At 40.6% G+C, this 944526-nt stretch overlaps 3 protein-coding genes across 7 annotated transcripts; all 3 read left to right on the top strand.

The window, feature by feature from the left end:
* Positions 1-11940: 11940 nt before the first annotated feature.
* Positions 11941-547617, top strand: TRAPPC9 (trafficking protein particle complex subunit 9). 3 transcript variants are annotated; one of them, XM_074888678.1, is made up of 23 exons: positions 11941-12002; positions 13404-14004; positions 25229-25374; positions 27912-28040; positions 36039-36065; positions 37491-37612; positions 39888-40013; positions 50029-50245; positions 52794-52937; positions 69764-69890; positions 76056-76201; positions 83057-83142; positions 95575-95701; positions 97960-98092; positions 105038-105201; positions 114669-114821; positions 129165-129289; positions 207184-207326; positions 218832-218942; positions 268391-268544; positions 278925-279015; positions 537052-537275; positions 544426-547617. In XM_074888678.1, the coding sequence occupies exons 2-23, from the start codon at positions 13421-13423 to the stop codon at positions 544591-544593; spliced, it is 3447 nt and encodes a 1148-aa protein (XP_074744779.1). In that variant the 5' UTR covers positions 11941-12002; positions 13404-13420; the 3' UTR covers positions 544594-547617. The 3 variants fall into 3 exon arrangements, with proteins under 3 accessions (XP_074744779.1, XP_074744785.1, XP_074744793.1); XM_074888684.1 differs by lacking the exon at positions 36039-36065; XM_074888692.1 differs by lacking the exons at positions 537052-537275; positions 544426-547617 and adding an exon at positions 361209-361384.
* A 56540-nt stretch (positions 547618-604157) lies between these two features.
* KCNK9 (potassium two pore domain channel subfamily K member 9) lies at positions 604158-690931 on the top strand. The gene is made up of 2 exons (XM_074894620.1): positions 604158-604743; positions 689829-690931. The coding sequence occupies exons 1-2, from the start codon at positions 604158-604160 to the stop codon at positions 690668-690670; spliced, it is 1428 nt and encodes a 475-aa protein (XP_074750721.1). The 3' UTR covers positions 690671-690931.
* Positions 690932-886196: 195265 nt separating this feature from the next.
* On the top strand, positions 886197-903198 carry LOC141951863 (uncharacterized). 3 transcript variants are annotated; one of them, XM_074888641.1, is made up of 3 exons: positions 886207-886334; positions 887749-888026; positions 901372-903198. In XM_074888641.1, exons 2-3 carry the CDS (start codon positions 888003-888005, stop codon positions 902383-902385), a joined length of 1038 nt encoding a protein of 345 aa, XP_074744742.1. In that variant the 5' UTR covers positions 886207-886334; positions 887749-888002; the 3' UTR covers positions 902386-903198. The 3 variants fall into 3 exon arrangements, with proteins under 3 accessions (XP_074744732.1, XP_074744742.1, XP_074744752.1); XM_074888651.1 differs by having other exon boundaries at positions 886208-886334; positions 887749-887945; XM_074888631.1 differs by lacking the exon at positions 887749-888026 and having other exon boundaries at positions 886197-886334.
* Positions 903199-944526: the final 41328 nt, after the last annotated feature.

Raw genomic sequence — 944526 nt, 5'->3', positions numbered from 1 at the left:
GGCAGGAGGGGCCGTGAGGTTTCCCTTGCTCAGCCCCCCGACGTGGGCCTTCGCCCCAGGCTAGCACCGGAGTTTTGGGAAGTTGTTTTTAATGGCAAATAGCCTGATTCTATATATATTTCAATTACAGGCCAGTGGCTACAAAATTGTTAACTCAAACTGTAATTAGAGGCTGCTAAATACCTCCTGCTGCTGTAGTACAACAGAAGGGAATGCTGTCTGGTAATCCTGCCACTTGTCAGAGGTTATGGTGAGGTGTGGAGGGCACATGTTAACTATTAAGTGATTATGGGGCTGCGTCTTTATTATTAACACATTCCTCTTCTACAGAGAGTATTTAACTTACTACTATTTATCTACAACTCCCTGACAGGAGGGTGCAGAGAGCTGGGGATGAGTCTCTTGAGCCAAGGAACCAGCGGCAGGCCAAGAGGGAATGGCCTCAAGCTGCGCCAGGGCAGGGTCAGACTGGCTCTTAGGAAGGATTTCTTTGCAGAAGGGGTTGTTGGGCGTTGGAATGGGCTGCCCAGGGCAGGGGGGGAGTCCCCATCCCTGGAGGGGTTGAAGAGTCGGGTTGACCCAGCGCTGAGGGATCTGGTGGAGTTGAGAACGGTCAGTGTGAGGTTCATGGTTGGACTGGAGATCTTCAAGGGCTTTTCCAACCTCGATGACTCTGGGATTGATTCTGTAACCTGTGTGTTTACCGCGAAGGTGACTTGTAACATATTTAGGGGTGACGTGTGTCAGCCCAGGCCTGCTGAAGGCAATGAGGGGTTTGCTGCTGCTACTGCTGTTGGCTCCAGAAGTTCTGTGCCTGTTTGAGTGAGAGCTACTGTACTCCACCGAGAGTGATTTGGCACTTGCCAAACCGATGATGCATCGTTTGCATTTTGTTAATGGCTTTAATCACAAGTTTCCAATACACTTTACAGACAATATGCCTGATGATTTGTATTGGTAAGAAGTCTGCTAAAGCCACTACTTTGATTACTACTTAGCATGAGAGGGAAGAATGGGAGCTCTTCCATAGCATGCAATAATAGTTCATGGAGAATTTAGGACAGAAAGGGATGTACCCTTAAAGAATCATATTAAATGGAAAATACTGGGAGTTTAACTGAATAGTAGTAGCTTACGTAAAATTTGCCGAGTACACAAGGACAAGGCTTTCCTACAGATGATACTGATTTATTACTAAAAGGTAGCACCGTAAGCAGTTGTAAGCACCTGCGTGCAAGGATAGTAGTGATAATCAGTTCCAACATGACTGTATTTGGAGACATCTCTTACAGCTACCTAGTACAGATAATCTACATCTCTTAGGCTGCATAATTCCCTTGAGATTACAACTTCTGTGAGGCCATTCTGTGTAAGTTGTATCTGAAGTGAAGCATAATGCCCTGTGATGCTACAGGGATATTTAGCAGGCTCAGTTTCTTCCTTGATCCTTATCGTCTTGTGACATCTTGTGGAAACAGTTGACATTACTATGACAGTGAATTTCTTATATATACTACTGGGGTGTTTCATAATTTCAACATACATATAAACCCCCATCAAACTATGAAGATTTCTGAGGGTATTGAGCTATTTGGATACAGATTTAGGATCCATATAGATCCCATAGGATCTAGGGACCTGCCTGTAGTCGTTTTATTCAGCTGTGGACAATAAAATTTAAGGTGGTCTGCGCAAACCAGGACTCACTCTTTCTCCTCTAGGTCCTATCTCATTATCAGACGTTTTCTCTTTTCCTGTGCAGTGCTCCCTGAAAGGCCACTTGTGGGACAACTCTTTTTTTTCTTCGGTACCGTGCTGGGCTGGTGACGGTTTTCAGGATGGAGAACAGGAGCAGGAGCACAGCAAACTTAAGGCATCTCACCATGCTGCTGCCACAGCTTTAGTTCGTGTGAGACAGGATCGCGATGTAGCTGTATAGCATATGGTGGGTGTGCACACACTCCGAGAATACCATCATATTGCATTATTACTGATACTTAATAATTTAACTTTTTTTAGTATATTTTGAAATTGCAAAGTTAATGTCTTACCAGTAATGGAACCAAACCTGATCCTAATTAAAACAGACAAACCCATAGGGGAGTTCATACTAGAATTATTTCTCATGAACAGAACCAAATTGGTTTTGTTACTAAGAATTCTTTGTAAAACCTGACTGGGAATGCAGGTAAAATAAATCTCTCCTCTAGTAGATTCAAAACAACAGTTTGCCCCAAAACTAATATGTCCTGTGCAGTATAGGGACTGTTTGTACTAATTACAAACTGCAGAGCAGCATCACATCTCAAGTCTCTCCTTTTCTACTCTCACTTGACTCACCAGGCTCTGCTAGAGGAGTCCTTTTTGCTGTGCTTTGCAGACCTGAGTAAGAAACTGCTCGGTGCAGGTTATTTTTGAGCTCTTTAACTAAGTTACGTCTAATAAAGGAATAACCAGAGATGCTGTTCTTGTCCTGTAGTGAAGATTTGTTTCTTGTTACTGACACCTGTGAGCTTCCCCACAGCAATCTCTTTTTTTTTTTTTTTTTTTTTTTTTTTTTTACTTCATTGTGTGAATATGTGTGTCTGGGTGGTGTCTGCACATGTACAAATTTCCTAGGGGAAAAAAGGAAGGATTAGATTCATTCCCCTGCCCTCTGTCTCTCACTTCCCCACTGCAATTTTTGCTCTCAGTGCAGTGCTGTGGCTTCTCGTAGCTTCTCAACCTCTGTTTCATATTTAGAGAACTTGAGAGAAACTGTGGCGCTCTGTTAGCAGTACAGGTACTGTGCAAGCTTCACCAGGACAACAGGAGGATGGTGTTAAAGCCTTTTCCTAGCTGCAGTCTCACCCTGTAGCATCACCCTTTTAATTGGTTATAGGTGAGTCACGGTGCATAAATTCCAGATTAGTGGTGTGAACTCTTAGTGCTCTGAACCTCAACTACACTGGAACAAATTTATTCATGGGCTGAATCTGCAGCAGAACCTAACTGAAGTAATGTACTAATTTGCCTCCCTAATTTACTGATTTTACTTCTGCTGTGGAAATACAGCATCAGCAGAAGTAAAACTTGCTGCTCCCGTAGTCCGCTCAAATGAGAACATATTTACATGTACTAGTGAGCTACCTGAAAGCAGAAAAGAATGTTGAACCATTGGAAAGAACTTCTCTGTATCCGATCTTTATTGTATGACATTAGAAGAAAAATAATAATAAACCTGATATAATCGGAATTCACCATGGAAGAGAATCTGGAGGAAGTGTCTGCCAAATTCCCAAAAGCTGGTGAGAGAAGTTAGAGTACTACTGGAGAAAGAGCAAGTGCAGTAAATGGGGTTACATCAGGCTGGCTGCCAGTCACCAGTGGGGCTCCCCACGTCTCAGTTTTAGGGCCACTGCTCTTCAATGTTTTTATAAGTGATCTGGGTGCAGGAATCGAATGTACATTAAGTTTGCTGATGATACTAAACTAGGAGGAGCTGTGGACTCTCTCAAAGGTAGAGAGGTCTTACAGGGAGATCTGGATAGACTAGAGAGCTGGGCAATCCCCAACCGTGTGAAATTTAACAAGAGCAAGTGCCAGATTACCTGGGATGGCGTAATCCTGGTTGTGTATACAAATGGGGGGGACAAGAGACTGGCGATCAGCCCTGTGGAAAGAGATCTGGGGGTTTGGGTTGATAGCAAGTTGAGTATGAGTGAACAGTGAGCCCTGGCAGCCAAAAGGGCCAACCGTGTTCTGGGGGCATCACACACAGCACAACCAGATGGTCAAGGGAGGGGATTGTCCCACTCTACACAGCAGTGATGGGGTCCCACCTCGAGTACTTGTGCAGTTTTGGGTGCCTGAGTGTAACAAGGACATCAGACTATTAGAGTGTGTCCAGAGGAGGGTGACCAAGATGGTGAAAGGCCTCAAGGGCAAGACTTAGGAGGAGCGGCTGAGGTCACTTGGCTTGTTCAGCTTGGAGAGGAGAAGGCTGAGGGGTGACCCCATCGTAGTCTACAGCTTCCTTAAGGGGGGCAGCGGAGGGGGAGGTGCTGATCTCCTCTCTCTGGTGACCAGCAATAGGACACGAGGAAATGGGATGAAGTTGCGTCAGGGGAAGTTCAGACTGGACATTAAGAAAAGGTTCTTCACTGAGAGGGTGATCGGTCACTGGAACAGGCTCCCCGGGGGAGTGGTGACAGCACCAAGCCTGTCAGAGTTCAAGGAGCGCCTGGGCAATGCTCTTAGTCATATCGTTTGGTTTTAGGTAGTCCTGCGAGGAGCGGGGAGTTGGACTCGATGATCCTTACAGGTCCCTTCCAACTTGAGATATTCTATGATTCCATGATTCTATTACAGAAAGAGCATGAGGCAATTCTAGCTGCACTGAAGATCTTCCATTTATTCTAGAGAGAATATGAGGACTGTAAATTACTTGGAAAAGCCAAAAAAACCCCTGAAGAATACATTTTCTGTACATAAAAATAGAGCATGGCCAAAAAGATTGTCCACTATGTTGCTGAGTGACATTTTAAAACTAATTTGCACAGATTTAAGAAGTTAATAGATTAATTAGAGATTCAATTATTTATGATCTGCAATCAGAAAACATAATGAAATTCACCATTGTTGTGTAAAGAACAGTGGATAAGCACTGGACTAGGGAAAAATCAGCCTGTGTCAGCAAACAAGGGAAGGAGCTGAAGTCAGTCTGGCAAAGCATAAACACAATATGTGGATAAGTAGTTGTTGCAGATAATAATAAATGTAAGGTTATAGTAAAAGAAAGAGGTGTCTAGCACAAGATGCAGACTGTAACAAAAGAAATTAACTTCTGCATTCTTTAAATTTGAAGTACAGCAATACAAGACCAGCATTTATAAACTAAAACCAGACCAGTTCATGATGAAGCAGAAGCATTTTCTCGCACAAGGCAAAGGAAACTATTCCGAGGGGATTTGATGAAGTGTTATTTGGTAGGGATAAGAAGGTTGCATCATATTCAAAATATGAGATAAATCTGAGCAGTTGGTAAATTATATGTTAATGCAGAAATGCAAACAGAAAATTACTGAACTGACAATGGTCACTTTAAGATACCTAAACATTTGGAAGTCTCTGGGAAGGTTCTCAGTGTAGAAGTTCCTCCATTAGACTAGCTGGAGTGATGAAGATTTTCAAAAACAGAAATACATTCATGGAAGCCAAGCTTTTAAGCAGACAATACCATGTCTAACCTTCCCTTTCCATTTTTGACAGATACACATTTTAGGCAACTTCTCTTCAGAGTTGCTCTACCACTTGGAATTATTCAGAACATTACACGCCCTCAGCCTGAAGGATCTCAGGAGACTGAGTAACTTAATGGCAATGAGAAGGCTCTAGCTCACAGCATTTACAGAGTCACAATCTAAATTATCTTCTAGAGATGATAAAATATTAGATAGTTTAATGTACATTTAGTAATAGGTATCTTAATGCAAGTCATAAATTGTCATCACCTTTTTGTCTCGTAGGGAAGAAGTGAAACAATAAACTGATGACATGAACTATGTCAAAAAATGTTTCCAAAACCCTCTCCAACCAATGCTACAGAGTAGATTCAATAATGCTGAGCATTGGCTGTGTTTACAGGTGACCAAATCTTTAAGGTTTTGCCCCCCAGTTAGTGCTCACATCAATATTGTAGAAATAAATGTAGCAATCAATTCTCTGGGGGAAATGCTCGTAGTTACATTCCTGGTAGAATTTTGTGAAAGAAAACCAGTTATTTTCTTCATTTAAAACTGCCGCTCTCTGTTCCCTCCATCCTGCATTTGGCCAAGTTTGAACATACCCATCTGCCCTCCTGAAAGGGGTGTGCAGCTTCCTGGGTTTGTATTGTCTGAAGTCTGCAGAACTGCTCTATTTGAAAATTGCAGTTCAATCTGTATCATCTTTGAATTCGTGTTAAATCAGTTTACACCAGTTAAAGGTGTAGGCGAGCAGCTCCGGTGCCGGCACGATGGGCTGTGGCGCACAGTGGGGTTTCCTGAGCCGGGGGAACCTGATGGGAGCGGAGAGACCCGCCAGGAACCGGCACCTCCCGCCACAGCGGCTGAGGGGACCTGGGCAGGGCCGGCAGCAATGGCGGGAGATTGAACTGTGGTGTAACGGAAACCAGCCCTCAGTCACCGAGGTGAGCGGCTTCGGTGCCAGCACAACCCACACCTATAAAAGCAATCCCTGGGGAACGCTGGTGACCAGGGTGGGCAAACAGGGTGCGGCACAGCAGGGTGTTGTAACTCTGCCAGCTCGACCAGGGAGCAATGGCGCCCGCCCGGCAGAACGCCCCGTCCGCTCTAAACTCCGCACCCGCCGCGCCTGAGGCAGCTTCGCAGCCAGAGCTCCGGTGGAACACGCTGCCACCCGGGTGCCAGGCTGCAGGGTGGGCCCTGCTCTTCTGCCAGCGCCGGCCGGCAGCAGTGAGCACAGCTGTGGGAGCTGCGCCCAGGGAGAGGAGCTCCTCCGCTTAGGGACAGAGCTCCGGGAGGGGGGCAGCAGGTTGAGGAGTATCAGGGAGAGCGAGAGGGAGACAGACTGCGGGAACTGCACCTGCCTTCCCTGCGACAGGCCTGTCAAGAAGGAAATCCTAAAGGCGCAGGAGCAGGCCATCCCCATGTACCAACAGACGAGCTGGCAGGGAAGAAGACCAGCCTGGCTGATGAGAGAGGTTTGGCTGGAATTCAGGGAAAAAAAAGAAAGTTTATGACCTTTGGAAGAAGGGGCAGGCAATTCAGAAGGACTACAAGGTTGTTGTGAGGTTATGCAGGGAGAAAATTAGAAGGGCTAAAGCCCACCTAGAACTTAATTTGGCTACTGCAGTAAAAGACAATAAAATATGTTTCTATAAATAAATTCACAACAAAAGGAGGGCTAAGGAGAATCTCCATCCTTTATTGGACGCGGAGGGAAGCATAGTGACAAAGGCTGAAGAAAAGGCTGAGGTACTCAATGCCTTCTTTGCCTCAGTCTTTAATGGTAAGACCAGTTGTTCTCAGGGTATCCAGCCTCCTGAGCTGGAAGACAGGGACGGGGAGCAGAATGAAACCCCCACAATCCAAGGGGAAATGATTAGTGACCTGCTACATCACTTAGACACACACAAGCCTATGGGGCTGGATGGGATCCACCCAAGGGTATGGAGGGAGCTGGCAGAAGTGCTCACCAAGCCACTTCCCATCATTTATCAGCAGTCCTGGCTAATTGGAGAGGTCCCAGTTGACTGGAGGTTAGCAAGTGTGACACCCATCTACAAGAAGGACAGGAAGGAGGATCTGGGGAGCTACAGGCCTGTCAGCCTGACCTTGATGCGGGGGAAGCTTGTGGAGCAGATCATCTTGAGTGCCATCACATGGCACATACAGGAGGGCCAGGTGATCAGGCCCAGTCAGCATGGGCTTATGAAAGGCAGGTCCTTCTTCTACTTCTATTAGAAGGTGACCCACTTAGTGGACGAGGGAAAGGCTGTGGATATTGTTTAGCTGGACTTCAGTAAAGCCTCTGATGCTGTTTCCCACAGCATTCTCTTGGAGAAATTGGCTGTTCATGGCTTCCATGGGTATGCTCTTCACTGGGTAAAAAACTAGCTGGATGGTTGAGCCCGAAGAGTGGTGGTGAATGGACTTAAATCCAGCTGGCGGCTGGTCACAAGTGTGGTGTTCCCGAGGGCTCAGTTTTGGGACAGTTCTGTTTAATATCTTTATCAACAATCTGGAAAAAGGGATCGAGTGCACCCTCAGTAAGTTTGCAGAAGACACCCAAGTTGGGTGGGAGTGTTGATCTGCTTGAGGGTAGGGAGGCTCTGCAGAGAGATCTGGACAGACTGGATCAACGGGCCAAGGCCAACTGTATGAGGTTCAACAGTGCCGGGTCCTGTGTTTGGGTCACAACAACCCTACACAACGCTACAAGCTTGGGGAAGAGTGGCTGGAAAGCTGCCCGGCGGGAAAAGGAGCTGGGGCTGTTGGTCAACAGATATGAGAATATGAGCCAGCAGCATGCCCAGATGGCCAAGAACGCCAACAGCATCCTGGCTTATATTAGAAATAGTGTGGCCAGCAGGACTAGGGAAGTGATTGTCTCCCTGTACTCGGCACTGGTGATGCCACACCTCGAATACTGTGTTCAGTTTTGGGCCCCTCACTACAAGAAAGACTTGAGGTGCTGGAGCGTGTCTAAAGAAGAGAAGCAAAGCTGGTGAAGGGTCTAGAGCACAAGTCCTGTGAGGAGCGGCTGAGGGAACTGGGGGTGTTTAGCCTGGAGAAAAGGAGGCTCAGGGGAACCTTATCGCTTTCTACAACTACCTGAAAGGAGGTTGTAGTGAGGTGGGGGTTGATCTCCCAAGTAACAAGCAATAGGACAAGAAGAAACAGCTTCAAGTTGCACCAGGGGAGGTTTCGATTGGATGTTAGGAAAAATTTCTTCACTGAAAGGGTTGTCAAGCCCTGGAACAGGCTCCCCAGGGAAGTGGTTGAGTCACCATCCCTGGAGGTATTTAAAAGGCGTGTAGATGTGGTGCTTAGGGACATGGTTTAGTGGTGGGCTTGGCACTGTTAGGTCACCGGTTGGACTCAGTGATTTTAATGGTCTTTTCCAACCTAAATGATTCTATGATTCTATCTAAATACAATTGCTCATCCAAAATCTTCAAAAACTGTGAATTCTATTGAAGTTATTTTGTTGGAGTGACACTACTTTAAGTCATGACATGCTCCCTTCTGTTCCAACAAGCATCTGCACTGGAAAAGTAGAGGCTGAGAATGCTCCCATGCCAGAGGATTTGCAGATTGAGACTGAGAGGAGTTTTCACTTCCTTTGCTTTGGCTGAATAGCAAAAGTGGCAGAGGAGGGCTTGCAAGAACACATCATACAATTTTCCTTTCTCTTGACATTGAGACAACAAAAAGATGGTTTGCTTGATGATCTGCCTTGATAATTGGATAAAATACTTGGGCCGAGCAGCTCCATGGGAATGTAGTGGCAGCAGGTAGATCTCTTCCATGGGGAAAACCAGTAGCGTGTTGGAAGAGTTGGTGGCAACCAGGAACATGTGTCTGCTCTCCTGCGTTAATGTGGAATATAAAAAATCTGGAAAGAGGAAGTTTGTCAGAAGTTATTATTCCCAATGTTTTATAAGGAGGGATATGTATATAAAAAAGCATATATAGTCAGACTAGATAGAAGGAAGACTTTTTTTACAATGAGGGTGGTGAAACACTGGAACAGGTTGCCCAGGGAGGTGGTAGATGCCCCATTCAAGGTCAGGTTGGACGGGGCTCTGAGCAACCTGATGTAGTTGAAGATGTCCCTGCTCATTGCAGGGGAGTTGGACCTGATGACTCTTAGTGATTTTCGATAATCCAAAATCTTGATCATCAGCTGAACTATGATATTAAATAATGAGACTTCTATTCACAAGACACGCTGATAAAGCATTTGCTGTTGACAGCGGGCAATTCTTCCTGCAGGCAGCCCAAAGAACATTGTCATCTCGTTTATTAACAGACAGCTCCTGTAAGTGGTGCAAATGTATCCCTTCTCCGAAAAAAAATGGGAAAATGAGTTGTAACCTCTGAGTTTAAAAAGTGTAAGTCTTTAAATTTTCTAAAACATAGATTTTAGAAGTGGTCATACAAACATTTTTGGGATACTGAAAAATACAGTTAATTAACTGGCTTTAGAGAGAGACTGTCATTTACTTACACTATTGGCAGTGTGGCTCCCTCAAAGGTCACTATTAGAGAGACCTTGTTACAAGTGTATGGCTAGGGAAAGATTACAGAGCCTGGGAAGGGTCACTCGGATCACAAACCTGCCTCCAACACACAAATATTAAATGTAAATGCGGGCAAATGAAAGGTCTTAACCCATTTTAGAAGAATAATTACTTTAATAACATGGTGAGCACATATTTCTCAAGGATAGGTCAGAAACCACAGCAAAAAAAAATTGAGACACAACATTTTTAAGAGAGACACCTGAGAGCTAGGTGTGTCTCTTTAAAATGCACATTTATTAGCTTTATAGATGCATGTGAAAACACAAGGGATATACTGCAAACTTAATTCTTTGAACATTGCTATCTGCCAGGTATGGGGAGAGTTGGAAATCAACCACTTTTCTTCTATAATTTTACTTTATATATATATTTGTGTGTGTGTGTATATATATATACATACATAGAGTCATAGAACAGTTTGAGTTGGAAGAGACCTTAAAGCTCATCTAGTCCCACCCCCCTGCCATGGGCAGGGACACCTTCCACTAGCCCAGGTTGCTCAAAGCCCCGTCCAACCTGGCCTTGAACACTGCCAGGGAGGGGGCAGCCACAGCTTCTCTGGACAACCTGTGCCAGTGTCTCGCCACCCTCACAGTAAAGAATTTCCTCCTTATATCTAACCTACATTTACCCTCTTCCAGTTTAAAACTGTTACCCCTCGTCCTATCACTGCACTCCCTGATAAACAGCCTCTCCCCACCTTTCCTGTAGCCCCCTTTAAGTACTGGGAGGCCACTCTAAGGTCTCCCTGGAGCCTTCTCTTCTCCAGCTGAACACCCCCAACTCTCTCAGCCTGTCCTCACAGGGGAGGTTCTCCAGCCCCCTGAGCATCTTCATGGCCTCCTCTGGACCTGCTCAAGCAGGTCCATGTCCTTCTTATGCTGGGGGCCCCAGAGCTGGACACAGCACTGCAGGGGGGGGGTCTCACAAGTGCAGAGTTAGAGGGGGAGAATCCCCTCCCTCGACCTGCTGGCCACACTGCTCTGGATGCAGCCCAGGACACGGTTGGCTTTATGGGCTGGGAGTGCACGTTACCGGCTCATGTCCAGTCCTTCATCCACCAATACCCCCAAGTCCTTCTCCTCAGGGCTGCTCTCAATCCGCTTATTCCCCAGCCTGTATTGGTATTGGGGATTGCCCCGTTCCATGCGCAGGACTTTGCACTTCACCTTGTTGAACTTCATGAGGTTCCCGTATTCTGCACTAGAAGAGCACCCTAAGTCTTACACAAGGCGCATGCTTCAGAGTCCTCAGGTTTTTTGCCCTTTAAGCTACAAGACACCAATTACTGTGTTCAGTTTTGGGTCCCTCACTACAAAAAGAACATTGAATTATTGAGCATGTCCAGAGAAGGGCAACGAGGCTGGTGCAGGGTCTGGAGCACAGGTCTGATGGGGAGCGGCTGAGGGAACTGGCTGAGGGGAGACCTCATCGCTCTCTACAACTCCCTGAAAGGAGGGTGCAGAGAGGGGGGATGAGTCTCTTGACCCAAGGAACCAGCGCCAGGACAAGAGGGAATGGCCTCAAGCTGCGCCAGGGCAGGGTCAGACTGGCTCTTAGGAAGTATTTCTTTGCAGAAGGGGTTGTTGGGCGTTGGAATGGGCTGCCCAGGGCAGGGGGGGAGTCCCCATCCCTGGAGGGGTTGAAGAGTCGGGTTGACCCAGCGCTGAGGGATCTGGTGGAGTTGAGAATGGTCAGTGTGAGGTTCATGGTTGGACTGGAGGATCTTCAAGGTCTTTTCCAACCTAGATGATCCTGTGAAGTCCGATTTCAGGACTCTGAAATGCTAGGAAGGCTCACTTTTGGCTACAACTCAGTGTTAGAGCCCCTGAAGTTTTCAGTTACACCGTAGGGAGAGATACTGGCAGCTGGGATTCACCCGCCAGTTGATGCTCAATCCTGTTAATTTATTCTCTGGGAGGAACGCCTCGCGTTTGCAGACAGCAGCGGGATCCTGGGGAAAGGCCGGCAGAAGCCCCGCGAGCAGCGAGGGGCCGAGCCGCCATTCCTCACAGCGCGCCCGCCAACCCGCCCCGCCCCGCCCCGGCTGCGCGCATGCGCCGCCCTCCCCGGCGGGGCGGGGCGGGGCGGGGCTGCGGGCGCCCATTGCCGTCAGTTCCGCCGCGCCCCGCCCCTGCCCGCCCCGCGCGCCCGGCAGCAGGAGGAGGCGGGGGCGGTTCCTGTCCCGGCTGTGAGTGCCCCCCCCCCCCCCTCCCCTCCCCGCGTTACCCACCCAGGAACCCGCGGCAGCCCTGAGGCGGCCGCCCCTTTCCCCTCCTGCTCCTCACCCGAGAGGCTCTGCCCTTCCCCGCTGCCCCCACAGCGGCTCCCCCGGGCCTCCCCTCTCTTCACGCCGCCCCTCAGTCCCCTTCCTGGCGGGGCTGCGGGGGGTGTGCGCCTGCCGCCGCGCCTCCTCTGGGCTTGTCGCTGAACACCGATTTCTTTTCCCCTCCTAAACTTCGCCGTGCCCAACGTGGGGATGTGCCCGGGGAGGGGGAAGCGGGGGAAGCCCTCCCACCCTCCCTGCCCGGCGGCGGGCCGGGCCTCCCGCTGGGGCGGGCAGGGCGCTGCGCTGCGCTTCTGCCTGACATTGGGCAGCGGGGGAGGAGAGGCGCTTTACATTAGCGGGTCTCCGCAACTGTCAGGAGTTGTGAGGAGCCCCTCCTCCTCCTCCTCAAACAGCTGCTTTTCTGCCACCTGTGCTCCCGGGCTCAGAGCTCTTCGTTCTGTTTGGTAAAACCAAGTAGTGTCAGTCTAAAGCTGTGCTGCGTTCTGGGGTGTTGTGTTTTGTTTTTTTTTCCTTTGGTTGTATGTATGTTTTAGAGGGTGCTTTGGAGCTGAAATCCACCAAGGGCTCTGTACGGGCCCGGAGGTTTCAGAGATGTGAGGGTTTAGCTATGCACATCTTTGTTTAAACACAGCTGCAGTACAGTAATCAGTTTCAGATAGCTCAGGCGAGAAGGAATTATAAATATTTAAATATAAAAGCAGAAAACATTGCCTGGTCCTTCTGATGAAGCTGCATGTGTTTTGAGAAAATAATGACTTCACTTTTTGTCAAAAATGAATGTTCTGGAGCTGATCTTCCTCTGCCTGGCCATGTGCGAGCACTGACAGCTGTGTAAAGTTTGGTCATTCCGGTGTGGTGTCGGTTTACATTTCACCTCACAATTTTCCATATTTTCCCCAAGGCAGGCTGGAGAGCCTGAGTCTCAAAGGACGTCTCATCTGAGGTGGTGCTTCAGCAAGCATTTAAGCTGTGGCTGTGGTAGAGAGACTCTGCTGCCCCATGTGTTAGGCTGGTTTGTGGAGCTGCACAGTGAATGGGAAACTGATTTGGTTGGAAGAACCTCATTTAGAGATTTTTTGTTTGTGGCCATACTGATACGTGACTAAGAACACTCCTTGTGCACTGTGTAACTTGTCAGTAGGCTGCATGATTGAGGATTTAGTAAAATGATAAAAGAAAGTATTAATATTGTAGCACATATATACAGGATACTGAAGTGTTTAGCATCAAAGTCCTGGTTTGATTCGGCAATCGTGTACTTCTGAATGTTAAAAAATAATATATACGTTTTTCTTTTATTAGCCTGCGGTTGATGCAAAATGAGTGTTCCCGACTACATGCAGTGTGCTGAGGATCATCAGACTCTCCTGGTTGTGGTTCAGCCGATTGGCATTGTACCTGAAGAGAGCTTTTTCAGGATCTACAAACGCATTGCAGCAGTGAGTCAAGTTAACGTGCGCGACTCTCAGCGTGTGTTGTATATCCGTTATAGGCACCATTATCCCCCAGAGAACAACGAATGGGGGGATTTCCAGACACACCGGAAAGTTGTGGGGCTGATAACTATTACGGACTGTTCTTCTGCAAAGGACTGGCCTCAGACTTTTGAAAAATTCCATCTTCAGAAGGAAATGTATGGTTCTACTCTCTATGATTCCCGGTTGTTTGTCTTTGGGCTTCAAGGAGAGATTGCGGAGCAGCCCCGCACGGATGTGGCGTTTTATCCCAGTTATGATGAATGTGAAACTGTGGAGAAGAGAATAGAAGATTTTATCGAATCCCTCTTCATAGTGTTGGAGTCTAAGCGGCTTGACAGAGCCACTGATAAGTCTGGAGACAAGATCCCACTCCTCTGTGTTCCTTTTGAGAAGAAGGATTTTGTAGGTCTGGACACCGATAGTAGGTAAGCAGCTATTTTTGTCAGCTCGCAGGTCTTGAAAAAATGTATATGGCAATTGCTAGCCTTTGGAATAAGCCTATTAGAAAGGACGAAGCGTACTTTGTTACAACAAAGGTTGTGCCCCTATCTTACTTGGTGTGTCTGCTGTAGTTTAAGAGAATTTAATTTGTAGTCTGACCATATTTGATATTTTGCTTTTATATATATATATTTAATTTATGAGGCTAATCAAACAGTAGGAAGAAGTCACAGGAAAGGTTTGACAGATTTTGCTATAAAGAGACTTTTTGCTGGAAAGCTTCAAAGGGTTTATAGATATAGAGTATTAATAAACTCAGTTAACATTGATGTAAAATAATTTTATATTATGTTGAGTAGTGTTTGACTAATCCTACTTACTGTGGTTTTTTTCCATAAGCCTCTGTCTACTTTTTCATCCTATGAAACACTGAGCATTTATTTTGGTGACTAAGTCCAGCATCTTTCCCTGTCTTTCGTTTTTATTTAATTATTTGATATTCTTGACCCATCTTGTTATGCTACCATTCTTCTCACAAGTGTTCTCTTTGGTTTTGTGTATGTTACAGGTCTGTTTGGTTTTGGTTTTGTTTTTTTTTTTTTTTTCTTTTTCCACATCTTTCCCTCCTAATTATTTGCATGCTCATCTTTCAGATTTGAGTGTTCCATAGTTCTTGTATTAGGGATTAGTAATTCTGGCTTGCTAGCTACAGGCAGGTGCAAAATCTGTTTGACTCTGCTGTTTGCAGTCAAATCCAAAGGATGGAAGCAACTGTCTTGGAAAAGATAGAGGTGTGGAAGCCCTATCAAAATATATAGTATGCATGGGAATAGTATCTTTCACATCTGTCTTGTACTACTAGGGATGCCAGCAGTGGTTATTGTGTGTAAAAGCTCAGAGGTATCCAGGCAGGGTTGTCCAGAGCTGCGAAGCCTTCTGATGTTAATCAGCTCTGCCTGCGTAGTTAGTCCGAGCCTTAGAATGTCTATATAAGAATATGACATACTGGGAGAAAGCATTCTAAGTTTCTAATTAGTTTGAAGCCCTCCATTAAATTATCTCTGGTTGCTTGAAGGACCAACAGTACCTTTCTCCCCTGGTCCTGGTCCTCTTTGCTGGTGAGCAGTTGAACTTGCTCTGACTTGCTTACCCAATGTTGTTCCCTTCTCGAGCTACTCTTTCAGTGTCCTGGTTAGTCCCTGCACTATTCAACTTTCATTAGTGGTATAAATTATTATGATGTTGATTGTTTTTTGTTCTCTGCATGGGCAGTAAAATTTTGTAGACTAGATGAGCCCTTTTAGAATCTCAGCTTTAATTACTTAGTTTGGATTAATTTTGTTGAATGTAATCACCAAGATTTCCTGTTCCAGTTAGCTAAGAAAACTGTGAGTTTTGGCTGAGAATCTCAAAATCAGAGTTAATTATGCTGTTCAATTGTGTCTTCTAAATAGTGTGCTTCCAAGTTGTACTTTGGAAATCAGTTCCATACATAAATTACTTACAAGCAGTGGCTGTGTTGTAGCTAGTGGCTAAATATTTCCTGTGAAGTTCTGAACTGGTGGGGAGCTCAAATAACAGGCAGTATGTTTGTCCACACGTATCCAAGAAGGTATCTTATGCTGTTTGCACTGAAGAGTTGAAACAGATTTAGTGTGATGCTTGAGTTCTTTGCAAAATGGAAAGTGTATGACCTTGGTTCTGTAAACATATGGGTTTATAGAGAGTTAATAACGAGTTTGGATACGCATGCAACCTTGCTGGGTGGTTGGAATACCAAATAGTTTTTCAGTAAGTCTGGATCAATGGGTATACTTTAAATGTTTGCTAGGCTTAACTGCTCAAAGAAAAGGTGTTATATATTCTAATACTTCATCTTTCGGTTCAATAGTAAGAATGTTTTTCAGCTTTATTTTGCTGTGAAGGTAGTGCTTCTGATTGTTTTAAAATTCAGGATTTATATATGAATAGCATAAGCAAGCTGAATTAAAAGATCTTTACATTCAGTTTAGTATTTTGTATGGATGAGTAAGAAAATGCTCTAAATACCTGGACTTTTAAAAAAAAAAAAATTTTGAGTTTTGTAACAAAAAGGAGAAATTTATGTAATCCCAAATAAATGTCAGTAAAGGAGTTGTCCTTGGCTGAGTTAGAAACACACGTGCATAGTGTACCTGAGCTTCTCTGCACAGGGACCTTTCTAGGACTTTTCATGGAGCATGATGTATCTCTGCTGCTGTGTTCTACTTAGCAGAAATTCAGGACCTTGAGATGTGGTTGAACTAAGATCAGTTTATTAAACTAACCTACGCTTTTCAAGACTAAGTCTTTAGATGTGAAATGGTACTATATTGCCTGTTATTACTTAGATTGCAATAAAAGCTTTTTATTGTAGCATGTTCTCTTTTCCAGTGACAGATTCCCCCAATTAAGGGGAAAACTTTACATTAAGTCATAATGGGGATGTACAGGGCTGGAAAGGACCCTCTCCACCAGAGTCCAGTCTCTGTTTTTGCAAGATGCAACGTTGTATAATTCTGTTCAGGCAGGAGTAAAGGTTGTCTGAATGCACGGAGTGTGTATGAGAACATCTGGTAGAATAAATTTTGCTACTTTGTTGGTTTTGAGTCTGTCAGCATAATGAGTTTAAAGAATTAAATTAAAAAAGGATAATGTTATTGAGATACTGAGGTAAATGAAACAGCTTTTTTGAGACTAGGTGGAAATTTCTAAGGGGTTAAAAGAAAAGAATGTCACTTTACTCTTTTTTTTATATACCCTCTGTCCCCCCTTTTTTAAAAAAACCTTTGTATATAATGTATCCTGACCTCCCAAGTCAGAGTGCAACTAACTGGTTAAAAAGGACAAAATATTCTATATTAAATAGATGGAAAGAGCAGGCATACTCTCTGTGCTTGTAACAGAGAGTATGTGTCTTTGCTGCTGTAGTTGCAGATGTCTGCTTAGGCTAAATAAGCATATCTTTTCCTGTAACTTCTAAAACTGAAGTTAAATTTCACTGTGTATCGCAAAGGTCTCACTCGACGTAGAGTGCAGCTGTAAGCCTTAAACTAATGAACTGGGTTGATCTATTGAGTGAAAATATGTTAAGAAGTTACATGGGACACAGTTAATTATGGTCATGTGATTTGACGACTAATTAAAACTGCAGAACTTTTTTTGTATCTTCAAAGAGACTTTTCTCTAAGCGATTTATTGTGAAATATTAAGGTTAATACTTATGTTAAGATCAAGACTAGATACATAGAACAGATTTCTCTCAGTAAGACTAGCATTAATTTGGTTGCATAATAATTGCAACACGATTGGCTTGTTTTAAGAAGCCAATAAATTCATAAATTAGGAAGACAGATTATAATGCTGCATTTCAAATAAGATAATTCTTGGAAAAAGTGTAGCTGATCTTTGTCATTTGCAAGTTGCTTGTATAATGAGCAGAAGAGACAACATTCCCAGAACTCATACTGTGATGACAATATACACAAAACCACTATATTATTTGTGTAGAATAATGTCTTGGTTGGTGGGAAACTATGTCTGAAAAACAGTGGGATTAAGTCCTAAGAAGTTTTGAAGGAAGATTGTCCCGTTAAATAGAAGTTGTAGGACCGGGAGTCTGACCTTGGTTTAATTCCTAGAGCACTCAGCCAATAGGTGATCTTGGCAAATCTGTTAATTTTTCTGTTTCTTTGTCTGTAAATTAGGTAAAATATTTATGTGGTCACGGGGCTGCTGAGGATAACTGAAAAAGTTTCTGAAAGCAGTTGCACCTGATAGTTATTTGTAGGAGGCTGGGAGACTGATTGAAAAGAATGGAAATGCATGTTGTTACGATGATGCAAAGTTCCTACAAACTTGAAACTCAGAAATGTACTTGCCAGAAATACCTGAAATCCCATTTGTTTAATTTTTCTATTTTATTTCTGTTTTCAGCTAAAAGCATAAACTTACTCATGTATGATTATAAATCTACTTGGATAAGATCATTTTAATGTTGTTTACATCAGTTTGTGTCTTTGGTTCTTTCTTTTTTAATACCGGTAAGGCATCCATTTAATACTATTGAGTGATGAGAAAGTAGGGCTCTATTTATAGACGTGTGTCTCTCTACACAGTATCGTAGATGGGATTTGTTCACCGGTTTATCAAAGTTTATGATATCTCAGTATGTGTATGTGGCTGTTAATTTTCTTTCTGTTCTCTGTCTTTCTAATTCTTTCTAATTTTTGTTTTGTTCCTTTTTTTTTTTTCTTCTTCTCTCATACTGCCCTGTGAGTTTGTTGTTGGGTCTAAAAAGGTAGGCTGTGATTGTGTATATTAAAAATAGTTAGCTTTCTTCCATGTACGGCCTTTCCACTCCGCCTTCATTGCACATTTTAATGTTGCTTTTTATATTTATTTTTCAGTACATACAAAAATAATTGCTGCCTGGAGCCTTACTTACTGTGGTTGACCCCTTTTGGTGCATTTGGCAATTATATTTGGTAGCAATGCTGAATTTTTTTGTAGGACACATAATTTGCTTAGGCGGCTGCTGGCCTCTGGAATTTGCTTTATTTTTTAAACTCGAAAGCCATGAAGCTGTTGCTGCCTGTGTTTGGTTTCCAAATTCAAAAGTTCTGGCAGTTGATCAAATGCCGTAGCTGTGTCTTTTAAGTCTGGATAATGTTATGATTGGTGATATCTCTAGTTCTGCATGCTAATTGGAATTAGCAGAATTTGATGGAAATTTTTGTTGAAGCATTTTGCATGAATACTTTTGCAAATTCATTTTGCATGTTTCTTGTTATTAAATTTAGCCATTTTGAAATTTTGAGGATCCAGAAATTCCTTCAAACCTGTTGCTGGATGGTTTGTAGTGAAAATAAATTCTGTCTTGAAATATAATATTGTTGCTCTGAATTTTCCATAAAATTATCCTGGGATCCTAAAAGAGAGTTGGGGATGAAGGGGTAAACATTGTATCCTATGTAGTGAATGAGATAGAAATGGAAATGGGGTTGAGTAGTGCTTTTTGGTTTCTGGAACAGCTTTATTGTCTTCCAGTGTGAAGTAGTTAGTAGTGGTTGCTGATGGTAATGATTGTGGTTATTCTGAAGAGAACAGAAAGCGTGTTAGGTACCCAAATAACACAACTAACTTTAGAAAATTAAGATTTTTAAACTAGTTTTGTAGTCAACTGTATGTGTAGATGTGTTGAGGAGAGGACCTTCTGAAGGAGTTTGGATGACTGATGCTATGGAGTATTCCACCTGTGGTCCTACATTATGTGGCACTGCCTTCCTTGAGGATATTTCTGAGTGCGTCACACTCTGGAAGGGGTTTGTGGTGTGTCTTTGGGTGAGACTCGGGTGTGTATTTGAAACTTAATGTCTTAGATGATCTTCTAGAGGAAAAATAAACAGAAACAGCTCTTAGCAGTAGGGTACTACAAGAAGCTGACCTAGAAAAAGGTTGTCATCCTAGAAAAGGTAGTAGTTAACTTACATGGACTTCCTATCATCAAATAGATTAGGCTTAAGCAGTAGAGAGACAAAATAATTAAACAGTGTTTTAATAAAAAATAAATTAGCTTCTCACTTTCAGCTTTGTGGCCAGATTCTTTAGTTAAAGCTGTGAAGCAACACTAGCTAGGTATTAAAATGAATAATAATAATTTTATGCTGCTACATATACGCATGTATGATTTTTTCCATTAAATTTGCACCCCAGTATGCTCTGAAGAAACCATCAGTCACTTAGACCTGCATTTAACAACCTCGTATTGTAGATACTAGATTTTTTTTCAAAACAGGCTTCCCAAAAAGGAAGTAAATTAAGTTTTGCTGTCTGTGGAGAGTGGGTTTTGTTTCAAAGAGGTCTTTGCCTTTTGTCTTTTTGGACATGCTTGTAGTCATTGGGAGAGGGAAAAAAAAAAGCCTGAATTCATTGTATGTAATTGTGAGCGCTAAATTAAGATACAGTTTATACATTTGTACAGTGCAAATTTACTCTATAATTAGTGAGAAAATGTTTTCCAGGAGGATGGTGAAGGCTTGCAGGGACTGTAGGAGATAGATGCTGTCTTGGTACCACATTTAAGAGCCTAAAGTAGGTGGAATAAATTCAGTCTTTGAATAATTAATAGTAAATTTCTTCATCACCAGGAATAAATTATCTGGTTGTTTATAAATAAGGAAAGTTTCTAAAAGAGAAGTCTTTTGTATGAACAATGTTTATTGATGTCTAAGTGAGTAAATGCATTCAAACTTTGCATATATTGACATATGCATAAATCTACAGCAAAATTAGGTATTGGTTAGGAAGAGCTGTTGGTCAGGCAGTATGATCGAAACGATTCCGGTATTAGGTTCTGATTTAGGAGTCTGGCATCATCTCTCTTCCTTTTGCTGTATGACTCATATTTATGAACTTAATCATATGCAATCTGGAAAATCTAGAAAAACTCTTAAAAACTACAGTTTTGAGAGAATAAGAAATGTAATTTGTCCATAAACATAGAGATTACTTGCAAGTGTAGGGAGAGGAACTCTTAGCATCTCTGAAAGGAATTATAGCTGTGTAAGGAAACAATGGTTCTCCAATTCCACTATTTATTCTGTGTAAAAAAAGTTAAAAGCAATATCACACATATAATCTTAATTTCATTCAGGAGTGCAGAGATCAGTAAAATCTGCTTTGTAAACAATTCATACCCTCCTATACAATACTGATTCAAGATTACAAAGTAACTTTTTGACCAAGGTATTTCTCTATAACCCAAATCTCAGATTGAAATCTTGGTAAGATTTGGTGCCCTTCCATAGTTCATGCAGAGCAGCTTTAGTTTTCACTTTGAATTTTCTTGCATTTTTTTGTTACAAAGATCTGTAAAGTACATGCTTGTTGAAAAAAAGAAATTAGAAATATTGCAATTTCTTGGCATATCTGAAAGATAAAGAACAACAGTCGTATTGAGTTTCATTTAATGTCATCTTCACATCAATTGTGAATATGATGTGATAGATCATAAAAGTGGGAACATTTATGTAGGAGTTGTAACTTTTTAGATGGAGAGGAGCAATAGAAGACATGCTTCTTGTCTCCCTTTGTAATTTCCAGTTTTTCTTGCAAACAATGACACTGGTTCTCATTGCTTTTGTATTTAGATTTTATAAGGACATTGTATGTGCTTCCATGTATCTTATCTTTTAAGATTTCAGTCCTCCATCCATATAAATCAGTTATTTTCTCTTCATTTTCTTGATGAACTATTATTTTTTCGAACCAACTACAAGGAATAAGACATTATGTGGTGGCTGAACACAGTGGCTATCCTTTGGACTTGATGCTTCTCTTTGGTGTAAAAAATCCAAACCAAACCAAGAACCTCGAAAGTAAACAAACCAGTAACACGTAATTGTTTTGATTATGATTTCTCCTAGTCTTTCTGCCTTAATCTAAAGGAAATAATACGCTTATTCTTACCCTTATACTTTATATGTTCTGTCCCCTTTTTACTATTTTTTTTTTCCCCCACATTACAGACTTTATGAAGACAGTCTGTTCAGCTGTGTTATGAGAGATTATTTCAGCTGCACTTTAATTCATCTCTAGGATCCTCTGGGAAGTTCTTTGCTGGAGAAGACCCCACCACCCCAAACCCCATTTCATTTCATAATCATGGCATTTCCTCTTCATTCAAGTCTTGCTCTAGGGTATAGGAGTTCAGCATCTGGACTTGTTACCCTGTTTTTTTTGTTTAGTTTGGGTTTTTTTTTTAAGTTGCTACGTTCAAATACACCAGGTATTTTTTTAATGTTCAAACAGGCTAGGTAATTTTTTAAACTTAGTTTAATTGAAAAAGTATCACTACATCTGCTAAAAGCCAAAATCATAGAACTATGACAGTCAATCCAAGATGGTTCTTTATATTTTTGGAAACCCCTTTTAACCAGATTCTTTGGAGATACTTCATGTATATGATAAAGAATGACACCCACAGCAATTCTTTTAATTAAGATTTTATTCTCATTTAACTTTTTTGTTAGTTTAAGCCATCCAAAGAAGAAAGATTTCTTTTTTCCTTGGTGTGAAGTTTGGACAGCGAAATTGTATGCCTCTCTAATTTTTTTATATATATTTATTTGGCTGGCAGCCAAACACCACACAGCTGCTTGCTCACTCTCCCCCACCCAGGTGATGAGGAATAGAAATGGAGGGAAGACTCATAGGTTGAGATAAAAACAGTTTAATAATTGCAATAAAATAAAACAATAAAAGAAAGTACAGATGGGTAATGCACAATGCAATTGCTCACCGTCTGCCAGCTGATACCCAGACTGTTCCTGGTTAGTGATCCCCAAAAAACCGAGATCTTGAAACCACAATCCTGGAAGCGAGAGAGAACTCCTTCTGGCTGTCCCTCCTTTATATATGGAACATGATGATATAGGATATGGAATATTTCACTGGCCAGTTTGGATCTGGTGCTCTGGCTGTGCCCCCTCCCAGCTTCTTGTACACCTGCACACAGGCAGGACATAGGAAGTTGGAAAGTCCTTGATTTCTTAGCAACCACTGAAAAATCAGTGTATTATCAACTTTCTTTTCATACCGAATCCCATACTGAATCCAAAGCACAGCACTGTTCTAGCTACTAAGAAGAAAAATTAACTCTATCCCAGCTGAAACCAGGACAGAACAAAAGAATAGACTATTGGAGTAGTGTAGAGAAAAGAATAAAATATCTAAGTTGACATTCAAGAAAACAGTTTTATGAAGTAGAGCAAGGACATTCTTTCTAGGGAATACTTTTGCAGGAGGGAGAACAGAATTGCTGATGGACTCAGGAGAGCTGCACTGTCCCGAACTGTGACTTAAATCATGAGGCGATTTGAAAGTCTAGTGCCTTACTTCGCATGTCACATTTCTTTAGCTGCAGTTCATGAAAAAAAAAGTAAGGTTAGTGACTTTATCACATGGATTTGTGCTCAAGTTGCCTTTTCTTTTGTCTGTGTAATATTTTCAGTAGGGCTTCATTGGCCTGGGAATATTGTTTGGGAAAGAGAACTTCACCATTTATTTTAATGTGTAAAAAAAGGAGAAGCAAGAGAAACCCTGTCAGTTCTTGCCTGAAGTGACAGTGGCCTTTCACTAATTATCCCTTTAACAGAAAAACGTACCTGTTTGAGGACCATGACATTTCAAAAAGACAGTATTTCTTTGCAAACATCAGCAGCTCTTTACATGCCGCTGGCAGCAGCAGCAGGAGCGGCGGTTGCAGCGCGCTGAGAGGAGTGGGAGGGTTGCGAGGAGAACTTCGTAGAGTAGGGCTGATGGTTGGACTCAATGATCCCAAGGGTCTTTTCCAACCTGAATGATTCTGTGATTCTGTGAAAACCTGGGCAAGATCAAGCAGGACTTCAGGTCCTTGGAGGCAGAAGTGAAAGGGTGCAGGTGCCCAAGTGATCTTCTCTGTCTTGCCAGTCAGAGATAGGGGTGCAGGTAGAAGTCAACACATTGTGCAGATCAATACCTGGCTTCATGGCTGGTGTTGTCACTAGGGCTTTGGTTTCTATGGTCATGGGAAGTCCTACAGCCTACTGGGGAGAGGGAGGATCCACCTCCTGACAAGAGGCAGGAGAATCTTGTTAGCAGATTGTCTGACTTGCCAGTCTTGCCTTAAACTAACGAACTTGAGGGGGTAGTGTCCAAAACTGTGACACCTACATATTCATAAAGAACAGGATAGATGAGTGCACCTATGTGTAGTTAGGAATGCTCCCCAACCTTTTCTGAAGGCAAGAATCCTAAAGTCAGCCACCTCGAGTGTACATCTACCAGTGCAAGTAGCCTGGGCACCAAAAAGGAGGAACTGGAGGTCTGTGCCCAGTCTGAGCGTTATGATGGAACCACAGAAATGTGGAAATACATGACTGGAAGATGACAGTGGATGGCTACAAGCCCTTTCAGAAAGAGGAAGGAAGAAAGAGGGGATAGAGTTGCACTTCATGTGAAAGAGAAATTTGAATGTATGGAGCTGAGCTATGGAGACTATGAAAGTTCTGTCAAATGCGTTTGGATTAAGATTAGAGGGATCATCGCCAAGGGACATCTTATGTCAGACCTTATGTTACCAACCTCCCAATCAGGATGACAAGGCTGATGAAACCTTCATTTGGCTGCTTAAAGAAGTCTTGGGCCAACAGAACTTGCTCCTCATGGGGGGCTTCAGTTACATAGACATTTGTTGGGAAAGCAGCACAACAGTGCACAAGTTGTCCACCAGTTTCCTGGAATGCATTGAGGGCAGCTTCCTGCTATAGATGCGGAACCTGCCGAGTAGGAACAGTGCAGTGCTAGACTTGCTGCTCACAAACCAAGAAGACTTGCTTGACAACATAACTACCAATGGTGCCCTTGAGTACAGCGACAACAACATTGTGGAGCATGCTCAGATCCTGCTGAGCGCACTGAAGACCAGTAGCAGGACAAAGACCCTGGATATTAGAAGAGGCAACTTCAATATGCTTAGAGCCCAGATGTGAGGGATTCCATGGGAAGTTTCCATGGACAGCAAAGGAGCTTATCCTGGAAGTTATTCAGGAACAGCCTCTTAGAAGCATAAGAACAGTCCGTTCCCTACCGAGGGAAAGGAAGAAGGCAGAACAAGAGACAACCCTGGCTTAACAATGAACTTTTGGGTGTACTTAAAAGCAAAAAAGAAGCATACCAGCTAAGGAAAGGCAGCCAAATAGCCATCAAGGACTACACGAACCTTGCTTTGGAGGTTTTCAAGATGCAACTGGATGGGGTGCTAGATAATCTCATCTAGGTTTCCTTTCCCATGAAAGGGCTGATATTTTGAGGTTCCTTCCAACCTGGGCAATTCTATGATTCTGTTTTATTTCAGTTGTGACAAGGCTATTAAAGTGCTCTGAAATGCAGTCTTTTAACTTTGTGACTCTGTGTGCGTAAATGCTATGTAGCCAAAATATGTGATGAATTGGGTTTTTTTGCAATATTTCCTCAAAATGTTGGTTCTTTTGCTTATTATGCTGGTTAGAATTCATACTGGATGTTTGCTCAGAGAAACGTAATTTAATGTTGATCTGTTAAGGAGGAAAGAAAATTGACTTTAGGTATTTATTACCTCAAATAAGTGTTTCCTGGAAATAACTGTAAACTGTACCTTTTCTTTTGCAGACACTATAAGAAGCGTTGTCAAGGCCGGATGCGGAAACATGTTGGTGACCTGTGCTTACAAGCTGGGATGTTACAAGATTCCTTGGTGCATTATCACATGGCAGTGGAACTTCTGCGGTCTGTGAATGACTTTCTGTGGCTTGGAGGTAGGATTAATTGATGATAGTGAATCAAATAATTAGTTGCTAAACCAAGTAAATCAGACTATCTTCTATAACTTTTCTTCTGTATTATGAAAATTATTTTGGTGACCAAAATCTGAACATCAGGTGTGACTAAGAATGAAGTCAAAATAAAAATTAGTTAATAAGACATGAGAAAGAAATGTGTTTAAGAAAACCTGCAACATAAAATGTATTATATTAGTAAAGTATGTACTTAAAAAAAAAAATAGTGTGTGGTTTTTTTTTTAATACTTCTCTTGAAGGTTTTTATTTTTTCAGTGGATTGTACAGATGTTTTAAAAATCTTTTTTGCAGATACCTACTACGGCCTGTTAACAAAAGATTTTTGCCTTTACATCTACCAAAGCCACGAGTATTTAACTTCCACGAGCATAACTTCCTTCCTTTCACATTAGTTCTTAGGCTTTACTTTTTTCCTGACTTGTCCTTCCTCCTTTTCTTTTTTGCTGTCCTGCTTTTTTCTATTTATTGGATATACAAGTCATCTTTGAGCACAATTCCTGCTTCTCAGTTTCATACCCTTTTAGGAAAACGCTGTCTCCAGTTCTGCTTTTAGTTTTCTCATTCTACTTGGAAATCCATTTAGCTTCCTAATGGCTCTGTACGTTACATAATATAAAAACTATAAGACCTGACTTTCCACTTCTTTCCTTCTACTCCTCCAAAAGGTTAGATGGCTCAGGATTCTTTAAGCAGGAAAGGAGAACTTCTGTACTTCTGCAAGGCATGAAAATATTTTAAGGCCCATCTGTCGGACCACCAAATTATACTTACAGACTCAGAATAATTTGGATTGGAAGTGACCTCTGGAGGTCCCCAAGTCTTGTCTCATCTGCTCATATCGCATCCAGTTAAATTAGGTTGCTCAGGGACCTCTCCAGTTGAGTTTTAAGTATATTTAAGGATGGAAGTTCTATAATCTCTAAGCAACTTGTTCTAACATTTTGCTGCTTGTAGTTCAAAAAAACCCAACAAAGCACAGTGTTTCTGCATTACAGCAGAATTTCCTGCATCAACTTGCGTTGACCCTCGTCCAATCACTGCACCTCTGAGAAGCATATAACTCCACTGCCCCTTAGCCTCTTGTTCTTAAGGCTTAACGAACCCAGTTCTCTCTACTCCTCAAATGTCCTGGCCTCCGGCCCCCTGACCGTTTTGATGGGCCTCCATTGGAATCACTTCAGGATGTCAATGTCTTTCTAGTTCCGGGGAGCCCAAAGCTGGATGCAGTGCTCCAGAAGTGGTCTCTCCGATGCAGAATAGAGGGAAATAATCGCTTCTCTTGACTTGCTGGCTATGCTGTGGCTGTTAAAGCCCAGTATGCAGCTGGCCACCATTGTTGCAAGGGCCTGCTACTAACTGCTGTTAACTTGTTGTCTGCTGTGACTTCCAGGTCCTTTTCTGCAAAGCTGCTTTCCAGCCAGTCAGCTCCCAGGCTGCACTGCTGCACAGGGTTATCTTACCTGAGATGCATGAGCCTTTCTTGAACTGCATGAGGCTCCTGTTGGCCTATATCTCCAGCCTTTCAAGTTCTCTCTGCACTAAAGACCTGCCCTACTGCTCCCCCCAGTTTGGTATCATCCAGGAATTTTCAGGGAGTGCTCTATGCAATCATCCAGCCTGTTAATGCAGACATTAGAGTATTGTCCTCGGTATTCATCCTGGAGGGACACCACTAGTAACTGGCAACCATTTGGACTTTGTACTGCAGATCACAATCCTTTGAGCCTGGCCATCCATCCTGTTTTCCACCTACTTTAGAGGCCAGCTATCCAAATCTTATCTCATCAATTTGGCTCTAAGCATGCTATGGGAGACCATGTCCAAAGGTCTTGTGAAAGTTAAAATATACAACATTTACTGCTGTTCCTTTGTCCACTGAGCTAATCATCTTATCACAGGAGGCAGTGAGGTTGCCAAGGACTGATTTATCCTCTGTAAATCAACGTTTGCTGTTCCCAGTCACCTTCTTGTCCTTCATGTGCTTGGAAATGGCTTCCAGAAGGATTTCTTTATAGCCTTGCCAGGGAACTGAGGTTGATCTGCCTGTAGACCACTGATACTTCCTTCTTGTGATGTTTTGCTTTGTCCAGCCATTAGAAACCTCCCCCAGTTGGTATGACCTGTTAGAGGTGATGAGAGAGTTGCCTCACATTGGCCAGCTCTCTTGGCATCCATGGATGCATCTTATCTGGTTTTGTGGATTTGTGTCCAATTGGATTAAGTACTTTGTACGTCTGTCTTGTCTTCCTCTACTGTGGCTAGTGTGTACTTCTACAGACTCTGCGAGTAGTTTTGGGGACCTGGAAGATCCGAGGGTAAACCTTACCAGTGAAAACAGAGATAAAAAGGACATTGAGTATCTCAGGCTTTTCCGTGGCCTTTGTCACTGAGTCTCCAATTTGAGGCATACTTTGTGTAAATAGACTTTACTACATGGTACTTCACTTCTTGCAAATATCTCTACTAATCTGTTGGCTTTTTTCTTTACTCTTCAGCTGCTCTTGAGGGGTTATGCTCAGCATCAGTGATATATCATTATCCCGGAGGTACTGGAGGTAAAGTTGGATCTCGCAGGGCACAAGGAGGTTCTCTTTCTGCCGAGGCAGGCAACAGGCACAGACCAGGTAAGGACAGGATTTGGTTTTTATTCTGTTTGCCACCACTGAACATCTGAAAATTTCCTCCCTACTTCCTAACTCTGTAAAATTATACCACAGACAGGATAAACTGGAGGGGGGAGGGGAGAACTGTATATGTTTTTAGTATTTTTACCTGAATGACTTTTCTACTGCTTTGGTATTAATGCTGATGTGTGCTTTGCATAGAGTTGCAAAGCTTTTGATCTCTTCATCTGATTGTTAATAGTGTCTGTGTTTGAATTTTGCTGGAGGAGACGCCAACAGTTTTCATGAAGTACATATGATGTGGCAGAGCTGCACATAGTGAGAAGAATGTTAGGTACATTTATTCAGAGGTGTTTTGCTATTCTAAAGTCAACATTTAATAAATAGATCTGATTAACTAAAAACCAAAAATTCAACATAATTTTAAAAATTTGGTATACTTTTTCTAAACTCTCAGATTGCATAAGTAATATAATGATTGGAGGGATATGAGAGAGGTCTATAATATGGTGAATGTTGTGGAAGAGGATAGATAGGGATCAGAGGTTCAATGCTTCTTCTGATAGAAGAACTAGAGGACATCAAATATAGCTAGCAGATGGAAAATCAAATGAAGGAATCATAGAATGATTTGGGTTGGAAGGGACCTTAAAGATCATCTAGTCCCAACCCCCCTGCCATGGGCAGGGACACCTTCCACTAGACCAGGTTGCTCAAAGCCCGGTCCAACCTGGCCTTGAACCCTTCCAGGGAGGGGGCAGCCACAGCTTCTCTGGACAACCTGTGCCAGTGTCTCACACCCTCACAGTAAAGAATTTCCTCCTTATATCTAACCTACACTTACCCTCTTTCAGTTTAAAACTGTTACCCCTTGTCCTATCACTACACTGCCTGATAAACAGCCCCTCCCCACCTTTCCTGTAGCCCCTTTAAGTACTGGGAGGCCGCTATAAGGTCTCCCTGGAGTCTTCTCTTCTCCAGCTGAACACCCCCAACTCTCTCAGCCTGTCCTCACAGGGGAGGTTCTCCAGCCCCCTGAGCATCTTCATGGCCTCCTCTGGACCTGCTCAAGCAGGTCCGTGTCCTTCTTATGCTGGGGGCCCCAGATCTGGACACAGCACTGCAGGGGGGCGGTCTCACAAGTGCAGAGTTAGAGGGGGAGAATCCCCTCCCTCGACCTGCTGGCCACACTTCTCTTGATGCAGCCCAGGACACGGTTAGCTTTTTGGGGTGTGAGCTCACATTGCTGGCTCACAGTTAGTTTTCCAGCCACCAATACCCCCAAGTCCTCCACAGGGCTGCTCTCAATCCACTCATTGCCCAGCCTGTATTAGTGCTTGGGATTGCCCTGACACATGTGCAGGACCTTGTACTTGGACTTGTTGAACTTCATGAGGTTTGCACAGACCCACCTCTCCAGCCTGTCCAGGTCCCTCTGGATGGCACATCCCTTCCCTCCAGTGTGTCGACCACACCACACAGCTTGGCATTGTTGGCAAAATTGCTCAGTGTGGACGCAATCCCACAGTCCATGTCACCAACAAAGATGTTAAACAGCGCCGGTTCCAACACTGACCCCTGAGGAACACCACTCGTCGCTGCTCTCCACTTGGACATCGAGCCATTAACCACAGCTCCTTGAGTGCGACCATCCAACCAATTCCTTATCCATCAAGTGGTCCATGTGTCAAATCCATGTCTCTCCAATTCAGAGACAAGGACGTCATGTTGGACAGTGTCAAATGCTTTGCACAAGGCCAGGTAGATGGCGTCAGTTGCTCTTCGCCTATTCACCAACACTGTAACCCCATCACAGAAGGCCACCAGATTTGTCAGGCACAGTTTGCCCTTAGTGAAAGTCATGTTGGCTGTCACCAATCACCTCCTTATTTCCCATGTGCCCTAGCATAGTTTCCAGGAGGATCTGCTCCATGATCTTGTCAGGCACAGAGGTGAGACTGACAGGCCTGTGGTTCCCCAGCTCTTCTTTTTAAAAACTGGGGTTGTGTTTCCCCTTTTCCAGTCAGTGGGAACTTCACCAGACTGCCACAACTTCTCAAATATGATGGATAGTGACTTAGCCACTTCATCCACCAGTTCCCTCAGGACCTGTGGATGCATCTCATCAGGTCACATGGACTTGGGCACTTTTAGGTTCCTTAGATGATCTGAAACCTGATCTTACAGTGGGCAGTTCTTCATTCTCCCTATTCCCACCTTTGCCTGCTGTGACTTGGTGTGGCTGGAGCACTTGCTGGTGAAGACTGAGGCAAAGAAGTCATTGAGTACCTCAGCCTTCTCCATGTCCTGGGTAACCAGGTCTGCTGTTTCCTTGTGGAGAGGGCCCACATTGTCCCTAGTCTTCCTTTTATCACTGACATACCTGTAGGAGCTTTTCTTGTTGCCCTTGATGTCCCTGGCCAGGTTTGGTTCTATCAGGGCTTTGTCTTTCCTAAGCTGTTCCCTGGCCATTTGGACAGCTTCTCTGTATTCCTCCCAGGCTACCTGTCCTTGCTTCCACCCTCTGTGGGCTTCCTTTTTGTGATTATCTTGTCCAGGAGCCCCTTATCCATCCATGTAGGCCTCCTGGTGTTTTTGCCTGACTACTTCTTTGTTGGGATGCATTGCTTCTGAGCTTGGAGGAGGTGATCCTGGAATACTGAGCAGCTTTCTTGGGCCCCTCTTCCCTCCAGGGCTTTATCCCATGTTACTCTGCCAAGCAGATCCCTGAAGAGGCTAGAGTCTGCTCACCTGAAGTCGAGGGTGTTATAGACTATCTTGCCAAAATGATGCAAGTTAGGACAAATTAGATTTCAATTATTTATTTTAGCAAGCGGCAATAAGCAAAACAGCGCTGGGCGGCCGGGGAGTCCCTGCTCCATCAACGGCGCGCACTCACTTCCCGAGGGTCCGTTTTTTTTATATCCTCCGCCTTCCGTTATCGGGTCTCTCTGAGAGGTGTATCCTGCGTCTGCGCACTTTGCAGCTAGGGGGTCGCTCCATCCGGGTCTTCCTCACGTCACCAGCTTTACTTTCCTGAGAGTGGCTCACAAAGTCTTTGTTTATATCTTACAGAATATAGACACTACCCCCTTTTTTTTCTTCTTCTCCCCTTTGTCTTTCTCCCCTTTGTCCTTCTTCCCTTTCTCCCTCTTTTCAGTCTTTTGCCTAGTAGAAGTCCTTGCTTCAGCATTTCAACTTAGATAAGCACTTACAGTCAGTTAGTCGTTACACAGTGTAATAGTTAAGATTAAGCTTAGGCCAACATAGTTTATGGAATAACATGTCACGAGCTCCCAGTATCTTCAGTGGAATTTGATGAACAAACAGTTTACTGTCTATCACAGAGGGTAGTGAGCTTTCTGTGTGCCCTCCTCACTGCCCTAAGGATCTTGAACTCCACCATTTCATGGTCACTGCAGCCAAGGCTGCCCTTGAGCTTCACGCTCCCCACCAGTCCCTCCTTGGTGAGTACAAAGTCCAGCATAGCACCTTTCCTCATTGACTCCTCTATCACTTGGAGAAGGAAGTTGTTATCAATGCGTTCCAGGAACCTCCTGGATTGCTTATGTACTGCTGTGTTGTCTCTCCAACAGATATCGGAGTGGTTGAAGTCCCCCATGAAGACCAGGTCTTGTGAACGTGAGGCTGCTCCTCTCTGTCTATAGAGGGCCTTGTCTGCTTGGTCTTCCTTCATCAGGTGGCCTGTGGCAGACTCCCACTATAACATCACCTGTCATTTCTCTCCCTTTAATCCTGACCCATAAGCTCTTGGATGGCTCCTCATCCATCCCCAGGTAGAGCTCCATGCACTCCAGCTGGTCATTGACATAGAGGGTGACCCTCCCTCCTTGCCTCCCCTGCCTGTCCTTCCTAAAGAGCCCGTATCGTTCCAGTCCAAACCTCCAGTCATGGAAGCCATGCCAGAAAGAATTATTCCTTATCCAATACATAGGTATGATGTGGAACTCTTTGTTAGGAGTTACTGGATCTGGCAGTGTGATAGAGGCAAGGCTCATCCCCATAAGAAATGTTGCACAGTCCCAAGATGTTCTTTCCCTGCATCCCATAATGAGCCCCTTAACCCTGTAGGCAGTAACTCCCGCAGTCTGTAAGGCAATCCAGAGAGCTGCTCATCTTAACTGGTCCTGATGGGTTTCACCCCCAGACAGCTCTATGGCTCTGATTAAGTTCTTGGGGTTCAGCTGACTGTCGCTGTTCACAGAATCATCAAGGTTGGAAAAGACCTTGAAGATCATCCAGTCCAACCATTAACCTCACACTGACAGTTCTCAATTCCACCAGATCCCTCAGCGCTGGGTCAACCCGACTCTTCAACCCCTCCAGGGATGGGGACTCCACCACCTCCCTGAGCAGCCCATTCCAACACCCAACAACCCCTTCTATAAAAAAATACTTCCTGATATCCAGTCTAACCCTGCCCTGGCGCAACTTGAGGCCATTCCCTCTTGTCCTATCACTTATTACTTGGTTAAAGAGGCTCATCCCCAGCTCTCTGCAACCTCCTTTCAGGTAGTTGTAGAGGGCGATGAGGTCTCCCCTCAGCCTCCTCTTCTCCACACTAAACACCCCCAGTTCCCTCAGCTGCTCCCCATCAGACCTGTGCTCCAGACCCTTCACCAGCTTCGTTGCCCTTCTCTGGACACACTTGAGTCATTCAATGGCCTTTTTGTAGTGAGGGGCCCAAAACTGAACACAGTAATCAAGGTGTGGCCTCACCAGTGCCGAGTACAGGGGTAAGATCCCTTCCCTGTCCCTGCTGGCCACGCTATTTCTGATACAAGCCAGGATGCCATTGGCCTTCTTGGCCACCTGGGCACACTGCTGGCTCATGTTCAGCCGGCTGTCAATCCACACCCCCAGGTCCCTCTCTGACTGGCAGCTCTCCAGCCACTCCTCCCCAAGCCTGTAGCACTGCTGGGGGTTGTTGTGGCCCAAGTGCAGCACCTGGCATTTGGCCTTATTGAAGCTCATACAGTTGGCCTCAGCCCATCGCTCCAGCCTGTCCAGATCTCTCTGCAGAGCCTCCCTACCCTTGAGCAGATCAACACTCCCACCCAACTTGGTGTCGTCTGCACTGAGGGTGCACTCGATCCCCTCGTCTAGATTGTCAGTAAGGATGCTCCTCTGTGCTCATTTGTGTTTGTGGAGACGAGCCTTCAGTCGCATAACTGAACACTTGCCACATGGTTTTAAGGCTCCTGAAAGTTTCTATGACTTCTAGGAGAGGCTGGCTAGGGTTGTGAAAGGAAAATATATCGGTTATTACTAGCTAGAGAAGCCTTTGGTCTAACCCAGCACAGCTGTTCTATGTATAGACTTGGGTTCTTACAAAGTACAGAAACAAACACAAGCTGGATTTAAGTGCTGGTGTAAGTACTCTTGTGTGCAGTGTGATCAAAATTAATTTGTTCATCTTAAAAAAACAACCACACAATTTTATTAATCTACAAGTCACAATCTACTAAACACTTGCTTTGTATTATCTTTATTTTTATATGAAATTATTGCAAACTGTGTATGTTGACATTTCTGTCTGTTGTGCATTTGGTCCCATGACCTATAAGTGCATTTTATGTTGGCCGTTATAGTATAATTTCACACAGTTATTGACCTTTGTCGACTTTTCAACAAATATTTAACAGTAGATGTGGCAATGGTTTTTTGTAATGGGTACTCCTTGTTACTAAAGAAGGTAACAAATAAGTCACAGCTGTTAGAATAATTGAATAAAGTATATTTTAGGTATATTATTGCTGCTTCTCTAAATAAGTTGTCTTGTAATTCAAAGTCATGTTTGCAAACTTGTTAGTGTGGTCGTAAACAGTTAAAAAATATTTTACTTTCACATGACAAGATTTTTGGAAGGACTTTTGTGTGAAGAAAAACTGGTTACAAGGTTTTTTTTTTTTTCATCCCTTCCAGATGAAGATGTTACTTCACAGTCCATTAGATATTGTTCCCTAACTCTAGTCATGATCTCTTAATGTTTTGAGATCTGAACTGCTGAACTCTGTCTAGGCAACAGCTATTCTTGTGATGTCTTTTTCCTACAAGGTTTTCTGAAAGTTTCTTTTGAACATCTTTTTTAGACTCTGCAGTGCCTTTCATTTAAAATCTTTTCAAACTGCACCTTTGTTTATAATCTACTTTGTTACCATTATTTTTGTGAGAACAGTATTTAATCTGGGGAACAAATTCCAGTGTATCTTTCTGTGGGATAATGCCAGAAACAAAAGGGGTTTCCAAATTCTGAACAAATCAAGAAATGCCATACTTGGAACTGACATTCAATTCGTGCCTACTTTTGAAGCATACAGATGTAAGAGTTACCTTTATTGCTTCCTGATGTGCCTGGAATTGCACCTCTTCTTGTGCCTGTACTTCAGCCTTCACAGGATGGGGTTTCTTGGTACTGCCTTTGTGCCCAGACCCGGTCAAGAGAAACAGCTTTCTCTTGAATCTCCTGTGATTTCCACCATTTGGCATTTTTAGGCTATAGCACAGGATCTGGCTGCTCAAAAAATGTTGTGGTGTCTGCTTTATATAGAAACATCTTTGGAAAGAGAAGCATTAATATTGTCTCTCTTTGTATAATATAGAGCACAAGCTTAAGAGGGCAGTGTTAAAAGGGTTTGGTATTGGTGGGTTTTTTTCCTACTAAACAGAATTGCAATATATTTCATAGCTATCTGTAACCATCAGAATATTATCTGTTTTTTCGTTAGTGTACCCTTCAACTTCTTTTGAAACTCGTGATGGGAATAGTTCATTCAGAAGAGAATTAGTCAATAACAGTGTTTGAAGTACTTGGCTGATGGAGGGAGACATGGAATCTTGCCTCCTTCAAAGACAGGTTTCTTCCTTGGTCAGTGCCATCAGCCCTTGGACTGCAGAGTCTTGCTGATTGTTTGACCTTTTAAAGAAATGTGACTTCTCACATTCCTAAAACCTTTTGTTTGTAGGGGGAGAGCTTTAGGCTGTGTCCCCTTGAACGGCTGGATTTGTGTCTGCAGCCTTCAGTATAAAAAATTTTGAGTTGCTTAGTTCCTGTTGGCCAGGAACCTGGTCTTGGTCTGTTGATTTGTATGTTGAATAAGCTGAGTTTGGATTGCTTTATGTTTAGCTTACTACCTGCTTTGGGTTTCCCTATGTGTTTTATTTGTTTGAAGCACTAAGCTCTTAATTTTGTCACCTGACCTTCCTCTTTCCCCAAGCACAATGAGGACACCTGAGTGAACTGTTGGAGTATCTTCTTGATTTAGCTCTAAATCTTGACTTAACTAGTCTGGAGTCTGAGCAAATCAAGGTCCTGTCTCGCTCATAAAACAACCGTTTTTGACTGCTTAACCCTTGATCTTAACAATCTCATTGCCATGTTTAATCAAATTTAGGGAAATAAGGTGTTATATGTCTGATAATCCAACTTTGCAATACTCTTGGCAACTATTTTATGTGACTAGTCTGACTTGTTGGGTTGGCATGACTCAATTATTCAGAAAATCTGATGGAGTGAAATTAATGACAATTGAAAGGGATACAATTACTCAAAAATGTTATTCTGAAGTATTGTGTAGATTAAATGAGCTCCCATGAGGAGATTTAAGTACTGTAGGACCTGATATTAAAATATAGTAAGTGGGTTGTGACAGAAACTTACAAACAAAACAAGAACAAAGAAAAAGGAGAAAAAGCATATGGCTTTAAATTATACACTGAAAATTCCTTAATTCTTGATGTGTCTTAGAAGTCATTGCAAGTTTATGGGATTTTTACATTTATTTTTTAACAAAATGAGATTTAACATATGGTGACTACTTGGATTATAATTGGTAGTCCTTCAAAACAGCAATGATGATCCTAATAAATATTTTCATTTTGTTCAAGCCTGATGATAGTTATGAAACATTGTAAGAGCTTATTTTGTTGGCTGTATTTAAGGCTGAAAAAAAAAATCATTTTTGTTCCTCCTTTTAGGGGCACAAGAAGTTCTCATTGATCCAGGTACATTATTTTCATGCATGTTTCCAAAGTCTTTTCTTTTATTACTTGCATATGTTTTGCATTTGTATTGATCGTTACTGCCACTTGCCAGTACTGATTCCTGATGTTTCAGTTTTTGGCTATAAATCTTGAGGAAGCAAAAAGACTGAAGGATAACTGGCACAAAATAAATGATGTAGTTCCATGATTGTGTCCCTGTAAATTCTAATCAAGATTGTTTCTTCTCATGAGTAGTGAAGTTTTAAAAACTTTTTTTAACCGACAAACCTGAATGGTCATGTGTAGTCTTTCTTGTAGTGTCATGGTACTCTTTCAATCATCACTAACAAAGATTTTGCACTTAACTTCCATAAAAACCCTAAGGTGTTAATCTAAAGATGTGCTTGGTATGATTCTTTAAGGTTGATAAACGTAAAAAAGTTGCTGTAGCATTCGAGCATGTAAAATAACACATTTCTGAATATATAGAGGGAGCAGAAAGTATCTTTCACAGTAGTTTTTAACTGACTTTGAGAGTTAGGTCCAGCTCTAAAACACAAAAAATTCTTTTCCATCTTAGTAGAGAAACCTTATGGAGAAATAAATTACCATATAATCCTGTAGATTAAGTAACTTGTAAAAAGGTGTAGAGCTTTGCCAAACCTTTGATGTATGTTTTCAATTTTATTATGTTAACTCTGCAATAAAATTAAATTCTAGAAATAAAATTTTCATGTTCTTTGTATTATCCCAGATTTTCTTGGCTTCTATTTCATATTCTTATCCCTTATGTATGTAAAAACTTTCTGTCTCTCACCTTCTTTCCTATATAAGCAAAACAATTTCTTACTGTTTTGTCTGAGCCTCAGGTAGTCTTTATTTTTTTTTTTTTTTTAATGTGGAAGGCTCAGATTTGGTGGCCTTGTTACAACGTAACACTTGTTCTGTGATTAGACATAGGGAAGAGAAGTATTTGTTTTAAATGATTGAAGGAGAATATCTCTGTTCCAATAGTTTATAAAAAAAATTGCACTTCTTTTTTCTTAGGTGTGCTTTAGAAATACAATTCTTAAGTAGAACAAGGAATAATTCAAAGATTAAAATTGCATATTCAGATGTGGCCATAGTCTAATTTTAGCAATCTAATATTTTATTCATAGTCAAAATATTCAGATAAGTGTAAAAGATTATGATTTTTTTTAATAAGTGAAAGATTAATTCCTGTTTGCTGGTTTATGAATGAATCCACTTTTCATTTGTACTCTTTAAAATAGCGTAGTAAAACAGAACTGGTGTTTTCTAGGTAGGGCATGATTTCTTTCTGGGTGGGGCAGGTTTTCTTTGTGTAGGCTTTGGTCAAACCTACAGCATATCCTAGTTTTTTTCTTAGATGTTTAGTATTTGCTAAAAGTTCTTCTGCTCATTTCTTGCCCTGTTCTGTTCTAGGTGCGCTGACTTCAAATGGTATAAATGCAGATACCAGTGCTGAGATAGGACGTGCCAAGAATTGCCTTAGCCCCGAAGACATCATAGATAAATATAAAGAAGCCATTTCTTACTACGGCAAGGTAATCCTACTTCTTTGTAAGAAACTGCACTGAAATTCTTGTGAATAATGAACTGCTGTGGTTTTGCTTTCACAGGATCTTCTAAAGCATGCGCAATATAGTTTTTAAACATATGATAATGGAAGAAATAGGAATAATTTATACTGTTGAACTAAGGGCTTGGTTTAGAGTCTGGGAATCTCAGAACTTTGGTCAAAGACAACACCTAAACCAGCAATGTGCTGAGTGAACTATTTACTGTGCCTGCTAGTACCTGGAGGTTTTGGATTAATTGTCTAAGCAGAAGTGTTAGATATTTGAAGATTTGTTAACTATTACATATGTTTATGGTCCTTAATACATACATCATCAACTCCAGTGATGCTTTGATGCATTATGTAAGCTGGATGCTTGTTTACTGTGCCTGCTGGAATGATCTCTGGGGCATTCAGGAGTTTATGAAGAGGTTGCTGCTGATGAATATGATTTTACAGGATTGTTCAGGGAGGCTAGTATTTAGAGCATGCAGAGAGGTAGGGGTCATGGAGGAAATGTGAAGGACAAACATAAAAGAGGATTTAGAAAAATTAAATGGTTTTCAGCTCTACTGGAGCATTTTTTTTAGATTTTTGTGCAGATGCTCAGAGCATAAGATAGTAACGTAGCTTAATGTTTGCATTCATAATATGAAGAGAAAAAAATTAATTAATACTGTGACAACAGTGGCTCAGTATCCACATCAACATTAAAGATAATTTGCAGTGCAGTTATTTATGCTTTAGTTGCTTTTCAATTTCAGGTATCTCTATTGATTGATATTGAAGGTATCTTTAGACTAAGCTATGTAAATATGATGTGGCATTTCCATGTCTCTGTTGAAGGGAGACTCTCCAAATGAAACAAGATAAATTGTGTGCACGAGTTAATTTATGATCAGAAGCAATGAAAGGTGATAGTTTTGGGCATAGTTTCAGATATATTTGAATCCATCAATATAACTGTAATTCTCAAGTGTGCATTCAGCTTTTTATGTTACCTTAAGGGTAAGTTGCTCAAGTAGAAAAAGTATGATTTCTTTAGAAGTATAACATCGGACTTTGTTGGACTTAGGGCAGGATATTTGTATTTTGATTATAGTAATATACATTCTGCTTTCAGAAAGTAATAACTATGCTTCACTGCAGCTTCACTTGCAAATAACAAAGAGCTCTGTCTTGGGACTGATCTCTAACTGTTCAAGACAAGCATAGTTAGCTTTTGTCTAAGACTTAGAGATAGAGTAACTCCTAGCTCTAATGCTGAGGAAGCAGCACTTTCTACATATTTTTTGTGTTATCACTGAGCTTGAGAAATTTTTGTAGCATCTTCTAAAATGGTCTCCAGTGATTTCGTTTTGCTGATATAAATACACAACAGAGGAGTATGTAACTGCTTTGGTGGAATTACTCTTGCATTTTGTTCTGAGCTTTATTTCTCCCATTATATTTCAAACATGATAAATACCTGAACAGAGTTTAACTTCAGCAAGAGATAGGCCGACTCAAATATCCAATATCAGTATTGTTTGAAGAAATAACTAGATCAGATTGTTTGGCTAGAAAATTGCATGTTTGTTGTCCAAGCTCAGACAGATCAATGCACATCTATACTGTCTCCTGCCTTTCTTAAGCAAGCTAAATAACTGATATAGTCATTTACAGAAAATGTTTTGTAAATATATGCTGGAAAACTCAGAATAGCTCATAATTCAGTTGTCATCAGTGATACTGTTTCAACTAAAGAGAAAATTGATGCAGTAAAACTAAAGTTCTGTTGCTACAGCTTCCTGTGCTATATAGCGTATTTTGTAATAAGGAGAAAAGGCAAAATTAATTATTTGTTCATTGTGACAGAACAGTTTTAGGTGGTGATGAATTACTGACCTTTTTGCTTACATACCTGTACACTGTGAAGATAGAATTTGTTGAAGACACACCACCCACACCCACCATATATATGAGGTTATCCAAAATGATACTAATATTTCCAACTTTTCTCCTTGTCTGAAGTCTCAGACTGAATCTGTGCTGTGTCTCAAAATAAGAAAAGTGAGTGAAGAGGCTGAAAATAATAAAATTTGTATAATAAAATTTTAGATGATGCCTTAATTTTCACTTGGGCATATGTTAATAATTTAACAGTATAGTCACTAGCATTAAGGAATTGCTGGGCTTGGAAGATGTGACAGCTGAGCAGAAATACTTATCAAATCTAACAGGTGCAATACTTGAATATTTTAATTTTCTCCCTCTTCAAGTACAAGAATGCTGGTGTGATTGAACTGGAAGCCTGTGTGAAGGCAGTGAGAGTCCTTGCAATACAGAAAAGGAGCATGGAAGCCTCTGAGTTTCTTCAGAATGCAGTTTATATCAACCTTCGTCAGGTCAGTGCTCTTCTCATTTGAGAGATTATACTGAAGTGTGAAAGTTACTTACATCCAGGAGACTCCAGTTTATTTTCTATATCACTATCTTCCTTCTCACTAGGACTCGACTTCTGAGGATTTTCACATCTGTGAGTCTGGTTTAAAAGGTATTCAGAGTTCATTTAAAAACATGAGGACTTAGTCTCAGATTAAAGACTCTATTGGTTATTTTCCCTTGTGAAGACAAAAATCTCATTGTCGTACCAGGGTAAAATAGCTGCCTGGGACAGATCTGCAACTGATTTTTTTTTTTCTTGATTCCATCTCGTTCAATGAAACTTTGAGCAAATAAGGAATGACCTTAGCAAAGTGAGCTTAAGAGTCTCACTAGTGCTGTTGATCAATTGTTTTTTTGTTGTGTAGTGCGAAGTCTTGGTTAGGCCAAATCAGAAGGGAATTCAGAGGAGAAAATCAGTATTTGGAACTGTGAGGAAAAAATGCTCAGTACCACCACAGAACAAGACTAACACTTTATCAGTGTCTCGAGCTTGGTGTCACTGGTTACAGAGAGACTGGTTGAAAGAATTCATAAAAAGCTGTTATGTTTCTTACTGGTCTTCCATTGTTTGCTCGTTACATCTTGGTAAGACTAGGAGTTTAAGTCCACACCACTGAGCTTATTAAGCCCAGATGGGGACAGCAAATTTATGAGGGAGGTGGAATACTTTCTTTCATTTGCAGAGAATCCTCTCTGTGGAGTCATTTTGCTAATCCAGCATAATTAATTCATAAGCTATCATAAAAATAATCAGTTTGGTTGCAGAGTACCTTATCTGCTGTAGTCCTTGCAGTGCTAAGGGCCTTCTCTTTAATGCTGTAGTCTTGTCTTTCGCTGGCAGCTCTGTAGCCTTTCACGTAAGCAGCTGTGGCAGTATTTTCTCTTGTTCTTGCGCTGTTACTCTTGTGGGCTGCAAACTCCAATATTGTTGTTATGTTGTTTTTCCTCTGGTAGCAATTACTGTCGTTAGAGAATCACCTCTTCTCCTCCCTGACACCACTGATGTAACAACTTCCACTTTGTATTAGAGTAAAAATAAGACTTAGTGAATGGCAAAGTACATAAGTCATTTAAATAGCTGATAAGTATTACCTAATAATACACAAGCACAAAGCTTGGCAGCTAGTCAGCATGCAGCACGTGCCCTGATCAAAGCTTCTCCCAGACAGCTCTAATAGTGTCCCAAATAGAAACACCTAAGAGATTGAGTGGGTCCTGATGAAATGCATCTAGTGAAAAAGCGTGGTGAGAAAGCATCATCATTTCTGTCACCTGCTGCATCGCAGAGAACCAGAGAAGGGTGTTCTGGAGGCCCCACTGCTTTTCTTAGCTGGGTGGTCTCTTACTCTCTGCTTTGTTTCTCCCCTAAAGGAACTTTGAACTTGATGTATGTCATCAGCTATTGACCCTGCAAATAAATCTTTGTGCATGTAAAGCATACCTCAGTGTGCATTCTCATGCTATATAAAATATATTCTATAAATGCCAGATCTCTCACTGTCGGGAAAACCTTGGAATAAAAATCAGGTATATTAACGTATTTTTGTTGTAGCTCAGTCAGAATATAGGGAGTTAATGCAAATACCATGTACCAACCTTCAGCAAAGTGTTTGACACTGTTTCCCACAGCCTTCTCCTGAACGAACTGGCAAGATACAGACTGGTGGGTGGTCTCCAATATGGGTAGGAAATTGGTTAACAGGCCTGTTACAACCCAGACTGGGTAACTCTGGGAGTCTTAGAAGTTTCATGATCCCCTTGGGTTAAATTAAGGTGAAATGACATCAAGCGACTGGTTAAAACATTCAATTTGTGTTAGAAACAACTTAAACTTGGAAAGGATAGTAAGTGATGTGGTCTCTTACTGGATAATCTATAAGAAAGAAAAGAAGGGAAATGAAAGAAAAGGAAGGGAGAGAAAGAGAGTCAGAGAATCCAGATCACCACCCCAGGTTCCAGCATTGTCTCAGGTCCAGTAATCTTGGGTGGTGGGTGCACACCCAGCAACATTCTCTGTTGCATTTTAAGTTTGTTTTATCGGTGAATTTGCATACTAGAGGAAGAGAGATGGGTTTTCCACAAACTCATTTGCATGAGAGGCGAAGAGAAGGTGGACCGTGGGTTCTGCTCATGTGCTGAGGCATTAACCCTTTCGTTCAGTTGAGTGTCCCCCTGCCACCGTTACCTGTCCCCCAGCTTTTGCTTTTTGGGCAATTATCCAGCCTTTGGCTCCGTCTGGTACAGGGTGTTTCCCTCTTATCAATTTTTTAGCTCTTCTTCAAGGCCTACATAATTTATCAAGCTTCTAAATTAAAGTGTAGTCGTTAACCCAAACATATGGTTTTACTAAGTCTATGTCTCCCCTCTTTGAGGCTTATCTAGGGAACTTGGCAATACAACCGCAGGGGAGCAGAGCGGTGCACCATTCGATGCACTCTGCGCTTCCTTAGGCAGATAGTTTGTTCCTTAGACTAACCACAAAGGCCACGACTTGTCCTTGAGGCTTTCTGCATTGATGAATGAGGCATTAGCTTCCCCAGTTCCTCACAAGGCTGCAGTCAGAGGGTGGTGATCAAAGGTTTTTACTTGGGCTGGCAGATTGTCACAAGTGGGGTCCTCCAGGGATCAGCACTGAGCCCCACACTGTTCAGCATCTTCAGAAATGATCTGGATGATGGGATTGATGATGCCACCAAACTGGGTGGTGAGGTGGACACATCAGAAGGGAGAGCTATTTCACAGAGACATGGACAGGCTGGAAGAGCGGGCTACAAGAACTGTACAAGATTTAAAAGACAAGTGCAAGGTCTTGCACCTGGGACGACATAACCAGAGAGCCCAGGACAGGCGAGGCTCTGTGTGGCTGGGGAGCAACTCTCTGAAAGGGACCTGGAGGTCCTGGTGCACAACAGGCTGAACAGGAGCCAGCAGTGCGCTGCTGCAGCAACACAGGCAAACTGGACCCTGGGCTGCATCCGCAGGGGTGTTTCTAGCAGAGACGGAGACATGATCATCCCACTCTGCTCAGCCCTTGTCAGGCGGCACCTGCAAGGCACAGCCAGACTGGAGAGGATCCAAAGGAGCGCCACGAAGACCATCAAAGGGCTGGAGATCCTGCCTGTTGAGGCAGGAAAGACTGAAGGAGTTGGGTCTTTTTCTCCCTGAGGAAGAGAAGGCTCAGGGGGATCTCATCACAGTATTCCAGTACCTAAAGGGCAGCTAGAAAGATACTGAGCATATGGAGTAAATAAAAGATCATTCTAAATTAAGAAGGAAACAACTGCTCAGCAGCAAGATGCCACCTCAGTTTCCTCCTACTAATTTTCTTTGGGAAACAGTAAGTAGTTTGGGAGATGCTGTGGGAGGGGAAGATGGCACTAGGATCTATAGATACAGATTTATTCAAGGATCATAAAATGGCGACTTAAGCGATAACACTAATTACTAAGTAACTTGTGAAGATACTTAGGAAAGACAGTGAACAAAAATAGGTCAGGTAGTGAGATAGAAACCAAAAGTACATCTTATTACAAGAGACAGGTCCAACTTTAAAGACACTTCACCCTGCCAAGCTTAAATTTTTTTTTATTGAAGGAGGCGAGAAGTTTATGGAAGTGAGGTCAGCAGCAGAGACACAAGTTCTAAGGGACTGTTCAGTGCAGAAGGATTATTTTACATTAGCACTTCATAACCTTCTCAGCTCACAAGATCCTGTCTGCCTTCCAAATTTCTCAGTTAACCACATGCACCTGACCTTCAGACTTAAAACTGAATGTGACAAGATTCTCCATACAAGCTGAAGACCCGCAGTCCAAATAGTCAAAAGGTGGTTTCACTGTGCATGTTAAATAAATCGTGACTACAAGCTAATCTAAAACATACATGGATTCACTTTTACTAGTTTACTCAATACTTTTTTTACTAGGATATTTACTAGGATTTTACTAACACTTTTTTACTAGGATGCTAGAAAGTGTCCAGTAAAAAAGCAGGATTATTAAAACTGTAAGTCAGAGATGAAACCACCTGTACTCTAATTGTACCTTCACAATCATTTACTATCTGATTACATTTTACAAGCAATATTAGAGAGCTCAAGGGAGATGCACTTAATGCAAATGTTTACCTCCAATTAATGCTAGTGGAAATTAAAAACATACATTCAGGGATATTAATGGGTTCTATTACTATGAAACCTGAAAAGCAGAACTGTTGATTAAAACCAAATGTTCAAAAGCACAATTGTATGAGATGTTCTGTGAATTTCTTTTTATTTAATTGCTTATTAGTATCCACAGTGTGGACAATTACGCATTCTGCAGTCCCCAGAAGGATCAGTTACTCCTCCGAAGAGGTACTGTACAGAGCTCCAAAGGGATCTAAGCACTGAAGCCCCGTTATGGTTCGCTGTATCAACGCAGAAACTTGTAGTAGCCCAAGTAGGCACGTCAGGACTTCTAAATGAACTTCCACATCGTAAGAACTACCGCCAGGCTGGAATGTCTTGTCTGAAAATGCTTTCCATGCAGCCACGGAAAAAGCGATTCTGAAAAGGTCAGGGACCAGAAAAACACGCTGGAAACTCTTGATTTCATCCAAGTATTACACGAAACAAACGCAAACCACCGATCTGTCTGATGCTTTATCTGTCTTTCCTTCTGAAAAGAAGGGATCTAGGCTCTTAATTTTCACAGATCGGAGCCTCCCAGGGTGTGGAATCCCCCTGACCCAGTCTCCTTCCACCAGCACTGCAGGCGTGGGCAGTCGAGGCTGAGAGGAGCGGGAGGGTTGCGAGGCCCCGCGGGCTGTCTGAGGGGGGCTCTGGGCCCGCCGCCCCCCTTGGCTGTGTGTGGGGAGGGAGCGACCGGGGGGCGGCCGGTCTCCCCCCGGGAGGGCGGCGGGCAGAGCAGGCGAGGGCCGTGCTCTGCAGCAGGCGGGAATCGGCTGCCTCGGCGGGCAAGGCTGGGGCGAGCGCAGGCAGCTCCCAGGCAGAGGTTGCTCTCGGGGCAGCGGCTGGGCAGGGCGAGGGCTGCAGAGGCTGCACCCCTGCCTCCCGGGTGCAGGAGGGGGGCAGCTCCCCTGGGCAGGGGGTGCTCCGGGGAGGTCCCTCAGGCAGCGGGTGGAGGAGCTGCAGGGGAAGGGAGCGGCTTGTGCCGTGTTGGGGAGCATGACCCAGAACTAGAGCCTTGCCGGAGAGTTGGCAAGGAGAAATACTCGGGCCCCGTGGCCCCGACCTCCAGAGACCAAAGAGCTCCAACAGCGACCTGACAGCACCTTGGAGCAGGAGGCACCGTGGTCTCTTGTGACCCGCAGGAAGAGGATCACTTCAGTCCTCTTCCTTTCGTGTGCCAACCACCAACAGATCGGAAACCTTGGCAGCGGACTAAACCCACGAGCAAAACGCACAGGGAGAAGGTGCAGCAGCAGCAGCACCTAGTGAAAGCTGCAAAAGGAGGCGGCGAGCGCTGGTGATGTGTGACTGTTGAGAGGCCCCGAGGCACCCATCTGCTGGCCTCTATACACTGACGGGAGGTTTGCTGCTTGCCAGGAGCCAAGACTGGGATGTCCCAAAGAGGTGACTGCCACAGCTGGCTAAAAGCACAGGCTACTGTCCCCTGCTGCTCTTCCATGTGGACACCAATGACATGGTAAAGCAAGACCTGGGCAAGATCAAGCAGGACTTCAGGTCCTTGGAGGCCAAGTGAAAGGGTGCAGGTGCCCAAGGGATCTTCTTCTCTGTCTTGCCAGTCAGAGATAGGGGTGCAGGCAGAAGTCAACGCATCGTGCAGATCAATACCTGGCTTCATGGCTGGTGTTGTCACTGGGGCTTTGGTTTCTATGGTCATGGGAAGTCCTACAGCCTACTGGGGAGAGAGGGGATCCACCTCCTGAGAAGAGGCAGGAGAATCTCATTAGCAAATTGGCTGACCTGCCAATCTTGCATCAAACTAACAAACTTGGGGGGGTTAGTGTCCAAAGGTGTGATAAGTGCAAGGTTCTGCACCTTGGACGACATAACCAGAGAGCCCAGGACAGGCGAGGCTCTGTGTGGCTGGGGAGCAACTCTCTGAAAGGGACCTGGAGGTCCTGGTGCACAACAGGCTGAACAGGAGCCAGCAGTGCGCTGCTGCAGCAACACAGGCAAACTGGACCCTGGGCTGCATCCGCAGGGGTGTTTCTAGCAGAGACGGAGACATGATCATCCCACTCTGCTCAGCCCTTGTCAGGCGGCACCTCCAAGGCACAGCCAGACTGGAGAGGATCCAAAGGAGCGCCACGAAGACCATCGAAGGCCTGGAGATCCTGCCTGTTGAGGCAGGAAAGACTGAAGGAGTTGGGTCTTTTTCTCCCTGAGGAAGAGAAGGCTCAGGGGGATCTCATCACAGTATTCCAGTACCTAAAGGGCAGCTACAGAGAGGATGGAGGCTCTTTCACAAGAAGCCACTTAAGAGAAGACAAGGGGCGATGGGTACAAGTTGCACCAGGAGAAGTTTCATCGCAATACAAGGAAGAAATTTTTTAGTGAGAAAAATCATTCACTAGAACAACCTCCACTGGGACATGGTGGAGTCCACATTGCTGGAGGATTTCAAGATGCAATTCGACAGGGTGCTCAGTGATCGCATGTACCTTCCCTTTCCCACAGAAGGTTACACCAGAGGATCTTCTGAGGTCCCTTTACACCTTGGCTTTTAATGTTGCATTCAAGGTGAAAAATTGATTTGGTAATAGGTGAATCCCCTTTTGTTCTAGCTGGTCCTCAGAGAGTAGAGGGTCTGGGGGTGGCTGGACTTACCTCTTAATCGGTAGGCCAATTATGGCTGGAGAGGGCCATTCTGTACAACACACTCTGATATTCAGTGTTCGAGATAGACTTGGGCTAAATTAAGGTGACATAAGGCCAAACGATTGAAAAATGTATTAACAGAAGCCAATTAAACCTTTTGAAGCTAATTAAAGCCCCATTGTTGTCAACGATGACATTTATCTATCTCATAACTGCACACGTCTACTATTTATTTTGTCATTTTCTTGAGTGGAAGTGATTCTAGAAGGCATTATTACAAGAAATATGAATAAGAGAGTCTTTCCGTTTTTGTGCAATGTATTTTCCATAGAGGGGTATAGCTGGGAATTATATTTACAGCTCTTCAAGATTTATTGTACATAGCATGGAAGCAGATAACAGTTATAATTTAGACTAACTCAAAGGAGGAGTCATCCCATGATAGGTTAGGGAAACAAACTGTACGACAGGTAGATGGAACGTCAGCACAATCAATATTTGACAGCAGAAAAAACACCTCACGGGATAAAGTGTATGCCTCTGATAAACAGGAAAACTAGTTTCTTTCTATATATTCAGTCTCCTGCCCAGTCTAGCAACATTATGTAATTGCTATTTTCTGATTATGGGAGAGCTGCAGGGTAGTAAGACTTATCTTTGCATCCAGTTATGAAGGATAAATTGTAATATCTAATTACAAAGAAAGTGAGATTATAGAGTTTTAATATAGTAATGAATAATTGAAAAACAAATGAAAAGCTACCCTCTTGAAGCCTGTCTTAAAACAAACATGAGAAAAAACTGGCTCAGTTGCTTGGATAGTGAACTACAGCCTTTACAGGTGCGATTATTAATTTGTTTTGTTATAACAGTTAAATGAAAATTAACCAGATGGAAAAGTTGCTGTGCTACAGGTGTTGGCTCTTTTGCAGCCACTTTATAGACCTTAAGCTTTTATAAATTTGTAAGGTCAGGAAAGATGTTTGTGAATACTGCGTTAATGGCCTGCAGAATGCCTGCTGCAGTCTTCCCAGAATTAATTACTTGGAGTATCTGTGTGGGTGTTTGTTTTTTTTTTTTTTTTCCTTTTAAATCCCTGTGTGGTAACACAGCTATTTGTGCTGAGGGAAAATGCAATTTTGCTATCTTTGTGGTGATGAAAAAACAGTTTCCTTTAATTGCAGAAAATATTTGAGTAACTTTGTGGACAGTCATTAAGCAACAAGTTAGGTACCAGTGTTAAAAACTTAAATATGATAAAAATAAAACTTTCTGTAAATTGGTTGCCTCTCTCATAGTCAATCCAATTCTTAGTGAGCACTCATGTCTACCGAAATAGCATGACCCTGTCTTTTCTCATCTTAAAAATTTAGTTTCCATAGGTGTGTGAGCATTGACAGTATTATGTATTTGAGGAATAGCTTTTGATAGTTTGTATTTTTAAGCTTTTTTTAACTTTAGTATGTGATCACGTGCTCATGCCCTTTTCAACTTTGCTGCCACATTTTTTATTGTGCTAACTTTTTAAAAATTATGTAAATGGAAAAAAGAGAAAAAAGAAAAGGCGGAGTAGCTTTTTTCTGCTAGAATAAGTAACCTTAATTTCATACCTCGTGTTCTTTCTGAATGATAGCTCTTGGGGATTCTGTTAAACTGGTTTAAAATTGTTCTGTATTTTCTTTTTGTGCCTTGTGTTTCTTCCCAGCTGCATTGATTCATGAAATCTTTCAGCTTGGTGCAATTGCCTTTTTACAGCTCTTGTTACAGGGATTGGCTGCTTATATGGATGTGCGGTATTTTTGCGTTGGGCATCGTCTTGTGTTGTCAGTTCTGAGGGCAATAGCAACCTCAGCTTCAAAAACTGTCTGAAAATTTCTAAAATTATTTGCTAGTGTCTCTTCATATCCTGAAGTACAAAGATTTGAACTGTCAGATAAGGTCATGGTGCCTTCTGAAAACTCTAGGCCTTCTTTGTGGTCTCTCGTATTCCTGTGTCCAAAATTAGAAGTAACTTTTGAAAACATGCTATTTTTTTGTAATTACATTAGGATTTATGTGACTAACAGATGTTTTGAAGCTTCATTAGTAAGACCTAATTATTTCTGTAAAAGTTAACCAGTGTGGCCAGCATCTTCTTTTGACTTTCCAAGTCTTTAAGTATCTGAAGTTAAATGCACAGAATCCACTGATTGATACTTTCAGTTTTGAAGAATGAGTTGCAGAAACGCTGTTTCTGTCCTTTAGTGCTATTTTTGTATGAAGTTTGTCATTTTAAACGCCTTTGCAAAATGTGTTAGCAGCTTTAGAGTAATTTAAAATATTTTCTATTGGTTTTGGTTGTGCATGCCAGATATTGTGCACTAGGTGTCAGCATTGGTCCGCCTTCACAACTCAGTGCTTGTTACTGGGATGTAGACTTGAAATACTTGGTAGCTTCCAGAGTTTCTGTGGCAGTTTCTTCTTGGCTGTCTGATTTCAAAGCACGATTGTCATTCAAAGCAGAGGGGAAAGAATGGTTACCTGGGACTTGTGCCAATATATTGTAAGCTAAAGAAGCACATGTTGGTAGTTACTCATTGAGTTTGTTTCAACTTTAAGCCTAACAGGGCTTAACCTTTTGCTAAATTCCTCCTCACTAGTTGGCAGTCTGCATATGTATAGTATCATGGAATGAAAATTTTGTGGTTTACAAGATTGGAGATTTATAAAAGTTGAGACAGTAGTTTCTTTGCTTTCATAGCCTGAGACTTCAAGCTTAATAACTAGATTTAATCTTAAAGGGATGAAAATGTTTAGCTTGATAAATCGATAGATTTTTGGAAGTGCTGTATGTTTGCATTTTTATTATGCACATGAATATCATGTTAAATATCTTCCATAAAATGTGGAGCTGTTTAGCTGTTATTGACTGTTTTGACTATTTACTTGTTAGTACTACTGACAAATAAAGTTGGTAAAGAACTCTATCTTTGCTGCTTTTGTTAGCTATTGAACTTGAAGCAAGCTTAAGTTTTCCTGCCAGTAGAAGCTGTCATGACTGGCTACATGCAAAATCACTGGCCTTCTGTAGTGTTGGAGATATGTCTACTACATTTTTTCTCCTCCTGTTATTTTTTTTTTTTTTAAAAGTCAGACATACGCTTTAAAATTTCGATTAAAACCAATCCTTTTTTGCCTTTAAATTTCAGCTTTCAGAAGAAGAAAAAATCCAGCGTTACAGCATTCTTTCTGAGCTGTATGAACGTATTGGTTTTCACCGCAAGTCTGCTTTTTTCAAGCGTATAGCAGCAATGCAGTGCGCTGCACCCAGCATCCCAGAACCCGGGTGGAGGGCCTGCTACAAACTGCTTTTGGAAACTCTCCCTGGCTATAGCTTATCATTGGATCCTAAAGATTTCAGCAAAGGTAAGTGTCTCTGGGAAAGTATGGATTAGCATAGTAGAACACTCGGCTGGCTTCCTATAACTAATTTCCTTGAGAGATTTCAAATTAAACCAAAATCATTTACCTATCTGAAGCTAACTGCGGCAAATACAGCAGTTCTTTAAGACTGCACCTTAACTTTTTCTTAGTGTTGCTGTCAATAATTTCAGATTTCTGCAAGCCACTGCTGAATGTGGTGCTGTATTCCTGTTTGCAGCAAATAATTATGTTTTATTTATGAGAGCTCCATTTCTACTCTTTTTCAAAAATGTCTGTGTTTTGATTATATACTTCTCAGTATAAAAAAGGTAATATTTTTCAGTATTTTTTCAGTTAAAGTGCCTTCAACTTGTATAATCAGAAATTGTAGTTCTTGTGGTATTTGTTGCTGTTTGACCTTATAACGAAAGAACGAAAGACTCTTTTACATATATTTGTATATAGACATACCTATAATGTAATTATAGCTGTATCTGAAGGGTCAAATATGTCACATTTTTCCACAAATTAGATCAGAGTGTTGTTATTTGTAAAACTAGCATTTGGTTAAGACATTCCAACAGTTTTTAGACGCTGTATATCGTTTGAAGTACTGTTTTATTGCATCTATTAAAAACCACAGGAAAAACAGTCCCTAAGAACACATGCCAATTCTTGTAGCTGTGAAATACCTAGTTCACCTTCTGCGAGTTGTGTGCTGCTTGCTGCCCTTCTTTAGGTAGCTGTATTTCAACAATTTTATCAATGTTATCTAAAGCTGTATATAAAGTAATAATTTTAAAAGTTGTCTTGATTTTAATACACTGTGCTGCATTTCTCTTCTAAAGGAAGAGACGACTAATATGCTGCTTGGGAACTCCTTTTGAGTAAACCTTTCCATGTTGCCCAAAAACTTGTGTTCTTTTGCATAGTAGCATTTTTGGGGACCATTCACTAAATGTTGTAGCTGTAGGAGAGGAAGAGCAAGCAATGGGCTGAGCATGTGTTGGTGGAAAGGAGGTGGAGTTCACCAGTACGAAAACACTGAACTGGTTTAAATGTGAATAAACAGCAACCAGAATATTCTTCTCCCGTTTGTGAGAGTACATTAACTGTTTTTGGGATTCCAGTTCGATGTTGTCTTGTAGGTTCAGTTGTTTCTGTATATCCTAGGTCACTTAGCCATTGAAATAATGGAGCTATCTGGTCAATTCTGTCGAGAGAGAATAGGGAAAAACTGATCTGCCTAGCCACTAGGTGATATTTTCCAAGCTCTCTTAGCTCCGTTGATGAAAGAGGCATGTAGACAACCCACTGTACGTGTGGATGGTTAGTTTTTTTTATAAGTGGTGTGATTTTAGCACTCACTGAAAGAAATGATATGTGAGAGGAGGCAGAAAACGCCAAGTGGACTCAACAGAAAGATACAAAGAGTCTAGGAAGAGGGAATGTGTGGGAAAAAATATGCTGTGGCCTATGATGGAGAAGAAGTCTGGGATGGGACTGTGTTGGGAGAAGAGGTGCTAGAATTTCTTCCAGAAGTGACGATTAGAAAAAGAAATTAGTGTTTATCTTTCATTTTTACCTTTATTTTGCACTTAAGTGCTTTGTCAGATTTTACCCCTAAAATGGCTGTTTCAGAGACATATGGAAAGATCACTGTAAACCGTAAGAGCTACTTGAAGAATGGCATTTCACACATGAAAAATAATGAGACTCTTGTGTGCAAAATATGAACTCTCAAGGTTTGGTTACAGTAAATATTTCTAGAAAAGTTTGTCAAATGCTGAAGGGTAATATTAGAAGGAAGGCTGTTTAGAAGTTTATGAAGTATTGCACATCTTGGAATATCTATTATTTTAAAATTATTGCTCTTGCTTACTACTAAAAGAAGGTTAAGTTTCATGAAGAGTACTGCATATTATGTTTTTGAAAGCAAAGTTACATTATGACGATCTGTTTATTGTTACCATAGATACTTTGCAAATATGAAAAAATTTATAGACCGAAACTTAGTTTTTAAAGACTGAAAATCAGGAAATGTGCCTCATATCCTGTAGATTTTACTGCTTTTTACTGACTTTTAATGGCCAGGAAAGCATTTAGAGAAAATACCTTTTGCCTGGTCTTTAAAGAGAGTTAAGAAGTGCTTGATTTGGATAAAAATGAAGCTTCTGTATGAAATCTCATGTGCGTTTCTTGTCCAGAGAATTTAAAAAATATAAAACTTTAAAGGTTTTGTGTATCATTTTGGTTTTACTTCACTGGAAGTGTTAACTTCATTTTGTGAATTCTAATGATAAATTTATTAGTCGATTAGACAAGCATGTAAAACAAAAATTACTTTCACATTGAAATATTCAAGCAAATGCAAAAATCCTAATATTTCTTCTGCTTTGAGTACAAGATTTGGATTTTTTAATTATTGGTTCACTGGGTGATTTTTATAAGTGTCATTACATTACTGCTTAGTATATAAAGAGAACCAAAACCAATTGGTTTGTGATGACTTCTAGCTTTAAAAAGTATTAAATGGGTGCTTGCTTTATAGGAACTCATAGAGGATGGGCTGCAGTACAGATGCGTTTGCTTCATGAACTAGTATATGCTTCCAGAAGAATGGGCAATCCTGCTCTGTGTGTCAGGCATCTGTCTTTCCTTCTCCAGACCATGCTGGATTTTCTTTCTGATCAAGGTATGATTTTTAAAAGAAAGAGATATTTGCACTTTATTCTTTCCTACAATAAAATAATGTGACTTTGTTTTGAAATATACTTAATTTGAGAAGTAATGGAGAGCACAGAAGTTAGGGACTTCTGTGTATTCATGAGGTAGCTCTCTGATGGTAATCAATCACACATACAGTGTTATTAATTTTAAATATTAGTGTTCTGACCTTGATGTGTAGTATCTAAAATAAAGCTTCCTTTAATGTTTTCCATCTGTAGATTGACTGCCTCAAGCCTAACGCTGTATTTCCTCTGTAAATATTAATATGATCAGAAGCCTTAATTTGCTTGTGGATTTAAAAAAGAAGTATTATTTAAAGCTACTAGCAGCTTTCATAAGTGTTATTAATGAAGAAATTGAGAGGAGCTGAGGTTGAAAACTAAATTCAGAAGAGTGTATGCTATAGTTCAGACTGAATCTACCATGAGTTTTCTAATAAAATATGTTTTCTGATGAAACAGTCATAGCGTGGATACAGAATTCATCTAAGGGAATAGGCATGATCCTTGTCTCAAATACAGAGACAATGAACTTGTAGAAGCTGAACATGATAGAATTGAATTAAACAGTGTTTAACTAGGACAGTAGGTGTAAGTTTCTCTAAGTTTCTGTGGTTTCTTTCAAAAAAAAGTTTTTAATTCAATACATTTCAGTGGGATTTATTAAATTTGTCAGTGGATGACAATGGAATGAATGTGTCTGTGAATGATTTTCAGAAATGGAAATGATGTGTGTGAGGACTGTTTTGTGGGGGAGGACCATGCAGCATTTACGGAACCACCTGGAAGAGCAGAAAGTGACAACTGTTATGCTTGTATTATGCTTCTTAGGAAAAATATGTCAAACAGGTTTGTTTATCACCCAGATTAATGAGATTGAACTAGTAGTGATGAAAGATTTAAAAAAAATGGTTTTGATTCACACTAAGCCAGGCAAAAAGTGATTTTTTTTTTTTTTTTTTCAGTTATTCCCTTGTTTATGATAAAGAGGATGGGAGTAAAATGGTGTAGTTTTTTTTCTTTTCTCTTTTCTCCTTTAGTTATGGCTCAGTGTCTCTCCTTGGTGATTCTGCTGATGAGCTTTAGGTCTTTGCCTGCCAGTGAATTCCCTCTGTTTAGTGGCTCAAATCAGTAGTGAAGGAAGGAGAGGAACTGAGAGGAACAGATAAACTGGAATAAATTATCTTTTTGTCTGTAGATCTTACTTGCTGTCAAAAGATCCTTGGATTTTCCAGGACTTTTAATGAAGGTTTATTGGTATGTCTATGGAAAGTTGGGCTGAAGACAAGGTTTTAAGCTCTTCTACTATGCACACACGATATTGCTAATCCCTAATCAGGTTTGAAATCTTAAAGAGAAGCAGCTTTTGTGTTTCTTGTCTTCAGACGTTATATGAGTAAAGCTTCCAGTTTCATAAGACCTATGATAACTGTGATGTTTAGTGTCTGAAAAATCAAGCTAAATGTTCTCCAGTGTGTTTGAAAAGTGGCTGAATCGTTTTCTCCTTCCCTCCTGAAACATCCAAAATAGAACTGCTGTTGTGCTTGAAGTCTTTTATTGATAACATGTTGCTCAGACACGGTTAGTGGTGTTCCAAACTAGCTACACGGTGGATGACAGTGCCAGAAATGTATTTCTGGCTTGTAATTTTTTTGCAATTCTTCTGAGATTGATACTGTGTGATGTTGTGCAAGGGTCCATTTAGCATAGAAAATGACTTTATAGTTATTTTTAAATTACCAGAATATTAGGAAAAAACCAACAAATCCCCTTCAACCTTGCATTGTAGTAAAGGACAAAAGCAAGATGATTTGAGTGCACAGCATTATCCTACTTACTATTTTAAATCTATGAACTGTTTCCCTTATATTATGAACTTTTTTAAAGTGTTGTAATTAATATTCTTCTCTAATAAGCACATGACTGAAACTTCCAGGTTTTTTTAACCAATTAAAGGTTTAATTAGGAAACTGAACTAATATGGTAGCATTCGAGTTCAAGAATGCTCAAATTTTATTATTTTTCTGTGCTGTGTAGCAAGTTGCCAAGTTACCAGGTACTAGGTGGAAGAAACTCACTTTTTTAAAACTAAATTTTTACCTGAATGTGTTTTTTCTTAAATAAACTTATTATTTTTAAAGCTTGTAATTGATAGTATATGTTAAATATTACACTTGTATTTCAAATTTAGGTAGTTTGAAGATCATCTTTAAAAATAGAACAAATAGAAGTGAAAACTCTAAGCTGAAGGAAAGTTACCAACTAAACATTTGGCACTGGAACTTGATCTTCTTAACCTTTTTGTCTCGGGATTAGCTGCCTCTATGCAGAAAAGGAATATTCTCTCATTCTAGTTTGTTAATCTAGTCTGTTCATTTACTGGGTCAGTTGAACTTGAGATACTGGGACTTCAGAAAATGGGAAAAAAATTGATTTCTTCAAGTAAAAGTTCAGAAGATGAGCTTTAGTAGTTATAATGAAAAATCTATTAATTAGAAGCTCTTGCTTCTATTCATGGAACACAAATGCGTAGTCAAAAGTGGTTTCTGTTTAAAACAAAATTTTCTTACATTTTAATTGAATGACATTTGGAAATTATTTTAAAATACAACTTTTGTCTATGTTTACTTGAATTACAATTTCCAACGACACAGCCTGGCAAATCTGAATAAAAAGTATCATCAAGTAAATGGGAGATGTCAGTCACTATTTTAACAACATGGAAGCTAAGAGTCTGATTTAAAATTAAGCTATTTAGTTACATAAATATGTAAAATGCAGTCTTCTGCTTAGCAAAAAGAGGTACCAAATTCTACATAAAAGCTCTCTAATCTCAAGCCATTATGTTTTAACGTTAACAAGTCCTTGAGAATCAGTCTTTCTTGAAATAAGAATTAAAATGTGCTATTGCAAAGTTGCTTGGAATTAAATCTCTTTTGCATAATGCTTTTTGAAACGTAACACTGTGTGTACAGCTCACACTGAACTTCATTTGGATAAGGTCAGATACTTGAAAGAAAGCTCAGTATTTTATTGTGGATTTTGTTGCAGATTGGTAATATCTGTTCTACTTAAAAGGACTGTGATTTGTATTTTATACAAATGATTCCGAGTTACCTCATCTCTTAGAGTCTCTTTAAACACAGAGCTACTTGGGAACAGCTATTACCGAAATGTGACTGTCCACACAGAAGCCACTTACAGAGAGCATGTCCCTCACCCCTGCAAGCCCACATTCTTTCAGACATTCAGTAGATTTCCAACCATCAAGCTTGCTGTTTTGCTTTTGGTGGCAAAGATCTCAGTGCCCTGAGGTGACCTTTTCTTGCCATTCATGGTACAGTATGAAACTCAGAATGCTTCATTCTTTTTTTCTTTTTGTTTTTTTGTGGGCAAGTTCAGTTCATTAAAGATCCTCGAAGTTTGTCTATTTGATTATTTGGGAAATAACGTACACTTTTCAGTGCTTCACGGTATACCTCTGCCATTAAGATCTTCCTGTCCTGTGATTGTTGTTGCGCTTTAGTTCTTTCCAGCCTTCTAGTGAGATGACAGGCTTCACATCTGAGATCTCTACCACTCTATCTGTTGTGTATGTAATTAAACTGCTGACTCTATGGTGATTCTGCCTTGCATTAAACATGCCCAAGTCATTTTTCATCTGTTGACCAGTGTTCTGGATATCTTTATTCTTGAAGTGAGTGACGGTAGGTGATGGGAGGGAACAATATCTAGAAGTACTTCCTGAAATGTCCTTCCTGTCATTCCTGTGTGTGGTTGATTCTTACATCATTGGACACCACTCTTAGTTCGAGCTGCATCCTCTGTTACCAGACTTTAGGACAGAGGTTGGTTCCCAAAGCAGTTTGGCAGGGGTTTGAGATTGTGGAGGCTAAAACGAAGGTGCACATTGGCCTTTTGACACCAGGTCTACCTGTTGGTCCTGGATAGTCCACAGGCAAAGGTAACAAGACAAATGACAGTGTTCTATGTTTCTTCTTCTCTCCATCATGGTTATTGATTTTGTATACAGCCTACATGATTGTCTGAGCTATCTTGGGACCCTTTAGGTGCTTTTCTAGCTGACTGGATTGTCAACACGAGTACTATCACAGCATTATCATGGCCTTTGGTGTCTCAAGGTGTCTGTTCTGCTGCTCTTATCATTCCCTAGATTAACATGAGTGCTCTCTTTAGAAACAGAAGCATGTTGGCTAACAATGTGAAGAATGACCATGTGGCCTCTCATGTATGGACATGTTTACCTTTCAACCCAGAAAGAAAATAGTGGATATCATGTAATACAGAGTCTTTCTGTGATGACCTTTGCCTTTAGTCTCTTCAGCCTCAGCAGTGACCAAAAATAAATAGGCTAAGTTCCACAGCCATGACCACAAAATGTCTGGCAGCTTGGCAAATAAGATACATTTGTTGTTCCAGTTTTTCTCATCTGGTTTATCAGAGCTTCTTTGCTCACTAAGTATAAGATTTTGAACAATTTTAGCTTATTTATCCTTCTACCAAATTGAAGAAATTTGGTTTAGCTCTAGCAAACTAAAAATGATACCCTGGCCTTCATTACAAATACCCCTTCCATAGAGGCATGCCCTCCCTAGAGTGGATATTCATCACCCTGGCCATAGTCACTGATGCTGCTGAAAGACATGAAATCTTTAGTGAAAGACTCAACTTGTTATGACACTTCTCTTCACCCAGAGGGCAGATGAGGTCCTGCATGTGATGAAGAACTTCGGGGGTTTTCTTGCTGTAGCTGGATATTTTATCTTCAGATGCAAACCTTATCAACAGAGTTCATCAGTCTTCATTAGGAGGGATTTCTGTGTGTGGATTTTGATTTTCAGTATGCCTACTTTATACATCTCCATACAGGCATTGCCCAGGAAATACCTTGGAGTGGCTGAGATCATTACTTGGTCAGGAGTTGTTTTTATGCTTTATCTCAGATACCAACTGCATGCCATGGCTGTGCTTGGTCAGTGGGATGATAAAAACATAGCTCTACCTAAGAAAAAGGTTTTTGTTCCTTTCAAAGGTCCTGAGTTGAATTTTCAGAAATATCCTTAGTTGTCTAAATTTCATTGATGTGATTCTGAACTCCATGGTGGCAGGATTCTACCCCTACTGCAGTACTGGCTATTACTTGGCACTTCAAAATCATATGACATGTGGATCCATGCCATGCAAACCTTAGAGGTTTGTAAGTTTGGCCTTGGGCTGTTTTCTCAGGAAAACAATCTCTCACCTTCTAGAAGATACTTATTCTCAGCCTATGCTGAGATGATGCTCCCTGACGAAGTTCTGCCAAAATTTATACTGAATGCTATTTCAGTTCCCCTCATCCTCTAGATCAGTTGTGATGGACTTGTCAGTGTTGGCTGGGCAGATTGCTTTGATGCCTTGACAGCTTAGAGTTGTTGGTAGTTGGAGGACCAGGGACTGCATGCCAATAATCTGAGATCGCTTTCAGAACCTTTACATCTTCCTTTCAAGACTGCTATGCTCAGGTGATGGCTGACATGTCAACTGCTGGGGTGAGGTCTGTGCCTTTTGCAAAGAAGTGATGAGCTTGATTTGAGAAAAAAATCCCCAAACCTTGTTTATCTTTAGAAATTATGGTTATGCCTGGACTGATCATAATTTGATGATGTCAGACGTAGTGTCTGACAACTCTTAAAATATGCCTTTCTATCTCACAGCTTGAAAGAGGAAACTATGCAGTATTTTACATTTTTATTTATAGAACAGATTGCATATGCATTCACTTGGTGATATTTAAATTTCAAATTGCTATGTAGAAATATAGAAGATAAGAAAGAATATTAAACTGGGCTTGTAAAAAATTGACAGCTAGACCAAAAGTGAATGTGTAAGTGCCCTTAAATGGAACCCTCTGCCAAGCCTATATTGGCAGAAGTAAAGATCAGACTCAATTTCTGAGGATCTTTACTTAAAACATTGTCTTGAATTTTCACCCAAACACCTGGGAAAATGAAATCGAGCTGCATGGGCACTTGGTGAGTTATACTTCCACACACAGATTTGACTAAATGGCATTTCACTGGAGAAAGAGATAAGAATAACCTATAAACCTATAAATAACTGCTTCTACTCTAGAGCATGGAATAATTTAAAACAACCTCTTGTTTTGAAGGACTGCTGGAGCAACTTGTTATTGTATGTTCACCTAGCTGTATCCTGTTCTCTCATTTATGTCTTGCTATGACTTTCTCATTTTTTTCCCTGTTTAGACTGCTGTAGCAAGACTTCTTGAGAGCTCCAGCTCATTTTCTTTAGGTTGAGCTGGTTGCTCGCCATTGCTCCCCTCTCTCTGCTGTTCTTCCTGCCTATTCCCGTAGAGTTCCTCCTCTTTTTTTCCCCTCCTGTTCTTCATATTCAGGTCACAGGAGACAGAATGATAAGTATTAGAAATAAAATTTAGGGTAAACAAATATGAATGCCTGGTTTTAAAATAAACAAACCACCTTGACAGAAGTATTAAACTTTGAAAGGAGGAGGTACATAAAAGTAAAGAAGCTAATTGGAAGAAATTGAAAGGAGTGGTATGTTTGCTGGTAGCATGGAAACTGCGTACAGATGTCATAGTGGATTCTCAGTAACTGCATTCTCCTTCTCCATTAAAATAAATCAAAAAATTGTTATAAAAGTAAGGGTAGTTAAACAGCAAAATAAATGCAATTGGGGGAAAAAAAGTTTACTGTATAAAAGTGAATGTTGTGTCCAAACATAGAAAGTAGAAGGAAATGTCAACCCTGATAGATTAAATGAAGAGGGGAGGAACATAAGCCCAGAAAAGATTTTGAGGCGTAACTTGCTGAACTCATGAAAGCTAATATCTTCTTCAAACATATTAGGAGCAGGAAGCCTGCCAGAACTGAAACATAATTGAGGTATAAAAAGAGACACTCAGGGAAGATTGAGCTGTATCAGAAAATTTTGATCAGTGTTTTCTTTTTAGGAAGGAAGATTCTGAGGCTTGGTCCTTCCTTTACAGAGAATAAATCTGTGGAATTCTTTCAAAGTGTAATTAGAAATGGTTTATGGTGGGGAGTGATCTGAACTGTAAAATGAGTAGTAATAAATTTCAGGTACCAGATAGGGTTCAAAGATGCTAAAAGAATTTAAAAATTAAATAGTTGAACTACAGCAGTTGCAATTAATGGATTTCTTAAATTATCTTCATTCTCATTTTAAAATTACAAATGGCAAATGCATCTCTCTTTTTAAGAGTTCAGAGAGGGACGGAAGTTCTTCTAACTGAGGTGGGTGTGTCTTCAGTGTAGATGTCTGCATCCTGGTCATCCTCATGATCCTGGCCATCCCAGTGACCCTGCCAAGATTCATCACTCCCTTTACACATATATGGCTGTCTCAGTGCTGACTCGGTGTCTGCACCTCACCCTAGTCATCGACGCTTCTCTTAAAGTAAGGTGAACCAAATTCCATCCTTTGAACCCATCTGGAGTTCAGTAAATTTGGTGTCTGTGATATGGAGGCTCTCAAATAAACAACCAATCACCAAAAAATAAAAATTTATTATTAACCCAATTAACTAGCTCTCTGTAAATTACAGATTCGGATGTCTGCGAGAGGAGAACAGAACAACTTCCTAGGGTTTAACAACAACCCAAAATGCAGAACAAAGCACAACTCCTTAGGGTTTAAGCACAACCCAAAACACTTTATCACTCACCTAACAAGTGAGGGCTTTCAACCTGCCTGCTCAGGGCAGCATCCCAACCCAAGTCACCTCAAGGAGTTTCCTTGGGCAGCGTCCTGACCCAAAGGGAGAGTCCTCAACTGCAGCGTGCTGCTCTGGGGATGAGCTCAAAATGACTCCCCCAGGGGACTCCGTTTATAGCCAGGCCGAATCTGACCTGTAGTCAATAGCGGCTCCCATTGGCCAAAGGCCCCAACTACCGTGAGGCCCCGAGAGCAAAGGCAATCAGGAGCTGCTACACTTCAGCAGCCAAGAAGCCCTGTTTTCATTGGGCGGGTGCACCTGCCACGGTCTGTACTGGGTAAATTGCACGAAACTACAGTAAATAATAGTAGGCATATGGATAATTTTGATCTAATGGGAAGGAGTTGGAACATTTTTGAAGTGTGACTTCTTTCTAAGGAATGATGGAGCATTTAAATGAGTGTGATTTAGTTAAAACAATGTTCCTAAGTTAAAAAAAATCCCTTTTGGTACATTGATTAATTAATAATTAGAAGAGAGAGAAAGAAACAGTAAGTGAATGAGATTATGGTGTTGAGGAAAGAGATTATTAGTCATGTGGCTTTTGCTTTTCAAACCAGTTGTAAGCTATTAGGAAACTGGCAAAAATGGCAATATCACAATTTGTTGCTGAGCCAGGGTTATTCAGAAGAGTTTTTAGAGTAGACTTTATGGTGATAATTGTTTCTTGAGAGTGGAAAGGGAGAGATCCTGTGTTAGAAACCTTCTCGTAGAAGGCCTGCTTATGCAGACTGTCATAAGTAGTCCTCTGCAGTGCATGTAATGTAGGCACCAACTGCTTTGCTCTATAGCTTCTCTAATTTTGTTCTGCAATACTTGATAATATACCGGTAGCCTGTCAGCCCTTCACAATGTTTTGTAGTGATAAGGGATGTTATTCCTGAATACTGCATTTAAGTTAGGACAGAGTTTCCCCTAGCATCCTCTAGAGTGTGTAAATTAATTTTTAGAAAGGTAAAAGTTACTGATTTCAAGGTCTGAAAAGAATGGAAGCTTTAATCAGACTGAGCAGAGAATATAATGCAAATTAAAATTTGATGTAAACTTCTCAGTTGAAGTGAGGTTTACTTAACTGACACTAATGAACTGGTTTTAATGCACTGCATTGTATTTTAGTTGACAAAGTACCTGCAAGTTGGGTTGGCTGAACCAATAAATCTTTCAAATGGGAGCTGGTTTGGTTGGTCTTATAATATTAAAATTAACTGATTTCAGGATGGAAACTGAAATCTCCAATAAAATTGCCAGGGAATATTTATAGCAGGATGGTAGGTTCTTAGCCATTAATTGGAAATCTTTTTACAGCTTCAGCATGGTGCCGTATCTTATCTGTGTATGTATATATAAAAAAGTATGTGTGTGTATAAATAAAAATGTAATTGAACAGACTTGTCACCTCATGTGTGTGTTCGATGTATAGCAGTGGCACAATATGGTGTAAGAATGAATATATTAAAAAAAGCTTGAATGTAAATGCTTTCTGACATGTTGTAATAAAAGACTTCAGAAATTGTACATGAAGTAGGAGGAAGCTTCTCAGAAGCCACTTAACTCTTCTTATTCATCACTGCACCATGAATTTTGCAGCTTTTCATTTAGTTCTGTGTTTTCATCAGTTTTGTGTACTATAAAACTTCAGCACTGTTACCTGGTCTTGTTCCTGGGAGTTGTATATCTGCAACACTTTTTCCTGCTTTTTAAAAAACTCTTTTTAAAAAAAATTTCAAAATAGTAGCAGCAGGGTAAAACTCTCTGGGCTTGTTTTCTTCTTTTCAAATCTCTCTCTGGAATTGGTGTTTTCTAGAGACAAACTGGCTTACTAAATAACTACATTCAAACTGCTTTATTAAGAGGGTGTAACTTATTTTCCTGAAATACATGTCTTTTAGACTATGTAGAAAGTGAGGGTTGCTAAGAGGAAAACCACAATACCTGTACATGTTTATCTCTTTCAAATAATGATCTGCTTATCCTTGTGTTTTTTGAGTAACTCTGGTTCAGATCCTAATTCAGTGAATTCATTTTTTTTGAAGTGGAATAAATAAATGAGACTAAGTAAACTAGCAGCAGCGATAAAAGATTTAAATTCATATATGTAGCACAAAATATGAAGACCAACAGTTTTTTAAGTAGTATGTTATATGAAAGAAAAAATCATGTACTGTGAATAAAATGAAGACTAGTACAAATTGTCTAGCACTCTAAACAAACCTGAAAGTCTTTCAGAGATGATTTACCTTTGTTTAGACTTGCTTGTTGATGAGGTGCAGACAAAAACTCCAGCCACTACCATATCCAAATTCGTAGGTAAAACAGAGGATCAGTCATTACAATAAAATAGTGCATTTCTTTATGACAGAAGTTTCCTATTAATTTATTTAGTCATTCATGAAAAAATGAAGTTTCTGAGCTTTACCTCAAAATTCTGATTCTTCACGTAGTTGCCTCTGAATTTTGAAGAAGCCTGATTTGATTCATTGAGGGAAAAGATACAAGGGTTCAAATGAAGACAAGTTGCAAAGGTTTTGATCCAGAAAAAAAGATTACTTTGGGGAAGACATACTTTAATTGGCAATATGAAGACATGAAGAATTTGTACTGTATTTTTAAGAGCTAATATTTTTGTACTGAAGGAAGCTATTTTAGGAGGTGCTATATTACTAAAATTCAAATAAATTTTATATGACACAACAGACTCAATACTGCTCTCTTTAGCCTAAATCCAAATGAAGGCACTGGAATCACAGCTGCTACTGAAAGTAGCACTTTATATGTAAAAGGAAATATCCATGTTTAAAAGAAGATCATCCATGTACTTTGAACTCCCCATATGATGTGCTTTGAGTATGATTGGATGTGCTAAGAAAAGCAGAATGAGATTGGGAGTGATACTGAAGAAATGTTTTTTTTTCAAAAGGATGGGAAAACTCAACTTTATGTTAGTAGAGAGAGCTGGCATGTTTTCGTTGTAAGTTTTCAGACAGTTGTCTAGTTTTTTTTTTAAACCATTAAACTGTCCTTTTCTCAAGCAAGAGTCTCTTCTCTTTGTATCACTAGTGGAGGCATTGAAACTTTGAATGGTGATAATCCTCTTTGGCCAAATCCCTGTAACTTTGCTTAACAGTATATTGTGAAAAATGTTCTACAGAAATTAGCGTGTTGTTCTTGCCATCTTCTGTCTCTGTGCTTCTTCCACCCAAAAAACAAAATCAGATCTATTTAACAGTTATCCCTACTTTGCTCAGAAGCAGCTTTGCAGCAGTCCTTAACTTTTTTTACTGTTACGGAAGTTATCTATGCTTAATTTGCTCCACTTCATGCTAAGGTAGGTCTTCTGGTATTTCTTAGTATGAAAAAATCATTGGTATTGTTCAGTGGTTTGCATACTGATTTTTATGTACAAAAAATTTTTTTGTAGTATTCGAAGTATACAGACATCTGAAGTTCTCAGATAAGGTGGAGAACTAGATACTGAAATTTTAATAGCATGTTTCTGAACTCTGTCTTCAGCTATGACTATTTTTCATGAGATTTTATCTAAAAATATTTTTGTGCTAGCTGTGAATTTCAAACTGGCTGTGACTTAATGTGTGCACATGTTATGTAATGGTTAAAAATCTTGTAATAGAAAACCATGGTGTGTTTTGTCAGTCTCTTCCCATTCCCTCTCTGTGGTGGATATTCTGACACACATGTAATTCTTTGTTTGTGTTGAAAAGATTGTGTCGTGTGTTGTCGTGTCCCTGTCTTCCCCCCCCCCCCCCCACCCCCCAAATGTTGGTAGTAAAGCTGGTAAGTTCTTTTTAAAAGATGAGCTGTTAACAAATAACTGACTGCTTTTGCATTCTCTTTGTATGGATGGAGCCACTTTCTTTGATACTGTTCATGATGATCTGTTCATGAAAGTGGGTCTAGCTCTGTGGGTAGCATAGATGAATTATTTTCTTGTTGTTCCTGCTCTTTTCCATGTCAAACTGTGAATTTTATTAGTTTTAGTCTCCACAGTATTTATTTAGAGATTTACTTTGCTTGGTTTCTTGAAGAAAGAGGATTCATGCAATATGCTGTCTGCCGGTGCATTTCTGGTTTTCCTGATAATAGCTTTTGAGTCTATTGACCAAACGTGGTGTGGAGAACAGATCAGAGATGGTAATTTTGTTCCAGTTTCATAACAGTTGTTAATACATAGAAAAGGTAGATGCTAACAGTGCCCTGAAGATGCAAAGGAAAAAAGACCATTAATTGTCACTTGCTTTGGTCATTATGTCATCCAGCTGGCCACTCAGCTTGCATGTGCTTCCAGTCTAACTGATGACCTAATGAATATAGGTAGCAGTCTGAAATGTAGCTGCTCAGGGCAGTATAAAAACATAGGTAAGCGCTGAGATTTATTGCAGTAGAGAATATTGGAATGAAAACCCAGCATTCCTTGTGTTGCTTTTGAAGCAACTTTGTTCGAGTATCAGATCTCTGAGCAGCTTGAAGTCGTGTTTACTTGCTCCATGTATTTTTCAGAAAAATATTAGAGATGCTGTTTGTTTACTAAAACTGTAGAAAATGCTGTCATCTGATACCAATCAGGCTTAATGTAATGGAAAAACAGGTGATGCTTGCCTGCAAATTAGAGAAGACCTGCTCTGTTCTGCTGAATTAAACAGCTGAAATACTGAATTAGTGGATTGATCATGCAAGTCTTGCTAAGGCACTTCACTTACAACATTAGCTTGCTGTGGTAGTGAAGAGTGATGTGCTGAGTATACAAATAGGATGCTTACTGTCCATCTGCATCTATCCGAAACTAGGGTTGAGGGACTACCTGAAAGGTCGTGAAGACCTTTGCATAGAATGCGATAATCTAGTCATTAACTTCAAGGTAAAAAATTTGTAGCAGTTACTGTCTATGAATACTCAATTTCTACTTCAGCTTTTGTGAGGATTTTAATGTATTTTGTGGCCTTTCTGAAATTCTTTTTTAGTTTAAAGAATACACTGATTCCTGATGGCAAGGTGATGCTGAAGAGCTCCCTGGCAGCAGACACTGACTTTTTTTTTTTTTTTTTCTTCTCTAGTTGTAAGAGGGCTCACCAAGCAATCTTTTATTTTATTTTATTTTTTTCTGTGAAGGAAGCATCTGTGTTTCTGGGTGCAGGAACTATGGTTTCTCTTGCTTTTTCTGCTGTCAGACTGACTTTTCTGTCTTGTTACATGTTACTAGTAATTTGTCAAGGAGATGTTTGACTCTTTTGTTCCTGAGAGAGTTGGGTAGGTCAGTTGGCTGCCACTTCTCAGGGGCTGACTGCTGCAGGAGGTCTCCTCGGATTCTCCTTTGTGAACATTATTTGCTGTTTTCAAGTGGGAAGGAAAAGCTCAGCCAGCACAAAACCTGGATACTAGGTTTTTTTGTTAAAGTGTTGATTCTGGGCTTATCACCAGGGGAAAAGGGAAGTCAGAAGGCTTTTAGCTATTTGTTTCCTGACTTCTTTTTTCAATATTTTAGCAAGTTGCATATGGAAACAGAAAGTTATTGTCTTCCAATGTAATTGGCAGGTCAGACATAAAATGTTCCCTTTCTTCATTCTCCTTTGCTGTAGGTTGTTCTGCAAGGGACACAATGACTTGATCAAAACAAGATCAGCCAATTGTTTGCCAGAGAACAAATGTTGTATTTTTAATATTTAACTTTGTTTTTAATGGGTGGTGAATGAGACCAAGTGCAGATATTTTAGATTTCTTCAAATATTAAAGAGCTGAAACACACAGTTTTAGCAATTTTGTTCTTCTGATTTTCTCCATTATCTGCCAAGGCATGAAATGCTGTTTGTGTGATGCTGTTAAATCAGGGTTACTGAAGTGCTTAAAAATTTTAGTCTATAAGTGACTTTCTTTCCCGTCCTGGTCTGGTTTTTCAATAGCTCCATTACTGTGAAATACTGCTTCACATTATTGTGAAACTAGCAGAAAGACTTTTCTTTTTTACATTTAGTAGCTTTCAGTCACAAATGGTTTCTAACTGTGCAACTGATTTTTCAGAGCTTTCAGATTTTTGTGCTCTTGTATTAGAAGAAGGTTCAAAGCAACTTTGGGACAAAACCAATGTTCGTTGTGTTGACATGAAGCAGTTAAGGAAAAAATTACCAAGAATATTGGTGGACTTGCAAAATTTTCAGTTGTCAGAGCAGCCAAAAAATGGTAATGACAACAATTTGGTATGAAATAGGGAAGTTGTACTATGAGATTATACTGAACAAACTGAGAAGTATGTGCTTGAGTGGCAATACTGACTGTGGCTTTGTTCAGTTTTATTTGGTTGCAGCTGTTCTATGACCCTGATCTTTCAATGAGTCTGGAGAGAAACTGGAGAAAAAAAATCATTAATGTAGTTATTCCAGATGAGAAAATAAGCCAACATTTCTCACTCAATAAATGAGTCTCTGTAATACCTACACAAGAGTAGCTAGTAGTGTTTCTAGCTGCAGTGCAGGCTTTTACAGCTGTTGAGGTGAGTTCACAGGTCAAAGGATCAAGCAGTAATTGCTTTCCCGCTGACGTATGCAGGCATGAAGACACTAGGTGGGTGAAGACCTCCAAGAGTAGCTGTTTTCTATCTCTTCTTTGCAAAGAGAAAGATAAGTACTGGTGATAACTGTTTCAGTCACAGAAAGTCTTCTAAACTATGGGTCAGGAGACTTAGTAGTTGAGCAGATCCTCCCAGGAGGTTTGTGCAGTTTCTGGTTGTGTCAAAATATGATGACAGTCGGGCAGATGCTAGGAGAATTCAGAGCTGTTTGAAAGTAGCAGTCTGTAGCAGGTTTTTGGCAACTATTAGGCTTTGCAAATTTGACTGAGTAGAGAAGTTTGTATCGTTCATTCATACCACAGAGGTCAGGTAGCAGAGGTGCTCAGTCAAGGGAGAAATACTCCAGCATTTGCTTTCAGAAGTGGCTCTCAGGCAAGATCATGCAGCTTTTGCTCTTTTGCATCATGAATGCTTCTTATTATGTCCTGCTGATGTAGATTCTTTTAGCATCTCAGCTGAGATGCGGTGCTAAGTAAAAAGTAATAGAGCTGCTGGCTTGGCAGCAGCATGTTTTAAACTACATTTCATACAATATCAGCATAGAAAAATGTCTTGGGTTAGCCTTGTCTTTGCAGAAAGCACACTGAGCTTCTACCGCAAAATAAAAATGCGACTCTAAAATCTATAAACAAATTCTTTTTGCAAGTGGCAGCATGATTTCTCTGAATACGATAATTGACAGTGTTTCACTCTAGGAAATGAAAGCCGGTTCTTCAGAATGACAGACCTCCGGTTTCAAGCAGAATTAAGCGCATACTGTAGCGTTGTCTTCATCATTCTTGGTAGCTGTGATGTTTTCCATCTCAGTGAATTCTACTTGTACTATGTGCCCTTGCTCACATAACATGGCAAATAATAATCTGAATGCTGTAGACTGAAATTTTAATGTAAATACTCAGTCTTGAATCACTACAACTCCTGGCTGTGCTACGCAGATCTGAGTGTAAGTGTATGTCTAATAATGTATTTTTGGGAACATTTCCTACATGTAATTAAAATGGGGTGAGTGGCTCAAGAGAGTTTGGTGAAACATAGACAGAAGCAAGGCAATTTGTCAGTTTTGTGGCATTAATTTCATGGTGAAGGCGATTGCAATCAATGTGTATTTGCTTTGAAAGAGTATGTATGTATTCGTGGCCTTTGAAGCTTACAAACTAAGCTGGATTGATGTGGGCAGCCCAAGATGGTGTTTCAGGCAGTGGCATGGTTTACAGGATATGTTTCTCTCACATTTTTCGCATTCCTCCCTCTCACAGCTGCTGCGCAGCATTTTTTACCCTTTCTTAAATATGTTATCACAGAGGTGCCACCAGCACAGCTGATGGGCCCAGCTTTGGGCAGCGGCGGGTCCATTTTGGAGTTGGCTGGAACTGGCTCTCTCCAACATGGAGCTACTCCTGGTCTCTGATCCCAAAGGCCACCCCTACAACACCCTTCGCTACCAAAACCTTGCTGGATAAACCTAACACACTTGTCTAAGCAGTTTTTTTGGGAAGCAGTATTTGCTATTACCCTTCCCTTTTCTATTAGTTTTATTGTTGAGTATTTTGATCTCTGAAGTATTTTCTGGAAACAGGTTAGTTCATGAGTAGTTATTTTTATTGGTAGCACGTATATGGAGGAATGTTCACTGTGCTTTAAAAAAATACAGGTCTAAGACTTTCCAGATATCTTATCCTCCCCTCTAAACAAATACATTTCATCAGAGAAATAAAAGATTTTGTTCAGGCCATATATCTCCAAATAGACATGTTTTCTGGAGACACAATTGTATACGTTGTTGAAAATACTTGTTAGATAAAATTCATAAGCATTTATTATACATTATCGAAGACAACACAAACCTTATGTTTGAATGTTCTTGTATTTTTAAGCAAAACTAAACAACAATTTTCTTCCAGTTGTTATGATTTAGTAGTGTAATATAGTACAATTATTTTAAGAATTAGGTACTTTTAACACAAGGTAACATCAAAAGTAATTTGTTTCTCCTCTTTGCCTTTGGTATAGTTTCAGCTCATGTTTCAGCGCAGGGCTTGTTCACATAACAATGCTATTATTAATAACCTTAACATGCTTGAAGCCAATTGTGTTGGGTATGTAGCTTTACTAGATAACTTGTAGAAATTTGTATTTTGACAGTGAAAAAAATAACAAAAAGTAGGTATAGGCGGGCAGTTTAAAAATTCTGAAAAGTCCAGAAAACTGTCTTGCTTAAGGTCACTTAATTATATTTGACCCATCCATTAAGGCTTCTGAAGCATAACTCTACGCATTGTATGCAAAAATTAGTTGGCATTCCATTAGAGTGATTTTGTATAAATACAAAAAAACCCAAGTCAAACTTTAGGTTATAACTTCATCTTAAACTTTTGTTACATGTAAGTTTGAAGTTGTTTTTTAATTTTACTTTAAACAAATTTATTTTCTAGAAAAGAAAGATGTAACACAGAGCTTGGAAAGCTACACTGCAAAATGCCCTGGAACAATGGAATTTATCACTCTTCCAGATGGTTTGAAGTTACCTCCTGTTCCGTTCACTAAATTGCCTATTGTGAGGTAAGACTCCAAAATACAGTCTTTAACTTTTCCACAGTACCTGTCAAATTTTAAAGGATAGTGGAAGGATTTAGTTGTCTCGGTTTATGTAAGTTGTTCACAATGACATGGAAAAATGTCAAAATGTCAAATTGTTTTGAGAAGTTCTTAAGCAAAAATAGAGCCTTTGAGCAGAAAATACTTTCTGTGGCCTTTAGTTTCAGAAGGAGAGAGGTGGTTGTTTTTTTTAAACTGTCATTCAAGAGTTTCTGATACAATCAAAGAAAAATATTTTGTGATTGTAGCTGAGATTTAAATTAGATACCCGATCACACTGAAGGTCCATGAGTTGGATGCTGTCTCCATCCGTGGAACTTGGAACTCAGCTGGAATGGATGCCTTTTGCAGCTGTTCCTTTCCAGATGCTGCATTTTCAAGCTAGCACCTTCACTGGCCTATTCTAAATCTATGTTCCTTTTTGTGCCTCTGTGCCAAGGCACATCATGCAGACAGTCCAGTGAATAATACCTTGGATTAAAGCCTAGCATGAAGTGTTAGAGAGAGAGAAAACAGCCATTGGGCATCAATAATAAAAGGGAAGGCTAAAAGAAAAGTCTAAAAAAAAAAGTCTTTGTCAAGAATTGGCTTTTTGAAGGACAAATAATTGCTATTCAGAAAAAATATGGTAGAAGTTATTGAAAAAAGTTCTCATAGAGATTTGAGTTCTCAGTGGGATGTCATCAGTTATTTCATGAAGCAGGAGTTCTTGTATCACAAAGAGATAATAAAGTGTATAACCAAAGAGTGAAAATCATATTTATTTTCAGATTAATTTTAGTCTCTAAAATGAAAATGAATGTTTCACTCCGACCATTTTTCATGATACAACTGGTTTTACTATGTTCTAACTTCTTCAATTTTTTTTCCTCCACATTTACTCAAGAAAGAGACCTTGTCTAACTATTTGTGGTGCATTTAACATGATAGGTCTGTTCACACTAACAATTTGTTGTGTGGGAGGTGCTTGCTTAAGGTGCAGGTTTGACTGGAGCATATGGTTGTATGTGGTCAGATGGAATTGTATGCAGAATCAGAACGGTCACACCGTTTCCAGTCGTGTCCTGGAAACTGGTTTTGCTCCTGGTTGGACCAAATACAAAGCTGTGCACTGACTAGCCACCTGGGTCACCCCACTTTTAATGTGTACTCACGGGGGAAAAATGCGTCTTCCAGCATTGTCCCCTCAGTGGATTCAGTTAGCACTGACAAATCATCTCAGATGACTTTGCGGATACCTGCTTTGTGCTGCCTGTTCAGTGCTGCAGTGCATACTTGGGAGTTGCAGCTGCTATCAACTTTTTTGCTGGAAAACATGCAATGTGGACATATGATCCCAAAATGCTAACTGCTAGAACCAAAGCTACATATTACACTGAGAATGTTATTTGAGTAATTTATTATCAGCTGACCTTGGGGCTGATTTAGTTTCACCAAAAAAAAAAAAAAAATCTATGTAAAGGGCTGAACTAGTCAGACTTCACTATCCTAGATCATATTAGCAGTCAAGACACACAGGTAGTCACTGCCAGGTTTTTCTAACCTAATGTAGATATCTGCTTTAGGATGAGTTGAATTACTGGAGTATGTGGACTCTATTGACTCATTTTCCGTTGACTGTAAAGATGTCCAGTGACAAGTTCAGGTAACTGTGTGTGAGATGAGTTCCTGGTCGGTACATTCTGAAGGCGGGTTCCCGGCTAAATGCATGAAGGAGGCCTGTATTTCTTCTCCTGAAAGTTTTTAGACAACAGTGCAAATTTTAACCTAGCCTTTTTTTAGAAAGAAAAATTAAATAGTCTTAAAAAAATTGATGTTAATTAAGCAAACTTGTATAATTCTTTCTAGTACTTGAGTTATATGGTTGTAGAGAGAAGTTAGAGCAAAAGCTTCCATGGAAACGTTTTTAAGGCAAAATACTTTAATTTGAGAGCAAGAGTGCTGTCAGCCACTTAGTGCCTCTTGCAGATCTCTGTTCTAGGAATAATCTTAGTATTACACAGTATAAAACTAAAACCACCTTCCTTAATCTGATTGTGTATGGTAGCTGTCTGCCTTGGCTTTCAAATAGGTGCAGAAATGCGATGCTAAAGTTCCTTTGAGTCTAACCCATGACTTGTGCTAAAGAAGCAGCATTGTGTTTAGCTGTGAAGCATTAAATCCTGAATTAGTCTCAGGTTTTTGCTTTTTGCTTAACTTTTAAACCATGGAGGAGGTAGATTGTACTGGATGTATTCCATAGCGCTTTCTTGTTCTTCTCCATGCTGAATATTGAAGACAATTCAAGTCTGGAAGATGCGGGAAATGCCGATTGAATCCTTTTTTTATAGGAGTTGTGCATATAGGGGCCAGTCAAACTTTGGTGACAGATTACCAGGACTTCAGTGGAAAAGGCTCTGCCTCACTCAAAATGTTTTGTATGCTGAGAGAAGGGGACAAGCACATTATATTTACTGGTTATTCCCAGGGCTAGCTTTAAGAAATTGCTCACCATCCAGGTGCTTCATTTACACTATCGGCTTGTGCTGACCTGGCTGTGCTTGAGTGTTAAAAATAGTTGCTGCTGTTTTGCCAAGGGGTGAGGAACCCAACATCAACAGTATTTAACAGCTAAGAATTGCTGTTTGTGCTCGTCTTCCCCTTCCCTCTTCTTGTCTTGTGAAAGTTCTATAAAAGCCACAGTGATAAAAAAATCCGTAATCCAGCAAAATACTAGTTGTGTCTAAATATAAAGCCTCCAGTTGCATCTACACCGCAGACCCAGTGTATTGTAGAGCTGTCCAGCTAGTTGGAAAATTGCTGTGCTGCAGGACCGCAGAGCTCAATCATGTTAATTTTTGAGACGTAAATGATAGATGTGTGGAAATGTGGTTTTGATCAATGTTGAATAACCTAAGTTTATGATTCAATCCACGCTAGAGCCCTCTAGAAACACACATTTACAGATGATGATGACTTCTATTTACTGTTGGCATTTCATGGTCTACTAGTTTTTAATCCATTTAATGTGAGGTGCTTATTTTGGATGCAGATTTCTTAATCAAAATACTGTCAAACATTGAAATGCCACAGTGAAGTTGGAACACAGTTGCACTGTTACCTTTTCCTCCCCCATACTATAAAGCAGTAGAAGAGATTTGGCTTGGCAAAATCTTTATATTCCATTACTCATGTTAACTAGTATTTCATGTCTAGCTGTCTGTTATTTAAGTATGGTATTCTTTATAGTCTTTTGTATTTTTTGTGTGTATTATGTCTTTTAACTAGATGCTTGGTCTATTATTGACGTTCTTTAAATATTATCATATTTTTATGTATTTCAGTTTAGCCTTTGGAATTTTGGGATTTTTTTTTTTGACATTTCAAATACTGTAGTGCAATCTGGAAAGCTCCTCAATGAATTTTCAATTCTTTTGATGAAGCTTCAGAAATTAAAAGCATATTGGATTGGAAAGTATTCCATTATGGCATACTGTAAAATCATCATCTAGTATTTTCTGTAATGCAAAAGAGAAGAATTTATTGTCTTTCCATTCTAATAGATGCTCTAGTCCAGTGTTCATAATTTACCTTTCTTAAAACTGATTTTCTTACTAATATACTTAACTGAATGAAGAATTTTCTTCCTTTTCACCACTGATGTCTTTTAGTTGACCTTAGAGACTTACTACTTCAAATTTGCTTGGTGCCGTTTTTTTCCCTCCGTTTACTTAGTAGAATGGTTTTTTTTCTTAAACTTTTTCTGTTGTCCCTCTAAGCAAGGTTGTTTTTAATCAACACAACTTTTTCCAAATGCAAGATTTTGATCTTCTGGGTAACTAGTGAAATTATTTTGTAATTCCTAATTGTCACTTATTTGAATTCAGTCAGGCTGGGCCAGGGGCTAGAAAATGTATGTTATTGAAGCTTTTCACACAAAGGAATTAATGTTCTATGTATGACCTGTGAGGGTATAGCTGTCTAATGTGTTGTTGAAGAACGTTCTTTCCACTGTCATGCATTAAGATAAAAAAGGTTATCCGCCAGTATTTATATAATAATGATGGATAAGCCAAAGCACTTCTTTCTATATATAAAATAAACATCCATTTTATTAGCACTTTATAGAATTTAATGTTTCTTCAAGTAAGTATCATTTACATGTTTTGCTTTAAGTTGCATTCTAATTTGTAACAAAATTCTATCAGAAGAGGTTTCAAAACATGAAATATTCAGCAATCTGTCATAGTTTCTCTTTATTCCTCAGGCTCATTGTCTGTTATTTTGCATTTGATCTGCGATGCTGGCACTAAGTATCACCAACAGATAATACATGGATGTGATTTATTTCTTGTTCCAAAATACTTCTAGTGTTACCTAGTAACTTCTTATCAGGTGTTTTATATCACGGAGGTAACATGTCTGCATAGTGTTACTCTTCAGCTTCATTATTTTTCATCAGTAGCACATTATCTTGAATGATTTGGGTAATTTTTAAAACAACTTGTTTTCTTGTATATTTGTATTTTTATTAGTGGGATATTGCTACAACTGCTCTTTAATGTGCTGAGGACTCTAAATCATTTTCATGTTCTCAGTGATAGTTTATTGTTTTGAAATTAAGTGTAATTCTGTAACTTTGGCAGGTGAATTACTTCAGTTATATCCTGTAAATGATGCAAAACTCTTTTAACCTGCAAAAGAATACTTATCTGCTTTTCTGAGTGAAAACACTTGATTTTAAGTTGTTTCTATGACCTGTACAGCTGAGGAAGGCAGGTTTCTTTCTTAGTGCTCTGGTGCTCTTGTCACAGTATTTGAAGAACTTCACAAAACACTACAACTTAATCATGTACTGTAACATTTATAACCTCTTTGGTTTATTATGACATTATCAAAGAATGCCAGTGAGATAAGTTTTACTGTGGGAGGTAGATGTAGGAGAGAGGGGAAGAAGGGAGTTAATCTTTGAACAAGTTGGGGTTTTCTAGCATTCTTGCACTTGGCCTCTTAATTAGTTTTAGAAGTCTCCTAGGTTTTTAGCTAGACTCTTGTTGCTCATCTTAGTACATGCCTACTGTATCTTTAAGTATCTTCTCAAAGTTTACTGCTGGAAAGTTTTGTAAGTATTTTATTTCATTCTTGCTTGTTTACCTCAGTGTGATGGGATGCCTCTAACAATTAGCAACAATTGTAGTTTTATTCTAAGGGACTTTCTTTTACTTGAAAACCGAATTTTTCAAAAATTGGTTTAATCCATGAATGATTACAAAGGGGAGGTTCTTGTCTCTTGATGACATTGCTAATTAAAAGCACAAATACTTCAAGCTTAATAGACTGTAGCAAAATACTGAACGATGCCTTCATTCACCTTTTGTTTTTCTGTTCCTCTCTCCTTCCTGACTAAGTAACTAGGATTCTTACCAGCTTTTAGAATACTGCTCATTTTACTGAATATCCACTAACTGATTGCTTGTTCTTATGCCCAATATTTAGCCTTCAATTTGCCATCAGCATTGGAAGGCCAGTGATTTCCCTGCATGGTACTGTAGGGATTTGGGTCTAACAGGAATATAGTCTAACAAAGCATTTGTTTTCTGTCTATTTGTAATTACTTTCTGGTCGTTCAAGAAACCCACTCAAATTTCTGGGACTTATCCTTCCTTCCAGAAGCAACTCTGTGCATTTTAACTGTTTTAAAATCTGTTTTACTCACCTTGGAGAAGTTCTTTATTTGTGTTACATAGTTCAATTAAATTTTGTCTGGCTTCTAGTTTGTGTTTAAGTTAAATATTTGGTAGCTCTCTGTGCTGGACATGTGATGTATCTTTGTTTAGTCTGCACTTGGAAATTAATAGCTGGATTTCAAATCACCAATCTGGTTAGTTTTGGTTTTGTTGGTTTCTATAGAAGATGTTTTTCCTTTGGTATTTGTTTTCTGAGAGCTTTCTGAAACTTTGTCTTTAGTTTCCTTGGGTTGGTATTATTTTCTTTTGTACTGTAGGTATTTACTTCATGTTTTCCATTTCGGGTATTTTAATCGGTACCTACTCAGAGTGTCATTTAGTATTAATCAGTTCATTTTTAATACAACCATCTATTATAAAATAGAATAAAATAAAATATTATGCAATTATTTTTACTCAACAGATCTGTGAAGCTCTTGAACCTCCCGACCAGTCTCCGACCTCACAAAATGAAAAGTCTCCTTGGTCAGAATGTGTCAACCAAAAGCCCTTTCATATATTCTCCAATTATTGCACACAGTCGGGGGGAAGAACGAAATAAGAAAATAGGTAAGAATATTTCGCAATATTTTCTGTTGTTTTGTTAAATTAGAAAATCTTTCTTGGTCAAGGAAAGTAAACCCAAACATTACTTTCTTGTATTTGAAATAATCAGAGAAAACTTAGTTCTGACACGTTCTGATGCATTCAGTTTGGCAGCAGCCAGCTTAGCCAGTGATTGTGTGTGTGCCCTGAGCTCGGTGCACTGTTGGGGCTTCCCCTTTTCTGATAAGGGTATCATCATGAACAGGAAGAAATTAGGATGAATAAACTGCAATTTCTTGGACACAAGATGCAAATCCATGGGAAACTGGACAGTGGTAGTTCATCACCTACAGAATCCCAATGTTAGACCACTGGGATTTTAAAATTGGTTCTCAGTTTATCTCTTTCAGGAGAAAAAAAATAGTTCATATCCTATTATGATTTAACTTAAACTCAGAATGATGAACTGTCTGATTAGTCAGTTTTTCTTAAAGACAGTTCAGCAAAAATCAGAAAAGCCTTATGAACAATGTTTGAGATACTAGTAATTTTCTGCTGAGGGTTACTTCATTTATTATAAAGCTCTTCAGTGCAGTAATTGTGCCATTGGAAACAGATTACAAGGTTTGTTTAAAATCCTGGATTAAGTTACAAATATTGGTAGTCTTTTTTGTGGCTTTTGTGCAGATCGCATCCGTGATAATTTTTAACATAAGCATTAGTGTCAGCACAAAGGACCTGTGTGACTATGGAATGGAACTGATTGTAAAAACTTGAATACAGAAATTTGCAGAATGTTGTTTATCTTAATTTGGCTCCTTATGTTATTGTTAATACTGTGTAATCAAAAACAAAGAAAAAGTAGAAAAACAGTACTCTGAAATGTCATCAAGGTTTGTTAGATTTTCTGTATCATGCTTTGAATTGCAAAATACTAAACATTTAGCAGGTTGTCATCAGTAGTGACTCCAACTAATTCTTCAAATAGGTAGTTCAGGAACAAGTTAGGGCAGAAACTTTTGGGAAGGACAAGCGTGGGCACCCCTTAGCACCTGAACTTCATTTTCTGTCCCCTGCTGCCTGCCCCTTTCAAGCATCAGTGCATATGAGAGCAGTGGGGAACGCTTTCCCATTCCCATATTCTCCTTTTCTCTTGTTTGTGGTAGTGTATTTGTATTGTAGTGTGTTGCGTTGCTCTCTACGACTCCTCCTTTTTTGTCTCTCAACTTTTTTACCCTTCTGACAGTCCTCTTTCATCTACTTTTATAATTAATTTTCTCCAGCAGTGTAGCTACCACTTGGCTTGTTCATCTGGATTGTGCCTGGCCTGCAGAGCCAATACCTGGGGCAAGCTGCAGGCTTTTTTCACACAGTCTTCTAGGTTAGATGTTAGCCTTGACCTGCCTGTGCTGTGGACTCCTGATTATGATTAAAATGATAGCCCTCACTTTGAAAAGAACATGCACATTTTCTAATTTGTTTTATGATGATGACTATTTTCAATAAATAGTTAAAACATGAGAAATTAGGACATAGGCAGAGGTATGGATTATTATATGGCAGTTTGGATGGACATGGCTGGTGCTACTTTGCCACAGTACTACTTTGATTTCAAAAGATAAAAGATAAGAAATTTAAAAAAAAAAAGGTAAGAAATAAGAATTGAGTAAAGGATAAGAAATTTTAAAAGTGTGGATGTGTGGGAACATCTTAAAGGGGTTTCTCATTAAAGAAATATTTATTTGGAAAATAGCTTACATTATTTCTCTTAATAATTTGTTTAAAAATTGATCACAATTAAATTTTCAACATTTAATCTCTTAGGTATGCCTTGTCATGTTTTTTTCATTTAAATAAAAATTTACTGCTAATCTTATCAAACACTTAGAGTATGCAGTATTCTTGTTCCTTGATCAATACAGAAGGAACCTGCGTTTTTCAAAACAGTTCAAGTTAGGATTTGTTTGTGCTGTGTGTACCATAGGAGTTTTATTTATACAAAGCAGTTTCTACTTTTAGGTTTTTATTTAGCCTAAGGAGATGTCTGAACTGCTGTGATCCTGTAAAGCATTTGTCTTTTGAAGTATATACACAGCACGTTCACTTTTAAAAGCCTCTAATGTTTCATTCAAAGTTTTGCAAACAAAAGAATGTGCAAAATAAAATCAGATACTTCCTTTGAAAGAAGCTGAGAAATTTAATAAACTTTGAAACTAATGAGAATATTTTAATGATATGTATTTAATTAAAAACAATGACAATAACAAATCTGTCTTTCTTACATGGAAATATGTAAGCCAGATTTTGCTTAAATTATTGTTACAGCAAAGGAAATCAAGTACTGCTGACAAACCAAAGGGAAACAAAACCCTTCAGAGAGTCTTGAGGAAATGTTTACAGCTTTCAGCTTGATAAGCTTTTCTGATTGGAAACAATAAATGGGATAATTATATTCTGGTTAAATTGCTTTAATAGTAGGCTAGTCATAAGAAATAAACCTACTGATTCTTGACATAAAGTGGTTTTTTGTTTTAAATTGCTGATATTGTAAAGCAGCAAGAATGTATAATATAGTTCCATTAGTAAATCTGGCAACTAATGTCACACTTCTATTAGATGATATAAATATAGCTCTATAGGATCATATAACCTGATTTTACCTTTCCTTTCAGAAGCTTCTCCCCCAAGGAAGCAATTCTGTATCACTGCCCTGGCATTTTTTACATGGAGTAGTTAGATCTTCTGGAAAGGAAACTAGAGGCAGCTAGTGAGATCTCTAGAAGTGGGAGTGTCTTTTAGGTGGTGGTAGGGACTAGTCATGTTTTCCTGCAGGAATGAGAAAACTCTCACACGCACACTCAGTCACACCCTCTCTCCCTCTCTCTTTATTTTTACATATATATACATATATATACATTTTAATATATCTATATCCCCCCGCCCTGCAAATAAATGCTAGAATGACAGAACAGCCCAGGTTGGAAGGGACCTTGAAAGATCCCATGGCCCAACACTTCATGGGAAGGAGAGCCTAGATAAGATCATCTAGCACCCTGTCCAATTGCATCTTGAAAAGCCCCAATGAGGTGGACTCCACCATGGTCCTGGGGACGTTGTTACACTGAATGATTTTTCTCACTAAAAAATTTCTTCCTTTTATTGCGATGAAACTTCTCCTGGTGCAACTTGTACCCATCGCCCCTTGTCTTCTCTTAAGTGGCTTCTTGTGAAAGAGCCTCCATCCTTTCTGTAGCTGCCCTTTAGGTACTGGAATGCTGTGATGAGATCCCCCTGAGCCTTCTCTTCCTCAGGGAGAAAAAGACCCAACTCCTTCAGTCTTTCCTGCCTCAACAGACAGGATCTCCAGCCCTTTGATGGTCTTCGTGGCGCTCCTTTGGATCCTCTCCAGTCTGGCTGTGCCTTGGAGGTGCCGCCTGACAAGGGCTGAGCAGAGTGGGATGATCATGTCTCCGTCTCTGCTAGAAACACCCCTGCGGATGCAGCCCAGGGTCCAGTTTGCCTGTGTTGCTGCAGCAGCGCACTGCTGGCTCCTGTTCAGCCTGTTGTGCACCAGGACCTCCAGGTCCCTTTCAGAGAGTTGCTCCCCAGCCACACAGAGCCTCGCCTGTCCTGGGCTCTCTGGTTATGTCGTCCCAGGTGCAGGACCTTGCACTTATCACACCTTTGGACACTAACCCCCCACAAGTTTGTTAGTTTGATGCAAGATTGGCAAGTCAGCCAACCTGCTAATGAGATTCTCCTGCCTCTTCTCAGGAGGTGGATCTCCTCTCTCCCCAGTAGGCTGTAGGACTTCCCATGACCATAGAAACCAAAGTCCCAGTGACAACACCAGCCATGAAGCCAGGTATTGATCTGCACGATGCGTTGACTTCTGCCTGCACCCCTATCTCTGACTGGCAAGACAGAGAAGAAGATCCCTTGGGCACCTGCACCCTTTCACTTGGCCTCCAAGGACCTGAAGTCCTGCTTGATCTTGCCCAGGTCTTGCTTTACCATGTCATTGGTGTCCACATGGAAGAGCAGCAGGGGACAGTAGCCTGTGCTTTTAACCAGCTGTGGCAGTCACCTCTTTGGGACATCCCAGTCTTGGCTCCTGGCAAGCAGCAAACCTCCCGTCAGTGTATAGAGGCCAGCAGATGGGTGCCTCGGGGCCTCTCAACAGTCACACATCACCAGCGCTCGCCGCCTCCTTTTGCAGCTTTCACTAGGTGCTGCTGCTGCTGCACCTTCTCCCTGTGCGTTTTGCTCGTGGGTTTAGTCCGCTGCCAAGGTTTCCGATCTGTTGGTGGTTGGCACACGAAAGGAAGAGGACTGAAGTGATCCTCTTCCTGCGGGTCACAAGAGACCACGGTGCCTCCTGCTCCAAGGTGCTGTCAGGTCGCTGTTGGAGCTCTTTGGTCTCTGGAGGTCGGGGCCACGGGGCCCGAGTATTTCTCCTTGCCAACTCTCCGGCAAGGCTCTAGTTCTGGGTCATGCTCCCCAACACGGCACAAGCCGCTCCCTTCCCCTGCAGCTCCTCCACCCGCTGCCTGAGGGACCTCCCCGGAGCACCCCCTGCCCAGGGGAGCTGCCCCCCTCCTGCACCCGGGAGGCAGGGGTGCAGCCTCTGCAGCCCTCGCCCTGCCCAGCCGCTGCCCCGAGAGCAACCTCTGCCTGGGAGCTGCCTGCGCTCGCCCCAGCCTTGCCCGCCGAGGCAGCCGATTCCCGCCTGCTGCAGAGCACGGCCCTCGCCTGCTCTGCCCGCCGCCCTCCCGGGGGGAGACCGGCTGCCCCCCGGTCGCTCCCTCCCCACACACAGCCCAGGGGGGCGGCGGGCCCAGAGCCCCCCTCAGACAGCCCGCGGGGCCTCGCAACCCTCCCGCTCCTCTCAGCCTCGACTGCCCACGCCTGCAGTGCTGGTGGAAGGAGACTGGGTCAGGGGGATTCCACACCCTGGGAGGCTCCGATCTGTGAAAATTAAGAGCCTAGATCCCTTCTTTTCAGAAGGACAGACAGATAAAGCATCAGACAGATCGGTGGTTTGCGTTTGTTTCGTGTAATACTTGGATGAAATCAAGAGTTTCCAGCGTGTTTTTCTGGTCCCTGACCTTTTCAGAATCGCTTTTTCCGTGGCTGCATGGAAAGCATTTTCAGACAAGACATTCCAGCCTGGCGGTAGTTCTTACGATGTGGAAGTTCATTTAGAAGTCCTGACGTGCCTACTTGGGCTACTACAAGTTTCTGCGTTGATACAGCGAACCATAACGGGGCTTCAGTGCTTAGATCCCTTTGGAGCTCTGTACAGTACCTCTTCGGAGGAGTAACTGATCCTTCTGGGGACTGCAGAATGCGTAATTGTCCACACTGTGGATACTAATAAGCAATTAAATAAAAAGAAATTCACAGAACATCTCATACAATTGTGCTTTTGAACATTTGGTTTTAATCAACAGTTCTGCTTTTCAGGTTTCATAGTAATAGAACCCATTAATATCCCTGAATGTATGTTTTTAATTTCCACTAGCATTAATTGGAGGTAAACATTTGCATTAAGTGCATCTCCCTTGAGCTCTCTAATATTGCTTGTAAAATGTAATCAGATAGTAAATGATTGTGAAGGTACAATTAGAGTACAGGTGGTTTCATCTCTGACTTACAGTTTTAATAATCCTGCTTTTTTACTGGACACTTTCTAGCATCCTAGTAAAAAAGTGTTAGTAAAATCCTAGTAAATATCCTAGTAAAAAAAGTATTGAGTAAACTAGTAAAAGTGAATCCATGTATGTTTTAGATTAGCTTGTAGTCACGATTTATTTAACATGCACAGTGAAACCACCTTTTGACTATTTGGACTGCGGGTCTTCAGCTTGTATGGAGAATCTTGTCACATTCAGTTTTAAGTCTGAAGGTCAGGTGCATGTGGTTAACTGAGAAATTTGGAAGGCAGACAGGATCTTGTGAGCTGAGAAGGTTATGAAGTGCTAATGTAAAATAATCCTTCTGCACTGAACAGTCCCTTAGAACTTGTGTCTCTGCTGCTGGCCTCACTTCCATAAACTTGCCTCCTTAAAATAAAAATAATAAATTTAAACTTGGCAGGGTGAAGTGTCTTTAAAGTTGGACCTCTGTCTCTTGTAGTGAGATATAAACTGAATGCATCTTATTACCTGACCTATTTTTGGTCATTGTTTTTCCTAAGTATTTTCACAAGTTACTAAGTAACTTGTTAAGTCGCCATTTTGTGATCCTTGAATAAATCTGTATCTATAGATCCTAGTGCCATCTTCGCCTCCCACAGCATCTCCCAAACTACTTACTGTTTCCCAAAGAAAATTAGTAGGGGGAAACTGAGGTGGCATCTTGCTGCTGAGCAGTTGTTTCCTTCTTAATTTGGAATGATCTTTTTTTTACTGCATATATTCAGCTGTGTATGTCTGAAGAGTTGTTTCCATTATTTTTTATTTCCTTCCTGTTTTGTTCATTCCTTACCTGCTTGCTTCTTGTCTGCATTTTAAATATCCAAGGCAATATGCACTCTGTACCTAACTCCAAGTATGTAAGGCCTGAAGTGTTTAACGTGTGTTTATGTACTGTTTTGAGTTGATGCCTGAGGTAATTTTGCCAATGTAATGTTGGGTCTTTGGAGCACTATGACTGTATTAATGAATGATTCCTGTCCTTTAACCCAGTGCTTTGCCTGAATTTATAGCTTGTGTCCCACAGTGCGCTTGGATAGAACTTGGGCTGTGGACATTATAAAGACATGTTAATTTGGAACATAAAGTTAATATAGCAAGCTGAGAGCTCAGCTGATGCAACTTTTTTTATAACACTATGATTAGGTAATTCCTGCATTAATTCTGTAATAATTTCATGTAGACTTCCAGTGGGTCCAGGGAGATGTATGCGAAGTTCAGTTGATGGTGTACAACCCTATGCCTTTTGAGCTCCGAGTAGAAAACATGGTATGTATCTTTCTAACTCTCTTCTTTCTATTATTTTTCTGAAAAAATTCTCATTTCAAATATGGTTTTCTATAAATCAAGTAGTTAAAAAAAATCATTTAACCCAGTATAACCTCAGTTTAACAGTGCATTACTGTCAATTTTCTCATATGTGTTGGTGATGAGGTATTGAAATGAAAATCTCTGCCACTCAGTGTTTAAATGCTTTACTGTTACTGACCCGTAAATCAATTTTGTACCTTTCTGCATTGACTAGAAGTCATGCTATGTAATTTACATTTACTGGTTTTCAAGTAATAATTATATCCTGAAACCTAATAATTAGTGTATAGTTGCTACTGTAATTTAAAAATCTGCATTCATTCTAGCTTTTCAAATTCACATTTTGACTATGTTTTTAAAAATCAGGAATTAAAATAGTTATTTCTGAGAGGCTTTGGTTTTTAATAGAAGCTTCAGCTCATGCATCTGCTGTTCCCAATAATACATGCTATTTGTAAACACTGTAAAGTAAAATAATCAGGAGGGAGGCAAAAAAAGATTAAAATACCAGAGAAGCATGTAAACTTAGAAGGATCAAGCCCAAGCCCTCTACCACTTCAGTCGACTGCAGTGTATCCTGAAACAAATTAAACTGGTTGTTTGCCCTCCAGTTTATGGCAACTAGCAGGATTTTTTTTTTTAATTGTTAATCCATTTAAAGGTTAAAAGTCCTCTAACTGCCAAACCAACTTAATTTCCAGTTCATCCTAACCAGTGGGGTCTTCTATGTTAAATATTTTTACCTTTAATACTGCTTTAAAAAATAAATCCCATCTCTTGGAGCCTGTTGTTCTGTTAGGCTATGTGAATCAGCATATATTTATTTGCTTAGGATTTTTGTTTGTTTTTTTTTATTGATAGGTCTACTGCAGTGGCTGCTTAGACAGTTTGACCTAAATAACTGTAATATGCCACATATGATAAAGCGTTTTTCCACAAACATGACCAAAGATTGTGCTTATAGCATAATACAATTCATTCTTGGAAGCTACCACTTTGGTTTCTTCAGCAGCATTTTCTCTAACCCTCAGAGAAGTATTCCAAATTGTTAGGAATTAATAGAAAAAGTAATTGTAAAGCTGTGCATCAGAAAGGACTCTATATAGGAATTTATTTAAGAACATTTTGATTTATAGTGTAATTTGTATTGTGTCAGTATTGATGTAATTATATATTTAAAAAACTGTGTTTGGATAATTTCTTAATGTCTTAATAAGGAAATTTCTTACGAATGCTTACATACACTTAAGAACTCAGAATAGTTATTTGCATAGATGTGCACACCATCCATTCCCTGAGCAAAAAAATGGTAGTAGCATGAATACTTCTTTTTACTGTTAGCATGATAAAGTTCTATCTTTGAATTCCAGTTTTGTTGGTAAGCATAAGAGGAAGCAGGCATGCAAACTAGCTACAAATAATTGATGTGATTAACATAATTCTTTAGTCAGTACTCCATAAATAGAGTGCTTTGAGAAATTCTGTTATGTGCTAATGTCATCTCATTGGTAGAAATTAGTTGATTTTGCTTGATTAGTCTGTGGTATCAAGATTGTAGCCAGCAAGTTGCGGAAACTAATTATTCCCCTCAATTTGGCATTTGAGAGACAATGTCTTTAGAACCGAGGCCAGTTTCGAGCTCCCTGTACAATAGAAATACTGACATACTGGTATCAATCCAGCAGTATTACCAAGATGATTGGCAGGACAGAGCATATGACAGATGAGGACAGGTTCAAAGAGCGGCATCTGTTCAGTTTGTAGAAGAGTGCTGGGGTAATTCCTATTGCTTTCCTCGGGAAAGTGCAGTGAAAATGGAGCCAGACTCTTCCCGGAGGTGCCCAGCGTAAGGGTGAGAGTCAGTGAGCACGTTGCAACAATGGAAAACTTTCCTAATAAAAAATGCCCTTTTTCCAATCGTGAGGGTGATCATACACTGGAAGTGGTTCCCCAGAGAGAACATGGGATCTCCATCTTCAGAAATCTTCAAACTTGAGTATATAGGACAGTGGAAAACCTGAACTACCATCAAAGCTGGGCCTGTTTTGAGCAGGGGGCTGGGCAAGAGGACCTCCAGCATATCCTTCCAGCCTAAATTGTTCTGATTTTCCAATCTCATCTGTGAGCTTTCTAGAATGTGGGAATCGTTATTACCTTATCACAAGAATAAACTCTTTTGTTTTTACTTTAATAATTCAAAACGTTGCTTAATATTTTAAAATGTTTTGTTTTATCATTAATATGTACTCACCTGCAGTCCCCATGCCCCCTTGTCTGATTTCTCATCATGTATCACATTCTTTCATATCATTTAGTCTCACAGCATCATTTTCATAGCAAGCATATCCTTTTCTCTCATTTAGTGGCAGTTTCAGCTTGTTTGTCCCACAACGTTTTTCCTTCTGTCTGACTCAGCACCTTACCTTTGCATTATGACTAGTCAGTCAAGCTTGTTTCCGATGACTGGCAGTCCTTGGAGTTCTTCATTGCTTGATTTCCTTTGTTCTTTACCCTTTTTGTGGCTCACCATTGATCAACATGTAACTGTCCTGAAATCTGTAGTCTTACTCCTTTTTTCTAATTTTCCCCTTTCCCTCGTCTTACAATTTATGATTTGTTGTTCTGTTAGCTTACTGGTTTCATGTTAAATGAATGCTGGAAGCATTGGTCCAAACTTCTATCATGATATTTTTCGTAATGGGTCTTCCTATTTGTATGGCTGAAAGTTGCGATGGTGAACAACTTAGTATTGAGCACAAGTTGTTAAGGAGAATGATTCCCCATTGAAAGGCTTCTGTAGCTTTTTTCATCATTTGAAGTATTAATGCTAAGTACATGTTTAATTGTGGTATGTTTAAGTGAAAGAAAGTGAATTTTTTGACTTGACAAGAGACTGTGGACACAAGGCTTTGATCAGTGTTGCTCAGATGATAAAGCCTGTACTGTCTGATGTCTTTGCTGTTTTGTTTTATTCTCAAAGCTCTTTGCCCATCTTTGTTGTTCTTGCTGTTTATTCTGTCATGCATATTCATGATTTGGGACTCTAGATACCTATTCTTCATGCGTGTCCTATTTCTGTATTACTTTTTTTGTCTTTTTCTCTCTCATGTTTTTGTTTTGTCCATATAGTTAGAAGGCTGATCCATTGAAAGGTTCAACAGTATTTGTAAAATGATGAATGAAAATGTTTGATCATGGAATATGGAAATGATTAGGTCCAACAACTGTGTATTTTAGTCAATAAAGCGAAGTAAGAGAGATCATAGGGGTGATCAGAGGAAGTGCTTTAATAAAACTTAGCAGGTACCATAAATCAACAGAGTGAGAGAGAGACAAAAATGACCCTGACTAGCTTTTGACTGCAGTGGATTAGACAGAATATTTTTGCTATCCTGATGGTGGAGCCCAAGTTAACAGGAGATGTTCAGCTGTAAATAAATGTATATAACACTTTACTTTTTCTCCCAGGAATATTGATTTCTGTATAGACTTGTTCAGGTGTGTGAATGATAGCCTCTATCTCTTTTGCAGCTACTAAGCCTTTTTTTCTGTCCAGGAAGAAATGACCTTCAGATGTCAGGACTTCAAAAAAATAAAAAAAGTTCTGGGAAATATCAGATGGATTTATTTTGTATCTTGCGACAAATGTTTAAAGCAGTAAATCATGGTACAGTCTAGTGAGATCTACTATTAAAAAAAAAAATGCATGTGAATATGCACTGCAAAGTGTGTTAAATCCTCTAAGATTTTAACTACTTTATCCTCTTTGTTTCTCAAGTTTCATATTAAAGGCAAAAAAAAAAAAAGCTGAGAAATTTTGAGGCAATGTTACTTATTGAGTGAAAACATTTTTTCCTGCAGTTATTGTAGAATACAGCTGTGGTTCTAAGAAGGCTACAATATATACAGAGCAGTGTAAACTTCACTTAATAAATTAATATCAAGTAACTAAAAAATACTACCCCAAAACGTGTGGATAATGTAATTTATAGTATTAAGTCATTATTCAAGAAGAAAGTTTTTGTTTTGTAATTCTCCTTCTGGTTGGAGCATGTATTTATTTGAAAATTTAAGTGTGGTATTTTGATTAATGATGCTATAAGAATGGCTGTTTACTTTTTTTTTTGTGTGCGTAATCTTCCACAGTGTACTATTAGCCAAGAGCTCAATGTTGATGTTTAAAAATACCATCTAAAATTTTGCTAGATCTTTATGTGTAATCAGTCCCATAACTTAGTTTATGGTAATTTAAATTGTTTCCAGGAACTGCTCTTTAGTGAATTCACATCTTTTTACTGTTTCTTCTATCCTGAGAGAATTTCTACTTATTGATACACTACATTTAGTTGAAGCTATATTAGGCAAGAATGTACACAAGAAAGGTGAGGAGGGGAAGGAGAACAATGGTCGTGTTTGGTGTTTCCTAGGTCTGCCTAAAAAAACCTTATTAGAAATAGTAGGGAAGCTTTCATTTTAAATAAATATTTGACAATTTTTGTGTAAAGTATTTGACAACATTGTATAAAGTATGTTCAGTGTGAAAACTAACTTTGAAGGCAGTGTTACTTTAAAAAAGAATGATTGCATTTCAGGATTGGTAAGTGAAGCCAAAAAAAAGCAGTTACATACTCATGTTGTTTTAACAGCATCCCCAAATGCTACCATTTACATACAAGTTGTTTAGTTTCTCTAAAAATACCTTGAGGTTTGAAGTGATTGAAAGACATGCTGTGATAATACCATGCATATATTCACTCTAAGACAATTCAAATTGTTTTATTAGAATACAAGGAAATGTAAAATTGTGGGGTTTTTTGTGTGATTTATATATTCCCTGGAGGAAACTTTGTATATGGCTAAACTTTTCCTATGACGTCAGAAAGAACAATGGTTACTAAATGATTGCTAAATTTTATTACTTGAAATAAGGTATAAGACTCTCGGGAAAAGAAATCTAACACTTTTGTGTGTGTGTGTGTGTGTGTGTCTGATATGTTTAGCTAAAGGATATGACAGTACTTCAGTGTTGATTTGATTTTTCACTGTTAATCCAAAAAATGTTTAGGCACCAGAGGGCAATGTTGGGCAAATATTGCTGAATTCTGCTATACAGTAAATAGCGATATTGAAAATGTCTTTTAGACATTCTAGATATGTCATTGTCTTTTAAAACTTATTTGTGTGGGTTAACTTTTAAAGGTAAGTATGTTGATTTCGGTTTATGTCTGGAACTCTGAAGCTTAGCTGAGGTTTATATTGGCTTCTTTTCCATTTCAATGAGTTTTATGCTTTCTTAATATCTCTACTTTTAAAAACTTGGAAGTTTTACTGAATAGTAAATAGTAAAACTCTCTTAATGACAGAAATGAACACTTTATTCTCCTTTGTGTGATAATACACTTGAGACTCTTTAATTTCTAGTCCAGGTATAGTATGTGCTTAGTGCAGGTGTTTTAGCATTTGCATTGTGTTCTCCAGAAAAATTCTTTGTTTTCATGGTTTTTGTTGTTAAAGAATAGACTGAGAATGCATTGTTAATGCATTATAAGAAAAATACATTGTGGTGAGAAGTTATTTGCTTTAGCAGTTATCTGTGATCAGGATGCTGTGTTTGTGATCAGCATGATCCAAGGGTGTCATTTTGATATAATTTCAGGGGTTAAGGAACAATGTAAACTGTAGATAGCAATTTTTTTTCCCTCTGCTTTTATTAAATCATAGAAGCATAGAATGGTTTGGGTCGGAAGGGACCTTAAAGCTCATCTAGTCCCAACCCCCCTGCCATGGGCAGGGACACCTTCCACTAGACCAGGTTGCTCAAAGCCCCGTCCAACCTGGCCTTGAACACTGCCAGGGAGGGGGCAGCCACAGCTTCTCTGGGCAACCTGTGCCAGTGTCGCACCACTGTCACAGGGAAGAATTTCTTCCTTATCTCTAATCTAAATCTACCCTCTTTCAGTTTAAAATTGTCACCCCTCCTCCTATCCCTACACTCCCTGATAAACAGTCCCTCCCCATCTTTCCTGTAGCCCCTTTAAGTACTGGAAGGCCACTCTAAGGTCTCCCTGGAGCCTTCTCTTCTTCAGGCTGAACACCCCCCAACTCTCTCAGCCTGTCCTCACAAGGCAGGTGTTCCAACCCCCTGATCATCTTTGTGGCCTCTTCGAGCAGGTCCATGTCCCTCTTGTGTTGGTGCCCCCAGAGCTGGACACAGCACTGCAGGTGGGGTCTCATGAGAGCGGAGTAGAAGGGGAGAATCCCCTCCCTCGACCTGCTGGCCACACTTTTGATGCAGCTCAGGATGCAGTTGGCTTTCTGGGCTGTGAGCACATGTTGCTGGCTCATAGTCAGTTTTCTGTCCACTAATACCCCCAAGTCTTTCTCCTCAGGGCTGCTCTCGATCCACTCCTCGCCCAGCCTGTATTTGTGCTTGGGATTGCCTCAAGCCATGTGCAGGACCTTGCCCTTGACCTTGTTGAACTCCCTGAGGTTTGCACAGACCCACCTCTCCAGCATGTCCAGGTCCCTCTGGATGGCACATCCCTTCCCTCCAGTGTGTCAACTGCACCACACAGCTTGGTGGTGTTGGCAGATGTGCTGAGGATGCACTTGATCCCACTGTCGATGTCACCAACAAAGATGTTAAACAGCGCCGGTTCCAACACTGACCCCTGAGGAACACCACTCGTCACTGCTCTCCACTTGGACATCAAGCCATTAACCACAGCTCGAGTGCGACCATCCAGCCAATTCCGTATTCACCGAGTGGTCCATCCACCACATCCATGTATTTCCAATTTAAAGACAAGGATGTCGTGTTGGGCAGTGTCAAATGCTTTGCACAAGGCCAGGTAGATGGCATCTGTTGCTCTTCCCTTGTCCACCAGCGCTGTAACCCCATTGTAGAAGGCCACCAGATTTGTCAGGTACGATTTGCCCTTAGTGAAGCCATGTTGGCTGTCACCAGTCACCTCCTTATTTTACATGTGCCTTAGCATAGTTTCCAGGAGGATCTGCTCCATGATCTTGCTGGGCACAGTGGTGAGACTGACTGGCCTGTAGTTCCCTGGGTCTTCCTTTTTTCCCTTTTTAAAAATGGGGGTTATGTTTCCCTTTTCCTGTCAGTTGGAACTTCACTGGACTGCCACGACTTCTCAAATATGATGGATAGTGGCTTAGCGTGGATGTATCTCATCAGGTGGCTTAGTGGATGCATCTCATCAGGTCCCACAGACTCCTGCACCTTCAGGTCCTTTAGATGGTCTCAAACCTGATCTTATGGTGGGCAGTTCTTCATTCTCCCCATCCCCGCCTTTGCCTGCTGTGACTTGGGTGGTGTGGCTGGAGCACTTGCTGGTGAAGACTGAGGCAAAGAAGTCATTGAGTACCTCAGCCTTCTCCATGTCCTGGCTAACCAGGTCTTCCGTTTCCTTGTGGAGAGGGCCCACATTGTCCCTAGTCTTCCTTTTATCACTGACGTACCTGTAGGAGCTTTTCTTGTTGCCCTTGATGTCCCTGGCCAGGTTTGGTTCTATCAGGGCTTTGTCTTTCCTAAGCTGTTCCCTGGCCATTTGGACAGCTTCTCTGTATTCCTCCCAGGCTACCTGTCCTTGCTTCCACCCTCTGTGGGCTTCCTTTTTGTGATTCATCTTGTCCAGGAGCCCCTTATCCATCCATGCGGGCCTCCTGGTGTTTTTGCCTGACTACTTCTTTGTCGGGATGCATTGCTTCTGAGCTTGGAGGAGGTGATCCTGGAATACTGAGCAGCTTTCTTGGGCCCCTCTTCCCTCCAGGGTTTTATCCCATGTTACTCTGCCAAGCAGATCCCTGAAGAGGTCAAAGTCTGCTGTTCTGAAGTCCAGGGTAGTGAGCTTTCTGTGCACCCTCCTCACTGCCCTAAGGATCTTGAACTCCACCATTTCATGGTCACTGCAGCCAAGGCTGCCCTTGGGCTTCACTTCCTCACCAGCCCCTCCTTGTTGGTGAGAACAGGATCCAGTATAGCACCTCTCCTCACTGGCTCCTCTATCACTTGGAGAAGGAAGTTGTTATCATTGCATTCCAGGAACCTCCTGAATTGCTTATGCCCTCTGTTGTCCATCCAACAGACATTGGGGTGGTTGAAGTCTCCCATGAGGACCAGGGCTTGTGAATGTGAGGCTGCTCCCATCTGTCCATAGAGCGCCTTGTCTGCTCGGTGTTCCTTCATCGGGTGGCCTGTAGCAGACCCCTACTATAACATCACCTGTCATTTCTCTCCCTTTAATCCTGACCCATAAGCTCTTGGTTGCTCCTCATCCATCCCCAGGCAGAGCTCCATGCACTCCAGCTGGTCATTGACATAGAGGGTGACCCTTCCTGTCCTTCCTAAAGAGCCCATGTCCTTCCATTGCAACGCTCCAGTCATAGGAGCCATCCCACCATGTGTCTGTGATACCAGTAAGGTCATAGCCCTGCAGGCATGGTGCATGTCTCTAGCTCCTCTTGTTTATTCCCCATGCTACATGCGTTTGTGTAGAGGCATTTAAGTTGGGCCCCCGATGAAGCTGACTTACTGGCTGGAATTCCTTTCTGTTAAATCGTTTTAATGCTGGTATTAAATAATTTTAACACTATCAATTTCTCTTAATAGTAAGTTTTCCTTCTTGTCCGTAAGTACATGCATATTTTGGGTGATTGTACCCTAAATGCATTCACATGCCTTTTTGTCTACTACTGTCTCTATTTATTTTGATTTTGCCTGGATTTCTTCTGCTGTTAACATACTCAGTTTAAATCCTTTGGCGAGGATGATGCGTTCTCTGACAGCTGGGTTGTGAGCATTGCTTTTCGTGATCCTTGACCATTACCCTTTAAAAATATTACCATAGATTTATTTAATTTTTCTCAGTTAATTTCCCTATTTTTTTCCCTCCGTGGTTGTGATGTTTACTTTCTCCGGGGTTACTTGTCTCTGATCCATTCCAAACCTCAATTACCTGCAACGAGGTCGCTCATAGGTGTCATAGATCAGAACTCTAACTGGGTGGTGACATTTCAGCTGGCAACTTCAGGTCGTATGGCAGCCTATATATGCACGTGTGGCTGCTGTAGATGCATTTTTTGAGGCTATGCTGTTTTATGGTCCCGTTTGAGGTTATCTTTTCCTTTACAGGACCCTAAAAGGCTTTCAGGGAAATGTCTTCCCATGCACTCCCTCAATCCAGCTTGATAGTGGAGGATGTCTAATTGCTGGGATGGGGGACTAATTCATATTAAGTAAAAGCACAAGACTGGTTATACTGCAGGAACTGAAGTGAATGTATAAATGTATGTCCTGACATCCAGCTGTATTAAAAATGTGAAGTAGAGGAGTAAGAACATGGGAGAAATCTTTATTTACTCATTGCTTCCATGTCCCCCTTGCCCCAAGGAATAGTGGGCTAATTAGGACCATGTCTTAATGAGGAGCTTTCCATATTTAAGGAGAGTGACCTGATTATAGTTTTGCAAAGGTTTTGTCATTTCTTGGTGTTTTGTATATGTTTATAGGCATTTGATATACTGGCTACTTAGGGGAGTTAGCTAGGAATGGAAAAGTAGTGCTGCGTGTTAGTTGTTGAAAGTTAATTCCAGTGTAATTTTTAGGAGAAAGTTTGAACTGGAAAGGCTTTCCAGTTTAACCACTGCATTATGTTACCTAATCCCCTCTTAGACACTACCACTGAGGGAAATTCCAAAACTCCCTCGATAAGCATGCTTGGAATGGTTAATGTGGAGTTGGCACTGCTTCAGCATAGGGAGATGGGTTAGATAATATGTAGGGATCCCTGTCAATTCTGTTTTCTTACTTTTGCTATAGCTGATACTAAACATGACATTGGGGGTGTTTTTTTTGTCATTGATTTTTCAGGACTTCAAGGCCTTGGATGAAAGTATTTAATTGAGGTGAATTCTGAGTAATTCAAATACATTTGAATATTTGGCCAAGCGATAGTTCAGTGCTTTTGGGACTGAAATAATCTTACAAAGCCTTCTGTACCTGTTTTAAAAGTGAGTTTTGGAGTGTGTATAGGGTCACCTTTTGTTTGTGCTCTAACATTTGCTTCAGCCAAAGCAAAAGCAGAATGATTATGATGAAGACTGAGGCAAAGTGAGTATTAAAGTGTGAATGTTCACCCCATTTCTGTGGGATGAATCCCACTGTGGAAGGATTCGTGTTCAGTCATTTGCAATCAATTATGTTTCATCATATCTAAAATTAGTTTGCATTGGCTAGTTATTGCAATAAAGATTTTACTTTCCTTATTCTGAAATATTGCAAGGAATATTTCACCAAGAGTGCAAACAAGTCCTGTTTAAGCTCCCAGGTACGTAAAGGTACCTATTTGAAAAGAGTGACCAGGGTGGTGTTTATGAAGTGGGAATCGAAAAGCGTCAGTGCTCTGATACACTGGGTGGTGAATGTATAGGAAGACAGAATTAAGTTTTACTTATGTTTTTGTGAATTGTTTCTGACAGCTGAAGTCTCCGTGTGAAACTGGGGGCAAACTAAAATTCAGTAGAAGTGAGGGTTTGACACAGTATTTTCTTATAACTCAAGTAAAATGATGAAATCGAATTTTGTGCAATATTATGGATAGAGTTCTCCAACGCTCTTTTACACAAAGCAAGTGTAGCTTTGATTGAATTAGGTATTGTCTTAATAGTGTCAAGTCTATAAGGAAGTAATTTCTAGAACCAAAGGATTTTATGGCTTTTGGGTATATTACAATCTTGATGACTTCAGATCTTCAGTGGAAGAGAAACCAAGAACTGACAAACCTGTTCAGTTTGCTTTCTTGAGCTTCTGGTGTATTTAGGACGTTGCTGTTAAAAATCTTAGGTGAAAAGCATTAATTTAGTTATGTAGCATCTACATAAAAGATAGTTGCTCGTTAATTTTCCAGAAGGCACGCTGCCTTCTGAGGAGGGAGGAAATTCTGATAATGGCTTTTAATTTAGTGCCTTCATTTTGGTTAATATCTAGGAATTACTTGAAGAAGACTTGCTGATGGTTAGTCCCAATGCAAATCAGGCCATTAAAGATTTAATGTACATGACAGGTCAAGTTTCAGTCATTGGTTGGGTAATTATGGTGGTGCCATTTGTGTTTCTTGTTATACAAGTATCAATTTTCCTAATTTCTAATTGAGAATTAGAAACATAAGAGGGCTAGTCTGCCTTTTACAGCTGACATGAGCATTAGAGGTGCACCATTCAAAACCCAATTGAATTAAAAACTAGGCAGTCACCGATGTTTTCAGAGGGAGACAATGCTGGTATTCTGGCACTGTGCAGATAATGTTGCTGCTTCTTAAATTCCTTTTCAGTCTTCAGGCTCTTTGTGGTTTTCTGTGGCTCAAACCATGAGTTTTTTCATTTGTCTTTACAAAAATATTATGTACCTCTTTCACAAAGTTTTGAGTTCCTTTGAAGCATCCTCATGGAGCTGAGTTGTACTTACGACATTAATTGATGGAGATATTTGGATAGCATCTTTATTAAAAAATAAAAGTAAAAATCTATCTGTATAGAAAAGCAGATGGTAACTTAGACTTGTGTGCTTTACAAAATTAAATTTCTTAATTGTAACAGCATGTTCTGTGTTCAGGCATCTTAAATTCATTAACCAAGCTTAAAAAAAACCCCAAAACAGTCTACTAAGGACAATAATGCTGTGTTTAAAAGTTTGCTAAATAATTTTTTTTTGCTTCACTGCTTATTTTGTCCCATGTTTTAAATTTAGGATGCTAAAAGATGTCTCTGACACTAAGTAAATCATACAGTCTAACTGCAGGCATCTAGGCTTGATAGGGGATCAGTTTAGCAAAATGAATGCCTTATTCCAGCTCACTGAAATGTTTAGGTTGGACTAAGGCTAGACTTGCTCTCTTATCTGTAAATACTAGAAATTTTTTCTCCCCATAGATAAGTATTTTCTGGTCAGGATCTTTAATTAAAGCTAAGCAGGGGCCACTATTGATGTTTGATTTCCACTGGCCCATATATAAGCAAATACATAAGTAAGGTCACAGGTACAATTCAATGTAGGCACAAAACAACACCATGCAGATTATATAATTCATTGTTTTTATTGTGCTTGGGTATAAATTTTTATTAGTTTTTTCAAACATTGTTCCCACCTCAGATCCTGAAACATGTTTTACTGTTGAATACAAATCTTGCCATAATTCTAGATGCATGCTTCAGTCACTGGAACTTAAAAACCAAAGCAACTGCTATGAGCAAATTGGAATAAATCGTAAAAGTTTGGGTGATGTAATGCAAGGGATTAAAATATGAGTATATATCATAAAAATGTAAGTGTACATCATAAATGGATTTATCTCTGTAATATGACTTTTTCAGGGTCTCTTGACAACAGGCGTAGAATTCGAATCTCTTCCTGCAGCTCTTTCTCTACCTGCAGAATCTGGTCTCTATCCGGTAACTCTTGTTGGTGTTCCTCAAACTACTGGACAGATCACGGTCAACGGTAAGGGATTTCTTCACTCACTCTTTTCCTAGCAAAACAACCATGTGTTTTACATCTCTGTGCATTACATAAGTTTGTATGCCACATATATATTTGCCACTCTGAATTCTCCTCAGTAAGTAAAAGAAAAAACAAAATGGAACAAAAAAAAGGGATGTTTTCTGTACTAGACTTCATTAAAAACATAGCCTGACGAATCACTTGGTTGCAACAGCAGTAATGAACACATATTTACCATATCTCATGTATGAGAGGAAAAGGATAATAAACTCAAACTCTCCTTTATTAATGCTTTCATTTGGAAAGCTTCTGAGGAGGATTACTTGAAGTTTTTCATGAGAATGCAGAAGATAATCTTGCAGTTCGTTCTTAATTAATTGTGTTCATATAAGATTACAGAAATTTTTGCAGATTGCTTCTGTAGGAACAATTGAGCCAATGTGTGTAGTCTGTTGCAGTTGAGATATCATTTCATTAATAAGCCTAAAAAATCATGTTAGTAGTAAGTAAAGAGAATTAAAGAGCTTTTGTAGAAGATGAGCAGATTAGTCTCCTAGAAAAGTAGATACATGTGAAGATGATAGATTCACCACACAGTAGGACTGAATCATCTTACCAACACACAATTTTAGGTATGTGTTCCTGGAGTACAGAGTTAGAGGAAAAGAACCCCAAAAGAAGATAACTTGGAACTTGAAGAAACTTTTTTCTCACCAAGTTTTTCTTAAGTGCTTTTCTGTCTGCTCATAAAACGATTCTTCATCTGATCTTTTTTTTTTTTCCCAGAAACTATTTCAGTAAATAGAGAATAGCATCAAAGCATTCAGAACATTTGCGCTGTAGTTGTCTGCTTTTAATTTCACATACTAAAAATGTATTGCGAGTAGAGGAGTTGATTTCTGTACTTGGTGGCTGTTTGTGTGTCAATGTATCAAGTTTTCCTTCAGATACAGCTCATATATATTGCCTGGTAAGGGGTCAATGTAAAGCTACTTTAATACTAAACTGAACTTTTAGAGGATCGGGGTGTTGATTGACAGCCAGCTGAACAGGAGCCAGCAGTGTGCCCAGGTGGCCAAGAAGGCCAATGGCATCCTGGCTTGTATCAGCAATAGCGTGGCCAGCAGGGACAGGGAAGGGATCTTACCCCTGTACTCGGCACTGGTGAGGCCGCACCTCGATGACTGTGTTCAGTTTTGGGCCCCTCACTACAAAAAGGACATTGAATGACTCGAGTGTGTCCAGAGAAGGGCAACGAAGCTGGTGCAGGGTCTGGAGCACAGGTCTGATGGGGAGTGGCTGAGGGAACTGGGGGGGTTTAGTCCGGAGAAGAGGAGGCTGAGGGGAGACCTCATCGCCCTCTACAACTACCTGAAAGGAGGTTGCAGAGAGCTGGGGATGAGTCTCTTCAACCAAGTAATGAGCGATAAGACAAGAGGTAATGTCCTCAAGTTGTGCCAGGGAAGGTTTAGACTGGATATTAGGAGGCATTTCTTTACAGAACGGGTTGTGAGGTGTTGGAATGAGCTGCCCAGGGAGGTGGTGGAGTCCCCATCCCTGGAGGTGTTTAAGAGTAGGGTCGACATAGTGCTGAGGGACATGGTGTAGTGGGAACTGTCAGTGTTTTGTTAACGGTTGGACTGGATGATCTTCAAGGTCCTTTCCAACCTAGATGATTCTGTGATAAGCTGTGGTCTTTTATGGTAGGTGTTGGTGTGTGTATGCATATATACTTTTTTTTTCCCCCTAATTAATTTCCTTTAGAATTCGTTTTTCCTTAGCTTCTGGGTACAGTCAAGACTCTTTTCTATAAACATTTTTTTTGAGAAAATAGGGAACTGTTAACATATGTTGAAGGGTGACAAGTTTTATATGCACCAGTAGATTAGGTGATGTAGTATAAAATGGTGGTCTCTACTATGACTTGTGATGTTGATCTTGTAAAGGATTCTACAGAACTTACCACAATGCATGGTAGAAATCATGGACTCTTCTTTAATTTTTTAAAAATTTTACATGTCACAGATACAAAGGCATACATGTGTGTTGCTTGTATGTTGTCATGTAGTTATAAATGTTATTATTTAGGGGGTTTAAAAACATTTTACATATTTTATGTCCTGAGAAGATTCTCCTGTAGAGAAGACTGGTTTAGGTTGCAGAAATATTGGCAAGATCTGACTAGTAAGCTTAGTCCTTTTATAACTATCAGAAAACAGAAAATTCACAACATACTGGTGTTTTCTTCTAAAAATCAGGTTACCATACTTCAGTTTTTGGAGTCTTCAGTGATTGCCTTCTGGACAATCTTCCAGGAGTGAAGACCAATGGCTGTACTGTTGAAGTCATTCCAGCTTTGCCAAGGCTGCAGATCAGTACTTCCCTTCCAAGGTGAGAAACTCAATTAAATGATGGTTTTATTTGGTCGTATTTAAGCATTAGTCATATGCTGAATAAAAGCTCCTTCATCTCAGTATATAATCAGTGCTTTAGTAAAATAAGACATAAGCTGTATCTGTGCTATGTACTTTAGAATATAAGTTTTTTGTTTTACTGCTTGAAACTGGAATTTCATAGCAAATATTTTGGGATTTAATTAACTGAGGGAGGGTAATGGTTATTCATTATTGAACTCATACTTTTAAAAGACTGAATCCTTTAAAGGTTAAAGATTCATAAAATCCTGAAGTGAAGAGGTAATCTATGGAATAGTGTAGGTTGGAAAGGACACCTCTGGAGGTCATCTGGTCCAGGATCTTCCTCCAAGCAGGGCCAGCTTTGACAAGTGATATGACTGAAATGTTAGATCAGGTTACTCAGGGCATGATCTAGTTAAGTTTTAATTATCTGCATGGGTGGTGTTTCCATCATCTCTGTGGGAAATCAGTTTCAATGTCTTGACCCACACTCACAGCAGTAAAAATTACCCTCTCTTCTTTTTTGAAACTGAACAAACCCAGCTCTTTGAACCTGTCCTCATATGTCATGTGCTGTAGCCTCCTAATCATTTTGATAGCCCTCTTCTGGACCTGCTCCAATGTATCAGTATTTCCATTGTTCAGGAGGTGCTCAAACTTGATACCATACTACAGAAACAATATGTTTAAGAGGTACAGGAAGAATCAACTAAAATAACTTCCTTATACACTTACCAAAAGGACACAGTAGTAGTGTGGGTCTTTTGTGGGGGGGTTTTTTGAGCTTTTTTTTAGTGAAGAACGTGACTGACTAATTCCACAATTTTAGAGAGAGCTGGTAAGACACTGATTCAATTCAATTTTTGGAACTTTTCAAGTTTCAAGAGGATTCACCTACACTAAGGTGTGTGTTGATCACTATATCTCAGATATCATCCATCTACCATTTTGCAGATAGTATGGAGTTTTAGTTTTCCTTTTTTTTTTGCTAATCCTTTTAGCTATGGATCAGGAAGCAGCCTTTTGTTATTTACTACCTTGATATCTCACGTACCACAGGGATTGTTCTGTTGATTGGAAGATCTCAGCTCCATTTATGATCCTTAGTAGGGTGATCATCAGTATCATATGACACAGATACATATGTGTGTATATATATGAAATTTTTTTTTGGTTGTGTTCTTCACTATGGTTTACTTAGTAAAGCAAAGGAACCAGTTTGGTTCTGATATTTCCCTACCGAATTCCACTTTTCTAATGTGGAATGGGCTGTGTTTATGGCATTATATTACAAAGATATAAAAGTAATATCCTGATGAAGACAGCAAAATAATAAAATGCAGCAATTCAGTTACATGTTGGTAAATTCCCTATAAAAAGTCTGCTAGATATGGAGTCTGTATGGTTTAGCTGTAATCAAAATTACTATTGGTTAGCCAAAGTTATGAATATATTAAAGAACATGATGGGTTTGAAATACAGAGGGAATTGCAAATATTCTTAAACGAGCATAATATCTGCTCTTTTTGGATATATGTTCAGCTGATAACGTGGAACGTTAACAGGATTTTCTTTGTATATTGATGTGTTTTTACTTTTTCATTGGTGTTAAATTTACCCTTCGTTTCTTCAGATGCTTTAGTTTCAGTACTCATTCTCAGTTCCTGTAACACCCTGGGAATTCAGATGCCCTTCTGGCTACTTTGTAGTATGCCAGAGAGGTCCCTGTTTCCCATCACTTACTCCTTCTCCCAGCCTCTATAGCAGCAAATTGCCTCATGTGACTCTTGTCAACTCTGTTTTATCCTTTGGGTTATCTGGAGGATGATGGTACTTTTAAAAGACGCGGTGAAGAACTGGAAGAAAGAACACTCATAATTTACAGACAGCAGGATAAAATCTGAATTCAATTTCTCTCCTTGTATCTTGCTGATTTGCTTTACATTTACATTTCCTTTGACACCCATCAGCACATTAATTTTTATAGCTCCTTCTACTGGAGCTGAGCTGACGTTTCTTCATTTTTCACCGAATTTATTTATTTTGAAGTATTTGAGATAATCTTATACCGTATTTATTGACTTCTTTGTCAGTGAAACTGTAGGACAAGATTAGTTTGAAAAGTCAAAGACATGTAGCTTTTCAGAACTTCTTCAAAAGTTGATTGCTCTAATAGTAATTTGGGTGTGATAGTTGCCTTGCCAAGAATAATTCCAGGCCTTTCTAGGCATACCATAACATCTTTTTAGAACTGTAAACATTTTATTATTGATCTGTGTTATGGAGGGTCAATTTAATGAGCTCGATTTAACAGAAGTTGTAATGGAATCACAGAATTATTTAGGTTGGAAAAGACCTTTAAGGTCATCGAGTCCTACCATAAACCTAACACTGCCAAGTCCACCCCTAAACCATGTCCCTAAGCACCACATCTACACGTCTTTTAAATACCTCCAGCAATGGTGACTCAACCACTTCCCTGGGCAGCCTGTTCCAGGGCTTGACAACCCTTTCAGTGAAGAAATTTTTCCTAATATCCAATCTAAACCTCCCCTGTTGCAACTTGAGGCCATTTCCTCTTGTCCTATTTCTTGTTACTTGGGAGAAGAGACTTTCAGGTAGCTGTAGAGTGATAAGGTCTCCCCTGAGCCTCCTTTTCTCCAGGCTAAACACCCCCATTTCCCTCAGCCGCTCCTTACAGGACTTGTGCTCTAGTGCTCTAGCTCACCAGCTTTGTTGCCCTTCTCTAGACACGCTCCAGCACCTCAGTGTCTTTCTTATAGTGAGGGGCCCAAAACTGAACCCAGTAATCGAGGTGTGGCCTCACCAGTGCCGAGTACAGGGGGATGATCACTGCCTTAGTCCTGCTGGCCACAATATTTCTGATACAAGCCAGGATGCTGTTGGCCTTCTTGGCCATCTGGGCACACTGCTGGCTCATATTCAGCCATCTGTCGACCAACAGCCCCAGCTCCTTTTCCCGCCGGGCAGCTTTCCAGCCACTCTTCCCCAAGCCTGTAGTGTTGCGTGGGGTTGGTGTGACCCAAGTGCAGGACCCAGCACTGAGCCTTGTTGAACCTCATACAATTGGCCTTGGCCCGTTGATCCAGCCTGCCCAGATCTCTCTGTAGAGCCTCCCTACCCTCAAGCAGGTCAAGACTCCTGCCCAACTTGGTGTCATCTGCAAACTTACTGAGGGTGCACTCATGAAGCTTGCTGTGGGTTGAGAATGACTTTGTTAGTGTGTATTTTCATCATTATATGTATTTATATATATATTTGTGCATACTTTTTTGTGTATCGTATATATTTTACATAAAAATAATACACTACTGAGTAAATCAATCATCATGAAAAAGCCTATAAAATAAGAAAATTGGTGGAAGAAAATGATAAATTTATAAATAAAATGGGGAGAAACTTATATGGAAAAATATCATTCATTTCCACAAGAACCAGAAATATTTGAAGCTGCATGCCAGTGTGACAAGCATTATAGGTTGCTTTCTTGATGAGGACTTTGTAATATACAGAAATAATTCTGCAAAGTGTTATGCTCAAAATCATGCTTACAGGCAAAGAGGAAAGACACTTTATGTATAAAGCCAAGAATTTACTGTTTGTATCTTAATAATTCCTGTATTAAACTGTTATTAGTCCAGATGCAATTATTAGAGAAGATAGAAAAAGGAGAGAGAGAAATACTCTATACAGAAGAAGTATCACTATTAATAATAAACTTAAAACTGCTATACACACACTTCCTATTTTCTACTTGTTTTCCTGCTGTTATGCTTGCCCTCCTACTGCTCCTCTGGGTCCTAAGGTTGGCCTTCTCAGTCTGGTGGTACAGTGAGTTGTCAGCATCTGGAGACCTTCATTGAGTGGAATATGATGTTGATTTTTTTTTTCCACTCTAGAAAGCACTCGAAGCCATTTTTGTTTGCTAACACATTTTTACGCCTTGTTCTTTCTTCACTCAAGTGCTACATTGCATCCAAATTTAATATACGTGGTGTTTTTTTATATTAAACACTTGTTTTCTTTTTTATCCCCAAAAGCTCTTTTTGCCCCGTTCCATCTCTGCATTTCTTTGACTGTTAGTGAATTGTTTATAGCAGTGAGGTCTCCGGTGTTGAGCATGTGCCCCATCTGTTACCATCTCACACCAGTACTACTTTTTGCTGCATCCAGTGTATCCACTTTGCAGTGCCTCTGCTATCATACCAGACCTGCGTGTCTCTACACAGTGTCACTGTGTTAGTCATAAATATCTCATTGTACCTAGAACAACCACTTTTTACTACTGTCTGTATAAGACTATGGTTGTGCTGAAGAGAGGTAACAGAAATAAAGCAAATCAGGTGTAGCCATCAGGTCAGAAGAAAAATTGCAGCTACAGAAAGTCAGACCAAAGTTCCAGGCAGGTCAGGATGAGATCAGAGCAAACACAGAATCATAGAATGGTTTGGGTTGGAAGGGACCTTAAAGACCATCTAGTCCCACCCCCCTGCCATGGGCAGGGACACCTTCCACTAGACCAGGTTGCCCAAAGCCCCGTCCAACCTGGCCTTGAACACTGCCAGGGAGGGGGCAGCCACAGCTTCTCTGGGCAACCTGTGCCAGTGCCTCACCACCCTCACAGGGAAGAATTTCTTCCTTATATCTAATCTAAATCTACCCTCTTTCAGTTTAAAACTGTTATCCTTCCTCCTATCACTGCACTCCCTGATAAAGAGTCCCTCCCCATCTTTCCTGTAGCCCCTTTAAGTCCTGGGAGGCCACTCTAAGGTCTCCCTGGAGCCTTCTCTTCTCCAGCTGAACAACCCCAACTCTCTCAGCCTGTCCTCACAGGGGAGGTGCTCCAGACCCCTGATCAGCTTCGTGGCCTCCTCTGGACCCGCTCAAGCAGGTCCGTGTCCTTCTGATGTTGGTGCCCCCAGAGCTGGACACAGCACTGCAGGGGGGGGCTGTCTCACAACAGCGGAGTAGAGGGGGAGAATCCCCTCCCTCGACCTGCTGGCCACACTTCTCTTGATGCAGCCCAGGAGACGGTTGGATTTCTGGGCTGGGAGTGCATGTTGCTGTCTCATACCTAATTTTTCATCTACCAATATCCCCATGTCAAGCCTCAGTTCTGAGGTCCTGCAAGTTCAGAACAAAACTGATGGCTATACAGTAGTTAAACAGTTGAGGTGGTTTTTAATTTAAGAAGCTGTGTTACAGAAAAGGATGTGTAAGCTGAATTAGCTTGGGCTTAGGTTTCAGACGTACATTGATACAGTAATTGAAATTACCATTTGTTTGATTTGTTAGTATGCAATTCCTTGATACTTTTGTCTAAATATGAGGGGAGAAAGGAAATTTTTTCCTGTCACTCCAAATGCCCAAACTTCAGAGCACTGCAATGATAATGATATATGACAGTAAATTTTAAATTATCAAATATATGTGTTTTAAGTACTTGTTGCCATAGATGCATTCTGAAAGACTAAAATCTGCTCTTGTTTGTGGAGGCTGCTTATCTTGTGCTAAGGAAGGATAGGATAAAAAGGAAGGATAGCAGAAATACCTTCCAAAAGAAGTTACTGAACCTGAGTTTACCGACAGATTTACTGGTCATTAATTTCAGTACCTTTTGCCCTTGTATCCTTCTGACCACTTTGCATTAGCATGAAAAATACAGTCAGAAATTGAACCTCTGCCCATCTGTCTTGTTCTGTGATCCTCCTTCCCTCGTTCATGTTCTAAAGAGTTCATTTATATTCACTGTTTAACCTTTCACACAGAGAATTTCTTCCAGGATCCCCTCCCGTGAGGTTTATGCCCTCAGCTGTCCACTAAAACTGCATTCTCTGAACTCCTGTATTAGTTCTTCCTAGAAAAGGTCAAGGTTACTGCTCAATGCTCCTTTATCCATGATGTGTTGTCATAGCACTGTGGATATCTGCTATTTCAATAATTGACTGGTTTGACACATTTTTTTACTTTAAATGAAATGCTTGATACTCATTTAAATAAATTTTAATGTTTCTGAAGCTTTAGCATGCATTTTCCCTAGCACTTACAACTCGTAGAATAATTTTTGTTTCATTTCTAAGTTATTTTTCAATATATTGCTGTAAGTATATTTTACCTCATATTTCGGATACTGTTTATGATCCCTTAAGAAAACAGTTTCTGAGTGAACAGCTGTATAAAACAATTAGTGCTGCCTATCTGTCATTAAAGGTGTTTCTGTCTTCATTCCATATATATTGTATGTTGGTGGAGTTAGGGAATGCCTAACAATAAAAGATAATATATCCTCACTTGTGAGTACAAGGTTTCATCTCTTCGGAGGTTTCTTCTGCCAGTTTACTTTATTCTCACTTTTGTAATTTTTATGGGGTGATCAGAGTGCAGCATGGACTTCAGGATCTTGCAGAGGACTCTCACCCTGGTTTCTCCTATGTAGCGCTCAACTTCTTGTTCTCCTCAACTTTATTTTGTATTACTTTTTTGTTTTTTACATTCAGCTCTTGATACTCATTGTTACTCAACCCTAGTGTTCAAACACTCGGTAGATCAGATACCACTTCTTTCAAGTTAGCTCATTCTAATAACCTGCTCTTTCTTTTTTTCTCTTTTTGCTTTCTTACAGTTTTTGCAGAAATTTTAAACAAGCTTTCACAATTAGGAATACGTATTTCATAGTGTTTGAAATCTGACTTGTCTTATGCATAAAATAGTAATGTTTGTCCTCAATGGTTATGAAAAATGACTCTGGTTAAAATGAGAATGGAAAATGATATATCTTCAAGATTGCAGAGCAGTAGTTGCTGAGTCTTCAAAGAATAGTTAATAGAATACAGTAACTTGGACAGGCTTTTAACATTTTATCATAACATTTTGTTTGTCTCTGTGTCACATTTGGTAGGTCTGCTCATACGCTTCAGCCTTCTTCAGGGGATGAAATCTCCACTAATGTGTCCGTCCAGCTGTACAATGGAGAGACCCAACAGCTCATCATTAAGTTAGAAAATATTGGAACAGAACCACTGGAGAAACTAGAGGTTACAGCAAAAACAGTCAACACTAAGGGTGTGTATGCTGATTTATATTTAGAAATAATAATGATCAGTCTTTCTCTGATAAAAGGGGGACTAAGTTGTATTACACTTCTTTTAGGTCAGTTTAGAATAAATATCGTAATCCCTGTTACAGAACTGGAATCATTCAGTTGATTTTATTGTAGGAATATAGAAGTGAAAGAGAATGTAAGAAAATGTAGAAAGAAAATTGAAGACATTGTAGAACTATCCGTGTGTCAAAGGGTCAGCTGGTTTTTGGAAATCTAGATTTCATTTTAATCTTACTTGGAAAAAAAAAATCCTGAGACAGTAACTAGTAAAAAGCAAGTGTCTTAGGTCTAAATTATTTTCTCCTTATGTCTAAATACAGCGATTAGTTAATTAAATAAATTACCATTAGCAGCAATGTCATCCTGCTTGAGAGAGTGGAAGTAAATAAGCCCACTTCTATCTCATTCAGTGAGCAATAAGAAAAAATGGGATAAAAGACTTTAAAAACCAAGGCAATAAATAAAATAGGCTATTAGGAGTTAAAAGAATAATTGAAGGTATGGAAGAAATACAGTACATCTCCTGCTTCCAGTTATTTTTCTTAAAATACTCTGTACATACTAGTATTAAAAAGTAGTCTGATAGGTGAATCTTGCTTTTGTTTTGTGATGTGTTTTATCATTTTTGGTTTGTCCTCTGAGGCATCGTTCTGAAAATGATATTAACAGAAGAACTACAATGACAAGCAAGACAATCTTTACTCACAGTAGAAATACCATATTTTATTGCAGGTTTTATTCTGTCGGTGCCAGAGTATTAAAATGCAATGTGATACCTGGTGATTTTTGTTCATTTCAGTATTTGAGCTCTTGATTTTTTTTTTTCAACAGAGTAGTCTCTTCTCTGCAACCTGAGGGTATAGGAGTTGCCAATCATCTAAGAATAGATTTTCTGTCTGAGACTTGTTACCGAGAATAATTTTAGAAGCTGAAAATTATGATCTTATTGTTCTTATTTCAGTAATTCCAATGTGCTCCTACTGTGCTAGGTGCTGTATGTATGTAAAGATCAAATACAGCACGTATATTAAATGGTGAAGCTTATGTAATGAAATGTATTAAATGGTGGAATATATGGGCCTCTGAATCAGATGTTAATGGGACTCTTAGTACAATAAGTTACACAGTTAATTGGTTCAGAATTTTGAAAAAGAGTCTCCTGTCAACTTTAAAACCATCATCTCTCAGTTACAACTTTGGTTAAAAACTGGGGAAAAAGGAGAAAAGTTGATACACTCAGCTATGAGTTCAGTAAAACTTTAATTTCACTTCACCCTTCATTTTCTTTCTCTATAGAAAGTGTTTGCAATGAAATGTGACATGTGACATGGGATTCTGCTGATCAACAGGGAACTAAAGATTTGTAATGTCAGCAGCTCAGTTTGGTCAGTGAATACTACATGCATGGAAATAAAGTGGATATGACATTAAACCACCTCTAATAGCAACACAGACTCTTAACTTGGTATTATGTATCAAGTTGAGAGCATATGCAGATGCTTATGAACTATCTGTAGTGCATTAAGAAGTTGTCCCTTGGATGTTCTTTACTCCTCAGCTGAAATGTGCCTGTGATTTAAACTGCTCAAGGTCTCCTTGAAAGCTGTTAGGCATCTTCATCTGCCATGACCACAGCTTGCCTGTCAACTAGGGAGCCCATGAGAAGTTGTTGTCCAATTTCAGCCAAATACGAAGAGCTTTCAATCATCCTTCGTTTCACCTGATTTGCTTTGGTTCTTTTAGTCTTGGCAGTTGCTCATAAATCTTTTGCAGCTGTTGCATGCCTGCCTGTCTGACTTCCATTTCCTTACCTTCTGTTTCTGGGGCCACTACTTTTAGCACAAAGATGAATGCTGTACATGGCAAACATTCTCTTTTTTTTTTTTTTTTTTAAATTACTGGATGGGATTAGCTGTTGCGGTGTGGTGCCCTGACCTCCCTCCTTTATGTTAGCTATAGCCAGTCACTTTTCTTGAGGAAGCCCACTTCTCTGGCATGGTTTTCCATGGTGTCTTGTTAATGAGAACCTCTGGAGATAAGGCTTTCAAACTTGCCTTCTCTTACTTCCTCTCTTCTGTTTCTTCAGGTGCAGCTGTTTAGTTTGTCCACTCTGGCCCTCAGATAAATGAGCAGAAATTGCAGCTCACCCTGTGCAGTTCATAAAGGACATTGCAGGGTTTTCAAGTCCTTTAGCAGCCATGTGTTATGGAACAGATCCTGAGGCAAATCAGAGAAAGGGACTTGTCATGCTGCCACAATAAACATGTCTGTCTTTTAATGTCTCATTGCACTGCTCAGTCTACTGGGTTGTGGTATCTGTAGGTTGGACATCACATGTATACTGTTAAGGTCAACTCTGTGTCACCTCATATTGTCCCTCACCAGGTCAGATGGTCTAACACTTTTTTTAGAATGATATGTGCAAAAGGTTACCTTTCCATCCTCTGTCTCCAGTCAGCTCTTGTCAGAGGCTTTGATAAGTCTCTAAAAGCTTTGATAAGTCTCCAGTCAGCTCTTGTCAGAGGCTTGTTATGTCTCAGTTGGGGAGGTGCACTCTAAAAGCTTTGATAACCCAACTATTTGATCCACTCGGGGGCAAATGTAACACTGATGTTTTCAAACCTGAAGCGCTGAGAAGAGTGTGCCAGGCGTTCTTACCAGCCTCACGGGTTATTAGGCTCTAGTAGTGAGCACCAGTAGCACATGCTGAATGAACTTGGATGATGAAGCAAAACCTCACTGATCTTTCTTAGAAGTGACTGACCTCTGGAATTCAGACCCAGAGAAATAAATTCACCTGTCTAGTTGTATTCTTCCTGTGGTCTTTGAACACATCTGCTTGTGGTCTCAGCTGTTTAGCTGTGCCAGACCACAAATGAAAAATCTACTCTGTAACCCATTGTAAGAACTGTGAATATCCTGAAATAGATCTATTTACCTTTTTTTGCCAAACAAAACTGTAAAGTCTTTCAAATTAGAGTTGGGTTTTGTTCCGTAGAGAGTTGTGAATGCAGGCAGGCTTTTCTCCAGTTAGTCCAAATGGCCTTGTCAAGGTAGGACAACAAGGAGTGTTGGTAATGCAGCCCCAGTCAGGTTCTGTGGTTTTACTATCCAGATTTCTCAGTTTAAGTCTCTTCCTCTCTGCCCAAACTGGCTGACTGAGATCATGATTTTTTATGATTCTTATTAACTGTTTTTTTCACTCATAGGGTATATGTTAAATGGTTCTTGATTTTAGAGCTTTTTTTTCCCCACCTTTTACAGATACTTGCTAATTCCCTAGAGGAAACTCTGCTAGATACATTTATATTTTAAAGAACATAAAGTCCTGCAGGTTCATTTCTATCTACTAGGTCTGAATTAAAAATATTCTGGATTGTCTTCTAAATTAGAAAGAGGCCGTTTTTCTGGTCAATCTCAAAAGAAAATTAATAATAATATTGGTACGCTACCAATGAGCTGATGAACTATTAGTGCTTTTAACCCTGTAATTCTAGTGTGCACAAGTCACCCCACAGTTCCTCATTTTAAAAAAAGGTGGTGGTTACCCTGCAGTGCTGAATACACAGCTTTGATTTTACTAGAATTTCTGCACTTGGAGAAGTTAAGATGTATGAATGCCAAGGCCTATGCATTTAGAACTGATAGTTATGGTGAGGTCCTGTGTTTTCTGCTAGAAATAGATATGTCAGCTGGTGAGGCATCAGGAATCAGATGTGCAAATTACTACAGAAGTCTGAAGAGCTTTGTTACCTTGAAGCACATCAGATTTCTGTCTTCAGGTCTCTGATCATACTTGCGTTTGGTGTACCTTTGTGTATGTTGAATTCAGAGATGTGGAGTACTTTGGTCTCATCCTTCTGTGCTGGCTGGAAACTGCTCTTGCATTTATATTTCCTTTCAACTGCTCAGCTTGAGAAGCAGCAGTTGTTTTGGTTATGTCCTACCCAGGCTTTACCTTTCAGCTGTAGTCTGTTAGGTTTTTCTTTCTACTTTGTTTCTTTCTGTCCTTGCCTTTAACTCTTTCCCCCAGTTTTCCAAGTGTTTTAATTAAATTGCAGTGTTGCTAGCATCTCACTGGACCTCCAGGCTGAACTGCATCTTTTTATCCTCCTATGGTTGTTTGGTTTTTTTTGGCAAATCTGTGTTTGTCAGGAATCCACAGCAGTGCTCAGAATGCTGTTTCACATATATACAGTTTCTTTAATGATTTAAGTCCAGTTTGCAATTTTGAGTCAGATCATAATGCTGTGGTTAACAGAGGGCTCAGTCCCATCCTGTCCCATTCTCCCACAGAAAGACAAAGACATAAGAATTTAAGAAATGTCCTGCTAGGGCTGATGGTCTGTCTAGCTCAGTAGTCACAGGACATCAGGGGATGCCGCTTAGGGAAAGCATGCAAGGCTTGCCACTGTGGTGGTGTTTCTGTTGTGTTTGCTCAGCATCCGTAGTTGCTGTACGCTGTGGCAGGTGCACCCGCCCAATGCAAACAGGGCTTCTTGGCTGCTGAAGTGTAGCAGCTCCTGATTGCCTTTGTTCTTGGGGCTTCATGGTAGTTGGGGCCTTTGACCAATGGGAGCCGCTATTGACTACAGGTCAGATTCAGCCTGGGTATAAATGGAGTCCCCTGGGGAGCCATTTTGAGCTCCTCCCCTCAGGCAGCCATTTTGAGCTCGTCCCCTGGAGCAGCACGCTGCGGTTGAGGACTCTCCCCTTGGGTCAGGACGCGGCCCAAGGAAACTCCTTGAGGTGCCTTGGGTCGGGACACTGCCCTAAGCAGGTCCTCGAGGTTGCGAGCCCTCACTTGTTAGGTGGGTGATAGAGTGTTTGGGTTGTCGTTAAACCCTAAGGAGTTGTGCTTTGTTATGCATTTTTGGTTGTTAAACCCTGGGAAGTTGTTCTGTTCTCCTCTCACAGACATTCCAACCTGTAATTTACAGAGAGCTAGTTAATTGTGTTAGTAATAAATTTTTAATTTTTGATGGTTGTTTATTTGAGAGCCTCCGTAACATACACACATACTCCTTTTTCAGTAACCCTTTGTGGACTTGCCCGTGAATTTGCCTATCCCATTCTGAAGCTGCTGATACCGCTTGCCTCTGCAGCCTCCTGTAGCACCAGATTCCAGAAGTTTATTACCAGATGGGTAGAGAAGTGCTGTATCTGTTTTAATGTCATCTCCTACTAGTTCTATCAAGTGTTCCCAGTTCTCATACTAGGGAATTTAGTGAGCAACAGTTCTGCATTCACGTTATCTGCCATCTTTGTCATTTTTGTGATCTGCAGTCATCTTCCCCTGCTCAAACTGAAAGGTCTCTGCCTACATGGCAGCTGCTCCACCCCCTCCTCATTTTAATTACCCTTCTCTGGACTGTCTCTAGCTCTAGTATGTCCTTGCAGTACAGAGATCAAATCTGCAAACAACATTTAGGATGTGAGCACACCAAGGATTTATGCAGTGGCAAAATGCGCCCCCCCCCCCCCCCTTTGTCTTGCTCTCAGTATCCTTCCTAATGGTGACCTGTTTTTTTGTTCTGTTTTGCTTTGGGTTTTTTTTGTTTTGTTATGTTTTGTTTTTCCGTTGCTGCTCACTAAGCTGATGATTCCATGGTGATTCCACAATTTGGTGGTGACTCTAGGGTTTCTTTGTGGAGTTGTAATTGCCAGTTCCAAGTTCAATGTACCAGGAATAGCTTGTGGTGTTTTTTTACTTAGTTGTATTATTTTACCTTTATGTATACTGAAGTCCATTTTTTTGCCTGCTTGATTTCATGAGGTTCTTTTGAGTTTCTTGCCTTTGACATTACTACATCCCTAAATAATTTTGAAATCTAGCCAAGATAAACTCTTTGGAAATGAATCTGATCAAGAGGTGGATGTAATTTGCAGAACAATTTAATGCTGATAGTCTTAAACATTGTTATTGAAAGAAATGTCTTTGCCTACACTATTGTTCTATAAAGCATTTTATGAAGAAAAAAAAATAAATTAAAATCTTGGTAGCCCATAAATCTACACATTTTCAATCTCTGCAATTGAGATATTAATCTTCAAATATACCAAATACTAAACACACATTGCTAGTCTAACTTGAATTTGTTCCTATATAAGTTGTTGTTAAATTCATCATTTTGTGGTTTTGTTTGTTCACTGGCTATCTTAAGAGCAAATAATTTTGAGAAAAATTGTAACAGTCCTAATACATGGTGGTCTATACAGTAACATGAATTAGTGATGGTGGGAAGGTACAAACAGATTATGGCTTCTCGTAATGGTTTTAATAGCCACGTGAAGTTAAATACCCAAACAAAGAGTTATTTCCATAAAGGATTTTATAGATGTGCTTACATTAAAATAAACTTTAGCAAAAAGACAGATTTACCTGAGAATTTAAGATTGAAAAGAATTGAGGAATCGAAGTTCTTGTCATCTCAAGAGACTTGCTTTTCCATCAAGTTTCTCTATGCAAAAAACCAGTGTGGACTTTTTTTTTTTTCTTGGCAGACCTTAAAATCTGTTAAGAGTTAGATTGGGTTAGGGTAACCCAAAGTTAGATTGCGGGTAAGCTGTTACATGATATTTGTTACAATTCTAGTGATTTAGTATCCAGTAAAATGATAAAACAAGTTACTAATTTAAACGACTAACAGTCTCTTGTAACTTCAGTTGTTTGCTAAACACAAGTTTTGGGCTCTAGAAACAACTGAATGTGGGCATGCCCCAAATAAGACTTTCCTACTGAACTGAAAGGTTTGAAGCCCTGTGCCGTAGTATAGTTCACTGAAAAAGGTGAAGAAAACACTACTAAACCATAAATCAATGTCAGATAAATATAAACTAGACTTTTCTCTGCAGCTTAACTTTTATCTGGAGCATTTAGACTTTGTCTTGTAATTACAGGTGTTAAATTAGAGAGTATCTGCAAGGGCTATTCTCACTTGGAAGGTCTTTTCACTCCTAATATCTTCAAATAAATTTCCTACTTAATGAAAATATGTTTTGGAAACAATTTGATCATTAAACTGAAGATACACTCAAGTGCTGGGGATATGTCACTCTTCTTTGCTGACACTGAGGAAAACATCCCTTTAGCATATTATGTTTTTACTTATCGGGAAAAGGGTATAGAGATTGCTGTGCTTGTTAAGCTACTTCTTTTCTTGAAAACAGAAGAAAATCAGAACAGTGATACGGTTACAGCTATATCATTAGATGAGGTGGAGGTAACTTTAAGGAAACAATTATTAGGTAAATTTTTTTTATTTTTACCTCACCTTTGTCCTTATAAAGAAGTCTGTAATATTGATCTGATGTGGAAAGACACAAGACAACATTCGATGGTCTGTGAGAAAAATATATCTCAGGCAAAGCAGTTACAGTTAATGGAAAAATATTCACTTTTTTTTTCCTTCCCTAGATGCAGTTGTTTCTGTGCAAATCAACAAAGCTTGGACTGAAATTCTAATTACTTTTTTTGAAAGATCCTTAGTTCTAGATTGTAGTTGTTGAGGCAGTCTTCCCACCCCGTTTTCTCACACATGGATGTTAGATGATCGTTTTGGGAAGGCTCTGAAATGCCAATACACTAACTCACTCTTAGATACAGTAGCCTGGTATGAAGTGGAGATGAACTGTGTGACTTTCAGTGGTCCCCGTGTTATGCAAAGCAGTGCTCAGATGGTGTTTAAAAGAGCCTTTAGAAGAATTCTTCAATGTAATTTGGAGATAGTATGCATTTCTACAATAAATTAAGAAGTCTATTTTTAGGATTCTCCCAGTCAAACCATCATGCTTATTTTATGTATTAATAGACTTTCTGCAATGTTTAGCATTGTATGCTCTTGCAAATATTAATGAATTTATGGATGTGGTGGGTTGACCCTGGCCAGAACCGAAGCCCTTACCCAGTTGCTCACTCATTCCCCTCATCTTCTGCCCCAGCAGGTGGGGAAGAGAATTGGAAGGACAAAAGTGAGAAAGCTCATATGTAAAGTTAAAGATTGTTTAATAAGCAAGGTAAAGAGGAAGAAAAAACCCACACAAGACAACATTTTATGGCATGGAATATCCCTTTGGGCTGCCTGGCTCAGCTGTCCTGGTTGTGTTGTCTTCTAGCTTCTTGCCCACTGCTGGCCTGCTTGCTGGCAGGGCAGAGTGGGAAAAGAGAAATCCTTGATGCTGTTCAAGTACTGCACAGCAATAGCCGAAAAGCTGGTCTGTTCTCAACACAAATCCGAAACACAACACCATATAGGCTGCTATAAAAAAAATGAACTCTATCCTGTACAATGGATTAGAAGTGAACCACTGGGAGATTGATTTCCTCTCCACCCCCCCGCCCCACCCCGAGATCATTCATGAAGTGCATAAAAGAAATCAGCTATTAGCAGATATTTCTTGTGTCTATTTAGTATCTGAAATAAGGTTAATTTAGGAAGTGTCACTGTGTTATTGTACCATTCTAGTATGTAAAAACCCTTTCTGTCATTCTAAAAAAAATAATTTCCTCTTGCATAAAGTTCATAGAATATCACTTTTTAGATTGCTTCTGCTGAAGGTACTTAAATGTTCATGACTTTTGGTTTTGGCATGCTTCAAAGCCTGAAATAACAGGTAACTAACTTGCCCTCTTCCTGAAGTGGACTTAATACTCTGCTCCTCTTTATTTCGGGATGGATCTTTTGATGTTACTGGAGTAATATTGAGACTGAATAACTGGATAAAGTATCTCAGTGTATTGATGAACAGTGAATACTGTTATTTTTTCTTGTATTTTCTGCCTTCACTTTAGGTTTAGGGCAGAGAAGCTAATAATTACAGATGCCGTATCTCACATGGACCAATGATAAATAATTCCTCAGAGAAATACCCATTAACATGAACTAATCCTGTCTGGCAGCTTCCTTAATATTTGGGTCTTGTGTACCTTATGCTTCTCAGTTTTGAGTAAGGACTCGATTTTATAAAAAATAAAAGCCTATCATCTTCCTAGCCTTCTCCATTGTGTTCCAGAATTGCAAGTGATTTATTTTGGTGTAATATTTTCATGAAATGTTTTTGTGTTCATATGCCATTTTCTGAGTTGGAGTCTGTATGATTCAAAACTGTATGAACTTTTAGGTCCCCTTCAGGCTGTGTTCTCGAGTATTCAAAATGTATATTTAATGCTACCTATTTGTGCAAAATTTTTTTTCTGGTAGTGTTCTTCACTTTGAATCATCTTTTTGAGCTTCCACGTGCTTCCAGGTCAATGTCAGTTACTTCTCTAATGTCTTTCTACTGTTATGTTCATTTTTAATGCCTTAATTCTGAATATTTTCGAATATAAACAGAAAATGACAGATCAGTTAACACTTTTTACAGCATAAACTTAAACTTCCTTAGCACAGTGGTTATGCTTATGAAATGTTTCCTTATTTTAATACAGAGAAGCTGTATGGGGACTTCTTGAGTTGGAAGCTAGAAGATACCCTCTCCCAGTTTCCTCTAAAACCTGGAAAGATTGCTACATTTACTGTAAACATTAAAGTGAAGCTGGACTTTTCATGCCAAGAAAATCTTCTACAAGATCTCAGTGATGGTGAGTTTTTAATTTCTCCTTGCTTAGGTGGATTGTGTATACTTTAGAGAAACACTTATCCAGTTGTTGTGCCATTCATTTTAAAATTTGGTGTGTGATGTCGTTGTGTATTTCCGTATTTGTGTCTTGTAATGCAAAGAGAACTGCTCTGTGAGCTGTATGGATTGAAGTCTGGATTTTTGTGACAGCTATGGACATGCCAGTCTGACCAGTCTTTCCCATCATGAGACCTTGCCCTGCTATCTTTTTAAATCTTTCTTGACAGAGTGTTTTTGATGTGTCTCTTTGTATCCTTATCTTATGAAGATAAAGAAAAATAATTTGCAAACATCAGTGGGTTTTAAAGAGAAATATCATTAAGTTGATCATTTAGTTATCCAAGATTGTAAAATTCTTACTTGTAGCTGACGGCAGTTTTGCCAGAAGTGACGTACTGCAACGTAGGGCATAATCCCCCTAAAATTTGTAGTGTAGAGAAAATTTCATGTGCTTAAACTTATAATTTCTTTTGAACAAAACCCCCCCAATGTTTGCTCGTATTAAAATTATCTGGAATTACAAGTACCAGATACTTATAATAGGGATTTCCTTTTTATGATAAACACACAGTCTCACTGGAGTAGTTGCTATACTCTGTATTTTTTCAATTGCCTGTCTTTTTTAAACTGATTGAATTAACTTGACAAAACAAGATATTCCTGTATTTTTTTTTTTTTTAAAAAAAGTATCATTATTGTTTGGACTGTTTCCCAGGATTTAGTTATCCAGTTGCAGGTATGCATTATCTGTATAATTAGTCTTAAAAAACTAAATAACAAAATTACATGCATAGCTTATTCAAGTTGAATAGGACTGAGTTCTGTGAGTTATATTGCAAATGCATTTAGACAGAAATTATATTAATTTTTAGTAAAGATTAAAAGACTGCTTTGTTTTTTAAACCTTCCTGGTGTAAAATACATAAATTATAAAAATGTTTTAGGATTTAACTGCACAAACCCCGTAGTGTTGCTGCGCTAAAGTATACTTTTGAAAAAGCTGATGGTGGAGGAAGACCACACCCTGATACTCTTGTGAAAACATATCTGCCAAGGAATTGAGGCTTTGAGAAATGCCCTGGATAGGAAATGTAATTCCTTACAGCACAAATTTGTGCTACAACTTCAGAGAGCTGGGGGGGGGGTGGGGAGCAGATCTGACACTAACTGTATTTTACTGTTTGAGGAGCAGATGATAGTGCATTACTTACCCATCCCTGAACTCTTGGTCCTCGTGTACCCTGTAGATGACCTCTCTATTCCATGGAAATTCCAATAGCTTATTGCTTTCTTATTTTATAAGAGCTTTTATTAGATCATAATTCAACTCATTATCTATTGCATTATATGGAAAGGGTATAGGCCAGTTGATTCAAAACTTAAACTGAACTTTGGAAATGTAGCTTTTATTTGTTGACGTGTTAACATTGATAGGAAAGAAATCAGAGGCATGGAAATGAGAAGGAACTTGATCAATGTGATCAATATAACTTGAAAAATAATTATGGAAGTCATTATTTTAAAAGCTAGATATTACTGTCTTTAGTGACAGTTCTGTTGATTTCATTTTTGTGCCTTCCAAATTTGCCCTGTCTCCAATGAGCTTTAAAGGCACTCTGAAGCTGCAGCTGCCCAACAGTTTTTCAGATGAAATAACATAAAAACAAAATACTCTCTAGAAGGAGAAGATAACATACTTCTCAGTATTGACATTGAACAGTTGTGGGATAGTGTATTTGGGCCTGTTTTTAACCTGTATCTGGGACCACATACGAACAAAACCTTTGAACAACATTTTTCCCTTGTTATTTCTGCCTACGGCTTCTTTGAAAGGTTGTTTAACTGAAGCCTGGAAGCAATTCAACATTTTCTCATTCAGTGATGATAAAAGAGCAGAATCCATTAGCGATTCTTTAGAACTTTAGTATCTTTGGGTGCTGTGTACTGTGTGTGCTTTTAAAGTATTATTAGAGATGCTAACTACGTTGCCATTTTTACTTGCTACTGTAATTTTTCTATATTGCTTTTAACTTTATAAATATTGTACTTTCTAAAGAGGCAGGTAAGATACTGATGTGAAGAACAGTAAAGAGCTAGAAAAATCAATGGCAACTCTGACATGACTTTTAATCATACGGTAGCTGTGGTACCTTTTGAAGACCAGATTTACAATGACGATCAAAATATTTTTGTCTTTTAGAAGTAATGCCCTTAGCAGGGCATCTGTTACTTTGATCTGTTTTAATTTGCTGTTGAAATTGTTTCCTTTTACGCTGTTTGTAATCAGGACATAGTACAGAAAGGATAAATTACTGGTGTTTCTGATGATACACTTATCCAGTTGGAAAGTAAACTAAGTTATCAATCAAAATTGCTGATCTAATTCTTGTGTGTTGATGATATACTGCCTCGTAAAGAAAAATGTTAGATGTTCTTCTAGATTAAAGGAAACAAAAACACATGAGTGGCTGTACAGGATCAGATCAATGACCGTCTAGTCCAATATCCTGGCTGTGATAGTGGCTAAGAGCAGATGCCTGAGGGACAATATAGGGAAAAATAAACATACGTGCTACTTTGCTTTAAAGCTTTCGGGCTCCAACTGTTAGCTTAGGAACTTCCAGAGCCTGATATGGTTTCTCTGGTTTTAGGCATTGTTGGTCATCCTCAGTGAGTTTCTTATTCAAAAAATTCTTTGCTCTTTCTGCCAGGACTGTACAACATGCTGTGACGAGAAGAATCACAGCTAAATTACTTTTAGCAGCTTTGACCTACTGGTGTCCTCATATTACCTGGTTCTTGCATTGCAGGAAACGGGTAACAGTACATCTTCTAAACACTGTACCTACAGTCATGATTTTATACATTTCCTCATTATATTGTCACAGTGATCTCTCCCACAGACTGAAGATTTCTAACTGGCTTAGTTGCCCCTGTTATGGAAACAGTTCCATACGTTGATCAGCCATGTTGTCTCTTTTGAACCCTTTCAGTTGTGTATGTTTGAGGTAGGCTGTACACACTATTTGAAAGCTGATCTATGTATTTCTGTAGTGACCTAATGATGCTCTTTGTTTTATATTACTTTCCTTGTAATAATGCAATGAGGCACAATTTGTCATTTGCTTTTTTGACTGTTGCTGAATATTGAGTTCATAGATTCATGAATCTGTGAACTGAAGCTCCAGGATTTTGCTCCTGAACAGTAATGGTATGCTGAGAGCCTCTAATTTCACATGTAAGTTTAGGGTTGTTTTTTCTCATTTATTTATACGGAATTTGATTTGACAATTTAATGCCCAATCATTAAGTTTCTTAAGGTCCTAGCTGTGATGTCAGGAACATACCGTTCTGTCTGTGTTGTACAGGCTTTCATGCTGGGAATTGGGTTTATACAAATACAACCTAATAACATTGCAGAAGAATGTGCATCACATTAAAGCACGTCCTTTAAGGTTCTCATCACAATCTAGATTGCCTCGGTTTATTATCTTTGGAATTAATTACTTTGCAAACACTTGGAACAGCTGGGCAGGTGTTCTAGAGACACTTGGTTAATTAGGATTAAGACCAGACTTACGTCTTGAAGGCAGTTCACCAAGATTCAGGGCTTCCCTGTAGGAGATGTGCTTGCTGCAAATCCTAATGAAGCTTTGGATCTCCTGTCCTTCAGGTGGGTGGTTCAGGGTTCCTTCTACGTATGTTCTTGGTTTTCTGGTTAGGAAGGTCGGTGTGCATTTTTAATTTGATTCTCAGGTGGTTGCACTAGGTGAGACGGAAGGAAGCACTCTATCTGCTTGGTACAGCCAGGCTTAAGGAGCTTAAGCAGTAAGGTCTCTGTCACCTGTTAAATCAGAGAGGTCAACAGGATGCTTACATTATAAGCGTAATCAATTCTCCTTCCCAGTCATTATACTTTAATTTCTGAAATCCAGTATTTCCCTGATGCGAAATGGGAAAAGAACAATAGCTTCTCTTTCTGGATTGCATTATAAATGGTAACTTTTTACTGGGAAGCAGTCTTTTAAAAAAGCTTCTCTTATATAGGGATAATGTTTTGAAAAGTTAAAGAATTAATCTACAATGAGTGCTTCATTATGTTAAATGTTAGTGTTCATTCATTCTGTGTGTAGAGAACCTAAAGACAGGTGCAAGAACATTTAAATTCATAAACTCATCAAAGGAGCTAATTAATTCCATGCAAAGGGAGAAGCAAATCTATGCCTTAAGTCTCCCCTTCTCTTGGGGAGAAAAGGTTGCAGAGAAATAATAGTATATATTTCTAAAAGCGGCGATTTTCAATATTTTTTAATATTGGTATGCAAGACCGTTTTAGGTTTTGTACTCTCTTGCTTTTCTGCTTAAATGGCTAGATTTTATCTGCTTAAACATGTTCCTACACTTATACAGCATATAGACAATATACTTCTTTGTCAGAAAGGTAGCTGGTTTTGAATTTAAATGTAGTCTTGACAGGTCTTCTGAAAAACCAAGTAGCCTAGAGGACTCTATTAGGATAATTGTATTACTGATGATGATGATGGAAGTCCTCAGAGGTATTTCAGTATGATCATTTACGTGTTACTAGGTACTATGCTTGGTTGCCTTTATTACATTATAATCATTCAGAATATTTTTTCAAAGTGACTTCATTTCCAAGGAGTTTTTGTCTCTGCAGTTTGAAGATGTCAGTTTTCATTTTGGTTGGACTGTTAATCTGAGGAAATGAGTTGTGGGGTGGTTTTTTTGTTTCTTTTTTTTTTTTTTAAACTACAAATGCTTCTGTGTCCTCCATAAATTCATCACCGTGTTAATTCAAAAATATTCTTAATTTTTTGAAAACTTTTCTTACAGCGTTCTTCTTGAATTCCAGCTTTAGTGCTTACTGAAGTCAAGGTGCCTTTTTCTCTTCCAACTGCCTTTCAATCTGGATAAATAACCTTGTTTCATAATTTAACTGATATAGCATGGTTTTATTAAACAGCATATAAGTGACATAGGACCTTAGCCCATATCAGTTGTAGCAGCTGCTGTACAAACACGTAGTAAGAGTTATTTCAGGCCCCAAATCTTTACAGTGTAAATAGGTAAGACAGACATGAGGCAAATAACAATAAATTGCTGTTTGACCTGCTAATTGACTGGCCATCCTGTTAAGCTATTTTCTTGCTGAGATGTTGTATTTTAGCATCTAATGAAATGTGCATAAATAATCTCTAGTCTTTGATTATGATTTTCTTTACACTTCATTTGCTCCCTCTTGTTGTATTCACCCTTATTCTAAATTTAACTTCCAATTCTAGCTTAGTTCACCAACCTTAGGAAGGAATCCTTACTTATACTGCATTTGCTATTGTTAATTATTATTACTGTCCTCTTCAAATGTAATGGAGTCTCAAAGAAGTGCTTAGTCTGCTACGTGTCATCTCTGCCCTGCTCCTGGGACCCAGAGGGTTGGAGCATTCCTCACAGCTTTGTCTGCAGTACTGCTACCTGGGGTCTCTTGGGTGATAGTCTTAAGCATGTTTTTGAGAGAGGGAAGGAGCTGTATCTTAATGCCCACCTGTAGTGTGAAGGGTGAAGTGGATTATATTGCCTCAAACTCTATTTACTCTTGCATTATTCCCTTCTGTGTTGCTGCAGACAGCAAGTTTCTAGAATTCTGCTTACTTTCAGCAGAATACAAGGTCGTTCCTTTTCTCTAGGAGAAAAAAAGGGATATTCTGGTTTGGCAAGCATACTCTTCTGTCTTGAGTTGGGTTTTTAATCTTTTTTCTGCATGCTGAAAGTACTTTAAAAGTGTTACAGTATTGTTAGGAGAGGTTGCCTACCAAGAGGCTTTTTGTTTTGAAATTTCTATCAGGTAGTAGATTGACAAAATAAACAAATGGGTTAAGGGGGCATTTAGATTTCATATTTTATGCTCAAGTTGTATAAGTTCCAAAAACTCTTGGGTTATTATTTCATACTGTTAAAACACTCATGTAAGAAGTTACTATAATGTTTTAATATGTGGTTAATAGGTTAACCTAGACTAATGGCCAAATGCGCCCCCCCCCCCCCCCCCCAGCCGCTTGCTCACTCCCCATCTTAAGCAGGACAGAGGGAGAAAACAGGATGAGAAATCTCATGGGTTGAGGTAAAGAGAAGGAGATCGCTTATCAGTTACTGTCACAGGCAAAACGGACTTGACTTGTGGAACATTATATAATTTACTGCAAAATAAAATGGAGCTGTGTGGTGAAAAGCAAAGACCAGATGTTAAGATGACATCTCCCCATCCCTTTCCCCAGTCCCAGCTTCCCCCCTTCACTCCCGACTCCTCTCCCCTCCAAGGGGCACACGGGTTGGGGCTGGGGGTTGCGGTGGGTCCCTCGCAGCCCTCTGGGCCGCTCCTCCCTCCTGCCCCATGTCCCTGCTCCAGCCGGGCCCTTCCCCGGGCTGCAGTCCTTCAGGGACAACCTGCTCCCGCCTGGGCTCTCCACGGCCGCAGCTCCTGCAGGAAATATCCCCCCGCTGCGGCGTGGGGCCCTCCCCGGGCTGCAGGGTGGGTCTCTGCTCCCGCGGGGTCTCTCCAGGGCTGCAGGGGATCCCTGCTCCGGGCCTGCAGCACCTCCTGCCCTCCTCGTCCTCCGGCCTTGGGGTCCCTCTGCTGCTGCTCCCTCCTTGGCTTCCTCCTCCTCTGCCTGGGCCGCCTTTGGCCCTTGCTGAAACCTGGTTTCCCCCGGGCGCCCCCAGCTTGGCTGAGGGGCTCAGCTGTGTCCTGCGCTGGGGCCGTTGGAGCTGGCTGGGACCCCCCAGAGGCCACCCTGCAGCCCCCTGCCAGCTCCTGGGCACAGACACCCAATACACGCCGACTATTGGACGAGGGAAAAGCTGTCGATATTATCTACCTGGATTTTTGAAAAGCATTCGACACAGTTCCCCATAGGATTCTCATAGAAAAACTGGCTGCCCATGGCCTGGATGAGTGAACGGTCTGCTGGGTCAAGCACTGGCTGATGGATGGTCCCAGAGAGTGGTGGTCAATGGAGCTGAATCCAGCTGGTGGCCGGTCATAAGTGGTGTTCCTCAGGGCTTGTTGGGACCATTTCTGTTCAACATCTTTATTGATGATCTTGATAAGGGCATAGAGTGTATCATCGGTGAATTCGCAGATGACACCAAGTTAAGCAGGAGTGTCGATCTGCGTGAAGATAGGGAGGCTCTACAGAGAGACTTGGATCGATTGAATTGGTGGGCCAATGTCAACGGGATGGGCTTCAACAAGGCCAAGTGCCAGGTCCTGCACTTGGGCCACAACAACCCCCTGCATGGCTACAGGCTTGGGGAGGTGTGGCTGGAGAGCTGTCTGGAAGAGAAGGATCTGGGGGTTCTAACTGACAAGCAGCTGAACATGAGCCAGCAGTGTGCCCAGGTGGCCAAGAAAGCCAATGGCATCCTGGCTTGTATTAGGAATCGTGTGACCAGCAGAAGTAGGGAGGTGATAGTCCCCCTGTACTCTGCACTGGTGAGGCCACCTGCAGTATTGTGTCCAGTTTTGGGCACCTCAGTACGAGAGAGACCTCGAGGTGCTGGAGCGAGTGCAGAGGAGGGCAACGAGGCTGGGGAAGCGCCTGGAGAATAAATCCTGTGAGGAGAGATTGAAGGAGCTGGGACTGTTCAGTTTGAAGAAGAGAAGGCTGAGGGGGGACCTCATCACTCTCTACAACTACCTGAAAGGACATTGTAGAGAGGTTGGTGCTGGTCTCTTCTCACAGGCGATTAGTGACAGAACAAGAGGGAATGGCTTTAAACTGCAACAGGGGAGGTTCAGACTGGACACTAGGAAAAAAAATTTTCACAGAAAGAGTGGTCAGACAGTGGAATAGGCTGCCCAGGGAGGTGGTGGAGTCTCCATCCCTGGGTGTGTTTAAGGGTCATTTAGATGAGATGTTGGGGGATGTGGTGTAGGGGAGAACTTTGTAGAGTCGGGCTGATGGTTGGACTCGAAAATCCCAAGGGTCTTTTCGAACCTGAATGATTCTGTGATTCTGTGAATATATAAAATTAAGTACTTTTCATGTGTCTTTAGGAAACAGCAATAAACAGGTTTGTACTGCTATTGGAATATAAGTATTTCTTCTGCAGAGAAGAAGCATTTAACCTAAAATCTTAAGCTGTTTTACATCTTGTGTGACATGGTATTGCCAGTTACTCATAGACTGGGATACAAACTTCTGTGGTGTCCTGGCTTCAGTGGTAAGGTTATTTAAGGGTTTCCTTGCCAGAGTTTGAGACCACCCTAGTTGTGATACACCTGCTGAAAAGTGTACGTATTTTTGTCCCCTGGATCAGGCCGGTGATGGTTGTACAACACAACGTTACAAGGGTGCTGTGGATTAGAACGGGACGGAAGCTGTCCCATGCCAGTGCTTTCTTCAGTGCTTAGTCATTGGGTTGTAAATCTACAGGTTGAACTCCCCTAGTAAACTTTCCCTCATTCAAATATGAAAGTGTGTGGGATTTTTCTGTGCAGTGTGCTGTGAAAGTGGCTAATGAAGTTAAATTGACAATTTACTTAACATTTGAGAGGAGAGAGGAAATGCCGGTAAGAGATTTTGCTCTGTTGTGACAGCAGTGACTGTGATGTTGGAAAGGCAAGCTGTGTTTTTGCAGTTACCATGGAAAAAGTGTTGGTCATGTGCTGTTACCATGGAAATATTCAATGTGGATTCTAGAAATTAGGAAGATTTCTGGACAGAGTAGAAAGACAATTGTTCTTTTTATAGTAAAAGGCTGCTCAAGCTGTTTGACAGTATGGGTTGACGAAAGAAAACTCTGGAGGATTTAGCATCTTCATATCTCTAAACTTCATGGAGAAAATAAATTTCAAAAAATGTCTCAAAAAATGTCAATATTGAGTAATTTAAAACTTCTGGTGAACTGCTTTATCAATGCTCTAAATTTTTCAATTACCTGTTTTCTTCTGCCATCATTAAGGTCTGCAGCCTACCAGGGCTTTTAACGGACTGTGTTTCCCCATTCTGTGGTGCCTGTTTAATGTATTGCAGAGGAGCTGGACAGGGGCTAACCATCTTTGCTGCCTGGTCAAAGAACAGAAAAAGCTAAATAATTTTTTAAAAAAATTGGTAGCAGCAGGACATTAATTTTTTTTGTCCTCTGGCAGAGAAGTCCCCTTGCTCAATCAAAATTCTGAAGGGGTGAGGCGTTTGAAGTATAACACACTGCCTGACACCAGGCTGTGTTATATGCTATGTTTGAGTGCTGCAGACTTGAAACAGACTATTAGACCACTACAATGGTTACCTTAAACTTTCCTTTTAGTCTGAAGCAGAATCGATGTTTCTTTTGCTGTCGTACCTCTTTTTGCAGGTACAATTTAGGGATTAAAAAATCATTCTTCCCCTGAGAAAATGTTTAAACTAACCTTTGTCCTTTTTTTTTTTTTTTTCCCCCCTAAGAAAATGAAAATAGAATGGGTTTTAAAAAGATAAAACAGGTAGGAAAAGCATTAGGTGTATGTCCATGATGTTGGTTTGGGCATTATCTATTCCTTTCACAAAGAAAGGAAAACTGGTGCCTTATATAAAATAGAAAATCTGACTAATGCCATGCAATTTTTCATGCTTGGTTCTTTTCATGTTTTCCTTTGTAATTTTATGTGCCAATCAGTGTCAACTTCTGTTCTAAGTATAGCACTAGTGAAAATCATTTATCAATTTGAAAAGAATATTTTTCCTAAGGTAAAACTTTGTATTAATTAAAAAAGAATGGTTTTCAAAGCCTGTGATTGAATACATTTATGATGAGTTTGGGTGGCAAGCTGTCTTTAACTTTTTAGTGTATTATTGCTTCAAATCTTAGGCTAATAAGTATGTTTGCTTTAATATCAGTTGGCTTTTAAGAGATGCTAAGAGCTGGTCTAGGAGTGATTTGATACCTTGCTATTTCTTGTGCAAGTTAGAAATAAAATAGCCCATATAAAATTATTTTGTGTTCTCATCTCCCTTCCTTTTCCCTGGTCTTCATGGGCTAGATTACTTCATGATTTAATGTAGTTATATTATAAGAGAAAAGGCTTTCTTAATTTCAGTTGAATATTAATAAAAATACTAAGTTTAGCTGATGTGTTAACCAGTTTTCCAGGATAGTCATGTAGTAACTCATGTTTGTCTTCCCATTTGTAGCTACCCTACTCAGACTTACCCCTTATGATTTTTTTTTTTTTATTAGTTGGATGCTGCTGATTGATTTTTCTGCAGTGGACCTGCATGGAACAAATATGTTCTAATATTCAATATTAATAAACATTCTTAGTTTCAACATTCATAGAGATTAAAAGATAAATTCTAACAATGAGGCAAACCAGCGTAATGCTGCATATGTTTCAAAGTTATACAATGTGGACATGTTCCCTTCATGCTCTGGTTGCTGTCAGGTTTAGGTATTTTTGGGGGTGTTTTTTTGTTTGTTTGTTTTTGTTTTTATAAGTCATTAACTAAATAACCTGGAAAAAAGCAATAGTGAAGGTAAAAAAAGAAGGTGAAATGGGGTTTGGCCTAGAATATTCAAAAGTCCCTTCTAACCCAAACTGTTCTATGAAAATACATGGATTATCATGCAAGCTCATAATGAAAATACAAACCTTTGGGATGCGTGACTGCTGTAGGTTGAATTTGAGACACCATGTGCCTTGTCTTTGTTGTTCTTATCTATGATGCTATCTAAAAGATGGAACAGGTATTACATCATATATTACTTTGATAAGTCTATGCAGGTCACTTTAACATCTACGCCTTAACCTATTGATAAATTTGCTACTGAACAGTCCAAAGCAGTGTTTGCACATGGATAAACAAATTTATGCACAGTAAGTTTTGATTAATTCTTTGTAAAACTACATTGCACAGGCAGAGTATTCTCACGTGTCTGTCCTGCTCCCCCCTAGTAACCAATACAACAGGATATTTAGTGCTTTGGCAGTATGCTTGAGCAAAGATGTGGAAAATGCACTGTTAGTCTTTCACTTTTAAATACTTTCAGACTGTCTGTTGAGGAATGCTTCATCTATGCTCTCTGTCTAGAGGTGACTCGAGACTGTAATGTGACAATTAAAAAGTGATTCCATCAGATGGTTGGCAACCTGGATTAATTTAGGCAGACTGAAAGTTGTGGGGTTCTGAAAATTCATTAGGGGCTGTGTTGTATTTGGATCTTACATCTAACAAAGCTCTAAATGTCTGGTCTCAAATGTGTAGTGTAAAACATATGATCACATGTTTTTTTTCTGTTCTTATACTGCCTGGTGATCTCACTATAACTACTTATTTAGAATTGCCAGATTTACAGACTAAGGGCTGTATCTACATTAAGACGATGCAGTAGGAATAGATTGGTATGTAGAGGCACTCGGTGCTAAAACTTTTACATTACATTGTGGTGTGATTCAGGTATTTTACCTGAGACCAGTTTTATTCTGGTCATCTGGATGAAATATCCCCTCCACATTGTGACCCAAATTTGTCTGAAGGGCTGCTTGTTAGTTCAGATTATTATGCCCCCGTTAGTGGTTGGAGTACATTACCTGTACTCTGGGATTGAAGTCTTTGATTCCAAAAAGAATCTAGTTTGCATGCACTGGTGCTGCTCTGCAAAGCCAAGGAAGTGGGGATGATGGTATTTGCTTCAAAATCATGCACCAAAACATGAGGTGTGGCAAAGTCCGTCCTAACTGTTACAGAGACTTGCATCTAATGAACAATAATCATAAATGTGACAGCTCGTGCTGTGGGTTGAGGGAGAAAAAGGCAATTTTTTATGCACTTCACACAAAAATTTATACATACTTGATTTAGCTAGTAGTTTTTTTGCTTCAGTGTGAAGGTCACCAGAACCATCAAAATAACTTTCCCTCCCTTTAAATTTCCCTTCCTTAAAATTCCCTTCCTTTAAAGCACTGAGACTTGTTTCTGAGAGTTGGATTATTCCTTCCACTAATTCAGCGGTAGTATCTCATACCATCTTCTGAAGAGTAATACCTTGGCCCTTGGGGAGTAGTACACTGTGGCAACGGCAAGAATGGCATTTTGGACATCTTCACTCAGCTTCTGCAGCCCTCTGCAGAAGTCAGGGGAAGCCTTGAGAATATCGTGGTTTCACCCCAGGCGGCAATGAAACACCACACAGCTGCTCCCTCAGCCCCTTCCCCTGGTGGGATGGGGGAAGAACTGGAAGGTAAAGTGAGAAAGGAGCTCGTGGGTTGAGATAAAAACAGTTTAATAATTAAGAGAAGAAACAATAATTTTTTAAAATGTAAGGTAAAGAGGAAAAAAAAAAAAAACAAAGACAGAGGAAAATAAAACCCACGAAGGACAAGTGGTGCAAATGAAAACAATTGCTCACCACCAACTAACTGATGCCCAGCCTGTCCCCAAGCAGCAACCTGCCTGTCAACTTCCCTCCCAGTTTTATTGCTGAGCATGATGTCACATGGTATGGAACATGCCTTGGGTCAGTTGGGGTCACCTGTCCCAGCTGTGTCCCCTCCCAACTCCTTGTGCACCCCCAGCCTCCTTGCTGGTGGGGTGGGGTGAGAAGCAGAAAAGGCCTTGACTCTGTGTAAGCTCTGCTCAGCGTAACTAAAACATCCCTGGGTTATCAACACTGTTTTCAGCATAAATCCAAACCATAGTGCCAAACCTGCTACTATGAAGAAAATTAACTCTATCCCAGTCAAAATCAGTACAATTGGACAGTATCAAGTCAGGCTTTGCCCACGTGAAGTACATCAGTGTATGTGAATACATCTTTTGCTGTAATCTATAAAGGTTATTGACCTTTTAGGAAGCAGGTGATGTTGAGGATGGTTGGTGATAAAAATACTAATTTCCTGATAAATACTAATCTTTCTTTTTACTTTTTTTATATAAGTTAATTGTAAGTTAAAAACTTTTGAGTTTTTTTTTTTAACTAGTAAGCCTCCTGAATCAGCATCTTCAAATCTGATGTTTATCATAGTGTTGTATCTTTAAGGCTGAACTAAGGTGCATTTTAAAAGTAGTTAGTTTGTGAAGAAAATTGGAAGTAAAGGAATATGGGAATGGGAAAATGGGGATTTGCCCTTTATTTTCTCCTTTGGATACCTATGCAGTTGGATTTTAATGAAGCAAAAGCATTTCATTCTCCATCTTGTTCTTCTGGTTTCTTTTTTTGAGGAATGTATCCTCAACAGGTCCAGATTTGAGGTCATCCATGGAATTGGAATGTGATATTAGCAAATATAATTTGATAGGAGCAATTTCCAAAAAGGAAGTATGTTTGCATTTTGTGTAATAATTTGGTGTTTCCTGTATGTTTAGATATATGTGTCTGCTGCAATATGTAAGATTTTTCTTGTATTTAGTTGGTGTTTGTGGATCGCAGTTGCTCTGTAGGAACAAAATCCTACTCTTCTTGTGCTTTGGATGTAAATCTAAATAATAACAGTTTGTGAATCTAATTTTAATGTATGTTATAAGCTTCATTTTTAATTTTCTTGTTTCTCTGACTTTTATTCAGCAGTAACTTTCACATGGTTTGTGCTTAGAATGTAGCTTTGGTAGGTTGAGAAACCCAAATATGCTGCAGTGTATTGATGCTACTAAGTTGTCATATTGTCTTTTATTGGTATGTTATCTGCCAGTATGCAAACTGCCAGTAAATACAGAACTGAGGACATTCCTCTAAGGATGTCCATTTCTGTTAAGCTTTTTGTTGACTATTGCAATATAAACCTAAGTTTCCATTGTGTCTTTGTTATACATGAGAAATATTTTATGTATTTTCACATCAGTAGATGGTACAAAACATGACTTCTCTATTTTCTATTCTTTTCCACAACATATACTTGAAAGAGGAATCCTCAGGCCTCATATTGGAAGTTAGTTTAAAGATACTAAGCAGCTGATAGGGTCATTGTCATGGAAAACCACAAAATTTTATCTTTGTTCTTTTTTGGTATTGTAAATATTAAAACTAATTTTATATTATTAACTCTAATATCTCTGTTGTGGTATTTCAAATGCAGTTACCTTCCTTTCCTGTGACCTTCACTAAGTTTTTTGGTGCATTCCTGTTCGAGTTGTTTTGGCTTCTGGGGAAAAATATAGCAAAATAACCTTTACCTTTTGTTTTTCCTTTTTGTATAAATTTTTAATATTTCTTTTTGTGTATTTTCTCTCTCTTTGATGGTACAGATATAGATTAGTTGGAATAACACAGAACATTAAACAAGCAAGAGTAATTTCATTTATTCTGTTTCTAGATGGAATCAGTGTTAGTGGACTTCCGCTCTCCAGTCCTTTTCGGCAGGTTGTCAAACCAAGAGTAGAGACTAAACCTATTAATCCACAAGAAAGCAGCAAAGTTGGTGACTTCAGTCATGTGAAGGTAAGTGCGTGCCATCAAAATGAGTGAAAGATGTGGTTTTCATTGTACTGTGTTATGGTTTGTGGTGTACTTAAAAAATAAAGCTTGCTTTGTTTCATAAATATTTCCCTTTTTTTTTGTTAGAGAAGCTTGATGTTCTGTGTTTAGATTGTTATATTAGAACAGACAAACAAAAAGGTGAATCAAGATCAGGCTAACAGTAGAAATTGTAGAGAGTTTGTTATCAGTGCTGTACACTGAAGGAACTGTCAGTTCTTCACCTCATGTTACTTTCTTATGCTATATACTGTGTAGAAAGGTGCTTCTGTATGAATTATTGGTTTTCTTATATTAAAATGTACAGAAGGATTTGTACCTTCTAAACATTTTGGGATCAAAGTCTTATCTTCACACTTCCAGTAGTAAGCCTTTTAGAGGCATTTGTATGTATAATAAAACAGAAAAGTTGAGAGTCAAAAGTAAATAAAAGTAGCAGGATGAAAGAACAGTTGGGTAGGTAGAAGCTGCACTGTGCTTACTGAGAGAGAGTCTTCCTTGGAGTAAGCTACTGTTTGTTTTTCTGTTGAAGATCTTACCTGCTGAAGATGTAAACTTCTTGTTTTGAGCAGTGAAGTAAGAACAGCTTCATACTGGCCAGATTTGCAGAAAAGAGAATTTAAGATGAAAATAACAAAGACTGTAAAAAATGTACTGCAGCACTTCATTGGCCTCTTCCATAGATTTGGTGAATGTTTTGCATGCTTTGTAGTATTTGATACATTTCCTACACGGATCTATGTTCTGTATTAGTTCAGTCTGTATTTAGCTCGAGTGCTGTACAATGCAGTGTTTGGCTTAGCATGTCTTCGGCTGAGAAGCAAACATAGGGTTTGCTTTTCTCAGAAACTTGCTTTGCATCTGAATTTGCTTTCTTCCCAATGAGGTTGTTTACAATTCTATTTGATCAATAAACAGGTGAAGCTATTAATATTTAAGTATGTTTCTTTTGGACCATTAGCACTGGTAATTCATCATCATTTGATTCTGCAGTACAAAAAGGAAGATGACAGCATATGAAAGATGATAAAAAATTAGTAAAGCCTCTCTTTGTGTTTTATAACATAGCCAGGTATTTCCCAATTGCTCATAAATATAAATCAGCATAACTGAAGAAACAATTTGATACTGAAGTGGGTAAAATGTTCAGCATTAATTTTTAAGCTTAAGAACTTTGTGTAGAATGTCTGACCTATAGACACTTCTGACTTAGGGAAGCAAGGGAAATGTTATTTTGCTATCAGACTAAAAATCCAGAAATTAATCCAGAAATGTAGAGTTTCTTTGCACCAAATACATGAAAAAAACCTTTTGGTGCACTTTTTGCTTATCAGCCAGTTGTCCTGGCAACCAAGAACTTGCAGGTTCACAGTGATTTATGTGATGGTATTACAAGGATGTTGGAGAGCTGTTAAGCAAGAACTTGGTTTTAAACAGTGTATAGTGAAAGAGTCTGGTGAACATGCACATGCTTGATTCTTATGGAATGAATTTTGATTTAATCAATTGGTATTTTGCGATGGAAGGACCTTGCAGGTGATCAAAACTACATTCAATAGAGAATACACATTCTAATAATATCAAGGTGTTCTTTACTCAGTAAATTTATCTGTGTATTGAACTTGATTTGTATGGCTGCTGTTCAGCTCCCATAGCATACCCGAAATTATCAGTTTACTGTGTTAAAATCTGTTCTAGAACAGGCTTGATCCTTGTACTTTTTGTAATGTTTAGAAGAGGTGAAGAGGGAGAAAAATAAAAATCAGGGTGTTAAAACAGCCAACAAGGTAAAGCTCTGGAGGAAGTCTACAAAAATTGTATTTCTAATTACTTAAATTATTATTATTCTGATCATGTATTTGCAGAGAACATCCATGATAGGAAGAATATGTTTTCCCAGTATTTATAAGATTGGTCTGTTGTAGATGAGGAGAGAGAAAACCAGAGTAAGGTATCACCATCTGTAGGGTGATTTCCTGTCATGGCTCATTCTATTTTAATGAAAGTCCATTTCTATAACTTCCATTTCTATTTACCACATTAATATACTCACTAATAATAAGCCCAGTTTGTTCCAATTAAATACTATAAACCAATCATTTGATCTACCTGGATTAAAAATGTTTATGAAGTTCAGAGCTATTTAGAGTATCTTAGAAGTATTTTTCAATTCACCAAACTATCTGCATAGTTAAGTGTCTGTGTATATGGACATACATAGTTGGTACTAGACAAACGACCAGAAGAAATTACCTGTCATAACTGAAGAGATTGCATTTGTCTGTTTAGATGACTACATTACATCTGACTGCTAGTCATTCTGTGGTAAGGTATTATATCTGCCTTTTTCTCCTGCTGTCTACTTCTGTTTAATATTGTCTATTTCTGTTTGCAACTTCTCTCTACTTTGACAGTTCTCTTTGGTAGGAAGAAACTAAGAACCACCAGTAGTTTAAAATAAAAGCTAGACAAAATTCCAAATAAACTATCAGGCAGTTATTGTAAATAATTGAGTCAATTAAGCATTTAAAAGATATAATTAGAACGTGTGCTGGTCCAGTTTTCTTGGCTGGATTCTGAGGAATTTGCTGTATTTTTAGTTTTGACTTGCTTGGGTTTAGACTGGGTATCTTTCAGAGTGCATGAATATATGTTCGTTGTCAAATAGAAACGCCTTTGCTCAGTAAGAACATTGTTGTCTAAAATGTAGCAAGCTGGCGTATATACAACAGAGATGATCCAAGGTTCCCTTTGAACTTGAGTGTCAAAATATTTGATATTTATGAATCTTTTTGAGTGCCCTAGAACCTCCTTAAAGATATTTCAGTTTCTCTCTGTTGTGGCAGAACAGTTCAGCACTTGTGGGCTATTGCCTGTGTCCCGCACGGTGCCATTTGGGATGATTGCTTGATTATGTTTTAAGCTCTATCTTGTAATAGTCAAGCCAATTAAAGTGGTTTGACAAGGACTAATGTAAGAAGCAAGTGGGAGTTAAGAAACAAGATTGATCTTAAACAATTTGTACGTGTGGTGAAAATGTTCTGCTGTCATTTATTCATGATTTAGCAATAGGTGTCTGTTGTGAATATTCAGGAGTAGTGGTTATTTTTCAGTCCTGCACGCTGTGCCTAAGCTAGTCTTCAAATAAAGGTGAATTTTTGCAAATGAAAATTAATGTAAATCGATGCTTCTCTTGTTGCTGATTCTGAAATGTCCTTGTTCAGATATTTATAAGTCTTAGTGCTTAAACCTTCCCTCCCCTTGTTTGCCTTACACTTTTTGTACTTCAGTCTTGCATATTTCCAGTATCGCAGTTGAACTCTGCGATCTACGTTTTCAATTTTGCCACAGGCTGTCTTCTAATAAACCAGTCACTGGCTTCTGGAAATGACTATTATAATGATCTCATAAATTCAGTATAAAAATTGCTTTATGACCTCATCATAAAGCTTGCTTATACCCTCAAGCTGAATAGAATATCACAGTGTAATATTATGTTCAGATGTACTCTTTCTACTGTTCACTACTGAGTAGTTGTGGTAAGCATTGTCTAAAAACCTTGGTCATTCTAGGGTGCATCTGTACGGCAGAGTGAGCTCCCTGCGTAGCTCTGCATTGCTGTGGTTATACTGGTATGTGAAATAGGCTATTTTAAGGCTGAATCTGTTACTTTTTGAGTAACACTGCAGTGTGTTTAGATATTCAACTGTTCTATGTCTTAATGCAAAAGCTGCAGAGAAAAATTTAAACAAATATAATCTCTCGGCAAACAATGTGTTATTTTTAATTTAGGGAATTCTGTACTGGTTTTCATGCTTGGAAGCTGAGATGATTTAGCTTAGCCTAGTTCTTCTCAGTGATGGAAGAAACACACTCTTACTCCATGCCACATATTACAGATTTGAAGCTTAGAGATCAGTCTGATCCACGGAGATTTGGTCCTTAAAGTCGCAGTGGTTACCATCACGTAATGGTAATTCATTGGTAGTTCCTTTTTGTCACAGGGTGAAAAGGAGAATTAGTCATCAAGATATCTTGGTTCAACATAATGTCCATGGTTTCTTTGGAATAAATCTTCTGGGATTAAGAAATGCTACATGACCCTAACTGGGCAAAGGATCAAATCAAGAGTTGAAATGGAGAAGTCTTTTACTTGGGTGAAGAAAACTTTGAAAGCATATTGTGGAGTTTTTAAAATCTTGGTTTAAGCTGTTAAACATAAACATTGATTACTGGCCAGTTGTATGGCAGACTGAGGGCTGGTTTATAATTTATAAGGGCCTCAGCTGACTTATTTATTTGTTTTGAAACTTGTATGTTCAGGAGAATTTGCCTCTGCACACTGAACATGAGCTGTAATTCTAGAGATTCAGCTGCAGAAATGAGAGGTTTAAGTAATCTCATGGAACTACTCTGTTCCTGAACTATCAGTAAATGGTAGGAAGTGTAAAATATTGTATGTAGAGCTAATCTAATTTGATACACCGTCTTTTGTGTATCTTTTCTGATTTAGTCAGCAGTGTATTAAAATGCGATACAGACCTTAATTGGATTTTTCAATGCAGTTCTCAGGCTCTGCTCTTCTAGTATTGTTGATGCTTTAATCTCAAACTCCTTTTACCCATAAGCCTTAAATCTATTCTAAGTTTAAGCTCTTAAACAGAGCAAGGTAGAATTTTTTTCTTAACTTTTAAATAATTCTGGATCCTGCTGAAATTAGTGGGGATGTTGAATCTACAGAGCACAATTTTAATTTAGATTCCTCCTTTTTGGTTGGCTAAATGTGAAGTTAGGAATGAGATTTCAGGCACTAATGTATAACCCAAGTTAGATGTTCTACTTCCACACCGTCCTATTTTGGAATTAAATACTATGCTTGTAGATTCTGTGTCCCTGGGTTCACCTTCAGTATTAAACACATCAAGTTTTACGAAGAAAAAAAAAAAAAAAAGACACAAGTCTCTGTCTCTGTTTCCCTAATAATTTCAAGCCTGTAAAAGAGAAGATAAAAAAATTCCCAAACAAAGCTGTTTCACTTCTCAAGTTGATTTTTATCAAAATAATACATTTTTTAATAATTAATTGACATTTATGAGATAAGTACCAGAAAGCCAGTCACATTTCCTGAAGTCTGCTCAGATTTGAGCCATGAGCCAAATCAACCTTTGCCAGGTCAGCAAGGTATTTTTTGTTGCCTTTCTGGCCAAGAATTGCAGTTTCCCTTGAGATAAAGAATATAATAAAAGTAGAGTTGTTCTGCAAAAATGGGAGAGGGCTGGATTCTTGGTCATTGGTGCATGCCTGGCAAATTTTGATTATGATCTGGATTTGGATGAAAGCCTGCAGTTTTTGAGTAGTCTGGGTTTAAACGCTCTTAACTTTCCTTCCCTGCCCAGTTTGGCATTGCTTATATTCCTTTCAATGGCTTTGGATTCTATAAATAGTTATTTCAGTATTCAGTGCTATTTCTGCTCACCAAGCCTCTTCCTCTTCTGTGAATTGTTCCATCAAGTAATGCACACTATGTTGGGCCCTAGAGAGGACTGTTCTTCAGAACACAAAGAAAATATTTCACTAAAGCTGTTCTCTAGAGCCATGGGAAAAATAAATTTGCTACTCCCCCTTGGATTTGAATAAATTCAATTCATTCATCTCATCTGGTGTTTTACATTCAGTATTATCACTGTAGTAGCTGCAATTTCAGTTCATCATGTTTTACAACGTCAAGTACTTCCTATTTTTGCCATTTTATTTGACATGAAAGAAGCATTAAAAGTTTTGTATTGTATTGATAGAAAAAATTTTGGATAGATTCACTATCTGCCTGTGAAAAGCACTGTTTTCTCCAAACTTTTTTCATTGTCACTAAGTAAAAAAGAGATGATAGTCTGCTTAAACCCAAACAAAGGTCTTATCGGGGGTAGCTGCAGTAGGTATAATCCACTATATAAACCACACTTCATCTATCTTTCTTGTCTAAAGATGAACAAAGAAAAATTAAAGTTGACGTCAACACAATAAACAGAGCTTAGGTGAACAGTAATGGACTTTGCAGTCACGAGAGCTTTGTTTCCCAAGGAGTCATCCATGGCCATCGTTGGCTTTGTTACTCAAACAGAATAAAATCCTGTTGCTGTATTTAGGATGCGTCAGTATCTCTTGAGACGAACAATTTCTGGTAGTTTTTCATCAGCTTGCCAGACTACATTTGAGTCATTAATAAAGTCTGAGCATCAACAGCATCCATCATTTGTATATAACTGTTACCTGTGTTTAGAATGTTCCAACGCTGTCACATTGGAAATATTTCAGAAAAAAGGAGTTCCCTCTGAGCAGCTGTTGTAACTCGGAAGGTAACGGTAGATAAACCTATTTGGGGATGGGGATACCCTGAGATCAATGTGAAGTCTCCAGAAATTACTTTGAATTGTTTATCATGGTAAGGTCTAAGAAGTGCTCTCTACAAATAGAACAGCAGTAGGTGGTTACTTCCATAATGACATTATGATAAGAAAGCAGAAAATCTTAATATTGAAGTAGGCTTATGTAGGAGGGCATCAGCTGTATGGAAAGTGAAGGGAAAAGTGGAGGGGAAGGTGGCTGAGTTAATAGTAATGGAGAAAAATAGAAGATGGGCTTATGTGAAGACTTGCTAAGGTGGAAACTTGAAGGGGAGAAAAGGTTGGAACAAACATTTAGGATAGGGTGGTGAAAGTCCAGTCAGCTCTCTAAGAAATTTTAGGAATAATTAGAAATTGAGATATTTGTCTGAATGCTCTGCTTGCATTGGATGATTCATTTCCTTACAACAGCTCTTCCAGAAGACAGAGACAGTAGCCTGCCTAGAGCTCTCAGAATGCAAACTGCTATGTGCCACATCGTCAAGTGTCAGAAATTCAGGATGCCTCTGGATATATACGCTTCAGTTTTGCTCTTGAGAGTTCTTCATGTTTAGCTCTCCTCTCTGAGTGAGAACCAATGAGGTTAGTCAGACATAGGATTTAGACCAAAGACCACTCTTTATTTCAGGTGCCTTATTTATTTGTTTCTCAGTCTTTGTACATTTTTACTAGTCTTGATGTTGATTCTCTGTCAGTCAAGAGTTGCTGCAGCAGTCCTCATGATTGCTTCTGCCAAACGGAGAATGTTTCAGCACCAAGAGTTAAGAGTGCGGTTGATCAACCCTCTGAAGACTTGCTCTACTTATTAGACTTAGTTCACAACAATGAACTGCCTTTATCAGTACTCAGCCTCCCTGCTCGCACTTTGGATTTTGTCTGAATGTGCAATTTAAAGTGTTTTTTCATCTCCTCTGCAGGTGGATTTTGATTCATTGTACGTGCTCCTAAAATGAGAGTATATTGTCCAGGTCTGAATCAGAAGTCCAGTAGCATGTTGGGTATCATGCTATGCTTCAGCTAATAAACCCTTTCTTTCAGCAGTGCTTATTTTATTCATAGTGCTATACTTTGACTACATGTCTTCCAGTTCTTAACTGGCTCATGTTCAGTCATACCGCGTTCTGGAGAGAGTAAGCTCAAGTATGTTTATGAAAAAAGCTGTAGGTAAGATTTGAAAGATCTGTTTTACACCAAAGCGCAGAAAATCTTACTCTGGAATGCAAGAATTCTTCCAGAATGACTTACCTGAAAATGTGAGAGAGGCTTGCATTCTGTTGTAAGTAGAGAATCCTTCAAGCATTTGATACTTAGATTTCAATTATAATAGAAATTCTGGATATTATATTAACTTTATGGGCAAATGTATTTCCACACTTCATCCTTAAGATTTGTGCAGTATTTTCATCCATGTAATTTATGGGTATTGGTAAACATAGAGTTTTGCCATGCTCACTTTTACTAGGCTCATGATGATAATTTCTAGCATTTTAACTTAATCAGAAGTGTGGAATTGACTGTGAGGAAGACAGCTGCTCTGGTGGGTAAATGTGGTGACAGAAGCTGAAATGCATCAGAAAATAGACCTGGGGAGACCAGGTGAGAGGGCAGGTCTGATCAGCTGGAAGGTTCTCCAGTGCCTACATAAATTGATCCAGTAAAGTTCTTCATGCGCTTTTGGAAGCATAATCAGGATTTTATTTCAACTTATTTCACCAATTTATGTGAGTGTGAAATTAAATGCAAGAATGTCATACAGGTGGTGTCTTAACTACAGTTAACTGTAACCTGCCTTAAGGATGTTAGTGTTCCATTACAACAAGGTAATGCCATGAAGGAACAGTATTGGTGAGAATTTTATTCAAATTTTTAGATCTATGCGTGTAAGAAATTGTTGCACAATAAGAGATTAGAGTTTCAATGTAATGTGTATCTTTCATCAAACAGCTGGAGAAAAGCTGGAAGTGTATTAAAAGTAATTTTATGGATTTGGGGTATTCTTTTCTGTAAAGCAAAATTCTGAATACAAGGAATAGATGGAATCATGGTTTTTTATTTCATTCTGAAACTGTTATTTCATCTGTTTCAAAATCCTGTTGCTACTTAGTATGACACAAAGTTGTCCTCAGTTGAGTGTCTGTACATTCCATTTAGTAGCTTTACATTTGTGAGTTGTTCCATGTAAGTTTGTCAAAATTCATGGCTGCATTTTCATTTTTAGGTAGATATTCAACTCTTAAACCTTTTAAAATGTGCTGTAATACAATCAGTGTTCTAAGAACTTGCTCCATAGGTGCCTTAGCAATGCTAAGGGCCTTCTGTCTGCACTTCTCCAGCTTGCCTTTCATTTACTGCTTAATTCACCCTTTTCTTCCTTCATTTCCTCTCTTTTCACTTTGTTGGTTTTAATTTATAACTCCATGCTAAGATCTTTTCACCCTTATCCTCACAGCTGTTAGATTATAACTTTAGAGCCTAGTAGATAACATAGTAGGTAAATCATATACCAAATAAATCCTGCTCATGTCTTGTTTACTTTTTTTGTATCTCTGTGCTTCTTGTTTTGCCCTTGAAAATAAGGGAGAGTACTTACTATACTTATTTATTTATATAGTACTTATTTATTTTAGCTCTGGAAAACTGCTACCTAGAGGAAATAATTTTTCTAACTTCTGAGTGATTTAGTCAGAAATGTAAGTTTACATGCAGCATTGCGGACATACATTATATTTTCTTTGACTTGGATCCTAATAATGATGTTGTATTACTGTTATAAATCTTCCCCTGAAACAATAACAAATGGCCTACCTCAAAGAATTATGCTGATGTGATAGACTTAACCAAATGAGTTTGTAAACAGTTATTTAGGATAAAGATGATTTGTTCCTCAGAGGAGTACTTTGTGAGAGAGGAGGCATGCTTTCCAAATGTGGTAACTGGAACAGTTACTCCATGAATGTAATACCACTTTTGATGCTGTGCAGCAATTGTATCCTGATCATCTTTCTTCACATCCAAAACCATTTGTTTAGGCTTTAATTTCATGACTAGCTAGTGGTAGCAAACAGTGTCTCCATCCTAGTTGTATTCATTTATGTAGCTGCTGCTGTTAGCACTTTTTATTACGCTTCTTGTCTAGAGCCAAATACCAATAGCCTCTGTGAATATATGGAAAAAGACGTGGATAAGAAAGGGTAATCTAGGTTCTTTTTCCTCTCTTTGGAGCATTTTGTTCTGATGACTAAAATTTAGTTCTTACGTTATGAAATGGTCAAGTTCAAAATGTAATGATCTAGAAATTTGCTGCTGAAGTTGGTTTCAACCTCATGTTACATTTTTGCTTAAATATTGCTCATCCTGCATGTGATAATCTCTTCTTGTCAAGCGTTTGATGGAACTTCTTTGAGATTCCATAAATTTTATCAACTTAATCTTTTCTTGTGGCCTTTTAATCACAGGGACCCAGTGCATTGACAAATAATGAAGAATAGCTTTACTGAAGGCTGAGATAAACACCATTGCTAGATTAGTTTAAAATTGCTCAGTTTTTATTCTGTTCTTTTTAAAATAGATAGATCTGTTCTTTTTCTCTCCATTGGAGAATAAATAAATCTGCAAGCCAGTTCAGTTTCTTAAGTTTTCAAATACCTTCTTGAAATAGTCTTGATTTCTCCAAGGTTTTTGGGCGACTAGCCAAAGGATTTAAAGTGCATCTTAATAAAAAAGTAGAATCTTTAGACTGCAGATCTTCTGTTTAGCTAAAAGTGGCATTCTTAATAGCTGCCTTACCCCAGAGTATGAGAAAGAGAATGAAGTTTAGTAATTTATCACTGTGGGGACTTCAAAAGAGTAGGTCAAGTGTGGTAGTTTTCTGCAGAAGAAATTGGAATCACAGAATGTGATAGCTGTAATTGATGCCAAGCCATTTTTGAAAGGGCACATCAGAATCTACTTTACCAACTTCGTTTTACCTAGGGAAATGACTGGATAATCATCACAGCAAGCTCCACATTTACTGTTTATGGGGTAAAACAGGTTTTAAATGTCATAGTTTGCAAGTTTTTAGGAAGATGGTTTGAACTAATATTCTTACTGAGGGATTGCTTAAGAGAATTCCAATTTTATTTCTTTCTTTAAGGCTTTCTACTGCTATCAGTGAAAACAGGCATAAAATTCCAAGTTTTAATGCAGGTTTATATCTTAGTGTAGTGCTAAGAATACTGTTGTGCCAACTTGATCATTGACCAGGGTCAAATGCTCACTCTTTATTAGGGTGAGTAGGACAAGTTTGGCTTTAAAAGCCATAAATTTTCTGGACATTAAAATTGTCTAAAATTGTCAAAAGTAGGAGAGAGGAAAATCCTAGTGGGGGGGGGGGGGGGGAAAGCAAGACTCAAATAAATAAATGCAGTTTTTAATATTGTGTTACATGAAAGAGATCCAAGTTATAACTCTTATTTTGTTGGCCTTTTTATGAAACTGGTTTCTATGCATTGTCATTAAACTGCTGTTCTTGCTGTATATTGCAGTGACTGATGATATGAGAGAGGAAAAACAATTGATGAAAAAAATTCTTACATGAAGAGAGGAGAGTACAGGAATTTGGAGACGCTGATTAAATAGAGTGTAATTTCATAGATTCTTCTGTGTGATTGTTTTAGACCTGATTTGTAGGTGTAAACTTATAGTAAATTAAATTTCTAATGTTGCTGTGTTTAATTGGAATAAAAATCTTGTTCTCTGGTGATAGAAGATGTACAGAAGAGTACTATGACTATTACTGTGGAGAAATTAATTCTTTGCACTGGCACATGTTTGTGTCTAGAATGTTTTCTATGCTCCTTGACTTAGAGAGCTGTAGTTTGATGATGTATTAGTATAAATATTACTGTTAAGTGACTTGGATGTGCATCAACCGTCTGTAGCCATTAAGTACAGTGAACATAATATATCATTCTCCGCAATTATATTTGTAAAAGTGGAGAAGTCATAATGACTAGCTAATTTTAAACATGGGACTCTTAAAATGTATTACCGATTTAGCTAAAATAGCTCTGAGCAAGAGGAAAAGGCAAATTACAAGACGCAATTAAAATACATGTTTTTTAATAAAGTAATTCTCAGGAGCAAGGAGGCTTCCAGATTACTTCATGATGGTAGCTAGTTTATATAAATTTTATTAAGTTTACTTTCAGTTATCTTATATCTTTGTATAAAATGACTAGCAAACTGAGCAGTACATTTCAAGTCCTGTACAAGTAACTTATTAGTTATTAGTCATTCCATATTAGTCATTCCATAAAACTCCACTCATTTTTTGTTAGGCACTATGCAAATGCAAGTAATAGACAACTTTATTACTATTGCTGCCATTTGGTATAGTGGCTGACAGTCCACAACGATGAGGAAATGACTTCCTCAAGATCGCACAAGATGTACACTTCGGATATAACTAGCAAATGTTCCTTACCATGATGAGGGTGAGAAATAGGTGATGTAATCCTGTTTCTTAAGAATGTAAAAGAAGTCTAAAATCCTGCATTCGTCACTGCTGGAGAAACTCAACATGAGGTTTTCTCTGCTCAGCATCTTGATACTTTTTCAAAAAGCCATTTCTAGATTTTTCCCCTTGCCCAATGCTTGTTTCCTATGGGTAATTATTATAGAATCATGGAATTATAGAATGATTTGGGTTGGAACGGACTTTAAAGATCACCTAGTTTTGAACCCCCCTGCCATGGGCAGGGACACCTTCCACTAGACCAGGTTGCCCAAAGCCCCGTCCAACCTGGCCTTGAACACTTCCAGGGAGGGGGCAGCCACAGCTTCTCTGGACAACCTGTGCCAGTGCCTCACTGCCCTCACAACAAAGAATTTCTTCCTTATATCTAATCTAAATCTACCTTCTTTCAGTTTAAAGCCATTATCCCTTCAATCCCTACACTGCCTGATAAGAGTCCCTCCCCAGCTTTCCTGTAGGTGCCCTTTAAGTACTGGAAGGCTGCTATAAGGTCTCCCTGGAGCCTTCTCTTCTCTAGGCTGAACACCTCCAACTCTCTCAACCTGTCCTCACAGGGGAGGTTCTCCAGCCCCCTGATCATCTTTGTGGCCTCCTCTGGACGCACCCAAGCAGGTCCGTGTCCTTCTGATGTTGGTGCCCCCAGAGCTGGACACAGCACTGCGGGGGGGGGGGGTCTCACAAGTGCAGAGTAGGGGGGGAGAATCCCCTCCCTCGACCTGCTGGTCACAGTGCTCTGGATGCAGCCCAGGACACGGCTGGCTTTCTGGGCTCTGAGCACACATTGTTGGCTCATAGTCAGTTTTCCATCCACCAATACCTCCTATTTCTTCTCCCTAGGGCTGTTCTCAATCCACTCATTGCTCAGCCTGTATTAGTGCTTGGGATTGCCGTGACACATGTGCAGGACCTTGCACTTGGACTTGTTGAACTTCAGGGGGTTTGCACAGACCCACCTCTCCAGCCTGTCCAGGTCCCTCTGGATGGCACATCCCTTCCCTCCAGTGTGTCGACCACACCACACAGCTTGGTGGTGTTGGCAGATGTGCTGAGGGTGCACTCGATCCCACTGTCCATGTCACCAGCAAAGTTGTTAAACAGCACTGGTCTCAACCCCTGAGGAACACCACTCGTCACTGCTTTCCACTGGCTCCATCAAGCCATTGACCACAACTTTTTGAGTGCGACCATCCAGCCAATCCCTTATCCACCGAGTGGTCCATCCATCACATCCAAGTCTCTCCAATTCAGAGACAAGGATGTTGTGCAGGACAGTGTCAAATGCTTTGCACAAGTCCAGGTAGATGATGTCAGTTGCTCTTCCCGTATCCACCAACACTATAACCCCATCACAGAAGGCCACCAGATTTGTCAGGTACGATTTGCCCTTAGTGAAGCCATGTTGGCTGTCACCAATCACCTCCTTATTTTCCACGTGCCCTAGCATAGTTTCCAGGAGGATCCACTCCATGATCTTGCTGGGCACAGCGGTGAGAGTGACTGGCCTGTAGTTCCTTGGTTCTTCCTTTATTCCTTTTTAAGAATTGGGGTTATGTTTCCTCTTTTCTAGTCAGCGGAACTTCACCAGACTGCCACGACTTCTCAAATATGATGGTTAGTGGCTTAGCCGCTTCATCCATCAGTTCCCTCAGGACCCGTGGATGCATCGTACCAGGTCGCATGGACTTGGGCACCTTCAGGTTCCTTAGATGGTCTTGATTGTCTATTTGTTTTATTTATTCCATGTTAATTTCTGGTGCACCTTAATATATTTTTCTACCTCTTGCTTGGTCAGTGCAGTTCTATGGTTAATCCACCCCTCTCCCTGAGTTTATCTGATTGCTTGGTAGTGTCTATAAACTATATTGTTAGCTCCTGCCCTAGTCTAGAATAGCGGGGGAATAGCTAGAAATGGAGAGCAAATGAGTCAAAATACAAGTAGATGGAATGTTATCCAGGTGCTGCTAATCTATTCTTGTTGCTGTGGTGGAAAACTTCTACTGGTGATCCATCTAAGCTGATCCTGATAAATTTATCTCAGAGGTTCCACCACAAAGCCAAGAATTCTGAGCTGAAACATGGATTTTGGAAGTCATTCAATTTTATTAAAATATTTCAGTGACAGAAAACTTTCTACATCCTTATAGCAGTTGCTTTAATGGTTGCATACCTGTGGCATTCAAGAGTGCATTTTATCATTAGCCTTAATTTGTCCATTTTCAGTTTCCACCACTGGATTTTGAAAGAAGTATAGGGCCTCCTGTCCTAGGTATCTTTTCTCTACTTATTGGAAGTGAGGTCATGTGAGAGCAGTTATTTTTAGAGCTTTATTCTGAACTTTCGTTTATGACAGAGATGTCAAATTCAGAAGGAAGGAGAACGCTACCTTTCCAGCACTATTATACAGCTCAGTGATGATTTCCCCAAAGTGCTGGTTTTGCTCTTCAGGCTGTATCTCTGTAAAGTTTTAAAGTTTTGCAAATATAATGAACATTTTTTAATGTTGCAGCTTTGAAACTAACCTTTTGGGTTTCTTTTGTGATGATACTGTCATGCAGCTATAATGCATAACTTCACCCAGATAATTTTTCTTTTATAAAAGGAGTAAAACAGTTTGAATTGTAACTGTTCTTTGTACTTGGCATCCAAGTGTGAGTTGTGATCTCCCAGTCTAGATGGAATGGAATTGAAATGTTAGGCAATCATTACATTTTTAACCGAAAAATTAATAAAAGTAATAATAATTGTGTTACCATGTTCTGTGCCACTGAATTCAGTGAGTATTGCTCGGAGTGCTTGTTGCTCAACAGTTGAGGAGAATAAAAAGCTGTCCCCAAATTTGAGCAGTTATAACCCTGTATTTAACTGAATAATAACTGACTATGATTTGCGTGGAGCTAAAAACCAAATCCCACAGAAACCAAAAAACCGAATGCTCATATGTTAGTGTAGTGGCAGCTCTGCTTACCTTACCTCTTCTGTGGAAGTCACTTGCTTTGAAAAGTCCCCATTGTGAAGGTAACTCCTGTGGATATGTGAGTCACAGATGACAGTGAAAGCCATATAACCAGTGGGAGACCATTTCTAACAGTGACCTAGTAGCATTTTTTCAGTGCATATTTTGTCAAGGTGCTTGGCATTTGGACTTAAAGCATGACAATGAGCATGTGGACATTCTTGCTTTATATACTGTGTCTAGCCGGGGGATTTTGTTGCCCCTTGAAAATAAGGGGTGATGACATAACCATGCAAAACAAAACAGGCATCACTCTGCACTGTGCAGTGCCAGGCTGAGTCCTGCTGGGTTGCATGTGCTTCACACTAGGCTCTCCTAGTTGTGTGCTGAATCTGCCCTGGAACAGTAACACGTAAGATAGGGTATTTATATTCCAAGAACAAACTTCTAGGGGTTGCTGGCTGAAAGAGAAGGGAGGAAGGAATCCAGACATCAACTTAGTAATTTTGCTTTGTGAGAAAAACACCTTCTGCATTCTGGATAAAATTTACAGATGCTTCTGTAATCTCTGTTATTGTGATATCCAGCTCACTTTAGGGAAGAATGTACAGGAAATGGTACCAGAAGGACAACTTGACAGCAGTAACCTGAAATAGCTCCATTTGTCCTTCGTAAGAGGAGAGACATGTCATAATTGCTGCTGTCCAGTGACAGAAGAAATGGCCCAGATCAGTTCTGATACCTGGAGAGTATCTCCCATGCACAAGGAACATATGGAAGAGCAAGGGCCATGTCACTGATGTAGAAGCATCTTCTTCCATTTCTGTATCTACATGCTTCTGTTCGTGATGTCAGACATCCGTACCACTGCTTTATCCCTTCACTTAGTATTTTCCTCCTTCGTAACACTAGCATGTGTCTAGCCATTTCTAGAATTGTCTTTGCTGGGTAGGTTAATATTTTTTATAATAAGATGTTTGAAGTTTTTTTGCCTTTTGTTTTTTTGTCTCTTCTCACCTCTCCTAGTATTTTCTACTCATTGAAGTGCTTTGCCATGTACAAAACCCTGGCTTTCTTTTTCAGGAATCTTGCCATCTGTTGAGTACCTTGTACTAGCCTAATGTGCGAAAGTTAGTAAGACTCAGCTCATGTTCTCTTTTCCTCATTTGTTCAGTTTATAGGCTTGTTATCTTAGAAAGAAAATCAACTTTATGAACATTAAGCTTTTCAAGGAAGAGTATCAAATGGGAATAGAAGTCAGTCGATAATTGAGATTGTAGTTAATTTTTGTTTTACGTTTTAATTTTTTGCTTCCTTTCTAGGTTAAACAAAAAAATCTCCTTATTTCAAAATGCTCACAGTGTGTATGTTCTAGGCTACAGCATAATGAGGCCATGCAGTTTGGAGTTCAAAATTCAGTTTTTCTCATGTATTTGGATATTCTCAAATGTGAGTTAGTTGAGAATCACCAACACAGTGGGTGAACATAAATTTATTGTTAGAAGTTTTCCAGACCTTAATTAAAGAAGTTTTAGGTAAGCCAACTTCTTTAAAGTCTTCAAACAGACATAGAATACTTTTAATACTGATTATTTCCTTTATCAACTTTTTTTTTTCCCCAGTGGGTATAGCAGTGTTATAAAATATCTGTTCTGGTGAATGTAATGCATTCTCACCAAGCTCATGTCCCTCCAAAGAAGGACCAAAAAGTAAAAACTACCTGGAATCTTTTCAGTAAATAAAGATCTAATTTTCTTCAAAAGAGTTAGAAAGTCTCTCTGCATATCTCAGAGAAGAGAGGAAACTCTCTGTTACTATTCAGTATGCTTTCTCTGCAGACAAACAGAAATTCATAGAAGTAAAACTTGCTTTTGGAAACGAAAACCTTCAGGTCAGAGGATTAGCAAAACAGTGGAAAAGCCCTTTGTAAACTTGGTCTTAGACAAGAAAAGCTTTTTTGAATATGTTGAAAAGAAAAAGTCAGAATGCTGCAAAATGAGGAACTGTTAATCCTTTGTGCTCAAATGGTTAAAGTCTCCACTACAGTGAAACACATCATTACAATTTGTCAGCCACACTGAAGTGTTACCCTTGGACTAACCTAAACAAATGGGATGGATTGGCACATGAGTATCTTGCAGTTGCTGCATCTCAACACAGTTTCACAGTTTCTCTAACGTCTTTTCTTTTTTCTTTCTTTTTTTTTTTTTTCCCCTGCTGTATTCATCCTTTAAAGAAAGGTACATTTTATTTTGATCAGTTAGTTCCTGCTTTTTATTTTTTTTAATTTTTTTTTTCACATTTGCATGGCTACCTGTTTGGAGTTATGGTGGGCCTTTTATTTTTTTGACTGTTAAATAAGCCTTGAATTTTAGCTCACCATACAGCATAAACTGAAATTTCTCATATGTCTCTGTGTGACTGTCTTGCTGGTTCATATTTTATTGCTATTTTATGAATTAGGAAAACTTTGCCCCTCTACTCTGCTCTGGTGAGACCCCACCTGGAGCGCTGCATCCAGCTCTGGGATCCTCAACACAGGAAAGACATGGACCTGCTCGAGTGGGGCCAGAGGAGGCCACGAAGACGATCGGGGGGCTGGAGCACCTCCCCTGTGAGGACAGGCTGAGAGAGTTGGGGGTGTTCAGCCTGGAGAAGAGAAGGCACCAGGGAGACCTTAGAGTGGCCTCCCAGTACTTAAAGGGGCTGTAGGAAGGATGGAGACAAACTTTTTAGCAGGGCCTGTTGCCATAGGACAGGGCGTACTGGTTTTAAACTAAAAGAGGGTAAATTTAGACTAGATATAAGGAACAGATTTTTTACAATGCACGTGAAGAAACATGGGCACAGGTTGCCCAGAGAGGTGGTGGATGCCCCATCCCTGGAAACATTCAAGGTCAGGTTGGACAGGGCTCTGAGCAACATGATCTAGTTGAAGTTGTCCCTGGTCATTGCAGGGGGACTGCACCAGATGACCTTTAAAGGTCCCTTCCAACCCAAACTATTCTATGATTCTCTGATAATAGTAGCAGATCTTAAAAAGAGATTTGCCTATTTTCCTCTGTGTAGTTGAAAAGGCATTTCCTTGCAGTTTTGTCTGTGGGTTTTGTTCAGGGCTCTGTTTGATTCGAAAGCAATTAAATGGAAAATAGACACTGCAGTTTTAGAGTTACTCTGCAGTATTTATACTTGGGGAGGAGGTTCAGGTCTGGAGTGGCTGGCTATAGTGGAGAATACGAAATGTGGATCTTCAGTACAGTACATGAGAAGCACTGGGTTTCTGGGAGCTGAGATTTATCTGGGGAATTCTGAACTGCCAGGAATATGGATTGTGTGAAATCTACTATTAAATGAATTTTAAGGTGAAGAGGGATATCTGTATGCCTTTACGGAATATGATTGTTCTATCATATATTCTACATTGCTATAATAATTTTATTTTTTTCAGTAAGAGAAACAGACACGAAAGTGACAAGACAGGAAAAATAAGAAAGTATATTCTGGTTATTGTCATATTAAATTGGCTTATACCCTAAGTTTTGCTCCATATTTGACTTCAGTGCATACATGGTTGGTAGTCTGAGTAATGCCTTATGTGTGATAAGGCAAGGATGCACCTTTCTTGTTGAACTAACAGGGTTAGGATGATGTTTCTCATCTACTCACTGTATTGGGTTCAGGTACTGTTCTGCTCTGTGCTTATCCTTGCTTTAGCCAGGTTAACTCAGTAGCAGTCAACTATAGTGTGAGTAACTACAGCTGCAAAGAAAATAAACAGGAAAAACACTGAAATTTGAATATTACTTGCCTTTCCCTTTATATCCTGTGACAATGGCCAGGTTCTTAAAATAATTGTGATTACTGGTTTGGGTTTTTTTTGTTGTTTGGTTTTTTTCCCTTTCAGGAATTTGTGTTATTCCCTGACACTAATACCTATTCAGGTCTTTCTATCAGTTTATGATCATATAATCTATGACACATTGCTATCCTGCATCTTTAATAAATGTTCAGGGCACAAAGTGAAAAAAAATGTATGATCTCACAGAAAGAATTAAGATTTTTCTGCAGCTAGACATTTTAATCTGTAATATAAACAAAATTATTTAACTGCAAATAAACATAACTGAACTGTTAGCACTTCTCCCCCAGTTGCATAATTTTGTTTACTTGCTAGATTTTAGCTTTTCCTTTTATTTTTCATTTAGGAACTTGGAAGAGGAGGTTATGGCTCTGAAATTTATATAGTTCCACTATATACTGTTGTGTATTGTGTTGCATGTTATGTTAAAAATGTCAACAGTGTCAATGCACCCATAGACAGTGTCTGTGTCACTGGCCTTTTGAAAGCAATCTTGTTAGAAGTGATGTGTCTGTCAGTGCTCCTTCTTGAAAATGTAGTGATGCACCTGTTCTGAAATTAATTCAAGAGGACATTTCAGTGTTGTGGCAGTCTTGGCAAGTGTTAAATGCATTAATCCTTATGTCCTACCAAAACTTGCATGCTATTTGGATAAAATTCAGCTTAAATTATCACAGCATCCCAGGAACTTCTGGTGTGGATTTTTTTACTTTTTTTTTTTTAAACTAGAATCTGAGCCTTCTTTTAAAGAAATCTGATTGAAAGTTAAGCCTCTTAATATGTCACCAAAAAGAAATTTCCCCAAATTTTCCCATAAAGATAATAGTTTAATTTTTAATAGATTTCTATTTATCATTAATATATGGTTTAAGATAAGGCTGAGTTTAAGTTACAAAAAACCCTATATCTAGAGAAGGCATGTGTAGTTTAACTCATCTGTTGGGCTTCAAGGTAGCCACGGCTGAGAGTTCATGCTATTTAAAAAAAGTCTTAAAGGATACCCAAATTCTCTGTGCTTTGAAACCTTCAGGTTACCTGTCCTAATAACAACTTGTGCTAGATTTTAAAGAGATGACTAGAAGAATGACTGCTGGGAGTTAAAAAGATTTATCCTACGTGGAACTACACCTTATGTTTTTATTTAAGTACTGGTTTTGCCTGGGGTAGAGTTAAATTTCTTCATAGTAGCTGGTATGGGGCTGTATTTCGGATTTGTGCTGGAAACAGTGGATATCAGAGGGGAGTTTTAGTTACTGCTGAGCAGAGCTTACACAGAGTCAAGGCTTTTTCTGCTTCTCACCCCACCCCACCAGCGGGGAGGCTGGGGGTGCACAAGGAGTTGGGAGGGGACACAGGTGGCACAGGTGACCCCAGCTGACCCAAGGGATGTTCCATACCATATGGCGTCATGTTCAGTATATAAAGTTGGGGGAAGAAGAAGGAAGGTGGGGACGTTCGGAGTGATGGTGTTTGTCTTCTCAAGTCACCGTTATGTGTGATGGAGCCCTGGAGATGGCTGAGCACTTGCCTGCTGATGGAGGTACTGAATGAATTCCTTGTTTTGCTTTGCTTGTGCGCACTGCTTTTGCTTTACTGATTAAACTGTCCTTATCTCAGCCCATGAGTTTTCTCACTTCTATGCAATTCTTCCCCCATCCTACTGTGGAGGAGTGAGTGAGCAGCTGTGTGGTGCCCAGTTGCCAGCTGGGGTTAAACTACAACATTTACATATAATCTAAGCAAGAATTCCTAATATGAATTTAATATTGCAAGGAAGGAATTTAGATACAATCTAAACAGGAATCCGTTATATTAATTTAATATCACAAGGTAGATTGGATTGTGAATGACAAACTTCTGTCATAAATACATGCAAATAGTTCATCTGGACGATTTGCTCATTTTGTTGAAAGTAGGGTTTTTTTCATATATCACATACAGGACTACTTAATTTAAATAAAATGGCATGTATGTAATGCATGCATATAGGAGGTTTGAACCATGAAATGGTGGGGAATACTCCAGAAATAACAGAGAGATCTTTGTCAGGCACAGTTCTGCTTCTGTTGGAAATAACTGATTTATCAGGTGTTAAATAATCGTAATGGAAAGGACTGAAAGTATCAGTTTTAAGGCCTTTATGAGTTTCTACACTTTCTGGGACTTCAACAGACCGTACAAAAAAAATTTGAAGAAAATAATGCACCAGAATAATTTTAGAATCGTCAGACTATGTAATATGGCCATGTGCTCAAAAAGATTTTTTTTCTTAGACTCCATTACAGAATACAAGTGAAATACCTCTATTTAGTACCTGTAAGCCTATGTATTCTACACTTAGACTTTTCCTTAGTGATTCAAATGTTTGTAAGATTGTTCATATAAAAATGCAACAACACAGTTTTCAGGGGAAAAAAAACGAGGAAAGCAGGGCTTTATGACCATACAATAGATATCTTTTAATAAGTACAATGCTTAGGTGTGGAGCAGAGATATTTGGACATGCTGATTTTTTGAGGGATATTAATGGAGGCTACCTGCTCCGTAAGCTGAAGTTGTTGCTTGTTGTAGTCTTGATGTTCTCTCGCTGTGTCCTTTCCTTTTTGTCATGTAATTATATGGTATATTCCCTGGAAAATTGTGCTTTTTGTGTCAGCTTCTAGTGGTCTAATCTATGGCTGAGCTTCTGAGCCACATAAGCTACAAATAACTTGGAAATTGCAAGATGAAATGAATTAATTCAGCATTATGAAAAACAATTTTAAACTGATTAATGCCAGTTAAGATTGTATACAAGTAGGTAGATTTATTAAAAGAGAAATATAACTTGCTTTTATAAATGAAACTCAAGATATTTCAGTCTTACTTGATTTATATTTAGAAAAAAATTACTGTGACTGTTCTACTACTTTCAGCTGTCATTTTTGTCAGTTCTTAATTTACTTCTTTCTAAACAAGTTTACAAATTTGTTCATTTAAAATTGAAAGTTGGCTGCTGCTGTTTCTGTTTAACACATGCTTGAAAATGTGCTACTTTTGAAGATGCTTATTTAGGTGAAAGCTTAAGTCAAGCATTTAAATTTATTTACTTTCAGAAATCAGTTTTGAGTGTCTGCCTAACTTGGTTTTCCAGTGTTCCTATTTTCTAGTTTTAACTTGAAAGTGGAATAAAAAACCAACTGCTATTATTTGTTTAATACGACTTTGAGAACTAGTCTGTTTCTACTGAGTAATAGGTTACATGAAGTTATATACGTATAGTTATATATAGTTGTAGAAAGATTCTTCTCACTTTCTGCTGAGATGTCCTGAGAAGCTATATGAATCCTTACACTGTAAGAGTTCTGCGAACTGAATTTTTATGCTGCAGCTTTGTGTTGAATGTTCTAATTATAAAAGTTTATACGATACATAGTGGTTGGGATGTGGCAGTTTGAATGAAGCTTTGTGGCAAATTTCTCTTTTCAAGAGGGAATTTCTTGTTACAACAGGCTACCAGTGCCTTGGCACACGAATAGGCTGGTAGTAAGGGCAAATGCTTGGAGTGGTTCAGCTTGAATCAAACAGGAGAGGGATTTTTAATAGATTTTCCCCTTATTATAAAAGTGCACTTGAAGGGTTGACTTGGCCACTATCTTCTGTTAACTGTTCTTTCTTTACATAAATATTTCTTGGGACAGTAGAAGACCCATTGGCTTAACACAGTCATTTTGGATCAAAAGTCTCATTTTCAAGACCTTAGCCAAATTCAGGGCGGTATACTCTCTTAGGAGACCACTTTTCCATTTTATTGTGGGTTGCTTCATGCTGTTTTTCATCCAAGAACTTCAAGGTCAGAGTGCTGCATAGGAAAAAATTGAAAGACGTTTTTCAGAATCATTGTATTCTTGCAGTTGTGTTACCATCTTTCTTCATTTCTCTTGAGTGATCTGCAGCATTCCTGTGGCATTTTTCATCAGTACAGGAAAAAATCTTGGGACTATATGATGCTAGTCATATTCTACACCGTAATCAACACTATCAGAGGGGAAAATGTAGGTAAAAATATGAAATTTTTTGAACTGTCAGATTCTAATTCATTAAGGAAAATCAGTAGTTGCATTACTGAGTCATAGTCACTGGCTAGGAGCTGCACAGCACAAACAAGAATAGTATCTGCCTAAAATGCAGTACAACTGTAGGTGTAAGACAAGGCAGAACAACATAGACAGCTCAGGGAGTACAAGAAAACATACCAAAGGCATCTATTTATTTATCTAGCTGTTTATTTATAAGACGTTATTCACAGAATCAGACTCACAGAATGGTTGAGGTTGGAAGGCACCTCTGGAGGCCACCTGGTCCAACTCCTTGCTCAAGCAGGGCTACCTAGAACTGGTTGCCCAGGACCATGTCCAGACAGCTTTGGAGTATTGCCAATGATGGAGACTCCACAACGTCTCTGGGGAACCTGTGCCAGTACTCGATCGCCCTCAAGGTAAAAAAGCGCTTCCTGATACTCAGACAGAACCTCTTGTGTTTCAGTTTGTGCCCATTGCCTCTGGTCGTGGCACTGGCCACCACTGGAAAGAGCCTGGCTCTGTCCTCTTTGTACCCTCCCTTCAGGTATTTACAGACATTGATAAAATCCCCTGACATGTATTGTGAGGATGTCAGAACTTACAGGCAAAACTGACACTGGTATGGCAACAGGGAAGAGTGGATGAAGTACAAGAATAAAATCTCTGATAATCTGTGGCTACAGGTTTGTTGAGAAAATTGTTGCCTATGCACAAACACAGCGTCACAAAAGGTATAGTCCACAGCTGTCAAATTGTCAGAAGATGCTAGCCTTTATTGTGCTCAAAATCTTGTTTAATGGGCAAAGACAAAGCACACCTTACATATCTAAGCCAATAATTTATTATTAGTACAGTTGAAATCTTAACTTTTTAATCATTATTAGTCCAGATCTAATAATTACAGAAAGAATACAGCTTGAGTTGTTATACACTTGACTTGTTAGCACTAGGGAAAAGGGTAGAAACTATGCTCACCCTCCCACTGCTCCTCTGGGTGTAAGGTTGGTCTCTTCCAAGTGCTGGTGAACTGTCAGCTACTGGTGTCCTTCACTGCGAGGAATATGACATAGATGGTTTCTTCTCTAGGATACACTTGGGGTCCTTTCTATATCTTTGCTAATCTGTTTTTACACCTTGCTTTTTCTTCTGCAGCTCTGTGTCATGTCCACAATCACTGTATGTGGTGCCTTTTACACCTGTTAAATATTATTTGTTCTCTTTGTTACCCCTGAATTGTGCTTTTGTCCAGCTCTGTATCTGCATTTCTTTATCTGACTGTTGGTGAGTTATTTACAGCCTCTTTGGGGTTTCCAGTGTCAAGTGTGTATCCCGTCTCTTACCATGCCATGCCTATAGTCCTCTGTGCTGCAACCACCTCTCAAAGTGTCCATCATCATGAAAGGCCTGTATTTATTTACATCATTATCTTATTCATAAATATCTCATTCTAAATAGAGTAATCGATATTTACAACTGTCTGTATAAAATTGTGGTTGTACCAACAAAACTAAAATAAATTAGACATAGTATCCTGATTGGACAAATTGTTGTGGCAGCTAAACCTCATAAAACACAGTTGTGACTAGGTCAAGAAAAGTCCAGAGCGAGCTGAACAAACCTCAGTCCTGAGGCCTTGCAAGCTCAATACCGTGGAACAGAAATGCAGTTTCTGGCCCACTACTAGCTAAGGCAATATGGTGTTAGAGGACTGCCTGGCTTACATGAGACAAAGTTTGGTTTAGATAATTAGTGCACAAGGGAGGTAGACATGAGTTCCAGTTGCTTTTCTAATGAACATTCATTCAAGTGAATAGAAAATTATTCTGTGGCACTCTAGAATATTAATTAAAGAGAAAAGATGAGTTGAATTACTGTTCTTTCAGAAAGATTGGTTCTTTTTTCCCCCTAATTTATCAAATAGTTGTGTATGCTTATTGTTGTTAGGAATAGGTTCTATTACCCTTGAAAAACAAAACTGGTATCTTTAGGTGTGAATTCCTTTCTAGAAAACAGTGGATAATGGCAAAATTATTAATAATTTGATTTATAGAAGGAAAACTTCATCAGAAATTGTTGACCTGCATAGTATGTTCAGAATAATTCTACTTACTGAGTGTGAGATCAGAGCAGTTTCTTCCAGTGAAACTATTAGAAACAGTGGATTTTATTTTTTGGCAACAGCCTTTCCCATTTTTTACAGAGAAGAGCATGCCTGCTGAAATTTCTTACCTACAATGGGATGTAGGAATGTCTTCCACAGGAAAACAGGGGATACTTGTTCTCTTTGAGCATCTAAGCTGTTTTTCCTAATAGGATAGGGGTCAGTATTGGGACCGGCGCTGTTTAATATCTTTGTTGTTGACATGGACAGTGGGATCGAGTGCACCCTCAGCACGTTTGCCGATGACACCAAGCTGTGTGGTGCGGTCGACACACTGGAGGGAAGGGATGTGCCATCCAGAGGGACCTGGACAGGCTGGAGAGGTGGGACGTGCAAACCCCATGGAGTTCAACAAGGGCAAGTGCAAGGTCCTGCACATGGCTTGAGGCAATCCCAAGCACAAATCCAGGCTGGGTGATGAGTGGATCGAGAGCAGCCCTGCGGAGAAGGACTTGGGGGTATTAGTGGATGGAAAACTAACTGTGAGCCGGCAAAGTGTGCTCACAGCCCAGAAAGCCAACTGTATCCTGGGCTGCATCAAGAGAAGTGTGGCCAGCAGGTCGAGGGAGGGGATTCTCCTCCTCTACTCTGGTGAGACCCCACCTGCAGTGCTGTGTCCAGCTCTGGGGCCCTCAGCATAAGAAGGACATGGACCTGCTTGAGTGGGGCCAGAGGAGGCCACAAAGATGCTCAGGGGGCTGGAGCACCTCCCGTATGAGGACAGGCTGAGAGAGTTGGGGGTGTTCAGCTGTAGAAAAGAAGGCACCAGGGAGACCTTATGGCGGCCTCCCAGTACTTAAAGGGGCTACAGGAAAAATGGGGAGGGTCTTTTTGTCAGGGAGTGTAGGGATAGGACAGTGGTAATGGTTTTAAACTGACAGAGGGTAGATTTACATTAGATATTAGGAAGAAGTTCTTTGTTGTGAGGGTGGTGAGGCACTGGAACAGGTTTCTCAGAGAAGCTGTAGCTGCCCCCTCCCTGGAAGGGTTCAAGGCCAGGTTGGACGGGGCTTTGAGCAACCTGGTCTAGTGGAAGGTGTCCCTGCCCATGGCAGGGGGGTTGGGACTAGATGAGCTTTAAGGTCCCTTCTGACCCAAACCATTCTATGATTCTATGATCTTTGAAGCATTTTGTTACTACTTTGAAAGAAAATGGTAGCATCTGAAGTAATATTTAATGTTTCACACATGTGATTCCTTGTGGATATATTTAATAATAGAAGAGATATTGGACTGGAAACTGAGGTAGTATTAATGATCATAAGCACCAATAATATGAATTCGTTTTCTGACTCATCAGCTATACACAGTTTGTTTCATATGAAGTTGAGATGTGATTACTCCTATTTAAAAACTTAAAGAAATGTAGTATTACAAGGCATCTTTTTTTTTTGAGAAGGGAGGAGAGGCAGAAGTCTACTTGTAATTTTTGTTCAATAGCTATCTTTTTTTTTTTTTCTGTAACAGTTTCTGGCTGAATTGTTTGTACTTTCTTAACTTCCAACCGGGTATTATTCTTACAGCATGTCTGTATTAAGGGAAAATGTTACAAAGTATAATACAGTATTTCCCTTGATGGTCCTCTTTTATAGATATGCAATATATTATAGTCTTGTCACTTATTTCATTGTGGGAAGGTGTGAAGGGTGAATAACAATGCGAATATTTGTTGTGAGTTTAGGGAAGGGGAAAAAATAAAGGTCAGCACCAATATGAGAAATGTTTCTCCCATGTTACTGCCTTCATCAAAGTGTCAGAGCTCGGCTCACCACTTCTATAAATTGTTAAAAGAGATAAAATATATAATGAGCCTGGGAAGTCTATTTGAATTTTTCATATATGAGCGCAGTAAGCTGATCAATAAATTTTAACTTGATATTCCGATTTAGCTGCACTAAGTTTATTTATCTGCCACCACTTTTAAAATGAAAGCTATGGTAATGTTTAGCAACAGAACTTGAAAAACAAAGTCCAGCAATGTTTGTTCTTGCATAGCTGGCTTTTAGAGGCCAAATTCCAGGGAAAAGCAAACAGAAAGCATACCCTTCCATTTATCTCATTCTTGAGATCATGCTGTTCATTTCCATCAACAGAAACTTTTTTATAGCAATATTCATATGATTTAGTGGTTAAAGTCCAGTATGTTCCTAATGCACTTTTAAGTTTGCAAGAAGAACATGCAAATTGGAAATTTTGAACCATTCCAGTTCATAGAGAATCGTTCCTGTTCTCACCTTCAGATAAAACTCAAGACAAGAGGAGTAGGTTAATGTCGGATAATGGATGACATGAGGTGGTTGGATGAGCCTGAAACATACCATCTATTTAAAATGTATAAGTGTATAAATAGTCACCAGATGGCACTGTGACTGAAATTTAAACAAGGCAACCATAAATATAGTCAGCTAGATCTTGGAATAAATGTTAGTTTTCTCTGAAGTTGTTATATCAAACAGTGGTGGTTTTTTTGGTTTGTTTGGTTGTTTTAGTTTTTTTTAAATTGTGTTGAACTTTAACTTTCTTAGCTTCAGGAGCTAGTGCTTAGGAACTGCTGGTTTATCCAAGGAAAAACATATATGTAAATTGAACTAGCCAATTGATACTTGCTAATGATTAAATTTAGGCTATCTGATTAAATTATAATAAATTCAGACAACTTTTGATATTCTGCTTTTAATTCTACGGGAATACATGCAACAAATTATTTGAGGAAAATAGTAATTCTGATCAGAGTCAAATGCTACTTGACCAAAGATTTATACTAGAACAGAGTCCTAAAGTAACAGTCATAGTATTCTGTTTAAATTTGTGGTAGAAGTTAACTGCAACTCTTATCGAACCTTTTACTGCCCTTGGAATAAAAGCAATTTTGTAGTAGACATTGAAGTCAAGTGGAACAAAAATTACTTTCTTTTGCACAGAGGTTTAATCTAGTTTTTGTTTTATTTGTAAGAATCAGTACCCACATGATGTTTTAAAAGAACGCTATCAGTCAAGCTATTGCTCATTCTAAAGGCTTATTTTGTCATGAATTTTTCTGTTTGAAAAAATATCTAATCAGATCTGACATCTCTTTCCTTTAGTCCTCAGCATCACACTTTAACTGGTTGAGTAAAAATCTTAACGGCAGTAATATCACTTGGCAGATATGCAAAAACCCTAGAGAGATATGGAGTAGTACTTTCAGTATTTATATAAATTTTCAGAAGTTCAGAGTTGTAATGTATGCTCTGTGTTCTAATTCCTGTGTGATAAATCTTGAAAAAAGATTGGAAGTGTTTAAACTTTAAAGAAAGAAACGATATGTGGTTGATGATGGACAAATCTGAGTAGAATTGTTAATTCTTTTTGCCTTGCAGCCTAAGTTCACTGCCATGACCAAGTTGATCCATATGCTTTCTGAAAACAGCCATTCTAATTATCCCAAGAGCTTAATTTCCTTGCCTGAATATTAAAGTCTCATACTACAGTATAGTTTACTTTTTCAGTCTTTAAGTTTTATATGGCAGATTACATTCTCTTACCAAAAATAAGGCTTTAAGAAGGATATAACTGATAGAAATTTTTCTATTTAAATTGTTGCTCATCCTTAAATAATCTCCAAGAAAGATGGAAAGTGTAATATAAATCTGCTCTAAAACCTGTATTTCATTTTGTCTGGGAGATACTTTTTCTTTCCTAGTCTTGTTTTCACCTGCATTCAGAAGTGTATGTCAAAAGTCTTACCTTTACTGAAGAACACAAATTCAGTGCACTTTAAACTTTGTTTCTTGTTTTTAATATAGCTAATACCTTTTAGAACCTTATTACTGGAACTTAATACACACGTATACACTTTTAAAATAAAATTAAATACTTATCTTACACCATATTACTCAGGCAACAGTGTAGGCTGGATGCTGACTGGCTAGAACGTAGCTTTGCAGAAGAGGACTGGGGACAGACTGAACAGGAGTCAGCAATCTGTGTGCCTTTTCTGAGAAAACCAACTCCAAACTGGGATGTACCAGAAAAAAGTGTAGTCAACAGGCTGAGGGAAGTGATTCTTCCCCTCTGTTCAGCACTTGTGAGACCATGTCTGGAGTACTGTGCCCACTTTTGGGTTCTGCAGTATGATAGACATGGACGTGCTGGAGTGAGTCCAGTGCAGGACTGCCGTGCTGGATGGGGCATTGGAGTCCACAATGTATGCAGAGAGTTGTGAGAGAGTTGGGTTTCTGCAGACTTAAGTGGAGATGGCTAAGGGAGTTACATGATGGAAGAGTGTAGAGGGGAGGGAGCCAGGCTTATCTTGGAAGTGTACAGTAAAAAAATCATCACAGACTTACAGAATGGCTGAGATTGGAAGGCACATCTGGAGGTCATCTTGTCCAACCCCCCTGCTCAAGCAGGGCTGCCTGAAGTCAGTTGTCCAGGATTATGTCTAGACAACTTTTGAATATCTTTAAATGGGGAGTCTCTATAGCCTCCCTGGGCAACCTGTTCTGGTGGTCAGTTACCCTCACAGTAAAAAAAAATGCTTCCTGATGTTCAGAGGGAACCTCCTGTGTTTCAGTCTGTGCCCAGTGCCTCTTGTCCTGTCCCTTCAGTTTGTGCCCATTACCACTGTCCTGTCACTGGGCACCACCCAAATAATAAGCAACAGGTGCAAGCTGAAACATGAGAAATTGCAGTCAAGTATTCGGAATATTCTTGTTCCCAGGAAGGGCATTCAAACGCAAAATGATTGCTCAGAGGTGTTGCAGAATCTCCATCTTCGGAGCTGTTTTCAGAATTTGACTTGATAAGTCCCTAAGCAACCTACTGTAACTTAGCCCTGCTTTGGGCAGAGGGTTGTACCACATAACCTCCACAGATTTCTTCTAAGCTAAAATACTCTATGATACATGACATTTTTTTTACTCTGCAAGCACATCTTTCTTTGTGAACCTTCATCGTTTGGACCACTTCTTCTGAACAGCCACATTTTCCAGTGTACAGTTGCTTATTAGGAAATTAGCAGTCTGTATTTTTATTTGATAATTTAAAGAAATGTAAACATCTCCCTGAATGAAGAAAGCTTGTTTGTTTTTCATCAGCTGACCTAACTGGCCACAATGGTATTAGTGCAGTGTTACCAAGTGTGATCACAAAGATTTTGAGTTAAGATGATGAAAATACTAAAAATAGCAAGTGAAAGATACCTTCTTTTTTTTGAGAATGTACGTCTGAATTCATGACTACTGAATTTAGAAATCTGTTTTCAGACAGTTTTCCTCTATTCCTATTGAATGGTAGCTCATACAGTTGTTAGTAGCAACTGTGTAACCATCATTTCCTTGTTTCAGTGATATGGAAGTATATTAGAATGAAGCTGAGCTCCAGCAGCTCAGACAGATGAATTGCGTGCTGTTGATTGCCATGTCATCTTTTTTTTTTCCTTGTTAAAAAGAATTTTGATTCTGCCCTTGCTTCATGTACTTCGAATTCGAGGCATTACTTCATGTTTTATAGCAGCCTTTTCAAGATTTTTACTGTTGTGCTTTTATTTGTAGTGTTATAGGGAGGAGGGAGGTCAAAAAATGTCATACTGTCTGTCTCCTTTGTGCCACAGATGTTCATTTTCAGCTTCATGCAGAAAAAAATTGAAATTCGCTATGTGTATGTGACAAAGTGTTTCTAAGGACAAGTGTTCAAATGCAATATTGTCAAGCTATTTTTAGCCAACTGCTGTCCCTATAGTGCTGTTTAAAGATTCAGCTCAGGCTGCTAATAGATATATTTATAACCATTCTGTCAACTGCCACAGCATGAGTGCTGTTACAGATGATAATTCTATTCTTGGAAGCAGTGCCATGGTTACCATTCCCCTAGCTGCTCAAATAGAAACTATACATCTGTACACACTTAGTAACATTTTAATATACTAACATGTTTTTATACTGCAAGAAAGAACAAAGCTAGACACGATATTAAAAGAAGTAATACATACAGAAAAGCACATGAAAATTAAAATCAGTGTATTTAATTGTTTAAGAAAATACAGTAACTTATTTAGTATTACATATTCTGAAGTCTGGGTATGAAAGAAACTCTATGAGGGTTTTAAACTGTATTTTACTGGCATTTATTTTTAATGTAGGCAGTTTGACTTTACTGTTTTTTGTTTCATGTCAGCTTGCTGATGTATAGACATTTAAGTACAGTATGAATGTGTGTAGACATGCTTTTGGTACTGTAAAAAGTCATTATGCTGATGAGGTTGGTGTTATGCCTTCTAAGAAATTCAGAATTTTACTAAATTAGAGATTCATCTTCTTAAAAGTGAAATTTGATATGAAAAGTTTCACATGGCTTTACATTTTTGTGTTGTGCTCCAAACATGGGTTCATGAGATGCTATTTCCTTTGGAAGCCTCCAGAAGCAGCTTTAGACTGCATGGCATCAAGTCAAGCACCTGTGTCTTTTCTGAGGCTGGGTATCACGTAGAAGCCTTGGATAATCCTTCATTTGGGCCTAAAACCCAAATGATCCAAGGTCCTGCAGCTTTCATAGTCTCTTGAGTCTTTTGGGTAAACATTTGCTAAGCAATAATACAGAGTCTGGGACTCAACTGCTTTATTTGCTTTGTCTAAGTACTGAGGAAGCTTTAAGTAAGTGCGACTGGAGTGAGGACATTAGGACCCACATTTGAATAAACTGTGTTCCTAGTGGCTGCGCTTAATGTGCCTGCAGCTCTGCAGCAGGCCTGACAGAGAAGAGAAAAGAGAGTGTAGACCTGCATGGTAGGGGAGTCATCAGGGATTTGGAGTTTTTTTTGTTTTGGTTTTGTTGTTAGGTTTGCAGGGAATTGGACTGTTGGGCTATGAGTAACAGTAAAAGGCTCCGAGTAATGGTGATACAGGTTTTCGGGTGATGTTCTATCATCCACCATGATGGAAAGGAGATGACCTAGTCTACCTTTAGAATCATAGAATGGTTTGGGTTGGAAGGGACCTTAAAGACCATCTAGTCCCAACCCCCATGCCATGGGCAGGGACACCTTCCACTAGAACAGGTTGCTCAAAGCCCTGTCCAACCCGGCCTTGAACCCTTCCAGGGAGGGGGCAGCTACAGCTTCTCTGGGTAACCTGTGCCAGTGTCTCACCACCCTCACAATGAAGAAGTTCTTCCTAATACCTAATGTAAACCTACCTTCTGTCAGTTTAAAACCATTACCACTGTCCTATCCCTACCCCCCTGATAAAGAGTCCCTCCCCGTCTTTCCTGTAGCCCCTTTAAGTACTGGGAGGCTGCTATAAGGTCTCCCTGGTGCCTTCTCTTCTCCACCTGAACACGCCCAACTCTCTCAGCCTGTCCTCACAGGGGAGGTGCTCCAGCCCCTGATCATCTTTGTGGCCTCCTCTGGACCCGCTCGAGCAGGTCCGTGTCCTTCTTACGCTGGGGCCCCAGAGCTGGACACAGCACTGCAGGTGGGGTCTCATGAGACCGGAGTAGAGGGGGAGAATCCCCTCCCTCGACCTGCTGGCCACACTTCTTTTCATGTTGGCTTTCTAGGCTGGAAACACACGTTGCCAGCTCATGTTTAGTTTCTCGTCAACCAAAACCCCCAAGTCCTTGTCTGCAGGGCTGATCTCAATCCACTCATCGTCCAGCCTGTATTTGTGCTTGAGATTGCCTCGAGCCATGTGCAGGACCTTGCACTTGGCCTTGTTGAACTTCATGAGATTTGCACGGGCCCACCTTTCCAGCCTGTCCAGGTCCCTCTGGATGGCTTGCTGCATGGTTTTACTCTGTTGCTTCTATGGAGTTGGGGGAAGGGCTTCTGTGAATCACGGACAGCAGCGGTTAATTTTTCTTTGCCTTTAAATTCATTACGTACAGATCAAACCCAAGTTGTCTTGACTTTTATGCAACTACTGTAATCATAAAAAGATCAATATGGTTTTTTCGTACATCGTCATTGTTATTGAGTGTATCAGTTTTCTGCTAGATGTTGACATGAATTACAGATCATGCCTGCCTGAAAAATTGAAAATAAAATGAAATTTCTTTGTGTAGGCAGATTATTTGAAGAAGGTAGCATCAGTATTACTGATTTCTTCAGCTGTTGGAATTACCAGGTGAAGTTTTAAAATGATGAAAAGGAAGCTTGTTTCCATAATGTACATAATTTAAATTGTAGTATTTGTTGCTACTGAATATTAGGAAGGCCAGAAGAATAAAGCGGTTCAACATGGAACAAGAGAAATAGAAAACTGGATTTGATAGGTAGCTATTGTCTGGATAATCCAAATGCAATGTCTGTGCTAAAAACTTTTGTTGCTGCATACTGAGAATAAATGAGAGTGATGATCATTTTGTTTCCTTGCTTGTCATATTCCTCCTTAAACAGAATCTGCTGTCCATTGTAGGATGCAGAGCTACATGAACGTCTGGTTTGTTCCAGTAATATAAGCCCTGTATTAAGAAAAAAAGCAACAGGGCTCCATGTAGCCAAAGGATTCTGTTGCAAAATAAAAAAACATTCGTAAGTCATCCAGTATATCAGAAAGCATCTTGTTGATGTATCTAAAATACAAAAGCTAAGTCTGTTTGGTTTGGCTGCTCAGAGGAAATTTTCTATTTTTAAGGTTTAATATTTTTTACTGATCTATTAAGTGGGTGTTGTCATATCTAATGAATTTGCTGAACATTTTTTTTTTCTTAAGACAATGTACTGGCTCGTTAGTTAATCATTTTTGCACATTTTTCAGTAAAGTTTTCATATAATGTTGAAGTAATGGGGATGTGTTTATGTAGATGGTAAAGCAATTACTAGTTTTACTAGTGTTCTTGAGGGTAAGTTTTGTTGTAATCGGTGCCCGCAAGTAGTGTGTGTCTTGTAATTGTGAAGGTGATGAGGAATGAACAAATACATACCTGGTTTCTTTTCATAGGTTTGCTCAAATTTTACACCAGAAATGTGAATCATAGTGCAATTTGTCTTTCTAGTTTATTATTGGAATTGTGATGTGCTTGATTGTGTCTACAAATAAAGCAGGTATCCAGCTTGTATTGTGAATATGAAATAGTTCAGGCAAAATTGTATTAAAAAAAGACTAAAATCCAGTTTGAGATGGACTGAATATGACTGGGTATGCTCAGAATATGTACTCCTTAGAATTTCTGTGTGGTTTCTAGAATGTACAAAAGGCTTAGGTGCTGGGTAAGTTGTGTAAAAATCAAGAGAGCAAATAAGAATCTTATATTCTGGTTTCTCACTTGCCTTCAGATGGAGAAAGAAGGAGCAGGAAAAATGTCATGCCAGTGATTAATAGGGATTCTACTTCCATGCAAAGGAAAGTAATTGATTAGCAGGAGAAGAGTTTATACATGATGTATACCTTAATGCATATTACATCTGTGAGATTTACTACTCTTAATCGTATAATGCTATCAAAGCTATATTATGTATTACAGTGAAAGTGACTGTGATTAAAGCTACCCGTGTTCCAAAAGTGCTTGGAATAAAAGTATAAGAGGATGCTGTGAAGTGAAGGGTCTATAAGGTTGTAATATCTGAACTGCTGAGGTTTTTTAAAATGAGATGGGAATATTATCATGTTAGATTCATTTAGCAGGACAGCAGGAAAATGTGTGTAAAGGAATGGTCAAAACAAACTTTACTGGACAATGAAGAACTTCACTGTGTTAGCTGTTGGGTTGTCATGCCCCAAATCCTGGATATATATATGCCTATATAAATTACTGGAGATACATATATACACCTCTTTGTGTGTGTGTGTGTGTATATGTGTATATGTATGCACTTAGAAACAAGTGGGAGAACTTGGTGTTTGGTCCTGGGCACGTATAGAAAGAGAAAGAAAAAATGTCTGAAGATGAAGTGATAAAACCCCAAAATTTTTGAAGATGATGTTGGAGAGCATGAAAAAATGTGTTGGTAAAGAGGAGAACTCTGAAGGAAAGAATTACTTTATTGTTGAGTAACTTTCCATAGATGGCATCCAGATGTGATTTTTGAAATAATGCAATTTCTTTTTTGAAGTCTTAATGAAGGATATCGTGTTCTTCATATTGAAGGGACAAAAGCAGATTTGAGATTGGCTTCTCAGGAAGGTTCCTGAGGACTGGAAAAAAGTTCATGTTATGCCCATGGTTGTGTTTTGAGCCCAGAGGGCAACTGGGCACCATGCAACTCTTCACTCACCTCTTCCCACCCAGCACTGGAAAGGAATAAAATGAATCAAAAGGCTCAGGAATCAAGATAAGGACAGGGAGGGGTAGCTCACCCATTGTGGTCACAGGCAAAAGACAGGCTTGTTATGGGAAGGAAAAAAAAAAATATCACTTTAATCCAAACACTAATGACAACACTTGAGAGACAGATGGGACTGAGAAATGTTACCATATCTTAAAAAGACCTCCCCCCACCCCTCCCTTCTTCCTGAGCTCAGTTTTGTTCCCGATATCTCTACCTCCTCCCCAGCAGTGCAGAGGCAAGGGATGGGGGGGTGCAGTCAGTCGGCTGCTTATTTCTCAAAGCAGTGGAGGGGGGAAACCCTTCCTCCACTCCACGTGGTGCCCCTCTCAGGGGAGACAGTTCTCCACAAACTGTGTCATGAGTCCTCCCCGTGGATGCGTTCTTCTCGAGATGCTCCGGTGTGGGTCACCTCCCCGTGTTGCAGTCCTCCCACAACAGCAGAGGCTGATTCTTCCTGGGGGTCCTCTGCAGGCTGCAGGCAGATCTCTGCTCCACCGGTGACCTCCATAGGTGGCAGGAGGGTGTCCCTGCTGTCTCACCACAGGATACAGGGGGGCTTTTTGCTCCAGCTCACCTCCCCTCTCTTCCTTCTTCCTTCCACTGACCTCGGTGTTCGCATAGGTGTCCTCCTCATAATGCCTTGTCACAAGTTCTTGCTCCCTCTCAGGTTTCCCTTCTTAAATACATTATAGCAGAGGCGCGACCGCCATCTCTAATTGGCTTGGCCTTGGCCAGAGGTGGGTCCGACTTGGAGCTGGGGGAGCTTTTGAGAAGCTTCTCACAGGGGCCACTGCTGTAGCCCCCTCTCCCACTACCAGAACCTCTGCCACACAAAGCCAGCACACCCATCTAAAGGAAAGATAAAGAGGCAGATTTGGGGCTGCATAGGCTCAACCTCATTTCAGTTTATGAAAATGGACCCTTTTCCAAACACGTGAAAAACAAGAACATAGTTGAGCACAGTCAGTGTGGACTTACCGACCTCAGCTCAAGCTCGATCAACCTGATTGCCTTCTTGGATGAAATGGCTGGTTCTTTGATGATATTGAGGCTGATATCATCCATTATAAACAATCCGGATGGTGAAACAGAATGCGTCCTCAGCAAATTTGTGGATGATCTGAGTGTTGGGTAGACGTAGTAAATGGTAGAGATTGAGTCCAGAAGTACCTTGGGAAACTTGAGGTTGGGGCCAATAGCAATTTCAGAAGTTCATCAAGGAGAAATATGAAGTTCTTTTGATGAAATGATCTTTGTAGTCATGGTGGATGCCGAGGTTAATATGAGCCAAGAGTGTGTCCTCACTGGGAATAAGGGACTGCTGTTCTTAATTCTGTATATTATGGAGTATTATGGCATCCTTTGTGGAGGTAAAACAAGTTTGATCATTAAGTTCTCAAACACATTTCATCTACTTCCTCCTAACATACAGAAATCACACTGGTTTTATTGCTTAATAATATTGTATTAATAACGGAAGATGTCAAGCGTAAGTGCTGTGTTCAGTTTCACTGGCCATAAGAGATGGTTGCCAGATCTCCACGTTATCTCAGTGTTTGGCATAATCATGCTTTAATTATTCCCTTTTTATTCTCTCTCAGATAACTGAGTTGTTTGAAGCAGTTGTTTCTTCTCTTACAGAAGTTTTCCCATGGAATTTTTAAAATTCCTGCCAACCTTGCCTTTTATGTGAGACTGCAAAGGAGGTTGTGACAGATTGGTTTGCAGTTTCATCAATATGCTGCTAATATTCATTTTTATGTCTCCCTTTCATGAAACACAGATGGTCAGGTTTTTTAGATGATCAGTGTGTGACTGAAATTGGGTTTTGGCTAAGAGCTTGTTGGCTGAAAATCATCCTAAGTGAAGCAAATGACACTGGTTGACTAAGGGGAAAAGATGAGAAGGTAGGAAATTGTTTCTACAAGAAGGTGTAGCTGCATTTAGTTGCTAAGACATATGATGCTTGGCTTAGATTATTGCTTTTGCTTTTTGGTTATGAAGAAAGAAGAGGCATCCAATCATATTTCCTAATGTTAATTTAAAATGCAATTTTCTGCTTTTATTTTACTGACAAGATGCTGACTTTAGTTGATGATATCAAATGTCATTGTTGTGGCTTTGCCTTCAGATGTATTGAATTGCAGTTACCAAGAGTGTATCTGTGATACAATACGTACCTTCCTCTGTTTAGTGTTCTGCATAGAACACATTATATATATCCTTTTGGAAAGAGCATTACCTTTCAGAATGGCTTTTATTTCTATTTGGAATCCTAAACCCAATTTTGTTTGCATCTGTATGTCTCCGTTTCCTGTTCTCTTGACTGAGAACAGATAGAATGCTTAAGATATGGTTTGCAGATTGAGCTGCTGTCATTCATCTTCTGCTGGGCATATTAGTTTCTTTCCATTTCAGAAATAATAATTTCCATAGCTCAGTTATCAACAAATGTGCATGACAGACAACAGTGTTCATATCCACATTGTACTGAGATGTTCTGGAGCATGTAGTTTTTTGTAGCACTTTGACAATAAAATGCCTACAAATCTCAAGCAAACACCTGGGAGAAGTCCTGTATTTGAATTAAAATGTAAAAGAGATGAAGTTATATTAAAATCTCTGTAAGCCTAAATTATTGTTTACTCTTTGAAAACATTACTAACTTTATAAAGGTCTATCCAATTTCATTTATTGGAGCTGCGCATCAAGAATTCCACCCATGTGTGCATAGAAATAGTACATTTTTATGCAACTCCACTTAAATCTGTTTTATATGTACTTAGAAAAAGTAGAAATCTAATTTTCAAAATATTTCTTGGCAGGTGTTGTCTAGTTTCTGTGGTGATTTTTTGTGATCTGTTTATAAACTGATGCACATCATGCAAATTCTGAAGACAATTGTAACTTTTAAGAAAACTCTTTTTAGTTCAAAAATATGGCTTTCTGGTCTTGTTTATTTAAAGAGATGTCCCATACCTCAAAAAATGCAACATCAAGTAATGTCCACTGTATTCTAGCAGTGAATGGAAATTGGAGACTGCTGTGGAGAGCTGAAAGGGACCGATACAGCTGGGCAGATAGGTTGCAGAGAAGCGACATGGACAGCCATCAAGTGCTGAGCAGTTGTAGTTTGCTTGCTCAGCCATAGATGGGAGAGCTTTTATTTCTTCCTTCTGTCAAATATGAAAGAAATAAGAGTAGATGTCCTTTGGATGAGAGAAAGATGTATATTCTGAAGGGGTTAAGTGGTCTCAACTATTCTTTTCTCTGTTGGGTTTTGGGTTTTTTTTGACTGTAGTAGTAGGGGCTTGTGGTACTGTGTAGTTTTACATAAGATTAACAGCAGTTTGATTTTTTTTTTTATTGTAACTATAAATTGTGTTGATATCTGCCAGCAAAGTTGTAACATACATGAATTTGAAAAACTTCCCTTTGTGAAGAATACAATTCTAGTAGTATGATTTGCTGCTTTTTTTTCCTTTTTTTCCCCCCTTTCCTTTAAAGAAAATATCAGTGGTTGAAGAAGATCATCCTTTTTGTCTCTCTCTTTCAGAAAGTCTCTTTAAAGAAATTTTCCAATTTTTTGTCATTGTTCCATAATCTGAAGAATCATAGACTAGTATTTGTATTTATCATGGCCCTGCCTTTAAGTCTTGACTGTAACTCTCATTCCAAGGGATCCTGTAATTCCTGAATGCTGTGGAGCAAGTTAAAACCTCTAATACTCAGTCTTTGGAAAAGAGTAAGGATGAACATGACTCCTACCCTGCAGGTATGGGCCATGCTCTTGGATGTTCTGCGTAATATCACAAAGGCCTTTCTTTTTGTCCTGGTCAGCTAAAGTGTATTGATGGGACTATTAGGTCAGATTTCATCGAGGTCACCAGTTAACTTAATGGCTTTCTCAAAACTTTTCTCTATATATCCTCTAATAGTGACATTTAAATTTGATATCCACATCCTCTCTTTCAGAAACCTTGAATTCCCTGCTACATTTTTTTCTAGCAGAACTTGGCACTGTTGTATTGCAAGAAAAATCCTGCAAATGATTGGTGTGGTTTAGGCCCAGCAGGGAACTAAACACTATGTGGCTGCTCTATCACTCCTCCCCCCTGGGTGGGATGGGGAGGAGAAAATATAACAAAAGGCTTGTGGGTCAAGACAAGGACAGGAAGGGCTTACTCACCAATTATAGTCACAGGCAAAAGACAGACTCAATTTGAGGAAAAACAACATCAATTTGATTTGAAGACTACCACCACTAATTTAGCAATCAAATCAGAGTAGTATAGTGAGAAATAGAGCCACATCTTAAAAACATCTTCCCCTCACCCCTCTCTTCTTCCCAGGCTCTGCTTTGCTCCCAATTTCTCTACCTCCTCCCGCTGAGTGGCACAGAGGGACAGGAAATGGGGGTTGCAGTAGGTTCATCACATGTTGTTTCTGCTGCTCCTTCCTCCTCAGGGGGAGGACTCCTCACACTCTTCCCCTGCTCCAGTGTGGGCTCCCTTCCACAGGAGACAGTCCTCCATGAACTTCTCCAACGTGAGTCATTCCCACGGGCTGCAGTTCTTCACGAACTGCTCCAGCATGGGTTCCTTCTGTGGGCTGCAGTCCTTCAGAAACAGACGGCTCCAGCGTGGGCTTCCCTCAGAGTCCTGGCCTTCTTTGGGCATACACCTTCTCCAGCATGGGGTCCTCCACAGGCTGCAGGTCGGCATCTGTTCCACTGGTGACCTCCATGGGTGCAGGAGGACAGCCTGCCCTCTCACCTCGGGCCACAGAGGAGTCTCTGCTCTGGTGCACCTCCCCTCTCCTTTTCCACTTACCTTGGTGTCTGCAGAGGTGTTTCTCTCACATCTCACTGCTTTCATCTGCTCCCTGTCCTCTCAGCAGTTTCTTCTCCTCTTAAATACGTTATTACTGAGCTGCTACCACTGTAGCTGATTGGCTCAGCCTTGACCAGAGGTGGATTTGACTTGGAGCTGGAGGAGCTTCTAGAAACTTCTCACAGAAGCCACCCCTGTAGCCCCTTCCCTGCTACCAAAGCTCTGCCATGCACAAACCCAACACAATTGGTTATCTCGCTGTCCCATTCCTCATAGTTTGAAGAATCCTTCATTAGCAAGTTCATGTTTGAAAATTTGTGACCAGCTCAGCATCTATGTGCTTTATCAATATTTAAGAGAAGATAATTGCTACTAGACTCCTTGTAAGGACTCATCGTGTTTTTTAGACTGTCAGTTTTAGGATCATTAGTGGTAGCACTGCTGATGAAAGCTGAATGCTCCATTATGAGAAAAAGGAGTAAGCTTCTTCAGAAAGCTCTGAGTCATAACTATAAAGAACTAATTTTTATAGCCTTAACTTAAGGACATCCATCTTTTTTCTTGATAAATGAGCAGCCAAGAATACTCTGTCTCTTCAAAAGTGCTGTGTAAGCAGATCAGTGCAAAAAGTATTTGTTTTACCAAGGTAAAAGTAATTTATTTGACATACAGCAACAGTACTTTTTTAAGTGGTCAGAAGTTTCTACAAGGTCAGAGAAAGTAGGCCTGTCCAACATTTGTGACAAAAAAATTATCCCTTTCACACTCCAGAAATCTGGATTTCTCGTGTCCTGCCATGTTACCTTCCTAGTGGATGCTGAAAGTTTTTTGTTCTCCATTAGAACAATTGCTCTCAATTAGAATTGAGAGATGTCTTTGATTTGTTTAAATAAAGCTTTGTCCACTGTCAGGCAGTCTGTATTAAGATGTCCACCATAACATTCTCTTGCTATTTTCCTCTTTGATCTTGGCTGGTCATTCTTTCTGTAGCAGAGCTCCATGTATCTGAAACTTTGTATTCAAGTTTTTTCTCTCCATCTTGTCTATTCTGCATTTCTTTCTCAAAATGTCTGTATCCATTTATTCCAACACTTTGGTTGTGTGCACTATCCCACTAAGTCTCTAGAATCCCAAATACATTGTAGATTTATTTATTCCTTGGCACAGACTTCTAATTCCTTCTGCTTATTTGCATTACATTTATCTACAGACACTAGTTACAGGACCCTGGCTGCACTGCTTTCTCAAGGGCAATGCAAAAGCCTCCTTAGATACCCTATTCCATGCTTGGTTTCCATCTATTGTCCAGTCATCTGGTTCTCTTCGGGCTTTGGTCTCCATCTGCAGTGAACCTGTAGCTTAGAAGCATTCCTCACAAGGGTAGAGAGTTTGTTGGCAAAGATGTGCCTTGCTTCATCAGGTAGATTCTGTGTCTGTAGAGTCATTCTCATTCTGCAGAGATGTCCTATGGCCATAAAAGCCAAAGCCCAGCTGCCAAAACTAGCTGTGTTGCCAGGTGGTGATCTGCTGGATACATCCCATTCTGCCAATGTGTCTGTCCTGAGTGGCAGGATCCAGGAGAAGTGAAGTCTTGTAGTTGCCAGTGATCTACGCTGTAAGCCTCCCTTTGTAGCATCATTTTTGCCCACAGGAGTGAGAAATGGAGGGTAGTGATTTAACACTGCTGTCACATCCCACTCAGACGAGGGAGACAAGTGACTTAGATTTATAAATCCCCAACGGAGTGGACAGCGGTGGGACAAGTCTCAAAGTCCAAACATTTATTAACTTCCCACAATGTACTAATTGGATACATGATAATTGGCTAAGTATGTAACGAGTTGTGGCAAGCAATACAGTATGCCTTGCATTGCTTAATGGTAGTGAAGGAAAAGGGGAAAAAGGAAAGGAGGAAGATGGAGAGAATAGATAAATAGAGATCACCGGTCTGGGTTGCTGCGTTGGTCCCGACCGAGTTAGTCAGAGATGCATCTGTCTTCTTCACTTCTTCATGTCTTCTTTTTTTTATCCCTTTCACTCCTCACCCCCCCCTCTCAATTTATACACAATTTCCTTGGGTCCGTCCCCTAGGTTGACCCACATACCTACATATCCCATGTATGGGAAGGGGTAAAGTGCTTCATGGGATGATGTAATTAGCAGGATCTTGTTAATCTTCATCAGCATATCCAGGGGTGTCAACTTTAATATGCATTTCATGGATAACAAAGCAAAGGTCATTCACTAGACAAATGGCCCTTGAAACTTTACAAGACGCACCAGAGCAGAACCGTCCTGTCTCCACAGGGCTCCCCCCTCCAGCTGCATCCTGTGCTGTCCAGGCATCTTATCAGCTCCAGACTCCACATGATCCACCCCGTGACTATAGTTTTGCTACTTGCGAGTGTTTGAGACGTTCCTCAGCTCGGAGGGCCCGTGCTCCCCGCCATCCCTTATCTCTCTCAGGCTGTTTTTTCTCACAGGCCTGTTTCTCTCAGGCCCTGTTTTAGGGGAGTTACAAGTTGCCTCTCACAACTGCATGAACCTTAGCAATCTTTTTGACATCCCATTCAGGACACTAAGTGAACAGCAAATAGTACGTTTCCAGGCATATGGGTGCCTCTGTCCTTCACAACTAAAAGTTTTACTACTGTACTCACAGTTGAAATTCAATAAAACTGTTTGGTTACATTTACTAGAATATCTAAAGCAGTCCTGCAGAGAGATGTGGTATTTACCATCTTGCAAGTTCTCAAGCAAGTCCTTAAGTAATTTCCTCTGTACTTAACTTGTGTGTGTATTAGATGCATTAACAGATGACTGGATGTGTAAACAGTCAGTATGGAATAAGTTTATATGGAATAATAGGAGAAGCTGTGGGGGCTCCACATAGCAATCAAAGATTTCCAGTTTAAAGATTATAGTCTAGTTAGTGTGGACAATAATTGGTAGCAAGCATGATATACAATAACTTTTCATGCTACTTGGTTTTGTAGGTTGACATACATTCGTGCACAAATATATACACATACATATATATACAGAAACTTTAAACAGTCTTGTTTGTGGAACTTTGTTTATATAATCAGTAAGAATATTAGGAAAATCCCATTTATATGCTTTTTACTAGTTCATTATTTTTCAAAGAAAATGTACATGTGCTATTGCTTGTAACAGAAAACATTAAACTTGAAAAAAGTAATAATCCATTTCTCAGTTAATGAAGGCAAAACCATGAGAAAATGCCTTTACTGTGCCTTGTTTGCAGGCTGATACTTTCATGGGCTAAGATTTGGGGATCAGTAGAATTACTCAATCCTTAAATCATATATAAAGTTAAGCTGAACTTAACAGTAATTTTGAGAGGTCATATATTGCATTCTGCTGGGAAACATGACTTCGAATTTCTAAAGATCAGCTTTTCAAAAAAGCAAACATTCAAACTTCGGCCTGGAGATTCAACTTCTACTTGTATTTATAATTCCATATAACAGTCTTTTTGGCTGTTACCTACTAGTTTTGTGATGTGATTCTTGCCTTGTTGCAGGATTACAAAAAAGAAATCCTTTACTTGCTATTATATTTCTTTTTTTTTATTAATGGTTTGACTTTCCTGTGTCAAGCATCCTTTAAAAGAAGGTTGCTGAAAGGAGGGCTCTGAATAAGGTGTAAGAACACCTGTACTTAAGAAAGCTCTATCTAGCCTGGTTATTGCCTCCCTAATACTGGACACTAGTAATTTAAGTTATTCAAGGAAATAATATGAAAAGATGGCATAAAGAAATTACTGTATTCTGCTCCATTTTTCAGGTTTCAACATTTAGTTGGTTGCTGGCTTCATTAAACAGAGGGTGTAGCTGATCAATCTTGTTTAAAACCTACCACTTAGGCATCTCTTACATGAGTTTTTCAAATCCCTTTCTGAGTTTATGGCCTCCAAAGTATCCTGCTGAAATTGTTTTTATTTTTGTGTGTAGAATTTGTTATCTGCCAAATAATTATATCAATTAGCTTCTCTTCCCCACCCCTCCCAAATGGTAGTTTAATCATTCTGTATTCATTTTCTGCACAGTGTTTATTAATTGATAGATTGTGTTCATATGGCCTTTCAGTAGTGTCTGTCTACCCGAAGAGTCTCAGTCTATTGAATCATTCCTTTTGAAACTTGCTAACTATGTAGCAGGTGTCTTCAGAGAGCTACCCACAGTAATTTATAACCAGTCATTGTGTTTAAATACTTAGTATATTATTATATCAGCATAATATTAGTAAAACTTACCACTTCTCAGCTACCCCATATTCTGATCACGTGACAGATCACAGCATCTGATGAGACAAGACCACCTTGACCCTGATGGTAGGATTTCCCTGCAGTGTTTTAAAAGTGCCTGTTTGCAGCTGTGTGGTTTTTACTGTGTGTTGAACCAGTTTTCTGTGAGGAAGACCTTTTCTCTTATCTCATGTACCTTGGTTCCTTAAGTGCTTTTTAGGAAGCTTTTGGAAAAATTGAACATACTCATCCTTATTCATGTTGACATTTGACTTCCTTGGAGAATAGATTTGGCAGACATTGTTTCAAACCTTAAAAAACGGAGCATTTCCGATGTATCACTTCATTCTGTTTGTCCACTAATTTTGTTTTCTGTTATGATTTCTGCCCATTTGCCCAGTATAGAAGTCATTTACAGATCTGTAATTTCTTTTCTCATTTGCTGACAACCTCCTTCCTTTAAAAAGAAAGAAAAGGCACATTGGACATCCTGTTTTGCAGATAGTTTATATGAGTAGTTCACCAGTTTGATATGTGAATTTGTATAGGTCTCTAATGTGAATACCACTGTGACAATTTAAAATCATAGAGTCGTAGACTGGTTTGAGTTGGAAGGACCCTTAAAAGCTCATCTAGTTCCCAACCCCCCTGCCATGATCAGGGACACCTTCCACTAGACCAGGTTGCTCAAAGCCCCGTCCAGCTTGGCCTTGAACCATGGAGGGGGCAGCCACAGCTTCTCTGAGCAACCTGTGGCAGTGTCTCACCACCCTCACAGGGAAGAATTTCTTCCTTATATCTAATCTAAATCTACCCTCTTTCAGTTTAAAACTGTCACCCCTCCTCCTATCCCTACACTCCCTGATCAAGAGTCCCTCCCCATCTTTCCTGTAGCCCCTTTAAGTCCTGGGAGGCTGCTCTAAGGTCTCCCTGGAGCCTTCTCTTCTCCAGGCTGAACACCCCCAACTCTCTCAGCCTGTCCTCACAGGGGAGGTGCTCCAGCCCTCCGATCATTTTTGTGGCCCCCATTTGGTACTCTTTCTGCATTACTTCTAAAATTTACTGACCTTCCAGTTTGAAGGTAATTCTAAAGACTCAGCCTATATAAACGAAGTTATATGTAGTCTAATACATGGAAAAAAATACTGTCCATCCACTGAGTAGTATGTCAGCCACTGAGAGGTATGCTAGAGAACTTTGATTCATTTATGTTGACAATCTTTCTTCCTCTTTACCTCTGTGGAATATGAATGACTAAAAAACTGCCGTTGAGTAACGTTTAAATTGGTATGTACTAGAAATGTTAAAAACCATTTGATTTGCAACTTACTCAGAAACTGAGTTTAAAAATTGGTAACATCATTGTGAATAGCTTAGGTGGTGAAAGAAGTGAAAGAGGAATATTCTTAAAAAACCCTCACCAAAAAACCCTACAGACATTTGTGCTCAGAGTTATCTGTAAAGAAGGTTATCTTCTGACCTAACTACAAATAAGGGAAAATACAGGGAGCTAGTGAAAATTACTTTTTGCTTGGCTGTTCTTACATTTTTGTGTATTGCTCTACCTTTTAACAGTATTAGTTTGCATATATTGTTGGTAACAGTTATAATAGTAGCACTTTTTTTCAAGAAAGGCTTGAGGGAGAAATGCCACGCTTGTCAGTGAATGATAAATGTATTGAATAAAGGTTAATTACTTTGTGATTCACAAAATAGCTGAAAGCACAAATGGATGCACCATGGAGACTAACTTTAAAGCAGGATCAGAGCTGACCTTAAATGCTGAAAGAAATAGTGAAAATGCAGTTTTCTAGACTAAGAATTAATAAGATAAAAGGGCTGTGGTAACGTGCTGTATTTGAAAAGCTTTGGTATCTTTTTGGTATCCTTTGTATAAGGAGTAATAACTTTTGTCTTATATTTGGAACTTGTGTAGGAACATTTAGACAAATATCAGTTATATCTCTGTATATATTTATTAACAGCATTATTATACACTCTATCATTTTGAAAATGCTGTAATTATTTTTCCACTTACAGATTTTGGTAATAAAAATAATAGGTAAGGAAAGATAGTGCCCCAGCTCTAGATAAACATTTACATCTTCAGACTACTCAGAGTGATAATTCATTACCCCTTAACGATTATAATAGTACTAGGTTTTTTTATATTTGAGAAAAATGCACATGCTAGTTACGGTGGTTGTATTAGTCATTCACTGACTGAAAGTTGTAGAATTAATAGTTAACATTATCAGTAACATTCGATTTTTCTGTTTAATTTTGAGATTCATGAGGTGCTTCCTGGTACTTGATGTTTCCTTGATCTTATGAATGTTCAGCATAGTAATGTGTTCAAAGGTTAGAACTTGAAAAATTGCAGATTTCCTCACAAACAGTAGATTACTGATGTGGAGACAGCATTACTACAAAATGTTTCTCATTATACTTTACTCTGACTGTCTTCTTTCATATTAAGAGGCAAGGTTATCTGTTCTCTAGCCGCTGAACACATTGATGTTCTTTTTGCAGCTGATAGCTGAAACCTAAATTATTTTAAAGTTCCTGGTTAACAAAAAGTGAATGTGCTGTTCTTTTATGTGTATGTCATTAAAATAAAATAGCTTCAGTTAATAATACTGCTTTATGATAAGGTATTTTTATCAGAACCTTTAAAAAAACCCTTCCTCTTTTGCCTAAGAGAAAGTAGATTTCTAGGAGAAAGTAGGATTTCAGTTAGCTTGTACTCAGTTTCATTAGTGACTTCTTAAACAAATATTCCAGCTGCAGTTAGTAAATTTTCCTGTCCATGTTTGTAGAAGAGATGTTAAACAGATCACAGAAAGTAGAGCTGGGAGGGTCTTTAGAGAACGTCTAGTCTCTGTCTTGCTGCCTCAAAGGTGAGGTTACAGAGAAGCGATGCCTGGGCCATTCTGGAAGAAGATGTGGTGATGGAAATTCCACAGCCTGTATTTAATCATCTCTAACCTTTGCTATGGTGGAAAGCTATAGAAAGCTTTTCTTTTTTTCTGTGCTAGCTCTTTCTTTTCATGGTTTTCCTATCCACGGTGGAAACTGTTCCCATCCTCTGCGCATCAAACTTTTAATTACTTAAAAACTGTTATTTGGTCTTTTCTATCAAAGGTCTTTGAGTCTTACAAGTTTGGAGAAAGGACTCTAAATAGGAAATAGCTAAGAGTTTTAATTCTGAATCTAAAACTGAATCACTAGTTCATTTGACTTTGGGAGAGATGTCTAACACTGTCATTTCAGGGAAAATCCGATTCAAGATTAAGATCTTCTGCTCTGTCTGGTTGAGCATAGCTAGATTAATTTCCTGGAGTCAAGAGTGCTTCAGTTATAGTTACCAAGCTGTTTCAGATGGAAGACAAAACTGAATTTTAAAAAACAGTGCTACAACTAAAAACGGTGGTCCATATAAGCAGAATCAGACTACTTCCATGGATTAAAAAAACTTAAACCAGCTTCTGGTATTCTGTAGATGTATAGTTGATTTAGCAAATTTTTACTGTCAGATTGACTTTAATTAGAAGTTGAATAATATCGTATAATTGTGTGCTTTTTTGCCATCAACTGTCATGTGTAATGAACTAGTTCATGAAACTATGACAAGCTGATTTTAGCAACAGTAGAATTCTTAAAACTTCTGCAATTATGATACTTCTTTTAAAAAGGCCTTTAAGGGGTAGTCAGAGTAAGAAAAAAGGTCAGTGAGCACTATTAGTGTACAGTTTGAGAAAGTATGGGCAAACTGTTCATCTGTGATACAGTTTAGAACACTTTTACTTTCTTGGATGCCATGTAGTTGTAATTTATTTTAAGGCTTTATTCAACAGGGCATGTGTGGGGTTTTTTTGGGGTTGGGTTTTTTTGGTTTTTTTTTTTTTTTTTTTTGGCTTTTACAGACTGAAATACCTTATGGCAGAAGGGTCACAAAGCAATAAAAGAATTGAGAAAATAAATGAATTTTATACTGATTGGAGCTTAAGAGAAAAACCATAATTTTCTTCTTCCCTTACATTTTTTAAATTGCTTCACCAAACTGAAAGAGGTAGGAAACATGCGAAATACGCTGCATAAAAAAATATGATAGATCTTTTTAATTACTTGGCAGAGTAGTACATAACACTGACATACACAGTGCTTGACAAGGAATGCACTTGTGTATGTTTGAACTAAGACAACCAATGGCTGTATTGATTACTGAAACTCAATTCAACATAGAGTCCTTCAAATAAATAGTTTGGCCTTTAATATATGGATTAATTATTCATAAATTCCATTTCACTCAGTGTTTGTTTTAAGCTTCCATGATCAGTTTCAATTGCGTTAATCAATTACAATTTGTAAAGCTTCACAACTAAACAAGGATATGAAATTGGAAAATACGTTCTCTCTCTTTTCTTTCCCTTTCTGTCTTTTTCCTTCCCTTCTTTCTGAAGATCCTAGATATTGTTTCAATGAAATGCTGAATGCATTATTACATACAGCAGTTCTTTGCAGAGATGAAGATGGCTAACATGACTATATTTGTTGCCTATATGCATTTTCAACTACTGATACTTTGATCAAGTTAGCAGTGTGTACTGAAAGTGTGTGATGATGCAGGGTTTATTTTATTTATACATGGTATATATGCTTATGAAATTTATTTTTACTATTTGTGAAACATTTAATACACATTGAGTACTAGTTTTAATATTTTGGAAAAAAAAGTGGCATATTGAGGGTGAGATTTTAATTCCAAGAAGACTGAATTTTTTAAAATATGAAGTAGTAGAGTGATATACATGGAGCTGGTTAGTCAGTTTGCCTGAGCAGTTATCTTGTTAAGCTGTCACCTTGGATAGAATATATTAAATGATTTACTACAACTGAAAGCATTTTTTTGTAATTACTATTAAAGTGAAAATATTTTAAAGACATTATAACCCATACACTCTGAACCAAAAGGTGCCTTTGTAAGTCAGTAATTTTTAAGTCGCAAAGGCTTTTATATCATCAGCAGATATTTTTTTATTGAGGATGGAATATTGAATAAAGCATTCTTAAGCTTGAAATCACTTGATGCATTTGATAATGTGTGAGGGAAAGTCATGCTTTTTGTGATGGCTTCGCCTTTTCAGTGTTTTCTTGCAGGGAGGAAAGATTTAATATAATACATCTCTTAGTGATGGCAAACTTCTCCAGGTGTAGCCAATGAGATTAGTGTTTCTGCAGAGTTTTGAGGCTAAGCTATATGTTTTAGTGTAGGTGTTAATCCTTTCACATGTTCTTAAACAATTTTAACTTAGTCTGGGATTATATGAAGACACATGGTGTCCTGTAAAGTCTTTAGGGTTGTTTGAAGTTACCGTCCTAAACTTCAGCAGTCATCTGGTTTGCTTGTCAGTTCCTGATGTTCTTGTACATAATTACACAAGATAACCTAGAAAAACAAAACTTTTTCCTTTATAGCTACATGTTTGCATTATGTGCACAGTAATATTAATGTAGGCTTCATTAGATTTTCAGATGTAAAATGGTGATAGCTTGTTGGTTTCTAAGAACATAGTTAGATTTAATGGACTCAGCTATAATATTGTGCTAACAATTGACATTGCTGATTAGATTTTTTTTTTTTCCTGGTTGCTGAAATAATCAGGTACATATTTATTACCATAAGGAGTTTAAAGTACTTGCACATATAACAAATGGAAGCTCTCTTGAAATTCTAGCTATACTATAGAAAAATTAAAATATTGATTGAGCAGGCTTTGAATAGAAAATATCTAAAAGAGCATTCATAATGTAGACTTTTGTGCACCATGAAATGCTCAAGGCTGGAGCTTTTTTTAGACTAGGTAGTGTATACAAGACAGTCCATACCCCATATTCGTTCTGCATATATGTGTGGTGGTGTTCTTCTGTCTTGGACTTGACATTCTGTTGACTTGGAATGAAGCATTCAGTTGATCCTCTGCAAAAAGCCTGTTTGCTTTGGCCTTCTGAGTATGATTTTTTCCACAGGAACTTTTTTTGAAGTCTGTTACTTACTTATAGTTCTTTTGTTTTAGCTCAGTGGCTTACACTGCTATCCTTTTCTTTAATGTGGCAGCTGTCTCTGGGCCATAATTTTGAAGAAACTTCATTTCTGTGCATGTTCTTAAGGACTCTTACTTTGTTTTTCTTTCAATTTTGTTGTCCCTTTGACAGTTTGTTTTAATGATTTTTTTTTTTAGAGAGGACTAATTGGGAGTTACACTGATGTTGAATTATATTACAGTCACTACAGTTTTTGGAAACAATGTTTATTGGCTAAGAGCTTGCTTAACAAAAACATAAAAAACCCAGTTTCCAGATCCTGTTTTTGTCTCAATATTGCATTATGTCTCTTAATCTTTTAAGATGCACATTGACTTTGTCATACATAATAATACAGTATCTCTCCAGAGAATGGGAGACAGGTGTAACGCTTCAAAACTAATATTCTGGCCAATTCATTGACCCTTCTTTCTTTTCTGCTGGGTTGTTTTGGGTTTTTGAGACTGCACATTAACATACTACTTCCAGTGCAAGATTGCACGGTACTGCTTGGGTTTGGCCTGTATAATATTGCTTTAGGCTGTTATTTCTACACTGTAATGTGCCATGTCACAATTCAGCAAACTTAGATAGGTTTGGGACTCAGTTTACTCCAAGATTTTGCAGTTTTGTACGTACAAAAGGTCAAGAAAACACCAGGTCTAAAATATAGGTTTGGCTGTGGAAAAACTAACCAAGCTGTTGAAGAGAAGTACTTTTTAAGTAGCATGACAACATGAGAACATTAATTTGATGCGTGATGTAATTAGCTATTTTTTCAGTAGCCTGCTAAGTGATTAACTGTTATTAATTGATTATTACATTAGTAATATTCCAGGTATTGTTTTCATTGCCTGAATTTTAAATTCCCTCGCCGTGTTGGACTAGGGGAATCAGTCAGAAAAACCTTGTGAAAGTGCATATGGGCAGAAGAGAATGGGGTTCTTGAATTCTTTTGTGCCTTTGTCTAAGCTCACTGCCAAATACAAAGCTGTTTTACAAATTCCAAATTTTGTGAGTCTGAGTGTCTGATTTTGAAGTCATACTTTTCATATCAAGGTGAGCACCTCAAACACAATCATTTTGCTTTCCTGTAAATATCCTGTCAGAATGGCAGAACTCCTTTGAGGACTTGAAGAAAGCACTATGAAATTCATCTTTCCTAAGTGGTGCATAGGTGCGTTTTATGAGTCTCAGATGAATGAACCGCATTCACAACAAATAAAGCATTAACATGCTATTTTAAAATGGCTGTAATAAAAATATAAAATGCTTATATGAGGAGAGATGATATTGCAGAGCAATCAGTTTCACTGTCATGCTGCGAATGTTTAATATAACTCGTTAGAAGCGTTAAGAGGGAGCTAACAAATATATTCAAAATTTGTTTATAGTCTTTCTCTTTAGCTTCTTCTTTTACAAGTCAGTTTATATGCCAGGACTAAAACTTTGTTTATTTATTTACATATTATTGAAGTGTTTAACAGGATAAGGTGTTACTTATGGGAAATATGGGTAAGTTGACTACGGGAAAAGGTAAATCTCATGTTCGATGAAGAGCAAGCTTACCAGCAAAGGTTAAAAAGCAGAGCAATTTTAGTGAAGTCCTTGAAAGGATGGCTTTTATGTATGTGATATCAAATGGAAGTGGTACAGTGTAAGCCTGAGGTGCATCAAGTACAGAACATTAGTCACAAACCAGAGTGATGATCTTTTCCCTACTAGAGGAAACCAACCTTTTGGATTATTACATTAGGTTTTAATTTATTCTGAAAGATAAACACAATACACTCTTAGTATTTCAACGTGTACAATATATCTATAAATATACTCTGGGATAAGTATATAAACTTCTCAGAGAGGGCTTTAGAAGCTTTTTCAGCAAAACAATTATGGTTTGAATAATGGGTGTAGTTGGATGTCAAATGGTTTGTGTTTCAGTGGTTACATGTATTTTTAAGTGGTTACAGTATTTTTAAGATGTGTGATAGGTTATTTTAGTAGGATATTTTATATCACCAGTGGCAATGCAAGATGTGTCTTGAAAGTGATCGTAAGTAAACAGATTTACTAAGAAAATATTTTCTTATTTTCCTGGTGTACTTCCTGTACTTTTTCAGATATAACATATTGAATGGCTGATATATTAAGAATTGTAGTGTAAGTGCTAAACTTTCCTGTTATATTTCTGAAAGAGAATTTTGTTATTTCCTTTTTCTTCTTGCCTTTTTCTTTCCTTATTCCAAAATTCTCATTTTTCTTCATTTTTTTAAATGTTTCAATTTTTTTAAACAATATCTCCATTTTTTAAACATCCTTGTTCTACTCCAGTGTCTTGATGTGTGCAATTGATTTGAACATATCAAGTTTCTTATATTAAAAATACAGGTATATGAAAATACCAGTTTCTCTTTTGCCCCTTCTCAAGCTTTTCTAATGTGTGAAATTCTACCTTTGATATTATAGCCTTAACTCGTCTGAGAAATTAAACAAATCTGTTGGTTTTTTGGTTTCTATTTTCGCTTAATAAGTTCTAAGTGGACATGTTGCTTTGACTTCATTTTCAATGATGTTTTAGGTCATTTCTTCATTCCTGCACCTGGTGAGTCATCAAAGTGTATTTTGTATTAATTGTTTTTACTATTTGTTTTGTTTACTTGTTTCCCTCTGGTGTAGTATTTCTTCTGTGCTTGTGCTATCCCTTATATTGTAAGGAATATGGAAGAATTATCCTTATTCCTCTCTCTTGTGTCTGAAGACAGAGGTTAGGCACATGTAATAGAGCTTTCTTTGGCCAAAGTGCGGAGAGCAAATAAGCTTAACAGGAGGATAGCTTTTGTTAGTACATAAAGGCTGTTAAAGGAGCCACTGTCTAAACTAAAACTCAGGTTTCATGGGTTAATAAATGCAGACCACAGCCTGTGCATATAATTGTTACGTAAGATCCTGTATACTTTTAAGCATAATTATCAAAAATTTTGCCTTAGCTCGCCATTGCGTTTTATATCCTACACAAAATTGCTTTGCTGACATTTAGAATTGTCTACCAATCTATTGCTGTTTATCTCAGTGACCTTCTAGTTCCTTATATTCTGGTCTGAGAGCTGAGGTGTAGTGTAATTTGTTTTGGTGACTCTTAGACATTTGAAATAACCAGAGTAGTTAGTTGGAATATAATTATCCAAATGAAATTTGGCCAAAACATGAAGGTTAATACTTCGCTGCTTGAGAAAACTATCAGGTTTTAAGAATGGGGGCCAGAGTTCCAGTTTTATGTCTCATCAGAAGTATGATGCTTTCAGTAATCTATTTAAGTACTGTACTAGGATATAAAGTCAGTGCTGCCTCCTAAAGAAAGAGTGCTACCTTCTGAAAGGTGAAGGATTTCCTTTCTTTAGACTGTATTATAGACTTTTAAACTATATACTCATTTTCTCCACAACTCAAATGCAATTCTAAAATGTTTCTGTGACTTGGCCCTCTTTACCTTTTGATTTCTGCTTCCCCCAGACTTCTACTACTTGCAACGTGCAAAGCCACCATTCTTAATAAAAATATAGAATGTGACTGGTTCCTTTAATTTTTGGAACTGGTAAGAGTGAGTACAATGTAAGTGGCACATGTATTATGGTTCACCACCTATATTTAACTCAGATTTGATGATGTTTCTGACAAGCTGCTTGCATTTAGACCAAGTCAGCAGTTCTCTATGATGACACATGGGCTGGGACAGAAGAACAAATCGTCTGAAAAGGACAGAAAATAGAGGATTCAATGGCAAGACGTTAGGAAAGACAATTTAAAGTAAATATTGAAGGCAGTATTATTGTTAATTCTAATCTGTCAGTTTGACATCTGTGAAGTGCTGAATGCTAACTTTTTTTTGGTTACCAGATATCATGACTGGAATGAGCAATACTGTCAAAGGCTCAGAAAGATTCAGTTCTTTACAGTCTTTACAAGTACAAGAATATATTGTTTTAAGAAAAATTTAAGATTCTACATGCTATATTTTACTTATTAGACTTTTGGAGTTCTATTATGATCCCCAGTCAGAACTTCTGTGATTGTTTTTCCTTTTCTTTCCAGTATACACTTTATTATTAATGAGTACACTAGACTCTGTCGAGAATTGAACGAATATAATTCATAAATATGAACAAACTAGGGGAAAAGGGAGTTCACAATAGAGTGCTATTGACTGTCTGAATGCAGTTTTTTGTAAGGCCATTGTAAGAGAAAAGCAAATTATCTGTTTGGGGTCTAGTAAAAAGAAAAATATAAATGAAAATTATGTTTTCATAGACAATTCCAGTGCGGTGGGATGACCTCGGCTGGGTGCCAGACACAACCCTCTCCTCCCCACCCCTCCTGCAACAGGATGGGGAGAGAATAAGTTGTAAAAGCTCATGGGTGACAATAGGGACAGTAATTGGGAGAGGTAAGGGGGAAAACTCAGACCAGACATTGCCAGAGAGTGGAATAATTGTAAAGAATCTTTTGTTGTTGTAAAGCAGTGAAGAGACAAAGGTTGGTGTTTTATTGCGGATGTAAATTGTCCGCCTTTGTTGGCGTTGTGATGACGTTGCTCTGATTTTGGTCCAGCTGGGCCCTTCCCCGGGCTGCAGTCCTTCAGGGACAACCTGCTCCCGCCTGGGCTCTCCACGGCCACAGCTCCTGCAGGAAATATCCCCCCGCTGCGGCGTGGGGCCCTCCCCGGGCTGCAGGGTGGGTCTCTGCTCCCGCGGGGTCTCTCCAGGGCTGCAGGGGATCCCTGCTCCGGGCCTGCAGCACCTCCTGCCCTCCTCGTCCTCCGGCCTCGGGGTCCCTCTGCTGCTGCTCCCTCCTTGGCTTCCTCCTCCTCTGCCTGGGCCGCCTTTGGCCCTTGCTGAAACCTGGTTTCCCCCGGGCGCCCCCAGCTTGGCTGAGGGGCTCAGCTGTGTCCTGCGCTGGGGCCATTGGAGCCGGCTGGGACCCCCCAGAGGCCGCCCTGCAGCCCCCTGCCAGCACCTGGGCATGGACACGCCATTCATCCAGTAAGCAGAAAAAAACCCATATAAACCCTTCAGTCAAGAACTAACTTCCACGCCAAATTTATATGCTCCCTTTTCCCCCATTGTTGGCTATTTTCTTGTCAGATCTTCCTGATAAAATTCTGTAGACTCTCAGGTTGAGCATACAGTAATAGTGAAAAAACAGATTATTTGTGAGGTGATGCAGTAAAAAACATCTGAGAGCTCTACTGAATATGTGTGTAATTAAAACATGAAAATACTGCTATGCAAAACACTTATTACACCATCCATCATGATCATTCAAAGGAACTGCTGTTTTAATAGCAGAAGCAGATTTTACTTTGTGTAGCTGTGAATTTAACGAGCAATTTGCTGTTAAAATATTTGGAAAATTTGCAGGGAGAACATTTGCAGGTCATATTTTGAATATTGGGCTTTTTACAAGAAAGAGATTTTATCTTTCAAAGATAGAATTTTTAAGTATCACACAGAAAATCAAACTACAGTTCTTTCTCCTGTTTCTTGTGTTCTCCTCCGTGTGGTGCTGTGTATCTACAGCAGTACAAAGCTGAATTTTTTTGAGTAGTTTTTCTATACGTTAAAACATTTAACACCAACTTCGTAGCTTGATTGAAGTAGAAGAAAACATTCCACATCTATAGATAAATCAGCAACCTGGAATTTTGCATGCATGAGTTGTCTGTCACATCTTTTTATGTTTTGACTGATATAATAGCACTTAAAAGCGCAGGCAGATTAGTAGGTTCCATTAATAATGACTTATATTAGGTTAATCCTGAATTTATTACCTATCACATAGTTCGTGGCCTAGAGATGAGTGCAGGACAGGTATTCCAGCAGTGAGGAGCACTCACTGTGTTTGGGATAAGGAAGTCTGAAAGACAAGTCTGCAGATATTTGAGCTTTGAAGACCAGTACTGTATTGTACCAGACCATTCTCTTCAGCATAACCATAAACTACAGAACATCACTTTATAAATTTTGTTAAGATAATATAAAGTTTCTGAATATTTCCTCTGCATTACAACGGTGGGCATTTCAATGAATACACAATAGGTTTTTTGATGGTGGTACAGTGCTATGAATTCGAGAAAATTTTAAGCAAATCAGGTTAATAAATCAACTGTATCACTGGGTAACACTGAATTTCTTTGTTAATAGCTGCAAAAAATAACACAGAATTTCAAGTGTGAAATTTCAGTCCTAAGTAGGAAGAAGATGGTAGTGAATCAATGCTATGGACTGGTCAGCATGACGGTTGTAGGATTTTAGGGGATATTAGAGAGGCTGTGGATTTTGGATATGGTAGTAAGAGATGATTCCAACTGTCCTGTTGTTAATTGGACCTGTGCTGCACTGGGACATGAGACAGATTAAAGTTGAAAAAATGTTTTGTGGAGCAATTGATTAGAAAGCCAATGAGAGAAAATCAATCTCTGACATTTTCACATGTAGGACCTGATTCAAACTTGGAGGCTGAAGTGCCACCTTGTAATAGTGGTTTTGGATACAGCAACAACAGTCAATGAAGTAGTTCACAGCTTCTTAAAGCTACTTAAAGCAGATATCCATAAAAATGAGAAAAGTTGTTGAAAGAAGCGAAACAGAGCAGCTGAGTGTTAAATCTTGGTAGGTAGCATGGAAACTTTTTGAGGGCACGCCGTCAGAAGCACAGAACAAAAATATTTCCATAGGAAATACCTTTTACCTGTCAAGAATTACTTGAGAAGAGGACAAAAGAGATTGGCGTGTCTAAAGAGTAAGGCAAAAGAGCACATGAAAAGCAAGATGACATCTTTCAAAAGTGCCCTGAAAACATTTTTGTTAGGATCCAAATTTATGTGGAAAATAATGTGGTACAAGTGAACAAAACTAATATTACTGTCAACAAGAGCACCTCTGTGAACTAAAGTGTTGTAATGGTTAAGTTGTCAGCTGTAGTTTGTCACCTCCTGCTTTCAACCATCTTTGTGCTTGAGAATTGATTGATGTATGGCAAATATGGTGCCAGTACTTTCTGAGAATTCCAGATCTGGGACACTGCGTACTGCTAAGCCTGATGTCTCTATTGGACACTTTGATAGAAATTGTAATGCAGAATTAGCGGACATACGAGTATGTCCGATATACTTGGGATAAGGGTTTTTTTATTTTTCTTTTGAAGTCAGTGCTTCACAGTCCATATGCTTCACATACTGGAGTTCTTCAGAGATGTGAAGAAACACTTGAAGGAGGGAGATGGTGAAAGTTTTTATGGATTCAGAGAAACATTGAACAGGATCAGAGAAGAGAGGTTCAGTGGGGGTTACTAAATACATAGAATTCACCTTTTGTTTCAAGGAATCTCATACTATTTGTGACTGGGAGAGTGGATTGGGAAGTATTTTGTGTTCTTGCTCTCTTCTCTCAGCATCCTGTTTTGGTTACTGTATGTGGCTACTCTTACAAGTATAAACTCATAACTTTTCTCTGCAGACTGTACCATCGTTTAATTTTTATCTTAGTTATGATATAAGACACTTCGCTTTTAGATTATATTAGTGAATCCCAGTAAATTTAGGCGAGCAGGTGTCTGCCTAGGGAGAGCATTGGACATGCTGTATAATGGTCTTATTTAACTGAAAGAAAGAGCAGTAAATGAGCATTAAAACCATGCTATCTTAAATATTTTTGGAGAAGATGCATCCCAGCAGGTACTGAGAGATAGCCAGGAGCTGGATCTTCTGATGTGAAAGATCTGAAGTAAAAAGCATCTATTTTTTACATTATTATACCAATCATTAACTTTTTAAGGTGTAGGCTTGTATTAGAACTGTTGGTATAAAACAGGGTTTATTTTTATTTTATATTTGTATGGTCATGCATTGATTTTTTCATCCAACATTTCAGAAAAGCACGTCAAAATGTAAGAGTGCATATAAAATGGTGTTATAATTTTGAGAGAATCAGTGAAAATATATAGCCACTTCTAGAACATTCGGTTGTTTAAGTTTGTATTATAATCTCCATTATACGGAGAATGGCTAAAGCCTCTAGTTATTCTCTCTCCAATTACCAAGTTTAAGTTGTATGTTGACTTGACCTTTCTTTATGCTGTTAAACTAGTGTATGAAAAAGTAAAAGAATTGAACTTGTATGAAGCAGGAGAAAGGGAGAGCAAGGCCTGAAATGTCTGAGTAATGTGGGCAGAGGGTGAGTAGCGTATAATACCTTGCCATATATTTGCTCTGAACGACAACATTTTTTCTTGACGTCATTCATAAAGCTGTCATACCCACACTGCAATAGAAAGATACTTCCCTCTGCAAATTTTACAATATATTGCAAGCTTGTTTGACAGGGCACATGACAGGTCTATCAAAACTGGGAGTCTCCTGTAACAAAATTCAAGACAAGTGGCAATCCTGTAAATGGAAAAGATGGAATTTGTATATGTCAAAAGCAACCCCATTTTTATTTAAATTTCTAAGAGTCTTATCATTTTTCTTTCTCATTTTTCTATCCATAGGATTTGAAATATTAAAATGAGAAACACACTAAAATGCTGTCTAGCTGTACTATGCTTTTATATAATCTCGAACACTTTCTTGCCTTATCCTTGGATCTCTTCCTTTATCTCATTTAGTTGGAAAGAATTAAACTAGAGCAGAGTTAAGAAATAAACTTAAAGAAAATCTTTTTCTTGTATTTTCCATCAAAATATTAGAGGCTTATGGTCAGTGAAACAGATGACTGAAGCCTGACCTGCAGACTGCTGTGTGCTGCCAAAGGTGTGTGAGTTCTACTTGACCAGGTGCTCTAATGAAGCCAACTAAAAAAGAGTAGAGAAGCAAAAGCGGATGATGGACGTGGAGTCCATAAATCAAGCACAAATGCTACACTGCAGTACCGGAGGACATGAAAGATTTATTTTTATTAACTGAAGATATATTTAGAATGGTGCAAACTGTCGTCCATGGTACCTTCTTAGTGTAAAGCGGTGAGGTGGCAGCACATGTTGATTATAATACTTAAAAATGCATAGTCATTCACCTGTGTTACACAACCCAGCACAAATGTATTCAGGTAAGAGTAGCTGGAGGCTATGCTGCTTTACAAGGCTATGGCTGCGTAGCAGAGAAGGCTACAAGGTCCCTGCATGCTGTGTCCTGACTGCTGTGTGCTGGGTTGTTCTGAACCCTCTGGAGAGGGAGAGGTATTTCCTTCTGGGGAAGCAGGTCAGAAGGCTTGAGAGGGAAAGAAGTTTTGCAAGTGAGGGGTGAGAAAGGGGAAAAAGGAATTGCTGAAAGGATGGGAGCTCTGCCATCAGGAAGCCTAGACCTCAGCACCCAGGGAGACTCATGGGAATAGCAAAAATCAGATTGTCGGCTCTCTCTGGTGACAGAATGTACTGTGTCTACAATAGTAAGTAATGTGGCCAGAAAATGCATGTTTTTAAAGTGAATGAGTTACTGCTAAGGATGGGTTGTCTGTGCTACCAATCCTTTTGAGGAGGGATGGGGTGTTTTATTTTGTACTGTTTCTAATCTGGTATCATGGACTTGAATGCCTACTGGTGGATGAGTGATTTAGTATCACAGAATTGTTTCTGTTGGAAGAGATCTCTGGAGATGGTCTAGTCCAATCCTAGTCGAGGCATGGTCAGCTAGAGCAGGTTACTCAGGGCCATGTCTAGTCAGATTTTGAGTGTCTCCAAAAATGGACACTTCACAAGCCCTTTGGGCAACCTGTTCTAGCATTTGACTATGCTAACAGTAATAAAGCTCTTTCTTATGTTTAAAGGGAATTTTCTGTATTTCATTTGTGCCCATTGCCTCTCATCCTTCTCTTGGAACCCACTGAGAAGAGCCTGGCTCCATCTTCTTCGCTTCCTTCCATTGGGTATTTATACACATGAATAAAATCTCCCTGAGCCTTCTCATCTGCAAGCAGAACACTCTAAGCTCTCTCAGCCTCTTTTTGTATGACAGATGCTCGAATTCCTCAGCCATCTTCATGACCCTGGGCTGGACTTGCTCCAGTATGCCCGTATCTCTCCTGCACTGGGGAGCCCAGCGCTGGGCACAGCACTCCTGATGGGGTCTCAGCAGTGCTGAGTAGAGGGGAAAGACCATTTGCCTTCACCTGCTGGTGATACTTCCTAATGCAGCCCTTCATAAATCACCTTGAAATAATCAAGTTTGCATGCTTCAAGACCACTCCACAATGTGAACAAAGAGTTGGTAAATAAGAACGAGTAGTAGATTGACCACAAAAGGATCTTTGTGATCCAGACAAACCACATCCTGAAAATTCACCCATAAAGACCAACAGTGGATTGTGCAGAGTTCACACAAAGTCACCAAGGTGGACTGGCAGAATCGTAGAATATCTCAAGTTGGAAGGGACCCATAAGGATGATCAAGTCCAGCTCCTTGCAGGACTACCTACAACTGCACCATATGTCATCCAGACACTCCTTGAACTCTGCAGGTTTGGTGCTGAGACCACTTCCCTGGGGATCCTGTTCCAGTGACCAACCACCCTCTCAGTGAAGAAGGGAAATGTGAAAGAACATAGCAGGCAGGGAAAACTTATTTAGAAAGCTTTTACAATTCTGTTCTGTCTCTCTCTCTCTTTTTTTTTTTTTTTTTTTTTTTAAAAATGCTACATGTTCTCAGAAAATTGTAACTTTTAAGGGATGGAAAGGGAGGCTTTTAGGAGAGAGAAGTCTAGATAAATCTGTTTCAGAGTTTTGGCTGACTTGAGGTCCCGTCATAATTTTGTGGTTAATTTTATTCTGTGGTATTTTAAACCTGGATATTTTCTTTTTAACATTTTGTGACTACTGCAGTTACCTTGGCACAGTTTTAGTACCAAATATTTGAAATATTACATATCACTCTAATAACTTACATTTTTCAGAACTCATTTGTATTTCTGGTCTACTTTGGAAAGTTAATTTCCTTTTTAAAATCCATATAGCTTCATTTTTCTCTGATATGGGTTGAATGCAGATAGGTTGCCTTAGGCAAACAATTACAAATCAACCCTCAAGCACAGTACTTAGGAGTAGTTTACACTTTTCCTATATTAAAGCTGTGAGGCTTATGTATTTAAACTGAGATCTTATATGTCTTTATTTCAATAGGAAAAAGTTACCCTCATGTTACCTGGTAAAAATAGATCATAAATTGCCAAACAGATTGTTTTCCATTTGGTGTGATAAAATTAAAATGTTAGAGATGGACAAGAACAACTTGATTCTTTATAATTTTATTATTTTTTTAAAGCAGGGTGTGACACCATCTAGATGCAAGGATAGGTAGTCAACTATATATGCTTCATTGTTGCTTGACTTGAAGTTTTGACTACTATTTACCTTCTGTTAGGGAGAGTATAATACAGTTTTATTGTAAACAGTTAATGACTTTTAAATATTAGAGTTCCTAATTCTGTTTAGTAAAAACCTATGTGCAATAGAACATGAGTGTGTAAGATTTGATGTTCGTAATTTCTCCCACTAAACAACTAAAAAGAATGAGTTTCTGAATCAGAAGGGAACATTTTTTTTAGCAAAGGTGACACTGAACCATCACCTGATTTTAATCATTCATCATTAAAAAAAGGGAAGAGGGCCTAGAAGAACTTTTGAATGGCTGAAATTGTGTATTTTGATATTTAAATAACCAAATCTAATCTTCATGTAATTATCTTTTTAAAAAACAAACAACTCCCCCCCCCCGCCCCCGGAACAAACTAAAGAGAAAAAATTCAGTTTGGTTTTGAATGAGGCAAAGCACCATCATTCAGGTTGAATCAATTTGAATAAAAAAATAAAATAACCATTCCACCATAATTCCTTTAATTGCTTTTTTTTTTTGGTCTCAAAACTTGTTCCTGACTTTTAGGCAGTGTTGCTGCAATAACTGGGAAGCATTCAGCCTGTTTGCACACACGTACAACAAACACAGTGTCCTGATCTACTGTGGGAAGTCTGTCGCACAGGGTGGAGTGGGTCAGGGCCCCATTCAGTTCTATTATGGTACTGAGTCCTGTGAACTTGGGGTGCTTTCAGGGAATTGCTCAAAATAGGCTTTAGTTAATGGTTACAGAATCACAGAATCATCGAGGTTGGAAAAGACCTTGAAGCTCCTCCAGTCCAACCATGAACCTCACACTGACCGTTCTCAACTCCACCAGATCCCTCAGCGCTGGGTCAACCTGACTCTTCAACCCCTCCAGGGATGGGGACTCCACCACTGCCCTGGGCAGCACCTTCCAATGCCCAACAACCCCTTCTGCAAAGAAATACTTCCTAAGAGCCAGTCTAACCCTGCTCTGGCGCAACTTGAGGCCATTAGAATGTCCTTATTTAGACTAAATAATTAATAGTAGGCTATCAGGTATGTTTCATATGTTTTCAGAAGTACAGGATGGTGTCCCACCCTTCTTTAAAATTAATCCCTATGAATTTGATAGTGTCGCATGCAGTAGTTCTGTCATTCAAGTTATGAATGGGATGGATAGACATTCTGACTTCTGTTATCATGTGATGATATTAATTTGCATTTATATGTTTTTACACTGTGCATACATTAGCTTGTCTTTCAGTGAAATGATTGATAAAGTGTCTGTAAAAAAAAGCCAGTATTTTACTAAGATTTGCAAGAATAAGTTTACAAGGCATTCTTCTTGTTCATTTTACAGAACTCACTACCTTTACAGAAATTACATGTATTTTTAAATACTGTCAAACTTGAAAAAGATACTCATTTCAAGACAAAATCGGAGCATTGTGATGATATTTAGCAATAAGTCATTAAACATTTATTCTACGTATCATGTAAGAATAGGTAACTAGAGTATGTCGGTGCCTTTTGTAACTAGGAACTCAACAGAATTGTTGAGTTGCAACTTTCAATAGATAAACACAAATAGTTCTGTGGAGAAGAAACTTCAGGATTGTTGCGTGTTCTCACATCATGTTTCATTTTTATTTTCTGTAGGGGAAAAAAAAAGTTGGCAAAGTTTTTCTTTGGTTTTTTTTGAATCAGTCACTCATTCTTAAATAAGATGAAGACAAATTCCACCCATGCGTCAGTTGTAAGGGAAAGAGTTATTGTTGGATGTATGTTTATATGAAGTAGTTTTTCCATACAAGCTGTTAAGAATTAGCACTCTACCCAGTTATCTTACGTTGCTCGTTTTTTCCCCATATTGTTTCTGTAGAACTTAATGATGGTCAAGTGGAATTCACACAAGCAGGATGATTTTGGTTTAGGATTTAATTGAGTATGAGTAACAGTTTGAAATTTCATTATTATTTGTCTGTTTTAAACCTCTGAAGTTATGAGTCACTGTTTGGGAGTTTCCTGCTGCATATTTATGAAGTTCTCTGAGTGAGCTGACTCAGTCTGTTAAATAAGCATTTGTAATCCTTTTAAATGTGTGCTAACCACTTAGATTGGAAATCAAGTTAGCATCCCTAATAGAAGCAAAACAGTGATTTAAATATCAGGCACCAGTAACTTACATCTGTCTGTCTATCTGTCTGTTGATCTATAATATTTATATGTTTGTATTTATGTATAAAATGTGTATATACATATTTTGCAAAATCTTTTAAATTTAAGAATTTGTTTAGGTCAGTACACCACTAGGGATCCCTAGAGAGTGAAGTGGTCACATGAGAAAGTGGTTTTTGCTGAATTTTTATTTATGTGTAAACAGTTGTTGGAAGATGGGGGAATATGTTTAATGTTCTTGAGTGTCTCAGAGAAAAAAGGGAGGGATAAGAGACTGACAGTTTTCTATTCACACAGAAAGATTTTCTGTTCCATTTGTTAGAAAGTGGACAGTTCTGATTTATTAGCGTATGATGATTTTACAACTTAGATTCTGGAATTAGATTTGTCATGTTTCCTTCAGGAAAAGATCTCTGAATCCACTCATTAATTCTCTTGTTAATGATGTGTTACTGGACCTAATGATAATCTCCAGTTGACTTTTGAGAATGTATTTTGTTGGAGGAGGAAGCCCCAAAAGTAACAACATAATTAAGCCTTTTTTAAAATGTTATTTCTGTATGATGTTCTGTAAACTTTAGAGCATAATTGATCTATGTGAAGAATATAGATGTGTAAGTAGTCACAGCTCAAAACCAATAATGGTCCGAGTATTGTCTGAATTGTGAGATCATGCTTAGAAACCAGATTTAAAGTGTATTCTCAGTCTTCAGGAATCTTTGGTGCAGGTGGGACTTAGAGCAGGCAATGGTGCCAGAGCTCGCTGGCATGGACCATGTTTACCTGGCTGAATTACGGCAAAATGGGATCAGTGAAGAGAGGAAATGAATTTTAGTGTCATCTCTAGTTCTGATTCATATCTGCAATTATCATCTTGTGTTTACTGAAGAGCTCAGTCCAAATTCCCTATATTGAGGAAAAACATTTGAGGAAATCACACGTACTGAGTTTATTAAGAGAACTGTATGTTTTAATAATGTGATTGAATGCTTGGTTGCTTGGCATATTAGCTTTCAGATAGCACGCCCAGTGAAAGAAAGAAGATACATTAGAATGGAAAGCATCACTGTTCTGCAACTCTAGGACCTGATTTCTAGTGAAATTATAGGACAAATTTAATTTCTGAAGCATTAATCCCTGAAAACTAATTTCACTGTTTTTTTATTCTGTTAGTTTTTATCATCGTATTAAGGAGTAGGAATTTGCAATATTCATTCCATATAAAACTCATTAAATCAGTGATATTTTTAGCTCAATAACTTTACTGATGTTGAAAATGATTGTGCTACTAGAGCCTCTATTTCCAACCCAAGTAGCAGCTGAAAAATCTGAAGTACTCAGTCTTCCATATTTATATGTTAATGGCTATGCTGAATAAACAGATCTATTGATTTAAGTTTTTCAAGCATTCCTGTTTTAAAACCTCTTTCTTCACTTGCTCCTACTTTTGAACAATCACTTAATTGGGCTTATCCCTCCTCATCACAAGAATTCCTGAAAAAAAAGAGAATTGTTTAACACAAGAATACCAAAAAGCTCTCATGGAAAAATCTGATCACTCAGTTTCAAGGATCTTTTATGTTTTACAGTAGATTTTTTTCTGATTTGCTGGTGGATTATTTCTTTCTAAGGTACTTCAGCTGTTGCAGAGGAGGATTTGTTTTATCTTTTGAGATTGTGGGTATAATTTTTGTTTAGAGAACAGTACAGCAATACCATGAATAAAAAGTATATGAGTAGTGGATGGAACTGGCTTCTTCGGGATAGAATTTTGAACAGTAAATGGATTTGAGATCCTCGGGAAACCCTTTGCACTTTTTGTGTGCCTTTTGTATGGGATGGATTTGTGTGCTGTAAAATAGAAACTCTAAATTTTGCTTACTTGGGTAATGGTGATGGTCTTGGACCTGTGTCAGACCATATGACCGTAGGGGAATGCATGCAACTGTTCATTCTCTGTCTGGGGTATAATCTTCATATTATCTGGTGTTATAAAAGTTTATAAACTTCGAAAAGTTAATTGTTCAATTGCCATTGGGGAAGCAGAGTAACTAATACAATTACTTTACACTTATGTTTGGTAAATATATTAAAACCAGAAACGTAACAGCAGAGTTAATAATAGTAAGGTATTTCTGTTGGGATACTTGAATATTTTTTTATGAAGGGCAGTCACAGTAAGAAAATCTGCCAGAATTCTTTGAAGCATATCTTGAGCTTGTGAACAAAGGGAAAATCATTGATACTGCTTACTTGATTCCTAAAACGCTCCCAGAAAGACTCACAAAAGGCTGCTTGAGAGAAACAAATATGCTGTGAGATAAAAGTGGAGGTCCCATCATGAGTCAGGAGCTGGTTAAAGGCAGGAAAAATGGCCTGTTTAGTCACTGCAAGGTGGTCTCCAGCCTAATTCATAGGGATTTGTGTTGTGCCTGAGCAAGCTCTTAAAGCATCTGGATATTGAAGTGATTAGGATTGTATCAAAGTTTATTAAGGGTAGCATATATGAAAACCACTTTTTAAGAGTTATCTTGTGATAGTGGGTTGTTAAGATTTGAGATGAAGATCAACATTGATCCACATGTGCATTGTAAAGTAATGCCCATGAAGAAAATGCAGTCTTAAAACCAAATACACAGCAATGGGCTCTGAATTAACCGTTGCCGTTAAGGATAGAGATCTTGGAGGTACGAGACATTCTACGAAGATGTTAGTTTAATTTGTAGTAGCAATACAAAAGGCAAACAGAATATTAGGAATAACAGAAAGTAAAGGAATAGAGAGCAAAACAAAAAATTTCTTCTGTGTTTACCCCACTTTGTGTGCAGTCATCCCTTTTTCTCACAAAGGACAGGGTAGAAGGGAATGGAGGAGTGATGGGCTAGTGTTGAGAAAGTGTGAAACAGTGTAGAGTGTTTGTCATGAAAAAATGAAACTCAGTAACTTCACTGTGTTACCCAGAGACTTCAGGTTGTTGCATATGAGCCTATCCAGGCTTGGTGGTGTTGCTTTGATTCTCTTCCTGGGTAGGAGGATTGGAGAAGAAAACTTGCACTCACACTTGCAAACTTCAGCAGTGTCACACAACTTTCTGAAATTCTCATTTACTTAACTCAAAATATATACTGAAAGATAATACTTGATTGCTGAGTCTGCAGTAGCAAGATGTGGCAGAGGGCAATTAAAAAAAGCAGTGTGCTCACTCTCGCAAATGTGAGAGACAACCTGCTTGTGGATGAGTAGCAACATTGATCAGATTTGTCATTCTTAACTGGGGAGTTGCTTGGGCAGCACTTGTTTCTATTCTTTTGCTGATGTTCTTTCCGGGGTTGTGACTGTTTTTAGACTATCTTGTTATTTATGATTTCATAGCATGTGGGGGGTTTATGCTGGATACATGTACTTTGCACTGTTACGCCCAAGAGTTTGTTTTATCCACCTCTCATGGATGTGTTCTTTCAGTGAAAAGATACCTGCCAGCGTCTTGGGCCTTTGCTTTTGGGGACCCTGCTACAGGGTGTAATGAACAGGTTTCAGTGAGGAAATACGTGCAGTGATGCTTCTTCAACAGCAAGCAACGTGTTACATAGCCATTGTTGGGAGAACCAGACTGAGTTGTTGGTGTCCGCATAGAGAAGTTTCCCTTTTGAAGGGTGTATGTGTGTGTGTGATTTGTTCATCAACATCTATCCCCGCATTTACTCTCTTTTTGTACCTTTCTACTTGAGAATCAGGGCAGGATTTCAGAACCAGAGAAGTTACTCAGGAACATGTGTGATCACTTGCTCCTCCATTCCTTCAAGTCCTCCGAGAACAGAAAGCAGGGCTGAATAATTTCCTAGCCCACGTTTTTCTAAGAGGTTCTGCAGTTTAGTGTCAGTAGACAGAAAACTCTCGATGGTAATGTTCCACATACAAGTTACTTGTATTTAAATTATTTTTAATGTCTTATCTGTATCTCAGCCAAGAATGAGATTTTGTCATAGCTGCGGTCAGCAGTGCTCGTATCTAAGTTGAAGCAGGTAAAACCTTTGAGGCAGTTAAGAACATGTATCAGCCATTTGGGCATTCATCTGCAGTAGTACTGCCCTGGAGGCCTGGATGCAATTTGCCTTTAATTAAAGAAAGCAGAATTCTGTGATTAATATTACAAGAAGAATTATGTATTGTATTTCCTGAATATTTCCAGAGGGGAATTGAACTCCAGGAGACAATACTGTCCAGAGGAATAATGCTGTATACTCCTCTTTCTCCTGTCTTTTGGAAGTAACAATTTGTGTTGTAGCTAAAAAATTCACACAGAATAACTTGTGAATGTGTGACTGCAGTAGGCAATTAGAAAGTGCATGGTCTGATGCGAGATAAATACTCTTCAGTAAAGGATTGCTGTGTATTGTATTTTATCTGTTGATCTGTATATTTGTTTGTTGGAATGACCTTTGATTCACCCTATTCGTTAATGCGGAATGACTATAGCATGCCTGCCTTTAAACTTAATATTATTCTGCTCACATCTCCATTCTCATTATAAACACGGCTATTTTTAGCTAGCACAGATTCAGAATATGCCTTGTAAGCTTAAGGGGGATTTATTGAGCTCCTGTGTATATTCACTAGAGATTCCGTGTTGAAGCTTACTGATTTAGGACTGGGGAGGGGTAAAATGTACTATTTAATTCCCAGCATATGCCTGCAGGAGCTATATTTAGCTTCAGCTACTTGTCATCGCCATTGTGCTATTTTTACAAAGGGATGCAGCAGTTTCATTGTTCGGGGGCTTAACTAGACATAAATGTAGATGGACGGGCTAGATAAACATCGGTGTACTGCAAAAATTGCTACTGAAAGTCAGTGTGTATGCTGTAGGTGTACTTGAGTAAAACTGCACTAGAGCATGAACACAACAGGCACCTTGTTCAATAGACTGGTTGTGTAAATTCACCTGATTAACACATGTGCTAAAAATTATGTTTAATTTTGCTTTAGACTGATGAAGTTGTTTAACAGGAATAACGATGTGGGCTTTGTTTGTATTTGTACATAAAAAGGTCTGATTTACTGCAGTGGCACAATATATTTCATTGCTTAACCAGTTGTTAAGAATTTTATCATAGCTTTTGTAGTTGCCATATATATTTTTAATGGAATACAGAGGAGAAAAATTAGTATGGAGATCGCTTGCCGCAGTTCAGTCCTAGAGGATGATTACATATGCACTACAAGATGATTACATATGCATATCCTTTTTATAATGCATGTATCAGGGTTCTTGCTATCACTTACTATACTACTTGGTGCTTTAAGGAACAATATCTACTGGGAGAGTCTCCTTTTCCTAGTTGGGGAAAATTAGGAATTCTAGCTTGATCAATTAAGTATTCCAGTAGATTTAGATTTGCATCATAGTTTGCATTCAGAGAAATGTATAGGTACCTTCTGTCCTTTCTTGGCTGTTTAATTTCTCCCTAAAAGTACACACTTTATTTTTTAGCTAAAAAAAGAAAAAAAAAAGATATATATATATATATGTATACAGAAATGCAGGAAACCTAAAGTATATTTTCACAGAATCATAGAATGATTTGTGTTGGAAGGGACCTTAAAGACCATCTAGTCCCACCCCCCTGCCATGGGCAGGGACACCTTCCACTAGACCAGGTTGCCCAAAGCCCCGTCCAACCTGGCCTTGAACCCTTCCAGGGAGGGGGCAGCCACAGCTTCTCTGGGCAACCTGTGCCAGTGTCGCACCACTGTCACAGGGAAGAATTTCTTCCTTATATCTAATCTAAATCTACCCTCTTTCAGTTTAAAATTGTCACCCCTCCTCCTATCCCTACACTCCCTGATAAAGAGTCCCTCCCCATCTTTCCTGTAGCCCCTTTAAGTCCTGGGAGGCTGCTCTAAGGTCTCCCTGGAGCCTTCTCTTCTCCACCTGAACACGCCCAACTCTCTCAGCCTGTCCTCACAGGGGAGGTGCTCCAGCCCCCTGAGCATCTTTGTGGCCTCCTCTGGACCCGCTTGAGCAGGTCCATGTCCTTCTGATGTTGGTGCCCCCAGAGCTGGACACAGCACTGCAGGGGGGGTCTCACGAGAGCAGAGCAGAGGGGGAGAATCCCCTCCCTCGACCTGCTGGCCACACTTTGCTCGATGCAGCCCAGGATACAGTTGGCTTTCTGGACTGCGAGTGCACGTTGCTGGCTCATAGTTTTCCATTCATTGATATCCCCAAGTCATTCTCCACAGGGCTGTTCTCAATCCACTCATTGCCCAGCCTGTATTTGTGCTTGGGATTTCCTGAGATTGATTTTGTGTATCAGAAAATCAGACAGGTTAGCTGCATGTGAAAATACTAATATTCTCCAGTGAGAGAGAGAGCAATGAATAGATCTCTTTCTGCAAAGTTGCATGTTATCACTGTACACTCATTCCTTCAATTATTTTCATTTAAAAATTCAATTTATTATATAATTTACTTTTCATGATCCATGATGTGGTTCGTATTTCTTATATGGTTGTTCATGTATTCCACTTCTGATCTTCATTTCTTATTGTGGACCTTTCTTGGGCTGTCTAAGATTTGTGTCAGATACTAAAGACATCAGGGAGGACTAATTTATTTTCCATTTTGAAATAATACTCAGCTTGAAATAAACCTTGTGAGGTAAAGGCTTGGTGCTCCTGTTATCACAAATGATCCACTTCTCCTCCCAAATGTCCTTTCAATACCACTATTTCAAGTCAAGGAAGTTCTAAGTGTTTGAGGAAATGATGGGAATTCCTGCATGGAAGAAGCTTTGAAGATGTCAGGATCCAAGTCCCTGAGGTCTTAGTTTTGCAGTAAGAGACTGGTCCAAAGAGTCATCATAGAATGGTTTGGTTTGGAAAGGACCTTAAAGACCATCTAGTTCCAACCCCCCTGCCATGGGAGGGACACCTTCCACTCCACAGAATCATTTAAGTTGGAAAAGACCTTGAAGATCATCTAGTCCAACCATTAACCTCACACTGACTCTTCTCAACTCCATCAGATCCCTCAGTGCTGTGTCAACGTGACTCTTAAGCCCCTCCAGGGGTGGGGACTCCACCACCTCCCTGGGCAGCCCATTCCAATGCCCAACAACACCTTCTGCAAAGAAATACTTCCTAATATCCAGTCTAACCCTGCACTGGCGCAGCTTGAGGCCATTCCCTCTTGTCCTATCACTTATTACTTGGTTCAAGAGACTCATCCCCCGTCTCTGCACCCTCCTTTCAGGGAGTTGCAGAGGGCGATGAGGTCTCCCCTCAGCCTCCTCTTCTCCAGACTAAACCCCCCCAGTTCCCTCAGCCGCTCCCCATCACACTTGTGCTCCAGACCTGTCCAACCTGGCCTTGAACACTTCCAGGGAGGGGGCAGCCACAATGCTGAGAAACATGTGTGTATCAGAAAGTATAAAATATGTCATGAGAGCATTCGGTTTTAGTAATGCTGTTCTTTGCTTAACTCTCATCAACAGGGAGTAATAAAAATTCAATGCTACTGACATTTAGCTGGAGTTTTTTTTCTATTAGATTGGAGATTTTTGTCCTCCCAAGGAGAATTATAGAGTCACTAACTAGTCAGCAGTTTCTCTGCTTTTCCTCTTTAGTGGTGTGGGGGTGTGTGTTTTTTTTTCTTTTATCCTCCTGAGAACAAGTGGGCAGGAGGATATTCAGCTTATGTACATAAGGGCACCTGTTGCTTTTCCCGACACTGCTGTTAAGCCTCATTTTTTTTATACAGACTTTATCCTTCAAGCCTGATTTTTATACAGACTTTATCCTTTGTCAGGTTACCCTGTAGAATCATGGACTGTAGGCTCACTGGTGGGAGAAAGAAGTGAAAAATCACAAATATTTGTCTTGTGGTAGACTCTGTAAATTAAGACTCAAGAAAGTGCTAATCTGAATTAATTTTGATAGCCAAATGAATACATAGGCAGAGACGTGTGCATTTCTAAATGCCAGGACAGAATTTTTTCATGAGATCAACTCTAAACATAGTTTTTGCATTCACAAATCAGTCCAAGGACTGGAATCTTGATGTATTTGAGTCTTATCTTCCTTGGCTTCAGCTATGCAGGGATCTCCATTTCCCTCCCAGTGCTCACATTCTGGTCTTCCCCTGAAAAAAGGTTCAGCTGTGTTCAGTTCATACATTTCTGTATGAACCGTGTTGCTGGAGCAGCATATCCCATGTTCTTGGATTCAAAAGCTTGCAGTCTCCAAGACTGGACCTTTTTGGGTTTAGTCCAGTAATGCTTAGGCCAGGTAATTCTGATAGTAAAGATGGGAAATTGAGGTATGGAGCCACATATAGAAGGAAGGATAAAACATTTGATCTGACTAGGTGAAAAAAACCTACCTCGCTCCCTGATAACTGTGTGCTGTGCAGATGGGGATAAACCCCACGGCTTCTCAGCTTGAATGAAGGTGAGCCAGTGGGTCTGGCCTGAGGCAGCAAGGAGCAGAAGAGGGCTTGAATGCACCTTTTGGAACTGTGGTCTGCAGCCTGAAACATCACGGAGGCCCTGTGGGGCTGTGCGAGCACCACAGCCCTGAGGAGAGCTCGGCCTCCTGTCCCAGAAGCAGCGAGGAAGCTGTGGAAGGGCAGAGGCTTGGAGATGCCACCAGCTCAGCGTCACTGCCCCCACGGAGTGGGTGAGGCTGTGGGACACTGTCTGTGTCATCGGTGCTGGCACTCAGAGCACGCTTGCAGCTGGCCATCTCTGTGCTGTTGTTACCAGCGTATTTATTGCCAGGGTTACCTGCTGCTGTTGAAAAGAGTGTGGTTAATTTGAGAAACTCACTTTCTCTTTGTTACTGCCGGATAATTTAATTAGTTGCAGTTAGGCAGCTGAAATTCCTGATCCGTGATTTATTTACACAGTCCTCAAAGCTCTTAAAAGAATTTAAGCATGGCACCCAGAAAGAAATTGAGAGATTAATTTTGTAGAGTGATTCTCTGGTGCCTTCTGCGAGATGGACCGGATGATCTAGTACATTTTTTTTTCTCTTTATTACTGATGAATATCACTGATTGCCCATCAGAGTTGAATATGGGAGTGGAATGGTCAGAGAAGGAGAGGAAAAAAGGAGGGAGGCAGAATTTAACAAAATTGGGGTTTATAGTCTGCTTAAGGAAAAACAAACCACCCAAACAAACCAGAAGAAAAAGGCATCCAATGAGAAAAGGGGCTAAAAGTCAGAAAGAATGGCTAAACACTCATGAATGCATGGAGCATGTCCTGCTAATGCTAATTTGCATGAGAAGCAGATCAGGAGCATAATGGAATTTGGTAAGAAAACAGGTTTACTGTTAGACAAGTAATTTTTATTTTTTTTTTAAAGGAAGGCGTATTTGGAGATTACATACCTAGAATAAGTTCTTTTTCAAATTTCCAGCCCTAATCCCATGAGAAATAATACTTATTAGTAAGAATTGTTTTCTTTAAGCAGTTCAGAAACTAAAATGGAAAGATTTTAGTCTGATTTTATGTATATTTTTAGTCTGGTCATGCTGCTGCTTTGCTGCTTTTTTTTTTTTTTTTTTAAAAAAAAGTTATATCTTAATGGAGAGCCTGCAATGGTACATTCTGGTATTTCTTCACAGTTATTGCAGTCAGTATCTGCAGAGTCTCAGGAGCAAACTGCCTGTAGCTAAGTACTGGCATTTCATCTTGTATTAAATGTTGAGATCTACTTAGTGTCATTTTTACTATATTAAGGGAATTTAAAAAAGGCTTGAAAGTGCAGTGTATGTGAGCCTTTCTTACAAAGTATGATTTGTTAAATTAATTATGGAAAACACTGATAATCAACATTTCAAAAATTGATGTTCCAGTTTGGAAAAACTTTGAGGACAACATCTTGCTTTGCTACCTGAAACACAAAATGCAGTATGTGTGGTGATGTGATACTGTAAGAAGAAATACTATAAAACAGAATCTTCTGGTTCTTCCAGTAGCAAGATATGCACAGGGATAAAGTCAGAGTTATTGCTATTGCTAGTAAAATTGCTTAAGGAATAAAGAAACAAAGAATAAAGAAACAAATCTGCTAAGCAAGATAGATGATGTAAGAATTAAACCCAGGAGCTCCTGGTCTGAACCGTTTCTGACTTTGTAAAGTTTACAAACAAAGATGCATAAAAGTATTTTTCAGCAGTCAGGACGAAAGCATATGAATGTTTTATTGGTTGTTTACTCATTAACAATATATCACTATAAATTTGAGTTTCCTGACTACTAATTCACCTGCTGTGTATATCATTCTCATTGTTGGCAGTTTCTTTGTTGATTACATCTAATGTTGCTGTTCAGTAATTATTCCTGTTTTTTAAAAGAAATAGACTCTTCTAATGATTTTCATATCTTGAAGGATTTTTTTTCTTAAAAAGCCAGTCTAATTATTAGAGTTGCTAATATTAAATTAGGCTAATATTTTGTGTTCTTCTATGGAATGTTTATTTTCCTTTACATACAGCATATAATGGTTACACCTCTGCAGGTGGATTCTTACATCCTTTAGTTATAGTTACCTTAACATACTTGTGGTCTAAGCCAATTTTTTGAGCTAAAATAATCTTCTTTACTACATATAACTTTGAACACTTTTTTGGGATAAAGCTTCTTGACTCTGGTAGTCAGGCAACCCCCTTACTTGAGAACAAGCATACAGAAAGGATTGAGCACCATATTTAACTTCCCAGCACAAGAAATCCCCGTCATCACTGCTCTTTCCCCCTTCATGTATATGTTTCTTGTTTCTTTCATTAGCTGTTTTGGGGAGTTTTGTTCTCAAGCAGTAATGTTCTAGCTTCTGGGTAAGTACCAATATACTGTAGAATTATATGGAAATTCTCTTTAGATTTTACTGTCTGCTTCTGGGTAGGAAGTACTATAGTAGTAGTTCAATAGAAATAATTGATCTGAGTTGTAGATTATAACTGTTTGAACGGGCAATTAAAAATCAGTATATGAAAGGTACTGCTGTTCAGACAGTTATTACTGAGGGATTGGCAGAAGAGTACCAACTGTTGTCATTCAGTTAGGAAATTTTAATGCCAAAAGTTTTGCTTTTCGTTAATGACATACTGTTATTCAAGGAGCCGTTCTTTTCTAATTTTGCTTTTAGTTCTGTTTTACCAGTGAATATGGGAAGGATGTTCATGAGCAGATTGGAGAGAATGATTTTTTTTTTTTTTTTTTTTAAATAAACCTGGGACCTGCTCTATGCAGAAAATATGTTTGAGGACAAAATGCATGAGAGAAACCAAAATGGTAATTTTTTGATTTATCTGTAAAATATTTCTTGTCAATATAGTAGGTGGTATTAATATCTGGTGCCGTTGCTTAAGAATCTTGTTATCTGGAACTTAGACTCAGCAACACTTCCATTTCCTTTACTTCATCAATAGAAGGAAAGGCCAATGAAATAGTAAAAGATTTATCAAGCTGAAGTCATCATATAGGTTAAACAATTTATCCATATTTTTACGATTTACTTCCAGAATGCAACTCTGCTTAAACACAAGAATTGTTTCCCCCCCAGCCCCATCCATAGATATTCTGAATTCCAGATGTGTTCACTTAACAATAGGCTGCTTCTCCTGGCTGCCTGCCCTGAGAGGCCAGTGTACTCCATCCTTCCTTCCTTTTCTTTTTTAAGGATCATCTGCAGGCAAAATTATGTTTGTAGTGACACCCTGCCATTTCTTCTTGGTCTGCAGTGATGCAGTTTGCAGAAATCTAATAAATTCTATTGGTATTTGTAGAGATGAATAGAATCTGCAGCTCAGTCTTTTATTTATGTAGGTTTGACAAGGCCACTGGAGTAAGTATACAACATTATTTAAATGGGGGGCTGTAGCATTTGGATTGTTCTTCTCTGCAGGTGCTGTGGGAGAGAGTGGTAAATTGTTTTAAATTGGAGCTGTATAAATTTATGAAACTGTAGTTTCGGTTTTTTTTCTATCCTAGAGATAGAAAATAGATCTTTCATATTGTATGTGGAGTCCTTTCCACGGTACGTGTGTGTGTACAGGGGTTTAAAGGAGATTGAATTTGGGTTATTTTTACATTCTGATCATAGTATATGAATCCGAAGCAATAAAACTTTCTCTGATGACCTGAAGGCTCCTGAAAAATTTATTTCCTTCAGTCATGCTCCCCTGCTACACACACATCTACAATCTTGATGTAAAGTCTACCTGATGCTTTATCTTTGTGCGTGTGTGTACATTCCTAGGAACCCTGCAGATTATCATGGCCTGAGAAAGAATATAGGTTTGGGTGTTCTGTGGTTCTCAAGAGATACTAAAAATCTCTTGTGTCCTCACTATTATATGTCCTCAGTTAGATCTTACATTTTGGGTGAGAAGAGATGTCCTTCTGTGTCTAGATTAATAGAAGACAGTTAGGTTTTGTTTTTCTTGTTCTCTAGCATGGAGTGTGAGACACACACAGGGTCACGAACAAGTTTTCTTTGACAAATTCCTCACTACAACAGGGACCAAGATTGTGATGATGCTCTTAAACTCTCCTGCTCATCAATGGCACATAATGGTTGTAGTTTTTAGCCTCTTTTCTGGAGGTTTTTCATTTGGTATAGGATGTTACAAAGGGGTTTGCATCTGAAATGATAATGTTCTGTGACCTTTCAAACTAACATTTATTACATGTTCACCTGTAATTATATGGGACTGGGCTTAATAAAGCAGCTTTGTGCCATGGTCCTGTGTAGAATGAACCATGGTTCCATACCACAGTAGCTTTCCCAAGCAGGATACTGTGAGTATTACAGCAATAATAGGAATGTACATAGCTAGAGTTTTCACAGATTTCCTAATTGAAATTGAAGTCCATTCTCACATTATGATGTAAATAATGTCAGATCCTTGTACTTAGAGAGTCTGGCTCTGATTTTTATTAAATGGTCCAGCTGGTTAATTAGAAAGAAGTATGTTTTGAATGGGTTTGTGCTTTTTTATTTTTGTATTTAATATTGATTAGTTCTCCTGACATAACATAAACTTGAGTTCATTAACTACAAATTAGGAATTGACATAAATAGAGTAGATGGGTATGTCCAGAGTGCCCAGTGAAGGTTTTTATTTGTATTATAAGGTGACTCTCATGAATTTTAATGAAACTAAATTAAGAATTGGAATTAGCCACTTTACTTAAAAACAAGCTGGAAATAGGCAAAACTTTTAAGTGTACACGTGCAGCAAAATATTGAACTCTTGATTTTGGTATTTAAATCACTGATTGTGGTTATTTTAAAAAATTGGTTGTATCCATGTTTCTGCTCCTTTAGCCAGACTTAGAAATAGAATGGTAACAAATATAAATGTTTTTTTTGTATTTAGAAAATCCCTAGATTTTTCCTTAGAGCTGTTAGTTAATGGAGATGACCGTATGTTTACAGGGACTTGTTGAGAGACCAGATGCTTTTAGACTTGTATAATCTTTATCTGTCCACACTCAAAAACTTTTAAGGTTTTCCATTTGTTTATGAAGGTAATGATGTGGTGAATATTTTTCAAGAGTATAAAAGAGCATATAATTTAATAAACCCTAAACTCTTCTAAGCAAAAATAAACTCTTCATTCTTCTATGTTAAATGTGGTATGGAGAGGAATTATGTAAAGGGAAGTCCAGCTGACTTTGTTCCGTACTCTAGTTTTTGAAAGAATAAGGGAAAAAAAGCGCAACTGTTTACCTAAGATGCAGTTATTTGTTAAATTGCCTTTTTTCATGAGATAATAGAAGGGATGGGTTAGGAAAACAAATTCTTGAGGGCAAAGAAACTTTGTTGGTAAATCACTTCTATGGTCTAATTTATTTGAACCTGTGAAATGCACAGTAATGAAACATAGCTAATAAGTAATTTACTTTTATTTCTCTAGACACTGGAAGCCATTTTGAATTTTAAGTACTCTGGTGGACCAGGACATGTTGAAGGATATTACCGGAACCTTTCGCTAGGCCTTCACATAGAAGTAGAGCCATCTGTTTTCTTTACACGTGTCAGTACCCTTCCAGCAACAAGGTAAGCCTTGTTTTGACTCTTGTATATTTGACTTAATGTCTCTGTTGTATTATTGTCAGACAGTGGAATAGGCTGCCCAGGGAGGGGGTGGAGTCACCATCCCTGGGTGTGTTTAAGGGTCGTTTAGATGAGATGTTGGGGGATATGGTGTAGGGGAGAACTTTGTAGAGTCGGGCTGATGGTTGGACTCGATGATCCCAAGGGTCTTTTCCAACCTGAATGATTCTGTGATTCTGTGATTGTTATACTGGCTATAACTTAAAGACCATGCTGGAAAATTACAATATCATCAGCAACATGTAGGTGAAGAATTATATGAACAAATTTTCAAAATTCTTCATTTAGGAGTTTATCCTCCTTCAACTGCAGACTATGATTAAAGCAGTCCTTGTGCATTGGACAGTTTCTGAGATTCAAGCATTTTTTCATGATGGTTTATTTTACGAGGGACAGGATATCTCCTCTTCATTGTAAAATTTGAGGACTTCTTTCTGTATTTCTTCGTTGTTGTGGTGTGTTCTGCATTACATTGTTTTGTGTTTGTCTAACGGAATCTCACCCAAATTGCATGTGTAAACGATTGTCTTTGGATGTGAGGAATAAATTGTAATCATTCTCTCCTGAGGTGCTTGCTTTCTCTTGTAAGCCACAGATTAGTTTCACATATTGTAGTGAGTTTTAAAAATCATGGCAACACATCATGGTGGTCAAATGTCATAATCACAAAAATTTGATTGCATAAAATTCATCAGCCACTCAGTGAAATCAGTATTAATAATTTTTTTTTGCTAAAATTGTCTTTATTTGCTGCTAAATACATAGTTCCTAATCTGTGTGTTTTTATTAACTTCACATTGCTTTACGTACTGCTTAAGCAAAGCAGCTTTTGCAAAAGTGAATTCTATAAGTTAATGCTTTTACCGATCCTTAATCAACAAGTTTTTGTTAATATATGCTGGTAGTTAGTTAAATACTCTGCAATCTTTAAATATTTGGGATGTATTCAAACTCTGGCAGTTCCAGAGGTGGCCTTTAAATAGCTTTCATTCAGAAGATGAATAAATGAGCTTGGGTTTGTTGGGAAGAAAGAAGACTGAGAATGGACTTTGTTTCAGTGTGTAAGTACATCTGAGGTATAAATACAAAGGAAGAGGAAATACTCTTTTAGGTGAATGATGAAGTTAGTGCAAGAAAAAATTGTACAAATTGGACATGAATATGCTTTTATTAAAAAAACCCTTGTAATAATCAGCTACCAGCTATCAAGTAGCAGAATTATTGAAAAGAAAGCTAGTGTGCATAGTGGGAGCGAGCATTTTGTTTGGTTTAAATTCTGAAATTATTTCAGTGCAATTATGTAATACTATTACTAATAATAGTTGAGAGTGAACTTAATTGATCCAAGAGTTTCCTACTAGTCTTAGGACCTTTTTCATGTCAGTCTTTAGAAATAAAACCCATAGATAGGCAAGAGGGGGAATATACGTGTAGGAGATATTTGGAGCATATTTCATTTTGAAAGGAAAGAAATGAGTCACTGGTATTGTACCATTGCAAAAATGTCAAAGGAAGGATGGACAACATAGTTTGCAAAACATGAAGTGTTTCTTTTGTTCCTGTGAACAAAAGAAGTAAAGCCTCAAGAAAAGTTACCGTATCTACTTTGGGGCTTGAACTTGTGGAAACATAGACAAAAGTGGACAAGTTTGAGAAAGTCTAGAGCAAAAAGAGTGACAAAATGTGGCTTACGCTAAAGCATAAGTTTAAAGAAACTCTTGGTGTTACTGAAGAAGAGTGACAGGGGACCTAGGTTTTGGTTACATAAATAGCACTGCCAAGACAATAGACATGTGTTTTTCACAGCAGGTAATACAGGAAATAATGACCTTTGCATATAGCAAGGGAATTTCAGGTTAGGCAAAGATAACAAAACACTGAAATATTTTTTTTTAAAAATGTGACAAACAAGAATTTTTTTTTTTTAGTAAGTAGATTGTGTCCAGCTCTTATAAGACAGACCTAAAACTGTATGGCTTTACTGGTAAGCAAGTTTGTCAAGCATTTTGCTGCTTGAAAGTGTAGCATAACAGGTATAATTTTATTCTTTTAGGAACTGCTCTACTAAGGTAAATCCAACGCTACTTGCAAAGTCAGAACACAGTATCCAGAACAGCTATTTGCAAAATTCCAGGAACCTTATAAATGATATTAAGAGTTTTATCCCTGCAATGGCACAGTCTTAGGCCTTTATAAGGTTTTCATGGTTCAGTAAGTGATCTTTCCTTATCAACCTGGAAGTAACACAACATCTACTTTAAATAGTTTTCAAGATGCATTATACAGGTTAAAATACTCAGTTTGCATTTATTATTTGCCTGCATAGTCATCTTCAGTGTCAAGAAAGTCCTTTGTACTCTATGTATACTTTTAAATCAACAGCATGACTGCTCTTTAGTTCACTGCAATTACTTTCCTACAGTCACAGAGTAGCTTGGGTGTGAAGCTGCGAACCTTCCGTAAAAGCTTCAAGTACAACATGATGCTTTTATTTGAAACTCTCTTGTTGGTAAGCTGGCTTTTTGTGCTAGGTTTTGTGTTAAGACAAGGTTATCCCACCCCTGCCTTGTCAATCTATTCTCAGGAATTTACTATGTATAGAAAGTATTTAATCCTGAAATCTTTAAAAATAGATTGAGGTGCTAATTCAAAGGTAGAGTTTCTGCATTGTTCAGCTGTGTACAGTTTCACAAGTCTTATAGCAGCAGGTGCTATATATAGTGGCTCCAATTCAGCAAGTGCTTCAGCTCATATTGTATGCATTTGCTTCATTCTTTGCCTGTTCATCATACCGATCAGCATTTAAGTCAGTAGAAACTTTAAGTGATTTACTGATTTGAGATGTAGTTAAAGATGTGACTGCTTTTAATTAGGGTCCTAAAAGCTTTACTGAGTTGGGGAAAAATATTGCAATATTTACATTTCTTTCAGAAATGTTTTATTGCAAGACCTGTCAAAAGGCTATTCAAATAATATTTTTTTGTTACATTAGGTATATATTGTCTGCTAAGTCATGAATGCATTTTGGTTTTAAGTGCTTATTATCTCTTGTTGTTTGTTCCATAATGGTAGCTTTAGTGATCAGTAACACCATTCCTTTACTCTTGTGCTTCCCTGTGATTCTCCATCTGAAGGATAAGTCATGTGTCATTTAATATTACGTTTTAGAGTGAAAAATAGCAGAAATATGTCATCTTCCAATCTGCTAAGGATAACTATTTATCATTAAATGAAACAAAGTCTGTTTTTTGACTGTTGATCATCTCTGCCAATATCTGAGACTCAATGACAGCAAATTGTAAATCAAATTTTGTACATTTACTTGCTCTGTTAAAATCTTGAATCTAATTTCCTTTTGATTTACAGCTGAGATTTCATTGCTTAAATTCTGTCTGAGGTGCCGAGCTATTTTTGTTTAGTCATTATGAGAAACTGTATGTTTTAATTTACCTTCTCAGCTGTCATTGAAAGCTATCATTGTTTTCATTTTCTGGATTAATTTTTTTCCCTTTCTTCTATGTTTTTGTTGGTTTTATTTTACATTTTACCTCAACAAAAGTAAGAATAGCTTACCAGCTGCTGGGCTTAAAAAGTCAAAGTAAAATAAAAACTTTGAACATTGATTCTTCCCTTAGGCCTTTACTGAAAAAAACAGGAAAAATGTTAATGAAATCACTCCCCCCCCCCCCCGCCAATTGTAACATAAAGATTATGGTTTATGTTAAAGTCCTGCAAACTTAATTGGTATTTCTTTTATTTAGCTTCTTGAGCAGATATGAATGGGAAATATGACTGAAACAACTGGGAATTTTGGTTTGGTTTTTTGTTTTTCTAAATAGCCAAAACTATGTCTTCCACTCACGCACAGGTTTCTGCTTTTTAGGGAGAAGTTTCATTAACTGCATCTTCAGTATATCATAAAATGCATTTAATACCAACAAGAGTTCCTTTTAACCTTTATCTGTGCTGGTCTGTAGAGGCATTGTGGTTGGTTTGATGCAGCCCTTAACATGCTGCAGTGCCTAATCTGTTGCCTAACTCTGACTCAGATATCACCTCTCCTGTTGCAAGAGATGATATTCTGTCAGTAAATGGCCGTAATCTGCTCTGAGGTTTTTCACTGAGTATATCAACCTATGCTTACTGGGCTGCCTGCATCTGAAAAGACTGGCAGAACAGCCTTGTGCTGAAAAATTGTTTGCTTCTGATCATGTTACCTGTAATCTTTGATTCTGCTTGTTTGTGCTTGGCTGGACATGATTGTCCCATAATGCATAATCAAGAACATAGGTGTTTAAAGCAGCCCAGATACAGGATACAAGAGACAATGAGTTAATGTTGAAGGTTTTCCTACTCTGTCTGTCCTACAGCTCACTGACCTGCAGATCACTGAAGTCTTAAAGGGCCTCAGGGATCTACTTGCTTGAGTATTTATTGACCATAAAATGCAGATAAATCTATGCAGTAAAATTGTATTTGGTGTCTTCTGTAATCAGGCATATCATGTTAATTGATTCCTTATCAGATCTTAGCCCCAAAACTACTGATGTGATTTCAGGCCACAAAACAGTTCAGTTACCAGCAGATTATAGACTGCCAGTGGAGATCTGATGGTAACGGTTCAGTGTAAGGGAAACATTCTGTTGACAGTTTCATGTGATGTACCCTTCATTTTGACATACCGTTAGCTCTGAGAAAGTCTGCCATTGAAGCTTGTGCTAGTTAGATTGTCTTGAACTATCTCCTTTATATGGGTTGATTCTCTCAAAGGCATTATCTGCCAGCTTTGGCGGGCACTGAGTGTCCTTTCCTATTGCCTTTATCAAAAAGCAGAGAGCATGAAAAAATGCCAGAAAAAATCCTGCTTCACTCCTCACATTTGGTAAGAATTCAAGTAAGGCGTGCTCTGCATGCTGTGAGGTGCCTGTTGGTCTCCTTGTGTCCCTTGCCATTATGCCATCAGTACAAAAATGTTTTAAATAAGAGCCATCTACAAAGGTCAGAAAATCTTGGTCTTGCTTATTACAAAGTTGGTGAGATGGTCTGAATTTGTAGATGAAGTCAATCCACAGTGTGACAGGGATGCTGACTTCACTTTTGGGCACAGTTCGGAAGCCAGATATGTAAGAATATTCTTACCTGTAAATTCTGCAAATTCAAGATGATGAACAAGGTAAATTGTTTAATTTTCCAACTTGGTTTCACTGAAGTGTTTGGAGACTGAAAAAGAACAATCTTGACTGTGTTGAGGGTTCTCAGGAAATCCTCAGTTTGGTGGGCAGAACTTTGGGTCTTAATGAAATCAGACATAATTTTCAGAATTTCCACTCCAGTTTCCAGGGTTGCCCACGTTTTCACTACAATAAACTGCAACACAGCCTCTTCAGCAGTCAGGTTCGGGTTAGAAATCCTGATCATTATATATTTACAAATTATACAAGAGAAAGAGTAAATAGCATGCTGCTTCTGTCGTGTTCCAACAAACACTCTTGTTATACAATAAAAAAGCTCTGTAATGTTTCCTGAAACACTTCTTGGTTTTATGTAGCTGAATTTTTAAATTAAATGTTCACATTTGCTACATTCAGAATGAGAATCAACTACGTACTGACAGGCAGCTCTTTCTCATTATTTCAGTGTTGAAATGTCATAGAGCTTTGAAGGGTTGAAAAAACCTCTCTTTGGTTGGATGCTTGAAGAGAAATCTGTTTAGTCAGAGGAAGGCTAAGATATGACCTGTTTAAAATGAGTAGGTGTTTCTACAAAGAGAAAATAATACTAAATTCACTGTTTTGTTAATGAAAAATAATAATAATAAAAGCCAGTCAAAATGTAAACGAGGCAAATTCAACTACAAATAAAGCTCTCATTTTGATCAATTAGGTGGATAAACCATTAGAAAAGTCTGTCAAGCAGTGGACTTAATAACCATTTTTTAATGTTCTCAGAGCTGGATGTCTTTCTAGAATATATTCTTTATTTATACACACATCATTGAGCTCAATATAGATTCTATGGAATGGTACGTGGAAGGTTACATCCAATAGTTAAATCATCTTGCTAACCTTAAACTCTGCTAATGGTATAATGTTACAGTGGGTTCATGGAAGAGCAGCAAAAAGTAGCTTACAGACCGAGAGAATTGATTTTTGAGATCAAAATGTTAAATATGTACAGTTTGGCACATGAAGACATGAGAACATAAATCTGCAAATATTTATAGATGTGCTGGGAATATTTAGCATAATTGAAAAGGTTTACAACTGGGAGAAGTCAGATGAGGACGGTTCTTGGAATATGTGAAAAGACTTTTTAACAGTAAGATGGATAATCTGACAATCATCTAAAGTTAGTCTCAAAAGTTTCATTTTTAGAGAATTTAATAAAAATTAAACTGAATTAAAGAAACCCTACTGAAAACACAATAGCACCAACAGAGATGCTCTAGGTCATTGTTTTGCTATGTTGCTCTTTGTGTTTGTCAGTGGATTTTGGAGAATAGGGTTGTCATGCAGCATGCCATTACCTGTCGTCGTTGTCAATGCTCTTCACTTTCTGATGTCTCATTTTGAGTAGGGATGCCTGTTTAAAGAAAACAGAAAAGAAGCAAACAAAAATGTGGATGTGAAAACACTCCATGATTTCAGTTGATGGGGAAACTGGGCTGAGTCAGAATGTAGATAACTTGCCAAACCCCCCTGAGCGTTTCTTGTTTAAACTGACTTTCAAACTAAGCTAGAAACAGAACTGCAGTAAGATCATTCACTGAAGTGAGCCATCATTACAGCACTGCAGCTGCATCTGGTTTTTAATACTGTATTAAATGTTACAGAAAAATATCCTCTGCTGGTATTTTGGAGTGGATAGGAATAGTAATCACAATACCCCTGAAAGAAATTTCTAGATCACAGTGTAATTGTCTCTTGCCTTAAGTTCCCATGGCCCCAGTTTTGTGACTATTTTTGGAATCATGACTGGCATTGTAAGATTTTAAAAATACAGCATGATTCATCATGTCACTAACATTTGTTAGTGTTATATCCTGAATTCTGCAATAGAGGATAACAAGTTTATTTATACAAGGAATCTTCAAGACACTGTTGAATTAACTCAATTTTCAATAAAAAATTAAGAATTCTTACTTTTTATTGTTTGAAATGAGTATTGACTTAAATTTCCATGTTATTCTGAGACCTTCAGATTCTAAATTGATCAATGTTTCCTTGTAATTCTAGTTTTTACCTGTACGGCCTTCTGATGTATAGACCTTTGTGTTACTTGTAAAAGAAAATCTTGAACATGAAATTTATGATAGATTTTTCTAAAGGAAACATCATGGCAAAAATAAGGAAGATCATGGAAATGGAAAAATATTTCCAGAAGAAAATGGGAGACCTGGTTACCTGGGATATGGAGAAGGCCGAGCTACTCAATGACTTTTTTGCCTCAGTCTTCACTGGCAAGTGCTCCAGCCACACCGCCCAAGAGGCAGACGGCTAAAGGGGGGACTGGGAGAATGAAGAAATGCCCACTGTAGGAGAAGATCAGGTTCAAGACCATCTAAGGGACCTGAAGGTGCAGAAGTCTGTGGGGCCTGATGAGATGCATCCACGGGTCCTGAGGGAACTGACGGATGAAGTGGCTAAGCCACGATCCATCATATTTGAGAAGTTGTGGCAGTACAGTAAAGTTCCTGCTGACTGGAGAAGGGGAAACATAACCCCCATTTTTAAAAAGGGAAAAAAGAAGGACCGGGGAACTACAGGCCAGTCACTCTCACCTCTGCACCTGCCAAGGTGATGGAGTGAATCCTCCTGGAAACTACTCTAGGGCACGTGGGAAATAAGGAGGTGATTGGTGACAGCCAACATGGCTTCACTAAGGGCAAATCATGCCTGACAAATTTGGTGGCCTTCTGTGATGGGCTTACAGTGTTGGTGGATAAGGGAAGAGCAACTGACATCATCTACCTGGACTTGTGCAAAACATTTGACACTGCCCAACACAATATCCTTGTCTCTAAATTGGAGAGACATGGATTTGACAGATGGGCCACTCAGTGGATAAGGAACTGGCTGGATGGTCGCACTAAAAGAGCTGTGGTCAGCAGCTTGATGTCCAAGTGGAGAGCAGTGACGAGTGGTGTTCCTCAGGGGTTGGGGCCGGCGCTGTTTAACATCTTTGTTGGTGACATGGACAGTGGGATCAAGTGCACCCTCAGCAAGTTTGCCGATGACACCAAGGTGTGTGGTGTGGCCAACATGCTGGAGGGAAGGGATGTGCCATCCAGAGGCGTATAAGAAGGACATGGACCTGTTAGAACAGGTATAGAGGAGGCCACAAAGATGATCAGGGGGCTGGAGCACTTTCCCTGTGAGGACAGGCTGAGAGAGTTGGGGTTGTTCAGCCTAGAAAAGAGAAGGCTCTGGGGAGACCTTATAGCAGGTCCATGTCCTCCTGATGTTGGGGGCCCCAGAGCTGAACACAGTACTCCAGGTGGGGTCTCACAGGAGTGGAGTAGAGGAGGAGAATCACTTCTGCTGACCTGCTGGTCAAGTTTCTTTTAATGTAGCCCAGGATACTTGAAAACCTTAAACCCCTTAAAATGTATATTAAAAAAACTACCACCCCCACTTTCACTTTTTAGTTTTGCACAGAGACATGCCACTGTCCACAGGCAGTGCTTGCTTGTTTAGTGCCTGGTTGCATGTGACATTGCTATCACTTTTGTGACCTCAACCTTAACATCCTGTGCTTGTCCTATGAGTGTTCCCATCTCAAGGGTTTGCAGGGTAGCAACACAGTTCCTCCTTCTGGTGGGTTGACCCTGGCTGGATGCCATGTGCCCACCAAAGCTGCTCTATCAGTCCCCTTCTCAGCTGGACAGGGGAGAGAAAATATAACAAAAGGCTTGTGGGTCAAGATAAGGACAGGGAGATCATTCACCGATTACCATCACATGCGTAACAGACTCAACTTGGGGAAATTAGTTGGATTTATTACAAATCAAATCAGAGTAGGATAATAAGAAATGAAAACTAAAACACCTTCCCTGCACCCTTCCCTTCTACCTGGGCTTAATTAGTCCCAATTTCTCTACCTCCTCCCCCTCAGTGGTGCAGGGGGATGGGAAATGGGGGTTGTAGTCAGTTCATTACACGTTGTGTCTGTTGCTCCTTCCTCCTCAGGGGGAGGACTCCTCACACTCTTACACTCTTCCCCAGCTCCAGCATGGGATCCCTCCCATGGGAGACAGTCCTCCATGAACTTCTCCAACATGAGTCCTTCCCATGGGCTGCAGTTCTTCACAGACTGCTCCAGCGTGGGGTCCCTGCCACAGGGTGCAGTCCTTCAGGCACAGGCTGTTCCAACATGGGTCCCCCACGGGGTCACAAGTCCTGCCAGCAAACCTGCTCCAGCGTGGGCTCCTCTCTCCATGGGGCCACAGGTCCTGTCAGGAGCCTGCTCCAGTGTGGCCTTCCCACAGGGTCACAGACTCCTTGGGCACCTCACTGCTCCAGCGTGGAGTCCTCCCCAGGCTGCAGGTGGAGATCTGCTCCACCATGGACCTCCATGGGTACAGAGCACAGCTGCCTCACCATGGGCTGCACCACGGGCTGAAGGGGAATCTCTGCTCTGGTGCCTGGAGCACCTCCTGCCCCTCCTTCCTCACTGACCTTCGTGTCTGCAGAGTTGTTTGTCTCATATAGTCTCACTCCTCTCTCCTGCTGCAATTGCTTTCCCACAGTTTTTCCCCCCCTTCTTAAATCTGTTATTCCAGAGGTGCTACCACTGTCATTGATGGGCTTGGCCTTGGCCAGCAGCGGGTCTGTCTTGGAGCCAGCTGGCATTGGCTCTGTGGGACATGGGAGAGCTTCTGGCATCTTCTCACAGAAGCCACCAGCTACCAAAACCTTGCCATGTAAACCCAGTACGCTCCTGTATATGCTCTGAAAATGGTGTCTCTTGGTTTTCAGAAGAGGGTTGTATTATGAAACAGAATGTTTCCAGAGTAGAAGAGCAGTTCTTAAACTTTGCACTTCTTGAGTTTAATTGCCTTTGGAATGGCTGATGTTTGAGTTTAATGGTAAATTATAATGCAATAGGGTAAATATACTTTGTTGCCTGAGACAACCAGCTGTATCTTACTTAGTGTGAGTATGCAAATTGTTCAAAGGATAGCTTTGATGACTCTCACCAACATATTCCTCTTCTTCCCTTTTGGGGAGCTTCTGATTTCAAGGGAACTCTCTCAAATTAATGCTGCTGGTGGGTTCTGCTTATGATGCCAAATACACGTTACTTTTCCCTGCTTACTGATTCTGATAGCAATTATATGGGATGAGATGATCTGTAATCTTTGTACAATGACTATAGTACTTTTTACTGTAATTCACAATAAGTCACTTAAGTTCATTATCTGTGCATTTAAACTTCAAAGTCGTCGATAGCTAACGCTAAATTGTAGTGATGCTTAAGGCTGGGATATTTCTCTGTTGTTAAGTAGCTTCTTAGGAAGTTTTGAATTTCAGAGTAGACTGATGAAGCAGTATTGCAGCTTTATGATTGTATTTGGCATTTTGGTATCTGGTTCTGATGTTTTTCCATGTGTAGCATATTATAATCATTCAATGCTGCTATTTGTGCTTAGTTTCACAATGAAGAAAAGTTTTAAAATAAGAATAAAAATTTACAATAAAGTTTCTTCCCTGTAGCTTTGTCAGTATTATTTCCTAAGGTTACCAGAAATGCGGTTGGTATATTTATACTGAATGCTTCTAGGGAATTTTGGATTTGAAGGATAGTAGCTGACAAATATGAAGTTTTCAGTGAGAGGTGCCTGTGTTTGCCTTTCTTACAGAAGAGACAGAGTTGTCTCTCTCAGAGTAGTTGGTAAATGGAAAAGTACTTGCTAGCCTGCTTTGGTCTGCAGACAGCCCAGCTACCGTAGTAAATGGAATTGCTCCCTGACACTGGGCAAGGATTTAAATTTTTGCTTGTAAATTTGTTTTTTAAAAAGATAAGGTCAAGGTAATTTGAAATAATAAAACTGTTTCATGTGAATGCTCAAAGAACTGAAAAAAATCTGTGGCTTTTTCCATAGAAGTGAATCTGAAAGCTGCAGAGTGAGAATATTTACAGGTGATCAAACGCTATGGGGCTTAATACTGTGCAAGTTGTAATTGTCATGGAACTTTTCCTCTTTAGGATCTACGCTTCTGTCTAGTTTTAGTAAAAAATTAAAATAATCCAGTTATTAAAAAAAGTTATTTTTAATAAAAGAGTAAGATACTTCCATAATTGGAGTAGGGTCTAAAACATACATATGTCAGTGTATGTATATTTATGCATTTATATTTATGTATAAATATGAATTATGATAAACATATAATAATTCTGTGGTGTGTCATTGAGATTGTGCTCTTCTTTTTCCCCTCCTCTGAACAGCACCCGACAGTGCCATCTGCTTCTTGATGTCTTCAATTCTACAGAACATGAGTTGACCATCAGTGCTAGGAATAACGAAGATTTAATTCTGCATGCTGGGGAATGTCAGCGGTAAGTGCTTTCAGTATTAAAAGGGCTCTGTTTTAAACCCATTATTTATTTATATGCAATTGGTGATATTTGGGGCCTATTCTTCTTTTTAAACATTGTACACATGTCAAAGAATAAGAGTTTTTCTTTCCTTAAGGTGCATCACCGAGTACTAGCAATATTGCAAGTAAATTTATTTTGTCTATGAATCTAATAGTACTGAAAATAACAAAATACAAAATAGTTGGTTCTGAGGTGTACAGCTCATATAACTCGTTTTTGTAGAATGTTTCGATATAATTTTTATGTGCTCTGAACGTAGTTCTGATGATAAAACCTCATGTTGCTAGTTTGTTATCCTTTCCTAGTTTTAAATAGTCTTTTCTTTATGTAGTTCCCCAGCCATTTCATCAGTTTTCATAAAAAGAAAACTGCAGGAAAAACGGAATAGAAGAAAAAGCAATCAGGATCTCAATGGAAAAAAATTTCTAGATTAAGTAGGCTGTTATGTGTATTGGTTCTTACAAGCCTACTATGGTGATGTAAAGGTAATTTTGTAGGTAACTATATCTCCTAGGACCCCTACTGCTGGCGATACCCTAGGTTACTTGGTTTATCTCCTTCAGATGATCTTTACATCTAAATGACATCATTTTCATTTTAAAAAGATGAAACTGAAAAAGGAAATGTTTCTGTTCGGTCATGGGCTATCTGTACAGTTTTCTTCTTTGAGGGAGTTGTGCTGCAGTCTTAAACCATGCAATTGATGACCTTATTTAAAGAGAGATATTTTCATGTCTTCAAATCTCAGTCTGAATATTGAGTTCAAAGTAAAAACACATCAATTGCAAGGCATGCAATTGTCAAAAGAAGTATAAAATGTGTAACAATAGCAGTAAATTTGGAATGCTTTTTGCCTTAGTGACTTTGAAAGCACAGCCATGAGAAAATACATTGACTCAAACCATGGCTGTATTTTCTCAGTTTTACTTTATCAGGGAATTGACAAAAATATCAGTAACATACAATGCTGTTCCTTTCATTTAGAAAGAATTGGGTTATTTTATTTTTTTTTAAAGTGGTCTAAATACCCACCAAAACATTCATGTTCTTATCTGTACTGTTTTGTAATTTTGTTTTTATGCTTCTTGCTATTCCCCATAATTTTTGTAGTTGGAAAACACCTTGAAATTTTTCACTCCCAATTTTTGGGACAATATGTAACAAATAAAAAGCTACAGAAAAGGTTATGAAATTACTTTTCTCCTTGATTGAATTACTTCTAGTTTCCTATGGATTTAATAATTTAGCTTTAAATATCCTTAAATCGTTATATTATAATGGATATAAACCCTTTCAATAAGTCTTTTGAAACAGTCATTTATCAAGGTGGATTGTGTATTTGATGCAAGTATTTAAACCTTTTAAGGATAGTGATTTTTATTCTTACTGCAAAATATGTTATTTTTTTACCCTTGGTTAGAAATTGCACTGAGTTTTCTATCAGTTCTAAAGGCATTTGTTATCTATTTCCTGAATGGTAACTACTTTTAATTGTAACAATGTGTATATAGCTCCTATGTTGCTTAGTTTTAATTTTTATTCTGATGGATCTGCTACAAAAACTTAGGTGGAAGATATACTGGTCCTCCTCCTAACAAAGGACTTTTGTTAATCTTACCAAAAAAAAAAAAGGGAAAAAAAAAAAAAAAAAGAAAAAAATCAGAAATCTTCCTCTTTTTTTGAGCAATGGTTCTAGATCTTTCTTTTTTTTTAACATAGGGCAGTCATTCTCAGGAGTCTGCATTTGAAGCAAGTGTTTTCAGTCCAAATATACAATACTTTTCAAGAAGGCCTCCTCTTAGATTCTCCTTTTATCATTTTTTCTTTGGACATCATCTTTGTTAATATCTGATTAATATTTAAAGAGAGGCTCTTCAGTCAAGTTCAGGTTCTTTCCCCTTCCCTATACCTCCTTGATTCCCCCCTCATTCTTAATGTTTTCCTCATTCCACTTTTATTTAAATTATAACTTTTTTGCCAGCTTTGGTCACTCTTGCTTCCTTTTGTTATTTACTCTCCCTCCATTCATCACCATCATTTTGAAATCTCCCGTCCTGACAAAGTGCAGATAGCAGGAAATTGTTTTCTTCGTTCCTGTTCTTATTGCTGGAGACTATAAGTGTTTTCATATTCTCTGCCTACAGACCTACAGAGAAGGATAATGCTGCATCCTGCTTACACTTGCTTCTTTGTTTCCCACTTTGTATGTTTAGAAAGTAAAGTAACTTGGAAGTCTCTGATGTGCTGCTTCTCTTTTCGATATTACGGAGCCTACGGTAGAATACTGAGTTTTGCCCTCCCGTGCCTGGTGAGAGGGATTTTGCAGGGGATTTTTCCATTGCTTTTAGGTAAAATGAAGAATGGTGATGGAAGACTCTGGATGTTACACTTATTAAAGCACTCTCTATAACATATTTTATTTATAACAAAGGTATACAATTAGCCATGGTGTTGGAAATAGGGAGGGCGGAGGAGATGGAAGAAGAAATGCCAAAAAGAGTCTGGAATCAGCAGCAGATCAGTACTGGCAATGCCAAATCTTGCTGAGTTCATGCAGGGCAGTCCCTGGCATCCATCTTATAGCATCCATATTATTTGGTGCGTTCCAGCCTCCTCCTGTTCTCTGGCTTATTAGTGTTTATGTAGAATGCATAGAATACTACACATCCTTTTGACTTTAAGGCTGAAAGTGAAGTTTGCTTCAATTAGCTTAGAGACAGGGAAATAATAGCTGTTACAATGACACTGCATGCACTAGGAAAAAATGGTGGTATACTATTAAGGAAAAGTGACATCCTTTAGGCCATTAAAATACTATCTGGAAAATATATGCCTTTTTGTACAGTAAGATTGTTCTGCTGACTAGTGGAGATTATCATCTTAGCTTTCAGACAACCTTAAGCTTACAATTTACTGTACTTTTTAAGCCGTTGGTTGGGAGTATTTAGCGTGTGCATTGTAACTGTTCTTGGATATGTATATAAGCAGTGTTTCTGAGGAGTGACACTCTTTTCCCTCTATTTTAGGATAGAGCAACACATGCTTTGCTCCCTATCATTTCATAGTAAGAAATGGTAATTTGGGCTCAGTGATTATTTTGTTTACTCATTTTTCTGTCTTTTATCGTTATATGTTCTGCAAACACACCAATGGAAAGGATCAGCTTTTCATTTTTTTCCTGTATCCCAAGATGTTACTTAGTGATTTCATACTCCCCTTCATGGTTTCCATATGACTTGAAATGTTCCTTTGTGTCCCACTGTGGGACAATTAGTGGTATGTTTTACTTTGAGGTCTTTTGTTCTCAGAAGATTGTGTAGGGAGGAGAGAGAACTAAGACTGATTTGGAGGAGAGAAGGAGAAGAAAGGAAATCCACCCTCTGACTCCTATAAGGTGGTGTGCTGAAGAAAAGAGAGGAGCAAGGGTTTTGGAGGGTCCTTTGTTGAACTCCTGAAAATAAATTTAGAGTTCATTACGAAGCTCTATTCAAAATTTCACAGAATCATCTAGGTTGGAAAGGACCTTGAAGATCATCCAGTCCAACCGTTAACAAAACACTGACAGTTCTCAATTCCACCAGATCCCTCAGTGCTGGGTCAACCCGACTCTTCAACCCCTCCAGGGATGGGGACTCCACCACCTCCCTGGGCAGCCCATTCCAATGCCCAACAACCCGTTCTGTAAAGAAATGCTTCCTAATATCCAGTCTAAACCTTCCCTGGCGCAACTTGAGGCCATTCCCTCTTGTCCTATCGCTCATTACTTGGTTAAAGAGACTCATCCCCAGCTCTCTGCAACCTCCTTTCAGGTAGTTGTAGAGGGCGATGAGGTCTCCCCTCAGCCTCCTCTTCTCCAGACTAAACCCCCCCAGTTCCCTCAGCCGCTCCCCATCAGACCTGTGCTCCAGACCCTGCACCAGCTTTGTTGCCCTTCTCTGGACAGACTCGAGTAATTCAATGTCCTTTATGTAGTGAAGGGCCCAAAACTGAACCCAGTAATCGAGGTGCAGCCTCACCAGTGCCGAGTACAGGGGTAAGATCCCTTCCCTGTCCCTGCTGGCCACGCTATTGCTGCTGCAAGCCAGGATGCCATTGGCCTTCTTGGCCTCCTGGGCACACTGCTGGCTCATGTTCAGCCAGCTGTCAATCCACACCCCCAGGTCCCTCTCTGACTGGCAGCTCTCCAGCCACTCCTCCCCAAGCCTGTAGCACTGCTGGGGGTCGTTGTGGCCCAAGTGCAGCACCCGGCATTTGGCCTTATTGAAACTCCTACAGTTGGCCTCAGCCCATCGCTCCAGACTGTCCAGGCTGTCCAGAGGCTCTCTCTGCAGAGCCTCCCTACCCTTGAGCAGATCAATCAAAAAAAAAATCGAATGACTTTTTGCTGCTTTACATCTGCAAGAGTTTTTTTAAGCTTTAATATACACAGGGAAATATGTTGGGCAACTGATGTCCTAACAAAAAGCTGCCAGACAAGTTACTCTGCTGAAGTTCTGGCTGCAGCGAGTAATGCTGAGATGTTGGCAACATCTTCAGTTAATAAAAAATGTTTGATATACCACACTGTGGTGTCAACATGTTTTCTTAATCTATCTGGTTGAATATACTTCATGTGATGATGAGGGAAACAAGCTCTCTGATAGATGCTATTGGAAAGTTCAGCCTTCAGATATTTTTCTAGACTAGCAGAGCCTCCTGTCTGCAAAGCTGTTTCTTGAAGTAGTCAACTGCACCCTGTTGAAGGGGCTTTGCTATGAACATGTTTTGAATGTAATCAGCAGTAAAACAAAACTTGTTTGTCGCAGTGATGTGGCATTCAACAGGTTGTTCTGAAATGGAAGAGTATAGCAGACAGCTCTTGGAGGGGAATTGTATTATGTATAACAAAAAAGTCTTGCCACTAGCAGTGATTTTAATTTATTGAAAAACTTAGGTATGGTAATTATTGTGTTTCTTACTTGATTATCAAACTATTAAAATTAAATTTCATGACAACCCTCATTTATGCGTAAATCACTTCATAATTTATGGTAATAGATGTTATCTCATTACGTGCCGCAGGATATCTCATTTGGTACAACACACCCTGCATTGCCTTTACATTTCTATTCTGTGCACGGTGCGTCTGGCATTTAGGAATGGCAAACATCCTCGTCAGTGGAAGATTTATCATGGTGATGGTCTGAGGAGATCAATCCTCTCATCTGTCCTTGTGGTACAACACAACTGAGTTGTTAAAATCTTTCATGGATATGAGACTCCACAGTTGGTGGCTGTAGATGTAACACTTATAGACATTAGAGTTTTCAGACAGTTTTTGGTGTTGGTGGGAGGACCGTAGGGATTGAAGCTTGGGACTGCCCAAGAATAGGTCCGGAGTGAGGAGTTGAGAAATGAAGAGCAAACAGGACATGGGTAAGAATAGGCTGGAAAAAATCAGTCAAATGGTGTCAGTCATGGAGGAGCTGTGAAGGGTCTCTTAATCATTCGGACATCTTCCCTGTTAGGAAGGATATCTTCTCCACTATATTCTGGAAATCTAAAATTTTTTGAGAGCTGTATTTCCTTGAGAATAGTGAGTAGCCCTGAAGCTTCTGGATAGATGTATCCTTGGTACAGGCAATCATCAATGAGGAAATACTTTTACTGGTAATTCAAATGGCAGAGGCTTTTGTTCAAAATTAACAAGTTCTGACAAGTGCTGGTGCCCCATGGGAGTGCTGATATGAAATAACATGATGGAATTTTGGCTTTTTTTTTTAATTGGGAGTTGCATAAGAAAAAATGGGCCAGAGAAATACTACAGTAGCAAAATCAACAGTCAGAAGTTAGGAAGTGCCAAGCTTCTTGCTGGGTCAGCAGTTCCTGCCTTTTAGCAGGGTTATAGGATTAAATGAGTGAGTTTACTTACACATATCCACTATAGTGAGTTTTGTTGGGTTTTTTTAGTCAGCAAAAGTATGGGCATTTCTCTCAGTTTTGATAAGTGAACTTTTCTATGTATTGACTTCACCTATTTTTAAATACTTTTTTTTTGTTAAATTCTAATCAATCAAGAATAATTAAAGAAACAGGTTAATGTTTTAATTTTTATACCTCTCATTACATACTACGGTGTTTCTTTCATTCATAGAAAGGAAATAATTTTTGAAAAAGTCCTTTGTGTGCAGAGTATTAATGAGAGCCATTGACTACTGCTGACTACTGCTTAATTATTTTATTTAAATGCATTGATTAATTGAGATTTGAAGTCTGTGATATGGTATACTGCAATTTCTGTAGTGTTAGTTAATAATGCACATAGATACTGAAAACATTTTGAAATAAGTCCTCCTGCAAAGGGTATGAGAATTAAAAATTTTGCCCCTTTTTAAACCATAAGTTCCATTAATAAATTTATTGTCAGTGTGTAAGTAAATCATGACTGTTATTTCTCATAGCTGCCAAGTCAGTGTTTAATTTGTGCATTTGTTTATGACAGGGCATGTTGTCTGTATGAGAGATTAATGATTTTTTCCTTACATTGCTGTTGCAGTTTATATTTTAAAGACAAAGCTACTATGACTAAGGCTTTGCATGCTGTCATCGAGAGAAAATAAAATTTCACAGCAATTTCACTGGGTCTTCATGTTACATCCAGGCAAGCTGGATGTAGGCAAGAATTTTGAGATACCTTCAAGTCAAATTAAAAAATATCAAAGGTTGTATTAACTAAATTATGAAAATCACTTGCTGTTTTCAGGGTAATCATTTTTATTTTGTCTTTTGTTTGACATTTGTTAAACACACATTGAATTTTTTTAAGGCTTGCCTTTTTTTACTAATAGCCAAATTAATCTTTAAAAATACTACATAATTTTGAGTGCATAATTAGTTATTTTCAACAAAGAAATTGAAAAGGAAATATTTCTTTGGGTAGGGAAGGGAAATATATCTAGCACTGGTCAGATGCATAGTATGATCCAGTTCTAAAGCTCGTATTTATTTCAAAGCATTTTGAAAAAATTGGAGATGTTACAGGAAGAATCTGTAAAAATTAATAGGTTGGCATAATAATAAACAGATTAATAAAAAAATGACAAACAATAGAAGGAATAATAAAGAGAAATTTCGGTTTTGGACTGCTTTCTAGTTAGAGCATGTAAGGAATTCCTTCACTGAAAGGCACATGCTTCCCATGAAAAGTCAGTCCAGGTGCTCTTTCGACGTCCCTTCTGACCTTGGCTCTTCTATGATTCTGATTCCTTGGTAAGGTGCAAAGACATGACGGGTGATCGCAGGGTGGTTGCGAGTCCTCAGTGCGAGTGTACTGCAAAAAACCAAATGTGATCTGAGAACAGGAAAGGCAAATAGAAATAGGGAATAGTAAGTAAGAATTCTGACATTCAGTTGTGGTTACACATATACAAGAAAGAGGAGATCAACTGGTAGAAGATGCAGATAACTGTTGAAAATAATGTAGACATCGAGTGTGGTTTGAGAAGCGCAGTAAAATTTAGAAGGGATTATTAATGTATTCTATGAAGTTGGGGACAGAGAAGGGCTCTCTTTTAAAGGTTAAGGGAGGTGAGGACACCAAGAAAAACCGAGCTTTGAGCTGTCTATGAATGGCTAGAAATGGAAAGATTTCCAGGCCTCAGATATCATCAGATTGTTCAGCAGTCTCCCTCACAGAGAAGTGGAGGCAAAGAACCTGGCTGCTTCTAAGGTGTCCTCAGTGGAATTGCTAAAGACCTGTCTGCAGTTGCTACACTTCCCAACTGGAAGAGCTTTTCCAGTGTCCTGTCCCTGTAATTGATGATGGGAAAACAAATGCCCATGTAGGTTTTACAGCAACAAATATGTGAAAAGATGTCTGTTCCTCCCTCCCCTCCTCAGTGCAATATCATCCTTTTGTTCTGAAAATGTAGTTATGGTGTATTTCTCCAGGCAATGTGCAGGAAAATGTCTTTCCTATGATTTGCATTTGAATTTAGCATTTCTGTTCCTGTCAGAAACACACATATTTGGAACACAGATAAACCTCCATTCTCTAATTGCTGGTAGAGGGACTTTCCCTTTGGGTAGGTTTTCTCAGATTTGTCTGTATTAGATGTTTCTCCTCTCCCCTCCACTCCCCCAGCTTCATCTGAAACTCAGTGTATTGATTATATGAATTGAAGAATGCTACACTGGGTAGGCAACTGTTTCAATATTATATGACTTCTCATAAAATTCTTCTTTTTCCACTTCTTCAAAAGTAGGTTTAAGCGAATTGACTGTTTTCCTAAATCAGGGGTGAAAAACTTGCTGGCTCTAGCCTGCATGGCAATTTTTCTGACCTCTTTGAACATTGACTTGACCTCAGGAGATCCATTTTGCACTATTTCTTATATTTTGTGTATGTAGCTAGGGAAACGGGAGGTTTATGAGTACAGGCCAAGTTTGTCTCTGACAGGATTTATTAAGTTTAATAGGGTACAGCATAAACATGGCTAGATAGATTGGCCCTTCTACAAAATATCTCACAGATAGAATACGAGTTTGCTATCCTAGTTTTAAATGATCTGTAAATCACTCAAAATCCAAAATAAAAATCTTAATCTTCAACTTAAATCATAAGTAGACCACAGGTTGTAGAAAGTGCAGGGTTCAAAAGCTATCTCTTGAAAAGTCAGAATAATTGATTTCAGAATTCAGATTTAGAAATTATTTTTTAAAAAAGGAGTGTTGGGGTTTTTTTTTCATAGAAGAAACCAGACTTTTTCCTTTCTTCATTTCTTCCACAATTGGAAAAATTATTTATTTATTGAAATTTTTGGGTGCTAGTCACATTGGTGGAAACATTTGTCAAAATGTGGGCGTATTAAAAAAATGGCTGAAGTGCTAGTATTTTTTTATTGGGTTTTCATTTTTGTGCAAAATATGTGGAAGAAAAAGTAAGAATGTAAGAAAATTCATAAATGTTTGTTTTGTTAGATAACAATGGAACAACAAGCTAAACAGAAAAAATGACTGCTTCCTGAAGGAAGTGTTTGCCTTTGTGTTTGCCCTTAATTCACACATATTCAAGCCAATAGATTCATATTGTGGCTTTAGAAAATCATGTTTCAGCGTTGATGGATGATGGAAAAAAGTGGAGAATAAAGGTGAACATTATCAACCTTTCACTGGACATTAGTTTCCTCATTAGAATTAAATAAAAAATACCAATATTTAGAGATAGAAATGATTCCATGGAAATTTGGGTTTTGTCTATTCTTTTTCTAGTGGATTTTCTAAACACTGAAGGAGAAAGGTAAGTAGTATTGATAGACATTTTTTTTTTCTAGCAATGTTTGTCAGTATTTCTGTGAGATGGAAACTTGATAACAATTTCTGTTTTGTCCTGAACCTACTTAGTGGTTAGCACACCTGAAATAGGCTGTTGCTGTCTCTCTTCTTTTAGTAAAGACCAAGTTAGAAACCTAGGAATGCTAAGTAAAATGATGATAGACAACCACAGTGTAAAAAAGAGGTGCCATACAGATGAGCACAGACAAGTAGGGAAGTGCATATTTGCAGCTCTACTAATATAGTTGACATGGCCCAAATTTCTGTAAGACTTGCCTTGCAGTGTAAATTCAAGGTAGGCTGCAAACACTGTTATTGCAGAGGTTGTTTCATAATTCTTTTTTATCTAGTTGAACGCGGCACTGCCTAAGGCATGATAGGCGAAGGGAGCTGAAGGGGTGCTGTGTGCCTGGATGGGAGCAGGGTTGCAAAAAATAAGTATCACTTGCATGCTGCTGTGCTGCAGATATGGGTCTTTGTAGCCAACTTCTGGGTTAGCACTGGTTTGAGTGAGGGGTCTGAACTGGATGACCTCCAGAGGTCCCTTCCAACCTAAAATATTCTTTGATTTGAAAATCTACGTAGACATTGATAAATTCACTCTTTGTTCCCAAAGCCAACAGTGTTATGGGCACATGCCCATATGAGTAGGTTACTCTATCACTTAAGACTTCCCATCATCCCAACATTTGTCCTACTCTGTCATTCTTTCCCACCCCACCCCCCCAGAGGATTAATTCCTTTCCTTACCCTTTCTTCCTTTATTTTTCTGCTGTTACTGATGACATAGTGCCAGGTTATGGTAAAGATCTTAGCTAACAGTCCCATATATTACTTTAAATAGTGTGTATTTGCACAATTCTCCTTCATAGGTCTGATGAAATGCATTACTTTTTCTGTTCGCACCTAAAACCTGGTGCCTTGTATGTTCATCTAACAGGTTAAAAATAGCCATGGAATTTATTTTCCTGTTAAATTGCTCAAATAGAATATTTGGAGACTTGGAAATAGGAAGTGAAGGGTATCTGGGTCTGTAGAACCTTGAGAGATTGTAGGTTCAAATGGCAAAGATAGCTGCATAGTTTTAGTCCATTTCCTAACCAACCATCATCTTTATTTTCAGGGAAAAAGCTACCTGACACATTTCAGGACTTTTTTTTTTTTTTTTTTTTTTTTTTTTCATGCTGCCAGTAAAAGACTGAGCATTTGGGTGTAGGTACAGCTCCAGGTCACACCTGGTTTGATCGATATCTGTAGATAAACAGATTAATTTAGCCTAAAGCACTATCTGCATTTAGGAGAACTAGCTGTGTTTTGTGGCTGTGGTGACATGGTGACTGCATTAATGGGATGAAAGAAGATTGTCTTGAGTGGCTGCCAGTTACGTCTGCTTTAATGGCCGAAGGATTTATTAAAGTTACACTCTGATGTTGCACTGATTTGGCTTTCTGCCTGCTCTCTGATGTTCTGTAAAAAATCATGATGGTACAGCATAGATTTCCTGAAGTTGGAAATGAAAATACCCAATTCCTATTAATTTATTTTAGATGATCAAAAGTATAATTAAAATAGCTGTTTTATGAGTCTTTCCTTCAAAGAGAGCAGTCATTTAAAATTAGTGCTTCAGCAGCTTGAATTTATTCTTCAGTCTTGACATCCACTTACTTCTTCCTTTATTAACTGGAAACAAAAGCTAAACCAACACTGATCTGAAAAGATCACTGAAAGATGTTATGTAAATGCTGTAGTATATAAAGCCAGCTTTTTATGACATTTTGATTGTGCAATTATGAAGGTGTCTCCAGACGCTGGTTTGAAGTGGAGTCTTTGTTTTCTGTTTTTTCTCCTGATGCCACTATACTAACTGGGATCATAGGCAAAAAGTTGAAGCCTTCTTTGGAATAATGCAAGGGTTTATAAGTTCTAAATTAAAAAACCCAAACCAATATTCTGCTAAGTTTGAATACAATGTATGATTTGCCCTATAGAAGTGTATAACCTTGGCAGGGTGATGTTAAGTCCATAGTCTTTCCTCTTCAGTCACTTTGTCTCTCCACTCCAGCCCACTCTTTCGACGGCTGGATCTTCCCAAGGGAGAGCTTTACCTGTGTTAGCTTGGTAGGCTCTTAGTCCACAATGCATCATTTGAAGTGCGTTTGCTCAGTTTTCGAAAATGCATACTGCTTCTAATTTGTTTTCTTATAGTTGACAGCTGTAATAAAAATGAAGAATTCTGCTCTAGCTTTGGATTTTTAAAGAATAATAGACCGTTCTCAAACAAGATCATTGAAGTTGTTTAATTTTCTGGCCCTCAGAAGGGCTGTTACTTGAGGGAGAGGAACTCTAAATCTGAATCCTGTAGTGCTTTGATTTCTGTCTAGTGTGGTAGGTGTGTTTAAAACCTCCGTATATACACTTTTAAATTACTCCTTGTCTTATATAGTGCTTTCAGGCTATGAAAGATCCCGACATTATGGAAATATTCCAGATTTAATATGTTGAATTGTGAATACCCTCGGGAAAGAGGTGACTTGTAATAAAGAAGGTTAATTACAAGTTCATTTCAGGTTTTTTTTGTGTACATCTGCATCTGGTAAGTGTGCTGAATTGGGAAGGAGTAAACATGGTTTTATGAAGGGAAGATGTAGCTCATAAATCCATTGAAGTTTGGAGCTAACAAGCTTCTGGGTAAGGAGGATCTAATTAGTATAATTATTGACATATGACAGATTTCCCCACCAAAGGCTGATGGAGAATCCAAGCTGCTGTGGAATAAGAAAGTTATTAATTGGTTAAGAGAAAGGTGACAGAGGAGTGAATAATCACTTCTAGAGATCAAGTCATTGTTGGAGCTCTTCTGGGATCTGGGCTGGGCCCTGAGCTGCTCAGCCTCTTTGGAAACTGTGGGAAGAGGAGTGAGCAGAGGGCTGGGAAGGTCCCCAACAGAAAACTTTGGGCTGTAGAGGGGGAATCTGACTGCGAGGAATTACAGGACAAGGTGATGAATTGGCATGTGAACTTCAGTCTTAATAAATCCAAAGGGCTGAACAGGTTGGAAGAAGAATCCAAACTCTAAACAGCGAATGATGAGCTCAGAGCTGTCTTTTACCTCCTAGGTAACTGGATGCAAGTTTTAAAACATACATCTATGAAAATGCTGACCAGGTTTCAATGTTAGTTGAATACAAAGCAAACATCTTTTTGAGCAGATGCATCAGCTCAGGGTAGGATGTTTTCACTTCTTTGGTACAATCTCACCAAAAGAGAAGGTGATACTTGAAAACTATTTAAGTTGAAACAAAGTGCTAGGAAGAAAATATCTGCAAAAAGAGGAACCTGATATGACAGAGGAAAGTAGATGCTGTTACATTTGAGGGGAAAAAAAAAAAAGAAAATAAAAGCAAGCACACATTGTTAATGGAAGATTGAATTATAAAACGATTTGAAGTTTAATATCCTGAGATGATTGGTAGTATCTTTTTTTTTTTTTTTTTTCTTTCAGTTATGGGATTAAAGTTTCGCTGTCTGATATAACTCTTGGTAAGGTGCTTAAATGGAAACTGGTTTACTGATTCTTATCTTCACAAACTAAATTATTTACTTCTTGGTGAAGGTTTTGCTATTGTCTGCAGATCTCTTCCTGACTTCTGACCTGAAAGTTTCTGGAATATTCCCATGCAGTTGATGCAGGATTTGCACTGCTGGAGTTCAGCTTTAAGGCGAGCTATTGGTAATGGGATGGAGCCTGTTTATACTAGATTATGTGGGGGTGAAATAGAGATTTTCCTCACCGATGACAGGTGCTCTTTTGGATTCTTCAAATACTCTTAAGGTATTTCTCTGTTCCCCAGTTGCTTACTCTTCTCGTCCTTTCAGAGTCTTCTTTCCCACGAATTGTGCTGATGCCATTCAACTAGTCATAGGTCTGTCCTTTAACTGAGACGGTAAGGCAGTGGACAAGCAAGAACAGCAACCTGTGCTTTCATATTTTTAAGATCACCTGAAATCATTATAAATTACATGACAAAACTAAAAATTATAATCTGGATAAATTCAGGTATGTATTGAAACTAAATATAGGGTGTTTTGTATAGCTACATGCCTTTAATACACTGAAAATAATTCTTCCTCTGCTGTGTAAGTCTCCAGAAATTAATCTTGTTTTGGAGAGAATCTACTGAGTCATTGCTTGCATGAGGAAATCTTTCTCTCTAAATTACTCCTGCTATAACAGTTTACTAGGTCATCTGTATTTTTCCTGAAGTGTTTATTTGTTGTCTTTTTTTCAGTTCAAACTGGAATATATGTCAACTCCACAGAACACATGGCAGAATATTAATTCTGTTAATAGTTACTGTGAAACATATGTGGTAAAATGCCAGCCATGGATGTATCTCAGCTAAAACCTTTCCCTTTGACAAATGAGGGCCTAACATATAAATTATACGTACTGATCACCAAAGTTTCTTTCCAGGGTTACTCCATCAGGGAATCTTTGTTCTCAGGCCTATCTTTTATATCAAAATGGTGTTAATGAGTTGTGCATCTCCTGATGAGTTGGCAGAGAATTTACAGCTTCAAGGAGATCTAACACCTGCTAATACCAGGGCAGAAGCTTGGCTGCTAAGTTGCCGAGACCACAGTTAACCTATTTAAATAACAAGCTACCATTGATCTGGGTTTTGCAGTGTGTTCTCTTGAGTGTTTTGGTTTTAGGAGATGTATTATTTAAAGAAAGATTTTAGTATTTAATTTGCAGTGTTTAAAAGGAGTGAAGCTGCCTCTTTGGGATTGATAAAGGTAACAAAATACAGTTTAGTAATAACTTATTGATAATAATTTCTAAGCTTGAAAAGATCCTTCTGTAGGATTCTTCTACTGCATGAAGATTCCATTTGGTATGAACAAAACCAGACCTGGTCAAGAAGAAACTTCACATGGTATGAAGAGGAAGTTTTGCTGAAGTGTATCTGCATTAACAGTGAGGGTAGGAGCAGTGAATGACACTGTATATAAACCAGGTATATCCCTGGGCTTCTGACATAGCTGAATTACCACTTTTGGCTGGCCCAGCTTTTGAGAATGGTGGTAGTATTGAACAAACCTTTCCATCCACTTGTGTAGCTTGAAATGGTTGAATCGTACAATTATTTGGGTAGGAAGGGACCTGCAATGAGCAGAGACACCTTCCACTAGCCCAGGTTGCTCAAAGCCCCGTCCAACCTGGCCTTGAACCCTTCCAGGGAGGGGGCAGCCACAGCTTCTCTGGGCAACCTGTGACAGTGTCTCACCGCCCTCACAGCAAGTAATTTCTTCCTTATATCTAATTTAAATCTACTCTCTTTCAGTTTAAAACAGTTGCCTCTTGTCCTGTCACTTACAGGCCTTGGTAAAAAGTCTCCTTCTGTCTTTCTTATATGCCCCGTCTATATATTGAAAAGCTGCAATAAGGTCTCCCCGGAGCCTTCTCTTCTCCAGGCAGAACACCCCCAACTCTCTCAGCCTTTCTCCACAGCAGAGGTGTTCCAGCCCTCTGACCACTTTTGTGGCCCCCTCTGGACAGGCCTCCTCATGGACAGGTCCATGGGTCTTTCTAGTGGTGGGGACCCCAGAGCTGGACTCACTGCTCCGGGTGGGGTACCAAGGAGTTGCAGGAGCACACATTTTATTATTTTTTCACAGTCCTGAAAAATACGTTATTTAGGGACCTGATGGGAACTGTCATTTTGTGTGTGCAGTAATGAGTTAATGCAGGCTTGTCTTTCATGAGGGTGCTTGTGGTGGCAGTGACAGTCCAGGTTTGAAATTGGCTTTTTTTTTTTTTTTTTGCAAACACTAGAAATGGAAGTGAAATGGACTTTCTGTAGAAAAAGGAGAAACCTCATTTTTTAAAGCTATTCACACTGAATACTTGTTTGTGTGTATTTGGAAAAAGTAACAGACATATATCTGAGATAATTTCCAACTGTTAAAATATACTTTGTAATGATAACAGCTGCCCAGTGTATTGACAGATAAGAGAGAGAATTCATACAAATTTTTTTACAAATATTTGTCTTAGTTTCAGACTGTCTTGTTTCACAATACAGTAAAACTATTATTTTACTGCAAGTTCTGTGGCTATATCTTCTTGTGTACCTAGGTGAAACATTTCACCTTTTGCTACTTGGAGTTTTTGTACGAGTTGTGAGCTAAATTTATTTTGCAAAGAGTAGACAAACCATGGGTAATATCTGTAAATCTAACCTGTTCAATTTGAATAAAGCTTATGTTGAGGTCTTAACAGTTCAGTGACTGAAGAAGTGGAAAGAGAATACAAAATTAGAAAAATACACATATTAAAGCTACTTGTGTAGCAGTTTACTTTCCTGCTGCTCTTTGAAAAAAGGGGGCAGGGAAGAAAACAGTGTCTTTAAATAGCCTGTCAGGCTGCTGCTGCATCTACTTCCTTGTGTGACAGATACTGCATTTCTCATTAATGGTACCTTGCAAGTGCCTGTGGTTGCCATAGTAACTATCTCTGAGCCTTATACCTTAAATTTATCCTGACAAAGGTTATTGTGGCAATTCCTACTAATTGGCTTTTTTTGCTGTGGCTATTTTTAACTCATCCCCTCCTCCTCTATTTAAGTTACAGATCTTAAATGGAATGAATTGGCAGAATGGCCATGGGTGAGAAAATGCTTTACAGGGCAGGACTAATCGGCAACTAAACTCTACGTTTTGTTCTTCAGTGCTTGGTCAGAAAAGACTAAATCATAACTTTCAATGGTAACTAAAACGTTACCTGTTTTGTCCTTCAAATGTTTTGATGTGAAATAATATAGATGCTCTTGAAACACAGTTTTGGTTCATGCAGGCTTCTACTAGTGTTCATTCCCAAATATAAGTCACGTTGTTTATTACCAGATGTTACTACCAGCAGAGATACAAGGAAATAAGCCGTATCCTGAAGACCTGAAAAGCTAATTTAAAGTAAGTCTCTAATAAGCAGAAGATTGCACAATAAGAAGAGTTAGCCTTGTGCTATATTACCACCTGGGACAGGTGCTATATTAGTATGAATGCAGTTACCTGGCATCTGCTGGTACAGCAGGTTAAATTAAGAAGTTATTCATAGGCTGGTGATATCACTGTTTAATTTCCTGTAGGTGTTTTAGAGGACTACTGCTACAACATTTTCACTGGCTAAGAACTCTCAAATTTAATTGCTTGATTGACTTCAGTTACGTTTTTCAGACTCAGGACTGAGACAGCAAAGCAGTGACTTGATGAGCGCTCCCAGAGTATTCATTTCATGGGTACAGAGCAGCAGAGAAGAAAAGTTACAGGTAGAATGGGGGGCTGTCAAGCACTGTAACTTTTGATAGTGTGGAAGGAATAGTGCTGCTGAACAGCAAGAAATGTGATTGCAGCTATGATAAGGTACAAAACGTAGACATAAAAAAGACATGATAGGAGTAAATCAAACCATGCCATTAGAGGAAGGAAAGGGGCAGAGAATTCTCAACTTCTCAGAGAGGTGAAGGATACAGATGCACATTCAACCCACTGTTTTACACTCAGCCAATTTCTGCGTGGTAGAGTTCACCAAAGGTGCAGCCAGCAATCATTTGACCTTCTTCTTTCTTGTGAGATAAATGAGAAAAACTTCTAAAACTTCACAACCTTTAAACATTGGACTTTCTCATTTTAATATCTTCAGTTCAGTCCTGATGCAGATCAGCACTTAAGTTTAGGGTACAGCAAACTTAAAAGATGTAAGAAGTGTTTATTCACAGTTGGCTTGTTCTGAAATGTTAAGGCTGATGCATTCACAGAATCACAGAATCATTCTGGTTGGAAAAGACCCTTGGGATCATCGAGTCCAACCATCAGCCCGACTCTACAAAGTTCTCCCCTACACCATATCCCCCAACATCTCATCTAAACGACCCTTAAACACATCCAGGGATGGTGACTCCACCCCCTCCCTGGGCAGCCTATTCCACTGTCTGACCATTCTCTCTGTGAAAAATTTTTTCCTAATGTCATTCAATTGCTTTGAAGCCCAAGAATACATCCACTAGAACCTTAGAACAATTAAATTATCTTTCTGTGCTTTGTCAGGAGGAATTTACAAGGAGTGTAAATTCATGTTTGGGAATGGAAATTTGCTACAAATCTAGGAAGATCCCTATGGAAATTTGAAGAAAAAAAAGGAAATTTGAGAATTATATACCTTCTCAAGGATTATTATGTTTCATTCAGCATTGTTTTTTCTGGTGTATAACTTTGACCAGAAGCCTCTTCAATGTAAAAAGGGAAAGGTCTGGAAGATTGTCATTGGCTTTCTGCATTTTTAATTCTCCTCCTTCAGCTTGAAGGATAATATGGAGGACAACTCTATGCTAAGTAGGTGGACAGGATTTATATCTTGTTTACAGTAAGTCTGCCTCTCATATAATTTAAAATGAAGGTAACAGAGCTTTGTGGGATATAAAATTGCTGTTTTGTCACTGTGAAGCCAGTTCAGTGTGCTTCTGCAGAAACCTCCTTCTCTTTCTTTACACGTTTGATGCTACAATTCCTAACACACCGTTGAGCCTTCTAGATTTTCCTGTATTCTTCACTTGATATGTCTGAACAGGAACAGAATTCAGAACTGATACTTTCTTATTTTTTGGAAACTTCAGTCATTTAATGTAACAGGTAGTGCACTGAAATAACAAAGTCTGTCTCGCATGTTTTTTCACCCATATGTTTAAGTATGTTATAAAAGAGGTGTATGTAGTGATTTGGGGCCCGAGAGACAAAATGGAAGCGATTTTCTGGCTGTCACTCAGCAGGAAAGTACCAAGAACAGAAACAATCTGCCTTCCTGGGTTTGCTGTAGCTGTTGCCATTGAGTGCTGAATTCACTGCCCTGGCAGCAGCTGAACGTGTACCATGTACCTGAGTGTAGATACACATGTAGTGATACCAAGAGCTTGGATGTGTCAAGAGCAGCTTGAAGATTTCTAGAAGTTTTTACTTTAAATACATCAGCAATAATGGTCTGAAATATAAATGATTATTTACAGTTACAAGGAAAATTACAGCATTGGTAAAGACAAATCATTTCTTCCTGTGGTCAGTTCTGGAAATGCCAGAGCCCTGTTGGAAATCTAAAATTAAATATGGATTGAAGAAAACAGGATTCACGTAGTGTTATAATTTTTCAAGCCTTTGAGGCACTTAAATTTTATATAGCAAATTTTACTCAATTGCTGCATAAAAGAATTTCTAGCTGAACACCTACTGAAGTTTTTTTTCTTGTGTTGACTTTTCTATTGTGTTGACCATTAACTATAATTTTTGTTCTGAGCAATTTTATATCTTTGTTTTGTTTATAGATCCATTGACAATGAGATGTCTTTTTCCTGTGTGTATATTCTCCCTGACACAAAGTGATTCTGATCGGTACTTAGATTTTATACTTGGTACTGCAGGAATTCCAAAGGTTAAGGAATAATACAAAGTTACGGAAAAAGAAGAAAATATTAATTTCAGTTGCAGCAGTGAATGTGTTCTCAGTTCTTTCACTTAGGCATAAAGAATTTATCTAATACATCATAGATACTAATTTTATTATTTTGGGGGAACTATAAAAATTGATGCTGTGATAGAATATAATACATTGTACTGAATTATGAACTCCACATTTTAGTCTTCATAAAATACTGTTTCATCCTAAGACCACTACAGTCAGTGCCTTGTGCAATGCCCCAGAAAAGAGGGAAATAACAGAAAAAAACCCTATCCATAAAAATAAGATCGAATCCTGACTGATTTCAAACAGGTAGCATAATTTTGGAAATACTGCATTTTCTTGACCAAGTAAATGTTGTAGTATCTTGACCAATGTAGATAACAAAGCAGTCTTGGTGTTTGGCTGCAGAGGGAGAGATTTTTAGGAAGAGCTATTCATGATAACTCAGCAGAAGCCTGGCCTAGAGTAGAAACCACAGAGCAGACTACCTTTTACTAAAACACTGACCAAATCTTTGACAAGCAGAAGGTGCTGAAGAAAAGTCTCGGGTAACAGTGAGTTTCAATGGAAGTTAGTCATATACCCAATTCTAAAATAATTTCAAATAGTGTACAGTAAGTATTTAGTGTGATTTTTCAGAATCTGCTTAGCAGTCTGTATTAAATCCTAGATCTAGATAATTCCAGATCACTAAAGAGACTTAGAAACTGATTGGAATACTCATGCAGTTAACACATTTCTGTGTCTTCTTGCCATATGAATCTAGTTTATGAATGACTTGCCATAAGAGGTTTGTGAAAGCTCATGGAGCGTAATGGTCTAATAAAATCTGCAGCAAAAATTAATTTGTTTAAAGCGACATTAAATTTTATCTTCACACATTAAAATATAAGTCATATGCTCCTGACAGCTTGAGCCATTCAGAGTTTTTTCTTTGTATTATTAATGACAATAGTTAAGGTTTAAATAATTGAAAATTTATTTAAGACCATGTTGGTTTGAATGTGAATGCTCCATCAAAAATATGAATGAAATATGTTTTCACAGAATTATTCACAGAGTCATTTAGGTTGGAGTGGACCTCTTGAGGTCAAGTAGTCCAAACCCCCTACTCAAGAAGGGTCACTTAGCACAGGTGCCCAGGATCGTGTCTAGTCGGTTTTTGAATGTCTCCACAGATGAAGATTCTACAACCTCTTTGGATAACCTGTTTCAGTGTTTGACTGTCCTCACAGCAGAAAATGTGTATTCTCATGTTAAGATTGAATTTCATCTGTTTTAATGTGTCCAGTACCTCTTGGCCTGTCACTGGGCACTACTGAGTCTGGCTCCCTTGTCTTCATTTCGTATCACGTATTTATACACAGTGATGAGATCCCTCCTGAGCCTTCCTTTCTCCAGGCTGAACGGGTCCCAGCTCTCTCAGCCTTTCCTCATATGAAAGATGCTTCAGTTCCTCAATCATCTTAGTGGCCCCATGCTGGACTTGCTCCACTAAGTCCATATCTTGTACTGGGTAACCCAGCACTGGACCCAGCACTCCAGATATGTCTCAGCTCAGTTCTGAGTAGGTGGGAAGCATAACCTCCCTCAAGCTACAGGCAACACTGCCTAATTCAGTCCAGGATGCTGTTGGCCTTTTTTGCAATATGGGCACACCGCTACCTTGTGGTCAGCTGCTTGTCCGCAAAGAAACCAATGATGCTCTCTGTGATTGACTTCCAACTGAACCTTGTGCTGCTGATCACAACCCTATTGGCTCAGTAGTTCAGCTAGTTTTTGTCCACCTTGCTGTCCACCTAACTAATCCATACTTTGTCAGCTTGTCTGTGATGATGTTATGGGAAACAGTGTAAAAGGCTTTACTAAATTTGAGGTAGATAGAATATCTGTTGCTCTCTCCTCATCAGCCAAGCTATTCACCTCATTGTATAAGGCAATGAGGTTGTTAAAACACGGTTTCTCCTTTATAAATCCATGCAAATTACTCCTGATCATCTTCTTGTCCTTCATGTGTCTGGAAATGGTTTCCTTGATGGATTTTTTCCATCATCTTCCCAGGGTGAGGCTGACTGGCCTTTAGGCAAAAATATAATAAGATCTTTATAATATACTCTGTCCCATGCATCTCAAGGTTCTTAAGTGTGTCTTTGATCTACAGAAGTTGGTTTGAGGGATGTTACTACTGGGTGCCAGACCTGGTAGAAGTACCAGACCACCACAGAGAGAGAGTGACCTCGAGTAGAGTACTGCCTCTCCAAGGGACCGAAGTGGTGGGAAGACCATCCAAGATTCTGGGTACCTCCCAAATATTTTACAAACTGACCGAAGCTGAGGATCAAGACTTAGTTCTGATTAAATCTGATTATTTTACCAAAAAATAGCTTAAATCCTGCAAATGGTAGTTAACTTCATGTGCTGTGAAGCCACGCATACACCTTAAACACTATGATTTTGTTTTCATTATCGGAACCTGGAATCTAGTGGTTATGGCAGGGATTAGTGCCCTGCCTGACCCTTCCAAGCTCCCTCTTTGCATCTGGTTTTCTAACAAAACAAGTTTGATGCTATTGCTTTTTCTGTTCTCTCACTACTAAGTTTCGAATTCACCAGTAAAGTGAAGACTAGTGGTCTCAAAGATAGATTTAATTCCTAAAAGTTCTGTCAAAATCACTGATGGGTAGAGAGGAAAGAGAAAAATCAGTTCCCACTATTCTGAGAAAGACAGACAGAAATAATTCAGTGAATGTGTATTTGATTTGACACCTGGAGCTTTTTGGTTGTTTGGCAGGGAACATGGAGGAATCAAGTCTGAGGTTAGAGGATGAAAAAGAGTCAAAGAACACAAGTTCTTATGAAACAGACTTTATTATTCTTTCTGCTTATGAAATAACTTCTTTGACTAAAAGTAGTGTTCTCTAAAATTTTTCAGAGGGAAGGATTTTCACCCAGTACTTCCTGTGCTTCTGTTTTACTTTTGTTAAAAAAAGATTCTGAGTTTTTATCTCCAGCTGAGGTAACTTGTTATATTGTCTTTAAGGAATACAGTAACTTGAGAAAGAACAGAATCCTAGTATTAAGTGTACTCTTTCTGTTAAGGACCAAGTTTTCTAAGACATGATTCTTTTAAGCTGCTATGTGCCTTCTGCTCCCATGTCTTTGAAGTGCAGTTTTAGAACTCCAAGCATTTATCTCTGCTTCTGATGGGACTCGATCCTGAATGATGAAAGGAGTAGGAAGGTTCCCCACAGAGCAGCTGATGAGTGAGTTGTGTAGGATGCTGAAAGTCCTCCCTTAACTGACAATGATCCAGGAAATACGGTGCCCAATAAAAATTGGTCCTTCCGGGGTCCAACCTAATGACTTTTTGTCCCTTATTTTTCAAATCTATTTTAAAAAAAATTTTTTTAAAGGATTTGTTTCATTTGATGGATTTTTTTTTTTTTTTTTTTTAGTTTTTGCCTTTCAAAGTTAACAGGTAGTTCCAATATTATATTCAGTTTCTTTGATTCATTCTTTATTGCTTTTAAAGATGGCTTTGTTGATGTTGCTGGTTGGACATGAAATCTACCCAGTCTTTTTGCCTAGATCCAGAAAAGCAAGAGATTCTTTCCCTTGCTTTCATGGGGTCATTTTCCCTATCTCTTCCCTTTTTTTTTTTTTTTTACACTAACAAAGACACATTACTGTTTTAAGTAACTAACGGGAGATTTTCATCATGATCAGATCTTCTCAGAATCTGTATTGGCATCTCCATTTTTATTGGGGCGCTTTCTGCAATTCCCTATAATCTGTTCTGTTCAGGTCTGACCTACATCAGAGATTGGTGTCTTACTCTTTTGTAGATTATATATGTATGCATATATATATTCAAAGTTGTATTTTTCACACTGGAGGCTTTTGAATTTTTTCATCTTGTATATCCCTTAACTTTCCTAGTTTTTATTTGAGTAATATTGGAAGCATATTGGAAACACAGAAGTTACTTGCTCAGTTCAGAGTTTTCTTTTAGTGGTATATGGTAATTAGAAACTAAGTGGAGGTTCATAACTAAAGGTTAATTTATTAATTGTGAATACATTTGTAATTTTCAAACGACAGCTGTGCTTGTGGTTCATGTCTGATCTCTGAGACCAAAGATTATTAGGGTTTTAACTCTTCTTAAATTCTAAGAGATATCTTTGCTGTCTCAGCACTGATAAAATAAAATTTGGGTTTGTTTTAGGTTGTTTTGTACCCTCTTCTGAGGTAAAATATTTTGCTTTGTTTTATTGAAGAAAAATTACAAATAGCTTATGTCCATCTGTGCATGTAAACTGAATAGATGCTGATCAAGAATAAAATAAGTGGATCTAAAATAAGTTAACAGTTTTTCAAAATTACTTTATTTCCTAGAAGACATTTGTGTTGCATCCAAATTACAACTAAACCTTTACAGGCAGGATACTAGAGGAAGCACAAGCATTAGAGAGATATTTTCCTTCAGTGATGGTGAGATAATACTTTACAGGTACAGCATTACAGAGTACCAGAGTGATTGAATCTGCATACCCATTTCTGAAGCAGAGGTATCCATGTGGCTAATTTGCTGCATATAGTCTAAAAATTACTCTGTCTCTGTTCTCTCAGTCATGGGCAACTGCAACAGGTTGTGTCACAGTTCTGCGCAGTTAATGTATGTGATCAGTATATAGCAGTTGGTTAGCTGCTTTCCCAACAGGAGGCATCTCTGCTTTTCTTCAACACCTGCCAGGGTATAGTATCCTGATAATGAATGTTTTCCAGCTGTGGCTTCCTGGCAATCTCAGCATGTTCCTGTCCTGCATGTCAAGTGTACTTGTTTGAGGGTCTCTGAGTAGGTGAATCATAGAATCAGTCACGTTTATTTTCATAGAGCACAAGTTCTATAAGTTTATATACAACACAAGTTCATTAGAAGTTCATCTAATGGTTTTGCAACTGTTTGTTATTAATACCTGAGTAGTTATGGCAGTGTTAGTAGAGTGTTACCAAACCTGCTTACTTAAACTCATCCAATTCATGTCAGGTTACAGCAGTAGAGGTGGGACCCTGATGCTTTGTCCAAGCTCTACAACAGAACACAGATCCTGGATATATGTCATGTGGACTAAATACATAAAATACATATGATTTGGGGGAACAAGAAGCTATTTTAAATTTAATATTTCAAGTTTAAAAAATAGTAAGTATTTGCTCTGCTTGATATGGAACTTCATCATTTTAAGAGCATTCAGATGGACAGATAGAAACTGCATGACATACAGAATCATATAAAGGAATTTCAGATATAAGACATAATAGAAATAATTTCTTTTTTAATACTTTATCCTTATTTGGGTGTGGAGTACTGTGGAAATGTTCAAACTGAAATGGTAGAAATTGTAGGAATTATTCCAGGGACATGGGTTTCTATTCCTCACACCAGAAAATTTAACCCAGCAGGGTATACTCTGTTGTACTTCAGTTAAAATGATGGCATATATATTGAAAAGTAAAACTGAGGAAGATAGTAGAATGTAATTTTTTGTCACCTCTTAGGTGTGGAAGATCCCCCGGTGCCAGTGTGCTTGGGCACTGTTAGGAATTCAATGCATGTTAGGGTCTCGGTTCATGTTTGGAAGAGGAAGAGGTTCTGGAGTCCTGATCTCTGTAGTGTCTTTTGGTGAAAGATTGAGCCTTGGTATCTCCACTGCATGTCTCTCAAAAATGAATGTGTCAGATCCAATTAAATACTGATTTAGCTGTAATCCTGTGTGTAACTGAAGCCGGTAGGAAATTATTCCAGTAGAATTCGGTGCACAAGGTGCATACACCAAATCTGAGAAGAAGTTGTAATTTTCAATTAACATATGTTACTCCGATGAGCTAATTGAACAGTTAGTCTGAAGCATGTCTAGTTTTGATTTGGGCTCCCAAAAGTTCCATCAGTACCTGGCAAGCCTGCTGAGTGATCAGCGATGCCTTGCAGACTGCCAGTGGGCTGTGTGTTGCATGCCATAGTTTAGCTTCATACCTATTATCGACAGTACTAGTGCCATGAACAAGTACATAATTACAATTCTGTAGTTGCAAATACATTGCATTAAACACTAACAATGTGCTTTTCTGAGTCTACTGTAAAACAAACATGCTGAGAGCTACTCACTTGGAAATTTGTCATTTTTCAAGTCGGGTTCAGATCATACAAATGAAAACTATTCACATCTAAGTGCAGTGTCTAATACGTTTACACAGAAGTAATGATCTTGCACAGAAATAATGATCATCTACAGGGTTTTAACATAATTTAAAGTAAACAATACATATGAGAGCATTCTCTTGCTGATCTGAGACCTAAATGAGGTGTGTCCCTGGCCAGAAGTGAGGCTGAAGGCAGGAGACCGGGAGGTTCATGCTGACAACTGTAGTGATGTGAGAAGAGCAAGGGCAGAGCTTTGGCTAGGTTGGATGATCAGAAGTGGAAACTGAAATTGGAGCCCAACAAGCCAAACATAAAAGCACGGCAAAAACCGAAGTTGCCACAAATGAGACATTTTCTAGTAGGAATAAAGTGTTCTCTCAACTGCAATGTAAATAAAAAGCAGAAAGGGTCAGCTGTGTCAAACACAGCACACATACTATAGACAATAATGATGCAGACGTTCAGATTTGATCTTGATGAGATTGTTTGTAATCCTTGTTAAGACTGTGAAATGGAGGAAGCAGGGATTAGGTGGGAAAGCATCAAAAACTGATCTAAGAACATTAATTTAAAAGTTTGGATAACACATTCAGTCATTTCAGATTTAACCATAGAGCTTGTGTTCAGGGATGGAGAAGATAAAGAGCTGGGGTTTCTTCGACTGGAAGGAAACTTGCATTATAAGGAAACAATCTAATAAAATAGGAATGTAGACAGAAAAATGAGTGAAATAAGTGAGAATGTAGGAACCTACATTCCTTTCCTATGCAACAGGAAGGTTAGTGTTGCTGAAATAGCAAAAAAGTCAAAGGAGAGAAGGGTTCAGGAAAGAAGAGTTAATCGTTGTGTGTGCTTAAAAACACAAGACCCTTGTTTCATAGTGCTTGTTAGTAAGGAAGAAAACCAAGAGGAGAATTATGCTTATAAGCTCTCCAGTTCTCAACAATAAAATTATCCTCTCTCAGCTGCAGACTCCCCTCTGACACGCACTAGGGGACTGGGCTTTGTCTATCTGGTTTGTGTTTATCTGCCGCCTTAGACTCTTATGTTCTTCAGGGTAAGTCTGAGTCATCTTCGAGACCTTGGTTTGCTAAAGCAATAAAACATCTTTCTTGTCTATAAAAAAAAAAAGGTTCAATTTTGCATGGTGTGCCAGAAGAGCGATTTTATTTGACAGTTTCAATATTTTGATTTCATACCATGCCCCATTTTGAATTGCATCTGTCAAGGTAAAGTAGAGTGGTTTTTGCCTCTACAGAGAGTATTGTCTAAGAAGACATGATAGTCTTTATTATGCTGTTCAGCAAATTTGTGTATTTGTCTTCAGATTTGTCTTCAGAGGGCAAAGAATCAGTTTTATTTTGGGTATGATTAAAAAAAGAAAAAATCAATAAGGAATTAAATGGTCATAAGTCAGATAAGGCCTGATAATAATGGAGAGCTGTATTACAGTTTTCTACCTTTTGTTGCTAGCTAGTGAAATAAAAGTGCAAGACTTAAAAGTAAAAGTTACAGAAAGTAAATTAAAAAAAGTATCCAAATTAGCTGAATTACTGTGATTTAATGTTTGGGGTACATGGCATGTCATTAGTTCTCTCTTTTCTGCTTGCACTCATCTCTAGTAACTGATTTAAAATAACTTGTTTTGAACATACTGGCATAACCTCAGAAAATTGTTTTAGTTGTTTTGGTAATTTGCTCCTTATTTCTATTATTTTAGCCTTTTACATTGGAGAACACTTATTATTACATGATGTAGTGGCTTCTACATAAAAGTAGTAATGAGACTGGTCAAGGACTTGGTAGCTGCGGTAAAGACAGGACACTAATTAATTACCATGACATTATTTATACTCTTCCAGCCTTTTCAAATCAATATCGACTCTTTCAAGCTTCTTTTTGTAAAGTCTGTTAAGTATCCTCCTGTTTTTTGTCAGGAGAGTATTAATGAAGGCAGCCAGTGTTTTGACCTGTTAATCCAGCAGGAGCCGCTGCTGTTGAAGGAGCAGTAGGGCTTCATTGTTATGCTTGGATGTGGAAGAAGATGAAGAAGAATAATAATTGGTTAACACACACATTTCAAGCTCTGATTTAATGCTGAGAGTAGGAATAAACACAAGAAAAACTTGCTTTTATGACTAATCTTTGAAATGTTTCAAATTGTGGAGAGTTGTGTGAAAGAAAAATAATTTAATGGAAACAAGTGTAAACACTAAGAAATGCTTTATTTTTTTAAAAAAAGTATTTGCAACCATTTAACATAATACTGAAATTCACATCATTTATGTAATAAAAGAATTACAGATAGTTACTGCTTATAATATGGAGCATTTTGAGGAATAAAGCTTGAGAACTTGAATTTCGCCAAGAATCCTCTATGAAACCATAGCAAAGTACAGATTTGATGAGCTTTTAGTAGCCTCTGTTACAGAAGTGATTGTTGTCAATGTTTTTGTGATACTAGAGTCAGATATGTGCTTATGTCTCAAAAAGAGGAACACGAGAATAAGAAGCTTTACAATTCTGATGGAGGAGAGCTCTCTGTAAATGAAGAGTGAATGGATACCACATACTGAACATAGTATTTCAAGTTCATGGAACTGTTTTATCAGCACTGCATGTTGATTTATTGCATTACAATCCACAATCTGAGAGAATAATCAAAGAGGATTTTCTTTTTTTTCTGAATCCAACAGAAAGTCATCCCAGAACCCCAATTTAGGAAGGCCTATGTGGCATCCCAAGTCTTAGTGATTCAGGATGCTGCCAGAAGATAAATGATACTGAGCTTAGATGCACTAACTTCTATGACCTTCTCAAATAAAAAGAGAATAGAACTTTTACTGTTACAGCAAATTCTTCATCTATCTGAAGTTTAATGATGCGTGTTTCATCTGAGCTGTTTTGATGTATTATGGTTAGTTTTACTTATGACTCTCTGAACCAGCACTCTCCTTCTTGCATGGTAGAACTTAGCACTTCAGGAGATTCCCATTAGAACTCAGTTTCCTATTTATTAAGTACTCTGTAAATAATGTGCTTTATTGATACAGAATGTTGTTGAGTAAATTTGCAACCTTAAACACTGTAGTAATTAAAAGCCATAGTAAAGTGCAATTCCACAATCATTGTGATTGGGCTTTGCTGTTAAAACTCTCCTTAGAATAAGTTCAGAGCTCACTTTGAAAGCTACTTGGCAATTCTGAACAGGATACCTGTACAAGTTTATTTATCTTCATGTTATCTATTTATTTGTCCCTGGGTGCTAAAGTGCTAAATTCTGCAGACTGTGTTCATTAGATGTACCTACTGGGTTGTACTCAGGTGTTGACCTGGCATACGTATTATGTCTGCCTTGTATCAATTCTCGGTGCACTAAGTAGCCATGTACAAAAATCAGCAGTATAAAATTCCTTAGGGTTCCTTTTTGTATCTTGCTCCCCTTCTCTCACTTATTCCCTACTTTAACCTCTATTTTCCTCTTACCTCTTCACCTTAAGCTGATCCCCATCTCAAATGACCGGATTTCCCAAGCAAAATATTTCCCTTTTTTCCCCTTCTCCCGTCAGGTAATATTTTGTGTAGATGTTGGGAGTAACCAAAGGTTGGAGATTTCCTCACAGAGAATTCATTTTTGTGTAATTAATTGAAACAACAGTATGAAATGAATGTACAAGAAAACTTTCCAGTTTTGTGAGGGCAGAGATAATGAGCAGGAGATGATCCCACAGGTTCTTGTGTACATTTCTCTTCCGCTGTGTTAACGTGTTTTCTGAGCTAACTATGCCTTATGCAAGCAATCTTTCAAGTACTTGAATGTAAAAAAAACCCAAAACCAACCCAACTCTGCATAACTTTGCCTGATAAATAGAAATGCTCTCCTTTTGCAGATGACATAAATATTTATTCCTGTAGAGCAATCTTCTAAATGGTTTGTGCTGTGTTTTTCAGGCACTTTAATGTTTGGGAGTATTTTATTTATTATCAATTGAAGATTTTTCACTATTGCTTTCTAATTATTTATTAGTAAACATAACCTGGAATCAGGAACTATTAGAGGACATGTCCACTCTGGAATAACCTCAGACTGTTTTTTTGCCCTTCCAGTCTTCCTAAATAGTTTGAAGACAAAATTAATATTTTGATGAATAAGGTTACAGAATCACATAGAATCATAGAATGTTTTGGTTGGAGGGGACCTTAAAGCTCATCTAGTCCCAACCCCCCTGCCATGGGCAGGGACACCTTCCACTAGACCAGGTTGCTCAAAGCCCCGTCCAGCCTGGCCTTGAACCCTTCCAGGGAGGGGGCAGCCACAATCACAGATCCATCTTCTTTACTCCTTGCCCCCATCAAGTATTTATTCACATGGATAAGATCCTCCTGAGCCTTCTCTTCTCTCTTGAACAGTTGATCGTATCTGCTCTATTTTTTTTTTTTCTCAAGAGTTTAAATTCAACCTGTAGTTTAAGTATTTTCTCCACTGATATAGGATGCAGTGGAGCCCCAGAAGCCTGCATTTTACATCTTAGGAAACAGTGATGCAAAAGCTCTTTATTTCAAAATGCTGCTGTATTTACTTTAAAAATGGAATAGAAAACACAGAACATTTTTGCTATGTAGTTTCCTTTTATTTGTTGCCTTAGCTTTATTTTCAATGAAAAATGAGTCAGTTGTTTTGGGATACCAGTTCAAAACTCATTCCTTTCTTTTCGCCTCTTCATCTTTTTCAGTGATAGTCCTTAGTCTTCAATATATACCTTATTATTTTGATCTGCTAGGGTAAGTTATAGGTATCATGTTTTTAAAAGATTTTTATTAGAATACTACTGATTATCTCTTTATCACAAATATACTGACAGACCATTCCAAGACTATTTGCAAAAGTTATCAATATCTGAGTTAGAGTTTCCAGTTTAGAAGAACATCTTGACTTGTAGGAAGCACTACTGTTTTCCCTGTAACTGGTTAATCTGCAGTTGGGTAGTACTCTGAAGCTTATCTGTGGGATTCTGCAACTTATATTTTCTTCTCAGAGACAGTATTGTGTTTTAGTTTTTCTTTCTGTCCTGACTTCTGGTAGCGTTGCCTTAACCTCATCTGATGTTTGATGAATCGTCTACCAATGAAAGAAGGAAATGGAAATTTGACTTGTGGAAAGGGTTGTTTTCTGAGTTTCAGTTAAAAGTAAATTAATTCAGCTTTCCTGTTGTTGTCCTCAGTTATATAAGTATTCTACAGAGCAGAGCCATTTATGTCTATTACATAAAGAAAAAAGTTTTATTTGAAAAAATATTTGCTCTTTTCAATGTTTTGTTTAGATTTCCACCCACATAAATAGATGATATTTCTTATTTTTAATACATGGTCAGTCATTTTACTTGAAACAATATCATGATCAGTAAAAACGAAGTGCAGATTTTGATCAGGCATTATTAAATGGATGCTGCAGACACTTTCTATCCTGAAATGTGCTAGAAGAATTTTTTTAATAGATGGCAAAAAACCTAATTTATTATGACATGCATCAATGTTTGACTGTTGTCCTTCTTCAAGGATGTAACAGTCAAATTCACCTAATTTAATTTAATACATAATTCTTAAGGCATTTTGTAATTTCTGCCAGGAAGTTTTTCATTCATCCAGTTGAAGGCAGATTCTTAAAACAAAGAAAAAGCTGTTTTAGTGTTCATGACTTGTTTTAGGTTGTATTACCCAAACTTAACAAATCTTACCAGTAACATTGAAACTGAAAATCAAATATAATTACTGAGGAAAGTAGTATTTCTGTACATAGCTTTAGCTAAAAACATGAAAGAACCTCAGGACATGACAGTGGTAAATCTATTTTTAAAAGAGAGCATTGCTATTTAATGAAATGCTGAGCCCAGGGAATGCAGTCAAGGATAATCAGAGGCACTTATGACCTTTGACAGGCTGCAGTATTTCTTATGGCTTTGTTTCAGCCCATGACTTGTTACTTTGGTAATCAAATACTTTCTGTGCCCATTTCTAGGGAAGACATTAAATTGTAAAAAAAGTAGAGTAAGAAAAAAAGTATAGCTGGAGGGGATGGGAGAATGCTTGAAACATCAGGTTGGAAATATTTAGACTCCTTAAATCAGAGGTTCAAATCCCAGGAGGATTAATTTAGTCCTTCATCTTTTGCAAGCTAGATAAACTTAACTTGATGCAGAATCACTGAGGTCCCTAAATTGTTGGAGAAGAATCCATTAGAAGATGCACATGGACGAGGTTCCTGATGTAGTGTGATTAATATTGTACTTGTTCTCTTCGTAGTAACGAGGCATCCTGGACTACACTGAAGTGCTGAAAATTACTGGTTTCTGCCTTATGCATCTCAAATACATTTGTCTTTATTCTCCTTTAGTACATCATTAGTAAAGAGTGGAAAGGACGTGCACCAAAGCTTAATTTCAGTTAATAAGTTCAAATAAGAATGCTCCAAATACCCATAAATACCAGTGGTTTCCTCATGAGAACTGCATATTCGAGATTATTCCTACATCTCAAGCCATTTTTGCTGGAGTATAACTCAGTGTGAGTTGACACTGAAGAACTGTATAGAAATAGCTGTGAACCAGTGGCAACACCTTCAGTTTTGTCAGTAACATTTTCTTTACTGGAAGCTCTTTGTAAAGCTTCAGTTCTTTGCATCTGCTGCTTTTGACCTTGTGGGTAGGCAGCTTAAAGTTATTTTTAGACCGTTTGTGAGCATATTTATGTGACACTGACTTTTTAAAATTTGAAAAGCCAAGTAGCTTTTTATAACATTGTTAAAGAGGCAGTGGTCATGGCTCAGTAGTTAAAATTGAATTCTATTTTGCACTTAAAAGCTGAGATTTATCCTTTTAAGACCTGTGCTGGCTTAATGATTCAATACAACTGTATGTTTGCTGGGAAGTGGTTTCTGGCTGCCTTGCTCTGGTTCTGTGGATTTCTCCCTTAAAAAGGCTAGGTGCAGTTTGTACTGTGTATCATCTTTATGCTATCTTTCCTGTTTTAATGGGTATTCATTTCTGACATTGTAGATATTTTTGAAAAACAATGCAATTTCAGGATAAAACCAAAACCCCAGCTATACCTAAAATAGCCTAAAGTTTGAATGTACCAATCAGCAATTTAATCCAGAAAAAAAAAAAAAGTATACACTATCCCCACATTAATCACTACATTTTCAATAAATGCACAATTAAAACTTATCCCAGAGAAAGACTGATGTATAAGGTACTGGAATGGGGGCAGTTCCACCATGCAATGACTTGCATTTTTTCTTTCGAATTTTTTTTCCTTGATGGAATTGAGAGAAGCTTGCCTTGGAATCTCATAAAATAGCTTGCTTCTTCTGCACACATTATTTGATCAAAGTCTAAGATCTTCAGGTATTTTTCTGTTAATGAAAACTGGCTGTAGAAATAATGCTTTATAGCAGCTACGTCTGTTCTCTTTGTATAGCTTGTTTTTGATGCATTTCTTGTTAAATACAGGTGGGTTTTTTTCTTTGTGTGATTGCCCCATGTATGCTTTCTAACAAGGATGTGTGCATTTCTAACTGCTCGCCACCAAATACTTTAAGTTCTCCTGTACTGAATGAACTAATCCTCTTACAATATGTAGGTACCTCCCGAAGGAGAGTTCATCTACCTGGGTCATTCTTAGCATGATATTGCAGCCACATTTATCTAGTTTCCTTGCTGTCCCTTTAGAATACTGCCTTGCTTGTGTTCTGAGTGCTTAGACAAAAATATTTATATCACAGAATCATAGAATACCAAGTTGGAAGGGATCTCAAGGCTCACCTGGTCCAACCTTTCTTGGCAAAAGTACAGTCTAGACAAGATGTCCCAGCACCCCGTCCAGCTGAATCTTAATAGTGTCCAATGGTGGGGAATCCACCACTTCCCTGGGGAGATCATTCCAGTGGCTCATTGTTCTCAGTGTGGAAAATTGCCCTCTTGTGTCCAATCGGAATCTCCCCAGGAGTAACTTGTACCCATTACCCCTCATCTTTTCCATGTGACTCTTTGTAAAAAGGCAGTCTCCATCTTCTTTGTAGCCGCCCTTCAAACACTGGAACATGGTGACAAGGTCTCCCCTAAGCCTTCTCTTCTCAAGGCTGAACAAACCCAGTTCTCTCAGCCTCTCCTCACAGGCCAGGCTGTCCAGTCCTTTGATCATCTTTGTGGCCCTTCTCTGGACCCTCTCCAGCCTGTCTACAGCTTTCTTGTGTAGCAGGGACCAAAACTGAACACAGTATTCCAGGTGTGGTCTGATGAGCACCAAGTAGAGTGAGATAATGACTTCTTTATCTCTGCTGGTGATGCCCTTGTTGATGCAGCCCAGCATCCCGTTGGCTTTCTCTGCAGCAGCAGCACACTGGTCACTCCTATTGAGCTTGTCGTCCACAGGACCCCCAGGTCCCTTTCCACAGAGCTGCTCCCCAGCTGGGTAGATCCCAGCCTGTGCTGCACTCCTGGATTATGGTTTCCCAGGTGCAAGACCTTATATTTGTCTTTGTTGAACTTTATAAGGTTCTTCTTAGCCCACTCTTCCAGCCTATCCAGGTCTTCCTGCAGGGTGGCTCTCTCTTCTGAAGTATCCACCTCCCCACTCAGTTTGGTATCATCAGCAAATTCATCAGGGCACACTTGATCCCATCACCCAGGTCACTTAGGAAGATACTAAACAGCGTTGGGCCCAATAGGTGATTTGCAGTTTTGGATGTTAACTTTGAAGCTGTTGGGCTTTGAGGGTCTCCCTTGTTTCAATCTGTTTCTACCGCTCAATCTCAGTTTTTGATGTTTAATCCCAAAGCATGTAGATTTTCCTTTCTTCATTTCCTCTTTTCAAGTGAAAAAGACAAGGTTTCAGAACACTTAGTCTTGAGGAAGGTTGTTGATTAGTGCTCTGTCATGAATAGCAGAATTACGTTCTCTACTGCATTATAGCCCTGTAGGTATTGGCAGTGTGGGGTGAAGCAGACCTCAGTCAAGCAAACTTTATCAGCCGCAAGAGAAGGAAAGCAATAATCTACTCTGGTGGTGCTTATGTCTGTGAGCATTTCTGCCATCAATGCCTTTCGGCAGCTCTCAGTGTTCTTCAGTGAGCCCCACATTGCAGAGTTCTGGGGAAATCTCAGTCTCTCCCTGGAGCTTCCACAGCATTAAAGCTTCTAGGACTTCCCAAGAACATCTTGGAAACTTTTTCTTGATAATGCAATTACCTTAATAGAAGTATATCATCCGTCTGCGTCCTTGAGATACCTGGAATTATTCCCATCCATGACATGTCATTTACAACATACCTGATGTTACAGTTGATGTGCTGAATTAAGGCAAACCTGTGTCATTACTCTGTCACAGGTTGATGCAATGGGCACATTCTGCAGCTTAGATACTATTTTCTCAGAATTGTAAGAGGCAAAGTACCTTGCCAAGAAGAAACTCTGTTGTGGAAGAGCTGGAGAACAGGAAGATGCAGTTCCTTGTGCTTACTGAGTGCCTCTGAGGCTTGAACTAAGTTTACAAAAGGTGTAATTTGTTCTCTGACCCCCTAATCGGGCTCCAGCAATGATCTTTAGCTTTACAAGGGGATTGTCAGTCTCCCTTATCTGCTTTGGCTACAGTTGTTGATACACAGCAGTAGTGGTCATCCTCATGCCATCCCAGATCTTCAAGGGGCCATCTTCTTTGTCTCTTCCCTTGAGTTTAATGGGTATTTAGACACCTGTGTAGACAGCAGTGCAGGGTTCTTTATCTTGAAGTAAATCCCACTGTTAGATTCCTTGCCAGTTAGAATAATTACTTTGCCCACTGGCTTTTCTCCATCCTTTTCTGGAACAGTCCTTAGAAACTACTAAATGTCCTCCCCCACTAGGTTTCCTCTCATTTGAGAAGAATTGAGCTTTACAGTAGCTGTTTTCTTATAACAAAGAGAAAAAAAGGACAGAGATTTATTCTGAATTTCAGAAAATGGTGACGTTTTTGTGGTTCAAGTTAAATATGGTAACTGCAGTTGAAATATAATTCTATCAATTCACAAGGAAAACTGGTTTGTTTCTATCCATCTTCTGGGGGTGTGTGCTTTTCATATTTTACATGTTCTTGTGTAAACAGAACCAGTATTTCATGTCAAGACCACTATCAGTACAAGGACGTGTAGTTTGGATTCTCTGTAACTCTAAGGCTGTTCATGGAGGTCTCTGCACCACTAGATATGTACACTTCAAGTTAAGTGGAGTTATTTTTTATCATTACTTCAAACTGGTACAAAGATTCCTAGAGATGATTGTGCAGCTGTTTCACTTGCTTGAGTTAATTTGAGCCATGAAGCTGAAGGGGGTGAGGGAAGTACACTATCTTTTTTTGGGTCATTTTCCAGCAACGTGTGGATGGGTCATGGCTTGAGTAAGGGGTTAAGTGAGGTGATAGGGCTAAGGCTAAAAATGTAGCTTACGTTATATAGGTGAGTGTAACCAATACGTAGACACTCAAGTGGACTCTTAAAAGAACTTCCAATTTTTTGTGAATAACCTTCCTTTTTTATATTTATAAATACAAAAAACTGTTTAGCCACTGGAGTGGAAGAGCATGATAAAGGGTTTCATTATAGTCTGGGTCAAGTATTATCTGCAGAAATGTTAACTGAATTCTAATTACTTGTACAAATTCTGACCTTCCTTTGCACTTTCTCTTCTTGTGGGCATAGCAGAAACTTTGGAAAAACTTGTTATTGATAGTGATGAATGGGAGAAAGTTTATAATCATTAATAATCTGAGTGTGGGGATTAGAAGACTGGAAGGGAGGAATTTGATTTGGAATTTGATTTTTGACCCAATAAACGGTAGGATAGTTTTTTTGAATATAAATACACATTAAACAGGGGATTATTATCCACCAAGTTAGTTTAAGCATGAGGATTATGGGCAGGGCTAAAGTTTTGTGTAAAGATCTGTCTATATTTTTGAGAGAACTTTTGTATTATGAAAAATCATTTTAATTATTAATAGAACTGAGATTGAGTATAGATGATTTCTTCACTGAAATAAACAGGGTACATCAAAACACAAACCGTTTTTGTACTTTGAGATCAGTAAACCTACATCTGCTAAAGCTGTCAGAAAGAGTAATTTATTTTTCTAGAAAGGCTTATGACAATAAAAATTATGAAACAATCAAAATTTTCACCCTGAAGCTGCATTATTAAATCTGCTGAACTTTGAAAGAAATGGGAGTAAAAGAATGCAGTGACATCTGTAGATTTAGTAAATATTTCATCATTATGAATTCCATACGCTTGAAAGTCTTCAAGGTTTGGGGTTTTTTTGCTTACATATTTGATATTCGTTATTGTTATAAGTGTTGTCTTTTTAGCTGCTTGATCAGATTTTACTGTTTTGCATCCTGACATGAATGTAACAATTCAGTTGTGTTTCCTCCCCTGAATTCAGTTTAGATTTATTCCTACGCACTACACTCTATAGTGTATATTATTTATTATTCACTGGAGGGAAAAGCAAAGTACGTATGTAAAATGAAATGAAAGGTGAAAGTTAAGAAGTTCAGAAACATTAATTTAAAGATAGGAGAACATATGCGTCATGCTTGAAGTCGTGAGCTGAAGTCCTGTTCTTCATTTGTATTTAGACTTGTAAGTACTAAAGTAAACTTAGAAAGTGAAGTTTGTGTTAAGTCATTGAGATGTTTTTTAAAATATTCATAGGCTTAAATAATAGGCTGTGCTATGTTCTGTAAATAATGCTCTGAACTGCTTCTTATTAACGTATTTTGTATTACTCATGAGCAGTCTTTGCCTTATCTCATCCTACAGCAACACTGCCATGCCCAACAGCATCAGGCACAATAGATACATCATACTTTACCAATATTTCCTTTTTTCTCCTCGATATATTCATGGAAAGCATATCTTTAGATAGCAGCTAATTTCGACTGTCACTTATTTTCCTTCTGAATACACAGTGACTTGACTAGAATGGGACTTAATTAAGAATATTCCAAGTCATGACCTCTTTAATATGAAGTAGAGAATTTCATGAAAGTAAGTTATGGAGTGATTAGTGACTGCTGATAAAATGATGACTACAGGCAATAAATAGATGCAGGCTTTAACCATGGAATTTAAATCTAGATGAGAAGTATTCTTATGTCAGTACTCCTTACTGTTTGTTTCCCAGGCTGTTCTATGTGGCTTCAAGTCAACTTCTTTCTTGTATTCTCTCTTGTATTTTGATGTTAGGTCTCCTCTTCTGGAAAGAGCCAGCCATCTGTAATTTTGAAGGAGAGCTTCTTGTCTTTTATCTGACATTATCTGAGAGACTGTGCAGGCTGGACTTCTGTACAATGATATTTTCAAGAACACAGTGACATTAGACAGTTGGTTATGTCTGTACTACTTGTCCTGAAAACACGCTCACCAAAACAAGCCCTGTTTTTTGTCTTTTATATTGCCTCTTACTATTCTCAGTGCTGCTATCAACTATGCAAACTTACTTATTTTTGATCCCTCATGCACAGGAACTGATTTACACAAATAACATTTAAAAAAAGCTAGCATTTTAAAAAGTAAGCTGTTCGTTCTTTTGATATAAACTGGTTATTTTTTTTTCCTAAGGCAATCTAAACCACGTGGTTGTTTTGCTTTCTGCATTTCCATACTGTTCAATTGAGAAAGCAAATCACTTTATTTCCTTTCCAAGCCTTCCATTTTAGTGTACATGTATGAAATAAACAATAAACGGATATGTCCAATAATGAAATAATGATTTAACCAGGGTTTCTAAGCGTGCTTGGCAAATGTGTTCCACCAGTATAGGAACTTTCTCGAGACAGAAGACCACAGATTTGCCATTGAAATGGTATTATGTAAAGAAATATAACATAAAAAGAGGTAGATAAAAAGTGAGTTATTGGGAATTAATTGAAGGAAAACACTGATTTGGCTTAGGGTATACAGGTTGTCCCAGGTTTTTGAAACTGTTTGCCCCCCTTGTTTGCTGAACAATTGCAGAATTAATTCTAAAACGCATTTTGTGCTTAGACCTGTTAATCCATAGCTGATAATCTCATTATCAGCTAGATGAACAATTATTGATTTAACTAAATCCTATTGTATTGTTCTTAAAATGAGGTGAAGATGCCTTACTTTTTGACCGGTTTAGACATTTTCCAGAAAGGGAAAATGTAGAAAAGCACTGTGGGGAGAGCTAAGTGTTGCTTCTCCTCCTCCTCCGGTTTCTGTAGCCTTGTAGAAGCACTTGCATCTGCCTTACGGAGTATGTTTTGATCCCTGCCTGTGTTCCAGCTCCTGAAGTAGCTGCCAAGGGCTGGACCAGAGTGCCCATGCAGTGACACAAGGACAGGGCTCCAGGCGCTGCTAAGCTGGGGCCTGCAATGACCAATAGTTTGTCTCAATGCTGAGAATGGCTAGAGGTGAAGAGCCTGAAAGCTTCTAAATGAGAACTCTATGCACTGCATTTTTCCCCCCGCTGCATTATTCTTTTTATGATATTCATGATTAGAAGGCAGAATTATCCCTACTTATTGTCACTCACATTACAGTTGGCAATTAAGGTGGTGATTTGATTTAGTCATTTCCTGCGTTCTATGATAGCGTATGGATTTCTGTAAGAGAACAGTCCAACTGAAAAAATGCGTGCAGGTACCTATTTGAAGGATATTACAGCTGGGAAAAAAAAAAGAAAACTACTCTTTTATGACTTTGTACTCAATTGTGTGTCATTAGAGTCTTGTATATTTAGGAAGGAATGCTGCTATTTAGCCCATTTCTTACCACCTGGAAGTAACTTGATTTACAATTAAGAAAACTGGTCTTTTTAGTAAAATCAAAACTCTTAATGTGCTATTTTAGTGACATGTCATACAATGTGTCATGTGCTGATTAAACTCAAGTTTTGTCCTTTTTGGGAAACGTTTCTAATGCAGTCTAGTCAAAGAATTTCATTTAATTACATGTGTAATACAACTTTCTGCCTTTTACTTAATTGGTCTCGCCTACGTTGTTTCTGCCTATTAGATGATAATTTAGCAATTTCCAATTTGTATATCCCTGAGGGAGGCTCAATGGGAATAAATGGGAGTAAAATAATCTCTGCAGCTTTATTCCTCAATTTAGTGCTTGATGGCGTCTCTTTTTTAGTTGCATGGAAGAAAAGAAATGGAGAATAGTAAGCAATAAAAAGGGAAATCTTTTGTAGAAAAAGCTGTTTCAGAACAAAGCATATTGTGTAATCTTTGCTTAGTATATTTACAGTATTATTTGCTTAGTATAGGATATATAAACCCATTTTTAATAGTATATTCTTCCAGTTTTAATATTAACCCCTATAATCCATTTATAGCTGTATAATTGATTAACTCAGAGCAAATTAGCACATCAGAAGCATGGGGGCTTTTCAGCTGTGGATGGGAGGGTTTATAAAACTGCTACACAATTCTGGGTCACAATTTGTTGGGTAGTTCTAACCTATCATTTTGGGATAATCTGACTGTGGGATTTGCTGTGTTAAATTGTTCTTTGTAGATGGGAAAGAATTGGGTTTTTTGTAAACTGTCAAATTGTCCTAACGGTGCCTGTGTGGGAATATGTGTGCCCCTCTGTGTATTTGGGGTTTTTGGTTTCTTTGCAGGAACTGGGAACCAGGTGGGACAGGATGGTTTCAAAAGAAGACATGTCGGTGATCTATATACAAGTGAATTTCAACTCTCTCATAAGTTGGAAGTGAAAATATATTTATTTTTTCCCCCGTAAAGGTGGAGAATAAGACTGATTCCTAACTGGGATTCAGTTTGAAATGGATGCCTAAATCTAGATATGCCTACATGTATATTTTTATTATAGTCAGCAAAATCTAATCAGTGAGTGGAAAGTATATGTAGTTTCCATAAAAGAGATCTCAAATAGTTGTTTTCTATTTTGGTACTTTTGAATTTTACCTTGAAGTTTGCATTTTTTAAAAGGAAAAATTGTCTTGCAGAAATTTAGGTAACATCACCTTCTGAGCTTTTATTATCCGAAATGGAGATTAATGGAATTTGGATTAACATTTTTTTCTTAGTCCATAAAATTTAGATTTAGATGAATGAAAAGACTTTGTAAATTTCTAGGTTAAAAAGAAATGCTGAAAAAACCCCCACCTTCTACATTTACATATTTTAAAACCCTACCAAAGCTTCTAAATAATATCTTTTTTTTTTTTTTACTTGAAATCATTGTTTCTCAGTTTATGAAGTACTGAAAAGATTAATCTAAAAATACATATTTTTAAAGCTAGGCATTTTAAAGCATGATCCTTTACACTAGCTGCATATTCTGTGAAAGCTTCCCAAACATTGCTCACGGGTGAAATTTTCCTTTCTAAAGTTAAAACTACTATGTTCAAACTGTTTCAGAACCATAGGAAAGAAGAGTAGAAAACCCTTTGATCTAGTTTGATTTTAACAGGGTTTTTAAATTTGCTTTATTTCTTCAAAGATGGTTGTGTTGCTGCCTGGACATCAGGCAGGCACACAAACAGGGCTGCGCAGTCGATTGTCCATATATAATGTCTGGTCTATACCACCATAATTGACTGAGGTAGGTTATTATGGCAGGCAGCTGCTCCAAAGTGGGTATTTTTACATTTTAATAATTAAATAAATACTGAATTTCTAGATGTAGTGTTCAGATCTGAGGCTGGTGGCCATTTAGCTTCATTGCCCTTTCCCATGAGAGCTCAAGCTCACAGCTCTTTGAATAAGAGGGCAACTGGCAGGGCAGTTATTTGATAAGATACAGCAATTTGCAAAATGGGAAGTTGCCGCAGTTGAGTTTTGGCTAAAATAACAAGGTATTTTAGAGCTGTGCTCATTTTCTGCTATACTAATCAAGCAAATTGAACAACTAATGCAACACAGCAATATGTAGGGCAAAATGTGCAAAGGTAAATCAATATAAACATGATGAGATACAAGTGAAGACCATCCTAGCTCTACATATTGCTGAAGTTGATCCAGGGCTGCTAAAGGCTGAGTATAATTAGCAATAGAAGCAACACCTTGGTTTATTAACCATTATTTTCTGGGTGGAGGGGAACTGCTTTGAGGCTATCACATTAACATTCATTAAGGATGTAGCTGTTGACAAGAACTGGTAAGACCAATGTGGTCTTTCAGGCTGCTGCACTGCTCAGTGGGAGTTTGTTTTCTGAAAGTAGGTTGTTTCAGAGCACGCTTCTAAACACACGTTTAGGTGTTATTGGTGGAGGAAGTCTTAAATAAGCTTTTGCATACAGTGTTTTTTGGGGAAAAATATTGTTTAGGTGAAAATTTTGTGTGTGTGTGAGATGTGTATTATTTTTATTAATAGTGCTGAGCAGTTGACTGCTGTGGAACCTGTACGCCTCCTCAGGTGAAGCTTAATCCCTAGGAGCTAAGATTTAGGGAGCATGATTAAAGCTTCTTGTGCCGTCACTCATGTTTGTGAACATTATTCCTGGTACTAGTTACAAAATAAGCTCTGTAGGTCAAAACACGTGGACCACGTTTCTATGGTGGGAGATGTTTGCTCTTCTACCGGTGCTTTGGTTTCTTAAACTGATTATGTCCTGACTGTCAAGTTTTCTCTTTGGCAGGCTAGTTTAAGTATGGTGTCACTCAGAAAACTTACTTCTGGGACTTGAGAATCTGTAATAAAATCTGTATAACTCCGTTATATATAGCAAAAGAGTCAGTGAGTCTGTGGCGAAATAAACATTGTAAAGTCGTGGACTGGGCTAACTTAAATACAGGACTCTTCAAGGAACTAACCAAGGACTGCTCTGAACAGCTACTGTTTTTTTAAGAAATCTGGAAAATGTGGAGGTCTCATGTGTGATAGGAATATATAGGTTATGCATCTAGGAAGGGAAATTGGGAAACCAGTGACTTGAAGAAGAATTTGGTTATCACAGTAGATCATCTCAAGGTGAACTTCTGCTGCAGTGCTCTGAGAAAAGGGAAAATGTTATCTTTATATATAAAAAAAAATACATGTAGATTATAAATTAAGAATTCACTATGAATATAAAGTCTAATTGTATCTTGAGGTGAAAGTCCATGGTGAAATTTTTACACTTGCACACTGAGCATTCATCCATCCTATAATTTTACCCCAAAAATGTTTGAATCACTTCCTTTATGAAGCACTTCCTCTATGAAAAAGTTGTATCTAAAGCTCTGTATCACTTCATTTCCTCTTGTTTAATCACTGAGATGGACTGCTTCATGTATGAATGATTTCTTAGTTGTATAGGCTGTTCTGATGTTTGGAGCACTGTGTTTCGTTTTGAGCACTCTGAGTTTGGTTTTGTCTAGGGTCTCAGTATCGTCTCTGAAGATAAATTTTCAGGTGTGTACAACACGTTATGGTCATATTCCTTTAAAAGAGGAGCATTGCCATCAATTGCAGGATTTATTGGGGATTTTAAAGCTTTTTCTCAGAAAAGAAAGTGAGTTGATGCTCCAGGTTTATCATGTGCTGTGAGACCCCTCTGAGGGTCTTGGTGTCCTACGTAGGTCCTACCCAGACCGAAGTCCACGTGTACCGCACCGCTGTGCCCTGGGACCAGCAACGAACATCAGTGTTGGGACAGGACAGAGACCATGCTGTGAAGTGATCTGGTGGTGGTTCCTGATCACAGTGCTCCTTACCAGTGTTTCTGGTTTCTATGGGGTGTTCCAAAAGCAGAGACACTTGGTGTTTTTGTCCCATGTTCCTTGATGCAAGGTGTGTGCAATCAGAAGGAAGATAAGGGTTGCAGAAGGTGGGTACCTGGTTCCTCCCCTTGAGGCTACCTGGAAAAGATGCTCTGAACAAAACAGAGACACATGCCTTATTCCACTGTACTTTTTCTCTTTGTATTTTGGGGTGGGCAATCTTCTCTATCTTTTCCTCAGAAGGTTGAGAGAGCTGAAATGATAACTAGGCATGAGTGTAGAGTGAGGTTTTTTTGGTCGTCTTTGTTATATCTGGCACAAAATTCCATGTTTTAAATTTACATATGTTTTCTTTTGAACTTTTTGCCGTATAAAGGCAATACTGAATTATACAAATGAGCAACTGAATATGAACATATATATTTTATAGATATGTTTATATATATGAAACCTATTTCTCTGATTATTAATGTTCCACTGAGAGAGAGGTAGGAGGTACAGTATGGCATTATTTTGGATAAAGACAGGATTACAATATTTGCATAGTTCAGCTGTGATAAATAAAGGGAGGATATTCAACTCAATCTTCAGGTATTATCATGCTTACACTTTTCTAGATTTCCTACTGCAGTGAATGACTATTGGTTATTAGTCTCTTATGCCCCCTATAGAAATTGGTGTATTTATAGAGTAGGATATTATCATTATTATTATTTTACATATCTCATTTCATTAAGTAGCTAACAGGTTTGCTGCATGGTGATTGCCATAGAAGTCCAAATTATTTAAATGAGCAAGTGAAAAAAAGGTGCAAGTTGGAGTTAATTGTTATGCCTCTTCATTTCCAGTTTATGGTTTTCAGATTTGGAGTTAGGAGTTTAAAAGCTAGATTTTCAGGATCCATAGTATAATCTCATTTAAACAGAAGATTTATGTAGCTAACTATCTCTTAACACTGTTCCATTTTCAAATATTACATTATATGCAGTGGAACTGTTCTTTCCTAGTTTAACTTTTTATCATCTGAAATGTTGTGGATCAGATAAGTATAAGCTGTTGAATTTTACAGACTTCAGCACTATAGTTTGACTTTTATCTCCTCTTCAATTATTTTAAATAAATAATTAAGTTCTAAATGCAAATTTTTTAATTTAATTGACCATTCCAAGATTAATGGAAAAATTTATCTTTTGCTCTGCATAGTTCAGATATTAAAGCAATCTTTTTTCTTCATGAAGTCAGTTTTAGGCCAGGAGGAGACATCATTACTTATGGGTTGCTTGAGCTACTTATTTTTACAGTTGGATTTTATAGTAGTGAATGAAATGTAGATTGCACATCTAAAACAGTGAAATAATTAGAAGTAAACACAAGATATATGTTAATTTGCATTAATTTCTCATTTTCATCTAGTGATACATATATATTCATCTGACAAGAGATTTGATTCTTGAGGTCCCTCTTTGCCTATAAATTATTATATACTGAGGTGTCACTACCATTTTTTATATCAGCTGCAGAACTTGTATTTAGGGTGGAATTTATGTGTACCTGAAACATGATGTTATAGAAACATTATTACTGAGATTGAACAATGGAAGAATCAGGTGAAGTTTCTTTTTTTAAAGTAGGCTTGTCTTTATGCATTTTTCTTTCCGTTGTGAAATTGAGAACAAGTGTGTCACCCTCACTTCTAGCTTTCCCTGAAGTCTAAAGTCATTGACTATACAGGGACTATTCATATACATAAGTAGTAGTAATATGGTCTGGCTCTGTGTCCTTACTGTCCACTTTTATATAAGAAGGGAGGATGAACAGGAAGCATAATATTGAATGAAGTCTCCAACTGCTGCTTTCAGCTTCGTTATGGAAAGAGCTTGCAAGCTCATCTGTGGCTGATAGTATTTAAATAGGTAGTTAGCCATGAGGAAGAGTTTTTGGGTTCCTGTTATATTGTTTCTTCCTAAAGATAATTGAATAAGGACTATCTCTAGAGTTTATTCTCCCAACCTAAGCAGCAGTATTTTATTTACTTAATGAAAGATGAAATCTAGTTATGTTAACCAGATTGCTGCTTTCCTCAATACCGTGCTTGCTTTTAACCCTGTTTTATGTGGAGAGTGTTGCATATTTAATTTCACTTCATAGATTCATCCTCTTATAAGAGATGAGGACATCAAAGAGCTGAGGTGCATCACTGGGGGTAGGGTATGCCTGGGACCTGCCCACTCTCCTCCCAGGAACAAGGATAGGAGTTGAGAGCAGTACAGGCAATACTCTCTGACTGGTCAGTGTTGCTTAATTTTAAGTGGCACTGCTTTAGTAAAGAGAGATGTGCAAGTTGCTGGCTCAGGAGTAGTCGTAATGCCATTTACAGGAAGTTTTTTTGCTTGATACAAAGTCCTTTCTGTTGTGCATTTTGTTGTCAGGACGGTACTGCTATTTCTAGTAAAGTTGAAACTCATTTTATGAGAAGTGGTGAAATGAACTATCTGGTGTCTTTAATAATTCCGTACTGTTACTTTAATAGGACTTTAGATAACTGTCATTGAAATGTCTGCTGCACCATCAGAAGGCTTGTCACTTTTTTCCCTGTAAGTCATCCTGACAGGTGACGTGAGATGATACCATGCAGACACATCATCAGCATTGCCAATGAGCTGACCTTTTCCTCTTCATTCATTTAATTTGTATTTGAATAATTTGCATCCCTGTAATGATGCTTGGTTGTCTGAGTAGCTGTCACAACAGCTTGGGCTCGTTTCATGGCAAAACCCAGTAGTTTCAAAACACGACTGTTTCATTATTCATGAAAACTGTTGTTACTTTATCCCTCCTCCCTCACAAGCAAGGTTAGCCAGAGAGAAACAAAACCTGTTTTGCATTTGCAGGATTGGCTATTAAATATTTTTACATAATGCAGTGTTTTTATATAAATATCTCATGATTTATTGAAAACTCTCCTTGTAGGAAATTTGGATAGCTACCCACAAGGCAAAGGAGGTTAAAATCAAGTTCTAGTCCCTTTTCCTGAAGCAAGTATACGTTTAAATGTTTGCATTTTAAGATCTTTCATGTTGTCCCTGATACGTAATTAGTGTGAAGGGCAAGGTACTGTGTATACAGTTACCCTTGTACAACATGAGCCATCCTTATCCTAGCCATTTGTAATAAATTGAACGCCTGTTTCAATCTGAGTTATCCTTTTTTACTTCTTTCTATATAGATTCTTGTATATCGCAATAAACAAGAACAAATTTGGGGAATAGAGGTCTAGAGAACGCTTGACAAGAAACATAGGTTGTAAAGTAACTGCAGCCTACTACAACAATTTAAGTGGAGAAGGACTTCTACAGCTAAAATACGTTTCATTTTCATTATTTTGATGCACAGCACAGCGACAAAGTTGCGCCATGGTCAAGAGGATGCCTTGCACTGCTTTCTGCTTCTTTTAGGATAAAGCCAATGTGATCTCTACAGATCACTTAAAAATTGAAAAATTCATTTTTTGGTTGGTGATTGTAACCCAGTGTCCGTTTGCTCCTTCAGTCAACTGGCTTCGGGAATTATTTGTCCGTTTGTTAATACCTCACTGGTGAAGTGCATCTTTTGAGATGGGAGAAATCATCATTTTAAAAGTGAAGCGAAGAAGCTGTGTTTGTGTAGGGGTAAATTTTTAAGGATGAGTGACTGATTTAGGTTGCGGTATTTATTTTTTGTTTTGATTTTTGTGTAAAGCCTTTGAATTTACTACACATTCCATAGGCTGAGGAATAAACACTGAAGCAATGTTATTGATAAAAAATGCAGAGAAAAAACTCAATACGAATATTTTTAGCACAAGAGGAAGCAGAATACTGATGATAAAAGGCATATATGGTTAAGAAAAAGAGCTAGGATTTAATTTTGTCATGCTTTACTTTGAGTGTAACTATAGTCTTGAAAAAGTTTATTTTATCTGTTTGTTGCTTTCATATATTCTGCTTACAGCTGTATTCGTAATATTGTTTTGTGTGACATTTTTCTCTCCATAGTTCTCTTTTACTCAGACCTCTTCACTTTCTAGCTGGCAAGTATGTAGTTGGGGGTGTTTTTTGTATCTTCTCATGTGACAAGAGGTGCCACTGTGTTAAATACAGTATACACAGTATATAAATAAAAGCATGGTTAAAAAATTTGAAAAATCAGTAGAGGTTCTGAGTAGTAGAAGCCCTATTTACTGAAGTTTTCCATACTTTCAAGCTTAATAAAAGTTATTTCAAACAGAGCTGTACAACGAACCATTGTTGAGAGTAATCTAGGCTGTATTCCTGAAGCTGATGTGGATTTATTGTAGACTGTTGGGGAAAAAAGTGCTTCCATGCATATTTAATTTTCAGAAAAAAAAAAAATTACCGTATTGCCAGTAATGATCCATTAACAAAGAATGCAATCTGAATGCCCTCAGTTATGTATTAAATATTGTTAGGCAGGAATGTTTTTCTAATATATCATTCACTTAGAGATGTGTGGCACAATAATTAGATGAGAGCTGTTTTCCAGGTCTGTTGGGAGACGGATTTTAAATACGTTTGACTATTCAGAAACTAAGATAATTTGTTGTCAAAACATGACTATAAGTAACTAACTGTGAGTATTTATGCGAGAAATTAAGCAGTACTATGTATATAATAGAAATCAAGTACTGGATTTGCATCTGCCCATGTATCACAGAGTGATGAAGTAAGTGAAGTGAAGGCAAAAATGGTTTCTTAATGTTCCAGTTGTGTCTCTGTCTTCCACATGCATTGTCCATGTAGAATCCAGGAAACTCAACCCGCATTTGCAGAATCAAATCATAGTTCAATGCCAGTAAGAATTGATGTTGTTAGTCATAGTTTCAGACCTGATCTTTTGTAAAAATCCACCTCACAGATTGTATCTAGGTGTTTTTCATTATTTCTGGCCTGATTCTGGCAGTTACTGTGATACACTTTTGTAGCTCATTTTAGCTTTTTTATATGCCCAGTACTTGATGGTCTTTGCATGCAAATGAGGAACTCTTAATGATCTCTTGCTGTAGGAAAAAATAGCTGAAACAAAAACACCCCTTAGAGAGGAATAGATTAATTCCTCTGCCTTTTTTGATTTTTAAATGTGAATATCAGCAAAGATGCAGTCTGCAGAAGAGGTAGCTTGTAGAAACAGTAATTGTGCCACCTTTGTCTCAGTGCTGTATTTGTACTTTTTAATGATGAAGGTAGTCTTGGAACATTAACAGCTTCTCCCAAGATGTCAGTTTTTGCTCAGGGTGAAGCATGATGAGCCTCTTTGAATTCATCTTTCCACAGTAAACTTCATAAGCTCTAGATATTCCTTGTTCTTGTAATTGCCGTCTATTTCCTCCCAGTTTCTTTTAGGGTCAAGTTTCTCTTAAATTAATGCTAATTATAGAAAATCTCTTCTGGTCTGGGGGGATTTCGAAGCCCTTTCTTGTTGACTTTTCTTACTAGTGTTTTCCTTTTGGCAATATTCATAGAATATGTTTCCCTCTTTATATGCAGAAATAGATAAAGGAGTAATAGTAATCCTGTGTTTTTGTGAAATGCCCTTCCCATACCCCTTCTTAGATTGTAGATGCATTTCATCCCGAATGGTTTTCGAAGCTGTTGCTTGGTCTTCTGTTTTCCTTAAGTGCAAAGTCATCTCAAGAGCAATATATTTTAATTCTTCCCTAATTATTTTTCTATTTCAGATGATTCAGGAAATTAAAGCTGTTTTGGCAGCGCAGTATATTAGATCTGCTATAACCACATTTCATGTGATGTGAGCTGGTCTAAATTCCCTTTTATATTAGATTAGTGATTCTAGTTTAACATATAAGTATTTAGTATGTATTATAGCCTAATATATTTAATTTAATTTGCTTTTATGCCTTACTGTACATTTAATAAAGCAATTATTTAACCATTTACTACCAATGAATTATACTATGTTATTGAAATTAATATTGCCTGTAATTCATGAATATATAAGCAAGATGGAAGTATCTTCTTAAAAGACAAGGGCCAGATTTAGGCCATAGTACTGTGGCTGTTTTCATTTCCTTCCTCAGGTTTGTAAGGAAATTTTAAAGGAAAATTTAGGAAGTTGGCTTGTAAAAGCAATGAAGTGCACATGGCTTTCTAAGTGTGTTACTGTTCACTTCAGGAGATACTTTTGTATATAGTATTTTGCTTTGCTTGTGTGTGGATTGAGATTAATAAACTACTTCAGGTAGTATGTTCATCAGCATTTGGCCTAGTCTTCTTGCTTTTTTCCAGCAAGTCTCAAGCACACCAGTAGCATTTACGTACCAAGAATTAAGGCAGATGAACCTCTGCAGAACTGCAACAAAGTCAACTGGTTGCCACCGCAAAACTCACAAAGGCATTAAGATGTTGATTGATGATTTGTAAAAAAATCTTACCTTCTTTAATAGGCTTAGATTTCTGTTTTCAGTAGCATAAATCACAGAGCTTATGTATCATACAGACTAGATGCCATGGAGACAAATATACTAATACTGTAGTGCTTGGTTTCACAGTGCTCTGCATTTTCTGTAATATATGTAAAATTGTTAGAGTAAAAATCCTCTTTTTTCTTCTCTTTCTATTCCCTCTGCTACAGTATGGCTATCCAAGTGGACAAGTTCAATTTTGAGAGCTTCCCAGAATCCCCTACCGATGGGACACAGTTTGCGAATGCAAAGCAGCTGGAAGAAGAAAGGCAACAAGCAAAAGGTCTGGAGATTAACAGCAAGCTGGATATTTGCTGGAAAATTATATCCTTTCATAAATACTTGCTTAAAAAATATATAAATAGATGCCCTATGACACATTTTATTTTATAATTCAACTCACTTTATAGCAGTGTTACTGAAAAGAAAAGTAATTAGAACTATGAAGCTTATCATAATTATAGACTGTTTAAGGTTAATTGTGCTGTATATTATTTAGACGATGCTTGGGTCTTACTATAATGGCTTTTTCTGAGTCACTGAGCCTGCCACAAACCCTGTGTGTTTTTCCCAACTTTTAGGGAACTGAGGAAGTATAGCTAGGATTGATGAGTAGTAGATTTATAGGGTCAGATTTTTCTGTTCTACCCCACACCAAGTAACTGAATCACGAAGAAATACATGAAGCTGCATTTAGAGAGTTCTCATATATTTAATTAAATTTGAGCAAATCAGAACATATTAGAATAATTTATTTCCAAGTCTTCTTTACAGATTTAGTAATATCTAATATTGGGTAGCCTTTTTAAGGCTTAGACAAGACTTGCATGATGACTTAGTCATTCCAAACATAAAATCCCCATAATCATTCTAAATGCAGTAAAATATTGCCTTATGCTTATTAATAAGAAATTACATTCAGTTTAGAGTTAAACCAATGGTGTTGTGGTAAATTTCATAATTTCCATAAAAAATCTTGTGCTGGGCTTGTCAAAAATACACTTTTTCATGATTTTGATCAGGGAAATGTTCTGTGCAGCCAACAGCCCCCCAAGCCATGTGTTGATACTCAGTATCTTCCAGGAGATTTATATTTTTCACTCAGATCATCCCCAAATCTGCATGATAGTGGGTGGCAGGAAATCAGAGAAGAATGCCAATCACATCATGGTTTATCTTTAGAGATGCTTTTTGTACTTTTAATTGTATTTTATCTAGTGATCTGAAATTATTTTTCATTACTAATTATTAAATTAGCTGCACAGGATTAGTCAAAGGCAAGACTTGAGACATAAATGAGATTCCTAGTGCCTAGTTCCGTCCAGGCTCCCTAAGGAACATTTCAGAAAGAGTTCCATTTATGCAAAAATGTCAATATTTAACCAGAATTCGCTTGGAAAATTTCTGTGTTATGGAAAGATATAAATATTCTTTGATAGCATAGTTGAATTCTTATACTGGAATTGAATGCATAGTTGTTAATAATTTTGTCAGGGTGTAAAAATGCATCCTCATTCATTTCTGTTGCTGAGCAACACTGTTTACATCCATTCTGTGTTCTGTATTTGAACCCAATTCTGAACCAAAACTGTCATGGCTGACATGTAGTCAGTACCTTAGAAAACCAATAGAACAGGGCATGAATTCTGTGTGTTAAATTCAGTACAAGCATTAGTTTCTGTGTTTTTAAGTTTTGTTATGAATGTTCTCTCTGTTCCTAGAATAAAACTATTCAAATGAAAGGCGATGATTGCATGTGTGCATAAAAATTCTAGAAGTAACATGTACATTGTTTTCCAGAGTTCATGTCCCAACTAGTCTCACTCGTTCTCATCCTTTTATTTCTTACAGCAACATTTAGATATGAACCAGTAAAAAAATTTCTCCTCTCACTTCTTCTAAGTTCGAGAAACTTCATTTCCGAGACACCTGTCCTCTCGCTAGAATAATTTGACACTGGCCAGCAGAGTTTATTTCAGACATACTGATAAGACAGACACAGAGAAATGGATTCATTGAGTAATGGCATAAGCCTTGTTTTCCTTCAGAAGCCAGCCTAAATGCAGCCAAGAGATAAAAAATATTTTCGAAAATACAAAGGGGTATAGTTGCTTACATTTCTTACTAGAGAAGGCATTTTTGCAAAAGTCTTTTGAATGGTAAGACCAAGTGATCTCCTTAGTGTCTACCATCTTTGAACTACTTTGAACTCTCCAGCTAACTTTTCTCTGCTAAGCATGTGCCTGAGAAGAGAAATGTATATTTTAGAGAACGCAGTTCAGACAATTTTGTTGTAAGTATTCTTACACTATTTACAAGGGAAGGGCTATATTATTTGGCTTGCAATTCCTTAAATTCTTGCTGTATTGGTTGCTACCATATGAAAACATCATGTAAACAAATGCTTCAATCTTTAAGTGTGTGGATTAGATTCACTGGAGTGAAAAATTAGTTATATGAAACTCCTGTGAGGGCCAAAAATAGTTCACAAAGGATGAGGATTTCAGGCTGTATCTGTCTGTCTTGAGGAGCACCAGAAGGATTTTCCAGTATGGAAAGTGCATTATCCATGGCTTTATCCATTGAAATATTCAGGGTTTCAAGTGATGAGATTTTCAGTGCTTCATTTGTGAAAATATTGTAAAACTTGATCGATTTTCATATACTTTTGGAGGGCTGAAGGCAGGTAAAGACAACACAGCATATTATTCAATTCAACCTTTGTACATTTTTGATGGAATGAAAATTATTAAGAAAATAGACCTTCTTATGAGGAGGCTTAATGCCATGCCATTTCAACTAAGAAGAAATCTGGAATAATGGAATTTAGTGTGTGTTTGAGATTATAGGTGTATTGAGATAATTTAAATTAAAAAAAATTGCTGTCTCGTTTTTTGCACCTGTTAGATGGCACCTGATGTCAGCTTAACAACTGGGGTTTGTCTTAACACAGGATTTGGACAGAGCACATGTAGTATTAAGGAGGCTAATATTTTCAAATAATACTTCTCTTTATATTTTCTAAATATTTTAAAACAAAATTTATATTTTCTTCAGGGACCTTCTATGCATCCTGACTCATGGATAAAGGCATCTCTACTAAGCGTCCTTTAAAGTTTCTAGAGTGCTGTGTCTTGCCGAATGCTATAACATTTTAATCTTTTTACTAATACTTTGTACCTGACTTCTTCAAAATAGCGAGTTACAAAACATCATGTTCCCCACATGGAAGATGAGCAAGTTAAACTTCTCTTTGTGATCTTTACACGCTCTGTGTTAGACCCACCATAGATTATTACTCTTCAGAGTATCCCACTGACTTGTGCCATCTACATTTTGACTTCAGAAATTCAAGTATGTTCAGAATTATTTCAGAGAGTTTGGTCACCTGCAGGTGATGCTCATTTTTAGAAGAAAAAACAAAGACTTATCAATGTTCTGATGGCAGAAGGGATTTTTCATAGGAAGCACAGAAAAGTTCGGCTAGGGGTAGATCAAGAAGTTATTTAAGGTTCAGTTTTATATGTATTCTAGTTTGTCATAACTCTTGCTGTTGCTTAATGAACAATCTTTCCCCATCCTCTAGCTCTGGGTGCCTCTTGTCACCCTCCTGATAAACTGAGGTAATAATATCTTTTCCAGCAGACTTGCTAGTCTAGTGAGTCTGTCTTTAAATTTGGTACCTTGCAGGGTGGACCCCAAAGCCTGTAGAGCAGTGCAAGAAGGGGGAAGCATGGGAAGGAGAAAGTGATGTGTTAAGGTCACCAAGTCTACCCTGAGGTCTGATTGAGAGCCCATGCCAGATGATTACACCTGAACTTGCAAAAGCATGTGGAGGAGGAATTAAGAGGTCAGTGTGCAGGTGCTGGATGGCTTGATTTGGCATGTGCTGCATGGGATCTGCTACTTGAAAATAATGAAGATCCAGTTACAGGAGTGAGGTGTGATGGCAGCCTTGGCTACAATCACCCCGAGATGGTGGAGTTTAACATCCCAAGGCAAGTGAGGAAGGGAGGTAGCAGGATGATGACTCTGGACTTTAGGAGAGGCAGGATTGCACAGAAGGCTGCCCTGAGGAGCAGAGAGGTCCAGGAGAGCAGGTGGACCCACAGGGGCAACCATCTTAAAGCCCAAGAGCTGCAGCAATCAAGGAGTTACATCCCACTCTTCAAGCAAGGCATATCTTGAGGTGACCGTAACAAGTTGCAGCGAGGTAAATTCCAGTTAGGTGCTATGAAAAATCCTTTTCACAATGAGGGTGCTCAAACAGTGGAACATGTTGTCCAAAAGTGCTGTAAAATTGATGTCTTTAAAGATATTGAAAAATTCTGATGAGGCCTTGAACAAACTGATGCAATTTCAGTATTTTCTGTGCTTTGAGCACAGGGTTGGACAGTGACTCCAGAATTGCCTTTCAATAGAAATTATTCTGTGATTTGTGCAGCCATGCAGTGGGCTGGGTCAGAGAATGACTGTTGAAAACTAAACTCTCTTTCCTCCCCCTGTCTCCTGCTCTCCCCGGGTTTGATTGCAGCCAGAGAAATTTTCTAATGTACTGTGAAAGAATTGCTATTTCGGTGAAATGAGACTATAACATTCTGTTGTAATTTTCTTGAAAATATTCTAAACCTGGTCCTAACAGTCTTTAAAAAATGAGACTTCTCGTGCCACCTTAAACATCATGTTCCATTTTTAACTTTTCGAATAGTTAGACATCTTTTTCTTACTTCAGCATTAATTTCTGTGGTTTATATGAAGCCTGTCCTATTTTCAATGTTTTCTTAACATTTTTGAAATTGTATTCTGTATGCCCCTTCCTCACTTTTTTCTTGTCTATATTTAAACCTAATTGACAACCTTTTTTACAAGGCACATTTTCTCAGTCATATTGCTGATGTTGTTCTGCATATAGTTATATTTTTCTTGATATGTGGGATCCAAAGCTGGAAGCAATACTGCAGGTGAGGTTTCTTATAGAATAAAAGCTACACCTTCCATGTTTCAGATATGATGCTTGCTCTGAGACTTATCCTTGACTTCCTTTGCAAGTGTCCCATATCTGAATGACTTCTTTGCATGTGGTCCACCATAACTGACTGAATAATTATTCCTAACTTCCATTTATAGATTTGTTGATTCCTTCCAGGGTGATACTTGGAACTTTTCTTCATTGAATTTCATCTAAAGTGATTTTCATAAGTTCCACTCATTTATTAGGCTTGTGAACACTGACATCTTTTCCAAATACATAAATTTTATGAATGTTTTTGTATTTCATCATCTAAGTAGCCAATCGGAATTCTGAAATCATTATGTACTGGACAGAACCTTGAGTCATCTCATCTGATATGCTCTCTGGGCTTGACAACACTGATAACTGGTATTGAAATTTACTTTTCTGTTTGTCTATTCAGCTTTTGATGATTTAATCTTGATCATACTTATGAATCTTCAGTTACGATAATATTACACGTTGTGGAACTTCTGTACATCAGTAACGATTTTCTTAGAAATGCTTCAGTTGGATGGAGCTTTACATTTCCATGCAGCTTCTTAGGATCAGCAATTGTTTGGAAAAGTAACTATTATTTCAGTACCTCAATAACTACATGTAATTAGTTTTAATAATAAAGTACCACAATAATAATCAAGCAGAAAGCTTAAGATATGATCAAGGCTACTGTTATAAGTGAACTCTGATCATTAATCATTTAAATTTGTTTTTTATTAGTATAATTTTTATTTATGAACATCTGCCAATTTGTTTATGATCGTGTGTACGTTTCCACCTGTATCTGTTTGCAAAGGAACTGAGAAATACATCATTGAAAATAAATCTTTTTAGAAGGATGCGAGATACGGAATGAGAGAAAAAAAACATGAGTAACTTTAATATAGAAACCATTTTTAACAACCTATTGTCTTTTTAAGCAGTAGGTTTTAGATAACATGCTGTGTTATAATTGTGGGTACCCAGCTACACATTAGACAATCAAGATAGTATAAAAGACCAAAGTTTTCCTTGAGGAAAATTACTAGTTCATTTGCCCGTCATTCAGGTTTTCAATATGACACAGTTTATATCATATACAATCTGTTGCTAAAGAAACGTGAAATAAAGGTGTCTACTGTGAAAAATTAAGTTTTCATTTTTTTTTAAACAGCACCTGGTGGTTGTGTGTTCATTGGCTCTGGGGCCCCCACTGAAACTCATTTTATTGTGCAGATGAAAATGCCTTCAACTGCCAAATGTGAACAGTTGCGCTGGAAACTAGAAGTCAACTCTTTCAGTCCTGGCTGATGCATGTGTTGTTAATAACAAAAAATTGACTGTTGGAAATGAGGCCTGGATCAACAAAGGCATTTAACAATCTGACTCTTATGGAAGAGCAGGTTTGTAATCACAGAGATTTCAGCAAAATGTTTGGAGATTTGGTTAAGTAGCTAGATTCTACAAGGTCAAACTTAACTTTGGAAGTCTGTACTTCTGTTTATCTGTGCAGTTTTTTTCAATGAATTTTAAATTCTAGATCTTATCCTTTTTTTTTTTTTTTTCTTCTATCAGGTTTGACTTTGAGCTAGTATATTGACAACACCTGTTCCAACTACTTTGCTTTCATTGCTTTCTAAAGGTTTGTCTTAGAAAACAGGAAAACTCATGAGTTAAGCTTTTCTCTCTTTTTTTCTCTTGACATTTTATTACTGCATATTTTGGTTGCTTTTCATCTCCAAGGTGATGAGGTTGCTACAATGTTCAGTTTGTCTTTGCACTATAATGAGCAATTTTATATTGTGATATATAGTCAGGGGACAAAGATCAATGATGTGAAATTCCATGCTATTTGTGTCTATTAGGAATGGTTAGACCATACCAATTATACTGAGTTTCGCTGTCAACTTCAGTTATTTTTGTGTTTGAGTCTGGCAGCAAACCTTAAGCTGGACTAGGTGCTTAGTGAACTCTGTGGGCAAGATTTGGGTAGTCTTTAAAAAACTATGTATTTTGGGAATTTTTTGGCAAGGTAAAGCATCTTTTCTGAATCAGTTTGTGCAAGTTGGGCATTTCTATTATGTCTGTGTCTGTTTTGCCATACCTTTGGGGCAGCCTGAATACTGCACTGAATGCTGCTGGAACTGCCAGGTCTTCTGTGGAGTAATCTGAAGACGGCATGGTTGCATTGATTATAGAATACTTTAGGTTGGAAGGAACCTCTTCAGGTCTGTTTTAACACCCTCTCCTGTGACTTGTGTCTCTCGCCCCTCTTCGTATTACTGTGCTCCTCTGAGAAAAGTCTGGCTCCATCTTCTCTATGCCCTCCCACTATATTAAACATCAATAAAATTTCTCCCAAGTCTTCCTTCTTTTCTCTCAAGGCCAAACAAACCCTATTCTCTCAACTTCTTTGAATATGTTATGTGCTCCAGCTCTTCAATCATCTTCGAAACCCTCCAGGGAATTTTATCCCGTATTTCAGTGTCTTGAACTGGCAAAGTAAAACTGGACACAGGATTTAAGAAGTGTAAGTGTGTAATTTTTTTATTAGTTGAGGTATAGCTATGCATACCTTTTGCACCCAATCTAAAAAGCAGTTGGTTTCAGAAATAAGCTGTAGCTGTGGTGATTTGAAATTTCAGAATGTGTTTTCCTGGTGAATCATAGAATCGTTTAGGTTGGAAAAGACCTTTATGATCAAGTCCAACTGTTAAGCTAGCACTGCCAACTGCCAAGTCCATCACTAAACCATGTCCCTAAGCACCCACATCTACATGTGTTTTAAATACCTCCAGGGATGGTGACTCAACCACTCGGTGAAGAAATTTTTCCTAATATCCAATCTAAACCTAGCCTGACAACACAACTTGAGGCCATTTCCTCTTGTCCTATCACTTGTTACTTGGGAGAAGAGACCGACACCCACCTCACTACAACTTCCTTCCAGGAAGCTGTAGAGTGATAAGGTCTCCCTTGAGCCTCCTTTTCTCCAGGCTAAACACCCCCAGTTCCCTCAGCTGCTCCTCACAGGACTTGTGCTCTAGACCCTGCACCAGCTTCGTTGCTCTTCTCTGGACACACTCCAGCACCTCAATGTCTTTCTTGTAGTGAGGGGCCCAAAACTGAACCCATTAATCGAGTTGCGGCCTCACCAGTGCCGAGTACAGGGGTAAGATCCCTTCCCTGTCCCTGCTGGCCATGCTATTGCTGATACAAGCCAGAATGCCATTGGCCTTCTTGTCCACCTGGGCACACTGTGGCTCATATTCAGTCAGCTGTTGACCAACACCCGCAGCTCCTTTCCCGCTGGGCAGCTTTCCAGCCACTCTTCCCCAAGTCTGTAGTGTTGCGTGGGGTTGTTGTGACCCAGGTGCAGGACCTGGCACTTTGCCTTGTTAAGTCTCATACAACTGGCCTTGGCCCATCGATCCAGCCTCTCCAGATCCCTCTGTAGATGCATGTGAATACATGGATCTTCTTTGATAGCATTTACCAATGATAAAGTATGGAGAATCATCTATTTTATAGTCATTTTGTAATGATATCTGAGACGTTAAGCTTTCCATAGAGCTTTAAGCAGTAAAAAATTGTAATATTCCAGGCACCACTGTGAGCCAGTTGTAAGTAAATTACAGTTAAGTTAGTTTAACGTTGCAGTTAATGGCAGCCACTGTGTTCTAAAACTTCTTTTAAATACTGCCTTTTTATTAGTGTTTTCTCTCACTTACATTCCTTACATTAAAGATGTGATAACAGAATTATTTATCTGCTGTTTCTATGAAGTAATCAAAATTATGTATTCTCTATCCTATAGTTTGGTTTATGGAAATTATTATGTTGTGCTGGTGTCCTGGGTCTTATTGTTCAGCAGGAATGTTTTTCTGAGGTGATATTCTGCTGCCTTCAATTTTCCAAATAGGTGCTTTTCTTTAATGGTGTTTACAGCTTTCAGGCTCCTTGGGGTTTGTGAATTCTTCATTTGGAATCCTTTTAGAAAAAAAAAAAGCTATTTAAGACATTTTTCAGGGCATAATAAGAATATTAAAAAGAAATAATTGAAAGAATGCTATACGGTGTATTGATTTTTCTCTTCTATCATCTCCTTAAGCTCTTGAGTCTCAATCACTAATTGTTAGATCTCATTTCGATCTGAGGTTTCAGGATTTTTCTTTTAAATCTTATGGAAAGCCTGTAAAATTATGTCCTGTGGTAGAAATTAGTTATGTGCAGTGCTTGTTAATTTTCTTTTAAATGACACAGATGGGAACATACTTTATCAGTCAGATGATGTGCCTCTCATTCCAGAGTTTTGCAGAAAAAGGATGGATCACATTTAGGAGCTGTTTCTAAAAGTTCAGATATTCTGCCTTTTTTTAAAAAATCTATTTTCAAGGAACATGGTTTCAGTACTTTTGGAGTCATTGGTTAAAACCTTGATCAATCTTGTTAGAAGCATAGCCCTTAATTATGGTAGGACGCTTCACCTACAGTTGTTTCAGTTGAAGATTACAAAGTTGGAAAAGGAGCATCTTCAAGTCTCAGAGAGGATCCTGCCTCTCTCCTGAATTTTGTTTCTGTGTGACACTCCTGTTCTGGGAAAGCATGAGCCAAGCTGTAAAGATGATGGAAGTTTTGCCAGAGGAGTTCCAGTGTAAGTGCACAGAAGCTGACATTCTATATGTGTGTCCATGAAGGAGCCATCTCCATTTCTTCCTCTCCTCCTAGCTGAGATAGGGGCTTCTCGTGGTACTAAATTGTACCAAAGCCGCTGAATGCAGCTTTGGCCAAATACAAGATGATGCTGACATTTGCACGTGCTTTAAAGCCCTTTGTATTCAGTGCCTTTCTGAAGTCAGGGAATTAGAAAAAAGAAATCCAGTGTTCTTCGTTACAAATACAGGTTACCTTGATTGATGCATCACATGCAATTATTATTAATTTGTTTAGATGGATAATACTCTCTTTGTGTTACATTGGATAGTGCCTATGCTTTTATTTCAGCACTTGTGTAACCTGTTTTGAAGCCCTTTAAAAATAGCGATTCTGTTTTTCCCAACAGTTTATTTCAGTGCTTCACTGTGTTTAGAGTACGAACAATTTCCTAATTTGTTCTCGTTTCAGTCTGAGCTTGTTACTGAGCTCATACAGGAGTGAGTAGAAAGGGATGCTTGCAGGTTATGTGCCTGTGCAGTTCTGGTGTGATGTTTGCCCTCGGTAACGACACTCTCACTGCATTGTCTAACATGCCTGTACCGGCACAGAACTGGCACCGAGCCAGCATTCAAAGCCATCCTAGCCCACATTTGTTCTGTTTTGTGTTGCCCTATTAAATTTTACTCTTTTTGTTTTCAAATTGCTCTTAATTTGTCATGTTGATTTCTCATCCTGCACCACATAGTTACAGGTTCTGCATTTTTACAGCTTTCAGACTTTTCTCCCCTTGTTTTTTACTATGGTTCAGGTACATTTTACCTTTGCATCTTCATATTTCATGTATCTTCCACTTCTCAGTGGAATTAAATTTTAATATTCTGAAGATATGAACTGCTCTAATGATTATTGTTTGCCAATTCATGGGTTAATAAACAAAATATGTAACATTAACCTTTAATGAATCTCTAGCTTGCAGTTTTGATTTGCAGTAATAAAAGTTGTACATGTTACATGCTCTTTTTCTCTCTGAAACAAAATTTTCCTTAATTCCTATTTACCCTTCCTTGAAGCGTGAAGGGGAAGCAAGTGTGGAAGGCGTTCTTAATCAGCTGGTCCTGGAACATCTACAGTTGGCTCCTCTCCAGTGGGGTAAGTAGTGTCAAAATCTATTGATGATCTTTCTAGAGGATATACTGGCTTGTAATTTTTAGCAGCATGAGAATGATAATGTTTTCATTTACTGACAATCTGTGATACAGGAGAATTTGCTAGGATTTTTATTTTCCTTTAGATATTTTACTTAGCTGAAGATAAATGTAAAATTGATATCTATTTTATTTTAAGTATCACTGTTCAGTGATAATAAATATGAAACCTGAGTATGCACTTTTCTGTGTAATCTGCAGTCCTAGTTGTGTTGTATGAGAGGTGGCTGCTACTTAAATTTTCCCTTTGCCTGACAGTGTATGTTTTTAAAGTAATTTCTCTAAAATATTTTCATATGGAATTGTAATATACTTTGTGGTATATTTCTTATCATAATCTAGACATTTGCATTGCTAACTTTTTAGGTACAGAAAAAGTCGTTACTCTGTATAGTGGGGAAGAACAATTTCTCTTAATTTTGCATTTTGAATCATGTTCCAACAATGAAATATTGAATTAATTTAATTTTGAAGAGTCATAATAATGTGACTTCTGTCTGAGGTTCTTAACAAGGCTTGTTCAGAGGCTTTGGAACATGAGATGTTTTACCCCAACACCTCTATGTCAGTAACAAGTTTCAGAAAAAGTCTCCAGTTCATCAGAAAATTGTTTTTGAAACTTTTGCTTTTAAAGCAAATTTAACTCTATGCTCCTTATTTTAATTAATTTGAAGACCTAGCGAGGGCCAATTTTAAGGAACAATGATCCATCACTATTGTCTGCATTACCTATTAAAACTAAACTGACCCCAAACTCTAGTATTTGTGTACTCTTTTAAATGCTCGGGTTTTTTTTCAAGCATGTGAACCATCCTCAACTCACATGTTAAAACATGTAACCACTTTGTTTATAGATGAGAAGATGAAATCTGGTAATGGTGTAAAGTTCTTTGTTGTAAACATGTCAAACTTTAACCATAATCATCTGTCTCTGAAATCATGTTTATCTGGCCTCTGTTCTTCAGAGGATTCAAGGATTTGGTGGCACTTGTTTGTGTGACTGGCTTTGACTATGATTGCCCTGGTCCCCATCAGTAAAACTGGTTTGTGTCAGATGCGTGTTGTGAGCTCAGACAGGTCACTTAAGAGTCATCTTAGTTCTGCGGAGTGGCATTGACCTCCAACAGGTTTGTAACCTGGGCTCTGTGTTTGAAAATGTTCCCTTGGCAGTTTTGCATGGGAGATCACCTTAAGGATGAAAACTATTATTTTTTTTCCTGTTTCCTTGGTTTTCTTCTTTTAATTTTCTTCTCATGCCAAATTCCACTATTTTCTTAGTAAAAGAGGCTTTTAGAGGCATAGGATTGTATCTGGTATTCCTGCCTAAATGATGATATTCATAGGTGACAGTGAAAAACATGAACATAGCAAGGATTTACAATCAAATCTCATTGCCTGTGGAGTTGGTAATTTCTCAGGCTGTTGTTTAGTTCAGTTAAAGAATCCTGGTTACTTTAGTTTTCAGAATGTATGAGCACGAGCCAAAACTCCATGGTATTCTCTGCCTCATAACTGCAGAATCTTTTGAAGCGCAATCTCTTGGCTGATTGTGGCCTACATGTTAATTTTCTGCATTAAATAAATCAGGGAAAGGGAGATCCTGTGGGATATCAAATACTTGATTTGCCACAAGTTATATAGGATATTTCCTTTTGGAAAGTTCCGGTGGCAGAAAATGCTGGTTTTGCAGAAGCCTACTTTATTTTTTTGTCTAATATTTTCTCAGTCTGAAATTGCTATTTTAATATATTATCTATTTTGTGTAACTGAAAAAATATGTCCATGTCGATTCTGTGATTCTGTGTAGAAGCTGTAGTTCACTGTGGAGATTATCAAAAAGAACATTTTGATTAAATGCCTGATTTTACTTGAAAACAAAAGCAAAAAATGAAAATTAAAAACAATGGAGAAATTTTAGTTTCTTTTAATTAACCATAACTTCAAATATTCAGCAGTTAAATCTTTGCTAGTTGGTTTCACAATGTGGTAGCCCTAGCTGCGGTCATCATGAGGAAAGATACTGCAGTCCCTCCAGAAAGTGTACCGTGGCAGTACAGGCTAATTTTGCTTTTATTACTGTGTGGGATGTAGGAAGAATTAAAAAATTGTTTTTTTCCGATTGGTAGGTGGGAGTAATAAGTTGTTGAAATGAGTGTGTGTGTGTGCGCGTGTGTGTGTACACATGTATTTAGACAAGGTGACATACTGTCTTTTGGAGTTTAAGTTGTCTTTCAGTGCCAGAATATATTTCCTGTTCAACTCTTATAAGCATGGAAAAGTGCTACGTGTTTCAAGTCACCTAAAATGTAATGCGAGTTCTGTTTTCCCTCTGTTTTTTTTTCTTGATATTTTGAAGTGATTGACCTTAACTGTCTTGTAAGAATCAGCTTTTTAGTGGAGTAATCTGTACCAAGTACCAATAATGAGATAAACATACACAAGCTATCTTAAAAGTTCTTTGACTGTTAACATTTTCACTAAGAGAACTGTAATCTTAATATATATCATTAATAAGGCAGTACTCTACAGTTTATTTTCTTGTCCTGCCTTGTCCAATATTTTGATGTCATTGATAAGAAGGTACTTTAAAAATACTGTAGTACTGTAGTGTCAGCCAGATATTTTTTTTTTCTCTTGATCATCACACTGTTCGCAGTCATAGCCTTGCTTCGCTTTGAGTTTCGCTTTTCTGTATGTTAAGGATAACTTGAGTTTTAATGTGAACCCTTTACTACTAGCCATCATTGTAATACAATCTTTGCATATATTGGCTGAAAATTTTGCCTTAGTGTTATGCAATAAAATTGATTCTATGATTATTCAAGGCTTTTGCTATATTGATGGTTACATTGATGGGTTTACTTTATTATAAGTGCTCACAGTGAAACATGAATGAATATTTAACATAGTTTTGATTAAAAAAATGACTGGCTCTTGTTCAAATTTATAAAAGCTGGACTTCAAAATTCCTTTTAAATTTGGCATGTTTAATTCATATTAGAATTAATATTACATTTCTAAATTTATAAAAGCATATTGAAATAATTTTTCATGTAAATTTGTCAATCCTGTCTTTTTTTTCATTAAATGCATGGCAAAGAGTAGAATTAAAAGTTAGTGGCATTGAAATTTTGGTCTGAGGGTAAGAAGTCAGCTCTGAAGGTTGTCAGAGGAAAAAAAGTGGCTCTTAGTGAACACTGTTGGTTATGATTTCATGCAATTAAATGACTGGGGAAGGGACAAGTATTTAAACATGAGGAATCATAAAAAAGAAAATACGTCAAAGGCTAGAGTGAGAGTTCTTAATATGTTGTTAAAATTGATTTTAAGATTTAGGAGATCTCCGTAAAATGAAGTTGTCTATTAGGCAGGTTAGTAAATCACATGTAATTGAAAAACATAATCTTGCTCAACACCACCAAGTCCAATGTTCTCTAAAATTTATGACATATTTTCTTTTTACTGCTGGGCAACAAACCAAATGTAGGAATAGCTGTGGTTTTAAGGTGAATATATTAATATCATCAAATCAAGGAAACATAGCCTGCAAAGTTTAATGAGGAGAACCAAGACTCTTCAAAGGCATATGTCGTGCAAGTTCCATGGTTGGATTTGAAAATGATCAGATGGAGGCATTTGTAGTTGCTGGCTGTGCAATATTTTTTCAATCTTTATTTGATTTATGTTGCTAAGTTTTGCAAGCAAGCAAAATTCTGAAACCGAACACTTATCAGTTTGACGGTACTCTTCTGCATTTCATAGCAAAATTATCATAGGTACAAATGCTATGCACAAAATGTTGTTATTGAACTTGAAATAGACTGAGTTTGAAAAAGACTGTTGATTGAACCTGGAATAGTCCAGACTCAGGATATTCCTGCATTCAAATGAGAAGTACCTCTTAAGCGACAGGTTCCCAATGCTTTGCACGTACACAAATTTCACAACAGGAACTTGTTTTAAATTCTACTACATAAAGCAAAATAAACTTCCTTCACTGCCTGCAACCACAAGGTAAAGACATCTTTTCCTGATGATTCTCATATGTATAAGAGTGAAGATTTATTAGAGAAATTTAATTTAGGAATTTAGAACTGTGGACACCTAAAAATACTAGATGTTTTAATGTATCAGGCAAATACTTTTCTTTCTCTATAGAAACTAACTGAATAACTGAAAACCAATGATTATACATGAGCTCTAAAGACAGCATTTGAAATAATATTCTAAGAAACATACATACGACAAGCTTCACTGTGGGGAAAGTCCAGAAATAGCTTTTTTGCTTTCATTCATTTTTAAAATTGCATTCACTCATTTCATTCATTCTTCACTTCTTCCTTCATAATATATACAAATTTCAAGACAGTTTATAATGTTTAAATTAATCATGGATATCTTTTCACAATGCAGTGCATTTCATTTTCTAGTATGTGATTAAAGGGAAAACTAACAACACTGCTACCGAATGCTCTCCAGATCATAATTAAGAAAAGTGATGGTTAGTAACTAAAGTCTTAATTATTTACTTATAGGTAGAGAATGCTACACATTTTGTTGTGGACTCACAATAAATAGTGTATCTACCAGCATTATGCAGGCATACTGAGAGAAAACTCAGAATTGAAGGGGGGTTTTAAATTGTCCCTCACAGGTAGTTGGAATCAATAGGAGAGGTGGATTTAAAAGTGTTTTGAAGTTTTTATGAACATGTGGTTCATGACAGCTTGTTTGGAAGTTCTGTCTAGTTAAGTTTCACAAAACATCTTATGGAAGCATTACTTTTAAAAGAAATTATCTTAATAATTCATTGTATGTTTTAGAGAGCACCAAATCAGAATCAATTTTCACAGCTTATATATTTCATGGATCTTAAAATTAATTACTGAAACTACTCACCCATTTTATTTTGCATTTTCCAGTCTGACCTTAGACCATAATTAAATCTTCCTTTCCACAATTTATGTGATTAACAATTAGGGATTGCAGCAGTGTCAAATCACCACATCCTGAGTGCAGAGGAAAATATTTTAAAGTATCTGTCAGTGAGCAGATGAGGAAGTGATAATGATACATCTCTAAGGCTGTGTTTTGGATGCCATCTTGACACCCTGACAGCTTGTTGTCCCCAAGGACCTAGATAAAAAGAGCCAGATCTCTGCAGATGTGATAATTGTTAACAGTTTTGCTTTAGTTGGGACAGTCCTACAATATTGCTCTTCCACCGTATTTGAAATTCCAAGGCTGTCTTGGATGTTTGTTCAAAGACTAGTTTTAATGGCGAACTGTAAGGAAGTAGTTTTACTTTCTCTTTTAATAAACAAACCCCTCATACGCCCTCCACAGGACCATGTAGATTATCTAGATATAAGCTTGGAAATACGGAGAGTTCAGCAGGATATATGAACGTCTGCCCTTCAAAAAAATTATGAATGTCATTCTGTTCATTCATCAAACTAAAATATTCTTTAATTATTTCTGTTTTAGAGTTACGGTAGTCTGGCCATTATCATCATTAGAGAGATGAAACTAAGAGTGTTAGCCAGAAAATCTCAAGAGTAAGCTGTCTGTAAGGTAGAGAATCAGAGTCTGATTCATAGGAAGACCAAAACTGAGAAACAATCTGGTGGTAAATGGATTTTACTAGGTAACCAACCTTTTCAATCCATTTAGAAAAATCTTCAGGTTTTTCATTTTTATTTTTAAGATGCAAGAGAGGTGGGAACACTTTCATATCTTAACAGCTTGTGTGCAGGCTGTTTTGGGGGATATTTTGGCAATGTCAAACAAGCAACATGCTTTAGTTACTGGGAAGTGTTAAGGGACTGGGGTAGTATGTTGAAAAAATGGACTAACTTGATAAAACTAGGGCATCTGGCACACGAATAATGTTCTTGCATGTCAAAACATGCTATTGTGTGATATGTTTTGCATCAGCTGTTGTTTCTAATTCCTACAGAAGCCTTGGTAACTCTTAACTGAAAGGAAAAACTTGTAGAGAAAGGGTTTCAGACATAACCGGACCAGTAGTGTTTTCAAAGAAAAGATGCTAAGAATAGAGAGCACCCTAAAGTGAAAATAAATTAACAAAACCTCTTGCATAAAGACAGATAGCTTGAGACAGGTTGGGTGGAGTGCCAGTGGTTACTTCATGTCAGATTTCTGGAAGAGCTGGTAGCTGAAGCTGCAGGTCCAGCATTTCTAACAAAGCAGTGAGAAGAGACGGGAAGGAAAATGTAGTAATAAATAATAATGGAGTTGTCTTAAGTATTGGTCTAGGGCCAGTTTCACCAATGTGAAACTAGTGGGTTTTGCTTAAAAAAAAGAGAAAACAGGAAAGCAGACAGGAGGAGGAAGAATAAACTGATGAAATGCTGATGGCTCAAAGATAAGCCCCACCATCTCTCCAAAAAGAGATCAGACTACTACACAGAACCATAGAATGGTTCGGGGTGGAAGGGACCTTCAAAGATCATCTAGTCAAAACCCCTGCCATGGGCAGGGACATCTAGGACACTAGATTAGGTTGCTCAGAGTCCCGTCCAACCTGACCTTCAACACTTCCAATGAACTTCCACTTCCACAGCTTTTCTGGGCAACCTGTTCCAGTGTCTCACCACCCTCATTGTAAAGAATTTCTTCCTTGTGTCCAATCTAAATCTATCCTCTTTCAGTTTAAAACCCTTGCCCCTTGTCCTGTCACTACAGGTCTTGGTCAGAAGTCTTTATCTGTATTTCTTATAATCTTCCATAATCTCAAAAACCAAAGTACCGTAAATGAAATGGATGCAATGTTGTCCAGAAAAGAAAGTTATCTTTTCTGAGACTAATAACACAGAAATGTGCTAGAAGTTCTGCTGTCTGAAGTGACTGGAAAAGTTTTGATTAAGTGCTATTCTGAGCTACCAGTGTAATTCAGCTATGAAGAAAGGTGTATGTGACGTTTGTCCAAGACTGTAATGAAATCTCCCATGGGAAGCGTCTTATAGAAGAGCTCAAATCAAACCAGAATAGGAAAAAGTAAAGTTTTGGAGGTGATCAAGTAATGAAGACTTATTGCTGGGTTTATTCTATGGTGGTACTACACTGAATAAAATTAGATCAATTCCCAAAAGGTGAGTACATCTGGCAGGTAAGTTCTGTGTTCACTACTTAGACATCTAACACAGTCTTGCTTGCTTTGAGTTGCAGTATGTCTCTGAGACACATTTCTTTAATTTAGCAAAATCAAGAGCTGACTGATCTCCAGGAATCCATCAGAGGACTGGGTCTCGAGGGGGAAAAAATTGTTGAAGTAGGGCAACTTCTGGCGTAAGAGCATACTGAATAGAAACTGTCTGTTAATAAATGCAGTCTAGATTTTTTTAAAGACCATTAAGGTTTTCAACACAATGTTACCGCAGAAATACTGGCAGAGGGGAAAGTACCAAATAATGGTGTTTAATCAAATAGGAAAAGGAGAGACAGGACATTGTGATGGAAGGAAAATTAACTCATTCAAGCTTGATTCAGGCACATGTGCCTAACGGATTTTGTTATGCTGAGTGAGTGACTTTGTTTTTAAGATTTCATTAAGAAAACCATTGTATTTTTAAGAAAAAAAAAAAAAGAGTTCTGCATAGTTTACTTCTTTGTAGGAATATTGCTTACAACAGCTTACGATGTTTCGGTTAAGCCATAACAGGTGATTGAGGAACACCATAATGATGATAAATTGTTGCACAATTATGCAAGGTACTTAATTTTCTACGTATTGTTAGAAGTAAATTGAATAATAGATTAATTGAACATCCAAATTAAAAAATGAAAAGCTATCGAAATAATTATGAAAATGGGTTACACTTTCAAAAAGAGCTGTGAAGATAATTATAAGGAACAAGATTGAAAAGACAGAAAAGCTGTCTTGAAAAGCAGTTGGTGAAAAGTAACACTGAATCTGCAGAGAAATAGATTTCTATTACTTTGATGGACACAGAAGATAGCATTTGAATAAAAATTTAGAAAAATATGATTCAACTTGTGGACAATTAAAAACAGAAAGAAGGAAAAAAGATCAGAAGATGTATGTATTAACAAGAGAGGCAAGAAAGGTGCTTTGATCAGGCAGGATTTTAATTGCCCAGCAATTAAAACAAATTGTACAGTTAAGTGTGAAAAGAATGAGAAATGCAAAATATGCTAATTGTAATGGAGGAATATTCTGAATAGCCTGTGTAGGACAGGTTCAATGTGTAATTGGTTTTGGGCAGTAAGCAAGAAAGGAGGCCTTATTCCAGAACGCATACGCTGAGCTTCCCTTATCTGGCTTCTGACATTTTTTGGCTTTTGTTTTATTTCACTTGAAAAAATAATGCATGTGGTTGGAACTGAATGCCATGGATGTTGTAAATGCAAGCAGTCTTTTCACTGATTACATGGTAGTTTGGATCAGACTCTTTTTTACTGATAAAGTGTGTTATTTGATTGGACCATTACATCTTCTCGGTAGAAGTGCAAAGGTACTGTGTTGTAGTTTAAAGTTTGTACTTAATCAAGTTAAATGGGAAGTTTTCCTTTTATTTTTGTATTTTACCAAAACCAAAATTTTCCAAGTATTCCCACCCCCATGTGTTTTGACTCGTAAGTTGAGGCCAGCATGACCTATCATCATCAGAAGTTCTCTGATAAACAGACATTTTGAGGGGAGGGAATTTGGTTTAATTTTCAGTGTTCATTCTGAAGTAGTCCTTTATTTCATCAAGGAAACAGAAGTGAATTAACGACTGTAAAGAACATAAATCCACCTCAATAAGCCTTGTAATACTGAAATTAATAGCTTCCAACTGTCAAAACCTCAACAGTACGAGCACAGACCAGAACAGACAGATTTGTATGAGGAAACATAAGCTTTGACTGAAGTACTCTCTTTCATGTTCTCTCCTTTTCTCCTTTTTAGTCTGTCTCTCTCAAAATTGGCAGCTAATTGTCTTATTTTTTATGATAAGAGATTTTTTTGGTCTATTTTGTGATTTTTTTCTTAGCCTGTTCCTTCCCCCTATTGTCTCTTTGTTAAAACAACGTCAGAACTTGATTTTACATTTGTTTTTATTTGTATCCCAGACCTTTGTATTAAGCAATTATAAAATATTTTTAAAAAAGGAAAGGTTGTACAGTTTTAGGCCAGAAAGAAGTTAATTTCATTTGATTGATTTGAATCATTAATTGATTTAATTTTACAAAGGAAGCCAGTCAAACAGAAAATCTTTCCTGAACTGTGATTGTGTGTGCTTATTGATAGTGTATAATCAGTAGCAAACTTAAACTTTTAATTTTAGTATCTGTATCCTTATTAAGCAGAAATTCGGGCTCACTTTAATAACATTTCTGTTTACCTATGGGTACATTAGAAAAAGTTACAGAAGGAGAAGCGCTATTTTTTGTGCATTTTAGGATATAAAAGAGGAGCTGAGCAAATGTGTTCTGTAGGATGTCTTTGTATGAAAGGGCTTTCATCAAAAGATATTCAAGTTGTTTTCTGTTACTCATTAAATTTTCTATAATATCGTATAAAGTTGTGGCTCAATGATATCAGACATGTACAGAGCTGTTACAGAACTTTTATATCAAGGCCAGACACAAGAGATGAAATAAGGAAGAATCTTAATTAAAAATGTTAGTAGTATATAGAAAGGGTAAAATGTCTCGTCAGTGTCTGGAATTACACAGAGAGAAATAATTGGTTGCCTCATGTGAAAACTTCAGGAAAGAAAAAAGGCAGCAGCAGCAGCAATCCTCAGTAATTAAAAGAAGTGTTAAGTGATAATTACATTTCTGTACTTCGATAAACAGTCAATTGTCAGTTATCTGAGTGAATGATGGGTTTGGGTTGTTCAAGCTAAAGGAAAAACCCAGGTATTAAAAGTGTTGGAGACCATAAATCAGAAACTTCAGAAACTAGGAGCCACCAGCCCTGAATTTTTCTGGTTGGAAGTCTTCCAACAGCCCTCCCAGCTGTGGGAGCATTTAGTAAATTTGTTTTAGTGGTACATGAAGTCTCAGAGTTGGTTTTACACTTCACACAGGCTCCACACTCCAGCTGAGTGTGGGGGTCAGCAGCTCAGATCTGGCAGAGCTTCTTGGCTTGGGCTTTGTCTTACTCATAGCTCAGACTAGTAGACCGGGTAAAACATGACTTTGCACCTATACATTAGGCCACTTGGATTCAGAGCCCTTGTTTGAAATGAGATCTATTTGTAGCTCCTTCATTCTGCCCAGAAATTTAGGCCCATGTATAACCCCCCCAAAACAGGAGCTGACCCCATGGGGTTGGGTGTCCACGCTGTCCTGCCTAGTGGGCTTCTTCATGGCATTTCACTCCCAGTAACAGCATCACCTCTTGCTTTACTGTCATGGTTTTTTCCATATATACTTCACATCCAGAAAGAAAACATACAGGTTTCTCTTGCTAATGAAATAACCAAATAGTGGTAGAGAAACAATGAGAGGTAATGAAAAATGAGTGAGAAATGTAATCTAAATTTTGAGATTTGAATGAAAATAAGATCAGTAAACATCTGTCAGTTGGAGTGAACATCCTGAACTTTGCCTGTTAAAGAGGCAAAATGACCTCTTCTGGTTTCCTAGCGACTATAATTTTCTATAACTTGCTGGAGCAACCAGTGACTTTCTGAACATCTGTTCCTAATGAAGGTATTAATCAGCAATGTGCTCACTATTCACTGTTTATGAACTATTTTTGTTAAACAGTTAGGCTGCATTGAAGGATATTATTTCTGTTTATGGGTGCTTAATAGATAGTGATTTGCATTGTCTCCATATTGTTTTAAATTAATCTCACAACATGAAATATACATCTTTATGTTATTTAATTCAGAAGTAGATTGCAGAAGGCATCTCAATATAATTTGTTTGGAGAGCCTTTTGTAAACTTCTTGAGCACTGTCTGAGAATCTTGCTGCGAATAGGAATTTCAAGATTAAATTTATTTGTGACTCATTTCCAGCCCTTTTGTTCTCATGTCAATATTGTTCTTTAGTTTAAATAGCCTTTCTCTCTCTCTGATGTCTGCCTTTTTTTTTTTTTTTAACTCTTGCTCTTTCTTTTGTGCACTTTAAGACAGCAGTCAGGACTACCGCTCTTAGTCTCTTTGATAGCATAGGGGGTTTTTTATTGCCCACCCCACAATTATCTCAGTAATCTTTGTCTGTGTCTGTTTTAAAGTGTGTTTTTGTTTTCTTAGATCTGGATGACAAGCTTAGATCTTCAGTAACATTATTTTTGACACAGATACTCAATGATCTCTACCTTAATAATGTAAATCTGTGCTTTCATTTTCAAGACTATCTCTTGTCCTTTATTAATCACTAAAATTATAGTGAACAATATTTCACAGAACATGATGTAGGCTATTGAAACCAACATTGCCTTTCTTACAACCATTAGTTTGAAACAGGCAACAATGAAGTAAATCCGGCTTATTAAACGTTCTGGCTCATACCAAAAGTTTGTGTTTTAAGAGCAGTGTGAATTTTGTTGGTATCTGGCTACAACGTAAGTGTTTCGCAGGTTGCTGCTGGCTCTTTAGTGTTTCTCTAGCAGAATCTTGAACGTTTAAGGTGGATAATAATGTAATCACTCTGAGAAAATACAAAACACCACCAAAACTTTCAGAAGTTAATTTTGATTAAATGTCAAGTTTCAGGTACTCGACACCATGACCAATAGTGTAGTAGAGCCGTAGCGGGCTTTATTTCTGTCAGAGATTAACATCATATTGTGAAGAAGCATCTATAATATTTCAAATGGGAGTAGTTTGTCCACTGATGTGAAATTCCTGTGCTATTAGGTTTTTTTCATCACTTAATGTCTTTCTTAGCAAACAGTGAGGAAGATGCTCCACATGACTTTGGGAGTCATTTCTCTGAACAGCTGGAATGTTGTCATATTCGCCAGGTCTGTGACATTCCCCCAGCTGTGCTGATGATATTGCTATAGAAGATATTTTCTGAAGAAAAGGCTCCTTCCTGCTGTCATTTGCCCTGATGCCGAGAAAACTCTCCATTTGTGGCTGTAAACCCTGCACCTGGGTAGCTGTCTAGTAAGAATTGGATTGATGCCTGCAGCTCAATCTCTAAATGGCCAGATACATAACAGTTTTTCTTCCTATTATCTAGGCTTGTATTCTGAGCGACAAAGTGGCATTTGTCTATCCAGGTGACTTGTATTGTCCTTATGAATGTAGAATCAAAGATGTGTTTCTTGTAGTATCCTTTGGTGTTGCTAGCTGGAAATTCAACAGTTCTTAAGAAACCCAGTTATACAGATGAATTATAAATTTAGATTATTCTTCATTACACAATAATTATGGTTTTTGCCACAGGCACGCACAGAACCTTGGAAATCAAAATGTATGGGGTGTCCATGCCCAGGTGTTGCCTCTGTGGGGAGAGGCCGGGGCTGCCCCGTGCCGGACACAGCCGGTCCCAGCCGGTCCCAGCCGGCTCCAACGGCCCCAGCGCAGGACACAGCTGAGCCCCTCAGCCAAGCTGGGGGCGCCCGGGGGAAACCAGGTTTCAGCAAGGGCCAAAGGTGGCCCAGGCAGAGGAGGAGGAAGCCAAGGAGGGAGCAGCAGCAGAGGGACCCCGAGGCCGGAGGAGGAGGAGGGCAGGAGGTGCTGCAGGCCCGGAGCAGGGATCCCCTGCAGCCCTGGAGAGACCCCGCGGGAGCAGAGACCCACCCTGCAGCCCGGGGAGGGCCCCACGCCGCAGCGGGGGGATATTTCCTGCAGGAGCTGCGGCCGTGGAGAGCCCAGGTGGGAGCAGGTTGTCCCTGAAGGACTGCAGCCCGGGGAAGGGCCCGGCTGGAGCAGGGACACGGGGCAGGAGGGAGGAGCGGCCCAGAGGGCTGCGAGGGACCCACCGCAACCCCCAGCCCCAACCCCTGCGCCCCTTGGAGGGGAGAGGAGTCAGGAGTGAAGGGGGGAAGGTGGGACTATGTGAGAAGGTGTTTTAATTTTTGATTTACTTTTTTACCATCTAAATCCACTGTAATTGGCAATAAGTTTAATTTTCCCCAAGTTGAGTCTGTTTTGCCTGTGACAGTGAATGGTAAGCAATCTCGTCATCTAGCTTGACCCATGAGCTTTTTTATCCCTTTTTTCTTCCCCTGTCCTGTTGTGGAGGGGGAGTGAGTGAGCAGCTGGGTGAGCACCTGGCAGCTGACCAAGGTCAACCCACCACAGATTGTTACTTCAATATCTCGATATTTCCTTTCAGTTACTGTCTCCCGGGGAGGTTGTACTGCATCCATGCGGTTGCTTGGAGCCAATAATACTCAGAAATCTCTGCGAAAACAATAGATACTACACAAAGGTAAAAAATATGCTAGAATGACACAAGGCAAGGAGTGAAAATGGGACAATACAGAATTGTTTGCTTGTGAGAAATTGTTTTGGCTTTTTAGCTGTCACAGTACATAATTTTGGTGCAGGATGTCCATTCAGAAAGCTCTGCATAATTCAGTCAAGTAAAAATGAGCAGAGGCAAACCAGGACTGTGACAGGTATCAATACATGCCTGATAGGGGAGGCAGCTTGTAATAGCGGTTGGTGATGATAATCTGGAAACTGTTCTTCAAAACTCACGGTGGCAGACTGAAATTCTTCTGTTATTTTCAGAGAGTGAAAAAATCCAACTACTTGGTCATCACGCGGAGCTAACCTTCACAGGTTTTCTTCTGTTCTTGTGATAAGTTTTCTTAGGCAAGGTTTTGTGTGAGGTTAAGAACAACTCTGACACACTATATAACATGAGTCTTAATCCCTTTTCTCTTTCAAAGTATCTTTTGTATTTCATTGGCACTGGCAACTTGGTAATAATTCAGTAGTGTTACTTAATTTATGTAAAATACCACAGATGGCATTTGTCTCTGTCTTTCATCTGGAGTTTCAGTTTGTGGAGCTCTTCATTTACCACACGGCATGCCTTAATAATCATCAAACCTTTAGTCAAATTAAGTTGGATAGTTCAATGGTATGAACTCAACAGAAAATTGTTACATATCTAAATTTAAAGATGGAGGGACTACACCATTACAGAAAACCAGAGCTTTCATTTAGCCCAGGAACTACATTTTATTCAGATTTTGTTGTCTGTAGACACTGACTAAAATGTTGCTCCATTGGAGTTTTGAAGCAGGTTGACTGTGCCTTCAGTTATCTCACATCATAGTTTAATCTTCTAATTAGAAACTCACTGTATTCTGTGTGGGATAGTGGACATTTCTCAGTTGGAGAGATTCCAAATGTGACCCTTGATTGTTCAGTTATTTTCATTTTTCGTAAAAGTTCACACTAGCAACATGCATATTCCCAGTGTGCCCCTCTTTTGGATATCATTGGGTAGTGCTGTTGGATGGTACTATTTATACGCAGACTTACAGTAATAAAGTCTTTGAACTACCTTTGGGAAGAAGCTTTAAACTGAAGTACTGTAGTGATGGCTCCGATGCTTTTCCTGACATGCTAAAATCTAGAGAGGAGGTTATATGTAGGGCTTTTCTGAGCTCTGAGGTAACACTGAACGAAGAGGAGATGTAAGTGCAGGTTCAAATATTTTCAGTGCTAAAGTGGAGTTGCCCTGAGCATTTCACTAGAAATTAAATACACAGTATCTGACAATTAATAGTAAATTAAAACTATATAAGCAGTGATTAGACAGTCTTTAATTGTCATTACTTCATATTCTGATGGCAAAGTGGATTTAGTAAAGTTTGCAAACACTGAAAAAAACACAAGTAAATACTTTGCTCAGTAAAACTTTACTCATATGTAATAATGTCTAGGTGAAAAGTCATTTGGGATTTTTTCTATTTTGAAACAGGGACTAAAATGAGTCTGAGTCATCTTGCTATTCATTAAGTAGCTCACTCCTGCTCCATCATAAATAATAAATGATATGATGGGAAGACTCATCGCTTGTTAGTGAAATTTGAATATCAGCAAGTAAGTTAATAGATACACTTAAAAAGCAAGCTAATGTCAGCATAAAATATCTTTGAACCTTTCTAAAGCTGTATGGTGAAGATCAGGACTGGATACCTTCTGCAGCCTAAGAAAGTGGAAATTGCTGAGATCTACCTATAGAGCTGTTTCCTGATTTTTTCATTCCCATACCCCATTCAAACTAGCTATAATTGGCAAGAATATTGAATATTTGGTTTCTTGGGCTTACCCATGAAACTGGGTGATTTTCAGATGTTCAGATAAGCTTATTCTGTAAGATCCTTAAGATGTCAGAAACAGCTGCGTATTTCTTCCTTTCAACTCCTGTTAGCAGGGAAACCTCATTATGGAAGGTCAAGGCATTATAAATAGATACACAATGATTACTACCCCCCCACACCCCAAACCCAAACCCCAGACCACCCCATAAAACCCCACCTGAGATCTCTACCCCATTCTGGGGTTGAATATCTTAGAACTTCTACAGGAAATCCTGGGAAGTGAAAAGGATGGTGCTGTCAGTATAAATGCTTCTTTCATTCTCCTCTCTCCCCATCCTCTCCTTTCCAGTCTCCTGTGTGTGGAGGTCTCTTACTGAAGCCAAATCATGTTTGTGATTTTGAAGATGTGTGGATTAAAATATTGTAGGCTCTGTTGGATGCCTGAAAACACCACCGACACTAGGAAATTTATACTTTACCCTGCTAATTGTTGGAAAATATGAGCCCTTGATTGGTATGCAATTAGAAGTGTAGCATTCTGTTAAACATATCACACAGCATATGGCATGTTAGTAGCAAATCCTCTAATTTAAAATGAAAAAAGTATGTAGTTCTGCATATTAGCAATTTTTGCAGGGAATAAAATTTGCCATTTGTCTAAATGTCAGAGGGGGAAAAGCCAACCTTAGTTATTTCGGTAATCTAAATTTGGTTTGTGTTTGATGAAATGTCTGTTCTCTAACAATAAACAAATATAAAAAAGGAAAAGCCATAATATAGTTCAATGTGCTGTTAGTTCCAACTAATCAAAACTATGCCTTTTATTAAAAAAAAAAAATTGAATTACCTTACCACATCTGCTTCAATTCAAGCATGTTAAAAATGAGGAAGCAAAAACATAATTGCAGAACAACAAAAAAGTCAAAGGACCATGAGTGGAATTCATTGATGGGCAATCAGATGGTGTGCTGTTTGGTCGATTAAAAACATAGAATGGATCCATAGACAGATGATCCTATCTTTAACAACCTCAGGGGTTTGAAGGCTTGATAGACCCTCTGGACTTTCAGTACCTATTCTCTGATGACATTTTCTTTTGGTGGTGTGTTTTGGGGCATTTTGGAATAACATTTTCACATATATACCAAGGTGCTGCAAGAAAAACCCTTCTGAAGTCTTGCTTGGATGGGCCCAGGGCTGACTAGTACTTAGAATATGTACTAGCCCATTTATAAGGCTCACTGTAAGCACTGCTAATTGTAGGCATGGTTCACTGAAAGGTGTCTCGGTAGTCCAGGCTAAGATGGGAGCAAGTAAAGTGCATCTGAGAATGAAAGTTTTCTTTCACAATGGATGTGCAGGGTTACTGTGTGTCTTCAAATACGATTAGTCTTGGAGCGGATTGCATTTCATTGATTGACTGCACATACACCACAATTTTTATCAGCGATATTTAAAAAACTTTGAATGCTTTAGACACGTTTTTGTTAACAGGGTACTCGATAAGCTTGTTATTTCTAATATTTGTAGATGGCCAATTTATCTCATGTTTGGCAGGTAGTATTTATCTTCTTCCTCAAATCTTCTGACTTCCTAGTCAGTCTTTCACTGTTGCTATGTTAGGATAACTCATCACTTTAAAAATGTGCCTTATTTCTGCTTTAATTTACATCTCGTCTCCGATCTTTTTGCCATGGCATAGTAATTCTGAGCCATCAGTCTAATGATACATTTGCCAATGTATCTCAAAGTAACCTCCAAACATTGGCTTTATTAAGTGTTTATCCTGAAATGGTAAGCAGAATTCCCATTCTGCTTGTCTCCTCATCGTCCCTGTCTTTGTCACCCTCCTACTTCAGTCACTGAGAGTGAGTCTTACTGCAATAGAGCTGAGCGCTGCAGAGCCGCAGCCTAGCCATGTGAGAATTTGCGTCCCTGTCTTCAACTGGGCAGGAAAGAAAATTTTTCCGCTCTAGCAGATAACTGATCATTTATTATGCTCAAGTACTGACATCAGTTTTGTTGTGACTTTGTACTTCATTTTGACATTGCATTATACAGTCAATTTGGCACTGAACTGGAGAAAATGAGAATACTAGGAAGACGATTCCTCAAACTATTAATTTTATATGAAAGACAGCTCTCCAAAACGTTGCATGGGAGGAGGGAGTTCTTTTTCATTCTGCTTTACTCACCAAATTACGCAGTTACTTTGGAAATCTTAACTCTAGTAAATTTAAAATATTTGTGTTACGAAGCCTGAGGTTTGGTATTGGTTGTTCCTGTTGTGTGTTGTAGTCACTAATCCTTTTAATGAAGAGCTTTTAGCATTGAAGAGATTCTATTTATAGTAAAGCCATTAAAGCATAAAGCTCCTCATTGCTATTCTGCAGCATGTAGCTGTAATGTTTGTCAGTGGAGAAAAGATATTTTTAGCTGCAGCATCGAAAACCGAGGCTGAAAGGTCAAGAATCCTCGTGGGGATATGTTCTGCTACATCAGTGCTATCACACAGCTGCTGTTTACTCTCTTATCGTTCTTCAGTAATAAGAAGATTTCTTTATTGTGACACTAAAGGTATAAAGCATCAAAAGGATTTTGTGCATGAAATGAATACTCAGGAAAGGATGATGTATCCAATCACATTAAATGTTCTACTTCTCCTTAAGTGAATGATTTTATTTTCCCAAAGACTATCTCAATACCTATTCGTCAAAAGATTCATTCTAGGAAAGTTTTTTATTAAAGGGGATAAGACCTAATGCAAGCAAAAGGCAATCTGCTGAAATAGCGAAGAATTTTAAGTACATGCTATTCTGCCTGACATCTACACCATTCATTTTCTTAGCAGCGTGCTGCATGAACGGAAGACATAATATCAACGTGTAGTTTGCCAAAGAAAAAAGAGCCTGGAGATTTCTATTGGTAATTTGAGGAACAGAATTGTGGGTGATGGTGATTTTATCTGCTACAGGACAGCTTGTAGCACACTGGATAGGTACTCAGCAAGCACAAAAAGATCATGTGGTCCTATTGAAACAGGATATGATAGATGATATATAAAAGGGAGAAGGGAGAAAGGAGGGGGGAAAAAGGGATAATTATAGGAATACAAGGCTGCATATATTAGCTGACTGTACAATGTGGAGGCTTCAGACAGTTTTCTAATATCTTTATATTAAAATCAGGGTGAAAAGAGATTAATTGCCACATTGAGAAAATTAGGGCTGTATGATCAAAGGAAAGGCAGAGAAGAAATGGCCTGTTGACAGATGGCTTATAAAAATGAAAAGATTTTTCAGAGGATATGAGTCTGGAGTTTTGTGCCGCTTGGGGAGACACAGGCACTGTCATCATATTTTAATAATAATAAGCTACTATGTAACTGTTTTTATTCACCAAACATTATGCAGCATAGGAGAAGTATGAGTAAAATAATACACTGATAGGTACACTTTCTTCTCAGGGTATAATGAAATTAATTGTACTTCTCTAAAAATTTCTTTGAGGCCTTGCTGCTGGAGGTTGTTCTTATCTTCTGACACATGTATTCCATTATCACATACCTTTTAAAGCAGGTTCCTTCATATCAGGAAATTATTTTAATTCTACCCTTTCTGCATAACCAAAACATCTTTTAACACCATCTTTTCCAAGCTTTCTCTCTAGGCAGTATTTGATTTAGTCCATGTGGTTATAACTGTTATGTTGTTCTGTCTGATAGAATTGTGCCAGGCAGCAGCACAGAGTGAGCACACATTAATAGGCAGCTCCTGTCCTCAGGATCTCGTACATAAATAAACCAAAAATTGAAGGATTGTCAAAAAAGAAACTAAAGAGATCTCAATTCTACGGTTATTTTCTTTTGTAATCGGATGAGATTTAGGTAAATGGACATTGGCTGAAGGGTATGGCAGTGAAAAGGAGGGTATGGCTTTATGAAAGGACAAGACTTAAATGGCTTCTTCCTAACAAAACCAACAGATGTTGCTTAGTCCCATTATCTTTCATCTCTCACTCTTACATGAAAGAAACTTACGTGTTTGTGGCTCTGTCACTTCATGGCACAGTGACTCAGCTCACTAAAATGGCAGAAAAAAAAAAAAAACAGGAAAAAAAATAGTAGTTTCTCTTTTTTTTCGGGAGGGTCAGGTTAGGAGGTTGGATCAGTCTGCCTCGTAACGAAGGCACTGAGTGCTGCGACAAAGGAGCCGCTGGCTCACACGGTGAGGAGTCAGGGTGGGCAGAAGAGGAGGGCAGGAGACAGCCCAGCTTCTCCTCCTCCCTGCTGAGGTGATGAGCTCTTGATTTAGCTTACCATTGTGTGAAACACAGGAACAACTCTGAGGAAGGCCATGAGAAACAGGGACGGTAAGTGGAGAGAGGCTCAGTCATGCAGGAGGAAACTTGCATGAACAGCCGGTCTTGATGTGGAAGAGAACATCCTGAGAATGGGCTGTCAAGAGCTGTCCTCACGCCATTCAAAGGGCTTGGCCTATCCCTAGTCTAACTCTTTAAACCTACATTGGTATCTGCTCCTCATAGCTTCAGGTCCTGTGGTGCTGGGACATTTTTTTTTTGTTGGTTTTGATTTATTATCTTTGAATATACATGACTGGGAAAAAGAAGGACACTACCTGGGGGCTTAACACTGACTTGGGAGGTTGTTGCTTATATGTGAGATACGCACATAGTACATGGAATGGAGGTATTGATTCTGAGTTCTTGACTTCATGCTGTGTATATATACACACTTCCTTAATGAAAGAGAAACTTTATAAGCATCAGTGATTGATTTAATGTATTGGAAGAACTGGAAATTCCTGGGATTTTGATGGTAACACAAGATTTCTTTCAAAACAAAGTATTCAGGATGGTTATAATTTCTTTCTGTAACTGCTAGATACAGAAGGAATCAGCAGAGAATATGATAAAAAATTACATAAGCTCATAATCCGTGATCTTAACTACAAATTAATGTTATTTGTTTATAGCTTTCATAGCCTATAGAAGTAGTCACGGTGTTGGGGGGGGGGGGTGAGTAAATTCTAGGTCACAGACTGGGAAAATAGTGTTTAAACTGATTGTTGATACTTTGTGTGAAAATGCATTTGATTTTGCTGTTCTGGCTACTGGAGTATTGTGGAAATCCTGATGTATACTCTAGTTTTCCTCAACTTCCCTAGTTAATCTTGACACTTTTTATACTCGCTAGTCCTGTGAAATCCCGTGTAGGTTTACTATCTGTGGTGTATTCTCTCTTGCTTTCTTAGACTATTTAATTCTTATTTGGGCTTAGACCAGCTTTAATTACTTTAATGATGGTGGTTTTGTTGCAATTTTGCAATCACTATGACATCTTTTTTTTTGTAGTTGCTTTTTTTACAGTTAGTACATACTACCTAATTTGCTTTATTAGCCAAGCATTCTTGGGAGAAACAAAGGGTTTTTCCTCTTTTTCTGTCATTGGTGGCTTTGGTTTGTATAAACATTTTGTTTGTAGTCTAATGGGCTAATGCTCCCTCTTGGTCATGCATTGGCACAAAGTTGAAGACTGGTAAATTTTGGTATCTGTTGACATTCAACTTTGCAGTAAATTTGTAAAATTCAATGCAAGTCAGTTACTAAACCACTTTGCTTTCATTAAATTCTCCCCTGGATCTCTTCCATGTGCAGAGATAGGTTAAAAATAATTGCAAAGTAGACATGCCGGCCTTTATTGACTTAGATTCAACAAACATGCAGCAATTGACAGTTGCCTTTTACTGGTTTCATATTTTCACTTTAAAAACATAGTTTCCGTGAGAGAGTGGAAATGTCAAAGCTGTATCTGTAGCAAAGATAAAACTACTTGCCTGTAATTACTGTTCTCTGAAAATGTTTATTGTGAGAGAGGTTTTATCTGTTCGCCTTTCTGCTGTATCTGAGACTTGTATATTCTTTTCTTGATTTGTTTGTTAACCAAGGGGATTTTTTATCTTCTTACTGTCATGTTTTGAGATCTATTGTGTGATTGTCTCTAATTTGAAACTTGGCAAATTTTTGAAGTATGGAAATATGACCTAGTTCTGACCTCATATACCTATGCTGCATTTTGTAGCAATGCCCCTAGCACGTTTGATGGCCCTGCAAGTGCTTTTATTTGCAATCTGTCATCACAAAATGTATTAGACTCTGGGTTACTATATAAAGGATTAACGATTCCTGACACAGCTGAAGTTTCAGTTTAGGAATCTCAGTTTAAATCTCCTCGCAACAACTGAAAAACCAAGGGTTGTTATTAGAGAAAGATTGAGTCGCTTTGAGAGATGTGTGGAGACCTGTGCAAAACTGTATGTGCATCGGAGAATCTCATAATTTCAGCTGCACTTTCTGGCTGGTACAGAGCAGCATCTGGAGAGCTCAGTTTACCTACTTGAGCTAATCTGTGACTTCAGTTTATTGTATACACAGAGCCTAGATCCAGTTCAAATTAAAACGAAGTACTAGGTCTTAACGTTTTGCTCGGTCTGAAGCAGCAGTTCTTTGATGGTAGAAATGTTGAGGGCACTCTTGCAAATAAACCTTCAGGTGGTGGCTAACATTTTGATTGTCCTGTCCTTTAAATTTGCTCCTTTCAGGAGTCTTGTCGATGCAAATGCTGTCTCCATAATACAAAGCTAGGGTGACTTGTAATTCCAGTCCTATTTGTTAAGTTGATGGATTTTATGTGTAACTAGTGACTTGCTGCTAGTGGATGGTAGGTGTAACTACTGACTTGTTTTAATGTCTGTTTAAAGCTCTCATGAATCTCTGAAAGAGTCTTAAGACACATTTTTTTCTGTGGTTTCCTGCTTGTGGTTGGGTGGGTGCCATTCAAGATTTGCAAGGAGTTAAGAGCTATAGGTAGCCTTGTCTGACTGCATCTGTTTTTATATAGCATTTCAGCATTTGGGATCCAGTGCAATTTGTGTTAACAAAATCTAAATTGGGATACTTAAGGGTAAAACATTTCTGAAAATGAACTTTGTTGTTCTTGCTGTCAGTTAAATGACTAGGTCTCAGTGTAAAATCTTCCTCTTTGTTCAAGATTCTGACTTGTGTGCTGTTGACATGCCGGAAATGTAGATAAGATGTGATAAAAGGTACTGTTACTATTGCCTGCCCACATACATATTTTTTTTCCTGCATAAATACACCTACAGACTTGTTCCATACAGAGGTCTAAGTAGCTACATAGAAACATATATTTGTTTTGTTAATTCACAGAATTTTTCTGTGTTATGTTCAACATAAACATAGATAAATAAGCCAAGATATCATCAGGGAAAACCATGTTTCTGCCAAATTACATTACAGTAGGCCAAAAACATTCCTTCCAAAACATTCCTCGACACTTCTGAAGGAATACCTCAACCAGTGCATGCGACTTCTAAAATAATCAATCTGTTCCTAGGGAGTAAATGTTGAAGATGAAAGAATAATTTTGCTTTTTCACCCAATAACTCTGAATCTAAGAACTGTACAATGAATAATCCAAACTGATTTTTAAAAATGTGGAAGGAGAACGTAGGTATGATATGGGGGAGCCAAAGCCTATGATGTCTAATTTGGACATCATGCATTGCATCTAAGAAAAAAGTGAAATATGAGCCAGAAACATGACTACGTAAGCAGATAGCCTCTTTGATAGCTCAAGTTTCTAACTAAATCCCAGAATAAAATGTTGCAAAATTTTGCAGAACTGCTGGAGCTCGTCTTTCGTACTGTGTGTATCTGAAGAAACATATCATTATCAGTCTCTGCAACTGCATTGCTGACCAAGGCTCCAGTGGCATTTTAATAAAATAAATGAGCAAGTCTGTTTAACTGCAGAAGCAAATCCTATCTTCACCATTTTATCTGTTTCCTTCCCTGAACTCCTCCTCCCACGTCAGCTTTCCAACTCAGCTTGTGCTAATACGCTCTCCAGCATCTCCTTCATTTTTCTTGGCTTGTGTTGACCTCCTGAGCTGACAGAGCTCAAGTCTCGCAGTTCCCATTCTCTCTCAGGGTTCATGGGATGACGTGGAAGATTTCATCCCTTCTGGCTCCAGATTTGAAGTCCTGCAACAGTCAAATTGGGTATCTTTCTCTCAGGGCAGGATGAACTGACTTTTCTCTTCTGGCCAACATGATGTTTATAAGGCTGGAAGCTGATCTGGGAAGCTAAATTATTTATTTATTTATTTATTTATTAAAAACACAAACCTTGGAGAGCTTGATACCGAAGAATGGTATATTTCTAGATAAAAAGTTTGTTGTAACTTTTAAATTGTCCAACTGCACTGGTATGAGAAGACAGTTGTTTTCACTCAGTTGCTTACCTCTTGTGAATTTATGATGCTGTTTTTCTGAGAACACTGAAATGTTTCTTATCATCAGTGAGCGAATCGTATCCCTGTGAGAAGCATAATGTGCATATTACATATAGACAGACTGAGAAAAGATCATTACTTTGCCTCAGGCTACAAAATAAGACAGTAATATAGTGGGAAGCTCAGTCTTGCAGTCTCCCGGTTTAACCAGTGAATGACTCATGATACTGGCTTAAAATGCACTAGGAATGAATGATGGAGAATAAAGCTTAGAAAATGATGGGTCAGAACAATGTCTCCTATTCAGGGTTTAATAACGTGTGACTTTCACACCGGTTTTGAAATTAAACTAAAACTATGGGACTATATTTTGCTTCTGGCAATATCCCTGATTAATAAGCAAAGCAAATGTTTTTCTACACTGAATTACTTCCAGTATCTTTATTTACACATCAGTGTGTCAGAGTAGTCCTTTCTCTTGTCATTTGGCTCTTTTTTTGTTGCTCTCTTTAGCTGCCACTGGCTTGACAATGAGGTGGCATTAGGCTTATGTCTCTCTGAACGTGAAGACTTCCAAATATCTTCCTCAGCGTCACAGTGATATTTCTGTCCAAAGACTTTCCTGATCTGGGAATTGCAAGAAAACACCTGTAGGAAATGGTTTTACTCTTAATTGCAGATAGAGCATCCACAAATGTATGCTCAGTTTCTTCCAAGCCCAGTTCAGTCTCAAGGCTCAGAGGAACTTCAGATGGGATGTCAAATTTGTAGTGTTCTCCTGATCCTGCAACCCACTGCTTCCCTTCTCCTTCCTCAAATGTAGTTTGAGGAGGACTTTTAACTGACCTAAGATGAGGGCTACTCCGAGGGAGCATTTGTGCATTCCCCTCTTCCTGGTTGTGTACTCCTGGGTTTTGGCAGTAGTGTTTGTATAGCTGCTGGGTAAGTCAAATTAAGGAGTTGGTCCCTCTGAAAACAAGTTTTCTTCCCTCACTGCCAGGTCTTCCTCCAGATTATTTCCTGAATTACTTTGTTCTCTTTTACTACCTAACTTGTTCCTGCTTTGCCTCTTGCCAGACCTCCCTGTGCTAATTAACACATCAGTCCGACAGAAGACAAACCCAGTGAGAAACACAGGAAGTTTTCTGTAGTGTTAGTGATCTGAATGGCTGGTGGGAAGATTGCCTTGGTTGCTTTCAGAATTGCAGACTCAGATCCTCTGTTCTGCGAAAGAGAGTGGAAATAGTTTGCTAAGGAAGTGGAATCTCCTTCATCCCTATCCCAACCTTTCTTTATGTGATCCTCATTAAAATTGTCTTATGACTGATGCCCTTCTCTTTGGGCTTCAGCGTACCAACCTTAAGACCTTCCACTGCTGGAGTACTTTATAATCCAAGGCTGGTTCTGTGCATAGGAGACCCCATCACAGAATACATTTTGATGTGTATACCTATGCTGCTTGATATTTTAAAATACAAAACTCTTTAAGAATTGACTGATCAATTCTAACCAGAAGTTGCAAATTATCTGATGAAGTTTCATTTTTCTCCAGAGTTATATGACTAAACGCGAGAAGGGAAAACAGAGTAATCATCAGTGAAAATAAATAATGACTTAATAATCACAAATCTAACTGAGAAAGCAGTATCAATTATTCATAGAGGGTGATTTATCTTAAAAGTTACTGTTAGACTGACAGCTGAAATAAAGGCAGATGCTTCTTCTTTGTCCCAGACAGCTGGAAATACAGAATTGGAGTCAAATTTGATATCCACATAATGATCTGGGAGCGTGTGGAGGTCTGTATAGTTGTTTGTGTATGAAGTTTCTGAATGACAGATGGAAACACTTTTTCTAATATTTGCACTGTTTCTAGTTTCTTCTATACGTTGTGTAGAGACTGCACTGTAACATCTTTCATTTAGCACTCTTGCTGCATAATTTGGAACAAATATTTACAGGAATAAAGACAAATGAAAAATGCCATGTATTAAAATTTTAATGGATATTTTAAAATTATGAAATCATGTCTAGTAGTTACATTTCACTTCTGAAGTGCATTGCAAATGCACTTAAATACCACAAACCCATAGTTTGAGAATACAAAATTTAGATTAAAGGTGGAGGCACAAAAGCAAAGTGGAGTGAGAAGGAAGACATAAATATATGACAAAATCTTGAAGTTCCAGGTCTCAGAACATCTGTTTTTCTCTTCCACCTTTATTGTAAATTTATGATGCTTTAGGTAAGTTGTTTTTGTTTCGTTTTTGTTGAAAGAGTATTGTGAGTGAGCTCTGAAAGTTCTCAAGAAGTTGAAAAGCGCTGAACAGTACAGTATGGAATCAATACAGTGTAGCTGGACTGGACCTGTGTCATCATCTGGTCCAGACCCCACTCAGAGCAGAGGCAATCTTAATTTTAAAAAGAAATGCCAAGTCAGGTCACGTGTGAGGGCTATTGTCATTGTTTTGCAACTTCTCAAGGTCAACCTGTGAGTTAGAGGCAGGTTTGACTGTGTATTTCCAGCCCAACTCTGTCTTCTAGTTAACTTGCTTATAAATCTCTGCAAAGGCCTCTTACGTGCACTGTAATTTTTCTTCAGTTAATTACATTATTTATATTTAGAATTTAAGGTGAGATGAAGAACATAGGGTTATGATGAGGGAAGGAGAAACAAGTTGTGAAAGTTAAATAGCTTTACTAGAATGGGAGCCCTGAATCTGTTGCCTTAGTTAAGATGTTAACAAGGTCCAAGATTAACACAAGAAAACCTTGCTGGTAGAGAACTGTTTTCTCCTCATGTCATCTTTTCTTTTAAAAGAATATGTATTTAAAATTTTGACTAGTGGAGTAGCTTCTCAGCATTTAATTTTGTCTTGTTAAAGTACATGGCATCATGTTTGTTTGAAATGTGGTAACATGGTCTTTCTTTCTAAAAAACCTAACCAAATCTAAATCCAAACAGGTATTTATATTCAGTGCTTATCCTACTGATCAGCACATTCATGTGAAAATAATCCCGATTTACTTGAGCACGTGGGGAAAAGTCGTGGTATTTACAGTTACATGGTTTGTATTTTTCTTCTTGTCCCTGAATTTTGGGATGTGTGCTATTACAAATAGAGTTTATTAATATTTATAAATAAATGATGCAGTGCAACAGAAGGGAGCCAGCAGTGGCCTGCCTAGCTCTGCTCTCTCTCATTTTCTTTTCAAAATTTTCTTGTCTTCTTGTACTGATGGTGTACAGAATTGCAACAGGCATGTAAGGGTGTGCAGGCAACTACAGAAAAGTGATGCTGTTTGCCTGCCTCCAACACTGTGCTTGCATGGCCTTTGCAGATCAAGGTTTGGAGTATGTTATGTATTTCTTTGATCGGGCTTGTGTCTGGCTTTATTGGACACAGAGACCAATATGTCTTTGCTGTTTCTCTTGTGGAAGTGCAAAATACAAAACAGTTTGCCCTAAAGATGTTGCAGGAAAGCTGCTCTCCAGTTCTTTTGTTCAGCCAAGAAGCTAATCATGTGGAGTTAAAACATCTAGAATTATTAGTCATTATTAAATAAAGTTCTGTAACTATTATGCTATGCTCAAGCTTTTCAGTACTAACTCCTAGGATTCCTGATTTTTATCTGAGCTATAAGAAAATGTAATAGCTTTTTATGTATTTTAATTCAGTTTTTTCTGGGGCACCCTGAGAATATTTCCTATCAGCATCTCAGAGATTTTAATGATTTTTCTCTAACATTTTCTTTAGAGAGTTGTTTTTTTTTCTGGAAGCTTGTTGCCAAGCTAACTTCATTATGTTATTATTATTTAGTGGTTTTTTTTCCTCTAAAGAACACCAGAACTTCTAAGAACTTAATTCTGTGAGAGTGGTTGACCTTTCATGGTATTGAAAACCCACACATTTTCTTTAAGAAGATGGTTATATTTTATCTGTAGGACATCAGTCTGGAAAGACTGAGAGAACTTCTTGAAAAGAACTTCTTCCAACTACTTTTCTGTACTGGTGCCTAAAAAAAAATTGATAATAATTACCAATGCCTCTTCACATGGCTTAATAATAGCACCTATCCTAGAACATCCTATCAACTGAAGATTTCATATATCTTTTCTCAAGAGAGAAAAAGCACATGGAATTTTAACAGCCTTAGGCCTTGTCAAAACAGGCGATTTTCAAAATTTTGATTTCCTATTGAAAACAGTAGTTCATTTGGTTCAGCATTACCAGTATTTGGATCACTGACTTAAACACACCGCTGACTATCATTCTGAACCAGTGTACGCTCAACCTCTTAGCTGTTATCTAGACATGTGCATGAAGTTGTACGAAGAGGGCTTTTGGCTCCCAGGTATGTACATCCTTTTATATTTTTCTGCAAAAATAGTTTTGGAATTATTTATGCCAAAGGAGCATACTTTTTTTGTGTATGTCAAGTAAAAACAAAGCATGAGACTAATGGATATTTAATCTCCTTGGAAAAATAGGTTTTCACCACATAATGAATTCTGGGTGAACAATTATTACTGGTAGTAGTATTACCTGTGGTTGTCACATTGCAGCACAGATTTCTATTGCTGCCAGCTAAATCAAAGTGACCAAAGAGAATTAAATTAGGTATTTGCAATATTTAGTGGTCTTCGTTCCTTTACCCAAATCATCTTGGTATTCATTCAAGGAGGTTCATATTTTTTGTCTAAGCTTTCACATTTTTCTGTAAAATGTGTTTGTTGCTGTTCCTATTTCTAGACACAGTTTTATGTATTTGTGTTTATAGTGTTTCTAGCTCACGTGTGTTTATGTACATGTACAAAAAAATTACTGAGGCTGTATGCAGGTCAGTTTACATGATTAGTGTGTGATTCTGCAAAAAATATAAAATTTGGAGGAGAAAAAAAGCTTATGGACAAGATTATGGCATCCAGCATACAGAAACTTGCTAATTTAGTCTTTGAAGACACAAGTGATATTTTTCACCCTGCATCCACTTGCTGAATATTCTATAAATAGACTTTATTCATATCCCTCTAGGAGAGACAGGGCTGCAATTTATGGAAACCTCATCATGCTTCGTGAAAAAGCTGAATGCTGCAGCTTTATCTGAAGCACACTGGTTCATAAATGTTGCAATGCTATGATTCCTACAGAGATCAAAGAGAAAAAACATGGTCTCAATGAATTTTTGAAAGAATTTGATGCTGGTTAGTAAAAAGATTTTCAAAATGATCTGACAACCTGATTGACAAGGTGTGGTTTCAGTGGCCCGTATACTTCTGTTGCTTCTGCTCTGACCTGTATAAGCGTCGCATTGCAATCTAGTCCTCGATTCTTGATTTGTCTGTCAAGAGCTGAAGCTCAGAGAGAAACTTATGCTGGAGCCCAACTCTGGATGGCTGCAAACCTTAGAGCTTTCATACATTAACAGTAGTAAAAAAATTGATCAATAGAAAAGAACTTTGCTGTGTAGTAATTTTTTTTTTTTTTTCTGAAGACGAAAGGTGTTAGTCACAACATATTATATTCTTTCCTTATACCAACAAGTGCACACATGCTGAGCAGAAATAGCACCACGGTGAAACTGGTGCTTTTAGTGTCCCTGCAGTGTCCTTGGCAAAGTGCTTGATGGATTAGCAGGAGAGTGGCTCTATTACACAGACTAGGGGCAACTCATTCTTCATAATAACAATTGATTATGGTGCACTGTTATTTACCATTCCATGCATACAAAATTAAAGTTTTAATATAGTTATATTAAAGCCATATATTAAAAAAAAAAAAAAAAAAAAAGGCAAAAAGCATTCACTGTAGTTATAACTTGCTGGTTTTGAGTTTGTGAAGCACCCCCAGGTCTCTGGTGGGACCCACAACCTCTGGTTCTTAGTACTTTCTGAGGCTTCAGTGGACACCAAGGATTCTGAGTTGCCTTTAAGGAGGCACCAACTCTCCTAGCTCAGATCTTATGCGTTTAAGTGTAAAGACCCCAACATAAAGTAGATGTGAGAGTACAGGTGGCATAGAGTATAGCCTAATAATGCTTTATATGGGATATAGCCTACAACTGGTTTCCCTCATTCCTTTGACCTGACTCCCACCTCTGTTCCTTCCAAAGCTGAAAATAGCATATATACTTACTGCAAAGAAAGCATGTTGGTGTTGGATTTTGGCTTTTCACTAAATGGAACAATCTAGAGCATCAGGAATATGTAAGAAAGCCCTAAAGAAATATTGAAATGAATGAAAATTTCAAAGGAAGTACCTTTTTTTTTTTTTTTAAAGAAAGTAGTTAAGTATCATGAATATTTTTGTTACTCTGCAATAAGCAAATCCTTAAGGGATGAAAATATGCTCTAACTAGCTGCTTTGCAAATGTATAAAATTCATAATGTGTTTGATTAAAACTTCTTTATTGCTTCCTTAAGCTTTGCACTGAATTCTACAAAAATTTCATAAAGAGTAGTTCATAAATCCTATAAGGTGCACTTACCATCTCTGTCAACATCTGGTGTATGCACTGTTGAAAATTTAAAAAAAAAGTTCAAAACTTAATAGGAAATTAGAAATACCACAAAGAAAGAAAAAGGTCCTTATATTACTGAGACCTTGGGCAGTGCTGAGACTTGATATTTTTGCTTAGAATTGTCTTGTATATGTGATATTTCAAATATTCTTAAACATTCTAGACATACGTGACAAAGGATGAATGGGAAAGCAATGCAGAAAATAGGGCAGAAATATGAAACTTGAGTTCTAAACTGGCAACAGATTGTTGAAGGGTTTTCTATTTCATTTATTTTAATATTTTTTAAAAAGAATACTGGGATAATTTCACTTTCTTTTCCTGAAAACCTTTAATAGGCTCACCCAGGAAATATTTTCTTCCCTAGTTGAGAATCTGTGGCTGAACAAAGTAATGTGATCCTCTCAATACAAACACACATGAAGTCAGCAAATTAACTCATCGTTTCTTCTGCTGAATACATGAATTGCATAATAATTAGAGATTATAATCAAGTCTTAAATAAAGTGAATTTATCTAAATAATAAATGTGCTGCAAATGCTGTTAATACAATTTATTTCAATAACCTGTTTCTTGAATGATCATCTCTAGGTCACCTGAAGTACCCTTCTTACCCCTTTCTTTGCTGAATTTTATTAATACCCTTGTGATTTTCTAACTCTGAAATAGAAAAGGGCCATAATGACATTATTGCTGTGTTTTTTCTTGCTGAAATTTTCTCAAAGCCCTTGAGCGAAGTGAAACTGAAACAAAATTGGTGGCATTCATCAGCCACAGCAAACAAATGGGATCACTCTTCATGTCACAAAGAATTTTAATGTTTCATTACAATCCATAATTAAGTACCTGGTCTTTCCTCATTTCCCTCTCCCCAATCTATTTACTTGACCATTCATAGTACTGACATTTCTGCTGACCTGTGTTCCTTAAAATTATTTTGTAGGTCTTTAATTCCATTCTCCAGATTACCCTGAGGTGAAAAATTCTTGCCGTTCTCTTCAATGACAAAGGCTGTTGGAAACACCAGCTAATCTTTCTTAGTATAGCCTTAATCTCAAAATTCAGTTCCAAAAGCTTCAGCAAGAAGTATTGAACAGAAAAAAGGGAAAGTCACATGAAAAACAATATATGATGTTTCAGTTGGAGGGAAAGAAAAATCAATTGGATGATTTCCTGTGTTAGGATATCTGAAATTTTATGTGATGCAGAAAAATCACAGATGGTAATTCTGCTTTAAGAGGGTAAATCATAGGAAGAAAGAAGATTAATTTATATAGGTTTAAGATCCCTGACAAAGTGGCAAATAAAATCAGTCTGCTTGCATTTCAGATTAAATTTTAAAAAGTAAACAGTAAAAGATATTCACTTGAAACAAATAAAACTTCTAGATGTTTCTGAAAATCTTTGTGGTTAGTTCTGATTATTTAGCAACTTCATTTTATACTTTTATTATAATAAAAGAATCCTATTTGATAAAGTGTGATTGAAATATAGCAATGAGTTTTGGATTCCCAAATGCTGGTATACTTGTGGCATGAAAGCTGCTCCAAAGTGGCAAAAAAGGAGAGAAAGAAAAGAAGGCTGTTTTCCTTCCCTGGTCAAAAGGAATCATGGCTCTCCTCGCACACTGTCCAGTGCAGCACTTAGAGCAGCTGCTTCTGGTTTTCACTTTGGTGGTTCAGAGCAAATTAAGTTTGGAAGCCCCAGATTTTGCCTTCTTAATATTCTTTAATGCATGATACTTCTTTTAAGCCAAAGTATGGCCATCAGCATATCCATGAGAACTTGCAAATTCAAAAGTGTTATGATGCAGATTTATAAGAGATTTTTTTCAACCCAAGAGGAACACAATAGTTGCTTATTTCAACAGAAAATGTAAAAATCTGCAGAAGCTGATAATGTTTGCCAGGCCATTTGATCGCTAGGCAGGAGAATATTCAAGGCTTTTGAGGCTTACAAGGAGGTTTTTAAACTATGCTTATCAACCTAAATACAATCCTGCCATAAGAACAACTACCAGTTTCAAATTATAAACTCTATTTGAAGATATTCAGAGTGAGACTTTAGCTACAAATTTACTTTGAGTTTTACTCTGTGATGCACAGAAACTTAAAAACAAGTTTGTGCCTGTTAAGACATACGTGCTTTCTTGACTGTAACCTTTCAAGTTGATTCTAACTTAGTGTAATGCCCGCGGAATACCCTGCGTAACACATTTCATCCGGTCAGGAACTTGGCGACGCACTTCAGTACAGGGGGTCAACATACACCAGACAGGAAAAGCAATCTGGGAAGTCAGATCATCTGGAAAACAGGCAGTGATCTAATTTTAGTCCAGAAATGAAAGGTTATTCTTAATTTTAAATGCTGTGGCGTTTGCCTGTTGATGAGATTGTGGATAACTTGGTTTCATGTGCCAACAATTTTTCCCTCATGGGCCACTTTCAGTTATGCATTGCAGTTTCATGACTTAAAACCCCATAGTAAGAGAGGAATGTGGAAATTTATTAGGAGTATGTCCATATTTTTGAACAGTATTGAAGATAATATGTATTGGAATGATTAATTTTCTTTGCTGTTAATTGCAAAAATCCATTTGAATTTAACTGACTTTTTATTCCAATTTGGCAATGCATCTGTATGTGATGGCTCGTGCAAGTATTTTCAAAAATACGAATCAAATTGATTAACAAGCATTTAATCCCTAGGAAATTTTTTTCTGCAGATGTTTTTTTTCTACTGGTAATAGTTATCAGTATTGTAAAAACTGCTCTCTTTTAAATGAATATTATGCATGGTTTTGTTCATAGAGAATTTAAAAAAAATAATTTTGCAATGCCTTTTATACAAAATCAAAATACATGGTGTTGCACATAAAAATAGAAAATAAAAATATTCATTAGAGTATGAAATTAGGTGCTTGCAGCCCAGAAAGCCAACTGTATCCTGGGCTGCGTCAAAAGAAGTGTGTCAAGCAGGTCGAGGGAGGTGATTCTCCCCCTCTACTCTGCTCTCGTGAGACCCCCCCTGCAGTGCTGTGTCCAGCTCTGGGGGCACCAATATAAGAAGGACATGGACCTGCTGGAGTGGGTCCAGAGGAGGCCACGAAGCTGATCAGGGGTCTGGAGCACCTCCCCTGTGAGGACAGGCTGAGAGAGTTGGGGGAGTTCAGCTGGAGAAGAGAAGGCTCCAGGGAGACCTTAGAGTGGCCTCCCAGGACTTAAAAAGTACTGTTCTGCGCTTCAGCCACAACAACCCCCAGCAGCGCTACAGGCTTGGGGAGGAGTGGCTGGAGAGCTGCCAGTCAGAGAGGGACCTGGGGGTGTTGATTGACAGCCGGCTGAACAGGAGCCAGCAGTGTGCCCAGGTGGCCAGGAAGGCCAATGGCATCCTGGCTTGTATCAGAAATAGCGTGGCCAGCAGGGACAGGGAAGGGATCTTACCCCTGTGCTCGGCACTGGTGAGGCCGCCCCTTCATGACTGTGTTCAGTTTTGGGCTCCTCACTCCAAAAAGGCCATTGAATGACTCGAGCGTGTCCAGAGAAGGGCAACGGAGCTGGTGAAGGGTCTGGAGCACAGGTGTGATGGGGAGCGGCTGAGGGAACGGGGGGTTTAGTCTGGAGAAGAGGAGGCTGAGGGGAGACCTCATCGCCCTCTACAGCTACCTGAAAGGAGGGTGCAGAGAGGGGGGATGAGTCTCTTTAACCAAGTAACAAGCGATAGGACAAGAGGGAATGGCCTCAAGCTGCGCCAGGGCAGGGTTAGACTGGATATTAGGAAGTATTTCTTTACCGAAGGGGTTGTTGGGCGTTGGAATGGGCTGCCCGGGGCAAGGGTGGAGTCCCCATCCCTGGAGGTGTTTAAGAGTCGGGTTGACCCAGCGCTGAGGGATCTGGTGTAGTTGAGAACAGTCAGTGTGAGGTTAATGGTTGGACTGGTCTTTTCCAACTTTGATGATTCTGGGGGGAAAAAAAAAAAGAAAAGAAAAAAAGAGGGGGCTACAGGAAAGATGGGGAGGGACTATTTATCGGGGAGTGCAGTGATAGGACAGGGGGTAACGGCTTTAAACTGAAAGAGGGTAGATTCAGATTAGGTATTAGGAAGAAATTCTTCACTGTGAGGGGGGTGAGACACTGGCACAGGTTGCCCAGAGAAGCTGTGGCTGCCCCCTCCCTGGCAGTGTTCAAGGCCAGGTTGGACGAGGCTTTGAGCAACCTGGGCTAGTGGAAGGTGTCCCTGCCCATGGCAGGGGGGTTGGAACTAGATGATCTTTAAGGTCCCTTCCAACGCAAACCATTCTATGACATATTCTGTGAAGCTGGAAAAGCAATTGGAGTAGTCCATCATCCATTACCAAAGATGATTTAAAATATGAGATTTACTTTTTTCTTAATATGTTCTCTCCAGATCTTTTTTTTTACAGCAAGGCTTCTCTAAGCATGTACTTTGAAGATTTAATGCAGTTATAGTTATAGTTATGACTTAGTATTTTGATTGTTTTCTAAACAATTTTATATTTCATTACTTTTGGTTATACATTCCAATTTAGTATAGTTGAGCCTTGTTTTAGAAGAGGAGATTAACTGCATTTTTCCTTGCTCACTATGTACTTTATATTTAACTTCCCACTAATTCTGGCTGAATGAGTGGGCAACAGTATTTGTTGCAGTTCATTGTGTGGGTACAGGAAAGTAAGAAATGTAATACTAAATTCAGCAAAGTAATTCTCAAGGAAAGTATTTTTTAAAAAAATTATTAAAGCAAAGTGTAAAGTGATACATACACTGAGTCAAAGTTCCCCTGGCTTTTTTTTTTTTTTTTTGTTACATCCCTCCCCCTCCAATTTTTTTTTCCTTACTGTAGTTGCTGTCCTAACTAAGAAAGCAAACCAAATAAGGCCATTTTCCCTCTAAATAACTCCTCAGGATAGATCAAATTTAGGTGTATTTTACTAGATTTTAGTTGTTTACCTACTCTAGGTGTCAAGCATACATGGTAGTGATTGTTGTAAGTCATACTGTGCAAAGGATATTAAAGGCATACATGTTTAATTACAAAATGCTTCATAATGGACTGTCTTATCTGATAATTTAAGCTTCAGTTCTCTAAGTATGTGGGAAGTGAGTAATTTTACATCTAGAAGTATTCATGTTGAACTCCGTGGGCTGTTCTTCCCATACGTACCTTCCAGGTTTGGGGCATTGCCATGCTTTGACCTGTGCACAGACCTGGGAGCCCACAGCACTTGTCCTAGCTCTGCTACCACCTTACTTTGCATAATTTACCAAATTCTTATATTTTTGTGTCTGCCTCCATAAATATCAGGGTTTTTTTTTCCTTAGACCTTGCATAGCTCTTTTGACTTCTGACTGCCTATTAAGAAATAAAACTGACTTTTGACTCTGGTCTGGGAGAAATGCAGTGGAGGTCTTTTCAGCAAAGGTGAATGCACTTTGACAGAGAGATTTTAATGATGCAGCAATTTTCATGGTAAGAACTATTTAATGATTGTATAGCATCAGTGTAATATTATCAGAGAGTCTTTAGGTTATACAGTGTCTTGATAGGCCTCCTAAATAAACTAAGGGTATCCAGACCTCGAGTCCTTCTGAGGTTCTGCTGGTATTTGTAAGGGAAAACTCTGACACTGTGTCAAAAACTTCCCAAATTCTGCTCCAAGACATCAGGAGCACAGCAATAATGTCATTATCTGCCAGCTCCTCATTCTATGCCTTATCCTACAAGACCAGTCCTTCTCTCGTTTTATTGGAAAAATTGCTTTTGCCCTTATATTTCTTGCAGGAAAATTGACCTTTAGGAAGTCTCCCACTGGTTCCCCAATTTATAAATCATTATTTGACAGTGTAGTTCATTCTGCCCTACGTGTAAATGGGAAAGAGACAGATCTGTGGAGGCAGGTCCTGAAGGAGACCTGTAATAAAATCTCAACTAAAGCCAGAAGCAGTCTCACACTTGAGCTAATTCTTCTTTTTTAGGGATGCTCATTCAGGCATTTTATCCTGGTGCACACTGAGCCGCACTATGACTTGCATTGTCTTGGGCTTTTTTGTTGGCTGTATGCAGTCTCTCTGCAGCAAAACTATCACAAAAGGTATTACTTTAAGCTATTTATTTTACTGTTTCTGTCTGTACCAAATTATTTCGTGACATACTAGGAGAGTTTAGCTTCTATGCACTATTGCTTTCTGCGTCCATAGTAAAAATAATTTCTATGTCTACATTTTTGCCTATTCTTCCTCTCATAGGAAGTGAGTTGACAGAATAGAAGTTGAAAGTGGAAATACTCATATTATCAAGAATCGGTTCTTCCTGAAATATGTTAGAAACCACACATGACTAACTGCTCGAGTATAGGGGATATATGGGTGAAAAGGGCATGAAGTGGTATAGCTGTACCATACTTCCTACTGCCCATGTGAGCAAAACAGCAGGTAACTATGTCCAAACCTTAGCTTTTAGTTCACCATGCCTCCTTTGGCATTTTTTCTTCCTTATCTTTTGCCATCAAACTCATCAAATTTGATATATTTATCAAATAATGTTGAATCTAGTGGTTTAGTCCAGGGCTTAAGTCTAGACACCTGCCTAACTTCAGGAAATTGGGGACAACAAAAGCGTGTAAATTGTTCACTGGCAATAGGTTACTTTTTCTTCAATTTAACGTTCCATTTTTTCCTGTAATTTTTAAGTTAAGTGAAAGGCAGCTGTTTCGCAGTCCGAACATGCTGATGTTAAACCAGCAGCCTACCAGATCTTGCTCTCAAAGAAAATTGTTTGGAAACATCTTATTTTTTTTCAGAACCTTAATGAGTGATGGTATGACCTCAGCTTCCTCCTTAGGTCACCTGGATCTAGAGCCAAGTCCAATGTTCAGACACTAGTGTGATAGTCACACAAAACACTGCAGTGCCATGTGCTCATGATGCTTGTGAATGAAGTGAGAGAGAGAAAATAAGGGTGTCGGTTACATATTTGAACATAAATTAAGGAAATGGGAAGGACTCACAGAGTCTTTATAACACATTTCTAAATTAAAAAAATGTGTATTGCAATAAAATGAAGTATTGTACTATATTTGTATCACAGACTGGTATGTGCAGTTCTCAAATAGAAACTGGGAATTGAAGATTTCATAATATAGTTTGCAAATTCAAAACCAGGAGGGCTGCTAGCAAAGATGCCAATTCTACAGTGAATTAACCAGTAGTAGAGAGATGGTTGAGGATAGCTGGTTTTATTACGGGTTCAGGAGATCTTAAAGCAGTCCTGTTACGCAGCTCTAATATGAAGTTATTTGTTCAGTATTGGTTAAAGAGTTTTAGCTGAGCAACAACATGGAGTCCTTTAAGGGGCAGAGAAAGATTACTCCTCTCCGAACGAGGAAGGGGTTCAAGCTGGAGACTTTCCTCCTGCAAAGGGAGACAGGCAGAGGGGCACCTCACTGATGCAGAGACTGCTGGGAAAGGGAGGAGAAACTCAGCCAGCCCCTATAGCTCGGATGGGAATGGACCGAGTCTGTTGCCACTCAGAAAGGTGATACAAAAGGGAGAGATACAGAAAGAAGAATGATTGGAGAAGGCAGCAAGGCTTGTTGCAAACTGTTTTCATTCTTTCTCATCTAGTTGTTCTGAGCGAACTCTATTTAAAGTAAATTTCCAGCTCATATTGTAGGAAAATATAGTATTGGTGGTAATTCCACAAGAAATTCTGAGAGTTGTGTCCTGTCTCACTTCACGGCTGCATTTGAAATTCTGTTCGTTCTTGCTTTCCCTGCTGGGTCTTTCAGCAAATCGGGCTTTTATTACTACAACATATTATTGAAAGTTTACAATTTGCTATAGTAATATTTCATCCAAGACAAGGAATTTAGACTGAAGAGGCTTCCAGGGAAGAAAGATTATTCTCTCTCTTGTACCTCTGTGGCTCAGTGTTCAGTCCATTCCCATGTACAAAGCAACCCTTACTTTAGAGAAGATCTCCAGTGAGATCTATCCTAGTTGAGTATCATGGTAAGTTTTTCTACAAAAACATCCATCAATTACTTTTGAGTTACTTTTTAATCTCTTTCGAAGATGTCTTTGGTAGTGGCTGAAGTTGTTGGTTTTTTGGTCAAAATGTTTGGTGTATAATTTTTTAGGTAGTCATTAGGTGTTGCTGCTTGCAATGATGTTCAGTGCAATGTGTGAAGGACCGCAGAGATGGTCTTATTTTGGTATCAAGTAACCATCCTATTCTGGTTCATTATTAGTGATTCTGTACCCAGAAAAAGGTCTTAAAATGCTGGAAACCTTTATAAAAGTGGCAGTATTTTAAACAGCATACTTGTCGTCTGTGTGGCTGCTTGACAGTGTGGACAAATAGGATGGTTATTGCAGCAGAGTTTCTCTTCAAAATTCACAGAATCATCTAGGTTGGAAAAGACCTTGAAGATCATCCAGTCCAACCATTAACCTAACACTGACAGTTCCCAACTACACCGTATCCCTCAGTGCTATGTCAACCCTACTCTTAAACACCTCCAGGGATGGGGACTCCACCACCTCCCTGGGCAGCCCATTCCAACACCTAACAACCCCTTCTGGAAAGAAATGCTTCCTAATATCTAGTCTAAACCTTCCCTTGAAGGTTAAAGCCACTGTGTGCAGCTGTGACATGAACATGTGCTTTGAAACTCGGTCTTGCCAGTGGCATCTTTAATGGGTTCATATTCAACCAATTGTTTCCCATCAGAGTGTTTCTCAGCTGTGAGATCGATCTCTTGAGTGGTGATTATTCCTATACACCTGCATTTTACTCATATACCTTGCTCAGGAAGCTTGGCACAAACTCTGGCCTTTTTTGAACAGGCAATGTAAAAAGTAGCGGAATTCTTCAAACATGAAAAAAAGAGTATTTTTCTTCTTTCCAGGTTTAAAGTTGCATGACTGTCAGAGAGTGCTGTACCACTCCCAGATCAATTCTAATGTCATTACCAGTTAGGGAGGTGATAATACAACACATGTACAAAGTTCTCTGGCAATGTCTGCAGAAATAGTTTTAAGATTTTTATTTTTTTTTAAATCAGAAATTGCCTAAATATTGATGAACTCAGTTTAGATTACTGTACTGTACTGGCTGGCTTCCCTATTCTTGAATTTGTGTACTAGAGTTTTGACGTCAGTGACAGGTCCTCTGCTTTCAATTACGTCCTGACACTTTTTTTCAGTACAGGAGAACAGATTTACCGACACTGCTGCAAGACCCCCATGTCTGAAAGTGGGATATGTAGAGAGTTGTGATGTTTCTTACTGAACACACTAAGCTGTGCAGCTGCAGCACTGCAAATGAAGAGGAAAAACAAAAGAGAAAGAAAAAAAGAAGATAATAAAAAAAGGAAAAAAACTCTGCCTTTTTTCACTTGTATGTTATTGGAGTGAAGCCATAGTAATATGATTTTCACTTTGGAAGGGGAATTCTAAAAATTGCCATTAACATTTGGGACCTCTGAGGAAATCTTTTTTGCAGGATTGCTGTATACGAGACCTAAACTGAGACATCTGCGCATCTGAATTCCAAGAAATCATTGCTATTAAGGGAAATATAATTTTAGAATTAGACTGGAAAATGCATCGTTTGTTAAGAAGATGTGTGTGCTATTTTGCTTTGGAAACTTAAAATGATGTTACCTGCAGTAAGCATCAGTAGAAGTAAAAGCAATGGTCCTACGAAGTCAAGAGATGGAGTATGAGTGTGGGAGCTGGTTCAGTCTCTATTTAATGCGTGCTGGTTTTAAGAGGCATCAAGTGCTTGTCCTGGTTCCCAAAGCAAGTAGCAAAATATCCCTATTCATAAAATATAAATGAATTATAAATATATTTTTGTACTCCTCCCGTGAATGTTCCATTATATTATGTGTTCATCTATTTTTTATTATTTTTACCTTAAATTTGTCAGTGTTTGCACTCCTAGGAAATGTACGCTCTTGTAAGGGGAAAAATGAAAAAAAAAAGTCTTCAAATGTTGATGGCAATAGAAATGGATGAGATATACATTAATAATGGAAATCGTTTTTATTCATTGGTTTCAGACCACCAATGTATTTTACCGAGGATTTTGATAGCAAAGGGAATGGATAGTTTTGAAGTTGAGCAATGTTGCCGAGGGCTCTGATGTAAGTAGAGAGATCTGGAGACACAAAGCAGGTGGTTCTTGTATACATTAATTCAGTCTTTCCTAAGCTACGTGTCAACTCCTTCAGTTCAGGGCTTTGTGACTAGATAAGATGGAAGAGGGTGGCTGTGAGTGCCCCTGGCTTTGAAGTAAATGTCAAATACAACCACAGTTGTAAAAATAGTAATTGCAGAAAAAAAATCATATCCATTTATCAGTATAGGATGTCAAAGGGAAAGCAGTGAATCTGCATATGTGTTGGCAAATTTGCATAGCACAGAAAAAGGGAATATTGCAGAATACAGTATGTTCTTTGCATCCTAAATTGTCAGAAAGGGACAAGATAAAGAAATCATATTTTCATTATGAAGCAGTCCAGTTCTTAACAGTTCTAATAAAACCCAAATATCCAGTAAAGGCCCGGAGTTTTACTGCAGTGCTCCAGCCATGCAGACCTGTTGCAAACTGTGTCATTTGTGTGAAGGGTGAGATGGCTTAGAGAAAACAATATTTGCTTTCTTATTTAAAAATCAATTTTCATAAGACCTGAAAGAACAGAGTATAATTTCAACCTGTTTTCTGAAGTATGAATTTGTAACATTTTTAATTCTGATAAATTACTGGAGCGTGTCCAAAGAAGGGCAGCAAAGCAGGTGCAGGGTCTGGAGCACAGGTCTGATGGGGAGCGGCTGAGGGAACTGGTGGGGTTTAGTCTGGAGAAGAGGAGGCTGAGGGGAGACCTCATCGCCCTCTGCAACTCCCTGAAAGGAGGGTGCAGAGACGGGGGATGAGTTTCTTGAACCAAGTAATAAGTGATAGGACAAGAGGGAATGGCCTCAAGCTGTGCCAGGGCAGGGTCAGACTGGCTCTTAGGAAGTATTTCTTTGCAGAAGGGGTTGTTGGGCGTTGGAATGGGCTGCCCAGGGAGGTGGTGGAGTCCCCATCCCTGAGGGGTTGAAGAGTAGGGTTGACCCAGCACTGAGGGATCTGGTGGAGTTGAGAATGGTCAGTGTGAGGTTCATGGTTGGACTGGAGGATCTTCAAGGGCTTTTCCAACCTTGATGATTCTGTGAATCTATGAATTTTACAGTCTAAAAATACTGGTGGATGCTTCCCCTGTGATACAGTTTTTCTGGAGAAACATATAGTCCTGCAAATTTTTCAGTCCATTTGGTAATCTCAGCTCCTGAAATAAGGGACTGTTCTACAGGTTTGGAAGTCATTAGTTATCCTGGGTCAAGTGGCTTGTGTAGACAAAGCAGAGCTTAAAGATGATGTTCTATTATGTTTAAATATGATGTTCTATTATGTGTATTGTATGAAGTCTAATAGTTTGTAAGATACCCATGTAGTCTCAGTTGGAATAATCCCTTAGCGTTTTGCAGGATGATAAACCAGTGACTTGAAGCTGGCATTTATTGGTAGTATGAGAGAACACTTAACCTGTGGTTTTTGTTTTGCAAGTGTTCATTAGCATCATGAAACCCCTTGGAAAAAAAAAAAAAGGGAAAACCAAAATTGTTGAGTTGAGAATATGTCATAAGATGGAACAGTTTGGAGCTAGAAATGGGAAGTATAATGGAATGCTGTGGATGGATACTTTGTGTTTAGTGCACATGAAAATATTATTATTATTAACTTACTGTAGGATGTGGAGGGAAGAAATCTCTGGTCTGCAAATGGTATCTCATACATTGGCAGAAAGGTCACCATCAATCACCATGGAAGGGAAATTATCAATAGAAAGTTCTGTAAGGTTTCTTTCCCAGATTTAAGCAGAATATTGGCAAATGTGACCTCAGTCTGAAGCTCTGCTTTCAGGAAAAATTTGCCTGCTTATTGTAGACTGCCATTGTAAGGAGCAGTTGTAGCATTTTCTTTAAGACTCTTTAAAAAATGTCCAAATTGCATTCATTTAGTAAAATAGCTTAGCTAAGTAAATTTATTGTGAACTATTTATCATAGTTCATAGCGATATGGGTCTAAATAAATGGGATTTTGTCATGATGAAATGACAAATGCAATGTAAATTAGATCTTTAAAAAAATTAAAGCATAAGAGAGAGATAATTGCAGTAAAATGCATTGATAATAAATACTTTAAAAAGAACCCCCAAATGAATATACAAGATGTATCATTGATAACTAACAGAAGGTATCTAGTTAGCACTAATTTCAGCACAGGAGGAGACAGCTGGCAGAAAGCCAGCAGAGGAAAAGTTTCAGGTCCCACATCTTGCCTCTAGTTTTTCTGTTGGTTATAAAGTAGAAGCTTCAACATAGATTTAGAATATTATTTTTTTATGATGTTGATATGTTGATTTTTTAAACTGACATAAGAAGCATTTTTTCCTTTTACTTTTTCAAAATATTAATTTTCTTCTTCAGCTGAGCCCTGAGTGAAAGTGTAAAATTGAACACAAAAGCTGCCATGGCCTATAAGCTGGACTTTCAGACAGTGTTTCAGATCTGAACCAACTCTGGTGTCTCCCATTTCAGTTTCAGACACTTTAGAAAACAAAACCAGAAGCCTGTAACAGCTTTTATTTGCTTTCATTTAATGTTATCTTTGCTTTATTTTACAGTATGCCAGAGTGCTGTGCACAAATGATGCTGAGATATATCCTCCGGCCCATGTCATAACGTCATGTAGAAACAAAACTGTGGTGTGCACATTTTGGGGAAGAAACGCCGGTGTGTAGTGGGGCAAAGCCGTAGCTATAGTAAGCCTGCTGGTCTGGGCAGTAAGAGGTTCAGGACTCCTGGGTACTGTGAAGAGCAAACCTCTCTTACCATTAGATATAGCTATTGTGACCCAAATCAAAAGTTGTATTTAAAGTGTGAAACTGTAGGTATTTTTTATTAAAATCCACTTAACGTGCCAAAATTACAGTATATGTTTTATTGAAATTCTGTGGACACACATGTAAACCAACTTGGGCCAGCTTTCTCCTCTCAAGATCATGACTTGCTATTATTTACCCAGAGGGACTATTCTGGTATGGATCTGAGAGATACTTCATCCTTTCTCCTTAATTGGGCATGAAGGAAAGGGGAGGAGAATAGAAAAGATGGGGATGCATTTTTCCCTGCAGCCTTGCTAAATCTCTCCCCAAATGTTATCCCTCTCCTGTCCACTGTAGATTTTAACGCCACATTTTCATTATGTCCATTTTTATCATTCATTCACAATCACCAGGGCCATGACAAGGAAGGAAACATGGTCTCCTACTGAGTTTGATGAGCTTGAATTAAAAAAGAGAAAAAGAAAGAAAAAAGATGAAAGATTGAGCTGAGAGATATTTAAATCTTTTAAATTAGCATGGTTACCTTTTTTTTTTTTGGAAACTTGTCAACCAGATTTGACCAAGAATGGGAGCTGACATTTCAGAGATGCAGGGAGATTGATTTCTTTTTTCTTTTGGTAGGCAGGGATGGAGGAGGGTAGTTGAAAGCTAAAGCAAATCTTGTTCTTTCTAACAGGATAAAGAGTGTTGGATTTAGTAGCTAGAAGATGGCAGCTTTCTCCTTGCCTTTAGCTTAGTGTGAGAACTGGTGGAGTTTCTCTGCTCTTTAGCATTCAGATTTCAAGAAGCTGTTTAGAACATTATACTTTTAAGAGCTCTACTCATTTTGTCAAATTTGGTTGAAATAATAAAAAAAACTTTTAAAAAAAAAATACTAGAAAGAGACAAATCAATTTGGAGATGGTGTGATTGAATAAACCTTGTTTTATTATGAAACCTGATGCACATGAGCAAATTTGAGCCAGATACATACGGATTTTTGCCTTTTTTCTTTGCAAGCATTGCCATCAAACTCAAACTTAGCTGGGTTGTCTCCATATTTTCCCCCAGCCAATCAATTAGCAGAAACATTAATTTTTTATAAATGTCACACTGTTATAAAATTACTTTGTGTCAGTTGTTTTTCCCCTGGAACTAATTTTTATAGCACAGGAAGAAGTGCTAAAGTGTGTAATTTTTTGGATCTGAACAAGATTTGTTACAGTAGGATAATAACTGTATGCTTTTAAACAGATGGGATATAATCTATTTTCTTTGGGCCTGCTTTCTTTTATCACAAAACATTTCATGATAAATACAACTGTTTATCAGTAAAGTCTTTCTTCCCACCCATCCCAATGACATAACACCATCATGTATGAGAATCAAATCACTATCACGGGTTGTCCTAAGCAAGTATTGAGTGATAAAATTCTTTATATTTCCTGCTAGTCCAAAGAAGGATTGTTGTTAAGTAGTTAATGCTCTTGCAGTATGAGAAACTGTTATTACTTCTATTTTGCTGCAATTTTTCCTTTGGATAAAGAAAAGAATTGGGAGCAGAAAGAAAGATCTCTAAAGATGGACTCTTATGGTTGACCTCTGAAATTTTTTATCAAAAGTGTCCAGGTTTCCCTGGTGAAGTTTTAATCTCTGAAATTCCAGCTCATGTATTTGGTGTTTTCTTATGACTACAGTGAAATATACCGATCTTCTTGATATTTTACTTGAATATTTGTCAATTTTTACTGTTGCAAGGTGAAGATGTTAAGAACTACTACAATGCTTTTAAACACTCTGGAATAAGTGTGGAAAAAACACAACTGGGGACCAGTACTCCCTGCTTTTCATAGACTTCCTCTGACCTGCCTGTGCAGTGGGAAATGTGGTGCAGAACAGCCTTCCATCAAAAAAACCCTCTTGCCTTGAAGATACTCTTTCTTAGCACCTTGCTCAGTATTCACTAACAAAAAGCTATAGTTTCCTTTCCTTTTGGGTTTGCAAGCTTTGCTGAGTGAGCTGTGTTAAAGGAGACCTGTGCTTGTGATGTGAGATATAAGAATTCCTGTTCACTGAGTTCTTAAAAGTGTGAATTGTATTTTACAAAAGCAGGACAAAATGTTTTTCTTTCTTCTCACTTTCATCCGAATTTCTGTCTCAGAAAGGAGTCTGGAGTTTCTAAAATCCCTGCACTTTCATAAATCTCTGCTGATAGAGACGATGTGCGTACAGGCAGGAAGAAGGAAGTTCTTAAATAATTCTGCAGTCACATTCCCCATTTCTCCTTAATATTCTTATGCTAATTTTTCTGTACAGTGAATGTAGAGCTGCACTCACCTAGAGAGTCCCAGTTTTTGAATTAGGATATGGCTACCTGCTTGCAATACTCCTGCTTCTCATTCTTTTTGATATTGCGTTTCAAACCAATCAGCTAAAAGACATTTGGTACTTTTTACTAAGAATCTGGTTAAGATATGGCATTAAAAAGAAATATTATTAAAGAATACTTAGCAGCTGTCCTAATGCATATTTGCTTTCAGATAAGGTAGCTGTATTTTGCTATTGATTGTTTAGAAAATATAAATCTGTATCTTTTTATATAGTAATTTGTTCAAGTATGGTGTATCACGTTTGTTCTTTATGACAGCTATATCAGCTTGAGTTTTTGTGAGGGTACATAATGGGAAAAGTAGGCTGTTAATTGTACACTCAGCAGGTTTGATCTACAGTCATTGGCAGACAAGAAACATTGACTCACAAAAATATCAGTGTTCCTACAAAGCCATTTATTACTGTCCTTTTAAAATAGTCTCATATGGCAGAGCCATAATGCACTGCACAAAAGGAGACATAAACCTGAAGTCCACCAAGAATGAGCATTGCACTCATACTTTAAAGTGGTCAAAGCCTATTTCCCATGATTGGGTTGTAAAGAATATAATGTGTGCCATTTGTCTGCTCTTTCCAACAGCTAAATTTTCCAGGTGGAATTGTTTGGCACGTCTAGTGAATTTTGTATTGTGCTGCTCATCAAACTGATAGTGATACAGGTTCTGATATATTACTATGTCCACCTCACCATTTGGAACTATTATACAGAGTAAAACCATTATCCTTTGATTTAAAAAAGGATAATCAAAGGCATTAATACCCTCAAACAAGGGGATAAAGATCAAGGAGCAGGAAGTAGTCAAAAAGAAATGTCTGATTTTTGTAGGAGGAAGTGGCAAGCCTCACGAAGAAAGATGAATCAGTAGATGATGTATTTTGGGGGGTTTAATAAGGTTTTTGAGATTCCTTCTCATGACACTTTAAGATGAAGAAACATGTTTTTGATTACTCTGCTGTAGAGCGAATGCAGAACTTGTTTGAAAACCACCTCTAGAAAACAGTCGAGTGGTTCGTTGTGAGACTGGAAGGATATGTTGAATGGAACTCAACAAAGACTGCTTCTGATTAGTATTTTCATTACCAACCCAGGTGGTGGACTAGAAGGCATTCTTACTAAATTTGCCGATGCAAGGTAGCTGGGAGAGATTGGAAGTGTGTCAGAATACAAAATTAAAATTCAAAATTACTTGAAGAACTGGACTGAAAAATGTTAGAATTCTTATAGGAACCAGGACAAACTACTAAGTTTAGGTGGGAGCACTTTGTTGAGTCTCCAGTGTGCATTTCCAGTAGGGTACAGACTAATTATAGAGAATTCAGAGTATAGTCATGGTTATGATTAGACATCTACACAGCATGATGAGGGAAGAATGAGAGAATTGGGGTTATTTAACTTGACAGAAGACCAGGTGGTACACAACAGCCCTCTAATGTTACCTCTTGTACTGATTTTGGCTGGGGTAAAGTTAATTTTCTTCATAGTAGCTTGTATGGCACTACGGTTTGCATTTGTGCTGAAAACAGTGTTGATAACCCAGGGCTGTTTTAGTTACGCTGAGCAGAGCTTACACAGAGTCAAGGCCTTTTCTGCTTCTCACCCCACCCCACCAGCAAGGAGGCTGGGGGTGCACAAGGAGTTGGGAGGGGACACAGCTGGGACAGATGACCCCAACTGACCCAAGGGATATCCCAGACCATGTAACATTGTGCACAGCAATAAAAACAGGGAAGAAGGAGAAAGGGGGGACTTTGGGAGAAATGGTGTTTGTCTCCCCAAGTAACTGTTATATGTGATGGGGCCCTGCTTTCCTGGAAATGAACAGCAGCCTGCTGATGGAAAGTAATGAATGAATTCCTTGTTTTGCTTTGCTTGTGTGCGTGGCTTTTGCTTTACTTATTAATCTGTCTTTATCTCAACCCATGAGCTTTCTCACTTTTACCCTTCTGATTCTACCCCCCTCCCACTGAGGGGGGAGTGAGTGAGCCACCTACTGGGGTTACCCACACCACCTCTGCCTTAAAGAAGAGAAGGACAAAAACCCCAGATATTTTGTGTTTGTGGTTAAAACAAATGTTGAAATAAAGTTGCAGGAAAAGAGATTTATAGAGAGTATTTGGGGAAAAAAAAAAAGCAAGCAAGTTATTGCAAAGTTATGGAAGAGATTGTCTTGCGAGGCTGTGGTGGCTTTACCACAGAAGCGTCTGAGATCTGATTAGACACAAGTGTCTCATGAATGATTAGGTGCAATAAGATCCTCTTGTGGGAAAAGGTGATGGAGCAGATGTCTTCTTCAGGATCAAGATCGTCTAATTTTCATGACAATCTCACAAGTTCGCCATACATGGTACAGCAGAAATTTATGTGATCATCCATCCTCACCATTTTAATTGGTGGGTGTGTGTTCATGCATTTAAACTTGTCAAGCTGTATCCTCCATTGTTGATGAGTGAATAAATTAGATCTTTTATTTTTACATTTATGAGACTATAAAGGCTTCCCTCGCCTATCAAAACAGAAACTTACACATTTACTAATGGGTTGTAGGAAGCAAATGAAGCTTGAATTCAGTTCTTTTCATTTTGACAACTGTTATTGATATGAAGTGTAATGAAAACAGCCTGTCTGTTGTTAGGCTTTTAGTTATTTGGTATGCTGTTTTCAGCCTTTAATTTACAAGGATGAAATAATTGACCTTGTATCCTTACAGGGCTGACTGTGAATTACTGGCTGCAGTTATGTTTTATTTAACCGGTAGCGCTGTGCCATTGAGAATAAATGGAAGTGTGTCTTTAATAAACATAGAGGATGGTCTGGTTAAATGCTCTCTTAAAGACTTTTTGGTACTTGATGGCCTTCTGATTGCACAAATATGGACTGAAAAAACCTTGTGAATGATGAGCAACAATAAATTAAAAGGAAATGGAGCAGAAAATATACATTAATATCACTACTGCTGAGTTTAGGTTCTCATGGCAAATATAGAATATTTTGCTTTCCTCTCTGACAACTCAGCCCCAAGGTACTTGTGAAATAGCATGCTTTTTGATGTAATAATTAGAATTATTTTAGTGTAATTATTGTTTCCTTCTGTTGGATCTGATTACCACAAAAGTTCAAACAACGTCACAGATGTGAATATCCTTTGAAGAGAGTCCAAGGATAACTACTAAACATAAGTAAGCCTTGCAGAGCTCCCAAGGACACAGCCACAGCATCATAGCAAGTTACTGCCTTTTTTGTTGCGGTTAGGGTCAGATTTCTGTCAATTTTGCAAAATTGAGTTGCATGTCAGTTGTATCACAGCTAAATTTTTTTGAGAAGATTACACGAGCTCTGTGATTGACATAGTGAAGGATATGACCCGTAGAGTTTGAGACATCATAAAAACCATTTCTTGATGACAATAACTTGACACCTCCCCCTCTATACACATTTTTGAACCATGCCCTATCCTACTACTGTGCTGCATGTTTCTTGTTTGGGTACATCTAGTCAGAATTTGTAGGTAATTATTTTTAATTATTAATTTAGAGATTTACGTAAAGAGTGGGTTTTCTTGGAAAAGAAAGGTTATTGGCAGATGTCAGGAAAGAGTTCTGCTAAATTTCCTATGAAGAAAACCTAGCATAGTCATTTTGCAAGGAATAATTAAAACAAATTAAAAGCCTAAAGATTTTAACTTGAAGCGCCAAATTGCCTTTTAGCATTCGATTACACCAGCATTAACATACATCTTTCTTTTGTTTTGTCTTGTTATAAACTATCCATGTTGCTGACTGGCAGTTTAATACCAGCTTTTCACATTTGGTTTACAGCAACCTCACTTGCTCCGAGTGCCTTTCATCATGCTCTCTCTGGGTTTTTTGCCTTTTGCTCCTAACTAATCATCCTTGAACTTACCACCTCTCCTTAACTTGCTGGTGTGTACTGTATTTCCTTCTTTCTGTGCTTTTTCTGCCATACCTATTCAAGCGTTAAGGTACACAACACAGGAGTAAGGGATCAGTTCATCCCATACTAGTGTCTTGCTGCCATATTTGAGGGATGCGTCAATCTTGGTGTGTTCTCTTCCTTGTTCCCTGGGACAGTGACCTATGCCAGATTATTTTCCCTAGAAGAGTTTACTTTCCTGTTTAAACAAGCAAAGTCATATTGGCTAACATGTTGGTTGGTATCTACTGAAACTTCATTTCCCATCTTCTTGCCATGCATCTGCTCTTGCTCTTGCCTGAAGTCTGCCTGGTCTCTTAAATCCTTGCACAGTTTTGCAAACAGATTTATTGTTGAAGGTATATTATTAGTACGGTACCTAACACAGAGCCTCTGGGTGGCACCACAACATGAATAATGATAATTATAATGAGTCGAGTCAGCCATTAAATCACTTCACCTTCAGATCTTGGCTACGTGTGGAAGCCTTTTTTATTTCTAGAGCTGACTTCTTCCAAATCTAAAATTCATTACTCTGTGCATTTTTCATATCCACAGTCGTGCTGGTGTTCAGAGAAAATTGGGCTGCAAAAAGAATCCGAAAAGGCTTTAATTAAAAAGCAAATAGCATTTTTCAGCAGGGAAGAGAGGTGGTGAGATCTCCCCCAGGCTCTTCTTACTATAAAAAGATCCTTCTATTTTTGTTTCACTTGCCTTTTAAAATCCACCACCTACCTTATTTATTCATCCCCACTTGGAGTTTACTGATCCAGTTGTAAGAGAGGTGTTCAAAATTAGCAGCTGTGCTGTGGCAGCCTCAAGGGGTATACGACTTCCTTATGTAAAAGCAAAATTGCAGGCTCTGCACATTACTTGTACAGCTACTCAGCCGGGGGGATAAAGCTCTAATAGTGTCAGTACCTTTTATTTTCAATATTTAATTGCCCAGTGTGTAAAGACAGATTACTTTTGGCAATAAGTAGAGCAGGTAAGATGTGGGGTTTTTTATTTTTCAGAACAGACCAGGCTGACTGGAGAAGACAAAGCAAAATGCTGTGGTTATCATCTCATTTCAATTTTCACAATTTCATTTAGGATGGTATGGGTTAGCGATTCCATTACTGATATTCTGGGGAGAATTAAGAAATTTAGTATACGCATCTTTTAAAATATTGTTTGCTTCTTTGAATAAATAATGTATTTATCACATCTCCAAACTTTGCAGAGTTGGCTGAGTTGTGGTAAAACTGCTCTGAAAGCTTTTTTTATGCAGTTTACTCTTTTGTATTCAAAATCAAAGCGATGAAAGCCCTTTACAATTTATTAGCTATTTGATGACCAATTTGAAATCAACTATGATCTTTCTTTGTACTTCACAAGAGCGTATCTTGTTCTGTTATATTTAGCTGTAATTGGCATCTTTATTGGCAGTCTTAAGAAAATGAAATGGTGAGGTGGGCCCTGGGAGCTGATTAGACCCTCTTAATTACTGAATGTTTGTACTCCTGGGAGACACTTGACTGTAGCTGTGGTGAAGGGGAACTTTACCCTGCTGGTCCATTTTTTAATTATCTTTGCAAAAATGCAGCAACTACCACTCTGCTGAGCTTTCAGTCCACCATCCTTCATATGAATAAAAAATGAGAATTATTTTCTAGAAACCATTTTAATTTCTTTTTGAATGTTGGACAGTGTATTTCTAAGTGATTCCTCAGGTGTTGAATGTTTCCGTGTACTGCAACATGTCATCCATCCCATGGTGGTGTTTGATATTTTCAGATATTAAATCCTGGTTTTACTTCAGTTGGTAAAAATTTGATTTTTGGGTGAGTGACAACAGGGAATTCACCTTTGATGTCACATGTTAAGATGGCCTAGCCATCAGCTCATGTAGTGAATAATGTTTCCTGGATTTAGGGAGTAAGATGTTTTTAGTATTTTTTCTTAATTGACATTTAAAATTATTACAGTTTATACTGTTGAAACATACTATACAGAAAATGTGTAAAACTTGCTTATTCTTATAATGTTGGAGTTGCTCTGATCTATACTGACATACCACATTTTTCTCTGAAATTGTGGTTTATGAAATTCAGAAGTGACATATAAATACTAACTCTAAAATGACTACAAGCTATAGCTTGATTGTTCTGAAAACTATAGTGCTTTTCAAATAATGTTTGGGATTTTGAGGATTTCTTCATTAATAGGCACAATTTGGTTTCTGTGGAAAGCTCTGCTTTCTTTGTGAATGTTTAAAATGTCTCTGTGTACAGTCTCTCTTGAGATAAGATTTGACTTATGAAATATGCCTCTTTACAGCTGTTTTGAAATGGAGAATTTGCACTTCTCCATTTTCCAAGGAGCATGGACATTGCTTATGAACACTCCTTTTTTGAATAGCATAAACTCAAATCAATGAATCAATGAAAGAATCAATCAATATTTCCTTCTATATCAGGGCTTTTCTTCATCCTCCTAAGAATTTACTTGGTCCTGATGCTAACTTTTGCAGAGAGATCTGGACAGGCTGGAGCGATGGGCTGAGGCCAACTGTAGGAGTTTCAATAAGGCCAAATGCTGGGTGCTGCACTTGGGCCACAACAACCCCCAGCAGTGCTACAGGCTTGGGGAGGAGTGGCTGGAGAGCTGCCAGTCAGAGAGGGACCTGGGGGTGTTGATTGACAGCCGGCTGAACATGAGCCAGCAGTGTGCCCAGGTGGCCAAGAAGGCCAATGGTATCCTGGCTTGTATCAGAAATAGCGTGGTCAGCAGGGACAGGGAAGGGATCTTACCCCTGTACTCGGCACTGGTGAGGCCACACCTCGATGGCTGTGTTCAGTTTTGGGCCCCTCACTCCAAAAAGGCCATTGAATGACTCGAGCGTGTCCAGAGAAGAGCAACGAAGCTGGTGCAGGGTCTGGAGCACAGGTGTGATGGGGAGTGGCTGAGGGAACTGGGATTGTTTAGTTTGGAGAAGAGGAGGCTGAGGGGAGAACTCATTGCCCTCTACAACTACCTGAAAGGAGGTTGCAGAGAGCTGGGGATGAGCCTCTTTAACAAAGTAATGAGCGATAAGACAAGAGGGAATGGCCTCAAGCTGTGCCAGGGAATGTTTAGACTGGATATTAGGAAGTATTTCTTTACAGAACGGGTTATTAGGTGTTGGAATGGGCTGCCCAGGGAGGTGGTGGGGTCCCCATCCCTGGAGGTGTTTAAGAGTCGGGTTGACATAGCGCTGAGAGATCTGGTGTAGTTGGAAACTGCCAATGCTAGGTTAAAGGTTGGACTGGATGATCTTCAAGGTCCTTTCCAACCTAGACGATTCTGTGATTCTGTGATAGAATATGCAGTGTGATAAAAACTGCAGCTGGAGGTGACTGACAGCCCATTTTTTAATTTAATTTTATTTTATTTTTTGTTCATTACTTATGATAATTATGTATAAGGCAGCTTCTTTTTTGTTAGTATGTAGATGTTAAATAGTAATCCTTCAGAGCAGTCTCTACATAGCTGGCTCCTTTGCATTTGAGAGTATAAAATCATGAGAGTTTGCAACTACATTTAACCTTCTGCCATCAAATATATGCATAAAACTTTAAGGCTTGTGGTTTAAAATCTTTTAGTAATATAAAAACTTCTGAAGTAATCAATTTTATTATAGACTTTTAGGTGCCTTTTAAGTCTTCTGAGAGACATTACCTTCCTCTTTTCTGGTATACCTGAGTGCCTCTTCTTCTAATCCTTTAAAACATAATTATTAGTGGTTGCAATGAAGTTTGCATCTTGATTGATGTTCTTTTATTAAAGACTGCTTATAAAATGAACTCTGAAATTGTATGAGCAGTGTTGAACAAAGTAACTGTTCAAGTTGGGAACTATACTCAGAATTGTTGTAGTAATGGATAACGTAGGCTTCAGAAAGGTCTTTTTCTTATCCACGCTATAAGTTGGTTGACCTTATTGTTGCTATATAAATATACTAGTACTGGATGTGTGATTTTTGTGAATAGAAGTAAATTTGGCATGTTACTAGATTGAAATATTTTTTTAAAACCCCACAAGGAACTAAAGCTTCATGTCCAGTCAGAAAGTAACGATATCATAGGAGTAACTGAAACATGTTGGGACAACTCACATGGTTGTAGGATCATAATGGATGGCTATAGGCTATTTCATAAAAAACAGGCAGGGAAGAAGAGGAGGAGAAGTTGCACTCTGTGTTAAGGAGAACCTTGAATATTCAGTAGAAGTCAACTATGGTGAAGGTGGAAGCCTTATCAAATACCTCTGGGTCAAGATCAAAGGGGTTGTTTCCAAGGTGGATCTTACAGTAGGCATCTGCTACCAACCTCCAAACCAAGATGATAAGGCCAATGAATCAATATTTGAGTCACTTAAGCAAACTTCAGCTCAACAGAGCCTGGTTCTTATGGGTGACTTCAACTACCCAGACATTTCTTGGAAGAAAATACAGCAGCTCACACGTAATCCATCAAGTTCCTTGAATGCGTAGAGGACTGCTCCCTCATACAAATGTTAGATGTGGCAACCAGGAATGAGACTCTGCTGGACTTGCTGTTCACACACCAAGAAACCCTGCTTTGTGATATCTGGGTTAGTGATGGCCTTGGCTGCAGTGATCACAATGTTCTGGACTTTGGGATCCTGCTGAGCACACTGAAGGTTAGTACTAAGGCAAAGAGTTTAGATTTTAGAAGAGCCAACTTCAGCTCGCTCAGAGCTTAGTGGGGAAGGATTCCATGGGAAGCTTCCATGGAGGATAAAGGAGCTAGTGAATGCTGGGAGGTTTTCAAGAATGCTCTTCTGGAAGCACAAAAACAATTCATCCCCTTTAAAGGTAAGGGAAGTGGGCAGAGCAAGACACCCCCCATGGCTTAAGTGCGAGCTTCTGAGTCTACTCAAAACCAAAAGCATACCTGAGATGGAAAAGCAGATGAATACTTGTTGAGAACTACAGGGGCATAGCCAGGGCATGCAGAGATGCAGTTAGAAAAGCAAAAGCTAGAGATGTCACAAACTACAAGAAAGGGTTCTTCAGATACATAAACAACAAGAAGAAACAGAAGGAATACATTTGCCTCTACTAAATGGGAGAGGTGAATTAGTCACCAACAACACTGAAAAGAGAGAGTTTCTCAATGCTTTCTTCACCTCTGCCTTTACCAGCACTGCTGGGCCCCAGGCCTTGGGAACAAAAAACGGGGTCATTGCAAACACAAGACCCACTGTCAGTGAAGGAAGAGTTGGTATGTGAACTTGACCCCTACACGTCAATGGACCCTGGCAATATCCAACTGAGGGTAGTAAGAGAGCTGCCTGACGTCGTTGCAAGGCCACTCTCCATAATCTTTGAGAAGTTGTGGAGATCAGTGTATGTTCCAAAAGACTGGAAGAAGGCTAATGTCACCCCCAACTACAGGAAGGTCTTCAAGGAGGATCCAGGTAATTGTAGGCCCATCAGTCTCACTTCAGTGTCTGGGAAAATTATGGAATTATCCTGAGGGCTATCACAAGTCAAATGAAGCACATGATTGCGAAAAGCCAGCATGGATTCACCAAAGTCAAATCGAGTTTGACAGATGTGATCAGCTTCTACGACAAAGTAACCTGCTCGGCTGATGTGGGCTGAGTGGTGGACACTCTCTACCTGGATATCTACAAGGTTTTTAATACTGTTCCCCACAGCCTCCTCCTAGAGAAACTGGTGCGTTATGGTCTAGACAAGTGGTCTGTGCAGTGGGTGGGGAACTGGCTGACAGGCCACACCCAGAGGGTGGTGGGAAATAGCTCCTTTTCAAACTGGCAACTTGTCACAAGTGAGGTCCCCCAGGGATTGATATTGGGCCCAATGCTGTTTAGTATCTTCCTAAGTGACCTGGGTGATGGGATCAAGTGTGCCCTGATGAATTTGCTGATGATACCAAACTGAGTGGGGAAGTGGACATTTCGGAAGAGAGAGCCACCCTGCAGGAGGACCTGGATAGGCTGGAAGAGTGGGCTAAGAAGAACCTTATAAAGTTCAACAAGGACAAGTGCACTGTCTTGCACCTGGGAAACCATAATGCAGGAGTGCAGCACAGGCTGGGATCTACCCAGCTGGGGAGCAGCTCTGTGGAAAGGGACCTGAGGGTCCTGGTAGACGACAAGCTCAACAGGAGTGACCAGTGTGCTGCTGCTGCAGAGAAAGCCAACGGGATGCTGGGCTGCATCAACAAGGGCATCACCAGCAGAGATAAAGAAGTCATTATCTCACTCTACTCAGTGTTCATCAGACCACACCTGGAATACTGTGTTCAGTTTTGGTCCCTGCTACACAAAAATCTGTGGCCAGGCTGGAGAGGGTCCAGAGAAGGGCCACAAAGATGATCAAAGGACTGGGCAGCCTGGCCTGTGAGGAGAGGCTGAGAGAACTGAGTTTGTTCAGCCTTGAGAAGAGAAGGCTTAGGGGAGACCTTGTCACCATGTTCCAGTGTTTGGAGGGCGGCTACAAAGAAGATGGAGACTGCCTTTTTGAAAGGAGTCACATGGAAAAGATGAGGGGTAATGGGTACAAGTTACTCCTGGGGAGATTCCGATTGGACACAAGAGAAAAATTGTTCACAATGAGAACAATGAGCCACTGGAATAATCTCCCCAGGGAAGTGGTGGATTCCCCACCATTGGACACTTTTAAGATTCAGCTGGACAGGGTGCTGGGACATCTTGTCTAGACTGTGCTTTTGCCAAAAAAGGTTGGACTAGGTGAGCCTTGAAGTCCCTTCCAAACTGATATTCTGTGATTCTATGAAATTTCACTCTTTTAAACACTTACTAGAATTCTTTCATTGAAAAGACAATGTCAGCTGGAAGCATCATATGAGAGGCTTTAGGAGGAGGCCTCTCAGGTTCCTGCTTTCCATTTTACTGCCTTAAAATTTATATTTTCTTGGCTTTAAAAAGTTTTTCTCATCTTGTAGTTTGAAACAGACTATTGTACATATACTTGATTTTTTCATAGTCCCTTTGTTCCTAGCTTTTTAGACAGTCTCCATCACCTTTGTTATATCAAGCTTCTTGCCTTTTTTCTCTCCCTGCAATCTGCCCTTATTTGTCCTCTCGTCAGGCCAATGCCAGCTTCCCTCATACCATTCAGATCCCCTTGGAAGATAAGTTTTCATTATGTAGAATCATATTAAATGAAAATTTTCTTGGAAGTTGTCACAATGGAAATACAAAACACTGGAATTTTATATCAGTACTTAAATATTTTTGACTTGTTGGGAGCAGTGATGGTCTCTTGCAGGCTTCAGCTCTTAGACTTGGAGAATAATAACAGCATTTATTCCCAGTGATGAATGACCACTTAGATTTTCCTTTCAGTTAAAATTACTTTGGTGTAAAATGCTGTAGATTTTAAATTGGGAGAGGAGATTATTTATCCAGCCCTTGCTATTTGTTATATTTCTCCTTTAATACTGCATGGAAAAATGAACCCCTTTACACAGAAACAGATTGTAAGCATTAGACAATTTGGTATCATAAACTATATTTCTGCCCTTAAATATTCTGTTGGGAAAGAAGAAATCACCATCTGAAATTGTCCAAGAACAGGATGATATATCTGTGATATCTGAAGTTCAGTAAATTGAATAGGAAAGTAAAAGGATCGCACAACACTTGAGTACTTAAACTAGGAGGAACTGTGTGGTAACTACTTAGTAAATCAAAAGTCAGTTTCTCCTTTGCAGACAAAAGGAAGGAAGAGGAGGATGGGGGTTTGTGTAATGTGTCCTTCCAATTTTCCAGTTAAATTATGTTCCTGTTGGGACACTCTAGTTCACCTTCTGAGTGGTTGGGCCCTTCAGCAGACATTTGTTCACTGCCCAGCTAACTGTTGGGAGCAGCCATGCAGGTGGAGGACACAGATTTATTGATCTGCCTCACGAGTTATCTTCTAATGCCTCCCAGTTGGCTTCTAATCCCAGCCGGTAGCTGGTGGCTCAGAAGGGAGTGTAAGGAGCAGGGACAATACAAGGTGATCCTTCCCGTATGTATGTGTCTGGGAATTACAATCCCAGCTTCTGGGAACAAGCAGGCTCAGGACTTTCTCATCTGCAACTACAGTGAACTTAATAGCTGCTAATGGTGTTATGTGACACAAATTAGCCTAGTCTCTTTTTGAGGCTCTATACTCTTGGCCCCTATAGTATCCTGTGGTGGTGAAGTCCCACAGTTCAGCTGTGCTGTCTGAAATATATTTTCTAGGGTTTGCTTTACCTTCGTCACTCGATAACTTCATTTGTGTCCCAGTTGTGTCATGTGGAACTGTGAAAGAATTGCTCCCTCGTCATCTTTATTTTATAATTCGTGATTTTATACATCTGTATCAGATTCTATTTTACCAGCTGTAGAATCAAAATACTGTTTTTTTTTCTCATGTTGAAAGTGCCATATTTCATCTTTTTTTTTTTTTTTGTCATCCTGTTTTTCTCTTGTTCTGCTCTCTTTGAGATTGCTTTGCCTGCAGTGCCTGAGATAGGGGCACACCATGGATTTCTCTACAGTAGCACACTAGTGTTTTCTCTCTTACTTTCAATCCCATTCTTTATTAATGTCTTACGTGCTGTTTTCTTTTGTGTTGTGAGCTGAGCATTCGTATTTCTTACAGTTCTCTTAGAGCTGCCTACCGCATACCCGAGATCTCCTTATGGAGTGGTAATGACTAAGAAGCTGTCAGTGCTTACATTAACTTCAGACCTATCCGCCTGCCTTTGCATTTCAGATGCCATTTTATCACCCCATCACTTAGGTGGTTTGACACTGGCTGGGTGCCAGGTGCCCACCAAAGCCACTCTACCAGTCCCCTCAGCTGCAGAGGGGAGGGAAAATATAATAAAAGGCTTGTGGGTCGAGATAAGGACAGGGAGAGATCACGCAGCAATTACCAGTTTGTACATGGGCAAAACAGACTTGACTTGGGAAAAAGTTGAATTTAATTTATTACCAATCAAATCAGAGTAGGATAATCAGAAATAAAACCCAAATCTTAAAATCACCTTCCCCCTACCCCTCCCTCCTTCCTGGGCTCAACTTTACTCGCGATTTCTCTACCTCCTCCCCCTCAGTGGCACAGATGGGCAGGGGATGGGGGTTATGGTCAGTTCATCACCCGTTGTCTCAGCCGCTCCTTTCTCCTCAGGGGGAGGACTCCTCACGCTCTTCACCTGCTCCAGTGTGGCGTCCCTCCCACAGGAGACAGTCCTCCATGAACTTCTACAACGTGGGTCCTTCCCTTGGGCTGCAGCTTTTCATGAGCTGCTCCAGTGTGGGTCCCTCCCACAGGGTGCAGTCCTTCAGGCACAGACTGCTCCAGCGTGGGTCCCCCACGGGGTCACAAGTCCTGCCAGCAAACCTGCTCCAGCGTGGGCTCCTCTCTCCATGGGGTCACAGGTCCTGCCAGGACCCTGCTTCACTGTGGGCTTCTCACAGGCTCACAGCCATCCCCCTGCTCTGGCGTGGGGTCCTCTACAGGCTGCAGGTGGAGATCTGCTCCACCATGGACCTCCATGGGTGCAGGGCACAGCTGCCTCACCATGGGCTGCACCATGGGCTGCAGGGGAATCTCTGCTCTGGTGCCTGGAGCACCTCCTGCACCTCCTTCTTCACTGACCTTCGTGTCTGCAGTGTGGTTTCTCTTACATATTCTCACTCCTCTCTCCTGATGCAGTTATTCCCCCCCCCCCCCCCCTGTTCTTAAATCTGTTATCCCAGAGGCGCTACCACCATTGCTGATGGGCTCAGCCTTGGCCAGCAGCGGGTCTGTCTTGGAGCCAGCTGGCATTGGCTCTGTGGGACATGGGGGAAGCTTCTGGCATCTTCTCACAGAAGCCACGCCTGTAGCCCCCCCGCTACCAAAACCTTGCCATGCAAACCCAATACAGACTTCAGACCTATCTGCCCTCCTTTGCATTTCAGCTGCCATTTTATGGTATATAAATGCTATAATTTTTCACAGTAAGCTTTTGATTTTGATTATTCTGAACAATTTTCTGTTGTCAGCAAAATTCATCCCTCCACTAGTCAATCGTTTTCCAGACCATGTGTTAATCTTTTCAACTGCACAGGTCCTCTGTGTGTTTTCCTGCTGTGGAAACATGGTAAGTGAGCTATATTTTTAGCAAACTTATAGATTTTTTTTTTCCTGTGATATACAAGCACCTTTCTGTTTTGGAGGCTTTTTAGTGATCTGTATGTAAAGAATTTGGTGGTCTTTTCTTTGGTCTTCTGCACATTGCTCTCAGCACCATCGTGTTACAACCAAGAAAGAGCAGGGACTTGGGTAGGTGTTGAAGTAACCTCCCTTCATGTGCTCTGTGGTTTGTCTTGGTCAGGACAGAGGCTCATGGTGTCTGCAGGTTGTGAGAGGTTTGCATGGCCATGGCCTGTACAGCCTCTTTTTTGTTGGTTCAATGGGGATTTAAAGATGAATCGTCATCAGCCTTGAGGTATTGCTCATAAATGCAAAATGCCATTTTTTTAAGGAGTTTATGAAGCTGTGCAATGATTTTTTGCTGCAGCCATTACTGTGTTATGAATCTTTAGACAGAAAAATAGCAAACAAATAACTATTGATCATCTGATATTCCCCATATTTAGATGCACATAAGTGCAATTTCCCTTTGTTGGTTTGCTCTATGGCCCTAAAATGGCCATCAGAATGAAGTAATGTTGACATATTTCAGTTTTATGATCCTTTTTTTCAAAGCCAAACTTTGATCAATATGGCTATATTTAATATCCTTTGCTGTATTTCCTTAAGTAGTATGATACTGTATGCTACTGTGGCAGAAAAAACTCTAGAAAACATAATGTATCAAAAGTTTATATTGAAATATTTTTAGTAATATTCCAGCAATGGATTTTAATGACTGTCGTGTGAGCTGTTTACCAGATTCTTTGACATATTTAGATTGCTGATTTTTTTGGTTTTTAAAGAGAAAGCCAAATTCTGTCAATGTGAGGAAAGTTCCTCCAGAAACGATGGCAGGCAGGATGTTCTCTCTTCAACACTGCTGCTTTGCAAGTGTGGCTGCTGTGTGATTCTAGTACTTAAGCTGCCCACATACATTTTAAAGTAAACATCTCTTAGTATTTCTACAAAAAGTAAAAAACAGTTGTGAAGAACATTTCACTGTTACAGGGCAGACGTGACTATGAATCTGTAGTTGACGATGCTGTTCAGAGCCAGAGGTGTTTGTAGTGTTGTAGGTTTATTCACATTTATTTGTATTAAGCTTTGATGGGTAACAGTGACAGGGAAAGAAGGTCCAGTTTCCATACAAGCTATCCAGTGAATTAGCACTCAACCTCGCTATGGAGCTGGAGTCAGAGGCTTTGCTGGTCCTGGCTTTGCTGCTGCTGTTACCCTTCCTAGGCAGAGTACAAATTCATTGAATACAAGTTGTTATGGTATTCCTGCAAGTAGATCAGGTGTAGGGTAGTGGTTACTCCGCATGTTCTTTGCAAACTAGGAAACAGTATTATAGGGCAGATACTTGACTCTGCATGGTTAAATTCAAGGAATGCCGCTGAGTATGTGAATAGCTGCACACACTGGCTTTTCTTTCATGGTGTACTTTTCGTGCTAGGAAGATTTAAGTGGAACCCCTGGAGGCTCTCTGCTTATTAGTGTTAGGGGCTGAATTTATGTCTTCTTGGAAGTAGCTAAAAGCAAAAATAACAAAAACTGAATGCGTGAAATATTGTTTATGCAAAAAATTGTTTTGTCTGACTGCTCATTAGAGAAATGTCCACATTAATTTTGAAGACTGGTACATTTCTTAGAGTTTTGGCACAGGTAAACTCCAGTGTGGAAATACATATTTTGAAGTTTATTAAATTAATGTAACATTATACCTAAAGCTAGTGAGATTTTTCTGTAATGTGAAATGGCATGGAGCATGTAATGGCTGTACATTGAAATTGTTTAGGAGGTCTGGTATAAACCACTTGCTGTCATGATGCACTTCTGGCAAATTGCAGCTGCGTGTTGCATTGGGGGTGTATTGCTGGTAGCTGCTTCTGTGTACTTGTTACTTTAGCTAACACTTAATTTTGGTTTGCTAATACATTTGGCTACTCTTCCCAGTGCTTTAGGTTAGGATCTTAACAGACTGAATAAGCTTGGCAGGGTTGTTGGACTCATGAGCACAAAGATTTTGCAGAACACAGTCTTGAATCAGGGTGGGTTTTATTCCCCAATTGTTTCTTCCTCTTGTATTGATGCTAGTTCAGTCATTTCTCTTTTGGAAGTTGTGATCTCTCAGCTCTGTAGAGTTTTTGAACAAAGGATCCCTGCTGGATTTGAGGGGAGAAAGCTTCAGTAATAATTCTGAACTCCACTGAGAAAAATTTAAACGGGTACACAAAATCATGAAAACTTTTAAAGATTAAATAGGAAGAGAGTGCAAACGGTATATTTTTTAGACATACATTAAAATCAAGACATAAGTGTCTTATTAGAGAAGTGCAGACACAAATTAGAGATGACACCTTTCTGGCATGGTAACAGTTGTCACTTTGTAATGAACGATTGAAAGATTTATAGCTTTTAGAGCTATTCATTACTCTATAGACTAAGACTTGTGAACTACTTATTATGCTGCAGGTCAGGCAGATGTGTTGCTGTGGATGTGATTTCTGTTACAGATCCAGTTGACACTTTTGTTCCCAGTCCTATTAGCAGTTATTTTCCAGCATTTTCACTCTACTGTTTACTCAGTTACCGTTAGCTGAGTTGGCAGCTGCTCTTGTTTCCCAGGTCTCAGTGCAGTATTATGTGGCTGCAGAATTTATTCTAGAACGACTTTCAAATGCTTTCAAGTCCTCTTTTTTTCTCACCCATCTTGCTACAGTTAACAAACCTCATCGCAGATATGCACTGGAAGTAGTCTTGTACCGAGAACAGCAGCAATGAGGCAGGGGGGAACGGCTAGTATGGGATATAACTATTATCAGAAACTGAAATCACAGCTTGGAGTGATTTCCACACTTCTGGGGAAGTTACCCATTTGTAGGTACTGCACAATCATTCCTGAAGTGAACAGTATTGCAGGAAAGCATGAGCTTCTCTAGGAAGTACCTTCCTAAAACCCCTTTTTCTTGCTCCAGATTGCGTGCAACATGAAAGAGGAAAGCGGGTGAGACAAGAATGGAGGGGATACTACTGTAGTTTCTTTACCTTCCTTCAAATCACAAAAGCTGAATATTGAGTTGTGCAGTAACATACTGCAGGTATTTCCAGTAGAATCTACACATTTGTTTGCAAAGAGGTCCGTAGCGCTTTCTCCATGCAAGGTGCTGGGCTCTTGGGATAGGAGATGTTGGCTAATCAAAGAGGAGGTGATGCAAGATTCCCTTGTCTAAAATCCGGGCAGAAACATCACTGTCACGGCATAGTTTGGTTGCATTGCTGTAACGTACAGATAAGTGTTTAAAAAATAATTAAAAATAATTAAAGCCAGCTTTTTGAAATCTATAGTTAGCTTAGTGTCTGGATAAACCAATATTTGAGTTCCTGAATAAATAAACAGTTTTCAATGAAGCTAAATCCCGGTGGCTTCCATTGACTGGTTGGTTGTGGCTAAATTCAGCTACATGTAGCAGAGCTCCACGCCATTATAGATGACTTGGACTCCTTAATTCATTAAATTCCAAACCTCGGAGAAGATTCAGCACTTAATAACGTATTTGCAGGGCTGAACGAAATTAGTTTTCACTTGCATGTTATTTTTTTTTTCCTTAATAAATTCAGAAATTAGTAACTACGATATATCTGAAGACCCTCAGGAGAAAATGTGAGGAGGAATAGAGCTTTATAGCATGGGATGTGCTTATTTAATTTCTGGCTTATAGTGTATTCAGTAGTGGTTTTCTCAGAACTTTCTGGGACTTCACAGCCAGTCTTTAGGTAAGAGAAGAAGATAGATTTTTGAATGAGAAGTATGTAAAGAGTGGAGGGAGGGATTTTTCATGAATTTTATCAGGATGAATATGCATTTAGACATAGATATTAGAGACAGTGCTTGCAGAAACCTGCTAAATTTGCCAAGAAGCATTACCAATTAGTGTAGTTAATTAACAAGAAGCTATGTTAAAATTAGTTTGGGGTTGGAAGAGGAGAGAGAGAGTGAATTGTAATTAGAAAAAGAAATCACAGCTGCTATTTAGAGAACTGGTAGGGAAGTTTTCAGGTCTCGCTGTTGGAAGAAACACTGCATTGCAGCTATGCCTCATTCATTCATTCCATCCTCAGTTTTCTAGGAAAGAGCTACTTTGGTATTATGTATCACGATTTCCAAGCAATATTGATTACCCTAATCAAATTTAACTTTCTGCAGGCTAACATAATAATAAAAAAAGTCTAATTTTTCAAAACTTCTCAGAAAGGTGAGTGTTTCTTGAGCATCTACTGTTCATGAAATTATGCTGATTTTCTCCAGTTAAGTATTTGGATCCTGCTGAGTAGAATTTGCTCAAAGAAAAATGCCGGCTTTCCCAGCTTGTATTACCCTCCATGCTGTTACTAAGCAAAGAGGAAAAATCAAGACATTTATCTTTGCAAATTGAAATGAGTTTCACGCTAGAAATATATGAATGTTACCCATGAAGTAGTGAATGTCTCACGTATATAATTTTATTTTCCCAATGAAAAATAAACTACAATTTATTTAATAGATTCCTGAATAGGCTTGATGTTAGCCCAGGGAATTTTCAGGTCCTTCTCAAATATATGTCTTTATTTCAAAAACAAAATTGGATATATGGATTAGGATGTGTGAAGAAAGCTTGAATCTTAGGTTCACCATGGCACGGTGAGGCACATTACTAATAGTCTACATTACAAAGGTTTTAATAGGATAGCTACTCCCATGGTGGTATAGAGGAGATCTATTTTATCCTGTCAAAAATTGTCCTTTCTTGGCTAGTGTAATTAAACATTTCCACAAAAGGTATCAGACCTATATGGAAAAGCACCCTCTTACCAATGTATTTTGCACATAGGGGGCAGGATTTCTTGCTATGCCCTACGGTCAGAGTTGTAATACTATCCATTCAGCTTCAAGAGACAGCAAATTCCAACCTTGCTGTTGAGGCAGAAACTTGATTAATAGAAGCACATGAGGCCTGGACAACTGATACTCTGGTTTCTCCAGCTGCTGCTGTTTTGACCATCTAGAGGTGAGATAGTCTGGATTTAGGTGGTCAGGACTTTCAGGTTTTCTTTCTCACGTGCCATTCATCATTACAGTTCAGGCAAATCCAAATCTTGTGCTCCTTTTATGTTACCTTGTGGATGTGTACTCTGATCCCCATTGGCCTCACTGTACCTATTTAACCAGATTTGAACTTTGTTGAATATGTGGATATGTTTACTGATGCCCCACACCTATTTGAAGTGTGTTGAGTATGTGAGTACACCTAAGCTGTAATACAACTCAAAAAAAATTCATCACACAATGCCCAGTTTTCAATTCAGACAGACAAAACGAACATCTGTGCTACTTCCCTATATAACAGCTTTTCTGGAGGTCTTCTTAACACCAACAGTTCACCAGCTAAAGGAGGTATTTGTGCCAGCGGAGACCAAGGGTTGAGTATACACTGGATTAGCCATGCTACTAATTGGTATTTTTTAAAGATGTGCTGGCAAAAGTTTTGCAGTATAGTTTAGGTCACATATTTTGATATTATTTAAATAGATGGGACCCAACCACCCAAGGAATGGGACCTTCTGTTTGTGCCCAGTCAGTTTATAAATAACATCGGTGAGGAACACTATTGTGGATCTGCAGAGGCACTGTCTGTGAAGAGCTCTGGTTTCTGTGTTTATATCATAAGTACACGGATGAGGAGTTGTCTGATGTCTCTGTGGGTCTTGTGAAGTGAATACAGAGGTAATGAAATCAGCTTGGTGTCTTCTGAACACCTTAAATTATTACTTACTGCTCTGGTTGCATTCAAGAAAGCTTAGAAGACATAGTATTTTTACTCTTTCTTTAAAGAATTTGCTTTTTAGTTTAACATAACATCTATTTGAGTTTTTAATGCAGTTGATAAATCCTGAAAAAGTCTGTAAGTACAAGCAGTTCTATTTAAGGATTACTAGAAATGACATTAATGGCAAATCTTGTAGCTTCTCCTTCTCATTGTCCATTAGAAATCATGAACCTTTGTTTTTGCTGACATAATTACCTCCATATAAGCCAGTTCTAACAAGGCAGAATTAGAAGTTCACATTATAAATGAGCAGCAGGAACAGATGGACTGAGAAAATAGACAGGTTTCATGCAAATATCAATAAAGGTGATTAGTAAAGCAATAAAAGCATTTGGCTCATATGTTCCTTTGTATTAATAAATACTGCCTAACTGGAAAAGTCTTGAGGCCAGTTGGAGGTCCAGAGAGTTAGATGTTCTGCTTCTGTACATTTGCAAAGTCAAGTTTTGGTCTGTGAGAAGACGACAGTGCCATGAGTGGTGTCACACTGCCAGGGCCAATATTAAAATTCATCATTTTCACTGATTCGTTTAGCTTAAGGGCTGAAAGCATTACATTTCATCCAGTGAAGCAGATACTAAGCTGAGGATCTTAATTTGATTAAACCACTGCTGTGACTAGGTAAAACGGGATTAAGGGCCCCTTTTGCCTGGGTTTCAGTTTTCTGGTTTATGAACCTCCACTTGCAGATTCCCCTGGCTGTGAAGCTTCTCACCATGCCTCTCTCCTCACTCTTTCTGGCAGTATCAGTCTTCTGCAATGCTTTGAGTTTGTTGCTTAGTGGTGATGCTGGTGCACTCCCATATTTCTCTGTACCATATGGATCTATGCCCTTTGGTAGATCTGTTTGTCCTGCATTTTCTCTCACTTCTGTAACTGCCAGAGACAGAGAGGAGAGCAGCAGAGCCTCTGGCAACAGAGAAGATAAGAAACAGCTGGAATATATATATCAGATATATAGCACATGTCTACATATTCCTGTCCAGGATTTTTTGGAAAGAAATGTTGTTGTACATTATGTATCATTTGCTTGTTGACTCACATGTGCTCTGGACTCGTCGGAATATCAACACACACATTTGGATGTTATCTGTGTGTGCTCGATGGGTGCTTTGGAACTGCTGCCCGTGTAGTTGATGTGCACATGCAATGTGGGTTGAATTTCTGGACAGCCAAATTGAGTCAGTAGCTCAGACTTGCCTCTCAACTATCTGGAAAAATATCAGAAGTCTTCAGCATTTGTCTGAACATCATTTCCTAACAAGAGATATTTGGGATATCTCTGTTAGTCAGCCCTTATCTAAATCAGAAGGTTAAGATTGCCTCCCCCTTTTTCTCACATGCTCAGAGCTGCTAAGAGTCACACCAATGTAGATATATATTTTTTGTGGGGGATACTAAATGTATGTGTAAAAAGCTATATTTACTCTGAAAACAAGAATGGTTTTCCTGGTCAGATTAAGCATACTGTATGGAAAGGCATCCAGTGATTTTTCTTCTTATTTCTTATTCACTAATGAATGAACACTTGGAAGAAAGTAATTCTTCACTTAAAATTCAGTTAGCTAACTTCTTTCAGTTGTAAACATAGGAAATGCTCATTGCTCTAAGTAAGTCCTTAGGTAGAGTGAGGTGATACAGTAAGATCTTTGATGGCAACAGTCTTTTCCATTGTATGTTTTAGATTTACCTTCCTGGAGGAAAATCTCTGATGACTGTCCCTGACTCTTGTATATATATTTCTAGCTCTTAATGTGGGGTCTTGTGATGAATTCAGAGGGGCCTTTGAAAAATAATACTGTGTAGTATTTGCGTATAAGAGATCTCTTGTTATTTTGAATCACTTTGAAATACTGAACATTTAATTATTTTCTTCCACTTAATAACATTTTTTCTCATCAGTATTAACAATGGATATAAAACCTTGACTGTAACCTTGCTTTCCTTAGTTTTGCTGTAACCATTAAGACTTCTTGCCAGAGCCCACTCTTGTTGCTTTGCAGTCTGCTCTGGGAGGACAGGAGAGCTTTCTTGTCTAGAACCAAAGCTTCATGCATTTCACTTAGCTTTTGATCGATTTTGTTGCTGCTCACTGTTGGTACTGTATTGAAGTTGTATTTTTATTGTTGTAAGCTCCTGTGTGCTGTGGTGGTTGGCAATCTAGAAATGTGTTAAATAATATTGATTTCTTTTTTTTCCCACTTGGCAAGCATTTTATTTTACTCTGTCTATAATACTATTTTAAGTATAATTTACTGGTTTTATTTTCTTTCTGATTTACGACTTGGCATCTTGTAGAGAAACGGACCAACACAGTGCCTGGAGAGAAGTCCTGGGAGAGAGGATGCTCACAAGAATATACTTTTAAAGCTATTAGGTAGAAACAAGATGAATTTGTATATTATATTCTTATGACATCATTAAATAGTAGGCTTGCATATTTTTCTCAGAAAAATAAAAATTATTTTGATTTTCACTGCAGTATATGTAACCTATCAGGTAGTCACCCTAAATGGGTGTGTTTTGACAAATGAGCTTCCAGAAAACATCCTTCCTGGACCTCCATGGGCCAACAAGATGATACAAGAAAACCTGTCTCTTTCTGATATCTTTCACAATAAAAATCCGCATTTAGGTTTTTTTCACTTCATGATAAAACGTGGGTCCATCTATTAAATGTGAATGTTTCTGAACTGTCTTTTTGTGGCATATGAAGGTATTGGGGGAAGGAAGGCTGTCCTTCACTAGGGGAAAATAAAAGTTTTCTTTGAAGTGCAGGTCCTGCCTAATGCTATAGAAGTTGTTACTGCATCTTAGAGCCTTCCACAATGTTCTTGTGTTTTTATCCTGAGTTGGAAACCTGTGATGAGCAGTAAGCTACACCAAGGAGAATAAGGTACAGAAAGCAACTGAGTGATAAATTTGTGGTTTCTAACAGTGGTTTTCATAGCAGCTATTAAAGAGGCATAGTGGCCTTTTCAGCTGTTTTCTGTTTCTGTTGAGACTTTTCTTGAAATAATAGTGGGAGGTTAGTTTATAAATCCAAAGAGATTAATATGGTGGTTTATTGTCACTGTTTATTTGTTTCACTTTTCCTCTGTACAGATTTGCAAAGCTCTGAATTCTTTCCGACAATGAAATGTTTCTTTAATAAATAGTGCTTCTATCGCAAATTTTGCACAAATGTTGAGGGGTTTCATTTTGGAGGAATGCTTCAGACCTTAGGTCAGGCTGTTACAGCATCTTCTATGAAGCTCTGTGTGTGTGTGCAGGGGGAAAGGATTTCAGAGAATCAGAGAATACCAGGTTGGAAGGGATCTCAAGGCTCACCTGATCCAACCTTTTTTGGCAAAAGCACAGTCTAGACAAGATGTCCCAGCACCCCGTCCAGCTGAATCTTAAAAGTGTCCAATGGTGGGGAATCCACCACTTCCCTGGGGAGATTATTCCAGTGGCTCATTGTTCTCATTGTGAACAATTTTCCTCTTGTGTCCAATCGGAATCTCCCCAGGAGTAACTTGTACCCATTACCCCTCATCTTTTCCATGTGACTCTTTGTAAAAAGGCAGTCTCCATCTTCTTTGTAGCCACCCTTCAAACACTGGAACATGGTGACAAGGTCTCCCCTAAGCCTTCTCTTCTCAAGGCTGAACAAACTCAGTTCTCTCAGCCTCTCCTCACAGGCCAGGCTGTCCAGTCCTTTGATCATCTTTGTGGCCCTTCTCTGGACCTTCTCCAGCCTGTTCACAGCTTTTTTGTGTAGCAGGGACCAAAACTGAACACAGTATTCCAGGTGTGGTCTGATGAACACTGAGTAGAGTGAGATAATGACTTTATCTCTGCTGGTGATGCCCTTGTTGATGCAGCCCAGCATCCCGTTGGCTTTCTCTGCAGCAGCAGCACACTGGTCACTCCTGTTGAGCTTGTTGTTCACCAGGTCCCTTTCCACAGAGCTGCTCCCCAGCTGGGTAGATCCCAGCCTGTGCTACACTCCTGCATTATGGTTTCCCAGGTGCAAGACAGTGCACTTGTCCTTGTTGAACTTTATAAGGTTCTTCTTAGCCCACTCTTCCAGCCTATCCAGGTCTTCCTGCAGGGTGGCTCTCTCTTCCGAAATGTCCACTTCCCCACTCAGTTTGGTATCATCAGCAAATTCATCAGGGTCCACTTGATCCCATCACCCAGGTCACTTAGAAAGATATTAACAGCGTTGGGCCCAATATCAATCCCTGGGGGACCTCACTTGTGACAAGTTGCCAGTTTGAAAAGGAGCTATTTCCCACCAGCCTCTGGGTGTGGCCTGTCAGCCAGTTCCCCACCCACTGCACAGACCACTTGTCTAGACCATAACGCACCAGTTTCTCTAGGAGGAGGCTGTGGGGAACACTATTAAAAACCTTGTAGATATCCAGGTAGAGAGTGTTCACCACTCAGCCCACATCAGCCGAGCAGGTTACTTTGTTGTAGAAGCTGATCACATTTGTCAAGCTCGATTTGACTTTGGTGAATCCATGCTGGCTTTTTGCAATCATGTGCTTCATTTGACTTGTGATAGCCCTCAGGATAATTCCATAATTTTCCCAGACACTGAAGTGAGACTGATGGGCCTATAATTTCCTTGATCCTTCTTTAAGCCCTTCCTGTAGTTGGGGGTGACATTAGTTGGTGGTGTAGTTGGGGAAGTGTGGCTGGAGAGCTGTCTGGAAGAAAAGGATCTGGGGGTTCTAATGGACAAGCAGCTGAACATGAGCCAGCAGTGTGCCCAGGTAGCCAAGAAAGCCAACGGCATCCTGGCTTGTATTGGAAATCGTGTGACCAGCAGAAGTAGGGAGGTGATAGTCCCCCTGTGCTCTGCACAGGTGAGGCCACACCTGGAGTATTGTGTCCAGTTTTGGGCACCTCAATACGAGAGAGATCTCGAGGTGCTGGAGCGAGTGCAGAGGAGGGCAATGAAGCTGGTGAAGGGCGAGAATAAATCCTGTGAGGAGTGATTGAAGGAGCTGGGACTGTTTAGTTTGAGGAAAAGACGGCTGAGGGGAGACCTCATCACTCTCTACAACTACCTGAAAGGACATTGTAGAGAGGTTGGTGCTGGTCTCTTCTCACAGGTGATTAGTGACAGAACAAGAGGGAATGGCTTTAAACTGCAACAGGGGAGGTTCAGACTGGACATTAGGAAAAAAAGTTTCACAGAAACAGTGGTCAGAGAGTGGAATAGGCTGCCCAGGGAGGTGGTGGAGTCACCATCCCTGGATGTGTTTAAGGGTCGTTTAGATGAGATGCTGGGGGATATGGTGTAAGGGAGAACTTTGTAGAGTCGGGCTGATGGTTGGACTTGATGATCCCAAGGGTCTTTTCCAACCTGAATGATTCTGTGATTAGCCTTCTTCCAGTCTTCTGGGACGTCCCCTGATCTCCACAGCTTCTCAAAGATTATGGAGAGTAGCCTCACAACAATGTCAGCCAGCTCTCTTACCACCCTCAGTTGGATATTGCCAGGGCCCATGAATTTGTAGGGGTCAAGCTCCTGTAACAGTTCACATACCAACTCTTCCTTCACTGATAGTGGGCCTGTGTTTGCATTAAGTGACTTTCCTGGGCTGCACCACTATGATGGACAATGATCTTGGTAGAGCCTGAAGAGGGAAAAGTATTTACGTTGCATATGGAAATTTTGACCACCTCTAGAAAAGAGTTTTCCCAGGCTGTTTTGGCTGGGAATTAAAACATTGATAATTTTGGGTTTCATCAGTGGCAGCAGCAGTTCTCACCTTTTTTGAGTGTGAAGACCACTTTGAGACATATTGCAATGGGTGTTTGTACTCACCGTTTCCAAATCCTGTTTCTGTAATAAGGACCATGTAGAAAAGTGAAGCTAGAAAGGACTAAGGCCATTTCACCTTGGAATGCACTATCCGTGGTTGACTGTAGGTATAGGCAGTAGAATCAGTTTTTCAGGGGAGCAAAGCCAAGGGCACCAAAAAACCCAACTGTGCCTCCACTCCATCCTTTGCCAGGCCAGCTGATTTCGCTTAGGGAGAGCCCAGAGGATGTGGAGCAGCAGCTGTAGTGTGAACGAGGAGACTTAGGGGCTTTCGAAAAACAGCAGTTTGTGTCACAGTCCTTCATCTGTCTTACCTGTTTTGGAAGCAGATAAACCTTGTCCTGTCATCCTTAGAGCAGCCATACTCTGAGGCATACACTGTTGTGAAGCCTTGAACCAATGCTTCCTGAATGTATTCACAGCTTTAATCCGTTTCAACTACTGAGGTTGACATTTGGTTTTTTGTCTTTGAAGTACATATATTTTTCCTGCATTTCTGTACATAGACACACTCTCAGATCTCCAAACTGCCTTTGGATTTGAAAATGAAGCCTTTGTGCTTCCCTCCTCTAGGATACCCAGTGGCACCATGAACGTTAAACATGGGCGAATTCCATCTGATTTATGACTGTACCTGCTGCATCCAATCATCACCACCTTGTCTTTTAGAATTTGCGTTACTTCATAACACAGAAATAGTCTGTGGGGGTTTTTTTGCATAGGTTCACATTAGTTGATGTGTTGAAAATTCATCTCAATCATTTGAGTAATAAAACAGGAATTTCAAATCAGTTATCTTTTATGGATAAACACTATAATGTGTCTTACTGAGCCCTGATATTATCTGTGTTTGACTACGGAGGCACCACTTGGACAAGTTCGTAGCATCACATCTGTGTAGCTTACCTTCTAGTTACATTGATGCCATAATGTACATCTCAGTCCCTTTTACTAATGTAAATGAAACCTTTTTCTCAGATCCATTATGCAGCTCATTTACAATTTTAATGAAGGCATGTTGGGATAGTTAAACTTTGGAGATGATGTTCATGCAGAGTATTGTTTTTGTCTGATGCTACAATTGTATGCACGACAATTTACAGATGAATGTACGATGTGAATCCTAATTAATTTATAATCTAAACTGAATACAATGCAGGGTACAGGACTGGGGCAGTAGAGCAAAGGGAGATGGCAAAGCAGATGGCGAGGTTATGGTAGTAAAATACTGTGGCAAAGGCGTATTTTCAGTCTCCATTTCAATTTCACTGACTTGTGTTTGTTTCTAAACCAGACCTGTCCCTTGGAACTGTCAATAACTCCCAATGTCTGGATGAGTCTTTAGTTTAGAATCTATTTGATAACCTAATTCTCCTCACTCAATTGATTTCTGACCTGACTTTCATTCTTGATTCAAATGGTTTTCTTAATAGCTTAGCTAGCTACAGTTGCCAGTAATTGATCCTTATTAAACAATTTTTTTTTTTAACGTATCTCAGCATTTTTGCCACCCATCTGCTTTTAAACTGCCCATTTGTATGGATTCTTTGCATAAATATTTTGTGGCTCATTTGATTCTCTGCATAATTAATTAATTGCTTCTCACTTAGTTTTCTGCATAACTAATCTACTGCCACATAATTAACAAACTCTTTAATTCCTTATTAATTATTTACTGTTCTTTTGAATATATGAATTAATTGACTGTTTAAATTTGCTGCTGTGCTGATTTGACATCTAGTTAATTGTTTTGATTAATCAATTAATTAGCTGCTTAATCTCTGCTTAAAAGTATATCCCCATGACTGCCTTACAAATGTTCTAGCACCCTTCCCTGTTCTCTTCTCATTCAGTGCTATCATCTCATCTCATCCACATCTGGATGTTCAATTTACTGTCCAGGCACACACAGACCTTTTGGGCTTACATTTATCCCTCCGGTGAGGCCATCTCTATAACCCCAGTGATGCTCCTTGTATCTCTGATCCTCAGATGTCTTCTTTTCTGTGTGAGACACTGCTCACACACTTGAACCTCAAGAGAGATTCAACTCTGCTTAGTTATGCCAAAATGAAAAGGGGAGAATCAGGAAGAAAGGTGTTAAAATATTGAGGAATGAAAATCCATGAGGTAAATATGATACAGGAACAGACTTTGAGAATTATGCATTTTTATGGCACACAGGGTGAGGATGTTTCAGATGCAATATAACTACTGAAGACATTTGTGGTAAATTGATGTAGCTGATAAAGTTCCCGAAACTTTATGTATAGCTCTTCCACTGGACTTCCTTGTTGAGCCTGCTTTTCTTTGGTTCTTCACTACAGAGAATTTTAGTAGAAAAGAACCTTTTTCTTCACACTTTGCTTTATTTATGTGCTAAACCTGGACTTAAGATTTCACAACTGGTTGCTGTAGAAACTGCTGTTCTCTTTGGGGATGAGGCCTTTGAAAGAGGTGTTGCCTTAAAAAGTGGTTTGTTGTTATATACCACGAATAAGCCAACAGCAGACACGCCCAATATTATGAAAACTCCTTCAGAATGGAATTTTTTTTTAAAGTTTTCCACAAGGTGTCAGCTGCTCTTCAAAGGTATTAAATTGTGGCTCCTTTTACAGGTGGAAGTGTGAGAAGTGAAATGGCTTTATCAAGCAAGCAACGCGAAACACAGGGGGTACCTTTGTGTCTTTAAAAGAAGATACTAAGTTGAATATTGCATTTGATAGCAAGAGAATAGCCAGGTCAGAATCCAGATAGGTTGGACTTGTCTGTATGTGTGATGGGTGCTGTCCTAATTTATTGTTGGATGTTGATCAATCTACAGACAATAGTGAGAGAGGTTGCCAGAAATATAATACTTTTGGAGCATATGAAAATGTATAAAAACTGTGTTACCAATGAAAATTTTGAAATAAACGGTATGATAATTTATACTGTTATAATATGTACTTAAAAAGTTACAGTATAAATGATATGTATGTTATATAATGTATCTTAAAAGGACAGTTTAGCATGACCATGTGCCTGTTGAAGCACATTAGACTGTAAGAGTCTGGAGCTGGTAGAGCAATTCCCTGGGTCCTGGAAGCGATACTGTACTGGCTGCCCAGCTTCTCCTCCTCCTGTGTGCCATCAACTGTGGCAGCTCGAACTCCATTCACTCACATGGAACTTCAAACACCAATTGCACGTGGACATACCTACAGGCAGATGACTGAATTTAGATGTCTTAATCTTGAGCTGAATCCTACCCCTAGGTGTTTTTGACTAAGCACTCTGGGAAGAAGGCACCGGCTGGTCCATGAAAAGTCACCTTTAGCAGTGGTCTCCCTGCCCAGATGTATGCGACTCGCTCCTCTGGTGGAAAACACTGGAGAATATATGCAGGGAGTGGATGCAAGAGTCTACTATTTTTTATCTTCAATTTCTTTGAAACTGATTATCATGAAAACATGCCATGGAAAGATGCTAGACAAAACGCACAACCTACTAGCTTGCCTTTTTGCTCTAAGTATAGAGGTGAAGAGTTTAAAGTAGTGTGATTTTCTTTGTTTACCTTAGGCAAATTAACTAGAGGCTTTTTCAGGGCAGTTTTACAATATATTGAGTCTAATTCATAAAGAATCTGAAACAATTGGATTCCCTGAGCATTTAGTGAAGAATAATGAAAAACAAGAGAAGAGGTGGTTGTTATTCTTCTCATGCTACTTTAATTAGTCTGTGATATAGTGAGTGTGCTGCAAAGTATGGATCATCTCTTAGTCCTATAGGTATCTCTGAAGAATGGAGCTTTGTTCTTAATGTTTCCAGGCAGTGCCTGATACAAAAGCTGTTAATAACTATGATCAACATTAAGCGTATATAACTATTACATTTCAGGGAGACTACTCATACGATTAAAAATAAGCATTAAAGTTAGATAACTCAGTGGACCCAAGCCCTAACCGTATTCACATTGGGGATTTGCCATTGCAAAAAATTATTTTGAATAGAGGTACAATCTGAATGAAAAATGAGCTTTTAAAATCACAGAAGATTTGTCATAATGTGATGTAGGAAAAATATGTAAGGAAGCGATATAGGTGGGAGAAATTAAATTTTTTATCATCAAGAAATATATATATACTTATTGTCAATATTTCTTAGTAGTGAGAAAAAATATGTCAACAACTCGATGGTCCATAGGAATTATTAGAGAAGGTGAAATAGCTGAGCCTGCAGGAATATAGTTCCCATTCAGCTCTGTCTCATTGCATTTTTATGTCAGTATAAATCCACTGATTCAGTGAAATTCAACCCACACCTTGGTTTCTGTGTCTAACTGAAGCTGTGCAAGCAGAAGCCCGTACATTTTAGAGTTCCTGTTTTATTTACTGCTGATGGAGCATTATTCCAGAGTGGTACAGAGGATAACTTGGTTATTCCTTATAATACTTGACTTTTTTAAAAACAAAATTCTTCCCTGGCTTGCTGTATATTTAGTAGCTCAATCTCAAATTTAGGTTAGCTTTCATAATGGTGTATTCAAATTGAATTTTAGTATTGCTTTCCTTTAGCCTTCTTTCTTAAATGTAGAAGAATCACATACAAAAATGTGATTACTGACTTGTTTAAAAATCTGTCACAATCATGACATGTTGCTATTGGTTTCATCAGTAGGGTTGGGAGACAACATTTCGAATAAAAACATCTAAAACACTGGCTTCACATGTACACAAACATGTTGAATACTGAGTGATCTCTTTTTTTCAGATGTTTACCTTGGAATCTTTCTACTAGAACCAAAAGGTTATGAAAATGGGTAAGAAGTAAAAGATAGATCTGTCTTTTGGCAGGATTAGGCACATTACTTTGTTTGTGATTGAGTAGTTGTGGTTGACAAAAAGGATGGAGGCAGAATACCAGCAACCATTGATTTGTCATGGGTTTGTGTTGTAGTACTCTGTTCTTCAATGATTATATGTACTTGCTAACATTTGAAAGCTGTAAGAGAGGATGCAGTGTTTATGCTGGAAGTATATCAGCCTAAAAATTAGGTTGGCATTGTTTTAGCAAAACTTTGGAGAAATAACTGTAAGTGCTAAATAGGGAAAATTGGCTTCCTTTGCTGCTTTCTCTTTAATTTAGAATTTATTTAGAATTTCAGTTTATTTGAAAATAAGATTTCGGGAGAAGCCTGATATTCAACAACCTAATACTTTAATTACCAAGGATTAAATTTTACTTAATTATAAAACAACACATAGAACTATTTGACATATCATCAAAACATTACCACCAGCTTTCTTTTGAAATCTAAAAATCCACAGGAAAAAGCGGGTGCTGAGACACTTAATAATGCTGAGTCATTTTACAAAACTCCCTTGAAAGAAAATAGAGTGATTTAAGGGATAAATTAGAAATAATGTAGCTGTTATTATTTAATTTATGTAAGAAGCTGAACAGCAAATTATTTTTATGTCTGTGTATGTGCCTCAATACTTTCAGAAAAAATAACAAATGTCTGTCTTTGACTTAAATTAGCCCAGTGGTTTCTTACAGCTTTACAGAAATTAGGGAGGCAACCCAACAGCATCACCATTGCCCTGCTGCACTTGAGTGTTCAAAACAGGTAAAACTAAAAAAAAAAAGTCCTATATTGAAGCATTAAGCTTGGTCTTAGAGGGTTTCTTTTGCCCAGCTCTTGTGTAGAGCAAAACAAACACTTGCCTTTTCATTGCAGTTACAGCTTAGCTACACCTCATAATTCATTTCTGTGGTAGAGCAGGTAGCTGGGTTTAAAACCTGTGGAATAAAACAATAATACTGGAACTACCTAATTGTAATGCTTTGGTAGATGCATGGGTTGAGCAGTCTAAAGGACAGCATGCTCACCTATATGATACGGGAAGTCAGAGTAGACTTCTTCCAGGTCACTTCCGTATGAGATGTAATATTGTATTTGATTATAAAAGGTTCCAGAGTTACACTTGGCCATGACTTAAGCTTCAAGAAATGGAGAAATCTGTTTCCCTGTAATTCCTCTTTCCCACTGTCAACTGGGAGCAGCAGCAATCAGAATGAAATTGGTCATTTAAGGCAGCATAAACCCTAACTCCAAGCTCCCTAGTTTTCATGGGCTTATTCATAACTGAGAGGCTCGAGGACACACAGCAATGCTGGATAACCATAGCTATGCATAAGTAGTGTTTCTGAGGACTGTGTTTGCATTGCTTAAAAAAATATGAAATCAAATACATCACAAAACTTAACACTGATGAGCAGCAGTCGAATTCTGCTCCTTCTGCTCTGTGGCACAACTGCCTTAGCTGCCGAGTGCTGGCAGCACAGCAGGGTCTGTCTCTCCCTGTATTATAGCTCATCGATGCATCCCTGTCTTCTGTCCTCGTGGCTCTTTCCTATAAATAACGGATGTTGCCAAGAAACGTGCCTGTCAAGGAATTAGGGAAAAGGTGCGTGAAACGACGTAAGGCAGAAGGGCCGAGTGAGGGTGCTTTTAATGGGGAAAGGAAAAACGATCATTTAGGAAAGACGAAGAACATCGGGATTTAAGAGTTGTTTTCACAACTTGACTATGTGTTGTGTATTACCTTTCAGAAATAAATTTGCTTCTTAAATAGTTCTACTGTTCAAAGCATGCTGCTAAACTTTAAATTCCCCTTGATGGTAACGTCTGGCCCTCTGATTATTGTCCTATTAACTGACAAATCGTAAATTGAGCCCTGAGCGAGTGCACAGATGCAGCTAAGTTTTGGTAGCAACAGCTTGTTCCCTTGTCTGAGGCAGCCTTCTTGCTTCAGCAGTCCTGGGCTGCCAGATGTTGTCTTCGATCTGAATTGTTGACTTAGTCCTTAACAAATCCTTGAGAGTTACACCATGTCCCAAAGTCAGTGAGTGCCAGCTTGTTTATGAGGCACATATTAAGTGACTAAAATGAATTTGGGAGGATCAGAAACATAATCTTGTTCTTCTCATGTATTAAATTGGGACTAATTAATTCTGATCTTTTAGATGAAAACATCATTTTGGGAGCACCTTGCTTGAATTAATCCAAATGTGGATCTTTAATCTGGCCTCATTTATATGTGTCAAACAGATACCGAGATTATCTGGGTAAACACATCATTAAAAGAGCATTTAAGCTATTGAATCTTTGACTGAGAAGTGCTCATTGTTAAATATAGAGCTGGTGCTCCTGTGCAGTGATGGATAATCCAATTCTAGGTTCTGTTCCTCACTCTCCAACTCAATAGCTGTTTGTCTGTTGCCTTGGGCAGTCTCTTAGTGTTTAATTTTAGGAAGTGTGGAGTTCCTGAAAGGTGCAGTTGAAATCAGGAGGATCTGTGGGAGCAGGGGATGGTGACAGCGTCAAGGCAATTGCGTCTTCTTTGGTCTTCCTGACTACCTATATGCAGTCTGCTGAAATAGGACAGTGAAATAACTTGCTCAGTTTCCATTTGCTCTGTGATTCTCTTTGAGGAAGCAAGTGGCAGATAGTCCAACCATTAAGATATTTAGTACTATCCTATCTCATGTAAAGTGTAACCCTGAGCATAAATTATTTGTGGCATTCCATGAAAGGTACTAGAAAATAAGAAAGTCTGTACGTCAGAGCTGGTTTTTCTCCAAGCCCAGTGCAGGGCAGTATCCTGTTGCTTCTTGCCCAAGTGCCTTCTCTTCTGGAGCACTTGTCCCAGCTTGGCCGGAGAGCTACCATCTCATTGAGACAGAGCCTTGACAACATTTCTGCTCACCAAAAGATCAAGATGTACTCTGATGAGAAATCTCAACAGTGAGAAACCTGAATTCTTTCATACATTTAATAGAGAGTGTGTTCTAGTCATGAATGGCCTGAAAAGCACATGTGTCTCTTTGACATGTGTGATGACTATAGAAGGATTTATAAAAGCCCTGGGCGTAATAAGTAAAGGAAAATTGAAGAAGTCATAGTATGACTGCCACATCTTGACTTTTATTTTTTTCCTTGCTTTTCATTCTTCTTCTGCATGTCTACAGCATCCAGGTTCTGAAAATATTGTAAAGTTTATAAATGAAAATGTAGGAAGTGATGGTTAATATATCAGCAAGTCTGAACTGCAGCTTGTAAAGTATTTCATGTTATAAAGTTTGCTTCTAATAAAAGAAGCATTAAGTTCAATTCAATGCACTGCTAAGAATCTGTATAAAAAGTTTTTCCAAATAGTTTTAGTTTAGAGAAATGTTTAATGCCACAAATTTCTTCTGATAGAACAGCACAACTGGGAGTAGAGGAGGAAAGCAGCTGGTGGGAGGCTGAACACCAGCATGTTCGGTGCCTCTGCCTGAAGGACAGCTTCTTTGTAGACAATAGGAAGAAAGTAGACATTTATTTTGAAACACCCTGGAGAGCAAAGATGCAGAAAAGTCTAAAAGCAGCACATGAGGCAATGCTGTCTCTTCCTATAGCAGGAAAATGAAAATTCAAGCCACAAAAATACAGGGCGGATGGAAAACATATTATTGGGGAAATTATCACTCAGTCAAAACCAGCCAATTGGTAGTACCACAGACAGGACTTCCCTTGGATTCCATCTTTGCATATAAACCATAATGAACAAGTAGTTGCCATTACTTTCAATACAGATATCCTTTCTGAAAAATGCCTTATATAGGATTTTTCTTAAATGGCTTATTGTGCATTATGGAGCCACCAAATTGTGCTGGATTTTCATGTTTGCATCTTGGTGAGCTGCAGCTCAAGAAAACTCAGCTGCTGTTTGGCTTTCAAATCCCCTCATGATCTGAATGACAGTTTCAGCTCTTTTGGGATTAGAAATGATCACTGCTAAATAGAGTCTCCAACGATGAATTTATTTAATGACTTTCTGGATGATGATGAAATCAAAATGGGATTTGTTTAACTTCCCATACCTTTATTTATTCTTTATTCAAGAAAAGTCAAGGCATGTATTTGGTTGAATTAGTGAAATGTGAAGATACAAATCAGAGTGCTCAAGGTACCTCTTTATAGAATGAGCAAGAGGTATTACTTCTCAATTTTGTCACATGATGATGAAAATTCTCATTACAGTACTCCTGAGAGAATACCATCTTATTAAGAAATAGCTGGCTTTTCCAGCTTCAAATAATTTGAAAAATATGCAGATGTTAACAAACATGTCTCTGCATACAGAAAGGGATGTGGCTTTTACTTCTATGCAGATAAATAATATTTGACAGAAATATCAGCCAGAAAGTTCTTGGTTTTGACATTGCCCATTAGAATGATCGAATTGATTTTTTTTTTTTTCACGATATTAGGTCTTTTCATAATACTTTTATCCTTGAGCCACTTCTTAAGCCATGATGATTTTAAATGGAAGAGGCACAGCAAAGCTGCTGCTGTTCCAGTTCACTGATAAATATTCAGTCTGCCTTTTGTAGCTGCTATGTACGATAGGAAGAAACTCAAGTACAAGGGTTTAATGCTGTTAATAGCTGTTCCTTTGCTTTGACTCATTTTACCAGCAATTTCCAATTATGTTTTATTCTCCAATAGATGTGCTCATGTTGGTCCCCAGAATACCTCCTAAGGTTCAGTTACCCAGTAGGTATTTTCTTTGTAGACAAGTTGACATCAGTAAGAGGAACTTCTGGTTGCTTTCCTCCTTATTTTGGTGTTGCATTTTAGTAACACCCAGTCTGGCAGTGCATAATGGCAAGTAGCTCAGTACCTTTGGCTTTTCTACAGCATCGTGTTTTATAATTGTGTTCTGGCAGAGCTGCAGAGCATGAATGTCTTTATTTTGAGCTGTTAATTAAAAGTGGAAACAGGGTGTGTAGTAAACTGTACAGATTTAACATCTAATTTGAAAGTGGTGAAGTTACGTTTCAGGTTCTGCAGAAGATTGGAGAAGGAGCGATAGGAAGTTTTTATTTTTACCGTTTCTTCAGAGATCTGATATCTAAACTATAAAACCAAGATAAAGCAGTGAGAGGATTCCAGAGAGAGTAGAAGGCTGAGAGGAGGCTACCGGTACCAAAGTGTATGGCCATGGACAGGAGTCTGCAGCTCCCTGCACAGCTCAAGGTTTTCTGATTGGGGCCTGTACATGTGAGCCGTGGGAACAGGAACAGGGACAGTCCTGTTGCCTGTGGATCAGAAGAACAGGTTTCGTTTTCAGAAACTGGAGATTATTCTTCTGTTCCTATAAGTATTTCTTGCAAAGCTGATGGTCTTGACCTGCAGTCCTAGTTGGATTTCGGCATCTTGCAAAAGTAACATTAGTTCAATTCCTTCTGTGTATGCACCAGCAAAATGGCTTTTTGAATCAGTGAGCAGAGCTTACCAACTCCCTGAGAACGTTAGGGATAGGTGCTTGAGTGTGGTTTCTTTTTTTTTTTTTTTTTTCTTTTTAAATTACTTGTGGAATTACTTCTTCAGGTATTCTAAGAGTTTGTTCAGTTCTCCTGAGCTAAAGAATGGCTAGTTAGTTTAAACTGAGATAAACCTGTTAAATTGTATTAATATATGTTTGTAGGTGTGTGTATTTGTACAGCCATTAAAATGCAGCTTCATTCAGTATTGCTTTTCCTTTCTGTTCTTGTTGATTTGAAGCTTTGCAATCCTTCTTGTTTCAAAAGCAGAGAGCAAATAGAATCTCACATTTCTTTAAAAAAAAAAACAAAAAAAAACAAAAAAAAAAAAAAGAAGAGAGACTGGAAGAGAGGAGGTTGTAAGCTCTTCTGCTTGCAAAGAACCCTGGCTACGTAGTTTGTGTAAACCTATTCCTTAGCTGAAAAATTAATGTTCCTAATAGTCAGAGATTTGTATTCGCATTTCCCTCAGTACAACCAGGACTAGATTTAAAGTTGCAAAAAGCTGTTGGGATTTTTTTTTTTTTTTAATTGCAGGGGGAGGCTCCAGCTCATTTGGAGGCTCTGGAGTGCCCGGCTCACCTGGAGAAGGTACAAGCTCCTGGCAGGCGACTGCTGGAGTGATGCCAGCTCCCCTCCAAGCCATGCAGCCCCCGCAAGTCCAGTGCACAAGGCAGCCAGCTTCAGCAGCCTGTTAGTAGAATTGCTTCCAGCAGCGATGCTGATCCCCTTGATTGTCCCTTAGTTGTCTTTGTCAAGCTATGTATTATTTTAGGATGACTGTTGTAATTAAGGCTGCTATTATTTTTTAGCCAATACTTGGTGGGAAGAACCTGACCTCAATCATCACAGCTTCTTATTTTCCTAATTTTCTACGTGTGCTCTTGCACCAGATAAACCAGAAAACATGTCTGTCTTACATCCATTTAGCATCAACAGGTACGATAACACACAGCAAGCCATAAGAAAAAGGATAGTGATAAAAATCCCTGCAGCACCGTGTGCCAGGGCACATTCACAAATTCCTACTGCATTGTGCAGGCAGATGATGAGGAGATGCTATGTACAAGCCTTTTCTACAATAGCTTCTACTGTTGATTTCAAACTTTATCAAATAGTATTTTTTTTAAAAAAAATAATCAGTTTCGAATCTTGATAGCTTGAAAGAGAATGTGGGTTTCAGCAAGTTCTTGTTTTTTCTTCTGTGCTTCGCCTACTTGCAGTGTAGTAAATTGGAGCTTGTGTTTGTGTTTAAGATCTCTTGATTTTCCTGCAATGTCTTAAAGCTAAATAAAAGAACAATTTTAATAAGCTGAGTACATTATTGTTACATTATGAGCAGTGCTTTATGCAGGTTTTTTTCCAGATGGATATGGAAACAAGGTTCTGGGCTTAGAGTCCTCAAGAAAACAAGTTATGGTGAAAGAACCCAAAAAGAACAGACTTCAGAGCTGTTTTTTTCATTAAGTGGTGCAGTATTATTTTATATCTCTCTGCTTTTGTTTTTTTTTGCTAGTAGTCATTTGCTGTTCTGAACAGTTTTGAGAGCTGCCTTGTGTACTATGTTAAAAAAAAAAAAAATTCGTTAGTCCTAGATTTTAAATCTTACATCCTTTGTAAGTCAACATGGTCTTGTTTGCACCAGAACAGAAAGAGTTTGCACAGCACGTAGGTGTCAAGGATCTGTCGGGTGAGAAGCCAAAAAGCACTTTGTTTACAATGAAATGTTGCGTTATCAAACCAGGTCTTCTCACCGCTGGAAAAAAATCTCTCTGGTTGGTCACTCAGAGCTTTTTTAATGGTACAAAGGGCCATACTCAGACAGCACTTCTGCTTTGGAGATAGAAGAAGAGCTCTTGTCTGTGTGCTCTTGCTGATGCTGTGCTTCAGTGCTGCTGCGGGAGATAGAGGTGAATCAGCCCATGGTGCAGCCCCGCTGTGGCCAGCCTGGACACTGCTAACAAGATTAAAGCTAGTGTTGGTGCATGTATAGATATATACTTGTGTCTATATATTTCACTCCTATCACTTCTCGGATGGCAGGGTTGACCTTAAGTATGAAATGAGGCAGTGGCAGCCCAGTGTTAACCGTGCGGTTTCACAGGAGCTCAAGTAAGCGGCTTGCTCTGCTGGCTGGAGGAGCAGGTGTTTTTCCATGGGAATCAAGCTCCCTGTGGGAACTTTCTTTACTCATACAACAATAAATATATTCTGAAGAGAGACAGTTTAACGACCTGAATGTGCATCTTGTATCCTACCTAGCAAAAATGAGATCTCAAGATTTAAAATCCTATATTTTTGATATTTCACTCTTGAATAGCATTTCTGTCTTCAAAATAGTCCTGAGACTCTGCATAGCTGATACTAACAATATCTGAGATGCAGCTGCTCCATAAAGTACTGCTGGGAAAATATTAACCCAAAACTGAAAAAAAAATACAGAGTTGGCACCAACTTTAGGACTCAAGAACTGTCCCTTTATTCCTTTATTCTCTATAAGGAAGAGAGGAGAAAAAACATTTACTTTCATATGATAGGCTGGATATTTTTGGTACATATGAACCATAGTTCCTTCGAGAGCTATGTGATTACCAGAACAGTAATGAAAGATGGAAGTTTTGTTTAACTCTCAGCAGGTGGATGTACAGTGCCCCAAAAAAGTAAATCACCTTGAAATCACAGAGTTAGGCAAGCACAGTCAGCACACTGCTGTCACGGACTGTAGTCTCAGAAATGGGAAACAAGATGATAGCTCTCCTTGGTTCAAAGCTGAGGCTCAAACTTCAAATGTTTCAAGGACTTCACGTGAATTTGTGAATCTATTCTGTGCAAGGTAGTTAAGGATGCTTGACACTTCATAAAGGCACACTGCTATGCCTTAAATATTCAGCCCCTAAGCTAGAAAGAAGTTATAATAGAAATGCCACAAAGCTCAGGTTCTTATCCAAAAAATTGAAGTGGACAACATGAGGAGAGAGGGTGGAACAGGCTGAATTTATAATGTGGATTGCTAATGTTTGCTTGAACCTAATGCAAACTGCCAGTTTGAATTTGGAAGACTTACTACAACATTTTAGAGACTTGTTTCATCCAGTCTGGAGAGACAGGAACACCTGATGCTGTTTTTGAGGCTGGTCTGAGCATGATTTTAGTGAAAAGGATTCTCCTCCAAATTTTGGAATCACACAGGAATTCCCCATAAGTCACTGTCTAAAGTTGCAGAGCAATAAAAGACCTAATAAGCCTCTGTTGAAGAGGTGAGCAAATTTTTTCTTCTTCTACTCCTCTTAAAACAATAAACTCTTCTCATGTTAATATCTGTCAGAACCTGAAGAAATTATTTTTGTTCTTTTTGAGCACGTAGAGTGCTCAAAGAGAAGGAGAAAAGAACCCCTACAAGGGTTCTCCTTGTAGCTGTCGTGTGGTGCACCTACCTCAGCTATCAGCTTCAGTCTGGAGTGAAGAAAAGAGTGGTGTTTCTACTGTGCTTACTGCTAATGATAAAAAAAAAATCAAAGAAGGATCAAATAATCCAACAAGAAAAAAAATATGACTAAGTTCTGTCTCTATTCCATAAAGACTGTTCTAAGCTATATGGAAGGTCTGGCACAATGAGCTTTGATATCTCAGCTGTATATTGAATATATAAATTAGATATGAGAGTATTAAATTTCATTATAAACCACATCTAATCTGTTGTATCCCTTTATGCCAAACCACATGTTGTGGATCAGTGGGATGAAGTTGCTACCGTTGTTGTTTTGACTACAAAAAGGACATTGAATTACTCGAGCGTGTCCAGAGAAGGGCAACGAAGCTGGTGCAGGGTCTGGAGCACATGTCGTACAAGGAGTGGCTGAGGGAACTGGGGTTGTTTAGTTTGGAGAAGAGGAGGCTGAGGGGAGACCTCATCGCCCTCTACAGCTACCTGAAAGGAGGGTGCAGAGAGCTGGGGATGAGTCTCTTTAACCAAGTAACAAGTGATAGGACAAGAGGTAATGGCCTCAAATTGCGCCAGGGAAGGTTTAGACTGGATATTAGGAAGTATTTCTTTACAGAACGGGTTGTTAGGTGTTGGAATGGGCTGCCCAGGGAGGTGGTGGAGTCCCCATCCCTGGAGGTGTTTAAGAGTAGGGTCGACATAGCACTGAGGGATATGGTGTAGTTGGAAACTACCAATGCTAGGTTAAAGGTTGGACTAGATGATCTTCAAGGTCCTTTCCAACCTAGATGATTGTGATTCTGTGATTTGGACAGGAGTACCTTTCATGACCTCATAGCTCACTACCATTTACGTAAATAAAATTTTCTGGCTGATTTTCATCCTTGTGACAGCAGGGAAATAGTTCTGCATCTTACCTAAAACTAATAATCAAAATCACTATTTCTTGTTTTCTTGAATTAATTTTTTTAACTGTGTCTCTTTGCTGTTCAAAGCTTTATCCATTTTCAGGAAAACATCTGGGTCCTCACAGGGGATGCAATGCAAGAAAAACTCCTCCCACTCATGGGGCAGCGTGGTTTCTGCAAATCATGCTCTAGTGAGCCTGTTCCTCTTGACATACAGGGCAACTCATCTCCTAGCGTGGATCTTCAGATGCCTAATCTTTCACATATAATGATTTTACTTGTGGATGCATTTATCTAACAAACCCAAACTGAAATGGATTTTATTCAGTCATTAAAACTTAAAAGAGCAAAAAGTCTCAAAGCCAAACAACCAGCCTTCTGAGATAAGTTAACTGTGCTTGTTTTACAGCAAGAAGCAAGTTCCTGAGTGTTGAAATTTGCTTGCCTAAGGTCAAAGTGAATTGACAACACATCCCAAACCAGGACCTAGAAACATGGTTTCAAGGCTCTAATTACAAGCTGGAAAGGGAGTAGTTGTCTTAAGCTATTTTATTGCATTGCATCTTTGACCTGAAAATAGTCAAGAAAAATCAATATTTTCCATAGACTTCTGGAGATGGCTTTGTGGGTGGATGAGGATAGTCTGATTTATTTAATGAAGCTGGTGGTATGAAGTAAATGCTGTCACGGAGTTTGTCACCACATATTGGAGGGAAAGCAATGATTTCTAAAGAGGCTGCTGTTTGCGTATTTATTGATCTTTTGGTGGAACCGTAGCTACTGGTCCTTTTGTGATGCCAGATTATTTTATCAGTGATGCATCATGTGTTTCCTCCTCAATCCATTTACATTCCCTTTAGGCACTGGCAGAGCATGGCAAAGCACTCTCAGTTTTCTGGCAGGAGGTGGCATTTTCTTTCCGAGTTGGAACAGTCACCTTCTATCATTGTCATACTAAAAATGTCTCATAATTAAGAATGTAAGTTTGGTTATAAAGAGCCAATGGGTTCTGACTGCAGGCTTTAAGGTTGTTACTTTATGTGCTGTGTGTTTCTAACATAAAAATGGGAGAGTCTCAATCTACTGTTCAGTGAAGCAAACACTTCTCAGACACTCAGCGGATCCCAGTAAGTCACAAAAGGCTAAATAAGAGAATCTGTATCGTTGTTCTTGACATCAATAAAAGAAAACTTATGATGTGTTATGTCTCATGAATTTAAACACCAGTGGAATTAAGAAAACCTCTTACAGTGTTACCAGAAATATGATTGCCAGTTGCAAATTACAGGGCTTTTTAGATCTGCTTACTGTGTTCTTCAAAGTCGCTTATAGAAAGATTGACTTGATGGTATATTTTAATATTGTTAAACTGCTGCATGTACGATATAATGGGTCCCTAACCTTGTTTGATCGAAATGAATCAAGCAAACTTGTTAAAGTCCTTAAAGTCTCATAATTTAGGAAGTTTAAAAATGATTTTAAAAACAGACTCTAATTGAGGTACATATTGCCATTTCTGTTTCTTCATGCTTCACAAAGCCAATTAATTCTCTCAGCAAACCAGAATGTGTGACAAGGAGGAATTGAGCACAGCCCAAGGGTACTCATATCTTTGAAGGTTTATTTTTGGATAGGACTCAGGGAAGAAACTTTTGAGCCTGTGAAATTTCAGAAGAGTCTAGGTAGTCGCAAAGGCACTGAATGCCATTGATGTCTGAAATCAGGGAGATGCGTGAGATGGGGACACTGCCTCAAATGGGAATCTGAGAGGTTGGATGGGCATCATACTTGGTGCTGGTGGAGATCATTTGGTGTTGTAAGTTGACCATCCTTGCAGATGTTAGTGTTTGTAGGATCATATATTCTAGCAAAATATTTTTTTTTTATCTTGAGTAGGCAAGCACAGAGTTTTTATGTGTGACATCTCTTTTAAGGGGGCTTGGAGAGATGCAAACCACCTTTTCTTAGAGGGTTTCCAGCTGTCACTGCACCACTAGAGGGAAAAGGAGGCTGGTCTAGGGAAATCCTTGTCCAGATGGTTGGAGGAGTTTTGTGGCCCAGATCGGAGTGGTGAAAAAGGTTATAATATCAGCAAGAACTTGCTGCCTTAGAGATAAGGTTTTTAGTTTATTTTTAATATTTGTAACTTCCAGATAGCTTAGGTCAGTCCTCCTAACTCAGAGCAGAAGACAAGTAAAGTAGTTCAGCAGTGGCTCATTAATGGCATGTAACATCATCTTAATCCATTTGCTCCTCAGAATTCATTTTAAAAAAACAAAAGTCCCATAAAACATTAGGCTTGCACTCAGTTAATTAGCCAAATTCAACAATGGTATTCTAATAAATATTTCTTCTATGTGTGTTACTTGTAGATGTTTGCATCTAAACCAAGAAAGTTGTCTATTTACAGGTCACAGGATAATGTCTTTCCTATCTGGCAAAAAGATACTGGTCTTTGTAAGTAGAATGAAACAACCAATTGCTTCTCTACCCTCTGGTGCTCTTTAATCAGTTTACCATCCTGTTTTCCAGCCAAGGTTTTCTTAGTACTACCAGTCTGATACTCTGAAGATAGATTTTTTTTTTTTTTTTTTTTCCTTCTAGTGTATCTGTAAAGTGCCTTGAGCACAAAGTCATTATCTGAGTTCTACAAACTAGAATTGATCTGTTTTAGGCTTAGCATAATTTCCATGTCTGGGCTGACCTGAATGTTATTGTCCAACAGGTTTCTGAAAATGTCAAGAGCCAGAGGGGAGGTCCCGGTGAAATTGAAGTTTTTCCTTCCCTTGGAGTAACTGAATTTAAAGTACCCAAGCCCTGTACCCAAGAAAAATTGATAATGAGAAAGGGAATTAATAGGATAGTCTTTCATGCGATTTATATAGCTTTCAAAAACTGTTGCATTATTGTGTTTAAAAGTGCTGGTCTACAGCACTTTCACACACGGAAGATAAGATTAAAAACTTGAAGGGACAGCTCTGGGAATTAGAAGCTAGAAGAGCTGATGGATTTGAAATGAAATAAAAGCTGCTATTGGGGGAAATTTATTTTGAAGCTAAAATAGTGTGGCTGCCAATAAAGTATTCAGAGGACTCGGATGTTTACCTTGATATAGATGTCACATTTCAATTTAGTAGACAAGTACTTTTTTTCGGCTACTGTTGTCATTATGGAAATCAGCTGAATGAATCTCTGCCATGTAATACATTATAGAATAAATTGGAATCTGAGGCGAAGTTACCGTTATGCAAATGTGATATCCTGTTTGGATCCGTGTGCAAAGTCATGTCATTGCAACTCTCTGGAATATACTGCACTTGAACAGACAACATTTCAACCAGAAGTTAGAATGGCCTTTTAATTAGAAGGGAGAAAAATGAACAGGCACTGCTGCATCTGCAGAGCATCTGTCTTTATTAAAGATTTCTTTTTTGGGGAAGTTATTTATAATCAAATACATCTTTGCAGTGAACCTTATTTTAGGGAAACAAGGGCATAGGTTCTAGTATCAGAGGTGATGTGTTCACACTTCATGCCTTTATTTATATTTCTGTATGTCTATAAACTCCTTTCTCCCCGTTTCTCTCAAATATGTGTTCTCATTTATTCTTGCTGTGACAATGGCTGAATTTGTAGGCATATGCATGGAAGTATTGTCTTATTCATAGTTTTACTGTGCAGTTAATGCATTCGGGTTGAGATTAAGTTGTCTCTCAACTAAGGTACTGTTGGAGAATTCCAAGTTCCTATGGCTTTCCAGTTTTTACCAGACAGTCTTCTCTTTGAGTTGACAGTTGACTACAGTTGACTACAGTTCCTGCAAAACCCCCCAACTTTGGTACTTCTTTGTGATAATTTCCTGGATGAAAACTCAGGCAAATGGACAATGTTGCTGAAGTAAGGATGGGGATGATAATTATTGTTTTTAATTGAATACATCTTTTCATTGGAAGCTTTCTTTTTTGCCTGCGATTTTCTGTAGGGAGTTTTTGCTAAGAATTTCCATCTCCCTATATTGTTGAGTTGTCTGTCTTGCTTTTTTCTTCCCTTACAAGAGCTTTAGAAGTTTTCTAGGCAAACAAATTGATTGTTACACTGCAGTGTAGGAGGATTTTGTGTTGCATTTATTTGAAAATGTTATTGCTCCTGGAGCTTCATTGTTAAACTAGCAAATTTCTGTAGTCCCTGCTCTCTTTTCTGCTCCATTTGCACCTTTTTTTTTTTTTTTTTTTTTCCCCTGACTGCATGGAAATAATCTACAGTACTGTTAAAAGGAAATTAATGAAGATAACATAAGAGTGCTGCAGGAATTAACAGAACTGTGAGGAGGAAATGCACGTTCTTAGAAGAAGTTTGCTGTCAGCAGAAGCCAGGATCACAGGATGAATTATTTATTTTCTTTTTTTTATTTGTTCTCAGGCTATTTATCTACAGTATTTAGTACAAAAAGAAACAGAACAAAGTTTCTACCAATATTTCTGAGAAAAAGAAAGAGAAGTTTTATTTCCATTTAGAAACAAAGTGAAGCAAAAGCATCTAAAGCAGATTGGGACTAAAGATTTTTAGAAGTTAACTTATTTTTTCTAGTATATAACCACTAGGGTGTTTACTAGTAGTTAGCCTATTAAGACCATATAGAATACTTAAATGTTAGAAAGAAGTGTCTCTAGGTATGTTATACCTCTAACAGTTCCATAGATGCTGTGCATGACATAAAATATGTGCTTTGCAAAGCTCTGCATACCTGAACATGACTTCCACCTACCAATAATGTTCCTCCGGGGAGCTGAGCTGCATTTTTAATGAGCAATACACACAGAAATACAGCACACCACAAAACAGAAGATCCCATAGCTAGTGATTCCGTACAACCCTACACTGGAATATATATTGAAAACACTAAATAATTACAGCATATGCTGGAAGAGGAAACTACCCTCTCTCCCACTTTTCAAACACCTTCTCAGCACTGGCAGATGCATTACCAAATGGAAACCTCACATCAGTGCCAAAAATTAAGAACAGAATACAGCTTGCCGATACTTCTTAACAACAATTGTCAGTGCTATCTGCAGAATCTTGAAATGACTCTTAAATGTGTATCCCTTACTACGTGTTTCTAGGAGTGAGCATAATGCCTTCAGGAGGTTGGGGGAAGAGGGAAGATGAAACTCGCACAGCAGGATTTTATCTCAAACCGTTGGTCAGGCAGGAGCACTCATTCATTAGTGGGAGAATAATTTTCACAAACCATTTCCTTACTCCCGATTTCCAAGAAGGTTCCACATAATAACTCCAGATGATGAACCGGAGTGCTGAAATTCCTGGCAGCTGATGGAAATAAAGGTTTCTTTGAGATAGTGGTTTTATGGCCCATTCCAGTTGTCAGTAGAGAGCTTCCTAATCCACTTGCTTCTGTCTCCTTTATAGGGGCTGGCTTAACTTCTCACCACTAGCCCTGTTGCTACACCCTTACACTTTGCTGGGACTAGCTATCCTCTCCTGCCAGCTACTCTAATTGAACTTTATACTTAGATTAATTAAGACCAGTTTTGTGTAGTGTGTGGCCAGCTTGCATTTGTCCGTTGCTTTGTGAGGATCACAGAAGAGGAAGGAAGTTTTGTTGTGGAAAGATATTAACTGGTCTTATAAAAATTTGAGTCATCCTACAAATTGCATTGTAATTTCAGACCTGGTGGAAGATTAAACATGTGGAGCTCTGCTGCTAACACCAGTGCAAGACTGCTGTAGATTTTGGAGCAAGTCTTTGGTGTGGTGTCTCGGTTTCTAGCCCACTTGGGGGGGGGGGGGGGGGGGGGGCGGGAATTAAAAAAGAAAGATGTTATCTGGTCTGTTTAGCCAATATCCTTGGCTGGTCAGGAAGATCGTTACTCAGAACCAGTTTCAGCATGTTTCCCCTTCCTCAGCCACTGCCTAGGGAGGCTGGAAGGGAACTGGGGGAGCTCCTGCAGGGTTTCAGGGTGGCAAACTCTTACTGGGAGGCAGAGCAATTGGGAAGGGCATGTGAGAGAGGGAAAGCAGAGGATTTTGTAATGTGAGAGTGAGATCAGACTTGAATCTGAAAGAAAACAGTGAGAAAATACATATTCCCAACCTATAGATATCTTCAGTAGAGGTTTCTACGCCTGCAGTTTTGCAGGCTCTCACTATGGTCACTGGGCATCTGTTTATTGGGGTTTGAGGGTGCTGCTCATTGTTTATGCAGTCAGTTTGTAGTGTTTAAAGTGCTTCAGAACCTGTTCCAGTAAAAGTCCTTATAAAATAGAAAAATTCCGGCATAAATTGCTTTGTCAATAGCCTGAGAAGATGGTAGAGTTCTTACCTGATGGCATTTACACACACAGGTCCAAGGGGACAAACTGAATAGTTTGTATTGGAAAAAAGTAAAAAAAAGAAAAAGAAAAAAAGGCACTTCTGAAGTGCTTGTTGTGCCTCTTTGGATCTGCAAGAGAGGCATGCAACAAGACCTGGAAGTTGGCAAAGTTTGATTTTAGGTAGAATTAGTAGGTATATGTAGAACGAAGCAAGAAGAATGGTACGTGTGGGTACAATGTTATGTTCTCGCCAAGCCTGGCTGCTCATCCGAGTGATTTATTTGCACTGTGGAGAAGCTAACCTCAGAAAATCTACCTCATTGATAACTTTTAATGGAATCATCGTGGTTATGCAATACAGAACACAAAAAACCTAAATGTGTTGTCATAGCTAAAAATAGGGATTAATGGTCTGATGCATTTCATGCTCCTGTGGCATGTGCAGCTCTGAATTACTGGGATTAGATAAGGACAATATTTATTGTCTAAACACAAGTGAAGTGTTTCATCTCAGCACATGACTCTCAAAGCAGTGGTGTCATCTGTTTGTAAAATGCTCCATGCATCCCAGCGTTTCTCCAAACAGGAGTCAGTGCTTTAGAAAGGATATCGTTAATGACTTGGAGGCTTCTTCAGCAGAGGGATCATGAAAGAACTGATGAGGAGGGGAAAGTCCATCTCATGGGAAATCTCACTCTGCTGTAGTTGGGACAGAAGGGTCGACCATGCTTTAAATATTTAATACTTTCCAGAATGAGGTGGAAAACTATATGTCATCTTGATGCTATGTGACACACATAGACAATGCAGTGCTTGCACTCTTATCTTGCAGTGCTGTTGGATTCTTAGTATTCAGTTTTATAGTGTTAACAGAAAACAGTTTTGGATTCAGAGTAAGTCAAGACACACTATAAAATTTTTTTTTCTGGGTAGCAGATCTAGGCATTCTGGGTAGCAAATCTAAGCATTTGTGCTACAGGAAAAAAATTGTATGCTTTAGGCTGTCAAGCAAGCTCTGCCCTTCAACCCTTCCTGCTAATAATATATTCTGTATCTGAAGCCATGGGCATCAGTCTGACTCCCCGGAAATTATTCTCCGTGTCCTGAAATTTTGAGTCCTTGTTGTCTGAAGGAACTGGTGGTCAAGACCAAAAGATTATTCCTGTGCCTAGGTTGTTTAGTTTAGTTTTTGGTCTTAGATGTTTTGTGCTGTTTGGTAGCAGAAATAATTAGTACATATGACAAGTGCTGCTATCACTGCGTGCTTTTCTGGCAGTATACCTGGTGCAGAGTATTTCCTCCCTCTAAATAGACTCTCCTCTCATTCCCACTTCCCTTCTGTTAGAGATCTTTTACCTTCCATCCTCATGCCACCCCCTGTTTGCTTTATGGATCCTTCCAATTGAAATTCAGGTGTTTCACCCCTGAAGTCTTCATTTCTTCTTCCCTTGCTACATTGTGAGGAGATTGCCAAAATGATGAGAGGTGGTGAATTGAGATGGGAGACTTTCATCTGAACCTCAGGTGTGCTGGTACATGGGCACTTGTAGCAATGCTCAGTCTTCTCCTTCCATGGGTGAGAGCCTGAACTATATCTATCTCTATGCTCTGGCTTTTTTCTGTATTTGTATGAACTTGTTTTGGTAGTTTGGGTTTTACTTCTCTTGCTTACAAGTAGAGCAGAGTTCAAAGTCCCCTTGGGTGTATCAGCGGTGTTTCAGATAGGCAGAAAATAAGCAGGCATGGGAGCTCTGGAGACCACGGGAGCACTGCTGCCCAGCAAACACTGCAAAACAAGCGCCGCTAAGAAGAAATTGAGGTTTCGTTCAAGTACAGCAGCGGGGAACACAGCAGAATGGAAGTGGGCAACCTGGCCCTTAGTGATGATTTCCCATGCATGTCAAAAGTTTCTAAATTAATAAATTTTGAGCAAATTATGGTAAAGTTGGACACATTACCAAATCTTCATAAAAATCAAATGCAGGCCTAGCATTTACAAAGAGGAACCACCAGCTTGGAAAGCCAACAGGAGAATCATTGCAGAAATGTTATTGTCCCATGAAATAGTTCTAAGTTCCTTGAATTATCTGAAGCACCGTGATATGCTTAAAATCCCTCTAAATAAAAGCTAAAGTGATCTTCCAGATTGACACAACACAATCTGTATAGAGTAACCTTTGCTATCTGGTCTAGTAATAACATCAAAATGTAAGCAAAGCTTTTGGGAAGAAGAGAAGTAATCAGTGAATTACTACTAGAAAAGCTGTTATGGGCCAGTACCTTCTTGGTGATGAGAACAGATTTGCCCACAGGTGAGCGAGTGGCTTGGCTTGTCCTTTGGGCAGAGATAGTCTCCAAAAATGAACTTGCATGCACAATGTGCCTCTTGCTATGTTGTAAAATGCTTGGTTTAGATGTGGTAGGTTTTAAATAGATTTCTATGAAAATAGCCTCTTTTTTTTTTTTTTTGTAAATGAAACTAAAGCTTTAATTAGCTTTAGAAGAAAACAAAGGCCACAGAATATGTATTCTGAAAACGCACAAGGGAAATAAAATGCCTGTCATGGAGAGAAATGAGAGAACCATTTTCCCTTGGTTAATACAGTAAAAATTCAAAAAAGTCTACGTATGGATGTTTTTTTAACCTAACCTTGATAATGTTAGATTTGAAAAACTGGATGAACTGTGCATCGAGCTAATGGTAACAATAATCCCCAAAATCAATACAGAAAATACTTTGCTTATTTAGTAGAAATGTCTTAATCGGGACTTTCAAGGAATAAACCAAAACTAACCATTTCCTCTCCAAATATATTTTGAAAGGAACATGTATTTTCTGACTAAAATGATTTATGGGAGAAGGGATTTCATTTATGTCAAGTCTTTAGACAGTTATCTCAGCTGAGAGCAAAATCCAATTTTTGCACATCTGTACTATGAATTCAATTGCTATTCGCCACATTTATTTGTAATTTTAGACTGATTTCCTGTGGAGTGAGGCTTTCTGTGCTTTCACTTTTCTGTGTGGTACGGAAAGAGTGATGCACTTCACTTGCAAGAGAGAAGCAACAATATATTTTATTGTATAAGACAGTGAGTTAACAAAGTTAAATCTTAAATCCATTTGTTTAACAAGATTCGATGGCAACGTATGCATGAGTATTTACTGCATAGAGGTCAGGGTCAGACAAAACTGTCAGGGAGACCCGTTGAGTCATGAGGTTCAGAAATGACCCCTTTGCTTTCTAAACTCCTTCTCAGAGGGGAGTTCAGGTGCGGCTGGATCCAGACTTAGTCCCAGACTTGGTCAGCAGTTTATGTCTAAAGGATTATATCTGTGCAGTCAATCCTTTATAGCACTTAGCTAAGATTTCAGTGTTTCAATGCTCTTATTCCCAATTCACTTGCTGAGTATCTGACACAATAAGAATTCTCTCAGTCTCGAGGAGTAACCTTGAGAGGTGCCCCTAGTCAAGGGGAGATTCTGGTGTGCAGCCCACTGCCATGCAGGAGAGCTCAGTGGGCCCTGGGCTGTCCACTCTTTATGGAGTAAGATGATTGACTTACAGTCATATTTGCATACCAGCCATATTTTGTTTGGCACATGCTCAGCTAGCCCTCAGCTGTTGAGCAACATTTATGGCCCTTAGCTATTGTGTTGTTACCTATCTCCCCAGAGGCCAACTTAAGTTGGATGCAGCTATCACGACCACCACTGGTGGCTATTGCCTAAGGAGAGTGGGGGCAGCACATCACCACACTCTGTCACCCCCTACTCCCTTTTTAACCCATTGGGCAACCTAAACCAAATTTAAGAGTGGAGGAGTACTCAAATGTAATTTAAATATCTACCAGCTTTACAAAAAAATGAAGAAAGAGACCTCAAATGTTAATAAACTTGGGAAGAGCTGGAGAATTTGCCTGTTTTGTGTCATGTTTGATAGCAGATAATTTATAGGTCCAAATTAACCCCAACACTTAATCACTTTTGTTTAGTGAGGTGACCTTATGATGGAGAGGAGCGTGGAAGCAGAGCCCATGTGTCCCTGGGGAACCAGGCTTCAGCAGTTCTCCTGTTTGCTCTGGTGTTTTTTGGCATTACTTTGGCAAGTTATTTTGTGTCTCAAGGAAAGCTCTGAACAAACTGGTGTGGGAAATAGCGGCCGTCTAGTGTGGATACCTGAAGTGCATCAAGGACTATTTCACCCTGCCCACAAGCAGAGTGAGCAAGCCTGTGGCTATACTGTACTTTCTACTCAAACTCTCATTTAAAAACTAGTTCATGGTGCTGTTGTTGTTTTACTAGATGATATTTTTGCTTATATTGTTCAACATAAAGACCAGTTACTGTTGTGGATAAGTGCTGGACAAAATTATTCCCTTAAGCTTGATCAGCAGTATCAGATTGTGAAGTATCTCTCTGAAGTGTGTCTTTAAGTACCTTCTACACCCTAATTAAAAATTGAGTAAAACCCATATTCTTTGGCCTACTTTAAAAATTGGGTAGAAACCCACAACAGTGTGGTTTCAATGGTATGTGGGTACATGCCAAGCGCTGTCTTGCTTGGTACTATCCTTCAGTGCAGGCTGAATTAGTTGGCTTTGCTTTCTGATGCTCCTTTGTGCTAGAAAAAGGATTGCGCACTCAAGTTCATTGGGGAAAGGGGGCTTCATCCTTCACAAACCAGTACAAGGTGATTGACCGTGCTTCAAAGAGCACAACATCAGAAAGATAATTTATTAGCAGGAAGGTGAGATGAACAAATGGTTTGTTGTGATGGACATCGAGTACAGAATAACAAAAGATATCTGCAGTTCCTAGCCAAAACAGTTTCATTTTATTCTTTGCTAAATGTTGCCCTTCAAAAAAATGAACTCCAAAAACCCCATCAGTTGTTTTGAGTTTTGGTAACGGAATTCAGGCTTCTACTGAGATGGCAATAAGCTGTACTGGGCTCGTGACGTACATTAATTTCTTGGCTGGTGTAATGAGGCATATAGTTGTCATGCAGGGTCACTCTGGGCGTAGGAAATTGTGCCAGTCGGAAGTGATAACTTGCATTCTGTCCTGCCCGGGTGGAATCGCAAAGATTTGGCTGTACCAGCCCAGGCTGTAGCCAAAAGCTCATCATGCATGCAGAAACTTGAAAGATCAGATGGTGCCTTATGTGAATGGCAGGGGAGCAGAGATTAGTCAGGAACAGATATAGTTCGTATGTCAGCGTATTTTATGTTTCCATTCTTTATTCTTGACTTCATAATTCAAATCCATTGATATCTATTGTGCCATCTTCTGCTTGTTTCTTTAGCTTATTTGACTACATTTTAAACTTCATTGGTATTGCGGTCCTTTCACTGCTGTGCTCTTGACACAAGCTGAGGATGCATCATTTAGCATGATCCTGTGTTTTGCTTTGTTCAATGAAATGACGACAGCAGGATGATGTATGTTGTGCTAAATATATCCTCAGGGTTTAAAAATGGCATTTGGTTGGACATATGGGGCAGTGCTGTACAACATCAAAAGTCATGCTTAAAAAGATTGTGTTTCTTCATAAAAATCGTACATTTTTGACAGTTCTCAAGGTATGTTATAGACCCGGTTATTTTTGCTACCGATGTGCTTTTCACATGTTTCTTTGGGATCTGACCTCCACTGTCATATGTGGTAAAAAAGTGTCCCAACCCGAATGTCTAATACTGGAGGACATTAATATAATCAACAAGAGATCTTTGTAAACTAGAACTAGTTTTAACAGCAAATCAGAGTATTTTCTTAATACCTGTTTAAGATCTTGGTCAGGTGTTAATTGAGGGACCATAAATCCAGGCTCTGATTTTTAGAGATATTTTATTTTTCTTGCCTGATTGCCATATGACTTTGAGCTGTCATTGAAGGGCTTCTTTGCTGGAATCTGTGATTTAGTTAGATGCAGTGCAATATGCTTTAGGTTAGTAGAATTTTTCAATAACTCAGTTTAGCATAAAAATGTAAAGAATTGTTCTTGTCATTTTTTATAGTGGAATGAAAAGAATAACTGGTGTTTCAAAGGCATCCTGCATTATTGATGGCTAATCACAAATAGCTATTTTGAATTTAAAAATAAATTGGTAAGAAAAAAACTTGTAAAGCCATCTGCCTGTAGAATCCAGACCTGTGCTTTTGAGAAGATGCTTCATGCTTCTTCTCATGGGCTACACGTGACTGGTACCTTGCTGTTCAGGTGTTCAACTGATGTTCAATCAAATTAATGTGTTTTTTTGATATAATTTTAGTATGTGATTCTGAGTGATTTGTTTATTGACTGGTGTAGCAGAAGATTAAATGCAGTCTGGAGGTGCATGGTCATTCCTCACACACTTGTGTACAGCTCAGCCACACTGGGATATGATGGATTTTCAGCACATGCAAATTTATTTGGAAATACTGTTTTGGCCTTTATTGGAGCTACTAGGCAGTGATGAAAAGGGATGAGAAAGAAGAGGTTTCTTCTTGAGCAACCCATCCCTTAGTGGCTAAGGAGAAAGCATGTTATCCCTGGGAAAATAACATGGTATACTTGAATTGCAAGGGCTTTGAGCTGAAGACAAGCACTCCCATGCTCCTAGCTGGGGAGGACAAAGATATGATGAAAATAAGGAAAGGAGGAAAAAAGTGGCTGTCTTTCATCCTCAAAAAGAGTCTTGCTTTCCCAGCCTGGTTTCACTTATGTTAGTAGAAATCAGTTACTACTGAGCTTCAGGGAAGATACTCTGGTTGGCTGGTTGGTTGGTTTAGCGTAGCTGATAACATGGGTTCACCTTAAGAAGAAGCAATTGCAGGAACGGACTGGAAGTAGAAATAAGCTGTTCTGGGATTGGCAGCTCTCACTACTGTGGTTAAAGCTACATTTGAGAGCTCCAAAGTTCAGCAAAGAAAAGGCATCTGGTGACTGCTAGGTGAGTAAGATGTAGTGCGGCTGATGCCGATTTCTTTTCACCCAAAGACATGTCCTTGAAAAAGATGCCTGTGCCCAGCTGATTGCCCCACATAACAGGCTGAAGTTTCTCATCTGTTTCTCTCTCCTTCCCCTTACTCTGTCATGGCTCTCATGTTCTAAATGCTTATATAAGGATTTTGTCCATTTTAAATTTCTGCCTCTTGAAGCAAAATGAGGGGTTTTGCTATTGTATATGATAGATTTTTAATTCCTGTGCAGAGAACAGGTCAAAATTTTTCTTTAGTTGCTTTGTCTTTAATTCACATAGAAAGGGAAGAGTGCAAACACAGTCAGGTTTATCCATTTCTAACAACAGATTGAAAGTATGGTCCAGTGATGAATTGAGAAATCATTTAGTCAAACTTTTATCCGATGGATTTTCCTGTGATTTGTTATGCTTAGGAGCTGGGGGAAGAGGAAGCAGGAAAGCTTTAGCATATGGACTAAACTTAATTTGTGTGTGCTTAAAAATGGGAAAAAAGTTCTCTGTCAGCCTTTTTGTGGGAAGTTAGAGAAGCCCCTGGCATGTTAAGCAAGCTGTTGAGATTACTTAGTAATGAATAATACATGTGTACCAGTGGAGAGATCTCACTGCTGATTATTTAAGTGGATATTTTTGTGGCCAAACTACTTGTGAAATATGCAGAGAATTTCTTATTATTAGCAGAAGCGATAAAGAGAAGATTGGACAAAGTTGTGGAATGATTTGGAGTGATTTTGTTATAGGACGTGGTTAATCACAATAGTTACATGATTTTTGGAAGGCTCGCCATATGCATTTGCTTGTTATTGTGACCCACAGTGTAGAGATTTTTCAACCTAACTGTCTCTGAGGAACCCATCTGGAAGGTAATACAGTGCATCACAGCCATTTTCACTGTTCTCCCCTTTTCTCTTGACTAATTGATACTTTATCGATCCTAAAACAGATGCAACAGAAGTGTGGGGTTCCTGATACAGAGTTTTCATGCTGGGGACAGTGGGAGAAGCAGACTCCCGCATTTTGGGAGTATCCAAGCAATTTGATGAAGCAAGGTAGAACCAGTTCTTCACACTGTGACTGTTTCTTTAGGAAGGCTGACACTTGCATTCCACTCAGAGACAAATCAGGATTGTGGCTTTCAGGGAAATAAAATTGCTTCCCCACTGTTTAAAAGGATTTTGCTCTCAGCGAGGGGCAAGGTGTAAAGATGGACCTGTCACCTCCACGTTTTCTCCCAGCTGAGCTTGATGTCTCCTTGGAAGCTTGCCTGGGATCTGTGGAGTCCATGCGACAGCAACTCATCTGCCCAAGTGTCCTTTGCACTTCCCATTTCAGGTGTGTGACTTCAGCTAGATTGATATCAGATAGTGAGAGGGAATACTGTAACATGTCTTTCTCTTTATGGATACAGCTATAGTTGCCCTAGGACTGCCCCGTGTCTTGTTTTTTCATTTGTTTGGACTTTTAAAATTAAATGTGAACGCTTAAGGAACCAGTTGAAATCAGTTATTTTAATAAGCAGTAGGTATGGTTTTATTCCATTTTTCTTGCTGTATCTCTTTGACTCATGTAACTCTTACAGAAAAGACATAAAACTTATTTAAGGTTCCTTATTTAAGAATCTGACGTTATTGTGTATTAATGACAGAAGCTGTGGGTGCAGTAACTGCGCAGTCTGAATTCCTCTCTTCATGACCATGAGCAGGACAGGGCACACTTCTTCCATGCAGCAGTGCTAGCGTCCCCCAAACCCAGGTCAAGGGGAAAAACATTAGCTTGTTTCACACGTGCATTTTGCTTCTGACCTTTGTTTTTGTGTAAAGTTACCATTGTGTGTTATTTCATCCAGGGGCTGTTAAAGAGCTTAATTCTGAAGGGCTGGGACTACATTATAAGGAGGTACCAAAGATCTTGATCCTTCTCAGATACGTTTACTCAAATATAGAAATATATCTCAGGTGTATTTATTTTGTGTTGACTCATTGCAGTGAGATGAATTCAGTGTATTGACTCAGCACTGGGTGCAGGATGTGAAACACATTAGAGAATTCAGGTTGTTAGAGAGATTCATGGCAGGGTCCTTCAGCTGCTTGTAAATGATATTAATTGACCCCCTTCATGATCTTTGTACCCTTCTGATACCATATGAACTGAAATCACTAAAGTGAACTTCCTCACTCATGTATTTGACTGTATCGAACACCTCATACATGGATTCTAGTTCCTCACCTGATCAGGTAACAAGAGCTTTGGCTTCACTTTCAAAGGTCTGTGCAGCTCTCACCTCTCAAATCAAGCTCTACACCCTCTGCTTTGCTGTCATCCCATCTCATTTTTTTAGCTTTTCAGCTAATCACCTCCTTTCTTCCTCTTACATGACCTCTAACGTATATTGTAGCACTGTTTGCCTCACATTTAAGTGACATAGGTTCCTCATTAGGCCTATTTTGCTTAAACTGAGAGTAAAAGGGTTCTTTCACTTTTCTAACCCTCTGTCAACCAGACTGTGACTCCATGCAAATCCTATACAAAACCTTATTTTGCTTGCACCTCACTTCAGTTTGTGTGCCTTGTCCCTCTGCTTTTGTGTTTCTATTTTGCATTTGATTCCATGGAGCTTCAGAGGTTTTGAAGCTCATTTATAATTGTGCTTCATCCTCAGAGTGTTTGCATCAGACATTCTCTTGTTCCAGTAGCAGAAGACTTAACCTGGTAGGTTGTTTTTAGTTAAATGATAATCTTATTGCTAGGAATTAAGTCTAAAATACTCTGCGTGTGATTTTTCTCCCACTCTTTACAATAATGACCTCAAATTCTTTCTAAAATTGCATCCTGAAAATGTGACAGTGACCAGGAGCTGGAAATACAGTTCTTGACAGAGATACGGTACTTCGGCGCTCATTGTCTCTGTTCATCATCGTGTATTATTCATAGTGGAATAACTGCCACCTTGGTTTGCCATAGTTCCTACCATCTCTGGCCTCTTCAATTTCCACTTCTTTCTCTTACATACATCAAAAGCAATGCACAAATAAACACAGTTTATAAATACAATGAAGTGGAGATAATTAGTGGGACTAGGGGAAGACTTTTCAGCATTCTTGTGACTTGGTTCATTGGTGACTACTAGATTTTAGCTCAAGAAAAATAATTTTAACAAGCGTCTTTGCAATCTCTGCCCGTTGCTGCCTGCCCCAGGAAATGCATTAGTTCTTCAGAGCTTTCATGTGCTCATCTGTGTCTTGCTTTTGGGGGAATGAATGGAATTTACCCTGTAATTTCATTGAGCAGATATATTGCTTTTCTGTCTTATTTAGGTTACATGGAAGAATTGAGGAAGGAAAAAGCTGTGCAACCTTGCTAGGAGCAGAGATTGTTAAAGACACAAATGTTCTTAGAATTATCTCATAATAATAGTTATTTAAAAGAACATGTCAATTATAATGGAACTATGACACTATTAAATATTGATATTTGTTTTGTGTGCTTGCACATTATTGAGAGTAGCAAGATTTTGGTTTTGTTTTGTTTTTTTTTTTTTTCCTTTTTCTTTTGGAGTATGCTAAGAGGAGGGCCATAAATAGAAAATAATTTTCAGAAATATATTGTAGAGACATGGAGACATTACAATTAACTCAGTCTGTAACACAGGTTTAAATGTGGCTGACCAAAAGAATGAATTTAAACAAGCCTTCAGATAAGATTTAGGCATGAACATAGGATAGAAAAGTATTTTTGGGAAGAGTAACAATAGAGGCAAAGGACCTGCCTGGTTAATCTCCTCTGCGGTTTTACCGATTGCGTTGTCCTCCTGACCTTCCATATTGCATCTTTGTCTGTCTAGAGCAGCCTTTTGTGTAAGACTGGAAGAAGTATTTTCTGTGGATATTGGGTTTTTTATATTGGTTTTGGATATTTGTGAAAATGTTTGTATGTTCATATAATATAAGTTTCCACAGAGTTGTAGACATTTTGGTAGACCCATGGTGGTCATCGAGTCTCATCTCCCATTCAGAGAGAGGCTGTTGCCAATGGTAGATCAGGTCAGATGTCACTTGTCTAGGGTGTTAAAAGTCTCCTCAGAAGTTCCTATACCTTGATCTCCACCCTTCCAAATACCAACTGCTGACCCTTTTAAAGAGTTGTTGGGTTTTCTGTCCTCCAAATGCTAACCACTGATTGCTGAGTTTAATGACAGCCAGTATGAGGCCAGCTGCGTCATTTGAATTTCAGCATTTCAGCTCTTGGAAGGCCATACAGTATGTACCAGGCACAAAGTAATAAATATCAAATGGCTCTACTGCCAAGATTGGAGCACTAGCAAGGAATTGATACAGCTGAGAGAGAACCAGGTCATTTGAAGAAACGAGTCAGGTCCTATGCTACAAAAAACTTGAGAAAATAAATCCAAAGCTTATCCTTGCAAAAGATTCTTTGGCTCCCACCTGATTAGGAAGTCTGATACATTGGGTACTGCCATGCAGTAACTGATGGCTAGCACATTAACATGAAGCAAATTCAACTTTTCTCACAAAACTCTGCTTTCTGTTGACCTGATTTTGCTCTCTAGTGAGTTTTTTCTCATTACATATAACCATCCAGACTGCATCTTCCAAGAAAAAGTTGTTCACCCCTACAATAAGACCTGGATGACAGAAGTTGGTTGTCAGCTTTAGAGTCTGCCATAATAGAAGAAGCGTTATATAGAATCATAGAATATCTCAAGATGGAAGGGACCCATAAGGATCATCAAGTCCAACTCCCTGCTCCTCACAGGACAACCTAAAACTAAACTGTATCACTCAGAGCATCGTCCAGATGCTTCCTGAACTCTGACAGGCTTGGTGCCATGACCACTTCCACATACAACTCCAGTCATCAGTGTAACCATAAGGATGGGGAAGAAAGTCATCTGGCCTTGACCCCCTGCGAGCTGAGTGTGCTGGCTCCCAGAGAAGATGCAACAAAGTTGTATATGGACTGTACTGAGGATCGGTTATTGGAGCATGTATTTTCAAGGAGCAGTATTTTCAAAGACTCTGTGGCAACCTGACAGCTGGGTTATACTTAGGAGAAAGCAGCTGTTTTTTTGTCAGGGTAACATGCTCCAGGATTACTGGAAAGTGCTATTTTGTATTAGGTGAACTTTCCTTGGGTGTTGGTGGATCACACTTATTTGCACTTATCCTGAAAGGGAGGAAACTTGTCACTTTTAGCTGTAGCAAGTTGTCAGCGTCCTGTTGACTTGGAAGAAGTAGACTTTGAAAACTGAATCCTGTCCACTGTTCAGTGCTGCCTGCTCCCTGCCGGTTAACCAGGGGCTGACTGGGATGCTTGTAGGTCATAGCTGTGGTTTTTTTGAAAGCTAGCCACAGGTTGTGGTTAGAAAAATCAATTTTCTTCTAGCAATAGGTAACAAAGTGAAATACTTCTTGCAAAAGTCCTCTGTGATCTGTAATCATTCTGCTTGTCTGTGCTCCTAGTTTTGCTGTGCTGGAAGTAGGAATAAGCACTTGAGATTTTAATTTGGTGCTATCAGGAGAGTGTGGTCTGAACTGACTTGACCAAAATGAAAAATTATGATGAACTTGCAACCACTGGACAGATACCAAGAAGAAGGAATTGTTAACATTTCCAGATTATTTTATATTTAGAATCTGAATAAGCTAAACCCAGGATGAAGGATTACAGCAAACCTTTCAGATGGAACATTGCAACAGTCGTTCCTGAAGAGATAAAGAAACTGTATTTCTGATAAGGTTTGCATGAGGAACCCTCCAATTCTTATACCATTGCAAATGAAAACTCAGCTTATAAGGAAAAAGGGTAATGTTAAAAACACTCCCTTATGTCATAAACCTTAGAGAGCAAAACATTTTCATAGCCATTCATAGCCATAATGTGTTCAAAGCACTACCTGTGCTATTTGTAAATTGTCTTGAAGCTGGAGAAGATTAATCTGTGCAGCTCCTGACCGTGCCCAACGCATTGGACAAACGTCAGAGTTTTCCTCTGACTTCATTTCTTCCTGTCTGTACTTTTGATGTTTTCATTTCCTTTAAGGTAAACTCTAAGTCTGAATTTCCTGACTTTCTCATATTTGGAGTTTATTTGGTTTATCACTGCAGACTTTTAAGATTACTGAAGTTACGAAAATGTGCCTTTAGGCTTCAGTTCATCTTAGCTTTTATTTGCAAGGGTGTAGCATATTACGGTGCATCCTTGTGGTACTATAAAGTTCAACTTTTAGCAAACACTAAAAGCCTTTATTTGTAAACATCTCACCGAAACAACAACACTAGGTGAAAAATTTGAGTACCACTTGAACTTTCAGTGGAATATTGTGAAAAATGGATGAGACTGGGGAAAATAATAGCTATTGACAATTAGCTCTTTGTCAGATTTTTCCCCAGAAAATCTTGCTTTGCATGCTTTTCAAGGGGAGAATAAAAATTTCTTTTCTTGTCCCTAGTCCGTATCATTTAATCATTGCTTGTTGTGTACCGGCTCGTAGAGTATCAGTTATAGTTCAATAGCTTTTGTCTAGAGCTTATTATCTGTAATTGAATGTATGCACCAAGCTGAATATGTTTATTTGTAACTTGATAATTAAGCTGCTGCAGACACTTACTCTGGGAGAAGGGAAGAGAGGAGACAGACAGCCTGTTAGCCCACAAATGCTGCTCTGGGCTGAAATGGGAAAAACAGGATGTGTTTGAAGATGATCAGAGTTCACCTCCCACCATTCACAACCACTGTTTAAGTCTGACTGGGGTTACATTTATTAATTTTATTGTCTCCAAACTAAGTGGGCACTGAGGAAAAGGGGCTTCATCGTTCTTTTCATGGATTGTGTTGGCCAGATGTTACTTAAGACTGGTGTCTTAAGGTTGTTTAAGACTGATGCTGCCCAATTTTTACCACCAGAACTCCTAATCTTAATATACTCTGTGGGTTAAGAAGTGGTGATTGCGCTAGTTCTTAGACAAAATGGGCAGGATGTATGGGAGAACCTTTCTGTTGTTACAGGTGATACCAAAGTATGTGAGGCTTCTTTTTTTAAAAAAAAATAAAATATGAAGAGCAAGTTTAATGGGAAGATATTACATTTTGGTATTTCTTGGTGATGAAAATGAGAGCCTACTGACGTCTGGTAGCCATGGTTGCTAACATTTCAGGAAGCACAAAAGCAGGGATGAATGTAAAAGTCTTTCTTTTTCAGTTTCTGATTCCTTTCTTATGAGGTTTTGAATAAATCAGACATATAATGCCACCTTAATTTTTGCTAAATATATCTTAGTTTGCTAATGCTTTCTCAGAGCAGACCTGAGATGACATCGTAGAACATAACTGCTTTGTTTTTGCTCTAGTTACCCTTATGCATTTTTTAAAGTAGAGCATGTTTGGCTGAATTTTTATTTTCTGTCAAGTGTAAGAGTTGGTACTACATTATGTCCCACTAACCATGTTTTAAAAATAGGTCCAGATCCTGAGAGGAAAAACACTACATTCACCGATTGACTCTCTAGGTAACAAAATATGAAAAAAAGAAATTGCCTTGGGAAGAGCTACCATGCTTCAAGGTCCTGATCACTGGCTGTATTCTTGCAAGGTACTGAAGGGCATGTTTAATGTCTGTGCTGAAGTTGTCCTTCAGAGGCCAGTGGGACTAGACTTTTTATGAATCTGAAAGAAAAAAGTTGATGTGACTCTTCAGAGGAGTGTGGTGCATGAGAAATGGGACTTTCTGGTGCTGAATTTGAAGCCAACCTTATACTCAGGTATGCAGTATATGCGAGAGAATAATCCAAGGAATTTCTGTCACTTGGTTAAAGATCTTGATAAACTTCTAGTTGAAGTTGGTTGAGTGTATCAGGTTTGCTTTCCCAAGTGGTAAACCTTAGTAGTATCTTTGTAAATAATAAAACATATCAGAGATGACTATTTTAAGACAGGAATGTGATCACTGAAATCTCACTGCCAGGTTTGCCAGGCTGTACTGGAGTTGTTGGGTTTTGATTCTGCAGCCGTTCTTGCAAGCTAAAATGGGCCCCGATACACTGATACAAGAGATGCTGAAAACAGCTGTGTGACATCCGTGTGCAGAACATCTCAAAAAGGGACAGCGTGGGTTCAGACTGAACTCTTACCAGTATTTCTCATTAGCCAGGTAAAAACTAGTTTATGATCTGTAGTGTCATTGCCCATGAGTTTATTTCACAGGAATAGAAAAAGGCAAGAAGTCGTGAAGAAATGGATGTTGTGAAAGTGAGCAATAGGTGTAGAGCACGTGACAGAAATTGGTAGGTTTTTTTGCTTAGAATTTGTGGTGTGTGCATGGATAAATATGCACATACTCAAAGATACACCACATTTTATACCCCAAGGCAGGGTTTATTACCTAGGTTTGGTTTATGTCCTGTTGGCTTGGGGAAGTTTGAGGTGTTGGGTACATTCACAGTTGTGTGAGCTTTTATATACACCTTTGTCATCTCCTGCAGCTATCTGTGATGATGGCTTTGGTCCTCTAGAGTTTTAATGACAGGACTGCTTTCGGCCTGTTTTCTTTAATAACTGTTGTTTGGGGATGTTATCTGTGTGTCTTGATGTACGATCACAGCTCAGGGAGGATTGTTTTGAATCTTGCCAGCTTGTCTTGGTATTTATTTATTTATTGAGAAAAAATGTACCCAAAAGCCATTCTGAATTAGTGCATCTTTATGGACATAAATGCAAAGAGCAATTGTATGAGGCTGCAGACAGATTTGTCGTTTAAATTCTTCAGCTTTTTCTGACACTGTTATTAGAGACCCAAAAAATAGGCATTACTGTTACATTTTTGCATTTATAATCGCTTAGAATTAGTGTTATATTCTGGAATAAAGTGGAATATAAGGGAGAAATAAAAAGCTGCCTCTGAATTCACTTTCTTCCCTTGTAGCTATGTAAGTCGACTCTCTGTCTGGTGTATTTGAAAGACCGTTAAAATCATCCATTTGATATGATACTGTGAAAGCTTTTTTAATTCTGAAAGGTTGCCTTAATGCAGAAAAATGAGCCTAATGTATAAAATGATTAAAACTTTTGAATTCATAGAACCTTTGAGTATGGCAGAATTTTTCCTGGAGTGACCATTGCATCATACTGCTATAAATTATTCAAGTACCTAGGAAGATGTTTTCTCCACAGGGATTTACCAGCTTCACTTCATCCTGTAATGTACTTGCTTCCCTTCCATAGAATAATTTCAGTTAGGAAGAGAAGGATCTCTGGAGGTCATCTCATCCACCCTCTGCCTGTACACGTTCACCACTCTTCACATATATTCATATATAATAAAAGTATTGTGCCAGTTTAAAAATATGGATAAGAAATTATGTTTTCTAAAACCTGAATTTTCTCAATTTTATTTTTGCTAATATTGTGTAGATCTTCTCAATGAAATATTTTTCAGCAGTGATCTCTGTATCTTGTGGCTTTCATCTATGGATCTAATGTTCCCCATATGTTAAAATACTTTTGAAGATTACTTCTATGTTCATTTCAGTGTAACCTGGAAGTCTGTGGTTTTGCTGTTTAGTATTCTTTTGTGCTTGGAAGTGGGCAACAGTTAGGATTTATTTGTGGGTGGGAGAATCGTAGGAGTTAGCCTGTGGTGGATTTATTTTGCCTGTTTGAATGCAGTGAAAATAATTCACTGAAGGATTGCTGAATGCCCAGAAAAAGAGAAAAAAAAAATAATAAAACTCTTTGAATATTTTCTCTCTTTTCGCAAGGATACTGTCTTAGAGACAAAGATAAAATGACACAGATTTTAAAAGCATCCCACCCAAACACGGCAGCATCTAAGCTGAGAGTCAACAGTGGAAATGTATGTGATGATCTAAATTGTCTCTCTGTATAGTTGTGTATACACATATGTGTGTGTATATTTGAAGTTTTGTAATTCACCTGTCCACTTTCCCAATGTGATTTTTTAGCCTATGCCTTACATTTATTATTTATCACATACCATTATTTAAATGCCAACATACACTGTAAATTATATATGGTGATCTCTGATGCTGTGGTAGCGAATCAGTGGAGCAACCACGTTTAACATCATCTGTTATCTTAGACTATAAAAATCCAAGAGTATTCCTGAGCGGCGTTGTTTGTTTACCGTGTTTTCTTTTATTGTTAGCTTGGTGTGAGGCATTGCAGCAAAGGGGTGGTGAAGCTGCCTTTGGGGTAGATTGTATGATTAGGGAGACTTGCTCTGTGCTCCTTTCCATTTGGGAAGGAAGTAGAGCATGCTGCAGCTGTGGCCTTTCATCCTGGGACATCTCTGACAAATGCCCATGGTACGCAAAGAAATAGGGTTGAGATGGTTTCTAAATTAGATGCTTTGAGTCCATGAGGCAGCAAACTCAGGTTAAATTATCAGACAAAATGCTTGACCAGTTGGCTTCATGGGCATCTCGTAGCCAAATATTTGTCCAACCCCTTTTTTTAAATTTTTTTTTTTTTTTTCTTCTGCCCAAATATATGCACTAGTTTTGTATTCTTACTAACAGGGCTAATATCTGTTGCTGAAAATTTACCCACTCCCTATAATGTTATAAACAATCGAAATAGGGTTTCTTGCCATCTGTCCCTTTTGCATTAATTCCCAGGTAGATGTTAAGTCTTTGCAAACCTAAACTCTGCTAGCAATTCAGCCAGTATTTGGTTTTTGTAATTACACTGAATAATAATGAGAACTGGACCTATTTGATGATGCCTGGATGGGCATTTTTGGCTTGAACACTTGACCTATGATTTCCACAGGGACTGCTGGTGATAATCCCCCACCCTGAAAAAACCCAACCCAACAGCAACAAACTTAGTTCCTATTTGGTTCATTTTGGTCATAAACTATGCAAAGGACATTCTGTGTCTCCTGCTGTGAATGATGGGGAGTGAGCTGAATGAGGTGCCTCCATTTTGGTGAGTGTTTGAATGGATGTTGCAGGCTGGGACACGGCTGAACAGTATTTTTAAATGGGATAGAAGAGCAATTTCCAAATCCTCTAAGCAAAGTTGGGGTTCCTCCTGAACTTCTGACAGACTGGTGATGCGTTCCCTGTCTGGCTAAGCTTGGATGGCTTTGGTAGATTTGTACATATCAGAGTTTACAGCACATTTTCCAGTCCTTTTGGAGCAACTGTCTGGATTTCTCTTCTTGCTTGAAATGCAAATGTTAAGATGTATTTGTTGCCAACTGACAGAAAGTAAGAAAAATTATTTTAGGAGAAAAATCAAGCAAGCAAGCATAGCCATTCATTATTTAAATGATGGTGTTTCATGGCAATTTTGTCTTGAAATAACCTTCTGGTTTTTTAAATTGTGCAGCACTGTTTTTCAGTAGCCAAAACTCTTTGTCACACACTCAAAACCCTTTGTGATACGCGCATTGCTATCTCAGTAATGGAAAGGTGGGAGCAGATAGTTGGCAAATAGTATTAACCAGCAGTACATTCCAGTGAGGGTAATGAATCAGTATTTTGCTTTGGTAAATGCATGTTGTTATCAAAGAAATTTGGCAACCCTTTAGATTTGACCTGAGAAAATAACTAGTAGAGGATTTTTTTGTGTGTCCCCAGCTTCAGTATCCCAGTCGTCTTTCCCATCCTGCCTTTCCACACAGACATGTAGAATCAAGAGGTTATTCCCCACCAGTGCAAAGAATTTTGTTTGTTGGCTCTGGCTCTTTCATTAGGATGACTATGTAAGATGGACATTCTCGGTGAGTATCAGTCCCTGAGCTGAAGTCACAGGATGTGCCAAGTTTTGAGGCTGCCAAGGTGTTTCAGGAGATAAGTTAGAAAGTGACCATGTTGTACATTCAGTATTTTTTCTGTGCCATCTGCCTGAAAGAAGTACCTTTAAGTAGATTCAAATCAGGGAAGAAGTTTCAGTAACTGTCTCCAAATGCCCCATTTTGTGCAGAATCAGATGCTTTAAAGATACGGTCTTTTACAACTTCTCTATTAGAGATATTTGGTTTGCCTTTCCTCCTTTTTATTATCCCACCAATATTTCATGGGTATGTTTAACATGAAAAACATCAAGAAAGTTATGTCTAATTTTTCATTAGGAGACTATCAAAGAGCTGGTGATATAGGCAAAATGTGTTGGTTCTCCCCAAGTTACTTGTATTAGAGAAGAGTTAGTATCCAAAACTTTACAACATACCTACATGCAGCCATCGAAACACTGCTTTTGCTTGGGTTTAGAGGCAAAATGTCTGACTTTCAAAGCCACTTTTAGATAACAAAATAGTTGCCTTAGGACTCCAGTCATCTCTTCACAGATGAAGTTCTGCTGCTATACCCAGAGGAAACTTTTATTTTGTTCATATCTCAGCTGTTTTGTGATCTGTGTGATTTTTCACCATAGTCTTTTGGCTTACAGCAAGTTGTCATGTGTGTTATTAGTGAACTCTCTCCGACAGTAATCTCTGTATCTGTTATGATATGGATGAACCCTACAAAAGCTCTCATAAAAGCTCTCATAAACACTTACTGTGTGAGAGTAAAGGGCTCCAGGCGAGGGCTTGTTTAAAAGTTTTGTTGTATTTCTCATGCACTAGATTTCAGACTCTCAGTTCAGGAGTGGTTTACTGGAATTAATTTTATATCTGACATTAACAAAAAATTGCCACTGGTTATTATTTGTTTAAGTAAGAATTTAATTTGATAATTTAAGTTTGGAGAGGAGGAAAAAGCTGTGATACAGCTGTGTTAGAGCCCTCAGTTATCTGTGATGACTGTAATGCTGGTGTCCATTGGCACAGTCCTTACTCATCACTGTTCCCTATAAAATCAGCCTCATTTTATTGGGTTATCATAGACATTTAGTAGAAGAACTTGCTTTGACTCAGCTGTTGAGGAGGAGGAATTGAAGCTGTTGCTCTCTTGGCCCTTCCTGGACGCTGGGCGTGGGAGCTGCGTCTTGGTGTGCAACGCTGGAGCACTGCCAGAGTATTTACCCATGGAAAGTGATAATAAATAGTGTTTGTACTGCACATTCAGGTCTTGAGCAAAGCAATGCTTTATATTGGCTTCAAGAAATATTATAATAATAAAATTTAGCTACCACATTTGTTATATTTCATGATAGTGCTATGCAGAAGTATAAATAAAGAAGTAAGCACACTGAAGAAAGGGAAGGAGACGGCTGTTAGGCAGAGCCCACGCTGGCACTGTTTGTACCCAGCACCTAAAATTATGGCTCTGTCATTAGTGGGGCCTCTAGGCATGGTCACCATTCAAAAAAATTAAATAATCGTTGTCGATCAGGATCTCAGTATTATTAAATCAACGTTTCATGACTCTACACAACAAAAACCTATTGTTGTCTGTGGACAGGTGGGCTGCATTTTAGACCTAAAAAGGGAAATTAAATTCATGAATTAGTGATGATATCCAGTTTTATGTTGTCTTTTTTTTTTTTTTTTTTTTTTGTCCTGATGCTGAGATTGCGGTATTAGCATTTTACACAGATGCCTCAGCAAACACCTGGTGTTGCAGCTTAACGAAGTGAATATTTAATGTTCCACAACAACATGTGACTAAGGCAGGCAATGAAAAAAAATTAGTCCATTATTGTCAAAGATTATACAGATGAAATACATTTCCTTCATGCAGCGGGAAGGAAAAACGCCAGCAAGGATGATGAAGACTTTCTTAATAAGATTTCTGTTTTCAAATATTCCTCTTCAGACCTCTTAATAAAATGAATGCATTAGATGCACAGAGCTAAGATCACTGGTGAATGAGATTATACTCTTGTCCATTTAATAATGATGCAGTTGTAGGTTTTTTCCCTACCTTCTCTTGTAACTTTAAATATTTAGTGCTGAGCAAATTTTGCTTGGATTTAAATGGTTGGGTTTTTTGGTTTTGTTTTTTTTTTTTTTTTTTTTTTCTAAATAAGCTTTCAATTTATGTAATCTGAATGGTACCTCTTCTTAAAAAAGGCTAAACATGATTTTTTTCTAGTCATCTTGTGACTTCAGTGTGTCTGTTTACTGCAGAGGCCACACAGACAGGAGCCTTTTTAGGACAGCATTTGAAAATTGAATTTAAAGAGAGCATTTTGGTTTAATTTGCTGGGTCAATTTGTTTAAATAGGCAATAGTCTTGTATTTGTCCTGGTGAGACCTTGGGCAGGGAGTGCATTTGGGCATCATTTTTGATGCTGTAGCATATAGCACTTGTGCTAATAACTGCTGGTAAACTGATACATTTATGTATTTTTACTCAGAATGACTGATTTTTGGCTTATGTATTATTTGTGATTGATTGCAGGTTGCCTATTCATTTTCTTTCTGGCTGGGCTATGGAAAGAGAAATTACTCTTTCTCTTTACTTCCTTACTCCCCTCTGTTCTCAGCCGCCTCCCCAAGAGATCAGCTCCAATCTCGGCACCGCGTGACAGTTAGCAGTTGTGACAGGCTAGCCTATTTTTGGAAGTCTGTCCCCACTCTTTCCCCGCTGGAAAAGAAAAGCAAGTTATCTTTAAAAATTAATCCATCTGGAAGAGGAGGAGAAAACTTCATGAGGCACTCGCCACTCAGTGCTTAGGCTGTGGTTTTGCTAATTATTTGTTCAGCTTGTGTCACGGGATCGGAGAGGTTTGCACTTCGCCTGGCATTGATCACCTGCCCTTAAGCTCTGCAAGAGCCCTTCTGTTCTGTATGGAAAAAGAAGCAGACTAAAATACAGCATGGAGCTGCATGGATGTTGTCCAGTCATGTCTTATAATTCACACATTTCTGAGCTGCTTCTGCAAAACCAGAAATACTACTGCTTGTCTCCAAGGAACAGAAACAGAAGTTCAGAATTTGGCAGTTAGGGTGGAAAGATTTTTTTTTTTCCTCATTTATTTTGCCCCTTCTTTAAACTTTCAGGCTTTGCAAGTAGTAAAATATATGTGTTAAATTGTACTTGCAATGGGGTAACATCCATAACGCTGTTCCATGTGAAGAAGTAACAGCTGTGTGCTTAGTGTTTACATCTCTTATTTTGATATGGCCTCCTTATAATCAAACTGCTACATCTCAGTGCATTGCAAACCCAGCCCAAGTAAGGCAGATGTAGTCCTGGAACTTTCTCAGGATTATCAATTAAAAAATATAAAGCAAATGCTAATGTCTGGTAGGGGAAGTATGGCAGCAGAATTACATTGTTATGTATAACTTGTATCAAGAAAGCAAGATTTTCAAGTATGTGCATCTATGACCAAAATGACTTTTAAATTCTTGTTCCGTGTTGTCGGTGTCCCTAAAGCTCAGGAGCATGCTGGACAGCTGATGTTAGTTTTGATCTCCTGAAGCACTATTATTTTGTTTTCTCATAGGTGGTTATTACTGGAACTTTAAAAATAGACTCTGCTGTCTGTCTAATCTATTCATTTAATCTTGTTCTAGATGCTTCACTTTATTTCCTTATATATGATGTGAATACTTCCGTGCCTACACTTTATATACCTGTCATCACTAGAATATCAGAACACCTTTCCCTTGAAAGTCGGTGCTGAGTCATCTTCAGAAGATGCTCATCCTCCCCACATCAGCTTGGTATACGAGAAATTAAATATTCAAAATATTATTGCTGTAAGTACCACAAAAGGAGTGGGGAACACTCGGCCATTCAGGCTTGATCCTATATTTTCTAGGTCTGTGGAAGCTGTGTTGTTTCAGGCTCCTGAACCACAAGGCACAGATTTATAATGTTAGTTGGCTAATGAGACAGATGCCATAAAAATCTCCAAAATAAAGTACCTTTGGAGGCAAAGATGTGATACCTAATCACAGTTCTCTGTTTGCATAGATAACATTTCCTGAATGTGGCTTTTCTTTTATCCCCTTTAAAAGATCATGATAACACTATATGGATGGCTTTGTCCCCCTATACCAACGGAAGCTCAAAATGTGCATAGGCTTGTCTGGGTGGAATGGCTTGAGTTGAAAGTGAGGCAGTACATTAATTTCCAGCTACAGTAAAGTGTGTATTGATTCCTCCACCCCTACCACTTTTTCTTCTCCTTTCTACCTCCCAAATAAAAAAATGCATGTGTTACACATTTTAATCCTTCAGGGTTAAGACTTTCTCGAGGACTATGGTGCACCTGATTATATTCTCACCTAACGGCTTTTTTTTATTGTTGTGTTACATTAAATTCACACTTCTCTCTCATCTATGCTTTCATCACCAGAAGGAGATGCCTGTGAGTGTACAGGTACACACACCACATTTATGATGTTTCATCTCAACCAACATAACGCATGTTCACACTGCATAAATTCGGACTGACATGGCCAGCGAACCAGCCCCACGTGTTTGCACATCTTTGGTGTTCACCCTACATGATCTGAAGTGTAAACTACATGTGTAATTCTGTGTATTTTGGGGACATTTTATTATGCCAGTTAGATGTTCTTATAGAACAGAATAGTTTCATTGTCGAAGACAAGGGAATGGGAGAGGAGAAAAAGATTTTAGGATAATTTTTGGTATGTATGTGTGCATGTATGTATATATTATATAACATTTCTCAAGGTAGATCAGTAAGGGGCGGGTTCCTTTGGGTGTTGCATTCCTTCTCCACGGTTTTGTACATGCAGGGAAAATGTTTCCTTAATCCTATCCCTCCTCTCATTTATAGAAGAGTAAGCATAATTAGGCCTGTAAATTGATGATTACTCGTTCATATCCATCACCACTAGGATGCAGTGTTTTTTAAATATTTATTTAAAGTACATGTGAACTAGCAAAGTAATGAATGGGCTGTGCTTCTGGACTTTGTCTTTTCATATGCTAAGTAATAATAGTTAATCAGCATTGATATGTGGTACAACATCAGATAATCAAACCAAAAACATCCATCTGCTTCTCTTGAAGTGAATCATCATTCTAGCATCCTTGCTCAATATCTTCTGTAGGAGGAAAATTAAACAAACTTCTTTTAGCCTAAAAAGTGTTTGCTTGCTTATTCTAAGTATCTAAGAGGAGGGGGAAAAGAAGTGAAGCGATACAGGTATGTATGTTTATAAGGATGACTGATCTGTAACGTTTTCTCTACGTCCTTTCTATCAGTCCGAGAAACAAATGTGCTTCTCTGCACATTGGCCTGCCTGGGTATATGGGAAAACTTCTGTCCCTTGAAGTTTTACCTTGCTCTTAATTTGTATCTTGAGCAATAGACTACAGTCATTGAATCTTTCCAGTTTGTATACTGTCTTTTTTATTTTTTGGAAATATGAATTAATATAATGTAATTGTATGTGTTTCACTTAGCTTTCTGCACACAGTGATCAGCAAGTCATTCCTTCCTTTTTGGCTGTATGTGTAGATATTATCTTTTTATCTGCCTTTCTCCAAACATGTAGTCTTACTGGTCTGAATTTCCTAAATCAGTTCTGTGGTTGTGAAATATCATGACAAATTTCAAGTCAGTGTATATTTGGACACACAGAGCAAGTCCTGGGAAGTTACTCTGAACTATTTACGTGTTTAAACTACTGTCACCTGCTTACAAAAAATAGTTCATCCTGCAAGAGGTGAGGGGTTTTGCCTTCACCACTCTGAAGTTGCTCTGAGAATAAATGCTACTTGTACTGTGTTTCTTCTGTGGTCAGTGTTCTTTTTTATTTTTTAAGTAATTATTTAAGACAGGTGATTAAAAGAGTTTGGTTCTGTATTACTAAATGCCCAGTTAAACCTATCAACCACATGAAGCTACAATAATTAATACTTTACATGTAGGCACGCTGATGGTCTGATAGCTGTAACAAAAATGTAACCCATTTTTTAGCCTTTTCTGGGGATGCTTGATTTTGTTCTGCATGAATTTGTGCTCTGTCGTTGTCATTTGCCAGGTTGTAGCACGAGTGGTGTGAAAGAGACACTTTGCCCAGCAGCTCTTACTGTGCCTAGTCCAGATCGTATGCCTATCAAGGTTGATTGATAGCCTGGATGGAGTGTCCCAAAGACTCGCTGGTGTTGTTCCTGCTGTAGAAGTGATCAGATTGTACTTAAGATATTTATTAATAGTCAGTAGAAACTTTCCCGCAGAAATGATTACGCAGAACAGTCTTTTGTATGTTGTTAAGATGCTGAAGAGATGTTTTGTATCTAGTTAAGATATATCAGGAGTGATAAATTATGCATGTGCTGGTGTGGTCACAGAAGACCGTGGTCAGCTGGATTAAATAGCTGAGCACAAGTTATTTGAGGAGTCTCCTGACTAGCTCACAAAACCTCGTAGGGGAAGTTTTGGAAATGTTAGAGAAAAAGGAGGCAAAGTATTTATGTAAGGATGTAAGTCTGAGTTGATCATTTTGAGATCTGTGCAAATAGATGTGTAATGTACCTCTGCACTCAACTGAGGATGTGTGACTATCACTTGGAGCAAGCAAAAAAGTCTACCCAAAGCATCTGGCAGAAGATGTCAGGTTTCCTCCTGTCCCTCCCACCTCCCTTGATCTCCAGCAGTGTCTCCTATTGGGGTTCCTTCACTGCGTCTTGCCACAACTAGTGCAAGTCTGTCCTCGGTCATTTCCACTACGTGGAGCCTGAATCAGAGAGTTCACAGTGTATTTGAAAATGCAGCAGAAATCTCGCTTTTGCCAGCCTAAGGTTAATTCTTTCTTTGGTTGAAGCTTATTTCTATCCACAGGTTCCATGTTCATCTGGTTGTAGTGTTACAAATACTTACCACTTCTTTTGTTCTCTTTTTGTTTATTGTAGTCTCATTTAGATATAAGGCAATGCTTGCATATATTTTTTTCCAAATTCTACTATTTCGGTGGCTTCCCAAGGGCTAGTTATGCATATGATTGTAATTCTGCAAATCATGTGTGTCACTGAAATTCCAAAACATGCAAATTAAAATGCTTCCATATGGCCACCTCGGCTTTAGTGCTTTCTCAATCAGTAGAGGAAGGGGTCTAGCTGTTTTGTTTTTTTTTTTTTTTTTTTCCATAGGAACATCCATCTGTTGTATGATTGTCCTCATCTCCATGACTTTGGCATCATCATGCTTTGCTCTGGCCCTTACCTGATTGTAAAAAACGCTTCTTTACAGATTTGATCGTTATACTTGTTTCTCTTTGATTACCAGCTTGCAGGCTGATCAGTGTCAAGAACCTTCCATAGTATTTATTATAATACAGAGTAAATCAATATCTGTGTAATTGAACAAGAATATGTGCCTTAAGGTTGTGAATTATGGTGGTGTCTCTGATGTTGTTTAGTGTTTCTGGATTCTAGCCTTTCAGAAGGCTGGGATAATGCTGACCGACAAAAATATAAAAGATGTAAAGGAGCTGCTTCATGTAATTTTTCTTTACCTGGACTCCCAGGTGAAGAGACCTGTTTGCTGTTCACATCACTTTTTAACGTAGTAAACCAGGTGCTTTATACTAACATATCTGATATTTTTGTTAGCAAAGGCAAAGCTGTAGAAGTTCACCTATATTTGGAATATGAGGACATGGCTAGTGACATCTAGCATTTTCTTCAGCCTTGGATCAGTCCTCTGCCTCTCCAGTTTTCTACTGGCACTGATGTATCTGAGGAATGTATTTCTTACACCTAAAGTGGTGGTATTTGGTGATATTTTGGGTGTGTTGACTGCAAATCACTTGGAGGCATTAAGAACTGTAGGGCTATGTGATGTAACTGGTGTAGAATTGGGTTTGTGTGATCTTTACTGTTGGTGATTCTATGTGAGAAGATGATAATGGAGGCTGACTTTTAGATCCCTTTTAGATCCTGTGTTGATCATGAAGCACTAGCTTTTAGGGGAAAGCAGAATTGGTGTGATAAGTATGGCGTTATGGATTCTTAGTATGGAAAATCATGAGGCTGCTTTTCTAGGAATGTTTTTCAGAGCAGAGTCTGTTCCTCATTTCTAGTGTCCTTCATATCATGTACTTTTATTAGATATTCAAATAACATGGGGTAGGATATCCCTACCCTGCTAATTTGGTCTCTGATCTTTCAAACGCTTTCTTATATCCTTATGTTTATTCATGTGAGTTGTTCATCTGACTAGTCTGGTTGCAGAATAAGAGATGCATAAATAGTGCATTTTGAGTTTATTACAGAAAGTTAAGGAAGATAAGGAAAAGTATGTATATGTCATTGCGAGTTCATTTATTTCACAGTGTACTGTACAGAACACACGAGCATGTTCTCCAACAGAATTTATCCTTGTGCTGCTGTTGGTACAGAGGAGTGAATAAAATACATTTGTTATAATAAATCATATTAATATGGAATAAAATAGTATAAGGTTCTTGTTATAGATGCTGTGGCTGCAATATAACCCAGGGCAATAGGCGAGTAAGTAACATTTGTTATTAAGTGTGATTTTTATGCTGCTTTGAAAGTGACAAACATTTGACATGTTCAGTTAATAAGTTTAATTAAAATTCAAGATTAATTATGAAGATGAGTAACTCTCCATTATTTTGTAGGAACAAAAGATACTTACATTTTAAGAAAGAAAAGATGAATAACCCAGTAACATGTATCAGAAGGACTGCAAATATTCCCTTACAGGAACAAAGATCATAAATATTAAATTCTGCCTCCCCCAGCAAAGAGGGAATGAGATTCAAGGCAAATTGGGCTTGAAGAACTGCTGGGTTCAAAAAGTGATTTTAAAATAACTGTAAGTGCACTTGTCAAAGAGGTGAATCGTTGCTTCAGACAGATCAGAGATGATTAGAACAGGGGAAGGTGTTGGAGTCTTGCTCTAAATTCCAACACGTTATTGAAGTATAACTCAGATGTAAAACACTGAGTGGGGGTTTGGTTCCCTGAGTTTAAGTTTTGAATATTCATCCCATGGTCATGCAGAAAACTTGAAAGAGGGTATTAGACAACTATCCTAATTTCTTCCACTGTTTCCAAGAAAGTGGCAACACCAGCTGATGCATTGTAATACATTATATTTATAGGTCAATTTAGCAGCTTTTTCTATTAAATCTTGTCAGGTTCTGTGATTTATATGATATTTGTTCAGCATGCCTGTAGCAGATACGACTGGGTAATTTGAAATATGAAATGTGTTAACCTCTGAGTTGAGCTAATGATAAAGTTGAATTAGGCTAATAACAGTTTAAAACAGCCATATGTTTCCTTTCAACTTTGTAGACTTCCAGTCTTAGATATGTTTTAGCCTTGTATAAAAATACAAAACACTATTTCTTTGTAAGTACAGCATGTTGTTCTGAAGGGTCACCTCCAGGTCTTCGACTTACAAGTAGGAGAAAAAGGATTATGTTTTTAATATGTTCTGAAATTCCAATTTTTGAAAGATGGCTCCTTCTCATATTTCCTGTGTCAGTCATCAGTAGTTAGCTTAGATTTTTAATCAATTGCCAGATCTCACAACTGGTTTAAAAATGACTAGTATACTTGTTTCATCTCTGTAGCCTTTTCTGGTGGGTCCTTTGAATTATCTCAAAATAAGCTATGAGCACCACAACTCTCACACTGTTTTATGGATTTGATGTGACAACTAGGCATTGCTGTACCTGTCATACAAAGAAACTCTTGAAATCCATTTGATGAGAGAAGAGTGCATTTTGGCCAGGATTTAAGTCCTAACTATCAAACCTAACAAACAGGTCCAGCTTTCCAAAGCTGCCCTCACTTTAGTGACATCTTGCGTGATTGGGGTGTCCAGTCTTCTAGTGTGCGCTGCAGTCAAACTTTTCAAACTTTTTAAAACATAAAATATGATGGAGTAGTATTTTTTGCTCATAAATGATGAAATTCATTTTTTAGGAGTGACATTTGTGTCAGTGTCATGCCTTGAAGGTTACAGCTTGTTTAGTGGTGTCTCATCATTGTTATTCCTTTTATCCCAGTCTTTCTACTTGTGTATCCGACCAGTTTAAATATGAATTCCTAGGGAAACACAGATTAAGGGGTTTATTTTGGCCTTGCTTCATCCATGACAGTAAAAGTCTGTGTCTGGCAATGTGGAATTGTTTGTGAAGCTACTAGACTGGGAGAAGGCAAGGTGCAGATCTGAAATGGGTTCTTTTATTCTACAGGTTGAGAGATTCTCATTTCAGTTAGGAAGTCCCTGCTGGTGACTCCTTGAACTGCTGTATGAGTATTCAGGTATAGAAGTCAAGTTTTTCAAGTCACTCTGAATAAACAGTAGTGACTAGAAAATGTAGAAAACTTAGAAAACCCCTCCTCCTTGTTCTCTTTCCAATAATTAATTTATATACAAAATTAGCCTTCTTTTCATTGTCTGAAGTAACAGCCAATTTATGGTTTTATCCCCAGTAGCTTTGCAGGCAATTTTTTATATGTGAGTCTAGATACGCTTGCTATGTTCAGCATGTTTATCAGCACCCAGAATCTAAAGTGTGGTCATGAAGATTGGCTGTGATATCTGGTACAGAGGCTGTAGAACGTAATTAAGTTCCTACAGAAAAAAAATTGCCTGTTAGATGACTCATCTACGCCTAGAGGTAACCCTTAAAATCATACATATTTGTGCTGTGTAAATGGTGCTTGTCAAAATGTTTCTGTCGAGGGGATGTGGGTTTTTAATGTGGACAAGATTACTGGTTGGGCGCATTAGCAGAGAGCTGTGCTTTGCCATAGGCAGTGCAATAAACTTCCAGATCTTGACTGTCACAGCAGAGATACCGATCTAGGGTGAATTTAGATTGCTTTTCAACACATGGCTGTGAGACCAGATTGGAAGAGCCCAGGAAAATCTTTTGAGTGGAGTGTATCAGTCACCCCATGCATCCAAATGTATTTGTGTCTCAGATAGAAATGTCCTGTAATGTTAAGCAGTGACTACAACATATTTCTTGGGTAAGCCGTTGCCTGGTGGCATGTGGCAGATTTGAATAAAATAAAGATTATCTGCAGCACAGGTAAAACCAAAATGGAAATCCCTTTGTTGGACACAGCTGTTCTGCAAGTTGTTCAGATATCTTGTGTGTCATTGTCCCCACTTCCTTCTGATGTACATCATTTACATCAGGGGCTAATGGTCCCTTGGTGTCCTCTATCTGTTCAGGACATCTCGAATGGTTTCCCGGCTTTTTGCCAGCAAGGATTTGGAAATTTGCTCAGTGATAGTGACTTTGCACTGGTATCCTTCAGCCAAAATAGAAAATCTGATGGCTTTACTCTCTTACTTTATGCCAAAAAAACCTTTCTGTTGTTTTCTTGACAAACATTGGTCCTAGCCTTGCATCATGGCAAGACACCAGTTTAAGAAAATGTAGACTGCCAACCTATATAGGATCATCTCGGTAGGTTCATTGAGACCTTCCCAATCCACATGGTTAAAATGTTCTTGTAGAAGATTCAGCACTTTCTGGAACCTTGGTAGAAGCTGCCTTCTCAGTGTATTTCAATATGAGGCCAATCCTGTGGCTCATGGGATCATTATTGCTCTTCTTGTGTTTTACTTTAGGGTCAGAGGAAGAGCTTTAGATGCCTGTGTTAGCTAGTTATGGTAGTTAGTCTAACCAAAGTGATTACCTCTTCAAGAAAACTTGCCCACATCAAAGAAATTATTTGCTCTTAAGGTTGAGAGGCCCAGCTGTTTTAGGAAGCTGTCATCTGATGCTGGAAGTTCAGTGGGAGAAAAAATAAAAATGAAAAATATGGAGTTCTTCATCTGCAGATATATTTAATGTAAATTAGTGCACTTTGGGGAAGAAGTAGAAAACTTGCATGATTTCCAGTGTAGACAATTATAGGCTGAATAGGGGAGATTGCAAGGTTAGAGACAAACATTTGTGTGGGATGACAAATGTTTGTGTGGGATGACAAATGATAGCTTTTATGCATTGTTTTACTGTTGATATTTTTTGTGTTAGGTAACAAACACATTTAAACCCTGAGCACGTTTGGATCTTTTTCGAAGTGCTTTAAAACACAGAGCTAGACTGCATTTCAGTCTTTGCAACGCCTAGTCCAGAAAGTTGGCTACTCTGACAGATGGCGTTGAGATATGCTTTTAGCTCTGAGGATTTCTTAGAACGTAGCACAAAGAAAGTTTTCAGTGAGGGAAGGAGCTCATCCCTTTTGAAAAGTTCTTAGTCTAGCAGCAAATATAAATAACTATTGGTCTGTGCATTTCAGTCCCTCAAAAGGGCGTCTGTAGAGACCTCTTCCATATTTATTTTTCATTTTTCCTTGGAAGACACTGGAAAAGAAAAGTTTCTGTCCAATTTGGTTTATTGTATATTTTTCTCGGTAAGATTTCATATACTTCCTCGGGAAGGTTTGGCCCACAGAGAGTCAGATCATACTTCCCTTAAAACTGTTAGTAGGGAGATATGAGAAGACTACAACTTCTCGTATTAGGCAGGGATGTGAAGGCCTGTTGAAAAGGGGATTTTCATTTCTTTTCTAGTCAGGGTGATGTGAATTTTGTAGAACTGAGATGCCCTTCTGCCACTTCTGTTCTCTGTCTGGTGCCTACCTATAAATAACAAGCAATTTTCTACATTTTGCTGCTGAACCTCTCAGTAGCATTCCCCTGTGGCTGAGCCGGTGGGATGTCACATCTCAAAAAGTCTCACCCTTAGCCTCCTGTATTTCCATCCAGCAGATCTAAGGCCTTTATACAAATCAGAAATAGGTGTCCATGAGTTACACTGAAAAAGAAATGTTCTCACAGAGCACTTAAATATTTTTCTTCTCTTCAGCTTTTTGGGATCAAAAAAGAGTAACTATACCAAGATCTGTTTTAGGTGAGACTAGAGGTCCCACCCTAACCCAGTATCCTTTTTCTGACATTGGCCAGCAGCATGAGTCTTTTTTAGGGAGTAAAATGTCAAGTCTAAAATAACGCTTTCCCAAATGTGTGCCCTTCTAGTTTTGGAAAACCGCATCCTAGGCACTTTTTGAGCCAGAGGTTGTAGCCACAGCTTTGTGTTTATTAGGTCATGCTGAACTTTCTTTGATGGATTTATCTAATTAGTCTTTGAAAGCACTTGTACTTTTCAGTGCCTATATCACAGGGAGTAATTTTTTATGCATGTTTTATAGCAGCTTAAAGAACCTCCTACGATTACCTAGTTTTTTTTGTCTACCATAAATCCTTTTCTAAGTGCGTAAATCCAATTAGTATAGCTTTTATTCTATCTGTTGACATTTTAGTAAACATCTCTGCATCAACATTTTTATCAACAGGTTTATATAACAAGCCGTTATTCCAGTTTCTAAGTACAACTGTCCTTTCTTAGTTGTGTGAGAAGGAAATATTTTTACATTGCCAAATTTTATAAGAGAGATCTACTAATAAAGATCTAAAGCTCTTTTAAAGCATGTAAAATTCAGATATGAACTTATATATAATTGGATTATCCAGCCTCATCCTCTCATCTTCTTTTTCTTTATTGAAGCTGGTGTCAATCCGTAGGACAGTTGGTTGTCTTTTGTGTAAAGCAAATGTATCTATTCCACATAATCCTTTATAAAACATGTCCAAAAACTTTTACTGTTTATTCTGAACCACTTATCAGATATGTCTTGCTATTCCAAATGAATTGATTGGCCTCATTGTCCCTTCTTTTCCTTAAGCCTATTATAATTAGCCATCCTATTGTTTTCTCTACATTGTCTTCTGCTGTTAAAGAGACGTGGCTTCTCACTTCTCTATTTTCTTTAAAAAGTTTTAGATCTGCTTGTGCTTTAATTCCAGGGCTAATGAGATTTTTGTCAGATAGCATTCAGTCCTTGATTTTTAGGATTGGAAGCTTTATCAATTAAGGATGCTTTTCATCACAGCCATGCTGTGATCCAGTTCTGGTTTTTACGTGTTTCTTCTTTATCTTTTTCTCTTAGTTTTGAAAAACCTGTTCAGAACTGCACCTCCCTTATGAGGACAGGCTGAGAGATTGGGGTTGTTCAGCCCAGAGAAGAAAAGGCTCCAGGGAGACCTTATAGCAGCCTCCCAGTACTTAAAGGGGGCTACAGGAAAGATGGGGAGGGACTCTTTATCAGGGAGTGTAGGGATAAGATGAGGGGTGACAGTTTTAAACTGAAAGAGAGTAGATTCAGATTAGGTATTAGGAAGAAATTCTTCCCTGTGACGGTGGTGCGACACTGGCACAGGTTGCCCAGAGAAGCTGTGGCTGCCCCCTCCCTGGCAGTGTTTAAGGCCAGGTTGGACGGGGCTTTGAGCAACCTGGTCTAGTGGAAGGTGTCCCTGCCCATGGCAGGGGGGTTGGGACTAGATGATCTTTAAGGTCCCTTCCAACCCAAACCATTCTATGATTCTGTAATTTTTGAGGGGCACCAAATAAAGGTGTGCTGAGTCTCTAAGAATATTACTTGTTTTTTATTTCCAGCCTCTTCATGCTGACTTGGTGGGTGATGTTGTATCTACAGTGTTCAGTGTATTTTTTACCAGCCAGAAGGGAATAAAGGACTTGCTTTAATATTTAATAGGATCTTTCCTGTGGAAGCTGTATGGATTTATGTTATTCTTTTATGCTTTTCTTATCATAGAATCATAGAATACAAGGTTGGAAGGGAGCTCAAGGATCATCTGGTCAACCTTTCTTGGCAAAAGCACATTTACGTGTTCTCTTAGCACACCTCTTTTTTTTTTTTTTTTTTTTTTAACAAATCTTTATTTTACTGGTCTTGTCTTAGCTGTAGCTTTTAAAATTTATTTATCTCTCTAGCTTAGAGACTGTACTTCTAATTCCTCCTGTCTCCTTGATTCAGTTTTGGAGGTACTATTTCTGATCTCAGCTCATTGGGGACTTCTCTCCTTGCAGAGGCTGTTTTATGTCACTTCTGTTCTCTTCTGCATATTCTGTTTCCCACTTGAGCACCCATATTTTATTTGCCAGATTCCATGTGGTATCCAGAGCTGTGATCCTCCCTGGGAATTTCTTTTGGGAAATAGCACTTGTAATTGCTCCCTTCCATAGAGTATCCATTTCATAACCAGAGGAGTAAAGGTAGGGAGTGAACAGGGAGTGGTGTTTTTGGAAGATTTTGAGCATTAAGCAGTGACACTGTAGGATCCTAGTCTCTTAGTGTTTCTTTTGCTTTTTATAATTTTTGCAAGTTTAGCATAAAGGTGAATTCAGAAATTAAAGAACTCTTTCGATGCCACTAACAGACGGTTGTAACAGATGAATACCAGAGAGGATGTGTCTTACAGATTTTAAAGTACCTGAACTTGCTTTTAAGTTGCCAAGCCATGTTGCCAATGTTCCTTAATATCAGAATATGTATCCTTATAAACTCCAAAGGAAATAGTAAAAGTTATCTAGGTAATGATTTCTGCAAAGCAGCAGTATAGGAAGAGTTTTTAGAACCCAAAATTTGTTCTTGTTATAAAGCACTGGTTTTAAGATTATAACATGGTGTTTTCACTTTTTTATATAAAGCAATTTATCTGGAAATTCTTGAGTTTTTCCTGTAATGAAGAGTCCTTTAATGGAAAACCTTGCAGTAAGAGATACTCTGCAGTTTCATCTGTGGAAGACTGAGGGAGGACAGCAGAGGAGCAATAAGAACAAAGTGAGGAGAAAACAAAGGCTGTGGGTTTGTTGGCTTAAAGAAGGAGCAAAGGGGCACAATAAGAAATGAAATCCAAGAAACAAGGCAAGAATCAAGAGCCAAGAACACGCACATGCCATTGGTAGACGTGACGTGTTGGGTGAGAGGGGAGGACTCCATACAGTAAAAGCTTATGTATCTTAGGAGGAAGGGAAGGATGTTTCCAGACTATCCGACTAGGAAGATAATTTTAGCAGCTGTGATTTGAACAGACTGGAAAGGAAGGAAGCCTGTGGGAATTGGATGCCAGGTAGGAAGGAGTCACAGTAATTGAGGCAGGAGATGATCAGGGCAAGGATGAATGATTTAGCTGGGATGGTAGGAAGAGTGTTTGATATTCAGTAAATTGCAAAGCAGGGAAGTGATGTGGCCTGCTGAGCATCTGGATGCCATGCTGAGGGCAAAGCAAGCAGCAGTGTGGACGGTGGTATTGCAAGGCTGCTTGAGCACGAGGCTGGTAGTGGTGTTCCTAGATGTGAAAAGAGGAGATGTGGGAGGGAAAAGACTTCACTTTAACAACTTTGTTGCTAGTGCGGGATGTGCCCTCCTGGCTGTGAGGTCTGAGAGCTGCACTGGGAGACCATGCAGCAGTATTTGTGTTGAATTTGCGTGTTAGCTGCGTGGCAGTTGCTGCTAACTCATGAATGAATGCGCTTGTAGGCAAGGGAAGAAACATGGAGGTGAGAACTTATGCATACAGACATTTTGCAGGTGGGAGAGTGAAATGAGAGATGTTGAACAAGTGCTCAAAGAAGAGGTTAAAGTTTATCAAAGCTTATAATTACACTGTCACCCCATACTGCAGCAAAGAAAGAAGCTTTTTAGTGACATCTAATGCTTTTTACTCCAGCAGGTTTTGATTTTTTAACAAAGTAACCGTATGCTGTATTTTCAGCTGGAGGGAAGTGACATATGGTGTTGTTTAATAATTTAATTTATTTTAGAGCATCGTGTAACATAATTGCCCTGGAAGTACTGTACATACTACTTAGCTGCCTCTGAGAATGAAGAACAGTGCTCGTTTCTTGCCTGCAACTGTGCTATTGTGCTAGTAGATAGCTGTGAATATCAACAAGTCAAATAAATGATGTTAAATGATGGAAGTGATTCTGGAACCACTTATAACTGGAGAGGTGAGATATTTTTCCTGGCTTTCTCTCTCCTTTTCTTGTCAGCTGGTTGTGACCATTTGCCAGGCATGATGAAACCAAGTTAAGGCACCTGATTGTCACTGTCTGCAAATGCAGTAAATATATGCCCAAGCACTTTTTATTCTTGACTCCTCTTTGTCCATTAATACTTTTATTTGTGAAAATAGATGGGGAAAATTTGATGTTTACTCCGCTTGTCCTTCTTGTATCTACAAATGTTTCAGAGTGAGTTTTTGGTTAGGCTCCTTTTGCCCTGGCATCCTCCTTTTAACAGGGCTGGCAAATGGGAGCACATAGGAAGGCATTTGTAGAGCTGTCTTGGGTGGCACATGTGGTGGCAGGAATGCTCTCCCAGCAAGGCTCATGCCCACTGCTTTATCTGTCATTAAAAGACCCTATGCAATGGGGAGAATCTTCCACTTTATTCCCAGAAAGAGTAAAATGTCTAAGATCATTGGGACTCTTCCTAGTGTGAGTCCCTGGTGATATTTTTTTGGTCCTGGGAAAAGAAACTTTTGTTGTAATTTGATTGTGCTAGTGCGTTATTTATGAACATATTCTTAAAAATCTTCATTCTGTCTCTTCATAAGATTGAATGTGAGCCAGAAACAGCAGGATTGATATTCTGCCTTGGTTAGATATAAATTTTTTATCATATTAGCAATTTTGTTGTCGTATTGGTTTTCACTTTCATTAGTACAAGGCGTTCTGATATTTATTTTCCTTTTGAGTTATCTGAAATAAAGTATAATTTAATAAATGCAAAGAGCTGCATAAAAACAACATTAGGACTGAGGGGGAAGAAAAATAAGAAATAATTAATATAGAGGTAAAGATTCTAGTTTCTCTCATTCTCCTGCTCCCACAGAGTTCCAAAATAGGCATTCCCATTGCAGTTTCTGCTTTGTTTTTTGCCATGCAAGAAGTTTCCCCGTGGAAGTGACCACAATATGGTCCTTCCTCACACTGCTCTGAACCAAGTAGGGATGTTATGCAGTTTGTCAGACAGTTTCCCACTGTCTTGGATTTGTGCTTTATTCAGTATAGTATAGTATTTATTTTATTGTATTATCTATTATTAATGCTATTAACTGCAGCAAATAACTTCATTCATAGCCTTTTACATCGTGCTCAGGTCCATAGGTCCTTAAAAAGGTAAATCAGCTTTTTTAGGGACCGCAGTGGAGCAAGTTATGTTGCTTCTGCAGTTCAACTTTGGATCTTTAGAGCCTCCGTTAGTTCTCCTAGTACTCCTGACTGCTAGTTTTTCTCATTCAGAGGGAAATTCCTAACTATATTTGAAACCACTAAATAATTATTTCTGGGTAATGATTTGGCTCCATAATGTGTTTTTCCAGTTCTGAATTATATCTGCAATTGCAGTTATTTTGGGGAAAGACAGTCCTTTTTGCTGAGCTCTCTCAGGAAAGTGTTTTTATCAGCAGATGTTTCAGGAAGGAAAGCCAGAAAATCAAAGGCATCAGTCTCTATGTCCATTATGAGCCCATTACCCCTGTGTTACAATGAGTTATTTTAGCTTTTTGGCTGATGAAAGAGGCAAGTAAGAGAACTAGAGTAGCTGCATCCTGCCAAGGAATCACCCCTTCCATCCTTCCCTTCCATTTCCTTCAAGAGAAAATGAGAACAATATGAAAGATAGTATCTATGTCTGTAAAGATTTCAGCAGCAGTTCTTCTAGGCATGGCTGGCAGTCAGTAACACACCATACACATTGGCAGTCTTAGAGAGGGGAATAACTAGGAACTACTTGCAATGACACTATGGATGAGGCTATCCTGTTTTTGGGGAGAAAGAGGGTTTAACCATGTGTACATGAGGCTTGCCATGGCTCTTATCTGCCTGGTCAATTTTGTTTGTTCATACAAATTTAGTGTTTGAGACCATCAGAGCTTCTTTAGGAAGCTGAATCTGCAACATCTTCCAGGAGAGATTCCTATGCTACCTCTTGGAACTTAATCTCTAGAGTCCCTGGCAGGGAGATCTGTGGCCAAACACAAATGGAGTCTCAGTAGGAGAAATGAATAAAATTATATGTCCTGGGAAGTGCAAGGGGTCAGAGGAGATGATTGCAACCAACATCTTGCCTGTTGGTTGTAATGCCTATGGATCAGGGACAAGCTCTCAAAGAAAACATTCATAAATCTGAACTAGGTACCCTGCTCAGTTTATTTTAAACTAAACTGACAGATTAGTGTCCGGCCTCTTTGCATCACAAACAGCAGCAAAGTCCCTTCTCTCCACTTGATATATAGGAACCTGAAATCTCAGATTATCTTTGCAGAAATGATTAATGTTTCTGCCTGATATTTTCCCACTGATCTGCCTGGCTACATAAAAGCCAGGAAAGAAGAAGGACTGTGCATATAATTTCTTACTTCCTGACCTGTCTAGAGCTTACATGGCAAGTTGACATCACATTGTACTGTTTGATGATGCTACATTATGACAGGCTACTATTTTCCTGTCCCTTTCTACCCAACACAACAAAAACCCCTCAAAACCCCCTCAAAACCAAACCACCATTTGGCATCGAAGAGGCCCAAAGGAGACTTATTGGATGAAAGGCATATCAATACTATAAGCTCTAGAAATAAACAAACAAAGCAACAAATTTATTCCATTCAAAACAGGGTTTGTGATTTGAGTAGTTAGGAAGAAAGTAAATAATAACCTTGCATTCATTTGAGAGACTTCTCATTTGTTTGTGTAAGCATCCAACAGAAATATTTTTTTTAATTATCTCAGGTAATATTCCGTGAAAGGAAGATGTAGTCAAACAGAAACAATAAGGACAAGATTCATGTTACTCGGTGTCGGTGTCTGGATCTAATCCTGTTGTATTAGGCTGCCTTTGTACTGAAAGGATAGTAAGAAGCACTGGCAAGCTTTGAGTTGCTTGGCCTAAATAGTTGTCTGGGTCAGGACCAAAGGATGTCTGTGTCTCCCCATTGAGCTTGAAGGGAGCACAGGGAGATGTAAAACTGGTGAAAACCAGCTACATTTGCTCAGCTGAATTCTGCCTTAATTGTTTTCTGTATTAAGGAACTAAGATTTTTTTTTTTAGCTCTATGAGTTATAGAATATAACCCTGGAACAGCTCCAACCATACAGCATGCTTCAGTATGACATCATGGTAACATCTTTATAGTTATTAAGAAGTCAAGCAAGGTTTGTGCTAACTACCGATGCAGATACTGCTTTCCATCCCGCTGACAGTCATTGGCATGTATGCCATACCAGAGCAATACTGGTATATAAATATTTAAATGTTAAAGGAAATATGGAAGCACTGTACATATAAGCTATAAACAAGATAAGATTGGTAATACCAAAAGACAATATCACTTGAAGAAATCTGGTTAAATAGTTGCTTTGTAAATTAAACTAATTTGTAGAATGTTTATTGTCACAGATAAAATTTCACAACAGAATTTGCTTCTAGGAAACCTGGAACACTCTGTAATATTCCCAATGCATCTGAGGACAGGATTTAAGGTACACACAGACTACTAAACTGAAATGTGAACAAGCCCTTGATTTATAATTTTGTGGGTAAGAAGAGCAGAATGCACAAAGTTTTCATAAAGCTATCATTAAAACTCCAGCATGTTGCATTTAAAGGATATTTGAAGGATGCAGGTTAGTTTTATTGGATCAGACCCAAACCAGATGGGTTGTTTAATACACAAAATTGAGAGGAGAAAAGATTTCGAGTGCGTCTTGAAATTTGACAGCACAACTACTGTGGTTTGCCTGGGGAATATTAAAACACTAATTTGTTTGCTGAAAATGTGAAAATAAATGAAACTGGCTGCTAAACTGTTGATGTTTGTTTGCTTTTCTTTGTCCCCTTGAGGTTTGATCTTTGGAGGTGCTGGTGTTATTGCAGGTTTGAAGTTGAGTAACTTTCTTTGTTACAGTTCATTTTAAACCGTGTCCCAGAAATTAGATGCTACTCAGAGGAAGAGAGATGATTTCCAAAACAAATGAGGTCTCTTGAGTTGAAGCCTCTGTTGTCAGCTCTGTAGGCTCTTTCTAGAATGTTGCAAAAGGTAGCTGTAATGTATGATGTTGAATGTCTATAAATTCAGTAACAGTTTTGCTTTTGGTTCCTCTGTAAAACCTACTTTCCATTGTTACAACTTTGCTTTTCTGCATTGTGTGCCATGCATTTTTATGTGATGCAAAGAAATGTAATTAAAAGCAAAAGGAAAACGAAAATGCTTCCTATTGGGAAGCTTCTTTGGTTGAGGCTTGCTGTGGGGTAGTTGTTCTGGCAAGAGAGGTAGTGGTTGTTCCATCACTGCAGGGCTTTGTGGCTATTTAGGAAAAAATCATAGGAAAATATGGACTAACCCTTTTCTGTTTCATGTGCTTGAACTTCTCAGCCTACTTCCTACCCCTGAAGGTAATATTCCTTAGCCTGGAATTCTTGCACCTCTCTCACTAGGCAGAATATCTTACATGACACTTTTGTCCACTAGACAGATCAGGTAAAATATCATATGAAATTGTGGATCCAGGAAATTGTTAAAAAATCTCACAAAATCAACAACCCTAACCTCCTTTATTCTATATAATTAGTACTGATCAAGTGGTAAAGCATACGTGGAACTAGAGTATGCCTACAGAGGAAAGTATTACAATTAAACTAAAGATGTGAAAGAAAGCTTACTTGAGGTAAGAAGGAATTACTTGAATTTCAAAGTACTTTCTGGTTTTGAACAGCTTTTGTGAAATTTGTGTGAGTTCATTAGCACCTTCTAAATGGACTTCATGTCTGCAATAGTCAGGTCGCCCTTCTGTGAAATTCTCCATGTTCTTGTGGCTGTAGGAAGGATTCTTGCACATTTTGAGCAAGGAGCTGTGTGATTTAATAGAGCGTTTTTCTCCTTAATTCCTAAGATTTTTTTTTTTTTTTCTCAGGTGTTAACATGCGTCCGAGTTTTACTGGGCTTAAAATTGCTCTCCTTTAAAGGTTCATTTGGTCAACAGCCCCTGCAATGTATACCAACTATAAAGTGTTCATTGTGACTAACGGCCTCCTTCCAGCAACCTAAAATAGCACTGCTTTTTCTGTCCTCGTCTATGAATCCTGGGGAGGATTTTGAAAAGCCAGCCACTAGGCACAGATATAAATCATTCCTATTTGACAATGAAAATCCCATTGCTATCTTCAGCCTAGGCTGTATTTCCATGTGTCTATCTCTAATATATAGAAATAGTTTTAGTTCTAATATTAGGAAATTAGGAATTTTAAAAATTGACAGTATTTTTTTACTTTAAAAGACAGAAGAAAAATAAGAAGCCTGAAATATACTATATGATTTTTGAAAGAATAGAGTTAATAAGTGCTAATGTGGGAAAGTAAATTACAAAATATGATCCATGAAAAATGGCAAAATTACTTATTTATTTTCCTGAACTCCTAATAAGTTAATTATTATTTATTATTTCTGCTAGCATAGAACCTATAAATCCTGCTAATCCTGCTGACTAACTGCTGTATTGCAAGCAATGGGACAAAACAGGAGACCATGTCCAGAAATAACCATCTGTGTAAAAGATGAAAAAAATAACTGAATGAGCTGGGGAGGGTTCAAGAAAACAAGGAGATGCTGTGGTTCAGTGCGATAGGCAGTGATCTCTAACATGTCAACAGCATTACCCTTGTGAAACCTTTGTGGGCATCACTCCAAAGAAATATTTTAAAGAGGGAGTAAAGCAACATAACTCTTCCAAGAGCCAATGGGCAGCATGAGCAACAGCTTGAAAAAAAGCTTGATTTAAAATCAAACATATGGGCGATGGATGTTCTCACACGCCTGCTAGAGGTGAGCACAGCCATCCAGTGCAGAACGAGAGAGGAAAAGACATGGGAGGACAGACTGCAGGAGAGGCTGAGAGCAACAAAATGTGGCAGGCATTACACTTCTATACTTCTGTGATGGTATGAAGTCAGAATTTGTTAAAGCCTTTTTATAGGTACAGTGGCAACACCATATGGAATATTTAGCCTGTATCCTGGGCTGTATCAGGAGAAATGTGGCCAGCAGGTTGAGGGAGGTGATTCTCCCCCTCTACTCTGCTCTTATGAGACCCCACCTGGAGTGCTGTGTCCAGGTCTGGGGCCCCTAACATCAGGACATGGACCTGCTCGAGAAGGTCCAGAGGAGACCACGAAGATGCTCAGGGGGCTGGAGCACCTCCCCTGTGAGGACAAGCTGAGAGAGTTGGGGGTGTTCAGCCTGGAGAAGAGAAGACTCCGGGGAGACCTTAGAGCAGCCTCCCAGTACTTAAAGGGGGCTACAGGAAAGATGGGGAGGGACTCTTTATCAGGGAGTGTAGGGATAGGGTGAGAGGGAATAGTTTTATACTGAAAGAGGGTAGATTTAGATTAGATATAAGGAAGAAATTACTTGCTGTGAGGGTGGTGGGGCACTGGCACAGGTTGCCCAGAGAAGCTGTGGCTGCCCCCTCCCTGGCAGTGTTCAAGGCCAGGTTGGACGGGGCTTTGAGCAACCTTGTCTAGTGGAAGATGTCCCCTTCCAACCCAAACCATTTGATGATTCTATGATTTCTGTCTGGCCATGGTCCCATGATAATTTCTGAAGAATACCATGTGCATTCAGTACTGTGACACTGAAGGTCTAGATGTGTGTTGAAGGGATGTACTCACAGAATTAAATTTATCTAGTAGCCAACTAGTATCTAGTAAATTCTCTTCTCATTACTGCTCAGAGAAGTACACAAGCAGTAATTTCCTGAAGAGGGCTGTGGTGGGTTGACCTTGGCCAGCTACCAGATGCTCCCCCAGCCACTCTCTTACTCCCTGACCTCAACAGTATGGGGGAGAGAAAATAAGAGATAAAGCTCATGGGTCAAAATAAGGGAGATCCCTCACCAGTTACCATTACAGGCAAGAGAGACTCAAACTGTGGAAAATTAATTTTATTAATTTCCAGTTAAAGTAGATCCAGGGAATCAAAACCAGTAATTAAAATACCTTCCCCCCATCCCTTTCCCCAGTCCCAGCTTCCCCCCTTCACTCCCGACTCCTCTCCCCTCCAAGGGGCACACGGGTTGGGGCTGGGGGTTGCGGTGGGTCCCTCGCAGCCCTCTGGGCCGCTCCTCCCTCCTGCCCCGTGTCCCTGCTCCAGCCGGGCCCTTCCCTGGGCTGCAGTCCTTCAGGGACAACCTGCTCCCGCCTGGGCTCTCCACGGCCGCAGCTCCTGCAGGAAATATCCCCCCGCTGCGGCGTGGGGCCCTCCCCGGGCTGCAGGGTGGGTCTCTGCTCCCGCGGGGTCTCTCCAGGGCTGCAGGGGATCCCTGCTCCGGGCCTGCAGCACCTCCTGCCCTCCTCCTCCTCCGGCCTCGGGGTCCCTCTGCTGCTGCTCCCTCCTTGGCTTCCTCCTCCTCTGCCTGGGCCGCCTTTGGCCCTTGCTGAAACCTGGTTTCCCCCGGGCGCCCCCAGCTTGGCTGAGGGGCTCAGCTGTGTCCTGCGCTGGGGCCGTTGGAGCCGGCTGGGACCGGCTGGGACCAGCTGTGTCCAGCACGGGGCAGCCCCGGCCTCTCCCCACAGAGGCCGCCCTGCAGCCCTGCCGCCAAAGTCTGGGCATGGACACCTCATACAGGGGGACAGGTAAAAAGTCCCAATTATATCCAGAGTTTTCATAATTGGACATTGCTGATATGCTGCTGACTAAAGATGACACAAAACAGTATTTTCTACCTTCACAGTTACCTGTGGGAACACAGAGTGTTTCACAGCAGGACATTGTCAGAATCCCCTATTTCTATGGAGGTACGAATATAAGACCTTCGAATTACTCTAATTTGAGGAGAGGCTACTGAGCAGCACTCATCTAAGCTACAGAATGGGTTTTCTTTCTGATTGTTGTAAGTATTTATTTTTGGTATGTGATAGCAAGCTCCTCAGAAAAATTTTGTTTATCAAGTGAGAACAAGCAGGCCGCATTGCTGCTGTCTTATTAACAGATCTCTGCAACTTCAAAAAATAAATATATTTCGTGTGCTGCTCCTTAACACAGTGTGTGAGGCCTGACCTGTGGGAAATAACCATTTCTATTCCCGTGCCAAAACATCCCCTTTCCAAATACCCATTCCAGGGAGGCAAGAAGGACAGGAAGGCTTTCTGTATTGTTGTTACACTGGCTGCAGTAGGTGTGGTAGATACTGTTAGTGAATTAACCTCTTCAGTCTGCCCAGAACTTAACAGCATGGAGGAGCAGCCTTGGGTGAAAACTCCGGGTCTGAATTTCATATCTCTGAATAGACAAAAACCCCATCTGCCTAAACATCTATAAACTTAGGAATGCAAATAATTCAAAACATCAGTAGTGGTTTTGTTGCTGCCATTGTTGATAAATATCGAAATACTCAAATTCTACCAAATCAGGGAGTGTTTGCAGTTCTTCATCACGTGAAGTCTGTTTCAAAGCATAAGATAAAATAAGAACGCTGATGCAAGTCTCAGTGCAGATTGCAGATCTGGGGCTGAAACCATTTCCATTTTCAGTTCAGCTAATTGGTTTCCAATTGCCTCTTTCATTTCACTGCACCCAAATGCTCATTTTCAAATCTGGAAGCAACTGCATTACTAACTCTCTAAAACAGAAATATTTTTACTTGGCTTGTTGATTATCTGAAGCACTTTTCTGGTATCAGTGAACTTAGAGCTACTTTATGACACCGATAACTAGAGTTACTCGATTTACATTATTCCTACAAAATGTAAACTTAAAAGGCTCCAATTGGTTCCTACTCTACTGTTGTAGTCATGTCATGAAATAAGTTTATCACTTGAAACTACCGTTAAGACAGTACAAATAGCCTGATGTCAGAAATATTTTAGATTTAAAAGAAATTCACATCAAGGAAAGATGCAAGTTTCGTAGGCTGTCTGCACCCATATGGCGTGGCACACATTTAAGTCAGATGCATGTCTTTGATGCGTACCTTTTAATCAGCTATCCTTTCCCAGCCCAGAATAAGAATAATTTATAGATCAGTTATGGTAGACTGCAGACATTTTTATTTCTTTCTTAAATGTTTGCCTGCTGAGGAAGACTTGTTGATTTGGGCTAGAGGATTACCCCGCTGTCTATGTTTTCAGTTTGCCAGGCTGAGGTTGTATATGCCCATCCTTTGTGACATGCTCCGTGCCTACTTGTGCCGTTGTGCTTTGTATGAACTTCAAGAGTTCATACTTCTTGAACCAGTGAGTTACTGACTCCATTTTCAGTAACATCAGGGAAGATAAAATGCATCAATTAAGCTTGATGTATTTAATGTAGGAGCAGAGTCGTGCACTGGTAACATCCAAGGTGATATTAATCACAAAAATAAGAACAGCACTAATACAGTTTATGAGTTGAAGATTGTTAATGTTTCCCTGAAGAAACTTTTACATTTTTGTTTGCCTGATTTGTGATGCTCTCCTCTTTCATTTTAATATTCCAGTTTTCTATTTTACTTGCCTACTTGGAGAATGTCTGAGAAACCCGTTTATGTTTATTTGAGCGCTTACAAGAATTAATGCTGGTTTATGCCTCTCAAAGATAATTACATTTTACAATTAGTTAAATTTTATTTTAGTTCTTCCATCTAATTGTTTAGATGGTAGCAATACTAAAATTGCTGTGGTTTTTCGTATCTCTGCCGTGGTTTTATCTTCTCTGAGCTGGCCCATGTTCCTTACAAAGAAGCCTTTGGGAAAACATTAACTAGCACAATTTCATTGTTCAAAGGCAGCACACATCATGTACAGTGCATTAAATTCAGTCATTTTCAGGTTATCTTATGTAACAGCAGTATGGAAATCTTGTTAAAATCGGAATATGGTAATCCAAATATATATGTATTTTATATATATAGTCTTTGCACATTTTCAGTTGTAAGTTATTTTTATGTTTCCCTTTTTGTAAAGTAATACTTTTATAATACAGATTTTGAAATGTTATGTTAAAGCTATATAGGTTCCCACCATATGAACAGTTTGATGTACTTATATCTTTAGACCATCTTGCTTGCACCAATCCTGTTGTTATAAAGAAAAATAGCTAGTTTTGAAAAATTGTATGAGATTCAGAAATACTCAGATGACTAGAAAAATATGTTAAAAGGATCGAGAGAGAGCTCAGTGTACCTAGTTTTAAGAAGACAAGGATATGAGATGTTGATCACAATCTATGCATATCTTTTTGAGGAACAGAAAACCAGTGATGGGAAGAAAAACTAGTGATGGCAAGGAACGATCCAGCAGCTGGACTCTGAAGCTGGATACCTTCAGACTTGAATTGGGCAGCTTTTCTGAACAGGGAGAATAACTCGCTAACCACAGGAACACTCATATTAAGGGTGTTACATTTGCCATCGCTCAGCACCTGATGATTTTCTAAAAGTCGTTCCCGTGTGAACGCAGATGAATTGGAGGAATCTGGTGGGGTGTGTTGTATAGGTCACACTGCAAGTTCTGAGAAAATCTGTTTTCTCTGTGTTACGGCTAACATGGGTTAGAGGGGGTGTAACCTGTAGAAGTGCCAGTGTGATCTGTGGATGAGAATATTTGGTTGATCTGGTGTCAGGTCTTCTCAGGGGTGTGATTGCTCTCTGAACTTAAATGTTTTGCTAATACTCCTAATGCCCTAATTTCTTTATGTATAATAGGCAGACTGACAAGAACACTGTATCATGAGAAGAAGATGAACTTCAGTTGGAGGGATGAAGTGTGTGTTCAGATTCTCCTTTTCATTACTAAGTAATAGTCTTTGTATGAAATGATTGTAGCCAACATACATGGGTAATCATTTTTCAAAGTGACAAGCTTTTCTGCTCCACTCTGAGGCACATGATTCATCCCATTGCATGACTTAGATTGAAAATAAGCATGCTACAGTTCTCATTTTTTTTCATTGCAAGCGTAATGCCATAGGCTGAGTTTTCCAGAAGAGGTTAAAAAAGCCAATGCTCATTGATGGTAGGAATTGTGCTTATATTGACCTTTTGTAAATACAGATTTGATTTATTAATTGTGTTTTATTTTCTATCCAAATTGAGATCTGCTTCTATACAAGTCTGCAGTGATCAAAGAGAAAGATGTAGGATTTCTGTAAATTTTTTTCATTCACCCCTCGTTGGAGTTAGTACAGTATTGGAAGAACATTATAAGAATTCAGACTCTTGGTTGGTTATTGATTCCATGCTACCAGTGAACCTGCTTTCCTTAAAACTTTGTTGTTAGTCTGCGTTTAATTTGTGTTAGTTGCTGAAAACAATATAGAGGCTAGGATAAATAAAGTTGGAATGTCAGATATTTAAAAGGAAATGGTGGGAATTTAAGTCACAGTTTTCTTTTGTTACATGTGGACAGCCAATCCGAAGCAGAAATGTCCCTTTTGGACATACAAAGCTTGAGGATTCTTCTTGGTAGACATTGGTGTACATGATGATAGTTTTAATGTGAATAAAAGTGACTTTAAGGCCTTGAGAAGCAGTATTCTGTTTCACATATGGGATCTCTGTTTTGCAAACAGAACCTGTAGCAGTGACATACACAAGTAAATATGTCCATATTTGTGAGTGTCTGTGACTATAGTTTAAAATGTTTTGGTATATGGATTAAATGCTGCTATTTAAAATTATATTAAATATGAAAATCATTACTGACCAATGAATCCTAATAAAATATGTATTTACTAGTCTTTACTAGTCAGTGGTACATGAAATACTGTGTTTTCCATACATTGTGTTGTCTGTTCTAAGAATATCTCAGATACCACTATGTTACAAACTCCAATATTGACTTTTACTAAAGGTACATTTCAAAAAAAATTATAGCAGTATTTCTGCCTTCAAATCCCACATGGGGGCTAACTGTGATCAGCTTGCTACCATGGAGTGTTAAACAAGAAATCCCAATGACACTCCAGAGAGAAAAGGTTGGCAAGTGGTGACTGGCTTCCAGACTTACTGGAGAAGGGAAAATAATCTCTTTGTAGAGACACAGAGAAAAGAAAGAAAAGTTCAATCTGTTTTTTAACAGCTTCTTCTCTTTTTCAATCTCTAAATAATTTCAGCAGTTCTTACCCTCTTTCAAGTCTGTTTTTATATGTAATATATGTATTTGCCTTATAGTCCAGATAGAACAGTGAACCCAACAGTAGGAGCTAATAATTACGTATATTAGAAGACATACACTGAAGTTGAAATTGATCTTCCTGGAGGAAAAATACTATAACTGTTTTTGTATTCTTAGATCTGTGCTTCTGAGTGCTAAGTCATACTGATCAGCATGAGTTTATTGCATTATTTCAACAGTGGAGATAATTAAATGAATGATGACTAAAAGAGGACATTTATATGACATTCAATTATTTAACGATGTAAACTGTCAAAGTGTTTTATTCCAAGACTCTAAAAGCTGAATTTAGAATCCAATCCAGTGAAGTCTTTGGAATTGAATTTTTCATTAGCTTTAATGACTTTTTTCAGTGGTTATTGTATGGGTCATCTGCAAAAGGCAGTAATTAAAGCACTGGTGGTAATTATAACTTACAGAAGATAACTGGAACTGAGTTTGAGTATAATGTCTGTCTTTATGCCACAGGACTGCACCAAAGGCAGGCAGGTATGCGTGCTTTGTTTTCAGTTACCATGCTTTCCTTTCTGTGGTGGAAGCCATTAGGAAATACTTGCTCAGAAATTATGAATACCTTCCACCACATTATATTTAAGGTTCAGCTGAAGTTTTTTTCTAGTCAAATTTTAAAATAAGCTCATAGTGTGTTTCTGTGCCAGATAACCCTCTTTCTCAGCCCTTGGACATTCTTTACATACACTTCATGCAGACAGTCCTAAACATTTTGACCATTAATAGATGTGTGAAAAAGAGTAGTTGTCCATTTTTCCCTAGAGCCTTCATCCTCCCTCACTATTCAATCTTGTTTTTAAAAGGTATAAACATCAGATCACGGTATAAAGGAAATGGGTGTATGTTCTTTGATCCAACAGTCTTCAGTGATTCAGGTTAATTGATGATCCTCAACATATGTTTTAATTTTGACCCCCAATGGCTTATTGTGTTCACAATCCTTAGTACTGGGGGACAGTCCGGTGGATGGGGTGCTAGACTAAGAGTCAAGAGATCTTCATTTCCAAGTTTTTCTCTGCCCTACTGAATGAACACAACTTTCTATGTCTCTAAAAGAGAGGGACATCTTCCTCTTTGAGGTACTTTGAGTCTGGCAATGGAAAAAAAGAAAGATAATCTTAAAAGGCCCTTTTTTACTATTTTATTACAGACTTTACTGGGAAGCAATGCACCTAACATAGTCTCTTAAATATACTCTTAGGTTGATTTTGCTCTCTGCCATTCATTTATTTTGAGTTGGAACAGTCACTTAATGGTATGTTCCTTCTTTTATGTCTGTAGACATAAAGTTCTACAGCGAAGGTGATCCTGCACTGCTGTGCTTCACAGATACCTTGATGACTTAAAATTACTGAACAGTTTTAAGTAGGGATGGTCATAATTAGTGCATGTTAAATGTCTTTCAACATAGTGTCAACATAGTGTACATCAAGTGGTTAAAATTGAGGACAATATTGCTCCTACTAGAATAACTCTTCTTGTTTGGGGACAAAATATCTATTTCAGCATCAAGTACAGTGGCAGAAAGAAGAAGGGAAGAGAGGCTGTTTCTGATATTATGGGCTACTGACCTGTTGAAGTTCTGCAGCAGAGGCCCAGAAACGAACTGTCAATTGAGGTGATAAGGTAGCCAGATTATCCTGTTTAAGGATGCTTTGAGATCCATGAATATGCATAGAGGTCCTTTTCAAGGGTTAACTCTGAAGTGAGATGGTATATAACATGCTTGTTGGATAGAATAGAGAAAGCTAAATGCGGTTGGGATTTTTTTTTTCCTTCCAACATCTTGAAAAACAGATGAGATCCGTGTTCTTTGTTTCATTAGTGTGCAGAAGTTATAAATGTCTTAGCTTTGGGGGGGTTCCTCAGGAAACATAGTTATTGTTTTTGTTTTTTCCTGGCTTTTGAATCATCTGTTAAAGTCACAGGTCCTTGTTTACAAATCAAGATCCCATATGTGAAGCAGAATTGTAATTTCTTGGATATTACTCTTATTTTTGTTCACATTTTTACAAAGCACTCTAATCTCAGGTGAGGGTATTATTAATTCTTCAGAGTTTTAATTTTTTAGTACTGTGTGACTTCCAGAATAAGTGCAGACTCTTTCCTGGAAAAACCTGTTTTGAGTTTATTATAGTAAAAAGGGATTTAAATTTTGCAGATGTTCCAGTTTTGGAAGCAGGCCAGACTAGAGCTACAAACTTGATTTTATACCCTATAAGGTTAAAGATTCTGGAGAGTTTTTACCAAGAATAGTTTGCTAACAGATTTGGCTTCTCTTCAGAGAAAGCTGCCAATTAAAAAAACTCCTTCCAATACTTCTTTATGTATTTTGGTTCTAAAGGGCAGAAGTCATGGGCCCAAGTCATGTTCCTGTTGAAATGAAGGGGATCTGCCTTTCATCAGCATGTGACATCATGGTTGGGAGAAGCTTTGCATTCTGCCTGTGTGTCACTAAGCACTCAGGAACCCAGCTCTGGAGATCTGACTCAGAGTCTACCTCAGGCAGGAGTAAATGGAGCTCTTGCATGTTGAATGACTGACTATTTCATATAGGAATCCTTAATGAGATGTGTAGTAAACAAAGGGGATTTGATTCGTCACAAAGTGCTGACACGCAACTCCCATTGGATCATCCAGGGAGAATTTGTTCCTTCTTTCTGATCTTGTGAAAGTAATGACTGCAGACCCTTAAAAATCCTGCTTTGTGCCACTGGCAAGCTGAGGGGGTGATTGCCAGCTTCTTTCTGCTGGTTGGGAAGGAGCGGTTTGGTGCAGAGGAACATTCATTATAACACTTGATGCGAACCTGAGTCGCACTTCAGAAAACTGAGAAACTTATGGAAAATTGCTATTGTTCTTGTTTCATAGATGTTTTGTGGATAAGCTTTCAAAAGGCTTAGTACCATTTTCCAGCCCTCTGTTGGAAAATTCAAGTTTTGTTAAAACACCTGGTTTCTTGGGAGCAAAACAGAAGAATTAAAAGGGTGTGTTGCTCCTTTTCTGCTCCCTGCCCCTTCCACAGTAGCAGAAGATGAAGGTCTTTCCTTCTGAAGTATCTAGTGCAGAGGTCGTGTTGGACTGGATGAGTCTTGTGTGCAATTCGGCACAGTGATTTCCACAGACATAAACTACCATAAAATTACATTATTAATCTATATGAATAGCTTCTGCCAAAGCATCCTATCCTTATGATGCTTTAAAAAAGCATAATGCTCTTAACATGTATTGTTTGAACTTGGGACTATTGGCTACTCCTGTTGCAGCAGGTAGGAGGAAGAAGCAAGCACAATTCCTTCCACTCTGACACTAGAATGTGGTGCATCTGGGTCATAGCTGTCAGCAACTGAAGGTTACAGACCTTGGTAAGGATTCCAACAAAGGATGAAACTACATATCACGACATCAGTATTGCTTACCAAACCTGTCCGGTGCTTTGAGCCTTCTAGATTCCTTCAGTGACTAATGTACATGTGATTTTGGTGGTAATAGAGAGCTTTGACAATAGCAGTCTCTATTCATGTACTGAGATGATAGATTCCTTTTGACAGAGGATGTAAAGATAAGTGAAATTTCAGGTTTCTGAGTCATATTGGTGGGGAGATTGTTACATTTTTCCCGTCTTGACGTAAGAGATTTGGCTGCCTACAGCCCCTTTTAATTTTTTTGAATAGAACTGTTATCAGGAGGAGAAAAGTTTCCCCAGTGGAGACTGCCTTGAACAACCTGCCTTTGTCTAAGTTGTGAACTTAGTCCACCTCTGAGAGAGCATCAAGCAGTTCCCAAGGCAGAGCTCAAGCAAACAAGGGCAAGAAGTGTGTATCAGGTGCTCACCCAACTCCTTGGCGTGGAGTCACTATCATATGTATTCAAAAGGATGGATAACAAGACAGTTTTGTGAAAATCTGCTGAAAGTTATTTTGGGTAGAAAAAGTTTACCGCAAATCCCTTCTGTTGCTGTGCCCATAGTTGAAAGAGTTTTTTGGCCACCAAATTCTCAGATAAAGAAGTTTGAGGTCTAATTGGAACCTCTGTTCTTTGGGATGATTTTCTTCTAAGTACAAACTGTCAAAAGTCAATGTTTGATGTGTTTGACATCTGAAAACTGTTTTAGCTTGATATTTGGAACTGCCTTTGAGCAAAGGAAACATTGTGTTCTGTTTTAAAAGTATAGATTTAGATACGTAGGTTCTTAATTTACAAGGTAAATTTGCTCTGCAGTTACGATTGTGTTAAATCTATCTGCTAAATTATTATACTTGGTTTCAGACTGTTCTTTAGAGAGATTATTTTGGTTTTCTGAGAGAATGATGATTGAATTTATGACTGTGTTCTCTATAGCAACATCAATTATTCCAATAAAGGCCAAATAAAAAGAGCTATTTACTTGTTTTCTCAGACAAAGACTTGCTGGGACTTTCAAGTAGCTCAGATGTCTGTATCAGAGCAAGCCTCCGTAGCACAATGAATTCTTACGCTGCCTTCACATGTTTTCCCACACTATTCTGTAGAGAGGTCTGTGAAAAGGCACTTGTTGATGCCCTAGAGATTAGCTTGTTATCACACTTTTTGTAGACTGTTTCCCCAAATAATGCAATGGAACTTAAAATAGGAGTCAACAGTGTTGAAAATGGTTTTGGTATTTCACTGAGTGAGTGTCACTTTAGCAGGAGTGTGTCTTTGGTCTGCTGGACTAAAAAAACTTTGTTGCTGTTGAATGTGAAAAACTAGGAAGCTCCCTGCTGTTTATTTTGCAACAACAAAGATTGCTGTTGTCCTTCTGTTGGAGTTTATAGTATCCTTGTACTGAATAGAGAGTCACGAAGTGAAGTGCTTTTAAAGGATGGAGAAATCTCCATTTCTGCTGATACGAGGCGATTCTATTCTGTATGAAAAGAGGGAACAGAGGCCTCATCCTATGCATGTGCCAAGTGGCTACTTAAAGCTTAAGTGTAAGACAAGATCACCTCGCTGATTCACTCAGGCTCTGCTAAGTTATCTCTTTAGATCTTTTTGATTGCTTGGCATCAAAGTTACACAGGTGAAATTTCTCAGATGTCCTTTTTTAAAACTATGAGGAGAATGATAATTAACATGAGATTTGTTTAGATTTGTTTTTTTCTAAGAAACTTCATTTTCATTAAGTCTGTCTCACTTATACTCTGACCATGCTTTCCCTTAGCCTAAAACAAGGGAAATGATCTCCCCAATTTAATATTTTCCTTTGATTAAAATCGTATAACTCATGCTGAGAGTAGTAACATGTTTTATAGGGGTTTTTTTTCTTTATCCGTACCACTCAAAGGGCTTCATAAAGAGACAGGTGGCATTAACACCATTTTGTAAATAAAAAATTGAAACAGAGTGAAGGAAATGCCTTTCCTAAGGTTTCACTCAGTTGACCAGTCTGGTACCTTCTGTGACAATGTAATGCCATTTATCTGTAAATAACTCAACTGAATGCTGGTGAATCAGATTATTTCATGCTTCAGTTTTGTCTTTGGTGATTTAGCTGTATGCTGACTTAGTCTTGCTTTGCACAGTGTGGGCTGTGACATGCTAGTGGTCCTAATGCTGGTAGAAGAAAAATGTAGGTTCTTAATTTTGAACTCTTTCTTTTCATCCATGATTGTAACAGAAAAGCACATCTTTATAGAAAAATCACACTGAACTGTAGCAGATGGGAGAGATGAACTGCTAAAACGTCCCAAAGTTCAGCTTGAATGCCTGGGCACTGACGATGAAGACATAAGGCAACCAAATCTTGAGAGGAAAAGCTGTCATTCTGAGAAACAGCCAAACAAATGATGCCTGAGGGACATGGATGTCCAGCAGTACCCCTGCCAACACTGGGGTTTTCTGTAGCCACATTACTACTGGTATCCTCATAGCAATGGAGGCTGAGGTATCATAGTTGTACCAATAGCTTTAGATCTGGTCTGGAGCCCGCTGTTGGATGATGCTTTCGGTACTTGGTTTCCAGTCATGCATTGCTTATTGCTGGTAAAAGATCTTCATCCACAGTATCTTTCAAAACACTTAAGATGAAACAAAGCTTGAGTTTCTCTAGCTTCATTGTTTTCTGGAAGGAGGAGGTGAAAAGTTGTACGAGAGTACATAAGGAATGGCCTGACTCTTTTCAACTTTGTGAGTTTCTGTTCATAGGCAGCTGCATGAAGAACTGCCAACCATACAAGATGGTTTGTGAAATAGGACTTCAATAACATTTTACAAGTTTTCAAATGCAACAACTGTGAATAAGTTGTTGACTCCTAAATTCCATAGCCAGGTTTCATTAAAAAAATCTCCATTATTTGACTGCATTTACTCACATGAAAAAGAACTGTTCATAGTAACCTTGTTGTAGCCATGATAGTCTGATAGTCTAAGGATATAAATGAGGTGAAGTTCGTAAGAAGAGGTCATCTCTTCTATTACTTCTCTCTACAAACCTTTCTTTCTCATTAATATGCATTCCTGTTCCCTCTACTATAGAAAACATAATCATGCACCAAAATGACTGTTCCCTTTGAGCTTTGTCACCTCAGGCTTTACAGTGTTATTTCATTTTGGTTCTCATTTAAGAAATTACTCAAGTACTGTTTCTAAAAGAGGTTTGGAATGTTAATTAGGTCCATTAGGTCTATGCTGAGGCCATCAAATTAATTTTGCTTCTGTCCTATGTAGATATGAATCTCAGCTTCCTGAATTGAAAAGGCTATTACATTATATACAACCCGTTGTGTCCTGGAACTTCTCTATAATGCATTTATAGTACTTATCTGCCCCAAAGAAATATTTCTGCTCATTCAGGATAAGTTTAAAACACCTACTTTGCAGAAGGCAATCTCCTCTGTTTCTTTTTACTTCTAATTTGTGGCAAAGGTCTAACTGAAGTTAAACTGAAATATTAAATATGTTCTTATTTAAACCATAGGACTTTTATGGGGGCTTCAGAATTCCTGGACATTTAAAACAGAATGAATAATAAATTCTGCATCTTTAGTTCTAATAACAGTGCTTATTTTATGTAGAGTCCAGCATACAAACTGCATCTAAAATACTTTGCAAAGTTGAATGGTGACAGACAGGAGGAGAATTCATGTCCTTGGTTTGTTTGAAGGAGGCAGGGCTTTGTATCATTGGTGTCAAAGTCCATTCTGATCCTACCAGAGAGATAGGTATGACATTAAAGCTACTAGAAGATATTATGACAGATTTGCATCTTAGGCCAAAAAGGATGATAATCATTAACAACAGCTTAAGGAAAGCATTATTCATGCTAGCCAAAAAATGCACATAAAAATGTAACCTGTTGTGTAAATGAATGAAATTACAAGTTTCAACCATTATTGCAACTTTTCTTGTAAAGGAAGTCTGGAACACGGGGCTGTTGTGCATTTTATAAAGTAGGGAGGATTAGAACTTATCTCAGGACTCTTTTGGTTCAGTTTTCCTCAATGTCTTTCCTCTAAATGCTCTGAGTAGCCTCGGGCGTTCACATCATGTCTGTGCACCAGCTTGTGCTTCACGTCTTCACCTGCTTCATGTACAACTCATAACTATCTCCAATACCTACCTAGGAACCTTGATTTGTTTATAAAATTAATGGCAGTTGGGAAGGACAGATTTAAAATCTTCCTAAAAATTATCTGTCCCTGTCCCTGATTTGGGATTTACTAAGGAAAGAAGCAGTAATTGCTTGATGACACTGGGGGTTCTTACAGTTTAATTATTGAATGATTGTAGATGTACTGAGAACCTCTGATAAAAGGTACCCAAGACATAGAAAGTATACTTGTTTTAATGTCTCATTACAAAGACCCTTTCTTCAAATGAGTATTCCTGGGATAATATAATTGTCATGATAGTCAGTTAAAAGTCCATGTGGTTCCTCTGTAATTCTTTTTTCCTTTCTAATGGTCACCTCAGGAAGAAATTATTTCAGTTACATTTTTTCACAGAGAAGCTGTAAACTGTAAGTTCGGCTTAAAGGAAGTTAATAAAGGGATGCAGTAACAAGATGCAATTTTATGTATGATGTCGGGAAATACAGCATAATTAGGATTTTTCTCTCAGAGGGAGGAAAAATAAAAGTGCTGTCTGAGGCACAAAAAAAGAGAAAAGTTTCCATTTCTGATATTTCAAATGAGAAAGAGATTATAAAAATCTGAGATGGAAGCACTTTACTGAGCTCTGTACTAAGGAGACAAGTTATCCAGTGATAGGAGATGCAAATAGGAGCTTGTCACAGGTGTCTTCTCAGGCCTTGAACAAGCCATTGAACTGTGCCTTGATTTCTTCATCAGCAAAACCAATTAGGGATTGACATTTTGGTTCAGAGTATTGTGATGAACATAGGTGAGTAAATTTGAATAGTTTTTCAAACGTGTTTGCTGGTAAGCTGAATTTAACCATCCAGATGACTGCAGCTGATATTAGTAGTACATTAAGTCAATTTTATTTTGTATGGTTTCCTTTAAGCAGTTGAAACCAAAACAATGTGTCATTTGATTTAATGTCTTTGAAGTTCTCCTTGGAGAGATATTGGGGTTTTGAGCCTGCTATTTGCCCTACTATTCTGCAAAAGAAATCACAGCTCTTTTCCCCAGAAAGTTTACAAGGTGAACACCATGGTAAAGTCAGTGATACGTATGTATTTTGACTTCATGTGTGTCCTTTTTCCCACAACCTTTGATGTTAATTCTGAAAGCAAATTTGTACAGTTTCTTTTGGGGGATTTGGGGCTATGAGGCTTGGTTTTCCCAACAGCAGATGGATTTTCATTTCTTTGTTCCATTTAATTCGTTGTTCTTATTAACCTGATCCCTGAAGGTATGCAGCAGTCAAGAATGCGCCATTCCTTATTGCTTTCCTTTCCCAGTGGTAAAGTAGCCAAATACATCTTCACTAAAAGTTGTTTTTATGTATTAAGAATCAAGGAAAAGTTAAACATTACTACGGAGAGACTTACTTGAGATAGCTAGGGTGTCTGCTAGGTGAGTGACCAGAGATGGATAGATGTCTTTAACTTTGTGAATGTTATGACGTTAGAAGTCTAAGATGAAATACCGCTGTGTCATGAGCTCAGTCAGCGTTCAGGAGATGAATGCATCCGTCATTGGTGTTGTGATTAAAAAGCATAAAGTGTCATAAATCAAATAAATTATTCCAGAAGTTTATGAGGTTTTTTGCATCTTTTAAATATGAAAACTTACGGTTTTCTTGTGACAGGGGTTAAGAAATATCTCAGTGAACTACAGAGTAATAGATTCTCTACTTAAAAATTAAGATCCATATCATAATGAATATATGGAAAAAAACCTCATGGCAATAAAGGAAGACAGCCAAATCCATGGCAAAAGAACCTGAAAACATGCCCGATAATATATCCAAAACAGTACGTGAATTATCGAAACTAGAGCATAAAAACTGAGCTGGCTCTAATGTAAGTAAATTGGGTGTTTGAAGTAGTAGCAAGAACTTAGGTAAATGAATGCTCCAAGGTAAAGCCGTGCTGCTCTGCCACATCCGTCTGTGTCCACACTGCCTCCATTGGTTTGTATTTCGACTTTTTGCTGATGATGCTTGAAAAGACTACAGTCTACCTCACCCAAGTAAGGGGTTTTCCCTTATGGGAAACTGTTTTTCCTGGACTGTATGAGTGCAATATAGATTTTATTATAATATTTTCTATTCTGATATTTTCCCATCTGGTTTTCCTGGACTGTGGGAGTGCAATATAGATTTTATTATAATATTTTCTATGTATTAGTTTTGATTAGAATAAAAAAAAAATGCTTTTTGATCCTTGTATCTTCTGAGATAAACGAACAGCCTGTGGATTCCTGCTGTAAATGTAACAGGAACACGCAGAGGCCTTTGGAACTGGCACTGGGATGAAGCATTGTCCCAGCTCTGTACAAATGATGTCCACAGTGGAAATGAGCACAAGTACAGCATGAATTAGCTATTTGAATGTTTTGATCTCCAGGCAAATTGTTGTTTAGCAAATAACGAATTTTTAGTAAAGACTGGGCAGTCAAAATTATGGCATTTGAGCCTCATAAAATAATGGTTTTTGTTAAAATGGAAGGTCAAGAGATGCCAGTTCGGAATTGCACACTGTCTGAGCAATACTGCTAGACGACTGTGCATGCACATGTCTTACAAGGTCTGGTGACTGAAACACATGTGGGGAGATTACAAAGAACATCTCTGTGTCTTAAAGATTTTTAGGGAAGTATACACTCCAGTAATAGTAGTATTTGGCACTTACAGAGTTTCACATATGCGATGCATGGTTAAGCCATTAAGGGATCCTCATGACATGTCTGTGAATTAAGAAAAATTGCTGATAAATTCACACTCTATGGCTTAAAAATGCATGCTTTGATCTTTAGGAAATTGCCTTTCTCTCTGTTAGTGAGTCAATGGTAGACCATGGTTTTAACTGAGGTGTGTTTCATACCCAGAATCTACTTATTTGAGCTGCTTATGTTGAGGAGCTATAACAACCTAGTTGGCTTCAAGGAAAAAAAAGAAAAAGATATAAATAAATTAATAAATAAACCCCAAGGCAACAGTATGTTCACTGCTACAAATATAAATGCATTTAGCAATAATCCTCTCTTTTTTTCCTATCTTGTTTTCATTGTCATGGATACCCTCAAATCTTCTTTCTGTGTTGAGTTCATGGCTTCAAGTGTGTGTCTGCTGCAGTGTGTTAAAGATGTGAGAAGAATCATGGTGAAAGCTTACTAGGACCATCTCCAGTGCAATTCTAATAGCTTTCCTTCTGAAATCTAGGAAAAAATCCCAGAAATACCAGATTGTGGCAGAATGATTTGGCTTTTTATTTTTTACTGTTCCTTTGGCAAATGAAGGAAGTTACCATCATCCCCCAGTGATTTTTCTACAGCACTTTCCTTTTTCAGTTGCAAAGGAGTGTATATATTTGTGGTTTGGGGAAATGCGTTGTCTAATGCCTTGAAGACCTTGTGTGATTTGATTATTTTAAATTTAGTGTCACTGCTCCAAAGTCAACTCCCTGGGCATTTCCCCTTGACCTGTCCTCCAGGGCTGCTCCACGTAGCTCTCAGGTCTTGAACCTTGTGATGTTCAAGCCACTGGTCACAGACAACATTTCCAGCATTGCTGGCAAACACAGGAATTAAAAAGCTGAAATAGAGGCCAACAAGGAGTATTATACCTCCTGTTGCTTGCAACTTTCAGCATTACTGCCTGTGGCCCGTGAAGGGTGGTTACCTGGCTCATGCTCAAAGATCATGAATTTTCCCTGTAAATCCTTTGAGGAATCACACCTTCAGCATGTGTGGTTTTGTCCTTTCACAGGTAATGACAATGTTTTCAGGGCTCAGCTTTAATAAAATGCTACGCAATTGGAACAAATCTTGTCTGGAATATATATTTTAAAAATTTTCAACTGAACCAGTTCAGACCACTTGTGTACTTCCTCTGCTAGTCAGGAGAAGCATTTGTTCAATACTTTTCTTGAATGATTTTCTTGAAATGCTTTTTTAGAGGGAAGGCAGTGAGTCCGTCAGAGACCATGTGGCTCCTTATGGATTTAGTTAGAAATTCTGTTGCTAGGAAGCCTGTAAAGAAAAATGTGGTACGAATAACATGAATACATACAGTAGTCCTCAAATAGCCCTTGTATCCATCTGTCACGTGTCAACATTTGTTTATGGAAATATCCTTTCCCAAATGTCAGTCTACTTCATTCAGAACTTCACAAGTTTCCTGTAAAATTGTCATCCTGAGCTATGGAGATGAGTCCAAATAAACCTAGTGCAAATAATAAACTTTGACCTCCAGCAAAGCACTTTTATTGTTGAGTTGCTGCATTTCATCTGTAGCTTTCAGTGCCTTTGTTCAGCTATATGTGTGATTTATTCTCTATTTAAATTTTTTCTGTTACAGATTTCATAATTGCAATTTAAGCATTACAGTGGGACAGGGCAAAGATTAATTTGATTTTAATTAATTTTTTAATTGCAGTTTTCTCCAAAGCTTCAGTTACATTTCTCAGTGTATTTAGAATTGCTGCATTGGTCTAACATAAATATTAGCCTACTTAAAGCTACATATTACTTTTGATCTTAGAAAAATCCTCTCTTTAGTTTAGGAAGACATTTCATCTCTGTTCATTGTGAAATTGCCAGAAATGAGTAAGAATAGAGTTGTGCTGTTAATTCCATGTGCATGGCATTCAATCATTATTCTTTAAGGCATTTATGAATTATCCTTTGAATAGGGAATCTAGTTTTCAAAGAAATTTATGGATTTAATGTTATCTCATCTCAGAGATGTGTCTGAATTTTCTGTGTTCTGTATCTGGACTAATGTTTGTCTGTCCAAGGGCTGTCTACTGCCACTTGGAGTCACAGAGAAAGGTTAAACATTTGTGCTAGAAACAAAAATAGACTGGAGGATCTGGAATCACTGTTGTCACCAAGTTGTCCCACTGTCCGGATGCGCTTTGCAACTCAAAATCCATTTTGGAATTCAAGTTTACAGTGAGATCTCCATCTTTGTCTCCAGGTACCGTGTGGAAGATAAAAAGATCTTGTGCTCAGTGGATTAATCTTGGTTTTGGCACACTGATAGGTTGATGATATGTGCCCATGTTGGTGCTCTTTCTCAAAAAGCTTCAAGGTTTAATGTTTCTACCCATTCAGTTCTTATGGGAGAGATGTCCCCATTGTACATGGCTTTCTTTTCTGGAGAGCTAGTTGGGCCAGGACAGATAACAATGCCAGCAGCAAAAAAGAATTATGCAAATCTTAAGAAAGGAGAACTTACTTGACTTCTAAATTTGTCTGAAGAATTAAAACAGCAAAGTGACAGTTTGTTATGATAAAAGCCTTTTTAATTTGTATGACCTCAGAGTTCTGTCACTGTAAATGTCTCTGTTTTGGGAAATGGTGTTATTTACCTCTTGCAGAAATCAGAGGACCACCAGGAATGTGGACCTTTTCATTCTCGCGTTAGCAATCATGCTTCTCTTAATAAGAATAAAAGTTCAACTTAATAACTCTGTGTTCCAAGAGCAGTCACGGGTAGTGTTTAATGCTGCCTCCCAAGGTTTGTAGTTTCACTCAAATGAGATCACTTTGAAGGAGCATACTTCATCTGTCAGCCCTTAGTCATGTAACAAGGCACTAACTGCTGTGTCACACTGTGGTCCTGATATGCCTTCCCTGGGTTTGCTTTGCTTTCAGTAGCAATATTTCAAGAAGATTTGTGAGAATTTTAGGTGCCACTTGATGAGGAGCGAGAGCAGATACACTCCGAAGGGTGCAGTGGTGGCTGGTGGCTCCACCACGGATGGGGAGCCACAGTGATGGCGAGGCACGCAGGAGTGCTGAGCCAGGATGTGGGACAGCAAGTCGGGATTGGGTCCAGAGACACTGCTTAGTGTCACACCCAGCCCAGCAAATCCATAGTCATGAGACAGTTCCAGGGTCAAGCCAGGAAGCCCAGGCATCAGGTCCCGGTCTGGATGGGGGAGGCAGGAGACCAAATGCAGATGTAGCTGCTGCACAGCTGCAGCTTGAAATCACCTCCAACATTTTTATTGATTTCACCCCTTTCACCACCTTCCTTTTCTGCAAAGAACAGCATCTCGCAGCATCCCAGCAATGCCGTGCCCCTGCCTATGCGCATGTATTTGCCAAGCGTGCAGGGTACAGTGGAGCATCAAAGATCGTAGCAGCAAACAGGCTTACAGGAATTGTCCAAGGACAGACTTACAGGAACTTCAGACGGGTCATTTTAATGGATTCACCATATTATTTAGCCATTCTGAAGAATCTTAGTAATGCATCTATTCCCCAGCAATTTAAGAGCCATTTATTAAGGTGTCACTCAAGTGGATTATTCTTGCTTGTAAAGTGTCACCTAAGCACTGGCCCTGCGTATGATGTTTCCTACTTGGTGACAGTGATGAAGATTTCTGATGTTGTTAGGAATTTGAATATGTACTAAGCTTTTATATAAGTACCGGTATATTTTTTGCAAGTTTCCTGGATTTTGTGTGCTGTTTTGGGTACTGGCAACTGACGTGGTTTTATGGGTAGTTTGTGTTGCCATATGACATTGTAGTATCTGGAAACATTTTGGTGACTCTCTGCCCAGTACTATCTCCTTCTTTTACAGAAAAACTGTTCTTGGTAGAGATGAATTACAGAATCACAGAATCATTCAGGTTGGAAAAGACCCTTGGGATCATCGAGTCCAACCATCAGCCCTACTCTACAAAGTTCTCCCCTACACCATATCCCCCAACATCTCGTCTAAACGACCCTTAGACACATCCAGGGATGGTGACTCCACCCCCTCCCTGGGCAGCCTATTCCACTGTCTGACCACTCTTGCTGTGAAATTTTTTTTCCTAATGTCCAGTCCGAACCTCCCCTGTTGCAGTTTAAAGCCATTTAAAGAAGAAATAATGAAGGAATCTACAGTTTTTATATTTATTTAAAATATGAATATATTTATTTATTGAGCAGGTAATCAATCAAAAGAGGTATGAAGATATAATCTCAATGAACTTTCCCTTTCTAGATAAGGGGGACTTCCACCACATGGTAATATACGACATTGCAGAGCCGCCTCTCCAGCAAATTTTACTGCAACCTTGCCAATGATTTAATAAGGCAACTGGGAGCATTTAGTACTGTTTTACACTTACGTTTTGAAAAAAAGAAGTAAAATAGGTAAGGATTAAGCCTATTAGTAAAACTGTAAGTCAGAAACTTGTACAGCAAGTGCTGGTAACATGCCCAGCTATTGCTGTTGTAGACACCAGTGCTTAACCTATTTTAAATTTGCTCACGTTCGTAGTATTTAAGTGTCAGCAATGAGTTGCTATTTCACGTTCCACATGAACTATAAAACCAGAGCTTTGCCTAAAGTTTCTGTGAATGAGCTCAGGGGTCTGTTTTTTTGGTGACTGAGCAGAGATCCAAAACAGGAAGATGAATTTGAAGGATTTTGGGAAGTCCAGTTTGGGTCTACTTAGTTGACTCCTGTGCTTGCACCATAACTGCTGAAGTGATTTTTTTACAGTTCTTTTTCTGGTGTGGTGTTTTTTGGTTTTTTTTGGTTTTTTTTTTTTTTTTTTCTATGCTACTGGTTATGTATTTTCTCTCAATGAGGTATGAGGGTTTGATATATGAAAGGATCTCTTCTCCAAAATCCACATAATGTCTTGTTTGCTATACACCTTGAACCTTCTATGTGGTCATGTGTACTCATTCTGGAAAGATGACAGATTTCCAGTAAAAATCAGGTGATAAATCAAGATTGTACTTTAACTAAGGTAATTGCAATCTTGAATTGGCTTAAGTGTTTAACTTTTCATCCTGCTTTATTCTAAACCTAGAGGTGAGCTGAACGTTGGTTTTTCAGCAACCAGGATGAGTGGAAATATTTACTATGTAGGTGACTGGCTACAGGGTTTTATCACATCTCTAAAATAGAAACAATATTCCTTTTCATTTGTGTGGAGACTTTTGCCTGAGGATGTTAATGCAGCTTTATAACATTCTTGGGAAGGAGAAGAACATTATTAAATCTTGTCTGCCAGTAGAGCAGATTTAGTCACACTCCAGCAGAGAGAGTGTACCCCAGTGGGGAGCAGAACTATATTCTCCCTAGCTCTCGGGTTTGCAGGTTATATTGGACAAGGTCACATGTTCTTGGTAGTTACATATTTATCTGTAGATAAATAAGTCCTTTGCAGTGTTCATTCTATCTTGTCAATATGGTCCGTCAAATCACAGCAAACTGCTTGCGGATCATCAGGATCAAACTGAGACTAATGTACATGAGGCTATGCCATCCTAACAGCAATTCTCCACATTTTATGCAGCGATGAAATCTGACTTAAATCAGGGGATGTCTTTTGTATGATATGAATAAAAATAAAACAGCGTAGCACTTCCAAGACTTCCCTTTGAAACTCTGAGAAACTGATAAGAGTTGTCTCATTCAGGAATCAAAGCTCATGGGAATCCATTTACCAGAGGAGTACACAGGCTCTGTTATGAAGTTTTAAAAGCCACAATATGGGTTTATCTTTGTTAATCGTGAAATAGAGATTAGCATCCTCAAACAATGTCAGCTGGCTTATGCTGTGGGTAGTTTCCTTTCAAAATTTTTTTTTTTTTTCGTGCTTTGAAATACCTTTTCCTCCCCCTTCTTGTTTTTCCTCGCCTTATTTTTCCTATTTGGCACACAGAGACTGCTGGAAGTTTGTTGATTAGACACTGAGATGATACTGCTTTAGTACATTGGTCCTGACAGGCATGTGAAACACTCCTTTCCCCAGTGGTCTTTCTTCCTTTGGAGGTATACTGGTCAGCTTTGATGGCATCTTAGCTTTGTCCCTGTAGATCATCCCTGTGGTCTAGGAACTATCATTGTAACTATGGTCAGGTGAAGCATATATGGAACACAAGCTATTTAAGGCGTTTACTGAAGGCATTCAGGAGAGCAAGTGGAAATTTATTCTCTCAGTAATTGCCTGAACTTTTTCAGGACTGAGAATACATGGAAAATAAAGTGTGTGTAAGACAAGGCTGCAGAGAGAGGGGTTGGAGAGCATGGTGGGAAAGGAGGTGTTGGAGGCAAGGCAGGTTCAGCAGTACTGTGAACTAAGTCCTGTGCTTCAAAGTGCTTGGCTGTGTGCTTGCTCCATAAGGCCAGCTAAAAAAGCCTCCTTCATCTTTTTCACTTTTTCTGCTTTCTGGAAAATTCACACAAACTGTACCTGCCTTAGAAATGCCTTGTTGTTTGCAGGCAGGATTTATAAATAGATGTGTTTATGTGGCAGTTGATTTAAAAAAAAAAATAATCCAAATAACAAACTTACTGTGTGATGAATTCTACATGCTTGCCTAAGGAATCAATACCCTCTTTGATTTTCACAGTATGGATTCAATGTATATGTGCTGAGAGAAGCAGGAATGGACTTTTCTAAGGGAAACAAAATGATTCTTTAAGTTGTTTATATAGAGTACTTTATTTGCAGCTGAAGAATATCATGTGCAAGTGTAATGGATCTGTCAGTTGCAAATGATTTCTATGTATATAAAAACAGATCAAAGATATAACCTTCCTAAAATAGACCTCTTTATATAATCATTATAAAGTACGACCACAGGCAAGATAAATAGAGGCTCATCATGGTGATAATATACTTAGAAAGTTGAGTTCAAGCCTAATAAGGAAAGTATTTTGCTATTATTGCTGTTCATATATTTTAATTATTTATAAGCGTACTATCAAGAGCAGGACAGAGGCTTTATAGCTAAAAATATTAGAAAGCTGGTATTTTCTTCCTTTTTCTTTCTTAAAGGTTTTGACCAATATAATTTTCTGCAAAATGTTTTATGTGGACTATCTGATGTCAGTTCAAAGTGGGAAGGAAATGAGAATAATATAACAGAGGTTTGAGTATTTGACTCAAGTGAAAGGAACCAACAACTAAATTAATTTATAGCATGAAGCATCATTTCAGTTGCTTTTGCTAGGGAAATAAGGTATGAGCTTTCAGGTTGTGTTTTATGAGCAGCTTTATAAAACCCTTGTATAGTTTCAGCAAAGATGGAGAAATTAAGAGTTAGGATCCTGGAAGCATTTTTGCAGAAACCTTAACTTGGATGTGTAGAAACAGAGATTTAGTGCTGTTTATAAATGTTTCTAGGGCTAGGGCTTAAAAAGAGAAAATAACTAGTAGAGTTTTTAGTTCACCCCGTTTACTGATATAGAAATGTTCAGCAGAAGACCCAGTAGCTAGAGGCACTTCTACTGGTTCCTGCCCCCCCCACCCCCTTCCTTGAATGAAGCAGTTGTTCTATGGTCTTTTTGTGGTTTGTTGGTTTTTTGTTTTTGTTTTTGTTTTTTTTTTTTTCTGCAGTAGTCATTTAATTATTATTTGGCCAAGCTGCACTTACTGCAGTGTCTTTCATACTAATTTAGGCACTCCAGCTTTTGAATGATTAATGTCGACTGTGATCAGAAATCGCATTGAACCTTTCCAGCCCTGAGATGTGTTGAAGTGTATGAACCAGTTTTGATGTGAAGTCCACTGTGCCAAACAGGAATAACTAACGTGTGTCTGGACTGGGCTAATATATGTATTCTGTAAGCAACCGACAACCTTGCTGTCTTGGCCAGTTGTAGGGCTGGGTCTGAGGTACTGACTGGTGTTTCTGGGGGCGGGGTCTACTGCTGCTTTCAAGGTTTTTCTTTCCTCTTGAACATCTTTTTGATACTGTTCCCCCTCACATGTAATACTTGCTGTAACTCTAATTCTGATCACTCTATATTTATACCTGTATTTTAACCTTTTCCACCTTGGCAGGCAATACTCACTCCAATAACATATATGAAACTGTTTCATTTTAACTAAATCCAGGTCCAGCATTTGCCTCACAACTCTAGCTTTTATTAAACAAACCACTGCCATCTACCATTACCACTTCTTATCTGTCCTTTGACCAATTTTTGTTTATAAATAAAAAACCAATTAATTTTTCATTCTAAATCTAGTAACTCACAGTGGGGACTGCTTTCCTTGAGTTCAGACAGGCAGTTAGATGCACCGTGTCCTCTTCATTCACTAATTTGTGTAGGCTGATCAAAAATTGGTTTCTGCATGAAATTAAATATCCTGGGAGAGAGGATGTTTTGAAAGCTGTGTGGCAAGAAATGTTCATATAGTAATTAATATTCAGTGCAGAAGAGAAGTTGGCTGTTAATTTTCACAAGTGTTTTATGATGGCAGTAGTACTTTCATACAGAAAGCACTTCATAGCTAGAGAAAATAGATAACTCTATTATCTGTAAACAACAATAGAAACTATACATCAAGTTGTTTATGTAGCCATCCCATTTTTAAGATTTAGTGAGGCTTACTTTTAATTTTAGTTTCTACCAAGCCTTCCTGATTTATCACTTCAATGTCTCTCAGTTTATTGTAGTGCTGAACTGTGTGGAGTCTCCCCACCATAAATAAACACACCCCATTATTGTATTGTCTGTTAGTTCAAAACTCAAAAGTAATATTTAGGCAATAAACTTGCATAAAATTTGGTTGTTGTCTCCTCTAGCTTCTTCTGTCTTCTCAGTAGCAGACCTGCTTGACAGTAGATGGAAAACAAAATGGGAACATAAAATGTCTTACCAGCTCAGGTGGTCCTTGTCGCCTGCTGTCCCTTCTCCAGGGCCAGGTTCTCCCTGGTCTTTTGGGCAAAGTTGGACATATCTGAGAGCAGGCATTTCTAGAAATACTTGCCAAGAGGCAAAATGGCTTCATAAACCCTCCCACAGTCTCATCTCTTCCCCTGAAGATGAAAATGTGCATCTCTGCCATGTCTTCTTTATTAATTTCAGTAAAAGTCTATTCCTTTGGTAGAGAAAGGAAAGTTTATAAAGTCTTACTGATCCATTGGCTTTACTCATACCTTGGAGAAATGAGTTTAAAATATTTATATGAAGTTGTCTTTTGATTCTATTGCATCTAAAATGCTAATCAGCTAATTGGTATCAACATGGGGTGTTTTCATGTGTGTAAAGTTTGCATTTGGAATTTTAAAATTTCTTTTGAAATCATACACAGTTATCAAATGGATGCAGGAATGGCAGAGGCCACTGTACACTGTTCTCTGCTTGGACTTGTTTCAATTACTCTAACATTGCTGAGCAAATAATTCAGGTCTTAAGTTTTAGGTAATATCAGACTATATTTGTGGCAAGTGAGAGGTTGAGGGGAAGGAAAAATCCACTAAAAATATTATAAAATAATAAAAGAGGAACGAGGTACCAATGACTGCTTGTGCTGCCCTCCCACACATGTGCATGCTTTCTGCCCTGAGTCAGGACCTTTCCATCAGTTTATGGAATTTGATTTAATTTATAGTTCTGCTCTTTAACATCCAGAGAAGACATTAGGTCAAACCTAGAGGAGTTGTCCTGTGCCTAGTGGGAACCTGTAGATAGCACAGCATCACAGAGATTAGTTGTGAGTGTGATGGTTTATTCTGTTGCATCCTTGTTAGAGCAGTTTTTCTCAGAATTGGGGAAAGAGCCTGGCAGTGTAAATGAAAGTGGGTTTATTGCAAAGAGAAGTGAATATGTGGTTGGAAATGTTTAGAAACCACTGCTACAAACTGTCACAACTATGCATCTTTGTCTCCAGTTAGATACTCTTAAGGACCAAAATTAAATTAGTTCTTCTAACAACTTTATACCTTCTAGATGCGGTGTTGGCTGATCACTTTCTCATGGTAAAATTGGTCTCTCCTCAACATTGGTCCTAGTCTTCGATCTCATCTTCCTTTCTAAATGCACTGGAGGAATACTATGATGTATTGCCACTTGGTGGGTTGATGTTTCAGTCATTAAACCTGGGAATGAGCAAAGCATTGTGTCAACAGCAGTGAAGGATGGGCATGGAGGGAGGGTGTTGTCTGCACAGACTCCTGCAAATTTGTCCCAAGCTCCTTGGGGAGGTACCTTATGCACAAGTCGGACTGGATCATCCCAACAAAAATGCTCTCACGAGTGGCCAGAAGATGACATTATTCCATTTGTGTTTTGACTTACTGCCGTGCTTTCCCAAGTCAGTTGAAGCTCTGTTGGGGGAGGGAGAAAGGTGGGAAGAGCCAGACATACCAAACACTAAGGTAGGGGAGGTGTCAGTGAAAAACTGATTTTTCAAGAAAAATAATGCTGTTTGAATCTAGCTAAAGATGATTTTTTTAAAAAAATACTTGTGTAGAGGGAAGCAGGAAAAAAAAAGACAAAAATTGCTGATCTGGTTTGCATGTTCTTCAGAAGAACAATAAAAAGAAAATTTGGCCTTTATAGTGTTACAGAGGTGAAAGCAAGACTTGCCTGTGTTAAAGAAATACTTAGTGGCACATGAGTTTAAATATGGATTTCCTTTCCTGGTTGAGTGTCCTAGCCCTTCTGCTGGTCATATACCTGCATGTGCAAAGTGCTGTGTATGATGTGCTACTGTAAGGGGGGCCTGGGGGAGATATATTTCAGGTTATCCACCAGCCAAGTGGTTAACAGTCCCCCGACTCTGTGTGGCTAGAGGGTGGATATTAATGTAAGTAATTAAATTTGGAGTTCTATCAGTTTTTGAGAACTGAACTTTTGAGTCTCTGAAACAAAACCTGGCCTATTCCAGCCCCTCTGTGGAAAGCTGACTTCTTTCTTAGGGTTTATTTTTAATGGACTCTTGAGGTCTAGCGATGGGGTTTCTACCACTTCCTCAGCTGATGGTTTGGAGGCTGATCTATTATTTCCAAGATAGGTTTGCCAGGATCTGAAACAGTACTGTTTCTGTTCTTCCACATCCTTATGTCAAGTTACAGCTGCAGATTTCAAAAGTAATCACAGAGGTTCTGAAAAAGCAAAAAGAAAGAGTATTTTTAAAGCAGCTGGGCTACAACCTTTCTCTGAAAAGGGAAAGTGATGAAACATCAATATTTTATTTGAAATAATGGAGAGTGTCCCTGTTAATGATAGATAAAATATCCATAATTGCACTCAGTGACTGTTCTTTTTACTATTCATAAAACATGAAAGTGTTTAGATTCCTCTTGCAATATGTGTAAACTTTGGGCCAAACACCATTCAGCCTCATAGCTACAGAGATGAACTGAGCTATAAACTGTGGATACAAAGCTGTGCTGTAAAGCACTTTATAACCTCCCAGCACTATTGTACTATTTTGCAAACCAATTTATAGCACTATTCAAGCCTGGCCAGAGAAAGCACAGGTGAGAAGCATGTCTTAAAATATGGCAGTCAGGACACCTAGATGATTCTGTGACAGTTTTGAATCCTGCTATAATGAAGCACCTCTAAATGTACCAGAAAGATGCTAAGATCTTAAGGAAGAGGTGTAGTCTTGTCTGTAGTCCAGGGAGGTGATATTTTATGAAATTGCATCTGTACTTCCTCTTGTTATTTATAGCCAAAAATATTGCATTCTATGTCTGTTATAATCTCTGTATTATCTCTGGTACATATAGTCTCCCTCAGGCTTCTCATGAAAATGAGGCGTTTATGATTTCCCTGGAAAATTAGATTTTACCTAAATACATCCACACTGGTTACAAAAAGCGCTGCAAAAATCTTCACATTTAAGGTTGCATGAATGTTTTCATCCTAATTCCTTGACTGCAGCATTAAACCTTTCTGAATTTTCCCTCTGAGGAGAATTTTTTCCCATCCTGATTTCTGCCTGAAGACTAATACATAGTTTTTCAACTTTGAGTAAAAGTTGTTCATCTGCTTTGGAACAGAATGGTAGACAGAAATGTTATTTTTCTTATTATTAAATAAGCACAAGCAAATAGATCTTGCATCTCAGGTTATGTCCTTGGTTATATAGTGCACCATCACCCACAGCTTGAATACCTTTAGAGTCTTTAAGGGATAATTCAAAGGGTTAAGCAGAATTTGTTTGTGGTATTACAACAGTTTCTTCTTGTTTTAGCTTTTGCAATTCCTCTAAAAAAAAATTGATGATGGCTAAAGAGAAATCATGTACTTTTTTAACTACCTATTATTTAAAATGGGACTGCATTTGAAAGAAAAAGGCTTTTGGGTAGAATATTAGCAGTTTAGTGACCTCTTTGTATCAAACAATGGCACTATGACTCTGGCAGCCCACAACATGATCTGGAAGACAGTAGTTTGTAGAAAGCAACCCAACCTGTTATTTCTGTTGGGACTATTTGGCCTGTTTTACCTGTATTAAAGTACCACCTTAGGGGACCCCCAAGAGGGGCTTGGTCTAGGGATTTGTTTTGTTAAATGTCATAACAATAAATGCAACAACATTGTTGTGGGAAAGAACTGGAGCAGGCACTTAGCTCAGTGCAGCAGCTGATATTTCTAGTAGGAAACCATTTGGTTTTGATCACTGGCAGGGTGCTCAAAATTGACAAAATGCTTGGAACTTACAGGATTCATCTCAATTTGTATTGCTTTGCACTGTAGAAAATGGGTCAGCAAGGAGGTTTCTCTGTCTCCACAGAAGGAGGAAAAAGCATATTTATCCAGCCGGGATGACTGGTGATTGCTACTAAAAAGAAGCATCCACGCCAATGTGCCATTCCTCATGTTTGTTAAAATGCAAGTGAACAAATTATTACTTCACTTCTAAATCACCAGCAGCACATGAAGTCATAAAGAGGGGATGTATTTTGAGTTTTGACAGATATGGATGGAGAAGGAAATTGTTTGCCAAATTGGTATTATTTGCCATGGTTCAACCTTTCTATTTTTTCCTATTTAGCTCTTGTGAAGAGGAGCAACCTTTAAAAATTAATAAATGTGATAATGATAAATACAACAGTAGAAGGGAAAGGAGGAGAGATTAGTTTCAAGGAAGACTTGGCAATCATACAGGAACATCCTCAAGCAAAAATTTAGAATTTTTATGTAAATCAGACCACTGCCTTTAAAAACACTTGAAATAGAGTATAGAGCCCAAGCCACTGAAAGTTAATTTTAATTTTTAATGATAACGTTTCTGAAATTTACTGACTGGATTTAAGCAAAGCCTTTGCTTTTCAAAAGCAGTAGTTATTTCATCCTCAGTACATGGTTGAAAACTTCTCTGTGCCTATTAAGAGAGAGCTACAGTGATGCTTGTTGCTAGCAGACTTCTACCTGTCTTGTTCAATATCATCAGAGCATGTTTGAGGTTCTTGAAAAATTCTAAAAATAAAATCACCTTCCAATTTAATATGTTAAATTCTTTAAAGAATCAGGGGAAAAAAGAGCATTAGGGATGTATGTTGCTAAAGCAGAGGTATGGTCTATCAGCTACTGCAAAATTCAGTAGATTTGCATGCATAGCTAGAAATATATCTAGCTAAGTTATCATAAGTAAGTGTTTTCTAGCAACCTGCATATTAAAGTAGAGCCTGGTTGCAAATTCTTACATGAAACTGATCATCAGGCTAATTGGATAGAAGGAAAAAAATACTCGACAGGGTAGTCAAAATGGAGGTAGATGAATGTTTTGCACAAAATCACTGCACACTGTATAAAAGAGGTGGAATGACGTGGAATAAAGGGGCATAGACCAAAGAAAACTGTTCCCATTTTGGACACCTTAGAAGGGAGAGGGATCTGGGTGCAGTGGTTTTGAGGTCAGCATTGGGTAGTGGTTATGGAATTGAGGAGATCACAGACAACAAATGTTGACACCCTATAGAGGTGGGGAAAAAGCTCCCTGATGCTTCCATACCTCTGTGCTTTGGTGGGCCCAGAAAATGGGGAGTTTTCTTAGAAGTCCATCAGTAACTCTTGATAAGAGCAAACCAGGCGCAGAGGGAGCCTCTAAAGTGCACGAATGAGTGGAATAAAAACGCCTTTAATCAGTGCTTGCTTTTCTGTATTGTCATGTCTATAGCAGGCATGGAAAGACAAATCCAGTCTCAGATTTCTGAGCGAGTCTGAGGTAAAAGTAACGTGCTGTAGTTGGCACAGCTGTCTGACACAGAGAAGGCTTTGCAGTATGTGCTTCATTTGCTGTATGTTGGCTTGTTTTCACCCAGCAGAAACTAGCTTTTTGTTCTCTCTCCAATTCCTTCATGTAAATAGATGTTAAATAACAAGTACCTTGTCCCCCTCTCCAAATTATGGGAAATTTTATACTACTGATGGCAGTTTGATGAGAAGTTCGTAGGCAGGGTTGTTTCCAAGCCCCAGGGATGGCAAGGGTTCATCAGGCAGTGGTCTGGTGCAGCTTTCAGCTCCTCTGCTCGCTCTCTAACGGGGCAAGTCCAGTGGAAATCAGATGCTCGATCCCAGATCAAAACACGTGATGTTAGCCTCCCTGTACTACAAATTCAGATTACAATGGTTTCTTTAATCCTGTTAGCTAAAAACTTAAAAACTATTAATCCCTTTCTCCTCTTGGTGTTTTGGAGAGAACTTCTACAGACCTCATGTTTTAGATAAAGCTTGTTGACATTACAATTTGGGGTTGCTATCATACATTTTTTGTAAGTGATACAGTGAGAGGCTGCTTGTAGCACCCTCGGGGGATCCAAGGGTTGTGAACACCTCTGGGGAATCTTTTCCGTTGGCTTGAGGAATTGCCATGCATGTAGGTGCCTACCTGCTCCTTCATGAGGCATTCATGGGGTCCAAAATAATTCCCTAATGAGAAGCTAAAACCTATTACTGGCAATCCATTGTTTTGTACCGTGGAAATGACTAAGCTGGGGTGTGCTGATAGTTTGCATGCTTCTCTGTTGTGTTTCTTAAATAAAATGCACTTTTTGACATCAGTTAGCTTCTCTTGGCTAGTTTTGTCTACTTGGAGCCCTGTAGTGAACACCATACAGAGGTAATGAACCGACAGTGCTAGAGACCAAACAACTGACACCGCTTTGGAGGCGATACAGTATATTCTTCCCCTGCAACACTATGTCATCGGTGTGCCTGAGCAGAGATTTACGCTGTAGACACTTGTCACTGTGGAAGTAGGCAAAGACCACTATATTAAACTGTGAAGCAGACTGGAAGGCTGCAGATTTTACTCTAGATTAGTGGTTCTAGTTATTGAAGAGCAAAGAAAAAAGTGCCTGAAGCCTGTAATTGAAGCCTTTGCACTTTTGAAGTACACCAGCTTGTATTACTTTTGAAACTTGTCCCATTATTGTTAATGGAACCTGTTCATAAAATCTGTTTCCCCAAATGCTCACCAGAAAGAAAGCATCGCACAAAAAAATTTATAATTATAGAGATGTCTCTTTTCTTTTTTGTACTTCTTAGTTTATTTGTGCTTTCTTTATTATATAGAAACATATGGAAAAGAATAAATAGAAAAAAATGTATGATAGGGAGAAAGCAGAAGAATTAGGAGACACAGCCAAAAGAGGAAAAAATGTGATTCCACATATGTAGTTTCCATCACTGCAATATATCAAGTTAGTTTATAATCTGTCTCCTTGTTTATAAGAGTATCACAGTCTTGGCCAGAAGATGACGGTCTGAAGCAGGGACACTTGAACTGAAAGCATGAACCCGTGCCTTGCACTTGTGAGGTCCCTGCCACAGCCGAGATGGTCCAGCTGCCTTTTTGGGTCATGTCCAGAGTGGCATGAAAAACACATACTGAGTGGAACAGTCTGTGGTGAAAGGTTGTTGTTCTAACAATATACAGGAGGTTTTCAGTGACAGGATATTCAGGAGTCTTTCAGGCTTTTGATCTCACAGTCAGCTCAACATTGCTTTCTGAAGACTTTGCAGAGATTTAAAATGAAGGCTGGAGACTGAAAAAAATGTGAGAATAAGGAAGATGAGGTATTTTTGTAGCCAAGAACTGAAGCACCTGCCCAGTACTGAGTTTTCCTGGCAAGCCAGGCCTGGTCAGTACAAGGCTCTGGGAAATTAAAATAGCACCTCGTGACTGACATGGATTTACAGCTCTCCGTCAGTTCTGGTTTAGCTCATAAATATCCTTTAAATGCCCTTATTAAGATACATACCTTGCATAAAATTGTGCAAATAATAAAATATTGCAAATATTTAGATAGATTAGAGCTTCATTTAATTATCTATGTGGCTGAAGAACAGTGGAAACAGAGAGAATTTAAATAGGTCGAACTGAAATGCAGAAGCAAGTGGAAAGTTTTCAAATCTCCCTTGTCAAATACAGAAACTCTTGTAATATTGATCCCTTTGTATTAGTTGAAGTGGTAGAAATGCCCCTTATCAAAATTTATGAAAATACTTTGGAAATATCTCTTCAGTTTTCAAGGTTTAGCTGTAGGATTATTGTTACCATTGATTATATTTTAAAGTGACTCATCTGCTTTCCTGTATGTTAAGGCATGAGATCTCTTCATTTTTTATGAAGATCCACTTCTCAGCTTGTGGTTGATGAAGTATGTACCCTTTGCCTTAAGAATAAAGAGGTGACACGAAACATTGAGCATTAGCTGTAAAAATAGCTTCTGCACTGTTGTGTTTAGGACTCGCTTTGTAGAAAATTATTTCTTTTCACTGCAATTTTACTGTTACAAAGAAGAAAGATAGCAGCACATTGAGCCATAGCAGGGCAGTCCATTAGAATTTCTCTCTTTGATCAGAATAAACGCATAACTAATTACACCTTGTCTTGTCACCGAGTAGATTGAGGCACTTCAGGTTGCAGTGGCATCTGTCCTTTTGAGTCATGGTGTGGCCTGATAGAGATCCTTTCACTTCTAATAAGTGAGTGAATCTCCTTGGTTGGCAACCTGTAAAGTGGCAGTGATAATTGTTACCTAGCCAGGAGGGTGTTATGAAGTCTAATTAGTGAATATTTTAGTGTTCATGGGTAAAGAAAAAAAAAATGGACAAACGCTGCTTTGATTTCTCTCTTTTAAGACTGTATCTATTAATTCTGCTATTATGGAATTGTTCTCAGTGCTTTCACGTATGAGATCAGTAATCTAAGAGGGCTTTGCCATCCTGAAATACTGTGGGTCTTGACTAGCCTTAGGTGAGGAAAATAATGCTTCAGAGCCCTTCTCTTCCCTTCAATGGGATGTCCTAAAGGGAAACTATTTTAAATAGGAATGCAAAGAAATCATAGCACTTCAATAACAGCTTTATCTTGCCACTGTTTAAGGATGTAAGTGACTTTCCTGTAAGTTTGCAAGGTCTACTTGAGTAGAAGTGTTTCCAAGACAGACAATGTTACCTGCTTTTCTGACAAGCTTAGATGGTTCTATCTCTGACCTGTCTTTGTTCTTTTTGGTTGCGCCTTTTTTTTTTTTTTTTTTTTTTAAATAGTTTCTCTGTCAGTATTTCAGCACTTCCTCGGTAAATCAGACTTACCACAGCAAGCCTCCCAGTAGACTTCATGGACGCTTCCTCCAAGTAGCTTTCTTCTTATAAATATGCTCATTAAAGTACTGTTACATATAGTATGGGTAAGCTTCGCAAAAAAACCCCAAATCCTACAAGTTGTCCTCCTGATAGTAAAACATCTCTCAGCTTGGTGTTCTTGGGGAAGCTAATCTGCTGGTCAGAAGTGCTGTAGCCCTGGGTCTGCTCTGTTTCATGCTGAGCTCTGTTAATATCCTCCCTAAGGAGGACTCTTTCCTGATTGTCATAGTCTGGGAACAATAAATAAAATTATAGCCAATGAAATTATAGCCCTGATAATATGAATAGTTGAAAAAGAAGAATCAGTGGAAATGTGTTGTAATTGCCTTCCAGTCTGAGACTGCGGTACAGCGCCAGGTAGAGAGCTAGCCAATGTTTTTGGCCTGCTTTACCATGTAATCATAGCAAACTATGAAGGGTGTTGTCACTTAATGCAGCAGCATGACTGGCATTTCAGAAATATGGTTCTAGTTTCTGTTGTGAGCCATTAACTGTAGGAAAAAGTAAATGAGAGAAGTGACCTCATTGCCTTCTCCTCTCTGTCCATCCTCTTGCCCCACTGCGGTACAAAAAATCCATGTGGTACTTTGTTCAGTTGCTGTAGTCTGATACCCAGCACGTGATAATGAGGTGTGACATTCGGGAACTATCTGAGAAGAGCCTGGTTAAACTCAAGTTATCCTGGTGTTTCATTTAATTAAGTGCAGGTTGCAGTAAGCAGAGGGTAAGATTGCAGCTCTGTGCTGTGTTCTCACACATCGCTCCTTTCTATCTTGTGTGTATAAAATAAACGGTCTGATTTTTACTTGCTGTTGATTTAATAATCTTAATACTGTGATGGCAGAAGACCTTTCTACCCTATCTTTACATTTAGGAACAGTTGTGCTTTGGGATTTCATTCCCAGGAACCACACACTCTTGTCCACTATTTCATGTGCCTATGCATTTGTGGTTAAGAGCGTATCCCCTGTACCTTCTCTCACTGAAATGAAAAACTTGCAAGGACATCTTGAAGTTTAGTGAGGTGGTTTTGGTTCCAATTTAATTGTTAGACAGGCCATAATATAGTTAATATTTAATTATATAATTAACTTCCATTAATTTCATAAACCATCAAGGAAATAGAAACATGGTTAAATATTTGACCATAATTTTGACAGACTAATCCTTGCCTGGAGCAAGGGCTTCTCTTAGCTGTTCTGTCATTCTAAGATTATGCAAGCTCCTCCTTATTTTTAATTTTACACTTGATTAATTCTACTTTGTTTATGAATTTGTTATTTGCGGCTGACTCCCCAGGATGCTAATTGCTACTGCAAACTACAGATACTGCTGAGCTAATGCATTCTGAAAATATCGGGAAAAGAAAGGATGTCATGAATGTACAGTTCAAAAATGAGCCACTGATTTGTGATTCTGAGTTCTTTCCAAAATAAAAATAAAAAAATAAAATAAAAAAAAGAAATAGATCCTGTATGCTTCTTCTGGAGAAAATGGCCATCTCCACTTTATTTGTATCTGTGAAAGATTAGACTAGATGTGGTATAAAAGAGAGGTTTTTTCTGTATTTGGTCTTGTATTTGATATATTTTATTCCATAGTTACTAAGAGGACAGTATGACCTCGTGTACTCCAGTTGAAATTTCAAGGTTATTTAAACTATAATATTTAGGAATTGGGTCCTGGATAAAGTCTTAATCTAAGTGAAAGAATACAAAAACTGATGGCATCAAACTTACAAATTCTTTGGTTTGTCCTTTCATTGTTGCCTTTTTCCTAGCAAATAGAAAGTAAGATGATCAGTGGAGTGCAGATCAGCTGTAAGAAATACAAATCAAGATACCAGTCCTTTCATAGGGAGAGTTGTCCTATTGGGTATGTGATGATCTGGATGAGGATCAGAAAAAATTTTTGTTGCTATCTTGATCTTCCAGATCAAATCTGACAGTGAGAGGAGAAGTATCCCATGCAGAGGCTGGCTGTTGGTGGAGGTCTCTGGATGGACATCCAGATGTTGTGAAACTTTTGAATGGCCTGAGGCAAATCAGTTAAATCACTTGGACTTGAATTTCTTATCTTTGCAAATGTAGGCATATTTATGTTTATCCACTGTAAAGATGTCCCAGGGGAGCTCTCCTTCCCTGACAAATGTCAGAGAAATTTTCTGTCAGTCTGGTTTTACCCGTTTCTCTTTGGTTTTAAGGTGGCATCTCCTTTTCCTGGTTCAGGATGGAATTTGTCTGTCTTCTCCATCTTTCCTCAAAATCCGACTTGTTCTTTATCCCACCCTCAACCAGAGCCTTAGCTTCATCCTCTGGGCAATTCTGAGAGATTATTTCCTCCTTTCTTGTGGCTGGACAGTGGATTACTATGTGGCAGTGAGAGGCACTTCATAGTTGCCTTTACCCTTCTTTAGTCTCCATTAAATACCCTCATTAGCAGGTCTCTTGCTTCAGGCTGCCTTTTTTTATTTGAAACCTCCTGAAGAAACACTAGTAATACTTTATATGTCAGATTATTTCAAATATTTAGACACACTTGTCTTCAATGTTTGACTATTTTTTTTATATGAACATTGATTAAGGAGAAAAAAAGGGTGCTTAGACCAATGTCATCCTCTCCTCCCCTCTGATACAGGATGAGTTTGCTCTGGCTCATTGCAGAATTCCTCTTACACCCACACTTTGAAACCGTTTCAAGACTGTTCAACAAGCAAACAGTTGCAGTTGAAAGCATGGTGTTACTTCTCAATGGGGAACACATAAATTAGTTGTAAAATAGTTGGAGATCCTTATAGGAGTTGTTTAGATGTCCGTGACTTTCCCCAGTGGGGTTTACAGAATTTAACAATCAGGGTAGCAAAATATTTGCCTGAGGGAGCAGACAGCCCTGTTGTGGTAGCATCTGCCCACTGCAGGCAATTCAAGAATTTCATTTACAGCCCTGAAGACCTGTGCTGTGATGTGCCATGTTTTGTCAGTGAATTACTATATCGAAGGTGCTAATAGCTCATTATACTACAAACAGGTGGTGCAGGTTCTTGCTGTTGTATCTGGAGAGCCTGCAGAAATGTGATGGTTCAGCTAGAAAGGCATTGCTGGCCACTGGATTTTCTGCAGGTTCTGCCGATATCTAAGCAAAATACTATTTGAGATGTTTGTCCAGGAGCTAGGGCTGTGCACTGTGTTTTCATGCTGTGTTTGGGCTGAGACTTTTAATTTTCATTGGGAAACATTAACATGTTGTAATATCCTGAGGATGAAGCAATTACCGTAATAAGATGCTTCTGTCTTATTGTGTGGTCTAGAGCATGTTACTTGCCATCCCTTTCTCAGTGTTGCCTTCTGTAAAATGAAATATTTACCATCAGACTCCTGCAGAGTCTACAAAATAATGAAAAAGTATTGTATTGCATATTAATGTAGCGTAATAATAGTAGTATTCAGAGATTAGAGGCTGGCTGACTTTGTGTGGAAGAAAAAAAAAAAAGTTATTTCATTATCTTTATTTAATCTTGCAAATGGGAAGTCTGTGTGGCCTAACATTCATCTCCCTGCCTCTGGGTTTTTTGTTTAATTTGGGTCCAAATTAGCTGATTTCTAGACCCTTGCTAGCTGATCCTTCATTTTTATGGTAACGGGGTTCTTGTGGCCTCTGACCTCCTCTCTTTTGACACTATGTAGTACTTTGAACTTCAGTTCTAATAACTGAATGTGGAGTCTGCAGGTACTGAAATCAAAGTAAACGTTAAATCAGAATGTGCCCAGTAACTATTTAACTTGATTAGCATTTTGACTGCAAAGGGAACTTGAAAAGTGCTTGGTAGATGCAATATAAGGCTTTGCAGTGGCAGCAAAAGATATTACTTGTTTAATGTCAGCACTAAATAACGTCATGTTGATACTGTTGTCAAATGTCAATTTTCATTGCTATTTTCAGTGCAGCTTGATTGCTGGAAAATTAATACATCACAGTTTCAGAAATTCTTACAGCTTTTCCATGAAAAAGTAATCTTTAGAGGCAGTATTCTGAAGAAGGAAGGCTTCTTCATCCCAAACACCAAATTTTAAAATTAATTCTTAGGTTTTATTCACTAAGGCCAACAGGGAGGGAATAAATCTCAGACGTTCAGATTTTAGGTTATAATTTTGAAAATCTTGTGATCTGAGTCTGTTCCTTAGGAAAGAAAGGCAGCTCTCTGCTTTACATCATTAATGAAGTATCAGACTTCTCAAATGAATAATATCCTGGCTTAATTAAAAAGTATTTAACCAAATATTTAAATCAGAGAAAATATAGGAAAAATATCATCCTGATTTAATTAAAAAGCAGTTAAGAAAGATTTAAGTCACTGCAAATCTGAGAGGTGAATGAAGCATTAGAAACCATGGGCTCCTGCCTTAGAAACAGCAGAGCTTTGAGAGTGGCTGTCACTGATGGCTGTTTTGCCCCCCTGGCCAATAAACATCTTTGTCTTGTTTCCACCACCCAGAGCCTCTGCCCCTCTACAGACATGTTAAGCACCTAAAATAGATTTTGTTTGAAATTAAATACAAACACTATCTCCTCCCATGTCAACCTTGCTTAAATGTGTTTGTGTCGGTTGTTTGTGTACTTTACAAATATTTCTTCAGCATATTTTATTCTGACATAACTTGACGGCTTTCTTTCAAAATACAAGTCTACTAAATTGCATTACTACTTGGGAGCTCCCTTTGGTAGTTTTTCTTAGTTATTAAAAATACCACAGCAGTCTAATGCTATACTTTACTTAAGCACAGCTAAGAAGCCTTTATTTTCTGAACCGGGGCACAGGATCCTCAGTCATAATGTGACCACATCAGTTTCTACAGATGGAAGGAAAAATTCAGACACTTTGAAGGTGATGCCATGATTTGTGTAGCTATAAATCCCAGCAATGAGGTTCTTGGTCAGCTTTTCTTTGCATTGTTAAAATATGTTGGTGATGAGACACCCAAAAACCAGTTTGCTGCTGGAGTCAATGTGCAGCTCTATCATTTCTGAAAATGACACTGAAGGAATGATAGGAGAGTTAAGACTGAACTGCAAAGTCAAATCTTCAAGGAGTTGGGAAATGTAAAAATTAAGGCTTCTTCTATGACTCTGAATCTTGGTGGACATTCAAGCTTTACATAGGCCCCAATTATTTAATGATCTGACTCAAAATACAGATGTGGGACCTACCGTGGCTTCATGCTAATTCCTGTTACATGTTCAGACTCCATGCAGGTTGTACGAACACCATCTGTAAGAGAGCTCAGCAAAACCATTGCTTTCTGTACTGCAATTTTTCCCAACTCCCTAATAAGGTCTGTGCATCATGACGTTCTGTTTCAGGTTTCCTTACTCTTCTTTCATGTTCTCAGATGTAGAATTTATGTTGAAAGTCACATTGCTGTCAAGCTGACATGGGCTCCTCGGCTTCCTTACCTGAGACTAATTGTGTGTGTGTGTGTACAATGAGGCACATAAGGGAGGTTTGGACATGCTTGACAGTCATCCTGCTCTCTTTCCAGTCCTCTGACATTGCCAAGACCTTGCGACAAGTGTCCTTTTCCCTTCTGGAATGGCCACACTACACATACAGTCCTCAAGAGAGTTTTAGATGTTAAAATCTTTTACTTCCCTGTGTATACATGCAAGATTGTTGTATTTATTTGTTCTCTGAAAGCACTTTGTGCCTCTGCTAATTGTTTTTATCCCTCCCAAAGTTATCTTGAGAAAGCCAGCATACTTCCCTTTTCCTGAGCTTGTGAAAAAGAGAGGAGGAGGAAGGCAAGCAAAATCAAGATTCCTACTGACTTGCATGGCAACAGCAATCTCCTTCCAGTTGGAATTAATCAATTGTGTAGCTGTGTGAATCAATTTATCTGCAGCATGCTGTCAACTTATTAGTAAGAAAGTGAAAATGAGTGCTGGATAATCGCTTGGAGCAAATGACTGAAAGGGTTAACTACCAGCTTGGTAGTCATAGAAATAAAATTATTGAAGAAATGTCTTCTTGATATAATGCAGTTCTGCCTTGGGACGCACTAATGGGCCAACTGACCACACTATGGAGTTACTTAGAATCAGCACTAGGGTATTTTTCTCCAACTTTGAATGAAGAATTTTGTGGCTTTAAGTGAATTTCAGGACAATATATTGATTTACATCTCTGATCAGTTTAGGGTTAGATGTTAGGCTACACATTTGAAACAGAAAGTACAAAACCTGGAACCACTGCAGCCAAAAAGGGATTTAAGGTTGTTAACAATCATTGCATCTGTACTAGGGCAGCATTTTTTGGTATGACCTTTTCAAGTTGCAAAAATTGGTAGGGAAATCAGTAGTTGGGTGACATTAGGCAAATGGGTGGAATTGGGCAATGAACCAAACCATTTCTTGCTGTTCATGGGGTACATCTGCTCTTATGCAGACAACATGGTTTGGTGATGTTTTTCCTGGCACTTAGCTACCATGGTGAGAGGTGCCTTAGCAATGCTATAGGAGAGAAACACATGTATTATGAATGAACAAGTCATGGCATTTAGTTGTTGTTTTATTTTTGTTTTGCTCAGTGCATGTACAAACGTGGCACTTTTTTTTTTCCCTCCAACTTTTCCTCTACTTTGTGACTGACCTTAGAAGAAAATAACTCCTCACTTTATACCTTCATTATGGTCTCCATCTATATCTACAAGAAAGATAAACATAATAAAGAATGCAACATAGGCACTACAAAGACATAAATGACAGCTGAAGGAAGACTAGTAATTTTGGAGATTCATGTGGGAAAATGTTCTCAAGCTGCCGTTACCAGGACATTACCATTCTTTATTCAAAGTTATATTTTTTAGGGTGTACCAGAAGGTTTCCCACTTATCCCAAGATAGTTCATTAAAACTAGTTTCATAACTAGTCATTATTATCTCTGCAAAAAATTCTTTGAAATCCTGTGGTTTGAGAATAGAAACTGGATAGATCTCCACAAAATCTCTTTTGTGGGGATGCTGACTATTCAAAACTACTCAGGTTATTCAGACTTTTTGTTAATAATGAAAGAACCTGTTGCCTTAAACAATGAGAATGACATAGCAGAGGAAAATCAGCCTCTTACAGTGTACAGAAAGCATTTGGAAAAAAACCTCAATGTTTTCTACAACATGTAGTTGTGCAGTGTATGGATTTGTCAAACACCTTATTGTGCCCCCTTTAAAATATGATAATTGTAATCAAGTATCTATCTGTGACATTAATAGTATAGAGAAATTGTTCATGTGTGTCAGTAATCCTTGAAAACTGGCAGAAAACCTATGAAGTTGTATCAGTCATAGTAAGTATAATATCAAAGACTGGGTGATGAAAAATAAGAGGATCTTGAAGAAAAAATTGGAGACAACAAAAACTTGTTACTACTTCTCAACTAAGAATATATTATTTTTTGCTTAGAAAAGGGTGGTATACTGGAAGGAAACTACATATTGGCCTTTTTTCCTATTTTGTATGTAGATAAAGAAGTATATTTTATGTTTAAATACTAGAAATACAGCGTTGTTCCATATCCTGACACTATAGGAGCTTGTTTAGCAAGTGCCAACGATGTAGCATTGTAAATGGGGACACAAAGGTACCCTCTGCCTTCATCAGGGGCTTGTACGGATGTCTTCAAGAGAAAACCCCACTGAGACTGGTGCAGACATTTGAACTAGCATCCTTTGCAGTCCGTTAAAAATACCATACTGTGAATGCAGCGTAAAATGTTACATGACTCTGCTAGTAGGTACTGCCTGTCTGTAGGATACTGGGCAGAGCTTATGCTGTGATACTCAGTTAAAAAATCTGTGAGCCCTTCAGATTCAAGCAACCTAACAATTTGGTTAAGGCTACTTTTGCTAGCTTATCATTGCAAGTCCATGTGTTTTTCCACATTTTGCTCATGTGTGATGCTGTAGAGAACTTTAGAAAACAACTCTGGGAACCAAAAGCAAAGCGTAACATTGAAAAGAATAGAACAACTGTTAAGACACCAAGGCTATCAGACAAACAACCTGGCAGTGAATGCTGATATACAGGAAATAGCCGAAAAGATCTCTGAAATACTGCTAAGATAAATTAAATGGATATAGATTTATTTTTTTTTTTACTACAAGAGGTTAAAAGTTCAACAGGCATATGAATAAAAAGTGATGGACATCGAGCTCTCTGATACCTTCATGGCTGGCATATAGCGTATGAGATTAAATTTCAGTGGCAAAGAGCAGATAGAAAAGTATTTAACTGTGCTTCCATTTTGATATCTGGTTGCTGAGGCTATCCTTCAACAACTGAAAAAAAGCAGATTGCTTATGATATGTTAGAAAACTTAATCTAAGTGTATGGTCTCTTTTTCTGTTTCATCTGAGTGAGTCACAGTAGTTGAGACTATGCTTGGTTTGCTTTAAGTATGAAATACTTAGATAGCTTGTATTGCACTTAGGTGGTAAATTGATTTATAGTTTAGAGAACAATGTGAATTTTGGTACCAAAATTGTATGAAATCCAAAGTTATTTTTACCGTCTGGTAGTTTCCTGTTTCTTCTGTGCTAACTAAATCAGACTAGTTTGGAAGTTTATTCAGTAGTTTTTCAGTAAATTTTGGCTAATTTTTCTTCTGACAACTGTGCATCTTCAGGAATTAATGAACGTGCTTTGTCTGTATTCAAGAAGTTTATCTGTGTTTAGGACAGTGCATGAGAATGTGCTGAAATTGAAGTGCCCTTAAATTTTTATTATTTCATAGTGGTTTAAATAAAACTGTAAGTTTAGGTTGTGTTTAAGCATTGTTTTGAATACAAGTCCTTGCCTGAATTTTTAATTTTAAGATTTGACTTTTTCGAGTGTGGTTATGTCTGAGCACCCCCAATTTTTTTGCCTGACAGCGCTCTCCTAAATGAGGGAGGAACTTTTATCTCTGCTGTGCAGCTGAGGAGCAAGGGGAGAGAATTGATGGCATGCCTTCAAGGTGTGCAGGAGTACTGTGGCAGAGCAGGGAATGAAGCCTGGGTCTCCCAAGTCCTTGACTACAGCAATGTCACTAAATCTTGAAAGTGTGAACTGCCTTCTTGATTTATTTCTTTTCATGCGGCTGCTCAGTCCCACTTGGACCAAGGAGTGAGAACTGATTTTAGGTGTGAACATTTACTCCTCGACTCTGATTAAGGGTAGACAGAAAGTGTTTGGTGAGTATGAACAATTGCAGCCAGCACTTGCAACTACTTCTTGTCTCAATGCTGGAAAAAAACTGAGCTATGGCTGACTAGTACTGCTTTTTCTTAAGCTTTATAATCCCCATTGAGCTCAATGTCTGAGTTCCCTGGGCTAGCATTTGTTAGCCCAACTCTGGGCTAAACCATCCTTTTTCTCCAATTATAGGCCTTGGCATCAATGGTTTTTATAAATCTTCTTTTTCAACAATTTTTTTCCCTGTGGATAAGATTGGGATATTGAATGACTACCTTTCTGTAAGCTAATCTAATAACGCAATGATTTTCAGACTCCTAGGTACAAAACGAGAGAAAAGCCTCTTTAGACTTCCTGCTTAATAAGATTTACAGTGTTTTCTATTAACCGCAGACATAGTTTCATTCCTAACTCGGAGTATGTTCACTTCACAGTCAGGCTTCCTAAATTAATGCCTGATTCTTTTTCCAGCAGGTTTTCATCCCTTTTAATTGGCACTGGTCGCAGGCCACTCTTGTCACATTTTACCACCTCCACTCCAGTGCCGGCTGGCTGCTGCTCCCTGAGCTCATCTGTTAACCTCCGTTGATTCCCACCTTTCTCTCCTTCAGCCCTTTCCATTACAACCTACAAGTTCTCAGTCTCAGTATGAGACTTTCCGAGCTCATCCTAGCCTTTTTCATGTACACTGTTATCTGAGAAAGAAATGGCTTATTTTGTTCAGTTTACCTTGTTTAGGTGAAAACATCTTAGAAAAGTTAAGCAAGGTCCAGCAGTCTCTTGTTTCAGATAAACCTCTCATCTTTTTGCAACTTTTAGGATATCAAATATTGAAATTATAGCTTTAAAGGCAACATTAAATTCTGTAATATTCAACTTCTGTGTCCTGTGAGATTTATCTACAGGAAAAATATCAGGTGTGTAACCTTAATTTGGAATTATATAATTAAAATTACATAACTTGCTGACACATATTTCTAATATGTAACTTTTCATATTCAAAAATGTATTTTTTAAACCCAGATCCTAATTATAGCAATAATAACCAAGACACACCTACTCCACTTTTCTTCCTGTAGGTGGTTGCTAGTGTTCTCTAGCAGAAAGTCTGTGGTCTGTTTACTTCTATTTTATGTATTTCCTACTTTTTAAAATGAATGGTTTAGATTTTACTCCCATTTATTTTACCTTACTCTGACTTAACTGCATTGACTTCAACAGAGTTAACCATAATCTTCATTTATGTAGGAGGTAAATTGTGCACATTTAGCTAATTCTCTAGGTGTCTGGGCTTGAAATGGAATGTAATGGATCTTAGTCACAGCTATGTTTTCATGCAAACTGTTAAAACAACACTTTATTTGCAGAATTTCCCAAAGCAATGGAAAATAAAAAAGTTCATGAGCATGCTTTTGGCTACAGAAATGCAAATCTAAAATGTGCTGATTTCACAGTGAATGGCCCTAGGAGAAAGGAAGGAACTTCAGTAGGATCAGAGAAACTTCAAAATATCAATGGTCAACAAATATTTATAGCCGTAACTCCTTTCTAAGTATTTTCTTAATATTTTCTTAATGCAGCCTTTTTTATTTTTATTTTCCATGTGAAGCTGATGTAGGTTAAACATGGTCCCTGCATGTTGTGGTTTGGAAGCAGTAAAGTGTAGCTAAATAGGGAAGATAAACCAGAGCACTTTGTCACTCTCTTATTTTAATACCAAACATTAAACAAACCCATAAGTAGTGCAAAATGTTTAGACAGAGGATATAAACATAAACTGATGATGAGCCAGCTGGGAACTGATAGGTCAGGTTCAGAGGGCAGACCAATGCAGGCAACAATGTGCTGGGTGTCCCTGTACAGACCTCCTTCAGATGACTGGAAGAAGCCTCACATTGACAGGCACTGGTCATCATGGGGGATCTTAGCCACCCCAAAAACTGCTGGAGGGAAAACAGAGCAGGGAACAAGCAATTCAGGAGGATTCTGGAGTTCAGTGGTGACAACTTCCAGACACAGGTGATCGAGGAGCCAGTGGGTGGACATGATCTGCCTGGACCTGACACTTTAAACAAAGAAGAACTGGTCAGGGATGTGAAAGTTTGGGGCAGCCTTGGCTGCATTGAATATGGGATGGTGGAGTCCAGGATCCTGAGGAGATGAGAAAAATAGCAGGTTCACAACCCTGGATTTCAGGAGAACAGTTTTTGACACTGTTTCCCTTAACACTCTCATAGACAAACTGATGAAGGACAGACTAGAGAATTGGGCAGTGAGGCGAACTGGGGTGTAGGATCTGGCAGTCTCCAGTTCACACAGCAAAGCTTCAGAAAGCCTAAGGATCCTCTGTTTCCCTACGTCTGTTCTTGGGTACCAATCACTGTCAAGGAAGAAATTTGGAGAAGGACTTGTATGTTATCCAGTTCACTCCTGCCCACTGCTGAACTGTTCACAGAAATTCTTCAAAGTTGCGTGGGGAGCTATAACTTCACGCAGTATGATTATATTTGGAAAAGGAAAACGAAGGAAACAGCTGTTACTGAAATCTCTTGGTCCACGGACCAGCCTGCTGGGAGACCCACTGGGTATAGTTATTTAAAATGACATAAAACAATAGAGGAAACACAACACAGTAATGAAATAAGAGGATGTAATTTAAGTTTCTCTTAGCAGGGGCAGCAGTAATGCCTTCAGGCCCATACTCTACTTGCAAGAGCCACACACTGTTTTCGGCTTCTGCCTCTTGCGTGCCACAGAGATTAACATACCACTTTTACTCCCAAGGGACAGCATCTCTGTGTGGCAGCACAAGTTTGGACATACCCATCCCTGGTTCCACATCACCTCTGCCTTCAGACTGCTCTCCCTGTCTTGATTTAACTCCCATTTGGTTTTTGATGCTGCCTTCTTTCTTAGTTGCTAATGAATATTTTTATATTCTTCTATTTGTTTTGAAGAAGTCTACATGAGGTGTTTGCCGTTCCATTCTCACACTGTCTTATATTAGTGAACATCTATTGTTCCCTGTTTACCAGCTTTTGTCTCTGCTGTACAGGCATTGTTGAATTGAAATAGCTTTCTGGGGAAACTAGTCTGCCAAATGAGTAAATATGTGAGAGAGTGAGCACTGAATCAGTTTTATGAGTCTGAGAAGATGGAAAAACTCCTAGTTCATGCAGACCTCTGATTGGATCTCTCCTTCCTTTTACATTCAATACAAACCAATATATATTTGATGTCTCTTTATAAAGCGTTATATTTAAGGACAATATTTGGGAAATTATCTACTTTTCTGTAGACGACTCTTTGTTAATCATAGAATTATAGAGCGGTTTGGGTTGGAAGGGACCTTAAAGATCATCTAGTCCCAACCCCCCTGCCACGGGCAGGGACACCTTCCACTAGACCAGGTTGCTCAAAGCCCCGTCCAACCTGGCCTTGAACACTGCCAGGGAGGGGGCAGCCACAGCTTCTCTGGGCAACCTGTGCCAGTGTCTCACCACCCTCACAGTGAAGAATTTCTTCCTTATATCTAATCTAAATCTACCCTCTTTCACTTTAAAACTATTCCCTCTCACCCTATCACTACACTCCCTGATAAAGAGTGCCTCCCCATCTTTCCTGTAGCCCCTTTAAGTACTGGAAGGCTGCTCTAAGGTCTCCCCGGAGCCTTCTCTTCTCCAGGCTGAACACCCCCAACTCTCTCAGCCTGTCCTCACAGGGGAGGTGCTCCAGCCCCCTGAGCATCTTCGTGGTCTCCTCTGGACCCCCTCGAGCAGGTCCATGTCCCTCTGATGTTGAGGGTCCCAGAGCTGGACACAGCACTGCAGGCGAGGTCTCACGAGAGTGGAGTAGAGGGGGAGAATCCCCTCCCTCGACCTGCTGGTAACACTTCTCTTGATGCAGCCCAGATGGTGGGTGGAGCACTTGTCAGTGAAGACTGAAGCAAAAGAGTCATTCAGTACCTCAGCCTTCTCCATATCCCAGGTAACCAAGTCTCCTGTTTCCTCCCAGGGAGGGCCCACATTTTCCCTAGTCTTCCTTTTATCACCAGCATACCTATAGAAGCTTTTCTTTTTGCCCTTGACGTTCCTGGCCAGATTTAATTCTATCAGGGCTTTGGCCTTCCCAACCTGTTCCCTGGCTGCTCGGACAGCTTCTCTGTATTCCTCACAGGCTACCTGTCCTTGCTTCCACCTTCTGTAGGCTTCCTTTTTTCTGTTTGAGCTTGTCCAGGAGCTCCTTGTCCATCCATGCAGGCCTCCTGGTGTTTTTGCCTGACTTCCTGTTTGTCAGGATGCATCACTCCTGAGCTTGAAGAAGGTGATCCTTGGATACAAACCTGCTTTCCTGGACCCCTTTTCCTTCCAGGGCTTTATCCCATGTTACTCTGCTAAGCAGATCCCTGAAGAGACCAAAGTCTGCTCTCCTGAAGTCCAGGTTAGTGAGCTTGCTGTGTGCCCTCCTCGCTGCCCAAAGGTTCTTGAATGCTACCATTCCATGGCCACTGCAGCCAAGGCTGCCCTTGAGCTTCACGCTCCCCACCAGTCCCTCCTTGGTGAGTACAAAGTCCAGCATAGCATGTTGCCTCATTGACTCCTCTATCACTTGGAGAAGGAAGTTATCATCAATGCATTCCAGGAACCTCCTGAATTGTTTATGCCCTGCTTTGTTGTCCCTCCAACAGGTATCGGAGTGGTTGAAGTCCCCCATGAAGACCAGGGCTTGTGAACGTGAGGCTGCTCCTATCTGTCTACAGAGGGCTTTGTCTGCTCGGTCTTCCTTCATCGGGTGGCCTGTAGCAGACCCCCCACTTTAACATCACCTGTCCCTATCTTCCCTTTAATTGTGACTGAAAAGCTCTCAGTCGGCTCCTCATCCATCCCCAGGCAGAGCTCCATGCACTCCAGCTGGTCACTGACATAGAGGGTGACCCTCCCTCCTTGCCTCCCCTGCCTGTCCTTCATAAAGAGCCTGTATCCTTCTATTCCAACACTGCAGTCATAGGAGCCATCCCACCACATCTCCGTGATACCAGTAAGGTCATAGCCCTGCAGGTGTGTGCATGTCTCTAACTCCTCTTGTTTATTCCCCATGCTACATGTGTTTGTGTAGAGGCATTTAAATTCGGCCCTAATGAAGCTGACTTACTGGCTGGAATTCCTTTGTGCTGCTCTTCAGGTGCTCTCCTGCTGATCTGTGGTCCCTCTCCAGACTCTGGGCATCTATTGCTGGTACTGGCATCAAGCTAGTAGGAGTGGGATGGATTGAGGTTCCCCTCTCCCGGCAACTTTAGTTTAAATCCCTCTTCACCAGCTTGACAAGCCTATGACTAAAGATGCTCTTCCCCTTCTCTGACAGATGGACCCCATCAGCCCCCAGAAGACCAGGTTTCTCGAAGCGAGTCCCATGATCTAAGTAGCTGAATCCCTGCATGTGGCACCAGTCCTGTAACCAAATGTTAATTTTCCCGGTTTTGACTGGCCCTTTCAAACCCCTTCCCTTTGACCAGGAGGACTGATAAAAAAACTACCTACACTCCAGAGTCCCTTACTGCTACTCCCAGGGCTCTGTAATCCTTCTTGTTACTCCTCAGACTGCTCCTGGCTGTACCTCTGGTGTCCATGTGAAACAACAGCAGCGGATAATAGTCAGTGGTGTACGAGGCTTGGCAGTCTCTTGGTGACATCCCTGATACAGCCCCCGGTAAGCAGCACACCCCTCTAGAGAGTGTGTCAGGTTGGCAGATGGTGCCTCCGTACCTCTCAGAAGAGTCGCCCACCACTATCGCCCGTCGCCTTTTCTTAGTTGTGCTGGTTGTCATACGGGGAGCAGACGGGGCTGCCTTACTGAGCTCCAGTGTCTCTCCTGATGTGGTGGGTCTTTCCTCTTCCATCTGCAGAGCAGTGAACCGGTTCTGCAAGGGCACCTCAGACTTCAGGGGAAGTCTCTTCCTCCTGCAGATCCTTGCTGTTGCAATCTTCCATTCTTCTGCATTATTGACCCCCCTCCCTTCCGTGTGTGACAGTGGGGGAGTTTCTGGCTGTTTGGCTGTGGGCTGTGTGTCCACTGCAGACTGCTCTTGGAACAAGCTATCTAGCTTCTTCTCAGCCTCCCTGATGTCATGCAGCCTTCTCACCACCTCCTATAGCTCAGCCACCTGCTGCAGAAGCTCCTCCGCCTGGGCACAGCTTTTGCAGGCAGGTCTGCTGCCTGTCCCTGCCCCAGGAGAAAGGTCTGGGAAATTCCTGCAGCGTGAGGTCTGCAGTGCAACCTCTCCCTTCAGCAGCTCTGGCTGAGTGGAGGCATCGGGCACTGCTGAGGTGGATGGTGCAGACCCCCCACCTGGAGCTGCAGCGTTTGCTCTCAGACAAGTACCCGCCATCCTGCCTTGAGGGTCAGGTGGGATGAGTGCCCTGGGCCACTGCAGATGGTCACAGAACAGTGCCTGGTTGCTGCATTATGTGGACTTCAAGCCTCTCCACTCGACCAGTGGAATGTCCCTCCTTCGAAGAGGTGCCCTCCCATGCAGCTGCTGTGCCGACTGCTGTGCCGTGCCCCGTTTGCCTGCTCTAGTTGCTGGCACTCCCCAGGGCTGCCCTTTGTGGCAGTGGGAGGTGGCCGCTGTTACTCCGCACCCTGCCCACACCTTGTCAGCCACTTGCTCTCGTGAGAACTGCCAGCTTCTAGCAGGTCTCCGTGCACCCCTGAGGGCTTCCCCGGCTCAGGAAACGCCCCCATGCTCGCCACAATCCCCACCTCAGCTGCGGAACGTACCTGCGCTGGAGCTGATCGCCTTGCCGAATGACAGTTGAGTGGTTACACCACAACGTAATGGCTATTTTGACCCAATATAGATCCCTGCCAGAAACTCCCTGCTTTTCCAAAACAACTTGGATGTCATCTATTTTTATATCTATGATATCTAGAAAAGCTATAATTTCTGCTTTTGTTTTAGGCTTAATGCTTTGTCTTTGTCTTCCATGGACATCTTCATGAGTATGTGTTACCCCAGACTTATCCTCCCCTGCTGTTTATCTTCAGAACATGACTGAGGAGTAGGAATGTACTGAAAACCACGAAGGATTGTCTCCCTCTCAGGCGAGGGACTGGTTCCCCATATTCCCTGACCTACCCAAGCCACCCCAGCTAAAGCTGCTCTCATCATTCACTGCTTGGGTCACTTCGGTGATTGCTTTAGTTGGAGTTACTTGCATTCATGCTTCACATCCTTCACTGCTCCTCCTCCCACCCAGGCTTTCCAGCTTCACCCTTCACATCTTCTGGGTGCTCCTTTTTGTCAGACTCTTTCCCCAGTTTTGAGAACAGACTTCCTCTCTTTTATCCCACAGTAAGCCCCAGCTCTGGGGGATAACCACTGCAAATGGATATCCTTGAGTCCATGGGATTTATAAACATCTTCAGTGAAAAGATGACATTCAATCTGATCTCCCCCATGTTCTGGGAGCGTATCTGTCACTCCTTGCTAATACTTTGTGCTCAACAGCTTGATTTTGATTGTAGAAAGGCACTGGTCTTCTTATGAAGATGTCAGGATAGAAGTAATCCCCTGTTCCCTGCCTAATTTGAACATCTCCTGTTCCTGCTTCCAGCCGTTACTTTTAGTAATGTATTTCTCCACTAAATTAAAGAGTCCTTTATTGCTCTTCATTTTCTCTCCATAGAGATACTTGCACACTAATCAAGTAAGTTTTTCAGTCTTTTTGATAAGCTAAACAGATTAAGCTTTTTAAGCCTGTCACTGAAAAATATTTTCTCCAACCGTCAGTTATTTTTTTTTCTTTTTTCTCTTTTCTGTCTCCCTATTGTTCCACATTCCATCTCAAAAAGGGACACCAGAAGAGCCTTCTGGTTATAGGTTTAATCTTACCAATGGCGAATATAAAAGTAAATTGTTCTTTCTGCTTGGTACCTGTTTATGAGTTTTGCAGTTTTTTTTAATGCAACGCGGCAGTAGAAGCAAAAGTTACTTTGTTCCTGTGAGTCTTCACATTCAGGAGCATAGAAATGGCCTTTCAGGGTTAGACTAAAGGCTCATCTGGTCCAGGATCCTGTCTCTGACAGCACCCAGTGGTAGATACTGGGGAGTGGTATAAGAATAAATGAGCACAGCAATTCATAGCAATTGTGATAGCAATTTATTGCTCTCCCAAGAAGTAATGGTGGTGTATTTAATAGATCTTGATGACTCTCTCTTCCGATCCTTTTGTCCATCCACTTTTTTCTGAACCCAAGGAAACCTTTTATGTTGATAACTTATCTTGACAAGAGACTCTAAAGCTTAACCGTGGATTGTATGGCCAGGCATACCCTTTCTTTGTTTTCAGTGTGCCATCTGCTACTTTTGTTTGACTCCCTCTACTGCTTCTGATAGAAGAGACTGTGAGCAGTCATTCCCTGTTCACCTACTCCATGTCCCTCGTGGTTTTATGAATCTGTATCACAACCCTCCTACATCAATTTAAAAACTACTGATTTTCATGGCAGGTCTTCCACTCTCTAAGAATAACCTTTGTTACTTGAAGAAATACAGATGTCTTCATTTGTATGTGTGTGTTTGTACCACAATAATGCTTTTTTGAATGAACCCAGCTGTCTGAGTGGTCTGCATTGTCCTTAACAGTTCCCCTGTCCTCATTATTTATTATTATGTCTGTGCTTGCTAAGAAATAAAAGGGCTGTAATATTATTTCTGTGCAGCATTTTTCTCATGAGCCTCTTTTAAAAACTCTGACATTTGGTCTTTTTTATACTTTTTCTCCCAGACAGGTTGACAGTAACCACAGCTCAGTAACAATAATGGTACCTAAGTAAGTCCAGCTTACAGTCTTAGATACTTAAAGAGCATTAACCAAATGTTGATCTATTTAGGATATTTCTGAGATGAGCTCTCTTACAGATATTTTAATGTAAAGGATTGCTATACCTAATACTTATAAAAAATTACATTAGTTCTCTTTTAGGGAGGCAGGTTAGGAATTCTTTAATGTAGCTCCAAGACTGCAGGTAAACAACCCACTGATAGGCTGTTGCTGTAGGTTTTGATTTTGCATACTTAAAATACATTCTTATCCATATAAAATATCAAGAGTTCACTTTTACACAGTAAGAGGATCAGTTATAACCTTCTTGTTGGAAAAAATGAAAAGCAAATCTTGTCTCTTCTTGTCTGCATCATGCACTGGCACAAAGACAACCTCCCAAATGAGTAGCCAGTTCCATATGCTTGGTCTTCTAAGCCAACAGCACTGCATAAAAGGGTTTGGGTGGTGGTGTGTTTTTTAACATGATGCTGGTGATAATTTGAAAGAAACCAACCTACAAAGTATTTCATAGCCGTAAAAAAAGTCTTACAGTGAAAATCAGGTTATTTCAGTTCTGTACTCCACTACAACAAAAAATCAGATTAAACTGGGAACATTAGGAAATAATGGGTAATTGCTTGGCACTGGTCTGTTAAAAGTGTTCAGAGTGTAACACTGAATGAACCTTCCCAAGAAATTACTTAATGAAATTAGAGAAGACATTTGGAGAGAAGCGGGTTGTTGCAGTCTTGAAGAGGTGACATCCTAGCCTGGTAATGATAACAGTTTCTGTGGGGGGAGGAGAAAAAAAAGAAAAGAATGAATGTTAAAAATAGTTCCGGTATTTTTTCAGTTGCTCATAAAAGTTGGTCGGAACTAACTCCCAGTTGCTTCTAATGGAATGTATTCTTCAGATTAGGTTGTTATTTATGTTTCTGAGGATTTTATATTTTAAAATAGTGCAGTTAGGAGCCGTGTAGGAACTATATCTCTTCTCAGTCAGAGAGCCTGTTCAGAAGGCAGCTGGTTAACTCAGTGCTTCCTGGGACACCTTCAGGATTTGCATTATCCAGAAGCACTGAAGAGGCATGTAAACAGACTTTTGACTCCAGTACATCTGAGTAGGAGAATGGGGATGTTACTAAAGAATAATGCAGGCTCTATGCTCTGTTGGCCTCTTGTTATGATTCTGATACAAAGAGGACTAGTGCCTTTAATGAAAACCTGTACAAAACCTGGAAGAAACATATGTAGAAACTTGGAACAATCCCTACAATACGCTGAAAAACATGTCTAGAGCCTGATCATGGCTTGCTGCCAGAGTGAAGAGAGAAGATGAGTGTTTCAGACACTTGTAGCTGATATTGGTGGGAGACAAAGGTTTACCAGTACTAACAAGGATAGTAAAATGCAAGCTTGACTTATAGAGCTGTTGTGAGTGAAACCATGAAGTTTAGTATTTCAGCAGCCTCTCTCAGATCTGCCATTACTTACAGGATCTGCAGAGCTGAATATCTAAAGATTTTGTGTACTTTATAAAGCATCATTTAACCATGAGCTACATCAGCAGTGCCTTCTGAATCTGCCCTGCCTTTTGTAATTTTTTTTTATAAAATGTGACTTATAAGGAAGATTAGTAATCCAGATGGGTGATGGGACTTGATACCATTACTATCCCAAGTAGTGTCTTTGGGGTTTTGAGAAGGTAATTTCTCTTTTCTGCCCATCAAAATAGCACTTTTAAAAAAAATTTTGAATTGTTGGAATAACCAATTGATCTGTGGACCCAAAATCATAAGCCACTTTGAGAATGAGAATAGACTTGTGTGTTACTCCACAGAAAAAATAGATGCTGTGAGAATTAAATTCATACTTAACTATTCACAGTATAAAATGTTTCCTACATAGGACCACATAGTTTTAAAGTTTCCTTGGTGCAACTAAATGCATATCAGCATAGTAACAGAGACTCAGACTTACTTTCCCACTTTTCTCTTAGGTCCCTAACTTCTGTTTTACCAGAGGGAGGGAAAAAGTAGAATATTTGTGGTATAAGCTCTCTGTCTAAATTTCTGTAAGTTAGGGCTAAAAGTAAATAATGAATTATTCTTTCTCCAACTTCTCCCTCTCCTGTCGCATAGACATTCATACTCAGAAATAGCATGCTCTTTATGCAAAAGCTCCCCTCTTTTGAAATAAAACCAATATATTTTTTTTAACATTTCATAAGCAGTGGATAATTTGATTACCTCATGCTCCTAAATTCAGCTGTTAATTATTTATTTGGAAGTGTTGGGTGGTCTACCACAATTAGCCTTGACATATTAAATAAATAGTTTTTTACAGTAATTGGTGGTTGATGCCATGCTGCTTAGAATAGGTTTCAATATTTTGTTCCTGTCTTGGAGCTAGCTGTAATTTTTAATTTTGTAAAACACTTTAGGACACCATAAGAAAAAATAATCACATTATAAGTGAGAAGTGTTGAGTAAATTTCTTTTACAAAAATGCACCCATTATAAATTTAGCCCTTAATTGGTAGCGTTGCAAAGTGCTGAGATGGAAAACAAACAGGAGGAAACCTAATAATCCGTAACGTCAGGAGTCTGCACCTGCAGCTTGGTCGTGGTCTGCTTGCCAGTTTGCATACAGGCTGTTGAAGAGGTAGAAGCTTTCAGCAGTAAGACAAAATAATCTTCAGATACTCTGTGCCTGTGGTGGAAAGGTGTCCAGCTGAGGAAACAAGAGGTAGGCAATGACCTTTCAGTTCTTATTTACTTTTATGGTCTCAGCCAAAGGGCTTTCATGTGCTGTCGCTTCCAAGGCAGCAGGGCAAGTCATTGGTTCTCCAGGTTTTCTTTCTGCCAGGCTGCACACTCTCCATGGGCAAGCTGGCCTCTGTCTTTTATCCAGTCTGTTGTTTGCTTTCAGCTCTAGGCAGGAAACTTGGGCTTCTCACATCACAGTCGACTGGATGGAGAAAAAGACCCAGATCTGGCTGCATGGTGATACAATTGGGCTGTGCAGGTATATCGTTCTGGCTCTATAATATCTTCTGGCTGACTGGAAGATGTCCAAGCTAAAGGACTCCTTCTGCTGTCACTCCGGGCCTCCTGACAGAACAAGGGAGCAGCAGGATTTGGGTTTGCTTAGCTACTCTACCCATCCAGGAGCTCCTTTGGCATTCCTTATGCTGCATCTCTCCTTTCATCACCATCCAGGTAGTCTGTACCTTGAAAGATGTACAAGGATGATAAAAAGGGTGGTTTGAGAGCTTTACTGTATCATCTTAGGCTTTCATACCTCCAACAGAGAAAGAAGTTATTGATATATCTTAGTTGACATATTTCTCAGGGACCTTCAGCACTCTGGTTCTTCCCATTTTCCCTGGGTTACATCAACTTCAGAGACTCCTTCCTTTCAGTTTAAACATGAGTTCATAATATGATAGTTGTCTGTTGTGGTGGGCCCTTCCAGTAGCAGGTTCCTCCTAGTCCTTTCATTTCATGTTTGGGTCCAAGTTTCAGACTTACAGTCCTGGCTTACTTACCAGTTTGACAACCAGTTTTGTCTTCTGAAGTTCTCGAACCTCTCCATCTCCAGGGAGCTACTGGTTGTTCTTTGTGGACATCATTACTTGGGCAATTGGCCACAAGCTTCTATAATGAAAAATGCCAAGACTATAGTTAGAAGTCCCGGAAGAATAATTTTTATACTGAAAATCTGTAAGTCATAGAGAGCTGATGATATTTCTGCTCTTTTCTGCTTATAGGAAGATGCATTTTAAAGGCAGCTTTGAGGGAAATGGTATGCTCTGCTCCACAGTGCTGAAGGTTAGATGGATACACATTTCTAACCGATGGACTTTGTGCAAGGTGATCTGTGTCTCAGCATGCTGAGAGACCAGTTCTCATTACCATCCCTCAGTAGTTGGCATTAGGGCAGCATTTTTAGCCCTGTCTTCCTTTCCTTACTAATCAGAATTCTGTTTCATTTTGCAAATATGTAGTAATTTCTCTGTACAGCTAAAGCCATTGACCTTGATGTCTTTAAATGTAGTATAACAATATTTTGAGAGGCTAAGAAGAGAGGCAGACTTTTTCCCCTGATATCACTATATTTCCTCTGCAATGCCTTGTGTTAAACTTCTGTCTTCATCAGTGCCTTCTTCAAGAAACAGTAGCCACTAGATTTTGTGATGGTGGTTGGTGGATGGATGGGGGGAACTATATGATAGAGTATATAATATAATATATAATAGAGGAACTATATAAATTCTTCTTGGAGAAGAAATTAACTTCTTGTCTTTCCAGAAGGCCCACAGTTTTCTTTTTTCATTGTCCTGTAAGAGGTAAGAATTCTTGAAGGAGAAGATGTGGTAACATGTGATGTGGGGAATCGTGATAGACTTTGCTGCTTATTCTACAATTCTGCAGGGGTAGTGTTTGACCTGGAAGGATTCCTCTTATTGTCAATCCCTGCTGCACAAATGATTTGTGATGGTATTTCTATAAGCTATTGCTTAGTGAGTGGAGAGAACAAGAAGAATACTGCTTTTTTTTCCTCTTTAGAAGTTCCCAGTCAATTATTGTGGCCTCTTACACTGAGTTGTTTTTCTTCCTCTGCTCCCTTCACATACTAAACTACCCTTTTGAAGGGGATGAACTTTTTGTGAGATAAACTTGTGAACTGATTCTGACAGACTGTTGCTGTCTAATACTGATAATACAGATAAAGGCTTTTTAACCTTTATCTGTTCATTTAGGAATCTGTATAAATTCAGACAGTGGTGTTTGATGTCATGATTGGTTGAATTTTAATAGACGTTTGGACTGAATCTTAATAAAACTTTTATAGTGGCAAATAAAGGCAATTATATACACAGGTCTGAAAACTGAAGTCATCTATCCATTCAGCCAGGGGATGAATTAATTTCTGCCCAGTGTTCTGTGAATGTTTCCTTCCTAAATGGAATCAGTTATGTAAATACTTGTTTCTCCCTTTGAATACTCTCCTATCTCTATCCTAACATCAAAATACATAGTGGAAGAGTATCAACCTTACAAACATCTACCACTTGCAGATGATTGTGGTAACTCAGTGCCTCATTGCATAAAGTTGGTTTTATATACTCAAAAGTCCTATGCTAACAGTAATTATGGGCTATAGTGTAATGCTTGGTATGTCTTAATCAAGATTCCCCATTTGAACATGTTATTTCTGGTATTACTATTATTGTAGAGCTCCCAGCCTTATTGCGGTACACAGGGTGCATGTGTAACAGAGATGTAGTGGACCTATCATCTAAACACCAAAAAAGAAACTCCAGTTGTTGACAATAAAGAGGGGAGATGAGAAAGATGAGCATAGCCTGCTCTTCTGTGTGCTTGTGGCCTGGCACGGGCATTTGGGTGAGACGTCTCTGATACTACTGCTATAAACATGGACAGCTGTCACAGTAAAGGTTTGCAAGGCTGTTTAGTTTTAATGCAACGAGGAACTGAAATATGAATGAATTTCATAAAAAGCGGATATAATCTGTCTCCAGTGTCACATATCTATTATCTTTCCACTTTTCTATAACTACTTGAGAATAGATTTTCCAGTGGGCTAATTAAAATCCTCCTGTGACATCCCATTCTCTCAGCAAACTCTTGTCTCCATGTGTGATGACTTGATACTGTCACTGGGACAATAGGTTTGGATTGTCTGGACTATATGGCATAAACCTGTAAACATAGGCTTCTTTGATGTTGGTCTGGTTTTGCTAGGACGTGACCGTATTGGTTGGCTTTAAGAGCATGTCCAACAGGAAAGTAATGGAAAACTGATAGTAACAAAATTTAATAAAGTCAGAAAAAAAGAAAATGCTATGCCTGTGACCACCCAAAGTGAAAGACACGAACTAAAATGCAGCATATTAATGAGGACTGAAGCAGTCTTCCTCATTCATCTCTGAACTGGTCTCTGCAAACTCCTGTGCATTTTGGCTTTCTGCACATAACTCCATTAATTTAATTGAATTTTGGGGTATCCCCAAGTAGAAAGAATGATATATTATTTTACTTCATAAAATTATCATTATTTTTTTAATATTGGGTATCATTTTGGGGTAAGGAAGGCAAAATTTTTACAGGAAGTCATGGGAGCTTATTTTGTATGCACAGTTAGTTTCTCCAGTGTGTGACATTTACCTTAATATGCTGAAGTCAAGCTGGAGGTCACAATTAATAAAAACAAGTAAGAATGTTTCTTTCTTCAGGTATGCCCTAATTGTCAGGTCTCTTGTTTGTGGTAGAGGATTGGTCCTTTGGGAAGAGGAGAGGCATTAATATCTTGGTGAGAGCTTTTTAAAAACTCTGGTTTCAGTTTTCAGGCCTCATGACCTGGTGAGGTATATTTATGTGGCAGTCATGTATGTTTGATGGGGAGGATTACCGGAGTAAAACTGACACTTTGAAAAACTGGTAGGCTCTGCTTGTGTTTCCAACATTTGTGCGATGAACAGAAATGATGTGTAACTGGACCCAAAAAAATCGCTTGAGGTTGCTCAATAGCATAGCCAATTTTTTTTCAGAAAGGTATTACACATATTGAAATATATTGTGTGTGAAAAAAGCCTGATTTCCTGTAGGAATACATTGGTTTTTAGAGACTTAATCTCATGGATCACTTTTATGGTTTTCCATTTCTGTCTTTTCTCTGTAGTCTAAACAATAAGTCTTGTTACCCACAGGCGGTTTGTGTTGCTTCCTTGGGGTCCCCATTTTCAGGATTGCTTTTTTTCTACAGGGTTTTATGCTGCACTAAAAATGAAGATAAAATAAACTGTCCAGATGGGGCTTTAGAGATATGGACTATGGAAATGTACTATCTACACACGCTGTGCATGGTTTCTGATAGTCCAGCAGTGGTATAAAGGAAGTGTGCTTTCTTTGTGCTCCTTTTCTATCTTGGAAGCCAAGTACAACAGAAGACCCTTTTTTACTATCGTCATTGCTGCTTTTGTTTTAAACAAATCCAGGACTATGAGAAGGGTTCGGGTAAAGAAAGCCTGACAGCACAGGTTTAGACCATAGATAGGACCTCCCAATCCAGACAGCAAGGAAATCACTACAATCCCTGTCTTGGAATGTTTCATCTTCACATCTGCTGAGGTGACACTGGAGCAGTGTATGTGAGAATAGTTTCTATGATGGTTCACACAGAACTGCATGGAAACATCTCAGCATTTTCATACTGGGTCCTAGAGTTGCTTGATAGTGATTTTAAGTTGGTCATTTAAAGATCAAAGTCAGTATATTGTCATTACTAAGCTTCCAAATGCTCAACTGTGCTCTGACAATCTCTGTAGGTACCTTTAAGCTTTAAATGGAGGCTTAAAATGTCACCTTTTAAAATGCTTCCCGAGTAATAAAAATTTAAAATCTCATGTTTGCATAAAGTTGTATTCTAAGTTTCTCAGTAGTCAGTGACTTTGCAAATAGAGAGGGAGCCATGGTGCACTCCAACAGGACCCTGGTTTAGATTTTGGGGGACCAGGACTCTGGAGCAGAGCACCTGTGTCCATCAGACAGGACGTAATCAAGATGCACATCTGAAAACTAGGCCTGTAGGTCGTATAATTCACATTGTGGGGGCAGGGTGACATTCCCATCAAAATATAATACAGCAACAAAATCTAGTAGAACAGCACTTCTGTCACAGAGAGCAAACCTGAGACTTATGTTTTGCTAGAAACCTAAACTGTGTAACTCTTCAAAAGCCATTTAATTTACATTAGATCATTTCTTAATGCAAGCAAATGTCTCTTTGTACCAGTAGTATATTTTCCTAAGTGCTAAAAATCTTGCTTTTGCTTGCCAGTACATCAGTGGCTTAAGTACAGTATGTGTTTGAAACAAAGCTAATAGTAAAAAATGTAGATTTTATTTATTGCTTGTCAGGCCATACATTGAAAACTTTAAAATCTGCAGCCTAAGTTCAAACTATTGAAAGTCGTGTGTAAAATCACATTAGGTGCAGAGAGCTATAACTTAAAAGCTGAAGATGGTTTTATTTTCAAAAGGATATATAGGTTCAGTGACAATGTTAACATAAAGTTGTTAAGATATATAGGATAGGCATGTTGCTCGAGGGAATAATGTATCTTATGGATTTTAATGTCTTTCAATAAACTATTCTCAGCTACATTCACAAATACTTGAGCAGTAACTAATGTATAAAACAATACTAATTGAATAAGTTAGTAAGTGACTTTTTCAGTGATTACCACTACATCTGTGCTCAATTATTTGATGAGCTGTCATGGGCAGTTCCTGTTGGAAGCCGCATTTGCCCAGCTCTTATTCCACCACTGATTTAGAGGAGACTGAAATAAATCTTTTACAAGTTTATTTTACAGTCTGATCAAAAGGTTGAGAGCTAAAGCTTAAACTGATAATGTTCAAGTGAATGAAGGCATTAGGCGTAATATAAAGCTTTACTTGATAGACATATCTAAAAAAGGGGAAAGAAATGTCATTTGAAGCCAAAAAGCTTGACAGTAAAATTTCTAGTGAGTCAAGGCTTTTCACTGAATGTTCACCAAGTGCATAAGAGCATGAGGAAGATGAGCTTTTTCTGTCAGTATTGCCTCACCTCAGCCATCTCTTTGGCAATTTCAAGAGGAATACAGGCTTATCGAGACTATCAGTATACTGGCTGGGAGTTGCTTGGTGCACCACATTGCTTTTGGACTGACGTGTGTCTTGGATTAGAGGAGCCACATTGCCAGATAAGCTGCTGGGGGACAACTGAAGAGGTCTTGGGGTTCATAACTCTGATTTGCTTCACGAGCCTGGTGCTCCCACACTACAGAGCAACACGAGTGGAGAAATTGGAGAAATTTACTGTTCTGTGGTTTCTAAGTATCCATTTCATGAATGCGCAGGGTGGTAAATTCTTCCCCCTTTCCTTTCCTGCTTCTCTACCCTGGCTGTCCCAGTGATTTATGGGAATTAATTATTTTTTAAGTTATCTTTTTTAAAAAAAGTCATTTTTAATGTGACAGTCTTGCTGTCAAGCACACTTGAGCAGAAGGGACCATACAAGGCTCTTGCTGCTACTGAACAGATCAGAAAAGATGAAAGTGGGGAGTTAGAGATCTTGTGTGTTAAAGACCTTGGCATTTTGCATTGTTGTTTTTCCTGATGATTTATTTTTTAAATAAACTTTCTGACTAGAGCAGTGTTCCAAAGTCAAAGCCTGATTTCTTTCCCCTTAAAATGCCTTTAAAATAGTAAGCAGTGTTCTGCATGCCTGTTAATCTTAGCCAGGGTTGTCTTCAAAAGAAAAATACATGAGAAAAGTAGTCTAACTGAATACAGTTAATTTGGTGTCTTTTGCAGCAAATACAGCACAGAATTTTTAGACAAAAGAGACTTTCAAGTTTGCTGTGTCCCACAGAATGGGAGGAACTGAGGGAACCATTGTTAGATGAGAAAAAACATATCCAAATTCTCACTGCAGGAAAAATGAGGATAAGAAAGATAATATTTTCTATAGTTTATTGAAAAAGGTGTTTTTATGTTCACCATAGGTGGATGGGATCAGCATATTATTTCATAGTGATACTAAAAGATATTCCCAACCAATCATCTAATTTAATGTTTGATTGGAGAACCTCTCCTACTGCATTCTGGAATCCCTAATTAAATGTCAGGCTGTGTTCAAAGTCTTTAAGGGATTGGCCACTATTGGTTTATTTTATAATAGTGGTATTAGTTGTATTAATAATGATATTCTCTTTGACAACATGTGCAGCAGTCAATGAAACCCTCACTTATTTAGTTTTCTTTTACTGTATAAGAACCAGTTTCCTGACACACTGGTAGAAAGCACTCTATAAATATCTTTGGCCTCTGGAAACAAGAGACCCTTTTTTGCAGTTTATATATCCTCAAAGTATTTACTGAAGCAGAATTGCCTCCATTTTGGAGTGTTTGCTCGTTGCACGTTTCCCTTCCCATTTAACAAGATATTAAAAAGATATCCTTCAGGGCAGGCAGTGAAATGTAACAGTGGAAAGGTCACCCAAAGAGCAAGAAGATGGCCTTTGAAGAGCTAATTCTGCAGGAAATAGAGAAGAGAAAAATTCACTTTCTAAAATTTCATTTCAGGAATAAAAGGTTTTCTTTTTTTCTCCCCTTTTTTTGACCACAGCATTGCCAGTTTTTCCCCTGCATGGCTAGCAACTGCTCTGTTTTTAAGATTTTAGGATACTTTTCTTAATATTCCGGATATGTTGTAGAGGCCCAAAGTGCTATGGTTTAAAGTTGTGCCTATTGCATCTAATTTTGGGTTGTGCTTCAAAGGCCTATTTTAGCTTGTGGAAAAATTAATAGGCCTCTGTTTTCTTAAAATGTCATTACTTTTTATAGCTTTGATATAAACTTTCCTGTCTGATCGTGTTAGCAAGAGGATGAGTCTTTCTAACTCTGAAATAAAGGAGTGTCAACAAGGACTGCAGGTGTAACTGGGGTCAGCTAGAATTTTAAGACTGATGGTGGCTAGTTTGCCTTCACAAATCCTTTCTCCTTAGTAACAAATACTTGTTCCATGGTGTTGTTAAGCTTTCAATTTAAATGAAAGTCATCGCACTTCTTTGTGTCTGAATACAGGAAAGAAAACAGTACACAGGAGAAGGAACTGCATGCATGCTTTTGCCCTTTTTTAACTGCTTCAGTTCACCCAAGCAATCTAAAGACATTATTGGTGCTACAGGATCAGTTGTTGAGAACTGCATGTCTAATTTTAGTGTCAAAGTTTTAGAGGAGGTCATTGAAAATATTCATATTATCTTTCTTCCTAAATTTCCAGCTCACATTGCTATTACTATTAGGGAGATAAGTTATTGGAAATGTCTTTCCACAGATGAGAAAGCAAAGAATTTCTCTGGTTTGAATGAAAGCTTTGCATCCCTGGACACCATAATTAAAAAAAAAAAAAAGGGCAAGGAGGGGGAGAGGAATGCAATATGCCAACTAATTTATCACTTAACAAAATAAGTAAATAACAGAACTAAAGATGGTCCAAGCAGATTAGTCAATAGAACAATGATACTTCTCTGACTCACCAGTTAAATTTAGTAAAGGAGTTATGATAGATTGCGTGCATGCAATAAAAAAACCAGAAACTTTTCATTTCTTTTTTATACTTTGATTTTTCTTTCCATTTTCTGCTACCTATATAGAAATAGCATTCCTTGGGGTGCTATTCAGGTGCTCTGTTATTATGAAGAAGTTGCATTTCCTTATTACTGCTTTCAGACTGCCTCTTTAGGAGCTTTTTCTTAGAGATCCCTGTGTGGAAGACCTGTGTATATGATGCTTTATAGCATCAGATGTACTGTGTTCAGTTCTTGGACCCCCAGCATAAGGAAGACATGGCCCTGTTGGAGTGAGTCCAGGGGAGGGCCACGAAGATGATCAAGGGGCTGGAGCACCTCCCCTGTGAGGACAGGCTGAGAGAGTTGGGGGTGTTCAGCTGGAGAAGAGAAGGCTCTGGGGAGACCTTATAGCGGCCTCCCAGCACTTAAAGGGGGCTACAGGAAAGGTGGGGAGGGACTCTTGATCAGGGAGTGTAGTGACAGGATGAGGGGTAATGGTTTTAAACTGAAAGAGGGTAGATTTAGATGAGATGTCAGGAGCTTGTTGTTCACTGTGAGGGTGGTGAGGCACTGGCACAGGTTGCCCAGAGAAGCTGTAGCTGCCCCCTCCCTGGCAGTGTTCAAGGCCAGGTTGGATGGGGCTTTGAGCAACCTGGTCTAGTGGAAGGTGTCCCTGCCCATGGCAGGGGGGTTGGGACTAGATGATCTTTGGGGTCCCTTCCAACCCAAACTGTTCTATGACATATTCTGTAAAAAATCAAGTTGCTAAATTTGGATCAAAAATTAAAGACATTTAGGTATGCCTTTCTGCTAAGGACATATCTTTCATAAGATTGAAACATGTTCCATGATCCCAGTATGAAAAGTATTGCAAAGAGATGGCCAACTCTTAATTCATCTGCTTCTTTTTTCATTTCAGTTTTTGAGGATGGATGCTGCAAGGTGCTAAAACTGTTGAGGTTTTTTTGGGGGGGGGGGTTATTTCCCTTTCTGAATTTTTAGTCCATAGATCACCTTAATGCCTCAGGAACTTCTTAAAGGCCCAAAATAAAATAGCTACTGTTCTTCTGCTATGTGAAGAAGTATAATGAAAAGAAAAGTAATTTTACTTCTGCCACCCAAATTACTGTCTCAATTAGTAGTCCTAGGAGAAGGGGTACAAATACTTGAAGAGCTACCTTTCCTTTGTTACTCTATGTTCCAAATCGCCAGAGCAGTCCTTGCCCATATTTTATCAGTGACTATTTCCACAATGATTTTGCTTTTCTCTTGAATATTTTAAAGGAATTAATCTAGCTCCAGATAGTCTAAATTCAGGAAAAAATTATCATTTTGCTATGTGTAAATTCTGTTAAGCCTTTGTTGAGACCATTAAGACATGAGTACTACTGAGGCAAAATACTGAAAATAAGATCTTATCAGAAAAACGTTTTTCTTTTTCATGCTCTATTGCTCTTAGAGTAAATCTTTGTTGAAAGGTTGTTGACCTAGCAAAGCAAAGCAGATGCTTAATTACTTACACTTGAAAGTACAATGGAGGAAGTCTCACCTGTAGCACAGTTAGAGCCATTGTTCCCCAGCCTAGCCCGTACTGAAGTTATTATGTGGACTAACTACATAAAAGTACCATGCTGCTTTGTATTTCTGATCAGGCTTGTGTCTAATTGCTGTTCTTCATAAAGCCTTCTGTTGCTAACTGTGAGTTCTGGAATCTGTCACCATTACCCAGATGTTGTGGACTGACCCTGGCTGGACGCCAAGTGCCCACCAAAGCCGCTCTGTCACTCCCCCTCCTTAAATGGACAGGGGAGAGAAAATATAACAAAAGGCTCATTGGTCAAGATAAGGACAGGGAGATCACTCACCAATTACTGTCATGGGCAAAACAGACTTGACTTGGGAAAAAATTGAATTTAATTTATTACCAATCAAATCAGAGTAGGATAATCAGAAATAAAACTGAATCTTAAAAGCACATCCCCCCACCCCTCCCTTCTTCCTGGGCTTAACTTTATTCCTAATTTCTCTACCTCTTCCCCTCCAGCAGCAGAGGGGGACAGGGAATGGGGGTTGTGGTCAGTTCATCACCTGTTGTCTCTGCCACTCCTTCCTCCTCAGGGGGAGGACTCCTCACACTCTTCCCCAGCTCCAGCGTGGGGTCCCTCCCACAGGAGACAGTCCTCCATGAACTTCTCCAACATGAGTCCTTTCCTTGGGCTGCAGTTCTTCACAAACTGCTTCAGCGTGGGTCCCTTCCACAGGCTGCAGTCCTTCAGGCACAGACTGCTCCAGCGTGGGTTCCCCATGCGGTCACAAGTCCTGCCTGCAAACCTGCTCCAGCGTGGGCTCCTCTCTCCATGGGTCCACAGGTCCTGCCAGGAGCCTGCTCCAGTGTGGGCTTCCCACAGGGTCACAGACTCCTTTGAGCATCCACCTGCTCCGGTGTGGGGTCCTCCACAGGCTGCAGGTGGAGATCTGCTCCACCATGGACCTCCATGGGTGCAGAGCACAGCTGCCTCACCATGGGCTGCACCACGGGCTGCAGGGGAATCTCTGCTCTGGTGCCTGGAGCACCTCCTGCCCCTCCTTCTTCACTGACCTTGGTGTCTGCAGAGTTGTTTCTCTCATATATTCTCACTCATTTCTTTGGCTGCAGCTGCTGACATGTAGCAACTTTTCCCCCCTTTCTTAAATCTGTTACCCCAGAGGCGCTACCACCATCGCTGATGGGCTCAGCCTTGGCCAGCAGCGGGTCTGTCTTGGAGCCAGCTGGCATTGGCTCTGTGGGGCATGGGGGAAGCTTCTAGAAGCTTCTCACAGAAGCCAACCCTGTAGTCTCCCCGCTATCAAAACCTTGCCATGCAAACCCAATACACTAGAAAACACCCTGGTTTTCAATCTCTGTTTTTTCAACTTGAAAAGTAGGAGTGATTTTCTAAAAACATTTGTCTACTAAAGCAATATTGCTGCATGATGAGCTTACAGTGTGCAGTGGGATGCATAGCAGGGGGGATAGTTTTCAAAATGATCTAAGCATGACACTGTGAAATAGAGGCCCAGTTGCTGTTATGAAGAACAGTAGGTCTATAATTCACTATGTGCTTGCTAGTGCCCTCTGTATTTTATTTCTTACCTCCCTCAGAGGGAAAACTGGGAGCAGAGTCACAACATATCAGCTGCTTTTGGTCATACTGAGGTCCCATGGCTGCATGGAAGCTGAAGACTCTCTCTTAAAACCAGAAGAAAGAGGGAGGCCACCTCATCTCTTCTCTAATGAGCAGTAGGTGTTGGGTTTCCTCCCATCCGTCCATTTCTGGAGTGCTCAGAGATGTGGATAAGTTGTGCCAAGTATAAGTTTTACCCCTATCTCTCTCTCTCTCTCTCCTTGAAAAGTAATGGTGGAAACTTGGCTTCTTTGCCTGCCTTTTCCTGTAACAGCCATCACAAAAAATGTAGTGCATGAGTACAGACCTAGATATTGAGCATCATACAAAATCTTTGGTTGTAAGGGACTTCTGGAAGCCATGTAGTCCCACTCCCTGCTCAAAGGAAGCCTAACCTCAAAGTTAGGTCAGATTACTCAGAGATGCCTCCAGCAAGTTTTGCAAATCTCCAAGGATGGAGAGTCCACACTTTCTCCTAGTGTGAATATTTATTTTCCACGTCTCTGATCAAGATTTCCTTCACTACAACTTGTAACCATTGCCTCTTGTCCTTCTGCTGTGCACCTCTGAGAGAATCTGGCCCTGTCTTCTCTGTAAGCTCCCTTTGTGTAGGGATACTGATGGTGAGAAGCCCCCTGAGCCTCCTCTCCCAGTTTGTTTAGTCTTTCCACATAACATTGTGTGCCTCAACCCCAAACCATGTGAAATCATTCCAGTTTGTCAACGTCTCTTATACTGAGGGAGTCCCAAAACTGGACATCACATCCCAGGTGAGGCAGGTGAGTAGAGGGTAATAATCGCTTCCAATTGACTTGCAGACTGCGTTCTCAAGAAGGCAATCCACTGTGCATTTAGCTGTCATTGCTGCCTGGGCACCTGTGCTGAGGTTGTGCCTTCCCAAATGTAGGACTTTGCTTGTGCAGTTTCTGGCAGCCCTTTCTTCCAGCTTCTGGATGTTCCTCTGAATGGCAAAATCCTCCAGCATCTTGACAGCTCTCCCTCCCCGGTTTGGGGTCATCTGCAAATTTGCTGAGAGCGCATTGCATCCGATCAGCCAGGTGAAGATGGGAAACAGTATCAGCTCCAGTACTGACCCCTGAGGAACATCCCTTGTAACCACTTGTGAAAAGTTCAAGCTCAGTAGCAGCACTGTGGCTATGGCCAGATAGTTTCTTTTTACCCATTGAAAAGGAAAATAGTTAGAGCAAGCAGGGGCTCTTTTTCCCTTGAAATGAGAAAGTTCAATTCTTAATGTCAGGGGGTTTTTTTGAATGAGAATGTTCTTTGCTGGTTTTTATGGCAACATAGTAGATGAGAGTTATTACATAAAAAAGCAGAAAAGGATCATGCCTGTAATTTTTTGTATGCAATGTGATATTCAATTTTGTCCTAATAGGCTTACTATTGCCCCTCATCTATTTCAGTTCAGCTGCAAAAAGTCAAAAGTTCTGCTGCAGTTATTCTAGACAAAATGCCCTTTTGAAAACCAGCTTAAAACTTCACATAACCGCTGGTATGGAACTGCCAATACTGGTCCTGGTCTGCATGATACTGATGTATCCTTATGCCTGTGGAAGATGAGCACGCTGAGCCTCAGATGAGTTTGAATGCCAAAAGGTTATGTGTGCTTAGTTGAAGGATTTGGAGAAAAAGAAGGGGGATGTCTTCAGCATGTGGTTGCAGTCTGGAGAACTGTTCTCTCCCTATCACAGCCTCGGTCCCCTGTGATTCTTTTCAGTTAGATCAATTTAACAAACTGACAGATACAAATTTTCATTATTGTCAGCACGGCGCAGACAGTACAAGAGTGAAAGATCAAGCCGTGTGCCTCCTCCGCTTCCCGTATCAGCAGCGCGGTCACCAGCTCGGTTGGGTCTCTGGGCTCCTCGGTGTGGGGATGAGGATGGACTGCTGGTGGGGAAAGATCACTGGCTGATCTTTCAGTGCATCAGGCTGGGGTTGCAGGCTGAACAACATGAAATATCTTGTTTTGATTTGTAAACTGAGCAAGCTGAGAACAAGACCCATTGGGGGGAACAAGACCACATAATGCCATGGCTGTGGGTGGCTTTAGTACACAAAGTCAATGCTTCTCCCTTTCCTTTATAAACATCTTTTTCAAATAGACCAAGAAGACTTTTTCTCCTTCCTAACACCTCCCTAGACAGCTGACTTTTGCTGTGTGGTGAGGATTACAGGCAGAGGAAATCCTCTCCTTGCCCATCCCCACAAGCAATATTGTTTCTCCTGGGGAAGCGTGTCTGCGCCATGTCTGTCCACCTCCCCACCTGGGACCCAGTTCAAGGACTGACTTGGCCACCTGTGTTTTTGTGGATGCTGCTGAGCAGTTCTTCTCCAGCATCCAAGCCCAACATTTGGCTTTTTAAATTTTATTGTTTTAGTGAAATCAGAGGTACCAAATAACAGTGCTCTGCTTCTGAGAAGTGCAGGAAGATCATGTTAGCTTTAGCCTGGTCTGGTTAATCATTGATGGAGAGACGATAGCTCCTGGCCGGTCTCCTCCTTCTGTCCTCTTGCTTTCATTCTCTCTCTTCCCCACGTGAAACTCAATTAATATGCTACATTATTTCAGGACAAAACCTGATATTAAAATATGCAAAATAAAGTTTTCAATTTTATGTCCTCAGTCGCCTTGGCAGGGGTTATTTTTAGCCCGATTTCCACATGAATATTATATCATAAAAGGGCTGATTAAGATGAGGTAACATGACAGGATAGGCTCGTAGTGAATGGATATGCTATTTGTCCTGTTGAAAGGACATTACTGTAACCTTGCCTGCAATCCTGCAGAGTGGTTCCCAGTAAGTTATGTGCCACCTAACCTCCCCTGAAATTTATTCCTAAAAATTGACGTGTAGATTATCAATGCAGCGGAAGTCTTTTGTATTCTCTTTGGAGCTGGGGGTGGCAAGTAAGCAACCTTTCAAACAAAAGTCCAAAACGCCCCCTGATAAAACTGGGAGATACATAATTTAGAATATTTTTTTTTTGATTCTGTATTTCAGCAGAGGAGTGAAAGAAAAACATTGGAGGAATTTGGCCATCAAAAAATGTGAGCTTTTCGTTCTCATTTCAAAACGTTTTGCCTTCACTTGAGTAAAGTATGTAATTTCTAAAGTAGATACCTGCTATAGTGTTAGCCTATTATTTTAGACAAAATGACAGTGTTATCTTTTGTATTGAAGAGTTACGATTAACTGATGAAAAAGTTTCCTGCGCTAACAGTAACATCACTTTAGTAGAACATTTTTCAGCAATAGATCTTGAAGTACTAAACAGAAGACATCAGAGTCATCCTTTGCACTTGATGGGTGGTGAAACCAAAGCATGGAGTGAGCCACTGGTTTGCCCAGCATACAACTGGCACAGCTCTAAACCAAACGTGGGTTTTCAGGGTTCTGCTGTGGCACTGTGTGCTCAGTAGTATCGCTGGAATCATGCGCTGAGACTCAGGGAGGTCTGCAATTGGTCTTCTCCTGTTTTCAAGAAACATGAAGGAAATACTAGAAATACAAACTGCATGTGAAATCTCTTTGCAGAGCCTGGTGCCGGAGTCTTTCACCAGAACAGCTTTCTCCTTTCAGGCATCCTGCTTCTCTTCACTCCCTCCTTTTCACAGATCTGATGATTGAAAGGTCTGAAGGGAAATTGCTGTGGTCATCCTGTCCATAAATATCACAGATGCTACTACTTCACTTCTTAATTTCTGCACTGCAGCCAGTAAATTCTGGTTGAGGGACTGCAGGATTTTCAGAAGGATACCAGATTTTGCTTTGAATTTTCCACATCCTTTAAAAATCAGCCACCCCTATGATTCATCTTTTATTTCCCATTCTAATTTCTCTAGGTTTAACCTCTGCCACTGGATGTCATTCTGCCTTTGCTAGAGTGAAACACCTTTCCAATATCAGATAAATGAAAGCAGACTCTAATATCAGTTCCCTGAGCAGATATGGTGACCCAGGTGGTGTTTCATTTTTTTCCCATTCCCATTGCCTTTCAGTTTGTGCCCAACAGAGTCAAGACTAGTTGAGAAAAGGACATGAACCTTTTCTGTAATCAGTGGTAAAAGGCTTTGAGAAAGTCCCCAATATAGTAAATTTTTCCTCAAAACTGTGACTTGTTTCTCTGCTGATTGAGAATTAAAAAAAGGCCAAAGGATATTTGTGATCCTAATGACAAACAGATACATATACTGTATAACTGCTGTTATCAGCAGCTGTTACGTTAATGATTGATGTAACTAAGGCTGTGGTTTGTTTCTTTAGCTTGGATCTAAGTTAGGTTTGCTGTAGATAGGGCTAGAGACATATGGTGTTAAGGAAGGGAGACTTCTGTCTGGCCATATAGGCAGGAAGCTGGTTTTTAGCTCTATTTCCTATGGAAATTAGTGTCTGCAGTGCTCTCTGTCTATATGCCTGTCCCCAGTAATTTTTCAAGACAGTGGTTGATTTCAACAGTATTTGAAATAGGACAGAAATGTCAAAAAATAATTATGTTCATACAGGTTGGCACAGGTGAAGATCTCAACAGGCCAGAGATGGTTTCCTGTACCCTGGAGGGGGTCACAAGAGACTGGGTGGGAGCCAGGGTGATTTCAGGAGTGATGGTGCAGGACGTGGAACAGTGAGCATAGATTTTGCAGGAAATTGGGCATTATTTTCTTCTCCTGCTTGCAGGAAAACATATTCTCGGTGTATGCTTGGGAGGGCATTGTGCAAGGGAATGGCTGCTGCTGCACATTGGATTGGGGCCACTTTGGGGGGAGCGAGAAGGATGGATTTCCTGACCATGTGCTGTGGTTTTGAAGATATAGTGGCCAAACTGTTGGCTGGGGGCGGGGGGCGGGTGTGAGATTTAAGACCTTCAGCTTATTTGGCCACGAGATAAAATTTAGTGCAAAATTTGTTTCCGTGTTTCTGTCCTTTCATTCTCTTTCTGTGAAGGAAAAGGTGTTTGTGGGAAAGGATTCATCTAACTCAAGGTTTGTAGCCCATGAACCCAAATCATCCTTGGGCTAATTAAGGCTGAGGCTCCTGGTCAGCCAATAACGTGCCGTTTCTTTTGGCAGTTATTTTTGCTCATTTGGTTCAACACAGAGGGAAGGGAAGTGGGTGCCAAAGAGATGGTTAGGACAAGCTGTTTGTATCTGGTCTTAAACAGGAAACAGTTTCTCCATCCTTGATTTCTTTCTCACTTTATTTGAGCTATATTAAGTGAATGTTATGCACAAGCTATTTTCAGAAAGTGGTAATTATATTAAATTTTCTTCTTCCGGTATTCTTTCGTTTTCTAATGTATTCAAATGCTGGTAAGATATTGTCCAGACAAGATGATGATAAAATCTGATCATCTGTTACTGTTTAGTAATGAAAGCAAAATTGGAAGATTGTGTAGCAACTTTAAAAAGGGTACTTTGACAGTTTTTATTTTATTGGAGTTGTTCTAGTCTATTATTTAACAAACCATCTCTTTATTGCTTAAAGAAGTGATTGCAATATTTCACAAGGAGCTCATTTTTCTTCAATTTCTATTCACTTGTGCAGCGTTCTTCTGATAGCTTTGTGCTCTGCTTCTCATGCTAATTCCTTTTAGAGCAGCTGCTGGGGAATCTTAATGAAATTTGGCGTTTCATGCTCCTTCACTGCCTGCCATATACAGTGCAGCAGCACAACCTGGTCGAGCACATGCGTTACCACTTCAACACAGGCTGGTGGTAAATCTGGCCACTCGGCTCCTGAGCCTGCAAACCTTTCCTCTAATATCCTTTATTTAGCTGCATACTCCTTTTTAAGTCATTGTGTAGAAAGCAAATACTAGAACATCTTTTCAGGACCGCATTGGTATTGCTCCAACAATGGCCAAAGCTAAATGTTTGTAGTAGAGAGAGAACATGTACAAGGCAATTACCGTTTAATGGTGCTAGAACATTGTTGCATTTTTTTGACCAAAGAAAACCATCAGTTTACTCACTGGTGCTATAAACTACTCTGACATTTCAAGTCTAGTGAGTGAGATGGTGAAAACTATATTAATTCACATGAAAATCAGCCCTGATTTGAAACTGTTGGCTGGGAGTTGTGCAGGTTAATTGAATTAGAGTCTGTGTGTGCTGCTTTAACCTATCAATTTTTATCTTTTAGTTTTATTGATAGATCTTTTGCTTGCTTAGTAAGGAGAAAATGAACATGAGAGTCCAACCAGCTTTCTCATTCTTTTTCTGCTGTTCAGTCATCAATGCTTTTTCATTTCTCCTCTATAAGGAATTTGATGAAGCAGTTTTCTATGTTCCTGCAAACACAACCAGGCAAATTTCATTTAGGCTGCAAAGGTTTGTTAGGTCTAGCTTCAAGCCTGTTACTGTTCATGTGGGTGAAAAGAAAATATTCTTATTTTCTTTATACTCATGGATATATATGAGAATATATATAAATATGTATGTTTTGTAGATAAGAAATTTTAGAATTTTACAGTTGCTAATTTAAGGTGTAGCAAATAACTTATATTTGCTACGCAGGCTCTCAAAGGAACTTTTATAAAGGTTAGAAATGGAAGGTAGAGGGGTCTACTCTCTCAGTATATTCTCTCATTGTCTCTGCAGGGCAGCTCTTATAAAGGATTCCCCTCTATACACCCCCTAGTCTATACTGAAAATCAGCCCTAAACATAAATTGGCAGTCAGAGGTTGAACACAAAGAAAGCTGGAGGGTGGTTTTTCTTCAACCACCTTCTTCATTCTGATCGTTTTTTCACTTACCCGGTGTGGCGGGGAACGAGCCCTGAGGGATGCTCTGACTTCTGGTGCCAAGCGCCCGGTGCACGCCGGGCATGACCCTCTCCAGGGACAGCAACACATGGAGAGTTTGATGGGGGCAGTACAGGTACTCCTGTCAACGCGTAACGCAGGTGTCCTAAGGTGAGCTCAGGGAGGATGGAAGCCTCTTGCTGAGCAGGAGGGCAAAAGCTCACTTGATCTCGATATTCCATACAAATACAGACCATGAAAGCAGGGCCTCATGATCCTCCTGGCTTTTTGGCTTTCAATCAGAAATGTTACCACAGGGATAACTGGCTTGTGGTGGCCAAGTGTTCATAGGGACATTTTTGATCCTTCAATGTCAGCTCTTCCTATCATTGTGAAGCAGAATTCACCAAGCGTTGGATTGTTCACCCACTAATAGGGAACAGACCATCGTGAGACAGGTTAGTTTTACCCTGCTGATGATGTGTTGTTGCAATAGTCATCCTGCTCAGTACGAGAGGAACCGCAGGTTCAGACCCCTGGTGCGCGTGCTTGGCTGAGGAGCCACTGCCACGAGGCTACCATCTGTGGGCTTATGACTGAACACCTCTAAGTTAGAATCCCACCTGGACGTAGCGATACCGCAGTGCTGCCGGCACCTCGGTGGGCTCACAATAGCCGGCTGCCCAGTGCAGAGTGCTGCTTGTGGTCGGGACCGGAGGGGTGGACGAATGTGGTGCTGCCTCTCCCCCGTCACATGCTGCATAATCATGGGGCACTTGGAACTAAATCATTTGTAGATTACCTGATTCTGGGTCAGGGTATCGTACATAGCAGAGCAGCTCCCTTGCTGCAATCTGTTGAGAATCAGCCCTTGACACAAGCTTTTGTAATTAATTTTCTACAGATTGCCCAGAGAGGTGGTAGATGCTCCCTCCCTGGAAACATTCAAGGTCAGGTTGGAGGGGTCTTTGAGCAACCGGATCTAGCTGAAGGTGTCCTTGCTCATTGCAGGGAGGCTGGACTAGATAAGCTTTAAAGGTCCCTTCCAACCCAAACTATTATATGATACTATGATTCTCAACCTGACTTGAAGACTTTGCCACCAAACAGCCTTTTTACACTCAACACCCTGTTTCACTTACCTGAAAGACAAAGCCATTGCAGGGGGCATTAAATTGCCTGCCTGCTTTCGACTCTGCTGTTGCTGTGTGCTTCTCTTAGCTGTCAGTTCTTAGGCTCTGGATTTTTGCAAGCCAAAAAAATGAACTTTCTGTTATGTACTGTGGTCTGGGGGGTTGGTTGGTGTGTATCACCAGACCGTATTTATTCTTACAGCCACCAGCCTTCAGATATTACTTTTCACTATAGCTCTGTATTCCCCATTAGTATTACTACTATTATTTTTAATATATATGCCAATGCTGTACTTGTCAGATGGACTCTGAGCAAGTACCTTACTGTACTTTACAATTTCCATGTAATCACCACACGTTTCAGAGTGAAACTTTGCTCTTGCATGCACAAGAGTTATATTTACAGGCCTCCCCTGAGCAAAGTGCAAGTCCTCTGCTTTACTTCAGATAGAGAGAAATGTGTTTAAGGTAGAGCGTGTCGTCAGGTTTATCCGAGCCTGTTCCACTCCCCTCACCCCCCAGCTCTATACTCATAGTATGTCCGTTTTGCTATCACATATTGATAGAAGTTGAAAATTGTGATGTAGAGATGAAGTTTTCCTCCCCTGGCCTGAAGGTGAGCCTGGGAGGGGAGAGTCATGCTCCAGGTCCTCATCAGCTTACAAACCTGCTGCCCCAGGAATGTGGGGGATGTCTACAAGCAGAGCCTCAGCAGTGTGTGCATTGTTGTGATGGTGCTGCAATGCTCAGGAGCAATTCTTGTGGATGGTGAAAGGCACTTTCAATAAAAAAACAACCATTTACTGCATGGTTTTTTGAGGAGCTGGGTTGCCACTGGGGTAATCACTCTAATGGAACTGGAAAAGTGTCGTGCTACAGTTGTTTTCATATTTATGTGATGCTCTTTTTGGCTATTATTTTACTTTTACTGGGTTCACTATTGTATTTCCCAATCGGTGCTAAACACTCCTGAGCCCTGGGGATTTTTGCAATTATTGGCACTGACAGAGCAAACAGGAGCAAGGAATCTAAGCCGTTGCTATAGAGGCTGTATATAACACAATACCCGTGGAGCACTGGGCATAATAACCATAACATGAAAAATGAGCTATTGATTCTCTGCTCAATTCTAGTGAATGAAAAATTTCCTCCCTATCTGTAAGCCAGTGCACTGACAGCATCGTCCTCCTGAGTGCTTGTCTGCAGAGGTCTGACTCCGTCCTCTGGTCACCATTTAGTTTAGACTAATGAAAATGCATGTGTATTTGAGGAAAAAGCTTGTCATAGGCTTATTTAGCGTCCGTACAGCGTCACCCGTGCAAACGATTTCACAGCACTTAGGCATGCAAGATGCTGTTTTGACTTCGGTGGGTACCAGTCCTGCCTTACATCTCAGGGAGGAGCGAGGGCTGAATCACAGAAAGCGTCAAGAGGCAATTCTGGCATCCTTACTCATTCAGAGCATTGTTTCAACCTCTGCATAACTGCACTGTGCATAAACATCCTACCTGATGTGAGCAAAGATGTCATGGTTTAAGTGATTTTAGCTTAATCATGCAGGAAATGTTTAGGAAAGATTAGCTCCCAGACCTATGTCATAAGTAGAGACAATACGAGAAGTGATCACTCCCATCTTCACGAGCTAAAATTCAGCTGTTTCCTTTGATGGGATCAACTATTCAGTCATGCTTGAAATTTTCCTTTTTCGTCTTGTTATTGGGATTTTCAGCACTGCGCAGTGTGGGTTTGCTCCGACCTCTTCTGTGTATGGTGGGCTGAGGGGTGATGGCTCAGGAGCACATCTGCCATGAGAACTGACATCAGTTTTCCTTTCCTTGACATCCCTCTCATCGGTTTTAGGTACAATTACAGGGCAAATAGCCTGCACAAGGCAGTATCAGTTCTTTGTGGGCAGCTGAAAGAGAAGCACCGTGTGGATATCAGCAAAACTTGGCCGCTTGTTTTGCCAGCATGAGTGCCAACGTTTTCTTTAGTTTTCTCCATGCAGATTTGGGACCTTGTGTTTCATTTGGAATTTTGCTCGGGACTGAACCCAAGCTCAGGAGATGACGCTGCCAAGTTTTCTCTGGTTTTGTGTCAAGAGCAACTTTGGATTGAAGCTGGAACTAAACCAGGCACGTGATCTAAGTCCTATACTGTCTCATACGTTGAGGAAAGCCAGTCTCGTCTAGCCAAAATGGAGTCAGACAGAGGGTGTTACATATTCCTGATGTAAGATTAAAGTAATATCCATGGACGTTTTTTACTCTCCCGTTTTACTCTCGGTCTCACAAAAGAACATTTGTGGAATAAACCTTCAATGTGAAGGTTATGAATGTTCTCTTTCCCTTCTCCATTTCTCAAGTAGCACGTTGAAGGATGACTCTGCCCTTTTTGAGTGCATGATTGAAGAAAAAGGGTGCAAGAGCAGTGAGTGAAGCTCAGTGGTTGAATGCCAGGTGCCTGGAGCTGCCGCATACCCGTAGCCTTGGGGACAGGTCCCCAAACACAGCATCTGACCCCCTCTTTGAAAACTTTGAAGTGTTCTTCTGGGCACGGTGTGGCAGACTTTCACCTGAGGGTAATATATAAGAAGGCAAGTAAATTGTTTGATGTGTCAGAATTTCTGTTAATACAAATAATTAATGAGAAGATTGGGTTTTGGACCACATTCCTTCTCTCAAGGAGGGAGAGAGATGATCTCACTAAAGGTATCTTGCTCTTTCTTTAGGTATTTCTGCACTGTTTATCACATTCCAAAACAGTCATTGCAAAAGAAGATTGGGATGGCATTTTTAAACCTGTTTTCAACAAAATCCATAGCATGAGCCTCTCAAATGTGAGCAGTGGCCCTGTGTAACCCCACAAACAGTCAGGAGGAACAGGCAAACGATCGCTCTGTATCTGCAAACACCTTTTGTGCCCTGCTGTTACCTCCACTAGATCATTATCCCTTCATTGACTTGTGCCAAAGTGTCTGTTTGCCACTGTGCTGAACATTTCTGCCTCAATGCTGCATCTCCAAAACCAGAAAGCCCCTTCCACGGTCTTCTGCTGAGCTTTGCCTCCAGCTGAGAGGGGAGGCCTTGGGCACGGGCCATTAGGTTTTATGTTGCTGGCTGTAGCTCTTGTTATTTTTTCTCATGCAAAATATCTGTGCTGTTGACAGGAATTAATTTTCCAAATTGGGAAGACCAAGAGGGGTGTTTTAGGGTATATTTTTGGTTTGCATGGAGATCCGACTCCCACCTATTCATAACTAACAAGTTTTATTTTTAGCATTTCAATGCAGAGTAATAAACAGGCAGGGAAGAAAAAGCAACCTCAAACTGTTTTCAAATGTATAGAGATTTCACTCTATTTCATGGAGTTTCTGCTATCTCTTGTCATATCAGTGTGTGTTTCTGAGCTCTGAGCTGAATCAATCTATTTGCTTTCCCTCTTGAGCTGCCTTTCAAGCAACACCTGACCGATGCTGATCAGCCGAGAGAGATGTAATATGTGACCTACCCACTCGACTTAAAGCAAGTCAGGCTCTGCACGGTCTATTTTTAGAAGTCCAGTTTCTGTGTTAGGCTCCTGGAATTCTGTGTTTGCTTCATCTGGAGTACGACAAAAATCTTTTGATTAATTTTAGAGGCAAAGCTCCTTGGAATAAAATTTGGTTTAATAATGGAAGTACATTAAAAATTTATATGAGAAATGGGAATTTATGTCTCTCTGGGAACTCAGATTTAAATACAATCTACCTGAAACAGACATTCAAGATGTAATAAACACAAGATTCATGTTGAACGTTTGAGCCCTGTTGAGGTCTGCAATCCCATCCTGTTTAAAAACCTTTCTGCATAGGAGCTGGTTACCACGCTTCCCACTCACAACGTTTTTCTATTTTCTAGTGTAAGTAAACACACTCCCTCCAGTTTTTTTCTTGGTAAGGTGAAAACCTCTTACCTTTCTTGTTACCATCTTCTGACCATTTTTCCCACTGACCTGTGCTGAGTCTCGAAGTGTGGGCCAAACCCAAACCTGGTGTTCATGCTGAAATGCCAGCAGTGCTGCCTGCAACGGAGCGATGCCCTCCTGGACGTTCCTGTGTACACTAGTGCAGCTCAGAGGGACGGGTGGGTATTTTGCTATACAAGCCACTTGTGCCTGGTTAGCCAATCTGCTAGCAGAGAGCCTTCCAAGAGCTGCTGGTCCCCAAGCCAGGGTTTTGGGTGGGTTTTTTTTAGCTGCTAGATATTTACATTTGCATTCTCTTGCTGAAGATTAGTATTCTGTCCTCATCTTCAGTGAACTGCATTTTACTGTGTTTTGGGCTGAATTATCAAAATACTGTTGAATTTTAATTTGTGTGCTACAAATCATCAGTAGCACCTTCCCGTTTGAATCAGTTTTCCCTTATTTTTTAGATTTATTTTTCCCTTCATAGAACTTAAATTGTCAATGAAAATATCGGCTAGACCTCAGGACTCACTCTCATGGGTTTCACCTCTTTGAAATATTCTGAAATGTTTTTGGCAAAGATACCAGATTTTCAATGATCTCTCTTTGAATACAGATTTTCAATTATCTTTAAATCATGTGTGTTACATAGAGATTCAGGCCACAAATGGAAAGGTGGGTAGTGAAGTGCCATGGAAGGAGCTGTCAGTGCTGTTCTTCTGTCCCAGCTGGAAACAGGAAACTCTGTGATTATCCATAATTATTTTTTCTGGTTCAGCCCTATTTTATAGACCCGCTTCAGCCAGCCTTTGAGCTCAGAGCAAGGATTTAGAAGCAGATAACCCACAAAAATTTTATATCTGTGACAATATGAAGCAGGGCACCCTGAGGCAGTACATATTTTTAAAGTTGGGTTTAAGAAATTGAGAAAAGAGGTGATGTAATTTCATTCTGGGGTCCAAACACAGGGCTGAGAATCCAGAGCCTTAAAGCTTTACCCTGGCTCACTGGCATTGCAAAAGTGAAATTGTGTTCTGGATCACATTGTCTTTTTTTAAAAAAGATATGTGTGGGCAAAGTGCACTAATTTACCACTGTGAAGGCATAACATTTTTTAAATTTACTTGTGCCCACACAAATTGAAATGGAAACTATTATTTTAATGTTAAGCATTACCTTTTTTTTGTTACACTGCAAGGTCTGGATCCTGCACTCTTTTCCAGTGAGTGCTGGACTTAAGTCAGTTTTTGGTATTACATATGAATCTTATTTTTCCTTCCATCTTCTATTCCAGTTTGCTTCTTGCCTTTTACGACTCTTCTAAAATCTGTTTAGTTTTTGTGTTCTGCTTAATATATTCTCCCAATATTTAATTTCTTGGAGGTTAACAGCATTCTAAGTGAAATTTCCATCAGCTCAGAAACATTATCAAAGGAGAAAATGATAGACAGAGGAAATCTAGGGTATTTTAAAGGCTAGCTTAGACTAAATGTAAAATGGGTGTGCACAACTGCTCTAGTATTTGCACAATAGCCAACCAGATGCCATCTGAAAAAAAAAAAAAAAAAAAGCCCTAATATTCTCATTTCTTTTTATGCTAAAACATTGGCAGGTATTGATATAGGAGGCAAACTAACTCATTTTAACTAAATTGGGCAGTTCACACTGAACAAAAGGCATTCAACTGCTTGTTGCATAAAACATGGTTCAGAGACCTCTGGATCCTGGAAAGCAATGTGTGAAATTGCCTCAGAACCATGTGTTTGTTTGTTAAATTATTGTTTTTCTTCAAATATCACTCACTTTTGAGTTTGTTTTTACTGAGGTTTTTCTGTCTGACTCTCCCCTCGCTTCCAGCATGCAGACTGGAGTAATCGTATCTAAAATTTGGCAGTGCAGGGCTGGGAGTAAGGAGCTGTAAGTAAGGCACCGTCTACTCTGACCAGCCTCTCAGCAACTCATTTGGACATACAGAAAAAAAGTCACAGCAGGAAGGGTTGAATATTTACCCAGAGACAAAGTTGTTTTTTGCCATGGTGGCAATGGTTTGCCATTGCCATAGTGGTAAGAAATTTGGTCTTGGTTAAGATTGTTGTCTTGAAAACACTGGCGATTTAAATCCTCTATGGATGTGATTGTCATCACAGCAAAGAGACTCACTGAAAGATTTTCTGTGGAAGTGAGAGAGTGAGAAACTTTTGGGTGCCAAGAGTGCCTTTTTTCTGATGTATTTTTAACATTGATCATGATCTGTTAAGAACAGGAATGAAATGTTAGGTAGGATATGCTAATTTGTTTTTATTTTCATGAGGTTTTTTTTTTTCTATACCTTATGAATATGCCCTGTGTGTAGCTGGAGCTTCCTGCCTAGCTTAGTTAAATCTTCTCCAAGGATTGGTCCTTCTCCCACCCCTGACTATGCTGTAGTCACTTGTCAGCTCATTTGGGTTTTTTTCCCCAGAATATATCCACCTCAAAACACTCATCCCGTTGCTAAGAGCACAGTCTATTATCAAATTTGGTCTCTAGATAGGCAGACACAGTGAATGACTGGCCTGATTCAGCTCTGTTGATTCATTAACTACACAGGTATAAAGAATGTGCACAAATATATTCTTATTAAAGTAACACCAGAATCAAGCCTAGAGAAAAGTCATCCCTACCACAGTAATTGGAAGGTTCAATCAATGCATTTGAGGCCATATCCTGAAAATCTTACTATCAAGAAAAGTCACTATGGGTGAACGTCTTGAAAGTTCAGTCACTTTCTAATCTCAGGGTTTGATTTCAATCCCGCTTCATGAAGAAAATGATTTTAAATTTAATTGGTTAGTACAAGTCAGAATAAGGATGATGAGGATTAATTGTCTTTGTCTATGAGCTTTTTTGATCTGCCAAAGGCCTTTGCAAGAAGCATCACATAAGGCAAAAAAAAAAAAAAAAAAAGGCACTAGGAAATCAAAAAAAGAAGGAAAAAAGAGCCCACTGTGTGGTCTTTGAGATTCCCTTTTGTAGCATGATTTATTGGTCTCTTAGTTTTGTTTCAGACCCCAGCTTGGAGGACAGCAGCTTACAGTGCGACCACGTAGGCTGGCTTGACAGAGATGCATGTTGGATCTGTAATGTAGAGAGAGCTGGAAGGAAAGGTGGCTGAGAGTTCAGGAAAATAAGGCAGCCTTTTTACTTTCTTTCTTTCTTGCTCTTTTTCTTTGTTTCTTGTTTTTTTCCCTTTTTTTTTTTTTTTTAAAGGAGCATATGTGTAACATCATGCATTTGCTAAACTATTCATTTTCCCTAGGCCATTGAAAGTTTATATCTGCTTGTCCTCATTATATTTTTGCATTACTTACTGCTTATACAGAAGTCTAACTTCATGTCATTGATTTCTTTCAATGACCAATAAGCCATAAATCAGCAGCAAGATAAATTCCAGTAGTATCGCCATGCATTGATATTTATCTTTACAGTGGATGTGAAACAAGATGAGTTACAGAAACCCCACCTACACTTGCAACACCTACATGTTTCTCAACTGTTTTTATGCCCATGTTATCTGAAAATGGATTTGGCATTAGAAATGTGCCTACAAAATATTGGTAACAATAAAAAGGCATCCCACTGAATTACTGTAAAGTTGTGACTGTAGGAGTTTGTGCATAATTATCTCTCTTGTATACTACAGGTGATATTTATCTCTAATTTGAATTGCCTGAAAGTCCAGGCTCTGTCCACTGTCAGTGGAGCAAGATGAGTAGTCCCAGGGCAATTCTTCCCATCCTACAAGAACTGCCCAAGATAGCTGCAACAGAGACACCTTTGGAAGCGTATTTATCTCCATGAAATTAGAGAGGATTATGCTTTTGCATGGCTGCAGTTTGAGGAGATGAATCCTATTGATGGGAATGATTATGTTAGTACTGTATCATGCCTTATACGTAGAAGACATTGTAATAGTACTTATTCTATGGGGCAGGTCTGCGGAAATAGTATATTGTACCTGACTAAAGAACTCTCCTGTGTGGAAATGCACATATAAATTCATTAGAAATGAAGGTCAGATCATCAAGTCTTTTTGTCACAGGTTGCTAAGTGTCACTCAACTACACTGTTACCAGCCTGAAGACAGGGATATATGTTTCAGTCTTCCAGAAATTTAAATGTGGGCTTCAGGCAGAAAAAGAAGCAAGAAAAATCCTAGTGCCCATGGCCCATGTTCAATTATTGTGTAGGTGGAGTTCCCTCAGGACACCCTATCCTCCCATCTTACAGAGAAAGTTGAAAAATCCCAAAGGACAGTAGCTCAGTCTGTGCTCCAGCATTGTTGTACATTAAAAATAGCAACAGCTGTCTCACACGATGCTCTCCTGGCCCTCTTCTTCCTGGTTTTTGTTAAAATGCAGAATTTGTTGTTGCCTTCCAAGCTGCTTGGTGCGACGCCCCTTCGAGGAGAGGCTGTGATTGCTCTGTGTGGCTCGCTCTTCCTTCTTGATATTCCTATCATGGCTTTGTATGGGATGAATAATTTGGGGAGGCAATTCAACTGGAATTGTTTGAAGCAACGGATGATTATGATTTTCCACAGCGAATGTAAGTCTTGGCATTGTCAGACAATAACTCATCCTGGGTTCTTCTGACAAATTGGCTCGATCATGGCTGATGAGCGCTGTATAGCCACAGTGGCTGTGGCAGCGAATCTTTCAGAATCATTGCAAATGTGTTCATCTCCAAATAAAGCGATAGAGGCATTTTCTTCAGTGAAACCTTTGTGACTGATGCCACAGACTGGTTTGGCATGACTAAAAATTCACTCTGTCCATTTTCATTCAATATCTCCTATTCAGCCTCACAATGTCCCTTTAATGAAACCATTTAGGAAAATGATTCTATTTTGCGGTAATACTGGCAGGCCAGGGAGGTTCATGCTTGTTAAGCAAACTGGCTCATACACTGACCAAATCAGTGCTGCAATACTCTCTTTGAGTAGGCATTTACCACTAAGTGTTTGTTAGCACAGAGAGAACCCAAGCTGTTTCTAAACCTTTGCAAATCTAATACAGAGAAGCCTTATCCTGGAATATCTTTTTAGGAGATGAACTCAGGAGCTATTAAGAGGCCAGAGTATTGTTAGCAGAGAAAAGAAAATAAAATACATGCTGAAAAGAGAACATAAGATTAAAGATAATAGTTCTGCTGTAGGGGCCCCTTTAGGCGATGAGGAGAAAGAGAATAAGGTTTGTAATATTCTTCTCTTTCTCTCATAGCCTAGAGAAGTCTTCATGTGCAAAATATTTTTAATCTCGTTTTCTATTTCGAGACTCTGTTTCACAAAGTCATTTTTATACATCCCAGTATAAACACTGCAGCAGATTTAAGAGGGATTTTGTGTCTGTCAAAATTAAGTGCATCAGTCTGTGTGCAAGGCTGGGAAATGTTAGGAGGCAATCATAGTGAAAAACAAACATACAAAAAAGGCAAACATCAAGTATGGAATAGTTTTATGTTTCCGATAAGTGACTTTATTCCCAAGGCTGACTAATGACGGAGGAGAGAGAGGTTATTCAGTGGTTATCACAGACAATGGATGATTGGGGCTTTTGGGCTCTTTTTCTTTGCTGACTCATTTTCTGGCCTTTAATGAGTCAAACTCTGTGTCATTGAAGTCTGTAAAAATGGGTGTAATAAGGATGTGTGTCCCAGAAGCATTCTGAGTCTTAATTGACGTTGGCAAAATATTCTGATATTTTTGTTTGAAGACACTAAAATGAAAATAACATCACTAACATAAACACCAACTCATTCCATGTGAACATTTCTGTGTGGAACCACACTCTTGTGGACCTAAATCTTTTGGATTTTCTTAGTTTTCATACTTCATGGATCATGCAGAAAGCTGAATGTTTCCACTGGTGCATTCAGCAATGCCACTCGAAGCTGACATTTGTATCTTCCCATGTTTTTCTTTCTCCAGTGTGAATGCTTTTATATTGAAATTTAAGGTTTATCCAAATTGAGCTTTCTCTTTGACAGTTGCTGTAGCTCTGCTTCTGTATATGCTGCCAGGTCTTTGGGAGCATAAATGTGTTAAGTCCCTCTCCCATAAAAGTCTGAGACAAAATTCCATTGATTTTCAGTAGGGCAGGATCAGATTTAATATTAAGAAAACTCCATTTCCTGCTAATAATCTATTTTAGTCTCCAGACAACTTGCAGAGTTGCCTTTAAAACAGATGTCTAAATCTGATCGTCTGCTTGTTTTGTTCTCTCTAAATAACCTGCAAAAAATTACATTCATAAGGTTCAGTCCTTCAGATTCTTATCAGCATTGTTGCTGCTCATTCAAAGGTGACCCTTTTTATAAATAAGGATTACTTCTTAGAATAGAGGCTGGCAGTATCAAGCGCTAAAAATCTCACAGCCGTTTGTATTTCAGACCAAATTCTGTGTCAGGCAGCTGACTACGTTTGCTTTGACTGCAGCGAAGCCTGGTAAAAAGAAAGCAGATGAATTAACAGTGAACTCAACTAAACCAGGAAAGTTTGAAGAGATGCTAAAAGAAAAAAGGTCTTAGGCAGATAGAGACCATGGCTTGAATGAGAGATTGTATTTGTCATGTTGGAAGGCACCTGGATTACATGGTCAGTAATACTTAGTGCAACACCAGCCCTATTCTAAGCAGTAGTCTGTAAATTGTATTAAATAAAATATAAACAGGATCTAGAAATGATTTCCAAATAGGGATTATATAATGCAAATTAAGGGAAGTACTAATAAGGAGGAATACAAATTGTGAAGCAGAGACATGGTTGCGGTACAGGTTCCAGGAGAGACTGAAGTGCTGAGCATTTCTTGCAGCATCTTTGATGAGATTTTGAGAGGTTCAGAGCTGGGCAAACATAAATCATGGGAGAAAAATTGGCAGAGATGTGGGGCCATATTCAGACTGTTTTTCTACAGAAGCCTATCTTTAGCATCTGAATTTGAGAAAGTGATCAGTGATTCAGGCCACCTACAATCCAGCACTGCCAGACCCGGCTGTCTGCACTGTCAGTGGAGAAAAGCAGTCATGATACCGAAATTAGCTACTGGGAGCAGATTATTCAGAATACAGCCCTGAATTTAGGAATGAAAGTAAGTTCTTGTACTGTTTCACTAGAGAAGGCTGTTGAAACAGCTGGGGACCCAAAAGGGTGAAAGTGTCCATATTGCTTGGCTCTGATTTCCTAATTTAATAGCTATAGAGGAACTTGAAAATCTGGTTTATTTTAAGGAAAATTTTAGGGAGAAAAATATAAAGAGAGACTAGAAAGTAATGGTGGCTTATCCAGTGCCCCTATATTTTTTGGGCAAGGATTTAAAGTCATGCACAATGGGAAAATTCTAGGTATTCAGTGAGGAATCTTGAAACAGAAGAAGTGCGATGAACAGGGCACCACTGCCGCCTGTAACAAAAAGGCCATGTAATTGCAAGTAGGATTGTGTTTAGCTGATATGGGGATTCTGGCAAATGTATTTATCAGGAGTCACGTATTTACTGTTGCTCTTTATCTTTTTAATATGGTTGCTTGTTATCAAGGTGCTTTTGTGTTGTTTGCTTTTTTCGTAGCTGTATTTTGGTTTTAACTCATTGTCACGCTATAAAATTTTAGCGCTAAAATAATTACAGACGGATTTTATTTGTCCCATGTGGGTCCATTATGCTCACTCTTTCTTGTTCTTTTTTTTTCCTTCCTGCTTTGTCTGGTATGTTGTGCTTAGAGATGTGTACAATAATGCCTAATGAATTTCATGGGTGAATAAAAAAACTTGTGCAACTAGGAGTAGGAGACAAAGAATAAAGAAAAGGGGGAAAATGAGGATGCTTCAGCTCAGAAGTGTAGGAAAAGCTAAGAAACTTGTAGAAGCAGACCTGTATTACACAATTCTCTTGCATATCTCTGCCAAAGATTATTTTAGCCTCTTGATTTAAAAAAAAAAAAAAAAAAAAAAAAAAAATGGAAGTCAGTGGGTGGCTTTTCTAATGGCTCAGTGGGTTTTGGCTGACTAATACTCTGAGTCTTAAAGAATATGAGCAAAGTAATGTTGTTGTCTGTCAGGGAGGACCTGATTGCTCTGCCCAAGAATTAAGCAATGTTTAGATTGAAATTCACTTGGCCCAATGTTGGGTGGCTACATCTGAGCTAGTCTCTGAGCTTATGCCAAACCCAGGGGAAACCTCATTAGATATTTTCTTTCCTTGAGTGGGGCCCCTGAGGTCAAGAAAATGAATGCTGTCAGTCTCTCAATCTCACATTGGTTCAGATAGGCACAAAGGATCTGCCTTATTTTAGTGATGTAATGTAATGAGGCTTCTGATTCTCCCCCCTGTAAATGGAAAGAGTAAGGTGGATTGGAAATGTCCAGAAATGTTCAGCTGCGGATGAGGGATTTGTGACAGTAAAGGTCTGCCTCTGGAATGACCAGGCAGATGGTGTGCATCCAAGCCTTGACCATCATTAAGAAATAGCACTGAACTTCTTTCAAAAAAAAGAAATTATATGAATGGCATTCACAGTGCTGCTGCTCTTATTTTCCAGGTAGAAAAAAGCCAACCTTGTCAAATAGTGAAACAAAGATCAAGAAACTCTTTCTCATTTTGGGTTGTTATCAAGACAGAGGTTGCTGTCAAGAAGCCCTAAGGACTTTTGGTATTGATTTTATATGGAAGGTTTGGGGAGGTTTTGGTGAAAGGTGGTGGTAAATAAAACACATCACAGATGGAGTCAGAGCTCAAAGGACTCACTGGAGTCCTGTATGTCTTCTTTTCCTTACCGACTGGGCCAGCATCCCTGCCTGGGAGTGAAAAATGGACAGCTGATCTCTTCCAAGCAAGACAAAACTATCTTTTCTCAACCCAGTGGATGTAATGGCTGGTATTTCAGACATCAGTTCATACGCTGTGTGGGTGCGCATTGTGTTTATCATTAAGTGTGAAAAAGACTAATTAAATATGTGAAGAATTAAGTATGACTTCCAGATTGTCTCCTCAACAACTTCCCAACATGGGCAGCTCGATGTTTCCCACTGAACTCACTGGCTGACAATGCTGCTGTTTGTGATGCACAGGAACATCTTTCACTCGGCATTTTTATATGCTAACGTTGATTTCTGCTTTAGCATCTTGGAGAGCCTAACACTGTAACTTGCTTTCTCAACTCAGTCAATACATGATGAGAAATACCACTCAGAGGTCGTAACATGCTGTTCCATCTGCTCTGTCCTGCCCTATATCCTCGGCTGGATTTGCAAATCAGGTCATGGACACAAATGTTATATGGGAGCCAGAATGCAGCAATTACAATACCAGGTCAGAGCAGTTGTCTGCCTCGTCTGGGATTATGTCTGGCAGAGTTGGAACCATGGGCCTCAGGAAAAGGACTGTATGTGTGTTGGGAAGATGAATGGTGGTTTTGTGCCTTCATATCTTTGTGTTAAGGACATACTGAAAAGGATGAGAATTCCCATATACACTGGCCTGTGGCAGTCTGCCCTGTGGCATAACTTTGTGGGAGCAAAATAAAAGTGTCTGGAAAGAAAGAGAGAATGAGTGTGTTTGAATTTCTGTCTTTCTGTCTCTCTTTTCTCCCTCTATCTCCCCCAACATTTTTTGAATTTGTTCACCAACTTTTTATGCAATTTAATAAAGAGATGGAGAGCTCAGTGACAGTGAAAATCCTGCAAATCTGGGAAATCTGGGGAAGAGGAGTGACTTTAGATGAGGGAAAGGCACTAACGAGCAGACTGCAGTCTGGGCAAAAGCCTTTGCAGGCACCAAGCCCATGTCATAGAAAGTAGAAATGTCCCTTGCTTGGAAGGGGCTGCTGGAGGTCTTCAGCCCAGCCTTCTGCTCAAGGCACTGAACTACATCAGGTCAGCTTTGCCTGGGCTGAGTCTAAAATACCTCTAAGTCTGGAGATTTGACAGCTGCATCAGATGACCATTTCCAGAGCTGCACTATTCTGCAAGTAAAGAATCTTGTTCTGACATCCAGTCTTTTCCTGACCTCCATCTTGGGGCTGTTTATCCATGATTGCGAAGCATTTGTCTCCATCATCCTTACAGCTCCTTTTGGAGGAGTGGTAGGCTGAGATTAGATTCACCCTTAGCCTTCTCTTCACAAAACAAGCTGATGTTGAGTTAATCAACCACAAGAAAAAGAAGTCATAGACAACCAGTACCCTCGGAGTTACTTTTTCTTTTATAAATGGGAAGACAGAGGAATGAGAATTAGATGTGTCTGCACTTCCTGCAAAAATGTGTAAATACAGCACTACAATGCATTGATCTCTATTTTTTTCTATAGTCCTTGAAGAGCAATAACTATCGCTACAAGAACAAGTGCTTTCTTTCCAAACAAATGATAAAGTATCTTACCTTATGTCGGCATCAAAGAACAGAAATCAGTCATCTTTCTGCCAGCATTATGTATTTCATGAGAAGTTGAGATACTCTCCTCTCTAGTGCAGTTTCAAATCAGTACCTCATTTGCAGAGTTTATGTAGAGTCTCGTTCATCTACCATAGTGCTCCCTTAATATTTGGGAGTTTGCATTTCAGAGCTGGGTTTTAAATAATTTCAAAATTGCAAATTTGTTATTGTTTTGCTATTTCTTCCATTGCCTTTAAAAAAATCATTAAAATATTTCCATTTTATTTTTCCATAAAGATTTGTAACTGCTGTTGGTTACACAAGAAAATCAAGGCGTCAAGAAAACTGCATATTGTAAAAGAAATGTAGAGATTTGCAGTATTTCCCATTAAATGTCAATCTACATTGTTTGGGTCAGCGATACGTTAAGATTTAGCAACTCTATCTCATTGGAACCTAAGAAGTTCTACTTGGTAGCCTGTTGTTGATCCCTAAAGTTGTACTCTGTACTTCCACAGACGAAGGATGCTTTGAACATGAGCTGCTGTGGCTCGCGGTGTTCATCAGGACTGTAGTAAACTCATGAGGTGAGCGCAGCTAAAAGAGACAGGCAACAGACTAGAAGTTTCTGTGCTTTCCTTTGAGATCTGGGAACTTCTAGGGCTGTTGGAGGACTCCTGGGAACTCTTTAAGGATTTTCAGGGTGCTGGCTGTAGCAGCTTCTAATGAACTCTGCCAGCTATTCCTGATCAGAAGGTGCTTTGAGCTGCTTTTTTCCCAGCTGACTTCTAGTTAAGGAAGATCAAGCACCCTTTCAGCAGGTTCTGTGGAGAAGCCTGTATAGCTGCTGGCCTTAAAGCACAGGTCCCAGATGCAGCGGTTGGTGCAGAAGTGGTCTAGAAAGAGATTGACTGGTTCTCCTCCAAGACGCCAAAGGTACAAAAGCCTGAACCCCCAGCTGTACTGAGGGATGTGCTGGCAGTCTCTGCTTATCAAGTTGGGAAATGAAGACTTCCATGACAGCAGAGGCAGAAGCTTGTGACTTCTGGGCTCAGGAGGAAGGCTCTTGCTGCAGCTGTAGAATAGCTTCAGATTTCTGGGTGCAGGGCTGGGAGCCCTGTCCAATGAAGCATCTGAGCCAGCTGAGCCTGAGAAGGAAGGCTGACAGTAGCGGGTGACTCCCTCCTGTCGGGGATGCAGTCCCCCTCTGTCACCCTGACCTACTGTTCTAGGGATGCTTTCTGCTTACCAGTGGCTCAGATCTGGGATGTTATAGACACACTGCTTAGGCCTGTCCAGCCCTTGGGCTATTACCCGCTTCCATGTGAGCACCAATGATACAGTCAAGGAAAGCTGGAGCATATCAGGTATGGCTACATGGTTTCACAGATCATGGTTGAGGACATGTGGCCCAGATGGTTTTGTCCTTTAGGGTGGAGGGCTAGCGAAGGAGTGGGCTGACCCTGTAGGTCAGCAGCTACTTTGCACAGCTGCTGTCACCAACAAGGATATGGCTTTTATGACTATGGGATCTTATTTGGGGATCAAAGATGGCTACAAAGAGACAGGATCTGCCTGTCCAAGTGGGGCGAAAGCATCATAGGAATGACAGGGGAGAGCAGTGAGGATCCACAGCAGGTTTTGCACTTTACGCGAGTGTCACGTCCCGCTCAGACAAGGGAGACAAGTGACTCAGATTCGTAAATCCCCAACAGGTTGGACAACGGTGAGACAGGTCTCAAAGTCCAAACATTTATTAACTTCCTACAATGTACTAACTGAATACACGATAATTGGCTAAGGATATAACAAGTTGTGGCAAGCAATACAGTATGCCTTAATGGTAGTGAAGGAAAAGGGGAAAAAGGAAAGGAAGAAGATGCAGATAATAGAGAAATAGCGATCACCGGTCTGGGTTCCTGCATTCATCCCGCCAGCGAGGGTTCCAGGAGGCATCTGTCTTCTTTGCTTCACTTCACTCTCCGGACCTTCCCCCTCTTGCCCCACCTCAATTTATACACACTTTCCTTGGGTCCATCCCCTAGGTCAACCCACATACTACATATCCCGGGTATGGGGAGGGGTAAGGTGTTTCATGGGATGATGTAATTAGCACAATCTTGTTAGTCTTCGTTGGCATATTCAGGGGTGTTAACTTTACTATGCATTTCGTGGATAATGAAACAGAGGTCATTCACCGGACAGATGGCCCTTGAAATTTGACCAGGTGTACCAGAGCAGAGCCATCCTGTCTCCACAGGGCTCCCTCCTCCAGCTGCATCTTGTGTTATTCGGGCAGTCTTATCAGCTTCGACCTCCACACCATCCACCCTGTGACTATAGTTTCATTATTTGCGAGTGTTTGAGACATTCCTTAGCTGGGAGGGCCTCCACTCCCCTCCCCTTCCCCCCCCCCCCCCCCCCCCCCCCCCCCCCCGCTATCCTTTATCTCTTTCTCAGGCTGTTTTTCTCAGTCCTTGTTTCTTGCAGGCCTGTTTCTTTTCAGGACCTGTTTTTACAAGTCATCTCTCACAGTGTGGGTGGAGGGGCAATTCATGGAGATCTGCCTTGTGACCAACGATGAGCCAGCTGGGACCTCGGAGAGCAGACCAATGCAGGTGATGCTGTGGTGGGTGTTTGCCAGACCGCCAGATCAGGAAGGAGATGAGGCCTTCTTCAGACAACAGGAAGAAGCCATCCCAGAGAAGACAAGGCTCAGGAGATTTTATCCCTGTGCATAAATATCTGATGGGGGAGGATGTAGAGAGAGAGCCAGACTTCTCAGTGGTATCCAGTGAAGAGGCAATGGGCACAAGGTGAAATTCAGGAAATGCCATTTAAACATAAGAAAACTTTTTTACAGTGAGGGTGTCTGAAAGCTGGCACTGGCTGCCTAGAGAGGCTGTGGACTCTCCATCCTTGCAGCTAGTCACATCTGGCTGGTCATGGCCCTGGGCAACCTGCTCTAGCTGGCCCTGCTTTGAGCGGAGGTTGGACTAGATGATCCTTCGAGGTCCCTACCAGCCTCAGTGATTCTGCAGCTCTGTGAGTAACCACATTCTTTTCCTTTACATCAGTGAAGCAGCACACAGCAGTGAGGAACAAGGTACCTGATTTCTGGGGATGTGCTTGGAGTTTACTTGAAGAGACAACCAGTGGGAATGGTTTGCAGTGCAGCTTTCCCAGAGCATATTTGCTTAGAGCAATGTAAATTTTCATGAGTGAAATAATCTACCTTGAATTGCTTAATTATTGGCAATAAAAGAAGCCACAAGGCTGACCTGCAAATTACACGGATAAAAAACTAAGTGCAGGTTTAGACTTCATTGAAGCTTTGTTGAAACTCTGTAGGTATCCAAGTGTATGTTTAAGAATGTCAAATGAATAAATAACAGCTACTTGAGCTATCTACTCTTTTTAACAGCAATTAGTGGTACGCTGCAATCTGCTTTCTGAAATAATTGGAAATCTTCCAAAGACAGAATAGGCCTCAGGATTTTGGTACAGTTGGTAGAGATAAAGTGATGTGATGTCCTTGCAGGGTGGAGGAAGGAAAGCCAAAAGAGAATGACCAGACAGATACTGGATGGTAAACATCTGGATTTCAGCTCAAGCTAGACAAAGGAAAAGACTTCACAGGCTGACAGTCAGAGAATAGCTGGTGTTACTCTTAAAGCACTACTTCTAAGAGATCTTGAACATCTCTTCTGAAAAGAGCAGCACAAAATTAATAAAAAATGTGTGTATTTCAATAACAAATTATATTCAATATAGAGACCTCACCCGGAGAACTTCATTCAGCTCTGAGGCCCCCAACATAAGAAGGACATGGCCCTGTTGGAGTGAGTCCTGGGGAGGACCACAGAGAAGACAGAGGGCTGGAGCATCTCCCCTGTGAGGACAGGCTGAGAGAGTTGGAAGTGTTCAGGGTGGAGAAGAGAAGGCTCTGGGGAAACCTTATAGCGGCCTCCCAGTACTTAAAGGGGGCTACAGGAAAGGTGGGGAGGGACTCTTGATCAGGGAGTGTAGTGACAGGATGAGGGGTAATGGTTTTAAACTGAAAGAGGGTAGATTTAGATGAGATGTCAGGAGCTTGTTGTTCACTGTGAGGGTGGTGAGACACTGGCACAGGTTGCCCAGAGAAGCTGTGGCTGCCCCCTCCCTGGAAGGGTTCAAGGCCAGGTTGGACAGGGCTTTGAGCAACCTGGTCTAGTGGAGCGGCTGAGGGAACTGGGATTGTTTAGTCTGGAGAAGAGGAGGCTGAGGGGAGACCTCATCGCCCTCTACAACTCCCTGAAAGGAGGGTGCAGAGAGCTGGGGATGAGTCTCTTCAACCAAGTAATGAGTGATAGGACAAGAGGTAATGGCCTCAAGTTGCGCCAGGGAAGGTTTAGACTGGATATTAGGAAGTATTTCTTTACAGAATGGGTTGTTGGGTTTTGGAATGGGCTGCTCAGGGAGGTGGTGGAGTCCCCATCCCTGGAGGTGTTTAAGAGTTGGGTTGACATAGCGCTGAGGGATCTGGTGTAGTTGAGAACTGTCAATGTTAGGTTAATGGTTGGACTGGATGATCTTCAAGGTCTTTTCCAACCTAGACGATTCTGTGATTCTGTGTGATTCTGTGATTCTGTGAACGTGTCCCTGACCATGGCAGGGGTGTTGGAACTAGACGGTCTTAAGGTCCCTTCCAACCCAAACCATTCTGTGATTCTATAGGTCATTTACTAAGTGCTCAATTCCAGTAATTCATACATTGTATTGCAATTAAGCATAGTTTAGGACAGGTGGGTTTAGCACTTACAGTAATAGTTTAGAGACCATTCAAGGAGCACAGGAAAATAAGCTGTTTGGTTAAATCAGAAATGGTAACAAAGAAAAAGGCAGTGTCACATGGTGAACTTAGTTAACTGAAGAAAGGCACGTTTTGGACAGGAGACAGCCCTGGAAACAAAAGTTTCTTTAGATGCAGAAATTCATCCAACTTACCTGCAGTCAGCCTGAAGTATGTTGGGTGGTAGGTTAAATGGCCAAAGACTTGACCAGAGCAGTTGTAATAAAAAAAGTGATTGCCAAGTGCTTCAGAGCTGCCTTAGAGATAAATATGATCAGTTCTTTCCTGCTGTGCCAAAGGAGGAGGTCCATTCCTGTGTTCTGCATCTGGGGCTCAGGATCACTAGCAATGAAATGATGTTAAATTGTGTATTGCAGTTTTGGCGGGTGCTGTTAGCATTCTGCCAGTTTGCAGAAAACTATAGCTATTCACTGAACGATGTGCCTGGTCTGTTCCTTATTCTTGCTCGTAGTGTAAATTGCTTATGTGTAAATGGTGACTCATCCCTACAGCTTCTCTCCTACCTCTTGTTTTCCAATTGCAAGATCTAGCCAGTGTTGATGTGAAGACCAGCAAGGTCTCCTATTTTGATTGCTTATTTTTCATTCTTCCACTGCTTTGTCACTGACAGAGACTTACCACTTTCTTTTGCCCCCTAATCTCTGTACCTGCCTCTTTGGCCTTCATTTGCAAGATAATTTCAGGGTCTACACTCTTGCACCTCTCTGTTCCTTCCCTTCACCTTGACGTCAAGATTTCATCTCTTTCTCTTTTTCTTCTTGTCAGCCTCATTTCATGAAATCTGCTTTGCGCAGGGCTATATTTTCTTGTCTCCACTTTGCTGATTCCTAGAAAATCCATTATTATTTACTATTGTGTTGCTTTGAAAGTTAGCTATAAAAATAGATACACTATGGAACTGCAGCTATTTACAGAGACATAGCAAATAATATCCCAAACCTATGCAAAACAGCCCTACTACAATTCACCCTTCCCTACTGAAGGGGAGAGAAGAGTTGTCTATGTAGCTCATGCCAGTGTGAGAAAAAGAAACCAACTTCAAAGGAGTGATGAGGCAGTTGGTTGCTCTGCTGAAAGGGAATAAGCTATGAATGAAATGAAAACAAACCTCTAAAGGTGACATTCTTCTGCAGAAAACTGAATAAAATTGTTTTGCCTGGTTGCAAGTAAAGTTGTTCTTTTGCTTTTGTGAAGTTTGGAAACAATTATTTCTTATGTGTGTTGGAAATGAATTTGTTGCTAGTGACTGCACCACTGTGGACAGGGCTGAGGAGTTTGGGGGTCCTACTCCCACCTATATATCTGGAATATAGTGTAATTTTGTGAGCAAATTGTTTCACCTCTCTGTGCCTGTTTCTCATTATTAAGTAGGTCTAATGATACTTACTTCCTTTGTAAAGCTTTTTCAGTCTGACTGGAGAACCAAGCTATGAAAGGTATGTATCCTTGCTGTTATTACAGAGTAAAATATCTTGAAGGCTTCTTTTAAAATTTAGGAGAGGACACATCCACGTGTATCCAAAGTCAGCATGAAGCATTATGGCTGTAATATTAAGACCTAAGAATTAAAATAAACTAGAGTTGGTGGCCAACGCACATTTTTATGCTTTATGTTGCTGGTTGTTCATATGTATAAGAGGATATTTCTTCTATTACCCACCATCCTCTTTTCACTGCGTAGAGCTTTTTAAATTGCCAAGAATAGAAATGAGTACATAAATGGATATATTTCTAAACCACCTTCCCCTTCTTACAGAATTGAAAATGAGGAGGTTATTTCTGCTGTGCTATAAAACATGTGTAGTTGCAGTGGCTTTGAGAGGCTTCAGCACCATAAGCTTTGCAGTTAGTTTAAGGGATATAGTCTGTTACTAGGACACTATAACATCTCCCAAAAAATAATGAAAAATAGTCCTTTTCTTCTTTTATTTCTCCAAGGCATTGTATTTGTGTTACAGCGCAGAGTGATGTGATCTGATTATTTCAAAGGCAATCTGACTTTGAGCTCCTTGTGTTTATAACCATTTGGTCATCCCATGTTGGTCTCTCTGAAGGTCTTGGGTAATGATGTTGCCATCAGAGCTTTTATCTGTGGGTTACGTATTTTAGGGAATTCATTCAGAGCAGCTCTGCTGCAGAGACAGCATTGACAATCTGTTGTCCCTTTCTGCCTTGCTGTTTGCTTGCTGAGATAGCTGTATTTTGAGAGCAACTCTGTGTGTGTCTAAACAAAGAGCTTGGTCACTGTAAATGTATGCAGGAAGAATGAGTTCTGCAAACAAGGAAGCCTTTGCAATGCAACGTGGTTTTTTTGAGAAGCTCCCTGGGGAGATAAATGGATGGGTAGAAATAATGCGCATCTCAGTACATTGACTTTCTGGAGGGGTTGTAGGTCAGCTTAACTAAACCTGGGATCTCTTGAAAAAGATGGCTAAGGAAGAATATTTCAGACGTGTTTGCTGAAAGGGCCTGCGTGACTCTCAGCATTGAAATCAGTGTGTTCATCTTAGCTTAAGCTATCAGTTGGTATTCAGTGCAGATTTGCTAAGCATTCTCTTCTGAATAATGGTTGAAGATCACAGTCTTGGTTATCCACCCGATGTCTGCACCTTCTTTATTTGCCATTTTACCAGAAAGAGTAAGAATTCAGTGTACACAAATACACCTTTCTGAGAGTTAAAATGAGCTTCAAATCCAAATTCATGTCATGCTACTAGGGCTAATAGTGGTTACATTCCTCCCTGTCATCTTAGGGGATTCAAAGCCAAAACTCATTTATAATTTGAAAAGCTACAAATCCTCCTGCCTTGGAATGTTTTCATCTTCAGATTTTATCTGTCAAAATAGAGAAGTCCTATACACAATTGTCCAATGCATGAGTTGTGGATCCAGGACAAAGGACTTCAACCCCACATCGGGATGTTTCTTTGCCAGGACATGAAGTAATGTTTTCTTTTTTTATCCTTTATGTCTATGTGTTAAGCTTAATTGTGAAAAAAAGAGAAATTATTTCAAATGGTACCTGTAAAGAAGTGACGCTTGATGCTCTCCAAATAGCTTTCTCTCTTCAAAAGTTAAAATAAAAGTAAAAGTTCATAACTGAAATCTTGTGATAGACCGTATTTATTAGTCAAATAGTTTCTGAAAGAGAATGAAGGTTAGGAGATATGTAGTCTGGTCATGCTAATTAATTGCTTTCAGTTGTGCCATAAATCTGTCTGAAAGCAAAGAGGTTGTAGAGCTGCCTCTTACGTTGGTCCACAGCTATTAGAGATGAGATATAATAGCTGGAAAGTGTTTGTACACATGCCCTTTCTAAAACTTGGAAGTGTTACTGTCGGTTGTTCTTCTTGTCTTGGGTTGGACAGACCTTGTGAGCTCATTGAGTTATTTTGGCAAATAATATTTCTGCAGTTTAAGAAAGGACACAATAGTCGAAAGATCATCACAACTTGCATGTTGAAGTTTCAGAATTAGGGAAAAATGGATAGAAAAATGTATCCCTTTCCTTTTTTATGGAAATAACAGCATTGAATGTAATGCTGCTAGATGGTGAGTTAGAAATGACACTGCTCCTTCTGACTTTTGATTATCAGAAAAAATTGTATCTGCTAGGAGAGAAGGGTTTGGACGGGTGTGCATTGGTCTGACCAAAGGTCTGAGACAAGAAATCTCGCTAACAAAGTTATTGAAAGCCTCTCTTGGCTCTTATCCCCCACAAATTAAGTGACATGAGAAGATCTCCATGGTTTTCCATAACCATACCATTCCTGAGTGTTTAACTCACTTAATTTGAAATTTCTCATGTGGCTTTTGGTGTAGCTGGGGGAGTCCTGAGGAACCAGGCAGTTCTGACTACGGCACTCGCAGCGGTAATAGGCTGCTCATGAAACTTAGGAGGGAAACCTTCCATACTTGTGGTGCTGGAAATGGGACTACTCAGTGAAGGGAACATAGAGAGTATCTGGATAGAAAGTCTTGACTACAAATACAGAATACATTATTTTACAAAGCTTGTAATTTACAGGAATTTGGGCTGAGCAGGAAAATTATCATGCTGTACCTCCCCAGCCGGATTTCAGACCCTACCTATAATGCCTGAAAACACTAGAGCTGCTCAGGAAGAAAAGCTGTGCGAATTCTAAGCTCAGCTAAGAAACTTTTGAGTCATACTAGATGCTCTACTAAAAAAAGACTGCTGTAATTGTGCCCGAACTAATTCATCTCAGTGGTGAAAGACAGAACTGGCATCTTCGGTCAATATTTATCCAGGAATATTGAAAAGAAGAATCTCTGCTGTCACTCAGACCACTGTATTATCAGAAGAAATCTGTGGCAGCGTTAAAAAAGGAAAAATTAACCAAAATACAATTCTCCCTTTAGAAAAAAGCAATTTAACATTTAATAAAAAAAGTAGCTTCACTTGAGGGGTGAATCTGCAGCCTATCAAGCCTGCCATATAATTTTAAAATTTATAACTCTCATGATTATAAAATGTCAAGATAATCAAAATACAGGGGAAATTACAGCTGCTACAGTAAATGAATGCTCTGAAAGTACTCAGATTGTGTGATGCTGTAACATCCACATCACAATCCTAACTTTTAGAACACTTTTGTCACACACAGGTTTTTGCTTATACATTGCTTGAAGATAATAAAGATTTGGCTATGATTTCATAGTTGATCTTAAGAACGAGTTATTAAATCCCTTACATTTGATACACTGTTCTGATAATGAACTTGCGCTGCAGAGAAAGCGTCAAAAAGTTTAATTTCTTTTGTGCTCAAACCCTCCATATAAATCTGCGTGGGTAATAAAATTATAATCACATATTCATACCTCTTTGCAAAATAAATGTAATGATACTTTGTATTCCCTCGGCGCCAGCTCTCTCAAGTTCTTCAGGCACTTTATAAACATTAATTAAGACTTGCACCTCTGTGTTGCGTAAGTGCCATACTGATCATCTTCATTGTTTTGTAAAGTATCTGCCATATTTTGATTACTCCAGAGCTGCTTGTTAATATTATACACATCAGTAAACTGAGGCAGGGCAGTTAAGTCGCATGATTAAATTCTTGCAGCAAACCAGTGATTAAGGTTGAGGCTGCAATTAAGAGAGTTTTGCTTTCCAGTTCCCTGTTTTAACCACTGGACTGACTCCTATGGGGACTTCCAAGTATTTTCAATGATTCAGATTGGTTTCTGTGTTGAAAGAGATTTAATTCATAACATTAATAGTTGTAAGACTGTTAATGCATTGCCACCTGGTATCTCTTGAGGGCAAACGTGACAGTAGGGCAGCCACGAACTGTACTGTGGCACCCATTTAAGGCTCTTTTCCTATCATAAATTGTGATAGGCAGCTGTCTGTAAGCATAAGCTGTGCTTTATTATAGTGAGTCTATGGCTCATTTACGACTAAACGGACTCTTTTCCTGTTGGTCCTTAGCTTGCAGTGTGCTACTTATTCATCGTTTTCCAGGCAAGAAAATTGTACCTTCTCCTGGAATTGGCGTTTCTCTCCTCTTTGCCAAAGGCTGTTTTATTAACTCCCGTCTGACTTCTGTTTCCTGTCATTTTCTGCTGCTTTTCCATCTGAAGGAAGACAGTGGTCATGTCATAATTATTTTCTTTAGTAATTGCCACAAAGATGCTGAGTGTTTCCTAATTAGATCAGGCAGTGTTCACAGTAAAACCTCAGAGATGCTGTCCGAGGACACGAGTTTCCTTCAGATCTTGGTAATTGAGTTGTACAGCCCGTGCTTGTGCAACCCGAGTTTCTCCCTGCAGCTCTTGAAGCACACCAGGGGGTTGGGAATTGTGGTATTTAAAGAGAAAGAGCAAAAAATCTTAATTGGGGAAGTAAAGTAATGGGATTTCTACACACACACACACACACACACACACACCCCAACCTTCTTTAAATATGCCGTGGTGTGGAAATCTACTCGGTTGTATCTCATCATGATCTCATTTTGCAAATAGCAAACTGGAGCTAAAATACTTCTGTATAGGTGAGGATCAGCTGAAAAATTGAAGACTTAGATGGGTTTTTGGGACAGATGGATAAAACTTATCTAGGGATTGAAAAACCGTTTGCAAAATGTACTGTTATTTTGATGCTATATAACTTTACAAAATGTTCTACATAGTGCCTTATTTTGCTGCTAAAGGGCTGTAAAATTACAGATCATTGCACTGTAGATGAGATGTTAATTTGGGGGAATTTGTGAACAATATAGAAATGCTGGATACATTTGGTGTGCTGCTTGCTTTCATTTTTATTAGTCAAAATGAACAACAGGGTGGTCAACATTTGAGAGCAGTAGCAGTGAGAATGTTCCACTGACGGGATTAATGTTCATGGCAAATGTCAGAAGCAATGGGAGAAATGGGAAAACTGCCCTTTATCTAACATCATGGTGCGGGAATATTCTCTTTGCCCTGCTCTTTGTGTTAAGAGCACCTCCCTTCTACCTTTTTGTTTAATGGATAGGAACAGGTCATCTATCTGGAGATAGGAATAGGATGTTTATCCAGAAATAAACCCACAGGGCACCTGGTGGGGGCTGTGATCTGGTTCTCCCTTTGGCCACTGATGTGCATTTCCTATGCCATTTCAGCACACTGGCTTCTGGAGCAGGATTCAATAGTTCTCTGCAGTGTGCAAGCACCATTACAAAGCAAGGAGGGAGGGTGAAGCTTGCTTTATCTGGCTCAAAGTTGAGGTAGACCAAAGATCTTCTACCACCCCTCAACTCCATGTTTCCCTTGAAAATTGTGCTTTTAGTTGTAGATTCTTGAAAACAATTGCAGCTGATCAGCTTCTTGCATTCGTGTCTTCCATGTAAAACCCATGGCAACAATGTGTCCAGGCATTTTTGGGGAAAAAGGGAACTTTTTTGCAGCACAATGTTTCCATGAGCTCTCTCCATTGTGTGATGGTCAGACCCTGTGCAGCTTGGCTCGTGACTCTTATTGAGCTTTCAACTTTACAGGGCTAAAAATGAATTTAATCCTTAAAAGAAAGGATTAAAAATGGAAAGTATCTCTTAAAACAGGATCACAAAACATGTGGTGGTGTTTATGGATTGGCAGGTAAAATGCTGGAGAAAAGGAGGTTAGTCAGGAAAAGAGATAATTTAGTTTTATGTTAATAGCTGTGTTTATTAATAATAGTAATAATAATTATGCCAGATTATACTTTTCTGCTATGATGATAGAAAAACAAAGGCTGGCCTTCTAAGTCTGGAGTGATAGTTAGATAGCCTGTTCATATTAGTTATTAAACCCTTCATTTGATGAGCTACTTAGTGTAGTGTCATGTAACATCTAAAAATTACTCTGAAGCCTGAGCCACAGACAGGCAGAGCACAGCTAGTTATTTTGCTAAGGAGGAGGATGAAAATGCAACCATCCCCTGGAAAACAGGCAAAAAGACAGAAGAAAGGCATGAACTGTCTGCTTCTCTCCTATCAGGCCTTGTGGCCTAACATTTAATGATACAAAATGCTACTGAAGGACACTGAAGCAAAGTAACCTTTACTTTATCCAGCAGGTGATGGAAAACGTTGCTGTCATTTCCAAGGCTTAGTGGATTCATTCTGTTCACCAAAATTTCATCCTGCTGATGCTATGTATGCAATATAATAATGGAGGAAAGCTGTTGGGCGCTGCATAAAGAAGAGACATGTATCAGCAGCACAGCTCTGCTTTGGTCTGTTGGCAATGTGATTCAATCATCTTTCTCTCTTAAGAAAGATTAGGAACAAATTCAAGAAACATGTTACAAATTCAAGAAACATTTCACAGACAGAAACCACTGTGATATACAGGATGGAAGAGCTTCTGCATGTTAGCAGGGCTTTTTTTTCCCGTTCTCCAGATAGAATTCACATAAATAATTAAAAAATACAAAACCTGGTTCAACCTGGCTGTCCAACAGAAGAGAAGAAAAATATTTGCAAGATTCTAAAATAGATCATCATGAAACAGACTTGCAGCTGCATTCTTCCCAGTGTTTTGTGGTCTCTTTGCCATTCACAACTGTTTTTGCCAGTTAGATTCTCCCTAGAGTCTGTAAGATCATACACATATTTGAGGCTTAATTTCTCACATTGATATGAAGGTAACAATCACTTAACTTGTAGAGACAAAAAAAAAAAAAAAATTAAGATGTTTTCCTGCAAAGTGAATGCAGGTTCTTCATGACTCAGGATTCTGTTTGCAAAATCAGAATCAAAAGAATTGGAATTTATATCAAAATTATGCCAGTCCGAGCTGTTTTAAGGATTGGTTGCAAAAATCATTGTTTTCCCTGCATTAAAATTCAGAAAGTCTGAATTGATCCCTTTGTCTTTCCAAAGGTTGGCGACCATCTGAATTTTTGTTTAGGGCACATGCTTCTAGCTGCAGGCTGTCGGTCATATCTTGAAAAAAGACCTTTTTTTTTTTTTTTTTTTAAAGATATTCTGGACACTCTAGGCTTTTATCATCATGAATAAAAGGATTTTTCTTTATTGAAATCTATCAGATCTCTTTCATTGCAGTCTCCAAGTAAAAGCTGTCGTAATTGTTGCTGTAGACACTAGTTTTTCTTTAAAAAACAGAGTGTTTATTCAAGTGCTTGCTGTTCATGGTGTCTTAAAACCAAAACACCAAAGCAATGACCATCTTAAACCAGGTGCTGAAGAAACATAAAGCATAATGATATTTTCTCTAGACTGTCGACACTGTATTGTGGTTTAATTTGGAATGTCCTCTAATCTTTCAGTACAGCTGGAGTCATTACATTACACATTTTGAATATTTAGACATGAAACTGAAATGTCTTTTTATGTGCTGCTTATACAAAAGGGAGGACAGAAGGTCCAACTCAGCGTTAGAAACTCATTGTGCTCAAATTTTCCAGGAACAAGGCAAATGGGAAGACTTGAACTCAGCCTTGCTTCCTCTGTGCCTTGTGAGCAGAATGAGAGCATCCTTACTGAAATCATTTACATATGTCAGCAAACGTCTCTCATATAACAGGCCTGAAGAGGCTGGTAATAAAATAAAGCATGGTAATTTAGCAAAGAGACCAGTCACTTTGGTTTTCCCCTAGTGGTTAGCAATGACTGTGGTTTTTCCTGCTTTGTTTAAGTTGCTAAGGAACCTTATTTGCTCTTGAATCTATTTTTAATTGACCCAACAATGAGGAGTTTTCTTACAAGAAAATGCTTTCTTAAATCTAGATTTGTGAATCAAGATCATTCAAAGAAACAGAGTTCATTTTAGACTAAGATGTCTGATATTCTCAAAGCAACTCTTCAGTCCTTCAGACAAATGTTTAAAAGTGAATACAGACTGTAACAGACTGAAGTCTATTAGAGATTAGCCTTTTGGAGATTAACTGTGGTTTATTGGTTTAAAAAGTTTAGGAACAACTTGACTGTTCTTCTTTGAGTGTCCTCTGTTGAAAAACATAAAATTACTTGTATCTTGAGCTAATTTAGGTATAACCACAAAGAAAACTAAAATAAAATCCCTAACTGACGTGGAGCTGCTGGTGATCACAGTCATGCTACATGGTCTGACTTTTGGAATATGTATTTAAGTTTATGTTCCCTTTAAAATAACTTTCACAAGACTTGCAGATTTGAGATTTTGATATATTGGTTTCATTTAGACCATCTGTCTTCTGATATCCTGAAATGGTATTTCTTGTTACACAGTTCCTATCAGAGTTGTGGTATTATTAAAAATCAAATTTAATCTTTTTTTTTTTTTTTTTTTTTGGCCAGGCAAAGCTGCTTGGCATCAACACTGTTGGTAAACAAACACAATCAAATATTCTTCCAGTACTGCATTCCCATGTGTGTTTGTTGAAACTGCAGCTCAGCTGAGGTTGGATGCAGCAGTTCTACCTGACTGCAGACAGGCACAGCAATATTTCCCTTTGCACTCAGTTTGAAAAAGGCACAGGCTTGACAGGTAACTTTAGTTACGTCTTGTCCAAGACCTTCACATTGGGAATAAGTTTGCTGTACGATGAAGCGCATAATTTTCTTAAAAGAAAGAAATTAACTCGATTTTTGAGAAGTAAATTAACACACCTTCAGGTGCTGCTGTATTAGCATTTTGAGACACATTGTATAAAGGCCAAGAAATTCTAAATTAAAGAATATACACAAGATTCGTCTTGACCTTTTGGCTTAGATCACATTTAATATCAGATTAATTTAAGACATCCTGTATTCAGGGACACATTCAGTAATCTAATAGGCCTTCTCCATTTTTAACTGCTCTAATTGTATTTATTTTTAAATTATCTGGCATTCATTGGTTTTTCTGACAATTTTAATTTATTCTAGTATATTTTTCTAATGTCTTCCTATGCCAGAGGGTAGTGGAGGCTAGAAGTATTAGAAGGATACCAACACCATGTGGGAGTGGAATTATTTTGAGGCTAAAATATAGGCTATAACTGAGAGTAATGGGATAAAATGAAGATGGAAACATTTAGAGTGAGATTTAAGGAGCCTTGACAGTAAGATCTGTTGAACTGTGGAGGTATTTCCTGCAGAATATGGTGAAAGTCTCATAATTTTGAAGTTGCAACTACTCTGGACAAAATACAAGAATTACTATTACAGGAGCAATCATAGACTTACTTACAGTTGGAGATTACCTCTCTTTTCAACCTAAATTTTGTCTATTTCTCGTCCTTTGCTTTATCCAGCTCCTTCAGTGGGATGGGAAAGAATTTATGGAGAAAAGGTGCTGTGTTTGTATAGGATTACCCGAGAAAGATGTTCTGCAAAAGACATGTGTAACTTTTCCCATTGCAGCCAAGAAGCCACCGGAGCTCTGATTTTTCTCCATCTCTACCCACTGGGGAGAGGAGTGCTATGACTGTTCTCTGCCTTGCTACCCAAAGAACTAATAAGACTAGTTGTTTTCATTGTTAATAAAATTTTTGAGACAAGAAGTGCAGAATGCTGAATAAGAGAGCTCTTCCTTGAATGGGTATGATGGCATCAATAATGTGATAGAAGTGAATTTTGATAGTTAATTTGAAAAATGTGCCCTTCTGAAGTTCTGAGTTTGATTCTCAGTGGGAACTTGCATTATGATGATGAAAGTGTAATGAGGTAGCGCCTGTTACTGTCAGCACTACATGTGTATGTGGCAGAATGCTCTGCTGCCCCAGTGAAGTTGAGGCAGGTACAACAAGTGAGCAAAATGCTTGTTCAGCCAGCCTGGGGAGAGAAGGTCTGGGAAAACTCTGCTATGAAAGTGTATGCAATGACCAGAAAAAGAAATAGTGGCCATTTCTTCTGGTCACCTCCCAAGCCATTATCTTCCAGTAGTGTCCCCAAAAGTGGTGTGCTGGAAGTGCTGTGGGAAGTAAGGTCATATTGCTACCTAGTGGTCTCATGTAGAGAGCCCATCACATGTATAGTTGGCATTTTAGGAGAAGGATGGAGAGGAAAGAGCTTTTGAGACCAACCTTGGTGGCAGGGCAGAGTGTGAGAAAGAACAAGGCCATGGTCATTGATGGGGCACAGCTCTAAGGACCAGCAGAAGTAGCAACTTTTTTTGCAGTGGAAAACAAGCAGTCAGGGACAGGATCCAAAGAAAGTGTAATATGACCAGAATGATGGCCCATGAAATAAAGCCCAGCTATTTTGTCACTTTAATTAAGCTCTTCTGAGTCTTTTCCTTTGAGCCCATTAACGGTCTAATGTGTAGTGAGCGCTGATTTTTTGTATATTAGATATGCAATACCAGCTTTAAGTAGGGAACCATTTCTGAGACATCTGTTTGAGTGCTGCCAATTTAACAGAGTTGTGAGAGTGATGTAGTGAAGATAAAGGAGAGAAATACAAGAGAAACCAACTAGACAAGTAAACAAGTTTTTAGTCTTTGGAGAAGAAAGAAATTTTTGTCTCCCCCTAACTTGAGTGCTCTTTTTGAATAATAACCATTTCAGAAGTATTAGGACTTATTTCATGCAATCACTGTTATGTTCATTGCTACAGGTCTCTTTCTGCAGGGCAGTACGGTAACTTGAAAAGCAACAATCACAATACCAGCTCTGCTCGTTAGTATAAACAACCTGCAGACAAACTTGAGCTATTTTATTAATAAACAGCTGTATTGTTCTCCCCTGGAAATCTCAACAGAAAGGCCATTCATGTGGCTGCCCAGCACAAATTGCTCAGCTGTCAGAGCCAAAGATGGCAGGTGGTTTTCCAGGGCTCTCAATAAATTCTGTGTCATATTTTTATTCTACCCAGGGCTCGGCAAGTGGGCAGTCAGGGAAACGGTGTTTTCTGGCTTTGATGGCAATTCACACTTCGGCCAAGCAATAAAGAGCCGCGCTTGCAAATGATCCAAGAGAACATTAGAGTCCCCAGTCCCAGACAATGCATATTCTCATACAGGTTTCAAGTATTTAGGACTGTTTTGATAGGATGGTAGGTCTAGGTAAGGTAAATTGTTGCTCAGTGTTATTAACAGGCAGAGAACAAAGATTCGTGTAAATATTTCAGCAGACTGCAAGAAAATGAACCTTGTGTCAATCTTGGATGGATTTTCCAAAATTATTTTGCCATTATTTCTTTCAAATATTTAGATTTATTGTTGGGGTTAGTGTGATTCCATGGATTCACAATGAATGAGAAAATATGTGTGTGAAATACTCCTGCATTTGCAGGGGGAAGGCTGACTGATTAAATGTAATCTTTTTTCCATCTCAGTGTCAAATAGAAATATTCCAAATATAACTAGACCTTGTACTTTTAGGCATAGAAATGCTGTTACTGGCACAGGATGGAGTCCTTCTGGACAGGCAGAATTTGGAAGAAAACTCTGTACTTACTGAGCTGTGGACAGGGAGGGACAAGGGATGTATGAAAATGCCCAAGATCTGAAATGCTACAGTGACTCTCAAATGGGTCAATGGGCAAAGGAATCTGACATGTTAAAAAGTGTATGATGCAGTTGTATATAAAGATAGCTACTAGCAAATAATAGTTAATCAATTAGCGATCTTAACTATGAACCTGATACCTGGAGTGAGTGATTACATGTATTTCTCTATAAACCTAGTGGATGTATACATGGATAATTATACATATCATGAGTTCAGCAAGGTCCTGATATCAAATTTAAATAAATGCAGGAGGCTCGAATGCCAAAGCCATGCAGGGTGTACAGTCATGTGTATTAATTGCAGTATTTTATGTGTCATAAAGTTGGAAGATTCTTCCTTTCTAAGACCATCAAACTGCTGCAGGACAGAAACTATCCCCACGGATCCCTATCAGAAATATCCCTGTGAATTTTTGACCAGGTTAATTACTGTTTACTCACAGAATACATAACTACAGCTTATATTTTGTTAACCAAACTATATCTTACATTTTATGAACCTAAAGCATGTGCTTAGGTTGGAAAAAGGTTGACTGCTCTGTTATTTTTTTTCCTCATTCTCACTTCTCTGAACTTTTTTAATCATGTTTTCTCATTAGCAGAATATACTTGATTAACTGACTCGTTTAATAAGGTGCTCTGGGATGGTAAAGACAGCAGTCCATTGTGCTGAATGACTTTGAGATGTTAAAAAATAAATAAAACATTTTAGTGCCAATAGATCTCCTGTTGGGCTTTACTGGTAGTTGTCCTATGATGTGAGAGAATATTCAATTCCAGCTAGTGTCCCCCTTCAAGAAGTTGATTTTCAGATTGTGGTTAATAAGTGTTGGCACACAGTGGCAGATTTCTTAGACAAATACTTAAATTAAGTAAGAGTAGGTCAAGCTTCCCTGATTTTCAAGTAATTAACAATTTTATTAGTTTTTTATCCTACTTTTTAGAAAGAAGATAGTGATATTCATTTACATTAGATCTCAAAGAAAAGTGTCAGAGGAAATGGATCTTTGCTCTTACAAAGCATTTTTTACTTAAGGTTGCCATGCTCCAGAACGTAAAAATGGAGCCCGGCTACAAAAAAAAAATCGAAAAAACAAGAGGATGGATGCTACGGTTGGGTTTTGCATGATTCAGGTCATTAAAGACAACTGGAATTGATCTTTCCTGTCAAAGACAATTCTCCACTATTTTTTCTTTATTTTTTCAGTGTTTTGTTTTGTGGGTTTCTTGCTTCTGTACTTGTCTAAGAAACCTAAGAGTAATGTTACCTTATTGCATTTTACAGTAACAAAGATCTTGGCTCAGCATTTTGAGTACTGAAAGGCTGAATGTTTGGCATTGAGTGTGCTCAACATCTGCATATCACTTCAACAGCTGGCAAACTCCTTGTGGAGCATCTGCTTTCTATTACAGCTACTTTTCATTAAGGTAAATTAAATGTGGCATCTGAAAGGGCTCTTTGCATACATGGAGATTTCACCGGTCATTACATGACAAAGTGATTATTTAAGGACAGAGATTTTTTGCCTGTTTTCGTACAGTGCCTGGTAGGCTGTAGTTGCTGTCAGCAGCAAATGCAAGAGACATTAAGAAATGGTCAGGAACAATGTGGAGAGAGAGGAAAACAGTGAAGAAAAGATAGCAAAGTTCTCTATCTGTAGCTATTTACTACTGAGCTTCTAAAATACTTGAACTTCACTACAGATTTTGAATGCTTTTCATAGTTTTGAATGAGATACTTCACTTTAACAGATTATCCTACTCTGATAGATGCTTAAGATTGAAGCTATTTTTATAACCTTTTCAAAGTCAAACCTCTCATGAGGCAAGTAATTTTTCACCTCTGATTTTTGTTTCGTTTGTTTTGATCAGGGGTACTCTATTGATCAATTTGGTATCTAAATCTCATGAAATCTCATCGTTTCTACAATATTAATGTGCAACTATGTGCTCTTATCACTAGATATGGCTCAGTGATACTTCTATGGAAGAAGTAATTACTTGGATTTGGCCAGTGATCTTCCCAAATTACCATTTTATGCTGTCTGTCGTCTCTCAAGAAAGGATTTTAAGAGATTCTTATTGAGTAGGTGTTGTGGTTTAAACCTGGCTGGCAGCCAAACACCACGCAGCCCCTCGTTCACCCTCCCCTGCTCTGGGTGGTGGGAGAGAGACTTGGAGGGACAAAGGCAAGGAGACTCGTAGGTTGAGATAAAAACAATTTAATAATTTAAATGAAATAAAAATCAAAATAATAATGATAATAGTAATAATATACAAACAGAATCACAGAATCACACAGAATCACAGAATCGTCTAGGTTGGAAAAAACCTTGAAGATCATCCAGTCCAACCATCAACCCAACATTAACAGTTCCCAACTACACCAGATCCCTCAGCGCTGTCGACCCTACTCTTAAACACCTCCAGGGATGGGGACTCCACCACCTCCCTGGGCAGCCCATTCCAAAACCCAACAACCCATTCTGTAAAGAAATGCTTCCTAATATCCAGTCTAAACCTTCCTTGGTGCAACTTGAAGCCATTACCTCTTGTCCTATCACTTATTACTTGGTTGAAGAGACTCATCCCCAGCTCTCTGCAACCTCCTTTCAGGTAGTTGTAGAGGGCGATGAGATCTCCCCTCAGCCTCCTCTTCTTCAGACTAAACCCCCCCAGTTCCCTCAGCCGCTCCCCATCAGACCTGTGCTCCAGACCCTTCACCAGCTTCGTTGCCCTTCTCTGGACACACTTGAGTCATTCAATGGCCTTTTTGGAGTGAGGGGCCCAAAACTGAACACAGTCATCGAGGTGCGGCCTCACCAGTACCAAGCACAGGGGTAAGATCCCTTCCCTGTCCCTGCTGGCCACGCTATTGCTGATACAAGCCAGGATACCATTGGCCTTCTTGGCCACCTGGGCACACTGCTGGCTCATGTTCAGCCAGCTGTCAGTCAACACCCCCAGGTCCCTCTCTGACTGGCAGCTCTCCAGCCACTCCTCCCCAAGCCTGTAGCGCTGCTGGGGGTTGTTGTGGCCCAAGTGCAGCACCCAGCATTTGGCCTTATTGAAACTCCTACAGTTGTCCTTAGCCCATCGCTCCAGCCTGTCCAGATCTCTCTGCAGAGCCTCCCTACCCTTGAGCAGATCAACACTCCCACCCAACTTGGTGTCATCTGCAAACTTACTGAGGGTGCACTTGATCCCCTTGTCTAGATCATCAATAAAGATGTTAAACAGGAGTGGCCCCAAAACTGAGCCCTGGGGGACACCACTCGTGACTGGCCGCCCACAGGATTTAACTCCGTTCACCACAACTCTTTGGGCCCGGCCATCCAGCCAGTTTTTTACCCAGCAAAGCGTGTGCCCATCCAAGCCTCGAGCAGCCAGTTTTGCCAGGAGAATGCTGTGGGAGATGGTGTCAAAGGCCTTACTAAAGTGAAGGTAGACAACATCCACAGCCTTTCCCTCATCCAATAAGCAGGTCACCCTATCATAGAAGGAGATCAGGTTTGTCAAGCAGGACCTGCTTTTCATAAACCCATGCTGACTGGGCCTGATCATCTGTGATGCACACTGTGATTGCTCACCACCCATCAACTGATGCTCAGCCCGTTCCTGGCTAGCAATCCCAGAGGAGGGAAAATTCCAAAACCACAATCCTGGACAAGCCAGAGTTTACCTGCCAGCCCTCATCTATATACTGAGCATTATGTTATATGATATGGAATATTTCACTGGCTAATTTGGGTCTGTTGCTCTGGCTGTGCCCCCTTCCCATGCACCTAACATGGGAAGTTGAAAAGTTCTTGATCTCTTAGCAACAACTGAAAAATCAGTGTATTATCAACATTTTTCTCATGCCAAATCCCATACTGAACCCAAACCACAGCACTATTCTAGCTACTGAGAAGGAAAATTAGCTCTATCCCAGCTGAAACCAGGACAGTGGGCTCAAGGAAGAAATGTCTTCAGAGAAAAGGCCTACGAATAGCTATGGACAGAAGGCAGTCAGTATCACCTGCACTGATACTGCATTCCAGCAATAACATCTGAGGCTATGGGTCAGGACATTTTGCTGACTCATCCTGACATCTATGAAGATTGGATGTATCTTTTGCCTTCCTTGGAAGCATATCTTCTCTGAATCACCTATGCCTGCTTCTCCCCACACATGTAGTGCAAGTGGCTACCTCCTCCTTGTCCCATCCTCATTTGTTCTCAGATCATATGAGAGTACCATCTTTTATTTGAAGAGTGAAGTAATTCTCTCTTTTGAAGAGTGAAGTAAGAGCTCTCTGGATGTGCACAAGCACACACCAGCAGGCTCTTGCATTACGGTCTGCTGAGCCTGGTGCCAGCACTGAGTCCCCTCTTGGAGCACATGAGCTCATGTTGCAGGTGTTCAGTCAGTGAACCTCAAGTGAGCGAAGATTCCCAAGTGAAGTTTCCTAAAGCTCACAGTCAGGTCTCTGAATGTGAAGATCTAGGAAGTGACTGCAAGTTTCTTTCTTCATACTCCCATCCTGACATTTGACATCCATTCTGAAACTTTAAGACAGGAACCACGTAGCTTGAATTCTCTGAGTGAACTGAGTTGTATACCTTGGTTTACAATGGGGACTACAATATCTATTCAGGACCTTTACGGAAAAATAGTTCAATTCTATTGTTGCTTGTTACTGCTTCCTCGTAGCTGTTTATCCAGTTGTCATGTTCTCCCATGGTCTTGCCACTAAGCATGCTAATGCCATTAATGGAAATGGATGAGAGAGAACTTCATTTGTTTTAGAGAGTTTTCCAGGAGAGGGCAGCCATAGTTAATTCTGGGTCAGTTCATGTAATACAATGTGAATATAGATTACTGGCAGCGTTTGGCTGTGACGGTCTATTGCCCAGCATGGTTTGTGTGCTTAGTTCTTTTAATTTGTTCTTTTGTTTGGATTGCAAGTGCATAAAAGATAGACTTTTTCACAAATTAATGCTGGAAAAGACAATCCACATAATAGAGTGGTTAACTCCCAATGCCTTGTACTTGCTGAAATCGCAAATGCTCTTGGGAACAGTTTCCATTATATGTCACTGTTTGCTTTATATACTTTCCAACCAACTTATAAGTTTTTCTTCACTCTCTTACTTCAAAAATATTTATGGAAATGCATAGCCCAAACTCATGCTGGAGACCTGAAAATTTTAGGAAACAAATTCCCTTGCACTGAAAACTTTTGCTTCTTTAGGAGTTTGGAAAGGATCAGGACAAAATGATCCTCTCTCCTCTCCTGTTTTACATAGTGAGGATACATACAAAACCTCTCTTGGTTTGGATGTAAGGGTGATAAGTTAGCACTAAGGGGCATGTCCCATATCCACAGTTTGGAGGCTGTGCTCATCCAAACAGCAGGAATGATGTAGGTGGCATCGGGAGGCATTTTTTAATACTGCCCTCTCAGGGGTATTGCTTTGGCAGAACCGCTTCTGGGAGTGGGGTGGCAACCAGGACCCCTTGACATGCACCCTCAGTCTTTGTATTAAGACTGCAAGGAAAGTTGTTTTTGCATATTAAATGGGTAGCCTCATTTCTTAGATCAGTTCAAAACAGCAAAAGCTATTTTTCTCCTTTGCTTCTTTTTTTTTTTTTTTTTTAATTTTAAAAACCCCCAACTCTATTCTGCTATATCACCAAACAAAAACTCCATGAAATACCTTTTGCCAGATCCCTTGATAATGTAAATGTAAAGTTAAAAATCTGGTCCCTGCAGGTGATGGGGTTTGGGAGGACTTTTTGTTCATGTTTTGCAGGAGGAAAAAAGGTGCAGTCAGTATCACTTCACGTGTAAATCCACAAAATGATACATAACTTCAGAGGTACAACTAAGGAAGCTATAAAGTCTTTCCATACATTGAATTCTGAAGCCTTTCAGCTTCAATTTTGTCAACTTTGTGAACTTCCTATGCTTTATAACCTCTCTTCATTTCTGAGGCTTCCACTGATGTGTATCAAACATACACGTGTAATCTCAGAATACATAAACCATTGAAAGATTGCACCAGTGAGAGCTGTCAGACGATGCAGTGTTGCTTTGCCTGCCGTGGAGGGTGAGGAGTTAATAATTTCTCTTCTCTGCTTATGCATCTGTGGGTCTCTAGAAGGTAGGGCAGACAGAAAACTGTTTCTGTAGATGAGCTGATAGCACTGGCCGGTCTGTGCACAGAGCCTTGTGCAAATAATTCTTAGAAAAGAGACCTAATCAGCTGCTGCACTACACTGATTTGCACATAATTGTATCTGTCTTCTAAAAGCCGAAGATAAAAGGACAGAATTTGACACCTGCTCATTGATCATTTTTCCAGCGGCTTGGCGGGCTGGAGCACGGTTGCAGGGTTTGAGTGAGGAAGGGTTTTGCCACCGGAATGGCCAATTAAAAGGAGAGGAGTTTGGAGGAATGCTTTGCAGAGCTTGACAGGTGAAGCCCAAGGCATGGCTCACAGCCTTGGGTATGCAGAGGATTTAATTTTTTACTCTCTCTAGCTGAACTCAGTGTTTCTTTTCTTCTCTCCCCCCTAATATTTAATTTGTAGTTTTATTTAAACACAGTTTTCATCCTCTCTGCACTTCACCGTGCTGATATCTGAGATCTCCGTTCATTCAAAATGCAGTGATGGGGAAGAAAGGGTGTCCACCCTCTTACTTTAACTCTTTTATCAAGAATTCTCCTTTAAATAGCATTATTTTTGTTTCAATTTACTTTTCCTTATGGTTGGATTTCCTTTTATCCTCTCTCTCCCTTTCTGCATGTTCTATAAATTCTCAGGTTTTACCTTCCGTTTAGTGTAAGACTTACTCCCATAAGGAGTTGGTACCTCGATAAGCCAGCATAGAGATTTTGAAAGCTTATAATTAAGATGTTTTTCTCTATCTTCTGGAAGTCACCTTCCCCTCTCAATTCTATTGGGTAGCTTATGCATTCATTTCTGCTCAGTGAAAAATCCTGAGTGCTCTTCACAGGTCGGGTTAACTCCTTCCTAACATGTCTCAGTGTCCACATTTGGAAAACTAGTACAGTGCTCATTTCCTTGCCTCACCAGATAGCCTTGAGATTTGAGATATACAGATATTTTTAATTTATTTAAGGTTATTTCTTTTACTGTTTATAATTCTCTAGAAGTTTTGGCTGGACATCACAGGAAAATAGGTCTGCATAGTTCTAGGTGTCATGCAAATTGTTCTGCTAAGCTCTGAGGAACGTGAATATTGTTGTCCCTAAGAGCTTATAGTCTTATGTATATACATATGTAATTTTTATATATATGCTATAGAAGTATATATGTTATATGAAAAAAAAAAAAAAAGCAGGGAAGAGGAATAGGGAAAATAGTATAACACAGTAATAGGAGAGGAGTAGTTTTACACACAAGTTGTAGCCCATCAGTAGCAGTGAGCACAACTTGCCACCTCTGTAGCAATCAGATAGCACATTTCCGCAAGTATTACTGTGTGACCTCAGCAACAGGTTTCAGCTTGCACAGGAAAAGTTGGGTCAGTATGTGGGGATATAGCCTGTGCTGAGCTCTGCTGCTATAGCTAGAAAGTAGACAAGCTGGGAATGATGTCTATGCGAGGTGCCATGCGTACATAACCAGGTTATAGACCTACAGGATGACCTTCGAAGCAAGGTCTTCAGTAGAATAGAAAGGAACTAGTTTGGAGGTATCAAAAGCAGAGATGAAAAGATTTTAATTGTTAAGGCTTATAATCCAATTAGATCTTAGACAAGGGTTTGGCAGTGTAGGCAGAGCAAAAAGGTCAAATTTGGAGAAGTTTTGTAGAAAGTGGTGTCAGGATTTAATCACAGACTGGAAGTGTGAGTCATGAGAGGAGATCAAGTCAAAGAGAAAGCCAAGATTGGCAGGAAAGAGTCTGATTTTATTTCTGAAATTAAGACGGGTATGGAAAGGAAAGGACTTCATGAAAAATTCAGGAGCTAGGTTTTGAGCATGTTCAGTTTTAGCAAGTAGTAAATTATTAACAGAAAGATCTCAGAGAGAGGCCAAAAGTTGTTTGGGTTGATGACTCTAGTCTTAAAGATTTCTGAGTTCCAGTATATTTGATTGTTATTTGTGTGTTCATATCCTATCTAACAAGGAATAATCAGGATTTGTGTCACAGAGGATGCCAAAAAACTTCCATCTATGTATATCTATTAGTGCACTTCTTTTGTGACTTCAGATTGGATTTTGAGACAGGTCATGGTGTAGAAGAAGGATTCGATTAGAATAAAGAAGTTGTGGTGCCACAGTAGGGCTTGATAGTTTCCATGTCACATCTACCTGGACTACAGTCTCATGTCTTAATGCAAAAGTGGCAGAATGGAGTAACCATACATAGGGAAAATAGTAAAAATTTAACTCAATCCACTGGTAAGTAAAACAACTTAGAGTCATTAGACTGAAATACGCTGTGACTGAAATTCAAAGAAGCTTCATTAAAAATATGTCCATTTTAACATGCACCTCTGCTTTTGAGCAACTCTGATCTGTAGACATTAGCCACATGTAGTCTAGTAACCACACGTCACACCTTCCCTGTACATAAAGTGTTGTGATACAGCGTTTGTACTTGGAGTTGTTTAATATCTTTCATTTAGCTCAGCTCATTGCGTTTCAATCATGGTTGGCCTAAAGGAGGCCCGTGAGGCTCAGTGTCCTAGTGCTCATATTTACACAGTTGCTGAAATGTGGTAAATCATCTACCTGCCTGTTAATAGGGGGTTATATATAATATCTTGTACCAGGCTATGGCTGCTCTACAAGGACATGAAAATTCTTACGGCCTGGACATCTCACGCAGTATTTCACTTTTTTTTCTTTTAAGACAAGCGTGGAAAATGGGTCATGTACCCATCATTTTTCAGTATCACTTTTTTTTTCTTTCTTAAAGCACCCTGCCCCTGTATCTCTATACATCTGGGCATGGAGGTACCTTCTCTCTCATCTCTCCTCTCACTTGTGTTTGAGTTCCTTCTGCTTCAGACAGTACATTGCATATTTCATTGTGCGGCCTCAAATATGACAATTACACTACACATAGGATTAGTTTAACTAGTTTAACTAGCAGTTTAAAAAATAGCTACCTGTTAGGTATGATTCCATATCTGTGTAAGAGTCCAGAGCACCACTGTGTACCTGTTGAATGGATAATGCAGAAAGTACTGTTTCCACTTGAAACAGTAGAAAATCCAGAAAAACAGTTTCCACTTCCATATTGCCATATTCAAGACTGTGTGGTGAAATCCACGTTTGACTTTGCATGCACAGAACTGAGTACAGGAGCCTACTTTCATGCCTCTGCTGTTAAGTAGGCATTACTTCTTTTGTGACCATGTGCTAGCCCACTACTATCTCCGTAGGGAATGTGCCGCAATCACCATCCTTATCACTGATTTCTAGAGTAGGTAGCACTCCCTGAAGGTCTGCAATCTATGTAGTGTCTAGACCAAACCTGCTTTGAGATCAGACAGACTCCCAAACCAGCACATAAGGGCTACAGACTCCTTTTATACCATTAACTTTTCAGCCACAAGTCAGAAACTCTCACAAAGTTTGCATGAGACCTTTAAAAATCTCCTCTGCAGAGAGTTTTGTCTCACATCCATCATCGCAGAATGGCAGAAAGAAGGAGAAAATTTTAAGTCTCATTATGCAACCAGTGAGGAATAAGGTGATTTTCTTTCACTAAGCCGTAGGTTAAGCCACGTTATTCATGACCTGCAGCGGTTTTGCACAAAGCTTCCAGTATACAAAAAATAGTGTTGTATGATATATCCTAGTATGGATTAGTTTTGTTTAAATGTAATATAGGGCTTTTTTAAAACTTTTTTTCCTTTCTTTTTCTTTTTTTTTTTTTCCCACAAGGCAGGGTAAGAATGCTCTAAAAGTAGTCCTGCCGCAGACAAGCTATAGAAATAAAGTTTCCAATAACCTAAAATAACATGCAAATCCTGGGATTGTGAAATTTCAAAACACAGTCATACGCTGTATGCCAGCCTGACCTTCTGGCTGTGTAGCAGATAATAAAAAGAAGTCTTCTGCAAACCTGCTTGTGATGAATAGATAAAAAGGGGTTGGCCCACATTCAGAAATGAGACTTTTTAAGCAAGCTGAGGCTATGTAATAGAATATTTTAAAATAATTCAGAAGCCGCTCAAGCTCACTGGAAAACACAGAGCTTTGAGAATTTTAAAGTTTTAGGAGTCTGCCTTTGACCATTTTGATTAGGACTGGACACAAGCAGTACAAACTCTGAAGTGATTTTCACTTTGATAGCAAATTGGGCAAATCACCAAGTGACAGGTTATCTTGGCTGCCAGAGGAGAAATGAGACAAGCAGGTGCCATCTGTGTGCCAACAATTTTACAGGGAAGGAGAAATGTCTATCGTAACAGGCGTGTGCAGAATAAAATAACTCCTACCAAAACCAGAGAGGTTAAACTGAACGACTAATTTCTTAAATGTGGCTAATGTGCATTCAGGTTTGCTGTTGTAAGATCCCAAGTAGAAGCTGGAGGCCGTCAAACCCCAGAGCACTAGTCATGTTCATACTTCTCTTTTCAGCTAGCATGGCCCTGCTATTTAGAGTTAATTGAAGAAGATTTTACTACATCTAAACATTTACAGCCAAGATCAAGTAGCACTGAAATTGAACACTGATCACGTGTCTGCCAAGGATAGATTTGGAGATTAAAATTGGGCGTAAACATTTTACTTCTTTGGAGGAAGATAACTTACTCTGTGCAAATGAACAAGGTTGAAAAATTCTTTTGCAAGTGAGTCCTATGGGGATGCTGCAACATCCTCAGTCCATTGTCATCACAGAGTTAAGAACAGACACAAACTCGAAACAATTTGGCAAGAACGATAATCAGACCAGTCGGGATCTGTCATCAGCATACTGGCCACTGCAAAAGAGTGATTAAATAGGAAGACACAGACAATTATCAAAGACTAATTGCTTATTGTTGCTAGAACTATATTTTAAATGTGTTTTTCTTTTTAATTGCTTTTGGAGCGAATAAAGTGTCCTTAATTCAATTGTAAAATGTTTGGGAATGGGAAGTCTGCCAGGAATCAGGCAGCTCAGAGGTCTTGTGAAAGCAATTGCCTCTTTCACTAGCCTATATGCATGTTCAGTCCCATCCTCTGCCAACTTTCCTGTTTTCAGGTTCGTGCCCCTGTGTTAGCCAAAGGTCTCTGAGTTGTTGGTACTTGCAGGAACCTGCAGTAGTTTGTTCATATATTTTCCTGTATTTTTTATTCATCCCTGTCCAAGGGCCTTGACCCAACTAGGAGCTGAACTCTTCAGATCCATAGAGGCTTTGGATCAGCAGGCTCTGAGTATAAGGGCACTTTCTAGGACAGGACTGGCAGTGGTTTACAAGGTGAGATATTCGTGTAATTTGAACTTGTTACAATACAAACATCTGTATACCTCTGTGCTCCGTTACTATTGACTGCAATGAAATTATGCAGGGGATGGATTTGGCTCAGTATTGTGTCAGTACAACAATGAATGAACATGAGCATGTTATTCCAAGTTAAAATGCTCAGGTTTGGTGTGAGGAGGAGATCCAAACCACATATACAGAAGGTTTTATGCAAATAACTATGAGGCTCTTGTGTTATTAAATAACCAGTCTGCATTTTCATGATGAGAGTGACAGGGAACACGGTTTTTATATTCATAGAAATATCTTTTGTATGGCTGTATTCAGCTCTGAAAACACTGCAGGACCTCATAATGGACAAACAAATGTAACCAGCGCTGTATCTCTATGTGTAAATAATCTGCATGAATGGTTTAGAAAATGAAAGGGAACTGGTCTACATGAGGGAGAACAAGTGGGAAGAGGGGAAACAAAAATAGTGTTTAGGTTCATATATTAGAGGAGAGACAGAGGAAAATTCAAGGAGCCTGTTGTCTCAACAGACAGCTTTTCTAAGCAGCTGACTGACCCCCAAATAACAGGCTGCTAAAACTGTTGCTGACCAGCATGAGAGGAGGGACAGAGAACTTTCTTGTTTGGAAACAGGTAGGATCAGCTTGCTCTGTACAGTTTGCCTGTAGTACAGGTTTTCTTCTCCATTCTGATCTTTCTTCCATCTGCATAATATGTAAGATCAGAAATGGACAAAATTGTTCAACCTATTTCTAAATGAATGATTTATAACAAACAAACAAACAAAAAGAATTCTCTTTGGATTGAAAAGAATTCTCCTTGCATTGTTAAATTCCTTGCAAAATCCTGAACAAACATTCTTGCAGAAGAGGGCAGGAAAAAACCCAAAAATACAGCATGGCTGGCCCTTTCCTTGCTTTTTTAGGACAATTATAAGTAAAGCTGGCCTGGGCAGACATTTTAATCAGCACTTTAGATTTGGTGAACACAGGAAAACATTCTGTGAGACTTTCACTTCGGCAACTCTGGCTTGGTCTCTTGGTCTTTGGCTTTCCTCCATCAAAGTACCTGATGGACATTATCTAGAGACGTCAGTGTTGTTGCTGCTCCTCTCCCCTCCTCAGACCACGGCTCTCCTGATTCACAGACAAAGATGAATAAAACTAGTCTTTTAGAATGGTTCTAACAGCATAAAAAATGGTTGATTGACTAAAATTCCCCTGTCACAGTACAGCTGAGTGAGGCTTGCTTTTCTGGGCTTGATGATCTCTTCTACCTTTTATGTGACAAGTATTTACTCATTTGGGCATCTCTTGCCTTGAGTTTTGCTGACCTACTTGTTTGTGCAAAGTCATGCATAGTTTGTGCAAAGTGAGGTGTTTGCTGTAAGTCTTGAGCCAGGTTCCTAGCTGCAGTGAATGGCAGGGACCAGTGCGTCTGCATCAGCTGGGGATTCAACCTCCAGTTTAAAAGCAAATATCCAATGGAAATTTCTTTATCCCCACTGTAAAGATGAGCACAAACACCCTGCCTTCGTCTGCAGCCTGTTTTCTAAAATCAACCCAAAATTGAGTGAGAAGAGCAAGCATTGCTGGAATATGTGTTTCCACTGAGATATTAAACATGTATTTGTATGCAGCTTTCCCAAAAGTGGGAAAGAGGGAGTTGGGTGCAGAAATGCAATTAGCCATGATTCAGGATTCTTTATGTACAGGTGGGTCAATGAGTTGTGAGTGCTTACATGGAAACTTGACAAAGTAGCAAGAACAACTTACTTTGTGTTAGTATGAGCAGAAGAAATAACACAAAATGTTAATAATGTTTGGTATTCATTTCCAAGCTGCTCCTTTGGGTGATGTAGACAGAAGTGCACCTGGCAGGTGATGGTAAATGATGTTTTTCTTGTGGACTAGTGGTTGTCTTCCTGTTAGTATCATTCATTCCCTTTTCTTGAGAGTTTTGAGATCCTGCAAGAAAGACACTGTAAGAATTCTGATATATTATTTTCATATAATGGTCTCCCCGACTTCCTGTGGTGTCAATAAGCATCACCTATCAGCTGGGCCGTGAAGTAGTTTTCCCAACTAAAAGATTAATTCATAGAGATCCTAAAAGGCTTTGCTAAGCCCTTCAGTGAAAACGCAAGGCTTTCCAATCACCCATCTCAGTGGCTTGTATCATCCTCATCTTCTGCCTTCCAATATGTGTTGGACAATGTTTTCTCTCTTGGTACAATAATCACTTAGAGAAGGTCCTAGAGGTAAAATAGAGTGGTCCTGTGCCTGTTTGTGGTCGTGTGGCAGAGACTGTGTCTTTCCTTTTTTTGTGACTATCTAGTATTGCAGGGTAATGTTGGCACCCAAGGATGCCAACATAGTGGATGTGTGTAGGTAAATGAGCAGGAAAGGAGAGTGAAGAAAAAGAAAAATAAATAAAAAAGCAGCATTCTTCTGGCTTATTAAAGTGCTTAAAAAAGGATTTAACTTTTAAGCAGAAGGAGATTGTTAGGTCTTTGTGCTTTTTTTGCCCTGACAGCCAGAGTTTATACTTCCATGTTTTGAATGTAATTTATATATGCCATTTGCATTAAACTTGGTCCTTCTAATTTTCTGAAGTACCATTTCTCTTGTATTTGAATCTTTGGAGGATGGTGATACCGCCACCACTGTCTTCTGTGCTAGTGACTGTGTCTTCTGATTCAGAGCTCCTGTATACTGAAGCCAATAATGATTCACTCTCACAGCAGTGGTGTGAGCAGTCTCAGCTTTTATATGCCATCTGTGTGAGTGAGCTGAATCTGCAGAAATGGGACCCTGTACACATGGCTTTTCCTCTGTTCATGGATGAAAATATTAAAGCAAATCCGTATGGTCCATGAGATGTTTTCTGTGTCAGGAAGGGAGTAAAACTGCCTGTCAAACCAAGCTGTTCTCTCTGATGAAAGGGGACTGTTTTTAAACACTCCTTTCCATAGTATTTTGCATGCCAGCCATGTGTGTTTTCTCATCTGACATCTCATTGAGATCCTTGGCATCAGTACTGCAGGAGGGAAGGGTGTGCTGGGAGAGAAGGAAATAATCTCTCAATATGTACACAAGCACGTGTGCACACACACGTTCTTAAATCAATCTTAAATGAATTGAATTTTTTAGGAATATGAAAGAAAATTAATCTGATTTAGCCAGGCATAATTGCTTCCCTTTTGTTTGGATTTTCTATTTTCACATGAAGATATTAGGAAGCAATGCTCTGAGCTATTATTAGATACAAAGGTGGAGGCAGAGGGCAAAGGGTTCATTTACAATTCCTACAGCAGAGCATTGAATTTTAAAGCTAAAAGGCAAGTTGATGAGCAGCTTGAAAATAAAGATTCATCTACTTCGCTTACTGAGTATTTGTGAAGGTTCATGCTGGTCTGGGGAGCTAACCATTCATGCAGCTGTAAGACCCGCTGGCTGGAGGAACCAGAAAAAAAAGATTTTAATTCTTTTTTTTTTTTTTAATGAAAGAACTTACCTTGCAGGAAGGAGCTTGAAAACATAAACTGATATAAAGTAACCAATCGATATAAGTGCATTTCTTTTAAAGGAAGCAACTGGACTTCACTTCTGTGACAGAAGGCTAGGAAGCAGAAAGATTATTCACACACACACACACACATTTTTGTGTTTTGAAAAATTCAAGTCAGTTAATCCCAGGTAATGGGATACCATTATAACCACTACTTCACCTCCATGATCTTAGGGCAATCCTGAAAGTAGCAATTTGATCATATTGGGCAGGAAAGCCCGTAACATTAGAGTGTGCTATTGCAAAAGAAATCCAACACCAAACAGATTTTCTAGCCCTTTCCTAAAATGCAGTGGTGATTATAGCTTCCTTTCACAGAATCACAGAATCACAGAACGGTTGATGTTGGCAGGGATCTCTGGAGGTCATCTGGTCCAACCCCCTGCTCAAGCAGGGCCACCTAGAGCCACTTGCCAAGGACCGTGTCCAGACAGCTTCTCAGTATCTCCAAGGATGAAGAATCCACCACCTTCCTGGGCAGCCTGTGCCAGTTCTTGGTCACCCTCACAGTAAAAAAGTATTTCCTGATGTTCAGAGGGAAGGTCCTGTGTTTCAGTTTGTGCCCATTGCCTGGCACTGGCCACCACTGAAAACAGCCTGGCTCTGTCCTCTTTGCCCCCTCCCTTCAGGTATTTATAGACATTGATGAGATCCCCCTGAGCCAGGCTCAACAGTCCCAGCTCTCTCAGCATTTCCTCGTAGGAGAGATGCTCCAGTCTCTTAATCCTCTTCCTGGCCCTTTGCTGGACTCTCTCCACTATGTCCATGTGTCTCTTGGACTGAGGAGCCCAACGCTGGACTCAGCACTCCGGGTGTGACCTCAACAGTGATTTCGTTGTCAAAAAATGGACATCTCCTAATGAAAAGGAAAGTTTTGGCATGGGGGCTGTTCAAACTGGGACACCAGCATGGATTTTGGATAGCTGCAGCTTCAGCACTGCAGGGTTGCTTTGTGCTCACTCTGCCAAGCCTCTTGTATCTGGGACTTGCTGCTGCATGTGGGCAGCTTTGGTCAAGGAGGGGTTTTCATCTGGGTAGCTCAGCTTTGCTGACCTGACCTCTGGAATAAATGTCCCTTTCTGAACTTGTTTCTTCTTTGGCACTAGCTTTTCTTTTTTTTTTTTTTTTTTTTTTTTTTCCCCAGTTGCTGTGCTAAGGCTTGTTCAGTTCGCCAGACTAAAGGGCATCGCAAGAACATGCATAATTTTGTAGGTTTTTGTGAAAGGCAACAAAACAAAAATAAGTAAAAAAAAATAAAAATCACTTTGGTGTAAAATGTTTTTTTCTGTGAAAGCTCCTGAAGAATAAAAATAGTGCCTTTTCTTGAAGAGGGGATATTACTAATGTAAATCTGATGCTGTTGGCAGAGGAATAATATGCTGTATGCCATAAGGCAAGCAACTGAGGAGGAGCTGGAGTGATCGAAATGCCTCATGGGCATATGAGATTCATGGGATAGGTATTCACACAGAGGATGCTTTCTTACATGTGCCCAGGGCTTTCTCTTATCTCTGAACATGAACCCATAGTGAAATAGAAATGTTCCTGTATTAATAGTGCATCAGAGATAACCCTCATCTGAAAAATGCAGTAATACTGCGCAACTGGGAACCCTTTCAGAGCGGGGAATTGGACTAGCAATTTCATAGTGTGTTGATAATGAAACATTTTGGTTCTGTATAAGCAAATGGGCAAGGTTAGTGGACACATTACTCCAGCTGTCATTGTCCCAGCAGTAACCAATTTAGAGGCTTTATATTTTCTGCTATCCCAGTAAGGGAAAGAAAAGTAGAAAGTTAGAAACAGAAATCCTAGAATGAATTAAAGTTCAAAGAGTGAACAAGCTCGTAGTACTGCTGTATAATTATAAAATCCCTTTTTTCCTTATAATCTGGACTTTATGTATTACATTGCAAATTCCGGCAATGCCTGTCCTGCTCCAAAAGGTCACCTCCATCCAGAAGGATTTGTTCTGGCTGTAACATGTGAACGTGGGCATCCAGCCCCGTATCTATCTAGTTACCATTTGTATTGATGATTCCTGTTTGTATTTCCCTTCACCCCATGCTGTTGATTTTCAGGAGACTCATGAGAAGTTGTCTGTGGCTTTAGCCTTCAAGGGAGAAGGTTAAAAAAATAGCTTTTGGTGCCTGTGTGTAGATCATAATCGGGTTTTTTAATAGCTCTTTTCAACTGCTGTCGACAGATATCAGACCTTCATGAACTGTTTTTTGCAAGTAGTTTCCCCGCAACACTACCCTACACAGCACTGCAGCATTGGGTTTTCTTTCCTAAGGTTACCTGTCAGGCACTCTTGGTTTCACTGAGGTTACCTTTTCTTGTTAAGTTTCCTATCAAGATTAATAGTTTCTAGAGCAGGAGTCCAACATCATGTGAATTGTTTTCTTGATTTGCAGATATCCTTGTTGACGGCAAGCTTTGTGACTGTGATATCGTGGTGAACTGCAAAGTGGGAGACCCCGTCCCGTTGGAGGTGAAGCTGACCAACTGGAGCAAACACAGTGTGGGGCCCTTCGCTCTCACGGTGACACCCTACCAAGATTACCAAAACGGGGTGCACAACTATGAGCTTCAGGATGCTATCACCTTTGTGGGATCCAACACCTTCTACATCGATTCAGTAAGTCTTTCTATCAGACGTATCATGATTCTGGATGACGTGTATTTGCAGAAAAGGGCTTCATTATTCAGTTGTGCATTTTAAGGCAGATTAATTTTTGGAAAGCACCATGACTATGGCAGCTCTTGCTAAAGGTGCTTGCTAGGTTTTTCTCTCTGAAATGGTTTAAGACTGTAATTACCTATCATGTAAAACACTAGTAAACTATCAGAGACAGTAACTTTTGGTCACTCCAGATCTGACTAAATGTGAATGGGTAACCTAGATAAATGTTTAATACCATATTGCCAATCCCTTGAGCCATCCATTGCAGCCTGCAGTAACAGATTTTAAGTAACTTTTTCTCTTTAGTCCATAAGAAATATTCCCCAGGCTGAGCCAAGGAACTCAGAAAATCAGTTTTACTCAGGTCCTGAGGAAATGCAACAGACTGCAAAAAGAAAATGCTAACATTAATGACGAAACTGATGAGCTGCTTCATTTCCTTGTCGCTTAGCATACTCTTATAAAACTATAAAGAAAAATAGAAAACACGCTTAAAGGAGACAAAGAAGTCCCTTTTTAGAACAATTGAGATTTTGATTTTTCTCTCAATTTCGTCTTTAGAAAATTCAAGTCTAGGAGCTTTTAGCTTCTAAGGCAAGACACTGAAAATACAGATAAAACTACTCTCTCCCACATCCTTCCCCCCAAAAATGCAACAGCAAAAAACCAGGAATGAAAAACATACAGACAGTGCTGCAGAGTGGAATAAGCAGTATTTCTGGTAACTTATAAAATAAACATGAAGAAGAGGGTGAGTGTTTGGGATAGTGCTTAGGACCTTTGCTTAGGTCAGCTCTTTGGATTGCTAATAAAATGTACCTGTCAAAACTGAATATATATATTGTGAACCTTAGTAAGAAAGAAATTAAAGGTTAACCACAGGGATAGTCGCCATGCATATTTTTCAATTACGCATCATGGGAAGAAAATATTTCAAAAACCTAATGAGCATGGAATACACAATTGACTTGAATTTTAATGGGGGCTAACTATATTCTTAGCTGAATAATTTAAATACATCAACAGAAATAATCAAGAGATGGCTTTCTTTGACTCTCTTTCTGACAATGTGGATTTTTTAATCAGAGTGGCAGTGTTTGGATGCCCAGCTGCCTAAGGGCCTGACCCTCCAGGCTAATGAGGGAAAAGGGAGATGTCAGTGTGATGTATTCTTACCTTCTGATTGAGTCTCCTACAGGGCAAAAAGTCAGGAGGTCACATCTCTTGTGCCTGCCCAGGCAGCCTTCTCATACGGTATGGTCCCCGCTTTTGCCCCATTGTTCAGTATTGTGACATTTCTCCTGTAAACACAGTCCCCAATAAGTTAAAAATAGAGTTGTTTTTTGCTATTTGTCCTCCTTTTCATGCAAAAAGGTGAAATGAAGAAAATGTCAACCCTTAGACAAGAAGTGTTATATTTCACGGTATGTAGTATTGACACTTGTCCTACACAGGCTCCTAGAGAAAATGCTTAGTCATATTTCTTTGAGGCATAGAGCCCTGATCATGGAAGAAAATTCTTCAAACAGTGTATCTAATGCTGTCAGAGGCCCTTTCATCCTCTGTAATAACTAATTCAGTAATGGAAAAAAGATTTCAGAAAGCCGCACCTGTTTTGGGGACAAGAAGAAAGTCCTGGTTCGTGCATCTGATGCTTCGGGGGAGAATGAACATACTCAGAATTGTGTTCATGCTCTGAATTTGGCAAAAAGTCAGACAGACGCTGGTTAAGAAGCTGAAGAAGCTCATGGTTGGGTGAGATGAAAGAGATTCAGAGTTTCTCTTTTTTATAAATGAAAGCTAAGACACTGGACCAGATTCCCTGCTGGTGTAACTCAGTGCTGCTCTGTCGAGGCTATTATACATGTGCCCATTATTTTAATAAATTGAAGTCATGGGCACATGATTGTTTTTCTTGTTTAATGGGGTGGCTTGAGATGCTACTGTTTCCCAGCTGCTTGTTTCTGCCCCTCCGTGGGAAGATGCTCCCCTCTTCCCCAGCAAACCCAGCAGGAGAGACGGTGTGAGCATTTGTTTTCGTGCAAAGTTGGCCAGTTTAGCAAAAACTACGTTCGTCAGCAGTTCGAGCTAATTGGGCTGACTTTACACTGACACTGGCAAGGAGGTGGTGAGATGATTTATTGCTCTGCTGAGCTGGGTGGGAGTAAGGATGAAGAACTAGCATATGGTTTGGCATGTCAGTACTGTATGGTCAAGAACAAGTGGGAGCATCAGGTATTACAGCAAGAGAAGATACTTCTCACGCCCTGAAAATTTGTTCTGTTGTCATGCTCATCCACAAACTACAACATTTCTGGTGCTCAACTGAATGTGATTCCTCCGGGGAAAAAACAAACAAAACCCCTCTGCTTTCCTAAATGTTAGTTTCATATTAAGCCTGATACTCAGCAAATTAGAATTATTTTTGTTTCCAAACTAAAAAGTTTAAAATCAGCTTCTGCTGCTTTCTGGAAGATGGGGGATATATACAGGAATTTTCAGCATGCACATGCAGCTTCACAGTATGAATATAAATTGTTTAAAGGGTAAAAGTCATGTGATTTCATATTTCCCTTTCTTGTGGCTTGAAGTCCAGGTTAGATGATTTATCTTGGAAGTAATGTAATGTGTGCTTATTCACTTTTGTGCTCTTACTTCAACTCAATGCAGGAGACTGACTCTGTGTCAAAGTCTCTGCTGGGAAATACTACTTCAAAAAGCAAATTCTTTTACTGAAAATTTTAAAGGCTATTGAGATATTTCCATGCATTTTAAATTAAGTAAAATCTTTATTTTTCAGCACAGCTTCTAATTTGGTTAACCTTACCTTTCTATGTCTGTATTTAACAGAAAAAGTGACTTTTTGTTTAGTGCGGGGTTTTGGAACATGAGATAGCATGATGGATCCCCACCCATTAAAATACATTGCATTGATTTATTTTTTATTTAAATTTACAACCTGAAATTTAGCTTTAGACATATTATTGAAAATTCTTAGTTCTTACCAATGAGGGTTTTTTGACTAATTAGTTGATCAGAGTTGCTTCTTGCCAAATTAAAAACAAAAAAAAATTATCTTCTATGGAGTTTCCTGTAACTACCAGCAATTCATCTTTCCTTGTTGTTCCTGCTTTTGCCATTACTATTCTTAAGCAGGTTTTTTTCCTGCATGTGTTATCACATGCTAGCTCAAGTGATTGGTAGTTGGAGATGAGGAGAAATTCATTAGTAGATGGTCATTTTGAATCAGCTCAGAAGCTATGATGAACATTTGCTCACTTCTGGCAGGTCCTCTGTGGCCCATCTGGAACAAATTAGTTTTCTTGGCACAGTTTTACTCGCACTGTAAACTCTTTGGGGCAGCGAACAGTAGCTGGCACTAGCCCTAATCTCCAACTGAGCTCCCTAAGTACTACAGCAGTATAAATAAGTAGTAATTAGTTCTAAGCAATCACAGTCCCACATGGTAGCCTGAGTCAGGGAAGGATTAGGATGGATCTAGAAACTTAATTTTTCTTCTATCTCAGTGGAACAGAGAAGTAATGTGGGTATTTTTTTCTTGATTCTTCAGTAATTTTTTTTCTGGGATAGAAGCTTCCCATCTTTGGTTTCCACAATTTGGTGGAATTTTAGTAAAATCTGTTTCAACTCTGACTTGACTCAGCAAGCATGTATTCAACAGCATCCCAGACTGGCACAGCATATAAACACATATCTAGGCAGTGACACTACCAGACCTGCTAGATCGAATGACTATACAAATTTGGTCCGGATCAGGCACGAGCATGTGATCTTCGTGTTTCTCATAGGTTGGCTGGATCATGCATTGCAATCAGTGGGATGGTGTCTACTGTCAGCTACAGCGGGAAACGTCTGACTTGTGTACACATCTGAACAAGTCACCCTGAGCTCCCTTCACAGGCAGTGGAGAGCAAGTCATCAGGGTTGACAGAGTTCAAGGGATGTTTTCCCTCATTCTACATTTGATCAGATGAATCCTTGTGTTGAACAGCTGGCTCAGATGTTGACATCCACTTTACAGACACTTGGGTGGATTCAGTTCCAGGCTGAGACATCTGAATGAGTAGGTGTTACCATGGGTGCTGGCCAGCGAAGCTCCCATTAGTCAATGGAGATGTAGTCTGCAGCCAGTAGAACATGGCTTACACTAACATAGACACCAGAGGTGAGATTCAGTTGCATAAAAGTAGGTGTCTACTATCGTTTAAGTGCTGTGGGTATCCCACCTGGCCTCCACCTACTGCCAGAAATCCTGTAACTCAACCTGTAAATCTTGCCCACCCTGTGCAGATGTCCCAGTGCCTTAGGTCATCCCAAATGTCACGAGGTGCCTATGTTTAGGCAACTGTATCCTAACTCTATAGGCTGGGAGTGGGTAGACCATTCTGTGTTTGCTCCACTGGCTGCATTGACTAGATGTCTTCTCACTGTAGTAGGAGCTTATTTACTTAGTGTACAGAGAGACACCTAAATGTAGGTAGTTTAACCTCAAAATCAGTCCTGTCCCTGGTATGCCAGTTGGGGTGGATCTGGCCCTCTACTGAACTGGCTGCTGCTGATGTACTTATGGTCTTCTGGGAATGTTTGCAGGCAGCCCCACTAGAAAGGCAGCCTTACTTTCCAAAGTTAGTTACTATTCTGGAAGAGCCTCTTGCAGAGCTACTTGCACCTCAACAGTGCAAAGGTTTCAACCTACTTTTGCTTCCTCAAACCACAAGTGTTGATTAGAGTAGTGGTTGTACGAGTGGCCATGTAGGCGGAACTTCAAATGAGTGGAAAGGCTGTGTTGATGTTGATGTGCCTGAAGCCACCTTCCTGCTTGTCAAGAGCTCTGATCAATGCTGTTACAGATATTTCTTCATGGTGCAGCTAGATTAGGGAAAATGGACAGGGAGCTTGAAGAAGGTGCGGGTCCTGAGGAAGCTTCATTTACTGTCTGCCTCCACCCATTGCTGGCATTAGTGCCCATCTCTGTCCTCTGGATGCAAGTCTGCACCAGTTTCAGTGAGGCAGAAATAAGGCAGGCAGCCCCGGGAGGAGGGGAACGAAGCAGGAGGGGAGAGTGCTTGATATTCTGCTTGTCCAGACACAATGCCAGAGGGCAAGAACTTGTAGCCAGCGAGGAGGGGAGATGCCAAGGACAGGGGTCAGGAGAACAGCTGTGGCTGCTCTGGTCACTCACGTGGATGGTACGATGCTGATACAAGTTTGCTGTACGTCAGCAAAAGGGCTCAGCACCAAAGCCAAAGGGAGCCTGGGCTCTGTCAGCGCTGATGGTGTTGCTGCTTGTGAACAGCCAGGGCCCTGCATGGGAGCAGAAATTTAGGCAGGTTCAACAAAGAAGCCCGATACCCCAGGGAACTGTACAGGGTACATGTCTGCTGGCTAACGAAGACGCAAAAAAACCTAGAATAGGAGAAAACGGAAACAAACAGCTGATTCGCCTCACATCTGAAAGCTACAGAGAACCTTCCTCACTAGAGGTGGTGGCAGGCAGTCTTCAGCTCTCTGGTATATTCAGCTCTCTGGTGCCCGACCCCCTGGAAACATTTTCTAGTGGTTCATGTCCCCCCTCTTCCCCACCATGGTGTAGTCATCATCCTTGTTCTGGTCTTCCTATGCAATGGCAAGATGCCCTTCTGCAAAGGATGTCCACAGACACCTTCTCAGTTAATACCCCATTGTTGATGTCCCAGTTTACCACATGACCAAATTTTTTATAGTGGTCAAGAATCCTGATAACCTGTCTCGGAGCCTTAGCCTCATCCTTTCACTGTTTCAGGTGGCGATCTCCCATCGGTTCCTAGTGAAGTCCCTTGCAAAGGTTTTCTCCCCCTGAATCTAATCAAGTCCAGCACATCCAGACAGCTCAGTGCTTCTGGATCCAACACCAGAGTTTCTGTTATGGTTGGGCTTGGGTCTCGGCTTGGCTGACCAGTGGTATATCATGCTGTTATTTGGAATCAGTGCTGGACTCTGTAACATGATGGACACCAAGGTGTTTGGAGATGACCAAAGAAAGGCCCATTACCAATGAGTATTCAAGTAAAAAAGAAAATACATGGGCACAGGCCTACCTGTGAAAGTAGGGATGACCCTGTGAGTATATCTTGCATTGATGGTTTTAGGTTCCACAGAGCAGAGAGGAACTGGTAAGATAATCTTGGCTGAGGGAAGACCAGTATGGAGGAGCATCAGGTGCCTTTTACTGGATCTTTTCTGCTGAGATGAAGTTGCCTTTTCACAATTTTTTGAATAAATTTCATACAGTAGAATGGCTTTGTGCTGGTTCCATGTTTTGCATCTGCAGCAACTTTAATGCAATTCTAGGCACCCTGAAACTGGATTGAACATCTTGTGAAAGCAGATATTAATTCAAACATTATCACATGCTGAACAGTCGTGGGATTGTAAAAGTTAGAAATTACTTAAGTGTCTTGCTGAAATGATGGACTGAAATATAATGTTTGTTGTAAAGATATGGATTGCAAATGGTTTTGTGATGGAGATATATAAATGTAGAAACAGTGTGAACTCTTAATTTGGACAAGTTAAATCAGGGTGGCTACTTTTCGTGGAATGTTTCTTGCTAAACTTAATTATTTCAATGATAGTGAATATTAAAGATTCCTGATTAGAATTTGCATTCAGACTGTGTCTGAATAATAAGTGGGGATAAATTTAGTTATTGCTAAGTTGTTAAATGGTGTTTAACCATGTGTTTAACATGCGTTCAAAGACATGATTTAGACCTTTAATATAGATGTTGATAAATGCAGTCTAAGGAAAGATTTTGGGTGACATTGGCCTTAAATCAACGCTGTTCTGGAGATCTGTATTGTGATTTGAGCTGTGCCACAGCTTTGCTCCATGAGAGAATAATACAGGATTTAATTTTCAATGCTCCAGTTTTACCATTGCTAGAATACAGACAAGATCTTTACTCCTTTTTGTGTGAAGGCAATATCAAGATGTGAATCTAGAGTACTTTGAGATCATTTGAAGGAGCTACGGAATTGCAAAGTGCAATTATTTTGTTTTGTTGCGGGTTTAATTATACTGATTTTCATGTTCTCTTTTCCAGGTGAAGCCGACCAAAGACTCTGTGTACTTCGGAGCACTTCTCTTTCTCTACACAGGCGATTTCTACCTAAATATAAAATTCCATGAAGACAACTGCAGCAGGGAGCTGCCTCTCTCCTGGTTCTGCCTTCCTAGTGTCCACATCCGTGCCATGGAGCCTATGGTCTAAACTAAGCTGTAGACGTGCTGTGTGCTCTTTGATTAACCACAGTGCACAGAAATGCTTGGCACATCCTCCGCTTGACCCCAGCTTGTTTCTGTCCAACCCAGGCCACAGTCCCTACTTTGGAGGAACAGCTGAACACTTTCTGAATTGGCTGATAGTCATCTGGGCAGCTGCTTTAGCTAATTTCAGAGAGAGAGAGAGATTATAACTATGCTAGAGTTTTCCTCTGTTTCCAAAAGCCTTTGAAACTGCTAATATATGCATTATAGTTTCATATACTTTATTGATATCAATAGGTTTGAAAGGGTCTTGAGGGCTGAATTTAACCATGTGTTTGAAGGTCCCATTTTAGCATTTTTTCAACAAGAGTTGTATATCTTTATGAAATTCCTCCTGGCTTATGCTGGACCCATGGCATATACCCTTGAGGTGTAGTTCTCTCTTAGATTTGTTCAGCGGCTTGTTCTTGTTCACTTGTTTGTTGAGTATTTGGTGTCTTTGGTAGTAAATAGCAGTAGTGATGCTTTTTCTTGTGTTACTGAAAGTAAGAATAGCAAATGTGCCTCCAGTTATTCTCTTCCTCCCCTGAGCCCACTGCCACTTGCTCCTGGTAAAGTCACTGCCTTTAGTTTGGTAGATCTATGAACAAGAAATGAAAGAAGGCAAGAAATGAATGAAGAGCTAAAGAGTTTTGTCCTTGCGAAAGGAAATAAGCCAATTTTTGGGTTGCCTAGGGCTTGCCTGTGAATTCGGGCTTTCACAGTTCTGATTTATACAATCACAATCGCTTGAAACGTTTGCAGACACTTACAGAGTCACCAGAACTAATCAGCTGGTCATTAATATCACTTTGCGTGAGTTTTTGCAAACTCTTCGGATCAGATTTTTCATGCCAATACACTGGACTTGACTACGTGGTTGGTTTTTTCCTTCTTAATTTTAGAATGATTAAGTTTAATTATTAGGCCATTAAGGCCATGGAATTCCTGACCATAAAAATAGTTGATGAATATACTGAAAAGGTAGTCTGTTGTCTTTCAGAATAATGTTTTTGTATAAAGAGACCTGCTTTTATCCCGTGTAAAGCAGGGAGATGTCTTAGATGTATGATTAATATATTTTTTTGTGGACCATATTTTTCAAACCTGTCTCAATCTTTTCTTAAATTTACAGCCTGCCACTCTTAAAATTGGTGGTAGTATACTTTCAGGGGTGGATACAGCAAGATGTTGCAGGGGTGCTCCAGTTAGTTCTTTATGTGCTGAATCTACATGCACAACCTCTTTGCAGATTTTTTTGTTTGTTTAGGCTTCACCCAAATGTGGGCACACCACTTGATGCCTGATCTGGTCCACCCTGCTCATGCTGTGGACCACGAGCCCAGATAGCTCGTTCTGGCTCTCTGCACCATGCCCAGTTGTACTTTTAGATGTGACTGGTGTTTTCTGTAGGAATGACAGTGCTCAAAACTCAATTTATTGCGTGTTTGCTAATGACTAATGTATTCATCTTAAATATATTTCTAATTTGAAGGAACTATAGCTATAGCATGATAGCTATATTTCCAGTGCATGCAGGGTATTATTTCTAAAAAACTGTATTGTGGCAATGTTATCAGTGTTTTTTCTTGAGCTGTGGCTCTGTACACAGTTTGGAATGCCAGACTGGAAGTATTCAGTCTTAAACTGATGGAAATCTAAGACCAGCTGAAGATTTACTTGCAATGATGTACTGCTCTGTCAGCTGCCAGCATGCAATGTACAGTAAGAAAACTGTTCCTTAGGCTTGAACGGCGGTTCTGGGCCAGAGACACCCATGGAAAGAGGGTCCAAGCAGCTGAGTTGGGCATGTTTTTTGCATTGGTGGAGCTCATTTGACCAGTTTGTGCCATGAGGCTGAATTCTCTGTCACTACATAGGCATATACACAGGAAAATAAGATCCCAGGAGAGCAGGAATTAAACCAGTTAATCTTCTCCATAAAAGCTTGCTTTTGACATGTGTCTGTACTATGTTACACAACACTGTTGCAGCGAAATCCAAATTGGGTTTTATTCAGTATTCCCAGGAGGTAATCTACAGATGCTAGGAATACAGCTAAAGCTTTGTAAGGACCACATTGCATTTGAAACAAAAATATTGTGAAGCAGGTGCTGTTGCAGTCAGGATGCTTTAGCTTACCCAGCTAAAGGATCATTTCCTAGTTTATTTTTGAGAGCGTTCTCTGAGAACAGCGGATACTGTTCTGTGAAGCCTATACTGGGATGCAGCACTCCTGTGCCCTTTACTTATAAAGGATCCTGATCCACAGCCTGCTGAAGCTGTTGGAATGGGAACAGGTTTTACTGTAACAAAAGCAAGCTGCGTATTTCTAATATGCCATTATAAATCTGTCATATGTGCTCATAAATATAAGTTCTTATGTGTGAACTGACCCTTAATGGTCTATCTGTTCATTATATAGTAGACCACTCTGTCCCTTGTCAACTTTGATGCTTAGTTGCTTTTGGCATTTATGATATCTTTCCCAATTTGCTCACACTTCTACTTGGTGAGAGAGATTAAACACAAGAAATTCTTCCTTCTGGGGATCGTTCATGATTTGTCCAGAAGGAGAATATTTAAGTGTCAGCGTAATTTGGGGAAGGGGAAGGTACTTGAAATGAGAATGCTGCATCACTTTTGGTTTTCTTTTTAATGGAATTTTTCGCTGGGATTGCTGTCAGGAATGGTCCTTGCAGTGCTTGAAAAAATGATGATACTTTTCTGATCTGCTCTCTTTTTCTGGAATTGAAAACTTGTTTTTATTTCTCCGAACCACCCAGCTATTATTTTGAACATGATGAGCCAAACTGCGCATTGTTACACAGATGTAAATCTGATATGATCCCACTTGGTTGAATTAAATCATTCCTAATTTAAATCACCATTGCTGAGAGCAGGCATTGGTCCAATCTATGTATGCATTGGAGAAACATAAGTTGTGTAAATTTAGCTGTCTGAATAAATACTTATCTTGTGTTATTTACATCTCTGCCTGTCTCTTCTGTCTACAATTCTTGATAGTGTTCTTGTGTGTTTTTACTAATAATAATAACGTATTTCTTGATGCTGCATTCAGTCTTTGGAAGAATGTATTTGACCCTGGCACTGAAATTTCAGCTTCACTCGAACTTTCTCTTCCTAGAAACTCAGAGAACTCAGAGCTGATGCAAGATGTATTCTCTATGGTGTGACTCCTGTGTCAGTGTCCGTTAACTGTCAGCTGAGGGGAGAGAGATGCACTCATGTGAAAGGTTATTTATACCTCACTATCCTCATACTGACAGTGAGGGTGGTGAAACACTGGAACAGGTTGCCCAGAGAGGTGGTAGATGCCCCATTCCTGGAAATGTTCAAGGTCAGTTTGGACGGGGCTCTAAGCAACCTGATGTAGTTCAAGATGCCCCTGCAGAGGAGTTGGGCTAGATGACCTTTAAAGGTCCCTCCCAACCCGAACCATTCTATGATTCTATGATCCTTTCCATCCTTTACAGAAACAGCTCCAAGGCTGGAAGGAGAACCACTGATGGAGGTGGTATGTCTGGGAAGACTGATTGGCAGCACTTGTTTTGTGTGCACCATCTGATGTCCCAGCCTGTTTGAGCTCCTTCTGTCAAACAGTCCTGAGGGTCCTGTGTTTAGGTTCCCAGTCTACAAGCTCTTAAGCTTTCCTTAGAGCCAGCCGCACTCTCCCTTCCTTGGATCCTCAGGCTCCTTTCCTGGGTGTGGGCACTTTGTCTCTCACTGACAGGGGACTGTGCATCCATCCCACTTGCACTGCGCACAGTAGAACAGTGCTGTCTGCCAGCTCCGCGGGATGTTACGCATAACATCTCGAGCTCTGGTCTCGCAGTTCAGTGGTTTGGGCATAGGTGGGATTTGAAGGCTTTCCTACAAGTACATGCTTTGCAGAGGTTTGTGAACACTAATGCTCTTAATGCAGAAGGCACATAGATCTGGACGATTTTCATGTTCAGTGTAAAATGATACATGTTTACTTCTGCAGGTTAGACCATTCTGGGGCTTAGGTCACGGTTCTTGGGTTGTCCAGCATCTTTCTATTTTAGCTCTTGGTTTCTCATCTCTCTTTTTCACCTCATCCTTCCCACCAATTCTTCCACTCACTGCTTTTCTGTTTTTCTTTGGTTGGTTCCAACAGAAAGGATCAGCATGTCTGTCACTTTGTTTCTCACAGGCCTGTTTCTTTCAGGACCTGTTTTTAGAAGTCATCTCTCACAATGTCCCTTTCTGTTTTCTTTCTCCTTTCTCTGCATCTCCATCAGAGCCCACCTAACACTTTGGTCATCTACTGGGGAAAAAAAAAAATGCTTCAAACCCTATTTCAGTTGTTAAACTGGAGTTTGGCTGTCATATCCTCTCTTAAAAGCATCTTGAGATATTTCAGTTGAATGGGACCTTGTCTATTTTATTACCATCTGGTGTTGCTTGTTGGAGCAATACTTAGGCTACTACATTAATGATGCATCAATTCCATAACATCAATGGGACTTGTGCTGTATGTAGGTGACACGTCATTTAACATGTATTGATTCCCCTTTTTCCCTGTGTTCCTGATTCAGCAAGATAACTAAGCATGTGCCTAATGTTAAGCACGTTAATGGACCCACTGATTACAGCTAATTCAGTCACACATCTGCCTGGGGAACTTGCTAAACCTGGGTCCAGATACACAATCTGCATTTGAACCCGCAAATTTTGAGATTGAGGCCTCTGTCCCATTACGTTGCATGAACCATCACCACTGGCTCCCAGGAACTGTGGTATAAGGAGAAGATAACTCATCAAGATCTGGCGCTGTCATTTTAATATGTGAGGGATAGATATATACGTCTGGGAGTGCAGAAGATCCTTCCAGGCCAGTAAGTGCTCATGTATATCTATACCAACCACAGTAATGAACCTTGAAGGCATAAATCATGTGCATAGACTTGCTTGGGAAATCACATTACACCCAAGGCTGTGCCCAGTAGCTGCGTACTAAGGCGAGATGGTGCTCAGCCACCTTCTGCTTGCATTTGCTCTTCCAAGTGTTCCTCTTCGAAGGGCTGGTACCAGCACAGGCTGTGATGATGTCCTCTCAGGCTCCCCATCTCCACATCTATAGGAAATCTTCCCAGGAACTTGGCGTAAGGGAAGGCGTATATTAGCTATGAGGAAGCAGAGCACTGCTTGTGTGACGAGGGACCACTGGGTGCTCTGAAGAGGAGAATTCATTATGGCCCAATGTACTCTTGATATCATGACTGAAGAAAGGCGATTTCAGCCCCTTTTCAGCATGTATTCAGTGTGAACAAAACAATGTAGACACTGCCAGAAAGAAATCAGGCCAACTATTGAAACAGTTTAACAATGAGCATCTTGTTAATGGCTATGAGGATGTCATCACTAATCTGTGTCAGAAACAGGGCCCCTCTGCTCTCCAGACTCTGCCCAAGTTCTTACAGAATGGTCCGGGACGATGGCTGATGCCATGCTCCGGTTTAGGCACCTGCCTGCCACCTCCTTTCCCACCAGCTCAGACCCAGAGCACAGATGCCATCCCCTCCCCATCCCTTTGCCTGAGTCACCTCTTCACGTGGCCACACCCGGCTGAACCCATGCAATGGTTTTGGCTTGAAGAGGGGAATGAAAAGGCAGGGGAGTGTTTTCCTTCAGTGTGTGTACACACGTGTGAGGGGGTTATTGATGGGCAGCTCCATCATTGCACAGACTGTTGAAGCCTGCTAGGTTGCAGCATCCCTCATGGACACATTTGCTGCTCTCTTTGGGGCAGCACAGGGGTAAATAAGCAGCAGGGTAGAATAAGGGAGGGTGAAAGTGCAGAGAGAAACGGTACAGAGCTATGACCAGAGACACCTCTGCAAGGAGCCTGAAGTTAACTGAGATGAATCAAGGCCAAATGGGTTATGTAACTGCCATGACATTAAAAATAGGTTACGCTGTATATTAAGATTTCATTTATAAATTGTTTATAAAGCATTCATAAATGTTAGATGTGGTAAGCACGTTATGCACACGAATACTTTGTGTTCCAACATTATCGATGGCTGTATATACGGCAGCTGCAGGTATTATAGATGGTTAAGTCACAGTTCTAGAGACCAACAGTTCAATAGCAATATACAATAAATGATTCATCAATCACTTAAACACATATTAAGCATTTATGTGTTCTTTATAAATGGAACCTTAATATGAAGTGTGACCTTAAGAAGCGTGAAACAGGGAACTTTTCCCCTTTCATCTTTTTTTTTTTCTTTCTAAAAAAATTAAAATACCTCTCAAATCACCAGTTTAATAATGATTGTGCATTCCTTCACCTCTGGCTTGAGAGGCCACAGGCTCCTGAGAATTAAAAATGGTTCATGGAATGAGTGTGGCATTTGGATGTGCTCCTCTCTGCCTCCAAATATGTTTTGTGTCAGTTGAGGGTATGGGTTCCAGGAGTGCAGAAGGATGTCACCCCAGGAGGATGCCACCTTGCTAGCCAGGGTGTCTGCAGATCCCTGGAGGAGGCACAAGAGCCTCCAAAGGTAGTGTGAGTGTAAAGTAAGTAAAGAGCAGAACAGAAGAGCTGTGAAACGAGATTTGAAGAAGATAATTCAATAAAATAAACCCTACAGCCAGCTGTGGGCATTTGCATACACGGAAGATGACACCAGAGAAGATGCCACTGTTGCAGACCCCCAGCACAAGGCAGACCAGGTAAGAAGTTTCTCCTTCCCTACCGTGGCACCTCATCTGCAATGTAAAAAAAACCTGGAGGAAGGTGTAAAGGAGTAAAGGCTGCCCATCCCATCCCAGCTCTCACTCCCTTGGAGAGCTGAGCCTCTCAAGACACTTTTTATTAGTGGAAGAGATACAAGATGCTCCTGTCTTTCCACACTCGACTGAAGTCCTGGTCAGGGCTGTGTCTTTGCAAGTCTCTTGAGGAAGGCATTGCAGGGACCTGGCCCAGGACTATAGTAATTGAATTATATATAGATATTAGGCACTTCCATGTGGTGTCAGAAGAAGGCCCTTGGATAATAAGCATTTAAATTTAGCACAAAAGTAAGACAAAATACATGCAAATGCTTTGATATATTATTTTCAGTACAAATATGGGGTAAATCTACCAGGTTTTCCCTTTTGTGTAGCTCTCCAAATGTTGCTGCTGTTGGTTTCAATATAAAATGAGGTCCTCTACAACTTGTGGTCAGTTCATATTGAGGGCTTGGGGTCACACAAGCTCTGTTGGGAAAAACAACAGGAGGGATCAGTGATGTTATTAACACAAGCCTGTTTATTAAAAACCACTAGATATGAACAGGAGCCACATGATGAGCTGTTGTGATTTACAGGGCAGTCATCTGTGCTCCCCAGGAAATCCACAGGGAGAAAGGGGCTCTGTGAGGAAACACCCACCCTGCATCAGAAAAGTCATCTTTCCAACCTGAAATGCCTTTTCTGTGCCAGTGGCTATAAAGAGAGGTGAAGGTGACTAGTTGAGATAGACACCCACTTACCAGACCAGTGCAGATAAATCCCCTTGTCCTGTCCTGTCAAATGCGGATGAAGTTAGCTAATGTGTTTAAAAGGACCCAGGGAGACACCTCTGCATGCTAACAGCATAAGCACAGCAGCCTCATTTCTTTGGAGGTGGGCTAGAGCCCATCCAGGGTGCAGTTCCATGGGCTCCTGGTTTGTACGTGGGCTATTCAGTGCTGCTGTGCTACAAATACCAGGACTGCAACCCATTCCCAGTATTTTTCCTTTTTGCTATGCACACCATCAGCCAGGTGCACAGTGACCTTCCCAGCGAGCAGGGCATCACGCGGTCTGTCAGCAAGGAGACACATGATGGGGAAATACAGGTCTCCTGGGGATCACTGGTGTAAAATGTCCAGGGGAAGAGGGAAACCTGCTGCAGCTTTATCTTGGCTTTGTGCAAATCTGCTCTGATGAGACCCTCGGTTGAGAGGCATTTTGAGCTGTTACTGAATGAGCGCGGTCATTTTTTCCCTCTCTCTTTTCCCTGCACCCCTTGCTGCACGGTAGATAAGGCAGCAGTGTTTTGGCAGCTGGGAGGTGATGCTCTATCTGTTTGCCCATATAGGATGCTAATGGAAATGTGCCACCCGTTATCGCTACTGGGGTTTAACTTGCCTCTGCTCATTGCGCTGGGGACTGCGGCTGGTTTCTTTGGTGGCAATGAAAAGAGTAAAGGTGCCGGACACAGATCACAGACCAGGCAGACATTCACACCTAGAAAAGCCCCTACATCAGCCTTGCTCAATGCTGTCGCTGCTCAAGGCTCTGTTGTAAGGCTTGACTCCAAACCTCTTTTTCCCCCCATCTCTTTAAATTTTCAATTTCAAGGAATTTGATCTGACATGAGTATTTATTTTGTAATCCCTCACTCTTCTTCGTGTCACTTTTCTGCAGCTAGACCGTACCATTTTGTCCATTTGACCTAACCCTCGGTTTCTGAGTTTGGAATGGTCAGAGAGAGTCCTGAGGTCCATGCCACAGATGAAATCCTCTTGTCTGTTTTCAGATGTGTTCTTCACCTGCTCAAGGCTTGTCCACCCCCTGACCTGCTCTTCTGCCTGCCTTATTTCAAGGTTAGGCACTGGGAGGAGAATAAGACCTCTGCCTGGCTGGGCTCTCCCTTCAGACCTGACATATCTGGTTTGAACTAGCCCACGGTACTGTTGTCCTCTCTTCCCAACACATGGGCAAGAGTGTGGCCTCTGGTGACCCTGGTACATTGGAGAGAAGGGTGGAGAAAAAGAGATTTAGTATCACCTTGCTATCTCCTGCAAAATTCTTGTTTTGTTGCTTAGTGACAACATCTTTATACGCAGTCCCAGCGCTACATGTAAAATACTGAATGTGAAGCCCTGCCATGCAGCAGGAAGTTGAGCTTCACTAAATGCCACATCTCCCTGCTTGGCGCTGGCAATGGGGCTCCCAGCTCCTCGTGCAAACACTACAGGGCACATCAGGTACCAGCACTGCAGGTTGGCGCAGGCACCCCCCAGCTCCATGGCAGTGTGGTGCTTTGCCAAAGCAGTGGTGGTGGTCTTGGTCTCTCCGCCGTGTTCGGGACATCCCGAATATTGCTGGTGTCCAGGTGGGTGGGATTTGGGGGCAGATTCGGACTGCCTAGGAGGACGATGTTCCTCAGACCACGCTGCAGAGCCCAGGAGTAGGAGGCAACTGTCTCACACATGTGTAGACACGGCCTCGCTTAACTCGACCTGAAGTTTATTTTTACTCCACAATCTGTCCCAGAAGGAAACGCTTCAGCAGCTCTATTTCTCACTTCCACCTGAACATATAAAGAGGAACTCCTAACTGTTTTCAATCCTTCATCTTGGTGATACTATAATTCACAATAAGAGAGGACATCCTGGAGTTACACACGGTCCAGTCCTGCAGGGACAACAGCAGTGTGTACCAACCACAATGACCCGAGAAAAGGAGTACATTGCCCAGCCGCCTGCTCTTCCCTCACCTTGTGCACCTTGTGCTTGTGGATCTGGCAAAACCAATATAGAAGAAGGGAAGGGAAGGGAAGGGAAGGGAAGGGAAGGGAAGGGAAGGGAAGGGAAGGGAAGGGAAGGGAAGGGAAGGGAAGGGAAGGGAAGGGAAGGGAAGGGAAGGGAAGGGAAGGGAAGGGAAGGGAAGGGAAGGGAAGGGAAGGGAAGGGAAGGGAAGGGAAGGGAAGGGAAGGGAAGGGAAGGGAAGGGAAGGGAAGGGAAGGGAAGGGAAGGGAAGGGAAGGGAAGGGAAGGGAAGGGAAGGGAAGGGAAGGGAAGGGAAGAGAAGAGAAGAGAAGAGAAGAGAAGAGAAGAGAAGAGAAGAGAAGAGAAGAGAAGAGAAGAGAAGAGAAGAGAAGAGAAGAGAAGAGAAGAGAAGAGAAGAGAAGAGAAGAGAAGAGAAGAGAAGAGAAGAGAAGAGAAGAGAAGAGAAGAGAAGAGAAGAGAAGAGAAGAGAAGAGAAGAGAAGAGAAGAATATTTCAGTTGGAAGGGACCTACAACTGCCTGATCAATTCAGGGCTGACCAAAAGTTAATGCGTGTTATTAAGGGCATTGTCCAAATGCCTCTTAAACACTGACAGGCTTGGGGTGTCGACCACCTCTCTGGGAAGCCTGTTCCCATGTTTGACCACCCTCTCGGTAAAGAAATATCCCACCGCACCCCGAAATCAAGCAATGTGAATTGACAACAATTGATGAATTAGGATTGGGCTGCCCCCTCCATAGCAAAGTGTAGCAGTAAAGAGAGGGTTTTCTGTGCCTCCTCAGCATCTCTCCTCTGGTAGGAACAATTAGGAGCTGCTCATTTGTCACTACAAAAAACGAAGCTGGGGGACACGGATCTGGCCTCTGGCTTGTGACCCACCTTGTTACCGATAACTGGATGTGTGAGATAAATAAGCCAAAACCAAAACAGTGGCTAAATCCACTAGCTGTATCAGAGAGAAGAGCTCAGGGATGAATGCCTGGTTCAAAGGAAATGAAGCGGCTGCTGTATGAAAATGCATATTTCATGGGCTACCTCTCACTGACAATGCACCAAATATATTTTGGATGGTCTGCCTTGCTAGTAAACTCTGCCTAATCGACTCCAGGGACTGAAATGGTTGCAGCAGCCTTGGCTACACCAACACAATATTCCATTTTTGTCTTGTTTGATACCATTTCGTACAAGGCGGCACACTCTCAGCCAAAAGCTGCATTGCTATTCTTATAACAAAAGAAAGATCTCCTCTCGTTTTAGGTGAAGTCTCCATTTGCATTAAGAATGCCCAGGGGATATGTGGATACATGAACATGCTTTATCCGAGGGAAATGTTGAGCAAGGTTCCTGGTAAGCCCCAGCTCATGTGGCTTGGAAAAAAATAAAAAAAAAAAAAAACCAAGACAGGGCTGTAGCAACACTGTTGGCCTTCTTTTTATCTGCCACGCTGGGCAGCAAACCCACACCTGCGATGGTGCACAGGAGGGCTGTAACAGTGAGAACATGCCTCTGGAATGGATTTAGATTTAGAGATAATAAGAAATCATCTTAATGCGACTGTTGAATGTACAAGGGATCTGGTAATAGTTATCACAGGTACACTTTCATTAACTCCCTTTAATTTAAAAGCTCAGTGTTTGCAGCAATCTTTAAGGGCAAGAAAAAGTCAAATCAAATTAAAAAAATCCTGCTGAAGTGCAGTGCTGCAGCTTTCCCCCAGGGCTGTACAACACAGCCTGAAATCTGTCTGCAGTGATCCCTCCAGCCAGGTCCTGCATCCCTTTGATGGACCAGTGTCAGTCCTGAGGTGCCACTAAGACACCCAGTGTCACCCATTACCCCCTTATCTCTTTACGGCAGGGATCCACACTCGCTGCGTACAAATGGGGCTTGAGTGGGACCTTTCCAGTGAGCCAAACACAAGCGACAGCACCTATCTCATCACCAGAGCCACAGCTTTTCCCCATGCTCCGAGTGAGATAGTGAGCACAGTCCAGGCTTGCAGCAATGATGTTCCTCCACCCAGGAATAACCCATGGTCATACCCACTGGGGGAAAGAGAGAAAAGAAAATAGATAGTTTAATACCCAAACGTAGTATAGTTCTGCATCAAAAACCTAAATAATATAGTCAGGATGCAATGTAACTCTCCTAAAGTTAATAAACTATTTGACCTACCCAATACATTATATGCACAAATCAATAAATGTGCCACAGAAATTAGGGATTTCAAACAAAATCCTAGAGCTTATGAAACTTGTGATTGTGGGGGGACACAGACCATTGCTTCAACACAACATTGCCCCAGCTTTCCTCCTCCACTCCCCACGTTCCATCCTGCAGAGGTTACACTAAATGCTGACAGGGAACAAGGAGAAAAGCTGACCCAACCAACATGATGGTTGACTTTTCAACATCTTGCTGAGCTCTGCTCCTAGTTTCTCTGTGAACAATTCAGCTTTATGAAAGGCTTCATACATATTCAGGCATTTCAGAGGACAAATGCTCAGAAGGCTGTAGGAAATTTCAGTGCAGTGATGGAGTGTTCCCTTGGCTGCAATAGGAAATGCCTTTATTTGCGGAAGCAGGATGAGGGGTGGAGACACAGAAAGGAAAAATAGTTTGGTTCAGGCAAGGTTTATTAAAGGAAAATAGCCCAACTGTTAGATGCTATCTGTGTTGTGAATCATATACGTTTCCAGCTCAGCTTCAATGGAGGACCCTGCTCCATAGAGAGTGTGGTGTAACAGCACGGTGACCTTTGGGGACAGTTGGGAGGTTTAGGGCTAAATGTGCCATAGCTGCTTTGCTTAATGTGTCCCCTCACCTTGCAGTAGAGCCTTCTGTCACAAGTTAAGAGAGGTCATTATTATGGGGTTAACTAAAAGGGGTTTATTAATGATCAAATGATGATCAAATGGTAATTAATTGATGACTGAATGAAAATCAAATTATAATCAAATGGTGTTTAAGCAATAATTGAATGTTAGTTAAATGGTGATTTAAGAATCATTTGACAGTGATTTGACAATGATTTAACAATTATTTTAATGATCATTTAGACAATGATTAGACAATAATTTAGTGAATTAAACAGCAGTCACTGTACTATTTACTACATTTCTAATAATTAGCCTGGTCTAGTGTGGCAGGTGCACCTGCCCAATGCAAATAGGGCTTCTTGGCTGCTGAAGTGTAGCAGCTCCTGATTGCCTTTGCTCTCGGGGCCTCACAGTATTTGGGGCCTTTGGCCAATGGGAGCCGCTATTGACTACAGGTCAGATTCGGCCTGGCTATAAATGGAGTCCCCTGGGGAGCCATTTTGAGCTCGTCCCCTGGAGCAGCACACTGCGGTCGAGGACTCTCCCCTTCAGTCAGGACGCTGCCCAAGGAAACTCCTCGAGGTGACTTGGGTCGGGACACTGCCCTGAGCAGGTCCTCGAGGTTGAGAGCCCTCACTTGTCAGGTGAGTGATAAAGTGTTTTGGGTTGTACTTAAACCCTAAGGAGTTGTGCTTTGTTCTGCATTTTAGGTTGTCATTAAATACTGGGAAGTTGTTCTGTTTTCCTCTCACAGACATTCGAACCTGTAATTTGCAGAGGGTTAGTTAATTGTGTTGACAATAAATTTTTAATTTTTGGTGGTTTTTATTTGAGAGCCTCCATAACATCTAGTGGAAGGTGTCCCTGCCCATGGCAGGGGTGGTTGGAACTAGATGATCTTTAATGTCCATTCCAACCCAAACCATTCTATGATTCTATGATTAAACTATAGCTGGGTATATATAAATGTCTCTAGCATACAATATACCCCTAGGCCCAATGTAAAATATTGCTTACCTCATTCTAGGTATCAGATGCTGGGTAAATGGGTCTCTTAATCTCAAGAAGTAACCCTGAGAGACATCCCCGCTCAAGGGGAAGATCATTGCTGTGCAGCCTGCTGCCGTACAGGAGAGTTCAGTGGGCTCAGAGGAGCCACAAATTTTTATAGCGTAAAGTGATTGACTTGTAGTGAACCCCAACCCCACTTTGGTGTATGTGCAGGTGGGCAGCTGTAGCAGTTTTAGTTTTGCCTAGTCCCAGATTGGGCAGGTGCTGTTAGCTCTTGATAAGACGTGGCCCAGACTCCTTAGTTCCTGAGAAGACGCAGCCTCGCGCAGTTCTGGTTTGCACAGCAGGGCTGGTTTCACCCAGGCCCTCCCTGCCGAGGGCTGTCCCTTGGTACATTTGGCAGCTTCGGCTGCATTTCTGCAGTCAATGAGGGACAATGGCCTGTGAAAGGGCCTTTCAGGACTGCAGCTCTCTAAATACTGATTTTTGCAGCAAAAGCACCCACGTTACCAGGAACTCCTGCAGGCTTTGGTTCCATTGAAGGATCACACGCAATGCAAGTGCCACTGGGGCCCTCTGTGAAAGCTGGAGGAAGCCTGTCCCCGTGCAAGGGGCAGCTGGCACATGGATTTTGCCTGCTCAAGCTGTAAAGGATTTCTTAGCTTTGCAGTGTCTCGTCCATCTGCTGCAGAGAGGCTGGCACACATGTCTCGGCAGGGTGAGTCACACCTGTACTCCACTTTCGAACACAAGGCACTACATACAAAATGCTCTCGGGCGGTTTTGGCAAGCAGCTTCATCCTGGTACCCCCTCTGCATCTCCCCTTAGCTACAGCATCTTGTGTAACTGAGAAATATGGCATATTTATCCCATACCTCAGGCCGTCTCTATGCTCTTTCACTGTACCTTGGAAACCAAACTTCTATTCTTGCCAACAAATCACTTTCAGACAAACGGGGGAGTGTGTGGTAGCTTGGATTTCTTTTTTTTTTTTTTTTTTTTTTTTTTTTTAAGAAATTTTTTGCAATCTAAGAAAAGACTTGAGGATCTATTTTTAAAGATTATATCCCCCCCTCCACCCACTGCGCTGCAACAACTGAACACTTGGGCTTGATGAGAATATTAGTAAAGCAGTCACAATCTGTAGGGTGCTCTTCTTAAAACTACATTGCATAATGGGACAAGCGGTGAGCATAACACAACAAAATGCAATGGGGGCTGGGATTTTCTGTAGTATGTGAACTAAAAAGTCATGTCTTCAGCCAGGATTGATCACCAACTAGTGTGCAATAACCCACCCCTTGACCTTTCCTGCTTTTGTCTCCCCAGATTTAAATCCATCGATCTTAGAGGCATGCTAGAGCATGGCTAATACAATGTTTTGTGGGAAATGTAACTGCTAGGACAATCTCTTTCTCCTCCTTGATATATTTTGGTATTTAAGGAAACCAGTAAGTACAGTAATGGCAATGATACGCCCGTAAGATGATTTGAAAAGTGTGCTTTTATCATTAGAGTCTGGGGGAATTGCATTAGCTCTAATAAAATCCTATAGGACTTCAGTGAGGATAATAACTTTAAAACGTTCTTATTAGTAGCACTGTCAATTCTATTCTGAGATCTGCAGCGTTAACAAATTAGACATAAGAAAAAAATTCCATTTGATTTGGTTGAAGGCCACTGTGTTCAAGGGAAAATAGCACTTTCTAGTGCCTGGGAATCAGCTACCCGAGGTGTACTGATTAATGCTGGTCATGTGCTATTTATCCCTTAAAATGTAATCACAAGCTGATTATTTTGTTCAACACATTTTTGGTGATTTGATTAAGAAGCTGCATGGACTTAACAGATTCAAAGGAAAACACATGGAAGAGGAGTTGAACGACAAAGGTTGCCGCTAGGTAAGGATGTTCTTGGGACCTTTGTATAACCAAATATCTCTGATTAAGATTCAGCTTTTGCAGCGCTTTAGGCTTCTGTGTGTTTGCATCTATCTGAAAAGAAGTGGGCTAAGTTGATGACGGTATATGAAGGAATATGGCCTTATTCTGCAGACCTTTGTGTAGCTAAAAGAAGTAACATTGCACTTCAGGTCTACAGAATATGTAAGGGAGAAAGGGAGAAAAAGGTGAAGATTTGATATGATGCTTAAAGTTTGAAAAATAAATGTGTTCGTTCTGAGCTGAGCTCCCCTCTTCGAACAACCACTCTTTGAGTCTGCCTTGGGATCCAGCAAACAGGAAGCTATATAAAATAATATAAAATATAAAATAAGTATAATAAAATAATAATGTTTATGTGGCTCTTTGCATTAGCATATAATGAAGCACATTGAAAGATAGGTATGTGTGACTATCCCTGCTACTGAGTCGAGGGTACAAGAGCACAGACAGATCTTTCTCTTTTGATTAGCTAGCAACCACAGCACCACCAAGCCCTGTGATGGATGTTCTCTAGCCCAGCGCTTACTTCTGATTTCCTGAGCTAATCTGCGCTGGCCTACAAGAGGGTTGAAGCTATCTGTTTGTTTGGGACAAGGTGAAAAAAAAAAAGATGTTTTCTTATTCAAGAACTTTCTGTCTTTCTTCTTTCTTGGGTGGTGTTTCTTTGTTTGTTTTCTTGGTGTTTGGTTTTTTTGAAGGGCTGAGATGTGACAATGACAACTGAGATGCCCTCTCCAGCAGGTGTTAGATATCAAGGTCTAGAAAGAGTCTTGTGAGGACCAGGAGGTGGGTCTGAATCAGACACAGAAAATCCACGACGTGTATGTCTCAAAATCTGCTAGCCTTATGCTGGCAATTGTAGGAAGCAGAAGAGGAGACCGTGCCTGCATATGAATGCAAAACAGTTGATGGGAGAATGGAAGCTTATTCTAATTAACTGAGTGAAAGCAAATTCAATTTGTCTGGCAACATGTGCGTGTTGGATTCAGTTTGCCTAATAATGGTTTGAGTTTAATCCTGTTAAGAAAAGGACTGGGATCCAGGACATAATGCCTGGAGGTTGATGGGACACTTCACCCATGAGGTGTCTGTCCCTGTCTGAGGAAGAGACTCAGAAAGAAACACAGAATAAAAGATGAAGCAGAGAGTTCTCAACTTTTCTCTCCTTTGTGGCAACTAGTTTTAAAATTAGAGAGACTGACTGTGTCAAGCTTAAAAGATGTTTAATGTTCAGAGGTCCACAGACAGTAAATAGTCTTTGGCACTTTTTGGCTTTGCGTGGGCTGAGAAGACATTCAAACGCGTTGTGTTCAGCCTGCTAGCTGGAGGACAGGAGAGAGGGTTTGACCGGCCTTGAAAGTAGCTGGCGTTTTAGCCCGGGAGCTTAAAATGAGGTGAACTTATTCACACAAAAATCAGCCTTTTGTTGAGTCCTGTCATTCACAATCTCTCTGAAAGCTATTTGAATTGGAGGAAGTTATTTCGTTGTTTTCAGGACTGTTTCTCCTGGAATTGGTTCCTCTTTGTTTCCTAAGCATTGGCTGAGATTTTTCTTGCTGAGCAAATGTCTCTGTCTGTGCTTTCCGTGCTGAATCTCTTCCCCATCACTGCTCCCTTGCCCTCCTCTGGCGTCCCATTCCTACCTTCCACTGCTTGCCACCTTTTGGATGTTTCTCCTCACTATAGAATCACAGAATCATTCAGGTTGGAAAAGACCCTTGGGATCATCGAGTCCAACCATCAGCCCGACTCTGCGAAGTTCTCCCCTACACCATATCCCCCAACATCTCATCTAAACGACCCTTAAACACATCCAGGGATGGTGACTCCACCCCCTCCCTGGGCAGCCTATTCCACTGTCTGACCACTCCTTCTGTGAAAAATTTTTTCCTAATGTCCAGAACACATAGCAGACACATAGCACCAGCTAAGGACCTTTGCAATGCCCTCCCCAAGACATCGCTCTCCCAGTCTTCTCCTGCCTTTCCTGGCCATCCCACCAGCAGGCATTTTGTCCTTCTCCATTTTTCATTTTTCACTGGAGCCGTACAGAAATTCTTCTCACATTACATCCAATAAGTGACTCTCCTGGATCCTATGGATGACATTAACATTTCTAGGTGGACGTCCTGTAGGCAATCCCCTCTCAGACTGCTCCTTCTGGTTCATAGCTGCTTCTTGAAGAGTACCTCACGCTGCACTGTTGGCTGAGATGGATGATGTAGGACTTTTTGTCTTCTCTCTGCCAGGTCTAAAGCAATACTGTTCTCCATACCACTTAAACCCACAACACAGGTGCCACATTTGAGTTTGGCCATCCCTCTTCCTCAGATCCCTGCCCTTGCCAAATGACCAGGTCACCACACTGATGCACTGCTTGCAGTAACAGCTTTACCTGGCAGTTTTCTTTACTGCCTGTCTGAAGCTTTTAAGGTGTGTGAGAGAGAGTCCAGCTCTTTCCATTTGTGGTGGGAGGTGTCTATAACAGTTCTGGATGCCATGAAAATAATAGAGGGCAGAGATTATTTCTCCCTGAAGCACAAAATCTGCAAGAAAAATCTTTTCTCAGGACATGGCCAGCACATCTAGAGGAGAAATGAGTTAAATACCCAAAAGCAGAGCTGCACTTGGTGTAATGTGACATGGGTCCACCTAAGTCAAAGGAAGAGATCAGGTTCAAACCAGCTGAGACTCCAGGCCCTGAGAGACTTCATATGAGCTTCAATTGAAACTGGTTTTGCACTGAACAAGCCAGCAGTTCATAGCCAGGGTCTCAGGTTTTTGTTTTTTTTTTTCAAAGAGCAGAATAACATTGGAAAAAAAGCTGCTAACAGTGGCATAGAAAACTCTTGCAGCAGGGAAGGAGCCCAGCACAGTCTCAGCTACAGCAGGGGATTTTAGGCAATTATTGCATCTTGCGTGAGATCAAGAGGCTTCTGGAGCATCGTGTGGCCTACCGTGGGACCTGGGGAAGGTACTGCAGGGAACAGGACGTGCCAATGCCATGCTGACTTTGGCTCAGTGGAAACATGATAGAAGCAGGGTTTCAGCTGCTAGTCTCTTTGAGATTACCCCGTGTCACAGGGTGCTGATGAGATGACTGTAAGTTAGTTGCTGTCAGGGATCCAGAAGTGTGCTGGGATCAGTAGAATAAATACAAAGCCTTAACTGAGAACCAGAGACAGTCTTGCTAGCACAGACTCCTAAATATTAATGCAGGAGGGTGAGAGATAAGAAACCAGAGAGTTTCGTTTATTGCTGCTTAAAAGAGAGAAAGGCATGTTCAACACTGACAAATTTGCTTTTTTTTTTTTTTTTCATTATTCTTTTCTCCTAAAGCTGGAGAAGCTGTTTCAAAACTATTTCTTGCAGAATTTCAAGAGGCTGAGAAATGGAGTTGAACAGAGTAGATGGTTGTAATTTCCAGCAAACCCAAGTAAAGAATTATTATCGATGAGGCTTCTGCCAGACCATTAAAGAACCCAGCAGCCATTTTTTCACTCCTGATATTGTGTGAAATAACGGAGTCATTGGCAGTATGGACAACTCCTGCCTCATTACTCTGACACCATGCTCACTAGGTTCAAACAAGGAGCTGCAGGAGATGGGACCAGAGGGTCTGCAGGGACTGACTGATGCACAGGGGACACCCAGGCAAAGCTGGGGGGTCTCAGGCTGGAGACTTCTGCTGGCAGCCAGAGACCAAAACCACAGTGGGGTTGGGGGGGAGGATGTTGCAGTTAAGAGATAAAAATTACACTCACTCTACCACTGATGAGGTGGCAGAGCTGCTTATTTCTTCCTTTGAGAAACCAGTTTCTAAACCATGAATAGCCTCATTCCCTCTAAATGATGATTTAAACTCCTCATAGCTCTTGTCATTACTTTAGCAAAAAGAATTCTATGAAATTTCATATGACGGCTTAAATGCTTTTTAAAGCCCAATTTGTCAAGGAAACCAAGGCCTTTCTTAATTTTCTAAAGAGAATCTCTAGTAAGAGACTTTGGTGGAAGATGTGCCTGTGTCTGGGACCCTACCCCATCTCTGACCACATGGATTTGATACTGTGTCAAATGAATGGAAAACTCCCATTGCTTTCAGTAGGGTTAGATTAAATCACTAAGGAGAATGGTTTGGAGTCAGAAGCATGTCCCACATGGTACTTTCCTTTTGATGTCTCATTAGGATTCCTATGAAAAGAGTCTGACAAGCATTTCACTTTTAAGCCACAATCTTGGAGACAGTTCAGATCAATAGTGGCTGGATTGGTTGCCCTCTCCTGTGTGATCAGAGGATTTCAAGACATGGACAGATAAGTATCAGGGCATCTCACTGCCTGGATGTCCACATCCTCCTAACCAGAGCCTTTGTTCTAGGCTCAGGGGTGCAATGAAGATGTGGTTGGCCCTGCATGCTAAATTATCCTCTCATCCTGTAGGTGATCCAATTAAGCCAAATATGAAGAGAACCAGAGAAGTTCATGCTCTGCCTTGCTGTGCATGAAGTCAGCAAGTTAATAATGGACATTGATCTCTAGGGCTGTCAGTCTGTCTAGGGCTGGGTGTAGGAGATTTCACATTTTTTTCACCACATCATTAGGTTTCATACTGCAAGCAATAAACCTTGTAGCCTGCAGCTGAGAAAACACTAATTTGAAAGCTATTTTTTTATATTTTTGAGAACTCGCTGCTGTATTTTTATATAGATATTTTTATTTTTTTTCCAAAACTCCAGTAGTTCTTTTAGTTTACTTTTACCCTTTTCTGATTTTTCTGGACTTTCATATCAGTTAAGCTATCTCTTTTTCCCCCTTCCCTCCATTCCCCCTTCTCTTTTTTTTCCTCTCCCTCCCTTCAGTTGCTAGAGTAACAAAAACCTTCAGAGCAGAAGACATTTACTCAGTGCAGACTCTAAACATATGGTGACACCAAAGTTTTACCTGTTATGAATATAATACAAGCCCTTCTCATACCTACCCTTCAATTTTGGGTGTGTTAATCTAATATCTTCTTCCCTGTTTCTAGGACTGTAATTTTCCAGATCTGTGGGCTTCATTCCTATATCTTCAGCCTTGTAAGATCAAAAGAATAGCCCTTGGCACAGTATAGAAAAGGAATTGTCACTCTTCAGTGGCATGTTCAAGAGTTTCTCTCTCCTTTTTCTTTTGTGCCTTCACCCTGTGTTTACTCCTCAGAGACATCTCTGTTTTATTGGTCCCTACAGCTCCAGAGTCCTGTGGTAGTTGGTAAAGGCAATCTCTTCAGGATAGTTCTCCACCTAACATATCAGAGGGACATCAGTGCAAAGGCTGGCCCTGGGAATGGATATTTTGAAGGCAACAATAATGTTAAAACTTGAGACAATTTTGTCAGCCTGTGTCTTTTGCACTAATGAAAGAAGATGCAATACCTGCCCTTCTGCTGTTGTGGGATGGTTACGGTTAAACATACTGGCATATAGTGCCGGGTGAGGAAAAGCAACATTTCTGTCTGACTTAAATACAGGCTTGGAAAATAATAACGGGAGTTAAAGTGTGACTAAGCACTTCCAAGGGCTGTCATGCTTGACACTGAAGGCAGCTGGTCATGCCCTTAAAGTCCTTTTTAATAAGATTACTGTGTTGCTCATTATTCAGAGGTCTAGAAAAAGCAATAAATTTTTATGTTCTTATAAAGGTAACTAGCTGCTCAGGTATGTCCCTATTTCTCCTGCATCAGGGCTCCTGAAGAGCCCTCTCTGTGATGGCCAAGTTGGACCCATGATGTTTAATTTAGGATGCCAACTTCCTTCTCAGAGTTACATGTTTTATAATGAGTCTTTTGTTCACTAAAGTCCTTAGGTTTGTGCCTAAATACTTCTGGAGTCAGTAGCACATGCTTTATGTGTGTAACAAAAGACACACCGGTGCTGTAGGCACTGCAGAGCAGCAGCTGGGGAGCCTCCAACACCAATCCTGAATGCCATCGTGTGGTCACTACCATCCAACCAGGGTACAGCAACAGGAAGGGGTGCTTGATCTGCCCCGTTATTAATGAACAAAAAGAAATCTCTCTCCTGTCTGAGTTTACAGTGGACTGGAGAATGAGCCGTACAGGAAACCTGACTTTAATTTCCTTTCCAATCCCCATGTTCAAATCTCCATGACTGATTCATTACTGAGAAATGACTCTGTTCTACCTTCGTATGTTGTAACTAGATTAATATAGCCGTTTTGCATGTACTGGTGATGATGGCCAGTGGTTAACACATCTGGGATTGAATTAAAATCCTCTAGAGCTAAAAGCATGAGTCATATGTACAGGCTGAGCTCAGGAGTCAACCTTTGTAGCTGGGGCTAAGAAACACATCCACTGTGAATGAAGGAGATGTGAAGCCTCTGAGCAGAGCTGGGTAGTGATCTCAGCCTCACCCCATTTCTGTCTTGTAGAGGGGAGTTGCTGGCTCTGCACCTCATCCATCAACACCGGCACATTCATGGGACTGAGAGCCCAAATGTGTAGGAATGCTGGGGGTGGGGGTACTGACTCCTCCCATCCTCTATCAGGGTTTCTGGAAGGGCTAAATACATTTGACATCAGATTCATGAAAAGGTTTGAAGGTATCTCTCACTTACAAGGGTTAGCCTCCACCTGAATTCATCTTCCAGTGCAAGCATTGCCAGTACCACCAGGGAAACTGTGGGAACCATATCTGTGTGAAGATACAGTGCATTGCAGGTGGAATCCAAACTGAATTTCATTTGGAAGAGAAAAGGAGCTGGGAAACACAGCTTGTCTTGAGCGTCTGGGTCAATCAACTTATGTACAATGACAGCAATTGAGAGGGTTACTTCGTTTGCTCTGGACAAAGCCACCCTTCAGAGATGTTGCATTAGACAGCATTTGCTCTTGGAAGACTCTGCCAAGTCTTCTACTTGTATTACGTCTATAAATCATTCGGATCCAAAGTGTGTCCATGGATTTAGGAAGGAGTGTATGTACTGGGGAAGGCTGGAGTGATGCTGACATTTGGCAGCATGCTCTAATTGCTCTGATAGGAGGGTCTCAGTGCCTGCACCTTGGTCCATGTAGGCAGCATTTAATACACGGAGGCCTGGTCACTGGTGCACAGCTGGCCCTGGTCAGTGATACTGGAAACCCTCTGCAGCAGCTGCAATCAGTAACAAATATTTAACTAGTTTCACTCTTTGAGGGAAAATGTGCATATTGCTAAAATTAAAAATAAAGTCACAATAGATGGTATCTTGACAGCTGCTGGCGTGGACTGAACTGGCCACAGAGGCTGAACTTCCCTCCACTGCCACCCAGAAACACCCTCCTAAACTGAGACTGATGGGAATTTAAGTGCTGTTTGTGTGCATGTTTTCTCCATTCTGTGGCACACATCCAATATTATTCGCAAACTGCAACCAGCAGAAATCACTGTGAATTTTGAAATTATTTTTTTTTTTTTTTTTTTTTTTAATGGATTAGGCTGCTTTCAGATACAATGAATTCTGGTTCATCTTCATCATGGAGAATGTGAGCTTAAGCTGTCTCTGACTTCTTTGAATCTGTGGAAATAAAAATAAAACATGACCCTTCATCTCCTTGGTGGCTCAAACTAAGTGAAGTAGATGATTATTTAAGGTTCAGAACAGGTTAGCTATCTCCTCTGTTGTACTGACAAGTCTCTCTCCCTCCATCTCTTTCATACTTTTCCTTCATCTGTGCTCTGGCCAAGCCCTGGGAAAAAGGCATGCTAAAAATGCTAAAAACAAAAACTTGGTTTATATATATGTATATGTTCTTACCCAAACCAGATTGGGAGTACTAGATATCTGGTAAGAAAATATGTTCTCAGAAACCAGTTGATCTGGATAGTCAACGATCACTAGTCAAGGAATTACTTAGCGACTGTTTGATGTTCACTGTCACTATTGGTTTTGTTTGTTTGTTTGTTTAAAGGTAAAGTATTTGGGGCAGCCTGGATTAGACTTCTTTTTGTTAATAAACAGATAAAATTATTTTCAACAGAGAGACATACTGAAAAAACTCATTGCTGTGGTGCGGCCCTATCCATCTGTGATGGTTCAGTCTACAGGTCTGAGCCCACCATTGAATTTTAGGGTTCCAACAAAATTTATCAGCTTTTGAACCATTTTTGATGTCACTGGGAGCCCCTGCTACTTGGGATCAATTCATAACAAATTCTAAAATCTGCTCTTTCCATAGTGGTTGTTTCTACTGGTTCTTTCTAACTCCTGTGTGCAGAACTGGTGTTGAAAAGGTTTTAATGCCAGTCTCAGATCAAGACACAGTCCTTTTTGCAGTAAAAGGCTGGAGTACTTTCTACTGTTGCATTTAACTAGAAGTCACTCTCCCTGTTTTTTTTGTGGCAGAAAATCAATGCCATAATAGCTATTCCTTTTTGGCAAGAGACTGATAGCATTGGCCAGCACCCAGAATAATGCAAACTGGAGATATAGAGTGCTGCCAGTGTACCTTAAACCTCCTGACCTTCAGCATCTCAGGATTTCCAGCCCTGAGAAGAGAGCTTTCAGAAGAAGAGATTGATAATTCTGCCTGACTGTGAGGCAGCGTCCAAGAAAGAGCTCCAGTGGGAAACTGAAAACCTCCTCTGTGTTGCTGCTTCTTTCACAGTAAGGTAAATAATGGCTGATGGCACTGAAGCCAAGAGAACTGACTACCAAAACTAGGGCTAAAGACAGCAAAATCAGTCCTCCTAGGCACGTTCTGGCTCCAGAACTGCACTGTGCTGAGTTTGCTCACAAATGTCTATTGGATGAAAACAAGATTGTGCTTGGTGTGATTTTTTTGCCCTGCAGATCAGCCTGTGTTTTGGAAAGTGATTCCTTGTGGATGCTGGTCTACTGTTCCCCTGTGGGCTACCCACTTTGGGGCAGGCTAGCAGAGGCCTCCCTGATGCTCTGAGCCAGCCGGGCTGTCTGACCCTTACAGATTGTCATAAGACTGCAGTTGCAGTTCAGCATTTCTTGGCTTCTGGGAGTACAACTTGCGCTGATTTTACCCTGATTAACCTGCTGTGTTGCTGACGTGCCAGGACAAACTCACCCTGCTCTTCAGACATTAACGTTTTACTTCTTGCTGAATGGGAGGGTTTGGTTCACTAGTCAAAGCATGGCTCTGGGAGCCAAAAGCGCTGACATCTTAGTCTGCCTTGAGCAATGACTTACCACATGACCTTGTCCCAGATGCTCTGCCTTTATTTTCCCATCTGTAAAAATGGGTTTATGAGTTCTCAGCAATACACCTTTCCAAAACTGTTTACTAACATGCAGAGTGGTAATTTTTCCCATTTACTGTTCACTTGACTTGCTTCATGAACTGGAGTGGGCTGCTGGATGCAATGATGCAGAAGAAACATTGTTCCAAGCTGATCCCTATAATATAATTCCACCATGAAATACAAGTTCTGAAGAGATATTGAACACAGGGATACTTATGCACTGCTGTATCTTTTCACTCCTTTCAGCTTAAAGCTTGCAGTCCCGTTGTCTACGACACGGCTGTTGCTCTAATCCTTCACATATTACTTTCACTTAATCTGAGAAAATTCCTTCAAGGGGATATTGTGTTGTGCATCTGTATAATTTTTTCTTTATAGTGAATGAAACCATCCTACCTACATGCAAACAGACTTCTGAGGAATGAAAGGGTACTGCTATTTCACAGGTCTTAGATCAAGTGCATCCATTATAATTGTTGAACCTGATCTTTTGCCTAGCCAGACTATTGGATTTTACCAAGAGATTTCTACATCAACGTATGTATTTTTTTTTTTATTTTTTTTATTTTTCTGAAAACAGGCAGTAGCAGACAGCATGTCTTCAGACACAAGCATTAGGAAAAAAGGAGAAGCAAGAGTTAAGATAAACTGGAAAGTGACAGTGTACCAGATGCATTGACACTAATGTGCCTCTTTAGAGTTCATGCCTAAAGGCTTTGTGTGCGATGATAAATATATTTGTTTTGGTTGCTGGAGGTGCCCTTAAATTATTAAAAGACAAAACAGAAAAAGGGCTTTTCATTTTCTAGCCCCATTAACTTGTTTCACTGGCCATCAGAGACCCAAAAAAGGGTTCAGAATTGAAAAATCAAGGCTCAGACAGCCCTAAATTTAGTTATAATTTTCAACCTTTTGTTGTGTTTCGTGTTCGTATCTGTCTAGGCCCAGTTAGCAATGCCACTTAATCGTAAACCCCACAACCTCTGGCTGCTGCAAAAGTCTTCTTATAATAAAAGAGGGAAAACAGGGCATTTTCAATATTTCTTTCTATTGATTTTGTGTATGTGTTTGTGAGAGAGAGAGGAGAGAGAGGAAAAGAGAAAAAAAGATTTGTGATAAAATAATAATACAGTAGCAGTATAATTTTAGCTAAAAGAAAAATGTTAAAAGCAGAAAAATACTTCTGTGAAGTTCTTTGACATAGTCAAAGACATATTTTGGGCTAAACTTTTTAAAGTAAAGATTCACCTCCATCATGTGTTGCCTTTTATCTATTCAGGCTGCATTTTACTTGCTGTTGCCCATTCATTTAACCCTTTGCTTCCTCCATAGCTTTCCAGATCACAGAGCTTTTTAAAAAGGCAAGACTTCACCTGGATCTCATGGAGTTCCATAATTACTTTTTTTTTTTTTTTTTTTTCTCCAAATTGAAAATAAACCTTGCATGCTGCAGATCCTCTTGGCATTCCTCCATGGTACACTGAACTTTTGGCTCAAGTCAGTCTGGTAGTGGTCAACCTAATGGCATGTATCTGTCAGCACTGTATGTCCTTCTATACCTCTGTCCACTTGCTCTCAGGTACAGACTGAATGTTGATAAATAGATACCAAGCTTTGGGTGTCTCAGTTCTGAAAATATTAGCTTTTTTAAAAAAAAAAAAAAGTTATATTCACTAATTACTGTGGAAAACATCACTAGGTACAACATTATGAGACAGATAACACCTTCCCAGTCTCAGTTAATAATGCAGACTGTCTCAAGGTCCTTGACCGTTTCTGACAGCAATCTCCTGACTGATGCCAAAAAAAAGAACAATATCCCATATAAAGACATGCACTTCTGGAGGAAAACCAAGTAAAATGGAGACATCTGCTTTCATGAGTTCTCTGCAGTTAACAGGGATGAATCTGTGCGACTAAATGCCTCTCAGAATAGCATGGAGGGCTCAGGATTCCTGCAGTCCTGTATATTTTGATACCAGCAAGGCTTGCAGCAAATAGATGTGTACAGGACATTAGGTAGGACTGCTTGTCTTGGGGCACAGGAGAGCTTACCATCATTTTTAAATTCAGAGTTAGTGAGATGGTGAATGGGGGCTAAACTGAAGACATGGAAGTGATGAGATTCATGGTTAATGAAGCATTGATTCAAAGAAATGGAGGTGACTTCTTCTTTCCCTCTGTCTTGGAAAGTTTGCTATGCTCCTCATCCACATCTTTGGATACTTTTTCTATAAGTCCCCCCACAGACCGTCTACACACACATAGGCCTCTATATAAGATCAGTCCTACCGACACCAGCTGATGTGTACGTAATGTATATTGGCACATCCTCTGATCAGACTAGGAGCAAGAACTCAGAAAGTCTTGAATGAAGAAATATCAGGGAACAGTTGAGCCTTGGAGGAAGCTTAGGCAGGCACGGAAAAAAGCAAATGCCACAGCAGTCAGCAGTGGTCAGATGCCTGGGGCTGGAGAACAGCACCTGCCTACCCATCCTGAAATGAAAAGCTGTTTCAGGGCTAAATAAAACTAAAACCAGCAGTTCCCTATGTGGGTTCGATTGTAAGTAAAGCCTCCCACAAACATTCAAGAAGCTGGCTTTACCACAATAAAAGCTATTTATTTATTTTTTAAACTATGTTCTTTCAGGCTAAGAAAGGTCCTTAACTATGATAACCTATGATGATCTTTATCCTATTAAACACAATAAACCAGTATTACATCTCCCTTGTTAGTGTTTTGCTCAGTACACAGCATTTTAAAATATCAAGTCCCATTCATTTCGTAGGTACCTTCACCACAGGTAGTGGAACAGCATTTTAAAGGTTCTGCAAAAGAAAATCTGGGCAATCAAATATAGATATACTTGAATGCAATTACAGCAGCAAATAATTGTGTACCAGTGAATCTTGGTTTAATCTAAGCTATGCAATCACCTTCTGTACCCTTTCCAGTATCTTATTATTGACGTCTTGTCTATGGAAAAAAAATACTCTCAAAATGAAGGAACAAATGAACTTAGTTTTAAAGTTAGGCTTTAAATCTTAGCTGGGTCTTTATCCGGGAACAACCACAGTCAGAGTTGACAGTGCAGACTATAAAGCTACCTAATACTTCCACTTTTATATGGCCCCTCTTTTCAAAACTTTTACCAGACTTTCATAAAATCATGGAATGACTTTAACTTCTTTGGCCGAAATAGTCTGCCTGCTTATTTCTGAGCTACTTCTTTCTGGATTTTTTTGTTTGATAGGTAGGTTAGTTTGTTTGGGGTTTTTTTTAGTGCTATTTTTTCCCCAAAAATCTATGCTTTAATTTCAGGAAAAATAATTTGGCTCTAAGATGTAACAAGGAAATGGAAAAACTCTGGTTTTGCCCAGGTCCTGAAATTTATTGGGAAGTTGAGAATCCAGAGGTTCCACAGCAGACATGACGTCCCCCTTGTGCCAGAGATATGCCTTCTGCTACTCTTATTAAAATTCATCCCCATTATTTTTAGTTATAAGCTGCTGAAATATCTGTTTGCACATACTCAGAGGGATATATCGGAGTCTGCATTCTACATTTTACTAAAATTCCACCCACCCTGAGTGTGCTCTACTCCTTCACTATACCTCCTTGTTGGCAGGACTGCGTGTACAACTATCTAAAATACATATGGCTAAATGTGTTAATCTACAGTGCAGCCATCGCCACCTCCATCTGAGAAAGCCACACTTCCTTTATGTGCAGAGGTGATCTGCATGGACAGTAGAGCTCAGGATATGATACATATCACCATATCTTTGGTCAGATCTATCCTGAACCCTGAGCTCTCCATGGGAGGTTAAAAACTCAGGTGCAGGCACGTACGTGGTGGACAGGTAAAGTTAGTTGAGATTAATTTTGCCTAAAGTAACTGATGAGTCCAGTACTGTAGGGATTGAGCAGTAACATATCCTGTGAATCTGTCATAATGAAATATTTAGAGGGAGATATTACTTGCCTGAACATTTGTTTAGCATCAGTTCTGGGTGGAATTTTTGACACTATTTTTTCCCAAATTATTTCAAGCTACTAGGGATTTCAGGCCCATTCTAACTTCTCTAATGGAATGAGAAAAAGAAGAAAGAAACTGCAAACCTATGAAAGTATCAAGCTAGCCAGATGCAGTGAGGTACCAGTGGAAATTTCTATTGTGTAAGGATTAAGAGAAAAAGAAACAACGTTATATAAACTGACATTTAAAAAAAAGACTCATATCTCTGTGATAGAAAAAATCTCTCTCAAACAAATACATGTAATTAAAAAAAAAGGGGGCGGGGAAGAGTTTAAATATTATGGAAAACGCTTCTAGGAGGAAATATGACCTGGACTCACATAAAGTCAAGTGAATTGCCCATTGTTAAAATACATGTCTAGTGGGTGGTGGAATACGACAACCAAATTTAAATATCAGTTTATATTGTGGCTCTGGACTTCCTAGACTCAAATTCTGCTGATGCTTTGGTCTAACAGGCTTGTTAAATTACCTTGGATATGCCTTATTAACAGCAGGAAAGACTGCAGGTAGTCACTCTTTGCATATGCACTGAGCTTCCCTCCCCCATTTGCTTTCATGATGGACATTACCTACTGCTCAAGAAGCAAAAATGGCACTCCAGAAGAAATTGGTGAAGCATCAATAGTATATCAAGACTCTACACTCTCTTTTCTTGCAAGCTTGCTAAATTAAATTTAATTCCTTTCCCAGCTTCTGACCCTTGTATGAGTTCCAGAAAGAGCCAAGCAAGGGGATGATCCTCTCTTCTCCAACAGGCAGGAAAATCAAGAACTGCAGAGGTGCCAGAAGAAACTGCTTTCACTGCAAAAGCTGGACTGAGAAATGCTTGCAGAGAAATGCTGTTCCTTTAGAGGTGGACATACATCTACTCCCTCAGTACAAGAAATAGCTGTTCTTGGTCATTCCTTTCCAAGAGCCAGAGAAAGAGGAAAGGACAGTCAATCCACAGAGATACTTCCGAAAGACCAGTTAAGAATGACAGTGAAGAACAGGCAGTTCTGTAATCTTGTGAGGGACTGAGGATGCAGTTATGCAACCAGCAAATTTCTGGTTTCCTGATATATGCCTTGTGCTCTCCCAGTCTCTCAGTTGTCATCTGTCTGCATGTTAGTGCTGTAGAAGCTGGATTCTCAAAAAGCAACATCTGCAATATATCGAGAGCCTTGGAGGAGCGGTCTCTAGTGACAGACAGTGGGAAGCTTGACCAAACTGGTAGCCTCTGTTGCAGCCTCTGTGAACTGCTCATCCAGAAACTTCTCGGCTGTTTGTTAGCTACTGCACTTGAGAACATGACTATCCCTGGTGTTGCTGAAGAGCCTGTTTACTACGACAACCCTTAATGGGATACAGCATGTCTCTGCTGCGTGTTCTACCAGCCCTAACTGCAAAAAGGGGGAGGGAAAGAAAGGGGTAGGGCTTTGCTCCTGCTTCCTTTTTCCATTAGGAGAGTTTGGAGGGAACCAGTCTTCAGCTGTGAATGAATGCTGCATAGGGATACTGGGATCTGCCTGTCCCTTCAGTATCTCCACAACTTGCCCTAAAAATAATGTGGAAAGGCTTGATGATTCAGTAGCGCTGGCCAGTTCTAGGCACTTCCAACAGCCTAAACAGATTCATCAGTAACTTCATCATGTTAGCCATTTTAATATTGCTACTGATAACCATGTAAGCGATCATCGTGGCTTTCATGAGTTTGTGCAGAGTGTTAAGGAAGGGATGGAAAGTATCTGCTGCTGCATTTTATTTGCAAGTGCCCTTCACTGGTGGCATCATATACTTGGAAGATTGAGGCGGAATCATGAATGAAACGGATTGCTGCAGATGGCTAAAGATCTCACTTATTGGTGACCACAGGTGAAGGATGTGTCTCCAACGTCTACTCTTCTCTACTGCAGTTGTTGCCTGGTCTCAGACTTCACAGGTATAAGTGAAGATTATTTATTTCTTATTTGTAAACTTGCAAAAAATCTGCTGACATGTTTCAGGGAGAGAAAATGAATAGTTTGACATGTCTTCTGCATTGGAAGACCTTGCAGCCTGATTTAAATATGATGCTCAGTGTGAGCAGAGCAAAGAACAGGGGGACTAAGGGTGAGGGTTGATGTAGACAGAATTTGTGGTGAGTTAGTCCAGTGTTTGTGTGTCTGTGTGTGTTTATGTGTGTGTGTTGCTGGTTCTCTTCCATCCATGAAACAGGCATCCAAAACTAATGAGTTTGGCTAAGAAAGACAGGCTATACTCATTGTTTGAAATGGGAAGGGTGTGCTATCCGTTGCTAGAACACAAGAGTGCATTTGAAAGTAAAAGTAACTCTTTTTGTCCATTCGCAAGATATATAAGTTACCTTAAAATGTATCCTCTGGCTGCCAGAGAGGACTTACTCCCCTACCTGCAATTTGATCTTTTCCATAACTCTTGCTACTATTTTCCTCACTTTCAGGCTCCCTCATGCATCCAAACTTTTCTTCATTCCTTCAGTGTCCCACTGGTTTCCCTACAACACCTTTATCCTTTAACAGATGTTACCCTGAGACTGAGGAAGGGCTTGTCCTGACCAGCATGGATTTATCCCAGAAGACACCATACCAGTGAGGAGAAGGGGGTATTCTCCAGCTAGGTGGGAAATTGTAGCTTGACGAAAATCACCACATCTCTTCTGTTCCCTGCCAATCTAGTCAGCAAAAAGGATCTGCATAATTACTAAGTCTCACAGCCATCATGGTACTCATAAGGTTATTTTTCAACCTAGAGAGTCCAGTTAGGTGGAAAATACCCCTTTGATTTATGGCCCTGAGATAGTCAGCTCATAAATTAACATTTGTGTTGGCAGCTTCAATATGTGCCTTTTACATCTGAAGGCTGCAGGTAGCAGAGAGTGACAGGAAGGCATCAGACTGAGATGTGTAAAACATACAGAAGCTGTGTTTATTTTCCATGTCTCAGCTGAGAAGGCATTTCACTGTGAGTGTTATACCATGGCTTTTTAAATGCTCTATTATTTATAGACATAACTTGAATAGTATTGAAAGCAAGATTTCTGGGTGACAGTAAATAGTGAGGAGAGGTAAATAATGAAGAACAATGCAGTTAGACACAAAAGGTCTTAGATCATTTAAGTAATTGGGCAAAAAGATGACAAATCCAGTTCGGTACAGATAAATGTAGAATAATGAGTCTTGGAGCAAAGAATATAAAGAGACAATATGTTAACTAGGAGAATGCCACAGCATACTGACTAGCAAAGAGATCTGGGGAGCTAATGGAGAGAAATCTCATAATGCTCAGGATATAACTGCTCCTGAATGGGTGGAGTCACAGAGGAATAAGAAAAGGGTCAAGAATTGAATTTTTCATAGACATAAAACCCTCTTAGGTTATCTTGTCCATCCCCTTGCATCAGCTGAGAGACAATTCTTTCTGCAAAGAACCCTATTATGTTGAATTATGAGGACTGTCAAGGTGATTTATAAGACAGATTTAGTTAGAGTGGGAACGTTTTTGCTAGCCAACACAAAAGCTGAACATTTTGGATGAGATTCTGACCTCACTGACACAAATGTAAATAAAGTCACCTGTGCAATTTTGAGCAGAATCTCTCATGCTATACAGAAGTGTATACACACTTATTTATTCTCAGAACTGGAATTTTTACCCCAGGCTTTGCAATACTAGCATTTTAGGTACAGCTGCAGATGAGATGATGCAGAATCTGGTGAAGATGGGTGTTTCTAAAATTCATAGAACCTGTGAAACTCAAGCTCACTTAAGACTCGTGATTGCAATATTATTGCAATCTCTTACATGGCTGCTGCATGGTGACCCAGTGCAGATGTTGATCTGTATAAAAGGTTATCTGCTTTCTCAACAGACCCACTGACTTCAGAAGATATTATTGGAGAGTGAAAAGGGTAGGAGGTGACTCTTGCAGTAAGAATATAAACATGTAAAGAAAGAATCAAAGCCCCAATTTTGAGTTTAAAACCTCGGGTTCAACTCCCACTAGAAACACACACATCTTCTATCAGTAAGTATTTGACACCAATGTTTTCCAGGTTCTTGAAGTTCTGCTCTGTTCTTGTTCTCTGTTGCTGGAATCTGCACCAAAGTCCATCTGAGATCCAGAAAAAAGTCTAAATTCCTTGCCTTATCTGGGAAGTAGAAGACCTAAGTTCTGATCTTCCTCCAAGGGCTGGTCATACACTTCTCATTTAACAGGCACAGAAGCAGTGAGAGGAACCTAGACCTCCCCTTTCCCCATGAAGTCAGAGCAGACCACAGTCCTCTTGTGCTTTTGTCCAATGGGTCCATGAAGGTTGTGCTCCTTTCTTCTTTTGACACAAGCGGTGGAGACCTCTTCTTCTGAAGCTTGGAGTTACAGACATGAACAAAATACCTCTTGCTTTGAGGGGGGCACTGATCCCAGCATCTCTGCTAAATAACATAGAAATGACAACTGTGAGTGGTACAACATTGCCCTAAAATAGAAAGAAACCCTTGTCCATGTATTTTGGAGGATGGACCTATGTTTTTCAGAGAGGGGTGGGGGGCTTCAAGAATTTCAGTTCTGAGAAGACAGAGGAACCCTCCCACTACCTTGTGCTGGGTGAAGGAAGGATCAAAAAAGGATGTAGAGGAAAACAATCTCCCTGTGCAGTGCTACAGGGAATCGGCACTGGCTGCTGGGTCTTGGCTCTTAGATTCCTAGGATCCTGCATACCAGGCAGGTATTGCAGTGCCTACATCTTTCCATGGAACAAGCCTGAGATCCACAAGTGGTATTAGTGCAAAACTAACAGGGTAATCTATTCGGAGCACTGTCATTTTGTTAATTCAGCCTTGGAGAAACTTACTGCTAGGTAAACAATAGCTGCAATATCCTTTTTTCATGTCGATGAGGTATATATTCTACTGCATCATTCAACTCTCTCTGTTCTTATTTCCAAACCTTACGGGGGTACCAGAAAATGCTTACACTGTTAAACACAGACAATTTAAGAAACTAACACTCAATTGGAATTTGAGATGTGAATTAAAAGTCTGACTTCCTAACCTTTTTTGTTTGCATCAGGCTAGGCAGTACTTCTGAGGGGGTAAAGCTGAGATTGGGTGAGGTAGAAATAAGTAATGCAGGGTGGGGTGGAAGCAGGACCGCTCTGCCCATGGAAGCAAGCTATGCACATTGCACTACAGTGGGAGCCAAACAGCTCCCTTTGTACAAACAGGTCCATTTTAACAGGGATTTTCCAAGAGATTTTCCACCTAAGATGTGGAAAGTGGAGGCAATGCCCTTGATCCACTGCAAGATTTCCATACCACCATTGCAAAGGTGCTTCTTGTTTCGTATCACGGTCCGTAAAACATATACCCACACAAATACACAGCATGTATACAGACTCCTTCCCCATGTCCCAGGGCAGGCTACCAGGGCAGGATACCAATAAATACATTAAAGCTCTCTATTTCTGATAGCTTGGCCTTGGGAGCCTTTAAAATGCTTGGGAGAATTTTTTTGGCACTTAATTACTTTTTCTAAGAGATGTGCTTTTTCTATAAGGTGTGTTGTTTGTGGGGAGACACTAGACTCAGCTGAAACCCACTTGCAGCTTTGATGTTTTGTGGAAAAAGAATTTTTCTTTGTGATAAGTTACTGACTTTCTGGAGCAGTACCAAAATAATTCTATTTTATTTATTATTCTTATTTTCCTTCCAAGCTGGGGTGACTGTCTGTGTCTAATAAAGCTGCTAATAAGCCTCTGCAGCAATTTGTTTCCTTCTGAGGCCTTGTTCACAAGGCCGTTGAAGAGTGACATCACATTGGCTTTTCAACATATAAATGAAATGTTTTTGCTGCTCTTTGTTCTGCTATATATTCTAAATACCTTTACATGGTTATCAAATGGATACTTGTGTTCAGTTATATGATTGTCAGATATTCATTTAACCTTTTTGACATACCAAAATGTCAAATGCTTCAAGATGCCTTCTCTTTTTGAATACAAGGCCACAGAACTTTCTCTTAAATTCTGATGTGCCTTAACAACTCTAAGATTCTGTTGTTTTATATGCTATATATGGCTTTAACATAAAATGATACCCTGCTTAGTACTAATGAACAGCTCCTACAGCCTACCAGCTTTAGAAAATTACAGTTCCCTCTGTTGAGAAATCTCTGACTATAGCCAACCACAGAGAGAACAGGATGTGGAAGAAGTTTTCTGGTTGGCAGTTAGTATCCCAACTTGAAAATTTATCTTGTGAAGCATAAAGAGCAACTCCTGACATGGGATATGAACGGACTATGAAACTTGGGTTTCTGTGGGCATGGGAGATAACCTGACCTGTTGAACGAAATGGAGCCATTCTGCATGAGGTTGTTCTTAACTATCATTTTCTCCATCATCGAACCCTTTCTGCAGTGCTGCAGATGGCATTCCCCTTTTTTAGAGGGTAGATCCCAACACATACATAATCTCCAGTACATAATGATATTCATATAGTCACATCCAAGATCATATCCCACCAGTCCAGACCCTGGATTAATGTCACTGACAAAGAAATTCCGCATTTGAAAGACACAGTAAGATTCTCCCTAAAAAAAAAAAAAAAAAAAAAAAAGAAAAAAAAGGTATTTCTTGGTGGGGTGATATATAGTGCTGAGGGAGAAGGAGCAAAAGAGAATTGAACACACGGGGATGCGCAAGATAGTAATTTCTATAGGATCGATGTGTGTCATGTGGCACATTTTACTGCAAATGAAAAACTTATCTCTAGTAACTTACTACTAGGGACAGTTCTGCAGAAGTACAATGGTGTTCTTTCACTTTAATATTTTCAGTCAAGAGTAGTATCTTTCCAAAAGATGTTGTTTATTTCAAAGATGAAGAAGGAACTCAATGCAACAGCTGCTGGTTAGAAATCATGATAGCTGGTTACAGTAGACCCCTCTCAACTTCAAACTCCCAGGTGAAGTCTTGGCTTCACTAGAACAGGAGAGGATGAGATTTTATCACATCAAGTGATGCCTTGTATATCCAGAAGATATATGCACATATCTCTATTTTATATTATATCAAAAACTGAAACATAATTTGTTTTGTATCACTCAGTACAAGAACTCCAGAATCAGCTGCAAGAGGCAAGTACAGCTAGTGTTTCGATCAAAAGGTCTCCAGTAGCCTCACAGATGGCTAAAGATAGAAGTTGCTGAAATGCTGGAGTCAGAAAGGCCAGGGGATACTATCTACAAGCCTTGCTTCTGAACCTTGACAAAAGGATCAGAGCAGGACATGAAGTAGTACTGTTGTAGTGGAGGAGCAATGTGGGCTGATTTTTGAAAAAAATGGGCTGAGAACAACAACATCACTGCATTTAGTGTCAAAGCAAGCCTTCTCAGTCTGGGAGTGTAGTAGGACATATTATCATGCATTGGCATATTTACAGTAATGGAAATTACTATCTAGGCTTGAAGAAAAGTGTATAAAATCTGTTATAAATGTAGTGTGTGTATATAGATAAAAAAAAATTGTTTGCATTGACTATGTGGTGTTTTAAACATGCATGTATGTGGGACATTTGGACCGTTGGCACCTGTTTTGTATGAGAGTGCATGGTGCTGTGATCCAGTGAAAAGGGAACTGGACAGGAGCTAAATTCAGCAAAGGAGACCTGAATTTTCCTATAAGCTGTTGAGATAACTTGACCTATGGAACCATCTTGGGCAAAATCAGTGTAAATCTGTGTGCATCATCTTTGCAGTCAATAAAATGAGGACATTGTAGCATGCTCTGTGAATATAAGGAAATCTACAGTGACCAAAACCTTGATGTCAGAGTTGGGAGGCTCAGTATGGATTTGTGGTATATGGCCTTATGGAAAAGTAAAGGACATAATCCTCACTCAAAAAGAGGATTAGAACCTTCTCGTGCCTTTTACTGCTCCAGCAGGACATCGCTATTGGTGAAGCCTCTGATTAAGAAGCAGTACTTGACAGATAACAAATTTTCAGTGATTACCATGGGAACCACAAATGATTTCATAAGGGTGGAGAAATTATAAAAAGTTCTAATTGAGAGAGGATAAGGCTTAAAACAGTTTCTATGGAAACCAGAGGTGGCATCCAAAAAAAGTGTGTGTACAAATCTGATAGTCTGATTGGCAGGTAATTGGTGCAGTGTTGGAGTGGAGAAAGCTTGGGATGTGAGATGAAGTGTCCATCACACAAATATATAAAACACATAGTCTTCTGAAGTGAAGCTGGAGCCTCGAACTCTTTCCCTCTCAGCAGAATACTCTCATCACTCAGTTGGTGATTCATTTTCATTCTTGTCTCTGTGCTGAGTGAATCTGAGGTTTTGGGTTTTTTGGGTTTTTTTGTTTTGTTTTGTTTTGTTTTTTTTTATTGTGGAACATCTTCAACAGAGGCAATGAATGGAGCTGCTCCCTCACCTTACCCAAAGGGTAGAAGTCATGAGGGTGCTTTTAGGGATAGCAGGAGACAGGGTGTTTTTATGGGTAGCAGACGTCGGCTCCAGTATCCTTCTTCTCAGACAGAAAAGAAAAATGAACACAGACTTCCAGCCTTCAGTAAGAACTCTGAATAGTTGGATGAGATACTTGCCTGTGTTTTCCAGGACTTCAATTTCTTCTGACGGACTGGCTAATATCCAGCAAAGCTCAATTCACAGAATTCAGAATTTCTGAAGTACTTTTACTTGTCAGATCACAGTGGAAATCCCAAGGACACAGTGTCCTGTATGGAACCTATAGGCATACAATAAGCCAGCTAACCTAGTATTTATATCTACCAGAACCATTCGCTTTTAGGGTGAGTGGAAAACTGTTGTCAAGAGTCTGGGGGAAGACATAGGATGAGCAAACCAAATTGCTTTCCTTCATGGGGCTACAGCCCAAGTACATTACAATATCCTTCAGCTTGATGCCTGAAGAAGGAAAATAACATAATACTCTTGTCAGTAAATTAGATAAATAACAGGCCTTTGGCCAGCTGCAAGTTGCTGAAGTCCTCAGTAATATCTTTGCCAGCTCAGTGGTTTGGCAGACACATACTTTCCTCCAGTATCTCTGAGCTCACCAAATTCATTTCTCCATTCAGCAGATGTAGACAGAAAAGTCTAGCATTTTGAAATATTTTATGGATTTGAGGTGTTTGAAAAAAGATAAGCCTTTCTGTTGAAAGACCTAGAAAGCTGGTCTGCAATATCTGTGACACTGTGGTTCATGTCCCACCCCATTGCTATCCATAGTCATGATCTAAATGAAGTATTGCAAAAGCATTAGGAGAAAAGGCATCCCTTCACTTAGTAAATGTGCATTTGGAGAATTTACTTTGCCCATTTTCTAATCATAGAATTACCAGTGCCAGCACAGTCTAGGCTGGAGCCATCTGCAGAATGGCCACACTTCCCACAGTCAGTGGCCAAACTTTTAGGCAAATTTGTATCCAGAATGGCTGCTATATCATAACCTCTGTATGCTCCAGTGTAAATTGAAGAACTGTACACAAAGGTGTACTCAAGGAGATCAGGAAGATTTCTTGTTCCACTTTTGTTCTGGTCATTTTAGATTAATCTTGGGTCAAGCTTCACTCCATGTTTTATATATAGGACTAAGGTTAGGTGAGTTTTATACACACCACATCTTTTCAAAACATTGAAATGTCTGCCTGGATAATAAGCTTAAGCTGTAACCTTTCAAGGATTCTGTCTTTATAGTATGATAAAAAGATTGTTTCCCATAGACTGAAGGGCTCAGAGAAGTTATGAGGAAGGTGGTGGCATCTATTTAAAGAAGACTCTTAGAATAATGCCACATTAATAGCTGTCATGCAACTGAAGGGTCTCTCAGGTGGTAACCCTGCCTTATGGTTCAGTGAATCCATCACTGCTTATCCCACATGTTATTTTTAACAGCATACACAAAAACGGGGCAGTGAACTAAACAGAGCAGTTGAAGAAAATGACAGATGTAGCTCAATGCAAGAACACCCAGGGCTCCATCCTGCTCATTCAGCCTGGTAGCCTTATTGTTGTTTTTTTCTCTCAAAAAATGTGCATTTTTGAATTTTCATGTATGTTTTTATTCCCATTGCCACCAATGGGCAAGGAGACAATCAGAAAACAAACTTGACCCAGCCATACTCCTGTTTGGGTGCTTGCACATCTGCTGTTTTTCTGATTCATTCACGGATGGTGCTAGTCTGTGCCCTTTTTATTATGAACCACGCAAAATTTTCCCAGCAACTGAATCATTAATCCATATTTCATTTCCTTTCATTTCAGATCTTGCAATGGCACTTCTCAGAAGTGCACGGCTGCATCGGGGAAGGTGTGTAATAACCTTATTTATATACATGCTCAATAGAAAACAATAGTGAAAGTTTCTGGTTTACACAGGTGAACGTTTCTGTGTGGGTTTTGCAGGTGGTGCTTTATCCTTTCCAGAACAGCATGCCAGTAGCTTTAAGCCCCTCTGGAGACTCTCACATCTTTTTGATGCAAACAAAATGTTCCACTAGCTACAGAGCTATCAGAGTTCTGTAGCTGCAAAAAAGGCGGCAATCCTCTACCACAGTGGGCAGAAGACAGCATCTACCACCTTATGTGGGATCAACATGCAAGAATTACCACTGGGTCAAGATCAGGTGAACTAAGTGAAGGAACTTTTGTGGGGCTTAGACAGGAGATGCCTAGCCTGCGGAGATTAAAAGATGTTTGAGCGTGTGCAGAGCAGTTGTTTATTATCACTTAGGTGCAAAGTTTTGAGGGTAGAATAATAGTTTGAATGAAAACATAACTATGCTGCTCCACGGAGGTCAAAAATACAGATCAGATGTTGGAAAAAGGAGGTGACAACATAAGAGAGAACTTCCTTGTAGCTGTGTAACTCCACACTGCTCACATCCTGATGACTGTGTGGAGTTGTGTCCCATCTATCTCAAAAAGGTACAGTAGAACTGAAAGGCATGGAAAGGGTGACACAGCAAGGGATAACTGTGTGAGAGATGAATAAAAGACTAAGAGTCTTCTCCATCAAAAGGGAACAGCAGAGGAGGAATTTTAAAGAGGCCTTTTAAAACCTGAGTGGTATGGAGAAAATGAAAGAGGAGAGTTTTCTTCATGTCCTCTTTCAATACAAGGACCGGGGGATAATAATGAAACTAGCAGGTTGCAGATTGCAGGTCGAGAGCAAACAAGAGGATACAGTCCCTTGTGTAACCTATAATTAGGCTGTGCTATTTGTCCCTATGGGGTGCTTTAGATGCTAAAACTTTACATGGGTTCAGGAAGTGATTAGGCAGATTCATAGAAGAAAATATCTGCTAAGGACTGTTAAATACATAGACACAATGTCTGGGTCAGGAATTCCTAGATGGCAATTTACAGAAGCTGGGCAAATATCAGCACTTGCTGACTCAGATCTTTCTCTTTCTTAGGAATCCACTTCTGGCCAGTGTCAGGGGTGGCATAATGAGCTGAAGGAAGTTTGGGTCCCACCTGGAAACGCTGTTGCCTCATGAAAAGAAGTGGACTTGTGCAGGGTTCTAGCTGTGAGAAAGAGAAGCTGAACGTGGAACATGGAGCCGAAGAAACTAACATAGGTCAGTGATAATCCACTGATGAGAAATGTAGTTCAGGAGTACCAGGCAGGGTCTCAGAGCACTATTTCTGTTTGAGTTCAAAATCATAACCCCAGCTGCATGGAGAGCGCTTCAGAATTCTTCACAACATTGTGAATGCACAGTCCAATAGTTAATATTTTGCTTCAATTTTTGGAGCTCGGCTAAAGACATATTCAAAGACGCTCATGTTCAGATGGTGGGTAGTCCCTTCCCTGTTCAATAATGTCATGAACCCCAGGAATAACCAGGATCCTCTGAGGAAATTCAACTGAAGGGAGTTCACATCCAGATGTTTGTCTGATCCATATTTCAATGAAAAAACTTTCTTGAGTTTCTTTTTTGTTTCCAGCTCTCTTTAAGATCACAGTGCATCCTGTGTGTCTCAGAGTAACACTTCATGCTTTTTGGTGTCATTAAACAAGTTTGGGAGGAGGGTGCAATAAGAGCATTCATAAGATTTAAATTCTTTATGTAATTGTGGCTTACATAGAACAGGTGCATTAAAAATACAAAACCAGACTTATTTATAGTTTTGGTTTGAACTTAGTTGTTATTCAGGCCTTAACGGCCTAATGACACCATTATAGATAATTGTGCAGATTTAGGCTAAATGAAAAGAACTTAGCTTTTTATTTATAAAAAAAAGGGGGAACAAGTGTGTCCACCATAAAAAAGATGATAAACCAAACTAAATTAAACAGTGCCTCTTGGAAGACATGCCAAGAGTTACATGAGAGTGAAGTTAATGTGCATGTTCCTGAAGATTGCTTACAGTGATTTGCTTGCAGAGTTTGCAAATATAATGATTTGCTCATTTGTTGAGTGACAGTTAATACAGTAGCCTGGTTAATATATTAGCCTTCCTTCCTCCAAGCTCTGAGGTAAGGTAACGATAATGGAGAATAGGGAACAGGCAGAGCTGGGAGAGTAATTTGCCATCAATAATTTTGCTGATAAATGTTACTTTTTTTTTCTTCTTCTGTTCACAAACTGTTCATGAATAGGCTAGGATTGGAATTATGTGCTGAACAATTTCTGCCACTGTGTCTCCATCTATCATGAACTTTTTTCTATGAATGTATGATTGACAAAGGTCAGGCAGCTTTGACTACACACATATGTTACATGGATTGCTTCTTTTCCATCATTGGATGGCAGGAAATCTCAGAGTAAAGCCTTCTGGAAAAACAGCTGTAAAAACAAATTCTGAGCCTTCCTGCTGATTGATTCAGTTAAATTTTGCTGTTCTTTCAAGCTTTTTGAACTACATTACATGTTCCCTTCCAAAAGATGTCATTCACAAAGAACCTGGTAGCTCTTTAACTCATAAGCTGAAGAAACTCATGAGCTCAAGTATAGAAGCCTTCAGATCCATCTTTCATGTCATTTAAAATTAATAGTATTTCTCTTTGGCTAAGCACTCCAGACAATAACATTTTCATACAAATGTTTTAGAATCAGGGATTACTATAGATTGGAAAGGACCTCTAGAGGTCTCTAGTTCAACCTCCTACTCAAAGCAAGGCTAATTTCAAAGTTGGGTCAGTTTGCTTGAGGTCCCTCATTGTGAAAGATGTTTCCTTGCAAATAGCTGAAATTTCCCTGTTTATTGGTTCTTGTCTTTTCACTGTGCACCTCTGAGAAGAATCTGGCTCATCCATTTCTGTAAGCACCAACTAGAAGTTAATGAAGTCTTCAGCTTTAATAAGGGCAAATATGAAACACTGGAAGCAATACTTGTCTGTATTAGGTTATGTCCAAAGGTGAGCTACTTATAAAATTAATAATTGGAATATTATCCTAGCTTCTAATGACAATATTCATCAACATGTCGAGAGAGGATGCACGAAAACATAAAAGTAAAAAATATAAACATAGATATTTTTAATGAATAAGATAGTTTCTATGTCTGTAATGTTTCTCGTTACAGCAAAGTTCTCCTTCTCCCCTCCAGAAGAAGAGAATTTCTCCTTCTCCCCAGCCCTCACCCCGACTGCCACTTTTTTGAGTGCATGAAGTGCTCACATAACCTGTCTCAAATATGCATGGCTTTCAGAAATTTGCTATTTCTTCCATGGCATTAAAAGATTCCCATATAGAACATCACAGGAAAGGAAGAAAAAAACCACCATGTCCCATTGATACTGCAGTGCATTTGTTCTGTGGGAAGCAAATCTGCTCCATAGGCCATACCATATGCAATGTAATAGCAGGATAAATTCAGAGTGGTTTACACTAGTCACTGTAATGGTTGCAATTGCCAAGGAGGATTTTTCAGATGAGATTAAGATAGACATTGGGGATATACAGTTACAGTATTACGGCCTTCAGTGGTACCAGTGGTACAGAGCACCTGACTATTATACACTGCCTACTTGCTGATGCCGGAGCCCTGAGGGACAAGGTTTGCTAATGCAGGTTTAGGGCATGTGGATGGTGGTTTTCCATCCCCCTGAAGGCAGTATGAACCCCAAGTTTAGCTGTCCAAGGGACTTCTCAGCTCTCTGGTCCAGCTCCCCTTTCCCACACTGGGAACAGTAAGACCACAGTATGGTCATTAATATTAACATTTGTCTGTGTAGAATTAGCTTACCCTTTATGGGGCACACTTAGAAAAGGATACCAAATCCCTCAGAAGGCACGCTTGGTTCAGTTACTGCTATCAGTACTGAGTCATTCATTTCTGAAAAGGCAAAGAATAAACCAGTATCAAGTGGTTCATTTTTACAAAGGCAAAGAATAAAACAACTGTTAAATACCAAAGCCCTTATTCTCCTGCGTGTGCTAACCTAGCCCTTCAAGGAAATTTTCGGCACATGTGTGTCACTAGTCAGACCCATTCTCATTACAGTGCAGCTGTTTTAGTGCCTTTCCATAACCCTCACGGATCTCTCATTGGCACTGAGTCAATACAATAATTTAAAATGAACTGCTCTATCCAGTTCTCATATTAGGGGTCTTGTGATACATCTCATGGGGGAAAGGAGGTCACGGGCAGAGCAGTGCTGCCTACTGGCTGTCCACGGACAGTGGGATGTCTACTGATAATCTTGAGTTTGTTTTAACCAACACCATGAGCAGACAAAGGGTCACCGCTAGGACCGGGAGGGTATGAAGGTAGGTTAATACCAGACAGCTGTTGTGCTGAATTTAGACATCTGGAACAGAAGCTAAGACAACTTGTGTGATATTGTTGAGTGGAGGCACTGGAATACTTGGTCCGGATTCTTAAACTACAGCCACTGGTGTAAAACATTCTTTTCCAGTTCAATGGTGTCAAATGATTTCAGTTAGGTTCAGAGCTAAATGGTATCTATTGCAGCTGATGCTGGCATATGTTAAGTGCTGGACACCTTCATTGCACTGTATGCTGATACTAAATTATACTAAAAGAGGGGTTCTATTAGCAGTCTGGCCATTGACTTTAATGAAATAGCTAATTTGATCATTTTAATTATGAGTTGAGGCAAAGCAAGAGCATAAATGTTAAAATATCATTTCATGCCAGTAGAGAGAAAAGTTGACATTTACCTAAACCAAGGACTAGATTGCTAAGAATGATGGAGAGAGATAACGAGCAAGTGCAAAGGAAAGTAGGAATGAAAAGGTGAGACAATCTGAAAGCTGACAAGACACTAGAAAGACATGACCTGGAGCCAGAGATGGCTGGAAAAGCCTTCAGGCAGGGAAAAGATGCTAAGTTTTGTGAAAAGGTTTCATCTGCTTCTTTAGCTAGGGAGGAAGAGTCTCAGTGCTGGAAAATGGAGCCTCTACTTCCTGCAGTCCTGAAACAAAGCATTGGATATCACACACGCAACAGTATTTCTGGATTCTCTTCTGAATGGAATTATTTCTGCATTTGTAAAGCTAAATTTGATCAAATTCCCACAGGAAGAGAAGCAGGCACACAGACCATCTTTTTTTTAAAAAAATAAATAAAGACATACTTTCATTGCGAGAGGCTAACAACTACAACAGGCTAACAACAATGTTAACAGACAACAGGTTTCTAAGAAAGAAAAATGGGATTACACAATTCCTTCAATACCAGAAGCAGTGCAGAATTACCAAAGCACTGCAAATGAAAACCATTCTGGCACTGAAGCACCTCCTCCTACACAGGCTGAGTTCTTCTTTTGCTTTAGCCATTGATTAGGTGTGTGGACTTCACATGAATCATCTAAATTCCCGAAGTGAACTTGTGGAGCTGCTGAAATCAATGAGAATTTCACCACTGGTGTCTCTGGGGGCCAAAATGCTGTTGTACGGTTTTGAAAAGGGGGTGTAAGAATATTTACTGACTTTGCAGGGAGATTAGTCACTCACTATTTGGTGTTCATTTAGCACTTGGATGGACACGGCGCTATGGGAAAGGCTGGCTATGCTTGAAGGTTGATCAACTCCTGCTTTATCTACCTTATTCTAGAGCCAGATTTTCCAAGCTTTTTTTTGAAATCATTTTTGTCTTTATCAAGAAGGAAGTCTGTGACCTGAATAATTGCAGTGAGCTGTGTCAACACCTTTGCCCAAAAGCTGAGAGGTCAAAATGACCTTAAGAGCTGGGGCCTGGTACTGTCGTTCCTTAGACAGACTTTACATGGGTCTGGGAAAGTTGCTGTTAATCAGTATCCTCACCAGGTGATCCTGAATGATATCTGATAGAAATATAGAGCTGGATGAAAGTTTCTTCAGAAGTAATTTCTCATGAGAACACGTTTCCTCACAAAGGAAATTCCCCATTTCTAGTAAATTTAGTAGCAATACTGTAAAAAGAGAATCCTTGCCTCACATTAACATTTTTTGTTCTCACCAATCCAGTAGAGAGAAATTCCCTAAGATCTTACAGTCTAGAAGACTGCTTTGATCTTATATTAAAGATATATAATATCTGACACTTTTAGTGGTTTATCATCTGTGTAATTGGATGGATTGAATGGACTAGGCCAATTTCTCAGCAGGTCTATATTGACATCATTGGCAGCTTTGAAGCTGTGCATTTTCTCCAGCTCCTGTTAGCTAAAGATTTCAGTATGACTGAGATTATCATGTAGTGGTTTGAAATGTCGTTTGTATGGGCCTGGCCAGGGAACAGTCTCAGGGCTATCTGGTCCCGGTAGGTTTTGGCTCCTGTTTGTATCCTCTGTGTCCGCATTGCTTTTGATTGAGGTTTCTGATCTGCACAGATTTCCTGTGTGCTCCCGGTCAATGCTGTAATTTCTCTAAAATGCAGTTCTCATGTCTGTAAGATGAGGATAGTAATTCAGCACTGAATTTCTTCTCACTCGAGTGATGCAAGGAGAAATCCATTAATGCAAGGCATTTAGGTAATAGAGTAATGGTGGCTATGAGCATCACAAATACCTGGGTCTAGTCCTGCAGAGGGATGCACTCATATTTATATGGAGATGAGAGCCATGTTGTTCTATCTGCTACCAACCCATTTGACGTTCTCTATTGAAAAAGGACAAGACAGAGAAATAAATATCCTAACTGCAGATCCAGAGAAGAATCATGTGGAAATAAAGAATGGAAAATTGGAAAATGCTGTTTTAACTTCTGTTGTCATTTGCTCTTCCAAGCTATGGGAAGGTTTTGAAAAATAAAAGTGCTGTTTTGTGGCTCCTGCTCTCCCTCTGTAATCATTCCCTTTCCTTTGCTGTAAAGCATCATGACTGTGGCAGTTAATAGTGATCTTACATAGAATGAAATTCTCCCTCCCTCCTCAGGTCCCTCAGAAACTGCTCTGGGTCAGGCCTAGAGCTCCTGTCCCATTCCTTACCCACACAAGTTGTGTTAGGATGGATTTAATGACATATTCATAAGAGATGCTTTGGACTAAATCCTAAAAGTCTTTTCATTCATTCTCAGACTCTGCTCATACAAACTCCCAGTGAAACCAGACATTTCCACCAAACACAGATTTTTGATTTACTACACCTCAAGACACAGAGAATCAAGCATCTGCCCTGTGTGTTGTTGGGGTATGGCATCAGGTTATAGGTTCTTCTTCCCATATGTGAAGAAACTGAGGCTCGGAGGAGTGCAGAGAGTTGCACCATGCCATACAGTGACCCTGTGCAGAGCCAAGAACACAGACTTATGGTGGCATCCCATGAAGGGCATCCAGAACTTCTGGCTTGTGTCATGGCAGAAGTGATTTTTCCTGACGACTTGCATGAGCTGGTGGCATCGGGGGTCAGCAGGCAAACTGAACCCAGGAAAGTGAGAGGCATGGAAATAGCTATGGAGAGGAAGAGCAAGATAAACAGAGCACGAGGGCCAGAGTAACTGCGAGGTGGGAGTAGAAGTTGGACGATGGCGGAGGATGTGATAACAGATGAGGCTGCTATAAGAAGCCTCAACTATTAGTAGTATATCAGTCTTCTGTTTTACTTAGCAGTGTGCTGGAAAGTGTGATGAATTCAATCTTGTGTAGCTTGTGGAAAGACAGCTCTAGTACATTTGAAATGCAGGAGATGCCGCGATCTGGAGTGGAGCTCAGCCCCTGTTTTATCTTGCACACCTGACATTTACTGTTGAAGGAAGCCTGCAGCAGGAAATGGAGTGCTGTTTATTTCACAACATTTATATGAAAAACATTCAATCATATGCCCTGCTGTTCATACAGTTGCTAAGAGGATGAGATTGATAGTAAGTGGTCTTATGAAGCTATCAAGCAGCTTCATATTCAGAGCTCAGATTTCTGCCTTTTCAATCTGCCCAAAACAGGCCTTTTCAGGACTTTCCAATTTGCCCAATGGGACTTTTCAATCTGCCAGAAATTATTATCCTTGCCAAGACATGATCTTCAGGGAAAACAAAAAAGTCCCAGCCCCCTCCTTCCCCATCTCCTTTGCCTGACTCAGCAGGCCAGAAATACCATTTGCCATTCTCTCGTAGACTTTTGACCTGTAACACTTGCCTGTTATTTAATGTGGCTTTACAGCAGGTTCAGAGAGGAAGAGCTCGGCAGCACCTCAAGCACACACGCTGTAAAACCAGGGCCAGCCGCGCTACTTGGCCAAAACTAACCACAAGCTTTTTGCTGGGTGAGCGACACTGCCCGGAGGTGTGAGGAGGTGTGAGCTGTGACTGTCTAGCTGTGCTGGCACCAAGTCCTAAAAGCAGTGGGGTTATATGGCTAAAGCTGTGTGCTGCAATCAGACAGCTTGCTTTGCTGATGGGGAAAAGCTACTAAGCTTGTGCAAAGCTCTGCTTTGCAGGCAGGCATCTGCGGATACTTGCAAAGATGCTTTTGCCACTGTAGTTTAGCAGTAGGGAAATGCATCTACTGTAGACATAAAATTAATCCTGGGGAAAGTCTATTTAAACAGCAATTTTCTCTCCTGAACAGTGTGTCCTGAGCAGTCTTTTCAGGACAATGGTGGGAAGGGTTGTTTAGGAGGTGCGTTAGGGTTAATGCCCCTCAGCTCTCAGCACACACAAGGATTCTCCAGCTGCACTCAGGGAGGCTGGGATCAGAAAACTGAGGAGCTGGTGGAGCTCTGGCTCTTTTTTTCCTCACACCATCAGCTTGACACGCAAGCACAGGCAAAAGTCTCTGCAGTGTTACGCCCATGCAAGAAAAAAGCCTTAGCAAGAAATGTGCTCAGAAATCTTCAAGGCACAATGCCTCTTGGAAACACAGTTTGGGTCTGAGAGCCCACTTTATTCTGCCAGTACAGTGGTAACTTCACTGAACATAATGTGCCTTTCCCAAGAATCCCCTCAATTTTGAACACTGCATGACAGACTATCTGCCCCCCTGGAGAAACTAAAATGCGGGTGCTATCTGTTCCCTCCTCTGCTTTCAAGAAAAAATGCCAAGAGGATTCAGCCAGAGTCTCCAGACAGCTGGAAAACCTGCAGACACAGCTGAAGTGGACATTGATAAACATTTTCTGCAGTTCTGACTGCAATTTTTTTCTGCTGAGTGCCAAATGACTGATTGCACCAACCATCTCACTCCTAGCGCCGCATCTTCAGCTCCTAATTTCTCTGTCCACTTCCTTCCTCAGTCCCCCACACCATCTTTCCAGGCTTCTTTTTCCATCCATCTAGGTTAGCTCCCCTGCCTGATAATCATCACTGTCATGCTCTTCACTCTTTTTGTGCATTCCTCCCCTACCACTGATCTTTTCTGTCTTGCACACGCATATTGTGAGCAGCCATCCCTAGCCTGGGCTGGTCCTTCAAGATGGCCTTACGAAACTGGTGAGCAGTCGGGCATCTCTAAACCTACAAGTACACATAGTTTTTCAACTACTACCTCAGCGACTTAAGTGGAGTGTGGACTGTTAAGCAACACCTTGAGTCTCAGAGTGATGAGATGTAATCCCATACAGGTGTAAAGGCAGCAGCACCATGACAATGCTAAGTTGTCATTTTTGGTAGCCAAGAGACAAAAATCACAGAAATTCACACTCTATTTAGATATTGTTATAAACTTATTCAGTCAGATGGCCTGTACTGAGCAACCACAAGGAAGAAATGCTGTCCCAAAGCACTGCTGTATGATAGTTAGGATATAGCAACCTGCCTTTGGTTCATGCTCTGCCACTAATTCATTTGTCGGGCTTGTAACCGTATAACAATGCTGTGCTTCAGAGCAACCATCTGCAAACCGAGTATAGTACTTACTGAATCACAGGCATGTTGTGAGGCTTCATCAATCAATTGTGGTTTTAAAAGGACTCTCAACTCCTGGCCCAAAAGTGTAAATCATCTTAATTTATGTCCTTGTTAGAATCTTTTTATACAAATCTTTGTCCTATTCTTTTCTCATAACAAATGTACACCAGGTCAATTCTCAGTGGGTTACTCCGATTTAAATTGTGTAACTGAGCTGAGAATCAAATCCCTTGTCTTCAGCCAGAGGAAGGCTCTTAATACTGTAGCCATTTACGCACCCTTGAAAATGAAAGCTATTTAAAAGCTTTATTTGACTTCAACAGCAGGAAAATGTGCACCTCACTTTCCCCGGCATCAATCCTTTTTAAAGCATATTGTGTGTTTACAAGCTGTCTTGAGCACTGAAATTGATTTTAGAGCTGGGCAGTTATTAAAGGTTCATTTTCCCTCCCTCCTCCAGTTTCAAACTAAGTGATAATATGAGGTGGTGGGAAATTCTCTCCATGAGATGGTACTGCCTTTGCCCTGACTCTGAGTTTCTCAAGAAAGGTTTTCACTAGAGTATATATCCTGCTTGATCTCTACAAGTAAAACTATAATCTTCCTTTCAAAGAAACAGTTTAGCCTTGTGTGTATATACAGGTTGGAATTTATTTTGGAAAATAGCTGTAAGAGACTCTGGCACAGCTAAATGTAATTGAATTAGCTGCGGTTTAAGCTACTGCTATGGTCTCACTCCCATTTCAACACAGTCAAATACAGTAATAACAATATTTAGTATCAATTTCTTAATTACTAGCTAGTCCAACCACTGCCTGATTTTGGTGAGATAAAACTGACACTTCCAGCATGTCTGTGGAGAAGAGGGAAGATGCTGCTTTTCCACGTGCTCTACAACAGACTGGCTTGCTTGGCCCTAGAGTGTCCTAGGTAGACTGCAAAGTTGCACCCACAATAGGAGTAGTCAGGGATTATATTGGAGTATTATTCAGGCCTCAGACCACCGAGACAGGTTTGCAAGAGATGCAAGTGGAGGCAGTGGGGACACCCCATGGGGTGTCCATCTTCGTTTGTGAAAGATCTAGGTTAAGGCTGCAGCTGGATACCCCACCTGCCACCTCTATGGCTTTGTGTTCCCTACCTGAAAAATGGTATATGCAGGAGGAAAATGTTGGTTGGAAAAAGTTTTTCCATTACTGGGAGGTGGTCAGGTCATAAATGATGGGAATAGAGGCCAGAAAAAAATATGTTAGAACAAAATGCACTCTGAAAATTACAGAGGTATCTGAAGGGTGAATGTGTTCATGTGTCCTCAAAGAGGAGAAAAAATAGAAGGAGGTGTGGAAGAGCCCACTCAATCTCTTCCAAATAAAAAAGATGTGTATCCATGTGGTGGGTTGTCCCTGGCTGGATGCCAGGTGCCCGCCAAAACCGCTCTATCACTCCCCTCTTCACTGGACAGGGGAGAGAAAATATAATGAAAGGCTCATGGATCAAGATAAAGACAGGGAGATCACTCACCAATTACCGTCACGGGCCAAACAGACTTGACTTGGGGAAATTAGTTTAATTTATTGTCGGTCAAATCAGAGTAGGATAATGAGAAATAAAAACTAAATCTTAAAACACCTTCCCACTACCCCTCCATTCTTCCTGGGCTTAACTTTACTCCCAATTTCTCTACCTCCTCCCCTCCAGCAGCACAGGGGGACAGGGAATGGGGTTTGTGGTCAGTTCATCGACCATTGTCTCTGCCACTCCTTCCTCCTCAGAGGGAGGACTCCTCACACTCTTCCCCTGCTCCAGCATGGGGTCCCTCCCACAGGAGACAGTCCTTCATGAACTTCAACATGAGTCCTTCCCATGGGCTGTATTTCTTCATGAACTGTTCCAGTGTGGGTCCCTTCCACAGGGTGCAGTCCTTCAGGCACAGACTGCTCCAGCGTGGGTTCCCCATGAGGTCACAAGTCCTGCCAGCAAACCTGCTCCAGAGTGGGCTCCTCTCTCCATGGGGCCACAGGTCCTGCCAGGAGCCTGCTCCAGTGTGGGCTTCCCACAGGGTGACAGCCTCCTTCGGGCATCCCCCTGCTTCGGCGTGGGGTCCCCCACAGGCTGCAGGTGGAGATCTGCTCCACCATGGACCTCCATGGGTGCAGGGCACAGCTGCCTCACCATGGGCTGCACCACGGGCTGCAGGGGAATCTCTGCTCTGGTGCCTGGAGCACCTCCTGCCCCTCCTTCTTCACTGACCTTAGTGTCTGCAGAGTTGTTCCTCTCACATATTCTCACTCCTCTCTCCAGCTGAAATTGCTGTTGCACCTGTTTTTTTTTTCCCCTTTCTTAAATCTGTTACCCCAGAGGCGCTACCACCATCGCTGATGGGCTCAGCCTTGGCCAGCAGCGGGTCTGTCTTGGAGCCAGCTGGCATTGGCTCTGTGGGACATGGGGGAAGTTTCTGGCATCTTCTCACAGAAACCACCCCTGTAACCCCCCCGCTACCAAAACCTTGCCACACAAACCCAATACAATACATGAACCATTTTTTCAAAGGAGATAAAAGCTAGGTCCTGCTGCTCAAGCAGTCAACACACAGACGTAAGGTAAATCAGCACATTTTATTCAGCTTTATTTTAAATATTCCAAGCCATATGGTGCTTTTTCTTCTGGACAAGACAATTCCACAGCAAATATTCATAATAGCTCCTATTTTCCCTTTACAGTGGCATTCCATTAGTAACAGTTGTAGCTTATTGCACTAGCCAGGAAGCCTTCTAAGCAATTAATTTCTTTCTTCAGTGGTGATTTTAACAAAATGCACACTTCCACAAATTCATTCAGAAGTTGTTGCATTGAGATATAGTACTCGTTGCTACAGGAAGGCTGTTGTATCTCCCAGCTCTATGGATCTTTGCAGCTCAGTTACCTTTGGTGATGGTGGAGAAGGCTGTACCAGTACAGGGATCTTCCTTTCTACTTTGCCAGGGTTCTCCTTGAAGACTTATTCAGTGGCAGTTTTGGTACGCAAGGTAGTCATCTAAGGCATCAGCTGCAGTAAATGCAAAAGTGACAGTCACAGTGTGAGCATTTGGTAATCTACAAATAGATCTGGAAGTCACATTGGCTCAGGAAACTTAGGCGGAGTCAATTCAGTAACAAATGCATCAATAATGAACACCTTTGCTGTATTAATTTCTCCAAGGCAGCTTGTTCCTCTCTAGTGTGCCTACAAGATGTGCATACATTACCGTCAGTGACTGATGCTGTCCCCTTAGCTGCTCATGTTTAATGAAAGCTTTGTGCCTATATATAAATTCTGTGTTTGAGCGAAACATCTTCCAAATCCTTCACAGCAGTTCTGGAGGAGACCTTTGGCTTGTATACTGAGAAGTGAACTCACCCTTTCTGCCATGCACAAGCTCTGCAGAATAAGAATGATACATGAATATAAAAATAGAACAGAAGAGACTATTTAGGTTGGACCAGATGCTCACATTCCTGCCACCTAGGTGGATTTAACATTAGTGAATTCCCTGCAAAATGAAATGAGTGTGGGAAAAATATGAAGCGTAGGTCTGATCCTGTTCTTTTTTTTCTCCCACATGTGGACTTGTTTCACACAAGCACCCTCTCCCTAAGTCATTGAGACTCTTCGTGCATGTTTTCTGTCACTGCTGATTACTTTCAAGAGGACTGTCATGTTGCAGGCACAGGAGGGATAGAGGCAAGAATTAAAGCACCAGTCCCGTGTTCTACCTTCTTCTGCACTGGCTGACTGCTTGAGGAAGGGAAGGCTGTTGAATCATTTGAAACCTGCCTGAGTGGATGCAATAGAGGTTGCGCTCCTTTGAACATCAGTGGGAAAAAGGTACAAAGAATAAAACGAGAGCTGCACAGGGAAGGTTCCCTCCTCCATCATTTTCCCGAGCTACTGCTCTAAGGACACAGGTGTGTTCACCTAGTAACCCGCGCTCAGCTTCCTCTCGCAGTCAACCAAACAAGACCGTGGTCCACGAACACATCAGTGACGGTGCAAATGCACACAGCTGGCGGAAGCAAAGGACATGAAGAGAGCTTGTGAAGCTAAAGGGAAGTTTGGCTCCTTACAATCCAGTCTCCAATACTTGTCATGATAATCTTTGCATTCTTGACAATAGCCTGATCCAAAGGCCACCACCAGACGTCTTAGATATGGCTATGATAGGCTTTGAGTCAGGCATTGCATTTTTAAACTGAGCCACTTCCCAATTCTTAAAATTGCAACGTTTGCCTCAGTGCAGCAGCTGCATTCTGAAGGACAGTCTTCATTCATGGTCAGATCATTTCATGAATGCGTTTTGTAGACTTGCAGGGAAGAATTTTTATGGGGGACCTCTGCTGAGCTATTCTTAATCACTGAAATTGCAGTGTTTTTCTTACACATTGCCAATCTTGTCAGAAGTGTTGGAATTGCTGCGGATCTGCAGCACTCCTCTCACGTAAACATCGTGGCAACAACCACTCCCTGTGTGTGACCACCTTCCACGAATAAATTGCCTATTGTCACTCAACATCCACTGCAAATTTCAGCACCCATCAGGTGTTGACTCTTATCTCCTGCTTCCTTAGGGCATGCAGCGGTGGAGAGGACAGTGCCTCCTATGGGACTTTTATTGTAGTAATTCCAAGAAATCCCCCAAAGGGCCAGAGACACTTTATAGGGCAAAGTGAGCCAGGGCTACCCTTCTGCCTTGATGGCCTGTACACATGGAGCCTCTTACTCTAATTGCCGTGGCAGACAGATGGGGAAGCCACACAGAGCTGTCACGTTACACCCCTGCATGGGGGACAGTGGCTAAAATGGGGCTACCTTCTTGAACTTCAACGTCTCTGTCAAACCATGAGCGACATGGAGAAACTGCAGTTTCTCTCTCTTCCAGCACAGGGGTGGGGGACCATTGAAGGAAGTCTGCTCTGAACAAATAAAAGGGAGTACTCTTCCTGCTCTGAATAACAGATCTGTTGAACTCCTCCTTAGGAGAGGATGAGAATTTTTGCTGAGGATGCAAAAATTTTAGCTGGATTCAGGAAGAGAGAGGAGAAGTGCTTGAGAGAAAGATCCATCATGGGTCACTAAATAGAGCAATGAACTGAGTCTCAGAATATCCCCTGAAATAAAATAGTCTGGAGTTGGGAGAATACTTACGGAGCTGAAAAAGAATCACACATACTTGTTCTGTTCATATTTCTCCTTCATGTCTGCTACAGCCTATGCAGAAAAGAGAGTTCTGGGCTAAATGAACCTTGGCCCTCAACCAGAGCTGCCGTTCTGACCATCTTTGTGCCACAGTTTCAAGAGAAAGAAATTGGTTTCTTGATAATCTGTGTAGAAAAATAAATAGGTTAGGTCTTTTTCTTTCTAGTTCTGATCATGGTTTTCAGTTTATTTTTCTGGTTTGGGGGTTTTTTTCCTTAACTGGATTGTTGAGACTCCTGTGGTTTAACTGGAAGATGGCTCATGGATTGGGAGGTCCCAGCGCCTTCTTGATTAGAGAGGGACATTAGATCTCTCTCAAGGAGCATCTCTGACAGGTCAACAGGGGTGATTTGAGAGGTCCACAAAAACAACTCAGAAGCCAGTTGCTTTGCAGCTACCTCTTGCCGTTGTTGCAGCAAACTCAAGGTAAAACAGGAGAGCTGCTGTAACACAACAGCACCCACACACTCTTACCTTTAACGTGGGAGACTTCTAACTCCCGTTGGCTTTTTGTGGGGAAAGCAGGCGAAACATGAGGTTAGCACAGCTGTGAGCAGCCAGGGAAACCACTACACAGCTCAGGGCTATCTTCCATCCTGCTTGCTCTCCCTGAAGTTAGACTAAACTGAGAGGAGCTAAGATACGTGTTGACACTTCAAGTTAATCTTCCTTTTGGTGACTAAACAAGGTTTGCTCCTTCAGTAGCTCCATCTACAACAGAATAAAAGACTTTTTTTTTTTTTTTTTTTTTACCTTATGGAGACAACTTTTGGCCAGGAAAGATCTTTTCTAGCCACTTCCATCTATATTAAAGAGAGAAAAGCTCTTCACTCATCCCTTCCCCCCCAATCCTTTCCATGCCAGCTTTACAGAGATATTTTATAGATTCTTCATCTTTATGGTTTCCTTTTCTTTCAGCCATGTCATACACCTCGGGTCGCAATCCGCGTTCACAACAAACTTTCTGTTCCTGGGTGTATGTGTCTGTCTCTCACTTGGGCGATGTCAGCTCAGCCTGGCACTCCAGCAGAGCCTGTGAGCTGAGCCATAGATCATCCTGTCCAATGTCAATCCTTCCCCCTGAAGTTTGCCTGACTGCTCTGCTGTAGATGGAAGGATTGAAGGAAGCTTCTCTTCAGACGTTATTTGCTCTGTGGATCAAACACAGACTTCTGCTGGTGAGTCTGGATGAGCAAAGACTGGTCCCCAGAGAGGTGGATACTTTCTCAGCAACAAGGTCAGCAAAAAAGAAGAAAATCCCAAATTCTTGTAGACTTAAACAGATGTTCAAAAAAATGACTGTGACTTTTTTCTAAGCAATATTGAAAGTACACAGAAGTACAAATATTTCCTATTCCACAACCCCAGAAATATGCTAATACTCAGATATTTCTCCAGAAAGCACTACAGCAATCTGCAGCTTGACACTGCAGCCTGATCAGAGGAAGGCTGTGAGATCATGGCCATGCCCGTACCCTCCATGACTGTCACGCTACTCTCTGCCCTGAAGTCCCATGGAGACCTCCTCCCTCCCCGGCTGCCCACAGGCTCCACTTTGACCCCACGCTAACCACCCCTTTCCAGCTAAAGGTTAATTACTCCAGGGGACATTTCCATCCAAGCTGTTGCCCGCAGGTTGCAATCCCTGCCTGAGTGCTATTTTTAGATCAACTCCTTCGTTGCTATTGATCCCAGTCACCCTCTGTTAATTAGATACACACAACACACACAGCATTTGCAACTCATTTATCAATTCTGTTCAGCACCTCCCTCCCCTGAGATGTAATTTGGAGCCCTCCTTGAATCATGCTATTGATCTTTCCCAGCAACTTGGCTATAGGATTCTCTGTGTTGCAAACTATTTATAGATTATTCTTCTTCTCCTGCTCTCCCTTGGGGAATGAGAAATGGGCAACGGTAATCAGACTTCCACTTTTAAGGAGTTGATCGAAACCAGATATTTCCTCTCTTCTCCTTCTTTCCCCTCCTTTCCCCTGTTGCTGTTATGTACAGTCTTCCTCTGGCAGGTGAGACTTTCCTGCTCCATGCAGTGCTGTAACCATTCTGGTAATGCTCAGGTGATGTGATACAGAATTTGCCCTGAATGAAATCTTGTTGGCTGAATTAATGAAATTAATTCCTGCTCCTCCCTGGGTCCAAGAGTTTCACAAAAGGCTTTGGGACCTGTTTTGTCTGCTCAGTCTGAGGTGCACTTTTCAGAGGGCTTCAGTTTCGGATACTGCCTTCTCAGCCCGCAGATTTCATCAGTTTGCAAGGCACTGGGTTCCTGTTGCCCCCTTGTATCTCAGGAAGGGCATCCAAAGGCCTTAGACAATGTGTATTCAGGAGTGAGATAGCTGGAGTTGCTTTTAAGAATGGAGGATGGCAGTAAGAAGCCCTGGGGTCCCAGGGTTTGAGAAGGACCTAAAACAAGGGAACATCACCTGAGGCTCAGAGAAGTCAGAAGCAGCTCAGCCTTCATTGAGTAAATCCCAGCTCTAATGCAGGAGGAGGCCTACAGTTAGGATAGGCAAGGTGACACCAGGAGGGACAGCCTTTTCTCTGGGCGTATGTGAAAGCAGCCCCAGGCTTCTGCAGCTACACCTGCTGCTGAAAATCTGATGGCAAAGTGGGAAAGAGGTGTGTCAGGAGGAGCTGGAGCCCTGGCCTGAAGCCTTGGGCTCACAGCACGGGGATTGCAGCCCCCCGAGCAGGGTGGTGGCTCAGGAGTGATGGGGCTGGGCTGTGTGGAGCTGGGCTGGCTCCTCCGAGCCATTGGGAACGTGGCACCGTGTGTGCGTGTGTTGTGTGCGAGGCTCTGCATGCGCCCGTGCTCGGGGGGGGGGTAGTGCTGTGTTGGGCGAAGGGGCGGTGTGGCACGTGTGGGATGAGGGTGGTGTGCGCAGGGCTGCGGGGTGGTTGTGCGGTATGCCAGCGGCTGTGTGGTGTGTGGGGGCTGTGGGGTGTGTGGTGCTGTGGGGTGTTTGTCTGGGGACCGGGGGGTTGGGCTGTGGGGTAGGGGGTCGTGTTGGGGGAGCTGTGCCGTGTGGAGGTCGGAGTGTGTGTGTGGGGCTGTGTGAGTGGAACTGCGGTGTGGGGAGCTCTGTGCGTGGAGTGGGGAGGGCGGGATGGGAAGCTGTGGTGTGTGGGGCTGTGTGTGGGCGTGGGGGCTGTGGTGTGTGAGGCTTGGTGTGTGTGGGGCTGTGGGGGGCTGCGGGTGTGGGGCTGTGGTGTGTGACTGGGGCTGTGTGTGGGGGGCTGTGGTGTGTGGTGCTGTGGTATGTGACTGGGGCTGTGTGTGGGGGGCTGCGGTGTGTGGAGCTGTGGTGTGTGGGGCTGTGGTGACTGGGGCTGTGGTGAGTGTGTGGGGCTGTGGTGTGTGACTGGGGCTGTGGTGTGTGTGGGTCTGTGGTTTGTGTGTGGGGCTGTGGTGTGTGCTGTGGTGTGGTGTGTGGGGCTCAGGGGTATGTGGGGCTGCGGTGAGTGTGTGGGGCTGTGGTGTGTGACTGGTGCTGTGGTGAGTGTGTAGCTCTGGTGTGTGGGGCTGCGGTGTGTGTAGCTGTGGTGTGTGTAGCTCTGGTGTGTGTAGCTGTGGGGTGTGTAGATGCGGTGTGTGTAGCTGCGGTGTGTGTAGCTCTGGTGTGTGTAGCTGCGGTGTGTGTAGCTGCGGTGCGTGTCCGACGCTGCGGTGAGGGTGTGGGTGCGGTGTGTGAGCAGAGCCCAGCGCGGTGCCGCTGTCCCCGCTCCCCCCGCGCCTCCGCCCCGCCCGGGCCGCTCCCTCCATCCCGCCGGCCCCGCTCGCGCCCTCCCCCAGCGCGGCCGCGGCGGCAGAGCCCGAGGGCGGGGCGGGGCGCGGCCGGCGGAGGGGGCGTGGCCGGCGGAGGGGGCGTGGCCGACGAAGGGGGCGTGGCTCCACCTGTCCCGGCCGTTCCCCGCCGCTCAACTCAGGGGCGGGACCGGCGGCCGCGCTGCCCCCGCCCCGCTCCGGGCTGCCCCCGAGGGAACGCCCCAGCCCCGCCCCGCCCGGCCCCGCCCCGCCCCGCTCGGCTGCCCGGGGCGTGGCCACAGGCCGGGGAGCGGGTGCGGGGGGGGGGAGGCGGGAAAGAGCCGCGGCGGGGGAAGCTCCGCGGCTTCTCCCTGCCAGGGCGGCACCGACGGGGTTAACCCGCTCCCCGCGGCGGGCCGGGGCGAGCTGCCGCCTCCCGGAGCAGGGACAGGGACAGGGACGGGCGCTCACACACTCACACACACACGCGCAGGCGATGGCTGAGGGGGGCGCGGGCTCGATTTTCCCCGAGATGATGTCAAGAGCTTGGGAGAAGGAGGAGGAGGAGGACGGTTGCTCTTTTTCTTAACGGCTTTGTTCTAAAATCATCCTAAATAAAGCAGCCCCAGCCCCGAGCGCCGGGGGAGCAGCCGCGAAAGTAGCGCTTTTTTTTTTTTATCTTCTTTTTTTCCTTTTTTTTTTTTTAATTTTTGTTTTTTTTTTTTTTCCTCATCTCTGCCTTTGTGTCCGCCTGGGGCCGAGCCCCCTCCCCGCGCCGCTCTCTCCCCGGGGAAGCCGCCGGCTTTTTTCCGCTCCTCCCCGCAGCCCGAGCCCGGAGGCAGCGCCCGCCGCCCTCCCGCTGCCCCGGGCAGGTGCTCGGCGGCCGCCGACTCTCCCGGCGGGCGCCTCCTCGCCGCCCTCCCCCGCCCGGGGCGGCTCCGCGCCGGTCCCCCCCCCCCCCCCGCCCCCCGCCCCGGCTCTTGCGGGGCGCTGGCTCCCCGCCGCCGGGGCCACGCCGGCGGCCCGGCGCCCCCGCCGCCCGCCGCGCCCGGGGATGCTGCCCCCAACTCCCCGCCCGCCGCCTGACTCCGCCGCCGCCGCCCTCGCCGAGCCGGACGCCGCTCCGCTGCCCGCGCCGCGGCCACCTGCAGCAGCCCTGCTCCCCGCCGCCCGCCTCGCACCGCGGCGGAAGGAATAAAAAGCGCCCAGCCCGTCCCGACCCGCCCGGCCGGCCCTTTCCACCCCCCCTCCTCCGCTCCAGGGCAGCCGGGGCCGGGGCGGGTCGGGCCCCCGCGGGCCGCCTCCCACGGACGGAGCCCGGGCGCCCGCCGCCGCCGCCGCCCCCCCGCCGCCCCGCACCTCCCGCGGATGGGCGCGCTGCCGCCGCCCGGCCCCCCCCGGCCCCGCCGCGCCGCCTGAAGAAACTTGGGACGGCGGCGGCGGCCTCCGCCTCCCCGCCGCGCCCCGCCCGGGCTGCGGGGGCCCCTTCCCCCGCGCCGCCGCCCCGACTTCGCGGGGGGACCACCCGCCCCGCCGCAGGACTCCGGCCCGGGGCCGCCGGCCCCTCGGCGGGGCGGCGCCCAGAGCCCCCTCCCCGCGGCGGGGGGACCCCCTGCCCCTGGCCGCGGTGCTGGGGAGGAGCGGGGGTGCCCTGGATGGCCCTGCGCACTGGGACGGCTTGGTTTGGGCAGGTCCTGCGCAGAGTTTCCCGGCTCCAGGGCACCTGGTCCCGGCGCTCCAGCAGCCTCCTGTGCCTCTCCTCCTCCCAGGAGCCCGAGCAGGCGGGCGGAGAGCGGCCGCCGCCGCAGCACAAGCTGCCCCGGAGCAGCGGCAGCGGCGGCGGCGGGCGCCGCCAGCCCCCCCGGCAGCTGCCCCCCTGCTGCGGCTGCTGCGGCCTGTCGGATCCCCGGGCGGCCAGGGGGGGACATGGTCCCCTCACTCGCCCCTTGCTGGCGGCCATGAAGAGGCAGAACGTGCGGACCCTGTCCCTCATCATCTGCACGTTCACCTACCTGCTGGTCGGGGCTGCCGTCTTTGATGCCCTGGAGTCCGACAACGAGATGCGGGAGGAGGAGAAACTCAAAGCCGAGGAGATCCGGCTCAAAGGAAAGTACAACATCACCAGCGAGGACTACCGGCAGCTGGAGTTGGTGATCATGCAGTCCGAGCCGCACCGGGCCGGCGTCCAGTGGAAATTCGCCGGCTCCTTCTACTTTGCCATCACGGTCATCACCACCATCGGTGAGTGCCTCGCCTCGGGGAAGCCCTCTGGGGCCAGGACCAGGGCTGGGGCAGAAGCCCCCCTGGCTGGGAGAAAGGGAGAGGGGCCGGGGAGCCGTGGCTTGCGAGGGGTTAAGAGCCGGATGAGTTTTTTTGGCTTCCCTCCTGTGTTATGTAATTCATCGCTCTTCATCGGCACTTGTTGGACTTGGCGGTGTCCCGCACCTCTTCCCCTGGAGACGGGGCGTGCGTCCCCTGGGTGGGACTGGAGAGGAGTGGGGCTGGCCCGGTGGGGGGAATGGCACTGGCCGCGTGGCTACCACCGAGCTGTGGCTTGGGTGGCAAGGAGGAGGGGGGACGAGGCAGAGTGACCCTCTCCTGAGGTTCCCCTCAGGAAGAAGGAGGCCCTGTTGTCACGTTCCCTCTTGCACCTTTGCTTAAGAGACACGGGGAAAACTTAGGCAAAAGGTGGTTGGATGGGGATGAAGACGGTGAGGGCATGGGAACTGGATCAGCTGGGAAAGCCCTTGATGTAGCCAAGCGTAGCCCTGCTTTCGCAAACTTTGTTTTGGCATTGGCGAGGGCTGTGGTGGGGGTTCCCATAGCCGTGGTCCCACCACTGGGCCTCTCCTGGGCATTCTCAATGTGTTCCCAAAGTTTTTATTGCAGCCGGAGTGTCTCATGTGCCAACAGGTCACAGTCTGCATCCCCTCTTTCTGGGCACACGGTTGGACAGGCAAAACGATGCCCTCTGTCACATCCATGCCGCCCAGCTTCCCAGACATGCCATTTCCCAGGATGGTCCAGGGACAGTCAGTGGACACGGCCACAGGCTGTCATTTTGTAATTCTCCGCTTCCCGCAGCTGAAGCGGAGTGTTCCGCGTAAAGTTTGCTTCCCTGCCGTAAAAATAAATACCACGATAAGTAGAGGCTGCAGAGTGCACACAGAACTGTGCTACAACTCTGGCTTTGGCTTGATGAGCAGGTTTGTTCTTGCCGGTTTTGTATTCATTACGGTGGATTTACTGAGGCAGTTGATAACGTTCTTCTCCCAGCACTTCTAGATGTTCCTCCCTAACATCTGGGGAGATCTGAAAAGACCTCTCTAGCTCAGTGGCTGTTTGATAGTGCATTATATTGAACAGGACACAAAAGACTAGCTCTCTTATTAATACAGAAGGACTCGGTCTTTTTACCATTTAGGGCTTGTTACAAGAAATTTACACATTGCCACCTGAAGATACTGACAGTTTTCAGCAGGACGGGCTGTCCACTGCCCTTTAATCAGTGTCTACTTATGTTTGTATTTGACTACATTATACCTGGGGCAGCAAAAAATTTCCTTTGAAAGACCATCTGACAGTGTAAAGCCCATTTGCCCTTGCAAAGATAAGATTTTTAAGGGATAATTTCCTCTTCTTTTCTGTTATTAGATATATTTACATAAAATGCAGATGGTAATAGGCTATAGAATATAAAGTAGAATGTAACTTTGGCTGATGACTTAGATTTCCTGCTGTTCATTGCGATGTCAGAAGTCTCCTTTCCCCTTTGGTCACTGATTCTCTCTTCCTCGATCTGTCTCTTGTCATTTATTTGTGCTAAGTGAATACTGGACTGGCGTGCCCCTCTGGATTACAACAAGGCTTCCACGCACACACCTGTGTACTCACGGTGCCCTATATTCCCGCCTAAGGGGTGGCTGCAATACTTTCTGCATTCTTAAGCTCGGTCGGTGACAGGTAAAAAGGGCTGTTTTTACAATAGCGTGCTGTTTTGATTGTATTTTACCTGCAAACATGTACAACTTGCTTGGGAAGCTTTAGCATTTTCTCCTGCAAAGAGCTGGGATTTGTTTGGGAAGCTCGGAGCACCTCAGCGTGCAGAGGCTAGCGTGCATTTCTGTAGGCAGAGGCGCTTTGGAGTGTCAGAATTGTTTAAATTAAAAATGTGTATAGCAACAGGGAGCCACTGGGAGGAAGAGTGATAATAAAGAATGGTGCAGAAAGACAGACGTTCTTTAATGATTGTTCATTTGGGAAACTCTGCTCCAGGAGGATATGTGATCTGTCTTTCAAAAGTTTATTAATAGTTACTATCTGCATCCTGCCAAATGCACTTCTATGTTGCGTATCATCTCTTCAGTACTAAAGTAGCTTTGTGATGTTATCTGATCTACTGGTAGTCTGTAAAAGTGAGCATGGCAGGGTTTTCTTTAATTTCTTATTTATCCTAAAATAATTTGGTTCACAGAGGGAAGAAATTACTTTTCTTGTGTAAGTTTTCAGGGAAATAAGGGGTTTCTTCTCTATGTTTCTTGTGCAGGGCAGCGATCCGAACTGTTCATACTAATTTTTCGTGATGGTTCTTATTTTTAATCTGACTGTGTGTGCACTCTCACATACATTTCCTTCTCCCTCTGAAACCTCCCAGACTTCAAGAAACACATGCAGTGGTGTATGCATTAGTGAACGTGCTGTAGTCAGTTGGTGCTCCTGCAAAAGTGCATCCAACGAACCGTCGCAGGCTGACTTTTAAAACAGACTTGAATAAAACCCTTCCCTGCCTAAGCTAGAGTGGTACATCTGTCTTCACAAAACTTCTCTTCGGAGAAGCACGATTGGAATCTGCGGACCACAAGGTCTAGCAATATGCCTATGACAGCAGAGTCATCTGTGTCTAACTTAATTGTTCTCCTTAATACTGCCGTGCTAGCAACATGTCTGAGGCGATTACCAATTCACTGCCTTGATTTAAACTACTGTGGGTTTAATTTAATCAAAGGTGTTTCTGGCTGGCCCCGGACCAGGAGCCCGCGGCGACCGGTAGCCCGGCAGAGCCCGTGGTGCTGAAGGGACAGCTCCGGCCGCCGCGCCGCCGGCCCTGGCCTCCCCCAACCCGGGCCACCTCCGCGGCTGCTGCTTCCTGGGCAAACACACCTCTAAAGACCTGTGTGGAAGGGAGGATGGAAAACTGAAAGCCTCCCGTGCGAGCCGAAGCGCTGAGATTGGGTCAACTCCCACATTTCCTCCAATCTGTGGCATTTGGCTTTGATCAGAGGGTGGTAGGGGGTTGTTGCTCGCTTGTCAGGCTGAGTACTAAAGAAAGAAGCGAGGGCTGATCCACTAAATGGAAACAGTTTTTTTTTTTTCACCAGGGACACAACATTTTTTTTCTACCCCACAGGTGCAATGTTGGTTTTTTCTCTGTTATTTTTAACTGACCCAACAACAACAAAAAAACCCTCAAACCAACCGCGGGTGCTACGACATTCAATGAGTCTGCTCCTAAAATCCATTAGCGGAAGAAAACTACCCACCTTTCACAAAGTTTTGGTCATGTTTGAATTCTGTGGAAGTTTTTAGGTGACCAAAAAGATCTAATAAGCTCTTCTTGGCTCTCACTAGTTGCTGAGTTTATTTCGTGATTGGTCTCACCTCAGAGTTAGCTAGTACAATTTCCTATCCATTTCCAGTTACAAAGACATTTCCAGTTACGCAGTCAAAATGGTGACAGAGTGATTTAATCAAGTTCTCCATCCAGGTACTTGTCTTTTATGAGATATGCTGTAGAATACACCACAGAGTTCATCAAGAGGCTGGATACGATGAATGAAAACACCAACTTTTGAAAAGAAAAGGTAATTCCTAGGATTCCTAATAAGTTTTAATGCCCTTTTCTACAGGTTTATAAGAGTGAGTAAACTGCTTTTATGTAAGCAGGTGTCAACACTGTCAAAATGTGTTATTGGTATGGATATCGCTCCATCATTTAGGCCTTAAAGGGTGATAGTCATACTTGATTTAACACCACCGAGCTCTAGTAAACACTGAATATTTCTGGCGGCTTGTGCAGAATGTAAAGAACTGAAAGCTGTTTATGTCACCCTAAAATGAACTGAAACAACAAACAGATTGAGCTTTTTTATTTATTTATTTTTTCCTGAGAAGTGACTGTAAGGGGAGCAAAATTAAGACAGTGTGTGTTGTGAATTGCTAGTCTCTTTTTCAAGCTTTTAGGCCTTTGTTTTCAGTTTCAAACCTACTACAAGCAGTGACTGAACTCTCCTGGTGAACACAGACAAACTATTCTTTAAGAATGTGGTGCAATACCTGTAATGGTGAATGGACTATCCACGTATTGACAGAAGTTTGGCTACTGAGTACCTAAAGACATGGGAACTGTCTACATCCAGATGAGGAGATGGCATACTTCTGTCAGACGGTGGCCTGACAGGGAGTTTGAACCTGCGTTTGAACCTGTGTGAACTAAGCAAACACATGCTTAAATCCATTTCAGGATAGTAGTTGAGTCACTGTATCCTTTCTCTGTATCACTTTACCCTTCTGTAAAATGGGTATAAAAATACCAAGCTGGTAGTGTTGCAATAACTCTAATTTGAGTTAGAAAAAGATTTAAGTGTTTTCAAGTGTGAATTTGTTTGTCAGTATTGCTCCTCCTTTAAGACCAACTTCTCTGGTGTTTTGAGTCAGCTCTTGGTTTTCGATGGATGGTAATATTTAAAGGCAGTCCATTGACAAGACTTGAGTAGGGAATCATGGCAGATGGACAATTTGCAGTGGAAAGAAAGAAAATGAAAAAAAGAAAACAAGACACGAAAGGGGGAAGATAGAGAATAAAGACACCAGTGCTTTGGTCAATTAACTGCTGCATTCATGACTTGCCAGGACCATGAAGGTCATATCTCATATAAAAAAAAACCAAACAAGCACAGAGTAGATTAAAGCCAGTCTGTTATTAATAAACTCAGGCGAAAGTAGAGAGCAAGATTTTCTGGTGATACGAACGCTTGTAGATGCACTGGAGTAATGAATCTATTCATTGACACCATCTGAAGCTTCAGCAGAGAATACTGGGTGATCAGGATCTGAATATCTGTTGGGAGTATCTCCCAGGCAAGGAGGAAGTCAACTTCAGCGAGCCACATGAAGATGAACTGTGTGTAGGATTTTGCTCCCTTGCATAAATGTTCTGCAAAATCTTTTCATGCTATATTCTTTGTCTCATGGAGATTTCAAAAAAAAAAAAAAACCAACCCAAAAAAGTCCAAAATAGTGATCTGCTAACACAGAGGGGACTTTGTGGCTACTTTGCTCACATGTTCATAGAAACAGTTCTTTGGTTCTTGAAAACTGGTTTTGCAATGATACCTCACATTCCTGCCAGAGGCACATTAACAAAAGCTTTTTAAAAATCACTGATAAACAAAGCAAAAATACATCTCAGGCTGATGCTGAACTGCAGCTTCCCACTGTATGGCTTACTGGCAGTGCAAATGCAATATCCAGTAAGAGTCTGAAAACAGTTTTGGGGAAGCATCGAGAAATCTCTAGCCACTCAGCTGGTGATGGTGTCAGCAGATTTCCTTAGCATAACCAGGCTTGAGAAATTACTGTCTTGTAGTTTTTTAGGATTTGGTGCTCTTTCATTTCCTCCTAACTATTCATACTTCTTTCTTTAACTGAAGCAAGTGAGATTTAGATTAGGCACGAGGAAACTCTTTCCAGCTGTCAGGGTGGTTGCATGCTGAAAGAGATTGCCTAAGGAGATTGTGGAGTCTCCATCATTGGAGCATTTTTAAAAGAGTTTAGACAAAAATCTGTCAGGAATGGTTGAGTTATAGCTGCTTTTGCCTTTGGGGAGGAAGATGGACTGGCTGACCTCTTGGAAGTCTTTATCAGCCGTATGGTCTATGATTTTCTGAATCTCCCTTTTTCCACGTCTTGAGCTCTAATAGTTCCTGGGCTAGCTTGTTTTTCTTGAGAAAGAACACCAAAGATCTTTGAAATTCCATTTTCTCCACTGTATGGTCTTTGCTTTGACTATTTTTCTATGCAGTAAAACCATTTATATACCTTTGCAAGTGTCAGCATAGAAATATCTGTGTTTACCCACTGACAAGGCTACAAGTTAGAGGTGTCAGTGAGTCTTTTGGGAAAGAAGTTAGCTGAAGAAGAAAATGATCCTGCTGATACAAGGATGGCAAGCAGAATTTACAGGGAAGAATTGGGAGGGAGAGGAGGTGTTCTAGAGTAAGAATAATGGAAGAAGTTTAGCTGTTAGCTATGGGTTTATGCCTGCTTCAACTCAAAAGAATAACAATCCCTTTGCTTTCTCTGGGAAGAGCATCAGAACTATGAGGCTAGATCTCAAGAAAAACTGGTTAATGGAGAGCTTGCCTGTTGGACACCATGGGTTTTGGGACAGACGCTGCTGGTCTGGGACCACAATGCTGTTGTCTTCCCTTGAAGGCAATCTGAACTGAGGTGCTTAATTCCTTCAATGCTGGGGCATATTCCTTCATAAATGCTGAAAGCCATGCTCATGGCTTTGAGCTGGGGTTACACAGCACTTTATATTCAGAATGCTGTACTGACATTAGGTGATTCATCTTCACAACACCTCTGTGTAAAAATTACCCTCAATTTAGAGACAAGAAGATAAAATGACTTTCTGAAGATTCAGGTTAGGAACTATTTCTAATTGCCAAACAGCTCACTTCTCTCTCTTTCAGACCACCTGGCATTAGCTTATAACCAGATTAAACAGTGAAGATGAACCAAAGGCAGAGATCCATAATGGGTTCAAGGTGATAGTAGCAAACTCCTGCAGCTTAGCTCTTCTGACATGCAATAATAGCAGAACCTTGAGCTTTATTACATGAAGGAGCGTATACAGTTCTGGGTAATTATCTCTGTTATTACTATATGTCTTCCGTCAAAGGCCCTTCAGGTTTTCAGGTACCCAGTTTCTATGGATTTTACTGAAGATCCTTGACTGGATCCAGATAAAGGCCGCATGAAATATCCCCTTCCCCTGTAACAGATGCTAGCAAGGACGCTTGCTGGTGATGCAGAACTAATCAGTAAGTGTCCTTGCTGCTTCTAAGTTGAACTAAGAGGTTACTGTGGACTTGCAACAGCTGTTTGCTTGTGTGTAGCTGGCCTATTCATCTCTTTTTGGCTTGTGGATATTTTTGAGTGAAGCCATGGACTAGTTCTGAAGTTTTACATGTGTAGATTACCGTGATGCAAATTAATTTGAATTTGTTACCTTCTCTGGATTATAGTCCATGGAATCTACTGATTTCAAGTTAAAATGTATGGATAGAGTCCTTCCCCCAGGCTACCTATACCCTACCAGGTGTCTGTAACTTGATTAACTACAACTAACATTGAAGTTGTTGGTGTTCTAGCTACGGTGGTTTCTTTGATTAAAGTGAGAGGGTCTATGGATTAGGCAAAAAAAACCCCTAGAAATTAAGGCCTGGTCTAAAGTCTGTTGTAAATAATGTAAATAGTTTCAGATCAGGATGTTATTTGACATGAATTCTACAATGCAAGGAGCTATATTGTATAGGAAACCAACTCCTGGAAAATACCTGTAATAACAGTTTTCAGATATTTATTTTTTTTAACAATCAAGTAAGCAGAGTTTGTGAAGTTAAAGCACATGTTGACTTTGGCATTTATACTGATTTTAATTTTTTTAATTGAAAGTGAAAGGCTAAATTACATGCCTACTGCATACCTTAAACTTTGAGCAAAGAGGAATCTTGAGGAAGAATGTTGATGCTTTTTATTCCATTTATTTGTTTTGGTGTTTGTTTTTTTTTTTTTTTAAATTTTGCATTCTTTCATTGGTGCCAGACAGTTAACAACCTCTTCTGATCCAGCCTCTTCTGATCCAACATCTTCTGATCCACTGAGATGCCTTTTTCCTTCTTAAAGTGTAGCGCACACTTATTTCTTTTGTGTTTCGAGGGAAGAACCTCCTAAGTTCCTTAGCAGTTTTTTTCTTTTTGAGGAGTTAAGTGACCATTTTTTTTTTAATATCTGGCCAATTGCCACAAGAGGCTTATGCAGTCATCAGCTGGTTAAAGGGTTCAGTATCCTTTTTAACAGCTTTCATTATGGAGATGATTAGGGCATGTCAGTGAAAGACATCTCTCTATTAAGGACTCATGTATTTGTTACTTATTAGGATGATTAGAAGGGAATAGACTATATTGTCCTTTAAATTCCCTGCACCAGCAAGAAAGGAGAGCTTCAGAGAAAAGCAGGCAAGTAGTGGGGTTAAAAGGTATCTGATGGAAGTTGATTGTCTCATTGCTCTCCCGTCACAGAAGAGGATCACTCCCTTTGCTAGCTGCGTGAGCCTTCTCAGACAGGAAAATTTCACAGAGAGCTTTAGGGCACAGATTGATGAATGAAACCTGCAGCAGCTCTTTCTAATTGTATAGTGCAGGAGATTAGCTACGAGGAAATGTTCGTAGACTCCCAATTTAGGGATATTCTTGACATAGTGAAGGGAAGGTAGAAATAAAAGACATCTACTCCCAAGACAATTGGCACTGTCAGCAATTTCCAATGCATGCTACCATTAAGTCGTTACAGAGGTGTTTTGGGTGCAGATGGAATATTTTATTTCTTCCACCCTCTTTTCTTTTGATATTCTCTAGAGAGGATGTTCCGCTCTTATGTTTAAACCATCACAGGCCATTGCTGTGGGAACTGTATCATAAATTAACTGTTGTAACAAACCTGTGACCACCTGGAGTTTTGAGTTGTCACTTTGCTGCATTTCACACCCATCTGGAACTTTTCAGGACTAGGCAGAGTAGGAAAAGGTGTCAAATGCTCTTGTTTCAAAGGTCTAGACCTCCATTACTTGAACTAATGAACAGTTGCTGTTAGCTGTTAATAGTCTGGACTGTATGGTGAAATAAGTCTGACTTCACTCCTTGAAAATAGTGTTACTGGCAGTCATAATTTTTAAAAATCTGCAGTTTGGTACTTAGAATAACTTTAGTCTGGAAACTAGGGGACCTGCAACAAAATGAACTCCATCAGCAGGAAGGACCATAATAAGGCTCTGCATGCAGGCTGTGTTGTTTAAGATACTGCATCTGAAATGTTTTAAAACTGTTCATGAAGTAAAGATGATTGAACTCACCATTACAATCTTGCATCAGAGAAACACCTTATACTTGCAGAGGTGACTTGAAGTGCTCGCCCACAGTTTTTCTGACCTTTTGGAACTTCTTGGGCTTCCAGAGGTAGACCAGGAGTTTTAGAAGAGTTCCATACAGGATAAAGCATATAGTATTGTCTGCTGAGGACTAGAAACAGTAGAAGGATGCCCTTTCAGCATTATTCAGGATCGTTATATATACTAGGCTGTCAAAAAAACTGGATTGCTCTTGACTGCCAAAGAGGAAAAAAACATATTTTGGGATGTGGGAGTCTGGGTACCAACATTTGGGGAGTGAGAGTCTCTCCCAACATTTGAAGGATCTACCGACCATCTCTCTGCCCCATCCTGCATAAAAGTCTGTGATCTACTATTTGTTTGCTCCTGGACATCAAATGTGAGTTATTGTTGCAATCTTTTTTTTTTTTTTTTTTTTTTTTCCCCAATATTACTTAAGTGTGTTAGAAATGAGGTAAAGCTAGTTCTAGGGAACTGCTAGTTGAAACAGTGACACTGGATCTGTGCCATTGGAAGCACCTGGAAATCCCAGTGATTTGATGTGAATTTTTCAGTTGACCTTTCAACTGATATATTAACAATTCAGTGATCTTCTCAAACTCTCTCATTCAGAGTTTCTCCCCTCCTTTGCTCTTTCATGTGGGAATGAACATCCCAAGAAGGGAAAGGAGATGGTAGCTGTTCAGTCTGTACTGATGCCCTATCAGTTTTTGCATTCTTTTCTGGTATTTTTGTCTGACAAACAAATAAATGATCATGCAGTCTTTTGGCAGCAAAGGCTTAAGCTCATGATTTGCTCTTAAAACACATCCTGCCTAGTAGTAAAAGGTCTGTTATTTAAAGGGCACTTTTCAAAACAATTAGGACTTTAGTAGCAATGTGTTTGCCTTAATGAGTGCACTCTGCCAGTCAGAGGAAAGAGCATTGGCTGATACCTACTGATGTAGGCCAACAGAGGCAAATTAGCAATGTTACAAGTCAGTTCATGAATGTACTGCACATCCAAGAGGTTTATTTTAATGCTTGAGAAGCACTAGGCATGATTCAGAATGGCTCATTTTTGTTTTCTTCCCAAATACCCACCCCCGATTATGTTTTCATTTAGAAGACTTCATAGCACTCCTATGCTTGTGATAGCTTAATCTCTGTGGGTTGCATTCAGCTCTGGTTTGAGTTGTTGGACTGGCACCAGAGGTAATTTTTCATAAAGCCTCAATCTTACTTCATTGCTGTTGTTGTATGATGTTTGAAGTCAATGTCCTTATGATGTAGGTAGGTCAGCTGCTGGCATTTTGGTATGACATAGATCTCTTTTTTAAAGGTTTCAAGAGGTTTTTCTTTTCTCAAGTTGGGCCACAATAAAGGCTGGTGGCACTGAAGAGGTAGATGCATGGGATGCAGTCTTGCCTCTGAGTATCCAATGATAGGTACCACAATGGAGGTTGCTGGCTCTTGAGCATATGTGGTCCTGATTTGGATGACTAGCTGAAACCTGACTGCAGGTTGGGTGATGAGCAGTTAAAAAATATTTCCATGATCTCTCTGAGAAGAATGCATCCTGGGGGGCTTTTCAAATCCGATCGAAACCAAGGTCTGTTACTGAAGAGCTTGAGTGTGGTACAGTGAAAGAGACAAGCTGTTAAACAACAGCAAGGAAGCATTAGAGTGGCCACAGTGAAAAAAATCTTTCTAGCAATGATACTAGTGAAACACTGAAATACATTGCCTGGCGAGGGCGTGGGCTTTTCTTTGCTAGGTCTTGAAGAACAGGATAGACAAGCATCTGTCAAGAATGGCCTATGCATGCTGTCCTGCCTTGCGGCAAGGTATGGACTGGCCTCCTTCTGCTTTATTTTTAATGGTTCTGTACACACACAGGCTGTTTGAAGTTTGTCTTGGATCTTGCTTGGGATCTGTGTAAGTTTATCTTGTCCTTTTTTGCTGAAGGTTCCTGCTTCCCTGAGGGATTATCAGTGCATCCTACAATTTTGTCTCCAGCTGAATATCTGGATAAGAATCAAACCTCTTCTCTAAGCAGCAACTGTTCACTGTCAGCAGTGTCACCAGTTTTTTATGGCTGCTGTTTGAACAGCTCTACCAGTGGCTGTTGCAGGGAAAAACAAACATGCTGCCTATCTTTAAAAAAGGGACAGGAGAGAACATGGGGAGTTAATGCTCAGTCAACCTAAATTTGATACTCAGGAAGATATTTGACCAAGCTGTTGAACAATCACTGTGAAAGTACCGAGGGGATAACAAAGGACAAGCTGGAACAAACGCAAATTTTTCTTGAGTAACTCACATTGGACTTCTCTGGGTTGTTTTTTTTTCAATAGATAGCTGATAGTGGGGGAGCAGTAGATCATGATGTTTATTCCATATGTGGCATTATAATAGCCCTGAGTTTTCATAATTACGGTAGAAAAACACAGACTGGATTGAATTGCCACAGGTGGGTGGAAGGTCTGGATGCACACACATTGTGGACTAAAGGTTGCACTGTGGCCAGACTTATCGCATATGTGAAAAGCACACACACCGTGCAGGTGGTTGTAAATGGGGCAGAAAATACAAACACAGTTGCCCCTTGCTAAATCTGCCACCAGATAATTTCACAACAGGATAATAAAAATGCAAAAGTATTTATGATTAGTTTTCTGTCAAATTGAATGGACATAACATGTACAGTCTTACAAGGGTCTGTCTTGTGGTTGCTATTATTCAATTTTCCCATTAATGGCTTGACTGATAGAACAGACAGTACACATATTAATTGTGAGAGGGGGTGCTCACTTCAGAGGGCAGAGCAGAATACAAAATGATTGTGATAAATTGGAGAAATGGTCTGAAATCAATATGATGAAATTCAATAAAGACAAGTGCAAAATACTACACTGCAGAAGGAAACATCAAATGCACACATAGAAAAATGATATGAACCGACTAGATGCAAGTACTGCAACATCACGCTGATAAAGTGGATTGCAGTCTAAATATGAGTCTATGGTGTGAGATGTTCAAAACAGGCAAGTGTTGGATGTAAGTCACAGAATGTAGCTATTCTATTTTCTTGGTATTGGTAAGGCTTCAGCTTGAAAACTGTCCAGTTTTGGGCACACAGTGTTTTGTGAAAGAAAGAGAAAAATCAAAATGCTAAGAGAAAACTTGACCTGTGTAGTGGACAGAGATTGTTTAGTCTGGGAAAGAAATACGTGAAGGGAGGAACAATAATAGTCTTCAAATATGTGAAACGTTGCTGTAAAGAGGACAGTGATAAGTTTTTTCTACATGTGTAATACCCAAGGTTTACTCTTCAACACAGCAGATGTAGGTTCATTGTCAGCTGTGAACAGCTGTAACATGATCTGTAAGGAACCTCCAAAGTGCCAGTAGTAGGATATTTATCTGAATGGGTTAAATGGTTGTCCAACACACGTGGGCTTGGCATACTTCAGCCTGCCTCAGATCTGAATGGACTAGGTTACCTGCTGAGGTCCCTCCAAGCCATGTGTTCCTAGGAGTGGATGGCTGACAGGTGCTGTACAGGAACTGACTGATGAGTTGAATAACCCCTAAGTGATGGACTGAGGATCTAAACATCCTGAAACAGGTCAAATAGTTTATTGAGATTTCTCCCGCCCTCAGCTTCTGGGATTACACACTACAGATGTTTCTGATACTGCACTAAATGTACAGCAGCACTTGCTATCTAGCAGTGGACTTCATTATGGTCAAGGCTAAACTTGTCTTTAAGAGAACAATTCTACAAGAACAGGCATCAGTATGCATCTTGCAACCCCCGCTCATTTCGCATTTTGGGTTACAAATACTGTCATGCTGAAACAAAGAGGTTTCTCCTCTTTCCCTAAATCCCATGCATACAAACCAGCAATTTCCATAACACAGACAATCATCCAATCTGTTATCTTGGCAGACACCAATGCCTTTCCACTTTGGAGGAAGGAAATCTATCCCATAATACACCTGTGCAATATATGGCAATGGTGATTTCGTTGCTAACCCCCGCAGCAATCAGTTTATGCCCTCAAGCATGGGATTTGATTATCCTTGTCATTATCTTAGCTACAAATGTTATTAGCAGCCATAAAATTGTCCATTAAAGTGAGAGGAATTACTTGCCTGCACCAAGGGGAGAACAGATAATTTACTACACCGATTTTAAGCCCAAATGCACTTTTTTCCAGAAGAGCCCTCTAAGCCTTTGTATAGCCTCAATTTTTGTGTTTCAAAACCTGCTTCCCCCTCTATGGGCTTCAAGTCTGGGTCTTTTACCATTATAGTGAGATAGATACATGCCGTTCTTGAAATAACCTCAGGGATCATGACCATATATTTCTTCATGTTCTATAGCTTGCATAAATTCTTCCCTAACTCTGGAAATGCAGATGCCCAAACTTTGGTTGGGTTCCATAATTTCTAGACTTCAGTGTTGGTTTGGGCTTCACTTACACACAAACAATTCTGGATGCCTTGGGCTGACTTGGCACCCATGGACTGACTGTACATCACTGGTTGAGTGTAGGATCAGTTTATCTGCTCCTGGCAGGGTAATTTTTATAGGTTTTTTTTTAAACTGCAATACTAGGTTTTTATGAGAAGAAGAGATGATGTATCACAGGGGCCAAGAAAAGATGCTGTGTCTGAGTGGGTGAGATCCAGGGTAGTGTCTGAAAAATTTCTTTGTCTTCACTGGGACTGGCTGATTCATTCCCTTCCCACCACCCTGTTAATTCCTGTTCATATATCAGTTCACCGTAAAGCTGCTTTTTTATTCCCATGTGGTATTGTGTTCCCACCCCCTTCCATCAACAGGGAGTGGGAGAGACCACCTACGTCTTTCCCAACAGACAAAAATGGTGGATCCTGACAGACTGGGACAGATTCTGATCACAGTTGCTCTCTGTAAATCCTGTGGAACTTGGTTGTTTTGGTGTGTTTGTTGGCTTTAAACTGAGATGAATGTGTGCAGAATCTGGTCTGGAGAGCCTGTATTTTGAAGGAAGCATCCCCTCCTACTCACCCAACAAATTCACACACACATGGTGTAGCATCAATATTAGCTCCTGTAGCAAATGGAAAATGTGGCAGTAGCCCGAAAGGAATAGAAAATGTTCTCAAACAGGGTTTAAAAAAGTAAATAAACAACATACAACCAACAAAATCAATACAGTTCCACACTAGCCATTACAGATATCTCTGTCTTTGTCTCCATCATACTGTGCACATTTCAGTGCTGTAGAAAATGTATAACCCGGAGGACCTCATTTCAGAACTTGGAGGTGATATATTAAATGCAGGGTCTGGGATAGAAGGCCTGACAGAGATTCATGTTAAATAACAGAAGAGGCTTTCCCCTTCCACCCCCCTAAATAGCATTAACTGAACCAAAGAAATGCAAAGATATATATACATTTTGGATATATATTCATGGGTGTTACAATGTTACTAGAAACAACTCCTCAAAAGCTCTTTTTTTCCTGAGTCATCTTTACTGACTTAAAAAATGACTTTGCAAGAACAAACATTAGGTTCAGGACGTCCAAGAGGGGACAGCCTTTCAGCTTTTTGCATTCTAAAAGCTTTATATTCCTCAGCTGCTCTGCTGCTTGGAGGGAATCCTAGACGGAGGAATGTCTTTATGCTTTCCAGTCTACACCTCATGGCCTTCTTCCTTTACTCTTCACATCTTCCAACACAATCAGTAATATTCAAGCTAATCTTGCGGTCTCCTCTACTGAATTTGTTCAAGCTAAGCTGCTCTTGGCTGCTGAAGGCATTCCCTCTTCTCTTCTTCCTTTGAGAAGTTCATGTCCCTGTTGATCCAGGAAGCAAGAGTCAGGACTGCGGACTAAGCAGGTGGTTGGTGATCTTCCCAACCAGAAGATCACAGGTGTCATCACCTGTCTCAGTGGAAGTTGTGTTAGATTTAAAAGGAGGAAATGCTCCTGTGACCTTGGGCCATTCTTTGGTTGTTTGCCTAATACAATACACATAATATTGGGGGAACATGCTGTGTCTTTTGAATAGAGACTTTTGCTTCCATTCACAGTGCAGAGGAGGGATGGAGAGAGTTTTTCACAGGAAAACTTGCCAAGGAGAGACTGGCAAGTTTTCCTGCACAACACATTGGTAAAGACTTTGAAGAAGAGGAAGAAACTGGAAACATCTATTGGGACAAAATGGACCACTGCTTGGAATCCTTCATTCAGGTGATTTCCTGAAACAGAAATGGCTGATTTTGGTGGTCTTCAGTCTTCTAGTGTTTTAGTTCTGTGTTTCAGAAAAGGTGTGCACCCTCACTGAGTCTGCTGGAGAGCCACAGGAGCAGTTCTTCACTGTGTTTGCTTTTCTATTAGAAAGACAGTATTACCTGAAAGGTAGATTGATAGATAGACAGATAGGTAATTTATTTTCTTTTGTATGTAACCTTTTAATCTGACATGCTCCAACCCTTTTTTACAAGTGTCCGTAGGCCCTCTGGGAGGTCCACAGCCTTTCATCTTGAAGGGGAGACAGAATGCTTTTGTCTTTCCTCCGGCTTCTCCTTCACCTCCCAACTGCAGTGCTTGATGTTGGTCTTGCTGCTCAGAGTGCCTGCAGCGTGTGCGAGACCTGGGGGCCTGGGTTTCTTGTCTCTTTAATGGCATTCTGTGAGCTTGTGTTCAGAGAGAGACAGAAAGATCAAAGGCTGTGCAAGTGCACTGCGCTTGATTTTGCTTACACCAATATGAATCGATTGACTCCACTGAGTTATGAGGGATTTACAGCTAGGGGAGAACAGATTCTGACCTAATGGCTCCAAAAGAGGCTTTTCTTGGATGAGCAATGTAATTAGAGCACTGGAACAGACAGATTTCGTGACTCATCTGTGGGTCTCCAGTCTCTTCTTTGCTTCTGGTAGGGTGTTCACTAATGTCACCACACTTCCATTTCACCCGTGGGCTGATCTAATGAAGGACCAACCTTTGCTTGAACAAAGATCTCTATTCAGCTGCAAAGCATCCTCCAATCTTCATGTCACTGTGCAAACTTTATTTACTGCAGATCACCCTAGGAAGGGAGCAGCAAGCTTAGGGCAAGACACCGGGGTAGTGGAAAATTTCCATTTTCTTCCTTTGTTGGAGTAAAGCAGAGGATTAAAAGAAATAGAAAAAGTGAGGCAGGGGGCAGGGAGAATGGACTGATGACTGGGTCCACTTACAAATCCCAGATATGTGTTTTATCAAGGGGCAAAATGGTGGAGCACATATGCCAACATCAAGCTGCTCTATATATCCAGCTGGAAAGCAGTATGTGCATTTTGAAATCGGTAAAGCTCCTTTTCAGAGCTGGTTGGAGGTCTGGGGATGAAATATTTTTGTTAGAAGATACCAATTCACTGAGACTACAAGGAATTAATTTGGGAAACTTTGTTGAGAACGTTCCCTAAGTTTGGGGAAGAGGAGGTAACGGTCAGTGTAAGAGGGACTAAGCATGTGTTTGGAATGAGGGTAGATGAGCATAGTCACAAGGCTCAGGCTTGTCTTCTCCAGGTGTCTGGAGGCTATGCTGGGTACAAGGGCCTCATGGAGAGGTGGTAGCACTCAGGAGGTGGAGGTGATGCAGTTTTGGCTGCTGGTTCTCCTTTGGTCCCAGTGCAACAGCAATTGGAGTCAGGGGTCAGCTGTTGCAGCTTGACTGGTGGCCATGACCATGACAACAACAGTAGCAGGGTTGTGTTAGGTGTGAGTAGGCAGAAACCCTACCTTGCTGCATACATAGTCCCACCTCTTTCTCACCCATCTTTCGTTTCAGCTGAGCTTGAGCTGTGAGACCTCTTCAACACCAGGGCTGTTGCAGTGGCAGGGGGCAGTGGCCTTGCTTTGGTCCATCAAAGTAACAAGGAGACAGTAGTTTCAGGAAGGGGTAAGGAGGCAGTGATGCAAAGGACTAGAATTTAGTGTGGGATGGGAGAGTTGAGGCAGAGACACTATATCTGGCTTCACTGAGGGTTCCTCCAAAAAGATTGGGGGCCACAGATATGGGGACCCCAATGGAGGTGTCTGCCTTACATGCAACCCTTCCTTTGTGCCTGTGGGCTATCTTCTGAAGCCTTCAAGATGCCAGTGTGCATCTGCTACAAAACCACAACCTACTGAAGTTATACCTGTGCTAGATTTAGCCTTCCTAAGTGGGTTGCTGCTGGTGCAATGCTCAGCACAGATTGTAAGACCCACCTGGGAAGGTGAATTGCTATGTGCTGAATTGTGTGCCTCACCACTTGGCAGTGACAATAGCACAGCTATATCTGCAATTGGATTGGTTTTCTTCTGATTTGCCACTCACTGAAACTTAGAGCCAGTCATGATGATTGGTCCTGTCCCTGGATTCAAGCCCTGCTGCACCGGGCTCTGTACCAGCATGAAATTCAGGGTAATTTCAAAAAAGTGTCTAGAAGACCACAGAACTAAAGCTCCATTTTCAAAAGTAGCTTTTGCACTTAGGAGGCTAGTTTCCAAGCCAAGTAAGCTCATACCTGCCAAATACGGGTTTAGAAAACAGGTTGGTTGGGGTGTGAAGTTATTGAAGAACATGTGAAAAAAATACCTTTCAGGACAGTTTAAAAAAAAAAGAGGTACAGGTGCCTGGTAACTCCGAGTCCTCTGATAATCCAATTCTTCAGCTACCTGTCACACAGATTTCCCTTGGAAGATTTTCCTCTCCTGTTACCCTTGAGGAAGTAAGTCACCATGTGAAGTATTCATGAAAGATGCAGTGGGTGCTGGTCTGCTTGTACACAGAAGTTAAAACTGCTCTTTCTGCCTGCTGACTCATGAGGTACCAACTGCTGTTGATATTCACAGGAGCTTGATGAATACCTGTAAAACACAAGAGTAAGTCACTGCCTTGGACAAATTTCTGTTGCTTTGAAACAAGACACAAATGAGTGCAACAAGTGGATGGAGGTAGGATGGAAGGAGAAGGAATAATGAAAATAATGACACTTATGATCTTCTAATTGCTCTCAATTGCCACCATCACTGACTATCTGAAGAATTTATCCCAAGCAAGATACTGACCTTGTGAGTTAGTTCAGGGATATCTTTTGTGTCCAAGATGCTATGAGGAACAATGCCTGGAGACGTTTTTTGAAGAAGCCAAAAAATGCTAGTCACAGCTGGCACAAATGGGATTGCAGATGGGGAAGTGGGTGATGAGAAACGGGAACTGGGAAAGATGGAGCAGGACTGTGTGGTCATGAAAAGCTCAGAGATATGGGAAAAGAAGTCAATAGGGAAGGGCAAAATTCTTGAGATACTGTGCTGCTCAGAACAGAAGTGTTGACTTTGGTTTCCTTTGATATTTTTTTGAAGATAGGTGAGGATATCCCACCTGAATGGGGTAGCCCACAGGTGTAGAACATCACAGCTTATGTGAGTGCTGTTTAGAACAGTTACAGCTTGACTGACCTTCCCTGACTTGGTTGAGGGCTTTCTTTATGCCTTGCATGGTTGTGGGGATCTGGATGCAGGATGCACTGTCCTTTCTGAAAGAGTCTGAAGCTACATATTTTATTTTTTAAGCCTCCAGAGATAACCACTACCACATGTTCCCAGGCTATTTACACTGCACAGCTATCTGTAATATGGTCTAATACAACATAAGAGGTTGACACAGCTCACCAAGCTGCAACGTGGGCAGGGTTGAAACATCCCAGCACAGTATTGCCTGAACCTACAGGTTTTGTGTGCGCTCTGCACTAGGTTTAGCATCCTAGCATCAGCCTCATTAGCAGCCCAGCTCTTTTTAATGGTCACCAACACTTTAACACTTTTCAGCAAACTTTGGGGTTAAAACTCTGGTGGGAGAGTTGCAAAACTCTTCCCACTGTTCTGACCTGTGGACATATTTGGCTGTGGAAACAGTCGTACCTCAGCAGGATTAGACAATGTCCGAGCAGGAATGCTAGACCTGTGACATTGAGGCCAGGTTGTTGATCAATAATCTGCAATCCTAATTTTCCAAGACCAGATGCTTCTTAATGACTTCAGCTGAATTTGTGGACACCTTCCAACTTTGGGTGTCTTGAAACAGACCTCTAAGAAGGGAAGCGGCTATTGCAAATGTGTGGCAGATACGCTGATGCTTCTGTTTTCTGTCTGGGGGCAGGGCCATGCAAGCCTTCCTGGAGCTGTTCTCTAGGTTAAACCCCGCTCAGGGAGTACTAAATATTGTCATTATTACTTGTGTGACTGAAGAGAGCAAAATTACCTCAGGGAAGAAGGAACCGGCCAAATCCACTCTCCCGGCCGCGTCGCCCTGAAGAAGAATTTTGATTGTGAGCAGCACAACTCCGAGCTGCCGTGATGTTCAGCTGCTGTCATTGTAATGCTGAGGCAGACGTGCCGCTTCCTCTCTGGATTGTGTATTTTGAGCACGTTTCAGTAGTGCTCTGAGTTAACATTTTTTTTTCTCTTCCTTTACAGTGCCAGTCATTGCCTTTTCTTCATTTTAGTGATTAATTGCTCTAAATACTCCTGCTCCTGGACTGCGGGAGTACAATTTCTGAGCTGTATTTCATTTGAACTTGCTATGCAAGTACAAGCGAACTTGGGGGAGTGCACACACCCACGTATTGCTAGGTAGAGATGGTTGCCAAAAGGACACCAAGTAAAAGAACAGTTAGTTCTTAAACAAGGGTATAATCTAATAAGCCAAAAAAGAGAAAATTACATACTGGAATCTTCAGTGCCTTCCCCCTCCCCCCAGTTTCAAAATTTACAGCTAGTACAACCCCTGACTAGAGCAGTGATTTAAATATATATAGGCATCTGTGCTTCTAAGAAAAGGAAGTGTGTCTGTTTGGGGAGCTGTGTGGAATGAGTTGGTGGATCTCAGTCCAACTTCTGGCAGCCAGGTTTTCACATCACTCAAAGCCACCCCCTCGCCCAGCCCCCCTCCAGGGCATGTGCCAAGCTCTTCATCTCTTCCTTGTATGATCCCACCTGCCTTAGCACCTTCTGCAGAGATGGAGTGTGTCTCATTTTCGATTGTGGTCCTTCTGGGCTGGCGCTGAGACACACTGCTGGCCTGTCAGCCCTGCACGTGGAGGGTGCTCTTTTCCCCAGTGCGGCCGATCCTTTGCACATCGCTCCCCATAATCCCCATGTGTTAGACACTTTTAGCCATCCCCATGACTGGTTTTGCCTGGAATGTGGCATCATCTTTTCAGCATGCTGAAGAGAAGCCAACTGGAAGGCACGGTGCTGCCTTGTGTTAGGAGCACGGCACATCCCCTGTCATGGGGTGGACATGCTGACATGTACCTCTCCTGGGTCCAGTGTGCCAAATGTATCAGGAGCATGGATGTTGTCTGGGATGTGGTAGAACAGCACTTCTTCACCTTTTCTATGCTGTGGCTCTGTTTTGTTACCGACAAAAAGCTTCAGGACTTGCAACAGATTTAGCAGCTCAGAAATAGAAGGTGATTTGGTGCTGCCTGGAGGTTACAATTTCCTCCTCAGCTCCTAGGTGGAAAATCCATGGCTTGATGCTGCCCTCCTTCATCTGTTCTTAGGATGTCCATTGCCAGGACCCTCAATCTGGTCTTGTTTATGTGCTGCTTTCCAAACCTCACTGTGCGAGTTATTTCTTACAAAGCTGTTGCTATGTCTGGCTGTATTTAGCTGTTTAACGATCCTCTTGTGCCCCTTGAAAAGTACAACAGCCCTTTCTGATGAAAGCGGCACTCTGCAGGCTGAGTGCTTTTACCTTGACTCAAAAACTTAAAAGGAAATGTTAATTGCTTTAGTGTTGTTATTGTTGAAAAAGGTACACCGGGCAGACTAGCTCAGAAAGATGAGTCCTGGCGCTGATAAGGAAAAGAGCAATCTATGCAGGTCTGTGAAAAGTCAGTAGTGCCCAGGGCAAATTCAAAAGTGGAATGGAAATATCTCAGTGATTTGATTCCTTGTTGCTTTTGTCTGGAGATGGCGGAACTGACTGGCATCTCAGGGCTGTGTTAACTTCTGCACTGCTTTGTCACAGGCTCTGGGCTTCTTTAGAGTGCTGCCTGTGCTGCTTTTCTCTGTTATGGCAAGTGGCCAACTGCAATGGAAGTGCAAAAGGGAGACAGAAAAGAGATGCTTTAGGCAATGCATTAGTTACAGGAGTCATGAAGGACATGGGCAAGGTGTGTGCTTGCTCTTCTCCTAGACTCGGAGATGCTGTGGATGGAACAGCACAATCAAATTCCAAATTTGTTCAAGCCTGGAGGATTCAATAGGTCAGGAAAAGGTGACACAGCTCTCTGGGAGCCTGGGTTCAGAACCAGGGCATATGACCCCAGAAATATGAGGATGTCCCAGCAAGTTCCTTTCCTTTCCCAGCTCCCATCTGCCATAAAGCCAAATCAACATGGCCTTGTGGTTGCTGGTGGTTTGAGATGCAGATGATGTGTCTTCATGTCTTGGGATAGCTCTCTTTGGTGCTCAAGTGACCTAACCTATACTCTTCTGATGCCTCTGCTGTTTTGTTTATTTTTTTCCTTGAATTTTTGAGCTCTTCCAGTTACAGCAGTTGCATGTGTGCAGAATCACCACTATCCTACCATCTCAACACCTAATTTAGGCATCCCTGGGATCATAAATAGAGGTTACTTGAAGCAAGAGGAGGTAGGGAATGAGTACTTTCTACCTGTGCTGTTAAAAATGAGCCATTCTATAGGAAAGGATCCAGCAAGAGAGAGTAGAAGGGAGGGAGCATGTCATGACAGCATGGTGATCAGATGAGGAGGAAGTCTTTGACTCTGGTTTTTGTTCCCTGCACTGATTCTGGATGTTGTTACTTGAATAAAATACTTTAATAGTCATGACAGCCACATCTCCCAAGCCCCTGAGACAAGGGTTTGAGTTTTACTCTGTGAACTAAACACATAAAGCATGCGCATTGCTCTACCTCTGTTCTGGGTGCCCAAGGACCTTACTGCTTCTACCCTTAATTTGACTATGTCTCAGTTTCGTGCTGTGTTGGGTATGTGTGTGTGTGGCGGGGGCTTTGATAGCGGGGGAAAGGGATACAGAGGTGTCTTAGACAGTAAGCTGTCCTAGCTACTAAGAAGGAGGGGAAAAAAAAAATCAGCTCTATCCCAGACAAAACCAGGACACCTAAAAATGAAATAGGTATAACCGTGCCTCCTCTTCCCCTACGTGTGCAGTCTACACTGAGAAAGAATTCTTCCCTTGTCTTTTACTACATTTGTGCAGTACATGCTTGCCTGAGGTTTTAAAAGCCCAACTCAAATCCAGTGAACTAATGTGTTATTTCAATTTCTGTGTGCACCTGTTATTGTTCTCCAAATTCCTGGATTATTTTTTTTTCTTTTATGAATTCATGCTTATTCTCCCCAAAGAGGTTTTAATGGGCAGAGAGAATTAAGGTAGACAGTCTGTAAAAATCCAGACACTTAAGAAAGAGCAGCAGCCTAAATTATCATCTCAAGTTATTGCCGTACTGTGTTACTGCTTACACTACAAAGTGCTTTGAGCTGTAAGGAAGCAGCTGGTTTATAATAGTGGAGGTGATTGGTATCAGGTAGAATCAGAAATGCCCCACAGTGTGTGATATGGTAACAGTAGTCTTCTGCATGAGAGCATGGTGGAAGATCTCCTATATCAGAGAAATGCCTGCTGTCTTACGTGGCCAGAAACTGGCTATAAATGACATTTATTTAACAGGATCTCCAACTCATACTGCAGAATACTCAAAAAGACAGCTTATAATTGGTTAATCTTAGTGCTGGCTGGTGGGTCAGGAATAAAACAGCATAAAAAGCATCCTACTAGACAAATGGGAAAGGAAAGGATCTGTAGTTTGTAGAGTAGGAAGTAAATTGGCCTGAGCCAGCCTTGGAAAAAAGGTAGCCTTATGCTCTGCAAACTTCTAGACTGCCAAATCATCCCCTATTTGTTTTTTCTTGCTCCAGCATTCACTGATAGGCTCACTCCCTTTGCATTACTTTTTTTTTTTTTTTTTTTTTTTTTTTTTAACTATATCTCACTATCCTCCCCATTGTCTTTACTCTCTTTTTGATCCTTAGCCCATGTTATGTCTAGTTCATGGAATTTCTACCCAGGATCTGATGCTGAAGGATTATACAGCAGGCAGCTGTTATGTATCAGAACTGTTGCTAGTAGGTGAACAGTGATGTCTTGTTAAAAAGTGCCAGTTAATGCTTGTTTGAACTATTCAGTAGCCTCCAAAACTGGGCACTGGCCTGGGACATTCATAACATTCCCAGAAGAACTTGGGTTTCAGGTTTCACAGGCAACTGGGAGTATTTAATCCTAGCACAGGTTAATGTTTTTCCTGCCCTGTGACATTTTATTCATGAGTAATGATGACTGTGGCAGTGTGGTAATAGTGCAGTGGCAGAATGTGGCTGCTTGGGTTTAACACCACAGTTGTGATGGTGTTTGTGTGGGTCTCCCCTCGTTTTCAAATTGATCACTTTTTCTGGGATGGTCCTTCTTTGTACCTGTCATTGCTCTAAAGAGAGCAAGCATTCAAGAGGTGGATGGACTAGTCTGGTAGTAAAGATAGCGACTTGGGTGAGATTCACGTTACCACTCTGCTAATGGCTCCGTAAGATGCACAGAGAAGAATAAATCAGCGCGAAGGAAGGAAATAGTGTTACTGGAACCTGGATGGTGGGATGCCAGGATTCAAATCCTTTGTGAATGGAGCTGTGTCACTCACTCTAATGACAGTGCTTTTCAGCCTGAGATTTCATCCTGCTCCTAAGAAATGCTGTGTGCCAAAAGTGGTGTATTTCCAAGCAGGGGGGGCAAGGGCTGAATTGACACTTTTCATAAAAAATACAGGAAAATTACTGTATATTCAGTATCTGTCCTCATTGCTGCAAGGGAATCCCGCTGGGTGTCCTATGTGTCTCCCAGGAGAAGCAGTAACCCTCTCTCCAGAGCTGAAGTTGAGCACAATCCCAGTCCAATTGGTTCTGTTCCTAAAATGAGTGGGGGCTCCTTAATATGTTCCTGCAAATGCAATGGGAACTCCAGAAGGGCACGTTGAGATCTGCATCCCTCAGTAAAATCTAAGCAGGCAGAGAGGAGGAGAGAATAGTGAACATCTTGTTCAGCTCAAGTGATGGGGGCAGGTCTGTCCTCACAAATTTGCTTTGGGTATGTGTTGTAGACAGAGGAGTGATTGCTCCCCACACTCTGGAAGAGTTGTTACTGCTGGACAGCCCCAGAAGGTAATCTAAGTATCTGTCATATTATTACGGCTACTCAAGGAAGATTTTTTGGCCACTTGTAAGCCAGGCAACTGTGCAAGGAACCTAAGAAAACTGTACAGTATTTTGAAAGCTGTGGATGCAGTCACAGGGATAGTGGACAGTGGGGAAGGCAACTGGCAGGTGGGACCTGATGGGCAGGTGAGGGCTCCCCAGAACATACCCTCGGCTGTTGAAGTAGGAACTTCATTAAGAAAAACTTCAGGGAGCCCAGTATTGTGCTTCAGCCAATTTGAAATCATCTAATACATTTTCCAATATCCTGTGAGCAGGAATAATGTTACTATAGTGCTTTCTCTTTTATCCCTGACATTCATCACAAAGACGAAAGCAATGATGTTGTGACTCAGCCAACCTGAACGAGCCTGACAGTTCGTCTCTCTGATGGGTTGGGACTGGGTTATGATATGGAGTCATTTACTCCTAGTTGGCTTTCAAGCAGTAAGGACTTCAGAAACGTCCCTGGTGAGGTAGGGATGAGGGCACTTAGCAAAATCTAGTTCTTATCTAACTGACAAAAAAAAGCTGTAAGAAGCTCCGTATTCCTGGTAGAAATGTAACATCGACACAAAGAAGACAGAGTTGGAAAAATGCCTCATTCCAAAGTGTGTTTATCCATGGTAAAGTGCTTCTATAAAAGGCATCTTGGGACTCCATGTTTATTCCCCCTCAATGACTTCTAGACTGGGTTTGCTTGATTTTCAAGTCAACAGTGGTGGTTTTTTTTCCTACTGCCAACCGTATAAACTCAGCTGGGTTCTGGAAATCAAACAGTGCTTTCTCCCTCACGACTGTCGCCTCCAGTAATATCCTGCAATCAGCACATGGGAAACAGCTTTATTGGCGATACATGAGCCAGTTTAGATACCAGTTCATTCGCCACTGCAGTGACCCTATCATGCTGAGAATAGTAAAAGCCAGTCCCTCTAAACAAAAATGGAAGACCTAATTTGGCGACATGCCACCTTGAGAAAGAAGGGGCTTCTTTCTACTTCGATGTGGTGGTAACTGTGGACTTCTACCTTTTTTTTTCCTGGTTCCCACACTAATATTTTAAGTTCACTGTTGAAAAGCTGATGCATTTGTGTCTGTTTCGTGGTGAAGAAGAAAAGCCCATGTATGTACGTATTTTCCCTCTTTTCAGAGAGTCATGTGGATTTCCCACTTGTACCTTGCAGAATCTGTAGGTTGGGATGTGCTGTGTCCTGAAGGGAGCAGCTCAGAGAATAATTCCCAAAGGGGAGCATGCAAAGGTGGCATTAGATTTCCATTTGTATCTCTGGGATTTTGGGGAATGTCTGGGACAGTTTGGGTCTTCAACAGTGTTATGGGGAGGGGAAGAAGGAGTATGATTTCTGTGAGTTGTTTCTGATGCAGCTCTAAATCCATTTTGCACTTCTGAGGGCTCTTGCTCCTGATTTTGGTCCCAATTTTGGTTCAGGTGAGCTCCTTACATAGAACCACAGAATGGCTTAGGTTGGAAGGGACCTCTGTTCATCATCATGCCTCTCCTCAAAGCAGACCCTGTCCTGAGTTAGGTTAGAGCCTTGTCCAGTTGCGTTTTGATCATCTCCAGGGCAGATTTTTAACCAGCTGGAGATTGCACAGGTTCTCTGCCCCTGTTCGGTGTTTGTTGTAAAGATTTTTATCCTAATACTGAACTTGAGTTTCTCTCTCTGCAGTTTGTGACCATTGCCTCTCATTTCGTGGTGCACCTCTGGGTATACAGCTCTCTCTTCTCTTGACCTGCCACTTGTGCTCTTACTAACACAGCCCGGTGCGGTTGGCTCTTGTTGCTCAAGGGCACACTGCTGACTCCTCTTTCACTTGTTGTCCACCAGGACCCCCAGATCTTTTTCTGCTAGCTATGCTCCCTCCCAGCTTCTTGTGCACCTGCACACTAGCAGGACATGGGGAGTTGAAAAGTCCTTGATTTCTTAGCAACGACTAAAAACATCAGTGTATTATCAACATTCTTCTCATACCAAATCCCACAGTGAATCCAAAACACAGCACTATTCTAGCTACTAAGAAGGAAAATTAGCTGGAACCAGGACACTAACTAGTCATGATGGTTTTCAGGCCCCTCATGGTGGTTTCCAGCATTTGCACTTCCAGAGGATTTTAGGGGCAAGAGCAAGGGATCAGGAATCCATCTAGATGAATATTGGAAAAAAGAATGGAAAACCTCCAGTGAGGGATCTGTCACTGAGGAGCAGAGCAGAGCTGGTTCCTTTTGTAACTGGAGTGATGTTTTTTTCCTCCCTTAGTGTAGAGCTGCTAAAAAATTGCACAGTATCAGTTGTAACAGCAGCGTTACAATTTGCAAACATGCTATGTTAAGCAGTTAGCGTGAGGCTGCACGCCGGAGCCTGCAGGTTCCTCTGCTGATTCTGGCTGAATCCTCGCAGATGTCAGACGGTTCTGGGAGACTATGTCCGTACTAAATAAAATCTTTGCTTTTTCTGAGAAAGATCGCTTTCCTCAACAGACTGTTCCACTGATGCATAGGCCCAGCATTTGGAGTAAGCTCCTAATTTTTAGCCTGCATTTTGTGTTTCATAAATTCCTTTGGTTCTTGCTAGTTTTACTGCCTCAAGTAAAGTGTTTGCTTCCTTCCAGTATTTACAGACTATTATAAAGTCCTCACCATAGGTTATATTCAGTCAAACTATATATTTATTTGACTGCTTTAATCTCTGCTGGTTAGTCATTTCTTTCCAACATTGAAATAATTTCTCATGCCTTTCTTTGGATTTCTTTATCTCGTACAATTAGGTATCCTCCCTTTCTGGGCCAGGGAGTACTGTGGAGAAGCAATCACAGGCGAACTTTTTGCCTCTGTTTTTTTTTCACCAGAACATTCACATCAATTACATTTCATCAGTGATTTTAGTTTTTAATTTTGCCTTCCCTGATGAAAGTGTGAATGCAAGAGTGGTGCAACTACATCAGCACCTACCACATTGAGCGGGGGACTTCTGGAACCGAAAGCCACATCTATAACTTAGGCTGAAATGGAGGAGCAACGCGCTGACCGACTGCCTTCATATTTCCCTCTGCTTTTCAGAAACGTGGCTTTTCCCAAGCTCAGCTTCACGAACATCAAGGATCATCACAGCTAAAAGCCCAAAGTTAGACCAGCAAGGGGGATGGAGACAGGAGGGTCACGGGTTCCCCTCCCCCATGGAGAGAGGGGATGCTTAACGTATATTCTCCATATGTTCTTCTGAGCAAGAGGTGTTCAAGGAGCTGTGTTTCACTGAGGCATATGAACAGACTGCTGTAGTCCTCAGTGATAATACTGATGGGGATAGCTGGGACTGGTGCTGAGTGACCAAGGTAGATTTTGAGATTAATTAATTCAGAAGCTGTTTAAAATGCCTGAGGCTCTGAGACATCACACAGCAGCTGGTGGATAACGTGCCACCAACTTCAGCATCGTTGCTGGTACTCATGGCAGTGCCTGGGATGCCTTGGCCAGGGACCCAGCCCTCGTGTGCGTGATCCCATACACGGGTACAACTGGGAGCACCCCGAAGAGACACTGTTGAGAGCAATGTTGAAGGGCCTGATACAGGTTTGCTCAGCCCTCATCTTTCTATTTATTTGCAAGCTAGCTGACAAAATGCTGTGAAATAGATACCTGCATTTCCAAACTGAATTTCCAGGGAAGACGATGCTTGTTTCTCGAACGAGAGACAAAGGGGAGGAAAGGCTGCTTTCCCCTCCTCTCCTAATTTCACAGCAGAGACAGCGAGATGGAGCCAGCCCGGGGAGTGGGGGGGGCCAACTGCGGTTCCCGAGCTCCCCCCAGAGGCACACCGGCTCCCCGCTCCCTGCCAGCCTCGGCAGCGTTTCAAACACTTTTTTCTTATTTTTCCACCTCTTTTCCTTTTGTTTCTTTCCCCAAGAAAGCCGTAGGTAAGTAAAGCATTTCTCATCTTCAGCACAAATGTGCCCCCCCCCCCCCCATTTCCCTTCCCTACGGGTGGATTTTGTTTGCAGAATAAGGCATCCACCACCGTCTGCAATGCAAAAAAACCTGCAACCCCAGGTACTCTCTGATCAATCAGTCGTTAAGCCTGTTGTGGACTCTGGGATAACAACAACAACAACAAAAACAACCCAGAAAAGGAAAGAAAGCCCTCCAAATTTTATTTTGAACAATTTAAACGGCTTTATTTTTGGTGTTAGCTTTTTAGGAGAAACTTCAGGTTAAAAGAGATTCGCAGATGGCTGAGAGGGTACAAACACTTCTCATTTAGGCTACCAGTTTTAGTACAAGCCATCACTGGAGAGAGGGTGAGAAGGCAGAAGGGATACTTGTGCATAGAACATTGAAGGATGTGGTTATACTTGGGTTTTGCCTCGTGTGGCGTTTGGACATCCTCATGTTGGATGTTCCTATTGACTCTGGATTCCTGGCCAAACCAAACTCCCACTTTTTGGGAGCACAGTCTCATGTCTCTGGGTAACGCTTATTTCTGGCTGGGCTGTTAGGACTTCTGCAGGTTTGAAGGATGTACTTGATTAAGCTTGTGTTTTTCTTCTGATTTTGATGGGGAATTTTGGATCGATTCCTCCTACCATCCTACTCCTCTTCCTTTCCTCCCCAAAAGGGTGGGTTATTGCAATAAAGAAAAATGAGCCGCATAGAATAGAAACATCAGTTAGACTGCAGTGTGGGGACTGTTTGGTCAACCTTGTGAGTGGGTGCTGTGAAGGAGAAGGATGATACAGGCATCAAACTGGTGTTTTATAGGCGCTCTTCAAATTACATGGGTTTCACGCAAGGGATTATAGGAGGAGATGCTAATGCCTTGTCAGTACTCACCTCCTGAGCCTGTGTTATGGTGTTTGGTTAACATTATGGTGACATTTGGATGGTCTCATTAGCCTCTTCGAGATGAAAGAGGAGAATACAGAAATCTTTGCGTTGTCAGCAAAGCCTTGGCCAAATCCTGGTGAGTCAGTGAACTGAAAGCAAAGTGCAGTTGGGGAGCTATGGAGATGCCAATTTATTTGTAGAGAGTTGCCATTTCAGGATGGTTTTTCAACTATCCTTTCTCAGCTTCTATTTGTTTTACTTGACACTCCATAGACACAGTCTTTCCCCCTTTTAAATTTATTATGTATTCAGCTGGGACATGCACAGACTGACGGATTCTCTATTGGATTTCTTTTTGGCACCTGGGCTGGATTTTTACAATGGACTATGTACTTACCAAGAATTATTTTCTGGTATTTCCCTCTTCGTTTTATGCAATCTGACTATATCTGTCCTGCTTGAGTACAGGCTTGAAATCATTCACCCAGTGGGATTCAAGTCACTTAACTGCTTGTGATAGGCAGGGAGTAGCATTTGACATGTCTTCTTCTTGTCTGGTAAGGAGTTTCTTCACTTGATAGCAAACTTTTTTATTCCAGATTTGAGATAGAGTGGGAACCAATGTGAGACCATTTGGGAAGTCTAATCTCAAGCCCTGAGTAACCCTGTCAGTGAAAATGTTCTCAGGATATTTGCATGTTTGATGTGGCAAGAAGATGTTTTGTGGTGGAGTCTGCTCCATGCGGTGCATGTCCCTCCAAGTAAATCTCTAAGGTGCTTTCAGCAGGTTCTCCATAAGCATGAGTAGGTACATTTTTAGTCACTATGTTTTTCTAGTCAATGCGATTAATGTAGGAATTCTTTGTCCCTTTATGGCTTGGGTGCTAAAGACTGGAGCATGTTCTTCAGCAACTATATTTGATGTCAGTCCAGCTCCCCTGAAGAATTGTGCCGTGGGGTCATTGCAGCTACTGGGCAGCAGAATAATACCAGAGGACATCAGAGAGGCTTTGGCACCTGTTACAATAAAACGTTTACTGGAGCAGACCTGACCTGAAATCAGCTAGTCTGACATTTCTTACCAACAAACCTGCCTCCGTCTCTGTAACCACGAAGCTCCGTGGGGATGGAATTGGAGTGCCTTTCTTTTTCTTATTTAAAGTATAATTTCAAAATTTTTGGTAAATGATAAAAAATTAACAAGCTTTCAGACCGTGATGTGTGAACAAGAAACAACCTCAGAATGCCATGAGTAATAATACTGTGTTAGATTAAAAGGACAATGATACCATGTAAAATCTTTTCAGTATGTGTAGATCTCATTCCTAATAAAATGTTACATTCAAAATGTGCTGTTTGTTAGCCAGTATCTAGATAAATTTGACCTGTTTAGTGACTACAAAACACCTAGAAAATAAAAAGCCTTGTACTTCATTGAATCGGGCTGCCCAGGGCAGTGGTGGAGTCCCCATCCCTGGAGGTGTTTAAGAGTAGGGTCGACATAGCATTTAGGGATATGCTGTAGTTGAGAACTGTCAATGTTAGGTTAATGGTTGGACTGGATGATCTTCAAGGTCTTTTCCAACCTAGATGATTCTGTGATTCTGTGAATGTGTCAGGAAGTAAATACAGTTCATATTATGTTCTGCTTAATAGTTGTTTAATAAAACAGGATAAGCAAATGCTGCTTTTATACTTTTCATTTTGAAGACTGTAAAAAAACATAAAACATTGTGGAAAATGCACAGTGTTTTCTAACTCAGGGAGGTTTTAGTACCAGAAGTCATGAGAAAATGTACACCCAAGTACTTCTTTTAAGTATATAGTCAAAACCATGTTCAAGATGATCAAAGAATTCCACAGGAATGATGCAGAATTAGGTCTCTGTTGATATTTTGTTAAGGTAATGATTTTTTTTTTACTTTCCAGACCATAGGGTTTCAATAAAAGAAAGTGAAATTGAAGAACAACAGTGACATTCACATTCTGATGGAATTGACTCAAATAATCAATTCCCTTGTCTGAATCATTCAACTTTTCATCAACAGATTCATTTCTCTTTTTTTTTTTCCCCTTGATTTGACTATTCAGAAGTGCCACTATTTTATCATAATCATAAGAGACCGTTTTTAGTATCTTCAGCAAAACGATGTTTGGTGGGAAGAGGAAATCAAATAGTGAATCCTAGTGAAGATAAACAAAGGTTTAGTTTTTTTTCTTTTCTAGTGAAGGTGCTACTAAAATGTTGGGGGAAAATTATGTTTAAAATTGAAACATTATTGCTGATGGCTCTTTCAATTAGGAGTATCAGTCAGTCATGATCTAGCTTCCACCCAAGCCCTCAGTATGAACCAGTCACACACATGGGATCAGTAGTCCTAGAAGTACCTGCACTGACACAGAATCATAGAATAGAATCATTGAATATCTCAAGTTGAAAGGGACCCATAATGACCATTGAGTCCATCTCCCTGCTCCTGGCAGGACGACCTAAAACTAAACCATATGTCTAAGAGCATTGTCTAGACAGTCCTTGAACTCTGATAGAATTGGTGCCATGACCACTTGCCTGGAGAGGCTGTTCAGTGATCAAGCACCCTCTCAGTGAAGAACCTTTTCCTAATGTCCAGTCTGAACTTCCCCTGATGCAGCTTCATCCCATTTCCTCGTGTCCTATTGCTGGTCACCAGAGAGAGGAGATCAGCACCTCCCACTCCACTGCCCCCCTTAAGGAAGCTGTAGACTACGATGGGGTCACCCCTCAGCCTTCTCCTCTCCAAGCTGAACAAGCCAAGTGACCTCAGCCACTCCTCCTAAGTCTTGCCCTTGAGGCCTTTCACCATCTTGGTCACCCTCTGGACACACTCTAATAGTCTGATGTCCTTGTTACACTGAGGCACCCAAAACTGCACAAGTACTCGAGGTGGGACCCCATCACTGCTGTGTAGAGTGGGACAATCCCCTCCCTTGACCATCTGGTTGTGCTGTGTGTGATGCCCCCAGGACACGGTTGGCCCTTTTGCCTGCCAGTGCTCAGTGTTCACTCATACTCAATTTGCCATCAACCCAGACCCCCAGATCTCTTTCCGCAGGGCTGATCGCCAGCTTCTTGTCCCCCAGTTTGTATGTATAATAATAATTGCTTCTAACACAAATATGTGATTAATTCATTGTTACCTTATAGCCTTCATTTGTTGGTGTTATCTGCCTAGCTCAAGAAGCCTCCTAGGCCTTATGGCTGCATCACATGGAGTCCTCTCTCAGGACTGTCGAACTAATGAAGGGGCCTGGGGGCAGCTAGAGCTGCTCTGTGCTCCAGGAAATCTGCCCCTGCCTATAACAAGAGCCTCTTGTACCTGCAGCAAAATAAAACTAGTACTCAAAAGCTGGAAGAAGGTTTCTCCTGGAAGGCACGTGAGAAGTCAGAACTGCCAGAGTAGCCACTCTGGTGGTGTCCTGGCTTTACCTTTCTCTCCAGAAACATTTAGAAGGACAGACAAACAACCATGAAAGGTCAGTCCCTGACCTAACAATCTGGTTCAGCGGGTAGATTTGAGGTGGAGATCCTCTTAGTTTTGCTCCTTCTCTCCTTTGTTTTGTTGGGTCATTCTACACAACTGGCTTAAATTTTCTGCCTCAGTTTCCTCTTCTATCTGCAATGGTACTCACTGCCTGCCTTTCTGAATCCTTGCTGAGGACTGTTTAGTTTGTATTGGTACAGTTCTGTGGGAGTGAAGAAATACCTCCAAAAGTGCTAAATTGTTAACCGAAGTGATGAAATGCTGTTGTGCACAATAATTAATTTTTTTTTCTGGATGAATTGGCTAGTGGCAAATTAGCTAATGTTCAGAACAAGGTCCTGCTTAGCTGGGTTTATCAGCCATTGAATTATTAGCCCGACATATTGTTACGTATTATACAGTGAAGCCATCAAATATGCATCAGCAAAGCCTCTATTAGCAAGACAGGAGGGGTGTGATGCTGTAAGTTGCAGCCAAGCCCAATTACCACGCCAGAACACCACTCCTGTTTGGTGGCTGCCAACTATTTTGGCGTTTACTCCATTTAAGTGGCTTTGCCATCCTGTCCCCAGCTCCTGTTTCTCTGGCATTGCTGCACGGCTGTAAGCAGTGACAGGCATGTTCATAGGTTGTTTCAGCTTAAAAGTGGGATTAGTTGTCCTTTGAAGTCAGGGCTGAGTTTGGGGGTTGACCATGCTCAGCAGCACTGGTTGCTGCCCCAACCACCTCCATCATTTGCGTGGGGTAGGAGTAGCAAGCTTGCTCTGTAGCCCTGTCCCCCAAAACTTTTCTTCCTATCCCCATCTTCTCCCAGCTTTCAGTTCAGCATTTGCTCTGAAGAGCTCCAGCTTGGCTTCTGAGCAGAGAAACATGAACAGTTGGGCTTCTCCATACCACCTTTTTCAAGCCAATGTGAGATGACCCATATGATGGGACTTCCTCCATCTCAGCCCTCCGGCTGCTGGTACAAAAGAGGGATTAGGCCCACGTCTGATCCTTCCTGGTAATCTGAGGCCAGGCACGATCTTTTCTTTCAAGAACAGTTGCTGAAAAGATTTTAAGGATGTTGTCACAGCTACACTCACAGGCAAATGGAGCAGTTCAGCTGCTTCAGGCTGTGAAGATTTAATTGAGCTCCAAGGGAAGGCTTGAAGCTGAATTAAGTATTTTTCTGATGGAGAGGAAGGTCTGCCATAAAGTAATTCTCCTGATGCTTGCCTTCCCTGCGTGCTGGCTGTACCAACCCAGGACCAGCTCTGACCCAGTCCAGGGCAGAGTTTGTGCTGAGAAGGTGGCTGTTTGCCCTGCTGGAATTACTTCCCACAAGCAAATAAACTATTTTATTCTCTGTTCAGCATGTGAAAAAGACATTCAGAGCAACTGAACTGCCATTTTTTAATTGCTGTTACTCTGTAGCTAGAGATCATGAGATTTGCAGTCTCTCAGTTGAAATGTCATAGCAAGATTGTTCTTTATAATCGTGTAAGAAGAAGCAGCATATGTGGGAGAGACGGGCAAAGAGAGAAGAGTTTATCTGTTTTCCTTAGTAATATAAGGATGACACATGTATTAATTTTGGAGCAGACTGTGAAGATTTGCCGTAGAACCTCATGGGTTTTACTCCTGATTTTTACTCCTGAATAAATCTCAAACTCTAACATGTTTTGAGTCTCAGGCCAATTTGTAAGCCTCGTTACTACCAAAGGTACCTGGTTAGTCCATCCCTGTAAGGATTACATTTGGAGATCCTAAGGGACTAATCTTATACTGGCTACTTGGAATCAATTCCCCTGGATTTCTGCACAGTAAACACCTTTTAAAATGGCTTTTAAAAAATGCCTTTAGCCCTGTGTTGCTGTTGGTAGGTTTGGCAAAGACATCCTCAGCAGCCAGGAGTCCAGTGCTGGAACATGGGTGTGTGGGATCCTCTGGAGATGGACAAAGGCTTTACTCCTGAGCCTCAGAGACCCCGTGACATATTTAGGGATATGTCAAAAAGTGCTTCCATGGAAGGGCATCTTTATGCAAAGTGTCATCTGCTGACAGGTTTGTCTGTGCTTTGTGAACAGGAGAATTTGGGTTGTTCTGCAAAATAGTATGTTTTTGTTTAGGATCTGTATTTTTTTTAATTGAGGAAAGAAATACTGAAAATCTCTTTAAAAAAACCCAGCTCTCTGTTTTGAGCATTTTGGCAAAACCAAGAGGATCAGATGTCTGGGTAAGGATCAGAACTGCAGGATATTGGTGTGAATGAAACTTTGGGGAATTTGTAAGGTGCCACTTTTTGTTACTTACTATTCTTACTTGCTGAGAAGATATTTTTGCAATCACACAATCTTTCAATGAATTTAACAGGAATTCAGAGAGGTCTCCTGGTATCATATCAGTTCATTAACATACCTCCAAACTTCAAGTCTCCTAAAGACTTCATCTTTCTTTTTTTTCCAAGATCCTCCCTTCTTGTAACATGTCTGAAAACATTTTAATTCAAATGTAACTAAACTGAGACCAACACTTAGTGTCAGGAGTATTTAAACTAGAAAAGAGTTATTATAGAATTCAACCTTGAACTACCTGGGGTTACAGGAAAGCACAGAACTAGGCATGAATTACGGGAAAATAGATGTGAGGTGAGTGATAGGTGATATTCTTGGAGGCTTTATGATTCCAGGAAAGAGGGAAATGTGAAATAGAAGGTGAGCCAAAATTAGAGACACTTCAGAGACACTAATAAATCTGAGGGGTGCTGATTAGTGCAGGGTTTGTGAGCAGCTTCCCATCTTTTGTGCGATCGAGGAAGAATTCTTTTTAAATCAGTGCATGCTAACCTGGTTCTCACTTTGTACCATCATCTACACAGACACAAAAGGTGACATAAATCATAGAGGTGATCTGTTTTGGTAGCATTTTACCAACCTTCTGGACAGGTAAAAGTGAAAACAAGTCTCATGGCAGCTATACCAAATTTTGCCCTGTGACTGTGGGATTTCATTGTACAGTTCTGGGTCTTAATCCTTTTGCATTTGCTTGACATGACAAAATGAAAGGACCCTAAACCAGACATAGCCTCATCCATACCAAAACTTGAACCAAATCCAGTGCAAAAATGAACAGGCTGGTGCCTGTGACTGAACCTTGCGGATGCCTCACCCCTTCTTATACTAAAACGACACTTGGAAGGAATTACCTCTGCTGTAGCAGATCTGGGGTCCCGTTGTGCAGTAATTCTTTGTGGTGATTTAAGTACTGCATCAACTAACTCTGCATGTAGCTTATTGCTGGAGCTAAGGCTCTCTGTGACCTTGGTGAGGTTAATCCTCATGTGTGCTAGTGTGAAAACTGAATCCAGTCCATATGTTCAGCCTTGCATGTGGCTCTGGGAAGTGCCATGGATGGGTTCAATATTAGAGTCATACTGCTGTCTCCTTGGGTAGATGGGAGCTTGCCAGGACTGGAGGGGAAAATATTAGCTGATATTCATGAAAGCAAGGACATTCATGATTTTTCCTTCTCCCACCTAGGTTAGACACCTGGAGAACCTGAGGACTTTTCTCTTCTGTTTTATTTTGTTTAATGAGCAAAGAGATGGAAAGATTGATTTTGATTTAAATGTCAGATGACAGAATTACAGCCTTGACAATGCCTTGGGTGCCCTTTTGTTTAAAAGAAGCATCTGCGCAAGAATCGGTACCCGCAACAAAGCCAGGGTCTCAGACAGCAAAATTAAAGTGACTCTAACCAAGTGGTAAATGCGAAGCACCAGTATGCCTGAATCTGCCTCAGAAACGTCAACTTCTCTTTAAGCTGCAGGATAGGGGCAACAGGTTTTCCTAATCCTCTGACTCACATACCAAACTATTCTGCAAAGCCTGTCAGCCATGGGATGTATCATTGTCCCTGGGAGATGAAGGGATGGGAAGATTCAGGAATAGTTTACAGTGGGAGAAGACGGTGTTTCTTAAGGGTTTGTTGCTCATTTAGATCTGCTGGGTAATCTGATGGGGCTGGTCTCAAGAGTCCTGGGTAGTCTCAGGGGTCCTGTGTCCATTTCTGGGCTCCCCAGACATGGACATATCAGAGAGAGCCCAGGAGAGGACCACAAGGATGATTAAGGGCCTGGGGCCTCTCTCCTATGAGGAAAGGCTGAGAAAGATGGGATTGTTTAGCCTGGGGAAGAGAAGGCTCAAGGGGAGTCTTATTAAAGTGTATAAATACCTGAAGGGATGGTGTGCTGGTTTTGTCTGGGATAGAGTTAATTTTTTTCATAGTAGCTGGTAGGGGGCTATGTTTTGTGTTTGTTCTGAAAACAGTGTTGTTAACACAGGGATGTTTTAGTTACTGCTGAGCAGAGCTTACACAGAGTCAAGGCCTTTTCTACTTCTCACCCCACCCCACCAGCGAGGAGGCTGGGGGTGCACAAGGAGTTGGGAGGGGACACAGGTGGGACAGGTGACCCCAACTGACCCAAGGGATGTTCCATACCATGTGACATCATGCTCTGCAAGGAGGACAGAGCCACACTCTTTTCAGCAGTGTCCTGTGACAGGACCAGAGAAGCGTCCATTTGAACACCAGAAGACACTTTTTTTTACTGTGAGGGTGACTAAGCACTGGCACAGGTTGCCCAGGGAGGTTGTGGAGTCTCCATCCTTGGAGATGTTCAAAAACCACCTGGACATGGTTCTGGGTAACTGGCTCTAGGTGGCCCTGCAAGGGGGTGGGGCAAGATGACTTCCAGAGATTCCTTTCCACCTCAACCATTCTGTGATTCTTTGTAAAACTAAGGGTTCAGTTTACTGAAAGCTGTGTCTCACCTGATCATGTTCCTGAAATGTGAGTGACTCCTGAACTATTCAGCCTGCGTACTACTCAAAAGCCAAAGCCCGGCCTTGCCTTTCTTGGATTAGAAGTAGACTTCACCAAAACCCAGATCTTAGCTATTCCAAATGGGAAGGAGAGCACATTTCACACCTGGCAGCCCTTGCAAGGATTGACCTAACCCGTGTAGAGAAGGAATTACATCCATCTAACCACAGCTGTATGACCATACCAATATCTTTGTTCAGGAAATCTCTAGTAGAAGGTATCCCAGTTGCTAGAGCTCCACTTGGAAACATGAAGCTAGCCCAGATTACAGGACAAGGATGTGTGGGCTAGTGTTGAGACACAGGCTCTGTGAAGTGATGTTTCACTGTGCTTTGCTCCCATAAATGGGCTTTGACAGCGAGAGTTCCCTGTGGTGAGGGAACCCAGCAGAACCTCAGGTCTGGGTAACGGCATTGTCCTTATCCGAGGGGTGAAGCTGAAAACTCTCAACCTCTGTCCCAAGTGGGCTTGCTGGGAGATTTTCAACATACCCAAAATAGCAGCACAACGTGTCTGACTCACCTTATTTGCTGCTGAAACACCGCGCAACATTGCAGGTGACTCACCAGGGGTTAAATAATATCTGCAAGCCCACTGATGTCTCCTGGAGAGGTCTAAACTACTGGCACCATGTAGCATAGCGGAATAATAGGAAATGAGTTTTGATGGGAGAGAGGGTAACAGTAAAGACAAAAATCCCTTCTAGATCAAGAGGTTAATACAGGCCAGGCCAGCGAAGCATTGCTGATAGAGGTGCTGATAGGCCATGAAAAATTCACAAGCTAACATCTCAAGGCTCTGTCAGACTGCAAAATGTTGACCTTAATCCCCCGAGCCTGTGATGCCATTGCCAGGCAGTAGATGCTGAGCCTTTGCAGAAGAGCAAGATCGGGCGCTGATGGTTGGTTTGCTTTCCCTGCAGCGTTCTTCTAGGATCTGCTGATCTCTGCATCTCACTCGCTGTCATCCTGAAAATGGCTGGATGTGTGGTCCGTTTGCTGTGAAAACGCAGAGTCGAGGCCTCACTGGAGTGTTGGCAGGAAAGTGGGGGCTAACTGGTCTCTGTGCTGGACCCCCTGACCTATGGGCTTTACTGGAAACATGAAGAATACATATAATCCTAAAAGGTCCTAAGTAGCTCCCATTCCACATTAGGCAGGGGTCTCTTTGACATAGTCATTTCTTTCTCTTTGCTGATGCTTTTTCTTCTTCATAAAATTGCTGAGCATGCTTCTCTTTATCTGAAGGAAGGGAAGACTCACCAGTTCTGCTCGATTAGAGGAATACTAATCTAAAATGTTCAAAAGTTGTCTGAGGATACAGATTTAATACCTTGTGCCTTGTCTAAGCCCTGGGTGATGTGGCCAATGGAAAACTAGGAATCTCCCAACATCTCAGTCCCAAAGAGAAGAGACTGGTTGGAGAACCAGACTAAAAATTAACTCGGCTGTGTTTTCCTCCCAGTTCTGATCCTGACTTGCTGTGATGGTTGTGTAAGCACTTTCCTCCCCCTCCAAAGCAGCTCGCTGTCTCGCCGGTGTCAGAAGGTCTGATTGCCTGGTGTTTATAAAATGTTGGAAATCCTCCAATGGAAGACTGAGTGCTATTTCACTCCTTTAACAACACACCATCTTGCGTGAGCTGTAACCCCAGTGACAACGGTATGTCAGTCTTATTTTAAGCCTAATCTGATTTAAACTTGCTTATACAAAAGCAAAGAGAGAGAGATGAGGAGAGTTGACCCAATACATATCTACTTAGATCTCCAGTTTAAAGACAGTGTAAATAAAGAGTAAAATCTGAGCAGGGTCTTCAGAGCTTGGCCCCTAGGGAGCCCTTTTTTCCCCCCATAGAATGAATGTAGCAGTAATGGGAGTCCCTTACCTCACATCTCTGGGTGCACCTCTTCATGTGCTCTTGGAGACACAGGTTGTTTCCACCTCTCTGAGATGCAGCCCTCTCCACCGTGCACTGTCTCATCCGTGCATCATTGAGCCGTGACAGAAAAAGCCAAATCCAGTTGATGCCTTGGGGTCCATCAGCTGGCTACTTACACTCGTCAGCACTGAAAACGTGGTGGTCTCCAGCTGCTGTGCAAGGCAATAGCACTGGAGATTTTGGCCATGCTGCTTGGCAGAGGGGTAAATGGGTGCAAAGAATACAACCCAAGCCAGCTGGGGTCTTATTAGCCGTCTCCAGCCCTGGTGGTGGTCAGGCAGCTGTTTGTCTTGTGAAGGATGGTGTGTCTATTTGCAGGGTAAATCAAACAGAGAAGTGAGATGTCCAGCTGAAAAGTCTCCTAACACATGCTGATTGAGTATTGGCTAACAAAAGCATAGATTGCATGGCTTCCATTGAACTATGTGACCGCAGACCTCAGAGATTTTACTACTGGAAGTCAGGGAAAACCTTGGGTACATAAAATGGTAATAAATCAGAGCCTGAAAGGTTTTTGGATTTAGTGGGGCAGTGAGCAGCATGGAAACAAGACCAAGTATTTTCCCTTCTTCCATATGTCTTTCTCTCCCCCTCTCCCTTCAGCTTTTGTGTTTTGCCATAAGGAACTACTGAGGGAGGCTGTACAACATCACTTTTCCTAAGATGAAGTCTCCAACTGTTGTTTTTTTTTTTTTTCCCATTCTGCAGACACAAAATTTACAATCACAATAAATTGATGGTGGTAATATGCTCCCCAATTTACCCATGAATTCATATATAAAAATGAATGTGAAATGCAGCATTCCTACTGCTGACAACCTACAAGCAAGGCAGCCAGAAACTACAGCTCCCCTTTCCATAGAGGTGGGGACCCCTCCTACTGACTTCATTCATGCGGAGGTGATCAGGCTTCTCATAAAGCTTTGTGGGCTTCCAGGTTATGCATCATTTTCAAATTCATTTCCTGCTTGGGTTAATAAACAGTTGATTCATCTCCTTCCTAGTTACAGGCTAGTTGCAATGACTCTAAATACTAGACCGTCAAGGTGGAAGGGAGGCAATCATAGGCAATAAACAGACTGCAGAGGAGTTCAATTACTTGTTTGCATCAGTCTTCACTCCAGAGCTGTGTTCGTATTGAATTGGAAAGGGTTTGGGCGGCAGGGTGAGAAGAGTTGTGTGGGAGGGAATCCCTTTCCTCTTCTGAGTTTTAATTTCTGAGTACCATTGAACCATTCTCACAAGCAAAGCTCTGAGCCAGAGTATTTCTGACATAATGTCTCCCCTGTGAGTGCATCACATCAAAGCAACTAAAAGACTGTCCTGACACTGAGGTTGCAGGTAATCCAGGATCCCATCTTGGAGAGTTTTTCCTTCTTTGCTCATGCTTTGCCAATAGAATAATTAGAGGGAGGAGGACAACACAGACACTGAGAGAGGGAGCCAAAATCAACATGGCATTGGAACAAATGGGAATTGTAAGGCTGCAGGGCAGTAAGGAGCATGTCATGGGCACATCTCTGTTGTACCCCGCTGAAATTGGCTGGCCACAGGTTTTGTTCCTAGGGACCCAGTCCCAGAAGAGAGGCACAGACCAGGGCAGTGGGGAAATTCTAGGTGTCTTGAAAAAGCTAAGTAATTCAGTATTACATGGGAGCTGCATAGCCATGCTGTTTAGCATCAAAACCAGCTGGAGAAACAGAATAATAATGCAACAAAGTTTTTGGTTTTTGTGACCGAGCTCTTGACTTCACTATACTTTGCTTAGTTCACTTCATGCTGTTGGCAAGTATACTGAGAGGATTTGGGAAAGCATCTTCCAGTCTTCAAAGTCCAGTGATGATAAAACCATTTATCATTGATCAGTGATTTTCCAGTGTAGTGTGTGGCTTCTCTAATAAAGCAGTTACAAAATATCATGGATACAGGGAACCAACAAGGAACCAACCATTAAAAGTGAAGAGTCAAAGAAAATTGTTTGCAAATAACTTAAGGTCTATTTGCCAAGTGCTTATAAACAATCAATACATTTAAAGAAAATCAGGATGGTTCCCAAACATTCTGCTAACCAAAATGGGGCTTTATTCATAATAAATACTATTTATGATGAGTAATTTGACTAGGGAGGACTGGAGAGAGGCCAATGAATCCATCTATTTAATAGGAACTATGGGTGATCCAAAGAATTATAGACTACTCAGTCTTATTTCAGTTGCTGAAAGAATAACTGAGAAATTAATTAAAAAACAGGCAATAGAACACCAGGGTAAGTGTAAGTTGAAAGTAGCAAATCTCCATGAATTTTAAGGGTAAAATTCTTCATGCTTTCATTCACATTTTGTAGAGTTGAGGTAAGAATTGTTCCTTCACTGACGTTTCTGTATCTACTACAATCATGAACAAACAGAAATGGGGACTTTCACTTGGTGTAGACAGCTTAGCACGTTGCCACCTAATCTTTGCTGATGTCTTTGAACACTGCAGCACTTGAATACAAATAATAAGTTATGTCTCTAATGCTAATAACCCCTCAATTTCTTTGGAAAGATTAAGAGCAGAGCAGATAAAGGAGGGCTGGCAAACACAGTTAATTTAGATTTTCAAGATGTTTTAGAAAAAGTGCCTTACAAGAAGCTATTAATGGGATTTGGTGACTATAGAGGGAGAGGAAGGCACAGTCATAGCTTCAGCAGTGGTGAAGAGGAGGGCCGGAAAGAGGAGGGCAAAGAGTTCAATTCTCAGCATGGGAAGAGGTTGATAACAAGGTCCGCCCAGAATCAGGTTCATGAAGACTAGTGAGGAATAAAAGCAACTCCATAAAGGCCTAATAAACCTCAAAAATTGCCAACATGAATTTCAATATAGCCAAGCACAAGGCAATGCTGCTCGAAAGGACTGATTTAAATGCTTCGTGCATGCTCATGATTTGTGTTCATTTTAACCCTTCAGATCTCGGGACGTTATTGCCAACAGCTGAAAGAAGAGATTCGTGCAGCACGCAGCAGGGGCTTGCAGTGGTGAAAGGACTGCTCAGCTGAGTTAAGGAATGGGTGGAGGAATCTGTGGCTAGTAATAGTGATGTGGCTAATAATGATCCAGTGAACACATTCGTCATCTGTACCACCTGCTGTATTGAGTCCTGATCACCCTTTTGTTGAGAAGAGGTAGTGCAAATAGGAAAAGAATGAGAGTGATCAACAGCATGTGGTTCCTCTGTACGGTGAGAAGGGAAAGTAGTGGGGTTTAATCTGTAGGGAAAGAAGACGAACAAGTTAGAACTGACATATTTTATGGGGTTAATAGTCATAGGGAAGAGCTCGTCTCTCACTCTATGGTTTTGCTTTTTGTCTTTTAATCCTTTTTATGAAGTGATGAGTACAAAGAGGTACAAAGAAAGCTAAAGGCAGTTTGTTTCAGAGAAGAGAAGTGTTCAGAGGCTGCATGACAGCTATTTTCAGTTTGTGGACCTTGGTGGGGGAAGTATGTCTTGGAAGCAGCTGTACATTTTTGTAATATATGCTTACATATATTTGGATATATATATTTTCAGTTAAGGATCTAGTACTTTTAGGATCTAGTACTTTAGTACTCTAAAAGAAAGAAAATGTCCTAGGCTGTGAATATGCAAGGTGCGTACTGATGTCGAAGTGGGAATGGAAAGGGATGTCATGCCGTGGAAATACCACCCTGTTCTCAAGCACTGCTATACACAAAATCTCTTGCAGACAGCAACGATTGCAGCATGGGTTACCACAGTTCAGATTTGATGGCGGTTTGGGGCTCTAGGTCAGGCTATCTAGAAGTTGCCTGTGCCCAGTGTGTGGTGTCCTGAACCAATCTGAAATGACTTGGGCAGGGATGGGAGGCTTTGCCTGTGTATGACTGCAGCTGGGAGAGACCCAGCAGTTTTGATTCAGTCTCGGGCTCAGTTTTTGAGCTCATTTGAACCCCAGGAATGAAACACGGATGGGTCTGTTCATCAGCTCTCAGGCAGCAAAGCTCCAGATCAGTTTTCCCAAAGAGGTGCAAAGTGAAATCTGTCTGAAGCTGAAGAGTGCCTTGAGAAATTGCCTGTGACCCAACACTCCTGTGTGTGTTGACACAGGCTGGGACACTGCTGCTGTGCACGCACATGCTGGTGTTGGAGGGACACCAAGCTCCAGGCAGCTGCGAGATGCTTGCGGATGGTAGGACTGCTGCTGTGAGTGAGGTGTCAGTGCCCTGTGCCATCGATTGGAATGGGTTGCTGGAGGACTGTCTATTCTTATCCTTTTCCCTGAAGCCACCTGATGTGCAGGTTAAGGTGTGACCACTCAAGGCACCCGATACATCTGTTTTGCCCATAATGGTGCTTACTGCCCCAGCCTTATGCTCACTGGAGTCCTCCAGCTGGTGCTGAGAAGTCATGTGCTGTCCTCTTGCCTCACCTCCTTTCTCTGCACCACTGTTGCTATTGCTGTTAACTACAAAGGTAGCAAACAGGACAACAAAGGTGTAGCTGGATGCTGAATAAGTGCTTAACACCCTGATCAAATGTGACACAGGGATCATGTCTTCCCTTTGCTTGAGAAGGCAGGGAAGTGCTCCATCCTTCAATTACCACTGGAGAGCTGAGGCACAGAAAATGTCCTGGCCGCACCCTGAAGAAATTCAATGCCAGCAACTGACTCTGGCTTTTCTGGATCCCAGCCCTGGGTGTAAAGCAGAAGCTTGACCCTTCATCAAGGCTGTCTTCTCCCCTCCTGCTGGTTTGTCACCATGCCTCACTGCATCATGCTTAGCGTTAGCATCCACATGTGCTATGGACAGGTCAGCTCCTTCTGTGGTGCTCTGTGGGAAACGAGCCTCACTTCAGGGTTGTTATGCAAATTCATAACAACGATGATCCAGAAATAGTAATCCTTAATCATGGGTAATTTCAAAAATGAATCAAACACACTCTTTTCTTTCCAATGAATAATTCTCTTAATGCTGAGCATTAGTGATGATAAGGACTTTCTAATGTCCCTACAATATGTTTTTAAAAGGCATTGGTCTCTCCTTTTAATAAATCCCCTTTGGTAATGGTCTGTTTAATTTGAAAACCTTAGGAAAAAAGAAGGGTCTGGTCGAAGCAGTCACTGCTGTTCAGCCTTAATCACATCAAGATGGTTTTCCTCTGCAGATTTAATGCATGTGTGTGGATGTGTGGCTCAGACCCTTCCTCAGGCATGCACTGACTTTATAGGCCTTAATGGCCATGTCAGTGATCCACAGATGATAGGTCACCGGGAGATGGGGCATTTTGAAACTGCACCTTTCAATCCATGCTGCTGCACCTTTGTGGGGTTTCTGAGGCAGCCACAGGAACCAGCCAAGAGGCAGGGATTTTCATCACGGAGCATCCTAGAAATGCCTTGGGCAGTGACTTCCATCATAGCCCTGGCCTTTGAACAGTTCTGAAGGACAACTCTAAACTACAGGAAGTTTAGCAAAATCAGAAAGCTATGAGAGGTAGTATTGAACCACATTGCCCTGCACTGGTATTTATTTGCTAATTGAGGATAAAGCCACTGTGGGCCTGGTGAATAAACCTAGAAGTAAATGCATGAGCATAGTCTGTCCTGGAGGCACTGTGTGGAGTTGGTGGAGGGATGCCAGGAGGCATCTGGCTGGAGATCTCTGCCTTGAAGTGCTTGGACTCTAAGAGGGGACATAACTGAGCCAGGCTAGAGAGACATGGGCAGTCACACACGTGCAACATGTGCACATGCCCTCACTGTCAGGAACGTAGTGCTTTCAACTAATATTGATCTTTCCTTATTGCCCTTCTACTATTTCCTCCTGCCAGTCTAGATGAAAAAAAGCACAGATTGTTTCCTTAGAGCTGCAACAAGAAAAGACCAAAGAAGGAAAAATTAATGGATATCATCAGGGCTCAAAATGCAGAAGGGCTATCAAGGAAAAACACTGATGCTTGTGGCTCTGCAGATGATATGGTAACTGCATGTTCAAAATGCCTGTGTGCACCAACATGACAGCTGCCCGCTGCACGGGGAGGCATGATTTTGTGTGGTTCCCCACTGATGTGCCCACGGGACAAGTTTGTGAGCACTGCGGTTGTCCCATCTCAGGAAGACAAGAGTTGCACTCAGGAGTTCCTGGCACTTTTACTCATACTTGTCCCATAGGATGCTCTGACCACCTGGCACAGTAGTTATTTTGCCAACTTATTTTTGGTATGTCAGAAGCAAGAAGGCGTGGAATTAACAACAGAAAAACTCTATCCCTTTCAGGAATGTGTTTCACCAGGAATTGAGAGCTTGTCCCAACGTGCAGTGCCTGAGTGCCAGAAGTCCATTGCCAAGGATGCAAAGTTTCCTAATTCTGCAACGCGGTTGCACTAAATACCCTGCATGAGCAGCTGATCTTGTTTTTTCCCCCAGTTTTCAAGGCTGCCCCACAGAGTGCAGTGAGATCTCTACATGGGGATGCAGCATTAGATTTGAACTCTTGCTCTGTGTCACTATATAGTTCACTCTTGCATGAAGAGCATGTAGTTAGGGGGGATATGGCCTCATGTTACAGACCCAGAAATGTGAGTTTGAGCTTCCCTTCATGCCCCTACTGAAGGTTAAGCATGTTTCATGGTGGTGTGAAGAAAAAGCTCCTCGTCTGAAGAGCTGGTGATCCAGATGGACAGTATTTAAAAACAAGGGGAGCAAGGAAATGAACATACAAACCAAGAACTGAGTACGGAAGCTTATTGCCCTTCTAGCCTGTCCAGTGTTGATTGGATGTTGGTCTAAGTGCTTGGGTCCCTGAAACTGGTAGCCTTTGATAAATAATCTATAGGAAAGTGATAGCTAGCTTTAAAAAATCATATCACTGTGTTTAAAGGTGAGGAAAAGGTCAGCTTATGGTGAAATCTCTTGGTGTGATTGACTTGTTTTTTTAACATATTCATTTACTTATCCTTCTAAAAGTGTGGGTGCTGGACAGATGAACTGTGGTGTATATGGCAGCAGGAAAAGGGATGGATAAGGGCAGGCAGGAATGTGTGGTTGGGTGCATGGGAATCTTTTAAACTGGATTTGCCTCTGGAGATGTTGTCTTATGAAACTGTCCCCTTCAACATCAGTGTATCAGGATGGTCATCCTCCTTCCCCATATCCTTTGGGGTAACACAGCTGATTTTGCAGAAGTTTGCTGTGGTTAAACAGCAGCTGCTCCTTGGCTTTACATTTGCTGCTCTGTGCTGCACAGTGTGTAGATCATGGGACAGGCCATTCCTGGGCAGTGCCCTGTTCTTCTCTCAGTCCTCTTGCAGCTCTGTTACCCTTGCCTGGGATTGCAGTCCCTGGGCTTCATGTGGGTTCTCTGCCTGGGTGTGGTCTCACCCTGCTCTCACCCTGCCTATGACCAAGAGGAACTTTAACTATGCAGAGTTAGTGGGATAATATGACTTAAAATTGTCCTCTACCTGATTTGGATGTTGTGCAAGACCCAAAGTGGCACTATAGGATGTGAGAGACAATTACACTCTTCGTGGAGTCGTGGGTTAAGTGGGTTAAGCATGAGGGCTTAGAATTGCAGAAGGCAAGCATCTACTGACAAATTCTTCCTATCCTGTCCTCTAACATTCATTCTGTACGTGCTCTCTTGCAGAGAAACTGTTCTGCAAACATTATAGAGAGCTGTAATGTATTAAAATTAGGTTTAGATTAGCATCCTCCCACCTGGAAATCCAGGTGCTTTACTTATCATGAGCTGAGCTCTCCGGAGCTTGGAGACAACCATAAAGCTTCTGTGAACATCCTTAAATAGCTGTTCTGCACGTATAAATGCTGCTCCTTTGAAATCAACTACCTAATTTCCAGAGCAAGTGATATGTATTGCTGTGCATAGCGCTCTCCTTCCCTGGGTATGAATTGCCCTATTCTGCTGAAGAGCATGGACCAGGGCCCAGAGTGGCAGATTTTGTATTACATATTTGTCTGGTCAAATTTTCCTTCTCCATTGAGTGGAAGATGCAAGTGGGCAAGAGAGAAGAAATGCCATGTTGGAGAAAAAAAAGAAGGAAACGGTGTGTAGAAGATTTAAAAAATAATAATCAGTGGTAGTAATTTGGAGGTGTCCAGATAAGATGGTGGAGGGGTAACATCCCAATGTATCAGTGTTCTTGTAATCATCAGTGTTATTGTAATGACTCTCCAGTTCATCACAGGGGCATAATTTCCCCAGGTGCAGATTATATCAGTTATTTTTAAGGGCACACTGAAATCTAAACTCTGTCTTCAGCTGGTGCGGGGTGGCATAACTACATGACCTCAGCAGAGCTCTGAGAATTTATTCCAGCCAAAGTTCTGGTTTATTGACTGATTGCTATAAAACACCCCACACGTCGGTTCGAGGTGGTGAGTACAGAGCACTGTATCCAAGTGAAATTTTAGAAGAAGCAGAAATAACACAAAATTCACTTGCCACAGCTGGCATCCTGCCAGAGTGCTGGGATTAAGCCGGCAAATGCTTATAAACAGCACAGCTGGCCCTGGTTGTAGCTTTCCCCTTAATCCACATGGCATGGTTCCTCCGGAGCAGCTTCCTGAGCTGTAGGGTTAATACTGCTACTGAGGAAGAAAAGCTGCCGATGAAGGGGCTGGTTGCCTGCTGGCCCCTTCTTCTGGCTTATGTGTTGGAAGGCTAATTGCAGAGAGTTCCCAGCTTGGGGGGAAAAAAGTGGAAAAGACAAATGGCGAAAGGATGATTGGATTTTGCTGTCAGCCTGAGGAGGTGAATAGTTGGAGCATGGAGTTTACTGTGTAATGGAGGCCTAACCCAGTGCCCTTTGAAAGCAATAGAAAGCCTCCAACTGGGTTCAGTGTCCCTTTGTTCTAAGGAAGGTGAAGATCATGGACCTGGGAAAGCAAAACGATAACAGGCTTTAGACCCGCAGAATGCACACTTATCATGGGGTCTGCGGAGATGCAATTACCTGTCTAGGTTCATGGAGAGACAAAATAGTGATGTTTGCCTTAAGGTAAAGGATTTTTTAAAAAAACAAACCAAACCCAAAAATAAATAATGCATTCAGGGGAATTGGATAGAGGTGTCTGCAAAGGATAAGGATTAAAAACTTGGTTCTGCTTGTTGCACTCCTGCCCAAACCTGAGTTTAGAAACAATGCAAAACAGTGCAAGGAGCAGAGGAGCCAGTTCCAGTTCTGCAAGGAGATTAGCCAAAAGATAAAGCAGACTAAATAAAAATCAACCTATATCTTCCTGTTGTAGAGGCAAAGAACTGAAAAGATCAGTTAGAGTATATGGGAGGGACCAAACCCAAGTTGGCAATAAATTGAGGACAGATAGGTTGTCTTGGGAATCTTCAATCTACCTGGCTGTCTGTGCACATATCTGCCATCTTATACATGGGGCATCCTATAACTACAGTAGAAAATCAGAATAGTCCATGACATACACTGAGGGTGTTGCTTTGCATATGTATACCTGAACAATTCCTGGTTACTATGGCAACTGGCACTATAGAAAGCGTTCCTATGGATTCCTTGACAATTTCTAATCCAGTGGGGGAGAGAGAGCCGTCTGAGAGGGGGTCTTTGCCAGATGGGTAGCCTCTAGAGAACACCCCTACAGGGACTAATGGGTCTTCACTGGAGACCTTTGAGTTATATGTTGAATTTGTATTCTTTAAGAGAAATAAAATGAGCTCTGAAAACCTGATCTCTGCAGTTAGGGTTTTTGGTGCCACATGGCTAGACATTGCCTCAGAAACTTATGGACTCCTGAGTAAATATCCTGGATTTTGCATTTAGTGAGGTCCATCAGGTATTTAAATGTTTATATGCTTTTAAACAGCTAAATCCATTATGTAGGTGATATTAATATCCTTGAACAGCCAATGAACTGGGGTGGGACTCATGGAGTCACAGAGTCATGGAGGTTTGGAGGGACCTCTGGAGCTCATCCAGTCCCCAGCTCAAGCAGGGTCAGCTGGAGTGGGGTTGCTGAGGGCCACATCCACCTATGAGTTGAATATCTCTAAGGAAGGAGACTCCACAGCCTATCTGAGCAACCTGTTGTGGTGTTGACCACTCTCACAGTAAATAAGTTCCTTATGTTTAAATGCCATTTCCTGTATGACACTTTGTGCCTGTTGTCCTGTCAGTGGGCACCACTGAGAAGAGTCTGGCTCTGTCTTCTTTACATTGTCCTGTCAGATATTTATACACACAGATAAGACCCCCCTGAGCCTTCTCTTCTCCAGGCTGAACAGTCCCAGCTCTCTCAGCCTCTTCTTTTGTGACAGATACTGCCATCCCTTAATCATCTTCATGGCCCTTTGCTGGACTCACTCCAGTATGTCCATGTCTCTCTTGTACTGGGGAGCCCAGCATTGGATGCCTTGGCTACAAGCACTGTCCTTTGGAAAGCATCCACATTGTCCATCAGCAGATGATCAAGGGAGGCAGGATCTGGACCCATGTGTCCCAACTACCCACTCTGACAGCGAGGCCACGTCTTCTAGCCAGGCTTGGAGATGGTTCCCTTCTCTGGCTTCTCTTCCTTGCTGTAATGAAAACGTGGTTGGACTGATTATCAGAATTGGAGAAGTTGATGAGTCACTGTCTTGTAGAGCAGCACAGTTTTGTGTGGAGCACTGCACTGATCTGCCTACCCATCTTGGGTGAAGATTTATTTATGGTGCTCTCCGAAGTGATACTGTAATATCCTTTTCTAGCCCACATTCCCTCTGGTGCCTGCTCACTACGAGATTTTTTTTTTTTCCCAATGTGTTAAATAAGATTATAGCGTATTGAGGTTGAAGGGAGCAGGATATTGTTAGGATTTTTATCATCAAATTACTACTTTAAGCAAACTGGAAGTCTCTGATCAATCATGTCCTGGCCTTGACATCCTCTCTCCTCTCAAAGCCCCAGCAAGATTCAGTGAGGATACAGAGGTTGCCTGAGGTAAAGGTGGAAAGCATATTGGTGTGAACAGCTGCTCCTGGTCCTGGCTCCTTCACTCTCAGGGAGAGTTCAGAGGCAATAGATTTGTCTCAGTGAAACATTTCTCCTGCTTGGTAAGTCATGCTTCACTAATGTACTCATCTACCAGGAGGCTATTTTCAGTTTATGCCCATTCCAAAAATGAGAGCACATCTCCGCACTCCTCCTCAGCCTCCCTGCTCTGCCCTGGGAGGGCTCGAGGGGATGGTGGAGGCATCTGATGCCTGCAGGGAAATGTGGGTGCTTTGCCATCTTCTTCTTCTTCAATGAAGCGTGAGAAAAGTGATCTGCTGAAGGTGTCTATGGCAGGCAGATCTAGCTGGCCACTCATTTCTCCTATCTGTTGCAGGCATTGAAGGTGGTCAAGTCACATTTAATTCTGATATAAAATTAGAATGTGTTTAGAGGCAAATTCAGTGTGTTGCCTGGCAGAGGACCTGCATTGCCCTTGGCACTTCTAAATTTAGATTGCTAAACGCAAGTGATACAGTGGTACCTTCCCTGCTTCAGAAGTCCAACATCTCTCTTTCTACAGTGGGCTGGTGGATGCATGGTGGTGATGTTCCTTCTACCTCCTGAAATACTGAATTTGACTTATTTTGACTGATGCCATCCTTCAGTCAGTATACAGGGGCTACTCAGTCTAATACCCAAAAAGTTAACGCAGAGGGGCAGCAGTGAAATGGTTAACAAGAAGGGCAGGGGAGCACAGAGAGATGGAGATGAAAAGGAGATGAAACGGATTATCCAGGACAAGTTGTTTTGGTTTGCTGCAGGAGGATGAGTCACTGGCGATGGTGGCTAGTGTAGATTTCGAGAGATGTGCGTCCTTTTTTCTGAGTGAGATTTTCAATGGAAAATGTGGTTTAAATGTGGACTAATGTCAAACGATGCAACAGGGGCAGTAGAGTGCATATGTTAAACTAAACAGCTCTGCAGCCAGCCACCCGGTGAAAGTATTGATGGGTTATTTATTGCAGATTATATGACAGGGGAAGAAACCTGGCTCATCAGGGGCTAGGGAAATTAAATGTTATTCTCCTGTCACGGTAGGTGCTGAAATCAGTCTGTTACCTCCTGTTACCTCTTTTGATGAGCATGCAAAGCAGCCTGTTGCTCGGTGGATGAGGCCAAGTTTTTAGAGTTGTAGCTGACTAATTCTGAGGGCAGCAGTAACATTTCTGGTTATGAATTTCAGAGCATAAAATGTTTTCTGCATAGATCAAGAAAGATGACATCCCTGCCACATATAAAATTGATAACCCACTATGGAGGTGTTTTTACATAAAGAGCTTCTTTGAACCATCAGATAATGGTGCTACTAGAAGCATGGTACTGAAGCAGACCTATTTAGTGCAAAATTTTGGCTTCCATAGGTTTCAAGAGAGATCACCTATTTTACACCCCTATAGGACTTGTTTCCATGTCATGTAATTCTGTGCCATTATGTGAATACTGTGTCTCTGCTTCTCTGCGGACATGTAACAACATTTATCAAAGTCCAAAAACACGTGTTAGGAATGTGTTAGCCAGGGCAAATTTAATCCTGTGCTTAGCATCTGGTCAGTGATACTGCTCCCTAACTCTTCTTAGATCTTTAAGCCTGGTTGTGGTAAGGGTTCTGCACACACAGTCGGTGCCTTTGGTGACTGATTTAGTTGGCCAACTTTTCTTAAAACAGGAAAAGATATTTCCTGCTTTGAAAAGAGTAGTCATGTCTTTGCTCATCTGCCAACATCTGTTGGTGTGAGCCAGTCACAAAAATGTGTCTTAATCCAAAGTATACCATGCTCTGACACCTACCAAATCCTAGGCCTAAAGGGACTTGGCTCATGCCCATGGCCTTTGGGAATTGCTGTAGAAATGATTAATAGTGATAGCCATGGCCGTCCGTGGCTGTTAATACCAACATCTGGCAGATTTTGGCAAGAGTGCTGAGCATTGAGGGTTGCCTTATGGCCATTCTTGATGCGTTATGTGGTGCAGATAAGTGCTAACAAGTACATAAGCAGGTAAAACTGGAGAGATGTGATTGATGCTTTTCCAGTGGAGTCAGAGACTAGAAATCCAAATCTACTCTATGGTAACATACAGCTAAGTTTTTGAGGGACTTTATGTGCAAACTGATTGACTTTTATTAGAGAGACATTTCTTCTACTATAAAGAACCTGGTGGCTAGTACCTGACAATGGGGTTCATTGCATTCAGCTTATAAAAATGTTATTTATATATCAGCAAAGATTAAGGACATGAGTCTCTTTCTACTGAGGTGGCTGTGAGATTACCAAGCAAAGAGCAGTCAGCATTATGAAGCGATTTGGTAAATCTGAATGAGATCAGCAGTTGTCATTGAGAGCAGCCTAAAAAACACCACACATGAGACAATCTGAATGCAAGCTGAATAGATGGGACATATTGCTTGAATGCAAGAGACAGTCATATGGAGTCAAGACATGGGTAAAAAGCAAGGCTAACAAGTTTAGTAGGCAATTAGGCTGTGGCTGAGCCGAAGGAGATAGTTATGTGATTTAAATGCCAGCAGAGCTGTCGGATTGGGGTTCTGCTCCTGACTGCTGCAGGCTCACAGGCTCCTTTGTTTGCTATTGATGCTCTCCCCTGCACAGCCTTGTTTCTGCTTCAGAGCTGCCGAAGGGGTGGCTATATGGGGGGCAAAATGTTTTGGTGAAGACTTTGAGCTCGTTGCAGAAACAGTCAGGTCTTGGTTGAGAGAGGGATGCTGTCAGCAAGGCTGGTTCCTACAGTATCTGTAGCTGTATATGCATATATATGTGTATATATGTATTTATATAGCTATGTATGTATGTGTAGATGTAAGGCTGTCATTCTTGCCTCTGCTGTCACAGACTTGGAAGTGCTTTTTAGGAGTTGATAGGGGAGGTAGGAGCATAGCTGTACCCTCACTTTCTCAACCCTGAACTCTCCTGATGTGTCTGGCTGGCCACAGAGAGAAGGGAGCTGCACCGAGGTCTCCAGCAGGCTAAAGAAAAAGCTGAGTCTCTGTCAGCTTTATAGCAAAAAGTATTGTAAAACAAGGAGTTGGTGGCCTCTTGGATAGAGGAAACTACTCACTGTGATCATCTAGTAGAATGGTGGCCCTTTTGAAATACCCTTGGTATGTGGCAGACCCGCATTGGGAAAACATCAATCGCCCACTCAAAAGGCAGCATTTGCCAGAAGGTTTTATGCCAAAGTGTCTGAGTCAGTGTTCTGTGAATGGGGAGCTTCTGGGTTTCCTGACGCAGCCCTGGTGGGCCAGTAGAGCATGGCACAGGAGCCAGCAGTTGTCTTTGGAGGGTGCCAGTCCTGCCATCACTCACCAGTGCCATGGAGGGCCTGAAACCTTTTGCACAATGACCTCAGGAAGCTCAGAGTCACTCATGCTTGTCTCATGCACATGGAAAGCTGTCTAGAAGCACAGAGTTTGCTGTGGAAAGGGGAAGGGAAGGGAAGGGGAGGGACAGATGGGCAAGGAGGTAGCAGGTGGGAGAAGAGAAATAGAGCAAGTGCAGGACAGACTTGGAGCCAGTGGTGGCCAAACCTGCTAGCCAGAACATGCCAGAAGGAAGCAAAGATCATGACCAGCCATCAAAGCATCCCCAGGATCCCTTGCCAGTCCTTTCTCCCTGGAAAAACAAATACAAGAGGAGGCTCACTGACTTCATGTCATCCCAGGAGCTTCCAGCACAGCATCATCAGCCATAGCATGCTGACCTTCTCTACCCTGAGTCAGACTTTGTCCTCTCTTCATTTGGAACCCCTCTCTTGGATGGGCCAGAGAGGATCAAAATGCCAGGAGCCAGAGTGTGAAGGACTCAACAGACCATGACAACCATGTCCTGCATGGCCAGGAACAAAAATGAATGTGACATGGCTCTCCAGCTGAAACACAAGAAAATGTGAGGAGCACTGTGCCTAATTTGTCAGTCAGGCAGAGCTCTGGTGATGTGAGGAATGGGAGGTGACACCCCATGGCACAGCCACCATTAGGGAGGAGGATGGTGTGTGCATGTGCTCATCCCTGCTCGGCATCAGCGGGACAGTTATTTCCTGCTGGTCCCCCCTCCCACAGATGTACCTGAAAAGATCTGCCAAATAAGCTGAATAAGCTGTTTGACTACAAAAGCCAGTGAAATAGTAATTTTGGCAAAGAACAAGTTTTCTGGAAATCAATTACCTAAAATTCAACCTCCGGCTGGGTAAAGTCCTGCAGATTCCAGTACAGTGTTTGTGTTGCCTGATGGATTTCTTGCTCTGGGGATTGCTCTCTCCTCATTTTAATTACAACCACTTTCAACAAATGCAGCAAGGAACACCCTTTAAAACCAAGTCAGGCAGCTCTTCCCCATGCCTTCAAATATGGGCAATGAGGCTGTTGATCTTGCCACCTTGTTACATCCAGAGATCATAAAATGAGACTCGTGCTTAAGTGGATTATGTAGTTTTGCTCAGTGGCTTCACGTGGAGAGCAGAGACTGGGAGCCAAGATTTCTAGTTCCCTGCATTGCCTGTTGGCAATGGCTGGGCTCTTCTGCAGTGTGTGGCATGGCCACCTGTTTTATTATTTGGTAGAAAGCTGGGACTTCCTTCGAATGCACTTTCCTTGAGGCCTATCCTGGATCCCTCCCACAGAGCTGGATTTCTTCTCTGTTTATTTCTTTCCTGTTTTCTTTATATGCTTCAGTCTTTAAATCTGCAGAATGCAACTGGAAAGATGCTATGCAGACAAGCTTAGAGATTGCAGCTTGTGTATGAATTCCCCTGGACTCTTGGCATGACCTCCAGATACGCTGTAGGTGCTAGGAGATAAATAGATGTCTTCTTACCACAACATAAAATGTGCAACACTTCCTGCAAGCAAAAAGAAGAGACTGAAAGTGTTGTACCCTATTAAGAAAGAGAAGTCCCCCTCTCATAGCTTTAGTAAGGGCAGATATTCAGATCTTGTTACGCTGTTACCAAAAAAATTACCAGGATTACCAGGAAATGCACAAAAAGCCATGGGAAGGCAATGCAAAATACTAGTGGAGGGCTGAATCTGGAGAGTTTGTCCAAGGGATGAGTAAAAGGGCTTGTGCTACCTAGCTACAAAAATTTAATGGATGTAAAAACCAAAGAAAGAGGGGAATGATTTGGCTTAGTCAAAGGGCATAGCACTTAGCAGTAATGGGGGCAAATTATGGAAGGTTAAAATCCAGGTTGAGTACAGTACAAATGTGCAGTCAGATGTGTTAGTTTAGAGAATAACCTCCCATGGAGATGTGTGGCACTTAGTTGGCATTTTGCAACTAGGTAAGTGCGCAGAAGGGGTAGCAATGAATGGGTATCTGGAGAAAGGAATTGGGTGTGAGCAGGTCTGTTGAGATAGGAATGCGTGTGAAGCTGTGTTGTGAGGACCCATGGGTATTTTGCCTATAAATAGTATGAACAGAAGAGCTGGGAGAATACAGTGTGATGGCTTCCCAAACAGCTATCCCGAGGGAGAGACTTATAGAAAAAACTCACAAATCAGCAGGCTTTATTGAAACATTTTTATGTCCAATGCTCACTGTTCAGAGATCCCATAATCATTTTCACTTATTGATGGACAGGCACCACTATTCCAAATTTACAGAGGCAGTAAAGACAAGACGTGGAAGGCCAAGACTCTCTGTAGTCACTTAGTTGGTTAGCAGCTGACCTGAAAAAAATTACTGTTTCTTATCATTTAGGCCTTTCTCTCTGAATCGTACCATCTCTGAAGCTCATATCTTTTTTTTTTTTTTTTTCTCCTTTTCCAATCAGTACTGGAACCTGCTGTACCAAAGTGCTGCTGGGAAGCTGTCTCTTGGAGGGGGGTAATCTCCAGCTGAATCACAAGAAAGATTGTACCTATCAGATTTACATCACAACTTTTGAGATTTTTTAAAATGCTTTTTAAAAATATTTGAAGCTGTAGATGGTTCTCCAGACCCAAAAGGAGAAATATCTGAGGTCTTTTCAGGAATCATGTTGGCAACTTCATCCAGGAAACAGCAGCTTTCTTGGCTTCCTGTGGTACCTGTTGTTATACCCAGTTTGAAGGAGCTGCTATTTTTGAAATTTACAGGAAGCCACAAAGTTCATGTGTTTATTAATTTATTTTTCATCCATGTACTGAGCAGAAGGCAGCCAACAGCTGATGGATCCAGGATCCAGGGAAAGAGGGAATGGCAGCAAATCAGAGATTACAAATAAGTCCCTTGTCTGGTTGGAAGTGTAGCAGAATTTCCAGGTGAACAAGTCAGAGACAGAGACGTCTGTAATTGTTAAGGAGCTGGACACTAGCGAAGAAGTTAGTCTAGTGAAGAGTCAGTCTGGAGCTCCAAAGAACCCTTTTAATTCTGCAAATCTTGGAGCAGTTGTGAATTTGGCTTGAGACAGAGAAGTCCAGTGGTGACAAGAAACATTACGTTTTCTTTTTTTTTCCTTGCTCATTTGATTTTCCTGTTTATTCTTAGCATCACGTACAAGACGCAGTCATTTTCCCAATATCTCTGGGAAGAGATTAAAGACCCAGGATCCATTCTTCATTCTGTATTTATTTAATATGTGCAAGCAGAAGTTGGTTGATGAAACATGCTATTGAACTGAATGAGGCCATCACAGGACAATATGGGTTTATTTTTCTCCTTAATGATGATTCAGGTAAGTAGACAATGACTCCTGGAGGATTCTGCATCGAGATCATGGAGCTGCAGGCAGCTCTCCTTTCATATTTTCCCCTCAAGGCCTCAGCCTTGGTCCTGCTGTGTCATGTTCATATGCTTTGACCTCTTGGTACTGATGTTATGCAGTGAGGATTTGGGGCTTGGAACAAAGCAGCCAGGATGGACTTGATGTTCAAAGATCCCATGTTGATTACCAGACCCACAAATGTCAGTAAATAAATACTACCCAAGCACCACATCTCTAAACCTGAACAAAACCGTGGAGCCATGCCCTTCCTCTGTGTGTAGTGTTTGATGGCAATGCAGGAGGCAGTATCTCTCTTACCTAAGGCCCATGTTTGAGCACAGCGGTCTCCAGATTAGTACCTGGAGAGACAGTGCTTCCAAGTCCATGAGCATACAAAGGTTTTAGCGTGATGTTGGAGTGAAGACAGGCTTTGATGTACCTACAGTTGGCAGCCCAGATACCTCCTGTAGTGTGATGGTTCGTGGTTGGCGTTATGGCCAACAGACCGTGTGGCTAACCAGCTACACAAGGTTAAAGAAAAGCTGTGTAGTGTTAAGACTTCCAAGGCTGGCCACTGAAGAGAATGTGGTATGTCCCCAGATCTGTATATGACTGTATCTGACACCCTTTACTGCTTAACTTAACTTACAGCCTTAGCAGGAGCAAATATCTTAGGCATGCAAACAGCAAGATCTCCTTCCTGTCTGAGATGGGATTTTTTTCTAAATTGGTTAACGCCAATTGCCTGTGCTTCCTGATAAGCTAAATAACTGCAGTTGGGATCATCTTCATGGAAATTTCCATATGCCCCTTGCAGAGAAGCCAATAACCAGCTGTCAAGCAATGAACCTCATCCCAAACACCCAACCAGGCTGGCTGCTAAATGGGTGTGGAGGGAGTGATGACTCCACATCCACATCCAACTCATGGCTCTGTGTGATGGCAGAGTTGCAGGGTTGCATGACTGCTTGCACAGTGGGCTTGGGCTGCTGCAGAGTGGCTGTGCCAGCTATGCAAGAAGCTCCCAGGTGGAGATATGGGAACTGCTGCTGATGGACTGCCCATAAATTCAGCCCAATTAGAGATGGAGAGGATGTCTTCTTCATTTGGTCCCCATCCCTTTCTCAGTGCAGAGGTGGAATGAAATGCTGTGATCATCAGTGCTGCATTATTGTAGCTCTTCCTTGGTGGCCAGCAGTCTCTAAAGGTGGACTTGCCTCCTCCAGCCCTGACAGCACCCCCACAATTGATAACAAGTTGAGCTTTGCTTTTGTCACTTATCAGCTCTGCAGCAATACAGTTTTTACTGCAGCTTTGTTCTTTCTCTTTGAAATGTAGGCTAGCGTCTCCTATTTTCCCTATGCTACGCAAGGAGTAGTAGAGATGGTGTATTTGGAGTATTTAGAGTAGAAGTTTACAGTTATCTAATTTGCAGCTTGAGAGAAGTTATATATGTCATTCAGGAGTATAGAGAGTTGTTTTGTTATTATTTTATTAAAAGTGCATTTTTTGGTAAAGGGGATCCTTAGCCAATAATCAAATAAGAGAAGCTGCAGATCATTAGGAAAACAATAAAGGATCAGACTAATGACTCTTAGGGCCTCATTTGCTCTCCAGTTAATTAAACAGACAACACAGATGCTGCTGCTGTTAATAATATCATTCAATTACTGTGCTGCTAAGTATTATGGTCCCTAGGAAACCATTACCCAGTGCTGATTGAGAAGGGGAACTGTGAAGGGCTACTTAGGGGACAATAAACCATGTCTCTGTTGAAAAGGGGGCTGAAAGGAATGTTTACTAGAGACACTAGGTGCTCTAGTACAAGTAGGTGCAAGGTTGTTTGAGGTGATGGAGGAGCTAATCTGAAAAGCTGTACTCCTACCCCAGGTGTGCTAACGAAGCTCAGAGCAGCTGGTCGGGGTCAATGGGAGGCATTTTTGGGAAGAAGGGGCTGGGGAGGAAGGTTCTTTGCTTGTGGAAGGAAGAGAGTGTGTGCATATAGCAGCTGGGAGATGGATGGTGAATAAAAGGGAATTGGAAATGGAAATGAATGTATCTCAACACCCCAGAGTATACTAAGCATTTCTCCAGGGGGGGCGGGGGATATCATAAAAGCCTCATTGAGCAGTGCAGGTAATAGATTCACTTGTCTAATATTTCCACTCTGTTAGTTTGAGGGCAAGTGTAAAATCCAGGGCTGGCAGTAGAAGACCTCATCTCAGCCCTTGTGACTTTACCAAACTCAGGTTTATTGTCCCAGGCATTGCAGACACATGGACTATCGAGGTGAAGGAGCACAGCACAGCGCAGTCCCAGGTGGCTCCTGTTCATGGCACAGACCTGCTTCCCCCAGCATCCTGGGAGTGCGATGCACAAGGGTGTGAGAGGGCAGAGGATAGATGTTGAAAGGAAACCTGGACCTTCCCCAGAGTCCTGATGTCTTGTTGCACCATCTCCTCTGTCCCAATCTGTCAGCTGTCTCTCATTTTCCCCATCAGGGCCAGAGGTGCTCATTTTTTTCTTTTTTCTTTTTTTTTTTTTTTTTCCTTTTCTTTGTGTTTGTTTGTGCAGAAGAAGCTTCTGTAGTATTTATCTGTACTGTGGTAGCAGCTGGAGACCCTGACCACAGATGTAGGGGGACTTGTATGCTGTGATGCTCAATCTGGCAGGTAACAACAGTGTGGGGTTAATGGTCTGTGTGCTTGGTACTTTCAGCTGTTCTCTGGTCCCCAGGAAGTGCCTTGGGTCATGGTCATAATAGCTTAAGTAATATGAAGAAATGTGTTGGAAAATGCTTGGCAGTAGCTCTGTGTAAGAAAACCTCTCCTGCGTGGCTGCACTGACATTTTGAGCACAGTGCTGAGAAGTTTGCTTCTGTATCAGGCTGCTTCTTTGTGGGTTCTCAGGGTAAGGAGGTGTCGCAGTGTTGAGGGCTGCACTGCCACGTGGTGACACCAAGCTGCATTATAACTGTTTAGCTAGTTGCAGAAGGGTCCTTTACTGGCCTCTCCTGGAGCATTGTGCCAGGATCAGAATTTCAGTTTGCATGTTAAAGGCTAAAAAAAAATGTACGTTTGTGATACAAAATGATTCAACCCCAAACTAGTAAGAAGGGAATTATATTAACTTCTGGAAGATGCTCTGGGGAAACCGGTTCCAGTGATGAGGCACATTGCTGAGAGAAGCTGTGGCTGTCCCCTCTGGAAATGTTCAAGGCCAGGTTGGACGGGCCTTTGAGAAACCTGGTCTAGTGGCAGGTGTCCCTGCCCATGGCAGGGGGGTTGGAGCTAGATGTTCTTTTAAGGGTCCTTCCAACCCAAACCATTCAATTCTATGATTCCATGATTTCCTTTAAAGCTCAATTTAAAAAACATACCTATATGGTGTTTTTACCCAAGCTTGCATTTATTCATTCAGGTTCTCCTTTTTCACTGTCTTAATATACTATGTCAAAATAATTTAAAATGGCTTTAATCCCACAGACACCTGTGCCCCCACTGAATTAATGTCTGAGCACCTCAAATCCAGAACACAGAGACTGTTCTGGCCCCTGGGACTTGTAGTGTCACCTGGCAATTAGCATCTCTTTGCTCTTCTGCCATGAGCAAGGTATGAACTTGGGAACACACTGGGATCTGAGACCTGGGCATGCACCAGCGTCTCGCCAGCCATTGGGCTGGTGGGGGGCCATGAAGGACCAAGGCCAACCTAGATCTGGTGGTGTTGCCAGGGGGTGGACCTGCTACTTCTTCCTCAGACTGGGACCATCCAGATGTTTTCAGCAGCTCCAGCTCACTGGGGCTACGTAGCACCTCTTTCTGGAGAGTGGAAAAGTGTCTTTCTTGGTGGCCAAGACACTGCATGTTCCTCGGCCTAAGGCAGTGGCCAAGGACAGTGCAGTATAAGACTGAATATCTCAGGATGTATCTTAGCACCACGGCAAACTCAGGCAGAGATCAATTTAAACAGGAGAATACAGTGAAGCAGTAGCAAAGGAGATTGAACCTCAGTTCTATGCTTAAAACATGGTAAATTGGGACTAATGTCAATCAGGGGAATTAAATGCAAGAACAGCCCAGGCCCTTGTGATCTCCACTGCTGAGAAAGGAGATTTATTGTGGATGAAATCATTCTCTGGGGTGCTTCAGTATAAGCAAAACATCTCCTTGTTTCCGTACAGTTTGTCTTTGCTGGCACTGGCCGGTCGAAAGGCAGCTCCAGATCAACTTTGCATCAGCAGGACGGGGACTGGCCTCACAAGGACATGCCGCTACGCTCACCTGGTCGCTTGGGGTTTGTGAGAGGTGGGAAAGAGGCTGGGGTGGCACAGGTGAGCAGAGACAGGTCTGTGCTCCGTGTTTGGGGATATGGAAACCTTTCTAGGACACCATTTTCCTTCTGTTTCAGCTCTTTCCCAGCCCCCTGGAAAGGGGCTGACAGTCTGTGCCCCCAAAGACACTCACCTCCTATATTGTCAGGGGTGATTGGTGACTGTGCAGACCTTCCCAATGCTCCTGTTTTTAGCTTTTGGTGACCCCTCCTTTATTATGGATGTGTGTGTGACTTGCTAGCTGGTAACAAAGCTGGTGAATGGGCTGGAAGGCATGTCCTATGGGGAGTGGCTACGGACTTTAGGCTTGTCTAGTTTAGAGAAAAAGACGATGAGAGTTGACCTCATTGCTCTCTATGGCTTCCTGAAGAGTGGAAGTGGAGAGGGAGGTGCTGATCTCTTCATCCTGGTATCCAGTGAGAGGACACATGGGAATGGTTCAAAGCTGCATCAGGGGAGGTTTAAACTGGACATCAGGAAACATTTCTTTACTGAGAGGGTGGTCAAACACTGCAACAGGCTTCCTAGAGAGGTGGTTGATGTCCCAAGCCTGTCAGTGTTTAAGACGCATTTGCACAATGCCCTTAATTACACACTTTAACTTGATCAGCCCTGAAGCAGTCAGGCAGTTGACTAGATGATCATTGTTGGTCCCTTCCAACAGAAATTATTCTACTTCTATTCTATTCTATTCTATTCTATTCTATTCTATTCTATTCTATTCTATTCTATTCTATTATTTCTATTTCTATTTCTATTTCTATTTCTATTTCTATTTCTATTCTCACTGGCATCCCACTTCTGTCCCACAAATGGAAATATTAATGAAGATCAGCCCCACCGTGAGGAGCTCCATGTGTGCCTGCAGGGATGGGACCTCTCTCCAGCAAGGCTTTGGCTTTGGTGCATCTGCCAGTTGCCCGGCCACCATTCCCTGTCTGCAGCCTGCTGAGATCTGTGGATCTCTACCCTGCCTCAGTTGCTCCTTCCTCTGACGTTTCTTCGCTTACCCATTATTGCACTAAAGGCTTGTTTTGTTCATAAGCTCCCACAGACATCTCTTTAATCAGGGCGATAAAACACAGCCATTAACTCTTTCTAGGTCAATACTCTCCCATGCGACACAAGGTGTTGACATTTCTTATTTAATTCTTCAGCATTCCTCATTTTCATGAGGGATTCCCTGTGGGGCATATTAATTAATCTCACTGGAGTGCAACAAGAAACACACCTGCATTTTTTTTCCACTTTATGTATTTATTTATTTATTTAATTCTGATGTAGAGATACTTGGTTTCTACGTTTGAGGATGTGGACAGTTGTTCAAGAATTGTTACCAGTTCTCTGTCCCAGATACTGGTCTCTATCTGGACTTTTCCTGAGTACCAAGTAACCTCCTTTCTGCTGAAAACCAAAGCAAAGCATTCTTCTAATGTATGGCTCATCCTGCCCTTGTTCCCCAGCTGCCTTCTTTCCTTACATATCCAAAGAACCCTCTTCTATTTGTTTTAGTGTTCATTAGGCAGTTCTCATCTGATTCCTACATGTAGAAACTTAGCAAACATGTTTTTGTTGTTTTGCCTTTTCCCGCTCCTTTTAAATGTCCCTGTCAATTCTTCCCTTGCAATAAGTATTACTGTTATCTTGCAATAAGTTGCAAGATCTATTGCAGTAAACATTACTGTAATCAAATCCTGGTACTCTTTGTGCATTTGTCATGGAGAAATCTCAAGCTGCTTTTTTATCATCCCTGCATTCTTCATACCAAGTGATTCAGTTATTAATCCCTTTAATTTTTCATCATTGTGCTTCAGAAATTAAGGACTTGGATACCTGCTTTTGCTTATCCTTCCTTTTAGTTTAAACAGTAGTAGTGAACATTTGATCAAACGCTTTTGCGTAGTGTCCTCACTGTTGATCTAAACTGAGAATAAAATAGAATTGCTTTTTGCTGGCTCTGATGCTGTTTCAGGGGAGAAAAATCTATTGCCTATTACATCCAGGAAGGACTGAGCTGAAGTATCGTTAGTAACAGTAATTCTCCACTTGCCATCTAGAAAATTACAAAATGACACATTTCCCAGTATTATTTATCTTTCTAATAATTTCCCAGAGATCTCTTTCATGTCTGCATCCAATGGCAGAGATCTGTAACAGCTTCTCAGAAAATGAATTCTGTTCAGATGGATCCTGTTATATGCATGATCTAATTTTTTAAATCCTTATGAGCTACCGTGTTATTCACCTGCACTGCAGTTTTGCCGTTAGAGCTTTTATTTCTCTCTCCTATCATATCACCCAGTACTCTGTACTGATCATATCATGTTCCTGTTATCACAGAAATACCCTGTTTCATATCTGGCACCAGGAGTTCTTGTTCTTCCAAGCATTCACATTGCATATCTGCCATTTTCCATGGGCAAGTTTTCCTCATGTTTTTATTTCCTTGTCACGTTCTCTTGTTCTCTCTCTCTTTCTTCATATCCTCCTTTCTCCTTTCACCTCTTCTCTGCTCATTTAATCTCTTTTTCATACCCTTTCCCATCTCATTTTGCTCTTTCACCCCCCTTTCTCTTTTTCCTCTCTCACAGTGAAATAACTCCCATGTCCTTATAAATTCGTTAGCGCTTGTCTCCCTGCTTCAGGCTAGCCTGCAAAAGAGTTGCCGGGTACCACACTTTAAAGGCATTTGAGATGTGCTTAGTCTATAAAATATGGAGCACGCTCAAATACAGTGAATCTGTCTCAGCTAATGTCCCGGTACGTCAGCGAGAGTTAAACAATCAAGGTCAGTGCAGTTCAGGGCTTGTGTGCACACTGGATTACTCAAAGTCCTGCACTTAATGACACTTGTCTCTGCTGGCTGTGTTTAACTATTTTGCTTGTGTTCCCAAATCCTGATGATCCACTGAACTGCCCACTCCAGGCTACAAGTGGAGGAGGGAGAGGATGAGTCCAGTCTGGAAAAGGGGGGAGAGGGTGTAAGAGCTGAGAAATGATGAGAAGGGGGATGTGAGAAGAGGCTGGAAGGTATTGAGGGTGGAGAGGGGAAGGTTAAGAGGGTTTAGGGGGAACCATGGTGGTCAGGATGGGGTAAGAAGGACCATTTGCGTACCCAAAAGATGCTGGAGATGGTATAGTGGCCAAGATGAGCTCCAGATCTGTGCTGTAATGCGTTTCTGCACGTGGGGAGAGGGAAGGAAGTGGGGCAGAAAGCAAAGTGCAGCAGATGTGTGAAGAGAGAGGCATGGAAAGGCACTGAGAGATATAAAATGTACAGAGTGGGCTGGAGGTAGAAGAGGGGCACCCCTGATCCCCCATGAGTGTCTCTTTCATAGCGGGAAGCCGCTGTTCTCCTCCCCAGTCCCAGCTGGTCTCTGGGGGATGCTGGCACCACCTTGACGATGCCTGTGCCTGCTGCACCCGACGAGTGCTGCCCAGCCAAGGCTTCAGCACTCTCCCTGGATCAGCATCAGCAGCGCTGGCAACAGCAGCAAAGTGACGGGGCCAGCCGCTGGCAAGCTGCTATAGTTAAAAAACAAAACAACAACAAAAAATTATATACATAAGAAAAGGAAAATGAAGCAATGATGGGTTGGGCAATTAAGCTAAAAGCATTTGAGAGTGTAATCCAGCTCTCTCTATCAATAATTCAGGAGTCCAAGATCAGTCTAATTGATTGAACACCTTCCACAGTAGTCAGCCACTAATAAGACAAATGAAATGTCTTTTTTATTGTCAAATCTCCATCTCACATTTGCACAGGCAGAATCCTGCAGGGCTTTTCATTTGAGGAGCTTGGGTATTTTTTCTCTTGATGGAGATAAATTGAGGGCCAGCGTCTGTTTTTAAACAGCAGTAAATTAAGCCGGTCTGCTCCTTTGGCTGCGGGTGGGTGGAGAAACAGAGCTATGCTGAACAGGATTCACACATAAAACTTGTGTGGGTCGTCAAAAGTTGAACCTCATTCCCAGAGGATGTGTTATCACTGTGTAATGATTTGAGTGCCTAGGACACTTGGCATTGACAGACACCAAGGGACTACAGATCCTACGCTAAAGCCAGCGTCTCTTGCCTCCCTTCCTCTAAAGAAGAACCACATTAGGATCCTTGGTTTCCTAATAGTGGTGTCGATGCTTACCTTTTGACACGGCATAGATGTTTAGAGAGGGCAGGAGAAATGTTTAACTTTTCCAATTTACGTGAGCAAACCACATCACAGGTTGTGAAGAAAAAGAAAAAAAAAGGGGGGGGGGGTGTGTTTGAAACAGTTCTGTGTTTTATAGCTTTCTTCCAAAATTATGCCAAATGCACTGATTTGAGGGACCTCTTTCATGACAAAGTAGGGCATGATCAGCAAATTTGCTTGATTTTATTTCCTTTGGACTGTATCCCTGAGTTGGGGGGAGATTGCCCCAGCAGGAGGGAGCTTGTGGACAGCAGCTCCGGAGCACTGCCCATTGCTAATCAAAAGCTGATTTGGAGAAGTGAGGCTTGAGTTGCTACTGATGTATATACAAGTGCCTATCTGCACGATGAAAATCTGTGTGTGAGCAAGGCTTCTTTAAGCCCAGATACTCACCAGTTATGCTAACACATCCTCTTGTACGCACAGAGGCTCTGGGACTGGATTTTTAGCCAACATAAATCGAAGTACCTCCTCTGGGGCATTCTGCTGACTTATACGAGCTGAAGATAGCCCTGGGGTGAGGGAGCAGCTCTGATTATGATGTGTGCATGTGTGTTGAATTAGGAAAGACCGCAGGCTGTGTGCATGCTCTCGAGTCCCCACCGAGTTAACCTTTTCGCTGGTGTGACACAAGTTACCTTGTGAGCAAACCCGAAGTATGGACATCTGGTAGTGACTTTTCCTCAGTTGCTATTATTACACGTGTTTCCCCGCGGCTTGCTGGGGTGGGAGGGAAGGAGGGAAAGTGCCTAAGAGCAGTTTCATTTTGCCTGCATTACCTCTGAAACATTATATAATGTGTTCAAATGCTTGATCTAACCAAGGAGTAGTTGTTTTACTTCCTAATCGAATAACCTCATGATGTCTGTCTCCTCTTAGCTTTGCTCTAGCTTGACTGTGCAAATGCCATTTAATTGTGTTCTTGTGAAAACTAAAGGCCAATAGCCTTGCCAGGGATGGCTAATTTTATAATGCACTACTCCAGAATTAATCTTGACTGCAAAGATAAGACTGATAGTTTATAGTTGGCAATTATGGTCATAGAACAACTGTTGTATAGGGTGGTTATAGGCTATGAAGTTTTTTAACTCTTGTGCATTGACTAAGGAGGCAGGTGTTTGACATAGTCAAGACAGAGGAGAATGAAGAAGGGACAGATGGGAGTGAAAGAAATGGGACAAGGGAGAGGAGGGAAATAGGACCCCAAAAAAGGTGATAACAGTTGAAAACAAGTAGGGTAAAGGCATGAGAATGTCATGGGAGTGACACACAGGTGGGACAGGGGAAGAAGAGGAATAAGGGAGATTATGGAAAAGAAATAGAAAGAAACTAATGGGAGAAGTAGACCAGTGAGTACAGAAGTCCATCTGAGATTCAGTGTAGTCAAAGAAGATTTCTTTTTCTTTTGAAGAATATTTTCATCTTCTCTGTCTTTAGGCCACATATGACCTATTTGCCTAGTAAGAAAAGTAACGTGGTTACTACATAGTAGATGTGCTGATGCTTACTGGAGTCTTCTCACTGGGACAATTTCTTTCAAGCTGAGAGCTGGTCCTCTGCAGAGACAAATAAAACATTGCTAGGTTTATAATTCTGCTGCTGCTGCTACACAGCCAGGAAGTCAGGAGGTCTTCAGGAGTCAGGAGCAGCTTTAGCCTCAGTGTGAGCACTTGAAGCTGATGGCAACAGCTCCATCAGACTGCTTACGGTTTTGCAAGGCAAATGAGACCCAGCAGCAAATGAGCTAGCAAGTCTGGAAGTGGAGCTGTTACTTCCAAGACTTGCAAGCAACCAAGCTAGCAAATAAAAAAACCCTATTGATCTGTATTGGGTTTACGTAGCAAGGTTTTGGTAGCCAGGGACTGCAGGGGTGGCTTCTGTGAGAAGACACCAGAAACTGCCCCCATGCTGGACAGAGCCAGCTCCAGCTGGCTCCAAGACAGAGCCACCGCTGGCCAAAGCTGAGCCCATCAGTGATGCTGGTGGCACCTCTGTGATATATTTAAGGGTAAAAAATGCTGCGCAGCAGCTGTGAGAGAGGAGTGAGAATATGTGAGAGAAACAACTCCGCAGATGTCAGTGAAGAAGGAGGGGCAGGAGCTGCTCCAGGCACCAGAGCAGAGATTCCCCTGCAGCCTGTGGTGAAGACCACGGTGAGGCAGGTTGTCCCCCGACAGCCTATGGAGGACCATGCCAAAGCGAATACCCACACTTCAGCCCATGGAGGACCCCACACCAGAGATGGTGGGTGTGCCCTGAAGAAAGCCGCAGCCCTTGCAGACCCCATGAAGGAGCAGGCTCCTGGCAGGAGCTGCAGCCTGTGGGGAGGACCCCACACTGGAGCAGGTTTTCTGATAGGACCCACACTGGAGCAGTCTGTGCCTGAAGTACTGTACCGCATGATAAGGACACACTGGAGCAGTTCTTGAAGAACCACAGCCTGTGGGAAGGACCCATGTTAGAGCAGTTCGTGAAGGACTGTATCCCTTGGGAGTGACCCCACGCTGGATCATGAGAAGGAAGGAGAGGCAGAGACAAAGTGTTATGGATTGACCACAACTGCCATTCCCAATTCCCTTGCACCAAATGGGGAGAGGAGGAGAAGGAGGCAGAAGTGTTGGGAATAGAGCAGTGAAGTTGAGCCTGGGAAGAGGGGAGGGGTGGGGTAAGGGCTTTTTAGTTTTGCTTTTGTTTCTCACTATCCTACTCTGTTATTAACTGACAATACATTAAATAAATCTTCCCCAAGTTGAGTGTCTTTTGCCATGGTGGTAACTGCTGAGCAATCTCCCTGTCCTTATCTTTAGTCACAAGTTTTTTCATCCTATTTTCTCCCCCTGTCCAGAGGGGGGGGGGGGGCGGAAATAGAATGGCTTGGTGGGCACCTGACAGCCAGCCAAGGTCAACCCACCACATGATTATATATATGGATTCCCCGGAACATGCAGCTGAGGAAACTTGACTTCCACAAAATTACGCTAAGATCCTTACTGAGAGTCCAAACTTGAGCGTGTGTCTGCAAATCCAGTCCCAAATTAGAGTGAGATAATACCACACTGGAAGTACAGGGCATACCCTGTACAGGGCATGGGAAGGGGTTGTGCAATGGAGGGTTGTTACGTCTCTTAGACAGGAGCTCTAGTGGTCCCTCAGCAGTGCTGCTCCTTATTTATATAAGCTTCAAAGCTTGCAAGTGAAGCTGAAACTGAGACTTAAATCCCTACAGGAATGGTTCTGAAGGATGTTAGCCAGGTTTTGTTTTAAATAATCCTACTCATGGGTTTTCTCCCTCATTGAACAGATTAATAATTTTCCTCATTACATGCCCTTTTTTGGAGGGGTGTCAGACTCTTGGTCTGATCTGTATTCTTCATGACCAAGTCCTCTCCCTCTCTGGTATCCACGTCTGGAAAGTGCAGATGGTAGTTTCCAGTGTCAGGACAGAATTGTGAATAGTCAGGGACCATCTCATGTTTTTCTGTGTCTTTTATATAGCCCCTGCTCTTGTGGGGTCGTGGACCACAATGGAGGTTCTCAGGTATAAAAACTGTAAACGATGGTTATGACTGCTCAGAAATATCACATGAAATATTTTGTCAGTCTGATTTCTTGAGCTACATTGTATGGGGGAGTTCAGGGATGAAACAAAATAGACCTGGTTATGATATGAAAAGAATGTAGTAGGATGCTGTTTTCCACCCAGCAAAAGAGAAATGATGAGGGGTAGAGGTTGGCAGAAGCTTTGGTAAGTGGCTTCCCATTTCTTCCCGCTCAGTTTGACTATTCCTGTTGGCTGGGAGTAGAAAACTGAAGTGATGGATTGCTCTGATTATGCCTAGTCAGGTGCATTAAATGGTGTCTCACTCTACTGCCTCCTGCAATCTTGCTGCTCGATGTGCTTATCAGGGCTGACGTGGGAAAGGTAGATGTCTGTAAACAATAAAGAAATAAAAGGAGAGGTAAAAGATCTCAGAATGGTCTCAGCAAAAGAATTTGTTGGGAACTGGAAATGTGTTGGGGAGACTAAACTGAGCCACTTTTAGAATAACTAATTGGGGTATGCCTGTCAGCTTCAAGACTCGATAGCACACATGAACCCCATCCTGCTTTTCATAGGTCATTTGTTGGAGAGATGCTTGCCCTGTGTGGAAAGTTTCTTTTGAGCATCCATCTGTTTAATGCTAGCATGGAGCTTAGCTCAAACACTTGTCTGTAGTTAAACCATGAACTCATGTGTTCTTGAGTTACACTGCTGTGAGTTCATAGTCACCAAGAAAGATTACTCTGTTTTCATCAGTGTGAGACAAAATAAGATCCCATGGATTTTTAGTACTGCGAACCAAAGACAAGTAGGTTTCAGATGCAGTACTTTATTTCAAGTTGTGTCAGTGCTGTATACAAGATCTGTCTAAAATTGTATGAAATACTATTCAAAGTCTGTACAAATGGAGCATTGAATTTCTGTGTTTCTCTGTCTAAATTTGGGGTGTTGATGTACAAGAAAATTGAATTCAAGCTGGAAAGGTGCAAAATGCTATGAAAGTGAAAGTGTAATGCAGCAGATGAGCAGTGGCTGGTTTATTCATCCTAGGGCAAAAAAAAAAAAAAAAAAAAAAGGCTAGTGAGATATGGTGGATCTTTATTAATCTATGGGAGTAGGGAAGACAAACTGGGAGGACTGCTGTTTGAGCTAAGGACATCTATGAGAACAAACAGACCATGAACAAGTTTGGATTGAAAACAGGAAGACTTTTAGCTATAAGAGCAGTGAGTTTAGAAACAGCATTGCAGCTTGATTAGTGGAGACGAAAGCCCTAACTGAGGTGGACATCCATCTTTTTAGGAAGGAGATTTTCACTGCATGTGAACTCAAGTTCTGGTTTTAATACCAGTTAGGCTCAAGCTCCTAAAACACCTAACTTAACTTGGACAGTTTCTGTTGGCTGGAACAGTATCCCATGAGAAACACCTCTGGTTTCATCTTGGTGGCCTTGGTGGGGAAAGGTACTGACAGTCTCTACACTCTTGGTGTGTGCTTGCTTCTTTGAGATAAAAGTTTCTATCAGAAAAAAAGGATGAGGTGGCTTCATTTGAAAGTGCCAACCCAGTGAGTTAGACCAGTCTAGCTCCAGCGGTGTAATTACCTTGATACTGCAATTCCAGCAAATCTTCCTGTAGACAACCCTGAACAATGTTGCAAAGCTTTGACCTTCACATTTTAGCTCAGCTCTTCTGTCTTCAAAGTGGAAGGATAAATGTACCTCAAAGTTAGCACTGGCTCGGTGGACAACTAAACAGAACAGTAGAGTTGGGCAGTATATTTCCATTAACTTTCTTGGTTTCAACTTGCAAAAATGCTTTCTCAATCAGAATTGAACTTCTTCCTTCACAGAAGTTTTGGGTGAATTATTTCAGTTTTTCAAAAACAATGGACAGGACACACTTCAGATTTGTAAAGGAAAACTGAGAAATCTCTTTTTGCTTGTATTTTCAAGCATAAGCCTGTTTTGGGAATAAGAGCAGCAGAAATAAAAAAATTAATGTATTGGTAAAATAAAGTCAATCCAAAGCATTTGAACAAAACATTTTTCTTTCTTTTTTTTTTTTTTTTTTTTAAATGAAATACATATACCCCTTTGATGAAATCTATCTATTAATCCAGTTGAATCACTGCTCAGTCTATATGTGATGTGATGAGGGAAATTATGATGAACTCCACTTGTTCTGGCTGTTAGCACATTGAAGCCAGGTTTCAACTAATAAAGCTGCTGCAAAATTAGAGTGTCTGCATGGAAAATAGCCTTGGCCAAAACTGCAGCCAGTCAGAGTCAAAAGAGATGTTTGGGAGTGCTTTTCTTCATAGAAGGATACAATAATTGCTGTAACTGATGTAAAGAAATCTATGATTGCAAAGATCTAGAATCAGGAAAGCTTGTGTCCCTCTGGCTAATTCCTTATCATGGTCATGAAGGGACAGAGAATGAGAAGCAAAGGAGAAGGAATCATAGAATTGTAGAATGGTTTGGGTGGAAGGGACCTCAAAGATCATCTAGTCCCAACCCCCCTGCCATGGGGGGGGGTTCCACTAGCCCAGGTTGCTCAAAGCCCCATCCAACCTGGCCTTGAACACTTCCACGGAGGGGGCAGCCACAGCTTCTCTGGACAACCTGTGCCAGTGCCTCACTGCCCTCACAGTGAAGAGTTTCTTCCTTATATCTAATCTAAATCTACCCTCTTTCAGTTTAAAACTGTTACCCCTTGTCCTATCACTACATGCCCTTGTAAAAAGTTCCTCCCCACCTTTCCTGTAGCCCCTTTAAGTACTGGAAGGCCGCTATAAGGTTTCCCCAGAGCCTTCTCTTCTCCAGGCTGAACAACCCCAACTCTCTCAGCCTGTCTTCATAGGAGAGGTGCTCCAGGCCCCTGTGCATCCCTATGGACCTCCTCTGGACCTGCTCAAGCAGGTCCATGTCCTTCTTATGCTGGGGGCCCCAGAGCTGGACACAGCATTGCAGGTGGGGTTTCGTAACAGTGAAGTAGATGGGGAGAATCATCTCCCTCGACCTGCTGGCCACGCTTCTTTTGACGCAGCCCAGGATACAGTTGGCTTTCTGGGCTGCAAGCACATGTTGCTGGGTCAAGTTGAGCTTCTCATTAACCAACACTCCCAGGTCCTTCTCCTTAGGGCTTCTCTCAATCCACTCATTGCCCAGCCTGGATTTGTGCTTGGGATTGCCCTGACACATGTGCAGGACCTTGCACTTGGCCTTGTTGAACTTCATGAGGTTTGCACAGACCCACCTCTCCAGCCTGTCCAGGTCCCTCTGGATGGCACATCCCTTCCCTCCAGTGTGTCGACCACACCACACAGCTTGGTGTTGTTGGCAAACTTGCTGAGGGTGCACTCGATCCCACTGTCCATGTCACCAACAAAGATGTTAAACAGTGCCAGTCCCAGTACTGACCCCTGAAGAACACCACTCGTCACTGCTCTGCACTTGGACATCAAGCTGTTGATTGCAACTCTTTGAGTGTGAAGAAGAACTGGTGGTTCCTCCATGCTTGACTGTTTACCTGACGAGACAGACTACCCTGGAAGAAACGCTTTTGTATCTGTACAACTTTGTCTAGATCAGAGTTTGTACCACTTTCCCTGTATTAGTAAAAGTTGTGTCTCCTAATTTATTTGCTGGCATGTTTTTCTAGCAGGGACTGAAGTTGAGCACAGAGGGAATCGCTGACCCTTCCTTTAGCTGCCCTTTTGGATGGGGGAAGCCATGGTTTCTCAAACAGCGGAAAGGAGAATCTACTCAAAATACCATGTGCCTGTTAGTATTTTCTAAAATTTTCAAATATATCCTTTTTTTATTCTGCACAGAAAGAATCTGCAGTAGATACAGCACAAAATAAAAACAAATAGGTGAGCAAACTCTTGGCAAATTGTGCTCTTCTAAGTTTCTTAGTTGCATAGAGAGGAGAGTCATAGAGGCAAAATGCAATTCCTCCAGTGAAAACTGAGCTAAACCGCTTACCTAAATGTCACCCTGCGACCCTCACTGGATGTGCTGTGTTTTGCCAGACCAGCTCAGACAGCATTTGATGTCACACTGATTTGCAAAAGAGCTCTGTGGACTGCAGTGGATAATGTCATCAAAGGTTCAGAGGGAATGATTACTATGTCGTTAATGATTTGAGCCACTCTGCTGCATGCTGGCCTTTGGTAATGTTTTGTTTAGCAGGGTTTTTGCTGAGATCCAGTTTCTCAAGCCCTGGCAGTGTCCGAGAGCTGTCTCAAGCATTCAGCAGGTCTGAGAGCAGAATCCTGTTAACCCCCTGAAGGCTCAGACTTAATGTGGTTTTAGTTTGAAAAGAAGTAACCCTTCAATCAAAGAGAAATCAGAAATTTCTCATGCCCCTTTTCTGTCATCACAGCATAGTAAAGGAAGAAGAAACCCCATTCGTTTTTGGCTTCTTCTTAAGACATGAGCCCCTATGCTTCTTCCTGATGTATTTTTCCCCGACCCCCCAGAGTGCTGTTTGGATCATCCTGCCAACTCTGCAGGTGGCGAGTCCTTCATCTTCCCCCCTCATGGACGGGTCTCAGATCATTGCCCATAAACTGTGAGCAACCAAAATCAGTTACAGAAAACTATTAAAATTACCCAAGATAGAGAGGATTGAGGAAAAATAATGCTTACTGCAATCACAAACATGCAGTAGAAGGAGCCTTTGGGATGTAAAGAAATGACAGCATCAGGAAGTTTGCTGTACAATGAGGACATAATGTTATAGTGATGACCAGTCAGACCTATATTCCCAAAGAGGATATTTTGCAGTCCAGGGAATTAATAACCCTTCTGCCATAGTCCTGCCTCTGTAAGGACTGTGCACAACTCTAGCAAAGATCCTGCAAGTTTCTGAAGAGCTCATAAGGAGCTGCTTCTGAAGAGACATTTAAAATGAATCTAGGTATATGTTGTAAAACACCTATTGTCTTTCGTGCTGCAGGACTCTGCCCCGAAGAGCTCTGTTTATAGCTAATGTTGACTAAGGGATGAAGCTGTGACTATCTCCAAGAAGTGTAAAGGAGCGAGTAGTGATGGAGAGAAATGGGGTGTGTTGGATTGAGGGCTGTAAAAGAACACCGTGATAAAAGACAGCATAGAAAAATACAGGCCGTGTATCAAAAAAATTTTCCTAATAGCTGGATCTGCTAGACAGGGGAATAATTTCCTAAGGGAGAGAGCAGAAGCCCTGTTATTTCAATCATTTAAACAAAACTGGACAAAGCCCTGGAGTATATATTGTAGGGAACAATCATATGCCGGCCCCTGGGAATGGATAACATGACCTGATAAGTCTTTTCCTAGTGGTTGCTACGATTCTCTTCAGATTGAGAACTTGTTCTGGGCATGATTTGTCTTGGGACTAGATGTGATGTGAGCCTCAGGTCAATCCTCTGACTGTTTCAAAGAACAAAATGGAGAGGATGAAGGGGAGGAAAGGCATCCAGGGGCAGTCAGAAATAGAGAGCATGGGAAAACGTTGGCTCAGAAGTGCTACAGGGCTTTGTGCAGTTAGGTATCTCAGTGCCAAAGAGATATAAAACACACTCCTGTCCACATGCAAACGTTTTACTCTGAGCTGGTGGTGTGCAGGATCCTGAAAACCTGACTGTTTGGTGCTTACCAAAAAGCTCCAAAGTTGTATCAACCTGAAGAGTCATGGTCAACCTGCTTGTTGTTGGACTTTGGAGGTTTGTTTTTCTTGCTGTTACAAGAATCCAGCTTGTTGGATGATCTGTCTTGCTGTGTTCCTGTGATGCACACGTGGTGTCCTGGTGATGTGCCTGGCCGATTTGTACTGCTGTTGTTTTCTTCAGAAAGGTGTCTGGGCTCAGTTGCAGTCCAGGGACCTGTCGGCTACTGCCCAGCTGGAAATCCACAGCAGAGCTGCTGTTGGTTTCAGGAGGGGCTGGGAAATGGTATAGCAGAAACACGGCCCAAATCACTACTGTTTTCGATGCTAGTCTCCTCATAGAGCTGGAGAGGAACCTCTTCTCTCTTCCAAGCCTCTTTTCTGAAGCAGAGGAAGTCACAGAGTAGAGATAATATTGTCATGTCTGGACAAAATTAACTGGCAAGTGTTGGCATCCTTGATTTCCTGGTGGGGTGGAACACCAGGTAGAAGTTACCTCAGATGCTCTGTTATCTTATTCAAAAGAATTGTCAGTGATCGCAGACATCTCTTACCTAAACAGTGTAAGCAGAGGCTGTCTTAAGTTCAACAAGAGGAGGTTTGAGATGGTCAGGTCTTGTGTGTCATATGGATGAGCAGGAAGATTGTAAGTGGTTTCACGTGGCCATTTGAAAATTTCCACTCTCCCTCATTTACTGACCTTTTTTAGTAAAACCCTTTATAGTGTAAATTTTACACAGAAAAAATGGAAAAGGTTCACATGCAGAGGGAAAAAAAGAACAAACCCAAACAAATGCAAAACTCTCAAATATTTTGGGTTTTTTTTAAAGCAATATTTTCCAAGTTTTGTCTTTTGCTAGAGACAAGTAGTTTCTTGAGCAGCAGCAGTACTCAAGCCTGGTTTCCTGTGAACTCCAAAACATCCACCAGTTCACTTGAACCCTGATCTGCATCCTCATCATCTCAGGCAGATAGATATTCCATCACAGGTTGTCTTATAAGATGGTGGAGATATCCGATTCCTGCAGTTCTCTCCCATGCTCCTGTGTCTCACCCCACCTTACAGGACCCCCGGCTCCTGTTTCTTTCCTGTAACTGGACAGAGGAGCTTATCACATTGCAGCTGAGTCTGCACTATGTGTGTGTTGATTTTTTTGCCCTTTTTTGTATATTCCCAGGTCGGCCAGATGGCAGGTCCAGCAGAACAGATTACTATCAAGTTCACATTACCGCTTCTTCTAAAAGTGGTGGAAATTGGTGAGCAGCTTCAAAGCTATTGGGGAGAAAAGACAGATGGGCAGAGATATAGATATAGGTGGCTTATCCTTATCAAGATATGAGAATAAAAGCAGAAGTAATTAGAAAGTTTCTTATGGCTTAGTTTAAACTTGTAAACTTATTTCTTCATGCAGTAACCCAGTGGGTATCTGAAAGGGCCAAACATTGTGACCAAATCTGTGCTTCCCTGTTAGGCAGAAGCAATATCTGTCAGAATGGGGGAGCTGTGTCCTATTGGGGTTTAAGTTCAGGAGGAATACAAGATCTTTTCCAGGGGAAGCAGAGAAGGTCCCAGGTCTCTCCAGCTGTGGGGAGGGTGGAAACTGCCTGGGCACACACCTCTGACGATCACACGACTGAATGAACAGCACTTCCAACTACTCTGCCCCAGTGAAATGAATAGATTTGTTCGCTCACCATCCCAGATAGTCATCCAAAAGGACAGAGGAGAGGCCACCCTTTGTACATGCTGGTGGTGGAGTCCAGGCAGGGAAGGAGGAGGAAAGCCCAATCTAAGCAGTCTGAGAACCTCTGAAATGTAGTTCTCTGACGTGTCCCATGGAGGTGACTTTACGGAGAGCTTTACTGGGACTGGGACACATTATTTGCCTTGAGCCTCTAAGAATCCAAAGGAAGTCTCCTCAAGACGGGACAGTTCTTGCAGGAAATGCCTGACTGTATTGCATGTGATCCCCAGATGCAACCAACCAAACCTGAAGTCCTACGTCCTAAAATCAAGGAAGTCCTAAATCAGAAATGAGCATGGCAGTGCGTATCTGTGTTTCACTAAATTGCTGCCTTTAGATCCCTATAATTTAAGGTCGTCTGAGAAACATATTGTCTTCCCAAGCTACACCCACAAGAGGACTACCCAGAAGGCTGTTGCAGCTGATGGCCTCAGTTCTTGCTCCATCATGGCTGTAAGAGTTCAGGGCAGTGTTCTTAGGCAGTTGCCCAAGCACCCATTATGTAGTACTTTTCCCATGGTTGTATCTTCCAATGGGACATGGTTTAGCAACATCTGGTAATGGTCAGGATTGGGAATTTATACCAACAGACAGTTTGGGCAATTCAAAAAGCAGGAGGTAATGTGGGATGGCTGCGGATCAGACTAATGGAGAGAGTGAGGAAATGTGGCGCAGGGATGAGTGGTACAGAAGCTGTCATTGTGCTGACTCAGCAGTAATTATCAGTCTTCTCAGTCATTTTGGATGAGTCCTTCAGGTCTCCTGCTGGGCTGTCATGCACAGCATTTGCTGACAGGCAGTAGATTCAGCGTGCCTGGTGAGCTTAACAGAATTTGCTGCAGTGGGGGTAATTTCCAAGGCTGAGGCACTTGTCTCAGGATGTGCACGGGTCAGGGCTGGCCTCCTGCCCACCAAAAGACCAGCTTTGCCTGCGCCTTCACCTGCTGGTCAGTGGATCACAGAGAAAAGCCATTTTTTCTCCTCCTCATTTTCCTGTGGGATGCTGCCTGTGAGTATGTGTGTGCCTGCCCAGCTGGTCAGAGCTGCTTTTGAAGCTGTTTCCCCTGATCATCTTGAAAGTTTGGTTCCAAGATCAAGAAGAGACATCTGTGCTTGTGGTAGGAGATTAAAGTGAGGGAAGCCTGCTGCGTCCCTGCTGCCCAGAGTAGGAGGTCTTCTGCAGGTCTTGATACAATGCAAAGCTTTGAGTGTAATTTCCAAGGTGTAATTTCCAAGCCTTACCTCAGCAGTCAGGACATAGGAGCAGTCATAACAGAGCAAGGGTGAGCCGGGGTGAGAGGCTGTGCTGACCTTGTCAAGGCATTTCAGATCTGAGGTTGCACCTGGGGCTTGGCACAGCCTTCCTTCTCTCACACAATGCCCATGTCTTCACAACACGGGATGATTTCAGCCCATGTTGCTGTGTGTTCCTGTAGGGAGACATGTGCCACGTGTTGACCTGACATTAGAGACTGTCTTTTGAGCATGGAAGGGGAGGATGTCTTTGAGGATGGAAGGGGAAGCTGTGCAAAGTAAGAGAGGTTATTCAGCTAATGTGCTGCAGTGACATCAACTAACAAGTGTATGAAAGAAAAAGGGGGTCCTGAAGATGTTTGGGGAGGAAGGCAGCAGGATTTGGGAAGGGCCCAGACATGTGAGAGAGAGAAGAGGGAGTAGTCAGAGGTGCTCGTGTGCCACGAGGCTGGTGTAGTTACACAGCAGCTTTCATCCAGGTACAGCAGCATCCATGATGTGCTCTGGATTTCCTTACAGGAGGATGCCTTTGTCCTGGTAAATGAGTCACTACCAGTTAGTTAGATGAAGTATCTCCCTGATCCCTGCTGAAGCTTCTTTCATCTGCACTGTGAAGACCATGTTGTTTCTTCTCCCTGCTGAAAGCGCAAGCAGCAAATCCAGCGGAGAGCCAGCCTGTTCCTTGTGGCAGTTTCTCTGACGTAGGTGAACCTCTGAAGTGAAGTGTGTGACATCAGGAAGATGTTTTAATCTGAATTATGCTTGCCCATCTGAGTAACAGGTGCCGTTATCCTCTTTTCATTATCTCACAGCCAGGGCTGCTGCCAGCATGAGTAAGAAAGGTTTGAGTCACAGGGATGGAGCAGTTCATTTCTTTCCGGAGGCTGTTGTCAGAGACGACCAGGCCCAAATGTCCATCATGAGGATGAATGATGTGTAGATGAATGAGGGGAGAAACTTACTCTTGAGAGAAATAAAGCATCCCTCATGAATAACGCAGAGTGTTGCTTCAAGATTCAAGACACCTAAAACCTGTTGTACATTGACTGTGAATGTGAATGAGGCTTAGCTGCTCTGCAGCTACACACTGGCCTGAACGCAAACTATAAATAACTTACCGCTGCCACATTTCGTTTTTATTTTTTAACACTGACCATGTATTTGGCCTGATACCAATGCACATCTAAGACAAACCTCTCCCAATCTCTGACAGAGCCTAATGTGGAAAAACACCCTTTGCTTTGCACCATGCAGGCTCCATCTATGCTACTAAGTAGAGCAGGACCTGTGTTTTGTAAGACATGGAGGTCAGCAGAGGTGGCATGGAGAATGCCAGTAATGTCTAAACACACATACTGCCCCAGAGTGGTGCTTGGCTACAGTGGGCCCTGGCGAGCATTAACCTCCATGGGTGGACCAGGCATGGGCATTGCCTGAGACAGTGATGGTTGGTCCAGGGTAAAGCCATGTCAGGAACTAGGCTGATGATTTAGCAGTGTGGACTGTCATGGGTTGGTGGTAGAATCCATCCGTGTCCCAGTTCAGTTTGCTGGAGTCAGTATTGCCTTGCAGTCTTGGAGGTGGTCACTAAGTAGATGTAACACACAGAAAGTATTCAGGATTTTTTCCCATAAAGTTTTATTTTTGTTATGGATTTACTTATTCTGGGCAGTCTGCATCATTGCAACAGCATGAAGTTCTTTATTGGGACCCTTTTTCCCCCAGAAGCAAAGTGTTATTCAAGAGACTTTACAGGCCTGTCTACATCCTGCAGCTGAGCGTGGTGCAAAGATCACTGATGTAGATCTAAGCAAGCTGGTCTGTCCACATGAGGCTATACAGTGCCTTAGTACTTGCTTAGGGCTTGAATGCAGACATCACATTTTTGTTGATAAAATGTCTATAAAATCATGAGTGACACAAAGAAGGGGAGTAGGGAATGATTGTTTCTGGTCTCTTCCATAGAGGATGTGAGGACATCAGATGATAGTAATGGGAGAGAAGTTCAAACTAAAGAAGTGATGGTGATTTTTTAAAAGAACACATGGTTGATCTATGGACCTTCTTGCCACAGGAGGTGGCAGGTGCTAAAAATTGATACACATTCAAGGGACAATGCCCAAGCTCATGGAAAAGAAATCCAGTGTGTGTTACTAAAACCAGTGAAACTGTATCTGGTTTAGGAAATCCCTGGGCTCCAGATGATAAAGCTGGGTACCTGAATACTTGTGGGAAATGTCACATACCATTATACCATTCTTATGCACCTCCCCAGCCATCTGCTTGTGGTTGCTTTTGGATTCAAGGTAGCTGTGCACTGTGTTCCACTGTGCACTATGGTTGTGGCCTGGAACCACAGCACAATATCCCTTTAGAAGTGAGAGAAAGTTATTTGGGTTGTCCTCCTGAATGGACCTCATGTAGATTGTAATGAGAAGTTTCTCTGTGTCTCGTCTGAAAGGCACCATGGAAAAATAAGCTTTGAAGGAGTCTGAGTGGGTTTTCATAGCTACACTCTGGCAAACAAGAAAACAGTATTCCCTTTTCTTCTAGAATTACATATAGATGCACATGGTCTTTGAGAGTTTTCCACCAGAGAATGGATGAGGCCTGGAAAAATCAAAGGCAGAGAAGGCCTCAACAGAATAGTCACAGAATCACAGAATCACAGAATCATCTAGGTTGGAAAGGACCTTGAAGATCATCTAGTCCAACCGTTAACCTAACACTGACAGTTCCCAACTACACCATATGCCCAAGCGCCATGTCAACCCGCCTCTTGAACACCTCCAGGGATGGGGAGTCCACCACCTCCCTGGGCAGCCCATTCCAACGCTTAACTACCTGTTCTGTGAAGAAATACTTCCTAATATCTAGCCTAAACCTTCTCTGGCACAACTTGAGGCCATTACCTCTTGTCCTATCACTTATTACTTGGTTAAAGAGGCTCATCCGCAATGACACTCATTTGGTGTCAGACCTTATGGTCTGACCCTTTGCCTCCCTTGCCTACACCTTCTTGCAGTTCTGTTTGATGTCTGTAGTCCATACCTTCCATAAGTGGGAGGAGATGGCTTTTGCAGTGCATTGGTGCTCTGCAGGCCAAAATTGGATTAACACTCTGAGACATGACATTTCTTCATGCCAAACTATTCTTCTTGGTGCCAACACAGATGAGCTCTGTCTTGAAAGCCTGAGCAGCTGGAAGGTATTATAAAAGAGAGAGAGTACTAATGGCATCACTTCCAATCAAGGTGAGAGGTATTTAGACTGTCTTTGATCATTCAAATTATATCTCATTAAATATCAGGCAAACCTGATTGATGTGGTCATATTGCTGTATTGTGGGACCTCAGCAAACTGGTTAGTCTACTAGAGTAGTATAGGTAGTATTTACCTAAGCGTGGTCCAATGTAAAGCTCCATCTATACCTTTCTTACTGATATCTCAGCCCCATCGCCAGTTATTTGCTATACCTAGTTTTAAGGTCTTCTGTTTGATCTTTCTTCTTCACCATAGAAGAGTGAGAAATACCAATGTCATGCTTAATCTTTCTATTTCGCTTTAAGCCTTGTGTTTCTTATGGTTCACATGGAGTCATCTCTTTATACTCTGGTAAAGGGCAATGGCATTCATGTAGAGGGCGTTAGGCTGAATTTTAGGAGCTGAAATCTGCTACCAAGGGAGCTGATTCTGCTTCTGCCTTTACTTGACACAAGTAAAGCCCAACTGCTTGGAGACTGATCCTGTGCACTGTGGAGGGCTATTTCCCAGCGTTAATGATCGTCTGTGCCCCTCTTTCTCTGGCAATTGCTGACCACCTCATTTTGCCCAGAGGAATTCTTTGCTGTTAAGAAGACAGTGGTTTGGTTTAAATTTGAGATTTACTGAATTTCAGAGAACGTATACTGCTGGAGTTTGCTTTTCATGCATTACTCAGTGTATTGCTGGATAGATTCTGTAATGCTAAAGTAATGGAGAGTTAAGTCTTTCTTTGGTGCATTTTGAAACCCCTCATCTCAGAGTGTTGAAGGCAATGACTAAGGTGCCTATTCCTTAAAGCCATGTTGTACTGGAGAAAGATATGACTCTGATCCTCTATACATGAATATATTTGTAAAGTCTTATTCCAGCTTCATGAATAAAGTCCTTTCTTTACCCCAGTTTCATGGTGAAAATACGGTAAAAAAAATTATCTGATGTTGAGGAAAGTGAGTATGACATGGGGCAGAATAGAAATCTGAATTTCTGGATATTCTGTCTACCTGTGTGAATTGGAGAGAAATTATAGCCTGACAGTGTCTGTGCTTTACTATCTGTAAAACAGGGATATGGATATATTCCTATCTTATGGGAGAGCTGTGAGTCCCGAGTTAATTACAAAGTCTGTGACAAATCTTAGATATTCAATTGTGAGATAGTGTGTAAGCACATAATATTAATGTTTTATAATCTCCCTAAACTGTCTCTGTGGATATCTTTAGTGAGAGGGATATAGCGATATCAAAAGAAATCTTTTTTCACCCCAATCATTTTCTTTAGAACCCAAAGTGAAAGCTGTTTCCACCAACTGCCATCTCTGCAACCATCTGGAAAATCACATTTTCTGAAGCTTTCCTTCTCTTTATCAGCTGTAACTAAAGCTATAAAATGGGAAGATGTCCCTGGTTTAATTAACACCCCTGTAGTTCAAAAGCTGATCTTAGTAATGAGAGGCAATTATAGCCTTTATTGAGGGACAGTCAGGTGGAACAAACCCAGCATCAATCTATTGAAGACACTTCCCTTTCCAGGTAATTTGAAAACTGCTTTTTATGATGAACAGGCTACCCGGCCCAATACAACAGGTGAATCTCTTTGTTTTGTAACCTGAAAAGAACTTCCTATTTTGAGTTATGTGCTTCTTTTGTAAACTGTTTTTTACATCCCATCCATCTGCCAACAATTAGCAACTGAGCTATGGAAATACCTGTTCCTTTTTGGAGGGTATTCTTGCTGGTTTTCTCTTTTTTTTTTTTTTTTTTTTCTTTGTCCACTGTTAGTTTTAATTTTGAATGCCGCCTGATGTTCATATTCTTGTTCTAGAAAAACTGCAGACTCCATGGTGCGCCCACATCCTGAGGGCTATGCAGAGTTCTGGTTTCTGCACCTCCAAAATTATGTGGCAGAGCTAGAGAAGGTCCAGAGAAGGACATCGAAATGATCAAGGGAATGTGATTTCTGCTATATGAGCTAAAAAGGCTGTGGCTCCAGTTCAGACAGGAGAAAACAGAGCAGAGATAAAGCTGAGTTTAGCTCAAGTCATGAAGATAATAGATAAGGTAGATACAAAACTTTAATACTAGACGTAAGGGGCACTAGCTGAAACAAGGAGATCTGCCTGAAAGTATGAAGTCCTTTTTTACACAGCAGATAGTGAACTTCTGGAATCTGTTGCCACAGGAGTTTGAAGAGATGAGCAGTGTCAACAGTTTCAAAATAAGGATTAGACAAATTCAGAGCAGCATGTCCATGACCTGAGTCTAAGGGTGATGGGCAGGGCTGGGGCAGTATGAGGGGGATGGTCCTGCCTCAGCAGTATCTTGGATGCTGTCTGGTCTCCAGCTTCTGATCCATAAGTGTGGCTCTGCTGTATGCCCTGTGTTTCATCTGCCAGCCCTCTGTGGATATCCTGATAACTCAGGGGTCTCAAATGATGATCGATGGAAATCTGATTTAAACCCTTAGTGTCTACAATGCAGGCACCTACATCAGAGCTAGTCACTGAAGGTGAAGCTCTACTCATGATAAGACATCTGCATTCAGCTGTTTGTGTTTAGGAGTCTACCTGTGCAGTAGGTGTCTAAATTCTTCTGCAGTCAGCAAGTGTCTAGTCTGTCTAATGGGGACCTAATCAATACAGTCAGTGGAACAGTCAGTACTGTCATTTCATCTCACCATAAGGTAGACTTGGATGGTCAGTTAAATAACTCACTACTGGCTGTTTTCATTAAATCTTTGTTGACTATAATGGGAGCTTGGATGCCTAGTGCACATGTAGATACCAAAATTTAGGTATATTAATCTTGAACTGAGTTCTGTCCTGAGATTTCTATTATAATGACTGTAGAGCAATAGGTGACTCCTGAGAATAACTCATTGACCTGTTTTAGACACCCAGGTGTAGATGATATAAACTGCACTTGGGAAGTGCATATTTCTATTCATTGACTTTAAGGGGATTATAGACAGCGGTTACCCACATGGTCAGTGCATACCATGGCCAGATAAGTCCCAGCCATCCCAGTTTGGAGACTTTGGTACTGTCACATAGAATCTTAGCTGTAAGAAATGTAGATTTTTAAAGCAGTGTGATGTGAAAAAGTGAAATTATGATTTCAAAACAGACTCACCCACACGTATGGTTTGATTTAGAATAAAGGTTTTGCCATGATTTTACTGTCTGTAAACTATGATGTGAAATGTGCTACATCCTCAGTCCTGGATTAGTTTAATATCCTGACAAAATTGCCTTTGCCTAGTTGTAAAAGCTGTAAAACTATAAAACAAGCTTGTAAGTTGTTTATTCTTCAGTAATTAAAGATAGAGCAGGCATTAAACCCTTAAAGTCCTATGGTGTTCCAGCAGTGAGTAGCTTTCATACGGTTCTAGGCGAAAGGTTTGTTCAGTATGGAAGAGTTTGGAAAGGAATTTCTTTGGTTGGTGGATCTGTGGATGTTGTTAACTCCAAGCTGCCAGCAAACAAAGAATTTGGATACTATCAGTGTATTATGGTTTTGAGACGGGGCAACACCAACTCTTCTCAAAAATACTCTGGACAAGTCAACCTATTTCCAAATCTTCCACTATTGCATGTGATACAGGATGGATGTGAAATTTCTTTAGTGAATGAATGCGATATAATCTTGTTTAGGAGACTGCACAGTTATTTGAGGTAGGATGGACTTGCCATTCTTTCACCTTTCCCACTCCTGCGTGTAAAACTTTTTTGTTCTGTGTCTTATTTTCTTTGGATACAGGACGTGAGTGAGGAGATAGGAAGACTGTGTGACTGCAGTGTTCCTGTAGCTTTGGATCTGGCTGTGGCATCAGACCCTCTGCGATTCACGTGGCTTGCATGAAGGGGGAGCTGTGGTCATCATGTGCCTTGCTGACTGTCCTGTCTTTTCATTCCCCCTCCCAGGTTATGGACATGCTGCCCCAGGGACGGATGCAGGGAAGGCCTTTTGCATGTTCTATGCGGTCCTGGGGATCCCACTGACACTCGTCATGTTCCAGAGCTTGGGCGAGCGCATGAACACCTTCGTCAAGTACCTCTTGAAACGCATCAAAAAGTGCTGTGGGATGAGGAGCACCGAGGTCTCCATGGAAAACATGGTCACTGTGGGTTTCTTCTCCTGCATGGGAACACTCTGCATTGGAGCAGCAGCCTTTTCCCAGTATGAGGAATGGAGCTTTTTCCATGCTTACTATTACTGCTTTATAACGTTGACTACGATAGGGTTTGGAGACTATGTGGCCCTGCAGACCAAAGGGGCCCTTCAAAAGAAGCCTCTCTATGTGGCTTTTAGCTTTATGTACATTCTAGTGGGGTTGACAGTCATTGGGGCATTTCTAAATCTGGTTGTTCTCAGGTTCTTAACCATGAACAGCGAGGACGAGAGGCGGGATGCTGAGGAACGGGCATCCCTGGCAGGGAACCGCAACAGCATGATTATCCACATCCAAGAGGACTCCCAGCATGGTCGGCCACGGTACAAGGCCGAAGTAACAGACCTTCAGTCAGTTTGTTCCTGCATGTGTTACAGGTCCCACGAGTACACCAGCCGGGTGGTGTCCCACCAAAATTCGTTCAGCTCAAAGCTGAACCCCCAGTACTTTCACTCCATCTCTTACAAGATAGAGGAGATCTCACCAAGCACATTAAAAAACAGCCTTTTCCCATCTCCTGTCAGCTCCATCTCACCTGGGTTGCACAGCTTTACAGATAACCACAGGCTGATGAAAAGGCGAAAGTCCATTTAAAGGGATTTGTCTTCTTTTGCTTTCCTTGTTTTCCCTAGTTCTCCGATGTTTTGTTTTTTTTGTTCCTTGAGTGAGACAGAGCGAGGCCAAAGGGAGTAGAGAAAGCCAGTCCTCCTCTGAGACTCAGCTCTTGAGCATGAAGCATGGATTATTACTGTTCCAGCAAAGTATGCCTTACATTACCCCCTCGGTGGATGTCAGAGGATTCAAGGTGACGTGAAGTGGGTACCAAATCCAAAGTTGCACACACAGCTGGGAGCCTTCATGTGCCACTGGCACTCCTGACCTAATAAACTATTTTCCTCACGAGCAGGTTGCAGCGTGCGTGCGTGCTTGTGTGCGTGTTGGGTGTGTGTGCGTGTGTGTGCGCGTGCAATTCCACAACTAGTGCCATGTGACAAAAATTAAAGCATCAGGTATCATTTTTTTTCCCTTGAAGCAATTGTGTTCCAGCCTGCTTTTAACTTTTAGATTGCTTCCAAAAGGAACGGGGAGGGTGGGAGGGGAGCCAATTCGTTTTGTTTTTTGCCAAGACAAGCATGCGCCATAAGCAGTCAATATACCAGGTGTATCATGATAAATTTTTTAATGCTAGATTTTAGATTGTATTAACATTAAAAAAGGCAGGAAAAGATGGATCATTTTAGCTTGCCAGTTCAAAATTAAAAAAAAAAAAATAAAATAAAGCATGCACTTTGTAAAACTGGTATGCATAATAAAAACACAAGAAAAACTAGCAATGGAATTAATAATCAAAAGCAAATAATCCTATTGATTTAACTATATTTACTTTTATCATTTTCAACTGTTCCAACAATTTACTAGTGGAATTTTTAAGAGAAATTGGGAGAATTGTTGGAACTAAAGAGTGTATTTTGTTATTTTTATTTTATTTATAAAAATATTATTATTATTATTATTATTATTATTATTATTATTATTATTATTATTATTATTATTATTATTATTATTATTATTATTTTGTGCAGCAATTACCTGCATGAACAGGAATTATATTTTTTTGGAATGCTTGGATTAGGATGGGTATAAAGAGGTGGATGTATATTTTTTCTTATATAATAGTGACAGGGCATTCCTTGTTTTAAACAAAAAAGTGAAGATGATTGTCTCTAAATGCTTTTGATTTGTAAATAATGGAAAGCCTTTGTTGGTCTCAGGAAGAATTCAAGGGACAGTATCTTGTGTTTGGCTCACTGGGAACTTGTGAGTTTAGATGTGATATTGCTTTTTTGCTAGGCAGAAAGGCAAAATGCATTTCGCAGTAATGGGCAAAAGCAGTTTTACTCCAGTGTTTGGAGGGTAACATTGGGAGTGATTGCGTTGGCAAGTTGTAGTGGAGGATGTTGAGACCGTGTCATAGAGTTGTTCCTTGGAGATTGTCCATCTCTCAGTTGTTCATCTGGACCAAACAGACTTTACAGAACCGAATTAGAGGCCTGATCCAGCTCCCTTTTAAGACAATAGGAATTTGCAATGATTACATGGGATTTAGTGCTTTGGCAGATTTATCTTTGATTTGACAGGGGTAGGAGTGGGAGTTTTATAAACCTGCACTTTTGTCTCTGATTTAATCCTATCTTTTAAATTGCCTTCCGTGTTAATTTGCCATACAAACCCCACCTTTTTTTGACACTTATCACCTACTGCTGATTCTACCATTTTGTGCTCTCGATGTAAAAGCAATAATCCTTTTTTTTTTTTTTCTTAAAACTAGATGGTGTGTTTTTGTACAAGCCCCAGCTCTGAGCTCTGTGTGCTGATGGATGTTGATATCCTTTCAAAGAGGCATTTATAAAGAGCATTAATAGGAGAAATAAGGAATGTCATTCCTTCTCTGTTCTCTTCTCCCTAGCTTTAAATTATTAGCTATATCAAATATGCTGATGTTCTCCTAATTTCCATATCTGTTTCAACAAGTAAATGAAAAGCAAGTATCCGTGACTTTGGCTCCCCTGTGCAGCTTCCTTTGGGATTATAAATTGCTGTGGCATGAAAACCTCCATTAAGATTAGTGAAGAAATAATTTAGGATTCCTAATAAGGATGGATGAGGATGGACTTTTTCAGCCTAATGTGTGGGAATGACATCCTTCAACACAGTAGGAGAGCATGCTGGGTACACTAATGCTGCGCTGCGGGTACCATGTCCTAAGGCAAATGCTGATGGCAGAAGTATTGAAGCAACCGTACCTCGAAAAGCAGTTTCAGGATGTGTTAAACCGCCTCAGTGATTGCCACCTGGAAGCTGGTTTCTGCGAGGGTGGCCCATAGGGTTCACGGTGCTGTCAAAATTCACTTTTGTAGTCTTTGCTGGTGGTATCCCAGAAGTGCAAATAAGTGTAGGCTTCTTTTCCTGCTAAGGAGTTAAGAAAAAGTATGTCTGGCATATACACATCTGTACTATGTATGACTGCTGGGTGTATCTGACACTGGAGAAAAGCAAGAAAAGTTTGGGATTTTGCAGAACTCAAATGAAATTCTCTCTGCCTAGCAAAGGAGAACATTTGTAACAGGACTTTTACCAAAAAATTTTAACAGTTTTGTGAAAAAAGGTTACAACATATAAAATATTGATTAGCATTTTCCTTTTTTTTCCTTTAAGAAAAGAGGAAAATTCTATTTCTGCTGCATATGAAAATAATCTTTAAATGTCCTATAAATAATGTTGAACACCAGAAGTTCAAAGCTGTTACATACTCTGGCTGATTTGTTACTAAATCTTCCCTCTGGAACCATAAATGAAGAGTAAATTTTAATACGTGGGGTATTTAACCAGGGGAGCAACTTACCTTGGCATGTCATGGGTTATCTGCCACTTAGAGCCTTTGCATTAAAACTCAATGGCTTTATAAAAGCTCTGATTTAGCTTAGTTGAAATTTATAGATGTGATTGAAGAAATCTATGTATGTTGATATGAAGGAGCCAGAGTAGATGTCCGCAATGACACTTTTATGTCTAAAAGCTGTAATGAGTGTGTATGTGGGAGTTTTGCTAAAATGTGTCTGCATTCCATAGAATTTTAAAATACATTTATTTATTGTTATTTTCTGCCTGAAGAACCTACAATTCTGTCCAATCTATATTTTTGTTACATATGTGATTTTAAGGTGGCAAGACATTTCCTTTGCAAGCCTGCATTCATTCAGATGTTTGCATGAGCTCTTGCAGGACTTTGCTTTGTGAGCAGCCACAAATACAAGAACTCTCGTATGTACCCATCAGTACATCAGGCGAAAATATGCTAAAAATGCCTCTCTTGACTGATGTATGAATAATGATTTGGGCTGTCTGGAACTGGAACAGACAGTATTGTGAAAGGGAAGCTTTTGTCCAAGGTTAATCCTAGCTTTTCAGTTACACATGAGAAAGTAGTCTGTGAAAGGTAAGCTGATTTTTGTCTGCTCTATCTCTGCCTTCCTATTGCCCTACATGAATACCAGTTTTCTTCCCACAACACTGCTTTTCACAGAATATTTTCTCTGGTACATTATTAGTTTTATTCCACTGTCATGGTTTAACCCCAGCCAGCAACTAAGCCCCATACAGCCGCTCACTCCCTCCCCGCCCAGTGGTATGGGGGAGAGAATCAGGAGAGTAAAAGTGAGAAAACTCATGGGTTGAGATAAAGAAAGATCAGTAAGTAAAGCAGAAGCTGTGCACGCAAGCAAAGCAAAACAAGGAATTCATTTGCTGTTTCCCATCAGCAGGCAGGTGTTCAGCCATCTCCAGAAAAGCAGGGCTCCATCATGCGTAACGGTGACTTGGGAAGACAAACACCATCACTCTGAATGTCCCCACCTTCCTCCTTCTTCCCCCAGCGTTATGTGCTGAACATGACGCCATATGGTATGGAACATCCCTTGGGTCAGTTGGGGTCACCTGTCCCACCTGTGTCCCCTCCCAACTCCTTGTGCACCCCCAGCCTCCCCGCTGGTGGGGTGGGGTGAGAAGCAGAAAAGGCCTTGACTCTGTGTAAGCTCTGCTCAGCAGTAACTAAAACAGCCCTGGGTTATCAACACTGTTTTCAGCACAAATCCAAACCATAGCCCCGTATCAGCTACTATGAAGAAAATTAACTCTATCCCAGCCAAAATCAGCACATCCACTTAAGACATTATTTCTTTCAGAACAACCTCTCTTGCTCACTACTCGCTCTTTTGAGAGTCAGCTAGAAGCAGGTAGTAGTGGTGCTGCTTATGACTAATATCCAAAATACCTAACCTGTGTTTCCGTGGCACACAGACATCTACTATCACTTTGTGATGCACTCTCATTCCCCAGAGTCTCATTTTCCTACCCTTCCCTATTATTAAGCATTAGAAATAATAATAATAAATCAGATTAGTCTATTTATGTCACACTAATGTGCTCTTCATCAAAACAACACAAATTTAGCTCCCTGCTGTCGACTTTGATTATATAACAACCCTATTATCCTATCATATTTCATATTATCATCAAAGGGAAAAATCAGTTTCATCAGTGAAGCACCAAAATAGCTTTGACTGAGCATGCTGTGATATGGAAACGAAAGAGGAAACTTAATAGAACAATGAAGGCACAACTCTCCACTTGTTCTTCATTACTGTGTATGGAAGATCCTGACTGATCTAACTGGGGCTGCTTTGCCAGGACTCTCTACCTATATATGCTTTACAGGGATGACTGTAATGGCACAGCTCTAGAAGAGTTGTTTGGGTATTACTTCAAAGGTCCAAATAACTTCTTGGTTGTTAATGAATGGAGACAATGCACAGTGACCTTCATCAGTAGACTTCTGTTTGTACTCCTCTGTAACAGCTCATTAGGACACAATCAACAACTTTATAAAAAAAAGAGAAAAGAGGGAAGTGACCAAGTTAATCTACTGTAGGTTGTCTCATTAGTTTCCTAGTGCTTTGAGCGAAGAAATGCCAGGGCAGTAATCAAGATTATTGTGAATCAAACCTGAGCAAGGTAATTCCTTGTTTTCTCTGACAGATTTGAAAGCTTTTGTTATGGACAAAAGCATAATTTGTTGCTAAAAGCTTAAAAAAGAGCGGTCAGTAGAACCAAGATGGAGAATGAAAATGTTCCAGACTGATTTGGTGTGTGCAGACCAGAGGGCAGGAGCTTGGGTAGAAGTAGCTTTCAGTTGATGTTTATGTCCTCATTTAGCTTTATGTAATATTCCTGTTAATATTAGGATCTAATTAAGACAGTAATTTAAAATCTTTATGAGGAAGCCAGACCAGAGAGATGTGTTGAAGTGTGTCCATTACACTAATGTTATGGACTTTTTAATGCATATTTCAACAAGACACTATTATTGACTGGAATATTGCACAAATTACAATGAGAATCACACCACCACTACTTTCATCAACTAGAGATGCATGATACTCACAAAACTGCAAAAGAAATATTGCTTTTCTGACCAGCCTGCCTGTCATCTATAATATCAAACTTTATTTTGGGAACTTCAGCAAGATAAAGCGTATGAAAAGGATTAGCCATCAAATGATACACCAAAATCAAAACAAATGGAATAATGACATTGGACACAGAGAAACTGATTACAGACAGAAGGCGCTCTGGGACTCTTATGCTAGTTAATCTGAGCTCAGAGGCTGAATTAAAACCATGAAAACTCATGGTACCCTTTGCCAAAATGAACATGGTAAAGGAACTTTCACCTAAAAAAAGTAATAGGAGGGCAAAAAAAAGAGTTGTAAAGAAAGAAATTGTTCTCAACGGCAGGAGTAGTTGTGTTATTTCCAGTTGAAACCACTGTGAGGTGATACTGAAGACTGTTGTGCTTTGATCTGGGCAGAATCAGTCTGGGAGACTGGCTGTCCTCTGCTCAGCCAAGCTCTATGGCCACAGTGTTTCACTGCTTACTGCTGATAAGGAGATCCATGGAGTTCCTGATTCTCCAGTCAGGTTTTTGCTGCTGTCTTCACTGAAACCTCGATTTTATTCAACCAGCCCATCCTGAGCAGTGCTGGTCCACTGTGATATATCATGTTAGTGATGCTATTTCCTTTACTGGTGCTCCCAAGTGCAAGGGCTCAGTAGGATGTAAGCAAACTCTTTTCCTCTCTAAAGCTTGGCGTGGCAGTGGATGCTTTACTAATGCTAAACTTGTTTGGACTGGCCCTAAATCTTTCATTTAATTGGAAATTGATCAGTGCTTGGTAATTTTTCCTTTTCCTCAAAGAGGCTTCTCCAAAGCTCCTGACTGATTCTCAGTCAAACCATATTGTCCTTTGCACAAATTTCCAAGTCATCGGTATTCCCTTGGGGGAAAAGTCCAATATAAAGCTTCAAATTGGGGAGCTTTCAGCATTTGTGTCCCTGTTACACTTGGAGCTCCACAAAGTTTCTCCTTGTGTGCTCTGGAGAATGCAGACATGAGAAATGCATGACAATTGGGTTGGCACATAACCTAGGTGGATGTTATAGCTGCTGAGCTGGCTCTTGCTGGACTATTTTCTGAAGTTGCTGGGTTTATATTGCTGTGAAGTGGTAAGCTACACAGAAATCAAAACTCTTATTTGGCTATTTTTTTCTCATGCAGATTTCCAGTGTGGTAACTTAACTGATTTGGGTGCAATGCAATGAGTCCTGATTTATACTCCTTTACTGAACCTGGAATGTGACCTGTTTTCTATTTACTGCTAGGTACTATGTCAGTGTCTCCAACTACTGATTACTGTGAACAAACTTTCCTAAACCTAATGGAGAGCAGAAAGACCTAAAGACAACAGTCAACCTGTATAAATTATGCAGCTGTATTTTGCGTTATGGTATCCAGTCATCCAAAGCTGCCTGCTAATTTTAGGCTGGAAATACTATCCCTGGAGCTTTCAGCCTTCATTTATCTCTCCTTCTGTGAATATTGTAATTAATAAATGTGCTAAAGCCCTCCCTCACCTTGCTTTCTGACAATGTAAGGAGTGCTGCCATACATTAACACCCACAAGAGATTGGGGGGGGGGGGGGGGGGGGGGAGGGGAAAAGAAAGATTGATGCTGCAATTTTATTGGTAATTAATATTCACAGTTCCAGGCTGTGATGTCTTTTAGTTCACTTTGAGAAATGCAGAGCAAACAGCATCATGATAGCATTTATCATAGCTGGCTAATTCACAAGTTGAGCTAGCAAATATAATAATTGAAACTATGCTTTATAATGCATCTTCCTCATGCATGAGTACTGATACCACTAGCCTGTCTTTGATTCATTGTTTATCTGGTCTGTGGAACAGCTTGCAGTAATTGCTGTATCCAGAGCACGATACTTGAGGCTAGAAGAGAGATCCATTTCACAGACAGTGGCCCTCTGGCTTTCTCCATATGCCCTCCCCCCTTTCCTACCCAGACATTAACTCATTAGCTTGCCATTTCATAGATGTATGTTCAGACCCAAGATCACCACATTCTGTACTTTCCCCCCTCATCTATTAATGAAAAGCATTATGCTACAGAACTGCACCCTGGGGAAGGAAATGTTCCACTCTAATTACTACTGACAAAGGAAATCTACAGATTGATTAAAAACAATGTGCAGGGAATCAGATAGGAAAGGCAAAGTGCATAAACCTGCATGGGTGAGATCCACTTCTTTGCTGGCTGGGATGCAGTGCATTAGCCTGTGAGGAGAATCTGGGAGAATGTTTGTTCGGGAGAAGGCCATCAGGAGAAAGGGCAGCACAAATGACACGAGCAGGCAAAGAGACACAGCAGTTTGGCTCATGGTCTGTAGGTCATTGGTAAGGTCTGTGGTGTGGTTTCAAATGAAGGAGGAGCCATGGGTCTTTGGGGTTTAGTCTATTTGCTGGTCATCTGCCAGCATCCTCCCAAGCAGGAGTGACAGGAGGTGTGGGAAGGATGGACCATGTCTGGTTCATGGTGGAGTGGATTGACATTGGTGAGAGCACATTACTGACGCATCAAGCAAGAAGCTTGTGTGTTCTAGAGCATCTTCTCTCTACTATTCTTTGGAAGAGATCAATTTCACCATCCCTCTTATTGCCTGCAGCAAATCCATACTGTGGCTCAGGGAGACCTGGATTGTGGTATTCTTGCCCATCTTTGATAGCATTTCCCCAGAGCTGTGAGGTAGAAATGTGTGGGAAATGCTAAGCTTCTCCAGCTGGGTTCAGGAGGTCGCAATATAGCAAAGAAACCTCTTCGTATTGACTATGTTTGGACAGTTTCTACATGTCAAAACATAATCAAAAACTGACCTTTAGAGAAATAACATTAATTCATTATTATTGCCTCTCTCTACAGCATGGGTATGCAGCTCCTTCATCATAATTATTGTTAAGAGGCTAATTAATCTGATAACAGTATTTAATTAGATTAGCTGAAGTAGAGTGTAAATGATTCTGGCTTCCCAGAGTCTGAAATCGCAAGTCTACAAAATGATTTCCAAAAAGCCTGTTTGGTAATATCACTGCTGACATGGGGGTCATGGCATGACTGTCCTATTGACAAGCATCATCTTGGCACGTTGACTGGAGATGGTCATGGGAGTATCTGGGGAAAGGCCTTTAGCTCAGATCCAGTATATGCAGTGAGGCTCTTAATTCCCACTGAACTAAATAGCTGCTTAAATGTCTTTGTGGAGATAGGTTTTGGGCCTGATTTTGTCTTACCTGTAGAGGAAAGAACTAGTGTTGTGTCTTAGAGAGATGGGATGATGCCAATGGATGAGCAAGGGACTGTATTTCGGGATGGAGCATCATTCTGGTACCCATTTGGTGCAATGGCCAAAGTGTCTCAGCTGTGCTGTCTGGGATAGATTATGCTTCTAGGAGGAAGGGTTGCTGGTTACATGTCCAAACATGTCTGGACCACCTGGAGAATGGGCAAGATTCAGTTGAGTCTCTGTGTCACAAGCTGGGTTGATGAGGACACTGATGCTATGGTATATCCTTCTCCCAAACCCTGTCTGAGCAAGGTTAAAAAAGGCAGAGCAAAAGATTGGATTTCTACTTGGCCTCTGGGTGAGGACGATGGAGGACAGGGCTGATTTCTAACTTACACACTGGGCAAGAGTTCAGGGCAACATTCTCCTTAGGAACCAAGACAAGGAACTTTGGTGACAGAGCCTTCAGATAGCTCCATAATTGTTTCTTCTTCTGTTTCCTTTAAAGCACCTAGTACATTTCACTGATCTCTGATTTGAAGCTCTTCTTCTGAGACACCCTTCTGAAGGGTGAATTGGAGTTTCTTGTTCAGCATGCAGCAGTGGGAACATCTCATTATCTTCTTTGTGCCAGTCATCCAAATGGATCTGTGGGGCAGCTCACAGCTACTCATCATGGCTGTGGCCACCATAACCTGGCCAAATTCTTCTGATTGCTCTGGCAGCTGTTGTTTTGCCAGAAGATTGGCCAAGTGCAACACAGGTGCAAAGACATATGTGAGATCCTTTTAGCAAAGCAGTTAATTGTTGTGGGTTTTTTATCTTCACTGTACATTCCTTTCATGTTCTTCAGCATCTAAACCTCAGTTGCTCTATGGTGACTTATCTTTCATGTGACTTATCTTTTATGTGACTTCTCTTTTCTTTGAAGAATTCCTTATTGTCACACACATTTTCCAGAAAGTACGGATGCCATATTGCTCCTTTTTAGCATATCTTTTCAATTCTCAACATGGAGAGATACTGCAGTCAAAGGTAGCAGTAGGAAATTCCTCTTCATCGTTGATACTGTGCCCTTTTAATTCTCCTGGGAAGATTAGTACAGCAGAGTCTGGTGTGGTCACCACCGACCAACACAACTGGTATGCTCAACACAATTTAGTGATCTCATGCCAGTTTACCTCCTTTTCGACTGCTCAGCTGCATTTACAATGTGGCACATACTTTCTGTATAAGTTGTTAGTGCAGGAATATTATTCAGATATTGGAGAACAAGTGTAATACCTGCATAAGAAGAGAGGGATCCCAGTGTCCAAGTTACAACAGATTTAAGACTGTTAATCTAGCAGTTGTCTTTACTAAATTGTTTCCTGGGTACCACTCTGAGCACTGCTCTAATTTGGTTAATCCATACAAAGTTAGTTTGGGTGTAAGTACTGTTGGGTTGACCGTGTATGAAAGAAGGACTAGTATATGCTTCAGAAAGAGTCCTGTCTCCTACAGACCTTTTTAACAAGTAACTAAGAAGCAGAAATTATAAGAGACTGGCTCATTCTTTAGAACACAAACCTAATCTATTTTTCTTTTACAGAATGTAAATTTCCTATAATAGGCTATACAACCAATAATCCATCTGTTCCTTTTTTGCAAGGTCAGGAGTGAACTGTGGAAGAAAAAAAAATGTTTTCTTTTTCCTCTTCCCTTGACTTGTTAAGATTTGTGTGGCTGTTTGTTGCCATTGAGGAATATTGACTAAAACTTTTGATCCTGGTGATATGATGGCAAAGGAAATTATTTGGAGCTGGATAGGTCAGTGGGGAATGGGAGGGGGGCTTAACAGTTGTTTCCAGTAGGCCAAAAGAATGTGGATACTGTCTCTTCAAGGTGCAATTTCTTACTTCAACAAACTGTTCATCTATGAGAAACAGGGATAAAAGTGTTCAATTTGGGACCTAAGGAGTTTATATGGAAATTCTTGGATTTCTTCCAAACACACATACATGTTGAAATTAAATTGTGATTCCTACTTTGGAGACTGAGCCTTCCTGCTCAGACAGAAGCGTGCGTGTATGTGTGTGTTTGTGAGTGTGTGTTGATGCTATGTCTCTTTTGGATCTCTTGACACTTTTTGGTGCATTTTTGTACTTCTTTGAATGTGCATATGCGGACTTACCGATGGTGTATTGACGGCATTCTAAAGGCCCTCAACAGCCTGAGATAGAGCAAAACTCTCTAAATTTCTACCCTGGTTGATACATTTTCTGTGCAGCACACAGAGCATTAGGAGCACGGTCATCTAGAAAGAGGAGCTGCTTGACTGTGGAGACTGCACTGGGAATTTACCTCCTGGAAGCTGTTTTCTCTGCTCATTTCAGACCTCTAACTTCAACATAGTTGTTGAGCTGGTCCTAGCAAAGGAGAAAGAGCAGGTCATAAGCATCAAGATGCGATTTATTAAACCAGTGATAACTTGATGACAAAGAACCAAATTAAAGACTCTTTTGTGTTTTCATTTCTTTTTCTGGCCTTCTCCATAATGGGAGAGGATGCCTTCACACATGGCCTTAGAATGCCGTACTGGAGTTAGAATGCAACAACAGTCAAATGAAAATAAGATGTATTGCAGCTTACATAAAGAATGAAAACTGTATCACACAAATGTTTACAAGTCCAAGTAGACAGCGAACCCCTGTACAATATGTAATTTATGCAAGGGATTGCATCTTTCTTTTGTAATGAATGCACTAAGCAACCCTGTATATATTTTACAATGTCTTTACAGAGAAAAAAAAAAAAGAATCATTTACTGTAGTGTTGTAAAATAATGCACTTTTCTAATTTTTTCATTAAAAATCCTATGGCACGTTTTCAAATGTATATTGTTTCTTTTATATTGAATGTGGAAATGTTAACTTCCTGTAAAATTGCACTACAGAAGTAAAATCCACTGATGGAACTTATTTTGTTAAAGAAAAGTCCCTTGACAACCAACAGATGTTGATGATTATACGATATGTATGTGTGTGCGTATATGTGTATATAGTGTATATGTAATGTGTATATGTATATGCACACACACATATATCTGGTGATATGTGTATATATATATAAAATGATATAGGTCCAGATTTATATATGATTGTATTAATATAATATCTATAGATTGATAGATATATAGATATGTATATATATTCATACATACACACAAGAATCACAATGTACAAACCCAGAAAGGATTACTCATTAAATTTAAGGGGGTTGGGGAGGGAGAAAGATGTCATATACAGAAGATATTTTGCATTGCAATAAAAGTTTTTTTGACAAAAGTACGTGCAGAGTGAAGTATGAACCTTCATCAAATACCCAACCACGCTGTTCCCTGAAGACTACAGTACAGAATAAGCAAAAGGACGGTGCTTAGGGGAGGCATAAGAGCAGAGTCAGTGCGTGGTGGGCTGGAGTTAGCTGTTGAGACTCCCCCCACCTTAACTCTGTGGAGCTGGAGGGCAAGATCTTAGGATACCAAAGTGAACAGCGTATCTTCTCCTGACTTGAGGAGATCCGTGTTTCACTCACAAAATTATTAATCTAGTGCTTCCTAGCAGAAAAGGGGAAGTGGGTCCCAGTGCCAATTTTAGTTGGCAGGTGTTGCTGTGAGGCACAAGCACGATTTCTCATTTGGGATGGAGCGCTGGGCAACTTGTACTGTTGCCATCCAGGTAAGTCACAAGTGAAGTCAGGTACAGGACCTCACTTTGTCCTTACAATGTGATTTCTACATGCTGCTGCTCATGGAAGAATTCTGAAAGTTTTCAGAGCTAATATTTCATAATTGAGAAACATCAATAGGAAGAATCCCCTCTTTTTTTTTTTTTTTTTTTTTTTCTTTTTCTCTCTGATGATGCTGTGGCCAGAAGCTGATCCCAGCTGCACAGTAACAGAGAATGAGAGGTTTTATATTTTCTTCCACCAACCTTGAAGAAAGAAAATGCATACATGAACAGTGAGAATAGTTAACTGTTAGAATAAAAAACTATTTCTGGCAAATTTGCTGTGACATGACATGAGGTGATAAAACAGAGACCAACTACCTTGTACATTCTACAGGAAGAAACCGTTGTCTTAATGCAGAAAGAACTTGGTAGAAGTCACTGTTCTGTATTATAATGAGAATGGGATTAGGTTGTCGTCATAGCCTTCATCTGTTCTTGCTGTGTATGAGATTTGCTTACAAATGAGTCAAAAGTCAGCGTATTCTGTGTGTTGGGACGCAGTCAGTGTTATATACACCCTATATTTAGTCCCTGGCCTATATTAAAGCAACAACAAAAAATGCTTGTAAAAACTTCATTTTCTGATGGTGAAGACAGGAGTTCTTATGCCACAGAAAGGAGAAAAACAGCTTTAACAATAGAGATAAATATACCCAAGCAATCTCACATGCTTTTTTTCTGCTGCATCAGATAACATCTCTGTTAGTAATTAAGATCAACAATTTCTTTCTTTTTGGAGTGGTATTTGCCAGCATATTTTATCATCTCAATTTATCCAGCATGCATAGACAAGCCAAAGTGTCATTGAACCTTGTCCACCCCTTTTGCAAGCAAAAAAACCCTTTTAGAGTAATTAATTAAGCAATCAGTAATATAGACTGGAAGACCACATTTTAAAGGGCTCCCAGTAGTGCAGCAGCATGCCCAGGAGAATTTGAAGACCTTGTGTGCTGAACTTTTCTTAACAACCGCAGGAATGTTAGAGTTTAGGGGATGGGGGAAAAAAATGCAGGGAAAAAACCTCCAATATTTCATCTATAGGCATATAAATATCTTTATAAATCTGAATCAAAGTCACAGACGCCTGATTGTTCAGGGCTTGGCTGCTGCCATGTGCCTGGGTCCTGTCTCAGAGGATGAAAGAAATTAAGCATCCTGCAGCAAAATGCAAGAGCCTGTTCAGTACACATCAACTGCTTGGTTGACAGCAAACAAAATATTTCAGTCGCTGAAAATAGGTTTGTGTCTGAAATCATGCTGTGACCAAATCTCTGCATCTTTCTCACCTAAGGCAATGTCTTCAGTTCAGCTTACCCGTTGTAAAAACAGTGACTTTTGAGAGGGGACAAATGAGGGAATTGTACTGGAAATGTACAAAATAATGAACAGTACAGAAAAGGTAAATGAGCTTTTCCCTGTTGTGCTTTCTCTCTCTCCCAGGACAAAGCAATATCCAATTAAACAGAAAACAAAACATTTAGAACTGAGAAGGAAATATTTTTATTTCCATTATTAAAAAAAAAAATAAAGTTTTTTTAGGAAAAAAAGAAAGGCATATTTCTAGGATCTTCAGAGCCAGGAAAAAACTGTTACTTGATTAAAAGGCAGAAAACAAAAGCACTGGAGGACCTGCAATAGGTGTATCAGTCCAAATTCAGCCACTGAGGGAGGTATAAAAGACTAGTTGCTGCTTATACTCAGACTATCCTTGGTTCCAGCATTTTACTGCTGGGAAATTTTGACTATTGAAGGAAAGGAAGAAAATGTTCCTATAGTTGAAGTCAATGGACTGTGCCACTTACATTGTGGCTATTAATGGAAACTCTTGGCTTTAACACTTGATATGGATTCAGACAAGCTACCCTGTCTTAGCACTAGTTATTTGTTCCAGGTCTGGCTGGGGTGAGAGCGTGTCACTTGGTTTTTGAGAAGAGGGTGGAAATGCTAGAGATAGAAACTACTGACCTATAACATTTCAGACTGTATGGACTCTACCTGGAGGTCAATCTGTGCCTTCTACCTCCTAGTCAAGGTTGAGAGGAAGAAAAAACCCTCTGATGGCCACATTGCTTCTACATACCTTGTACACTAATGGTCTTGTCTCATAACAGACTCCAGTTTCACACTGGAAGTTCAGGTCATATGAATCAACTTGGTAGTTCCAAAGGGAACAACCCACACCTGTGACATTAGACTTAAGTTTGAATAAAAGGAGAACATATGGTACATCTTGATCATAGGGAATTTCAGACCTGATCCCTTTATCTGTTTCCACTTGGCACTTATCTGCTGGAGAGGACCTTTGAAAAAGGAGACACTAGATTGCTGGTGCCATAGGGCAGGAAGAGCATCTCCTCAGTGTGCCATACCATAGTCAGCTTAATCTGGTGCCCTTCTCTAGACAAAAGCCAGCAGCTGACTTTTCAAGAAAGGAAGAAGAGTTTACACCATCCTCTGGTGTCCTGTGCTGCACAGTGCATCATGAGCAACAGCTTTTATCTTGTGTTTCACTGTTGTAGTGTCTGATGAGTGTTACCAGCTGCATTTTGAATAGTAGGATGCAGAGACAAACTGCAAGATGCTGACACATCTGTGGAGTTTTAGGACAGAGGTTTGCTGTGTGGTACATAGAAGTGAGAGGAAAAGATGCCAACTCGCAACGTGAGTGACCTTGGTCTCAAACTATGAGTTAAGCCTCCTGATGATGCTCACATTTAATACTATTGCTGTGCTTTCCTTTCATTATTTCTACTTCAGAAAAAGTAACAAATTCCATGTATAAAAAGGGGGCTGCTAAGGCATGCAATCAGCCTGCTCCTCTAAGATTTCTTTGGTAATGTTGTCCCTGTCTGTCTTTGAAGATGTGAGTTGTAATAATTTTCCCAAGAGGCAAAAGGAAACAAGGAGCAGAGATGGAGCAAGAAGGCAACCTCCCTCTATTCTATACTCAAGTTGTTGTGAAACACTGCATAGTACAAGTGATCCCACCTTGTATTTCTGTGTTTATCTCTCCTCATACTGTGCATGGGCTCTGACTACCATGGTATGGACTCTGCATTTCAAAATAAATCTGATATCGGATCACTGAATTTATATTGGTATGGACTCTGCATTTCAGAATAAATCTGATATTGGATCACTGAATTTATATTACGGTAAACAAGAGGCATATTTGGACTGATTGGTTAAATTAATCTGTATTTTGGTGCAAGAGACTGGGATGATATGAGCCAAACTGTTGGGCAGTAGTGTAGAAGCCAACATCACTGAGCTAGGACTCAGCTGAATACAGATGTGGTGCAAAAAAAAGAAGAAGGTAGAACAGTAATTAAAAGAATCTGAATTATTTAACTAGTCAGATTTAATAAGAGAGCTTACCTCAATTTTTCAGCATTGCAGTAAGCAGTTTAATCTAGGCATAGCCTACACTGGGGCTGAACTTTGCTTATTTGAGTCAATCCAGAAAATTGCTGCAACCTATAACACCTTGCTAGCTCTACGTGTACGGTCTTCCTGCCTGGGCTACTCGCACTGAGCAGGTAAATTTCAGCACTGTTCACATCACCGACAGCCTGATACTGCTCTTCTTGGCTCTGATTCCATGCTCATGATACACTTCCCTTCCTAGTGCTAATAAAATTTGCCTATTTTTTTTTCCATCCCAAAATGTCTGCAGAAAAGGCTTTTCCATTCATGTTGTAAATTTGCCCACCCAGAAGATGTGGTCACCAAGAAAGAGCTCTTCTGAAACTATAAAACATGTAGATGGTTGATGTGGATGCTAATAGCTTCTGGCTCATTAGCACAAGAGCAAGTGTCTGTGGGAGGTAATTGCTGTAAGGGTAATAATGTAGGACACATCCAAACCATCGATCTCTGTGTGAAGGTGAATCCCCAGGTGTTAAATCACTTAAATTAATCACCCGGTGCTGTTACAGGCAATGATTAGTGTCCACTCTCCCGAGGGAGAGACATGGAGAGAGGGAGAGAAATCTAGAACACAAATCATACTGTGTTGGTTGTCCTATGGACATTCTCCACCTCCTTGCAACAGCTTGTAGGCCAATACAGCTTTGTGAGATGTGGTCTTGTCAGGATTCCCAAACGCAAACAAGTCAATGAAGTCTGGCAGATCCACTAACAAGAAGAACAACAGATGCCCAGATGCTGTTTTGGTAAAAGGGAGAGCTCTGGGAGCCCACTTGGTAAGTGAAATCCCAAACAGTCTGTGATGATTGCAGTTGGATAATTGCAAGATGATTTGGGACCGCCTTTGATCATTTAAATCCATGCCATGTTGATATCAGGAGCAACGGTCTCACCATTGAGTAACCATCTAGTTTCCTGTAGCAGATGAGTTTTCAAATTTGCCATTACTTCCCTGTGCTCCTTGAGATAATCTGGCTGGGTCCAGGACTGAATGAACTGTAAAGACAGAAGGATTCTGTAGTCTTGAACTGCAGTATAAAAAGCATCATCTTTTCTGTCTGGGCCTTTAGTGGAATGGCTGAAGGAGATGATGGTCTGGAGGTGTTCCTGAGCTCTCCAGACTTCACACAGTCAGACAGATAGCACAAGGGTTCACATCCATATAAAGTTTGTGTCTTAACAAGCTGTTGCATATCAGGTGAGCTGTAAATCCTGGCTTCAGGTCTCTTCTCAGCCTATGGCCATGCTGTGTGGAGTTTTCCAGTCAGTTGTGATGGAGTGTGTGTTTCTGGACAAATACACAGAGACATTTATTCTACTTCATATTTACTGGGGAGCTGTTTGGCCTGTACCACTCCAGTTAAGTCTCTGTCAGAAACTGGCGTAGTCCAGATATACCCAGTCAAAGACCTTTACACAGGGAAGCCAGATCAAAACCCATTCTGGTCAGGATCAGAAACATTCTTTCCATTTCAATTGCTACTAGCTCTTAACAAGTTTGCGATGCCTAAAGACAGGTAACGAGCCCATCCAAGGAACCAGCAGAACTGAGGGGCAGCAGAGGGGGAGGTGCTGATCTCCTCTCTCTGGTGACCAGTGATAGGACACAAGGAAATGGGATGAAGCTGCATCAGGGGAAGTTCAGACTGGACATTAGGAAACGGTTCTTCACGGAGAGGGTGGTTGGTCACTGGAACAGGCTCTACAGGGAACTGGTCACTGCACCAAGCCTGTCAGAGTTCAAGGAGTATCTGGATGATGCTCTTAGACATATGGTTTAGTTTTAGGTAGTCCTGCGAGGAGCAGGGAGTTTGGCTTGATGATCCTTATGGGTCCCTTCAAACTTGAGATGTTCTATGATTCTAAGGTTGTTTCAAACACACGACTCTTCAAGACAGACCCAGACAGACTGGGAAAAATGCTTCCTGTTCTTACTTTGGTCTTACATTCATGATTACATGTTATTTTGAATGCAGTTTTTCTTAATGCCAAACAAAAATGGGGCCATTCAGCTTGGCATTGTATACGGACAACACTGAGGCGAATTGCTCCCTCAGAGTGTTTATAATCTAATATACTAATATGCACCACTCTTCTGGTAGTGTTACCATGAATTAATGGGGAAAAAAACCCCCAACATATTCTGTTGCTCCAGTACATCAAGTAGTCATAAGCAGGTAACTCTGCTGCTGCTGCTGTGTCAGAGAGGGAGTGAAAATTACCGTAGGGCTGTTTGTGGTGAAGATCATAATTCAAAATCTACTCCAAGAAGGGAAGACACATGTAAGGAAGGCACCACAGGGATGAGAAGTGTGGGAGATCAATTGCCCAGAGCAGGTGAATACTCAGCATCTGTAGTGTGTGTCTGTGCCCAGGCAGAAGAGAAGGGCAGGAGGTGCTGCAGGCCCAGAGCAGGGATCCCCTGCAGCCCTGGAGAGACCCCACGGGAGCAGAGACCCACCCTGCAGCCCGGGGAAGGCCCCACGCCGCAGCGGGGGGATATTTCCTGCAGGAGCTGTGGCTGTGGAGAGCCCAGGCGGGAGCAGGTTGTCCCTGAAGGACTGCAGCCCGGGGAAGGGCCCGGCTGGAGCAGGGACACAGGGCAGGAGGGAGGAGCGACCCAGAGGGCTGCGAGGGACCCACTGCAACCCCCAGCCCCAACCCCTTCACCCCTCGGGGGAGGGGAGTCGGGAGTGAAGGGGTGACCACAGACCTGGGTAAAGGTATGGGTGGAAGGTGTTGTTTTAGTTTGTTTCTCACCATCTAAATTTACTTTAATTGTCAAGAAATTAAATTAATATTCCTTGGTTTGAGTCTCTTTTGCCCATGACAGTAACTGGTAAGTGATCTCCCTGTCTTTATATCGACCCACAAGATTTCTGTTCTTATTTTTCCACCCTGTCCTGTTGAAGAGTGGGAGTGAGAGAGCAGCTGAGTGGGAGTTTGTCCTTTAGCCAAGGTTAACCCACAACAGTGTCCAAGTGGAAAAAGCCCTAAACAACTTGGTCCGACTTTAGCATTGGCCCAAATTGAAGTAGGAGGTTGGGCTAGAGACCTCCTGAGGTCCCTCCCAGCCTGAAGACTGTGACTTTGTGTTGGAATCAGTGTAACACAAAGGAGACACCTGGTATCAAGACTTGTCACATAGATATGTGAAAGGAGGTTGCAAAGAGCTGGGGATGAGTCTCTTTAACCAAGTAATAAGCGATAGAACAAGAGGGAATGGCCTCAAGTTGTGCCAGGGCAGGGTTAGACTGGATATTAGGAAGTATTTCTTTACAGAACGGGTTGTTAGGCGTTGGAATGGGCTGCCCAGGGCAGGGGTGGAGTCCCTATCCCTGGAGGGGTTTAAGAGTAGGGTCAACACAGCACTTAGGAATATGGTGTAGTTGAGAACTATCAGTGTGAGGTTAATGGTTGGACTAGATGATCTTCAAGGTCCTTTCCAACCTAGATGATTCTGTGATTCTGTGATATAACAGCAGTGACAGAATGGATATTTAAACATAGTCTCTCAATATCAAGAACATTTCTCCAGAAGACAATAGACGTCACTCCAAATGGACACAGTGGAAGAACTGACCTGATGCCCATGAATTAGGAGGAAGCTTAAATGAATTATAATCTAAGTACACTTAAAATAAATGTCCTGCAAAGTATAGCCTCTTGTGGATGTTTTCATAGCACCCTGGACTTCCCTGGTAATGATCACACATTCATATCCATCTTCCACTGGGCCCCAAACTTCATACATGCAGGTTCACTCCCTCCCAGGGAGAGCTGTGTTCAGGGTCTGGTAGGTAGACATTAATCATTCAGGACGGCGAAGTGACGGATGGCTGAGTGAACAGGGCACAGTGTGCTTTCGTTCTCAAAGAAGGCTGTGATAAGCAGGAGCCAGGGTTGTAAGGACATGATTATTAGTGTAGCTGTCTGATTACCGGAGAAACAGCAACAGAAAACACAGTCTGGTTGCGACTGCTACCTGAACACCTCTCCCCTGTAACAACTGAGGGACAGGCGAAGCCATGCAGGAGGCGGATGGCCCTGCGGTGGTTGCAGCCCTGTGAGTTGCGTGCGAAGCAGTGTTATACGCTAAAGCAGAGCACAAGACAGAGGGAGCTGAGATGTTCGCTCTGCTTCTAGAGAAAGAGGTGACCCTGTACATAAGGACAGTTGCAAGTCAGCCTCTCCTTGCCAACCTGACTCCTGACTCTGTGGAAATTCATAAAGAGATGTAAGCTCTTTGATCACTGATTTGGGAAAGGGCTGGGGAAATCAGGGGCAAAGAAACAACTGCACTCATCAGCATTGCCACATCTTGCCTGTCCCCTGGGAATCTGCCAGAGGCTCAATGATGGGTCTGGACTATCGTCATGGTTTGAGCTCACTACAGTAGAATGTGCTGGGTCTGTGTGTGTGGCAGGGCATTTGGTAGTGGGGGAGGGGACTACAGTGGTGGCCCGTGTGAGAAGCTTCTCGAAGCTCCACCGGCTCCAAAGTTGGACCCACCTCTGGCCAAGGCCAAGCCAATCAGCGATGGTGGCTGCACCTCTGCGATAACATATTTAAGAAGGGGAATCTGGGAGGAGGACTTGAAGTTGTGAGGAGGTGTTATGAGAAGGACACCTATGCTAACACCAAGGTCAGTGGGAGAAAGGAAGAGAAAGGGGGGGAGGTGCACCAGAGCTGAGAGCCGTCCCATATCCCATAGTGAGACAGCAGGGCCGCCCTACTGCCACCCATGGACGCCCATGGTGGAGTAGATGCCCAACTGCAGCCTGTGGAGGACCCCATGCCAGAGCAGGTGACTGTGCCCAAAGAAGGCCAGGACTCTGTGGGAAGCCCCTGTTATTGTAGTTTGTCACTGGAAGGATTGCAACACGTGGGAGGGACCCATTTGGCAGCAGATCAGGAAATGCTGTGGCCCATGGGACGGACTCATGACAGAGAAAATTTGTGGAGGTCTGTCTCCCATGAGAGAGACACCACACTGGAGCAGAGGAAGAATGAGAGGAGTATTCCCCCACCCTGAGGAGGAAGAAGCGGCAGGATTGACTGCACCCCCCATTCACAGAATCACAGAATCATCAAGGTTGGAAAAGACCTTGCAGATCATCCAGTCCAGCCATTCCCTGTCCCCTGCTCCACTGAGGGGAAGGAGGTAGTGATATCAGGAGCAAAGCTGAGCCAGGGAAGAAGGGAGGGGTGAGGGAAAGGTGTTTTTAAGATGTGGCAATGCTTCTCACTGTCCTACTCTGTCTGTTAAGTGTTGTTGTTAGTGTTTGAATTAAATTGATTTTCTTCTTCCTCCCCTAAGAAATCTGCCTTTTGCCCGTGACTGTAATGGGTGAATCTTGCCTCCCTGTCCTTATCTCGATTCCTGAGCCTTTTTCTTTAGTTTCTCCTTCCCATTCCTGAGGAGGAAGGGGTGGGTGAGTGGCTGCATGGGCTCAGTTGCCCTCTGAGCTCAAACCATGATAACTATTTCCTCAAGTCAGGGGGAATTTCCCTGTGTACCACAACACTGACACTAGTGCAGAGAGCAATACCTCACCTCAGAGAGACAGGTTGTTGACAGGCAAAAGTGTCTGGGTCATAAAAGCAGCCTTAGCTGAAATCTCAATACAATGAGAGAGATCAAGGATGTGAAAAGAAATGAGCTTCCGTCTAGCCACCTCCTAAGATGGACTTATGTCTCTGCTGTGGCATATAACTTGAAGAGAGACTGAGATCCTTTACAGACCTCAGCAGGCAGTGGGGAGAAATGGTGCCGTACACAGACCCTTTGCCTCCTCCAGCTAGCTGATGTAGATCTTGTAACTACTTATCTCCATTGACTTTATCAAAACCCATGCTCTGGTACCCCTTATTAGAAAGCAGTCTGAATAAATCACAGTCACATCAGCTGGGAAGCTTGTGCAGCTGCCTCTGCAAACAGAGGACTCAACTCTCCAGTTCAGTGGTGCTTGACTCAATTGATTCACAGAGAAAGTGACCATAGAGGGAAAAAATGATGCTGGTATGTTTGTGAAGACTCTCCTACACACCTCTATCATATATAAAAAATTACTTTCTCAAAATATAGCTGGGAGGCTGTGTGCCTTACACAGCCTAGATTCACTTCCAGCAGCTGATTTCATGGCTCTGGTTGTCTCCAGTACATGTTGCCTCCCATTTTGGTTCAGTCTGTTCTTTACCTGCGACATCCACGGCTGAAGGACAAGGGTATTTCTCATCTACTTAACTTCTGGACAGGAATATACATGAACTCATGCACAATCTCTAAGGATGCTTCTGAGGGGATATGCCATGGCAGTGATTTAGAGCTCCAGAAGAAAGAAAAGAAACATTTGCATTCAATTTTCAATAAGCAGATGGTACACGGCTTGTTTTATACCGCAGTAAATTTTCAAGTCCCTACTGAAAAATAAGAAAAGCGAGCATATTCGCTTTTATTTCAAACTTTCCCTGTTTCCATGGCAATATCCCAGTGAGGTACCAAGAGTAGATGCTGGGATATGAGGTATTAAATAGTTCTTTTTCTCTGCATCATGAAAGGCAATGCTGAGATCCATGTGTAAAGAAAAGCAAGTCGGGAAATGACGCAGGAACATTGAAGAATTACTACACTGAGGAGGAGAAAATTTCAACACTCTGTGAATCCACAGAAGGATAAGCTAGATTTGTCCCTCTGTTTTAGCCCAGTGCAACTCAATTGATTTTCAGTGGAGCTGTAGAAGCACTAAAAAGATGGCACCATTCCCACATTATATGGGTGGTTATGGAGAAGATGAAGCCAGACTCTAGTTGGAGCTGTGCAGCAAGAGGATGAGCAGCAACAGACACAAGCTGCAGCAAGTGAAATTCCCATTAGGTACCAGAGAAAAATGAATCACAATGAGAATGGTCAAACCCTGGAACAGGTTGCCCCAGTACTAACCTTGAAATAATCAAAGCCTGACTGGAAAAGCTCTTTAGCAGCTTGATATAACTTTGAAGTTGGCTCTGCTTTATTCAGAGGTTAGATGATCAAGTTCCAATTCCCACCTAAATTATTTTGTTATTTTATGATTCCCTGTCACAGGCACTTCAAGAAGCCTCCTTTTTCCTACTGCACTGTATATTCAGCCTAGTCTGTATTTAAAGTAACTGAAATGGTGCTCCTTCTGTTGCATCCTTTTGCAGATCATTCTGCAATTTCATAGATTTTGCTTACAGTGAATAGGTAAGCTAAATTTCCCCACTGCTCCTTTCTCCTCAGTTTTAGTATTCCCCTTGTCTGACACATTACAGTACACTTGACTGAGCCCTGTATTTGCTATTTGCTTCAGTAATTGGGGACCTTTGATACCACAACACCCAGACAGCAAGACACCTCTTAGGTAAAATGTGTAGCCCAAGTATCATTAGCCAATTGCAACAATATACAGGATCATATGATAATTCACTTTGGAAGGGACATCAGGAGATGATCTAGTCCAGCCTCATGCCTGAAACCATGTGAGAGAAGCTGATTTGTACAGACTCATTGCTTCAGGGAAGAGTGTGGAGTATCTTAAAAGAATCAGAGGACCTGAAATTTATCAGGCATTAGATTACTTTCTCTAATAACAGTGAAAATATACATAATAATCTGTTGTTCTTCTTATTGTTATTAGTAGGAGTATGCATAGAAGTCCTAACCCTTTAAACAAAAAGGTATCTCCTTATTAAAATCTAGATGGGGAAAAAAGACAAAATGGAGATTAAAAGGAGTATATTAGAATCATTATTTTACAAGCTGACAAATTGTGTGACGTTTCCGAAGGATGCATGATGATCACACAGCTGGAAAACACACACTCTCCTCAATCCCAGACCAGGTCCTATAGGTAAGACAACTCTTCTCTCTAACGACAGGTGTTGTTCTCTGAGGTGCATGTTTGCCCCAGCAGCATTCACGAAAGCCTAGGATCCTCCAGCAAGGAAGAGGATAAGAAGAGGATATTGCCTGTGACTTGGGAAAGAAATTGAGATATGTTTTCTTCCCTATCTGCATGTGGTAAACCTGAAGCTTATTCTTTAAATGGGTCATACCCATAAATATCTGTTTTTTCCATTTCCAAGTTCGGCCAAGATTTCAAGTGGCCAAGATTTCAGTAACACTATCTCTGCTGTTAACATGGAGGCAAATGAATCAAAATCTCCACAGCACTTTGTAAAGACATCTGTAGCTCTTTTCTCATTGTGAAGTTGGTGGATCAGACCTTACTCAGCCCCTTCAAATTCACCTTTAGTGATAGTCCAGCTCTGAGCTAACTAGCTCTGAGCTAATAGTAACAGGCTAATAATAGTGATAGGCTAAGAACTCTGATCTGGCTACCAAAGGAAGAGTAGCTGAGTTTCTGAGTTCTGCAAGTCAAAGACTGTCCTGCTATGAAGCCCAAGATGTCTGGTGTATTCCTATCCCTTTGTTCTTCTTCTTACTAAATTTATTGCTTCCATGTTTTTATAATTATATTCAGTCTTATTTTATTAATATATTTATTACTGATTAATTGTAGACTAAATATGCTCTCTAACACACTCCTAATGTTTCTAATGAATGTACAATGTACAACTGCTCCAAATACACCAGGTATCAGTGTTTTTGCTCAGTTCATAACCTCTTTGCAACCAGTGCAACACCACACCCCTCCTTGTTTCTTTCAGGGTCATACTGTCAGTATTTCTCATTTTCCCTTCTTTCCCAGCCTTTCCATCTGCCATCCTGTGACTGTGTCTGCTATCAGAGGTCCTGTGCAGTGCCTCCCCCATCAGTCCCTTGTGAAATACCCACTGGTTGGTGCTTTGAACAGTGACTGATCACTGAGCTTGTCTGCTTCTTTAGTTAATTGTGGAAGAAAGCTTGTTGTAATGCTCACCACCTTCCCAGTGGTTCTATCTAAGGGTTGACACAGAGGGCTGTGAATGCTCTCTGTTGGAAGGGGATCCTAACAAACAATGGTATTGACTACAGTGAATAGTTTAAGTATAAACTGAGCCTGCCTTCTCAGAGAGGGAGGCACTAGCTGGGCCATCAGGTCCTACTAGCCTTTTAACCCATCACAGGAAGGGCTACAGGATCCCCATGGGTCTAATGCTCAGGGAGTGCAGAACAGATTCTTGGCCTGCAGAATAACCCATCAGAAAAGTGAGACAGAAACCCAGTTGACACAATCCCATCTCCTAATACAGGAAGAACGCCGCCTTCTGTAGTGCAAAAGAAACCACAACTTGTGAGGTGGGCAGTGATCCATGACACAGGGAAGGTCTGGGTTCTGCAAATCATTTGGTTGAGACCACTTTAGTTGTTTGAGAAGAAATTTAGAAAGAGCATGAGTCTTGCTCTGACTCCAGGAAAGACATTTGTAGATTCAATTGAACATCTGCTGGGATCCGGCCAGATCATTGAGGCTGGGTGTGTTTTAGCAAAAAGCATGACTGAAACAGTTTGGCTAGACAGGTCCTGTTTGAATGCTGACCACCCTCCAGGAGTACCCAAAACACCAGACAGCACCAACTGTTCAGTAAATATTTAGGAAAAGAAATGCTTTCAACAAGCACTTCTGTAGCAACAGATGGCTTGAAGTTGATGCGAGTAAGAATTCTTAATTGAGGTCCTTCCAGTGGAGCTCCTGCAAAGGGCAGAGGGGGTAGAGAAATGTGCCCTAGATTCACAAAAGTGCTCATCTGCACTCATGCTGTCCTTCTCTGATCACCTGTAAGGGAAGAAGCAGAATCTCACTGCCTCCTTGCAGACTTCAACTTCAGTCAGCAAAGTCAAGCCAATGAGACACATACAAAATGAAACAAAGAGTTTTTAAAAAAAGACATGAGCTCTAAGGTGGTTTGTTTTCAAGGTTCATTGTTAGTAGATTTTTGTGACGCGTGGAGAACTGGGATGGAGCTTTCATATTTGCGAAAGCAATGACGTGTGAGTGGAGTGCTGTGCAGAGAGCGTGAGATAGAGCGACCCCTTTGCCATCTCTGCTGCAAAATCTCAGAAAATCAATACTAGTAATATTAACATGCAGGGAGACTGAAATAAAGTGTATGCACCAGGGCTGTGATATTTAAATATGGTCTTTTCAGTGAGCAGTGGAGGATAACGAGATATGACGGGGAGAGCAGTTCTCAGATCCAGAACTAATAAGGAACTTAGACTCCTGAAGTTACTTTCTGTGATACCTATTTTTCACTCTTCTGGCTCTAAAAGCAGAACTGAGATGTCCTGTATGAGATTTCTAGGTGTCCTATATCATGTATACAATACAGAACTGGGAGGCATATTTGAGAAACCAGAGGGTTGAGCTGCCTTTCAGGGGGACCTCAACAGTCTGGAGAAATGGGCTGACAGAACTTCATGAAGTTCAGCAAAGGGAAATGCCAAGTCCTACCTCTGGGGAGCAATAACCCCAGGCACCAGTAAAGGCTGGAGAGCAAGTGACTGAAAAGCAGCTTTGCAGAAAAAGACATAGAGGTCCTGGTCAAACAAGTTGCAGATGAGCTGGCAATGTGCCCTTGTAGCAAAAAAATGGCCAACAGCCTCCTGGGCTGTATTAGGCAGAGTGTTGCCAGCAGATCAAGAGAGGCAATCCTTCACCTCTATCCAGTGCTTGTGAGACCCATCACGAGTGCTGTGTCTGGTATTGGGGTCCTCAGTACAAGGGAGACATGGGGATACTGGAGTGAGTTCAGTGAAGGACCATAAAGATGGTTCAGCTATTGGAGCATCTGACATACAAGGAGAGGCTGAGAGAACTGGGACTATTCAGCCTCAAGAAGAGAAGTGTCAGGGGGATCTTATTGACGTGTATAAATATCTGATGGGTTGAAGTAAAGAAGATGGAGCCATCTTGTGATGTCTGAGATGTCCTCGGTGGTGCCCAGTGACAGGACAAAAGGAAATGACAGAAATTGAAATAGAGAAAATTTCATTTAAACATAAGAGAAAACATTTCTTTTAGAAAGGGGGAGATTGGAGGGGGCATACTCTGGAACAGGTCACCCAGAGAGTTTGTGGAGTCTCCATCTTTGGAGATATTCAAAACCTGAATGGACATGGCCCTGAGCAAATTCTTCTAGCTGCTGCACAGTCCTACTGACAGATTAAACAAATGAGCTTTTGAAAATGGGAAAGGACAGTAAAGTCCAAGACTTCAGAGAATAAAGACTCTTTAAAAGGAGTGAGGTATAAGAAGGTGTCCATTGGTAAATTATGTGCCAAAGAAGCAGCAATGCCCACAGAGCCAGTAATGGGCTGCTCTGCCTGCAGTGTTCAAAGAACTGAATGTCTCTGTCCACTTAGACTCCAGGGCTGAGTCTCCCTTCAGACCCAATTTTTTCTAATGGCATTCTCATATTTGCCGTAAAGAACCTCACCTACTGCGGTGCCATGTGACTAGGGGTAGGGTCGGACTAGCATGGTTCTACTGATGTTTCCCCCAAAACTGGAATTCATGGACCATTTAATCACAAATTCCTTAACAGCCCAGTATAGTCTTGATCAAAATCCAACACATGCATCAGTACCATTCATTTAGCTGGATAAAATGTGGTTGTCAATTTACATGGCTCTGTGGAATTTGAAGATGAATAATGAGGCTTCGCTCTGGCATTTGACTATAGCCGTTCCAGGGAGGAAGATCATTTTCTTTTACAGTGACTTAATAATTTATCCCCTGACCACAGGAATATTCATTAAATATCTTTATTGACCATCTGGGCAAACAGAAATTGCACTAGGCTATATCCAAAAGACATTACTCTTTCTAATGCTAGTGGGCCAGGCCATGGTGTGGGGATAGGATGCTGCAACACTATTCTTGATTGAGTAGGATCTGAAGAAACTGCAAAGTTAAATTATAAAAGAGCTAAGGGCTCTGTGCACGGGTTGCCTTTTGTGAGGCAGCCAGATGGTGAATGGGTTGTGTGAGTCCTTGAATAAGAAGGCTGAGAAGCATCTTTCAGCTTATTAGCTGAATCACAGAGTGTGAAAGAAACTTTGAAACCTGCTAGACTAGAAAGTAGCATATTTATAGAAACGTCACTGTGAACTGTATTATCTATTCCTACACTGCGTACTCTATCTGGTATTACTACTATTTGCTCTTACCTTAGCTCAGCTTGAAATAAAGTGATTTAGAGATAATGGGCTAGTACCAAGACTTTTCATCCTTTTGGCATGCCAGTCCTTAAAATGAAGTTGCTGAGATACTCCAACAGTGCTCAATTCCCAGAAAATCCCAAGAGAATGGAAATGTACATCTCCTCACACTCCACAGGGTGCCTGGCAGCATGGTACTTGGGAGCAAGGAAAATCTTCTCATGGCCACTGTTAAGGACTTTGAAAGACTTTGATGTACAGCAGACCCAGGAGCCTTGTGTTGAGACCATTGAATCTGCAAGGCCTCTAAGGTAACACTGCAGAGATGTAGGCAACAGGCTGACAGGGCAAGAACAGACTCATTCTACTAAGACTGTGCCCTGAGAAGATGGTCCTCTCCCTGGAAGAGGCCAAGCCCTGGCTTGGTCCAGAGCTCACCTGCTTGGGTTATGGGTGTAGCCCATAGTTTGGAGAGGCTACACTTCATTTATTTCAATTTGCCTGAGACCCAGCATCAGTGAGTGCAGCACCTGCCACAGTGACAGTGCTGCTTTTTTTAATAATCAGGTTTGTATCAGATATTGTTACCAGTAAACCAAAAGTAGCCGGGCTTATGGGGCCTGGTCATGGTGTTATATGCTGTTTGTTTTTTAGATCTTTCCCCGAGTGTCTTGGTACTTTTCTTGATGCCAAGGTTAAGAAGGTTAGTGGTAGTGTGAGAAACAGTTACATCCTCAATCAATCAAAGCCTATTCAGTAAGAAACAGGTCAGTGTAATGCAGAGGATTAGTCCTAGTAAAGGTTCACACCACTGCAGAATAGTAAAACCAATTCCCATGGTCCTCAGGGGATGTGCAGCTAACTATCCCTGTAGTGAGCCAAATGTCCTGGCAAAGAGATTAATTCACTTAAGCAATATCCCCCAGGGAAACAGAGTACCTGAGATGTTAGGAACTGGATGGGGCACCTTCTCCATCTCTCCTTATGCAGAGTGTGGTGGGTGAGACTCAGCACACAGGGTAATGAGCAGGGGTGTGGGGGGGTGTTAGACAAAGGAGGGGTGTACCAGGGCCCAGAGAGCATCCCCTTACTGGGAGATCTCTCTGCCAGGGTGGGGTCCAGCTCAGTGCCAGTGAAACTGAGGGGACACTTTGCCAGGGAGCTCCTTAGTGAACAACCCAGCTTTGCTGTGCACTGCTGGGATGGAAGAAGACGGAACAAGGGAGAGGAGCCCTTTGTGAAGCCCCCGACACAGCAGTGTCCTGGTTCTGCAAACACAAACCTAAGCTGAAATCCAACTGCTGTTTCCTAAAGAGTAACAACTAGTGCAGTTCCCAGTGGCTGTCACAAGACAGACACTCAAATGCACAGTCCATAGGAGACACAGAGAAGGGTGCAGTATAGGGCAATGGCAGTAGGAAGGCCATAAGGAACAATGAGAAGAAGCTGAGTGGGAAGATACAGCAGGATGACCAAGGGGGATTGGCATTAAACAGGGAGATGGAAGCACCTTGCAAGGGAAGAAGAGGCACCATTTATCACTGCAAAGTCTTTATCTCAAGCCTTTTTTTAGTGTGTGCCATCAATTAACACTTATCTGTGCCCTGTAGCAAGATGGTTCCTGCTCTTCTCCCCACTCCTACAGCCCAGCTGCTTTCAAAGTCACAACTTTCCCCACCGAATTGCTGCTGAGTGGAGGAAGATGATCAACATATCATATACAACCTTTGTACATGCTTTAAATCAGGTCTATCTTGTGGCCAGATCTTGGTATGGGTGGGATTTGGGTGTGGGGGATTACGTGATTGCTTGTGTTAGTGGGTCAGTATATTACTGCTCTCTTCCGCCAGGTGATCGCCACTCAGGGCTGGAGTACAAGGTTTATAAACAGCAACTGACAACTGCTATGAAAGAAGGAGTGATCTGGTTACTGCTGAGTATTATTACTTCTTGGGGTTCTTTTGAGGTTTGCTCCTTTTAAAGTAGTTGTGATCTTTAAAATCAAGACAAAAGCTACTGCTCTGCAGAAAAAAGCTAGAAAAAATAAACAAGCTCAAAACAGAATTGAGGGACTAAATCTCTCCCTTGAAGGCATCTCCGGAAACCACATGGGATCCCGGGCTTTTGGTTTTGAATGTCTGTACTCTGCTGAAGGCAAAAGACAAAGCCAGATCTCTTGGGGCTTGGGCAATGCTTGTGTTCCCTCATACCTAACCCACCACTGCTAAGTGAAGGGTCTCCATCCATCTTAAATACTAGCTGCAGATTCACTGGAAAGAGACATACCTTGACATCAGGAAACTTCTATGACACAAATTCTAGGTCTGACATGATTTTGTAGGTCTCTACAGGGACTAGCACCTGATCTGGCCCTTTGTTTCAGTTCAGTTGCACCCATGCAAATGACAGAGGAGATTCATCAGTCTGTTCCCTGGGGTCAGGTCTGGCTTCAGACTTCTGAATGCCAGGGTTGGCAGTATAAGATACTATCCCTTATCAGTTTCCCTGCCTTGTTATGCAGTGCAAAGAGAGTTTGGAGAGGTGTTTGACCTTCAGTGCTTACCTTGTCAACCTACCAAAGCAGCTGAGGTTTAGCTGCCTGAGAGGAGTGAAATGTGAAACTCAAAATCATTAAAGAAATTTAGTCTAATAATTCAAGCAGCAATGTAAGCAAAGATGAGCAAAAGCCAAGACCTCACATCCAAAGCCAGATTTTGGGTGTATGGGGATGTGGAAGTCTGGACTATATTGGATTTTGTTCCCTCAGTGAGTGTTTTCTGGGCAGGGCTGGGCTTTCTGCCTCAAAGGTATTTTTTACACAGCCAGGACATGGTCTAGTTCTTTAAATGCAGTACAGATTGTCCAAGGAGTCACCAGTACCCTCTCTACCACTCAGACCTGTGCATTTGCAACTTGTTGATCTCCCTTCTGCAAGATAGATATTCCGCTTTTACAATAGGAGGTGGCTAAATTTCACCCAAAGAGCCAAACTCAGCTCTGGGAAATGGGCTTGCAGCAACATTCCTGCTCAGGGCTGATGGGGGAGAACAGGACATTTCAGACTGAGCAGGTGTTTGAGTTACTGGGAAATTTTGTTCATGAGGACTCCCTTCCCTTCTATGGAAGTTATTTTTTCACTTGCATTCTTAGTCTGCTGTTCAAACTGATGCAAAGTGCCTAACACAGTGTTAGTATCCAGGTCTGCTGCAAGTATTAATGGATAATTGAAGCAGTAAGGCAAGTGAATGGTGAGCATCCTCCAGCGTGTAACTGACTGATGTCCTCACTTCTACAGAAACTCACAGATCACCAGCTGATCCAAGGCCTATTGGGGAGGAGGAAAAAAACCACCTACATACACAAACATAGATTCTACCTTGTTTTAAGACTTCCTGAAGCTTACAGTGAGATTTGAATAAAAAACATTATTTCTGAAAAGAATAACTTCAGTAGTTAAAAAGAATTATAAGAAGGCAATGCAATCTCACTGCAGGTGCAGATAACCTTCTGGGACTTACACCTGGGACAGAGAAGGTAAAGCATAACTCACAGACAATGGAGAAAGGATGAAAAAAAAAACCTCTGAAAAGCTTTCATCAAAGAAAATTGAATTTAGGGGATGAATTTGCCCCATAAATCTAGGAGTAAAAATAGCCAAGGCTGGCTGATAGTGGTCTGAAAAATGAGTTCAGTTAAAACGGTCACAGCTGTGATGGATAGGGGAGCTGCTTCTTATCAGGTCAGGCCAGTAATGGAAAGGCAATGGGATAATCATCAAATAATTCTTTTTACTACCTATCAGTTACACATAAGTGGTTGCCTTACAGAACCAGTTAACTGGTGACAGTAAATCTGAGCAGAGCCTGTACGCTTCGTATGAGGATCTCCTTGTGCTCTTCCCTTACTCGTTCGAGTGCATTTTGTTTTTCCATCTCTGGTGTTGCCCGGGTTAGTTCTGACTAAGTGCTGTTGCCATCTGATAGTGTCTTGGTACCTACAGGAAATGTGCTAGAAATGCCATACTAGTTTCAAGCGGACATGCATCACCAACAAGCCCCCCTCCCCAGACGTAACTGGTTTCACCAGTGCAACTAAGCTGAGATGCTTTAAGAGATTTATTTTTTAGATAAGAATAAAGCTGAAATCATGACTATGGCTTCTAAGAATAATGCTCTTGTTACTATTGTTATTGCTACTGCTACTACTAACACTGTTACTAATACAGGTGATATCGTATACCTAGTAGGGCTAATTATAAAAACAGCAAGGAATAATAATAATGAAGACATTTCCCTCACTCTTCCTGAGCCCTGTAACTTTCCTGGCAAGATGAAGAGTAATAGCACTGACTCCCTGGTACCATCTGACCTTGGATAGCTGCAGATAGATTTTCCTGGGGAGTCACTTTGGAGCTGGTGTTCTTTAAGTTTGCTGACCCTGTGGGTAATTTTGGTGTGTGCTGCAGGAGTGCATTTAAACTGGGGGGTGGAGAGCAGGGTTGGACGTATATGTGAAGCTAAATAAACTAGTGGGAATGGCTATGTTGGGGCTATATGCAATTACAGACATGTTATTAGAGTCCAGTGATAAAATTGTGACCATGGTCACATTTACATGGATGTGTGATATGTTTCTGAAGATCATTTACAATTTTCAGAGCAGAAATGATGCCCATATATCCATATACCTGGTCGTTCCTTGTGTTTCCAAGTTGAAATACACTCATATTTTGTAAAATATGGACTCTTATAGTATTCTGGCTCAACTATTGCACTGAGGCATGATGTATACATAGAATAGTCAGGTCAAGATCTTGTCTGGCCCCTGACACTGTTTTCAGTTTAAAGGAGATAACCTCACAACTGGGCAGAAAGGGTGGCTACTGGTATGGCATAGTCCTAGTTGTTTCTGTTACTTAGGATGGTCTTTAGAAAATAAACTATCTTTTAGCGTAATGGCGTATTCTTGGTCATGACAGGGTTGCATCCACCAGTGAAGTTACCAAGATTCTGTGAAGCAAATGGAAACCCACAGCTCTCTTCAGCTGCAGAGTAGAAGACATTGACCTTTCTTACTGAACAGGGTCTGTATTTTACTTTACTGCTTAATAACTTACTCAGTGGAGACTTAATTTTATTTGCAGTTTGCATGCTTCTGTATTGTTGATACAACAATTTTTCGTAAAAGGGAAATGTTTGCTTCTTGATGCGTCTCCTCTTTTTAACACAAAAAACAAATCTGCCAAAAGAAAAATACTCACCATTTGATTACTAGTGATGTTGTCTTTGTAGTTTTCATCAGTAAATCCTCATCTTCAGAGCTTCAGCTATTCACAAAGCTTTGCAGTTTTCCTTCCAAAACACCACACTATTCAGTGAAGCTTAAGCCAACTCATGAGTTTAATTAGTTACGTGACTTAAAGAAAAACATGGTTGCAGTTTCCTACATGCCATGTCACAATGCGTATCTGTCAAATAGGCTGTGGGAGTCTTCCAAGAAGTGCTTGCCCTATTATTCAGAAAGCCAAGGCCTTTTGTTCCCTTCAGTGGCAGCTTGACTTAATAATTAATACTTTTTAATTTTTTACTATGTAAATATGAGTTAATGAATTCTCACACTACCCCAAGGCTAAGGATTATTGCTTCCTTTACATGAAGGGGAAGACTGGGCCACTGCAAGCCCTTTTGTGATTTCTTCTCCAGTTATGATAGCCCAGGAAACTTCAGGACTGTGATGCCCCTATAGAAGAAACTGTCTTTAGACAACAAACTGAACTGGGAGACTTTTTTATTCAGGGACAGTAGGAAGAAACGAGTACAGTGAATCTCTGCTTCTGGCCCCTGATCTTCCTGACAGTGTGGCAGAAGGCCATGATACCCACCCTTTCCAGATATAGGCAGGAGTTCATGCTGCTGTGAGTGGGGCTGGTTAATATAAACTCAGCTTCCTTGTCAAAATTATTCTTAAGGACCATGATTCTCATGGAAGCTTCTCTTGACCTCTTTGAAAATTTAATGTCATAGACTGAGATACATAGTGATTAGTCAGTCTTGTCACTCGTTCTCATCACATAAATCAAGAGAAGTGATGGATCCTTGAAAAATTCAATAGTTAAGTGCAGGTGCCCAAGTGAGAAAGAATATAGAACTCAGGCCAAGGAGAAACAGTCCAAGTTCAAATAAAGAAAAAACTCAGTCAGATAATAATCCCTTGAGCATTTCCTCTTAAGAATACAGGAGACCATCTGGAGTCTCCTGCTCTACAGAATAACTGTGTGGAGTTTAGAAAGATACAGATGATGCCAAAAATATGTTCCTCTTCTCTGCCCTTTCCCACACACCACAAGCCCCTAAACATTCACCAGTGTTCCTGTATCATAAGACTTTCAAAGTGCAATTGCCGTATCTAGAATTCAGACCTACTGATAAGATAAGCAGGACAAATCTGGTCTCAGACACCTGCTCCATAGTCTTGCTTTGGGCTAGCTCTATGAATGGCTCACCAGCTGAAGTTGACAGAAAAATACTTTGGTTTTTTGAGCATGTCTCTGGAGGAAACTTATGTTCCCAAGTTACATAGGTTAGGTGAGGGCTGATCAGTGGTTTTCAGTATGTTGATGATGCCTAAACAATGACTTGAAATGCCTGCATGGGTAGGATTAAACATGGGTGTCCGTGGTTTAACCAATTCACTCAAAGCTCTGGCAGAGCCAATAACTGAATCCAAATCTTCCAATATCTTCCTGTGTCTGCACACCCAACTGGACATAAAACTGAACCACAGTTGTGAGTCTGTGCACTTTCATCCTTTTTTTCAAAGACATCAAAGGCTAAAACACTGTAGCCAAAACTCTCCTTTCTTATCAGGATGTGGATGACTTTAACCTCTTGCAGGTCAATGCAAAGCTTGGCAGAAAAGGGACTCCAGGGGAAGGGGAGGCCTCTTCTTCAAAGCAGCTTAATCCTACTAGGGAATTGCTTCTGAGCCCACTGTTGAATGTCATCCTCCCCTGCCTGCCTCAGCACTCTGGTGAGGAGTAACTTGATGGCTTAAGCCTCTCCCTGTGACTCGGGCTTCTCCCCAATGATTGCAGTGATGACGCAGCAACAGCAGCTCATCACTGACTCACTCCATCGACGTCTCTGAGAGAAGCAGGGGCAGGAGGGAGACCTGCATTTTCTTAGTTTAAATTCCAGATTTTCTGTGAAGCTGGCAAAGCATGCCTGAGACTGTCTGCATGCCGTGCTAGAGAAACCTTCACACTTGCTTCCTCTGGGAAGCTGCCTGTGGCATCCAGCACCCCTCTGAGTCAGAGCTGGCAGCTCTTCTGTTTGTTTGTTTCACTGGACATAAACAAATGCATCACGTGGGAAAATTGGAAATGAAAATATGTTCAAAGGCTGGTCACTGGCACAGTGGTAAATGCCGTAGCTTTTCATGCAACACAAGGGAAAATAAGACTTAACAACAGCAGCATTAATAACATGTATATGTGCCAAAGCACCACAAGCAACCAGAAGCATCTGCGTGTTGCACAGTCTTCCCCAGTTCTCTGTGGCTATTGCCTTGGGATGTCTGATAAATCAACTTTGTCTCAAGCTGAATTTAAAAAGGCCTCTTTTGTCAGTGCATGTGTTACTACAATGATCCCAATATTCTGGTTGCTCGTCTGCAAAGCCACCATGCAGCCGAGCCTCCTGGAATCCTTATCTTGGTGTCTGACACAGTTTTGCCCTGAACATGTTGTGCCTTTGCAAATTATAATCCGATTTGAAAGCGATACTTATCTAAAGTGGGCTAAATGACTTACAGTCCATAATCCTGGACTTCAATAAAAGTCTAGGCATCAGACACACAATATCTCTCTGTCCAGAATGTAGTGTTATAATCTGTCAAGAGCCCTTATTTGGGAGAAGGGATTGAATTCCTTGTGTGTAGCACAGACATCATCGCTCGCATGATCCCCTAGCTTTCAAGTCATTACACCACTGACTGCTCCATTTCTCAAGCGACTTCTACAGCTTCGTTTCTGTGCCTGATCCCAGGAGTTTTATTTCCCTGGTTCACAGACCATCACATCAGCAGTCTTCATCATCAAACCATTGGTGACATTGATGTCTCAGAGTTCAAAGCCTTATCCAGCTCAGGTGTGTCTGCAAACAAACTTCAGCCAAGGTTTTTTTGAATAGAAAGGATATTGTCACACTTATCAAAACAGAAGGCTTCTCTTTTACAGTTTTTTTTAAAGTATTTTCTTCAAAATGGTGTTTTCATCCATTAATGGGAGTTGTGCAGAGCTCCACTGTTGTCAGGACAAACATTTGGAAGACAACCTTGGTGTGCTGGTGTCCTGACAGCTCTTGCATCCAGGTAGATGGTATGGTACCTGGGAGGAAAAATGTTGCTGGTGAGGTGTTGCTGGTAACTGGCCCTTGCTGCTGTACAAGCTCCTGAGATAACAACAGTGACCCTGAGAAGAATCAGGAAGGACAACAGATAAATTGTGGGTAAGTCTGTCTACACAGCCATGACCTAACACAGCACAGATTGCAGTTCTCAAAAGTATTCCCTCCAGAGCAAGGAAGTGCAAAAACTGTATTGTGAAAAGAAAGTGATGTTTAGCATTGGAAGGCAACACCAAATGTGCTTGACTCTAAAGACCCTGAAAATATAAAGCAGAGGGAGAGCAATATGAGGCAGGCGCAAACAGATGAAGAACGATTGAGGTGGGCCTGGAGATATGGGGTGAATCTGTGCCTCGCTGCATCCAGGCAGCCTCAGACTGATCAAGGACCTGCTTGGCAGGAGATCAGGGTCCCATCACATTACTGAGTGCAGTCACATGCAGACGCTGCTGAGTTTAGCTCAGTGAGTGCCTAAGCTTCAGAGAGACACTGGATTAGCTTGTGAGTACATTGCAATATTTTGCTATAAACTAATACCCTTCTCCAAATCTGGAAAACCTTGGATAACCTTTCCCAGGCATCTCTCTGCCTGCTTTGGAGTCTTTTCTTTTGCAATCTGAAAAGAAGACAAGCATTTCCAGTTCTAGGCTGACACTGTCCAGACACATAATGGAAAGTACGTATGTGCTTTGTTTCTGCTTCTCTGGTTGTGGCATATAAGACATATTGAAACAGGTTTCAAAAATGCTGCAGTGAGGATGAGAGGAACAGAAGGAGATTTTTGGCTCAAGTGGCTCCTGAAACGAATTTGTCTTCCTTTACTTTGGACACTGTCCTTGTGGTATTAACAGGGTATACACTCCACTGCCTTAGGACATGGGAATGACATATTCTGCTTGTGAGACCCATTTTATCCATATTTTCCACCACTGTATGAATCCCTGCAGGGGTAGCTTCCTCACCTCCTGCAGATCCCACCTCTATTTTCTAGTGTTAGTGCCATGCAAGACATCAGACTTCAAACGAGCTTTTGGGAAAAGTCTTGTCCAATAACTAAGTAAGAGTGGGATGAAATTCCAAGTTTTATGGGGTTTAATTTTCATGGCAAGAAGATCTGAGTTCTCCAAGGACAACTGTTTGACATCACCAAATTAGAATATTGGAAATAAACTATCTGGAGATTATCTCATGGTTTGAAGGCAAAATGAGGTGCCATTACCAAACATGCCATATAGGCAGTCTCTAGAGATGGGAGATGGGAGGTCTATATCTGGAGGGAGATGTGGAGATTCTGTTTAACCCATTAAAGGTTTCATGGGAAAGCTTAGGACAGCTGTATTATTCATGAGTGTCTCTTAAACTCCTGATTTGTTTAGGCCACAGATTCTTACAGAAATATTATGAGTTAGAGAGTTATAAAACATTTTATGGTCTGCACATCTCACTATAAATCCAGGTTGCCTTAGTTACCATCTGCTTAACTGCACAGGTGAGGGGAGAGAGAGTGACCAAGAGGGAAAGAGAGAGATTAGTACTAATACATTTTTAAAATCTTGAAAAATCTTGTGAATTATAATGTTGTGATACAACAGAAAGTTTTCAAGACCTGCACAATACAAGAGGACTATGAAAACAAAGATTTGGGCTGGCAGCTCTCCAACAAGATAGTGAACACACTTATGAGTCTTTTTATTAAGGAAGTTATGAATCCGAATATTGCCTAATCAAAAGCTTTAGTGAAGCTAATACTTAGTCCCTTCTTGAACACTTTTTGTATTTGGGCTGGAGAGCTGTGTCTTCCCTGTTAATAAAATGTGTTCCAGCCTCTGATTGTGAGAGCAGATGGCATGACACAACTTATATGCATATAATTAAATCATCTTCCCAACCCACTTGTCCAAACTGTGTTTTGGGACCAGTCTAGTCTGTGCTACCTCCTGCTGTACTGTCCTGTGAAGAAAACACAGGCACTGACCATGTTAGTATGGACCAAAATCATGTCATGGGGTAGCCTGATGACTAAACTGTAAAACCTGGATGCAGGATAACGTGGTCTGGTCCGTGCTCTGGTCTGATTTAGTGTAAACGGAGGCACAAGGAGAAAAGACGTCTTCCGAATACCTTCAGAAATGGTATGGCTACTTGAACAAAGCAGGCTGGAAGGGTGGCACTGGTATTCCTGTGAAATTTTGTGACACAGTTGTGAGTCACATAATAGTTGATGTTTTTCTTAGATCAAGTCCCAGCTGCCAGAATCAACAGCAAAGACTTGATATTCTCAGCCTTCATTTGAAAAGACAAAGGAGAAGATTAAATCAAATAATTCTAGCAAACACTGTCGTGAAGGAAAGTTTGCATGAATGGAGGTCCCCCTGTGGGCAGAGAGGCCAACATTTCATAAGAGCTGTTCTTTTAAGCCAAGCTCATAATCTTCTGAGAACAGACTCATTTCTTTGTAAGGAGTACTGTTAGCAGGTTAGAGGCCTCTGAGTCCTAATGCTTTCTTCATTCAACTACCTTCCTATGCATCCACAGTAAACCAAATTTGCTTTTTTTTTTTTTTTTTTTTTTTTTTTTGTAAGGCAAAATGCACCTAAACTGGAAGAAATTTGGAAACAAAAATAGAAGTGCCTGTCCCATGTCCGTTCTCTCCATACAATCTGGAATGGTAGACATAGCTCATTAGGCCCATGGATTAGATTTTTGGTTAACTATTACTGAATAATAAGATCAAATATGTTGAGAGCTGTGTATTGATTTATATGGGAGTCTGAGCCTCCAGGGAAGCTGAATACAGATGTTTGCAGTTACTCTTGTCTAAATGATACCCTGGGGATCTTGGATATTAGTGATGATAGCTTCTAACTGTGTCCTGACAAAAATAGTTTCTCTAAATTAGCATGAGGAGAATGGGTAGAAATCATGACACATTTATTTTATTTTTAGTTTGAGTTTGTACTGAAATCAGTAGGAAATGTGGTTGTGTGGACACGCTGGCTGTTTGTTACTCAATATCCCCTAATCCCTTATAAGTTTTAACCTGATGGCCAGTTTCAACCAAATCTAAAAGAAAGTTTGAGATGTCAGATCTCAATTTTTCATGTGTATGGAATAAAAGATGCTAGTAATGTTCTGATGGAAAGGTCATAGACATGGTAACTCCTACTAGAGGTAGAAGAATGCACACAGCACTGCAACTTCAGGACATGGGACCCATGCCTATTGGTGTCCTTCTCAAGAGCCTACTAGTTTCTAAATGAGGTAGTAGAAGGTAGGATACCAAACACCAAAATGGATGTTGAGGATAAGCGGCAGAATTTGTTGGGAAAATTTATTTATTTTGGAGGTAAGAGTGAGCTGCAGTATTTCAAAAGCTGTATCTTCTTACCTTAACATGTTCAAGGAGTGGCTGTACTATTTTATGTCAGAGGCATGAAAAATTTGGCCACCTAAATCAGGTTCTAGCTGTTGTGTTGCATCTCACTGAGGTTTTTTTGACTGTTCATGCTCAATCAATATTCTGCAAGACTTCTTGACTCATTGTGGTAGGTTAACCCCAGTAGGCAGCTGAGCACCACACAACCACTTGCTTGCTCCCCTCCAGTGGAATGGGGAAGAGAATTGTAAGGGCCAAAGTGAGAAAACTTGTGGGTTGAGATAAAGAGAGTGTAATAGGTAGAGCAAAACCTGCGCACAGATGCAAAGAAATATACGGAGTTTATTCACTACTTCCCATTGACATGCTGATTTTTAGCCATATCCAGGGAAGCAGCGCTCCATTGTGTGTAACGGTTACTAGAGACAACAAGCACCATAACCCCGAATGTCCTCCCTTCCTTCTTCTCCCCAGTGCTGATTGCTGATACATCATATGGTATGGAACATCCCTTTGGTCAGTTGGGGTCAGCTGTCCCAGCTGTGTCCCCTCCCAGCTTCTTGTGCTCCTCCAGCCTACTCACTGGTGGGGTGGTATGAGAAGCAGAAAAGGCCTTTATGCTATGTAAGCACTGCTCAGCAGTAACTAAAACATCCCTATGTTAACACTGTTTTCACCAGAAATTCAAAATATAGCCCCATATGAGCTACTATGAAGAACATTGTCCTGGCCAAAATCAGTACACTCACTAAGGAACCCAAATATTATATGTGTTGATTAAGAAATGCCCCAGATAGCTTTCTTCACTGGTAGTCATAGTAATGAACCGTAATAGGTAAGAAAATCAGGAACGCTAAATTGATGTGCTTCTTGGAAGAAAGGAGGATCCTCCATTCAGGTGAAAGTGAAAGGGGGACCCAGGCAGATACTGGCTCTTCCTGCAGTAACTCTGTCTGCCTGGTGGTATTAGTTAGCTCCATGATGCAAAGATCCTCTTTCACGATACCTGCACTCAGTCAGGCATGTGCTTCTTGGGGTAATAAGACCAAACCACCTCTTTTGGCAACAGTGCATGTTGAAGGCAGTTACTGAGGTTCACCCGCAGACAGAAGACTTGGACATCAAACCTTATTCTAAATTGTGGTATTGAAGATGTGGGCCCTCAGGGCTTCTTTCTACCCTTCTCCATCATGAATGCAACCATGATGTACCTGTCTTATCTGTTGAGACTTTCCTAAAGATATTATAATATAAAAGTAGTTTTCAGAGTGTAACTAAGATATATTTATTCTCACTGATCACTGAACTAGGTGGGATCAAATATTAGATTGGAACACAGAGCTGAGTACAAAATAGTCTCCAGTACTTTCTCCAGGGTCCCCAGTTTTGTTTGCTGACTTGACGTCTGAATATGCTGGTCAGGTGTTTTTTCTAGCAGTGTTAAACATAGATGAATAATTCTAATGGTCTTTAAAAATAGTTCAGGCAAAGAACTACCCATCTGCACAACTGATGCACTTATAACCACCACATCTTGAAATTTCCTGGCTTCCTTTAAGGGCTCCTTGTTCCAACAATTGAAGCTGAGTGAAACAATAAATATGGCAACACTGTCATTTCTGATGGGGTGAGGAGCTCAGAACTGGTTAGTGTTAATTTACTCCTTGAGGTGGTTTGAATTTTGACAAAAATATAGTGGTTTGCTGTTGTTGTTTCAGTTTGCTGGCTGAGCATTTCTTTAAATGCTTACTGCCTCTGCTCAGCAATATAAAAGCTAGATTGGTTTTTATTGCCATTCTCTCCCAACACAAGATTGTGTCTAGGTCTCTTACAGACTTAGCTAAGCTTGTCAATATCCAAGAACTTCATTTGTAATTTGCCAGGAGCCCTCAGGCCATATTTCTTGCAGTAGTGCTCTCTCTCCAGGGAGAGGTAATAGATTCACCCTTAGGAGTGTGAGATGACAAAGGACCAGCATGCATCCCCCTGTGCAGTTTCTAGAGGGGCTTGTGATGCTGTGGTACGTGGGCTGCATGCTTTCCCTTGTGTCCTATTCGGAGTGGGACTAAGAGAGCAAGCTGCAGGATCCCAGGGCAGTGGTACAGGCCAGGGAATTATATTTGCTGTTCTGGGGACTGTTCTGTCCTGACCTTGTCTGCTGCTCATTCCAATGCTGTTCCCTTCCCCTAACTGTGGTCCTCCATTCCCCAGACTCCTCATAATATTCCCATTCATAGCCTGGTTCTTGTCTCTTCTGCTCCTCTTACCTGCCTGTGTGTCAGCCAGCCTGCTTTCAGTCCCATAAGTGTCCCTACCAGCCAAAAGAAGCAACTGCAGGAAAAATGTGGCTCATTCTCCCAAAACCTGGGATGGAGCATGCTTGCTAGACTGAGAGTTTTAGAAGGACCTAGAGACTCTGCAACATATTCTGCTGAAACTGCAGCTCATCAGGCACAAGGAGAGTGGACTGGACACTGCTGATAAGTGAGGTGTGGAGGTGAGCATGAAGGTGTTAGAGAATCATCATGAAAACAGTGGAATAATTACTTTAAATCTTTGTAAGATTTACTTCCTTAGATTTACTTTAAATTACTTTAAATCTGCTTCTTTCCTTTGCCTCATTTTTCAAACAGCAGAAGCAATTTTGCTGAAATTTTCTGAGGACGCTGCTTTTTCCACAATTGAAACACACACTTAAGTGAGAATGTTTAAGCCTCCCAACCTCCAGGCTTGCTGTTTGTAAATAACAGGTAGGGTGCGATAAGAAACTTTCTGTTGATCTCATTGAAAGTTGAGGAAAAAGAGAGAAGGCAGAAACAGATGCACAAGGGACAAAGAGGAGACATCAGTCAAAATGTGTCAGATCAGCGAACACATGCAGTCCTGCCTTGACTGCTCACTTTTGCTTGTTTTCCTCCAGCAAAAAAAAAAAAGTGCCTTTTTGTGCTCTGCCTGTGCCTGTGTCTCGCTGAAGATGCTGAGAGGGGGAAGGGAAGGCTCAGAGAGGAGCTCAAAAGTGAAGGGAAAATTCCACTCATGATTCATTTCTGTGCTTGGAACTTGAAATGCAAAGTTCAAACTTCATTTAAAGGGATATGATTAAAGCTTGGGGAGTTTCCTAAGGGATTTCTGCGTACAGAGATGGATAAGGGTGCCTCACAGCACTTGCAAAAGGACCTAAGCAGGGTGGGTGCCTAATCCTCTACAATTCCCTTCTTACGCTCTTTTGTACATCATACTGAGTTCCTATCTCACATCTTAATATGCCTTTGTAAACCTTATATAATCTTGTATTCACCAAATTCCTTTGCTTGGTTATATAGCAGGCAGTTATTTGCAGCAATATGCTATGAGAACAGCAAATGCTTTCAAGCAGCATTTCCCCAGAATAATTTCCTTTCTATAAACTGTTTTATCCTCCCAGTAATAACAGCAGCCCTTTAGGAAAAGCAAAGCACCAGGGCATTACTGACACTGAGCATTCCCTGTATTTGTGCTGTACTGGTGCCAGTATGTTACAAGGTGGTTCTCACTTTACCCAACATATCTCCAACCTGGTATTCATTCACCAGCCACTGAAGTCTTTTACTATGACATCTTCTCATCATGCCATTTCTCCTTCTCAATTCCCTCAAAAAATTAGCACTTCAACACCCAGCTGTTCTCTGCTTTTGGTAAGTCTGAATCCAGAAATGATGTAGGTGCATCTTTTTTTCCTCTAGTTTCAATGTTTGAAATGGCAGAATAATTTTTGCTGAAACTTTAAAGAGATCTATCTATCTATCTATCTATCTATCTATCTATCTATCTATCTATCTATCGATTTATATCTCTCCCCATTTTGTGGCCTATTTTTAGGTGCTACTGCTGAGTACCATAAGCAACTGCATGTGAAAAATGCATTACACGTTGATATATATTGCCTTTCCCTTGTTTCTCATATTCTACTGCAACTGTAAAGAAGAATGTGGCTTGAAATGAAGTAAATCTGAGTAACTCACTTTATGATTACTTGGAAGAGTCAATCAGTTTTTCAAAAAAGTTGTAATTGATTTTATATAAGAAAGTAACTCCCTAGCTAGCGGACTAAGTAGAGAGAATTCAGTTTCATAAGAGTATTGTATTTGTCTGAATCTCTTTATAGAGCTGCCTGAGTCTCAGACATTGAAAAAAAACCTAAAAATAACCAAACAAAATAATACAAAACAATGAAAAAAAAAAGCTCTTGAAAACCTACCTAATTACCCCTTTGAAAAAAGCCAAAGCTTAACAGATGTTTCTTTAGCCTAATGATTCTCAAGCATTAGGTTACCAGGAAAGGGCCTGGTCCTTCTCCTGCTCTATGAAGTGTGTAGAGGCCTTTGACAGGAGCCTTCACTGATGAAATTTCATGTGTTTTTTTGTATTTTTACTGGCCCTTTTTCCTGTTTACTTCCCTCAAAGGTTCATCCTCTTCCACACCCAAGGAACAGCTGTAGCACTTAGTTGGGGAGATAAGCTGAAACCTCCTTTTTCTACTCTGTAGTGGTTTTGGCTGGTATGGAGTTAATTTTCTTCACAGTAGCTGGTATAGGGTTCTGTTTTGGATTTGTGATGAAAACAGTGTTGGTAACACACTGCTGTTCTAGCTATTACACTGCCGGGACAGCTGAACCCAACTGACCAAAGTGATATCTCATACCATATGATGTCATGCTCAGCAATAAAAGCTGGAGGGAAGGAGGAGGAGAGGGGACATTTGGAATTAAGGCATTTGTCTTCCTAAGTCATCGTTATGCGTAATGAAGCCCTGCTTTCCTAGGAACGGCTAAAAATCTGACTGCCGAGGGGAATTAGTGATTGAATTCCTTATTTTGCTTTGCTTGTGCACACAGCTTTTGTCTGTCTGTCTATTAATCATAGAATCATAGAATACCAGGTTGGAAGGGACGTCAAGGTCAACCCATGAGTTTTCTCACTCTTACCCTTTTGATTCTCTCCCCCATCCCACTGGAGGGGAGTGAGTGAGTGGCTGTGTGGTTCTTAGCTGCCTATTGGGGTTAACCCATGGCATACTATCCATTTTCCCCTGGTTTTACTCCTGTGCAGCTGTGAGCAAGCTCAGCTTGGCAGAAGTGCTGTGATGGCTGTGAAGGTAAAGTGAGGAGAGGCTGGATGGTGTTAGGAGAGTGAAGTGTCAAAGGAGCCCTTGCTGGATATTGGACTGAGACTTGAGTGTGGCTGTGCTGAGTATGACCAGAATATACTTTGTAAGAAGATGGGATGAAAATCTTTTTGGGGAGAGAATAGACAATTTACATTGACAGAAGCAGATAGATGGCTGAAGAACAGAAGGTCTGGGATGACCAGAAGGTGCAAGTTATGTGTATGGAGGAAGGTGGGACTGCATGTCCCAAGTTATTGTAAAAAGAAGGTGGCAGATTTTGATCTGAAGCAGGGGTGAAAGATGGGATGATGAGTCCTGATCTAACCTGCACAGAGGCTTCTCCTGACTCCCACCACCATCCTAGACATTCTCTTGCAATGCTTCTTTGTGTCATATCTGTCAACTTTGTGTGGTTCTCCTAGAACACTTCAAGAAGTTCTACACCCTTATGTTCTGACAACTGAATTGCTTGCTTAGTCAAAAAGAGCAATATGTAGTTCATCCTAAAGTAGCCACTTACTGAGCGGTCAGGCAAATTGCTCTTTTGAGTCCATTCATGTAGGAGTCTGGGCCGCGCTGGGAGAAAGTTAGTGCAGACAGAAGAATGCAAGGACGAAGACAAGGCCAGCAAAATAAGGCTGGCAAAAACACACAAGATAGCAGATAAGTGAGAAACACCTGTGGTCAGCAAAAGCACACAAGTCTGAGCAAAACAGGGTATGAGATAAGGGAGTTTTGGCAAGTTTTGGGCTTTACGTGCTAATTGCAATTAACCAATGCAAATGCTTGTAGAGGCGCGTGAACAGCGCGTGTAGATGACCTGTAGCCTATCAGAAGATAGATGAGTGCGTGTACGGAACTTAGTAGAGAATAAATGTAACCAGAAAAGGAATAGAATATATAACAATAACTTTAATAAAAAAGATGGACGACCTGATCATCACATTGGTGTTGCGTCGTTTCTGTTCCCGCATGGAGAAATAAGGACCCCGGCTAATGGTGACCCCAACACATTCACTCTACTGACTAGATTGGACTAGATTATAATGAGAGTCTTGGCCTCTACCATAGCTGTATACATGTCGTTCTCAACTGGGGCTTGGTCTCACCTGAGATGTCAGAGGAGAAAGGAAGAACAAAAGACCCTGCTGTTAACACTTCTTGGTGTCTCATCACATTGGGTTTGGATTTCCCCTGGTATGTCTTTCCAAAGCTGCACTAAACCAACAACTTCTAAATAAGTCCAGGTTGCAAGCAGCCAGCATCCTCTGTCCCTGTGTTAAGGCCAATTTTCCCATTTCTTAGTCTGCAAGAAATTCTTCACTTAGAGTTTCTTAAGGAATAAGGATGGAGACCACAGCTCCAAGTGGTAAATCTTATTACTTGTTTTCACATTGTTCTCCAGCGTGATCCCTGAGTTGGCTGATTGGGGATCTGGCTGTTCACCACAGGTTCGGTTCGATGCCCCCACAGAGAATGATTTCATAGCCTCTTAACCTTCCCATCAAACACCTCTGGCACCTTTTAAGATGGCATGTTTGCCAGACCCCAAACAATTCTTTTAGCTCTCCACTAAGTCCCTTCTACTTTTTTAACTTTTTTTTTTTTTTTTTTTTTTTAAGGGTGTACATGAAAACTGCACACAGCACTGCAGTGGTTGTTTCTCCAGTGTTCTATGTAAAAAGTAGGTAGTTCTTCTTTCCTACTGCTATTTATGTTTTTCTGCTTATACATTTTATGCCTGAGTGAAAAAAAAAAAAAAAAAGACACTGATCACACTAATGCAATCTCTCAGAAAAATTCTTAATGAGTGTTCCTTGCAAAGAAACAAAGAAATGGAAAACATTATGTTTTCTTCCTTTGGTTTCTCCTGCCATATGCCAAGAAATGTTGCTCTACACATTATCAGCAGTATAAATCTAATCCTGTTCAGAAACACTTGTTTAAGAGATAAGAACCAGAGACCAAAATACATAAAAACTTGATGCTGGGTCTGCAACCATTACTTTACAACAAATGATAGGAGGGATTTATTTTTCCTTATTTCTCCTCTCAGGGAATTCATAGCTTTTATTTTATGACAGATAAAAAAATTTTTAATAACCTTGCAACAAGGAATTTGGTGTGTGATTCTTAAAACTAATGCAAGACAACCAAAACCTTCTCTCCTTCAGGAGCATGAGCGATCAAAGAGTGCATCAGAAACACCTCCGGTGCTGCCTGGTACAATTCCAGTCACTGGTGGCTCACTCTTTACATACGAGCGTAAAAAATCTGGCAACATTTAATACATTCATATCCAGTCCTTTTTTTACACTTCATTTCCTGTTCTTATTATGAAGCATTGTCAGACAACAAGATCTCTGTACTTTATGGTTCATTAGCACCCTTGCCAAAACACTCACAGGATTACCAAGTGCTGAGGCAGACTCAGTATTTGCACAAACACACATATACACGCATTCACACACAGGCTATTTAGATTGAATTATTATTCATAAATTATTCTTAATTAGACAGTTCATCAATCTGAGAGATCATGCTCCCCTGTTATGAGTAGCATTAAATTACTTCTTAAAATTCATTACCATAGCTTGTTTTTCATGTGTGTTTTTCCCCACAGTTTCAAAATAACATCCCCTTATTGCTGAAGCAGTTGATAAGATTTTGACATTACCCAGCTTGGCGTTAACTACATAATCCTGGCTGCCCCTCCAGGCAGGGTTCCTCACCTTGCATAAGATGGGAACAGTTGTGGGACAAGATGTTATCGAGTAAAACCAGCTGACAGGGAAATGAAGTGATCAGGATCTGGCCTGGCTTGCATTCCTAGAGGTTTCATACATGTGATTCCACATCTACATCCTAGGCAGACCTTTGCACTTCCAGCAGTCTCTTTGAAAGGTAACTCCTATCTTAAGGAGAGGATTTAAATGAATATTGCATTAAAACACTTAGATCCTGAAGAGGAGAGGGATTAATCTGTCTTCAGCATTTCCTATTTCCTAGCATGGATGCTCTTGGCTTTCATGTGTGGCTTTTATGGATCCATTTCAGAAAAATTCTTCCACTCTGTCTGGACCCTGAGCATTTTTCCCAGGTGCAACGTTTCTACTATAAAACCACACACCAAAATAGGATTTGCCATCTTGAACCTCACAGTGGCTGACTAAACCTTTGGGAGGTCTTGGCTGGACAGAGAGAGCCAATGTACAGGGTTTGGGGAGTAATTTATTTTTTCTATGGGCTGTCTCATATAATTTAATGTCTGCTCTTCACTTCACAGGGCAGCTGTTTGTCTGCAAGCAGTCCAGGCTCCTGTGTCTGGAAATGGGTCTTTGGTACTGACATCTGCAAAGGCAGCTGGACCTTTCCCACCTTTTTCACTAGATAGTATCTGCTTGTGATGTCTTCAGCTGGGCAGTCAGTTTGCCCTCTCCAACATCTTCCCTAACAGACTGCACCATCAAATGCTTTTTTATTTTGCTTGTGACACAGTAAGGCAAGAGGCAAGAAAGCTCAGAAAAACACTCACAAGCAGCCAAGAAGAAGAAAAGACAAAACAAATCCTCCCACTGAGGTAGAGATCTCAGAGCTCATTTATTTCAACTTCCAACTTACACTGAGACTTTCCAATTTGCTGACGTTGAAAAATATATTGAATCTTGGCTGAGATACAAGACCTCAAGCTCCTTTTTTTTTAAGCAGAATTTACATCTACAGCTGCACAGGAGACAGATAAAAGAGCGGGCAGATGAAGCCTGCCCTTTCCAGGATGGGGAATTTGCGAGCACTGTGATAAAGTTCAGAGAAGAAGCGTTGTTTCCTTTGAGTTTCAGTTGTATTGTGGTATTGAAAACCGTCAAAGCTAATTTCCTTGTTGTCAGAACTGTGAGGGAGGAAAGAGACATTGCTGGGTTATTTACTTCATTGCTACCTTTTCTTACCTAGGGATTTCAGCATCTGTGATCTTTCTTGATGATGTCTAGCTTGTCTAACTATGATATTAAAGTGTCCTGCCTATCTATTACCTCTTTTCAAACAGGGATTCCAGGTACAAGGAAGACCAAAAATCTACTGTCAAAGTGTGTTAAACTTGCTTTTTCTCCACTACTTTAGCAACTTGCCATGTATCCAGATCAACCAAACTCCAGCAGTACAGCAGGAACCAAACAGTGGGTAAACCAAATTAAGGGTCTGACTCACAGTTGCTCTGGGGAGCAAGCTGAGCTGTTATGACTGATCCTTGCTGCTTAGTTCAGGCAGTCCTGGTCCAGATGCAGAAGAGAAGGACTTGCTGTGCAGTGGTTGCCCACCTTGCCTCTTTGCCATACCCATGTGATGGGCTTCAGGGGCTTAGGAAGGGCAGCAGGCTTATTTCCTGGCTAAGAAGCAAACTCATTCATGTTTGCTCTAGGCTCATACAGCTTTTGCTGACCTTAAGCTGCTGAAGATCATAAGAGTTCTGTGACTCTGACCTACCTACTCAACAAGGAACCGCTAGAGTTTCTCTGTCTCAGACCACAGTTTGAAGAGGTGAGACTAAACCTGCCCCACAGACATGTCTTCAAATATTCCAAGTTATGAATCTCCTGTAAGACCCATGAAAAGTAAATTTGTTCTAATTATATAATTTTCCTTCAATTTGTTCAGCTAGTATCATATCTTCATAATTGATTTTTAAGCTAAAACAGATTTATAATGCTTCTTAAACTTGAAATGCCTTAGTCCTAGTTTAAGACTTTTCTTCTCATGTGTGTGGGGTGTCCGTGCTCAGGTGCTGGCAGAGGGCTGCAGGGCGGCCTCTGTGGGGAGAGGACGGGGCTGCCCCGTGCCGGACACAGCCGGTCCCAGCCGGTCCCAGCCGGCTCCAACGGCCCCAGCACAGGACACAGCTGAGCCCCTCAGCCAAGCTGGGGCGCCCGGGGGAAACCAGGTTTCAGCAAGGGCCAAAGGTGGCCCAGGCAGAGGAGGAGGAAGCCAAGGAGGGAGCAGCAGCAGAGGGACCCCGAGGCTGGAGGAGGAGCAGGGCAAGAGGTGCTGCAGGCCTGGAGCAGGGATCCCCTGCAGCCCTGGAGAGACCCCACGGGAGCAGAGACCCACCCTGCAGCCCGGGGAGGGCCCCACGCCGCAGCGGGGGGATATTTCCTGCAGGAGCTGCGGCCGTGGAGAGCCCAGGCGGGAGCAGGTTGTCCCTGAAGGACTGCAGCCCGGGGAAGGGCCCGGCTGGAGCAGGGACACGGGGCAGGAGGGAGGAGCGGCCCAGAGGGCTGCGAGGGACCCACCGCAACCCCCAGCCCCAACCCCTGCACCCCTCGGGGGAGGGGAGTCGGGAGTGAAGGGGTGACCACAGACCTGGGTAAAGGTATGGGTGGAAGGTGTTGTTTTAGTTTGTTTCTCACCATCTAAATTTACTTTAATTGTCAAGAAATTAAATTAATATTCCTTGGTTTGAGTCTCTTTTGCCCATGACAGTAACTGGTAAGTGATCCCCCTGTCCTTACCTTGAGTCACGAGGTTTCTCATCCTGTTTTCTGCCCCTGTCCTGTTGAAGGAGAGTGAGTGAGAAGCTGGGTAGATGTTTGGCCCTTATCCAGGGCTAACCTGCCACATCATGACAAATCGATCATGTAATTAAAAACATCTATTACTTTTCTTTGCTTCTTAGACAATGTCTTTCTTTACGATTGCATGTGAAAGCTCCAGTAAAATTGGTCTATGTCAACTGTTCTTTTGGCAGCAAAACCCCTGTCTCCTCAGTGTCCTAAGACATAATGACTGAAGATCTTTGATGTTCTGATGCAAAGGTATGAGGAAAAGTGAACAAGCTGCTGGTAAAGCAGCTTGTGTAGAGAGAAATTTACACTTAGGAGAAATGTTTAGTATCACAAATGCTTTTGAAAACAGGGCTAAATGAAACACCTTTGAGGACCTATTGGGAGCTGCACTGGTGAATACCAGGGCTTAGTTCCCCAAATAGGGGCTGAGGTGACTGTCTCTGGGAAATGTTAGAAACTCTGTATGTTGTGTTCAGAGTGCCCTTTCATGGCAATAGTCCCAATAAGAAAGCATATTTATTATTACTGTGAACCTCTAAGTGCTGGAATAGGTTAGCTGCTGCAGCTATCTCTTTGCTTTCTGCTAACGCAGTTTCTTTGCCTGACTGCTCACACTTTCATGATCAAGGGACCACATCCTTATATTGGCCATTTATCTGACTTGTTTTTCCCTCCAAGCCAAAAGAGGATCTGTGGTGGCCAAAGTTTCTCCTGAAAAATCTAGAAAACATTCTGTCAGAATATATGGTTTCCTTGCTTAGATCTCCATCCTAGCTGGCTACATGGATTAGACAAAGTATTTTGAGAGACTGAGTTGTGACTCCTTCTCTTCAGCAGCAGAAGTTAAGGGCAAGTGGGAATCTAAGGGCCAGATGGGTCTCAGTCCTGCCAGTTTGTTCCTTGCTAGCTATACAGGAAATAACAGCCTTGGAAATATGATAAGCTAAGCTTGAAATTGTGCCATACTACACCCCTGTTTTGGACTTAACAGGAAAGGGGGCACCATCTAGTTGTGTGATTAAAGGCATCTAGGACCACTGCAGAGTCCCTAAGGCATTCTGCCCGAAACTGTCTTTCCTGTACATCCTCTGGCATACCTGTGCAACCATCTTGGATGCCACTGGCATCTCAAAAGTCACTACACACTCTTGGGAAACTGAATTGAGCCCAAAAAATCAAAATGGCAAAGAAGTGTATATCTTCCACTCAGGCTTTCCCCAGAACTCACGCTTCCACCTTCAGATTTTAGTATAAAAGAGAAATAATAGTTAAGCTTTTCCCAGTGTTCAGATTAACAGAGGAGTTTAGTATTAATAAATACACAGATTCATAGCAATCTCAGTAATGATCAGTGGAAATATCTTCATGACATTGACCTGAGTCTGATTTGAGAGGAGCCTGACTGTGGTTGCATGCTTGGTGGGTAGGGGATTGTATATTCGGCATAGCAGTACCAATAATGACAATGATTAAGTGCTGAGCAATACGCTATAGTCCTCTACAGGAGTGATTGGACAATCTCTTTAAAACCAAGATAAATGGACAGTTGGAGCAAACACTGTGGGAAGGCTCATGCATTGACAGTGGAGTGACTCTGTCATGCTGTCTGGAAGTCTGCTGGTCCCATACTGGTGGTTCTTCCCTTGGTTGCTTTCTGGGCCAGCATGGCCAAGCGTTGCTTGACACATGCAAACACTAAAGAAAATGTGAGGGAATGAAAGCCACAGCGTTATTTTCACTAGGGTCAGTAGCAGGAAAAAAAAAAAAATTAGTGAAGCAGAGAACAAGGTAGAAGAGCACGAAGTCCAGGAATTTACCCTACGAGTGAGAGAAAGGTATAGGTAAAGGGAGAATAGTATGTGTGAGAATATGATGGGAATGAGTATGAAAGGCAGGTTAGGGCACGGAGAAAACAACTAAGGGGCAGGGTTAGTGGACATGAAGATAAACTTTGTGTCAGGAAACCTAAGTTCTCTCACCAGTTCAGTCATGATATACCCTGAGGTAAATTACTTTCTTTCTCTGGACATCCGATTCCCGTTCTGCCCTTTATCTACCAGCTTTAGATGTAAGGCTCACTACTTACCTATGGAGAAGTTTAAGGATGACTAAACATGATGACAGACTTGTCTCCCATCTCTACTTGCCTCCCTTCCCAAGTCATTCATGCTGAAGCTGGCTGTCCACCTGTATTCTAGGCGTGTTCTGGCTGCCTGGATCTTATGGTTTCAGAAACCTCCTGATGCGAAATAATAATAAACAAATGAAAGAGGTTATTGAAAACATTACAGGCCATAATTTTAATAAATGTTGGCTCCTGTCACTATGTTCTCTAGTATTTATAGTTTTATATACTGCCAACAGATCCAAGTGTTTTGTCTTTTTGATAAACATTTCGTGCAATCATAAATTAACTCATTTTTCAGCAAAATCTGACATCAGCAGTTGAGCTGTCAGTATATAAAAGTACTAGGGTTGGCAAATCCTCATCTCATAATGAAAACAAAGAGCTTTAAATGCGTCCCAGACAGTGAGCTAAGTGCGCCCGGGCTGAGTCTGCTATCGCAGGCCACATTGGTCACAGATCTGACAGGCAGTGATTCTGTAGCTCATGCATCAGCCAAAACATCTCTCATAAACGTTGGCCTTATTAGTAATCCTGCACAGGTATGCAGGAGCAACTTCTGGGCTTTCAATGAAGCCAGGGGACTTAAAGCCTCTTCATTGTTTTTTGCTGGTTTGTGCTGAACTCCATGTGTTGCTAGTTTAGATCTTAAGAGAAGTTCTGCACCAGGGGGTGGTTTTTTTAGATATAGTGCTAATAAAAACAGACTACAGACTGATAGAAGGTTAATTTATCCACCTGATGCTGGGATTTACCCACTTTCCAATTGAGTAGGAGACTTTGGGCAGATAGATCTGCTGCCACCTCTTTTGAAACAACTGCAGAGGAGGAGGCAGAGCTGCCCTGAACTATGTAGAAGCTCAAGGAGGGTCTCTGTTTATAGCTATGCTTAAAAATCCCATTAGTTTAGTCTCATTAGCTGTTCCATTTCTCAACGTTCTTGAAGAGAGGGCCACTCCGCAGACTTCCTTGGGGAGACATCTTGCCTGCAGAAACCTGTCTAAGCATAGTGCTGTTAAGGTACTCTGCAAAAAGGGGAAACATTTCACCCTTCCAGCACCCACAAGGTGGAAAACACGCCTTATCTGCACAAAGGTGGCAGATGAAATTATAGCAATGAGGGGCTCCTTGAAGGAGCTGGGGCAGAAGGCAGGAGCGACAAAATGTACCCAGGCTACTACCAGCACAGTTGTAGTCTACATGGAGGTACAGACACTGCTGAAAGAGCACTTCGCAAGCTTGAGAAATTTGGGTGCCTACAGATGCACATAAGTCCTTCTAGAAGTCTTGATAATAATGGGTATCACTCAAGCTCAAACTTGAAGGTTTGAGTTTAAAGATGAGCAGAAATTTAATCCCAGTTCCAGGCATGCATCTTACAGGAAATGGCTGATGTTAATATCAGGGAGTAATGTACAGAGAGAGTCTAGCTCACATTGCCTGGACAGCAAACTGGCCACACGTGTGCCAGATCCAGGATCTATGAGCATGCCAACGGGGTTTCTTGGGAGACTGATTTTCCTACTCTGGGTGTGGCACTGCACCAGCACACCTGCACATCTTCACCTGGAAACTGATTCATGCTAAGATAACTGTGAGCAGGACAGAGCAAATTCAGTTCACTGGTGCATGTTGAAAGGGACTGACTATGTCATTTGGATTGGCAAATTGTCCAGGTCAAGTTTTATGAGACAGTGTGAAGGGATGGTGACAAGACTCTGCTTGTAATTCACTTAGTGCCCACTACATAAACGTAAGTACTTAACACCATCTTAGACATTTTGGCACGTTCCACATGATCTCTTTGGGGTCATGAATCTTCCACAGGACCCATGTCATATCTGTGGATGTCTAGGACATGGTAGGGCATTTCACAATGTTTGCAGAACTAAACGAAACCTTAAGGTCCATGGAAACATTGTAAAAAATTCACTGTGCTTTGAAGCTGACTTTCAAATTACTGGGGATTTGTGACCCAGGAAAATTCTCCACTGAGGAAAAGGTTTCTATAATCCTCTCTTGACTGCAGATTTCTGCTCTCATGGGGAAGAAGAAAGTGCTGGCTTCCTGCTCTGGGAGCCAATATGGAGCAGCTCCCTCATGCATCTCGAGAACCAACCAACAACTGCTCTGTGGATACCTTTCATGGTTTCCAGCCTGTCTGTTTGGGGACTGGTTGTGGCAGTAGTGAACGTTTAATTAAAAATAGCCACCATTCAGCTTATACAGAGTTAACTATTAAGTTGAAAAAAATAAGTGCTTATGCTTTAATAAGTGTCAGCCTTCAGATTCGCTAGACAATAAAAGCAGTACCATGGCAATGCCTTGCATTTTGCGTTCAGTGTTCCTGCTTCAGCTAACGTCTACTCTCATTCATCATATCTTTTCAACATTTTGGCTTTCCTCCCAGGCAGGATATGTTTGATTTTTTTTTTTCTGAAAGGAATAGAATATAATAGGAACCATTTTTGTTTAGTTGCAGTGAAATATACAAGGAGATAAATAGTACCTGAATCAATAAAGGGTGAGACCACAGGCCTTACTGTTTAAAGATTTAAACACCGCTTACTTCTCCATTCTTCTAAAGTGAAAAAAATGTGATTCTTTAATCATTTGAAAATGGTTATAGACATGTGTTTGGATAAGGCCTTTGTTTGTTTATCAGTGTCTCTAGTGTGTTTTGTGTCTCTTGTCTTCACTTGTTTAATACAAAGCCTTTCAAGATCCTTTCTCTCAACTATTTTGTTGAGGAGTGCATGGAGTACTTAATACAGTATAATGCTCAAGGTGCCACTGACATCTCACTTATACAGTTGTAAATTAAGAACTTTGATTTTTTTTGCTTAGGGAAACAAAGGAAAGCAAGATGGAAAGCAGGGTGTAAGGATAGATAATAATTTCCTCTAGCACTGCTAAGCCAAGAGCAGATTTGGCAGGTCTTCACAGCTTTGGCTTCAGCGATTCTGGATATTCTTTGACTTCAAACCCTGCTGAGAAATCTTCTTACCACCTGACTTGCACTCTGGGCTTCTGCTGTTGACCACCCAAGAGGATGACAAGAGAGGAGCATGAGAAAGATGTTTCTGAGAACAAGGATTTGGCAGTAAAGGAATATAAGAAAGGTTAGGCTGGCTTATATAAACTTGTGCCCTGTCTGCTCCTTAACACTTTCTGTTTTCTGGTAAAGTGAACTGCAGCTCATTTTAATAATGTTATGGATACAAACCTCCCACTGGAGAGTCCAGGCATTGCCCAGGTATTAACCCAGTATCTTAACACAAAGGATCAAAAGAAGTGTAAAAGTCCTAGCAGGAAACAAGGACTAATTCTGATATATTTATTACCATTTCTGCTCCACAATCTAGAAAGAGTGGGAGTATTTAGGAACAGAACTGGCTTTTACTCTTACAAACTGGTTTGTTTTTACCACAGCTTGGTGGTGAGTAGAGTTATGGGCTAGTTCATAGTGGAGAAAAATAAAAATGAAAGAGACAGAGACTTGTCATGGTATCATACATGGGGGAAAAGTAAGGCCATTCTCCAAATTGTTGGACCTTTAGCATTAGGGAACTCATAGAAATTCAGAGATCTCTCAGAATGAGTTTGAAAACACCAAAGCATCTGGAAGTGGCTGCTGGGCCAGGCCAGATCCAGCTGTGTTGCAAATTCAGCAAGTGAGATGAGCAGCCAGAGCTGCACCCCAGTCAGGAGTATGAATGCTTTCTAAGGCAGTGATTTCCCCTTCCCATCCAGTAAATCTAAGCCTGGCTGTTTAACTAGTTTCCTACATTTTGATGTATCTGAGCCAAGTACTAGTCACATCATTCCCTGGTGCTCTGTTAACTGTAAACATGGGGAGGCCTTAACTGCATTATCCCAGTGTCCTGTTTGTCTTGGAAATCCTTGCAAATCCAGCCATCATAATCCCAGTCATCTCAAGCAATTATTCTCATGTGTTTAAACGCTTCCCTAAAATGGGATTGTTTCCTCAGCTGGGCTCAAGTGTCTTATCTAAATGCAGACTGTACAGCAAGTCCACCACTTCAACAAGTGGTTAAAACTTGGACTAGTGTACATTGTTGTAGTCTTTACTCAAAAAGGAGTGCAGCAATAGTTAGAAATCAATTGCATAAGGAGATCTGAAAACTCCATTGAAAGAGTTTGTCTGGTTAAAGTACTGGACGCACCAAAGTGAACATACAAACACTGGACTGGACTAGTTGGTTCAACAAGTTCAACTCCTCACAATTATAAACAAGCGCATAATAAATGTGTAGTATAGAAAGGCCTATAAAACATTTATTACACCTTCCTTCACAGGCCAGTAAACAATTTTTAACAGTGTGTGCCAAGACTTATAATCAAAAAGTCAAATGCCACCACTATAGTATGGCATGCAAAGAAGACCAAGGTCTTTGCTATGACATCCTCCAGTACTCAGAGGAGGCAGGCAGTGCAAAATGCTACAGACAAAGGCAAAAATCCTACTCCAGCACTCTACACCACTCTGATCTGAGGGGCATATGACCTCCCCCAAGGATATGAGCGTGTCAGTGAGGGTCATCAGCAAAGAGACTAATTATCACCTATGCCTTTGTGTAGCAATCTGCAGTGATTCAGAGACAGGTAAAATCTTCCTCTAAAGCATCCCAGGAGACAAATTATACCTAAGAAGGGAACAGTTCCTCCACCATCCCTTTAGGCAGCTGGCACAAACCCTGAAGAATGACAATGATATTATATTCAATGATTCAGGTTTCTTTGTCAAACCAATGGCATCACCTGAAAGCATCAGCTGCTTCAAAGGAAGTTGAAATGAATGAAATTGGCATCTAAAAAGAAATGAGAGGACAAGATGGGTGGGGAAAGCTACATTTGATGTGTAGGTCCAGATCACTTCCAGTCCTCCTATAATATGAATATTCTATGGACAGATGCTCCATGAGGTAGGGAGGAAATAAAGGAAAGAAAAAGACAACATACTCTCTGATTTATGAGGAGCCAAAACTACTCCATGGTCCTGCAGAGGGAAGAGTATGGCATGGACATTTGAAATGTTCACGTATACATATGTAAGTTCATTCAAATTGCAAATAAGCACCAGAGACATTTAATCAGGGCAGAGACAGTCTCAGAAAATTCCCATCAGTGAACTATCTTCTGATTACAGAGGCTTATAATGAAATTAATGAGAATAACACTTTAATCATAGATAGCTGCTGTTGTGGGGAGTATAATAGCCACATTATTTAGACTGGATTTTTGCTCTGACGAACACAAATTTAGATCATAATGGTCAGATGTTTGGTTCCCAATTCTCAGCTGAGTCAATTAAAAATAGAGAGAGTAGGAGAGTTCTTGCTGAGAGATGAATGGACACAAACTCTTTTGAAAGACAAATCTTTTTATTCACATCTATACATATTGATTTAAGAACTTAACATTGGCTACTGAATTTAAATTAGGAGCCAAAAGATACTGCTCTGCTTTATGAACACAGTTAATGAATTAAACTTCCCAGTATGCCCTCAAGGTAAGTAACAATCATTATTTGAATTTTTGAAATGCAGAAAGATAAGGCCAAGTAATCTCTGAAGTATCCATCAATGTGCCTTGTTCAGGATACCTACCTTTTGGTTTTCCAGAGGTTTGTTCAGCATTCTGCTGGCAGTAGGTGCAAAAATTAAGCCAAAGGACAAGATCTGGAAATACACCATAAGCACTTCCAATTTAGGTGTCAGAGGATGAAAAACTGGATATCTGTGCCCCCTGCCCTGTCACCCTGAATAGTGAGAAAAAGGAAGCGTCTAGGATCCCTGAAAACTTAATGGAGAGAGGTTATCACCTCATGGGGCAGAGAGTCACACAGCCTGGCATTTAACCACCAAGTAGTGTTTGAGCAGAGGAGTGTGCCTTCTGTAGAGTGAATATGTCCAAATCAAGCATGTGGCTTAGATGCCTCCATCCCCTTGAGGTCCCTGGCTGAGGGAAATGTTGCAATGCAAGGAGGTTTTTCTCTCTTTGAAGGCGATACCATGATGAATGTGTATGTAATGAACTAGTGGTCAGAATCTCATCCACAGCACTGTCCATGTTGCCTCTAGGCCTTCCACATCTTCAAATATCATGTCACCGAAAAGAAAATTTTAATCATTTCTTTTACTGAAACTAGTTTATTTTTCAGTCAAAGATACAAGAGATGTTGGAATAGAAGTTGAACAAAGGGATCCTAGTCCTACCTCTTTTTACATACTTTTAACCAAGGATTATCTAATGTGATGTGCACAGAGCAAGGGATGTAGAGAACCTTCCTTTCAACACAGCTGAGTCTTCCAAACAGCACAGCCAGGAGGCCAGCCAATGTGGAAGAACTGATATACCCCCAGGTCTGAGGCTGCCGTTGGTCCTACCCACATTTAAGAATTAAACCTGAAGCTGCAACAGTTATGTCTTGCACCAGAAATCTGTGCCAAAAAAAAAAAAAAAAAAAATACAGTCAAGATGTTGAGCTGGTAGAAGAGGGTCACCTTGCAAGAGCAAACTTATTTTCTGATAACTATAAATATATCTTCTGAATGTTCTGTACTGTATCCAGATTTCTAGGAGTGTGGCAGCAAGGAAAACTGAAGTTGTAACAGGAAAATCTGAGGGGAAATTGAAAAAGGTTGGAAACATGCACGCTCACTGTCTTCCTCTTAAACGAGCCAGCAGCTGTTATCAATACAGCCCAGTACTCATTTGAATGATGTCCATAGAGCCTGTTCAAACAAGAACTGTTTAAAACTCTAACAAAAGAAAACATTGGGAGGAAGCATTTTACTGCTATTCATAGGGTAGTTGGAAGACATCTTCATGTGGAAGAAGTTATTTCATAACTTGTTTCAGTAACAGCAGCTGGTGGTTTTCCCTTGTCTCAGTAATGATACTGATCTACTGCACAGGAAAGAGTTATCTTTCCAGGGCCCGTAAATCCCTGCTAAGGTTAACAACAGTCCTTTGGTAGCACAGACTGTCCTGAGGACAGAAAATTTCATTCCTGTCAGATTCCATTACTTACATTTTAAAAATGATCTTTTAATAGTGCACATTACAGCTGCCTACCTTATCCACACAATAGTGTAACAGAAAAGGAAAAACATTGAAAAGATTTCAAAATCTTCTTTCAGAAATCTGCCACTCCTCGGATGAGAGAGGTAAGCAGTATGAAGAACTCAGTGGTCCTTCACAGCTGTCCAGTTTGGCTTTCACTCTAGAGCTGACATCCAAACTTGAAGACTTTAATCCTGAAATTCAAGGTGAAGGGAAAAATGACATAAATTATTCCATCAGTAAGTGCTTTCAGAATGAAACTCAAGCTTAGATAACCTAGTTCAACATAGATTTATTTTCTCTACATTTCAAAAGAAAGTCAAAGAAGAAATAAACTTTCCTAAGATGATGTAGTCAGAGTATTTGGAAAATGTTAAGGAGGATTTAGAGATGTGACTTTCTGTCTTCAGCTGCAACATGCTTGTCTCTTTGCTAGCTTCTTGGTTGCTAGACTTATATACAGAATTTCTAATCAGATTGTAAGTGTCTTGAAAGTAAATGTCAGTGACCTGAAATGGAAATTATAACCTTGCAAACAGATGTGCAATTAAATGCACAGCCACGTCAACTATATTTTTAGCCATTACTGGAAAAAACTCAGCTTTCTCTTTCTGAGTGGAGTTCCCTTTTGATTAAGTGCATGTTTCAGGTCAACACATCTGAGTGAAGCTGAAATTTCCATGATGAAAATATTGAAGTCCAAGTTCAGGTCTGCCTTGTCAGATGACCTCCGTAATGACTGCAGACAAGTAGCAGTGATACATTACATATCCTGAATGTTGGCTGAGAATATGCAATGCTGGAGTTCTCATTATTGCTTCTCTGAGAGCAATTTTCATGACACTGATGGCAATAATATACCTGTAGGTCTATGACTGCACTGTATTTTTTAATATAGTGTTATGAGAAATTTTAAATTAGGTAAAAATGAGTTAATTATGAGCTACATATTATTTTAACCTCCCATTTTTGTGCAAAGAGCAGGTCTTACTGAAAAATCTCATCCTGGTATTGGCCCTGAAGGAGAACACACAGTGGAGTCACACCCCAGCCAAACAGTGCAAGTCATAGAAGAAATTTAGAGGTATCCACAGATATGAGTGTTGAAATGGATTTATTGGTGCTGGACCTGAACTGACATTTCCATATACCCATGCTGGGGTTTATGAATTTACTGGCTTGCTTGACGATCTTTTTTCTGCACTCATTGTGTGCTGTAGTTGCACCCAGGTCTGAAATGTGCAGACGGCACTTGGTCAATAAATGTTTATCCTCCAGTCTAGTTCTATAGCTGGATGCAATCAATGGGTTGAAAAAAATCCAAAATCCACCAGAAAAACCTGTGGTGTGGACGGTGAATAACATGTCAGTCAAGGGAGCAATGCTGCTTCCCTGGAGCAAGCTGTTAGAGCTGACCATCAGCAGTCAGGTGGTGCATTTTGTGGACATCCTTGAAAAGGTGAGTCTGGAGGAGACCGAAGTGGTGACTCCTCACTTCAAGATGATGTTCTTTTTAGTAGCAAAATGTGATTTAGGAGAAGAAAGAGATGTGACCTGATTGGTGGGTAGATGTATACAGCACAAGTACCTACGGCTTGATCACAGTGGCTATACCCCTTTGCTTTTATCCATAGTCTGGGGGTGTAACTCTAACTTTTTCAGAACAATAGGTCTTTGTTAACCCAGGTCACTTTTTCTGAGGTAGATTGAAGATACCATCTGCTCTGTTGACAGGTCTGAGAAACCAGTAACATCTACAGAGGGGGAAGCCTGGGCCTGCAGGAGTGGTAATCTCTACCTGTATCTGGGAGAGGATGTTGTTGAAGGCCCCAGGAAGACAGCAAAAACCTAAACTTCTGACCTTTGTCCAGGGGAGAGACTCAAAAATCTCATTTTTTCTGTAAACAGGCATTTATATCTGTATCAACATTGCCAGAACAAAAGCAAAGCAGCTTGAAATAAGACTCATTCTGTCTCCTGAATGCAAAAGTTCCACAGTCTGTTGTTAATGGCCTCTCCAGTTTGACAGCATCTATTGTTCTTATGTAAGTATTCCATTAACTCAGATTTCTAACAAAATGGGTTAGTCACTCCTGGCTTCTCCTTTATGAGTTGTACCAGATTAAAAATGCCTCAGTACTAAACACCTGAGTTTAACCTCAGTGCTCGATAATGTATTGTGATCATACATTAGCAACTATTGGATAATGCATTTTACAGCACAAAGCAACTTTGCAATAAATTATGAAACAGCCCCATCATAAAACACATAAATGATGATTCTTCAGATGAATATGCCATCGATATTTTGTCATTGTTTATTATGCTTCATAGCACAATACATGGTCATAAATATTGCTCAAATGACTAGGACATGACAGGCTGTACAGTAATACTGTACCTTACCTCTGTGTGGATGTAGATGCAATCACGGTTTTAAACTGCCTTTCAGCAGGCTTTGTGGAGGACAGTGGCTGGCCCCTGCTATAACGTAGAGTAGCCTCCAGCCACTGCACTCTACGTCCAGTGCATGTAGAGCTGGTCTTGCATCTACGGAGAACTCTTGTTTTTTTACTATCCTGGATTTATGATTGTTTGTTCTAGGTCCTGGATTTCTCCTAGATTTTCACACACACACATCCCCCCCCCTCCCCCCTTATTCCTTTCACTGATTTTGGTGGAGCTACTCTTGACCACAAGACATCAGAATCTCACCAGAGAACCAAAATATTAATCCTAGCTCTGGTAAAGTATGTCTTGTGATATTCCTCAAATAGGGAGAGTAGGAGCATGGACTACAACTCTACTTTTCTGTGACTGTGGAGCCAGCTGGCTGATTTTGGTCAGGATTGGTCAAGCATATTTTCTTCACAGTATAGCAGAAAGAAACATTATAGAAGGTGAACATATAATGATGGATATTTTATTATCATGCAGTGTCTGAAAATGTTGAGCACTGGGAACATAATCTGGGAGATTACTCTTTTGTCTGAATACTCTCTCCCCAAGGGAGAGCAAGCAACAATTTTTGGAAGGTGAGGTTCCGTGTAATCTTGTACAGTACAACACCTCAGAATGTATTAAGTATTTCATAAAAAATGTACTAAAATATAGCTACTGCCCCAAAAGAATTACAGTGAAAATAGCCTACACACAACTTTGCTGCTGTTTTTGTTATCAATAACTGATGTGGTCTTTTTACAACAGGTCTGATTCAGCTGCTCTGCCTGGTCAGAGAGAGGAAGGTAGGTAGAGCTGCCAGGGCTTGTCCTGGAGGCTGGTGAAGTGTTGACCCACGCTCATTTATTCTAGAGGGAAAAAAAAAAAAAAGGAAAAAAACCTTGCTTTTAAAGTAAGTAATACCTTTTATTGATTCACCCTGATTTCACACCCCTTATGAAGGAAGAGAACTGGAGCCTGAGAAAAGTTATCAAATTATCATAGCATCTTCCTGGCTTTGCACTTTTTGCAATGCAAACGGGCTGGCCATGCTCTTCACCGTCCTAAGCATTCCTGGGTAATCTCATTGAACTAATTATTTTCCTGCATGTGGATTAGGAAATGTAATTTAGAAGCACTTGAGCTTGCAGGACAGTCCAAATAGGCTGGTCAGTCTTATGTGAATGGGGATTCAGGTAGATGTGTACTGAACGGGAAACTGCTGTGGGACAAAGACCCTTGAAAGATGTTATATGACTGCCTTTTATTCCTGAGTCAGATCTAGTGCAGAATGGTGAATGCATATCACTGTACAAGGGTGACCCTGTTGTATGCAACAGACAAAGATAAGGTCAAGGCAGCAAAATCCCTTGTGCTTCCTGCAGGAGTAGTGTTCTTGGCTGTTCTGTGCTGATGAAATTCCAAGGTTTTATTACAGGAAAACAAGCAAGAGAAATGGAAAGTAGATTCTCCAGCTTCCTAGCATTAAAGCATGCCTGTCCCCAGTATGACTCTCCCTAGGTGCTGGCATGTTTTCCTTCTGGTGCAGCGTGCTCTGCATTATTAAAAGGCTTCTTGTTTGACCTCATCATTAGGTTTTAATTTTACTTTTTGATTGTAGTGACTAAATATAACAATAAATGATTTAAAGAAGAGACAGAAATAAGTGTTAGAGAAAACAAACAGCCTCCCCCCTGCCAAAATGCTGAGTGGCATAGCAGTGAATGGTTGAAAGAATCAGATTTAATTAGGGTTCCTTTCAGCACTGAAAATTCCATTTATGCACACTATTAAAATAATCTTCTGCATTAATACTAATTTACATCATCAAAATAGCACTTCATCTATTATTCATATGGCATTGTAATTTCTCCCAACTGAGAGGGTGAAGCATGGTAAGACTCTTCTGCTAAATATTGCACAGATATTAAGATATCAGTAATGGCTTAGGTTTTTTTTCCTACCACATTAGATATCCCCACACAGTTTCCTCTCTTCTCTGGATCTCTGTAATGACCACTGAAAAGACAGTAATAATTATTGCGCTCTTTCTATGCCCCTTATGTCCAAAAGGTCTCCCTTTCACAGGTGTTCTTGTAAAATCAGTCTCCCTTTGCCTGCTGTCCAAGTGCAGCCTCGTTCAGGGGAAGATGCAGGGGCTGTTTAAGCAAGAAAGTAGCTCTTGAAGGAGAGTAAAGAAAAATCTCCTTTCTTCTTGAGTCTGAAGGGCAATAAGGAGATGTACAGAGTGCAACACAGCTGGAATTTCATGAAGTCAAGTCTTGGAGATTGCAAACTCTTGCTTCCTGTACAAAAGCAAGTGACTGATGCTAGTTTGCAGCCTTCACTCTCTGTGGTGGATTCTCTGTATGTACATGTGTGTCGGGGCGGGGGGGGGGGGGTGGTGGGGGTGGTTGGTGTAGCTCCTTGTTCCCAATGAGCATCATGTCACACACCTACCTCATGTTACACCACATGCCAGACTGGAGCCTCTGGCTTTTTGAGGAGCAGGTGCTAATGGACATCACGATGTTTTTAGATTTCTGAGTTTGACTCTCATTACACTAAGATAGAACAAAGTTGTCTTTAGACTACTCTGGCAGTATAGAATGGTCTTTCAACAGTGTAGTTTCATCTCCTTGAAATCACAGTTCCCTGAAATGTTTACACACTTCTGAACTGAAAATCAAAACTTTTAAATCACCGGTTAAGGAGAAACTTCCCTGATAATTTATCTATTAGGATGAAAAAGAGTAGGTAGAGATATTTGAACATTGAATGCATTGAGCATCAGCTTATATTTCCTGCTCCAGTGGAGGGAAGGGCAGATGACCTAGCAGGACTTTCATGTTCTGTGGTGGAATGAGTCACTCTGCTCCTACTGATTAATACAAAGAAACAAAAAATTGTCGACTAAGACTGATGCTAATCACTGAATAACAAGCTGGAGGGAGGGAGGCAGGTGGGATGTAATTTTACTTTTGACAAAGAAAGAGGTCTAAACAGAAGTTTCATGTGTCATGAAGATGAAAAAAGGTCCTCACATGGCTTTGGGAGTCAAGTGGCCTTTTACTGCTTGTTGGTTTAGAGTCTGCATCAAAGCACAATATGACTCTGCAATGTTTAAAGAACAATAATCATGTAGACTTGGAAATCAATAACTGGGAAAAAGTCATTCCAGCCTCAATAACCCTAAATATCAGAAATCTTATAAAAGGGATTATTTTTTTTTTCCATGAGTGTTTTATTATGCTTGTAGTTTTATTAATCTCTCTAAAGATTTTTTTTTTGCACCTAGACTGGTGTTTAATGATTACTCTTTGTCATATTCTTGGCTTTTTAGAATATATTAAACACTGTAGAGTAGATGTACTGTGAAGTGCGACTAAGCCTGACCAGTCATCATGAAACTGCCTGTGGGGAGGATTCTTCGATAAAGACTTAAGTGTAGAGGCACCATAAACTTGTGGAAGCAGATTGTGTTTTCAATGCACTTAGCAAACCAATAACTAACATGCATTATGGATAGATTTCCATCACTGATTTGTTGCTGCTACATGTGATCATAATAACATAAGACCTCTGACAGAGTAAAAATTAAGCTTCACAGTGGATTTATATGATTGAAATCAATATATGAAAAAAATATTTTAATGTGCTCTTATCTCTCACAGTGTGAGTTCTGTGAACTTCATGAGTTCTTTGTTAACTTATTGATGCATGGCACTGTAGTAACAATTAAATCAGGGTCCTCACGATAAGGTATTCTACATCAGTTTATTGATAAATTGTTTTTTATGGCCAAGAACTTACCCCTTCAGCAGAGAAGATAAGCAGGTAAAAGACGTGTAAAATGAGTTTAGATAAACAGCTGGGTATTAGTGGCAGAAAATATACAATGATGTTTTGCTCAAGGTTTCAGAGGATGTTTGTGGAAACCAGAAGTGGATACTTGGAAAAAGAGATTCAAATTAGGTGGTAAAGATTGGTTAAGGAACTGGGTTTCACAAGGTTTGGTCAGCTCAGAGCTGTAATGACTGGACAGAAGGCAGCTGTTTTAGAAAAACAGAGCTGCCTTTAGCAGATGTCAGTATCTTGGACAGAGAAAGCTTGAACAGATGGTTAAGTTTTCTCTAGCCCATTTTGAGAACTTTCAGTGAGAAGCTGAAGGACCATGACCTCACATTACACTCAAGATTCTCTGTGAAACTAAGAATTCTACTTCCCAGCCTTTCTAAAACTTTCAACATCAGGTTGCCAATGTAAAATAGGCCCAAACAGTGATACATCTATATATATACATATACTGGAAGCTGTAAATATGACAGAATTTACAAGTCACTGTCTTATCAGGTACTCTGACCACAAGGACACCCAAGTCATCCACTCAAGTGTTAAGCAGGAAAATGTTGCATGCTAATCCTCAAATCCCAGTTATGTCACTCAAATGTATTGCTATTTTCCTAGTGTAGGAGCTTTTAAAGCCAGAAGGAACTATAGTAATTATCCAGTGTGAAAGGCATAGACCAAGCCATAGGACATGCTTTAACTGATTCTTTTTTCAAGGCCATTATCTCTCCTTGAGTTGCAATGTAACTTTCAGAAAAACATCCAATATTGATTTAAAATTTTCCAGTGATAGAAAATCCATCATAGTTGTTGGTAAGTTGTTCTGATGGTTAATTACATTGCCTGTTGAAAGTTCATGACTTATTTCTTGTCTGAGCTTGTCTAGACTAGGCTAGATCTTTCTGTGTGATTGCCTGTGAGATAGAGGAATGTTTAATTCACCTTTCAGTTCTGTATGTGATAACTGGTGGACAGCTAAAGTTACCCATGTGATCTTCCTAATATTTTGATACTCATCCTGAAGTGTAGAGACCAGAACTAGAAGGAGTATTCCTACAGCTCTGATATCAAGTTGAGAGGCTGTATAATTTCTGTTAAACCTCACTCAGAAATCTTCAAATATGTGTATCCAGGAGTCATATTAACCCTCTGACTACATTACACTCAGAAGCGATGATTTTTTCCAAAGTCACTGATTTCCAAGACAGAAGGGGCTAATAAATTATTCTTTATGCCTTCATGTATAACTTGAGAGTTGATAAAAACACACTTTCTGTGTGTCTACTTTATTACGTAGCTCTGTCTCAGTGACCTCTCTTTATAGTATTGTCTGCTTAGAAACCCAACTAAATATAAACTCTGTTTGCAATTACATGTCAAAGACTATCAGTCAATCAGCTGTAAAAAGTTCAATATCTACATATTCATTTCATATCCTCCTAGTTCTTGTACAAGTTGTTTCTGCTGTAAAGTCAAATACCATAGCATTTCTACTGTTTTGACATTATTGTCTTTTTCATCCAAGCCTGCAGTCTCAGGAAAAACTTCACTGTATTGTTTTAGCAAGATCTGTTCTTACACTTGGATTCTGATTCACATATTGTCATCTTTAATTCCTTATAAATCAATTCTCCTATTAGGCAGGCTATTTTTTTTTTTTCCCCAGGATAGATATCAGACAGAAGTTTAGACCTGTAATTACCCACATTTTTCTTTTAGAATATTGGGTCATATGCATTTTGAAAATAAATAGAACACCACCTGACCAAATGTCTACTCTTTTAAGAAGCTTGGAGCCAACAAATGTGGACCAATGGATTAAGAATGCCCTAATTTCATAACTAGCATTCCAAAATCTACCAAAACCAATAGTGGTTTTTCTTATTACTTATATAAAGAACTCGACCGTGCATAGCTTTTTAGCATAATAACTTTGGATAGTTGAATTAACATACATATTGTCTTTAATGCCAAGGAGGATGGTTCATTATGGCATTAACATTTCTTAATGGTCATGGTTTAATGATCAGGTGTTCTGCTATATTTCTCCTGTGTTCCTAACACTTTGTTCATCAGGAGCAGGTTGCAATTTGATGTAGCTTCATACAGTAGTGATGGTAAAAAGGAACTGTGGTTAACAGGAAGTTAATAAATATTTCTGTATTTTTTCATTGTTAATGTACTTTTTATTTTATTGATCAAGTATGAATCAGACTAAAGTAATAAGGTTTTAAATGGCAGGTGATGAATGTCTAGCTTGCATGATGTAAGCTTTAATTCCTGAGAGAACAAGGGAAACAGCGGTCAGCTGGTCTGGGCACTAGGCTGAGTTTTTAATGGTTTGTATGTACTGTCTGCTATGAAATGAGTGTCAGATACTCCTAACTGTAATATTTGTTTTTAACTTCAGCAGATGTGTTCAATCATTTGTTTTCTTTTCAGTTGCTTAGTACGTTGAGGACAGTCATCGCCTGGTATAAGCAAAGACAGATACATCCTTGAACAGAATAGAAGAAATGTGAAACTGCGTGGGAAGTCCCACATGATGTGACAGGGAATGTGTTTGCTGAAGAGAAAATAAATAGGTACCATTAGACAAATTCCTCTGACTGGTTTAGACTGAGCATTTGTCCTTGATTGCATCTTTACAAACTAGTTTTCCTTCCTTCCTTCCTTCCTTCCTTCCTTCCTTCCTTCCTTCCTTCCTTCCTTCCTTCCTTCCTTCCTTCCTTCCTTCCTTCCTTCCTTCCTTCCTTCCTTCCTTCCTTCCTTCCTTCCTTCCTTCCTTCCTTCCTTCCTTCCTTCCTTCCTTCCTTCCTTCCTTCCTTCCTTCCTTCCTTCCTTCCTTCCTTCCTTCCTTCCTTCCTTCCTTCCTTCCTTCCTTCCTTCCTTCCTTCCTTCCTTCCTTCCTTCCTTCCTTCCTTCCTTCCTTCCTTCCTTCCTTCCTTCCTTCCTTCCTCCCTCTTACTTATTTCCTCTCTTTTTCTAACACACCCCCCGCCCCTTCTTTCTACTTTCTCCCTTTTCTTACAGAATCACTAATGTTGGAAGGGACCTCTGGATGTCATCATCTGGTCCAACTCCCCTGCTCAAGCAGGACCACCAAGAACTAGTTGCCCAGGATGGCAGAAGTCCAGACACCGCTTGAATATGTCGTTGGATGAAGACTCCACGATGTCCCTGGGCAACCTCTGTCAGTGCTTGTCACCCTCATGGTAGAAAAGTATTTCCTGATGTTCAGTCGGAACCTCCCTTCAGTTTGTGCCCATTGCCCCTGGGTCTGGCACTGGGCACCACTGAAGAGAGCCCCCTCCATCCTCTATACTCTCCCTTCAGGTATTTATATACATTAATAAGAAGCCTTCTTTTCTCCAGGTTAAAGTCACAGCTGTCTCCATTTCTTTCTCCGTTCTCTTTTTTCTCTTTTTTGGATCCCAATATCAAAAGGACTTAAGCATAATGAATCATCACATGTTATGGAAGAGGTCAGTTACAGTCACTAGAGTTGCAGCTGTCATGACTAAATTGTAAAATATTATTACAGAGCTGTTAGAGATACAAGATACAACACTGCTATTTCAGGTGAAAAGGGGTGCATCTTCCCATCTGTTCTTTCAGTCCCAGTAGTTAAACAGATTAATTACTGGCATGATTCCAGCATATTGATTTGCCTGATTTTTGTGTGTGTGATTGAAGCATGTAGTATTTTTAAAATAAAAATCACTAACCTATAAGCTCTAGAGAACATGTTTCAAATCTGCCTTAATTTACTAGACCTTCACTGGCTGAAGCATGTCCTTGATGGGCATTTACCAGCATATGAGCAGAAGATGATCTGTTGCAATGCTCAGAAACTCCTGAGGGCTGTAACGAGGCAGAGGGCTGCCAGCCAGGTTACAGTGCAGACATTTTGCTTTCTCACTATTGCTGTCTTCTAGTACGAGAATTCAACCGAAGCATACACAAAAAATAAGTAATGTCTACCAGGCTACGCTGAAGACTTTACAAAGACTCATTTGAATCATACCTGTTTTAAACACAGGGACTGTCACAACATTCATAGGAGTTCTGGCACCAGTAGTCCCATGCCCTGGTTAATATTGTCTCTCCAAAGCTGGGACCCAGCCTATGAACCTACTGGAGAAGCGTACCTCTGACTTCTGGATTTCCCTTGATCTGGTATGGGGTGAAGAACTCACCCCTGTTTCTCTTTTTTTCAGATCCCTTTGGAACATTCTCTCTGGCTAGCTTGGTTCTTGCAAGCACTCGAACAGAGACAGATATTATGGTAAAAGTAGAGGATGTACGTACTGATGTAATTCATAATTTACACAGCAACAATGTGGGAAATGAAAGTGTCCTTTTGACTGTGTATATTGATTCATCTTGAAGGGATTCACTCTGTTTCAGCCCGCTTGTTCAACTCTCCCAGCTGTGATGAAATCCTTCAGCAAGGCTCTAGTATTTGGAATTGCTTTCATTGACTGGGGTCTTTGTCTTTGCAGACAAACATTTCCCTAGAGACTCATTTTGTGCTTGGGATTCTGCTCAAGTTCAAACCTTGCCCCCTAAGCACTTTCTATCACTCATGAAATTGATATATAATGTATTCACTTTTCTTCTGAAAGGGTCTTTCCTGAATATGCCTATCTTCAGAGGTGCTGGTGTCTTTTCAGTACAGATGGCCATGTAGATGGATCTCCCGTCAGACCATAAACAAAATTTACTAATTTCAGCTAACAATAATATACTCTGTGAAGGAAACTCTGAATGGGCGCTGGGATTCAAACACACTACTAGGCTCTATAAATACTGAAAGGTGTCATACATGGAAACAACAGCTGAGAACTATACTTATGAAAGCATACATAAGAAAACAATGTTTACAAGTGGTTGTTTTGATTGTGATTATACACTACAGAAATTAGGTATAATTTTGATCATAGTAGACTTGAGAGAAATAACCCATCAACTCACCTTTGAAAGATACCACAAGGTAGACATGCCACATAGACTCAGTGGCTAAGTTAGGATGAAGGCTGAATGTTGATCTATGTTTTTTCAAAACAAACAGGATATTGAAATATTGCCACAGTTTCATTTTTATTGTGTGATAACTTTATGCACTGTGGGGTTTTCAGCCATGACAAACCACAGGGAAATAAGGATTCAAGAACAAGGAACTAACAACATCAGAACATATATTGAAACCTGGTGCCTTAAATAAGAAAACAGAATGAAGCAGCCAGTGTGCAAAAAATCTTTACACAGTATAGATGTCATAGGAAGAGCACACCTCATTTGTGTCATTTGCTGGTCTGGGAACCAAAAATCCAACAAGGGTGAAAGAATCAGTGATGCAGGAACCAAACAAATAGAATTGAAATAAAACTTTCTTACATCTAAACTGGAGTGATATGGGTTTGATGGATGGACTGTTAGATGAATAAGGAACTGGCTGGATGGCAGCATCCAAAAGGTTATAGTCAATGGCTTAATGTCCAAGTGGAAATCAATAGCGAGTGTCCCTTGCTTCTGATGAGTGTCCCTCAGGGGCCCATAGTGGGACTGATACAATTTAATGTATTCATCAATAACAGTCAGTGGGATCGAGTGCACACTCAGCAAGTTTGTAGATGACACCAAGCTGTGTGGTGCGGTTGACTTGATGGAGGGAAGGGATGTGCCATCCAGAGGGACCTGGACAGGCTGGAGAGGTGGGCCTATGCAACAGCATTGTGCAGTTGCAGCCCAGAAAGCCAGTTGTGTCCTGGGCTGCATCAGAAGAAGTGTGGTCAGCAGGTCAGGGGAGACTGTACTCTTGTGAGACCCCACCTGGAGGGTTGCATCACGCTCTGGAGCCCCCAGAACAAGAAAGACAGACTTGTTAGAACAGGTCCAGAGGAGGGCCACAAAAATGGAGAGAGGGATGGAGCACCTCTCCTATGAAGAAAGGTTGATAGAGTTGGGGTTGTTCAGCCTGGAGAAGAGATGGCTCCAGGGAGACCTTACTGCGGCCTTTCAATACTTAAAGGGGGCCTACAGGAAAGATGGGGACAGAATTTTTATCAAGGCTTGTAGTGACAGGACAATGGGCAACAGTTTTAAACTGAAAGAGGGTAGATTTAGATTAGAAATAAGGACAACATTTTTTACGATGAGGGTGATGAGACACTGGAACAAGCTGCCCAGAGAAGTGGTGGATGACCCTTCCCTGGAAGGGTTCAAGGCCAGGTTGGACGGGGCTTTGAGCAACCTGGTCTAGTGGAAGGTGTCCCTGCCCATGGCAGGGGGGTTGGGACTCGATGATCTTTAAAGATCCCTTTCAACCCAAAACCATGCTATGATTCAATGAAATTCAGTTAGGGTAAATTATATAGGTTTCTTCTAATACAGCAGAACAGTTGTGCTCTCTTCTCCCTCAGGCCCTTGCCTGACTACTGTTTATTTTATATTTGCAAGTAATCTGTATTTGACCTTTTCTTTCCCTTCACATCCATTACTAGGAAATACTTAATCTTTAAGCTAGCCACATTGGTAGAAAAGATCAATCAGTTATGGGAAATCAGAAGGCCGAAGGTGAAAGAAGCAGAATTTATCAAACACTTGCAGTAATGTCACTGCCAAACTGTGAGTTTTGGCACCTCTTCTAAACCAAGCAAGGCACAGTTAAATCAATACCAAGATGAGAGACCACCAAATAAAACCCGACTCAGTAAAAGCACTTCACCTTTTAAAGCAATTTAGTTTGGCTCTTCCAACACAATGTCATTGGATGTCATGCTTTTTTTGAATGAATAGCAATTGGAAAATAATCATGCTCAATTCCTTGTTGTCTTTCTTTTGTGTTCGTTTTTATAAAAAGGAGTCATTTTAGTTTCAGGAAAATTAAGAGCTGCTTCAATATCCCCAATTTGATGAGTATGTTAGCTCTTACTGTCCCTACAATGCTGAAGTGGAGTTTTATGTCTAGAGTGGCTGTTATGCACTATCTCGTTTACTGCTTATGAATGCCTCCCTCCTAAGATAAATGGAATTTACAAGCAGAGAGTTGACTTCGGCTTGAACCCAAACAAAAACCTGGTTTAAAGACATATTTTTCTTTTACTGAGCTGAAGCTGAACTGAATTGGTCAGTATGAAATCTTTTTTGAAACAGAATCACTTTGGTTTTCCTTTCTTTTTTTTTTTTTTTTTCCTTTTCCACTTGAAATGAAACTAAAGCCAAACTATTCCTTTGAAAAATGCTGAATTTAAATCTGTATTAGAACAGAACAGCTCAGATCATGCTTGAAACAAGATAAGAGTTGAATAAAAATGTTTCCTTGTGTGACTCCTTATTTACAAGTAAAAAGGCCTCCAAAACACAAAGTCCTGAAAAATATAGGGTGTATGTCAGCTCTGCAGAAGCAATCAGAAATGAGACAGGATTTTCTTTGCTCATGTACCAACATTAGAATCATTATTTCTTGTGCAAAGAGAGACTCCCTTTACCTGGTGTCCTTGTCAGTGACTTGCCACCTCCCTGCAAGTTAAATAATGAGGCAACTCAAGTGTGGAGAGTCTTGTTGAAAGCCTGCTCAGGTGACACTGGTCATTGACATCTCTGATGTTTGAATCAGGCTCTGAGACCACAAGAGCATCCAAACTCTTCTGAAGGGTTTGGGCTGACTGAGTGGATTCAGAGGCCCCAAGGGCACTGAAGTTTGTCTTCCCACTGATTTTATCCAAAAAAGTTAAAACATTGTCCTCAAACCAAATGTTTGGATATTTAAGCATCACAGCATTTGAGAGTACCACATCCCTCACTTATTGTAGCTACTCCTGGGGAAACTTTGCTAATAGGATTTAACAGTCTGTTGCACAAGAAAGCCAGTGGCATTTAAAAAAACCCTTTGTTCCCCTCCTCTCTCTCCTTTGTTCAAACCTGCCAGATTGAAGTTTACTCAGTAAATATGCAGAGACTTAAAATTACCTTTCAGTTAGCATGGACTGAAATGGGAAAAATCTAATTTACTGCCAGTATCAAGAGTGTCAATAGAAAAGAGTCATCAATATGACGTGCACATGGAAAATAATTCATTTCTCTGTGTTCCCCGGTGGTTGTGGTGCAGATGCAGTGGTTGCTTGCGTCCCATAATTAAGCCCCAACAGCTTTGCAATTGTATTATCAGTTACATACATTATCCTCAAATCATCTGCCTTCCAATGATGTATGTGACTGATACACTCTGCTGCCTAACAGCTGACATGAGGATGATGATGCAGCACTAGTGAAATACACCTTTCAATGCAGGTACTAGGATGATATATAACCCTATAATGTCTCTGTTTAAGCTGGGGAGAAAGCATCCAGGTGGGATAGGATGACACAGGTGGAGGCTTTTGGGGAGCTGGGAACAATCTCCCTTTTAAGCTCTCTCCAGCACAGTTTCTGCTGGTTTTATAACAGTGGATTTCTAAACCTGTCTGACTTTTCTCCCTCCCTCCCTCTGTGTTTAGATAACAATATTTGACTTTTTATAGCACTGCAGTAGCAGGGCTAAACTGTGACAATCATTGCTGAAAACAGAGACAAAGTACAATACAGCCCCGTTCAACAGAAGATGGCTGTTTGCTCCTGATTCAACAGTGCATCACATTACACCTTCTTGTCACTCTCTTCAGTGCTCTGCATGACTCTTGCCTTCCCTACTTCTCCCTATTGCTGGATTCTGAGTCCTCCTCACCCCCATGACCGCTCGCTCTCTGCCAATGCTTATAGTTTTGTCAGGTTGTTGATCAACTCCCACTGCTGCCCATGAGCCCTACCACATATAGCCCTCTATGTAAATGGCCCAACTTCCACCCACATCTTAAATAATCCTTTGTGCTGTATTACTTACAATGCCCAGGCAGAGGCTTCAAAGGCCAACAAAGTAGGTGATTTTCTAACTGAGATATTACGTGCAGCAAGTATTTATTATTGGGTAGCAAATATACCTCATTAAAATTTGCTAGAGTGAAAAGTCTGATCCTATTCATATTTGATGGGGAGTTAGTCCAAAATCTTGGCATAAAGTACTGCTGCCTGCTCTCAAAAGTAGGCTAAAACTGGCTGTGTGCCTGATTCTCTTTCTCTCCTTTAAATTACATCCATCCTCAGATCATGAGCTCCTGGGCAAAAAATGCCCCCATCCTGAACCAGCAAAAATTGGGCATAACTTTAAAGAAACAATCGCCTTCTATACAAATGATATCCCATAATGCTTTACTGGTTTAAGGGAAGTTAACTGGTATTAAAAAAAGACGTAAAAGGTAGGGCAATTTAGAGTAGCGGTGGAAAGTATTTGTAGCTAAGGTTTGAAATGAGAGCTCATACAGGACACACGGAAGAGGTCTATACGGAATGGGAGTTCAGGTTTTTGCAATGAAAAGAGCTATTGTATTCCAGAAGTCAAAACTGTAGTGAGGAGGAAAGGCCAGAATGAAAGGGTTGCTGGGGCAAGTGCATGAATGATTTTAAGTTCTAAAAAGAAGTGACAGAGATGGAAATGTCCAGTTACAGGAAAAGCTACTGTGAGGAGGTTAGGAAAACATTGAACCTTTGTTTAAGGTAACTTTCTAAGAGAGGGACAGTGATGGTCTTCATGATACAATACAGAGAGGTGTAATGGCATTAAAACCAAAAAAATGAAGCTCAACTAAAATTGTACAATTTGAGGAAAATGCATAAAAGCTGATGGTAGATTTATAGACCTGAAATCTGGGAAAGAAACAAGATTAAAAGTTAGTGTGAGTAGACACCACAAGCACCACACTAATTCTGGATGATACGGAACTAGTCTGTCTAGACTTTTGTGTACATGGTTCAAACCAAGTCAACAGAGTTGGCCATTGACAAAAAAATACATACATGACAGTTGCAAGAAGAGGTGAGCTGTTCTGAGGTGTCCAGCTGCATCTTATTTTTTCTCATAGCAACACGTATTCGAGACTTCAGTGGGACTGGACAACTGGAACTGATTTACCCTTCTCTTAGTCAGGTCTTTGGGCTTTTTTTCTTGGTTGATCTTCATCTAGCTGTTCCGTGCTGCCTTTGGGCCCAGTCCAAAACAATGAAAAATCAAATTGAGTCTTCGTAGTAGTTCAACAGACTTTTGGGTCATGCATTCAAAGTAATTAAAAAGGGATTTGGGATCACCTCTGTTCTTAGTTCAGGGGATGAGGCAAAAGAATGGTAGATTTCTTACTGCATCCCCAAGGTCAGATGTCCAGACACTTCCTCAAATGGAGCTCAAGTGCCCCGATGCCAGGACTTTGGTTTCTGTGGTGGTTTTTGTTTGTTTGTATGGTTTTTTTCTCTCCAGGTTAAAAGGAGCTGCAGGAAACTTAGGAGAAGTCATTAAAACTGAAATGACTCATCTGATAAGGCAGTAAGGGATTTAATTAGATCCCAAAATGAGTAAATCTGGTTGGTCCATGGCAGTATGGAGCAGGTGCTGAGCATGACAAGAATCTCTATGAGGGTGGAAAGCCCTGTCTGTTAGTATAGAACAAGGTGTGTGGGGGTGGTGGGTGCCACATATCTGTCGATAACTCTATACAGGGAATACATAAGGGAAGGCAGAGACATGCCATCAATAAACTCTACAGCTCACTGTGTCTGCCATGATCCCTGGAGCAGAAACTTATTGTGAAAGTCCCAGCATGTAGTGTACTATGTGATCTGGCTCCAGGGCCAGTCATTTGTTATCTTTCTCTGTGGCAACCAGGCGAAAAAGAAATGAAAATTTTTAAACAATGACAAGTGGAAAATTCAGAAAACTGGAATGTTTGACAAATATCAGTTCAAAGACATTTAATGGACTGTGTTTAAATATTTCATGTTTCAATTAGGGTCTAACTGTAAGTGAGTTCAGGTCCACACAAAAGCTACCAGTGACTTCAGTTCTAGTGTCTACTTTAGGTTTTATCTATGTCTGTTGTATAGGAAAGCTTCACACTGGGGTCTAGTCTGGAGGTTTGCTAACTTTGTTTTGTGTAGTGGTGTTAAAGGAGGTCGAAGAAGGATGGTTACGCAGTGCCCTGCAGGCACTCCCTCTTGGTGTGAAGAAGAGGGCTCCCAGGGTTTGCTCACACCAGGTCCTTCCTGACCCCTTAAGCAAGTCATGCATGAGTACAGTAGAAACAGCAGGTTACTGTCCTAATAAAAAATACAGTGATCAGATGCAGGGCAGCTCAACGGGGACCCCAAACAATCATTTCTGCAGGAAGAGAAAGATACAGTCCTGTAAATATAAACACACTTACAGTCCACTTAACTCTTGCTATTATGAGAGAAATGAATTCCATACAGCTTGGTTAACTGCACGTTTACAGCAGGGAACACTTGAGGGTCCTTGCACTCAGATGCTTTTGCTTTGTTCCTCCTCCTGCCATGGCACTCAGGTGTATTCAATGACTGCTTTATTTCCATTACAGAGTTGATCACCCTTTCACTTCCTTAAACAGCTGCCACCACTTAAAAAGAAATATTTGCACATATCACTCCTTTTAAAATTTAGTCCTGTTCAGTTTGCAATCTCTTCTTTTCCAAAAAGCAGTACTTTCAAAAATTAGATATTTGAAAGTAGAAGATATAAAGTGATTGTAAAAGGAAAGTGATTTAAAGATTTCAGTATAATTTAATGTAATTCCAAACAATATTCACTATCATTTTACCTATAATAACTTCTCTTTGATGATGGAAAGTTTTCTGTAACTCTATCCTACTCTCTGGCAATTATTCATATCCTGGTCGAAAGGCTTTAAATTCCTATAACTGTAATCTTTTATATTAATGAGTTGCAAATCAGCTATCCAGTAATATTTTATAGCGATATCTTTCTCATTCTACAAAATTCCTTCCTGCCTTTTATAACTCTTCAGAAACCAAAGAGCATAAAATGCTAATTTGGAAAGGAATTTGTTGATACCCCTTACTCCATGGAGGTTGTCATCTGGAAGTTCCTCAAAACTCACAACAGTCTTCATTTCATAACATTGCATTAGCTTCAACTACAAAGATACTGAAATCAGGATACAGTTAATTTTTCTGTGGAGTCAAAGATTGCAAAAGTAGACTCTTGGATAGTTATTTGTTCACAAATATTTTGAAACTAGTTGGAAGTTGTTTTGGGCACCTATGCTTATAAGAAGGACAAAAGGCCAAAAAAAGGCCACTTGTCCTGCTTTGATTGTTGTCACTAATGAGAAATTTTTCCTCTTTCTAAACAACTTTACACTGATTGAAAAACATAGTTAAAGAGGACCAATAGCTGAGCTTCTAATGAGCCACTGTCTCTACATGACCTCAAAAACTGTCAGACACAGTGCACAGTTTGTCTAGGTATTGTTTGGTCATGATCTTATTTTCCCTGTTGGAGAGGACAACAGTGTACACTATTTAGAGATGTTCCATCCATGGTGGTTTCAAAGCATTTATTAGAGGAACCATTTATTTCTCCTGCCTGAGGGGATTTTAACCTAATTGTGGAGACCACCTTGGCATTGATCTCATCAAATTATTTTCATTTAGAGAGACTGAGTACCTGGGGTGAAGGTGAAGCTCCATACAACTTGAAATTTCTGTCCTTTATGGGACCAGGTTGGTAAGCCCTCTCTAAAAATGCTTGGAGAATACCACAAGTGAAAAGAGTTCCTCTAAACATGATACATGAAAGTTATTAATTCTATGAGTCTGTCTCCTAGAAGTTCCTCTTCCAACAGATTAATCAAACTGATGAAAAAAAGGAATTCTAACACTTCAGGGGGTTGCTGTTGAAGTAATAACATCATGGTGTAGCCAATTATAATCACTTGTATTTAGAATAAAGTAACATCCTTCCTGGAAATGGCAGCTCATTTTTTCAGTCCCTCATACTTAGTGGAAGACAAATTCATGCTGCGATTGTAGCAATTCTGTCAAACAATAATTCAGGTTGGCTTTATCTTTCAGGATATAAAGGAATATCAAATATGCAACTGCAAATTGGAGTCAGATCATTTTACCAAGGAAAGAGAACAGGACAATATGCTGCTTCTAGAGGAGTCCTAACAATTTTTCTTCATTCATGTTTGTATTCTTGGAAAAAGTGATTCAGGTTGTGAAATAATCAACAAAAGCTTCAGAGTAAATTTCAGTTACTGATATTCCTGGTAGCTGAGAACACCGCATCTTTCTCCTACCATGCTTCGAATCTCACAGGTTGAGTTTTCTTCCCTTCCAGTACCACAGCTACATTCAGCACAACTGGAATTTCTGATTTAATCATGCACTGTAGTTGTGCAAGGAGCTAAACTTATGATTGGAGATACAATATCAACTACAGGCTCAGAGATTCCAGGAGTGTCACGTTGCATAGTATGCACCTGGGGACCTCCCTGATTTTATCTGTGTTAGACAAGAGGATATAGTTTCCAGCTCACTGTGATTTGGCTATAAGTGCTATAGAATCTGATGCAATTGCTATTCCAATCTTTCTGTATTAAAATTGTGGGTCTCAGTCTAGCCTGGTTGTCCAGCTACAGACCCTTGTCTATAACTTTTGTTTACATGATGGAAGAGCTCATTATCCATGAATGGTTCAATTCCTACCCATCTCTACAGGTGCAAAAGATTAGTATTGAGCTGGAGAAAAGCAATATTGGAAATATTAGGCACGCAGTATTTATTCCAATGTTGCAAGTAGAGTACTGTGACTCCCAAAGCAGACACAACTATGAATTTTACTGGATGTTTTCAAACTTCTTCACTCACAATTTTTAAGGCTAGGAAGGACAGTTATGCATTTGTGTAACAACATTTCTGTTGAAGACATCCATTATTGAGTGAAGAAAGTACAGAAGAGAGTCATCTGCATGCTAGGAAATGGGAGAAGTAAAGCAGAACTTCCATGTCCTGTAGCATGAGGGTTTGGAAGCAGTTATGTGAGAGGGAAAAAAAAAAAAAAGAAAGTTCTTTAAAATGTTCCAGATGTATCACTTTCAAGACAGGTCGTTGTCAGCAAAGTAAGTCATGTTGTTCCCCATAGAAGCTTTGTTTAAGTTTTACAACATTTCACATTCTAATGAAAAATAAAAAGATAACGCTCAGGCATTGTTTGTTGATCCATTGATAATGCTGTGCTTCTCTTTAAAGTTTTGGTATCTTGGTTCTTAGTTTTATTCTGTCAATGGAGCACCCTACTATTTCCAAAGGACAAGAGGTAGAAGGCAGTGCAAGGAGTAACAGGACAAGCATCCTCCTCCTGTTTTTGTGTAACTCAGGCTTCCATTACAGTTTGAAACAGGCAAGGATGGTAGAACAGGAAAAACTGACACCCATTTATTGCCATTAGGAAGATGGGAAGTGCATGTGCCTGTCCTGGAGAGCTGGCTACCACCTGGCACCCAGGACTATGCCTCAATTGCCGGGTCATGCTTTCTAAACAGAGCAAATATGAAATCAACCACAACTCTATTTTATGTCAGGAAAGCAAAAACGTGATGGCTCTGTATCACCCAGTTGCACATCAAAATTCTTATTTAATCTTTCCAATACAAATAAAAATTTCAAAGCGGGATAAAGATTATTAGCATCCAGAAAAAAAAAGAGAATCTCTGAAGGCTCATGCTGGAAAGTGTTTAGTTTGATCCTATGCCAGCTAGCAAACAAAGGATGTTATTTTCATTTACAGTGAGCTTATAATTTTAAGCTACAATAACAACATCAAATTAAAAGTTCATACAATATTCTAACTCTTGCTTTAAGGACTTGATTTCATCTCATAACGCTCAAAAGCATGTAACTCAGAAAAATGTCATCTTCAGGCATATGGGTTTTCAAAATTTGTAAAAGGTCATAAAAGTGTCAATTAAAATTTCCCATAAATCATGTGTAGTCCAGGATGTATCTTTGATGCTTGAGGTTAGAAATTTATCTCTGTCCCTTGTGAGCTTGGGATACATGTTCCTTTCTGGTTTTCACTCCAGCAAAAGCATATGCTCAGTGGTCCACCACATGTAAAACTATTCTATGGATCTGGGTTAAAATACCACTGAAACCTCCTTTTGCTATTAGTTGTACAAATGTTAAATATATATTATACCTTAGAAAAGAAATTAGAGGATACTTATGCTGAGTTAGTCCTTAGGTACTCTAATCATATCAGGGTACTATTAGGAAGGGTGCTCTACAACCACCAGCCAGAATGGTTGAACCATCAAGAGCTCACAAATTACAGAATCACAGAATCATCCAGGTTGGAAAGGACCTTGAAGATCATCTAGTCCAACCGTTAACCTAGCACTGACAGCTCCCAACTACACCAGATCCCTAAGTGCTATGTCAACCCCAAATTAGATGTAAGTCAGGACACAAGAGGTGGTTATAGCACAGAGGCAGGAGGAGCATCGCAGAAATTTGTTTCTGCCCCTGGAACCATACTTGAATCTTGGCCTTTGTGTTTTGGGGGTATTATTAGGATACCACATGGTCATAGACTTTCTCCAGAAAGCTCTGTCATCCCATTTCTGGCATCAGCCGGATTATTTATTGAATAAGCATAGGTTCCATAATTTCAAAGATATATGGAAATAAAACAAAACCAACAACAACAACAAAAAAAAAAAAACCCCAAACCACCAGCAAATGCTTATTCCAAACTTCTCATAGTTGAGAAGAGGATGGGAGGGAATACATTTATATAGAAGTTGTGGTTTTGGAACATTTCTCTGAGAAATAAACAGTGTTGCTGTGTCTCAAGGATTTCTGCTGTATTGTTGTCTAAGCTGTTTGTGGTAGGACAGATTCTGTGTGCTCGGTTCCTCTCTCAGGCAGCACATGAGCCACTCCACTGGTGGTTATGGTGTTGCACCAGTTATTGTTTGTGTAAATGAGACTCTACCTCCCCTTAGTGAGTTTAAGGTGCTGAACCATTAAAATACAAACTAGAAAGTTTTGCAGCAGCATTTTTATTTTCCTTGTTCAACCACCTATGCAAAATCTGGGTGAAACTCTCTTCATTAATTGTCTTCATTGCAGACCAAACCTACCTCTAGCTGGCAGCGCTGCAGGGGCCAACAGAACTTTAGGCGTCTCATTAGAGGAGGCCTGGTAGAGCACACACCACAGTCATGGTGTTGAGCAGGAAATTGGATAAGCAAGGAGTATCTGGGATCAATGAAAAGATCTTTCAAACTAGTTATACATCTGCTTTTACTGAAGTAAGACGCATGGATATATTCCCAGGAGGAGCTGCTGGGGAGTCTAAGCTAGATGTGAAAAGGAAGATCTCTAGAGATCTTGTGGAAGTACTGGGACTCCTCTGAAATACTCAGTGATGCTGCTGCCAGAAAGCCATTCCAACTAAACCAAACAGGGATGGACAGGGAGAAAAAGTGGGACAGCATCAGTCATAAGTCTCATGTGGTTGGTTGATGGATTTGTAACATACTAGTGTAGCACCCAGATGCTCTGCTTTTGACATGAAAAGGAGCCTTTTGAAGGGATGAATGGCAAACCTGCTTATCTCCAAACTGATAGCTATTAACGTAAACTTGGAGCGAAGTAGTTGAGGGACTGGTTGTTATCATATATGTTCCTCCCTTGCAGCGTACATTGTCTCAAAGACCCCTTTGAAACTCATGTACTGTGATGAAAGAAGGGTAGGAGGAAAACAAAGGCCTGGCTGTAAAATAAAAGTCATGCTTTACAATGTGTCAAGGATCTCTTGGCTTTCTTTTTACTGGTCGTTTGAAAACTAGTCTTTTATAAATTTTTCTCAAAGGAACATATGAAAGAGATGCATCTTGGAATGTCAGCTTGGATACAGCAGTAAATTGCAGCTTCATGCACACTTACAGTGAATTTTCTACACACCAGGCAATTAGTTATCTGGTAATGTTTCCCTTTTGTCTCACTTGTACCCTGATATGATACCTTTGTGTTTACTCATTGACTCACAGCTGAGACCTGGGAAACCTTAATGAATAGTATCTGTGCAAAACATACCATTAAGAACATCCTGACCAGCTCTTGCACATCCATTTATAAGTGTCAAAGGCTCCTTTCATCCTCCTTTGTACACTGTTGTGTAGAAGGACTTTAAAGATGCCCTCTTTTGAAGAGTAAGGAGATAATTTATTTGTTTCACTTTGGATTGATAAAAAAGAATTAGTTGTGACAGTGATGCATAGAAACCTTGTGTTGAAACAGCAATACAGGCAGGAGTAAAAGTAGTAGCAGCAGTATTTTCCATGTGCTTTTTCATTCCAAGTGTGTGTGTATGGGGAAGGTTGGTTGTATATTCAGGTCACAGACAAAATATATCGGACTTCATTCTTTGTTCTCCAGTTTGTGGCATCATTTTCTTCACTGTAAGGTCCATGTGAAAAACTACAAATAATTATGGTAACATATCACATCTTGCAAGCATGATAACATATTACATCTGGTTTAAACTGGTGTGAATGAGTTCACAATAAGAAAAGCAAAGACGAGCTCCAAAAACTTTGGGTTTAGCTCATCTTGAAATTTTGGGTTGGGTCCATTTTTATATAGGCCTTATACCTCCTTGCACCTGCATAAAAGATGGGTTAAAATAAGACAAGTGGCTTTACCATATTGCACCAACATGCATTTTAACCTCACTCTAGAAGAAGTTACTTGGTTACATGGAGTGCAATGCCCTTGGCTTCACTGTCCTCAACAAAGCCCATGTTGAATCCAGACTTAGGGTTTAGAAATATAAATACTGTATTTTAGGATAAAAGAAAGTGTGATGTATGGCTAACAAGGACTTATTGAATTAGAAAATGAAGCTGAGAGATAGAGAAGATAAGAAAGGTTAGGGGAGAGGAAAAAAGGGATATTTTTGATGAAGAGAAATAACTTCTTTGTCCTCCTTAACATTGAATTCTCCTTCTCCCTTAGGTCTGTCCTTTTCCATTCTAGTATCATCAGTCCACTGCATTAATATGATGTTTGCTCCCTCTTCTAGATCATTAATGAAAATGTTCAATCTTCAGTTCACTAATTAAAACTGACCTTGATAAGCACAGTTTAGATGGACATTAGGGAATGGAAAGCAAGTAGGGGGAAATCTTACTTGGTGAGGATTTCCGAGGAGGAGAATTTCAGGAGATTAAAATTGAATATCTGGAGTCAGAGAAAGTGCTGAAGTTCCTGGAAATTTGGCAGTGTGTCACAATTCACCAGAAACAAAACAGCTTATCCTATGTCTAGTCAAGAAGATATGGGCATCTTGTGGTCCAGTGATTACCAGACAGGAGTATCTGGGATTTGGTATCCTGAATCTGGCAGAACTAATTACAAGTTTTCCAGTAAATTTCAGTTTATCTGAAAGCACAGTCTTATAATACACCCTATTTGTAACGATTAAAAGGGGCTTCATTTTGATGACCATATTTGGAAAGCAAAATAGTTTGTGAATAAAACAGGATGTTTGCCCAGAAACTCAGACAAATGTATTGCATTCATCATTTGATACTTGCTCATCTGAAATTTTCATTACATAAACACAAAAGTATATAATTTATAAACAGAGTAAAAGTAAACAGAATAATGCTGAAATAAAATCATTTATTTGAAGGATGCCATGAGCAAAAAACTCATCATATTTATCAGGTAACACACTGATGAGGAAGGATATAAACCCTTTAACCCATACATGCAACCTTAGATAGAGAATGTCTTTTATAACAGGTTGTCTTCAGATACTGTCTCAGAAGTTAAAATAAAGGGAAAGTGGATATTTTAAAATCTGTTTTTTTAAATACACTAAATTGTTTGTTAGAAATATGTCATGCAAGAAAGAGTCCAGTTAATATTCTATTAAAAGATAACTACTCTGAAAAATAAACATAAATTTATCTTCCTCCATTAGCTGTTGGTGCAACAACTTTGAAATCATCCAATATATCTTCTAAACTGTGAGTACAATTCCAGATGGCTGTAGGAAGATTGCTCCTCATCGGGCCCCTCACTACAAGACAGACATTGAGGTGCTGGAGTGTGTCCAAAAAAGGGCAACGAAGCTGGTGAAGGGTCTAGAGTACAAGCCTTATGAGGAGCAGCTGAAGGAACTGAGGGTGTTTAGCCTGAAGAAAAGGAGGCTCAGGGGAGACCCCATTGTTCTCTACACCTACCTGAAAGGAGGTTGTAGCAAGGTGGGTGTCGGTCTCTTCTCCCAAGGAACAAACAACAGGACAAGAGGAAATGGCCTCAAGTTTGCCAGGGGAGGTTTCGATTGGATATTAGGAAAAATTTCTTCACCAAAAGGGTTGTCAAGCCCTAGAACAAGCTGCCCAGGGAAGTGGTTGAGTCACCATCCCTGGGGGTACTTAAAAGACATGTAGATGTGGTGCTTAGGGACATGGTTTAGTGGTGGGCTTGGCAGTGTTAGGTTACCAGTTGGACTCGATGACCTTAAAGGTCTTTTCCAACCTAAATGATTCTATGAGTCTGTGATTCTATGATTTGTCTTTTCAGTCTGCTATCTGTCTCCCATGACTTTGCAAATTTTACCTGCTGTTCTCAGAAGTAGAAATACATAATAAAGCTTAATATCTTGCAGCAAGTTATTAGAAGATTTGAACTCCAAAAGCTGATGTATCAGCACCAGGTGAGAAAGTGTACAGAGGGTGTCTGGATGAAGTGACAATAATTTAAAAAAACCCAAGAAGTCTTAAAAATTAAACAGGTGATTATGTGGCAATGAGATAACACAATCAATCTCCAGTAAAACCTCTGCAGTGTGCTGACATAGGTTCTGTAGCCTCAGGTCAGCCTTGGTTTGTTCAGTTGCAGATCCATCTGGCTAGCAAGTTCACTAGCTTGAATCATAAATCATTAAAAAGGTGTTCTGTTATTCCAGGCACTGATGCTCCAGTTTGTTGATACTCTTCTGATTCAGGGGCACAGCACAGCTAAACAGGTCATTGTTTGACTTATGCAGCACTTCTAAGAGAGGTTGGTAAAATGTTCAGAATTGCTAATGCCCATTATGTGTCCACTGGCAATGACCTTTCTGTGAGACACCCAGAAAAGCACAGCTTGCACTGAGAGAGCTAGGAGAAGCTGGAAGCTCTGTTGTCACAAGGCGGATGTTATGGATGAAGGTGATGTTAGCTGTTAGTTAAGCAAACAATGTTCAAGATCACCATATCTCTGATATTTTATCTTTTCCACCCATTCCTGATACGCGTTGCAGATGTGTGTGCTGGAATTTCCTGGATGCATACTCTTATTCTTGCAGCCCTCCTTCTCTTGTAAGTACTTATTATGGTTGCCATTGTAACGGTCCCTGTACTCCCTACCACCAATGATGGCTCCAAAACTGCTGCTTATAGAAATTCCCACATATGTATGAAAGAATGCAAGTGGAGCAAGGGAAAATGGAACAATGATACTGTATGTAACAGCATTGTGAAAAGCAGTTGTGAATGTATCACATGTTGTCATGTACGTTGACTTCACAACATTCCTACCTAATTTGCTAGACCTTTATTTCCAATTGTTGATGTCAATTGATGCTGTTTCTACAGGTGATTCAATGAGCTATTGTTCAGGACTAGCAGCTGGGGACATGGAGGGATGAGAAGGAAATGTCGTGGTTACACGTGTGTCAGAGAATAAGAAGGGTCTCATGTATTAAAACTGGGTCCAACCAAATAAAGAGATCTACCTTCACTGGTCCATCTAATGAAAAGGATGTCAGAGATAAGTAGTTTAATATGTCTGAGCTGTAGAAGGTAGCAGAAAAATCTTGCACATACATCAGTAATGGGTGATTTCCTATATAAGGGGAATGAATGGACTTTCAAGCCATGATGTAGCTGGAGAAGCCAGTGAGCGACTAATGGATGAATAACTGTGCATGCTGACTTAATTGCAGTGCCTGGATTTGTGCATGTTGAGTCTTTGTGGAGACCTTAAATATGTATCTTCAGCTTTCAATCTACTTCTGAGACACTCATTTGACTGTTCAGATCCTCCCACCAACTCTAGTCCTCTGAAGCACGCATGCAAATAGCACGCTTCTCCAGTAAATACCGTGGGCCACAAAAGAGGCAAGCTTTGTTAAATCTGTAAAATGTCCCTCTATAAAATCCAGTGTAAGTGACTGTGTCAAGCTCACTTCTCCTTCTGCCTTTGCTCCAAACACACCACACCACCTACAGCACAGGTTCATTTTGCATGGTGTCTCTGGGGCAAGCTGCATCCTTAAGTTGCTGCCCAGAGATAAAGAATGAACGATGCCACAAGGAGCACAAACATCCTACCAGGCATGTGCAGAAAGGTGAGGCTGCAGAGGAAATCTGCAAATAAATGGAAAAAGTAAATGGGTGACTGCAAAACTTCACTACGTGCTTCGGGTGTGGGACATCAGCCAGAGTTGAAATACCCCAACTCAGAGTGGTACCGCTGTCTGCTCGAGTACTTCAGAAAGCCAGTTTTCTCTTGGTTCATATTTTTTAACAGTAAATCACAGTATATAAAGCTGACTCTGCCATTAAATCGAGTCAGAAAATCTGGCTATTCACTTGGAAGGAAACTTCCTTGTTAATTAACATAAATAAAGCCTTTGGGGCTCATAGGTGTCAGAGCCAGGGCACAAGGGAGAAAGTGATAAAGCCAGGCAACTGTGGATGGCAAAATGGGAGGATCATTAAAAGGGTTGGAAATGGACCTGTCACATTTAGTTTTGCTGGTAATTTGATTATTAAAAGAATTAAAAACTGATGACCTTAGAGAATAAATGGCTTGTTTTACAGGGCTGGAAGGGAAATGCAAAGTGGAGTGAAGGGAGCTGCAGATTCCAGTATATCATATTCATCTCTTTTTTCAGAAAACTGGAGGAAAAGCTCTCCTACTGGTGATTATAGGAATGCTCTCTAGGCTTCATCTTTAGAAGAAGAAAATTCTCTTACCAATGGCTCAGCTTTTTTTGTTCTTTCTCCATCACACCACTTCTGTATCATAAAAATAACATCTGGGGCTAGTTCAAGCACCAGTGAAATGCCCTGTCTAGGAATATGATCAGTGATGTTTTCTTGAGGAAAAAAATTATAGAGCAGATTATAGAGACTGACTCGTCAGTGATAAAGGGTATTGTAGCAGTGCAGACTCTAGGTGCAGCTGATGCAATGAGAGGAAAAGTGAGGATTTGTCCCCTTTTGGCTCCTCACTCAGCCCCATTGGCCTCTCCTCTCCACTTATAAGGTGATGGTGATGTACACAACCAGGATCTGGGGAAGATACATTGGGAAGCCCTGTTTGGATGATACCAAATTGCAGCAACAGCTCTGCTCAGGAAGGGCATTTGTGAATTCCTCCTGCAGCAGTTAATGCAGCTAAGTGTGACCAGCCTTAGTAGCTTGAAAGAAAATTCATGAAGAAGGGCTCCAGCTCACAGGTGTCTGGCAGTTTACAAGCTCTGTCTCATCTGGCTTTGGAATTAAACCAATTCAAGGACAAAACTGACACAATGTGCTTGGGAAGTTACCCAGAACCAAACAGCCTGGTGTCAGCAGGAGTACGAGCATCAAGAAATGGCAGTCAGATATCAGGCTAGGCTGAGGCACAAGTGCATGAGTAAGGATCAGACAAAAGTTTGCATGGCTTCTCTTTTACTTTTTTCCCTTCACTCCTTTGTTTTCATCAGAAGAACTCCTAACAATCATTTAAGAAAAATAAAAATCTTTTGACATAAAATCCCAGAGTAGATTGGTTTTTTTCTTGCCTTAAGAGAGATTGTTGGTGCTAGCAAGTGACTCATTAAACAAAAGACTTCCCTCTGAAGCATCTCTGTACATGTAAGAGGAATAAAAGGGAGTTTTCTTAGAAAAAAAGTAATTTGACTTTTTCACTCAAAGTATGTTAAATTTCCTTTCTTTCATTTTTTTCATGATGTATTTCAAACTGTTTACTGTATATCAGCTGCTATGGGGGAAATTAGTATTTTTTCAGTCATCAGTTAAGTATTTAATATTTTAACAGTGAAAAGAACTTATTTTTTAGTGAGAAACCCTTTTTTTGTTGTTTTTTGTTAAGCCTCTGAATATGGGCAGAAGATAAAAACCTTGGAAATGAAAAGCTTACCTGTGAAACATGGGAAAGTTTTGCAGTTTATTTCAGGGTGGAAATGCCTCTATTTTCTTCTCCATATCACTGAAAATGGTGTGATTTTTTTTGAGACAACTTGGTTAATTCACAGCAACATTGTCCCAGAGCTTTAAGTACAGCTGGTTCCTTGACAGTTTCTGGCTGACCTCTCCTTTCATAAACCTGAAGCTACGTGGAGTGAAGATCTGTCAAACTGTCCTTCTTCATTCAAAACCAGGCATTCAAAAAGGTCTATTGTTACTCTCCATAGTGTAAGAACTGACACTGTCATTACAAGGTGTCTGTAACCAGTAGGTAACCTTGTCAAAAAAGTCAATTAATAAATCCTCTGATAATGGTGACAAACTTTAACGTTCCACATTGCTGAAAGCTCCAGATCACTGAATGGGGGAAGATCTAAAAACTGTTTTCAGTCTAAGTTTTCACTCTGCTGGGAAAGCCTTTTCCAGAACAAGAGAGTTTTTCACAATCCTGAATTATAAGCAGCAAAAAGCTGGAGTGTAATACAAGCAAAACATAAGGTAAAGGTCTTTTCATGGACTAAAGGGGTTATTTAATTGTTGCTTGGAAAAGCCCCTCTTACTTCAGGTGGGTATTCTGTTTGGGCATGACTTATGCTTCAAGTTTCTCAACTTAGGATGTTCCTGGTGTGCTCCCAGAAGAAGAGGGAGACATTGGGTGTTAAGGTCCTGTTACATTTAAGGTAATGAATTAATTTGATAAGAAATTAATCCCCTTGCGAGGTTGCAGAGAACTGGGGATGAGTCTCTTCAACCAAGTAATGAGTGATAGGACAAGAGGTAATGGCCTCAAGCTGCGCCAGGGAAGGTTTAGACTGGATATTAGGAAGTATTGCTTTACAGAACGGGTAGTCAGGCGTTGGAATGGGCTGCCCAGGGAGGTGGTGGAGTCCCCATCCCTGGAGGTGTTTAAGAGTCGGGTTGACATAGTGCTGAGGGATATGGTATAGTTGGGAACTGTCAATGTTAGGCTAATGGTTGGACTGGATGATCTTCAAGGTCTTTTCCAACCTAGACAATTCTGCGGTTCTGTGATTCTGTATATGGTCCTCAGAGATTAGAGGAGCTAGGGGAGGCCGGATTTATCTCTTAATAGGTATGCCAATTATGGCCATAACTATAGGCCTGACACCAGATGCACGAACAGCCCGTATGATGTAGGTCTGGTTGCATTCAAGAGAAGCCGTCAGGTTCATGAAAAGTACAGTTTATTCTTATGTAACAGGTACAGATTCTTTAAGAGTGCCTATGACAAATGCACAAACTGCAGGTTGGCTATATAGCACTGCACACAAAAAACCGATTGCAATCACACACTTAATTCCTGGGTAATCACTCAGTGTAGCCGAGGGCCAAAATCTTACCAAAAGGCGTCCCTTCTGGGGGGGGCGAGGAGCACAAACCCGTTGATCTGTCCCTCTGATTTGGTATCAGATCATCATTCCTCCAAGTTAGATACAAACTCGGGGTAGTATTTATCTAAGTCTGTATGTGTGAGTGGGTGGGACTGTGGTCAAGCCATTGTTTCTTGAGCAATGACACAGCACATTCCTTGGTGCAAGGTGTGTGCTGTTTTTGTGGGAAAAGAGGAAGAATGAGAGCTAAGGTCTGCAGAGTACTGCAAAACAGTCCTTGAGAGAAGGGGAAGAGCAGGAGATGAATCTGCATAGTCATGTCAAATGTTCCTTGAGAAAAGTGGAAGAACGGGATCACACAGCTTTCACCTCACTTCGCATTCCTCCTTGGTACCACGGCAACACAAATCACTGGATCTCCAGTGTTTGTTTTGGGCACCATGTGTTAAGGAAATGTTTGTTTTGTGGATTTTTCACTGTTTTGCTTTTCCCACACTTCCAACAGGTCCTCTCTGGGCACTGGGTCAGGAAACAAGAGATGTCATCCTCTCCACATCTGTCTGGAAAGGCACTGGTCTGATTTAGGTGGTCTTGGTCCCACTTAAGCCCTTGTGCTTAGTGTTTTCTACCAGCTTGATGTATCTGAAAGCCTGGATTCAGCCCTTTCGAAACTTTAAGCCCCAGGACACGGGTGGGGCTTGGGCACATGTATCCGGGCAGGCAGATACCAACCCTTGTTCAACTGTGTGTAGGTAAAGTACCTGAAGCTTCAGTCCACCAAATGCCATAACCAATATGGGACAGAGCATATAAGAACTTCTAACTTGAGCTGTCTTGATGGGAAACTCTCACAGAAGGAATTTCACTGTGGACCCGAAATCAGTGTCAAAGACATGAAAAAATAAGCCAATTATTGAACTGCAAGTTGCCGTACTGTCTCCAGGGATATGTGCATCACCATAAATGCAGGGACCTCTTCGCACATAAAGCACTATGGTACTTGCAACGGCAAAAATTGAAGATTCAGTTAGGCTAGCATGAAACAACACCAGCAATTGCAGCATCTGATTGCAGTTGTATCAATGCAACCTTCTTAGCCTGAAGGATGTCTTATTTCTAAACACAGAGATGGAGGTAGCCGTGCCCCAAGTCAGTGAGGAGAGAAGAGGAACAGGTCTAGGCAGGCCGCTAGTGCTGAAGATCAGAAGCTTCCACGTACACAAGAGATGATTGCGGTATGAAGTCTGATAATTCAGAGGGAGAAGTTCAGGTATTTCCATAGCAACAAAATCAAAGAAACAATTCATTATAGATCCTTTGACACCATAAATGAAGATTTGATTTGTTCCAGTCACTCTGTACGAGATAAATTGGTATTACTAGAAGGTCTCCAACAGAGATTTCACTGAGTTGCCTCTATGCAATGAAGAGCAGTGACATGAACAACTTTTGCCCTCTGGAGGTAGATGCAGGAAAGGGAGGGGTAGACTCTCGTTTAGAGTTGGAATTTGATTCAGAGTGATCTTTATAATGACGAAAGACTTCTAAAAGTCTTTTAGTCATAGAAGATGGGGTAGAGAAAGCAAATAAATATTGATGAAGAATGAAGCTGAGCATATAACACCACATTCATTAGCTTGTTGTCTCCTGAGCTCCTGTGATGTTTTATGCATTTTAAATTAACCAGTTTAGCAGAGGCCAGGTTAATTCCTGCCACCTGGAAATTTATTTATATATATACATTTTGAAGGTGTTTCTGGAAGCAGGAGGTGTTCATCAAGTGTATGATTTGCTCTGCAAATTTTCCTTTTAAATTGAAGAATGTCTCATAAATAACAATTTGAAGCCTCAAGAACATGAGGCCAACAGTAATATAAAAAACCCTGGGGCAAATAAACATACTCACATGCAGAGAGAGACGACCACAACCAGGTCTACAGAATGCATTAAGGCAATTTTATGGCAACCTTGTTGTACCGTTTGTGCCTCAGACTGCAGAGAAATGAATCCATTCAAAGTTTCCTGTTGAGTGCTTGAAGAATTTTTATGGCAAATTTCTGTTAAGAAGATTCTAGTCATTTTTTTCACAGATATGCTTCCTTGCTCTTATCCCAGCTTCGACACTAACTCCTGCTGTTACCTCCGGCAAATTCCATACGTTGATTAAAGCTTTGAGCTTTTCTAGAGTCGGTTTGCTGCCTTTGTGAAGAAATTTTGAGTGATAAGGTACTGTTCATCACATGTGAGGTCAAAAACTTTCCTGCTGACTGGATTTGAGACATAACCTTAAGATGGGACTTTGCTCTTTGTTCCTTCTCACATAGCAGAGATATTTTATCAGGTGAAAATGTATCAGAAATTTAGGAGGCAGATTAGGATGCTGAATATGTCTGTTTTGTTGTGGTTGACAGGATCATCCCATTCCAGATATACATACTGGCAACCTAATCTATTTTACTGTAAAGTTTGAGGAGAACCCCATTTTCTATTTCTTCAAAATGCCTGTTGCAGAGGATGGATGGTTGAATTGTCATTTCTTGGCATCATTTTGAGTGAGGAGCAGCAGAAATATTTGCTGATTTTGTACAATGAGAGAAGGCAGGGGTGTTATTCATATCTTCCTGGGGAACTCCTTCATTTCATCCAACTCAAATACTGTGTCAGACTCGGAGATGAATCAGACTTTAAAAAAACTAAAAAAAAAAACCCAAAACAACAAAAAAAGAAGAACCATAACAAATGCTTAGGTATGCACAATTGATAGTACACATTTACAGTTTGTAACATCATCAAAATCTATGTAAGAAATGGAAGATTTTCTGATCAGCTTTACAGTAAGAAATATTGGGGCTCTAGATGCAAGCTCTGACAACCTTAGAAGTCCTTGAACGCTTTACCAGTTTTACTGCTACTGTTCCCATTGCCACATCAGTCCCCACATCGTTGTAAGACCAAACTGTAGTCAGTTCTGAGAGAGTCCAATTCATTGCTTTCACCTTGAAATGAAAGTCAAGCTGGCAAACTGCTGAAATGAGCTGTTTCTTGCAGCTTTCGGACAGTGCCTGGTGGCTTCCCGGTGTGTCCGTGATGGTAGAGTTGGCGCATTGGCCTGATCTTTCCTCCTCAGCACTGGGTCTTGCGGGGGAGCACAGCAGAATTAAAACCTGAAAGAGATACCACCACTTATGTCCTGTGGTATCTCAGGTTGCTGCTTGCCTTCTTTCATCTCTTTTTCAATTTCAGTGGTCTGTTTCAAGCACTGGAGCAATCCTTAAAATTAGAGGAGCCTTGTATGTACGCAGAATTGCTGCCAGTAGCAGTGTTATCATGGCTGGCACATGGCATTGCCTCCAATTCATGTAGCCTGAGGAAAGCCAGGCTACACAAAACTGTAATGCATACTGGTCATTCCTCTGTTTCCTTTTGCTGAGGCTTAGAAAGTCCACGTGCTTTCCATTAGAAGAAATGTGATGTTAGATACCAGATGCGGGGGTATCCTGCATTGTACAATCACTCTCACTTCCCACATATTATACATAAAAAGAAATACAACCTTTGGCATGAATTTATTACATGTAATCACTACACTGAGCATCATCTTGAAAAACAGAGAACCAGCAGAGTTAAAGGTACATCTAATTAAGGAGGATATGCGAGCCCAAAACCTTCATGTGTTTAAGTCTCATTTTAATTCATAAATGTTTCCTGACTTTCATGAATATCTGTGTTATTTATAAGCTTTTTCTAAATACCGTTGATGAAAACTTTTCAATCTGTGCACTGTTTGCAAACTGCTCACTTCAAATTATCACTATTCATCATATGTGTTAGCTCACGTGGCCTGTTTTTTTTTGCATCCTGCTTGGATGCCTGAGATACATTCATAGGAAAATAATGAGGAGTTCTTCTTCAGTACAATCTGTTTAACATTCAGAAATGTCTTCCCAAGCGGGAAACCATTCTCCAATTCACAAGTATGCAGAATATGAAGAGTGCGACCTGTTGAATAGAAGAGCTCTAAATTAGAATCTAAATTAGATTCGATTATTCTGAAATATATTCATGAATATTTTACTTAGTCAAATGTACGCAGTAAAATATTTAAAAAGGTAGGCCTGACCCATGCTAGAAATAACTTCAATGTTCAGTATGAATAATGACAGACACTTTATGCAATAGAATTTCTCTTTGCATTCATATTATGTCTATGTACAATACTAGCATTTTTCATTACTGTAATATGTGACACCACAGAAATGTATAATCCTTACAAGCGAATGTGCTTGAAGACCCAAGGTCCAACAGCAATAAAACATGTGGGCATTTTTACTCAGATGACTTAAGTAGGATTAACATAACATAAAGATTAGCCTGACCAGTTCCAACTTTTCCCAAAGAACTATTTCCCAGAATACCAGAACTGGAACCAGGTTCCTGACTTTTCAACATCATGCTCTGAATTTCTTTAAAATTGTACCTTCTCAAGGTTATCAATTCCCAGTCTAACTCAACCTAAAATATGGTTTTTTTTAATATTCCAAATTATCTTTTTTTTTTTTTTTTTAAAGACTTATCATCTAGTTTTGTCAATTTTCATTGATAAATTACATGAATGTTTTTGATGTTAAAATTTCATAGTGGCAGTAATCTGGAACATCAAACATACGTTTGTTTCAAGATTTTGAAAATTATTCAATTATTAAAAGAATGTGATTTATGCAGTACTTTTGCACACTTTTACCGAAACCAGTTTGTGTAGAATTTTTATCTACACAAAAAAGGAGAAGGCTTTCAGAAACAAAGAAGTATGTTTTGACAGTTATTTGAAAAGAAGAAAGAAATGACAGTTCCAGAAAATGAGTTTCAAAATGCTGAGCTCTCAAAAATGTTGTGGAGATCATATTGAAGAGAATGAAATAGAGTAAAGAAGATGGGTAGCTGAAGAGTGGAAGCTGGACAGAAAGTGCACTTTGCTATGGTAATCTGTTGAAATTCTCAAAAAGTGAAGCAGGGCTCTATTTTAATAGAATATGAATGATTTATATATATCTCACAATCTACTCCCTAGAAGCATAAGCAAAAAAACTTTTTTAGCCTTTTGACATGATCAACTCCACATCATATCTCTGTTGTGAAACTTTAATGTTCTTTCAGGCTTATCTCCAGCTGCAAAATGATTATGGCAAGTACCTGAACATCTTTAGCTAGTCTTACAACAGCTCTTTTTATTTGTTCCGCTTTGTGGTTTTTGCAAGTAAAGTACACTGTCAGCGCCATTTAAAGGTACTGTTTGAAGTCAGACGCCTCGCAATTTTTTCAGTGGCAATAACTATATATACTCTAGTAAATAGAAGATATAAAAGCAGAAGTGTAAGTGGGAAACCTTGATCTATGCATGCTTCTGAGAGAGAAGCATTTAGGCATTAACTCATGAAGGAATAGTGTGGAAATCTTGCGTATCCCTTCACTATTCATTTCCTCAGTACCTAAAAATATTCCTTTGCTTCACCATTAAGCCAAGCGTGATGAGGGCAAGGTGAGCCAGCATGAAATCAGAGGATGGTCTTCTATTTCAGAACTAGAATATCCAAATAAATCATATGTACTGACATACATAACAGAGAATCTGGGTCATGTTCAAGGGAGCTGTGAGCTGGGGGTGATTTCCTTGGAAGTGGAAGAAGATTTGTGTAACTCGGAGGAAGAAACAAGATTTTGGGAAAGGGCTTCTTTTAACTGCAAGGAGCAGAGAATGGAGAGTCCCATTGCTTTGAGAAAACCCCAGCATCCAACAATAACCAAATACTTGTTAGGTGTTTTTTTATTTTCCTCGTGACATTCTGCATGTTTCTGTCTTCTCTTTTATGCATGTACAAATGAAGACTACAATGATTATTCTTTTTTCTATTCCTTTTTTTTTCAGTGAAACAAATTAATCAGAACTATTTTTAAAATTTATTTTTTCCCCTTTTCTGTTCCCTCTAAACTTTAGTTGTCAAGTTTCCAAGCCTGCTTTCTCATGTGCTGTAAATAAAACAAAAGAATCAGAGTTGGAAGATTTCTGCTACACTTACATAAGATGCACAGAGAACAAATTCCAAAGGAGACAATCACAGATGTCCTCAGTATGGAAGACTACATTTGGCTTAAATTCCAGGATTAATGACTGTGCAGTTAGTTATTGTTAAAATTGGATTTACTGCCAAGTTTGTTAAAAAGTGTCAGTAATGAAGCTTGAAAATATTTTCTTTCTATATAAGCTAATGCAGTCATATATTTGAAGTTATCATGCATCATGATTTGACTGGTACAGCCCAGATTTTATAGGCATCTTTGGCTATTCTTTTCAAATAATTGAAATATCTTAGTGTTTTCATTTGATCAGTTAAATTTTTAGTCACTGACAACAAAAAATAGATATTCTGATGCCAAGTAGAAATAGCTTATGTATAACAGAAACTAATAATTCAGTGGAATGACTGTTCTTGATGATGAACAGTGCTTGGAGAGAAAAGCTAAGGACCACAACACTGTCAAAACTGCTCTTTGGAGTACTGATGAGTCTCCTTCACCATAGTATAATGAAACAAATGGGACTTGATGTTACTCAGAGAAACCCTTCCTATTAAGACAGAGGAATGTGTTACAGTTGAATCAGATGTTGACGGCAGAGAAATTCTGCAAAACAAAGAAAAAAATGCCTCCTTTTCAAACTAGTTTCTTTGGACTAGAAATTATATAGGTCTGTAGGGCTGTCAACAAACAGTCGGGTTGGGATATCTGCTCAAGGGCAGGGAGGCTCTGCAGAGGGATTTGGACAGGCTGGAGCAATGGGCTGAGGCCAACTTTATGAGGTTCAATAAGGCCAAATGCCGGGTGCTGCACTTCGGCCACAACAACCCCCAGCAGCGCTACAGGCTTGGGGAGGAGTGGCTGGAGAGCTGCCAGTCAGAGAGGGACCTGGGGGTGTTGATTGACATCTGGCTGAACATGAGCCAGCAGTGTGCCCAGGTGGCCAAGAAGGCCAACGGCATCCTGGCTTGCAGCAGCAATAGCGTGGCCAGCAGGGACAGGGAAGGGATCTTACCCCTGTGCTCAGCACTGGTGAGGCTGCACCTCAATTACTGTGTTCAGTTTTGGGCCCCTCACTACAAAATGGACATTGAATTACTCAAGCATGTCCAGAGAAGGGCAACGAAGCTGGTGCAGGGTCTGGAGCACAGGTCTGATGGGGAGCGGCTGAGGGAACTGGGGTTGTTTAGTTTGGAGAAGAGGAGGCTGAGGGGAGACCTCATCGCCCTCTACAGCTACCTGAAAGGAGGTTACAGAGAGCTGGGGATGAGTCTCTTTAACCAAGTAACAAGTGATAGGACAAGAGGGAATGGCCTCAAATTGCGCCAGGGAAGGTTTAGACTGGATATTAGGAAGCATTTCTTTACAGAATGGGTGGTTAGGCGTTGGAATGGGCTGCCCAGGGAGGTGGTGGAGTCCCCATCCCTGGAGGTGTTTAAGAGTTGGGTTGAGTTAGCGCTGAGGGATCTGGTGTAGTTGGGAACTGTTAATGTTGGGTTGATGGTTGGACTGGATGATCTTCAAGGTCTTTTCCAACCTAGACGATTCTGTGATTCTGTGAGAAAGCCACAGAAGGTTTTGTTAGTCACAGCGAGACTCAGCTCAGTTTCAGTCAAGATTATAATGATGACAGAAACTGTAGACCCCCTCGTCCTTACTCTCTGCTCCCATGAGGAAGACACTAGCTTGAAAGACAGTACATCTAGAAGAGCAGGGGTATGTGGAATTACCAGCTTTAAGCTAAGTAGACAGATTTTGTAGCTGGGTTTGAAGTGGTTTTTCTTCATTGTTGCTGTTGCAAAACTGGGTAATTTTATGACTGTCTGATATAGGGGTAAGACTTGAGTCCCAAGTCCAACACTCAGAGATACTACGGTTTAATAACTCCCAAGGGTCAGCCAAAACTGTTTAGTGAACCACACATTTTCTGGCTTGAGTTGTATAGCCATGTTTCTCTTCCTGCTAAAATTTTGATGAACTTTCCCTTGAACAGCTGCATGTTAGAAGTATTTGATGTAAGGCTCAATTTCAAACTGATGCAGTAGACTTCAAACTAGCTTTCCAGAACCAAGGTCTTGCTAATTGCCCTATAGCTTCTTCTTAATGTCTGCGAATAAAACAGTTATACAGATTCCAAATTGCTCCTCTTGAAAACTGGATATTAATTAAGCTTGTTCCTATGAAAGTACCTTAAGCATCTATGCCCACTCACTTTCTTATTTGTTTATACACTTGCACTATAAAAATAGTTCATTAAAAGAAAAATAGAGATCATATTCAGATGCAGAATAAAGTCTCCTCAGTTACTGAGCTTGAAATGTTGCCATAAAAAACAATGCTTTCTGATGAGACACATTTTGTAATGTTTAATGAAAGGTAAAATGAAGACTTAAAAAAAGGATAGATCATAAAAAAGCCCATACTTAATGGAGCACAAGGGAGAGAGATTCATGTTTCTGGTGCATGCACATTTAGGAAGCTGTTTCTGTGGCATATCTGCTTGAACACAGTTGAGTTTGCAAAATATGTTTTAGATGCAGAGTAGCACTGATTCTGTTTTTTCTTCCTCATGTTTTGCACGAATTATCTCTCTTTCTTTAAGTATTATATACATATATACATGATGTGTGAGATGTACAAATATATTTGTCATATTCAGGTAGAGAGCTTGACAGAACATTCTCTGTGTTAGCATTCTTTAAATTTCTACAAATATGGGGTGGGGGGGTGTGTGTTGTTTTTCGGTTTTGGGTTTTTTTTTTAGCTAATAGAAATGCTTTTGTTTGAGATCCAGGGAATAGGGCATCTCACAGATCCCATGGCCACGATAGGTAAAAGATCCTCAGGGACATTCAAAACTTGACAGAGACATGGCTCTGAGAAACCTGATCTAGTCTAATCACCTTTGAGCAGAAGGTTGGATTAGGGACCCCCAGAGGTCCCTTCCAACACAAATTACCCTGTGATTCTGTTATATTTTATTTTCTGTAGGCCAGCTGGGACAGATTTAGTGCTAGTATAAAGTTGTTAACAAGACTAGATTCCCTATATGGCTTATTTTGGAAGGAAAGAACTCAGCAACATTTGTCCAAAACCCAAAGAAAGGCAGTCAGCTCTTCTATAGAAAAAAACTGAGTGGATTGTCTCAGTTCTTATAATTTAAAATTAATAAGAGAATTATGAGGTTTAAATTGCTCAAGAGATATGAAAAATGAGTGGAATTCAGAGACAACTGATTGATGATAAAATGAGGCAATAGTAGGATTATGAATAAATAAAGTGAAGGTAGTTCATTTTGTTCAGGAAGTCTTTTGGTGAAATTAAAGGAAGTGTGAGGGCAAGTGTGACCTAGGTTAGCAGACTCTTCTTATTTGCCTCCAAAACAGATATATCCAATCTTCTTTTAGGTGCCCAGTGAATAATTTTTTCATTCTGTCTTGGTCTAGTTGCCAGAACACAGCAACATTTCAACAAAAATCTTCTTCTCAATTAAATGAATTGAGATATGTCACACACTGGAAAAATCAGAGTTTGTATGTGGTATATATGAAGTCTTTCCTCTTGCATGTCATTTAAAAAACCCAGGTACACTTTCTAAGTGGCTATAGGCTTCACATTAAAGTTTGCATCCTAAAAATTCAGTATATAATTGACTTAGAATTTTGTAAAAACATTTTTATGAATTTATCTTTAAAGTGAACATGGTTTGGTACTGTTAAAGGCCACACTCTTTCCAGAAGTTAACCTCTTCATTCCTCAGTAAGACATTTGGTAATTCTGCATAGAAAACGATGAAGATGGAAGAGATAAAGATTTGCAAAGGAACTAAAAAGTCTAGGAAATGACTGCAGTGGAATTTGAGAACTGTTTATAATTAGAAGAGAATCATAAGATTAGGAAGATTATTTCTGTAGGTATTCAAAGATAATTCTTGCAGCTCATGTCATCTATTGTTTTCACTATGGATATTGGCACAAAAATAAGACTGTATCAGCAGAAGTAAGTGGTGACGAAAAATTTGGAATCAATTATCAAGATAGAGGAATATTGGATTAACATCCAAAAGGAATTTCTGGCCACGAAGGTTGGAAAAACTGCCGTAGGATTAAATTTGGGGAAAGGTTTAGAAGTTTTGAAAGTCTGTTATAAGATGAAGTCTTCTCATCAAAAAACAAAAAAGAGGAAAGATACAGACATATTAGCTGGCTCACAATGGCTGTGACTCACCAGAGCAAAGCTGTCAGAAGAAAGCACACTGGGATGTTTAGGTGGGATTTCTCCATATAAAGAGGGAAATTTTAATGCCGTTGTAACAGACCTTGAACACAATGTACACCTCTCACCAACATTATTCAAGAGAGGTATTAAAATTAGAACAGGGTTACTAGAATGGAAGAATAGAGTAACTACCTTAAAAAAAAAAAAAAAATTAAAAGCTGACTTTCTTCTGACTAACAAAATGAAAGCTAGCAGAGGATGTAATTATTGCTTATAAATATCTACAAGCAGGTAAATTCCAGGAAGAGATAGAAGCTAAAGGACAAATGGGGTATAAACTGATCATAAATATGGTTAGGCAGGGAATTAGAAGAAGCCTTAGAGGAAGAAGATTAATGCAGATCAGCTGTTCACTTGGAGTAGTGGATACAGATCACATCACTACTTTTAAGAGGGAGATTGATAAATGCATGACTGGGGTGATATGACATGACTTCCTATGATGACTGGAACTGATTACCCAGGAGAACAGGTCCTAAGTGGATAGATAATTGGTGGAGAGATGAAGGAATAAGCCAAGCAGCACATAGTGTTGGGACCTGAATAGAAAGCAAGCCATCAGATTTCATTTAACCATTTATGGTTTAAGAGAGATTTCTGTCTTCACCCTGTAGACAATGCAGAGGAATCGGCAATTTCAAAGGGCAATTCATCCCACCAAAACAGAAGCATATAAAACCAGGGGATGAATTATCTTCTGGAGTTATCTTTTAAAAGTCTTTCTCTGTTGAAAATAGCATAAGCTTAAAAGACAATCTTAGATAGCCAAGCCTAGCTTTTCGATGGCTGTAGTTAGTTGAAATAAATCTTGCTGTATCCAAGGGAAAATGTGTGAATATATGGGGAGCTATAGAGGGACATGTGAGAAATTCTGCTGCAGAGACGAAAATAAGGACAGTGATTTAGCTTAATTCCTGTAGTTTTATAATAACCTTGATAACTATTCAGCATTTAAATTACTTTTGCAAGTGATTTCCTTGGCAATAGAAGTGAGTTGACAATGACAGCATGTTCATCAGAGAATGCCTGTTAGAGAAGTGTGTTGGAAGAGTTTAAAGGTGAACATTTCATCTAAGGTTAAGAAAATCATTCTCTTCTCATTTTCTCTCAATGTCTCTTAAAGCTACAAAGCTGTTGGTACCTAATTTTTCATTGCATTTAATCTTAGGAGAAATAGAAATTTATACACATATTTTAAGAAATTAATTTTTGGACCAACTAACTGTCCTTTATCACATTTACTATAAAACCACATTTTTTTTATGCTAATTTGAGTGCTGAGTTCTGCACAATTCTGCAACTGTGAACAGGATATTTTGCTTTAATACTGTCCTTTGGTATATTATAGGCAATTACCATAATACAGAAAAGGCACTTACAACAGCAATTTGCAATTTCCTCAAAACCATACAGACATCAAAGCTTGTAAGACACATGAATGAACAATTTCAAATGCATGCCAAATTGGGCAAAAAGACAAGGGGCAAGATCAATAACAAATACCAAGGAAAAGGAAAACACTTCTTTCTTATGTAAAGAAACAGTGATTCTTAGCAAAGATCATTAGACATTGTTCCTGCCATGCCATGCAGTTGAAAGCTTTCTATTTAATTTCTGTAGGGAGTTGTTTTTCTGTGAGGGTTCTTTTCTTAGCTACGACCAAAAAGCTAGTTCAAAGTTACTTTGAAAATACCTGTCACACAAGCACACACATGCACACCCTTTGTCCTTTCACTTCTTCTAGGGGTCATACTCTTCACATGTCTTCCCACCTCCCACACTGACCTTATCCAAACTACTCAAATGGGAGAACTACTGATATCTCTAGGCAATGGCTGAAATACTGATATCAGCTGTTACCCTCCCCCAAGGCAGATGCTAATAGCAGTGGTTTGCCTCATGTCAGGTGGCAGAAGCCAACAAAGAAAACTTCTGTCGTCGCCTTCCACTGTTGTCCTCACCTTGTGACAAACTATACGTAGTCCCAGCTGAAGTGATACGATCCCTCATGGTGGAAGTGAGGTCTTCTCACCAAGAAGGTGAAAAATCACAAACTTCATGTTCTGATCATTGCAATTGATATCTCAACTATGTCACTGTTTCTTTCAGTGGAGAAAATTTTAGTATTTTGTCATTTCAGAGATAAAGTTGAATAGCAATGTATGAAGTTCTGCTGCCACATCCGCTCATGCCACTATTTCCGTTTTCCCTGCAAGAAATAGTTGACGTATAAAATTAGTATAATACTTCTTAGTATGACACATGTTTCAAGCACTCAAGTTACAGTAAGCAACACACAGTGCTACCTCAGCAGCACAATTACTTGTCTTTAAAGAAGTAGATGTCCAGCTGGCGTCCTAGAGCTGTTGCCTTGTAATTGGCCATTCTAAGGGAATATTCACTCATATGAATTTACTGAGTCTAGACAAAGCTCATAGAACCATAGAATCATAGAATGGTTTGGGTTAGAAGGTACCTTTACAATCATCTAGTTCCCACTCCTCTGCCATGGGCAGGGACACCTTCCACTAGTCCAGGTTGCCCAAAGCCCCGTCGAACCTGGCCTTGAACACTTCCAGGGAGGGGGCAGCCACAGCTTCTCTGGGTAACCTGTGCCAGTGTCTCACCACCCTCACAGTGAAGAACTTATATCTAATCTAAATCTTTCAGTTTAAAGCCATTACCCCTTGTCCTATAGCTACATCCCTTATAAAAAGTTGGCTTGGTTGGGTTAGTTTGTTGACACATTTGCATTCTGCAGCAGGCAGAGGTTTGTTTTAATTACTTAGAAGTGTTGCATGCACACAAATCATTACCAACCATTTGCTTGTAACACAGACACACTAGGGGAAAAGCTTCTGCCAAGCGAGTATGACTGGGACAGTGTTTTACTGTGATTTCTATCCTGCAAGTGAAAAATCAAAGGTTTTTACTGCTTTATGGATTGTTTTTGGCCTCCCAACTCCCCCTAACATTTTGGGTTATACATTTGACCTGAACATCTGCAATAGAGTGAGGAAAGGAGAGGACTCCCTTCGCAGATGTCATCTTCCCTCCTGCACTGGAGCTGCCTTGTATTTTTAATGTTTCAGAACAAAGGAGGACAGACTAGGTGGAGCAACTACAAAAAGGCAAACTGGTGTTTAAAGTCATTTTTCCTGTCCTAAAACTTTGCTCAGTGTGCATCAGTATATAGATACTCATGGTTGGACAATGCCTGGAGGAACCACCAGTAGTAACTTATAAAGAGAATTAATGTTCAGACTTCTCATGTGCAGTCATGACAGTTGTACAAATAGAAAGTAAATGGTTGTGCCTACTCTGAGATGCCCTTTTCTCGATGGATGAGACATAAAAGGTGGCTGAAAAAAACAAGAGGACCAGATGGAAGAGAAAAGGAAAAGCTTTTGGCTGTGTCATGCTGCAATAATACACACCAGCTGTGTGCTCAGTTTTTATTCCATTGGTAGCAGAAAACACACCAGCCCCAGTAGCAGAAAACACACCAGTCCCAGCTTACTGCATAGACAGTCTCTGATGCAATAGCCATGAATTTTCCAGCCACACAGAATTTTTTCTCACAGCCTGCCATTTTGTAGGATTTCTGCCAAACTGGAGAGTGGATGGGACCAGACTCAATGCAGAGGCTGAGGAGATCCAGCTATTTGAGCTGGACCACATCATTGTGTTGGAGGAGATGGAGATGGTCAGGCTTAGCACTACATAATGAATTGTTGCAAGTCATTGGAGCTGTGGTAGCTGCCTGTGTGTATCCTCTTAATTAATTACATTTTGTCTTCAGTAAAATTCAGGTTTGGTTAAATGACTGTGGGGTAAGAGCATGGGCAGAGTGTTACTACAGGCAGGAAACATGTGTTGTACCAAATCTGACTGGCAGAGGAACTGCACTGTTCAGGAGCAGCAGGATAACCCACAGAACCCAGAGTGACTCCAGAGGCTGTGTTTGGGCAGCTGAATTTTATTCCCAAAATAACTGGGTCACAGCATAATTCCTTTGCTTGCTTTTAGCACCCCAGAGCATGTAAGACTTCTGTGCGGGGTTGGATGATATCGATAGGAGACTTTTGATTGTCTGGTGATGGTTAGAGAATAGCCAGAACATGGTGGGACATGTGAATCTGGAGATCTGTACATGATAATATTTAATGTGACAAACACCAAGTTTCAAAATGTAAAACCGCAAATGAAACCCTAATGGTTGAATTTATTTCCAGATTAAGATATCTATACATGGATGACATGTGTGTTGAAACCTCCATGATAGTCACAGGAGGAGTAGAACTCAATTGTCTAACCACGGTTATCTGGTACCTCCTGAGACATATTTCAGGTGCATCTCGGACATCAGTAGAAGTTGTTTACCTCCTTGAGAGGAAGGTGAAGAACAGACAGGATACCTAAGAGCATCTAAATTGGATTACTGTGCCTAGGCAACAGAATAGGGTGAGATCTGGTCAATGCAACTTAGAGAACAATCCTGGGCACACAACAAACCTGAGTTGCACCTAGTTCCCACTGACTACATTGTCTAGAACTCATTAACTGGAATGGGAGCTTGAGTACCTTCGAACATTTAGTAACCTCCATCCTAACACCTCAGGTTAAGAGCCTTAGTCTGGAGGTCTGCCCCATCCAGTCTTTCACTGTTTCATTTCCCCCACTTATAAAATGTATCTAACAATACTTACTTCTGTCAAAACATTCTGTCCTGCCTAGCTGGATTATGTTCTTTCTGACCAGCCCATCTCCTGCTATGTATTTGCAAACAGCCTTTGTTTTCTGCAGAGGTTTCTATAAATGACTTTAATACAAATAATAAATAAGTAATTTAATACTTAAAACATTTATAAAGATATTCAGAAATAAAAATACTTCAGGTAGTGCCATGAGCATACTTTTCTAATTCCCTGTTCCCCTTCCAGTGCTCATCACCTGTCTGTTGTGACTGGCTATTTCAGAACTTAAATCTTTAGAAGACTCCTCTTTGCCCTCTGACAATATTTTAGCACTTCAGAATTATTTTTCCTCATTGTCCCAGCAACTTTCAATGATGTGACAGGCATGACAACTCCCAATTAACTTTATATAAGTTCTTCCACTAATTCCAATAAAAATGTAAATTACCATTAACAATTCCTTTGCATGGTTAAATATGAAAAAGGAGAAGAATGGCTCTTCTCTTTTAATAGCCTAGACTGAAAATAAGGGTTTACTATGCTGATCAGAGATTTAAAATAAGTGTACCTGTTCTAAAATCTAGGCAGCAGTTCACTGTACCAGTATGATATTTAATCACAGCAGGGTGGTCAGGCTTCTGGGGATGTTATAGCTGTGCTAAGACTAAAAATAGAGATGAGTTAGTACTAAATTTCAATGATGTGTACTCAAATGTTAACCTAGTGCCTTAAAGACTTGTGGCTTGAATATTTATTACATGCGAAAGGATGAAGACATCTCATGTAGTGTTTGTTTCTGGTACAGCATTAGCTGGAGGTAGAACTATTGTATTTTCTCTTACCAAGCTTTGTTCACATAGAAAAAAAAAGAAAAACCAACCAACCTGTAGATCAGTTTGAGCTGGGTTTTATACTCATGCAATCTGCTTGTCCTTGGGTGGGCCCCCAAGCTGTGTGCAGAGCTTTAAGGGAGTTTCGGTACTGAGCCAAAGTCAGAAGAATGGATGAGAAGCTTGGAAGAAAGAGGGTGAGGTTGCCTAAGATTGTTTCCAAGCTTGCTTTTCATCAAGCAGGGAAGAGATAGCTACAATGTGCTCTTTGGACTCACACAGCAACAACCATGTCTTTAGGCTTTCTGATGTGCTTCATGTAGCCATTAGCAGTGTATTCAGTGTTGGGCAGGTCGACCAGCTTGCATGAAGTGCAGGGAAGATGTTCTTATGGGCTGAAACTGGTTGCAATGATAATCCTCCTCGAGGGAAGATAAAAGTAACTCTGTCCCCCCTTCTCTGAATCAGTCCTCAAACCTCTGCATGCTCTTCTCCATGCCGTTGTAGCAGAATGTGGTGGCCTGGCTGCAATTAGCACTGTCACTATGCTGATACAAAGTGGGGAGAAGCACTCTGTTGATGGCTCGTGAAATTATGTGGGATAGAACAGAGCCATGTAGGTGGTTCTGACTGGAGCTGCCAGGGCCAACTAGCAAAATGACTCTTTCTGCAGAAAAAGAGGAAAGAGGGCTTTATTCTGTGTTAAAAAGCAAATTACAAAAGCCCTAAATTGCACTTTTTGGACCCTTCATCTGGTACATTCTGGTGAAAACAGACTTATACATGTTTCGGAGAGCAAGAAATCATTTTGTCTTACCACTGCTGTTTATGAGTGCTGGAGACAGGACCTGGTTTGGGAATATCTGGAGAAAACAGGCAGGACTTGGACATGCAATATGAGTACCCATGTTTATGCAGTGGGAAGACCAAGGGGAGTGTTTCATTAGCAGCTTCTTACATCTTTCCAAAGGCACTGCTGGAGCTTCAGAAGGATTAATACTACTAACTACTTGTGGAAGCTGAATTCAACATATTTACTGGGAAAAAAAATGATGAATTCACTTCCTTTGTAATAATTCCCTTTTTGTGATTGCTTTGGCAGACCTTCTAGTGAATAAGTGTATTGCACATTGCTACATGGATTACATTTCTCCCCCAAGTTTCTTTTAACTCAATATTGTCATTGAAAAGAGGCACTGTAGTCGTCCTAAGTTATTTGTTAAATTTCTCACATTTCCAAAGAATTACAAACATATTTACCCTGGGCCTGAATGTCAGTTTTCCTGCCTGCTCCTTAAATGGGTCTGTATTTGTTGTCTGATATTTGTTGCTTACTACCTAAATTTTATTCCTTTCTATGCTGTATCTTGTTAAGGAAAGGAAGGTTTTGTGTCTTCAATTGCTCTTCAAATTGAAGGTTCATGATCTCCAGCTGCATCTTTTCTGTGCCTGTTGCTTTATCCCATCTCTAGATGAAGACCTCCCTATGGTGTCTGCATGTTGATTCTGTTTTGGTGTTGGGTGTGCTTCATCCCTTCCAGGATTTCCTGATAAATGTCTATCCTTCTTCCCACAGCTTCTGCTTCTAGTCAGGGCTGGGGATGGCACTGGAAATACTTCAGAGGATGTTCCTGTGGAGTCCTGCTCTATAATTCTTACCAACAACTTAGAGTTTGCTTCCAGAAACACATTTCCTTCTCTTCCATAATTTGTGAGCCTTCATAGATCAGAATAGATCCTTCAGTCGGAAGGGACCTACAAAGATCATCTAGTCCAACTGCAAGTACTATCCCTGACCTAGCATGCCTGCTAGATGTAGTGAAATGTACAGCGAAGAGTGCAGGAAAATGAAGCTTCCTACTGAATTTCCACTTTCTTTCTGGTTTACCGTGAGGTTTCCTGTGACAGCTGTTTAGTTTATTTGTTCCCCCCAGCTCACCCTTCTTAACTCTGTGGATTGGGGCAGGGAGGAAGGGAAGGGAGTATTTTTCATACTGCTCTTCTGAGGTATTTAATCTTCAATATTGTCCTGCATTGGCTTGGTTATTACCTCAGTTAGATGGTTGGAAGCATGCTGCTCTTGTTAAGCATTATAACAGATGTCCAAAGTAATCACTCTATATGTGGCCCTTTCTTTCAGAGCAATAAGTGGGGATTTTAGAATTCCTGTGTCTAATGGAAGTGTTATTAGGATATCGTAAGGTGCTTTGCTGCCTGTCTTAGAGGAGCTGTATAATAGCTGAGATTGATGTGTGTTGACAACAGAGATCATAGCCTGAATTATTATTCATATTACAGTGAGATGTATAGTGCTTAGCTTCATTGTGTTAAACCGTGCATGAAGATAAAACAAGAGGAGATCTCTGTTTTTTGCATATGGGAATAAGGCAAGCGAAGGATGCAACAAAGAGAGGAGGAATGTTACCTGGTGATTGTGAGATAACCATGGTTGGTGTGGTTACTGGACTGTTGAAAGAATGTCCTAATTTTTCACATCAGAAACTATTTGCAGAAAATATTCAGCAGAATTTTTAACATAATGAATAAAGAAAATGGTGTTCTCCTGTACTCACAGGGCACAATTCACGAAAGGGAAGTGTCTAAATTTGTTAAATAAATTATTCACTTGGAAGTAATTGCCAGCCTGACTTTTTCTGATGTCCTTCATGGCACTGAGGTATGAACTCATAGCTCAAAGACACTCAGGAGTAAATTTAGATTTAGCTGAAGAATATAATTTTCCACTTAAATGGGGTGTTTCAGCGCATCTTTCAGTGTGACCTCACTCACAGCAATGTAATGGCATTGTAACTTCATCACTTCTCAAAATAATGAGTTTAATGAGCATATGAACAATAAAGCCTAGTTTTCTATGAATTCGTAAGGGGGAGTGGGTTCTCTAACTTCTATTAAGAGTAAATCCAGGTTGAAGTGACTGGTAGGATCTCTCTCATTCAAAGGCTTTCTAGGAAGACAGGCAGTTGAGATGCACACAGATTCATACTCATAGGCACTCACACAGCATAATGGCTTCAGCCTTGTTTTCTTGAGAAACCAGACAGAAAATGTCAAAAAAACCCCACTATTTTTTCTAGTCCTCACAATTTTATTCATCTCCTGTGTACTTTACCTGTTAGTCATTTGAATGGCTGAATTCCCTACCTTATCTATAAGCTCTCTTACAAAAAGTGTAGACTTCATGTTTTGCATTCACAGTTGTCCTATTTCTTCACAACATATGTTTCTTCTTGAATTAAGTATCTGAAGAGCAGCAATAAAGAAGAAAAAATAAGAGGAACATGGTCTAATCTCATGGAATATCAAGTTCTAAATAAATTTCAAAGGAAAGGGTGACTAAAGAGTGATAAATGGGATAGAAGGCAAGCTGGACTTACAGTTAGGATTGTGTTAAATTACCCAGTTCTTTTGCATAAAAAGGGAAAGAACTAGATATCAACAATGTAGAGTATTTTCTACAGTTCTTCAATGTAAATTAGCCCTATAACTGGAAAAAGGGAGATGGGTGCAGTACTTAGTGCAGTACTTAAAGAGCTTGCAGACAAGTAACTACAGAGCTCCTCAAAGATACATTTTGAGACTAGTCATGTTTAATATTTTCTTTTATAACTTGGCATAGAATTGGGCGTTTGAAAATAACATTATTTTACAATAGTAACGATGCATCTTCCATGAAAACGTAGTTGGGTCCATGATGAGTGATGTAGGTGTTGGATGACTGAGAATACTGCAGTATGAGAAATAAAATCAAATACAATCAGAAGAAATCAAATACAATCAGCTCATGTGGGACTGAAGATGGACTCTGGCAATGTGGCAGAGCTTATCAGCTGGAAATGACTGAGGAGGAGAAAAACATGGTTGTTTGCAGGTTAACAATGAAATACCAAGGTGGCAAAACCATGGAAAGGGTATTAAAGGGTACATGTGTCTCAGGGTATATCTGCTGAGCCAGTCTAGTAGATACAGGGAATTAGAGAGCACGGAAATTATGTTATCCTTCTGCTGAATGCAAATGAACTCCAACTGGAATTTACAGAGAAGAGTTACTTCAGTGTTGATTGGAGTGGAGAGCCTTTTTTAACTGGAGGGACTGAAAGAGCTTGGCTGGCTCAGACAAGTAAAACACAGTCCGACTGGAGGTGAGGTTGTTGTTTAGCTTCAATAGTTCTTCCACCACCCAGGTGTTTAGCCTTTCAGTGTATTTATAGGCAACAATGTTGTCAAGAGAGCAAATGGAATTAAAACTTTTCAGAATGAGAAATGGGGAAGAATCAATCTGATTTGTTTAATGAGGGTGGTACATTGTAGCTCTGAGTATAAGGGAGCTGGACTTGCTGACATAAAACAAAGTTTTTATTCCAAGGTAATAAAAAATTGTTTCACATAGATTTTTAACCATGCATTGGTTTCTGTAGTGCCAGCAGACTGGCTGGATGGGAATTCTCATGAAGTCCTCTATTTATTTGCATACAATTAGTATACAGACCGTTTATTGAATTTCTCCCTTTGCCTTTTTAAAAGGCATTTGTGAATTGACTTTAGACTTACTGGTGGATTTATTACTTATGATCATCTCTGATGGGAGAGAAGATAAGTAACGCATGCTTCAGCCACTGCTTTTAGTGACAAGTCCCCTAATTCACATTGTGCTTCTTCTGATGTGATCACAAGGCCAGTGGTGAAGGACTTTGGCTTTTCTCAGGAAGGCAGAACTGGGCATGGGGGCACCATGTGTCATGTGTGTTATTCTTTATCCAATATCAAATGTGTATGCTGCAAAGCTCCTGCTTTCTTTGACCACCACTTACCATAGGCATAGGCATTCAATAACTATAAGTGCATATATATAACCAGAACTAGTAATAGGTAGTTATTGCTGCATCAGACCTCCACTTAGAGGTTTAGGAAACATTTCACCATGTCTCTCACTCTGAATTAATTACCTATAGCTCTTCTGTTTCTGTTCCATCCCTATTAAGGGAATCAAACAGTCCAGAAGAGAGCCATGCATGGAAGAAGAATATGTCCCCATATTTGTGAGCCCATGTAAATCCAAGAAATTTATTTGATGTGGATTTAGATGGCTTGTTGTGACTAGTGTCTGCATTCAAAATGGTCTGGATACAAGATTTTGGTTGTTACTTCTCACTGATGTCTACATTATAATTTGTTCATTTCTTTTACCTTGCTGTTACAGATCAGGAGGTCTAGATTTTGGCCTGAAATATTCCCTATTATAGAAAAATCTATTTAATGGTGTTGTGTATTATTAGCTCATGTGTACCAATGTGTAACCGATTCCTTAGTCCACATTAAGTGTGTTGTCCTGGGTATGTTGTGTAAGCTGCATACTAAAACAGGAGCTCTGGCTTGTGCTCTCACCCCTAGTATGCATTCTCTGTCTTCCCCTTGTGCAATATGTCTTAGTGTAGTGCTTGAAGTTCAGAACAGAATAGCTGCAACAAAAGGTCTATTATGGCATTTTGGGAATTATTACTGCTTGCTGTATCTTCAGTACTTCCCTTGGGCTGTTCTCCTTTTGCGCTGTTTTTCCTTTGTTGTTTTGAAAGGGCTGCTGTGTACGCACAATGTCATGTCTTCTCAAATGTACTCAGGAAAGGGACTTCCACCAGCTCCCTTGGCAATGTATAAGAGGAGTCCTTCTTCTCTCCAAGCAGTGACTTTCAGAAAGTTACTGGAAATTTCTCTGAGGTCACCTTATTCATCCTTGCCCACAAGGATGGGCAAGATTTAAAGCTGTAAAATCTAGGTCTGAAATATGACAATCCAAGGCTGTCTTTCCTTTTTGCAGATTACCTTTCCTATAAATACTACTTCTCTCATCCCAGACCTCCCCCCCATTAGTAGCTATTAATGTCTTAATAACACTAACATTCATTAGGAAAATGCATTTCACCTTCTATCACATTCAGATCAGAACTGATCTTATTTTAACTTCAGAGAAGAGATTTTTTCCAGGAGATGCTTGCTATTCAGAGATTGTATTTCACATTGCAATTGAAAGGGATTTAATGACCCATTTATAATAATTAGAGCTGTCGTGTTTTTGTTCTTAATACATTTTGTGAATGACTAACTGCAGCACCTCCCAGCTGGCCCTAGTAATGCTTCATGGGGCTCTTTGCCCCACCAGGTCTGGAAAGTTTCATAAAAAGAGTAATTTCAAATAATAAAGTTAAAAGGGTGATGTGTAAGTCTTTATTTGCCACACCTATTCAAATCATTCGTCATGCTTGGAATTGCTGGAATGGAACCATAAAATTTGAAAGAATGAAAAGTGTTATGTTGTCTTTCACAATTCAGTGTTTTATTTGCTCTATGACCTTATTTTTCAATAACATTTTAGGCCTACCAGACCTAACACAGCTAGAAATTGTTGCCTCAGGCTGCATTTGCCAGCTAAAGAGCATGACTGTATTATACCAGGGGAGTCTATAATAGTATAATAACTTCATAGGCAGGCTAAAATGTAATTAATCATCTATTAAGAACTCGGAAATAACTATAATTGGTCACTCTGTATAGCAGCATCTGGTTAGGAAGAGAATTAATGAGTTTAAAGTTATGCTATTTCTCTCATCGCTTTACCTAAACATCTTACTGTAGTCATTTACTCATTCATTTATTCATCTTTTCATTCATTCGTTTATGTTCTCAACATCACTAAGCATCAATCTCTTGATCTTGAAATCTTTGTTTTCTTCTATTTCTGGCAATTTTCCACATGTTACATGGGCTTGTACTTGGGTGTTTTGATGAATGGAATATGAAAGTGCTAATGGAAGAATAACTCTTTACCTGATTAATCACACTCTAAAATTCAAAGGAAAGAATAATTAGACAAGGATGTCAGTGAAAAATATGATTGCCGAGTGGCTTTATCAGCACCTAGAGCATGCCAGACCCAGCTGGTTACTTTCTTGATAAAAGAAACACAGTATATTTCCTGCTTTGGGATTTCAGTAGAGTGTTTGAAATGATGCGGTGTCAAACTTTTCTAATGATGCAAGAAAGACTGGGAATTAGCACATACATTGTAAAATGTGGAAGTAACTGGATAAGCTGGGAATGAATGTGGATTGTATGAAAAGGAGAACTAACTTGCTTCAGAAAGGAACTTTATCCATTTCCAGAATAAATTAGATGATGTGTCTGTCCTAATGGAGGAGGCTTACGGATCTGGAGACTGAAGAGATTCTTTCCAGGCCTGTCTTCTTGTGGAGGGGGGGAAGGAGGTGACCTATTCAGAGTCACAGAGCAGGAATAAAACTTCAATAATAGCATCTCAAATGCAACCGTGTAGCTGAGGTAGTAGTAGACAAAGCCAGAGAAAACTTTTCTGACACAAGGGACACATCTATGCCTGGCCATCTGTTAGTTGTGTGGACTCAGAAGAAGGGTGTGTCCCAGAGGTATTACCAGAGTAGGTGCAAAAGCACTCAGCACAGATAGAGCAAGAACACGAACACTTAGGTATTTTAATGTTGTAGTAAGTGCTGAACATGCATATTATTACAAGGGGGCACTGGATCCTTCAGATACTGTTGGGACACAAAGAATAACCATAATACAAACAACGGCATGCACCAGTAGACTTTAGCAGAATGGGGTGTTTCAAGCACTGTCTTACACTCTGCAAGTCTTAAGCAGATGAGCACAAATTGAATTTCATGCTAACTTGCTCTGGGCAATGAGCACCCAAATTTTTAATTAAGTTTTAGTGAATTAAGGTAACTTAATTAATTTTTTTTCACACAGTTCATAGATACAACAAAAATGTTTTGATAGCAATATTAATCTGCTGCACAGACTGCATATACGACAGGCAACGTTGCTGGTGTCATTTGTGATACTGGTGAAATAACTGCATGCTGGTTGTGAAAGTTGGCAAAACAACTGTAACAACTAAATATCCTGGTATAGAATAAATTGGTAAAACCAACCAAATTCAAGTATTTAGAAGCAACTAGATGGAGATGGGAGGAAAAACACTGAAACTGGAAAGAAGAATGAAACTTTACTGTGAGGGTTGTCGAGTACTGAAACTGTTTGCCCAAAGAAGTTGCTGAGTCTCCATCTTTGGAGATATTCAAACCCCAACTGGACATGGGCCTGAGCAACCTGTTCTATCTGTCCCCACTCTGAGCAGATTGGTTGGACTAAATGATTCCAGACAATCCTTCCACCTTCCAACTTCAACTAATCTGTGTGATTTTGTATGAAATTATAGTTGCATAGAAACCCTCACTTCTGATGCTTGCTCATTTTTGAGTGCTTGATTTTGTAACACTCTGGGTTTTTGAATGTAAGATGTCTATGTAAGTGTGTACCGATGGGGAATGTGGACATGAACACACATACAAAAACATACAATAGTGTGTGCTGACACAGATATAACATGTGACACACAAGTTGCACATCAGACTTGATTGCCAGACCTGTGAAAGTGAATTCTTTCCCTCAGGACACGCAATGGGGAAGCACTGATTTAGAAGGAAGAAAAGCAAGGTTTCTTTCCAGATCTATGTTCTGACAAGCATGAAAAAACCTCTGAGCTTATGTTGCCGCTTGGTAATGACAGAAAGGTCAACTGTCTCAACATGTGTGTATGGTGTGAGATATCCATCTCAGCAGGAGGTTCCAAAGGTGCCTGGTATTGACTCAATCCTTTGCTCAGTGGGTGAGAAGAACAAGGAATCACCCTCTAAAAAGAAAGTTGTGTTGGTTCATTCACCATGTCAGGATATGCTTGAGGAATGGTGTGTTTTTGACAGATGTCATGAGGTAAGGGGTTGAGACAAGAAGGTACGTGCAGCCCCATATGCTTGTGTGTAAGGGTGTCTGGATTGCTCTAGCTTGTCCTTGTATGCACCTTCCTCAACCAGACTCACAGGGAATTAAGCAAGCAGCAGGCTCAAAAGGGAACTAACTAGTCAACTCATTTTTCAATTTCAAAGGCAGATGGCTGAGTGGATGGCCCATAAGCTCCATCACGTTTTCTTTTCCAGAGCATTTGTTCAAATGTAGAGCAGGTCAACATTGACCAAATTGTCTTCACCTGAGGAGAAAATGAATGCATGATTAGGTCCTGTTTTAATGGAGACTATGTATTTCCACACCTAGGTTGCTGCTCTCACCTATTATTCCTACCAATCTTTATCTGAGTACAGTGGAAGATGGTGGTGAAAAGTATGGGCTGCAGGACTGCAGTCAAGCCTACATATTTTCTCTTTTGTGATATAAAAAGAGAAAAGGGTAAGAAAAGCATTTCCTGGAAGTAGTCAAATGACATCAAAAAATAAGGAAAGAGAAAAGTGGGTTTATGCCCTTTGATTTTTCAGTATATTTTCTGATTAATGTTTCAATTATGACTGTACTGCTTATGGCCTGTTATGCTAATATTTTTTTTTTTTTTTAAATCTCTTCAGATTTTTATAGTTTTTCATTTCAAACAGTATTTTCCTTAGTGAACCTTGAAAAAATGGCTGAATATTTTTCATCTTCAGAGACATATGAAGTATTAATAGGAAGAAGAAGCATGTCCAAAAGAAAAACAAAACAGAAAAAAAAGAAAACAAAAAAACAAACAAAAAACAAGCTAAAACACCCAAACAAACCTCTTGAGAATTTCAGGAAAGGTGTTTAGCATTAGATTTTTTTAAATCAGGGGCAGGGAGAAGCAAGTATTTTTCAGGTATGTGAAAGAAATATCATTTTTAGATCCTGTAAATGAGAATGCTGCATGAATAAGGGGCACAAAACTGCCAGAACATGGAATTTGAGTGCCAAAGTCACAGAGGAGATAAGGAATAAAAGGCAGCATCTGCAGACCGGCTCAGTGCCATGGAAGGAGAAACAATCCTGAATTTGAATGGGGAACCAGATTGCAGAAAGAGCCTCATCTGGTCTTCTGCAAACATTTGACTGTCAAAAACCAACTGAGCTGTGAGTTTCCATTTGGTTTTATTGTCATTCCTAATGAATAGGGGGAGAGAAAATGGCAAAAGAGGGAAGAGGATGGTCCAGAAAGCTTTTAAGAGAGGAGGAAATATCTGAGTGTTTGGAAAAGTTCTGAGGGTTTTGGAGTCAGGTAAGAAAGGAGTCTGAAAAGAGATAGAACAAAATCTATCTTGTCAATGGACAGCAATTTTCATAGAATCATAGAAGAGAGAATTGTGGGGAGAAGGACAGGAAACCTGTTCTGGTGAAGATGTGGAGCTCAACCTGACTGACTGGGAGAGCAGTGCTATCTCTTCACAATATGGCAGGATTTTAGGCCGAAAAGAAAGAAAGACAAATATTTTCCAACTTCAAAGAGGGCTGGGTGTCCAAAGAAAGGTCTAAGGAGAGTTGTGATATATCATGTTGAACTAACCATCACTGATGACCAGACTGATTTAAGCCTGTTGCAGAAGATGTGCCCAAGAGGTAGGGCAGTGTGAAATGTGAACCAAGATTGCAGATGTCACCAAGAAAAAGGGGAAGTGTAACGGGACACTAAACAAGGGCTGTGGAAGAGAAGCCACTGGGGGGAGGGGGGATAGGGAGGGTTGACTCTGAAGCAAGAGAAGTGGCTGAAAAGTCCTTGAAAGTGAAAATAATAAAAAGAAAAGAATCTAAGAGGAACGGCTGTTAATGCTGAAGAAATCTGGCAATCAGACATGCAGAAACAGCAACAAAAGAAATCTTAACTCTGTCCTTATACAATAATCTTCCAAGAGACATAGAAAAACAATGCTGCTAAAAGCACAGAAAAAGAGAAAGACTAAAGCATGGAGGGAATATTCAATAAAGGAAGAAAAAAAGTCTTGTACCATTAGAGATTTTTGTAGAGATGGGATGTTGTCCTCCTGCCTCTAGTTGTTATATTTCTTGGACTGAAGTCCAAAACAAAAGCAGAAAAGGAAGATCCAGCCAAACTGCAGCTGGCAGATTATCACAGATTCCTGGCAAACTGCTGTGAATGTGCCTCGCTTGCATTTTCTTACAGCCTTCACCAGCAGCTACTTCAGCCTCTCCAGTAATGAAGATGTGTCTCTCTCATTTACACACATTGAAGCAGTTCTTTTTTAGCATAAATAATTATTCATTGGAGAGAAACTAGGAGAAAGTGTCCTGTATCCCAGGTGAATGCCCAAACTAGTGTATTATGGAGAAATTTCCATTTTCTCTTGCTCATTAGGTCTTAATACAGCTATGCAAAGCAGAGCAATGTCAACAGAAGCAAATGAAATGGCTCTGTCCCAAATAACCATACAATGTACTGAGGAGGGCATCTCCAAAGAAGGTGAAAAATCTATTTTCAAGCTCTCAGTGTACTTCATTTGAAGCAGAGCTTTGAACACTTAGGAGGATGTAGCCACATGAGTATAGAGTTTTCTTTGGCTGAAGTCTTTTGTTTACACCTGGGGCGTCAATTGGTTAAATTAAAGATTTACTCATCCATAAAAAATAAAAATGTCTGTGTGAAGGGCTGCCTTTTGTCACAGAACTTAAGTCTCTCATTCTTAAAGAAGAATTTCTAAGAAAAAGAGAGAGAAAACATAATGCATGGAGGCTTTCTAATCCCCTACCTGAAGGGATATCAACAACTTTTGTCTGTTGACTCTTTTTCACAAATTAAGATTGCAGGTTGAAAAGAGAAACAAAACAGCAGGACATGAGTGACTCAGAATGATACTGTTTTAAATATGGGTGTTTCATGTGCCTACTGTACCTCCTTGTGCCTTTGTACACTGCTTAGAGCACTATGGAACATCTTTGCAAAAGGTAGGCCAAAGGGTAAAACAAATCAGGTAATTTTCCCAATTAGGCTAGTCAATGAAATATGGTCATGTAAAACTTATATCAACATGCAGCAATTGATGAGCATTTTGAGGAAAATCAGATGTAATATCACTACTTCTGTGAAAGCCAGGTCTTTGGGAGCATGAGTCACTGAGACATCTTTACAGGGTGTATCTATTAGACAGCACAGCTGCAATGACCCCGTCATCTCCTCCAGCCTCTGTTGGGGACTTCCTCACTATAAACGTTGATTGAAAGGACACATCGTTCTCCATACGGAAAGGCTCCTATGGCATTATCTGTGCAGTGCAGAGAGGAAGGTGGGGGAAGATCATCAGGAGGAGAAGTGCAGGGAACAGGTTTGGTGCCAGGACTGTAAAGTTCACCTATACCTGATCACTCTGAGAAATTTTCCATACCAAGAGGAGGAAGAATGGAAAATATTTGCCACAGACTTCTAGAAGCATAGAATCATAGAATGGTTTGAGTTGGAAGGGATCTTTGAAGGTGACCTAGTTCCAATACCCATGCCATGAGCAAGGACATCCTCCAATAAATCAGGTGGGTCAAAGCCCCATTCAACCTGACCTTGAACATTCCTAGTGGTGGGGCATCCACAACTTCTCTGGGCAACTTGGTCCAGCATCTCAACCCCCTCAGAGTGAAGAACTTCTTCCTTATATCTAATCTAAATCTACTCTCTTTCAGTTTAAAACCATTGCCCCTTGTCCTGTCACTACAGGCCTTGGCAAAAAGTATCTCTCTCTCTTTCTTATAAGCCCCCTCTATATATTGAAAAGCTGCTATAAGGTCTCCCTGGAGCCTTCTCTTCTCCAGGCTGAACAACCCCGACTCTCTCAGCCTGTCCTCACAGGAGAGGTGCTCCAGCCATTGGATCATTTTTGTGGACTCCTCTGGACCTGTTCCAACAGGTCCATGTCTTTCCTGTGCTGAAGACCCCAGAGCTGGACACAGTGCTTCAGGGGGGTCTCATGACACCAGAGTAGAGGGAGAGAATTGCCTCCCTCAACCTGCTGGCCACACTTCTCTTGATGCAGCCTAGAATACAATTGGCTTTCTGGGCTGAGAGCGCACATTGCTGGCTCATGCCCAGTCTTTCATCCACCAGTACACCCAAATCCTTCTCTGCAGGGCTGCTCTCAATCCATTAATCCCCCTGCCTGTATTGATACTAGGGGTTTCCCCGACCCATGTGCAGGACCTTGCACTTGGCATTGTTGAAGTTCATGAGGTTCTCATAGGCCTGCCTCTCAAACCTGTCAAGGTCCCTCTGGATGGCATCCCATCCCTCAAGCATATCAACTCCACCACTCTGCTTGGTGTCATCAGCAAACTTGCTGAGGGTGTACTCAATCCCACCATCCATGTAATTGATGAAGATATTAAACACTACTGATGCCAGTACGGACCCCTGAGGGACACCATTTGTCACTGATCTCCATTTGGGTATTGAACCATTGATTGCAACTCTTTGGATGCAGTCATCCAACTGATTCCTTATACATAAAATAGTGCATCCGTCAAATCCTTATCTCTCCAATTTAGAGACAAGGATGTTGTATGGGACCATGTCAAAGACCTTAAAGAGGTCAAGATGGTATCAGTTGTATGTACCTGTAGTAACTTGAGGTCTGTCACATTCCTGTGCCTTTCTCTTCTCTTCTTTTCCTGGGTGAAATTGGGAGATGCTGAATGTTTGTTGTCAGGTCAGGTTTGATTTTGCAGATGTTGATGAATATGTGGCACATATCCTATCGAAGCCATGGACCAAGTTCATATTGGTATTTGGATCCCTCTTGTATGATGATCAGGGTAGGAAAAGAATATTTTCCAGGAGGTTACCTTTATTTTTTAAATGTATTTGCTGTTGCAAATACATCCTACATCTTTGTTTTCTGTTTTTCATAACAGCCTTACAACGCTTTCATCAGCCTTCTATTGCTTTATTCATTTAGGGCCGCCCCATGTGGTGTGGATGCGTTTTTCAGATACTGCCAGTGAAAAAAATGAGATTTGATGATGAAGGCAGTCAAGCAAATCTTTAGCAGTAGCTTGTTACTTCTCAGTTATGATACAGAGGAATTGATAGCACACCCATGTTTTAAGATAAAAGGAGGCTTTTCTCAGGAAAAAATAAAAGGTAGCCAAACCCTGTGATTTTATGCATTTGATACTTGCTGGTGACTTTAAATACATGATACCCAACAAAACAATCTCCCTAAGCCCATTACATGGGAATGCTGGGGAGTTACAAAAATCAGATGGTTAAATGGTGTCATAGGGGAAGAGTGAAACAGCTTTACACCCTCCAAAAGCGAGGATACTGGGGAGTGCTGTGTGAAGATGGGAAGTTGCTTTGCAAGACAAAGTTCTTCTTGCTGACAATATGTCATGCTTTGCAGATTGTTTTAAACATTGTCTAGAGCTGACTGCTTCATGCAAAATTACCTAATCCAAGCAAGAAAGTGCTGTCAGATGGGGTGCTTCTCTCTTAAATGACAAGCAGCATCCTATATATTGGTTCAGGATAAAGGACCTTTTCTATTCTGCATCATGATCTGGTGGGTGAAAAGGCACTTACACTGCCTGAAATGAAATGCTTTTAGTTTTCTTTTTTCTTCATCTGCTGAAGCGTTTCCTAGCTTAGTCTGTTTATGGTCACACTTTCTATGAATTTTTCATTATAAACAGCTAAAGGTTTAGTAAATAATTAATTGCTCCTATAAGCATCTTACAGACACAAGCACCTGGATAAGAGGCTTTTTTAATTATGAAAAACTGTGGTGTGGGCAACCTGTTGGGCTTCTGGGCTTTCTAAAAACTAATTTCAGAATGCTTATTTAATGATCAGTTCTAAATTAACCCTTTACAGGTAAACTTCAAGGAATATTTGACCACATTTCTTTTCAAAATGAGCATTACAGGGGGTTTGGGCCATTGCTCCAGGCTAGTTCTCTGTCTGACTGTGAAAACACCTGTGATGGAGCTGATTTGGAGACAGTTTCAGATCAAAGCTAGTTGTATGAGTTCTGATCTGCAGTGGAACTGGGAGTGCTGTGAAACTTTGCATTGTAGCTCTTTGGAGTCATGAGTCCTGTGGAGGTTCTGGGAGTGACACAGTTGAAGTCTTGGTCTGGAGAAAGAGGAACGGCCGTGGTGTTCCCATGGCCCTGCACCACTCAGGCAATGAGAAACTGAAACAATCCTTTACCCCATCTGTGCTCGGCTCACTGCAACCAGCTCCACCAAGTCATGCTTCCCTGTGAAACCTGGGATCTTGTCCTAAATAAACAAAAATCTTGTGACAACAAAACAAATGAAAAGAATTAGATCACAGGAGAAAAAAAAGAAGCCTGTCTTGAAAGAGGAACCCAAACTAAACCCAACTACAGGTCTATCCCAAGAACCCTTCTGCCACAAAGTCTTTGATTGACAAAGACTTTATTTAGCGGCAATGCTAAGTTCATCCCCTCACTTACATTCAGAGAGGGATTTCAGCACACACCTGTGGGAAAAGGACAGTAAGTTTTGCCAGCAATTGCTTTATCTCTCTTCATCTGTATCCCAAAAGGTTTCTCTCATGCTGAGCCCCTAAGCTGGTATGGTTACATGGAAGGAGCAGGGATCAACACCTCTTACTGGGGTCCTCGATCATGAGATCAAGGCTGTAAACTGTGGAAAACCAAGCTGTCCTTGTATGTTTTGAGAGCCTGCAGTGGCATCATCCCCATCTTTTTTTGCACTGGGTATTTCTTCATACATTGATAAATGAAGGTTGTTTGAGAATCTAAGGGAAAAAAAAATTTTAAAAGAAGCGTCTCACGTCTTTGAAAAATTACTTCACAGACCAACAACCTCCTCTCCCTCCTCCACCCTCCTCCTGTGCTTCTCAGCACCTTGCCTAGCTGCATTATTCCCGGTTCAGCTCCCCTCTCCTCTGCTGGGACCAGTCACCTTGTACAAAGTCAAGTGGCTGCAGAAGTCACGCAAGCATGTCAGTGCCAGGGCTGTCTGCTCTCGGGGGATGGATCCTGCACGGGAGCTTGGCTTAGGTTTCTGTGTTGGATCTTCCCTCAGCATCTTTCCTGATGGAGCTAAAAACACAAGACCGGATAGATGGAGATGTCAGTAGTACATTTTCCCATAGGTCAAGTAAATTCAGGCAATGATGCAATGCTGCAGTGCACTCCTCCTAATCCAATCAAATAACCTAATGGTTTAGGCTCCATCAAATAAAGTTCAAGGTAAGCATGTGAAACGTGGCTGCTCCTCAGCTGCTGGCAGCTTTCCTAAGTGCTGGGAATCAGATCAGAGGAAGAAAAAAGCCTCCCATCTCCAAAGAGAAACTTCCATACAGACATACACTTGGAAAAAAGACAACAGTTGACTGCAGCTGTCTTTGCTAGGCTTTTTTTTTTTTGGTAATTTTTTTTTTTTACTTCCATCTTCTCATTTTAAAGCCTATTTGTTTCAGGTCCAGGTGATTTCTAAAACGGCTGATGAATTTGGGTGCCTCAGTTTATGGGTTGAAACCATGTTTGGAGTGGGGAGTCCTGATTTGTTCTCAGACGTGAGCTGACTCAGTACACTGGGGAAACTCAAGCCCTTTTTAAAACACCTCACATTGAGTGTCCAGAAGCCAGTATTCCAGAAAATATTGTTAATTTCTGGATCTCTTTGGCCTTTGCCTTTGCAACTGCATATCTTTGCTCAATAAAGTCATTGATGTTACTTAAGCAGATCAAAATATTGGATCGGGGAATATAAGCTTCTGTATAACTCATCTGGTATTGGGTAAGTACTATAATATTGTTTCTGTATAAATTTAATCCATCGAACAGTAAATGCACCAGCAAAAATTCACACAGCTATTGATCTGATTTATTCCTTATTAAATAGTAATTGAAGTTTCCCCATCATGTCCTATGAAAGTTGTCCAGCTGCGTGAGAAATATATGCATATTTATCTTTTATGCAATTCAGTGCATTCATCCAAACAGCAGGCAGCATCAACTACCACACCGGTTATCTCCCATGCAGAATATCTGAATAAAAGAAAATTGGAGGTACTCTAAAGGTCTATCTGTTACCTCAGTTTAACCCAGTACCCCACTGAAAAAGAGCTTTTTCTGGCTTTGGAGAGTGCCTGTCCCTCTCCTCTCTTTGCATGTTCTTTGTATGGCAATGAGTTAATCGTATTGAAAAAATAAAAACCCAACTTATTAATGTAAAACCTGCTTTGAAGGAAAATGATGCCCTGAACTAATTATTTAAGATTGGATTCCTCCTCTGTTTCAGAGCCCCTGACTTGTTTTCTCAGGAACCCAATGTGCTCATCTCCTGCTTACAAGCACTTTCCCAGTTTCTGCAGTGTTGTTGCACTGGTGTGATGTATAAGGAGTGAAACAGCTCCTCTCCTCTGATTTATTTGTTTCCTTTGAGCTCTGGGGCCTGACTCTGCCTGAGCAAGTGTTTCTTTGGAACCTGGTTGCTCTCTCTGAGTAAACTATGTGGTTGGCAGTGTTTACTGAAGGGATTTGTTGACTGGGAAGTGCAACTATTTCTTCCACATTGAATGCGACTCTCGCCAGGCACCATTTTGAACTGTGCATTGTTTTATGAAGAGTTCATTACCCTGGCCAAGGCTTTTGTTTCACTCAAGTGCAGCCTGCAAGTCTGCTATGTGAGTCTCAGTTATTTCATCTGTTGGGTTTTTTGTAAGCTTGTTATTAGATTACTCTTCTCAGTACTATAGAAGAATCGACCATAACATCTCCAGTTGTCCTAGGGCTAAACCTCAATGGTCATAGAGCAGTGGACAATGCACCAGCCTCCATCATACATCCAGCACCCTTGAGCACCCCTGGGCACTCCCATGGGAGTGCCTGATGGGACAATCAGGACAGATCAGGGAGAAGCCATGGTAGTGTCCTGGTTTCTGCTGAGATAGAGTTAATTTTCTTCCTAGTAGCTGGTATAGTGCTGTGCTTTGGATTTAGTATGAAAATAATGTTGATAACACACTGATGTATTTAGGTGTTGCTAGGTAGTGTTTATATTAAGACAAGGATTTTTCAGCTTCTCATGGACTGCCAGCAAGAAGGCTGGAGGGGCACAAGAAACTGGGAGGGAACACAACCAGTACAGCTGACCCAAACTGGATAAAGGAATATTCCATACCATATGACATCATGCCCAGTATATAAACTGGGGAGAGTCTACCAGGAGGGGTGGATTGCTGTTGAGGAACTGACGGGGAATCAGTCAGCAAGTGGTGAAAAACTGTGTTGTGCATCACTTGTTTTATTGTAATTCTTTATTATTGTTATTATTATTGTAATTTTATTATTAGCATTACTATTATAATTATTATTATTTTCTTCCTTTTCTGTCCTATTAAAATGTCTTTATCTCAACCCACAGGTTTGGGGTTTTCTTCCATTTTCTCCCCCATCCCACTGGGTGGGGGGAGTGAGCAAGTGGCTGCATGGTGCTTAGTTGCCAGCTGGAGTTAAACCACAGCAGGTAGACATAAGCCTTGCCTTACTCTGGGCCATACAGACTTTGATGTTGAGATGGAAATGTCTCACTGTTCCTGAATGACTGAGACACTCTTGGATGTTGGCAGATACTTTCCATCTGCTGGGCAATTTCCATCCCCTGCTGATGGAGTACTCCAGCCTCAGCTGCAGAAGTCCTGGGAAACCTGAGTGTAGTTGGGAACTGTTAATGTTGGGTTGATGGTTGGACTGGATGATCTTCAAGGTGTTTTCCAACCTAGACGATTCTGTGATTCTGTGATTCTGTGAAACCGGGATCACCCTGACAATTTTGTGGGTCCAGCTGAGCAACCATGGTAGAAGTAAACCACCAACAGCATAGAGCATGAAGCTGCAAATGCAAGTGTTGATTCAGTAACAGCAATGCAAAACACCTCTAGACAGGAGTCCTGGATCAGTCTTCTAACCAGGCCCCTCCTCTCTTCCTTGCATGGCTAACAAAACACAGTATAAGAACTACTCAGGAGGGGAGCTACGTTAGATGATACAATTGTTTTTATCTTTTCCTAATGTTTGATTCTATAAAGGAATAAACCAACATGTCCCAAGGTCTGAGAAATTTGAGGGAATTTGATTTCAGCAAAGTGTGTTTGGAACAGTCTTTTCAAGGCATCTTTTCTTTGGTTACGTTTTGTTTTCTTAGTATACTCCAGACTGAGAGATGTGCTTTTCAGGGAAGAAATGTATTTAAAGCTAAATTTTACCCTAGGATATTTCTTTATAATGTCTGTTGCCTGGGATAAGACACAAGTGCAGACATCTCAAGTCAGAAGTTGCCTCTCACTGTTCAGAAAACAGGCATTATGGTAACCCCTGGTTTACTCTTACAAGGAAGTAACTGGGACAGCTTTAAAATACTGTAAGAACCATTCATGCACATGATTTAAATCATGTTGTTCTGCTGACAAGCTGAAATCTACTAGGAAATGGGTTTTACTTGCTCTTTAAGTAGATAATTGAGGGGGGGGGGGAAGCTGTGAAATGAGAGAATTTGACAGGAACAGCAGTTGTGATGGTGACAAAGACAGAGAAATTTCATAAAAAATATTTTCACTAGGCATTCAGAAATAAACAATTCTTTACTTTCTGAGTAAAAATGACATTTCTAGATAATATCCTCTGAATGCTTATTTTTGTTTATTTTTTTTCTGACAATTTTCTGAGTGAAAACTTCCTTATCTTCTCCCCACTTAACTAATCCTTTGAGCCACAGGGTAGGAAAAAAGTGCCAAGACTTAAATTCAAGGAATAAAGGATGAGTGTGAAGCAGAAATTACCCATTCTTGGCCTCACCATTGACTCCTTGCTTTCCCTTGAACAAGTTTCTCAAGGCCATATACAATACAGTATCCAAAAGATTAGAAAAGTATCCAAAGCTTTCAGCAAGCTGGTTGAAGAAGGGTCTGTCATCCCTTGCTCGGCACACAGCTGTCCAGAGCAAGCCAGCAGAAGATGCTGACGACAGGGATGTTAAAATCTTGGCTGTCCATGCTTGAATAAGAGCTGCAGAGAGGCGCCTCTATTTCCTCTGAATTCAGCCTTCAGCCATCCCTTGAAAGTGTCATAGCTTCTTCCTAACTCTACATTGTGTCCAGCCAGATGAGATCTTTCTGGCTTCTCTGTTTGATTTACAGGGCTCCCTCCCAAGTGTAGAAATAGAATTTTCAGACATGAGGGAGAAGGAACGTAAAGGACCTTTCTTTACTCGGGGGTGTGGGGCTGGAAGGATATTTATTCCTGTGCAGGGCAGGATTAATCATATCTTTATCTCATCAGTGATAAATATCTGTCTAACCTGTTCTTTAAAAGCTCTGTAGGAGCAGCTCTCCAAATTGTCTGAGGTCTGTCTGCTGCCCTTCTTCATTAGCATCCTCTAACAGTCTGATATGAAACATCTATTCTGCAAATTTCTCTTTCCCCACAGGTCTCTTTCATAACAAACCTTGTATGGGCTGGAAGACCATTGATATATCCCTCCTCATATCATCGTTTCCTGAACAAAAGAAAGCCACTTTCCCCACAGGCCATTTTTAAACCTGCTATCCTTGCTATTATCCTCTGGATTCTCTCCAATCTTACTACATCTTAGTGGAATGCTGTCATGGATGACAGTGTTTTGATGACTTAAAGAATCACTGTCAAAGGTATTAGCAAAAAGTGATTTTAATATGAATTTGTAAAAGTGTAACTTAACAAAGTTTGATGGCAAGTTTTGCTCTGTTACTTACTACATGGAAGAAACATGCAAAGGAATATCAAGTTAGAATCAATTTAAAATGATTTACACAGAGACCAAAGACTCAAAAGGGTAAGAGAGGCCCCCTTGTTGAGTTGCAAGGTCCAGAATGGATGCCCTTGCTTTCTCAACTCCTCAGAGAGGAATCTAGGTGTGGCTGGATGCAGACTTTAGTCCCAGACTTGGTCAACGGTTCATGTCTAACGGAATAAATGTAAAGGGTAAGGAAAACCTCCCCCTGAGTTACTATGTCAATTTGTCAGAGAATAAGTGATTATGGATCCTACACAACTTTGAGGTAGCAGCAATTTAGGATTTATTAGGACTACTACTGTAAATCACAAGATTATGTTATATGATTTTTAACAATACTTAATCATCAGTCAATTATCAGAGAGATTTAATAAAATTTGCTATAATCAACACTACAAAGTTTCCTAAATTGAATTGAACACACACAAACCCCCACACAGAGATATAGAGGTTAGCCTATGATCAAGATTTTTCTCTCTTTGCCAGTTGTAGTAAATTATTGGTATCAAATCTTCTTTGAAACTTCACGAAATCTAATTGTAATGAATTAGTCACTATTCTCCTTCACCAACATTTGTCAGCAGATAATCTTTGACCCCTTCTTTGTCAGCATCTATCAGCAGATGATCTTGGAAATCCTTGCAAAAACTATTCTTCAAAATCCCTGCAAAATCTACCCCGAGAGGTGTCCCAACTTAAGGGAGATCCTCTGCCACAGTCTACTGCGATTCCAGAGAGGTCAAAGGGTCTCACTTAGGATCGCTGTTTATAGGATCACAAGGTGATTGACTTTGGTCAGTATATCTCCGTTCTGGCCACAGTTCTTGTCAGGTAATTCTGGAACTTTTCAGGAGTTTCAGGTATGGTTAGGGAGCACCTAATTGTCCTAACTCACTGTACTGTAACCAGGACAAGAAAGTACCAGATCATCCCAACTCACTGCACTTGTAGCCAAAACAAGAACACAACGTTGGCTGGTCCTTACATCGCAATGTGGCCTAGGGGGTCTGCACCACCACATATGCCCAACACTAGACACAATACTCCAGCTGAGGCTTTACCACCAAGATAAAGGAGAATAATTCTAGTTGCCTCCTATGTCTTCCATATGTTAATTCAGTTACGAATGAGATGTGCCTTTTCCACAACAGCAGAGTATTGTTGAGTCTTATTTAGTGGTCAGCTTTCACCGAACTTCTTTTCTGCAGTATTACTGCTTAGCCAGTTATTTCCCATTTTTCATTGGAATTCTCCTTCCTAAGCAGAGCACTTATTTACTGATTTTGTTTTTATCAGAGCAACTCCTCAATATGTCAAGATCCTTTTGGTTTGTGATCCTGTCCCCTAGGGTCCCTGCAACACCTCTCAGCTTGACTTCATCAGCAAATTTTATGGCCTTTTCTATACTTTCATCCAAGGTATTAAAGATAATACTGAATGAGCCACATGCATGAAAGACCCTCACAGGACCCCTCGTAATGCCCTTTGATAGCAAGCTCCATTTAGCAGTTGAAATGCTGGATTTACCTGAATTCAAGACATGTCTGTAACCTAAACTTCACCCCTGTGCACAGGGTTCATTAAAGAGAAAGGTCTTAATGCATGAACACCACTCATTAACTTCACCAGGGCAATGGCAACTTCCTATATACAGTGGCAGACAAGGGTGGTTGGTGTTTTTTGCATCTCCTGAACTGTCATTGGGAAGAAACAAGTTATATGTTCTCATCCAAGGCAAAAGATGATAAATTATCCTTCTTTAACAGAGGGGCAAGACACCTCCAGCTGCCTCACATTCATCAGTGGGAAAGTGGCTGAATGAGCCAGTTCTTGTGACACGGCTAATGCATGGCAGTTTCTTGCCCTGTTGTTTTTCCCTGAGGTAGCTGAGATAGTTTGGCTAAATGCAATTTGAATGGGCAGAGAAAATAGCATCCTAAGTGTGAATAAATACGTTTGCAGTGATGAACACACATTTTAGATATATCCTCTATACCATCTTCCTCTCAGTTGCTTATAGATGTTATGCGAGACTGTGAGAAAGCCTCAGAGAAGTCAGATTAAATTACATCCACCACTGCCTTCTTATCCAACACTTGTGCTACCTTGTCAAGAAGGAAACTTGGTCAATCTGACATGATATATTCTTTGCAAATCCCTGTTGGCTGTTTCCTATCACCTGTTTTCTACCATGGTGCCTATAAATTTCTCAATAATTCTTTCCAGAGTCAGCCTATGGATAAAGGTGAGGCTGACTGGCCTCATGGTTTTTGGTCCCCCTTTCTTTATGTACTCTCCTTGCTCTGCTTCAGTCCTCTGGCACTTCTCATGTCTTCCACAAATCCTCAGAGGTAAGTGCAAATGGTTCACAGATTATTTTGGTAAACTCATTCAAAATCCTTTGGTGAATTCCATTATACCTTACAAAGTTGAATAGCTCTATCTTATCTACATATTCTTTAACTTATTCATTTTCTGTTTGAGCTTGTCCTCTCATCCTCTTGTTAAAATTAATTGCCTTATGTAGCTGTTCATAATTAATTTTTCAGCGTAATCTGCAGCAAAGAGACTATTGAATTCTTCAGTCTTCTCTAGATCATGTGCTATTTATTCTCCTTCCCCGTTAAGTAATGGACCAGTACTTTCCTATGTTTTTTCCTACTTTTAATGCATTTATAAAACCTTTTGCTATCACTCTTTATGTTCCTTTCAACCTGTAACCCATTTTATCCCAAACCCTCCCTGAGGTTTTTATCCCTCGTCCTTAATGACGCACCTTTTTTTGCCTTTTGTGTAATTTTTTTTTTTCTTAGTTTATTTTCAGGCCCTTAGATAGCTCTAATGCAGTCATAACGGCTTCTCACTGTGCTCTCTGTCCTTCCCCTGTATCAAGATAGGCTGCTATTGTGCATTTAATACACTCTCTTGCTGTAACTGCCAGCTCTCTGCCCTCCTTTATCCCTTAAATTACCTTCCTAAGAGACCCTACAGATGAGTTCCCTGAAATCTGCTTTTTTTTGGGGGGGGGGAAAGTCCATTATCCTTACTTTTTTCCTCTGAGTCCTTCCTTTTTCTTGTGATAGTGATTCACAGTCCTTTCACCTGTCACCTTCCCTTTTTAGATTCTTCACCGGTTCCTCTCTAATAGAGAGAATCAAATTCAAAACACTTTCTCTCCTTATAAGTTCCTCCACCATTTGATATGTCCCTGATTCATTTCAAGGACTTTATAGATAGTTTGAACCCACCAAATATGTTTGATAGTTTGAACCCAACAAATATTTGAGCACTTGTTGTTCCTTGTTGACATTACAACCTGTCCTTCACGTGTCCATGGTCTACAGAAGACCCATCTCCTCTCATTACTCCTTCTCATACTCATGTAGACACAGTAGCAAATGTGCATCACTTCTGAACTTCATGGAAAATGCACATGCTCTTGACGTAAACCACAACACCCTCTTTCCTTTCTGTTCTTCCAGAACAAGCTGTCTCCCTTGTAGAGATACTAAAGTTTTCCTGCTTATCCCACTGTTAAGGTGGGATAATCCTTCTTAGTAGGAACGTATGTGAAGAATTGAGTTCCTTCACAATTTCTTCATGATTTTTTTTTCTTTGTTTTTAATCTAATGTTGCCATAATTTTAAAAGTCTGGAACCATCTGGGAGGAAAGACCAACATCAAGATGAGTGTCCACACTGCCAGTCTGCAAGAATAGACTCTGGCTTACTTCTCCGTCTGGATGCATGCAGGTCTCAGTTCTGGTTAATTCGGCTATAGTGGGAGGGCTGAAAGAGGCATTTCTTGAGGTGACACCTCATATGCAGGTATATTTGATCCTCCAGGGTGGAATTAAAACACCAAAGAGTCATCTTACATCAGATGACAGTCCTTTTATCTCAATAATCTGTTATCTGTCCATGGTCATAGAAGATGCCTAGGGAAAGAGTATCAAAACAGAGACGGCATATACTGATATTGTCCCATTTCTGTGGCATACTCTCCCACCTTTGGGCAGACTCCAGCCTGGGGTTTTTCTGTGCTGCAGGTTGTATCTCTGCTTTGAGTTTAACAGGCCCTGATAGTCTTTTCTTCCATGCAGTGCCTAATTGCTTTTTGAACCTATTTATAACTTCTAGAGCATCTTATTGCAACAAATTCCATGATATAATTATGCACTGCATGAACAAACACTTCTTTGTGTAAATCTTCTGGTTGATCATTTCATCTGGTACTCACTAGTTCTTGTGTAATGACTCCATGCTGTGCAAAATTCTGTTACAGCCTCTCCACATCTCTTCCTTTTCAGGGCTAAAGACTCTGTCCTTGCTCAGAGCTTTCTTTGATCCCCTCTCTTGTCTTTCACTGTAGTCTTTCAAGTTCTTCTGCACCTTTGTTAGATGGGATAACCAGAAATGCACATGCTGCACTGGGAACAGTAGTAGCGTACAGCGAACTGGAAGAAAATGTTCTGGCTTGTTCTCAATTCTTTTACTGATAAACCCTAAACCTACTTGACTACTGGCCTCCCTCTGATGTTGTGTTGACATTTCCATGGACCTGTATGCATTGAACCAACATCTAATTCTGGAGGTATATTTCAAAAGTTAGAGTCCACTGTTATGCAGGTACAGCTAAGTTTGTGTGGTTTTTTTCTTGCCCCACCATACAATTCTTTGTATTTATTGACACAGAATTTCATACTCCAGTTTCTCTTCCAGCATCTGAAGACCATTCTGAAATGTTTTGTATTTTTTATGACAGTGTGTAACATCATATCTGCAGTAAACTTTGTTGTCTTATTAGTCAAGATTTTCTGTCTCTATTCAGGTGTTGTCTCTATTGATTACGCAGTTATTCTGGACTCTCACATTGATGCATTTTTTTAATTTTAATTTTTTTTTAAATCAGTCTAAAAAAATTATTGGAAATAGACCCTTTTTGTAAGCACTGTAGACCTACATTCAAAATTCTTGAAGTGCTTTTCTAGATGCCCTCAAATAATCCCAATGAAGTAGAAGAGTTTGTTTTAATGTGTGGCTCATCAAGAGCAGCTCAAGTATGGTAGTTTATAGTCTTTCGGTGATCTGGAACCTGATATAGCTCTGACTTCCATAAGCTACCTTTAGGGATGAAAAGGTGGTTTTCCTTTAAGAGTTCATATAACAAATGTTAAGGCCATTGACAACAAGGAAATTATTATCCTCGCTTGGAGGAACTGTGACATTTTTTGCAGCTGCGGTTGCAAGCAAGGGTTTAGTAAGTGGGAGGCACTACAGAGCAAGTCCCTTTATCCATCACATTACACTAATAATTAAACTGTCAGCCAGGGATGTCAGGCTTTAATAGAAAAAAAAAAAAAAACCTGGAATCAAACAGTGGTAAAAAAATTGTGACTATTCCTCCAGTGAAGTCTATATTTTTTTATCTTAGTCATTATGTTTGCATAAGACATTTCTCAGAACACACATTTTAAATGTTTTTTTAATACTTTTTATATGTTTTAAAATAACAAGAAGTTATTTAACCACTCTCCATTGTTCCTGTAAGTCTGGGAAACAATTATCCTAATAATAATTGATAATATTTTACTGTGGTTTATTTCTAAAATGAACTCCAGGTGTATTTTCTAGAATTTTCAGCACCATTTCCTTGAAGATGTAAATCCACATGATGGTCTGCTTCTTCTGAACTCTCCCTGTGGGTTTATTCTCCAGGCTCTCAGATCAGGTCTCTATTATGGGGAGAAGTCACCCAGCTGCTCTGGTCCTTTTGCAGCAGGACATGGATGGCTATCCCTGCTACTTTTGTTCTAGGATTTTGGATCTTGGATTTTTCCAGGGTCTTTTTCCTGCTTTCTGCTGCCCAGTTTGTGGTTCATGTAGAAACATACTTATCTACAGCGAAATGGGTGGCACTGGACTAGGGTTGTAGAGCCTGATTAGAAGACCATGGAAAACATAGCAGTGAAGTAACATCCCTGGCAGGTGGCTCTGCCCTGACTCAGAGGCATCATCCTTCAAAATGATTGTAGTGTTCTCCCTCTCTCACCTTTGCTTTCAGGATCTGTCCTGATAAATGTTACCTAACTGTAAGGATGAACTTTGATATAAGAACAGTTTTCCCCTGGGAAAGAGACAAAACCCCCTGAGCCCTTTTTCTCTGATCAGTAAGGCCACTGGACATCACTCATGCCCATCCAAAACCTATTTAGTCCAGAAGACTTGATAATTTATCTAATCCAGATGATAGCACTATCTACAGAGGGCTGAATGGTATTTGTGAATGCCAAACACCTAAAGAAAAAGACCAAAAGTTAAAATTATCACCTACCCTTGGAATAGTCATGATGAAGATAATAACAATCTCTCCTTCTACATTTTGACCGATATTTTTCTACACTTGGAATAATAAAGGAATACAGCACACACCACACTCTGTGAATAGCTGGAAAATGCTGATTTCTTTATGTCATCACTTTCTTTAGTGGCTCCCTGTGGTATACGACATTGTGACAGTCATCGCCTTTGTCCTCTTCTAACTAGGACCAGACAGACAGAAGTGCAAGGTTTTAGTATCCCATTACCAATTTCCTGAGCAACAGAATGCCAAGTTCCAATTTGCGTTCTAATTTTAACTACAGTATAGATTTTTAAATAAGCCTCAAGCTTCCTATTAACATGATCTGTCTGCTTCTTTGATGCTCTCTCATCCCATTCTGATCGACCCATGAATAGGCTCCCTGTATTATTCATTGTACACTAAATTAAGCTTTTAGTGTTAAAGGCTTTCAAGTGTAGCGTTCCTTCCGTAGAACTCATTACCTGTGTCAATACACAAAGCAGAAGCTCTTAATAGATTTAAAACATCTAGTATCTGCCCTTTTTTTTCCAGCTGTTATTATGACTCAGGACTATTTGTTATTCTGGTAATATTCCTTATTGTCCTGATATTAATTTCATTAGTCAATGAGTGTGCACTATGGAGTTCCAAAGTGTCTTTGCATCATATGAACTTTAATTAGTCTTGAGGTTTTCTAAAAAGGGTTAGGTAAATGAAAATTATTATGACTGATCATGGCATTGTACACCTTCAGAAATTAGGAAACCTGTTTTCATCACCTGTAGGAAGGCAGGAATAGTAGCATAGGAAATACTCCATCTACAGCCCTCGTTCCAACCACAAAATAAGCAAAAATGAAATGCAGGTTTAGATGGTATATTGCTGGGGTTTGTTATGGTCCTTGAACTTAGATTTTGTGGGGAAACATTTGAGTAAGTGCATAGCTTCTTAGCTTCATTTCTCTGTACTACTCACTGAGGCACCCTACAGGAGATGTCATCAACAGATAAGTGAACCTTGCCTCACTCTGGCAGGAAGAATCAGAGTTAACTTGACTGTATGTTTACTAACCACTCAGGTAACATAACACTTCATGAAGATGACTGGACAAGTTACTTCTCTCAAAGCTGCTGTCCCAAGCCTGTTTAGGGCTGTGGCTCTAGCAGTATTTCACAATTTCTTTCCAACCACTTCAGGGTGGTTGGACACTCCCAAGCTGCAATGTGCTGTCCCTTTGCTTTACCTATGCTACCATTTATGGGCCACGCATTAGACTGAATCACTGAAACCCAAACTTTTAAAAGCTGGGTAATTTTACAGAGGTAGGTTACAGTGATTTGGGTTCAACGTACTCCACTCCTTCTCTTGCCCAAAGAAATAATTTCCAGTAAAACCTCACAGACCATTTTAGTAGTTCAGCAGAAGCTGTGGAGTTGAAAACTGTCATGGGGAAGAAATGGCCAGTGGGGCTCAAAAGGGGGCTGGAAAGATGTGAACTTATCTGCTGTGGGAAAGAAACATTAATGGAACAACACCCTCAGACACAGCTCTGTGAGTAAGATTTTCTTCACAGACACAGCATGCATGAGTTATGGGCATTTGGGTGTTTGCTTCATTTTCAAAGAAAGCTGAGATACGAAAGAGCAGCTTGCAGAGCAAATGAACACTACCACTATCTCAAAACTTCAGTCTGCTATTTGATCCAAAACTAAAACCTCCTGGGTTTTCTGCCAAGCAGTTTAACTTCTGTTGATTGAGGAATAAACTTCTACTGTACAAATAATGGCCAGCCAATGTCTTGTTTAATTGACCTTGATGTAAATGCCAAGGAACCAGGCAGAAACATAGCTGCTGCATGTCATAGGGGACCAGTGCATGGCAAAAGCAGAGCTGGCATTTAGACTCAAAGTATGAATGAGCAGGAAAAGTTAACCGTTTTGCTCACCTCAGCTCCTAATGTGAGTTTCTTTTTTGTTAAAGGATGACAGGACCACTGAAAAAGAGGTGCACCAAGGGTGTCTGTGTCGTGCGGCTAAAGGACACAAATCTTCAGGTTTGTGCCTCAGGGTCACAGCTTCTGCTTCTCATCAGTGGCTTTGATCAGACACTTTTGTTGTGGATTTATTTTTTTCAGAAAGGCATGTAGAAGCTCATTCTTTGCAAAGATGGAGTTTGTAAAGGAGACTGACATGTCAGGGTTTGCTTCCTCCCAGAAGATTCAAATCCTTTCAATTTTTTCCAACTTAATAACTCCCATCAGACATTTAAATGGTTAAAGCAAAGATTAACTTCCTTTTTCTTTATCTTTTTTTTTTTTTTTTTAATTGGTAACAGAAATAAAACAGGGAGAGAGAAAACATTAGGGTTTTAATGACTGCATTGTTTGGGACTTGGTAGTCAGACTCCAGGAGCTTAAACAGATGACCTAAGAGGAGGTGGGTGTAACGCATTCTGTTGCACTGGGTAATGTGTTCTGAGTCTCTTGGCTCCAGGGGAGAGAGAATGTAAAAAAAACGAAAAGCCAACCAAAACCCAAAACAAAACCCAGAAATAATCCTGGTTAGGGTAAGAAGTAATTTCAGCTCTTTGCTGTTGAGCTGCCCGTCCCTGCTTGTCCCCATCTTCACTCCTATATCAAGGTGAAAACAAGAAATCAGTAAGCCAGGAGTAGTGTCAGCGTGGAACATCTTCCAGGCTGCCTTTGTCTGCTTGCTAATAATGAAAGTCTATTTATAGCTCAGTGCAGAGCAGGGAGAGTGTGCTGTGGGTGACAACGTGATATGGATTTCACAGTCCATCAGTTTAGATTTCAAGTTTACAGTCCTCTCTTGGACTAATTGAGAAGTCAGACACTGTTTTGGGATGTTACAAGCAATGCAAAATAGGGCACTTGGTGCTTGTTTAGCGAGCATTTGGGGTCAGGTTGGCTGGGGTGACGTCAGAGCACTCTGAGATCAGTCAGGCTTTTTTTCACAGTGGCCCGAGAAAACCCATCTCATGGAGAGAGGTTTTGCATGCTGAGCATCAAGGTGCTTGTGCGCTTGATATCTGTCATAACCCATCACTTCACGGTAATAATTAGAAGAAGTCCCAGATTAGACTGCAGCCTGGTCCTGGGACCACGCTGCAGACATGGTGGGGGCATATTTGTACCCATGCAGCAGAGCCTCCCAACTATCTCTCTTCTTTCTGCCTCTGCTGGGCCTGGCCTTTTGGGTCACCAGTGCCCTGTCCCTACACCTGTTTCTGGGGTTTCACAGTGAAAGGGTGTCAAAACTCATGCAACAACAAAAGGGAAAGGGTAAGAGATTTTTTGGCACAGCTCAGCTTCATCATTCCCCCTTTGCTGTACTGGTACAGCTAAAGGGTGGCATCAGGACAAAAATGGGGAAGTACTGGGATAGACATGCTGTTCCCCGCAGGGAGGAAATGGGACACACCAGGAGTGGTGACAAGCATATTGCACTAGTGGCACTGTCCTGAAAAACAACTCCTGCTCCAGAAGATTAACATTTTAAGTTGACAAAAATTGGAAAGAGAAATAGAGGCGCTGAGGTGGAGTTGATTTCCTGGCAGAGTGAGAAACAGAAGTTGAGTCTTCTCCATCTCAGTTCAGTCTATCACATTGATCCACTCATGAGTGGAACCTGCCACCACGTTGTAGGTTTAAAAATACACTTATTCTTTCTGTGCAGGGGCAGAAGAATTGATTCCAGACTGATCCATGGGGTCTGTGGCCTTCTCACATAGGTACCACAATGAACCATACCCCAGAAGTGGGCCTGACCTGCTGTGGTCATTGGGGTGGTCATGTGGATGGATGTCATCATGTCTGCAGATTCATTGCTGTGCTGATGCCACATTGTAATTGGTGATTGATTGTACTCATATTAGTGTAGATGGGGCCAAACTAACAGGGAGAGAAAATATGCAGTGGTCCTGAATAGCTCCCAAAATGCTGCTGTCTGTTTGTGGTGCTGGGACTTGGGTGCTTCTGCTTCTACTTTCTCTTGCTACAAGTTCAGTCCTTTGGGCTTAATTTCATCAACTTGCCTCTTCCTGGACATGTTTTCAGTGCAGTGCTGTCAGACAAGTGTCTTGATGAAGCACTCCTGCCTGGTGCCTAACTTTTTCCCATTAGTATTTCAGCTGGTAACCCCTGCCCTCGAGGGTGAAAAACCCACGCTTAGAGCTCCAGCTTCTCACAACGAGGAACTGAGGATGGAGTCCATGCCAGGGGCTACTTTGTCCAAACACTTCATTTCCACACAGAAGATGCTTCGAGTCGTAAGTTGAAGTGCAGTTGCCCATAGCTATGCATCACATACCACTGAAGTCTGACAGCTCTAAGATGTGGAGTCTATGTATTGAATACAGTGCCTAATTTTAAGTCCCCGGGTTTCAGAGTTTTAGACTTTGCTTTTCAGGTTCTTCCCTCTTGCAAGTGAGTCTGATGGTCACAGAATCACGGAATCATCTAGGTTGGAAAGGACCTTGAAGATCATCTAGTCCAACCATTAACCTAGCACTGACAGATCCCAACTACACCATATACCCAAGCGCCATGTCAGCCCGCCTCTTGAACACCTCCAGGGATGGGGACTCCATCACCTCCCTGGGCAGCCCATTCCAACGCCTAACAACCCGTTCTGTAAAGAAATACTTCCTAATATCTAGTCTAAACCTTCCCTGGCGCAACTTGAGGCCATTACCTGAAATGTTATTTCAGGCAGAGTTTATACTGTCTTGGGGCAGGGGGATAGACTACATGACCTTCTGAATTTTAACCCTATTTCCTAACTAGAGAGACCATGATAAGGCTCAGTAGTTTCATATAAGAAGAATCTGTCTAAAGCACTGCAAGTACTAGATCTTTATTTAAGAGTCAATTCTAAACTGTTTTACTTTTCCCTAACTCTTTACACACAAGGTAGCACTAGCTCAGTTAACTATTCATGACTGCAGCAATGGCTGCTCTCAGCTTCATGGTCAACTCTTGAGGAATTCCAGGGTCCTATGGGATCCTGAACACATTTGACACTGAGAGATACCAGTAGGCACCTGGGCCAGCATTCACAAGCATGTTTAGATACTAAATTTCATCAGCCCACTGGAAATTGAGGTGCCTATATCTCTTTGTGGGTCTGGCCACTACTGATTTGGCAGTTTTAAAACTGCTTATTGATTAAGGGTCCAGACTTGTCTTGAGATAAGCACTCACCCCACTTTCCACTGCCAGGTTCACGACCACCTGAGGAACCTGAACATACATAAGTCTATGGGACCTGGCAAGATGTATCCCAGAGTCCTGAGGGAATTGGCTGATGTAGTTGCCAAGCCACTCTCCAAGATATTTAAAAAGTCATGGCAATCAGGTGAAGTCCCTGGTGACTGGAAAAAAGGGAAACATTGCACCAATTTTTAAAAAGGGTAGAAAGGAGGATCTTGGGAACTACCAACTTGTCAGTCTCACCTCTGTGCCTGGGAAGATCACAGAACAGAACCTTCTAGAAGATATAGTAAGGAACATGGAGGACAGGGAGGTGATTCAAAACAGCCAGCAGGGCTTCACCAAGGGAAAGTCTTATGTCTGATCAATCTAGTGGACTTCTATGATGGAGTGACTACATCAGTGGACAAGGGAAAAGCTACACATGTCATCTATCTGGACTGCTGTAAGGCTTTTGACATGGTCCCCCACAACATCCATCTCTCTAAATTGGAGAGATTAGGTTTGATGGATGGACTGTTCAGTGGATGAGGAATTGGTTGGCTGGTCACATCCAAAGGGTAGTGGTCAAAGGTTCAATGTCCAGATGGAGATCAGTGACAGGTCGTGTCCCTCAGGGGTCTGTATTGAGATTGTACTGTTCAGAATCTTTATTAATGGCATAGAGAGTGGGACTGAGTGCACCCTCAGCAAGTTGGCAGATGACACCAAGCTGAGTAGTGCTGTTGACACACCTGAGGGATGGGATGCCATCCAGAGGGACCTGGACAAGCTTGAGAAGTGGGTCTATGTGAACATCATGAACTTCAACAAGGTCAAGTACAAGGTCCTGCACATGGGTCAGGGCAAGCCCTGGTATCAATACAGGCTGGGAGATGAGTGGATTGAGAGCAGCCGTGCAGAGAAGGATATGGGGGTTACTAGTGGAGCAAAAACTGGACATAAGCTGACAACGTGCGCTCTCATCCCAGAAAGCCAACTGTATCCTGGGCTTTATCAAAAGAAATGTGACCAACAGGTGAGGGAGATAGTTCTGCCCCTCTACTCCGCTCTCATGAGATGCCACCTGGAGCACTGTGTCCAGCTCTGGGGTTCTCAGCACAAGAAAGACATGGACCTGTTGGATCTGGTCCAGAGGAAGCCACAAAAATGATGAGATGGCTGGAACAACTCTCCTGTAAGGACAGACTGAAAGAGAGCAGTTGTTCAGCCTGGAGAAGAGAAGGGTCTGGGGGGAAATTATTGAGGCCTTTCAGTGCTTAAAGGGGACTTATGAGAAAGATGGGACAAACTTTTTAGTAAAGCCTGTTATGATAGGACAAGTAATGGTTTTAAAGTAAAAGAGGGTAGATTTAGCCTAGATTAAGGAAGACATTTTTTACTGTGAGGGTGGTGAGACACTGGCAGAGGTTGCTCAGAGAGGTGGTAGATGCTCCATCCCTGGAAACATTCAAGGTCAGGTTGGACCTTGTTGGACCTTGTTTCTATAAGTATGTCAATAGCAAAAGAAAGACCAGGGAGACTCTCCATCCCCTGTTAGATGCTGAAGGAAACTTGGTAGCAAGTGATGAGGGGAAGGCTGAGGTGCTTAATGCCTTCTTTGCCTCAGTCTTTAATAACAAGACTAGTTGTATTGAGGGAATCCAGCCCCCTCAGCCAGAGGACAGAGACTGGGAGAACAACCCCCCTGTATTCCAGGAGGAGATAGTCAGTGACCTACTGCATCACATAGACACACACAAGTCTATGGGACCGGATGGGATACACCCGAGGGTGCTGAAGGAGCTGGCTGGGGTGCTCGCCAAGCCGCTTTCCATCATTTACCAGCAGTCCTGGCTGACCGGGGAGGTCCCGACAGATTGGAAATTGGCCAATGTGATGCCTATATATGAGAAGGGTTGGAAGGATGATCCAGGAAATTACAGCCCTGTCAGCTTGACTTCGGTACCCAGGAAGCTGATGGAGCAGCTCATCCAGAGTACCATCTTACAACACATGCAGGACAACCAGGGGATCAGGCCCAGTCAGCATGGGTTTATGAAAGGCAGGTCCTGCTTGACAAACTTGATCTCCTTCTACGACTGAGTGACCTGCTTATTGGATGAGGGAAAGGCTGTGGATGTAGTTTACCTTGACTTTAGCAAGGCCTTTGACACCGTTTCCCACAGCATTCTCCTGGTGAAACTGGCTGCTCAAGGTTTAGATGATTGCACGCTTTGCTGGGTAAAAAACTGGCTGGATGGCCGGGCCCAAAGAGTGGTGGTGAACGGAGTTAAATCCAGTTGGAGGCCGGTCACAAGTGGTGTCCCCCAGGGCTCGGTTTTGGGGCCTCTCCTGTTTAACATCTTTATTGATGATCTAGACGAAGGGATCAAATGCACCCTCAGTAAGTTTGCAGAAGACACCAAGCTGGGTGGGAGTGTTGATCTGCTCGAGGGTAGGGAGGCTCTGCAGAGAGACCTGTACAGGCTGGAGCGATGGGCTGAGGCCAACTGTATGAGCTTCAATAAGGCCAAATGCCAGGTGCTGCACTTGGGCCACAACAACCCCCAGCAGTGCTACAGGCTTGGGGAGGAGTGGCTGGAGAGCTGCCAGTCAGAGAGGGACCTGGGGGTGTTGATTGACAGCCGGCTGAACATGAGCCAGCAGTGTGTCCAGGTGGCCAAGAAGGCCAATGGCATCCTGGCCTGTATCAGAAATAGTGTGGCCAGCAGGGACAGGGAAGGGATCTTACCCCTGTGCTCGGCACTGGTGAGGCTGCACCTCGATTACTGTGTTCAGTTTTGGGACCCTCACTACAAAAAGGACATTGAATGACTCGAGCGTGTCCAGAAAAGGGCAACAAAGCTGGTGAAGGGTCTGGAGCACATGTCGTACGAGGAGTGGCTGAGGGAACTGGGGTTGTTTAGTCTGGAGAAGAGGAGGCTGAGGGGAGACCTCATCGCCCTCTAGAGCTGTCTGAAAGGAGGTTACAGAGAGCTGGGGATGAGCCTCTTTAACCAAGTAACAAGCGATAGGACAAGAGGGAATGGCCTCAAGCTGCGCCAGGGAAGGTTTAGACTAGATGTCAGGAAGTATTTCTTTACAGAATGGGTTATTAGGCAGTGGAATGGATTGCCCAGGGAGGTGGTGGAGTCCCCATCCCTGGAGGTGTTTAAGAGTAGGGTCGATATAGCGCTGAGAGATATGGTGTAGATGGGAACTGGCAGTGTTAGGTTAATGGTTGGACTAGATGATCTTCAAGGTCCTTTCCAACCTAGTTGATTCTGTGATTCTGTGATTCTGTGACAGGGCTCTGAGCAACCAGATCTAGTGGAAGGTGCCCCTGCTCATTGCAGGGGGTTAGACTAGATGACCTTTAAAGGTCCCTTCCAACCCAAACTATTCTATAATTCTATGTTCGCTTTTCACTTGGATACAGTATTTTCTGCAAATTAATTTACGGTGTAATAAAGTTGCCATGCTTTGCTAGTTCTTGCTTCTGATGTGGTGGAGACTGCCATCCCAAACTCAGTGTCCTGAAACGGTGGTGAGTTATCAGCACCCAGTTCCCCTGTTTTCAGGCCCATGATGTGGTCACTCTGCTACATCTTCTCATGCTGATGGAATTATGTCTTCTGTGTTGCGGCAAAATCAGGCACTTTGAGGGACTGTGCTCTAGCAAGCTGACATTGCAAGGCGAGGCAACAAGAAAAGGCAGCAATGAATTAGGTCTGATTAGCTTTACTTTAAAAATATAGGGAGAGTTTGAACATAGCACTCAGATAATACAAACTGTAGAATCCATTGAGTTTTAATGCAGCTGGGTTTAGAGTCCTTATTGTAATTTTCAACTTTCATCTCATTCCCTCCCTTATGTCAGTTAAGTTCACACCTTTTCCATTGATATATCTATAGCTGAGTTTACTTGACGTAGTCCCCATATCTGATAATAAAAAAAATTCTTGGCTTTGAGAAAAGCAAGCAAATTGTGTCTTAGCCTGTCGACATTCCCAACTCTCTCTTGCTGCTCAAACACACCCACACACAATATTTTTTCAGCCTTAGGAGGAACAACACTACAGCCACAAGTTATGAGTTTCATGAGTTTGTAAGGTCAGTTATCTGATAAAGTCTCCACACCTCAGATCGTGTTTGATGACAAAGACCCTGAGTTGCATTTGATAAAGGAAAAGTGCTGGAATATTCTGTATCCTTGCTGTTAATGGCTTACAATAAAGACATTAAGAAAGGAGAAAAGATAGCTAATTTAGTCAGTGAGGTTAAAAATACACTCTTAGAAAATGTAAGAAGCAAATTCCTGAATTGTTACATGTTCTGATAAGAAACAGTCTGAATGCAACACATTGTCACTTGTCAAAAGCAGTTTGCTTCTTCCCTTTGCTGAGTAACCTTTGGGTTCTGCTTTTGCACTGAGTAAAGTGCAACCTAGATCATCTAGTGATGACTGTACGGTTTCCTTTCTACTGAAGAATAAACCAGCCCCCTGCTAAGAGAAAAGTACATCAGCTTCAGGTTTACCAGTTTTATCAGTTGTGTTCCAGGCTTGTAAAATTTCCAGCTATCAAGAACAAGGTGAATATCTGTATGGCTTTGCTCTGTACTTTGCTCTCAATCAATGTTTGCTGTTTTTTTTTACTTTTTTTTCCCCAGAATCCTAATATTTTTTTGTTAAAAGGCTTGTCTTCCAAAGGCAGCAGAGTTTGTACCATGTCTGCTTACTGAACTTGTACAGGGGCTGGATAGGTTTTCACTGTTTATCTTGAATAAGATTCCATGCTTTACCATTACTTGAATGTGTCCATCCTCAGATAGAGCTCTTGGCAGAAGAACCTTGTACAAGAATTGAAAGGATGTTGTGATCACCCTCAAGCCCTTGACACTAAAAGTAAAATTTTGCCTATGCCTGATACAAGATTCATCAATTGCATTGACTCCACTCTTCTCTGTAGTAACAACTATTACTTGCTCAAAGTAACTTGGGTCTTGTTCTAAGACTGATTTGATATTGATAACTCTCTGCAGCTGACTTACCAGAAAAACAACTGTTTGAGGGCAGCTCAGGGTGATGATAATCAGTCCTGATTTCTTTGTTCGTGCCTTGAACCTCCAGCCCGTCACACTGTCCCACACAGCAGCAAGTACATCAGAGCACTTTGAGTCCCTTCTATTGAGGGATGCATCCAGAAAGTCCTCAGACAGAGACTTCCAGTACCACCTGCATGTTTTACATATAGATACCAACTCATAAAGATAATTCTCTTTCACACTTCAATTTTAATTAATAGGCTGTTACTGGGAGAATCAGTAAGATAATATGATCTATAGCATTAGCAATAAGCAGGTTAGGGCCATAAAACTGATATGGTGCTGGGCAGTGTGATGTACAGAAATCAAGTGTGGAGCCAGACTGGTACAACTACACAGTACAGTTTGAACACAAATATGATAAAGGTCTTGGGAACCATATTAGTATGGCACTATGCTAAAATGCTCTGTTCATTAGGTGCAGAGACTGTCAACACGGGTCCATTGCTTCCATTTTTGGAGTTATTCTGAGCTCTGCTAGCTCAGACACCATGAGACACCCCAGAGCTCAAGCAAGAAATTATGGCTATGGGCACTATAAGAGGTTGCTTTCCAGTAGAAACCATTGGTGTTGGTACACGAGTTGAGGCAAACAGAGTCAGGGGTAGTAATTTTTTTGGCTTTGTCAATTTGTTTCTTCTTCTTTGTGTCTTGGAGGACACACACCGCCTTCATCTAGAAGGCAGAGATATCTTGACTGCTCCATTTTGAGGGTTCCTCTTCTTATAGGTAAACTCCTAGGAGGTGTGTCTTGGTGGTGGCAGAGGCATACTTGTGGGGACAAAAAGAAAGAAATGGTTTCTGACGATGCTTTTGGTATCTGAAAGCTGTGGATTCCACAGTTGTGTGGAAACAGTGATTTGATGTACTTAGCACAGGGAAGTTGTGTTGGCTCAACCTCATGAAGGATAAACTAACTTCTTTTATCCACTCAGGGTCTTGTTTTTTACTGTATTTTCCAAATCTACCAGTGGTGAGGGGTGAAGGGAAGGGAGGTGAGGGGCAGCCTGAGAGAGCTGGCAGTAAGTAACAACATATCAAAGCTTTGACAGACTCTGGTGGAATAACTTAATTAACTAATGGCCTGTATAGAGCTGTAATGGGGTCCGAAAACAGAAAGCTTTTAAGCAAAACTTAAAGCCAACAGCATCAATAACAGTGAGCTGAGGGCACTTACTCCTTCTGTTTTTTCCTGTAAGACACAGCCCCTCACCTACTCTTTATCCTTAAAGGCGTTTCTCCATCTAGTGTTCCTGGGCAACTATTGCAGCCAGCTTGGTCCCAATATCCCACTTTTGCTCCCATATAGCTCAGAGGTTTCCTCATAAACTCACAGAAACTTTAAGCAGAGAGAAAAAAGATGGATTCTGGAAGGATGCTCCATGGACCTGACCTGGGCTGCAGCCACCTCTGTGAGTGTGTCCAGCCATTGGCTGCTTCTCTGGTATTTGGGGGTGATTTGCTTTGTCCCGCCATCATGGAACACATGTAAAATTTGCTCTTCCTGGAGCACATGTAAATTTTGCTCTTCCATTTTTCCTTCAATGGTGCTCACCCTTTTGAAACTTTTGTTTTCTCACATCCAATCATTTGGAGTTGCTTCATCAAGCTGATATGGAAGATAGGGTTTCAGGCTGCTGGGGCACCCCCTTACCTGTATGCATCTATCTTCGAGGGGGGATTTAGTGTATGGAACTGCCTGCTGCTCCCCAGCATAACCTGCAAACTTCCCACAGCATTATCCCAGCTTGTGGCATACACATGGGTGTATATTCACACAGATATGAAGTCTAATGATGCGTTTTAGGCAATATCATGTCTAAACTAGGTAGGCTGGCACAATCTGTCACGTCATCTTCACCACTCGCCTTTTCTGCTGAGATTTTAATGTGAGTAATTAAACCACAGTCTTTATTTGCACCACTATTATTAATTTGTTGGATGAAGATGTTGCCTCTCTTCCAAGCACAGTATCCCTGAGGCCCTGAAGCGTGCACATATGGTGACACACCACTTTGTTCCAGCAAGGTAGGTGGTCATGCTGTTCTTCCTCTTCTCCCTAATTCCCTCTCGCATACATACCTCTTTTTTTAAAGGTGAAAGTTACAGGCTTCTTGTCACATTCCACTCTCAGCACCAGTTTTTTACATGAGGCCAAATGCAGTTCATTCTGCAAGCTTGCGGGAACTTGCTGGGCATCAGCAACAGCAGTGGCAGAAAGTAAGCACGGACAGATGGCTCTCGGCCGAACCTCCTGCCTGTCAATGGCTGGCAACTCCTCTGATATATCTGGTGTTTCAGGGAGAACGGGAGGAGCACTGCCAGCTCCTACATTTAGTGTTGCCGGTTGCAACCTGCCAGGGACAACATATGGTCCACAGTACCCACAGAGAGAGTTGGACAGGAGATGGCTGCAAGTCCCCCACTGTGAATCAGGGCATGCCTTATTCTGCTGGCTGGCAGCAGGTGAAATGCCACACAGCAAAGTGTCTTGGAGGACTCTTAAGAGGTCATCCCATAGTCAGTCAGAAAAGCAGTGAAGACATCAGTGAATCAAAAATACTGAGGCTGTGCTCTGTCCTACTGAACCACATTCCACCAAAGGCTTGTGGGAACAGGGCTGCACATATTTCTAATGAAAACGTGACACTTGAGGATTATGTACTTACTCTACCTGTAGCTGAGAAGAGGAAAACCATGCTACAGCATGGACAGAGCAGTGTCATTTTCTTACAGAATGATCTAAGCTGCAGAATGATCTAAATTAACAGCTTACATACTACTCTGGGATAAATATACCTCTTGGGGGTCTGTCAGCTTTACACATAAAATCAGAAGACAAAACTCTCTGTCACGTTAGGGTGCAAGGGTACTGCTACAGGGGTCTACAATGCATACTTCCCACAAACACAGCAATGCTTTGGAGCACCAGGAGTAGATCCTTACTCTGCGATAGTGTTAAGATACTCTTGACTGTGTTATAGGAATCCCATTTAATATGTGGGGAGATTTGGTACTGTGGCTCTAATGGAATTTGTATTCTAGGGTCTATCAGTGAGAGTAGAGAGTCCTGGCCTCTTGTCTGGATCTTGGATGGGCCCCATTGCATGGCTTGACAGATGTTCTTGGAGATTAAACTTCTGTCCATTTGGGTGGAGGGCAAAAAAGGAAGATTTTGTTCCTTTGTGAAAATGATCCGACTCTGTACTCTTCCCACAGGAAGAGGAGACCTGTCAAATTTAGGGAATTTTGATTTCAGACATGAATTCCACAGCTGTTCACAAGACACCAATGGTCATAACACAAGCACAGGGATAGATACTGGTGCAAGGGAGTAGCAGACTTAAAGAACATCTCTGCTGAGGCTGGTTCATATTGCACATACCTGATCAATAACAAGAGCAGAAATGCTTCATATTATGGATAAGGCCTCATGTCAACCAGAATTGTGGCTGCAGCTCTCAGGCACACACCTGAAATGGCTTTTAATTAAATAGCATCAAGAAGCTTAGCACAAGATGTCTCCAGAGTCCCAGGGTGATTGTGTTATGACTATGCTATAATTAGTACTTCTGTTATCTGGCTTAGAGTATAGTCACATGCTTGTCTTCTGCTGTACTCACCACCTCTATGTGGACTGGGTATCTCCATTGGAAAGAAGCAGTGTGACATGCTGGCATTCATCTCTCTAAAACCCACCAGGAAGAGGGTAAGATAGATTCTCTAGTCATTTCTGGCCAGGACAACCAGTGGTGTCAATCTGAGAGCTTCAGTTCTGTAGTCCCGAGTCTGCTTTATTATGTGAAGCACCTCCTTACATAAGAGTTAATGTTTCTGATTTCCTTAACAGTTTTTGTTTAGGTTAGACAGGGCACCATGTCCTTCTGTATTGAGATGCAGAACTTAGAGCAATACGGTCCAGATCTCAGGTTGGTAGAGACAGTGTTTAAGCATAAAGAGGTGATGACAGTAATTGTCTGGATCAGAAACATAGAGACCCTTTGTGATAGTCAATAAGACTTCCACATGCCCTCTGTTTGTCATTAAGCACACAGCTTTCAAAGCAGCAAGGAACTTAGAAATTCTAGAAAAGCTGAAATCATTAAAAAGGGTTAGTTCATAGTTAATCACAATTACCAAATGAAAGGTGAAATGCTAATTATTTCCCCCTAATTACGCTAAAATCTTCAGAGGATTCAAATATTGGCATGACCTATAGTTTACAGAGACCCAGATGACACCCACATACCACCTAATTAGCAGTGACTTTCCACAGACGGCACCTCTTTGAAGCATTACATTTTCCACATGCTTTTTCGTATTAACACTGCGAAAATAACCCTCCCTACTTGCTACAATAGGGGATGAGTCAGACACATCATCGCAGAGCACCCAAAACCTTCCCCTACCAGAATAATCCTTGTAACACTTGCTAATAAGTGAAAGCAGAGGGGGTCTGTTCTGATCTTGCTGTCAATGAGAGTTAAGTGTGTGTAGGGAGGAGAGAACACAATTAAAGTGAATAATTTGCATTAGGTTCACATTAAAATGAATACACACTAACCATCAGGGAATAATTATCTGGTTGTATTAGTAACCAGGTCATGCTTTGGTCCATGGCCCTGCCGCTGCAAGATATGACTTGTGTTGGTTTCCAGAGAGCAGCAATACTTCAGAGATACCCAAGTCAAGCTCACAGCTGCTGGGAAGAGCAGGGCTGGCAATTAACTATTAGTGTCATCCCTATGTACATCCCTCAGCTCAACTATTATTTTTTTCTGCCAGAGTAGGAGGCAAGAAACGTGGAACTTGGCAGACACAGAGGTCGTGCTTTAGACTGGTTACCTTATGAAGCAGCATCTTCTTTTCCCATCTGAAGCCTATAGAAAGGAAGCAGGAGTTTCACTTTGTGTTCTTGCTGGATTTGTCAGCTCTACAAGTTGTTCTGTTTTGTCTAGGATTTAGTCAGTACAGCGATGTGAATAAATCACTCTAATGACAGCACTGAAATACAGACACTCTTATTCATGCTAAGAAGCAGGGGGTAAACAACAGGCAAAGCTGGAAGTCAAGCTGCATGGAAACATGTGTGTCTCTGCTGAAGGCATTTTCTTATGTAAAGAAGATTGACATTTCCTGCAGGCTGATGCTCCTAGTTACAGTTACCAGTAAACAAAAATCTCCAGGTGTATGAGACACTGCCTAGGGAACCTGGTGGGAGAAAGGAAAACTATAAGTGATATAAGGCTGATGTAGAAAAAGTTTGTCCTTACCTCTCCGATCTGTCTCGCCAAACCTAGTTAATGCAGGTAACAAAAAAAAGCCATAAGGAGAAAGCACTTTACTTAAACAGTTTTTGGCTTTGTAAAGCCACAGTCCATACTTTAACAGAGACTGTTTCATGATTTCCTACACCCGCCTAATCCTAGTGACAGTCTGGGACATGGTACAGCAGTCAGTGCAACTGGGACCTTCCATGCAAACATTTCCCTTCGGCGGAGGACCTTAGTGGGGTAAGGTAAAACACTAGCAGGAATGGTGACTTCCACTTGTTTCTGGATTTTTTTGTACTTTATCCTGGTATAGAGTAGATTCACCTGCCTTAAAAGAGATTGCCATGGGGAAAACCCCACTGTAGGGGAATGGGAACCCAAGGGAGGTTGTTGATTCAGCGTGGGAGCCATGTTTACTTTCTCACGTAAAGAAACAATATATGTAGAACTCATTCCAGGCTGAAAAGAAGGAAAAAAGAAGTTAATTCTCCTGGCAAGTCTTTTTAAAATGAAATGCTAGACTTTGGGATCCTAAATCCACATCATCTAAATGTTTAAAGAAATCTGCACTATTGTACTGGTTTGGGCTGAGACAGAGTTAAGTTTCTTCATAGTAGCTTGTATGTGGCTATGTTTCGGAGCTGTAATGAAAACATTGCTGATGATACAACGATACTTCAGTTATTGCTGAGCAGTCCTTACACAGCATCAAGGCCTTTTCTGCTCCTCACACTGCCCACCAGTGTGTAGACTGGGGGTGTACAAAAATTTGGGAGGGGACACAGCTGGACAGCTGACCCCAACTGACCAAAGGGATATCCCATACCATATGACATTGTTCTCAGCAATAAAATGGGGTGTGAGGTAAAGGTTAGCCAGGGCTGCCTTTGCTCGGTGAATGGCTGGGCATCAGTTGATTCATGGTGAGCAACTGGGGTTTTTTGCATCACTTCGTTTTTCTGTTTTGTTTTGCTTTCCTCTTTGTAATTTTTTTCCCCTCCTTTTTTTTTTTTTTTTTTTTTTTAATTATGTCTTTACATTTAGCTGTCTTAATGTCAACCCACAAGTTTTCACACTTTTATGCTTCCAATTCTCTCCCCCATCCCACTGGCAGAGGGGTGAGCAAGTGTCTGTGTGATGCTTAGCTGCGTTCTGGGGTTAAACCACTACATTAGGTAATCTAAATGTCTGACCTGTGAGAATCCTGGGCACCCCACAGCCCATCACTGATTTCAGGTCATTGAAGACTGTGATTCTTCAAGCGATATTTCACAGAATCACAGAATGGTTGAGATTGGAAGGAACCTCTTGAGAACTTCTAGGCCACCTCCCCTGCTGAAGCAGGGTCAGATACAGCAAGTTGCACAGGACTGTGTCTGGTTGGTTTTGAATATGCCCAGAGATGAAGACTCCACAATCTCTCCAGGCAACCTGCTCCAGTGTTTGACTGCCCTCACAGTGAAAAAGTTTCCAATGTGTACTTTCTTTCTGTATTAACTCCTCTGACATGAAGTTGGATTCTTAGGGGAAATCATAGAGCAAAAACCATGTAGGTCAGTAAAAAGAGATTCCAGTACTACTGGAGGGCTGCTTATTTTAGTCCTAATCTTGTAAATTGTTTCTAATGTGGTAAGTGGAAGTCATTTGCTCTGTCAGGTGCCTGTGGCTAGATGGGCACTATTTTGCGTGAAACAAGGGACATGTACTTACAGAGAGCAAGCCAATGAAACAAACGAATACATCTATTATTAATAAATATTTAAAAATCATACTCTCTAGGAAGAGATGATTTGATAGAAATTGAATCTTCTTCCATCAAGGATGAACAATAGCACTTTGGGGTTGGAGCATTCTTTACCCCAAAACAGAGCAGAAGTAAAAAAAATATATTTCATCTTACATTTGAGTAGCTCTTGATAATTGTAGTTATTATAGATGTTACTTAACATGCAGGTACCATGTTGGTTTTAGACCAGTAAGTGATCACTTGCTCAGGACTAGTAGAGGTTTCCAGAAAGAGACCTAAGATCTGGACTAACTAGCAGATGTTACAGAAGCCAAGCCAAGATGATCAAGGCTGCAAAGCAGGAAACACAAGGTTTGTCTAGGATTATGCATTAAAATGTCCTGTTGATCCTAGAGAGACTGTTCCTGTCCCAGAGACAGAAAACCTCTTGAACATTTCTAACCCAGTAGGTGTTTTCTTCACTGATGTAACACTTCTTCCAGCAGATTGCTCTGAACAGAGCTGGGTTCAGTAGACATGTGCCTCCTACTGAAAATTTTGGAATAATGCAGTCTGTTTCTGCAAATCTGCTGTAGGTAAGAGTTGGTGGTGAAGATGATAAAGGATGCATTTTTAACCTTTTTTTCCATATTTGGCAAATGGATTATTTGATGTGTTATTAGTTTTGCTCTGTAGCTTGTACAGTCCTATTTTAGTGAGTAATTTACGTGACATATAGTAGCCACATTCAAATAGATAGTATTTGGAGTTATTTTTCATGTTCTTCGATCTCCTCTTGTATCTTCCATCAGCAGAAAAGCTTACACCTATTATGTACAACATCCACTCACTCATTTTAACTCACCCCTCCCTCTAAACAAAGGACTTTAAAAAAGGAACAATTTTATTGAATAATTAGTATCATTAATCCTTGCCTATTGATACCTGAGTTGTCACTCCAGCCTGTAAAATTGCTTATATAGCAGCTTTCATGCAATGCATCACAAAACACTTTACAAATAATAGCTTAATGAAACACAATAGAACAACAAATCATTACTAGAGCAAAAGGACATGTCATAAAATCTTTTTGAACAGTGCAAGCGATATCAAACGATTTAAAACAGATACAGTCTGTGCTCCTTGTACTTCTCAGCAGAAGGCAATTCTGTGCATGAGGTGCATAGCAAGTAAGAGCTTTTGAGCCATGCAGGTTTCAGGCAAACTTTTCTGCAGGCAGATCTTCCTCTGATACAAAAGGATGCCCATAGATTTAAAAAGGCATATCGTGCTTCCATCTAGGACTTATTTTGCTCGGAAATTTATGATTTATTCATATATGAATGCAAACAGGACATGAATTTAAATCATGAGTATTCCTAGCTAAATTCCTTATATCTGGCTTTTAGTTAATTCCAAGCACTCACTTTCCAAAGTGGAGGAGGCTATTTTGCACTTATGGGTATCCTGGTAGGGACAGGCTAAGAACTGTACATTCAAGGACATCCTAACTGAATGTGTAGTGAGTTTAATCTATCTCTGATCTGCTAAAATTCAGAGATTAGCAATACCAGTGAGAGAAAACATAAAAACCTTGTTCTTCTGGACCTTAAGAGTCAAGAGATAATGATGAATGTGATATAAACCCACTCTTTCTGTTAATTTGTGTAAAGGCAGATCTGAACCACAATCAGTCATAGATGAGCTGTTTCTTTTGTTTGTGTTGTCTGTTCAAAGGGGTGGAAGTAACCAAGGTGCAGTGACAGTTACACACTGGCAAAGTCAAAACTGCACTAGGATTCCTGATCCATCCTGGTGCATTAAACAATGATGCCTTGTGTCCTCTTACAGGAAGAAACGTATGAAAGTTTTTCAAATCTGAAAGATTTCTCTCCAGGAATAACTAGAAAATGCTTATGATTTACAAGGTATGCTGAAAATGCTTCCCAGAGGCTGTAATCTGGTACAACTGTGGACAACATCGACAAATAGTCCCATGAAGAATTGAAGTAATATCTGTGTGAAATACATGGATAATGTTTTAAAGTCCCAGGTTAGACATCAGTAGCCACCATCCAGCAATAGGCCTTCAATAAGATAAAAATATATAAAGCAGTACTCACTGCACAGTTGGTTATGCTGAGGCAGCCTCATTGTGTCGAATGGATGAACGCCCTCTGATAGACACTGAATCAACTCATTCCTCTCCTGCATAAGGGCAAGGGAGGATTTGCACAAACTGTGGAAGGATTCAGAGTTGTTCAAAGTACAAGAAAGGTGATCAAGTGATATTATGATACAAAAGATTGTATTACAAAAGCATTTAGAAAATATAGCTGAAGGTAGAACTGGATGCTACAGCGATACAGAGTACCAGGCAAGGTCTGCTAGGCTCAGTGAAGAAATAGGGGAGAAGTGATTTTCTTAGTGTTTCACAAGAGGTTTGTGGGGTTTTGTTTCCAGTGCCAACAGCCTGATTTCTTGGCAATGTTATATCTCTATGCATTACATGTAACTGGTTCCTAGTCAAAATGATGTAACTTAAATAGGAAAAGTGGCAAGAGAGGGCATGGGTTCTAAGTCAAGAAGATGTGGGAGTTCTGCAGCAAACAAGGATTTTTTGGTATTCTAAAGCAGTTTCTAACAGCATTAATGACCTGGAGATGAAAACCACTGTACAGGAGTTGAAGCTGATTATGAAACTTGGTGCAACAGATGTTAATTTAGTTGACTTTTCTGTGAAGCTGATGAATGTTGTTATTAATGTGCTAGACTCTATCCTCCTGTTAAATTTCAAAGAATGACAGGACATAGATACATAGAATAGCCCAGGTTGGAAGTAACCTCAGAAGATCATCTGGTCCAACATTTCATGGGAAAGGGAGACAAAATGAGATTATCTAGCAGCCTGCCCAGTCACTTCTTGAAAAACTCCAATGATGGGGACTCCACCACATCCCTGGGGAGTTTGTTCGGTGAATGATTGTTCTCACAGTAAAATATTTATTTCTTACACTGAGATGAAACCTCTCCTTGTGCAACTTGTACCTGTTGCCCCTTGTGTTCTCCATGTGGCTTCTTGTGGAGAAGAGCCTCTGTCCTCTTTGTAGTCACTCTTTAAGTACTGGAATACTGTGATGAGATCCCCCCTGAGCCTTCTCTTTTCCAGGGAGAAAAGACCTAACTCCTTCTGAGTCTTTCCTCACAGGGAAGATTCTCCAGCCCTTTGATCAGTTTCGTGGTCCACCCTTGGACCCTCTCCAGTCTGTCTACACTTTTGAGTTGTGGGGACCACAACTAGACATGGTGCTCAAGGTACAGCCTGGGAATCGCTGTGTAGAGTGCAATGATCATATGTCTGTCTCTGCTAGTAATGCCCCTGTAAATGCAGCCCAGGATCTGATTTGCCTTTGACAGTGCAGCCACACACATCTGACTCCTGTTCAGCTGGTTGTCCACCAGGACCCCCAGGTCCCTTTCAACAAAGCTGCTCCTCAGTTGCACAGGTCCCAGCCTGCACTGGTCTCCTTCATCATGTCATAGCAGTTACAGGACTTTGCACTTGTCTTTGTTAAACTTCATGCAGTTGTTGCTTGCCCACTCTTTCAGCCTGTCCAGGTCTCTCTGTAAGATGGCTCTCCCTTCTGATGTCTCCTCACCATCCAGCTTGGTGTCATCAGCAGACTTGGTGAGGGTGCTTTCAGTCCTATCATCCAGATCATTTATAGAGATGTTGAACAGTGTAAGGCCCAGTACCAATCCCTGGGGGACCCAGAGACAGGCTGCCAGTCTGAGAAAAACGATTGATTACCACTCTCTGAGTGAAGCCTGTTAGCTAATTTCCTACTCCTCTTGCAGACCACCCACCCAGTCTGTATCTTGCCAGTTTGTTCAGGAGAGGGCTGTGGGAAGCAGTGTCAAACACCTTGCTGAAGACCAGGTAAACAATACCCATTGCTTTCCCCATGTTGACAGAGAATGTTATTTTATTGTAGAAGGTGATCAGGTTAGTCTGCCATGATTTGCCCTTGGTAAATGTGTTGGATTTTCCAAAACACCTGCTTCCTTTGGCTTGTGAGCCAAATGAATTGGTACTCAACAATATGTGTGTTTGAAATGTTGGTGTACTGGCATATTTATGCATTAAACCCTGTTCTCTGAAAAGCTATGTTCCCTTTCTCTTAGATTAGAACAGCCACTATCCAGCCCAACAGAGTAGCAACACAAGATCACAGAATCACAGAATCACAGAAACATAGAACAGTTTGGGTTGTAAGGGACCTTAAAGATCATCTAGTTCCAACCCCCCTGCCATGGGCAGGGACACCTTCCACTAGACCAGGTTGTTCAAAGCCCTGTCCAACCTGGCCTTGAACTCTTCCATGGAGGGGGCAGCCACAGCTTCTGTGCCAGTGTCTCACCACCCTCACAGCAAAGAATGTCTTCCTTATATCTAATCTAAAAGTACACTCTTTCAGTTTAAAACCATTACCCTCATCCTATCCCTACAGTCCCTGATAAAGGGTCCCTCCCCATCTTTTCTGTAAGCCCCTTTCAAGTTCTGGAAGGCCTTTAAGATGGAGGAGAACAAGCACACCATAACCTTGAGTGGGTCCAAGTACATTCAGCGGTGTAATATACTCTAGAGCCGGCAGTATCCTCCAGAATGAGTACAGTGACATAACTCATATAAACAGACCTTCTACTTTTATAGTTTGCTATTACGCTCTCCACTCACACTGAGTATATGCAATAACTTCATCTACATGAATTTCAGAAATATGGCCTCATTCCAAGCATAAAAGTAAAGTAACAGAAGATAAAAAGTGTTTTAACAAAGTCAAGGACAATGAACTCAAAATGTTGATATATGACTGGGAAAAAATTCTCCCAGTTTTTCCCTCTCTTGTTATGGGCTTGGACAACACTGTATATGTGTGTCCTTCTATTTAGCACCAAATCAATTAAAACATTTTATATTCCTGTCAAATCACTTTTTAAAATATATGAGATTCAGCATCCAAATCAAAACAGGTCTTGAAAAAAGGAAAAAAAACCCTCCTTGTAATTGAAGTATGTATGGGCTGATGTGAAGAGCGACAACTGGAATCACAAAGGTGTGTAGCCTCTTAAATCCTATCCAGCACTTACTTTATGTTATGACTAGGAATTGTAGGTCTTGATCCTTTTCTTTTACAGGCCATGGAAAACTGAATTAATATTGAGTTGTTTTCCCCTCCAGAGTGAAAAGGCTGTTGAATCTTCTGCTGACAGACAGGCGGCAATGGTCTTTCCTTTTACTTGAAGCGACTGGATGTTGCATCGCTTCATGGGGATAGAGTCATTATGAACTGCATGCACAGAACTGAGAAAATAACATCATCTATCGTGTAACAATCCCAATAATTATCTGTGCACCCAAAGCACTTCCCGTCCACCCACTTCTGCAGATGTTTCGGTGCTTGAAAGTACTAGCAAATTCCTATCTTTGAACAACATGACATGACAGCTTAGAGCATTTGCCCATCAAGCTTAATATTCTCTCTGTTTTAGGGGTCAAGCCTAGCTTTTAAAGGAAAGAGCAACAAATCATCCCATATGACAACAAGGAAATTCCTTCCTGCCTTCTCTACCCATTGACTTACATCTCAAAACAGGGCAGGAAAATGAAAAATACCTGGGTCCTAATAGGGTTCTTCAAAGCAAGTACCATGTAACTTACCCAGCTGGCATGCCCCCATTCTCCATTGCCACTGGAATGATCCATCTCTTCTGACAAGCAACTGGAAGTGGGCTGGGATATTGGCATGATTGGGCTGGGTTGCTGGCATCTGCCCCCAAAATATGCCATTGTTCTGCTGGGAGAAGGCTGCTCCTGGCAGCTTAATTCTCATTATTACCTCCTGACAGCCCCATGCTGCTCTTGCAGCAGTGCTGACCTCTCTGCAGACATGAGTTGTAAGATCCTTACCTTAACTATGGCAAAAACTGAAAACGAGACAGAGAATCCTGAAATCTCCCCAAAGCTCTTACACCCAGGGAAACACTCTTTTCCTTGAGAAAGGGGTGTTTGAGCCAATAACTCTGGCTTTGCAGATGCAGTTCTTTCCTGCAAAGCCCCTGGAGTGCCTTGCCAGCTGTGAAACAAGTCCTGGGATGCCCATGAAATCCTTACCCAAGCAAAGGCCACTTAACCAAAGATGATGCTTCACTGGGGTATGGGAGAAGCACAAATATCTTTATTCTGCTCAAATCCAGTCACCTTTGGGGTGACAGGGGAAAGAGGAATAAAAATGGTGTAGATATCAAATGGCAGAATAAAATTAGAAGAAAGAAAATATAACTGATATTTGAAGAACAAATGTCTATCTTTAAAAGAAGACTCAGAGAACGCTTGCTTGAAAATATTTTTTTTCTTCTCTTTAACTGTTAACTAATAAGTTTAAAATGCTATAAGTTTCAGAGGGTTTAGATAGTCAGTTTATGATCTTTGTGCCCCATACATATAACTGTATGCAAAGAACAGCAGCATACAGATGTTCATCCACATTAAAATCACCAGAGAATTGAAAACTTCTACACAATGCTTTTCTCTAGAACTAACAATATTTGTAATTCTCACTTTCTTCCTCCATTTTATGCAATGTGGAGTATGCTGAGTCAGTCACATATTTTTAATATTGGTTTAGAAGTGTCCTGCAAATATTCTGCAGAATAGTGAAAGCAGAATTTCATGGACTCACATCAAATGAGATATCTTCACAGAGCCCACCCCATAGATGACCATAAAATTGATAAAACATTTAAATTCATAAACTGTGAAGGGCAGGATTTAGGATCCTGGTCGTACAGCAGCAAACAGTGTCCCCTCTGGTGCATGGATTAAGAAGACCTCTTCCAACATCTATAGTCTCTCCTGAGAGGGTTTGGCTGGGCTCATCTAGCCAGTGAGATCAATCAGGAGTGTATATGAGGTCTGGTCTTGCCAGTAGAAGTGTCAGGGGCATGTTTAGGTAAGCACAATGCAATTGAACACAGTTATAGTGCTGTAAGTAGGGTGGATATGGATATTCACGTCTATTCTGGGAAAAAAAGACTCAGACAGGGGTGTTAAGCTATCAGTCATTGCAATGGACATGCTATGTGTCTCGGTGCTTGTTTGAACAAGGATATATGGGAAAGAGGGAGAGTGCTATTACAGGCAGACGCTGGGGTTTTTTTTAGCTCTGGCATTAATTTTTCACCCTGTGTTCCTTCTCTTCAATTTCTAGGAAGAAAAGAAACAGAGTTAACCATGCAAATGTCCCTCTGCTCTGCCTCCAGCTATAAGCTTAAGAGTTACAAGCTTAACAACACTGAATTGTAGACAACCCCCCTTCAATACTTTTCAGCTCAGTGGCTCTGTGAAGACCTCTTTGAAGGTGCAGCTCTTTAAAAAGACTGCAGCAGCAGAACAGAAGCGTTTGTTGCTAAATATAGAAATGCACTTGCTTTGAGTGTGGTTTGTTTTCTTCAGGTTCACCTTTGGAGCTGCATTTATAGATACAGTATAGATTTTAAGGAGAAAAAGTGAGAGGTAGAATCAAGAAAGGAAAGAAACAGACAGTAAGAGTGCCTGTTGAGGGGAAAAAGGCTTGGGCTAGTGAAGCTAGGCTACTGGCCAGCAGTCTGATGTGGCCATAGGAAGGCAAATACGGTAAGACATATTAGTCAGAGGGTTTTTTTTAATTGACCATAACCAAATCCTAACCCTATCACTTCAAACACTGGTGAAATGGTGTCTGAAAATAGTGTGTACAGCTGTCTTCACCAAATTTGAAGAAACACATGTTCAGAGCAGAAATAGTGTAGGAATAAAAGGAAATACTATATGGGAAGGCAGGTAGGGGTCAGTAAACAATGAGGCTGGGGTCTGAAAGAATCAAATAAGTCCCAGGACAGTAATCACTCATAGAGCAATCTTCTCCTTCTTTTAAGCTGTAAATGGTAGGCAGCTTCAGTTCAGTAACCTGAGGTTTCCTACTCCTTTTCCCATAGGAAAATTGAACCCCTTCTGATGGTTGCAAACAGGGATGACATTTCCCTGTGGTATTTTTGCTTTTGAGGAAGCCTTGTACTCTCAGCCATGGTTGTGTCTGGGTGCAGACATTTTAAGACAGGTGAAAAAAAAGAGATTACTTCAAGCATGCACATTGCTCACAATTCTTTCATATCGGATCCCCATTCTGGGCAGCTGCAGAGTTTTCAGTACCACAAGCCCTTCACCCCAGTCTCCTAACCATGTGTTATCGCATTTGGATGTGATTGCACAGAAGCAGGACCCTTTCAGAGATGCAAACCATCCTTCCCATCACGCAGCCATTTGGCACTTTGTTCTGATTCAGAGATGACATATCATGCCTGTACCTTGCTAAGGGCAGTGAGCAAGTGCTGATGGTTTCGTGACTCTGTGCAATATGCACTATAACCTTCTTTATATCACCCATGTGTTAATCCTATTCACACCCGCATATTCTCAGTAAGTGGTTTAAATGTATGAAAGTGCAGAGAATTTGTGATAAAGAGTATATAACAGAGGGATTGATGCCTCACTATCTCTTCCCATACAAGAATGGGGAACAACGGGTGAGAATCATGGGAGACAGAGTGAAACCAAGAGGAAATGATTCTTCATGGAAGGATAAGAGATCTGCAGAATTCCCTGCAAAGGATGCTTGGGTACAAATCTGCAGGCGTTCAAGGGGAAAATATTTGGAAGATGAAAAGAGGGAGAGGAGAGGAGAGGAGAGGAGAGGAGAGGAGAGGAGAGGAGAGGAGAGGAGAGGAGAGGAGAGGAGAGGAGAGGAGAGGAGAGGAGAGGAGAGGAGAGGAGAGGAGAGGAGAGGAGAGGAGAGGAGAGGAGAGGAGAGGAGAGGAGAGGAGAGGAGAGGAGAGGAGAGGAGAGGAGAGGAGAGGAGAGGAGAGGAGAGGAGAGGAAAGGAAAGGAAAGGAAAGGAAAGGAAAGGAAAGGAAAGGAAAGGAAAGGAAAGGAAAGGAAAGGAAAGGAAAGGAAAGGAAAGGAAAGGAAAGGAAAGGAAAGGAAAGGAAAGGAAAGGAAAGGAAAGGAAAGGAAAGGAAAGGAAAGGAAAGGAAAGGAAAGGAAAGGAAAGGAAAGGAAAGGAAAGGAAAGGAAAGGAAAGGAAAGGAAAGGAAAGGAAAGGAAAGGAAAGGAAAGGAAAGGTCAAAAAGAAGAAATCCTTTAGTTGAGAAGGATCAAAGGCTGTTAGTGTTAAGGGGACAGGGTATACATTCCCTAGGCATCTACTAATGGACATTATTTTCAATGCAGATGAACTCCCCACATTGGGGAACTGGGGGGAACCAGGACAGTAGTGTGCAGGGAATAACCTGGACACACAGCCTTTGTGGTCCGTGTGTCTGTCCTGCCACTGCTGGCTGGGCCCTTGTCATGAACAGTGTGGCTGTCCATATGTCCTTAGATTTGCTAGTGTTTCTGTGCGTAGTTTGATTGTGATGCTCCAAGTACTATTAAAAGAGTAGCTTTTATTAAATAGTGTAGTTTGAGGCTGTGGGTTTGGTTTGGGGTTTTTTGGGGGTTTTTTTGTGTTTGGTTTTGGTTTTTTTTTGTCTCTTCCCTCCTTTTGCTTATTTTGGTATTTGTTATGAACAAAAAGTTCCACCACAATTAGTTGCCTTGGCTACTAATGATTTTCTTGTATTCATATATAGCTTCTTGTATTTAAACATAGCACCTAATCTATCTGCTTTGTGTTGCTCAATGTGACAAGGCCCTAAGCTGCAGTGAGCTGGTGGTTACAGTTTTGATTACACTAATGGCATCTTCGATTTGGTCTTGGAGGGCTGGGGATTGTTTTTCTGGAAGTAATATTTAGCAGAGGGACTTGATGCGATCACATTGAACCTCATATACTGTTTACAGTGCACCATGGAGGAATTATTCTCTGGCTACTGTATAATTAAATAAATCAAGGCAGCTACGTCTGCGTGCAGGTGTCTAGTACCTGGGAACTCGCAAGGCTATGGATTTCTGCTATGAGTTACAATCAAAAAAAAGGAGGTGCCCAGCAGCGCTGGCACCCCATAGTGCCAGCCACCTGCAAAAGCTCCAAGTAGATGATCCTGATGTCTGAATAAACATTGAGTTTTTACACAGTCCTTTCCAAATAAATATCAAATAAGCTGCTAAGACGTGTCTGTGCCCTGTGATTTAATCCAGATCACACCAAATGTCTGTAACCAGACCAGGAGCTGTGCCTGGGTCCCCTGGCCAGGCCAGAGGTTGTAGCAAAAAGTCAACTTACTGTCTTGGAGCTGCATACTTGAGGGAACAAATATTCAGAGGGGGCTTATGATGGTCTTTCTAATGGTAAGGTTGGGGTGATTAATGCACATGTTAATTTTGCATGAGTTATGGGAATGAAAGGAGCTCATTAAGGAGTTATGGCCTGATATTTTCATTGGAGAGGGACTAAGGAACGGGTCTGTATAGTCAGGTGCCTGAAGTTAGTTTTGTAGCTTGGTGAAGTGACCTCCAGCCCGAGAAGTGAGACACAGTTGTCATTCCAGCTGAAGTCAGTGGGAGCTGGGGAAGCTCGACGCCTTTGAAAAGCAAGACATTTAGCCTCAGTAAAGGGAGGAGAAAATAAATGAGAGAGCATCTTTTCTTCAAAATGATACCACCAGTGTTACTCAGCTGGTGCCTGAGACCTCCTGCCAGCAGCACCTGTGCCACCAGCTCTGTGCTTTGGCTTTGTCCAACTCCAATTTCACATCATTTGAGGAAAAGTGTGAAAAAGCTTATTGTGCGTTTTTTGTCTGCTGGGCGAAACTATTACCATGAGGGTAGGCAGGAGCAATGTAAAGGCTTTGCTACGTATGTGCCATGTTATATATCACTAGAAACAACTCATTTGTTCTGCTTAGGAATAAACACAATGATTTGGTGAACAGCAGCACAAAGCAATAGAGATCTCAGCATCTGGGATGGATCTGTCCTGGCTTTAAGTGTTGCTTGTTCAATCACATGTTAAATTTTTGCCCTTGAGCACTTACTCATAGCTGTGTTCAGTCTTGATTGGCTCTGGAGACAAGATTATGCTTTGGTCAAGGCTCATGAGTGGTCAGAAAAATAAATTTGCAGCATGAAATCTTAGCCCTGCTGAAACCTCAAGGAGGTTTGCCATTAAACTGAATGAATTGCACCTAAGGCCAGAAGAGGGGCTATTATGACCACATAGACTCTTACTCAGTGGTTCCCTCAGCTCATCCTCATAACACGTGGCTAAACGTACTGCATAATGTCAAGAAGGCATGGCATTAATTTACTTACTGGACAGCATGCTAGTTAACTGCTTGAAATACTTAATGGAACCATTGGACCTTGCATTATATTTCCAGTTTGAACTTCATTGTCTTGCTCCCAGTCAAAATACCTCGCTATGCCCTTTACCACAAGGGATATTCTTATGTCCTTCTCAGGAGGTCTTTTTCACTTATACAAAATTGTTTATTTTTTTGCAGGAGTACAGAGGATTTTAATAGCATGACTCTACTTTGAAAGGTAGCCCTTTGAAAAAGTCATGTTTTTGCTGAACAAAGTTTCTGTCCACGTTTTTTCAGTCTCGTCTGCTCATGCAGATGATGCTACTCCTTTGCCTTGCAGAAATTATCTAGACATTGGAAAAAGGGGCGACATTGTTCTGGTTTTCCTTAATTATCCATGTTCTCAACTAAAGGTATGTCTACATGGTCCAGTGAAAGCTCATGCTGAGAACCTAGTTCTCATTAGGTTAGCTTGTTAGTAGTTGCTGGACTAGTCAGTGGTGCTCTAAAGCAGGAGCCTTTACATTAATGCTACTGACTGCAACAACCAAACCCTGGAGGGGGGGTTCAAGGCCAGACAAGCCTGCTGCTTCAGGCAAGGTCTGGTCTTCTACCAGTCTCTTCCAGGGGTAGGTTTGGGAAAAAAGTGCATATAGTTAGAAGGGTGTAGTGGCATCTACTCCTCCCCAGTTTCCCTGTCCTCACTCCTAGGCCAATAGAGACAACAAAGCACTTTCTATGGTCAGTTTAGTGTCATTGAGGTGTGATCCAGGGGTTGCCTCAAGCCCTTACCACTGATAACAGAGAGCCCTCTGCCAGTTGCTCCCTAAGCAGAGTTATTCAGGTGCCTACAGTCAGATAGGATGAAACCAGAACCAAGGGATGCGACAGTCTTTATCCTGTGGCATAACTGCGTTTCTTCTCAGAACTGCTCTGAAATATAGATGTGCATAATTGCTTTTAAATAAATGTTTCAGTGCAGGTATAAAAATATCTTAATGCCTGCAGCACTGCACTTATGATGAGCAGCCCTACAATAACTAAACAACAATTTGTGTATGTACGCAAGGCAGAAGGGGCTAGTAATAAGTTAGTGTCAAGCTTCTAGGGGATTAATATATGAACATTGGTTTAAACATACTTTATTTTCAAAAACACTCTGGCAGCATCTTTCTATGGAGCATGTTATTAAAATTGACATGAGTGACTATTAACTACTATACATAAGCACACTCATGTCATAACTCATGCTTTATTATGCAACTACAGGTAAGTACATAAAAATTCAATGTACTGTATTGCATCTTATTTAGATCGCTGTTCCAGTGAAATATAAGGTGTCACCAATAGATTTGCTCTACTAGCAATTCCATAGTAAATTACAAACAGACTCAATGAAGCTAATCCTCTTGTAATTTATTTAACATGATTTTTTCCATTTATCTTCAAGGTGCATTTTGACAAATACGCTACATCGTTCAAAGAAAAATAAAAAACTAAACAACCCAGAAAAACAACCCAACACTTAATATCTCATGAGGCCAGGATTAAACAGCTACTGACCTAGAACCTCTCCATTTAAATAAACTTCAAGAGAGTGCCCTTCATCTATTGTGTTTAAGGATAAAGACTACATGAGAGCGCACATAAGAACCACCGCAGCAAAGGACTGCCTGGTTTGTGGTCCCAGGGAGGTTCAAAGAAAAGATATTTCAAACATAGCAAGTGCCAAGGGAGTTTTTCCCTCTCGGTGTCTAGCAGCCAATAACCTGACTGAGTCAAAGACTTCATCAAGACCATTGTACTTAGCAGATTCACATATCTTCTGCAAATGTGTACAAACCCCACATGCACAGTTTTCCACTTTTAGGTACAGTTATGTCCCGTGGCAATAAGTTGGCAGTTTGGTTACGAGCTTTCTGTAAAAGTAGCTTCACTTGTTCACTTCACTATTGCCTGAGCATTTCAGTTGGTGTTTTTAATCCTTGTATGATGAGAAACAGAAAATAAATATATATATATAATATATAAATATTTCCAGTTCATTTTCTCCAAATCATTCATGATTTTTTTCCTCCCTTGACTTTTCTTCAGGTGTCAGGTTCCTCCTCTGTTAAATGTGTATGCTTGTATAAATCAAGTACTCCTCTTGCCATTCCTGGAGTTCTTGGGAGTTAAAAAGAGATGATACGAGGGCAGGCTTTGGCACTGACTGTCCATGAAGCAGCTGCAGTGCACTTACAGTTAACAAAATGATTTTACTCCAAAATGGAAGCTGAACATGGCACAATTTCTCAGTCATAAGGGGGTGATGTCTTTATCAGATGCCTGCTCTATAGTACCTGTGTAACATAATCTGATCCACATTAAAGTTAGGTAGGGATTAAATGAGACAAAAATAATCGCCGTGAATCTGGAAAGATTGTTTTCTTTAAAAACACATTAGCTGAAAGAGAGACTTCACGGATCAAAACAAATTTAAAAAAAAAAACCCACCCCACATTCTAGAGAGGAACCTGGGAGATCATCATCAATGGTTAATCTTGATGAGGATGAAGCAGCAAGATGTTTTTTGGGGGTTACATTGGTAAGAACCATATAAAACACTCTCCACAAATGATCACTAGATAAAGCAAATGGGTTTTGGCAACCTTGGCTGTTTTAAATATCAATTTTCACAGAACAAATACAAAGTTTATAACTAATGAGAAGTGTTGAACTGGTCAGCTAAAGTCTGTTGTCCCTTCTGTAGCTGTTCAGAGCAGCCAGCTGTAATGTCAGCTGCAGTGCTGTATCCAGCAGGCACCCAGGTCTGCAGTGTTCCCTGGGATTCACAGAAATTATGTGCCAAAATCCCAAAAGAATTCTTTTGCAAATAGGCACACCACCCTCCTTGGTTCTCTGGAAAATGCCATCCTTGGACCTTTGCAGCAGTATTGTCTCTGGCTGATTTCTGTGTTGATCTGAGTGCAGAAATGAGTTGTTCACATTTATTTGAGCATAGCTACAAAATCTGCTTCAGGAAAGTATGCAGTCAACTACTTAGTCTCTGTCCTTAGAAGCATATTTTTAATGTTCATTTATTTATTTTAAAAATGTTCATTTATGTATATACAGTAATACCATTATAACCCACTCAATTCAATTAGCAGCACCATGAAAAAGGGATGGAGGTTTTTGTTTGATTCAATTGTAAGCAAATGAAGCAGTAATAAACCCCCAATTAGCACTGAGGAAAATAGGCTGAAGGATTTTTTTCCCTAGAATTTCACTGTAAACAAAAATGTGTGGCTGGCACACACAGAGGAAGGAAAGTACAATTTGAAGACACTTTAAATCTTCAGTGATTAATGTCATGCCAAATGACTCATTAAAATTCCCATAAAAATATGACCATAGAAAAGAATTATCTTCTGAAGAAAAATCAAATGTAATTAAGAAGAGAGAAAGAGAAGGAACGGAGGAGGAATTACCAGCCAAAATCAAGCAACATTCAGCTGCCAAATAACATGTTTCAAGGGAGATGATCAGACCCTTGTTGAGGGCATCAGACTGGGACTCAGGAGGAGCACACCCAGGTCCCAGTGTTGACACAAACCCTTTGTCTGTCAAATCACTCAGTGGTGGCTCAGTGTCTTGGGCATGAAGTGGAGATGACAATTCCCTTCTCCCACCCTCGGACAGTCTTGTTGGTTTTGGTCAAGTATTTGTTGCAAATGTGTAGAGGATTTAGCCTAAGGAGATGGTAAGATTAGAAGTGCCTTTCTTGTGATTTAATGAGGCAAAAAGTGGCTTGACTGCAAGGTATCAGAGGTGTTAGGACCTCTTCCTGCTGGCAAACCTTGAGCATCAGATCCCAAAGTTTCATGTTCCCCACTCCTATAATGTGAGGACAAATATATTTACAAACCTGTCTCATAGTGTTATGGCTTGAATGGATGTTTGCTGCCTTGCATCACTGACTGGCATTGCTGGTTGTCCTTTAGGGCTCTCGCCCACTTCTGACGTCATTTCTGTCACAGAGTACATTGTAGGACCAGGTTTTGTCAGGAGCCTGGCACTGATATCCTCTGTCCTGAACACTCAGATTTTTGTGCTGCAGCCCTCAGCAATTTGTTGAAGGTTTGGTTTTAATCATGTTGTTCAGCATACATGCTAATTTGTATCTAGCATCAGCACACTCAATGCTATTTTTGAATCAGGAAAAATATCTTCTTAAGGTGACAGGTGGTATGGCACAACAGAGACAGGTCTGTTGTGCGTGGCAAAAAAACCCTAAACAATAAAGAACTACCTTGATTTCAGCATTTCCTCCTTGCTTAGTGAATCCTTCAGTTTGATTATCCTGGGCAAAATGCTGATCACACTTGATTTCCCATTGGGGTTTTTTTTTTTAGGATTTTTTTGTTTGTTTGTTTCTGAAAAGGAAAAAAAAAATCTGTTTTATAAATGGTACCATGTACCACAGATGTCCTGTGAGGATTCAATATGAGAGAAATGCTTATTGAATGCAGAGTGCAAATAGGGAGGGGAGAAGGAAAGGGACCAAGTGCTATTTATAGCCAATATTCAAGTCATCTGGACTAAGTATTGTGACTACTTGTCTCCACTGGCAGTGCGGAGACTCAAGCCTAAACTGGGCTGTCCACACTGCTCATGAACAGAAACATCATGACCTTTGTACGTGCAAAGCACCTTTCTTAGGCTGCCTGATATGGCCCCAGGACTCTCAAGCTACACCTAACACCAGCCAAGGTCTGTTGTTCGCCACCGAGGTCAAGCACATAGCACAACCCATGCCCAGAGCTGCGTGCCTGCCTCCAAAAAGCCAGCTGGGCATGATCCTGGCTGTGATGCTGCCTGCATCCTTCCCAGGCATTGGCTGGAAGAATTAAAGTAGTCAGGGGCTGCAGGCCCACTGGGATCACAATAAAAGTTGAACTGCCTAGGATGATCAGAGCGCTGAAGCGCTTTGTAATATGAAAAGTCATTTAGCTGTCAGACGAAGAAGTGGCAGCTTAGATACTGATCTCGAGGCCAAATATGGTTGACACAAATAACTCGTGCCCCTCGTAAAGTGAAATTTTCCTTCATTAAACATAGATGCATGCAGTGCAGTGTTCAGCAGTTTGTTCTTTTATATCCAGGCTTTGATTGTTTTATTTTTATCCTTTAAGAGAAATCAGATGTTAGAGAGGAAGCTATTCTTAGGCTGACTGTACAAGTGATCAAGCCAAGCATATCCATATAAGACAGCTGCTGGCAAGTGACAATCCAGGGTTGTGCTTTCATTGCAGAAACAGCAGTGTGAATGCTGGGCATGCAGACGTGGCACCCTTGGGGAACAAGAGAGGAGCTGTCATTGTTCTTTTGGTTCTCATCTCAGGTCCTCAGTAGGAATCCCTGTATACCAATAATTATTACGAGAAAATTAATTCCCTGGTGTCACTACCTCCTTTGCATAGCCATTAGTCCTACCGTGGAGGCTGACTGCACCAGTGCTGGCCGCAAGGTGATAAAATTGCTGGATGTTGCTTCCTGCAGTTAGTCAGAAGTCTCTGCTCCATACTACCAGGTTGGTGAGCACAGACCAAACAACCAAAGTGGAGTCAGCAACCCTCTCATGGTGCTTGGGCTCTGTCCCTCGTTTGTAATTGTCTGAGTCTCAGCAAAGAAAAGTCTGTGACATGGTGGAGAAGCACTATAGTTCTCTCCTCTCTGTAGTAGCAGCTCCTTTAGCAGCTGGTGTGGGCTGCAGACCAGTGAGGCAGGGGAAACGTACTCAGTCACTTAACAGATGAGAGAGGGAAGGGAAACACACTTGAAAGGGTAGGTTTATGATAGCAATAGTTCCAGGATCTCTCTGCTGCTCTGGGCTATATGTCAGTTCCCTGTATCAAAACATAAATTGTTCCTTTTGCCTATTTGGGGTAGACTCCATCTTTTCCTGTGTGCCCGTACAGTATCTGGCCCAATGGACCTTTGTTCTCATTTGTGATCTTTAGGTATTGCTGTACCAAGAAGAAATCCCAACGGCATGTGTGAGTGCTTGTCCCCAGGCACTGGGAATGGGCTTTGTCCAACCGCTCAGGGGGTCCAGTCGACCCGCCCTGTCCCATGTCACGGCTGCAAGAGCAAGAACCTTCTGGCACACCAGAGTGTCACGGGGCAGTCTGTTAGTGTATGCACAGTGCAGCACAAGGGAGCTTGTGGTTGGACAAGAAGTGTCAACACTGAAGCAGACGCTTGGTACTGGGTCCTCAGAGTCCGCAAAAATGACATATATTAGTAAAGGTTATTTGTTCTCTTGCTTCTGAAGAATTGCTGATGACATCACATGCTTTTTCTGAGCTAATGATAATGAATCAGGTCACCCTAGGTGAAGGTAATTAAAAGTATCAGTGCTTCGGTAGGCCCACGCAGGGCAATATAAAGGGTCTGATATCTTTTCTCGCTAGAACTACCACTCTACCTTGGGTGTTTTTTTATTAACCTCATCCTGGCAGCAAATCAGGCAGGCAAGAACGGTTGTGAATTTGCTTACAGAAACATGCTTAGCTTGTAAAATACAGACTACTAGCTCTGAAGCTTTGCAGTATTTCAAAATATTGTTACCTTTTCATAAATTTAAAGGATTCTACTTTTTATTTAAATCTTTTTTTGCAGCTGAAGATTTTCAGAGTCTCACTTTCATAGATTAAAATCTTCTAGTAGAAACATGCAAAGGGAGGGAAAAATAATGAGAAAATAGGTCAGATAAAACCAAATAAAGGAAGAGCTGGAATAATGTAGGTTTCTTTATAGCTGAACATTCAACAATGCTTGTGAGAAATGCAATTAGTGATGAGCAGAGTCTCATTCTGTCAGCAGATCACTTTTGTTAGCAATTCATTGAAAATGGTTAAATCAGGTTTGATTGTGCACCAGTAATACCTGTTTGCTTTGTGTTGCTAAGTGATCAAATACTGGAGATCAGATAGTGCCCAGTAGGGAGGTGCTGAGCCAAGACCAAATCTGCCCAACCTTATTGTTGAAATTTGCTTTAAGTTTTGAGCTAGGACAGAGACAATGGCAGTGAACATGGGGAGCAGCAGCTCTGCAGTGCTGGAAGTCCATAGTGCACAGGCATGGTTGCACTGGTGTGTGAGGACAGACAGCAGGACAGCAAATGAGTGAGGACATACAGGGCAATACTCTGTGGTCAAATACTATAGAGACCAATGGAGTCATCACAGAATCACAGAATCATCTACTTCGGAAAAGACCTTGAAGATCATCTAGTCCAACCATCTAAGTCACCTTAGAGTGGAGACCAGAAACAACTCATAAAAATGTAGACCAATCTATTCGTACTGTTCTTCATTTACCACTGACCTTGAAAAAAAATGTGTATAAATTCCTGTCAGTGACATTTTTTCCTTTTGTGACAGTGGCAAAAAAAGTGATGCAAGGAATTGGGGTTTCTCAACTTGGAAAGGAGTCTGAAAATAGAAATTACTTTTGCTGCAGAGTGTAATGGAATATCCTACCCTACATCCCTGGGATGTATAGGGCAAGAAGTAGAGGGCTTAAATCATAACAAAGGAGATTTAGATCAGGAAAAGGTTTTGTAACAGTAAGGATAATAAAGAACTGGGAAAGATGGGAGTGTTCCATCACCGAGGTTTTAAGAACAGGGTAGACAAATACTGGGTGGAAATGGCTTAAGTGTACCTAATCCTGCCTTAAGGAGGAGGGATGGATTATATAATGAGTTTAGCTTTATTTTTTGTGAGCCAAATCCTCCTAATTTACAAAGCAATTTGGTGCCTGGCTCCAAGGATTCCCTTTAAAAGTGCCAGACTAAGAGATTCTGAGCATTTTTGCTAATAGTTTCACTATTAACTACATTAATATGAGTTAATCATTAGTGTGTCTACTCAGCTGGCAATTTACTTATTGGCTTTTGCCTTTGGAGAGTGTGATCCCATCACACATCAAGGTCTGGGTGCTGAGCATTAGCGACTCACTGGAGTCAAAAAGAGTCAAAAGTCTTCATTCATGTCCCTAGCCGTGCCTTAATTTCCATTAAAATCCTTAAACATCTTATTTATGTCTTAAGATTTTATCATATGAATCTCTTAAACTACTACCCTGCTGATGACGCTTTTGGGAAACTGCCAGAAGAGATGTATTCAACTGGATACAAAATTAATTTAGATTAAACTAACCTCAGTTTCTCCACCCTAATGAATGCTATATTTAACTTGCATTTTATCCGGACAGGGACTTACACCCATTCATGTGAGTAGTGATTACTCAGGTGACCGGTCCTACTGAAGTCAATGGGTAACTTGCAAAAGTCTTGCTTCTAAGAATAAATTTTCAATTTTTTTTTCCCCTCCATAGCTTTGTTTCAAAAAGTAATCCCTTTTCTTGGGTTCTCAGTTTACAGCTATAAAAGAATCTGCTCTTGGACTTCAAAGGAAGCACTGGTCATCTTGACAGCCTTTTTCCTCCAAAGGCTCCTTGGGGGACTCATTTTGTGTTGGACAAAGAGCCAGAGATTGTGATTCTTTTCAGTTCCCAGGCCTTCCTGCATGGGCAAATTGCATCTTATCTTTCAGAAAGCATGGGTCATACCCACCATCTCTTGATCTGTAATGCAGGAAATTTGCAGAAATACCTATTTCTACATGGGTTCTCTGATTCCTCAGAGTCTGACTGTTGTGGTTTTTCTCTTTTTTATTGGTGTGAGCCTCACTACCAAACTTCAACAGAAACTTTTAATCACAGTCAGAGGGGTTCCAAGAGTTAAACAGTATCCTGTCATTTCCCATCCCTTTTTATTTAAAGACTTTCTTTTTCATGATGAGAATTCTGTTCATTAAATACACTTCTATAATTACATTTCCCTGGGGTCTTTAAATACCAGTTCTGGAAACCACATTCACAGGTGGATATAGTCCTCCCTGTCCCTCGCCATATCTACAAGGGAAAGTGCCAACACTTTATTTACTTCCCGAACTGGCTCTTCTGTCTTGCTGAATGAGGCCTTTCTCCCTCACCTCATAACCCGCACTCTGCATTTGCATGGTTTCAGATAGATAATAAAAGCACTCATCTCCATTTATCTGAGCCCTTCTATAAATCACCACATAGCAGAAAGTGCAGCCTTTTGGCAGGAGCAAAAGCATGACTCGATTGCTCGCTGAAGAAGAGCATAACGGCTGCCGACATGCTCTTTTGGCAGGTGCTATTGGGAATTAGCTCGTCTTCCAGAGCCAACTCTCTGCCACAAAGCGAAGCCCCTTGAGTCTGAAAACCGCCAAGTTTCCTGTTAAGAGTCAGGCAGAAGCCGGGAATTCACTGAAGAGCTTGAAAGAGAAGCTGAATAATGTCAGGTGATGTCTTTGGGGAGGGAAGTATTGATTGGGAGTGGGGAGGGAAGGTTATTGATTCAGATTTTTACCTTTCGGTAAGATGAGTTTTAATCTGGTTCCTCCCCCGCCCTCCCTTTGTCCCCATGTCCCCCGGCGGCTGATCGAGCCACTTCTCCAGTGCAGAGGCTGCTCCTCTTCATCTGATCTGTGTTTTTAATAGATGGCAAAGGTGCCTAGAGCTGTCCTTAATGCCATATAAATCTAAGTAAATGCAGTTTATCTGCTCTGCCGGAAAGCACTTGGACAGCCCGAGAGGCTGGGTGCTGGTCAGAGGTTTATCCCCATAGCACCCTGGTCTGGTGGGGGGCACCATGCGCACAGATGGAAGAAGGATGGGGAAGAACATTGAAGAAGCTGTAGGATTTCCTCCGTCAGAAATACTGGGCTCAGAAAGCTCTAGAAGTACTGCAGTCCAGGAGGGGAGATGCTGGACCCTCATATACAGAAGGTACTGGAAGTTTGTGGTTCATTGAGGACCCTTTCCCACACGTGTCCATGTTCTGTCTCAGTCTCTTTGATGTTCCCACAGTGTAAAACGCAGTATTATAGTTACCTGAATTGTTATTCCCATTGGACACCACAGAGGTCTACTAAGGGCCAAGAGAAGTATCTGATGCACCAACCCTTTGATGTTATCTTTGAGTGCAGAGCCTGCAACTCATTCCCTATGGCTCTTCAAACGATGTTTTATGGAGTCAGTGAAAAGATTCCTAGCAAGGAAGACAAATCTTCTGACTTCCCACCCCAATTTGTGAACTCTCCATGAGCTCTCTTCAAGCTCTGTGTCCTCCAGCAGCCAGGGCAGGGGGAGGATCCCTGGGAAGTACAGGGTTACTGGAGCAGGGCATTCCTGGGAAAGGGCAAGGAGGGTGCTAGGTTCTCATGTCCCTGGGCATTTGGCACACCCTCCTGGGGGTCAGTAGTCAGCACAACGTAGGAGCAGCCTTGGTCTGGTGTGAAAATGGGTCTGCTGTACTCTGCATCCTACATCTCACCCAGCCCCCTCTTCTCTGTCTTGCCCTGGGAAACTATGTCAGCAACAAAATAAATGCACACACTTTGTTCATAGCAACCCACTTTGCATTCCTGTAGCATCATCCAGCAATCAAAAATTCAGTTCCCCAGCCACAGGGGAATATTAATTTCTGTCATGTTGCAGATGGGAAAAACGATGTCTGCAGAGGTGAAATGGAAGGGTGATCATATGTCTTCCTCCTGCCAAGGGCTTTGCAGTGAGCTACCATCTGAACAAAGAGCAGGACTTGCTTGCCTTGGTCTGTGTGTACTCACAGCTCTCGCCCCTCCCTAAGGATCTGCACTCTGGCGGCTGCCCCCCTCCACTGTCACACATGTTTATCACCACCTTCGGGTTCCTCTCAGCTTTGCCCATCCACCTCAAAACCTGCCCACTCCCTCTGCAGCTCTTTGCCCAGCCTTTGTAGAGCTGTCTTTACTTTCTCTGTGGCTTTCTCAGTTCAGGCTCTCCCACTTCTTCCAGCTCCAAATTACCTGTACCAGCCATCACACCACCTTCTGTACAAAATTCAGCTGAGCTGCATTTGTCTGCTACAACCACTTCAAAGGCTCACATTGGCTTCCTGTATTAAATACATCTTTTTTTAAAAAAAAACAAACAATAAAAAAACAAACCCTGTTTCTCCTTAACATCTCTCTGTCTTTGGCATTGGCACCATCCCATTTAGTACAAAAGGAAAATTGATAGTGATTAGCACCACCAGCAAACTGAACAGTGTGTGCACATCCAGTTGGGTATTCACTCCTCAAATGAAGATCATGCTTGTCAGTGAAGAAGGAGTGAGACTGTATAACGCCCAGGCCTGCAGTGCCATTTGTCTCTTCTTCTAGATCATAATAAATATTAATTTACTTGAACATATAGAGCCATTTAAATCTTCCAGGCACTTTGCAAATATTAATGCAATTAATTTGTCATCCCTCATCGCTGAAGATGATATTTTATCTCTGTCTAATAAAGATCTCTCTGAGGAAGCAATACTTTGATTTTTGAAAGTACCAAATGACAGGACTCTGTTGTTGTTTATGTTAAACAAATTAAGAACTCCTCAGAGGTCATGTGTCCAGGAAAAGATGCTTTTGCCAGTGGAAAACTGTATCCCACTCCATTACCAGCACCTTCTTACAAAGAAACAGCACCTCCAGCACAGGGCCAAGCAGCAAGGATGAGAAGGTCTACTCTGTGTATGACCTCTTTTGCAAAAACTGTGTTATCCTCTGGTGAAAATGTTATTTTTAAGAAGACAACCTACATACTATGGACCTTGTACCTATCTCTGTACTTCAGGACAACCTATGTACTAAAACTAATAACTTTCTGCCACATCATGCTGTTTAAACCATCACTGGGACTTATCTGCACTGCTATAAGAAGTGAAAACTGCAGTCACAGACCATGACCTCTCTGTGCTAGGCTTTGCAAAAATCAGACATCTCCTGCCCCAAAAGCTTTATAGTAAGTGACATTGCAGTCTGCAGGTGCTGCTGTAACACTGAGCTATATCATTCAGGGAGAGACTTCAGCACATAGAGTTTGACAAAACTGACCCCTAAGGATTTGGCAGGGCCCTGGACAAGCTCTGAGCAATGTGGACATGTGATGGTAGCAAGTTAGTTTTTTTGCATTAACTCGTGCTACATGGCAAGCACCTCTCTCCTGTCGTTTTGCTACAGACCACCATAACTTGACCAACTCCATCCCGTTTTGCATCTGAAAGCTTAAAAGGTGACTACCAAGAATTATATGGCTACAGGTTTTAAATTAATAAGATTCCTTTTAGCCTCCATAAGTGGAATCTGTATGAAAGCAGCAATCACTACATTTTTCCATTAAATTCAAGAGGCATCTAAAACGTTAGCCAAGTGAACTTCCAAGTGAGAAGTCAGTGGCAAGGTACAGGGACCTCCAGAGGGTAATTCATTTCATCCTTCCCTCTGAATCCCTTCTCTTTCTGTTGAGGACAGAGGAAGCCCTGGGTAAATACCCTCCTAGACCTCTAAGTCAGGTTGAATCCTCCACTTGAGAAATTGCTCCTTGTGAATTAAATTCATTATGAATGTGTAGATGTAGAATTTGATGTGCTTAGGTTTAGGGACGCTCTGGGCTCTAACAAACTCAGAAGTCTCCATCCAGGGGCCAGATAATTGCAGTGATATCTTGTGAATCTTTGACCAAGTATGGACTTCAGGATGTGTCCTACTGCTCCTAATCAGCTGCTTAGTAAAAGCTCTTGCAATCTGTAAAGCTGCAAGACTGCAAAATAGCTATACTTTGCCTAAACTGCAGGAGAACCTCTCTGTGTAGATTCTCAAATGGTTTTGCTGCTGATTAACCATCTCACCAAAGGTGAACTGTATTAGCTAGTCTTGAGTGACTCTGGAAGAAAAAAAATCTAGCTCCAGTACAACCTCAGCTGTTTCTCCTTAGCCAACCAGTTGCCATACTTACAGAAATAGAGACTGCAGCTCAAACCTTCTTCAATCTCATTTTAAGCTAACTAGCACATGCTCCCCTCTGGTTTCCACCCCAATCCCTCACCATATCATGTCCTAACCACTGCCTGGCTGCTACTGCCTCATCTTCATTAGAATGACACTTCAATATACATGTAGATACCTTCAGCCACCTTTTGCTGTTTTTGGTTCCCAGGCAGAGAGATTTAAGCCTTAATCCCAGAGTTATTGGTCATTACTTTAGTCTTTAATCATCATGAGAGACCAATGAGAGGAGCTAACCCTTGTATAAATCACTCTGTAACAAGAGAAGCAGTTAATTTTTTTATGAGATTTAAAACTCAGAAGCCATTCTTGGCCAAATCCAGAGGGCTGTTTACAATAATTTGGGCAGAGAAAGGAGGAACTCAGTTTGGTGTCCCAAATCCACATGCCTAAATTATTAGACCTTTTTAATAATACCTTGCATTTCTATAACAGTATCTTCTACCTGAACATCTTCTAGCTTTGCACAAGTTGTTCTGCTCTGGAGTAATTTATAGCAATGACTTTTATGTTTTCTCATCCCTGACTTGACTGATGCTCTCCTCCTATTTAAGGGTATGGAAAACAGGGGTTCTTCAGCAGGAGCACTTGGTGATACCAGCAACCTGAACTCAGACCCTCATTGTCATGAAGTTATTTATCATATCAGTGTACGCTGGCACCGAAAGAGCCTGGCTTCTGGCTACCTGGGCACTACCTCTCTCCAAGGGCAGCATCCACGACTTGAAAGGTATTGGAGTGAATGGCTGCCTGGCTTTTGTTGGGAAGGTTTCCCCTGCACTCACACCTTCCTCTCTGGCATTTGGGAGAACCCAAGGTTGTTCCTGGGATTTCTGGGCACAGGGGAATGTGAAGAGTAGTTCATGTGCAGGAACACCAGACTTGATGTGACTGAGGAGTACTATATGCAAAGATTTTAAAGGGTCCCAACCGCTGAAGAGTTGCTTTTGGTAAACTGAGGCACACAAAAGCATGGTTTTCTATAACAAACCTGCACTCAGTAGGCAGTAATAATCAGCTCTGTGTTAGGCAGGAAATGAGGTTTAAAGCCTTGGGCGCCACTGCAGAAACATGTTCCCATGGTACTTGTGCCAGGCGAGGGGAACTGCGCAAATAACAGAACACTTTTTGGGTCTGTGAGTCATGGGCAGTAACGCTTAAACGAACACTACAACCAAGACTTCGCCTGCTGCTCTCACCTCTGGGCAATCCCATGCTCCTTTCATGCAGTGACCAAGCAGAAATCTTGAAGACAGCTACCCCCTGTTTGAGAAACAAGCCCTTCCTCTGCAGGTGTTTCTTCAGGCAGCAGTCAATCCCCCTTGGCAGGTCTCAAACCTCACTACTGTCAGCATCACATGAACTTTATGGCAAAAAGACACTCCACACTCTCAAGTCTGAGAATCTAATTACTTTAAAAGTGTCTTTATGTCATTATATTCACATTAAAATAATAATTCATCACTCTTCATTGTGCTCTTAATGATGCTTGAAAATAATGGGCTTGAATCAATACTGTGCCCAGTATAAATGTGGTAGAAAAACAGAGAGGACCTTAGCAAAGCTGATTGTGTTTCCCTGATTTTTGGCTGATTGAGTGTTTTGACAGAATATCTGTTCTAACGGCAATCTCCTGCCATGCAGATTGATCCTGCTGAGGGGCTCAATGAGACCCAGAAGTTGCATGTCCAGTGTTGCATTTTGATGCATCTGGGGCATACTGGGCTAATGACACATGCAGTGACGAGATCATATGTGTGTATATATACATATATAGTATGTATATATATATAAAAATACCCTTTTTTGATAAAATCCCTTGCATACCTTGGTTATTGAATAGACTTAAAAGCAACAGCAGATCCTTGGAGCAGCTGTAAGGTCTAGAGTGTGAGGTTTCCAGAGGTTAACAAGGTTCATCTGCCATTTCCTTCTACTTCTCTGTGCACAGTGGAAGCAACTCTGCAGATGGTGGAGAGTCAGTGTGCAGAACAGCAGTTCATAGAAAAATAGGAATATTTCTGCACTCATGGCAGTTTTCAATGCTCTGATTATTTTGACTTCATTGTAGTTCTTGTGACTGGAGTCACAAGTATCCAGACTCAGAATGCCCCAGCACTGCAAAACCATCCTTTGGAGAGTGCTGGAATAAATACAGCCCAGAGCAACTTGAACCCTGTGGCAGGTTTTTGTGTCTGTGTGGGACCAGAGTGGCTCAAGCAAGAAGTCCCTGAGCAGTTCTGGAAACTATTTTGTAAAGGCATGAGAAATTACACAGCTTGACACTACTCTGGCACTAAGTCTACATCTACCTGCAACTATACCTTTCAGAAGATTGATTAGATTTTGCTTTACCAGAATTTTCTGTCCATTATGGTCACATCAGAAGAATTTCCTCCCTCTTTCCGCTCCCTGAGCACTCATTTTCATACTGAGTGTGGCACTGCAAAGTTAATGAATACTCTGATAGCAGGGTTAGAAATAGAGGTGGCTGTGGAGGATGGTGGGAGGAAATCTGCTGGCTGAGGCATCAAATAGCTTGGCACAAGGAAAGCCAGAAGACTCCTGACAGCATCCTATGGAGGGGATACACAGTTTTAGTTTTCTATTTATCAGACCGAGGAATAAAAAGGATATTGTCCTAATTACCTGGTCTGATCAGTCATTCTCCTTAGCTCTGTCTCTGTCAACAAATAAAATGAGCCGGGGGCTATTTTCTGGCCTTCTGGAGAGTGGCTGAGCATTGCTTATGTGGGTGAGTAGGGTGGCCATGTCCAGACTGCATGTTGGGAAGAATCCCTTGCTCATGCCAGCTCCAAAGTCAGCATAGGATTTGACTGGGAAAGTCCTGCCAAAATTGTGACGAACAGCATAGTAAAAGGCAAGCAGCGATGCGTAGTGTTCAAGTCTGTGCCATAGCCATGTTCAGTTTAGCACTGCAAATGTTTGTTTCTCTTTAGCATCCTATATATGATATGCAAACAAAGAGGACTTGTATTTCCAAAGGAGACTGTTGGTGACATTTCAACTAAAAAGTCTAACAGATACAGACCTCCACTCCACACTTAGTCTGGAGATTTACATTAGCCTCTGGTAGTGTTTGGGGGAAAAATACAGAACCTTCAGGTGGAAGATATCAGCACCTTTGGATTCAGCTGTGTGGCAATGAGTAGCCTCCAAGCCTGGGCAACTATTTGGCTAACCACCCTGAAGCTGGACATGGAGAATTTGAGTGTACAGGCAGGTAATCCCAGTTCCATACTATTTATTTTTTAGAACTGTGGCTCCAAGTTCACATATTCCTGGTTTGATTGAACTGTTTTTGTTTAAGGGAAAGTTAAATCAGGGATAACTTAAACAAGTTAAAGACTTTACTTAACCCATCTCAACCCAAAATCTGTCTATTGAGTGACCTGATGTGCTCTAGAAATCTTTCAGCTAAAAACTGGGTTTAGCAAAAGGATTCCTAGCAACACAGGCTCAGGTAAATGACACATAGGGTACTGCTGGGGCTTTGACTCAGCCAAATGGGAGTAAATTAATTGTTTTGCCATTCATGTCTGTCTCTTCCCCCAATTTCAGTTAATTAAATGCAGTGAAATAGTCTTATTGATTTATTTATTCATTTATTTATTTAGTCTTTTAGCACAATGTTTGTTGATTATTAAAATCATCTGTCTTCAATTTCATAGGTAGCTGCAAAGGAGTATTCTGTATAAGTAGACCTAGCTGTTCTCACATCCACAGTTAAAAAGCAAATGAACATATATATCCACATCTTCAAATAAAAGATTTTTTTCCCACATGAGATCTGATACCACAGATCTTAAAGCACAGCTTCACTGAAGCTAAAGAAGGAGTTTTAGGAGGACAATGAAATACTTATTCCAGGTTCAGACTTTAAAGTATGAGTTATGGTTTCTGGAGTGTTCAGGGATATTTTGTGACAGTGAGTATTCAGGGTAAATGCGGTAAGGATACCTGTTTCACGCCTTCATATCTCACAGACTGATTCCTACCTTCTTATGGGAAATATACTTGAGTGTCATGGGAAAATGCATATTGATGAACTTCCCGATGTATACCCAAGCCTGGCTGCATCCTTTGTTTTTTCATTAGTCACTAACTGTTTCAATTAGAAGAAGCATTAACTCACATATCATAAATTCAGGAGAGGAGGTGGTATCCTTCACTGTTCTGCAGTGGGATCTAATGATTTCTTTGCTGCAACAATAGAGAAAGCATTTAAAGTAATGTCCCTTATGGATAGTCTCCAGCACATGTGATGACTTTTTTATAGTACTCAGTATATTTAGCAATGAAGGAGACCAAAATTGTGAGCTCTTCTGTTAGAAAAAGCAAGGCTTTAAAAAAAGAAAAAAAAAAAAAAAGTTTTTTTCTTCTTGTTGTTGTGCCTTGTCATTGGGCAGGTTTGGGACCACCTCACCTGTCAGAGCAGGAAAAACACAAGTGTTCATATTGTGTAGGAGCTTGACCCGAGGTGTTATCTACCTGCAACCTCCCTGCCTGTGTGCTGCGTGGGCATGGCTGGTGTGTGCGGGAGGAGCAGTGGTCCTGTGGCCCAGAGCCTGGTATCCAGGCTATGAAGACTGTGGAAGGCAGAAATGAACACATGCAGTTGGTGAGTCTTCTTTGGCCTGTGCACAGCTTAATCTCACCTTAAAATACACCTCTGCAATATCACCTGCCTTCAGCAGATCCCTGCTCCTGTGACTACTGTACAGTGCTGTCTGTTGTCCTGCTCCATGCTATCTGACTTGAGTTACACTCTTGGTGTCTCTGTGAATAATACAACAAATGCATACGGGAACAGCAATGTAGAGTGTCCCTTCCCTGCCATCTTAAAGCAGTGGGAGCAGAGAAGGTAAAATATTTAGACTCCAGATGTCTTTATTTGCCAAAATAAAAATTCTTGCTGTAAAATATCTACAAAATGTAATTAAAATTGCCATTTATTTTTCTCACTGTTGCTAACATTGCTAGAAAACTGAGTCATTTGGTGCTGCCAAATATAGCATTCCAGGTGTAAAACACTCTCAGATGTTCATGACATTTTGCACGTAAATAGTGAGTCATTGAGAATGATCTGGTACTATCCATATGCCTGATACAGAAATACTGCGATGAGTGGGAGATCAGTATACACACACGACAGGATAATGTTTGAGAATGAAAAAATTGTGTTTGTGCATAGTTCCTAATAAAGACACTGAATTTTGCACGTACTGATTCTTTGGCTCTCAAGACTGTTTTACAGAGGAGGGTGACTGTGACACTCCATCCCCCTACTTGCTGCTCCATCTCTGAATATCAAGTTGGAGGTTTTTTTGTCATAGTATGTTTCCTTTCTCTAATTCCCTTTTTTTGGTTTTTTTTTTTTTTTTTTAACTTAGCTTGTGCGAGGGACTTGTAAACCATGCTGTGCTGAAGATCACATCTGAATATACTGAAGGTAACAGCCCGATGCCTAGTGTGCTGCTGTCTGTCCAAGAAGACCATTCTCTGTCAGTCACCTTTTCAATCTGCCTTTCGGCTGCTGCTGCTGCTCTGCACCAGGCAGCGATATAGGCTGTGTTTTCAGGCATTGTGTTTTCCTGGAAAAATGGATGTGTTTCTGGAAAGCCTGTGGGAATGGTACACCCTGCAATCGTGCTAGCCCTGGAGAAAGGCAGTGCTCTTTGAAATACAAGCCACTGAGTTGAGACGAATCATTTCAGCCTGACAGGTATAAGTTTCTCTTCTCATCAGTTACATGAGGAAAAAAATGTCCTCTGTTGCTATGAGTGTGTGAGCTCAGTGTCAGACCTGTACTGAACCGTACATCACGGGCAGTCAGGCTGGTCCTGTGCTTCAGTGAGACCCACATGGGCCTTGGAGCAAGCTCAAGCACCTCTCACGCCCAGCACATATGAGGGTTTACTGCCTCCTTGACACTCCTCTGTCTTCCTTTCTTCATCTGATGGTTAATCCTGCCATGCTCTCTCTCATTCTTGTATCTCTTTTTTGAGATAGCAATAACATTTCTTCTTCAGACTTTGTCTTGCTTGAAAAACCAGTGGATAGCTAGGTACTTTATGCCTATTTTCCCTCAGTCTTCCTGAATAAAAAAAGGTCTTAACTTCTCATTTCCCTCTTTGTCAAGGGAAATACACTGAATTGTGCCTATGGAACATCACTGACCTGGTTGTTATGCAGGTTGCTTTGCTTTCTCCCTGCTTTCTCTCACCACAGGGTGTTTCTGTGATTCTGTGATTCTATGATTCTGTAACTCAACAAAATTAAATGGTTGGATGCTAGGCATGAATTACATTTATTAAAGCAACAAAGCGTAGGACTAGAAGGGATGAGAAGAGGTCACCCTTCCACACTGCAGAAGGATTAAATAAATCTTGGCCACCACTAGCAGAAGTTTGTGTAACATTTTAGAAGCTTCTTAGCTTGTAATCCATGGACACAGAGAGCAATGGATCAGAATTCTCTTTATATCAACCTTTTAGACACTTGAAGGTGATTAATGCACATCCACATATCCACAGACCCAATCTTTTCATTCTTTCTCCATCAGCCATGTTCCTTAGCACCTGTATCACTCCTGTTGCTCTGCTCTGGGCTTCCTCTAATTTGTCAACCTCTTTACTACAGAGCAGTGCTGAGCAACAGCCACAGTGCTCTTGCTGGAGTCTCCTCCTTGCCAGCTTCAGTGAATAATTCCCTCTGGGGTCTAAAGTAAATGATGGTGTATGAGAAGTCCCTAAGTGCCATGTACCTTGTTTGCAGCAGTGTCACAGGGTTTGTCTATAGAACAGTCACTGTAAAATCTGTTTCTGTATACAAGGCTCTAGCTTCTCCACAGCAATTCCCTGCGGGGACCATCCAGGCTTGCATTAAGGGCAAGTGCTTTATTTTACTTCAAGAGTGAAACTGTGAACAAAGATGAATTCAGCTCGGATGAAGTCCTACCTTTTTGTGCCCACAAACAGGTGTCTGTCTGTCAGCAGGGTGTCTTAATTTAGCCACTCCAGAGGTATGATGCAGTTCAAGTGCCTAAGGAAAGCCATCTGGTACTGTTGGAGCTGCGCAGGGAACCCCACCTCACCTCTGGACACCAGTCCCAGAAGGCATGGGTTTTCATTAGACTCTGTATCTTGTTTCCCAGCCCAACCTGGAAGCCTGCTAAGAAATCTCAGCCATATTAGTCACCTAACTGTGGACAACTGAGCTGAGCCCTGGTGTCTGCTATAGGGAGAGCTGAATCACTTGCTAGGAGCCACTGACTGCATTGACTAAGGAGCCATATGGGCCTGTGGAGGTTCTTTCTGCCAGTCTGTGAGTTAGGTCTCTAATGCTGCATTTAGCTGGTGGAGACACAGCACATGCTCACCCGAAGTCTGCCTCCATTTAAGATGTCCTTGATTACTCTGCCTGGCAACTGCAATCTGTAGTTTACAGATTACAGGGGTATCACCTAAATGTATGCAACTCCACGGGCAATGAGTAGTTCCCCTATTTGCTGCTCTCTGCTCTGTCAACTATACTGACTGGTTCTGCACAGACTACCATGGGCTCAGATCTGTTGTCCACACATAGGTGCTTAAGCATGTTTTCTGTTGTCTCTGGATGTTCTTCTGTCCAGGAATATGTGCATGCTTTTTGCTTGTGCACAAGGAAATGTTCTCCTTCCAAGAAATGCATCTGTTCCAGAGGGTTGTTTATGATGCTGAGGCTGTATTCATTCCCTCGGCACCACTGACTGGGTAAACAGGTAGTTCTTAAGGAAGCAGCATTGGTACTTTAATCACCATTACATTAACTCAGAACTGCAATAAACTGGCAAATTAGGCTACAAATTTTAAAAGAAAAAAATCATTAAAATTTAAACTAAATTAAAAATTCACAGTCTACCCAGAGGAAGTTGCTGAAAGTCACGGAGCCACATTTCTACAACATGAGAAGGAGCAGAAGTTACAACCTTCGCAGTGATGTTGGAGTGTAGTTGTGGGAAATGTCAATGATTTGTGCTTCCCCTTACTAACTAGATAGGTTGTCCTGTCTTCAGCTGGATGGAAGCAATCTGTTTTAGACAAATCAGTCTTGGATGTTTCTTATCACTTTCCTTTCCTTTAGGTGCTTATGTATCAAGTGTTTCATTATGCAGACTATTTTCTTTCCAGGCATCAAAGTTAGACTGACTCATCTGGAATTCACCTTTCTTTTTACGATAGTACTATTTGCCCTTTTTTTCTTTTCTGGTACTTTTCCTCCATGTGATCTTAAAGATAATCTCTTATCATGAAATGATTGCTTTTGGTAGTTCCTGATGTACCTACCCTACAGCATATTTTATCAGTCCCCACTGGCTTGCAGGCACCTAACTTGTCCAAGTATTATTTAACCTGGGCTGACCTGCTTTTCCTTCTATGCACCATTAATTTCAATTAAGTTGATAACCTGGTCATAGTTAATTTATTATTTTTTTTCCCCTTTCCCAGTCAGATTGAAGCAAAAAGGCACTGTACCAAGCAAGAAAGATAAAGCCATCACATAGATAAAGCAGTTCAGGTACACAGTTTAGGAGTTACATAGCAACAGCTGGCCATGAATTACAGGGAGAAATTATCCACAATCTCGATAGCTCCATTCAGTTAGAAAGTGGTATGCTTCCAAAGCTAAAAATGACATAAAAATCAAAGGGGGCTTAAAATTTTAACAGTGCTTGAAAGGAAGGGAGGAGTTTGGGTAAGTGAGTCTAATGTGAGTTAGTGAAAGGCTGACAGTCTGCCTGTCTCACAGAAATGCAGGGAGACAAAGATGTGGTGACAGTGAAACGTTTCTAACTCTAAAGGATGAAAGGATGCAAATTTATGAAGATGCACTTAATACCCATGCATTTAGCCTGAGTGTGGTTCTTAGACTTTGTTCTGAAAGCTTTGTACCTTACAGGAATAAGTAAATAATGTTTTGTGTTGAAGGCGGTTGCTTTTGTCACTGCAGATGTGTGCAGCCACAGGCAGCTAAAAGGCAATTTTGCAGGGTCTGGGTGCTTGATGGACCTGTGCAAGCAGACAGAATGGGAACTTGCAGGCTCTAAGGAAGATTTTGGGCTGCAGAAGGATACCGAGAAAAGCAATGTCATTGCTGGTTGGGGAAGAGGGAGGAGGAAGGGGTCGAGCCCTTCGTCCACTTACCATGACACAGAAATCCAAGGACAGATCAACTAAGAGCTTAGACTGATAAAATGACATGAGTAGGGTGGGTTTGCACGTAATAGCCTCTACGCAAGCAAGACGGACAGAAACATTGATCTTGCATCCCTCTGTTTCCTTAATGTTGCACTGTTACAACTCAAAATCCACAGTTGTGTTTTGCTTCAGTGTATTAGACTCCGGATAGAATTCCTTATTAAGGTATTTGAAGACCGATTCATTTGTTTCAGAAAGATGCATGGGTATCACCTAGGAAAGTAATGCTTGAGGCAGGGATGTCTATCTATATCTTTGATAATCCTGTTACTTAGACTGTGAACTTCTTGGGGCAGAGGCTGTCTATGTATAAACACAGAAGGACAGCAGTTTTGATTCTGAATAAACTTTAAAATATTTTCATAATCAAGTAATACACAGCAGGTTTCAGATAGACAGATTGCCTATTTTTGAGACTGGTTCATTATATGAATTTGTTACACCATCACCTTGTCCTGTAAGTCCTCAGTGTTTGCATCAGCCTCTTATCTTAAGTCATAAAGAGATTATAAACTCTTCAGTGCAAGAGACTTTTATTACACACATATAAACCAGCAAACATTACACTGGAGCCAAGCATTTCTACTGCTTACTTCATTAATGTAAACAGCAACAACAATAATGATGAACTGATTAAGGGCCATACAATGGAAGCTAACTCAGAATAACAGGCTGAATTTAAAACTGAAGAAATGAATCTGATTATCAGCACAAACCCTTTACAAAGACATTGATCAGGTGGTGGCACAGTCTCCCCGGAAAAGTGGTAAAACAGCTATCATTTTTGTCCTTTATGGTTAGATTGGATAATATTCTTTGTGGAACAATCAATCCTGTATTAGTCCAATGGGAATGGATAGGGATTTTCATCTGTAATTTCAATTTCAAAGATGGATAGAGTGTATTTCTCTGTACAGAAAGTGCAGAAGTTTGAGAAGGGAATTTTATACATCTCCTGAGACAGCAGATATTTGCCTGGAATTAGAAGAGCAGAGCCAGGGCAGGAGGGAAAAAATGATGGAGATGCCAAGAGCTCTTTCTGTTCAACCACAGCTGGGTCAATCATTGGTCTACTCAGATCACCTGGACACCTATGCAGAAACTTCCTGTAAATGTTCTGATAACGACATCAAGTTGTTCAGGGATCAGATCTTGGACTTTTTGTCTAAACATGCAAAAAAAAAACAGTTAATGAGAAATGAATTCAGGGGCTCAGGCTGAAGGAAACAGAGGAGACGGAAAAAGAAGTAGGCTGGCCAAGAATGTAAATCACATGAGAAAAGATAGGCAAAAACCAATTTAAGCTATAGTCAGGCAAAGGAGAAAACAGGTGAGAAACAGTCACATCAAGGTAAAGCTCCAGAAGCATAAAGCAGCCCTGCTTGAGATGCTGAGACAGTTAGGAAGAGAATAGCTGCAGTATGCATTGCTCAGGTGTTTTGAGATGTATACAGAGAAGCTGTCCCCTATGTACCTAGAGGTCAATCCAGCACTTCTAGTGGAATAAAAGGATATTGATGAAGATGGATGTCTTGTTGTCAGGACCACAGTACAATCAATAAGAATAAATGCACTTCTGTTTGCAGAACATGGAGAAGCTTTTTGTGCCTGTTGATGAGCAGCTACAGTTTGGGATCTGACCAAAGATCAGGTAGATGTAGATGTAGATGTATCTTGTAGATGTCCAGCTAGTACAACCCTCCACATAAGATTAGGGAAATGGCTCTAGCAGACAACTACCATCACAGAAAATATGCTTAAGATAGTGAAAGAGAAAAGAGGAAAAAAAAAAAAAAAGAGGGAAAGAAAGAGAGTAAAAGAAACAGTAAAGTATCCGGAGGTCAAAACATGGGGCATATTATAAATGTTCAAGCACCCTAACAACTAAAGTCTCTATGTGATTTAACTTGTTTACAATCTTGGCAATAATGAATTTTGATGGGTATGGGTTTTGTGTCAGCTTGTACAGTGCCAGAGTCCTTCTGTATGTGCGTGAAATTTGAAAGAGGACGGGTCCTTGCGAGTACTCTCCATGTGAGCATTGATAGAGTGCTCAGATGCATTGGATGAGGGTTCAGCTTCACTCCAGTGTGCCCTGACTGGCCACCAAACAGCACTGTGGGCAGCTTAAACTGGTGAATTGCAGAAAGCAGGAGAAAGTTTGAACAAGTGAGCATATGTTTGTGCTTGTTAGTAGTGTTAGTTAATAAGAACATAGATGGTCTTCTCCTTCTAATTACTTAGCTTGAGTATGATATCTTAATATTAGCATTAAGATTAATAGTTTCAGCTAATAGCTTCAAAAGACAACATAGTAACATGGTAAAAAGAAGAGCCATTTTTTACAGCCTTTTGCTTTAACAAAACACAGAATGCGATGTGGTCCAGTCAGTCCACTGAAGAAGAAACTGTCATATCTAAACTAAGACATCACTGTATCAGTTATAAGTAGTACTGTAGTAGTATGACAATCCAGGGACATCAGCCCATCTCCTGAGTATATCATATAAACTGTACCAGACATCAGAGAGCCCTCCAGGCATTAAGAGTGCAAATAACAGCATTCTTTTAGGGCAAGGAGGAAACTATCCAGAGCTATGCTACCAAACTGCAAAATTAGACTGAAAGAAGTCACAGCACAACAGAGGAAAACCAGAGTGACATTGTGTCAGAAAGCTCTTGGCTTTGCAGGGACTCAGCCAGTCCTTACGCAGAGGGAAAAAATAAGGTCATGCCCCATACCAAAGGATGAGTGAAGGCACACAGGGATTTATAAGGCTGGTGAGTCTCCTTCCACATTCTGCACGTATCCACGTAGGAATGTATTATGAAACTAAATATTAGCACTGCCATCTCTGGAAAACATGCAAATAAATGTTGTATGGGAGGATTTCTGTGGCCAAACTGCACATCAGCCTGAGCAGTGACCCGGAGCTCTGAGCTGTGCTGTGAGTCAGACAGTGCAGGGATGTGGACACAGCCCTGAGCAACCTGCTCTAGCTGACCCTGCTTGGAGCAAGGAGGTTGGATGAGATGATCTCTAGAGGTCCTGTCCAATGTCACCGATTCTGTGATTCTGGGTATTTTCATCTTTAAATTTCAGGGAAGCTTCCAAATCACCAGCTTGGTTTCATTTATTTGTTTGTTTGTGCGGTTTTATCTGTGGCATGGAGAACCTCTCTTAGGAATATTTTTTTGAAAATCTTGACTTTGCTTGATATGAACTGGAGACAAATATCAAGAACTTAATAGGTTTGGGAAACCAAAGTTCATTTTTTGGATAGCTTCAATTCAGACGCATTTAGTGAGACAAAGTATGAGGTGTTTAATTAACCTTTCAGTTCAGTGAGAGGTTTCTTGGTCAAAGACTTTGGGACCTGTTCTGTGTAATGTTTCCAAATTTGTGAATACAATTGAAACCAACTGTTGACAAATCAGTGTCTGTTTCATGGTAGCCTGCACTCACACAAAAACTGGAGTACTATAATGAGACAGAAACAGAAAGAAAGAGGAATTAGTTAAGAAGGTTTTGATGTTAAGTGTTCTTTTATTGGGTTTTAAATACACAGAAAGGTATCATGTACTGATACACAGAAATGCAGGACAAAACACAGAATTGTATGGCAGTGTGAAGCAGGCAGGGCTGTTACAGAGAAAGCTGAAATCAACACTAAAAGTAATATAAAGCATGGGAGTGTAACACAAAATTCTGGCTATGTTTGAGCACTCCCAACCTCATGATTAGTCCAGGATGCTGGAGATGGTCTTTAACAGTGATTAAAGACTGCAGATAGACACTTGGAGAGTTTAGAATACTCATGCTGATCCAGTGACTGAGAGCTACTCACTAAAGCGTTAGGCACAGGTAGCAAGAGAGCAGCCAAGGAGCAGTCACTTGTAATGTGAACCCAGGGATGGTTTGGTGCAATGCTGAACTGATACATGAGGTGGGAGTCATCAGGGCTCATCGAATGACTGGGACCTGCCTGTGGCAATGTCACAAGAAGTGTCTCTTTCTAGAACTGTTTGAGAGGTGTTTTGGATTGGAGTCTTGACATATGTATTGCAGGAAGGCTTTGCAGCCCAGTAACTATGATTTTTGCTATTGCTAGTTAAAGTCCACAGGTTTTGTGTTGACCTGACAGTCAAGGCTTAGTCAGTCTAGACTGATGACTTGTCTTGTCTTGCATAGGCTGAGCTGATTTTAAATTATTTTTTTTAAGGATAGCGATTGTCTAGCAGTCAGGTAACTGTGGCCTATGTCTGGTTTAGATCACCTTTAGTATATGGTGATAAGAAAGAGTTACAGTGTACATTGAACAGTCTGTGAGTTCAAAATAAAATGTGGTGTGGAAGAATACACACATGGGATGATACCAGAGGTCCCAGACTGTAAACGCAAATCTTAAAGATCAATCAGTGGTCACTGCAGAAGTGCTCCCCTGTGTTGCTCAGGTAAAATTAGTTTTGGAGATAAAGACAAGAACAGGAAAACTGAATAATAAGCATAATCATAATAAAGAATGTGTTAAGAAAATGTATAAAAATAAATCCCAGCTGACCCAAAACTGAGTAAGAACAAAGCACCAGCATCCACATCATGTGCCTCCCAGAAGAGAGGATGAAGAAAGCCCCACCACAAATATCATACTACTTGTGGCAGACATCTCAGGCTACTGACAAAATATCACAACCCAGCTCCCAGTCTTCCTGAGTAAGACTGAAATGGTGAACCTGAGGAGCCAGACAGAAACTGGAAGAATGAACACAGTACTGAAAAAAAAAGGGTAGATATAAAAAAGTTGGTAGGGTTTTGTGGTTTTTTGTGTTTTCTTTTTTTCTTGAATAACAATTTTAACATCATTATTGAGGCTTCTCTGTATTAAGTTGGACTATGCATGTATAATCTTATGACTGGAGTAATCATTTGGACTATTAGATTATGAAAACTTTAACTGGACTAACAACAACTTAACATAGTTCCATATCTATGTGAGTTATGCTCCATTCTTGCCTGTAGCAAGATTTTGAGTGTGACAGCTTAGAAGCTTCTGTAAGAAGCATCAATTAGCATTCTGGTTCTTCTTTTCTGAGCTTCACACATGAGTCTTGTGAGCTGAGTTGTGGTCTGGAGAGAGACTGTATGGGAGATTAAATGTGATCTGTCTGTTCTGAGGAATGGGGATATATTTCACGCAGTCTTTGTCAGCAGAAATTTACCTGCAAAGACATACTTTGATATTTCTGGCTACCTTCTTGTCTAGTTTATCATCTACCATAAAAGTGTGAACATTAGCATAGGAGAATGCACTTGGCTTCACTTTTCTTCTTCAGGTTTGCTTTCAAGCTTTCCAACTTCTGGCTGCACCAACATTTAGACAGGAGCAAACATGTAAAAAGGGAACAGAATTAGCCCCCTTTCCTTGTTCAAACAGTTAATAAAGACAAACTCTACATAAACAACTGTCCTGGACTTGAAAATTGTTGTATAGGTCATAATTGTTAACGTAATTGTTGTATATAGGTGTAAGAGGTCACCTAGCCTTCTTTTCTACTGGCAGCAACTCATCTGTAATTTAGCAGGTAGTGTGCAATTGGTGCAGCTGAAATTATTTCTCATTTTCATGAGAATAGAGGACTCTGATCGGATTTGTCCCTGATGTCTACAATGGTGAAAACGGAAGGCAGAAAACAGCACAGGTCTGCTCTGATGAGCCTCTGCTTACGTAAGGGATGTTGTTCGAAGACAGTGAGATCTGAACGTGCCTCTGAAAATTATGCATGATTTTCTTTATTGTATGAAAGCAGCCCATAAGCTGATTACCCCCCACCTCCATTGTATTTCAGTCTTCAATGTAATTTGCTTTTTGCTATTCCTTTATTCCTCACGTATACTTTAGAACAAGACTGTGTATATTTTTTCTTTTGAAAAACTTAAATCCTCTTTTTTTCTTTTTAAATTCTCTTGCAAAAGCCTTTTATTTTTTCCACATAATCTTTCAAGAGCCATACCCACTTATGCCTGAGGCAATTTCTGAATATTTTGTTTTCAGAGGCAGGTGAAAAGACAGGACAGAGCATTTGCATGAGAGCTTTAAACATGGCTGGACTATAGTTGCTCTGTGTGTGTGCATACAAGACTGTGAGAGACAGAGTGTGTATTTATCATACAAGGGGAAGTGGTCTACTGCTGATGTTTTCAAAACAGCTGAGAGCAGTCAGGTAGATCCTTCAGTAACCCTACACACTGCCTCAGAGATATTGACTGCTGTCTTCATGATACTTTTCAGACCTTTTTAACTCCACATTTTAAAAAAGATTCATGTTAATACACACAAGCTGGGGTTCCTAAAAGGCCTTGGTGATGTATGGGCATGTCTCGATAATTTTTGTTTGACTCCCAATCCAAAAAGTCCACCCTAAGCTCTGATTTAGGAGGATTTTAAACATGAATCCATAATGTTGACTGACTTGCTTCACCCCATGAGCTGCTCTCATTAGAAAGAACAATTGAGTAAAGTAACTATGTAGGTATTTCCATCTTTCTTTTTGCTATTGAAAACTCCCAGCCCCAGCAATTCCCTGCCAAACTGTAAGTACATATCTCTTGTCTGTTCACTTCGGTGCAACTCAGTGGACTTCAGACAAACAACAGCGAAACACATCAGGGATAAAAAAGGACAGAATTTTAAATGAAAAAATAAATCAATAGCCCATTTTCACAGGGGTTGAATGACTTGTCCTACGGACTGTGTTATCTGTGGAAAAGATCGTGGCACAGTTAATAGAAAGTCCTGTAGCAGAGAGCTAACTCTCTCTTTTAAACAACTTCCCATAGTGCTGTGCTTAAATCATCATGTTAACAGCCAAATGTAGTATTATTTTGTCCAGAAAAGTCATATTTTCTGGTTTTTTTTTTTTTTTTTTTTTTAAGTGACACTGGGACTGCTGAAACTTTCCAGCCATTAACCATCACTGTATGGAAGGATCTATCCTGCTTAGGAAAGTTAAGACCTGCCTTATAGTGTGGGGAGTCATTCTGGTCCTTCTGGGAGGGTGAAGCCCTGGGAACCTTCAGGAGCATCAACACCTCATTAGAGGTAGGGCTGGCCCAGGACTGTGCTTCCCACCAGGACTGTGTTTCCCAAGGATAACATGAGACAGACAGGTCAATCCAAAGCAACAAAAAAATCCAAGCAACATACTTTGGTGGCAAGAAAGAAGCAGAGCCCAAAGGGTTAGAAAACCACAGTCCATAACAGCCAGGGAGCTGGAAGGCAGCATCAGCTGGGCTGCCCAAATGGCTGCAATTAACCTCCTGTTGTGACTGGAATAGATCACTTCTGCTGCCTCCACGTCCTCCCCCAGTCTCTGTATGATCTATATGGGTTGTAAATATTTAAGGGGCTGTTGTTCATTGGTATTTAGACTGTGCCTAGAACAACATGGCCCAGGAGCTTTTAGGAAGTCCTGGTGGCCAGCTTGACCACAGGAAGGGCTGAGATTGCATGCACTGATCCTGCCTGAGCCAGCAGCTGCACATTCAAGTCCTGGAATTGTTTATGCTGAGGTGTGTGAACTGACTGAAGTTGGCTTTAGGAACTGGTACTTCTGTGAATTCTTCGTTCCCGTTTTATCCTATACAATGTCCAAAAACAGTATCATCAGTCTGGATTTTCCCTTATTGATATGCAGATGGAACATGCAGTTAAGCAAGTTTCTATGCAGAAGCATAATTTGAGGAATATTAAGGGTCCTGTCTGCACTGTCCCACATTGTTTGGATGGATGTGGTTATCGGGGTTATCGCTGAAAGTCAATGCTCATCTGCTGCTACTCAGAAGTACTTGCAGCTCCCCTGGCTTTCACCCCTGTGGCAGAGCAATGTTGCTATGCAGTGATAGATGGGAAATGTGGATATCATAGCAGGAATGATGGTATATTCTCTATTTATTTACAGGGCAGATGACTGACCTTTCAGAATAAATAGCATAGAGGGAAAACAGGAGATACTCATTTATCTTCTTGTAAAACACTCCCCTACAAAAACAATAAAGTCTGCAGATTAAGATCATGGACTCTTCAAACCAGAAGAGAGATGGCACTGGGCTCCCCAGTGACACCAGTGACACCAGCCATCATCTTTGGATGTATAACTGATTTCTCTCCTTGTACAATCCCATCATGATCAATAATCCAGACTGGGCAGATTGCAAAACTCTAATCTTTATCTTTCCACACTCAGCACTTCCATAACCTTTGTCTCTGCTAACAGAATAATTTCTAGCCCCAGTCCCTCCGAGGATACGTCTTGCTCTAGTCAATATAACAATATCATGGAATATTTTGGGACACTGGCACCAGGCTGTCTGTGCTGCTGAAGTGTTGAAGGCTCCCTGACATGCTTTTGGTGTATGACAACCAGAAACCTCACAGATGGTTCCTGGGCAGAGGTAGGCACTTAGGACCTGCCAGGGACCATGCAAAGGAGGCAGTTTGAATGCAGTCGCCCTCTTTTACAGGCTAGTACACTTTATTATCACAGTCATAGAGTGTATCAATCATGCTGGCTTCAGTATGAAAGAATGTACCCAAGCACATTTAATGTATTTGTATAGATTTAGCCTGATTAAATTCCAGAATATTTCTAAAGTTCTCATGTTTCCTTGCTGGATGCCTGGAACTGAACTGATCTATTTCTGTTGGTCCTGATAAAAGCCCAACTCCCCTAGATGTTCAAGACAGAAATGAAAAATAAATAGGCTCAGGAACCACTCAATGGCTACAGCACAGCCACTGGCTGACAGAAATTGTGAATAGGTTTGCTTGCCACAATAGAATGGCTTAGAAAAACATCAGAAACAACACTGCTGCAAACATGACATTCATCAGTATATCTGATGAGAGGCTGCAAATAAGCACTGACATTGTCAAGCATCTGTCAGTGGATATAGGGAGGCATTGGCCAAATGGGAAACATCTGCGTCTTCTCCAAACAAGAATCAGTGGAAAAAATGAAAAAGTCTGGAAATCAGGCTTTTCTTTTAAAAAGACTTATGGGTATGAGGGAGCACAGACCAAAGCATCTGCGCACTGTCAGAAGATCCATGTAATTCTGATGACCACACCATAGGACTATATTATGGGAAAGCAAAACCTGGAGGTGGCAGGGCACAGGAAGAGGACTATGCAGAAGAGCTGGGTATAAGTGACACTGCAGGGTAGTCAAGCAGCACCAAATAAACACAGCCAAACAATACAGCAAACTGTTGCTGGTTAAAGAACTTGTTGGAAGGAGCAAGCCTAAACTCAGATGCTCATCTTGCTACAGTGGTGCTATCAGGTAACGATGGGGATTCACATGCCATGCCTTCAACTGGTGCTTCCAGGAGGGCTGCTGGCAGGGTCACGTATCTCTTAGGATGCCGCTGGAGTAGGCCAAATATTAGGAGGTTGCTATCCTTAGCTGGACACAGCAGTTTTGGTGTCACAATGGAGACGTGGTATAAATCTGTTCTCTTCTCCCTGCCTTTCACTCCTCACCTCCAGGGTACCCAACCCTGCTGTTGTTCGATGGCTGGTCACAGAGTCCACTCTCCCTGCTACATCTCTGTTAACTAATTTAGCCCATACCTGCATTGTCATTATCTCCCAGATCTGGTAGGTTATCTCTTGGCTTTCATTGCTCAGTCACTTTGCCTTGTTCCCTTTTGGCACATAGCTGCAAGTGCTGTCAATGGACCAGGATTAGAACTGTTAAAATCTCTGATAAAACTGGACTAAAACTTGCTGCATTTTCAGCATGACCTTATAAAGGTTCTTCTGCTCTGTGCAATGAATGTACATAGTCAGTGTATCTGAGTAGGTAACACCAAAGGCTTGACATGGCTTGAAACACCTCTCTCTCCACACACCTCACTGTAGGCTACCAGACTTCCTTGGACTTATGCACTCCATCATGGAATTTGGTTATAAGATAAATGACTGGGCTTTCAAAACCCAAATATACCCAGAAACCGCATCACTGATTCTGCTGAAAATCAGACAATTTCTACTTAGATGCTGAAACACAAATGCGGAGGCATTATTTTAGGAATCAACACTTTAATTGCAGGGCAGGCATGATTTGAGGATTTTGGGACCACATTCCCCTGGGAAAAGAGAGCAAAGACAAGGTAAAGGACAAGCAGGGCACAGAAGAGAAGGAAGAAAAATGAAAGGATTAAAAAGGTGCATGATGGGTGAAAGAGAGCTGGAGGAGGGGATTCTTTAAAGATGTGTGCTTAACGTAAGAATACTCTCTTTAAAGAAGCAAGAAGAATATGACACATTCAGATTTGCTTTTTTTGGCATACAGAATCTGTTCAGTCCCTAAGTGACTGCAGCAATCATACAATCATGGAATGATTTGGGTTGGAAGGGACCTTAAAGATCATCTAGTCCCAACCCCCCTGCCATGGGCAGGGACACCTTCCACTAGACCAGGTTGCTCAAAGCCCCGTCCAACCTGGCCTTGAACACTGCCAGGGAGGGGGCAGCCACAGCTTCTCTGGGCAACCTGTGCCAGTGTCTCACCACCCTCACAGTAAAGAATTTCTTCCTTACATCTAATCTAAATCTACTGTCTTTCAGTTTAAAACCATTACCCCTCATCCTGATAAAGACTCCCTCCCCATTTTTCCTGTAGCCCCCTTTAATTACTGGAAGGCTGCTATAAGGTCTCCCCGGAGCCTTCTCTTCTCCAGCTGAACACCCCCAACTCTCTCAGCCTGTCCTCACAGGGGAGGTGCTCCAGCCCCCTGACCATCTTCATGGCCTCGTCTGGACGTGTTCAAGCACGTCTATGTCTTTCTTATGGTGGGGACCCCAAAGCTGGGTGCAGTACTCCAGGTGGGGTCTCACGAGAGCAGAATAGAGTGGGGGGAATCACCTCCCTCAACCTGCTGGCCACACTGCTCTTGATGCAGCCCAGGAGTTTGGCTTTCTGGGCTGTGAGTGCACATTGATGGCTCATAGTCAGATTTCAATCCATTAATACCCCCAAGTCCTTCTCTGCAGGGCTGCTCTCAATCCACTCATCACCTAGCCTGTATTTGTGCTTGGGATTGCCTTGACCCATGTCCAGGACCTTGCCCTTGCCCTTGTTGAACTTCATAGGTTCGCACAGACCCACATCTCAAGCCTGTCAAGGCTGACCCTAATCTCCCACTTCTTATCTCTATGAAAGATTTCTAAGCCTTTCAGTCCTCCTGAGCAAGCAAGGCACCTGGTCTCTGCATACCCTGCCATAGCAGCTTGAATACCACAGAGTAAATAGATCTCATCAGAAGGAGGAGAGGCTTCTTGGGAATGATAAAACAACGAGCAAAGCAAGAACTGCCAGGCCGGCTGGTAAGTGTGGAAGTGATGGTCTTCTTATTGATTGTACAGGAGTCTTGCTTAGAGAAGTGGTTGGAAAATTTTACTTTTACTCTGAGAAAGCTGAGAACAGAGCAGGAGACAGTGCTGATATGAGGGATCAATGCAGACCATGGAATGAAGTTATTAATAAGTAATAAGACTGAACTTGGGAGCTAATCAAATAAAAAAGATATTTTCTAGTTGGGGCATTGCACAGGCACTTGATTGCCATAGTAATGGCAACGGAGACATTAGAAACAATGAGCTGTATAGCAAAAACTGGCTGAAAATCCCTCCTTGTGGAAGCATCTATTTAAAAGAATGGCTAAAACAGAACTATTTTCTAGAAGAGATATATTTCAGGATATTTAACAGGGGTTGTGAACAGGAACCAGTGATCTTTGGAGCATGTAAAAATTGAAACTAACGCTGGCAAAAGATGCCAGATGAGCTTGCAATCTCAATTCTTCTAGTTATTACTAGCAGGGTGACAATTTCACACAGCTGGAAACTGAATGTCTAGGCTCTACAAATTTCTTCACCTGCAGGGACCATCTCCCATTATGCAGTATGGTTGTTCAGTCTTTGGCATCTTTTTCTGAAGCACCATTTGGTGTAAGCTTTAGAGGAAGAAGCCTATAGCTTTGAATGAAGGGGAATTACTTCCCCCCAACTTCATTGCATTCCCAACAATGTCTAGTCTTCCTATTCAGTCCTCTAGGATGGGTGCAAAACCCAGGAGACCTCTACTAAACTCTACGTATTTTTTAAAAATGATAGAAGTACAACATTTCTGTATCTTTTCTCAATACATTTCTTAGGATTTTTTGATAAGTAAAGCATGTTTATAGCTTTTGATGATGTATTGTCTTCTCTGTTGAAATCCTCAGTGTCTTCTGATAGATTAGAAAATTGCTACTACTAAAATAGACTAGCTTATCCAGTCACACAAGTAACTCTAAAGCCAAGCTACTAATAACAACCACCATCAGCTTTTCACTACTGGGGAAAGCTTTCAGGAGAATTTTAAGCCTGATTTGCCTAATTTCCTTAAGATGATCTCCAAGAACCAAGACTTGAATGAGGAAATTAATGGGAAGCAAATGAGAATGCTGGTCTTATTTCTGCAATATGAAAAGGCAGCTAGGGGAGAAAATCCTACAAGAAGGGTATTAGACACAGGAAATTTGTAAGTTTGGGGTCCTACTTGGTAGTTTTCCAAAGAAAGAAAGCACTTCAGATGCCTGTTGGAGAAATGGGAAAAGAGCTGTCATTTTTATTCTGGTTTCAGCAGTGCTAGTCATGCTGCTTTCCCAGCACTTCAGTGCTATAAAACTGAAAGGGCACATAAAAACTGTGAGAAGCGTGAGGTACAATTCTGAATGTGAATCTCTGTGTTGCACAGGGCAGAGGGCACGTTCTCTACCTGAACTACACAAACCTTCCATAGCTCATGAGGATAAAGAAACTCTTCAGGACCATGCTGTGAAACGAAGCCTGCACATCTGTGATATGGGGTGCTCAGTGGCTTTGCAGATGCGTGGTCCCATGTGAATTCTCAGACGAGTCCAGAATAGACTGGCTGTGTCACAGTCATACTGCGTAAGACCAACTGTGTTGCTGCTATCACAGCATAACAATGATGACAATGTTTTTGGAATGTTTCCAGACAATCTGACAGAAGTAAGGGACCATTAGACAAGAACCACTTTCCCCCACACCCATCCACCCACACACTTTCCAATCAGCACCTTATTTTTATGAGATGATGATTTGATGTTAGCCTTAGGACCATGGAGATATTTATTTAGTCCCCTTTCAATATGGGGACTACACCAAGAGAGGTTAAGTTTCCTTTTGTTCCTGACTCTGAACACTTGGAGATTAGGAGCTGAGGTCTCTGCTTATTCCCTCCATTTTTTTGTCATCTGCCATGAGGTTCTTGACCAAATGTCCTGCAGGGTATCAGGAGGGTTTGATCTGTCATTATTTAAAACAAGTAAGTATGTGTGGCTTAAGCCCAATTTTGGTCTGATATGGCAAGAGGAACTAAAATCCCTGTGTGTTTAGTATATAGTTTATACACATCTCCAGTACACAAGGTGTTGTTCATTGCTCTGAAATGGCTAAAGATTATCCTGAATGATGCTAATGACCTTCTCTGATTCCCTTTAATCCCTTCACCCTTGCTCCAACCCTTCCTGGGAAGGAGATGCTTAAAAACAACTCTGAGCAGGACCTTTACTGAGGGTAATAAGACACACATGGACCAACTACGTAATCAAAGCAGGAATGAACATACCATCCAGCTGCCAAGTGAGGTGTGTAGACAGTATGGTGGGTTGGGCAGGAGAATGAGTAATAGTTCAGACCTGAAGTAGACTCTTTAAGGAGACAGATTATTAAGGTAATTAATGACAGTAGCTGTGGAAAAAATTCTCACTATGACATACAGCTTCTCAGGTGAGGAACCCAACCAGGGACACAGTGCAGGGCCATGGAGAAGAGAGTGAGTAGGACTCTCCTTTCTGCTACCTGATCAGAGGATAACTTTAGGAAAAAGATCTTGTTTCAGTGAAGCCTCCTTTTTATAGGTATAATGTGCCTCCCTGACTCACTCTAGGATTCTCCATGCCTCTATTTTTTTCCACCAGAAACAAAATTGTCAGGAAGGACAGCCAGCACATAATTTCATTGAGTGTGGACCTCTTCCCCTAAAGATGTTCCTAGAGATGGGGAACAAGCAGCCACTGCTCCTCACAGTCAATGCCTTCAATGCCTGTTCACATGTATTTGCCCTTTGAATTACCTTTCTGGGTTACTTATTGGATATGTTAATAGCATCTAAAGTCATCTGGAGGAGCTGATATTTAGTTATTATTCAAGACTATGAGAAAGAAAAGAAAATGTATCTGAAGATGATTAGAGAGCTCCCCTTCTGTCCTCTGACCTGTTAAGAAAGTCCTATATACTAATAGCTTTAACTTCCCTTCCTATTATGTTCTGATAGGATTTGCCTTTCGAAGCACTCTGACAAGATAAGACAGGAGGCTGCTGAATTGGAATAAGTAGTATAGGCACACAGAACATGCGTGTGTGTGTTAAGACACACCAACCTGATGGCTAAGGTGGCCCACTGTACCTCTCATCAGAGAAAACAAACCTAAAAATCATTCCAAGTCTTATAGGGAGAAATTGCCTCCTTCACAAGTGAATTTCAGGGACCAAGAACAGAAGTTGTGGTGAGACAGAGCAAGGGAAGCCACAGTTCTGAGGAGATGGACAGAAAGGCCAAGAGCTAAGAGCAAGCTAAGGTGCTAAGAGGTGTTAAGAGCAAGAATCTGGATAGTCTGGAGTCTTTGGGAGATAGAGGTGTTATTGGTGGCTTCTTTATGCTGCACAGAAAACTATTGGTATAGATAGAGATACTTTTAACACAGCCAAGAGGCTCATCCTACTGAAACTAACGAGTGCACAATTCTACTTAACAAGGAAAGAAGACCAGGAGGGGGCAAGACTCTACTGGCATTTGAATTTGAGGCCTTGCATGGAATTTAGAAAAGAGGGAGGTTTCTTCTTCACCCTTCTTCACTTGTAAAGAAGCTTGATGGGACTGTTTGCATGTATGTAGTGGTCCACATATGTAGGTGTTTTCACTGGATCTTCAGCTGAGGGACATATATAATGCCCAAGAGGGATATGGGTGGGAGGCTTCATTGTTCTTTAGCCACACATAAAATTGGGTGAAGACTACATGCAATTTGTAAAATTGTCCTGGTGAATTTCAAAAAGCCCCCATCTTGATTCTGCCTCTGTTGAAATCAAGGGCAGTATCATCACTGATTGTAAAAGGTGCAGGATCAAGGCCTTCTAGGATCTGGAGGCATTTTTCCAGGCTTTATTTGTTCTTTGCAGTGAAATGTGTTTAAGTCTCAGGAGAAAAGGTATTTTCCTTTCCTTCCTAACTCCTGAGTGCAAAGCAATGGTAATAAGTAAGGGAAAAATAAATAAAATTGAGGGAGGTGAGTAAAGTTATCAAAATTCCTAGGGAGCTGGCAGGACTGAATTCAGAAAGTCCACAATGAAATTAATGGATCCCCCTCCCACGTGCACCCTTGGACTAATGAGGGCATCTGCAACTAAGGGTGTATTTTTCATTGGCAGAATCACTGGTATTACACTAATACACAAAAATTCAGATGCTCCCAAGCTTCGTAGAATAGGTGCTCCTTATTCCAATAACTGTACATGGTTCCTTGCAAGTCAGGAGACAAAGGATGGAGTCAGTGCTGTAGTTGCAATGACCTTTTGTCTGTTTTAAAATTGGTTGTCTTTTGTCCAAGAGTTGAGCACAGAGTCAGAGTGAAGCAAAGGGTTTATTTACAATTCCAGATTAAGTAAATCAAAAAAGTGACTCTGGACTGATGGACTAGAAAATTCTCAAAAGCACAAGTCACAGGTGTTAAGATCTCATACTTCAAGGTTCAGAAAAAATTAAGACTGCTGCTCTATGGACATTCAGTGGTACATTAAGTGTCTCCATGATACCACCAGTGATCCATGTGGCCAGGAACAGCAAGTTCTGCATGAGATAATTATTCTAAGATTTCAAAACAGGACCCATTGCAATTAATGTAACAACAGCACTTGTATCCTACATGTCAAAGAGAGGACAGAAGAAATGCAGTGAAGGATCCATCAAGTCTTCAACGACCTTTTAGTAATAAACTAGGTAGCATAATACAGCTTAGCTCCCTGGGTTCCTAAGGATGGGAGAAAATTGTTTGGTGGAGGTTGATTAGAGATGTGTTGCTTTTTTTCAGACTCACCACCATCAAAGCCTAATATCTCTTCAGTGGTATTTGCAGCCATAAAGCTGTATGGGTAAAGAAACGCCCAAAACAAACCCAAACCCCCCCACTTTTCTTCATGCTGGGATCAGAAAGTAATACAAGATCTTGAAGCCTGATCCAAGAGGCTCTCAAAAGCTCCTGCTCTTCCCAAAAATATTGGCTGAATGTTGAGCCTGAAACAAGACAAAGGCAGTAAGCCCCCATGAACTCTATATGACACAGGGACAAAATTTTGAAAGGGTTTTTAGCTCCTAATATCACACTGCTTGGCCTGGTACTGTGAGTGTAACAGGAGCATCTGGTTGGAGTCCTGAGTGTAATGCAGTTATCTGGTTAAGTTTTATTATTACATCTCTTCCGCCCCCCACAGGGAACCTACCTGGCTATATTATGGACTCTAAGCTGCAGGAAACACAAAATTGCCCAGCTGGCTGTAGCTAGACAGAGATGCCACAAGGAGGAAATGAGATAAGAAGTTAATTCTCAGAAGTTCACAAATAAGCTATCTTCAGTTTTCTTCAGCTGGGACAAATTGATTGGAGAAGGTATTACAGTGTTACTTGTCTGCCAATGCTCTCCCAGTATGCTTTAACCATTCCAGAACTCCTCTATACAAAGACATGAAGGAGGAGGTATCTTTGCATTTGGATTATCTTCTCCAAATAGGGGAATTAGTCTGAAATTGCTATTCTGGCTGATTCCATTTGAATCTTTAGAAAGGTGCTTTAACCCCTAGATCCAAAGTGGAATCTGTTTTATAGTAAGTGTAAAGGGAAATAATGATGAGAGCAGTGAGACCCACTGGAGTCATTAAATCATTTATACTCCAATTCAGTCTGTTTTTGAGAGGTTTCAATGATGCAGAGCAGCTAATCTCATCCTTTAAGTCAAAGGAAACATGTTTGTTCAAAGTCACTGTGTCTGGGAAGATTGGGATCTATCTGCTTAGTTTTTTTGAAGGGATGTTCTCTTGCCAGAGAATTTTTTTCTTGGTTGTGGATATTTTTTCCATTTTTTATTCAGAGAACAGTGGTACAGATTTTGGCAATGTCACCATGTAATCATGCTTTATTTGAATGGGTAGACTTGAATGGGCTTTGCTCCTATGGTAACGGATTTTTAGCTGCAATTGTTCTTAGCTTTTTGAAGGTGCCATTAACAATTGTTCCCAGTGGCCTGGTTCTCTATGTGGCTTGGGCTTTCCAAGACTAGATCTCAAAAGTGTCAAGGTTACACCGGGCAAAGGGAAGGAGAGTGAGTGACTGGGAAAATGAGATCAAGTCTTTTTTCGTCTTTTCCCTAATCCTGGACTAGGCAGAGGCCAAAGCAGTCCCAGCAGAGCTTATAGCAGCGAAGATACTGCTGCAAATTCTGCCAGCTTCAATGGTGTCTTGCGGAGGACTGTGCCAGTGGGATCCTTTCTGCCCCATCCTGATTCCTCTCTCTGGCAATATGCCCTTCTCTCAAAAGTGAGCAAAGCTCTCACTGTGCCAGCTGCCACAGGGATTGTCGGCTGCTTCTTGAAGACATTATCTCTGGGGCTATGTCAGCAAACCAGGTGGAGTTACAGCTAAGATTTTGGCAATATCTGCAACTCTGGGGCTGTGTTTAAGGTCACATTTCTGTAGCTGTGCTTGCCTTCATTTAATCTTGTTTGCTCTGACGTCAATGCAAATGTAGCAGCAAGCCCATGCTGTTACAAGCTCTCTCTATTATTATGTTTTTTTCTCTCTTAAATCATGTCTGGTTTCTTACGATTGAGGTAAATTTACTATGGAGAGGGGCGGGTTGTTTTAACAGTGCAGTAGCTAGTGTGTTGGCATATTCTATCCAAATACAGATTATCTGCACTTAATAATTCTGTTCAATTGATTCTTGTTACAAAAGCCAAAAAGCTGAGTTCACTGTGAGCTCTGTGTGCCTGTATCCTGGTGCGATTCATCCCTGAATGCTAATGTATTAGTCCTGCCTATTTTATATATAAACAATTTATTACCTTCATGTGAATTAAATTTTCATGACATAGATTAATGTATTCTGCCTACCATCTGGAAGGTCCTACAGTGGTCTCCAAATGGTGCAGGGATCCACATGTCATTGAAATGTAGCCCTTTCCAGAGCAGAGCACAGAGGCTGAATAACACTGCACAACTTTAGGACCATTGAGTGGAATGGAATAAACTGAACAGTGTCCTGCTGAAGCTAGAGGTAAATTTAGGTTGGAAGAGGTTATAGTGATTTTCTTGACCAGTGGCAGCAGATTTAACAGACTCCCAATTCTTGCAAAATATCTAAAGGGCATGCCTTGACTGAAGGCATAGAGATGTTCAGTGACTTGTCTATGGCTGTGGAGCAAGTCCGTAGAAAAAGTAGTAACAGTTCCTACATCCCCTGCCTGCCTACTGCACTGCTCCATAAAGCAGCCTCTGTTTGAAGAGCGAAAGGGAGAAGAGTCAGATAATAGGCTTGAGGATAAAAGAAGTGACATCAAAATCTTTCAATATGCTTGTCATTAGTGGATCAGAGGATGGGCTGTCGCTGACTCTTTTCTGGCCTTAAACACTACAGCATTCAACAAGGAAATGGTAAGTTTTCAGGGAATTGGAAAGCTGTGGACTTTCAGGTCATGTTTAATCACTTTTTTCAACGAAGCTCTATTTGTAATACCCCTGCTGTCAAAGCATCAGTGGATTAACAGGACTAGCAGGTAATTCTGCTTTAACATCAATACTAGTATAACACTACACGCTGCCTACAGCCTAATAAGAACATTTGAAAAATGTATTCGTGGAGTGACAGTATGAAGTGAGTAGGAGCAATAGAATGTGGGTAAGGAAATTATCACAAAGGGTAGAACAAACATTCAGGATTCATCCCAGCCATTAAAGAGATGGAATGTCCTTTGCAGGCTCCAGTCCACAGCTGGCTCCCTCTGAGCTTCCCTCCTTTAGCCACTGCAGCCACAAAGTCACTGAAATGGGATGGGATCTCCTGGAAGACAAGTCACCTCACTATCTGAGGTACTGTCTGGAGTACCTATTTTTAGAGAGCATGAACTGGTTGGTCTCCATTCCTACTGAGGGTGCCCTAGACATCCAGCACAGACTGGACTCGAACAGCTGAAGAGAGCAGAGCTGACTCCTGTCCATGGTGCACAGCCTTCAAAGAGCTCACAAATGCCTTCCCAAAGCCTTTCTTACTATGGGGAACCTTCTGGTCTGAACCTGAAGCCACCCATTGGGAGCATGCCCTAACCAAAACATGAGGCAAGCCTGGGCTAGAAACAACCTCAGCCACTGCTGTTGGAGCTGTGGAGATGAAAGCACATTGTACCAAGGGGTAAGAAAGCGAGAGAGGAACTTTTAGCCTTGTAGCTGGTCATTCAGGAAGATTTTAGTACTGAGACCTCTTTATATTCAATTGTCCTTGTCAAAGGGCACCTCCAAAGGTGCCCTTATTACCAGCCTCTGTAGTCAATACAGTTTTTCACTTCTGGCCTAATTGGTCTAACAAAACAAAAAGGAACAATTCTGGCAGGAGTAATGACCCCACAAAGCTGTGGAGAGATGGGATATGGAGGCTTGAGGGTCTCTAAGAAGTGAATTTCCTAGTCTATATGTTTTAGAAAAAGATAATGGCACTGCTGACACCTCCTTTTCAGAAGATAGGGATGCTCATTCTTCCGTTCTGAATGAAATATTGCAGGGGAGGGCTGAGAAAAGGTGCTTGTCTCCCTGGGTATTTCTGAGTGCAATGAATGAGTGGCATCCAGAGAACAGGCAGACTGAATGATTGCAGAGCTGCTCTCACTGCCTCCAAGGTGCTGGCCTCTGTTATCAGTGGGATAGTGCAGGGCACCAAATTAATTCCTAGATGTGAGCTTCCACTGTAGGAGATAGCTCCATCTCTCTGGATTTTACAGTGCCAAGCTCTAAATTAAGAAAAGCTGGCAAGGGAAGGGCTCAGTCTCTTTGTCTCTGCAAGTTCTGCTCATGCTGCTATCTTTGTGGGCATGTAACGTAAGCAGGAGCTGGTAGTTAGCAGGGGATATTACATTTTTCATTTCTGCTTCACTCCACTCACAGCAGTGAGAAGATTTAAGCTAGTGCTGCAATGTCACACACACATACACACCCTGGTCAGCATGGGTCCAACTGCAGATGCAGACCTTTACTTCCCATACAGTCTTGTTGAAGTGGCTGGGATTTGCAGGTGCTCAGGGCTTTGGTAAATCAATCTCCTTATTCTGACAGTTGAAGTTAAGATTTCTGAAGCTGAAGCTAGAATCCTGAATTATGATTTTGATCCTTAAATAAGTTGGCTGAATTTAAGAAGTGCAAAGCCAGTACTACTGTTGAAAAACAGGTCATTTATTTATATCTTAAATCTGGATTTAGAAGTCTAATATTAGTTGCTCATTTTTTACAAATCTTTGTCTTGGTCTAAATAAGGAACGATGTCCCTATTTAGATGTGGAAGTTGGAAAAGTTAGCTTACATGACTTATCATCACAGAGTGCCAATAAGAAGGCCAGGACTGGAGTTCTGTACCTCCCCTTCTTTCCTGAAATATCGCAAATCCCTGCAAGAAGCTTCCCAAGACTTAGGCTGTTCAGTAAAGCTTGGCAGTTATGCAAGAAGTCTACAGACTCCATGATTTGTAGACTGGGTGTACCTGCAAGGGCAGGTCTGATGCAGGTTTCCTAGAACTCAGACTGGTCTCCTTGTGTATTCAGGGAGGAGCTATTAAAGTAATTAGGAGTGAGAGAATGCCAAATGGTATGAAATGGTGTAATTCCTCTTAAGATCCCCCAAAGTTTATGAATAAATGTTAAATATATCTTCACAAAACATTCCTTTATGCCAATGATTGCAAATACTAAGTGATGTCTAAAACCTTCTCTCACCTACAAAATAAACCCCATAATGTAAAAACAAGTCCTCTATGAAGCAAAACTTGTGCTAAGGATCTGTAAAATCCTACAAAATGAAAAGAAATTGGCAGAGCAGCATTGAGAAAAATGTAGCATACACGCTCAGCATTACTTGACATATTTTTTAAGTGATTATAGATTTTTTCATGCTTTGATTATTCAACAGGTACCACCTTCTGTAAAGTACTTGTTTTCTGAAAATTAAGTTATCTGGAATTAAACCTATCTTGGGAACTAACATAACTCCATTTTACCTGTTGCTAACTAACTTATACTCTCTAGTATACTTACATCCAAAATGCTCCTGTGGGTCAGGAGAGGGAATCAGTACAAGTTTACAGGTGGAAAACAGTCACAGAGGGAGAAAACATCTTCCCTGCCATCACACGTGCAGCTTGTGGTAGAAAGGGGATTTGAAGTGAGTTCCCTGATACTGGGCTGGTGTTCAGATCACTCGGCTGTCTTTCCTTTGTTCTGTTTTGAAACTCTTCTTGTTATCGTTGTTGTTTTAAGATACTGAGTAGTGCAATGGAAAGAGAGTTCATAGAATCATAGAATCATTCAGGGTTGAAAAGACCCTTGGGATCATCGAGTCCAACCATCAGCCCGACTCTACAAAGTTCTCCCCTACACCATATCCCCCAGCATCTCATCTAAACGACCCTTAAACACATCCAGGGATGGTGACTCCACCACCTTGCTGGACAGCCTATTCCACTGTCTGACCACTCTTGCTGTGAAAAATTTTTTTCCTAATGTCCAGTCTGAACCTCCCCTGTTGCAGTTTAAAGCCATTCGCTCTTGTTCTGTCACTAATTCCCTGTGAGAAGAGACCAGCACCAACCTCTCTACAACATCCTTTCAGTAGTTGTAGAGAGTGATGAGGTCTCCCCTCAGCCTTCTCCTCCTCAAACTGAACAGACCCAGCTCCCTCAATCTCTCCTCACAGGATTTATTCTCCAGGCCCTTCACCAGCTTCGTTGCCCTCCTCTGCACTCGCTCCAGCCCCTCGAGATCTCTCTCATACTGAGGTGCCCAAAACTGGACACAATACTCCAGGTGTGGCCTCACCAGTGCAGAGCACAGGGGGACTATCACCTCCCTACTTCTGCTGGTCACACTATTCCTAATACAAGACAGGATGCCGTTGGCTTTCTTGGCCACCTGGGCACACTGCTGGCTCCTGTTCATCTGCTTGTCAATTAGAACCCCCAGATCCTTTTCTTCCAGACAGCTCTCCAGCCACACCTCCCCAAGCCTGTAGCCATGCAGGGGGTTGTTGTGGCCCAAGTGCAGGACCTGGCACTTCTCCTTGTTTGAAGCTCATCCCGTTAACGTTGGCCCACTGATCCAATCTATCCAAGTCAAATTGTGGCAGAATGACACATGATCTCTGGATCCTGCACTGAGAAGACTCAGCAGGGCCTTGTGTGAAGTCCCCCCACTCAGTCTACCTTTGTACCTGGTTGGTTTGGGATTAAAGACAGTGTGATGTTAGCACTATCTTCAGTATTGCTGATTTCAGACACTGCTATGTTTTAGTTTCATCAACCCAATGGACCATCTGACCTCCTAGGACCCACTGACTCACAGATAATATTGTTTTGTTAAAATTTTCTGGTACAGCAAATGATGATGTAAGTTCCTGAAGTTTCAGAGGTGATCTTTATGCCAGCTGACAAAAGCAGACAGAGTACTGCGAGACTGGATATTTAGGGCTTTTCTGGGAGTTATTCGGATGCTGGCTCTGTTTGTTGCATTGTTCATTCACAATGACCTGAGCTATTTACTGTATATGCAGAATCTGAAGTGGAAGTAAAGCCATTCATCCCTAGATGTTTAAACAGAATTTCTTCTCTCCCCTGTTGAATGACAGCATGTGTAATGGATCTCCACTTGACAGAGGACTTTTCAGTAGTAGAGCTTTAGGCATCACATGGAGAATTAAGGTACACTGAAGGCTTGGTGTTTATTTTGAAATTGAACACAAAAAACTCCACTCTGGGGACAAGCTTTCAATCAGATAAACTAGAGGATCTGATCTGTGAACTTCCTTTCTTAGGTATTTCTGTCCTCCCCTTTGAATTGCAGCAATCAGTTGATACACGTGAGGATAGGAAGGAAAAGCCTCTGAGTTGTGTAACATCTGCTTATCACTATAGATTATCCTGTAGCAATGAGATTAAAGCTTTTCCTTGTGTAGGAAGAGCTTGGGATTTAGAGGGGTTTTTTTGTTTTGTTTTGCTTTGTTTTATTTTCTTATGTAATGTACTCTAAACTTGGTTTCATTGAGCAAAGAGAGGAAACTTCACAAGTGTGACTAAGAAAACAGGGATTTTTAAAGGAAGCAGAGATTTTTAAAGGATTCTCTTCAACCATGATGTATCTATAATCACGTATACTTTAATTTCAGTATTGCTTGCTGGTGGTTATGTTCACAATAGGACTGAAATGGGGAATTATTTTTGAGCCATACAGGGAAATGACTTGTGTAAAATGGTTTGGATCTCAAGCCCTGCAGAGCTTTGTGATAGCACAACAACCTGCTGCTTTATCCTGCTGACAGATTGACTTTCTGGCTCAAGTCCAGCTGGTTGTCAGGATATCTAAGTGCATCCTCTGTGCTTAGCCCCTTTTGGGTCCCCATTTCTGCCAGGTACATACCAACAGAAAACCTCAGGGTTCCTGAGGCTGCTTTAAATCTGTCTGGTTTCATCAGCTGTGGATCAAGAGAGGCTGAGGACCGACACTGGAAAGGAACCTCAGCTCAAGCCCATCTCTTGACCTAGTAGTCAAACTAGTGAACAAAGTTTCAAAATGGCATTAGATTTCCCTAAGACTGTTTTGCAAATCTGCCTAAAACCAAAATGTTTATGGCCCTTCAATGAGCAGACTCCTGAAATCAAAATGAAGTAAAAATAGCAGAAGCACCTCTCTCTGAGGACCATCCAGTCTGGGTACTAAGATAGCTTAAGTAGAGGGTCATCAGTTTCCTGTTTAGGGGGGACACCAAGTTTCCTAGATCTGAGGCCACTCCATGCTAATTTACCACTGGGCTACAGTGCATGCGATAAATTTAGTAAAATAGTAATAACGTACCATGACCCTTCTGTCTCTGCCCTTCCACTACTGTGCAGTTTATATCAGAAGGATCAGCAAGCTGAGACTGGGAAAGAAAGTATTTAAATTACATGACGGTTGTAGTTTCTAAATAAAGATTGGTGGTCCCTTTGATAATACCACTATCATAATACTTTGATCCTGAGAGCCTGAAGCAGTCATTCTTTGTATAAGTCTATCATTGACTGCAAAGGGAATTTTGGGCACAGAGCAATTACCTACACAAGATTGGGCCAATTACTTAATTAAATTTTAAGTAGGAGCATATACATAGCAGATGGACATTTTGAGAAGGTACTGAGTAATGTGTGCAGGGTAACAGGATGCAACTTATCTTGCACATTAGCCTTGGATGGGTTTTAAGTGTATTAACATTAGGGCTACAATCGGATTTAGGTGGTGTGTAAAATCTCTCCAAACCTTCTTAACTTGGCTGAATTTTCCTCAGATGAACACAGCAGATAATGATCTAATCACCTAATAACTCTTGTCTGAAACTGGAAACAAAGAATGGCCATAACTAGAAAGAGGCCTTGTCTAGGCAGGTTATTTTCTAGGCTTGGATAGCTGGCTGGGTTTTAGTTGGGTACTCACTTTTTAAAGGTAGCTAAAAAACTTTTCAACCAAGATCTTTTAAAAAATGATAATTTGTAGGTAACATATTGTTTAGCTTTTCTTTCTTTCCATTCCCATACCTCACTTTACATTGGAGCTTTCATTCTGTCTCATTGCTTTACATACCTGCATTTTAGGACAAGGGTTTATTTATGTTTATTTTATTTCACTTTGCATCTACAGAGCTGTAGGCAACATTAACTGTTTTCCTGGAACACAGCAAGACACAGAAAGGGCAAGAGGAGTATCATTTTAATTTACAATGACACTAAGCTCAGGTACTTAAAAAAATTCCCACCAATATCAGTGAATAGGAATTACAAATGCAGATTTGATTAAATGAGATGAGAGGAGCTGTGAAGTAAAATAGCTCATGTTCTCTGTTTGTCAGAGGAAAACAAGTTAATACTACCATTTAATAAAATATCTTTATGATAATAAGGTCTAGAAGTCCAATATAGAGTCAAGAATATTGCTCTTGACTGCCCCATAAAACATATAGTCTGTACAAGAAACAGAGTGGGAATGCAAAAGGAACCTTAGGGAAGAGGACTTACTTGTTTTGTCAGAAGCAGGGACAGAGCCCATCTCCTGATGACACCCATGAGCCCATCATTGACTACACATCATTAGAAAGTTGAACACACCACCATGTTTACAAAGAGATGCTCATATGATTGATGAAAATGAGGAACTTTTCTCAAACATGACATGAAGTTTCTCTGAACAAGGGCAAGAAATGAACTCCATGTTCACCACATCTGCCATTTAGCAGTTCCTTTATTTAGCACCTCAGAAGTATTGCTTTTGAAACTGAATGATATCCACAGTATTCTGAACATCGTTTAAGCCCATTTGATGGTATTTTGAATTGACACAAGCAAAATCATCATTAATTTAATTGTCAATCCTTTATGGAAAAGTACCTTGCGAAATTAGGCAGAATTTTGGCAGAAAATTAAGATATTTACACTGTCCTATAAAGCACATGTCAGTATACACACAGGAGTGAGCTGGGTGATCACTCCCATCAGGAACATCCATCACTCAGAATATCAGAGGAAAAGGGAAGGGCCCACACCTGAACCTCAACTAGGAGCTTCCCCAAGCCAACATAAATTCTCTGATATTTTCCATGTGTTGTGGAGGTCCTAATCTTCCTCTAATTTAGTGACTGCAGTGTACAGTCTGGTGCTGCTCACTGCTTAGAAAGGGCACTCAATATTTGGGACAGAGTGGGAGAAAGAATGGTAATGCTGTCTGAGATGCACCGGTGACAGTCAGGGAGGAGACAAGCCCTGATTCCTCAGATTCCTTTATTTTAGATTAGCCAGGAGTAAGCCAAAATATGGAGCACAGTGCTTAGAATTTATGGTTATGAGGAGTACACTTTAAGGGGCACCAAGCTTGTATTCTTGTCAAACTCTCAAATATCATATAAAAACCTAACAGTGATGATTAATGCAATATATGATAGTGATTCCCCCATCTGTTTGCTTTCTTTAAGGGTGCCCCAATGGCTGAAGAAAAGCCCAAGTATAACTGCACTGTCAGTGAAGTCACAATTGTGAACCTGCAGCCTGAGAAAAATCCCATTCTCATCTTGGCAGGAGGAAAGACAGGATTTGAACATAGGAACCTTGGTTTCCGACCTCCTTCTCCAAGGATTTCAGAGAAGAGGTTATCCCAGGGAGACAAAAAATTGTGGCCAGAAAAGGTGAAAAAAGAGGGAGCTTTGTCTCCCATCCTGCATTGTGCAAATGAAGTGTGTGGCACAGAGAACATCACCCTGAAGAGGCCGGTGAAGTTGGCCCCTCTGGAGATTCCTGTGGAGGTGAAAGAAGCCCAGCTCCAAAAAATTATGAGCATTAAGAGAGAAGCCCAAATGGCTGCTCAGAAGCTGACAGTTATCAACTCCATCAGCAATGAACCCCATGTGAAAAGGGTAAAGAATCTGGCTCAGGGGGAGCTGGAAAACCTTCAAAAGATAAAGTTGAGTGAGAAGGCTGCTCTGGAGAATAAAGATGATCCCCTCCCCCCTAAAAGCAGTAAACCCCTGGGAGAAATTCAAATTATTTTGCCTCCAGAGACAACTTCTAAGTTGACTAAACAACTAGGTGTTGAAGAGGCTCCCAAGACACTCCGTAAACCATTAATCCCCGCTCTCCAGGTATCCAACATGCACGAAGAGTCTAACAGCTCTGACAGCATCCCTGATCCTTACCAGAATGTTTCTCGGCACCGATTCAGAGTAAGGCACATGAAAGAGCAGCAAGAAGACCATGGAAAAACCAAACCCTTAAAGGTCACAGATCCAAGTGTGGGAGAAGGCAAGCAGAAATCTGTAGGTCAACAAACACAAAAAACCCTCAGTGATGCAAGCAAACTCATTGAAAACATGGCCAAAAAGCAGAAGGAACGAGGAGCAAATCAAGGGGAAGTGGATGAAGCCTCTTTTGTGAGGAGACAGTCTACTCGGAGAATGGCCTTGGGAGACATCATCCAGGTGGATGAAGACTGAGTATCACACGCCATGTAATACATAGGAAATTTCGATACAACAGCTACCTAGGAAAATGTTTTAGACTGACTGCTTAGACATAAGTCTTCAGAATAGTGTCTGGAGACATTAGTAGACCACAAAGTGAAAATAAATTAATACTGTTGAACACCTCTGTTATTTCTGAGATGGTCAAACAAGTGGGTCATAGGGCAAATATCCTCCTACTCTGCTCAACACTAGAAAGACTCCAGCTACAGTCCTGACTCCAGCATGGAGTACAGCTTTTCAAGACACATGTGGACTATGCAGGAAAAATCTGGATGTGGGCTGAGTGGAGGGACCAAGAGAAAAACAGGAACCTGAAAATATTGTGTCTGGGGCAAGATGAAAAGAAATAACATGATTTGCTCGTGAAAATACAGCCCTCCTACTTTCACCTGTGGCAAGTTTGTTTCAGAAAGACAAGACTAAAATGTTCTTCATATCTGTTGTTGGGAGAACAAAAAGTAATTAGCTTAAGATTTAGCAAGAGACATTTAAATCAGAAAAGGAGGAATATTTTTAAAGACAATAAACACGGAAGAATGCTGTTTACAGAGAGGGGAATCTCTGTCATTGAGATTTTAAATAATACATTAGACAAACACCTGCCAAGGATGATTTCAGAAGAATTAATCCTTCATTCAGACACAACAAGGGGCAGATGACCTGCAATGTCCTTCAACCTCTATTTTCTTATATTGTATGGTCTATCTTTTCAGTTGTCCACTTGCAGGACTACCAACCAAGACATGTAGTGCAAAAATGTACAATAAAAGTAACTTTCCACTTTGTGCTGATTCTTCTTCATTGTCTTACAGCTAGTGTCAAGATAGTCACTGAATCCTTCAGAAGGCAGCATCTAATAGATGACTGCTTCTCCTTGATTTCTTCAGGCCTATTTGTGTTTCTTTTTTCTCAGTTTCTAGGTGAAGCAGGAAGAGCTAATCCTTGTATTTTCATTGTCTTGTCTCAAACAACTCTGTCTTGCACTTTTTACCTGTTCACCTTTGGTCACCTTTTAAGCTCATTGTGATCTTTTGAAGACTGAATATTATTTTTATATATAATATGAAATAAACCAAGCATGTACTGTCTCAACTTAGTCCCAGAAATCTTTTTAGGGAGCAAAAACTATTTTGCGTTTTTTTACACAGCTATTATGACAAGCTGCCAGAGATGCTAGCACACTGCAAATATTATTATAAGGTAAACATGTAATGAGATTTGCCTTGTAAATGGCTTTTACAGCAAAAATTAGGATGCTTGCTGTCTTCTGGTAGTTCACTGGTTTGGTTGCTTGATTTGGTTTTTAGTAAAGGTGGTCTTTTCTGCTTATCAAATTATCTTAGAAGCTGGGACTTAAAAAAAATGGTGAGACTTGCCATAAAAATTACAAGAGTTGGCAAAAATACATGGATGCCTTTGGAAAAACAGAATGTGGCTAGAAACAGAACTCAGCCTTTAAACATGCTGGGTTGGTGGGAGAAGAGGAAAGAAGAACAAAGCACCTTCATTATAGAAAAGAAGTAAGTCTACTTTTGCCTTTTATTCTTTCCTCTAGGTACATGATGAAGACAGCCAAAGACAGAGCAGATGAGGTCTTGAAAGTTATTTGAGTCTTTTTCTGCATTCCAACAATACCAGAAAATGTGAAACTTTTTTTAATTACATATTCCTTGATTGATCTCTTAGTAAGAGAAAAGCCAGCATCCAGAGATTCTTCTGGAATTCATTCTTGAGTATTTCTTGCTGAAGAGAAAACAGATATTACCAGGATTGAAGCTATGCCCAGGTTCATGACAGCAGCAGTTGCAGTACTTAAACAAATCAGTCACCTTGTGACTTGTCACCAGCTTTATCTGTCAATCTTCTATGGTGAGAGTAACTGGGGAATGAGGGCTCAGAGCTATGCAGGCCAGATATTTCAAGTTGAATAAGGACTGCTGTAACAGTTCAACACAAATCAAGGAATTAAAATTAGACGCTAAACCAGGAATAAAAAATGCAAGAGGTGCATCCTCCTTGTGATGTCTGGGCAGTAAGGACAAATACTAATTTAACTCATAAACTCAGCTGCATCTCTGACTCACTGCACCTACTTAATTGTGAATACGAAACTGCAATCCAAATGTGTTTTGGTGACATCTCACAAGTTCCCAGAAAGACAGTATTCCAGACAGTATTAATGTGATCTCCAAAGAATATGCTACTAAGATCTGCCATTTACAGTAGAAGAGTTCTTGAGTTTAGCCTGGCTGACCTGAGAAGATGTTGCCCTTCGTTAAGCCATGATGTAGGAAGGTTCCTCAAATGGGTGTTGGAGCCCACCTGGTTGAGACGCCTGCCTTGGAAATACAATGACAACCCAGCTAGCATGAACAACCTGCAATTGTCTGGAACCATGGGAAGATCACTACATGTATCAGAAAGACTTGTTATTTCTATACTCCTTTACCTAGCTCTTTTAAGGCAACTAAATGCATTAAATCATGTGTCCAGGAACAAATGATGAAGTGCTACTTTAAAAATGTAAAACAGTGAGATTGAAAAGTACTTAGAGGTCCCAGCTTTGCCCTGTAGCTGCAGTGGCAAATTGTTGTGGGATGCATGGGCAGGAGAGTTTTGATTTGGGAAAGGGACTAAAGAACTTTTTCACCTCCAGCATTAGCAAGGTCATTACTGAAATAGTGCCTCCAGGAGCCAGTGTCCAGCTTTACATGGAATTTCAGGTTGTGTCCCATGCTTCAAAAAGCATCTTGACTTATTGAAAAGGTGCTAGAAGGCTAATCTGAATTCTGAAAACCTTACCCTTCCATGTGACAGGGAAGAAGTTTGATCTGTAGTTTATACAAGGTTCTTTAAGAAGAAGGAAAAAAAAAAAAAAAAGATATCAAAAACTTAGTAGAAGCTGAATCTTGAGAAATTCATACAGGAATTGGGTGCAGCATTTTAACTCAGGCTGCTGTCCAATATAAATGCATGCTGTCCTGGTTCTTTGCACTGGTTAGACCTTCCCACCACCCTCTTATGCTAGCACTGCTTCTTGAACAGCGGCACAGTGACCTGGAACAGGGAATTTAACATAGCAAATTCACCCAAAAAGATTAATTTTCAGCTGGGATCTGTCCCAGTCTTGATTTACTGAAGGCTTCAGCAGTGCTTGTGTCAGCATGAAGGAGGCAAGGACAGGAAAGAACACATTCATTCTAGTGACTGACTGTACTTCTGTCATGTTAAAGTCTGTTTAAACTATACTCTAAAGGCAATAAACTACTGTATCAAAGTGGCAAGGAACACAGTGGGCTCTGTGACATGATACAAATACTTGAAAAAACTGTGCTCCATCCTTAGACTTCTGTATACTGAAGAATAATGGTGGCTTTGGTTTAGAAATGCCTGGCCAGTGTTAGCTGGAAAAGCAGTCAAGGGAATATCACGCTTCACTCTCCATCCTGAATCTGTTCATCCTTTTGCTCTAATATGGTCTTAAATCTATTCAGTCTGAAATGTGATGATAGTCAAATGTTTTCCATAACAGAAAACTGTATCAATGTAGGAGCATCAGGGCAACTCTCGCACTTATCCAAACTATTAGAGTGGGATGCTCCCAAAATGTTGCCTTTTGCTAGTAAAATAGATGTGACGATGTTATCTAATGTTTGCTAGTGTATAGAGTAATGAAAAAACAGTCCTGTGTACACATAAAATAACATTGAGAGGGCAAAGGTAATTCTAGAAGAATGCCATTGAAAAAGCAAGATTAGGGCAAAAGAGGGATTTTTGCCAGAGAACTCTGGCCACATCAAGGTGGGTATTGAGGGGAATCAAGCTCTGCTTCCATTTACATGCTGTATGTATAGCATCACTCCCTGAAGTCAATTCAGTTGTTTTGTCTTCAGATGACACCAGAAAAAATCTGACTCAGTAATGTGTCTGAACTTGGGAGGACACAAGCAGTAGAGCTGGGATCTAATAGACCCATAAAAATATTCTCAAACACTGAGCATAACGGGAAAAATATCTAGCAACTAAATAATGAGGGGGATTCATTCTTCTGTAAATAAAGTTCATAAAGGAATAAATACTGCTTTAAGGATTTGTATCCATGTGTCTGCAAAAGCAAGCTTCACCCTCTTCCATCGGGCTGTGGAAAAGCAGGACACGAAAATGGTCTCAACCCCAAAGATTTTTTAGCATCAATGTAAAATAAAGAGACAGTGGGCGGACACAACAAACACAGACCAAGTGGAATAGTGAGATCCTTTTCCAAACCAGAGTCATGAGCAAAAGTTGCAAGCTAGTGGGACAATTATCTAATTTAGGAATAGTGCATATTTCATAAATAGCATGTTCCACCCCCAGAGAATTTTACAGGCCTCACAGCACAGCAGAATAACACTTCCTGGGATGAAGAAAAAAAGGGCTAATACTTCATAGATTCCTAGACCTCTAGAGCCAGACATGGTGGCTCACTGGAAGTGTGAAGAGGACAACACAGAAATAACTGGATCCCAGCCACAACTTGAAACAGATGGGAACACTATGAAAGAGCCAAATGTCTTGGCTGTCCCCTACAATGTGCAGAAATGTCCCTGGAGATACTGCCTAGGTCTTTGCTTGCAGTTCTTTCTCCTTTCAGCCTGCAGCTGGATAACTCAGTCTTAGATGGACAGCAAAACAACGGAGAAGAGATTCAGGAAAGGTTTTAGAAGTGAGGACCTGGAGCAGCAGTCTAAGATTTTTTATCTTTATTATTACTCATTATTTGATTCCCTTTGCAATTGCCCTTACATTGTCAGTGATTGCCATATGGATTTTGTGGAGAATTATAGGAAAAGACAACACACTCATCAACAGACTAGAGGAAGGGAGAAAGATTAGGACCAGAAACATGGAACCAAGAAGGTCTTCAGAGACTGTTCTCACTGACTGTCATTCATGCTTGCTGTAAACTTTTCCTTGTCTCTTCAAATTGTGAAGACTGGAAGTTTTAAATATCCCAGCCAAAGTCTCCATCTAGCAGTTTGTGCAAGTCTGGAGGAGCCTGAGTTGGGCCCACTAATAATGAATTGGACTCTGCACTAGACTCTGTCCTTGCACTTCTCTGGGGTGAATCACAGGGAGCGGGATCCCACACTCAAGTGTGTAATCCCACTGGCACTGACTGACTTGGAGTTTAAGCAGCAGTAGGATTCATTCCAGAAGAACTCAGCAATTAGCAGCAGTAGGGAAAATACTGTTGATCTAAACCAGGATTTCTAGTTGTCAGTGTGGGGCTGGGAGAGCATAAACGCTGGCTCTGATTTCTCGTGCTGGTGTAACCTGGGCACATTAAACTCTTGGAAAACAGCCTTATAACTTCAGAAATGAGCTGGCACCATGCTTGCTTTTGGGATCAATGTGCTAATGCTCTCAGGTCGTTTGTACCAACAGGTTGCCTTAATTTTCAGTTTGTGAGAGACATGATTTTAAACATAATCGTTTCATCTGAATATTCACTGAGGCCCTGGGGGTGACATGCTTTCAGGCAAATGCAGTAGAAACATCAATAAAAGGAGTAGTGCTGGAAAATCATTAGCAGAGAGCACTTTTAACTTTGTTCCTTGAGTACCTAGGTTTCTACCCTGGGCAGGCTGCTGACACTTCTGTCTTCAGAAATTTATGGTAGCAGTGGAAGTTGAAATTGGTTCAGTTAAAATAAAGCATGTGTGGAGCCTCCAGCTAAACCCAGGAGCAAACCCAAATGGTGAGCTGTTAGAGGTGCAAAACACATAGTGCATTTTTCTTCCTCATACTTCTTTTCTTGCTAATTCCTGCTGGATATAGGAACAGAAGCTCTGAAAGGCCTTTTGAGTGTTTCTGACCCAGTAAGGAACAGACAGCAGCATGTTAAGTACCTTGTGAAAGCATCAGCCAGGTTTTCAGAGCAAGAAAGATCCAAAGAGCCCAATAAAGTTGAGACAAGCAAAGAGCACATGAGGTCTTAGTGTGACCAAGACTTTTTATTTGGTTTTGTAGTCAATAGGAATCTATCAGCAGGACTTGAGAGAATTTCTGAGGCAATCTTTTTTCTTAGGCTTCCTGCAGCTACACCTGTCCAACTCCTGACAGACACTTGAACAGGGATTTATTCTAATCGTACTACACTGTATGTTAGAGGTAAGTCAAATGCACAGTGAGAGGTATCTCAGCTCAGACTGGAGGCATTAAAAACACCTCAAAAGCAAAACCCAAAATGTCCCAGGTGAAATCCACTTGGGTAGTATAAGCTGCATCCTCTCTGCAATCCTGACTTCAGGTGACTTGGCTGACTAGTGTTTGTTTTATCCAGGCTGTACATTTTAAGATGTAGCTGCAGATTTATCATGAGAGTGTGGGGGAAAAATGTTGAAAAGGAGGTGCTTGATTACTGTTCACTGAGTGGAGAAGGAAGTGTGGAGTTCCTGATATTAATTTGCAAAAGTTTGGGGGGTGCCTTCCCCCTTATATTTCCATTTCCACTTTGTGCATTGAGATAGGGAAAGGAAGATCACTTACCAATTACTGTCAAGGGCAAAATAGAGTTGAAACAGGGAAACTTAATTTTTCTTCCAGTTAAAATAGATTCTGGTAGTGAGAAACAAAGACCAAAAAAATCAATACAAATCAGTAACACCTCCCCACCTAAGGGTCTTTTCCGGCCCCGCTTCTCCCCTTCACTCCCAACTCCTCTCCCCTCCAAGGGGCACAGGGGTTGTGGCTGGGGGTTGCGGTGGGTCCCTCGCAGCCCTCTGGGCCGCACCTCCCTCCTGCCCCGTGTCCCTGCTCCAGCCGGGCCCTTCCCCGGGCTGCAGTCCTTCAGGGACAACCTGCTCCCGCCTGGGCTCTCCACGGCCGCAGCTCCTGCAGGAAATATCCCCCCGCTGCGGCGTGGGGCCCTCCCCGGGCTGCAGGGTGGGTCTCTGCTCCCGCGGGGTCTCTCCAGGGCTGCAGGGGATCCCTGCTCCGGGCCTGCAGCACCTCCTGCCCTCCTCGTCCTCCGGCCTCGGGGTCCCTCTGCTGCTGCTCCCTCCTTGGCTTCCTCCTCCTCTGCCTGGGCCGCCTTTGGCCCTTGCTGAAACCTGGTTTCCCCCGGGCGCCCCCAGCTTGGCTGAGGGGCTCAGCTGTGTCCTGTGCTGGGGCCGTTGGAGCCGGCTGGGACCGGCTGGGACCGGTTGTGTCCGGCAGGGGGCAGCCCCGGCCTCTCCCCACAGAGGCCGCCCTGCAGCCCCCTGCCAGCGCCTGGGCACAGACTCTCCATACACCCAGTACGCTCCAGAGTTGTCCCAGGTTGCTCCCATGGATAGCAGAAGCATGCTCTGGATTTACTGTCTTTCCAGAAGCCACTTTTTGGCTGTGAGACTCTCTTGCCATCTATGAAAAGTCCCAGCGGCCACACCAAGGCCGAGCTGGATGCACAGAGAGAGGCGTTACCACTCTTCAGTAGACAGGAAACTCAGTGATAGTCCCTGGCCTGGTCACCCCACCAGCACAGCGATCTCTATATCCAGAGGCAGTAGGTGTAAAGCCACCTTTAATAACCTCTTAGTCCAAACAACCCAGAACTTCTGTATTAGGAACAGAGGTGGGGAAGATTTTTTTATTTTTCCTCTTGAAAGTGAGTATCCTTTTTCACATCTATAATTCAGTTAATGTTTTTCTATCACCAGGTTTCTATGTTCATCATTTTCTCATTTTAGAGATCTGTCAGTGGAAGGTAATGAAAATGCAAGGAAGCCAGTGTTGTGTGGGTGGGAAGTAAACTTTGGTGTTAAGTTAAAAATCACAGTTTGAGGTCTGGGTGCACTTCCAGTGGTAATTCACTTGGTAAATCAACCAGTTTGTTCTATCATCAAGCTGTCATTTCTAAGCAGTGCTGCACCAGGTTCCTGCCAGAGACTATTAAGCAAGCCATTATTATTTCAGCCCCATTAGCTAACGGGATACACCTCTCTACCCAAGTAAAGATGCTAATCATCTTTGCCTTGAAACAGTATATTCAGCCTTTTGCTTCTGAGATTTAGCTTCCTACACCATTACTAAATAGTAACTTGAATTTTGGAGCAAAGAGCAGAGCATTCAGGGGCGAGTTAACCTAATCCCTTCTTCACCTGACCATGGTGGCAAATAGTAAAGATGAGCTTGGGACCAGGAGCTACAGATTCCCTCAGGAAAAGAATAAAAACACAGTCCTGGTTTCCCAGCTGAACATAACGGTCAGTTCATTCTACCTGCCTCCTTCTACTCCTTCAGTTACGTTTGGAAACTGAGTGCATGCTGTGAAATCACTTAGGTGTCTTTGATAATTTCTCCCCTGGCCTTACAAAAGGATCAGACTTGGAATTTCATTCTTATTTTTTCAGAGGTAGCCAAACCTGATGGGCTTCAGGACCCAGAGGGTTTCCTCCTCTCTCAGCCTAATAGCTGCAAGGCTGCTGTGGTTCTGTGTCCCCAGGTCCAGCCTGGAGTGAGGCTGAGCGTATGTTCTCAATAGACACACACATGCATACACCCCCCCACACCCCCCCCCACCCCCACCCCCCTGACTCCACACATGCCCAGACACACAGATTAACACAGACAGAAATTACTTTTATTTTTTTTATTGACATCCACATGAACAAACCCAGCACTCACAGAAACATGAACAAAGATGGCTCAATTGTCTCCTCTCCTCTGGCTGATCAGGATTCAAGGCTGCTATTGGAATATAACCACATGATGTGGGTCTCTGCAGCAGCTGTTACCCCCAGTCTGCCCAGAACCCAGCTCCTGGGCAATGGTCTTCTCCAGATGCTGGCACCCAGACCTCTTATTCCAGTTGCCAGACAGCTCACCTTGCATCTCACTAGCGTTGACACATGCACACTTAGAAGAGAGAGGGTAGTTGGAAATAGGATTTAATGAGGATATAGGATAGACTGTAGTGATCAAGCACTGTCTGTCCAGTGAAATATGCTCACCAGTAACATGGTTACACATGTACAGCTCATTTCACCTTAACTACCCGGCTCTTGTTTCTCTCTAGTTCATCTCAATCCCTCCTTCTCTCCACCTTCAGTTCTTCCTCTAAACATTCCGTAATACATTTTGTGCATTTCCATAACTTGATTAAAACCTTCCATCCTAAATTTTACACAATCCCTAAATACTTTTCCAATGATAAATCCTGTGCCCCTTTAGGCAACAAACTGTTCAGGTGTCGTGACTTTCTGCGGAAGGACTGTCTTTGGTTGGCTCCACACTAGGACAGTGTTCTAGTCCTTCTCCTCTGAAGGTTGGAGGAGCAGCTAGTTCAGTGCTCTGGTTTTCATTGGTTAGGTTTTCACCATGCAGATAGATGTTGAATCTGTGCTTAACGTTTTGTGCTCTATCCCTGCTCATCACAGACATTTTCAGCTCTGTCAGCTTTTTACACCTGTCTAATGGCCTATTTTTAAGGCTTCTCTGCATAGTTTCCCCACCTTCTTTTCCAAGCTGCTTATTTTTCATAAAGTTTGAAGAAAAATTTGGGTTTTTGTCAAACATCAGCAAGAGGCTCTGTCCTGCAGTCCTAGAAAGGGTTATTGCAGCAGCACTCCAGCAGATGGCTGGCTTCTGTCATGAATAAAACTCTCCCAAGGAAAGCACATCGTGCAGCAGCACATTTGCAGGAAAGAGCGGAGATTTATTTCCTTTGGCTATTGATTAATACAGGGGCTCTCTTTCCACTTTGGATTCGTTAATGAAACTCGAAATAAAAACAACCCTGTGCAGTTGAAGGAAGACAAACATGACAAAGCAAAGTAAATTGCTGACATGAAAAGATTCGCTATCCCCTAAAGAAAAGTCACTAAACTCCACTCCTGGTTCAACTCTCTTTTTTAAGAACTGGTACTGCTAACTTATTTAACACTTCTATTCTGGGTGGATTCTCTTTAGGTCATGCTAAAATAAGTGCTGTTCCCCCTTTTCTAGAACCAAATGGAAAAGGCTGAATGTATTTAAGCAAACAGATTTGATTTGTCTCAGTAGGAGAGTGAAAGATGAAACAAAAAAGGCCAGGTGAGATGATCTTGTAGTTCTTGAACATTCAGATCTGTAAATTAAAGTGAGTTGCTCAGCAAAGCAAGCAAATCTTAAAAAACTGGGAGCTGTTGGACTCAGGTTGCTTCTGACAGAAATGTGCCCTGAAATCTTTCAGCTTTCAGTCTCATTGCATGCAAAAGTAGGTAAATCATAATTCTTCCCAACTATCGAAGTAAAACGGGGAAAAAGGTCCCCGAGTCTAAGTGTCATAAACAACATACATGGAAGTTTATCCAGAACTGACACACTGGAACCATCACTGCCATCTCTGCAATAGCTAAGCTGACAGACATTTTGATGTTTGCCACTGCACTCAGTAAAGGGTTGAAGTTACGGCCAGGGAGCCATAGCTGTGGGGTGAATACTGTAGCACAGTGAGTCACAGAAAATAGGGATAAAAGGACTTCCAGAAACTCTCACCTAGTCCATGTTCCTGCTCCATACAAATCTGTCCTAGCAGTGCTTTTTCAAATTCTAAAAAAACCCCAGCTAACTCAAAATCCCCAACTTGCCAAGAATAAAGATTTCACGTCTATGTCAGTAGCCTTCTGAATACTGTTTTTTTCTCTGACAGTTTGTCTTTATCTTCCTAGAGACAACTGAAGTCCATTGCTTGTTGACCTAACCCAGATGGGTATGCAGAAAAATCTACTACGTTTCTCCTTTCAGCAACCTCCTACATATTTCAGGATTTCTGTCATGTCCACCCTCAATTTCCTCTTTGCTAGGTTAAACAATCCATGCCTTTCAATCTGTTTCCTTAGGTCATGTTTCTATGACTTTTGAACATTCATCCAGCTCTCTGAATAGTGTCCAATTCAGCCACTTCATTCTTGTAATGTAGGGCCTTAAACAGAGCACAGCACTGAGTGTTGTAAAAAGCTAGTGTTTAAGAGTACTGGATAAGCATCTTTTGGTCTGCAAATGAAAGAGCCTGTTCTGCCATATGGCTGTTGTCAATTCAACATGTGTCTTTCTTTTTTGTTAGTGTAATGCCCTCTCCAGGTGAAGAGGTGAAGGGATTGAACACATTTGCCTGTATTCCAAATAACTCTATAGGAATTTATATTTAGAATGTGAACCAACCCATAAAAGTACTTTGAAAAATATACTTTGAAAAAAGGTCCTCATTCACATCCCATCCGCACCACAGGAGCAAACAGACCCATAGGTCATCCAGGGCAGTATTTTCTGTCTGATGGTTGTCATCTTTGATATTTAAAGAAGATAGCATTAACCTCATAGGTAATCCCTGTGGGATGCTGTGGGCATGGGAAAGTGTTTTAATTTCATGAGAGTGAGATTGGCTAATGCTTTTAAGTCTGATAGTTTATGTCCCCTTTTAAAAGCATGGTATAATCCTCATTCATGAAGCTTGTTCAGGTTCTCAGGCTGCTAAATTATTGGGTCCAGAAATCTGTCACATCCCATTAAATCAATTTATTCACCATTCCTTAAGAAGAAATGGATACAGGGGAAGTAACATAATGGTACCTCATGACTTCTGCTGACTTTTGATAAGGCTTGATGTGGCATTTTCAGATACACACAATGAGCAAAAGATGATGTGTGGATGACGCATTGGAAAATCACTCCCAAAAGTGTTCAGTCAGTTTGAATTGAGACGCTGAGTAGGCTCCTAGCAGAGTCTGTACTGAATCCACAGTTACTGAATTATCTTCATTAAAGACTTGGAGGATGGAAAAGAGCGAATTTTAGTAAATGTACAGCTAACACCATGACAGTGGAAAAAAGCTGAGATTAAATTATTTCTCTTTATTCATGTTTATTTATGAATGGACGAGTGTGTGCAGTTACTGACATAGATTTCAATACACAGACTAATTAGAGGGGTATGAGCAAAAAACAACAAGGCTGGCAAAAGCTTTTGAGAATATGAAATAATCTGGCTTGTTTAGGCTAGAAAATAGAGTGCTGAGGGGGAACCCAACAGCACTGTTCAGCTATCTAATCAGATTGACTTCTTCATTTTAAAGAAGTAATGATTAACTTTTCCCAGTTCATTCTGCAGAGGCAGCGTGCATTTTAGTTCATAACAAAGGACATTTAGGAAAAACTTTTTAACTTTACTAACTTAAGTATTAAGAACATAATAATAATTTCTGAGGGCAATCATCATTACCCAGGTTAGACAGGCTTCCACTGGGATGGTCTAAATTATGAGGTTCATTTGGTGTCCTACATGGCAAAGCCAGTCCATAAGGCACTTCTATCTAGTTCCCAGTCTCCCTTCTGTAGAAGAATGTAATTGCTGTTTGAGGAGTAAGTGCCATGTGAGCAGGTTAAAGACATTTCTTGAGCCAGAACAGCTGTCTTGACAGTATCACTCACATTGCAGTGATACTGTCTCACCAGAGAACTTCCAAAACTGTGAGTTGCCTGTGAAGGCAGCTGAGGCCAGATGACATGGGTATGGGATTGAGTAGAGAGATCATTCTAGAGGAACTGTGACTTTCTATTTGGTAATTAGTTCAGAAGTAAATCACTTGCAGAGTTTAATATTCACATTTTTCCTTATCCATGTAAGCCATCAGGTGCCAGCCTGTGTCACCTTGCCACACAAATTTCTGCTGAATGGAAGACCTTTATGAAGGTGTTTATTTGCCCCAAACCATGGTCACATTAAATCACAGGTAATCTCACCAGTGACTTAAGACTGCAACTTTTAGTGGAGCTGAGCAGAAGCTTTGTTCCCTGAGTTGCATGTAATTTAGTCATTCATTTATGTGGGGGAATTTATGGTGGCTGATAAAATACATGGAAATAGACAGTAAGCTTAGGGAAGGTTCAAAACCTTTAAGACTCTTTGGTCTCAATGTCCTGACATCATGCATATTTTTGTACAGAGAGGTAAATTCTGTACACACTTGTTGGTGACACTCATGGAATGAAGCTCACTGATGCATCATGTAGCTTTACCACTCCTTTGAGTTTTTAAATGACACTGCAGACTCCTTCTAAGATTGTGTTGGAGAGAATATAACTGTGCTGCTGTGCTCACAGCTGGTATTTACTTAGTTTGTGACAGGAGTGAGACATCCTACAGTCATCACAAGCTATAACACCTAACTAGGATTTTCAGTTTAGGAGAGGCACGCTCAGCATTGACAGAATCAGGGGGAGGTCTCAGGCTCCCTTTGACACCATGAGTTAGATCCTACAGGGAGAGTTTTTTGAAATGGTGTTGAACACTTCACTAAAGTTACTGAGCCATTTTTTGGATCCATTGTAATATTTCTTTTCATTACTAGTGAGAAAGATATAAAAAGCCCACAAAGAATCTGTTGTGATGGTGCTTTTCACCAGACCCACATAACCATTATCGCAGTAAAAGGAATATAACAAGCTGAAAAAAACAGACAGAGATTAATGTCCCATCTGATGAAACAAGAGCAATTCTTTAACTGCTCTGGCACTTGTGAGAGCAAAGAGGTGGTAAAGGTCAAATCTGCCTTCCCATTTCTTAGCTACACTTACTGATCATGACTGATCGTTGTGTCTGATGTTTAAATTTGTCACCACCAGAAAACGGTCTGGCCTTGTCCAAGTTAGACCCCAAGTACAGTGCCTTCCTTTCATGCATGTCATAACTGAGTATCCTGGGAAACCCATACCTGAAGGTCAGACATTTATTCTGTGCATAGAGTAGTTAAGAGGACTTGATCAAAAATGTGTTTTGTGAGGAATCTAAAAAAAGATCAGATTGCTTCACAAAACTTTGCCCCAACATAGGCTTTTAGCAAAAATCCTGAAAATTAAAATTTTCACATTAAAAATGTTGGGAATCCTAGAAAGAAAAGAAGTAATTTTCAACAGGAAAGATTTTTAATGAGGCTTTTTACCTTATGTTGATGCAGAGTTTTTCTTTCCTTGTTTTATTATTTCTACATCTTTGTTTCTTTAGGGCAATTGAATTAATCTTCTCACACACACATCTGTGGGACAAAACACTAATGGCTAATCCAGAAAACCACTGTTGTCTTCCTTTCCTGTAGTCTGGCTATTTATCCTCCAGAATTTCTTAGGCTTGTCTTACTGTACATTTTGTTTCCCAGAGATTTTCAGTGGGGCTGCCTTCCTCTCCCATGGTCTTCCTAAAGGATGTGTCATGTCTGATATACCGCACTTAACTCCCAGATGTTGATCTCCTGCAACAAGCAGCAGAATTCTACTGCAGAAAAGGGAAAATCTTATTATGGGAAGTATTAATGGGCAGGAGGATCAATTATTCCATTTCACTCAGAGCCTGTGAGGCTTCATTTGGAGCACTGGATGCTGCTTTGGGCATTATACTCTAGAAAACATTGACAAGGGGAGACTGTAAATGAACAGGAAATAATCTATGAAGAAACACGTCTTTGCTGTCAGTTAAGTATGGGTCTGTTTACTCTCAGACCAAGCTCATCTACTTTTCACATTGTTTACCATGATTTGCACTTTGAAAGAGGATTCCTCAGCCTCAGTCCCAGAGCTTGCCTTGGCATCTTGAGGTTGTTCAGCATAGGAACAACCTCAGTTGCTTTATGATGTAATACAGATGGAGCTGAGATGTATCTGAAGATGCTTGGGACAAGTCATCCAGTGAACATCCCAGGAGATCTACCAGTCATTCCTTGAGAGGCTTCATGGTCACCTTAGCAAAGGACTAAGAAACAACTCGCCCACTTGAGCTTGGGTTTTCCTGGGAACCATGTGGGCAATATGTTTCAAGTTATAAACAGACTGTAAGAGGACTAAAGCTAGCAATGTGAGGAAAGAACAGATGCCTCATGTACAAAAACATACTCTTCCAAGTATTCTGCACCTTGTGGTACAGAGAAGTCTTCTAGAGTGAAAAAGCTGCTTTAAAGGAGGCCAAGATGAGCAGCTTTGGTGCTGGCACGATCAGGAGTGGAGCACTCTAGCATGGTGAACAGGGGGGTTTCCTGAACCAGGGGAACCTCAGGGAAGTGAAGACACCCACCAGGATCCCACAGCTCACGCCACAGCTCACTGAGGTGAGCAGCTCCAGTTTGCACAGAAGGGCACGCAGGAACGTCACTGTAGCTCTGCCAGCTCGACCAGGAAGCAATGGCGCCCGCCCGGCAGAAGGCCCCATCCTCTCTAAACTCTGCACCCGCTGCGCCTGAGGCAGCTTCACAGCCAGAGCTCCAGTGGAACACGCTGCCACCCGGGTGCCAGGCTGCAGGGTGGGCCCTGCTCTTCTGCCAGCGCCGGCCGGCAGCAGTGAGCACAGCTGTGGGAGCTGCGCCCAGGGAGAGGAGCTCCTCCGCTTAGGGACAGAGCTCCGGGAGGGGGGCAGCAGGTTGAGGAGTATCAGGGAGAGTGAGAGGGAGAGACACAAGGGTTGTTGATCTGTTAGAAACCACGGAAGCACCTGAGAAAAGTCACATAGGAATTAGGGCTTCTCCCCCCAGTAAAGGTGGCAGGGTCAATAGCCCAATTGAAGTGCATCTACACCAATGCATGAAGCATGGGCAACAAACAGGAGGAGATGGAAGCCACTGGGCAGCTGGAAAACTATGATATAGTTGCAATCACCGAAACGTGGTGGGATGACTCACACAGCTGGAATGCTAAAATGAATGGCATTAAACTCTTCAGAAGGGATAGGCAAGGAAGGAGAGGCGATGGGATAGCTCTGTATGTTAGAGAGTGTTTTGACTGTCTAGAGCTTGATGATGGTGATTAAAGGATTGAGTGTTTATGAGCAAGAATCAGGGGAAAGGCCAACAAGGCAGATACGGTGGGAGTCCGATATACACCACCCAACCAGGATGAAGAGACAGATGAAGTATTCTGTAAGCAGCTGGGAGAAGTCTCACAATCACTAGCTCTTCTTCTCATGGAGGACTTCAACTTTCCAGGTGGCTGCTGGAAATACAATACAGCAGAGAAGAAACAGTCTAGGAGGTTCTTGGAGTGTGTGGAAGACAACTTCCTGACACAGCTGGTGGGTGAGCCAACTAGGGAAGTCTTCCCACTGGACCTGTTATTTGCAAACAGAGAAGGATTTGCAGGTAATGTGATGGTTAGAGGCCATCTTGGGCACAGCGATCATGAAATGATAGAGTTTTCAATTCTCAGAGAAGTAAGGAGGGGTGTCAGCAGAACTGCTACCTTGGACTTCTAGAGTGCAGACTTCAGCCTGTTTAGGAGCCTGGATGACAGAGTCCCCTGGGAGGCAGTCCCGAAGGGCAAAGGAGTCCAGGAAGTCTGGACATTCTTCAAGAATGAAATCTGAAAGGCACAGGAGCAGGCCATCCCCATGTGCCAACAGACGAACTGGCATGGGAAGAAGACCGGCCTCGCTGAACAGAGAGCTTTGGCTGGAACTCAGGAAAAAAAAAGAGAGTTTATGACCTTCGGAAGAAGGGGCAGGGAATTCAGAAGGACTACAAGGTTCTTGTGAGGTTATGCAGGGAGAAAATTAGGAGGGCCAAAGCCCAACTAGAACTTAATTTGGCTACTGCAATAAAACAATAAAAAATGTTTCTCTGAATACATTAGCAACAAAAGGAGGGCTAAGGAGACTCTCCATCCTTTATTGGATGCAGAGGGAAACATAGTGACAAAGGATGAGGAAAAGGCTGAGGTACTCAATGCCTTCTTTGCCTCAGTCCGACAGTAAGACCAGTTGTTCTCAGGGTATCCAGCCTCCTGAGCTGGAAGACAAGCACAGGGAGCAGAATGAAGCCCCCATAATCCAAGGGGAAATTATTAGTGACCTGCTACATCACTTAGACACGCACAAGTCTATTGGGCTGGATGGGATCCACCCAAGGGTATGGAGGGAGCTGGCAGAAGTGCTCACCAAGCCTCTTTTAATCATTTATCAGCAGTCTTGTCTAAACAAAGAGGTCCCAGTTGACTGGAGGTTAGCAAGTGTGACACTCTACAAGAAGGCCCGGAAGGAGGATATGAGGAACTGTAGGCCTGTCAGCCTGACCTCAGTGCTGGGGAAGGTTATGGAGCAGATCAACTTGAGTGTCAGCACATGGCACATACAGGACAGCCAGGTCAGCATGGGCTTATGAAAGGCAGGTCTTGCTGGACTAACCGGATCTACTTCTATTACAAGATGACCCACTTATTGGACGAGGAAAAGGCTGTGGATGTTGTATAGGTGGACTCTAGTAAAGCCTCTGATGCCATTTCTCACAGCATTCTCCAGGAGAAACCAGCTGCTCATGGCTTGGATGGGTGTACTCTTTGCTGGGTAAAAAACTAGCTGTATGGCCGGGCCCAAAGAGTGGTGGTGACTGAAGTTTAATCCAGCTGGCGGCTGGTCACGAGTGGTGTACCCCAGGGCTCAGTGTTGGGGCCAGTTCTGTTTATCAGTGATCTGGGTGAGGGGATCGAGTGCACCCTCAGTAATTTTGCAGATGACACCAAGTTGGGTGGGAGTGTTGATCTGCTTGAGGGTAGGGAGGCTCTGCAGAGAGATCTGGACAGGCTGGAGCGATGGGCTAAGGCCAATTGTATGAGGTTCAACAAAGCTCAGTGCTGGGTCCTGCACTTCAGTCACACCAACCCCATGCAAACACTACAGGCTTGGGGAAGAGTGGCTGGAAAGCTGCCCAGTGGGAAAGGACCTGGCAGTGTTGGTTGACAGCTGCCTGAATATGAGCCAGCAGTGTGCCCAGGTGGCCAAGAAGGCCGATGGCATCCCGGCTTGTATCAGAAATAGTGTGGCCAGCAGGACTAGGGAAGGGACCATCCCTCTGTACTGGTGAGGCTGCACCTCAAATACTGTGTTCAGTTTTAGGCCCCTCGCTACAAGACAGACATTGAGGTGCTGGAGTGTGTCCAGAGAAGAGCAACGAAGCTGGTGAAGGGTCTAGAGCACAAGTCCTGTGAGGAGCGGCTGAGGGAAGTAGGGTGTTTAGCCTGAAGGGAAGGAGGCTCAGGGGAGACCTTATCGCTCTCTACAGCTGCCTGAAAGGAGGTTGTGGCAAGGTGGATGTTGGTCTATTCTCCCAAGGAACAAGTGATAGGATGAGAGGAAATGGCCTCAAGATGCACCAGAGGAGGCTTAGATTGGATATTAGGAAAAATTTCTTCACCAAAAGGGTTCTCAAGCCCTGGAACAGGCTGCCCCGGGAAGTGGTTGAGTCACCATCCCTGGAGGTATTTAAAAGATGTGTAGATGTCATGCTTAGAGACATGGTTTAGGGGTGGGCTTGACAGTGTTAGGTCACCGGTTGGACTTGATGATCTTAAGGGTCTTTTCCAACCTAAATGATTCCATGATTCTATGATGCCTTCCTGTTACTGAGGGAGAAGTAAAAGTTCATGTAGTACAGCTTGTCAGACCAACCAAAGGAGCAAGACCTCATAATTCACTTGCTAGACTGGTATTTCACTTTGAACAGCAGCTCTGCTTTTTCAGCCTGTATTTCAGGGAAAAGATCTTTAGTGATTCTGGGAAGATGTAGAGCTTTCCCTGAACAGTGAATGACATCAGGAATTTGACAAGCAAGTTGTGTTTTAAATATATGCCACGTTTTTTGGGAAAGCAACTACATTTGGTCAGTAAAAGTTGGAAACTGCTGCTAGTTTTTCAGGCTCCTCCTCCACTACAAGTGGAAGCTTTTTACCTTACTTACGGCTTCCTACAATGTGTAGCACACTGCACAGCTTCACAATGGTCAGAGGTCAGCCACGGATTCTCACTGGGGTTGGTGTGAAATCTTGTCCTACAAAGAAAGCTGAATAACAAGGAGACAAAACTCTAATAATATTAAATCATTAACATTACAAGAGAGATAAACAAACTGCGCACAGTGACAGAAAAACTCATGACACTGAAGGACTGGGAAGTAAAACATCAGATGAAATTCCTTTTAGGAAAATTTAAAAGCATGCACATGGGAAACCAATCACAAATGTATACACAGAGTGATAAGTTTTGACCCAATTGTTATAACAAGGTCTTGTGATTATATTAGGTAGGTCTATGAAATGCTCAATAGCAATAAAAGAAAAGAGGATGTTGCAATTATGAGGAAAAGAATAGAGCAAAGCAATAAGCATTAAGTCACCATATAAATCTCAGTACGAGCAAATCATGACTACTGACTCTGGCCCTTGTTGCTTCCCAAATAATTATCCATCTTAACATGGATAAACTGGAAATTGAAAAGGTACAGAGAAGACTGGAAGGGATAGTTAGATGTTTGAGAAGGTTTTCATATGAAGGTCAAGAAACTGATCTACAGTTTTTCATCCTGCAAGAACAGAAGACTGAAGAGGAGTATGATAGAGGTTTATTAAATCATGGATGACATGAAGATGTTGAACAAGGAATGATTGCACTCTAGTCTAATAAAGGTACTAAGGTTCATCAAATAAAATTAGTAGATGCCAAATACATAGGAGTTGGTGGTTTGAACAGTGTGGCAAAGTGTTGACACTTTCTGCAGGATAAGTTTGCATGGGTTCAAAAAGGAATTGTGTATCTGATGAGGAAGAAATCCACTGAAAGTTGTTAGATACCACCCTCTCATCTAGGAACAAACTAAATTACAAATTGCTGGAGCAAAGGAGATTATTCTGGGAAAGCTTCACCATAGATGCCCTGTTTTTCTCTAGCATGTCTCATTGCCTATTAGTGGAGTCAAGATTAGGGGCTAAGTGCAACTTTGGTCTGACTCAGTACAGCTCTTTTTATGTTCTTGTGATTTCTAAACCACATTATCCCACAGTCTTCAAAATGCAACCAGTAAAATCATTCTTCTGGCTTGCCACTCTACTAAGTCACCCTATCATCCTGCCCTAAGCTGCCTCATGTGCACTCTATAAAATTCAAGCTTCTCTAGTGTTCATTCAGAAATCTCACCATTTTTCTCCTCCCAAATTTTCCATCTGTTTATATTTTACATTATGTCTGAAGACCAAAGTTGCAGCCCCTTCCATCCAGCAATGCAGTCTGGATCACCCAGTTGTGTGCTGTTTTATATGCTCAGAATAATCTTCAAAGTTACTCTCTTCCCCACATTCACTTCAACTCATCCCACCTGTCTGATAGGACAAACCTTGTCTTCAGTCCTCTCCTCTCTCAGAATGTCTCCTTTTTTTTTTTTTTTTTTTTCCCCATGCCTCTTCTCAAATGATATGTCATCTAGTGTGTTAATATTTCTTTAATGGGACCAAAAAGAAATACAATCAACTCTTCAACTGAAAAATGCATTTTATATTCATAAGGTTTTCTTCACCACCTTTCTCAGTCTGTAAATATATAGCACTTGGGTGCATTTGATGTCGTCATTGCTGATACTGATTTTTCTCTGTGTTCTGAAGTCTAACAGAAAGAAAAATAAGTCTCTGTTTACTAAATATACTAGACATGACTTGTGGATATCCATGTAATAAATTCATATACTATTTCCCTTTGACCACTTCACCCAGCTCAATACCCTCCAACCTTTCTTCCCAGGCTATTTGTAATATTTCAAACCTGGAAAAAACATTAGGCAGTTACCATTTAAAATAAGTTACCCTATATGAGAATATCATCTTCATCTCTCAAACTTATTCCTTAAAAATTTCCTTCTGTGTTTGTCTTGGCTTGAGGCCATGAATAAGCCATACTCAGTCTAGGTCATTATTTTTGTCTTCTGTATATAAAAATCTACAGAACTTTGTTTTCTCCAAGTCATGGGAGAAGAAATTTGACTTTATCTTTGATTAAAATGAGATTTTTGCCTCCCAATGGGATACAAAATATGACTTATAGACCCAGAAGGTACCAAGATACTAAATTATTCACATTTGAAAGTTATTTCTGCATTGAGAATGTTACTTTGCATTGAAAATATATGGACAAAAATGTTATAGAAATATTTCTGGGCTTTTAAAATGGCTTCACAGAGAAGGACACAGGGTTGGTGTAAGCATGGGAATCTATGGTTGATAAACAACATCAGCCTCCAACTATTTGACATACCAGATGACAGGCTAATACAGTACAAAAAGGAAATGTGTGATTAGCACTTGCTTAGCATGCCCAGCTCCTTTGTATATGAGTAATAGCCTCAGCTCAGATATGCATTGTGAAAGGTTTTACACCCACAGTACCGCTCACCCTCATGTATTTCCTTTGTGTATGACATGCACAGCTTCTTACATCTGATTTACTGCTTTCACACTGCTAGTAAGATCAGTTGTAAATTCTCCAGAGTGGTTCTAGAATTAAGCAAGGATGCTCAGCACATGAACAAGTTTTACTGATGTGAAGCTGTTGCAGGATATATCAACCAGCACAAGCTGGAGAACAAACCATTTCAGATCAACTGCTTGTGAAGGATATTTTCAGCACAAATAAGGGTCACAGTGCTGACTATGATATCAGAATAAATATCTTTTCTTATAGGTATTGTTACAAGGTCATGAGCGACCACAAGGCATGAAGTTGGTTAACTGTCTCATTCAAAATATAGATTGTAATATTTTATATCTACTTTGGTACCCTTAACTCTATAGTCATAATCATATATTTTCTTCTTTCGGGCCTCTTCTCCCAAGTAACAAGTGACAGGACAAGAGGAAACAGCCTCAAGTTGCGCCAGGGGAGGCTTAGATTGGATATTAGGAAAAATTTCTTCACCAAAGGGGTTGTCAAGCCCTGGAACAGGCTGCCCAGGGAAGTGGTGGAGTCACCATCCCTGGAGGTATTTAAAAGACATGTAGATGTGGTGCTTAGGGACATGGTTTAGTGGTGGACTCGGCAGTGTTAGGTTACTGGTTGGACCTGATGATCTTAAGGGTCTTTTCCAACCTAAATGATTCTATGATTCTATGATTCTTTAATTCCTGCTGCTGTTATATTTGTCTCTATACAAAGAATAACTGCTTGCTTTCAATGAAATATTAGTTTTAAAGAAAGAGAGTATATATGCAAAAGTAAGATTACCTAGAAAGATGGTGTGTAGCATGTACCTCTTCTCTCAATCTGCATTACATTCTCAAGAAGACACTGAAAAAAAACCCTCTGCTCATTTTTAAAGGTGAACTACATGCACTAATGTATGGCTGATATTCAACTTTGAGTTCTACTCTGAGCATTGTGATGTCTTTGAGTTCAGTGAGCAGGGGTGTTTGTAAATAAATTAGGACTGTGGAATTCCAGATTCTTTGCTGATTGTAAGAATACTGAGATGTAAGTGGAAGAGGGGAAGACAGATGTCTCACTGTCTTAACAGGGATGGAGATACTGCATTTAGGTTTTGCTTTCAGCAACCAAAGCCACGTTCCACTTTGGCTCCACTCAAATGCCAGTAAAGAGGCAGTGATGTTGATTTACCATATTGCAAGAAAATGTGAAGTTGAAGTGCACTCCAGGCAAACCCTTGAAATGTTCAATAAAGAGGAAGAAAACTGTTCAGTACTAGTCGGTCAGGCAAGCTCCATTTTGCAATTCATTGACTAGTTGAGTCACTGAGTGATAGACATACTCAGAAGAATCCCTTCCACTGTATCAATATCATTAAAAGTGTCCTGATTTCAAGTATGATGTGATTTCTAATCTTGCTCCAGAACTCAACCCCACAGAAGTTGATCACCTATAGCTGGAGAGAAGAAACAGCATTTAATTATAGAACTGTACTGTCACCTGTGATCAGCTATCTGATTTACAGAAGCTACTAAATCTACCAGTAGTCTTAATTTGCAGTAGTTAAATCAGACCTATGTAAATGATGTGATACTTGGCTTTCTTTGATATTTATTTAACTAACTAGAACTAAATTATATGTTTGGCTTTTTCATTGCTTTTGCAGACTATCCTGGAGAGAGCCATATGATTAATCACGTTTATTACATATGTATATAGAACTTTGTTCCACTATGCATCCTGCTCATATATCAGCCCAATGAGCTGCTTAAAACAGTTATGCTTTACAAAAATGATTTTTAAAAGGTGGGGCCATCATAAAGAAAGTTTTCTGTTTTTCTCTAGCATAGCATTTTCTGTCCCAAATTACATGGAGAAGACAAATGAGGTCTTATTAAATATTACACTTGTGATATGGTTTAGGTACAGTATCTCCCAGCTCATCAAATTAAAGGTTACATTTTTATAAAGGTGATTTGTGAGCAAAGAGTCAGAAGTTGGTGACTGTGGACACGGATAAACATAAACACTCTGGTTTAGAGAGATGGCAGTATGAGTCTATCCTTAGATAAGCCAGAAAACAAGAAATACATAGAATATAACAAGAATAATTATTTGTGTGAGTTATCATTCTTCTTACAACTGTTTTAGATTAAATGGGATTTAGATGTGGCTGGGGTTATCAATACAGGAATTAATTATATATGGCTCAAGGAACCAACTAAAGAATGATCTTCCTGCAGAACAGACATCAAATTTTGACAGTCTTTGCTCATGATGGTGGTGGTTGTTTTCCATTTTTGTTCTATTTCTCTTCAGTCTTTAAGGTTTTATTCCAAAAAGTACTGGAGGATTAGTAGAAATTTTATTTACTGTTAGATAACTTTACAAGTCTTTTCACTAAACTGTGAGGATTCCTAATTTCAGGACTGTAACTTTCAGCATTGGACAAAGTGTTGCGTGCAATGGTCATCAAACAAAAATTATTTACTAGTCAAGATTTGGGAATTACAAATCCTGTAATTCACTAACATCAAAGTAAGATAATAACAAGTGAGACCAAAATAGCATAGTGTCATGATACATGTATCATATAAAACCTATACAAACTAAACCATGACATACAGCAGAATAACGTGATAGAGCACACGATGCATAATGCAACACAAGACAGCACATATATTCTACTGCAGGATTTAGTATTTTTCTTTCATTGGTTTTAATAGGTTTTGGCATAGGAAATTCAACACTGCAGGAAAGAAAAAAAAACATTTCTATGCTAGATAGACTTTTTTTAAGAGAGACAATTTGAATCTGCTTCATGCTTTGAAATGTAAGCCGTTTGGGACTATAACACATAATGTGTACCAGAGAATATATATAAAAATATAAAAGGCACAGGAGTATTCCCCAGAGATGTAATTCCCTGCTCCTAGAAATTTATGAGTTGCCAACACACAGCTACTGATCTGAGCCTTGCCAGCACCAGAATTTTCAGGAAATTTGTAAAAGAAACCTGTCAAGAGTCCTGACATACCAGTCAGAAGAAAAAGCACTACAAAACTGCAGCAAAGTTACTGAAAAAAACCCTGGCTGATGGCTATGGTGATATGGTTATATCTGTGATTAAACTAGTAGTTTCAGGCAGTGAAGGCGCTGTGATTTGCAGACTGCGTAATTCCTGGGAGTGAACTACTGCGGAATACATTACCACAAAACGGTTGGAAGTAATATTTATATGGATTTAAATGTGGTTGCTCAAATTTACTGAAGAAGAAAAGACTGTGAGCTGTTCAAGCCACACACCATGTCTTTGTGAGGAAATCCCCGCACCACAATTGCAGACGGAGAAGCTATTCTGGGGAAGCATTGTGGAATGATTACTGTTTTCTTACACACCTGCTGAGGCATCCATTCCTGAGGATAATATATCAGGCTACACAGACCTTCTTCCTGATGTGGTATAGCCATCTCTTATATTCCTAACCCCAGGGTGAAAATGGAAATTAAAGGCTCGCAATCAGAACAGAAATAACTGCAAAATGTGGGGAAATTGAGTTAGGTTGTCATAGCCCTCTGAGCTGCTGGTTCAGTGCTGTTTCCAGTAGAAATCCTATTAAGACAGCATCTTGAATTACCATCTATGTATTCTTAACAGTTTATGTTTCTTCCCAGATCACTAGAGACAAAATATCTGCAAAGAGGAACAATTTCCTTTCTGTTTATCACCTTGGTACAATGTAAAGAGAAGCAACAGCTTTAACAACTGAGCGTGCTTGAAGTATGTTCACAGATTATTATTATATGCAGCAGCTGAAATACTAACAACTGCAAAATATAAATACATACTAGGCCACTGTGAAAGAAAGAGTGAGGATATTAGATTTTCTTCGCTGTATGCAACGCTCATCTTGATATACCACTTGGTATAATCTGTTACAGCTGATCAAGCTAATGTGCTGGTGAAAAGATCCCTTTCCTGTTAGTGTCACCAAATTCTTGGGAAGGTGAAGCTTTAGGAAGAAAACCACTGTCATCCCATAGAGTTAACATTTTGACATTAGGTGAAGATAATATTTAATCAAACATTGGGTTGAAAAATAAAGCAGCTTGAAGAAAAAGGTATGGAGAAAGTTGGCATAGGTACTGAAGCACTCAATAATGGAAAAAATTTTGGTTTGCTACTTTGGTGTAGAGTTGAGCAACCCCTGTCCTCCTGTTTCTTTTGATGCAGTTTGTGAATGCTGGAATGGGAACAGTCTGAGACAGGTGTTTCCTTTTCAGAGGTAGACATGCATATGCAGAATTAGATACTGCATCTGTTTTTTTTGGACTAATGAAAGGATGATTCTGATGATAGAGCTGTGAATAAACCATGCACCCACTCCAGAGGCTGGGCAGAGGTTAAGCAGATTGTGAGTCCTCAAGAAATCTCTCACCTTACTGCACTCACTTAGAGATGTTTCCTTTCTGAAAAACAAATAAATAAAGCTCTGAGCAGATTTTCCAATAACCTGTGCCTGAAATACAATCCTGCAAAGACATTTTAAACAGCCACACTATGAACACTAACTTCAAGTCCCAATTCAGTAAATATGTACCTAAGTGTTTTGCTGAACCAGGCTCTCAATCCTATTGAGGTAATGATCCCTGCAGGGAACCTGAAAGGAAACAGTAAAGGTGATGATGCTTCTTCATTAGCAAAGTCTTTCTATACCCACACAGAAGATAAGGAATGTGTCCTGCCCAAGGAAGGAGGAACTGATAGATGAAACAGGTCTCTTACAAATGCACAGGCTGGCCATGAACTGGTCTTAATAGGATGCAAATGACAGCATCATTACACCTTGTCTCACTGGCAGTAGCAGGGAGGAGACTGGGGTGGGTGAAAACAACATGGGTCACTGGCAAGAGGGTTTACAGAAGGCACTAGAGACCTGCCACAGGCATCTTATAGGGCAGAAATCCTCTCCATTTCAGCACATTTTAACTGCATGCACCACAGGCTTTCATCCCTGGAATAAACTGGAGTAACTCCACTTAATCTCTGTGTTTGTCAAAATATTTTTAGCTGTATGGATAGCCTGGTGTAAAGGGGAGCTGGAGGTATTATGTAGGAAGAAACCCCTTAGAGGTGCACAGTGGCTCACTGACCTCCTGAGCCCTCCAAACGCCCTGGAGCACATGGGAGTAGTTTGTGAGCACCCTATAATCTGCCCCCTGTAACTCTGCATCCTTCCCACAGCAATCGGAGGCAAAGCCCCACAGATCCGTATGGCAGAGGGCAGTGGGACCTTCCTCCTCTCTGTTCACAGTGAGCACTTGCCAGACATAGACAGGCATGTGGTGAGAGAGGCCAAATGGAAAAACAGCATCTAGTTCAGTTCAGTTTCCCACCTGCCAGTAACTGTTACAGAATGCTAAAATAATTTAAATGCTGATTTATTTTAAAAAATATTTTAAAATTATGTTCAATAATTTTTTTCTTCAAACCATTGGAATTATTTGTATCTATTTTAAAAACTGAAATTATACATACATACATACATACATTTATCAGGGGGTATAGTGATAGGACGAGGGGTAACAGTTTTAAACTGAAAGAGGGTAGATTTAGATTAGATGTAAGGAAGAAATTCTTTACTGTGAGGGTGGTGAGACACTGGAACAGGTTGCCCAGAGAAGCTGTGGCTGCCCCCTCCCTGGCAGTGTTCAAGGCCAGGTTGGACAGGGCTTTGGGCAACCTGGGTTAGTGGAAGGTGTCCCTGCCCATGGCAGGGGAGATGGGACTAGATGGTCTTTAAGGTCCTTTCCAACCCAAACCATTCTATGATTACATATATATATATAAAGTGAAAACATATTCCCCAATAATTTTTCAAATACGACAAACTGAATTTGGTCAGTGATTTTTCTCTGGAAAGCTGAAAACTTTGTGGAGAGGTATCTGCAGTGCTCCTTCAGCTTGAGGGTGAGCTGTAACAACAGAAATCAGTTTTTGCATTTGTTGGTACCACATAGCAGACAAGCCAGGTAAAATCAAACTATAATCTGCCACCAAAGCTGTGTTGACATTCATACTGCTGAGCAGCCTCAAGTCTGCTGACCCCTCAGTCCTGCACTGGGAAATTTTAGCAGATGCAGGAATATCTCCATAACCTGGTCTAGATCCTGGCTCACAGATCAGCTCTAGACACAAACACATTTACAGCTGTGCTGAGTAAGTACATGGAAATGCAGGGCACTGATGACAACGTTTGTATGTCCTTTGGCCCCCATTTGAAACCAGCAGTTTGGGACTGACTGGGCTACTTTGTGAGGCTCAGAGCCTGCTCTGATGGACATCCATCCCTGGTGAAACAGCAGGGGACAGCGATCAAAATGCTTCTTAGTGGGGAGAAGCTACGGTCGGTAATTTGCAACTCTGATGTGTGGCAGCAGCGGACATGGAAGGATGTGTCTGGAGGAGGGGTGAAGGACTAGTGACTGCAGCAGACAAGTCAGAGTTGAAATTCAAGCAAAAATATCCCAGCGAGGGATTTTTATTTAGGCACTGAGCTCAGGGAGGAGGTAAAAGCAGAGGCCACCTGTTTGCTAAACCAGAAAGGACATTTCCTCCCACTCTGCTGCGGACACGTCTCCCTCCGGTTCCCTGTCCCCTCCCGGGGGGACATCTCTCAGCCCCTCCTCTCGGGGGGACATCTCTCAGCCCCTCCTCCCGGGGGGACATCTCTCAGCCCCTCCTCTCGGGGGGACATCTCTCAGCCCCTCCTCTCGGGGGGCAGGGGGCTCAGGTTGCCCCACATCCCCCTTGAAGCACCCTCACTCCTTCCCTCAAACATCTCCCTCATTCCCCACATCTCCCAGCCCCCTCAGTCCCCCGGGTCTCAGCCCCCGGATCTCTCAGCCCTGTCCCTTCGCACCCCCCGTGCCCGTCCCCGGGCCAGCCCCCGCTCCGGCGGGGCCCGCAGCCCTCCCCGCCCGCCCCCTCCCCCTCCCCTCGCTCCTTAAACCCCGCGCCCGCCGCCCCCCGGCCCCTCTCCCGCCTCGGCGGCTCCGCGCCCGCCCGCCCGTCGCCAGGTCCCGCTGCCGCCCTGCTGCGCTGCTCGGTCCCCGTCCTTCCCCTCCCTCCCATCCTCCCTCTTCTCTTTGTTTTATTTTATTCTCTTTTCTTTCATTCTCTTTTCTTTCCTCCGTTCTCTTTTAATTTTTCTTTTTTCCCTTTCCTTTCTTTCTCTCTTCTCTTCTCTTCTCTTCTCTTCTCTTCTCTTCTCTTCTCTTCTCTTCTCTTCTCTTCTCTTCTCTTCTCTTCTCTTCTCTTCTCTTCTCTTCTCTTCTCTTCTCTTCTCTTCTCTTCTCTTCTCTTCTCTTCTCTTCTCTTCTCTCTCTTCTCTTCTCCCCTCTCCCTCTCCCTCTCCCTCTCCCTCTCCCTCTCCCTCTCCCTCTCCCTCTCTTTTTCTCCTCTTCCCCTCCTCTCCCTCTCCCTCTCCCTCTCCCTCTCCCTCTCCCTCTCCCTCTCCCTCTCCCTCTCCCTCTCCCTCTCCCTCTCCCTCTCCCCCCTCTTCCTCTTCCTCCCCCTGGTTTCCCCCGCTGGGCCGGGGGAGGGTGGGCAGAGGATGCAGCGTTTTGCCGACCCCCGCCCTGTCACCACCACGTCCCAGTGAGCGCGGGTGTGCGCAGGGGCTGGGCGGGGGGGGTGTGCCTCTGAGTGCCGGTCTGTGTGTCCGGGTCCGTCTGTCTGTGCGTGCGCTCCTGCCCCTGCCCGCCCATCGCCACCACAGGTCCCGCCGGGGCTGCCGGCTCCGCGGAGCGCTCAGCAGCCGGGCACCAGGTCCCACTTTGGGTGGTGCTGTGTTTGTGCAGGTAAGGGGACACTTTTGGGTTTACAAGCCTGGCACCCGGGGCACCGTGACTCTGAACACAACCTTTGCTTTGTCCGTTCCTTTTCTTTTTTCCCTTTCACAGGGAGACAGCTCAAGTTCAGAAGAAGAAATACTTTTTTTCCATAAGTATGCAGACATGCAGGAACAGGATCTGTCTTTTGAGAAGGAAAATCCAGAAGGAACTGTGTTACATTAGTCTTAAACAGGGTTTATTTTTTTCTATAATCAACAAACTTTTCAGACCACAGACTGCTACGTGAGTCTGTCCTCGGAACTTGGGTCTGGTTCAGCCCTTGAGTTGTGGTTAGTGGATGCAAAGTGCCCTCACTACAGATGATAAAGAAGAGACTGAGGAGTGGACAATGCCCTCATAGAGGAAAGCCACTGAAAAAGTGTAGAGCTGACAGGATGTTTATAGATGTCAGGTTTACATTATATTTACTATTTATGATTAATATTAGGGTTGGTTCTCCTAATCATCTATACCTTGGGATTTTGATGACCTGACACTTTCCTGTATTCCATCTGTGTGACACTTCAGTTTCTATCAGTGTGTGGGAATACTATGCCATGTTAACAGGATAACGTTTTCTTCAGTATATATTACAAATTTGCTGTGCATCACTTTCTAGCTATAGCCTCTAAGTCTCCCTCTAAGCTGCCTAATTCAGCACTTCTTTCGCTTCTGTATTTTTACATAGCTAGTGTTCTTAAAAAAGTGTACTGACTGCTTCACAGCTGACACTTCACAGGCATTAGTATGCATGTGGTGCTGTGCCTGTTTGCACGTATTTTGATTAAGACTTTAAAATAACACAGCCCATCTGCGCGGTGTGGACACTAATGGAATCATTCTCAGGAAGATGCACCTGCAGAATCTATCTATGTAACTGTGTGCTTAATTTCCAGCCAGGATTACTCTAGATGTGTGCCTGAATCTCCTCTTTTACGAATGCCTGTTTAGACATCTGATTTGGGGGAGTTTGTGTAAATACTGAAGAATAAATACTAATTGATAAAATAGTAGGGGGCGTTTCTCAAATAGGTTAGGCAGGTGATTGCAAGGTTTATTCCACTTCAAAAGCTCCATGACTTTTTTATTGTTAAGAGTAAGCATTTAGTAGTTTTTACTGAAGTTTCAATCCTTCTACCAACTGTCATGTGTCTTTCCCAGTGTGATGCTGCTATTCTGAATATACAAAGACTATGCTCCTTGTCCACAATAGTAACTTCCAGTAAGACATATCAAGTACGTGAATATATATATATATGACTCCACATCAGTGAAGTGTTTATGGAATATTATTGCAAAAGAAAGTTCTGAGTAGGTATTGCAGATTTATTGTGTATCTTCAAGAAATGTGTTACGTTGCTGTTGCTTCTAATAAGAGGAAATATGCTGTTTTGGGATCCTTTCTGGTGAGGCCAAGCCTCTGAGAAGTTAAGAGTCCCATTCTGAACTTAGCAATGGGCAGCCTACCAGCTGATAAATGCCATGGTTTTGGGTAGAATTATTCCAAGTAACTTGCAGAAGGGCAGTCCTCAACACATTGCGAAGCGAAGGGAAGAAACCACATCTAGTGACTTCCAAAACAGCAGATGATGGTGCCACTCTCTCCTGGGATCAGTCTGAGGTCAAATCTTGCTTGTTTTATCAGTGCAAATAGTATTCACTCTAATTTGAGTGACTATGTCTCAAATTTGAGTGAGACCAATGCCATGAATGAGAAGAGGCTTTGGCTTGGAATAGTACATATGATCGAAGAGTTATTGTGGGGGAAGTATCAGTATGACTCATCAATATGACTCATGTTAGTATGGTGGAAGAACAAGGTCCCCAATGGGGACCTAACAGGAAGAATTAGGTAGAAGAATTAGTTTGTTTCTGTGGGAAGCTTTTTCTGAGCTCGGAAACCCAGACAATGTGTGGGTGAGCATGTCTGTGGCACCTATACATACACATAAGTCTTTTCGTACTTCTGCTGACATTTCATACAGTTTTAGGGCAAACATCTTTGCTACATGCCGGAGCTAGCTTTTGATTCTGGAGATTATGATACTGCAAATAATATGAATAAAAGAACGCTTTTGTTTCCAACACGTGATAACTTTCTTGCTAAAATACATTTCTGAGATTTGCTCGATAATTATCTTGGCTTCAAAGGATATTTCAATTTGTCATACTGCAACAGTTTCTTCTAAAACCTGTTTTGATTAATCACTGCTGGGCGATTGCAATTCCTCCCTTTAAAAAAGCATTCTTAAAATCTTTCTCATAATGAGGAGCAAAACCTTTAAGAAAAAAACCTGCATTATATCAACATCTTGTCTGTACCACCATACCTGAATAATACAGGTGATACCGGACTATTTCAGCTGTTCAGACAATGCCAAATTGCCCAATCTTTGATAAACTTTAATTATGTATTGTCTCCCATGACACTGAAATATCCCCTTCCAGCCTTTCCAACTCTCATTTTCCCTAGCAAGGAAGATGTGGCAGTGCATTTCTGCCTTTAAATCTAGCTCTTTAGAGAGAAGTCATTCCTGCAGGTCGTTCTTTGGCCAAATGAGTCTAAAGACAGTATTTTTGGGTCCTTATTGGATACTGCTCACTTTGTATTGGGCACTACCAACTGTTACGAAGATGTTTTGGAGCCTGAGAGCTCAAGTTTTGGGAATGAGTAAAGGAGGAGACAGCATCTACAGAAATCACTAAAGTGTAACTGAGGAATTTGGAATGTATTTTGAAATTCTTGTAGCAAATATAGGTAGAACAGGAAAAGAGCAGGAAAATTATTGTATCAGAAACTAATCATATTTGGACACAGGCTCACTCTCTTAATTTCTTCCATCATGTACTTCATTTTACTTGTTTCCCTAATGGCTTATTTCAATTGCTGCTGAAGGTTTTGTGGCCCTCTTCAATGGAAGCCGCATCAGGCTTCTGAAGTTGGCATGAGCAAAGCTTGACTGAGATGACTCTGCCCCAGCTCAGTTAGTGGAGCCAAGCAGAGACATGTATTTTTCAGAGAGAGAAGCTTCTGCAAAGATCTCCCCTTGTGCTTTTGGGAGACTTGCGCGTCTTAAGCCTTGAAGTGGTCTGCTCAAGCTGCACTCAGACTTATATTCTCCTTGGCAACCAAGTATGACATCTTGTGAGGTAATAAATCATAACATTTATTTTACAGTTTTCCATTTCAAATTTTGTGTGAAATACGCTGCTATGTTTTGGGGTGATTTCCAGGGGAGAGGACATGTTAGTGATTTATAAATGACATCAAGAGTCGGTAAATTACAGGTCAAGTTAAGGATTTTCGCCTTAATGTTACAGCTGAAAAGCCCACTGGACTGTAGTCAGGGGCCATGGACAGAGGATGTTGCTCTGGCAGATGTGCTGCACAGCTTTTAGCAAGTCACTGAATCTGTGCACAGTCAGTTCTTCCACCTGTGAATAAGAAATAATATTAGAAGGAGGTCTTACATCAGTTGTGACCTTGAGATCCTAAAAAAAGAAAAGAAAGTTTTTATTAGTTCAAAGCATTCTGATTTCTTATTGAGTAATATATTCTCTAATGATTGGCAACATTTCCAGAATTTGAGCTGCAAGGAGAGTCTAGATCCATTATTCAGAAGTATGGAATGACTTGTCCTCTCTCATCTTTCTCCCTTTCTGCCTTGGAGCATGTCACTGATGAAAAAATCTGTCCACAGCTGTTTTATGTGGGGGGATGAGGCCCTGGGAACCCAGATTTACCCTGGCATGGCTCTGAAACCATGAAGAGTAGGGAAGCTGCAGAGTGCAGCAGGCAGGTCCCCTTTTATTGTGTCTGAGATAAGTGCGTGAAGTTACTTTACTGAGGTTCCAGCCCACTACCATGAGTCTTGCAGTTTGTCTGTGCTCCAGTTATTGAGAAATGAGAACAAAAATGACATGGTCTTCTATTCAGAGGTAGTATTGCAACACTGAGAAGCCTACAACCATTGTTTTCCATCTCAGGACTTTTCCTTTCCTTTATATGATCTCCTTTGCACGTGCTGTGGCTGGCTGTCATGGGGATGTGACCAGCAGTTACAAACCCCAGGCTGACATCCCCAGCAGTGGAGCTTGGCTGGGGGTGTGGCGGGGAGTGTGCACTGATTTCTTCTCCCGGCTCTACTCCTGATGTCCTAGTCAGCTCCACTGACTAGGCTAAAATATTTTGTCATGTGAATATGATCTGCAAAACAGGACTGACAGTTCTGGTTGAGGGAAAAATTGCATATTTGTTCCTAGTCTGAATATGATGGTGGGAGGGAGCTGATAATATTTATTTTTCAGCATTACTAAAAGCTCTATGAAGATTAAATAGCTGATACTCCACCTAGCAAGGAAGAAACATGCACACATTATTACTGCCTTGAGAAAACTTTCAGGATTGGCAGTAGGTGGGTAGATGGTGGGTATATCACCTGCCAGGGCCTTGTGATACAGATCAGAGATTTAATCTGAAGTGGGGAAAAAAAGAAACAAGCCACCTCTATAATAAACTTTATTGATATACAGCAGATATTTTACTTTCTACTGGTTAGTGGAAAATTAATTTCACATCACGGATGATGCAAGTAGCAAAATAGCTTTTGTTTCCTTGTGCTGCTAGAAACAACCTAAAAAACTAGTTTCTTTGCTTGGGAGAATGAAAATGGTCTGGGTTGTCATTCTTTATTATATTGAAGTTTTCATGGTAAATACCTGGTATCTTTGTGTACAGTGACAAACAAAAGCTTGAGATTTCTGCAGTATTTTGACTTTAAAAGGCTTCTTCCTGTAAAACAGTATGAATACTTTTTAAAAACTTCCCATTTCTTCCCTAGTGTGGAGGAAATTTAGCAGTAGAGAGAGCAGGTACCCGTGAGCCCTGGCACGTGCTTGCAAATCCTTGTGCCACAGAAATAGCGATGCTGCCCATCCCGAGAGCCCATTGAAGACTCACAAATCCCACACCAGGGATGTGGCTGCAGAGCTGGCCAAAAAGTGCAAAACCTGGACGTGATCTGGTTACACGTCACAAAGCTTCTCCAAGCTATGTTAGCCTTGACAATTCATTAGGAATGAATGAAATTGAGTTATGGGTCATATTTTGCAAGTGCTGTCAGTCCTGATTATGCAGTTGTCTAGATTTCCTTTGCTCAGGGAGTACTGCTATCACAGAGCTTATCTACTATGCAGTAGATGTAAGCTATCCTTCCCCAGCTTATCAGAATCTATTTACTTTGCATTGATTCAGTTCCTTAGAAATTAATCTTTGATTCTTTGCAAAATAGAAGGATCCCTTGAGTTCGTTTTAAGCACCTTGATTTGATTATTGTTATGTCCCAAATATTGATTCTTAAGTGATTTTCATAAAAGATGCCAAAACTGCCATATTTCAAATCACATTTGAGAGGAAGTTTAAACCATTGACAGTTTTAAATATTTTTGGACTCATGCTCTTAGCCAACATTTGGTTGTGGTTTGACTGCATATTACCCAAGTGCAATTTTTGCAGTGCTGTTTGCTTAACCATGTTGCCAGATATGCCTATTGGCAGCATCCAGGTATTGCTTTCCAGAGAAACCAGGGGTATATTGATTGTCATAAGAAGAATTATTCTGCATATCAATTGCAAAGATTTTCTTTGAGCTGGAAAGTTTAGAGCTGGAGATACCTAGGGGATTTCTGTTGGCGCCACATTTAGTATAAAACTAATTACCACTTGTATGACAAAACTTCAGTAATTCCAATTTCATCAGCAGATAAAGGCTACAAATAATCTGCATGGACTGTCTTGATTACCACTGCAGTTCTTAGAAAGGAAACAACAGCTGGTACCCATTTCAAAGCACTTCTTGTATTGGACATCCCTGCAACCCTTATCCATTTCAGTGGTAGGACACAGTTTTTCTCCATAGTAAGTGAAATACCCTAATGAAATGGTGAGGTAGGAATGGAAAGGAACACATGGTTTTCAGTCCATTGTAATACTTGAGAAGAGGAGGGTGCTCAATGCTGATCTTTGCAAGGTATACCAGAAAATCTTCAACAAACCCCACTGACTATATCAGTCACCGGGGTTTTAACTCCTGGCTGGGATATTAATTCAGTACCTGCTAAGAGGCATCAAGGCACAGCCCTTCTGTAGCACCTGAAATTCAGCTGGTCCTGTGTGAGCACGGCAAAGCTCAAATCTCATTTATACTATCTGCTGCTTCACAGCCGAGGATGCTCTCAGTCTGAACATGGGACCCGATGATGTATTTCTCCAGTGGCCAGTGACTTCAAGTTGCTGCAGCGGGAAGAGAAAAAAAATAATTCTTTTTGTAACGGACAACACTTTAGCATAGGTAATAAAACTGTTCGGCTGCTCTGGGAGGCTGGGGCAAGAGTGAATTGCTCATTCCTAACAGATGGGTTGACAACCTTTGTTCAAGTCTGACATTTCATAAGCCACCTTGTGCTTCAGTTGTTTCAAAGCAATTTCCCCCGTCCTGCTTTGCTGTTTAATTATGGCACCACCTCTAGAGTATTTCTAAGAGTGTTTTTTATCTTTTCTGGAGGCTTTTCTTAATTATACGGGTAAGTACTTTTATGATTGATTCCTGAAATTAAAACAGTTTACGAGTGAGCTTATTTTAGCTTCTTTCTTTGCCATCTCTTGGGTTTATTACCGAGTGCATTTTCTGTTATTTTTCACTCAAGTTATTTGTGCATTCCTGAGTACTTTCTTCTTATTTTTAATTCACTGTTCTGTCTTTTTTATTACAGCCTTCCACTTTTTTTTTCCTTTTCAGTAGATATCTCTATTGTCATATTTTCATCCCTTAGCATCCTTTTCACTTCCCTTAGCAGCTGCTCCCTGACTACGGGCCATGACCCCAGAAAGGCTGTGACAGTTATGAGTGGGTTATAAAATTAAGTTGCTAATTTTAGATGCGGTGATACAGGGAAGTCGGAGGAATGCTGCTTTCCAGGACACCATCCGATCGAGCTGTATATAAACAGAAATCACCTTTCCTTCAGCAGTTTCGGAGCTAAGACTGATAACAGCACACAGCAAAACAGATAAAGCATGAAGTACCCTTATGGCAGATTCCACTAGTATGATAAACAACGTAAAACTACTTGTTCTTACTTCAATTTCTCATTTCCATGTCTATGGTTTTGCTCTCTGTCTCTCTCCCACAGGGTATTTTTGAAGGTAATAACCCATAAGGGAGGTCCTAGCCAGCCAAGGAAGCCACAGAGGAAGCTCACAGTTTTGGGGAGCCTGTCCCCCTAGTTGGAGGAGTTGCTGGCAGCTTTGTAGGTCTTCGGGATTCATAAGAAAAAAAACCCCACAACCCTAACAAGAAAAAAAAAAAAACCACACCAGAAATAAGCAGGAACAATTCTGTGTTAACTAGTGTCACTTTACCCCATGCATGGCTACAGGCTTGGGGAGGTGTGGCTGGAGAGCTGTCTGGAAGAAAAGGATCTGGGGGTTCTAATTGACAAGCAGATGAACAGGAGCCAGCAGTGTGCCCAGGTGGCCAAGAAAGCCAACGGCATCCTGTCTTGTATTAGGAATAGTGTGACCAGCAGAAGTAAGGAGGTGATAGTCCCCCTGTGCTCTGCACTGGTGAGGCCACACCTGGAGTATTGTGTCCAGTTTTGGGCACCTCAGTATGAGAGAGATCTCGAGGGGCTGGAGCGAGTGCAGAGGAGGGCAACGAAGCTGGTGAAGGGCCTGGAGAATAAATCCTGTGAGGAGAGATTGAGGGAGCTGGGTCTGTTCAGTTTGAGGAGGAGAAGGCTGAGGGGAGACCTCATCACTCTCTACAACTCCCTGAAAGGACGTTGTAGAGAGGTTGGTGCTGGTCTCTTCTCACAGGTGATTAGTGACAGAACAAGAGGGAATGGCTTTAAACTGCAACAGGGGAGGTTCAGACTGGACATTAGGAAAAAAATTTTTCACAGCAAGAGTGGTCAGACAGTGGAATAGGCTGCCCAGGGAGGTGGTGGAGTCACAATCCCTGGATGTGTTTAAGGGTCATTTAGATGAGATGTTGGAGGATATGGTGTAGGGGAGAACTTTGTAGAGTCGGGCTGATGGTTGGACTCGATGATCCCAAGGGTCTTTTCCAACCTGAATGATTCTGTGATTCTTCCCTTAGCTATATGCCTTTGTCCTTCTCTTCATCAATGACTTGAAGATTCATCATAGCGTGGGCTGAATTCCCTTAAATAATTGCCATGGCATGTGGCATGGATGGGCATAGCCCCAGGGCAATGGCTGTGCCACAAGTTTGTGTGGCATTTAACCTCTCTTGGGTCTGTCTGCCTTGAGCAGAGAGGCTGAGTATGTCTGGAGATGGCCCTTTCCACCCAAGATGTAATGATGGGTCACCTCATCTAGTTTTAGATATCTGTTGGAGACTCTCCCGCTCAGCCAGACACCTTTGCTGCCTTTAGAGCCGGGGAAGAAAAATAGGAGGCTTTGCAGGATGATTCATCTGACCTTTTTGAAATGTATTACTCCCTAGAAATGTCTGTTCCTCTCTGTGGATTATAAAGGGCTGGTAGGTGGTTTACTCAAATATAGACAACTACACTGTAAATCTGTATTTCGTCAGATTAATCCCCATAATTTCAATAAGGCCTCAGAGCATCACTCAGCAGAGTTAACTAGCAGGACTGCATTCCCCACAGGCAAGCTGGGGGGGGGCCATGGCTGTTGGCCAACACGCAGTGGCATCTCTCTCTCAATAAATTAGCACTGCGAAAAAGTTTTGTATTGATTAAAATAAGCAGTTTAGGTGAGCAGGAATGTCTGGAATAGCTGTAGCAGGATGATGTGACAATTTTATCCCAGGTATCAGATTTAGGATCTTTCAGGAGATAACACAGTGTGACAGTGATGTCATGTAGCTAAGTGCTCCATCATATATATAAGAGATAGGAAGTATTGGGCTGTTGGACTGTACATTATCTTAAGAAAGATCTTCTTTCTCTCCTCCAGGGCCCATGCAGGAAGAGGGATTATATTGGGGAATACTAGCGTTTGGGTTGATTTAGGCGCCCTCCTGTAGGCAATTTAAGACAATACTGATATGAAGACAGTGTTTCTCTTGCACTGAAACCAGCCAGCAAAAATAATTGCTGGAACATGGCAACAGTTTTCTGTAAAACAGATGCTTACGTGAATGATCATTTCACTTATTCCTGTTATAAATGGGATAATGTTTATTAATTCTGATTTGATACTAAAAGGCTTCACAGAACATGGATTTTTCCATTGGCAGTCCTATGCTGTCTGCAAAAATCGGCCTTTATCTATGAAGTCTTTCAATTGAATAACAGTATTATGAATACTCTTCATCCATGACTAGGTGGGAGGATCCATGCCATTGTGTGTAGAGCTTTTCTGCCTCATTACCAGCTCTTCTTGTTTAGCTAACTTGTTTGCCTGATCAGATGATAAGTGCTAATCCCTTCTCTGTTCTGTGACATGATGCTGTGTTGGATGGCAGTGAAGCCGATAGAAGAGTTTTTCTCCTTAAATACTCTCCTTAAGAATGGGAAGGGCGAAGAGTCAATCCCCTTTGAATCCTTTATGGCTGTGTACTCACAGGTTTTGTGAAATCCTGTCTATTAGATTGTAAACTCTTTTGGCACAGGGGTCATGTCTGGTAAACAGGGCATGCTTTGCTGCTGTCCCAGCAGAGGCAATGTGGGAGAGGAGGGCTTTCTTTTTGGTGCAAGACATGGACTGATGGGCTAAGCTTAACTCCTGCTCTGTCACAGCAGCCTTATGCAAAACAAATTCTTCAGTGTCCAAGCCCTCTGTGTGAAAAATTGGCTTTGTAAAGACCAGGTGACAGGTGTAGCACCTGATTATAACCCTTTTCTCAACCCTCCAGGACCTGTTTCTAATTCAGTTTGTAACAGAGACTTGCTGGGAGATGTATCCTGATGGAAGACTTGAGGCATGGTGGCATCTCAAAGATCAGATGGGGGACCATTTTATTTTAGGACTTCAAAAGGCTCACTCAGGATAGAGAAATTTGGAGGAGCTACCATGGGTAAATCATGGGTAACTCTTTAGGGCAGAGCCTGACTTTGAACTGTTCCCCTGCCAAAATTCCCCAAGGTGCTGTAACAGGGACCATCACTGAAACAAGAGGTGAGGATATACAGTAATGCTTCAGGAGACATAAGCAGGCTGAAAGAAGATTTGGGGAATGGATTTGTCCAACCTACCTCTCTTTGTCCCACCATCTGCCTGTGTTGTTTATTTATTAAGTTCCTTTTGTCATACTAACCTCCATTTCGGTAGCTTCTTATGTTGCTATGACAATGCCAAGAGCAGCACCCAGACTCCTGAGCAGTAGACGGGTAATCAGGAAGGTCTCGTAGGTTTTACACTAGGTCGCTGTTGTCTTACTGGGTTTTAAAGAGAGTCAGTTATCACCAGTTCATGCTTCTGGCATTACTGCTGTTTCAAGTGTGTTGCCTGCTGCCAAGAACAGAGTCTTCTTCCTAGGCATATGAATGATTATTGAGCTTGCTTCGTCCTTTTAAAAAACACCTGATTCACAATCGAAGCAGCACTGTCCTTTGGTCCTAGGAGTTGTGCAATCTTGTGTTTTACTGGAGATGATCCTTTTTACCTTATGGTTATCACAAAAGACAAGCTTGTGGCCTTCTTGGAGAAGTCAAACTGAATCATAAAAGACTCTATGTATTTCATCCCCTGGGGTACAAAATCACTCTGATATGTACCACAATAAGTTAAAAGAACAGGAATTAAAAGCTAAAATTTGCAAAAGTAGGTTGTCAACTACTAGATACCAGAGGCAAATTTTCAAAAGATTGTGCTGTCATTTTCTAGGAGAGAGGAGAAATAGGGTACCGCTATCTTATTAAATAAAAAAAAAATTAGATTGACATTTGAAGGAGAATAAACATTTAAATCTTCTGTCAGTGATGCCACTGAAGTGAAAGTTTTAAGATACATTTGAAAATGTATCTTACTGAAAATGCTGCTTCCTTTGGTGGCCATGTATAAAAATAGTGGCTTGCATCTCTCTTTTAGTGCCTGCTTCTATGCTATAGGCTGTGGGATCCCAAATCCCAAACTTTTAATGACAAATGTTGGTGCTGAAAATAAGATTTTCTGGATGGGTGGGAACTCAGGGATTACTCAGGGATTACTTTATATGGAACTCTATATTTAAGGCACAGATGTCTCTTTCTCCAGGGTCCTTCATTGTATCACCCGAGTTCGGGGAAAGGCCTCTGACCTTGTTCACACTGACGCTTTCCTGGACAGTAAAAATTGATTCTTTGGGACATGGTTTAAACGATGTCTGAACAGAATGGGAAATAGAGATAGGAAAATTAATGCAATCCTTCCCATAGGTTTAATGCTTTCTGGGAATAAATCCATGAAGTCTAAGAAGGGCTCTGTCACTAGCAATAGTTATCTGTGATTTAAGGTTTCAACAGTGTGTTTGGTGTTATACAGACTTAAGTGGAAAATGACTCCCAATTTATTGAGGCTTCTACCATGGTGTCTTTATTTAGGGGCAGATTCTGTCATTCAAATAAAAAATTGCGGAGTGCTTTAATCTGCTAAGAGGTAGGCTGAGGTACCAGTGGGATTGTCTGAACATTGATCTTTTTGCAAGCTGTGTTACTAAATCATCAGAGCTAGAAAAGACTGTAGACATTTCTGAATCACATAATTCAGGGTGTGGTATTTAAAAAAAATAATTGTCTTCATTGGATTCCACTGATGTGATGAGTTCAGTAGGAACACTTGAAGTACTAAAAGTGCATAGTGCATAACTTTTTTAATGCTTTCGATAATTGTCAAATCTGTATATTTAAAATTATGACTTAAATCTTTTTCGAAATTTGTATATGACAAGTTATGAAAAAATAGTGCACTCAGACTGCTCTCTACAGCAAAAGCAGGTGAGCTAGAACATTTCTGGCAATATTGTTTCTAGGCGATTGCATCAGGAAATGCTTGGAATCACAGACTAGAAGCCACTGACCTTTGAGTGCCAGGCAGCAATCTGAATTGAATGGGTATCTGCAAATACCGGTGCATTCCGCAGTGCAAGTGCCAATACTGGGACCAGCACAGAGACTGGTGTATCTGCCTGCAGACGAAAGGGATGTTAAGCAGAGCCCATGTGTTGTCCTGGGCCAGGCGGGGGGTGAGGGCAGACGTTGCCCAAGCAGTAATCATGGGAGGCACCACAGCAGGGATAGCCCTTCGTTACCATCCTTCTCTTCTGCCTTTGTGGTGGCTGTGAGGCTACTTTGGTCCCTGGGAGGGGTAGAGTAGATCCCAAGTTCTGCCCACATCCTGCCCATCCCTGCCTGTTTACTTGCAGGGCTGTAGCCTGCAAGAAAGGCATTCTGCCACAGGACAGAGCTCAGAAATAAGGTAGGTCTTAATGTGGCTGAGAGCCATGTGGTGGGAAAAATACTTTTCCCTCCTCTCAGTCTTTTCCTAAGATGAGAAACAGGGTAATATAATCCAGTCCTAGATTAAATCTTTGCATTTCCCCTAGAAATGTTCCCTTTGCTGTGAGATTCACACTATGCAAAGGCAACGCTCCTATTTATAACTTGTGGTTGAAGAGAAGTCTCTCATTAAGTAGAAGAGTCATCTTAGAGTAACTGTTGAATGGATTTAAATGCTTTAGTAACATATTTATTATAAGAGCTTGTCCTCTGCAGAAAGGTGGGTCAGCCTCAGCATCAGGGTCTGTGTGGCTTTATTCATACTTTGCACTTGTGTAATTCCACTGGGGCTTGGGGTTTTTTTGATGTTGATTTTCTTTTCAGTTTTTCTTTTTGATTTACGCTAATACATAGAGTTGCAGCTGCACATCAGGATGGAGCCAGGCTTGGAGATACCAGAGATTTGCTGCTGTGAAAAAATAATTGATTCCTGCTATTTGGAATCTGATGAAACTGAAATACTTAGCCTGCACTTG

The sequence above is a fragment of the Strix uralensis genome, chromosome 1 (genome assembly GCF_047716275.1).
Source record: "Strix uralensis isolate ZFMK-TIS-50842 chromosome 1, bStrUra1, whole genome shotgun sequence".
In the NCBI taxonomy this organism is placed as follows: Eukaryota; Metazoa; Chordata; class Aves; order Strigiformes; family Strigidae; genus Strix; species Strix uralensis.
The sequence above is the reverse complement of the archived record's forward strand: the minus strand, read 5'-3'. Positions and strand labels throughout refer to the sequence as shown.

Coding starts and splice junctions, on each gene's coding strand:
- KCNK9 (XM_074894620.1), top strand. CDS start 604,158: ATGGCCCTGCGCACTGGGACGGCTTGGTTTGGGCAGGTCCTGCGCAGA. Junction 604,744..689,828: donor CACGGTCATCACCACCATCG/GTGAGTGCCTCG, acceptor TCCCCCTCCCAG/GTTATGGACATGCTGCCCCA.
- LOC141951863 (XM_074888631.1), top strand. CDS start 886,293: ATGATAAAACAACGAGCAAAGCAAGAACTGCCAGGCCGGCTG. Junction 886,335..901,371: donor AAGAACTGCCAGGCCGGCTG/GTAAGTGTGGAA, acceptor GCTTTCTTTAAG/GGTGCCCCAATGGCTGAAGA.
- TRAPPC9 (XM_074888678.1), top strand. CDS start 13,421: ATGAGTGTTCCCGACTACATGCAGTGTGCTGAGGATCATCAGACTCTC. Junction 36,066..37,490: donor AGAAGTTCTCATTGATCCAG/GTACATTATTTT, acceptor GTTCTGTTCTAG/GTGCGCTGACTTCAAATGGT. Junction 40,014..50,028: donor TTTATATCAACCTTCGTCAG/GTCAGTGCTCTT, acceptor TTTAAATTTCAG/CTTTCAGAAGAAGAAAAAAT.